This window comes from Vicugna pacos, chromosome 6 (genome assembly GCF_048564905.1).
Source record: "Vicugna pacos chromosome 6, VicPac4, whole genome shotgun sequence".
In the NCBI taxonomy this organism is placed as follows: Eukaryota; Metazoa; Chordata; class Mammalia; order Artiodactyla; family Camelidae; genus Vicugna; species Vicugna pacos.
The window spans coordinates 9,592,088-10,745,520 of NC_132992.1; the positions used below are offsets into that span (position 1 = coordinate 9,592,088).

The following is a 1,153,433-nucleotide window of genomic DNA, read 5'->3' on the forward strand; positions in this document are numbered from 1 at the left end:
TGGAGTTTTTTTAGGGTTTTTTTGTTTTGTTTGTTTTTTGTATCTCTTTTGGTTAGAGGAGGTAGACAAAATTACTAAGTAGTGTTTCATTCCCTCATTTAACACATTTCAGTACCCAGTACATTGCTGGATACTGTTTGGCACTGGAGATGATGTGGTGAATGAGAGAAATGTTTCATATCTTCCTGAGGTTTACTGTCTAGTGGTTTTTTTCTTATTGCTGCATTTTAAATATTTGCTTGGTAAGTACCGTTTCCTGACAATACAGAAGATAAAGCTCCTTTCACCTTTTTACAGTGGAACAATATTATATTTATCCAACTCTTGGAAAAGAGGGAAGTTAGAAAAGATAAGAGAAAGCTTCTTCAGAAATACTGAATTTAGGAGTTCTGTGTGGTTTTGGGCTCCATGTCAATCTGTAAGCAATAAATAGTATTGTTCAAATTAGAATTTTTCCTGAAAAAGAATGGCAAATGTTAACGGATTAAAATATATGTTGCTGGATTAATATGTTGCTGGGTTAATAATTTGACAGTATTTAAGACTGTTAAGTACAAATGAGAATATTATAGATTTCAGGGAATTCAGAGTTTAGCATTTTTCCTTGATTATAAAAAGGAAATTTGTAAAGGTGTATTACATGAATAAATTGAATGAATGAATCATTTACAGTCCAGAAGCCATAGTAGAACCAAAAATCATGAAAGATGCTTCTCAAATAATGGCCTTTTACCATTTTCCAAAAATTCTTTACTTAGATAAACCTTCGTGCTCTGGTAGTTTTTATTGGTATATGTTTTAAATGCTCACATGCATAATTTAATAACTTATTTATAACAGAGAGAAATAAACTAATTTTTCTTTTCATGTCAGCAATTGTGTAAGTCAAATATATATATTTATTTAAGTTTGTGAAAATGTACATAGTATTTTTCTAAGGGTGGTGGGGAGTGGCATCTAGGGAGAAGTGTCAGTAGTCAATAAACTGAAAAATGTCTCATTCTCTCTTTGCTTATTTGCATCCTTAGTTAAATGTGAGGTAAAGCATACCATTTTAAAACAAGATGGTTACTATCCAAAATTTTTTCATTATTTTTCAAAGTTACAGCTGTAATAGTCATAAAAATCAGTAAACAAAGCAGTTCCCTGCTCTATCCGTCCACACTGAAGCAGTCTCAGCTCCGAGGTATCTTTAGCTCTTTATCCAGTATTACTGAGTAACATGATTACATTCCGATTTCTTCATTTGGGAGTTGTAAATATTGTTTATTAATTTATCACATGAATAAACATGAATTTTATTGATGAATTACATGATGAGGATTTAGTTCTTTTCTCACATACCATTCTTACTCCTCTTGCTCCAACCTCCCAATTATGTCAAAATTTTTTATTGAAGTACTCAAAATTTAAGCATTAGAGAATAATAAATATATATATTATTCACCACTAAAACAGGTATTTTAATGTGGTTGTGATTACTTTTTTGTAAAAATTTTGTTTTTCCTGGAATTAACAATTGTATCATCATTTTGTTCATTTGCTTAACTCTTCACCTACCACTAATTCAACCAGACTTACCAGGACAACCAACCATACAAAGTTACTTCTCAGACCCATTTTAATCTTGGGTACATCTCTTCTGGAACACTAACTTCTCTTGCTCTGATCTGGACTTGAGTTTTATAGGCCAGCTGGACAGCTTCACCCTGGAATTTCTCTTCACTGTTGTCTTAGGAATTCCTTCTTCCTCTCTTCTATGTGGATTCCTTTCTTTCTTGGATCTTCTGTCTTCCTCTTTCCTTGATTTGGTGAAACATGCTTAGCTTCCTGAGAAAGTGCATAGGAAGCACATTTTTATAGGTCATGCTTGTCTGAAAATAGTTAGACCTTTTTTTTTCCTGTACATTTTATAGTTTGGCTGGATGTAAAATATTGGAGATGCTTTTTCTTCATTTTAAAGTCATTGATCAATGGTCTTCTAGCTTCCAGGTGATTCTAGAGTAGTCTTACACTATTAGACTCCAGAACCTTTGTATATAACTTATTTCTTCTCCCTGAAGTTTATGTGATCTTCTCTTTCTTCTTGGTGTTCTGACATTTCAGTATTTGATAGACCCTTGAGTGGGTCTCGCTTTATTCATTGTGCTGGGTACGTGGTGACCACATTCAATGTAGAAACTTGTGTCCTTCAGTTCTGGAAAATTACTTATTTCATTTCCTTTGTAATTCTTATCTTTTCTCTAATTTTATATATCTTTTTGGCCTACTTTCTAAGAGATTTCCTCAAATTTATTTTTCAGTTCTTTTTAATGCATTGTTTATTGACACTATTATGTATTTATTGTCCAAGAGCTCTTCCTAGTTCCTTTATATTGTTTGATGGCATCCTGACCTTTCATCTCTTAGAATATTGATCATAATTTTTAATATATCCTTTATATTTTTCAAAGGATATCTCAACCATATGCTGTAAAATAGTATACTTAGTAGGGAGTTATTGATAGTGCCAGAGAGTGAGATATGGGGGATACAAGTGTAAAACACTGGTTTTTACACTTCAGGAGAGCAAAATCTGTTGTGGGAAATAAGACATTTACTTGAATTGATCATTGAGAATATAAGTTAATTAATAATTAATGCTAATGGAGTGGTATAAGTAATAACTTATAGAAATTCAGTAAAGAAAAAAAACCCTCTTAATGTGAGATAATTAAGGAGGAATTAAGCTATACTCTCCGAATTCAAATCACAGGCTGATTATTACCTCAGGCTTAAGAAATCCAAAAAATACATTTCTAACTCTTAAAATGATTAATTATTCTTGTAAAATTCTCTTTTTCATAGTTGACTCATTGCTTTTCTAGCTACCAGGACAGAAAAGTTGATGCTATTTTTGCAATTTACCTTAATTTATTTACTGACTATTATCTCATCTACCAAGTCTTGCCGGTATTATACACTCCTTTCCTATTTCATCATCGGTAGCCACTCCCTATGTGAATCCTTATCATCTTACTAGGAGAGTATAGAGCATTCTAATTATTCCCCAGCCTATGGTTTTGTCTTCCTCACCTTATCCTTATAGCATAAATCTATAAGAGCTACAATTCAAACATTTTGATTTTGTTTTATTGATGGTTCTACTAAAAACAATGTGATGGTTTTTTTTTTTCTTATCCAACTGAATCAAAATTGGCCTTGAGCAGAAGATTACACAGGTATGGGACATATATGCCATTACTCCTCTTCTCTTAGCTTTCTGCTCAAGATGGGGTAATAAAATTATAAGTTAAAATTAAGAGTTTGCATATAACTCAAATTGCCCTGGCTCTAGCCCTCAACTGACTATGCAGAAACTCCAGCCTCCTGTAAAGTACATCCCCTGTTTAATTATTTCTGAGAGCCCCCATGAGGAGTCCCACACCTGTTCAGAAACAGATCCAATCCTATGATATTCTACCAGGTGCTGCTCCTACTCCATGCTGTTTCACCAGATGCTAGTCTGTCCTGGTGGTGGTAAAGATACATGATGGTGAATGGAGGGAAATGACCTTCTTTTTCCTTTTATTGTAGCTCTAATATGCCACAATATTTTTTTTCTCTGTTTCTGGCTTTTTTTTTCTTACTAATTCTTATTTTTTATTGAAGCATAATCAATTTACAATGTTAGTTTCAGGTGTACAGCAAAGCGATTCAGTTATACATATACATACATACATATGTATTTTTTCAGTTTCTTTTCCATTACGGCTCATTACAAGAAAGTGAATATAGTTCCCTGTGCTATACAGTAGGACCTTGTTGTTTATCTATTTTATATGTAGAACCGAGTATCTGTTAATCCCAAACTCTTAATCTATCCCTCCCCCACATTTCTCCTCTGATTACCATAGTTTGTTTTCTATTTCCGTGAATCCATTTCTGGTTTGTAAATAAAATTTGCATTTATTTTTTTAATTCCACATGTAAGCGACACTGTATATGATATTTTTCTTTCTCTGCCTGACTTGCTTCACTTAATATGATAATCTCTAGGTCCATCCAAGGAAGCAAATGGCATTACTTCCTTCCTTTTTATGGCTGAGTATTATTCAATTGTATGTATGCGTGTGTGTGTGTGTGTGTGTGTGTGTGTGTGTGTGTGTGTGTGTGTGTCTGTATATATCACATCTTTATCCATTTATCTGCCAATGGACATTTAAGTTGTTTCCATGTCTTGGCTATTGTAAATAGTGCTAATGTGAACACTGGGGTGCATGTGTCTAGTCCTGGCTCCTTCTGAGAAACATATTTGTAATATGCCACAATATATTAATGAAGCAGTTTCCTCAGTTTCACTTATGTAGTCCTTTTTAAAAGTGGGACCTAAATATGGGTCCAGGTAGATTTCACCAGGAATGAATCCAAGGAATATATTCCATCACCTTCGACTCAGAATCCCTGTTCCCCTCCTATCACACCAATGGTTAAGTTTTTTTTTTTAAATTGGATCTAGTATAGTTCATGCCTTAGGACTTCTCTCCTCAAACATATTTCTGCCCTGCCAACCCACCCACTTGCCCTGCCAGGTATCTCTCAACTCTAGTTCTCAAAATGTGATTTTGGGATTAGCAGCATTGACATCACCTAAGAACTTATTAAAATGAAAAATTTCTAATTCCACTCAGATCTACAGAATCAGGAACTCTGGGTGTAGAGCCCAGCAACACAGAGGTCTGTGTTTTAACAAGACCTTGAGGTGATTCTGATACAGAATAAAGTTTGATAATTACTATTCTAGCACTAGAAGAAGCCTCCCCTCTTCACTCGACTGCAAATAAATAAATCTTGGCAGGAGAAAAAGGTTTCTAAATTTACATCTATTGCCAATGTTATTTTACTTTATTACTCTCCCAGAACTTTCACACTGCTCCAAAGTTAGTCTTTTGGCCATTTTTTTAATGTCTTCTCCCTTGATATGTATGTATATAAAATCCTGATCCCAAAATGCTTTTTTGTTCTTGTCTTTCCCACATTTTCCCATTTTAGTATCAGTCTCTGTCTCCCAGGCTTAAAACATTCAAGTAGTTTTGTTTTAGTTTCCTCACAGTCAACAAATCCCATTTTTTTAATATAAAATGTTCAATGTAAATAAATAATTTTGCTTTCTTAATACAAAACCAAAACATACTCATTTTAGAAAAATTAGAAAAGATATATAAGCAAAGAGAAGAAAATAAAAAACACCATTTTTTTGTCACACTGCGTGAAGTATTAGAAACAACATTTGTGATACTTCACTGCACATCTGTTCTTCCCAAGTTTTTCTAGGCACCTGCACCTGAACACATACATATTTATGTAAATAAGAATCAGACCATTCCAAACACATTTGTTTTGTTATCAATATATTTGATATTGCATTAATATCCATCTGCAACATTCCCGGTGAATTAATATTCCATTATATAACTCAACCAATCCCTGTTTCTTGGACATTTCAATCATTTCAATCATTTAACTATTATGAACTTCACTGCAATCAATGTCCTTGTGACTGAGTCTTTATATATGTTCTTATAGTTATATTCTTCAGATAAATTACCAGAAGGGCAAGTCAATCAGGATTTGACTCTTCCTTCAATATTTTATCCAGGCCTTGCTTTCCATTCTGTCTGCTGTTTTCCCAGGTCAGTGAGTGTGTTGGAGTAAACTAACTGATTTCTCCACAATTTATTTTCCTTCGAGTCCATTGTGTATCTTGCTAGATTAAACAGTGTTTTCATTATTTCCACCTACTGCTGAAAAACCTTTAAAGGCACTTCCATAACCACTAAATACCATGAGTTGGCCTGGCTGTCAAAGCTTTTCTTAATCTTTCTTCATTCTGTTTAACCACCCTTATCAACTACTAAAATGTAATAACTTTCTCTCTATAAGATTTGGTTTTCTCACTCCACTAATTATATCTATCCAAATCATTGACTCATTTTGTTTTCCTAATTTAAAATGTTCTCTCTTCTTAGTTGTCAAAGTCTATTTAGACCATGTCCAACTTCCCACCTCCACACTCTTCTGTTTTTACTACACTATTTAAAATATAATTACTGAATATCCTCAAGTCTAAGCTTCACTTCTTAATATTCGAAATTTTCTAGATTCAGAATTAAACATGTTTTGAAGATGTAATGCTCTTTTCTTCAAAATCTATTATCAAATTAGTGGTATATCTTACAATTAAGGGTATCTTAGAATCAAGGAAATGTATTCTTTATTATTTTCATATGTTGAAGTATATATAAATAAATATATATAAAATGAAGTGTGTGTGTGTGTATATATATATATATACATATATATATACACACACACACACATATGCACACATATATAATGTTGACATTGCCTTTCCAAGAGAACCTGGTATCTTATATTCAATCTATCCCTTATTATGTTTATTTGGAATAGTGATTGCCAAACTTCAGTGTAATGTACTCTCAGGTGGGAAGCCTGTTAAAATGCATATTTCTGGGCTCTATACCTAGGAAGTCTGTTTCAACAGAATGGGAGAAAAACCCAGAAATTTGCAAGTTTTTTTTTTTAAGTATAGTTGATATATAAGGAATCTGCAGTTTTGACAGGTATCTTAAGTGACTGATTCTGGTGTTCTACTGCCCAGTCACTGAGAAAGACTTACCTAGAACAATATCAGATAATAATTATTTGCATTATTGAGAAGTAAAGTTTAGTTGGTATGTTAGTAGGCTTATAGAAAGAATTATGACTCATGACTCATTGGCTTATAATTACAATAACAAACCTCTGTAATTACGTATTCAGTATCTACAATGTAGTGCTTTGGGGCACAGAAGAGAGTATTAAATGTGGCCACATGGAAGCTGCCTAATGTAGTAGAAACTGTGACTAATAGAGACTATAAGACCCGGGACCAGAACCTGGTCTTGACATTGACTAAATTTATAAGCTTGGGTAGGTCAGTTTACCTCTCTTAACTTCAATTTTCACCTTTAGTAAAAGAAAAAAAAAAGCAGGGGAAAAATATTAGCATGAATGATTTTGCTATGTAGTTTTGTGAGTGATATGGGAACAAGTTGTAAAGGTCTTCAAATATATTATTATTGTCATTGCCCTCAAATAGGTTACAATCTGGTTAGGAAGACAAAACATAAGGTCTACAAGTGAAATAAACAGATGATACCTGAGGCAGTGTATAAGGGCTACTAGGAAGTGCATCCCAGAAAGATGAGAATTAAATAACCAAACTTGGTAGGGGAGAGTACTGCTTAAGTGGTGGAGTGCATGCTTAGCATGCACAAGGTCCTGGGTTCAATCCCCAGTACCACCTCCAAAAATAAATAAGCCTAATTACCTCCCCTCCCCCCAAAATAACCAAATCAGTATAAAATGAATCAGATTAGCTATTTGTCATCATTCCCTTAGAAGACAGGATTATTTTCAGGTCCTGAAGAAGCAAAAGTAAATATTAGAAATCAAATCCAAGTCTGAATGGGTGTAAAAAGTTTGGCCTAATCAATTCTATTATTCCTAAAGAAAGCAAATAGTAACAAGGGAGATGATAGCCTGCATGGGGTCTAGAGAAGACCCCAAAACATAAGAGTTTGTCACAGTATGCTTCGATGCCCTTCTAAGGTAGAGGGCACCTGAACAGGTGGATGACCTGGTACCTGTCTGCTACTTTGTAGATTCTAGTGTGGCATAGTAAGTCGGATGGTTGGGTAAACTAGCCAGTAAAATCATTCCATTAATTTCTTCTGCACTGATGCCTTGCTTACTAAGTTACTTTCAATTATGACTTAGCCTCTGAAGTATTGAACATAAAAAAGACAATGCACGGACTTGCTAAAGTGAATATCTAATTTGTAAAATCATATTTTTGATCAAGACATAAGTCCCTTGAGAGCTTAGCTCCTACAAGTTAGTCTTTGTTGGCTGATCAACTCAGGTTGCAGTGAGAAAAATAAAGCTTCTTGACCTTCAAAATCAAGAAGTAGATTCTGGACCGTGGCAATACTTTAATAATAATGAAGGTTTATCCAGTAATTCAAAAACTAGACTATAAGATTCAGAGTCAGACAAATTTGGTTTAGAAGCCTGGTCTGCCTCTGCATCCTCATTTATAAAATAGAGCATTGTCTACTTCATAGCATTATTGCAAAGAGTAAATGGGATCATCTATGGGAATTGCTTATCTTGGTGCCTGGCACTATGTCAGGACTCTTGTCTTGGTAGTCTGGGAATCCCCAAATGAGGAGCAGGACAAATATTTGTTGAATGAATGACCAATAATTTCATTGTCTCCCTGTAAAGTTTTTTGTGAAACCCTCTGCTTTGCCTGAAAGCCTCTCTTTCTCTGTCCACTGTAATATTGGAATAATACTAGAATTTTCATAAAGTAACACATGAATAATTGCAGATGAAGGATATAAATAATATGTATTTTGGCCTAAAATTTGGTTGAGATTAGGGGCCCCAAGGGTCTAGGAAAACACTTAAGGACTATTTGGAACTTGGTCCACTTCTTAAAACAAGGGTTGCAGAGTCAAATACAGGGATAATGCAAGCTGGGGTGACACTAGACCAGCCCTGTTCAGGGAGGGCAGCCTCTACTCAGTTTCAGCCAACTGATGTTTGGCAAGAACTTGTCTTCTTAACATTTCAGTTTTCACAGAAAATCTGGCACCTAGGTTTTAACATGAAATCTCCTAACTGTTGAATATCTTCATGTAACTAAGAAAAAAAAATTTTTTTAAACAAAAAATCGAACCAAACATATCTGAGTCTAGTTTGGCTTATGAGCTACCAGCACTTTAAAGCTTATGTATGAAATACTTGTTAAAAGATTAACTGAAGCATATTTTAAAACTTAAGTTTATTTGAGCAAAAATTGATTTGAATCTGGTTGCATCTAATCTAGTAGATAGAAAGGAGCTGTGAGGAACTCTACAAAATGCGAGACTTTTATAGGCAGAAGGGAGTAGAAGCAAGGAGGTTATACGAGGCAAAAAAAAAAATTGTGTTGGTTATTGCAAAGTTACTTTCCTTTAGGGGAAAGCAGGGGCTTAGTGGGCACGTTATCTAACAGATGCTGATCAGATGCTTCCTGATTGACTGGTGTAAGTTTCCATTTCTGGGAGAACTGAATCTGCAATTAAGTTAAATCTTGGTTTGGTGACTTGGGGATTAGCATAAGCAACTCCATTTTGGGCCTATTGTCTTATTTATACTGTATGAGCAGAAAGGAAACAGAGGGGACAAAAAGCATGGAAGAGGGAAAGTTTAAGATGCTTTAGGGTTCCCAAGTATAGACCATTTTGGGTAGAGCAGAAGTTTCATTGAAAGGAGAGGTGAGAAAAGGCTGGACAAATGAGTTTTGTGGAGCACCTTGAATGATCAAATAAAATATCAGGGTTTTAGGCAATTTTTAAATAAATTAGTGAAATGGATCCTATTCTGGCATTAAGAGCCAATAAACATTTGTTGGATATATATTTGCTTAACTCTCCGATGCCCTGTTTTTAAAACTCTTATAACATGTGATTCATTACCATCTTTAAGAATTAGGAAAGATTTAAAACAAACAAATGCAGTTTGATACAGTTACATTAGAAGTATGGACATGGTAGATACTAAATTTTGTCTGGAGGTGAATTTAGTGAAGGTTTTAGAAATGAGCCTGAATGAAACATATGTTTAACCGTGTCTATTCCTTTATATATGAAAGGAAAGTGGCTTTTATTACATGTCTTCTAAATGCGTTATGTTATAAATACCATTTTTTCATTGTTCTCTTTTCCCCAAAAGTGGATTTTCTAAGCGCTTTTCTTCTCTGATTCCTCTTTTATATAGAAAGCAAAATCCTAACAAAAAATTGTCTTAAAATGAATTTTTGAAATTCCTTATGGAGGAAATAAACCGTGGAAAGATAAAAGAGGGGAGTGATATGTGTGTTTTGGAAGACAACTGCAGTTGAACAGCAGCATATTGTAGTGATTAAAGCACATGATTTGGAAGCAGATTTAACTCTGAGTGCTGGCTCTGCCACGTACCAGCCCTTGAGACTTTTGGTAACTTACTTAAGTTCTTCAAGGTTCCAGTTCCTTACTGACAGCCAGCTACTACTGTCACTCTGATTTTTGTCCTTGGTACCTTTAGAAGATAAAGTAGGAAAAGAGCCATGGAAGACAGCAAAGGAGGCAGGGAAGGCCATGACCAGATCACGAAGGCCTTGCATTTCATCCTGGAGATAAAAGGATATATTTTTCAAAAAGCTCACTCTGGCAAAAATGGGGGCAAATGGTCAGGGAGTGGGTAACGTGAGGCAGTAGAGGTAGGTCGGGGGATTTCATACAATGGAGAGCAGAGATGACGATGATCTGCTGGAATGGGAGACAAGTTTAGGCAGTTACATGAATGGTGTTACCACTTACCAAAATAGGGGATTTAAAAGGGGAAAAACCCCCAAAAGTTTGGGTAGGTTGATGCAGGGGTTTGTTCAGTTCGGGACATGTTGGTGTGGCCATATAACTTCAGGAAGGAGTTGCCTAGCATGTGTTAGCTATGTAACAAAAAAAAGCCTGAAATTTTATAATGTGTGCTGTGGGCCTTGCAATATTCTCAGTGCTTAGTACCTCTATTCATTTATTTAGTTTTCAACCTTCTGAGGTTGGGATTACCACTCTCCTCATTGTAAAAATTAGGAAACTGTGTCACAGCTGACATGTAGGGCTGGGGCTTGGGGCACAGGTGGAGGAAAAGTGCTGACAACGTGCTAGGCAGTGGGCTAGATTCAGAACAAGATAGACCCAGGCTTTGTTTTCATGGAGTTTATAGCCAGGTTAATCATAGATATCTCAGAGGTAGTAAAAAAATGATCATGAAAGTGAAGAACGAAAAGATAAAAAAAAAAAAGCCAAGGATAAAGTCCTCAGGCACACTAATATCGAAAGGATAAAGAGAAGGAAAGCCCCAGGGAAGAGATGCAGAAGTCACAGTTTAAAAAGTAAGGAGGAAAGTCAGGAGACTGCAAGGTCTTGGAGGAGGGAATTTTGAGGAGAGAGTGTTAATTGACCAAGTGGTCTGGTTAGATAAGGAGTGTGCAGTGGCATTGATAAGTGTCAGATCTTTGATGGTCCCAGCAAGAGTAGGTTCTCCAGAATGATGGGGATAGAAGCAAACTGCAGTGGATTGAGGTGAGGTTTGAAAGCAGAACCAGAAGTGAGAGAGACTGGAGTGAGATGGGTTAGAAATACACTAAGCAAAAGAAAATAATTGTGTGAATTGGAGTGACAGTAGTGGGTAAGGAAGGATCAGAGGCACAAAAAAGACATTCTTAGGGAAAAATCAATATTTGGTGACTGTTATGAGTAAAGGGAAGAAGAGTGTGAGATGAGTCCACCCTCCATCTCAAGGTGGTGCCGTTATGATAGAGATAATAAGTTAAACATATTGAGTTTGGCCTGACAGTGAGACATGCAGCAGGCAGTTCTTTAGGAGTTGGAAAAATTTAAATATAATTGTTGAAACATTTACCAGGATTAGCTTTAAGTTGTGCTATAAGCATTTTCCTGCAGTATTACTTGTGTAATGTACTGTATACGACCGTATGCTTCCTAGCTGAATTTCTCATTACTAAAATTTAATGATAACTTTTTTTTTACATTGGTAGTATCAAAGCTGTGTATTATTGCTAAGGAAATAACGCTATTAATTACTGCTTTTGAAGGGATGAGTGTTTAAGAAAGAACCATGCTATTTATGTGTTCTTAGTTAACAAACACTTATATGGCAATTGTTACCTGCTAGACACTGTTATAATCATATTACAAACGTTAAATAATTTAAATTTAATTATCAGAACAATCTCATGAGGGACATATTTTATCATTTCCATTAAAAAAAGAAATATTGAGGTGGGAAAGGTGAAATAATTTTGCCAAAGCCACATAGCTTATAAACGGTAGAGCTTGGAGTCGAGGGCAGGTTGTTCATGATGGTATAAGACACAGACATTATACTTCCACGTTTTATCAGTTTCTCATACATTTACAAAATACCAAAATGTAATAAGTTAAAACTTCAAAGAAAATAGTGGTCCAAACATGTAACATTGGAATACCATTCATTATGATGCTGGTATGTAATGTATTTATGTTTTTAAATAAAAAGAAATACAATCTTAAACATAATTTTCAGTGATCACCTTGGTGATGCAAAATATGATTTTCGATATTTTCCAGTTGAAATGAAAGAGAAGGTGCCATTTGCCTCGAGCCACTGAAATTAATTATAAATCATACTGTGCAACACTAAACATGCCACAAAATGGTCTAATAGCTAGAAAATCAAAACATTTGTTGACAGCACTACCAAAACAGTAACAAGTATAGATTATATACATGCAAAAACTATATTTGCATGTAACTGTTTCCTAAGATTGGATTTTATAAGTAGGGGAAAAAAATTCATGAAATTCTGCCATCCTTCCATACATCTCATTATAAATGGACACTTTTAATGCTGATTTTAGAACTTCTGACTGTATTTTTGAGCTTACTAATGTTGGAGCAAAACTATAATTCATTTTTCAAAATGAGAATTAAAGAAGCATACTGTTGACTTATGTTAATGGTAATAACTTGTAAAAAAAATACACAGTAAAAAGAAGTAGGAATTCCAAATTATTAGTAGTATTAATACCATGAATATATTCTCTAATTCAGCCTGCTGAAACAGGATGCCAAGTAGATAAAGACTATCTAATTAAATGCCATCAAAAAGTTCTAGTTCATGAAATAGAAAGTTCTTTTTTTCTTATTTGTCACATGAATATGTTTTGGAACTAGACAGTGGTAACAGTTGCACAGCATTGTGAATTTACTAAATGCTGCTGAATTGTTTACTTTTATTTAGTTAGATTTAATTATTTTCCAGCTTTATTGAAATATAGTTGACATATAACACTGTGTAAGTTTAAGTTGTGTACATGTTGATTTGATACACTTATTACTGCAAAATGATTACCAGTATTATTGACTATAGTCAGAGTCCCCAGAACCTCCTCATCTTGTAACTGGAAGTTTGAACCCTTTGACCAACATCTCCCCATTTCCCCCGCCTCCCAGCCCTGGTAACCACCATTTTACTCTCTGTTTCTATGAGTTTGGCTTTTTTAGATTCCACATATAAATGAGGTCACATGGTATTTGTCTTTCTTTGTCTGGCTTATTTTACTTAGCATAATCCCTCAAGGTTCATCCCTGATGGCAAGAATTCCTTCTTTCTCATGGCTGAATATTATGTATACATACCACATCTTCTTTATCCATTCATCCATAGATGGACACTTGGGTTTTTTTCCATATCATGGCTACTGTGAATAATGTTGCAATGAACGTGGGAGTGCCGATTTCTCTTCAAGATCCTGATTTCATTTCCTTTGGTTATATACCCAGAAATAGGGTTGCTAGATCATATGGTACTTTTAAATTTTTTGAGGAAACTCCCTGCTGTTTTCTGTAATGTCTTCACCAATTTATATTCCCACCAACAGTGCACCAGGGTTCCCTTTTCTCTACATCCTTGCTAACACTTGTCTCTTGTCTTTTTGAAGATAGACATTCTAAGAGTGAGGTGATATCTCATTGTGGTTTTGATTTGCATTTTCCTAATGATGAGTGCTGTTGAGGATATTTTCATGTATCTCTTGATCATCTGGATGTTTTCTTTGGAAAAATGTTAAATTATTCTGCCCATTTTCTCTTTTTAAATATATTTTTATTGAAGTATAGTCAGTTTACAATGTTGTGTCAATATCTGGTGTACAGCACAATACTTCAGTCATATAGGAACATACATATATTCATTTTCATATTTTTTAACCATATATATTTTAGAAATTAACTTTCTGTTAGAGATAGAATTTGCAGATATTTTCTCTCATTCTGAAGGTTGCCTTTTCATTTTGTTGACTCTTTCTTTTACAGTGCCAAAGCTTTTTAGTTTGATGTAGGCCCACTTATTTTTTTTTTCCAAAATTAAAAAAAAATTATTTGTTCTTGCATAATTCTATAACATATAATTCCTATATTCACATAAATGTGTTAAATCTTGACTGCCTATACAATTGACCTTACATATTCAACCTAGACAGTTGAATGATTTAAAAAATAATATTGGAAGAAATATTATAAAGTGAGACTGAAAGAAAAGATACACATATTGGAAAAATAAAATTATCCTTAGTAGCATATGACATAACTGTCTACTAAATTAAACCCCAAGAATTTAGATTTGTGTATGTTGAACCATTCTGGCATTTTAAGGATAAATCCTGTTTAGTTATGATGTTTGATATTTTGATGTGCTGTTGACTTCAGTTTGATAGTATTTTGTTGACCAGTTTGCATCAATGTTTATAAGGCATATTGGTCTTTAGTTTTCGTTTCTTGTTTGGTTTTGGTATCAGGGTAATGCTGGCCTTGTAAACTGAGTTTGGAAGTGTTCCTTTCTCTTTAACTTTTTGGAAAAGTTTGAGAAGGATTGGCATTAGTTCTTCATTAAATATTTGGTAGAATTCACCAGTGAAGCCACCTTGCCCAGGGCTTTCATTTGTTGGATGGTTTTTGATTCAATTTAGCTGTTTGTTACTGGTCTATTCAGATTTTCTATTTCTTTATGAGTCAGTCATAATAGCGTGTATGTTTCTAGGAACTTGGGGCTCCATTTGTTATGTTCTTGTACATCTGATTTTTTATATTTGTCTTTTGTGTTTCTTTTCATAGCTGGTCTTGCTAAGAGTCCATTATTTTTAACTTTTCAAAAAACAAATTCTTAGCTTCCATGATTTTTTCTCTTCTTTATTTTATTCTGTTTCATTTATTTATCTATCTATTCTTTATTATTTTCTTCTGGTATCTTTGAGCTTAGTTCTTTTTCTAGTACCTGGAGGTATAAAAGATAGGATATTTGTGCTCTTTTTCAATATAGATGTTTATCACTATAAACTTCCTTCTTAGTACTGACTTTGTTAAATCAGAAGTTTTGGTATGTTATATTTTTGTTTTTATTTACCTTGAGATTATTTTTGAATTTCTTTTTTGATTTCTTTTATGATTGTTTAAAATTGTGTTGTTTACTTTTAACATGTTTGTGAACTTTACAGTTTTCCTTTTCTTATTGATTACTAGTTTCATTCTATTATCATCAGAAAAGGTAACTTGGTATGATTTCAATCTTCTTAATTCGTTAAGATGTGTTTTGGGACCTAACGTGATCCATCCTGGAGAATGTTCCATGCACACTTGAAAAATGTGTGTTCTGATGCTATTATGTGAAATTATGTGTATGTTTATTAGATCCATTTAGTCTATGGTACTGTTTAGGTAGGCCCACTTACTTATTTTTGCTTTTGTTGCTTGTACTTTTGGTGTCACATCCAAAAAAACATTGCCACGACTAACATTAAACTTTTTCACTTGTTTTCTTCTAGGAGTCTATGGTTTCAGGGTCTTATGTTTATTACGAGTTTAAGCAATCAAAGTGAGTTACTGAGAAACCAAACAGGAGCTTCAAAGAAGTTGGGGTTAAGAGAATTGATAGGTCACTTCAGAGATGAGCAGAGACAGTAGTAAGACTTTTCTCTGGCTGGAGATTTAGAACCGTATGGTTTAGGTAGCGCGCTTTTAAAATGTGTAAGGCCTGATTTGAAACACAGATTTGTAGAGTTCAGAGAAATGTGCCTTAGGCTGTGTCTTTCTGCTGCTTGAAGGTTTTTACGTTTAGCTTCTGACCATCAGCGCCGACGCCGATATAATTACCGCTTGTTGGGACTTGGCTTTTGTTTACTTGGTAGATGTCGTGCACCCTGAGAGGAAGAAAAATAAGAAACCAAAACCTCCGTTCCCTGTGAAGTTAAGAAGTAGCAAGGGGCGCCCTTTAACAACCTTCACTCTCGCATTTTAGCGCAAAGGACCGCTCTCAGCAGCTGTAAAAACGAGCCTTGCACAGTCGGCAGAGTTGCGCTCCGGTCCGTGGGAGGGGCCCCAGGAAACCCCGCCCCTCAAGCCCAATCCCAGCTCTCCGCCGGCGGACAGGAAGCAGCGGCCGGCCTAGCAGACCGGGAACCGGCCCCCGTGCGCATGCGCCCGCCCCTGGGGCGCCTGGGGGAGGGGGAGGGGCGGGAGGAAGGGGTGCGGTTCTGCCTGCCCGTTGGGCGCCCGGGGGTCACGTGGCGAGGAAGGAGGCGGAGGTCCCGGGCTCGGGGGAGGGAGGTAGAGAAGAGGGAAGGAGCGAGGGAAGGAAAGCGGGCAAGGGAGGAAGGAAACGAACGAGGGGGAGGGAGGTCCCTGTTTTGGAGGTGCTGGGAGCTTTGCCGGCCCCTGAAGTGGGGCGAGAGGGAGGTGCTTAGCCGTTTCTCCTGCCGGGGGAGGTCCCGGCTTCCCGTGGAGGCTCCGGACCAAGCCCCTTCAGCTTCTCCCTCCGGATCGATGTGCTGCTGTTAACCCGTGAGGAGGCGGCGGCAGCGGAAGATGGTGTTGCTGAGAGTGTTAATTCTCCTCTCTTGGGCGGCGGGGCTGGGAGGTGAGGCAGGAGGTGAGGCACGACCCCGAGCACCGGGGGCGCCGTGACCACGGCGGACCGCGCGGCGGCAGCGGCGGCCGGGCCGAGTGGAGCCCAGTCGCGCCGCGAGACAAGCGCGTCAGTCAGCCCGGCCGGCCGGCGGCGCCACTCGGGCGCGCAGCGCTCCGCGCTCCCTATTGTCCCCCGCGTCCCGACCGCGTTCCCTTCCGTGGCGGGCAGAGGAGGCTCCGAGCCTCCGGCGAGGCCTTCCCCGCCCTCTACCGGCCGGGCGGCAGGGGAGGCGGGGAGCGTCCGCCGGAGAAGCACAGTCGGGAGGTCTGGGTCTCCAGGCGAGAGCCGTGGAGCCCAGGCCGGTGGCACCATCCCTCCAGCCGGCTCGCTGGGCGCCAAGGCAGGCAGTTGCCGTGGGGCCCGCGGTGTTTGCCAGCCTGGTCCCGCGCTCACCCTTTTCACCCTTCCGCCCCCAGCTCCTGCCCGTTTGCAAATTCCGGAGTCCGCTGCGCCGCGGAGAACCGCCGCGTAGGCTCGTGGGAAGTTGGGATGTGTGCAACCAGGCAGGGCTGTATTGTTCTTTACCGCCCGCGGCGATCCAGACCGACCCGGTTCTGCAGAAGGGCCGCTAGTAGAGGGGTAATAGTGGTGTTCTGCTTATCTGAGCCGGGCAGCTTCTGCTCTCCATAGTGCCCTGCCCCTGCCCGGTTGTTTGGAGAGAGGGAGCAAGAGGGTGTGTTTATGTTCAGTGAAAACATTCTGTTGCCCAGGGGAAAGGGTTTGGTGGGGAGAAAGATAAGCCGGTTCTAAATGTTGTTTGTTCTGTAGACTGCGTTATTTTGGGTCTTGTAGAGGTATGGTCCCGGGGTGACCCAACTTGAAGAGTTTTCTTAAACTCTCAGGTGGAGTAGACATTTAGTGTAGTTAGTGGATTGTGAATACAGTGGCAACCCTCCACCCCCCAAATTGGAGTTAAAGTTTGCTAAAAGCATATAATTTCTTGATTACTCGGGTTTTGAAGATGATTTTTATTTCCAGTGTATTCCAGGACCAGCTGCATCACTTGGTTGTTGTGTAAAGTGCTTTATCTTAGATTAACTTTTTGACTTACCCGTAGTATGCTTAAAGACCTCAAAGTGTGTTTAAAAGCTTTGGATTGAAATTTTTTCCTGAATGCTTTGGATGCTTATAGACTAATTTGATAATTTAGAAAGTATCTGACTATTTCATGTCATGGAATGTTTCTTTTCTTTTTTGTCCCTTTGACTTATGTCTGCACAACCACGCTTATTTTTGTCCTGTGTTCTATTTAGTCTGGATGATACTTTGTAGGTAGACTTCTACTTTCGACTTTGTAGTGTTCATTTGCTAGAGAAACATTTCAAGTTAGGAGCTTCTAGTAGACGTTTAGTTTAAACTGTTGTATGCTACAGACCCTCTATAAGGTGCTTTTCTTTAACATTTGTATTTATGTTTTAAATATGGCTTCTGACAAATTACTTTTCTGTCCGTTTTCACTTTTTGTTAGACACTGATTTCTATGAGATAGTAAAAAGTAAGACAAACCATGTGAGGCAGTTTAAACTACTGAGAGTAGTAGTATATATAATATCTTTTGTTTTTCAAGCGTGAAACAGTAAGAATGGAAACTAGTGTAGCCTTATGGTTGAAGAAAAAGTAAGTTTACTTTTTATCTTTGTGGCCTAAGATAATCTTTGTGGCCTAAGACCCTTGTTAAACAAAAGTTTTCTAAATTCAGAGCTCTGGAGTCATCTACAAAGTGTAATTTTGTATTGAACATTGGTTAAAAGGCTACTTACTTTTTGATGTTTGTTTTAAGCAGAACTTTTTCAAAAAGACTAAGAACTCTTTCATTTTAAAATTAGTGGTCAAGATTGTAGCTTTTGGGTACGTGGAGATACTTGTAATTTTATTTAATATAATATTTTAATCTACAAATCAGAGCTATTTATGATCTGGTTTGTAAGAAGTTTATATGAGAATGATATGTAGAATAGAATACATTCATATTCTCATATGAGAGAATGAATATGTTTGTGTAGATTAGGAGACACTGTAGTGGATTTTTAGGTACTTAATCCTTTTTCAGTTGTTTCCCCCGTCCAATTTGTCTGTCACTATATTGCATTAGTTTTTCTTGCACTTAATGTGAGGGGTGGGAAGCTGGAAAAGAGAAGTAGTGTGTTTAGAGTCATAAAACTTAAACTTTCCTACTGCTCTCCATTTCTAGCACATGTCCCAGCCTATATTGTATTTGTAGGACGATACCATAACTTTTCTAGAGTTCAGTAAGTGTCTATATAGACATGTACTCAAATATATGTAAGTGCTTTTCCTTGTTATTTGTAACCATATTAGAAATGTATTGAAACTATTGTGATTAGGTATAGCCCAATGAATTTTTATGTATGTGTGAGTATTACTTTAAAAAAAATATGTTGACAAGTTATTGTCTTTTCTTTTCTTCCTTAAAACAAAACTAATTGGTGTGTTTGAGAGGTCAAAAGATATTTTAACTGTAGCAGTAAATTCAGTTCCATAATGTTCAGTTTAATGAAATCGTACTTTAAATGAACTTTAGATTATGACATGTTTTTTTACACTGAAAAATCTGGTATAAATGCTTTGTTCCATGCATTACATAGAAATTTTTCTGGAAGTTTGGCTAAAAGTTTTAAAAATATCAAAGCTTAAGCTATTTCACTTATACCAGCAAGTCTGTGAAATTAATAAGAGACAGACTTTTTGTCTTTAGCTTTAAGGGACTCTGACTCTTCAGCTTTTTAACTTGAGATTGATAATCCAGTTAGCTGTATCATTTTAAGAAGGCCCATTTCAAGCCATCCCCTACATTAACAGTATCTTCCCTGTGTATGTATAGGACCTCTGAGTAGCAGAGCTTGAGGGAAATGAGCATGACAAGCATCTCTCAGTTTTCTGATCTCCTTTTTATAACTTGTTTAAGGTCTTTCAGAGTGTTTATTATCTGGTATCTTTTAAGTTATACCTACAGACTTGCAGGGTGGAGAAGTCAGTGTAAGGGACATTTCTATAATGTCGGCTGTGTGTCTGATACTATGTTAAAAGTTTCAATTTTCAACATTTATGAGAGAGTGGTGATATTTTGCATTTGAAGAAACAGGCTTGAAGAAATAATTTTTCTATCATCATCCACCTGCTAAGTGGTAAACTAGACATTCAGACCCAAACCAGTTTGATCTCAAAGGCAGAGCTTTTTATTCATCGCCCCCTCATACCTTTTTGAAAGCAGTTTTCATGTATTAGCCTAAAGGTGGCCTCTGGACTGAACCACTTAGAGATGTGTTTTGTTTGATTTGCAGTGTCTAAGAATTTCAACTAGTAATCAACATTAAAAAATTGAGAACTTTCTCTATGAGGTTTATGGATTTCTGGATTTTTAGGGATGACTTGAAAATCCAGTCACTGGTAGGCTGTATTCCCATCATTTGGAGCAGAGTGGAAGAGTAGTAGCTTCCCTTTGTAGATCGGGCCTGTGCAGTCAGCGCGGTTCCCCTCACCCTGACTGGTGATAATGCTTAGCCTGCTGCACTAATTTTTTGTTACCTGCCTCAGTCCTTGTAGGTATATTTTATTTGCATCTCTGCCTCAGGTTCACCTTGCATGGATGACTCCAACCTTTAAAAAAAAAAGTTTTTTGGACTGTGACCACTTATCCAACTTCTAATATATTGTTTGTAATTCTTAATTTTTTCAAAAGTCCTAAAAATTTGTTAATAAAAACTGTGGCATATATAATACTTTTTATCCAGCATTTGGTTATTAGATATTTTAAAAATCATTGTTTTTATAATAGTAACAATTTGAAAGTCCTAAAGAATGATGATTATAATTTTTTCACATCTCTTCATCTCAGTCAGCAAATAAAAAACTACTTCTTTTTTAACTGGGATGAGACTCACACACAAAAAAATGATTGAAGATCGTATAAATAATTTTTTTTCTTGTAAGAATGGGTTATAGAGATACCACTTCACACAGTCAGAATGACCGTCATTAAAAAGTCCGCAAACGATAAACGCTGGAGAGGGTGTGGAGAACAGGGAACCCTCCTACCCTGTTGGTGGGAATGTAGTTTGGTGTAGCCATTACGAGAAAACAGTATGGAGATTCCTTAAAAAACTAAAAATATACTTAGCATATGATCCAGCAATCCCACTCCTGGGCAGATATCCAGAGGGAACTATCCCAATCTTCATAGCAGCACTGTTTTCAATAACCAAGACATGGAAACAACCTAAATGTCCATCGACAGATGACTGGGTAAAGAAGTTGTAGTATATTTATACAATGGACTACTACTCAGCCATAAAAAGAATAAAGTAATGCCATTTGCAGCAACATAGATGGGCCTAGAGATCATCATTCTGAGTAAAGTAAGCCAGAAAGAGAGAAAAATACCATATGCTATCATTTACTTGTTGAATCTAAAAAAAAAAAAAAAAAGACGGAAGTGAACTTATTTGCAAAACAGAGACAGATTCACAGATATAGAAAACAAACTTGTGGTTACGAGGTGGGAAGGAATAAACTGGAGTTCCAGATTTGAAGATACTGAATACTTAACATAGAATAGATAAACAACAAGTCTTTACTGTACAGCACATGGAACTATATTCAATATCTTGTGGTAACCTATAATGGAAAAGAATATAAAAAGGAATGTATGTATGTATATGTATGACTGAGGTATTAATGCTGTACACTAGAAATTGACTCAATATTGTAAACTGACTATACTTCAATTTAAAAAGAGTGGGTTATAAATATAAACTCTGCTTTTGGAATTAAGACAATGAAACGGAATAATAAATTCAACAATAAGCATTTTTCTAACATTGTTGGTAGACGACAGGTTTGGCAAAGAGAAGATTGCTGTGTAACAAGTCTCTGGGACCAGACTGTAAAATTTTGGCTGTTTTTGATGAAAGTTTTTCTAAGAGTGTTACATATTTACTGTGTCCCTAAAATGGACAGGGTTTAATATTTTCTTAAATGGTTGAGGTTTAGTATAAGAACAACTCATTGTTTGGGGCTCTCTTGTAGTTTCTGTTTTTAATTTTTCCAGAAACAATTGAAATGGACATTCTAAATTTACTCTAGATGATCGTGTTTCTTATTCTTGTATCTAGTTTTAATAGTATTTCCAACTTTTTGGTTAAATTTCCTGGTTTTCTTGCAGACCTTGAGGATATCACCTTCTCTTTAGTTGTTTATAATATATTTTCTGTGGGTAATCGTACTTGACATTTGCATGTAAAGTGGAATAAATAAGCTCTGAATCTTCTGTGGAGTAAAATATGTGAGCTTTAGTAAGTTTTTTGTCGTTGTTTTGTTTTTTAATGTTTGTTTTGGCTTTGTAGAGTTTAGTGTTGAGATTGCCCTGTTACTTTTGGAACAATTGGGATGATGCAGTTGGGATGATGTATTAGTTAAAGTGAGGCTAAGTAGAATGGTGAGAAGAAACTGATGAGTAACCAGAAAGACACAGCAAATAAAATGCACATTCCTTAGGCTTCAGGTGGATCACTTCTGAAATTTGAATCATGAGTACTCTGGTTCTAAACTAATATACTAGGTTATTGATTTTAAACATACCCTAAAATGTCCAATTATAATATTCTCTCCAGAAATGTAAATTATCAGTGAAGAAAAAGTACTTTCTGTATTTAAAGGTAAGAATTAGATGACAGAGTCTCCTGATACTGTGTTTTATTGTTAGTTTGTAGTAAGTAGCTGCTGTATATTACATTACAGTTTTGGTGACTTGATGATTCATATGAAGTTAAATTTATTGTCTGTCTTTGAATTGTATTACATTCTAATGGTCAGGAAGATTTTGCCAAAGTTGGAGGTATATTTTTAGGGTGGCCTAGCTTCAAATGTAGTCTGTATGGAGTATCAAAAATGGAGTTTGTGTAGAGAGATTTGAGGGCAGGGCAAGGGCAGTCTATAACTGCTGCAACTGCTAACACAAAGTTTGAATGAGAGGCCTACGTGGCCGCTAGTTGCAGGAAACAAATCGTAGATATGAAAGGTTGTGAGCAGAGAAACACATGGTACGTTCAAATCTGAGCTCCAAATCACAGGGCATACACTCCAGATTGTAGGACTTGATTTATATTTTGTCTGTTTCACATGGGCAACTCTATGTGACATGCTTGGGTAAAGAGCCCCAGGTTTGTTTGTTTGTTTTTTTTTAAAGAAGGAATTGATTTATTTAATGATCGTTATTGATTCTTCAGGAAACTCTGAAGTCTACTTGTTGTGAATAAAAATCCAGCATTGTTAGTCCTAACTTAGTTTAGCTATCAATTTTTGTACTAGGGAAAGGAAGCAATGCTAAGGATGAATGGAAAATATGGAGCAGTCCTACCAGTTAGATTCCTATGAGGGTAGTAACATTGCTGTCTAGTAGTGTGAAGGCCTCAGTTTAATGCTAGTGGGGACAGTCCTGTCCTAGCTGGGCTGCGGGAAACAGCAGTACTGAGAACAGTTCTCAGGGAATGGAGATTCCTTTTGATACTGGGAGAATTCATCCTGAAGCTACTACAATTCCAGCTAAACAATGTGAGAACATGTACAGTGAGAGATTGCTGTTTAGTCACCAGAGTTTATTGTATGTCTGTGACTCTAGGAGTCATGATGCCACAGCCTAGAGTGGGAAGAAAAGTAAAAAACACAGTTTGTCAGAGTAGACAGAAATGCCAAGATATAAAAATAGAGTTCTAAATATGTATTGTAGTTGCAGTTGAAATGAGAATTTATTAAGCTGGAAGGACATCAGCCAGTTGGGGAGAGCTTTTTGAGGTAGAAGGGAATGGCATACAGTCTAGTAAGGGGCGTGTAGGTTTACTTGCCTGGAATGGAGAATCCAAGGCAGGAAATAAGGAGAGATGCTAACAGGACGATGATAACTGACACTCTGATTATTCACATAATAGGCCATGATAACCATGAGGTAGAGTATTTGGAATTTTGGTTGGTTGAGCAGTTGGGATATGATACAGTAAGAAATAAATTAGCTGCTTGATGAACTGGGTGATTGAGTCCTGGACTAGGGTAGTGATTGTAAAAATAAGTAAGGGTAGAACAAGACATTACATGGAAGAAAAACTGGTAAAACTTGGCAAATGTTTAATGTGAAAGTATCAAAATTTCTTGAGGGCTCACTCTCTGGGTTGAATTTGGACCTTAGAGGCTGTTGTATTGGGAAGAGTTTGATTTTATAGAACTTTGAGGACCTCAGTCTTTGAAGTTGAAAATGTCTAAAATTCTGAATCTAGATAGGAGGTTATAGGTTAGCATGTGTGTCAAAGTCAGATTTTATCCTCCTTGCAAGCTAGAACTTTTGTTTGGGGTTGGTTAAAGCTTTTGCACAGTCCTTCAGTAATCTGTGGCTAGTCGTTTGGGAAGCTTTGCTCCAGATAGTTGGGATGTATAAGTTTGGTGAATTTGGAGCAGAGGGGAGAAATTAGATGTAAAGATACATTATCAACTATATTTTTCCTTTACAAGTATATATTTACTCTCTTTAAGTTGAAATTAGAATCTTCAGTTCAAGAATATGCTTGATACCATTGATTCATACGTGAATTGTAAAATTCCTATTTCAGAGACCAGTTGGGGGAAACTGTGATCTCTGCATTTGAGGCAAATGTACATGTATGATTTGTGGAGCAGAATTACCTTTCCATTTATCTCTTCTTGCATCGATGATGGCAAAGAATACACACATACACATCTTTGAACTTTGAACTTTGGATTTAGTTTTCAAAAGAATACAGATAGAATCTTATAATTAGGAATTGAGTGGGATAGTAATATACTACTACTTTTTCTAAGAAGTAGGCTAAGTTTGTAAAAATGCTGAAGAGACTGTAAAGTGCTTTGCAAATATTGCTAAAATTATATTGCTTCCAGACCTAGTTTCTTTTGAAATCTGTTAGTTACAAAATATGGATAAATAAACGTATTTTTAGAAGTTGAAACACTGGAACATCATAACCAAACATCATCTAATAGAATTTAAAAATTCCTAATTCCTTCTCTAATACAGTTTTATCACTTTTTAATATTCATCATTCAGTCTTTTAGAATGCCTGTTGTTAAGAGTTTACATCATAGTACTCATGCAGTTTTGTATCATTTAAAAAATTAACCTGTATTAAAAATTTATATGCAAAGCAGACCCTGAAGTATCTGTAAGTAGCCTAGAGATAGTTCTGGTTGTCACAGCTGGAGGGATGCTTACTAGCATGTGGTGGGTAGAGGCCAGAGGTACTGTTAAACATCTTACAATGCTTAGGACAGCCCCCCAGCAACAAAGAACTGTCTGGCCAAAATTGTGTCGTGTTGAGGTTGAGAATCCCTGCCCTAGCAGAGATTTGTCTGTTGTAGTTGTCTTCTTTGTCGTTTTTGTTGTTGTTGTTATTTCCCACAGCTTGCTGTCTTAATTGATTACTCAAGTTTTATAAGCTTCCCATATTCTTATCCTGTTGAAGCCTTCCTCTTCCAGTGCTTTATGCACGGCAGTTATAAAAAATTTAATTTCCACGGCTGCCCATTCTTCTCTTCATCTTTGAGTTTGTGTTTGGGAAGAATATCCGATTCTGTTAATTTACAAAAGTGATTGAATGATGGCCCATGAGGATTATCTCAAAACCAGACCAAACCAGTTGCTTATTAACCCAGAAGAGTCCTGGATTAGAAGGATTTTAGTTTCTGTGGGGAAAGATATTTTAAGGCACTTAACCAGCAACTTACTCTGCAAATCTGTCTTCAGAATTAGTTCTACTCAGCTTCAACTTTTCACAATTTATTTTCTTCAAAATTATCATTCAGAAGTCCTCAGACTTCATATCTTTCTCATAACTCCATCCCTCTCTCCCCTTATTGTCATCTGTAACACCTTTAGCAGAATTGTTTTATTTACACATCCGGATTTCCTGGAGAGAGGCAGAGGCAGATGGTTTGAGGTGTAATATGGGAGAAGGGTTTAGGATATACTGCAGGATGTGGGATAGATAAATATCAACATTGGGGTAGTGACTAGAGCCATTTTGTGTGTGTGTGTGTGTGTTAGATGGGTTGAAAGTTACAGTCCTTTATGTGGGTCACTACTGTCTGTACTTGTGTCTGCACTTACTTGAAATGGTGTAAAGGTGTTTCACATCAGCATGGAAATCTAAATTATGTACATGTTTCCACTTTTGGATTTTTAATATATATTTTGTAAGTGGTTGAAATTTAATATATTCAGTATTAAATTGATGTTTTATGTCTTTTGTGATTGATTTAGTTTATAATTTATAGTTTATTATTTCACTTTGAGCCAGCTAGCTTTATTATTTTTAAATATTTTTTAAGCAACATTTTTTTAAACTTTGTTTTTAATTTTATTTATTTTTTATGGGGGAGGTAATTAGGTTTACTCATTTATTTATTTTTAGAAGAGGTACTGGGGATTGAACCCAGGACCTCATGCATGCTAAGCATGCACTCTACCACTTGAGCTATACCCTTCCCACTATTATTTTTAATTCTTAGAGACTAGCTTGTCTGAAAAAGTGGGTGTGTTGGAATATGCATATAATTGTAGACACCCTCCTATCTAGAACTTTCTTTTGTAGCTCTTAGGTGCAGATATTTGTAGAAAATAATTTGACTAGTTTCTAGTGAAGAAATAGATAATGTAGCTAGGTTTGAAGTCACATTGTAGAAGTTGCTTTTCCAAGACTGCAGTAAAGGCACTTAAGTATGTTGCTGAAATGTAAGACAAGATTGTTCCTCGAAATCTACCTTTGTCATACAAGAGAACAGCTTTCTTCGTGGTATTTAGTGCTTTAAGATCAGAGTGAATACATAAATGTAAGAAGCATTGGTCAACACAGTGTGATGCCTAAGACATGGTTGATGACTCAAGTTCCTTAGGAAGGAAATACACATTTATGTTGGAGAAAATGCTCTTGGTATCTGATTTTAAAATTATACAAGTGAAAAGGCTGTACAAAACACCTTGATTACAAGTAATTTTTCTGAGAAACGGGAATTGTGCCAGCCTTAGCTTATTCTTACGCATTCTCTCATTTATTGTAATTGAGTTTTTCTGTCAGTAGGGAGATCTGTAATGTCAAAAGATTTTTGCAGATTTTCTTTCTCTATTCATAAGATTGTATGATCAACTTTCTTTCATATGAATAGGAAAAAAAATTAAATTTATTTCTTATACAATACTGCTATCCCACACAAAGATGATCCTGACCCACCGTCAGTAAGGTGTACTCATTGTCTTTTCTCCTCTGATGTTAATGAAATTTTCATTCTGTGTTTTTTGCCCTGTTATATTTAATTTAGATTGGGACAGAAGATTGTAGGCTTTAGATTTAGGAGTTAGGAAGGAAGCTTTTGTTTGCAAGCATTCTTGGGAAGTAAGATGCTATCTACCCATGGCATATAGAAAATAATCATAATGGCTAGCATTTAGGGCATACTCATTATATTCCAGGTTTCCAGATTGATTAACCTGGGTTAGGGCATTTGGTGTATTAACTCCAATTTCACAATATCTCTGTAGGGTTCTGTTACTCTCATTTTATAAATGTGGGAATAGGATCAGGGAGGGTAACGTATTCAAGGTCAGAAAAGTCCTTTAGCTATTAATTGGGGAAGCCATGATTTGAATGTATTCAGTCTGGCTCCAGAATTCATGCTCTTAAAAACTTAACTGCCTCTAAGAAACATATGCTTTAAAAAATATAATGAGGTTGTTAGACTCTACTTCTGTACGAAGCTTGGATCCTTTTACAATCAGAGCATGATTTAGGCTCTTTATACTTACAGTATTTGACCCATTTGACTTTTGGTCAGTCAAGTTCTTTGCAAGGTTTTTTGTTTTGTTTTTGTTTTTGTTGTTAGGAAGTGCTTACAACTAAGAGAGGAGGAGCAGCTTACAGAAACATTTTATGCACAATGCCGTTTCAATTTTGTCTTAGATAAATTTATACATTCATTTTTTTAAAAGCTGAGGACGGGTAATAAATCTCTGAATGGTGAGATATAGGTTATGTCTTTTACAAAAGTACTTATTGGAAAAGTAATCGCTTATGTAATTGTGTAATCAAGTAATCACAAAAGACATTGGGAAAAAAACCCCATTTTTTAATGGCAGATTACCTTTAGTAAATACCAGTATCCTGGTGTCTTTGGAAAAAGTTACAGGAAATAAAATGCTTTTCTCGAATTATAAAAACAAAGAGACCTCCTGAGCTCTCCAGTGGCAAGGAGACCAAGTTCTATTTTTTTCTGTTTTCTGCTGGTCATTTTTCTATTATTCTTGTATGTACGTATGTAGGTGATTTTTTGGTATTGCTTTACTTTTCCCCCCAGTTTTTCTTTTTAACTGTGAAAATAACTTACCTATTTTCTCCGTCTTATAGGTACTATCTAATTATTTTTCTACAGTTTTACACGTAAGCATTTGCTTGATATACTATGTTTTTTCCTAATTTTTTATCTTAAAAACTTTTATATTTTCTAAAAGGTTGGTAGTATATATAGTCCAATGAACATCTGTATACTTTTCACCTAAGTTTACTAATGGTTATTGTTTGCCACACTTGTTTTAGCTCTCTTAATGTATATTCTTTTTTTCTTCTGAACTCCTAAAGTAAGTTCATACCCTTAAATACTTCAGTTTGCATCTTACAAGGTTAAGGACATTGTCCTTACATAACCAAGAAGATTGTTTTTTCTTTTTAAGTGTGGGGATGTTCAAATTTCCCACGGAGCTTGTAGGTACTAGGCACCATGTGAATTTATTTTGTGCTTTGTGAAGGTCAGATTCCTGGCAACTACAACTAAGGACTGGAAAGTAAAATGCTGTTGGTATGCTTTTCATGTATAGATAAAGTAATAGTAAAGAAAGAGACATTGACAGAACAACCACACTGCAGGATGGAGCATTTTATATAAGAACAATGGCATAATAACATAATAGCCTAGAGGTTATCACATCATTATGACCTCTTAGGATAAAGATTTTAATAAGGATGAGCCTGGCTGAAGAAGATGCTAAAGTAGAGGAAAAGAAAAACAAACAAACAAGTAAAACCCAGTACTGTTTCAAATGGAAAGATATTTGGTACATAAATAAACTTCAATTATCTAGAATTTTCCTCAGTGGAACCTGTCATTTTCCTTTGATGTCAGATTACTACCATCTTACTGTACTCTAGGTTAAATGTATTTTGTTTTCATCATTGTCAGAAAACAGATCTGTTTTCTCCATTGTTAAGGTCTTTACATGATGAGAACATCTTTAGTGAGTATTATATTCCTTACTAGAAGGGAGAAAAGGAATTAAAGGTTGCCATCCTTTGAGTCCTTCCTGGTATCTTCCCTGTGATTCATTTGGCCCTGCTTGGATAATATGTCAGAGTGATAAAAGAAGTTCCAGGTCCGTATTCAGGGACTACAATACAATATTTGTTTTTTTTTCATTGTTCATTGTTTTATTTTATTTACTCTTGATTCGTAGGCTTTTTTTTTAATGCCCTATTGATTAAAAATATTAGGTTGAATGGGTTAGAATTTTCTGTATAAAAACTTAGTTGCTATTTTTCAACTACTACGTGTTCCTATTAAAAAATTTTTTTAAAAACTTAGCAGTTGTCATTCCCTGCAAAAATTAGACTAAAAGGAAATGTAGATGTCTTTATGATTATCTGATTATGTCCAATAAAAGTTGTAAACTTTACTGTGTTATTAACATGAAACTTTATAAAAAGCCCGTTTTCATTTTGGGGTAGATTTAGAATCACAGAAGGAAGTTTTGTACTCTTGGTTAGGTTACTTGCCCTCTCTGTGCCTCATCTTAAGATTAATTGTACTTGTCATATATGGTTGTTTTGAGGGTTAAGTGAGGTAATATATTCATTGATTAATTAAGCCATAATTTAGTGCATTCTTACCTGTTAGGTACTGTACACTATTTTAAGCACATTAATTCATTTAATCCATATAACAACATTATTAGGTACAGATACTGCTGTTTCACTTATTTTACAGACAGGGAAAATGAGACACAAAGAGGTAGGTAACTTGTCCAAGATCACTCAGCTAGTAAGTGGCAGAGCTGGGATTCTAACCTATGAAGTTTAGTTCTACTTATAAATAAAAGCTAATGCTTGCTAAACTGTTAAAATATGAAGTAAGATGTTGACTATGTACTTCCGTGGTTACTGAAGAACTTAGTTGCAACAGCAGTATGACAGTTACAGCACTGTCCCGAAAGTCATGCAAATTGGTGCTGAAAGTTGCATGGGTAATTGCAGAGACCAATATCTGAAATGTGCTCATAGCATCAGTGGAAGATTTTTAAAAACCTTATCTAGTGAATAGATCTATAATAAATTTATTTTTAACCCATTGCACTTTGCAAATGCTAGACCTATTAGAAATTCTGATACTTCTTGGATGAGTATCATAGGATCACATTTCCTGATGATTGATGCATGGCTCTCTTAACAGCAATGTACAGGCTGTTTTTTTTTTCTTTATAAATATAAATGAAAATGGATATTTCCATGGAACATTGAGTGGATTCCTTAATTCTTACGGCAAACATTTATTGAGCATTTATTTTCTTTCTTACTCTGTTCTAGGTAATGAGGGTACATCATTGAACAAATCAAAGTCCGTGTTCTTATGGAACTTATGTTCAAGTGGTGGAGGGATATGTCAATAAATAATAGTGTGAAGAAAGATAAAGCAGGGTTGGAATGAGTATGATAGGGACATAGGCTTTTAGATAGCATGATCAAAGAAAGCTTTTGAAGAAATTGAGTAGGTATCTGAATGAAATGTGGCAGCCAGCCCTTCTTTGAGGGAGGATGTTCCAGGCAGAGGGACAGATGTTGAGGCTCATGTGGCTGCAGAGTAAGGGAAGAGTGACAGAAGATAAGGTGAGACAGATATGGGAGTGGAGTGAGAGAATGCAGGACCGTGGTCAGCCTTGTAAGCCATGGTTAGGATTTTGAGCAGTTAGGAAAACTTGAGAAGGTTTTGAGCAGAAGACTGACATGATATGACTTTACTTGAATGTTATTACTCTGGCTGCTGTATGAAAAATAAGACTGTAGTGGGGCAAGAGTGGAGGCCAATAATTTGCTATGATTTTTGACTGTCTAGAACCTTTTGAACCTTGCTTTGTTTGACACATTTTCAGTCTTAAGAATTTCATCTCCCTAATTTAGACTCCCCAGCCCTTCATTTGCAACTAGGACACAGACATGTAAACTAGTCTTCTTAAGTAGGCTCCTCTAATCAGAAGCATCACTGGAGATCTGGATTCTGGATGAGCAGACATGTATGCTTGCTGAAGTTTGCCAGTAGTGTACATCTTTCAGACAGTTATGACAGATTTCCCCCTAGTTGTTTAAAGCTTGTGTTTGTGGTACAAAAGTGGCATCGGAGAGGCAGGGCTCTCCACTAGGGTTGGTGTTTTTCACAAGATATTTTGGGGGTAATTATGGTATATACTCCTGCTTCTGGAAATACCTGGATAGTCTTGAGGAAGATAAAGGTGGGGAGGGTTCCAGTATTACTGTCAAGTAATAGAGTAATACTTCAAGTAAAAGAATATTGTATGGGAAGTATGGAAATTGAATGAGATCACAATGGAGAATGCTTTAGTGTTTATGGAAAAATCTGTAGATTCTGGGTCAGGTTTCCTTTGTAGGATTTGCATCTTGATTTGTAAGAAGCACAAAATCTTGTATTCATACTTGTGTCTGGTGTTCCTTTGTTTGATTCATGATTTCTCTTGGTTCATGCTTATTATTATAGAAGCAATGATATTGTTAGTATTAGGGCATATGTTTTCATAGGACGATGGAACCTGGAAGAGTCTAGCAAGTAACAGGGATCAGGAATAGGGTAGCTGATTAGGAATTGGGGTAGACAAGTAGGCAGCTTGGAACTAGGGAATCAGGAGATCTGTAACAAATGGGAGATAAGATACAAATATGAGTAGATCAGAGGTCAGGGTCTGTTCAGATATGGTTGGGGAGATGGATGAATATTTAACTGCATCATTGAGATTTGGTGTTAGAGCTGCATTCTGTCCCTACTTTTTTGAGCTTTTGACTGGCTGCTAAGGTATAGGAACAAATCTCAGTTGAGTAGGTCCAGATTCTGCATGTGGGAACAGGCAATTTTGTGGTGTCTGACTGAGCTAAGTAGTGCAAAAGTTGGAGGTTGGCATGGGCTCCTGCAGAGTAAACTGTGCCAATTTCAATCACTAGCTGTGGAAATCAAGGATATACATACATACATGCATATATATATATATATTTGTGTGTGTGTGTGTGTGTGTGTAAGAAGTACAGTTTTCTGTGCTATTTCATTACATGTTTTTCCACATCTTAGAGGTAGATGTCAGTTTAGGTTTTAAACTGGTTTAAAAGATCCCTGTTATATGCTATATTTAGGTAACTTTTTCTTTTAAGTTTTTTTTTATAGTCATATCAAAAATGTGAATCAGTAACTTACCTTGTTTATGATGAGGGTAATAGAATTATTGTAGAAAGTCATGAAGATTGAAACCAAAATTATCTCCTTGGCACTGTCACCTAATTGCTGTGTGACCTTGGACTTGTTATAGATCTCAATTCTATTTTCTTTATTTTAATTTTTTGAGTGGTTTTTTTTAATGGAGGTACTGGGAATTGAACCCAGGACCCCATGCATGCTGAGCACACACTCTACCATTGAGCTATACCCCAACCCAGTTTTCTTTAAAATGGGCTAGTAGTTCTTACTTTATAGGTCAGTTGAATGGATTACATGAAAAGCTGTAGCAAGTGCTCAATAAATTTTAGTTATCATTCCATCCAGTAATTTTTTAGTAATTGTTTACATCCAATAACATTGTTTAGTTAAATATTTAAACAAGAAGTTTATCCAGTCAGGCTATGTTTTGCACCTAGCGAGCTATCTGTACATTTAAAGAATTGAATACATTTTTAAAATAAAGGAGGCATATATAGTTTTGGGTTTTTAATTTTTTCCATTTATAGATGTGAAATGTAAAGCTTTTTTTTTAAAAAACACGTTTGTTTTAAACACATTCTTTTACAGATTTTCATGTGAATTTTAAAATACTAGATTTCTAAAGTAGGAATGGGAAAAAAAAACCTAAGTGTAATATTATGAATAAATTGTATGATGAAAAATAAAGATGTTTTTATTAAAGTCAGGAACAAAGTAAAAATGCTCTCACTCACTGTTATTCAGCATGGCTTGATAGCCCTAGTTTAAGTAAATTTATTAAAAAAGATAAAATTATAAATAAATGAGTAAAAGAGTTAAGTATGAAAAGCAGAATCAAAGTGCCAGCAAAAACACACACACACACATACACACACATACATTCTTAGAATTTTTCATGCAAAAATCATTGGGTTCGTGAATCCCTTATAGAGATGGATCTCAGGTTAGAACTCCTGTTAACAGTGGGAAAAAAAGGTGGTTATAACCAGTCAACACTAATGAGATTGAGTGCTTGTGTAAACTTTCTGTAGGTTTGATATCTATTTTGCAATGCTCTGCCTTTTCAACTCTGCCTTTGTAGTATGAAAATAGTGATAGAAAATACATAAATGAATAAATGTACAGCTCTGTTGAAAAAACAGGTTACCAACTTCGAGTTGGCCTTTGGATTGTAGTTTGCCTTTATTTATTATTTATATCATTTAGGAACTTTTTCTAATCAGTACATTACTTGTGACATCAAGTAAGGTATATCTTGCTTAAATGGTAGCACTGGTGGTAAGTAGCCTTATTAATATACTTAATGTCAAATGCTTAGATTAAAGCAAACATGTAGAAAAAGAAGGATATAGCTGCTGGTGAAAATTAGGGAATTTCTGTATGCAGAACAGTTGCAGAGTTTCTCAAACTTGAATATGTATGCAAATCATGTTGGTAATCAGGTACAACTGAATAGAGCCTGAGTCATTTTGGGATCAGTAGATGTGGGGAGAGCCCAAGATTCTGTACTGCTAACAATTCTTCAGGAAATACCCATGTGGCTAGTTCCTGAAATGCAGTTTGAATAGCAGGATACCGTGCGTGAGGAAAATGCAAAATGTTGTACACAGAAAAAAATTTTGTTGGTTAAGGACTGAAACATCCACAAACACAAATTTCCAGTCTTAGTGGTAATAATTAATGAATAAATTTGTTACTTGAACATGCGATGAATAGTAGGCACCCAGATTTTCTTTTAGCTTTTTAGCTTAAATGTTAAGTTGTACCTTCAGTATTGCTAAGAAGTTCTTCAAAATGGTCTAGTTGCTACTTTCTCAGATGATATTTTACCTTGATGTTTGGTTCCCTCAATGTTCTTTTGGTGCTTGTGATTACTGGTTGTTATTTAATCTTTTATTTCCCCAATAATTTCCCCATTTAATCTTTTATTTCCCCAGTAGTTATTTATTTATTCCCCAGTAGTTATTTATGAATAATGAGCCACTATAGGATGCTTAATAGTTTCTTGGAGGTGAATATGTTGATTTTATTTATTTTCCTGAAGGAGGGTAAGTTGAAATATTTTGAATTGTTTTTGTTTTTGATTCTGGACTGTATTTTTGGAAAAAGTTTATAATTTAGGGAACAGTAAGAGAAAGGCCAAACACCTATATTCTTATCACTTTGTTTCAACATTTTTCTTTAAAATTTTTAGAAAATAGCTTTATTGAGGTATAATTTCTATACAATAAAATTCAACAATTTTGAGACATGTATATAGTTGTCTAACCACTACCATAGTAAAAATAGTATAGGACATTTACATCAGCCTATAAAGTTCCTTGTGCTCTTTGCAGCTAATTCAGAATACTTTCTGATTTCCATTTTCGTTAATTTTTTGACCCATGGGCCCCTAAGAAATGTGTTAAGTTCCTAATGTTTGGGGATTTTTCCAAGTTTCTGCTGCTGACTTAGTTGCACTGTAGGAAGAAAACATGCTCTATTATTTCAGCCTTTCAAATTTTATAGAAACATACTTTAAGACCTAGAATTGAGGTCTGTCTTGGTGCATACTACATGTGCCCATGAAAAGAATATGTATTCTTTTGTTGGGTGGAATATTTTGTAAATGTTAATCGGGTCAAGTTGTTTGATAGTGTTCAACCCTTATTTTTTTTTTCTTGTTCAGTGAAGACTGTTTTGATTTCCAACTATAATTACAGATTTGTCTACTTGCATTTCTGTCAGCTTTTTCTTCATGCACTTTGAAGCTCTGTTATGTGATATGCATTTAGGACTGTTACATCCTTTGGGTGCATTATGAAATGCCTGTCTTTATCCCTCAGATTTTTTTGGGGGGGGTTGTTTGTTTTGAAATTTACTTTTGATAATACTGCAGCCACTCCAGGCTATTTTTGGATCAGTGTTTGGATGGTATAACTTTTCCCACCTTTTTTACTTTAACTCATCTTTTTGTATGTGTTTAAAGTGTCTTTTAGACAGCATGTATTTACATTTTCTTTTTCGAAAAATAAGAAAATTACTTTGTCTTTTAATTGTTATGTTTAGATCATTTACTTTAAATGTAATTATTTATATGACTGAGTTTAAAACTGCCATCCTACTACTTGTTTTCTGTTAGTTCCTCTGTTCATAGTCTTTTTTTATTCCTCATTTCCTACATTCTTTGAGATTAATTTGCTTTAAAAAGTGATTTCATTTTATCTCTGCTATTGGCTTATGTAATATACCTGTTTATTATATGTTTTTAGATGTTGTGCCTGGGTGTACCGGATACATTTGTGACTTATCAGTGTATACCTTCAAATAAAATACCACTTGATGTATAGTATACTTCTGTTTCTCTCCTCCATCATGCTCTGTTGTCATACATTTTAATTGTATGTGCGTCATAAATGCCACGCTACATAGTGTTTTTTAAGTACAGTCACTTAACTCTGAAAGAGATTTAAAAAATGAGAAAGGAAATTTTAAAATTTTCTCATATATTCATCATTTCTGGCACTGTTCTTTGTGCCAACACAGATTTCCAGCTGGTATATTCCTTCTGCCTGAAAAACTTTAACATTTCTGCAGTGCAGGGCTACTAGTGATGAATTGTCAGCTTTGATGTCTGAAAAAGGGTTCATTTTACTTTTTTTTCTTTCATCTTCATTTGTGAAAGATATTTTCACTGGGTATAGAATCTTAGGTTGAGATTTTTTTTCTTGTACTTTAAGCATGTTGCTGAATTATCTTCTGACTTATGTAGAATTATGCTGTCATTTACACCCTTGTTCTCTGTATGTAATGTCTTTTTCTCTAGCTCCATTGGTCCTAACCCACCCACAGCTGATTTTAAGGTTTTTTTTGTCCCTAGATTTCACCCATTTGCCCATGATTTGACTCTAAGTGATTTTCTTTTATATTTATGATACTTAGGATTTGTTGAGTTTCTTGGCTCTGTAGACTTAGAATTGTATCTTTCACTTTTTCCCATCATGTTTGTTTTCTTGTATGTTTTTATAATGTTCTTATAATGTGTTTATAATAATTTTTAACTTGTTTGTATACTAATTCCATCATCTCTATTATTTATGTTTTAAATGTCTGATTTTTTTTTCCCTCTAGTAATTGGAGAAAAAAAATATTTTCCTGATTCTTTACATGTGTAGAAATTTTTTTTTATTGAGTTATAGTCATTTTACAATGTTGTGTCAATTTCCAGTGTAGAGCACAATTTTTCAGTTATACATGAAACATACATTTATTCATTGTCGCATTTTTTCTCACTGTGAACTACCATAAGATCTTGTATATATTTCCCTGTGTTATACAGTATAATCTTGTTTATCTATTCTGCATATGCCTGTCAGTATCTACAAATTTCATACTCCTAGTTTGTCCCTTCCCACCCCCTAGCAATTTTTGATTGGATGGATCATCATTGATTTTTACTATTTTTGTGTGTTTGATTTTGTGTCTCCTTTAAACACTGTCAGATTTGATTTTTTTTTTTTTTTGGTGTAAAATTAAACTACTTGGAATTAGTTGAATCCTTTGGAAGATGGCCTTTAAACTTTGTTATGGTAGATCCAGAACGACCTTTAGTTTATGGCTAATTTTACCCCATGAATAAGGTGATGGTTTTCTGAAGACTTTACCCAGTGCTCCATGTATTACAGGTGTGTCTTCTCTGGATGGTGGGAATATGAACATTTCCGAGTTCTGTATAAGCTTTGAAGATTCCTCTGCTTACTTTCTTTGAGGTTTATTTTTCTGGCCTGGGATAATTGATTCTCTCACACGATCAGATTTATACTCAGCCAAACATGTAAGGGGATCCCTCCTCAGGTCTCTGAGCTTCCTTTCTGTGTAGCTTCCTCTTCTTTGGTACCCTGACCCACAGATTCTAAATGCCTGCCCTCTCTGAACTCAGATATCTGGCTCCTCAATTGAGTGAGACCAGCAGCCTCTGTTTAGGTTCCTTCACCCCGCACATTGACCTAGAAACTCCTTTTAGGTAGTAAGTTGGGCCAGTTGTATGTCTTAACCTCATTTGTTTATCCTACCATGTATTTTTTCTAGTTTTCTAATTATTTATGGTGGTAGGTTAAAGTTAGTCCCTTTTCCTCCATTATAGTCAGAAGTGGAAACTGATAGTAATTTGTGTCCCTTTTCATTTTTGACCTGTCACGAATCACTTCAATGAAAATTATGCATGTCACTTTACTGCTAAATACTTCAAAATGCATATCCAAAAATTCAGATTCTTTTCCTACTATATAACCATGATGTTGCTATATTGAAGAAAATTAACAGTTTGTCCAGGATTGTTTCCAAGTGTTTTTTGCTTCCTTCTCAATTGGGTTATCTTGTCTTTTGCTTTGTTGTTGTTGTTGTGCTGTCATATGTTTGGACAATGTCATGTTCATGGTTGTGTGGCTCTTCTCTGTCCTGTTGTTTTTCTGTGATGTAATGTGGGTAACTTCTTTTTTCCTTGTCTCTGAGACCAGTGTGTTGTTTTTTTCCCTTCAAGTCACAGTTTGAGGGGCTGATTATTTTATGTTTTACTTACTTTTCTGGAGTCATGGGATCATGATCATATACAGCCTTTTTGAGAATTCCAGGGTTCTGTTCTCTAGAGGTATTTTTTTTAAGTGAATTTTTTGAGTTCTGAGGGTTAGGGCCAGCATCAGGGGTCCAGTGTGCTGTGCTTTTCCACTTTCTCATTAGAATATTCTGTTTATTTCCTTGGCTCCTTGTTTCAAAGATTATGCTACTAAGTTATACCCAGTGTTGTATTAGTACACTGGCTGTCTTGAAAACAAGAAAAAAGTTGTTCTGATTTGTAGCCTTTTCTAATTTCAGTAGTGTAACTACTCCATCCATGGTTGATTTCAAGCTACCAACATAATGCCATTGAGCATAGCATTGGGAAGAGAATTGGCACTCATGAGCCTGATCAGACAGCTCTAGGACACAATGGTTATATCTCTACTTATTTGGTTTCAGTTCTTGGGGATTTTTTTTTTTTTAATGTGGGAGAGTGGACTGCTTTTTGTAGTAGTTGTTGTTTTCCCCCATGGTTCTCCCTTTGTTTCATTAAGTATTGGGGGGAGAAATTATAATACAGTTTCATTCAATACATAATGTTCAAAAATTTTTTATATTACTGAGATTGTGTCGTAAATTCTGATATTTAGGCGTAGTTAATACAGAAGCTGTAAGTCTTACGTAGAAGATGATAATGAAGTGGACTTGTTAACTCTATGTCCTTTCTTACGTAGAAGATGATAATGAAGTGGACTTGTTAACTCTATGTCCTTGGGTAGCATTTTTAACTTTCTCAGTTAAGCACCATAAGTCATGTTTTATCTCAATTATAAAGATTCGGAAAATCATTACTCAGGTCCTTTGCAAATGAAAGTAAACATTATGTTGCTTTATAAAATTCCTCTGTGTGTGGGACAGAGAAAAGATGACTTTGTTTAATAACTCTCCCAGAATTGTTCCTGCCATGCAAATAATTGAGCTTTTATCACATGTACTTCACCAGAACAGTCATAGTTATTGTCTTAAGTTATCCGAACTGGCAAAATACTTTGTCTGCTCTGTGACTTAAAAAGTTCACTTTCTGGTGCTGAAAAAGGAGTGGAAGCAGTAACTTTGCAAAGTTAACTGTGCTGTGACTGCTTAGTCCACTTAAAAGCGATACAATTCAGTAGTCCTACTTTGATTTTCAAAATGAAAGAAACTACCCTGACGTTCTCACACTGCAGCTTCCTTATTCTTGATTTTTTTTCTTGATTTTTCTTTTGTAGGGGATTTTTTTTTTTAAATCCAGGTATAAATTTAGAGATATTTTTAAGGAAAGAAAAATACATTAGCATGATTCAATTATTTAGTCTTGATTGAAAGTCTCTTACCACTAGGCTTTATTTTCTCTTCTACCCTGGCTTCACTATATTTTCTTTGCTAATTGTAAAGAAAGCTATGCATTCTAGTTTAGGACTCCATTTCTGTCACCTCTCTTTAGAACAGTGTATTTGAAAGCATGGTGAAGTGACTCAATAATAGTTTAAATTGAATGGTTTTTGCATGCCAGCCTTTGTGCTAAGCAGTTTATTTGCATTTAAGGTATTCATTGTTGTTTCTACTTTACAAATTAAAAAACCCCTGAGATTTTCAAAAAGTTAAATTATTATCTAGCTCATGTAGTCATGGCTAAGAAATGTCAGAATTCAAACCCAGTTCTGTCTTTATTCCTGAATGTATGGCCTCAATGTGTTCATATAGGCCTCAGAGAAGTGTGGGAGAAGGAGGAAAAGAAGGAGGAGGAAAGGGAAGAGATGGTGATGACTATGAATAATTCATTGAGCCTTTACTGTATGGTAGACACTTAGTTAATTGCCACACATGACTTAAATCATTTAATCCTTGTAACAGCCTTAAGAGAGAGGTATTCTCCTTCTATTTTAAGGGTGGGAGACTGAAGCTGAGTTTTCCACTTAATCAGGGAAACAACCCAGTAAATGAAGGTAATGGGATTCAAGCCCAGATAATTTTTTTTCATTCCAGTAAAAAAATGCTAATTGTGGAATTTACTATCTTAATCATTTCTTATGTACAATTCAGTAGTGTTAGTAAATACATTTACCTTACTGTGTAATCTCCAGAACTTAAATCCAGATGATTTAAGAGTTTGTATCCTTAACCATATAGTGACTAGCCACTGACTGCATACATAAAAAATTTAGTGATGAAACACTTAGGGTTTATGCAATATATTAGGCAAATTTATAAATTAAAATAAAAAATTATATTAAAAATTGAAATTTGGTGTTTGTTTTATAAAAGAGGGCAGTTTTCTGTAGGAAGAAATTATACCTGATTTGTTAAGGAATCACTGTTTCTGTCTTCTGCTCCTGATGAAGATGGAGAAACCAGGACCAGATTTATCTTTCTGCCTGAAAAAGAGCAAGAAAACTAGGGGAAAAACCAGAGAAACAATGGGTTTTAAGACACTGGTCACTAGATAGTGAGGGACATTGATCCCTGAAAGAGGAGAAACAAATGAGTCAAGACCTATGATGGTTCGAGCTTTTGCCTGTAAGAAATTTCCATCTCCAGTGCTATGAGAAGGAACCTTGGTGGAGGGCAGCAGAATTGACGAGATGGAATGGTACCAAAGCAGCTAGAGTTTGCAGACAGAATATCAGAATTAAGAGCACTGCATAGAGAGAGAATGCCTGAGATCTGCAGAGGGTTTCCCCTGGAGCGTTGGGCAGAGAACTAGTCAGTGTGCTCGTGTGAGGAAACTATGAGAGACCAGGGAAAGAAACAGTGCCCCATGTCCACTTGGTGCAGGAAATAGTGCCTGTTCTCACTGGCCAGACCGAAAAACTCATGATTTGTGGAGCACTGGATAGAGTACTCAGATCTTGACCTCAGTGGTGGAGAATAATTAGCCCTACCCTGAGCATGGCTCCAGACTTAGGTAACAAATTATAAATGCAAGACCCAAAAGGATCAAACCATTTCTAACTACTTTTACTCTGTCCTATAACAAAGCCTAAGAATATTTATAGGAATACAGAAAATGTCCAGCACCCAGCAAGGTGAATTTTACAGTATCTGCCCTCCATTCCCTGAAAGATTATTCAGAAAAGATTATTTCCTGCAATGAAGCAGGAAAACAATCCATAAAGAGAAAAATAAGCAGTCAATTGGAACCAGCCCATAACTGACCTGGGTATTAGAATTAGCAGACAAGAACATTAAAAGACTTATTATACCTGTATTTCATATGTTTTAAAAGTTAAGTAGAGACATAAAGGATATAAAGCAGACAAATCTTAACTTCTAGAGATAAAAACTGGATGGCATTAACAACAGGATTAGATGTTACAGAATATTATTGAACTAGAAGACATAGCAATTGAAACTAGGAGAAAAGTTTTAAAAAATAAGAGAACACCATGAGTGGGCTTTGGAAAGGTTTGCATGACCCAGTATACTTGGAGTGCTTGGGTAGGGGTGGAGTGGGAAGAATGAAAAAAAAAAAATTGAAGAATTAATAGTTGAAAATTATGAACCCACAGTTCCAAGAAGTTTACTGAAACTTAAGATCAATAAATATAAAGGAACTAAAGTACTTTGTAATCAAATTGCTCAAAACCAGCATTAAAGAGGAAAATCTCAAAAGCACTAGGGAGGGAAAAGACATTATATTCAGATGAATAATGGTAAGGATGACAGGTTTCCTGTCAGAAGAAATTCGGATGAAAAGATAGTGGAGCAACATTTTAAACTTTTTTTTTTTTAAAATAAGCAAACCTGTCAGCCTGGAATTCTATGCCCAGTGAAAATATCTTTCAAAAATGAAGATGAAATAAAGACTCTGAGACATAAAACAGCTGGAAGAGCTCTTCACCAGCAGAGGAAATGTTAGTGGATTTTATCCAGGTAGAAGGAAAAAGATACCAGATAGAACACACAAAGGAATGAAGAACCCTGGAAATGAGAAATACATTTTTCCTGTTATTTAAATCTATTTAGAAGATAACTGTTTGTTTAAATCAAAACAATAACAATGTATTGTGGAGTTCATAAGATTTAAGTAAGTAAAGTATATGGTGACTATAGTCTAAAGGCCAGGAAGAGAGAAATGAAAGTATAGTAATGTCAGGTTCTTATACCTGAAGTGTTACAATGTCACCTGAAGGTAGTCGAAGTTAAAGATGTATCCTGTAAGCCCTAAAGCAACCACTAAAATAACCAAAGGGTTTTGCTAATAAGCCCGTGAAGAGATAAAACAGAATTTAAAAATAGTCTCAAAGAAGGAGAAGGGAGCAAATAATAGATGAAACTAATAGAAATCAATAGCAACGTGATGGATTTAAGCCTAACCTTATTAGTAACTACTTTAAATGTTTATTAAACACCCCAATTAAAGGGCAGAGATGATCAGATTGGTTAAAAAAAAGAAAGACCCAACGATATGCTACCTACAGTGGACTCACTTTAAGTATATAGGCACAGATAAGTTTAAAGTGAAAAGATGGAAAAAGAGATACCATGCTGGTCAAAAAAAAAAAAAAGATGGAATGGCTATATTAAAGTCAAACAAAGTAGATTTTAGAACATAGAATATTACAAAGAATAAAGAAGATCATTTGATAATGATAAAAGGTAAATTAATCCAAAGGCATAATAATCATTAACATTTATGTAATAATAGAACTTCAAAAATCAATTAAGGAAAGGATTGCAAGGAGAAATAGAAAAAGTCACAATCTTAGAGATTTTAATACCCCATTCTCAATTATTGAACAGGTAGATAGAAAATCATTAAGGATAGGAAGCTTAAACAACACTGTCAACCAACTTGAGCTGGTTGACGTTTATAAAACACTATGCTCAGTAAGAGCAGACAGTGACATTTCTATAACACGTGTCCATTATCAGCAGAATACACATTCTTTTCAAGTGTGCATGAAACATTTGCAAAGAGAAACCATATTCTTGATCATAAAATGTCTCAGATATATGTAAAAGGATTGATGTCATACAAAGTATGTTCTCTGGCTACTGTGGAATTAAATTAGAAGTCAATAAAAGAAAAATAACTGAAAAATGCTCCATTTAGAGTTTAAATAATGGAGTTCTAAATAGCACATGAATCATAGAAGAAATTAAAAGGGAAATTAGAAAGCATGTTGAACAAATGAAAATGGTAACATAACAATTTGTGGGATGCTGCTAAAGCAGGTTTAAGGGGACATTTATAGCACTAAGCACATGGATTAGAAAAGAAATGTCTTAAATCAATGGCCTTTGCTGAAGAAAGAAGGGCAATTAAAGTCACAGTAAGCAGTAAGAAAGATCAAAGTGAAAATGGAAAGATAGAAAATAGAAAAATAATGAAGGAAAATCGAGGAAATAAAAGTTGGTTCTTTGAGAAGATCAGTGAAATCCATAAATCTCTAGCTGTCCTGATCAGGAATGCAAGAAAGACAATGTGGATTACCAATATCAGGAATGAGGGAGGTAACATCATTGCAAATTCAGAAGAGATAAAAAACATAATGAGGAAGTATTATGAATGACTTTTATCTCCATAACTTCAGCAACTTATGTGAAATGGATAAAATCTTACCACAGCTCACTCCAGAAGTAGGTAACTGGGATAGCTGTCATATATGAAATTGGAATTGTTGTTAATGACCTTTCACAAAGAAAACCCCAGGCCAAGATGGCTTCACTGGTGAATTTTATCAAACATTTAAGGACAAAATATCAGTTCTATATAAATTCGTCCAGAAAATTGAAGAAGAGTTAATAATTTTCCAACTTTTTTTTTTACATTGATACCAAAACTTGACAAAGTACAAGAAAACTACAGACCAATGTTTCTCATGAACATCAGTAGAAATTCTAAATAAAAGTATAGCAGATTGACTCCAACCATATTGTAAAAGATGATGTATGATGACAGATTTATTTCAGTAGGGCAGGGTTGGTTTAACATTAGAAAATAAGTCAATTTAATTTGCCTTATTGATAAATTAAAAACAAAAAATTATATAAACTTCTTAAGAGATACAGAAAGAGTGGGTGACAAAAGTCAACATCTGTTCCTGATAGTTTTTATCAGCAGATTATTAATACAAGAGAACTTCCTTAATCTGATAAAGTACATCCTAGACAAACCCATGGCTAACCTCAAAACTTTTGTGTGTGGTTTAAATTCCCATTATAATAAGCTTTTTAAAACTGTGAAAATGAAATACGAGGATTAGTGAAGTTGTTGTTTCTTACATCTTTTTAGGTATTTGAATAATCATGGAATATTAGAACTCAAATGGGCCTTCAATATGATACTAATTCTGTTTACTTTTTATAGGTCAGTATGGAAATCCTTTAAATAAATTCATTAGACATTATGAAGGATTATCTTATGATGTGGATTCATTACACCAAAAACACCAGCGTGCCAAAAGAGCAGTCTCACATGAGGACCAGTTTTTACGTCTAGATTTCCACGCTCATGGAAGGTGAGTAAATTTGTTGCTGTGTCTGAAGTTCCCATATATTCACTCTAAGTTTAGAGAAGCAATTTATACCCTTAATTTTCCTTCTCTAATGGAAAGGTCCTCATTTGGAAATTCAGCCTACACTGGAATTTGGTGTCTACTTTAAGCATTTTTTTCTTTTAATATGGATTGTCCTTTTTATATTGTTAAGGAAACAGTCACATTTAAATGTTTTAAGTTTATGAATCAGATCCTCTATTGTATTATTAGAGAATATGTCTTTAAAGAAGAGTCTGTGTTTGTAGTTTCCCTATTTTTTAATGTGTTTTAAGGTCTATATATTTCTTTTCTGGTGCCAGCAGTGAAGGTAGCTGGTTGTATGCCATTGAATAAGTCTATTTTTCATTAACTCAGTTTTATTACCTCTAAAATGACAACTTGTAGATAGATTACTTACTATACTGCTCAATTCTCAGAATTCTTAAGGAATAAAGAATAGGGAGGCAAGGGAGAGAGGTAAAAATCATATTTATTTAGTGTTGTGATGTTCTAGGTACATAGATGATTTATGTGCATTTTCTTATTAATCTTCTCAACACCCAAACAAGGTAAATTATCTTTTTATATTTGAGGAATCTGAGACTCAGAGAAGTTAAATAACTTCTTCCAAGTTACATAGCACAGATTATTTGACCCAGACCTGGCTGACTCAAAACCCCATAGTTTTTCCTTTGTTAGGGGTACTTAGATACAAAATCTTTGAGAATTCTTTGTCAGACTCTCTGTGTTGCCTGCTGTAATTAATAAATTATTCCTTTTGTACTTTTTCTGTTGCTGTAACCCTGATTTATTATTCAACTCTTAATGGGTTTCCCAGCTTCCACTCCATTTATCATTAAAGCTCACCTTCGTACTACTACATGATGACTCTTCCTTAAATGCTTCCTTTTTCATGTCAGCTTACTGCTTTAAGTCTTAAATTAATGATTGTTAGCCATTTCTTAACTTGGCTTTCAAGATTCTTTGTAAGGCAATTCAAGTCTATTATTCTAAACTTACTGTACTCCATTTCCCAATATTAAAGGTCTCTTTCACTCAGAATGGTCTTCTGATTGCTGAGTATACCATGTACAGTTTCTTCTGTGTATCATTTAACTTAAATACATTCCGATCATCTTTTAATACACAATTCAAGTTCTACTTTTTTCAAACTTTTCTTACACCTTCCCCTGAACCTTTAACTTACTTATATGTACCGTTGGCATTTGATTTGATCTCTTTTTCTTTTCATGTGTGTATTTCTTGTTTATTTTTCTATAACTGTGTTGTTTGTTCCTCACAGGCTGGCTGCTAATATTTAGTGTGTCTGCTCTTTGCCCTTGTAGTACTGATGCTCAGAAAGATTTTAATGGATGAAAAACAACAGATAATTAGACATGCTCTGAAACTTGAAGTGTTTTGCACATGGAAATACATGCATTACTTAAGTGAAATTAATTTCCGTATTACAAAGTAATGATCATTGTAGAAAAACTGCTTTCAAGTTATAAAATCTACTTTGATTTGAAGGGGGAAAACATTCATTTCAGGGTCTGTTTGCTCTTCTAGATAAAAATTTTAGTGACAGCAATTGATGTAAATTTTTTTATTACCCTTAACTTCAGATATTTTTGAATTATCCATTCTTTATTGGTACCATGAAATAATAAGCAATCATTAAGCCTTCCTAAGTTTTTAGTGACTATCTCAAAATGAATTTAATGCTATATTGCAAATATAGGGACTGCCAAAAGGAAAAGATTCTACCTGCCTTTGTTTGGATACCACATTTCTTTTATATCATTAGATTTTTACTAGCTCCATCACCTAATTCATACTAAACATGTGGCAAAAGCAAATCCCTAGTCCCTCTTGTTTTTCTGTATGTGTGAGAGTGAGAGAGCGTGTTATGAGTTCTCACTGTTATTTAGTCATTGTAATAGGAGCAGCAAGATAGACGTAAGTCATTGTATAAGAAGAAAATGTGATATGGTGCTTTAGAGATAAAATGCTATAAATATTCAAAGGAAGGGGAACTTACTTCTGGCTAAGGCTCTCAGCAAAGGACCTGGAGTTAGAAAATCTCATGCTGTATATAAGTGGTTATCTTAGGTACTTTTAATAGAAATCTGTTTAATTAACTATATACCTATATTACATTTTTCAGAGTAGATCTTAATTCAGGTGTTTTATTTTATTGTCTCAATTACTATACTTATATATTTATACTGTCTCAGAATTTGTGCCCTAAAACATGGTCATTTCACTACCTTCTAACATACCTCAGTTAAAAATGTTATGATCTGATAGTTTTAGTTCTCCCTTTCCTTGAAACAGGCTTGCAAAATGACCTCGGTAAGTATAATTACAGATTTCCTGCTTAATCTGTCCTCCTCCCCCGTCATATACAAAATGTTAGTTTTGGGTACTAGACTCTATGGGGTATGACTGTGTGTGTGTGTGTGTCAGTATTAAAGTTATTCTTTGCCCTGTATGCCTAAGCACATAAACAAAACTTCTTTTAACCTGGATTCCAAGTTTGCAAATAAGAGCGTATCACATCCCAAGTTTATACATGTTAATTTTAAATGAAGAAATGTCAAGATTCTTTAAGCCTAATGTCTGTTTTTGAGAATTCCATGAAAAACTGTCACTCTTTTTTCTCTTCCAGTCTTGAGATGTAATTATATAGCACTATATAAGTTTGAGGTGTACAGCATAATAATTTGATGCATATACATCATAAAATTATGTTTTTTTCTTATGTGTATTTAAACCCTTTCCTTTTTATTTTGTTTTTCATGATGTACTTTGGGCAATCATCTTTGTTTTCTGGTCTTCTCACCACTTTGCTGACTTTACTTCCTCTGAAACATTTACATTTGTGTGGGAAGCTACTTAGTAAAGAGGCTCATGATTATATAGGAAGTGTATGTATTCAAACAGCCATAACTGGTTAGAGAAAGGAATACAGTGATAGTTTGGAGACTGAATGAATGACTTGACATGAGTTATCTAGAGATTTCTTTTGAGCTTCAGGTTCCTCATTAGTAAGACCTTGAGCTTTGGATGAGATAATAATGTTTAAGGCTTCTTCCTACTTTAAAATTCTGCAAAATATGTTAGTAACACCCAAATAACTAAATTTTAAAAAATCAAAACACTACCTAGTCAGTGATAAACTATTTTTTTCTGCTTTTGTGTTTGATTGTTTAGGTACATAATCAGTAAGTCAAAAATTGTTTCTATCTACTAGTGTGATTTGTATGTAGTATAGAAGATACCAGAATTTTATCTGAAGTATAATGTTTTGGAGAACTTAGAAGTTCCTTTTTTTTTTTTATTTTTACAAGATAATTCTGTTCAAAGTAAACGGTCAGATATTTGATTGGAAGTTTTCTGTGCAGTTTGAGACTGAAGTTCTCCCTACTTCTGAAACATGAGGATGTCAAGAATGTGTCCCAAAAAACCTGTGAAAGGGATAAATATTCTCTTTGGATCCTGGCTAGGGTTGAACTAGTCTGGAAGTGTCTTATACTTTATCTTTGGCATATCATGAGTAGGGTAGCAGAAACCCAGGATACTTTTAACTCTGTAGATGAACCACTACACTTTAAGATGCAGAACTGAGAATCTAGGGAGCATAAATGGATGTCGTATCATAAAAAAGAGCAACAGAATCAATTTGAATTGTGTAGATGTGCCACTGTTATGGATATGGAAAAACAAAATTTTGAAAAATACTGACGTAGCATTTAATTCTATCTCAACAAAATTTGAGTAAGTTTGAGCAAAAATTTCTAGGGGAAAATGATATGTATTTTTACCTAGTTTATATCAGGTACTGTACCCCTTAGCATGTACTTAAAGTATATTTCTCTCCACTCTGTCTCAGCAGTGGATTTTCTAGGATATGCTATTCTTTATTACTGCCTGATTCCTTGTTACACAGAAATTAAACGCCTGACAAATATGTTTTAAAAAAATCTGAAAACTACACTGGCTACTTGAGTTACTTACCGAAATAAGAAATAGCAAGAGCTGCATTGTGTTTAGGAAGTTAAATTGAGAGCTTTATTCAATTTAATTGAATAACTCTGAGCTTTAGCTTCTTAGATATGATTTAACATGAAATATCATTTTTATTTCACGTTTTAAAGCATTAACTAAGGTTTATGTGTAAAAGAAGGAATGAGTTTTTTTTTTTTAATTGAGCTTCCTACCCATTTTGAAAGGGAATGGTAGTAAGATTTTAAGTGTTTTTCTGACTATTTTCAATTTTTTTGGAGTCATTGTTTCCTCTAGAAGTTGATCTCAAACAGGCTTGTGTCTGATAGCATGCTTAATGTCAGAGTTCCTAGAGCTGGTGACGTAGACAGTAAATGTCAGAAATGAGGTATGTGCCTAGTAGAAAAGCCCATCCCTCATTCCTCAATTACAATCCTCAGCTGTAAGTTATATTTCATACTAACATGTTGCATGTGCAATTGAGTCTTATGTGAGATAAGCACACTAGTTCAGATTTAATTTGGATTCTTAGCCAACTTCATTTATTTCTGTTTTTTCAAGAGACTAAGCCCCATATAAGTTGTTGTACTAGTTCTTAAAAGTGTAGCAAGAATTTTATATGACTAAAGGTTGTTTAAATGATTATCTTATTTCATTATACCTGAAAATCATTTATATAATTGTGTTGAATGGGTGTGTTTAGTTTATTGGCTTTATAATATTATTGTTGCTTGGCTTATTTTATTAAACATCAGTGAAGTTTTGTATGTAAGAAATATGATTTTTTAGATTAATAAATGGGTTTAAAAAATCTTTGATAATCATTTATATAGTTCCTATTTGAAATAGCTTCTGAATACTGAAATTCCTTACTTGGTTGTATCATAACCTCTAACTTTTTTGGATTGACCTTTTTTTTTTTCTTTTTTTCTTTTTTTTTAAACTTTTTTTTTTATTGAGTTATAGTCATTTTACAATGTTGTGTCAAATTCCAGTGTAGAGCACAGTTTTTGAGTTATACACGAACATACATATATTCATTGTCACATTTTTTTTTGCTGTGAGCTGCCACAAGATCCTGTATATATTTCCCTGTGCTACACAGTACAGTCTTTTATCTATTCTACATTTTGAAATCCCAGTCTGTCCCTTCCTACCCCTGCCCCCTTGACAACCACAAGTTTGTATTCTATGTCTATGAGTCTGTTTCTGTTTTGTATTTATGTTTTGTTTTGTTTTTAGATTCCACATATGAGCTATCTCATATGGTATTTTTCCTTCTCTTTCTGGCTTACTTCACTTAGAATGACATTCTCCAGGAACATCCAAGTTGCTGCAAATGGCGTTATGTTGTCGGTTTTTATGGATGAATAGTATTCCATTATATAAATATACCACATCTTCTTTATCCAGTCATCTGTTGATGGACATTTAGGCTGTTTCCATGTCTTGGCTATTATAAATAGTGCTGCTACGAGTATTGGGGTGCAGGTGTCATTTTTAAGTAGGATACTTTCTGGATATATGCCCAGGTGGATTGACACATATTTTTGATACTTGTATATAGGAATAAAACTGAGTTATTAACTTGTGTGCATCTTTGAGACCTTAAATTATAATCACTTTGAACTAGTTAGATTCCAGAGCAGTTTGTTTTGGGAGAATGATGCTGAACCAACAAATCAAACATAAACATGAAGTCTAGCATATCAAGAATCTCAGATGTGATACATTCTGTCACATCTGAGACAAATCTGGGACAAGTGGTTGTGTCGCAGTATTCATTGTCATTGTCTTTTAAAGAAATTATAGACCACAAATTCAGTTAAATGGAATTTTTATCCCTGGATTGAATGAAAAAATGTATCATGCATTTCCTTTTGTTTAAGTTTATTTGAGCTACAAGAGATGTTTCGTAAGTCTACTTGATTGTTTTATTTTGACACTTTAATCGTTTTATATATTTATTAAGCATCCAGTGTATTTCCAGTACTTTTGGTAGTCAGTAGGAATAGAATAGCTGAACAAGAGAGGTCTTCGCTATCGTGGAGTTTATGAACTCATGAGAAACAGGTATTTGATTAGGAATGCCAGGTGTGATAAGTGTTAACAAAGGAATGTTTAAAAGATTGCTATGGGAGCACAGGGGGATGCCATCTTATCTGAACGTCAGGGAAGGCCACTCTTAGAAAATGGCTTTTAAATGGATCCTGGACAGATGACTGAAGAAGAAGATAGGCAAAGAAGGGGAGGAAATGTGTTCTAGACAGAGGAAACAGCATGTGGAAAGATACTGAGATGAGAATTGGCATGTTCTTGGCAGTGAAGGAATTTCAGTATGAGTGGTGCTTAAGATGGGAGGGAGAATGGTTTCAAGTGAGGTTATAGATGTGAGCATGAGCCAGATCTTTGAGAGTTTATGTAAGTCGTGGTGATATTTTTTTACTTAGCCATGGAAGATTTTTAATGGTAAGTAACTTACGAGGTTTAAAAAGTCTAGTCTGATTGTGAATGAAGAGTAGTTTGGAAGGGAGTAAGGTAAAATGCATTGAGACTAGTTAGGAAGGAGAGTGACTAGATGTAAGAGCTAATTTGAAGGTAGAATTTATTGGTTCTGGTTAATATGTAGTGAGGTGTAAAGAGGAGTCATTTTAAGTTGTAGGTGGAGGAGAGTGAAAAGTAGAAAACCTGAGAGCGTGATACTAGATGCCAAGGGAGAAAGTGTTTCAAGGAGAGAAGTGGTCAATTTGCTGCTTTTTTGTTTTTGTCATGCTCAGCATTACCAGTGTTCTAGTCCATGTTACTTCTCCTTCCTTGAGTTTCTCTAGTTTTGTTTGATCTTGGTGATCTAATTACACAGAGTAATCCAGATGTACATGCATCATAGTCTGGTTTAAGGGTAAAGAAATAACATTTTTGTTTGAATTTCTAATGATTCATGGTAATAACCAGTATATCTTTGGACATTTTGGTTACAAGAACATAGTGGGCCAATATCTTTGTGGAACCATCCCTACTAATTCTGTGGTGATTAATTGCAAGGACCCAGTTATCTTTTGAGTATAGCTTGGCTAATTTTTTCCTAAATGTATGAAGTACAAACACATTTAATTTGTCCATTGTAAGAATGTTCTGACTAAATACATGACTCCAATTTTTATGTTTCAGTTTCAGCAGTGGCTTACTTGCACCTGTCAAACTGAGTGAGCCTTTCACATTCTTTATCTTGAGAGACTTCAAGGGTCATTTTGTCCAACTTAATGTTGGGTGACATTTTGGAGAAATGGTCATTCGACTTCACCTATATGTATTTAAAATCTCCAAATAGAAGATTTTACCTGTGTTTTCTGTAAGTGTTAAATAATCTGTTTTATTGAACCCTTTGCTGTCTTATGCTGTTTTCTCTCTTCTTGTTTTTAACAAACTACATGATAATAGGATGATGGTGTTACTTCTTAACTTCTTGTCACTTCATCAACCAGTTATTCATAGTTTATCAGCATTAACTCTAGAGTAGTTCTCATCATTGTGTTCTTTTTCTTTTAGAAGATGATATTATCAGCAAGACAAATAAAAAAACTATCAAACACTTTGCTGTAGCAAACAGCAATACCTCTGCTTCATCAGAAATTTAAGTGGGAGGAAGACTCAGGATAAGAAGTGATCCTCAGTCCTCTCTCTATGTGGAAAAGTAATAGGGGCAGGAAAATGTGGATGCAAGTGGAATACTTGAGGAGCACAGGGAAAAGATGATACATTTTATCTTTTAAAAGGAGAGATTTGAGATGATGAGTTTATGGCAGAAGGGGAAGTCCCCTTCCTTCCCCTCACTCCCCAAAAAGGGAACAAGGAATGTTGTAGTTTGAAGGAATATATTCATGGAGATATTTTGGAGGGCATTTGTCACATAGAGACTTGCTGCTCAGACAAGTCTTCATTAATTCAGTGAAGGTTTTGGAGTCTCGTGTGTGCTAGGTTCTATTCTCTTACCTCATCTCTTGTTCTTCTCTCCCTTCTTTATACCGCTGTAGCCCCAGTGGTTTTTCTCCAACACACAACGCTTGCCTTTGCACTTGTAGTTCCTCTACCTGAAACCCTTCTGCATCTCTGCTCCATAACAACACAGCTCTTGCTCCTCCACTTCATTCAAGTCCCTGCTTAAATGTCGTCTGTCAGAGAAACCTTTTCTACCACTCTTTGTGAAATAGCATCTTCTTTCCCTCTACCACTTTGGCCATTTATCCTGCTTTGTTTTTCATCATAGCACTTATCACTACAAGACTAACTTCCTTCTTTCCCCCCTTTTCTTTCCCTTTCTCTCTGCGCACTAACCGTGTAGGAGCTAGAATGTGGATTGTGGATTGCGTTGTGCATGCCTACGTCCCCAGGCTTAGCGCTGTGCTGGCCCTGCTAAGTGCTCACTAAGTGTTTATGGAGTGAAGGAATAGCATACAGTTACGTTCATGGTTTGGATCACTTTCTTTGGATGTACACTGCCAATTTTTTCTTTGAACTCTTTTTTTTTTCCAGCTTTCCTTTTATGGACACATTCTTCTTTTTAACAATACCATTGATTATGCTTCTTAAGTCAGTCTTTTATTTTTGATTTTAGGGAGAATTACTACTGTTCTGTATTTTGCCATCCTAGAGCTCCCTTATTGTATCCTAAGCAGGGGACTGTAGCTTGGTGTGTTGGAAAGGTCATTGGTTGGCTAACTGAGGACTTTGGGTTCGGATTTGAGCTCTGGTTTTATTTGTGTGATCTTGGTCTTCAGCCTTCTCTGGTGTGTGAAATAAGTACATTTAGGTGATCTTTATGATTTTATACTTTTGATTTACACTGAATATCTGAGTAATTGAAGTCTCACTCTACTCTTAAATCTTACTGTTTCAGTGTTTTATATACCGTAGTTTTGCTTGCTAATTGTTTAGTTACATAGTTGTATAAGGTGAGAAGGTATTTACGGAAACTTTTTTTCTCTCCAATAGGTAAATTTACTTATTCTGTAATCATGTGTAAGACATGTAGGCAATGTGTTCTGTAATCGTGGGCTATGGCAGATTCTTCCCCTGGCTCTCCTTTATGTGGCAAAGGCGCACTGATGATCTGCTCCTCCTCTTATGAATTTTCTTATTTTGGCTTGAGTTTTAGTTTCACCTTTGTCTTCCTTGGGAACTTGTGAGGGATCTCGTTTATGTATTTTTCCTAATTTGAGAATATCTACCTCAGAGCCATCAGTAAAGCCTGAAACTATGTTTTGCAAACAGTAGAGCCCCCAAAATTTCTGTGGGAGGATGCCTCACGTGCTGCCCAGCAGGGTACATGAGGGCTAACTCTGCCCTTTCCTATTCTACCTACCTGTTCATTTTATCTTTTTTTTTGGATAGTGGCTTCTTTAAGATAATTTTAAAAAGGACTTTTCTGTTTCAAAAAGTATGCTGGTGGAAGTAAACTAGATATTTGACTCATAGTAATATTTGATAGTAATACTGGCAGCTTGTCTTATAAAAATAATTTGGATGGAGACTCTCTCAAGCATCTTTATTGAAAAGAAGGTGCATGTTAAGAGGAAAGAATACGTAGAGATGTCAGGGATGGCCTTTTAAGTCCAGTTTTATTTCTAGGAATCACTATCCTGGCCTACCATAGACTGGTTCCGTTTAGACACGGTAGACCTCATTGGGACGCTGGATTACACTGACATACTTGGCAGCAGGGATTTTGCTCTCAGGCTTCTTTCCTGTGTTAACGAGGTATTTCATTAGTTGGGGCTTTTTGTCCTAATATATCAGTTCAAGACATATACCCTTATCTATTGCTGTTTTCTTCTGAGAATCAGAGCCATGCTGTCTTTAGCCCAAATAGCAATCATATGGGAAAAGGCTCTATATTCTTGTCCTTCTAACTGTTCAAATCTGTAGAATGGTACCTCGTTAGCGTAGAAGGTATATGGCCTTCCAGAAACGTATGGAATCATATCTTACCATAATGTATTTTGTTGTTCTATACCAGAGGTGGTTCTAGGGCCTCTATTATTTGTTTAATTTAGATGTAGAGTGCTTTTCTAAAGCCTGAGAGGGAAAACCATCTATTATTACCACATATTACACAATTGCATTTTCATAGCACTGAGGCTGGAGATTTGGAATCTGTTTTGTGTATTTTTTCAGATTGTTGTTATTTGTTAACTGATTTTGCCCTCCTATAATTTCACTCTATTCCTTATAACTTTACAGTTTGCTGCTGATGAAAGCCCCCCAAAAAATTGTAATAGAATTACTATAATCAGGATGAGAGACAAAATACTATTGATCTATAGGAACAACATAATGGTTAAATCTAACGCTAGGAAAACATTCCCAGTGCAAATCATGTTCCTTATACAGAGCGTTTTCCTCCTCAAAGGAAATCTAAATTTATCTTTGATGACAGTGTACTATATAATAATAACAACAACAACAACAATAATAATAATAAAAATAATAAAAGGAGAACTAAACTTACTGGAAGAAATATAGTAGAAGGGGACAGAGTTTAGCCTTAGTCTTAAAAGTGGCTCAAGCATTAACAATAAGGAGAATTTCTTACAGTGGTGGTGTAAAGTAGACTTTTCAGTGAAAGTCAAATAAGGTTATATTTCCATTTCTATGTCTTATTTGCATTTATTCAGATTTTAAAAGGTGACTTGGCCAGCTGATAATATTACATTCAGACTGCTACAACACTCAGCATATATTATTAGCTTGACTGCTTCCATCACATGTGTGAGATCCATTAGTGGCATAGTGGAAAGCAAGATGCAGTAGCCAAATAGTAGAGCTTTAGTCCTAATTCTAGACCTGTTACCTAAGTCATACCCTTCAATAAAAGTATTCATCACGCCTCCTTTGCAATGTTACTGTGAGGGTGAGATGCAGTAATATGTGTAAAAGTGCTCTGAAATGATAAACCTATATACAGTTAAGAAAAATGGTATAATCTCATCTCATTATCATCACAGTACCACTAGCTCAACCAATTCTCTAGGGGCTTTTACTCCACTAGGAAGGGTATCTCTGGCCACACAATTAGAAATTTTTTTTTTAATTTTTTAAACATTTTTGTATTGAGTTATAGTCATTTTACAATGTTGTGTCAAATTCCAGTGTAGAGCACAATTTTTCAATTACACATGAACATACATGTATTCATTGTCACATTTTTTTCACTGTGAGCTACCACAAGATCTTGTATATATTTCCCTGTGCTATACAGTATAACTTATTTATCTGTTCTACATTTTGGAATCCCAGTCTGTCCCTTCCCACCCCCCGCCCCTTGGCAACCACAAGTTTGTATTCTATGTCTATGAGTCTGTTTCTGCTTTGTATTTATGTGTTTTTTTTTTAATTCCACATATGAGCGATCTCATATGGTATTTTTCTTTCTCTTTCTGGCTTATTTCACTTAGAATGACATTCTCCAGCAACATCCATGTTGCTGCAAATGGCGTTATGTTGTCAGTTTTTATGGCTGAATAGTATTCCATCACACAATTTTATTTTTTACCCTAGCTTTGGAAATACAATGATATTTTTAAATTTATTTTTATTATGGTAAAATAACATATAACTTACCATTTTAACCATTGTTAAGTTTAAATGTACAATTGAGTGACATTAGATATATTCACAGTGTTGTGCAACTGTTTCCACTATTCATTTCCAGAGCTTTTTGTATCAAACAGAAACTATGTACTCATTAAAAAGTAACTCCCCATTCTGCCCTCCTACCAGCCCTTGGTAACCTCTATTCTGCCTTCTATCTCTAGGAATTTGCCTATTGTCTGTACCTCACAAGTGGAGTCCTATGATAGGTAGCCTTTTGATCTGGCTTTTTTCACTTAGCTTCGTGTTTTCAAGGTTCATCCATGTTGTAGCGTGTATCAGAATTTCATTCCTTTTTAAGGCTGAATAATCCATTTTATGTGTATACCACTCATACATACATTTTAAAATCCATATGTTGATAGGCATTAGGATTATTTCTACCTTTTGGGCTATTAGGGTAATGTTGCTTTAAAAAGGTGTACAAGTATCTGAGTCCATGATTTCCATTTCTTTGAGTATATACCTACAAATAGAATTGGCACATCATATGGTAATTCTATGTTTAACTTTTTGAGGAGCCATCAAACTGTTATCCCAGAATACAGTGATTTTTTTAAATTGAAGTATAGTTGATTTATAATGTTGTGCTAGTTTCAGGTGTACAGCATAGTGATTGAGTTTTATATGTGTGTGTGTGTGTATGTATATATTCTTTTTCGTATTTTTTCATTGTAGGTAATTACAAGATATTGAATATAGTTCCCTGTGCTATATAGTAAGACCTTCTTGTTTGTCTATTTTATATATAGTAGTTTGTATCTGCTAATCCCAAACTCCTAATTTATCCCTCCCCCACCCCCTTTCCCCTTTGGTAATCATAAGTTTGTTTTCTATGTCTGCTTGTCTATTTCAGTTTTGTCAGTAAGTTCATTTGTATCATTTTTTAGATTCCATGTATGAGTGATATGATATTTGTTTTTCTTCTTCTGACCTATTTCTCTTAGTATGATAATCTCTAGGTCCATTCATGCTGTGGCAAATGACATTATTTCTTTTTTAATGACTGAGTAGTATTCTAGTGTGTGTGTGTGTGTGTGTGTGTTTATTATATCATCTTTATCCAGTCATCTGTTGATGGACGTTTAGGTTGCTTTCATGTCTTGGCTATTGTAAATAATGTTGCTGTGAACATAGGGGTGCATGTGTCTTTTCAAATTAGATATATGCCCAGGAGTGGGATTGCTGGATCACATGGTGACTCTAGTTTTAGGTTTTTAAGAAATCTCCATATTAATTTCCATAACGTTTGCACCAAATTACATCCCATCAACAGTGTAGGAGGGTTCCCTTTTCTTCACATTCTCTAGCGTTTATTGTTTGTGGACTTTTGAACGATGGCCATTCTAACTGGTGTGAGGTGATAGCTCATTGTAGTTTTGATTTGTACTTCTCTGATAAGTAGTGATATTAAGCATCTTTTCATGTGCCTGTTGGCCATCTGTATGTCTTCTTTGAAGAAATGCCTGTTAGGTCTTCTGCCCATTTTTGATTGGGTGGTTTTTTGTCATTGTTGTTGCTGTTGTTGTTATTGAGTTATAAGAGCTGTTTGTGTATTTTGGAAATTGAGCCCTTGGCAGTTGCATCATTTGCAAATATTTTCTCCCAATCCATAGGTTGTCTTTTTGGTTTGTTGATGGTTTCCTTTGTTGTGCAAAAGGCTGTAAGTTTAACTAGGTCCCATTTGTTTATTTTGCTTTTTATTTCTTTTGCCTTGGGAGACTGACCTAGGAAAACATTGCTATAATTAATTTATGTCAGAGAAGGTTTTGCCTATGTTCTCTTCTAAGAGGTTTATGGTGTTCTGTCTTATGTTTAAGTCTTTGATCCATTTTGAGTTGATTTTTGTATATGGTGTGAGGGAGTGTTCTAACTTCATTGATTTACATGGGGCTATCTGGTTTTCCCAACAACACTTCTGAAGAGACGGTCTTTTCTCCATTGTATATTCTTGCCTCTTTTGTCAAAGATTAATTGACTGCAGGTGTGTGGATTATTTTGGGGCTGTCTTTTCTGTTCCATTGATCCCTACGTCTGTTTTTGTGCCAATACCACAAAACTGTTCTGATTACTGTAGCTTTGTAGTATTGTCTGAAGTCTGGGAGGGTTATACCTCCAGTTTTGTTCTTTTTCCTCAGTGTTGCTTTGGCAATTCTGGGTCTTTTATGGTTCCCTATAAATTTTAGGATTATTTGTCCTAATTCCAGAATACAATGATTTTTATAAGGCAGTGTTCACTGTAGTTTTTCTGACCTGTGGGCCAAAATTTTAAACAATTAAATAATCAGGTTATGTTTTCATATTGTTTTTTATTCAAGGCTTGTTGAGAAGCTGGGAAGGTAGAAGGTGTTTCTTAACTAATTATTAGTATTATTTTATAATGTGTTATCTGACAGGAATATTGCAAAGAATTTATAATTCATATAAACATTGTAATATTTATATAATAACATTTAATAAATAAATATTATAATTATATAAATGTTAAAATAACATTAAGATACAAACTATCAAACAGATGGTATGGACTTAAAATTAGGGAACTGGAATCTAATGTCTTAGTTAACGGAATAAATTATGTCCATTTTCTGAGTATTCATTTGTAGTTTATCTGTTTCATAGATTATGACAGACTTTAATTCAGTGTGTCTTCTTCTTCCATTTATCTGCCTTCCAGGCTCACTGTTGTTCCATTCCCTCTTTGTTGATAAGTGTTTTAGATGCAAATTAGTTTTGACATTAATAAGAGCAGTGCATTTTGAGGATATGCTCTAAATTTGATTTTTTGTTTTATTATCTATACATCTTCTTGACTTTGTACATGGATAATTGAAAACTGATTTTATGTATGGTTTCAATCCAATTTAAATCAATACTGAAACTAATATTTTGTATATATGAGGTGATTTTCCTGTTAAGTCAGTATCAGAGTTGGAAGGAGCCTACTCAAGTGTTGTTAAATTCTTTCTGTTATAACATCCCTCTAGGGTTGCTATCTGCTTGCATATAAAACTAACTTTTTTGGTTGGGAATATAGCATAGATTGTTCTTATACTGAACTTAAATGTCTTTCTGAAGCTCTTACTCCCCATGCCTCCATGTTTTTTTGCCACATAGAATACTAATGCTCTTGCTTATAGTGGTTTTAGGGTGCAACAGTTTTGCTGAAAAATAAATCCTGAGTGATACATACTCAGTCCTTGGACATTTTTACTGTTTAGTCTGTTTAACAAAGATATTCTTTTAGAGGTAGTATTTACTATAGTCACTTATAAGTATATATAATGATAAATTAATGATTTTTCAAAATAATTGTGATCTCTTAAAAATAATTTATGTATTTATACTTACATATGTGATCAAGAATTTCCTGTCTATTGGTAAAAACAGTTTTGTGAGAAGACAGGTCGTGCAACAAGAATTCAGGCAGCATTCCTGTTTGTTTAGGATAGTCTGTCATTAACTTTGTCTCTGGAATTCCCATCTGGAAGATGTGTTTGGCTTTGTTGATTACTTGCTGCAGTAGATTGGAACCTTGAGACTCTAAGGATGCCTTTTCTAGCCTATAGTCCTTGTCACAGCACCTGGGAAGCCCTAGGAGTTTTTTGATGAGAGTTTTAAGCAAGTAGAAAATGAGTGCTGCCTCAGAATAAAAGGTTACCAAGATTGATAGGAAATTAGGAAAAAAAGATAAAATAGACAATGTTCAAAAAGGCTTATACTTTCTGAAGCTAATGAGTATACCCTGTTGTCTCCTATTCACTTGAAAATGAGTTGATTTTTTTCTTTAGGAACAACTTTATTGAATTATAATTTGCAATAAGTAAAATATAGTTACTTCAAGTGTATAGTTTTGACAGATGTATATACTTGTATACCTACCATTCCAGTCAAGGTGTAGAACGTTTTCCATCATAGCAAACAAACATTTCTTCATTCTCTTTTGCTCTTTGTCTTTCTTCACTCCAAGCAATCACTGATCTGCTTTCTGTCACTACAGATAGATTTTGCTTATTCTGCAATTACATATGTATGAAATTATACTATGTGAATTCTTTTGTGTCTCATAAAAGTACCTATTTGTAGTAGTTTGATAAGTTTAGTAGTGAATAGTTTGCCATTGTTTGAATAAGCCACAGCCCTCTTCTGTCTTTACTTGTTGGTAGACATTTAGGGTATTTGCAGTTTTGGCTTTTATGAGTAAAGCTGCTTTGGACATTTGTGTCCAGTTCGTGTGGACATGTGTTTTATGTTTTCATTTCTCTTGGAGTAGAATTGTGTGTCATAGGGTTTTTATATGTTTAACTTTATAAAAAACTGCCAATTTTCCAAAGTGACTGCACAGTTTTGTACTTACACCAGCAGTGTGTGAGAGTTCCAATGATTCCATATCCTACTAACATTGGAGGTTGGCCAGTTGAACACTTTGGTTCAGATTTATTGAGCAGAAATTGTGCTATATGCAGACTTTTATGGCAATTAGAAAAGAGACTTGATACAGTGTTAAGAGTTTAGTAATGATAGCCAATTTATTGGTCTTTCCCTTTCCTTTCTAAAGGACAGTTAGAATGAGTATGATTTCATTAATATCACGGTCCTTTGAGTTTGGGTCTCCAAATTTAACTGAGAAAGGTCTAAAAATATTAGAAGAATTAGATGCCACAGGGAAAAATTAAGGAATTGAAAAGTTGTGTGTATGTGTGCTCACCTGTCTCTATGTGTGTCTGTCCGTGTGTCTGTATGTGTGTAAGAGAGCATGCATACTTGCTTCTCTGAGAAGAGATGTTAAGTATCTGAATAGATTCCAGTTTCCTGTATATTATCTCATTTGGGTTGTGAAAAGTAGGGGAAATGGCAAAGCTGTGAAATTACTAAGGAGGGAAGACAGGTAGTGGTGAGTAACAGCAACTGGATCAAGAAGCTTGTTTTTAATATCCAAACAACTTAGTTGCTGTTGGAATGATCTTGTTATGTAGGAATCAGCCTGTAAGCATTTATTTTTTTAGTATCTCTTTGGTGGTTACTATTTAATTGTATGTAATTAAAAGTTGTATCACAGCTGTTAGGTTGAATTTTAGAGCAGAATCTTTATAAGAAAATCTTGGTCAGTGTATTTCCCAAATAGACAAATTACGTGAAACAATTCACATTTTGCATATTTTTTTATTTAAAAAATAATTGTTTAAATTTGGATCCTTTTAATTTCATTTTTTCCCCTCTCCCACTCTTCTTGTAGACATTTCAACCTACGAATGAAGAGGGACACTTCCCTTTTCAGTGATGAATTTAAGGTGGAAACATCAAATAATGTACTTGATTATGATACCTCTCATATTTACACTGGACATATTTATGGTAAGTTGGACCGTAAAAGAACTCTTTTCTCTAACTTTTTTTCCTACACAAGGAAATATATGTATTTTGAAGTGTAGGCAAATATTTCAGAAAGATGGGACAAATCCTGAGGAGAATCAAGTATATCATGAAGAGTGAGGGTCTTTGAAGAACGAAGTAATTCTTGGGTCTTCCTTTACATATCTGTTTAATATGGAACTGTGCAGTGTCTGGGCTTCTGAAAGGTGTGCAGTTTTGACTCTCATTCCCTCCAAGCTGTTAGATTTTTAAAATTTTTTGAATGACTTATATAATTTTCTAATCTTTCAAGCAAGATGACTTAACTGTACTTTATAAGGAAAGAAGAAAACTCTGAAAGAAAATTGTAAAGATCATCCTGACTGCCAAAGATACTGTGTAAAAGTCATTCATAGGAAAATCGTCCCAGGGCCTTCCTGCCTCAGAATCTATTTGCTTTTTGTTCACAATTCTAACACGTTTCTCCTACTTCAACAGATAAAAAGGTATCAGGGCAGTAAGAGGCACATCTAACCTAGTAGAAAGTTACATTTGACAGCTTAGGTAGTGTGGAAAGAACAGAACAATTTGTGGAACTCATAAAAAAGCTAAAAAATCGAAGTGTTCTGGAGATATTATGGGCAAAATATCATTGCGTTATAACTCTGCATTGATAAATATTCCAGATGATCCTGATTAATTAAGACAAAGTTAACTGAAAGTTAAATTTTATTTCTACATATTACAGATATTTCTTCTCAGAATCCTAACATGAAAAATTAAGTGCTTCAGGAAATGTTATTTTTTAATTATGCTTGATAAATTAGGCATTTCTATACTTCAAATTACTTGTTTGCAGAGTAAGCCTCGTTAATAAATTAAAAGTTTGTTTGTGTTCTTATAATTCTGTAATGGAAAAGGAAAGTGCTTTTCCATAGGTCTAGATTTCTAATGTCAGTCTATAGTTTTCTATTATTTTCTTACTCATTTATCTTGCTGGGAAGTAATTTAGTAGCCTCTGCCCCTCCTGCTCCTCTCTTTTTTTTGCTCGATGGTAGTCAAGAAGAGTACAAGACTCAGTGAATTTGCAGATAAAAATTATACCATTTAAAATACAAATGTCTTGGGCTCTTTGCTTCAGCCTGTGATTAATTTAAAGTCAACTAATACTAATTTATAAATTAGAAATTACAGAAAACCTGAGTTTTGTTTTAATGAGAAGATTTTAAAAGATAAATTAAACTTTTAAAGCCCACTTCTACTTCCCACCTCTTCATATCATTTGATATTTGGTGCTCAGATTTTCTTTGCGACTATATTAAAAACCAATCTACCTTTTTCCTTGTTATTTTCTTTCCTTAAAGAAATATAATTGATAGGACAATATTATGACTCTTTTCCCAGTATCTTAAAAAGGATTGTTCAGATTGCTTCTGAAATATTTGTACTCTTACTTAAAAATGTGTTTATAAAATCTAGAGGTGGTAAAGAAGCCAAAAGGCTCCTGCAGAATATATTAAGTGGGAAAGGCACTTTCTTTCTTTTTTTTTATTTTATTTTATTTTATTTTTTTAACATTTTTCTTATGGCAGTTAGAGCAAAAATTCAAAAAATACTTCAGTGTCTTTATTTTGGAAGTGTGTATTTTATTAGTGGATCTCCTTACTTTTTTCCAAGTTTAAGTTAATTTAATAGTCATTTATTGAAAACTACTGCATACATGCCAGGCAGTGTATTAGGTGCTAGGAATGTGATTGTCAACAAAACAGATGTTTCATTTTTCATTGTAGTTACTAGTAATTGCATATATTTTAACTAAGTACTAGTTGTTGTTCACATCTCAAATTCACGTTGATATATTTCATGTGAAAATTAATTTCCCCAGTAAATTTGTGTTTAGGTTTTTTTCAGTGTATAAGCATGTTTTTTTTAAAGGAGAATGAATTTAACATTCATGTGAAAGTTAAACTTTTAAGAGTTTGTTGCTTTTCCTAATAGGTGAAGAAGGAAGTTTTAGCCATGGGTCTGTTATTGATGGAAGATTTGAAGGATTCATCCAGACTCGTGGTGGCACATTTTATGTTGAGCCAGCAGAGAGATATATTAAAGACCGAACTCTGCCATTTCACTCTGTCATTTATCACGAAGATGATATTAGTAAGTACTTAAGTTTTATGATGTAGCCCTTTGCGAAAAGGCATATAAATAGTTAAAACTATGTGGAGACAAATGAAACCTGAGCTATTTTCTTTCCTAAGCTGTTAATCAAGCTAGAAAACAGTTTCACAAGCAAAATCTCAATTGAGTGAATAATAGATCTGTATAATGAGCCAATATCACTGTCACTCTATGCCAGTACTACTTTGTTAATAGGATGTAATCAATTCTACTTGAACTATGAGACAACCAATTCTGATGGAATGGGAAATTCTATATTCTGATATCATCCGAATATTTAATGTTGTAATGTCTTTGTGTGTGTGGCCTACTGAGGTATCATCTTCTTATGTAAATTTCAGTGTAGATATTTGCATAGTATTTATGGAATATTTTAGGTAATTTTGTAATTTCTAAACCCTTTGAGTATTTCTTTTCGGAATCTCGAAATGACTTGACTTCAGCTTGACAATACTCCAGATTCATCATTATAGATTTTGTTCTTTATATGATGGTATTGTTGGGAGAATTCTTTTCCTGTGTTTTAAGAGTAAAAAAAGCTATTTAGATTTCACCTTTTAATTCTGCCATTGTCTATTTACCCATAGTCATCTAAACATGAGACTGCTTTAGTGAAATGACCCAGAAATATGTATGTCTAATTTATATGCCCCTCAAATACTCATGTTTTAATTTTGACGTTAAGAAGACTAATCTCTCAGTTTTTGCCTATTTTCCTTATTTGACAGCTTCCAGGCTTCATTTTCCTTTCTATAGTTAGAAATTTGTTGTCAGTAATTTCATTCTCAGTCCTAGTAATGTACTGGAAAGTCGTAACTTTTGACTTTTTGCTCCATCATTTCTGACAGTTTCTGTAAGTAAGTCTGTCCAACTGCTTGTCATCTCTGATGCTGTTACTGTAGAAAAATAGCATAATTATTCTAGGTGGGATTTGTTTATGATTTTAGCCACTTGCTAAATCATAAATTCATTAATGCTCCTGCCTGCATTTCCACTCACACCTCTTTGCTTCCTTCTCCAGCTTCCTCTCCTGGTGTTTCAGACTCTCCCCAAGCTCCAAGCTGAGTCTTCCTTCAATAGTTAGAGTATGAGTTCCTGTGTCTTCCTTTCTTTCTGCCAGCAGAGTTATCATCTACTTGATTTGTATGTTACTTTGTAATTCTCTTAGTAATTTAATTTGATGTTTTTGCAGGCTTACCTCTCCCCTATCAGGGTGTGTAAGTTCTACAACTGTAGTTTCTGTTTCTTTTGCTCCTTTAACATTCCAGATATCACTTATCTCTGGAACGGTTTCTTCATTGATACCTAGTAAAGTCTTGAAACATTTTCCTTATAATGTTTTCTCAAAATCAAATAAGACCTCTGGGAAAGAAAGAACAGAAAGGGAGTGATTGACAGATTTTCAGCTCATGTTTTCCTTCCCATCAAATTGTAATCAGGCATTTTCTTTTGCTTTATGCTTCCCATTAGTATCCTCTACGTGTTCTGCCTTTTATGATTTCTATTATTGTGTCTTCTCTCTCTTGTTTCATTTCTTCTCTCATCTCCTAGTATGGAGTTTAAGCATATTCTGCTCTTCTTTTTGTACTTTATTTCTTCCTCGTCATGATTGCATTTTCCCACTTTACATCTTATGGTAACTTTCAAATATCTCTGTTTATGTCAACCTTTCTTTTTCCCCGAAGTTGATGAGTTTGCTTGGAGGATGAATGACATTGGCTGCAACTTGGTTTTCTGTTCCTCTTGGCATTTAACTTTACCATTGATTTTAGCTCTTAACTTTCCTTGTCTAAGTATGTGTTCATGGTAAGGAGACTTTTTCATGTTCTATTTATTATATGCCAATTGTGGTATTAGAGCTTAAAAATAGTAATGTTCAGAGTGATTTTTATTTGTAACTTTCTACAGTTAAATGGAAATATAATGATACAAGGATGAGAGTATGGGAAGGAATTACCTTAAACAGAGGTTTTAATGCCTATAATTACCAGACAATAACTAGACAATTACTTTTGAAAAACGATCTGAAAATCGTCAGGTTAACCGTGGCTTATGAAAATAACCACGTGTTAACCTTTTATTTCTAAGTAGTTGCTATATTCTAGATTCTAGACCAAGAGTTGGCATATTTTTTCTGTAAAGGGCCAGGTAATGAATATTTTGGTTTTGTGGACCATATTTTTACTACTACAACTAAATTTGGCCATTGTGTTGCAAAAACAGCCTTGGAAAAGTGGATGAATGAATGAGCATGGCTATGTTCCAGTAAAACTTTAGTTATTGTCACTTCAGTTTCATATAAAATTTCATGTAATATTTACATGACACAAAATATTATTTTAATTTTTTCAACCATTTGAAAATATAGAAACCATCTTTAGCTTTCATACCTAACAAAAGGACTCATTTATCTGCAGGCTGTTGTTTGCCTACCCTGCTTCTAGAGAGTGGATAGATAAGTTTACGTTTTTGAAAAAAATTGAAATATAATTGATATACAGTATTATATTAGCTTCAGGTGTGTAATGTTAATTTAATGTTAAATACATTATGAAATCATTATCTAAGTCTAGTAACACCTGTCACCATTTAAAGTTATTACTGTATTTATTATGGACTATATTCCTTATGCTTTGTATTACCTCCTCATGACTTACTTATTTTACAACTGGAAATTTGTCCCTCTTAATCTTAACCTTTCATCCAATCCCTTACTCCCTTCCCTCTGGCAACCACCAGTTTGTTCTCTGTATCTGTAAGTCTGTTTCTGTTTTGTTTGTTCTTTAGTTTTGTTTTTTGAGATTTTACGTGTATGTGAAATCACATGCTGTTTGTCTAGGTTAAATTTACTTTTAATTGGCACTTTAACCTCTCCGTGTATAATACTTGAGGTTCTAATAGCAGCAGTAGTAGTGGTGGTGGTGGTGGTGGTGAAAGTAATTATTGCTATTTAATGTATACCTGGCACTATATAAAGTTCTTTGCTTGCATTATTTTGTTTAATCTTCATAGTAACCCTTTGAGGTATATAGGTGCACATGTTATCCCCACTTTGTAGATGAGGAAACTAGCAGAAAACTTAACATCATTTGATTGTGGATCTCATGTACTTAACCTTGTGCTTTTCTGCTTCATACCTGGAAGAAAGCTGTAAATTCTCACTGTCATTATTCCAAGAATTTCTGGTTCTTTTCTGGAATTTGTAAGCCTACCAAAAATCACACATTTGCATCTATTGCTTTTTGAGTCAAATTTTTCCTTAACATATTATCAATGGATGTTTTATTTCACAACTAATTAAAAGGAGAGGATGTTCCCTTAATATATATTATTATTTTCATATAATTTGCTTAAATGCCAGTAATTTATTTTTACAATTGAAATACTGCTTGATTGTTTAGATCAATTGTGTATATACTTGAGTGAATTTGGTGTCCGTATATATGTTATTTTCAGCAGAAGCAAATGACAGGGGAGGCACACCAACTCGGCTAGCAGTTCTGATAAGAATTTGGCTACCTTCTTATTAATACGTTTTTGCAGCTCTAGGTGTGAATATATGAAACCACCGTGGAAAGTGATACTACTATTCTGGAGGACCTTAGGGAGTGGCTTCTGAGACTGTACCAGAACACAGAGATAGTTTTAAATATTTAATAACTATATGCTTTGATACCCAGTTAGATGTGAAGGTGATAACTACATGTAGTTATTAGCTTAAAATTCACACTTGTTCAATTCTGTACTTAGGTGGTAAAAAGCACCGTCTCCTAGGACAGAGAAGTGTGAACAGTTATGACAGGGTAAGGATACTATTTAGTCCTCTGCCCCTTAGTCCAGTTTATTTTAAAGAAACCAGGAAAAAAATTGTCCCATAAATTATACTGTTAATCTTACTAACGTGAACAGCTTTTAGGAATGACTGTATGATTGCTTGGAATTGTTAGTTGTAAATAGTGTACTGTTGTACCGTTTTGTGTACTGCCTTTGAGAGGCACAGTTCTAAGTAGTTTTTCCATGCTGTACTTATAAGGAAATACTTCATCTCTGAATTAAAAGATACTTTAAGTAAATCTATGAAACTGCAGAGTATGAGTGTTTAGGTTTATTTTTTCACCTCGTATTTATTTATTTTCCTTTGTGTGGTGTAGGAAAGCCCCGAGAGCTTGACCTTGCCTGTGTCTCCCAGTAGTAGGACTCTCCTGCCTTCAGCCTGTGCGCTAGCTGTAACCATACTTAACCACTTTTTTCTCATGCTTCAGGGGGAAGGCGCCTTACTTCTTGTTGTAAAAATTGAGACTATTAAACTTTACTTAACTATTTCAAGGTGAAGCCCTCATTTATGTGGAGGCCTCTTCATTTGTGAAACTTCAGGATATTGCTTTTAATAAACCTTAAAAGAATCAATTAGTTTGATACTGTGTTTTTGAAGTTGTGGGCATAATGTGTTTTGTTACAGTCACTAAGACTTCTCACTCTTTTTGTGTCACTATTAGTGGGAAGGAGGGACAAAGGACAGAAGGAAAAGAGGGAAGGAAGAATTGAATTGAAAAGTGTTAACAATGACTAGCATTGTTCAAATCCGATTGATAATATTCTTTCAGAAGTAACAGGAAGTTCTGAGGACGGTCTCAAAAAGTTTCTGGCCATGCTTAAGATACAGTCTGGAGCTTGGAAATATGCTTATGCATATCAAGTTGCGACATACTGTGGTGGACACTTGGAAAGATTGAGGAATGGAGTGTTCTGATTTATAATTCAATAGTAGGATTATCTACCTGATTTAACACTGTGACTGGAAGTGCCCATGACTTTAGAATTCCCACAGTATCCACAAGTTTATTGGTTAATCTCTTTACTATATATTTTAATTCACATGCTTTACTAAGTATTGATGTTAAATACTTAATTTTCTTAAATGTAGTGACAATATTCGAAAAAAATATGAAAACTTAGAGACATTGTTAATTGTTTTTGCTTTTTCTCCCTTGATCAGTCTCTAGGGAAATATAAATTAATTTCTCCAAACAATTCACAGGCACAAATGAATAAGAGTTGAGAAGTCCATGAGAAATGGTAGATATTTAAAAAATAATATTTAATTAGAAATGTTAAATATTGGGAACATTTAAAAAAAAACAGGTAAAAAAAGACAGTGAGGGGTTTAAGTGTTTTGCAGAATTTGCAGAAAATGTGCCCAGCCCTTTCATACTTTGTCAGAATTTATTTTATTTTATTCATGTAAATAAGACTCGAGTTGAGAACATTTAATTAATTTATTCTGTATATGTATATATTTTTTATTGAAGTATAGTCCACAATGTTGTGTCAGTTTTGAGAACAATTTAGATCAAGACCTTTTTGATTTGTCACCATATATATAAATTTGCATATATATTTATTTTAAAACATAAATAGAAAATATTTTACCTGCATAAATGATCATTTCCAAAACATAAGATTATTTGAAAATTACAAAACTCTTATTATATTGTAGAACAGCTTTAAAACTCATCCTAGGAAATAAAATTATATTTGAAAATTTTATTCTTTTTTTTTCTGACAATTATCACCTCATGATTTTGTTTTGCAGTGTTTGAAGTTTGTTTTTCCAAAGAGATTGAATAAGGAATTCAACTTCTTGTACAAACTGAACATTGCATTAAAGATGCAGTTTTGAATATAGTTCTCAACAAACTGTCAAGTCAAATGTTTGAGAATTTGGAAAAAAGTTTGTAGACATTTGATTTGGTAGTAAGGAATTAATTTGAAAGTTTTAAATTAAGACTTCATAATCATGTGCATTTTAAAAATAAAGGTTTTTCCTTTTGGGGGCATTGTTTCTTCATTATGCCTTATCAACAAACTGTTACGGGAAATAGAGCTGTCTAGAGTGGACTAGAAGATTGATGAGTATTGAATTTAACAGAATTCTGTAACTTTACTACTCTTGTAAAAGGCAGTAAAGTTATTTCAAAATCCTAAGTTTAAAAGATGATGGAAACTGAAACCTAAAGGGTCTTAAACAACTTAAGCTGACCAGATATAGTCATGACAAGGATCCATGTCTCCTGGCTTCTACTCCAGTACTTTATTAGTTAGAAAGTTAGGAGAGACTAGTTTAAAGGTGGTTAAAGTCAATGGATGTAATAACAGTAAAGACAGTTATTGTAAGGATTAAAAAAAAACCAAAAAACACCCACTAGGAGAAAGCTAAAACTTTGTCTTTGGTATCATTATTGATTTGCAGAAGTGTAGCTGTGTTTGCTACTGAAAAATAGAGTAAATTTACATTTTAGGTTCAACTTTTATGAGTGATGAGTTGTAGAAAAACTAGTAGAAATGCCATTTAAGGGTATATGTATGTGTATGTTCTAGGGATAAGTGGAGCTAAGACTCTAGTTTTTCACATCTCTTATAGTACAATTCAGTGCATGGTGTTTATGCCAGTGACCTTGTGAGTGTGCCTGAGGACATTGGCCCGGGACTTGGACCCCCTAAAAGAGCTCTTTCTAAAGAAGCATTGTGATATCTGATTTATTATAAAAATGTTAAATTCTGCTCATGGTTTATAAATTTGGAGATTAAGAGATTAAATAATCTCTATAAGCAACCTTGTTATATTTATATTCAAACATTAGACTAGGAAGTCATTGATGTGGATTTTATTGGTTTCAGCAACTATAGAGTCTTAGAATTGTTAGGGAAGGAAAAAATTTCCCTTTGTCCTTGGTTCTTCTAGCTAGTCTAAGAGTTAAATTGACATGAGATAGACGGAGCAAATCAGATTTAACTACGTATGTGTGAGGTCTTCATCAGAAGAATGAGACCTCGGAACAAGTTAGGCAATTGAGGTTTATATGGCATTTGAGAAGAGATGGGGCTGGGGTTTGGTATTTCAAAGGGGAGGAAAAAATGTATGGGAAAGTGGAAAAGAAAATTTTCGATAAACAAATGTTTGCTATGCCATGCAGACACAGTGGGACCCAGAGAAGATTTTGGTCTCTAGTTGCTGCCTAGTTCCTCCTACCACACCTAGCCTGTATTCTTTGTAGGTATCCCTAGTGATAGTGCTCCTCGTAGACCAGGCCCTTTATTTAAATTCTTCTAGGCAGTTAAAGGAGAGGTAAAAAGAAAGATAACCTGAGGCTTCTGTTTCTTAAAAATAATCAGCCTAAAGTAATCCTCATGCCAAAGAGACAGATTTTCAGGTGGCAGATTTTGCTTGCCTACAGAATCATAGGTCACCTTTAGGTGACCTTGTAGATAAACTGCTTAAAACTGTTTCAGAGTTTAATTCATTCACTCAAGTTAGTGGCAGACATGGTGGGGAGAAAGTGCAAGAGGTAATGTGTCAGAGAACTGAGGCATGGCATGTTTATGAGAAAGTATTTCTAAGGGAAGTCAGAATGATGTATTAGAATAGCTTTGTGACCTTATACAAGTAACTTACTCTTTCTGGGTCTCATTTTCTTCATGTTATAAAATAAGGCATTAATTAGATCACTAATAGTCCTTATTTCTTCTAAAATTTGATGTTTCCAAACTACTTTTCCTCTAAAGCTGGAAGTATTTTTGGTTTTGTTGATTATCAAATGACTCTTTAAAGTATACATTTTTGCATGTTAATTAAGTAGAAGGCGAAGTGTGTCTGCCACCATTAGAATTTTGGTGAATAGCCTTTTAGAGCTTACTTATTTAACCATTTGAAATCTCATTTGCAGTGTATCTTTAATTTGTTTCTATGCCAATACAGACAGCCCTGCCTTTTTTTTAACAGATGTGTAATATTTCAATGTTTCATTGATGAATGTATTATTTATGTGCTCATGAACATGGGCATTTAGATTGTTTGCCCTTTTCTATTGTTAAAAAAAAAAAGTAGTGTACATTACCCCCCTAACATTTGTATGATTATTTGCTTAAGATTAATTCCTGGAAGTAGTATTGTCAGGTATTTAACTTTTGATACGTATTTCCAGATGACTCTGAAGGTTATATAAATCTATACTCTTCTATCTAGAAATTTAATATTTATTAAATAATGGGTTAATACATAGTCTGTAGGCATATTTCTCTAATTGCTCCCCTAAAATGAAGTCGTAAAAAAAAGTACAGGATTCAGTCAAGGTTTACACATTGTATTTGGTTGTCACATCTCTTTAGTTGGTATTACTTTTTAAAATAGCTTTATTGAGGAAGAATTGACATACAGTTGACATTGTCATATGTAAAGTATATAGGTTGGTAATTTTTAACAGATGTCTACATCTGTGAAACCGTCACTGTAGTTAAGATAGTGTATGTATTGTTGACGTCCAGAAGTTTTCCTACTCAGTGTAATCCTTGTTTTCTCCCCAGCCCTTTTCCCAAGCACTACCTAATCTGCAGGTTAGTTTGCATTTTCTAGAGTTTTATGTAAGTGCAATTATATATATTAAATATACATATTAAAACTGGCTTTTTAAACTTAGCTCTAGAGATGGAATACTTTGGAAATTTGAGACAAGCCTGTAGAAACAAGAGAGTGGAAGGAATGCTCTAGTTATACATAGATTCTCTCTCCCCCAAACCACACTCATCCTCCAAGATACAATTCAGGTATAATCTCCTAGAAGCCTTTTCTGTCACCTTAGTTCTGAATATCCTCTACTGCTGATTATGTGTTAGAGAGTCCTCCTTATGTTTTGAACCCATTGTTTCCACGTTCTTGGTCATTTGATGACCTTTAAGAGGAGGCATGGAAGGAAAATAGCTGTTGGCTGAATGAGTAAATTAAATTCAACCAGTATTTAATAAACTGTGGGTGACTGCAGGGAGACGTAAATCTTGGCAAATAAATACTTAAATGGAATGTTTGTTTACATGTCTGACACTCCAGCTAGACTGTAAGCTCTTTGATGGTGTATATTCTTGTGTCATTTATAGTTGCATCGCTTGTATTTGGGAAATAATAGTTTTCCCCTCCTATTACTAGTTTTATGAATATATTAATACAATTAAGAGTAATAGGAAATTTATGTGTATACAGGCCCTAATTTTGAATGTGTTCTATTTTATAGTCAATCTGTAAAGTAGTTAGGGTCTTAGAACACACTTTCCTGTAGGAACAGTTTTAAATGGTAGACAGTGCCTAGTTAACTGCAGGCAGAATGTTAAAAGGTTACTGGAGTCAACAATTTACAGGTCTTTGGTTAATGGATGACCTTTGAAAAGAGGTGTGGAATCAGCTGCTGACTGAAAAATTAAATTTAACAAGTGTTTATTGATTTGTGGGTGAAGAATTTGTATAGGGAGGATTTTTAAACCTTCAGGGGAATTCTCAGTCAATAATTGAGAATCAAAGTGTTATAAATGTGAAATGTCATCAAAGCAATGGCACACACTGCTGGGGGAGCCATTGAGGTATGTAGGAAGACGTCCCAGGAGAGGTGGCATTTGATTTGAACCTTGAAGATAGGGATAGATTTTTGACTGCTAGAGATAAGAATCTGTGATGACTGGGAAAGGTAACTATTACTCTGCCTGCAACGATATTTCTTTTTATCTGTCACAGCTCAGGAACTTCAGGAAAGAAAAGATATTGGCATCTTCTTTGGCCTGGCATCACCTGTTTTCTGTGTATAGGTGTATAGTCCCAAATTGGATAAAGGGAAATAACAGTCACTTTAAATCAATGTGATACAAGTTTTCATGACAAGTTTCAGTTTTAAATTTTACAGATTTAATGATAAATTAGTTAATATTATTTGAATGCCTAATCTGTGCAAGACACTTTCAGATACATTGGATACAGTGATGAACAGGGCAAAGGTTCTGTCCAAATGCACTTTAGAGTTCAGTGATGTTATTTATAATTGATCAGAATAATAAAGCAACATCTCTGCTATTGACCTGACGCTCATGTGATCCCTTTGGCCTCCAACACTAACCCTTCTTAAAAACCATGGATAGGGAGGGAGATGCCTCACTAGCTCTGTATTTCTGTCTCCTGGGAGATTATTGTTGTGAGTGTATGTGGGAAAGGGGACCATCTTTAGCTTCTCCTCCCCAGGGACCTTCCCCCTCTTCTCCTGCTCTTCTCAGCCTCCTCATAGACTGAATGTGGGGGATGGGGAATGGGGTACTAGGGAGAAAGGGACCTCTGTCCACTGGAATTAGGAGGAGGAAGGACATTTGGAGGCTGCCTGACCCATTCTTCCATTCCTTAACTCATCCCCCCCAAAAAAGCCTACTCTTCTTTTTACTATGTCTCAGTGAATCCTTGTTGATTTTTGGCAACTTTGGGAATAAATTGCATTTTCATGGGCAAGGACCCCACCATCTACTCTCCAGATATTAACAAAGCAACATTTTGTACATTACCTTCTGATGGAGTCACTCTTTTCAAAATTCAATTAATGTAATAAAATAATGTATAAAAATAAAATTTGATTAAATTTAGTGATTCATAGCATGTCATTGGAGGGATTGTATCAAGTTTTGGTGTTGAGAGAGTCATCTCATAGCAAAGGCTTTGGTCTCTGCAGTCAAATTCCTAACCCGGCGGTCATGTAGAGGGAGGGTGCCTTGCTGGGAGTAGTGAGATGGCAAAGTCTACTCTAGTTAGTGCGTAGTGAGAAGTGGGTGTTTTATGCATGGCTCTGTTGCACAAAGGTCTGCGCAAAGGTCTGTAAATATTCCCCCTTCCTGGAGTGGCTGATTTAGAGTTAACTAGAGCTATTTCCTGTTTGGGGTAGTATCACAATATATGTATTATTTATATTTGTGCCTCATACAACAAAACAGAAGCAAGAGGTTGGCATGCAGAGGAGCTGGAAGAAAGGCCATAGATTTAAAGCTGATCTTTGTTTTAAATAGGCTGAATATTCTACACCAATGACTCATTCTTTGTGAAAGAATATGCTGTTTGGCCTTTTCAGGGGAACTACAGTGCATCCTATGATTTAGCATCTCAATGAGGGCTTATTCATTAGTTGAACAAAAGCTTTTTCTAGAAATGGGGATTATATTGTCAGTAATTTTAGAGGGAAAATGTCATTGTCCATTTTCATAGTTAATGTGATGACTGGGAAAAACAGGCTCTTTTTGAAGTTTTGAAAGTATGTGGGAAACATTTTATACTTGATTCCTTTTTTTCTTTCGGGAGAGATTTGTGCTGACAGATTTTGAAGCATAAATAAATACTGTTTGTTGTTTTGGAAATATTTTTTTCTTAACCCTAAATATCAATCTTTCAAAAAGAATGTATGATACATAAATTTATGATATATAAAATAAACTACAAATAAACTAAACGCTCTAGTTCCTTTATTCTAGTTCCTGATGTTTCTAATGTTTTAAATTATACTGTACTAAATAAGTAATAGTTTTATTACTTTTCATTCCCCTATACATTTGTAAACAATAAGAGAGTTTTAGTATTTTGACAAAAAGTTGTGAAGGTCATGGAATAGTTGTAATTTTCCCCCTTGATTGTTCAGCTCACTTGGCATAGTTTGAACTTGCATGGTCAGTTTTAGTGCTTGTACTAATGTGGCAATGCAAGGACTGCCTGTAGTTAAATAGTGAAATAGGACTGAGAAGGGACTCCGGAAATGCAGTATCATTGCCAGATGGCATAAAGGAACTGCTTGAGGTTACAGATTATGATTTTTGAGTGAGAATATAGTCACCAGTTTCTCCTTCAGCTGGAGGGGTACAGGTAGAGGGTTGAACTTAAACAGGTTTTGGTTAGAGTTGGGTGGGGATGGCAAGGGACTTTAAGGCAAATGCAGTGGAGTAATTATAATAAAAATTAACTACGGGATTTAAGCTGAATAAGGAGAAAGAGAATGTCCAGTGGTGAACTGGATGGTAGCATTGGTGGATTGAAGGGTTTTTGTGATGTTTTGTTGGAGTCTAAAGAGAGTGCTCTGAAAAGATGAGTGGTGGAAAGAGAGTAAGATGCGGAAGTTGAGATTAATCAGTAATGACAGGTTCAAGAGTGTGAGCATGTGAGTGAGATGTTGAGGTAGGGGAAGACCAGTGGAGAAAATGTAGTATGACTGTATTGGAAGGATCATCAACGCGAATGTTGGAGTAACTAAGAATTACGATGGGGTGGTGTCAGAGAGCGTGACAGGGAGTTAGGAGCAAAACATGAGTTAATAGAGGGAAGTAGTGACTTGGAGGTAGCAAATACCTATAGTAGGTTGGAGTAGTTGAGGGTATAGTCTCCTGGCTGTGAAAGCCGGGCCCTAATGAGAATAGTCTTGATGGTCCCCAGGCAAAATATGGTCAACAGCTGTGAGTGTTTAGTGAAGTGAGGGGCAGGGGAATGTCTTCCCAAGAACAGGGAGAATTCTGGGCCCTTGATTCCTGCTGGTGTCCTCCTGATGGAGGCAAGAAATGCTGCAGAATGAATGATTCTCTTGACCCCTGCCAGATGATGGACCAGAAGAAGTGATTTTGTGAGACGTAAGTACTCTGTTGATTCCAACCAAATGCTGCCCACTGTGGGTGGGATAGTGGCAGGGCAATCTTACTATCGAATCCAGGCCACTTTTTTACCCTGGGGAGTGATAACCTGCTAGATGGTTGTTCTTTTCATTATTATCTGCTGGCTTCCTTTCAGCTACTGCTGATATTAGCCAAATGGCAGTATGGTATTACATTGGTACTTGCCGGGCTTCTGACTGTGTGGAGGAGTGGTAGGAAAGAAATTCACTCGAATATCAGCTATCTCTACAGTGTCACAAATACATATATGTATGTATATATGTGTATGCTTATGTATATAAATCAACTTTACATATTTTATCAAATAGATGAGGTACCCATTAGACAGTAGTTGTTTGATTACCTTAATCTTAATGTTCAAATGCCCAGCATCGGTGCCAATATGCTTAGTATTATTAATATCTGGAAAGTATATTTTATTGGAATACTATATAATAGGGAATGCTGATTATCTATAAATCAGATATGTATATTCTTCATTGGTTTCCTTTACCATTACGTTAAAGAAGATGATGCTACAGTTAAGATAGTGATTATTTTCTGTTCCTAAATTTTGTAAGATGTTTAGTTAAATGCTCTGTACATGTAGTTGTTCAGTGTTTGGAAGCTATGAAATTGTCTCTTCCAGAAATACTTTGTAGCAGCTCTTTTGTGCCTGTGTAGGAGCAGATTCAAAATGTATTTTATCATATGCCTTGAATGAAGGGTAAACCTAGTTTCTATAATGATTATATTATGATAATTGGTATATCTCACATTTGAATAAATTCAGGCATATCAACTGACTTCACCATATCTTGAAGTATATTAATTGAACTGAATTATATATGAAAACAAAAATGTTGTTTTGACATATGGTGGACTGACAACTAGATTGTTAATGGACCTCACAGTTTTTTGCTCTAAAACTGAAAATCTTGCATTCAGTAAATTCTCTTGAAAAGCTGTTTGAAAAATGATAATAGCACTTATTTCTCTAAGCATGCAAAATATTTAATCTGGGTGTTGCAGAACCTCCCAGCTTCTATCTTTAGTTAAAAGATGGAATTATTACTATTGTGTGAATATCAGTCTTCAGCTTAACTGTATGACTGATTTTTTTGGCAAAAGTTGTGTCTTGGAATGAGTGAAAACTAGTTAAAAAGGAAAGTGTTTAGAAAACAACAATGAAAACTAACACTGTTAAACAGTTTCTGAAGTAAAACAAAGAAAAAAAAAAGTTTCTGAAATGCTGGGCCAGGATTATTTTCTGTGTAGGACAGGAAAAACTTGCCAAGTGCCAGTGGAGATCAGATATATAATGAGTTCTATTCTACTTAACAAAAAAAGTTTTTGCCATGTCTTAAAGGTAGTGCTATCTATAGTACTAAAAGCCCCCAAATGGAGTGACAAAAGGCACTGAAAGCTCATTTCTCAGTATGTCAGAGTTTAATGTGAGTATCCTAATCAGGCAGCTTTTCTTTATGAAATGAGTCAGGAATCTTGGCTGCTTTACTTTGTGCCCATATTGCTTTGCCATTCCCAACTTGCCTCCTACCAGCCATTCAGAAGGGGGAAAGAGCATGGGAGGATCCTGGCTAGTGCACTTAACTACTGCTCCCATTCCTTCAGCTAGAACTCGGTTATTTGTCACACCTAGCTTGGAAGGGAGGCTGAGAAGCTTAGTCTCGCTTTGTACATAATGTACATGATGAGGAACCACAGTTTGGTCAATGACTGCCAAACTGTGCCAAGAGTAAAATGGTTTTTTCGAATAAAATCTTTGAACATTTAAAAACTTTTTATTGGTTCAGTGATTGATAGGTGATATAAAGGGTTTTCAGAAGGTTGTGTATTTTGCTAAACACATTATTCCCTAATCCCTCTTGCCCCATACACTTAAAAAAAAATTGGGGGTGTGTGTGGGGGAGGGTGTAGTTCAGTGGTAGATTGCGAGTCTAGCATGCATGAGATTCAATCCCTGGTACCTCCACCAAAAGTAATAAATAAATAGATAAACCTAAATACAAACCAAACCAAAACAGATTCTTTAAAAATTTGGTGATGGTGAAATGTGAGGGATGGAGAGACTAGGTATGGTAGATGTTCAGGGAGAGTTCACCTGGAAACTGGATGTAATGATTTAATCAATGGTGCTTCTTTTGAAAGTATCAGTTAAATAGATTTTTATTTGGGAGTGGGGTCATCGATGTACACGCACCAGTGTCTGTGTTCATATCTGTGCTAGAGAGAGCAGTTTGAGTAATGAAGTTATTGCGATGGTTTTAAGAAACTTCATGATAATTTTGAGCTATAGTTTTTAAAAAGCTCGTGTGTGTGTGTGTGTTGTGAGATATCTAATTCAGCTCTTTATAAAATTTCATAAAATATTGCAGATACGTTTATTTCACTGAATTTAAAATAACCTAAGGTAAATGGAAAAGTAGATTCTGATTAACTTAAACATTGACTTAATAAACAAATCTAAATCAAGGCACCACAAACTGACCCATAAAGGAAGAATAAGAACAGAACGTACTAATTGAATCATAAGTTAGTTGCTTATCACTTTGGAACAGAAATTGAAATAAGCTTTTGAAAATGTATACAGTAGTCTCTTTCATTTTCTGTGGTAAAATATTTCGTGTATCAGTACTCTATAAGCATTTTTTAACTTATTTGCTCCTAGGGTCAGCAGACCCATTGCTCCTGGTTCACATTGTTATCTTGTAAGAAATAGATAAGTCCATGATTTAAAAGAAAGCGGGGAAGGTATAGCTCAGTGGCAGAGTGCATGCCTAGCATGCACAAAGTCCTGGGTTCAATTCCCAGTACCTCTGTTCAAAAAAACAAAACAAAACAAATAAACCTAAAATTACCCTTCCCCCCATTAAAAATTTTTTTTTTAAAGGAAAGTTAGTGAATGAATCAGGCCACATTTTTACTTGTTGGAGACTGGACTATCCCAGTATTGGGGTAAAATAACACCAAATGGTGGATGTATAAATAATGTCAAACTATGGACTTGGCTTCATATTACAATTAAAGCAAGTAGCAAAATTCCAAGGGATTTAAAGTTTATTAACTGAATAAGGAACTTAAGTGTGTGTGTACACTTGTCTATGAATGTGCCTGTCCTTTTTTTCTTTGTTTATTGAAATGAGTTTTCTTAGCATGGAGAAACTTCTTCAGCTGGTGGTTCAGACAAGCTAGATTCCATTAAGAATCTGGACAAGGGTCACTGGGACATTTCCATGTTAAAATTTTAGTAGCAGAGGAATGCATTGTGATAATACTGCAAATCTACTAAAAGGTGAGATTGAATATCTTGGCATATTACACTGGAAAACTTTCCAGCCTTTGCGGTAGATTCTTATTAGATATATGTTGGATGGGATTGTATTTTCACTTTCCCAAAACCAACCTTTGAAACATTCAAATAATAAATATTAGATTTTTTTCTCATTCAACACTTTAGTTGTGTTAGTTTTCCACTTTGAAATCATTTGAACTTGTTCCACCAATACTGCAACTGTTTAGTCCTAGGTTTATTTAGAACATTTCAAACTTAAAAAGAGTTAAAAGAATTATGCAATGAACACATATATCCTTCTCCCAGGTTTGCCATTTAAAAAAAACATTTTGCACTGCACGCCCCACTACCTACCACCCCCCACTGCCATACACTTTTTTTTGGGAAATCATTTGAAAGCAGATTGCAGACATCGAGAAACTTCACTGCTAAATACTTCAGCACTCATCTCCTAAGAATATGTATGTTTCCTAAATAGCTAAAATTGTGTTTCACCCCTAAACCTTAGCATTAATTCAGTAATGTTATTTACTGTACAATGTATGATAAAATTTCTCCAGTTATCTTAAAATACTTTTTTTTGCCTTTGTTTATTATGTCTCTTTTAGTGTCTTAATTACTGAGTCCCTTTACACATCCCCCTCCCCAGTTCTTGACTTTTCTGTTTTTTAATAACAGAAAATTGTTTTTTTTTCACGTGTCTAGGTCAGTGACTAATAGAATGTCCTACATTCTCAGTGTGTCTCGTTGTTTATTCATGATTAGATTCAGTTGCCGTATTTTGCCAACAATACTGCGTAGGTGAAGCTGCATTTCTTACTGCATCACAAGAGGCACATAATAACATTGTTCTATTCTGGTAATGCTTAGTTTTATCACTGGGTAAATGAACAATAATTCCTGTTTCTCTTTGATGTGAAGGTGCCTTTCCCCTTATAATTAATAACTGATCTGTAGGGTGATACTTTCAGAGACTTTAAATATCCTACATATCAGGCGTCTTTCCCCCAACAGGTGTAGCAACCATTGATGATCCTTTCCTAAATCAGTTTTTACTTGTAGGGTGGTAACAATGGTAAATTTTTAAGTCTGTCATTTCTTTCACACTTACTAATTGAGATTTTTATAGCTGTTAAGGTCTTGACCTCTGATAAAAATGAATTTAAAGTTTAAATTGGAGCCGTTATATGTAGCTGTTATATGTATGTTATATGCATATGTGTCGGTTGTCCATAATTCCTACCCTCTACCTGCCAGTTTAGATTTGTACTGTAGTATTTAACTAGTATTTCAGTGAAAAATAGGTCACTAGTGTCTGCTTTAGATTCTAGATTTACTTAAACAGTGTTTCTAATTGTAATTCTGTGTATTGTATCTGTATGCTACTTAAGGATGTTTCAGTGCTTCCCCTCTCACCTAAGTCTTGGTATTTTATTTTGACAGTTCTCTTAATTATGATTACTAGATTGAATTATAAAATTTATTCATAAACTAAGGAGAACCTTAATAAGGGGGAAGTATGTGAACTTTGGGAGAGTTGAATAGACTTTTAAATAACTACACTAAATTGGACAGCTCTTTGAAAATAGAACCAATTCAGTTAAGACTAAAGTAATCACTGTTTAATTATAAAAGGAAAACAAATGATAATAAAATAGTTATTGCTTTGTAAAGCATTCACTTGAATTATACATTGAAGAAATCTAAACTCAATCTGCTTTTACTGTGCTATGGAGCATGTTTCTAGTTTACTTTTCCTTAAGGCCAGTTGGCATTCAACCAAATATATTCTATCAGCCTAATGGTAGTTCAGATTAAGATGATCTTGTACATTTGCAGAATAAGAAATTTAATGTGTTTGAAGGGAAGGTTAAAAAAAATGAAATATTACGGTAGCTCACATAGAAAAAAATGTGACAATGTATATAAATATGTTCATATATGACTGAAAAATTGTGCTCTACACTAGAGTTTGACACAACATTGTAAAATGATTATAAATCAATAAAAATTGTTTTAGAAAATGAAGTAAATTGCAGTATTAATATGCTCTATGTATCGAGAGTGAATAAGGTTGGGAAAGTTAAACCTAGAATAAAGAGTGATTATTTTTCTCTTTTAGAATTCACAAATTATTTGTATGACAAAAATCTAGAGCCCTGTGATGTTTTATTGAAGGAGAGCTTTAGAACCTGCCAGCTCTTAAAATGTGAACGACTAGCACAATACCTTTCCCAGTGGTTCTCAATAAGCTTTTGTGGCTTTCATTAATTATGACAGTTAAATTTTCATTTATAAGATAATTGGTAATATCTAAACATGTGACAGTAATGACATTTCTTCTTTGTGTTTTAGACTATCCCCATAAATATGGTCCCCAGGGGGGCTGTGCAGATCATTCAGTATTTGAAAGGATGAAGAAGTACCAGATGACTGGTGTAGAAGTAACACAGGTAAGGATTTTAATACCAGCTTTTGTTTAAGAAATAAAAATGAGCTTCGGCATGTGTTCCTACATTAAAAATGTATGGTCTAGGATATATAAAAGACTTATACCACTGTGGGGGAAACATTTATATATTTTAATGCTCAGAGATGCCAGGTAACTTTATATCAAAAACTTGATACTGAGATTTCAGTACAGATCTGCATGACTCAAAAACAAATTACATGTCCAAAATATACTCCTACATGTTTTATAATAAAGTTAAAAAAAATCCAGCCTGAACATGTGTTTTGTATAAATGTGTTTGTATTCATATGAAAATTAAAGTGACCTACTTCCTCTGGTTTGCCAGGGACTTAGCATTGATTTGTGTGTCTCTAAGCAAACCAAGATGGTTCCCCTAAAAAAATGACAGTACTTCTGGTATTTTAATTGTAAGTTTTTCTGCCATTGACTATCGATCTTTAATTCTTTTTTTTGACCTCTTTTATTTTCGTCATAGTTGGTAGGTTTATAATTATTAAAAACACAAATTTAAAATGAAAAAATTATTTTTTTATAATAAAACATTTATCATGTATTTTGGACATCCTTTCTAAAAGTAGTTTCTTGAGTCACAAATGTGATTTGTCTGTTTCTTGATCTGCAAAATGACATAAATTTCAAAAGGATCTTTCAAATATAAGTGAGATTTTATTCTTGCATTTGTTGAACAATTTTCTATTGATATGTTAGAAGATCTTGATAGGTTCTGGGAATATGTAGAAATTAAGTTGAAGGCTGCCCTCAAAACATTTATAATTTAATTGGAGACACAGAAAAATTAAAGGTAGTAAGAAATAGAAAAGAATTAAGCAAAGAGTGATATTCTACACAGAAGAAGACTAGTTAACCTAGCCTTGGAAATATTTGAGGACAATAATCAAAAACTAAAAGAATAAGCAGAAGTTAGGTTGACTGTGAAGAGGTAGAAAGATAGGAGGAGCAGTATATACAGAGGTCAGAAAGATAGCAAGACCAGTAAAGAATTCTTAGCTCCAGGGTGGAGTGCAAGGCTAGAGACTGGGAGACTAATTAGAAGTTGTTGCAGTTATTCAGTTGAGAAGTGATAATGGCTTGTATAAGGGAGCAATGTGGATATAGAGGATGCGACTACAGATCGCTAGATATAATAGAGTTTACAGTGGCTAGATAAAACGTTAATACACAAAAGTAGGTTGCATTTTTTTTATATCAACAGTAGAACACCAGAAATAAAATGTAAAGGAGGCTATCATTAATAATAGTATCAAGAATATCATGTATTGAAGAATAAATGAGCAAAGAATTATAGGACTTAAAAGGAAAATTATAGAACTATGTAAGAAATGTTACAATTGTTTTTGTTATGGAGAGATATACTATATTAGTGGAACATACTACCTAATATAAAAATATTTCTTTTCCTTATATTGATTTATAGATTCAGTGCAATTCCATGCATATTACAGCACAGTTTTTCATAGCGCTTGATGGGTCTAAAATATTATAAAAAAAAGTAAAGGCCAAAAAGAAATAAGGCCCATCTGAAGGTGGTCAGTAGGAACGAGGAATTTACCCTAGAAGATACTAAGACTTACTGTAGTAATTGTGGGTGTGATAGTATCATGAGGATGAACAAATTGACCAAAGGAATAGAACTGAATCCTCATGAAACTTTGTTATGTGATAGAGGTGAAATTTCAAATCAGTGAGAAAAAGTAGAGAGATCATTGAATAAGTGGAGTCAGAAAAAATGTTTTATCCATTGGGGAAAAGATGGAGTTGGATCTTCATCTCCCATTATATTTAAAACCAAACAAAATTCTAGATACAGTATTACACATCTAAAACAAATACTTTGAAACTCTTCGTAGGACAAGTGGAGATTTCCCCTTCCCGTTCTGATGGAGTAACTGGTATCCAACTAGCCATCCTGCAAAACAAAGCAAACAAACAAACAAAAACAACTAGAAAACTAGGGGGAACAAAGAGAGAGGAAGAGAGGGGAACAATTGTTCTAAAATACTGGCCAATAGGCAGTGCAGGAGTGAGATCTGTGAGAGAGGAGAATTAAATATCTCCGTGATTCCCTTGACTTTTTGACTGGGGGCAAACTTTCAGGAATGGCACAATGAAGAGCATCTCAAGAAGAGTAAGAAGTACACTGCACACTTGCAGAATTGAAGAGACAGGATAAAGTTCAGGAAGGCGGAGGTATCTGGATTTATGGACAGAGTATCTGAGAGGAGAGAGCTATACTGAAAAAAAGCTCCAGATACCTGCATGGGGGTCTCCTTGAGTCTTAGCCGGATTCTAAGCTGTGCTTGCATAGGGTGAGATTCTGTGAGAAGACTATTGGAGAACAAAAAACTGCTGAGGAATCTGTGAACTGAAGAAGTATCAGAAATTATACCCGGTAGAGATTTCAAGCCATACTAGGAGCAGGCTAACCTCATGCTAAACTAAAGGCTACTCCAGACCTGCCCTAACTAAGTGGAAAAACCAAGCTTCAGAAAGATCAAGGTGATTTTCATGTAAATTAACTGCCTGTCAGAACATAGCTCAATAACACTTGTTAAAGGAGGACACTGAATGCAGATACTCAGCAATGTAACATTTACACTGTTAGCATTCAAAAATCATTGCTAGATGACAAGAAGTTCAAGAAGTTGAAAAATGTGATCCACAGTCAGCACAAAAAGCTACCCAGATAGAAACAGACTAGACATTATAGGCATTAGCACACGAGGAAGTTAAAACAACCATTATTATTATGTTCAAAGAATTACAAAAAACTATGAAAACAAAGAAGAATAGAAATTATAATAAAAGAACCAAATATAATCCCCCAGTGGTGATTTATATAGTAATTAATTGACAAACAGATTCTAAATGTTACACAGAAATGTAAAGGACCTAGAAAAGCCAAAACAGTTTTCCAAAAGGAGCAAAGCAAGAGGATTTATACCAGTTGGTTTTAAGACTTACTATAAAGCCATGGTAATCAAGATGGTGTCCCCTAAATTCAGGATAGACATATAGATTGTGGAACGGAATAGAGAGTCTGTGTGGTCAGCTGATTTTCATAGAAGTCCCAAGGTAATTTAGAGGAGGAAAGAAGGGGTGAGAAGGGATAAATTGGGAGTTCGAAATTTGCCCTTCTTGGGGAGTGATGGAATTGTTAGCTATCTTGATTGTGGTGGTGGTTTCATTGGACTATACATCTATCAGAATTCATCAAGTTGTACATCTGAAATATATGTAGTTTAAGGAATCATACCACAATAAAGGTGTTAAAAAATAAAGGAGGAAAGAGTGGTCTCACAAACAGTACTGCAACAATCGGGTATCAATATTTCTAAAAAATGAACCTGGGGAGGAGGGTGTAAGCTCAGCAAAGAGCGTGTGCCTAGCATGCACAAGGTCCAGGGTTCAATCCCCAGTACCTCCAGCAAAAATAAATAAATAAAACTAAATTACCTCCCCCTCCAAAAAATAAAAAATTAAAATTAAAAAAAATGAACCTGAACCGACAGTGTTTCACCTTACACAAAATTAACTCAAAATGGTTAGTGAATCTACATGCTTAAAGCTGAAGCTACTAGATAAAAGCATAGGGGATATTTTTGTGACTTTGGAATAGGCAACAATTTCTTACAGCACAAAAATACTTAACCTGTCAGAAAGAAGTTTTATAAACTTGACTTTGTCAAAATTAAAAACTTCTTAAAAGACACAGTTAAGAAAATGTAAAAACAAAAAAAGCCACAGACTGTGAGAATGTCAACAACACACACATCTGACAAAAGGCTTCTCTAGAATATGCAAAGAACTCATATGACTCTAAATTCCTTTTAAAAATGCACAATCCCTAATTAAAAAATGGGCAAAAGGATTTGAAAAGACATTTGACAAAAGATGTTTAAGAAATATTTTGTATTTTGAGGTAGAGAAACACTTTGAGTAAGGCATGAAATCTTTGACTATTAAAAAATTAATTTTTCACTGTATGAAAATTAAGAGTAAAAGATACCTTAAAGTGAAGACAGTTACAGGTTTTAGACAGTATTCACAGTACATAAAATTGACAATTTTTCAAGAAATAAATAGTCCTCTATTCAGAACAACTGATAAAAATCAACCTGACCTCAGAATATAAATATTTTAAAAAATATATATATCTATGTTTATATTTGTGTCTGCATTTGTGTATTTGTTTGGAGGCATTAGACAGAAAAGACGGCTGTGAAGAAATACTAGGCCAAATCTTAGGGAAAAAAGAGGACACTGACATCTGGGGCTACCTTTTCTCTAGTTGTATCTTCTAGTTCCTAAGGAGGTAGCTAAGAGATTGAAAAACTGAATAGACGTCTCCAGATTATTGAGGCTAAAGATTAAAATTCTATATAGGGCCTTCTAAGTAGGGCTTTAGGTTGGGATATTGAATGAAGTGTTGCTCCCTAGAGGTAGGGGTAAATCAGAAGCGGTTCTTCCTCCCCTTTACCAAGATTAAACTTTCACATCACATCTTCTTAATCTCTGATTGGATTAAGATAATCCAGGATTACTAGTGCATCAAACCTCATTGCTTGCCAGAAGTAAAAATAAATCTTCTCAAGAAAGATATCATAATCTGAAGCCTCAAATTGTATCTATGGTTTTCTGTATACATTATCTGGCACCGAGTTCCAAATTATCAGGATATGAACAAATAAGACAGTATGATGGAAGAATGAGAGGGAAAAAATTATTTACCAAATATCAGCCATTCAAGAATAAATGACACAGTATACACCCTCAAAGAGCTTACGGTCTAGCTAGAGTGTCAGACTTGTAAACAACCTAAAAGTATTTGAATAATGAAATGATTAGATACAGATACTGACTTTATGATGTGTTCAAGTAGATAAAGATGAAATAAGAAATTTCAGCAGAAAATTGAAAATGAACATAAGAACCTAATGGAAATTCTAGAATTGAAGAATAAAACAACAGGAATTAAGAATTTGATGGATTTAGATCTGGATGATATATCATAAGAAAATAGAGTAAATGGCTTAGAAAGAAAAGGATAGAAAATACAGAATAGAGCTTAAGAGATAGAGGTGATATGTTAAGGAGGTCTAAAATACGTGTAATTGATATCTCAGAAGGAAGAAAATGAGAGTGAGATAGGGACAGATAGTGGCTGAGAATTTTCCAGATACAACAGATGATAGCAAACAACATATTCATTAAGCCCTGTAATTATCACAGGAAAAATCTTTTACAAAGAAATTAATACTTTAGCACAATATTAGAAAAGTCTAAACACCAAGAGATAGACTCTTAAAAGCAACCAATAAAAAGTCCAGTCATCTTCATAGAAGCAACAGTAAAAATGACAGCTCATTTCTCATTGGAAACAGTTGAAACCGGAAGACAATGGAATGTGCTGAAACAGTAACTGCCATCCTAGGATGATGTACTGAGTGAAAATAGATAAAAGTAAAATGAAGACAGTAACTAAGAGAACAGTCAAACATGGAGTTCAAGGGAGAAGGAAATTATAAAATGTGAGTGTAAATTTGGAATTGTGGCTTAAAATTTAATTTAATTTGAATTCTCTATTACTGTGTCATCAGATTTCACTTAAAATGGTCCTTATAGATGTCACCAGATGTTTAAGTGCTTGGGTTCAGTAGCAGCATTAATTCTTATTGAGTGTCTACTGTTTGCCTGCCAATATGTTAGCTGATAGCAGTACAGAGAGAAGCAAACACAGAGATAGTTTCTTCTTTCTAAAACTCGTATTCTAGAGGTTAAAGTAATGGTGGTGGGCTGGAGACAGAAGATAAACCGATAATCACATGGCAAACTGTGAAGTTGTACTATGTAAGGGACATGGGTGCATGGGTCTGTGAGGTGGTAAAATGGATGAATTGACCTTTGCTGAGTATGAAGAAAGAAATTAACTAGATCAGGAGAGGCAGCATCACCATGTGCAAAAGACTGTGGCAGGAGAGAGACTGTGTTTTGGAGGATTGGAAAGGAGGCCTGTGTAGCTGTGGCACAGAGAGTTAGAGCTGGGTAAGGCAGTGGGGTCTCTCTGTGAAGTAGCATGGAACGGAACAAAACTGGCAGACAAGTAGAGTCTGCGGTGCTGATTGAGTGCATTTAAAGGGTTTAGGGCTTTTTCCTTAGAGCAGCAGGAAGTGTTTGAAATGCGTTATGCAGATGGATAATATTTTGGTTTTTGGCATTTTGAGACGATTGTGGTATGAAGATTAGGTTGAAGGCCACTAGTGGATATAGATAGATAGACTCCATCACTCTTATTGCAGTACTCTAGGTAATAAGTGATGGTGGCTTGGGCTAATGTGGTAGAGCCGAAGGTGATGGGCAGATGCCCTAAGTATTTAGGAGCTAAATTTGACAGGGCTGGGTGAAATTAGAGGTGGTGTTAGGTATTAGAGGTGAGGTAGCGTAAAATAGGTAAGCTACCGTAAGACTTGCTTTATATTTACATGATTACACATTAAAAGATATTTTTTAAATCAACTAAAGTCCATAGTTTATTCAGGTTATTAAAGGGTATGTTTTGAAAGTGTTTCAGAGTGAAAGAATTGCTTGAATAAATAAATCATCTACACAGTAGAATGTTACCAGACTGAAAGTGATATTTATGAAGAAATTTTAACAGCATGAAGAAATACCTATGGTCTCACATAATAAAGCAGAAAATGAAGTTGCTTATAACGTGTAATCTTAACTATATAAAATTATAATAAGTGAAGCATGCTAATGATCAGAAATGACTTTCTTTGACATATAGACACCTCATGAAGAACATACTGTTAATGGTCCAGAACTCCGGAGGAAAAAACGTACAACTTCAGCTGAAAAAAATACTTGTCAGCTTTATATTCAGACTGATCATCTATTCTTTAAATATTATGGAACACGAGAAGCTGTGATTGCCCAGGTATTTATAATTTTGCTACTATTTTGTTTCACATACTGTCATATTATTTCTTTATACCTATATTTTCCTCTAAAAATTAAAATTACTGTATATCACATTTTGGAAAAATAAGGAGATGTATTTCCAATTGTGATATGATAAAATATGTATCATAAGAACACAGATTACTGAAAGACCAGTTAGGATATTTTAGTGTCATTCAAGAGAGAAATGTAAGAAAATGATCTCATGGAGATGATGATATTGGAGCTTAGCTTTGAAAAGAGGGTCATATTTTCATTTGTGGTCTTAAAGGAGGGAAAGTTAGGAATCCTTCCAGTAAGAATATTTAATTTCTGTTCTGTATTTTCATTGTGTTTAGCACTTTCTGAGCTACGTTATTATCTCCATGTATGTCTTTTCAAACCTTACTAAAATATAAATTTTCCTGAGATACTCTTCAAAGTAGCCTTTGTTGATGGTATCCATTGAGGGTTTGATGAATGCGTTTTGAGTCCAAGGATTTGAGACTGGGAGGATCGAGGCACCAGTAGTACAAGTGGTGAACTAATTTTGACGGTAGTGATGAACTTATTTTTAGACATGTTCAGAAGCCCATGTGCATGGGAGAGGTTAGCCTTGAGCTTTCTGCATGTGATTTAAGGATACGAAAGAGATAGTTAAGGAGAGAGAATGAAAGGGAAAGAATGAAATCAGAAGGAAAAGAACTGGGAGATACAGTCTCCTTCTGTTGAGTAGGATGAGGAGGAGAAGCTATGAGGTAAAATACAATAGTTGAAAAGGTAGGAGGTTAAATAAGATCAGCCAAGGAACAAGCAAAGTTTCAAAACAAAATGCATAGCTAATAGTGTCATATCACAGAGATATCAAAGAAAATGACCACAGTATATTAATTAACTAGATGGTAGGGATCCTTTCACAGTGTACATGTATATTGAATCATCATGGTGTACATTTTAAATATCTTACATTTTGTTTTTCATTTATGCCTCAGTAATGCCAAAAAAGAGAATGATTATAAAAGTTAGTTGATTTTCAGTTATTAGAAGATTACTGATGGGCTTTAAGCACACTCTCAATAAAGCTGTGATGGTGAAAACATTGCAGACCATAAGGAATGTGCTGGCAGGAGCAGTTAGCGTTTCAAGAGATGTGAAAAACTGAAAAAAAAAAATGGTGGCTTAGAAATAATATGAAATGTTCGAGTGAAAGGGGAATTCTTGAGAAGTTGGTAAAAAGAGGAAAATGACCCAGTAGAGAAGCAGTATAAGATGTAAGAAAAATAAAAATTGATGGGAAACAACATTCCTTAAGGTCCAGCAAGGGTTAGGATCAGGAATATAGAGAAATTACACTTTAAGGAAGAGTTACCATTTGAGGAAGACAGCAATGGATTAAAAATAGAAAAATTTGAAAGTTAAGAGAGGGAAGTCAAGATAGACTTTAAGTAAATTAAGACATGAGATCATCTGTGGAGAAATGTTTGAACGGCCCCCGTTGGGGGTTTAGTAGACACAGTGAGAATTGGATAAGGATTGGTAGGCCAAGCTGAGGTTAGATGGTGTGAATTTATGATGGACCCTATCCGCACCGTTATGGTGTTCTTTATCAATGTTTGCCAACCTGGCTACTTTTGAAATTATTATTGTTAATGCTTCTATTTGAATATCTTATGTTTATACAGTTTCTTTGAAAATAGTTTCGAAAGTATATATACATATTTTCACATAAGTGGTAGCAAGAGTGCTTTTTGTAACTGAGGATAGGAAGGTTGCTATAGAATGGTTTAGAAACCAGACAGTTTAGTTGGGAGTCAGCTAGGTAAACAGGGGTTCTTTTTGTGTTCTGTCACCCTGTTTATCTCTTTGTACAATTGAGCAAAATCTGAATGTATGTTATTTATATTTGTATTGCTTTCTTCTCTTCTTCCCCCTCTAGAATAAATCTCTAAATTTATAGGGATGGTCTCAATTTTGTTCACCAGTATGCCCCCAGCACCTAAAACAGTGCCTAGTATACAATAAGTGGTGAACAAAACTTATAGAACGTGCACTAGTGCAGTAATGGAAAGACTAAAGTCAGAATGACCGAGTGTCCTGATATTATCAGGGAAGTATTCCCAGAAGATATTTGAGCTGAGTCTAAGGGATGAATACCATAGGCATAAGGAGCAGCATGTGAAGGGCATGGAGGTATGACGTTTTGGGATGGATCGAGGAAACAAAGTTTTATATAGCTGAGGCAAGAGTACATGTTTGTTTTGACCAGAGAAAAGTGGAGAAGTCACAGAATTTCCCTCTCAGCTGCAGTTCACTGATATTTTTCAGCCTTTCGTACAGTATATGATACAGGCACTTTAAAATTTGAATTTGGTAGAATATGAATAATTCTTGATTTGGGAAATGGAAATTCACAATCTTTTTTACATTTCAACATTGCCTCTAAAAAATTCTTCTTCTTCTTTTTTTTTAATCAATAGATATCCAGTCATGTTAAAGCAATTGATACAATTTACCAGACCACAGACTTCTCCGGAATCCGTAACATCAGTTTCATGGTGAAACGTATAAGAGTAAGGAATTTCAATAGATAAGAATATTGAAAAAGAGAAACAATAAGGACAATGTTTACAAAAAGAAAAATGCTTGCTTTTTACTTCATCTTTGTGCATTAAATAGTTCAAATTAAATTGTATTTACTCATACAGTAGATCTTTACTCTTTGATTTTACACACACACACACAGGGGACACCTGGGTTTATGATTTAAGAATGAAGTCTATAGGGCTTTACTCTGGACTGTAAAAGGAGTATGGTAGAAAGTACTGTTTTCTATCTGTCTAATTAACATACCAGTTAGAAAGCCTTCTCAATAACGACAGATAGAGTACTTGACATTTTTTCCCCTGGTGTTATTCCCCAGTTTCTTCAGACTTGGCGTGCAGTGTATTTCAGAGTGTGTCTCGTTTGATGTTCCAGTGGAGGGAAGGATAGATACAGTCGTTAAATAAAATTGGAAGCTGGAAAAACATTTAATACTATTTCTTCTTCTTGAAATTTAATAGTACACACTGATGTATTCCAAATTTTGAGAAATCCTTTAAGAAAGAAACTCATACTTTTCTAAACTAATTTAATCTTTTTTTGTATTAACGTCAACTGAGACTTCGAAGAACTGCAGAACACACTTTGAGAAATGCTGGTCCAGAGTCACTGATTTTTAGTTTTAATGTTATTAATTTTTAATAAGTAAATACTTAACTACTAACAAAATTGGGCTGTTTCAAAAATTTTCTAAATATGTAGTCTTTCAACGCACTTTAAAAGTTTTTAAGACATTATGAATTAGATAACCTGAGTTTTAAAAATCATCATTTTGCAAAAGTACTTGCCACAGGGTTTCTTTGTATTTATGCTTCTTATATGGTTGGCTAGGTTATAACTTTAGTACATTCATGCAATATGTTTAATAAAATAGCTGAAAGTGGTCCTTACTTCTAAAAGTAGCATGATTAAATATTACATCGGATTGTTTTAAGGTGAAATACAGTTTGTAGGTATACAATATAAGAACTATTTGTAATCAATTGCTTTCATGTATTTTGAGGGCAATATAAACTTTTAAATGAGCAAGTGACCATGATAAGTGGTGTAAGTACTGCTGTTTAGTAGACAGAGTAATAAAATGCAGAGTACGAAAAGTAGAGAACATCTGAAAAAATTTTAGTGAAGCACGTTTTTTTGAGTAAAATAATGTGCTTTATGAAGAAATGCATGTATATAAAAGGGTAATGTGGCATTTGGTTGTTTTCAAGCCTTTAACTAAGATTAAAATTTTATATCTCATCAGTTGAAGTTTGTGACTCATTAAATAGTTTGAAATTTATATTATATAAGCAAATATTTAAGTATTGGTCATCTCATTTTTAATATAGATAACTAAAATTTAGATGCAATTTTTATTATGTAGCCAATATTACAAAAGTATCAGAGAGTCTCATTTATATGTTTAGTGGGAGAAAGCCATATGTCACATGTCTGTAAGCGCGGGCTACTTGAAATATATAGTGTTCTTGTTTCTGGATTTTTTTCTATGTTAGATGAGCATACCTGACTGCTGTGGGCTAATTGTTAATGAATGAACCAGATGTTCTCAAATCTATTCTTAGACAGTTGCCCTCAGTGGTGTTTCTGTCATCCTGTATCTAATTTAAGCTCCTTGGTTTTACTGAAGGATGTGGATCCTAAAAAGACCGATAGCTTCATTTTTATGAACTGTAATAGCCTCCCCTTAATACTCATATTTTCAGTAGACTGACATTTGCCTTCTAAACAATGTTTACTTTCAATATATTCCTTTTTATTCTTTATCCACAATCCTGTATATAATTCTTTGACTTACTTAGGGAAAGCCAAATTGTTCTAGGACTTCAGGGCATATGGCAGGGCTTTCTGAAAGGAAGCAGAGACTAATAAATGAAAGCTATTGTTTAGTAGAAGTTTGGTATCAGAACTGATTATTCTTCAGATTGTGAAGGAGAAGCCTGCAGCAGGAGTATAGTAGCTAAGCGTCAAAGGAAACATTCTGGAGGAACTCAGCTTGAAATAGTAAGAGAAACAAATTAGCAAAGAAAAAAAATTCTTATCCATGTTCAGGGAAAAAAATTGAACTTGAAGTTAGTTTGGCTTGCTTGACTGAGGACTTTCCAGGCAAGGAGAACCAAGAATATGATTTGTCTGCTGAATTGACAGTCTTAGGTTCGGTATCTATTTCATGTTCTAATAATTAGCTGAAATAGAGGGTTTTATGTCTTTTTACTTGTCACCATATGTAGAAGATGAGCATTAAAAGAGACTGATCAGATGATTAAATTTGGGAAAGTATACTTCCTTATCAGAAATTTTGAAAGCAGAACTTGTTTTTCCATCCTAATTAGTCAGTGCTCAGGAATCTGGTGAATACTTGCTCAGAAATTGAATGTATTCAATTTTATTTTTTCATTGTTTTTCTTTTCCGTGTTTATTTATGTATTTTTCTTTTATTGAACGAATTCAATTTTAATTTCCTGACCCTGCCTTTCTTTTTCCCTTCTTTCTTTTTGGCTTCTGTGATTAGCTCAGGGATGGAGGCAGTGGGAATCACTGTAGAAGCCGTAATTCAGGCCTGATTCCCTTGATACCCAAGCATATTGTGCAGGCAGATGCTACTTACACTAAGACTCTGCTAACATTAATTGCTTGTTAAAGACCATTGTTTTGGTTTTTAGATCAACACAACTGCTGATGAAAAGGACCCTTCAAATCCCTTCCGTTTTCCAAATATTGGTGTGGAGAAGTTTCTGGAACTGAATTCTGAGCAGAATCATGATGACTACTGTTTGGCCTATGTCTTCACAGACCGAGATTTTGATGATGGTGTCCTTGGTCTGGCTTGGGTTGGAGCACCTTCAGGTAGTTTATTTAACTGTGTTTTTTGTCTTACTACTTGAAACGAAAAGCAATTCTCAGGGCTGATTGAATTTTATAAAGTATAGGAGAAAGTGACGCTTATATAATATCTTAATTTAACCAGTTTGAGGTAGGCACGATTCATAAGCATATTGTAAATGGAAAAATAGATTAAGCAGCTTTTTGTTTGGGAATGAGTAAATGAGTACTAACGGAGATATCCTGCCATTTGGTGCGTTCAGAGGCTGAAGTAAATAATTTTATGGGAAAAAGCGGTACTTACTTCTGAAACCAAAAAGCAAAGTATCAATTTTTTTCACAAAAGTTAGTATCATTAATTCATTAGTTAATTAATTATTTTGAGTGTTGGGGGATGGGGAGAGGTTCTTAGAGTCAAAAGGGGAAACTTGCTTCTATTCTACAGTGAGATGGAGAGAGACCTTGATCAGGAACAGCAGGTAGAAAGAAAAGCAAAGACTGCCTTTATTATTTTATTTCTAGCCTTTATTTTAACAAAAAGGAAGTATTGCCTGGAAGGAGATATGAGCAGGAGGTCCCAGTACCCCTACCTCCATTTGCCTTACCACATGGGCCCACACTCTGCTGGGGACTCTGCCTTAGCCATGAGCTACTGTCATTGAGAAAGCTGGGACAGGATAGTTCCCCTCCCATTGCAGTGAGGTGGGGGTCTGTGATTTATATTATAATAAATTCAGTAGCCTAGTTTAGAGAAATACAAGTTTATTAACTGTGAGATGAGTAGAAAGAATCCCAGACTCCTGGAATATAAATTTTGCCATACAGAGTTTGATCAGTAGTCTGTCGTCTTCTGAGCTATATATAGCAATTTCTCCTTCTTCTGACCCACCATTTGTATCTTTTTAAAAGAATTAACTTCTGCTTTATCCCGCGTAAGACCTGGATAGGATAGAATGGGAATAGGTATTCCTAGTCTTAGTTTATTCTTTGATTTGTTTTGCATATTTTAACATCTTAGGACTGTATTTCTGCTTTTATATTTCTTACTCTCTTGTTTTTTTTTTTGATTTTTAAGCCAGCAATGAATATCCTCTTTACAATTTCCAGAGATTTTGTTCTTCTGCTCCATTTTAAAGTGTACTCAATTTTGTGATGTCATTAAAGTACAATTTTATGTCATAGGCTGCATATATCATACTGCAGTATGTTTGGATATTTGTCCTTTATGATAATCTGTGCTGGTTTTGTGTTACCTGCATTGTCAGCAGATTGTGCAACTCGCTGTTTCCTATGATAATTTGCATGTTTTATAACTTTTATATTCTGAAATTTCGTTTCCCCTCCTTGGTTAGTTGGATAATTTTATCACAGTGTTTATAATCCCTTCTCTTTATGCATCAGTAAGTACTGTAAAGACTCAGGAATTCATTTGATTTTTCTTTGTATAGAACCATTACTGTAGTGGTTCTTTAAGTGTGCTCCATGGACTAGCAGCATCAGCATCGCCTGGGAACTTGTTAGAAATGTAAATTCATGGGCCCCATTCAGGTGTACTGAATCAGAAACTCTAGGTGTGGAGCCCATCAATCTTTGTTTGAAGAAACCCTCCACTCGATTCTGATGCACACCAAAGTTTGAAAACCACCATATTGATATTTTTTGCTCACAAAAGGTCTATTGGGCAAATGATTGGATGATTTTAAACTAAAAAGTCTGCTATTTTTCATTTTCACCTCCAGACTGTTATTCATTAAGAATGTAATGCTCCCGAAGAAGCTTGGTCAAAATTTCCTAAATCTTTAGGTATTTATCCATCAATGCAGCCACTTTTTTTTTTTAAGTAGACTGTATTTTTAGAAAAGTTTTAAATCTATAGAAAAACTGAGCAGATAGCAGAGCTGTTTCCCCTACTTTTTTATATTATTAACAGCTTACAGTAGTATGGTACCTTTGTTACAGTTAATGAACCAATATTGGTACATTATTGTTAACCAAAGTCAGTCCATAGTTCATTCAGATTTCTTTATTTTTTACCTAAGGTCCTTTTTCTATTCCAGGTTCTCATCCAGGACACTGCAATACAGTACATTTGGTTCTTGTGTCTTTAGCCTCTCCTTGTCTGATGGTTTATCAGGCATTTCTGGTTTTTCATAACCTTGACGATTTTGAGGAGTATTGGTCATGTATACTGTAGGATGCCCCTCTGTTTCAGCGTGTTGGGTGTTTTTCTTATGATTTGACTGGGGTTATGGGATTTGGAGACAGTTATTTTGTCTAGTTGTTTTTAATAGCTGGACCACTTATTTTATGAAATGCTGCTTATTTTACTGAAACAGCAGTAGGCAGCATTCTGGATTGAAAATGATGAGACACATTACCTGTATTTTTGTTATTGGGTTCTGACGCCCTCTTCCTTTACTCTATGTTAACTCCTCAACTCCAGCTCTCAGAAGTCTTTTTCCAAGAGCTTCTGGGGAGGGGCTAGGAGGGGACAGAAGAATGGGGGCATGAGTTGGAAACAGAAGGAATCTTTGTTCTTTGATATTCTGCTCATCTCTTATCCATCTTAATGTTATTACTTAACCCAATGAACATATTCTCAGTTTGGCCAGGTCAGTGACCAAGTCTAGCTCTCGAATTCATCTCCAGAGGTACTCCTGAGCTATTCAGTATTCCTTTGACCATTTGTGAAAAACATTTTTTTTTGAGACATTTCTTTTGGTAGAAATTGTCTCTTCTGTTTTTCTTGGTTTAGAAATTTTAGTTTGGTTTTACGTATTAGAATTTGACTGCATGCAAAACTCAGCGTGAGGTTCTCACTGTAACCAGCAGCCTATCGAATTCTTAACCTGTTGTTTGAAAGTCTATAATTAAAAGGCCAGGAGAATTACACCATTAGAATATTACATTAGTAGACTACAGGGCACTTAATGTTGGCATTTTGTGCAGGTCTGGATTGTCCCTTACAGAATATTTAACATCTCTGGTACTACCCGTTATGTGTGAGTACGATTCCCTAGACGTGAAAGACACGGAAATGCCCTGAGACATTTCCTAATAACCTGTCTGGGGGTGGTATTAATGTCTGGTTCAGTACTACTGCTCAGATTAATATTGTATGGTCAACATGCTACTATTAAGTTTTAAATGTTTAGGCCTGCTCCTGTCAAAACTACATTTATGGACTCTGGTATTATATTAGCCTTGTAGGTTTTATAATTTTTTTCTTTTGGTGGTGGGGGATCTGTTTTAAGTTCAGTACTGATACTCTGTGACTAGCTCTCAGACTGTCCTGTAGCTAGAAAAATGTCGTTATATTTCTTTGTTGGTTATTGAGTTATCATCCATCAGTAATTGTTTTTGACTCAAATTCTGTCCTCATTTTTATTCATTTTTGTGTTTTTAAGTGTTTACTATGTGTGTAAACTCTTCAGTTTACACAGTTAACCAATTACTGAACGTGATTTATGGCTTAGCTATAGGTATTTATATTATCAATTGAGTTTCTAGCATGTCAAAAGTAGTTACAGTATTTAAAAGTTAAGTCATAACTTATAAAATTAGATTTAGTATTTTATTTCTCCCTGTATGATTTAGTTATTCCAATGTATGTGATTAGTCTATAACAAACAGTAAACTTTCCTATATAAGCAGTAGTCATTAAAAATCAAAAGCAATTGTTTAAGACATTAAACAAGGTATGAGTTACAAAGACTATATTTCGGAAGAGTACACTCAAATTTATGTATTATTTTCCCCTAAACTAGCTAGATCTTAAAAATACAGAAAAGTATATTATCAGAGTTTTTAACATATGCTATTTACTTTTTTTTAACTGATAAAGATTTGCAGTGTGGAGTCTTCTATGCTTAATTCAACTTTGACAGTACTGCATTGGACCACTTTGCATATGACACATCTTCAGTAAGGCAGGATATTAATTTACTATTTATGTCAAATTATAATATGAAGACTGTAATTATTATATCCAGAGTGCTTATTCATATCTTTTCTAGTTTCTAGAAATAGTGATATAGTCCTTGGGACTCTTCTCCAAAAGTAGGGGTAGTTTAAGAAAATATATTAAATATTCATAAATCATTTGCTGTTTTCTTTTTAGTCAGTTTTCTGTGTAGAAAAGGTAGTAAGTTTTAAATGTCATAAAGCTTCTCAATCCTTTGCTGGTTAAAATCTGCATATGGCTTAGTCTTTCGATTATCTTTTCTGTGACGCACATTCTCATTTCAGCTTCCTGTGTTGTCTCATAACAGTAATTCAAATCTATGATTTATTGCCATATACTTTCTAATATTAAAAGGAACAAGGCAGCAATTGTAGTGTCATGCCATTCTTTCAGATCTATTTTGTATTGCTTTCTATTATATGCTTTATCGGATTATAAATGTGACATTTTTTAAAGTAGATTAATAATGTGGTTGTAACTTTGTATTACAGTGTGTGTAGAAAGCTGATTTGAAATAATTTGATCAGTTATCAGAATATCCTAACCCATTTGATTATATTTTAATTAAAAATCAAATAAAGAAACCTTTTAAGTGTGAATGTAAACCAAAGAACTTCTCACTGGAAGTCTTTAACAGAGTTATTTTAAAAACTATGGTCGTCTCAGTGCAGTGCACATGAAGACATGGATTGGCCAGCTAGTTTCTGATTTGCTGTTGTTTTTTTTTTCTAATTTCTTAAATTAACTGCCTTTAGATGTGGAAGCACTTTCATTTCAGTATTAAGCTCTCAGATTTGAAAACTATTAATAGGTGAATTACAAAATGATTTGATATGTATCATATAAGTAAAAATGCAGGTTTTCTTTTAGAATTTAGAAGTATTCTCAAGACACATTGAAAAACCGTAGTTCAATTTTTTGAACTTACTTTGAAAAAAAATTCAGACCTGCCAAAAAATTGCAAGAGTAGTGCCATTTACTCCTGGTGGATTCATCAGTTAACATTTTGCCTCATTTCCTCTCTCTCCCTTCCTACCTAGTCTCCTTCCTTACCTCCATTTTTTTTTTACCCATTTGACATAATTCTTTTCTTTTTTTAGCTTTATTGAGATATAATTGACAAATAAAATGATAAGATATGAAAGTGTACAGCATGATAATTTGATATTCATATGCATTGTGAAAGGATTCCCCCACCAGGTTAATTAATACACCTATCACCTTACACATTTCCCTTATTTCCTTTTTTTGTGAGAATCTTTAAGTTCTATTCTCTTAGCAAATTTCACTTATATAATACAGTGTTATCAACTAATCATCATGTGTTAACACATTAGATCCTCAGACTTTATTCATCTTTAAACTGAAAGCTTGTACCTCTGTCAGCCTTTATCTCCTCCCCCCAGGCCCTGCAAACCACTAGTTCTTTTCTTCGTTAAAAATATATCATGTGTTGCCTCAGGATAGTGAATCACATACTCCTGTGTATCATGCTGTTATTTGTAGAGGTGACTTTCTCAGAATCTCCTTGAGAATATTTTGTTCAGCTTTCATTTAACTTAAATATAAGTTTTCTTTTTGAAAGATGAAAAGATACAGGCTTTGACCTAGTGTAAATACTGAAATATTTAAATTTAACAGAAACTTTAAGTATTTGTTTTGCTGAATTAATGGGAGCAAAAATTGGAGGATATTTTGATTATAAGGTTGAACATTTTATAAGGGCTTTGTACTCAATCCTGGGAGTTTGTGTTCCATTAAACTTTTATTTGAAATGACTTCCTAATCTTGGACCAAAGAAACTTTTTAGTATTTGATATATGTGTGTACCAATTTTATTTTGGATTCAAAATACATAGGAAATGTTTCAAGTTAATATAGCATATATTCGAAAATTATTTTGGGGGGAAGTAGATGCTAATTTTAGCCACCTTTGTTCTGAATTAGGAAGCTCTGGAGGAATATGTGAAAAGAGTAAGCTCTATTCAGATGGTAAGAAGAAGTCCTTAAACACTGGAATTATTACTGTTCAGAACTATGGGTCTCATGTACCCCCCAAAGTATCTCACATTACATTTGCTCATGAAGTTGGACATAACTTTGGATCTCCGGTAAGTGTTGCCTAATTTGTTAGATTTTTAAAAAGTTACTAATCTAATTTTATATGGTGTAGTTTTTGTTGTTGTTGCTAACAGTGAGAACAAGTACACATGAATGTTAAGTTCTTATGTTAGAACACAGTAATGTACTTGGCCACAGTACTGAAAGAGAGAAAGATAGAATACTTGTGATTAAAATAAGAAAATAAGCACAACAGTGCCAGGATTCTATGAAGGCAAGGAATTTTGTCATTCATTCTCTTCCATGTCTCCTGCCCCTAGAACAGTGCCTGATACATGATTCATTCATATATTTATTGAACGAGAATCATTTTCCATTATGTAAAGTACATTTTGAATGTTAGCAAATTGTACGGTGGTTTTTTTGCTTGGTTTCTGTTAAAGCATTATTGGGGCTTACTAGATTTGTCTTTGTCTACTATGGAATGAAACTTTTAAAAAAGTCTTTCAGTATAATAGGCAAAACATTCTCTGACATAAATCTTAGCAATGTTCTCCTAGGGCAGTCTACCCAGGCAATAGAAATATGAGCAAAAATAAACAAACAGGACCCAATTAAATATATAAACTTTTGCACAACAAATGAAACCATAAGCAAAACAAAATGGCAACTTATGGAATGGGAGAAAATATTTGCAAATGATGCAACTGACAGAGGTTTAATTTCCAGAATATATAAACAGCTCATACAACTTATTAACAAAAAAAAACCCAATCCAAAAATGGGCAGAAGACCTAAACAAGCAGTTCTCCAGTGAAGACATACAAATGGCCAATAGGCACATGAAAAAATGCTCAATATCACTAATTATCAGAGAAATGCAAGTCAAAACTACAATGAGGTGATACCTCACACCACTCAGAATGGCCATCATTCAAAAGTCCACAAACAATAAATGCTGAAGAAAGTGTAGAGACAAGGGAACCCTTCTACACTGTTGGTGGGAATTTAGTTTGGTTCAGCTATTTTGGAAAACAGTATGGAGATACCTTAAAAAACTAAAAATAGACTTACCATATGATCCCGGCATCTCACTCCTGGGCATATATCCAGAAGGAACTCTAATTCAAAAAGATACATGCACCCCAAAGTTCATAGCAGCACTGCACACAATAGCCAAGATACGGAAGCAGCCTAAATGTCCATTGACAGACGACTGGATAAAGAAGTTGGGGTATAGTTATACAATGGAGTAGTACTCAGCCATTAAAAAGAATAAAACAATGCCATTTATAGCAACATGGATGGACCTGGAGAATGTTACTCCAAGTGGAGTAAGCCAGAAAGAGAAAGAAAAATACCATATGATTATCACTCATATATGGAATCTAAGAAAAGAAAAGAAGACACTAATGAACTCATCTACAAAACAGAAACAGACTTGAAGACATAGTAAACAATCTCATGATTACTGGGGAAGGATGGGAAGGGATAAATTTAGGAGTTCAAGATTTGCAAATATTAACTTCTATATATAAAAACACATACCAAACAAATTTCTTCTATATAGCACAGGGAACTATATTCAGTATATTGTTATAACCTTTAATGAAAAAATATGAAAATGAATATATATGTATGTATATATATATATATACACACACACATATATATATATGACTGGGACATTATGCTGTATACCAGAAATTGACACATTGTAACTGACTATACTTCAATTAAAAAAATTCCAAAGAAGACTGAAAAAAATAATAAAATCTTTTGTCCTTTATATAAAAAAAAACTTTCAGTATGAAAAATTTATTACATACACAGAAGCAGAGAAAAATAGTACAGCAAACTCTCATGCTCATCATCCTGGACTGGAATCAGGAAACTTTTCGTGTAAAGAGCCTACTAGTAAACATTCTAGGTTTTGTAGGGGATAACAATTGGTCCCTGTTGTGTATTTTTCTTTGTTTGTTTTACAATCTTTTAAACTTAGAAAAACCATTCTTAGCTTAGGCCATGTAAAAATAAGGTGTAGGCTACAATTTGCTAACCTCTGATTCAAAGTCAGCGATCACCAAGATTTTGTTACGTCCCCTTTCTGCTTTTCTTTCTTATTCTTTGTAAGGTATTAGAAACAAATGTGTTCATCCTTACATATTTCAGAATGCATCTCTTAAAAAATTAGACATTGCTTCCATAACCACCACATGGTTATGATACCTAACAAAATTAGCAATTGTTTGATATCATTTATTTTATTTTTTAATCCTATTATTTATTTATGCATGTATGTGTGTGTGTGTGTGTGTGTATGTATGTAGGTATGTATTTATTTATTTATTTATAATGGATTGAACCCAGGACCTCGTGCATGCTAAGCGTGTACTCTACCACTGACCTAGACCCACTATGCCCTGTATGCCCTGTTTGGTATCATTTAATACCCAGTCCATTGTATTGATTTTCAAGGGACCTAAAGTTAATACACAGAGAAGTACAAAATACTGAAAGATATTCTGTCTTTATGATTTTGGTAGGGCTCATTAAAATAAGTTTGGGAAATTTGTATTTCAAAACTGTATATAAATTTATTTTACTTGTACCTTATCACATCATGTAAAAATGGAAATTTTTATGACTTTCGAAAAAATTGTATACTCATAGCTTAAAATTCTAAAACGCGCTTACCTAATTTCCCCCCACTTTGTAAAATGTAAGTAAGGTACTCTCTAAGTTGGAAGTCTTTTTCCTAAGCCCCAGTCAAAAATTGATAGATTATTATCAGTACTCTTGGATAAAGTATTTAAAATGTGCTTAATCTCCCCACCTTTTGACTGCTTTTGTGATCTGTTCTTAAAAGAGTAATTGAAATTTTGAGATGGAATTTTTGGAGAACTGTTGTTCATGGTTAATTTGCATTTTCAAGGGCAGTTAAATGTCCCCTCTACTCTCCCTGTCCCCCTGATCCAATCCTTACCAGGGGAAATTTAGGACCCTTCTAACTACTCTTCTTTCCTTTAGTCTAGGGCCTCTCAAATTTTAATGTGCATACAAATTCCTGAGGATCTCAAAATACAGATTCCATTTTGGTGGCCCTTAGTCTAGGGTCCAAGATTCTGCATTTCTGAGACTCTCAGGTGATACTGGAGCTGCTGGTCTGTGGACCACACTTGGAGTAGAATATCTAGTCTATTCTTTTTTCACCTCCCATCTAATCTATCCTCTACCTGGTTGCCAGAGAGGTGATTTTAATACATTAAAGTTATATTACTTTTTGCTTATTGTTTAATGGATAAATTGGTTCACATTTTTTGCCTACCTTGCTATCTTTTCCTATCATACTACTTTTAATGATTCTCCCATGCTCGCTTACTCCCCATTCTTTTGTGTATGTTGTTCATGCTACTGTACATAAAGACAGTAGGTGCTTAGTAAATATTTATTAAGTAATACAATAGTGAGATCAGCCAGACCATGAACTCCTGAGCCTGTCTCCTTTGACATGTTTACTAAAATCTGTCTTTATCCCTTATGTTTATTTATCCTATCCCAAATGTTTATTGCAGACTTCTGTTAACTACTTTATAAGCTTTTTCTGGGAAGTTGTAATAAATGAGACAAGTTCCTCCCTCTCAGTATGAAGGTTTTAATATTTGTTTACTCTTACCAGATTAATCTTTGTTTAGATAGAGTTCTAATCATTCTGTTTATGTCACATGTTTCTGCAGCCTTACTTCCAATATCTGCTGGTATTGCTGATACAGTTTCCTTATCCTAGCATTTAGGGTTTTCCATAATTTGAGTTTAAGTGTATTTCCAGTGTTATCTCCCCTTCCCTGTCAAATTAAATAATTTATAGTCCTTTAAAACTTTACTTCTGTTGGGAAGCCAATTCCTTCCCATACCTGCCTATTGAAATCTTAATCCACGTTGTTACATAACATAAATTAATATGGTCCTTTTGTCAGACAGTTTGGCAATTTATATCGAGACCTTTAAATGTTTGACTTTTTAACTCAGTGTACTCTACCTCTGGGAATCCAACTAAAAGAAATAATTGGAGTAAATTAAAAAAAATCAAAATCACTGATTTTTCCTTCCCTTCTAAGACTGTGGTCCCTAAAAGAGTAAGTTATCTTCCGCCTGACAGTCTAAAACAATTGTAAAATCTGTTCTAAAGTAGGACCTTCATTGTTCTTCTGATGAGAAAATTACATTTAATCAGATGACCTAAAAACCTTTTTTTACTTCCTGTTTATGTAACTCTGTATTCTGTTTGACAGCATGATTCTGGAACAGAGTGCACTCCAGGAGAATCTAAGAATTTAGGACAAAAAGAAAATGGCAATTACATCATGTATGCAAGAGCGACATCCGGGGACAAACTTAACAACAATAAATTCTCACTCTGTAGTATTAGAAATATAAGCCAGGTTCTTGAGAAGAAGAGAAACAACTGTTTTGTTGGTATGTATATTTTCTCTACATTTATTATGAATATTTTTAAACATTCAGAAAACTTGAGTTGTATAGTAAATACCTTTGTACCTGCCACCTATATTTTACAGTTGTTAATACCTTAATGCATTTGCTTTATCACATATGAATCAGTCTGTCCATCCTTTGGTCCATTTTTTTTTTTGAGGTGGGGGTTGCAATTTAAAGTGGATTGTGGATATCAGTATACTCCTAAACACTTTACGCTACATAAGTAGAGTTCAAGATTATTTATTGTTCTTTTTAAAAATTTTTTCATAAGTGAAATGTACAAGTCTTAAGTTCACCATTTGATGAGCTTTGACAAATGCATTTACTTTTGTAACCCAAGCACATATCAAGATACATAACAGTTCTATCATCCCAGAAGGTTCTTTGATTTCCCTTCCCCCTCAATCTCTGCCCCCATCCCACCCCCACCCCAGGCAACCACTATTCTATTAAACCATAGATAAATTTTGCTTGTTTTATTTCATGTAAATGGAATCATTCAGTTTGTACCCTTCTTTGAAAGGCTGCTTTCACTCCGCATAATATTTTGAGATTCATTATTAGTATTTGTACCATTTTACTGCTGAGTCGAAGTACATTATCATGAATACGTCATAGTTTGCTCATCCACTCTCCCATTGGTAAACACCCGGGCTTTTCAGGTTTGGGCCAATATGAACAAAGTTGCTATGAACTTTTTATTGGTGGCAAAATATATATAACATAAAATTTATATTTAAACTAATTTGAAGTGTACAATTCAGTGGTATTAAGTACATTCACAATGTGTGCAACTATCACTGCTTTCCATTTTCAGACTTTTTAAATCACTCCAAAAAGAAATTCCGTAACCATTAAGCAGTAACTCCTATTCCCCTTTCTCCCCAGCCCCTAGTAACCTCTAATCTGTTTTGTGTCTCTGTGAATTTGGCTTTTCTAGATACCTCATATAAATGGGATAATACAATATTTGTCCCTTTGTTTCTGGTTCATTTCACTTAGCATAATATTTTTAAGATTCATACATGTAGTAGCATGTATCCAAATGCCATTCTTTTGAAATAATATTCCAGTATATGGATATACCACATTTTGTTGATCTGTTCATCTGTTTTGCCTCTCTTGCGGCATTTAATATGTTCTGAATATTCTATTTCATATTATATTATTTTTAGGGGGATCCTTATCCTGTTTCACAAGATTATAAATTACTTGAGGGCAAACACCCAGGCCTGCTCACCTTGCACATAAACAACACTCTAAAAGATGAGTTAAACATAACGATAGCAAAGGAGAAAGAATTGAGGAAGATTTCCAGATAAGCATGGCTTTTTGATTTTTTTAGCTGCATTTTTTTGAGGTATAATTGACAATACTATGGCCTTTTGTTTTTAATTGAAATTTATATAGAGAGAATTTAGATTCACATAAGTTATAAGAAATGATAGAGATTGCATGTACCCTTCACCCAGTTCCCCCCAATGGTAACACCTTGCAAAATTGTATAGTACGATATTACAAGGAGAATATTGACATTGATACAATCCACAGATCTTATTCACATTTCACTTTTCTGTGCGTGTTTAGTTCTTTGCAGTTTTATCACGTGTAGGTTTATATACCAATAACTACAGTCATGATAAAGAACAATTCCATCACCACAAGAAACTCTCCATGTTGCCTTTTTATAATCACATCCACTTCCTTCCTGCTGTTCCCTCACCTGCCCAACTAAATTGTTCTCCGTTTCTAAAATGTTGTCACTTCAAAAATGTTATATATATATATGGAATCGTACAAGCTGTAACCTTTGGGAGTGGCTTTTTTCACTCAGCATGATTCCTTGAAAATTAATCCAAATTGTTGCCTGTGTCACTAGTTTGTTCCTGTTTATTGCAGGTGTTATGTATGTACCACAGTTTGTTTAACCATTCATTTATTAAAGGATATCTGGGCAATTTTCAATTTTTGGTTGTTAGGAATAAAGCAGCTATAGACAGGGTTTTCATGGGAATATAAGTTTTCATTTTTCTGGGGTAAATTCCCCCAAATCTAACAGGCCAGCCCATCATTTGGTAATTGTTTTTATTTATATGAGACTGCTGACCTGTTGTACAGACTGGCTGTACTGTTTTACATTCCTACCAGCAGTGTGTGAGTGATCTAATTTCTCTGTCTCCTTGTTAGCTTTTGGTTTTTTAATTATTTTTATTTTATCCATTGTGATAGGGTATCATTATAGTTTTAATTTGTATTTTCTGATGACTAATAATGTTGACTATCTTTTCATGTGCTTATTTGCCATTTGTTTATCTTTTTTGGTGAGACATCCATGTTTCTTGGCCATTGAGGTTTTGGGTTTTGTTTTTTTTTTTTCTGTTGGGTTTTGAAAGTTCTTTATAGTCTAGATGCTAGTTATTTGTCAGATACTGGACTGCATATATTCTCTTTCTGTCTGTAGCTTATCTTTTCAATCTCTTCACAGAGCAAAAGTTAAATTTTGATGAGGTTCATATGATCAGTTTTTACTTTTATTGATTGACTTTTTGTTTTAAAGCCTTCTTTTTCTTTTAAAGGGGCAGATTAAATTACATTGATGTTACCATTTTTACTGTTTTTATCAGTGGTAGTTTTTCTAAATCTTCTTAATGTAGAAGCGTTACATAGATTTTTTCACTTGTAAACTGGGTTTTTACAATAAACTTTCTGAAAATGACTTTTAAAATGAGCATGTTGCTTTGTAGGTATTATGGGAAAGAAATTTGTTTCTTAAATTATAATAAAGTATGTACCTGTTATAAGTTTTGCATTTAGACAGCACCTTTTCTCTGTGTTTAAATTGTTAGCAAATAGCTGATTCCAAGTAATATTTCTATATGAGATGAAAATGAACATGTAGTAAATATTGCATGAAAGATTTTCTGACTTTTATCATTTTTCCTTTTCTCCTAAATTACATGTCACATGAATTATAAAATGATTATTACTAGACTTTAGAAAGCCCATCATTATTTACTTAGTGTCTATGTGCACGTGCATGTTTCTAGTTTTAGAGAACAAAGGAGATGGTTTGGAACAAAAGAGGGATGAAGCTTCAGTTACCACTAAAATCTGCTTTAATATTTGATAAGATTGAACTTTATTAATATAAAGCTAGCTGTTCTAGAATATTTTTCATTCAGGTGTGCCTGGTTTTGGGTTCCTGCTTTGAGATAGATTCTCTTCTGCTTACTCAGTTCTCAGTTTGAAGCCTGTGCTACAGCTGTTTTCCACATTGATTTGGTGTAGCAGAAAGAAAAGATACACCAGATTTTAGATCTAGGGGGCCTGGGTTTGTGTTTTGCTCATACTAGGTAAGGCATATGGTTTCCAGCAAGTCGCAAAATCTCTGAAAGTTAGTTTTCTTTTCTATAAAATGAAGACATCTGATTCTTATCATTGCCCTGCAGATGCTAGCGTTTGTGATTTTATGTTCTTACTAAGAGCACCATTCCTGTTCCAATTTTAAACTTCACTGACAAAATCAAAGAACTCAAAAAAAAAAGAGCCTTTCTGAAATTATTCACTATGCTTATTAGTCCAGACAGTCTAACCTTAATGAGCTAAGATTTGACCTGATATTGTTAGACTGCAGAAACACAAAACGTATAAATAATACATGGTTCTTCCCTTAAGGAGCTTGGTCTAGCTGAGGAGCAAAACTAAAATATATTAAAAAAAATACTTATTGACTGGGATTCAGTCAGCCAAATAGAATGTGGGAAATTCCGTAGGACAAAATGACCCAATTTCTTTAGCAGATAAGTAGTGTAAAAATTAAAAGAGAGGAGGGAATCTGTTATATATTAAAAGAGTTTAAGATACATGTCAGCAAAAAGCAACCATGGGAAGAGAGGTTGGGGGAAGCTTGTGCGGAACTTGGTTCAAATAAATCAATTGTAAGGAAAGCAATGAGGAAAATTGAAAATGGATTGGCTATTAGATACTACTTTGCATATTATTAATTTTTTTAATGTAGTAATCGTATTATGGTTATATTTAAAAAGAACTCCTTATCTCTTAGATTCATCCTGAAATATTTGTAAGAACACATGAATATAGTAGATGAAGTTGTTTACAGCACATTGTTGGTAATTGTTAAAGCTAAGTGATTGGTACTTGGGAGCTCACTGTACTTACTCTTTTATTACTTCTTTATATATTTGGAATTTTCTAACATAAGAGGTTTAATTTTTTTCTGCCTGCTGAAGCACTAACTTACTTTGTATTTATGTACTATAAATAGTGCAGTCATTGTTCAATAAAGCTCAGTGTGGCATGGCCTAAATAAAATGCTACCACGTCTAGAAGGGATCTTAGCAAGGACCATGAGGTCAAATTTCCTCACTGTACAGATTAAAAAACTGAGGCCCCCCCAGAAAGGAAAGTGACTTTCCTAAGGCCACATTGTTTGTTAGTGACCGAGCCACTGTTAGATCTCCAGTTTCCAGATTCCAGGTTTGTTCTGCTTTTCTTAGATTCTTCAAAGTTTTTCTTTCTCCTTTTGTTTGAAGCACTAAAGAGTTTGTGAATTTTAAATAAAATTAATGTTGCATACAGTGCTTACTTTGTCTTGTTTATTTTCTTCAGAATCTGGCCAACCTATTTGTGGAAATGGAATGGTAGAGCAAGGTGAAGAATGTGATTGTGGCTACAGTGACCAGTGTAAAGATGAGTGCTGCTATGATGCAAACCAACCTGAGGGGAAGAAATGCAAGCTGAGACCTGGAAAGCAGTGCAGGTACCTTGCTAATCCCAGCAATGTTACTGTTCTTTCCATCTGAAGGCAGTTATGACAAACTTAAAACTGAGATTAAGAGATGCATATGGTTTTGGAACTTTGTTTTTGTTTGTTGTTGTTTTATTTTTCTGGAGGAGCATGATTTAGTGCACTGATACTGGCAGATTGAAGTACTTGTAATTGTGTATTGGGTGTTAAAAAAGGACATGCAAAGGACACTGAATAAAATACATGTTATTTAATTCCTAACTTAAAAAATGTGACTTTAGTTCATATTTTTAGAACCTTAATGTTAAATATTTAGGTAAGGTGGATTCTATACACTCTTGTAACTTAGTGTCATATAATTATTTCACTTGTCAAATTATTTTGGTAGTGATAGATAAAAGCACTAGAATATTGTTTGTCCAGTACTTTTAAAATACTTGTTCTGTGTATCCGAGTTTGATTTTAGCATATAAATATGAGAAATTGATAAATTGACCAATGTATGGTGTATCTATGAAAAACAGTGATAACTTGCCTCATATTTAATCCATTTTCCATTATAGCCTTTTACTAAAGGCAAATAGAATAAGAATACTAAGTATAGTATGCCTTTATTATTAAAACAAGATACTTAATCACTTTCTGCACTTACTAGGACGTTGAAATTTAGTAGCTTCTTATTCCAATATTTGAAGTTGTATAATAGTAGCATACTTACCATTTAAAAGATGAGATCTATGATATAAAAATTAGGACCGTATCTATATATATAGGAAATATCCCAGCAATTTTCCTTAATCACCTAAATGTTTTTCTAGTCCAAGTCAAGGTCCCTGTTGTACAGCACAGTGTGCATTCAAGTCAAAAACTGAGAAGTGTCGGGATGATTCAGACTGCGCAAAAGAAGGAATGTGTAATGGCAATACAGCTCTCTGCCCAGCGTCTGATCCTAAACCAAACTTTACGGACTGTAATAGACATACACAAGTGTGCATTAATGGGGTAAGCATTTAATTTCATATGTTTTGAAATTAGTTTTATGAAACCTGCTTTTTCAGAATCATAATTGTTGACACTTAAAACTACATGGTAAAAGTAATTAATCTTGGTTCCTGTTTCAATGATATCCCTGTCTGTTTCCTCACAAAGCCATGAATGCACTGCATGGCTGAAGTGCCTGGTGGCATTCCGTTAGTTGTTGACTTTGTCTTTCATCTTTCTACCACTTGCGTTTGGTGTTCTCTGGAGAAATACAGTTCTATAACTAGGCATGTGACTTCGTACTGCTTTTAAGTTTTATAAGTTAATATTTAACAGCCTAAATAGAAGAACATTCCCTCTGAATGTGAAGTCTTTAAGACTTTCTTGGCTAAATAATCACTTTCTTTTACATGAGGAAAATTTCGTTTTTCGCTTCTTAGAAAGAAGCCATAATAACCAGCATAAAGTTGATGCTCATCTAATCTCTTCCTCCATTTTTGTTTTGTTTAGATTTTTAAGTTACCATTTCTTTGAAGACTTACTATCTTATTTGCGCTTACTTTTTCAGGTGTATTTATATGGTCCATTTCTGATACTAATCTATGCTTTTTTTGCCCCTACATATGCTTTTACTTAATTATTTTAGCATTGGAGGCTTATATCTGTCTATTACTGTGAACAAGAGGTGGGATGTATAAGGATTAAGTAATTGGTCCTTTGTTTTTCTCCCAGCAATGTGCAGGTTCTATCTGTGAGAAATATGGCTTGGAGGAGTGCACCTGTGCCAGTTCTGATGGCAAAGATGATAAGGAGCTATGCCATGTCTGCTGCATGAAGAAGAGTAAGACTTTTAAAACACAAGAGTATAAAATCTGTTTCAAAAACCGTATTTTCTCTTAAAATTTAAGTGTTAATCTTTGGTAAACAGTTGGGACAGATAATTTCCAGCAAAACTGTTCCTCTTGAGAAATTTTTAAATGTAGCATTGTATTGTGTTTCTAGTATTATGGTGCCTACAGTGTTTTTAAAATGATAAACTAGACAAAACCTGCCAGTGTTGTGGCAATAATTAATATAAACCCTGTTAAAAGGTGTTAAAGCCATTGTAGGCACTACATCAGGAGTTGCTGTTGTTTGTTTATATTGTAATGTTTAAGGTGAATTACCAGTGGTATTCACCAGCCTAACTAATCGAAGTCTATATAAACGTCACGGTGACGATTTTAGGCATCACCCCCCACCACCTTCTCTTCCCAACTACCCCGATAAGAAATCTGGTCTTCAGCTTATGTTTGGCACTTCTTTTCCAGTGGAGCCATCAACTTGTGCCAGTACAGGGTCTGTGCAGTGGAACATGTACTTCCTTGGTCGAACCATCACCCTGCAACCTGGATCCCCATGCAACGATTTTAGAGGCTACTGTGATGTTTTCATGCGGTGCAGATTAGTAGATGCCGATGGTCCTCTAGCTAGGCTTAAAAAAGCAATTTTCAGTCCAGAGCTCTATGAAAACATTGCTGAATGGATTGTGGTAAGTGTAATTTTTATTTATAAAGAAACTTGATCTTAAAATGATTTGATCATCATTCTACTTGGTCAGAGGTCACCAGTGTTGTGAGGAAGTCACTTCTTTCCTGTTTATACTGAAAGTAGTCAACCCTTGAACAATGTGAGTTTGAACTGCATGGGTCCACTGATACACAGATATTTTTCAACAGTAAATTCTACAGTAGTACACAGTCTCTGGTTGTTCAAATCTGCAGATGCGGAGGAACTGTGGATATCGAGGGCCAACTATGAGTTATATGTGGATTAACTGCCCCCCACGTTGTTCAAGGGTAAAGTGTGTTTTATCTGAAGAATGATTTTTAAAGTCAAATATCCCTGGGTATTGTTTTCTTCTGAAGTGATCAGGATCTCCACATGTGTGTCATTCATAGATTTGGTTGGTAGGTGATGGAAGTCATTCCGTTTCACTCTGCTCCCTGGTAATGTCCTGGATGGGTTACTTCCTCCTTTGGTCCATATGATTAGAGCATTGCCAGGAGACTTTTTCCTGAGGTTGTTTTGGAAAGCCCTGCTTGCTTTTTATGCTTCCCCCTTGTCTCAGTATGACAGATACCCTGCTGTGGGTTCTACTTTGCCGAACAGAAGAGGTAAAAGAGAAATGGATGATTTTCTGAAGGTTTTTTTTGATGTTTCAGTATAATTTCTGGGTCTTCATCTTGTCCGTGATAGGAAATGTTGAACAGGGTAAGATCAGATACAGAGTCTTTTGCAGATTTATTAATGATTATGGATGTTCATCGAACATAAATCTATTGAACTATGTAACTTTTCAGCCCACATTTTCCCCAGTTGTACAGATGTTGAATTACCTGAAATTTTTGAAAAAGATTGGTGAGAGTTAATTGTCTTAAGTCATTTAAATATTTATAAGTATTTACATGAAAAATACCAGTAGGAAATGTGCAAGTGATGTGTTTGAGAAGGTGCTATATGTGAAGTGAGTAAGTTTGCTTTGGAAATTGGCTTAGAACTCAGCTCCTCCTCCTCCACTGCTCCTAAATTATTTTTCACATATTTTGTATGTGTTCAGGACTGAGGATACCTTTAAAGCACACACAAAAATAGTCATCTGTGTGGGTTGGCAGCCCTTTTTGGTACTATTGTAGTAAAAATTTACAGTAAAACTTTTGGAATTATCTCTAGCATTAAAACGGTGTTTATTACATATAAAGAAGAAGAATACTTTGTATGTTAAAATGTGATTTTTAGATATGTAATGACTGTGTAGTGGGAGAATTATTGAAGTTGGATTTAGGAGACCTAAGTTTTAAACCAAATAATTGGACAATTGATTAGGTCTCCTAAAAATGTGGTACATTACTCATTTTTATACTCCTATGCTTGGTGTATGATGTATTATAAAAAAAATACCTGTTAAGCTAAAGGTGCCTCTGGCACTATGGTAAAGTAGAAGGAATACAGGCTTGGAATCACATAAGGATTCAGATCATCCTTCTGACATTGACAGTTCTCTGACTTCAAGTAGCTTATGTTTTTTGGTCCTTTTACTTCCCTGATTTCAGCTCAGATCCAGTTCTTATTTTCTTTTTTCTGGTTATCTCTAATAAGAAAAAGTTGAAAACTGGTATACTTATCTAGTATGAAAGACAGTGTGTTCAAAGAAAAAAATCTGATAGTGGGGATCTCAGACTTATGTTCTGCTGAATGTATGTTGTGCCAGATAGCTTAAGTTTTCTATCTAGTAAATCGTACCATCTAAAAATTATATTTTTTCACTTTTCTTCTTTATCTCTAATTTTGACTCATTTTATTTAGAGTTTCAAAAGCTTATTTATTCCCATCTTCAAAATATTTAATAGAAATGATCTTTTTTAAAGTATTTTTAACTTTTTTTATATTTTAGATTTGAGGATTTAATGAAATGCTTCTTAACAGTGAATTTGAGCAATATGAAGTCTTTCTGTATGCTCTGAAACGTTTAGGTTTGTGCAAGTTTGTCTTAAGTGAGTGTAGAATGGTGTAGAATGCTGTTACTTTTTATCAGTGTTGACATTCATGTGCCGTTCTTCCTAATAGCATGGTCTGTAATGCCTGAACACTACCGCTAGTCTGCGGCTGCATTTGTGGGTATTAACCAGGTCAAAGAGTAAGATAACCAGCATCTATTTCCTTATAAATCATTTGTCTCATTTGTGTTACTTGCAAGGTTTGCTTGCATAGCAGAGTTAATTTTGTTACATTGTATTTGTTACATTAAATTTGTTATGTTACGTTTGTCCTAGTTAGTAATGTAGGTTATTAATATGCTCTGATGTGGGAAGCTCTGAAAGGGACAAGAGGTTAGTTTCACTGACTTCCCTTTCCAGTGGTACCCGGTAGCTTTTTTGTCTCCTTTCAGTAGTGCACTATGGTATCTTTTTTCCTCGTGGAGCTTAGAGTGGGGGAAACCTCGACAGTTTAATACTTCAGGGCCTAAGTTACTGACTGCTTCTGATACTGTGGAAGTGACATGATAAAAAGATTTTTCCTTTTTTTTTTTTCTGGGGAAAAGTTGTTTTTGACAATAATGTTTGATGTAGGCTGAGTGCCTCCTTTGTGTCTGGCCAGGAGATAATGATAGACTTCCTTTGCATTTATCAAGGAGTCACCTAGTTCTTGAAAAGTTTGAAAGCGTTCACCAGTAAATCTGTTTAGACTTTCATTTTCTGTCACCTTTTCTTTAAATGAGTGTCAGGACATTAGTAATTCTTTTTCGTTTTTCATAGTTATTGATGTGTTCACATTTTCTGCATCTTTTATTTAGGTTTGACATAGAAAACTGTCTTTGACCTTGATTTTTTTCAAATTTATCATTGTATTTCCCCCACACTTTAAAATAATCGCCTGTTTATTGCTTTTTTTCTTTTTTGTTCAGATTTAGCAGGAGTTTATATGAAATTCAAATTCTGTTACCCATAATGATTTATCAAACAGAACCACACCCATTCAGTTACATATTGTCTGTGTCTGCTTTTACCCTTTGAGCAGGTGCAACAGAGACTGTATGGCCCCACAAAGCCTGAAATATTTATCAGCCCCTAATCCAGAGCAGTGTACCCCAGAGTGTGGTTCCCTGACCAGCAGCATCAGCATCACCTGGGAACTTGATAAAAATGCAAATTATCAGACCCCATCTAGACCCACTGAGTCAGTAGGTGACAGTGCATGTTAAAGTTTGGGAACCGTTTTTGCAGTCTCTGCAATGTCCTGGCTCCTTCTCAAAAGACTTGTAACAGAAATTTTCTACTTTGTCATCCTGCTATGTTGAAAACGGAAGGTGGTTGTGGATCTCTAGGGTCCTCTGTTGCCTCATAGAAGAGGCCACGTAGCTATCACTAATGAGCCTTTAACAAGGATGCAGTATTGTCACAGGGCTTGGCATATGGTAAGGAGTCAGTGAGCATTTGCTAGATGGATGGAAGCAGATTTCTTACATGTCATAATTTATAAAAGTCATACATGTTACCCGAACTTTGAAGTTGTAATGTTTTCAGGTTTCTCTCAGTGGTGTTTTATTCTGTTTGCCCAGGCTGAGTTTGAAGGAACAAGATTAGTAGCCAGTTGCTTTCTGCTTGGCAGATTGGTATGAGGGGTGGCATGTGGGGTGCTGAAGGACAGAACATTTAGTCAAAGTCCGGACAGTGGTATCTTCTGAAGGATAGGAGGAGGCTTTCTGCCCTTGCGGGATGGCATAATCAGTATCATGACAAGGAACTGTGGGCCTCACGTGGTCTTGTGACCCATAAGAAGCCTAGAGTGTGTTTGCTCAGAATGAGAGTTGCTGATACTGGAACATTCACTGAAAGGATTATATGGTTGACTTTATTCTGGAGATCTTAAAAACAGTAAAGATTACCTTACGTCTGAAGAGACTTGAGTGAATTTCTTGCCCCTTCCCCCAACAGTGTTTTGGTTGGTACCTGGTTTATTGTTTCATTATCCAGTAGATCCTTTTTGTTTATTTAGATTATTAAATTAAAAAGAAAACTATTATAATAGTATATACTAAATTAGACTGGTAGATTTTGACCTTTTGGTTTGTTATTTTTGCTCCTTTTTTCTCCTTTATGTTCTTTTGGCCTTATAAATGGATATATTGAACATCATCTGTCTGTTCTTTATGTAGAATTATTTCCTCAGACTTGATGCAGTGCTTGTTAGCTTCTAGGCTTTTTCTTGAACTTTTGGATGTCTTCTCTTTGTTTCTTAAGTTTCACTTAACACCCTTGTACCTATGAAAGACAAGAGCTTGGTGCATAATTTACACTCATTAAATGTTTGTTGAATGAATGACAGCTCTCTCTTTCTTTAGAGTCTAACCAATGGACAAATTGTGATCTTTTGAGATGAAACACATATTTTTATTTATTAGCCTGGTTGGTAATCTTTTCCTGGATTTTATAGTATGTGTGAAAGAGAAAACATGCGATTTAGCATTAACCACTCTCTGATAATTCTCTTTTAAAGGGAGCATTAGAAAAATCCTTTGTACCAAAGGTGGTACACTCTCAAATGTACTATTGTTTTGTTTAGTTTTTTCTTGCTGTCCTCGGTCTGCTGTGATATTCTTCTGAAAAACTACTATCATTGTCATTAAAACATCTCAAACTTTGGGCTTTCAAGATATGTAGTTACCTGGAAAATTCTGGAGGAAAGCCAAGAACTCTGTTAGAAGGGACTGGAAATTCTCAAGGTGCTGGGTGCCACATTTTGGTAGATGTCTGTTGATCTAAACTGGGACTTGGTCCTTCTGACCTTTGTTTTCTACAAGTTTATAACCATTATTAAATCCAGGCTTCCTCTCTCCAGTCTGTGTCTTCTACGCTAGACTAGTTGCATCTCTATTTAAGACTGGATAGGTACTGAAGAACCAGTATTAGAAGAGGTTTCAGAACTATTGTGTTTTATGTTCTCTGTTGTAAGAGCCTTTTTGCGCTATTTGTATGTGCGGGCAGTCTAGACATAATAAATAAACTGGTAGAAGTGTTTCGAAAAGTCAGTATTTGGAGTAACAACTCACAAGTAATAACTAGCCCAACAGGTTCTTTTCTGTAGGGTAGGTACTGAGTTTGTAGAATATAACTTCAAAAAGCTTGCATCCAGTTTGGGATGGAGTGGAGAAGTGCACAGAAACCTATTTTCAGTTCTGCATGGTAATTTCACAGAAAATAGGTGGACCTGTTTGGGGAAGGCCTCGTTAAGGAGGCGATGCCAAAGTCAGTTCTTAAGGACTAATAGAAGTAGAGAGTACAGGTCGGTGTTTTATAAAGAGGGAGCACCTGAAAAAAATCACTGAAGTATGAATTATTTTAAATAAAAATTTTTGTTCTTTTTCCCTTTTGAAAGGGTGATTATCTTTTTTTCTAATTGACAGAGTAAACCTTTTTACCCTGGAGCCCAGTCTTCTCAAGATGAGTTTCTTGAAAATCCTTTAGAAACTGTATTTTTATAAAAAAATAAAAATTTTTCAAAAAGTAGTGGAATCAATTATACACTGTGCTGCAGTCCATTGTGTGCTCAAGTTTTGTTTTTTTCCTCCCACTTAATGATTTATCTTGGAGATCTTTGGTGGGAAGCTTTTGAAGAAGGGTTATACGTAGAAGAGTGACATAGTTTCATATTTTAAGTAGCTGTTACACTGATGGCTGTGTGGATGATTTTGAGCAGGAAAGACTGAAAGGAGGGGTGTCAGAATACAATGAACATCAGGGACAGAAGTGCATCTCCTGTAACTGAACTAGCCCATCCGCCTGAAGGTTAATAGGAGGACCCTTCTCCCTTTGTGCTGATGGATCGGATCACCTTAGAAGTGACACCGCCTCTCCAGAGGGTATTTGGAAATATACAGTAGCTGTCAGAGTAACTGAGGGGCTCTGCTGGCATTTGATGGATGCAGGCTGTGTATGCCAAACTTCCTGCATTGCTCACATGGTCCTGTGCCACAGTGCCAGCATGTCCTCACTGAGTAAGAAGTCCTCATCTGCACCCTAGTCACGGGCACGCTTGTTTAAAATGCAGTTGCCTGGGCCCTCCACCAGAACAACTGAATTGGAATTTCTGGGATTGGGCCTGAGAATGTCTGTTTTAATAAGCATACCAGATCATTCTTAGATGTACTCAGAGACGGGAACCATTCCTTTGCCATGTGAATGCTGATTATTTGAGCAGCTCTTCCTAGTCACAGGAATCTCTCTACAATCAGTCAGATGTTTACAGCTTCCCCCTAAACTCTCAGTAGGATAAAGAGGTAGAACTAAAGAGCTAGTGTTGAGTGGTATCCATTTAGGTACAGTTTCCCAAACTGATATGCTGTATGTGGGTATAAAATGGGGGTTGACAGACTATGGCTTATGGCTCAAATCCGTTCTGCTCCCTGTTTTTGTAAGTTACATTTACTGGAACACAGCCACACTTCATTGTGTCTTATCTTTGACTGCTTTTGTACTACAGTGGCAGGAATGAGTAGTTATGACAGGGACCGTATGGCCCACAAAGCCTAAAGTATTTACTGTTTTGGTCCTTCATAGAAGAAGTTTGCTGATCTTCGGTGGAGACCAGTAGCTCTTAGTCTTGGATGCATAATGGAATCATCTGGGTAGCTTGAACCAAGTTGTGGATGTCAGGATCTCACTTCTGCCCTGTTGGGGTCTGGGATTTAGTCCAGGTAACTGAGCTGTAAAAGCTTCCCAGGTGATTCTAATGTGCAGCCAAGGTTGAGAACCGCTGGTATAGGGCAGGAAGAGTGCTTGTAGCAGTACAAGCTGGTGATGTTGGTCCTTAATGTATTTTACTAGGTCAGAGTGTTAGAGATCCAGACAGGAAAGGTAGAGGAAGGCCAGACTTCATTAAATGTCACATTTAAAAGGCCTCTGGATGCTTAGACTAGGACCAAAGCTGTGCATATAGTTCTGCATGCGACGGTAGGCAGAAATGAAAGGAGAAATCAACTGACGCTCTAGTTGACAGACTGAGGGCAGGACTTACACCCTGCCTTTTGATGAATAGTGGGGCCAATATTTGAGGATGAATAAAACAGAGGAAACAATAGGAGCTTATGGAAAATTTATATAACAAGGGAATATTATTCTAAAAACTCACAGGGAGGAGCAGTGCTCTGAATATTATTTTCTACAGAAACCAAAAGAAAATTTTAGAAAACTATCTGGCAATCTCAGCAGGATACAAGAAATGGCTTCTGAAAAGTAGATTGTAAAGTTGTGGTATGCAAGCCAGATTTGGCTCTGCAAACATGTCTTGTATGGTCTGCCTATTGGTTTTAGAAATTTTGAATGAGTTGCTAGCATTTAAAAACAGATTTCACATAAAAATTCAGATTTGTAGCTTCTCCTTTTAAAAGATCAAATCTTTCAGCCGTAAGGCTAAATGAATCACATTACCCCTTATCTTCTCCTTTCTTGAACAATTCACTCCTAAAGGCATTAGGTGAGGCCAGGCAAGGCAAGGCACCCATGCCCAGTAAGGGGAGCTGTACTGGCACAGGGAAGGGTGCCCTGTGTACCCTGTGGAGGGGTGACTAGCTTGGGATGTCAGAATACAAGTATTGTGAGGAGTGTGTCTGCATAGGAGGGGCAGTTCTACAAGGAACCAGGGCTCCTTTGAGAAATGGCTGATCTAAGGCTGGGGCAGGGATGGAACAAGATGAACCTGGAACTTCTTGTGTCTGAAAGAAAGTGCTCAAAGAATGGTGGGGACATGCCCCAAGGACACAGTACTGATAGTGATGGATTATAACCCACTGAGGAACATCGGAAACCATGAAGGAATAAATAAATGAATAAATTGAAATTTAGAGGAAGAATATGATATTTATATAGTTTTTAATTATGTTCCTATAGAATACACGTTGACTACAAATGAGAAGAGTATCTTTCTGGTAAAGTTTCACAGATAACACCTTGATCAAGCGATCAAGTTAACATCATCAGTAATGAGATCAAAGTCACGTGTCATCTGGTAGGATGCAATAAGAACACAGCGTCACTTCTGAGATATTCTTACCCAAGATGTATGACCTGAATGTAATAAAAAAGACACATCTGAGAAACCCAAATTATGGGACATTCCAGTGCAAAATAACTAACCTATAATCTTTAAAACTGTCAAGGTTTTATAAGCTAAAGAAACACTGTGCAACATTTCCAGATTGCAGGAGACTAAGGAAACATGGCTGCTAAATGCAACACACAATTCTGAATTGGGTGGTATTGGGACAAATGGCAAAACTTGAATGAGGTCTGTGATTAAATGATAGTAGTTTATCAGTGCTAATTTCCTGATTTTGATGATAGTGCTGTGATTATCTAGGAAAACACTCGTCGTTGTAGGAACTATATGCCTGAAATGTTCGGGTGTAAACAGGACATCATGCTAGTAACTTACTCTAAGATGATTCCAGATTTTAAAAAACTTCTTTGTACCATATTTGAACTTTTTTATAAGTTTGAGATTCTTTCAGAATTAAACAAATGAAAGAAATATATGTATATTACATATATATATGTGTGTGTGTGTGTGTGTGTGTATATATATATAGGAAAGGCTTTATGCACACATGGAAAAAGTGGCTTGGGGTATTTTGCCACAGTGTTCACTTTTATTTTAGCTTGTATTTCTTTACATTGTTACTGCTTTATAAAAAAAACAGTATAGAAGTAGTAGGCTGTTTGTTTTAAAGCCTCAGATTATAGGACATCTTAAATGGGAGTTTAATTGCCAGTAATAGCAATAACTATGTATGTATTATAACAGTCTGTGTAGGCCAATATGAAGGTTCATAGTTTTCAACTTGTTAATGTTTTGTATGATGTTGTACATGCTATCCTAAAACAAAATTTGAACATTTTGAATAATAAAACAGGCTTATAATTTATTATGAATGAAAACAGTAATTTTTCTGTAAATAAGATTATGACAATAATTTTTGAAGGTTTTTTGTTTAGCTAATTGATTTATTTAATATGATTTAAGTTGGAAGTGAAATTTTTAGTACCTTCTTAGAGGTAAACTTTGCCTGCTTCTAGAATGTGTATATCCTTCCAGTTTTCATATTAAAGAAGACAGTTAACTTTTAAGTAAGTGAATATATAATAGATATTTTATATATATAAATATAATAAAAACTAAGATATGTAAAAATCATTTAATAACAGTAGTCTGGGTCTGAAATTCCAAATGAAATAGAAAAACAGGGAAAAAGGGACCTCAAAAAGATAGAATTCAATGTCAACTTTAAGAATTAGAAAAAAATATAGATTTAAAGAATATTTTAAAAATCTATCTAGTAGTAGAATTTAAAGCAAGTTATATACCTTCTTAGTCACTGGAGGATATAAAAAGCAAACAAAGTCTGTAAGAGTAACAGACAAAAGAAAAGAAGGAAATATTTAAATCAAAAAATATGTAACAACATGGGAAAATACAATATAAACTATGTGCAGAATGTCCATAGTTTTGCACTTGTGTTTATCTGTATATATAACAAACATAGTTATATAGAAAAGAGATTGAAATGAAAGTAAGATTTAGTGGTTTCCTCTAGGAAGTGAAATTATGGGTAATTTTTGTTTTCTCCTTTGTTCTTTTTTTAATACTTAAAGAAATTAGAATATATGTACTTTTATCTCTGTGCAAGTCCCAACTAACAAATGTTTTTTAAAAATTAAAATGTAATATATTATATTGTATATTTTATATAATATAAAAAATCTTAAAATATTTTATAGTTTTTTCAGTGGAAAAATCTGTTTATTTCTAGGCTTATTGGTGGGCAGTATTACTGATGGGAATCGCCCTGATCATGTTAATGGCTGGTTTTATTAAGATATGCAGTGTTCATACTCCAAGTAGTAATCCAAAGTTGCCTCCTCCTAAACCTCTTCCAGGTAAGACCACTTGAGCGAGGTACGTGGTTTTATATCTCAGGACCATTCAGCAAGTAGAGCTGAATTATAAATGAGTCTTCACTAACTGATTTATAGTACTTTCTCTTTGAGAATGGGGTTACTGGATGAATTATTTGGTTGATTTTTAAGTGTGTTTTTAAAATCAACCCCATCTAGCTAAAAGCTGCCAATTTAATGCTAATACATATATATTTTTTAATATCCTACAATCTTCCCTGTTTGTTTTTATTATGATAGGCTACTTTTAAATTATTGGTCTTTCTGTTCTAGTAGTTACACTTCTGTTATTGTTGTTAATGTTCATGCTCTTGAAAGATTTTCTGGCACATAAGCTCCTTTTCCCTAGGGATGATGCTTTTGGGGAAATTTTAGGATAGAGGCTTCAGTCACCAAACAGTAGTTACTCTCCATCTCTGAAAACCACTCCTCAGGTTTTGTCTCCACCCTTTACCTGTCAGGAGACAGGGCTAGGAGGAGACCCTCTTTAGTTGAGCTCTGGGGATTTACAGAAGGGTAAGGAAGTGACTGCTCCGGATTATTTAGGCCCTACCTATTTCTCCCTCCCCCTCCCCACTGTGTGGCTTCCACACTGCCCTTGGGACACCTGGACGGGGGGTGTGTAGGCGTGTTCACTGTAGGTGTGGGGCAGACACTGTCCCAAGGCCATGGCGGAGGAGAGCCTGAGCTACACAGCAGCAGTTCCCTCTTGCACACACGCAGTGCTCACCGAAGGCTCTTGCTTCAGGCTAAGTCCACCACCCCACACAGAATAGTTTAAAACTAGGGGTTCCTTATACTTCTCTCCATTCTCCCTCAGCACTTCCCTTGCATCTACCTGTCTTGAGGCAAGAGAGCTCAGTAGTCACCTTGGTGGGAATCAGAGGAAATTTGATTTTGATGTTACTGCTTTCCATAAATTTACGCTGGCACTCTGGTACTTATGTCAGTTTCTTAGGAATTTCCAGGGGCCACTTGACACTTTTTAGATATATATCATGGTCTCATTCAATGAAACAGTTCTTTTAATTTCACTGGAAGTAAATTCTAGCTGTTAAAATTAAAAAGCTATTAACTGTTGTTTATTGAACCTTCACAAAAAGCGTTGATCACTTTTGCATGAATTATCATATAATCCTCACAGCACACTATATGAGTTAGTTATATCCCTCGTTTATAGGCTAGTCATCTCAGTTTCAGAGAGGTTGAGTCATTTGCTCAAAGACACTCAGCAATTTCTTCATCATGGATTCTGTCTACACAATCCATATTAATCTAATAGTTGTAGCTGTTAAGCACCTGAAATGTGGCTAGCCTCAATTGAGAAGTTTTGTAAACATGAAATACATACCAGACTCTAAAGACTAAGTATTAAAAAATGAATATTTCATTAAAAATTCTTTATATTGATTATATCTTGAAATGATTAATTTTTGACATTGGGTTAAATGAAATAAAAAATTATTAACATCATTTTACCTGTTTTTCTTTCACTTTTTCCACTGTGGCTACCAGAAAATAGAAAATGACAATATAGGGCTCATACTGTATTTTTTTGGATAGTGCTGATCTGGAACCTTTTAAAAAAAAAATTGAAATGGCAGCTTTGTTTTTAAAGATTAAAAAGCTCGTGGTAACTGGGTTTTGTTTTTGTTCATGACTCCCAGGCACTTTAAAGAGGAGGAGACCTCCCCAGCCCATTCAGCAACCCCAGCGTCAGAGGCCCCGGGAGAGTTATCAGATGGGACACATGAGACGTTAACTCAGCTTTTGCCTTGGTTCTTCCTAGTGCCTACAATGGGAAAACTTCACTCCAAAGAGAAACCTATTAAATCATCATCCCCAAACTAAACCCTCGCAAATAGCAGTCGAAGAAAAAAATGGCAAGAGATCATATCCTCAGATCAGGTGGAATTACTCAAATTTTAAAGCCTGAAAATTCCAATTTGGGGGTGGGGTGTGAAAAAGGAACCCAATTTTCTTATGGACAGATATTTTTAACCTAATGGCACAAAGTCTTAGAATATTATTATGTGCCCCGTGTTCCCTGTTCTTCGTTGCTGCATTTTCTTCACTTGCAGGCAAACTTGGCTCTCGATAAACTTTTATCACAAATTGAAATATATATATATTTTTTTCAACTGCCAATCAAGGCTGGGAGGCTCGACCACCTCAACATTGGAGACATCACTTGCCAATGTACATACCTTGTTATGTGCAGACATGTATTTCTTACGTACACTGTACTTATGTGTGCAATTGTAAACAGAAATTGCAATATGGATGTTTCTTTGTATTATAAAATTTTTCCGCTCTTAATGAAAAATTACTGTTTAATTGACATACTCAGGATAACAGAGAATGGTGGTATTCAGTGGTCCAGGATTCTGTCATGCTTTACACAGGCAGTTTTGAAACGAGAATCAGTTTACCTTTTCCTTATGACGGAGTTGGTTTTGATATTCATTTTGTTTTATCAATGGCTGCTAAGAGCACAGGAGTGACTACGCTGAAGAACACAGTTAAATGTTGTGCAAACTGGACATACGCAGCATACTACTACTTCAGACTTAGTTCTTTACGTAAGCGTCTGATTTCTGCTTACTTTTTTTAAACTTTCTAATTCAATTCCATATTTTGAATTGCTAGGTGAAATTTTATTCATGGTTTGGTAGAAATTGTGTCAGCAAAATGATTCTTTTTATTTGTAGGCTCTTTCTGTGTCTTCCATATATCTGAAGTATGCTAATTATGGTTTTGATTTTGTCTGATATGGAAAAGAAAAGCTGTGTCTCTATTTTATGAAAATATTTGAACAGTTTTTTCAGCATATCATCACTGATCATTGGTAACCACTAAAGAGTGATTTGCTCAACTAGTAGTTAAAATTGTAGATAGGCCTTCCAACATTTTTTTTCCCTAAAATATTTTAACAATGAAGGTGAAACAGCACAATGTCCCATTCCAAATTTATTTTTTAAATAGATGTAAATAATTGGCTTTTTAAAGAAAGAAGGCAACAGCATTTAATGTATTAACAGGCTTAGTATTGCTATGCAGGAATGGAAGGGGGCATTACAAACAAATTTTAAGCTTGTGACATATTTATTGCTTCTGTTTTCCAACTACATTACCTAAGTTAGAAGTAAACAGCTATGATTTTCCTGGCTTCACATAGGAGGCAAATTTAGGGAAAGTTGAAAAGATTTGTGTTTGGCTTTTTTTTTTTTTCCTTTTTTTCTTAAGAGTATAAGGTTTACACAATCATTCTCATAATGTGACGCAAGCCAGCAAGGCCAAAAATGCTAGAGAAAATATTGGGATCTCCTCCTTGTAAACTTGTACAGTATGTGGTGACTTTTTTCAAAATACAGCTTTTTGTACATGATTTAGAGACAAATTTTGTACATGAAACCCCAGATAGACTATAAATAATTCTAAACAAACAAGTAGGTAGATATGTATGTAATTGCTTTTAAATCATTTAAATGCCTTTGTTTTTGGACTGTGCAAAGGTTGGAAGTGGGTTTGCATTTCTAAAATGGTGACTTTTATTCTGCAAGAGTTCTTAGTAACTTCTTGAGTGTGGTAAACTTTGGAACATGTACATTTTTTGCTTGTAATGTTATCCTGTGGTAGGGTTTTGGCAGGCACACACTGCCCTATTTTATTTTGAGTCTAAGTTAAATGTTTTCTGAAAAGAGATAAGTGCACTGAACTCTTTCCACTGCAAATCAAGATGTGGTAAAACAAAAGGATCAAGACAAATGAGATCTAATACTACTGTCAGTTTAATGTCCACTGTGTTTTATACAGTATCTTTTTGTTCACTTTGGAAATTTTTACTAAAAGTTGCAAAAAATAAAGTATTGTGCAAAGATGTAAGGTTTTTTGAAACTTGAAATGCATTAATAAATAGACTTGATGAAATCAACTTGAAGGTTTCATACTCTTTGAACTCTGAGAACTATCAAAAGAAGTTTCCCGCAAGGCAGCTTTTCCTGACTAAATGAAAGAGATTGTTAAGCAAAAAGAGTATTCTCTCTGTCCACATGAGTATAGACATCTTTATTCCTGGTTAGAAGTTCATGTAAAAAAATTTGAGTAGCTATCTCTGTATCCATACACTGAACATTTGGAAAACACTTAATCTCAGCTGCTTTACATTAATTCTAATCAATTTTCAAAGTGTTTAAAAGTGTCTTGGTGGAAGAACTGAGTCATTTTGGAAACTGTGGCCTTATTTTTTTTTGCAAAGTTTTGAATGCTGAATTGAACCTCATTTATTTTAAAAGTCTAGTTTGATGATACATATATTTTAAAAATTTGAGTCACATTTTCCTGCTTTGTCAAATTTATAGCAAATAAGGAGAGACTTGACATTACAGTCTTATCTAGAAAAAGAACTGTAAGCCCAGAATGGTGACCTGCACAGAATAATCTGCCCCAAATTCTTTTTTTGTTTTTAAACTGAGGCCAACTTAAGTAAGTAGTATTTGTTAAATAAGTAAAAATATATAATACTTTTTAGTTACCTTAATTTAGAAACATCAAAATGTATATTATGTTTAATTGTGTTTGTTTATGAAAACATAAATATTAGATGATTACAAATGTATTAATTTTACTTACAACTGAATGCTTAAATTTTGTTTCTATTGAATCAGCAATAGAATAAAGTTTTGCCGTTTCTGGACTAGTTCCCCACAGTGTCAGGAAATACAGAGTTTTGGGAAGGGTTTCTTTAAGGGAAAGATCACTGTACCTCATCAGGCATGTTCTCTGAGGTGTCTTCAGCACCTTGTGCTTTGGGTACTTCATTTTTGTCATATTCACAGACTAGTTAGAACTGAAGATTTCTCCAAACTGTGCAAACTGCTCTCAAGTCCTTACTTCTATCTCTGTACATTTAAGTCTTAATGATTTTCATTTCTTGATTTTCATTTCTCTGAAGATGGGATGAATGTCCTGGCAGCTGTGCATTTGTCGGTGCTTGTGTTTGAGAAGGCTTTTAATTTCTTAGGTACTTCTCATTGAAAGTTTATAGAGGGTCAGCATAGTGAGTCCATTACAGAACCGGACAGCCCGTCTTCAGGGATATAAGACGTGGTGTTTCTTACCCAAATTTAAAGAGTCAAGGTCTCCCAAAGCTAGAGAGCAAGTTGGATATAGTTTTAAAGCAGCTGCCAAGGACAGTTCATCTTTAGAGAAGTCACTAAAGTTGCAAAAAAGTTGTAATTTCCTGAAAAGCACTTTTGATTTCTAAATAACTTAAAGTGTAATCAGCCTACCCCCCCAGAGCTCATCTTCAGTTTCAGCATTTCTGGTTTTATGTTCTTGATTATAAACAACTTCCACTTGAGTCTCCTTTTCCATTTATTATCAGTTTAGTTTTTCCACTGTCATTTCTGTATCCCTGGCTTTATATTATTAAGATACAAGTGAGCCCTTGCATTTTATATTGCTATATTGTTTGTGTGTCTTAGATACATACATGTATACATTATTCCCAGTAGAAATTCAGATATATTTAAATTGATAAGGTCTTCAGAGTATCTGTTCTCTCCTGTGAAAAGCAACAGGATGTTAGGTAAAAAGACGGAAGGTTGAGCAAAATAATTTATTAGCCTCTGCTCTTTCCTAAAATCTCTGCTAAATCACAGTGATTGGGGAAAGAAAAGAGCAGAATCCAATAAGGATAAGGAATATTGAAGAGAAGATAACATTTTTGACACTGGAACGCAGAGGGAGAAATAGTATCTGACCTGGCAGACCCTGGAAAGCCAAATCCTAAACCAGCAGAGAAGACATTAGAACAGCCCTGTTTGCATTAAGATTTTGGGATATAGCCTTTAAGACTTTTTTCTATGCATGTGGCCAAAGACATAATATGCACACTTTTGTAATGCGCCTTTCTTACTTTAACAATACATTGATACTGTATCTGTGTCATTTTAATGAATGTAAATATTTTGTTCTATGGATGTACTGTACATTTAAAAAATTAACCAGTTCCCTATTGTTTGGACATTTAGGTTTTCAGGTTGTTCATTGTTTTAAACAATCCTTTAAGGAAAACCCTAAGCCTCATAATAAAAGAAGTTCCTAAAAGTGGAATTGTTGGGTTAAAGGTTTTTTAAAGGTCATTGATAAAAATTATGATACTGTCTTCTAGAGAGATATACCAAGTTATATACTACAATTAACATATAAGAAGATGTCCACCTTTAGCATATTTATATATGTTTTTTTTAAAAAATCTGAGAGCCCTGTGGTTTAAGATTCACATGTATGCAGCCATGTGAATTTATTAGAAACAATGGTAGAAGACAGTCCTGCTTAATTGATTTATTAGCTTTGGATATAACTCAAATGCAAGTCAAAAGTAGTGCCCTATTTGTGGTCTTTAAATACCATTGTCTTCAAAGAAACCACTCTTCCTTGAATAACTGGCTAATTCCAGGTCTAGAGAAAGAAATGTGTAAGTAGAGCCTAAAAAAACATGGTTGTACCAGAAAGCAAAAAAGCGATTATAGAGGTCTGCCAAAAAAGATTGGAGTCACCTTAAAGTTTTCACTGGCAAAGTGGTTTTACTTTATGAGTTAATAATGATAGTTCACAAAGTCATACTCACCTTTGGACCGTGCTCTTAAAGAAATACTCCAGCTAATAATGTTAAAGAGGAGTGATACAGTATCACCATTTTACCCCATAAAGATTAATGGATCTAGACAGTGATCATCAGTGACTGCTAACCTCGCGGAGAGAGTGGTCAAATACTTGATGCCTCCTGATGGAAACAGACATACCACTTACGGAGCAGTCCTGCCAGAAGTCGAACCTGATCCTGATCAAGCCTCTGCATCAAACCACCTCTTTACTAGAAACACAGGAAACAAAAGAGCTCGTCAAACAATACCACAAGGGATTCATTCAGCAAAATGCAGGCTGGAAAACTACAGGACAAATGACTCTGTTTCTTCAACTAAATTGCAAGGAAAAAAGAAAAAAAAAAAAGATGGATTAAGAGAAACTTGAGATGGACTTATTATGATCCTGATGTAAATAAACAGTGAAATATGAGACCATTGGGGAAATAGGAAAACTAACTGGATATTGGAAGGTTTTTAGGATTTTTGCAATTATTTATAGGTGTGATAATGGTATCATGTTTACTTTTTAAATAGAAGCCCGTTTAAAGATGCAAATTGAATAATTAAAAGTGAAAAATGATAGTGTTCAGATTTGCTTAAAAATAATTTTGAGCTGCAGTTGTGTAGTGCGTGAGTATAGTTGAAAACAAGACTGTGAGTTGACAATCATTGAAGCTGGGTGATGGGTACTTGGGGATTCATTATACCATTTTCTCTACTTGTGTTTATATTCAACCTTTTCCATAAAAAGTCTTTTAAAATGTGAATTAAATTCATGTAGAAGCTCAATTCATTACTGTTTTTATTTTAGCAACAGTTCATGATAATGGCCTATATTCATTATGATTTTTATAATGATTTTAGTGGAATTAAACTTGAACCAGTCAAGCTAACATAATTAATTATATTCTGCTCCAGTTGCAATGAATGATTAATTGATTTCAACTGCTGGGGTGAATGCTTAAAGCTATCAGTCATTCTGCAGTCATAGCAAGCAGGCCATTAGATCCCTCCCTGCTCACTAGTTTCTGTGGAGCTTAACTAGCTATTTAACAGAAAATAAATATTTTCTTTTAAAACATGTCAGGGAGTGTGATCAGATTATCTACATTTAACCTGTGTGTCCCGCATTAGAATAAATCTTAAGTAGCTCAGTACAGTAAACTAAATTGTACTCTTTCTTGTTAAAATGATAATGATCCCTGGAGGTGGAAATGTATCTTAAAAAAGACACTTGGAATTGTTTGTTCTTAGTGTAAAGACATTAGAATAATTTGATGTAGTGTAGGTTGTCTTATATAAAATGTGTTTCCATTGCATACATTTTAGACATCATTTTGAAAAGTGAAGCCTGTTTGGTAATTAAGCAATTTCATTCTTCTAAATGTATATTTTATTATTCTTTCTTTCCCTGCCTTTTGGACAGTTAGCCTTTGTATTTCTAAACCCCAAAGGACAGTTTTTATAAAATAAGATGTCAATATGTTATGATTAATTTTTCATCATTTTAGTTTTGTGATTACATTTAGTTTTTATTTTTCATCAGTCCCTGTTACTTACCTCTCTCATGTACTGTATTGACCTGTTAACCATTTTTTTCCTGTTCTCCCTTCAAATCTTAGATTTCATGTTTGGAACTCTTTGGCTTGTATAATATGCATGTGCTGATTTGCAGGGACTGGCTACCTCAGCTATTCATTGGCCACATCTGCCTTAAGCATCTGGTTGCACCAGCACCCCTCCCAGATGGTAGGCATACAGTGGTGAACTTCCAGCGTCCCTGCCCTCCTGAAGCTTACAGTCTAGTAGGTGAGACAGATACAAATCGAAGAATCATGTGAACACATGTTGGTAACAACCATGGTAAGTACTGTGAGGGGGAGGCTTTGGGGGTCCAAGAACTGATCATGCAGGGATGGGACTGAGGAAGGAGGTAGGACCTAGTTAGGAAGGTCGGGAGTGCTTCCCCAAGAAAGTGATGCTTGGCGCCAAATCTGAAGGATGAAGAGAGGTTAAATAGGTCAAATGGGGTTTAAAATAATATTGAATGGTTTATATATTGGGCAATGATAGCTAGTTTTTCTTTGGGAAAAGGTAATGTTTTTTGCTCTTAATTTTATTATACGTGAACCCAGCCGTTGAAGTTTCTTTGTGTATTTTTTTTAAAGTGCTTTTTCATTTTTGCTTAACATTGTATTCATTTACTGAAGAGCTGGCTTGTACTTTGCAGATGTCATACTTGATTATTGTTCTTAAGGATGCTGGCAACAGTTTCGGAGTTGTGAAAAGAACTTGCATTTTCAGACCTTGACCTCTGTTTCATGACTCCCATAAACTCGGAATCAGGACATCTAACCTCCTACCAGGCTGAGTGAGGTGTCCCTCTGATTTACTGCTCTCCGGTGCAGTATGCATTCCTGTCGTAGCACATACTACATTGCATCGTAATCCTGCCTTATCCACGCCAAGCGCTTGAAAGAATTATCTGTATTCAGTGGCTACTTCAATTCTCATTTATTTATGAACCTACTGCATTTTCTCCTCACAGCCCCCCAGGGACTGCAATCCAAGCTGTCAGGGAACTCATAGTCTAGTGGAAAGAAAAAATCCAACAATCATAATGCAGAGGGATTTGTGCTGTAAACTATATAAATGCCGGTAGCTACAAGCTCAGAGGAGATGCATATGTGAGTCAAGACAAAGTTGAGCCGAGTTTTGGAATTTCGTTAAAAATTTGGTCTTACTTGTTCAAACTTACTGTCACTTTTAGAAATTGTGTAATTGCAGGGCAGTTCCGTGCGCTGTCGTACTTCCACGCCGTGTGCTTTTCCCTCTGCCTGGATTGCTCCTTCCCTCTTGATTCTTCTACAGGACTGAATTTTAGAACTTGGCTATAGTAAGTGTTCAGTAAACGTTTGTATTTTAATACAGGGTATGTGCTTTGCAAAATAGGCAATGATTTCACAAGATAATGAACAGAAGTCTGCCTCATCATAACATATACCAACACCCATACTTCTTTTAAAGTCTCTGATTCTAAATCCCCTAGCGTCACAGTCTCCTCCTCTCACCCCTAGAGAGAATTTTTCTCTCAAAATCTAATATGCATTTGTATTTATAGAATATAAAATGTACCCACCACGTTTTGCACAAATGGGGAAAGCACAGCTTAGCTTTGGAGCGTATAAGCAACAAATTATAACTCTTGGCAGAAGAAGAAATGGATTCACAAAGCTCAAATTAGAAATCAAATGGGGAGACCCTAGCTTCTTTGTGTGTGTGGACAAGTGTTTTCTTTAGCTAAATCATCTATGGTATTTTCTATTTGACTCTTTCATAATAAAAGGTAGAAGTTAAAATATTTTGTAAATGTTTGTGCTGTAAATGTAAGTGCTTTCCTGCAGCAGATGTCCAGATCAACGTTTTTTTCCTACAAAGTTTTCCCACAAAATTCTAGTTCCATAGGTTTTTAAACAAATACTCAGAAAAAATAAAAAGTTGAGAGGGGATATGGATTCCAGGGTCAAATGAAAATGCTGAGTAAAATTCAAACAGGTTTTTGATTATTGATTGATTTTTTTTAAAATGAGGTACTTAAGAGCATCAAATAAACTAACAGTAATTGTGATCTCTGAGGAACAGGGTCTTTTTATAGTACACAGTGCTCTGAAACTCAGAAACGCTCCCACCTTCCCCTCGCCCGAGAGTCTGGGTTCTGTAAAAACACTGTGCATTGCTGCTTAGATGGTGGGTACCTTTGCAGGATGCTCAGCAGGGACAGGTTCTTACCAAAGGAGTTCTCCCTGGGCTTAGAGTTTCCTGTCTGTTAAAACACATGACACTGAGGGACCACTGGTTGCAGAGATTCAGAGGTCAGGCACTTAGCCTGCTCTCTCAGACTTCCAGGCACCGCTGCCTTCTGTGGCACTCATTAAAATAGCTGCTTGGGAACATGGTTTCCAACTCTGTTGATCTTGTACCCCATACTTAGAAATCTTGAGTACACATTCCTAATATGGAAATACTTATAAATAATGCAAATGTTATTACATTATTACTGTTTTAAAATATGCAAAAATTTAAAAGCATGCATTAAAACTTAATGGACACTACAGTATTTCTTTCTACATTCCAGTGGGTCATTTTGCACACACCTTGGTGTGTACACAACCCACTTTGTAAACCTCTGGCTTTGGAGATGGGATTTGCGTATCTTACAGATCAACTAGCTTTCACCCTTCCCATGTTCCTGGGTGAAGTTTGCTTTCCAGGGGAACACTGAAGCTGTTGAAGAATGCAGGCCACTCCTAGGTGTTTACTTCTGAAGACCTCCAACGTACAGTAAGTGGAAAAAGCAAGTAATAATAAATACATATGGTCTGATTTCTTGTGTGCAAAGTTTTCAAAGTTTGTAAAAATATATAATTTATGTATAGAAAATGTCTAGATTAGTACATTAAAAACTGTTAAATTATTTCTTTTTTTAAAACATTTTTATTGATTTATAATCATTTTACAATGTTGTGTCAAATTCCAGTGTTCAGCACAATTTTTCAGTCATTCATGGACATATACACACTCATTGTCACATTTTTTTCTCTGTGAGTTACCATAACATTTGGTGTATATTTCCCTGTGCTATACAGTGTAATCTTGTTTATCTATTGTACAATTTTGAAATCCCAGTCTATCCCTTCCCACCCTCCACCCCCCTGGTAACCACAAGTCTGTATTCTCTGTCTGTGAGTCTCTTTCTGTCCTGTATTTGCGCTTTGTTTTTGTTTGTTTGTTTGAAAAACTGTTAAATTATTTCTTAGCACTGGAATGAAGGGTCTTAGGAGAGGAAGGGGATTTTTAATTTTTGCTTTTTATCCTTCCATATTGTTTGAATTTTTTATGATCTCAGATTCTTTTTATAGTAATTTCAAAAATTACTTCAGATAGTGTGATGTCAACTATGTTACAACACATTGTCCTTGTTGATTGTTGGAGTTGGGTAATGGGAACATTGGGCTTTTACTATATTTCTATTTTTGTGTGTATTGGAATATTACCATAGTAAAAAATTAAAGACAAATAAATGCATCGCGGAAAGAGTCTATAGAGATACACCCATAGTAACAGTGATTATCTTGCAGGTGGGAGAAGGAGAGCTGGGGAGTAGAACTGGAGGTGTCTTTCCGCTGATAGGTTCTTTTGTTGTTGTTGAACAGTTATTTAATTTTTTATTTATTTAAAAAATTTTTTTACTGATTTGTAATCATTTTACAATGTTGTGTGCCCTGATAGGTTCTTACGTTCTGTGAGCGCACTTTGCTTTTATAATGGGAAAACACTTAATTGGACCCACACACGTACACAGCCGAGCCCTGAGTACAGAGAGTTTCATGTGTAGACAGGGGTGTGAAATACTTGTTTGACTTCCCAGATGCTTGTTAGTTTCTAAGGGAACATACGAAATGAATGCACAAGCCACGCGTGTTTAATGTGTAGAGCTCAGGCTATCATAATAAGATCTTGAGGCTTGTTTCATAAGAGGATTCCCGAGCTTGTTGCATAATAAAACAAAGGTGAAACTCCAAGGCATAGCCAAACAGCCCTGCACAGTCCCAGCTGCGACAGAGAGAGGACAGCTGGTGGTCCGCCATGGACGGTTTTGCACCGTGAGCTGGTTACCAGGCTCCATAGTATGAAGGACAGTGTCTGAAAGCAGAGTATCTAATTATAGCTCTCACGTGGGGTCCAAGGGAATTACTATATAAAGGACGTTTTCTGTCGCTGACTGCAATGCTAGGCTGCATTCATAGACCTATAGAATCTATAAGGAGGGAAACGATGGCTCATTAATTGTGTGACCTTGTTAAAGTTAGTTAAGCTCTAGGTCCCTCATCTGTGAAACAAGGATAAGAATATTAACCACCTCAGGGGACTGTGATGAGGATTAAATGAGCATGTTTGTAAGGCACCTTGCATATGGCGAGCACTCAAATGCCAACTAGTCTTGTTTTCATGTGAAAAACTGCTTATTGAGCTGAGAACATTTAGCTCGGAGCAGGTGTTCCTTGATTTAATCATCTTCTCCTCAAACAGCCCTGTGGTTAGGGATGACTGGTTTTTGGTGTAATCCCGTCACCCTCACCAAATTTAGGAGTGGGCATGTAACCCAATCTGGCCAGTAAGATATGAGGGCGTTTCCACTTTTCTTTCTCTGAATGTTGTCATGTCTTAGTGTGTTGCCTGAAATTGCAACATCCAACTTGCTGTCAGCCTGAGGATGAAGCCAACATCAAGGATGGCAGAGCAGAGGGAAAAAGAATAACCACAAAATCAAAAAGCCGTTTATCCTACCGAGTGCTGAATCAACCTTCCCTGAAGCCCACCTTACCTGGGGACTTGCTTTTTTGTGAGATTTTTAAAAATATTTTTTTATTAAACCAGTTTGAGTTAGCTTACAAAAGCATCGTAATGTCTGGAAGCTGCACCAGAGAATATTTGTGGTAGGGGTGATAGCATTTATTGTGATTTATTGAACGCTTTGGAATGTGAAAGTAAGAAGTGAGGAAGCTCCGAGACTCGAGGAACAAGGAATAATAAGAGGTTCCAGAAAGATTCTCAGCTCAAACACATTGTGCCTCTTTTCCACTTGCAGTTTAATCCACCTGCCTCTCCGGAAAAAAGCAGCTGCTGGGGCCTCCAGGCGGCAGACGGTGCCTGGGATGTTGGCGAGGCTTCAGAACCCTGACAGGGGGAGGACCAGGGGGACAGTCCTTGTGAGTGTACCTAGTGTCCCTGGTTCCCGAGGAGCTGGACAGATTGGGTGAGCTGCCTCCATCCCTGGGAGAGGTGAGACGACTAAGAAGGGCTTCCTCCTCATGCCTCAGCAGAGAACTGGCAAACTCTCTGCTGCTGAGCTTGGGCCAGGGGAGGCTGAGACTACCGTTCCTTCCACTGCTTCAGGAATGCTACACTTAAGACACTCCAATACCTGGGGACAGAGCCCCCGTGAGCAAATGAAGGAAAAGAAGCCTCCTAACACGGCCCAGCAGCCAGGGAGAAGAGTTACAAGCAGAACCTTCAGTACAGAAATAGCTGCTGGCATAGATAACTTGAACCAGAAGAATAAGAAAACTTAAAGAGATTTAATTGCAGCATGCGTGTGCGTACACATACACACACACACACACACAACTGATTTGCTGAGACCAAAAAAGATTTTGATGTAAGAATTTCGGGAGATGAACTGAAGGAGAAAGTGGTCACTGTTGATGTCTATATTACTATCCTGGAAGCTAAGAGAGATGCCTCAAAGCACAGTGCAAAAATACAAAGAGAGAGAAATCAGGAGATGGATAGAAATAGAGAAGGGGGTGGGGGATACAATAGAAGAGGCAATCAGTATTATAAGGAAAGTTTCTTAGCTGAAGAGAGATTCACATGTCCCAGAGTTCCAGGAAGGACTGATGATTAAAAAAAAAAAACCAAAAAACTCCTAGTCATATTGTTTCTCTGAGCTACAAGAATAGAGGAAAATCTTATAAGTCTCCACAAAGGAGAAGTTACTCCTAAAGGAGAGAGGATCACCCTAGCACTGGACTGCTTATCTACAACACTGAACACTACAGTGTAGCAACCTGCTGACCAACAAGAGAAAGGGACTCTGGAAATTGACCTAGGCAGACCTCCTATACCTTTAGTTCTCCCAATCTTGCAAAAATAACCCAAGAATATGTTACTAGCTTCTTTCACTTAGTGACCAAATAAACTCAGAGAATCCAGAAGAGTGGAGAAGGGCCAGGAGAACATAACATCTTAGGAGAATGGTAAGAGGAATCGTAACCCAAATCAGGGTATATTACCAGCAACCGGATGGATACTCAAAGCTCAGATACTCAGCCTTCTGACTGTGGAATGTGGCTGGGCTTCCACTCCGTAAAAGTCTATTCTTTTCCTGAGTTGATCACATCACCATCTGCCTTGACAACTCTTCTAAAAACAACCTGGAACTAAAACTAATAAGTGAATCTCAGCAAATCCAGGCATCAGGGGTGGGTGGAAAGGAGAGAATTGTTCCAAAGGTCTCATCTGGGGAGTGGCTGTGGAACTGATGGGGGGGGGCGGGGTGTGAAACTATTATAAAATTTGGAGTGGAAGCAGTGGAGGAAGAGAGTATTTTGGTGGGAGAAATTTATGTCTGGTTTTCATACAATGGTAAAGGAATAGTTATCTGATTATGAGCAACAGGAAAGGAAAAGTAGCAGGAAATAGAACGAAAATCCACAAGAAAAATGATGTTAACAAGATGGAAAGGGAAATAATATCAATGTGATCAATCTGCAAAAATAAATATAATTAAAACTAGGAAATAAGTAAAATAAGCCAATAACTAAATAAAATAAGATAGTAGGAGGAATCCAATCATTATGCTAAATGTGAAGGGACCGGATTTTCCCACTAAAAGACAGAGATCCTTAGATTGAGCTGGAAATATAAATCAGCCACCATACAACATATAGAAGAAAAATATCTAAAACAAAAATGTAAAGAAACAAAGTGTAAAGAAAAGTTGAAAGTAAAGGGATGGACAAAGATACCAAGCAAATATAATAAAAAAGAAAATAGAAATAGCAAAGTTAATAGACAAGGAGGAATTTAAAGTAAAAGCTTTATAAGAGGGATATTATGTAACAATGTAAAGCACATATGCAGAATTAGCATTAGCAATCCTATATATGCCATACAAGGTAAATGTAAAGACAACTTGATAAAAGTTTTGTAGATTTCAAAACATTTTTAATAATCAAATCTAACACACAAAGATACAGAAAAATTGAATAATACATTCAACATACTCAATTTAACAGATAAATGGACAATCTAACATCCCTCAAGTGAAAAAAAATAGAACTGTTCATACATCCATTAGAATATAATAAAAATTGATTATGTGCTTGATCCCAGAGTCTTACGAAATTTAAAAGTGAGAAATTTTTTTTTGTAGCTGCATCTAATAAGATTAGAAATAATTTAGAAGTGTCTAGAATAGCCTATTTATAAATAAAGGAACAGTTCCTGGAATTTTGGAGCAAAGAGAAAAATAGAGCTAAAACTGAAAACTGTATAGAGCATTAAAAGGGGTGTGCTTCCCATCAAAATCTGAACTCGGAGGAAAATTTATAAACATACATATGATTATCATTAAAGAAGAACATCTAAAAATAAAAAAAAAACTTGTTTTCCATGCAACAAATTATTTGAAAAGAACAAAATTAAGCGAAAGAAAATAAGAGGAAGGATTCAACATAAACAAAGTTGGGACTACGAAGAGGCAAGTTAGGTGCCCAGGGCAAGAAGACAAGATCATGCAAGTGCCCGCGCAGGCAGCCGGGGCGCCCCGCTCGCTCGTAAGGCAGCGCTCTCTCTCAGGGTCACACTAGCGAGGGCTGGCGCTTGCACTGTCTTGTCTCCTTGGGTTTTGTGATGGAGGTGGCTTGCTTGCCTCACTCTAGTCCTGGCCTTGACTATAGAAGTGAAAGCTTCCTTCTTAGGGAGAAAAAAAACCATTGTCCTGTATTTCTTTCTGTTTTAAAATTAACGAACCTCATAAAAAGCCAGATGTAATTTATGCTTGTTATTGTGGTTGTTTAATTTTACTAATTTTACTCCAGACTGGAAGAGAGTAGAGTCAGAAAAGATCTCACAGAAGTAACTTATTATAGCCTGTTAAGTATTTCCTTTTAAGAACTTTTTTTTTTTTTAAGTGCATTCGATTCCTTATCTTACTTTGTATTCCTAAATAGACGGGTCTATTTTATGGGCCTACGCACATCACATGTTGTTGTATTTCATTGCTGGATAAATACAAAAATAGCAGTAAGACTCAGTGTACCTCTAATTCCATTTAGAATTTCAGAGTATAGGGTAGGACACAAACACAAAGAGCATCACCCACGCAATGAATGAACTCACCGGTCCCCCGGAATGGTAAGAACTTAGGGCTACTCCAAATGTACTTCCTGAAAATACAGTATTTAAATATACTCTTAGGAAGAGTATCTCTAGAAATTGGGAGAAATAGTACCATTCTCCAACATAGTTTCTTTTGACAGTAAACTAAACTTTTTAACTTTATCGTCTGCTGGTTTCTCTTCCCCCCTCAGCTTTGGTGAACTGTATCTAAATTTAATGTTGGACAGAGCCCTACATACCATTCCTGTGGCTTAATCTTATTTTCCATGGAAGATGTGTGCATTTGCTCAGTTACTTCAAGCAGAATTATTAGAATTTCAGAGTTTAGTTTGGGATTTTTTTTGCACTTTAATGTTATGCCTTCATTTACTCATTATTGTGAGTAACTTTGTACCTGTTTTGCTTGAAGGTATTTGACAAAAATAATTTTAATAAATGTTATATGCAACAAAAAAGTAAAAGCTGAAGACCTAAGCATACTATATGCAAAAGCACAAGGACCAGATGGTTTCACAGCTGAGCTTTTCTCTAATTAAAAAAATACAAAGATCATTACAATATTATATAAACTATTCAAGGCCATAGATAAAAGCGGGGGAATATCAAAGGGTAAAAATATTAGAGCCCAAAAAGTTGTGGATTGGTTTCTCTTATGAAAATAAAGGCAAACTTATACATAACATTTTAGCAAGTAAAATCCAACGTTATGAAAAAATATGTTGTAACCAAGGAGGGTTTATTCCAAGAATGCAGGTGTGAATCAGTATCAGGAAATTTATCAATACAATTAATTTTATGAATAAACTAAAGAAGAAAACCATGTATTACTTAGGCATTCCCTAAATTTCAGCAACCACTTTTATCCATATAGAAGAAAATAAACTTGACAGTCTGTCTCAAACCATATACAAAAATAAATTTCAGATTGATGAAAGCCTTAAGGTAGAAAAACAAATTCAAATCTCAGAAGAAAATCTTCATTTTGTGCAATCTGCAATTCAGTGATGAGAGAGACTGTCACCAAGTCAGGAAATCCATATGTTATGAAAGAAATGTTAGGCTTTTTTGACCTAAAAAAATTATATACTACTGTATAGCAAATAATAGTCTAATTAAAATCAATGGAGGCACAGTTCTGGAAAAAATATTTGTGAAAAAGCCAAAAGATAAAGCGCTAATAAAGTTTCATAAAATGTGTAGTTCTTATAAACTGACAATGGAAAATGGGACTTGAAAAATCAGTTCACAGAAAAGCAACTTCAGTGAAACTATGGTAAGATTCTGAGACTCAGTAGTAGGTAGGGAAATGTAAGTAGTCACAGTGAGGTTATCACTTACATTCATTAGACTGGCAAACACTAAAACAAGCAATAAGTATTTCTTCCTGGAAGGAGGTGGAGAGAGGAGACTAGTTACTCATAGATTACGGTGGAACTGCAAATTGTAATGTTTCGGGAAAGCCATATGGCAACATCCATTATGTTGAAAAAAAGAAATCATTTGACCTGGCACTTCCACTGCTAGAAATATTTCCCACAAATGAGTGTGTGTGTGTGTGTGTGTGTGTGTGTATCTATACACACATTATATAGAGATATATATACACACACATTAAATGCAGCCTTTTTCAGAGAGCCAAAAAGTTGGAAGCAAAGTAAAGGTACATCACTATGAGATTAATTGAATATTTCAAGACACCTCTACAATGTAGAATATTATGCAGTCATAAAAAATATTGAGAGCTATACTAATTGACATGGAAAGATTTCAGGAGGTACCGTTGAGTAAGAAAATCAGTTTGCTAAAAAGAATGTATAATATAACTACATTTTTGTGAAATAGTGACAACTTTCCTCTATATGAGAATGTGTATATATGTTCAGGTGTATGACCGTAGAAAAATTTCAGTGACACCCCTAGTTGTTTATGTGGGTCAGGAGACCAGGCACTGGTCCAAGCAGGGAAAATACTGCACTAACCCCTCCAGCAGGTTTAATTCTAGTTCTACAGAAATTAGAAAAAGGATCCAACTCTCCTGACTTACAGGGATATTAATGACATATCATGAACTAAGTTGCAGAAGAATCTATATAGTGTGATTCTACTTTGGTGAAAACCACGAACAAACAAAGCCCTGAGTGTGTATAAATGCTTGTGGATGTTTGAAGGAATAATGTAGCAGCTGTTACCATCCTCTCTGGAGCTCACTGGGATTGTGTGGGAGGAGGATGCAGGGAGATGACTAGCTTTCTCTTTACACATCTTTGCATTGTTTCACATGTTGTGTTGACACTTTTGTAAAACATCTCAAAAATGAGAAATTTAAAACAACCCCATGAACAAAACCCAAGAACACATTACTTCTTCCCTCAAAGAGCTCATAGTCTCATCCAGACTGTTTTCAGCTGTTTGAGGCCTGAATTTGGTCTCTGGGGTGTCCAACAAGAAACTAAGGAGGGGAGGTTATACCCTGGCAGATTCCTCTCTGCAAAGGTAGGGACCTCCCTTCACTGAAGGTCCTCGGCCACAGGTGTGATGTTCCCTTGAGAGGAAGGTTTTTTTCCAGGTCAGTGTCATGCCAAATTTTTTTATGAGATTTACCCAGGGTACTTGTGAAAAGTAAAAAAATCTCTAGGATCTGTCCTTGACCCACTGAATGAGAATCTCCAGGGGATGGGTCCGGAAAGCTGTATTTTCATTAGGGCTCAGGTGATGCATGTCATCAGAGAAGAGTGGGAAACACTGACCTCCATCCATGCTCCTCACAGCATGGCCTGGGGACCAGCAGTGGTGGCACCAGCAATGCCATCACCTGGGAGCTTGCCAGAAATGCAGGCTCTTGGGCCCCACGGAGGACCTCCTGGGTCAAAATGGCACTTGACAAGGCCCCTGTGCACAGTTTGAGAAGCACTGCTCTGGATGACCCCCCACGTTCACCCCCAACTAACTTATTTGGCACGAGGATAGATAGCTCTAAGCCTCTAGCAAGCCCTTCTTGTGATAGGCCTAATTTGAAAAGCAAAAATATAGTCAAGGAACACAAAGGCTTTTAATGAAAACGGAAACAGATGCCAAACCAGGAAGAGAGGACGCTAGACGGCGGGAAAGGCTGAGGGGTGCCCTTGGAGGGGAAGGGAAGCCAACCCCGACAGAAACCTGGCTGTTTTCGCACGGAATGAGGAAGCTGTGAACTCGATCTTGAACAGATCCAGTAGTTGGAGCTTATAATCTAATTGGAGAGAGAAGACATACGTGTGAAAAGATGACTGTCACTTGCTAATTCAACACATATTTACGGGATGCCAAATCTGCCGCAGTGGGCTGGGTGCTTAGGATAAAGCAGTGAGTAGCTAGAAGCTCCCTGACTTCACAGCGCTGCACGCGCAGTGCGGCCAGTGGACGTTAAATAGTCCGGCGGACGTTAAATAGTCCCGCGGAGTTCCGGCCAAGATGGCGGAGCGCTAGGAGCAGGAGCTCGCTGCTCCTCGCGACTACAACAAAACCACAGCTGATTGCTGAACAACCACGGAAAAAAAGACTGGAACGTAGCAAAAAAAGATGTTCTGCAACTGGACATATAAAGAGGAACCACAGCAGGACAGTAGGAGGGGGCGTGCTCGCGATATAATTGGGCCCCATCCCCCCGTGGGCGACCCACAAGCTGAAGAAGAGTTACCTGGCAGAGGCCTTCCCACAGGAGTGAGTTCTGAGGCCCGCTTCAGGCTCCTCAGCTCAAGGTTCCGGCATTGGGAGGAGGACACCTCAGGACATCTGGTTTTGAAGGCCAGGGGGCTTGGCTCTGGGAGCCTCACGGGACTGGGGGAAACGGAGACTTCATTCAGTTGGGAAGTGCACACAGAACCTCAAGTGCACCAGGTCCAAGGACAGAGGCAGTGATTTCATAGGAACCTGGGCCAGACCTGCTTGCTGGTTTTGGAAGGTATCCTGGGGACTGGGGGGACGGCTGCAGCTCAGCCAGGGGGCTTAAACCTGGTGGCGGACATTCTGGATATGTTCAGCTATATGAGCTTCCGTAGAGGCTGACATCTTGATTGGGTCCTTAGCACTAAGACCCAGTCCCACCCAACAGCCTGTAGGGAAGCCTCAGGCCAAACATACAGAGTGGGAACACAGCCCTACCCATCAGCAGACTTCCTGAGCCACAAAGGCCTCTAGACACAGCCCTACCTACCAGAGATCCAGGACCAAGCTTCACCCAGTAGTGGGCAGGCAGCAGCTCTTCCTGCCAGGAAACCTGCATAAGCCTCTAGTCCAGCCTCGTCGACCAGAGGCAGGTATCAGAAGTAAGAAAACAACAATCCCAAAGCCTGTGGAAGGAATCCACAAACACAGAGATAGACAGGCACAAGGCCAAGGCACAAGATAAAATCCCAGGAGAAATAAGTGATGAGGAGTTAGACAATTTATCTAAAAAAGAGTTTAAAGTAATGGTGGCAAAAATGTTCAGAGAACTCAAGAGGAGTATAGATGCACAGAGTGAAGTTTTTAGCAAAGAGTTGGAAAATATAAATAAATAGTCCCACAAATTGTGGACTAGGGTTTGGGGACTGAGGGTTTGGGGACTGAGGCACTTGCCTTGGTTGTACAATTTAAGGTAGCTCCAAAAACAGCTATCAAGATAATATTTTAATGCAATATTTAAAAAATCAAAATCAATGCAGAAATCTATGATAAATAATATATCAATATTTTTATATAAAAACAGCATCAGTGTTACTGATTTTTTGTTTTGTTCCAGTATGGTTCCACACTGCATGGGCACAAATAATTTTACCAGAAGTAAGAGATGTTAAGCATGTGTATAGCGGGGGAATTGATAGACATTTGGGTGGGATAATCTTTGTTAAATTACCCCTGAAGCAATAACACCTAAATTGGGACTGGAAGCATGGGAAGAAGCTGGGAGAAGAGGAGAAGGTGTAAGCAACAGGGCCAGAGAGAGAAGAGCTTTGTACCTTTCAGGGAACTGCAGGATGGCCCAGGTGTCTGGGCCCATGGTTCTTAAATGTATCACATATTAGGATATTACCTGGAAAGCTTTTGTCCTGCACAAAATGTGAAAAAAAACAAAACATTCTTTTATGATCACTCTGGCTGCCATGATGAGAATGGATTGAAAGAGGAGTGGATGTGGATGCCGCGGGAAGAGCTGCAGAGTCGTGGCAAACATCCAGGTAAGAGCGTGGTGGCTTGGGCTCAGATGATGGCAGTGGAGGCAGAGAGATGGAGCTGGAGAGATTCAGGAAATACGGGTAGAATTCATAGGATTTGGTGATTGTACGGTTGTGAGGGGCCAAAGAGGAGGAAACACTATAGATGGCCTGTCAGTGGTGTCTGGTGTCAGCAACTTGAGGGGTTGGTGATGACATTCACTGAGACACAGAACAGGCAGCGCAGGGAGGGGCAGGTTGTGTGGGAGGACAGCAGGGAGGCCACTGGGCTCAGCCTTGAACACTGAGCTTGTGAGGCAGCGAAGGGGGAACCGCTGGGAGTGGGGAGTGCATGCTGCTCAGGGGCCCACACTGCAGCTCTAATGTGTCGTTGAGCCTGCACGGGTCATAAATGAGGCCCCAGGAGTGGGGAGCTGGCCCCAACTGAGTGAGCAGAGAAGGAGGCCTGGACCTGAGGAGCGCAGCCAGCCTAGGCAGGCTGAGTAGAGGGCCAGGAGCAGAGAGGAGGGGAGGAGGAGCGGAGGGAGGAGGGAAGTCAGCAGGGCGCCAATAACCAAGGGCCTGGTGAACCGTTTGCCTTACAGCCAGGCGTTCAGGGGAGAGAGATCCCTGGGGGCTGGGCTGAGCTGGGAAGTCACCGGTGAAGTGAGGTGCTGTCTGGCAGGGAAACTCTGGGGGAAAGACAAAGGGGAAGAAGGTATAAGGAAAGGCAGAGATGGGAAGTGTCGGGAGGGGGAACTCCTCCCCGCCCCAAACCATCTGCAGTTCTTGTGGCTGGACTAGTAACAAGGTCGACACACAACAGATTAATAGGAGAAAAAAATTCAATGCATGTGCACGGAGATCTTGTAGAAATAGGACCTACGAAATGGCCTAAAGTATAAAAGCAGGCAGCTTTTATACTTTTTAGATAAAGAGACAACATGTTTGTGAGGAATTGACAGGACAAAGAGATTTTGGGTGCTCAATCAGCGAAGAATCTAAACAGAATTTGGGCTTGGGGCAGTAAGTTAAAGAAGTAACAAGGTTTGTTTATATGGGCTTCTCAGCCCCAGTTCCCTTTCACTGGGAATCAGGATGTCCTACTGCCTCCAGGTCAGTGAGTGTACCTTTCACAGGAGAGATTTATTTCCTGCCTTCAGGGAGTCAGAAAGGAGAGTCAGTTATTTCTTGTTTTAAGAGAGACAGGAAGGCGGGGCAGAGTATCTCTCTTGCACTGGCTGTTTCTTCAGCAACTTTAATTCAGAACAATCAGTATGCCTCTGTGGCATATTTGGGGGCAGCCTGCCCCAGTAGAAGGAATGAGATGTGTTGGGAGTGTCGTTCATCACATCAGGAGTCAAGGAAAAGTGTGTGGTGTGAGATACGGTGAGCAGGTAGATGGTGACTCTTGGGATCGCCTTCTTCAGCCTTCCTCCGGCTTGTCTATTTCCCATCCACATGACTTTTCGGGCTCTGTGGTAGAACGGGCATTGCACTCGCTTGGCCACCCCAGAGATGTGTAACTGGTACCAAAGCTTACGTTTGCGGCAGCATTAACAAGGTGAACGCTGAGGATAGCCAGCTTCGCTCTGGAGGAGAGTGCATTCATTTTAGTGTTGAATAGAGTGCTTGTTTCCTTCTCTGTGACTTCGGGCCCCTCAAAGAGCCCAGCTGCGGTGTAATCGAAGCTCCGTTTCTTTTCCTTGTGCTCGCTTACAAGTAAAAGCACAAACAGGCTTTTGCCTGAAAGGCAAGCTGCCGGTGTTATCTTTCCCGAGTGGGCTCATAAATACAGAGTCTTTGCAGAGAGGTGTGTATAATCAGCATACCAGCCAGCATTTTGCATGTGCAATGAACAGATGTGGCTGCATTATTCAGTTTCCCTATTTGACTTCCCTCCTAAGATGAACTTCAGAAAAACGTGATGTCATGAACACATCTTCCCAAATGAAAATAATCCATGCCAAGAGGAGTCTCAGATGTTCCCGTTAACCATTTGTCATGTGGGTTGCATGTTGATTTCTCTGCCCCAGATGCTATGACGTCCTGTGTCACTTCAAGTTTTCCTACTGAAGATGAAATAATTTCTAATTATATTTTGTGTGGAACCCTATTAATATTGGAATGCATCACACTATGGAAATACGCTGGTTTTAACTCTGACCTTGATTTTCTTTTTTTTTTTGTATTGTGAAATGTGACATTCATACTAAAAGTGAGTGCATCAAATATGTACAGTTTAAGGAATGGTTATAAAAATGAACACCTGTGGAAGCACCACCCGGAGTGACAAGTACGATGTTGCTGGCGTCTGGACCGCTGGTGTGCACTTCCTGCTTCCTGGATTCCCACAACCTCACTATTCTGCTAGGGATCTCATTACTTAGGATTTTACCACCTATTTATCCACCCCTCACAGTATAACTTAGTTTTCCTTGCATCATACCACACATACATTTTGTGTCTTTGTGCAAGTGCACAATCCAGGAATGCCACCTTCAGTTCTGCCCCTAGGATGCCTCGCTGTCTCACTCTGGACTCAGCACTATTCTTGTTGCGTGTGTGGCTTTGGTTCATCTTTTTATTTTTTTTTAAGTCTCTGTTTAACAACCTTTCATAAGAATATATCACAGTTCACTTATGCATTGTACGGCTGGATATTTGAGCTGTTTCTCCTTGTGATGGTTTCAAGGCTGATAGGAATATTCTTCAATACGTGCATAGATTCCATAAGGGCATAGAAGCAAAGAGTATTTTTAAAAAGTGATATTTTAAATTCCTTCTGGATAATGATCAAACATGCCAATCTGACACAAACATGGTTTTATTGTAAATCTTAGTATTTTAGATGTAATGGGAAATACTGTTCATTTTAATGTCTAATTTATAGACACACATACACAATACCTGAAAGTGTGGTCAGATACTTTTGCAGGCAAGATGAGCATCCAGGACACAGCACAACATTGACCCAGTTGTCCTTCCTCCCCCTCCCCCATATCCTTCAGTGTTGTGGGTCTTTCCAAGGGAAGTGAAAGTGAATCATGCAAGATGATCTTAAATTGATTACGTCAGAGGCAGACATCTCTTCAATATTTTTGTTTCCACGACCTCTGCTCAGGTGAAGAAGATGAGAATTAGGAGCTGTGTAGAGCTGAGCTTGTGTGCATGTCAAGTGAGTTTGTTGAGTGTGCATAGCGTGCTCCTCCTCTCTGAATTACTTGAAACACAGATGTAAGTGATGACCATATCTAGTATTTCCTTACATGCTCTGCAATGGAGTTTGCTGGTCAAAACATCATTATTTCACTTATTGGACAGTTTGAGACTTGATATCTAAGTTTTGAGATTTCCCAAGTTTTCCATTAGCTTTTGTGGCAAGCATTAGTAAAAGAGGAAAATTGCACTTAAATAGTAATTTGATTATTAACATGACCAACTATGCGGCTTTTGTGGTTACCATTAGTGGTTTTGGGAGAATTCTACTATTAGTTTGGTTTGGTGAAATAATTGTATGATTTTTATGATGGCATCTGTTAGTGTAAGCAGACTTTTTCCTTCCTTCGGTGAGCTGAATTGTCTTAAAGGGTGTGTGCTTTGGGACACACAGCTGTGATTAATTGAAATCTCACTTTATGGAAATGCAAGTTATGTAATAAAGTATTTTTCCAGCATGATCAGAACAAACTAGCAAGGAATTATGGGAAATCTGACTTAATTGTAAAAGCCATTTTAAATTAGAACAACAGATCTAAAATGGCTCTCACATTTGTACTTATTTGCATATATTACCATTTAATCAGACATAAAATTGGGAGGTTTTTTTTTGGTTACACTAATATTTGAATAGAGTTATATAACATTGTTTTAAAAAGCTCGGTTTATAATAGTGATGTGTACTCTCCTTTAAATCTAAACTCTAGGCTTTTTGCAAAATTCTTTGTATAACTTTGATTTCCAAACAAGACAACCATTCCAGATGAGGAATGAAATCATTTCTTCTTCACACTGGGTCTTCGTTAAAGCTCATCTGATCTTTTGCTTCAGTTTTTTAGAGTTTGCTTCACATCTCACAAAGGTTTTCTCCTGGGCTGGGTGAAGTTGTGGATCATTCATGTTTTCCGAGCAAAACGTCATTCTGAATAAGAAACATCAAGCAAACACAGCACTAAGTTTTAGATGGAGCTTATTGAAGTGTTTCATCCTTTGTCAAATACTCAAATTTATGTAACACATGCTATTTTTTTTAAATTAGATTCTTACGATCGCAAATATTTCCATAACTTCAGAGGAAAACAAAACCCAAGTCAGTGAAAGTAATCAGCGCAAGGCTTCCCGGAGCTCTGCATGTGTGATTTCAGTTCTGTAAGAACTGAAGAGTCCTCGGGGCAGTCCTGCTTTGTTCTCCTTTATATAGCTCATCAAAGACTTGGAGGGGAACTGTTGTTTCTTTCACTGCAATGCCCTGTCTCCACTGCAAACATTCAAACATTTGCATTTTCTTCAACTGCTCCTCCCAGCCTTCCTTCTTTGGATATACTCCAGTTTGTCAATGCCCTTCTTAAAGGTCCCTGGACATGAAGCCACTGTCACCAGCATCTTCCTGGCTCAGCCCTGTAAGCCCTGCCCCTTCCTCTTACATGGTTCTCCAGCCAAAGAGGACATCACTATGTGTTTTGGGTCTCTGTTGGAGACCCATGGCTAGAATGCTTTGGTCATTAGTTTGGCCTGAGATGCTGTTTTGTGTTACCACCTTCAACTGCATCTATTAGGGAAAAAAATAGCAGTAGTCACAGAGAATTGTAGTTGATAGCTTTTTTTCTTCCCTCTTCAAATTGCGTTCTACGGTCAAGTCTTTACTAAATCAAACTTTTTAAATTAAGTTAAGAGTATTATGAGTAGTTATAAATGCATTCTTGAAAAATTCAAATAGTAAAGAAATACATGAAGTTGAATATTAGATCCTCTTCTCCGTCACCTTTCACTGATATCACTCCCCTCCCTGCTTTCATGGTTTGCTTTCTGTCTGTCCTTCCAGACCACTTTCTGCATGTTTACACATATATGGATGTTCATATGCAAACATAAAGATTGTTGTATGTATTTTTCTGAAAAATGTCCTTGTCATCCAATAAGGTACTTGGAGACCTGTTCATGTCAGTACATGTAAATCTAGTTCCTCTTTCACTGGCTGCACGACATTGCAGTGCCTTCAGCCGTTTTCCTATTGCAGGACATTGAGATTTCCCCCAGTGGTTTAGTGTTTACAAACAGTCCTGCAGCAGACATTTTTGTACATATATATGCTTTGTGGACATTTTGAGCATTTCCCTAGGATAGACACCTAGCATAAAATTCTGGGGCAAGATTATGCATATTTCAAAATTTGATACTATAAGCTCCCTGAGACCAAGGGCTTTGTCTGCTCTGTTCACTGCTGGATTCCTGGTGCCCACAGCAGTCTGGCATAAGATAGGTGCTCATTAAATGTTAGCTGTTGAATGAAACTCCCCCGCAGAAGCTCTGTAATTTATACGCCAATGAACATTTTATGAGAATGCCCATTTCTTCACACCTTTGCCAGCTCTGGTTGTTATCCATCTTTTAATTTCTGCCAAACTAGTGGGTGACCAGTGATCATTTCATTGATTTTTGTTTTGTATTTCTTTGATTCCCGTGGAAATCAAGCATCTCATTCCAGTTAGCCAATCACTTTTTTTTAATTAAAAAATTTACTTATTTATTCACTTTAATGGAGTTACTGGGGATTAAACCCAGGACCTCATGCATGCTAAGTGTGCGCTCTACTATTGAGCTATGCCCACCCTCTGGCAATCACTTTTTATGTCCTGCCGTAGGACCAGTATTGTCTGAGCCTACATAGGTGGTGACAGTGAAGTCAAGATTTGGGTTCAGGACTGGCTGAAGCAGAAGTCGTTGGATTCTGCCTACATACTGCTTTGCCCACTGCCTGGCTCTCTAGGAATGCCTCTTGGCCTCCCCAAAGCCTGTTGCAGCACAGAGCCAACAGCAGCAACCTGAACTGATGTCCTTCTTAGACTTCCTCTGCCATGCAATAACCAGACCCTCACTGTTAAAGTGCGGTCTGGGGACCAGCGGCATCAGCAGCACCTGGGAGCTTGTTAGAACTGTAGACCGTCAGGCTCCATCTCTACCTACTGAAGCAGAACCTGCTTTTTAACACGATTTTCAGATGATTCGTGTGCACGCTCAAGTGAGAGAAGCCCTGGGATGGAGGGATGGAGCGCATCATTAGTAAAATTAATGAAACTTGTTTTCCTAATTAGGTCCTGCCTGGAGTTTCTTTATGCCAGAAGCCACAACGCAGATATTTTCTGATATCTCTCAGTGGTGCCTGGTACTGCGAAGACACATAGGAGGCACTGAGTTAAAAACGAAGTATAGGTCCTAGAGCCCTTCCCTCCTTTTCAGGATGTACCCCCTGCAGTTCTGAGGAAGAGTTTGATGTACAGTTATCTTAGTTTCCAGCTCTGTAACTCTACTAGATGAGACTAAGGAAGGTCAGGTCAGTGGGGTTAAGACTAAGGAGGGAAGGAGCTGTTGGAAACCACACATTACAACAAACGGGTCAGACAAACCGAATCCGAGCTGGGCTTGGACAGTTATTAACAGTATCCTCAAGCTGTGAAACGTCTGTGAGTCTGAGGTTCCTAGTCTGCCCAGCAATACTACCCATTTCAGAGGCTCACTGGGACGCTCCCTTGAGGGGAGTGCTCTAGGGCACCTAGCTCAAGCCCACGGGGGCAGCCGGAGCTCTGTCAGCGCCCCTCCCGTCCCTCGCCTCTTTCCTTCTTCAGAGCCATGTGGGTGAGCACCCGGGGAGAAGGTAGCGTTGTGTTTTATACAACCTTTCAGGTCAAGGTACCTAGAATTGCCATGGCGAGCGGCCACTAACGCTGAGGAATTACTCTCTAGCTGAGAGAATCCGGGAGGGGTGGTGCTCAGAAGCAGAGCTGTTCTAAAGGGCCAAAAAGTCATGCAAGAATAGCTAAGTGTGTAAGAGGAGAGAAGCAGTTTAATTTTCTCAAACTGATCATGTGGAGAAGTCTGTTGGCAGACTGCAGAGTGTGCTCTTAGTAATTGCCAGGATTTCGTATCCCAGGGAGATGAAATCTCAGAGTGCGGTTGTATAAGGGACTCAGGGGGCATAAATCTGCCATGGGCCCACTCCTGGCAGTGAGACCCAGGGGGTGAGGGAGGAGAGCAGTTTGAGGTGAGAGGTGTGCTGTTTTCCGTCTCTGCTGGGGACAAGCCAAAGAGAGAAATGGGCTGTCCAACCAAGGGCAGTGGGAGAGGAGAGACAAGTTCCCTGAATACAATGGGAGGAGATGGGAAAGGGTCTAGGGAGGGACAAATTCTCCTTTCGTGGAGAACTGCAGAACCACAGGAAATCCTGATTGCCATAGCAAAATATGGTGGGCATCCCTCTGCTCTGCTGAGAGGACTGAAGGAGCAGCCGGATGTCCTTTCTTTCCTTCACTCCCTGTCCCCACACCCACGCCTTCCTGTTCCTGGGGACTTGAGGCCAAGGGCAATCACACAGAGCCACGTTCCCTGAGGGTAATCCGTTAGTGCACATAAGAATTTCTCAGGGCTCTTATCACGAGATGTGTGTCCCTTCACAGACCACAGCCAACCAGAAGCTCTCCAGGTGGGTCTGGACTTGCTGCATGTTTAATAAGCTTCCCAGCGATCCCTTGGCACTCTCAGATTTGAAAGGCAGCACCACAGCCTGAGACTGTGATCTGTTAAAAGCCTTTCACCAGGTAAACAACAAAGCAGAAAGGTCACATCCAGATCCCTGTCACTCAAAGTGTGGTCCTTGGACCAGCAGCACCAACATCACCTGGTGAAGTTTGAAAAGCACTGGGCTAGTGAGTTCTCAACCTCCAGAGGCAGGTAGCTATGGACTGTGGGCAGACGGAAGAGGCTAAACTGGGAATCAGAAGACCTGGGTGCAAATCCTTGTCCTTCCACCTATGGCTGTGTGAACTCAGGAGGCTCATTTCACCTTTCCAAGCATCTGTATGCCATGGTTAGGACACAGTGATGCCCAGTTCATAAGGTAAATGCAAGTATTAAATTGTGAAAGTGCAATGGAATAAAGACAGTCTCTTTAGCAAATGGTGGGAAAACTGGACAGCAGCATGAAAATCTATGAAGCTAGAACACTCCCTTACACCATGCACAAAAATAAACTCAAAATGGATCAAAGACTTAAACATAAGCCAAGATACAGTAAACCTCCTAGAAGAAAATATAGGCAAAACATTATCTGACATACATTTCAAAAATGTTCTCCTAGGGCAGTCTACCCAAGCAATGAAAATAAAAGTAAGAATAAACAAATGAGACCTAATTAAACTTACAAGCTTCTGCACAGCAAAGGAAACCATAAGTAAAACAAAACGACAACCTACGGAATGGGAGAAAAGTTTTTCAAAAGATGAAACTGACAAAGGCTTGATTTCCAGAATATATAAGCACCTCATATGACTTAATAAGAAAAAAACAAACCACCCAATCCCAAAATGGGCAGAAGACCTAAACAAGCAATTCTCCAAGGAAGACATACAAATGATCAATAGGCACATGAAAAAATGCTCAATATCACTAATTATCAGAGAAATGCAAATCAAAACTACAATGAGGTATCACCTCACACCAGTCAGAATGGCCATCATTCAAAAGTCCACAAATGACAAAATGCTGGAGAGGCTGTGGAGAAAGGGGAACCCTCCTACACTGGGTGGGAATGCAGTTTGGTGCAGCCACTGTGGGAAACAGTATCGAGAAAAACAGTATGGAGATTTCTCAAAGGACTAGGAATAGATTTACTATATGACCCAGTAACCCTGCTCCTGGGCATACATCCAGAAGGAACCCTACTTCAAAAAGACACCTGCACCCCAATGTTCATAGCAGCACTATTTACAATAGCCAAGACATGGAAACAACCTAAATGTTCACCAACAGATGACTGGATAAAGAAGATGTGGTATATTTATACAAAGGAATACTATTTAGCCATAAAAATGACAACATAATGCCATTTGCAGCAACATGGATGTCCCTGGAGAATGTCATTCTAAGTGAAATAAGCCAGAATGAGAAAGAAAAATACCATATGAGATCGCTCATATGTGGAATCTAAAAAAAACCCCACAAAAAACACAAAAAAACATAAAATACAAAACAGAAGGAGACTCATAGAATACAAACTTGTGGTTGCCAGTGGGGTAGGGGGTGGGAAGGGACAGACTGGGAGTTCAAAATTTGTAGATACTGACAGGCATATCCAGAATAGATAAACAAGATTATACTGTATAGCACAGGGAAATATATACAAGATCTTGAGGTAGCTCACAGCGAAAAAGAATGTGACAATGAATGTATGTATGTTCATGTATAACTGAAAAATTGTGCTCTACACTGGAAATTGACACAACATTGTAAACTGACTATAACTCAATAAAAAAAATTTTCAAAAAAAAGAAAAATAAAGGGAAAATAAATTGTGAAAGTGCTGGCACAGGTAGATGCTTAATAGATGTTAGGAGGACGTTGAACCAGGACTCACCTTTGCTGGCTTTCTCCCGCTTTGACTCTGATGCTCTTCAGAGCAAGGCCTGAGTAGACGGGCTCTTCTTTCTCATGGAATGTTCCTCTTCCCCATGGGATGAAGCTTTGGACCACTTTCCAGACATTGGCCCACACCTGGTAATTTTCCCACTTGAACTTGATCATGATCAGCTCACCGATATCCAAATCCAATGTGATAAGAAAGGAATAGGTTTTATTGCTAGTAATTCCTCCCTGCCTTGAAGATGCAAAGGAAACCGGACCCAGTCAGTTGATTTGTAACAGGGAACCGACGCTTAGGCACATTCGGGATGTGTTACTAGGTTTGCCTGAGTGACTTGGGGTGGTCTTTTCTCTGCATTTCCCAAACTATTAATAGAGATAGCAATAGATGTGCCAGGATCAAAAGGATTGTCCGGACTAGTAATATTGAGAAAACCATCCTATTTTCTGAGTTAGCATATTCAAAAGGCTCCAAGAGTTCTGTAATAATGAATCTAACTAACTTTGTTTAGCTCAGGCTTCGTAGTTTCTAGGTTAACAAACCAGAAAAACTGGCCCCAAAGAGATGGTGGGGCTTTGGTAGTGGCCTTTGGGCTATTCCGTTCTCTGTAGGTGTGATCAGCACATTACAGCCACACCAGTCTTCTCTCCTTAGTAATGCTTTTCTCCTCCCCATATAAATAGAAACTTCTGTTAAAACAACAAAGGATTGCAGGAAAATAAAAACCACATATAAAAAGGATGCGCCAGTTTGGAGCAAGATTTAAATGCAGATCCTTAGGTATCATTATCAGCTTTACTCACTAATCTCCAAGACATTAAAATGTCCCAACAGTGACACAACAGCTAAATGCCCTTTCCACTCCTTAGAACAATCTCCCAGAGAGGGATTGGGGACAGTGCAGAGTTTACGCTGGATTTAGGGTGAGACAGGTGGCTGGAGGATTCCCTGGCTGGGCTCATCATAGCTCTTCCTGCAGTATGTTGTAAAGAACCGTTTAGGAATCCACCCACCCCACTAGGTTGGGAGCATTCCAGGGACAGGGTCCTTTCTGCAGTGCAGCTCACCAGCAAGTCCTTGCTGCGTGACTGAATCGGGTGATGATCTGAGAATTAAACCTAGTGGCAATTTTCCAGAAGCTGAGGACTATCTCCCGAGTAGGTGAAAGGCTAGCGTCACTTCCCAAGGAGAGTTCACTCTGAGGGTCGAGGTGCTGAGAAAAAGTAGCTAATGGGCCTTTTCTAGCCAGTGAAGCAGGGGAGCCTCTGCGGGACGTGTGAGGCCACTCGCCATCTCGTGAGCAGGTGTGTCACAGGGTGAAGGACAAATGGACAGGGATGGCCATGCAGGCTGATTGGGATGGGAATGTGTGCCAAGTTGAATGATACCAGTTTTGTTTCTGGGTTATGGTTTTGAGGACTCACTGGAAAGGTGCTCAGGGCCTTCCTGGGGACACCTGCTCCAGCCGTCACCACTCCTCCCTGCTTGAATCTTCTTCCTGCACTGTGGACACAGACTGGCCACCTCTGGCTTCCTCTCCATTTAGCCCCCATCACATTGCGCCCATCACAAACAAGAGGGACATAAAGCAATTTATGGGTGGGGCTGAGGAGGGATGAGGAAGTGCTGGGCTTGGGTGGCTGTGCCTTCTGACAGGGTGTTGGGGGCAATCATAATGGGCTGAGAAGAGTAAGTTGTGTCTGGCCTCCCCCTTGAAAAGCACAGAGTCCATCCAGACCCTGTGAGAAAATTAAGCGTGTCATCACCACGGGCGAGGCTGCATCTTGTACTCACAGAGTGATGGGAAGTTTCTGCTCTTCCTCTTTAGTTCCGAGGAGTGACATGGCAAAATTTACTTTTAGTGGTTCCTCAGTTTGGTTGATGAACTGCATCTTGAACTGGTAATGATAAACTGGAGGAGAGGATGGAGAGGGAGAAAGAAAGAGAATTTAAGCTGGAATTTTAAAAATTAAAAATCTCATTAAAAAGTTTAAAAATGCAGAGGGAGAAGTCTGGATGGAGAGAAACCCCGGTTTTTTTCTTGGTGGTGAGATTATGAATGCTTTTTATTTTCTTCTTTTTTCTCCACTGAATTTCCTAAATGTCTAAGTGGACTTGTATTGTGTTTGTAATGTAATAAGTATTACCCAACAAAAGAAGGCAGCTTAGGAGTCCAGTGTATTTGGCATTCTCACCAATTTCTGGATGCACTCCTGTTGGACTGTTCTATGTATTTGGCAAGGGTCCCCTTTCATAAATCAAAGGATATATTGCCTTTTAGGCACCTGACAAAGGCAAGAGAACATACTGCCATTTTTACTTTTGCCTCTGTTTGATGGGGTCAGTTTTGGGGTGGGACGGGGCTCCAGCTGAGAAATATGCCTTAATGACCACTTTTCTTGTTCTGGGGCAGGTCCTGGGAACTAGCTCAGTGGGGCTCTGCAAGCCCATTTTCCAGTGGAAATAAGATAACTGTACTTCTAGTACCTGGGCCTAAAATTTTTCTATCCTGTCAAATGTCCAGAATGTCCTTCTACTGGGTTGTTTGGAGGAGGGAAATTTGTTTTATTCTTGTTTACCTAAATACAGTCCATGTTTAATTGATAAAAGCAAATTGCCTGCTGTCAGATAGTGTTGCTAAACGCTTTACGTTGCATCACCTCATTTACTGCTCATAATGTAAAGATATTGCTATTCTCAGCCCCAGTTCATAAAGGAGGAAACCAAGGTTAGAGAGGTGAAGTGACCTGCTCAAGGTCATAGACCAGAGTCTGTGCTCTCGGCCTGGAGCTGCTGCCTGGGCTCAGTCTGCCTCGCTGCACCAGCCAGCTGTGGGGCTATTTTCAAAATTATCCCACCTCATTCCCAAATGACTGACTGATGGCTGCTTGGACTTCTTTTTCTTGCTATTTCCATATTCTCTAAGTACTTGCAGCATTTTAGCTCCAAGATGGCATGTCAATTTGATTGCTAGGACTGCCTGGAGCCCTGTGTTGAGATGGGCTCTTTGGAGAACCGGTGTCTGCCTTGGGCAAAGGATAGGGGATTTATGGTATATTTGTTGTGTCTTTGCTTTTCCTGTTCTGGATAATGATTAATCCATGAGTCCTGATAAGTGCTTACACATAGTAGGTGCTTAATAAACACTTGTGGGATGAATGAACTGAAAGTCTGTTGGGGAGTATAATGATATGTATGAACATTTAGCAAGATGGAAAGCACCTCTGAGATTCAAGCTTTGTTGTAGAATTCCTCCTGGAAAGCATAGATCACGGAACCAGCCACTTGCTCATCCATCCTATGCACCCAGCATGTGGAAATAAACCATCCTCATGAATCAATCTACTTACTCCCAAATGGTGCATTTCCACCTGAGGTTGGTAGCTGCACACAGACCTGACAGCAGCTGTGGCTAATGGCGTGTTGCCATCACATCAGCTGCAGGGTCCTGGTGTGCTTGTACTGCTGGGTTTCTGTGTTACTTACACAGCCCTACCCTTTGGCATAAACCAATTTTCCCATTTGGGTTTTGTGGTGGATTGGCTCCAGTGCCCTGTGCTTAATAAGTGCTCAGATCCTCTAGACTGGAATAAAGTAGTTTGATGCTCTCAGGACTATGAGGCTGTGGATGGGAAGCAGAGGAGAGCTGTGAGCCCCAGCTGCAAGGAGGGTCCCTAAACGCTTGGGTGGCAGTGATGGAGACAGGGACTCTGGTCTATCATCCTAGAAGCCTCTGGAGAGGTTTTACATTATTTGGGGCCTGTCAGGGAACTCTGTAACAAGTGAACAGTGTTATAAGTTGAACTGAGGCAAAAAGCAAAGATAACAGTCCATAGGCGTCAGGGTCGGGGTGAGGGGTGGGCTGTGGGCAGGATGATGTGAGAGAGCTGGCCTCAGGTTAACCCCCTAAGGAGGAGGCAGGGCATCTTCCATAGCTAACAAGAAACACTCATAGCAACCAGTTTAATATGTATCAGTTGGAAACCTATGATACCCAGCCCAGTGCTAAAAGCTGTTGGGGATAAAGGAGTAAGAGTGTAGTTGGTGGTATGCATGATAATAACATCAGATAGTATTTATTTTGATTAGCTGTGCCAAGCACTTTTTACTTATTATCTCATTTAATCCTTACAACAGGTGATACTATTATTATCTCATTTTAGAGAAGCGGAAATGAAAGAACAGAGAGGTTAAGTGACTTTTCCAACATCACACAGCTAGTAAGTAACATAGCTGGGATGTAAGTTCAGGCCATCCGGCTCCAGAACTTGAACTTTCAGATGTTTATATTCAGGACTATCATTTCAGGAAGTGCCAAGATAGAGGAGTAGAGAGACTCACAGCTCACCCTCTCCCACAAATACACCGAGAATTACATATACAAACCCAATGAATTGCACAGAACACCTACTGAACTCTGGCAGAGTGTCTTTCACTTCAAAATTCAGGATTCTCACAAAATCCAAGAAACAACTAGCTCATACTGTATAGCACAGAGAACTATATTCAATATCTTGTAGTAACTTACAGTGAAGAAGAACATGAAACCAAATATATGTATGTTCATGTATGACTGAAGCATTATGCTGTACACCAGAAATTGACACAACATTGTAAACTGGCTATACTTCAATTAAAAAAAAACTATATATATATATATATGTGTGTGTGTGTATAAATTTAAAAAAATACATATATATCAATTAAAATATATATATATATATTCAGGACCAAAATCTTTATATACCCTAAGAAAAGACTTGAAATGTGGAAAGAGTTTTAAGTTAAAAAAATGTCATAACAGAATTACTTAATAAAAAATAAATACCACCCTAAATATTCACCAGTAGAGGAATATCTATGGACTAATAATGGTAATTACGATAATTACCACTCAGCTCTTTATTATGTCCCAGACACTGAACTATTGTTTCACATAATTACCTCATTTCTCTTGACTACAACTTTGTGAGATGACTACTTTAACCTCCCTCCGCATCGTTCTACAAATGAAGAAGCTGAAGCTCAGGAAACTGAAGTAACTTGTCCATTGTCAGGCAGCTCAGAACTGGCGAAGCTGCAATTAGACGTTAGTCTGCTGAATCCAAGTTCATATTCCCAATCATGTGATCTACTCTTAGGAAGTTGTTAAAAGATGTTTTTGGAATGATTTCAATGCTTATGAAAGAAGTGGGGAAAAAACCCCATACAACCATCAGGATACAAATTATATACTTAACAGGAGACTAACTCTAATAAAACAGAATGCAGAGAAGGAGGGGGAACCACAGAAGTCTTACCAGAGCTTATCTTTGGAAAGGGGAGAGTGATCATTTCTATTCTCTAATGCTTTTCTGCAAGTTCCTCATTTTCTACAATAAGCATGTATTCCAATTAGACTCTTACTGGAAAAAGGGAATTTTAAAAAATATTAAGAAAACAGGAGAACCAGAAGCAGTGGTCCTGGCTTTGGAGGAGCTCGAGGCTGGTAAGCAGAGTGGCTTCTGTGACTGCTGCCTCATCTTGTAGGCATCATTTCCATGTCTTATCTGCCCGAGGGAAGTCTTGGGGTCAGATTAGTGCTTGTGTCTCCACAGTCTAAGGAGTGCTTCTGGGGCTCTTTGTGTGAAAACAAGGCAGGACACATGCTGCATGAAAGAGCCTAATTGAGAACAGGAATAATGAGAAAATTAACTTCCATTTGTTGAGACCCTACTGCACATCAGGTGACACACTAAGCACTTTACATACATTATTTCAGTCCTTGTAATAAGACTAAATAAGGATAATATGTGGTTAGACTCTGTTTTCCACACCTACTCTTGCAGTCCCCATCTGCTCTCTGCCGAGCTCTGAGCCCCAGGCCTCAGCCTCTGGATCTCTTGCAGGGTTTCTGGTTGGGACTGACCCACCAAAGAGGCACCAGCAGAAGGAGATCTGGGCAGAGAAGAGAGAGGTGAAGGAGTTTTGCTTCCTGCTTCTGAAGCTCCCTCCTGCTTTGGAGCCTGACTGTGTAGTAAGTGTGCCCCATGATGAGTGGCTGTTGGGAGCCTCTCCCCCACAGCTCCCGTTCTCCTGGGCTAGTCCCCCTCCTCACTTCTCCTGGTGGCCTGATGTTAGATTCAGGGTGTGTCAACACCCCATGTTGGTTTCCTTAATCGCACCCACCCTCTGTAAGGAGTCCTGCCTGCTCTCTTCAGCTGACCCAGGTGAGTGGAGTCCTGTTTTCTGCTGAGACCTAGACAGATAACAATGTCAGCAGTCCTGGTCAATTACAGATAAGGAAGCAGAGATTTGGAGACAGGTCCAAGGTGACCCAGATGGTTAGAAGTGGAGCAGACTTTGAATCCAGGAGTCTGTCTGATTCTAAAAGACCCTTCCCACTCTCTCCTGGGGTTCTGGTTCTGGCAAGCTGAAGCTGCCCTTTGAAAGCAAATGGTAAATGCTCAGCCCTTGAAGAAAAGCCATGGCCTAAACCTGCCTCCTGTGAAGCCACCAAGACAAAGTGCCCGCCTGCTTCAACCTCCTGCCATCCATCCTGGGCCGTCACAGCTGCAGATTCCTCTCTGCTACCTGCCTGCTGAACGTCGAGCCCCTGAGCGGGGATTAATGTTTCATGTCCCTGCACTGGAGGTGGGATTTTGCCTTCCTTTGTTCTTAAACTGTGAATAGCAGGAGAATGATATCCACGCCTGAGATGCCACGGTTCCACAATTCTGGGGGAAGGGGTCGACTGAGATGATTGTGGAGGAAGGTCCCTTTAGCTCTTACATCCTATGAATGGGAATTGCCTGTGCCCTGCAGTGTCTCCCTGGAGTGGGACCTGTGCAGGAGGTCAGAACCTCCAAAGTGTGTCAGCTGTGAGGAGCCCGGGTGAGGCTGTGGAGGGAGGGGCACAGATGTGCGGGAATGTGGGCACCTCTGTATCTGCAGTAGCCGGGTTCCAAGCCCAACGCACACTGATAGCACAAGGAATCCTGTACTTCCTGCACCAGGAAAGCCACTCTTGGAGAGAAATCTTGAAATGAAATTATTTTTTAAAAAATATGAAAGACACTTTCATGTTGAGAACTAATTATTCGTTCTTATTTGGGATTTTTGTGTTTTTCCTTAAAAAAAGAAAAACAGACAATTCGCCTCCCAATCTCTACCACCCCACAGGACAATGATGCTGTTACAAAGATTGAGGGGAAAAGCATGAATAATTTTGCTCACTTTACCTTATGGCATGTTTAATAAGGATTTAAAAAAATGATTTAGGGAAAATGCTTTTGATCCTGTGATGGCAGAGGCCAGCACAACGCGTTCCTCAGTTCAGGCAGGAGAAATTATTTCAGGTCTTATAGATGAAAAGCATGAAGTAGTCCATTAACCCTGAACGAGAGCCGGCAGACTCCACCTGGGGCAGAGATGTGAGGCCTCTGGAGAGTCTCCTCACCAGAGAGGCCTCCTGGGGTTCAGATACCCTAAAACCCTGGATTCTGATCTCATGTGGGCCCCACTGGTGCCGCTTTAAAAAAACAAAATTTTTTTTTTCACCAAGCAGCCACCAGGAGCACCAGGTTGTAGAATTTATAAAAAGGGAATATTTTGTTTCCTTTTTTAATTGTCTCATGGAAAAAATGATTCTGAATCGTTAGCTATTGGCTCTGGGAGATAGTAGGACTCTGTTTGCAAACATCAAAGACAACTTTTTTTTTTTTTGGACTATATGGATTTTCTCTCATGGAGATGGTAGGAGTGAGATCTCATGTATTCTTGCAGCACCCAGGCCTTGTTCCTGGGGCTGAAACGGCCCTAACTCGAGAGAGAGGGAGGATGAAGATGATGCGAGTGAGAGGCCCGAGGGTGGTCTTATGCAGGGGCTTACCGTCAGAGGCAGCCAGCACTAGCAGGGGCTGGTTGGATGAAGCCGGAGCAGAGCAGGCTCACAGGAGGAAGGGAAGGAGCAAGCATCTATGCGTGTGCATGTATGTGCTTGGGTTGGCGACCGCATTTGGGCTCAACAGCACCATCCCATTTATGTGATGCTGGTGTTATAAGATTGGATGCTCGCCCCTGCTGCTGGGGGTGGAGATGGGGGAGAGTGTGTGCATGTGTGTGTATGTGTAAGGGATGAGGAGTGAGAGTGTGTGTCTGTGTGAGGAGTGAAGACTGTTAGGCTGATTGGCACTGGCCGTCTGTGGTTTGTGCCGTGGCGCCCCACGTGGGATGACAGAAAGTGCCCTCAACTGAGAGCTAGGAGCCTCCTAGAACCATCGTGAGGGCTTGGGCGCTCATTCCCTTTCTGAAGCTCAATTGCCTCACCTGTAAAACAGGTGTTAAAAGCTTCCTCACTGGGTTATTGTGAGGATGTGACCCGATGGCATATGTGAAAGTGCCTGGCTTCTCGAAGGTGTTGACCAGTGATGCCTGTTCCCTTCCTCCATGCTGGACTGACTGGGCATGGTTCAGAGCCCGCCCTGGTGCCGGTGTTGGTGGTTCTTCCTCATGCTGGGCCACACACAGTCACTGTGTGGCTGAAGAAACTGAGGCCCACGTAGGTTTTGTCACAAGGTCAAGGTCACAGAGATGGTTGGCAGCAAAGCCAAATTTTGGACGCTCCTTACCCCAGTCCCAAGCCTTGGCTCTCTCTGCTGTACCCACTGATTCTTCTGGAACTCCCTTTGGAAAGCAGTGAAAACCTTCCAAGGAAGTAGCTGAGAAAAGCCAAAGACAAACAGATCTCCCCCCAACAAGTCACTGTTTGGCTGCTTATCTCAGTAACCAGAAGAAAAGAGTGCTGTTGTCAGCTGGAGCGAGTTCCCCCCGGCTGGATGGGGCCCAGAGTGCAGGAAGAAACCGCAGGCCAGGGAAGACCGGGAAGAGAGGAGAGTCAGAAAGAGGAGCTGGAGAGGAGGGAAGATGCGCACTTGGTGACTCAGCAGTGAGCCGTCACTCAGTGAGCTGGCCGTGGTCCTACGCTTAGGAGGCCAGGGGGAGTGAAAGGAGCGAGGGCCAGGGAATCAGGGAGACCTGGGGTCAAGCACTGCATTTGCTCCTCACAAGCTGTGCGACTTTGGGAAGGGGAGTTAGCCTCTCTGAATCTCAGTTTATCTACTGGAAAATTAGGCATAATCAGGGCCCCCCTTCCATCTCTGTCTCTCTCAGTCTGTACACTGTTGTGAGGATTAAATGATAAATGAGATAGTTTACACAACACATCCAGCATGGTTCCTGGACAGAGTAAACCTCCCTGAGTGCTGCTTCCTCCTCCTCCACTGGGTTACCTCATCCAGTTGTGAGGATTAAAGTAGATAAGGTGCTTGCTAAGCAGGTCTTAATACAGATTTGTTTCCCTTCTTGCTCTCTTAAAAAAAAAAAAACAGGCTCCCAATCTAGCAAAGGTTCCTCTTGAGAGGGTGAGAATGGAAGTGGGCGATAAATCGCCTCGTTTCGCTCAGTGACTGCTTCGCAGCTCTCTTCTGCTACTGCTGCACTCTCCAGTGTTCACCCGAGTGCTGGCGGATGGCTGCAGAAAAATAGACCCTTTGATGGTTTTGTCAAAGTATCTCGGGAGCCAGAGGAATGAGGTCCAAGTTAGTCATCCTTTGTGCAACTACAGTCAGGAGGTGATGTTTATCTGGCCTAGCCAGACCCTGCATTAAAATATATGGTACAGTTAGATGTCCTTGAAAAATAGGGATTGTGGGTTCTCTGTAGCCAGGGTTGGGCAAGTCTGTTCCTTTATGAGTCTGTAAGTGTTCATCAAATGCTGGAGGTGGCCAGTGAGAGAGGCTCTGGGGGCCCAAGTCATAGATGATCGTGGCCATGACGGGTGGAGAAGGGTGGAGTTATGGTGGCCTAGATTAAAGACTTGATGCCAGTGCCGCAATAGAACATTCTGGATGATGGAAACGGTCTATTTTTGTGCTCTCCAATATGGCAACCACATATCTGAGCATTTGAAAAGTGGCTAGTGTGACTGAGGATTCGAATTTTTTATTTTTTTTTTAACTTAAAGTAACTTAAATGGCCACATAGGGTTAGCGGCTGCCATACGGGGTGACATAGCATTATAGAGACTGCAGTGTCCCGCGAGCAGCCACTTCCACGTGGTGGAGTCTCGCCTGGGTGTAACTTCCAGCCGTGCCCGGGCAGCTGGATGTGACCACAGGGCTGCAGCTCCCCTCCCGCAGGTACATTTAGGCTGAGTAGATTAGGACTTTGCTCACTGGAAGGACGGAGGTAGACCTGGTGAGAATGTGGAGGGCCCAGAGGCGGGGAGGGCCCAGTGCCGGCCGCAGCTCATCACTGGACTCTGTCAGGGGCTGGGGGCTTTGGGTTCTGAGCAGTTTCAGGCAGTTCTGCCTCCCAGTCCCATGTCCACATCATTGGACTCACTGGTCCTGTCCTCTTTGGATATCCCTAGAGCAAGATGAGTAGCTGGTGATAAAGGGAGCCAAGAGCTGTCACCAAGGGACTCATCGTCCGTCTTCCTGGACAGCATTGAGCCTGCAGCACGTGGAAGGGGTTCGGTCTCCTGTGAGCCCCTTGAGAGAGGGCCTCTGCCTGCCCTGGCTCAGTTTATGTTGGAAGAATAAATGATGGCTGGGCGCATTGGGGTTGGCAGCTGCTGGGTGAGATAGTGCTGCTTTAATGCGATTCCTTGGTCCTCCTTCACAGGAAAGGGGTCCCTGTGAGTTCACAGCAGCAGCATGCGGTGCTCGGGCATCTGGGCTCCTTGGCAAAGGGAGAAACAGCCTGGCTGGTGTCTACTGCTCTTCCGCCCTACTAGTCCGTCTGATACTGGCTTCCCTCCCCCATCTCCCCGCCCAGTAGATGTCCTCGGGCTGGACCAGTCCCTCACTTCAGATGCACAGCCCAGCCTTGGAAGGTGAAAAACAACCCCCTTTCTTCCTAGCTGATGTCAAGGAGAAAGTAAGACCCTCCGCCTCCTCTCCTGCCTCCCTCACCCCACAGCAGACCAGGTGCAGGTTACTGAAGTGAAACGTCATTCGACTAGTTGCTTGGAGGCTCAGGTCTAAATGCTGGCTCTGCCAAGAGTTCCCTCTGTGTAATGATTTTCCCTCATCTGGGCCTTGGTCTCCCAGTCTGTGAAATGGTGGGGTTGGGTGGTTTCCCGAATTGCTAACATTCCAGGATTAAAGTAGATCCAGTGAAATGTGATTATCTGAGAGGCTTAATCACTCCAGGTGGCTTTGCCATTTAAAAGAGGAGCTGGTTAGCCCGGATGAGTGTTTAATTGGCAGCCTGTGAGTGGGGGGAGCTTCCTGAAGGAGGAGGCCTTCCAAATTTCCTCACCTGCTCCCGGATGCCACAGGCTGCTCCACCTTTCAAGGACAGACAGGGACCCTCTGCCCCTCAGGAAGGAAAGAGCCCACCCTCACTCCAGGTGCTCTCAGGAGCCATCAGCCACTCAAACGGATTTCTGTCATTCCTGGGCCTCACGGAAGGGAAATTTGACTAGAGGGCAAAAGTTCAGATAAACAGAGGAATCCTGTGCCTGAAAAATAAGCCGCCTGGGAGCTTGAACTTGAGAGTGTGGTAAGGAAAGGAACCCTGGCCCAGGAGTCAGAGGGACCTGGGGTCTAGGCCTCCTGTCAGGCTGTGTGGCCGTGGGCAGGTCACGCCACCCAAGCTCTGCTTCCCTCCTGTTTAACGTGGAATCGTGACCAACCTTGCAGACCTCGGCTGTCGTGGGCACCTCGACGTGGGCTGCATCTAGCGTTTTGGGACAAACAGTATGCAAATGCAAAATGGTGGTGACAGCGTGTTCACCTTCTGCAGCTACAAATATCTGCACAGCAATAATCAAACAGCACAGCCTCAGGCTCCTCCCAGCGCCGGCGAGCATGTGCTATGAAACAGTGAGACGCTAAATCACTCCCGAGCTGTTTTAAGGATTAGGCAGAAATGTTAATGGCAACAGATGTTGGCTTGTTCCCTCCAGGAGGATTTAGGCTTCAGTGCAGAGTTTCTCTGCTGGCTTCAGCCCAAATCATGGCCACAGCCCTTTCTCTGACCTCCTGTTCAACCCAGAGAACAGAAGGGGCTCGGTTTCTGTCCTGAGGCTGAGAAGAGAATCTTGCGAGGACCTCCACAGGATAGTGATCTCCTGTAAGGTGAGCTGATTCAAACTTTAGGAGAAATGAGGAGCTGCAAATGTAGCCCAGAGCCCAGGTTTTTTGGTGGGGCTCTGTGAGCAGAGATGAAAGCACTGGGTTCTAGTGGGAGTTCAGAGATGCCTCCAGGGCTCTGCACAATGAGGCCTGGGCGGTCGAGGTAATTGCTCAAGGTCTTCCTGATCTCACATTCTAGGGGATCATGAAAATGGATGAAACAAAAACCCAGGGATTGTTCCAGAAAGTATCACGCTTTCTCCTCCAGCTCTTGCCACACATTCTTGGGGAAAAAGAGTGACTGTGTCCACATCACAGTCTGGAATCTGCAGTGTCAGAAACACTGAAATAGCAGAGCATGATGTAAGAAGGAAAAGACTTCAGGGAACTTCTGGACCCTTCTGAAGACAGTGGCTGCATCCTGCCCTTCTGAAGGCTCCAGGCCGCCTGCACTCACCTTTGAATGGGGACTGGGCTCGAGTCACCAGGAAGAGGCTCTTGCTTTTCCTGCTTTGCCGCCCCCGGCGGGCGTGGTAGCCCAGCGAGTTGCAGCGGCCCTCCCGGCAGCTCAGGCACAGGCCCTGGCTGAAGCTGGCCATGTCCCTGCACTGGTAGGCCATGCTCTGCATGCCGGCGTGCAGCAAGGAGTCGATGAAGAGATGCACTGACCGCTCGTGGGCGCATTTGACGGCCTTGGTGATGGCTGAAACACAGCGCGAGAAGGATGTTATTACCCCCTTTCTTCACCCAAAGGCTCACCCCGTTCCTCAGTGCAGAGCAGCAGCACATTAGGAAGGAGAGAAGGGCTTGCTAAGGTTGGCCCACTGTCTGCAGTGGATGTGATAACTGGCTGAAAACTACACAAAGAGTAGACCCTTCGCAGTCACTTAGCGTAGAGGTGTAATCTCAGGCTCCAAGGGGCTGTGAGGGAGCCCTGCTATTACACTGTGTTATGACCCCAAGTTACTAAGAAAATATTGAATTATTTAACCAAGTGGGATAGTGTGATTCATTTGGGAACTATTTTAGTCTCAAATGGTTAAAAATGCACAAATGCCGATGCTTTGGGGGTAAGTCAGCAGGACAGGCTTGTGTGGAATACTTCTTCTTAATAATGCTGAGGAACCCGTGCCGAGGCACTCCTGGGACTTGGCTAAGGGCTGGTGAGAGCTGAGCCCTCTCCCATCATGTCTGCCTTCTGTTCCAGAGCAGCCACTGCCTCCCTTCGGCCTGTAAGACCAGAAGGGAATTGGCTTCTTGAAGGGCACACCCCAGTGACCAGGTCTGAATCGGCCTGACCCAAAACAGCAGGTTTAGGAGGTTTATCTAACGTGGATTTTGACCTTTTTTTCTGGTTTGTTTTTGGGTCTCCAAATCTTAATATAACCTTTAGTAAAGTGTTCTTAAGGAACGTTGAGGAACCACCATGGGACATAGCAAGTACCGCATGTGAGGGTGGAACACAGGTAAATTTGCCAAAAGCTGTTGCCCCAGGATTACTCATCTCAGTTCTTGGTCATTAGTGTTTGTCGAGCACCTACTCTGAGGCAAGTACTATGCTGAGTGCCTCCATGGGTGTTCCTGGCGGCAGCTGTTACCAACGAGAAAACTGAGCTTCAAAGACATTCACTAGCTCACTCAAGCTCACCTAGCCAGGAGCTGATGAGGATGCTAAAGCAGTTATCAAGTGACCAAGTTGTCACGTTCACCCCAGTGTGGGAGCCCCTTCCAACATAAGGGTGAAGAAAACTCAGGAAAATCACAAGGCCAAGCAAGCTAAATAAATATACTTGGTTCCATCACCCTGAAGGGTAGCACCAAGGAGAAAATGGCAGTAATTGGTCAGAGATGTATTTACAGGCACCTGTTTAATGAACACCATCCTAGGGGGTCTGTGTTGAGCTTAGGGAGGGTATAGACCTGGGAGGAGGGCTAGATGGTCACCGAGAACTGCTGGTGACTAGAGGGGCGAGGATTGGAGGAAGATGTAAGGAATGATAAGGGGAAATTCCCAGAACGTTCTGTTCGGGTGGGCAAGTGAAGCTGGGAGTCCAGCCAAAATGAGATAATGTCGAGTGTGAAGGTCATTCTGATACAGGAGACGTGAAGGTGGTGGTGTGATCACAGGCGAGTGTGTTCTCGGCTCAGCTGAGATGACTGGGGTGAGGAGGTGGTCTGCGGGGGTGGGGCTCTCCAGTTGACATGGAGTGAGTTGGCATGTCTTAATCATCATGTTTTATCATAATGACAAATTTGGAAGGCCCGTGGAATGTAAGGTTTTTACTGACATTTTTGTTCTTTGATCCTGTGTCTGCTATCAACGTCCACGTCAGTGTTTCAATTTTAGAATTTGAGAAGTGGGATCACAACCCAGATAAAGCCACATTTAGCTTCCGCCCTGAGACAGAGGATGTCACAAGGACCTATTTAGAGCTGAACTTCGAATTGGAAGAATCTCAGTAATGAACGTCCTGTAGGGTCAGCTCATTAAACCTCCTGGGAGGGAATGGGGGGCGGTGGGAGAGTTATTCCCACTTTTGTGAGACCAGGGATCAGGAAGCCATGATCTATTCAGTGGATTGTTACATGGCCCAGAATAGGGGAAGCCCCCTGAGTGAGGAAGCTTCTGGAGAAAGAGAAATAAGCACAGACATGAGCACTCAACTTTCAGAGGGGCTAGTGCCCCAGGAGCTACTTTGCTGGGTCCTCTGGGTGGAGGTGAATGGTGGGGACCCCTGGTGGTGCCCCTCAGCTCCTCCTCAGCACTTGGGCTCCCGTGACCACTGCCTGTTAAGAGGAGGGGCCCTGGGAGGAACGGCAGCCTTACCCACCCCCACAAGCCCTCACTCTGAATGGACTTGGTGACCTTTCTCCCTGGGCCCCTCCCTTGCCAGACCCTTCCCGGAATCCCGCAGATTCGATTCCACTGGATCCAGAGGCCCCATTCAAGTGTGGGAGTGTAAACCAGCGTCGGCTAGTGTCTTCTTTCTCACCATTCAAGCCGTGCATGGTGATATGTTTGTAGAGCTCTAGGAAGTCGCAGCCAGGCTGGAAGGAGCCCCCATTGGGGTAGAAGTCATAGTGCGCTATGGGCTGTTTGATGCCCACACTCAGGCCCAGGTGCTCCTGCGTGAAGGTGTGAATGGCGTCCACAAAATTGGCATCATCTGGTGAAAGACGGTCGTTGGGGGAGGCGTTTTCAAACAAAGGGCCCGCAGCATCCAGTCCTAACAGGACAGCAAGAGGAAGGGTAAGGTGGGAGCAAGGGGAGGGGAGGAGAAATGCTCTTTTTAGCTTTCTAATGTTATTACACATTCATGAGCTAGCAGGAAGAAGAAAATCCTAGGACATAATCTTTCTCTAGAAAATCTTGCTGTAACCTTTTTGCAGTAAAACCACAGTAATTCATGGTGCTGAAAATTGAGCACAGGCTGGGCATTATCTATAAGGAAAAGAGGTTTGCAGGAACTATCCAGGGGTAGCAATAAGGTTATGAGGGAATGCTTGATTTATTTAAGCAAATCAATTTTAAGCACCTTTCAAGCTACTTTCAAGAGTGTCTGTCTGCGTACCCAAACTCCACTGTGCTTATCGTAAGCACGTGCCATCAAAGAAAGACTTTATTTGCCTACACATTGTCAATAATTTCCCTAAACCAGCTGGTTTCCCCCCTACACTAATGTCATTTCATTGGAAAGTTCAGAACAGCCCTGGGTCATTACTGTTCTTTGGGGAAAATTGTTGTGAGCAAGTAGGATGGTTCACAGCTCTGGTTCTTAAGTGGCAGGTATGTTTGCCTGAGACAAGTGGCAGCTCCTGGCTGACTGTAGTTGGGGAGTATTTATGCATTCAAGGTTTTTTCTCCATCTTTCTTCCTTGACCTTCTCTGGAGGACCTTTTGTTGTCCCACAACAGCCCTGGCTTCCATCCCTGTTGGGGATGAAGGAATTGACAGGGGGCCCTAAGAGTAACTGCTCCCCAGCCCTCACCCGTAGTTACAAATGGAAGATGTCTCGGTGTGATTTACATTCCTTTCTCCATCAGGCTGACTACAAGATGACCGCAGAATAATTAGCTGTCCTGCTGTCTTTGACACGTGTGGGCCTGGATAATAATGCCTATGTGACCACAACACCAGCTGGTGTAGACAGGGTCCTGGGCCCAGTGCTGCCTTTCTGCAATTCTGACTCAGCCTTCTAGGCCTGGTTTGTCCATGATAGGCCTCACTGGGTTTCTATGGAAGGTGTTCATGGGAGGTCTGCTCACCCCCAGGGCTATTGAGTGTTAAATCATGGAGGCCACCAAATACTGGTCTGTGGATCAGGCCTCCTCAGGCACCAGCAAGGGGAAAAAAAAAAAAGGACCAGAAGATGAAGTCTCATCATGACAAATTTGCTTAGTTCAAATATCTGTCATCATCCCTGTCTTTTTTCAACGTTAAAACAAATCTCTTCTCTTAGGCAAAATAATGGTAATAGTAGATAGTAGTTGCCAAAAATGTTCTTCCTTGATAAAATAGGTCACAGCAATGCTATTCATCTCAAATTTTGTTTGAATTGTTTTAGCTTGTGAAAATTGTTTCAGCTTGTGAAAATTGTTTCTGCCTGCTGAGTCCTGAAGGATGAGTAGGAGTTTGGTAGGTAGACTAGGGCTGGCGGTTGAGTGGTGGTAAGTTATTCCAGGCAGAGGAAACGGTGATTTCAAAGGCCCAGAAGAGCAGGAGACCATGGCGTGTTTGTAGAGTGGAGGCAAGCCTGGTGTCATGGAAGCCTGGAACTGCAGAAAGGGATCAGTAGGCGGAGAAGTTGTAGAGCTCTGGGGACATGATACTGAGGAGGGCTTTGCCTGGCCCTCCTGAGTTTTACCCTGTAGGAGTCAGTGGGCCTCAGGGACTTGGCTGGGGAGCCAAGACATGTCTTTTCTTCTGAATGTAGCTCTGGGAGTGAGGCTAGTGTCGGGGCCGCCTGTCTTCAGCTCTCCTAGGATATCTAGGGCCATTTCCAAGCTGACTTAGAGCTGAGGGCAAGGTTTTTGGTGCAGAGATCCCTCCCTCAAGCCAAATGGGCCCCAGAGTAAGACCCGGGCGTTTCACAAATGCAGAAACTGAGGTACTAACGTGGTTGTTACAGCAAATTCAGGGCTATGATTCTTTAACTCACGTTGGGCTTTGTAAGATATCAGTTGAAAAAGAAACTCCTGCTTCAAAAGTGTATAGAAAGCCTACTTTTTAGGACTGGCATGACTATGAGAGGCATTTGTCTGAGGAAAGGCAACAGGAAGCGAGGCTGTGATTGGCTCTGAATTCGCTTGGAACAGCAGTCAATGACAGTGGTCATGTTTGAAACAATGCTTCGAGTCCTCCGGTGAACTCTAATACAGCTCGAGGGAAGCCCGGGGTGTGTTCGTTATGAGACTGTTGCAAAAGCGGGTCCTCACTCCACGCCCCTGTGTTGTTGTGGAGATTACAGTTAGTTACCAGGCATGGTTACCTGTAATTCTCCCAATCTTGTGCTTTCTGCCCATGTAACTGCCGGCGAATCCTGAGACGTGTGCACCCAGGCTGTACCCAATTAGATGAACATTGCTTGGAGAAAATTGCACAGATTCCTGCAAGACAGTGGTAAGATGGTTGCAGGAGGGAGGGGAACAGCCCCCGGGATAAAAGCCTTTTGGGGTCCAGCTTGTTCTGGGCTCTCTGTTGTCTTTGGGCCTGATCACTAGTGAGGTACTTAATTCCTGCTCAGGACCCAGACTGGTTTCTCACCTGCTGACTCTGTCCTTTCTGCTTTCGTACTTGGTTTCCTGGGACCCTGCCTCCTGCCTCCTGCCTGCCCATCTTCACCTGGACGTTAATGCCCTGCAGATCCCATTCATTCGTGTGAGGGTTCAATGCTTTACAGGGTGTGTTTAGATCCCTTCGCACATCCAAGGAGGTGAGCATAAAAGGAATAGTGGATGGCGTAGCAGGGGAGAGGATTCCACAAACAGGCCTTCATGGGAGGCATCTGAAGGAGCCCTGGGAGTCTGTTCTCTGTCCATTCCTGTGAGCTTAGCACAAGTGGTTCTCCTGTCTGGGTTGCTGTTGGAGATCAGCTCAATTCACTCCGTGTTAGAGGAAGAGAGAGGAAGGGAGAGGAGGTGAGGGATGGGGATGGGGGAAGGCAGTGGGGGTAGGTCTCACCTCCAGCCACTTAAGGAGAGCTGCGATCTCCCGGCCGACCAGGCGAGCGTTGCGGACGGCCACGGTGTAATGGTGGTAGGCCAGGGTCATCCAGTCTGCCATCCCCACGTTCACTGGCTGGACCTGTTGGGACTTCAGTGCAGCCACCATCTGCCAGGTCCAGGTTTCCAGCAAGCCGTCCACCTGTGGGCGGGCCCACAGGGTCATCAGTGTCCCCGGGAGGGTGGAGGGAACACTGTGCTAGCTCCTCTTTCTCCCTGTTTACCTCTTTCCTCCTCCGACTCTTGGCTCATGCTGGATCCTTCTCTTCAAGAGAAAGGGCTTAACACAGGGCTTCCCGACCTCAGCATCGACGACATGTGGGGCTGGGTACGTCTTTGCTGTGGGGGCTGTCCTGTGCACAGTAGGCTGCTTGGCAGCACCTCTGGCCTCCATCCATGAGATACCAGCAGCACCCCCTCTCCCCTGCATCGAGTTGTGAAAACCAAAAATGTCTCCGGACTTTCCACATGTCCCCTGGGGGATAAGCCCAGCTCTCAAATGAGAACCATTGTCATAAAGTTTCCCTGTTTTAGGACTTTCTAAGCCTTAAGACAATGAAAAAGTCTGTAGATCAGGTGCTGAAAGCCAGTCTATCCTTTGAGGGTGAGCTCCAGCTCACCTCCTCTGGGAAGCCTGCTCTCCCCAACATGGGAATCCCGACTCGCTCGCTCTCCTCTCATCCACCGTGTTCTGCTTGCTTTAGAGGGACTAGCCCTGTGAGCTGGAACATAGTAGGAGCTCAGCAAGTGTTTATGCAGAATTGTTCTGTGTATATACCTTGTTTCAGTACCAGTTTGCAGGGCACTCCTGCAAAGACACATGTGCTGTGTCTTAAAGGATGAATAGGAGTTCACTGAGACGTATCAAGGTGGGCATGTGAAAGTGGGGGCTGGGGTGTGGTCAGGGGAGGTCCGGGCAGAAGGAAGAGCACGTGCAGAGGTGCAGAGTCACAGAAAGGCAGTGTGGTGTGTCTGTCTGGGGAGAGGAGAAAAGTCTGACGTGGCTGATGACTAGACTGCGGAGGTGGGGCTGGACAGCGTGGTTTGACATATGATTCCAGGGTAAGATGCGTTCATATAATAAGTGTTTATCCAGTGCCTTCTATGTGGAGGGGGCACGTTTGGTTCAAATCCAGACTGTCCTAGTTACCAGCTGAGTGACCTTGGGCGAGTTATTTAACTTTTCAGTGCCCCAGTTCCTTGTTTGGAAAATGGGGATAATAATAGTGCCCTCTTTCCAGGATTGTTGTGAAGACGAAATGAGTTAATCAATGCAAAGCACTTAGAACAGTGCCTGCGACATAGTAAGGACTCAGTAAATGTTAGTTCCTGCAGCTGCTGTGATTATTATTATTACTAGCAGTGGTAGGTGTATTCCAGTCTGGATGGATTTTGAGAACAAAGAACTCATTCTGGTAAAAGGATCCTGGTAAAAGGACCCTGCTGTCTTCCTGTTTGTAAACAAGATGTTTAGTCAGCCATTGATTCAGTTGACAAATATTTTTTAGCACCAAATATATAATGGATACTGTCCAGCAGGAGAAGAGGGGGAGGACACTCCAGGCAGAAGGCACAGCCTGAGCCAATGCTTCTGGGAAGGTAACCCCCCCAAAACACACATATACCAAGTCAAGAGGAGAGGAGTCATATGGATGGGGAAGGAGCTCGAGCAGAGGTGAGGGGAGGCGGGGTCAGGCAGGGGAGTGCCTGCTCTGCAGTATGAGGACCTCCTTACCCGGAGGCTCTCAGCTCCAGTCCCTACCCCGAGTCAGGTGCCAAGTCCACAGCTCTGCTCTCCCCAAAGCTCTGCCCCAAAAGTGTTCCCTCCTTGCCTGTTTCTTTTCTCTTTTTCTCTTGTAAGGGAAGGTCCCTTTGGCTAAAGCAGCTGAGGAGAGGGGAAGTTCTTCCCTGACAGCGACTGGCCTTCTAACCCATGCCTCACCCGCCCCACTCCCATGGGAGAGCTTTCCCTGTCTGATCCTCAGTTCCCTTAAAAACAGGCTTCATCTCAGGGTTCTGCCCTCTGCCTCCTAGTCCATGTTTTTCTTAAAGAAACAGAGACGGAGCTCCTGGCCCAGCTGGAAAGAGCTACAGTGAGGAGATTGCCATGTGAAGCCTGTTGGGTGATGGGCCCCCTGTCAAACCTGTCCTTGACAAAGGCTCCCTGTGGTGGGCTCTTTGAGAATGTGGCTTTGGAGCACGAGGGTTCTGGTCTTGGATTTCTGCCCAGTGAGAACTGTGTAACTGTGGTTGCTGCTTGACTTCTCTGAGCTGCCATGTCGGGGGTGTGTAGGGATTCAATGGGCTGATGTCTAGTGTAAAGGGCCTAGCTCCTGCAGGGCCGCATCTATGTTAGGTCCCATCTGGAGATCCCCCCCACCCCCACTGCCTTCACTGCCAACTCTGTGGTGTGGTGGAACCTGTGACCTCCCTGGGATGGGGGCCTTTTAAATACTAGAGGGAGGCTGCTGGTGGCTGCAGAGCCTCCGTGCTTTTCTGGGATGGGAATAGCGGGCCCCCACCTCGTGGCTACACCCACGTGACATCATGTGGCTCCCCACTACCCCACGAGGCCAAGCACAGGGTCTGTTTTGTTTGTGTGGAGGGTAGGAGCCTGCACGTAGCAAGCTCTTAGTACACAGCTGTTGAAAGAGTGGTGGTGGGGCAGGTGGGCTCGATTTGCCCTGTAGGGAAGGATAGATGGGGGGTTTCAAGAGTATTTTTCAGCTAAATGGCAGGGAAAGGTTTTTAAGTCATGAAATAGACCCCAGGTTTCTAGAGGTTTCAAATTGCGAACCAAGCTTCAAATGGTGGGGGGGCTGGAAACCAGTAAGGCAGAATTTCCTCTTGGAAACATGTCTGACTTCAATCACTGTCCACAATATTCTTTCCCCACTCCTGCCACAGTAACAGATTTTAGCATCACTAAAAAGCTACACTTTCTCCAAGAGGCTACATACTCAGCCACCTTTCCATCTAGGTATGGCCAATGGATGTAGTTAGAAGCATTCACAGATGCTTCTTGGAAGGTAACCCCCCAAAACACACATATACCAAAAGTCATTGAATTGTACACTTTAAATAGATGAATTGTATGGTATGTGAATTATCTTTCAAAGTTGTTTTTAAAATATTCCCTGCTTTTTGACTTTTTTGTGTACACCTTCTACTGCCTTGTGCTACCTGGAATACAGATGTGATGGCTAGTGCTCTAGCTGCCATCTTGGGTTGTGGGATGAGGGCCACACTCTAAGTATTGAGCAGGAAATGAGCTGGGTCCTTGAGGAACTTCATTGACCAAAGCTGTTTATTCAGTTTTGGATTACATGTCTCTGGACTGTGTGTGAAATGGAAATAAACTTCTGTTTTATTTGAACCACTGCCAATTTGCAGCTGAATTTAACCCTTACAGAGACAACATTTCATTGGGAGACTATGTCTTCCAGCTTCCTACCTCCTCTTGTGAAACATGCAGATTCACCCACATGAACTGCCATCTCTTATGGGCATTTATGTGCTGTTTGACCTATTTGAGCCACATTTTATTACTTGAAATGTGGAGATAATTATACTTTCCCTGCCCTGCTTACTCATGGAATTGAGATAATCAATGAGATAATGTGTGGGGAAGCACTTGGAAAATTAGAGTATGCTTTACAAATATTATGCAAGAAGTTGTTATCACCAGCTCCCTATCTTTTTATTAAAATTGAACACACTAGGGAGGAAATAAAAGAAAACATAAAAGGAGAGGGAAAAGGCGTGTCAGCATTTCCTACCGACCACCCGTGGATTATCATCACCAGGGGCAACGAGGAGTTGAAGGCGCACTGCTGTAACGTGTCTGGGTGGTTGAGCCGAATCTGACAGCCCTTATCAGTTTTGTCCTTAAAGAGCAGGAATCTTGTTTCTGTTTCCTGTGATGTTTCGTTTGTTTCAACCGCTTGAGATCCTCTTCCAAATGGCTCTGGAATATAAGATTGGGGATGGTGCTTAACCTGGCATCTATTCCATCTCTGCTGGCTCTGGGACATCCCAAAGGTTTCTAAGAGCATTAGATAATGGGGTTACTGTGAGGTGGTGGAGGTGAGCTGCAGCTTTGGGAAGCCCTAAAGAGCATTTCCAATGGAATGGTCATTTCTCTCTTGGAAAATGATGGAGGGTGACCTAGGAGGACCCAACAAAGAGGTGCAGGGGGCCAGATTCTCCATAATGCCATCCTGGAGACTAGGACCAGCCAGTCAGATACTAGAGTAACTCTAGGACAGTGGGAATATGGGAGAAGCAAGTGGGACTACAGTTCAGGGAGGATAATCATTTCATCCAAAATCACACTGCCAATAAGTGGTAGCATTTGAACCTGGTGTTTCTGACTCCAGTTCCCTATATCCCAATGCTAGGGAGACAGCACATAAAACATCTTAGTTAAATGACACTGTGCACACTCTCGTGTGTCTCAACCAGTTCTCACTCACAGACACATTGTATCATGTGGCCTTGCACAGACCAGGTAGGGCTGTGGTAGGGAGGGTTGCAAGGGGAGTGGTGACTTTTGCTTGATGGGGAGCGGCATTCAGGGAGGACTTCTCAGGGACAGTGATGCTGATGCTGCCCTTGAAGGGCTTGTGTGTATGCGTGGGTGGGCGAGCTGAGGGAACAGCTGGGTAAAGGCTCAGAGGTTTGGGATGCTGCAGGTGTTAGGAGGCAGAAGCCTGGGCAGCCAGAGTGTGGGGGCTCTGGGATGCTGAGGAGTCTGGACGTCTTGCTCTTGATTATAAGTTGCTGCTAAGGAGTTTTTCAGCAAAAAAGCCAAATGAATACCTATTAGGAATCTTTCAAAGATCGGAAGAGGATGGGATAAGAAGAAAAACATTGTTTTTAAGAATTCACCTTGTATTGTTTCCCTGAAAGTCCTTCTAGCCTCTGTTTTGGGGGAGCCTCATCCTGACTCTGAGCCACTTTGTGGAGTGTGGACAGTCACCCGACTCTGCAAAGCAGCCCAACAGCGGTCAAGACCGTGGTGTCAGCCAAAGACATACCTTTCTGGTCAGGGGTGGGGGAGGCCTGAGGAGGTGCCATGTTCCTGGGTGGTGGCACCCCAACGTGGGTGACATCCTCTCTGCCAAGATTAGGAATCAGGCCAAGAACTGGGGGGTGGGGTGCTCTCCCCATCCCTTCCAGCCAAGGGTGGGCTCCCCTGTGGCTGAGGGGCAGGCTCATGGCCGTACCAGCATTTTAAGTCAGTAAATGCAGTTCAGCCCAATTACTAAGAACCCTGATCTTCCTTTCTGAGCATAAAGTCATTCAGGCTTCTCAAACATAAGTCTTGGGCTTTTAGTTTCAGGGGACAGCAGGACAGAGAGATGATGAACCTACAAAGTCCAAGGGGAGGTATTAATGAAACCAATTTTCCTACCCAAAGGTTATTAATTCGAAAGGTTATTAATTCCCAGGAAAGGGCAATGATTTTTCACTATGATGACAGAATGAAATGCATCATATTTTATTTAAAGGAGATGTGAACTAGACTCTGAGTAACTTCTCTGAGATAATGAAGAAGATATCTGGCGCCCAGTTTGGCTTTCCCAAGCTTAGAGACTGTCTGAGCTTGTCTTTGGTCCCCGCAAGCATGCTCCAGACTGCTCCCCATCTCATGGCAAGCACTGCCTCCCTGGTCTCTAAATCAGGAGCTGGGGTGTCATCTTACGCTCTTTTACCAGCTGCCCAATCAGCCCAAAGCTTCAGGTTCCCAAATATCCCCGAACCCAGTGCCCTCGTCCAGGTGCACACTGTTTCTTGTTTGGTTTACTGGCACGGCCTCCTAAGTGGTCTCACTCTGTTTAGTCTCACCACCCTCCCTCATGCTGCTGCCCGAAGAATCTTCCTTGAACAGAAATGACTATTATATAACTTTTATACTTGCTAGTGGCTTCTTAGTATTGCAGCCAAGGCCACCACCTAAATGATAACCCCTCACCCCTCTGCTCCCCTCTCTACGTTCCTCGCTACCCCAGGCTGCCACTAGCTCCTCCCAGAGCCATTTCGCATCCCTGCACCTTTGCACTGTTGCTTCTCTCTCTGCTGCTCCCCGGGAATGCTGGTCCATTTATTAAAGCAGAACTCAAGACATCACCCCCTCCAGGAAGCCTTCTCCTCTTGCTGCCAGCACCATATTGGGGCTCTTATTTGTCTGGGTGTGTGGTATGTCCTCCACCAGGCTGTGAACTTGTGGCAGGCAGAGCTGGTGGACGCTTAATTAGTGTTCGGTGAGCGATGTGGTGTTCTGTGGGATCTGGTCTCAGAGCAAAGGCTAACATTTGAATTGTCAGCCATTTATATATTGGAACTCTATGTAACTAATTTTCTTTTATTCAGTGACTGAATAGCTACATCTTCCTTCATTTCAGGATACCTGACTTGAATGCTGAAAGGACCATGTGAAAATAAAACAGGGATAGATCTAATACTCATCTTATGAAGTTGTGACAAGGGTTAAAAAAATGGCATTTGTAGAGAGCTCAGAACAATGCCTGGCATATAATTAGCACCAATGTAAAGTGTGTGGCCAAAATAAGTACTAATTGGAGCATCCAGCATCTTGCATTAAAAAAATTTTTTTTATTGACATGTAGTTGATTTACAATGTTAGTTTCAGGTGTACAGCAAAGTGATTCAGTTATACATATACATGCATATATATATATATGTGTATATATATATTTTCTTTTCAGATTCTTTCCATTATGTTATTACAAGAAATTAAATATAGCTCCCTGTGCTATACAGTAGGTCCTTGTTGTTTATCTGTTTTATGCATATTAATGTGTACTGATTAATCTCCAACCCCCAATTTATCCCTCCCTGCCCTTTCCCCTTTGGTGACCAGGCATCTTGCATTTTTGATCTGTGAAATCATTTCTTTCTGTGAAAATTTATCCCAGCTGCCCTCAGAGGACCAATTCTGTCTTCTGTGTATTTACTCTGGATTTAGCTGGGAGAATCAGCTCTGGCCCCATTGCCGGGGGCCTTAAGGATGTTCAGGACAGTTGTCAGATGGAAAGGTTCACAAACAGCTGGACTGACCTGGGCTCTCCCTTTTCTTCCTGGGCCATGTGTGTGAGTGAGGAAGTTCATTCATTCATTCATGTCCTCAACAAATACTTATTGAGCACATTTTACTATCTTGTGCTCTGCACCCTGGCTGGGTACTAGGTAGAGGCAAACAGGGCCTGACCTCTATGTTTCAGGAGTTCCCAGTCCAGTGGGAGAGCAAGCATGGGAATCAGCCCTTGCATGTGGCTGCTGTGAGCGCAGCAGTGGAGAGACTGGAAGGACGAAAGATTCTTTAGAAGCTCACAACTAGGAGAAATTGTTCAAGGAGGTGGAGCTCTAGTGCCTAAAATAGTAAGGTTTAGTGGATTTGTTGTGGGAAGAGGGCCTAGAATTCTTTTGGGCAATTTCAGGAGATAGAAACAGAGTCAGAAAAATTTTGACTTTAAGTGGTTTGTGAAAATTCATAGTTGAAGAAATTGGGACAAAGAGAAAATAAAGGGAGTGAAACAACAAAGACAGAAATGTTGATAGATTAGCACCCTGAAATTCACACTCTGGGATTATACAAGGTTGCAGAAGATGTGCCACAGATTTGGTTCTGAGCTTCCTACCGGCCAAGTCAAAGAGGGAAATAGGAGCAGTTACAGGATTCATGGCATCCAGTTGCTCCCTTTTTTCCTGGTCCTGAAGCCTGAAATGGTTTCCCTGTGGGTTATTGTAAAAAGAGGCCACTGTGTGAGGCAGTGGTCATTGTCTTGAACACCATTCCTATGAAATATACAGTAGTAAGTTCTATGTGGTTGACTCAGAGTGCTCTGTAGTCCTCAATGGAAGCAGCACCCACAGCACCAAACATCACTGAAGTCACAGTGAGTCTTCACTATAATCCAACAGCAGTCTTGTGACTGCAGGAGGCAGGGGCTGCTTCAGGTCACATTTCGGGAGGAAGGAGTAGGGCTCCAGAGCCCGAGTGTCTGAGCCTCTGTGGGAGCAAAGTCTGATTGTCTCCTTTGTGCAACACACAGAATACTGGAGCATCCTCGTGCAAGCCCTGGCTTCAGGGATACACGATTGTGACTCAAACCCTAAAGTATAGCAAAATCTCTTCTCTAAGCTTTAGCCCTGCACTTAGCCAGCTCTGGACTGGGCTTCTCTACCTGGGTCCACTTTTGACACTATAAACCCAAGGAGGACAAACTGAGTTTATTTTCTTGCCTCCCCACCTATTCTTCTTCCTTTCTTTCTACATTTCCTACTGTGGTTCGTGACACCATCATTTGTCTATGCTGTTGCTCAAGCTAGAAAGTTTTAGGGCTGTCTGGAATGTCCTCTCTGTCTCCTGGGTGACCCGCCAGGTTCATCAAATGCTGAGGACTCAGCTTCAAGATTATCTTCTCTGCTCCCTGCCACCAGACTAGTCTAGGAACTTACATTGTTTTAGTTTTAGTTGTAGTATTATAGTGGACTCTTAACTGTTTCATATTTTGTCTATATGTAGAATTAATACAATCTGCAAAATTCTGAAGTGAATAAAGAATCTCCCTACTCAGAAAGCCACACAAACAATACCTGGAATATTTTCTTCCAGTCTTTTCTTATGGAAATGTTTGTTCCATAAATGTTTATTTGGAGTGTCTGTAACTAAGATCAAGGGGGAGGGTGTAGCTCAAGTGGGTAGAGCGCATGCTTAGCACGCATGAGGCCCTGGGTTCAATCCCCAGTACCTCCTCTAAAAATAAATAAACCTAATTACCTCCCTCCTCCCCCTCAAAAAAAAAAAACTAAACTAAAAAAAAATCATATGTGAATGGTTTATAGCCCTCTTAACCTGTCATGATAATTTCCTTATAACATTAAAAATTCTTCAAAAACATGCTTTTGAAAACTAGTGAAGTTTATTTCTTTATTGTTGGACAGTTAGGTTGTTTCCAGGTTTCTTTTTTTCTTTGTCTATTACAAAATGCTCTGATGACCATCTTTATACATAAATCTTGCTCTGAATCTATGAGTATTTTTTTTTATAGATTCCCAAAAGTAGAATCATGTGCTTCTTAGGTATGATCTTACTTATATCTCTTTATATATGTATTTATATCCAAACTGATACTCAGCACTTTTTAAGCTAATATTTATTGAGTGCTTTTGCTGTGCCAGGCACTTTTTAACAGTCTTGTTTGTATGAACTCATTTAAATCTCACATCTCTGTGAGTCAGTGGTGAGGAAATCCGATGATTTTGTTACGAGTGAGGAAATTTGTCCCAGTTGTATGAGATAGGAACTTTTCCTTTTCCAGGCATGTCTTCTGAAATTGTCACTTTTCTCATGTCTTTGGAAGAGATAAAGACAGACCAGTGATAAGAATCTGGGGATGAGGCTGTGGTTTTGAGGGGGAGAATATTAATTAGGTCAAAGCCTTTGAGGGAGTCAGCCCCTGTCACCTGGAAGGTGAGCAGACAGGCTGGGGAGATGTGGGGCTGCCCTCTTTGTGACACCAAGCTCCTGGGGCAGCACAACTTCCTCAGAATTAGTCAGGAGGAGACGCTGGGTACAGCCATGACATTTCTAATATTAGATTCCTTGCAGCAAGTGATTTCTCTATTCCTAACTCAGCCCCCAGGTTTGAGGATTCCTCAAATTTCATGCAAGAATGAATGATTTCATTTTCTTTCTGGTAAGGACATCATTAAGTGGGTGACTGCAGGCAACTGAGTTGGCTTAGGGCAAAGCCAAGGATTCTACAGTGAAAGGCCCTGATAGGAGTCAGGGCCTGTCTTCGGCCTGTGATGCCTGGCCTGGGTGCTTCTGCTCAGCTCCGTATTTGTCCAGCACCTCCCATGCACTGGCTGGTGCTGGGGACTCAAGTGCGTAAGACAGGAGCCACAGGTATTAATATGACCCCAAAAGAGTTTGTGAAATATCTTCACATACTTTGCTTAAATTGCTAAGGGGTGTGTGTGTGTGTGTGTGATTTCACTTTGCTAATGTACTGAAAATATTCCCAGACATAGGAGTAGTGAGAGGGGTCCTCTGAAGACCATTACTTCATGATTGCTCTGAAATCCTCTGGGCCATGCCCTCTGCTCAGGATGGAGCAAACCCATGAGATAAATGTAGCCACCTCTCTGTCTGTCCCTGCCTGCCGTGGTCAGGCCTATGGTTTGCACGTAGGCAACACTGACTTCAGAATTTCTAGGACTGTGACAGGATGGAAGAACGTGAACGAGAATTTAGTCACTGCTAGGCCGCTGGAGATTCAGCTCTTAGCTGTTGCTCATCTTTGGTGACAAGCAGATTCTGCCCGAGCCCAAGTGAGCATCTCTTCTCTCACTCCTGCCTTCTCGAATTTTGCCCTGCCCTGAGCATCCCACACTCCCACTTACTTACTGTCTTAAAAATATTTCTTTGCCTGAATTCCTCAATTTGGATAATATAGTTACTAATCTTTATAACATCCCCCAGGTCTTGTGACACCCCAACATCACTGCACCATGATGGTGAAGCCAACTGAGCCAAGGCGGAAATCGCTCCAATGAGGGGCTTTATAAAGCTGTGTCAGCTTTTCAAGTCGTTAGGATGTTGTTTTGAACCCAGTAGAAACGCCTAAGTTTGTCTTGAATGAATTTATTTTATAGCTGCTGTTTAAAAAAAAGCTTTGGGGTCTAGAGCTGCCATCACAGGCTGCCGTCTCCCCGTTCTCTTTAGCACTCCTGTTTCCTCTGTTCTTCTTGTTTGTTGCTTTTGCTCTTCACCGTTTTGTTGTCAAATACGATGATGATAAGAGATGGAAGGAAAGCTGTTTTCACTAGTCTGATTAATTCAGTTTTCTTTGTCTATTCTGGCCTGACTTTGCTAGCCATCCTGCAGCCTCACACCACAGTTTTTCCTTCTGTGGATTCCAGGAAAGAAAGTAAACAGAGGCTGTGTTTTCTTGCTGGAAAGTTTTTTTTTTTCCCCTCCAAACTTTCTTCTTCTTTCCCTGCAACTCTGGCTAGAATCAGAATTTTCTTTTTCTTTCTTTCAAGAAATCTGATTATGAAACAGTATGCCATTCAGAAAAGCTTTGCTGTTGTACTGGAATCCTTTGGGGACAATGGGGCTTACTTCCCTAAAGTGGTCCCAAGGTCGTGGCATATTCTACTCTGTTTTTTTGTTTTTTGGTGGGGAGAGGTATTTAGGTTTATTCATTGATTTATTCTTAGAGGAGGTACTGGGGAATTGAACCCAGGACCTCATGCATACTGAGCATGCCCTCTACCACTTGAGCTATGCCCTCCCCCTACTCTGGATAGATTTAAGGTAGGGTGACCAGTTGTCCTGTCAAATCAGATAAGTTGGCCACTTCAGTTTTAGAACAACTGAGTGAATAAGTGAAGAGATAAAAGATGATAAAAATTGCCTTCCCTGTTGATCATTCTGAGATTTTCTTCCAACATATCTTCCTGCCTGGTCTTTGCTCATGTGGTCCCCTGCCCTGACATGCTCTGCTCTCTTCCCCTGTTTGCCTAGCTCACATCACTCTTTCTCCAATTCTAAACTCAATCTTCATTTCTTCAGGGGAAATTTCTCTAAGTTTCTTGACTTGGCCACATCTCCTTATTCTTTGTTCTCTTAGGTGTTCTCATAGCTGTAATTTTCTCTTGGAATAATCATTACCTAAATACCTATCTCCCCATTTTGGTGGTAAGCTCCATGAAAGCAGGACCTAGGTCTGGTTTTGCTCACATTAAAACTTTAGTGAGTCAAGTGTAGTGGTCAGGTCCCCAGACCAGGAGCCAGGGGGTTTGGGTTTGAGGTCCACTTCCAACACTTACTACTTGTTTGACTTTGGGCAAGTTCTTTAATGAGATACTGCCTCTCCACTTCCCCTCTAAAATAGCTAAAATTAAGAAGACTGACAACACCAAATGGTGGTGAGGCTGTGGAGCAACTAAACTCTTCATTCATTGCTGGTGGGATTGCAAAATACTATAGCCACTTTGGAAAACCACTTGGCGATTTCTTACAGAAGTAGATGCACATGTACCATAAAACCCAGCAATCCCAAACCTAGGAGTTTACCCAAGAAATGAAAACCTATGTCCACACAGAGATGCAGATATTCACAGCAGCTTTATTCATAATAGCCCCAAACTAGTAACAATGCATACCTATCATGTAGTAAATGCATAAACAGATTGTGGTATATCCATGGAATGTACCACAAAGGAACACTACTCAGCAATAAAAAGGAATACATTTCTGATTCATGCAGTGGCAGAGATGAATCTCAGATGCATTACAATATAGTGATAGTAGGTCAGTGGTTTCCTGGGGTCTGGGGATAGAGAAGGCAAAGGGAAACTTTTGGAAGGGTTGGAAATGTTGTATGTCTTAGTGGTAGTAATGGTTCCCTAGGTGTACATTTTTAAAAATTGGTGTAAAAATGAATTATAGCCTTGCAATACTGTTGCCTCTCCCTGTGGCCCAGGATCTAGGCCTGGGCACTGCAGGCCACATGGCGCACTTTCTGTGTCAGTTGCTTGTGTGGGGCTGGGCTGGCCTGAGAGGACGGGATGTTTCTGAGTCCTCTGGGGTGGGGTCATTTGGCAGGGAGAGCTCCAGCCCTGATTTTGAACCAAATGACTGGATCAATCCGGGATAGGCCTAGCCCTCTAGGACCTCAGGGAGACCTGGTGCACTTGCAAAGCCCTTCCAGGTTCCTTTGGGCCAGAGATGACTAGGGGACCCTGGGGGTCCCTCCTTGGGAACCCAAATCATTTGGTCAAAGAGGGTGAGAGGGCACAGGGACTGGGAGACTGTGCTGTGTCAAGGCTCCCAGACTGTTTACTGCCCACTTTTCATTTTCTTTCTGTGCATCTCAAACAACCTGCATTTATTGCAGAGTTTCTCATTTTCATTTTTTATTAAGTAAGGCTATAGATAACACCACCAATCTACTCTTGCAACCCTCTGGAGAGAATACCACAGCAAACAGAATTCCAGTGAAAAGCAAAGAATCTTGACATTTAGTTGTTTTGTGTGGTACAATCTCCCTTTGTAATTTGTTTGAAAATAGCTTGGGAATGCCCTTCTCCCACCCACAACCGTTACTCCATAAGGACCAGAGACCTGTGGGTAATAATGATCTAGTCCAACTTCCTTATTTACGGATGAAACTGGGACCCAGAGAGGACAACAGGCATGTCCCAGTCCAGGCGTCTAGTTAAAGGCAGAATCAAAAGAACTCATCTCTCTTGTCATCCAAGCCAGCACCTTCCTACTCTGGGGAAAGGGGGTCCCAACCCACATCCCTGCACTGTTTTGGGACTCTTCCGCCCTCACTGGGGTGAAGCTCAGAGGCTCAGATTCCGTGTCTCATAAAGGCTGGTCCCATCAAGCAAGGCCCCTAGTTATCAAGCAAGTAACATGTCTGGAGCCCAAGAGGACAGCTGCTGGGGCAGCCTCGTGCTGATGGAAATCCCCCCAGACAACTAAGGCGACCAAAATAATAAATGGCAAGTCCCATGACCCCCTCAGACACCCATCGGAATTGTCTGCCAGCCTCATCTTTAGACCAGAGGTTGTCCCTTCTCTCCTAGAGATAACTCTGGGAGAATTCTTACACAGCTAAGCGGGCTATGAGGCTGGCATCTGACCAGAATCAGGTCAGGAGAAGCTGCCCCAAAGCTGGACAATCACAGTTTCTTCAACAGTTCTTGGATTGATAGATCTTGGCTGAAAGTCTTAGCTTGAGAATTGCCAAGAGCTATCTTCAGAGACAAATTAACTCAATAGTGTTCTTGTTTCAAGATTTTATTTGGATGTTAATGACTGTCTGACTCCTGACTCTGAACTTCATTTTTCCTTATCCCTCACCACCTTGTCTGTGACATGACCTACACAATTGCCAAGTGAGTCTTACAAGGGACAGGAGGAGGGGTGGGGGCCGAGGACCTTAACTCTAATTATGGAGTTAGGGCATTGTCAGATGGTAGCAGAGTCAAGGGTTCTTGGAGCACTTGAGTCCTACCCTGGACCGGAGCCACCACCTGGTGGAGACAAGCTCACTGGGAGCAATGGTGGGTGGGGATGCGTACTGCGTTATTATTGGCAGTACTTGTGCCTATAAGGGGAAAGTGGGGCCCACTCCCTCCTCCACAGTCACCTTCCAGAAGATGAATTGGGTACTTTACACCCAGAGGAGGAAAGAAGAGAGATTGCTGGCTCTTTTCCAACTGGCCCTGTGGATGGAAGAGACCCAAGGTGAGATCTCTCCCTGCGCATGGGTTGTTGCTGCCTGGTGAGACACAGTGCTGTGGACCCATTAGCAACCTGGGTTCTGGACCCATTAGCAACCTGGGATCTGGACCTGGATCGCCTAGCTTGAATCCCAGCTCTACTACTTTCTAGCTGTGTGTCCTTGGGTTAGTTACTTCACCTCTCTGTGGCTTACCTATAAAATGAGATTAGCATTAGTTAGTCCTGTTTTACAGGATTACTCTTATAGCCCTCATCTTACCTTAAGGATTATTATGAGTTACAGGTTAAAATATATTTTTTTAAAACAACCTGAAGGAAAGATTTATGGATTTCCTCTCAGTAACCTTTAAGGATGATGCATGGTCTGTTTTTAGTCACAAGACCACTTAATCAAAGGAAAGAATAGATTCAGTTTGCAACATTTATATTTATTTATTGACAAAGGGGCTGGCTTATTTTTGGGGAGGGGTGTTCATCAAAGGTAGGAGGGTCAGCAGTTCCACTAAGCCATATTTCAACATAAATAAAATCAGCAGACTACACTTGATAGAGTGAATAGCTTTGACCATTATAAATTAGCCTTAATCTACAGTCCAGGAATTCTAGTGCTGACAAAGGCCCTGGAGAGCTTTCTAGACGTAGGAAGCTCTCACTGTGTGCACCTCTAGGATGTGCCAGAGCTGGCTCAGAAAAGCCACTTGTGGTCACCTCTTCCCAGCTCTCTACATTCAGTAATTTAAAGTTGAGAGTTTGAAAATGGCCACGTACACGTATTTACACCATGGAAATTGGCTAAATATCAAGGTTTTTTTTTTTTTTTTTTGAGAGAGAGAGAGCATCAGGTAAAAAATAAGCTCACCACGGAGTAGGTTCTTAGTCCACAAAACTTAAGTGAGTGACAGGTAACATATTTCTTTATTTTCCTTTCATCACCTTAAATGGGGCATTGGGTCCCCATCCTGTGCAGTTTTGGTGGAGTTCATTTACCCCAAATCTGTGCAAAGGCCAGTCTGTACTGCTCATTGTTCACATCAGGTTCAGCTGCTAAGAAGCCCAGTCCCATTCCGCATAGTCCCTTCAGAAATTTCACTTTTTGCGGTTGTGCTTAAGGGGTGGGAAGCCCTGTGCAGCTGAGGCTGAGGCTAAGGGCACCGCACATTTCGTCCCTGAGGACTGTCATGGAAGCTCTGGCTGGGTTTTTGCTGCCTGGAGACACACCAGCCCCTCCCCTCTCGCAGGCAGGGAGTTAAGCATCCTCTCTTTCTCATCTCCTTTTTGAGGTGCCTAGAATTATCTTTTTAGACTTTACATGAGACTTTTATGAGTTTAGACTTTAACAAAAGACAGCAACATAGGGTGGATTCATGTGGCTTCTGCTCTCAGTCCTGAAAACAGATGGTGGTGGTGGGAAAATGAATTCAAAATAATATCTCAATGTATTATAAAGATGAAGAAGCTGAGACTCAGAGGGACAAATTCACTTATCTATGCTCACACAGCTAGTTAGGGACAAAGAGGAGATCTGAGCACAGAGCTTCTGCCCTATTCTAGCTGCTTCCCATGATAATACGTCTCTTCAGTGGAGACCCAGGCAGTCTTACTAGACTGGCTCTGTTTCACCCACTCCTGATGGTCATATAAGTGGTCAACGTTTGCTGAGTGTTTGCTATGTGCCTGACACTCTGCTAAGCCTTGTAAATCATTTATTTTCCTTTGTGCCTGCTCAGGTGTGCAGTGCCTCATTCACCCTCTTACTTAGGATGGATAGATCCAGAATGGCTTTTCCAAATAGACCTGGGGCCAGTGACTTAAATGGAAAAACAACACACAGTGTGGTGCTCCCCTTCAATCACTTATTCCCTTATTTACTTATTCATTCTGCCAACCAGCGCTTCCTGAGTACCTGCTCTGTGCCAGGCATTTTCCCACAAATGAAACTTGCCTTCAGCTACATTATTTCTGGAGCGAGTATCAGATTTTCTTCCCTTCCTTTTAAAAATATATTTGTTGCACTAAAGTGGAATGATGGCAGAAAACAAAGTTTTAAAAAATAGATTCACATTCTCATCACCCTAATGGGTTGACTTTTTATTTTCTGTATCCAGAAGCAAATGTATTTTTCATGTAACTGTGCAGATAGAACAGCTTTTTGCTTTTTTGCATTCTACATTATATAGTAACACCTCTCCATGTTCCTAGTGTTCATACTCATCATTTTTAAAGGCTGAATAATATTCCACCAAGGGAATGCTTTGTGATTTATGTATCCGTTCCCTATCTGGGATGAGCACTGTGTTTTCAGTTTTTCACCTTTATAAACAAAGCTGCAATGAACTTCACGCAGAGAGCTTTTCCTTTTAGAGAATTATTTCCTTGAGGGTGAATTACCTGGTGTGAGATTACTTGGTTAAATGGTGAGATTGTTTTGCTGACATGGGAGTTGAAGCAATCTTACAAGTAAGTCCCCCTCAGGTGTAGTCATAATTATTACAAACCCAGAGTATCCTAAAGCCCAAAAGCTCTCATTAAAGCTAATGATGGGATTCTGGAGGAATTGTTAAGTCTGGTTAAAGGGCTGTTTATGTGGTTGTCAGTTACCTTTTGCTAGTAACTTGGAATTCCTTATTTTATCTCATCCTCATAACACCCCTGTGAGTAGGTGCTATCCCCAAAGAAACTGGGTCTCAGGATAAATGTCTTGACCAAGGTCACACAGGAAGTATTTGAGTTGACACTTATGCCAGGAATGGCTCCTTTGCAGTCCAGGAAATTAAAACCACCCATTGGGACAGACTTACAAATCTCCTTTGCCAGACCTTCAGCTCCCCATGGGAGGCTCACTGACCATGAGATCTTTGAAATCAACATTTTCACAACTGCACTCGCATGGTCTAGAGTGTGGCTGTGTTAGATTGCATTTACATGGTCACTTTGAAGAGAGCTCAGAGCCTGACTGAAGGCATTTCATATGAAGCAAGCAACTGAGCACGTGCTTGTTTGGGTCTGCAGCATCTGCATCTGCTTGTTGTATAGACAATGTGGCTTTAGACACTCAGGACTACCTTACTCATATTTGGCTATTGGTGAACTGTGTGTGCTTGTGTGTTGGCAGATCTCCATAGTTCCTGGTTTCCCGTTAGCTCACCCTGGTTGATCTTGAGCAAATCAGTTAACTTTCTAGGCCTCAGTTTCCTCATCTGTAAAATGAGGAGATTGGACCCACTGGCTCTGAGTTCTCCATGGTGGTGCAGAGATGTCCTTTGCTTTTTGAGTCAGCTGGACCAGAGTCCTAAACCTGGATTTTCCTCCAAATCAGCTGGAAAACTAAAATGTTGGGAGAAGATCCCAGGGTCCCTTGGGTTCTGAAATGTGTGAGTTCTGCCTGTCCTATCTCTGTAGATTCAGTAGATAAAAGTTTCCAGAGAGAAGTGTTTTTGAGGCCAGAGCTAACCAGGCAAAAAGTGAGAGTCAGAGTGGAGATGAGCTGGGGACTCCTGGCTCTGTTCCTGCAGGACTGCTGCCCTCTCCTGCACTGGAGTCTGAGCCTGATGCTTTGCACAGATAAACACTTGCAGCAGGAGGAAAGCGTTAAGCATTAACTTGGCCAGACGGCCCCAAGGTTACTCCTTAAGGCAAAAGTAAACCATGGGTGAGGAACGTGAGCCATAAGGGAACGGTCCCAACCCACCCAACCCCTGAGCCTCCCTTGGGGTGTCCTTGAGTTGCAGTCTGTGGCTGAGAGGGCAGGCCATTGGGTCCTATTATGGCTTACATCTTAGAGGCTGAGGACCCACCATGACTCCGTTCATTCATGTATTCATTCATTTATTCTATCACACATTCAGTGAGCACCTATGACGTGGAAGGGATTGTGCTTAACATTGTGGTAGATACAACAGGAGGTAAGACAGATGGTGCTTTCAAGAAGTTCATGGTCATATGGTGGAAGCAAGTAAACGGACAATTGTTACATAGCTCGGGAAGTGTTTCGATGGCTGAAGACTAGGAGAGGCAACTACCAAGCTGTAGCACGGCTGGTGTGAAGGCAGCCAGGGTACCCAGTGTTGGGCAGAGTTATCAGGTCCTCCAGGTAAGCCTGGGGATTCCAGTCAAAGGTCGGTCCTAACAGGAGGGGACTATGGAATGTGGGAGAAGAACAATGAGCCCATGTGTGATCAATAGATCACCCCTGGACTCACAGAGCTTGAGGTCATGGCTGCAGTCTGCACCCGGGGCCCTTCAGCTCTCCTGGGACCCTTGTCAGCCCTCATCTCCTTTGAGATTCCCCAGCCCTGGGGTCTGCAGAACAGCTATTCCCTTTCTCTGCACCTTCATTTCCTGATGCGGAAAGGAGGGGCTCACTGACTGGCCAAAGGCCAGTAGCTGGCTAAACGAAGCAAACCAGGGCCAGAATCCCATTTCTCTACCTCTCTCTCCTTGCATCTCAGTTCTGTGACTGCAAAACCTTTCTGGGTCTGTGCTTTTACTCTTGATCCACTTTCCCTAAGGTGTTCTGGATTGGTGTCTTCCTTTCACTGTGTCTGGAGGCATGGCAGACTACTGCCTGCCCCCTTCAGACCATGAACATGAACCTTGATTCCTGGGGCACCCTGGAAGCAATGGCAGAGGCAGAACAGTGCAATGGAAGGGGCACTGGCTTTGGAGCCAGTCAACTATGTATTTGATTCTCTATCAGTTAGGAGCTGTGTGACCTTGGGAAGCTCACTTAACCCAAGGGAACCTCAATTTCCTTCTCTTAAATTGTAAATATGAATATCCATCCCACAGGGTTGTTGTGAGAGCTGGAGGAAGCTTGGAGAAAGATCTAATACAGATCTTAGCATTCAATACTTCACTTCCCCTTCCTTTTAAAACTTGCCTAAGATCTCTTCCATCTCATGTTGTGACCCCACACAGTTCCTCCCAGACCCTTTTTGGTACTCACCCACTGAGGTCTCTGCTGATCTAGCACTTTGCTGTGAATTCTGTGTACCTCCTTTAGGCAGCATATCACATGTCTTGGCAAGAGCACTGTGCCTTTGTGTCAAGAAAAGGAGGTCCCTCTTCAGAATGAGGATTTCAGCCTCCCCTCTCCCATGTGTCCACGCTCTTTTGGGCGGTAAGAATCCTTATGCAGCAGCTCTGGAGCCTGCCCAGCTGCCTCTACCAGCTGGGGCTCTCCAGGCATACCATTCGAATCAGGCAGCTCCAGGAGCCAAACCAGGCTACAGGTCAATGGGGAAATAAAACCCTGACTACAAGACATACCCAGCCGGTGTTCTGTCCTTAAACCACTGCTAAATAAATACTTGCCCTTCCAGGATCCCCTACGTTTTACATTATCTTCTATGTGGGCAGTGGTTCTTCCATACACACGTGCCTAAGATGCAGACTCCTGGGTGCCATGCCCAGTGTAGCTGATTCAGTAGGGCTGGGGAGGCCTGAGAATCTGCATTATTTTAAGCTGATGGATCATCCTGAGGATGACTTGCCTAGTTGTTGACCATATGAGCTTTGGCCATCCCTGATGAGTACAGATACAAAAATTCTTAATAAAGTTTCAGCAAACCAAATTCAACAGCACGTGAAAAGGATACTACACTACAATCAAGTGGGATTTATCCCTAGGACTCAAGGATGATTCCACAAATCAATTGAGACACCACATTAATTTAAAAAAACATATGATCATCTCAATAGATTCAGAAACAGCATTTGACAAAATTTAACATCATGTCACGATAAAAACTCTCAACAAATTGGGTATAGAAGGAACACATCTCAACACAGTAACGGTGATGTCTGACAAACCCACAGCCAACAGCATAGTCAATGGTGAAATGTTGAAAGCTTTCCTTCTAAGAGAAAGAACCAGAAAAGGATGCCCCCTCTGGCCACTTTTATTCAACATAATACTGGAAGTCCAAGCTAGATAGACAAGAAAAAGAAATAAAAGGCATCCGAATCAGAAAGGAAGAAGTCAGATTGTCTCTGTTTGCTGATGACATGATCTTGTGTATAGAAAATCCTAAAGGCTCCATCAAAAGACCATTAGACGTAAGATACAAATTCAGTAAAGTTAGGATACAAAACCAACCAACAAAAATCAGCTGCATTTGTATGCACTAAGAATGAACTATCTGAAAAAGAAACAAAGAAAACCATCTTGCTGTTCATTGTAATCCCTATCAAAATACCCATGGCATTTTTTTATACAAAAAAAAAAATCCTAAAACTAGTATGGAACCACTAAAGACCCTGAATAGCAAAGAATCTTGACAAAGAACAAAGCTTGAGGCATCACACTTCCTGATTTCGAACTATATTACAAAAAACTGTATTACAATTATAATCGAAATAGTGTGATATTGGTATAAAACCAGACACATAGACCAATGAAACAGAATTAAAAGCCCAGAGATAAAAACACACATATGCCTTCACTGACCTTGGCCCCAGGGGCCCTTGACTTCGGCTGTTGAACAAATCGGGGGTCCAGGCTCCTTCCCGTGGGGTCCTTAGTGACCTGAAAGAGTGAGGTTGACCCCACAGGGAACCTCCCAAGTCGGCAGCTTCCTCTCTGGCTGAACTGGGCCCAGCAGATGGCAAAGTGCTTGGGGCCGCGGGGAGCCAAGGTGCGAGAAATTCCATGGAAAAAAAGCCAGGCAGCAAGTCCTCTGGAGGACATCCCTGGAAAAGTGTTAACTAGAATTCAGCCTCTACCCTGAAGGTAAAGTGTCTTCAGAGGAGGCTGTCTTGCTGTTGTGTTTTCAGTGTGGCCTTGCTTTATGTGCAGTGTTACTTGGTCTCTGCTTCTGCAGGGAGATGGCTCATCCCAGGCTTCTTGGGAGCTGGGGGTGGAGGAAACTGAGGTGGTGGCCACTCTGGACCATGACCTGCTAGAAGAAGGAGGGTGGAATCATTCCCCAAGGGGCTGGGGTCAGGCCAGTACGGCCAGTCTTTGGCAAATCAGGGGGAGAGGGGAGAGTGGTGAGAAGATATGTTGGATATGGCCCACTGGGGATCTAGGGCTGGTGGTGCAGGACCCAGTGGAACAGCCCAGTCTGTCTATCTTCTGCAGAAGGATGAATGGGGAGCAGGGAGAGAGTGACAGGGGTGGATGGAGAAGCTGGCAGCAGCTCTGTCTGCCCCTAGGTGTTCTCTAGAAAAGACACATCAACTCTCTCTTGCTGATCATTGTCTTCCCCTGCTTCCACCCACAACTCCCACAACCAGGAGAGAAGGGAGATGGGGAGAAAGAGAGCTCACAGTCGCCTTCATCGTCATCATCGTCATCACCATTAATGCTTGGGCTTCTTATATCACCTGCTGAACTTGCTGAGGACTGAACTTGTCTTTCCACCTCCCACCTTCAACCAGCTTTTGCTGACTTCCTCATCCTGCTCCCATGTCCCTCCTCCTCCAGGCACGTGCTTACCAGCCTCAGTCATCTCCCACTCCTCCCTCCTCTTCTTCCCCCCTTACCATCAGCAACTACAACTCTAGCAGTAATGTATGTCACTACTCCCTGGCAGTTCCACCCTTCCCTGTCCACCCCCGTCCTGCCAGACTTTGTGCCCCAGCCCGAGCTGCCTGGAGGTCCTGGGCAGCCCTGCTCTCTCCCACCTCGGCGTCTTTGCTCTCACAGTTCCCTCTGCTAGGAATTACCTCTCCCCTCCCTCCCCCTCAGCCCTCACCTTGGGGGGACCGAGAATGTGGGCTTTAGGGCTGAGGTTTCAGGAAACTTCTGACAACTGGCTGGGAGGAGGGCCCCTTCTGTGTGCTCCCCAGACCCCTGTGCAGACCCTGGGGAGGGATTCTTTGCTTCTGTGCTGAATTGATGACTAGTCTGAGCGGCCTGTGCCTTAGGCACCTGCGTGCTCCCAGCACCCTAGGGCAAGGCTGTCTCAGAGGTGGGTATTTGATGAATTGAATTAATAGGATAATTTCCTTTTTCTGCTCTTTCTAGGGAAAGATGTGTCAGTCAGCCAAAGGTGAGAGGAAGAGGAGGGTAGAGGCAGGGACTCCACAATGCTACTTCTGGTGCCCACAGGCCCCTTGCAGTGGTCATGAGCTGTTAGACCACCAGCACGGTGATTTGCTGTCTAGGAATGTGCTGGAGACAAAGGCGCTAACAGATAAGAAGAAAGTTCCAGACATTCTTTGGAATCATAGATGGTCCTTTGTTTCATCTTCATCTCCAAGTTCTCCAGACCCTGAAGCAGTCTCCTTCCTTCTCTTCCCTTCCCCTTTTGTAATTCCTCATTGATTTCAAGCCTTACAATTCAGTTTTTAAAAATTGCCTTTGTGAAGCCTGTTCTGGATCTGGAACTCTGTTGCAATATTCATAGGGGTTGTGGGGAAGAAAAGAGTTTTGTAGTCAAATAAATTTGGGAACTGTTGTAGTAAGCAACCTTAATCAGGCTTCCTGCTGGCCAGAGGCGTCAAGATGCTACTTACTGTGCATTTAATCTCTTAGGGAGAAATCCGGGCGGTGGTTCTCACACTCAGTTACAGCTGACCCTGGAACAATGTCGAGGGTGAGGGATGTCAATGCCCCGGGCAATGGAAAATCCGAGGACTGTTATCTCGGCCTCAAAACAAAGGAACTGATAGATGACTCACCCAGGGGCAGGAAGCTGAAGCAGTCTGGATAGAATCAGGGCTCAAACACTAGTTCTTTTGATTCCACATATTGTGATGTCTAATTGAACACAAATTTCCCCCCACACTTAGTTAACTTAAAATCTGTGGGGGTGGGTATAGCTCATGGGTAGAATACATGCCTAGCATGCACAAGGTCCTAGGTTCAATCCCTAGTACCTCTATTAAAAAAAAAAAAAAGAAAAAAAAAGATCTGTGACATGAAAATACAGGTACTATATTTATTGGAAAAAATCCATGTATAAGTGGACCTGCACAATTCAGACCCATGTAGTTCAAACCAGTATTGTTCAAGGGTCAAGTGGACTTTGGGGGAGGTTGCTCCCCTCGCCGTCCCCCACAGCATTCCTTTCTGCGGCCAAGCATTTCTCAGACTGCTATCTCACAGGACCCACTGGAGGAAATCCTGTCTGAGGACAGTTTTCCTTCACGCCTGTATCCTGTAGGGCCCCACTCATACTCATCTGTGTCTGGAAGGCCCCAGGCTAGCTGCCCTCGTGAAGGGAGGGCCTCAAGGTGGGGCACAGGCTGGGCACTGGGAGAGCGTATGGTCAGGCCCCTCAAGATGACCGTTCTCTTGCTCTTTGTGCATCCCCTGCTCCAGCAGTCCCGGCATCACCTACACCCTGTGCACATGAACTTGCTCACCGCCTGCCCCAACTAGTGATTGTTCTAATCCTTAGGCCAGAACGGCTCCCCTTCCTAGTTTATTAAAGGGAAATACCTGCCCTGTGATGCTTGTTAACCCGTCGGGCTGGGAGGGACGTACCCCGGTCGCTGGTTTCCCTGGTAACTGATAAGCCCCCCCCGCATCAATTCCCCCTCTAAGTGGTAGCCTCCTTCTCCCCCCGAGGAGTGACGACTGCTGCCTTGTCCTGCCTGCTGTCCGCCTTGCACAGTGGGGCGTCGCTCCAGGACCCTTTCCCTCTGACCTACGAGATCCCCTCCCCAGTAAACCACTGGTGTCTCTTTTGCTGTCTCTGGGCTCTTTCTTCTGTTCTGAGGCTGGGCCCCTATGAGGCTTGCAGGCCTGCAGGTGCCGCCCAACAGGGAGGGACAGGGTCTTCTTCGGTGTCAGTTATAGGCGGCTCTGCAGGGCAGCAAGAGCCACACAGCTCTCTGTTGGAATCAGAGCTGGGATATTCTTATTGGGAGATAACCACTATCCTGGCTTTTTTGGTGTTTTTTCTTCTAGTCTTTTTCTGTGCAGATATGTCGTATGGGATTTTACTTTTAGGTTTTCTTTAAAGTACAGAGGGTCTGTTGATTAAAGTTTGTGGAATCAATAGGAATGGGGGCACTTAGGAGTATTTTAGCTAGCAGGGAATTTTTTTTTTTTTTTTAAAGATCAAATTGAATGGTTTTTAAATCGTGCTCCTAGGATTCCAAGCCCAAGGCCTGTGGAGGTGCTCCAGGGGCTGCTGGGGGGGGGGAGGGGCTGCAGAAGTTGAGGGGGCAGGTTCCTGATGTCCATGTCTGTTTGAACCCAAACAACAACTGCTGTCAGGGTTTAATGTTTTCTGCTTGATATCCTGTTTGTGAGAGGGCTTCCACTGGCTGACATCTGTTCATAAGCCACAAATCTAGACAAATCACTCATTTCACAGATTAAAACAGGAACTGTGAAAGAAAGGTTAAAATACACGTAAATCAGTCACACCTCTAGGTGCTGGTTCCAGAATCCAGGTTTCCCGATACACCATCAAACGCTCTTTCTACACACCCTTGTATCTGTTTATTTCCTTCTGACTTTTCCACTTTCCAAAGAGAAGAATAAAAGATAACAAGGAGCAAACAGCAGCGAGGGTGCCGTGGTAAATGCACTGAGACGCGGTTGGGGGAAAGGTACAGATCGATCCCATCTGTTCCTCATTTCGTCTGTTTCACTGCGGCTCTTATGCTAGGCCTTAAAATGTGAAGAAACGGATGATAAGAGCGAGGGCTGCTTCTGCTGAGAATAACTCACGAGGAGACGCAGTACGGTACCCTAGTCTCCAGTGAAATGAACTGTTTGATCAGAACTGCCGTGTTCTGTAAATATTCAGTCTATTGATGAAGAGCTCTACAAACAGGGGCAGCTCCTGTGCCAGCCTCCTGAGAGACTCCGGGAGGAGCTAGAGAAGACAGAGAATGAGGGCAGATTCGGCTGTCTTGATTACTGGGATGGGGGCACCGACAGAGGAGGGAGGTCAAGGGAGTCATCATGTGCCTACCGCATGGACCACTTTGTGATCAGAGCAGTGGTGCATGGGCCAGGGGGACAACAGAGGGGTTCAGAAGCACCTCTCCTAATCCTTCACTTTGCCTGGGTGGTTAGAAGTGTGTCCCTTTCATTACAGTGATGCTAATACTGTGTAGGTCCTATGCCTCACTCAGTTCACTAACCTCACACAAGACACTGAGGTAGGAGGGTCCTCCTCAAACCCACACAGTTTGGCTCCAGAGACGGCCTCTTTTTTGAGGTGATAAAGCTTATTTATTTATATGAAGCTATAATTTATCTTAAATGTAGAGCTCTGTGAGTTTCTGCCTCTGTTTACGACCAGTGTGGCTACTGCCTAGAGCGAGACAGAATATTTCCATTCCCAGGCGGTTCCCCAAACCTGTCTCCAGGTAACACCACCAAAGACATAATCACTGTCAAGACTTCTGTCACCAGAGATTGGCTTTGCCAGTTCTTGCACTTCAGGTAAGAGGTTCCAACCAGCGCTCTTTTGTGCCTGATTCCTCTCACTCACCGGTATGTGTGGTTCAGCCTTGTTATCGCATGAGCAGAGCCTGCATCTTAGCTCCTATGCATCCTGCCTCTTGTCAGGTTAACTAACTCCGTGCTGCCTCCCGGAAACGTCTCCTTGGGAAATGGTTTGAGTTATGCAGAGTTGGCTAAGACTGAAGGGGTGCAGTGAGGATGCAGAAGGTTAAATTTGGGGTGTGGCCAAGAAGAGAACGTTTTCGATAACTCCTAGGGGCTGTACCATGTAATGAGAGAAGGGTACAACTCTGAGGGCAAGAGGTAAGAGGCCTGGTGCGGTGCAAAGCTCGTGCCAAAGAAATATTAGGTCCCGGTCCTCACTGCTGGGCTCCAGGTCTAGACTCATTGGTGTAAGCACGAGTTCCCCTTTTACAGAGCAAACCTGGTCCCTGCCTCCCTCTCCAACATGGGGGCAGCATTCTTAGGCCTCAACTGAGGGGTGATTTTTGTCTCCCCTTCCCTTCCTCCCCCGCTGGGGACATTTGACAATATGGTAGCATTTAGAGAGAGTTTTGGTTGTCAAGAGTAGGGGTTGGGGATGCTACCGGTGTCTAGTGTGAGGAGGCCAGGGGGCTGCTTAACATCCTGCAATGCATAGGACAGCCCCCCGGCCCCACCTCTAACAAAGGAGCACCCAGCCTTAAATGTCAAAGACGCTGCGGTGGAGAAGTCCTGGTATAGGGTCCTCATGAAATGTGCAGCTTGTTTTCTGATACAGGAAGAGAAGAGCAGGGCAGAATGGAAAGAGTTCTTGACCTAGAGTTAGAGGACCGCAGAAGTTCAAGGTCCTACTCTGCCACCAAACAGCCATCTGACCTGTTCACATCACTTAACTTGGGTGAGGCTCACTTCCCTCGTCTTTTGCTGGGAACCGTGCCACCTGCCTCTCCTACTTACGGACTTGCCAGGATCAAGTGAGAATGTCAACGAAACAGCTTTGAAATGCTTACATGTTATTCTTTTATTGGACTGTGGCAGCAAATCAAGCCTGCGGGGGCTTTTGTGTCCAATGCTGGCGTGAGAATATTTTCAGCGGGGTTTCTCTTTTCCTGTGTTCAGTTTCCAGGGTCGCAGCCTCATTCTCACATCTGTGTGGGAAAGAAGCTGTTATACAAAGGGTGTTTCCTGGAACTGTGGGCAGGGCTTCAAACATCTCTGCAACTCTCTAAGGCTGCAGTTCTCAACACTTGCAGCCTGGAAATTCTCTTTTAAAACCTTGTGAGTCTTCCAAAGGGGTCTGCTTCAAAAACGCAAGGTATTTTTAGTGTTGAGTCTTGGATTTGATTTTGTCCCTTGGGAGGCTGAGGGTAGAGGCCCTCCTGGGTGAGGATGTGGAATGTTATGGCAATGTTCATTTGTTGGAATATCGTTCGCTTACTGGGCTATACCATGTAATGCAGAGAGGGGTACAACTCTAAGGGTGAGAGGTAAGAGGCCTGGTGCGGTGCAAAGCTCGTGCCAAAGAAATATTAGGTATTTTTAAAACATTGGAGAACTTTGCTTTGTAAAAGGTTGAGGTGAGGTAGTAAACAGTTCTACTCAAATACAGTGTTGAAGGGAGACTTAGTGTGGTGATGGATAGTGTGGGATGTGGATATTTTGGCATCATGTGGTAGTTATTCACGACATAAGCTGTGTTGTTTAGAATCTTAATACAGGGAGGAGGTGGGCTGAATCCTTTTAAGAGAGCCACGTCAAATTCTAGCACTCAAAAGTGTCTACCAAAGGACTTCTGCCACTGGCCAAGATAAAATAAGAGAATTCAGATTGATATTATCACCCTAAATAACCGGACAAAATATATGAAAGAACAGTTTTCAAACACCGGGCTGTAAGCGGCACAGGATGTGAACTTGAGAGGGGAAGTGAAGGAGGAGGGCGTTACCACTGCCCCGGTTTGTAACCTGGAGAGTTTCCAGCCCACAGGCCCCTCCTAGTGGAGGGGGCAGATTTGGGAGTTGAATTCCAAGGCAGCTTGGGTTTAGAAGGGTGCTAGAGAGGAGAGTGCTCCAGAGATCTGCAGAGAGTCTCCCCTAGTCTTCAGCTGATAAAGAGATTAGCACAGGCATGTGAGGAATCTACCTGAGGCTGGGGAAGGAAGGAGCAGAAAGGAGCGAGGGCAGTAACTCACACGGGGCTGGGAAGAGTGTGTTCCCACCAGCAGAGTGAGAAAGCCTCATAAGCATAAAGCATCGGCTAGATTACTCAGAATGTTATCACTTCCAGAGTAGGGCACATTAGCCCTAGACTAAAGGCTGCTCTGGTCCCACCCAACAAAGTTTTAAAGGAAGCCTTAAAAAGATTAAGCTGTTCTAAAGTGGTTTAGTTGCATCCCAGAAAAAATCTAAAGAATGTTTAACACAAGACTGTTCAGCACTGACAGTAAAATTCATACTGTATTATCTAATCAAAAATTACCAGGCATGGTAATAAATTTGCCTTGTACAAAGTATTTGCTAAATAAATAAATGAGTTTACAACAAAACAAAAACAAAACCACAACCAGACCCAAATGGTTAGATTCTGCAGAACAAGATTCGGTCTGTGTTAGGCTGAACAGTGACCCTTCCCCAGAGTTGTCCACATCCTGATCTCCAGAATCTGCGAATATCCTCACTTGTCTGGCAAAAGGGACTTTGTAGATGTGATTAGGTGAAAGATCTTGAGATGGGAGATAATCTTGGACTATTCTGAATGCGCTGAGTGGAATCACCTGGGTCCTTAGAGAGGCTGCTGGCTTTGTGAATGTCAGAAGGGGCCATGAACCAAGCACAGCAGGCAGCCTCTAGAAACCAGAAAAGGCAAGGAAATGGATTATCTCTTCAGAGCCTTTAGAAAAAACACAGCCCTGCTGACATCATGGTTTTAGGACTTCTGACTTCCACAATTGTAAGGTGATAACTTGTGTTGTTTTAAGTCATTACATTTGTAGTAAGTAATCTGTTACCGAAGCAATGAGAAAGTAACACACAGCCCTTATTTCCCTGCTCACTTCTTAATCTTAACCTGGGGAAGACGTTTAGCTTTCCCGGGTCTCTGTTTTACTTCCAGCCAAGTAGGATTAAAGCTCTCCTTCCTATATGTGGTAAAGGCAGCATGAAATAGCACTAGTTGAGATCATAGAAAATACTGCGTAAAATCCCAGCACTACTACACTGAGTGTATTTCTCATGTTGTGCAGGTGCCCGACACACATTCAAACCTGCAAACAGTCTTATGCAATAGAGACCATTATCCACCGTTTAGTCATGGAAAACCGAGGCTCAGAAAGGGCAAGGAAGTTGCTCAGGGTCACAGTGGTAGAAACAGAGGAGCTGGCCTTCCGCCTTCCGTCTCAGGTCTGTCTGACTGCGAGCAGGTGCACCTGCTTATTTTGTCATCCTGGCAATGATACGTGTTCTGTAAACGCGGGCTATTCTGGGGATGATGATCACTGTACCACTCTGTTATTATTCTGTCCTCATGCCTCTTTCCTGTAACAACATCTGAGTGTTCCACGCCTCGTATCCCAGCCTGTCACCAGCCTGTCACAGAAGTGATTGAAATGCTACTAATTCAGCATTATGTCTTTCCGGCTGGGCGAAGCTGGCAAGGCGCTGCGGAGATGTTTGTTTATCTGAGAGCAAGTGGCTCTGAGGTTTGGAAACGGCAAGGCCCCTCCTTCCACCTCTGAGAGAAGCACAGTTGCATGTGGTGAGGGTGGTGCTTGGCCCTTTGCGAGTGGGGGACAGGACATGGCTGCTGGCTGCCCCCGTCTCTCCAGACTTCTCTGTTGCACAAGAGTGAACTCAGGGGGCTTCTTTGAGGGGGCTCTGCCATTTGAGCCCCTGATCCTTTTTTCTTTTTTTTTTTGGTAAAATGAGATGCATGCTAATTGCCGCTTGTTTTCCAATCCGCCTTCCCCTTCTTTGATGTACCTGCTTCCTCTTCCCTTTTCCTTCCCTCACCTTCAATTTCCCCGCATTGTTCTGAGATCTGTTTGTTTTTAAGGGGTTCGCTTGGCTAATAGGAATTAGGGCCAAAGGGGCTGGCTCTGCTCGAGCTGTGCTTCCTGGAGTAAAGAGGAATGGTTTGCTTTGAAGGTTGTTGAGAATATTTGGATTAATCACATTCCTTTTAATATTTTCCCTCATTTCTGATCATCAAAGAGCTCCAAAAGGTTTGAGCTGGTGCAGAGTTTCTTCTAGTTTGTCCTTGGGAGCAAGTGTCTGGAACAGGGTTGATCTAAAAACATTTTCTGAGGGAAGCCTTGTTAATGGGGCAGGCTGCAAATTCACATCAAGGGAGTGTCATCTTTTGAAACAGCTTCTTGGCAGAAAGGGATGTGGGATTGCAGGGGAATCTGAATCTGCTAAGCTTCCATTGAATGTATCCCTTGTTTCCAGACGGTGCCAAGTGGAATCTGGGGGCTGTGGGCTGAGAAAATTGGACGCCTGCAGGATGCTTCAGAAAGGTCAGGTGTCCTTTGGGGTGAAACAGTCATCATTTTGGAGTTTTTTGTTTTTCTGTGTTCCTCAGTGTTTCCTTTTCTATGTACTTTTTGGGGGACCTTTTTTTTGGTGGTTGTGCTTTGTTTTGTGTAGTTTAATGGAGGCAAAAGATGGAACTTTTGCCCTAGGGTCTGGAAGATGTTTGCCGAATGAGCCTTCCTGTGCCAGGTCCTCTCTTTGTGGCCGTCTCACTGCTTCCCGTTGACTGTAAGCACCTTGGGGACAGAGACCATGACTTCACCTTTCTTCCCTACCCTCCACCTTGTACACCATGCAGAGGATGCTCAGGTTGTTTGGTACCTGACCCCAGGCTATGTACATCTACGTGCCAAGGCTCCAACTCCATCACCAGGCCACTTTAAGACAGGATGGGGCAGGTCCAAGAGTCCATCTGCCTCTTTGAAAGACTGTTAGATCCAGAGAAGCCACCCATGGCCTTTGATCCCTGTGGGTTTTCTAAGCAGTGTGGTTGGCTCAGGCTCCTTGGGTCATTCACTTTCCTTCCTTACACTTCTGGCTTAAAGGCTCAGTCCTCGTTTTTCACATCTATCCCTACCAATGACTTGAATGGCCTTTTCTCTCTTAAAAAAAAGCAAAATAAACCAAAAGCCAAACTCTTTTTTTTAAAAAAAACTTAAAAAATAGAGAAACACCAGAAGTACAAAGAAAAATAACTAAAATGACTTGTAATCTGACAATTAAATATAACCATTGGATTATGGTTTCTTTCTAGTTTTTAAAATGAGAAATGTGCTGCATGTGTGTATGTGTGTGTGTGTATATATATATATATATTCCATATATATGGAAAAGTATGTATATATAAGTATATATGTATTTCTTATTTAGAATCCCAATTTTATTACTTAATGTTTTGTCTTAGACATTTCCTATGACATCAATAATTGGCTTTCACAGCTACAGAGAATTTCAGTGTGTAGTTGTATCAGAATTACTTGGCCAATCGTCTACTGTTATAATTTTATCCACTTTTTTCCTTCCAGATGTAAACAATACTGTGATGCAGTCCTATTCATGGACCTCTTTCTACATCCCAGATAAATACTTTTTTGACCGAATTCCTAGAAGTGGAATTACTAGGCTAAGTGACCTGAGCTTTTAAAAGAGCCCTAATACATGTTGTCAGTTGTCTGTTAGCTCCAGTTTGCTCTTACTGGTGCAAACCAACTATGGGGTTCCCTTGTGGACACAATGGGTCCCCCCTGCCTCAAGTCAATCCTACCTAGGAGAACCCTCCAGGGGCCTAACCCTTGAGGTGTGGTATTTATGGATCGTGTCCCTGCAGCATCTGACAACATCACTGGAAACCCCACGGGAGATGCCATGGAATGAGTTACTGTCTGTACTTCCTGGGGTCAAAGCGTTGCATTTAATGAAGATTGAGCTACTCTCCTTTTACCAGTCTCCCTTCCCAGGGACAAAGGAGGAATCGGGGGAGAGAACTGAAGGCTACCTTTGAGTTGGATCAACAGCTGGAAAGCCTCAGCTGGAAACCTGCCAGATTTGTACACAAATGTGGATGATCATCTAATTCATATGTTACACTGTTTCATGTATTCTCATTTTGATTCTTACAGGCATTAATTGAGTGACCTTGGGAAATCTCTTCCCCTGTTTGAGCCCCAGTCTTCTCCTCTGTAAAATACACATACTAATGCCTCCCAGGTACGGTTATTGAGATGCTGGAATGAGATGTTGTGTGTCAGCACTTTGTATGCTAGAGTGTACCTGGAGGGAAGTGTCCTCAGTGTCGTCCTCGTCGGCTGCACCTGCAGCGTTGTTGGCCGTGCGTCACTCTGTGTTTCAGGGCAGCTGCCTCTGGGCCTCTGAGTTTGGACCGGCCTGGTGCAGGTCCTCAGAGACTGGACTAGACAGCACAGACAAGGGCACCCATTTGTCCTACGGTTACCCTTGGCAAAGTCATTGCTAAAGACTTTGAGGTTTCTAGTGAGGGGGAGAGCGTTCCAGGCCTGGTCAGCCAGGGACCTTGTGGCCTTTGGCAAGTCACGCAACCTCCTCACAGCCTCAGCGTCCTCATCTGTGAACTGAGGGCCAGCGCCAGAGTGGGCAGGAGCCTTGGGTCTGTAGGGTGTGTCCAGATGCCCTGCTGAGGCATTCGGAATTACCTGAGTCAAGAAGGAAAACAGCAGAACAGTGGGAAAAGCTACCATTTGTTGAGGGCCAACTATATGCTCGGCATTTTATTAGTACCCCCCTTCAGTCACTGATTCATTCATACACACACACATCCTTTACTTTCTCTTTCTTCCTTCCTTCCTCCCTTCCTTCCTTTCTTTCCTCACTCTCTTCCTCTCTTTCTTTCAGAACTTATTATATGCTAGGTTAGATACCATGAACAAAACAAGAAATAAGACAGACAAGGTTAGAGCTTACGGCCTTATAATAGTACTTTATATTAAATAAGAATTTTGGCGAACGTCTTTAGCACAGTGCCTGGCATAAGGAGGGTTCAGTTTTCTATTACTTGTATATTTGTGGATTAAAGAAGCTAACGTGAGTTTTTCTACAGTTGGGACAGTGAGGAGATTCCGGAAAACGTGTGGGACATTTGTCCTTCTCTGTGAGCATGCTGCTTGGAGGGAGACCATCTCTTTTTTATGAAAGCTGTTCTCTCTGCTGTGGGAAAGCCTGCCTGAGCCACAGAGGACGCGTGGGCGGTGGCTGGGGAAGCATGTGCAACGATGGTTTAAAGGGAGGCTCGGGTTCTGCTCCCCAAATATTTCTCAGCTTGGGCTGGTGCTCACACACTGTGGGCATGTCTCTGTGCTGCTTGGCTGGCTGGTTATTTGGCTGAGAGGAAAATTAGTGGTGCCAGCAAGGCCTCTGGTTAGGAAGCTGCAGAGGGTTGCGAGTCAAGGAGAACGTGCCTGTCCTCCGTGCGGCATGTCTGTGCTGTCTTATGAGGCCGAGTCGGGTTGGAAGACAGAGATGATGAACCGCCCATCAGTGAGGGCCGCCAGGAGCCAGGCTCTTGGCAAAGTAATTCCAATCAGTCCCCCGACAGCCTTGCATGGCGGCATAGCACCTCGCTTTAGCAGACGGAGGAATGGAGGCGCAGAGCCTTGCTCAGTGTCCTGTGGCCAGTCAGTGGGAGAACAGGCCTGTCTGGTTCCAGTGGGAGCCCTGAGAAGCGAGTTTCCACCCAGCGGTGCCCTTTGACCTGAGTGGGTGCCGCTCCTTGGAGTGCAGCTGAGTCAGTCTGTTCAGAGATGATGACTGAGTTGGTGAATTAGCTGGGAATTTTCTAGCTCCTTATTTCTCTCCTGATGCTTTTTTGGCCATTTCACTACTGGTTATCACCAGCCAGGGAGGCTAGATCGCTCTCTGTGAAACATGCTGGTTAAGAAGAGCACATGGAGTTGATGGCCCAGCGTGGAGCAGTCTGTGCCTCTGTGAGAACAGTAAACATACAGCTCCGTGCGAACACCCGGAGGAAAGCCAGGGTGCGGACTGAAAAGAGGGGCAGAGTAGCCAGAATCCTTGATGCTGAGATAGGATTGAGACTGACACAGCTGGACAGATTTCCTCCCCACCTCTGTCCCCATCTCCTTTCCTCTTCTCTTCCTGTAAAGACTCGTGACGTGCCTGCGCTGTGCCCGGCTTGGGCGTACGACAGTGATGGGAGCGTCCCTGTCCTGTCAGTGGAGCAGGCAGAGAAGGCAACAGGCCACCAGCACGGTGTGGGAGGTGCTCAGAGAAGGGAGCATGGGAAGGGGTGTGGGCTCACAGCGGGGCCTGTCCACATTTGGGGGAGTCAGTGGACGCTTCCTGCAGGGAGCAGAGACCTGAAGGAGGTTTCAAAATTAGGCACAGGCAGAGGATGGGGTGGGGTGGATGTAGGTGGAAAAGAGGTAAAAGCAGAAACAGGTATAAAAGCCCGGAAGTAAGATAAAGATTTAGGCAACATGATTAGGAAGGAGATGACCTTCTTGTGCCTCCTCTGGTCTTGATGGGTTTGAGGAATAGGTTTGAAGAAGAGTGTTTGGGGGTTTGTGGTGGTGGTTACCATGGTGCTGTGATGGGCTAGGAATGAGGAGGAGAAGGGGTGCAGATAGAGAAGAGTGCAGGGGTTCTAAACCATTTTGTCCTGATGGAGCCTAGGAACTGATTTCAAATGCATGACATAAAATACTTATGTTTACAAAGGAAACCGGTGACATGCACATACAGTTCCTTCATCTAGGCGGTCATGGCAATGCACTACCCAAATGTCCTTCTAGGAAGGGTGTGCTGCCCTGGGTGTGGGGAGTGCTGTCAGTATTTGGTCTTCAGTAGCCAGGTCTTCAGTGTCTGACTGATCCGCAGAGAGCAGCCTTGCCCAAGGTCATGCCCGCAGCCAGTGACGATGGAGCTGAGAGTAAAAGGCCTAGTCATCTCAGCCCGATGCGGGGTGATGCTGACAGTTCACTTCACGTCCAGAGCTGGCCATGGGGTTGACTGAAGCTGCTGGGTTTGCACTGAAGCTTGACTGCCCCTTTGTCCCCTCCTACTTATTTCCTCTCCCTTACACAGCTGTGGATCTCAAAGGCCCTCCTTAATAAACCCCTGAATGCTGAACACTGTCTCTCCGTCTTCTTCCTGGGGAATCCAAATTGCATCAAGCACTAAATAAGATCCAGCAGCCAATCTAATAACGACTGTAATTTTGAAGTGGTTGTGAACATAAGTGATATTTTGAGATACTTACAACCACTGTAATGTGATCTGTTGTGCTTGGTTGCCTGTGTTCATAATCAAAAGAAACGTTAAATTCCAATTACGAGTTAGTGCAGAGATAATTTTTGCCATTTGAGGTCATGAACTTCCTGAATTCTATCTGCAGACCCCCCTGAGGCTCTATGAACTCTAGGTTAACAGTTCTTGATATAGAGGAAATCTGGCTAGAAGAGAAAAGGAGAAGTTGTAACCACGTAGAAGGGTCCGAAGGTGGAGAATGGGGAGAAGGAAGAACAGCCACATCCATTGCACTGGCAGGATTTAGCAAATCCAAGCACAGGACACCCTGTCAGAAATGAATTTCAGATGAGCAGTAGATACTTCTTTAGTATAAGTATGCCCCACTCAGTATTTGGGACATATTTATACTATAAGTTATTCATTATTTACCTGAAATTCAAATTTCTTGGACATCTTGTATTGTATCTGGCAACCCCACTTGAACAGCTTCTCTGGCCCCCTTACTTTGGAGGTCACATGGCCTCCTTAAGGACGTGAAAGAGCCCCGAGCTGGGCTTTTAGTCTTTGCTCTGACAGCTGTGTGGACTTGGATAAGTCACTTGTCCTGGCCCCAGCTTCGGTTTCCTCGTCTGTCAGTGGAACTTAGAAGAACCTGCATCATAGAAAGGGTATGAGGATAAAGAACGAACGAAACCTCCTTCAGAAACTGTAGCGCCTCTGGTGGGGAAGAGGGTCCTAAGCTGTTGTGAAAACAGCCGTAAGAAGCGAGTCCTGGAGGGGCAGTCTAGGTGTCTGCAAGTAAGTAAACTGATAGAGCAGGCCAGTTTGCTAAGGGAGATTGACTGGTTTACTTATGAGGTTAATTTGCTTCTAAACTAAGTCTCCTGATCCAGACCATCCATTGATTTTAAGGACTTTTTTGGCATTTCTGCAAAATGTATGGTTGTGAAGGACACTAGGATACAGGCAGAGGAGAATAAAACACTCCAGCTAAAAAGGCGGTTTTCACTTTTCCGCCTCATCTGAACTGGGTTTTCACTTTTTCCCTCACGGTTATTTACGACTGAATTTCTTTGTGGGTGGTGATGACAATGGGCATTGCCTTCGCCAGAATAATTAGACTGTATTAGACTCCATATGTTTACTAGGATGAAGCGTCATAAATATTTTTAAAATTTCCAAATTGTTTTTGTTAGAGTGGTTGGTTCCCTTTCCCCACGGGGCATGTGTTCCAAGACCCCCAGAAACCGTGGCCAGTACCAGACCCCATATGTACGGTGATTTCTCCTATTCTAATGGGCAGATAGCACATGCAGTGCGGATGTGCTGGGCAAGGCGATTATTCACATCCTGGGCAGGATGGAGTGGGCGGGTGCAAGACTGCAACATGTGGCTCAGAACAGTGTGCAGCTGAAAATGTATGAATTATTTATTTCTGGAATTTTCCATTTAATATTTTCAGATGGTAGTTGACCACGGTTGACTGACACCGAGGAAAGTGAAACCACAGATAAGGGGGAACTACCGTGTAATGTTTGCTGTGTGCCGATTAGCAGCATGCTGGGCTGGTTTGTGGTCTCATGATGTTGTTGTGAGCTTCTAAGCAGGCCTGGACTTTAACCAGTGATAAAATCCTCCCAGAACACACACACTCTTTCCCACCTCAGGGTCTTTGCACTAGTGGTTCCCCTTGCCTAGAATATTTTGCTGGCTCTTTGCAGGGCTGGCTTCTTCTTGACTTTGCCTCCTCAGGGAGGCGTTTCTTGCCTGTCTGTATAAATTAGGTTGTACTGTTACTCCCTATGACAGTGTCCAGCTTATTGTTTCGTAACATTTTTGGGAACTGGAATGATTTTATGCTTTGCTTCCTTGTTTATTACAGTGCTTCATTGAATACAATGTGCCATGGATGATATGATATATCATTGTGTTATACAGCACGGAAAAAGGAAAAAGAAAGCTACAAATTAAACTGTGACACGAAACCTTAATGACAGGCCTGGGGAAGGCATGAATTGCTCACAGTAGCCTCTGGTTGCTTTGAGATTTCTTTCATCTATTTTAAGGATTTGGCAGTTTCTCCTACTGTCAGTAGCTTTGCTTAGAGTGTGATGGACAATCCTTTTGCACGTCTATCAGTAAAGCGTGACTTCATATATTGCAGTGATCACTCCATCAAATGCCTGTTTGTTACTTTGTAAGAAATTATGGGACGGTGGTCATCTCTCCTAAGACAAACATCCCATGGATGCCTTCATACCATCTCCACACGTTTTTGTCTGAAAATCATAGGTTAGTCTTTTGGAAAACATTTTAACTGGCAATTAACCTTGACTCATCTAGTCTCAACAGTGCAGTTAACTCAGTTGATGATAATACGAGCACTTCTGATCAATCTGACAACCATGGCCTAGCCTGCAGCATTGCTAAGACATGTTCTGATTTCAAACATGAAGAAACGCGTGCCTTCCAACTGATGAAAGGAAGTATCTGTTTCCTCTCCCGGGGAACTGAGCTCTCGTCAGCTGTGTCTGCCGTCACGTGCCCAGCACCTCGCACGGTGTTGGCACACAGAAAGAATTCAGTAAATACGTGTCCCATGAATGGAGGAATGAATAGAATTCCGTACTTTCACATTTTCGTTAGCTGTGGAACTGATTGAAGTCTTATGGAAATAAAATAGTGTGAAAATAGCGTTGCTATTTTTAAAAACTCTTTTGTTCAGAATTCATTTAATTGATGATACCAATTAGGAGAAGTAAACTTTTGACTGGTAGATACAATGGTAGATTCCCATTGATAGAATTCTCATTATAGTATTATGAAGCACGTTTGCATAACACTTTTCAGTTTCCAAACATAGACATGCTGTCACTGGTGCTAGTGACAGGTGTGAGTCTTGATCACCAAGCAGTGTAAACTGGGGCGCGTAGGACACAGAGTTGCATCCCTGTAAGGGTTGTGGCAAAGCACTGAGAATACACAGAGGGTGCTGGCCTGCTGAAGAATTGGCAAGCAGTAGTATGACTGCTGTGCTCTAGAAAGGTGTAGAAGAACTAGGGCTGTGCCAGTGATGGTGGGAAATGAATTCTGAAGGAGAATAGGTATTTACTGAGCCCCTATGAGGCTAGTATGTGATCCTCGCAGAAACCCTTGGGTTAGATGGCATTGTGACACTTTGCAAATGGGAACTGAGACTCAAGAGAGGATAACCAGCCCACAGCCAGTGGGCAGCTTCTCTAGGATCCCAGTGCTTTTCCAAATACTCTGTGCCAACCCAGAAAACCTGGGATTTGTGGGCTGCCTAATAGGAGTTAATGGACCTCAAGGAGACCTGGGCCAGCTCTGGAATTAGAGTGGAGAATGTGGCCCGTCATCTGGAGAGAAGTCAAGGCATCGAATTTGATGGATTCTATTTTATCTGAACCACTGGTCGTGGACTGACGTCTTTCTCAGGCAACACTGAGGGGAACCTATAGATTTGGTAACAAAGAGAGGATTTTGGTAATGGGTCCCCCACCATTCCCTGCACATCCTCTTTACTATACTTCATTTGGCTTGTTTTATTCTTTAGCCTTTTCTGTAGTAGCTAAAAGAGTCACTGCACCAGGTGTGCTTTGATATAGGACCAGACACAAATGCACTGGGCTGTGGTGAAGGAAGGAATACTGGCTACAGCCTGCACTCAACAGAGAGGAAAGGAAGATGTGTAGAGGAATGATGAGAAAAAGCAGCAAGAGCAATGGGTGAAAAAGCCCGTGGTCCTTTCACCAAGATCAGGACATACTGAGTGGTTCTTCACACGTGGGGCTGGGCAGGGTGCAAACGAATGGGGAGAAAAAGGCGTCCAAGAAGCTGGGATACGTGAGAACCTCAGCAGAAAGACTTTAGCCTTAAAGCCACTCCCTCAGCCGTCAGCACTGCATTTGGGGATGAATGCATACAGCTTTGTTCTAGAGCAAAGTTGATGCTCTCAAACTCTCCTCTATTAACAAATTCATTAATAAAGAGGGTGGGGGTGGGCCTATAGGAAAGGTAAGGAGCTGGGAAAGGCATTTTCTGCTTCACCAAAGTGTGAGTGTTAAGGATCTCCCCCCTGATAGTGGCCACAGAGCACTAGGAAAGCCCCGAGACCTGTGTTCGGGTCACTTGTCTTGAAGGGAACTGGACTGGACTGACTGCTTCGGGGACAATCGGCTTAATTTTTGGCAGTGCCTGGGAGGGTTTTTAAAGTCACTGGCAAATGGTGCTTTCTGCATTCCAGAATTCCAGAAGCTGAACTCTGTCCTAGGGACCACTCTCTCTTCTAGAGGGGGACCACTTTAGTGAACGCTTTTGTTTATCTAAGTAAAGTAAGTACTCCTACTTTTAGGGGGAGGGCAGAGCCCTGATTAAAAGAAGTAATTTGAACAAAGATATGTCACATGACCTGCAGAAAGGTGAAGGATCACATTCCAAGGACAGAGATGATCCCATTTGTATGTTTACTAATCAACTAAGTTGACTCACTTTGGCTTAGATTGGTTTCAATTTTTTTTTAAAAGAAAACAAATATATTTTTCTCTTTTGGTTAGAAAGACACCTGAGCAGATAAGAGAAAGAAAGAAGGAATTCCAGATAGCCTAGCCACTGTAAAAAGCAATTTCATTTCCGAGCCCGTCAGAGCAGGTAAACCTGCTGGTGTTCGCCTCATTGCCTCCGTGCACCTGCAGCGTCATTCCCGGGTTGGGATGGAGGGAGCCAGCGGGGCTTGGGAGGCAGGGAACAGTGCCAGCTCTGAGCAGAGCACAGTTTGAGCCTGTGTCTCCAGGGAGAACACTAGCGCTTTATTGGAGGGGCCTCTTGGCGGTCGGTATCTGGAGAAAGAAAATATTGCCGCCTGCCTGCAAGCGTTTCTCAAAAGCTAGGGGTCTGGCTTTGGACTTGCAGGCATAATTGACTGGGAATGGAGGGGGGTCGGGCACAGGTGTCCGGGCCCCCCTGGCTGTGCCTTCTCCTCTGCCTCTGCCCTGCTCAAGGGCCCATCCCCTCAGCTGTGGCTGTCGCTGAACAGCTGGCCGAGCGTCTCCTGTGTGAGTGTGCCCTTTCAGGCCTGGCAGGAGTAGTGCCGAAGCAGGCTGGCGTGACTTCTGTTTCTGGGCTCCAGCCTAGCTGTGGGTTTAGAGATCTATGAAGGCAGCAAAACAACGCCCTTGTCCCCGGCGATGCCACAGGCAGTGCAGCCATCTCCTTCCTACGCTCTCTCCTCTCCTGGACTAGGCAGAGCCCCATTGTGAGGCACGGGTGCTGGGGGATGAGTCCCACACCAGCGTTTGTGTGAGACCAGAGCAGGGCTGACAGGTGTTGTCAAGCCATCCAAGTGCAGCCTAGGCAGGGCACACCTCCCAAAGACAAGGCTGAGGGGGACAGACTGCGGGCCAAGACTGCTGCCCTCCCTCCAAGGAAGTCCCTCCAGGCTGGCTGGGTGAGGAGGGGACTCCAAGCAGATGGATTCCTCTATCAGAGGCATGGGGGTCGGGGTGGGGCGGCCAAAGGAGGCACCACCATCTCCTGTGAGCAGGGAGCTCAGGAGGCTGCGTGCGCCGGCTCCGCAGCTCTGACTCCCGCCTGCAGCCCCAAGAAGGCAGTTGCAAGTCCCACGAATGCAAGTGCGTACTCGGCGGTGGAGGTGATGGTTTTCATCTTGGAATGTTGATTTGAGTGGGAACTGGCTTAAGAGATGGACGTTTAGCAACTTGAACTTGTTCCAAGGAGAGTGACCTAAGGTGAAGGGACTGGAAACCATGTCTCCTGAGGACCAGTTAAGGGATATTTAGCCAAAGAAGAGAAAGGCTGGTGTGGGGCTCGGTGGAGCATGAAGGAAGCAGATCTTGGTACAGTAAAGGGGGGAACATTCCCACAGCAGCCGTTAGATCAGAGCAGCCTCTGAAGACTTACACTGTTGAAGATTCCACCTCGCAGGCTTCCCTACCTACCAGGCTGACTGTCCGACAACAGTAATGATTGAGCACTTGCTTTGTGCTGAGCCCTGTTCTAAACGCTTTTCTATTAAATCACTTAATCCTCACAACAACCCTGTGAAGTTCATTCACCTTTTATTATTCTGCCTTTTAAAGATGAGGAAACTGAGGCTTGGGGATTATGTAACTTGCCTGAGGCCACATGGCTAGTGAGTGGTGGGGCTGGGACTGTACACAGCAGAAGCTCTGGTCAGTATGTAGACCAGAGTCTGCTCCTACCAGCCCCACCTCCAGCCTAGCTCCCAGGTAGCTTTACAGTGGCGTCCCGACCTCATCGGTCTCTGCCTGTTCATGGACTGTCGGCCCCTGCCGGTGCGGTCACGTCAAGTTTTAGATGCCCCAGAAAAGTGGGGACCTCTAATGCCCAGTCTCCAGGGAATTTTCATTCCCTGGGAAAATTGCCCACTGATTACCACAGCTTCTTCGTGACTCAGGTGTTTTGTGTTGTTGTTTTTTTAATTGAAGTATAGTTGATTTACAACATTTACAATGTCGTGTTAATTTCTGGTGTGCAGCATAGTGACTCTTTTATACACACATATACATATACATTCCTTTTCATATCCTTTTTCATTATAGGCCATTATAAGGTATTGAATATAGTTCCCTGTGCTGTACAGTAGGACCTTGTTGTTTATCTATTTTATACATAGTAGTTAGTATCTGCAAATTCCAAACTCCTAATTTATCCCTTCCCACCTCCTTTCCCCTCTGGTAACCATAAGTTTGTTTTCTATGTCTGTTTTTATTTTGTAAATAAGTTCATTTGTGTCTTTTTTTCTTTCTTCTAGATTCTATGTATAAGTGACATCATATGGTATTGTTCTTTCTCTTTCTGGCTTACTTCAGTTAGTAGGACGATCTCTGGGTTCATCTATGTTGCAGCAAATGGCATTTTATTCTTTTTTTTTATGGCCGGTGACTCAGGTTTTGAAGCCTGATATGACTGAAAATATCTGACCATGTGAGTTCTGTTCTTTCTCAGGCTGTGTGCTTGCTGTCTCCGATGCCACTTAAGAACCGGGAGGTCATTTCTTTGCCACCAGAAGCACAACAGTCCTTAAAAAACGGAGTACAGCTTCCCCCACTCTCCTGGTGTTGAGATAATGGGGCCACTTGGATTCCTGTGCCCTGGGTATTACTTCGAGCTCTGTTGCTCTTGGTGTGCTGCTTTCTGGTGAAAAGAGCACTGGTGTTTAATGGGGGCGTGTTATTTCAGCTTCGTTTCTGACAATAGTGGTAGGAATTTCCTTTCTTTTGACACATTTGAGATTGCCAGGAGAAAGAGAAAAGGAGGAAAAGAAATCCAAATTTGTTCTTAACAACCAAAAATCTATAAAATGAGTTGTTCAAAGTGTTGAGAGGACCTCACTGACCTAGCGCCTCAGGCTGAGGGACAGAGCAGTGCAGTCCTCGGACAGTGCTGAGTTGTCTCTGCCTGTTGAATGCTGTCCCGCACCACCTGAATGCCCCCCTACGTGTGTGTAGGGGGTGTTGACCTCTGGAGAGAGAATTGGATAAAATAGGAATTTTTTTTGTAGCTTTGGCTTGAAGAAGTGCCTGCTTGAGACTCAGAAACCATCTCTTTTCTGAAGGGTCTAAAGGGGCCACAAGGTATAAAAAAGCAAAACGTAGGAAGGGGCAGCTGTCCTCACTTCCACTGTGGGGCTCCTGACAACGGCATGTTTCTTTTCCTCTGCTCTGAGTGGTTAGCGGCCCATCTGGGGCAGGGGTAACCCAGCCATAAAGGAGGTATTTGTGCTGCAGACCTGGTGTTCCAGTGGAGTCTGGATGGAGCTCGTTTATTCCAGTTAGGATGCCACACGGCCCTGCACTCCGGCCTGGTCTGTCGGAATAAGCTTTCACACTGGGATATGATGTTCTATGGTAAACAGGGGTTCCTGAGCATTTCTTTCCTTCTTTCCATTTGGAAGTTAGGTCCTTACAGCTCTTGAAACAGATCATGAGCTGGGGAGTGCTGCTTTCTGGTTTTCTTAGGAAAATGCCCACATGAGGAAACAGGGTTAAGGAGCAGGTGCATGCGTGCACCTATGTGCGTGCACTTACATGCGTGTGTGCATGCGTGCGTGTGTGTGGTCTGCCCTGGGTTCTGAGTGGTGTGGGTCCTAATGCCTGCAGAGTCACAGGCTGGGAAGATTCCTTCTCCATGGCTTCTGCACTGCACTCTCTGCTCAGGTGACTTGCTCTCGGATGCTTGCTCTGTGCTTGGTCCCTGGCAGGTGTGGGGCCTCATGGAGACAGGTGTTGACAGTAGTTTGCATGCCCTCTGCCCTAGGTGGGCACGCAGGGGCTGAGCCCTGCTCCTGGAAGCCTGACCTGATGGCAACAAGACCCTCGTGGGTGCTGCTTGTTTGAATGGCAGGTAGAATGATGGTGGGGGCCAGGACCATGGGCTCTGTCCATGCAAACTAAACCTTTGCCTCCTGGGGTCCTGCCAAAGACGCTGTGATGTTCCCAGATCCCAGTTACCCAGGGCCCGTGCTGCCCCGAAAGTCATATTATAAGCCACCTCTCCAATCCTCCTGCTGGTCTCCAACCTTGGCTTCTGCCCTGCTCCTCCAGCCTCAGAATCGACATCAGGCAAATCGAGTGACAGATTCTGACCAGGGTTTAAGGAGCACACTGAGTTCTCTTATCTCAAGAAAAAAATCCGGATTCTGCCACTTAATAGGCTGTGTGACTCTGGGTAAAATAGTTAACTTCTCTGAGCCTCAGTTCTCTCATTTTTGTTACAGAACTAGCAGTACTGTCCTCATTCAACTGTGAGGATTAAAAGAGATGATCTATCTGTAATAATAAGTAATTAATTGTGCAAACCTTACAGAGTTGTTACAAAGATAATTGTTAATGTTTATAAAGCACATATGTAAATTATTTATATCTATATGCCATCATCAGTGATGCCTGGCCTTTATGATAGAAGTGTTTGTTTAAAAAAGGAGAACGGCTATAAGAAGTATTTCAGCACCTCACGGACTCGTTAAATGCTTGCTGAAGGACTGGGGAAGATCTCCAGGCTGAGAGATTTTTCTGGGTGGTGGTCACCGTGTCTCATTCATCTTTATACCCCCAAGGCCCAACATGCTTTCTGGCACATGGGAACACTCCAAGAGTTGCTTATTCGATACATATGTGAATGAATATGCCCTACTCATTCTGTACCTTCTCTTTAGCATTGAGAGTCTTTTACTTCTGATTTTGGAGCATTATCCCCTGCTGCCCACACATTAGTCACTTGAGGCTAACTGCATTGACATGTGTGACCCCAAAGTAAGAATGATGGCAAGCTACATTATAATGTTTTTGCAAAAGAGGGAGAAACTTACATGAAATTAAACACAAAATGTATAAACCCAAGTGGAGATGCTGAGTAATGATGCCCCTCAAACGTTTCTTTCTTTTAGTGGACTATATACTCAACACCTACTGTGTGCTAGGTAGTGTTCAGGATATGTGGATGAGTAAGTCACAAGCCTGTTTTCCAGGTGCACACTGTCTGGTGGGGAGGGTGGGTCCTGTGCATAAAGAACAGTATAGGAGTGCAGAGATGCTGCAGGGAGGTACAGACAGTGCTGTGGGACTTCAGAGGAGGAGAAGGGCCAAAGGGTTTCTGCATGGGGGTGGGGCATCAGAGGAACAGCAGAGAAAGAGAGAGAAGGAGAAGATGTCCTGGCGTGTCGGCCTCTTCTTGCCTCATTCCAGGAGCTGTAGTGTCACTAAGAGCCACACAAGGCTCCAACTCCCCGACCTTGCCCGTCAGTTACCTAGCCAGGCCTCAGGTCCAGCCTCGAGCATCTTTCAGCTACTGTGTTTCTCTCAGCCCACACATCTCAAGAATCCCATTAAATTCTAGCCTACTCAGGAGTGTGGCCGAGGTGGGATTCTATTCCCAACCCCTAACACTAAGATACATAACAGATAACTAGTTAGTCTTTCCAACCTTAGGTTTTTCATACCGAAATTCAGGCTGCAGAAAATTCCTGAAGGGTAGAGAACCAGTTTCTCTAAGATGGCACCAATGTCTGTTCTCAGAATCAGTGTTAGAGACAGATGACTGAGTTAGGTTAAGAGAGAACTTCTGCGTTTGCTTATTCTAAAAAATCTTGGTAGGATAATTTTCTCATAAGGAAATTGGCTTCCACAGAGAGTTTTAAAAAATGGTATTGTAAAAACCGGTAAATATATTCAGGCAATTTAATGTAACCTTCCTTCTTAGGATTAGACCCAATCTGATATCACATCCCACTTCAGCCAGCACTGATGAAAATTCCTGTAAGAGCTAAAGCTATGTAAGTTCTCTTTTTCCTCCCTCCCCACCCCATCACCAACTATGATTTCTTTGTTCACTGACGCGTATGTTAAAAGTAAATTAAAAATGTTTCTAAATTATTTGTCATTTTGGGAGCAGATCTGTCCTCACCAAAGAAACACTAGAGTGTAGAATTGGAAAACAAACAAACAAACAAAAAAACCCAAAAGCTTAAGACATAGAAAATAGCAAGAGTGACTTCCAAGTAATGATTATTTGGGGACAGGGTGGATGCATTTGAATATATGTATGCTGAGCTGCTTAAGTCTTTTTCAGAAAATCTAGGTATGGACTGGCTGCAAGAACGGTTAGATTGATGGATAACTAACTGGACCAAGGTGCTGAAAGGACCAATATCTGGGCTGACTGATGTGTTCTTGAAGGGAGTGTTCCTGTGCTCCAACTTCGGGTCCAATCCTTGCCTTTGGCTTAGTAATTTTGCTGTTGATTTGAATAATAATATAGAGTCTGAGTTCATCAGATTTCTGATGTCAGGAAGCTAAAAGTGACACCAGAAACAGAATCTAAAATTTTCCTGAAGAAAGGGAGAGGGAGAGAGAGAAACTGAAAGAGGAAATTTCACCGAGTTGCACTTTGATCTTAGATCCTAAACCCCACTAATCCAGGAAAAGATAGTGAACTGTGGCTTAGTAACAGCACTTGTGGAAAGACCCATGGGTTTATTTGATTCTAATTTTCATCGTCAACAGGAGTGAATACTGTACATTGTCTCCTCTGAGCCCTCCTGTGCTTGTAGACTGCATCATTAGAAGCATGCACTTTGGAAAAGAAAGGTGACAGCCCTGTTCAGTTCTGTGCTAGTTAAGTGACAATGGAGCATTGCATTTGGTTGTGGACACTTCATCTCAGAGCAACGTGGAGCCAGCAGAGCATGTTCAGAGGAGAGCCCCACGAGGGAGAAGGGACTAGAGGAGGTGCCCCGAATCCCAGCATCATCAACACCACATCTGTCAGTGCCTACATCTCACTCAGTCTCCACTGCAACCTATGAAGTAGACACCATCATCCCCATTTTACATAGGAGGAAACTGAGGCTCAGAGGGTAACGCTTGTCCCTGGGTCTACAGTTTGCACGAGGGAGAACTGATACCCAACACTCATTTTTTTTGTTTTTTTTTTTCTCATTATTCCTCACTGCCTCCCAAATCTTACCATCTGAGGGACTATTGAGGGATCTGGGGACCCATAAATCTTGGTTGGCCCCCTGCCCTGTACTTGAGGTCAAATCATCTTGTTTCTCCTACATTCTCCTCTCCCTGCTCTGGCTGGGTCCTAGTTCTTCATCTCTTGTGCCAAATCAGATCTCCCTGATTGATGACTCTGACATCCACCTCAGTTGGTAAAGGCTGCTGCCTAAAAGATGTTTAGCCAAATCCTATCTGCCACTTATCTTTCTCCCCTAGAACAGAGTTGGCCTGGACCACTTCTGTTGCCCATCTTTGCTTGGGCCAGGGCTGTGCAGTTATGACAACCCAATCTGTCCAACAGGAAGACAGCTTCGGGGCTGGGGTGGCTTCTGAGCTGGGTGGCAGCCAGAGCTGGGGCTTAGGTAGGAAGGGGAAGCTCCCTGGAGAGACGCAGAAGACCAGGCCTCAGGCAGTCAGAGAGCCTGGACCAGGAGAGCAGGGCTGCCCAGGTAGATCTACAGGGTTGAGTGGCTGGTTGGACACTGGGACTGAAGGAGAAGTGGGAGTCAATGACAGCTCCCAGTCTGGGGCCTGGAGGGCACTAGGCAAATGACAACAGAGATAAGAAGTGGAACCCAGGGGTGGGACGAGTCCTGCACGTGAGCCTGTTTTTGAGCCAACACAACATGCATGTAGATTCCACCGAGTCTCAGGGCTCTACTCCCAAATAATCTACTGGTCCCAAGAGCATTATTTAGTGACAAGAAACTGGTTCAGAATTTGTAGGGATGATGAAGAAAGAGTTTATGTAACTGCCCCTCAGAGCAGTGCCCATATCAGGCTGGGGTGTGTGTGTTTCACGCGGCTATGGCTGTCCCAGGCTTCCCCCAGCACCATCTCTCTGCGTCCCTCCCCACCCCGCAGCCCCTGGCCTCTCTTGGGCAGAGGACTCCGGTTTGGCCCTGAAACGTGCGTTCTCACGCTCCTGTGGCTCAGCGAAGCCAGGTGGTCAACAGGCCCACCTTCCTCGGAAGGTGCTGCTCTTTTTACTCCGCCGTGCGCTTTGGCAGCTGGCTCACCGCATCCCTGTAACAACTTACTAAAGCTTCTCTCCCACCCACACACAGTGCTCTCTTTAAGTAGTTTTGCTCTGTATGACTTCCTCTGTTTCAGTGCAGAAGCTAAAGTGAGTTTGGGTGGAAAGATCACACAGTTGCTCCAGGGCAGAGCTGGCATTTGAGCCTGGGGTGTGACTCCAAGTCCAGGGCTCCTTGCATCAGTGTCAGCTATGGGATGGGCTCCAGGTCACTGGAGGGGAGGGGCTTAGCACCGAGTAGCAAGTTGGGCCAGAACAGTGTTTTGTAACCTTTTTTTGTTATTACCCCTTAATAAGGTCTTTCTGGACTTTCTTCCTAAGTGCCCACCACAAAATGTTAATGCCACAGATATACCAGAGATCTGTTCATATACTGCACATATATCTGCTTTATTATAAAAAGCATAAGATTTTGTCTCCCCACTTTTCACTTCCTTAGGGGTAGTGTTCTCCCTGTTGAAAATGCATGGATTCAAAGTGGTTTTCAAGGTGCAGCCCTCCAGCCAGGGGCAGCAACCGCAGCACTGGGCATCTTGTGAGTGGTGCAGATTCTCCGTCCTGCCCGGGACCCTCTGAACCAGACACTCTGGCCTCCAGGGGGTTCTGCCACACGCTGGAGTTTGAGAACCCCTGGACTAGCTGGTTCTTTTTGGCTAGAATAATTACTAAAGCCTGCCTGAGGGAAGCACGTATCTTCCCTGTTTTGTTACTGATCCCTCATCGATTGTGATCGTAGTCAGGATCCACTCTTCTCAATCCTCATAAAGCACCTATTATGTGCAGGGTATGCAGGGCTCTGTGGAGATCACTGTGGGCGAGGAAGAGCCAGGTTCTGTGGGGTCTGACTCATAGATACCGTTTGGGGTGCCTCTTTATGAAAAGGAGTACAAAATCATGACTCCTGATTATGTCGGGTTTGGAAGGGGCTTGGGCAGGGGAGGGGTCTTGAAACCTAGGCTCTGCGGTCTCCGTGGCAAGTCTGCCTGTTGTGGCTGAGACGGTGGAGGACCCAGCAGGTGGTGACAGCACTGAGACAGTGGAGGACCCGGCAGGTGGTGACAGCACTGCAGGAGGTAGCAGAACAAAGTCTGGCAGCCAGGCAGGTCTGAGCTCCCAGCCAGGGGCGTTCAGCGGGCGGAGCGTGCCAGGGACCTTTAGGGGAGGCACATGTGCCGCTGGGGCATGGAGTGGGGAGAGTACCGTCCTGATGCGGAGCCTGGGAGCAGCCTCCTGTGGGAGGCATCATTTTGGTTTTGGAAGAGGCACATCTGTGGTGAGGAGGGGAGGGCTCCCATGACTTAGGTGCTGGGGAGAGCCGTAGAGGGGGGGAGAGAGGATCGTACAAGGACTTGTCATGTGATGGTTTCAAGGTATTTTCTGGGTGCCCACAAGACCTTGAGGAGAACACAGAGAAGCGCTGTGCTCCTCTGGTTGGCCGTGGAGTCTCACTTGCCACAAAGGGCAGGAGTTGTGTTTCCCAGCAAGGTGTCCAGGCTCAGAGACCCCTTCTCCCTGCCCAGTAGCCACAGGCTGACCTCCCCCCTCTTCCCCACCCAAACTGAGAATTAGTGGCTGCTGACCGATCGCCCCACTGTAGCGGGTCGGTGGGGGGGGGACTGGGGCATCACCTGCTAGCTCTGACAGGGGAGCCATTTGTCATTTGGTGGAGAGCTGAAGCATTAGCTGCCCTTGGATATCAGGATTTGCAGCCCACTGGCCAGCCCTCCTCTGGGGCTCAGCTGTCTTGGAATGAGAGCTGTCTATTAAGCTTTCCTCAGTGGCAGCTGTAACTACTGCAATTTTCCCAGCAGACACCTCTAAGGAACCAGTTATTTATAAAAAGGGCAGTGCATTTGTACCTCACTAGCTCCATCACATCCATCAATCAGGACTTACTTTCACAGGGGGAAAATTTCTGTAGCAGGAGTTCATTCTCTTAATTCACTTTATTAGTATAGGCTTAAATTATGCTGAAGCGTAATTAAGAAGGTATTCACAGTCAGCCTTCTGTCTGGAAAAATGTGCAAGAATTGATTTTAAATGGTCAATAGTCTTCTGTTTTATGAACAGAGGTCTTGATTTATAGAGTTTGACTTTCTTGTCCACCAGGAAAGCCGATATCTTTTTCTGTCTTTCTTTTCCTTCCATTCTTCCTCTCTCCCTGTCCTGTCCTTTCCTCCCTCTCTCGTTCAGTGAGCTTTTACTCCACACCGAGTACTTTGTTGGATGCTGGAACCAAAGAGGACTCAGACAAGCTGCCCAGCTGTGGATGACTATGAGTAAGCAAGAGGAGCAAAGAGCCTTACGTGGAGCTGGGGAGTCCTATAGCGCGAGTTTCTCAGTCTCAGAACTTTTGACATTTAGGGCCCGATAATTCTTTGTTGCGGGGGGGCGTTGTGCACTGCAGGCTGTTGAGCAGGATTCCTGGCCTCCCCTCGTGAGATGCCAGTAGCAACTTCTTCCCCAGCTGTGACAACCAAAAATGTCCACAGACAATGCCACGTGTCCTGGGGTGCAGAGTCACCCCAGTTGAGGACCACTGAGAACCACTGCTCCTGCCTGACCTCCGGACGGACAGAGCTCATGCCCTGGCTCTGGGACCGGGAGCTGTGTGATCAGAAGCAACTCACCAGATCTTTTCAGGCTTCCTTATTTGCAAAATGAGGGTTGGGAAGACTTTCTTTCTAAATCCCCTGAGTCTATGAAAAGTTTGGATTTGTCTGTTATCACATATTAGATCATATGCTCTGGAAAGGGGCAGACAGGGTTTATGCTTCGCCATATGCTTACAGTGTCTAGGAAGGAAGCCTGTGGTCAATCAGCAAATACTTACAGATGCTGACTGTGTGTAAAAGAAATAGGCCTGTAATCAAGAAGTCTAGATTCTTTGCAGAGGAAGAAGTCAGTCTTACGAGAGCCCACCCTGGTCCCAGATAGCTTGTGTTTGAATCCTGGTTCTGCCTCACACAGGCTGGGTGACTTTGAATAGGTTGCTTACCCTCTCTGAACCTTGGTTCCTCATCTATAAAATGGAGATGGTGAGAGTGACAACCTCAGGGCTGTTATGAAGTCAGTGTGGTAGAGTAGAGCCTGGCACATGGTGAGTGCTCAGGAGGGGGCAGCTATGGTGGTTGTGAAGATGAGGCTGAATTACCAGCTCAGAGTCAGAACGGTTCCATGCCTCGTGCATGACACACTTAGGTGGGTCTTGCCAGTGTCGAGAAGGAAAGAAAAACCCAGAGGGAGAGAAACAGAACTATGAAGAGTAGCCAGAAGGCTGCGTATCGCTTGCTTTTGGTGGGGTGCTGTAGGGCAGGCGAGGTGGGGGCTGTTGGAGAAGGCACAGAAGAGCTGGGTGAGTAACTGGTGGGGGCACTGAGCCTTTGATAACCAGATCTGAATCACTCAGAGCGGCCACACCTGGACCAGGGTCAGAGCCAGGATGGGCACTCTAGTTTCTTGACACCTCTCCAGTGCTCATGTTGTCTTCCCAGCACTGAGGGGGTTCCAAAAAGAGGCATTTCCTGGTGAGAAAGTTCTCGGTGTTCTCAATGCCCAGAGTTAAACTAGATCTGTCTTGAGAGCCCCTGTGGCAGGACAAGGGGTCCGGGAGGGGAGGGCGGCCAGGTGGGTTTCAGGTGGGATTGTTGGCATGAGAGCTGGGCGATGTGGAGCCTGTAACGTTCAGAGAGGGCCGGGCTGATGCTGGCTTTCATACTGCCTATTAAACAGGAGAGCCAGAGTTGCTAAGTAGACAGGATGAAGGGAGGATATTTACATGAAGAGAAGAGATCATCTTCAAGCGAGAACCAGCAAGAACTTCAGGCTGCCTATTTGCATTCAGGTGAAAGGCTAATTATAAATCAGCTCTAACAGATCATGAAAGAGGTCCTGCCCAAGCTGTCTTCTGCAACACTTCATTATTGGGCGTCGGGAACCGGCAGTCTGAAATGCACACTGGCGCTGACGGACACGGGCGGGTCGGGCGTGAGAGCACACCAGAGAAGGAGTCCCCAGAACCGTGTGTCACCACGACTGCCAGTGACAATCAAAATAATGTTGCCTCCTCTTTGTACAACACTTCTTTGTACAGAGCCCTGTGAATAATATTTCCAGTTTAGCCAGAGGAGATGCGCTGTTTCTCTAGACATTGTTGATCCCTGGCAACTCTGCTACCCTCTTTTTATAGAAGGGCAAAGTGAGGCTGGGTGGGCTCACCTGCCCAAGGGCTGCAGTGTGGATACCTCCCACTGAGAACCTCACCACGCTCGGCACCCTCCTGGGCCTGGAAGGTCCCTGCCTCCTGGTATTCACACCTCTGTGTGGCCCCTCCCACATGGTAGCATTCAAGTGTGTGACTGCAAACAGCGGATGTGATGGTGTGTCATGCTGGAATTAGATCGCAGAGGACCCAGCCTTCTATCTTGGATTCTCTCTCCCTCTCTCTGACCTCTGACTCTGGGAGAAGCTCCCTGCCATGTCATGAGCAGCCCTGTGGGGAGGCCCCCATGGCAAGGAGCTGACACCTCTGCCCAAAGGCCGTCGAGGAACTGAGGCGCCCCAATAACTAACCCCCTGAATGAACTTGGTGATGGTTTTCGAGCTGCAGTGGAGCTTTGAGGTGCCTGCAGCCCCTGCTGACTTGCGACCGCATAAAAGACCCTAAGTCAGAACCAACTAAGCTCTTCCTAGGTGTCTGGGTTTTAGTAACTGTGAGATTGTGGATGTTTTTGGTTTTAAGCTGTTAGGTTTAGAGGTGATTTGCTACATGACAGTGGATGACTCCTACACCCTCTGTACCAGGAGATAAGGTGACCTCTGCCCTCCCCTTGTCCTCAAAGCCTCTTTCACCCTGGGTTGCTCCAGTGAATGGAATTCCACCAGAGGTGACAAATGTCCCTTTCGGTTAACCATGACCATCTTCAAAGGCCTTGTATAAGGAAAATGCCCCTGGGCAATGCAGTCTCTACTTAAGGAGCATCCTTTTAAATGTTTTTTTTTTTTTTATAGGGAGCCATTTATGTGTGGACCTGTATTTTTAAAAAAATTGAGAACCATAGGGCTTAACGTATGTGTGTTGGGCAAGACTCAAATGTAGGTCCAGTGTATACAGAGTCGTTATTCCTTTTGTTTTCCTTCATTCCCCATAATGACCCAATTTTGTGACATAATTCTAGTGGAAATAAAGCTGAGCAGCCGCACAATGATACACGGGATCCTCCAACACCAGGTTATAGTCGGTGAGCAGAACGTAGGCGGGCCGTGGTGGAGTGTCCAGGAGGAAGGGGCCGGTACAGAGGACCCCTTGCCTTACTAGTCACCTGTGCTTCCCAGTCGTGTGAAGTTAACCCCCCCCCCCAAAAATCTCTGACAAGGCTGGGAGGTGTTTTGGGTCTTGGGCAAGTAATACAGCCTCTCTGAGTGTCCTTATTTCTATAAGAGGGTGGAACAGTGGTTCCTACCTCATATGTTTGTTGTGGTGGGGGGCTGGCTAAGATAATGCTTATCACAGACCTGCCATAGAGTCAGAATAAATGTTAGCTATTACAGCTACATTATGTGTTTGTATTACAGATGAATATATTACAGAGATATAAATCCTAGTAGTATGAATTATGGTAATATTAATATCTTACAGCTATAGAATAATAATCCCATAACATCTCCACGGCCACGAGCGGAGAGTAGGTTTAAGTTTCATCTGCTTGACCAACCCTCCCTCCTTGCCTTTCACAAACAGCACAGCAGACAGACTCGAGAATCTTGCAGGAACTGAGGGCCATGTGGGTGAGGGTAGCTGTGCTTCTGGGTGGAAGGTTGAGGAGCCTCTCTCTCTGCTGCCAGGATCTAGGGAGTACCTCTGGACTTGGCAGACACAGTCCTTCTCGGGTTGGAAATGCTGAACACTGGGTGCTCTGTTGCTTGCTGGGGCCATGTCAAGGTATCCAACTCGGTCAGAAAAGCAGCTATGGAGAGCGGGCGCCAGGCTCCGGGTCATGAGTGAAAATGAGGGCAGAGAAGCCCCCGGTCTCCAGGTCTGTTGGCACCACTAAGTCTCACTGGGATAAACAGTCCTGTGGTGCCCCAGCCCTCCTGCAATGACACTCTGTGGTCAGTCCCAGGACAAGGGGGAGGGACAGTGCTGTGTGTCCCTGGTCAGGCAAGGGCAGGTTCCCCCTAAAGCCTGGCTCTCGGATTCTGGTCCCTGAAGTTGTGCCACGTGCTGAATGATGGGGCAGAGAGGGTGGGACTCTGGGGTCATTGCTGCCTGATGGCTGGCTGTGAAACTATAACCAATATCTAGCAGAAATATCCCATAGAAATTCACCAGGAATTTGCTCTCTGGTGTGTGGGGTGGGTGGTGGTGGAGAGGCACAGATTAAACTAACTCTGGCACCTTTTATGTTCTGGGGAGTCTGCCAGGCACTTTGCATTCATCTTATCTCTTAAGCCTCAAACCCTCACAACCAAAGCAATAGCATAATTATTCCCATTTTACAGTCTCAGAAACAGAGGCTCGGTATAGTTGAGTGACTTGCCCGGGATGAAGCACCTAGGAAGAAGCAGAGTCAGGATTAGAACCTGCAGCTGTCCGGCTCACACCGCTCTATGGCATTGCCTTGCTTCTGTAAGCCACTGTTACTTCTCCTGTGTTTGGGCAGCATTGGCAGCTCTTGTAATGCTAGCTTCTGAGCTTCCAGCTTTGGGGTTTTCTTGGGACATCAGCGGGGCAGGGTTTTGTAGACAGGACACCTGTCCTCCTGAGGCCACAGCTCAGGAGCTAAGCATTGTGCAGCTCTCCTTTGGGATGAGGCTCCCTTTCCCTGTTCTTTCTTTTTTCTATCTTTAAAAAAAATATATTTTATTTTGGCAGGTCAGGGAGGGGAGGTCATTAGGTTTATTTATTTATTTTTAAAGGAGGTACTGGGGATTGAACCCAGGACCTGTGCATGCTAAGCATGAGCTCTACCACTTGAGCTACACCCTCCCCCCTTTCCCTGTTCTTAAAGGGCACTTTTGTTCCTTCACCTCAGAGTTTAGGGGATAAATCTGAGAATGACTTTGAGGCTGCAGTGTAGAAATCCAATCCCCTGTGAACTCCATTCCTTCATGCTTCTTTAACAGGATCACTCTTTCCCTGGCAGGTGAGCTGCGGTCAGGCTCCCACCTGGGTGTAAATATAATCATCTACACTTTCCGGCCTTGGGCTCTCAGAGACCCGAAGTTTTTGCAAGTGCTTCTCCCTCCCTAATAACTGGTTGGCAGCCATTCATCAGAGCCAGAAGCGACCAGGTGATGCCTGTCCTCACCCCCTTCCTCTCTCCGTTGCTTTGGAGACAAAAATCAGGGCTCCACTCACTCGTGGCCCTGGGTTCAGAGAGCTGGCGAGGATGGTGGGAGGAAACATTTCTCCATATTTCATTGTGTTTTCATTTACATTCATCTGGAGAGTGGCAGATTAGAGGTTGTGAAACTATCAGGGAAAAACAGCTTCTAAAAATACAAGAGTTGCTAGTATGATGGACCAGTTTTGGAAAGAGGGCGTCTTGCATTTTCTCCTGAGGTGAGAAGACAACAGGGTAATTATCCAATGAATGGTGCTGGCTCTCAGAGGAGCAGCAGTGCCAAATATTCGTGATGCCTATCCACCCACTTAGTGACAAAGGGGCATTCAAGAGCCCTGTAAATAATATTTCCCGATTAGCCAGAGGAGATACGCTGCTTCAGAAAATGAACAGCGTCAACATTCTTCATTTCCGCCCTGGCAGAAATGCTGGCTGTCTTCGTGGAGGTGACCTGGGCACTTGGGGGCACCGGGCCAGAGGGCGTTGTAAAGTGGGCTGAGCGTGGCTGGTGCTGGTCCACGTCTCCTGCTGGCCTCTGTCCCCTGGCACCTGCCCTGCGTGCTACCCAGGGCCAGCCACCTTCCCAACCCCACCCGTGCTGAAGCCCTGACCCCGTCACTCACGTGGGCCTTCAGTGGTTGCCTAAACTCTCTAAGGATCTCTTTCCCAGTGTCTGAAATGTACTATGTAATAAGCCCTGTCTCACATATTGATTTGGGGTTAAAAAAAGAATTAAGTATTGCAAAGGGCCTGGGCTGTGGCAAGGTCCCAATGCATGTAACTTTCCTTCATAGTCTGAGTAGGTAGGTCACGGCTAGCAGAGCTGTCTAAGAGGGTGCTTGAATGAATCACAAAATAGTTGAATTTCAGGACGTGGGGAAGATATTTTGGGACAGGTGAAACTTTCTGGTGGTGTTCCAGCTCTGTGGAGATGTTTATCTCTTCAGCTTATTTGTGGGCTCACCCCTGTGCTGTCTTGAAGTGAAAGAAGGCCAAGAGGGGCCCCCGTTAATGTCTTCATGGTTTATAGTGGACTTTCAAATGCACACTCTGCTTTGTCAATACCATGTGCATTTTGCAGACGACAAAACTTGATGTCAAGATTAATCCCTTTCTCAGGTGGTAAAACTAGGACTCCTAAATCCTGTTTTCCTTCCCCGCAATAAGATGTAATAGGGAATTCATCCTTAGGTTGTCAGAGGATGCTGGGTTGTGTGTGGCCTTCATAGAGGACGTCCTCGGTATTGCCGAAAGGACTTAAGGGGAAGAGGCTTGCTCATTGTGGATTCACTTTGCTGTAAGCCTGGATGATGAGAGGCAAAACAATTCCAGAATTTCTCCTGTCCTGGAACTTCTCCCTCCCCTAAGACCTGGGCCCTTTGTACTGAAGGCCCCAAGCCTGGGCTTCACACCTCTGACATATTTCAGAGGGCGGGGTAGGGTTAGAGAGGCAGCCCCTGATGACTCCAAGATGGAAAGGACACGGAAATTGGGATGAAGTGTTTTCCTTCCAAGGAGCCTAAGTCTGGAAGCAAGGCATTCCTTAGGGTTGTAGAGATAGGATGGATATGGGAGTCACTCTTCCAAACACCTAGCACAGTGCCTAGCACCTAAGAGGAACTTAATAAATAGCTGTTGGATGCATGGCAGAGATTAAAAACAAAAACAAAAACACGGAGGAATTTGGTGGCTATATGTAATTCAGTGGCCAACTGGAGTGTAGGCAGAGGTCTCTGAGAACCGTCTGATTCCTGGGTGGGAGGGAGCCTCAGGAACTAAGACTGCTTCCTCACTTTACTGATGAGGAAACAGGCCCAGGGATGCGGGCGACCTGCCCCAGGCCACACAGCTCTCTGGCGACGGAGCATGGCTTTCCTGACCTTCAGCCTCCCTGCTAAGCCCTCACAAGGCTCCAGGCAACAGGATTTCATGATGAATCCATGGTGGACACAAGATTGCCTCAAACCCCACTGAACACTCCCGCTGAATCTCCTTAAAATAACTGTTGTGATCAGCTTAATGTGTTAGAGGTTCTGGGGGTAAGGTGGGGGGAGAAAATCCTGTCAAACCTGCTAATTGCCCGTTTACTTCAGTCTCAGATTTGAGAGAGCGGCTTCTGAATGGTCTTATGTGTTCTGGAAATGCTACGATTAGCCTGTTTGGGCCATAGTGTTCTGGAGCAAGAACCACCGTGTGGGAAATAATATGACTGACAGGGGAGAAACAAAAGTGTAGTTCTAAATGACAAATTTCCTGAAAGCTCTTTATTAAAGGATTGTCTTGCTTTGACAACACTATGGAATGCCCAGACTGACTGGCCAGTTTTTTCATTTTTAAAAGTTTTAGGTACCCAGTAAAAGCAGTGCTCTTCCCACTCCTGAAAATAATAGCCGCTGCTTACTGAGCAGTGGCTGTGTCCCAGGCGCTCTGCTACGTGTTGTGCACGCAGGCCTGTGAGGGGCAGGTATTACCCTTGGCCCCATGTACACAGAGGTGAACCGAAGTTCTGCAAGGTTAAGTCGTTTACCTACTGATGATCCCTTTGTTACTAAGTAGTGCAGCTGGGACTCAAGCCCAGGGGTGCAGGACTCTAAGTCCCAGAGGCTCACTCCTGAGGGTTCTAATGTCAGCCTGTGTGTATAGTCAGAACCATCTCTGAAAATCTCTCAATCACTCATAACATAAGTGTTCAGCCAATATTCCCCCCAGTCTGTCATCAGATGAAGGCATTTCCTTCCGTTTAGGGACCAGGCTGTGTGTCTTTGCATGCTCGAATCATAGCCGGTGCAGCAAGAGGCTCGCACGACAAAGGACGAGCAGGGGGACAGTGTGCCCCTCCTGCTTCACACCCGCAGTGGGCACGTGCTCACCGAGCTGCCTGGTGAGTGGAACCATCCCCTTGCTCATTATTATTCTTTTTTCCCCTCTCTCTTGAGCTTGCTCACTGTTTGGTGGTTTTCCAAGCACCTGTAATTGAGTTCTTTCAAGTTAAACGCATCTAGGAAGAGATTTCCCCTAAGTTATCCCCCAAGTTCCCAGCTGACAAATGAAGCAAACAAAAAACAAAAAAAAGTTTTAGGCTCTCATGGGCTAGTGTTCTGTCTTTCTCAAGCCGTGAATTTTGCTCGTGAGCTTCTTTAATGGGTGTCCTCTGACTGCTTTGCTCCCCCATCGCCCACCACACTCACCCTGAGCCTGTGCTCACGCCATACACTCATTCCACAAACACTGACTGCACACCATGCCCAGACTTCGGGGATGAACAAGGCACAGGACCTTATCTTGAGGAGCCACATCTCCTTCAGAGGAATAGACAGGAGAGAACCAATGGCTGCAAAACAGGTTGAACATTTGCTGGGCTTGCAGTAAGCTGACACAGTCCAAACACCTAACCTAATTGTGGGGCTGCCCTGATTTAGCACCAAATTCCAACAGTCCAGGAGATGATCCCTTCTTCCTGGTGAATCAGGACAGCTGGTCATCCTACAGCCAGCCTGAGGAGATGCTGAAGGGATGCTCCAGGTGAGCCTGAGCCAAAGAGTAAGACTCCTCCAGGCACATAAAGGAGAAAGAGAGGAGGAGCCAGGCAGAGGGATGGAGACAAGCAAAGGGATTGTGGCAATAGAGAGTGACATGGATAGAGGAGGGGGTCTATGTCAAGAAGGTAGGGGAGGAGGCACCACATCTGTCCTCAGTTACCCTGTGGGTTGTCTGTTCACTGGAGCCTATTTCTAGGAAGAACAGGGAAATCCTGGGTGTCTGATACTTGGGAGGCCCTTTGCTAAAGTTTGGAGGATGAAGAGAAGCATGTTGTATGGTGCATACCTGCTTTGGGTCCAGTGGTCCCCGTCCCGCCCTGCACCCCACAGCGTGGGCTTCAGAACTTCTCATTGTTGCTTAAATTCACATCTCTAATCTGCATGCTGAGTAGCCACAATGCCTTTGAGAAGAGGTCCCAGGCTAAGCTCACTTTCCCCTCAGTGTCACAGGAAGGCAGCACTGGGTGTCTGTGGGCTCTCCCACCTACCACCTGGCCAGCTCTGGGCCTTCTCTGATCCTCAGTCATCTGTAAAACGGGGATGGCAATAGCTTCCTAGTAGCGGGGCGTGAGGGTCAAATAGGACAGTGTCTGCACAAGTGCCTGGTACAGGGCTCAGCACGCGTACGTGTGAGGAGGAAATGACATTCAAGCTGAATCTCTGTGAAGCAGTTCTGCAGGTGAAGGAGGAGGGGAAGGACACCCAGAAAACTTGGGTCATCACGTTTGAAGGCATGGAGCCCTGAAGCAGCCTGTGACCTAGGAGAGCGGTGAATGGTGCACGTGGCTGCTGTGCGGGACCTTCTCCCCCACCTCTACCCTAAGCCTGCCCACCCCCCAGTGCTCCCTGATCCCGTGAATACCTAGTCTTCAGAGCCATCGTGGACACCTGCCTTTCTTCACCTCTCATAATAAAATGGTCACCCTTTGCTATTGACACTGCCTCCTAAGTCTCCCTTGAACCTGCTTTCATCCACCCTCACCCCCAACCGGTGGACCATTAGCTCTCTTTTGGCCACTGACCTCCCACAGGGTCCCTGCTTCCACTCTCATCTTCTCCCAGTCCGTTCTGCATACCAGCAAACAGAGTGATCCCTGGGTCATGCAAAACTGATGCTGGCATTTCCCCACCAACTCCTTTCCATGTACTCCTAGCTTCTTGGAGAACTCGCCACAGACAACCCTTGGCCTGCAGTGAGAGTGCTGAATGATGTAGTCCTGCCTGCTTTCCAGCTGCCCTTTGAGCTACACTCCTTCCTCCACACCTTCCTGCCTCGGTGGGCGGCTTTGCTCAGTTCCTAGAATGCATCTTGCTCTTTCGCCACCCAGAAACTTGACTTACAACCCACTTCCTCCCCATGAGCCTAGTTACCTCCTGTTCATCATTCAGGTTTTAGCACATATGTCACTTCCTCATGTGCTCTATAGCATTCTCAGCTTGCGTATTCCATTCGCATCTAATTTTAGTTAAGTATCTTTGAATTTGGAGGAGAAGGTGTTTGAGAGGCAGCGTAACCCAATGGTAGGAGCGTGAGCTCAGGGAGCCAGGGTGCCTGGGCTCAGAACCTGGTGCTGACCCTCACTGGCTCTGTGACCTTGGGCAGGTTTTTTGCCCACCTTGTATCTCAGTTTCCCCATCAGTACAAAGGGAAAATAATAGTATCCGTCTCAGTGGATTGTGAAGATTGAATGAGTTAATACTTGAAAAGCCCTTACTGGCACTGTGCCTGGCCCATAATAGGAAGCTATGTAAGCATTTGTTACATAAATGACTTGCTCTCACGCATTTTGCTCACACCTCTGGTGCCCAGTGCACAGTGGATTATCAACAAATGGATTTGGAAAGGAACAACATGTGATGAAGAAAGAGTTGAAATGCCAAGGACAGAACCTCATTACCTCTGCCCATGCCCATTTGAATGACAGGCCAAAAGACAGGGTCCGGGGTGGGTCTTCCTCGGTTTCAGTGGTCTGCCCTCTCGGGTAGACTCAACACCACTGCTAGATTCACCCAAAATTTTCATAGAAATTTTCTCACACAGCTCAGTCCTCAAGATCAGAGCCTACGTTGGACATAAATTTAAAAAAAAGAATAAAACTCAAGGAGTGATCTGGACTGTCTAAAAATGTCACTTTAAAATGCCCTTTACAAGCGTGGAGGAAATCAAGATATTTGATGAACAGTTAAATGTCCTAGAGAATAAATTAGAAAATACTCAGTTTTTTTGCTTCAATAGTATTTTTCACTGAGCTATTAAATTACCAAGACTGAGTAGGAAAAAAAGAGGACTCATTAAGAAAAAATGATTTAGGACAACTTGCTAAGAGATATTTTTACCCAGTGAGCATGGCATTATTGGAGACAGCTGTGCTCTTTCACTCCCCAAATTTACTTAAAGAATAGATGGAGAACCATCTTTCTACTTTATATCTGTGATTTATTTTGGGGAATGAAGTCTGTGTGCTGAATGGTGATACAGCAGTGAGAATGACACGGCTGACAGGCCTGGGTTCTGCCATCTTCCCAGACTGGAGGGTCCCCTCCCGCCCTCACCATGTCTCTATTGGGGTGTGTGTGTGTGTGCGCGCGCGTGTGCGTGTGTGTGTTTTCCTGTGTGTGTGGATTTTCCAGGTGCAAAATCCCCATCTATCTTCAGGATCACAGGAGTCACTCTAAATCACAGTACCAGTGTGCCAATTGCTTATTTGCCAAATATCAGATCAGAGCCCCCTAGAGTTGGAGGGAGTTTTAGAATAGCTCTCCCCAGCTGCTATTTTACTGGTCTGTAAAACTTCTGTTACAAATGGTCCCTTCTTAGTGGGGAGGGTATAGCTCAAGTGGTAAAGCATGTGCTTAGCGTGCACCAAGTCCTGGGTTCAATCCCCAGTACCTCCCCTAAAAATAAATGAATTACCTCCCCCCAACAAAAAGCAAACAAATGAAAGATCTCTTCTTACTCTTTATAACTTGTCATTTGGCACGAGTATTAGCTACTTTAATTAGTTCGTACAACTTACACTTCATTTCAGTAATGATAAACATGGATTAAAGTTCACTTCAAAACTCCCTTTCTGAAGAATGTAGTTGATTAGCTTTGAAGAATTTAGTAAATGCTGGTTCTGTACCCACATCGTTTTGTCAGTGGGGATATCATGCTTAAAGGTGGAAATCACACTCATCACCCAGATTCCCACCTCTGCCACACTCCCAAGGGCTCCCCTAACACACCCCTACCCGAGGCTATAAGGCTGGCTGGGGTCTGAGAAATCACCCTCAATCTGTGCTGGGCTCAGGGTGAGAAGCTCATTGTTCAAAGAGGTCTGGTTAGTGGTAGAGCCTCAAGAGTAGATTTCCTGACTTCTAACCCTGAACCCTTTCAAAAGTCCCCAAACCCAAGGTGAGAAACTGGTGCTGATCATTAGCGTAACGGCACACCACCAAGTCTTCAACTGGCTGTGGATGTGTACCTTAGAATGTTGCCTCCGAAACACAGGATGGACTTACCAGGGGGTGGGAGGGGCCCCCGGGGTCTGTGGTCTTCTGCTGCCCCCAGGAACACAGCTCAGTGTGCGTGGACCCAGAGGTCTAGTGACCATAAAAGCTCCACGTACCTGCTAGGTGACCTGCCTGCTTTTCATGAGTTGTTCTTACCCTTACAACCTAAGAGGTGGGGGTTACGTGTCCATTTTACAGATGAAGCAGTAAGGCCCAGAGAGGTTAGGTAACTTATTGAAGACGCGGGTCTGCCTAACTCCGAAACCAGAGGATGCTCTTCCCATCTAAGCAGACTCCACACAAGTAGACAGCCTGTCCAAAGGTGGCCCGGCTGTACGCAGAAGAGAGGGATAGAGAACTAGCTGGAGAGGGAAGACGAGGTCATTGGAAGCTTTCCCCCAGTTCATTTTATGATGATTTTTAAAGAGAACACTGGCAGTGCATGGACAAGCTCTGAGAGGGGACAGGAGGAAGGGCTCCTCTTAGCTGCCTCTGGGGTAGAAACCAGGAGGCCGGGGGCTAGGATGGGAGACACAAGTTTTCAATCACACACTGTTTTGTACCTTTTATAATTATGTACATGTGAACGTATTACCTTATTAAAGTTAATACAATTTAAATTTAAAAAAGGAAAGAAGAGAACAATAATGCATGCACTTGCGGAAGAACTTAATCCGCACAAACAGCATACGGAGCACAGCGACAGGTCTCCTTCTTCCGACCCCAGGCCTTCCTGCCCCTGTCCCGAGTCAGCCGCTGCTATTCTAGACATTTTATGCACATGCAGGCACACAGGTACACACGCCCTCTTTTTGCAAAGTTAGATTAGGCCATCCATACTGGATGGCATCTTGTTTTTTCACCTCATACATCTTGGAGGATACGCCACATCAGTACATACAGGTCTACTTCATCCATTTGAAAGCCTGCCTCGCATTTCTCTTCTGTGAATGTACCAAGGTTTGTTTATGCATTGCCTTGTTAATGGACATTTAAAGTGTTTCCAGTCTTTTGCTACTGTAAATAACCCGGCAGTGAATATTCTTAGTATGTCCTTCCACACATGTGCAGTTAGTCTGTAAGATAAACATTTAGGGATGCAATTGTGGGATCAAAGGATATTGGTGTGTCTTTGATTTTTAAAAATAGTACGTGCAGTTTAAAATTTGAGAGCTATTGCCATGTCGTTTCCTGAAGAGGTTTTGTACAATTACGCTTCCACCACAAGGCAGGAGGATGTTGGTTCTTCAGAAATAGGGAGAGTTTTCCAAAGAGGTGCAAACTTTCTATGGATGAGAAGTCTTTAGAGACACAGGGCAAGGGCTGTAAGGACTGGAGCTGTGGCCTCTCCGGGGCAGGGGTGGAACCAAGGAATTCCACGGGCATCTGCCCCTCTGCACGGGGACTGGGCATTCCCCCTCCAGTCAGTCTGTGGATGTTTACGGAACATCCACTGTGCACCATGTACTTTACTGGGAGCTAGAAAGATGACCAGGAATCAAAGACACTGGACCTGGCCCCTCAAGAAGCTTGTGAGGTACTTGGGCCGTGAAGAAATCCCTACGAGAGGAGAGGCGACAGTACACAGCCGAGAGCCCAGGTTCTAAGTGAGGCTCATGGACAGTACGAGTCTTTGTAGTTCAGGGGGAGTCAGACCACTTTTGGCTGCTGTGTGCTTGGGAAGGCTTCTCTGAGCAAGCAGAATTTGATGCTAACCTTGAAGAATGAAGGACCTTGCTGGGCCAAGAGGAAGAAGGTGGGTGTTAGAGGTGGGAAACAGATTCTTAATTATTAAGCAACAATTAATTTGTGCTGACAGCATGCCAGATGAATGCAGGACGTTCACTCATTTGTTTAAGCAACAAGTCCTGCATGCCTTCTGTGGTCCAGGCCTGTCCTAGGAGACGGGGGAACTTAGAATCTAGGCACTTTCATACATGTATGCCCCATTTTACAGAGAAGCAAACTGAGGCCCAGGGAGGTTAAATGACTTGCCCAAGGTCACCCAGCTGGTAAGTGGCAAAACTGGGGGTTTAATGTTGGTTTTCTGATTCTAATTGGGGTGCATTCTCTTGCTAATCGCTGCAGAGTGAAGGTATAGCAGGAAAAATGCACAAAACCCGTTTGGGAGATAAAATACAGGTCAGTTTATGAAAAACAAATTAGGCATCAGACCTGAGGTCTATTCTAGTTATCCAAGCCACATACCCTTATATAACAAAACAATCTGTAAGAAAAGATGACATTTCTGTGGTCTAAAATTTCATGCCTCATGCAAATGGTGTTAATTTTTTTCCTGCAAATTACAATCTGCATTGACATTATTAAGGAAATCACATGGACCCAGCAGAAAATGAAGAATCCAATTGATTATTTTTATTGTTGTAGAAGTCCTTCGTAGGCGGGCTGGGCAGAGACCCAATTTCATTTGCTTGCAATATTGCAAACACTGCTAATTGCCTATCCTTAGTAAAGGATAGAGACAAAGGAACAATCAAAGGTATTTATTAGAAATTCTGTTTGGACAAATTAGCTTCACATTTCAGTGGCCTCCATCTCGGTTCAGACCTCCCAAACTCCACACATTAGTGTTAATAAATGACAATCATGACTTCACCTTTCCTACTGTTTGTACAGTTGTTTCTGGCAATGTTGTAAAGTACCATTGAATTGATTATTTTCAGGCTGACTTTTTTTTTTTTCTGCAGAGCTTGAACTATTAGTGCATTGCCATTCAATCCAATTTAGTAGTTATGACAGTTGGAATAACTACATTGCATCTTAATGTGTGTGCCTCATGCATAAATCACATTGTTTGCCAAGCAATAATGAGCAGAGAAGCTGCTAGGAGACTGGGAATCAGTGCTCAATAGACAACGGGATCTTATAGATTGGAAGGTGGGAATTCACTGAACACCTGAGAGTCCAGTGAACTCTGGCTTCAACTCAGGGGCCCAGAGCCCATCAGAATGTGGGCCACATGGTCGGTGCTTAATGGATCTTTATTGACATGGCATCCTTTTAATGTTTATAAAAGTTGCCTTAACTCTCTAGTCTGATGCATGTTTTCTTTCTCTCTCTTTCTCATTCATTCATTCGTTCATTCTTGAAAACTCAGTGCTGTTGAAGGTATAAAGAATCATGCATAGTGTTTGCCTACTGAAGTATATTCCTGTAAAGGCTACAAAACCACTGCCCACTAATTCTAGTAGTACGAGGTGAGGAGTAGTCTACGGCATGAAAGCATTGCCCTTGGGAGAGGTGGCATGTGATAAACTTAGAACCAGACTCTAAGTTCAACTCTTGGCTCCTTCACTTACCAACCATATGACCTTGGGCAACTTGCATTAACCTCCCTAAGTCCTAGTTTTCTCATCTGTGAGGCAGGGATAAATCACACTTCATGATGGGGTTGTTAGAGGGTAAAATGCCTGGCACTCAGCTCAAGAAATGCAAGTTGTTATTATTATTATTATAATTAATTCTCAGAGTTCAGTCATTACTTCTAGCTCGGCAGCAAGGCAGGTGGTGGGGGTGGTTATCAGAGGTGACTTTAGGATGGGCCAGGCTTGCGTATGCTGAGCTGTGGGGAGGAGGCCGGCCTTTGGGGGACAGGAGCTAAAAGCCAGAGCCTGGGCAGATGGGTATGAGGAGAGTATAGGGTACAGCTCCCTCTGACTGGAGTGGGGAAAGTGAGAGGAGACTGAAAAAGTAGGTGAATCAGATCATGGAGGGGCTCGTGGATCCCTGCAGACTGGCATGTGGTTCAAATTTTCCCCAAAGATCAGGCCAGTCCTCATAGGTCAAGGGGAAGTGATGTGTGAAAATCTGTTGCTTGAGCCCTGGCCCTCCTGGAGATCATGTATTTTATGCTAAAAATGAAATTCTGTCACTGCTTAGCTGGGCAATTCCATAAATTAAAGCAAGCAGAAAACATAGGCATTTCCCAACTTTTCATCATCCCTCTTGGAGAGTCTGTGGGAACATCCACCAGGGGTAGTCAGGGTAGGGACATGTCTTCTACAAGCTTAAAGAAGATGCATTATCAATGATTTTGGAATCTTTTATTTTCCTCGGTGTGGAGTTTTGAGCCCTTTATGATGACACAGTGAATATTTTCCCCCAAATTAATCGATTTCAAAAGCACTTTGGCTTGTAAAATGTCTGGGAGCCCCGCCTGCATCTCCTCTCTCTCAGCCATTTCCAGTTCTCTCTGCAGGAGCTGGTCCGTTGGGGATGAGCTTTCTGGAAACGTGGGGCCCAGTCCCTAGACTGTGGTGGGTGTCTCACCCCTGCTTCCTTCTTTCACTTCTTTCTTCAGCTGTAGCGGGACTCACAGAGCCTCAGAAGCACCTACCCCGTCCTAAGATATACCTTGGCAGAGAAAATCAAGGCAGGTTTTGTTAAAAGGGGTAGGAGATGGCAGAGCCCCTTTCTTCCCTGGAAGAAACGCTACAGACAACCAGCTGGCTTCGTCATCCAACACCTGTGGACTTCAGTTGAAGGGGAAAAAAATCTTTAAAAGGAAAAGCTGAAGGAGCTTGGTGGGGATGCGCTCACTCAGAGCTCAGCGAACACTGACTGCCTAGGAGCGCAGCGTGGTGCCACTGTGGTGCAGGACCGACTGCTCTGAGACAGTGCTGCTCTTGACGGGCACAGAGTGAGTTAGAATGAGCCTGATTATTGTTGGAAGGCAGAAGAACCCTTGGCACAGTGTAATCCAACAGAAACACAAGGGCTACAGAGTTCAAGGCCGAATGGACTTTCCTCTGAACTGTCACCAGGCAGCAGCTGTAGCACATTTTATAGGCCCCCCCACAAACACGCGGATACATGCCATCCATTTGATTCTGACCACAGCCCTGTGAAGAAGAAGCTCTCAGCTTTGTTTCATAGGTGGGGAAACTGAGGCTCAGAGAGGTTAAACAACTTGTCCAAGATGTCACAGAGTTAGCACCTGGCAGAACCAGGGCTTCTGAGAGACCAACAGCTAAGCCTCCTCCGTGGCCCCATGCCGCTGTCTTGGGTATGCAGCCAGCCCAGTGGGGCCCAGACCAGCTGATGGGTTAACCCCCATGTATTCGATTCTTAGTGTGAATCGCTGTAACTCTTTGGGCCTCAGTTTACCCAGCTGCATGAAGGAGGGGACTGACTCCAACTTGCACCCATGATGCTAGCCCCAAAGGAAGGCATAACTTCTTGGCACACAGAAGAAATCAAGAGGAGCCAGCTTGTATTGCTTCTGGGAACTGTATCCCTTGCAGGATAGTCTGTAAAATGTGATATTAGACTAAATGGGACAGAAAAGGAAGCCTCCTCGTACCACATGTCTCCCCTGCACATCTCAGTAGGCTCTGCTCTGAGGGAACCTAGCCGGCCTTCTTCCTGCTTGAGCTCTGGGGGCCACCCGGCATGCTGCTGTTCCAGAGACTTGGAGAACCTGGGCACCAGAGCAGACGGTTCTAGGCTGGAAGCTCAAGTCCATTACTTATTTCTGTGCTGATCACGTAGCCCACCTGAGACTCAGTGTCATCATCTGTGAAATGGGGGCACGTAGGAATACCCTTCTGCCAGGGTTGTTGTGAGAAGTGAGACAATGCATGGACTGTGCTTGGCATGCTGTCAGCATAAGTGTCCCCTACATGATCTGTCACTTTTATTGCTAATGTTTGTTCAGTGCTCACCCTGTGTGAGGCACTGTGCTGACCACTTTAAATTAACTCACTCAGCCCCTTTAAATGACATAATGCAGACGAAGAGCTTCACACAGTTCCTGGTCCACCGAAAGTGCTCACAGTGGTACTTATTGTAGTGTCTTGTCCAGGTAAACCTGCCCGGGCCTGGGCCCTGGCCTGGGAGCTGCTGTCATGGGGACCAAGTGCCATGATTTGGCTCACGTGGTCCTTCACCATCTCCCTTTGTTGTAAAGTCATTTATTGCTCAAGGCTTAGCACAGAGGCCACCTCCTCACAGGTCTGTGGTCACTGGTGGAGACAGACACGTGAACCAGCAGTTGCATTGTAGCTGCAGGGGTGCCTCAGCTGGGGGGAGTGTGAGGTGTGGTCACGGAAGCGGGAGGGGGACAGTCACCTCTGATTTGAAGGCCAGAGGGTCAGGGAAGGTGTGATGGAGAGAAGAGACTTGAGGTGGGTCTTGAAGGAAGAACAAGCAGAGGAGAGGAAGGAGGGCATATTCAGGAGGCTGTAGGTCCCTGGTGATGGCCAGTGAGCAGGCGGGGGGAGGGGGGAGGGCCTTGGTGGCCAGGCTAAGTTGTGTTTTCTCCAGAGGCCATGAAGAGCCATTTGATGGATGTTAAGCAGGGAAGAAACATGATTGACTCTGCCTCATCAGCAGATCACTAGGATTTCAGGGTGAAGGGTGGATGGGAGAGGGTGACCTGCTAAGGGCCTGGAGCAGGAGTGCAGGGAAGGGGGAGTCAGGGTGTGAAGAGGACAGCAGCGACAGGGATGTAGGGGAGGGAGGTGGTGAGATAGGTCAGCGAGTGAAGGTCGGCTGGACTTAGTGACTGGCTGGTGCAGAGTGAGGGAGAGAGAGCGTCCACACTGACTTCCAGCGCCCCGACTCGGGAAGGAATAACAAGGGAGAACTGAGAAGGGGCCATTAGATGTGGTGTTTGAGAGATCACTGCTTTCCTCAGCCGGGGCAGTTCAGTAGACAGAGATGGGCACCTCTCCGCTTTGGCCGCTGGACTGAGGCCTTGAGTCCCTGGGACCTGGAGACTTGCCAGCCCGCTCTGGCTGTCCCAGTGTGCGAGTGACTTTGTGTCCTTGAGGATATGAGAGTGGAGCTGAGGACTCGTGGGTGCTTAGCCTGGGTGGAGGGACCAAGAGAGTCTGAGGAAGCTGTTACCCTCGCAATGACCTTTCACGCCTTCACGGAGGAGACTGAGCTCTTTGTGTCCCTGAATGCCAAACTCTGACACGAGTGACAGCCAAAAGGAGGCAGGCCTGGGATCAGCATAAGGCGGACTTTGTTTCCTTGTCTACAGGATGGTGTCAAATTGTCCACACTTTTTCCTGCTCTTAGCACAGGGGATGTGCTCCCTAGCAGTCAGGATGCCCCCAGAGAAGGGGTCCCCACCTCCTCCACCTAAGGTCCCCACGCTCCCTGCCCCAGTCCCTGGACCTCCCAGCAGAGGATATCCTCACAATGGATATAGAAGGACTTCAGATTAGGTGGCTTAAGTGTTACCCTCCCCATCCAAGGCTACGCCATTCCTGGGTCAGTAGATGGATCTAGTGTAGCTGCAATGCATTTTAGCTGACAGCGGGTCAGGAATCAAAAAGGTGACGATTTTTGTTTTAACCAGATTTGCTTCACCGTGAGACATAGAGAGAATGTCAGATGGCTGTAGTCCACCAGAAAGACTGGATGGCCTGGCCCTGGCGTGTTGAGGTTGGGGAGGGCCAGGACCCTTCATCCTATGGGAGGCAGTCTTGTACACAGGAGTGAGTGAGAGATCTGGGGTCAGGGAACCTGGGCTGAAGTCCATCTTTATCCCTTAGTAGCTCTGTGACCTTGGACAAGTCACGTTCCTCCTCCTCAGCGTTGTTGAAAGGAAGGTAGGAGACGATGCAGGCAGAGCCCCTCCCTGCACTTGACATAAAGGAAGTACGCAGGAAGCCATCACCGAGTCTATAGCTGAACCAGCTGACGTGAGAAAAGTATTAACTGGAACAGCTTCTTCTCCTCCCACCTACCGGCTGCATCTTCGGATGCCGTCCCCAGACATTTCCCCTGGAGTTCTGTCTGTGGGTTGTCATTTTGTCTGCTTGCTTTTCATCCTCCTGAAGTCTCGCTAATCGCACAGGAAGTGGGTGGGTAATGGGCCGCTCTGTTGCTCCACTGGCCTCCCAGTGAGCCGTACTGTTTTGCTTTCCTCACCACGGGGGCTTCTCACACCCTCTAATGACTGTTTTCCTTTCAGAAATGGCATATTTTTAGACAAAAGCATTTCCTGTGGCTCATCTCCGACTCTCTGGCAGATCTCCGATTTCTCGTCAGTGTTTCCCGCCTCTCTCTGGTCACATAAAACCCACCCCAGCACCACGTGCACTGGAAATGCCAGAACCACATGCTCCCAGCAGCCTTCTCTGCTCTGAGCTGACACCCTGTGCTCAGGGACTGGGGCCCTGGCCAGGGCGGGGTCATCCTTGGTCGAGGTGTTGGGTCCGAGTAGCTGGGACTGCAGGGGATGCTTCCTCTGGCTGCTGCCCTGCTCTCTCTGGCTGTCCAGCTCCCCTCTGCCGATGTTGGAGGGTGGGGGTGGGAGTGGGGTGTTTCAGAGTCACCCAAAACACTCACCCTTCTTAGTCAAACCCAAACTGAAATGACCCCCTTCCTCTTTTATTAATAGCATAGTCAGGCATACCTGGGTGTGACCTGGCCTCATGATGGCCTTGGGCACAAGCCAGATGCGCCCATCCAATGTGAGGGTGAGAAAGAATTACCCCCTGGTCCCTCTTAGTAACCAGTGCTGTGTGTGTGGTTGTGACCCTGGTGGGCCAGGGAGTAAGCTTAGGATCCTTAATATGCCAACATGCTCCTACAGCAATATTCCCTTATCCCTTCTAAGTTATTAGAAGGAAAATAAGAATGGTAGTGAGTCAGTGTTTAATGTTTATCATCCCTTGTCATTTCCTCTTTAGATCAAGCAGGACAACCCTGGGTGTGGACAGGAGAGGCTCAGCTGAGACATATTAAGTAAACACCTCGGCGGGAACCGTAGCAGCTGTGCAAATAAGTGGGCACGAGGTGGAGGGCTTACCCAGGCAGAGGACCCAAGGTTCACAGGAAGGAAAGAAACCAATTTAGCGGTAGTGGATTGTAAAGCACACAAGCCTTCATGTGGTGAAAATGTTCCCAGCCCAGCAGAGTCTGTGCGGGGCACCTCCATGGTTCTGGAGTTCTCAGTCCAGAACTGAATGCTAACTGCTCTGGGGAGGGCCTTTGTGTTATATTAAAAGTTCCCTGGGTGATTCCAGCGTGTGCCCAGGGGTGAGAACCACTCCACATTTTTAAAAACAAATTCCTGGTAAGGATACTGTCACAGGGCTGGAAGGGTTAACTCATGTTGGGGATCACACCAGGATTTGAGGACCACCCGTCTCAAGAGACATGTTATTATTCCGTAAAGCAGTGGTTCTCAAACCGGAGCTTGCATCAGAGTCCCCTGGAGGGCTTGCTAGAGCCTGGATTGCTGGGCCCCATCCCCAGAGTTTCTAATCCATTGGGTCTGGGACCCCAAAACTGACAAATCTGACAAGTTCCCGGGTGATGCTGATGCAGTGGGTCTGGGGACCACCGTTGTAGAGGACGCAGGTCTTAACTCTGAGAGGTGTTGCTGGAGAAGTGGAAAGAGTGTGAGTCTAAGAGGCAGAGGACCAGGATTCAGGTCCTGGCTTTGCTGTGGCTCATGCACAGGCTGTGTGGCGTGGGGTGAGCTGTGTGACCTCTCTGAACACAGTGTTTTCATCTATAATCTGGAGGTGAGATACTCATTTATTGCAGATACTCTCATTGGGTATTGATCAGGTACTGAGCATTTTTGATATATTATTTTGGTTGATTTCCTCAACATTTCTATAAAGTAGGTCCTATTATTCTTATTTTATAGGCTCAGAAACTGAAGTTTAGGAAGCTTCAGTGCCTCAAGAGCACTGTGTCAGAGGCAGTTTGGGCTGACCGCAGAGGCCAGGCTCTCAGCCGCTGAACCATCCTTGACCCTCGGTTGGAAACCCTGTGAATGTTAAGACTTGCCAAACAGTCTCAAGCTGTGTTCTTTGTAAGTGCTGAGCAGGGTTTGCTGTAAGGGATACCTGGTGGGTGAATCACTCCGCAACAGTGAGCAAACCCCAATTAATTCAAGTCTGGGCAGACTGGGAGGGGTTCCGGAAAAAAAACACAACAAAACACATCAATCACTCAGTAACTCTGTTTGAGAACGGGCCACTCAGATAAGACGTAGGCATTAATTAGGAGGAAAAAGGAGCAGAGCAAACAGCCGGTGGGAAGACCAGAGGCCTCTGCCGCAGGCTGCCTGAAGCCCAGGAAAGCTGCCTCCCAGAAAACGTGGCAGCAGATCACAAACACTGCAGCGGATTCGTTAAGTCAAAGCAGCCATCTTGGGGAAAGGGCATCTCTGAAGCAAGAAAAACGGGCTTTACACGAGGGGACCAAGAAAACCCATCAAGAGGACCCTGATACATGCAAATCAGAAATTGTGCGCTCAGGAGCAACTCAGGGGAGCTTACAGAGATAAGGAGCCTATAGTCAAAGTTTCTGCACCTCAGACCAGGAAGCCCCTGAGAGCTGAGTGCCTTTTGGTCACGGGGAACGCGATTCCATGTTCGGGGGCGGGTGAGACAGATGGTCACTGAAGGCCATTGCAGCTCTTCGTTCCAGTGACCCTCTGGCAGCTGGATGCACGCTTCACAGGTCCACCAGATTTCGTTCCCAAAGTCAGCAAGCATTTGGGTAGGAATACAATGAATGAAAAAAATTCAACTATCAGAAACAATCTGATAACATTTCATGCCAAAGTCTATTCGGAAAAAAGTTGTTACAACTATCACACACGGGTAAGAATGTTAGGTAACAAATTGCTTTATAAAAAACAAGAAATGGGATTGGTACGAGGGGTCAGATAAGGCAATGGATGTCTAAAAAGTGCTTTGAAAACTTGAACTGTTATTCATTAGAATAAAGTCACCACAAAAATTGAGATAATATTCTGAATGAAGAGATGTGAAAAGTGACTTTCCTTAGTAACTGCAGTAACTACCATATAAGAGTTTTATTAGATCTGGAAAGATAAGAAAGAATTCACATTCATTTTAGGAGGTAAGATGCTCGCTGCTGGTAATGATGAACTGGGACCCTGTGAATGGGCAGAAAAGTAGCAGATGAACTTCAATATGGACAAAGTCACGATGTGTTTAGCAGTAAGTAACCCAAACAACGTATGAAGTGGTTGGCTCTGATCTAATGGGTATTGTAGGGAAGCAAAACTTGCCACCCCAAAATGTCTCTTTGGCATGCAGATTATTTTGAGTTGAAAATAATCAAGGCCCTAAAGATTCAGGAAGAAACCTTGACTTTCCCCCTAACTGCCTAGAATTTGGATAGAGGGCCTGTTTCCAGAACAGAGCTACTCAACAGAGATCTCTATGAAGAATACAGGCTAATTGTGGTGGGGAAACTGCACAGATCCTAGAGATCAGTGTCCCCTCTATGTCCCATTGTCTCTGTGTGGTTCAGTCAACATTCGTTTACCAAACATTTGCTTTTCCATCTTCATGTAACTTGCCTTCCTCCCCTTTGAAGTCCCAGACCACTAACTACAACCTCCCCTTTTGTCTTTATTAAAGACAGTTTTTTTTCTTTTTTTTTTTTTGAAGTATAGTTGGTTACAATGCATCAATTTCTGGTGTACAGCATAATGTCCCAGTCATACATACATGTGCATATACTCATCTTCACATTTAAAGATAGTTTTTAAGGTGAAGACTTTGGCCATTTTGGCGAGTTACTCAGTTTTTTTGGGTCTCTCCCATGTATACATGTTATGAAACTTTTGTTTGATTTTCTCCTGTTAGTTCGTCTCCTGTCAATTTAATTCTTAGACTGACCAGAAGAACCTAAAAGGGTTGGAAAATTTCCTTCTCTCTGCATAAACGTGAGAAAGATTTTGGTCTTTGCAGCCTGTTTCTCACCTGTGATGTCAGTTTGGTCGAGAAAGCTGACAAAGCATTTAAAATAACTTTAGATCCTTAGCATTTAGGGGCCATGGTAATAGTGTAGTCTATTGGTTAATTTTAATATGTGAGAAAACTGAGATCCAGAGAGCTAAGTGGCTTGTTGAATGTCCTATAGCTAATTAGAGAATGCAGTGTATCCAAGATGGGAAGCATTAGTCTACCTTTCATAACAATAAGCTATCTGATAAAGGCCACCTTAAAGAGGGTGGGGAATTTCTAGAACGTTTCTAGGTTGATGAGATGGAAGGCTGATCAAATGCTCCTACAAAATGCTGGATTGTGTTGCTGTAAAAGACAAATCATTGAGCTGGATAGACACCTCCTGACTGGTATAATTTTCCAAATTATCTTATGTAAGCGATTTCTAATAAATCACGCAGACAGGACTTCACAGTGTAATCACAAATGAGTTTGGAACAGGCATAATGATGACAGCCCAAACATCTGTTGACTTTGGGAACAAGTCTCTATATTTTAGAACTGGCATTTAATCATTAGGAGATGGGGCTTGATAGAACTTCAGAGGATTTTTAGATACACAACAGAATATCTAACACCTTGGCCTCTGTGTTAATTAGAAGCGACAGACGTCAAGGGCTCTGTGTCTCTGTCTAGTTTCGTGGAACCTGTATGTACCTAGTTTGACCACACAACACAGAGAGTAGAGAAGATGAGAGGACAGAGAGCTTGGCACTGTTTGGATGTGATATTGCTGATGACTGCATTCTCTGACTCTAACTTCCCGGTCCCTGGGTCCCCAAGGCTTGTCTGAGCCTTCCCGCACTTGCTGATTTCCCAGGCGCCTGAATGCCTGGCCCAAGCTCTTCTCCTGTTCCCTCCAGCTCACTGTTTCCTCTTTGAACTCCACCCTTTAAAGATCTGATCCATGATGCCGCTGGGCTCACCCCTCACCCCTGCTCCTTCGTTGGACTTTTGGGCTTTGTCTCTTCTGTCCAGCCCAGCCCTGCATTCAGTAATTTCCTATAATAATTATTTCATTGGTCACTTTAATCTCCCATTGAAAACCTTTCCCACTTTCATGCGGAATTTCATGGAACTCTTTCTAAATGTGCTTTTCAAAATCTTAACCTTCATCTGGACTGTGTAAGAGCAGCCTGTGTCAGAAAGCCAGGTGTAAAAACCATTGGAATAAATAAGCATAAATTGTAAAGCAAATATAAATCAATCAGTGGGCACATCCTGCTCCGGAGGGCAAAGAGCTGAGGTTAGGGAGGCAGTAGAGTAGAGGGAATTGATATTTTCTGGTTGGAAGGATGGGAGCAACATGGGCAAATGTGGGGCATGCATGACAGAGACTGTTCTGGTCCCCAGAGGGACGAGACACAGAAACTCCAAATGCCCAGAGAAGTGACAGGGCTGCAGTAATTGGGCTTTTCTTCACTCCGGAGCAAACCAGCAACAGTAATATTCTTTTGTTTCCGCTTTAAAGGTAAAGTAGAAGAAAGGCCCCCCACCTGTTTGGGTGCCTGGTGAAGCCACTGAAAGTTCTAGAATCAACTCCAAGAAGGTTGAAGGTGAGTTAAAAAATTGCCTTCTACACACATCTGAGAGGCTCACGTACCGGCTTAGGCTGCGGTGCACGGCAACGAAAGAACAGGGGTCCAGACGCTTTCTGTTCATATGTCTTTAAATCTTACTCTAAATGAAATGCTTTGCGTGTCCTAGTTAAGTTTTGTCACTATGCTCTCTTTTACTGAAAAGCCCTGTTAAGCCCAGTTGTGTGGGGAAGCAGGCTGGTATTTGGCTCTGCTAACCCTGGGGAGGGGAGTTGGGGGTCTGTGGGCCCAGCGCGGTCATTCAGGTGGCACCTCTCACCCGAGGGGGCCGTAGCACTTCCATGACCGCCATCACCAGCCTAGGGAACGGTCACTACAAAAGCCGCGGTACTTAAAGCCGGAAAGGGATACCTCTATTGGGAGATGAAAACTCAAGGAGGCAGCAAGTGTGTGTTCCTTTCATCATGATCTATTTAACACAAAATAGTGCTTTTGGCAATATTTTCCCCAAAATGAAAGCTTTGGGTTTCAGATGGGGTTATTTGCCTTTCATCTGCATTTTCTCTGCTGTTCTATTTTCTGATCCATTACTTTCATCTTGGAAACCTGTCATTGTGACTCTTGTATCAATGTAACTATCACTCAAAAAGCTTTTTACTCTTTGGGTCAGAAGTGCTTAATATCAGGCAATTTAAATGATTTTCTGTGTATTGACCTCATATTTGAGAGTCATGCAGGATGTACTGTGAAATCAAATGTTCAAAGATAATGAATACCTTTGTTTGATGTTTTTTCCCCCTTAGGTGAGACAACAGTTGAGAATCCTAAGGGACTGATGGAAAACTGGAAAAGCTGGTAAGTACCCCATGCTGGGTCCCTGAGGGAGAGAGCGGGAGAGGGGCTGGAGAAATGGACTGGAGAAGATGGCTATGTGCTCACCCTCAAGGCAGAGAGGAGACCTGATGGGTTTTCCTCTCTTTCCGGGTGAGAGGAGGAGTGTGGCTGACCCAGGCTGATGGCAGGGGCTCAGATGGGTTACAGGAGTTGGGGCAAGAGGGTAGGTACTATAGCTTGAAGGTGAGCAGTGGGCACAAAGCTAGAGTCAGGCTGGGCTGTTGCATTGTGGGTTCACCACAGCAAGAGAGAGGTGAAGAGGGGTGGGGCGGGGGACTGGGAAAGAGCAGAGCAGATTTTGCAAGCTTGACTTGGTCTGGGACATAGACCTCTACAGTGGCAAAAATGTTTTTGATAAAGCTTCCTTTTAAAGACTTCAGTTAAGGGGGAGGGTATAGCTCAGTGGTAGAGCACGTGCCTAGCATGCATGAAGTCCTGGGTTCAATCCCCAGTACCTCCATTAAGTAAATAAATAAACAAATGATTAAATAAACCTGATTCCACCCACCCCCATAAAGACTTCAATTAGCCAATTAAAATATTTACAGAACTTTCCCTGGGAGTAGGTCTCCAGGTTGTAGGAACCCAGAACTTAAACTTTAAATATCCCACTGAAGGGGCTGATCTCTAGTTTTCCAGTGAGACAACTGGTCAGAAAGGACAAGGCATTAGAATGAGTGTTAAAGTCTGGGACAGACCAGGAAAGGGGCACACCTCCTTTCATCCTGACCACAGCTGATGTGCTTACATGAAGAGGCTGGAGCTCAGAGAGCATTAGGACTTCCCCAAGTGGGCAGTGTTGGAACCCAAATACAAACTCTGGTCTGTGGACTGGAAAGCCACTCTCTTTGCACATCACCACATTGGCTTAGAGTCGGGATTCTTGGGTCTGAATCCTGGTCCTGCCACTGACTAGCTGTGTGATCCTGAATGAGTTATGTCGTCTTTTGAACCTTAGCTTCCTCATCTGATGAATGAGGAGCATAAGATTATTGGGTAGATGAAAGAAAATGGTTCAGGCCTGGGGTTTAAGCATGATGCCTGGTGCCCTAAGGGCTCAAAACAATTTAACTGCAATTATCAAAGAAATGAAGATCAAAACTACAAAGAGGTATAACTTCATACCGGTCAGCATGGCCATCATTAAAAAGTCCACAAATAATAAATGCTGGACAGGGTGTGGAGACAAGGGAACCCTCCTACACTGTTGATGGGACTGTAGTTTGGTGAGGTCATTATGGAAAACAGTACAGAGATTCCTTAAAAAACTAAAAATAGACTTACCATATGATACAGCAATCCCACTCCTGGGCACATACTGGGAGAAAACTCTAATCTGCAAAAAGATACATGCACCCCAATGTTCACAGCAGCACTATTTGTCATAGCTAAGGCATGGAAGCAACCTAAATGTCCACTTACAGATGGCTGGATAAAGTTGTGGTATATTTATACAATGGAATACTACTAAGCCATAAAAATAATAAAACAATGCCATTTGCAGAACATGCATGGACCTAGATTATTATACTCAGTGAAGTAAGTCAGATAGAGAAAGAAAATGCCATATGATATCACTTACATGTGGAATCTAAAAAATATGAGACAAAGAACTTATTTACAAGACAGAAACAGACTGACAGACATAGAAAACAAATTTATGGTTACCAGGCAGGGGAGGCAAGGGAGGGCTGAATTAGGAGTTTGGGATTAGCAGATAAAAACTACTATATATAAAATAAACAACAAGGTCCTACAGTATAGCACAGGGAACTATATTCAGTATCTTATAATAAGCTATAATGAAAAAAGTATATGTGAATATATATGTATAACTCAATCACTATGCTGTACACCAGAAACTAACACAACATTGTAAATCAAATATACTTCAAAAAAGAAAAAACCAAGTTAGCTGCAAATAGCACAGTATTCAGAGAAAAGGGGGTATCAGAAGCCTCTAGGGGTAGGGCGTGAGGCCTGAATCAGACTTTAGCAAGTGGGTGAAAGCTGACAGACATGAGCTCAGAGGAGCAAAGTGGAGGGAGACCACCATTTGAATCAAGTGAAGGAGTAAGGGGAGACGGGGGGAGAAATGAAATAATAAGGCAATAAAAGACGGGTGTTTGCTGGTTGGTGGGTTGGTCAGTTTAAACTCCTCCTCAGGTCAAATGGTGTAATGAGGCTTGGGGGGATCTGACTGCCCCCTGGGGAGACCAGGATGCCATCTTTGGCCCTGAGACAAAACGGCCTCTGCGCATCCTGAGAGAAAGGGTAAAGGACGCTGGTGTGTGTGTATGTGTGTGTGTAACTGTAATAAGCAGAGAAGTAAAGGAGTGTGGTGTGGGTGAGGGGGTGATGTTTCTGGGCCAGTTCCTGCCATGCTTTCAGTGGATTAAAAATTGTAACTACCACCTTTCCTTACTTTTCTCTCTTCTCTCACACACAGAGCACCTGGTACAGGGCCTGATCAGACATATTTAAAAAACCAGGAGTCTCTGTGTGTTCAGTGGATGCTACAAACCCCACCCAACACCTGGCTTTGCTTGTGTAGGTTGTAAGGAAATGTGGACCCAGACACTCAGCACCTCCCTTCTCTCCTCTTGGTCCCCAAGCTCCTGCCTGATGTGGACCAGTGGTGGCACCTGCTCAGGGCCCAGGGGAGCCACAGCCCAGGAGTCTCCTTTGCTCTCTGTCTTCCATGGTTACTTCGCTGGCAGGCAGCAGGGAGGAACCAGCTCTTTGGAGCCTTCCTGACAGTCAGCTGTGGGGGCGAGGGTCTGGCTTCTGTCCCTCTCTCCAAACCATCTGAGTGTAGGGAGAGCACAGACAGCTTTCTCTGACCCACTGAGTCACACTGACACGCTTCTTTCTCCTTCCGAGTCCACTCACATATGTCCTCATGGTTCTCTCCACTGCGGAGGTGGGGCAGGCACTAGAGATCAGTGTTCAGGGGGTCTGAGCCCCTTTCCCAGGTCACAGAGCACTTTGCTGCTGGAACCCAGACTCAGGCCCCGCCAGCATTCTTTGTGCTGAGCAAGCAGCGGTCAGGACCCTGGGGTACATGACATGGGATTTCCCTGCCCCCTCGGTCATCCACAGAAGACAAGAACAAAGCAGTCAGACAGGGAGGCCCTTTGCCAGTGTGGGGCTCATGCATCACCGGGGGAGCTGGTCCCTGGCTTTCACCCTGTACCAGGCAGCTGGCCCCAGAGCTGCTCCACTGGGGTCCCTGCTGGGAGGGAAGACTTGGAATCAATTTCTTGGATTCTCCTGCAAAAGCAAGGACTTCAAAAGCCAGGCTGAGTCTGCAGTGTTCTGGGGGCTACTTAGCACCATGGGAATAACTCAGAGCTGTGCAGGTGCTGATGAGCACCAAGACAACCCCGCTGCCCTGTCTCGGCAGGCCGGGCCCAGTGCAGGGGCGGGCGCTGGTCCTTGCGGTGGTTCCGCGGGTCTGCTCCCTCTGCCTGGGCCTGCAGAGGCCGGTGGGCTCCCTCAGACAACCTGAGAGGGCAGGATGATCTGGAAGGCCTCTGAGCCAGAGGTGTGCCTCTCCTACAGAGGAGGAGGAAGCCAAGAACTGCAGGCGAGAAAATCAGACTGGCAATTACCCTGCTCCACGGAGCCTTACCTCTGAGGTAGTGTCTTGGGCACAGCTGGCTTATCCCTGCAGGGCCTGGGTTCTGTCCTCTTGTGCTTAGAATTAATTTGAGTGGGAACAGAACAGAGGGAGGAACGCTTATTTCCTTGGCTTTGGTCTGGGGTCCACTCAGGGAAGAAATGTGTGTGTGTGTGTGTATGCGTGTGCGTGTGTGTATGTGTGTGACCATAAACCAGTGGAATGGATTACAGACAAGGCAGAAAGCAGACCAGTGATATCAACTCTTTAAGACAGACACAAAGAGCCTTTACGATAAACACTAGATGTGAATTTCTTTAGTGGGACGGGTTGGAGGCAGAAGGACCCCTCTCCTAGACCCAGTTGTTCATTCATTTATGCAATCAATTATGTTAAATTACTCAACAGCAGTTATCTAGCACCTACTATGTACCATGCACTGTGCACAGACTGGACTAAGACTCAGCCTCTTTCTGCCTTCTAAGTGCTCACAATCTTATAGGGAGGGTGGAAATATTAACAAGCAAAGAATACAATAAATACAGTGTGATACATGCAAGAAATAGGTACATTGGTGATAGAAGCAAAGGAGAGGTGGGCCTAACTCTGGGGGCAGAGGGCTGACACTCGGTATGCGGCGTGGATGAGGTGTGGATGTCAGATGGGTAAGAGGGGGAACAAGGGGCAAAACTCTGGGCGTCGGGGAGCAGGCCTGGACTGTGGGAGACAGTGGGAGGTAGGTGTGGACAGGCAGACAGAGCGGAGGGTGAGAGTTTTAAGGAGAAGCTGGAATCTGGAATTTGAAGGGAATTGGGACCAGGGAGAGGAGGAGGCTTCCTCGGATCAGTCACTGTGAGTGAAATGCAGAGGCCCAAGTGAGAGAGCTGTTCTTCCCTTCAGGACACAGGGAGAGGCAGGGTTTCGTGGGGATTAAGCACACGGGCTCTGCACGGAGACTGTCTGAGTTCAAATCCTGGCTCTGCCACTGGGGGCAAGTTACTCTGTGAACTTCACTTTCCTCACCATCCGTGATCCGGCAGCAGGGCTGTTGTGAAGATCAGGAGCCCTTGGCGGGGTAATGGGCAGAACTCTCTGCAGACGTTAGCACTTACTGCTGTCATTATCCCAGGCAATCCCTGAATGCTCTTTGCTTTTCCTTTGAAGCGTTTCTTGCATCTTGCTTTGACCCCGCTTTTGCAACAGTGACTGCCGTGTCCTCTGCACCTGCGTCTTGCCGCCTTCACCTCACATCTGGGTTTCGGCCCGTTTAGGAAACTGGCCTTGCTGGCTTGCTTTCTTCCCCTGCAACCAGCCTGTGGACCAGCCCCAAACCCAGACCCCTTAAGCGTCAAGTCGCAGTCACTTCTTTGCTCAAGAGCCTTAATGCTCCCTTTTTCAGAGATGCACCAGTCTGGCCCATTGTCCCTTCACAGATGAGAGAACCAAGACCAGAGGGGCTAAATGAGGATGCCCCTCTCTGAGCTGTTTGGTACTGGGTTCTTCTGCTCTTGATCCTGACTCCTTCCCTGTAACAGGTGGTCCTGTTTTTCCCACCGCCCTCGTCTGGTGCTCTGTAATCTCTCAGCTCCGGGGCTTCTCCAAACCCTCCGTGGGAGACACAGATACAGGGCAGAAAATGGACCTGCATGAGCCATACTGTCAGTCGCTTTGAGTTTGCATTCCAGCCCTCCCCTAACTAGCTGAGTGCCCTTGAGCAAGCACGGTAACTGTTGCGAGCCTCAGGTTCCTAATCATTGAGAGAGATGTTATGAGAGCTCCTCGTAGGCTGGGTGAGGGTGGGAGATGGGGTCATAGACTACGGGAAGGGCGTGGTAGTGTGTCTGGCACAGAGCGTGGGGCTCTGGAGTGTTGCAGCCCCTTCTCTCTGGTCACGTGGGTGGCCCCGGCCCCAAGAGCCCACCAAGACTGTCTGTACACGCTGCTCCCACTTGACCCCTCCTTTCCTTTCCACTTTACACCCCTAGTCACCCCGAGGGCTCAGCAACCCCCTTCCCCACGAGCTGTCCTCTGTGTTCTGAATTCCCCAAAGCTTCTACCTCACTGCTTTACATCCAGAGTTAGAACTCCAGCGAGAGGCCAAGCCCTCGTTTCAGAAATACGTTTTCAACATCCTCAAAGACAGAAGCCAGGCTGTTCGTGGGCCAAGGTGCTGGGAGCTGAGTGATTTTGGGCGTTTTAGAGTTGGTTGAATGATGCTCATTAGGAGTTGAAAAGACTTCCCGAGCAGACCCCAAGGGGCCGCACTCAGACACCCAATGGAAGGCATGAAAGCAGAGGGGCAGGACCTGCGCAGCCTTGCAGGGGAGCCCTCAGGATGAACCCCTTCTTAGGAAAATCGGAGGGGCCAGTTCTTGTCAGGTGTGAGCCCACTGCTCCCACGTCTGTCTGTTGTTCTGATCTTAGAGGAACCCAGGAGCCCCACCAGGGGCCGCCCAGGGCCTTTACAGCAAGGAGGAAGTGTGTCGTTTGCACAGGGCCTCAGAGGCCCTATGATAGCAATAGGGTAGCAGTCCCTCCCCAGCAGGTAAACTGAGCAGAGTCTGTTACAGTGCAGGCGGCCTTGGGAAGGGGTGTGGCTTATCAGGGGCTGTGGCTTATCCAGTGCACAGAACCGGGGCTGCTTTCCTCCCTCAGTGTGGGCCAAGCCAAGCCCACACTGGGGGAAATGCTTATTTGTTTTCTCCTAAATATAAAAATCTATTTATCTGACTTGAGGGGATACAAAACATCTGTTTGCTGGTAGACTGTCATCTTGTTTATATTTTCCATTTTTAGGAGTGGGTGGGACTTTCCTCCAGAAACTGCTAATTTCCTGAAAACCTGGACCAGACCTGGGACTTGTTATGTCTTTGTAGGTTTTATTTGGTTTATGTGTGCATATATTTATAGTTAAATCTCTAAAAGAGACCCCAAAGAGGGGGAAAAAAGCAATGAATCCAATTCTCCAAAGGCTTTGAAAAGATAGCTTCACTTAAACTTAGCAAAGGACTAAAATACAACCTCACCAGCAAATATTTACCCTCTATATGGGGATTATCCAAAGCAGGGTCTCTAATAAGACATTTTCTGCATCACTTCCTGCTCACTGGGAAAGGTCAAAGGTTGGCCACTAGATTTTTTAACAAGACTTCCCAGCAGTCTTCCTGTGCTGAGAGAGGACTGCCCCACCTTGAGTCTGCTAGGGCATTGGCTTTCAGTGACTGATAGCTCCCTTTGTCTCAGCCAAAGTAGAAAATAGAAATATCACCTAAAAAATGTGAAGCCAGCTCCCCCACCATCCTTCCCGTCTAGAATGTATTGCATCCACAGGCAAAGGGAAATTTATAGTCTTCTCAGCATTCTATGATCTATTACCTTTTCCTCTTAAATATTCATTAGAAAAATAATAAAGCCATGGACATAAGGACCTGAATGGTATTATTGATGGCAGGCTTTGGGGTTGAGCTAATGCGCAAATTAAATCATCTCCTAAAGATCAGGGAGATGGTTGACAAGGGGCTTTTTTTCAGAAGGTGCTGAAATCTCCTTTATCCTCATTCTTTTAGGACTGTGGGGTCGAGGACAAGGGACGGAGTGTACTGGAATGCAGATGGTGGTCCTCTGTGTGTAATCCCTGGGGCATAAGGGTGACTCCAATTCTACTGGGAAGAGCTTGGAAATAGGGACTTCTTTGGCTTCTGAGCTTTTCTCAAGGGGAAATGAACCAAGAGCGTTTTTCAGCTCTGGTGGAAAGCTGTTCTAAAAGCTGAAAGCATCCAAGACTGAGGGTTTAGACTAGGTGGGAAAGCCTTGAATGGGACATTCTTTGGAAGGTGTCACCGCAGATGTTTTGACTTGGAGGAAAGAGCCAGGGATGAGGACAATCTCTCTGCTATGAATGATAACAATGACATATACACTAGTTAGAGTGGACACTGATCTAAAGAACAATGCCAGTGGTTCTTGTTGTTTGCCTTCATCTCCCCAGGTTACGCTTTAATTACGCAAGGTGGAGGACATGGTGGGAACGCTATGCTGTTGGTTGAACCATCACACATGCCCACCATGCTCAGGGAAGTCCATTTCCAAACTTTAATGGTCAGTTTGTGAACTTCATATTTAGTTTGTTCAGGAGATGATCCCATTTAAACTTTTATTCTTTTAAGAAGCATGGCACGAGGTATACAGGTACAAATTTTCCTCTAGAAGTTCACCTGTCTCTGTAGTAGTAAAACTCTGAAATAGGTACTTATTTTTTTTTTAAAGCTTTCCAACTACTGGGGACAGCAAGGACTTTTGCCATTTAATTTTTGTTATTCCCCAGCTCATGAAAATGTATTTCTTAATCTTCCAGCTATAGATGTTCCCAATCAGAAAAAGCATAAACTTATATGTTCTCTGTACTCCAGTAACTTATAATTTAAGGTTAACAACATGGCATGTACACAGAGAGGTGTGCAGAAAATACCCAAGTAGTCAGCATCAGTGGCAGGATGAAGACACGGGCTTTGGTCCAGGAGGGAGAGGAAAAGGAATTGTGTGAGTCACAGGGGCTGCTAGGTATTTAGATGAAAGATGAAAATCCCCACTTTAGGGGGAGGGTATAGGTCAATGGTAGAGCGAGTGCTTAGCATGCATGAGGTCCTGGGTTCAATCCCTAGTACCTTGTTAAAAATAAATAAATAAACCTAATTACTTAACCCCCCCCAAATTAAAAAAAACCCCACTTTATATGTAGTTTGGTCAAATTTATATGGAAAAAATGACCAAGCCAGTGTTTTTAGCCCTTCTGATTACCAAATAAAATTATCTGGCTGGTTTGGCAAGTAAAGGTAATAACAGTGAAAATGACTGATCACGAAATGACATGACCTTAGTCAAAGAAAGGCTTTATGGAGAAGACAGCTTTGCAGGTCTCATCCACCACAGGTGAGGAGCGAGTGGTCCCATGCACTGAGGGAGCTATTCCAGGTGTGTGGTTTACAGAGGAGAAGCCAGGTCACATATAATAAGATGGGTGCCTTGTGGGTGCTCTTGCTTCCATGGGTAAACTTGAGGGAGGATTGAAATTGGCCATGCTCTGAAGCCCAGGACTGCTCAGCCTACCTGCCAGTGAGCCTCCGGGCTCCTTTTGATAGGGCTTAGATGCTGAGTAAGGGGGTACCAGGCCTGGGTGTCACCTCTGCTGGAGACCAGGGTCCACCCAGCTCTGCGCCCTTGGGTATAGTGCTTGGCCTCCTGAGTTTCTGTTTCCTTCTTAGTGGAATAAATGAGTTGGACTGGATGTTCTCCAGGATCCCTTCTAATTTTCTACTTCTATGAATCAGGTGTACTCTTAAAAACATCTACTTCTTCACTTGGGAAAATTGCAATGGTGAAGTCCTAGAAAGACAGAGAATCTCTCTCTCTCTCTTTTTTTTCCTTTTTCCAATTTGTTCTGCTTTTTTGAGTATGGAGGGGGAAAACTTTGCAAACTAGTACTTGAGGGATAAAAGAGAAAGAAGACACGTGTGTGAGGCCGAGGGGTGGGGGCAGACCCCCTCACGGAGAGCACTGCTTCAGGCCCGCAGGGCGGGGGCATTCGCAGTTGTCACCCAGGGGCTCCTGCAGTCTTCCCAGGAGAGGGGGCTCACCCCCTAGTCTCCAGTGCAGCCCTCCTCAGCGCCTCCCTCCCGGGGCCTCTGGGCTGCAAGGGGCCAGGTGGCCTCTTCTTGGCTATGGCTTCGGGTTTATCCCAGTGCTTTAGGGCTGCCTGCTTTTTGCCCTTTATACCTGCATGATTATCAAAGTAATACACACCACTTCAGAATAACAGGAAGCTACAGAAAAGTGCTAAGGAGCATGAAAACAAAATCAGCTCTAATCCTGTCACCCAGAGCTATTTACGTTTAAGTGCATTTTCTTCTAATGTATTCTTTTCCTTAACACAAGTGCACACATTTTGTAACCTGCTTTTTCTGTGCTCAACCTCATAGCACGTTTCCATGTCATTAAATGTAGCTGGGCCCACTTCATCCCCCACTGCTTCCTGTGCTGGCCCTCTCCTCTTGGTAGTCCTGACCGAGGCAGGGCGTGCCTACCTCTGCTCTTTTGTGCGTGCTGTTGACCTGTCTGAAGCACAGCCCCTCCCCATTCATTTTGAGTCCTATGGCTCTTTAGGGTGCTATGTCCTCCATGAAGCCTTCCAGGATATCCTGGAGGGCCCGCCTGATTGTCTCTCCATCCCTGACACCCCTCCCCTCTCCTAGACTCTGGTCCTCCAACACGTGCTTACTCTGGACAGTTTGGTCTCCTTTTATGTAGCTGCCCCACAGGCAGTAGAGTGATGGGAAATATTTAACATCGGCTCCCTGGAAAGAAATGTATGCATATGTATACATACGTAATTTATTATGTAGTCTATTAATATCAAGGCTATGTATTACACAGTTTATAAGGAATAATAAAATATTGAGTACTCTTTATTGTAAACTCCATATAGCCAGCTGGCTCTCACAAAACATTCCTGTTGACTTTTGCTGGACTTTTCTATCACTAGCCAGCCCCCTGGGTGCGAGTGATGAACGTGGATCGTTCTAATAGGAATGATAGTTGATACTTTCATTTACGTGGAGTAAGACAAAACAAACAATGAAGACCTGTTTCAGAACTTAAACCATTCAACAATGACATAAGCTGCTTCTCGGCTGTATCAGATGATTGCTTTAGAATCCTGGAAGAGCATCTCCTCAGTTTTTTGTGCTGTTTATAGTTGGAACCGCTACAGACACAGTACACTTTTCAGTTTAATCCTCATAGTCAACATTTTACCTTGATAGTTAAGGCTTTCTTAAGGGGCCTGCAATTTCTGGCCTGTCAAATCTGGCCCATCTCCTATTTATGTAAATAAAGTTTTATTGGAACACAGCCACATTCATTCGTTTATTGTCTGTAGCTGTGTTTGTGCCACAATAGAGAACTATGTAGTCACAACCGAGACCATATGACCTACAAAGGGGAAAATATTTACTACCTAGCCCTTACCGAAAAGGTTTGCTGATACTTGCTCTACATACTCAGCAAAACAATAAATCAAACCTTGATTAATTATTTTCATCTATATTTTTATGTATTTATTTATGTAAAATACATTTGTAGTGTTTGCCAATTTCCATGTGTAAATACAGTCATCATGTAGCTACCAGCGTGATGTTACTACTAAGGGGAGTTGGGAAGAGATGAACTTTGGCACATCAATATATAGTATTTCCATCATAAATCTTAGTAAATGTCAATAACGTCAAGAACAGAGATAATACTGAAATGTTGTAAAATAACTAGAACAGAGGAGTTTGAGTATTTACTACTGTTGTTTTTAACTTTATTTAATTGTAAGTTTCTAAGATTTAATTTTTATTTTTTATTTTTAAATTATTTTTAACTTTTTTTTATTGAGTTATAATCATTTTACAGTGTTGTGTCAAATTCCAGTGTAGAGCACAATTTTTCAGTTATACATAAACATATATACATTCATTTTTTAATCTGTGAGCTACCATAAGATCTTGTATATATTTCCCTGTGCTATATAGTATAATCTTGTTTATCTGTTCTGCATTTTGAAATCCCAGTCTGTCCCTTCCTACCCACTGCCCCCTTGGCAACCACAAGTTTGTATTCTATGTCTGTGAGTCTGTTTCTGTTTTGTATTTATGTTCTTTTTTTTTCTCTTTCTGTCAGTTTTTATGGCTGAGTAGTATTCCATTGTATAAAAATACCACCTCTTCTTTATCCAGTCATCTGTTGATGGACATTTAGGCTGTTTCCATGTCTTGGCTATTGTAAATAGTGCTGCTATGAACATTGGGGTGCAGGTGTCATTTTGAAGCAGGGTTCCTTCTGGATATATGCCCAGGAGCAGGATTCCTGGGTCATATGGTAAGTCTATTCCTAGTCTTTTGAGGAATCTCCATACTGTTTTCCACAGTGGCTGTACCAAACTGCATTCCCTAGCACAATCTACCCAAGCAATAGAAATAAAAGCAAGAATAAACAAATGGGACCTAATTAAACTTACAAGCTTCTGCACAGCAAAGGAAACCATAAGTAAAACAAAAAGACAACCTACGGAATGGGAGAAAATTTTTGCAAATGAAATTGACAAAGGCTTGATCTCCAGAATATATAAGCAGCTCATATGGCTTAATAAGACAAAACAAACAACCCAATCCAAAAATGGGCCAAAGACCTAAACAAGCAATTCTCCAAGAAAGAAATACAAATGATCAGTAAGCACATGAAAAAATGCTCAATATCACTAATTATCAGAGAAATGCAAATCAAAACTACAATGAGGTATCACCTCACACCAGTCAGAATGGCCATCATTCAAAAGTCCACAAATGACAAAATGCTAGAGAGGCTGTGGAGAAAGGGGGAACCCTCCTACACTGCTGGTAAGATTTAATTTTTAAATAGTGGCTGTGCTTAACAATCAGCTCACAAAATTCTTGAAAAAAAATTTTCTTTTTTTTACAAAAGTCTTGAAAATTTAACAACTGGCTCTATTGAGGGTGAGCACTTTGATCTTTGGTGGGGAAATATGATCCCAGCCCATCTGGGTGGAACCCCAGCCCTGGGGGCAGTTCTGCCCTGGATAAGTGCATGCAAGGGTCTCATGGTCATCATAAGTCTCTACTTAAACTTGAAGAAAGAAGCCTCTTGTGTGTAGCAGGGGCTCCAATCCCATCTGTTGATCAGAAAATTGCCATGCAGTCTGGCCATTGTCGGAAGTTTAACCGTGAACCTCCACCCACCATGTGTGGAAATGAGTCATTCTGGACAGAGCCATCCAGAAGGCACAGATGGTGCCCTGACCCTGCACGACCTGGGATGAGTATTCTATGAGGCCAGAGCACAGGGTCTAGCCAGTCAGCCCTGTCAGCTCATGCCCAGCTTTTTGCTTTGGAAGTACCAACTTATATCCCCTCCCCTGCCCCTTCCCTAACCCCAGAAAAGCAGGAGGGGCTGGCTGACTAAAGCCACCTCAGAGTTCCCTGGGGTCATGTGGCCTCGGCCTGGGAAGACAGTGGTTACGACCCCATGATGTGAACCAGCTGGTGTTTTCTTTAAGGTAATCCCGTGCCCCAAACCCTCCACTGTCAGCTGCTCCGTGGCTTTGGAAACAAGCATTTTCCCGGTGAGCTGCTTTGAGTCTGTTTAAAGCTGCAAAACAAGTGTGCTGAGGCACTGCATGAACCAGCAGGGAGAGGACCGGTGCCGGAGCTGTAGGGCTGGTGCCTCTTCCACCGCCACCACCAGGCATGTGAGGTTGAGCTTGTCACTTAACCCCCTCGAGCCTGTTTCTTTTAGGTTAAATGCCTCACAGGATCACTGTGAGGTCGAGATAATATACGTGAACACATGTAGCAAAGAGCAAGTGTAAGAGGACAGTGAACAGAACTGGCACCAGAAGATCTGCTGGAAACACTTTGTGCTAAGTGACCCATACTCTCTAAAGAGATCACCCCCAAATCCAGGGCTCCCGAGGAGGGGGCCCAACTGTCATTCCTGCCCCCTCCCCTGGCCTCATGTAGTGAGACAGATGGGAGAAGGGCAGAGGGAGTTAGTGGGAGATGAATTTACTTCTGCCCTCCCATCATGCCTCTCATCTTGAGGTCCAGCTGGGGGCAGCTTTGGAAATCCCACATGGAGATGACAGGGTGAGGCCTGCAGGAGGCTGACTTGTCATACTGCTCCAGGCTGGATGCTTGCTCAGGTGCTGAGACCCTTGGCCCATCTGGTGGTAGGGATACATAGGTTGATGGAGTTTTGGAGAGAGTTTGTGGGGCTCTGTTTGAATGTGGAGGCTGTGCCTTGTTCGGCCATCTGAAGACAGGCAGCTCAGCCACGTGGGGAGAAACAGCTGGGGGATGGTGTGCCTGACAGGGTGGGATTCTCAGCTCAGCTCCCTTCAGCCCTTTGAGGGTGGGGAAGGAGATGCCAGCGGTTTCTGAGGCTCTGTACAGGAGGACAGAGTGGTGGGGGCACAGACCACTGGAGAAGCCAAAGGGGCCAGAGTTGTCCTTAGTGACAGATGAGCTGGGGTCACACTGACAGGGCCCTCGGAGCCACACACATTCTCAAAGGACCATTCCACAGCCAAGGCCACCAGCAGCACATGGGCCCAGAGTGGACCAGAGTGAGACCAGACAGCCAGTGAGCAGTGAGGATCTCTGTCCCCACCACCTGTACCCCACCACCAGCTTTCCCAGAGAGGATAGGCCCTGCAAAGGGAGGGGGAGCCATTCCAGAACCAGGCCTGCTCTCCCAGCCCAGCCCACGGGACCCCTGTGAGGACTGAAAGAGTAGAACTCTGCCCGGCCCACTCCAGATCCCACCTCCTCCCTGAATCTAGCTCATGAAGGGGAAAAGGAAGAACGTCAAGTCACATGTGAGATGGAGGCTTTAGAATAAAATACGATGAAAAAAGACTTAATAACAGAACTGACCAAACGTTAAGAAATCTACTCAAGATGCTATTAAGGGGTGAAAAGGTATGACTTGATGGTACATGGTTGAAGGCAGGATGGGGTGAAATATAACACTGTTTCCTATTTCTACTCCTCTAAATTCAGACTGAACAATAAACCTGTAACATAAGCCTTAGTTTTTATAGTCTGTGGTCCCTTTGAACTTGGTGAATTGAATCTAGTACATGTATAGAGCCTTGGGTCTCAAACTTCAGAACACATCGGAATCACCCAGAGGGCTTGTAAAACAGACTGTTGGCTCTGAACCCAGTTTCTGATCCAGTAGGTCTAGGGTGGGATCAAGAATCTGCATTTTTATCAAGGTCCCAGGTGATGTCAGTGTTGCTGGTCTGGGGACTGTAATTTGAGAATCACTGTACCTGGAATAGAGCATCACTGAAGTGTGTATTTAACACAGCTTTGAAAACAGGCCGCGGAATTTCCTAGGAGGCCAATAAAAATGATTTTATTTATCTCACTTTTCTGGGGGGAAACAATAGTGGAAAGTTGCATTGGTGTTCCTATATGTTAAAGAACGAACTGAAAATCCATCGCTCTACGGACAGCTGAGCCTGGAAGGCCATCCAGGATTTCCCCGTGCTCATGAGGCCAGCTCTGCCCACGTAGATTAGGTGCTACAGCACACCTTGGAGCAGGGGCCCAATGTGCCTGGTCAGGGTTATGTAAGCAGGAACAGAGAGGTCATTCTGCTCGCTCCTAAGGAAGCAGGAGTCATCCTTGCAACGCCCCCCCCCCGCCCCCGCCATCCTCACGCTTCATAGCCAGTCCTCTCTGGTCAGGCTGACATCTCCCCGTTAGAGGAAGTGCCCCTCCCATGTGGATCCTGCTCAGTCAGGTTGGGTAGATAGAGCTGATTCTTCCCAAGGGGTGGGCATGCTTCCCAAACCAGGCCAATCAGAGAGCCCATCCTCCTGGCCAGAGTTGTCTATTTAGAGGTGAGCACCCAGCCAAGCAGAGTCCTTTCTGGGATGGTTGCCAGAGGTCTGCAATAAGGTATTATAATCTCTCTGGAATTTTAAGCTCCAAGGAGTGATAGCACTCCCAAGTGCCATCTGGAGGGAAGGAGAGAGAGGAAAAGAGAAAGAAAGAGAGAGGATTGAGAGACACTGTGTTTTTATTATAGGCATAGACCCAGCTCTACCCGAAGCCTGTGTTTTAGACATCGCTGTTTCGTGAGTAAATTCCCCTTTGGCTTAAGTTAATTTGAGTTGGATTTCTGTTCCTGTGACCAAAAGTCCCAGCTAATGAAATCAGCCATTGGGTATTATGTACTTTTTCACAGCTCTAAATATGTTGACTTTCCTCCATCCCCACTGTACTACCTGTCTTGGTAACAGCCTCCCAGCCCTGTGAGGAGTCTCCTTTGATTGCTCTGGGGACACCCTCGTGCAAGAAATGAATCCCCAGTGATGACTTGCCCAGTCCGTTGGACTTGGAGCGGCCTGGCTTCAGTACACAATGGCTCTTTCTAGCACATTTCCTGGGGCAATTGCAGCCTTGTGACTTCGAATGTGAGGTCTGATGCAAAGAAAAAGCTACCATCTGCCTCCAGCACCCTTCTGGTGTTCAGCTCCTGGAGACTGTGGGCTGTGCCCCTTTGTTGCCCTGGGTCCAGTTTCACCTGCAAACCCTGACTATTGCAGGGAAAATCTCTTAGGGACCATTGTGTGTGAACCAGCAGCACGGGCTCTGTTACCAACACCAGGAACCTCCTTACAACTGTCACCCAATAAAGTTGTCAAAACATCCCAGCAGCCAGACCGTGACCTCCTAGTAACCTAGGTACAGCAGAACACGGATGGGTGGCCTGGGTGGTTCCAGACCATTAGCACGTCAATGCATTACCAAAACAGCTCCAACTTTACTTTACTTTACTGACCTTCAACTGAAGATTTCCTAGAAAGGGATTTAAATTACACACTGCCCAGCAAAACTTAATAAAAATTCCTCTCTAGACATTGTTATTCTTTTTCCAGAGTGACAAACGCTGCCAGTAGCCTCTTCTCCCCGACTCATGGCCTGTAATACTTCTCATTCTTATGCTAAGGTGGTTCTTCAGGTTGGACCCCCAGGACCAACATCAGTGTTGGCATCACCTGGGATTTCATTAGAAATGCAAAGTCCTGGGCCCTACCCTAGTCCTCCTGAATAGGAAGTTTGCAGTGGGGCCCAGAAATCTGTGTTTTAACAAACCTTCCTGCCAGCTCAAGTTTGAGAACCAATGTCAAAACCACTGACCTAAGTGATTCATTCAGCTCCCGCCTGTTTCCAAAGCTCGCCTAGCAACACAAAAGACCACCCAGCAACACAAAAGACCAGGAGTGTTGAGAGGGGACCACCTATTGCTCCTCAAGCAAGCTCCTTGGTGGTCTCAACTCTGGCCTCAGATCATGTTTACTGGCTTCAGTCCATAAAATAGGGGCAAGTCTTTCCTTATTGTCACACTGGCATCCTGACTGAGGACACACTGGTTCCTCTTGTCTCTGTTCCAGAGCCTCAAATACATCAGAGTATTTGGGTAGGGGCAAGATAGGGCTTACACTATCAGACAAAACAGAATGAAGTGCAATACGAATGATAAATGCTGGAGAGGATGTGGAGAAAAGGGAGCCCTCCTCTACTGCTGGTGGGAATGCAGTTTGGTGCAGTCATTATGGAAAATAGTACAGAGATTCCTCAAAAAACTAAAAATAGACTTACCATATGATCCAGCAATCCCCCTTCTGGGTATATATCTGCAGGGAACTCTAATTCAAAAAGATATATGCACCCCAGTGTTTATAGCAGCACTATATACAATAGCCAAGACATGGAAGCAACCTAAATGTCCATCGACCCATAACTGGATAAAGATGTTGTAGTATATTTATACAGTGGAATACTACTCAGCCATAAAAAGAATAAAATAATGCCATTTGCAGCAACATGGATGGACCTAGAGATTATCATTCTAAGTGAAGTAAGCCAGAAAGAGAAAGAAAAATACTATATGATATTACTTACATGTGGAATCTAAAAAAAAAAGAAGACAGAAAAAGAGGACACTAATGAACTCATCTACAAAACAGAAATGGATTCACAGACATAGTAAACAATTTTATGGTTACTGGGGGAAAGGGGGTGGGAAGGGATAAATTTGGGAGTTTGAGACTTGCAAAAGTTAACCACTATATATAAAAATAGATAAAAACAAATTTCTTCTGTATAGCACAGGGAACTATATTCAATATCTTGTATTAACCTATAATGAAAAAGAATATGAAAAGGAATATATGTGTGTGTATGTGTATATATATGCATGACTGCGACATTATGCTGACACCAGAAATCAATACATTGTAACTGACTATACTTCAATGAAAAGAAAAAAAAATGATAAAGTGGAATAAAAAAATCTCCAAAGAAAGAAGCAAACGCAGCAAGCCGAGTGGATTATAAAGCCACATTTATCCTTCAAAGTAAGTGGTAATCAGTCCCGAGGAGCTAGGAGACTTTCAAATAATGGCCAACATGTGTTGATATTGACAGTGACCCATAAATCTCAATTTCTTTGGAAGGAAATGTTTGGGCGGCATTTTAATTCCAAGCCATCAAATGAAAAGGACCAAGATTTACCTCTGCCGTGGGTATGAGTGGAGCATCACTGGAAATACAACCCGATGGACACTGAGTTAAGCATTAATTGATGGCCTCCAGCATGCTTCCTAACACTCCATTACCCAGATGGGGGGTGCGGCAGCTGAAGCACGGACCAGCTGAGCCTGGGGTGAGCTGCCATCCAGGAAGGATGAAGGGCCCTGGGTGGCCGCGGCGCGCCTCCCCCAGCATGACTAATCACCGCCACTCTGTCAGAGCGCTCTGCCCTCATGTGTGCGGTGGGGGTGCTCTGGAGCCTGCCAAGGCCTTTTCTCGAGGCTTCTGTTGCTTCTCTCCTCAGCAGTTTTCTTATCATGCGTGGCCAGTCCCAAGCCTGGTCCCTATCTTCCAGCAGAGACAGCAGGCCTTTCTCCAGCTCTCCAGGTTGTTGTGCCCGAGAGGGAGGCTAACTGGCTCCTTCTCTCCCTTCTGCCGTCTAAAGAAGGCATTACAGTTACCATTTATTTCCTACTTGTTGGACAGTGTGCTCAGTGTTTCTGCATACATCATCTCACTTGATCCTTACTCACTGTGTGACGTTGGGCCAGTCACTTGACCTCTGTAAGCCTAGTTTCCTCATCTTTAAAATGGGGACAGTAAGAGCACTCACCCCACAGGGATGAAGTGGAATATTCCAAGGGAGGCCCTGGCATGTGGGGAAGCTGGCCACTCAGCGCTGCCGGCCCTGAGCTGTGCTGTTAGTTGCTCTCCTCCGTGTTCCTGGGGCCGTTCCGCTGAGAGAGAGACTGCGTGTCATTGTCTCCGTGTCCCTAGCTCTCAGCACAGCATCTGGGACACAGTTGTGCTCAATAAACATGTGTGAAATTAGGAAAGAAAAGAGGAAGACTGGGTGAGCCCCAGAAACTGGGTGAGCTGAGAAGCTGGGGCTGGGGGTCCCCAAGCGGCGACATAACAAAGAGACTTTCACCCTGACCTGAGGGGAAGACTGGAAGAGAACTTAGAAACCAAACCTTTTGTCAGAGAGAAAAGGAATTAAAGAGTTCCCAGTTTGGCGTCCAGGGGAGGACAGTGATTTATCCAGAGTCACATGGCCATTTGGTGACAACGTTCAGGCCATAATCCACGGCTGAGGTTTCCTAGTGTGCGCAGTGTTCGATCGCCACATTAGGAAATACATTACCGGAAGCAGTCAGAAGACCCTAGGGACGGTGGCCCTGAGCCACCTGCTGGGTCCTAATTCCTGTCTCTGGTGGTGGTTTAGAGCCTTCTGCCTGCTGCCACCCCACCTCCTTCCCCAGGCCCCTGGGGTCTGCTTCCTGGGCTCTCCCTGCCCTTCCGTCTGAGCACTTGATGAGAAATGCGGCAAGACCAGGTGTGAGAGGTGCAGGGGGAAAACACAGGCCTCGGAGTCAGGGAGACCCCAACTCAGATCTCATGGCAGCCTTTTACTGGTTTGGACAAGACAGTTAGGCTCAATGAGCCGCAGTTTCTGCACAAGTAAAATGAGAACAACAGTACACACTGTGTAGGTTGTAAGTTGTAAGAACGAAGGCAGCTTAAGCCAAGTGCTTGGACATGGTAACTGGGCCTCTCCAGCTGGGTGTGAGGCAAAGAACCGCATCTTGTTCGCTTTTATATTTCTTCCTGTTGCCTGGTTTGCCAGCGCTGAGCACACTCCCTTATGTCTAGTACCAGGTGCCAATTACTAGTTCACTGAGTAAATGAGGAGCTATTTTGTGTTCTTCAGAATTCTGCTTCTCAAAGTGTGGTTGGGGAACCAGCTGCATTGGCACCACCTGAACACTTGTTAGAAGTATAGGATCTTGGAGGCCGTCCCAGATGCACTGAAACAGAACATTCCTTTTATTGAGCTCCTCAGGTGACTTGTATGCACATTAAAGTTTGAGAAGCTGTGCTTTAGAGGGTATCATCTGAAGCGGGGGGAGCACAGAACTCTTAAGAAAGTCATGAGCATCATGGGGAATTTATAGGCAAAACAACAACACGAACATGATATACATCTCCTCTTCCTACTCCCGCCGTTCTGGAAGTGGGTTCCTGGTTCCATGGAAACCTAAAGGACTTAGGATCACTTCTGTAAGGTCCACAGTGGGGACAGAGCCAGCTTCTCCGTGCCCCTGTGTGTGTGTGTTTTCCAGAGTAGACTGTGATCTGGACAGCACTTCTCCCAGGCAGATGGACAGTTGTATCACAGACATAGAGGACAGCCTCTCATCAAGGGTCCCAAGCGACTTCCGAGTCCCCGTGCTTTTACAGGGGGAGGTAGAGCCAGACCTGCATGGGCGCTCCTGCACTCTGGGATGTTTTCCCCTGATCTCCAGCAAGGATCTGGAATTGGCCAGATGTACTGACTTAAAACTCGTTTACTTTTAAAAAGCGTTATGTTAGTTAGTCCTTTGTTGAGGCGGTGTATACCCCATAGTCACTTGCCATGTGCCTACTCCATGCCAGGCCTGTGCAGGTCCTGGGGAGACAACGCTGACTACCTTGTCCCTGCTCTTGCGGTGCCCCTGGTCCAGTGAGGACAGATGTGTGGCCGGTAATTAAAGAACAAAGAGCCAAGTGCTGTGGATGAGAGGTCCACAAGGGGCCTGGGAGAGTGGGCTCAGGCATATACGAGAGAAAGAGAGAGGAGAGATACATACATTCATGATTCATATGGGGGCGGGGAGGGTGTAGCTCAGTGGTAGAGCACATGCTTAGCATGCACAAGGTCCTAGGTTCAATCCCCAGTACCTCCTCTAAAAATAAATAATAAAACCTAATTACCTCCCCCTGCCATAAAATAAAATAAAATAAAATAAAATAAAATAAAGTTAAATAAAATAACATATAGAGAGACAGAGAGAGAAGTCAAATAGTTCTTCAAAACACACACACATACAAGTATGCATGTATGTATAGAGATAAAATACTAAAATGTTAACAGTTACTGAATGTCTCTGGAGGGACTTTGGTAATTCATTGTGCTACCCTTTCAATTTTTTCTATACTGGGACACCTTGGTAATAAAAAGTGGGAGGAACCCTGGGAGTGTTACATGAATCAGGCGAGAATTACAATGGAGGACGACTTGGGGCATAGCAGGTGCTTACAAACGTTTGTTCCATAGCCAGCAGTGCATAGCTGCATTACGTAGTTCCACATACATGTACAATCCTATTTTTATCCTCAGAACAACCCTGTGGGCTCTCTAATCACCCCATTCACAACTGAAAAGCAGAGGCCTAGACACCACGGTGATCTGCCCAAGGCCACCTGTGGGTAAGTGACGTAGCAGGACTGAGACCATGTTTTTAGACTCCAAATCCAGTTCTCTTCTCACCCAGAGTCTCCCTTAGGAGTTCATGGTTCATCAGGAACTAACAAAGCCTGTGCCAGGAACCGAGAGCCCAGACACAAAGGGGGCCCCAGTGTTTATCTTCCCAGTCCTGCTCTGTCCTCGCCTCCTCTTGGGTCTGCAGGGCTGGAGGAGGGTGGCAGGCAACAGGGAGAAGATGGCAGCTGACCTTGGCTCAGCCTGGGTGGGTCTCGGCTGCGGCCTGGCTGACGGCAGCCTTCCTGTGTAGGGAAATGGCCTCTCCACGTCCGAGTGGAGAGCGCCGTGTGGGCTCACACGGAGCACCTCCCTGTGAAGACGGCGGTGCCTCAGGTGCTGCGCCAGAGGGTGAGTTTCATCACTTACCCGCAACCTGAGCCAGACAAGCAGCCCCTTCCTGGTCTCCTGCCAGTTATTGCTCCTGCTGCCAGAAAGTCTTAATCACGCTGCTGGAAAGGGCCGAGCCCCCCCACCCCTCCCAGCTGCCAGCTGGCTCCTGAGGCCTCAGCTGGGCCATGGCTTCCCCAGCCCCTACAGCAAAGGCCCCCTCTTTGGGCCTGGTGCAGAGGGTGCAGGCTTACTACTCACTTTGTAATCTCAGGTATATTTATAAGCCTCTTTTTCTAACTCTGAAGCTCCCCTGCCCAGGGGAGTTGCTAAAGCTAACAGAAAAGTGATGTAACTGTGGTGTGCCTAGGGACCCCACCCCAGTGCCTGGCCCAGGACCCAGGTCAGAGCAGGATCTTCAAAGGGTTTGCTGGAGTAACACCAGCTCAATTGTATTCTCCGCCTCCACCCCCAAATTCATATGTGAAGTCCTAATCCTCGTTATGTCAGAATGTGACTGTCTTGGGAGACAGCATCTTCAAAGAGGTAATTAAGTTAAAGTGAGGTCATTAGAGTGGTCCCTACCCCAACGTGACTGGTATCCCAACGAGAAGAGATTAGGACAAAGATACGCACAGAGGGAAGACCATGTGAAGATAAAGAGGAGGAGACAGACACCTGCAAGCCAAGGAGAGCTGCCTCAGAAGAAACCAACCCTGCCAACACCTTGATCTTGGACTTCTAACCTCCAGAATTGCAAGAGAGTACATTTCTCTTGTTTGAGCCACCTAGTCTGTGGTCTTGTGTCATGGCAGCCCCAGCAAATGAATACACTGATGATTGTTGAACGTGGTGGACCTGGACAGGGCTGGTGTGTGGCTGGCTGCGTGGGTCTGGCCCAGGCGCCATCCTCTGAGTGTGGACTTCCCTGCTTAGATTGGTCATCTGGACCTACCCCAGTGAGAGGGGACAAGCTGAGCCCCCCTCTCCCTCCAAGACTCTTCTCCAGTTCTTTCTGCTTTGACATCACCCATCCTGATCACGAATCTCAGGGATGGGAGCCTCTCTAGGTGGCATGAAGGTGGTGGCCAGGGCATGACAATACCGCACCAAAGGACCTAGTCATGGAACAGTTGCAAGACCTCTTAAAAGAAGATTCTCCGGTGCTGTTTTGCTGATATCACCAAGCCACAGAGAAGCTGGGGAGGGTCCAGCTCAGTTTGTGAAAACAATTCTATATTTAGAGGATTTTCTTGGGTGAAGAGAAATGTTTTAACCTTTTCGAAGCATCCTTGATTGCCTTAAATTGGCCCAGAATTTTCAGGCTTAACATCATGGGGCCTCTCCTTTCTTTCGGCTGCCGGATTTGTGCTCACACCTTGTTTCTGAGCTTGACTTTGGGGAACCAGGGGCTGCAATGGAGAGTGAGACACGAGGGGACCAGGACTTTGTCCAGGGATGGGTTTCCTCCTGGGCCACTGAGAGGTAGACATCACTCATAGTGGGTAAGGTGACTGCAAACTTCTAGTTAGAAGTGGCCGGGCCCAGAGAGGCTCAGAGTATGTCCCTGGCTCCCCTGGCACTGACATCCAAAGTGGGAAACCCCTGAAAGCCAGTGTACCCATGTGGGCTCTGAAGGGGCACCAGTGTGACCAGAAATGAGCACTAATGAAAATTCCAGGGCATTCGCTGCCTTCGCTGCCCCTTCCTCTCTCTGAGCCACAGTGTCCTCTGTCACGTGGGGATGGTGATATCTCATAGGAGGGTTGCATGGATTAAGTAAAATAAATAAGCAAAGCATCTGACACATTTTAAAGTTCTGAAAAATAAGAGTTGCTGTCATTTCACATGTCTTGGTTCTACTCAGTTAAAACAACCTAAGCATCAAATGTATATTTTTCATTGTTAGCACTTGATCAAAAACAGATGTGTGTCTGTTTAAACCAGCATTGGGAAAGGAAAGGTCTCATGGTCGTTTACTGCTTGGCTTGTTCTTACAGAATCTCGCCTTTGTCCTGCTGGTGTTTGGGAATCTTTGAATATCTCGAGGCAATTGAGTTGCACTAGGGTTAAGGCAGGGGGCAATGTCCCATGTTGAAAGCGGATAGAACTCTGCATATTTCTCTCTCCGGCTAGTGGTTAAATAGCTGACACCAGGCGAGGCAGCCATTGAAGTGTCAGGGCACCACGATGACCTCTCAGTGCGCCCTGCTGACGCTCAGGATGTCAGTTCTGGAAGGGACCCCACACTACTGGTGAGAAATCAGAGGCGCAGAAGGCAGCCACCCAAGGCTGTTACAGGGCTAGGGTGGAGGTGTTGAGAGGCCTCAAAGACATTACCCGGGTTTCTTGGCACGTGAGAAAATGAAAACAAACACAACAACAAAAACCACCCTTGCTAGCAGCCAGACCACAGTGTTCCCAGTTGAACAGAGACAATGCGCACAGAACAGAAACAATATGTTACAAGGACCCTGTGCGGCTCTGTTTGCAACAGGACAGAAAGGAGGCCACTTTGAATCTGAAAACGTGACTAAACAGTCCCTGCTTCCAACGAACAAGGAGTGACTGCCGCTGCCAGCCCTGCCTGCTGGAACAGTATTGATTAAATTAAGCAACAATGAGTTCACAGCAATTAATCATTAAATTATTTAGATACCGGGTCACTGAGTGGCCCCCTCCCCCTTTGACAGAATCCCATCCAGAATTACCCCTGCTGTGCAGCAGTGGCGGTACGGTGGTGAGGGTAGCTGCCCTGCAGAATCGCCTCTGGTTCCCCAACCCTTCCTTAGTCTTAGCCAGCACGAGCTCCAGTCTTCTCAGAAAACCCCTCTCAGCTCCTCAGGCAGGGATGCCCTCAGGGTGCTCTGGGGTGCACCCTCACCTTGCTGCAGTAAGCCAAATAATCCTAGCTTTCATCTGACTCCGGGTATGTTCCTAGTGGCTTTCGGTTGGTGAACTTTTACATCTGTAAAATGGGCATAAGGACACCTGCCCAATATTCTTTACAGGGATATTGCGAGAATCAAGTGATATCACGCAGGTGAGAATGAGGTTTTAAAGTTGAAATTGCTGTAGGTGTCTAAACTAGTATGATGTGGAATTTCCAAAGGGTTCTCTTTTCAGACTTGGAAGAAGATGCTTCTTAAATAGCAGATTCCAATTCAGGCCTCTATTATGTATTTCTGACTCAGTTTCATTGGTATAAATCCTACCATTTAGAGTTAGGAACAACACTCTAACAAGAAAACTTCAAATAGACTTGCCCACGGGCTGGGGCCCCCGTGAGAAGAAGATCTGTGGGTACCAGCCAGGTAAGGCTGCAGAGCTGGTGACTTCTGAGCCCCACCCCCGCCTTTTCCTGCCGATAACATTGTTTTCTGCCAGGGAGTGGCTGGGGTTTCAGCCAGGCTGGGAGAGAAAGCCACCCACCCAGAAGGAAAGGCAGCCAGCAGCCCAGCCCCTCCCTTTTCCAAACACCAACCTCAGTGGTGGCCCTTCTGCTTCCAGGGTGAGGGCCAAACTCAGTACCATGTCCTCTGAAGCCCTCACCCCTGGCCCTGGGCTATAGCAAACTTGCCAGGGGATTCCCAATTCCATTATCCATTTTCAAGCCTCCAAGACTGGTTCATGCTTTTCCTTCTGCCTGCTGCATCCATCCACCTCTCCTTCAAGAGTCCACTCATCCATCACTTTCTCTAGCTTTCTTTGCTAACCTTTCCTGCCTCAACGCCTTGTGATATTTTGTACCTAATTGTGCACTTATCACGCTATGTTGGAATTACACCTCTTCCAATCTCTAACCTACACACACACACACACACACACTCTCACGGCTGACTGTTGGGGCCCTGACACTTGGTTGGGAAGCTCGTTGATGAGTGGAAGCGTGCTTTTTCGCTTTTGCAACCTCAGAAATATGCTTTTGTACTAACCATGGGTCCTGGTACACAGAGGGTGGTTAATAGATGCTGTGATTTGCTATGGTTGACCTTATGTTTCAGTATAAAGCAGTATGTTGTTTTTGCTATTTTGTTTTCTCTTGGGACAAGGATGCTGGAACATTTGTCACTGGAAAGTTTTTCGCAGTCACAGAAAGGCCAGGCCTCGTTAACTGAGACTCCCAGGCTCTGCCCAGCTTTTGGTCATGCCCAGCTCATATGAAAAGAATTTCCTTGATCCTAGTTTCAGGCCTGCCAAGCTGTGCTTTACTGAATATGGTTGGTTCATTTTTTGTAATTAGTGTTTTTCTACCAATTACAAGTAAGTCTCAGCTTGGGAATTTTTTTTCCCCCAACATGATGATATTTTATTTTGGAGGAATAACTTGTGACTGTCTCGGGGTTTTATATTATTTGGGATATGGCTACTCCTGAGAGATCAATATTCAGGATCAATAGCCATTGAGATCCCTCTCCACTCCAGGGGACTGAGAAATGAAAGCCAGCTTTGTCCTGAAAGCTTGCATTGTTTCTGAGGGAAGAGCTTTAAGCTTGAAAGTCCGGAGACCTGGGTTCAAGTCAAGTCAATGTTTTACCATTAACTGTCTATTTTTTGCTTTTCTTGCGGTTCTCAAGCTGTCGTCCCCAGATCTGTAGCACAGCACTTGGGAACTTCAGAAATGCAGATTCCTGGACCCACTCTGGCCCACTGAGTTAGAAACTTGCAGATGGGGCCCAGAAATCTTATTTTAATAAGATTTATTTATTTAATCAATTTAATAGAATTTGTTTATTTTGTAAATAAAGGAGATTTAATAAAATCTTATTTTAATAAGTTTCTGATATGCCCTAAATCTCGAGAATGTGTGACTAGTCAAACCCCTTTGTTTTATGATTTTGATGTAAATTTTTCAAGTATTCAAATCATTAAGGTAAATATACTGTATACACACTACATTACATAACATTGAGACGAGACAAAAATTTAGATGTAAAATCAACTGAAGTCTGAACACGTGGGTACATTTTCTTCTAGCGCTTTTTCCTTCAACCACACATGTGCTCACAAGACACACACAGTTAGGCACGCTGCTTTTGCCCCACTTAGCCCTGGAATGAAAACACTGGTCAGTGCTGCCATTTTGACGTCGCCATAAGAACTGTTTGTAATGGTGCCACAACACACCGTCCAGTGCTGCGCCAGAATTTACTTCGCCAGGCCCCTGGAGGTGGACTTGTGCAGGTGGAGGTGAAAATGCTGCGGACAGACAGGAGTCCTCCCTTTTCGAGCAGTACACCTTCTCTTTACTTCTTCCCATCCCTCCCCCAAAGATCCTACGGTAGAAACACTGAAACTGTGACTGTTTCAGGAAATAGAGTCATAAACAGAGAGAAAAAGGGACGTTTGCCAGTAGCCCTGAGTTTTTCAGTCATCCGGAAACTTGGGTTCTCCCAAACCCGAATCCTCTCCTGAAACCCTGAAGCAGCTGAGACATCACTGCGCTACCTTGTGGCAATGCTCAGAATCGCACCATCTCTTGGGAAGCTTGGCCGCACCCTGAATCCTCCAGGGTCGGAATGACAGAGTTTGTCTCCTTGCCCTCAGCCTGGCGCCCCAGTGTGAGCCCCAGGCACCTGCTGTTTACCTTACTATAGTAACCCCACTCCCTGCTGGACTGACTGGCCTCTGACCCATTGTTCTAGCTTTCATGTCTTACCTCCTTTATTAGACTCCATGGAATACCTTATATATTTGAAACCCAGAACAGGTTGTTTTAATACCCCTCTGCTCTGTAAGACAGGGTTATTTTCAGTAACATTCATGCAAAAATAAGTAACAATCACTATTTTCTTGACTTGTTCTTTAGTTTTAAAGCAATGAACAATTTGAAAAAGAATACATTTCCACTCTAAAGATACTCAAGTTCATTAGAAGTATTTCCTGCAAGAACCAAAATTTTGACTTACCAAACAAAATATCACACCCCCACAGTTCACCGTAAAATCTATTTGACTGTTTTTAACTTTTAAACACGAAAAACTCTAAGTGGTCACATAGGATAACAGAATTGAAGTTCTCAGGTTCTGTTTCTTTGTCTTTACAATCACTATGGTATCATTTTAAATTTTGAATCCGCTGTTAATGCAAAAACAGGCAGTAAGCACTATGGGATTTGGAAACATAAAACGACCAAAGTGAGTTGGGAGGATTCTGAACCATTAGACATTTGCAACGAGCACGTGCCACAGTCCACTACTATTAGGGGCCAGCTGCACAACTGGGAGGTCTCTAAATTGATGTCGATGGAGAACATTAATTAAAGAAGGAATAAAACTGCGATCATTTGAAGTTTACATATATGTTAATAAAACTCAACAGTAACCACAGAAGTTTACAGCTGTGACCAAAAAGCTATTTTTGTGGAGAAGGGGTTTTATTTTTTTTTTTATCACTGGCATTATATAGAATTGTGATAATGAAAGAGACACCAGCTTTTAGTAAGTTGTATTAATCGTTTTACACTCTATGGACAATGACCCCCTTATTGCCAGCTTTTAGGGTGGGCAGCTCCCACCTCCCCACCCATGGTCCACCGGTGACGTGACAGTAAGCTAGCTGGGGGCAAGGACTGCTGGTGTAGTCCACAGTTGCACAGTGTGTCTCCTGCACAAATGCAGCAGCTCTGAGTGTGGGCCCAGGTAGGGTCTCTGAGGATGTCCTCCCTTTTCCTGTACGTGCGGCTGATTTTCTTCACACACTTCAAATGAAGCAACGTGTCACAACAGATTCAGCACAGAAGCAGGTGAGAAGATCTAGCCACTTCCACTAAGCCAGGCATTAAAGAAATTAGCAAAATTTCTTTGTGAACCAATGTCCCTCTTCTGACTCACTTTTTTGTTGTTGTTTAGAAAATACAAGTTATTTCTCATAATATCATGTTATACATGTTAACATATGATGAGTATGTTGTTTTTAAAAGCATCAAAATTTTAAAATGTTCTCGGTTTTAGTCTCCAATCTGGTAAATACTGATAGCTGTATTCGATATAAAAAAGAGCTCTTTGAAATTTTAAATAATTTTTGAGAATGTAATGGTGTCCTGGGACCAGAAGCTTCGAGAACTGCTGTACTAACGCACTGCCTTAGACACGGCAGATGCCTTTGCACACTTGTTCAATGAGTGAGTGATGGAACGGATGGGCTTCGGCTGCTCCCAGGATTTGGAAGCTGTGGCTGGGACTGGAGGGATGGGGTAGGCACCCGTAGGTAATGGTGGTGGACACCAATGGAGGGGTACCACTAGAAGGTGAGGGCTGCCAGGGTCTAGGAGCAACTGCCAGCATTTGAAGCAGCATTGCCCCCCGCCACCGGCCACACCAGTGAGGTGAGTGTGGACCTCAGGCAGTGAGGTGGTAGCTCTGTGTCCTGGGGGTTTCAGGAGGCTCGCCGTCTTCTGTTCCCTTTGGTGCTGATGGGTGGGCATTGCCGGAAGCTGCCTCCCCTGTGGGAGGAAGCAAGCAGAATGCATTTCTAGGAATGGATCTCTGGCTGTCAAATCACTGGATGTGAGCACAATGGTGGGAGATGCCTGTAGCCTCAGGAAGGCAGACCAAGCTCTAGGTGCCTCTCCCTGCTCTGCCCTGAACAGCCACGGGAAGTCGCTTTGCTGCCGGCTGACTTGACCACAGGAGAGGGTGGGATGAAATGTTTGTGCCATGTCCGGCATGTACTGGATGCACAGTACATTAGTGGGTCCATTAGCAATGTCACTAATAATAATTAAAAAAAATAGTAAGCTGGGAGGGCCAGGGTGGAGGAGGAAGTCCTTCCTGGCCCCTGACTGGTGATAGTTGGATCTTGGTGTAGACCAAGCATTCTCAGCCTTGGCTCTGTTGACATTTTGTCCTGACTAATTCATAGCTGTGGGAGTATCTTGTCCATTGTAGGATGTTTAACAGCATCCCTGGTGTCTCGCCACTACATGCCAACAGCACTCTGTTTCCAGTACTGACAACCAAAACTGTCTCTGGACATTGCCGAATGTCCCTGGGGGGGTGTGCTTTGTAAAACTATCCTATGAGGTATAGATACTCAGACTTCTGGGGCGCCACTGTGGAATGCTTGCTTCCCTGCAGCAGCCCAAGAAGACGTCGCACCAGCCTCGTGCACAATGATCTGGTCCACCCCTTGCAGAAGGAATTCTGTCGAGACATTCTGCTGTCAAGGGAGCAGGAGGCCCCCTGACTCTGATCCTCATCCCCGAGGAACCTGCCCACTAACTGTGGCTGCTTCCCTCAGCTTTTGGACAAACTAAGATCCTGGGAAAGCAGTAGCTGACCAGCATGGGATTTGCTGAGGGAAATCTGGACAATACCTGGCAACTGGGAAAGGCTGTCCTGCTTTTCAACCTTCACCTTGGCTCTAAGGGCTTCCAGCTCCCAAGCCTCTACTGAAACAGAGTCTGGACCAGTCAGCAGCAGAACGGATGAGGAAAGGGAGGTATAGGCGCACAACGGAAGGCTGCAGGGACGGGGATGAGCAAGTCCCACCGCATGCAGCCGCGTGGGTGGACCTTACCAATGTGATATTGAATGAAAGAAGCCAGAAACAAAAGAGCACGTACTGTATGTTTACATTATTGAAAAGCTCCCCCCGCCCCAGAAGCAAGATAATCTATATTAAGGCACAAGGGTATGCAAGGGAGGCTTCTGGGATGCTGGCTCAAATTGTGAAAATTCATTGAGCACTTACTACATAAGCACTTTTCTAGATATATGTTGTACTTCACTAAAAAATTAAGAAAAACATTCTGGGCCAAAGGGCAGGAAAGCCTCTTCAGCAATATCCCTGCGAACTCAGGGAATAAAGTTCATCAGCAGTTCTGCCTGCATGGCTCTAAGTTATTATTATCTGTTTTGGACATGGCTTTATGAGTGAGATGTATGGAAAGTAATTAGCACTGTGGTTGACGTGCAGAATGCTCAGTGGATGGTGATAATAAATACTGCTAGTAAGTTATCAACCGACCTAGGATACAAAATAATAGTGAAATACAAAGAACAGTCCTTTTTCTTAAAGGAGAAAAAGAGGTTTTGGAATTTTCAGGTACATCTTTGAGTAGTAAGCTCCTAATTCTTTTTGGAAGTCCCTCCAAGCATAGTCTTGGAGGAAAGAAAAATCTAAGCCTCTCCCTTAGAGTTTCTAGCCCCTCATTAGTAACCAGCACAAAAACAATGTCCCAAACGCCAGTGTCATTTGACCAAACAGTCCAGTTCACATCATATGCATCATTGATCAATTCAATGCGCTGCTTAGCCAGGAACCTGGAATCCACCCACCTGATCAAGCATTTGGATCTCTTTGGCCATCAATCTAGTTTGTGAACTTAGAGACCAAACAGACGTGATTGCTATTGGATTCCTCAGTCGCAGAGTAAAACTTTGGCAGAAACGGCCAAGTCTGGAAAATGTGCAGTGATAGCTCTGTTTTAGACCTGACTGGAAAGAGGACTCTTCTGAAAGAGCCAGCAATTAGACAGTCTCAGCAAGGCAGAGCATTTCATTGCAAGCTGTGCCCCTCAACTGCAAATTAGACGCCAAATTAACTCTCAGGAAGATCTGAAACTCCTTCAGAGTATGCTCCACCAAAGAAACCTCAGCCTGACTTTCTGAATTGGATTTGCGAAGACTTCATTGCTAGCTGCAAGCACTTGGAGAAGACTTTTACTCCCAGAGTGGTTTCCTACAATTTCAATCCTGCTTACAAACGGCTGCAAGTCCCTTGTGACCTGGGGTGCCACCGACAGAGCTACCTGGTGTGCTACGAAGCAAGCTCTGTCCCACACAGTCAAGAACGCTTACATTCGTTGTGACAAACATTTAAAAAAGAAAATCCACGCCCATCTCCGGAGAAAAGGCAGGCTCTTACCTAGTTCCAGGCTTTGTCCGTGGACACTTGACTGGATAAAGATGCACAAAATCAAGAAAATAGAGACACACAGGGGATTTTCCATGTTTCCTGTCTCAGCCAGGGTCCGAGGTCTTCTTGCTAATTTCTGAAGCTAAAGAGACCAGATTGTCTATTGATACCTTGTTAGGGAAGACTGCTCATTAATAATTAACCTTCTAAACACGTTTTCTAGTGTTCACTTTCCTCGCTACCTGTAATCCCAAATCTGACTATATCTCATACCAAAAAAAAAAAAAAAGGTTGATTTACCAAAGGGTTTGTTTTTTTTCCAATTCTGATACATTTTGAAACTAAAATATTCTGTCATGTATTCTAACCTTCTCGGGCCAAGGTCATAGTTCCAAATTAATCAATTTTGTTAATGTGTTGTGCTTGGAAATGCTGTCAAAGGTCAGGGGTAGGTGGCTCCCACATGGTTGCCTAGGTCTCTCTCTGACAGCACTGCAAAGGGGAGGCAGGCTCTTGCCAGCAGTGTTTCAAACTGCAGGCTAAGCCCAGAGAGAGAAAAAGACTCTGCTATGAGGAGAGCCCAGAGGGTCTGTTTTCTGTTGAGTTGGGCAAAATTGCTGGTGCCTGTGGTCAGAGAGTTGTGGGCAATATTTCTAGAGCTGAAAGTGGCAGAAAACCTCTAACCTTAGTGTAAGAAGGGGCTGATGGAGGAGCAAAGATGCAGAACTGGATGCCTTTTCCGGGGGCCCCTGGAGTAAACATCCTGTTTCCTCCTCCGTGTTAATTAATGCTCCAGCTGTGTAGAGGACTGAGAAGTAAGGACATGCAGCAGAACCAGGCAGGGAAAATGTTTCTGTGTATGGCTCTTATAGTGTTCTTTGGGTCTCTATTTTATTTAAACTTTATTCATTTGTTCAGTTTTTTTTTGTTTGTTTATTTTTGGTTTTTTGCATACCTACGATGTGCCAGGCACTGTTCTAGGCACTTGGGATATACAAGTGAACAAAACAGACCAAGATTCCTGTCCTTGTGGAGCTTATGTACCATTGGGGATGGGAGGTGTCAGATAATAGATAATAGACATAATAAGTAAGAGATGATGTAGATTGGTAGAATGCAATCAGAGCTATGGAAAAAGGAAAAGTATGACTGAGTTAAGGGGGTTGAAGGAGGTAGTGATTTTAAATAGAATGGTCAAGGTGAGCCTTGTAAGAAAGTTGCACTTTGAGCAAGCATTTGAGGGAGCTGCCCTTGTGAACATCTTGAGAGCTTTAGGTGGCCAGAACAGCCAGTGCAGCCAGTGCAAAGGCCCTGAGACAGAAGCATGCCTGGTATGTTCCACAGACTGCATGGAGGTCAGTGATTAGGGAGATGTCATCATAAGGACTGGGACTTTCACATGAGATACGGGGAACCAGCCTGAGCAGAAGAGTGACACGGTTTTGTATTACATTTGTGAGGACCATTCTGTTTGCAAGGCTAGGAACAGATTATTAGTGAGCAGGGGTACAAGTGGGGGAGATCTATTGCAGTGACTGGTGAGAGGTGATGGTGGCTTGGTTCAGCATGGTAAGAGTAGAATTGGGGAGTGGTGGATGGGTGCTGATATGTTTTGAAGGTAGATGCAACAGGATTTTCTGACTCCTGGGATGTGGAGAAAGAGAGGGGTAGAAGATGACTTCAAGGATTTTGGCTTGAGCAAGAGGGACAGTGCTGTTGATATCAGCTGAGGTGGGAAAGGCTGTGAGTGGAGCAGGTTTGGTGAGTGGGAAGATGAGGAATTCAGATTTGGCCACGTGGAGCCTGAGATGCCTCTTAGACATCTAAGTGGAAATACTGAGTAGGCAGTTGGGTAACATGGTGACCATTGCCCGTATGAAACTGACTGACAAGACCACCAGAAGTTTGGACAGGCTGACCCTAGGGCAAACCTTAACACTGCTGTCCTGTGGCTGCACCTCCTTCCAGAGGACTGCACCATGGGGACCGTCCGGTCAGATGCATCATTTCTGAGCAGAGGCTTCTGCCCTGGTTCCTTGGCTGGCTCCATTCTACTTTGCACGGTTAAGCAGGAACTAAAGTTTCCACTTCTTATTTCCCAGAAAGTTGGAACCTAAAACCAGCTGACTATGCACTTTGGGCTCCTCTCCCCTGGGTCCACCTCATCTTTTGTCCTCTGAGTACTGCCGGGAACCAACTGTGCCCCCATCTCAGCCTGCAGATTAACTCACCAAGATACCAGTGAATCCAAGTGCCTCCAGGATCCGGGGTTTACTATCAGCTAGCTGCAAAATGTTATTTAACCTTAATGAATTCCATCTCCTCACCTGTAAAATAAGATACCATGAGCTGGAGATAATATTTTGAGGTGTCAACTTAATATATTTCTCCCAACCTCTGCTGCACACTCTCCCTCCCTCTTACAAAGGGTAAAGTAGAGAGAAGGCTAAATCTTTTGTCTTCTCAACCTTAGGACCTAGGGTAAGTGAATTCCAACCAACAAAGAGAAGCAAAAAGCTGAACATGTTTTAAAGGGATGTGAAGGAAGGAGTACCCTTACCTCCCCATCACTAGAAGGAGAGTCTGCTGGGCTTTGCAAGTGGGTAGGGGAGGGGGACATTTGTCTATGGGACAGAGGGGGCCGGTTCCTTGCTTCCAGAGGTAGTAAGAAGCCAAAGAGGAAACGTCTGTGTGTGTGTCAGCAGTGGGGCAAAAGATGCCCCTGTGCCTGGTGTGGGATGGGGGCAACAGGCAGCGCTGGTGCCGACAGGTCATGTAGATGGGGAGGACCAGCCCCTCAGTCAGTGGTCCCCTATGTGGACTAATGGCAGAGGACCAGCTGCTCACCCCTAACCCCAGGCCTGGGTATTGTGTCTGGTCTCAAACTGGCAGGGGGGGTAAGGTGAAGGAATCCAGGAGGGCTTGAAAAATAGGAGTTTGGAGTCATAATTCAGATGGGTTATAGAAAATAATGCTATTTCTTCCACATCAGAATCTGTGGACTGAGATTCACACCTCTGCGAGCATGGGTCTGTCATGAGTGTTGGAAATTTGTACGTGAAGTGCCCAGCCGAGTGCTTTGTTCAGAGTAGAATTCCAATAAATTATAGTGATTTATTTTGTAGGCAATATGCTTAGTAGTCAAGAATCCAGGCTCTGGAGTTAGAAAGATCTAGGTTAAGGTCCCTGGCCTATCACTTACTGCCTGGGTGACCTAGAGCAGGACATTAGTGATCTGAGCTCTGGATTTTTTGTCTGTGTAGCGGGACTAGGTATACTTACCTGATCAGGTTAAAGGAGGTGAGGTGAAGGGGTAAAGCCCATAGCAATCCTGGCAAGCAGGAGATGATAAATGGCAACTATTCTTACTATTTTTATAGCATTTAATTCATGTAGGGGGTCAAGGGGGTGTCCAGGAGGTAGATAAACAGTAAGACCACAGTGACAAAATTTTAGCCGAAAATGAAAAGGGTAGGAAAACAGAACGGGCTGGATCAGTGGTTCCCAAATCTGACTGAGGGTTGCAATCGGAGTCAGCCCTGAGCTCAGGAAGAGGGAGCCACAGGCCCGTCCCAGGAACAGTGAATGGGCACTTCCAGGCCTGGGGCCCCGACAACCTGCATTTGAAACAAGTCCTCCGGATTATTCCTGGTCACCCACAGTTTTGAGAACCATTGCCTCAGGGTGACGCTTGAATGATCTGTTGGGGCACAAGAGGAAAATGATAGGTCTTTCAGATTTCTCTTACACTACCTGCTAGAGGCTGAATGTTTGTGTCCCCCCAAAATTCATAGGTTGAAACCTAGCCCCCAAGGCGGCGGTAGATGGAGGTGGGGCCTTTGGGAGGTGATTAGGTCACGAGGCCAGAGCCCATGAATGGGACTAGCGCCCATATGAAAGGAATCCCAAACAGATCCCTGCCCCCTTCCTCCCTGTGAGGTTACAATGAGAATATGGCCATCTCTGAGTTCCTCGTTAGACACCAACTCTACAGGTGCCTTGATCTTAGACTTCCAGCCCCCAGAACTGTGAGAGATACATTTTATAAGCCACCCAGTCTATGCTATGCTCTTATAGCAGCCCAAACAGACTGACACCACCTTAGAAAATTTTGTTTATGTATATATAATGTTTATAATATACTTACACTATAACATTTGTATATAGTACTATGTAATATATTAATGCTATATAAGTTATAAGCAGATAAATATACCCATATATTTTGGGGGAGAATTCAAAAATTTTTTCAAACTGATAAAGGTGCTTTACTAAAAATGGGTGAAATTACAGACCAATATCACTGATGAGCATAGATGCAAAAATCCTCACCAAAATATTAGCAAATACAATCCAACAGCACATAAAAAAGATTATACATCATGACCAAGTGGGGTTCATCCCAGGGACACAAGGGTGGTTCAACATACACAAATCAATCAATGTGATACATCACATTGACAAGAGAAAGGTCAAAAACCACATGATCATCTCAATATATGCGGAAAAAGCATTTGATAAAATTCAACACCCATTTATGATAAAAACTCTCACCAAAGTGGGTATAGAGGGAACATGTCTCAACATAATAAAAAAAGTGGGTGAAGACTGCTGTAGAGGGACACGGTGGCCCCTGAGCCTCAGGGACCTGACTATAATGTGGGGATCTCATCAAAGCACTGGAACAGTCAGCAGATCCATTAGTGGGATTGAGTCATCTCCACACTCCAGAAAGCTCAGCAGCTACTGCAGGACTCTTCACTTCCCATGAACATGACCCTTGGCGCCTCCAGCAAAGTTATCCACGTTGCCCACAGTGGTAGAGCCCAGGGCTTGCTCTCATCTGCAATCCTCAATCCAAAATTATAATGGTCTCAGCGGTGGAGGGGGGGGTATTGCTCAGTAATAGAGTGCATGCTTAGTACACGTGAGATCCTGGGTTCAAATCCCCAGTACCTCAACCGGAAAAAACAAAAACTAAAGGTCTTATAACCAGATCCCTAAGAATTGCCCAGTTCATGCTCTCTTTTAATTTGAAAATCTTCTTGAAGAAGTAGAGATTTCAAGAGGCTGGGCTTTGATGACCTGGATGTAACCTTTTCTTTTAGTGTAATGGTGATAAGAAAGTTAATCAGGAGAAAAAATATTTTATAGAGATAAAGAGAGCAAGTCCCAGGAGGGAGAAGCCAGGGGATCAAGGTGACATTTTGTGGTGAGAGAAACAGGGTTTTATATTCTCAAATCAGCTTTTCTTGCTTTCCTCATCAGACACCGGGGATACCTGAGAATGGCAGACTCTTGGTGGAGTTCCAAGAAAAGGGCAGTGGAAACAGTAAGTTTTCGATTGCTGCTATTATGTCTCTCATTTTACAGTTGGGATTTAAGAGATGAAGAACTAGGGAAAAACTGTATTTTACCAGGAAAAACCTGAGGTAGGGGAAATCAGGGCCACCTGAGTCCAGGGTGTGATTTCTTAACCACTTAATCTCTGGCTTTTCTCAGGACTGCACTGAGCTTTCTTTCCTACACCTCAACCCCACTCCACTCCCTACATGAAATCTGTGAAGTATGCAGGATCAAGTCCTTGGAACATAACTGTCCTCTCCTACACCTGATTGGAGCCAGGCTGCTACCAGAAAAATGAACAAGCTTTTATTGGGTCACAGATCGATCTGTGTGGACATTCTTGTACCATGTGGGATTACAGTAAAAACAAGTCGGGACACTTCTTTGAACTGGCTTGGAACATGTCCTTACTGGAAAGGGGGTTGGCCTGAGGCCTAACCTTTTCCTTATCTGTTACTTTTTATTTTTTTTTTAAGACAAGTAAACACATGAAAGGTGAAAACAAGATTGTGGATGACGTTAAAACTGTGAAAGAATGAAGTGTTTCAAACATTTCAAGCAGGTATGTATTCGTCCAAGATCATCATGCCTGCATTGACTAACCTTTGCAGAGTAACCTCTGCATGGGCTCTGCCTCTGACTAGCTGTGTGACCTCCTGCAAATAATGTAACTTCTCTTTGCGCGGGTTTTCTCATCTGTAAACAGAAGGGTGAGGGTGAAATGGTTATTATATGGAATGTGTTTGTAACAACTATTGGCACATTCAGAGCCATTTGGTTTTTGTAACAAATGAAATAAAAATTACTTCTTCCATTTTACAGGTGAGAAAACTGAGACTCTGAGATTCCTTGTGTAAGGCTATGTAATCTCTGTAGACTGGATCTGAGGACTTCTAGGTCCCTCTGAACTGATACTCACTCACTCCCAAAATCTGAAGTGAAGAGCTAGGGAATAAAGAACTGAGGTCTCCTTCTACACTTATTTTTATGTTTTCAGCTTTATGCGGGCCCATTTATTCTCCCTATCAGAATTTCAGCTGCTGTTTTGTGGAACAGTGAAACTAACAAACAAAACACAAAAACCAGAGCTGTCTTTTTTTGGTGACTGGATACTCTGGAACCAACAATGCATTTTATGATGTTAGTAGTTCCAGTAGAATGGAAAACCTTTTGTCTCTGCATTATGCTTGTAAAGCAAAGGGAGGTAAAGATTTAACTTGGTTTTGAATAGCCAGATAAAGACCATTGCTGCCTCCTTAAAGTCTGACAAGGGCTTTCCCCTCCGTGGGAAAGAGGGTGGGCATAGAATGGACTCTGTGCCTACATCCTCCAGGTGCTTCGGGTGTTGCCTGGGCTTACTGAGGGGTGATCATGCTCGGCTCCTCGGGGAGACCAACCAAGATATGAACTGAATTGGCTCATTGCAGCAAACCAAGGGCACAGCTGGGGAAGGCGGGCCATTGGCACAGCAGCTCTCTTTCTCTGAATCCCAGTGCTTCCAACTATGGGGCAGCCAGGGGCACAGTCCTCATTCTCGCTATCAGGCAGGACTAGGGCATCACTCAGATCGAAGCGGCCCAAGCCTCTCTCCAGCAGCTGGTGCTTGCTCCAAAACACCCAGTCATCTCCTAAAAGCCTTCTGAGGGTAGCCAACGAAGTCCTTGGCTAAAGAAATCAGTTCCCAGTGATCTGCTTCGAGTGCTGCTAGTGACTCATTATTTTTCACAGGGTATCTTGTTGTCATGGTTAGTCATCGAGTCCTAGGCAGGCCCAGAAGTCAGGGGTTAACAGTTCAGGGGCCAACTCCCATAGATCTCACTGAAGCCTCGGGAACAATCCCATGATGATGCATGTATGATTATTTCCTTTATGCACAGAGGGAAACTGAAGCTCAGAGAGGTTACTGAGTCATTCAAATCCACACTCCAGTAAGTGGTGGAATGAAATCTGAACCATGTTTGTCTGAATTCAAAGCACATACAACAAAAATTAGTCCTGCCAAGTGCAGTAGGAATTGGCCACGAGAATGGATCTAAGGTTAAAAAAAAAATGGAGTTGTGTTGTGCTCCGGAACTGCTGATGAAGGTGTAGACCACGTGTTTATTGTTATTACTTTAAAAACAAATGTTCTAGAGCCTTTCTCAGCTGTTTACTGGAGGTAGCCTGAAACAGCCCATGAATCACAGCAGAAGATAGACGTAATGGAGACACTATGGTGGGATGGAATTACATAATTTATACATAGATTAACTTTCTCCAGTCAACAGTGAAAAAGACCAGCCAAGATGAGGGGACAGGAGTCTTCACCCATGAATCTTTGGCATGGACAGAACAGAGTGTTTGGCAGGAAATTGTCAGGGCAAGACTAACAAAAGACCTGATTTACAGACCAGCAACAGTCATCCAGTTACTCTTAAAACCATTTGGGTTAGGTCATGCCGAAGGGTCCTGCAGAAGGCAACAATGAGGTGCTTTGACATACTTTGATAATTCTGTTAAGACATAATATTTTTTTCAAAAAGTAAAACCATAACTCTCATTCAGATATAAAATTGAATCTATGGTAAGTATTTTGTTTAATTCACTAATGAGGAAGCTGGTAAGGATGTTATAACCAATTCAAAGGAGAAGAAAAAAACCCCACAAACTTATGTGGATAAAGCGATGTTGAAATGAATGGGCAAATGGCAGGGAAGTGGCTGGAACTTGTATAGGACAGCACAGAGGCTGCCTTTCACATCGCTGTTAGTTATCTACAATGCACACAGTTGTAAAATGCCTCAAGGGCAGTGGACGCTAGAATCAGATAACCCAGGAAGGTTGTGTGGTTTGTGGGGAGTGTATGGTTTTCTATTGAAGCACAAAATTTCCCCTGTAATTCCTATTGTTAAGAAGTGATAAAGGAAGTATTCAGCTGCAGAACTTTAAGATAACAGGTTAAGGTTCCTTCCAAGGAAAGACTGTCTCTTTTGGTATTTGTCTCTTGAGTAAGGGCTTTGTCACAGAGGACTGGATTTCCTTGCTGGCTTCTCTATTTTTTAGCCCCATTAGCAGGATAATTATTTAAAATCTTTGTACCTCAGTTTCTCCACTCTAAAATAGGGACAGTACTTTTTTTTTTTTTTTTTTTTTTACTCCATGGGGTTTAGGGGAAGAATAAATGAGAACAACCCATGGACGGTGCTTAGCACAGTGCCCAGAACAATACCTGTTGGCTCTTCTTATTTGTATTGATTATAGTTTTTCATCGAGCTTTTTATTTCTCCTACCCTTACATGTTCCTTCCCTGTCTCTTTTTCTGCCCATTTAACTGACTATTAATAACAAAGAATGGAACTATTTATAGTGTTTTTCAGAAAAAGTGTAGAGAGGGTCTATCCTTTCTGGTCTTGATTTTGAAAGAAACTGTGTAAGTTGTTATGCATTCCTTTGTATTAAAAAATAAAAATCCCCACTCTCCAGGGGGAGGGTATAGCTCAGTGGTAGAGCACGTGGTTAGCATGCATGAGGTCCTGGGTTCAATCCCCAGTACCACTGTTAAAAAATAAATTAAATAAAATAATTTTAAAAAGCACTCTCCAAAAAAAAAAAAAATTTGCTTTCTTGTTTTTTGAGTGATTCCCATCACCCTGAATTTAAACTGAAAAAATGTGGCTCCTTTTCTCAGGTCAGTGGCAGAGAAAATGGACTCTAATATGAGAAAGGCCCTCAGAGGGGGTCCTTCCAGGAGAGCTGGGGACAGGACCCACCGCCTGGAGAGGTGACTTTCAGGAGTCAGGACTAGGAACTCACTGGTAAGTCTATCCCTGGTCTGAGTCCTCAGACCCCAGGGGTCATGTCCAAGGGCTGAAAGTCTGTGCCCTGGGGGGCAGTGTGTACCAGGCACCAGAGAAAATTGACCAAACAGCTCTTTCCAGAGTAGTTGGTGCAAACCTACCTTTGGGAAGTTTATTTTTCTCCCTTTGGGTAGGGTGGAGAGAGGATCTCTTGAACTACAAAAAGGAATTCCTGGATGTTTCCAGGTCAAGATACCTGCATGGATTTGACCCTGTTGTCAGCAAAAGCCCATTAACAATTCCCATGAAGTAAAAATAGAATCTGAGTAATAAAATGAAATCTAATCTTTGTTTTTCTTTTCCATTGTACTTAGACTAGTTTCACTTCCTCTTAGGGTGCCTCGTGCAGAGGCCTCACACGCAGTTCCTGATGTGAAACTGCTGCCCCTGTCACCTGGGCTCGCGAGCCTCGTGCAGAAGGCCCGCGCACGACGCCGCAGTTCAAGCTGGCACGCGGGCCGTGTGCCGACGCTGCGCGGGGCGCCTCGCACCTGCGCCTGCGCCTGCGCAGTGAGACCCGCGCCCCTCCCTGCGGTCGCCAGCCCTGTCAGGCGGCCCCGCTGCGGGCCTGCCGGGGGAGCGCGGACTCTACTGTGAACTAGCAGGTCTCCATTTCTCTAACCAAAGAAGAAAGGTTTCCTTGGCTTCTGAACCAAACTCAGTCTCATTCTCTCGAGCAGCCCCGGGAAGAGAGACCCGTGTCGGGGCCCCGCTTTCAGTTCTCACGCCTTGAGAAAGTGCCAGATTGTTCAGGTGAGCCCCACAGGCGCCCTCCCCTTTCCTTAGCGGCCTGCGTGTTGCAGGGGAGAAGGCAGTGGAGCAAGCGCTGGCTCTGCATGAGCTGGGCTGGGGAAGGACGGTTACCTCTAGGCAAGGTTCAGGGAAAGGAAAAGGGAAATCTTGCTGCGTCTAGGCTTCCTTTAAATTTATGGCCACTGGAGTGATACTGTGGAGAATGCCATTTTTCACTCCACAATTCCACTCCTATCACCTAATCTGACTGTCAGGCTGAGCTGGGTGGGGGTAGGGGGTACTCTGGAGAGCGAAGCATGCTTTCCATGCCTTAGGAAATGGCGATGATTAGATCTCAGAGGTCAGCCGGTGTGTAATTGGGATCTTGGGGCTGGGAGAACACAGTCAGATTTACACAGGGCTTCTTGCCTCTAGGGACTCTTTCTTTTTGCTATCATATCATCTCTGGAGCAAAACTGCTTGTTTTAACTCTTGGTAGAAAAGTAACTTCCCTTGTCCGTTTTTCACATGCGATGTATAAACGAGCAAAGAAATGGTAGACTGTTAGTACGTGTTGCACTAGCCACTTTGGGCCACACTTGGTGCCATGGAAAGTGATGTGGATTTGAGGGTAGAAGATCTGGGTTTGAGTCCACTTCTGCCTTGGGTAAGCTGTGATGTTTCTCCAGTGGGGATAGTGAAACCTGTGATTCTCACCTCACAAGGTCATGAGAATGAAGGAGGGTAAATGTCCAAACATCCTTAAGCAATAAAAGGACCCATGTGAATTAGAGACTCCACACTGGGGTATTAAGGGGGTGAGTGTATTTGTGGGACATAAAGATGTTAGGTGATTTGGGGATGCAAGCCATTTTGCTTCCTGACCTCAGAGCAGGACATCTGTCATCATCACAGGGTCCTGGGGTGGCCATCAGCCACCGGCAGAGGGAAAGGTGTGGTTCCTAGCAGGTCGGGACTCTCCTAGAAGCACAGAGGGAGTGCTGAGGTGCCCACCTTAAGTGGTTTATGAGTGTTGGGGAGGAAGAAATTTTCCTCTACCCTCTGAGGTTCTTCTGGCTGGTCTAAGAAATAAATTGACGTGAGACAAATGGAAAAGCAAGTGTTTGGTAAACAAAGGTTTACTGGGCCACACAGAGACAGTGGGACACAGAGTAGACTCTGATCTCCAGGCCCATCACAATTAGCCCATATTCTTTGCAGAGATCTCTGGTGACAGCACTGTTCTGGAAACTGGCCCTCTATATAAATTCTTTTAGGCAGTTATGGGGCATCAGAGTTTCTTCCTGAGTCTTTTGGGCTTTGATTGTTTTCAGCTCGAAATAATCTGCATGCCCAAGAGACATTTTGGGGTGGCAACTTTTGCTCCCCTGCGTGGACTTCAGCAAGGAAGTCAATATGTGAATGGGCTACCTAAGAAAAATCATTTCTGCAGGCTTGGGAGGTTGGGGTCAAGGGTAGCTGAGATCTGGTGGCCTGAGGGCTGTTGCAATGAGAAAATTCCTGAGGACCTCACTCTTACTCCCTAGCAGATATAGCCTGGGATGTTTAATTATAAACAATGTAAGGAATTTTACAGTGAAGCTTATTTTAGGCATCTCTTTGACCCTTTTTGCTGGCCCCTCCTGTCTTCACTGCCCCTACCTTTGACTGAGTTCAGAGCCCTAGAACTGCCTTCAAAATCCTCCAACCCCCAAGAGAAATCTCTGCTTGGGTCTGTTTTCTCCCTGAAGACCCACAAGGAGAGAGCTCTGGATATACGGGTGAGATCCTCCGAACAGTGTGAGAGGACAGAAAAGAGAAGATGTCAAAGGAATGAGCCCTGAGAGTTGCAACATGTAGAAGTCAGGAGGATGCGGAGGGACCTTTCTGCTTTTGCCAAATTATTTCTTAAGAATAAATTCTTAGTGGTAACATTTCTGGCTAAAGGGTGGGAACCATACAGCTATAAATAAACGTATGAGTCAATTTCTGGGCAGCTTCACCATCATTGGATATTAGCATTCAACTTTTTGCGGGGGATTCTTTTAGAATATGTCAATTGTCATCTCCAGAATGCTTTCATTTACATTTCTTTGATTTCTAGTGAAAATGAACATTTCCCCACTGTTTGTCTCCTGTTTTTCCCTTATGGGAATGGTCCTGTCTTTTACCTATGTATCTTTTGGAATCTTGACTTTTATTTAACAAATTTGAATTAGCTATTTTTGATAGATCTTAATTCTTTGTAATGTTTGATAGAAATATTTTTCCTCTTTCAAAAAATCTTTAGCAGTGTTTTTTGTTTGTTTGTTTTTTTGTGGTGCAATCATTTAAATAGCCTCAAAGCTGAGAAGGTTAAAATTCCTCCAGAGAGGTGATCAACACTTTTTTTCCAATTTTCTGCAAGTTCTTCCATAATTAGATTTTATAGTCAAATCTTTAACCAACCAAAGCTTATTTTGGTAAATGCTTTATTTTTAATAACTTTTTCTATTATAAAATCAATAAATGTGTGTTATTGAAAAATAAGAACATGGCAAAGAGGATCCATAACTCCACTATGCAGAGATAAGCACTGCTGACTTATCACTGATTCCTCCAAACTATTTTCCTGTTTATGTGTTTATTTTTTTTAAAAGCAAAGCAACTGCAAGCATACTGTACAAACTCTTTAATAACTTGTCTTAGCAACATATTAATGACATATTTCAGTGGCATTAGATGCTCTTAAAATATTGTTTGAAACAGCTGTGACATATTGCACTCTATAGATGTAGCATTGTTGGCTTAATCCTCTATTTTTTATTATCTCTCATGTGTCTTAAGATACTGCTATTATTAACAGTGCTGGTATAAACATACTTAAGCATAAATCTTGATCCCCATTTCTGATCACTTCCTTTGCTTAAATTTCTTAAAGTGGAATTGCTGAGGCGAAGGTTATAAATATATGTACATATGTTTTTTGCCTTTTCACGTATACTGCCATGTTAAGTAAATATATCATTTTAAGTCCTCATCAGCAGTGAATGTGTGTGCTCACCCTCCCACCTTATCTTCCTTCTTGTTAATATTAACTATTAACATTTCTAAACTTTCATGCTCAATTGATAAGCTGAAATGGTATGTGTATATTTTAATTTTTTTTACTAGTGAGTTAAAGATGAATTTATCATCACCTCCGTTTTTATTGGCTATTTTCTCTCTTTATGAATTACCTGAAAACGGTGTTTATGTATTTTATATAGTAGTTTATATATTTTTATATATTTTTAAAATTTGGATGCTCATTAAAATTTTTTAATAGTTTCAAACACAATATAATGAATATTTGTGAGTACCACCTTGCTACCCAGATCCATCAGATCCTAATATTTTGCTGTATATGTTTCCTATTTTTGTTAAGAAATAGAATAATTGTATACCTGTGTACCTGTTTTCATTTTGTTTCCTCCTCTTCAGAGGCAACTGCATCCTGACTTGGTGCCTAGGATTCTCATCTACGTTTGTATACGTTTGCAACATAGGTATGTGGCTATAAATATAGAGCATTATTTTATATGTTTACAACTTATTAGGCTTACATGCAGCTTGTTTTTTCACTCAGTCTTATATTTTTGACATTTATCTCTTGATAAAACTGCTCTAAATAGTCCAATATATGGGTATATCACAAATTGTTTATCCTGTTGATGGATATTTGTGTGGTTTACTTTTTTTGTGTTTGGTTTTTACTTTTACAAACAATGTTACAATGGACTTGCATTTTCCACAAGTGAGCTTCTGGAGTTTACTCCTAGAAGTGAAATTGCTGGGTTGTGAGATATGTCTCTCTCTGGTGTTGCTAGATACTGGCAATTTATTCTGCAAAATAGTTACACTAATGAACACACCATCAACAAAATGTGAATGTTTCTCTAATTTTTCCACATTATCACCAGCACGTGATAGTATGAGATTATTTCATTCTCACCAGTTTGAAGGAAGTAAAATGGAATCTCATTGTTTTAATTTTCATCTTTCTGATTACCGGTAAGGTTGAACATCTTTTTATACGTGCCATTGGTCATTCAGATTTTCTCTGCTGTACAATGCTTGTTCCCATCTTTTGCCGATCTTTCTAGCAGTTCATTAGTGTTTTTCAGTAAAAAAAAGTCTTTTCCTAGTTTGCATTGTGTTTTGACATTGCTTATGAATCTTTTGTTGAACAAAATTAAAAATTTTCACATAGTCAGATTCATCAGTCTTTTCCTTCAGATACATCCTGTAGGGGAGGTATAGTTTTCCCTTTATCCTCTTAGGAGTTTTTGGCAGGACTTGAGAATTAAACTGACACAAGACAGACTAACAAAAGAAAAGCATATCAATTTATCTAAGTGTTGCATGACAGGCGAGCCCTCACAAGGAAATAAAGACCTAAATAAATGGTGAAACTTAACATGCTTTTATACTGGGTTGAACAAAGAGAGGCCACTGTGGAAAAAGTAACTATATTATGCAGAGAGACTAAAGGAAGATAAAAATTATTTTAACAAGGTCTGTTGGTACAGAATTCTCCCTGCTTTGATTCCCCATTGAAAAATATTTCTTTTCTCCTGATACTGAGAGGGCATATTCCACATGGGAGTTTTTATCTGCTGTTTTAGGGAGAAAAGGGGTGATTAGAATGCCCTTCAAGCATCTGCTGTTTTTCGAGTGCCCGTAACTCAAAACAATCCTTACACCAAAGTGGCATATTTTGGGATAGTGTATATGGCCACCCTCCAGTCCTTAGTGTCTTCATTTCTTCAATTTTTCTTTTAAATATCACCCCGCACCCCAAAAGCAATTCTGTGAAAGGTATTCTGTGATTTGTAGCACTCTTTCACATTCCTAGAGTTTACCTTTTTGGGTCACCCTGTGCTCTTGTTATAGCTGCATTCTGTGAGCTCAATTAAAAATGATTTTTCCGCCTCTGCTCATTGGGGCTGACATGGTGAGATGCCTGGTAAAAGTTAGCAGGCAGATGATTTGTACAAGCCATTCCTGCCTTTCATGCCCTCAGTAGACAATGCTAATTGACCTATATTAATCTCTTTATTCATATACCTATTATTCATTTATTCACTTATCTAACAACTATTTTTGGAAAAGCTGCTATGCGCCTGAGTCCACTCCTAATTTTTTCAGACCCGTTGTATTGGAATTGGCACATGTGCATATTCACCATCCTAGGACTGTGTGTTTATGTGTGTGTACGTGTGATACTTTTCACAAATCTGAGGATGAGGATGATGTTTATCTCATAATGAATTGGGGATCAGGTCTTGTTTCTCTGTGCTTTGGAACGGACTGTAACATGGAAAAATCTGTTTCTTGAAGTCATAGAAATATTATTCAGTAAATTTGTTTAACCGTATTTCTTTTGGTGGCTAAGGTATTTCTTTAGTAACTTTCTCAATTTCCTTCTCCATCATTATTTTCATGTCTTTATTATCTGATTTTGCTAATTTTATATTTTATATTGTCCATTTGGCTAAACATTTTGAATTGATTGTCACAAATTGTGCATGGCAGTCACTTATATTTTAAAATCATTTATAGCAATAGTTAAATAAATCACCAGTTTTATTTTTAATTTTGTTGATTTATACCTTTTATTTATTATATTTCCAGGGGTTTTAGTCTATCTTACACTCTTTTCAGAGAATGAGCATTTAAATATATTTATTATTTCTACCAATTTTCTGTTGCCTAGTTTATTTCTGTCCTTAATCTTCATTATTTTATTGTATTTTCTCTTGTGTTGACATCTTCCTTTTATAAGATTTTAAATCCAATGCTTAGTTCATTTACTTCTAACATAAAAGCCCATCTGCACCTTTGCCTCTGAGCCTTGGTTTGTCCACCCCCCTCACTTTTGATAGGCGGTATTTTCAGTTTTATAATATTTCAAAAATTATTTTCATGTTCTTAATTTTCTACTTGATCCTGTTGTTGAGAATTTTTGTTGCTGTTGTTAGAAGTTGTCACCCATTTATTTGTTGTTATTGTAAATTTTTATTTGTGTATAATTTTAAACTTGCAGAAATATTAAAAGACTAGTGTAAAAACCTTCTGTACATTCTTTACCCAGATTCACCATTTTTTATATTTTGTTTGTTTCTGTTTCCCCCGATTGCTGTATCACTCATTTGCTCTCCATATAGAATTTTTTTCTGAACCATTTGAGAATAAGTTACTGATGTACATACATACCTGAATACTTCAATGTATATTTCCTGAGATAGTCATTTTTTTCCTTATAAAAATCAGAAAATTTTAACCATTAAAAAAAAGGAAAATTCTGTATTGATAAATATGATTTTCTAATTCTATTGTCCATATTCAAATTGCCAGTTATCCCAATATTGTATTTTATATATACACTATATAGTACAGTTATAGTATATATTATATGTAGTATAAATTATATATAATAAACATAAATTCATATACTCTATATTTAAATTAATTTATATAGTCTATATTTAAATTTATAATTAATTTCTATTTAAATTTATATTTTATTTATAATATATATTATATGTATTGTGTGTATATATATATATATAGAGAGAGAGAGAGAGAAAATGAAAGTATTCTAGAATTTACAGTAATGAAGATGACAGTGGCAACAAGTGAAACAGGCTGCATGTTTGCAGCAACTACGACCTACCTATAGGATACTCAGTATATTATGTTTATTTTCTTCTTGTTCTATATTCTGAAGAAGCGTTCATATTTATTTTTATATTCATTATTGTTTTATTGTGCACTCACTATATTTTCAGAGTAGAAAAATAAAGCAAGATAAAAATCACCTAAAATTTCAAAGCATAGAGATAATCATTGTTAGCACTTAAATGCATATTTTCTAGACTTGTGCTTTCAATCGGCAGAAAGTCTGGATTTTTTTCCTGGTTAAACAAAGTATGAGTATATTAAAAATATGACGTCATATTGTGTGATCTATGGTTTTAGCCTTCAAGTCTTCATATCATATTATTTTACATACTTTATAGGTAATATTCATAACAACTTTTCAAAGTAGAGCCACATTTTTAGATGCAAAGTCCAAGGTTCAGAGAGGTTCAATAAACTGCCTAGGTCACACAGCAGTAAGAGATGAAGCTATAGTCCAAATAATGAACTGTCTGCCTCCAAAGCTGTAGATTAGAACGCTATTTTGCCCAAGCCTCCTTTCATTGTGTTTACTTATATCATTAACACTTAGTTTTATTGCGTTTTGGTGAGAAAATATATCTGTATAATTTGTATATAGACATATTTATTTATCTTGATTTATTTTTGGAGCCTTATTTGAGAGTCAGTATATATGCACCACTGCCCCATACACTGAAAAAAAACATATAGTCTATGTTGTTATTGAGTTCAGTATGTCTACTGGTTCTAACATATTAATTTTATAATATTCATAATGTCCATGTTATTTTTCAGATGTATATCTATTTTTGTCAGATCTTCAATGTCTTCTAAATGTTTGTCTGTTAATTTTCTTTAATTTGTAAGATTGTCTAAATTTTGTCTTAGTCTGATAGTGAATTAACACCTCCCATTACAATAGTTTTTTATTTATTCTTTTTCTCTTTGCATTTATAATTTTGGTAATCCATGTCTTCACTGTGGATTTAATATTTTTCACTGTAATCAGGAGCCTCCTAGCATCCTCCTTCCACTTTTTTGGCTTCAAAATCTACTTATAGGACTTTATTTTCTTTTTGTTGTGTGAGTTTCCTTGATAAGACTTTTTTTGTTTTTAGCATTCTGCATCTTTTTGTTATGGATACCTATCTTTAAGCAACAAACATGTTGTTGGTTCTTCTATTTTAATCCAGTGTGGGAATTTGGTTTTCAAGAAATGAATGGCCTAATTATCTGGAGTCCACTGGGATGCAGATGATGTACTGCTGTGAGGTGGGTTCTCAGCTATGAACTGAGGACTTTCTGCTACTTACTTAATGATTCTGTGACGAGGCCCAGGTACCTTAACTGTAAAATCGTGTTAATAAGAGTACCAACTTCACAGAGTTGTTATGAAGAGTAAATGAGGTCAAGAACACTCAGGAATAGAACTATATTAAAGCATATTAGCTTATTATATGTAGAATGTAATTGTACATATATGTACAATTATGTACATAAATGTAATTATCTGCTTTTATAGACATCGTGCCTGGAAATAGCATTCAAAACAAGTTTCTTGGCAACAGCACATAAAGCAAGTTCTTAAGACAAAGATCTATGCCCAAAATGCGAGTAATCAGTTCCATCCTTTTCTCTAACCACGTCTCAGATTTCTCTCTCACATAATGCGAATGACTTACAATAAAATGGCTGAGAGGCAGTGGTCCAATGCCCCTTACGTGTTCCCAGGTTTCAGCTCAACTCGTCCGTCTCTGCTTCTGGCTGCACTGTGGAGTTTCACAACTTGACTTAAATTCAGCCCTGTCAGGAATCACTGCCTTTCTTTCCACTTAATTAAGTAAGTGTTTAGGCTGCACAGATAAGTTGTTTGCGCCCATAACGGGTATTGGAGCGGAGGCTTAGTTGGCCTGGCTCTTCTTCTCATCAGGCCTGGAAAAACTGAAACTAAGAAAAACAAACTGAAGCAATGCTGGGTTTTCTACTTCCTGGATCGTGTAACTTGCGCATCCAATGAAAGCCATCTGGTGGGCATCCAGACACGAGGACTGCTCCTCAGCCTGCGGTTCTCCTTCTAGCTGCCTTCCAGCCCCTGCCCAGCTGGGACCTCTGCATCTGTTACAGCTGCTAGGAACTGCAATCTAATTCTCACTCATGCCTGCTCCTAAGGACCAAAGAGGGACAGAGAGGAAAGCTAAGAAAGTCTGAGGTTTAAACTAGACCCCGTTTTTAACTTTCCAAGATGGTCTTGGTATTTCTGGGTCCAGGTAACCTTAAATCAGACAATGCTATATTACCAAACCGAGGAATAATTATCCTGTACTATTATAATCTGATAAACTCCAGGGTAACATGATTTATTTTTAGTTGCAGGAGCTTCAAATCTCTCATGGCTTCTGTTTGATCAGTCAGAGGGAGAGATGAGTCCATTTCCCACCTAATACAACAGAGCAGTTTTCTTAAACTTCCCTGATAATAATAATCTCATCTCTTGTTAAACATGTTTCTAAGGCCCTCCCCGGAGATTCTGATTCAGTGTGTCTTGGATGGGGCCTCAGATTTGTGTTCTTAATGTGAGAAGAGCTTGGGAAGTATCAGAGGAGACTGAGGGAATAGTCTGTTTTTAGAATCAGCTCTGAGCTGAAATCCTGAGTCTTTCACATACCGGTTATATGGCCTGGCACAAAATGACTTAACCTTCCTTAACCTCACCTTAAAACAAGTGGAGATAAAAACATCTACCTCAGAGGGTTGTTCAGAGTATTAAAAGGACTAAAAACCCTTTATAGCATCCGCTTTTCTGGGTGCTGCTAAATCATTTCTACTTGGGTTAATTTGAAGATTATCTGTGAATTTACTTAGCATGACATAATTTTTTTTAAACTTATCTTTTCCATTTATTCAGCAGATACTTGTAAAGCTTCTACTGTGTGCAAGAAACTGGGGTTCAGAACCCACTAAGCACCTCCCTGATGGTATGGTGTGTAAACACAGCCCACCCTACTCTTTACAAGACTGCCCAAATTTCTTGTGTGAGTGACTTCCCGTGGCAGTCTCCTAATTATTCAGGGGCTTTGTGAATTTAGAATGTCATGGTCTTATCCCTCCATTGTACTAGGAATTCAGTTTTCTTGAACCCAATCATGTATATATATATTTTTTTCCATGTAGTTGAGACAATTTTCCCCCAGCTTTACTGAGATATTATTGATATATATAACACATGCAAGTTTAAGGTGTACAATGTGATGATTAGATTTACGTACACATGGTAAAATGATTACCACAATAAGATTAGTTGACATCCCTATTCCTTGACATAATTACATTTTTTGTGTGTGTCTGGTGATAACATTTAAGATCTACTTTCTTAAAAACTATCAAGTATATAACACAGTATTGTTAATTATAGTCACCACGCTGTGCATCAGGTCGACAGACCTCATTCGTTCTTTCACTGGGACTTTGTACCCTTTGACCAACATCTAAAAATACGGGATGTTTCATGAATTTGCGTATCATTCTTGAGCAGGTGCCAGGCTAATCTTCTCTGTATCATTCCAGTTTTAGTAATACAGGCTGCCAAACCAAGCACCATGTACATATACTTTTTTCTTCAACAGAAAATATATGCTTAAATTATTCCATTTGACTTTTACACAGTATGTGTTCTAGGTGCTTTGCATTATGCAGTTTTCCCTTGCTGGCCAGAAGAGCATTTTTCCTTTTTTCCTCCCGTGCTAATAGCAAAAACATCAAGTGGATTTCCGAGGGATATGCTTTTACTTTCTTTATATTTAGTCCTGCTTCAGAAAAATTTAAGACACCTTAAAAAGATACAAATAATGCAAGACGTTAAAAAGAAAATGTAGGTAGGGGAGGTAAGGATGGGAAAAATAAGGTGAATTAGTGATTAAGGTTACACATCAAATACACATTGTACTGTCCTTTTCACTTCCCAGTCATGGGCTAGGTATTTGCCCTGAGCTCTCAAGCAGTCACTGTAGACCCTCTGCAGACAAAAGATGAAGGGGATGATCCTCACGCCAATTACTAGGATGATCGTCTTGGTAAGCCTCGCACACTGTTTTAACTTTCCCACTAGCCCAAGACTTTGTGTCCTAATCAACATTAGGGTCATGAAGGACCTACAGAAGGGTCATGAAGTTCCACAGAAAGCTATGTGCTCTCCAGTATTCCAGCCAAATACCAAATGGACCGGGGAATAAGGAAGCCTCCTGCTGAGTTGATAATAGCGAGGAGGAAGAGCTGGGCCGAGGATCAGCCAGTCCCCTGGTCCAGAAGCCATAACCATGGCAACAGTAGTGATGGCAGCACTACTTCTGCCAGCAGTGACACCCTTAAGAAGCACCAGGAAAGAGAGGAGCCTGTCATCCTTCTGGGCTAGGCTCTGGGTGGGTGAAGTTTATATACTTTTTATGCAGAATCACTGGGGAAAAAATAAACAGCCTCTTTCACGCTAACCTTGCAAACCCAAATCTACAAAGTAAAGGCAAAATGTCCAGACACACAGCCCGACTGAGGCCAGGTATGAGTTTCTTGTATAGGAAGCCTGTAGCCTGCCTCAGGTTGGCCTTTTTTTCTCTTTACTTTCTAGTAACAGTGCCGCTCAGGACTTTCAACAAGAAAAGCCCAGAGGAGGATAGTTGCTTTTGAAGCCACCCCTCTTGTCTGCCTCATTCATTTCAAACAGAGGTTCTTCTCAAAGAGATGAAGGCCTGTGTACAAACAACAATGCCCACTGCATTCTCTTGCCATCAGCTGTGATGTGGTGGCTTTTGATTCTGCACAGAAGCTGCCTTGTTTCAGAAACTGATTGATGGTTCTTCTGAATGAAGGAGGCAGCAAGAACAAATGGGCAGGGCTCCTGGTAAGGCAAGGGCTTCTAGAGATGGGCTTGAAAGCGCTTAACATAAAAGGTAAACACAAGCCTCCATGAAAGTAAAGCTTTCCGAAAGGCACTGAGCTGTTCTTGGTTGACAATTTGCAGGTCTTAAGGATTTTCCCGTGTTTGTGCAAACACACATAAGCTCCTTGGAGACATCTGAGTTGGGACTTCAGATTTTTTTGGTGGAGGAAAAAATAGAATTAAATCCAAATAGAAGTCATAAAACAGAGAAAACTAATTGAAATAAAAAAACATAGGCGACCTGCATCAGATGTAAGGCAGTGAAACAGAAAGCAATGAGTCGAAAGAACTGTTAATAAGGCATCTCTGCAGAGAAGAGGGCATGTGATTTCTCTTTAGAAGGAGTGGAAAGGCCTGCAAAGGCTCGTTATCGACACCATGGGCAGTGTTAGGACCTACTCTGTGTGAGCTTTGAGGGACAGGCTTCCTCCTTCCATAAACCTTTGTCTTTACCTCTAGCAGATAGATACAAACTGGTTAAAAGTAGACATGAGAAATCTAGCCACATTAAATACTTTTATTGTTAAGAAACTCTATCAAACTCCCTGTTGGTCAGCATATTCTTCATGAGTCGCTGTGGGGGGCACAGTGCTGGCTGAGGAGCAGGTGGGGGTGGTGAAGGGGTGGTGAGGGTTGAGGGGAGTGGGGGAAGTTAAATGGAGCAGGAATCCTTGTCCTGGCCAGTGGTTCTTACACATCATGTTCTCATTAAAAAAAAAAAATCCCCTAGCTAGAAGTTATTCCACTGTATAACTAAATCAGGGTTAGCATCTGTTTCACAGAAAAAATTTAATCAAACCAGCCAGTCCTGGTTGCTCACCCAGCAGCCATTCTGTCCTTCAGTTTTTTGCTCTCAGAGTCCCAGTTTTGATTGGGAGTCCCCCTGCCCTTATGGTGATTCAGGGAAGGGTGACCCTATCCTGAACTCCAAGAATAAATCCTGATTTTGTTTCTTTAATGGTGACTAAAGTAGGCAGAATTTTGGGATGGCTCTCATGCTCTTCACCCTCTGGTGTTACTCCTGTGGTCATGGTAAAAGGCAGAGTATCTGGGTGGGCTTAATCTAATGCAGGAGCCCTTTGAAAGCACAGAATTTTCTTCAGTTGCTGGTAGAAGGAAAAGTTGGAGAGACTGGAAGTACGAGAAGGATTCAGTGCACTGTTGCTGGTGTTGAGGATGGAGGGGGCCAGGTGTGAGGATGGAGAGCCACCTTTGAAGTTAAGAGTGATCCCTTGCTGCCAGCTGACAAGGCCATGGAGACAGTCCTACAGCCTCAAGGAACTGAATTATGCCAGCAATCTGAATGCATTAGAAGCAAATTCTTCCCCAGAACTCCAGATGAGAGCTCAGCCCAGGCAACACCTTGATTTTAGCCTTGTAAGTCCCTGAGCAGAGAACTCACTCAAGACTTCCCAGACTTCTGACCTATAGAGCTGTTAAAAAATGAATAGGTATTGTCTTAAGCTGCTAAGCCCATGATTTATAATGCAGCAATAGAAAACTAATAAAGCAACCTATAGGTAGTGTTAAGAAATTCATATTTCTGCTCGGGAGGAATTAGTTTTCAGCTCTGACCCTAACCAGGAATCAGCAAGTGACCTGTGGCAGAGACTGGTGATTAGCTATGCAATTAGCCACTCCCAACTTTTTTAGCCACTCCCCCCATGAAAGTCACAAATACTAGAATCTTGCCTTCCCCCTACTCCCATTGCTGGGTGGTCATGTGACCTGGATCTGCCTTTGGATACAGTCCTGTGAGAACATGAGAATAGAGCTGTGGCAGCCATTTTGTAACCATGAGGTGAGAAGACTAAAGATGGTTAAGTGGACACTAAGAAAGATCTTGGTTCTTTCAATGTAATTTTATTTTTCTTTTGTGACTATTTTGAGCCAACTCTGGAATTCCTTACTTTCATATCTCTTGTTATATAAGACAATTCTCTTTATTGATTAAGTCACTCTTAGTTGAGTTTTCTGTTGCTTGAAGCTGAGCATGTCCTAACATACTCTTCCTACCTTAAAAAGTATGGTAGGCAGACTGCAGAGACATCTGAGGTAGAGTGAGTGTGGAAGTTGAAGACCAGGCTTTTGGCGTAGTAGAAAGGGGTCCATAGGTGTCCAGGGGCATAAAGGGCAATTTTCCTTTCCTTTCCTTATTCCCTGAGGTTTTTTCCCAATGCAGAAAACTTTATGTGGCACTAGTCTTACAGAGTTGGACCATTCTCTAATCTTGATGAACCTCAGTTTACTCGTCTTCAAAATGAGGATAACAACACCTATGTCACTGAGTTTTATGAAGATCAGATTTGATTGTGTATGTGAACTTGATTTGGAAACTTTATAGGGAAAGCCTGGTATGATGTTAAAGCCCCGCTTGGTGCCTGGCACATATTAAGAGTGCTCAGTAAATACTTGTTGGGTGGATGTGCTGTGTCTGTTTATTCACACCAGGTTATTTGCATTGCTCTGTGAATTTGGAGGTCAGACTGCTGTCTAACTAATTGCTCCATGTAGCATCTATTCTAGACAAAACTTACAGGAGGGTTTTATTAAATGTTTTCTTCTTGGCAGTGATGTATTAGGTACTACAGCCTGGATGGAGAATCCAGCTTTTGTTTTCTATGTATTTTCCACTAAATATGCTGTGATGAGGTGTCTGTTATGATCAGGGACACTGTCAGTTATTCCTCTCCCACCCCGACTTTCTCTGTGATTCAGGGTGTGAAGACATCTGCTGGCTTTAACCTATCACTGTTGTGTGAGATGCTTTGGCTCCAATCAACAGGGCTGTGTCCAAGGCAGGCTGGCCCCCTGTGAACTCCCAGGCTGCTGAATCAATCATCCGCCAGGTGACAGGTGGTGCCTTTAAGACATTGTGGAGCAAAAGGAGACAGTCACACCTGGCCCTTTAAAAGCTTTCCTATGCCAGACAAACCAGGAAATGATCTGTTTCCTTCAGGCTTGCCCCCTGTAGCATCATCCACTTTCCCAGGTCCTCATGGATAGTTCACATTTCTTGCATCCTCTTGTGGATCTCACTGACCCTGGCCTTGCCTTGTTACTATGCTCCGTGCTACACTGGACATGAAACACGCAGAAGCACTGTTGAGGGCAGACAGGCTGGCATCTGAGAAAATCCTATTTCAGATTGGTCCCCAAAAGGAATTGTGTTGGAGTAAGGCAGGAGAGAAGATCGGGTGCTCGGGAGCTAACAAGCATCAGGTCAGAGAGGTTGGAGACACCAAGGTGTGAAAGACTTAATGAGTAACAGAGAAGTTGAACAGAACACTTAGGTACCAAGATGTAGATGGTGTAGCACTGATGAAATAGGATGGGAGGCGGTGTGGGGGTTAGTGACCAGATTATGCAGCCGAGATGAGGAGAGGCAAAGAAGAACACGTTGATCCTGAGGAGCAAAACCATGGGCTGGAAGCAGTGGGGTTGAGAAGAAAGAATGGGTACCAGAGTCAGAGGATGACCGTTCTGTCTCTTACTCTTCCTGGGACCCAGGAACCCCTTGTTCCTCGTCTCCTTATCTGTCAAGGGATAGCCCGGCACTTCTGGCCTCACAGGGTTATTGTGCATTGCTGATTATCTAAAGTGAACGTAGTGTAGACAGTACTATAGAAACGTGGTGTACGTTGCGTTCTCCTTGGCATCTTCAGTTTATTTCTGGCCGTTTGACGTAAAGCATGGGCCAGGTGTTTCTTAGGTTCTTCATTGTCACTTCTAAAGCTGCCTCCTCTCCTCCCCTGAGGCCATGATGGGAGTGATGGGCATGACTTTGTGGGGGACAGTCCTTAGACAACAGCAGTAATGGTGACAGCTCCTTAGAGGAGGGGGCACAAGGCATCCCCCACCCCAACGGGTGCTCAGAAATTTAGTTGTGAAAAGTACTCAGCTTCTGAAGAGCTGGATTAAAGACAGATTGTCTTAATTTACAGTCACAGGTCATTGTTGAGGCAGGGGATGAGCAGTGAGGAAAATTGGTTTGAAAATAGGTCAGCATCTCCTACATTCTCAGAGTTGGGAGGAACCCTGGAAGGTGCCTAATGAGTGGGCACCTGGGAGTCTGATGGAACCTGCTGGTTCAGGGGCTCCTGCTGGACGCCTGTGTTCTCCTCGCCGGCCCTCTGAGACGTGCTGCACATACATCCTTTGCCACGTGGCCGTCTGTCAAATGTTTGTCTCTCTCCCTCTTTAAAAGCGACATTTCTGAATCTCTTTGTTCGCTTGAGTCACTCTCTTTTAGACATATTCAAGTTTCTGGGATTTAATTTTTAAATCGTTTTGAGATAACCATAGATTCATGGGCAATTGTGAGAAGTAACACAGGGATCTCATGTGCCCTTTGCCCAGTTTCCCCTGGTGCCCTGCAGCTGGTAGGTACTTGTTGAACAAGTGAACTGACTTCCACAAACATGAAATCACCTCATTTGGGCAGCGCTGTGCTGGGTACTGTAGGGTAACGAGGAGGAACCATGCTCCTTACAGGAGGTGTCCCTGCCCCGTGTCGCTTACAGTGCCCGCCTCTGGGCGTGGCCTGGTTCACCAGCTCTTCTTTTGGGCCTTCCTCTCTGTGGTGCCCAGGCCCCGCGTGCGTCAGCCCCAGTGGGACGGGTTGGAATTTCTCCGTCACAAGCCTGTTCCAGAGGGGAGCCAGAGTGCATGAGCCACCCCCACCCCCATCCCCTACCCAGACACGCATGCCGTTTCCTAAAGGAAAGCCATTTTTGTGACTGTCAGAGTTGGACTAGAACTGTCAAAGTATTCAAAACCACCTTTAGTCACAGTTCTGTTTATCCAGCTGTTGTAAAAATATCATTACCTTTTCATCAAAATTGAAAATAACAACAAAGGGAGCCTGAGAACTAGGTGAGGTTGGGCGAGAGTCAGCACTGGCCCAGAGACGGAAGCGAAGTATTTCAATACTGTGGACATGTGGGCACGCTTCCTGCCCTCACCCCAGGCCCCCGCCCCTCCTCGTCCCTGCTGCACAGAACGCAGGAAGGTTTCTCCCATGGCCACTGTGCACCGTCCCACATGAGCCCAGATGGCTGCCTTTATGATGGCTCCGTGATACCTCATTACCCATATTCTGTACTAGTATGTGCATCCCATGTTAAATTAATGGTGTCGACTGTGCTGGGGCACTGGATTGGCTAGTTACTCTCTTTCTGAGCAGTTACTCAAGCTTGCCATCTGGCGAACCCAATAACCAGGTGGTGACCCTAAATAACCTCACTTTGACGGGGTAGAGGGACCCCAGTTGGTTCTGCTCTTGCCATCTGCAGCCTCTTTCTTTTGGATCGAGATGTCCAGAGAACCAGTCACGCTATTTCTTAATGGAGTAGCTGTTTGTTATCAGAAACACTCCCACTTCACTTGTGTGGAACTTGGCTCTCCCGCATCTTCACCAGTTTAGAATACTTGCAGAACCAGGAGTCATGCCAGAAAAAGGCTTTGTGCAGCCGAGATGGCAGGGAAGCCCGGGGACTAACGCTCATAGGCCTCCCTCATGAGAAAGCTTCCTTGAGCCGTCACTCCTTTTTTTTTTTTTTGATTGAAGTGTAGTTGGTTTACAATGTTGTGTTAGTTTCTGGTGTACAGCATAGTGATTCAGTTATACATTTATATATTCTTTTTCAGATTCTTTTTCGTTGTAAGCTATTGCAAGATATTGAATATAGTTCCCTGTGCTATATAGTAGGTCCTTGTTGTTAATCTCTTTTATGTATATAGTAGTTAATATCTGCAAACCCTGAACTCCCAGTTTATCCCTCCACCTCTCTTTCCCCCTCTCATAACCTTAAGTTTGTTTTCTATGTTTGAATCTGTTTCTGTTTTGTAAATAATTTCACTTATCTCATTTTTTTAGATTCCACATATAAGTGACATTATATGTTATTTTTCTTTCTCTTTCTGACTTACGTCACTTAGTGTGACAATCCCCAGGTCCCTCCATGTTGCTTCAAATAGCATTATTTCATTCTTTTTTATGGCTGAGTAGTATTCCATTATATATATATGTATATCTATCTGTCTATCTATCTATATGTATATGTGTGTGTATACACAAACCCCCATCTTTATCCAGTCATCTGTCTATGGACATTTAGGTTGCTTCCATGTCTTGGCTATTGTAAATAGTGCTGCTATGAACATTGGGGTGCATGTATCTTTTCGAATTAGAGTTCCCTCTGGGTATATGCCCAGGAGTGGGACTGCTGGATCATAGGCTGAGTCTATTTTCAGTTTTTAAAGGAATCTCCATACTATTTCCTGTAATGACTGCATCAAACTGCATTCCCACCAACAATGTAGGAGGGTTTCCTTATCTCCACATCCTCTCCAGCATTTATTGTTTGTGGACTTTTTAATGATCGTCATTCTGACTGGTGTGAGGTGAGACCTCTTGGTAATTTTGATTTGCATTCTTCTGATAATTAGCAATATTGAGCACTTTTTTCATGTGCCTTTTGGCCATTTGTATGTCTTCAGTGGAGAAATATTTGTTTAGGTCTTCTGCCCATTTTTGATTTAGTTGTTTATTTTTTTGTTAGTGAAATGTATGAGCTGTTTGTGTATTCTGAAAATTAAGCCCTTGCCATTTGCATTGTTTACAAATATTTTCTCCCATTCTATGGGTTGTCTTTTCCTTTTGTTTATAACTTCTTTTGCTGTGCAAAAGCTTATAAGTTTAATTAAGAGTCTTGGTTCTTATTTATACTCAGTGATACCATGGAGTTCATCTGATTTCCAAGCATTCAGTATATTGGAAGCTGCAGAGCAGAGGGCAGGGGAGGGTGTGTAACAAGACACATACTTTGACAAATAGTGAGGAATTTCTGAAGGTACCAAGTTTTAAAAGCAGATCCAAGAACTTAAACATAGCAAACCAGGGTTGTTTGCTGAGGGTCAAGGTGTGCCACAGCTCTAGCACATTACCTGAGAACACCACCACCGCACAGTACAGTAGTGGAGTCTAGAATAATAAACCTGTGTCACCAGCACTGCTCATTATAGACACTATTTTGGGGGCAGGGGCCCATGTCATACACTGTAGAGATGTCCTCTCTAAGTGCTTGATGTGAGAAGGTTAGACACACAGGGAATTACATACTCAGCTCTTTGAGAAGAATAAAGTATCCATGAGTAAAGTGAATTGAAATATTACATAAGGTTTTTTAAAAGACCAATATTTTCATTATCACAAAATAAGGTAGTTCCCCTAAGAAAATTTAGAAAAATACATAAGCAAAAAGAAGGGAATAAAATACCGCTATAACCCTTCCAAGATACAGTGTTACTTTGTGTGCTCTCGTGTTCTCTCTTCACATCTATTTATGTGTTTATATCCATTCACCCTGTCATCTGCCTGCCTGTCTGTAACTAGTTGGAGTTAATACATAGGAAATTGAATCACACGACTCTGTAACTTGTATTTACCCTCCTCCGCCGCCGCCCTCACCACGACTTAAATGCACAGGTAAGAAGCTTTTCACGTTAGTGAGTGAACGTCTTCAGCATCACTTCAATGGCTGCATTGTATTCTATGCTATGATAGCCATCCAAGGGGTTATGGTAATTTGTGATTATTTATAAAATCATATATTGCACAGCAATATCTGGGAAATTAGAAAAAAAAAGCTGTGATGATCATGAGCAAGTAGGGCACAGAGACTTCCTTGCTGACCACCACCAGCCACTTCTACTGCTGCAGCAGCAGAATTGAGAGCATCAAAGCTGACTCTTTTTGTCTGCATGAGCCATGCTGGCTGCCTGCCAGTTGTCGGATACTTAGAACCCTGAGTCTGTTAGGATGCTTTTGGTGGCAACAGAAAACTCAAAGTAGCTGAGTGATAAGAAATATTATTTCATATTGTACAAATCCTGGAGATAAGGCTGGTCCAGGGCTTGTTAATGCAGTGACTCAAAGGCATCACCAAAGATTTGTGTTTTTCCCCATCTTTTTTTCTGTCCTCAGAGGGTCTCAAAATTGTGGCAGCTATTCCAGGCACCATATGAAGACACAATATGCAGAGGCAGACAGTATCTACCTTGTGTGTCTTTTAAAAAATTATTTTTAATTGTGATAAAATACACATGACATAAAATGTACCATCTTGACTGTTTTCAGGTGTGCAGTTAAGTAGTGTTAAGTTCGTTCACATCCCCTTGTAACCATCCTTCTAGTCTCTTACCCTATGAATATGACTACTCTGTGCGTTTGTATAAGGGAAGTTGTACAGTATATGTCCTCTCGTGACTGGCTGATTTCACTTACCATAATGCCCTCAAGATTCATCCATGTTGTAGCACGTGTCAGAATTTCCTTCCTTTTTAAGACTGAATAATGTTCCCTTGTATGTATATACTGCATTTTGTTTATCCACTCATCCGTTTATCTGTTCACCAGCTCAGTGGACACTTGGGCTGCTTCCACCTTTTAGCTGTTGTGAATAATACTGCTGTGAACACAGGTGTACAAAAACCTCTTCAAGACTCTGCTTGCAGTTCTTTTGGGTATGTACCCAGAAGTGAATTACTGGATCATACAGTAATTCTACTTTATTTTTTTGAAGAACTGCCAAACTGTTTTCCATGGTGATTGTACCATTTTACATTCCAACCAACGGTGCAAAATTGTTTCAGTTTTTCTCCGCATTCCTCACCCCTCCCTTTTTGTTGGGATAGTAGCCATCCTAATGGGGATGAGATAGTCCTTGTGTTTCTTTTTAAGACTGAGGCAACATTTGCTCTCACTTTTCCTGTCTCACTGGTTAGAACTAGGTTCACACGCCTATTTTAAACCAGTCACTGGTAAGAAAAATGGAACCGTGATTCATTTTCATAGACCAAGCAGCACATTCCGTGGGGCTGGGAGCAGGTGCGCCCCCTCTGAAGCACGGCTGCACTGAGTATGTAGACTGCAGGTTCTGTGAGGAAGGAGGAAGCCGGCATGAGTGAAGGTCACCTCTGACTTCCCTTGACTTCATCCCGGTTTAGGGGAGCCCCTGTGATCCCATGCATGTAAATGTTGCCCCAGCTTAATAAAAAGAGTGCTTCAAAATAAGATCAATTTGAATACCCTGAGAAAGGGTTTTTCATGTAAATATAAAACACATACAGCAAAAATGTCCTCACACAGAATTGCCTCCTCACATGATGAAGTAAAAGAAAAGAAGTGTCACCCACTCACAAAGGAAACTTTAACCCTCTCATCATCTTTCCTCCCAAGGTGGTCTCCTCTACCCCCCCCCCCCACTTCCTGGACTTCAAACAGGATTGAAATGACATGGTACCAAATGCCAACTGCTTGCTCCTTAAGTCTTCAACGCTAATGTGTGTACACATGCCTGGAGCTACTAAAGTACTGATCCCTGTTCACTCGGTCTGAGGTGGGGCCTGGGAGTTTGCATTTTTAATCAGTTCCCAGGCGGTGCTGATGCAGCTGGAGGTGATGAGACCCCCACTGAATAGCGGGGACAGAGCACCTCAGAACCCATCAGAGTGTGTGATTTGGTAGGTCAGGGCCGAAGTCCAAGAATTTGCATTTCTAACCAGTTCGTCCTAAGCGGCGCGGATGCTGCCGGTCCAGGGGGCACGCCGCTTTCCCCTGACCTGGAGGATAGTCACTGGGGCTGGTGACCAGCTCTGCACCTAGAGGCCTGATGGTCCTGTGGAAGCTCAGCAAGTTGCTCAACCTCTGAATCTCAGTTTCTCTCATCTGTAAATCAGGGATGAGAACACCTATTTGAGATGACTTTTGCGAGGTACTGCGCATGCGCTCTGTAATGTCTGCGGTCATTACTTGCCCTTCCTTTCAACTAAGTAGGATTGGAACGTGCACATTTTCTGCTTTTCAGAAAATCTTTTGGGAAGCAAGTTATTCTCCCCAGGCGTGTTCAGAGAAGCTCTCGTCTTTCACTTGTGCCCTGGAACGCAAAACTGCCCTAGATCTACTTTTTTCCACCATGCTGTTGATTCCTCATTAAGCGTGGGGATGCTGGGCACTGCCAGCCTTTAACCTGGAAGCCCAGGACGTCCTTATAAATAAAGAATGCAGCAAAACCTAATGAGAGCAGCAGCATCTCAGGCTGCGGCAGCAAGACTCGTCTCCCTCGGCTTCCCGGGAGGGCCCGCTCTCTGAAAGCTCGGTCCATTCTGGCTACCACGGTCAGAAAGAGCGGCTCCCAGCATCCCAGGCAGCACACAGTGTGAGTGCTTTCATCATATGCAAGGCTGAAGAAAGGCAGCAAGCAAGCAGACCCCTGCAGACAGGCTTTTTACCTGCCTGTGCCTTCAGGCTGGGGACGGTTCAGAGGCTGGAGGATGTTCAGGCAGAGCAGCCAGCAAAGACTGGCAGCAAGAGGCAGTAAGGTGTTGGGCGCTACCAGCTGAGGCCCCGCGTGGCCAGAATGCGAGTGGGCTATCAGGTGGGGCCCCTGACAGGGCCAGGTTACCCAGGGGCTTGTGTGGCTTGCTGGGACGTTCCTACAGATGAACTGAGGGAGGGAGGCTATGTTAGGACAATCTTGACTACAGGTAATAGAAACCAACATGCCTTAGTTAAGGATTCAGGCTGTTTCACAGAGCCCGAGGGCAGGTTTGCAGCATCCCTTAGGAAGGGACTGAAGCAAAGAAGCAGCCAGGCTCGTTCTCTCCTCACTGACGTCTCATCCCCAGTATGAGCTTCCTCTGCTTGTACAGTCCACACGGGTGATCAAAAATGTTTACTCCATAGCACTCAAGCTGACATGCTGACAGGTTTTGGATTTAACCATCTCAAGAGATACTGACTTTTTCTTAGTCCCAATTTCAGATGTCTGGCAAAGAGGCTCTGATTGGCCATCATGGGTCAGGTGCTCAGCACTGGTCCCGTTAAATGCTGCCATGATGGGGAGCAGAGACACATTGCCCAAAACAGCTGTTGGGGCCCTTGGTTGTGAATCACGGGTGGGCAGTGAAGGGTTTCTTTATGAACCGGGTAGACTCTAAATGGACTACCTCAGAGGAAGGGCAGAGCAAACTCTAAGGTCCCTTCCCCTCTGAGGTGCTCTGACTGGACTTCTATGTGCAGTACCTTTTCTTTCCCAGTTGGCAGTGGAGGGAAAGGCAAACACAGGATCTGTGTTTCTAGGTTGGAGCTGAGAAGGTGGGGGTCTGCCTCCTGGGGCTCAGGTGTATGACAGTGTTGGGCTCTGCAGAGTGACACAGTCCTTATAGAGCAGATCAACCTGCTCACCCTCTCTTTGGAAGCTGAGAGTATAAATGGCAGCAAACTACCAAACAGTTCTTCCACAGAACGTGAAGATATTCTTTCCTAAAAGCATGGTTTTTAAATATCAAACAGCAAATTAACCAAAGTCAAAATATAAGAAACGTCACCCACTCATGATCTCACTCAGTTCTCTTTGTTCCCTCTTTCCTCCCAGCTTCTGTACACATGCACACAGAATCTTGCATAGCTTTAGAGAGTGTAAACACCACTTTGCATTTCATATTATGTAATGAGTAGTTTCCATGCTGCCTTGTCATCTTCTGAACTATCTTTGTCAGAATGCCATCCTTCAAATTAAGTATGTTATACTTTGCTTAGCACATAATTAAGGTCTGATTTAAAATTTGAGACTGTGAAGCTGAAAGGAGTCTTAGGAAACCACTGAGGCCAAAAAAAAAAAAAAAAAAAGAAAATCCTGGAGAGGAGAGTGAGTTCCCCAAGGTCACAGAGCTGGTTAATTCCAGACTCGAGGCTAGGTTTCATTCATTTTTCCGAACGTGTGCTTATAATTACCCACTTGCTATCAGGCAGCAATACATGAGTTTCATCTTATTTTAGATCCCTTTTCGCCACCTTGCATGACCTAATTAACATGTGTTAGAAAGGAGCCATTTCTTATTTTTCTTAACAGGGAAAGGAGTGCTTTTTCAACTCACTGTCAGGAGAATAGAGACTGTGGAGCTGAAATGAGTAACAGCAATTTTAAATTGGACTCGTTTCGTGACTGGTAGATAAGTCAGCATGCAAAGACATTTATGTTTCCCAGGTTTGGCTTGCTTTCTCAACGCCCTTTGCAAACTCCGCAGGGATTTTAAGCTTTAAGTCTGGTTATAAGCTTATGCAAGCTGTTAGTCACCTTTTTAGATGAAAAGCACCACAGGATTATGCTTGAAAATGTTCCGTGCTTCACTACAGATTCCTTTGGAGTAATTCAGCTATAGTATGATTTTGAGGGAGAACTGATTGAACAGATACATTTCAAAACACATTTGCATTTGAAAATGAGAGTTTATCAGCTAAAAGAACTATTCTTGAAAGGTAACACATGCAGGGCAAATTTAGAATAAGCAGAACAATTTAGACATGATAGCTATGAATTGCCCAAAAGCTTAAAATACTGGGGGCGCTTGATCACGCAGAATCCTGGGCATGGATTGAGTCATGAATATCTGGTGTTGTACTTTGAAAAAGATATTGGAACAGAAAATCTTGTCACTGCTGTATCTCCACAGATCATTCCAAAACATTCTAGGCATGCATCAACATAATTGTAAACACACATTTGATCAGATACAAAGCAGTGGAGAAGCCTAAGCTTTTGGTACAGAGAAGCCGGTGGGCTCTGGAGTCAGACTACTTGGGTTGACATCTTGGTTCTTCCACTTACCCATATGTCATCTTGGCCGGGTCTCAGTTTGCGCATCTGCAAAATGGGGAGAATATTCTATAATTTATAGAATTGTTGTGTTGAACTGATTGTGTTAAATCATGTGACATCACACTTTTCAAACTTGAGTGTGAACACAAATCACCTGGAATCATGTTAAGATGTAGTAGGGACAGAAGAACACAAATATTGTATGATCTCATTTATATGTGTAGTCTGGAAAAGCCAAACTCATAGAAGCAGAGAGTAGACAGTGGTTGTCAGGTGCTGGAGGGTGGGGGAGATGGGGAGATGTTGGGCAAATGGTACAAACTTGCATTTATAAGAGGAATAATTATGGGAAGCTAGTATATAACATAGTGACTATACTTAAAAATTCTCTACTGTATACTTGAAAATTGCTAAGAGAGTAAATCTTAAATATTCTCATTACAATAACAACAACAAAATGGTAATTATGGGAGGTGAAGGATGTGTTAACTAACCTTACTGTGTAAACATATATATGTATATGTTAGACAAATATACATGCACCAAATCATCACATTGTATGCCTTAAACTTACACAAAATTATATGTCCGTTATATGTCAATAAAGCTGGAAAGAAAAAAGGATGCAGTGGGCTAGGGTGTGGACTGCTATCTGGATTTCTAACAAGCTCTGGTGATGCCTGCACTGCTGGTCCCTGGGCCATGCTTGGAGCAGTGAGGACGCACAGTGCGTGTTCCATGGGCAGCATTCAGTAGTGCTAGTCATTACTCTTCAGGTGGATTTCTCCTCTTTCTTTCCTACCACACTACCATCGCTCCCGCACACCCAGTCCTTCCATTTCTTTCTCTCTGTTCTTGAAAAGTCTTCCAGACCTTTGTTCCAGCTACTCCTGCTGAGTTCTTGTGATTGACTGCACATGCATTTATGGGGTGTGTGTGTGTGTGTGTGGTGGAGATGCTGAAATGGTCACACTCAGGTTTGGAAAAAGCAATTCCATCCTGATCATACCTTACACCGTGACTTAACACTTGCCAGTTAGAGAAAACTCTGTCTTTCTTGGGTCGAAAGGCTCTTTGAGCAATTAGTTGATTTTAAGTTCAGACTCACTGGCAGAGAGGGTGTCCCCTCCCTTCCCCACTCCCCAGTGCCTCTGAGCAAGGGAAGCTTCTCGTCCTCACATCCTGTGGGGGGAGGCTCCTGGTCTGAGCTTTGTGCTTCTCTGTCAGCTTCCCCTGACCTCTGGACTCCTCTCAGCCCCGGCCTCTGTCCTTGTGCATCTGCTGCTGACACATGTGACACAGTGGTGTAACTTGGCTCTGCTGTTCTGGTGTTTTCAGGGTTGTTGGTCCCCTCTTGTTGACTCGACCCCATCTCAGACCTCACTGGCCTAATAGATCCCTGAGCACCAGCTACATCCTCCGTCTTGGTCACTTGGTCTCTCCACACTCCCTTTGCTCCCAGCTCTGTATCCTTCTTTGTCCTTCACCAGGTGCAGGTGGGAACTTCAGACTCCTCCACACTTCATGTGAGCAGAGACGCTCAGGGGCACTGGGTCCAGACCTCTCTCTTCCTGTGCATCCCACATGGCCCCCCTGCCTGCTGTGGCTGCACCATGGTGGCATGGGTGCTGGGTGAGGTGCCTTCCCTGGAACTCCAAACAGGAAGTGCGCTGGATCCACTCTGGGTCCTGCTTTTCCTTCTTTCCCCTCAGCGTTGCTCTCTGTCCTCACTCCCTGCCCTGAGCTAAGGCTCAGAGGGAGAGGGTTCGCAGGCAGCTGCTTCTTCCCAGGTTTATCCTTTCCAGGATTCTCCACTTCCTCCCACGAAGGGTTCTGCTTTCCCTTCTGTCTGTTGGGAATTGCTCTGTAGTCATGTCTTTCTTATTCCTCCTCCTTATAAACTCTGATCTAGGCGGGCCCATCCTACTGCCCCTTCTGTGAGGCAATGAACCTCATGCCCTCACCACCTCAATGGAAAAGAAATATGGGAATGGAAAGTTTTTGCTTATTGAGAAGGGAAATTAGATTTAAAATATTTAAAAAGATATCCTTATTATGTTACGTATGTTATAGCTGCTGCATGTACATTGGGAATGAAAAGTGAGCCTCCTTTGCTTCTTTCCTTTGTCCTTAGCAGACATTACGAATCTATCACATTACACAGTCTTAGAAGACTTCTTCCCACAGTGTTCTAGGCAGCCGGGAACAGTTAACAAGAGCTGGTCTTGGAGACAGAAACACTCTCCTATCATTAGTACAGAATTAAGCGGGAGGAAGGCAAGGAAAATAAGCCAGATCTAAACCTCACATCCGCACAGGCGATGTAAGCCTAAAAGCTGGGAACTGTATAATTGGAAACCACTTTAAAGTGTGAAATCAGTACCCCACAAAATGATCGCTTATCCTCTTCTTGCACAACCTTTACGACAAGGAACTCACTACCCCTTGACAGAGAACTGCCTTTTTAGACTATTCTAAGTGGTAGAAAGGCATTCAGTGTGTTGTACTGAAACCTGCTCATTTCAACTGGCTCCTGCACATGAAATGTTAAATGCCCGTCCATGCCGTTGGCCCTTCAGCTATTTGAAGGCAGCCACCATGGCCCCCATTAGTGTCTCTTTTCTAGGTTCAGCCTGCCCTGTTCTTTTCATTGTTGCAGCCTCCAGCCTCCTCACCAGCTTGGTGACCCTCCTGGATTCTGCCCTATTTGATGAGCCATTAAAAGCCAGGAAGGTGACTGATGGAAAATTCCCCTATCTTCCCCATCCCCACCCCACTTTTTCTTTGAAAATTGGACATACAAGTTGCATATAAAGATGCTGATTGCTGGAGATTTGTAAGGGTTGCTATTCCCTGCAGCCTGCTGCTGTGTGCTCAGAAACTCCAGCTTGTCCTGGTACTCATGCCCCTTTCCTATCCCTCCCCACATCACAAAGACACACACACACACACACACACACACACACACACACCCCCTTTCTAGACGGCATCATTTCCCAGCTGGCTACTCAGAGCAGAAGCCTGTACATGCTTATTTTACTGTTTGCTTGTCTAAACTACAGGCTTAATAAGATGGCTGCAGGAGAAAATGTTTTCAGCTCAAACGGTGCCATTTAATTAAAATCACTTCGTTTTGCGAGATCTATGAAAGTAACCTGTCGAAGAGTAGGGAGGGTCCTGAAAGGGGCTTGCTAATGCCTCCTTAGTTTTGTCCCCAGATGATTTGGTGCTGCTTGTTAGGGCGGGAATCCTGGGGTTAGAGAACTGGGGTTAAAAAGAATGACAGTAATAACAGCCAGTACGAACATGATTGAGCGTTTTCTGTGTGCCTGGCTGGCTGTGTTCTGCCTGCTTTATGTTTATGAACTTATTTCATATTCACAAGTTTGACCTCTTGTCCAAGGTCGTGATCTACTAAGTGGTGGAGCCGGTCTGAGCCTACACACTCTGGCTCCAGATCCCACGTGGTAATCACCGTGTGATCGTGTGCGTTAATGGTATCGTCTCCAGTAACACCCAGTGCGTGTCAACAGACATAAGTAAGCGCATTTACCAAACTGTGAAACAAAGCTTCCCAAACTGTGTGGCTCACGTCTCCATGTCTCAGTTCCCTCATCCGTAAAAATGTGCTAATATAAATTAGTAGTGCTATTTTATAAATATACATGGTGCTAAAGGTAAATTTTTTTTTCCTACTCACCTTCCCCCAAAACACATAATTTCAATTGTTTTAAAAACAAGGCCACATCAATCATTCAGATTTGATCATGGGTTCTATTCTGAGATCTCTGTGGTCTCGAGTGCTTCTTAGGGTTTTGGATGATGGCCCCCTTGCATGCATCACACTCATGTGGCTTCTCCTTCTGGAATTTATCCTCTCTGTCCACTCAAGCTCACCTAGATTTGTAAGTTTCAACCTGGCCCATCTCCTCCATGAATCCCCTGACCACCCCACCCCACTTTGAGGTCTCCTTTGTCTCAAAGTGAGCACAAGCCAGTTGTATTCCATCAACAGACATTTTTGAGCATTTATTATGTACCTAGAATGATTCTAGATCAGGATTTCTCAACCACAGCACTATTGACATTTTGGAGGGTGTGATGATTAATTTTAAATGTCAACTTGACTGAGCCATTGGGTTCCCAGATATTCGGTCAAACATTATTCTGGGTGTTTCTGTGAGGGTGTTTTTGAATGGGATTAATATTTAAATTGAACTTTGAGTAAAGCAAATTGCCCTCCCTGATGTTGGGTGGGCCTCATTCAACCAGTTGAAGGCCTGAATGGCACAAAAGGCTTACTCTTCCCCAAATAAGAGAGATTCATCCTGAATGATGGCCTTTGAGCTGGAATATCAGCTCTGCAGGTTTTGGACTGGCTAGCCTCTGTAATACAGAGTGTGAACCAACTCCTTATAGTAAGTGTCTCCCTCTCTACATATATATAATTATTTTAATATAATATTATAAAAGAATAATAAAGTATAAATAAATATAAGTTATACATTTATAGTTCCTGTTCCGCTGGAGAACACTGACTCAGGCAGGGTAACTCTTGGCTGAAGGGCTGACCCATGCATTGGATGTTTACCAGCACCCTGGCCTCTACCCACCTGATACCAATTAGTGCCCACCACAGCTCAGTTGTGATAACCAAACTGTGTCCAGAAACTTCCAAATGTCCCCAGGGGTGCAGAATTGCCCTGGTTGAGAACCACTGTACTAGCTTCTGCTTCTGCTGGTATTTCTGTGGCTGAGGACCTCATGGTCTGTCTAGGAGTCAGCACTAACAGTCAGAAATCAACATGGAACAATTAACTACTAACTTGTAAAACATTTTGCAATCTAATTTTTAGCTAAACTTGTGTGCTTCTTTCTTGGGAGAGGAGTAGAGAGAAATTGAAGCAACCTTTACAGAAAAAATAGAAAACTTCCTTCACTGGAGAAGGGGAATCATCTTAAGTTATTATTTTTCAAGTATTGAAAGCTTCATTAATGAGAGAAAAATCACCCATATGCATCAGCTCTACTGACTGACTCTAGTGGGTAAGAAATCTGTGCAATTCCACTTACAAATTCCACTTGAGCCCTGATAGTTTTGAGGGATTAAGTGATTCTTCAAATGAATCCATAGCCCGTTGTTGGCCCTGGACACATTTAATAACAGAATTCTGGGAGAGTAAGATTAAGAGACACAATCCTTCAGTCTTTCCCCAAACAGTTTTATTACTGAAATGATTCATGCACTGGGAGTCACTGAAATTGATCATTCGTAATTTATATTCTTTGCAGACAGAGCTTTTGAGGTTCCTTTTCTTAGTAGTTCAATGTCAGTTGTCCGATGAACGATGCCAGTTGTTCAATGAAAATTTGGTTCAGTTCTCTAAGAAATTTACCATCCTGAAAACATTGTGAAGCCTGCAAGGGGTTGAGGAGTGTCTCTGAGCTAGTTTTAGCAAGCTGTGCATGGCTGAATACATAAAGCATTAAAACTAATCTGAGACACAATGTGACAATCAATAGCAGTATAGTATGTGCTGAACAGTAAGGTTTAATATTAGCTTAGCCTTGCAGCAAGAGGCAGGGTACCAGTCAAGCTGGGGAGGAAAGAGCCAGGATGGAAGCCTTTCAGCTGAATTTAAGAGCAGCCTCTTTCTGAACTGTTTGCTGCTTGAGATGGCCTGAGCGCTTGGGGCGGAATTCAGTGTGGGGCTCCAGCACCTCTGTTCTCCTCCACCGTTGTCATTTGTGAAGTGGAGCTGATGTAAACAGAGTTGATTTCTGCCTAACCAAGTGTCAGAGCTGTTGGACTCGAGGGGAGGTGGGGGTCATGTGCTTTAATCCCTCACTTTGTAGGTGAGGAATTGCAGATCCAGAGTGGTGTTATGATAATTATAATAATAGTAAAATTAACTCATATGGAATGTTAATTGTCTGCCAGACACCCAGCTGAGTGCTCTTTGGACATCTCATTTTATCTCTGTGAGACAGACACTCTCATGATCCCATTGTTACAGGTGAGGAAACTGAGTCAGAAAGGATTTAATCTTTGCTTCCAAGTCACACTGAAAGTTAGAAGCTGACAGTACTCAAATCTGGGACTCCGCCCTTCAGCAGCCTGATGCGTTTTTCACCCTCCTGCTGAATTTTCTCATCTGTAAAGTCTCTTTCACTCCTTTGCTTCCTTCTCGCCTCCCTCCCTCCCACACAGGGCACTGAGCACTTAGCCTGGACCAGGCACTGCCCTAGACTCTGGCAAAGCAGCTTCCTACAGCCAGTGGGTAGAGGACTAGTCCAGGAGAGATGAATGTAGGAGTTAACGTTTCTTAGTCTAGTCTTTCTCAAAAGCAGTGTGTGAAGAAGAGGGCCTGGACCCAGAGGCCTGGGGTAGGTGTTGGTGACCAGGAGGCCTGCCTGAGCAGGGCAGAGGGCCAGCTGATGGTGGATGGCCATGACTGGGGTGGGCCTTGTCCAGTGATTTCTCCTCAGGTGACCAAGAGCCCTGGATGTGGGCAGCTGAAATGACCCTGGCCCGTGCAGAAATGAATTTAGTTACATTGGACGCTACACTTGGCCTTTGTTGAATTTAAAAAGGGATAAAATATCACAGATTCCAAACCACTTGGAAATAGCCTGCTTGGGAATTAAGACAGTAGCTTTCCTAATGATAGAGCTGGAAAGCCAAGATAGATTTTACTATTTCCTCCTGCAGTGAGATCCTGGAGTGGGGAGAGTTTGGTCCCCAGGACAGACCCTCATTGCATGGAGGAGGCAGTAAAGACTGGGAATGTGAAACAAATACTTGTTGTCTGCAGAAACCAAGGCCTCTTACTGTCAAAAATTACAGAGGATCTGAGGTTTTACCCTACTTGCAAGCTAACAAGCTAGCCTGCAGCTGTTTCATGGGCGCTGGCAAGAAGATAGGAGACTCCTGGATCAGAGACAAAGGACTTTATTCCTCACAGCAAATGCAGTAGCCAGGGCGTCAGCATGATGTTCACACCAGTTGCCCCCCAGGTCCCATGGGGACAGCGCAAGTGTTTCCAGATTGACCCTGAACACGCAGGGGATTGTTGCAGGAGAGGAAGTCAGAGCTTGGTGTCTCACCACTTTTATAGCAAGTGGAGGCAAGGCTGCTCTCTGCCCGGGGAGAGTCATTACCTCCTTCCTCAAGGTTTCTCTCTACCAGTGCAAACCTGAATAATGGCCTAAGTGAAGAGCAGTCAGACTCTCGAATTCATGACTTACATAGGCAGAATCTTTAGAGATATTCAGGGACCATCGCAGACTGCCGCTTCCAACACCAATCAAATCAGGTCCCCCTTCCCATGGAAGGAGAAGAAGGGGATGAGGAGAATAGAGAAGTGTTATCCCAACACTTCTCCCTCCTGGGGATAGAACAGCAGTCCCCTTGTAGGGCCACTTCCCAGCTTCTGCTAACTTAACCCACTGGGATTGACGAGCAGGTCAACAGGCTTGTGGCTGCCCCTCTTTGGAGAGGAGAACAAAAGTTTATCAGATAATCCTGCCCCACATTTGCTAGAATATGCCCAAACCAGTATTGTTCTTTCATATTATCCTTCTTGGACAAGGTGTGGGCAATTCATAATGGCTGGGCACCTAGTTATTCAATCAAACACTAGTCTAGGTGTTGCTGCAGAGATGTTTTGTAGATATGGTGAACATCCACAACCAGTTGACCTATAAATAGAGGAGATGGCCCTGATAATGTGGGTGGGCGTCATCCAATCAGTTGAAAGGCCTTAAGAGCAAAACTGAGATTTCCCTGGGAAAGAAGAAATTCTCTCTCAAAACTGCAACATTAGATCCTGCCTAAGAGTTTCAGCCTGCTGGTCTTCCTACTTGCCAGACCCCACAGTTGTGTGAGAAGTTTCCTTGAAATATATCCTATTGGTTCTGTTTCTCTGGAGAACCCTGACTGATATGCCCGCATAGCACACAGAGGTCAGAAAAGACAGTGATTAAATAAACTCATAGCTTTGCTGCATTCATGCTTATCACACAGCCTTGTCATTGCTTATTCATGGTCTCAGGACTCTGACGTCCTCAACCCAGACCCCAATAGAGAACACAGACTTCAACACCCTCAACACAGAACACAGACCTCAATAGTCCAGCCACAACAAGATAACAAGTTGTCATCTCTGCTGCACTGTCCATATTTTCCAAACCAAAATATCAGAGCACAAGTTCTGACAGGTAGAAATGTACTTACAGGGAAAATGGGTGAGAATATTTGAAACCAGGTCTGTACCAAAAAATCTGGGACATATAGTTGCTGAATTTAGGTATCATTCAGGTTTACTTCACTCCAGTCCGTTCCCCTGGTCCACATAAACTTTAAATACACCTCACAATGCCCAGCTTCTTGAAACTGCAAGATTGAAGGTCTCCCAAAATTACTCGACAAATATCCAATGAGTATGAGGCAGATCAGGCATTATCTTGGCATTTTGGATAAAAGGAAGAAGATACCATTTCTAGTTACTAATAGCTCACAGTCTGCTGGGACAGATGGGCAAGGAAGGAGGCAATTTCAAAGCAGGAACACTGGCATCCTGACAAAGCCGAGCCCCAGGGACCGCCCAGGGCTGCACCAGCCCACCCCGGAGGTCCCCACAGGAATCTGGAGAGGAAGGAGGGAAACATCTCTCCTCCAGAAACCCCAACGTGTACTGAGTGCCAGGCTCTATGCGAGGGGCTGGGGCTGCCATAGTGAAAAAGGTCCCTACTCTCTTGGAGCTTATAGTTCAACGGGGCAGAGAGCCTGCAGAGGCATAAGAAGATAATGCAGAGTGTTGAGAGCTACACAACAAGACTGCCTGCTGACCACGTCTCCTCTTCTAACATTTTCTTTCTTTCTAATCTGATTCTCCAAAGTCACATTTAAATCACCTTCCTTGGATTTAGGTTATTCTTAAGTTTGTAAGCAACACATTTACCAACATCTCTTGGGAAGGGTTATTTGTCATCATTATAAGGGTTATAAGCTCATCGTTGTATGTTGATCTGTACCAAATTCATTCACAGAGGATGACTTATCACTATAATTCTGGAGTGACTTATGTTCTGATCATACCTTGTGTAATAACTCAATCAACCAGACAGACTTCAGTATTAAAACTTGAGTTATAATGTGAATGTTGAAATTATTTTAAGTAAATAATGTTTGTAGCAGATCTTTTAATGTCATCCTAATTTCTACTTTCATTATGTTTTTCAGCAAATATATTCCAAGTAGAGTAGAGATTGAGGAATCTGTCTATCCATCCATCCACCCCGACATATTGTCAGTCACTGTGCTAGGCACTAGAAATATAGGGGTAGCTAAGAATAAACTTTTCAAACACTCTAGTCTCTTAAAAGTATAAATGTGGTTCAATCATGCACATAATGAAAATAACTAAATTTTGCAGAAGGTTGATTGATACTTAATCCTGGCTACAAAGGAAATAGCCCTCAGAGTTACAGCCAGTCTTGGAGAATATAGTTTTTCTTTTTGACTGTAAATGCAGGGATGTGCCTCTACACCCTCATGTAGGAGCTGATAATCCCAAAATAACAGACATCCAAATATTATCTGTGATTTTGCCGTGATCCATATACATTTCGAAAATAAAATTTATAAAAGACAACATAATTCAATTTATAAAAATTAATTGAGTTTCTACCACACACAAGGACCTACAGTAGGTTCTGTGGGGGACATAAGGCAAGATCCATGCCCTTGAAGAATCTGCAGTCAAGTGAGGGTGTTAATTATTGTCATGGATTTATGAGTCTACTTGCTAGGCAACAGTCTCCTTTTTCAACATAATGACTCCTTTATGATTTTTGTGATGCTTTTATCAGTAGTTTGTTGGCTACAATGTCTCTGTATTAACCCAAGTCCCAGTAAAGATATCTGTATTGCAGGAAATGAATGAAAGGCTAAAAAGGAGGGTGATAAGGAAGAGGAAGAGGAACAAACATTGACACCCATCGGGCACTTTATTGTCTAATAAATTCACAGAAGGATCCAGGAAGTAGGGATCATTGCTCTTTCCCTCTTTTTAGCAGATGACAGCATTAAAGCTCAAAAATGTTCAAACATTTCCCTGAATCCAGACGGCAAGGGGCAGAGCTGGCATTTTCAGGTCTGTTTAACACCAAAGCCCAAGCCTGGTCTGCGACAGTATGCTTGCAGCCTTCCAAAAATGCGTGTGTGTTTTCAGAAGCAGACAAGCAAATAAACAAGCAGGCAAGACGTACCTTGGAAGCAGTGAGTTTTCTGGCCCTGGAGGTATTTACAATAAGCTGAATAACTGTTGGCAGAGCGTTGTGTGGAGGATGGACAGAGTGGTATCAACACCCCTTTCAATGCTGGGATTCCACCTCTGTGAAAGCAGAAGTAGGGTTTGCACATATTCGCCTTTTCGTGGGATCCTCTTCCACACGTGCCCTGCCACGAGTGGAGAGAGTCATTGCGGTAGGTAATGGGAAAAACAAGCCATCACAAGCCAGGAACTGGGGCCTCACCAAGAATTGAATCTGCTGGCATCTTAACCTTGGACTTTTCAGCCTTCAGAACTGTGAGAAATAGATTTCTATTATTTAAGTCACCCAGTTCATGGTATTTTGTTGCAGGAGCCCAAGCTGACTGACAGACCCCTTGAGGCTATTGTTAAAACCTATTTTTAAGAGTTGGGCTGGAGATTCTATTTGGGGAAAACCTATTTGGGGAGAGAGGTTGTCATAAGATCCTTTGATTTTTACAGATTGAAAAAAAAGTGAATTCCTTGGGGATAGGGAGCAGAAAGCGAAGGTGGGAGAGTGGTGTGAACCTCTGCCATAGCAGGCTGGGCAGCTGGCGCCTCGGCACACAGGTGTGCAGGGCAGAAATCCCTGCACCTTCTCACCGGCTGGACTGAGCTCTGTGGGAGTGTGGGCTCTTTCTCCAAGCACCAAGGACCACGTTCAGTAGTGTCGCCAAACGGCAGTGAGCTGAAATGACAAGGTGGACTGACTGGACACCAGAACTCAGCTAGGGGACTTGGAAATTAGCTGTCCCAACTGTCTCTTTGAGCTGTGTAAACCTCTAAAGTTTTTGCATTTTGTTTTTTGTTTGTCCTCTAAACTATTTATAGGAAGGAGGAGACCCAGAAGGCAGGGCCAGAGTGGAATAAATTTGAGTAAAAAAAAGCATTGCTGAGATTTGCTGCAGGAAATAATGGGGCAGTCAGTTCCCCAGGCCAGCGAGGGGCCCCTCTCTCCTGAGCAGAGGGGACAGGCTGAGGCAGAGGGAGGCAGCCACGTCCAGCCACACCCTGGGTCTTTACAGTGGCTGGGCAGCCGTAGTCTTTGCAGAAAACTCAGTGTCTTTTTTATTCTTGGTCTCAGAACTCTCAGACTCGGCATCTCAAAAACAAAAGAAAATTCTACATGGAAGCCTTATTTAAATTCTGAAGAGGGGTTATACTTGGAGGAGCAGTGTTCAGATGTGTGGAGATTTGGGTCTTTCGCTATTTGGCATTTACAAAGAGCAGTAGCAATAACAACAACAGGGAAATATAGATCTAAAGGTTTAGTATTTACTATTTGGGTTTCACTGGGTTTACTCGGGTTTACAAAAACAGCAAAAACCCTGGCAGGCGTGATGTGATTGAGTGATGGATCTTCGTGAGCAACCCGGGAAATTCCCCCTGAGTTTCAGGCGGCGGAATGAGAGAGGCTGGGAAGGACCAGTGGTGCATAAAGGTCCCGGGTATTTGTCCTGCATTCCTCTTTACTGAGGAACTAAGAGCAAATGCCATGGGGCAGGGCTGGGGAGATTATCTTTTCCCTTATGATTTGTTAGTGACTCTCTTCCTCTGGGCCAGGCTCTGAGTTTCACTCATGTCTGACGGATGCTCATCAACCCTGGATCCTACGTCCTGACACCTAGAGGAGCTGCCTCTACTTTCCCAGAAGCGCCCTTCGTCTTCTCCCTGTGTTTGGCTTTCTTTTCTCCCTGGGCTCCGGGGATCACTTTCAGAGGCCTGGTGAATCTGACCGTGCACTCTGAAAGCCCCTTCACTTAGGGGAGCGTCTAGTCTTTACCAGCCAAAGAGCCGATGGCTGCTCAGTGAGATCCTGGTCAGCCTTGGGGAAGGAGGCTTGAGAGGAATCCTGCAGATTCTAAAGATAAGCATTTTCTTTCTGCCCTGGCCCACCCCTTACCTTCACCAGGAACATCAGCAGCTCTACCTCCAAAGCTATTGCTTCCTCTCCGTCTCTCTGCCTTCTTCCATGCCTCTCTCATTTCTCCCCTGAGTGACTGACAGTATCATAACTCATCTCCCTGCCTTCAGATTCTTGCTGTTTCAATCCATTCTCTGCATCAGCTACCCGAGAAAGTCTTCAAAAGCACACATCTGTTCACGCCGTTTTCTTGCGTAAAGGCACTCACTGGTTCCCTATCACCTTCAGGACGCTTTGTATATTCACCCCGACTTGGAAGGCCCAGCCCCTCTTTCCTTCCTGGAAAAGGATTCATCATTTATCACCTCCTCTGAGAAGCCATCCAGACCCCTTTGGGTGGAGTCAGCCCCTTGTCGCCACTTCCTTCTCTGAGCACCGTCCATTGCCCAATAATGGGGAGCACTAAAGAGCTGGTGAGCTCTTTTCATGTCCCAGTTGCTGTCCAAGCACCTTCTACACATTGTCTCATTTTGTTGTCACAGGAAACTTGGAAAGTCTGCACTGTCTGTATCTTCATCTTAGTTGAGGAAATGAGGCACAGTAACTTAAACGTGTGCAAGGTTATGTGGCTAGTTAGAGATGGAGGCAGGATTTGAACTTGAGTCATCCAGTCTTGGGTCTTTGTTCTTAATCACCACACCGTTCTGTGCCTGTGTGTCTCTGTGAGAGCATTTATGACATGCTGCATTCTTTACTTACATCTCTCCTTTCCATCAGACTGAGCACCTTGGGCAGAAATACTGTCTCATTCATCACTGAGACTAGCACACAGTAGATGCTTAATAAATGTTTGAGGACGGAAGGAGGAAAGGGAAGATGTGTTGCTATGATTAAATGAAGAAGGACCTAGAAATAACCCTGCAAACAGTTCAGATTTTCTGGGGATGAGACCAGGCCTATGTTACTAGAGCTTTAAGGGAAGATCTTGTGCCATGAAAAAATCAGAATAGTTTTGCTATAAGTGAAAAGCTAACATTCCAAGAAAGTTTGGACTAAGGTTGGATCAGAAAAAAAATTTATTTTAAAAACGAAACAACTGACCACAATCATTAGACATTTATTTTGTCCACAGTTCAGTAAATTCACTCAGACACGGTCTGGGTGGCTATGGGCTGGAATTCAAGCGAGAACGTTCACGGGCAATGGCTGCCACCAGAAAAGGGATCCCTGCTTGTTTGAGAAGCTGGTAAAACTGATGGATTCTTTCCCTAGAGAAATGCACACACCTGTTCTAGGAACCGGACTGTTATTTCCAAAGATTTCCTGTCCTCTGAGCACAGGAAACAGCTGAGGTGGGGCCGAGGCTCAGGCTTGGGCAGGGCATGTCCACCCTGCGGTGCAGCAGCTCACCTCTCACGTCTCCCTCTCTGAACCTCTCCGCCCCGTGATTTGAATGTAGTCGGCTCCTCACCTCTGATGCCCCTTCCTGTCTGACTGGCACTGTGGGTAGAACAGGATCTGTTTGAGTCTAAAATTAGATTAAGAAAATATAAAGAGACAACCGCTACAAAATTGTGGAATATTTTTGTGGGGAGGAGGGGTCTGTTACGTGGGCAAAGGGTTGTTTATAATTCAGTAGTTTTAAATTAATACTTACTGTATTTGAGTTAAATTATTTAGCCAATGGACTGACGACTTATTGAGCACCTACTATGTGGGTAGACTATATAAAAAAAGAAGCTCATGCCTTTGTGTGTTTAAGTAAAGAGGGGAGACAGTAAGCATGATAAATAAGTCAAAATATGTTGTATGTTAGCTGGCACTAAATGCTAAAGGGGAAAATGAAGTGGGGAGGGGGAGGGGCAGGGAAGTCAGGGCTGTACTGAGAAGTACATTAGAGACCTGGAGGAGATGCAGGAGGGTGTATTTGTTTCCTGTTGCTGGTCTGACAAATTAACACAAGTTTAGTAGCTTAAAACAACACCGATTTATTGTCTTCTAGTTCTTGAAGTCAGAAGTCTGAAGTTAGTCTCCCTGGGCTAAAATTAAGGGGTTGGCCGGGCTCCATTTCTTCTGGAGATTTAAGAGGAGAGTCTGTTTCCTCCTTTTTCCAGCTTCCATAGGACACCCCCACACTTTGGCTTGTGACCTCATTCCTGCATTTGCAAAGCCAGCATCACCAGGCCAAGACCTTCTCACACCATCTCTGATTTTTCTCTCTTTTGCCTCCTTCTTCTATTTATAAGGACCCTGCAGTTGCACTGGGCCCACCTAGATAATCCAGGATAACCTTGTCTCAAGGTCAGCTGATTTGCAACCCCTGTTAGTTTGCTGGGGCTGTCTTAACAGAGGACTGGGCAGCTTAAACAACAGCAATCACTTTTCTCACAGTTCTGGGGCCGGAAGTTCGAAGTCAAGGTATCGGCAGGGTTGGTTCCCTCTACTGCCTTCTCCTTAGTTCGTAGACGGCTGTCTTCTCCCTGTGTTTTCACATGGTCTTCTCTTTGAGTGTGTCTGTGTTCTGATCTCCTCTTCGTACAAAGACACCATTCATATTGGAACAGAGCCCACCTTTGATGACCTCATTTTACCTCTTTAAAGACGCTACCTCCAAACAGTCACGTTCTGAGGCACTGGGGGTTAAGGCTCCAACGCAGGAGTTTCGGGGGACGCAGTTCAGCTCATAACGCAAACTCCGTCTGTTGCCTTAGTTCCCCTTTGCCATGTACCCTAACATATCTGCAGGGTTGGGGATTAGGACAGGACATCTTTGGGTAGGGCATGGGGGAGGGGGCGTTATTCTGCTTAGCCAGAGGAGGCCACACTGATACCAGAGGAAGAGTCTTCCAGGCAGAGGAGCAGCTAGAGCCGAGGTCCAGAGGTGGCGGAGGCCAGAGTCGGTGAGAGAGGAGAGCCCACAGCTCCAAGGTCGTCACAGTGGGGAGCCTGCAGTGCTGGCCCTGCAGAACTCTGTGAAGACTCTGGACTTCACTCTGAGGTTTTGGTGGAGGAGCAACATGACCTGACTGTTTGAACAGGATCTCCCCTGGCTGCTGAGTTGAGAATAGATTAGAGGGGCCAAGGTGGCAGGTAGGAGCTGACTGCAATAATCCTGGAGAGAGAGGATGATGGCTTGGGCTCGGGTATAGCAGGGGAGGCCCTAAAATGTGGCTGGATCCTGAATGGCTTTCAAAGGTAAAGGCACTAGGATTTTCTCATGGGTTGATGTGAGTGGAATGGAAGAGTCAAGGATGACTGAGGGCTTTTTGGACTTGTGTGACCAGAAGAACAGAGCTGCTGTTTGTTGAGATGGGGACACTGTGGGAGATAAACAGCTCCACTTGGGACATGTGTGAGATGCCTAGTTAGACATCCAAATGTGAGAAGCTAGTTTTCTTTACGTATTTAAAGCCAGTCTTTAAATATTTAAATTTATACATTTAATGATTCTTGTGAGAAAATAAAAAGAAATAATTTCACTTATTCATTGATTTTCAATTAACTCATGGGCACAGATTAAAATCAGTCCCATTTACAGACTTGGTTAATGGCATTCCCTTAGACATCTTCCACCATGTTTATAACTTTAATATGTTTACTTTTAAAATACTTCAAATGCCTGTCAGGGTATACTTACAGTATTAATAAGCAAAACCCTCTTAAGCATTCAAATTACTCTTATATCCAATAAATGAATAATTATGGTAAATTAAGTCCTCTTAAACATGCCACACTCTATAAACTTAAAATTCTTATACTTTCCCACTAAAAATGAAAATAGATTCAGATTCTCTTAAACATGACAGACACTTTGAGGGTTGTTTTTAGTTGTCAAGTGGGGAATGATACTTGATTTCCATGTGTAACTTGCAAGGATGTTGTGAAGAGAGCACAAGGCGTGGCACTTGGATGATGCAAACAAGCTGTGAAAAGTTAGGATGCAGTTTTCATTGCTGGAGAAAGCTAACCTCTGTCAAGGACACTCTTGAACCGTGTCTTGAAAGATGAGGGTGAGTTTTCTTGTTTTTGGGTTTTTTTTTTTCCCCTTCCACACGTGAAAACTCACTCTGAAAAAGAGCAGATGATTTAGATGAGGTATAAATGACCAGTAGAGACGTTCTGTGCCTTCTCTTCCAGAGACATGATACTGACACCGTAACCGGGGACTCTCCTAAGTTGGGAAGCCTGCCGGTCCTCGGCGGGGGAGGGTCTGGGGGCTTCTTGGGCCTGGAGGTGTTTTGCTTGGACAAGTGAATGAAATGATGCGTTTTGCTTGGACAAGGGAATGAAATCACAGCAAACAGGCAGCCGCCTGCTCTGCCAACCCTCGCGTCGGCTTTTCTCCCTTGGTCCATACATAAGGTAGAGAGAGAATAAGGGGGTTAGCAGGAGCAGCAGCAATGAACACTGCACGTGTGCGGAGAGGGGCTGCAGGGTCTGGATGCTTGGCAAAGCCCCCAGGGCACTCACCTGTTTGCTCCTAAGATGGAAGAGAGGGGCGCCCTCCAGGGTCCTGATAGGAACACTTGGGGAGCTTCCTCTGACAGTTTTGCTTCCAGGGAGAGGAGTGTCACCCTCCCCTCTGCAGTCTAAGCAGGGTGGTTCATCTCAAAGTGTCTGTTCCTGGTGTCTGCCAGGCAGCAGTTTCTACTGGGCCACTCAGCCAGCAGCTCTGGCTCCTGGAAGCATTGACACCCTCCTACTGTGTATGATGTGGTGAAAACCTCAACCCCCCGAGGCCATGAGGGTGAGGCAGGCCTGCAGTGTACGCTGCCTCTTACCGGCCAGTTTGTTGACCTGGGCAGAGGTGCAGTGGACTCAGGTCTGGCTTCTGGAGGATGACTAGGCTCAGCTAACGTTCTCCTGGACAGAAGGGCCAGTGGGTCATGGATTTGGGGATGGCAATCCCTTGGCATGACTGAGTCTCCCTGCTTGAGGGTGTCCAGCTTTGATTTTGGCCCCTGGGACTGGTCTGCTGCCAAGTGGAGAGTCTTGCCTCTTCCCTTTCCCCTCCTTCCTTCCCCTTTGCTCGGAGTCTGGGGTGGTCGCACTGCCCCATGGGATATGCCACTGTGGCTGGGCAGCTTCTGACTCAGGGCACCTCTGCGCCAGCAGCCCTAGTGACTGCAGCTCATCAGGGCTCCAAGACCCTTCCCTCACCCTGTCTAACTTCCCTGCATCGCAGCAGGAGCACTAACCCCGAGTTACAAGTCAGGAGGCTGAGAGCCACAGCTGTCAAGGAACGAGCTCCAGATTACACAGCAAATTCACTGTCCAGGTGTGAGGCCGGAGTTGGAGTCAGGTCTTCTACATTCCTGAGGTTTTTTTCCCCTGTACCACCCTGTGCCTCTGCCCACTGGCCGTCCACAAACAGTTACAGGTACAGGGATCTGCTAGGTGCCCAGCATGGTGCTGGACACTTGTGGGGATGCAGAGGGAGGGATAGAAAAGGTCCCAGTTCACAGCAGTGTGAGGAAGTTTCTAGCAGCAGGTCTGGACCAGTGCTGAGAGGTCAGGGTGACAGTGAGAGAGAGATGCACACACAGAAAAAGACAAGGGACAGACACGGGGGGGAGGGAGAGAGGCCGGAGGAGCTTGTCTTGCCTTCCACGTGGTCACAGGGGGAGGATCTGCCGCTGAGGCAGGCAGCAAGGTTGTGATGAGGCGGGACCCGGGCCGGTGCACAAAAGACAAGCACGTCCTACGTCTGTTCGCGGCCTACCTGGGGAGACAGACCGGTTCGCAGCGGTAACAGTGAGTGTGGGAAGTCCTGCTGTAGAGGGGACACGGGTGCTACTGGGGCCCAGCGAGCGGCCCACCTGCTTCGGGAAGCGGGCGGAAGATGGAAGCAGCAGGGCAGTGATGCGGCCCGGGGGTGGGCGGGCCTGGAGGTGGGACGCCGTGAGGGTCCTCGGGAGCTGGAAGGATGCCTGAGAGCAGCAGGGCTGGGACCGGGAAGCAGGGGCTGCAGAGACGTGTGTGGGATGTGGGAGCACTCTGTAATAAATTCCCCTCAAGTTCTTTAAAAATGCAGAAGTTTCTCCTCTCACTACCAAGATTCTGATTTTCAATAGGTAGGTGTGGGGTGGGCTCCCGGTGTCTGTATTTTAAATGCCTCTCAGGTTCACTCAGGCTCACTTACCAGCTGTTAGAAACCACTGGTTTAGTCAACGGCAGTACCGCCCTGAACGCACCCGATCTTGGCTGATCTCAGAAGCTAAGCCGGGTCCAGGGTTAGGCCTGGTTAGTACTTGGATCAGGTGCTGTAGGCTTTAAAAAACAAGAAAAAAGAAAAGAAGCCGCTGACTTAAACTAAATCTAATGATGGTCTTGTCTTTTATCGTCATTGACTTTCCTTCTGTTTGGGCATTTATAGAAGTTTTGCAATGAGGCTTGTTCCTGGTGGCTGGTCCCTTGGCTTTTTCACATCAAGAGATGCTGTTTTTTTTTGAAGGGGACAAACCAGAACCAATACCGTTGTCCCTCTGAGGCTTGAGACAAGGGAAACAGAGCCCATCAGTCTGTTAACCACTGGAGGTGAATCCTAGGGGGAACACTCCGTATAGCTTCAGATAGTAAAAATGCGTGGTGTTAGGGAGTAACTGTTAACATACTCTGTAAGATGTTTACGATTCCCCGGGGCCAAATAAGTAAACATTCTTCCAACTTAAGCTGCAGGAGATAGGCAGTTTCACAAAGAGGTGCTTTCCTCATTTATATGAGACGACTACGTGCAAAGGAGGGAGTCTCGGGTGCAGGTGCGGAAGCCTCTGTCTAAGACCTGTGAAGGGTGCTTGTGTCGGACACTGTGTCTGCTGGACAGGTGGCCAGAGTCGGAGACCGGGGAAAGGGAGCTTGGTGATGACCTGCTGCTGGGCGTCATCCAGTCCCTCTCGTGAGACAGGGAAAGGTCACTGTCAAAGCCTTACCTTCCTGAGGACAGAGAGGACAGAGACAGAGATGGTTCTTGGAGATAACCTTTAAGAGCACTGGCCATACTGGGTATACCTAATTCTAGGAGATTAAACTGGATTAGAAAGAGGCCTGTGCAGGATCAGCTTGACTCAGAAATCAAATGAGGCTGAGTGAGTGGATGGAAAGGGGTACTGTTACAGGTTGGGTTATGTCCCCCCAGAAAAACATATATGGAAATCCTAACCCCCATTACCTCAGACTGTGACCTTATTTGGAAATAGAGTCTTTACAGAGGTAATCAAGTTAAATTGAGGTCATTAGGGTAGACCCTAAGCCAAAATATCTAGCATCCTGAAAAAGGGTAATTTTGACACAGAGACAGCAGTGGGCCCTGGGTCATCTCGATGTGTGTGTGTGTGTGTGTGTGTTGTAGGGGCTGCCACGAGGTGGCCTAGGGCTTAGGACTTCATGCAGATGTGTAAATCTGGGTGGACCTGAACTTTGGGGAAGACGTTGGGTAAGAGTTTGCCTGTGTCTCAAGAAGGCTGCTCCGTGGCTGGCAGGTCAGCAGAGGAGTGGGCACTTTTGAGCTTCCAAACAAGCAGCCATTCCCTCTGCAATTTCCCATGTGAGGCTAATGTGATGCAGATGGTCAAGAAACACATTTTGGGGGCCATTTTAAAGGCGTGTTCCATGGTATCCTCTTCAGAGCCACACTGGACAGGTGAGTTTCCTTTTCCAACTCCTATCTGGATGGAACGAATCCTTCTGCCTAAGTCTGAAGGTTTTTCCCACATAATCTCTAATCTGCAAATAGAGGAGCAATTCTCAGCCTCTTTTATATGGAGACCCACATTTGATGCCCTGCCCATTTTTTTCATGGTATTGCTGGTACCTAGCACAGTGCCTGGCACAGAGTTCCTTCAATACGTATTTGTGGAGCCAGTATAATGAGAGGAATGTCTGGACTGGACCCAGCAGGACCATTAATACCTTGGAAAGAGCATCAACAGGGTGACCTTGCCTCATTACAGGGACGAGGACAAGGGACATGTGTGGGTCAGTGGGCTTCCGGGTTGAGGGAGTGGCCTTGTTAGGAAGGGGGAAGCTGGGCGGCTCTGTGGCGGGGGATACGAAGTTCTCTCTTGGTTTGCTTGGAACTGCTGAGCCAGCTCCTGCTAAACTCCTCGTGGGGAGGGGATGTGTCTCTGGGGCTACCCAGACTACCTTCCCTCAGTATCATGGTTGTTATTACTGTTGTTATGGTCTCCGTATGAACCAGCTGTACTTCTAGAACATTCTCAGGTACGTGATCTCCTGGAGAGTCTATTCAAAATGCAGTTTCCTAGGCTTTTCCATTGCAGATCTTGATGCAGCAAATCTAGGGATGGACCTCAGGGATCTGCCCACAGGAGATTCTGGTGCAGCTGGTCAGGGGCTTACACTTGGGGGAACATCCTTAAATCTCCTCGCCTGTGGAATGATGGTGTTAGATGAGCTCTGGGGTATCCTACAGTTGGAAGGGTCTAGAGTTCTTTCCAGTGGTGCAAAATCTAAGCACAAGATGCTTGCATTTCTGATGTTGAAGGTTCACCTCTGATGCCTGACCTTGACTGTTAATGTGCTTCAGGAAGTTGTACATTTCACTGGCCCACATGGTGACCTGGTTCCAGGCACATGTGAGAATCATGGCCCCCAGAGCGGGAGGGAAGTTGATCAAGTGGAAAGGACGAGGCCCCCAGTGTGGCTCAGTTGTCTCCCTCTGCTGCCTGTACAGATCAAAGGGATGCTCATGCAAGAGTCTGTGCGTGTCTCTCAGACTCCGGCTCCCCGGGTGGGCGCTTTCTTTTATGTTGTGAAATAACATGATAAGAGGAAACCCATGGCTTTGTATTGGCCTCCTGCGGTGGAAAGTCCCAAGATGTGAAATCTCATACTGCGTCCTCCCATGGTGTGACGTGAGATGAAAGAAGGATGGGAGAGAGGTGCTGGCCCCTCCTGGAAGGACATGTGATACTACTGAAGGCGACTCGGGCTCTTGGGCTCTGTTACCCGTGGGAGACCTCTGCACCTTAGGTGTGGCCACAGGCTAAGTGGTACCAGAAAGAGCGGGCCTGTTGATGCTTCAGGAAGCCTGAGGCTTTGGTTTCCATTCACAAAGAAGTGCTCAGGTGGTGTACAATCTCCATGAATGACAACTATTACCAGTCACCCTGGGGCTGACATCTGTGGAACAAGCCTTCAACTTACTCTGGTTAAGTTAACAAGCTTGGCTCTGCTCTGCCAGCGCTCTCAGGACAACAGAACCACATGCAGGCGACCCAGAGGCTTTGTGCAAGGTGTGTGGTGTGTGTGTGTGGGGTGTGTGTGGTGTGCATGTTGTGGTGCACAGGGAAGAGTCCTGGACCTGGGTCCTGGGCCTTCAGGAGAGCTCCCAGAACCTTAGTGGTGACTTGTTTTTTTTGGAATAAACCCCTAATGTCATTCAGAATTTGCCCTCCTGTCCTCATTTCCAGCATAATTTGCCACCACCTGGCTGTAAACCTACCCTCACACATAGGGCTTGGGGGCTGTGCTTAAAGCTTTACTTGTATAATTTCTCCTGTCCCAGAGCCCCAGGAGGGCACAATGCCATCTCATTCCTGTCCCAGGTTAAACAGAACTCAAAAGCCTCTATACTTGTCCTGACTGCCCAAAATGATGCCCAGTGTTCACGGGGAGTGGGAGGCAGAAGCAGCAGCACTGGACTTTCCAGCTGCTGTACATCACCACTTGTCCTATTAAGTCCCAGCACTGATACCAATATCAACACGGACACCAATCTGAGTATGGCCACTAATATGAATAGAAATAAAAATACCAACATTAATGCAAATGTGAATGCAAATATGAATATTGATACAAGTAGCAGTGGAATATCCAGGACAAATACCAACAGGATCACGAATATGAATACTAACATTAGCTTTTCCATTGACTCCACAGGGCTATCCAAGGCTTAGATAAGTCACTGTTCACAAAAGCACTGTAATATTTGGGTCTCCTTACCATCCCAGGGTCGTCTTCTACCCACCTTTCTTTTCCTAGCAGAAGTCAGTTCTTAGGAGAGGGAACCACTTTGGGGCTAGGAAGGGCAGAAGAAACCAGTAAGATGACCCTCAAAGTGGAAGCCCTGGCTCCCGTGGGGTGAAGAGCAAATCCCCTTCTGACCCACGTGAGGTGGGGACAGCCTCACAGGCCCTGATCCCACCTCCATCAGCCAGGGTGAGGTGAGGAGCTGCAGGGGGCCTCCCTCCTCTGTCAGATCCTGCAGAAGAGGGCCTCCAGGCATCGGGATGTGGTGCAAACCCCTCGACACGGACACAGCCCATGTGTTGAGTCTGCTTTTGGCAGCAGGTTCTTTCTAGACCAGGTTCTTCCCATTTGTTGGAAGAAAGAACAAAGTACACATGGCAAAACCCTCCTAGGTTGCCAAGGAGAAGCAGTGAGAGACACAGTGGGGGGACCCATGGTTGAGTTTGTCTTGGGCGCATGTGATGTCCAGCGTAGAGGCCTTGGAGTGTGGTTCTCCTGCTTCACGTGACAGTGGAGGTTGACAGCTCTTGCAGCTTTGCCTTTATGGTTTGCTGTGAGTTGCAGCCATGCTTTACTTGATAGGAAGCTCTCATCAGGACGCCACCGCCCCCTTGTGCTCAGGATATCATGTTCTCCTTGGCCTGCCTGGAGAGCTGGGTGGAGGAGGCTCTGCTGGGCAGCGTGGCCCAGAGTGTGGCCAGAGCCCAGCAGGGGCAGAGCAGCCTCCCTGCTCCCACCAGCACTCGCGCTCCACTGCCAGAAGCTGAAGGGGCCTCAAATATCACGGCCCCCAGTTTTGGGTTCTGCTGCAGCTGCTTACTCAACTTCTCCCGGCTTCGTCTTCCTTGTCTGCAAAGCAGAGCCAGTAACCTGCTTATCTTCCTGAGTGAGTGATGTTGAGGAGTCAAGGAGATGACGGGTAAATAGGAAAGTGTCTCAGAAAATGATAGCTCTGACTCTTATGATTATTATTTTCCATCTGAGCAAGGGTTTTCATTTGGTGGAACTGTTCTTTCAGCAGCTTCTGACCCTCCCTGTTCCACAGTCCCTCTAAAAATACCACCTCCCCTGGGTGGGGAGCAGAGGCAAGGCTCCGCATGTTTCTGGCTGGGGCTGAGGATTCACAGAACAGGAACTGAGTTATATTTAGGATGTCCCGAGAATTCCCCGGACACTCTTTCAAGCACAGGCAGGTGTGGGGAATCTCAGAGCAGAGGGTAGAAAGAGGATCCTTAGGGAACAGTGATGAGAAGGAAGCCAGAGGGGAGAGCAAAGCTGGATGACACTGCACAGCGGTGCGTGAGAGGCAGTGGAGACATCAGGGAGGAGCTGGCTTTGCTCTTGAAGAGGCAGATGCCTTGGGACGTCGCTGAGGGCAGGGAAGTGTCCTTGAAGGCAGGCGTGGAAGGTGGGTGGGTGGACAGCAGGGGAAACAGCTCCTGGGCAACACCCTGTCAGCCTCACACAGTCTCCCTGTCCATGTGGGGGTGTCACTGAGGATGGCATGTCGATGGTGCCTCACTCTTGCTCTCTAGGGCTGTTACCTGGCTGACTGGTGAGGGGGTGGGTGGCTATATTGGGGAGTGGGTCTAGTCACTTCTCTCCTTCCTCTGAGCATCCCTGAATGGAGGTGTAGTGTCTTTGAGCTGACCTCCAAGTGTGCCTAACGAAATCATCCAGGTAACACTTCCTTCTTTTTTCAGGTAGGCTCTTAAAGGAGTAGTGTATTTTCCCCATGCAACAAAACTGGGAGAAACAACATTTCTGCAGGTTTCTTGATAGGTTCACCAAAGTGGAAGCACTTCTCTGAAAATTTCTTCTAGAATATCTTTCAAGCTTCATTTGTTCAGAATCCTGGCTGAAATCCAAACCCCACCCATCATGTTAGAATTTGCTTCCCAAGGGCCCCCTTTGTAGATGATGGAGTGGAGGGTAGTTCTTGAGGGCTCAGAGGTCTGCATGGTTATGGGCTAGAGCCTGGTAACAACTTGTAAACCCTAAAGGAACTGTCCCACTTAGCCTTCCACAGGCATATCTTGGAGATATTTAAGGTCTGGTTCCAGACCATGGGATTAAGGTGAATATCCCAATAAAATGAGTCACATGGATCTTTTTGGTTTCCTAGTGCATATAAGTGTTATGTTTACACTGTGCTGTAGTCTATTAAGTATGAAATCACATTATGTCAAAAAAAGTACATACCTTAATTAAAGATATTTTATTGCTAAAGAATGCTAACATTCAACAACACAGGGTTGCCACAACCTTTGATTTGTAAAACATACAGTATCTGTGAAATGCAGTGAAGTGCAATAAAGCAAGTACCCTGTACAAAACTCCCCTCTTAGCTCTCCAACCTCAGGCACACACAAAAGTGTATTCTTAGCTGGCCAAAATCTGCCTCTCTAGTGATACAGCAAAGCCAGGAAGATCGCTCTTCGGCCACATTGCTTTGAGGCATGCCTTTTAAAAAACAAAGAATAAATCAATGCACTACCATCCCTCTCTCCCCATCCCCCATGGACCTCAAAATCTGTTCACAGTAGAAGGACTAGAAAGTCATTTGTTTAGACTTTTTTCAAGCATAAAAAATGCTGATATTTCAAAGACAAATATCCTCCTTTTAAGTGCATTCTTATCCATTAACATCTTGTCTTCTCATGATTACTCTTGGCTCTGTTTTATGGTTGAAGAAAGAGAGGTTGAGAGGTTTAAATAGGTTGTCCAGATCCAGTTGCTGCTCAGTGGGGCAAGCACAAGTCACGTTCAGAGATTCTGACTCCAGAGCCGTTCCACCATTCTGCGCTTAACGTGACTTGGGTTGGGTCACAGGGTCTGGGGTCCCTTCGGCTTCTGCGCAGTGGACAAAGCGTGCTTTCCTGGAAACCAGTCTGGCAAGTCTCTCTCCACTCACCAGAGCCCCCCTGAGGTGAGCAGGGTAGCCTAAACCATCGAGTAATACAATCTTTGCCTTGAAGACACAGTGCAGTCTTCAAGGCCATACTCCAGAGTGGGCTACTGTCAGAGAAAACGCTGCAGGAAAGAGGTGGAGGCTGCATGCTAGGGACCTGGTATCGACGAAACCTTGGCAATGACCAACAGTAGATCGTAAAAGCAAAGTTGTAAAAGCCATAAACCTGTGTTGTTACGTAAAATCCTAAAACCATGTTCCAAATCCCAGGCTGGGCATTCATAAACTTCCAGTATTGATTATGTGACGGGTCCCAGTGCCCTCTAGGGTGTTTCTGATACTGTAATGCAGTAACTTATCTTCCTGGCTGCCCTGTTTCACCATTTCCTCCCTCACATGTTGACTTACGATTTTGTTGAAGATTTATTTCACTCTTGCTCATGTGATAGCTAATCAGTTATTGTTCATCTTTCCCTCAGACACGTTGCTCTTTGACAGCAGGTCCTGTTCAGTGTTATCCACGTCCCTCTAGTGCCTAAAACAAGCAGTAGGCGTCATCAATGGTTTTTGATTGCGTGTGAGACCCCAAGACGTTGGCGGGAAGCACCAAAGCTTGCACTTAGTTTGAGTGTGATGTATTTCCCTCCGGATGTAGAACATTGGTTTATAAATGACTCCTCAAAAACCAACTGAGGTCTGTAACAAGGGTCTTTAAGTGTTTTTACTTTTGACTCAGTTTCACTCTTGAGAATGTATTTAAGGAAATAATCTGAAAAATAAACAGATATCTCTGCCTAGGAAGCACCTGATAGTATTATTTGTAACAGTGAGAAACTGGAAATGATCCATGTATCTGACAGTTCTGAAGGGATGACATCAAATGGTTTATCCGTTAGATCAACTACTAGGCAGCCATTTAAATGATGTTTATTAAGGCTTTTTATGACTTGCAGAAATGCTTAGGATATAATGTTATATGAAAAGACAGAATTCAAAACCATATATGAAGTCTGATGTAGGATTATCTCAACTATGAAAACGGCATGGAAAAACTGCAAGGAAAAGTGAAAATTTTCAAAGTGATTTCTCTAAGTGGAGAAGCTGAGTGATTGTGACTGCTACAGACTGAATGTTTACATGGCCCCTGCCCAGATGTACATGTTGGGACCTGATCCTCAGTGTGATGGTATTTGGAGGTGGGGCCTTTGGGAGGTGGTTATGTCACGAGGGGGACGCCCTCATGAATGGGATTAATGCTCTCAGCAGAGGGACCCCTGAGCATTCCCTTGCCTCTTTCGCCATGTGAGGACACAGCAAAGAGAGAGCGAGCTAGGAACCAGGAAGCAGGCCCTCACAGACACCAGATCTGCGGGTCCTTGTTCTTGGACTTCATAGCCTGCAGAACTGTGAGAAACAAATTTCTGTTGTTCGTAAGTCTCCCCACCTACAGGATTTTTGTTACAGCAGTCCAAACAGACCAGACAGTTACTTTCTTCCTGACATGCTTCTATAAACATAGGTTTTTACAACCAAAACTAAAATAATCCTCCAAAAACCAACAGATAAAGTATTATCTTTAAAGTGATGAAAGTTTCTGTAAAAAAGAGCCCAGTTAACTTATATCCAAACACTTATTACCAATTATTCTGAAAAAAGGCAGGAGAAACAAAAAGGAAAACGGGCAGACGTGTATGAGTGGACCTTTCACGGAAAGTCCACCACCCTAACAAGTACGTGCAAACGTGGTCACCCTCACTAGCAGGGGAGATGCCCATCAAAAGTGCAGGTGAGAACCCGTTTTTCACCCAATGATTGGCAAGATCTAGGAAGAGTTCTGGTGAATGGTCTCTCTGGCTCTCGGGTTTCTTTTACAGTATTGATGAGCAACGCAGTCCTCGGGAAGGTGTAATTAGTGTCTAAGAAACACACGTACCTCTCTATTAGTGCAGAGGTATAAACTTACAGCTGTTTCATCTGTGGGAGGCGTCAGACAGGGAAATCAAAAGAACTTTGCACCATGAATTCTGTAAGTTAGAAACTCTTACAGAATACTGATGTGGCTTCCTCTCTCTTAAAACAGGAAGCTCCTTTCTGGGTTCTCTGGGAGGCAGACTCTGAGACAGAGAGGAGCACGTGGGAGTTTACTAGCGATGTCCTTGGGAAGGGAGCAGGATTCAGCAGAGGGAGAAGCCCAGCTGTGACGGAGTCTCAGGGGAAGCTGTCACGGTGACCCTGCAGGCATTTCTAAAGATGGGTGACCCTTCAGAGCTGAGACAAGAAAGCTGGTATTTATATTTCCTGTATCAGTCAGGAATGTGACACGACCACGAGGAAGTAACTGCTCATTCGGCTGACGCAATTCCAGAGTGGCTGATCCTCTGTGCCACTCCCAGCAGCTAAAGGAAGAGGGTCTGGGGGTGTATCACAGTGTCCACCGTAAAGTGTGTACTTGATTGCTTTTTTTTTTTTAAGGCTTTTTTTTTTTTAAAAGCAGTCTTAGGTTCACAGCAAAATTGAGAAGGTACAGAGATTTCCCTTATATTCCCACCCCTCTCCACCATGCCCTTCCTCCATTATTAGCCCTCACTTGGTACATTTGTTATGACTGAGGAACTACACTGATGCACCATAATCATAGTTTACCATAGTCCATAGTTTATGTTAGGGTTTGCAGTTGGTGCTGTACATCCTGTGGGGTGGACAGATGTACACTGACATGGGAATCTGATGTGATGAAGGTTGAGGTAGAGAGGTAACCTGCTGCATGCATATTCTTTAGAAAACAGCAGAATTAACAAAAAGAGAGGGTACCAGTGAAGATGTGGGAAGACTGATAATTTCATATTTTGCATTTGGGTGAGTGGAGTTCTAATTTTGGAAAGTAATTTGGTGATATCAATTTTTTTAAATTGAGTTATAGTCAGTTTACAATGTGTCAATTTCTGGTGTACAGCACAATTTTTCAGTCATACATGAACATACATATATTCATTTTCATATTCTTTTTTGCTGTGAGCTACTACAAGATCTTGAATATATTTCCCTGTGCTATACAGTATAAACTTGTTTATCTATTATATATATACCTGTCAATCTCTATAAATCTTGAACTCCCAGTCTGTCACTTCCCACCCTGGCAACCACAAGTTTGAATTCTATGTCTGTGAGTCTGTTTCTGTTTTATATTTAAGTTCATTTGTCTTCTTCTTCTTCTTTTTTAGATTGCACAAATGAGTGATATCATACGGTATTTTTCTTTCTCTTTCTGGCTTACTTCACTCAGAATGACATTTTCCAGGGACATCCATGTTGCTACAAATGGCATTATGTTGTCATTTTTATGGCTGAAAAGTATTCCATTGTATAAATATACCACTTGTAGCAGATAAAACTTCCACTTGCCCAGAGACAGGAAATTGTTTAAGGAAAAATGCTCTATTTTTGCTTTTTTTATTATCAAAAATTGAAAAAATATGCAGAAGTTGATTGATTTTTATATTGCTTATTAATGTTTGCTATGTTCCAAGCACTATCTAAATGCTTTACCCATATTAATTCATTTAGCCATTATAAGAGCCCTTTATGTACTTTGTATTCTTATCCTCATTTTACAGATGAGGCACTAAGAGATTAAGAAAACTTCCCAAGGTCACAAAACTAGAGAGTGGTATATTTGGGATTTAAATCCACTCAATTCGGTTCCAAGGTTGATTCATTTAACTCCTCTACCACATCAGTGAAGCTTCTGCTGCAGTGGCAGTGCTCCCGGGCCCGTCAGGCACAGCAATGGCAGAAGTGGGACGGAAGTGTTGGGGCCGACTCAGAATCCAGGAGCCGCACATGGGTCACAGCTGCCGAAAGGAAGTGCCGAGGGCTGTGCTCCCTGACCTGTGATTGTTTCTCAAATGCCAGAATATTGCTGTGGTTTTAGGATGGGTAATTCCTCATCAAAGCACTGTATGTGTATGTGTGCGTGTGTGTGTGTGTGCGTGTGTGTGTGTATGATTCATAGGGAAAGGGCATAATGGGGCCGAAAAAACCACGTAGCCCGCAGTTTCTTAAACTTTAATGTGCACATGAATCACTCGGGACTGGGCCAAAGAACCTGCATTTTCATCCAGCTCTGGGTTGGGGTGAGATGCCTAGGCTAGATCCACCACTTTCAGAAGCAAGGAGACAGAGGACCAAAGCTTTCAAATCTTAAAGAAAAACACACACTGGGATCCTTTCTTCCAATCAAACCTTGTATGAAGATTTAATATGTAAGACAGATAAAAGTGGAGCCAGCCTGGTTGCAGTGAAGGGGGCAGCCAGGAGCCCTGCTCCAAATGCCTTTTGTCTCCTCCAAACTCATAGGACCTCAAAGAAACACGAGGCAGGTCTGAAATAGCCCAGTGATCTGGACCCTCTCCCTGTCTAACAAGGCTTTACTGTAATACTAGTCACATGTGGCCACCAAGTATTTGAAATGTGGCCAGGGTGACTGAGGCATGGAATTACTGAGTTAATATAAATTAACCTAATTTAACTTAAAGCTTTAGCAGTATAAAATATTTCTCCTGTTAAACACAATTTTGTTGTTTTGGTTGGACATTTAATTACGTTGCATAAGATCTTACTATAGTCTACACCCATGCACTTCACCCAAGTTGATGGAAGGCTTGAATTTTTTTTTCTGTACGTCTAATATAACTTACAAATATTGTGTTTATTTGAAAATTTTTTGCAGGCAACATGAATTATAATGATACCCATGGAAATTATAATTAGTGATTACCTTTATGAAACTTTCAAAATTCATTTATTTTAATAGTAACATAATTAAATTATTTTTCTAGTTAAAAATAAGTATGGACAAATATTTAAATTTAAAATGAAGGCATATTACTGCTATGGAATCAAGTGAAGATGTAGCAGCTATTACTATGACTGGAACAGTAATGTTTAGGTATTTTTTTCTCAAAGGACTTCCACATTTACAAAGAAATGTAAACTTTTGCCCAGAAAAGTTGAACTCAAGGCATGGATACTTTTTAATCTTTTCTATTTATCGAAGAACATTAGCTCAATATGAAAAAATTAGTTTCTATCATGCCGTACTGTGGTCTAGCTATATCAGTTTAAAAATCCAGGTTGATTGGAATTTTGAAATAACAGACTAATGTTTCCATTTTTGCTTCATTTCACTGTGTGACACATGCTGAAAATATTTGGGCTGGGTTTTCTGGAGGAGATGCTGTGAGAAGTAATGGATGGAATTGTTATGACTCTTCAGTATAGATGTGCAAATGCTATGAATCATCCCAGTTTCCAGAAATGTTGAAAGAAATAGAAGACAATGGGTTTAATGAATTTACTGTTATTTGCCAGGACTCATTGTCTGAGTTGGGGAAGAGTTTTACGAAGATTTGCTGTACTGGGAAGCCCAATTTTTTTTTTTTTTTGAAACAAAAGGAATATTTGCCAAATGGTCAGTGATCAAAGACACACAATGTCAGTGTGATTCATGTCTCCTCACTGATACTACACTGCATATGGACATGTGAAATTTGAAGTTTCAAGTAAAGGAAAGGCATATTATTTGTGACCTAGCTAGACAGGCTCCAAAATTTATATTGAAATCAAAAATTTTCATAATCCAAATCAGTGATAACAATTTTATATCTTTTTTCTAATATGAATCAATTGCACAAAATTTTAATTGTAATTGACAGTGTTATTATGTAAATTGGCTGGAAAACTTGAAGGAAGCTTTGTCGATATTGATAAGTTCAGAGTCGCTTTTCAGTTTACGTAATATCCTTTTGAATTTGTGTCAGTAAGACTGAGATGATCCAAGATTTAGTAAATTTAGCTAAACTGAACAAAAATTGTTTTGAAACCGATACGCTTTTGCTCCAAAGTCAAACCATTTCTTCCAAAAAAAAAAAATGAACTAATTTGGTCAATTGGATGCAAATATTAAAAGAAAATTATTTGTAATATTCAGCTAACTTATTGGGAAACCTTTAAGTTTGTTTGGAACATCTTGGTTATGTGACTGTTTTTTTAATGATAAATTTTATGAACTCTACAAATCTAGTACTCCTGATGAAAATTTAGTGTTCAAATTGGGATGTGCTGTAAATACAAAAACACTCTGGATTTTGAAGACTTAGCATGAAAAAAGAATGTAAAGTATCTTATTAGTTTCTTATGTTTATTACATGTTGAAATAATATTTTGGATGCATTGATTTAAGTAAAATATGTTATTGAGAGTAGTTTCTCTAGTTTCTTTTTACCTTTTAAATGTGGGCACTGGACAACTTAAACTTATGCATATGGTTCTCATTTTCCATTTTTCTTTTGTACTCCTGGGATATTTGTGTGTGAAACTTCTCCATGAAAGCAGGGATCATCTTTGTCCTTTTGTTTTTTTCTCCACTGCTGAATACTTGGTATTAGACCTGTAACATTCAGGAGGCACTCGGTAAATGTCTGCTAAATGAGTGAAAGATTTTGGGTATATGCAGGTTTTTTTTTGCTATCACAGATATCTTTCATAAATATCTTGTGCAAGTTGATGTGTTTATGTGTGTGTGTGTGTGTGTGTGTGTGTGTCTCGTGAATTTTATTTATTCCTTTAGAATAAATTCCAAGATCATTGTGTAAAAGGGCATGGATCATTTTTATAACTTGTTAAACAATGCCAAGTTAATCTCAGAAAAGATTGAACCAATTTATAATGCCATCCACATTGTAAATTGGTTCAGGATATCGGTCTCCCAATGCCAGCTTTTAGTGGAATGATTAGCAGTGTGGCATTGGGCAAGTTACTGCTCTCTGAAATTCAATTTCTTTAAACTGTAAAATGGAGATAATAATATAAGGTTGAAAATGGAGTGAGTGAGTGTGTAGACAAATACTTACACGGTATTTGCCTTGGGTGAAGTTGGCGTTAAATGCATGATTCCAGTATAAAAAAGTGGAGTATCATAGTGCTCTCCTGTAATAGTAATGCATCTCTGCTGGGGTACAAACTGCCAGGGGAGGTGGGACATGGCTCCTCCGAGGGCAGGGCGGCAGATATCAGTCACGTGATGGGTAACTGCTGGAGCTGCTGGAGTCAGACGTATATGGGAGAAGGAAATTACTTCACCTTTTTTGTACAGTTGATTTTCTAGCCGCAAAGGTTTATTTAAAATCATTGTAAGAGCTAACACCCCATATATTCTTAAGAACACAATTCCAGAAATATTTAATTTCAAAATGAATATTTTCTATTACCTAGCACACAAAGAAAAAGTCCTGAATAAAAATCCCCTTGGGTGATGATTTGACAAATTCCGAAATGGGGCGTGGGTGGGTGGAGATCTTTAACCAGTTTAGAAGATCACTAAGAAAAAACAGCTTGTCAGCTGCCCCATATCCAGGTATTATTCTCAGATTTAGGAGTGCCTAGACCTCCTCTGTCCAGTAGAGTAGCCACTGGCCACGTGTGCCGGTTGAGCGCTTGAAATGTGACTCACCTAAATAATTAGTGTGAAAAAAACGCAAAATAGCTCATCAATGATGTTTACATATCATTACATGTTGATATGATAATATTTTGGATGTCTTGGGTTAAACAAAGCATATCATTAAGTTTACCTGTTTCTTTTTCCTTTTCCAATGTGACTACTAGAAAATTGACAATTACACGTGTGGCTCACATTACATTTCTTTTGGACAGTGCAAGTTCAGACCCCTGCATCTGCCTACAGTATTCCCAGAAACAGTCTAGAACCAGTGGCATAATTTCAAATATGCATTGACAGCTCTGATTAGCTCTAAGCTGGGAATTCACAGCCTGGGAATGAAGCAGCAAGTGTTTGCCTTAGACAAGGATCTGTGAAGCCGATTGGAAACTGCTAAGAGAAAAGGCTGTCACCAGAACTCAGACCAAAACCACCGCTGTTAACAAAAGTAAAATTCCAGGATTTCCTTTTGCATTTTAATTAAAATGGACCATTAATGAGGCCAAAAATCTGACACCAATAGCTGAGAAAAATTTTTTTTTATCTTTGGGTTTTTCAAGTCCAGAAAGACAAAGATATAGTAAACTAATAATGTAGTTCTCCTATAAAGGAGTAAAACAAAGCTATTTAGATTAGAAATTACATCAGTGTGGATCCTCTAGGAAGCAGATGCCAAGATGAGCTGGAACATGCAAGAGATTTATTAGGAGAAGTGTGTGTGAAGGAGAAAGGGGGAGGTGGCAGGGGATGGCAGGGAGAACCTTCAGACCATAATGCAGGTCTGACACCTGTAAAAGGAGAGAGGGGAGGACGAATTGGGTAGAAAAAGCCTCTGACATCAGTGCCTTTCGGCCAGGCCAACAAGAGTCCCAGAGCACAAAGGCTCAGCTTGTGTCAAGTAGAGGAGCATTTTACCCCCACTGCTGTGCTCAGCCACTGGCTGGGAGCAGCCTGGGGGACACCAACAGGACGGTGGGTCCACAGGGCACTACCTGGGGCTGTCAGGCAACTCTGCTCCCCTCAGCAAGTCCCCCTGAAAGGCAGCTGAGTGGTGCACTGCCACACCACCACAGAGATGTTGATCTCCAACATCAGATATTGTGCTGATTTGGAATTAAATCCACAAGCTCAGGTGTTCTTGTACTCTTCTCTATACAGGTGTGAAGTCCTGAAAACCTCCATTAGAGACAGGGCACTTCTGCAAACTGATGTCCTGGGTCAGGACCAGAGTCAGAAGACCAGATCCTATCTGCGTGCTCAGGGCACTTCACTTCGGTAACATTGCTATGAATTATAATATCTGCCTTGCAGAGTAGTTGTGGTTATTAAAAAGGGTATCATGTAAGGGAGCTTTTCACAAAGATAAGATTTTTTGATCACTTCATTCATATACTGAGAGTCCCACCTACTGGAAATCAGGTTATCAAAGCTAAAGACTTCTAAGTGCAGTTAATGCCATGTCGATTTCTTTAGCTACTGGCAATATTTGGCTTGAAAATGACTCCCATCTGTGAAAAGTCAGTTGAATTGTTCTAACTGATCCAAGCCGCACACCGATCAGGAATTTCTTGCAGGATTTCATCTTAGAACATGTCCCCCAGACATTCCCAAGGAGGGGTCCATTCCTCCATTCCGGTCTCTGCTCTAATGTCACCTCCCAGGCCTTCCTTTCTCCCCCTTACCCAAAATAGCCACTCCATCCCCACTTGTCCCTTACCTTGCTCTCTGTTTCCCTTCTCAGTGCATGCCAGTTCCTGACATTGTATTATATTGTTTGTTAGTTTATTATTGTCATCTCTTCCAGAACATAAGCTTCATGGGGTCAGGAACTTTGTTTCCTTGACTGTCATACCCCTGGAATGCTGCCTGGCATATAGTAAGTAATTGTTCTTTTTGACTGGATGAAATTCACATGTGGTCTCCAAAGGGAATGAGAAAGCAAATGAGGAATTGAGAACAATAATACTTTTCATGAATATCTGGGTTTGCTTTAATGGTGAGGGGAGGAGGAGGAGGCTAATTGCAGAGCACAGGTGTCCTAGCATCTCACCTTGGATGGCTTCCACCTCCTCCCCAGTAAGACCTTTCACCAGAATAGCTAACAAGAAGCAAGTGGGCAGATCCAGTACTCAATTTCTCTAGGGGAGGTGAGCAAGCTCTTTTTTTTTTTTTCCCTTAAACCCATGGAAATTGAGTGGGAAAAGAAAATTGAATAAGAGTTCTGCCCAGCCCACCAAATAGACGCTCAGTCTTTGGAGGATCAAGAACAGTTATGTCTGGTGTGGCTTGTCCTTTTAAGCCACGAACCAGGCACAGCTGTAGTCTAGAGCAGGGAAAGCTCTCGCTCTACATCAGTGTAAGAGGCAAAAGTGGCATTGCAGAGTGGCTGATGTCAGAAAGGTCTGGAGGGTCATCTCTCCTGCGTGGACCCATGCAGCAGCCGAGGGGCCGTGAGGGATGGAGGAGGACTGCTCATCCTGAGAAGCATTCCGGCGGAGGGTAGTGTCCCTCTGGGGTGTGGCGGACGGGGTTCCTGGACTGCCTGCAGTAGCTTCAGACTGGAGGAACTCTGTGGCCCTTTTCACTTACTGACTCCATGAGGAAACAGGCTATTTACCCAGAAGGTCAATAGAGAGAAAACGAGAAATGGGGTCATTTAGCAGCCAGATGAAAGCACTCAGCTCTATATAAGGGTAACTTGCTCTGCGGATCACTATCAGGTTCCTCCTTTCTCTGAGGAGGACCTCGTTCCTGGGAGAGCCCCAAGGATTCCAGGGACCCCCACAAGCTAGGAAAAGGCTGTCTGCCAAACAGAGCCCTATGTGAGAGAGGAACACAGGGCACAGCCGGAATTCCCGCAGTCTCTCCCCTTAAAGGTGAGTGCTTCTTGCTCCTGTCCAGGGGAGAAGGAGTCAGCCTCCACTCGTTCACGAGCTTTAGTTCAGTTCTCATAATACTGTGGGCAGTAGACAGAGCACAGGGCTGGGAGACAGAAGACTGAGGCTCTAGTCCCAACTCCACCTCTTACTTTGTGACCTTAGTCAAGTTGCTCAGCTTCTCTGGGCCTCAAATTCTTTTCCATAAAACAATAGGATTGAGTTAAATGACCTCTAAGGCTTTCTCAAGCATTTTTTTTCTTCTAGTGCTCATGTTTGTGAACAGGTGATTGGGTGGATTCAATAAGGGCTGGGTTATAGCTCCCTTTTAGAGCTCTCTCCGAAAGGCAGTTTAGCATTTGGCACTGGGGGTGGGAAATAAGATGTGACTGGCCTAGGAGCTGCCTGTCCTGTCTCTGCCCCAGGGCTCTGGGGTGGCCCTTTCATCCCCAGGAGCGTAGTGCCGTCACAGAAGAGGGCGGAAGGCCTGGCGATGGAGTGCAGGTACCGTCAGCTGGTTCTCCCGCCTCCCCCCGCACTGACCTCGGAGTGGTGAGTCACACTTCATTACCGCGAGTGCCTGGCAGCGGCCCTACACAACTTCTTGAGCTTGTCAACACCCAGGGTAGAATAAATCATCAGAGACCCATTTTTAGCCAAGAGTGAAAAATGAAGTCACCAGAAGTTGCCAATTAGGGATGCAGATGGGAGGCAAGGGTTTGTTGAAGGACAGAGCTGTCTTCCCAGGGAGCCAATCCCAGGAAGTCTGCAGGATCTGCAGCCTCACAGCATTTGGAGAGAAGGGCTGGAGGGAGAAGCCCACAGCTGGAGGGAGAAGCCCACAGCTGGAGGGAGGGCCCAGAGTGCTCCCTGCCCCTACCTACTTTCAAGATTGCATCCACCAGCAGAGGGATCCTAGCTTCTCCTTGCTCTAGGAAATAGGCCCTTCTTGCTATCTCGAATAATAAAATCACAGGGAGCTAGGAGGAAGATGCTGAATTCTCTAAATCCAGTGACCTTCCAGTCTTTTGTTCTGCTTTATTTTAGGAGCAGAGGGAAGAGGGAGAGGAGGGTTTGCATTTGCAGCCTGTATGCTCAGCCTTCCTTCTGCTTTCTCCCCAGCTCTGGCCTGGACTAATTCACCTCGGGGCTCTTCCACTCCTACCATCCTGTAGTTCATTACTAGATTCGAAAATAACACGTTTCAGCCAAGCTGAGCATGTGGGAAAATTGCGGATATTTTAAAGATGAAACAGCACCATTTCAGAAAAAAGAAAAAAATCCCAGTTCTGTTACTTTTATGAGCTGTGGGATGCTGTTCAAGTTACTTAACCTCCTGCCTTTATTTCCTCCTCTTGTCAAGTGCAGAAAATAGTAGTGTCTGCCTCAGAAGGTCCTTGGGTGGATTTAAGTAAGATAAATCAGGTCAGGGCTTGTTTAATACAGGGCCTGCCAATAGACCCAGGCAAGAGGGTGTCTGAGTAGAAAGCACACTGGTGGCGCCCAGGCTCTCTTAGGGAGACAGCAGGAGCTGGGGGTCTGTTTCAAAGTCTGGGTGCCCATTCTGTCCCCTCTCGGTCTCCTGAAGGGACAAGTGAGTTCTACTCCTGGGCAGCCCTCACAGGAACTAATGAGTCCTCTCTGGACTTGGTTGACTAGGCACCTTCTCTCCAGCCCTTGCATACGCCACATATCAGAAGGGAGGACTGACGGCCTCAGAAAACACATGAAGGCACAGACAGGGAAGAACCAACGTGTGCGTTCATTCATTCATTCATCCAGCAAAAACTGCACCCATCTGTGCCTGGTAGGACACCAGGCCTGGGAGGATTCAGAGACCACTGGGGCCTGGGCCTTCCCCTCCAAAGCCTTGGGGAGAGGCCAGCCTTCTTGGGACCCAGCTTCCCTCTTGACTCCCACCCTCCTTTTCACTCCCCCATTAATTAGGCTTGGACCTTGGCCATCTAATTTGAAAATAATCTTTATATCCGTGGGCCTCTTCCTCTTGGGGGTGCTAGTTGATCCAGGTTATTAGGTCAGATTGTCAAAGGACCGTATATCCAGAAAAGAGAATTTACCTCCGGGTGAAATCTTGGGAAATATGTACATTTGAGAATGAAGTGTGGGAAGAAAAGGCCATGAAGGGAAAGGTACTGAAGGATGGGGTTGTTGGATAAAGGGTGGGAGCCTAGCTGAAACTGCTGGGAAGATGGGTAACTTGGCGAACCCCACAAAGACGCCAATAGGTTTGTGATTCCAAGAAAAGGAAGTGGTCCAAGCAGGCAGTCAGCCTCAGGCTACAAATAGGGCAGTGGACAGGGGCCAGAGGCCAGCTATTCTCAGGCGCAGGTGATTCTCAGAAGTCCAGGCTGGCAGCACCATCAGGCTGCAGGCTCCTGCCTCTGCCCAGAGTCCAGTCCTGGCACTGAGGCAGGAACCTGCAAAAAGCAAGGCAGTTGTAACAGGAGAAGATTTCAGTTTCCTGTGAGGCTGGCCCTGATCAAATGCCCAGCATAGAGAGGGGGCTGGGCCTGCAGGTGGGGATCGGGTGGCCCCAGCTCGGGGAAGAACAGGTCTGGCAGAGACTGCAAACCAGGCTGATGGTTCCCAGAGAGAGGTAAACACAAGGAGGTGGGTCTGAGGTGGAGCTGATTAATGGGGTGGCTGGCCTAGATTCAGGAGAGGATAACGACCTCTGCCTTTAAGATGATCTCAGGCGAGCTGTGCAGGGGATCTTCCCTCATTCGGAGACCAGCGCATGGATGAGAATGTAACCCCATCAAACAATGTTTCTCACATGACAGTCGTGTGTATCGGTGATTCACCTGGCCCTCGCCACAACCTTGCGTGCTAAGAAAGGGAGGTTGCGTTTTCTCCATTTGCCAGCGAGGAAGCTGACTCTCAGTTGGCAAAGGGGACTTGTCCTAGGAGGCAGCTGACGGTGAGGGGCCAGAAGAGGCACCCAGGGTCAGCTCAGGCTGCAGTTCCCTGAGCCCTTTCCTGTCTTGTTTTTTCGTTTGTTTTATGTTTTTGTTTTGGTGGGAGGAGGATAGTGGCTGACGGTGGATTTCAGTTCCAAATTCTGGCCCTTCCCCTTACTGACTTGTGTGCTTTGGGGCAAGATGCTTAATCTCTCAGAGCCTCCTTTTCCTCATTTATAAAATGGGACAGTAATGCTGACTTTCCTATTCTTGATGTCAATATGCCAGGAATGAGGGCTCATTCAGTTTAGGTTCTTTCCTCTTATCTGAACAGTTAGCTCCTAGAGCTTCTCACTCACACCTACTAGAGCTATTACTCAAGCATGGAGGACGAGGAGGAGGAGGACGAGGAGCAGCATTTCCAGCTAGAAAGACTCTTACTAGCTCTAGATCTATATTGTCAACTGCCAATCCAGCTTTTACACTTGGATCTCAGGCATCTCAAAATGGAACGTCATGCTCTTCCCCAGAGGACTCCTTCTCTGATGCCCCCTGGCTCAGTAAATGGCACCAGCCACTCAGTTATTCATGTCAGAATTGGTCAGTTACCATGTATAGTTTTCTTTTCCACATTTCATTACTTATCAAGTTCTGTGGATTCAAAGTCCTAAATTTTGCTCCAATCCACCCATTCCTCTCTGTCTCCTCTCCTTCTCTAGTTGAGTCTGGTCAAGGCACCCTCATCTTCTGCCAGCACTTCTGCAGCATCTTCCAGGGGACGTCACTGGCTTCACTCTTGCATACTTCCTGTTCATTCTTTCCACAAAATTCAGAGCCATCTTTTAAAAAAAAAATTAGTTAAACCATTTATAACACGTTACACAAAATTTGCCATCTTAGCCATTTATTAAGTGGATGATTTAGTAGTGTTAAGTCTGTTCACATTGTTGTACAGTCTTCAGAACTTATTCATCTTTATGAAACTCTTTATCATTAAATAACTCCACATTCCCCTTAGCCCCTGGCAACCACCATTCTACTCTCTGTCTCTATGAGTTTGACTATTCTATGTACCTCATATAAGTGGAATTAAACAATATTTGTCTTTTTGTGAATGGTTCATTTCACTCAGCATAATGCCTTCAAGCTTCATCCATGTTATAGCATGTGTCAAAATTTTTTTCCTTTTTAAGGCTGAAAAATATTGCATTGTATCTATATGCCACATTTTGTTTAACCATCCATCTGATGGGCACTTGGATTGCCTCCACCTTTTGGATACTGTGAATAATTCTACTATGAACGTGGGTGTACAGATGTCTCCTTGAGATGCTGCTTTTAATTCTCTTGAGTATATACCTAGAATTGGAATTGCTGGGATCATATGGTAGTTCTATTTTTAATTTTTGAGAAACTGTCATCCTGTTTTAACATAGCAACTACACCATTTTACATTCCCACCAACAGTGCACAGATGATCCAGTTTCTCTACATCGTTACCAATACGTATTATTTTTCGATAGTAGCCATCCTAATGGGTGAGAAGTGTTATCGTATTGTGGTTTTGATTTGCATTTCTCTAATACTCAGTGATTTCGAGCATCTTTTCATATGCTTACTAGCCATTTGTACATCTTCTGTGGAGGAATGTCTATTCAAATTCTTTGCCCACTTTTAAGTTGGGATTTTCTTTGTTGAGTTGTGGGAGTTTTTTAAAAAATATATCCAGATATTAACCTCTTATTGGACATAAAATTTGCAAATGTTTTCTCCCATTCCGTGGGCTGCCTGTCCACTCTGCTGTCTGTATCTTTTGATGCACTTCAATGACTTCTTTCTACTCCTAACATAAAAGGCCAAAGTCCTGCATAACTCAGCTTCAGGTTACACTCTGGTCTCATGAAGCTCCCTGTTGATTATTAGGCTGTCACCACTGACTTTTCTTTAGTTGCTCTTAGACGCTGTGCTCTTCCCCTCCTCTGTTTGCTTTGTCCTTTGCCTAGAACACCTAACTAGTTAGTTAGCAGTGTGAGCTTCTGTTCGCAGGTCACCACTTCTAGCAGCAGACTCCATGAGGACCAGCACCGCGACCCAGTGGCACAGTAGTTCCACGGGCCATGATACTTTTAGGGATCCAGAAAGAAAAAATACTTTAATTTAAATAATTTCTCTTCAAATTAGTTGAAGAAAAATCAATACAAGAATAGTGGATATATAATAATAAATCCAATCTGCATTATATTTGTCTTTACAATAACACAGTCATCAAGTATAAATTAATTTTTTATTTCTGGAGGAAAGAACTCAAAAAGACTAAGTGCCAAGGGCCCACAAAGTGTATAATGTGACCCTGATTGTGCCTGTCTTGTTCATGCCTGTGTCCTCATTTGGCCAATGATAAGCCAACACATACTAGATGCTCAACTAACAGGCACTGAATGAACAAGGAATAAGGAGGAATAAGAGTAACAAGGAAATATCTGCCTCAAAAGCCCCAAAATTCCCCGACACAGATTCCTGGAAATACACCCACAAAACTTTAGTCATAGGAGGTAGAGGACACTGACCTTCCTGTCTGAGCCCAACAGTGTTTTGTTCTGGTAGCTGGGGAATAAAGCCATCTGTTTTGGAAGATTTTAAGAAGGAACTCTACAGAAAGTCAAGAGCTAATCTTACAACTTAGTTCAACCTGAGTTGTCCACGGTTCTTAAAAACTGATCCTCTGCACACCGGGAGGGCCTGGGACTGAAGCAGTGTTTTCTCTTTCTTTGTTTGTCTGTTTTTTTTTTAAATCTTTCAATACTTTAAAATTTAAAAAATAAAAAAAAGCTTTATTGAGTTGTAACTGCCATACAATAAACTGCATATACTTAAAGTGTAAAAATTTGACATATGTACACACCTGGAAACCATCGCCACAATGAAGAAAATGAACACGTTTATCCCTCCCAAAGTTTCCTTTGTGATCTTTCTCATCTGTCCCTCTCAGACCTCCACCCGCAAGCAACTACTGATCCAGTTTCTGTCACTGCGGGTTAGTTTGCATTTCTAGAGTTGCATGTATATAAATGGAATATACAGTATGTATATATGTCTACTCTTTTGTCTGGCTTATTTCACTGAGAATATTTATTTTGAGATTCGTCCGTGTTGTTGCATGTATCAGTAGCTCGCTCATTTCTGTTGCTGGGCAGTATTTCATTCTGTTGATGTACCACATTTGTTTACGATGAACGTCTGAGTTCCTCTTTTTTGGCTGCTGCAAATAAAGCTCCTATGAACATTCATGTCTAAGCCATTGTAAGGACATGTGTTTCCTTTTCTCTTAGGTAAATACCCTGGAGTAGAACAGCTGGATTATATGCTGGGTGTATCTTAACCTTTTTCAGAAACTGCCAAAGTCCTCGCCAAAGTGGTTGTACCGTTCTGCATTCCCACCAGGTGTGTGAGAGCTCTAGTTCCTCCACGTTCTTGCCAAACTTGGTATGGCCCCTCTTTTTAATTTGAACTGTTCCAATTAGCGTGTAGTGGTATCCGATGGTGGTTTCAGTTTGCATTGCCATGGCGACTAATGATATTGGACATCTTTTCTTGAGCTTATTTGCCATCTGTATACCTTCTTTGATGAAGTATCTATTTAATTCTTCCTCCCATTTGAAAACTTGGGTTGTTTCCTTACTGTTGAATTTTGTGAGTTCTTTATGTATTCTGGATACATATACTGGATCCTGGATACTTTATTAGATATATGCTTTGCAAAAGTTTCCTCCTAGTTTTTGGCTTCTCTTTTCATTCTCTTACCACTGTCTTTCAAAGAGAAGTTTTTAATGTTGATCAACTTGTTCTTTTTAGGTACAGTGCTCTTGGCATTATACTTAGGAAATCCTTGCCCCTAACCCCAGATGACAAAGAGTTTATCCTGTATTTTCTTCTCCATGTTTTATTGTTTTAGATTTTACATTTAGCTCTATGAGCCATATTGATTTAATTTTTGTATATGGTATACAAATGTTATCTATTTATAGCTAGTTAACCAATTTTCCCAGCATAGTTTGTTGAAAAGGCTGTCATTTCTCCACTGCCTTGCCTTTAATACTTTGACAAAATCACTTGTCATATATGTGTGGGTTCATCTCTGAGCTCTGTTCTGTCCAGTTCTATGTTGTCTGTTTTTATGCCAATATCACACTGTTTTGATTGCTAGAACTTTGTAATAGTTTTTGAAATCGGGTAGTGTTAGCCATTCTGTTTTGTTCTTCAGATTTGTTTTGGTTATTCTAGATCCTTTAGAACCAATGTGTTAATTTCTTTAAAATAGCCATCTGGTATTTTGATTGTGAAGCTTTGAATCTATAGAGTACTTTGAAGAAAATGTATGTGTGTGTGTGTGTGTGTGTGTGTGTGTGTGTGTGTGTGTTTGTATGTGTGTGTGTATCTCACTATACAGCACTATATATTGTTAGGATGTCAATTTTCTTCAGATTGCTGTATCTATATCTACATATCTCCAGCCCCTCTTTTGCAGCCTTATCACCTTTTTGCAGATTCTAGGCCATAGCTCAGATGGTGACCCCACCTAGAATACACCACCCCAAATTACGGGGAGCATTGACATAGAAGGCAAAGGGAACAATTCTGACTAGATGGAAGTTTAAAGAAAACTCTAAAATAAAAGCCAGCTAGAAATAAGGATGTGTCACAAGTGTGGTAGAGAAGTTAATAGCCTCAATCTTTAATAGAGTTTCTACTTTGATTTTAAAAAACCCACAAAAACATCAATATAGGAAAGTGGGCAGGGGACATGAACAGTCAGTTCACAGATAAGGAAATAAAAACGACTTATAAATCTATGGAGAAATGTTCAGCTTTACTGGTAATCACAGAAATGCAGTCACAACAATAAAATGCTGTTTGCCCCCTGCTACATCAAGCAAGATTAACACCGTGACACTACTCAAGGCTGGCGAGGGTGTGGGGAGGAAATTCAGGAAAGCAATTTGGCAATGGGCTTTGAAAAAAATATTCGTACTCTTTACACAGTAGTTCCTCTTCAAGAAATCTTCCAGAGAAATAATCAGAAATGCAGACACAGATGTACGGGCACAGATGTTTAATCACAGTGTCATTTATTATTGACGGTAACCTGCATGCCCAATGCTGTGGAAATGAACGGATTGTAGTACATCCAAACAATACAGTCCCCGGCAGTTACTTTAAAATGATATTGACTAAGCTGTTTTAACGATACGGGAAGGTTTTTTTTTTTTAACATAAACTTAAAAAAAAAATCAAAATTGTGTATTCAGTATGATCGCAAATATATAAACTTTGCAGGAAAAAAAAAAGGCCCTAAGATAAAGAAAAGAGTGGTGTGATTTTGTGTGATGGTTATTGTCTGTATCCATTTTTAAGGTAAATTTTACATGCACAGAAATGCACAAATCTTCACCATACAGTTTTGACAATGACTATACTCATCTCGCACTCCTGTCACACATAGAACGTCTCCATCTCTCTAGAAAATTCCCTCGTGCCCCTTTTCTAGTCACTATCCTTCCTGCAAGAGGCAACCTCTATTTTTCTTTTTTTCTTTTTCCCCTCCTTGATCTGTTTTGCCTGCTCTAGAACCTCCTAGACATGGACTCATAAAGTACACACTCTTCTGTGTCTGGCTTCTTTTGCTCAGCATTATGTCTGTGAGTTTTATATTTATTTTAATTTTCTAAATTTTGCTTGTTGCACCTGCCCTATTCGAAGAATAAAAAAAGACTCATTTTAGAAAAGCAGGGCTCTCATTCTTTGTCCGCCCATGTTTGGTCTGTGTACACCCTTGTGATGCTCCATCCGTCAAGCCCTTGGCCTCCTGGTCCCACTGACCTTCCTCTGCTGAACTTCTGTGCAGCTGGGGGCTGTGCCGGACACCTCACTGTCTGATGCTAAGTGCCACTGTAGGAGAACAGCTCCAGGGGGCGCCCTGCTGACACTGCGCGTGGCTACAGAGGCCACGTGGGCGGGACTGGACCCACAGTGGGTGTGAGTCTTGGCAGTATGCCTTGTGATCCGCTTCCCTTTTGCCCTCTTTCCAAGGAGGCTGACACTCCTTCCATGCTTTAGGGGGAATGAGGCTTCAGCAGCAGGGACCCCGGCACTCGGGTTGCAGGCCTCCAGCCCCCTTTGTTCTGGTGTCATGGGCCACAGGGAGCCAGCACCTTCGGCTGCTTGTCCTTACACATCTGTGTAAGTAATAGCCTGTCTGGATCTAGATCGGGCCAGTGTTTCTTCCCCAGCCACAGCTCAGTTAGGCCTTGGTCCTGCCTTGTGCTTGACAGTTTCAAGGACTGTCTTTAACTTGTTTCCTAGGCCTACCCTAACAGAATACCACAGAAAGATATCGCCTTGCAGTCTTTGAGGCTAGAAGCCCAGATCAAGGATGGGAGCCCTCGAAGGGCTGTGAGGAAGGATTTGTTCCGGGCCCCTCTCCTTGGCTGGCAGACGGCCACCTTCTCCCTGCGTCTCTCCACGGCTTTCTCTCTGTGTTTGTGTTCGTGTCCAAATTACTCCTTTTTATAAGGACACCTGTCATGTTGATTAAGGCCTACTTTAAGGAACTCATCTTAACTAATTGCTTCGGCTACAACCCTGTTTCCAAAATAGGTCCCATTCTAAATATTGGAGGTTAGACTTCAACTTACGAATTTAGAGGGGGGACACAATTCAACTCATAACAATGTCTTTGTCCCCAACCAGACTGTAAGGTCCTGACCAGGAGGGTCTCAACACATGCTTGGCAAGTTTACAGTAGGTAACAGAAGAAAGTGAACTAAATAAGGAGTTGTCAGGAGGAGGCTGCAGGGGGACCTGGGAGTGGCATTACTCCAGTCATATTCCCTGCTTGTCAGTGACCCTGAACTGGCCATGTTCGAGAAGGTGAATGAAGGTTGTAAACCAGACGTGCAACTTACTAGTTTCCAACAGGGACCGGAGGGACTCCCTCTAGCCATGGTGTTCCTTGCCTTCTGTGGGGCTGAGTTCCTGCAAAGCCACATTCGTCACCCCAGGATTCTGAGAGCCTTGGTGAGCGCCAGGGAGGCCCCTGGAGTGAATGCAGTTCCTGGGGAGGCTGGAGGAGGAGCTCAGAGGTGATACCACCCGTTTTCCAATGTTACAGGTGAGGAAACTGAGGCCAAGAGGCTGAGCAGGTTGTCTGCTCTTGGTGGTAAAGTGACAAAAGCTGAGACAAGAGCCCAGGGTCCTGACTTCCTGTGGAGTGCTTTTCCCCACGAAGCTTTCAGTCATCCATTTGTCTTCTCTTGGATGCACTGTCCCCAGTGTTAATGTAGCAGATGCCTTTGTACCCTGTCACAGAAGATAATGCCTCAAGGCCATGGATTCCCACAGCCTGGGTGGAGGGTGATTGCAAGGAGCTGGTCGCAGAGAATGTCCCAAACACCTGGTTCTTTAGCAGACCCTCCTGCCCCAGCCCTGGGAGACTCCCTGAGTTCACGCTCAGGCACTGGGTTTACTTGTGGTCCTTCACGTGTAGTGCCAGATTCCATTCTAGTGGCTGAAGCAGGCTACTTCCATACTCAGCACTGCCCTATGCTTTAAGTTTTTTTAAAAATAAGATCAACGTTCATGCTCATAAATAGAGTGCAAGCTCCTGTGAGAGACTTTTCCTTTATCTTTGTCTCCTATTCCTGGTTGTATAGAGGCTTAGTAAATAGATAAACACGCCAACGCAATTTATGGGAGAAGCCCTTCCCTGCTTGTGATGGTTGGCTGTGAATGAGAGGAGGCAGATTTGAAGAATCCATTTCTTTTCCTGTCTACCAAAGTCTACTGTTAGGTTTACTTTGGCAATAACTTTCTTCCCGCCCTTCCCCTCCCCTGCCCTCCCTCCAGCTTCCAGACAGTGGACCTTGAAAGAGGGCTTTTCTTTAGGGAAGAGGGTTTAATGACTCCAAACCAAAGGGTTGTCAGAGTTTTTCCCCAAAATCCTCTGTTTAGGAATATCAAGGGTTTCCCTTTAAATTTAATTAAAAATCACCACTCTAAACCAGCCATAAAAAGGAGGAGCAGGAGGTAAAAAAATGGCACTCAACCAAATCCTCAGTGTGAATCTTCAGTGTAGACCCAGTTTTCCTTACTGGAACACCAAGGCAAACGTGATAAATATGATCAAAAATGGTGCCATTTTAAAGAGCTCATTAGTGCATCTGGGAATCACCAAGAGAAATTCCAGGGAATCAGTGGCTTCTGGGAAATGCATGTTCATAGAAAAGGGATCCACCATTTTCTCCCTGAAGATCAATTCATTAATGTCATGACATAATTTCCAAGCAATGTCTTACCTAGCCTGACACTTTTTAAGACCCAGCGGATATTAACAGGCCACTCCTTTGGGCCTCAGTGATGCATAAGGAGTCTCCAAATGTTGATCTGAGCCTTTAAGAAATATTCATGCTTGATCCAGGACTGCTCCCAGAGTGTGTCTTCACTGTGCTCCATCCTCTTGTACAGAATCTAAGGTCAGAGTTGGAAGAAACAGTAGGAATCATCTGTAACCATCCATCTGTAATATCATTTCAGATATTGCCTCCCCATGAGGTCTTTCCTAACCTGACAGCAAACTAATTACTTCTTCCTCTGAGCTCCCATGCCCCTTGCATGGTGTTGGTTACAGATTTTCCCAGCATGCATTATAATTATTTGTTTGCATGTCTGTCTGCTGGGCTGTGGGCTCCTGAGAGCCAACTTCATGGCTTAGGCCCACATTCTACCCTGGCTCCTAGCAGAGTTCCTGGCAAACATTGGCTGCTCAACTGATGCTTGTTAAGTGAATGAAGGAGGGCCCCACTTTCTACAGGTGATAGAAGCTGGGGACGCACAGGCAGCTGATGTGCCCTGGGTAAGATAAAGATCTCTTCTCATTGCTTATATTCTTCTGCAGTGAATTATGAAAGAGATTGAACTAATAGTAAAATGTATTGTTTTTATTTTCTGTGTTTACTATCTCTGACCAGACATGTAGAGGCCACACATTTCCAGCTTGTTTTGTGTGTTGCCTGATTGTCTTATTGAATGTGGTTGACTCTGGTTAATGATGGGAAACTCTTTGCCCCAAAGAGAACAGGAACTTCTTGCTCAAATCTCAGGCTTGTTTGGCCTGCTTGTCACCTTTCAAGAAAATGTAGTTGGCTGGAAAGTAGGAGATCATGTCCTGAGTCTCTTTTCTTCCTTTTTCTTTCTTAATATTTCTGGACAACTCGAGTCAACCCAACTATAGACTTGGTACATTTGGGAACAAAACTTCAAAGACCTGAGCTGTCTCTTGCAAAAGCTGAGCAGAGGTCCCAATTTGCTGTTGACCTTTTCGGTTAATATGTGAACAGGTAGGGCTGCGTTTTTCAGCTTTCTGCCACTTGTGTCCAGAAAGCTGTTTGCCCAAAATTGTCTTTCTGATTTTCCCACACATACCAAGGTATCACAAAAGGAAAACGAGCATTGAAACTGCCAGGAATGATCTTTGAGATATCCAGCAACACTTCTAGCACAGGCATGGCCAGTCAGGGTACCCTCTTCCAACTCTGGGGGAGAGGGGTGGGCGAGCCCGAGCAAGGAGGGGCGTCTTGGGGAAGGACAGGGGCTTGAGTCAGCAGCTGGATACCAACCGATATGAAGCTAGTTCAGAGTTTATACATCTGGGATGACCACAAGGATGCGTTTCAGGAGAATATCTGCCTGAGAGTAGGAAAGACCTGGGGCAATTAACATCTCCACCTTCTACTCTCTGAAAGCGGCTCCCAAACTGTCTGCATAGCAGAATCCCCAGAGGATCTTTTAAGAATGCCAAAGCCCTCAAACTTACAGCTGCCTTGTTCTCCAAAGCCCAGCTGAAAGCAACATTTGTGAAGGGTGACCCATTCCTCTGGGTTAGGTGTTCACCATTTGGGTCCCACAAGTCATAACACGTCTGTGACTGGGGTTCAGGGCTCTGGGAACAGGAATCCTAGGCAGCATTTTGTATTTGTGTAAAATGTCCACTTCCTCCCAGGGAACTATAACACAGCTTTCTTCAGATTCTCAAAGGGAAGCTCAACACCCCACCCACCCCCACATTCAAGAATTATAACCTTAACATCTTCCTGGAAGAAGCTGCCCCCAGGCATGTCCTTGCTGAGTGGGCCTCTGTGGAACTGTTTTGGGGATGACTTTTGGCCTGATACACAAACTTATATTGAGGAGCCATGGAAGAAATAACCCTTGGAAGTCTTGTAATAAGATGTTGGTGATTTGTGGGCAATATTACACTGTGTGCAATCCTAAAGCAGCAAGAGAGAGACATCTTCCAAGCCACTGGGCAGTCGTTTTAATCTTGTGGACACTTTCTTTTTGTCTTTGGCTTCCAGAAAGCTTGCAGCACAAGGAAAGTTAGAAATAATTTTTCTCTGGTGGAATGAGTGAAGATCAAGGTGTGAGGCATGCCTGGCCTCAGTGGGCCGGAACCCAGGGAGCGCCATGTCTCGGGAGGAGTACTACCCTCATTCCAGCGCTGGGATCGCTCATCACTGAATCCTCAACGCTGGGCACACTGTGGGTGCTAAGTAAATGCTTTGTGAATGAATGTGGGGTTCCACAGAGCTCTTGAAGCTGTGTTTCCTGCCGAAGTAGGGGGACCCCGGCCCACCTCTGTGTTGCGTTGTTATTTGGATCTCGAGGCAGGCTGCCTTGTGACCCCAACTCTGCCCAGAGATCCTTGAAGTAAAAGCTTTTACACTTTTCACTTCCATCCTCCTCTCCCTCCAGCCCTTCTCCTTCCCGGGTTTCAGGGCTGGAGTGTGGTCTGAGTGACAGGTCTTGCTGAGCTGGAGACTTCCCGCCTTCAGCAGAGACAGTATTCCTGCATCCAGCAGCAAATTTTCTCTACTTGAGGCCTTTTCTCTTCTCATGCAAATCCAAATCCATCCCAAGACCTGGGCCGTGTGGTTGATTAACTCAGTGCCAACCCAGGGCTCAGCTCTGGCTCCGGGCGGCAGCTGCAGGACTCGGGGCACACTGTTTACCTTCTCTAAGCCTCAGGCTCCTCATCTGTGATACACAGATAGTAACAGCACTTCCGTTCGGGCTTGGCGTGAGACCCTGTTAGGCACGGTGACTCAGGCAGACCCCAGACAAAACCCATCACGGATCGGAGTCTAAATGTTATTTGGACCAGCTTTTTGTTTAAGGTTTCTTGAGGACACTGAGGAAAGAGGGTACATAGCCCTACACACAGCAAAACTTCCTTAAAATTCTCTGTAGACATTTCTCCCGCTTACCCAACTTCCATCCCCACAGCAGCTGCCTTTTCTCTCTCTCCAGGTGGTACTCGATGCTGGGATCATCTTATCTCAGAGCTCCAAGCTCTTCTTTATGTAGAAAGAGTTCCCTTTTGACCACTAGTTTCTGCATTTTTACCATCCCTTCAGCAAACAAAAGACTCTCCCTCAAGGTCCATTCTCTACAGTGGAATAATATATACTTAAAAAAATACATTCTTTGTTCTGGTCAAAAATTTGAAGCATTAGTTTGCCAAAACCCTAAAGCTGAGATCCCTTTAAAATAGCTTTTTGTTTTTGCTAATTTGTGGATCTCAACCTTGGCTGCACCTGAGAATCACCTGGAGAACTCCCGAAACAACCCCAGGCTGTACCCTAGTCCAGCTGAATCAGAATCTCTCAGGCATCAGTATTTTCAGTTGAAAACCACTACTCTTGGTCCTTTCCTCTTTAAAATGTGCTCCACAGACTGGCAGCTTGGGTGTTAGGTGAGAGCTAGTTAGAAATGCAGAATCTCAGACCCCTTCCACACAGATCAGCTTCTGCATTTAACGAGATCCTTGGGTAACGTGAATGCACATCCAGAAGCACCCCTTTCGGCCTTGCTCAGCCTCCAGGTGAAGTGAGAGTGGCCAGCAGCAGATGCAGGTACTGTCTTGGGGGACTTCACCCCAGGATGAATGCAGGGATGCATGATGAACCACCAGAGATCCTGAGCATAAAATCGGAGGGGGTCCTCACATCTGTATGTTCACCAGGCTCTTAGGGGCTCCAATTACCAGCCAGAAGCGGGTACCCTCCCCAGGGAGGTGGTTCTCAACTCTGGCTGCACCCTGGGATCACCCTGGGATCACCAAGGGGAACTTAAAAATAATCGCTATACCAAGACTGCAGCGCACACCAACTGAATGAGAATCCATGGAGATGAGACCCAGGTATCAGTATTTAAAATCGAATCAGGTGATTCAGTCGGTAGATAATCCTGAGAAGCACTGGGAGGACTTCTGATACTTTTCAAACCTACCTGAGAATAAAAATAAATCTGAGCATTATGCTCCTAGAAGAATTCACTTCGTATAAAAGTCAAATCCTTACAGCATGGGAATAAATCATTAACCGCTGCTGGTGGTGGGGTGGGGGGACTCAGTGTGGGCAGAGTAGCCTTCTCTTTAGCATCCTGCATAAACTTCCTGTCATTTTGGCAAATGTCCTATCTCATCGCTTCCTGTATTACGCTTGAAATAGTCTATCGGTTTAGAGATCTCTGTGCCAGATGAAAATGGCTTTCAGTTACATCTGTTCCTGTGTTTGGCCTCCCCAGCATGTGCCCTGCAGCCAAGCATCAGGACAAGGGGAAGGATGCTGGGAGGCACGGATTTCAAGGCGACCAGACTTTTCTTGCTTTTGCATCAGACTCTGAACTCAGGCCCTGCTAATGCTTCGCATCCCCTACCTCCCACCCCTATCTATTTCCCTGGGGAATGTGCTGACAGCCTGCCCTGTGCTGCTGAATCCCTGGAGAAAGACAAGCTAAGCGTTTGAGTCAGGATTTCCAGAAGTGGGCAGGAGCTGGTTGGTTCTATTCCCACCTGCTAGTTCACAGCTGAGCTCCCACCAGGAACAGAGGTTCTTCCAGACTCCCGGTCTTCATTTCCCCCCTCATTACTGCAGAGGTGGTAGTGAAGTCTTGGTCTCAGGCCAACTCCAGCTGGAAGCAGCTCAAGGCTAGGGTTCCCTCAGAAAATTTCCAGGAATGAAGGAAAATGCAGGAGAGGGAAGCCAGAAGAGTGAGTCAACCAGGATATAATCCTCTGTGTTAAATGACCTTTTAGGAGGTCATTTTTTTACAGTTTTATTAGGGTATAATTCATACATAATAAACTACCTGTCATTGTAAAGTGATTATAAATCAGTAAAAAACGTTAAAAAAATTTAAAAAATAAATAAACTGCCTGTATTTTAAGTGTAGAATTTGGTAAGTTTTGACTTACATATACCCCTGTAAAACAGTAACTACAATGACGGTATTGAAAAGAATTTATTTTCCCTCTTTTTCTGGATCAATGAAAACAAACATCTAAAATCCTACTAAAGAAGCGTGCGCGTGTGTGTAACTATGTGAGTTCAGCTGCTTTGAACTTTGGCAAACATATCTTTAAAAACTCAGATGTAGAGAATCTTTTGAACTTCAAACAAAATTGTTAATCACAAATCATATAGTTTGCAAACTATTCTTTTTTCGCCATTTCCATATTAGTTCATAAGGAGTTTTTAATTTTAATTACATTATTTTATCACAAAAACTTTGGCATTTACTACCGTATTTTTTCTGGTGTGATCTTATTCTCACCAAAGCCCTGAGTGTTCATTATTATTCTTTCTGTTTTAAAGCTAATGAGTGTAAAAGGACTTGGTTAGGACCACACAGTTACTGCAGCCAGGCGGTTTTGATGATGGATTCCCAGCTCTGGGCTCTTTGTAGCACACTGTGTAACCATCCATGAGGAAAAAGGAGAGGCCTAAAAACCCAAAGAATTAACTTTTTAAAAAAATCTTCAAACAGCCTTGACATTTATTTTTTAAATGAAGATTTATTTCGCCATGGTACACCATCACTTCTGCACCATGTGTGAATAAATGAACTTTGGCGTTAATGAATTCTGTTAGAACCTTGTGATTCTTTTGATGCATTGCCAATTAGCCTAGAGGGTCAAAGGCCCCGGTAATATCCAGATAGTGTCAAGTGGCTTTATTTTTCTTTGGTGGGGGATTTAAGATTTTTTGAACTGAACTCCTTCCTTTTTTTTTTTCTTTTTCTAATTTTTGAAAATAGAAGTTGTGAATATACAGGATGACTGACGACCACGGGGAGGCTGCTGCAACATTCTGAATAGTTAGTCCAGAGAGAAAGCCCATCCCCTCAAGGGGAAATGAGAAGATGTCCACCCCTAGTGCCTAAAATGAAAGCCAGCTAAGAAGAGCAGGAAAGTTTAACCCTGAAAGTGATAGGATCCGGAGTTTAGAATCCTAAGGTCCTAGTAAGTTAGTAGACAGCTGGTTAGCCGGCCGCAGGGCCAGGCTTAACACACAAAGCCTCTCACTGCTGGGCGTCTTCCCGCTGGATCAGTGAGCCTCCATCTTCGTTCAGTTGTCAGGAACCCTTTTGGAAGTCAAAACCATTTCACAGACACTCATGTAACTCTTGCTTGGTAATGACTGGTTGAGCAAATAGATAATGAGAAAAAGCAACTGTGAGTTCATTAATAATTCTCAGTTCTCTATACGATGCCGTCTTCTCCCACAGCCAGGAACCTGCAGGTGGACACCGGAGGCTGCTCACGCCTACACCCGATGATGCAGTCTCACCGCTGTGGCTGGACTCTGTTGGTCTGGAAGTTTCCCTACCCAGTGGAGACACAGTTCCATGGAGACACAGGGTAAAATCCTACAGAACTAGAACTAGGACTAGACTGTGATAAATGCTGAGCCTACAGGGTCTTGGCAAAGGAGCCCTATGCTGATTATCCAGGGGAGGCACTGCTGTCAAACAGAGGGCAGGGGACTGTCAAGGCCAACAGAAAACAGACTACACCAGGTAAGCAGGTGTATCAGCGACCCTTCCCCCACCTCTTTCTTGTTCATCTTGATTGAAAGAAGGTAATCTGTCATGACCCAGCTAAAGAATTGCATTTGGTTTAACTCAGTTATAATGTTCCCCTCTCCCTTTGCTAGATACGTGATTCGCAGCTTCCAGTGTAGCAGGAGTTGTCACCTCATGTGGTTCTGGCCAAGAAGATGGGAGGAGAAGCCTGCTGGAAGCCCAGAGGAAAGCTGTGGCTTTGCGGATGAAAAGCCGCTAGCCAGTGCCATTCTCTCGCTAGTCTTCCTGCTGTGAACATGGCCAAGGTGCCCATGATGGTATCTTGTGATCGTGAGGCAAAGGGCAGGAGTGGAGTGGAGATGTGACCCAGAGACCTGACATTATAGCCAAACCTACCCCAGAAATTGCTTTCAATTTCTTGTTACATGAGAAAAACAAATCCCTGTATTTAAACCACTGTTATCTGGATTTTCTGTTATTTGCAGCTAAGAGATTTCTTGATAGCAAAAGGTAGAATCACTCAGTTGGGCAAAAAACAAAGAGAACCTGGAAGATGAGTGAAGGGAATTACAGATGTCCATTAACTACAGCCTCAGGATCAATTGTAGAATTAAGGGCATACCCTGCCTCTTTTTCAGGTTTATTTTCCCCTCCTTGCTAAAGTGTCTGAAAATTGAGGAATTATACCCTATTCTGCCACCACCATTTTTATAAAACAAGACAGATGTTATTATTTTAGCTACTGCCAGCTTAAGAATGTTCTGTTTTCCTTCCATCATGTTTATCAGGTGCATTGGTGGTGGTGACATTCACCATTTGCCCTGAGTCTGCGAAATAATGAGGAATAACCCCTAGAAATGGTAGCAGAGGGAACACAAGGAGAGTGAGTACCCTCAGGAGATCGTGGGCTTGATGCTGAAAAACAGCTTTGTCAGTGGCGGTGTGACATGGCCGTGGCACACGATACCTGCAGGACGTGCACATTTGATTGTCTCCTTGCTGGGAGCAGGTGAGTTGTGTGCAGCTGTGTGTGTTATGATTTGGAACGCTGGGTGGGAGCCGTGAAGACAGAAGGATGTGTTGCAGGTGGGCAGTAAGGCGTCTGCTGTGTTCCGTGTTCTCCTCGAGCTCAAACTCCTGGGCCTCCAGCCACCTGCTCTGAGACGGAGCCCTTGGCTGGTCTTTGCACGGGAGTAACCACTGACTGAGCCGTGGGGAGGTTGCCTGACTCTAGGACAGTCTGTCCCCACAATGGCCTTAATGTTGTCTAGTATGAAAAAATGGCCTCAATAAATAGATTTTCTCTCTTAGAAACGTGAACTGAACGTTCAAAAAGAACTCGCTACTTGGGAAAAGAGGAGACACGGGGAGGTGGCTGAGTCACGTTAATGTCTGGGTACTAGTCGGTGTGGAAAACCTTCCTTTCTGCCTCCGTGAGGCCATGATGACTCCTGTTCCCAGATGTGCATGTGTGTTGGTTGGTTTTATGTCAGTTTGACTAGTATACTGCCCAGTTATTTAACCAAATTCTAATCTAGGTTTTGCTGTGATGGTATTTTGTAGATGCGTTTAACATTAACGATCAGTTGAATTTAAGTTAAGGGTATTTCCCCCTCAGTAATGTGGTTGGACCTCATTCAATCAGCTAAAAGAAAAAGTTGAGGTTTCCCAGAGAAGAAATGCTGCCTTAAGACTGCAGCATCAACTCCTGCCTTTATTAGTTCTATTTCTCTGGAGAAATCTGGCTGAAGCACCGTGGAAGAGTCTGCCTTCTTCACCACTCCACGGCATTGCTACCAAAGAGCACTTCTTTATGACTTTGTTCCTTAAAATCAAAAGAACCTAGACAACAAACTCAGTAGTGTCCAGTACTTGTGTGAGATGGTGGCTCCTAATAGTAGTGGGAGACGTGGTGATTGAGTCTACAGTAAATGCTATGGATTCTCAGGCTCAAAATACCTTCAGTCTCAAGGAATTAGGAAGCACAGATTGACCTACTCTGCCTCGGATATAGGATTTCATTAACTGCCTTTGCCCTGTGCACCAGAACAGTAGGAAACAGATTCATTGTCCCGGGAAGCAGCCCTGTTCTTCCAGGATTATTTAGTGAAACTTGCTTGACCTTGTACAGACTTGTTAAGAGAGAATGAGCAACTCAACCCATGGTAGAGCAGACAGGGGCTCTAGGGCACATGATGTAGGGTCTCCAAAGATACCCACATTCTGAATTCTCCCTCATACCCCTGCCCACCATGGGAGATGTTTCCTGCACTGGAGACGTGCCTGCTGCCCTTCCTGTTTAAACCTCAAACTCGTCCTTTCACCCTACTGTGCCCTGTACTTACCTGTGCTGCCCACATCTGTCCTTTATTGCATGTAGCTTATTCTCTTATTTTTATGCATGCACAGAATATAGGAAAAAATGATTACCGATGGCTGGCAGGCTGAGGGAAGAGAGATGGGGTGAGGCACGGGCTGCTGCTCTGGGTGGGGATCAAGCACTGGGCACTAGAACCTTCTGGAAGAGGGAGAGAGCTAGCTGCTAGTGTGGTGGAGGCAAGAGCCACCAGAAAGGGAGGACCCAGGAAGACAAGTTTCACCCACTTTATTTCCCTCTTTGGGCTGTGAAGAGGCCAGGGCACAGTTTTATTCTCAGTTATAGTAATCACACTGACTGTAATGATTGTCATTTGGCCTTTTCCCTCACAGCTCTTTTAAGACTTTAAAAAAGTACTTTGTTAGTCATTTTAAGAAGCAAGTGCAGTGAGAACCTTGCCATTTTGTAAAGGAGGTATGACAACCTGGAGTAGTAGGCAAGGGTCCAGTTTTGGAGTTGGACCCATTTGGATTTGGATCCAGACTCTGTCACTGGCTGTGTGACATTGGACAAGTTACTTCACTTTCTCTAAACTTCTAAAATTGTGATGATAATAATACCCATCCTGCAGGAACTTTATTAGGATTCGTGGAGAGTATATGTAGAGTGTTGCACACGGTATCTGAAGACCATTGCCGCCTAGCACTCCGCAGTAATAGCCCGGGGTAATGAGCCCTTACGATGCTGTAGGTAACACACTAAGCACATGGGCTCATTTGACACAGAACCGGGTCCTCTTGGCCTCCAGTCCCCCTGCCACTCCCCCCTCCAGCCCTGTGTCCAGAGGCCTGTCTAAGGCCTGTCTGCTGAGAGGGAAGCAGAGTATTGGCTGAGCCCTGACCTTGCGATCTGATAACCTGTCTGGGGCTCACCTACAGAGGCAGCCACAGGAGGTCTGGGAGTCTAGGAGATACGGCCAGGCTCAGCCGGTGATCCAGACAGGCTTGGGGCTGGTGGCGAAGCCGGGTTACCTCTGAGGGGAGTCCTGCCCGAAGTGGATGAGGTTGGGTTGTGCATCATGGCCTGTGGCTTCTCAGGGGTCCTCAGAGAGCTCAGCATGTTCCCCTGGCACCTTTATAACTGCACATGGAGTGACTCCTGCCCCTGACCTCTGAGGGCTGGGGATGCTGTGAGAGAACAGAGCAGAGCTGAGAAACCCTATGAAGCACAGGGCAGGGAGCATTGAGGAGGGATTCCAGGCTCGGCCCAGTGGTGAAGTATTTGGTTACTCTTGGAAGGGATCCAGTGCAGTTAGGAGGGCTCGGGACAGAGGTGCTGAACAGAAGGACCAAGTTGGTGATGCAAACCCAAGGCCAGAACCAGCCAGGGAGGGAGAGTTGTTGCCGTGTTGTCCAGAGAAGCCAGGTGCCAGGTTGCCAAGGAACATCTGTGTTGGAATTTTATATGCAGGCCCAACAAAGCCAAATTCCTTAAAAGCAGCTTCTTTCTGCCCAGATGGCTTCAGCAGCCTTGACAGAAGGGTGTGTGTGTGGAGGTGGGTGGCATTCTCAATCTGGGTCTCCTTCTTTTTTAGGACTTTGTCCCTTAGTGACTCTTCCCCAGTTAAATTGTACTTCTTGCTTTTCTTAAGCACTTAACTAGGATAGAGAGAAGATGGGCTTTCAGAGACAGAAAATGTGCTGGAGACCATTCAGGACCACTTCGGTGGCAGCATCTCACAGTGACTCTCACTCCCGAATATCCACACATACGGAGTGATGGCTATATGGAGTGCGTAAGCCATCCCATGACTACTTTAGGCCAGAACTCCCCTTCCCCCAGCCCTGACCTGCTGATACACGGTGCTGATCCAAAAGAGCCTGGGTTTATTCAGTGCCACTCAGAAACCCGAGTCTTAACTGCCTGAGGACATCCAGGTGGTGGCTAGTGAGATGACAACTCTTTCTTGCCCAACACCCATTTTTCTGGGAAGCTGAGACCTGGTAAAGTGTCCTCACACATGAACAAAGGGAGAGAGGAAGCTATCCAGGGTGGTGGCCCCGAATAACCCACAGAGGGGTGATTCTAATCAAGGGAATTCACCAGGACTTCCTGGGGAGGCTTGACGAAATAAAGATGTTGGGGCCCCACCCCAGACCAACTAAATTTGAATCTCTTCTTGGGAGGAGCCAAGTGTGTCTTGAAAACGTTCCCTGGGTACCTCTGATGGGCTGCTCAGATTGAGAGACCTAGTGCTAGAGGAATAATCTCCCCTGAATCATCTAATTTGGGCCATATTTCTCAGGAAGCTAGTTTTTCACTGACTGCTTATCTTCTGACAGAGACAGCCTAACAGTAAGGCTAGGGACATGTGTGCTGGAGCCCAACTGTCTCCCGTTTCCACTGCATTCTTTGGGAAAATTACTTGGCCGTTTTGCTCTTTAGTTTCTCTCATCTGTAAAATGGGACTAATAATAATACTTAGCTCAGAGGGTTGTTGTGAAAACTGAGATAATGCATATCATACACCTAGTGTTTTACAAATGATAATAAGCCTTACCCTGATGAACATTAGGTATTATTATGAACACATTTGATGTGATAGTTTCAAATGTAGGCTAGAATTGTCATTTCTGAGAGCCTCTGGGACGGGTAGGCTGGCGTGCTATGTGTTTTTCTCCAACAGAAGTCCGTTGGTTAGCCTCTCTGAAAATTCTTTTTAGCCAGAAAAGGAATGCACACTCATGCAGATTGGTTCCGGTTCACAGGTGCAGAGTGATGCAGAAATTAGCCTTGGCTAAAAATAAACCAGCTTGATCATTTCTCTTTCCAGCAATAGAGTGAATTAGATAGCCAGAGTAATTTTCCCATCCAAAACAACTGAAATGTTGAACAAAATATATTTTAAAATCTTAAAAACACATCTCTGAGCTGACATGGAGCTCCCTAACAAACTGAAACCAGGAGCTCTGGGAGGTAAGTGAATACCAAAGCTTGCTTTCACCCTGGAAGTTTCTGCCAGATGCGGACAGTTTGGGCTATTGCCTTGGAGATTGTATGGGGATGGGATACAAGAGTTTAAGTCCAGGCTTGACCAAGGTGGGGTACCTATAGGAGATCCTTAAATAAAGCTGGAATCCCAAAAGGTTACACATGTTTTATGGTGAACAGAGAAAGAGGAGCAAGAAAGCTTGTCTGTCTCAACCCAGGTAATCACTTTGGCCTGGCATAAAGTGACCCTCACTTGTGTCTGCAGTTCAAATGCAAATACCACTTGTGTGGTCCTAAATATCTAAATCTGAAAATTCAATGTGATCTCAGTTTGGTAATACCTCACTTGACCAACTGAATAAACATAAATGTATTCTGGAGGAATCCGGCTGCAGCCCAGTCCTCTCAGAATTTCCAGATTATGTCCAAGGAGAATGAGCAGCTTATAGTCAAAAATCACTAAACACACAAGGTAATGAAGTATTAGGATCATAAGAACCAGCAAAAAAGCAAAACACAAAAAAGTCAAAACAGATCAGCAAGAGCGTCAGACATTATTTATTGAACACCGAATGTAAAATAACTGTGCAAAACATGTTTAAAGATAGAAGAGAAAAGCTGGAAAATTTGGTCAGGAAGCAAGTAGACTGGGAAAAAAAACATAACTTTTGAAAAATAAAATATATGAATTGAAATTAAAACCTCAATGGATAGAGTAACCAGACAACTAGATATAATTAGAGGTAAATAATGGAGATGGATGCAGTGGCATTATCATGGGTATACATTTGGAAGTAATTTTAAAATGGGGGTGGAAGGCAAAAAAGAAAAAAAGAGGACAAAGTGAAAGATTTCAGTCAGATATGGGGAGGGGATTTAATTTCAACAGAAAATGGCTGAGAATCCTCTAGAATTCTTGAAAGACACTAATCTTCAACAAATCTGAAGGAGGGTAGATAAAAAGAAACACACTCCTAGACACATTAGAATAATTACAGAATAAAGAAAAGGGTGATCTTAAAAGCAGTCAGAGAGGAAAGATGGACCTTCTGTAAAAGAATGGCAATTAGAGGTTAGTGCTGGCTTCTACAACGGAAGCCCGAGGGTATAACGTGCTGAGAGAAAATAATTTTTAACAAAAATTCTGTATGTGGCCAAATGATTTTTTCAAAAAATGAAGACAAAGTAAAGATATTTCAAATAAAAGTAATAAACAACAGTTTAACGGATAGTTACCACCAGAAGATCCCCACGGAATGGAATTCTACATAATAAACTCTAGGTAAGAGAAAGGTAGTCTAAAAGATAAGAGATATGAGAAGGAATGGTGAACAGAAACATCATAAATGCGTAGATAAAAATAAATTAGCCTTGGGGGAAGGGCATATAGCTCAGTGGTAGAGTGCGCGCCTAGTATGCACCAGGTCCTGGGTTCAATCCCCAGCACCTCCACTAGAAAAATAAATAACCCCAAAATTTTTTTAAGAAAAATTAAAAAAAATAAATTAAACTTAACTTAAATCTAAATAAACCTTAACACTATAACATAATAAAAAATGTTATATTTTCAGGAATAAAAAGCATATTAGAAGTAAAATACCAGACAAAACAAGCATTAGATTAGGTGGGCAGATAACTGGAATCTGAAAAAAAAAAATTAGAAACCTTGAATTTTTCAAGAGGGAGTTAAAATATTAATTTTAGAATTATTAAAAATGCATCTTAAAATTTTAGGGCAAACCACAAAAAGATACGGATATGATCACTTCGAAACAAACAAGATGATGAAATACAAACCAAAGCAATCTTGTTTAATTCACAAAAAGTAGGGTAAGGGAGAAGAGGAAAAGTGAGACAAGTATAAACCACATAGCAGGATGTTAGAAATAAATTCAAATGCAGTAGTAATTCCTATAAATAAAACAGGACTGAAATCCTCAGTTAAAAGACAAAAATTGATAATCTGGATAAAGAAATATAATCTGGCATATGCTGTTTACACAAGACACTTTCAAACATAAGGATGAAGAAATATCAGAAGTTAAAGGGCAGGAGAAGATGTAACAGGCAAATGCAAGTCAAAAGAATGATGGAAAAATACGTTAATAGCAGAAAAAAGCAGACTTAAGGCAAACAGCTTTATGAGTGATAAAAAAGGCACCACATAATGGCAAAATGCTTAATTTCTCCAAAATAAGTAATAATTCTAAGCTTGTAAGATATATATATAATAGATGACATATATGAGGTACCACTTACATAGAATAAAGCATATATTTTTGTTCTAATATATAATACGAAATTTATATGTGTGCACATAGCCTCAAAATACACAAAGCAAACAAAATGTCAGCACTACCAGGGAAACCAGACCGATCCCCTATGCTGGTGGGAGATTACAACACACTTCTCTCAGTAATTCATGGAATGAACAGATAAAAATCAGTAAGGATATAGAAGATTTAAAGAACACGCTAATAAACTTGATAAAACGGGCCTATGGAGAACCCTGCACTCTGCAGTCGGAGATTATTGCTTCTTTTTAAGCACTCATGGAATTTCCTATGAATAAATTTCAAATGCAATTAAGTTAGAAACAAATGACAAAAATATAATGAGACAAAACCTTACATTTGGAAACAAAAGGCACACTTTAAAAGCTCACAGATCAAGGAAGATGTCATAATGGAAATTTAAAAATACACAGAACTGAATATGATGCTTTAAAACTTCTGGAATGCACTTAAAGCAAACTAGGAATAGAAGAGATACTTGTTAATTTGGAAAAGGACCTCCTGAAAACCTACTGCAAACGTCATTATTAAGAATCGTAAGTTCAAGTTCAAGGGATAAGATAGAGAGGCCCACTTCTGTACAGGAGGTCATAGCTAGGGTAGTGAACCAAGAGAAAGAAATGGAAACTCTAAGAGTTGGAATGGAAGAAACAAAACTGTCACTATTTGCAGGTGTAGAAATTCCAAAATAATCTATATATGAATCATTAGGGTTAATAAGAGTTTAGCAAGATGTCTGCATATAAAATTGTTAATAAAAATCAGTTGCGTTTCTATATACCAGAGGCAACTAGAAAAATGTAAGTTTAAAAGAAAGTTTATACTAGCAATAAAAATATGAAATGCTTAGTAATAAATTTATAAGAGATGTAAATCTTTATAGATAAAGCTCTAAAACCTTACTGATGGACTTTAGTCCTAAAGTCTTGGTCCTAAAACCATGCAGATATACACCATGTGTACCAGATTTTTGAATAGAAAAAACAGTATAACGATGTCAAATGTTAATTCCTCCGTTTTTGATCTATAGAGTTAATGAAATTCCAGTAGGAAGTTGGTTTTTTTTTTTGATAGAACATGACCAGCAGAGTCTTAAATTCATACAGAAGATCAAAAGATTACCACCTACAATGAGAAGCCAAGTTACAGTAACAAATTAACAAAAACAACCACCAAGGTGGTAATTGGTAGTGTTGAGGGTGTGCAAGGAACTTACTAACTGCTAGTGGGAATATGAATCGGCACAACCACTTTGACAGACAGGATAGCCTCACCTGGTATTGCCTAGCAACGCTGTGGCCCAGCAATTCCACAGGTACCTGAAGAAGCTCTTACACACGTGTGCCAGGAGACACATGGAAGGGCAGTCATAGCTGCGTTGATCTTAATGGCTCCAAACTGGGAACAACCCAAATGCCCATCAACAGTACAATGAATGCATAAATTCTGTTATGTTTGACTCAGGATATGAAAGCAATGCGATATAGCTGTGAAAAGGAACACACCGCACACAGCTGCCCTCGATAACACAAAGGAATCTTAGGAACAAAACAGCACAAGAAGCAAGTCACAGATGAAGTCATCACAGCATGACTGCATTGACATAAATGTCAGAAACAAAATTTATCTCTTTTTTTAGAGGCATATTCACAGGTGATAAGAAAAGGCAAGACAGAACCATTAACACAAAAATCAGGCTAGTAAGGTTAGCTCTGCAGAGGAAGGAGAAAGTGGTCTTGAGGAGGCACGCTGGCCTTTCAAGGCATGGTAAGAGTCTATTTCTATTCCTGAGTGGTGAATATGTTACCGACCAGCAAGGATCCTCCTGCCGGGGTCGTTGGAGCCAACAGAATGACAGTGAGTTTGGTTCAGAAGCAAAGGAAGGCTTTATTCTTTGATCAGAGAATGGAGAGCTGGGAGCTCTGGCCCTAGAGTCCACGCTTTCCTGGACAGGCTGTGGGCGGGGCTGCCTCACGGGGCCTGCGTCCGTGGGGAGGGGCGGGGGTCTCGCGGCGCAGGCGCAGGCGCAGGCACGCGGCTCACGCCCCAGACGGCAGTGCCCGGGCCGCGGCTGCACACGGCCGGCCCCGCCATCTTGGACTGTCGTGCGGCGCCCAGGGCTTCTGCCCTCGGTCCTCCGCGGAGCGGCCCCCAGCAGCCAGTTCGTACCAGGAACTGGACTGAAATGTTGCGAGCAAGGCCTCTGCAGGCGACACCCTTTGAGCAAGTGAAACTAGGCTAAGCACAAAGGAAAGGAAAAAAAGGTTAGCTTTTATTTTCTTACCCAGACTCTATTTTTATTTCCTGGGAATTGTTCATGGGCTTTGCCGGTGACAAATACACAGGTGTTCATGTTGTTGTTAGTTTCTAAACTGTACATATGCTTTTTGCACCCTTCTGTGCATAGGATATAGTTCACAACGAAAGCAAAACAGAAGTCATTGGGCAAATAAAATTGAGGCTGTCAGCTGAACGGAACTTGCGGGGCGTGTGTCGGGGAGAACTGCCAGGCGCTGCCTCCCCCACAGGCGCGCCGCCGCCTCGGGTGTGCTGACGGCGCGGCTCCGGCCGGAGCCTCCGCACCCTGGCACGCGAGAGGAAGGGGCCTTTTCCCTCTGTCTCTTTTGTGTTAATGAGATCACAAGTCCGGGTCAACTGCTTTGTCCAAGGTCGCGCAGCTACTGAAGGTTCCCAGTCCGCCGTTCATTTCACCTATTACCATGCAGTGTTTTATTTTAGCCTTCCCGGGAGGGCTTCGGAGAAGAGAATATTAAAAGGCTACAGTAATTAGCCTCACATTGTAACACCCTTGACTCCAGGGGAGCTCCTGTAGCAGAAGAGAGAGACATCTAGTCCTCATCTCAGATGGGTCTCACATTCTGACTGGAAAGCTGGAGAGAATTTCCTGAAGATGCCCACGGGTGTCTGGGGTTGCTTTGGGTCACTGTTGTTCCCAGTGGCATTTGAGCAGTAATTGTGGACCCCGAGGAGGGCAAGGCATTAGATCTCCTCTGTGTGGTGGGGTAGGTTGTGTGGGCCACGTGGAGGAGACTGGACAGATTGCCAGGGTTGTGGAATTCCTCGTTCCATCTTGAAAGTCTGACCCGGTTTTGACGCGCTTATCTGCAGAGCAGAGCTGCAAGTGAGCTGGCTGCAGGTGAGCAGGTGAGAGCGGATGAATGGGGGCCCCTCATCCAAGGAGGCTCCTTCCACTGTCCCACGACTCTGTCCTCCTGTCTCTGCAGTGATTTTAAGGACACCATCTTGTAACCCTTTCTGTTAAAACATGTCTAAAGTAGTGAAAGATAGAAAATGTGACCTCACCTGGGTCTTGGACATTGCTGGGGGGTCACCAGGTGGTTAATGATAAAGTTTCAGGACTGTAAGTTCTTCGTTGCCTGCAGAGGGTAGGGTGGAGGGGACTGCTTTCCCATAACTGCCATTCTGGTAATCCACACGCAACCCAAGATGGTTTCTGCTCTCTTTTGGTTTATTATCACGATCCTCACTTGAGGACTTGACAGTAATTTAAAGATTGGGAAGACAGGAAGGAAAGTTGTACAGTACACTGTCCCTCGATGAAACGTTGTAGAGGTTTGCACAGGCCCTGTTGCATTCATGACCTCTGCCACCCAGCTAAGAGCTGCCATCCAAACATGCCATCAGTGCAGGCACAACCCTGGGGACCTTGTGTTGCTGGAGAATAGGTTCTTGTCTCGTGCAGGAATGAATTCAAGAGCAAGGCATAGCGAAGTGAAAGCAAGTTTATTCAGGGAGATACACACTCCATAGACAGAGTGGGGTCTGTCTCATTCAGAAGGGAAAACAGCTTCGGAGACACACACTTCATAGGCAGAATGGAGGCTGTCTCAGAAGGCAAGAGGGAGAGAGGCCGAAATGTGTTGGGGTGTTTAGTTCAAAGTAAAAGTAGACACACACTCCATAGACAAAGTGCGGGTTGTCTCAGAAAGAGAGAGACCAGGAGGTGCAAAGTTTTAGTTTTCATGGGTTCGGTTCACATGCTAATGAGTAGAAAGATTATTCCAGTTAGTTTGGGGAAGGAGCAACAATTTCCAGGGAATTGGATGCCCCCGACCCCCACCTACTTTTTGACTTTTACAAGCAGCCTAGAACTGTCGTGGTGCCCGTGGGTGTGCCTTGAGGCTCAAGGTCTACTGGAAGTCAAATCTTCCGCCATCCTGGCTGTAACCAGTCTGTCCTGCCCTCCCTTGCGGTGTCATTCCTTCACTGGTTGTGCCCTCCCCCACCTCCCGTCTCACCTGCCCACTCCACTCACCTTGCCAAGCCCACTGCCCTTGGTCTATGAACATTTCTTATTCCAGGTTTTTCCTTTCTGCTCTTAGCCAGGGAAGGTGTCATCACAGCCTTAGTAGTAATCCAGCCACCTTTAGAGGCGTGTCTGGGCTTTGCAGAAGACCTGTTTAACTGCAAAAGACAGAGGGAGAACTGTACACTTAAAGATGGTTAAGGAATCAAAACTTATGTGTATTTTATCAGAATAAAAAGAATTGGAAAAAGTGACAAAGGGAACTTTGTCCTCATGAAAAAAAAACCTGATGCGCTGATGTTAAAAATGAAATTATTTTGGATAAGTGAAAATCATACGACTTTTAAATGCTTAAAACTGCCCCCTGGAGTTTTTCTTGTGTATGCTTGAGAAGACTCAGTTGGGGTCAGGGAGGCATTGCAGCATCGTGGTGAAGGTTTTGGGCCCCAAAGATTTGGAGCCAGACACACCTGCCTCAGTTCCAATCCTGCTTCTGCCACCACCAGTCTCTTTCTTTCCTTGTCTGTCAGGTGGGGCTGGCACCCTTATCTCATGGGGCTCTTGCTAGGATTAAATGAGATAATGCATGGGGAGCATGTCTGGCATCAGTGAGTACATGCATAAGGTTTCCTAGTGATGCTCGTGGTTACAGCACTTTCTGGGGTTGGTTTGGATTTTCAAAAGGGCCTCGAAAAGCATCCTGTGGAAAGCCGACTCTGGCAAATGAATCTAAATTATTATAATATGTGATGGTCAGTTTTATGTGTCAGTGAGGCTGGGCTGTAGTCACTTGTTACTCAAACACTAATCTAGATGTGGTTGTGAATGTGTTCTGTAGATGTGATTACAGTCCATAGTCAGTTTACTCTAAATAAGGAAGATTATCCTAGATAATCTGGGTGAACTTGACTGAATCAGATGGGAAGCCTTAAGAGCAGAGCTGAGGATTCCCTGAAGTAGAAGGAATTCTGCCTGTAGACAGCAGCTCAGGCTTGCCTGAATCTCTAGCCTGCCCTTCCTGGCCTGCCCTCTTGATTTCAGATGTGCCTGGTTATGGATTGAATTGTGACATCCCCGCCCACCACCGGCTGCCAAAATGCAGAGTCCTCACCCTCAGTACCTGTTAATGTGACCTTTTTTGGGAAATAGAATCTTTGTAGACGATAGAGTTAAGATGAGGTCGTTAGTCAGGCTCTAATCCGATACGACTGTGTCTTTATAAAAGGGGGAAATGTGGACACAGAGAAAGACATGTGTAGAGGAAAGATGATGTGCAGAATCAGGGAGAAGACAGTCGCCTGCAAGTGCAGGCACAATATCTGTATCTGTCTCCACATCCTACTGTGACAAATGCGCAGTATCAGAAGGGGTACCGCTTCTGGATAGTGTCCCTGGATTAGATCCTGGAACAGAAAGAGGGCATTTGTGGGAAAACTAGTAAAATCCAAATAAGACCTAGAATTTAGTTAATGTACAAATGTTGTTTTCTTAGTTTTGCCAAATGTACCCTGGTACATTTGATTTAGCCCTGAAGGAAGCTGTGTGATGATCTATGAGAACTCTGTACTATCCTTGCAACTTTCCTGTAAATTAAACCTTATTCTGAAACAAAAGGTTTATTTTTTTAAAAAGGCAGCCTGTGGGGAGAGGGAGGAAGGAATGAATAGACAGAGCACATGGGATTTTTAGGGCAATGAAATTATTCTGCATGATACTACAGTGGTGGCTATATGTCATTATTCATTTGTCAAAGCCCATAGAATGTACAGCATCAAGAGTGATGTAAACTGTGGACTTTGGTTGGTAATAATATGTCCATGTTTGTTCATCGATTGTACCAAATATGCCACACTGAAGAGGGATTTTTGAGGGTGGGGGAGTATATATGTGTAGGTGGGGAGAAAAATAAAACAAAACAAAACAAAACAAAACAAAACACACACACACACAAAAAAGGCAGCCTGGATCCAGCACTTACCAGCTGTGTGACCTCAGGAAAGATACTTCATCTTTCAGTACATCAATCATGTTTTTTATAAAATGGGAATTAATAATGCAACTTGCCCATAGAGTAATTATAAGAATTAAATGAGTTAAAGCACACAAGACTGCTTAGAACAGTACCTGGCACAGATAAGTGCTTAATAAATGCTGGCTCAAATGATAATATTTTTGTTTTATTTTATACACAACCTTTTCTCCATGGCTACTTGCTCAGTGCGTGGTAACCCGCATAGACCGGTGTTCTCCCAAGTTGGATGTAGCTGGGCTTGTACAAGAGGGTGAGAAGAAAAAGTAGAACTTCTGTTAACGTGCTGTTTATTTCATTCCCTTAAGTTCTCTGTATCTGTATATGTGCCGTAACGCACATCTTTATTCAGTTATAACATGCAAGGGAGAGGAGCGGACGCCACCTTTTTGTGGATAGAGTAAGTGATCCAAAAGGCGTGGGGACCCGTGCTGTGCTCCGGAGGCAGGGCATGCTCTTGCATCTGTGTGACCTTCTTTGGGCTCAGAGACACAGCCATTTAGGCAAACTAATTTTGCATTAAGCCCTAATCCCTAAGCCATTAAAATTTGCATGAAAATAATATTTTAAGTCCAGAGGGCTGAAAATGTTGAGGTTGATTCAATATGTATTTCCTACCCAGTGTTTCTTCAGCCTGGATTATTTCCATTTGTTCTATTGCTGGACAAAATGTCTCCTCTTACTTTTGAGAATCTAAATTTTCCCTCTGGCTTCCACCAGACCTTATTTGTTGCTTCACATAATAGACTCTTCAAGTTATTTCAGGCACAGGATGTTTATGAATCTGAAGCTTTTTGGATCTAGATGGTGATGCTTGTAGCAAGATAGAATGGTACTTTTTGAGACATGGAACAATGTAACTGACATTCATTTTAAGTTTTGTAGGCATCCATTTATTCACAGTTATTCTTTCACAATAATTCCTTCAAATGTTGCTTTCGTTTAAAAAAAAAAAAACGTTGTAGAGGCAGTCAGGCTAGGTTCGAATCCTGCTGGTTTTCAGAACCTAGGTTCAAACTCTGCCATTAACCAGCTGTGTATCCTTGGAGAATTTATTTTTTTCAACTCCTTTACATCCATTTCCTTATTGGAAAGATAGAATATTTACCTCGCAGGGTTATGTCAGGAATAACCATATTTAGGTGAGGTACTTGCATGTGTTTGGGGGAGGGTGGGCGCTCAGCAAATTGATGATTTTACTGTTGTTATTTTATGGTTATCGAGCCAACTAATAGGGTAGACCTAGGAAAACAAAGATGGCTAATGTATGATCCTTGCCTGTAAGGAAAACACACACGTACGTAGACATCTGAAAGTATTTCTGACACAGCTGATGCACTGGATATAAAGGAAGAATTGCAAGAGCAGTCTTACACTGAAAAGCTCCATCTCCTGGCCTGCCTTGCCCAAGCCCTCACCTCATCCTCTGGAGGCAAACTTCATTGGCTGTCACTCTTTTTCACTCTTCTGTGGTTTATTCTGTAATTCAAAATAATAAGCTTATATCACCCTTGCCTCATTTCCTCGCCTTTAGAACATGCTGCCGACTCCCTGTTATGACAGATGAGGACTTAGGGCCCAGGGCCTGGTACTTCCCCTCCCTCTTCCCCTCCGGATGTTGGATGGTTATATTATTTTCTAAAAATTCCTCTAATGCTGATATTTCAAACTTTCAATACCTGTAATTTTAAAACCTCTCATTTTTGCTCTGTCACCTTCAGTCGGTATCTTCTGCCCTTCAGGTATCACTCTTTTCTCTTTAATCGCTTACCTCCTTTAAGAAGTAGCCCAGTTCTCTAAAATGCGATGTGATGAATAGCAAATGTGATGAATTTACCAAATTTAGGATTTTGGTGTTTTGTAGTGACGTGATTGCTTTGGATTCCTCCTCGGCACTTCCGTTCGCATGGAGATGCCGACTAACTCACTGAACTGACCTAGAGCCCCTTCTGCCAGCCACACTTTCCTTCTACGTTACTAACATTCATAAGATTTGCATTCAGTTCTGCAACTGTAATAAAGGCTTCCCTGCTTTCTCTATGGTTTGATTTTAAAAGTTGTAACGCGCAGAAAAGGCATTTGCATTATTATGGTTACCTAAGTATTGCCCACTGCAGGGAGGGGCAGTATCCTGGGGCTCTGTGCACTGCTCCACGGGCCGGTGTCAGGATCTATGGGCTACGTGAGAGGGAACAGACGCTGCAGCATCAAGGTCAATGGTTTTTCTTTCCTTTCAGACAAGTGGTTATTTAAAACTGTGTCACTTTTCATTTGCTTTGTGTCTGGATCACGACCTTCTTGTATAGCCTCTGGTCTTCTTGCTGTTTCTCATCTTTTATCTTTCTTTTTCAAATCTTCCTCCCTCCCTCTCTTTCATCTTTCCTTTCTGGCAAAGAGAAGAGTGTGCCTTTCCCAGAGCCCCAAGTCTGGTAACCCTTTCAGATGTAGCCATTCTTGCAGAGCGCCTGTCTTTGTCCTGTCCTGGCTCCCGGACCTGAGTTAGGACCTCTCGCTCTTCTGAACAGCTGTCCTGAGATTTCTCCATACAACCTTCGTAGGTTTCCTGTTTCCTGCACCCGGCATCCTTCTCTCTCTGGAGTACGTCCCTAAGGAACTTCTTAAGAAAGGAGGACGCAGTTTTTTGAGGCTTTGTTTGTCTAAAAATTATTCAGATGGATCATATTTGGTTGACAGCGTGACTGGGTATACAATTCTATCTTCAAAATTCACTCCCCCCCAGCTTTTCTGACATCCAGTATTGCTTGTGAGGAGTGCAGTGTCAGAATGTTTCTTGTCTTTTGTAGGAAGTTACTCTGCCCCCCTACCCAGCACCATGGGGGCTCTTTGCATTTCTTTATTCCTGGTCTTGGTCTTGTATGTCTAGTTGGGGATCTTTCAGAAATTTTTTTTTTGATTTGAATATTAACTTTATTTTTAAAGAAATTTTTTACACCTTTTTATTGAGTTATAGGCATTATACAGTGTTGTGTCAAATTCCAGTGTAGAGCACAGTTTTTTAGTTATACATGAACATACATATATTCATTGTCACATTTTTTTTTTCACTGTGAGCTACCACAAGATCTTGTATATCTTTCCCTATGCTATACAGTATAATCTTGTTTATCTATTCTACATTTTGGAATCCCGGTCTGTCCCTTCCCATCCCCTGCCCCTTGGCAACCACAAGTTTGTATTCTATGTCTATGAGTCTGTTTCTGTTTTATATTTATGTTTTTGTTTTGTTTGTTTGTTTTTTAGATTCCACATTTGAGCGATCTCATATGGTATTTTTCTTTCTCTTTCTGGCTTACTTCACTTACAGTGACATTCTCCAGGGACATCCATGTTGCTGCAAATGGCGTTATGTTGTCGGTTTATATGGCTGAATAGTATTCCATTGCATAATTATATCACACCTTTATCCAGTCATCTGTTGATGGACCAGAAATTTTATTGTACTGGGCAAAAGTCATTGTCTGATGACTTAAAATTTTCGTTTTGGGTGAATTTTTCTATTATTTTTTAATAAATTCCTTCTCTCCGTTTCTTCACTTTTTTTTGTAACACCTATTAATTGGATAATAGGCCTCCTAGAATGATAGATATTCTTTCCATGTCTCATGTTACCTAACATATTTCTTATCTATCTGTGTTTTGGCTGCTTACTATAAAAGACTTATATTTTATCTTTAGCCCTGCTGTTAAGTTTTTAATCTTTTTTTATCATTTCAAGCCTTGTTTTTTGATTCTTGCTAAAGGGTAGCATAACTTTTATGTACATATGTAATAACAATAATATAAAACAAACCCTGAGTTTGTATACATATATATAATTTATATATTGGCACTATACTGTATATATAATAAATATAGTACATTTTCATATTTCACTTTTGATTTTAGGTGGTCTTGTCTTGTGTTGTGGGTAACTTTGTTGGTTGCTTGTGTCTTGATACTCTCTGGTCCTTGAATTATTTCTAACTCCTCAGATCAAGTTTTCTTTTAGTTTTAAGCTAGTTTTTCATTTTTCCCTGCTGTTGGTTTTCTTACACGTATTTCTGTTGATTCTTCAAGCTCTCGAGTGTGCATCCACTATAATCGCTTTCTGCTTGAGTTCATGAGTCTACTTCAGTTCTCAGCGAGGAAGAAGTCTGATCGTTAGCCTCTTACGTTTACACCACTTCATGAGGTAACTGTGATGACGGGGGAGACCTGAACAGTTTGAAAATAACTGCAAGGTTGCCTTCAAAGTTATTCTTAATGCCAGCAGGTAAAACCTGACATGTTCAGACAAAACAGGAGCAAGTCCAGCTTGAATTACTCAGAGGTGTTTTAAAGCATAGTTTTATTATTTTCATTTTTTTATAAGAAACTTCACCTGAGCTAAGAAAATGCTGCAGGTAAAGCACACTAGAGCTCAAACGGGTAAGAATATATTCTGTGTAAATGGTGCCTCTAATGCACTTGAACACTCTCCAGCGTTTCACGTGGACAAACGTGAGGTGCATAGTCTTACACCAGGTGCGTTCATTCCAGAATAGCCTGTTTAATATGACGTTAGAAACTTCAACTCTAGCCCAAAACCCTAATCAGAATTTGAGTTAGTGAGCGTGAAAGTTGTCCTGAGCGTGGTTTTCCCAGTGAGAAAGCACGAGAGGGTCCATTTGTATGTCATACAGACGTAGGTGGCTTGATATTCGTGGAGACTTACCAGTGGCAATAACAGCGTTCTTACTAGATGGTTGTCAGATTCAAGGGGGAAGTAATATTATATAAATCTGTTTGCTTTAAAACCAGCAGAAAAAAAATGAATGGAACCAGATTTCATTTTGGAATTGCTCTACCGGTGTCAACACTTTCTGTGATTTCTTCATAGAAAAACAGTTTGGTCTGAGGACACCTGCAAGTCTGTGGAACATTTTACCCCATTACCTGACTCTAAGTTTATTACAAGTTCAGACGTTCTCACAGATATCCCCATATCTTTGTTTTATGAGCAAACAGCATCTGTGTATTTAGGATCAACCTGAAAGGGGAGCCCATGGGCTCCCTGAGCATACACTCAGCAGCCCTTGGGGGCAGGAACATGCAAGGGCCTTCGTCCAGTGCCTGTAGGATTTTTAATAGACTTCCCTCTCCACTGGAGAAAGAGACTAAGGCCCCCTGGCAGTAAGTCCACTGCAGGAGGGGTTCTCCTTTTTCTCAGTTTACTGCAGAGGTCTTGAATGACCAAGACAAGTCGCCTGCCCAGAGTCCCACAGCCGGGGAGCAGCTCGGTGGAGATTCACACGCCTACCCCCACCTGCACGTGCATACAGTGTATCTGGATGTGGCTGTGTGCTCTGGGCGGTTGAGAGAAGGGGAGGAGCTAATAGTGCAACGGGACAACAGGACCCTAAAGAGGGGTGAGGGTGATGTAGAGAGCAATCCGCTTTTCAGTTTGTCTAAGGCCACAGCATGTCTGGACTTCAGCTCTTGTCGGGGCTGCAGAGCTGTGCTTCCCGTGTGGCTCCCTTGCACGCACCTTCTTGGTGAATGATTAGAAGAGGCGTATCAGTGTTTTCCTGAACCATGTTGCCTCTCCAATCATTAACATGGCCCTTTACCTCCTCTCTTGTCACCCAATCTTCTCCCCTCTAAAGCCAGTAGTGAAAACATAAAGTCCTAAGAATTACTTCTCAACCCTAGGTCTTTGCTAGAAACTGTCAGAGGCGATCTATTTGAAAGGCATGCACCCACCTGTCGCATCCAGGAGTTGGGCCTGGGCCCACACGGGGTCTTCACATCCGGGCATCCTCACCAGCCTCCCACCCCACCTCCCACCTCTGCCCCACTCACTTCCCTGCTCAAACCTTCTATGCTCCCCGCTGACTCCAGGACGGGGTCTGTGTTTCTTGCTCTGGGCATCCCAGGACACCCAGGACACCTGCCTGCCCTTCCAGACAGCCCCCCTGCATCCCCCACGGCCAGGCCAGTGGAAAGCTTTGTGGCTCCCTCCACAAACCGTTGCTCTGCACTAGGGCTTTGTTCTTGCTCTCATGTGGGAAGCCCTGGCTTGCCCGTCTCTGCACGTCCACATTCTACTCACTTTCAAGACCCCAGATCCAAAGGCAGCCCCTCCACCCAGTCTCCCTGGTCTCCCAGCCGTGGCTCTGCCCAACAGCTGTGAGGCTCATGGAGTCCTCTGAGACTTTACCTGGAGGACCTCATTTCGTCCTCACCACCTATGAGGAAGAGACGGGTCTCAAGTGACAAAACAGACTTAGAAAGGTTAACTTGCCTAAGGATCGTGAGCTGTGAGCACTGGAACCGGGATAGGAACCCAGGGGTGCCTGCGCTCAGAGCCTGGTTTTCCACCACTCTGGGATGCTCCGAGGCCCTTGGTTGTTGTGTAATTAGCATCTCTCCGAATGTAAAAGTCTTTAATGTACTGGTGAGAGTGAGAATGTCCACCTCACCTGTTTCCCCTGCTAATTCTAGTATGAATGGGGCGCTGAATAAACGTGTGAGGAAAGGTGAGATTCTTCTATATAGACGGGCGGCAGCACCTGTGTCTGGGCGGTGGGGTTTGTTCCCTCCCTCCTTCTCTGATGCCCTGAGCGCCTCCCATCCCTTGCCACTCCATTCTGCCCGCTTCTCCCCACCCCTGCTCGCTCTGTCTGCCCGGCTGCCCCAGGGGCAGAAGGTGGGCTCTCTTGGAGACCCTGCACAGCCCTCACTTTCTCTGCTGCCATCCAGGGTGGTTTGAACTTTTCCCCACCTCTGACTTTTTCCTTTTCTGGGCTCTCCCAGGCTGGAGTATTCATCTTCCCCTCTTGTGGCACTATGACTTTGTCGTATCCTGATAGGAATGATAGGAAATAAAGCCTGTCTTTGGTGCCATGGCTGAGTGCAGCCAGCTGCTCTGATCACTGCCTCTTATTTTTTTTAAACATTTTTTATTGATTTATAGTCATTTTATAATGTTGTGTCAAATTCCAGTGTAGAGCACAATTTTTCAGTTATACATGAACATACATATAGTCATTGGCATATGTTTTTCTCTGTGAGCTACCATAAGATCTTGTGTATATTTCCCTGTGCTATACAGTATAATCTTGTTTATCTGTTCTACAATTTTGAAATCTCATCTATCCCTTCCCACCCTCCGCCCCCTTGGCAACCACAAGTTTGTATTCTATGTTTATGAGTCTATTTCTGTTTTGTATTTATGCTTTGTTTGTTTGTTTTAGATTCCACATATGAGCAATCTCATATGGTCTTTTTCTTTCTCTTTCAGACTTGCTTCACTTAGAATGACATTCTCTAGGAGCATCCATGTTGCTGCAAATGGCATTATGTTGTCGCTTTTTATGGCTGAGTAGTATTCCATCGTATAAATATACCACCTCTTCTTTATCCAGTCATCTGTTGATGGACATTTAGGCTGTTTCCATGTTTTGGCTATTGTAAATAGTGCTGCTATGAACATCAGGGTGCAGGTGATCACTGCCTCTTAGACGCCCCCAGCACCCCCAGTCGGCACTGTGTCCAGGCTCTGAACTGTGGGCTGCCAGGTGATGGGTCCATCCCTCCATTAACACCTGTTTGTCAAGATCTTATTACATGTGGGGTCCTGATGAGACCGTAGTGAACGAGAGTGAAGTCCCTGTCTGCTTGGACCCTTACGGTCTAGCACAGTGTCTCATAATTGGTTTGTGGGTGTTGCATTCTCTCGTCACCTGGACTGTTAGTTCCTTGCTGGCAGGAACCTGATTTTCTGCACCTTTTGCGGCCTACACGCAGCTTCATACAGTGCTGGGCACAACATGGAAACAGTGGCAATGGGTAATGTCTGGTGAGTTATAAAGCATTTATAGTTTAAGAAGCACTTTTCATATATACAATCACATTTTTTGATGGACTCCTTAGTAGGTAGGACAAAACTGAAGACTATTGCTTCTCAGTGGTTTGATAATCTTACAGTTCTTAAAATCCATATTCAATAAATACTGTTCAGCATTTATTAAATGAGAGTAGGAGGAGCTGCCTTCCCTGTTGTTCTGTTCAAAGCAAGGGATTTATATGCATCAAACCTTGTATAACATTAGAAATATTAATTTTTATACAACATGCATGTATTTAAAAAGAATGACATGGTAGGGCTTAGAGTTAAACAAACAAACAAACAAACCCTCCTCTTCCTTACCTCCTGTTCTGCTTCCCAGAAACAGTCAGTCTGAACTTTGTTTTTGTTTTTCTGCGTGAGACAGACGTGTAAATAATTGTGAACAGAGGGCAGATGGTAGTGGATTACAAATGTGCCCACAGATTCCTCCTCCTGTCATGTTCACCCCTTTACAACGTGACTTTGCGGCTCCTTCCATCAAGAGGCAGAGTCTATTTCCCTACCTCTCGAATCCGGGCTGGCCCGGGACATCTTTTGTTCAATAACGTAAGGCAGAAGTGATATTTTGCAAAATCTGAAGCTAAGCCTTTCTTTAATAGGCTCTGCAGCTTCTGCTTTTGGCCATTCGGAGTGCTGTCCTGAGACCGTCACTTAGGGAAGCCAGTCTAGCCTACAGAAGTGAGTGGCCATGTAGGAGCTGACAGCCAGCATTAACAGCCAGATGTGCAAGGAAGGCCACCTCGCACTGGATGGTCCAGCCCAGCCCAGCCCAGCCAGTCTTTCCAGGGGAATGTAGCCCCTGGGTGACCTCAAGCAAAATCAGTGGGGGAACTACCCAGCAAATCCACAGAATTATGAGAAATAACAAATAGTTGTTGTTTTAAGATACTAAGATTCTTCATCTAGTTTTGGCATTGTCCATTCATTCCCTGCTATGACAAATGAAGATTTAGTCCGTTACTTCATCCCCTTCTCCCACACACCCTCATTTTATAGTTTTGATACTAGTCTTGGTTTCTCGATTCATCACCTTTGCATCTTCAAATTAGTTAAGCCTACATTTCCTGTTCCATTAATAATAATATCTATTGACTCCCCACTTTTTAAGATGGAAGCATTACTGTTTCCTCCCTTCTGTCTACCTGTATCATCCCCTTTGACCTCCTGATTTCTTTAGGCTCTACCTTTTCTTTCCTTTCTAGAGAACTTTCAAGTGAAATATAGTTATACTCAAAAAGTGCAGAAATCTTTAGTGAGAAGTTTGATAACTGAACACACCTCTGCAGCCAGCACTTATCTCTAGAAATAGAGCTTTACCACCACCTGGAAGTCCCCTCCTGCTGGCTCCTACTTACAGCTTTCTACCAAATGTGGTAATTTTTCTAACTTCTGAAACTGTAGATAAGTTCAGCCTCTTTTTAAGTTTCATATACAGTTGACTCTCAGTTGGTTCCAGGACCAGCACAGAAACCAAAATCAGCAGGTGCTCAAGTCTCCTACAGCTGGCCCTGCAGATACGAAAGGCTGACTGTAAATGTCACTATTCGGTATGCTCGCCATTGTAGCTGGCTTTTTTGTTATTGGTCAACATTATGTTTGTGAGATTTATCCCTGTTGCTGATGTACGTATATGTCATTCCTTCTTATTTCTGCAATGTATTTTACTATATGAAAATACCACACTTTATCCAGTCTAATGTTGATGGACACTTCAGGTCTGTCCAATATTTGGACATTTGGAAGTGCTACAGTAAGCATTATTATACTTTTTAAAAATGAACTTATGTGTACATTTCTATTGATATAGGCCTAGAAGTGGAAGAACTAGATCACAGAGTGCCTGTATGTTCAGCTGTGCTAGTTAGTGCCAGTTTTCCAAAGTAGTTACCCTAATTCGCACTCCTACCAGCAGCGTAGAAGAGTTACCGTTGCTCCAGATCTTTGGCACCATCTTGTATCCTCTGACTTTTTGTTGCAACCATTCTTTTGGGTGGGAAGTCACATAATACTGTGCTTTTTAATTAGTATTTTCCTTAAGGTTTGAAGTTTTTGATGCTACTATAATGGGATCATTTCAATTTATCATATTCCAATTGTTTATTCTGACATATAAAAAGAGCAGTGTTTTGGATCTTGTATCCAATGACATTGCTAAATTTACTTAATAATTCTGAAATCATCTTTTGATGTTTTTAGAGTTTTATGTACATAACTATATCATTTGTGGATAAAGTAGAATTATTTCTTTCTTCCCAATCCTTATGATTTCTTTTCTTGCCTTATTGCATTGACTAGAACCAATACAGTGGCGAACAAAAATTAAGATAGAAGCCATCTTTGTTTCACTTCCTGTCTCTAAGGGAATGCTTTTAATATTCCACCATGAAGTAAGGCATTTGCTATAGATTGTTATAGGGATATTCTTTATCAGATTAAGGAAGTTTACCTCTGTTCCTAATTTGCTAAGAGTAATTATCAAATGCTTTTTCTGTACCTATGGAGATGCTCACATGATCAGTATCTCTTTTTTATTATTTATGTGGTGAATTACATGAACTGAGTCACAGATATTAAACTACCCTTGAACTGCTACAATAATCACTACCTAATTGTGATGTACAGTCCTCTCATATGTCACTGGCTTTGATTTGTTGATTTTTTTGTTTTAAACTTATGCCTCTATATTCATGAAGAAGATGGGCTTATAGAAATAGAAATCCTGAGAGCCTAAATTTGGTTTTTCTAGAGAGACTGGACATTTGTTTTCTGGTCCTAATAGCAACTAGGACCTAGGGGTGCCACCAAGAATGCTTCAGCCCGTTGTAATGATCATAATGGATGAATCTGAGATTTAGCTCACTCACTTTGCTGTGGGCCAAAGGGTTGGTCTCCAGATTGCAGAACTGTTACCAACATTTGCCTCTGGAGCAGTCTTGCCTTTAGCATCATTACAGTTTCTTCTGTTTTGTTTGTGATGAGTGAACTTATATACTCAAGATAAACATGCAAAAGAATAAAATCACCAAAACTAGAAGTTGTGTTGGCCTATCCATGATTTTTCACATTTTCACTCTGCTTGTGCTTGAGCCAAATGTCAGAATTAAACAAAAAAGCCACCCTGCTAAACACAGTGTTTCATGGAGGTCTACAACACACACACACACACACACACACACACACACACATTTCAATGTCCGTCTTTCCACGATTTATCCATCTATCCTTTAAGGGTGCATTGCACTGTTGTCCAAAGCTTGTGTATTCTTTTGAATTTAAATATTTAAGACAGCATTCCAAATGCAAGTCAACATTCTGGTTATGTGAATCCAAATGGTGAACAGCAACAACAAAAATCCTTGAAGTATTGAAGGGAAGGTTGGAGTTATAGTTTTAAAAGAAACGAGTGAATGTGTGATATTCAAGGAACAAAGGAGGCCACACTGCATTCCATCAGCGATGACACTGTGAAGAAAGTAAAAGGAGAAGTGGGTGCCCCCCAGTTATCCTCCGTGTTACTTGGGGTTGGGAAGCATTTGCGAGGGGTTGGAGCTAATGGCGACAGTGCTCAGAGCAGCAGGACGGCACCCCATGTCTGGACGCATGGGGAGCTTCTTTGTGAAAGGAGAGCTCTGGGAGACAACAAAGGTAGGGCTCCTATTCTAAGCCAGAGCAAAAGAAAGAGAAACAATGAGCCGTAACCCTCCACCACTGGTGTCACAGCATTTCAGCCTAAGAGTGACGTTGCCCTTCCTTCTCCCTCTTCTCCTCGACTCCAAAGCTGTGACATTTCACTGCAGCAAACAAACCTACACGTTTTGTCTATGATTACTGCTATTGTATTTATTATTAGAAAATGAAACTGGCAGTAGCATTTACATATGTATTTGTTTACTTTTATTATGATATTTCAGTGATTTTTTTTTTAATGAGACTATACAGGTTTAGAGTGTTTTTCCTAATCCCAGCTTTCCTGTGTATCCTGTTCTTTTTATTATGCAAAATTCCGTGGTTTAGTGATTTTACAAACACATAAACGGCTTGGAGGGTGAAGCCACGTCATGCAGGTAGCTGCTCCCTCCTTTGGGTCCCGTTCACTTACTTTTTTTTGTCTGCTTTGCCTTCTCCCTTTTTAATGTCCCTCTCCTTTCCTTCTGTTCCTCTTTTATTGACTTCGGCTTTTGGAGAAATTTTGTTCACTTTCTTGTGATCTCAGCAACACATCTGGAGCCATGTTTGTTGTCATTTATGCAGGACTTAATTTTTAGTGACAGGACGCTTCAGAATATTCAACCCGCTCTGCTCCCAGAAGTAAAAGTCTCTACCTGCTTTTCATCTTGTGTACATGTGTTGAAATCTTTCATCCACTCATGATCATTTCTGATTCTCTGCATTGTTGTTGACTCTGTTCTTTTTTAAGTTTCATCTTAATGTAGCCTCTGGAGAAAGAGTAGATAAATGTATTGTGTTCATGCATTATTCTGAAGTCCAAACCAGAACAGTTTTTTCAAACTGAAGATTTAAATACGCTCTGCTTTGTTCTTCAGTGGCTTTAATTGCACACCAAAAAAAGGTAGATGAAAAGTCAATAGATTGTCAACTTAAGTTCTAAGGAAAACAAAATTGCCATTTAATTAACAAACTTCAAAATTATGGGGAAAATTAATACTGCTAGAAAGTAATTTCCAGAGATTTTCAAGGTTTTTTTCAAAAGTAAGTCTAACTTGTTGTACATAGAGGGTCATTGTCCACCCGTTAACTTATTTAAAATATTTGTTTGAATAAATGACACTGCAAGGTAACACTTTACCTTGGAGTGGTCTTTGGGTTTTTGTAATATTAACTATCCTTATTCACTAAAACTACAAGTTACTGACATGACCATAGTTTAAGAAGACCAAGTCTTCTTAAAAATAAGTTGAAAGGCTGCTCTTTTCTCATCTTAGTATCTGACAAGTCCATGCTTTGAGCGTTATACTTTTCAGTTGATAACAATACCTATGCATTCATTTGACAGGAACGTTCAGAAATTTGCTTTGAAAATTACCGGCAAAAGCAGGATTCTCCACTAGCAGTATTTGTATAATTCAATACTGTAGGAAAGTAGTGGTTAAGAGAGCTCCAGGATAAATAAACTAGTTTCTTTCTGCACATATACTTTGACAATAGACAGGTCATGACAGCAGATGGTGGTCATTGTTTTAGCTACCTGGCATCCAGACCCCTTTGTCACAGTGGCCTAAATGACTTTCAGAGCAACGTTCCACACACGTGCAGCAGGATGACAGATCCGTGGTATGCTCTTCCCTTCAGAATCTAAATGCTCTGTTTGTCACATGCTTCAAATCCAAACCCCGGTAGCAGACAGGAAGACCCCAGGCTTATGCTTAGCTAGTAAATGCCCCCACCCCCCGCCTCTGTCTCTCTCTCTCTGTCTCTCTCTCTCTCTCTCACACACACACACACACACACACACACACACGCATGCACACACTTGGGAATTTGAATTTGTACTGGAGTGTCACAAAGATGAGATAAATGATTGGAATCATTTAATCAATGATTTGCCAAGACCTTTGAGCTATTCCCGTCTCTCAAATCTTTGAAGATTATCTCTTTCTACACTTTCCCCCCCTGGTTTCATCAGCCCCCTTTTCAGTCACTGAGCTTACTTCCCGTACATTCTCTTCCTGCCCATACTACCCTGTTACGTCCTGTTGTTTAGTAACAAAACTCCGTAACGAGTCACCTTATGACACAGTGTTTAAGGGTCACCGGCCACCAAGCAGTGTCATAGTAAGTGATGTCGATAACTTCAGTCAAAGTGGCTTAGCTGTGCCAGCTGGAACTGTAGAATCGAGCAAACAAGAAGACTGTCTTCATCCCTACCGGTGTTCAGAACCAGAGAAGAAAGTATCTGACACAGAAGAATTGAAGACCTCTCTCCTTTGATTTCTTCCTCAAACCTAGAATAGGAACCAATTCTGTACAGGAAACTTCTTAGAAACAAAAGGAATGACATTGATACAACCATTAACTCCCTTCAGCCAGTCTGGACAGAGAGGCTGAACTCACTTGGCAAAATTGTTTCTACTTTCCTATATTTTCTGTTACTTCTTTACATTTTAAAACAATTTATTAAAATAAAGTCATGAGACATTTCAACATGTATAAAATAATTTAATAAAAGCCATGGACCAATGTACTATACAGGGCTAGGTTTCAGGGGCTTGTAACCCCAAAAATGAAAAAGAGTGGCTTTAGAAAGTTAATTTTTCTGTTGTAACAAGAAGTTTGGGAGTAGGGGGTCTGAAGCTGATATAGTAGCTTAAAGAGGCCTGCAAGGACCAGCTTTCTCTCTGGCTTCGCCTCTACCCTTAGCACTACCTTAAGTGGCTTCGATCCTCCTGATGATCTGCAGTTGGTTGCTGTCACCTTGTCCATTCCAGGCAGGAAGAAGACAGAAAAGGACATACACAGAACCTTATTAATTTTGCTTTATTGCATCAGAAAGGCCTTCCCTGGGACTTTTGCCCCCCTCTTCTTTGGCCAGATCAATGTCATATGGCCGTTCCAGGCTATAAGAAACTTTGGGTTGGGGCATTACCAACCCCATCAAAACTGGGGCTTGTAAATATGAAAGAGTGGACATTGGGCAAGTAACACACCAATGTCTGCTTCTGCCAGACTTAATAGATGTTCGTATTCTGCAACTTTGCTTCAGATCTTTTGTTTTCTTTTGAAGATATAAAACACTACAAATAAAAGTAAAGACCCATCGCTCTCTCTTCTTCTTCCCTTCCATCCCACAGGTAACTTTTAACCTAAAGCTGGCATGTGTTAACTCTTGGATTTTTTTTTCTTTTTTTAGAGAGATTTTATACTCTCACCACATAAAAAGGTTTGGCTTCTGATAACATTGGGCTAGGTAATTCAAGCCTTTCCTCATGGTAAATACAGGTAAATGTTATCTAGATAGATAGATAGATAGACAGACAGACAGACAGACATATACTTTTTCCCTAAGTCATATTTCAAAATCTAGTAAAAGTGTTATAGAAATGATAAGATCATAAAGAACTGTCCGGCCAGAATTTGAGGAAAAGGAGGAACCGAGGGAGGTCAGTTGCATACCAGCTGACCTCAGCCAGCACAAGGCAGCCCTCACTAGTGCCCTCAGATGGGTTCAGGGCAGACTTACTTATAGTTTATCCTCCCCTGAGTGTGTAGTCTTTCGAAACCAGCTTGATCTGGAAAAGGGCTTTCTATTAGAGACCCAGGTTCAGGATGAGCCCTGGGCAGTTACTTTTTTTTTTTTCCGTCACTCCGTGAGGCTACCAAACTTGAAGTCCGAGTTTGCCTAGATCAACCAAAGCCCAAAAGCAATGTCAAGGCTCAGGTGTCCTACTTGCGCAGATGGGCTTTCTGTCATGCAGGCAAGGACGAATTAACACCGAAAAGATCTGCTAATACTTGCAATTTCTCAGGCATGTTTTCCCTAAACGTCTACATTCTTTGAAATTTACTATTTTCTTTGCCTAATGTCTTTGTTTAATTTCTTAGCTGATTGATTTTCCTTTATTGGTATAATTATTTAAAGTCATGAATTTCTTCTCTATAGGTACTGCTTTATCTACATTCGCAAACTTTTGACATATAGTGTTTTATTGATTTATTTCTAAAATATTTCTAGTTTATTTGGCCTATAAATTATGTATAAACACACGTATTTTAGAAACATATAAAAAATATGATGCATTCAGGAAAGTGTATAATTATAAAAGGATACCCATATAAATGTTCACAGAGTGAACATATCCATGGGACAACATTCAAATCAGGAAATAAAACAAAAGATCTTACTATTTTTGTCTTTTAATTCAACTGCTGAGTCCCTTTACATTTTAAATAATTTCTTTTTTTTTTACATTTTTTATTGATTCATAATCATTTTACAGTGTTGTGTCAAATTCCAGTGTTCAGCACAATTTTTCATTCATGGACATATACACACTCATTGTCACATTTAATTTCTTTTAAGTTACAATTTTCTTTCAAGCATACTTTTAATTTTTTCTTTTAAGATTATTTAATTGTCAGAAGTTATTGTAATTCTAAGGACCATAATTATTGTATTTGGCAACACTTCCTCATGAAGGATTACTTATTTGTGAGTTTTAAAACTTTGGATCGTGAATTCATATTCAGCCCGCTTTCTCTGTGAGAACACCATGCAAACTAGGGCGAGGAAACAGCCCTCCACGATGTTTGTGCGTTTGCTCCTGCTTGGTAATGTAAACTTGAACCTCAGTAAGGCATAGGCCAAGGATTTTGATTTCTCAGTTGTATTAGTCTGGGTCTTATCAGGAGACAGAAACCACACAGTAATTTAAATAGGTTACTTTAAGGAATTACTAAGCTATAAGAGGACATCTAAAAAGATACAAAAAGAATGAAGAGAATGCTGACGGGAAAAACAAACTTGAAAAGGGAGCTCTCCCCCAGGCTGGGATGCAGGTCTCCTTGGTGAGGGGCGGTCAAGCTCATGGGAAAGCAGAGAAGCTTTCTGGGCTGCCCAGACTCCAGTGGATGCACAGATCTTGCGCAGGCAGGAAGCAACCCTCTGGGGCGCAGATGTCAAGGCCGTCATGTGGGTGCACGCAGAGACCTGGGACGCCATCGTGGGCATGAAACCCGGAGCACACGGTATCTGTGTGGTCTCCAGGCCTGGGCTGGGACATTGAGGTCACCGAGAGGCTGTGAAGAATACCACTGGGTGTCCCGGCACACCCACACTGCTGACACAACATGGGACAAGAGCGAGGAAAAGCAAACCCAGCACACGGGAACCGGGAAGAGAAGCCCCCTTCCTCCTGCAGTGTCCCTCCAGCGCCCTCTGCTGACAAAGCATCGCATCCTGCTTTACTGTAAAGGAGAAATGCTTAAGGCAGCCAATCCATTATCACAGACCAGGGACTAAAAGACGAATTTGTACCTGAGAGGCAGTACGTTAAGTGCCCTATCAGGACTGCCGTTCCTCTTTACCCAGAATGTGGGTGAAGACACACTTCCTTGTCTGTGTGCCGGGGCGTCCACTTACTGTCCGTCTGCCTTTCTCCGATGGTGCCGCCCTTTTGAGAGTCCTGTCCTTACGCGGGGGCCCTCTTCCCACTTCCCACCTCATTTGGGCTCAAGGACTTCTTTCCTGTTCCCACGTGGGCATTAAAACCCGAACTTCTTGGAAACTGGTATCAGTATCACTTCACCTAGTTGAGTCGCTGCTCGGTCAGCTCATCACTTACTGCTTTTCCTTTATGCTCTTTCTTTGTTAGGATCACTCGGGTTGTGAAGTCAGTTGTGCACTAAAAACAAAGAGGCATGTGTTACACCTGGCATTTCTGAGTGGCCTTAGAGGGAGGGTTTTCAGTCTGTGTTGCTCTCGCAGTTTAACAATAGTTTTTCTTGTTCTTTCTTCATTGTTCTTTGCCAACTTCCTGGACCTGGTAACTTCTTGAGAGACGTGCTTGGTGGTTTTAAACACAAATAAAATAGCTCTCACTACACGTTGCATGATACTAAAAGTATATCAGTAGAGGACAGCTGCTAGTTTCAGGTGATTAATGAACTCGACTTCCTTGGGCTTTGGTGGAGAGGCTTGTACAGGGGTTGTCCCACATGACTTTTCATGTGTGCATTTAAAAAACACTCCAGGGATGGATTCATGCTGGCATGGAGAGCTTTTCAATTTCCACTCAGGGTTCTGCATCCTTTGGTGGGCGTGTGACCAATTTCCATTTCATTACTCATGTAAGGTGTCACTTATCTCATTCTTAATAACTGGAACCATATTTCTGATTTATTTCAGCAATACATTAACATATAGGTTGTGTTATAAATTGGACGACTTCTTAGTTTAATCTTAGAGATTGATGTATTACTTCACTAGAGAAACTAATGCTCTGTGAATTTAGGGAGATCCTCTTCTGAGCTCCTGACCATATTTTTGCATTTATCTAGACTGTTATCGCCTATCGATTAATTATAATTTTTGTTTACTTGTCTAACATTTCTTTCATATTAGGAGATCTTGGAGGATGGGGTTTTGTGACCTGCCCCAGAGTCTAGCACAGCTCCAGAAAGGAGACAACAATTAAATACTTTTTGAGCCAATAGATTTTTGCCTGAGATCACACAGCCAGGAGTAACTTAGCTCAACTTATCTGAGGAGCCACTCTACTTAAGGGGCTTAGTTGGAGCAACAGGCATGTGAGGGAATTATGACTGTGTAAGTATACAGAATCCAGACCCTGGGATATCTTGCACACCAATGCTAAGATCTGGGAATTTTGCTAAGGGTACTGGGAGCTATTCAGGAGTTTCTGAAGGGAGACACAATCAGACATACGTCTTAGAAAGATCACTCTGTTGGTTTCATATAGACTGTGTCATTATATCAATGGCTCTCATTAAATATTGGTGGAATAAAAGTGGATGAAAGAATGAGTTAGGAAGGTGTACTGAGGCTTTCTACAAGTGAACTTTTCTTTGAGTTTATTGTCTGAGACAGAACGCTTCCTTGGAAGGTGTCAAGGATTGAACTGTATCTCTTCTCGTGGAACCTCAGAATGTGACTGTATTGGAGATAGGCCTATGTAAAGGGAATTAAGTTGAAATAAGATTGGATACGTTTGGCCTCTCCAGTCTGACTCATATCCCTGTAGGAAGAGGAGACTAGGACACACAGAGAGACACCAGGGCACGCATGCGGAGGGACAACCACACGGAGAGGCAGTGAGAAGGCACCGTCTGCAGGCCAAAGGGAGCAGCCTCGGGGAAAACCACCTTGATCTGGAGCTTCCAGCCTCCACAACCATAAGAGAATAAACTTCTGTTGTTTAAGCCGCCCAGTCTGGAATTTTGTTATGGTAACTACAGCCGACTGTTCAAGAAGGTTCTACGGGCAGGCCAGTGCAGCTCTCCCTACCTGCTTTGGTACCTATTTCAGCTGTTGTGTGGCGATGGTGATGAGCTGTTCTCTGTCCACGGCTTGAGGGATTCAAGAGCATGGGCAGAACGCTTTAGGAGGGGAGAGAAGCAAGATGGCGGAGTAGAAGGATGCTTGTAGCTCACCCTCTCCCACAAATACACCAAAACTCACATCCACGGACCCACTCAGCCAACCAGAGCACCTGCCCAACAGGTGCTGACAGAACATCGCCCTCTTCAAAAGACAGAGATGTCAAAAATCTGGTAGGAGAAAAGAAAAAAGAAAGAAGAAAAAGCAAAACAGTGCAGGACTGGTCCTGTGGGGAGGGAGCGGCAAAGGAGGATTGACACTCGTTCGCTGGGTCCCCCCCTCTCCAACGGAGAGGCCAGCGGGACGGAGGGGGTGCCTCCGACACATTAGGAGGAATCTACACTAGGCGTAAAGACATTTCCTCAGGTAGAGGAGAGGAGATATTAGAATGTCTGCCCAAAGGCTTCCCAGGTTTAAGGAAAAGATTGACCACATTTCAGAGGACTGTGCATGAAAGTAGAAGAATCCCTTATGTGGCATCATGAGACACTGGCCAGCTTTCTGAGTCTTCATTTAACTACTTAAATTATTTATTGACTATGCAAATGTGCCAGACACTGTACTCTCCATTGGGGCAAATAACAGGCCCTACCGTTTAGGTTAATTAGCGTAACCCAACTAATTAACTAAGATTAATCAAACACCGACCTTGCCCTCTGCTAGGTAACAGTCCAGACTTGAAAACAGATCCTTGAAAGATAACACACTCAGGCCAATCCTAGAGATACTACCTGCATGCTGTGGGAACACCGTGTACCTGGAGCCTAGGGAAAGGCTTCATACAAGAGGTGATATTGGCAGGGTTTTGAAGTGTGTGTAGGAGTTCATCAGCTTGATAAAGGCAGCAGGAGAGGGAAGGGCATTCTAGGGCATGGGAAGAAGCCCTGTGCCAAGGCTCAGAGGCATAAGGGCTGTGGTGTGTTTGGGGATCAGTGAAGACTGCAGTGGAACAATATGCATGAAGGAAAGAGCTCAGAGCCACAGGAGGTGACACTGGAAAAGTCAGTTGCTACCAGGTGGTGGAGGACCTAGCATTTCATGTTCATGGGCTTGACTCTGATTTTGTAGGCAACAGAAACTTAGTGGGTAGTACAAGGTCACTGCAGCCACTGTGGGGAGATCCAGACCCCATGGGGTCAACTTCACTACTCCATTAGCAGCTTCTAATATGACTAAAGCAGACATTGTTTGACTTTCTGGCTGCATTCCATGATGTCTTGCCTCTCTGGTTTCTGCCCCTTTTCTGAGTTTGTCTTTCCAGTTTTTCTATCAATCCAAGAGCGCTCCCCAATACCCTGCCAATCGTCCTGCTCAAAGGAGTCAGTTTTCATCTTTGTCCTGGGAGTCAGAGCATTATTAGGCTAAAGGTTACTATAAAACTTTTTGTTCAAATACTCTCATGCATTTTTTAAATTTCAGCTTCATGGAGGTATAAGTGATAATAAAATTTTAAGATATTTAATGTGTACCTCATGGTGATTTGCTGTATGTGTACATTGTAAAAGAATTTCCTCCATCATCCAGCGAGTTAACACACCCATCACCCATCATATTTGTCTTTTTTTTTTTTTTGCGAGAACATTTAATTTCTACTCTGTTAGCAAATTTTAACTTCAGCTATGCAATGGAGTGTCATCAACTATAGTCACCATATTTTACAGTCGTTCCTCTCAAATGGTAATACCTGAGTAGTTCAACAACGAAAAGGATCTTTAAGTGTCATTGGGAAATTAATCATTTCAACTAGGTAATAATGTATTAGACAACAATAAAAAATGAAAAGATACTCTTGCAGCTGAAGGATTTATGAGTCCAGAAAATCTACAAAGATCACACTTGTACATCTGCCTGCTATTAACCTGTCCACACACATAACCCGAGACTGATTTGCTAAAAATCTCAGATTCAGTTACCCTCCCTCCAACCCACACTTCCTGTGCATTAATTCTCCCACTCTTCTCACTACTGGCCTGGCCCTCCACCCATCAGGAGCAATCCTCCAGATGGCTCCATTCATTAACCTTCTCTGGACAGAGTGCCGTCCCTCACCTGCCGGCATCTGCATATTCTGTACCACTTCCTTGTCTTTTCTCCTGAAGCAACTGAAAGCCCAAAGTCCTTTCCCTTTAATATGCTCTTGCTAATGAATCTCAAGGTCCTTGCCTCCTGTCCCCTTTGCTCTACCCGCATGGTCATCCCCTATTGGTGGATAAACGCAACACGGCTTCTCTGTACCTACCTCTAGGCTGCCGAGTGGGGCTGAAAGAATAACAGTTGCCCCATCACCTGATCTCCATCCCCATCTGTGTCTTCATCACTGTAGGGACAAACCTTTCCGTTTCCTGGTCAGCTGTCTCCACTTTAGCAGAGACGCCTTCTCAAACCCCATCCACACTCCTCCTCAGTCGAAGACACCCTCACTCTCCTCCCCACTGTTTATTCTCAGCAGATGACTTCACCTCCCACTTGAGTAGCAACTAATGTTTATTGAGCACCTGCTCTCCACCAAGCCCCCGTTCAGGCTCTGGGGATATTGCAATGGAAACACAAACCACTGATGCGTAGGGTTTATATTCCAGACGGAGATGCATGATAAACGATGGCCAGGCAGAACACCATCAGCTGTGATTATATAAAGAAAAGTTAAGTAGGATATGGGGTGGGGGAAGAGGGGTGTGGTGCTCTTTAATTTAGGGGGAGTCAGGGAAGACTATCTGTACAGGGAGCAAGTTATGTGTTTATCTGATGGAAGGACAGGTAAACAGAGCCCCCAGGATGGAAACAAGCTGGGTGTGTGGGGGAAACACAGAGGAGGCTGGGCGGCTGGAGCAGAGTGAGAGGGAGAGTGCTAGGAGGTGGGGTCAGGCAGGTGGGGTGGGAGGAGTAACGTAAGGTCTAGGTGGCCATTGTGAAGATTTGGCTTTTCTGTGAGGGACCTGAGAGTCATTGGAGGGCTTTCAGCAGAGGAGTGACAGGATCTGTTTGGGGTTTTAGAAGGATCATCCTGGTTGCTGTGTGGAGAAGAGGAGAAGCAAGAGTTTCAAAGGTGTCAGAATTGTGTTGTCCCTTTGGGCAAAGGCAAGTATATTTTTGGTTGTGCAAAAGAAAGTTGCAGTTGCTTTGGATGGAAGTATGGGGGCGGGGCACAGGGAGGGGGAGGGGGAAGCAGTGAGGTGAATATAAGTGAGGGAAGAAGAGCACATGTGGATGCTGGGAAGTCCGTGGAAATCTATTAGCGTAGTTCTTGCTTGTTTTGCTGCCCACTGTTGAATTCCCTTCCTATGAAATGAGAGTCCTTCGTTGAGTGCTGTTGGAGTGTGGGGCTCGGATTCCTTTTAAAGAAGCTCCTGGCAGCTAGAGAATGCACTGAGGACCCAGCCTCTGCCAACTGGATGGCCACACCCAGAACCTTCAATTGTGATGGAATGACACAGAGAATTCCATCAGCTGAGGAATTCTTCATGATGGCTGCAGCACGGTGGGAATCCAGCTGGGGGTGATGGTTCCAAAGGTAGTACTGTCTCAAGCTGAGTCCTCTTTGGTGGAAAGCGAGGGGTCCCTGGGTGGGCTTTCTCCCCCACATCTTTCCCTGTGCAGGCTTGGTTTTCCCTGACCTTTGGGGTCAGTTCTGTTGCAGCCAAGAACCCTGAAGATGCAATGGAAGAATTTTTTCACCCAAGAATTTTGCAGAGTACTACATTCTAAAGAAAGATCATTCTAACTGTAGTGAGAGTAACCCTCACTCTAGAAGTGGGGTGATGTTACCAAAGTAAACAAGTCCACTCACTCACACGCAGTAAAGCGGCTACGGTGAAGGAAACCGCAGTGTCTATTTCAGGTGCCGAACAAAGAGTGCGGGCAGCTAATGCTCTAAAAAGTTAAACTCTCCGGTGGGTTTCAGGGAAGAATTTTTAAGGGCAGGATGAGGAAGGGGAGTCATAAGGTGTGTGAGGAGGTCGTGCACAATTCTTTGGTTGATGGTGAGGTGGCAGGGTGGTGTTACAGATGTTAACGTTATCAGTCCTCAGGCTCCAGTCAGTCTGGGGGCTACATGCTTATGGTCATCACGTAGTTAACTTCTTCCACGTGGTGGGGATTTTAGAATCTGTAAGACAACTCAGGGATGTGCACCAGATATTCTTACCTTCCTTCAGGGAGAGACTAAAGATTCTGTAACAGCTAAATGGCTGGTTTACCATTTAGATTGTTGCCAGTTCTTCTGGCCCAGCTGCAATTTTTTGTTGTTACTATGTGCTTACATTCTTTCAATCATCAATACTTGGGCCAGGCTTTTGTGACTCAGGGCTGGGAAAGGACAGCTCTTCTACAAAGAAGAGGTGGGCAGAGGACAAGGGGTGGAGTGCGGGTGGGGTGGGGTCTGCACCAGGAAGGCCCCATAGGGTCCTGCTTGGTTACAGTGAAAGGAAGTCACAGAAATCATTCAGTATGAAGTTGTACTCAAAGAGGAGGAGACTAGGGTGAGAACAAAGACTGGCAGAAGCAAAAGTTAGATGAAACAAATTAAAATGCTTTATGAGATCAATCTGAGTAGCTCAGACTAAAATTGACACGTTTTTGTGTATTTTTTCTTTTAAAATCATTTTAGCACTTCTTTTGAAGAGAGCTACTGATTAAATTTTAATTCTTTTCTTGAGAATATTGTCAGAGAGGGAGAAATTTCCCTCTACCCTTCTAGGTTCTTCTGGCTGGTCTACGAATTAAGTTGAATGAAAAAGATTAACAGGAGAAAGTCAAGCAAAAGTTTAATAACGTATGTACAAGGGGGAGACCCAGGAAAACTGAGTAACTCATCAAAACGGCCGAAGCTCTTGCTGTAAATACTATTTTCAGCTAAAAGCAGAAGAGGATATTGAGAGTAGTGGCTTGGGAATTCAAAGGGGAGGAAGGCAAGTCACATGAAGTTGGAAAGGAAATGTCTGGTAAACAAATGTTTGCTGGGCCACACAGAGACAGTGGGACCCAGAGCGGGCTCTGATCTCTAGGACCTGGATGGAGTTTCCCCATCACAATTAGCCCGTATTCTTTGCAGAAATCTCTGGTGATAGAGAGGAACAGCCTCTCTATCTAAATTCTTTTAGGCAGTTAGGGGGAAAGTCAAGGTTTCTTTCTAAGTCTTTTGGGCCTGGATTGCTTTCAGCTCAAAATAATCTGCATGCCAAAGAATCATTTAGGGTGGCAAGTTTTGCTCCCATACAAACTTATTTGGGTGTTCTGATTATGTAGAAATTTGGCAACCGCTAATCCATTCTCATCACTGTAGTTCTGTCTTTTCACGAATGTCATAAATGGAATCATAAACCATGTGACCTTTTAAACACTGGCTTCTTACACACAGTGTGATGCCCTGAGGTTCATCCAGGGTTGTTCCTCTTTATCACTCCCTGTCTGCCCCTTCTCCTGTTTCCAGTGGTAAGCACAGTCCTTAAATTGGTATGGTTGATTTTCAGAAATATTTTTATAGCTTTAGTGTATATGTATTTAGTCACAAAACAATATACATTTTTTTGTTGTATCCTAGAGTTCAAAATTTAAATAAATGGTATTATAAAAAACATGCCATGCTGTAAGTTGCTTTTATAACTCGCCATTTTGTTTTTGCAGGGTTATGCATCTAGGCACACTGTTAATGCTGGGTTACTGAATTTCACTGTTATGTGGTACTCTGTTATGTGAATATGTCACGTATGGCATAGATTCGCCCATTAACGTATGGATGGACATTTCTTCCCCGTTTATCTCTCTGTCTCTTTACCCCACCCTGACCCTGTTAGGCTCCTCCCCAAGGCTTCCAGTCCAAAAGCAGGCCTTGTAGATTGTTAGAAATGCCCCCTCTGGGGATCATAATCAGGAAATCCCAGATCTTATCACCAAACTTGGGTGCTTGCTTGGTAGAGTGCCTGGATGGACTTTGTGTCTGTATCCTCCAATCCCTACATAGACCCAGGGTTTCAGTGAGGTCTCCTCAAACCTGGATGTGTACTAGGCTCTCCAAGGGAGACTTGTAGAAGAGAGAGACAGAGAGAGGATGAATTTTAAAATTAAATCAGAATTCCAGGGACAATGACGTTTTTTAAAAAAGTCTCCAAGTGACTTTAAGATGCAGCCAGGGTAACAATTCCTGATTTTAAAAAAACCAAAACAAACGAAAAACACCAGACAGCTTTTGCCAGCTTCCTTTCACCAGCTGGGGGGCTGGCCTCCAGGCCCAGTTGCCAGCAGTGAGCGTCGCACTACAGCTCCACACCACCCGTCCCCACCCTCCCCCTGCCAACCCTGTGGTCCTGCTGGAGCTACTTCTGTCTGTTTCCAAAACCTGCCTCGAAGACCCTAACCTCAGTCCTGCTCCCAGATAGGGGGTTTTCTTCTGTTCCTGGTGCATGGCGACACTTACCTAGTTTCTGGGCTTTGCCATGACTTACAAATTTCCTCAATTTGTATTTTATCTAACATTTCTGTATGTTGGAGCGAAAATGTTGCCTCAGAGCATGAACTCCTAGAAATAGTTTCTATCTCAGACTCTTGAAAACACACTTTACCTGCTGAAGGGCTGCTATTGTGACTTCAAAGGCACTCACACCGCCACCTTATAGCTTCTTTTCGTGTTTTACTTTTTTAAAGTGAAAATGATTGCTTTTTTCTTATTTCAAAAGTAAATTATGCTTGTGGCAAACTGTTCAAAGGTTGTGGAAATGTAAAAGTCTTCCATAATCATTCCCCTGTTCATGATTACTGTAAACAATTTTGAGTATATTTTTTCCACATTTTTACTATGCAAAAATTAAACTAACTAAGAAACATTAAAGCATATTGGTGAACTATAGGGCCAGTTGATTTTTATACTTGGTGTATCACAGGAAATACTGTGTACTTAGATATCTACCTCATTATTTTTAGTGGGCACATGGTCATCCTTTGGTTGCACTGTGGTTCATCTAGTGACGGCCGTTTGGGATGTTTCAGGTTTGGGCATGACGCTGAAATAAATGTTCTCACGTGTCCATCTTTGTGCGTTTGTACAAGGTCAAAAACTGCTTCATCTCCTTGGAACCCACATTTCCCACTGAAGCCCTGAGTAAGCGTGTTTGCCTGTGGGGAAGGAGGAGCAGCCCAAGGAACAGTGTGGAGGAGGCCGGTGGCCACCTCTGTGTTCGGAAGGCAGAGGACGCAGATGCTCCCTTGAGAGGCTCAGCCCTGTGGGGTCCACTTCCTGCGTCTCCACACCCTTGATGCTGCGCACACTGAGACGGAGTCCCTTTCCCTCACCTACCCAGGTGCTGGACACCAGCCTCCAGAAGGTTGACTTGGAAAGGTGTAGTGCGGTGATTTTTACATTTCTGGGCTGTGACCTATTAGTAAAATCAAATTAGAGGGCCACAAAGTGTTACTAACGCAAGTTTGCATGCCCAACGCACAGTGAGGCCAAGCAAACCAAAACCTCGGGGTTTGGAGCAGAGGAAGGTTAACTGCAGGGCTGAGCAAGGAGGACGGGTGGCTTCTGCTCTAAACCCTTGAACTCGCCAAAGGGTTTCAGCAAAGCATTTTTAAAAGCCAGGTGAGGGAGGAGGATCGCAGGGTCTGTGATCAGCTCATGCACAACTCTCTGACTGGTTGAATTTGGGGTAACAGGGCGGTCACCATCACCAGTCCTTAGGTGATGTAGGTCAGGGGCTCATGATCATCGAGTAGTGAATTTCTTCCATTTGGTGGTGGTTTTAGCATGTGTAAAACAACTAAGGAAATGTGCATCAGATACCGGGATCTAGGCACCTCAGAGAGGAGCTATGACAAAGGAGATGAGGGAAGGGTCTGTCCCAGGAAGGCCCCTAGGATCCTGCTCAATTACAGAAAGAGAGAAAAAAAAAACCCACAGGATAGAATATTATAGAAAATACCAGTCAACACTCAGCAGCTGGGAAGTGATATAAAGTGTCCTTCTTAGGGTGGGTCATCGTGAAAAAATGAGAAACACGGGTTTGGAAGAATTTAGTCCATCAACCTGTGAGAAAGAAAATGAAGCCTTTGGGGGGGGTGGTATAGCTCAGTGGTAGCATGCATGCTTAGCATGCATGGGGTCCTAGGTTCAATCCCCAGTACCTCCACTAAGAAAAATAAATAAACCTAATTACCTGCCCCCACCAAAAGTTAAAAAATAAAAAAAAAGAAAGAAAATGAAGCCTTTATTGCCACACTTTCCTTCGTTTCATTAGACAACGGCAAATTCCCAAATGCAAGGGGAATTTTATTCCCATGAGAAAAGAAGTTATCACCACAGAAAGAAAGCAAAATGCAGAGTCTATTCTTCATGCTTTAAGCTTGAGCCTTAAGGCCCCAGCAACCATCTAAGGAGTCTTAGAGCTGTGTTTCCTGGTTTGGGGCAAACCACCTCGGGGTTGTGTGGGGAGGTGGGCTATTAGGGGAACCTTGAAGCTGTGAGATAAGCATGACACATTCTCGAAGCCTTAATTTAAGTTCAAATATTAATTTAAGTTTAAATATTTTAAAACTTTTAAAAAATATTTTAAAACTTTTTTATGACTATGACTATAATATAGAACAAAATATAAATCTCACATGAACTTTTAGGATGAAGAAGAATAAAATTACAAAGAAGTTTCAGACTTTGGACCATGCTCCCAGATGCTTAGAGGTTCTTATTCATCGGCCTCTGCAGTTACACACTCCAGGAGAAATTGAGGAAAAACAGCAGTTAGAGTAATTATTCTTCCCTTTTAGGAAGGTCTGGTGAACACGGAAGGCTGGGGCCCTGAGTCCTCCAGGATCTGAGCAGTTTGCTGGGAGCTGATCTTAGTCTAAACAGCAGTCTCAGCCCCCACCCTAAACCACCAGAACCATTTAGTCAGGCAATAGATCATTATTAAGTACCAGCTAAGTGCCATCGTTGGGGACAACACGGTCAACAGGACAGAGAGTCCTGCCCCCGTGGGCCGCGCTGGTCCGGGGATTCAGACCAAACCCCGTAAATAATGCAGAGTCATTAGAGCGGCTCACCAAACCCTTCTGGCTCTTAGGCACATGTTAGAGCGCAGTGGCAGGGGTCCCAGGTGGGTGGGTGCGAACATTGATGAGTTCTGGCCAATGAATCATGACTGGAAGTGATGTGTGTCCCTACTGGGTTGAGCAGTTAATGCGCGGCCCCCTGGAGCTCTGTTTCCCTCCAGCACAGTGACCAGCTAAGTGCCCCATATGTGTGTAGCTGCTCCATCAGCCGGTCCCTGAGCACAGCCTCCCGGCTGACATGACAGACATGTGGAGAGAGAAGGAATAAATCCTTGCTGTTTTAAGCTCTTGAGATTTTGAGGTTTTTATCACTGCACCATAATCTGGACTATCTTGACTGACATAAAGCAATAAAATAAAATTACGATAAATATAACCGCTGTGAATAAAATGAACAAGTTGCTAATGGAACATGACAGAGGGTGGTTTACACGGCCAGGGAGTGCTTCCGTGAAGACAGGAAATTTAAGCTGGGTTCTAATAGATCGAGGTAATGCATATTTCCATAATTGTTTTGCTTTGATGTGGAGAGGAGTAAAGTAGCCCTGGACTCATGAAGCCAGAACAGGCAGGAAGAGTAGGGGCGTAGACGTGCCCAAGCCACACATGTAATGGGTGGCAGGGTGAGTGCTGTGACTACAGCACATGGACTTGGGGCCAAGCCCTCTCCCGCAGGGCTGCAACTAAGGAGGTGCAACATCGAAGGAGGCCGCTCTCTGGGCCAACCCTATGCTTCCGACCCTGAGAGAGAGTGCCTCCTTAAATGTTGCTTCCGAGGCACCTCTTGCCTCACCCTTGTCCCAGCTCTGCTCCACGCCAGCGGTCTCAATAACAATCACACTTGAAAGCGCATAGCATTGGGCAGCTCTGGCTGTGGCTATGCCCTCGGCATTCTGGGTGTCTGCTGACTTAGTGATTACCAATAGCATTACCTTCATGGGGACCATGTGACAGACAGCAAGGCACTTCGAGATGGGAAAGTGCAGTTTTCAGGCAGCCAAAAATTAGCTTCTTTCCAGAGTCTTTCGTGGGCAGTCAAACAAGGAGACCAGAGGGAGATTTGGGGAGTTTTAGGAAGGGCTGCAAGTTGGCTGGGGCCCATCTTCCCGTTCAGTGCAAAACCAGCCTTTCTCCAACTCTGCAGAGGAGGAATTTGATGCAGTCATTCTCAGCAGGGTGTCAGTGGCTAACAGCACCCTCTTTTCCTGGCAGACGTTTGGGGCAGGAGCATAGGAGAGAGGAAGCTGGCAGCTAACAGCTCCTGTATGTGAGATTGGTTTGATTATTCCCACTTCACTGAGAAAAACTCTCTTCTGAGTCTAAGGAACTTGCTCATTTGAACACAGGTCTGTCTAATTCTCATCTACTTGAGGACAAGGGTTAACAGAAAGGGTAAAATGAGATGACCAGAACCTGGAGGAGAGGACAGATAGCAGAAAGGAGACAAAGCCACCTACTTTAGTTTTAACCCAGACCACCCCTGATTTTTGTATAAAATTTCACAAATCCACCACCTCCTGGTTCACTGTTCTTAGGCATTTTCTAACTAGATTGTTGAACAAGTGGGTGTGTATTGAACAAAAACCAAAATTTGTGCAAACCTTGGAGATGTGGAGAGTCTCCCATTTGCCACAGCTCCCCCCCCCCATTTTACCAAGGTATAATTTATAACCCATGGAATTTGCTGGTTGTTAAGAGTAGAGCTGGTGATTTTTAGTACATATATACAATTCTGAAGCCATTACCACCTCCTTCACCCTCACATATCCTGTCGTGACTGTTTATGTTCAGTTCCTTTTCCTATCCACAGCTCCAGGTGATCCACAACTCTCTGTATCAATAGTTTGCCTTTACTAGAAACTTCATATAAATGGAATCACATGTATGTGATTTGTGTTTGGTTCTCCCACATTGAGGAATGTTTTTGAGATTCAACCATGTTATTGCTTGTAGTGGTTTTGCTCTGATATTGCTGAATTCCTGTTCCATCATATGGATAGACTATATTTTGCTCATCCATTCACCAGTGGATGGACATTTGGATTGTTGCCAACGTGGGGATATGGTGACTAATGCTGCTGTGGGCGTTCCCATATGTGTCTTTGTGTTGACATATATGTTCATTTCTCTTGGGTATATACCTAGGAGTGAAATTGCTGTATTATTTCATAGGTGTGTGTTTAGCTTGTTAAGAAACCACCAAACTTTCTTCCAAAGTGGTTGTAACTGTTTCACATTCCTATCAGCAGTGACTGTATGGATGTTCCAATTTCTGCACATCCTTGGGAACACTTGGTATCATCAGATTTCTTGATTACACTCATTTTAATGAATGTGTGGTGATAAATTATTATGGTTTTAATTTACATTTCCCTAATGTATAATGTTGTTAAACATCTTTTTGCATGTTTCTTAGCCATTATCTTTGGTGAAATATTTGTTCAAATCTTGCCTCATTATTGAATTTTAAGAGTTCTTCACGTATTTTGGATATAAGCCTTTATCAGTTATGTAAATTACTGTTTATATAACTTTATCAGTTTTGGCTTATATTTTAATTTTCTTAATAGTATTTAAAGAGCAAAATTATTTAGTTTTTTAAAAATCCAACTTATCAATTTTAATCTTTTGTGGATCATGCTTTTGGTGTCATATCTAAGAAATCTTTGTGTAATTCAAAGTCATAAAGATTTTCTCCTATGTGTTCTTCTTGAGGTTTTATACCTCTAGCTCTTACATTTAGTTCTATGATGCATTTTGAGTTAATTTTGTGCAGCCATATCTTTTGAAGCCTCCTCTTGACAGATGAGGAAACCAAAGCAAAGGGGCTTAGCTCAGGTTCTGAAGCAAAGTAGTGACAGAGCTAAGATAGATCGTTAGGGTCCCTTCCAGGCAAAGGCTTTGCTTTAGAGCTTACTTGAATCCACATCCTCCAGCTTCGATCCTGCATGATTGTTTCCTCTAGTTTTACTTGTTTAAAAATTCCTTCTGAACGTCTGAGCCAGATATTTCTTATCAGCTCAGGTCTGTTTTGTCCGTTCCTTGATTCAGTAGAAGCACAATTGTTTAGCATCACTGTTTATACACTTGGAGCCACCTGAGACCATCCTGTCCTCGTTTCTTCTAGCTAACTCACTTCAGCTTCTTTTCCTCCCAGGGGCTGTCTCTGCCCATCCCAGCCCTGGAACTGCTTCCCGACACTAATGTCCTGTACGTGGCACTTGCCACTTGGTATTGAATGTTATAGCTTTGAAATCAAGGGCAGGCTGGGAACATGTAGTTGGTTGGATTTCCCAGAGGATGCCGGAGGGAAAACAGCTGTCGACTTCCATTCCAATTTGTCAAGCAAAGCAGCTGGAATTGTTAAGCCATTCAGTTTCCTGGGATCTCTTGGGGAGAGGGAAGGCCAGGGCAGACAGACCTGCAAGGAAAGGCTAGGCCAAGGGAAGCCAAGAATCATTCATAATGGTTACTCACTTAAACACTTACAGAGCTGACAGTTTATCATCTTGTAGTTTTGGTCCAACTGTAATATGTTCTTTTCACCTGGTCCTGGAAAGACTGCATCAGCAATTCTCTGCCTCTTGATGAAGTAAATTTTAAAATTTTATTCAAGTGATAGTGTGACAGTGGTGAGTTGGAAGCAACCTAGATATCCATGTCTACAGAAATGAAAAAGGGGTATCTGGTGGAGGAAGAATGTTCTGCAGTGGATGGAGGCATCCAACCAGGTGTGCATGCACATGAGAGTGTGGGAATGCTGTAATATATCAAGTCTAGCACAAAAAAGACAGTACAACCTGAATAATATTGGTCAGAAACACAAACACTCTCCAAGCAGAAATCTAGTTTTTACAAGTTCACGTACTTGTGTCAGGCCATGTGTCAATCACACAACAGTCAATGTTTAGTGTGGGGAGGGAAACTGTTGTGGGCGTGTGTCATAGTTTTCTGTGGCTGATGTAACACATTAACGCAAACTGGGCAGCTCAGAACAACATCACTGTATTCTCTCATGGTGCTGGAGGCCAGAAGTCCAAAATCAGTATCACTGTGCTGGAATTAAAGTGTTGGTTCCTCTGGCATCTCTAGGGAGGAATCCTTTCCTTGCCTCCTCCAGGTTCTGGTGCTGCTGGCATTCCTCAGCTTGTATCTGCGTCACTCCAGTCTTCAAGGCCAGCATTGTCAAATCTCTCCCTGCTCCATCTTCACATCACTTCTCCTCTGTGTGTCAGATAGCCCTCTCCCTCCTTCCTATGAGGTTACATGTGATTGCATGCAGGGCCCACCTAGGTAATCCAGCATATGACCTCCTCATGTAACTCCTTAATTACATCTGCAAAGACCTTTTCCTTTTCCATATAAGGTAACATTCACAGGTTCCAGGGCTATCTTCTGGGGAGCCATCCACACGGTCCTTTGTTCTTTCTCTTGCACACCTCTTACCCAATCTCTCAGTAAAGTATGTTGGCTCAACTTTCCAAACATAACAAGAATTGACAAACTTCCACCACCTAGTTTCAGGTGTACAGCATAAATGATTCAACATATGTATATATTGCAAAAACATTGCAGTTGAAGAACATAAAGTAACTGTAGTGGGCTGAATAGTGTGAATATGAGTGGTATGAATTTGGACTTATTTGGAAATGGGGTCTGGGCAGATGTAATTCATTAAGGATCTCAAGATAAAAGCGTCCTGAATTTAGGGAGGGCCCTAAATCCGATGCCTGGTGCCCTTGTAAGAGAAAGAGCAGACAGAGGAAAAGGCCATGAAAAGATGGAGACAGAAGCTGGAGGACAGCCACCAGCCACCAGAATCTGGGAGAGACATGGGATATGTTCTCCTCTGAGCCCTCCAGAAGGAACTCGCCCTGCCGACTCCTTGATTTTGGACTTCTGGGCTCTGCTGCAACTATGAGAGTAACAGTCTGCTTTTTCAGGCCACTCAGTTTGTGGCAAATCATGGTGGCCGCTCCAGGAAACAGTATGGCAATCCTCCAGCCAATTTCTCCTTCCAGGTAACAAATACACAGGTTGTGCTGACTGCATTTTACTCAGGCTATTTGTTCACCGTTAGAGCTGCCCCGTGACACTCAGAATGTCTAGAAGCCATGTCTATGAAGGCAAATCAGATGGAAATTTGAGAGAATCCTTTGGTTGATAGAGGAAAAAAAACAAACATTTACTGAGCTGGGCTCCTTGTTAAATGTTTACAGTCACTATTTTATGTAATCCTCTCCATATCTCTCTGAGGCCGGCACCATGATACTCCCTTTGTATAAGCTTGGATACTGTAGCAGAGAGGGATTAAGTAACAGGGAAGATTCTAACCGAGGTCTTTCAAAACCCTAAGTACTCATGCCTTAAGACTGAATCAAACTGGAAGCGGAAACTGATCAAATCTTCCTTAAAATTGTTCACATTCATCCTTTCCATTGTCTTTGTAGAAAAGGCTAGAAAGTTCAAGGTTTCCTCCAGCCAACTGTTAAAGCTTAAAAAATAAAAAAGAGTTGAATAAATCTAGACTATTTCTTCGTATTCTTACCATATTCAAAGGCTTTCTCCTAAGAGAAACTTCTAAGGATTCAGGTCATTAAAAAACGTTAGCAACTGTTCCATAGATTTCACTGATGCTCATTTGATTAAGAAAATATTATCTTTCCCCACAGCTAGGCTTTTGTCAGAGATGGGGAAAGATAACTGAACTGGCAGGTCAAAGGCGCAGAGAATTCATTACCAAGATAAATCGCAGAAAAAGGGGAACTTGAGAGGCTCTGTGGGACTTGCTCGGATTGGCAGGGCCATCATTCTTTCTGGTGTCGCCACACAACCATGCTCTGTTCAGGAAATGAAGACAATTTGATACGCCTGATGCGTGGAGGGTTACCTAGTGGGTTATTTTCGTGGCTAACCCTTTGAGCATCTTCCCTTTTACTTTTCTGCAAGTTGGTTTAAACAAAGTTAAAGCCAAAGCCAGTGAGCGGCTATAACCTCAGTCCCAGTGTCACCTCTGTGTTGCCAGTTTGAGTGGGAAGCAAGCTCTCCTGCCTGACCTTTCACTGGAGGAAGCATATCCTGGGTTATCCTTCACCACCGCTCTGGTGATGGTCTCAGGGCTTACTCAGCCCGTGATAATGATCCTGGCTGCAGTCTCTCAGTGGAGAGGAAACAGGAAATTCAGACCCCTCCATCTTGTTCTGTGCCATTCTTGCTGGCACTGAGCTTGACTGATCTGGTTGCAGGAGGGTTGGGAGCTCAGAAGCTCGGGCTGGGCCATGCCCCCTCTGCTGGTGACGTGGCTGCACGGTGGTGTCATGTGTGCAGGGACGCGGGCTGATGGAATGGGCTGGGAGAGGTGCAGGAGCCTTGGGTTACTCCTTGCCTAGGCCAGCGGCCCTTCGCCTCTGGTCTCAGGACTGCTCCCTGTAACCTCACCTCCTACTCCCCTGTCCCCAGGACATCCTTCCTCTTCCACTGCCAAGGACGGCCCCTGGGCTGGCCTCTCGCTCTGACACCAATGCTTTTCTCAGGTTGTTGGTTGGTCAGAATAATCCAAGGTATAGGACATGTGCTTTTATCAAGGCAGTGGCAGAAAATAAGATCGGGTGGACAGCCTGCAGCCAGACCATGGTGGACCTGCGGTGCTTCGTCAAGGGCTCCTGTGAGGGTTTTGAGCTGGAAGTGAATCACTTGTCCAAAATCCCACCTCTGCTTCTGGCCACTGCAGCCTGTGTTTCCAAGATGTGGATGTTCTAGTTGAGTCCCTGGGTACCAGAGGCGGCAAGGTAGTGAGAGGGGAGGTACGTGCTCACCCCTCCTGGCACATCCTGGGGAGCTTCCCTGGGTCTCCTCCCCTCAGTCGCTTGTCCCTTCTATTTGTGATTCTGTGAGGGAGCTGGAGACCTGGGCCCTCTCGGCACCTTAACTGTGTGAGACTCCCTCACGTGCTGACTACATCCCCACACCTCTGCTCATTCTTCTTGCAGCTGCTGTTCCAACCAAGGGTACATGTTTGTTAAAGATGGAGTTTGGAGGAAACTTATGTTAAGGGCTTCCTTTCCTTTCAATGTTCACAGAGGGCAGAGTGTGGAGCAAAATGAGCATCAGACTAGGGGGTCAGAACCCTGAGGTTTGGGGTTGGGGCTGCTGACCCACCTTGGCACATCCCCTCCCCTAGACTCAGTTTTCTCATCTGTAAAATAGAGAGATTAATTGAGTTAATTCCCAGAGGTACATCCAGCTCAACTATTCGGTGATTCTGGGGTTTGAAACTCTACTTGCTCATTTAATATTATTTTCTGAAAACCTGACATCTTAGTTGCAGCTCCTTCTCCTGGCTGTATGCTGATGGTAGAGAATAGCATTTTAATAACCTTGGCATCGACACATTTTAGAGCATTTTTTTTTTTGGTAAATCTTTAAAGTGCTCTAGAGAAGCACAAATTTGAAATAAAAGATACTTTTTAATGTGGTCCTTCCCTCCCTTCCTCCTCCTCTGTCTCTTTCATTCATGAGTTTATCTGTTTGCACCTATCTCGAGCATATTTGTCTGCTTAAAGCTTAAGGGATTCAGAGGTCCAGCACTTCTGAGACTGCGGGATATTTCTGGAAATGGGCAACTCTGCTCCTTGCTTCAGAGGACAGGGTGGAGAGGAGAGTCCCCACCCGGACCGAGACCACCTCACTCCTTGTCTCTTGAGCCCTAGATCTCTTGGGAGGTGGCTCTGCCACTAGTTAGGCGGTGAACTTGGGCAAGTTTTCAGACTTTGTGCCTCAGTGTCCTCATGTGTGAAATGGCAGTCATAGCAGTATTTTACCTCATAGGGTTCTTAGGGACATCCTGCTTCAGAATTACCTGAAGTACTTGTCCAAAATCCAGATTCCTGGGACATAGCTCAAACCTACAGAATCAGCACCTCTGGGGGTGGGGCCCAGAATCTGGATTTTTAACAGCTCTCCTACGTGACACTGTTGTACGATGCAGTTTGAGAACCCATCCCTTAAATATGTGATGCTTCCCAGCTTATGTAGATTTTAACCTGCACCTACTTACTTAAACTCATCTTGACTATGAGAGTCTCTCCCTTTACTGAATCTTCTTGCAGGAAAGGAGGCGTGCTAGTGTGCAGCCCGTCACAGAATTTGGCTTGACTTCTTTTCATTCCTTTGAGTTTAGCGGGTGAGTTTCCTTGCTCTCGTCTGGCAGATAGCCGTCGTCTCCCTTTGTAAATGTTTTCATCTGCGGCTGCTTTTATCTTATCAGATCCACAGTATGTCTTCGTCTTTCTGCTCCTAAAGATAATTCCTGCTTTGCTATATGTCATAAATGTCATCTCAGTCACAGCTCAAAATATTAAATAGGTTTTTTTCCAGTGTGGAAAGAAATCTGGCAACACCCTGCCTAGACAGAGCGCAAATCTGAGCTCGCACCCTCTGCTCCCTGCCAGGCCCTTTAAGGGATTTGGCCGTACACTCTGAGAGATGCAGAGGACCCAGCTGCCCTGGCATATTAGGGGGGACAATTTTGAGTGCCTCAGTAAGGATGAATTGGGAGAAAGTGGGGTGCTGCAGCCTGGACAAGTCGGAGCAGTGTCCTGGGGACACGATGCCCACACCTAACCTATAGCTGAGAGGTAGGAAATACGCCAGGATCAGCGTGGGGTTGCAGTCACCCCATCTGCAAAATGAGTAGCCCCCAAAGAAAGTAAACTAGCTCCTCTGAGAGGAGCAATGACCCCAACCCCCACCCCCTCCCCAGCTTTGCCTTGGATCCCTTGGTTTGCTAGAGATGTCAGATTTGCCTGCTGGAAACTGATCAGCGTCCTAGTGGCTGAGGTGGAGGCGGGAAATGCAAAGGCGCTTGTTCCACGCTCTGGGATCATCAGCAGAACCGTCGCTGAAGGACGGTGAGCGAGGGCTAGATGCGGGTGCAGAAGGGGCTATCGGGGTGTGAGGCCAACAGACTTCAGTACCTATCTACTTAGCCTGTTACAAAATGGGTTGCTGTTTATCTTGTCTTTTAATAAAACTTACTCTGATACATAGTGGTCAGCATACATCTGCACACACCTGCCCCGTTCCAGGCCTGGCTGTGCCCCAGAGGGGAGGACTCCAGTGTGTGTGAGCAGTTACCGCAGGGCTCCGTGTCATGGGCGTCTCAGATGTGGGTGTCCCCAAAGGACACTGGGTTCCTGTAATGATTCCATCATACATAGATGGAATTCCTGTAATGGGTTCCTGTAGTGATTGCATCATACACAGACCAGTGCCTTTCCAGCCTGGCACCTTTGGGCTGAGTAGTTCTTTGATGTGGGGAGGGCCCATGTGTTGTGGGATGCCCACCCACCAACTCCCAATTGTAACCAGATGTCTCCAGATGCTGTCAAATGTCCTCTGGGGGCCAAAATCACCCCTGGGTGAGAACTATTGTAGATGAACAGGAGTAACATGTTCTCAGAGGCTCTGGGACTCTGGCTGGTTATGGAAACATAAAACCTTTCCATAAGGGCCTGTGGCCGAAGAGCTATCCAAAGATTCTCAGTTTAGCATCTTTTCTCATTCTCTGGTGTCTCATTCCTCAAAATGGCCCCTATCACCTGGAATCCTGACCTTTCCTCATGTCCCAGGCTTTATAGCCCTGCTCCCAGGCCTAGCTTGGGGCCAGCTCTTGCCTCTGGCTCCATTCTAGCTGCTGTCCTTCATGCAGCCAGACACCATGCTTCTGCTAGGCCAGTTTCTAGAATGGTCCCTGCATAGATTAACCCAGATTCCCTCAGCATCTGCCCCTCAGTGGTAACTCCTCAGCCTAGAAATCAGCCTTTCAAACTCCTTTAAACCGCAGTCACCCCTCAGCCTGCAGGAACTGCCTTGCACTTCTCCAGAGCGTGCCTCAGTGGGGAGGGAGAAGCCAGGGCCAGTGCCAGCAAGCTGCCTTCACAGTGCACTGGGCATTCTGGGCCTGATGTGTGCAGCCACCTCATGGAGCCAAACCTGCCGTGGCAACTAAATCACTGAGATGATTGTTAAAATCCAGGTTCAGGGTTGTGCCCCAGGTGACCTGGGGACTAGGAATCTGCTTTGTCACATGTGCCCCAGGTGACAGGGCACCACTGGAGGTCGAGAGCAATCTGGAGGCAAGGCTTGCTCCTCAGCAGCTGGGTCTTTCATTTCCTCACCAAGACCTTCCTCCTGCTTGGCCCTGCACTTGCTGATCTCGTCTTCTACCTTGGTCTCATCTGTGCCCTTACATTTGCTTTTGAACTGAAAAATGTGAAATCACCTAGCAGACTTCCGTGTGGATGCTGGGGTTGGGGCTGTGGGTGGTGGGGAGAAGGTCTAGGGTCGGGAGTCATAGCCCTGGTTCAGCTCCTGCTTGTACATCAGCAGATCACTTCTCTATCCCCTTCATTTCTCTGTTGGTTAAGGGGGGGGGTTGACAGAAAGTAGGTTTCAAGGTCTGTTTAAAGTGGTGGAATTCTATTCCCACCTTCAAATGAGAACTTATTTGGAACTCCAATATAAGAAGTAGTGGAAGCTCTGCTTGCAGAGGGGCGACCCCCAAATCCCACACTCTCAGCCTCCTCTGGGGTCCCTCCTGTCCTTGAGGCTTCACCAGAGGCATCCAGGGCTCCACCAGCTCAGAGTGAGTCTGTAGGGCCTGGACCCTCACTGCCTCGGTGTTTGTAACTGGCTCTCACAGCATCTGGCCTCTGGCTGTGAGCAGCCACAGCTCCATTTTCCTTTCCCACATTTAGGTAAATTAAATGGAAATACTCTCTTCACCCCTAGGTAAAAACTCCAGCAGACTCATAATTTTCAGCTCACTCTCAGTGAACATGGTCACTTTAAGTCCCAAGACATAGTCTCAATTCAGCTGTGTTCACTCCAAGAGGTTGACCGAAACTCTGAACTTCATTTACAGCAAATCTTTACCCCTTGTCTGCCCCACCACCTTTCTAGCTTGCTAGGCAACTTGTGATCTCTCTAGGGTCAGAGAGGAGGGAGAAAGGAGTGGTAAATGAGGGCTCACCAGGTCAGCAGATATTGACCCCTGTTTTTCCAGTGAACTGCCTTCTCACGCTCCTCCAGCATTCTCATCACTGGAGCCCCCACAGATCCCTTGATTTGGTGGCTGCACCTCCATTCTTGGTGGTCGCTGGTAATGCCTCCTCCCTGGGAATCCTGAGTCCGCCACCAGCTTCCTCCTGCCGGGCTTGCTCTGCCCCTTCCACTAGTCCTATCGGTCAGGGCCCAGGACAACCCTACAGCCCCCTAAACTCCGGGCAACCTCGTGGACCCCAGTGCGGCCACCTTGATCCTGTGCTGCAGCTTTTTGAGGCATATGTTAGGTGGCAGCTCTCCTATCTCAGCTGCTGGAGCACGTGTCAGAGTTCTCTGAGGGGCCCATGGTGGTCCGTCATGAGGCTTGAGGTGTGAGAGGAGGTGGCCACACAGCCCGCAGCTGCATCTCTCAAGGAAACTGCTTGACAATTCTTTTTGTGTCACACTCTGCCTCCTTTTTATCCTTGATCTGGCCCAGGGGTCCAGGAATACAGCAGTCAGGGTCCAGCCAGGGACACAGACCCTTATGAGTGTTAGGGAATAAGAAATTTGCTGCATACACAGTTGTGGGAGGCACAGGGGAAATATAGATTTGAAAAGAGGAGCTGAAGGGTCAGGAAAAGGTCACAACGTGGCCTGGTACAGGTGGATGAGTCAGAGTTCTCAGGGACAACGGGGAGCTGGGCTCTTCCCGCTGCTGGAGCAGGTGCATGCAGGGGGCAGGTACAGAAGCCCGTGGAAGGTTGTCCACTCTTCCTAGTTGCTACCTCAGAGTTCATGTCTAAGCACCTGTGTTGGGTCTGGGGTCACTGCTGGTCAGCGGGGTCAGCGGCTTGGAAGGGGAGCTGGACGCACTGCAGAGAAAAGTAAAAACGAACTGGAACCCATTGGCACCTCTGCGTTGGTCTCTCACTGCTCTTAACTAACAGCAACCACGAGTGAGTAAGGGTGACAGCTTCACTTCCACATCCCAAATCCCTCCCAAATTCACATGCGATAAATTGAAATCCAGAACACTCTGTAAGGTTTTCTGGAAAGTGTAGTGCCCAGTGTAAACAGGTTGGCACTGGAACAATCCAGCACAAGGAGTTATGGAGCTGGTGCTGGGGTTTTTTTTTTGTTTTTTTTTTAACTTTACACTTTGCTTTTTTACTCTCACATCTGTTATATCTTGGTGAGTAGTAGAAACTTTCCATTTTAACACCCTATGATTCTTTGCTTCCATTTAGCACATTTAAATGCTTCCCTAAAAGAAGGGGAAAAAAGCGCAAGCCAGTGATGCACCATTTGCAACTTGCTCTTGAGAGAACCAGCAAACAGCTGTTCTCTGGCCTTGGGCTACTTTTGCAAACGCAGTCAGCGGTGGAAGAAGGTCACGTGGGAAAGAAGCATTTTCCCGACCCACTCAAGCTGGTGCCTGGGACTTTAGTCATCAGTTTCAGATGTTGGAAAAGAAAATTCATGAAATAACTCACTTTCGCAGGGGTGGTTGGTTACATTTTCCAAGTCACAAAAAGTAAGACAAAATGCAAAGTTCTTAGTGTGTACCACTAGCCCTGCATGGAGTTGGGTAACAGCTGTTAGGAAGGTTACAGTCAATTAATTGTGAGGTTTTCCCATAGTTTGCTGGAAAGCAGTGAAGAGGGCAAATGCTGGAAACTGCTTTAAAAAAAATAGCAGGGTGGAGCGATGAGCTGATCCGCTACGCTCCGGCGGGAGTTTGTGCAGGTGTGGCACACATCACCACCAAGCCACCGATGTGGCGATTCATTGTAACCACCGCAGAGGGGCTGTGTACCCTAGCATCTTGGGACTCTGGAGAGAGGGCTATGAAAGATGGAGGAGTGGCCTCTCCGGTGAGCTGTCAGAAGAGAGGTGACAGACGGAAGGGAAGAGAACAGGAGACTCAGAAATCTACAGGGCGTGAAAATGTACAACTTGGCGTGGGCAGGTGTAGAGAAAATGACTTATTCTCTGCCTGGGAATAGAAATGTAGTTCTCTTGGCACTAGATCCCCAAGAATGCTCATACATCCAAATATATCCTTTTTCCTTGTTAAATCTGTTTTGGAGATACTCCCTTCATCCAGCTAAGGTAGATGATACTGTGTAATAAAAGTAACAATATCATAAGAACAGCAAATACACATCAAGCACAAATGTACTGAAACTAGTATAAGTACATTACATGTATTAGCTCATTGGTTTCTCACAACAGCCCTGTCAACTGGGTACCATAGTTGTCCCATTATCATGATGCAGACACGGAAGCCCAGAGAGGTTAAAAAACACATCCAGGAGGCAGTGAAGGTGAATTAGCTTATGTAGAGATGAAAAGCATTAACTTTGAATTTGGACCCTGAAATGCTACATGTTTGGCTTTGAACAAGTTGGTTAATATAAATGAGTTTTACTTTTTTGTCTCTAAAATGGGGATAATATTAGTTCCTACATCTTGGAATTGTGGTGAGGATTAAATATTATGGTGGCATTAATATGCCTGGTATATTGTAAGAACTCAGTAGGTGGTCTACTGTTGTTATTACTTCCTAGGATCTTTTGAGTCTTTCTCACCCCAGCTGCCCCCAACCTTTCCCCCTCACATACATACCATTGCCATCTAAAACCTTTGTGTGTGTGCATTCACGTGTGCTTACACACTCCTGGTCACTGGGGAAGAAGGGAGATGGAGAAATGAGTCAGCCACTCAGGACTCAGCCTAGTACTGGGAACTGTGCAGTTGGCTCTGCATCCCTGGGGTATCATCTGCCTGCCACTTTTTGTTTGTTGATTTATTTTGATTTGACACACCAGGGCAGATGGCCGGGGGGAAGGGGGTTGGTAAGAGTCAATATTTGGTGACATGTGAATAATGCACTTGTGGAATTAATCAGCCTTATCATTTTTGGCTAGTTGCCATGGCTGTGGAAAGTCGTGTGTTATGTAAATCAGAGTAAAGGGATCGCAGCATATTATTACTGCTCTTTGTTTTTCTCAATCCAAGCCTCCTCAAAGCGTCCCTGTCCCCCAAGTCAAGGCCATGGTCTTGGGTAACAGCTTGTGGGAGGCTCATCTAGGCCTCTGGATGATGGATAGACTTTCTGTCTCTCTTAGGGATTGTGTGCATTTTAGGGCAATGGTTCAAAGACCAGCAAATCGATCTGGGAAACATCAGAATTACTAATAATTTGGTGGGGGGCATGTAAGTGCATTAAAAAGAAAAAAAACTACCGATATTTATAAAAAGGCATTTTAATATCAAAAGTAGGAAGAACATAATTTTAGAATAGATGGGTAGTTCTTTAAATAGAAGAAATTTAGTTTAATGAAAAAATGCTCCATCATCCTCATTTTTTTCTCATTTCATTAGTGACTATTGAAATCCTCCTTAACAGAAAGGCCATGTAAGTGTACTTTATATACATGGATGCAAGAAGACAGAACACTTGAAATAGAGCTACATTTGGAATTCTAGTGGGCATGATATGAGAGACATGGGGGCAGAGCAATTAGCTACTCAGTATTCCCAGTCATAAAATAGGCAGGTCAGTTCCCACCTTGCTTACTTCATGGGGTGGCCCAAGGTTAACTAGATAATACACATGGAAACAAATATTAATCTCTTGCCATATTTGGGAAGTCCTTTGGGGCAGCAACTCTCTGTCTTTCTTTGGCATCTCATGTCTGTTGCTTAGAAAGTGCCCAATACAAGTCTGCTGAGTGAATAAGACAACAAATCAAAGGAGTGACTGCAAAAGCAGGGACTCCAAGCCAGACTGAAGGGAGGGCGTTCCCAGGGCAAGACGCCTACCTGCATCTCCTTCCTCTTTCCAGCCACTGCGTATTTACTTATTTATGAAGACTAGATTTAACACTCAGCAAGAGTCTTCAATCTCCAGCAAACTCCATCTGTTTTCTCTGAAATCCAGTTAATTTTCTTTTCCTTGGGGAAGACCTTTCAAGCAGTGACTGTTGTCAGTATTTGTGACACACTGTATTAGGGTATTGATGTTGGAGCTGGACGGCCAGAGTTCAGATACTGCCTCCTCCACTTATGAGCCGCATGCTCTTTGGCAAGTTACTTAACGTCTCTGTGCTTCAAGTTTCTTATGTGTAAATTGGGATAGTAATAGAACACCCCCCCCATGAGGTTTTCATGAAGACTGGATGAGTTAGCATACGCCAAGTGCTGGGCATGGTGCCTGGCACATTGTAGGCACTCAGTAAATGTTAGTCTGTGATTATTAATGCTCAGAGGCTGCAGGGAGACCCCCTCAAAGAATAGGGAGTTAAGTTGTCCTTTGAGGGTCCAACTAGACTCCAGAATTTATGGGCAGATTCTGAGAGAGACAGCTTCACACCCAAGCCTCTGAGCTTCGATTAATTTGACTGACTATTTTAATGCATTTAAAGACAGCTGATGTCAGTCAGTCACAAGGGCATAGTCACCATGGAAGCTAAAAAACAGGAGAGGACCTACGACGGAGGTGGGCAAAGTCCCTCTGCGCTCTCTCTTAGTTGGTGGTGGTACCAGGAGCATTAACCATCATCTTTTAAGGCTTCTCAACCTACTATTTCATGTCAACTGACCCTGCAGTGGTGATAACTGCCCCAGGCAGTCTTAACAATCGCCACCTTTCACCTGCCTGACTCCTCTCTGTCCTGATCTAGGGCCACAAAACCCCTTTCAATAGCCATTGAGTGGGTTTCCATCCCAGGTTATCTTCAGGGGGAGAATGGCTTTATGCACTGATCACGTGAGCACGGTCAGTTGTTCTCTGTGTGTCTACTCTAAGACCAAAGGTCAGACCATGGACCACGGTCAAGTCCTTAAGTGAGTAACTGCCACATTGGAAAGCCTCTCAGAAGACAGCTGTCAGCCCTTTTCTTATTTGACCTTCTGGAGGTGGAAGTCTTTCTGCGCCAGCTGACACATAGGCTAAGGGGCGGCTCCCAAGTCTGGGAAGGTGCCAGTGTCCAGCGAGCTGTGTGCATTGCCTACAGCGACAGACACTGAGCACCCTGAACAGGATCAGATCCACCCAGAAACACTGTCCCAGGTGACTCTTCTTTCTAGCACCTAACTCTGCTGTTGAGCCTGGCAGATGCCAAGGGAGACTCACAGTGCTTTGTAAGAGTCGACTTAGGAGGTGAAATAACCCACATCAAGCTCCCATTTGTCCCGGAATAATGGTGCCTGGTACGGTGGCTTTGACCTCGGCTGTATCACAAAAGATGAGTTAGAGACAGGAATCTGAGCTGGATGACCTTGGAGTGGCTTTCAAAATGCCTGAGTCCTACAGCCAGAATTAAGTCTTAGTGGTTGAGAGGAGCCAGAATTAAGTCTTAGTGGTTGAGAAGGAGCAGAGAACTCTCTTCTCTTCCCCATTTCTTCTCAGAGGTCTCCTGCTCCGAGCTGTCACGTGTGCTGCTGTTCCAGCACAAGGTAATGGACGAAACGCCTTTCTTCTCTGTCTCTGGCAAACACCCTTCCTCCAAAACCCAACACAAACAATAGAGCTGAAGGAGCTTAGAGAAACCTGGTTTGGTGGTTTTCCACCCTTTCACCACCAAAAGTCCTTCCATTAGTTTCCTCCATGGGCCCTGTGTTTTGAAAGATTTTTGTCCCCCAGATGAACAGCATTTACGAGATAATAATCAGATAATTAACCAAAGGCTTAATATAATTGCCAAGGTGAACTTTCGATTTGCAAAGAATCATGCTGAGTTCATCTAACTCCGGCCTAAAGCAAAGAAACCTGATGGTTTTAGGAGTCTGGGGCAGCCTGATCTCTGGGAACTGTGCAACTTCAAGTAGATTTTCTGGCAGGAGACAGTGAGAGGAAGCCTAAGGACTATTTTCTAGGCTCTCTGGAGGTCTGAGGGCCCTGTTCGGGGAGCTATCAATCTAACCCCAAACCTCGATTTTCATATGAATCCATTTTTTTTTATATTGGGACAAACGGACAGGTAGCTGACATTTATTGTGTCTCTACCATATACAGGACATTGTACTAGGTCCTCCACATGTGTGATCGCACTGAGAATTCACATCCTTTTTTTGAGACAGTGCTTTCATATCATCCCCATTTTACAGATGAGGACACTGAGGCAAGTGTAAATAGTTTTCTCAAGGGCATGTAACTAGTAAGTGGCAGTGCTAGGACCCTGACCCAGGGTTTTCTTGTTTTGTTTTAATAGCTTTATCAAGATTTAATTCGTGTACAAGTCACCCACCTAATATGCACAATCCAGTGGTTTCTAGTGAGTTCCCCAAGTTGTGCAGCCATCACCACAATTCACTCTAGTTAGTTTTCATCACCCCACAAGAAAACCCCAGACCTCTTATCGGTCACTCTCCATTTCCCTCAACTCCCTTTCTCGGTCCTGGGCATCTGCTAATCTACTATCTATCTCTGTGGAGGCACTTTTCCATTCTGGATATTTCACATCAGCTCTCCCAGGTGTTTGGACTGAAGTCCACACACATCAAACTCTAGCCCAGGAATCAAGGCAGATTACAAATCTTTTCCATAATTTTATAGATGGTTTCTTGTTTAATGTTGGAAGTACGCAGGATGTAGAAATGCTACATCCTTCACATTTGAAGCACACAAAAATGCAAATATTATTCCGTACTGGGGTAAAAATTGGCATATAATTAATTAGCTGTCATACAGTTGCATTTGAATGGCCACACTTCCCATTCTCTTGTATCACTTTGCCAGGCAGTCACCGAGCAATGCAAGAGAAGAGACCTCTGTCCTCACCCTCTGTAAGCCTTCTCATCATTAGATTTTGAGCTGGGTCACCTTAGCTGACTTCAGGGTACCTGGTGTGTCCCCCTCTCTGGGTTGCGGGTCCCAGCCCAGATTAGGAGGTCCACTTCCTGAGAGACCCTTCTGTGTTTCTGGCTCCTCTGTTCTATTCTCTGTAACCTTCCTTTACCCACAAATTGCTGTTGGCAACATGATTTATTCTCCTGCCACAGACGGTAGGGATGTCTAACACCCATGTCTAATAGTTTTCCACATAGAATTCCCCTCTTGTCAGCTGCTTTGTCTCTCAGGTTCAGGTTCTTTTTTTCCCAGGTGATTAATTATTCCTGCTAGATTCATCCTTTGGCATCTCCAGGGTCTGTTCTGAAAGTCTGTCTTGAGTGCTTGTGTCTGGCTTGTGCCTTGGGTATCAGTGAAAATTGCTCATCTTCTGCAATCAAGACAGGTCACAGGGGACATGGGCAGGCCTCCTTGAAACAAGTATTTCACAGAGAGTCACACCCCTTTGTTCATTTGTTCCCTTCTTCCTTGCTTCATTCATTTTTTCGTTGCCTCATCCAGAGCATCCTCAGCTTCCCGACCACTGTGGGTGTGTGGGATGCAGCCTCACTCCCCATGCAGTGCTCTCTCCACTGGCCCTGCTTCTCATTTAAAGAACAAGTGCATGGAGTTCAAACCCAGATGTGGGTTTGAACTGGGGTTCTCAAAGCTTTATACAATTATGGGGCCTCTCTCTAGAGTGTCATATTTACTGAACATTTCAGGAGAGATTTTTAAAAATTAAATCAAGAACTGAGCCATTATGGGGAAGAATTTAAAATTAGCATATATTAAAGATAAAATACAAGATTTCAATAACATCTTTGGGCTTCTGGGGAAATTCTTTGACCCTCCCACTCCTCCCTCACCCCCACCACCACTGCACGCTCGCGCGCACACGCACACACACATCAGACACGCACACAGGCGAGCCCCAGGTAGACATTTACAACCTTACTGAGGCATAGGGGCCTCTAGATCCAGAGAAATGAAGAAACTTCTTGATTCTGCTTCTCTTGTTATCAAACTGGAAAATCTGCAAGCAGGTTTACAATGCAGTCTTTTGAACAGGACTTCTTCACTGGGTCTCTCTGACAGGCATCTGGCAGCAATTTTCCCACCCAGGGCCCAGGTCACCCATTAAACCCTCTAAACCTCCACTGGAAGCCAGGGAGGTGAACCCTCTTCAGTGGTGTTTAGACATTTTAAAAAACCAATGTCTAACACCAAGTAGTCTTTATTCTTAACTGCTCACCCTATTAGATGACCTTAAATGTCTGTCTACTTTTCGTGAAAGTTTCAGATTCATGTCTAATTCCAGACAGGGATGAGGTCACCTCTCCCACCACTGCTGAGGGACCAGCGAGCAGCACCATGTTCAGAACATGCCCCCTAGCTGTGCAATAAGGACTGAGCCGTTAGGTGTGTTCCCTAACCTTGCTTTGCCCATTTCTTCATCTGTAAAATGCGGCCACTAATAGTTCATACTTCACAGGGTCGTTATGAAATGGGCCAAAATATGTAAGGCACTGAGTGATATACCGGGCACATTGGGAAGTCGGTAAACGTTTTTATTAGTTCAGTAAATGTGTACTGAATATATACATGGTTGACAACGTTTCTTCTCCAAGGAATACCTTTATTATTGTATATCCATGTGCTCTAGTTTAGGAACTAATGCCATAGCACAAGAATAAGTCCATTAGCAGGGATGGAGTTATCTGTCTTGAAAAAAATCAGTTCAGTTTTAGCAGAGGCCTGAGAATCCTTAGGTGATTTCTCCTTATCGTTGAGGATTTTTCAGGTTGATTTCTATTTTTTTCCTTCTAGTATTCTGTTTACCATCTGCTTTTCAGAATGTGCGTGTGTGTGTGTGTGTGTGTGTGTGTGTGTGTTACTACTTCAAGATATATCATATTTGCTTAATTTCTTTTATTTGTGAAAGACTTACAGATTATTAATACTTCAAAGGACTGGGCTCCCTGGATGCCAGTGCATTTTGCTGGGACACACCTGCAAGTTTCCCTCAAGCCTAATCTATTTAGTGACACAAGGGGTCTGGGATCTCATATACCTAGGATTTTCTCCCTGACCCTAGAAGGTATGTTACACCAGCCATGTACGTCTTCCCTGTTAGTAATTATAAGTACACACCTTTATTTCTCTTTTGGTGCTGAGATCCACCTGGCAAGTTGTAGGACCAGGCCACCCAAGACGGCTGTGCTCTTGCTCTCTGTGCCTCCACTCGAACAGTCCCTGCTTCACCTACGCCCTTCGCACCTGCCCGACCTGCCCTCCAATCACAGAGCCTAATCTGTAAATGCCTATGTACTTGCCCCCGGCCCCAGCTAGTGATTGTTCTGACCTTTAGATCAGAACTATCTCGACTGTGATAGTTTATCAAACGGGCCATGAGGAGCCTGCTCCTCTGCCAGTTTCCCAGGTAACCGATGAGCCAACCTGACTCAACCGTTCCCTCTATAACTGGTAACCACCCCCCACCCCCAACCTTCAGGAGCAAAGACTGCTGCTGTATGCCGTCCACTGTCCACCGAGGGGTGTCACCCCAGGACCCCTTTCCTTCGGACATGGAAGATCCCCCATCCATTAAACCACTGATGTCTCTGTCACTGACTCGGGCTTTTCCTCTGGTCTTGAGGCTGGGTGAGTCCAGAGCTTGCAGGCTGGCAGGGTGCCGCCCAGCACAGGTGGATTAGTCCCCACAGTCTGGTGCTCTGTACTGTGGAGGAAGGGGGAAGAAAAGATCTTTTCCTGTCACAGTGGAATCCCCCTTCTCCTCACTAGGGAAGTCTGTGCACCTCTGGGCCCTTACTCTGCTCCTTGTCGCTCAGGCCGGTCTTTTTGAAAGGAAGAGTCTGCCTTTGTCTGTTTCCAGCTTCTCTCTCTCTCTCTCTCCCCTAAGAGGTGAGGTGACTTAAAACTGAACTCCCTCCTTTGTGTTAAGAGGTCACCAGAGCCATTGTGATAGTCTGAATTTGAATATCTGTCTCATAAAAGGGTTCATAAAAGAAGTTTGATCAAGATGACAAGTTCACTGACTTTGGAACTGTCTGTGCTCGACTTAAACTTTCCACTGGCTTGATTCAGATCTGGACCACTGATGCTTTAGGGTTCATGGACAGAGTTTCAAATTTCTTTTTAAAGTGAAAAGAACCCAGTGTGATTCTTCAGGGAGTTATTTTCTTTAATCATAGAATAGATGTCACTTTCTTTGTGATCATTATTGTATGGCTCTGCCTTATGATCAGGGTACAAATCGCAGAGTGTTAGAGACAGAAGGAGATTAAAGATCACCTCGATTCAATCGTCTCCCTTTGCAGAAAAGGGACCATAAGACACGAGATGATTTGGTCGGTCGTAGCAGATTGTATTTCCTATAATTGTTTGATGAAAGCCACACTTCTAGGACACGTGTGTTGTAAGCTGGGGGAAAGGGTGGGGGAGGACAAGAAAGATATCAAAGTCAGTGACAGGAAGTGAGCTGGGACGTTGTGTGAACAGGGCATGTCAGAATGGGGAACCAGATGTTACCAGATAATCGAGGCCAAAGCAGGAGCCCAAACAGGAGACACAGGTGAGATGTCAAAGGATGGGAATTCAGGAAGCTGGCCAAGCGCCAAGGGGCAGAATTGTGAAAAGAACTAGGGAGATCCATGAAGCTGTGTTCTTAATTGTGTGAATTCTTCTCATGGGTTTGCCTCTTTTAAAAATAAGTTTTCTTTTTGTTAAAATTAAGTAACTATATACATTATCTAGAAATCAAATAGTGCTAAAAATGCTTGTAATACAAAACAGTAGTACCCTGTACAGCAGCTGCCAGTCTTTTGCTAAAGGTAACTGCTTTGAAATTTTATTTGCCTTTTCTGGTAGTTAAATTGACATGTTTAAGTAATAGCATAAACTGCAGTTTTTAGAGTTTTTTTCCCCTCCAGTTGTATTGAGAAATAATTGACATGCATCACTGTATAAGTTTAAGGTGTACAACATTATGGTTTGATTTACATACACTTGTGAAATGATTACCACAATAGGTTTACTTAACATCCATCAATTCATATAGATACAATAAAAAGAAAAAAATTTAATTTATACATGTTATTAGAGATGAAGATTTAGTACCTCCACTCTCTTTCCTCATCCTCTCCCCTAAATTTTATCATGCTTTTAATTATATCAGTAATTAATGTTTGCATCATTATGCCAACGTAAATAGTGTTCACTGCAGAACCTATTGGAATACTGTGATTCCATGTCCTTCCTTATCTAGCCTTTTATCATTCTTTGAATTAATAATTGCCTGATCACATCTTCTTTCCAGTTGCTTCATCATCTCTTATATCATATCAGCCTCCCTATTGGGTCTACTTTTTTCCTGGATCCTCTTTTGTGAAGCCCTTTCTCTTCCTGCTGTGCTGTGGATGGGTGGCTCTGTAGTCCCGCCACACAGTTATCAACCTGAGGTCTTCTCTTAATGGCTTTTCTAGGTTGGATTTACTGTCTCTGGAATGCCATGTCTTCCCCTTTCTAGTTTACTTCTTTGTCTGACTGGTGTACATCCTGTAGTCACTTTCTAAGAAAGGTCAATTTTCTGAGTCTAAACCTGTCTGAAAGTGTCTTTATCCTGTTTTCATACTTGACAATTTGACTGGAATAAACCTCTAGACTGAAATTTTATTTTCTTTTAAAAACCGAAGCCATTGTTCCACTGTTTGCTTGCTTTTAGCATTGCTGTGAAGAAGACTAATAACCATTCTGATTCTTGTTGTGTTGTGATTTGTTTCCCAGAAGCTTTTAGAATCATCTTTTTATTCCTGGTGTTTCAAACTTTCACATTTTGTGAAGTCTTTTTCATTTGTTTGCTGATCCTTTAGTGGGCTTTTGATAGTTAAGTGAGCTGACACCAGGGTCAGATGGCCCAGATTCAAAACCTGGCTCCCCCTTTAACCAGCTATGGTGCTGGTTAAGTTGCTAACCATCTCTGTATTAGCATGTTTGTCTGTAAAATCATAAGGAACCTCATGACCTTGTGGTGAGGATTAAAGTAAAAATCATAAATGTACCATTTAGAATAGTGCCTGGCAGGAGTGGCAACTCAGTACATTTTTTGCTGTATTATAGAGTCATCGTTAGCGTTCAGTTCTGTGGACTTGGCGTAGGAAAGTGTGCCCGGTGCAATTATGCATCTCCCCCGATGCTCTGGTTGCTGTTTACCGATGGGGCCCTCCAGGAAGATCGCTTGGCGCCAACCAACATTCTACAAGGCCACGGAGGGGAGCTTTCAGTCCTTCTTGAGTTCTGTCTGTCGTCACGTGCTTGGCTGGCCAGGCGCTCACTGGCAGCTGCTCCAGTTCCTCTTGTTACTCACAGGCATGATTCAGCAGGACTCTGCCTCATTCTTCATGCCACCTGCCTTTCACTTCCTGCCCTGGGGATTCCCTGTTCCCACTGAGGCCTGAGAGTCTGTGGGTCTACCCAGTATCCACACGTTCGTGCTGGTGCCCCAGGCGGGACCTGAGACACTGCTGGCTGACATGCAACGCACGGATGTGCTACTGATCAACTTGCACATGTCTGGATGCTACTGCTGCAATGAATCTGGCTTCCTTGGTGGCCTCTGGAAAGGCCAGCTGGAGCAACTAAGAAGTACAGGAAGGAAGAGTTAAAATCCCAAGGGCACGTTTGACCAGTGGAAATGAGAGCCAGTGGGTCAGTTCTCCTACTGCCTCCTGGCTGGTTTGTCGAGAGGCTGAAAAGCAATCAGCTGTACTTGTTACAGATCTGTGGCCAGTCTGAGACCCCCTTCTCTTATATTTGTTCTCCCCCTTTTCCTACCTTCCCTCTTTTTCCTCATTCCTGCTTTCCTGGGATTGCACTCCCAGGTGAAGGGCTAGCAAGTAAATGTGTATCTTTGGCTCGGTTTTGTAGAGAATCCAGACTAACGCATTGAATTCAAGAGCTTGGGCTCTGGAGCTGGACTTTGTGTTTAAACCCTAGTCCTGGCCCTGCTGGTCACAAAGCATTGGGCAAATGATCCAACCCCTCTGTGCTTCAGTTCCCTCATCAGTAAAATGGCAATAATAATAGTAGTTACCTTAGGTGACTGGAGGTTTAAATGAATTAATACTTACAAAACACATAGTAAACACCCAGTAAATGTTAGCTATTATTATTCAGTTCTGTGAACTTTTCAGGGTCAGTTTTGGATAGTTTCCCACCCCCTGTTTTCTCAATTCTCTGATTTCTGAGAAAGTGTACGTAATATCTTCTCCACACCCCCGGACTCTCCCACTGTTTGGGCTTCTCTCTTGGGCGATACTGATGCTGGGCGAGCTTCCTGTTCCTTTGCCTTAGTGACGACAGTCCTCTCCCCGTCTCACAGTCCCTTCCGTTTTATTCCCAGTTGTAGGGTTATCAGATTCAGCAAATAAAAATACAGGATGTCCAGCTAAATTTGAACTTTAGGTAAACAATGGAGAGTACTTGCAGTGTAAGTGTGTCCTATGCAGTATTGGAGACATACCAGAATATTTCCATTGTTTATGTAATATTTAAATGTAACTGGGCGTCCTGGCAACTCTATCCAGGTGGTTTTTAATTCTCTGAAGATCAAAGTAGACTCAGTCAATAGTACAAAAGAGCTTTGTCCTCACACCATGTCTTTTCTTAAAGGAACCCACAGCTATTTCCATAACATATGGCAGTCTCACACCCATGCAATTGTGAATTAGAGCCTGCTTATTCATTGTCAAGTCAGGAAACTCAACCATATTTCTCAGCTGCCTTCAGTTCCCTAGCCTCAGATTCAACAAATAAATGTGTTGTTCCCATAGTGTTTGTGCCGTTGTGTGGCCTTTGTTCATTGTCTGTGCCTGCTCCTGGCCCCGGGGCAAGATGGCCCTGCCACCCTCGTGTGACCCTGCCTCCAGGGTCAGCATCTCTGGTCTGTTCTCTGGAGGGCTTAGAGGTAATGCTCACCAGATCTCGGTTTTTAAGAGCATGACCACATTCTGTTGGTTTCCTCATTAGTGGACACTGACAGGTGACACGTGCAGAGCGGGCTTTGTTAGTGCTGTGTGACCGAGAACACGACCTTGACAAAGATCACGTGTCCCAAAGGAAAGCTAGATTATGACTGAACCATTTATGGGAAATGAATACAATGAAGATACACTGCTCAGGAGAGCAATTCACAAAATAACACTAACACTTTCATCTAATCCCCATGGAGTTGCCCTTTTTTTAGGCCATTTCCTTACAGGCGTTCTCCTTTTCAAGTTGTAAACCTGTTCGCGTTACTCCAGTCTGAGTTCCGCGGTTGAGAACTCTGCCTGCTACGTCCCTGAGGAGATCCAAGGGGGTCAGCTATTAACAGAGCCGAGCTAAATATATCCCTTCCTGGAGCCTCTGGTCTTTGCTCCAAGTCAGCACCCTCTGTCGGCTGGGGCTGACTTCCTTCCTGCTTCCCTTCCACCTGGCAGGGCAGAGGCCTCAAGGGTTAGCCTCAGAGTCTGGCGTGAGGAACCGAGAGCCGTCTTAAAGGCCCTGTCTATTTACCTGCAACGGCTGACCCACCCGCCCTGCGTCACCTCTTCACCGCACACATTTGTGTGCCTGCTGCATACCCTGCCTCCGTGTGAGCTGTGAAGCACACCCCCGACCTGGCAGCAGAGACTCTTACTTAAAGGAGGGCTTCTGTACATGGGATTTATAGGGTTCATCAAAAGACAAGGCATTTGCCTTATTTTCCTAATGAAAAGGAAAGAAGCTCTTGAAGCAGAGAGAGTCTGAAATGGGAAGCTATATGTATATGTTTTGTTTTCCTTGAGACTAAGGAATTTTCCTGGGTATGGGCCTTTCAGTGCTAAAACTGGGACAGTCTTGGGCAAACCAGGACAGTTGGTCACCCTCTGTCACCTTACACCACCACCCTCCAAATTCCCTTTACTAGTTTTTCTTACTCTATCTGACAGAAGGAGAAGCTTGGCGAGAGGTCATAGCCTAAGACTGAGCTTTGGAAGTTCTCACAAACCGTAATTCAGAGATCTGGGGAGTTTCACATTAAAGCAACGTAAGGAGGAGCTAACAATTCTTCGGAAGTTGTTTGTGAGAAAAAGAACCTTAAGAAATTGAAGGGAAAGATTTGTTTTCATTTGTAAAACCCCTCCAGAGAGCTAGTTTAAATAAGATATAGAAAAATTATGATTGTAACTTTGTAGAGTTTGAACCCAGTACAACAATCTGTAATTTTAGCAGATCCTCCACTACCCTTTCAGGGCTCACAACCCATGGCCCTCTGCCTCCACCTGGTGGCAGTGTGTGTAAATGAAGTCCTGGCCAAACCCCCACCCCGCCCCAATCTTTGCATGTATGTGCTGAAAGCCTCACTTTGGGGAACTGATTCTTTTTTTTTTTTTTAACATTTTTTATTGATTTATAATCATTTTACAATGTTGTATCAAGTTCCAGTGTAGAGCACAGTTTTTCAGTTATACATGAACATATATATATTCATTGTCACATTTTTTTCTCTGTGGGCTACCGTAAGATCTTGTATATATTTCCCTGTGCTATACAGTATAATCTTGTTTATCTATTCTAAAATTTTGAAATCCCAGTATATCCCTTCCCACCCCCACCCCCTGGCAACCACAAGTTTGTATTCTATGTCTATGAGTCTATTTCTGTTTTGTATTTATGCTTTGTTTGTGTGTTTGTTTTTTTTAGATTCCACATATGAGCGATCTCATATGGTATTTTTCTTTCTCTTTCTGCTTACTTCACTTAGAATAACATTCTCTAGGAGCATTTATGTTGCTGCAAATGGCATTATGTTGTCAGTTTTTGTGGCTGAGTAGTATTCCATTGTATAAATATACCACCTCTTCTTTATCCAGTCATCTGTTGATGGACATTTAAGCTGTCTCCATGTCTTGGTTATTGTAAATAGTGCTGCTATGAACACTGGGGTGCAGGTGTCATCGTGAAATAGGATTCCTTCTGGATATATGCCCAGGAGCTGAATTTATGGGTCATATGGTAATTCTATTCCTAGTCTTTTGAGGAATCTCCATACTGTTTTCCACAGGGGCTGCACCAAACTTCATTCCCACCAGCAGTGTAGGAGGGTTTGGGGAACGGATTCTTAAAGCCAAATTATAAAGACACCAACTCATCTCATATGATACTATAGTCCCTATTTGAAATGCAGGGTCAATTGGGAGTAAAGAGTGTGTCTTCATACTTGCTTTATACCTCATCCCGTGAAGTACTACCAGTGCATGTAGCTTTACACAGTAATCAATTACCTTAATCTCTTCAGACAGTAATAATATTGTAAGCAAACACCATGAAGTACATAATTTGTGGAAATATCATAAGTGTCCAGATCTTATTAGATTATAATGATCAAATGAAACTTGTAAGGAATTTATTAATCCGGCATGGTTCATCATGTCCATTAACACAGTGAGTTCCACACTTATAGTTCACATCAGGGGTTTTAATCAAGATTGCTTTTACACGGGTAAATCTTTTTTTTTTTCTTTTATATTCTTTCTCCTCCTGTTCTTACTTTGCTAATTCTTCAGCATCCGAAATAATTGCTAAAGTTCATGGGTAATTTTGTCATTAACGTAGTTTGTGGGAGTAGAAGACTCAAATCTCACTTGTGTATTTTGCATTTTCTTTGGGGGAAGTCATTTCAGCTTCCTAAGACTGGGTTTCTGGGTCTGTAAAATTGAGACAGCCCTTATGTAAGTCATCAGGTTTGTATGAGAGTCAGGTACTCTGTGTGCGTGTGTGTGCACGGTGCTCTGTTATCCAAATGATCGTCTCTGGGGCATCATTAACACTTGCGAGTTGAAGACAAAGATTCCAGATCTTACTGCCTCATCCCTGGCTGACTTCTGCCCTCTATTTAGATCCCAGGACTGAATTTTCCTAAAATATACCCAGGAACTCTGATTTTCTCTGCACCTGTGGTCTTCACGCCTGCCAGGACCTCTCCAAAGCTCCCCACCCCGCCGCAGTCTCCCCCTCCCCCACACTGGGTGAAAGCTGCCAGAAGGACAGAGCACCAGGACTAGACTGGGTGTGGGGTGGGGAGGGCCTTGGTGAGTGGGGATGGGACCCAGAGCCTGTCTCCCAGGCATGTTGCCACAGAGAAAACAGGTAGAATAAGGGGAAAGTGGGGAGTCGGGGGGTGGCCCCAAATTTCCTCTCACCCCTTCCACCTAGATCCTCTGATATGAGTAAAGTAATGCTACCTTCAGGTCCAGTCTTGGGAGCAATCTGGTTCCATGGCGAGGAGAATTCCCCCTTCCATTATCTCCTCCAACACCCCCAACTCCATCCTGACCGAAAAAAAGAAAAAGGAGAGGGACATACACACTTTGCTATCATCTCTTCCACCTGCTTGCGTGACTCATGTGAAGCCTCTCACTGCACCGAATGGAAGGTGTGAGAAGAGTTCTGGGAGCACAGAGGGGCCTGGGCAGGTGTGGTTGAGGTAGGGGAGGAGGCGCTGCAACGGAGAGGCATCCCAGAGTGATGAGGTCTGTGCCTGGTGCCAAGGAGGTAGACCTCAGTCAGTGGAGAATGGAGTGGTAAGGAAACACGCCCTTCTCAGAAAGGAAAACGCTGTCATGTCCATCCAGGCCCTTCTGTTCCTTCTCCTGAGCTGGTCAGGGCCTCTTTCCTATTCCTCACCTGAATGGCCCCTCCTTGCACAGAGAAACAGACATTCATCCCACTTACGCAGATCGTGTGGCATGCATTTCTGGAAAACCACATTGATGTCACACCTCATCTTACTCACCTAATTTTATTTTTGTCTTCATCTTGATTTCTTCCTAAAGTGGAAAGAAAAAAAAAAAAGGCATGTCTCAAATCTCTCTTTGGAATAAAGTTGGGGTTTCCAGCATTTTGGTTGCTTTGATAGGCATTCAAATTCACTGCTGTTTTCAGGTTCTAATGGCCTCCCCCAACTCTCTTCTGTGTAACCTAACGATTTTAGGGTTTACCTCTTGGCCTCTGATGTCACTCCCACCCGTGGCGATACAGTTTTTGACAGGCATCCCCATTGCTGGAGGGCTGCCTCCCAGCTAATGGGGGGCTCTGTGACTGTACCTGAGTTGGAGCAGCTGCTGGGCTTTTCCCAGAAAAAGGAAAACAAGAAACATTTCCATCAGCAGATACCCCTCCTGCTACTGAGACCCATACTGCTGTCTGGGCGAGAGCACATGTCGGGTTTTAAACCTTCCAGAACTAGATGCCGGTCCGTCCCCTCCCACCTGTAGTCAAGGCCTAACCCCGTGGAGGACCTGCAGTGCTACAGGGACATGTTGGACACTGGGTCATCCAGCCACGGGAGCGAAGCCCGTGCTGAAACCTCGCTTTAACACATCTGGCATTGGGGGGGTGCAGTTGGAGGACCCACCCGGCGCACCGCCAGACTCTTTAGGCTGCATCTGGGGGTGAACTACACTGAAGGTGCCAAAGCACCTGGGCCCCATCTCCAGCATGGCTGGCAGAACATGTCTGAGATACCATTTGCCCTCAGAAAATATTTCACATGAGATTTATTCATTTTAAAAGCCTTTCTGTGCTTGTGAAACCGTTAACGGGTGATTCTGTCTACTGTCTCACGTAACACCTCCTGTATAAAACCCAAATGAAAACCTTTTGTGTGAGATTATTGCCAGAAAACATTTTGTCTCTATGGATCAAATTCTGGCGTGAAAAGGAAAATTAAAATTACAGAATCCATCACATTTTCCTCCAAGTCTCGGGTGCCAGGTAGCTTTCAGATAAGTTCATTGTCCAAATGTCCTCATCTGTTCAAGTCACATGCCTGAGACATATCTTCTTTCAGCTTTTTTTTTTCTGAATTGAATTATCCTGTCTGTCTACCCATCTGTCCACCTGATTATTTTGTTGAATTGAGATTTATTTTGTAAAAAGGCCCAAATCCTTGGCAGAAGTAGGTACATAGGCATAGGCTGAACTTGAAATTCGTTCCTCAGGCTGTAGAAGAAAAGGCCGTTTCAAAATTACAGTGATTTCTTCACATAGTCACATTCACACATTTTTGAAACGTCGGATGGTGAAGGTAGGAGATCCAGAAATACAGAACTGTATCCCAGAGATAAAACGCAATTTCTGTTTTTTTGGATTTTATTTTGCTTTGACAGGAGAGTTGCAGTAGCGAGTAGGGTGGCACCGTAGGGAGGGCCCAGCGGCAGGGGGATGTCCGGAGGGCGGGGTGCCCGCCCTGCATCCTAAGGGACTGTTTCTGTGACGAGACCTTGGCTGTCTTCCTGCTGCCTGGATTCTAGCCCACATTCCTGGGCTGGGTCATCTGTTTCTGGCCAGTTCTCTGAGCATCCTGATGTCTTGCCCAGATTCCGTTTGAGCTTTAGTTAATCAGATTGAGTTTGTACTGCGTGTAACCACGAACTCTGACTCATCTGTTCAGCAAATTAACTAGTTCAGTGGTTCGCTTACTCAATCAGCACTCCCTGAGCAAAACACCCGTGTGATAGTATCCTGTTTCTTCCTTTTATGGATGCAGAAATTGAAGCTCATGGAATTTAAGTTTTGAAAATCAATATTATCATCTAGTGTTTGGTGTTTAAAGTGGTGTTTTCCATTTCTTTCTGGTCTCCTTGTGGGCAGTAAGAGTCAATCCTGGAGGATTTTGAGCTATTATCACTGGGAAAATGTCTATGATTTAGACCCCAGAAGTGACCTACCCAGTTGGAGTTGTGGTCCTTGTCCAGGAAGAACTTGGTATGATGGCCAAAATACCTTCCATCCGAAAGGACTCATAGGCCCCAGTTTGGGGAGGCTTTGGGTGGGGCCTCTTTTGAACAGCACCACTGGGATGCTAAATGGTGGGGAGGGAGGGGCTGAAGTGAGAATGTTGCTGTCGTAAATCACATATTGTGTCCCTCATTTCAGCAAGTTACTCTGCCTAGAATTCAAACAAAAGAATGATTTTGCAAATTAATTCCGCTGAAACAAAGGTCTTCTTAAGATCTCTGATATTTAAGAATAGGTTAAGCCTTTCTTCCCCTTCTAGAAAAAAGAAAGAGAAAGCAGTGTCAAAAGTTTATAAAAGATGAAACCTCCACTTCCCAGAGCTTTGGGGCCAGCAATTCCAGTTGAGATCGTTTGATGAAACGTGATCAGGCAGACAACCAAGTTAAGGACATTTTGCCGACAGAGAGATCATTACTCTGTAGGGCATAGGTAATAGAAGCCCTCCCAGCTTTTTGAAGCCTTCTTGACAAATATACAGCAAAAGAAGTAGGCTTGGGAGGTTATATCGGGGAAACCAGTCAATTCCCTTCTGGAAGAGACCATGGCCTTTCTTGGAATCATATGCGTTGCTGGTGAGGAAAGGACGGGGGTCCAGTGGGGAAGAGGAAGTGTTCTGCATTTTTAATAGCCCCCAGATGAACTGTGGAACACGGCAGAAATTCTTAATTGGATACCTCCTCCTTGCCTGTTGTGCAGTTTTCAACTTGTTCTGGTAATGTGTTATTTTCTGATTCTACATTCCTTTTGCAGGGCAGTTACTGCAGCTTACCATCATCCCCATCTTTGGGGGAGGTAATTTAGCTTGCTCCACTGACAACTGTGTCGTTTTCCAGTTCACGCTGTGGAAAAGGTGAAGGTAGAGCTGGCCTCGGAGACTCTGATGTCCAGGGACTAAATGCCATCTGGTCTCCCTCTTGATCATTGTACACTGGCTTTATTTCTTCCTGGTACAGATAAACCTTCTCTGTCCAACAGGGGGTGAAGCTAACAGCAGCTTCCAGGCTCTTATCCTCAGAGCTTTGCTACCAAAGAGGAAAAGACTTGTGTCTCTCAGTTCTCATTTTTTAGAGCCCCCTGGAAGCGGTTTTAATTGGCTCGGGTCAGGACATATGTTCATCCCTGGGCTAAACATCGCAGCTGAATTATCCACATGCAAGAAGATAGCCACTCTCATATGGATCCCATGTTACAGTGTGTAAAAGGGTGAGGGAAGGAAGTTGCTTCCCCAAAGCAAGCGGGCTTTACTCCCAGAAGAAAGGAGAGGCGCTTGGCTAACAAATAATAAATATTGATTGAGTAACTGCTATACCAGACAGCACTTTTAAAAGCAGGAGCCAGAGCCAGAATTGTTTTTAAGAGGATAAGCTCTTTGAGAATTTTCAGAAATCTTGTGAAAAGATTTGGATTTCCACAGAGCATGGAATGGGGCCAGTCCTATCCATACTGTAAAGGGTTCAGAGATCTTAGCTGATATCTGGGTTACGTTGTGGTTTTGAGGGGAGGGGAAGGGGGGGTCAGAATAGTATTTATTTTTAAAATGTATTTTGAGCTTTTGAATATCATCTTTGACTGCTTTAATCTCTAAGTTTTCCTCATCCTAGGATAAGTGGTTCAGTTTGTTCTTTCACATTGCCTATGTAGCTATAACCTAAAATCTATTGCAAAGTATGATTTTGTTTCTAGTTTCTATAAGCTGCTTCTAAGGTTTATGAATTTCTTTGTTAAGTTCTTTAACTCTTACCGTCATTCGATTTTTAAAGTTAGTGCTACTCTGAGATGCTTTTGCTTTCAAGTTAGTTTAAATTAAACCCTAAGAACTTAAGCAGTGAGACAGTGGAATAAATCTCGTTTCTGGCCAATATTATGTCTCCCTCAGCGATGCCAAGCAGTGTTGTAAGGGAGGGGCGGAAATGTCCTTTAAGGAAATATTTTTAAAATCGTGGAGTGTGCATAGAGTTGTGCTGCCTCCTTGAAGTAACACAGCTTAATGTTAAGGCTTCATTAATCTATTTACATTGTATCTTACACAAGTTACATCTTTACAAGTAACATAGTGAAGTAGTTTATATTATTCCAGTTTGTCTTAACACCCACCTTGCAGAGACAAGTTTTTTTCTCATTTTCTGTCCAAGAATCAAGTCTTCTTTCAAACTCTCAGTGCTTTTTCTAACCTGGTAGATAACCGATCTTTTTATGGATAATAGTATATAGGCAGTGATGCTAATGTCTAAGCATATACAGATGCCTAACTGAATACTCAATCTACAAATTCTACCCAAGTTTATTTTTTCAAAATATGATACTATATGTTCTAAATGCTGCATAGCTGTAAATATTAGATTATCTTCAGTTAGAAGTCAGTTTCACAATGAGCCACTATAATCGTATTTGTTACATGTTGGGTCCCTTATTTTCAAATTTTCTTTATGTCTCTGATAGGAAATTCTCAAAGTAGGCACAAAAGTTTGCACAAAAACAAGGTCATGCTGTCTCATCGTTTTCTAACTTGCTTTTTGAAAATGTTAGTATTTCTATTGCACTACTTATAGCAAAAGCATTAGGTGTGGTATCTTCTGGAAACACACATTCTGTGTGTAACTTATTCTGTCTGTATCTTATACTTGAATTCATTGTCCTATATACTAAATTTGAAAGATTTGCCTTAAATGCATTAATGTGTGTTTTTCTATTTGAAACTAACCAGGGTCCTACTTAAAAAAGAATCAAGATTATGCTCTAATTTATCATTTCCATTTGTCTTTGGAAACTGGAACATTTTAATGTAATGTATGTTTTTATAGTTTTTCTAAATTAATTTTTTTAATTGAAGTATAGTTGATTTACAAAGTTTCAGGTATATAGAAAAGTAATTCAGTTATACATATACATATATATTCTTTTTCAGATTCCTTTCCATTATAAGTTACTATAAAATATTGAATATAGTTTCCTGTGCTATACAGTAGGACCTTGTTGCTTATCTATTTTATATATAGTGGTGTGTATCTGTTAATCACAAATTCCTAGTTTATCCCTTCCCCATTCCCCTTTGGTAACCATAAGTTTATTTTCTATTTCTGTGAGTCTATTTCTATATTGTAACTAAGTTCATTTGTATCATTTTTTTGGATTCCACATTTAAGTGATATATGATATTTGTCTTTCTCTGCCTGACTTACTTAACTTAGTATGATAATCTTTTAGGTCCATACATGTTGCTGCAAATGGTATTATTTCATTATTTTTTATGGCTAAGTAATATTGCATTGTGTGTATGTGTGTGTGTGCGTGCGTGCACCTTTTTTTTAATCCATTTGTCTGTCAGTGGGAATTTAGGTTGTTTCCTTGTCTTGGCTATTGTAAATAGTGCTGCTAAGAACATTGTGATGCAGGTACCTTTTCAAATTGGAGTTCTCATCTTTTCTGAATATATGCCCAGGAGTGGGATTGCTGAATCATACAGTAACTCTAATATTAGTTGTTTTTTTAACATTTTTTATTGATTTATAATCATTTTACAATGTTGTGTCAATTTCCAGTGTTCAGCACAATTTTTCAGTCATTCGTGGACATATACACACTCATTGTCACATTTTTTTCTCTGTGATTTATCATAACATTTTGTGTATATTTCCCTGTGCTACACAGTGTAATCTTGTTTATCTATTCTACAATTTTGAAATCCCAGTCTATCCCTTCCCACCCTCTACCCCCCTGGTAACCACAAGTCTGTATTCTCTGTCCATGAGTCTATTTCTGTCCTGTATTTATGCTTTGTTTTTGTTTGTTTGTTTGTTTTTGTTTTTGTTTTTTAGATTCCACATATGAGCGATCTCATATGGTATTTTTCTTTCTCTTTCTGGCTTACTTCACTTAGAATGACATTCTCTAGGAGCATCCATGTTGCTGCAAATGGCGTTATGTTGTCGATTTTTATGGCTGAGTAGTATTCCATTGTATAAATATACCACCTCTTCTTTATCCAGTCACCTGTTGATGGACATTTAGGCTGTTTCCATGTTTTGGCTATTGTAAACAGTGCTGCTATGAACATTGGAGTGCAGGTGTCATCCTGAAGTAGATTTCCTTCTGGATACAAGCCCAGGAGTGGGATTCCTGGGTCATATGGTAAGTCTATTCCTAGTCTTTTGAGGAATCTCCACACTGTTTTCCATAGTGGCTGCACCAAACTGCATTCCCACCAGCAGTGTAGGAGGGTTCCCCTTTCTCCACAGCCTCTCCAGCATTTGTCATTTTTGGATTTTTGAATGACGGCCATTCTGACTGGTGTGAGGCGATACCTCATTGTAGTTTTGATTTGCATTTCTCTGATAATTAGTGATATTGAACATTTTTTCATGTGCTTTTTGATCATTTGTATGTCTTCCTTGGAGAATTGCTTGTTTAGGTCTTCTGCCCATTTTTGGATTGGGTTGTTTATTTTTTTCTTATTGAGTCGTATGAGCTGCTTATGTATTTTGGAGATCAAGCCTTTGTCGGTTTCACTTGCAAAAATTTTCTCCCATTCCATAGGTTTTCTTCTTGTTTTATTTCTGGTTTCCTTTGCTCTGCAGAAGCTTGTAAGTTTCATTAGGTCCCATTTGTTTATTCTTGCTTTTATTTCTTCTAGGAGAAAATTGTTGAAATGTATGTCAGATAATGTTTTGCCTATGTTTTCCTCTAGGAGGTTTATTGTATCTTGTCTTATGTTTAAGTCTTTAATCCATTTTGAGTTGATTTTTGTATATGGTGTAAGGGTGTGTTCTAGCTTCATTGCTTTACATGCTGCTGTCCAGTTTTCCCAACACCATTTGCTGAAGAGACTGTCTTTATTCCATTGTATATTCTTGCCTCCTTTGTCGAAGATGAGTTGACCAAAAGTTTGTGGGTTCATTTCTGGGCTCTCTATTCTGTTCCATTGGTCTATATGTCTGTTTTGGTACCAATACCATGCTGTCTTGATGACTGTAGCTCTATAGTATTGTCTGAAGTCTGGGAGAGTTATTCCTCCAGCCTCTTTCTTTCTCTTCAGTAATGCTTTAGCAATTCTAGGTCTTTGATGGTTCCATATAAATTTTATTATGATTTGTTCTAGTTCTGTGAAATATGTCCTGGGTAATTGGATAGGGATTGCATTAAATCTGTAGATTGCCTTGGGCATTGTGACCATTTTAACAATATTGATTCTTCCAATCCAAGAGCATGGAATATCTTTCCATTTTTTAAAGTCTTCTTTAATTTCCTTCATCAATGGTTTATAGTTTTCTGTGTATAATTCTTTCACCTCCTTGGTTAGATTTATTCCCAGATATTTTATTACTTTGGGTGCTATTTTAAAGGGGATTGTTTGTTTACTTTCTTTTTCTGTTGATTTATCGTTAGTGTAAAGAAATGCAACTGATTTTTGAACATTAATTTTGTAACCTGCTACCTTGCTGAATTCTTCGATCAGCTCTAGTAGCTTTTGTGTGGACCTTTTAGGGTTTTCTATATATAGTAACATGTCATCAGCATATAATGACACTTTTACCTCTTCTTTTCCAATTTGGATCCCTTTTATCTCTTTCTCTTGCCTGATTGCTGTGGCTAGGACTTCCAGGACTATGTTGAATAGGAGTGGTGATAGTGGGCATCCTTGTCTTGTCCCAGATTTTAGTGGGAAGCTTTTGAGTTTTTCACTGTTGAGAACTTGCTGGCTGTAGGTTTGTCATATATAGCTTTTATTATGTTGAGATATGTTCCCTCTATACTCACTTTGGCGAGAATTTTTATCATAAATGGGTGTTGAGTTTTATCAAATGCTTTTTCTGCATCGATTGAGATGATCATGTGGTTTTTGTCCTTTCTCTTGTTGATGTGATGTATTACATTGATTGATTTGAGTATGTTGAACCAGCCTTGTGTCCCTGAGATGAACCCCACTTGGTCATGATGTATAATCTTTTTTATGTGTTGTTGGATTCTATTTGCTAAAATTTTGGTGAGGATTTTGGCGTCTATGTTCATCAGTGATATTGGCCTATAATTCTCTTTTTTTGTAGTGTCTTTGCCTGGTTTTGGTATCAGGGTGATGGTGGCTTCATAGAATGAGTTTGGGAGTGTTCCCTCCTTTTCAATCGTCTGGAAGAGTTTGAGAAGGACTGGTATGAGTTCTTCTTTGTATGTTTGGTAGAATTCCCCGGTGAAGCCATCCGGTCCTGGACTTTTATTTGTAGGGAGGTTTTTAATTGCTATTTCTATTTCCTTTCTAGTGATTGGATTGTTCAAGTGTTCAGTTTCTTCTTGATTCAGTTTTGGTGGACAGTATGTTTCCAGAAACTTGTCCATCTCCTCTAGGTTATCCAGTTTGGTTCCATAGAGTTTTTCATAATATTCTCGTATGATATTCTGTATTTCTATTTTGTTTGTTGTAATTTCTCCATTTTCCTTTCTTATTTTGCTAATTTGTGCTCTCTCTTTTTTCTTCTTTGTGAGTTTGGCCAGAGGTTTGTCGATTTTATTTACTTTTTCAAAAAACCAGCTTTTGGTTTGGTTGATTTTTTCTATGGTCTTGTTAATCTCTATTGTATTTAATTCCTCTCTGATCTTTATTATTTCCTTCCTTCTGCTGCTTTTTGGGGCTTTTTGTTGTTCTTTTTCTAATTGGTTCAGGTGGTGGGTTAACTTGTTTATTTGAGATTGTTCTTCTTTTTTGAGGAAGGCCTGTATCGCTATAAACTTCCCTCTTAGCACTGCCTTTGCTGTGTCCCATAGGTTTTGAGTGGTTGTGCTTTCATTATCATTTGCCTCAAGGTATTTTTTAATTTCAGCTTTGATTTCCTCATTGATCCATTGTTTTTTCAATAACATATTGTTTAATCTCCATGCTTTTCTTTTTTTCTCCTTTGTTTCTCTGTTGTTGATTTCCAGTTTCATGGCATTGTGGTCAGTAAAGATGCTTGAGATAATTTCTATCTTCTTAAATTTGTTGAGGTTTCTTTTGTGTCCAAGTACATGATCGATCCTGGAAAATGTTCCATGTGCACTTGAAAAGAATGTATATTCTATTTTTGGGGGGTGTAATGCTCTGAAAATATCCACCAAATCTAGTTTTTCTATTGTAGTATTTAATTTCTCTGTTGCCTTGTTTATTTTCTGTCTGGAAGATCTGTCTAGTGATGTTAATGCAGTGTTAAAATCTCCAACTATGATTGTATTCCCATCAATATCCCCCTTTATCTCTGTTAGTAATTCTTGTATGTACTTAGGTGCTCCTATATTGGGTGCATATATATTAACGAGTGTAATATCTTCATCTTGTATCACTCCTTTAATCATTATAAAATGTCCCTCTTTATCTTTCTTTATGGCCTTTGTTTTAAAGTCTATTTTGTCTGAAATCAGTACTGCAACACCTGCTTTTTTGGCTTTTCCATTTGCATGGAATATCCTTTTCCATCCTTTCACTCTCAATCTATATATGTCCTTCTCCCTAAAGTGGGTCTCTTGTATGCAGAATATTGAAGGTTCTTGCTTTATTATCCACTCTGCCACTCTATGTCTTTTGACTGGAGCATTTAGTCCATTAACACTTACAGTAATTAATGATAGATGTGTGTTTATTGCCATTTTGAACTTATCTTTGCAGTTGAATTGGTATATCCTCTTTGTTCCTTTCTTCTTCCTTTTGTGGTTTGGTAATTTTCCTTTGTATTATCATGGATTTTATTTAATTTTTGTGACTCCCTTGTAAATTTTTGACTTGTGGTTACTTTTTTTTGTAAGTCTATTAACCTATACCTGTTTTTATTAAACTGATAATAACATGATCTCAAACCCATCCTACTGTTAAAAAAATTTTAAAAAAGAAAGAAAAAAAAATTCTATATTTCCCTGCCTCCCTCTCCCACTCTCAGTGATTTGTATGTCTTCTTTTATAATTTCGTGTTTTCTTTATTTGTAACTCATGAGTTATCACCTTTCCAGTTGTGAGCTTCTCATTTCTGTAGCATCCTGCTGCTTTTCTATTTAGAATAGCCCTTTCAATATTTCTTTTAGCATGGGTTTAGTGTTGCTAAACTCCTGCAGCTTTTTTTTGCCTGTGAAACTCTTTATTTCTCCTTCTATCCTAAAGGATAGCCTTGCTGGATAAAGTATCCTAGGCTGCATCTTTTTTTCATTCAGGGCTTTGAATATATCTTGCCACTCCCTTCTGGCCTGTAGTGTTTGTGTAGAGAAATCAGCTGAGAGCCTTATGGGGGTTCCCTTGTAATTCACTCTTTGCTTTTCTCTTGCTGCCTTTAGAATCATTTCTTTATGTTTGACTCTGGCCATCTTGATTATGATATGTCTTGGTGTGGGTCTATTTGGATTCTTCCTGTTTGGGACCCTCTGAGCTTCCTGTACTTGGATATCTGATTCCTTCTTTAAGTTTGGGAAGTTTTCAGTTATGATTTCTTCAAAAACCTTTTCAATCCCCTTTGATCCTTCTTCCCCTTCTGGGACCCCTATTATGCGAAGATTGGGATGCTTTGTATTATCCCATAAGTCCCTTATGCTATTATCATTATTTTTTATTTGCTTATCTTGTAGTTCTTCTGAATGGGTGCTTTCTATTGCCCTGTCTTGTAGATCACTAATTCGTTCTTCTGCATTAACTAGTCGGCTTTGCACAGCTATTAGATCATTCCTCATCTCTGTCAATGAGTTTACCCATTCTGCTTGGCTCTTCTTTATAGCTTCAATTTCATTTTTGACATATTTTATCTCTCTAAGCACTATCTCTTTTAATTCCTTCAGCAGTTTGATCACTCCTTTTTTGAAATCTTGATCTAGTAGGCTATCGAAGTCTATTTCACTGATCTTTCTTTCAGGGGATTCCTCTTGTTCTTTTAATTGGGAAAGGTTTCTCTGCTTCTTCATCTTGCTCATACCTCTCTGGCACTGTGGTTTATGGAATTTCAGTTGTCTATTTTGGATCTTAAGGATTTTATCTATCTAATGCCTATTTAGGAATAGAACTTAGAAAAAAAAAGAAAGAAATAGAAAGATTTTTAAAAGAAGGGAGAAAGAGGGTTTGAAAACAGTGTATAATGAATAATAGAAGAGCGAATTGAAGCAGAGTATTAATCGGGTTGAGACGTCCTTTTAAAACCTTTAAAAAAAAAAAAAAGGAAAAAAAAGGGGTGGGGAGATGAATAGATGTATTTGAAGCCTGTGTCCAATCAATAACAGGACATCAAAACCCAAGAGAAATAGAAATGAATTAAGAAGTAAAAATTAAGAGAGTAATAGAAAATAGAACAGGTAAAAACAGGTTTCAAAACAAAACAAAAACAAAAAACAAAAGAAAAAAAAAGGGGTTGTCTGTGTTCTCCTGGAGTCTGTGTGCTTTTAATGTGAAGTCCTTCTGTCTTCGTCCTGTTTTGGAAGCTCAGCTTGTTTTCAGAGGCCCTCCGTTGGCGCCCTCTTCTGTGCTGCTCCCAGCACCTGTCGGCAAGCAGATCGCGCCTCCTCCTAACACGGGGTCAGATGCAGCTCTCCTCTGCTGCGGGCGGGCGGGTCACTGCCCCTCCGGATGCCGCAGTCAGATGTTGCAGACTGGCCGGGCAGGAGGGCGGGTCGTGCCCCCTCCCAGCACCTCGGTCAGGGGCTGTGTTCCGGCCCGACTGGCGGGGGGCCGCTCTCCCTCTGCCTGCGCCGCTGGTAGCTCCGCTGCTCTGTGCGGCTGCGCGCTGCGCCCTGGTCAGCGCTCCGCCCTGGTCGCGCTCCGCGGGTGGGCTCGGGGAAGACCGAGGGGCAGCCTCCTCCCTGCTCCAGCCAAGATCCAGCTCCTTGTTTGTCTTTGTGGAGCAAGTTCTCTGAGGGACCAGGATGGAAGGATCCTATCTGCCCCAGGCTGTAGGCCCGTCTCAGTCTGGCCCTTGAGGCTGCTAAGCCCTTCGGTGCGGACGCGGGCTTCGCCTCTGCCCCCGCCTGGGTGCTCAGCGCCGGAGAATATGGCGGCTCTGCCTGGGCCCCGCCCCTCTTCCCCCGAAAAGTCTCCGCGTGTTTTCAGAGATGGGGGTATGCACCCTTCCACCGAGAGCACATCAACCCCGCTGCTCTATGGAGGGCCCAGGTTGCTCTGTCCTGCACACCCACAGCCCCGGCGCCCAGCCCCCTTGCAGTCCCCTGGAGCTGCCTCCGTGCAGCCGCCCCCGTCCTCCGCCCGGCTTGTGCAGCCTGGCCCTGCCCGCCGCTGCCGGCCCGCGTCTCAGGCTGGGTGTCGGGGGGACGCTCTGTGCCCGTTTAACTTAGTTCTGTCAGACAAGGGCTGCTCTGTACAGATCCGAGCCTCGGAGGCTCCCCCTCCGTCCCGCTGGCCTCTCAGTTGGAGAGGGGAGACCCAGCGAGCGAGCGCCAGTCCTCCTTTGCTGCTCCCTCCCCGCGGGACCCGTCCCGCGCTGCTTTGCCTTTTGTTCTTTTTTCCTTTTCTCCTACCAGATTTTTGGCGTCTTTATCTTTTGAAGAGGGCGATGTTCTGTCGGAGTTCCGCAGGTGCTCTGGTTGGCTGAGTGGGTCTGTAGATGTGGGTCTTGGTGTATTTGTGGGAGAGGGTGACTTACAAGCGTCCTTCTACTCCGCCATCTTGCCTCTTCTCCTAATTTTAGTTTTTAAGTGAACCTCCATACTGTTCTCCATAGTGACTGTACCAATTTACATTCCCACCAACGGTGTAGGAGGGTTCCCTTTTCTCCATACCCTGTCTGGCATTTATTATTAATCGACTTTTTGATGATGGCCATTCTCTCCAGTGTGAAGTGGTATCCAAAATTAGTAGAAGAAAAGAAATCATAAAGATCAGAGCAGAAATAAATGAAATAGAGACTAAAAAAACCATAGAAAAGATCAATAAAACTGAAAGCTGGCCCTTTGAAAAGATAAACAAAATCGGTTACGCGTTAGCCAGACTCATCAAGAAAAAAAAAAGGGAGAGGACCAAAATCAGTAAAATAGAAAATGAAAAAGAAGTTACAACTGACACCATAGAAATACAAAGGATCATAAGCGACTACTATGAGCAACTATATGCAAATAAAATGGACAATGTAGAAGAAACAGACAAATTGTTAGAAAGCCACAATCTCCCAAGACTGAACCAGAAATAAATATAAATTACGAACAGGCCAATTACCAGTACTGAAATTAAGTTAGTAATTAAAGAACTCCCAACAAACAAAAGTTCAGGACCAGATGGGTTCACAGGTGAATTCTACCAAACATTTAGAGTTATCATCTATCCTTTCAAAACTGTTCCAAAAAAATTGCAGGGGAAGGAACACTTCCAAACTCATTCCATGAGGCCACCATCAACCTGATACCAAAATTAAACAAAGGTATCACAAAAAAAGATAATTACAGGCCAATATCATTGATGAACATAGATGCAAAAATCCTCAACAAAATACTAGCAAGTCGATTCCAACAATGCATTCAAGGGATCATACACCATGATCAGGTGAGGTTTATCCCAAGGAGGCAAGGATGTTTCAATATCTGGAAGTCAATCAATGAGGTACACTGCATTAACAAACTGAAGAATAAAAACCATATGATCATCTCAATAGATGCAGGAAAAGCTTTTAATAAAATTCAAGCTCTGTTTGAATGATTAAAAACTCTCCATAAAGTGGGCATAGAGAGAACATACCTCAACATAATAAAGGCCATATATGACACACCTACAGCCAGCATCGTACTAAATGAGGAAACGCTGAAAGCATTTCTTCTAAGATCAGGAACAAGACAAGGATGCCCACTCTCACAACATTTATTCAACATAGTGTTGGAAGTCCTAGCCACAGCAGTCAGATAAGAAAAGGAAATAAATGTCACCCAAACTGGAAAGGAAGATGTAAAACGGTCACTGTTTGCAGAAGACGTGATATACTACACAGAAAATCCTAACAATGCTACCAGAAAGTTACCAGAGCTCATCAATGAATTTGGTAAAGTTGCAGGATACAACATTAATATTCAGAAATCTTGCATTTCTATACACTAACAATGAAATATCAGAAAGAGAAATTAAGGGGCCAATCCCATTTACCATTGCATCAAAAAGAATAAAATACCAAGGAATAAACCTATCTAAGGAGAAAAAAAGACCTGTACTCGGAAAACTTTAAGAGTCTGATGGAAGAAATTGAAGACCACACAAACAGATGGAAAGATATACCATGATCTTGCGTTGAAAGCATCCTATTGTTAAAATGACCATACTACCCAAGGAAATCTACAGACCCAGTGTAATCCCTATCAAATTACCTATGCCATTTTTCACAGAACTGGAACAAAAAGTTTTAAAATTTGTACGGAATCATATAAGAACCCAAACAGCCAAAACAATCTTTAGAGAGAAAAATGGAGCTGGAGGAATCATGCTCCCTGACTTCAGACTATACTACAATATACTACAAGCTACAATAATGAAAACAACATGGTACTGGCACAAAAACAGACACATAGATCAATGGAATAGGACAGAAATCCAATCCCAGAAATAAATGCACACACTGATGGTCGATCTATGACAAAGGAGGCAAGAGTATACAATGGAGAAAAGACAGTCCCTTCGACAGTTGGTGCTGGGGAAACTGGACAACTACATGCAAAAGACTGAAATTAGAACAGTCTCTAACACCACACACAAAAATAAACTCAGAATGGATTAAATACCTAAGTGTAAGACTGGATACTATAAAACTCCTAGAGGAAAACATAGGCAGAACACTCTTTGACATAAATCACAGCAATAATTTTTTGGATCTATCTCCTAAAGTAATGGAAACAAAAGCAAAAATAAACAAATGAGACGTAATTAAACTCAATAGCTTCTGCACAGCAAAGGAAACTATAAACAAAACAAAAAGGCAACCTACAAAATAGGAGAAAATATGTGCAAACAATGCTACCAACAAGGACTTAATTTCCAAAATATACAGCTTATACAGCTCAATGTCAAAAAAAAAAACCCAAACAATCCAATTAAAAAATGGACAGAAGACCTAAATAGACATTTCTCCAGAGAAGACAGACAAATGATCACAGGCCCATGAGAAGATGCCCAGCATTGCTAACTATTAGAGAAATGCGAATCAGAACTACATCGTGTTTTAAATAAAGCAAAAATAAAGTATTATCTTTGATGGCAAGTAACTCTAAAGATAGAGTTTCTTTTGCCCCAGAAGTTTTGACTAGTGGCACCAGTGTTTTTAACAGTTAAGTAAATTGATAAAGAACTCGAAGGTGATATGATATAGTGAAGTGTAGTAGGTTTATTGTCAGGAGTATGGTGTCCAGTTTTGATTCTAGTCATAACTGGATGACTTTGAGTGTCTCCGGCTGGGTTCCCTAAGATGCAGACCGTGAGGTGGAGATCAGTGGTAGGGGGTTTACTAGGGCATGCCCTTGGGATGAAAGCCTGGAGAGGGAGGACGCAGGACTGGACAGAGGAGAAGCTGGGCCGGGAGACAGTCACAAGGGCTTAGCCTGCACCATGAGAGCCCTGGCGCTGGGGTGGCCCTTCAGAGTTGCCCTAAGCTGGGACAAGGGGACGGGGCTTTATTTCCCCCACATCAACTTGTCTTTGCATGCAGGTTTATCTTAGAGAGGAGTGGGATCTCTGTTGAGGCGCTCTTTCCACAGCAGGGCACTCCCAATAAGGAGTGCCAGCAGCGGGCTCTCAGCGGGCAGCATTCCTGGCAGCGGGGATTAGTTCTTCAGTCCTGAAGGGATGTACGGGCAGCCCAGCCCAGCATCTGCTACATGGGGTAGGTCATTTTGCCCCTCTGAGCCTCAGTTTCCACAGCCGTAAAGTGGAGAAATGGGTTCACTTGATCTCTAAGTCTTCCCAACTTAAAAATCTTCCATTATAGTGCCGAGTACTTACTGGTTCTTGTTTCCTGAAGTCTCAGTTTGTAAATATGCCTTTGAAAATACCTAGCGATACATGAAAAAATAGTGAGGAAGATCTTTATGAATGGATTTGGAGTAACTCTTAGGATAGGTTGTTAAATGAAAGAACCAACGTACAAAAACGTGTATAGTAGGATATCCTTTGTCTACAAAGAAGGGAAAATGTGTGTGGCGGGGGTGTGTGTTGCAAAAACAAATATAGGAAGAATAAACCAGAAACTAATAAAATCTGTACGGGATACGGTGGGACTGGGGTGGAGGGAATGAAGATGGGAGGAGATGAGTATTTTATATACCTGCAAAATTAAATACAAGAATGGGAAGAAGCAAACCATAAATTGGAGTACAATAAAAAAAAAAACCAAATGAATGTAGCTGTATATCATATTGATAAAATAACTACACAGAGAAAATAATTGATTCAAGTAAAATTTGGTGTCAGAACTCTGGCTGACTAGATTCCCTTAGTGGAATCTATTCTAAGAATAACAACAGAATTCAATGGCAACTAAAGTTTTAGTATGTTTATTGGTTATTAGTAATGTTAGGATTATAATTTTGAAACTATATGTAAATATTGTAGAGAAAAGCACATAAGTAGATATTGTAATAGTATTAGGAATTAAGATTTTAAGAGAAAAAGATTAAAATAGAAAATAAAAGGTTTTTTTAACTTTTATATTAAATTTAAATACATGAGTTCTGGATTATTTGTTTGTTTCTACTGTCCTAGCCTTGCCCGCTTGAAAAGGTTTACAAGTAATAGACTTAGTTGCAATGAGCACACCTGCTTCCCTGATCTTGATGTGAACATCATTCTCCATTAAAAATAAACAGAATTCCTTGGAGAATGGCTGAATCCATTTCTGGGGAAGACAAATATGAAATGAGTCAGAAATATTTTATAGACATTAAAGAGGAAGTTAAAAACCAGTGTGTTCCTATAAAAAGGATACAGAATCCATCCTAAAAGGGCCCGTCCCGCCAGATTTGAAACCATTTGGACATCAAAAAGAATAAAGAATGTAACTGATTATAATACATTTAAATATATATGAAATTCCTGAGACCGTAGTAATATGAAGGGCAGGGAGAAGGAAAGGGTTCGGGGAGATAGAGACAGAGACAGAGAGAGAGGGAGAGAGAGACAGAGAGGGAGAAAACAGAGAGAAGAAAGAGAAAAGAAAGAATAAAAGGGAAGCTCATTTTTCCAGAAAAGTGCCAGGTAATAAATACAGAAGTAAGGATAAAACGAGGCAGCCCTTGCAAGCCCAACATAAGGATGAACTCTATGGATGCTAAAATAGTTGGGTTACAGGTTTATTCTTATGGCATCAAAATTTTAACTCACAGATTACTAATGACGAAGGAGAAGAAAATGTACCTTTACTCCAGAGAGATCTGGCCATGACCACTTTAACTAAGGGACCAAACTTAACCTCACAGATACTGGCATAGCCTGATATTATTATGTGGCTCTTGGTGTGATGCAACATAAAGAACACAAAACTGTCTAATAAACATCTTGCCAGAGATGTCTAACCTGAATCTGATCAAGTTGCAAGACCTAACTTTCAGAGTACAGGAAATGTAGGAATAGAAGAGGATGTTGAACCACACCATGAAGAAACAGTCCGCCTTGTCCAGCATGTGTGAAACATTCTACAAAATAACTGGACTCCTCAAAAAGTTAATGTAAATAAATTTAAACAAAGAAAAGAGAGAGAGAGAAGCACTGTTCACTATTTTTTTTATTTTTTATGGATTTATAATCGTTTTACAATGTTGTGTCAAATTCCAGTGTAGAGTACAATTTTTCAGTTATACATGAACATAAAAACATTCATTGTCACATTTTTTTCTCTGTGAGCTACCATAAGATCTTGTATATATTTCCCTGTGCTATACAGTATAATCTTGTTTATCTATTCTACATTTTGAAATCCCAGTCTATCCCTTCCCAACCCCCACCCACTTGGCAACCACAAGTTTGTATGCTATGTCTATGAGTCTGTTTCTGTTTTGTATGTATGTTTTGTTTGTTTGTTTTTTAGATTCCACATTTGAGCAATATCATATGGTATTTTTCTTTCTCTTTCTGGCTTACTTCACTTACAATGACATTCTCCAGGAGCATCCATGTTGCTGCAAATGGCGTTATGTTGTTGGTTTTTATGGCTGAATAGTATTCCTTTGTATAAATATACCACCTCTTCTTTATCCAGTCATCTGTTTATGGACATTTAGGCTGTCTTCATGTCTTGGCTATTGTAAATAGTGCTGCTATGAACATTGCTGTGCAGGTGTTTTTTTGAAGTAGGGTTTCTTCTGGATATACGCCCAGGAGCAGGATTCCTGGGTTATATGGTAAGTCTATTCCTAGTCTTTTGAGGAATCTCCATACTGTTTTCCACAGGGGCTGCACCAAACTGCATTCCCACCAGCAGTGTAGGAGGGTTCCCTTTTCTCCACAGCCTCTCCAGCATTTTTCATTTGTGGATTTTTGAATGATTGCCATTCTGACTGGTGTGAGTTGATACCTCCTTATAGTTTTGATTTGTATTTCTCTGATAATTAGTGACACTGAGCATTTTTTTCATGTGCCTGTTGATCATTTGTATGTCTTCCTTGGAGAATTGCTTGTTTAGGTCTTTTGCTCATTTTTGGATTGGGTTGTTTGTTTCTTTCTTATTTAGTCATATGAGGTGCTTATATATTCTGGAGATCAAGCCTTTGTCGATTTCATTCGCAAAAATTTTCTCCCATTCTGTAAGTTGTCTTTTTGTTTTACTTATGGTTTCCTTTGCTGTGCAGAAGCTATTAAGTTTAATTAGGTCCCGTTTGTTTATTCTTGCTTTTATTTCTATTGCTTGAGTAGACTGTTCTAGGAGAACATTTTTGAGATGTATGTCAGATAATGTTTTGCCTATATTTTCTTCTAGGAGGTTTATTGTATCTTGTCTTATGTTTAAGTCTTTGATCAATTTGGAGTTTATTTTTGTGTATGGTATAAGGGAGTGTTCTAGCTTCATTGCTTTACATGCTGCTGTCCAGTTTTCCCAACACTGAAGAGACTGTCTTATTGTATATTGCCTCTTTTGTCGAAGATTAGTTGACCAAAAGTTTGTTGGTGTTCACTATTTTGAAACTCTGAAGGCTGAAAGGCTAAAAACAACAATCAGTCCAAGAATTGAGCACAGTTGTAGAAATGCGAATTTGAACTACATATTAGATTGTGTGGAACTGCTGCCATTTTTTTAGATGTGATTGTGATGTTGTCCAAGTCAACATAATCATATCTGGGCCATGCTAATTGGAATCCTCTGTTCTAAACAAAAGGCCATATACAGGGCAGTATCTTCCCACAATCTCCAAAAGGTAGCCTGAAACACACCAACCTATACATAAAACCACTAGGCCGAATTTGCCCAAGAACATTTACAAGATAGTGAACCAAGGAAAAATAAACCCGTTTCCCAGTCAGCCCCTCTGCCCCAAAGGAAGGGAGGTAGTGGTGGAGGTGTTCTATGGGAACTGAGCAAAAGCCACAGGGCTTACGCTTGTCCAGATAAGGAAATGAAAACAACTCAAAGATCTTTAAGAAGTTTGGACTGAACTGTTCAGCTAGTTCATACCGCCCCCCTCCTTTTGTTCATTTTCATTTAATGTGGCATTTTCTCTTTCCTACTCTGATGTGCCCACAGTTCATTTTTCTTCATTGACTGGAACAAAATGATTTATATTTTTAATGTGTACTGGAAGTTTGATATTAAAAATTCCAGATGCTGAACCCTTCTACCCCACCTAGTTGTTGCTTACAATGAACCTCTTTTCAATGAATATCTAATGAAAGTAGCTGTTAAATAAAAATGAATATTATATATAAAATTGTGAAATGTTATTTTCTACCTTGTAAAGAAAAAAAATGTATCAGTGTGGAATGTATAATTTGTAGTCAACCAGGAAGACTGTGGCAACTTAAATGGCATCGGGCATGGAGTGGGCAGAAAAGCTAAAGACATCAAGAAAAGCTGGAGGATATACGGAGATTACAAAATAATCACCAGGGGTTTGACGTGTTTGCTGAGTAAGGTTCTCGGAAAAACAACCCTGTGGGTGCGTGTTACTAGCACACTCCCTCCAAATGAGAGACATCATTTCTTCTCCTGAATTTACTGGACCAAGTTCCTCAGTTCTAGTATGTTGCGTGTCTGCATATGGAGCCCTAAAATTAACTTTCAAAGCAGGCATAACGAGCTGTTGGCCTGGATTTTATTTGGTCTGTACAGTATTTTTAAAAAATCAGAAATTTGCACATAGAAACCCAAATTTCCAATTTCTCTTGACATATTGGAAGATCTGGCAACACTGGGCTTGAATTTCCTCCTCATAAAGGTTGATTGTCTCCCATGGTGATGAACTTGGGATTTGCTACAATCCCTGGAAGTCCCTGTTGCCTATCTAGGCAGCTTTATTTAAATGGCAAGCATCTGAGTTTGAGACCTACATTATCCAGTTTCAATTCATTTAGATAAAATAATTTCTTTTGACAAAAATAGGTATTTATATCTAGGAAAGCACCTTGTGCATTCAAGGTGTAAAATGCCACAAGGCATTTTCCTTTACATCATTTTATTTACTCCTCCCAACAACTCTTATAGCCATTCTCAATATCTCAATATATGATTCTGAATCTTGGAGAGGCTGTGTGACTTATCAATGGTCACACAGTTGACAAAGGAGCAGAGCCAGTATTCAAAGCCTATACTGTCAGAGACCAAAGAGAATGTTAGCTTGCAGTAATCTACAGCTGATGTCCTTGAAGAGCAATAAAGGAACGTGAAAACACATAATAAAGGACTATGGGTCAAAGACCCAAGAATTAGGACTGAGAACACAGGCTTGTTTTTCTGAGGACTTAAGTACTTATTAGTTGGTAAACTTGGGAAACCCCTTTTCCTGTCTTGACTTGAGTTTCACAATGTTTAAAATGAGGACGGGGTGGGGGAAAAGAGGAGACTTTGAAAGGCTCTGCCCCTCTGTCTTCCCCGTGTTTGGTACCTAATCTGAAAATGGATTTGTTCCTTTTCTTTGGCTCCCTCTGCTGGCCATGGAGCAAAAGAACACATTTGCCTCCCAAGCCACTTAAAGATTTAATTCCATTGCCTATGGAGGGCTTGCCCTGTACAAGGGAATGGTGGATTTCTGGTTACCTGGTGAGGAGACAGACTAGGAATGATCATGAGTCACTTTTTGATCACCATTAAGCAGAGACAAAGAAGTGAAGGTCTAAAGCAACTCAAGATTCTGTTACATACTTGGGGATTACAGAATCAGAAAACATAATGATAATCATGGAAATAATGAGAACTAATATTTATTAAGGACTGACAATAGGCCAGGCACTACCTAATGTATTTTGTATCTTTAATTTCCATTTCATTCTTTAGTAACCCTATCAAAGATTCCATTTATTATCCTTACTTTGTGCTGGGAGAGAAGTTCGAATGCAACCCCTTCTTTTTCGAGATGAAGAAATTGAGGTCCAGGGACGCTAAGTGACTTAACCCAAAGTCACACAGCAGCAGATGACTGTTGGCAGAACTAAGACTATAAGCTAGTCCAGAAATCTTTTTATTCCCTCATCCAGCTTCTCCAATTTAAAACCTCGCTGAGGAGATGGGACTAATAATTAACAGGACGAGGAGGGTAATTAGAGGCTTAGCTTCTGAGAGGTGAAAGGGGCCTTAGAGGCTACTAGTGTGGCTTCCTGCTCTGACAAAAACTTCTCTCCATATCCCTGCAAAGTGGGTACGTAGCAATTGAGTTAAAACCTACGTCTAGTCCTAATTTTGTTCCCTGGAGCTCTATAGGATAGATCTAAGCCCTGTTTTGTATACAGTCTTTCAAGAATTTGAAAACAACTGTTGTGAACTTATAAAATGAACATTATGTCTATGCTAAAATCCCCAACTTTATTCATCCTTCATGTTATACATAAATTTTAGAACAAGGTTCATTATAAACCTGGTTGTCCTCCACTGATGGACCCCAAAGATGGCCTCCAATGAATGATACCTCCTGGTATTCATCCTCGGTAGTCCCTCTCATACTGGGGTTTGGCTGCCCTTTGGCCTCCAGAAAATGGGCAGGAGTGGCTGTGCCAGTTTTGGTACTAAGACTTAAGAAAGACCAACAACTTTTACCTTTGTGCTCTTGGAGCTGGCCTCCATGTAAGACCTTTGGCTACCCTGCTGGCAAGAAAAGGTCCCAGGGGATGAGATGCCACGTGGAGGAGAGCTGAGGTGTCAGCTCTGTGATGTCACCCATCTTGCATGTCCTGGCCATAGAGGACTCTGGTCCAGAGTACTCCAGCCCTGGCTACTGTCTGACTGCCACTGCAAGAGAGATTCTAAGCAAAATCAACAGAAGAACCACACATCTGAACCCAAGCAGCACAGAGAATCATGAGAGATAAGAGTAAACTTTTTTTGAGCCACTAAGTTTGTGTGACTTGTTAGGCAGCAATAGATAACTTGAAACAACCCATTCAAAAAATATTCCCAGAAACACCATTGGTATGTCTAGTGCTGAGGGAAGAATGAATAGAGCCTCTGTTTGTCCTGACACTGTTAACACTGTCCTGAATTTAATTTATATTTGGCAACTGCATCATCAGAGCCAACGTGTGGCCAACTGTGAATCCCTGGCATTCGTGTCTGAGTGGCTGTTTGGTACCTTCCCTCCAACGTCTTCCTAAGTGATGTTATGGACCTAAATAAAGGACTTTGGGTTTTTTCCGGGGGGTGGGGTAGTGTTTCTTGGTAATTTTCATATTGTCTGTTGTGATTCATCATTCTAGCTTGATGAGATTTTTAGAAAAAAATTCAGTTCTGTCATCTAATATAGTAATTATCTCTTGTGTCCTCTGTAATTTGACAAATACATCGTACATATATTATCAGAATCTTTGATAAAATAGATGAATAGGACCAGGCAAATTCAATCTATTTTCAGGACACCAAGGATTTCCTTCTGAGTAGGTGTAGATACATTAATTGAACAACACTTTTAGGAAATGGTCATTCCAGCTAAAAAAATCTGTTCAAATCTGTTCTCCAATGTAATAATTATCACTCATGTCCTCTGCAAGTTAACGCATGCCATACATATTTTATGCAAGTCTTTGACAAAATGATTGAATAGGATGGGGAGATTCAGGGTCCCTTGGCAGGATACTACAGTCCTTCTGCTGAGTAGGTTTGTTCCACTGACCGGGCAGTGCTTTCCGGAAGTGATCACTCTAGCTATGAGTCTATTTAATCTGTTGTTCACCAAGCTGCTTTTCTTCTTTTTTGGTTCACAGTGACATTGCAGACAACGTGCTTTGCCTAAGTCAAGGAATATTTGGTCTCTAGCCTTTTCCTGAACTTTCTGGGTAAAACTGTCCAATAATGTGGCTTAAATTTAGTCTGACATGACTGGTTATTAATCCACTCATGTGGGCTCCTAATGAACACCTTTACTTCCTGCACAGTCATGAGCAGTCTCTTTCAGAATTTGAAGAGCCCAAGTTTTGCCGTCAAACATACCTGGGTTGAAATCTTGGCTATTTTTACTGTGAACTAAGGCAAGTTTCCCACCTTCTCTGAGCATCAGTTTCTTCATCTGTAAAATGAGGATAAGAACACTTTCTTCGTAGGTTTGATGTAATGATTAAAATGAGGTAATGTGTGGACTGTAGACAGCACCATGCTTGGCATATACTAACTCACCACGTGCTGGGTTTCATTACTCTTACCGTTTTATTATTGTCATGATAAGTTGCTCAATCTGTAGTTTCTAAAACTGACCTCTTTCTTTTCATTTGTCTGAAAATTTGAATAACACATGCCTATCCCTAGTCTTTTGGCACTGTGTTGAAGAATGTAATAAAAATAAAAATAGTACTGTCTTCTATCTGCCATCTGCTAACATTAACCATCTGCCTAAGGCTATGGGCCTATCTCTTTTTTGTTCTTCTTGCTCAAAATATTGATTAAAATGTGTCTGCCATCCCCGTGCCCAACTGGAACATTTTTTCGGCCCCAGATTTGCATAGCTCAACATATTTGGGGCTCCAGCCGCCATCAGACAGACCCTCTGGGACTACACCTTTGTTCTGTCTTTTTGCATAGGTCTTTCATCGCCAGGAGTGGGTGGGGCCAGACTCAGAGGTCCTTTAGGTCTTGCAGAATGGGGAAGGAAACCAGACAACATTAGGAAGTCATGGGATCTAGGGTTAGGGAGCAGACTTGGAGAAGCAGGAGTGCATCCTAGTCATGGGGGAGCTAAGGCACCAGGAAGGGAAATGAAATAGGATTGCAGACGCGAGAACCCGGCTACCAAGTCATAGAACCAGGCACCAGGCCAACACAGTGAGAGACCAGAAAGTACAGACCCACCTCCAGAGTCGGTGGTACCAGATCCTGGGTTTGAGTTGACTGTATGAGTACTATCAGGTGGCCCAGCTGTGGGGGTTATTGTCCTGCCCCGGCAGGGAGCCAAGCAAGGAACTTAGTTATCCTCCAAAATTCCTGACGTTTGCTCATCCCATCCAGTTCTTCCGGCTCGTCCTGAATTAAATCCTGAATTAAAAAGAGCCCTTCTTTTTCATCATTTCCGAGTCTTTTGTGAGATGACCTTATTGTAAGGCTAGTCAGAAATCTTATCAGATGCCTTCCTTTCAGCAGGATGACAATATTTGACTACAGCTGGGTGGGATCTAGGTCGTTGGTGACTTTCTGAGTACTCAAAATGTCAATTTAAGGCTAGGACAGATCTGATAAGAATGGAGAGAGGCAGTGATGGGTTACACTTCATGGGGCACTAATTTTTAATCCACTTTAATGACCCAAGGGAATGGTACTGGTTATAATTCTCTGGCTGTCTGTACTATCAAGGTGCCCTTAGGTGTCACTCAAAAGCCATTTAAGAATTTGACATTTTAAAATCTTTTAAAACTAAAAAATATTTTTAAAAAATTTTTTAAAGAGATGGAGAAGTAAACTCCATCACAATCCCACCTCCTGGTGAAAATCTCTGTTAAAATTCTGGGGTGTATGTGAGCTAGCTTCTTTGTGCCCTCCTGCCCCCCTGCCCTGGCCCCTTCCTCCTTTCTCTCTTTGGACCTCAAGGGCAGAGAGCTGAGTTATTTATACTTTCCAGTCATGGCATATTATCAGCATTTGCATGTCTTTGGCTTTGCTTCTTTCTTCATTTTATTATTTCCCCCCTCCTCCTGAGTCTTTACTGTCAGTCTCCCCTCCTACCACTGGTAGCTCTTCTAAGATGTTATATGCTTGCATTTGCACATATCATTGAAGAATATATTGTATTTATGTGTTTTCAATTTGCATAAATGGCACTTGCTATAGGTCTTGTTCTGTTTCTTTTTATTTTTTTAACTCAACACTGTTTCTATATTTATAGTGTGGATGTCCATCTGGCTCATTGTTGCTAACAGCTACGTGGAGTTTGATAGTACATATCCACCACATACTATTTATCTATTTCCCTAGTGATGGGCTTCCAGCTTATTTCTGAAATCTTGCTGTCAAAAGAACACAATAAACATCCCCACGTACATGCCCCTCTGCACCTGATTATCAGAAGTGTAGAGACATGAATGAGACTGCCGAATCATAGGGGTACACATATTTAGTATCGCTAAGTGCTTCCAGATTGCTCTTCAAATGGTCATAACGTTCTTTTTCATTGAGAAATGACTCACATACTATAAAATTCACTCTTGTAAAGTATATAATTTAGTAGTTTTAAAATTATTCACAGAGTGGTACATCTAATTGCAGAACATTTTCAGCACCTCCAAAAGAAACCTGGTAACTATTAGCAGTCACTCCCTATTTCCTCTCCCCCAGCCCCTGTCAACCTGGGGCTGAAAATCCACTTCCTGTCTCTATGGATTTGCATATTCTGGACGTTTCATATGAATAGAATCATTCTATATGTGGCTTTTTGTGTCTGGTTTCTCTCACTTAGCAAATTGTTTTCAAGGTTCATCCATATTGTAGCATGTATCAGTACTTCATTTCTTTTTATTGTTAAATAATGTTCCATTGTATGGAGATACCACATTGTATTTATCCATCCATCAGATGATGGACATTTGGGTTGCATTTTGGCCACTATGGATTACGCTTCTATGAATAGTCATATTCAAGTTTTTGTGTGGACATATATTTTCAGTTCTTTTGAATATAGTCCTGGATCTTATGGTTAATCCACATAAGTATTAAGGACTATTTCCCAAAGCAACTGTACCATGCCCTATTCCTCCCAGAAATATATGAAGAATCCAATTTCTGTACCTCCTCGCCAACTCTTGTTATGATCCATCTTTTTTATTATAGCCATTTAAGTAGGTAGCGTCTCATTGTTTTGCATTTGCATCTCCTAATGGCTAATTATTTTGAGCATCTTTCTATGTGCTAATTGGCCATTTATATATCTTCTTCAGAGGAACATACATGTAAGTCCTTTGCCCATTTAAAATTAGTTTATTTGTCCTTTTATTAGGGAGCTATGGTAGTTTTTTAAAATACACTATGGATAAAAGTTCCTTATCAGGTATGTGGTTGCAACTATTTTCACCCATTCTGTAGACTGTCTTTTCACTTTCTCAACTGTATCCTTGAAACACAAAAGTTAATTCCTATGAAGTCCAGATTATATATTTCTGTTGTGGTTGGTTATGCGTTTGGTATAAACCATTGTCTCATCCAAGGTCATAAAGTTTTATGTCTGTTTTCTTTTAAGAGTTTTGTGGTTTTGGCTCTTACATTTAGAGGTTTTGATACATTATGAATTAATTTTTGTGTATCTTATAAGATATGGATCCACATTCATTCTTTTGCATATGGGATATGCAGAATATTCAGTCGTTTCAGCACTGTTTCTTGAAAAGACGATTCTTTTCCCCATTAAATTGTCTAGGCATTCTTGTTGAAAATCATTTGATTCTTTTTTTTTTTTAAGTTTCATTGGGACACAGCCATGCTTTTTCTTTTTTTAAATCTGGGGGCGGTGGTGGTAATTAAGTCTATTTAATTGTTTATTTAATGGAGATACTGGGGATTGAACCCAGGACCTCTACCACTTGAGCTATACCCTGCCCACCCTGAAAATCATTTGATTCTGAACGTGAAGACTTATTTCTGGACTCTCAATTCTACTTCACTGTTAAATGTCTATCCTTATCTGCACTGTCTTGATGACTGCCACTTTGTACTAAGTTGTAAAATTGTGAATTGTGAGTCCTCCAACTTTGTTCTTTTTCAAGATTGTTTTGGGAGGGTTTGGGAGTGTTAACCATCTGCATTCGTATTCTTCAGCTTCTGTTATAAATTAGCACCAAACTAGTGGCTTAAAACAACAGAATTTTGTTACCTTACAGTTCTGTAGCTCATGAATCCCATACTGATTCACCGAAATCGAGGTGTTGTCGGGTTTGTGTTCCTCCCTGGGTGCTCCAGGGGAGAATCCATGTTCTTGACTTTCCTAGCTTCTAGAACCCACCTCGCTCCTTGGCTCCCGAGCTGCTTCTCCACTTTTGCAGCTAACGGGGTGGGGTGGGGGACCCCGTCCTTCTGATGCTGTGACACTGCTCCCCAACACATCCTCTCTCCTGTAGTCACACTCCCCTCCCACAGCCATGTTGTGTAGTTCTCAGCATGCAAGGCTTGCCCTTCTTTTGTTAAATGTCTTTGTAAATGTTATTCTTTTTGATACTGTTGTAAACGGAATTGTTTTTGTAATTTCATTCTCGGGTGGTTTATTGCTACTGTACAGATATAAAACTGATTTTTTTAATCTATCCTGCAAACTTGCTGAACTCATTTATTATATCTGGTAGTATATCTTGTGAAATCCTTAGGATTTCCTACATGAAAGATCCTGTCATCTCAAAGTAGAGGTAGTTTTAAGTTTTACTTCCTGTTTTCCAATCTACATGTCTTTTACTCTTTTTTTTTGCCTAATTCCCCTGGCTACGACCTCCAGTAGAATGTTGAATAAAAGGACCAGAGTCGACCTCCTTGTCTTGTTCCTGATCTGGGGGGGAAGATCTCAGTCTTTCACTGTTATGCGTAATGTTGCGGTGTGTTTTCTGTAGATGCCTTTTATCTGGTTAAAGAAGTTCCTTTATTACTAATTTGTTGAATGTTTTTTATAATAAAAGTGTTTTGCATTTTTGTCACATGATTTTTCTACTTCTATTAAGATGGCAATATATCCTCCATGTTTTTCTCCAGACGCTTTATAGATTTAGCTTTCATGCTGAAGCCTATGAAACATCTTGAACTATTTTTTTGTATATTGAGTTACCCTGAAGTAGGAGTCAAGGTTTCCTTTTTTTTCCAGCTGTTAAGTACCAGTTTTCTTTCTCTATAGGACTGCATGGGCTCCTTTATTGAAAATCAGTTTACCCCATGAGTGTGGGTCAAAGTCTGAATTCTCTATTCTGCTCCATTAATCTGTTTGTCCCTCCAATAGAAATACTGTCGTGACTACCATGGCTTTATAGGAAGTCTTAAAATTAGATACTTAAATCCTCCAACTGTATTCCTCTTTCCTATCAGTTTGTTTGACTCTTCTAGTTCCTTTGCACTTGCATATATACATTTTAGAACCAGCTTGTCAAAAAAAAAAAAATCAGCTTGTCAATTTCTACAAAAAATACATGCTGAAAAATTTTGATTGGAATTGTATTAAATCTGTAAGTCATTTTTATTGCTTGATAGATTTTTAGATTAGTTTGGTAGCTCCATTAGCAACTAAGTAATTTGGTTAGTTTCTTTATTGAAGTTAGGCTGTAATTCATGAACTAAGCATGGCCCTGTGCAGATTCTTTCCACCTCAGTATATGATGAGAACTGTCAAGGCTAAGTCAGTCATGTGACTTGGATTGTTTAAGTGTCAGCAAATTTACACACCTGGAGATTTTTCCTCATCAATTTTTTTTTTAATGTTAGCAAAGCAGATATACAGCTGAATTTGTAAATGCGAAATCATAATAGAATTAGCTGACACTTATGAAGAGGAAAGTAAATTCCGGGCTCTGTGTTGAATTGGTCACAGGCATTTTCTTTATATTTTCAACAACACAGAGAAAGCAAGTGGTAGTATTGTTGCAGAAAAAATGTGTTACAGCTTGGTGTTACAGCTCAGTTGTGACAGCAATCTGGATCCAGGAGAGAGACCAAGCAGCACTTGGAGAGTTGGAGAACTCAGGTTTATTACGCCAGTGGGCCTAGAGGAGTTAACAGCCCAAGCTCTGGACCCTGTCTGTAGGTTTACACAGGCTTTTATAGGCTGCCAGTTTACACTTTGCAACATCATATGCAAATAAGGTATAACAAAAGTTGGCTAATTAGAAATAAGCTTTGTAGAAATGGACCAATCAGGAGGGAAAGAAATAACCAATCAGGAGTGAGGGAAATGGACCAATCAGGAGTGAGCTCAGGGAACCAATAGAATTTTAGGGGTAAGTAAGCCGTTTCAGAGGCAAAAAGTGAGATAGAGCCTCTGGGCCAGGAAACCGGATGGTGCCGGCAGGAGAGTAGTGGCCCTGCGGGGGTCCTGCCGGTCTTTTTATGGGGCTTCCCACCTCAGTATTATTCCCACTTTATGGATAAAGATGCCAAGGTTTAGAGGGCCACACAGCTATTCAGCGGTGGGTCAGAATTTTAATCTAGAGCCTGACCTCTCAAGCGCTGGCCATACAGCCTCCAACCTGTGATTGCACGGATTCCTTTCAAGGCCTTGTTCCAAAGGTAAATGGTTCAGCACCAGAACAGCTATTCCTGCCCTTGGTCCCAGGCTGAGAACAGGCTCCTGGATGGGCAGTGCGTGGTCCTCTTTCCTCCTCTATCCACAGAGGTCTTTTTGGCTATCAGTGTATTATCTATTAAATTACAATCTAATTCTCAGAATATCACCAGGTGATATCGGCCATCAAAACTTCCTTTAGTAGAGGTGATTTCCTGTATGCAAAAGTTGGGAAGTACTGTGCCACTTTTTCTCAGCGTTTCTTTCCAAAACCTGAAGTCTTTGGGCAAAATATATAGACAAACAAGCAATAAATAGGAAGTCTGAAACAACCACTGCTTCTAGAGGTTAGAGCAGCTTAGGAATTTTTAGTTTTGTACCTAATCAGCCACGGTGGCTCACAGAGGGCTGCAAGGATGTTAAATATTTGGATTTCTTTTTATGGTGTGTTTTAGTTTTGTAAGCATTTTACAGAGTGTGCATTTTTTGATGTAATAGTAGATACTAAAGATTTTTTCCACAATTCATGTAAATTCAAGACTTCCTCCCTGCCTAAAAATAATTTCACTCCTGGCAGATAGCTGCTTTTAGTAATAGTAGGCAAATGCATTTTCCTCTTGGTATAAAAATAAAAATATTTTGTGAAAATCTTACAGAAGACTCTGATACGAGGATACAGAGCTGAGGTAAGCTTGTGCTACAAAACCCCAGTGTTCTCCTAAGTAGTTAGACATCAGAGTAAATCACCTGTCTTCAGTCTTTACAGATTCCATGTTGTTATTCACCAGAGTTGAAGGACAGTCTCAGTGGAAATGTTAACTATAACCATGTATTTGATGATATTAAGAAATTATTGATAATTATTTTTATGTGTGATATATTTGAGCACTGACATACCTTTAAGTAAGGCAAGTGTGTGCCTGTGTGTATGTGTAAGCAATTTAAAAGAAATAATATCTTACATCTTAAGGATTGGACTTTTAAATGTGACATTTTTACTCCACTTATTCTGTTCAACAGCTGAGTATCAACTCTGGCTTTCAATGGTTAGAAAGATCCTACAACCTTTGACATGCTCTGAGATCTCAACTGGGAAATCAGAGAAATTCTATCTTTGACATTAAAATAAATGCTTAGTTGAAGTTTTGTGGTTGACAAGGAGGAGAGGAGGTGAGATGTTTCAATTCTAGCTCCTAAAGAATCTATTTTTAAAAATAGGTATTTGACTCGAACTGACTTCTGACACAGATCATTCAACCTCATAGACGTTCTCTTGGGTAAGAGCCTGGCCTAGGCAAACCCACTTGTAAACTGTGGGAGGAGTTGAGTGTAAGTATTTGGAACAAAAGGACTCCTTTTATTTTTTCCGCTTAAAAAAAACCTTCCTGGGGTTGATTTCCGTAAGTACATTTCCTGTTCGTAATCCTAGTCATCAGCCACCAAGTGGTGTTTAAGGAGCACCTGCATGGATCATAGATTCTACAATTCAACCTGAGAACTCTAATTTTGGGTTGCCTCTTCCTTTGATAAGTAGGAGGGTCTGGTCCTGACTCATCTGGCGTCTCTGTTTTTGGCAGAATTTGGATCAGGGCGCAGGATTTCACATTGTTGCAAAGGATTTCTCTAACTCCTCTTTGCCTTTTCTCGAATCTAGGCTCTCTTCACCTCTGCAATCTAGACATTTGGGGATGAATATTTCTTTTATCGCAGGGGAGGGCTGGCTGTCCTGTGCGTGGCAGGATGTTTAGCAGCGCCTCTGGCTCCTGCCCACTTGATGCCAGTGACATTCCCACCCCAGCTGTGACAACCAAACGTGTCCCCAGATACTGCCAGACATCCCCTTGCAGGGATCGTGGGTGGGAGTGGGAAGGAGCAAGCAGTCCCCTACTGAGAGCCACTGCTGTCTAATCCCTGAGGACCCCAAGACCGAGAATCCTACCAGGAATTACCTGGCCACCACTTGCCATGGTTCTCAAGGAGACCTTAGACCCATGTAGTTTTAACAAGGCAGTGTTCTCAATGCTGGTTGACTATTAGAATCACCTGAGACATTTACCAATGCCCAACTGAGCATAGTATTTTTTTAAAAAATGCTTCCCAGGGCCTGTTAAATTGTAGATAGGACAAACGACCTCTGAATCAAGTGTACTTAGCAGTCTTGATATTTATAAAAACACCAAAAAAATAAATCCACCCCAAATTTATTTCAAATAGGAAATACTAAGTAGTTTCAGAGCAAGAAAAAATAATTCCATTTGTCAGTAGATTAGAGAACACAGGCCCCAGGGGACATGTCACATTTGCTTTTTGTTGTTCTGTTATCATCACAAAGTAGTTGAGAAACTGGATACCTCTGGGCATTGTGAGCTTTGTAGCAGTTTGACTGAAGGCGCCTCTACTTGATGTAGAGCAATTTCTCTGGTGCTTGTAAATCAGACTCTTTTGACTAAAGTGGCAGGGAGGAGCCTGACCAAGAGGAAATTCCTGGAATGTGAAATGTTTGGGATTGATAGGGAAGGAAGATCAAGACTTAGCAAGGCTAAGGGTGGGCTAGGAAGGGAAGCCTTCTGATAATGTTCTTCAGCAGATAAAAAATATGACCCAGTGGCTTCCTCTTTCCTTTGTTAGTGTTTCAGCAACAGTGGTAAAATAAGGAAGTTCTTGATAATTTAGGATCCGGATGGATGATGCCCAGAAGGCGTACATGTTCTGGCAGCTGCCAGTCCCACTTCTGGCCAGCCAGGAGGGGCTGGCCAAGGTTCTCATCCAGCTACTGATCTTCCAAAAGGTACAGGATGCATTGGATGATGTTCAATTTTCCATGTGATATTAGGCAACTCAGTTAACTTCCCTGGGATTTTGTTTCCTTATCTGAAAGATGTATTTACCCTAGACAATCACTATGACAATTAAATTAGATAATGTGCTATGTGAAACGTAAAGCTCTACAGGTAGCCAGCTGTAAACCCAGAACCAAGCACGCTATTACATGACCTCGTTAAGTTCGTGTTTCTCTGGTTTGTCCTCTGGTTCTGCCTCCAAGTCTGTGTTAGGGTCTGGCTGGTGGATTTCAATGAAAACAACGTAGATGAGGCCTCCAATGGCAGCTCCAACAAAAGGGCCCACCACGGGAATCCACCAGAAGTTGTTCCCAGCTCTGAAAGCAAACAAAGAAATTAGTGATACACCACTTGGCCTTCCTCTTGATATTAATGCTAGTTATTCAACTAACCAGCTAGTCTATCAGCAAGAGCTAGGACCTGTGCAGCACATGGAACTATATTCAATATCTTGTAGTCGCTTACAATGGAAAAGAATCTGAAAAAGAATATATGTAAATGTATAATTGAATCACTTTGCTATACACCTGAAACTAATACAACATTGTAAGTTAACTATACTTCAATTTTAAAAAGTCAGTAATAGTATAAGGGCTCTCACTGTAGCTTGGCAACCATCATCCTAGATTTTCCATTATACCTGATTTCAGATGATCTGTTCCATTGCCTATTAGTACCTGTGAGAGAAATGTACCACTTATTTCCCTTTAAGAAAACATAGTCCCTGGACCTATGGTCAAAACTGAGGGCACCCAGAGAAGATTCAGGTTGATTATTCAGGAATGGGCTTTCCCTCACCCTGAAATAATGAGTCCTGGGGATTATGGATTAAAGGGAGATGTGGAGAGATTCCTGGACATCAGTGGTATATGGGGGCAATTACAAATTAATCAGAAAACATTTGCCAATGAGTGAATGAACTTAAATCAAAAGTGGCTATCTGAATTACCTACTAAACATAATTTAATTCACTACTTATACTTTGAGGTCACAGCTTACTTAAACTTACTCTCTGATAAGGACTTTCATTCAGTGATTCCCTCTCCCCTCCAGAAATCCTCAGTGTCAGTACACTGTATTGGAGGTACAGTTCTGGGCGGAAGCAGGTGCCCCTGTGAATTGTCACCATCTTTTTTGGAGACAGAAAATCCATTGAAGTAACTCCATAGGAAGGACCATGAGTGCTCAGAAGCAAGTTAAACTATATAATGTATTATTTAAGGGTATGTACATTTGAGATACAAACTTTTCAAAAGTGGGGGAACAATGAACAAAAAAATTCAGGATAATGCGGAGGAGACAGGAAAGAGGAGCACATGGCTCCCCAGCTACGGTGCTCTGTTGGGGGAAGGATCTGTGCTACTTATTTTCTTGTTACGCTTGCTAACTATACACATGTTCCATGGACCTTTTGTTTACATACAATTTTGATTAGAGCGTATAATAAAGGAAATAAGCACAAAACAAGGGGCTGTCCTAGAATTCATGAGACCTAGTTTTAATTTCAGGACGGTCCAGAAGGTCTTTGGGCAAGTCTCCCCACCTCTGAGCTTCATTCTTCCACTAAAAGGTGGTCCCTTCCACTCGGATCATCCGAGTACTCTCTTAGATCATAAATCTTGGATCATCAATGCGGACTCACAATAAGGTTATAAATCTTAGACCATAAATGCAGGCTCCAGGGGAGAGCACTGAGATTGAGCACAGCGGCCACCAGATGTCACTCTTACTGCATGGGAGAGAACGCTGCGCTCAGCGGTTCTCACAGCGCCCTTTCCCACGCCTCCAAATCCAGGTGGAATTTTCTGAGAGGCACCTGGGCTTTAAAGAACTAGGTGCCTACTCTTCAAGTAAGCACATGAAGCAAGTGTAAGCCAACTTACGTGGTCCTTCCTTTCTTCCATCACTAGTTGAAACAAATCTCTCACTGTCCTTTAACAGATTAGGGTTCAAGATGCCTGCCAGCACACATGTCCTTTCACTGGCTGGACCCTCTACCTTCCAACAGAGTTGAATATACTGTGCCAGGGTCATAAGTCTTAAGTGGAGGAGCTCAGATGTGGTTCCCTGCCTGTCCCAGTCTCAAAGGTAAACGAGGTCATTTGCATGCTATGATTTGGGGAGGGGGGGTGCCAGGAAAATGTCTGTGTTAATTGCTTAAGGTACCATCACCAGGGATTAATTCTTTTGGTTAAACTATTTAATAAATCAACAGTACCCCTGAGATGCTTCATCCATTAAGTTATTAACACTTCAATGTAAATTAGTGAAGACAACTTGCTTAGGAAACATCCTAATACTTAAGAGAAAAGCAAGAGTCAGCCAGGGTCTGTCTGGCCCTTGTCAGGCCCTCTGGGGCCCAGCTTCCCATGTCATCCTCACTGCATGCCAAACAGGGACAAGTGAGGGTCCAAGAACAAGGCAGTCTGGATTTTATCTGAGACCTCAGGTGTGGATCCAAACCAAGATATCTCCTGGGATGCTTACCTCGGATGTAGGACCCTGAAAGGACGTGACACTCTAGGGACACTCTGGAGTCCTATTATCCCTCAAAAGTTTTTATAGGAACTTTCTGGTTGAGGACTGTCAGCCAGCCTAGTTCTTTCCTAACTGATTTCTACCCACTCTGCTTCTTTTAATCCATTTTATATAATGACGTCAAATTAATTTTCCTAAATCAAAGTTCTAAACATGTCAGTCTTCTGGCTAAATCCTTTGCTGCTCCCCATAAACTAAGAAAAGGCAGTAGGAAAACCCCAAAATTCTCCTTTTAGGAGTCTAGGTGCTCTGTGATCTGAAACAATTGCCCTTCCAACCTTCTTCATGCACCCTTCCAGCCAGTTCGTGTGTTACTTTAACATTTTGTCTTTGGATATAAAGTCCTCTCTGCCTGAAATATCCTCTCTGCCCCCATTTAAGCACATCCAAATACTACAAAATGCCTCCGCTTTCACCCCCTTATTCCTAAATTTGGAGCTGCAAACCTTCTCTCAAATCCTGGAGTTCATTAGTCATGTCTCTTTAATGGCACATGACAGCTTCTACTTGTGTCAGAGCCTGAGCTCACTCCTCAGAAACAGAACATTAAATAAAGCATGATGGGCAGCGACAGTGAGGGCCTCTTTAGCACAGGGCCTTGGACCAGAGATCAGGTAGCTGCATGGATGAATGAAGATGCTAACAAGGGACGTGATGCTGAGTCTGGCATTACATGATGTCATCATTCTCCCACAGACCTGGTCTCCTACCGTAAACTCAGCAAAACAAAAAGAGAATAGGCAAGATCTCTACCTGTTTCAGAACCACCATCACTCCTAAAGCTTTGGGTGAATCACCAAGCAGGGCTCAAAGCGAGGGCAGGTCACTGTGGGGCAGCTTTGTTCTAGGGGTCTGTGTGAAGCCCACAGAGGTGACTTGGTGGCTGGGGCAGTGGTCTCCTGGAGTGAACCTCAGGAAGTTGGGATTAAAGGAGATTCATGGGCTAAGTCTGAGCTTTAGAAATAAGAAGGTCTTTAACATATGTTTTTGATGCTTTCTGGAAGAACACAAAGGATCCTTCCTTTTGGGGACATTCTGTTCAACCTTTTCATGTTCCAGTAGTGATCATTCTGGAGCAGAGCTTCTGAGCTGTGGCACTCTTAACGTTTTGGCCTGAATAATTCTCTGCTTGGGGAATCTGTCCTGGGTTCTGTAAGATGCTTAGCAGTATCCCTGTACTGGCCTCTCCCCACAAGATGCTGGCGACAACTTCTGCCCCCACCCTCCCCAGGGTGACAACCCAAAGTGTAACCAGGCATTGCCGAATGCACCTGTGGGCAAAATCACCTCTGGCTAAGAACCACTGCTATAGAAAATTCATTGTATTTTGCTTGATTCTCTTTGTATCCATGATCTCCTAGGACATGGGTGGCACATAGCATTTACCCATTCTTTTGTTCAATAGCTTTCATTGAGAGCTTTCTGTGTGCCAAGCCCTGTCCTAGCCACTGCGGACACAGCAGTGAAGCACCGTCCAGGCCCCTGTGTTCGCGACGCTCATGTTCCAGCAGCTGTAGCGCCATCTGTGCTGGTGATCAGAATGGTGTCAGTGATTTCAGTAACTCGTGTTTCGTGCTGGTGAAGGCAACCCAAGCTCTCACTTAAATAAACTCATCCCGTGAGTGCGACTATATATGCAGGTCAGCATTAGGGATGCTCCAGCGTTTTGTTCTCACAGCAAACATTAAACTAAAATTAGCTCACATGTATATTCACTACTTCTCTTTCTCCATGTTAGAGCCCTGTTTCCTGGGGAACCACGAGGAGTCCCTTTCCCACAGAGAGATGTGATTAGTGGATGGGGACCGGCCAGCATGACTTTATGGGGAGAAAGTGGGGAGGAATTGCTGGGGAAAGTTTGTCCTGGGAGCTTGGTACCAGCAGTTGGCCTATTTCCTCAGCACATTCTGAGGTAGCAAGCCCACAGTCTTGCCATTTCCTGTGCACAGGCAGGCTCTCTTTTATGTCTTTCTGCCAGGACTTTTTAAACTTCAAGAACCAGCTCGGCACTCAGTTCTTCAGTGGTGCCTTCCTTAACTGATGCAGGCAAAGCTGGTCACTCCCTCGTCTGTGTTCCCTCAGCACTGTGTTTCAGGGGTTGCTGAAACACTTGTTACCTTGTTCAGGGCCAGCATCTTAGCTGAATTTGAAATTTCCTTGCCTAGCACAGTGGCCACAGCATAGATAGCACTCAAGGAGGACCTGCTGAGGGGATGAATGAAGCAAAGCTAGCATGGTTCATTAGGAAGGGCCCTGGAGTGGTACCAGAGGATGTCAGTTCTGCCCCTAACTTTGTCACAAAGTGAATATCAGACATGCCATACAACTAAAATACTCACATAAACCCATGTACCAATGGAGAATTTATTATTACATAGGACAAATCTGTGTCTTTTGAATTTTTTGAGAGACTCTCTGTCTTTCTCTGTCTCTTTGTCTCTCTCTGTCTCTCTTTGCCTCTGTCTCTGTCTCTGACTGTCTCTCTGTGCCTGTCTCTTTGTCCCCCTCCCCCTTCTCTCTCTCTCTTCCACACACACACACACCCTGTATCACCAATGAAATACTCCACACTTACGATGAGAATGCATTTAACCTCCACCCTCCCATCTGTCCTCCCTTGGACCCCCAGGTCGAAGCACAGCTTCCCTCAGTGAGGCACAGCATGAATCGTTCTCCTTTCTCCTTGACCATTGTTACTTACGTGAAGACCTCAAACCCCCATCCTGCCAAAGCAGTGAAAAGCCTGGGACCCAGGTCTCGAGCCGGGTTCATGGCGTTGCCACTGTTCATCCCCAGAGAGGAAGCAAGGACAGCAATTAGGAGGCCAACAGCAATGGGCTCTAGACCTCTGGGGACTCCCAAGTTTCTCGAGTCAAAAATGGCAAAGACACCAATGATGAGGAACATGGTGGATGCTACCTGGGGAGGGAGAAAATGCACAAGGGGTTTAGCTTAGCTTGCTCCCACTTGCCCACCTCAAAACTCATCCCCTCTTGTTAAAAACAGACATAGGAATAAGTAACCTGCACGGGTGAGCACTCTGTGCCAGACACTTCTTGTCACAGCTGTGCTAGACGTGAGTGCTAATATCATTCTCCGCCACAGATTAGTTACCTGCCCAAGGGGGCACTGCCAGTGGCAGTCGCGTGTGGATCCAGAGAGTTCACTCAGGAGACTGCTGTCTTTACTGCAATCTCCTGCTAAGCTACTACCCAGCCAAACAGAAAGCAAGCTGCTGGCTGGAAAAATGAACCAAGGGCCTCCCTCAAACTGGTGAGAAAAATAATGTGAGGCATCAATAGGTAAATGGGCAAAGGAAATGAAAAAAAATTCATGAAAGAAAAATAGACTTAAGAAACAAGTAAGTGGGCAAAACTGATTTCTAATGAAAAATAAAATGCAACTAATATCAAATGTTAGGGAAATGATGCCAGTTCTTTCAGGCTTCCCTAGTTGAACTAAACTCATACTACACTTTGTAAAGGCAATTCAACAGTAACTTAGCAACATGCATTAAAAAAATTATTATTTACTTAATTTGACCCAGTTGGATATGTGAGAACCATACCATGGAAATAATCTAAAATATGGGGAAAAATCTTAAAACAAATATGCAAATAAATAATGAAGCATTATTTATAGTACTGGAAAACTGGAGTCCACATCCACAGGGAAAAGACTAACTATATTACAGGGTGCCCATTCTGTGGTCAATTATATAGCCATTAAAAACAGTAAATATAAAAATAATATGGCAGCAACATTTAAAAATTCGTATGATATTCAGTTAAAAATTATATGTGCGTTACATTTTATATTTGAAAACACGCATAAAATGCAAGTTGTAAGAGATTTTACAAACAATAACAGCGGTGTTCTGAAGTGGTGCAGTGTAGCAGGTGTTTTCCCCACTCTCTGTTTTCTAAAATTTCCAAGTGATCATTTAACTTGAACAGCTAAATGACAGCTACTATTGTCCAAGTGCTTATTATGTGCCAGGGACGTCACATACTTTCTCTCGTTAGAACTTCACTAGAATCCATGAGATAAATTCTATTTATTGCCAGTTTACAGACAAGGAAATGTGGATAGCGGTTAAGAAACTTGACCAAGGGCACACAGCTCATAAGCAGAAGAATCAGGATAAGAATCAGGCAACTGATTTTAGACCAGAAGAGTTGCGCGGTTGGCTACACCACAGGTGCTTGGATGCAGCTTGTTTAAATGTCAATAAGGCAGAGACACTTCTAGCTGCCTGGAGAGTCTGGATAAAACTGTGCGCGTGGGGAGACACAGACAACCCATGATACTCTCTCAACTACCACACTTCACAGTCCTTGAACTAAGATCAAAATGTCTTTTCTTGAGGCGTCCATGTTTTAGATCACGTGCACAAAAGAGACAGTTAGAGTGAAGCAAACCCTAATGCCCCTGCAGGGGTTGAAATGTCCAGTCATCCACTTCTCTCTGAACCTCAACTGATGTGAAACGGTGTATATATTAAAGAGGAGGCAGGAGACTTAGTGGTGTCAACATTGGCAAGGGCAAGAATTGGTCAACAAAGCTTGGCTTACGCTTAGGGACCTCTGACTTTGGAAACATAGCCTTTCTTTTCTGATAGGCCTATGATGTTCATACACATCCCCCTTATTAGATTATGTCTTTTCACCAAAGCTAAGTCTTTGTTGAATGTGCACTTACTTGTTCTGCGAATGCATTTGCCAGAGACAGATATGGAGCTGGGTATGTTGCAAAAATGTGAGCTGTTGCATTTTCTCCCACGATGAGCAGTTTTCCACCAGCAAAAGACATAAATGCATCTACGGAAGACAGAGCCCTGGCACATTAGTGTCCTCTGGGCAGGGGTGAGGGAGGCCTCGGCCAGGTCCCGTGATGAACAACTGCAGGCAGACATGCAGGTTCCGCTTGGCAGATCCACATCGTTTGCCTCTCTTCACTTCACAGTATGGTTGTTTTAGGGACACCCAGAGAAATCCCAGGATGGCGGGTCAGGGAAAGATAGCCCCGACTACCCTCGATGGTTCACTCCAAACTCCAGCCAAATCCCCACTCAGTGGATCCCGGGATCCAGTTTTCTCTGGGGGAAATTCTTGGAATTTTCAAGATTGACCTGAAGCCAAAGTGAAGCTTGGACCTACTCTAGGCAGAATTCATGATGCCCAGTGGGGTCTCCGTAACTCCTAATGATAGTCCAGAATTTGAGGGTGTCAGGTACAGTAAAGATGCCCTTGGAGCAAGGGACAGAGCAGTCCCTGGCACTGCCAGCGCCGCTCCCAGGCCTCTCCTGCCACAGCAGCCAGCTCTCTGGCTTCTGGTCTGGTCTTGAATTCCTATTTACTCTTTCTACACTCTTGTTTCTTAGAACATGCTATGGGAAGAGGTCCCTTTCCACAATGTATCTCTTAGGCTTGGCTCATAAAGTCTAGTTCCTGAGAGCTTCAGTGTGAGAGACATACAATATTGAAACTTGCCTTGGGTTGGAGAGAAGGAACTACTTTACAGTTGATTTTATGGACCCCCAAGATTTTTTAGTGTGAAGGGCCTCAGAAGTCATCTAGTTCAATTCTTTCATTTTCCAGAGGAGGAAACTGAGACCAGTAAGGTCAGACAACATGCACAGCTACATACTCGGTTCACCTGGAACTAAAGTCTGGATCTTCAATGATCAGTACTGTGGTTCCCCCAGGGCTGTTGCAGAAAGGAAGCCCTGGCTATTGGACAGGAGAGAGATGTTCCCTACCCAGCCCATTTCTCTCTGTACTCCCTCCCTTCAAAGACTTTGTTCCAGGTTCCCTCTCTAAATACTTACTCATCAGACCCTTTCCCGCCAGTCAATGGCTCCTCTCCCAGCCAAATCAGGGAAAGCCCCGGAGAAGCCACTGGCCTGTTGCTTATTCCAGCATTGCTCACTGTAGTGCTGGTTGGGTCTAAAGATAGACTTCCTTTAAGTTCTGCTCTGCATTTAAGTCGTGACCATTTTCGTTAAGGGGCTTCATGAATTTGCCCTAATGATAATGTTGGCCCTGTTATTTAAAACTGAAGACTCTTAGAACTGCCTTTAAAGTGTAGAACGCTTCTTGTTCCTGGCTTATCTCATCTCTTCCAACCAAGTAATCCTGATTTTCAACTGAACGCCCAGCTCTCCCTAATATCTGGACTCAGGGGCTCTACTCACCATAGTAAATGCCAAAGAGGACTGCGGACCCTACAAAGGCTCCTAAGAGCTGGGCGCCCACATAAAAAGGGAATTTGACCCACTTCATCCGTCCAAAAAGACACATTGCGAAAGACACGGCTGGGTTGACGTGTCCACCTGCAAGGAAGAGAAGGTGATTAGGAAAGTCAGAGGGCAGGCCAGAGAGAATTATTGTGAGGAAAACCTTGTCTGGAGACCTCAGGCAGAACTCAATCTTCTAAACAGGGGACTGTATGTTAGGAGACAGGTGTGTGTGTGTGTTTGTGTGTGTGTGTTGAGTGGAGAGGAAGGGGATCTTACCACCCTCATGGCATCATTAGACATTGTTTAGGAAGTTCAGCTTTCTGAAAAGGAAGTCAAATATAGAAAGAAACTTGTACTCAAGTGGTTCATGTTCTTTCTATTTTTCTTTCTTGCTATCTATCTTTCTATCTGTCTACCTACCTACCATCCATCCATCCATCTACTGGGTTATGCCTATCTATAAAGCAATAACCCCAAAGAGACTGATGTAAACTGTTAACTTCAATATATTTTTAAGGGAATATACTTACACATCTAGTAATTTCTGAGTCCACATCCAGAGGTCACAGAAACAATGTCAGAACTAAAAAGAGATGTCTCTTTAAGGGGAAATGGCCCTTCCTCCACGATCTGTGCCTCTCACTGAGGTAAGGGGCTCAGTTTACTTTGGGGTGGTCACAGCGTCTGGGTGGATTCTCTGCAGTCCCTCTGGGTAAAGGATGTGTATTTCACACACAGAAATGGAGCAGCATTCCATTCACTCCAACCTCAGCTCTGACTTGAGATGTCAGCCTCCTTGATTCTCATCTCTCTGCAAGACCAGAGAGAGGGCTTGCTCTGGAGTGGGTCACTGATATCCCCAGCTGGCTTCACTGGTAGCAACAACAACACTTACTGAACACTTGTGACATGCTGTCACAGGGGTATGACATGTACTTGGTCCCCCTAAGAACCCAGTGAGACAGGTACTACTCTAGCTAATCAGTGAGGAAACTGAGGCACAGAAATAATGTCTTAAGGCCACATGGCTAATGAGTGTTAGGTCTAGGATTCAAATCCAGGTTTTTTTTAACTCTAGGGCCTGTGTTCTAGGTTATACCTCTTTCAGTTTATAAAAGTTTCTCTGCCTTAGAGGGCCAGAAAATAAAAAAGAATTTCAAAAATCATCTCTGAGCACATGGGCTTGCTTTCTAGGTGCAAAGCGTACTTACTTATGTGAAGAGTATGGACCACGTCTTGCGGGGAAGGCATGAGTGTCACTGGCAATGTGGCCACACTGAAATGTGGGCCTGTGGCTTGTGGAAACAGTGTGAACAAAGGAGTGATGGTGATGGTGATGGTGATACTTAGCCATTTGAACCCCCCTTCCACTGCTTTTGGAAGCCTCCACCTTCAGCCTCCGCCGTGAAGAAAGCCATGCTTTTCCTGAGTCTCTAAGCCAATGTGGGAGGGGTTCTGGCTGCTGGCTAAACCATGAGGGTCCTTTCTTCACCAGTCTCTGCCACTGGGGGGCTAATATAAACAAGAAAATGCCAATATATCAAAGCATAGATGACTTCCTAAAGCTTTACAGACGTGTCAACTGTTTTGTCTTACTTTTACATCCAAGAGGGTCACAGTTCTGGAGACTGACAGGAGTACACCTTACTAGGAAAGCTGGAAACAGGGGTTAAGAGAGGGGAGCGCAAGGGCAGTGGGAAGTTCCTGAAGCCAGCCCTGTTCCTCTTCTCCCAGAGGCTGGCTGGAGGGTAGCTGCCACCCAGCCAGCCTGGAGGGACCCATTGTGAAAAGACAAGGGGACATAAGAAATCAACTCCAGTCAAAAATACCTCCTCAGATGAGCCCACCAATGGGGGGTTTATGGTTTAACACGCTCTTCTTCCAAAATAAAACTTGCCGTAGGTAGGCTTATGCTTTTAGCCTCTCAAAAGCACCCAGAGACAGGAGCTGTTTGTTACTCACCTTGACCTTCATATGCTGCAAGGCACTTAGTAGGTATTCAAGATATGAAAGTTGGGGAAGTAAATAGAGTCCTTTATTCAGATAGCTCAGACTGCAAAGATCTACAGAAGGAAAGTTGTTTGGGGGTCAGAGAGGGTGTGTCTGGGAGGGTGCTCCGCGAAGCAATGAGGGAAGTTTCTCCTTGCAGAGGTGAGTGATCACTCAGCTTACCCAAAGGACAGAGCAGAGCAGTGTAGTGGAAAGAACATGGGTGCTCGAGTCAGAGAGGGCCACTCTCAAATCTTGGCCCTGCCAAGGTTGTGATGATCAGATTATTCCCATGAAGAGCCCAGAGGGTGTAGACGGAGCCCACGAGGGCTGAGATGAAAGTCTTCCGTGAGCAGGCCGGACTCTTCCAAGGTTCTGTCTTAGATGGGTCCCCTCCTCCCCACCACCCACAGATAAATCTGATAGAGATAATATTTCATTTGTTATTAAGCAAACTTTTTTTGCTTTATTCAAAGAATTTTTACTGCTTATAAAATGCTATATCAAAAACAACCACCATAGTGTAGGGACAAGTAAGCAATGTAAACACTTGGCGGGGGACGGTGCGTAATTAGAGCGTTATGAGTTCTGATTGGCCAGATTGGATTGCCAGACTACTGGCATATTCTCAAGGGAGCAGGGTGCGGTAACTGCCTTGCAGTAAGGTGATGTTTTATATTCCAAAACCAGATGTCAGCTGATTTTACCAGTCTGGACCACAAAGTGGGATCCCATTTATGTTTATGCCCAGTATGCATTGGTTATTTTTGGAATTCTCAAAGAGGGCCTCACACGTGCCCACAAACCAGTGTGTTAGCTGCAGCCACCTTAAGAAAGTCCCCTCCCACCATGTAGTCTTCCTCTCCTATTTCTGAGGCTGCTGAAGCCAATACTGAGTCTGCGTGGATGTCATTGGTGGGCCAGTGTGTTGTCTGTGCATGTCCCCCCCAGTTCTCAGGGAGCCCGGATATAACTAATAGAGATGGGGATTAATCCTCCTTTCCAACTCAATGCTGCCTTTTATCAGCCAAGCTCAGATACTGCTCTACCTGTACTTTGAGATCTCACAGTCTCTCGTAAACAGTTTGGACAGCTCCAGAGCTGCGCCTGGAAACAACCTCTAGTGAAAACGGTCCCGTCAGTTCTAGCCCGCACCCCTCTGAGCACAGGGGCTTAACCCCAGGCTAAAGGCCAGATGGGAAGACTCCACACCATCCGTCACTCCCTCTCCTCCTTCCTGCTGGCCCCAGCCCCTTTTCCTCCTGTGGCAACTCCAAATATACCAGTGGATGCAAACAGACACGAAGGGTGTTAGCTATGTTGGTAGAGTCTGGGACCAATTTACCCTAAGTAAATATTTGATGACATTCAATTCAGGGTTTTATGCAGGTGAAATACTGCAAAACCACATCTCCACCTAAAAAAAAAAATAGCTGAGAATATCCCTACGTTTATATTGCATGGTTTGTGGAAACCACACTTGTGTGGATGCAGTTGGGAGCGTGTAGGGGGAGACATTGGGGCATCCCACCTGCTTATTCGAAGCCAGGAGTGTGTTTCGTGTCTGGTGTCAAGGCCTGCACTGTAATTACAGCCTTGGCACGTTCAGGGTGGTCCCTTGGTTATTCCTGTGCCTTAGGTAGGCAGTACAGTGCTGGGTTCACAGCAAAGGTTCGGCAAGAGTTTGAACAGAAACACTGCTCATGCCAAAAAAACTGCACGTACAGGACTCTGTAAGCCAGACTACCAGGATCTGAGTCTGCCTGTGAAATGGAAAGGCTGCCAGCCAGCAGATGACTGTTCCCCTGCCCAGACCACAGAGGCTCTGAGCACTAAACAGTGCTCCAAAGGGAGTATTTGTCTCCAGGCCTGGCAGCTCAACTGCAGGATTCTCCAGCTGGACCGCTCTGCCCAAAGGCCCTGCCTGCCCTGTCCTTCCCATGATAGACCATCGTGGGATAACAGAGACCTGTGCTTCGCTGTCATGTAGACCTGGGTCAGGTCTTTAATCTGCCTCTTTACCAGCTCTAGGAGTTCCAGCAATTTACTCAATCCCTTGGAGCTCAAGTTTTCTCTGTAGAGTGGACAATAATGCCTGCCTCCTCAGCCTGCAGCTGGAGAGGAGAGAGGAGATAAAGCCTGTACGGCACCCAGCACAGAGCCCAGCATGCAGGGGTTACCTTTCTTCCCTTATCACCAGCAGTCTTGCCTTAGTGTTCTGAGCCCCCTGACAAGGCTGCTGAAGATTCTACAAGCCTTTGGGAACTGGATCATTTCCACAGTCCCTTCCTAGGTTCCCAGGCCGAATTAAACTTCGTTTCATTTTGCTTTTCAGAACCTTGAGAATGGCTCCTAATTAGCCCACCCCTCAGGGCAGGATTGGACCAAGCCCTTCGGGACTAGGTCTGCACCTCCATGAAAGCACCAGCCGTTTTGCAAGTGACCTAGACTCTCTCTCTCATTGCTGCAGAGAAAGGTCTGGGGACTTGCCTCTGTTGTAGTGATCTACACTGGGCTGTTCAGCGTGGGGCAGAGCTAGTAAAAGATTGTATTGACAGAGGAATTGTAGGATTCAGTGGCCAGATTTAGGAAGCAGTCAGTTCTAAATGCTAACGCCCATCTCCGTCTCTTGCTAAATGTTGCCTTTGCTCAAGTCACCATTTGCTGGCTATTTAAATTTTGTTGTCTATGAAAAATAGAATCAAATACATATTCTTGCAGGACTGTTGGGATCTAAAAACTAATTAAGGTATGTAAAGCACCCAGAACTGTGCCAGCACGTTGGAATGGCTGAGCTAACAGCAGCTAGTATTAGTTTTACTACTTACCGGAGACACCTCCAGTCACATAAATGGCCATCCCAACTGCCATTGGAAATCCAATAATGATAGTGACGATTCCTCCAAAATGTCCTCGACTGAGGACAGCCTGGGCAACAGAGCCACATCCAAGGACCTGGGATGAGAGGAAACTTGGCAAGTGAGTGCAGACGGCCACAACCAAAGACAGCGAAAAGTCAGAGTAACAAGAAGTATATTTCAAGCAAACTCATGTATTGGGCTGGCACAGGCATCACACAAATCAAATTATAACCCTCTAGCTACGCACAGATAGCAAAGTGGTGGTCCTAGGGCTTGCCTGGCTTACCGATGAGTTTCGTTAGGCCTGCACAGTGTTGGAATTTTGAACGGGTAATTTCACACAATGATCCAGACCTCTGGCTTTTATTTTAATTTTTTTTTAAATTTGAGATAATTGTAAATTTACGTGCAGTTGTAAGAAATATCACAGGAAGATCCCACGTACCTTTTGCCTATTGGTTCCTTTCAGTCAATTAGAAAATTCAGCAACGCATAGGAAAATAATTTCCTGGGACAGAGTGGCCATAGGTTGCTCCCTTTAAACAGAGTTTGAGTCCTCCTGGCTGGCTCACTTCACTTGCGCGTTAAAGTCTTCTTCCTGGCCCCTGCAGGCATTTGAGTTTGCAGTTGCTGCTCTAAGGGCTCTCAGTATAAGCCAGATCCGGCTCAGAACAATTGTATGCACACCCAGAAAGTGGGAGGGCCATTTTTACCATGTAAAAGGCCAGTAGAGGCTAAAATGCCAGAAAGCAAAAGACTACAGGGGGACAGAAGCGGCAAGCAATCCTCGTCCCCAGGTCTCTTCTCCCTGACGAGGCTGTATTTTCCCTAGGGCAGAGGCTGCCAAACCCACCGCTTCTTGCGTTCCCTGTGGCACCAGGCACAAGCCTGCAGGCACTCCACAAACCTTTGCACAAGGAAGGCGAAGTATCATCGTGAGCCTCCGAAAGTCTCCAGCTGATGGAGGCTCTTTTGGAGAATGCAATCAGCATTCAGAAATGTTTGGAATAAACGTAATATGGTGCATCTACCAGCAGAATGCTATGCAGTCATAAAATAGAATGAGGGAGATCTGTGTGTCCCAAAGTGAAAAGACCCCCAGGGTTTATTATTAAATTTAAAAGCGATGCAGATCAATTTTAAAGCAGACTGCCAATTGTATTAAAGACACACTATAGGTATTTCTTTTTATATGCATGGGATATCTCCATGAAATAGGATTGGACACCGCGTGAGGAAAGTAGGTGGCTGGGACAGGTAATGAGAAAGAACTTTTCATTATATATCCTTTTCTCTTTACCAACTGTCTTAGTCCATTTGGGCTGCTATACCGAAATACCACAGACTAGGTGGCTTATAAACAACAGAAATTTATTTTCCACAGTTTTGGAGGCTGGAAGTCCAAGATCAGGGCCAGCATGGTCAGGTGAGGGTCCTCTTCCGGGCTGTAGACTTCTCTCTGTGCTCTCACACAGTGGAAGGGCTGAGCTAGCTCTCTGGGACGTCTTTCATAAGGGCTCTACTAACCTTACTCATAATGGCTCTGCCCTCAGGACAATTTCTAACCAAAGGCCCCACTTCCTAATACTGTCACCTTGGGCATTAGGTTTTCAACAAATTCAGTGAACCTAGGGACAGGGGAACTACAAACATTTAGACCATAGCACCATATATTTCCTAATTTTAAAAAAAATGTGTCATATATATTGAATAACCAGTTAAAACCATTTAATCATGACCCATTAGAGAAGCATTTGGTAAGAAAATGTGATAAATATAAATAAATAAACAAACAAACACACCACATACATACACAGTGGAATATTATTTGACCATAAAAAAGAATTAAAATTAACTCTTGCCATTTGCAACAACATGAATGGACCTTGAGAGCATTATACTAAAATGAGTCAGATAGAGAAAGACAAATACCATATAATTTCACTTATATATGGAATCTAAAAACAAAAAACAAAAAGCCAAGCTCACAGATAGAGAACAGATTGGTGGAGTTAGGGGGTGGGTGAAATAAGTGAAGGGAGTCAAAAGGTACAAACTTCCAGTTATGAAATAAATAAGTCATGGGGATGCCACATTCAGCATGGTGGCTATAGTCAATAATACTGTATAGCATGTCTGAAAGTTGCTAAGAGAGTAAATCATAAAAGTTCTCATCTCAAGAAAAAAAATCTTTAACAGTGTATGGTGACAGATGTTAACTAGATTTATTGTGGTTGGTAATCATTTCACAATATACACAAATATCAAATCATTATGTTGCAAAACTGAGACTAATATAATGTTATATGTCAATTTTAACTCAGAAAGGAAGGAAGGAAGGAAGGGGGCGGGGAGGGAGGGAGAAAGAGAGAGAGAGAAAGGGAGAGAAGGAAGGAAGGAAGGATGGAAAGGAGGGAAGGTGGGAAGCAGGGAGGGAAAGGGAAAAAGAAAGAAAGAAAAAAAGAAAGATTTGGCGAGGAGGGGTTATTGGGAAAGATGAAACAGTCACATACAAATTTGGTAAGAAAATAACAGGACAACAAATGACCATCAGCCATCCTCACATCATGCTTAAAGAGCCACTGTGGTCCTGGTGGAATAAGTTCTGGGCTACAGGATCATTAGATCGTTGCTCTTAGATGTGCACTGGTCAAGCTTTTTCTAGAATACATATTCCAGTTTGGGTTTCATAACTCAAGAGGAGCCAACTGGAGGTTAGGGCTTGGCATCAAGTAGTGAATAATTAGTTAAGGGCCTGTGAGGAAAGGTTTCAGAAACAAATGTATTCCAGGAAAAAGAGATGACAAACGTGAAGACTTCTTACCAGGAAGATGATAACCAGATATTGCATCTCTTCACAAAAGAATGAGAAGGGAAGTCTGAATGTGAAATATGGCAGGTTGCACAGAAATAATTTCCTGACAGTGATGAATTAGTTCTAAATAGCTCCCCTGGGGCCCATTTGTGAGGCCCTTCAGAGAAATATAATTTACAAACAAGGGATATTTAATACATGTGGAATGGTTTTGGTTTACTCCTCCCCGAAGGCAGAGAAATTACCTAGATGATTTTTTTAACATCCTGTTTAGTCCCTGATCCTAAGATATACTGACTTAGCTCTACCACTAGACAGCAGGGACAGGTGAGAGGACTGGACATCTGGAGGGAAGCTCCGGGGCTGCGTATCTCACACATAAGGCTGTCTTTGACGTTGTTCACAGGCTTGGCTCCAGACCCTACAGTGAATGCTAAATAAAGTTGCAGCAGGAACATGTTCCCTTTTCTCCTTTCAAAATACAAAGAAACAAAAAAATCTCCTGGGTCCATTTCACAGCCTACCAGTTTCACCTAGACTTGACATTGTATTTTTTATAGGATCCCTGTCTATTATAATAACAGAATTAAAAGCACCTTGGTGTCTTCCTTTCTTTTTAATTTAAAGCCAATTAAATGCCCTGGGCACAACTTCCAAGCTAACCAACATTTTGGTAGCATCTTCTGAAAAGAGGAAAAGAACATTCCTGATGGCTGAGATGACCTGATTTAGACAACTCCTTTCCACACCACGAGCGTAGGAAGAGACGCATTCAGACACAGGCCTATCCTGAGACAGGAATACTTTCCAGATAAGCTTCTTCCCTCTTCTATGGTGTGATGTGCATGCACTTGGGATAGTCTACAGGAGGCATAAAAGCTTTGAATGGCCGAGTGGACCTGGCAAGGCTTCTGCCCTGTCAAACTTCGTTAAGACTAATATTCTCTTCTCCCACCCTAGACGTTGAACTTGCTTTTCTGTTCTTGTCTAGGGAGGATAACTGATGCTGTGCACTGCAGGAAAGGAACAGAAGGAGAAACGAACAAGGTGAGGACTTGAGTTACCCTAGTCACAAATCGCTACTCAGATGATTTCAGCCCATATTGACATCCTTGCTTCCTAATTTTTAAATACATTTATTATAGCCTGAAAAGCAATGAGGAAGACAGGTAGCTGCCGACCAATGTCCTTCCTTGCCTGCCTCCTCCCACCTGCATTCACTGCACCAGAGAAGCAGATCTTGGATATTCTAATGTATCATGGTCTGATTGCTAGGGAATTGGCCAGCCACTCTAGTTTCCTTCTTCTGTGTGCGCAGTGTAATTTTTTTCATTAAAAATGAGAGCACGACCCTTTTTGGTATTACTGATAGAATTTCCAACATGATTCCCTGCTCTGACCTTTAAGAACTGCCATATGGTTCCCCTCTGTAGGCACAGGAACAGCCTATTATCCTATCCATCCTGTCTCAATTTTTCCGGAACCCCCACCTAGAAATCTTTTTAGGACCCATCACCCTTTCACATTCTTCCCGCTAAGCCTAACCTCTTTTCTCTGACGTTCAGTTGTACTGTCCGTACTGAACGAACAGTACTTAATTGTTTTCCAAGTGCCTGATCTTGGTTTCCTTATCTAGAAAGCAATCTCTAAGATTCCTTTCCATACCAATAGGCAATAATATGCTAGTCTGTTCTGTTCTAGTCTGTTTCCTTGGGTGTTGTGTTTCCCAAGTCCACCACCCACTCCTCCTATGCATGCCATCCACAGGCCTCCACGGTCTCTTCCACCTTCGTGCCAGAATCCAGCACCTGCCTTCTCCAGGAGAGTTAGAACAATCACAGAATCATGTAGCAGAGGGGAGGTATTACAAAGCTACAGATCTAGTCTTCACTGTGCCTCGCAAAGTTCTCATTCATCTCTTATTCATATCTTCCCAATATTTTCACCAAGCCTTCTCTTTTCTCATTAGCCTAAGCCACCTAATCCCCTGTCTGCAAGTAGCACCACCTTCTACTTGACTCAGCAGCTATGCATGGCCTTGAAGATCAGTGGCAATTCAGAATGTCATATAAACATTGTGTTCCAGTTATTCAGTGCTACATAAATAACTCCCCTCCAACTTAAAAATGGTTTAAAATGGTAACATTTATTTTGCTTGTGAATCTGTCATGTGGGCAAGGCTTGGTAGAGCATCTTATCTCTGCTCCATTTAGTATCAAATATGATGGTTTAAAAGTTGGAGGACTGGGATTATCTGAAGGCTCACACAATCACATGTCTAGTGACTGATGCCAGCTGTTGGCTGATGCCTCAGATGGGGCGTTGGCCAACACACCTACAAATGGCCTCTCTGTGTGGCTTGGCTGGGTTCCCAGGGTGAGCACTGTGTGGCCTCCAGAGCCTGCATTCCTAAACCCTGCATCATGCTACCTTAAGAGAGGTTCCATGGTGTAATGGTTAGCACTCTGGACTCTGCATCATGCCACCTTGCAGCCTTGGCACTACATTGTTCCGAACTCAGTAGCAGACAAACTACAACATCCAAATGGGCATTAACCTGGCCTGTGTTGGTTACCTTTAGGAATAGGGAGCTCATTACCACATCAGGCAGCTTGTTCTGTATAGTTTTGGTGTTCCAGTGGTTGAGGAGTCCTTTCTTATCTGAAGCTGGAATCTTCTTTCCATCCTAACTTCTATCCATTAACTCCTGGCTTACTCTTGGGACCACAGAGAAGAAGCCTGTTTCACACACCAGGCATTCCAGTAAGTGGAGGGAGCAAAGAGTCCTCCCTAAGTTCGTTTCTGTCCCTTCATCTCTAACCCCTGGGGCTCCTCAGATTCCCAGTGAGTCTCACTTGGATAAGCTCTAGGTTGTCAGCATTCCTCTTAAAACACAGAGCCCAGGAATGGGCACAATCCTCCCTTATTATTTTTTTTTGAGCCTTTAAAAATGTTTGTTAAGACTAAAAATCCTGTACAGGCTCCTTAGAGAGAATATAAAGAATACATAAAAATATAAAGAAAATAATAAAACACAATGCCTTTACCCGCAAACGGACATGATAAATATTTTGGGTTATTTCTCCCCAGTAATTTTTAAAAATGACATATTTATTTATTGAGGTATGATTAACCAACAATAGCATGTTAGTTCCAGGTGCACAACACAGTGATTCATTATTTTTATACATTACAAAATGATCACCCCAAGTCTAGTTAGCATCTGTCATGGTTCAAACTTATTACAATATTACTATGTTTTCCATGCTGTCCCAGTGACTCACGTGTTTTGTAACTGGAAGTTTGTCCCTCTTAATCTCCCTCATCAATTTCACTCATCCCTCCACCCACCTCCCACACACACACTTTGGCAACCACCTGTTTGTTCTCTATATCTATGAGTCTGTTTCTGTTTTGTTACGTTTGTTTATTTATTTTAATTTGAGATTCCACATATAAGTGAAATCATACAGTTTTGTCTTTCTCTGTCTGACTTATTTCACTTAGCATAATACCCTCTAGGTTCATTCATGTCATCACAAATGATGAGATTTTACTCTTCTTTATAGCTGAGTAATATTCCATTGTGTGTGTGTATACACACACACACACACACACACACACACATTTTCTTTATCCATTCATCTGTTGATGGACTCGTATTGCTTGCATATCTTGGCTATTATAAATAATGCTGCAGTGAACATAGGGGTGCATATAACTTTTCAAATTAGTGGTTTTGTTTTCTTCAAATAAATTCCCAGGAGTGGAATTGTTGAATTATATGAACTTCAATTTTTATTTTTTTGACAAACCTCCATATTGTTTTCCATAGTGGCTGCACAAATTTACATTCCCACCAACAGTGCACAAGGGTTCCCTTTTCTCCACATCCCTACCAACACTTGTTATTGCTTATTTGATGATAGCATTCTGATAGATGTGAGGTGACATCTCATTGTGGTTTTGATTTGCATTTCCCTGACGATTCTTGTTGTTGAACATCTTTTCATGTGTCTGCTGACCATTTGACTGTTTTCTTTGGAAAAATGTTCAAGTTCTATGCCCATTTTTCTTTTTTTTTTTCAATTTGAAGTATAGTCAGTTTACAATGTTGTGTCAATTTCTGGTGTACAGCATAATGTTTTAGTCATACATATACATATATAAATATTCCTTTTCATATTCTTTTTCATTATAGGTTACTGTAAGATATTGAATATCATTCCCTGTGCTATATAGTAAAAACTTATTGCTTATCTATTTTATATATAATAGTTAGTATCTGCAAATCTAGAACCTCCAATTTATTTCTTCCCACCCCCTTTACTCACTGGTAACCACAAGTTTGTTTTCTATGTCTGTGAGTCTGTTTCTATTTTATAAGTAAGTTCATTTGTGTCTTTTTTTTTTTAGAGTCCACATATGAGTGACATCATATGGTATTTTTCTGTCTATTTCTGGCTTCACTTATAAATGACAATCTCCAGGTCCATCCATGTTGCTGCAAATGACATTGTCCCTTTTTTATAGCTGAGTAGTATTCCATTGTAAAAATATACCAAAACTTCTTTATTCAATCATCTGTTGATGGACATTTAGATTATTTCCATGTCTTGGCTATTGTATATAGTGCTGCTGTGAACATTGGGGTGCATGTATCTTTTTGAATTAGTGTTCCCTCCAGATATATGCCCAGGAGTGGGATTGCTGAATCCTATGGTAAGTCTGTTTTGACATTTAAGTCTCCCCAAATTCTTGAATTATTTCATTAGTATCCAAATGTACTGAATCACTGGACATAATACTATTAAATCTGAAATATGTTAATATATGCATATGAGTGTATAAGAGATTGACCTCAAGAGGGACTTGATTGAGATGATATGAGATCAAGATTTCTCTTCTGATATTGCCAGAAATAAAATGGTGTTCACACTATTGCCTCAACCACTTTTGCCAGGTGAGAAAAGAGAAGGGCTGCAATCTGGCATGTAGGAGTTAGATTTCTAATAGCCAGGCCTCCTGGAAACAGAAGATATCAAATAGAAGGCTCGGACCATCACAGTCTCTCTTTTTTGATGAGAATATTTTGTCTTTGTAGAATATGGTTAAGGACACCTTCAGGGCAGAGTCACACACTGGTGGTCCATGGCTGGGGACAGCCTGTAAATAGGATGGCCTCAAAGATATGGTTTGTTTGGCCCACATGGTGATTTTTTTTTTTTAATTTTAGAAATTGTTGTCAGTATTTAAAAATAGGAAAGTTATACATGGAACTCTGGATTTCTGTCCATTCTTGAAGAACTGGAAACTCTGATAAAGCTTTACCCCAGTCCTGCTCAGCCACAGTGGAGAGAATCTGTGCGGCAGACGCCCCCTAAGACAGGGCGTACACTGTCCACTTCCTCCCTAACCCCACCACGCCTTCTTCACTCAGATATTTTACCTGCCTGATCTTAGTTAGTTTTGGGGCCATTGACCCCCATCTTAAGTCCTGGGAAGAGAAATCCTTTTAGATTTTGGTGCCAGTGACTTCCTGGCCCCACAAATACTGAGGTATGATAACACACCTGGACTGAGATGCACGACAGCCTCCCAGTTCCTGGAGGAAGGCTCTCTGGCTGCCTTCGAATGAAGGGCTAACAAAGGGCAAAACTTCATCAAAGGAGGTAGGAATAGGGAGACCACAAAACGCAGTCCCAGTCTTGAGAAGAAAGTCATCTGGGGACTTGCTAGAGGCTCTCCTCCCCCTGTAAGCATTTTGTTTTTTGTAACTGGGGAGGAAGGAGAACAAACCCCGGTCTGTCAGTACACGGGTCTCTGCAGACTGTGGCCCTCCGGCCGGTGCTACAGGTGTGTGCAGCCACAAGTCCCACATCCTACTCCACCTGTCTACAAACCTACTTAGCCCGTGCGACTTTGACCATTGGAACACGTGCTGATAATAGTAATAGCAACAACAATGTCAAGTGCTGTCTCTGAGCTGAGCCCTTTCCAGACATTAGCCCAGGAATCCTCACAGCGACCCCGAGTCAGGTCCTCTGAGAGAGGCTGAGAGGTCAGTAGAGTTCCTCACATTCACATGGGCAGTAGCATGTGATAAGGCCCAGGTCAGATTGCACATAATTTTGACTGCTGGGTGGTTGACTGAGCAGGTAATTACAGCGTGTGTCCCACAGACCAGGCACTCTCACATGTGTTACTTCCGTCATTCTTCCTGACACCTAATCCCCATTTAAAAAGTGAAAGACTGGATGGCTTAACAAAAAAATCATACAGCTAATAAGTGGCAGATTCTGAATCTGGAGCCAGGTTCCCTGATTCCTGGTCCTGTGCTTCTCCTGTGACTACTGCTACTGTCTCGGTGTGGCCACGTGGTTTCTTTATTGGAACAGAATGCCTATTTATGCATGGCTTTCCAGTCAGTTACTTTCAAAATTGGAAAATAAAACTTTCTCAGTCATAACAAAAATACTCCCAAAGAACCAAGACTGAAACCTGGACACTCTGGTTAAAAATGAAGCATCAGGCGGCATGTGGCCTGAGATAACATCAGGACGTGATCCATCTCCTCTCGAGAACCAGCTGTACTTCAAAAGAGATGATGTTAAAGCAGACTCATAAAAAGAGAGGCATCTGAGATTTGAGAACCAGGTGAATGGGCAAATGGCCAACAGCACTGCTCTCCAAGTGAAAAAGCATACCAGGTGCCAACGCAGGCCTCAGAAATGAGAGGTGACTAAACAGTACTATTTCCACTAGGCTGGAAAGAACAGTACTCTCCTTTTCTGACCTGCACCAGGTACTCACATCCCTCAACTCATCCAAAACAATGGTAGCTGGGACAAGAGCTTGATCATGATCCCAGGGCCAGAATAAGAAACTAATTAATTATTTACTAAGGTGGGCGTGTTCATATTAGGATGACCGTGGGGCTGAGTGTGCTGGGTGTGGATGAGGGGTTGGTGAGGACAGTTCTCTCTGTATTCAGAGTGGCCCAGCCATGTCAGGTGGACCTCAGATCACTCTCAAATCTGGAAGATCCTTGAAGATGGGGGAGTTTGGGGCACTGATTTGTTTCTTACATTCATTCCAGAGCCTGCAGTTCCCAAAGTATAGGAGTTCCATGAGGTACTCCTCAAAAAAAGGGATTTGTGGGACAACTATATAATTTAGTCTCCTTTTAGAGATTTACAGTGAAGAATAAAGGCTCTGATAATTCCTGTAGTTGAGAAAACTGCTTAACTTATTTTAATGTAGTGTTTCCAAAGCATATTTGGGAAGGACAGCATATTTTCTTTCACATAATTCTTGTTTGCAATTCGTGAAACTAGTGTTCTTCAGAACACATTTCGAGCAACTCCCTAAAACACTCGGAAGGGACACATTCCACTGAGTGAGCTCAGCGGGGTGAAGAAAATATGCATGAACATGTAAAGAATTTTCAGTTACAAAGGATGTATATGATAAAATGTAAGAATTTGTGTCCTTCCCACCCCAGATTTTATTTTTTATTTTCCATAAGTAATTACTATCAATACTTTCTGGTATATTCTGTTAAAAAATACACGTGTGTGTGTGTATTTTTGCAGATGGGAGTATTTTATACATGCAATTTTCTGCCTGCTTTTTCATTTGAATAGCTTAGTGATTATTTCTACATCAGCATACAAAGATTGGCCTTATTATCTTTAATGGATGCACAAGTCCATTGTGGAGATGCACCCCGATTTCCTTAACCAACCACTGGTTGATAGAGGCTCAGGTTTTGGGGAGAGGTTTCCTTCTACGAAATTTTCAGAATCTAAGCCATGTGGGCTGATTCGAGGATGGGAGGGACTAAGCCCTCAGGTCCTTTTTGGTCATTACTGACCATCCCAGGCCTGTACCTTAGAACATGTCAGCCAGTCTATCAAGATGGTCGAGAAGGCTGGTGGTGAACATTCTGCCGGCATGTTTTCTCTTAAAGAATTTGCTTTGCTTGGCAGGGTCAGTGAGGGCAGCAGTCCTACCTCAGACATGAAATAAGGTGCCCACTAGACGCATGGAGTCACTGCAGGGCTCTTTTAGCATTTGGATGGTGGGTGGTTCTCTCACTTCTCTGAGGCTTCCCTTCCTCACATCCTTCACTTTATGCCGAATGTACATCACAAGGCTGATGAGTAAGGAGGAGCCAACTTCTGCTCTCGTCCCGTGTTCTCCTTTCTTAATAAGTAATGAGAACATGTTGCAACAAACTTTGTCACTAAAGAAAAACTAACCAACCCCACTTCTGGAAAGGAGAAAACAAAAGTACTTCCCCTTTGAAAGTAATTAAAATAGCAAGTTTTCCGGGTCAAAATTAAAACTCAGAGATCACAAGCAGGGCTACGTTTGGCAGAATTAAATTTGGCTTTGTGAGTCTGCAGCCCTCAGATCAGCGACTTGGAACAGACTTTTCTCCCCAGGCCCTTTGGAACTCTGAAATTTCCGGAGTTAGTCTGGCCCTTCAGGCTCATTGCTGATAAGGGGAAGCCTGCGGGAAAATCCTTCTTCAGCTGATACTGACTCAGGCTCTAAGGACTTGAGAGAACCAGCCTCATTTGGAGAAGGCATGGGGTTTCCTAGTCACTCATGGTCATGCATCCCACGTGGGAGAAAGGAAGCAGAGAGTGGTTCTTTAGAGTGAGTGCCCCTCACCACGGCACCCACGTTCATCAGGCTTTATTCAGCTCTCCACTTCACAGTAACCGTTGCTGGTGGGTGATGTACGGGGCGACCTGGCAGAAGCAAGTGCAAACCTGTTCTAGAAGAAAAGCGACTCCCCAGGGGTGGCCATGTGGAGTTTCCGCACTGAATAATAAGCCTTCCTGCAGGGTTTACAATGCAAATTCACAAAACACTCATGGAAATGATCCTTTGTGAATGAGTCAGTAGATAAAATAAGCAGGATGAGTAGCTCCTCCAAAATTCGAGATGATGGAACTAAAATACCATAAACATATTAGGCTTTAGTGAGTTAAACGGATTGAAAAAGCAAGGGAAGGGAAAAGAAAGGCAGGTAAGGACAAGAACCAAACAGAACTTCTAGAAATGAAAACATGTTGATGTAACTGAGGACTTAATGAATGTATTAAACAAGAGACTAGAGATAACTGAATAGGGAATTAGTGAATCAAAAGACAGATTTGAGAACGTGACACAAAATTCAATGTGGAGAGATTGGGATCGAGCATATATACAAATATAATATAATAGGAGTTCTAAAAGAAGAAAATAGAGAATCTGGTGGAGAGGTAAGGTGATAAAGCTGAGAATTTTTCAGAATTGCTGAAAATTGCAAATCTTTAAATTAAAGATGAACAATGAATCCTGAGTACTACAAAGAAAATAAATTCACTCAAGTCATAGTTTAGTGAAATCTCAGAGGAAAAAAGAGATAGAAACTCATAGTAGTAGCCAGAGAAATGCAGATTATTAAGGACAAAAATTAGACCAACAACAGACTTGTCAACAGCAACAGTAGAGACACTGGGATGACACCTGCAAAATGCTAAGCAAAACCAGTCATCAACCTAAAATCTGTCAGCTAATTCATCACTGAACTTTGAAAGACACAGGCAAAGAAAGACTGAGAAAATGTATCCCTCACACACCCTTCGTGAAAAATGTCCTAAAGAAAGTTTTACTACCCAAAGAGATTACACCTGAAAGAAAGTAACAGATGAATGCAGCAATGATTAGCAAATAAGCTGGTAAATGACAGTAAATTTAAGTAAGTGTTCACTCTTAAAAACACCAATAATGAGAATAATGAGGGTAGGATTTTAGATAATAATGGCATAAGGAGGATTGGTAGATTTTTAGAAGGTTTTTGTGTTGTTCAGAAGGAAAGAGATGTTGATTCACTTTAAACTTTGTTAATGCAAGAATACTTTTTTTTTTTAATTTAAAGGTGAATGCTTAAAGAATAGAGAGAGCAAGCAGAGGAGAAAGGGGAGAACCAAAGAAAGCTAATCAGCTCCATAGGAAAACATAAGAAAGGTCAAAGCAGAAACTGCTAAGTGGGAAACAAGGAAACCACATTAAAAATTAAACAAAGTTGCCAGGGGGACTGCTGTTGGGGTGGGGTGGGAAGGGACTGGGATTTCAAAATGTAGAATAGATAAACAAGATTGTACTGTGTAGCGCAGGGAAATATATACAGGATCTTGTGATGGCTCACAGCGAAAAAAAATGAGAAAATGAATATACATATGTTCGTGTATAACTGAAAAATTGTGCTCTACACTGGAATTTGACACAACATTGTGAAATGACTATAACTCAATAACAAAAATTTATATGTAAAAAAAGAATTAAACAAAGGACATCATCATAGGTACAGCAGAGATTTTTAAAAGTCATAAGCAAATGCTATGAAAAATCATTTCAAAATGATTACTTTCACTATATTAATTTTGAAAGTATTAACAATTTTGAAGAACTACATTTGAAAACAGAAATGAAGTACAGTTCCCTGGTGGGATGGGGTAGGGGAGGGGCTGGAAGAGAGGAACCAAACTGCCAAAAATGGAATTAAGAATAGAAAATCTAAATTAGACACAGTTTTAGAGAAATTTTCTCTCAGACATGTCTCTCTCTTTTTTTCAATTCACAAGCTAAGTAATCTTCAAGGAATACATAATCCTTATTTTATACAAAATGTTCCAGAAAATATAAAAAGAGGAAAAATAATTCCAATTCATTTCAAGAAGCTAATATAACCTTGGTAATAAAACTAGGTAAAGACAACATAATAAAAATTGCAACTTAATAAAACATTGCAAACTAAATGCTGGATGATTAGGTGGGAATTAATCTCAGGAGTGTAAAGATGATTTAATACTAAAAATATTTATCAATATAATTTTCTTTATCAACAGATTTTTTAAAAAACCCATATGCTCATCTCAATAGATGTAGAAAGATTTTGTTTTTAATTCAACAATCATTCCTAATGAGACTTTTAGTAAATGAGGAATAGACAGGAATTTCCTTTCTCAAGTCAAGAATGTCTACCAAAAAACCTCTAGAAACTATCATGTTTAATGATAAACTGTGAGAAGCAGATTTTAAAAAGTTGGGAATAGAACAAGAATGCCTCCATTATAGCTTCTAACAACACTGTACGAGAGGTTTTAACTACTATAATAAGACAATAAGAAGAAATTAAATGTTTAAGGACTGGAAAGAAAAAATTATCTCTGTCAGCACAATCCAGTAGAACATTTTTCAATGAGAGAAAAGCTCTGTTTATGTGCTGTCCAGTACAGTAATCAATAGTCATAATGTGGCTCTTGAGCGTGTGAAATGGAACTAGGAAGACTGAGGAACTAAATTATTATTTTATTTAAGTTTAACTTTAACTTAAGTAGCCACATATGGCTAGTGGCCATCAGATTTGACAGCCTTGATCTATACAGAATATCCAAGATAATCTATAAACTTACTTGAATTAATAAGATAATTACCAAGTTTCCTGAATGCAAGATCAATATGACAAAAATCAGTATTGTTCCTAAACCCTAGTAATAACCAATTAGAAAGTATAATTTTAAAAAGGTACTATTCACAATAGTGATAATAACCATAAGATAGCTAGAAGTATGTCAAACAAAAATACATATGACTGATGCCAAGTAAATTACAAAACTTTGGAAAGAAGTATAAAAAGCAAACGTATGAATGAAAAACTCTTCATGGGTGAGAAGACTCAGTATTTTAAAATGTCAATTCTATCCAGGATACTATAAATTCAATGCAATTCCAGTTAAAAATCTCTACAGGGTATTTATGGAACTTGATAAATGGATCATAAAATTCATGTGGAAGAATAATAGGCTAAAAATAGCCAAGACAATATTGAAAAAAAAAAACAAAAACAAAGGAAGAAACATACCAGATAACAAAAATTATTTAGAAAGCAATTATAACAAAAATATGTGGCATTTGGACAGAGAGATCAATGGAACTAAATACAATCTAGATATACAACTACATTTAAATGTGAACTAGTGCATAATAGAGATGGCATCACACTCAGTAGAGACAGGACACACAGGTCAAAAATGGTACTGGAACGATTGGCTATCCTTCCAGATAAAGAGACACTTAAACCAGACGCCAACATAAATTCCAACATAAATTCTAATAATTTAAACACTTAAATATGAAAAGCAAAATATTAAATTATAATTATAAAACACAAAATATCTTTAATGTCTGGATTTTAAATAAATATCAACATCCTATAACCAATAAGAGAAAGCAGAAAAACAAAACCAAACCAAAATATGCAGAGGCTATGAGGAGGCAATTTCCAGAAGAGACAATCCTAAGGTTCGGTAAACATGAAAAGGTCAACTGCACTAGGAATTCGTTAAAATTGCTGGTGAATTTCCTGTATATCATATGAGCAAAATATACGAGTTGGATAGTATCAAGGGTTGGTGAGTGTGTGAAAATGGGAACTCATGTTGCTGCTGGTAGTGTAAATTTGAAACCGCTTTGGAGAACAATGTTACAAAGCACACAAAGGTGAAGATACACATCCTAGGGCCACCAAACCCACTTCCAAGCATGTACTCGAGAGGAACTCAGGAACACATATACCAGGAGATGTGTACAGGATGTTCACAGCAGCAGCATTGATAACTGTGACAAACTGCAAACAGCATAACAGTTCATGAGGGGAATGGATATATAAACCTGCCCAACTACACAACAATTAAAATGAATTACCTACACCTACACATCCCCAAGTAGATAAATCTCAAATTGTAGAAGAAATACAAGCTATGAAGCCACGTTTGTGAGTTTGCAAAACACAGCAAACTAATGTAGCTTGTCACGGGCGGCAGCGGTAAACGTTCAAAAGCATGCGCAAGAGTGAAGAGAAACCAGAGAGGATGGATTCTAATCCAGCTTCACCACACATTTCCCTGTGGGTCAGGAGCTCCACCGCACTAAGCCTTAATTTCCTCATCTGTAAAATAAGAACAATCCCCATATCTCGTTAGATTTTTTTCAGGATTAAAGTGAGTGTTAACTCAGCTTTTGTCCTCATCACGTACCTGTGTTCTCTCACCTCAAGCCCCTTGACACCCTGTTGAAGGCACAGGGTAAAAACCCATGTGGGACCTTGTATTTGGCTCTTCCACATCTCAGATTTAGAACCTTGGACATTCTTCAAGTGACAGAACACCCACGTGCAGAAGTACAGATCCATGCAAGGCAGAGTACAGGACAGAAATAATAAGTAAATAAAAGAAGCAGGTAGAGTTGGCCGTGGATGTTCTGTTTGATGTTCTGCTGTGGTAGAAAGAGCATCTGACAGAATTCTCTGAGCAAGCGAGTGGGTCTCTTGTTTCCTCATCTGAAAGATGCAGGAATCAAACAACAGGGACCACTTCATTCCAAAGCCAGTGTGTGAGGGCCTGAGGGTGGAGGATCCCTTCCTGGCTGCAGCAGACAAGCCATTGGAGGCCAGCAGAGGCTCCTAGTCAGTCATCTGTCAGCACACTGACAGCTCTTAGTTCCACGGGACACTGAGTCCTGGACATCCCAGGCCTGCAGTGGGGCGCGACTTTGCAAAGCCATAAGCAAGAACCAAGCAGAGAGAAAACAGAGGACAGGGGGCTGCCGAGCCAGAAAAGCAAGAGAGAAGAGCTGTGGGGCCTCTTGAGGACCACTTCCCTGCAGGTCCTTTGCTCTGGGCCTTTGCTCTCATGGAGGATCCAGAAAATAGAAGTCCTGGGGGGAAACACAGTGCTGTGCATGGGCAATGTGTTCACTAAAGCCATGGAGAGATGGCTGAGTTCCTTCAGAGTCCTGGTGTTACAAGAGGTTTGGATGTCTTTGTAGGTGGTGAAGAGGTCCAAAAACTTCATGCTAATAGGTCTATAAAATTTTCTTGTCATGATCATGTCTGTTCGATATAGTAATCTTTTTAAAAAATTCTTACTTTTTATTGACGTGTAGTTGATCTACAATATTAGTTTGAGGTGTACAGCAAAGCAATTCAGTTATTCATATACATATATATATATATATATACACACACACATTTTTTCAGATTCTTTTCCAATGTTCTATATAATAATCTTCTGACACTCTACTATCTAATGTAGTTTAGGCTATAAAATTACTTAAGTTCTCTTTGGCTTTCACATGAAAGGAGTTAATTCTCATTAAATAATGGTTTATTAGGAATGACTAGAGTTAAGATATCAAGCCTTACTCATGCATTCATGGGCTGGGTGACCTTGGGTGAACCTCTTAGCTATGGTAAACCTATTTTCCCATCTGGCAAAATGAAGTTGATCACCTTTCTGTCTGTCTGTCTGTCTCCCCCCCCCACAAGAAGAGTTATAAAAATAAGAGTCCAGATGAAAAAACACTGTATGCCTCTTAAAGGTAAAGCACAGTGGGAACCCAAGACCAGTGCATAAGGCAGGACAGCTGGGCTCCACGCTGATTCCGAGGGCAAGTGACTGCATCAGCCTCACTCCTACCTCATCGCTGTCCTGTGAGTCCCTGGGAATTCTAAATAATGTAGTGGACCAGAATGTCCTGAATGACACCCTGCAAAGCAGACTTATTTTAAGAACTGGCTAATTTTAAGAACTTTCCTATTTCACTCTAAATGCTGACCATATATTCTTTTATTTCAAAAGCTCCCTAAGATGGAACAGACCTATTCCAAGATCTGAGCACACTTTGTAATAATCATTTAAAAGCCCTGCAACTTCTATAGCCAGCATATCTGAGAACCCGCCCAGAACAGAGGACGTGAACTTGGTGACTCTGGCAAGGAGAGAAGTTTGGTCACGAAGTCATGGAGGAAGGCAGATCAGAAATGGGAAACACTGTGGGGTCTGAAATTTCTCTGCCCATCCTGCCTCCTCCCTCCCTCTTACACTGCACACTCCCCTCTGACCTCCATATCCTGTGTCCCAGGGCTCTGCCCTTTCTATTTCCCTTCAGGGCACAGATAAAAGTTATTACTTTTAGCAAAATTATCTGCATTATTTCATTCTTAGATATGCCAAAAGGTAGGTGTCTAATGTACAAGCTTAAGAATGTAAGGTCTTTCTCAATACACAAGTAGATGCTATCCACTCAAAAGTCCAGCCAGGAAGGATGCCCTTCCACCACAAGAGGAAATATGGTTGCTTGCTGGGCTGTTTACCTCAGCGTCTTCAAGAGTATGAGCTCTGTATGAAAGAATCCCGAAATGTTTGGAAAGCAAAGAGGGTACACGGAATGGTGAGGCGTGAACACAGCTCCTGAGAGAAATGACAAGAGATCTTGAGAAGTTCAGCCTAAAAAAGGAATTATTAATTCAACACACATCAATGGGGTCCCATTTATGTAGGGACAGAGTTCGGTAGGCGATGCCAGGGAAAGGCGTGGGCACAATGCCCAGGAGGGAACAAAGCAGCTGTTTTCAAGTACTCTCAGGTAAAAGAGGGGAAGGATCGAGGGGTGAGGGAGCCAGCATATAATGAGCCTCCTGTGTCAGGAATTTCACAAGGAGTGTATATTCAATGTGCACTTTGAAACCCAGACACCATGGGCCCACACGCAGAGGGCTGAGAAATCTCCTGTTCTCTGCTTTCACCGCACACATGTCCCCGTGAGGTGAGCAGTCTTTTCTGCTTAGAGACACAACTGATGTTTGGTCTCATCAGATGCTCACCGATTAGATTCACATGCCCACAAGTGAATCAGAGATAACTTGGGGCTCTCGTCTGTGGAAATGTTAAAGCAAAGTCTGATTTACTGTCTATCAAGGACTGGCCAAAGGAATTCCAGCAATGGGTGAGAAGTATGTGGAAAGCGTAGGCTCTAGGACTAGAAGGAATCCCAGTCCACTGCTTTTCTGGTTTTGGCCAGTCACTTCATCTCTTTGAGCCCTCACTTCTCCAACTGTTTATGAGTGATAATAAAGCCTTCCTAACGCAGCCACTGTAAGGATTAAACAAATATACGTAAAGAAGCTAACAAATGGGTGGTACTTCATACACACCCCCTACCTCGGCAGCTCAACGCTTCTAAACCTCTTCTCTGTGATGGGGAAGACGCATTGCAAGCCTTCTCCCTGGCACTAGCAAAGGCAAAAAGGCCTGCCTATCCCTATGTCTAAAAGGCCAACTTGGAGCGAGCTCTTTAGCTTAGGATTTAATTATTGGTGTGTTTAGTCTTAGTCTACAAAAAAATTTTATGGACCTTCTCTTCCCTTAATGCTTACCTGTAGCCCTTATCAGTCATTTACACAGCAGTGAAATGAGGTTGAGACGCTTCCCTTAATTAAGAGCAGTTTTTGAGAGGAGCAGGGGAACCAGCATCAGACTCCCAGTGTCTGGGGGAAGCCAGCCTCACAAATTTGAAGGACCTGTGAGTCCTGCACATCTTCTGCCAGCTTTTTAGTGCTCCCTTTGCTCCATGCCTTATCAACGTGCAAAGCTTTTTACTAGAGAAAGCAAGGCAAAATGCACATTTTCTAATAAAGCAGAAACAATTACTTTGGATAATCTTTGAGCAAAACCATGTAAACTTATTAGTTAAAAATTTGTGTTTTTGCAGAAATTTCTCGTTTACACATCCCCACAAGCCTCAACAAAATTGAAGATGAAAGTCACAATTAAAGATTTCATCAGGGTTTGCTTTAGAAAATATACGTGTAGACAGAAATCAAACCTTTCAGGAAATAATTGGCTTTAGCCAGAAAAGATACAAAGCTTAATTTTTCAACATATAGTATTTCTTTAGGTCCTGCTTTGAATAGTAATGGAAGGCACATTATTCTTTGCATGAGTAGAATAGTGAATGGCTAAAAGCTGCTTTCATTTACTCAACTCAGACAGGATGGGATTATGAAATAGGTCCTTGTTAAGAAATAAAAAGGGTTTTAATTTGGGGGGGTTACAAAATACATAGATGTTTAGTTCACTTCCTCTATATTATCGCAGAGCACTCAGAACTGTAACTGAATTGGCTTGACTTGTCTGTACCACAGGTCACCATGAAGATGAAGTGAGGTTGTGGTAATAACCATTTTCCCCTTGGGCACCAAATTGTCAACATAACTCCAGGGTTTCTGTCTCCCTGAGGGCAATTTTCCAGTAAGCAGTGACTAGAATCAGAAGAATCTTGGATGTTTCTCTCTCTTTTCCTCCCAACGCCCTTCCCCACCCCCTGCCCTGCCCCTGCCTAAGTCACATAGGTGAGCAGTGAGGATAGTCAAGAGAGAACGTGAGAAATTATCCATAACAGTTGAAAATACTTGGATGAATCAGGTAAAAAGAAGCCTTCAGAGACTAGAAAATTTACTACGCTCTCTCTTTTTACACTAGTTCCATTTTTTTAGTTCACGTTCACTTCTCAGTCTTGGCTTATTCTCCTAAATTATTACGTATTCACTCAAAGCAAAGACCTTTTTTGTTTTTTAAATTGAGGTATAATTAGAATTAACAATGATTCAATATTTGTTTATATAGTGAAAGGAACACCAGAATAAGTCTGGTTAATATCCATCACCATACACAGTTACACCTTTTTTGGTGTAATGAGAACTTTTAAGATATACTCTGTTAGCAGTTTTCAAGTGTGCATTACAGTATTACTAACTATAGTCACCATGCTGCACATTACCAAAGCACTTTTAATGTACAAAGTTTATGGGTAATCTTAAGAAGAATGGAATTATTCGAACATGGAGTGGGGAATTTTTGAGCAGGTTTTTGTTGTTACTTGTTTAAAGCTGGTTAAAAGCAGTAGTTGCTTCCCATGAAAATGATTACACGTTTAATTTTCTGCTCACAAATTGTTTGACTCCAGCTAAAACTTCAGGATCCAGAGAATGCTGGAATATGCAATAGGATGAAAGCTTAGACCCCATGCCACGTAAGCAAACTTTCCAGTCTTTTGTTAATAGCTGCACAAATCTCTGGACAAAATCCTCGAGAGGTTCTTAGAATCCATCCTTCCTTTATCTCTGGAAGGTTTTTGTAACTGTCTAATTAAAACTCTTCAGAGATTAGCTTGAGTTAAATAGAAAAAAATGATATAAAACTGGACCTTTGCACAGTACACTATTTCTACCTAATAAATTAGTACAATTTCTAATTTAGTAAAAATCAAGTGATCTGACAACACAATCTTTGCCAAGCAATTGTGATAATAAGCTGTTTCTCGGCATCCATATTTCTGGACTGTCAATACTTCAAGTGACTGAACCACCTCAATGTCTGTGGGAAACAAGCAGGAGATCAATCAATGAACCAACGAGAGAAAACTCATACAGTCATCTTATAGCCTGAGTAAACTCTGAAATGAAGAAAATGCTTCATGCCCCCTCTTCCACTCCCATCCACTTTTGTAGATAAATGAAGTGAGTACATGGAAACCTAAAGTTTTGGCCACTGAGTAGCCAAACAATCTGGAAGTAACTTGCTGTTTCCTGGAAGAGATGAGTCCGATGATGAACTTAAAGAAAAGGAACCAAGACAAAACCCTTTACCACCAACAAGGTTACAAACAAGGCATTGTTGGGTCAGAATTCAGGAAATCAGAAAATACTTACAATCATTATAAATGTGCCCAAGAACTCGGAGAGCATTTCTTTTGCTAAGCTGTTCTTCAAAACCAGTCTCTGCTTCCAGCTTTTCTTCCTTTGTCTTGTCTCAGACTGCATCCTGGGGCTTCTCCAAGGACCACTCTTTTCACTAATACCTGCTTCTTCTGGTTCCTACTTCACTGACACATGAAATGGAAGTTTTGACAGCTGCTCGCAGATTCCTAGAGATGCCTAGCGAGATTCTCCGGCCATTCAAATCCTGCCCCAATTAGAGCCTGTGGCTTAATCCTCTTTTGGTGAAATTGTCATTCCCTGTTCACTGCTGTTTATTTGAAACGGTGAGCTAGAACCTGAAATCCCAAAAACAGTTCTTTTTGTGCCCGATGGATTAATCATTACCTTTATTCTCAAGGTATTTTTTCCCTCTGTTGAGTTTTTTTTTTTCAAGAGATGAGAAAAGAGATGTGTTGGTTGTGTTGCCAAACCACAGCGATGGGCTCCAGGCCAGAAGAGATTTACATGTTGCACAATTGCAAGCTTCTGATTTTTTTTCCCCTATTCGGAAGTGGGTGGTTGTGGTGTTGCTTGGAATTGTCAAATCAGGTATATATATATATATCTCCAGTGTAAGCACTCTTTTCTGAAGGAGATTTCTTGCAAATTGGAAAATATGAAGAAAATATAGAAATGTTGTTCTGCAAGATTAGTCACTCTTGTTTTCTTCCGATAACATTTCACTAATTTAATGACACCTCCCTGAGGGTGTTAAGAATCACTGCATTTGCTCTAGAGATGAAGAAATTAACTCACGGAGAGACCACTGCAAGTTTCACATGGCAAGTCTGTAGGACAGGATGGGATCTCCTCCTCAGTTACTGTAGCCATACTTCATCTACTAAGGATAGTTTGGGATCCAGAACCAGAATGATCAATAAGCTAACTTAAGAAGCACTGCAGTTTGAAAACCAGGTTACTCTCCTTCATTTACCATGAAATATTTAGGCAAAATGAATTGCAAATAAACAATAACAGCTTGAAAGTCTATACTGCTTGGAGATCGCTGAAGCAGAAAGAGATTAATCTGAGTACAGGCCACCCCAATTAAACAAGAAAGGGGGTAAATATATCTGAACAAGGCTTCTAGGTTATATCTTTTAAGTTTGATGAATTAACATCCTTGCAGGCAACAAACCGTGTCCAGGACTAGCTTCTTGTCATGTCAGATATTCAAGCCTTCAATTGTTTTTCGAAACTAGTTTTGTCGGAAGAAATAGAATCCAGCAGTTGCTTCGGAATACCAAGGCAATCCCACGGAATCAGTGCTCACACTGTGTGCTTCCTCCCAGCCCTCCCACAGGAAAGCTGGCTCTCTTTCAGGCCCTCCCTTATCTTTGCAGGAGGCCCACAGTCAGTCCCAGCTGAGGAGGCAGGCTGGAAGAGAAGGAGGGGTCTGGAGAAGAGTTCAAGGGCAGAAGACACACCTAATCTGTGGGTGAAACCCAGAGTTTAGGCCTAAAGAGATTATAACTTGCCTGAGGACACTCCATTGCAGAGCCAAGATAAGAATGCAGCATTCTGACTCTAACTCCTGGTTAAGACCTCGTGGATACCACTGTCTAGGAGAGTCATTTAGGACCACACTACCCCAAGTCCCAGTGGATGGACCAGAGGAACAGGACTTCATTGTTGTGACTACACCTAATGCCACACAAGTGTGTTCTTTGGTCTCTCTGTTCACTCACCTTACAAGTATTTATGGCATACTCATTATGTGCCAAGCACTGCACTTAGCAAATCACCTGGGGCTCTTGCCCCTTACAGAGCTTAGAGTCTCGTGACAGACAGACACGAGTGAAATAATCATGCACACAGAAATATGGAATCACAGCAGAGATGTATGCTATGAAGATGGAGGACATATTTCTATGAGTAAATGTAAGAGGGGATTTCATCTTGCCAGAGATCCCTGGTGGCTTCTCCTGGGAAGTCGTGTCTGAGCTGAGATCAGAAGAAAGTGTAGAGGTTAACTACATGAAGTGAAGAAGGTCCTGGGGTGGAGGGTGGGGATGGGAACAGTATGGTGTCTATCCATGGATGAAAGAAACCTGCTGTGACTGGCTTCCAGAGACAGCACAGGAGCGCAGTGCAAAATGAAGCTGGAGCCATGGGCAGAAGCCAGACTATACTGAGCTTTGTAAATCATGTTTAGGGTTAAGAGTAATAATAGGTCACTAAAGTGTTTTAACTTTAACAGGGCATCACCAGATTTGAGTTTTGAATCGATCGTCCTAGCTGTGAGGTGGAGAGGGGACTGAAGGGGGCCTAAAGTGAGCATAAGTAGACTCATTGCGGCGGAGGGGCGGGGGGGGGGGGTAAATACAGAATTCCAGGACTAGGTTGTGGCTTTGACAATGGAGAGAAATGGAAGGATTCAAGAGTTCTTTATATCTTCAAATTGGAAGGACTTGCTGGATTGGCTATGAAGGATAAGGAAAAGAAAGTCACGTCTGATGGCTGTATTCTTGGCTTGTTGGGGAAGGAGGTGTTAAACCCCAGGAGAGGACCAGGAACTCCAGGGAAGGTCATGAATTCTACTTGTGCAGGCTGAGGGGTTCTCTGGTGCCTCTGAGAGACTGTGTCAAGTAGGAAACGATATGGGTCTGTATTAGGAGAAAGGTCTGTGTGGTGATAACAGAAGCTGCAAACAAAGATGAGGTTACCTAAAATTAAATTAAATTAAATTTTTAAAAAGATGAGGTTATCTAAAAGAAAATTTGAAGAAAGCAGAGGCTGAGCTTGTGATACTGATCATTTCAGGCCTAGGTGGAGGAGAATGAAATCTTTATAATTTTTTCACTCTACTTTCAGAGGACAGTTACACTTTTCACCTCCTTCACCGTGAGTTCACTGTCAAACCTAACTTGCTCCCCCTCCCCTGTGCAAAGCACCCTCACACCAAAGCTCCTATCAGAAATACAGAGCTGCTTAGTTTTTTTCATTTATTCATCCAGAAAAATCTTTTATTGAGTATTTCCTGTATGTCAGGCACAGCATTAAGCAGTGGAGATTCAAAAATAAGGAAGATAGATCTCTGCTTCTAAGGAATTATGACCTCCAAGTGAAGACATCATGTAGTAAATAGAAGCATGTGCAAAGTATTGAACCAAAATTCCAGCTGTCACCACATGGACATCCTAGAGGTCACTGTGCATTGCAAACATATTGATTCACCCTGTCACCACCAGTTCTAAAATTGTGCTTACCTAGATACAGTGCCATGCTGAGTCTCTGGAGCTAACCCACCCAGCTCTTTCATTTCTCCCTGGCTCTGTCCCTCCCTGACCTCAGCATTCTCTTTTCTATCTGCTTTTGCCTTGAGTAACCATTTTTTCCTCCATCGTGGGGTTTAACAAGTCTGGTGTTCGTAAGGATAACTATCTCGCATTCTGACCTCACTTCCCCAACCACTTCTACTTCAGCCAACTTTATCCCTGTTCTAGTTCAGAAGTCCTTTTGATGGCCACTGTTGGGACTCTGTCACCATCTCCTTTCTCAAAATCTTTCATGCCAAGACACATCTCACTGACTAAAACTTCCAGTTCTCACATTTCATCCACTGTCTGATTTCACAAATCTGCTTCGAATCCTCCTTATAAATTCCAGCCCCTCAACTCCTCCCTCTCCACCCAGTTCTTACCTCACAATCACCCAGGTTAATGATGCACCTACCAGCATGTCTGGTTCCACTGACCCATTGACTTTCTTCTACACCTACAATGCCAAGCTCCAACTCCAAGTATATCCAGTCATCGATTTTTCTCAAATGCTCTCTTCCCACACTGTTGAATAATGCTGGAAAAAAATTATATAAATGCATTGATTGACCCTAAACATAATTGTAATCTAGCATCAGCAATGGCCCCATATCCTTAGTTAACCTTTCATTTCAAAGGTTCCAGACTTCAGGGTGCATTAGGATAGCCTAACTTCACAGACTATGATTTGGTAGATCAGGGATGGAGCTCAGGAATCTTGCAAGTATACCTGATAATTCAGATGTCATACACGATTTCATCTGTGCATTAGCAATATACCTCTTCATGCCCCTCCAGTTCCCTGTCCCAAACCTCCTGCTTAGCTGATGATCTTTTCTTCCAATCCACTGGGAAAATAAATGCATTTGTTGGCTGTAATACCTTTTTTATTTTCTAAAACTGGGACTACATTATACATACTAATGTGTTTTCTCTTAAAGTATTCTGTTCATCTTTTATGCCAATGTATAACTCATCTTTTTAATGACTATGTAATATTGAAGTATGAAAATGTGCTATAATTTAAACAACTTCCTTTTGATAGATAATTGGTTTTTGCCAATTTCCCTCTATTAAATGGACACCCTTAGTATATATTTGTCTATCTCTTCGCACAACTGCCTTAAAGTTGAATTACTGGTTGAAGAATATGCACTTTATAAAAAGTGTTTTAAATGTACCTATTTCTCCCATTCCCTTTCATATTGGTTAATGTAAAGCCTTTCAAAATCTCTTCCCACTGTAACAGTTAAAAGATAATACTGTTTTTGTATGCATTTCTTTGACTAATGGTGGGGTTGAGCATCTTTCTTGTGTGAGCTATTTGTATTTACTCTTTTATGCATTTTTAGCTTATGTCCTCTACCCATTTTTCATCAGTTTTGTTTTTTATTTAGTAGTTTTTTGTCACTCCTTACAGCATAAGAATTTAAATCTTTTATCTGTTATCTGTGGCAAATCATTTTCGAGCTGATCATGTATCTTTAACTTACAATGACGTGTGACTGCCATACAGAAGTTCAGAAAAATCTATATACTGGGGTCTATAAACATTTTTCTGTATGGTTACCAAATTTGGTATTCCTACTAAAAGAAGACCTGCTCTATCTCCAAGTTACAAAAATATTAAACTTTGTCATATATATATATATATATATATATATATATATATATATACACACAGACATATATATTTCAGTATTTTTGTGATTTTACTCTTTACACTTAAATTTTTAACTTTTTAAGAATATATTATGATGTATACTGTAAGGGAGCACTCTAATTTATTCACCAAATATTTCGACAAGTTTTTCAACATTATTTGGTTTGAAATTTCATCTCTGTTGTATAAAACATTCCCAGAAGTAAAGTTATAATTTTAGTTACTCTAGTCCTGCTATACTTTTTGATGTCCTGGTTGAGTAGCTACATCCTCATTCTTATTCTCAAATATTTATTAGCTAGGGGAATTTTTCAATCATTTTTAAAGTTTCATATCCTCCCAACTATAATTAATGAAAAAGCATTAACTTTGTGGATAAAGTTGTAATACTAAATTTTCCCTTTGAAAATAGAATTCCCATCTCTTCATTAATTCAAGTCTAATTTTTAATGTTCTCAAGTAAAGTTACATTGTTTCCTTCACCAGTTCTTGCGAATTCTTAAATTTATAGGCATTTGATACCTAGTTGTCTTTATTTTTGGAGTTGGGATGAGATCTCCTTTTTTATTCTATTTTCTACTGACCATTACAAGCAATTTCTGCATGTGTATCTCCTATCTGTCCAACCTAATGAACTTTCTTACAGTTTCAAATACATTTCTAGTTGACATTGCAGTGAACATGGTTAGTTGCCTATTTGGCATCGATTAAACTTTCTTTCTAACAGGACCAGATTTTCATTTGGGTATCTATCTTCTTTTCTATGCAGCTGTGAGCTTTGGGTGAGACACTGATTAAGGGTAAACACAGGTTTAAAGTTTAAGGGTAAAACAAATTAGCCTAAGCCTATCAGAATCATTTTTCCAACCTTGAAACCATGCCTGGTTCAGGAATAATAATGTGGTTTAATTTGGGCTAGTGAAATTTGAGAAAAAACTTTCGGGGCTTTGGAAAGGAATTCCACAATTCTCTGAAAGCTGCAAGAACCAAGTTCTCTGTCATATACCCTGGACATGAACAAGGAAGCTTATAGCCCCAACTGTTATAAACACCCATCTTGTAACCTTGGGAAGAACTAGTCTTCTAATTAAGCTGACACAGAGATGAGGATATGAAGGCAGAATATACCTGAGTCCTTGATCACATCACTGAACCATCTTGCAGTTATGTAAACCAGTCATGTTTAATATCTTTAAAGCCAGTTTGAGATTTATGTTAATTTTACTATTAAAAAGCCCTAAATTGTTTGGTTATCTTAAATTTTTTTAGATAGCATATAATATGAACTATAAATAATCATCATTTACTCTCTTTTTAACACTTCTATTTATTTCATTTTCTTGAATTTATTGTATGGGCAGAAATCATTACAAAAATACTGAATTATAATAATTAAAACCAGCATCCTTGTATTTTTCCTGAGTTTAAAGACAACGCCTTTAGTGAGCCACTCATTAAGTTTCCTGTTTCCTGTTTATCAGGCTAAGACTTTTCTAAAAATTTAAGCAATGTTATTTTAAAAACAGGACTGTGTGTTGGAGTTCATCAGATGTCTTTTGAATATTTAATGACGATATTGCATTTCAAAAAATTCTTCTGTTACTTTTTATGTCATTAGTTAATTATATTATATTTTAAATGTTCTGCGGTTGAACTAGTCTTGTGTTCTTGAAAAGACACCTATTTAGTCATGATACACATATACATATACTGCTAGACTGAATTTTCCAATATTTAGGTTTTGATTTTTTTCGGCTTGGATACTCACAAGTAAAATTATAGGTAGGTGATTTGTGTTTTATTTGCCAGACCTTGATATCAGACTAATACTATTCATGAACAAAAAAACTGGAAAGTTTTCCATATTTCTCTATCTTATGGAACAGTTTAAAAAACCAAGAATTGTGTTTCTTAAAAACTGATGGGTTCCATTTATATAGAAATATAAGCCAAGCTCTCCTTTGGTTAGTGGATCTTTGAGAAGGTTTTAATATCTACTGTAGTTATTGTTGCTTATATATCTTAAGTAAATTTTGGTCAGTTATGCTTTTCTAGAAGTTCTTTTATTTATTGTAGATTTTTTAAATTGGCAATACTGATGTAGCATACAGTTTTAAAGCATCTCTTTTCACTTCAAACATTATTTATTTATATTTTCCTCTCTTTTCCATTTGGTCTCTTACCAGAGGTAAATCTCTTTCATTGTTATTTTTGAAGAACCAAGCCTTGGTTTTGTCATTTACAATTTTGTTTCATTTAAAATCAACTAGTGTCTTATTTTTCCTATTATAGTTCCCCGAACTTAGTTTATCTTTTTGTTCTTTCTTTTATTCTTGGGTTTACTGATTAATTAATTAATTTAAATTATTCCTGGAAGAAGTAATTAAGGATGTAAATTTTCTCTGAGAAATGCTTTATTTGGATCAACATATTTTGGTATATTGGGTTTAATTATTGTTAATTCTTAGAAAATCTGTCATTTCTGTTTGATTTCCCTTAGATCAAATACATATGTTTCAGTGTGGTTTTCTTAACGTAGTATCCAAGGAAGTTTCATTATTACTATCTAGCTTTATTTATTGTAGAATATTCAGAGAATGTGTTCTATAAGATTTCAAATTTGTAGGATGTATTGTAAATGTCTTTGTGGCCTAATACTTAATCAGAGTTTTTAATATTATGCAAACTTTTGAAAAAAGTTTTCTTTGCATTGCACAAACTTATATATTCATATAATCAAAATAAATGCTTATTTAAGAGTGTTACTTCATTTAAATTAATTATATTAGTTTTCTGTTGTTGCATAACAAATTACTACAAACCTAGCATCTTAATACAACAAAAATTTATTCTCTCACATATTCCATGGGCCAAGATGACATAGATGGTTCCTCTGCTCAAATCTCACAAGGCTGAATGAAATCAAGATGTTGGGAAAGAGCCACTTCTAGGCACCTGAGGTTGTTGACAGAATTCTTTTCCTTTTGTTTGAAAGAATGTTTGCATTGTGTTGCAAGCCTCTATTTGGGAACTACTCTCAGCCCTTAGATGTTGCTTTAGGGTCCTTGCCATATGATCCTCTCCAGAGGCCCTCTCAAACTTCTAAATTTCTCAGTTTGGAAAGGGTCCAGTCCATTTTAAGGGTTAATTAAATCAAACACACCAAGGATAACCTCCCTTTTACTTAGCTCAGAATCAGTTGATTAGGGATCTAAATTATAGTTACAAAATCCCTTCAACCACGTAATATAATCACAGGAGTGATAGCCTGTCATATTCACAAGCCTGGCCCATGCTCAACCGGTGTGGGTTATAGAGAGGGTATACGCGTGGGGGTGGGAAACTTGGGGACCAACTTAGAATTCTGTCTAACACACTTAACCTATCAAATTCTGAGAAAAGTATGTTCAAGTCTTCCGTTATGATAATGATTTTATGGAATTCTTGTATTATTGGAAGGTTTTGCTTAACTTATGTTTATATTATGCCGTATTGTCTGTGGAGTGTCTTTGCAATGTGTCAACATGGCTAGGCTGAACGCATCTCCCAGAATTCCCTTTCTGTATATTTCTGCTTAGGGTGGAGCCTCCAGAGAAATTCTTGCACAGGACATGGAGGACAGAATTAGAGGAGTAGTCATTTTGTAGCTCAAACATGTTGCAGCTTGTCTGTTGGCTCACCTTTTTGGTGGGAGGCAGCTGCCAGATTGCACTCACTCCACCTTTCCCTGGATCCTCCTTTGGCTTCACCAACTCGTGCACTAGGGGTGTGTGTGTATGCGTGTGTGTGTGTGTATGTGCATTCAACTCCACAATGAAGTGTCCCAGCTTCAAACCACAATGAAGTGTCCCAGGACGTCCAAACCATTGAGGTCAGGAGCAACCAGAGCTGATAGGTTTTAGCAGTTGTCAGTCTGTCCTGGTAGACTCCTGTAGTTTCCAGCTTCTTCTTGAACTCCCTCGCTTTTCATCTGTCTTGTCTTCCTGACTGCCTGCCCTGTGGACCTCACATATGCTCTGCTTTGCTAGTAATTGAACAAATGCAAATTAAAACCCCAATGAGATAACAATTCATACCAGATTGGCAAAAACAAAAAACACTTACAGTATCCAGGGTAGGCCAGGATTTAGAACCACTGCAGCACCAGTGCATTTATGCTGGCAGTGTGATACAACCCATTATGAAACCAAACCCAGTTTGATATTGTCTAATACATTTGAACGTGTGAGTACCCAGTGACTGAGCAATTGCACACCTAGAAATAAACCCTGGGAAAACAACTGCATAAGTGTACCTGGAGAAACGTACAGAAAGACTCCTAGCAGCACTATTTCTAATAGTGAAATAATGAAACAACCCAGATGCTAATCAGTAGTTAAATGGATAAATGGACTGAGTAAATTTTTACAATGGGCTATCATAAAGCAGTTGAAATTAATGAAATACAGTTACAAGAAAATGACATAAGTTAATCTGAGAAATATCATGTTGACCCAAAAAAGCATGTGGCAGAATAATTCATAAAGAATGATTCCTTTTATATTAAGGAAAAAACCTACAAAATTGTTCAACATATTTTTAGGGACCAAGCGTAGGTCGTAAATCTATGAAGAAATGCAAAGGGATGGCAAACATAAAGCTCAGGATAGAGGTTATGTCCCAGAGGGGTGGGAGAAGGAAGGGATTTGAGAGACCAGGCAGGGGACAGGAAGGTAATGGTCCTGTTGCTTGTCATAAACTGGGAGGTGGGGTCACAGGTGTTCATTGTGTCATGAATTTTTATTGCACTTGTTTTATTAGGAGAAAAAGTAAAACAATGTTGAAAATTAACAGAAAAACTGAGCTCCCTGCCTCCCTCTGCTCACTGACTCACCCTGTACGTCTTTGAGAGAGAAATCTATTTAAAGCACGATTTAGTTGTCCTAAAACTCAGTGATTCCTCATTCTCTACAGGGTGACATTCAATCCCTAGGCTGATATTCAAGGCCTTCCACAAACCTGGCTCTTCCAGACTTGCCCAAAAATGTGTGTCAATGTCCCCCCAGAAGAAAATACCCCATTTCTTCTGAAAGGACCCATATAGGTTCCACAAGATGCCTTGCTCATTTCTCTCTTGTGCTGTATATATTCACCTCAAATGCCCTTCCTCCACCTCTGTTCCCATCCAAACCCTGCCCTTCCTCCACCTCTATTCCCATCCAAACCCTACTTACCTCATATTCCAAAGGCCATGCCCACTTTTAACTCATTTATGATTACTTGCCTCTCAATTCCATTGAACAGTGAAATCTCTCAGTTGAATACCCATCCTATTCATGGTGTGACTTACTTAACCATCAATTACGTACAGCTTCTTATCTCTTCCTGTCTGCGTGTGCTCTATATGTATGCATACATGGTTTTTTTTCACTCCAAATAGATGATGAACTCTTCAAAAATAAGGACTATGCCTTGTATTTCTTGGTATGGCTTAAAGTGCTTAGCACAGTAAACATTTGTCATAAATAAAGAAGCTTTCTCAAAATTTTTTCGTGGTATGAGATGCTCTGAAAATCTCAAACTAAAATCAAACTTGGCAACAGTTTTCAAAATTAATTCTAATGTTAATGTACTGGAGTGTGTCTAGCTTATAGTATGTGCTATGAAATTCAAATTTCCCACTGGCTCTTCTTCAGAAATACCCTCCTTTACATGACATTCTGATGTAGCCATTGTCACTCAGTTACCATGGTTATAAGGACATTTTTCACATGATCCAAGAAACAAACTTTCAAATGTTCAGATTAGTCAAAATTTACCAGTAACATGCATGACAGACCCTCCATCCTATCCCTCCCTCTGTGTCCTGAGACTCGACCCATATATGACCCTGATCAAGGGGCTTCAGGAGTGAGGGAAGGAATGATGTGTCTTGGAGATTAAGGAGAGGTGAATGGATAAGGCTTTTGGAAAGAATAAGAGAGCACGTACAGAGCCACTTCAAAGTGATTCTGTCAAATATTCTGCCTTGGAAATATCACCTTCTTTTAATGTACCCCATTTTCATGAATTAAGGAAACCTATAAATCTTTATCAAGCACACAAATCATCTCACAATAAAATTATCATCATAGAAGTACAATTTTTGGAGTGAATATGAAAGTAAATATGGACAATCAAGTATGGGCAGAAAGCTGGTTGTTTTTTTTTTTTATAGCTCTTCACAGTTAATGAAGCATTGCATAAATTATCTATTTTTACCTCAAAACAATTACATAAAGTAAAAGGGGCAGATATAAATTGCAATTTCTTCTTGCTTCCTTGTCTCTTGTACTACACAGTGAATGTTCAGAGGATTAGAAACTACGCTGACTGTTAGATACCCAGTAGCTGGTGTGCCCATGGCACGTAATCTTTGAATAAACACATGTTGAGTTAGGGAGTGAAGAGAACCTTGATTTTATTTTTCCTTTCTTTTATATTTAATTTCAATATGTATGTTCTTTTTTTATTGAAGTATAGTTGATTTATAATGTTTCAGGTGTACAGCAAAGTGATTCCATTTTATACATATGTATATGCACATATATATTTTTTTCTTTCCATTATAGGCTATTGCAAGATATTTAATATAGTTTCCTGTGCTATATAGTTGGTCCTTGTTTTTTTATCTATTTTATACATAATAATGTGTATCTGTTAATCCGAAACTCCCAATTATCCCCCCCTCCCCCTTTTCCCTTTGGTAACCATTAGTTTGTTTTCTATGTCTGAGACTTTTTTCTGTTTTGTAAATAAGTTTACTTGTATCATTTTTTTTAGCTTCCACATATAAGTGATCATATGATAGTTGTCTTTCTTTGTCTAACTTACTCAGCTTTGTATTATAATCTCTGGGTCCATCCATGTTGCTGCAAATGGCATTATTTCATTCTGAGTATGGCTGAGTAATACTATATATATATATATATATATATATATAAAATGTGTATATATTTGTGTCTGTATATATTATATATGTGTATATATTATATATGTGTGTATATATACATACCACATCTTTATCCATTCATCTGTCAATGAACATTAGGAACCCTCACTTTCATTTGAGAAAGCTGAAGCCCAAGACAAAGCAGCGACCTGTCCAAAACCCTGCAGTTAGTGGGAGGGTGAGGATTCAAATCTGAACCTTTGGACTCTGGACCCTGTGTACCGCCTACCATAGCTCAGACACAGTGGAGAAATCCCATTTTGCCACAAATAAAAGGAGACTTTGCCTCATGGATAGATTTTTATTCAACCTTTCCCGATTTCTTTATGAGTATGCTACTTCGTAGAGTGAATACACTACAACTGGGAAAAGATTCCTTTGGTGGAGTTTCAGCTCTCTGTGAGGAAGGCTGAGTGGAGGGCTTGGTCCCTGGACAAACTCCGCAGCCTCAGCCATTGCACCTCCAGATTACACAGAGCTGATCATACCAGCCAGGGGTGATCTTGTGCAAACCTGTCTCCAGAACTGCAAAAAAACAAAAGCCTGTGTCCTGCTGATAGTACATTAGCAACAGCAACTGTGTATTGGGCAGCTAGTATTTAACTGCAAATTTAATATTTCAAGAGCCTAAATTGTCCATCTGGTTGGGGATCAGGATGAGGGGTCACAAGTCCCCCAAGGATGTCCATTCCCCTAAAAGCTCATGCATTCCCCTACCAGGAAGATACTGGACACATTATCCTGAGAAGGACATTGAGGGCCCTCCCAAATCTCTCAGCAGTTGGGATAGGAGTCGACTGCCTGCTTTTTGAGCTCTGCCAGGGAAGAGCCCCAAAGACCTACGAGTTCTGTACAGTAGTCCAGCGTGCCCTTCATACAGTCCCGAGAATCTGGGAATTACCTCTTGTTCTCTTGGTTGGTTATAGTGCCAGGCATGTCTATAAAAGTGCTAGATCAGAAGGCTTTCCTTCCGGAAGTTACTCTACAAGTTACAATTCCAATTGCTCCACTGAGCACAGAGGACACACAAAAAAATCTGTTTTTAAAACTCTTCCCAAGGTAGCCGTCTTCTCCTAACTACATATTTGTTGTAGCACAATAAGGAGAGTCAGCAATGGTCACTGATCCACTTCTCAGTAAAGGGATTAAGTCAAGGGTGATCCTTACCTTTTCCTTAGAGGAGGCATGGCATCCTAACCTAAAGAACACCCTGGGACTCTCCATAGACTTCTAGGAGACTCCTGTGAATAACATGCACACATGCAAGGTACATTTCCTTCACCTCCTGAATCCACCAAGAGTTCTATTATTATTACAATTTTTAAAAATTTAACTTGCTAACTGGTGAAAAATACATCACAGGGAATCCAGAAATTTTAAAACAAAATCATATAGTTTCAAATAGACCATTGTCTAGAAATTCACTGCGGAATATACCAATGGGAACAAAAGTTTTGTCCTTAGTGGTGAGTTCACAGTGTGTTTTGAAATGCCATATTTTTCAATGGAAGTATGCTCTCAAAACACCTCTAAACATCTTCTGGTTTAATACAAAGAATTTGGAGACTATGATAGTGGCTACTCATATAGATCTTTTGCAGATTAATCTCTAAAAAAGTTGATCAAATCTTCAAATAGCTGAGGTGCTCTAACAACTGAATTGATAAGGGTAACCAATCAATTAATGATCATGTAAGCAGAAGAGAAAGAATTTGAAGTCAACTCCCTTTGATCTGAATTAAATGTAGTTATGGCTAATGCGTGCTTGCTGGGAGGATTTTTAATTCCAAGACTGTCATGTTCTCTATGATTTCAGTTCATTGACCTTCTGGGTACAAAGATAAAGAACATCTGTTTATTCAAATATTTGCTCAGAGAGAATTTGGTAAGTGAACGTGTGTTGACCAAATGAAGCAAGGTCACTTTAGTTTTTGGTTTTTTTCTATGATATCAAAGGGTTTGACTGATGAAATTTGGTGTGCTACTAAAGGACATGAGGGTAAACTTTAAAATTGGTTTGAAACAAAATGGCAGTCAATTACATGTATCAAATGAGAATTTAATCTGTAATTTTAGAATACGTATTAAATTTGGCATATGGGAAAAGGTAAAGTGATATCTTGAAAGTGTTTAATCTACCATCTGAAAACTTATTGGGCATGTTGCCCATATTGTCTCTAGTATAATATGTTGTTCTTGTCCACATCGATTCAGTTCAACAAACGCTTTCTGAGTATGTAAGTGCTTTTGAGTAGACTGTGCTAGGTCCCAGGCATGTGAAGATGAATGAAAAGCAGCCTAGGCCTTCATGATGATCTCAGTCCAATTAAGAAACCACACAGATAGTTGGTAAATTTGGTAAATGTATGAATGGTTGAACTCAGTGAACTCTCAGTGTATGGAAATTTCAGAACTTTTTGCTGCTAAAAGGATGTCAAAGAGAGAGGCTGACTAACTGTTTTATGAAAGGAGATTGTCCTTTGAATGGAATCAATTGAGACCCAGGATGTTGTCTTCAGCTTTACACATCTAAAACTTAATTTCATTGTGTCACTCAGATGTGACTCAGCCCTGGAAGGCTAACTCGAGTTATCAAATTCACTAGATGCTCACTAATAAATGAGAAGCCTGTTTGTTAACTTACAATGTGAAAAACAACCACCCTACTCTCTTGGCTGATAAACACACATCTCTTCAGTAATAAAATCTTCACAGAAGCCAAATCTTGAAAGCTTGGAAAACATGGATCAGAACAGAAGGAAGTGGCTGCCTCCACAACTGCTCCTTCCACCCCTAGGCTGGTGCCCAAGGAAGGATTTGCTTCTCATTTCACACATCCTCTCTTGGGGCTCCAGATTCTCCCAATCCTCATCTTGTTGGCTCCTTTCCATACTCCCTTGTCCTCAGCCTTTTCAGTTTTCACCTTTCAGTCCATCTGCTTTGGGACTGGTGTTTCCTTAGATGGTCCCTGATTGTCAGCCTGATTTTCGCTTCTGGCTTCTGTCCTTCAACTAAGTCTTCGCACTGACCATGCTCATTCCCACATCTAGTCCAGCAGCTGGAATCCTTCTCCAACCAAAAGCCTCACAACCCCATCCCCATCACTTTGTCTTGGAGGGGATTCAGAAGGTAACCTGATTGATGATGTACCTATTTCTACTACAGAGATCTGTCCCTGGGAGGAACGAGACCATTGTGTCCATCGATCATGACTCCATCAGCAGTGCTGGAGACCATTCGTTCTTTTGAGAGAGAGTTCAGTGTGGGATTGAACTCGCAGGCCCTGGAGTCAGAGAGCTTGGGTTTCTATTTTTTCTTCACCACTTAATAGCTGTGGAGCCTTGGGCAAGTTATTAACTGCTTCACACCTCAGTTCCTCACTTGCAGAAAGGGCATTATAATAGCTCATACTTCAGACCACTGTTCTGAGTTGTAGGTGAATTATTTTATATAACACCATCCATATGGCACATGGTAGGCACACAATACTTGTCACTGCTCTTGGTCTGTACTTTTTCTCGATTCCAAGCATCAACTTTCTTTTCTGAGAGCACAATGACCTCAGATGTTACACAATGCAAATGAGTGGGTTATGGTTTCAGAGTAACACCTTCTTAATTTGATGCAGGAACAGATTAGATTAAATAGCATAGTCATACTTGCATATATATCTTCTTCAGCTTACACAATTTAGCAGCTGCCTGATCCCAGTGACAACAGCCTCCACTTACCCAGCACTTTTTAATGTGTCAGGCAGCGCAGGTACGAATATTACCACATGTAACACTGGCAACATGCTTATAAAGGAATGTATTGTCTTTGCAGTTCTAAAGATGAGGAAACTGGGCTTCCTGGTATGAGGACATTTCCCTGGAATGGACAGCAATGAGAGAGCTCTGATTTGAACCGAGGGCTTCTCAGTTCCAGAACCCATGCTTTTCTCCACAGTGCTTTATTGCCTCCCTCAGAAAATTCAGCTTGGCCCTTTCCTTAAGTTGTCTGAATATTGTAGGGGCACCTTCTTATAGACTCCCAAAATAAGGACATGGACCTACTGTCCGTAATCAGTTCGAGCCAGATGCCGGGAATTTCTTGGGACAGCCCTGCTTGTACCTTTTGGCACTAGCTGGCCTGTATTTGCTTTATTAGCTTTCCTCCTGTTGTTGCCATCACTGTTATTATTTTGGTGCCCATGCAGGATTCCTTACTCCTAACAGGAACCAATTAACTGAACCTTTCTGTCCAAATACCCTCTGACTGAAGACCGAATTACTAGTCCTAGAGTTAATAAATTCTAGACCTAGGGTTCCTAAATTCCCCTGCTTTTAGGGGCAGGATTGGTCCTAGGCTAGACCCTTTGGAATGAGTCAATCCATCATATTGATTAGAGGACTTGGTGCCCACAGGTCAAGGGCACCATCCTCACACCCACCTCTGATTTTCCACCTCCCTCTTCCAGGTCTAGTCAATACCGGCTGAGGTAACAGTCCACAAAGACTCTGTCATTGGCTGCTCCCCAGCTCAAGTAATGGCTTCTGGGTTTTCTGCAAACACAAGTGTTCCCCTTGGAGATCCCGAGTCCTGAGATGAACTGGGAACTTTGATTCTGACCCTGGCAGGCTCTATCTCATGGGCTTTGCCCTCTATCTTTTCCCAGACAACCTTCTTGTCTTCCCACCATCTCCATTTCTTGTTAACATACCTCTTCTCTAGGTCTCCCAGGTTTGCAGTCTCGAAGTCACCTTTGATGTGCACCTGACCTTAAACTGCACATTTAGCCTTCCACCATAGTGTCTCTTAACATCTGCACTATCTTTTTGTATCTCACTGACAGCCCTAAACATTTTCATTGTGTGTATGAAGTACTGAAATAACATGTGAACTCCAGAGCTTTAAACCTGGGAAACAGACACCCCTGAGAAGGTCTGTAGATGAACTTTAATAATTTAATGAAATTATTTTTTAAAAATACTGGTGTGCAAACATGCATTTTTCTATGTTAAAAAAATAATTTTTATCAGTCTCTCAAAAGGAGTTGTATCAGTTTTCATTTATCACTGAAACAAATTACCAAAAATTTAGTGGCTTAAAACAACACAAATTTATTTTCTTAACTCAGGAAGTCAGAAGTCTGAAATCAAAGTGTTAGCAGGGCTGCATTCTTTCTAGAAGCTCCTGTGTTCTGGCTTTTTTTAGTTTCTAGCAGCCACATGCATTCTGTAGCTTGTGGTCCCTTCCTTGCTATCCTCTTGCTTCAGTTGTCCTGTCTCCTACTAGTCACTCTGATCTTCTGCCTCCCTCTTATAAAGACTTGTGATTACGTTGGGCCCATTCAGGTAATCCTGGGTACTCTCTGCTTCTCAAGACTTTTAACTGAATCACATTTGCAAAATCCCTTTTGCCATATGAGGTAACATTCACAGGTTCCAGGGATTAGAATACCCACATCTTTGAGGGACTATTATTCAATCCACCACGGAGTTAATGCCCCAGATATGCTGGATTTTTTTTTTAATTCCTCTTGCATTTATTGGTTGACAAATTTTTGTAAAGCCAAGTCTCCCCTGTTTTCTCTTTCTCTTTATGTTATCCTTATAGACTTACAGATTCTTTTTTTTTTTACATTTTAGAGATTGAAGTATAGTTGATTTACAATGTTGTATTAGTTTCTGGTATACAGCGTAGTGATTCAGTTTTAAATGTATGCGCACGCACACACACACACACACACACACACACACACACACATATATTCTTTTTCATTACAGGTTACTACAAGCCATTGAATATATTTCCCTGTGCTATATAGTAGGACCTTGTTGTTTATCTATTCTGTACACAGTAGTTTGTATCTGCCAATCCCAAACTCCCAATTTATCCCTCCCTCCTCCTTCCCCCTGGTAACCATAAGCTTGTTTTCTGTCTATGAGTCTCTTTTTGTTTTGTAAATAAGTTCATTTGTGGCATTTTATTAGACGCCACATATAAGTGATGTCATATATTTATCTTTCTCTGTCTGACTTACTTCACTTAGTATGAATCTCTAAGTCCATCCATGTTGCTGAAAGTAGTATTATTTCATTCCTTTTTATGGCTGAGTAGTATTCTATTCTATATATGTATTCCATTCTACTTTATAATTCCAGCATATATATATATATGTATATATATGTATCCCACAATTTCTTTATCCAATCATCTGTCGATGGACATTTAAGTTGTTTCCATGTGTTGGCTATTGTAAATAGTGCTGCTATGAACATTGGCGTGTGTGTATCTTTTCAAACTGGGGTTTTCTCCAGATATATGCCCAGGAGTGGGATTGCTGAATCATATGGTAACTCTATTTTTAGTTTTTTAAGGAACCTCCATACTGTTCTCCATGGTGGCTGCACCAACTTGCATTCCCACCAACAGTGTAGGAGGGTTCCTTTTTCTCCACACCCTCTCTAGCATTTATTATTTGTAGACTTTTTGATGATGGCCATTCTGACCAGTGTGAGGTGAGACCTCGTTGTAGTTTTGATTTGTGTTTCTCAAAAAATTAGTGATGTTGAGTATCTTTTCATGTGCCTGTTGGCCAGCCACCTGTATGTCTTCTTCGGAGAAATATCTAACAAATATGCCATCTTAACTGGCCTCTTTAACAACGTAGACAATTAATTCTAAAACATCATTCTCATTGTGCTATCTCCTGCATAAATTTATAAGTATTTCTTCTTACCTACCAGATCAATATACTCTCTGAGCCCAGCATTCAGGGCCATTGGCCAGAGGGTCCCAACTGATCTCTCTAATAACATTCCCAATGTTCTCCAGCCGGGACACTCTAGTCATTCCTCTGAGAATGCATTATTATTCTCATCTCTACCACTGTTCACGCTGTTCACTGCCAAGAATAACCTCCTGACTCACTCCTCTCCACCATTGTAATTTCCACCCTTTTTATCAAAGACTATCTTCCATGCCATTTATCATCTATGATGTTTTCCTTTATGAAGCCTTAGACTCATTGTTAACCAACACCATAATTATGTATTATTTTGACTCATCCTCTAGCTGAGGATGAGTAAATATTCTAAGGACAAACGTTTCTTTCACATTCTTCAAAATGCCTAGAGGAGGTTATGAATGAACAGTTCCTTTTATCTCTTCCATCTTTCCCCAGAAAACAATTCTCTACTCCACAGATACCCTGTGTCTTTTATTCTGGTCCTTTCTCCACCATCCAGCAATAGCTCTTCTGAAATATGATCCATCATGTGACTTATATAAAGAAAGAAAAAGTCTGATGGGCAAGAATTTGTAAAAGTATTCAACTAAAAAAACACTTATCTTTATTTCAACCTCTGATATTTAAAAGCCTAAAAGATATTTTTCAGATTTCTGCCCCCCTGCCCATAAAGGATGAGGAAAAGGCACAATTTTAAAAAGTTTAAAGTGGGGATTATTTTACCTATAGTACAGATGGAATGTGTTGTTTGTTTATAGTGAGTTAGAAATACATGCAGTCTACCTTTGCTTCTTCCCATCAGTTGGGGATGGTCGTGGCCAAAGCACCTGGATGTCGTATAAGATTCCCTTTAGAACACTGGCTGGTAATAGCGTCCTTTCTCCCTCTCCTTTTCTATTTGCTTCTTCTCTTGGCTCTAACTACAAATTGTCTTTCCTCTAAGACCTTAGTTTCCTCTGTGATGCTATTTCCAATGGCTCATTTTTCTATACCCCCTTTCCTGTCTGCCCTTTTGAAGAGATGTAGTTAGTTATTTTGTAGTGTCTCTCAATTTAGATTAGCCTAATATTCTCTCAGCTTAAGCTGAGATTATGCATTTTTGGTAAGAAAGCCAGAGAAGTGATGTTGTGTTCTTTTTAGTGCATCATATCAGGGAAGATATGCTGCTGATATATGTGGATAATGCATCTATTATACGGGTGCACATTCATACACAGGTCTGGGTATGGATATGTATATATATAATATGTGTATAATATAGGTGTTCATCTATACACAGGTCTGTAGACACATGACACGGGGTGTGCTGCCACCCCTAGGCCTGAGAATTCTCACTAATACTCACCAGTTTGTAGGCAGTAACCTGTAGCAACAAGTCAGTAGCCTTCGTAAAAGCCGAGCAAAAGCCGGAGCAGCAGATGTTCCGTATACATGGCTGTGGAGCCTTCAGCAGAGGTGGGAGGACTGCAGGACTCGTTGCTACAGGGAATGTTGCTAAGCTGGGGCAATCAGCAGGTGTCCGGAGAAGTAGCGCTTGCCTCTGGCCAGGACAGGCCCTGTTGGGGCACGTGTGCACGCACTTCCCCCACCTACTATAACCAATGACCACAAACGTAGTAGTCATCAGTTACAGTAATTAAACAACTATAAACAACAACACAAAGTTACTAGGTCAGAAGTCCAAAATACATCTTCTTGGGCTAAAATCAAGGTGTCTGCAGACCTGTATTCTGTTAAAAGATAAATGGAGGCATATTAAAATTTTAAGAATTTATTTGAACAAAAATCGATTCAAATAAGCAGTGTCAAAGCAGAAGTGGTTCAAAGCACTCTGATGACAGGAGCTGGGGAGAAACCTGTATAGAGACAAAGCAGAAGCAAAGAAAGGAGATTATTTGATTGGTTACAGCTTAAAACCTAGTTGGCTATTTATGATTGGTTGTCCTTAGGTTTCTTTTCACAACCTTGAGGTGTTTACAGGCTCAGGTTTGGGGTTGCTGATATCGGCTCCCATGGCATTAGAGCCACCTCAGTCTAATGGCCTCCTTATTTAATTAATTTAATAGCTTCTTCCAGAGTCTCCAGAGGACAGTCTGTTTTCTTGCCTTTTCCTGTGTCTAGAGACCACCTACAGTCCTTGGCTCCTGGCCCCTTCCTTTGTCTTCAAGGTGCATCACCTCCACTTCTTTTCCCTCATGTCTCCATGTTTGCTTGAGAACCATCTTGGCATCTCCCCATCGCCTCATGCACTTCCTGCTGAGTGAGAAGAGACATCTTACTGGTGAGTCTGGGGGAAATAGCTGCTTGGTAAGTCCCCTTCTGGAGTCTTTTTCAGAGATTAAATGTGGAGTAGGGGGCACTGTGATCCATTTTCATGTGTTGAGTTCATGAACGGACACTGGATGGACTCTCTTCCAGCAAAGGGGAGACCTACAGTTTGGGACCATTCCATTCATATTAAGACACTTTTGTGGCTGCAAATTGAAACTGTGTTCCCCAGTTCATCAAAAAGCTAAATTTAAAAAAATGCATATCTGTCTATAAAACTCCTGTGTTTTCTTTCTCAAGTGGTTCTAAACTTGGCCTCTTAAAATCCCTAGTTTCCAGCTTGGCTAGAAATCTTAAAAAAATAAACAAGGACTGACAATATGGAGTCTAAAATATCATGTAGTAGTTGAAACTTTGAGGGGTGTGCACATGAGACACTTTAAGACGTTCACGTTTGAAGGCACATAGTTTTTTCACCTTTGCCAGTTTGAGGGAATTCAGCTGTTAGCAAGTTTTTACAGCTCTGTGGCTGTTTATAACTGGAGAGGGCCAACACAGCCTTAATACCTGTATTTGCTATGTGGTCCTTTATGGTGGACCTTAATGTGATCTAGGTAGGCATAACTTTGGCCTGAACAGGTTAAGTTTCATTTCAGCCTGGCTGGAATAGAAATTAAATTATTGGGAAATATGTCTTATAGCCCCAGGGAAATTTTACCTCAAAATAGGTGGAGCTTCAAATTACAGGTGTTTTAGGCATTGGTTTGAAGAATAATTTTGCCTTCACTTGGTTTATTGGTGAGGTTAGTAACCATGACTTTAAACTAGAAAGATGGCTGGGTCATTTCTACCTGGGCTACAGAACACTGATATATGAGTTTTTTGCCAGGCTTAGTTAGGAAGAGCCAGAGAAGCCCTTTTGTGTTTGACCAGTTACTAGGACCAAGAGAGGTAGTGGTGGATGGCCTAGCCTCTTGAAATCTCAGTTCGTAGGTTTAAGTGATCTCGAGTTGGCTGTGGTTTTGTTAGCTCTGCCAGTTACAACTGTGGTTTGAGATCTGGCTTATTCCACAAAATGATGGGTGATTGTAGTAATGAACAAATCAAAAGGAATAGAAGCCTTTGTTACAAAGAGATTATAATACACTTCTTGGGTTGAGGAAGAGAAGTATTTCAATGACATTATCACAAACCCAAAGATTAAGCAGTAAATAGAAAAAGCCTATATCTAGAATACTGTCTTTGGGAATAAAGTTTGCTTGGGAAACAGAGGAGGTGTTGTTTGAAAGGACTAGTTGTGGATCCAGGCTTTGTGGTCCTTGCAGATATACAATGTGGATGCCTTCTTCAAGAAAAAAATACAAAATTTTAAATGCAAAATTAATGACTAAAAATTCTTAGCTTTAAATGGGGTTCAATTTAGCAATTTTCCCTTTACAGTTTTTTTATATCTTATTTGAGAAATCCTTCACAACTCCTGAGGTCATGAAGATATTCTTTTCATAATCTTAGAGATTACTAATTTTGCTTTTTGCATTTGATTTTTAATCGTTAGCTATTTATTTTTGTCTGGTATGGGGCAGGAGTCTGATGCCATTTTTCCTCATTTGGCAGTTGTTTTGGCCCCATTTGTTTAAAAAAATCTTTCTTTTTCGTCATTGCTCTGCACCCCCAATGTCAGTCCTCATGTAGATCTGCTTCTGAGCTTTATAGTCATTCCAGAAGTTTGTTTCCTTATCCCTGAACAAATACCACACTAACTCAATTACTGTAGCTTTATAATAAATCTTCATATGTGGCAGAGCAAGTCCTCCCATCTTGTTCACCTTCAAGAGTGTCTCTGATGTTTCTTCATGATTCAACTGCGAAAACACAATACATCAGGCAAAATTCTGGGACTGAGAGTGGAAAGTGAGCTCAGGTTGAGAGTCACCCTAACCCCAAAGAATGATTTTCCTCAGAAACAGTTAATGTTAATGAGAAGATTTTTTTAATAAAAGTGGGACTGAATAGGGGGAAGTTGGAAGATGTCCTATGGCCTTATCCTTCATAGCCAAATTTCTTAAAAGACTGCTCTGCCTCCACTTCCTCCCCACCCACTCACTTCTGCTCCCACAATTGCAGAAAAGAAATTCCCTTTTCAAAGGTCACCAGTGAATCATTAAATCCTATAGCCCTTTCTCAGTATTCATCCTCCTTGACCTTCCTGTAAAAACTGATACTATGGACTACTCCCTTCATCATTGTTTTTTTCTTAAACAGCTGGATTGAGATAGAATCCATCCAGAGAAAGTATATGAACCAATGGCTTTTAATATATTCACAGAATTGTGCACCGATCATTACAATTCATTGTAGAACACTTCATTACCTCCAAAGAAACCCCACTCTAATTAGTTGTCTTCCCACAATTCGCCTACCTTCTCCCCTCCCAGTCCTAGGCAACACTAATACACTTTCTCTCTCTAGGGATTTCTCTATTTTGGACATTCTATATAAACAGAATCATATATGTAGTCCTTTGTGACTGGCTTATTTTTCTTAGCATAATGTCTTCAAGGTTCATCCATATTGTAATATGTAACAGTCCTTCATTCCTTTTTATGGTTGAATAATATTCCATTGCATGGATTTACCAAATGTGTTTATTCATTCATTAGTTGATGGACATTTGAATTGTTTCCACTTTTTGGCTGCTGTGAATAATGCTGCTCCCCTTCTTAGTAAAACTGTTTCTTTTGACTTTTGACTTCTTGATACCACTGTATGCCATCTTCCTTTAATTGTTTTCTCTTACCTTCTGAATTAAGAAGGAAGGGAAGGGAAGGGAAGGCGGAAGGATGGACATATCCCATCTCATGTCTTTAACTAGAGGCAAACTATATCCAGTGATTTCAAGCCTGGGATTTTAGGTGGTTTTTAATTTATCCATTCCTGCCAAAGCCACCCTTCCCCATATTTCAAGAACCAAAAAAACTCTACCAAATCTTCAAGGTTCATCTCAAATGCCACCAAAAACTTTTCAAGAATTATTCTAAGCTAAACTTCTAGTGCTTTGTTCTTGCCACTATTCTGTCACATACCTTACTTAAAAGCTTTTCATATATTCACTATCTTCCCTACCAAACTTAGTCCTTGAGGGCAGGTGCTATGTCTTATCTTGGTATATCTGTAGCATCTCTCAAACTTGACCTTTTCAAAGTAGTGGTAGAATAAATACTTATTTGTGAAACTACTCGAGGGGAACTGACTCAACATTTCAAAAGAATATCTAGATAATTTGGCAAGAGGTATTTTGCGATTCTGAGTTATCCAGAATCAAAAACTTCAGTTATCTTTAATTTAACGCATGACCACAGAGAAGATGATTATTGTCTTCTGAATAATTCCTATTGTATTCTGTTTGGGACAATGACTCATTGTTTTAAATATACTTGACTCAACACTAATTCTAACTAAGTATCTACGTATATGAAATCAGTGGTGAGTGACTTAAAAAATAGTTGATTCTCTAGAGTTAGGGGCATCATAGTTTTCAAAACAACACTGATTATAGCCTTTAAAAAAGACACACACAAAGGGAAAACAAACAAAAATGAATTAATACAGCCGCATCCAATGGCACTGTCAGTGAAAGGATTCTGTAGTCAATTGAATGGAGCTACCACCAAGATCACAATGTGCCTGGGTTTGTGGCAGAGAAAGATTTCTGAGACTGACTTTGAAATAGTTAAAAATACATCATTAGTCATCCTCAAAAGATCCTTAACTCTAGCACCACTCTAAAATTTGTCATGAATGTAATCAAGCCTTAGGTTCAGACACCAATTTATAGGAAATGTAGGAGATAGGGGAGCAAGTTAAATTACACCATGAATCCAGAACAACAGCTGAATCCAGAAAATGAACCATTCCATGACACTAATAACATGTTTGCTTTTAACAAATCGATGCCATAAAGTAAAAAAACATAACAAAACAAACAAGCAAAAAAACCCCAAAACAAATAAAACCACATACAAAGGATTAGGGACTCTTTTAAAACAAAGAAACTTAAGAGACATAATAAATGCAACATATGGGCCTTGTTTGAATCCTTATTTCAACAAATTGTTAAAAAAAAAAAGACCCTTTAAAATAATCAACAATTTCATATCAACTCAGTTGTAGATGATATTAAGGAATCACTCTTAATTCTGTTAGGTATAATAATGTTATGGTGATAGATTAGAGATGCATACTAAAGTACTTACATGTGACATAACATAATGTCTAGGATTTGCTTTAAAAGATCCAGGAACAAAAAGTGTTGAGAGAAAGGTAAAATGAGTTTTGCAAACTGTTTACATAAGTTGAGCAGTGGAAAAATGGGTATGTTGGAGTTTGTTAGAATTCTTCCTCTCCTTTTGTGTATGTTTGAAAATTTCCACTATAAAAAATTTTTTTTTAATTATTAGTACAAAATATTTGAGTTTAACTGAAATATATCATGTACTTTCTATAAGGAAGGCCCTGTGTTAAGTTTAACACTTTTATAAACTGTACCTTACATAATTGACAGTATAATCCTGAAAGAGGTATTCTTTTCCCTATTTTATACATGAGGATGCAGAGGTTCAGAGAGATTAAAAAACTGACTTGGACTCACAGAGTTGGTAAACAGAAGAATTAGGATGCAAATTCAGATCCTGTACTTCTAAATCCATGGCTCTTTCAGTTACATCAAAGCTGCTTCATAATCTTATCAATAATTTTAACATGCTTTAGCCAGATAAATTAAATTGGTCATTCTCTTACGATGGGAAGACAGAAAAGAAAGGTATGAAGAAATTCAGAGGTTCATTTCTTTCTATAAGAGGATAAAACATTAGAAAGAAATAAAAGGTGAGGAAACATTGAGAATTATTGATCAAAAGGGGAATGTACTTTAGGAGAGGAAGAACAAGAATGTATGAAGTCATTGAATTCTGGGGAACACACAGGAACTCAGACAAGATAATTCTGAAGATTGTGGGTGTTGAACTGTACTGACTCCATTCTCATTGCCCTGATCATACCACCCTCTGGTGTTAGTGATAGTCTATGAAATAATCCCTGCAATAGGGGTAAAACATGGCTAGGGGCCAAGCAGCATGTGACCTCGCTGTCCCCACCTTGGGGCAGGTCTACAGAGGGTGCTTCTGAATTTTATGCAGTGGAGAAAAGATGAGGTCACAAGAAGATGGACTTGATTTGTAAGTCAAAATAATAGTACAGCTGCAAGCCTGAAGGTGTCAGGATCTGCAGTCCTGTTGTATCTGTCATAATTAATGTAGAGAAGCTCAGTGTTAATGACTCCATCTTGCCCCCTCAGCTAAACATAGGCCACTGCTGCATAGGGAAAAATTCCAGCACTGGAACTCTTTCTCCTGGTATGTTACCCTTTGAATGAATTTATCAACAACCAGTAATAACATCCTTTTGTTAGCTTAAGTCATCAGCAACTAATAACTAGTGGCAGCCTGCTGCCTAGTGGCCTGCCCTACTGTTTTACCAAGAGGCGTCAAGCCCCAAATGTTGTCACATGGACCAAAGGCTGAGTAACAGGATGATTCGAGCTGTTTGATTAAGCCCATTGCAGGAGCTTGTCCCTTCATGTAGACATTCTGATACCTCCCAGGGCTGATTGACACATAGAATGTGAACCTGGCATTTCCTTGTTCTGGTGCCAGGATGTTCTTAGCTCTTCCTTCCATTCTCCCTTCTTTTCTTTATGCTCAGGTCTTCTATTGACTGCCTTGAAAAAGCCAAGTTATAGCTATTTTCAAATTTTAACCTTGTTTTCAAGTTTATCAAAAACTTTTGAAGTAAATGCACAGAATATGTTCTGATCAACCGTGGCATTTTCTGGCAGATCCAGTTTCTGGGTCCCACAGGGTTCTATGTTGTATATATGCATAGCAGCACCTGGTAAGTCGCACAGGGGAATCTCAGGTGTGGCTTTTTTTTTTTAACATACATTTGCATAGAACTCAGCAGTCCAGCTGAAAGTCCAAGAGGATTTTACAAGCTACCATATTTTCAAACAAGTGTCTATGCATGTCTCCTACTATTACAGAATAAAAGTTTGTGTGCCCAACACACAGGGAAGCCAAACAAACTGAAGCATTTGTTTCAGAGAGTTTGGAGCAGAGAAAGGTTTATTGCAGGGCCAAGAAAAGAGAACAGGTGGCTTGTGCTCAAAACGCCCAAACTCCTCCATGGTTTTCGGGGAGAAGTTTTTATAGGCAAAATTTGGAGTGAGGGCAGCAGGGTATGTGACTTTCTTCTGATTGGTTGGAGGTGAGGTAACAGGGCAGTGTTCCAGGAATCTTGTGCTCAGCCTGAAATTGCCATCCTCCACCTGGGTGGGGGCCTTAGTTCCTGTGGAAGAACTCAAAGATATTGTTATGCGTATTCCTTGAGGAGGAACCAGGACCCTGCCCCAAGGCTGCACTATTGCTTCTTGACTGTACCTCCCTTGTCTCTGCACTCCCTCCCTTCCCTGATTAGCAACTGTTTGAATCGTCTCTTTGGAACTCAGGGAAGGCCAGGGAGGCTGAATGAAGCCTATTTATTTCAAACAAGAAATGGGGACACCAAAAGCATCTGGACCAGGGAGGATCTCACAGGGTCCTGCTCTGTGTCACTACTATCTGGGACAATAACCTTGTGAAATTACCGGGATTTACGTAATTCTAGTGAGGAACAACAACTCCTGCCCAGTAAACATGTCAATATAACCTGAATAGTCAGGTTAAGGGCTATATTATGTTATTAATTAAATTAAAGTGTTGCACCTAACCCGCTTTTCTCAGAATGTAGCCATGCTTGGAGACAAGACCTTTAAAGGAGGTGGTTGAGTTAAAACAGACACCCTGATCTGGAACTGTGAGAAAATAAATAAATTTCTGTTGTTTAAGCCCCTCACTCTGTGGTAATTTGCTATGGCAGGTCTAGCAAATTAACAACAAGGCATCACTTATTTTGTTAAGTTACCATGATTGAAGAAAGAGATTTTTCAAGTACTAGATAATGGGAACCCTTAAGCCTTGGTTGGAAAATTAGACTGTGAAAGAAAAAAAAACCCCAAAAAACAGCTATATACATATCCACACACACGTATCCACATAAATGGGTGCTGTTAAACTGTAACACTGATTTCATAATTATTTGTCGATTGCCTTTAGGTTTCTGGAATTGTGATAATAATAATATTAATGATAATAATAATGTCTAATGTGTACATAGCATTTACTATGTTCCAGGCAATGTTTTGAGTACTTCATCTGTATTAACACATTTAATCCTAAAAACAAACCCTCAACATAGACACTGTTATTATCTCTATTTCAAAGGTGAAAGAACTGAGGCACAGGGAGGTTGAACAATTGCCAAAGGTCACAGAACTCACCAGAGGTCAAGCTAGGATCTGAATCCAGATAGTTGGCTCCAGAATCTGACTTTTTAAGGACCATGACTGCCTGCCAGATTCTGACAATGTGAATAGTGAATGATTGAGAGGCTGGGGCAGATGTTCACACAGGGCTGGTGAAAACTGCCTCTGATGAAAAGGCTTAATAGCTAAGCTCTGAGCATCCAGCCAACCCTGTGAGTATCACTTGTCAGTTTGTCACTGCATGGATAAAAACAAATTATATGATTATAACCAATAAACACAGTTTACCTTCGATTACTGCTGTTGTAAACAAACAAACAAACAAACAAAAAACGGCCTGAATCCTCCAAACTTTCTAGCCCACAGTGAAAAGAATCCTGAATTTGAAAGTCAAAATGCCTACCCCCAAGGCCCTGCCTTACCACTGCAAGCATTTAACCCTGAGTCTGTCTGTTAACTTAGATTCAGACAAGTTTTCCTAAGTGTAAAACAGAGGTAAAATACTACTTCATGAATTTATCTGAGGATTGAGTAAGATAATGAATATGAAAGATCCTGATAAAAAGAAATTGCTCAATAAACTCTGAAAAACTTGACTTAAAAATCTCACTAAAATGAATAAAAATGCATGACAGTACATATATGATATTATTGCCAGCTACCCCTAGATAAATCTAGAGATGAGTCTAATATTTCATGGGCAAAATGAAGCATAAATGAAGTGAAGGAAAAGTTTTAATTCACTTTATTTTTGGTCTACACTGCTTTCCTAAATATCTCAGACTTTTACACTCTACCATATATACTGGGCAACAGTTAATGATTTAGGAAAACGGATGTGGGGCATGAGGAGGGCCAAGTCCTAGGTCTCGGTTGAGCCCCTGGGACGTGCCCCGCCAAGTGTGGGTCCTTGGCTTCACTCAGGAAAGATTTCAAGTGCGAGCTACTGTTGAGTAAAGGTAGATTTATTTAGAGAGATGCATACTGCATAGAGTGTAAGGCAAGAGAAAGGCAAGGAGAGAGGTGTGGGAATTGGGTGCTGAGGTTAAAATAAAACTAGGCACACACTCCATAGACAGAGTGCTGGCTGTCCCCAAAGGGGAGAGAGAGCGCAAAGGCCCCTAGGCGTGGTGGTGTCACTTTTTATGGTCTCAGTAGTTTGAGACCCTACAGGTGAGATCAGCCCAACAGCCCTGGGGAAGAGGCTGGGATTCCCGGGGACTGGGCCACCGCCCATTCTTTGGCCTTTTGCGGTTAGCCTTGGGGCTGTCTTGGTGCCTGCGGGCATGTTACTTGATCACGCTATTACAATGAGCATATAATGAAGCTCAAGGTCTATTAGAAGTCAAACCTCTTAATCCTCAAGGCCAACCAGAAGGTGAATCCTCCACCATTTTGGTTGCTGTCACTCCTTGAGTGGCTGTGCCCTGCCCCCTTCCCTCCTGTCTCATTAAGTCTTGCTCTAACTGGTGAATGATAATATATCATTAACACCATACAACCAAACGATCTGTATTAATGAACATGTTGCTTTTTCCAGTATTTACGATCATCTTTGGTGTCGAACTCGTACTCAATAGTGTAAGTCATATAAGTCTCGTGATTATGATTTCGCTCATCCGTGTTAAAAGGCCAGGACCTACCTCCTCAACAGTCGAGATCCTCTTTCCCTCAAACATGTCCTGCCATGCCTCCTACAAGCCCCCAGATGCTGGTGAGCTGGAGGCAACAGAAACTCTCGGTTACGAGACCGACATCATAACCTTCATACTCGGAGAGAAGGCAAGGAGAAGATACCAGCTGGGAGGAGTGTGCTGTTAGCCAGGGGACAGCATTAGGGAAGGATGAGGGCACCAAGAAAACAGACTCTAAGAGCCGGGATCTGGATATAAGGGGGCGGAGGAAAAGGTCGTGCCTGGGGAGGATGGGAGACAATCAGATCAAGCATTTTGCTGTCCTTACTGACTCTCACCTTTGGGTACATAGAAGCAAGAGAGTTTCTAAATCAAGCTGAAGTTAAAAATTTTCCTTAAAAAAATCACAGATGCTCTCCTGCCCTACCATTCCCCCTAGCCTGCATAACTGGCAGAGCCTTGTTTTCCCAGCCTCCAAACCAAACTCCCCCCACCATCCTATTTCCATACGGCCACCAGGGCTGTCTTTTGAATTTGCTATCTCTTTGCCACTTCCCGGATGAAAACAACTTCATTGGTTCCCTGGTGTTTTTAAGAAGGAGTACAACTCCTTGGCATGACTGTATGCATTATCTACTGCTGTATAGAAATTACCCTAAAACCTAGTGGCTTAAAACAGTAACAATCATTTATTGTCTCTCCTAGTCCCTACGGATAGAAATCCAAGCAGAACACAGCAGGGATGGTTTCTTACTGCTTGGGCGAGGTCTGGGGCCCTGCAAAGAGACTCACTGGCCAAAATCACCCGCAGGCCTGTTCATCTCATGTCTGATGCTTGATGCTGGCTGTGGCTCCTCTGGGGCCAGAACACCCACACCAGCCTTTCCATTTGACCTGGGCTTCCTCACAACATGCTGACTTTAGAAGACAGGGGCCCAGAGACAAAGGGAGAGAGGCAGGAGGAGAGGGAGAGGAGGAGGGGAAGGAGGAGGAGGAAGTACACTGGGCAGAAGCCACGATGTCTTTCATGACCCAGCCTTGGGAATCATGCAACATCACTCCTGCCATGTCCTATTGGTCAGGGAGGTTACAGAGGCAGCCCAGGTTCATGGAGAGGGAACGAGACCCTGCCTCCTGGCGGTGGAATGTAAGATCCTGCTGGATGGGATATGCATTCATGAGCTCATCTTTGAAAACTACAATCTGCCACATGACTTACCTGACCCTTAGCCTCCAACCTACCTTTCCAGCATAATTTCCTCCTATTCCTTGCCACTCACTCTACACTTTCCATACTGAGCTCTTTTGCTTAGATTTTTCCTTTGACCATGACAAACTTCCATGCCTCTGAACCCTTATGTGTGCTGCTCCCTGTGCTTGGAATGTCCTTCCTTCTCCCTGTTAACTCCCTAGTGAAGATCTCCTTATGCTTCAAGTCCACATTCAAGGAGCATCTCTGTAAAGCTTTCCTGTCCCACTCAAAGAAGGTTAACTATTCTCTTCCCTAGGCTTCTATTCATGGTATGCACACACCTGTCTTACAGTGTTATCTGGTTGAATTTTTATCCTCAACGGACTGTGAGCAACTCAAAGAAAAGGACCAAGCCTTGTTCTTTCATTGTTGTTCTTTTCTTTCCCCCATATTTTCCTTGTTCTCTCCTGGATGTCAAATATGTATCATAGTTCATAACACAAGGTCCTCACTTTTAAAATGTGAGTTGAAAGACTGAACAAACTTTAAGGCAAACTTTGGGAAATGCTCATTTTGAGGGCAAGGTGGTTCCCTTGACCTTTTATTGCAAATGTTTTTCTTTTTTTTCTATTTCTACTATTGCCTAAAATACTTCACTTTTTTAAGGCTTGCATTTATGAGTGAAAGACAGGGAGAGAGAAAGCTGGATAGCACAAAATCCTGGTCAAGGCAACACACTGTCTCCATCAAAGTGTGGGTGATGACAACAAAGGCATTTCTATGCAGTGAGAGAGGAAAGAGCTGCGAACAAGGACACCCTGGGGGGATGAAGGGGTGAGGATACCAACAAGAGGGGAAGAAAGCAAAAAGGGAAGCCTGGAAACACCAGCAGCAAATTCTACTCTGCTCACAGTTTTGCCCTCAGGCAAATCTTGCTTATCTTCAGCTGTCTCTGAATGACTAGAAGCTGGGGCTGAAAGTACCCCATGTTCTGCCTTGTTCCTCAGCAGGAACACAGCCCAGGATTTTTCACTCTCTTGCCCTCCCACTGCCCTAGAACTGTTGCTGCGTGGCCCCACAGGGCTGACGGGGGTGAGAGGGAGGCCCTCCCTGCAGGGATCACTTACCCCCAGGAGCCCCACTATGGACTTCAGATTGGGCTCTGGCATGGACACCCTTGGTGACATTGTTATGAGGTCTGTCGTCCCATTTACATCTACCCTCCATTCTGGTCCTGGCCCTCATTTTCTGGACTTCTGCAACCAATGTGCCTCTTTGGACTTGTGTTTCTTCCTCAGGTCCACAAACCATCTGAACATGAGAATGCTCTGGGGGAGCTCAAGTTGTTAATCACGCAGACTCTGGGCCCTTCCTTGGGAGACTGATCCAACAGGCCTGGGAGGAACCTAGGAATTTCTTATAATCACAAGTAGTGAGGAGAGTTTATTAAAAACGTGGACTAGATGATGTCCAATTCCCTTGTAGGGTTTGATTAAATGGTCTTACGAATGTTCTCTTCTCTAACACATGGTTTTATGATTAATGCTCCAAAGTCACAGCTCTCATCAAGGAGTTTGGGCTTCATCCTGTGGCCAATGGGAAGCCACTATGGAGAAGAGCAGCAGGGTCATGTTTAAGATGTTGAAAGGCACTCTCTCCGAAGCATGGAGGGTGGTGGTACAAGGTGAGCAGCAGTGAGGACAGAATTATATTACAATAGTCCAGAAAGCCTCTTCTCCCACTAGTGGCTCAGAGCACTCCGGCTTCCCACACGCCACGGGAACTCATCTGGTATCACGTACCTTTAACTGAAGTTCATTGTCATCATGCAGAGCTACCTATACTATTCCAGAAGTGGGGCAGACCAGGGCCAAAGCGGTAGCTCTAGAGGTGGGGAAGAGGAGCAGGACAAGGGAATGACTGTGAGATAGGAGATACAGAAGTCGGTGAGGAAAGGGTTAACAGAGACCAGTCTGTGCCTTGGGAGGTGTGGTAGCCAGCGGCCAAGGGAGTGAAATCTTACCCCTTTCTTAGCTGCACCTTCAGGCATCTCACAACCCTTTCTTTTTCTTTTTTTCTTTTTGCCTCCTCCGCCAAGGGCTCTAGGAATTTCTCTCATACCTGGGAATCCTTTGATTCACGCATAGCCCTTTTGGACCTTTTTCTACTTTTGCCTGGCTGTTTACAATGCTGAATGGCAATAATTTACCATCACACTTCTCTAGGACTTGCTACCACCTTCCACACATAATATCCCAGAGTAACAAGATGAGACAGACATTCTGCTAAATCAGTCTCTTAGCTTATCATCCAAGCTATGCCCTAAGCATTCCTTTACAGGAATGCTTTCCCACATTTTGCTCCATCCTTCCTGCCAGCATGCCAGTCTTGCCTAGATGCCCTCCTATCCTGTAGGTACAGCTCAAATGCCATCCTTCTGGTTCCCATGGAGACATGACCACTTCCTCTTCTGACCCCCAAAGTGCTGCACACCTGCGAGCGCTGCACACACACAATGCTACAACTCTGCTCCCTGCTGGCTGAGCGCAGCGCTCCTTGACATGAGACGACGCTTCCTGCACATCTCTGGTCCTCAGTTCCTAAGAGTGTGCTGTACTTGTTTTTGCTGGATTATGAAGATGAAAATGATTACATTTAACTTAAATAATTTGTTTAGCTCAACTGCACCCTAACTCTTTATTCCACAGTTTTGAGAATAGCTTTGTAACATACATAAAAAGTTGGAATTGTTTTCCTTTTGTAGTTAAAAAAATGATGATTCAGCTCTCCTAATACAAACTTGGGCACTTTCTCATGAGGATACAGTCACATCAGAATGGACATTTTCTACTGGAGGAAGTAGGGGACACCTCAGTGGCTCTATAATACAGTGAATAAGGGAATAGTCAGGACTAGAGTTGGGGTTTCCTGAATCCAGAACCAGTGCCTTTTCCATATTGGTAACCAAACAGAAGATAACCAAACAAAAAATGATTCCAAGATAGAGAAAACCCCAACAACGTTGACTCAACCTGTTAACAATACGTGAAAACCACTTTAAAGTGAAGAGCCAATTAACATACTGAGCTCAAATTAAAACAACGTTTCTGGAAATACTTTACATGCCTTTTCAGAGAAAACTATAGAAATATGCCGGAGAATTTATCACAGGACAGTCAACAAAAGAAAGCAGTGCAAACAAACCGAGTGTCTCTGGAAAGTCCCAGGGCATCAGGACATAAAGAAACAGTGATCTCTTAAGCCCACAGAGAAAAGCATCTCCCCGTATCTGCGCCCACCTCTAATATTTGTGGAGTCCAGATAAAGAGGACAAATGGAGACCCAAACACCATACATATTCATATTTTGTAATTTTTAACTAGACCTATAAATTCTTATATGGAAGATTATCTACTGCTTTAATAAATAGATCTTCATGTTGGCAAAATGTTTACATATGTAAAGCTATACCTTTTATTTGACTGAAAGTCAGCAAAATATCAAGATACTGAATCTCATTATTATTGTGTATGTCTTAGTGCTCTGCTGATGCACCAGTAATGTTTGTGTAAGTAATAAGATAAAGACATGCATGACACATAAATTATATGTTTATTCCACAAAATAGAGCTTTGCCTTTATTTCATCAAAATCATTATATTGTTATAACCAAGATTTTCATATAATTCAGTGATATTGACAGTAATAATTTAAGTTTCTTTTTAAAAGGATTTATATTTGAAGTGTAAAAAATCTGAATACAGTTCATCAGAAATGTTAATTGATAAAAATAGAAACAAAGTATTTCTTATAGACATTTTCAAAAAAATTATTTTTCTAAAATATTTTAAATTTGTATTAAAAGGCAAAATAGAAATGAAAATTGAGTATCAAACTTAATAAAATTACTCAGTTTTTAAAAATATAATTATATCTCAAAAAATATTTTTATAAATTTTTAAACTATTAGAGATTCTAGATATTTATGTCCATCTAGTTGCCAAGATAAAGAATCAATATCACACTTACTGCATGTTATGTCTGGACCTACATACACACACAGTGTTAGCGTATTATAAATTATTTAATGTTGTAAAATATCCCTCAGTTAATACAGAGAACTGTTAAGATTACCTACCATGTTAAAAAACCACCAGTTGGAACACAAAGAGAAGCAAGAAAACGGACACTTGGCAGTCTTGGGAGACAATACTTCCGCTTTTGAAGAATCTGCTACCTTCATGCTATCTCAGAGGAAGGATCTGATAAATTACTTCATTTGTCTTCTCTCTCATCTCCGTGCTGGCCCTGCTCATATCCTGCCTGCACTCTGATGATGACAGCCACTTAGCAGACTCATCTGCCAGCATTTCAATGTTATCTTTTGTTTTCAGACACAGGACAAGAGATGAGGAAGAGCACTTCCTTGAGACCTGGATGGGGTTAACTGTGACCGTGGATGTTCAGGGTGACCAGCACTGAGAGTCAGATCCTGAATGACAGAGGTACCCAGATAGTCTTCATTGAATTTTCGTTTTGTGTATGTGTAACTGCAGGGCCCCCTACAGTTGAGTACCAGGGCTGACATTCCTCTTACTCAGGTGTAGCTTATGTGGTCTCCTTCCAGTCCCTCTAAGCACAGGAGGTGCCTCCCCACCAACCCTCTTTTTTTGTGCTCCTTAACGTCTACTGAGAAGAGTGTGAACAAGAGTTACTCATATTGGCACCATTTTTCAGGTCCTGAAGAGGTTAAACCACACTTGAAACGTGTTCAATCTTGTATATTTGTTGTCAGTTATGAAGATTTTCCTTATGAAACTCAAGTTGTGAATTTCTTGAGATGTGACTCGACCTTATGGTTTTATTTTTCATACTCCTGGGGAGGCCTACCAGCCCTAGGTACGTAAGAAGTCATCACTATTAGACATACAAGTAGTGTAATAATTCATTTTTAGAATATCTGGTTAATGTGCACTTGATACTCTAGCAAGGATATTGGGACTTTGAGCTTGTATAATTGGAAGTAAGAAATACAGTCTTTTGATAATCCAAGTGCCATCCTGAATGTAAGGAGTGTAAAATGGAAGGGGAAAGAAGGCTTTTAAGGCCCCAATAGAGTAGCATACACATGTCCTGAAATATTCAAACGTAGTCCAAAATCACTTGTTTAATTCTTACTTTGATATGGAAGAGACCACATGCTTTGGAAGTGATTTCTTATTATTTTCCTCATAGTCTTGCCACCTCTAATTCAAGTGAATTCTACCTCTCACCCACCTTTCCTGAAACAGAAGGATTTTTCATAGTTACTTAAAATGACTATATCTTCATAGCCAGAGAAATAAAAAGCCAGAATTTTAATAACTGAAAATATTGTGGAAATATATTTTAGATCTCTGAATTATCTAGATTCCAAATCTAATTGACTGCTGAAACATCTAGTTCCCAAAGTAATGTCTGGCCATATCTTAAAATACATAAAGTCACATGAATTTAGAATGATCCTAAAGTATATTATAGTAAATTAAAGTTTTATTTAATTTGAAATATTAATTTTCTCACTGAGTTTGTTATCTTAAGCATTTTTAATGAAAACCTCAGGTTAGAAAAACTCAATAATTTGAGATGACAATCTGGACCTGTATATTTTCATATTGAAAAGTGTCTTCAGATGTATATTTCTTTTGCAGTTCTGATTTCCATATTTCTCTGAAAAGGCTGCTATCTCTGGGCCATGTACTGTTTTTTCAGGTTAGCAGGCCTATAAAACCCCTTAAGAGCATTATAGTACACAGAAATGTTAAAACTGAAGGCTCGAGCTGTTTTAGTTATATACCAGATTCTTCTTTTTTCATAGCAGATAAGTTTGAGTCTTTCCAACCGGCAAGCAGATGTTGCCCTGGTGCTGCCTCCATATTCATTAGCCTGTAATGAATCTATTAATTGAATATGTAAGTTTGGCTAATTAGATGTAAGACATTTCTTCAGATTTAAAGGGTAATAATAAAAAATTTAAACTGCAACACCAGATCAAGCATTTAAGAGTTGATAAATGTGAACTGGAAAGTGCACAATTCCAATATAAATTAGTTAATTGCCTCCGTTAATTTAGGTGAAATACATTAGCAGAAAGGTCAATCCATTTGAGGCTTGATGTGTTTTTCAAATAGTAAATTAAAAATAGCAAATCAAAGAGCACTACGAAGTGGGCAGCATGGAATTGACTTTCCCAATCCACTGCAGAGTGGACCCAAGTAACCCCACAGAGTTAACCTTCTGTGGGTCAACCAGTGCTTCACAAACTGTGTTGTGTCTCATAGACACCAGGAAGCTTTGTTGAAAATATCAATGCCTTGGGCCCAGTGAAATGCCTTGGGACTAAGGAAATCTCTGGAAGTGGGACCTGGCATCCATGTTTTTAAAAGTTATCTAAATGATTATAATTAGAACTCGGGTTAAAAGCCATTAGACTATTCCATGAGTGTAATAGCAGGAGTGAAGGGGCTATATCAATCCATGGCAGGTATGTAAGCATTAGAAACGTGAACTGGTGTCCGACTTACTGCCTGCTCTCTTTTGTTCCTACATGGGGAAAACTAAGCTGCCCTTAGTCCCTATTCATCTTCTCTTCTGGCGAGGTCTGTACCAAAAGCTCTTTTACTTGAGAACGTGTAACTAGGATTTGGGAAGTGGGAAGCAATCCCAAGTCCAAACTTTTGCTTTTGGATACCATGAGTTACCTTTACACCAAAAAATGTCAAAGGAGTTCTTTGTTGGGCATGTTTTGGAAAATGTTAGCTTTATCTCCTGTGTCTTATGTCCTCCATGGCAACTGGAAGAGTACAGGGCCCATGGAAAGCCCCACCAAAAGTATTGGTGAACAGGTCACCTCCTTTCTGGCATTATACTCTTTCACTCTCATTCTGCATTGTATATTCTGACTTCTTTCCTGTCTCTATGGCCCTTGAATTATTTCACATATGCAGTTACTGTCATTCCACACACTTCCTTTTGGTTCCCCATAGACTATATGTAAGTGCTTGGCTCATAATGTATTGTCAGTGAATATTTGTTCAGTTGAAGCTAGTTGATTGATAGAGGGAGAAAAAAAAATCCAGGCTTGACAATGCAGTCAGTGAGTCACAGATGCTCTGAAAGGGTGAATATGTACGCTTGAAGCAAAAGACCCTCCTTTGTTGTCCGGGCTTGGATGTCCAAACTAGATGCCTGTGTCCTGGCTCTGAATACTTCCCATTCTCGCCCTATGCCTCTCAGACTGAACTATGTGGTTGAGAAGAAAGAGGCTGGCATTCTCCTTCTGCTGTCAAGACATCTAAAGTGCTCCTCATTATTTTTTCAGAGGCTCATTCCAGAATGTAAAGTGGAACAATGACTGTTCATCTAGCCTCGTTTACTAGTGCACATGAACACGGATCCCTGCCCCAAATATCACCCAAGTTCCTGTAAGATTTCCTTATGCCCAAAGACCCTTTGGCTGAATGACTGTATAAGGGCAGGAGGACTTGGAGAAGAAGCTTATGTTTGAGAACAAGAGAGTTCTAAAGTAAGTAGTGACAGTTAAGAGTTATGTGTACACATGAAGAATTTTGAAAGTAAAAAGAAAAATGTAAAGTAATGAATACAAAAGGAAAACAGAAAAGCAAACTTCACTTAGTTACGTGCCAAGTGCTTATCTGGGCGAGGAAAAAGATTCTGGGGCTTGCCTGTTAGTAACTCTTCCTCACCCACGATGGTAGTTGCTTCCAGTCTGAGACATACCCATGTGACTTTCTCTGGGCTATTGCCTGCTCATAACTACCATGTGAGTGGGACTATAGGGTTCCAAGTATTGCATCTTTTATGGTAAATTTGGCTAATGAACCCCATCACTCTTTTCTTAAAAGTCACAAGGTTTTTTTAATGAAAGTCCCTCTCCTAAGCTGACTGCAGGGTAAAATTTGTCTGGATCTCGTTGATTTTTTTCCCTCTAAAGTAATTCAGGAGAAATGACAACCAATACCACAGAAATACAAAATACTATAAGAGAATACTATGAACAACTATATGGAAACAAATTGGACAACCCAGAAGAAACAGACAAGTTTCTGGAAACATACAGTCCACCAAGACTGAATCAAGAAGAAATAGACCACTTGAACAGACCGATCACTAGAAATGAAATAGAGTTAGCAACAAAAAACCTGCCTGCAAACAAAAGTCCAGGACCAGATGGCTTCACTGGGGAAATTTACCAAACATACAAAGTAGAACTCATATCAGTCCTTCTCAGACTCTTCTAAAAGATTGAAAAGGAGGGAGTACTCCCAAACTCACTCTATGAAGCCACCATCACTCTGATACCAAAACCAGACAAAGACACTACCGAAAAAAAGAATATTACAGGCCAATATCACTGAAGAACATAGACGCAAAAATCTTCAACAAAATATTAGCAAACAGAATCCAACAGCATGTAAAAAAGATCATATACAATGATCAAGCTGGATTCATCCCAGGGACACAAGGATGGTTCAACATATGCAAATCAACCAACGTGATATACCACGTCGACAGGAGAAAGGACACAAACCACACGATCATCTCCCCTAAGTAATTCAAATTAAAACTGTAACATCTAAAGATTTCCCATCAATATCGGATAAAATATGTACATTGACTCCAAGCTATTACTTTCTAAATAACAATATTCACGTGCACATACATACCATCAACTGCAGAGGGAGCTAGTGCCTTTCTCCTCAGGCACGTTAGAAACGGCTGCATAGCTGGAATTTTACTTTCTCCCCATGCCTGTTAAGTGTGATTATTGATAGAGCATTGAGCTCATCTCTACACCCAAATTAAAGCCTCTAAAACACGTATGAGGTGGAACTGGGCTTTACAACAAAGAGGACTCTAGTTTCCACTTTTAAAATAGTCTCCTGAGGTTCTCAAAAAAGTGGAGGACATATTTTAAAAGGAAGGAATTGTGGGTTTTTGTTTTTGTTTTTGTTTTGTTTTGTTTTTATCAAAACATGACTTTTGGAGTCATAACCAATTAGGAATCTACTCCCTGCAACTATAAATAGCCTTTTCCATAGTATATAATGACCAGAGGCCACATCAGACATGAGGGACTCAATATGAAGAGAATTTTTATGGTTAATAAACGCCACGATCTTAGCCTCTTTTCTTCTAGATATGGGAAGGAAAAGGATAATTAAGTGAGTGTTTAGATCCCAAATAAAAAGTTAATATTCCTGTTAAACAAAAAATATAAATGAATTTATTTTATAGAATTTTTCATAATGGGTCCAAAATACTTCATTAAGCATTTCTGGATAAAAATATGTAAAGCTCTTTATAAGCTTTTGTTAATATATTAAATACCATTTCTCTATAAATATGCCTTGCATTAATCTTTCCTGTTAGTTTTCAGGAAACATTTCAAATAAAGTAGCTGAGCATAACCCGTTTGAGATGAATGAGATCATTAGGAAACACATATCTGAAATAAGCTCTGAGATCATTCTGCATACAACCCAAGGGCCCTAATTTTTTAAATATTTCAAACACTGTGCCCCTTTCAAATCATTAGACTTAGAGACATTTAAGGAACTGATTCAATTAACCCAGAAGAAGGAAATGCTATAATGTGTGATTTATTTTTGCAGATAAATTAAAACGCAAGTGTTATCTGCTAGAAAAGGTAGGCTGTCATCATGGTTAGTGATGGGAACAGGAAGGCAATTAAGCAGGACCACTTGAGGCTGAAATAGCCCCTGAACATGGAAGTCTGAAGTTCAAGCTGGACATTCAGTTATTGTCAACACCAGAAAGATTCCTTCGTTGGAAGGAATCTTTGTGCTTCACTTAATTCCCCTCATTGATTTCTAAAAGATGTTTCTCAGTTTAAAAAAGTACTTCCCCCTCCCCCTTAACAGCAATCTGAAAAGAAGCCTAAATTGCTATGGTTTCATACCTTAAAGTCAAGCTTCACATAAAGCTGATGCCTGAAAATTACAACTTTGCATTCTACTCTTTAGGTGAGGAAATATGAGGCAAGAATTTATTTTTCTCCTCTACAACTCCAGGATATTGGCTCCACCAGGCCTAATAAATTGTTTTCACAAGGAAATAAATAGAGCATGTTGTAGCTTACGTTCCCTTGTGCAGGGAGTTTTAAGCAAGATGTATCCTAAACAATAAATAATTACAGATGGGGGAGGGTGAGAGAAGGAAACATTATAAGGGTGGGAAAAATGTTTAACAAAATCAAGGAAAAGACTGAAATTCAAAATGTTAGAAATCTGAAGATAGTTAAAGATTGCCACTTTAACCATTGTGAACTCTATGGAAGAAATGAGAGGACAATAAAACGAGTTAATAAAAGAAAGAGAAGAGGAGGAAAGAATAAGAACGTGAGAGAAGAGATGTCAAGGCAGCTTTCAAAGTAAGTTAACAGCAGAATAAATTCTACTCATAGAAACCAAGAAAACTGAAGAAGTAGTTATAATTCACTGTTCTTTTCTGCTAAATCTTGTTTCCCATCTCGAATTAAAGAGTTTGGACAAAAAATGGCCATAATCATGAACTGAAGATTGGAGGAAAGAGGATGATTATATGAAGAAAAAAAATTCTTAGAAATCTATGAACAGACAAGGTTAGAGTAAAAGATGGGGAAAAGCAAACCAAAACTTAAGATCAGGAAGAGGAAATATTCCTTAATCAGAGAGCATAGGAAAGTTAGCTTCATTTGCCATTGAAGCGGTCAACAGCACTATAGAGAATATATTTTGCTTTTTGCTCAAACCACTCAACAAAAATTCTTATTAAATAGGTACTATGTGCTCCACACTGTTTTAGGAATTGAGGAAGGTGCAAGAGGAATAGACAACACAGTTCCTGCGCTGACAACACACTTCAACACACTTCTCTACTGTCTAGTTGGAGAGTAAGTCTTACACAAAGGAAGCCATTAGGGAACGATTCAAACTAGTCTGTCATCTGTCACTGTACTAGACCTTTTGGAGATGTTTAGGAGAAGAAGCCAAGAGACCCTCTTTTTCCTGCCTAAACAAGAAGGGAGTCTCTTTATTGCTCTTCCTCACTGTGTAACAAATGCTAATAATTCCATCATCCTGTTCCTTCCAGCCATGGTGGTGGAACTGTAGTTAGCACACCAGGGGTGAGTCAAAGGTGAACACCCTTGTCCTATGCTTCGAGAAGAATATAAATCAATGGTTTCTGGTTTGTGACAGTCTTTCCTGACAATATTCATTTATCAGTTCAATTTATACAGATTTCCCTTTTCTCTGCCTCGGAATCTTTTGATGACTTCTCCTTCTCAGGGTCTCAAGATCAAAGTCTTTACAAGCTTGAGACAACTGCCTTGCCCAGCCTCCTCTGCTGCTTCTCCAGCACAACTGATGTCCCCTAAAAAGCATTCTCTACACCTTTGCTCTTGTGGACTCTTCTGCCTATACTGTCCTTCTCTTCATTGTTGAAGCCTGATCTGTCCTTTAAGGCTCAGCTCGAAGGTCAGTGTCCCCAGAGAGCTGGCCTCTTCCTTGGTGGGGCACCCAGGTCATGTTGTTGTTGCTCTTTCATTCCTTTTCCCCACAACTCTCATAGTCAGTGATCCACCTCTCTGTAGGGAAGGATTTAAGCTCACTAGTGGCAAGAGCTCTCTGTTGTTTGCAGCCCAGTCTCTAGCACTGTGCCTTGTATTGGAAGGCACTCAGAATATGTTTGCCTAATTGTTCCACAAGCATCACCGATTTCCCTTGCTGCTAACTTCTCCCTTTCTCTTCAACTAAATAACCTTACTTTTTAATTTCTTAATTGTATCTATAACCCTCTAAGATTTTAATGAAATTCTATATCTCATGAACATATATTTCTATTAAGACACAATTTGGGGCCATCAAGATCCCCTGTGAATTGAAATCTCACAACTGCCTTAGCTAAGGTTCATAGTTTTTCCACAAAAACAATGCACTCTGGTAACCTTGTGTAGACACTCTGGGTTCTGAGAGGCTGGACATTATTTCTTCAGACCTAATACTAAAATGAAATATTTTTGTTTATTTCCACTGGTGTTGAGCATCCAAGCACTAAGCATTAGACAGTTCTAATTACTAAAATTATCTAAGGCAGGGTCTTTTCTGGCTGACACTTAACATCCGAAGAAAAGGACTCGGAAAATGGCAATTAAGGTAGGAATCAGTAGCCCACTGCCAGGTTTACATTGGGAGTGAGAAGGCGAAGTGATCCATAAAGGTCTTTTTAATCTGGACCTCAGATTTAGCCTACTGAGCCCAAAGCCCATTCTGACATGGGGTCTCTGTGTTCTTGATGTAGACCTATATGCTGACCTCTAGAGTCTCACAAACAAGAAGAAAACCTGTTGGAGCTACGGAAACGCTTAATTTAGCAGGGTATAGTTATGGGAGTTCAACCACAAAGGGGCAGTTAAGTGAAAAGCCCTGTGTCTGGCAGGATGATAGCTGTTAGCGTGAAGAACAACAGAAAAGCAAAACTAGTGTGTTCCTATGTGTTTGGGGGCGAAGAGAGTAAGGGTTGGAAAGAGGGATCCGAGAAAGACCAGAGGGGCCAATGCAACTTGCAACTCTGGAGCGAATGAGGACCAAGGCCCCATCCTCCCGGCGCAGCCCAGACCGCCCGGAGCCGTCCCGCCAGCAGAGGGCAGCAGCTGGGCGGGAGAGTCCTGGCGAGGGACGCGCGGCGTCGACCCGCTCCTGGGGATCCTCATTTTAAGTGTGGGGCGAAGGACTCTCGCTCATCACTATCGGTCCCTGACCCTGTGGCTACCGCGCATATTGGGCCCGGTTTCGGGGAGTGGGTGTGCGTGGGGAGGGGTCGCCGCCGAGGGCCCGGCGATCCTGCCCGGAGAAGGAAAGCGGAGGGCGCCCCGCTGGTCCTCGGGAGAGGAGGGGAGCCGGGCTTCCGCGGGCCCCGTGCCGAAGGGGATCTCCGCTCCCGCTGCAGCGTCACTCGCCCCATTCTCGGTCCGGCCCCCTCAGCGCCCGGGGCTTCTCCCGCCGACACTGCGTCCCACTCTCGGGGCCTAATCAGTGCCGGGCCACTTGGGTACCCCGCCCGTCCCCGCCGGCCAGGCTTCCGGGGCCACGACCTGCGCCCGACATCGGCCAAGGTGTGCCTCCCGCCGACACTGCCCGGTTCAGAGAGAGGCCAGTCCCGCCGGCTGAGCCGCGAGCGGTCGCGGCTCAGGTTTGCGCTCCCGCCGTCGAGGACAGCGGCGGCGGCGTGGGCGTGGGCTGGTCCCCGCGGCCGGAGGGTGGGGAGAAGCGCCGGGCGCACTTGACCGTGGGCCCCGAGCGTCCCGGCCGCGCGGCGCAGGCGGCGGGCTTTATGTAAATCGGGGCCGCGCCGGGGCGTCCTAGGTAGGATGGACCAGCCCCCCGCGCCTCGGCCCTCACGTCCAATAAGAAGAGCCCCAGCTTGACACCTGCCTATATACAGGCGAGCGCGCCCCCGGCCCGCGGACCGCGCGCACAGCCCGCACAGCCCACGCCGCGGGCGAGCGAGACCTCCGCCCGCCTCCATGACTTCCAGTGAGATTGAGATGCCCGGCGAGGTGAAGGCCGACCCCGCCGCCCTCATGGCGTCCCTGCACCTCCTGCCGTCGCCCACGCCCAACCTGGAGATCAAGTACACCAAGGTAAGGCGTCGCGAGGGCCTGCAGTCCACGGAGACTTTCTAGAACCTTCCTTCCTCTCCGTGGTCTGTTAGGGGTAAAGCTCTGGCGGCGTGACAGAGTCGGAGGCCAGGGTCTTCCGGGCCAGCCTGTCGTCCCCGCGCAGCAGAGGGAAACCCCGTCCGTGGGGTTGGGGCTTCTGAAGCCCCGCCAGGTCTTGGGACTCGTCGGGGACTCGCCCCAACCTGCCGCGCGGCGCTGAGGGTCGCCGTCAACGGCTCCCTCCCAAACCGCATCTGCCGCTGCCTTGTGGTCCGACTCTCCGGGTCCCGACTGCTGCGGGGAAGGCGTCGGCCCCGCTTGGACCCGTCAAAGGGGGAGGAGGGGTCCCTCGCCAGGCTGGCCTCGCAGCCCAGCGGTCTCTTCTCCTGGGCCGCCGGCCCGGCTCGGGTCCTCGGCGGCCCGCACGGTGCGCAGCGAGCGGCGTTCGCGTCGGATCGTCCAGGCACGCAGCGGTCTGGCCGCCTGTGCACGCTTCGTGGAAACCTGGCCGCTGAGTGCAGGAGACCCAATGTCAGCGTTTCATTAGAATTTTGTAGGCAGTGGCAGTTTTCCTGGAAAACTCGAGAGGTCTTTAAATCTGTGCAAATTAACGGGTTCGCTTTTGAACTGAAAAAAAATTATTTTTTATAACGAATGTTGGGGTGGCCAAGTAGGAATTTTTTGTTGCACCACAACGTAAAAAGGAATATGCATTCGCTACCTTGATGTATAGAATTCACTTTCTTTCCACAAATTTGACGTAGAAGGAAGTGTATTAATTACACACAAAGGGGGATTATATTATGGCATTGGGTTGGGGGGAGAAATAGATACAATTTAAAGTAATGTTTCTTGGAGTTCCTTTGCAGTTGTCTTGTTTGATTTTTCTATTCCTTTCAGTTTATTTCTACAACAAACATCTCCCAATTACTTAAACATACACTGCGCATACACAATATGGTTAAAGTTGTTTTCCATTGTGCTTATTACAAGATAAACTAAATCTTGTCGAGAAATAAATTGTTTGGTTCTGGCTTAATGGTTGAATGAGAAATTTTTTGAAAACCCGACAGAACATTGAAATTTTACTTGCTGAGTTTTAGGACCGAAATCAGGGTGACTCGTGTTTTGAATGCCAATTTAGATGGTTTTAATGTACCTGTTAGCTTTTTTAGATGGTGTGACAAATTTTTGAAAGCCATTTTAATGAGAGGTCGTTAATGGTTACAACCATTTAGGCATTGTTTGCATAACAATGGTGCCAATGTGTGGCACTTTTCGGAGTTTAGGAGCAAGCAGGGAAAGCATGCAGCTCAAGAGTTTTGCTTTATGCGGGCCCCTAACCTCTTCAGGCTCTCCTTAAAGGTCTTAGTATGCAAGATCTGCGTGTGAGAGTAGACCTCAGATTTGAGAGGGCTTGATTTTTAGTCTTACTTTAGGTTGGATTTTCCTCATAGCCCCTTTGAAAGGGGTTTTAGGTATGCAGTAGGTATCTCGGAATTTAATTTGGAAGCTCTTCCAGTTCTCTTTTTCTCTGACAACCCCCCCTCTCTCTTTTCTCTTGTTCTCCCCCAGTAGGAAAGACAACTGATTTATAGCTAATTGAAGCCTTTAATGTGGAGTCCTTTAGCTCAGGGGAGACTTTTATCCAGTATCCACTTTCCCACTTATTACAAAGAAAAACAATCAGAAATGAAATAATGGATTGTAACTTGATTCTTTAATTTGTGGGGAGGAGGCACCTTATTTTAGGCTTGACAAACAACCCTCATAAACCCTGAGTAATAACTAATCTAAACGCAAGCTCTTTTCACAAAACCTTGTAAAATAAGGTATCTGTGAACATTCCCAGCAGCTTTCCTCCTCAGCTCTTTAGTGAGACTTCTAAATTTTCTGAGACAGGCGGCATGGGCAAGCAACTTCTTTACACGAAGAGCAGAAGTTGCTCTTTTGGGTAATGGGTAGTGATTTTCACTTGAAAGGAAAATAAGATTAATGGAGAGTTTTCCCAAAATTCACTTATGATCAGAAGTGAGGGAGATTATATTAACAATTTTAAGCAGAAGAATGTGCAAGGTAGAATGGACAGTCCTTTAGAACCGTGATACTACACTCATTAGGAATTTTTAAAAGTGTCATGGCTAAAATATTATTTTGCTAGAGGGCTCGTTGAATAACACATAGGAAAGAAATACAATAGTTGTGTCAGAAAATGGTACAAGACAAACAGATCCTCAATAATTTTTGTCGTGTTAAACGAATGCATCTTTAGTGAAGGATTTATAATGTTAGGATTTTAAAATACGATTTGGGGACCCAGGTAAAGTCACTACTTATATGTAAGTGGTGATATTTTGAGAGTTTCAAGTAGCATGCATTTAGAAAACTTTGCACTTAGAATCTTGTATTTTTCTGTATTTTTCCACTGTTCTCTTTCTTTTAAAAGTATTTTACTTTTTTTTAATAAAAGGGGAGTGGGAGAGATCATTAAAAATAAAAGTTACTACTTTTGTCTGTCAGAGGTCCAGTGAAAATGCTCCAAAAATAAAGTTCACTCCCCAAAGAAGCTGAAAGGGCTAAATTCGTGGTTTTTACATTACATTTAATTTTTAAAATGAGCCTGCCTCTCTAAAGTTTCAACACCCATTTAGGACTAACGATCAATGAAATGGCAATACCATCTTTGGAATATGTCTATTTTTATTTTCCTGTTACAGCAAGCTAGACCCCAAGTTTTAACATGGATTCTTTTTAAAGAAATACTTTTTTTTTTAAACCTGGAAACTGTACTAGTCAAGAAAGACTGATAACTCCACCAAGATGAAGCAGCGAGGGGACCACTTTGGGGCCGGGAGAATGTACACTCTCTTCCTTGTATCCTAAGAAGACTGCTTCCCAGTTAACATGGGAGTGTGACTGCTTTTAGCTATAATTTTATGAATTAAAGATTTTGAGTTGTTCCTGTTTTATCAGTCTGGTTTTTCAATTTTTGTATATCGGAATACATTATAGGAGTACACACATTGTGATATCAAGGCTTACACTTTATTGACTGCCCCTAAGTACAGGGGAGATCTCTTCCAGATTCCCAGAAGGGAATCCCACCCTCTTTATCCCACCCGCTTTTTCCCACCCCTACCTTCTCTGTTGTCTCTATCACCTCTTCTGGCTCCACCAGTTTCTCCCTGCCTCACCTCCCCCTGCACACACACATTAGCGCTGTGCTGTCTCTCTGTTCATCACTTTTTCAGTGAGAATTTATGCCTGTAATAGTAACATAAAGGGGTATGTTTTCCTCCAGTATTTGAGACTGTGGGGAGCTATAACAGAGGGAGGGAGTTATGGAGGACTGACCCACTAAACTAGAAGAGAAAAAAAAGAAGGCAATCAACTGAAAATTGGAGCTAATGTGCATTGGGTAACTACTATTTATTCTTTTATTTATTCATTTAACAACCTTTTATTGAACATCTGCTGTTTTCTGGGATCAGTTTCAATTCAGCTCAAATGATATTTAAGAGGCAGTGTTCCTAACAACAGTGCTTTCCATTACGCTGTTTGGGCTGTGGGAATAGTCGACTTCTAGGAGTTTAGGGTCTTATTAAAAAGACTGAGTGCCAAAAATTGGTTATCAGCGTGGCAGTAGTTCAGTTGATCAATGTAATAATAACAGTAATGTTAATACTTATAATGCCATTTATGTTGTTTATAGGGCCTAATGACTTACCTAGCACTTTCATGAATATCTTATTTGATCCTTGCAAAACCTTTGAAGGAGAGAGAGTAGGAAGTACGAATAACTGATAAGGAAAACCGTAGTCCTAAGTTTTAAAAAACTGATAGAGCTTTCCTTACTAGACGCTTTGCTGTTACTAGCAGTCATGTATTTCTTTTTAAGAGAGAGAATTTAAATCTTTATTTTTTGTGTGTTGCTTCTGTTGCAAACATGGAGAGAATATGAACTTGTCTGCTTCTCTTAAAAAGATTCTACCTTTTGTGGCTTCTGATTCCCTAACTTTAAATTACCATACTTGATGTTTCTATGAGACCTTTTTTTTTAGGTCTGGGGCAAGATTCTTGCCTATCTCAGGAATTATTTTTTAAAACATGACACAGGTTTAGTTGCTTCCAAACCTCTAATCAAGATTGTATGCTTGATCATAAGTTATTAATCAAACTTCATGTTTATAGGGGAACTCAGGTTTTCAAAAATGTACTTTTTCATAATTGTACAGCTTTTTGATGCTTCTGTCATCTTTGTTTAACCCAGGAAAGCTAAACAGCATCATTCTAGGATTTGAATTGAGTAATTCTCCTGGGGTCCTACCTGAAGCTTTCCGCTATATACGTAGGAATCGTATATAATCATTTGCTGACACGCTTTTGTCCTTTGTTTCTTTAAGATGAGGAATTACAGTTTTTCTATTGGAGGGTAGAAGATTCTCTGAGGAGCCCATTCTATGAGGTCTGATTTTTTTGTGGCCCAGCTTAAGAGAAGCCAGTCATGCATAATAAGCTCTTTGTTGCATTCAGTGATGGTTAGTGTGATGATCAAACCACGACTAAGCCAAAAACCTTTCAGATAGCAACATGCATAGTTCTCTTTCAAGTCTTCCTCAGTTGGCTAATGAAATGCAAATACTGATGTATATTTTTATCTTTTTAGTTATCTTAGTGACGGCTTGTAGGGGTCAGCAAACCATAGACTGCCTGATTTTTGCAAATAAAGTTTTATTGGAACACAGCCACATCCATTCCTTACATATTGTCTGTGGCTGTTTTTGGACTATAGTGGCAGAATCAGGTAGTTACAGCAGGACCATATGACCCATATTTTATAAAGCGTTTACAAGCCCTTGACTTAGAAAAAGAAAGGATCTGAGTTAAAATAGGCCTTTGTTCAAATCTTGGTCAGATATGTACTTGTTGCCTATGTAGGCAGTTAACGTTTATTAACCACACAGAGCCAGGTATGGTTCCGAATTCTGGAGATGCAGCAGTAAACGAGGTGTGAACGGTGTCTCCTCTCAGGGAATTTCTTCACTGAGTGTCAGTCTCTACATCTGTCAAAGTTGAGATAAGAGTACCTACCTTACGTGGTTGTTGTCTGGACTAAATGAGCAAGGGTGTGAAAGTAAGCAGCATATAATGACAGTCAGCCAAGGGCTGGTTTCATTTCATTTTTGTAAAATGATGATTACATTTGTCGTTTCAAATTAATGGGTGCCCATTTTAAGAAAGATCAGAATTGTGTAATCAATAAAGTTTTCTTAAACAGGCCATTGTTTATTATTTTAATTAGTCATAAGAGGTAAGCAGCATATAATGACAGTCAGCCAAGGGCTGGTTTCATTTCATTTTTGTAAAATGATGATTACATTTGTCGTTTCAAATTAATGGGTGCCCATTTTAAGAAAGATCAGAATTGTGTAATCAATAAAGTTTTCTTAAACAGGCCATTGTTTATTATTTTAATTAGTCATAAGAGTTTAATATTCTTGGTAGCTGTGGAATCCTTATAACATGTTTACATTTGATTTTCATCAGATGAGATCCCTTGGAGGTTTCCCTACCAAGGACTTGTCTTTGCTAAAAGTCACTAACCAAACAACTTTCCAGCCAGTATTTTAACAGTCAAATTAGATATCTGACACTTGTGCCAAAATTCTGCATTAATATGCTTCAGTATACCCAGTTGGCTGGGCCTAAATGACAGATGGCAAAGAGCCATTTCTGGAATTTTAAGTAGTTTGCACAAGGATGTTGCCACGTCACTGGTGCATAGATCTGGGAAGTATGACAGCATGAGAGGACATTTTCAGAAGGTCCATATCTTTCAGAAATGGAAGGTATCTTACTTTACATAATTTAAAACTGAAGAGACTTTTAGTGGTCCTGAGTGCCCAATTTGGGTGCACTTCACCATCCAAAAAGTAAGAGCACCACACAGCGACAATTTTGAAAGTCCTCCTAGCATTTCTTTAATTTCCTTATTCACCGTGACAGGTAATTTCAAAGCCAGTCGTTTCCTCTCAAACACCGAATCAATGCACATAGAAGTGATTGCCATAATGTCACCTTGGTTAATTTTTAATTGCCTTTTCAGACATATCTTTGAGCTTTATTACATTTTACCTTTCAGATATATGAGATTACCCAAACTGGGAATTTCTTATCTCTGGCATTTCTCTGTTGCTAGTTTGTCTGTAGGATGATGGAGTTATGTTTAAATGGTTTCCCTTTAAATCTTACTGAATTTACTTACAGCAAGCCTCTATTTTGTCACATGATTTGAAAACACTTCCAGCCTTTGAAAATTCCAGTTGGAATAATAATTGGGTGCTTTCACCATCTAGACTTTTGCTGGGCTCTCAACAAAACTTCCCTGGGGCTAAACATGGGGGTTTATTGACTTCTGTAGAATGTGGTTAAAAATTAGAATGTCTGTGAGTGAACATTCTAATTCCTATTATAGAAGGAAGCTTTCCTTTTACTCTAGTTCAGCTCTGTTACCTCCAGAAGTAGTTATCTGCTCTATTTCCTTTCCTCACCACAGTCTGACCTTTGGAGAGACCAAGTAGTAGTTTCTTTATCCCTAGATCTCTGGAAAGATAAAACTTGTTGTCCGGTTGAGACTGGAAACACCTCATTTAGACAGAATTTAAGATATTGTGGGTACTAAAACACTTTCCAATATTGATTATAAGCTATGGGGAAAAATTCAAAATAATTAAAGATTTTATTTTTATATATTTTCTCATACATAATTTTCATTTGTCTAGCTTAAGTCTTTGGATTTCAAGTCTAGTGACTCTTAGGGTATTTTTCCCCAGGTCACTTCTAGGAATTTTTAAAAAATTAAACTGAGTCAAAAAATGCTATAATAGGGGGAGGGTATAGCTCAAGTGGTAGAGTGCATGCTTAGCATGCACAAGGTCCGGGTTCAATACCCAGTACCTCGTCTGAAAAAAAAAAAGTAGACCTAATTACCTCCCCCCACCAAAAAAAAAAAAAAAAGAAAACGAAAAGAATGGTATAATAGTACCATTTTTTGACTCAGTTTTCCCACAGTAAGGATATGACTTTTCCCACAGTAATTATGGAACCTACCTCCAGCTAAGTGGATCTGGTAAAATATTGTGAATTTAGTAAACCCACTAACAGGCAAAAAGCACCTATTTCTCTTCTCCCCCACTCCCCATCACTGACACACGCTAAATCTATGGGCCAAAGTGTGTGTAATGATGGAGGGTTTAAGGTTGAAAGGAAGAAGGTAAATAAGAAGACCGTGCCTGGGAAGACAAAATTTATGATCTACAGAGGATAACTTAAAGTCTGATTTCCCTAGGTGTGAAAATTGGACTCCCTCACTGAGTCCTTTTTTGGAGGAGATCAGAAAATTACTGTTAGACTGTTTGAACCTGAAACCAGTGAATTCTGCCTTATCTGTGTTTCAGAGCCTGATACCAGCATACCACTAAGGCTTGATTTTCATGGGGAAGGTTATCGAATTGTATTATCTTGGGGTCATTTTTATTTTTAACTTCAACCGGAGCTATCCTTTTTGCTTCCCTGAATTCATTCATTTATTCATCTGATGATTATTAAGTCCTCTGTGTCCATTGTTAGTCACTGTCTGGCATGAAAAGATACATAGATGTGTGCCCTGCCCTGAAGAGGCTGGAAGAGGATTCCCACTTGGGTGTGGGAGGAAGACATGCACATAGTAACTGTGGTGCATGATAGAAAATACTAAATGCTTGACGTGAATTCACTTAAAGCAAATGAGGATTCAGAAGATAGAGATGTTTCAGCCTCAGCAGCTCAACAGCACACTGTATTTTTCGACATCCTTGAGAGGAAATCAAATATTTCAGTCATACTGAAGAGTATAGACAATATAACAAATGTGTACATACACCCAGATTTGTTTGTTCTTAACCATTTGCAATATGTGCTTCTAATTTTTTTTAAAGAAATATGTTGAGGCTCCCTCTGTGAATTTCTCCCATTCCCTTCTCTTTCTCCCCTTCCTTCCTCAGAGGCATTTTGCATTTATCTTTTCTATTGGTGTATGTATTCATAAATAATACATGCTATTATCTCATGTGCTAAATCTTTTTATATAAATGGTACCATGCCATACGTATCCTTCTGCAATTTGCTTTGTTTGCTTAGCATAGTATTTTCAAGATTCATCCATGTTGTTGGATGAACCTGCAATTCATTCATTGTCATGATTGCATAATATTTTGTTCTTTGACTATACCACAATTTTTAATTCATTCTACTATGGACATTTAAGATACTTCCAATATTTTGCTATTACAGTAATGCTGCATTAAACATCCTTGAGCATATCTCCTTATCTGCCTGGCTGAGAGGCCTTCTAGGATATAAGCTTAGAGTGATATTGTTGGCTCATGAATATGTCTGCAACTTAATTAGCAACTGCCGAATTTCTGTCCTCTGCCACCAGCAGTATGTCAAAGTCCCCATTGCTCTATATCCTTACTTATACTTGGAGTTCTCCTACTTAGTAAATTTTGCCAACCTGATGAGTGTGAAATGTTATCCCATTGCTGTTTCAATTTGTATTTCATTGATTTCTTGTAAGGTCGAACGTCTTTTCATATGTTTATTGGTCGTTTGGCTTTCCTCCTTTGTGAACTGAGTAGTCTATCATTTGCTTATTTCTCTTTGTGTGTGTGGTTGTTTTTATTGATTTGTAGCAACTTTTATATATTTAGGATTATGATCCTTTGATAATTGTTTATTGTATGAACATTTTCATTTTCATCCCTCTTGTACCTTTTCTTTTTCTTTTTTTTTTTTTGGCATAGTTGTCATGCAGTTTTAAATGGAAATGGAGGGGAATTTTTCTTTTTTCCTTTGTATTTAGTGCTTTTAGTGTCTTGTTTAAGAAATCTGCTATTATTCCAAGTTTTTCAAGATATCCTTCTTTATAGTCTTCTGAAAGTTGATTTTTACCATTCAAAATTTCACCTTTTGTGCTTGTGTCTTAATCCCCCTATAATTGGGATTTGTTTATATATAATGACACAAATTTTAAGGACAAATAATATAATGTGTGGGAAAGTCAAATGATATTAATGTGTAAAGAATTTTTCAAAATTGTATTTTATGCAATTTTGGAATAAGATTAGGAGGTTCAGAATTCTTCACTGTGTACTCTTTTATAGGACTGGAGAAAAATCAAGAGGTGACAATAAATATAATCTGAAAAAGAACTTCTAGTAAAGACAGACCTTTTTCTTGACTAATACAGTACTGTGCTTCATCCTGTTAGTTTAGAGAATTTAAATTATTCCTTAGCACCAGGCTTGAAAATAACATTACTTTGTATTTTATTAGTGTTTGAACTCATTGTGTTTTAAACTCAAAGCTGGTGTTGTACATTCACCCTTGTGTTTGGATTTCATAAGTTATTTGATCCGTGTATGTGTGCCTCTGATTCTTAAGAGGCTACTGAAGAATGAAATTCTCCAGCCTTAAAAGTGAATCCAGCCCTTCTGTTCATGTTGCTTATGTAATACCTGACAGAGTTGGCCCCACACTTATTTTTTAGGATGAACATATTTTCTCAACGCCCTTGTTACTTGTTTGCACTACTCCTAAAGTGTGCAGTTTTTGCCTTGTGTTATATTTTCCTGTTTAATCTTCTACTCCAAAACTGTACTGGATTATAAACTCTCATTCATCTTGATATTTCTGTAGCATCTAGCTCAGTGTCTCACAGTGTAAATGCTCAGGAAGTGTGTGTTGAGTGAATACTTGTTATATTTTATTATTGTTAATAGCTACTAACAGCAATTAATTATCCTTTTATTAGTAGTACTACTTTAATTATTAACATATTATCCTTTGTTATTAATACTACAGTTTCCAGAGTTCTTTTCATATATGATAACTTCTAATAATTGTGGAAGTCCTGTGATGTGAATATTATATTAATATCCCCATTTTATAAGTGAGAAAATCAGGCATATTAAAGTTAAATAATTTTTCCAGAATCAATAGCTAGTTGGTGGCAATTCCAGAACTCAAGTAATCCTTCTCCTTCCTTGCTCATAACAACAGGAATACAAAAACCACAACAGAGACGGTACAATTTGAAGTATTAGCCTAAAGCTCTGCTGAGCGTTTTACAGGATAATGCCAAATCCAGTTCTCCTGGCTACAAATCCTGCCTTAAGTCCAGTTGGTATTGTTCTAGCTATCCTTAGCAACAATTCAACCTGACATAAAGATGAGAGTATGTGTTCAAAAAAGAAAGTTGATATAATCAGCACTTTAGGTATGAATCAGCTGGGAAGGTGTGATTCTTTGGGCTGTGGGAAAGAACTGTATTTTTGGATTCTCACTGGTTGGGTAGCCACACATGGCCCTTAATGACACCTGCTTGTTTGTTTTTTCATTCAGAAAGTGCTTTCTTTGTTATGGTTATTCAGATTCACTTGGGAGTGAGGATATATGAGATTATTGAAAGTAAATATGTTTCACATTCTTTCTGATGCTTCCTCTCCCCACAAAGGCCATCATTTTGTGTTACTTCACTATAAATGTGGGAGGGGCACTTGCCAGAAAGAGTTGGGTAGATGTGTTCTATCTTGCCTAAATTTTATAAACAACCCTTTCTCACTAAGGCTTAACTACTGTTAGATCCATCTAGTACATGTAACTTCAGCAGGGATGAAATAGAGGAATAGAGTGGTCCCCAGAAATATGTGCAATATCCAAACTTTAACAGAATTTCGGTGACAGAGGGTGATGGTGATTGGGATGCACAATTAATGTTTCATTGTAAATGGCTCAAAAATCCAGACCTAAGGAACTGTTGGCAGGTTGTCTCCTTTAAGCCAGATCTTCTAGTCTCCAGATTTCTGTCTTCACTTTTAGAGAGAACTCATTTCTCTTTCTCCTCTGCTCCCGAGTCAGAATCCCTTCTTCTCACCTTTTCCATCTCCTTTTAAATTTTTGCACGCTTGTGCTTCTCGTCTGTTTCCCTGAGTGTTTCTCTCAGGCAGGCTCTTGATGACCCTCAGTCTTTCATTAGACTCATTTACCTGTTTTTGTAAAATGGTTAGTTATGCCTGGGAACCTCTGTAGTCAGCTCTTCCAGCTGTTGGCTTAAATGGTCCTTAGGGAGATCAGCAGCAACAAACCTGGAATAACCACATTTGACTTCTGTGAGCCCTCTTGAGAATTTAGTAATTACTTAATGGATTCAATTGGTGACATATACTATTCCAGATAACAGCCTGGGTTGCATTAAATTAACCTTTACAAATGGGTATTTATAGGGGTACTCTTAAAAGACGACACGTGTTGACTGTAATTGCTCTTCCATGTTTCTCCATGTTGTTAGGTATTTGTAGTGGGTGAAAAATTTCTCAGATTAGAGCCTGGGTGGTAGTTTTGGCCATTTAGTGATGTGTGTCATTGTGTTCAGCACATTGAGCATAAATCCTGCCTTGTAAACAGCAGGGAGACTAATGAGGTTTGCCCACATTCTGGTATCATTACCAGGAATTCCAACAGAGAAAAAGAGAAAGCTTAGAAAAGAAGTACACAAATAGAGTGATTTCTGGAACTCTGGATGATCCAAATTAAGGAAAGAGATTATTGCTCAACATTTAGTATAGACGCGTATGTGCAAATATGGGTACATAAACTACATTTAGCTAAAAAAAAAAAAACCCAACTTCTGCTTTTAACAAATTCTAGCAAAGTCAGTAACTTAGTTCTTCAGAGAGCTAATGAGGGGCTTATTTATGAATGTCTCTAATTGTGAGTGGTGTAGTGGGGACAGCTATTGAAATAACGCAGCTGTTAACATGATAGCACAATTTTTGCTTTGTTGGAACTCCTCATCATTTCAGCCAACCAAGATTTCACATCACTTTTTGTCTTACAATTTTTGGAATGATTCTGCTGTAGATAATAATAGTCACAAATGACTTCTGAACACACCAACTCTCTTGTGAGAAACCTTTCACATGGTTTTTGGGGAGATTTATTTCAAATCTTTATTTTTATTATTACTGCATAAATAACTCGTGTGTTTGATAATGTCACATCAAGGAATCCGATACTGCTTAATGCCTAGGCTACTTACCTTCCTGGATTTGAATTTTCATGAAAGCTGGTATCATGGCACCTTTTGCACAAAATGTGGCCCACACATCTTTGTGTTTGAATAAATGAATAAATGGATGAATACTAGAAAATAATATTGCCTGATTCCATTTGTAGAGTTACTAATAGAGTGCCAAGACTAGAAGGTGAATTGCAGGGTAAAGTGTTTTGAAATGAATAGCTGTCTTTCTTTAAAGAAAATGTGTGCATATCCCCCCCCCCCCCGCTTTAGGGTGGAAAACTCCCCTCCTCCACTCCCACTCACTTACTCCTTCCTTTGAAATACAAGCCCCTCAGGGTGCATTGTGCAGTAGTGAGCAAGGCAGCAGACTGGGCACTCGAAGACCTATGCCACAGTCCCAGCTCTGCCATGGATGTATGCTCATCTAGCTGTCCCTTGTACATGGAGGCACACAATAAATACTCACTGAACTAACGAATGAACAAATTACTCGATCACTCATTGAGTACTTCCTTTTATACCAGGCTCTTGGGATATGAAAATGCTTTGTGACACTGAATGAGTTATTTAAATTCCCTGAGCATCATTTTTATTACTTACAAAGTGATAGGACGGAATGAAATGCTTGTTTATTAACCCACCTAGTACTTATGAAAATAGCTGAATTAGAATAGCTCTAAGATTCTTTACCTCACCCTGATTCTTCAGAACTCTTTAATTTCCTGGGTCCCAACCTAGGCTTGAGGTCCGGAGGGAAATACCAAACTTGTTTGTATACCTAGTTACAGTCTTTCTGGTACCCCGAATTTTCACTCAGAATAATGTTCTTAAAAAATATTTTCCCAAAGGTAGACTTAAAATTAACAAAAAGCAGTCCACGGAAATCTGTTAATGATTCTCCTTATATAAATGAGTGTTTAGCAGTGTCATAAAGATCCACTGGAAGTAAAAATTTTTGTGTTCACTGAACACTTAGAGTACTAGAAATTAGAGCAGTGACTCCCAAGAGAATTCCTCCTTTAATCTTAGGGATCACTGATTTTAATACTTGATAATAGTGGTAGAAAGAAAAGGTTTGTTGGCACTTTTCTTCTAGACCATTTCGGCAGCTTCTCTTTCGACCTAAGCTCGTGAAAACCACGGCGGGTCAGGGAAGCTCTGTGGAGAGGGAACTTGTCAGGAGCTTACAGCTTTTCACTTGAGTCTAATAGAGACTTAGCACTTTGCAGGTCAGTGGCACTGCTATTTGTCTCTGACCCAGGAGATCTGGAGTTCTTCACATCAAAACCACATCTTGCTGAGCAGAGATCAAACGTAGGAAGGTAAGGATTCTGCCAGTGATTTATCATGCCAGAGAGAGTGATCAGGCCATATGGGCCACTGCAAATGAAGTTGACATTCCAGCAGTTTCTCATATAGGTCTCACATGTAGTTATGGTTAGTTTTTCTTATAGAGGAATTCCGGGTCAAGAGGCAGCTTTCAGTGGCATTTCTTAGCAAGTCTTACCTAGAACATGAGGTTTATTTCAAAATCAGGTCCTAGCAAGATTTTTCTATTATTTTATGCAAATGGAAGGCAGGGCTTTCTTGACCAAATATTTGAAGATTAATTTGAGCTTCTCACTTGATGTCTCCTTTCCTTTTTATTTTTCCTTTTCTGGGATGGTACCTATTTAAAAAAAAGAAGAAGAAAGAAAGAAAGAAAGGAAAAGAAAAATTAAGGTGATTTGAGGTCTCCAAAAGAAAGTTTCTTCCTAAATATTAGATGTGACTTTAAGGTAATGAAATTGACTCTATAAGCTGTAAGCTGTGCACAATTAGGCCCACTAGTTCATCACATTTTATTAACTCAGGGTTTTAGGAATGAATTACTACAAATATTACAATCCGCTTCCTGCGGTAGGGAAGGCATCACATATACCCTTCTGTATATTTGTAATGGCCAAGAGCAGAGAGGAAGCATTTAATCATTTAAGTATGAAATAGGTATAATTATGTTTGAAAGTATTTGCTAGGGTTTAAGTCAAGGACAAAAATGCTAATTTTAATTGAAAGAAAGAATTCAATAATCCCTCTCTTCATTTAACTATTTATGTCAACAGATAAATTAACATGGTTTTTCAACACAGAATTCAGCTTGTTTTTTGTTTACTGTCACAGGCAAATGCTTAGTCTCCTGTGGAGAAATCACTCATTTATTGGTTCAAAGGCCTCTTCAGTCTTAGGATATGCACTGTGGTATTTCAGCCCTTCTTTGCATAGGATGTTTACTTTGTAACTTAAATGAAAGATGATGTTGTCCTTTTAATGTAGTAGTTTGTGACATTAACGTAATTCTACTGAAGATACCAGTTGTCCCTTTTATGTTTCACTTTTTCTGAATGAGAAAAATTATCATAAATGGAATGGGCTTTGGAGGTTAGAAGTAGGTCTCATCCTCTGATTAAAATTCACTTGATTTCCTAAGGTATCAGTATATCTGTTTATTAACTGGGGATTATTATTCTGAGTTATGAATTACTTCAAAGCTGCAGGGAGCAAGTTTAAATATAATAATAAAATGGACTTCCAGTTCTCATCTTTGGCATCCTTGGAAAGTGTGCAACATCCATGAAAACCTCGGAGGGGTGCCAGATAAAAATATAGGGTGTCTAGTTAAATTTAAATTTTAGTTAAATAATGAATACTTCTAAAATATAAGTATGCCTCATGATTTGCCAGTGATTTGGGACATACATATACTGAAATTTAATTCATTGTTTTTCTGAAATTTATATTTAACTAGGCATCCTGTATTTTTATTTGCTAAAACTGGCAACCCTAAACTGTTACACACGTGGTTTGTTTATCTGTGACCAGCAAATAAACATTATTTTAATGTAAAATTAATTGGCAATAAAATCAAAGACCAAAGGAATCCTTTAAAATTGTTGTACTTGAATAATAAAAAGGCGTGTAGTAGAAAGACTTTTTTTAATCCCTAGTATTACTAGTTTGTGAGTAAACAGGGCATCTAGGCCCATTGTAAGACAGCCTAATCTCCTAAATGAATTGTTCCAGCCTTTTAATTCAAAATCATACAAACAAAAACATTGAGATAAGCTGGGTGCTTTTTCAAATGGGGACTCCCGTGGCTTTGAAAATAAACACTTCAGCCTCCTTCACCCCCCAACACCCTCACCCACACTCACTAACCTTTCTGATGTCTTCCATTTGCAAATGAACAGGGTGAATTCTGAGAAAGACAGAAGACTAATTAAACCTAGGGAAGATAGGCAAAGGAACATTTGTTTCCAAGCAGAAGACAAAAAGAAGTCACATTCTGCTTTCTCAAGACTGACAGGAGGTCCTTAAAGCCCTTCCTGAAGTTTCTTCTTCAAGTGTATTTCCCACACCACTGCTCAGGCCCTCTGAGGACGAGGCCACCCTCGTGTGTTTGACCCCACCTGCATTAGCCTGTCTTCATGGCTGAGTCGGAGAAAGGTCACAGTCAGAAATTCAAAAAGACCATTTGATGTGTTGGATGGCCTTCATCTTTACCTTCTTCTCTCTTCATTTTGCCCTGTGTGTCTCTCATGGTTTGGCAAAGGGGTCTTACTTGCTAGCAATAGAGAGAATATATGAATGAATAAACAAACACCAAACAAGGAGTGACTGCCTTTTTAAGAGCACTAATAAATTGCTCGAATTTGATGGTTTACATTCAGAATCAGAATCAGTTAAAAGTTTGAGTGTTTACTATACCAGGCTTTTCAGTAATCCAATACCTTATTTGATCCTTACAATCACTGGATAAGGTGGTTTTCTAATCTCTGTTAAAAATGAGAAAATTGAGCCACAGAAAGATTAAATCACACACCTAGGTCACACCATTTAGTGATCTTCATACACACGGAAATTTGATCCATAAATAAATAGTTTAAGAGCAATAGGAAGGCAGAATTTTATCTTAGGACACCTTTGTCCATTTTTATAGTTAAAGAAGACCAGAGAGTCCTCCATGAGTTTCAGCATAGTTGCTTGTCAAACCTGGTGGCATGACTGAGGGAGGCTGGGAAAATTAGACAGGTTAGGTCTATGGTAGAGATCTCCTGCCATAACCCTTGGGATCCTGAATCAGCTAGAACACCTGGTCTGCCCTAATCTGAATCACAGGTCCCTGGAATTACCTTGGAGCCCTTTAATCTAAATGATCGCAGCAGCCTCATTTTGGGAGAGAAGGCAGCCCCCACTTCACCTTCCAGTTCATTTGGATCCAGCCTTGTCTCCTGAAGGTTGACCAAACTGAACTGTCCTCTGGGGAACATGACCTTTTGTCTCTGTGCTCTCATCAGTGTCCTTTCACTTTCAGAAACAGACTTTGAGGTTATATGGATATGTGAGAAGCTGGATTTGTCTTTGTTACCTAACTGCTAATGTCCTAACTTATTTCTGTTTACAACATTGACACAATTTGTGTAATCATTGCGTGTTAGTGTAATATGTTGGGTAGACAACATTTATTTTAAAATACTCTAGCACAATCATGTTAAATTAATATTTTAAAGCTGTTTAAAAGTTTCACTAGAGGCTTCTTCTTTGACCTGGTGCTATCTGTGTACTTTGAAAGTCTAGTTTGCAGTCTTTTCTAATAAAGGCGTTTCTTTTATCCTGCCTTTCAGCCTAGAACTCAGGATAAGTCTGGTTCAGGCATACAATATTGGGTCCATTATTTAAATCTGTTAATTGATTTAAAGTTAAGATTGATAAACTAGTCCTTGTCACAGCAGGCTTTGTAAAACCATGCTTTTTGCCAGTAAAAGATTACACCTATTGAACAAAGGCTGTGTCTCTATAATATCAAAACATTGACTTTAAAGCAGAAAATGCAATCAGTCATCTAGGTGTTTTCCTATACAGTGCCATTTGGGTGTTTCTTCACTCTTTAGCCAGATGTTCTGGCGTGAAGCAGAGGGAAGGCTGGAAGGCAGCAGACCCACTTTTGCTCTAACTACCCACCTAGGTATTTCAACAGGAAGCTTCTCCCCTGCCCCATAAATGATTTGAACATTTGCTTTGTCATTTTGCTTTATATAAATAGCCTCTTAATTAGAAGTAAAATAGGTGGGGATTTTTTTCATTAAAGTTAAAAATATCTTTATTACCTTTGATTATAATATTCAAAGGCTACCTACCAGCTTTGCAAGGTAGCATACAGAGGTGATCATCAATACAGTTTTTCTTATAACAGTAGAAATTTAATGATAAGTTAAATAAATGATAATGAAATTTAAATAAATGATAGTGCTGTCCTTTGTTGTCTGTAAATCTCTTTAAAGTACATTAGTGGAAACAATGGAGCAGTCATGTAAAAGGAGATAACTAACATGACAAGTCCTCAGACTGCTTCTTTCCCCTGCTTAATTAAAAGTAATTGAACTTTTTCCTATAAATAGATCAGTGTGGTTATTGATTTGCTATCTGGTACTCTCCTTTGATGAGCCAAAAGCAGTTTAGTGGCAAGCTGGGGAAAATTCAGCTCTCCAAGTCATAATCTACTGCAGGATTTAATACAAATCGTTTGAAGCATTTACTATTAAAAAAACAAAACATTTTATTACTGAAATAAAACATGGCAGCTTTACGTCAAAGATTCATTGAGGATAGGAAATTATTTACACCTAACACCTATTAATGCCTGCTGCTTTGAGAACCCCTCAGGGGTTTAGATTCTCCAATTAGAAAATTCATGGCCTCTCTGTATTGTCATGGCCACTCTGCTGTGAGCTGACAGTGTGGCAAGCCTGATTGTCCTCGATTGCCTTCCTGCTGCAGAAATGGCCAAGTGATGTGGCTTGGCTTACATGGATAAGCTTCTCTGTTTTGAATTTTTACCCAAGTAACTGCTGAGATGTATAAAATTACTTAAAGCGACTTAGATGAATCAGATACCTGTTGACAGCCAATCTGAATTCCTTTTCCCACCTTTGCTTGTTTCCCCAGTATAACATGATTTATTTTATCTTTTGAATAATGACTGCATGTTAAGTGCTGTGTTAGAATGTGGGGGAAACTGAATGAAGGTGGGACCTTCCTTCAGGGAACTTAGAAAAGGGAAAAACTTTCATTTTAACCAGCAAAGCCTTAGACACATTTACATTTTATGTTATTACATAATTGTACAACAGCCCTGAAAGGAATAGGCTTTATTTCTTTTTTACAGAAAAGGAGACAAAGCTCAAAGAGTTTTAAAATTCTGTCTTAAAGATGGCTTAATATTACACAAGTGGTAAAAGGCAGACTGATATTTAAATGGAGGTCTTTCAACTCCAGTACTTCCGTTCTGGGTTTGTTCTATGAGGAAGATAAATACATGCAAGACTAATCACCTCAGTCCTCAGTGAATTTCCTACTTTGTTTTACATGCATAGACATGACCCTTATGGCATTTAACCATCGCTATTGAATAATTATGCAACTTCAGTCTCTACACTTGTCTTGAGGAGAACAGACTTGCATGTTACTTTATCCTAATAGTGTCTTTAGGAAAAAAAATGTATAAACCAGCCCAGTCATCATGAATTGGCTTTCAAAAATCCACCTTTATTATCTTTACTAAGTCAAAACACAACCAAATACTCTATTCATATTTCAGGGTACCTCTCTCAGATGCTATGAGATATCTGTTCCTTTCAGGTTTGTGAAGGGACAGTTCTGTTTGGCAGAATGCCTTTGTTGTAGTGGAGGACTGTCCCTGTTAGAGTTCTTAAAAGTGTTCCACCAGGAAGGGAATACAGTTTCTGAGATGGGGAAATAGATGACATTTCCTGACCAGGTGCCCAGAATTCTAGGATGCTATGAGATAGTTATAGAAGGAAATTGTACTTACAGGTTTTTTCCCCAAATGCCTGTATGGTGTTTCCCTAATAAAATGCCATTATGAATTTTAATTTTAATTCCCTTTGGTGGGTAACTGTGAGCCTGACAGCTGTGATGGTTTCATAAAAACTGCAATTGATGCCTGCATCGATACCTAGATTCTAGAGAAAGGGACATATGACGAAGGAATCACTTTATTTCAGCATATTTGTAACCAGCTCCTAAATCAATCAGGGTTGGCCATTCCCTTGTGCTTCTGCTCATTCAAAAACTAGCCCTCTGTGAGAAGTCATTAGGAGAGGGATTGGTTTTGAAGTCCCTTTCCTGTACCCTCAGATACCAGCCTGTGATTGTAAGAGCATAAAATTGTTCTTTAATACACCTAGGAAAATCATTTTCTACCTAACGATCACAATAGTGTGGCTGCCATCCTCTGGCAGAATTCCTGCTTCTACCTGTGAGGAGAAGGCAGAAAATGTCCTGGGACCTCACCTCTGAGTGGGATCCATTGGGAATGTAAATCACCGCTGTTTTCCCAACACATTTTGCTGTCAAGAAAGGAAATGAAAAATTATTTTGCTGTCACTTGTGTTGATTGTGCTGAAGAAAAAAAGGACTCAAGCAAAATTCCTTGTGCTGAATAATTTTTAAAAGACATTGTGAGAGATGCTTATATTTTCTGGTCAACCATGAAATCTGCTTTCTAAAGAAACGTCAACAAAATTTAAATTTAGAAAAAGCCCTGGAATGGGAATCAGGATATGGGGTTCCAGTCCCTATTCAGCCACTAATGGGCTGTGTGACCTTGGGCAAGTCATTGGACTTCTTTTCACAAGTTTGTTTATCTAACGCTTTCCATTTGCATAGATTATATCTACGGCCCTTTCCAGCTCTCTGAATGTATCTCTTCCTAACCAAAGCGGCATCTACTATATTTAGATCAAGAAATAAGATATTTATTTGTTAGTGTATTTTAAAATAGTGTTTTATTGTTTTAATAAGACTTATTTGTTAAAAGTATGAGCTCGGCATACTGCATATTTTCACAATATGAAACTAAAACCAGTTTGGGCGGGGAGGTGGGCCATTTCCTGTTGTTCTTAGTGATAACTTTGCGTAGGTTTTTAAATGTTTGTTATAGGACTCTTTTCCAGCTAAATTTCACTTTTTTAAATGGTATCTTTCTAGCATACTAGTTGCATGTTCAAGTACTAGACATAATTGGAAAAGAAGGCAATAACTTTTGACCCCAGAGAATGGACTCTGCCATGGGCGTGAAGATACATTATTCAAATAGTTATGAAACATCAACATGCACTTAGAGAAGGAGCAAGACAAACCTACAGTGTCACAGAAACTCTGATAAACTCTCTTATTGAGCACGCACTGGTGGTGACATGTGTTCTATATCCAGGACCTCAGATATGCAGAGCATTAGAACTAGGAAGTCCTTAGACTGAGATGACATCTTTCATTTAATTGGTAGTAGCTTTCTAAAGTGCCATGTTGAAAAGTAGTCAAAAGTTCAAGTGCAGAGTGTCATGATCAATTATCAGTGTCTGTTAAGGAGCTGGACAGAAGATTTGTATCACAGATGCCATCCACGAGCCTATCTTTGGTTGCCAAGTGCAGTATTCTCATGGACGAAACCGAAGGCTGGGGAAGGTGGGAGACTTGCTGAACATTTAGTGTGAAACCAAGACCAGAACACAGGTACTTCATCTCCTTCTTTTTATTTCCCTTTGGAAGGAAATAAAACTGTTAAGGTAGTATCTTTGTATAAATAAGCTCCTCGGCATAGTCAGCTTAAATAATGAACTATAAAGTAGCCACACTACATAATTGGTAGTGGTTGAAGGAGGAGACTGCAGTTCCAGATTGGCCTCACAGGTTTCAGATCACTCAAGAAAATTCCAGTGTTCTGGTCCAGTGCCCCAGAGAAAAGTAGTTCCTTTTGAACCACCTTCATTCTAATGGTTTTTGGCAGAGTACTGGGGTATGGCAGCCTTTTTAGGTTAAGTAAATAACTCCATTGTCTTGGTGATCACACTCGTATCCAGAATCATAATCTGGGTGAAAACTGTCTTAACCTTAGTTCAAACAAGGAAGAGTAAGAAGCATGGTATTAGTGAGATGCTATTCAGTGTAGATTGAGGGACCAGCTTCCCCAGATAGATGATTGTAGCATTCCAAGAACCTTGACTCCTGGAATTCAAAATATATATTGTTTTTCTTTTTGTTTGAAGAAAGAACTTGCTTCTCATGTAACACAAATACATATCAAACATTTATGGAGCAACAGCTTCTTCACTGTTCCTTTTCTAGGTACTGGAGATACAAAAATGAAGATGACATCGTGACATAGTATTTGTCCTTAAGGAGCAAACAGTCTAGTGGGGGACGGAGGTGAAGTATTACAGGACAGTGTGATACTAGGTAGACGTCAGAGGGCCAACAGTTAGCTCTGTCTAAAGGGATTTGGGAAGGCTTTACCGAGGGATTGTATTTGAACTGAGTTTTGAAGGATGAAAGATCCTGATGTTTTGTCAGGTAAAGAATGAAAGGAAGAACAGTATGTTCAAAGATCCTGATAAAATTTCATAGCATATTTGGAAACTGGTCTGGTTTTAGTCTAGGTACTCATAAGGAGGAACTTAGATCCACGGATTTTAAATGACTGATCTCCTCATTTTGTGGCACACTGTAAGACACTAGTCCACACATTGGTTTCCCCACAGGCACCCACACCAGTCTGTGTTAAGATACAGATACATCCGTTTTTTTTTAACATTTTTTTTTATTGAGTAATAGTCATATTACAATGTTGTGTCAAATTCCAGTGTAGAGCACAATTTTTCAGTTATACATGAACATACATATATTCATTGTCACATTTTTTTGTTCGCTGTGAGCTATGACAAGATCTTGTATATATTTCCCTGTGCTATACAGTATAATCTTGTTTGTCTATTCTACATTTTGAAATCCCAGTCTGTCCCTTCCCACCCCCCAGATACAGATATATCATTGATGGGAAAATGGTGTTGTTTTTGTCTCTGTTTTTAATTTACATAAACGGTATTGTGCTGTAGATGTTATTGCAACTTAGATACTTGGTGATGAATGGCCAGTGGTGAGACTAGAAAGATCGGTTGAGACCACATTATGAAGGAAACTGCCCCATAGGAAGAAACGTGTTTAATTAATTTATTTTGAAACAGTTCACTTGGCCACTTGACAGTTTTGCAGCAACAAGAAAATTGCACCAGGGCACTAGTCTGTTACAAACACCGAGGTACCAGACTGTGTTGTTTTGGATCCCAGCGCCACTGCATTCCTCGCCATGGCCAGTTCCTGTACCCCTCTGAGCTTCCACTTCCTTCGTCGTCTATGAAACAGGGATGGTGACAGGGCCTACTGTATGTCAGAATTTTTAAGGATTAATTGAGTTAATACATGTGAAGTGTCTGGAACAGTGCCTGGAACACAGTAAGCACTCTCATGTTACTTTCATTATTATTCTTTTGATCAATTTGTGTTTTCAATTCTGACTTAACAGTAAATTTCCCGATTATGTTCTTTCTCCTGTCTTTGGCCTAACTGAACACAGATATTTAACTTAAGGTTATAGTTTAGCAGAGAAGGTGGGTAGCAACCAGTAACGTTGAGAGGAATGAAAAAGCTCCGTATGCAGCGTCGGAAGGCCTAGGTTCACATTTTTGCCGTGTAAGTTATTTGCAGTATAAACTTGCACTTGTAACATAAACTTTAGTTTAGTCATCTTGCAGGGAAATACCTACGTCACAGATTCGTTATATAGATTAAATGAAATAATGAAAATGTTAAGTAAATGGGAGGTACCTAGTAATGTTAATAATCTGAATTATTTATTGAATGTGTGTTATCCGTGTACTTTGGGTTAAAACGAATTCCTCTCCTGGGTGACCTCTCTGCAGGTTGCTTTGGTCTGCATGGTGTAGTTGAGCCTGTGTGGATAGATGTGCTCTGTTAGCACAGCCCTTGGAGAAGGACTTACTCATAAAACAATCCTATCTTTCCACCTGTGGGTTCAGAGACCTGGTGCTTTCTCTGAAGCCCAAGTCCCCTCCTCAGAAGGATGTTCTCTTGGCTTCTGTCAGGCAGGTGTGGTTCTTTGGTTGAATTTATCTGAGGCACACAAATTACTTGTCTAATGTCTTAAAAAATTAGAATGTAAACTATATAGTCCTTGAAGCATATTCATCATAGGTATTTAGTAAATACTTTTGAATGTTGTTTCCACATCATATTATGGGAGCTGTTCCTTTGTTGGTCTTCCCGACTACAGAGCTGAGCATTTATTTCAAGGGTAGAGGCTGATTTTATTTATTTCTGTATCCTCAGTGCCTAGCTCAGGCTTGCCATATAGTAGGTACATAATAAATGATTGTGAATAATGGAAAAATTAATAACTTTAAGGGAGATAGAACAAAGATGCTAACCACCTCTCCTTTCATCAAGATTGTCCTTTCTTTTTCTTCTTTCCCTCCCTTTACAGCTCCTTCCTTCCTCCCAGTAACTAGTGTTGTGAGTCACTAGCCTTAATTCACCTTTTTAGAAGATAATATTTCTTTCATTTCTCCTCTTCACAAAAATGAAAGGTGACATGTCTTCATATAAAGAAATGGCCTCAGCCACTTCTGGAAAAACTCTACTGGTTAATCAGTTACTTTTAATTTAAATATATATGCTTAATGTTGAATTACATTGTAAACTCCCAGGCTGATTTATGGCCTCAGTCTGCCTTAATTAACATCGATTCTAGGGGAATAGTAAATGGGAATGGCCTTCACAATTGAGGCTGAACAATGAACTCTCTGGGTGTTGTCCAATTTGTAACATGATTTACATGGAAGCTAGCCCTTCCTTTCCCGGGGTTATCCCTTTTTCATCTGGTGTTTAGGACGGGTTATATATAATCCATAGATAGGAACATTTGCTGTCAAATACTTTTGCTGATTTAGAGCTAGGCCACAAAATGGTCACTATTAATAAAGAAGGAGAAAAAAAAAACCTAATCTGAGGCTTTGCAGGGATTCCAGGTTCTTGCTATGTGTCATCGCTTGTCCAGTCTGTGGCATTTTTATGAAGTGGCCATAATGAAAGTCAGATTAAATGCACAGGATATATACATTTAATCAACAGCCATTGGAGTCTGTGGTGCTGGAACAGTTATAAGAGCTCCGTGAATGCAAATTTATTGCAAAAGAATCCAAGGGGTGAGGAATGAATGTCTGCTGAATGGTACTACCTGACACAGGACACCAAAAAACTTTCCAGAGTGAGTGATTTAAGTGTAAGGTTTGGCTTGTAAAGCTGCCAGCTGCTTGGTTTCAAAACTTGAAACATTTCCAAAACATTGGATGAGGCACTTTATATGTGCACTAGAGTAAATACTCTGGTTTTACTGCCAATTTAAATGTGCTCAGTTTACAGTAATGAGCTTGTATAGGCATTACCTTGTTTATAGAAAGTGGAACAGGAAGAAATGAACATTAACCATTACCAGTAGCAACTCCCATTGCCTTCTGCCACATCACTGATGGCAAGTGTAGTTTCTTCCAATTTGAGAATATGTCACAACTGACATTGGTGTGTTTGTGGCTTTAATGTCAAGTTGCTTCAACATGTAACACAGTAACAAATGCTGTAATTCAAGGTGGCTCTGATAAGGCTGGTCAGACCAGTTGACTTTCTTACTATTTTTCCTAAAACAGATTCTCAGAAATGAGAATCATGGAACAGTAGAGAAAGTAGGTACCCTGATTACACATAGTTGAGTTTATTTTAGCCAAGTCTGTTTTCTACAAGCAAATCAGTAATGAGAGTCATTTGTTTTTTCCTAAAGAAATTATTTGGGTATGTTTTGGTGCTCTACATGGAAGCAGTGGCCTTTGTCTTTTGGGATGACTGGTATAGGAACCCCTTTAGCCCTCTACATGCAGATATATTTAGCCTGAAAGACAATTTTCTCAGCCTGGGAAAGAAAGAAAATATAGAAATCTAAGGAGACACTAGTGAGCACAATGTCTAGAAGGGAGTAGGCACTCAATAAAAATTGTTGAAGGAGAGAGAAAGGAAGGGAAGAAGGAAAGGGAGGGTGTTTAATAGGAATGGAGCATGGAAACCCATATTTTAAGAGAAATGGCCTCATGAGTTCAGCTGTGTTTAGACTAGACTTCTTTAAACAAAAAAGTCCCTACTGATTGCCAGGGACTCCTTGTCTTTATTTCTGTGTTTCTTTGCATGGCTTCTGAGAACGTTTTGGCCCAAGTACACATACTTATGAATATCTGGATTGTGCTACCCAAGGAATACCACACTTCCCCTACAGTATTAATTCCTTCTCCATTGTGTGGGATACTAGCAAAATGCAGAGACTGACCAGCACCACGAGCATGGTATCTGTGTGCAAATAGCGTGATTCTGAAGACACAAGTATATGGCTACCGAATTGTTCTCACGCCGCAGACTGTGCATGTTTTCTAGTTGGTCTTGCTTTAATGCTTTTTCTAACAGTAGTTCCATGGTGCAAAAAAAGAAAAGAAAAGAAAGCTAGTCACTCAGCATTGAATAGTTCAAAATATTGCATGTCTGAGTTTTCCTGGCAGATAAGTTCCACCTCTGTCGGTTCTCCCTGTCGTACCCTCTCCTTCCCCTCCACCCCCATCTCCCTGTATCCTTGCTTCCCCTCTCAATTCATTGTTTCTCAATATGAAGTCGGTAAGGCTTGTTTTTCTTAGCCTCTTGTATTTAAACAGAACTATGTTTTTTAAAATAAATATTTCTTTTCTAACACTATTTTCAATATTCATTTTCCATTATCTTCTAAAAGTCTCCTCTCCATGTTTCCTGTACAGTATTTTTCACTCCTTTTAGTTGCTACTCTTCCTAAATGTGATTAATTTATAACATATTTTTAAAATTCTTCTCTTTTTTCATGTCTTCCTTCTTTATATGACTCTATTTGACTAGCTTTATGAATTTCTGACCTGTTTTCTCTGACTCTATGGATTTTCACGATTTATTTTTGGCCCTGCTTGCCTGAAGGCACGCTGCTTACTCTGAAGACAGTGCTGTGGTAGAGGCCAGTGCTGAGACCCCAGGGGTCGCTCAAGCGCTGGAGCTACTGGTAGAGTCCGGGGAGGGAAGGAGAGAAGCTAAACTTGGCTCTCTTCCTTCTCCATCACACTCCTTCAACCTGGGTATCAGATAATCTTTGAGAGGAGCTGAAGTCAAGGAAGAGGGGCTGATCAGGCCAGCTGAATAATTTTATTAGGTATAGGGTTTCTTTCTTCTGCCTTATCCTTTCCCTGCCCCGGATCACACTCCCTCATTATTTCTTGTTTCCCTCAAGTGTTCTTTTAACATGTCAGCCCACACTGGTGTCTCCCTTCTCCGAAGCGAACTCCTGCGGTGCTTATCTCTACCACTCATCTTGGTACTAAATCATAGAGTGTCTTACGTTATTTAACTTTCCTGAAAGTAATCTTGTCTTTGAAACATGATTATAAGCTCCAGGACAGCAGAGTACATGTCTTCTGTAGATTTTCAGTAGTACCTACAAACAACTCCGTGTTTAGAATAGGCCTTTAATAAACATTTTGCAGTTTTTTCTGTGAAAGAAATTTCTGTTCAATTATTCCTTTCCCTCTTAGTTTCAACTCACACTGGTTTTCTTCTCTCAAACCTGTTTCACAGAGGAGGGGTGAGAGAATTTTGTAGCTCCCTCAATTTTATGAAGTGATTGCATTGCAACTAAGAGCCGTAACTCCTTCTTAGACTCTTCTAGATTATTATTTTTAATTTATATAAATTAAAAGATTAATAGTTACTGCCCATGATTTATACTTCTGACATTAAAGTAAACTATATACTCTAAAGGGTCCTTCTATTACAGTGGAGCTAGATCTTGTATGAATTAGTATGTGTGTATAAATATATGTACTTAAACTTCATTTTCCATTAATTTGTTGATACTGTATTGATCTTGTATCCTGGGACTTCGATAAATTATACTTAAATTATACTTCTAGCAACTTTTTGGTAGATTTTTTAGGAATTTCTACACAATCAAGATGTCTGAAAATAATGACAACATTACTTGTTTTTAACCTTTTTGCCTAAAAATATCTGATAATATTACAGTATTATATAGAAATAGTAGGAGCAGCTATCCTTGCATATATTACTTTTAATGTATTGCTTAATTAAAAGAACAGTGATCTGAAAACGAATCAAGGAGCTGAGGGAAAATGCAAAAGCTGGGTTTTCTCTAGAAGCAAATACTCTAGGAATAGTTAAGCTAAACCTCCACCCAACAACAGCATATAATATACATTATTATCAGGTTCACATGGAGCATTCATCAAGTTAGACCACATTCTGGGCCATAAAATACACTTTGACAAAATTCAAAGAGTAGAAATTTTACAAAAAATACACTCTCAGAACACAATGGAATTAAACCATAAATTAACAATAGAAAGATAACATGGAAAATCCCAAAATATTTGGAGCTTGAACAACACATTTCTAAATAACACATGGATCAAGGAATAAGTCTTAAGAGAAATTTAAAATATTTTGAACTAAATGAAAATACAAGTTATCAAAATTTGTGGGATGCAGTGAAAGCAGTATTTAGAAGGAAATTTATTGAAAAGATAACATGTACCCCAGTGTTCATAGCAGCACTGTTTACAATAGCCAAGACATGGAAACAACCTAAATGTCCACCATCAGATGACTAGATAAAGAAGCTGTGGTATATTTATACAATGGAATACTACTTAGCCATAAAAAAGAATAAAATAATGCCACTTGCAGCAACATGGCTGGATCTGAAGATTGTCATTCTAAGTGAAGTAAGCCAGAAAGAGAAAGAAAAATACCATATGATATCACTCATATGGGGAAATCTAAAAAAAAAGAAAGAAAAAAAAAGAAGACACTAATGAACTCACCTACAAAACAGAAACAGACTCACAGATGTAGTAAACAAACTTATGGTTACCAGGGGGAAAAGGGGCATGAAGGAATAAATTGGGAGCTCGAGATTTGCAGATACTAACTACTATATATAAAATAGATAAAAAAAATTTCTTCTGTATAGCACAGGGAACTATGTTCAGTATCTTGTAGTAACCTATAATGAAAAAGAATATGAAAAGGATTATATGTATGTATACATATATGACTGAAATATTGTGCTGTATACCAGAAATTGACACATTGTAAACTGACTATACTTCAATTAAAAAAAAAAGTATAGAGGGAAATTTATAGCATTGAGTACATATGTTAGAAGATAAGAGATAGTCTAAGCTTCTACCTTAGGAAACTAGAAAAAGAAGAGTAATATGAACCTAAATCAAGAAGAATAAAAAATAGTAAATTATAGCAGAAATCAATGAAATTGAAGACAGGAAAACAATAGAGAAAATCAATGAAACCATAGGCTGTTTCTTTGAAAAGATCAATAAAATTGATAAACATCTAGCCTGGCTAACAAAGAGAAAAAGAAAGAAGACACAAATTGCTAGTATCAGAAACAGGGAGAAGCCATCATGGACATTAAAAGAATAACAAAGGAATATTATGAGCAACTCTATGCCCACAAATATGATAACTAATGGACACATTTCTTAAAAGACATAGTCTGCCAAAACTCACCCAAGGAGAAATAGGTAATTTGAATAGCCTTTTATTTTATTGAAGAAATTGAATTTGTTGCTAAAAAACTTTTTCACAAAGAAAACTCTAGGCCCAGATACCTTTACTAGTGAATTCTACCAAATAGTTAAGGAAGAAATAATGCCACTTCTACACACAAACGTTTCTAGAAAACTGAAGAAGACAGAATGCTTCTCAGCTCATGCTTTGAGACCAGCATTACCCTGACTCCAAAACCAGAGATATCACATATAAAATCCCAACACCTACTAAATTGGTACCCAGTCTTAAGATAGTCATCACTTCTTGCCAGCTCCTTCACAATTCTTTTGAACGTAAGTTATCCTGACCCAGGACTTGGCCCTTAAATGGCCTCAAACTGTACTGCGTGACCTTCTGCTTCCTAGTTCCAAATGTTTGGACCTAAGAGCATTTAATTTACATCTGAAGACTGGCTTGAAAAGATGTACTGGAACCCAATCAAAAGCCCTTCCCCTGAGGCCGACCTAAGAGACCTAGAAGGAAGGAATAGTTGATGGTGGGAGCTGAGGATGGAGACTCACATTGGCGAAGCCTGGATAGACCTGTATCTGTTTAAGAAATTGAATCAGTAATGAATGATCTCCTCAATAAAAAATGCACCAGTTCAGATAGTTTCAGTAGTGACTTCTACCAAACATACCGATTTTCTACAATCTCCTCCAGAAAACAGAATCAGAAAACAGTTCCTACCAGAAAGAACAGTTTCCTACAAGAAAGGAAAACTACAGATTGATCTCTCTCATTAACATTAATGCAAAACCCTCAAAAATATTAGCAGATAAAATCTAACAATGTGTGAAAAGTATTATACACCACAACCAAGTGGGATTTAGTCCAAGTATACAGGACTGGTTCAACATTCAAAAATCAATTATTGTATCCTGTCACATCCACAGGCTAATGAAGAAAAATCATGTGATAATATGTGTATGTACAGAAATTAGCATTTGACAAAATCCAACACCCATTCATGTAAAAACTCTCAGCAAACTAGGAATACAAGGAAACCTCCTCAACTTGATGAAGAACATCTGTATAAAACCTGTAGCTAATATCATACCTAATGGTGAGGAACTAGATGCTTTCCCTCTATGATTGGGAACAAAGCAAAGTATTCTTTCTTCAATGTTGAATTCCTGTTCAACATTGTACTAGAAGTCCTAGATAATACAGTAAGATGAGAAAAAGAACTAAAAGGTATACAGATTGAGAAGGAAGAAATAAAACTGTCTTTGCTCATGACATGATTTTATGTTGAAAAATCCCTAGAATTGACTCCCCAAACCCCAGAAAAACAAAAAAACCTCTAGAACTAATAAGTAATTATAGCAAGGTTGCATGACACATGGTTAAAATACAGAAGTCATTTGCTTTCTTACACACCAGTTGAACAATTGGAATTTGAAATAAGGAACACAGTGCCATGTACAGTCCCACAAAAGAGAAATACTTAGGTACGAATCTAACAAAATATGTACAAGATATTTATGAAAAAGAATATATAACTCTGATGAAATTAATTGAAAGAGATCTAGATAAATGGAGATACATCCCATGGATAGAAAGACTCAATATTATTGAAATGTCAGTTCTTTCTAACTGGATCTCTAGATTCAATGCAATCCCAGTAACAATCCTGATAAATTATTTTGTAGGTAGCAACAAACAAATTCTAAGGTTTATATCGAAGGGCAGAAGAGCCAGTAATATTGAAGGAGAAGAGAAAAGCCGTAGGACTGACAGTACCCAACTTCAAGACTTCCTGTGAAGCTACGATAATCAAGACAGCATGCTATTGGCAAAAGAACAGATGGAGAGTTCAATGGAATAGAGTAGAGAGCTCAGAAATAAATGCAGACAAATATAATCAACTGATCTTTGACAAAGGAGTAAAGGCAATCATTGAGAAAGGATAGTCCTTTCAACATGGTGCTCAAATGAAGAGACATCCACATGCAAAAAAATGAATCTGGACACCAACCTTACACCTTTCACAAAAATTAACTCAAAATGGATCATAGGCTTAATGTAAAATACAAAACTATAAAACTTCTCGAAGATAGAATAGTAGCATAGGAGAAAATACAGATGATCTTGGGTTTGACAGTGAATTTTTATATACAACACGAAAAACATGAACCATGAAAGGAGAAATTGGTATATTGGACTTCCTTAAAACAAAAAACTTCTGATCTGCAAAAGTGAATGAAAAGACAAGCCACAAACTGAGAGAAAATATTTACAAGACACATGTCCAATGAAGAACTTGTATCCAAAATATACAAAGAACTCTTAAAATTCAACACTAAGAAAACAACTCAAACAATGGGCAAAAGATCTAAGACACCTTATCAGAGAAGATACACAGCCAGCAAATAAGCATATAAAAAATTCTCAACACCGTATGTCACTGGAGAATTTCAGACGAAAACAAGATGCCACTGCACACCTGTTAGAACAGCTAAAATAAAAAACAAAACATAGCAAAAGAGAAAACCTGAAAATGCCAAATGCTGACAAGGATGTGAAGCAACAAGAGCTCTCATGCATTGCTGGTGGGAATTCAAAATGGTAACTCAACTTTGGAAGACAGTTTGGCAGTTTCTTGCAGAGCTAAGACTAGTCTTGCCATATAATCCAGCAATCACTCTCCTAGGCATTTACTCAAATGAATTGAAAATTTATGTTCACACAAAAACCTGCACACAGCTGTTAATAACAACTTTATTCATGATTCCTCCAAACTGGAAGCAACCAAGATGTCTTTTAAAAGTGAATGGATAAACCAACTGGGGTACATCCATAAATTGAATGTTATTCAGCATTAACCGAAAAATGAGCTAATATGCCATGAAAAAACATGGAAGAACCTTAAGTACAAATTGCTGAGTGAAAGCAGCCAGTCTGAAAAGGCTACCTACTATGTGATTCCAGCGATATGACATTCTGGGAAAGGCAAAGTGAAGGAGACAGTAAAAATATCAGTATTTGTCAGGGTTTAGGGGGAAGAGGGAAGGATAAATAGTGGAACACAGGATATTTTGGGCAGTGAAGAAAGTATTCTGTGTTAAGTCATGGTGGATGCATGACATTATGCATTTTTCAGAACCTATAGGACTGTACAACACAAAGAGTGAAGCCTAATATAAACTATGGACTTTATCAATACTTGTCCATCAGTTGTAACAAATGTACAACACTAATGCAAGATATTAAAAGTAGAAGAAACTGAGGAGGGGAGTAGGGGGTATGTGGGATCTCTCTGTGCTGTTTTCTGTGAACCTAAAACTGTTCTAAAAATTAAAATGTTAACTTTTGAAGCCAAGACAGAATGACCAGGCAGATTTGAAAAAGAACAAATCAGAATTTTTAGACATAAAAATATAAACATTGAAATTACCAGATTAGAGCCAAGTGAAGGGAACTGGATGATAGATCTGAAGAAATTATTCAACTGCAACACAGAGAAAAAGGAGTAGAATAGAAACAAATGTCTGTCAATAGAGGGCTGATTGAATAAATTTACATACACCCACGCACGCATATCCACACGTGCACACACACACCTATATATTTATATGCATAAAATACATATTGGAACCCAAAGAAATCATTAAAAATATCTGCAGTATATTGTTAATTTTTTAAAAAGCAAGTTCTAAAGCTCATGTAAAGTTTATCTTGTTTTGTGGAATTATATACATATATGTTTGTTGGCCTAGAAACATGTCTAGAAGGATGGTCATGAAGATGTGAACTTAATTATTTCTGGATGATGAAATTTGAGGTGATTTTGTAACCTTTTCTTTACTTTCCTGTATAGTTTGAATTGTTCAGAAGAGTCTGTCGCACATTTACAAAAGCAACAAAACTATATTTACATAAAATATTTTTTAAAAGAGATGAAAAATGAGTGGTTAAAAGACATTGATGATGGGCTAAAAAGGTATAACACTCAGAGTTCCAGAGCAGAGGATAGAAAGAATGATATTCAGGGAAATGGTGATAATCATTAAGAATATTCTAAGGGGAAGGGTACAGCTCAGTGGTAGAGGGCGTACTTAGCATGCATGAGGTCCTGGGTTCAATCCCCAATACCTCCATTAAAATAAATAAGCAAGTAAATAAATAAATCTTATCACCCCCCCCAAAAAAAAAACAAAAAAAGAGAAAACCTAAAGAATAATAAAGAACATTCCAGAACTTAAAAGACAAAATTCACAAATGCAGCAAGCACAATGCTTAACTATCAAGATAAAAAAGAAATTGATACGTAAACATATTGTGATGAAACTCAAAATACTGAGACAAAGACAAGATCTGAAAAGCAACCAGATACAAAAGGTGAATCATCAGCAAAATAATGATCATCAGAGACTTGCAGCAGAGATATTTTGTAAACACCATTGCAGGAGAGAAAATATTGGAATAATATCCTCAAAGTTTTGTGAGAAAATAATTGTCTCGCTAGAATTGTATAACTTTCTAGGGGTTTCTTTTGAGCATGAGGATGTAGTAAATTTATGTTCAGAATTGAGACTTTACCCCCAATAAATCTTTACTAAATGTAATTCTAAGAAATAAAATAAAAATCAAGAAATCTTCTATATTAGAAATCATTTTCTGTATTAAATAATAATTTTATAACAAAGAAACCCCTGGAGAAGAGCAATTAGATTTTGTGTTTTAAGTCCTTTGTAATTATTTGGGAGGAATTTTAAGTATATATTAACTTTAGACTTTTCTTTGTTAAATATGAGTGATAAAATATCATGGATAACCAATGAAAGAACAGAAAGACTGTATACAACTTCCAAACTAATAAAAGAGGAAAATTAAATTGTAAAATGAACAAACGTTAATTAAATTTTAAAAAGAGGCAAGAAAGGAGAAAACAGGAAGTCAAATAAAACAAGACAAATAGCCTTAAGTCCAAATATCACAAAAGACATAATTTAACACAAAATATGATGACAATAAATACAATTGTATTAAACTTGCCAGTTAAAGGACAGGGATTTTCATGTTGAATAAAAAAATATAGCTGTAAATCATTTAAAGAGACACATCAAAATGGTAAAGTCATAATTGAAAGTAATAGGATGGGAAAAATGTATCAGGAAATACTAAAGAAAAGCTTAGGTGGCTTTATGCATATGAAACAAAATAGTCTTTAAGACACAAAGCTTTATTAGTAATAAAGAAGGTCACTTCATATTGGTAAATAGTTTTATTTTATCAGAGAATCTAATAGTTACACTAAAATTCACTAATAAAGTAAACTAAGATTTATAAATATAAAAATGAAGCACAGGGAAATATACACAAGATCTTATGTTAGCTCACAGAGAAAAAAATGTGACAACGAATATATATGTTCATGTATAACTGAAAAATTGTGCTCTACACTGGAATTTGACACAACATTGTAAAATGATTATAAATCAATAAAAAATGTTAAAAAAAACACAAAAAAATGATAGAACTAAGGGGTGTACTGACAAATCTGCCACCAGAGTGGCAGACTGCAGCACAGCTGTCTAATTATCAGTAGGACAAGCAGACAAAGTGTTAGTAAAGATCAGTTTGTCTGTTACTGGTGGTGTGAACTTTAATCACTTGATTAAGGTGCAGTCTGCCAAGTTTCTCCAGTGTGAAGTTACCTTTTTCCTCTTTGTAATTAATAAGAATCTTAAGGGGAGATACTTTGAGATTACATAAACATCCAATTTTTCATTATACTTTTACCTACTAATTTTACCATCCACTGACAATATTTGCCTGAAGCAGTTATTATCGTGCTGTTTGACAAATGATGATAATCTAATTGTCATTCCTTGTCAGTAGTCAAACAACTATTAGTTTGAATTCTACTGTTAAGAGCTTTTCCTTATCTGCCATTTATTTATTTATATATTAAAAATGTGTATTATTATGGACTTTTGGATGCCTGTTTTGTTCTTAAGGTAATAATCCATTACTACCATTATTTATTTTGCTGCTCAAATTATCCCAGTATTGCTCCCATTGGGAGCCCCTTCATGTTGGCTCCTGTGTCCTTTTGATATATCGCTGTCAATTTTTGAGCATGTACTTGATTTCTGGCACCACAATATTCCAGGATCATCTTGTGCTTTCCCTGCTACAGCCCTGAGGTAAACTGTTTCTTCAAGGAGGCCTGGTTAGAGAGGATCACATTAGACAGCATCCAAAACTTTCAAAATTGCTCAGAGAAGCTGAAAACTTTCAGGTAGTTTGGAGGTACTTGCTTTCTTGTGTGCCAACAGAGTTGTCAGTATAAGTTTTTTAAGTGCCATAAGGCTAGGTCTATGAAAATAGTAATGCAATAAAAATATCATGTATTTTAACCTTCAGCATACCAGGAAAAATAGTCATCACATTTACCATCTGGGCCCAGTGGAGATTATATAGCTTTAAAACTTAAAGTTATTTTTTGAAAAATTTCAAGAAGTAAAAGTAAAGAGAGAGTGAAAACAACAGAACAAGAATTTTGGTTCCTCATATTTGCATTATCATTATGTAATACTATTGAAAAATTTGAAGGCTCATAATTTTGTAGAAGAGAGCATGGCCATCTTTTTGTTGTAAACTACAAAAACATTTTCATTTTTAGTTTTATAAATGTAAATTAGATTGATCAATCCAATGAAATTTTTTATTTCCACCTAATATCTATCCTTCCAATCATAACCTTTTGTGTGTACACCTGTCTTCAGTATTTGTCCATTTATGAATCATATCAAGTAAAATTTTTCCCACAAATATAAAAGATAAATTAATTGTTAACATATTCTTTTATCAAAACAAGATGGTCCAGAGTTCTTGTTGCAAAATACTAAATGATTAAGTCCTTATTGAATGACTAACTGGGTCATATTTCCTTTTTGTGTTTTTAAGCATCTTGTTTGCTCTTTGATTCTTGTTAGAGAAAATGTATTTATTTATCCTAAAGACTCATAGTCCAAGATTTTGCTTATATAGTCAGTTTCACCCTCATTAGTAGTCTCTGGTGTTTCTGTCTCTTTGCCTTCATCTTCTGACTCATCTAACAATTGTGAAATGTCTTTCTCTGTTAATTTTCTTCTCTTTCTCATTATGGACAGAAATGAAAAATTCTGAATTCTTAATTATGTTCGGTAAAAGCTAAAAAGAAGATGACAAAGATGGTGTCTCCACCATTCTTTTATACTCTTTTGAGAGATGGTGCATTACTTTGGGCAATATAGTAACAAAACCAAAAGATAATGAAATAATGGTGATGTATTTACTCATTTATTTCTGAACAGTTCCGTAATTTTTGTTTCCTTATTATTTTAGGTTTTTTAAAAAGCATACTTAGAAATAATTTTGATGAGTGATGATGAAATAATTCCTAATGATGAAGTAGCAAAGTGTTTCAAGATGTAGGAAACGATCACTAAGATCTGATAATGTACTTCATTTTATTTTATTATTTTGGGGGGATTGGATAACATTATATCTTTATTTTTCAATAATCTCTAACTAAAATCTTATTTTTTCATTTATGTAAGTAGGCAAAAAACCACAATAGTAATGGTGTCTTTTCACTTTATCACCATTAGAAATCACAAATATTTTCATATCACAATACAGTTATAGTTACATTGCTTTCCTGCATTCTCTATTTTGCTTGTTTTCTGATCAACACACAGAAGGAGGTGAGCCAAAGGCAGCCCCATAATTTAATGTTCTTATTTATGCCAAGCAACAATAGTCTTCACACTGGATAGATCTGTTAAAAATTTAAACAATTTTAATGCCTTTATTTTAAGTTTATAATCTTGTTATTTGATGTGTTAATAAAGGCATACATATATTACTATTCTACAGATTTGTTTTTGATAACTGTATTTCAAAATGACTTGTTTCCTTTGTAACCTGAAATATTTTATATATTAGAAAAGATTATAAAATCAACTATACTTCAATACAAAAATTATTGAAAAGGGATCTGTAAGTTATACTAACTAGCCTGTCAGTAGGATCTGCCCTGAACTAAACAAAATCAAGAATCTTCCAGAAAGATCAAAGGCTGGTGCAGGGTGTAAGGATAGATTATGGTGGGCAACTAAATGTATCCATATCAAGGAATGTGAGTTTCATAAGGACAATAAGACATCAGTGAAATATGTTTTTAAGGTAAAAATTTTATTGAACTTAACATATAGATAGAGAAGACTATTTAAATGTATTTTTTCCAAACTTCTATATAGTACCATAATGTGTATATATATATATTTTTTTTAACTGAAGTACAGTCAGTTTACAATGTTGTGTCAATTTCTAGTGTACAGAACAATACTTCAGTCATAAAGGAACATACATATATTCGTTTTCATATTCTTTTTCACCATAAGTTATTATAAGATATTGAATATAGTTCCCTGGGCTATACAGTATAAACTTCTTGTTTATCTATTTTATATATGTTAGTTAGTATCTACAAATCTTGAACTCCCAATTTATCCTTTCCCACCCTCTTCCCCCGCTGGTAACCATAAGTTTGTTTTCTATGTCTTTGACTCTGTTTCTGTTTTGTAAATAAGTTCATTTGTCTTTTTTTTTTTAGGTTCCACATATAAGTGATATCATATGGTATTTTTCTTTCTCTTTCTGGCTTACTTGTATTTTAGATTAATAAAATGATCACTGGACCTAAATGATAGCAATAAAATAATTAATTTTATCCTATTAAAAATAAGTAATTTTTCTCTTTGATCTTTGAAAGACCTCCAAAATACAATAAAAGTCGTGAAATATCAATCCTTACATATAGTTATAAATGTTCAACAAAGAAGCCTATGAACTTAAATTGGATCTAATTATGTTCCAAGGGTGAAGAAGTTCTAGTCAAATAGTCAATAAAAGGAGTAAGGAATATTGGCAAGACCCATTCTCCCTTAAACCTGGTAATACTCTAGAAGTGAATTTTTTTTAATCGATGTATAGTCAGTTACAATGTGTCAATTTCTGGTGTACAGGGAGAAGTGAATCTTTAATGAAATTAACCTCTTAATTTTTTCCCCTTTTGTCACCTTGGAGGTTTATTGTGTTTCAAAATAGTATGCAGATTTGAAGAGCTGTGAATTGTTAGGAAATTTGTTAAGTGGAATAAAAAGAGAACTAGACCAGGGCTCCAAGAATTATAGATCTTAACTTAGGGTTGGACACAGTTGTGTTTCTTTGGGCTGAGCAATTCTGGAAGCCATGGTGTGGTGGAAAGAGCAGCAGCCTGCATCAGAGCCATGGTGACAACCTGCTTCTTTGGACTTCTAACCTCCCTCAATTTTTTCATCTTCAGTAGAGATAATAAAATCCTGTCATTAGGGTTGTTGTAAGTATTTAATGAACTACTGGAGACTGTTCAACTTGGAGGGCTAGAACTCTTACTCATCTTTCTCTCTCCTGTGTCTAGAAATATCTACACATTTAATGAATACATTATACAAATGAATACGTTATGTTAAGTATGTTAACAAACGACATATGAAAAACTGTAAAACATGCAATTTCAAGGTCATCATATTTGTGCTCAATACATTTGTATTAAGTGCTTTTACAGAGTTAAGGTAATTTTTCCCCTTATCTTAAAAAGCCTTCAGGAAAAGACTCCTTCAACCCAGGCTCACTGTATTATTAAATCAAGGAAAAAGCAAAGCTTTGAAATAATCTGAAACTTAATATTTAAAATTGCAGATCTACACTCACTTAACCTTGTCTGTGATTATTCAAATACCAGGCAGTAGCAAACCAGTTTATCATTGTGTTTGTTCTAAACTGACTGACTCATAAGTTTAGAAATTTTCGTGGTTGTGCCATAAATTTTATAGAGTAAAATATCTTTGTGTATGCTTTGAGCTTTCATTGTCCAAAAATATTAGTTTGGGTTTCTCAATAAAATTTTTAAAAATGTCTTTGTCTGTATTTTTCCCTCCTCCTTTAAACCATATCTTACAAATCTTCTGAGAAGTTGACTTGAATAATTTCTTAAGCCATTATTCTCCTTGCCATTTTAATATAATCTTCATTTCCTGTATAAAGAAACCAAGGCTCTTACGAAGTCCTAGAGAGACCAGTTTGAAAGTTATAGGCCTTTCCCTTTGCTGAGCCACAGAGCCTCTCCAGCAAAAGGAAAGAAATCTGACTTGGATTTACACATGTAACTTGTTTAACGCACCAGTTGGTTTGTTCAGTCGTTGCTCAGTTTGGAATCTGACTGTAAATTAGACAAATGCTTATTCCAGCACACTTCAGGTTTCCCTGTGAAGTCACTTATGCCTCTGACGGAGAAACTAGTATCCAAGGCCTAATGATTGTCCATTTGATCCACGATTTACTTTTCTGAGATATTGGTCAGAGGTTGGACTCTAATACTTTCTTACCCTCAGTGTATGGTTTATATGTATGTGAGACTCTCTGTCCTCCCTTCCTTGTTTGGCTCTCTCACTAGTTGACAGGTTCAGTAAAGATAAGAATTATATTTAATCTCTGGATGATATTGAGGTAAAAATACCATAAAGGAAATTCCTGAATTGGAGGTGAGGCTGGACTGCTCAATAATCTATGGTCTCGTACCTCTTCAAATTCTGTACTTTAATTATATGTATACCAGCAAGCAGATAGAGGAAGTGTTATTACCATGGTGCTTCCGTGTAACACTCCACCACCGGCTGGCTTCCTGCACTTGTCTCACAGACCCCATTCTGTTGTCTGCTCCCTTAGATCTTTATTAACAACGAGTGGCAGAACTCAGAGAGCGGCAGAGTGTTCCCTGTCTATAATCCAGCCACAGGAGAGCAGGTGTGTGAAGTTCAAGAAGCAGACAAGGTACGTCCGTCTTAGAAAAAAAAATTCCCTATGAGATAAGTACCTTGAGACAGCAAAGCACTAAACATGCTCTCCAGACATCACCACTGATGTCATTAGTCACTTTTTGTGAAAGCAAGTGGTTCTTGCTTTATTTGCAGCATTACCTCTCTTCACTTGTGCCTCTTCCTCTCTAACAGGCAGACATAGACAAAGCAGTGCAGGCAGCCCGCCTGGCTTTCTCTCTTGGTTCAGTGTGGAGAAGGATGGACGCTTCAGAAAGAGGACGTCTGTTGGATAAGCTTGCAGACCTGGTGGAACGAGACAGGGCAGTCCTTGCAGTAAGTAGCCTGACAAAACATCGAGTCTTTACCCCCAGCTTACCATCCCATTGAAATCTAGATTCCTTAGGCTTTCTGAAAATATGAGGTGAAGCAAGCCTGGGGAACAAGCCACGGAGTACATGGTGTGCATAAACAGGAGAGGTTTGGCTTTTGGGGTCACATGGGGAAGTGGAGGACCAGCTGAGTGTCTCTTCTTGCTGAATTTTGAAGTTCAAAACCATAGCTTCCCATGACTGGAAAGGACCTTCCTGCTTTCCTTGTCCCCCTTCCTCCCATCCTCAGCAAACAAAACAAAACAAACACAGTCAAGCAACAGGAGACTCATCATGCTGCTTGCAGGAAACCAATACCAAATGACTCTTTTGGCAAGCAAGCAGGACCAGTTTTACCTCTCCAGAGTTAGCCCTCTTGACTAAAGGGAAGCCTTCAGAAGCAGAGGGCATGGCGTGGACTTCCCTCGTACTTCTGCTCCCTTTGTTCTTCTGTCACTTTCTACAACTAGTTAGCAGAATGAGCATTATGATCATTTTCTCATGTAAGGGACTTCCGCTCTCATAGTGGTTTGTTGTCGCTGCTGCTGTTTTTAAAGTAGAAGTCAGTTTCTCAGAGAATACAAACTTTGTAGAAACCAGGGAACTTCACCTGCATGACCAGCAGTTGATCATCTACGACTTAGGGCATCTTTGTTCAGTCAGGGCATTCAAGCCATGGATGCTGTGTCCTGCTCTCTGGTTGGGAAAGCAGGACGCTGTTGGGTTTGCTTTGGGAAGGGACACTTTGGGCCCTTCCTCAGTGTCTTTTCTACCATGGCTCGCCCTCCTCCAACCCCCTTGGGGATCTGTTTGTAGTGTGGGAACCAAAATGAATCATTAATGGAGGTGGTTTGGAACTCTTGCCATATATAACATTTACTTACCTACAAAAACATTTTCTAGTTTGGTATTTCAAAGAATACTGTTTCCAATGAGGTGTTTATACATATTGGGAAAAAGTGTTTCATGGTGAAGTAACTCCTTAGAGATTCACAAGACATAGAGCATGTTAAAGACTCTGAAAAGCCCTACTCAGTATTTCTCAAGCTTTTTGGAACCACAACACTATTTTTCTGGCTAACCTATCAATATTGTGCGAAATAGAATTCTTTGGAATACCTTGGGGGAATACTGGTATATATGCTGTCTCTTCACTGGATTATGGTTTCTTTGAGAGTGAAAACTGTATTTTGCTCCTTTTTTTTTTTTTGTAATGCTAGCACAGTTCCTGGTACATAAGTGGTGATTGGGGCATGTTGATGGTCTGTAAGTGTCTGTTTAATTGAGTTAAATCTGTACAATATTTGCAACATTAGATTAGCAGTATTTACTAGATAATGATGTAGTTCATTTCTGTAGTTACATTTTCATGTCATGAAATTCAGATGCCATCCATTTTCTGACATATGTCTCACTGTGGTCAAGTCCTTTTTCCACCACACCTAAATGAGATTCCTACTTCTAAACATTCCGAAGCCATGCCATGAGAAGGGTGAGTTTTAGTAAGTATCCTCTGGAATACAGGGGAGCTCCTGACCAGAAAACTGAAGTTACTGCTGTACCCAGGTAAACACAGTTGAAAATAAACCTCGGGCTGGCGACTCTCAGATGAGTTTCACTGGTGTCAACAGCTCATAGGGATGAACCATTTAGGTAGCCCAGGTTCTGGTTATTGACTGCACTTCAGTCTGTGCTGCCTACACCTTGGCTCTGGGCCACCTGAGTGGAGAATGTAACGCTCATCTCATGGACGTATATTTATACTAGTTTAAACTTTTTAGATTACTTAATCTGAAAAGAACTGGGAAATAATTTGATTCCCTGTAATGGTGAGCCAATACACAGTGATAGGTCACATGATATTTTAAATTGAGTCCCATCTTATACACATGGTAAGTGCATAAAGTCAGAGTAAGTAACAGTATTTTCATGTCATTGGATGGAGAATATTTCAGTTTTAATTTTGTCACTCAAATACTTTTCATACCAATGTGTGTTATAAAATGTCTTTGAAGAGAAGGACATGCGTTTACAAACATAGGTTTTTATTTATTTTATTTGTTAAATTTGTAGCGCCTTTAATATTTCTCAAGTCAAAATTCTCTTTTCTCATTTCATTGTGTTCTTTTATAATTCTTTTTGTTACCCTATTTAGGAACATGTCATTAAAATAATAATGTTTGTAATCTTAAACTGCTTAATAAATCTAACTCTATTTTTATTAAATGGAACAGATACTTCATTCTTAATAGATAATGGTCGTTAACATAAATATTTACAAAAAACCAGCCCTCAAGTTGTTACAGTACGAGCTTCCCGAGAGGAGACCTTGTTTATGTGCTGGTAATAAATAAACTCACTGTGCACTGTGGCTGTTCCATTTCTCAGCAGGGGTCTTGGCAGCTGTGGAGAACATTTTATATTCTCATCAATTGCATAAAAGCCCATGTCCCTGCTTCTCTTTATAGATTCAGATTACTGGTGTAGACTCCAAAAAATCCCCATACAGCTCTGATCATTAATATAACAGAAGCTGGTCTGACAAGCAGAACACTTCTTTATCACCAGTTGTGTTTATATTTTGGAATGGTGGTTACTGGAAACACAGTAACATGCACATATATATTCATTGTGGTTTTTACTGGAAACTAAACTAAATGAGCGGTACTAAAACTCTTTTCATTTGGGAAATCAGAGTTGACCAGGTATGCATCATTATTCTGATCCATTTGTATTCTCACTCCTCCTTTTGCCTTCTGCTCTGGAAATTATTTAGTGTATCACTGGAACGTTCTCTCCATTTCTTTTCCTACAGACCATGGAATCCCTAAATGGTGGCAAACCGTTCCTGCAAGCTTTCTACGTGGATTTGCAAGGCGTCATCAAAACCCTTCGGTATTATGCAGGCTGGGCTGATAAAATTCACGGGATGACCATTCCTGTAGGTATGTGAAATCCAAGTACATTGAAAAGAGAAACTCAGGCTCCACCAGAAATACAGTTCCACCACCAAACACAGATAGCAGTCACATGGAATACAGATCTGAGCACACTTGCAACAGCTTGAACTAAACAACCAATGAAACAGAATATGTCACTAATTCTAACAATATCCCTATGTCAGTATGTAGACAGTTCACATATAGGTGCAGGGGCAGGCCACTTACATCAGTACGCCAGTCAGCTGACGAGCAGGTATGCGATTGTCAGCTACAAAGTGTTCAGCACTGTGCTGGGTTAAGGGTGTGGAGAGGCGTTGAGTGTGGGGAAGTTACACTGACACTTTTTTTTTCTTTTAAGATCCAGGTTAGGAGACAAAACCAGTAACACAAAACAAAGATCTCCACAGGAGAGTTACACTTATGTGCTAAGTCGTGTGGCTTGGCCTGTCAGTGCTGTAGCCCTTGAAAGAAAAGGGAGGTATCCACACAAGGTCAGTGGAAAGGTCTGGAGCTGAGCATGAACGCTAGCTGTAGCTAATGCCAAATGCGGTGCCTTCACAGCAGCCCCAAGGGCAGGCACCGTTATTAACATCCTCAATGACAGAGGAGAAAGCCGAGGCCTAGAGACGTTAGTTTTCCTGATTCACCACCAAATAAATTGTAGAGTCAAAACTTTGACATCAGTGCCTGGTGTGTGTCTTCACTAGAGGATCCTGGGAAGAAGAGATACTATGACAGGACAGGGGCCAACTGAAAGAGATATGAGGACATTGGCAGTGGTGAATAGATACAGAGAAAGAAAATACATGTTTGTGAGTGTGCCAGGTACTCTACCCATGTTCTCTGGAAAACAGCTTGCTTTCTGTGCACACATGAGAAAGAGTGGAAAGTGCTGCTGGGAACTACGGAATGCCCAGTTCGGGCCTTCCGAGGCTGAGGAGGATTGGCTTACCAGAAAAGCGGATGGTTGGTTGATAGTGTGGATGGCTTAGAGCAGTGCTTCTCGAACTTTAACGCACACACATATCACATATCAGTTGGAATCTTCAAGTGCAGATCGAGGGTGGGGCCTGAGTTTCTGCATTCTTACCCAGCTGCCAGGTGATGTCTGTGCTGCTGGTTCTCTGCCTTGAGTAGTGAGGAGAGGCTTCGGAGACCAGCACTGACCAGGTGGCCATTGTGATGCCTCATTTAGGCAAGAAGAAAAGAAGTCAGAGTGGAGAAGGGACAGAAGTGAGACTTCAAAGGACTATTTTAAAATTATCTCCGTGAGTGATGGTGACATGTGGAATGTTAGTCTTTAGAAAACGGTTGTCTGGTTATAGGGACTCTTCTCTGCCATCCAGAGGGTTCCCATGTTTAGCAGACTCAGAAAGATGGAGATAATTGCTCTTAGGGAATGTCAGAATCTTAGTTCAGTCCTGGCTCTGGGGTATCACAGAGCTGCTGTTCTCCGGCCTCATGTGTAGGATTGGGGAATGGCCTCAGTGAGCAGAGCTGTTATTTAGTATAAGCCTGGGAGTTAAAACCTTTGTCAGAAACAGGACATGTGTGACACAACATTGTAAAATAACTATTACTCAATAAAAAAATGTGAAAAAAAAAAGAAACAGGACATGTGTCAACCTTTTTAGGTTGGCCTCTCCTGCTTCAGTGTAGAAAGGAAGTTAACCAGAATCAAAGGCCCTGGTTCTTTTGCTCCCCGCCGCACCTGCCATTTCACTGTTAAGACAACAAATACGTTTCAGGTATTTAAACATCTTTTCAAATAATGTACAGATATCTGAGAAATAAGGTGAAACAAAGGACTGTACACATAAATTTCTATTCAGCTCAACAGTGTCTTGGTTTTCATTTGCCTCCTTAGGAGAGACATTGATTGATTAGATAAAGGTTTATTGGAGTTTCTGATACTGTTTGACACTTTGCTGTTACTTTGGCCAGAAAGGTGGTTGATCCATAAGCTTCCATAAGCTTTTCATCTGATGCTCTTTGGAGATTTTGAGGATGTTGACCTAGGAGTTAGAAATACAGGGCTTTCACAGTAGTCTCTCCCACCTTTGCTCATAAACTGGTGTCCAGCCAAAGGAAAAAAAAAATGAGGAATTCTCTTAAATACTAAGTAATTTTTGTTTCCCTAATTTTTCCTAAAGTGCATTTAGAAGGATACCAGGGTGAGTGACTCTCCAGGGAGTCAGAGCTGTAGGCAGAGCTCCTACGAAGCTGGGGGTCTGGGGTGGGAGAGCTTTCCTTATGGTCCCTGAAGCAGGTAAAGGAAGGATGGAGATAAACGTGAACTTGGCAGCTTTCCTCTCTGTTCCAGGTTTAGGTACATTTGGGCATGCCTGTAGGCTGTTGAGAATTCATCTCACAGCCCCTCTGGCTACTTTAGTGCTTAGGGAATCTAGATGGCTCAACCAGGGGGATCAGAGTGGAAGATCAGGGAAAGGGAGGGTCATTATTATTCACTTACTTATTCTCAAATTTGTTCAATCTATCTATTTGTGCTTTGTCATTTGTAAGTTCGTATTTTAACATCAGTTTGATTTTTGTCAGTATTCTTGTCTGTATTCATTTTTGTCTTGTCTTTGTATTTTTGTCTATTCATTTTTCCAATGAAATCTGGAATATAAGAAGGTTGTTAGTCTTTAATCATGGGATCTTTATTATGTTACATGCATTTCCCTGTGAAATACCCTAATTTTGTTTGAAATTATAACATAAAGGAATAATATACTTTATATTTGCATAACACTTGAGAGTATAAAATGTTTGTTCACATATAAGATTCATGTGATTCTGTGTGTGATCCTGTGTGACAAGTTAGATTTTAAAAGGTATTGTACCCATTTTACAGGTAAGAAAATGAAACACCAAGGGTTTAGTGTCTTGAACAAGGTCACATGCGAGTAAGTGGCAGACCTGAGATTCAAGCCCAAGTCTCTTTCTGCCCAAGCCATTGTTGACCCCTTGTGGAGACCTGTTCAGCAAGGCAGGAAAGGGAAGACACCAGTCACCCTGATGAAGCATTTAACCCTCTGCAGATTTTTAGATTAATATCCAATGGATTCTTATTATTCATTGTAGTTATGCTCTGTAAAATTGGCGTGGACACTGAGTTAGTGAATGCTGAGCCATTGCTCCTAGAGGAAGTACATGGATGAAAAGCACAGTTCTGTCTAGTGACCCATAAAAATAAACCTGGAAGTGTTTTTTTTTTAATTTTAAAATATAAAACTGCTTTGTTACATTGAGTTATACTTCATGGTTCATCCAACTTAGTATGTCTAACACTAAAGGATAAAAACCAGAAAGAGTGGGAAGAATTAAGCTCTTGTCTCTTGGACTCCTTTCCACTTAGGAAGCCTCCGGAGTCTGCCTTGTCATGAGAAGAGCTCTTCCTTCACCTGCTCTACCAGGTGTCATCCTCAGTCTCTCAGTCTTTCACTCATTCCTCCATATATTCATTCATTCAGCAGATTTTTTTTTTGTTTAGAGCACCTGCTGTTTCATGTCCTTGGTTAAGCACTAGGGATACAAAGGTGAGTAAATAAGATGCTTGTAGAATAGTAAGGAAAACAAACAAGTAGACAGGGAAGTGTAACGTAGTGTGGCTTATTCAGATATGGAAGCATGAAGTTCGCTGGTTCTCCATAGCAAGGGCATCTCACCCAGTATTAAGGCTTCCTGGAGAAGGAAGTGGGATGTACCAGATGATACCTGAAGGGCAGGTAAGTGGAGATGGAGACAGGGCCATCACCAGCGGTGGTAATAGCCTGTGCGAAGCATGGAGGGAGGAGAGTATCGTGTGCTGATGGATCTGAAAGTGTATCCAGGTTAAGAAGACAGGGAGCTCTGGGCCTGGGGAAACCATGCTACAAGTTTTATTCCACAGTAATGGTGAGTCACTGGATTATTTTAAGTAAATGAATGCCTTGATCAAAATTGCATTTTAGAAAGAGACTTTGATTACATAGTAGATAATCAATTGGAGAGAGCAAGGATGTACTTTTCCCCCTCCCCCCGAGGAGTGGCCTCCCTCTAGAATATTTGGGAGGAGAAGGAAAGAGTTGTGACACGACCACTTTGGAGCTGTCCCCCAAACAGCCGTTTCTCCCTCTGAATGGAGAGATTCTCCTATCCCTGTCCATTGCATCCCACTCAAGGCCCACAGTGGGTGTTATCGCAGAATCATGAAATATCAGTTTGAGTCACAGGGGTCTGATGTTCTTCCCTGTGCAACGTGTCTGTTATTTCCTGCTATGGTACTCAGAGGAGCTGTTCTTTCTGACCATAAATCCTGTGCTTGACCCTTCTGCTACAGCGTCTCCTAATGACGATGATAAATAATCATCATCGCTATGATTTATTGTACGCTTTCTCTGTGCCCATTATATTATCTCTAATCTCATAGCAGCGCTCCAGGGGAAGTATTATTTTCCCCATTTTGATTATTTTAAATCTATATCCCAATTCTCTGCTCCTCTCATGTCCACAAACTCCTTGTGATAGAGGAAGGAACAAAGCTTGCTTTCAGTTTACTGAAGAAGAAACGGAGGTTAATTGATTTGTATTACTTACGATTTTTCTCTGTAACAAGTGCTGATTTTATTTTTTGATATATAAGCAGAGAAAATGTAGTACATGCTTTAAGATGAATTCCGACATAAAAATGGCCTTATGATACATTAGCATATAGGAAAAGTTAGAAAAAACTACCTAGGCCATCTGTAATTATTTATCCACTTCACCCCCTTCCAGTTTTACCTGTTGAACTAAAGAATAGGCTAAAAATGTACAGAAATTGTCTCAGATCCTAACTAAGGTTTTGCCTTCAACAGCTCGATCTAATGTAGTGTTATCAACAGAGGACGCATATGGTGAGGTCTTATTTATTGTTCACTCAGAATGAGAATAAGGAGCTGTTTGCTCTGCCCACCTAAGAAGAACCCAGGGTAGTTGGAGTTACCTGAATTGATGGTGACAGGAGATCACATGGTCTGCTTCACATGTAACCTCTTCAAGAGATTAAGGCTGAAGAAGACGTCGGGGATCCCTAAAGCCAGTCTCCTCATTTTTCAGACAAAGATACTGAGGTCCAGAGAGATGAAGTGACTTTTTTTTTTTTAAGATGGTATAATGGAGGAGTGGTAGAGCTAAGATATCTTCATAACTGACTCAAACATGCAATTCAGCTTCTGAGAGGCTACCAACAGACTCACGGGAGGAATAATGTTAACACCACTGTATATAATACAGAGTCTCCAGTGTTGTTGTGGGCATTTACAGAGTTTGTCAGTATAGCTGTAAAATGTTCAGTAAGGTCTGTTCAGTCTCAGAATACATAGGAATCTGCTAGAGGACATAATGGACTAGTTGGACATGTAGTCGGTCTAATTGTTTAATAGCAGGGTCACCAAAAAGGTTGCTAGCTCCTTGAAAGGTAATTTTGTACACAGGTTGAAGATTTGAAGATGGCCATCCATTCACTGAGTTGTGTTATAGATTCTGATGCTATTAAATAAACTCATTTTTACTGTTACCAGGTATGTAAAATTTGCTACAGTTCTTGAAATACTCTTAGTATTGTAATTGGGAGCCATTTCTTGAGATCCAAATTTGATAAATTTCCCCTCAATTTCTGGCACAGTTCAGATTTTTCTGACTTTATTGACTATACATATTACCTTATCATATGATTTCTAGCTTGTGTATAGGTTGTGTCAATGCCAGATGTTCGTATGAGAATAATAATTCTGCCAAAAATATTTTTTAAGCAACTATAAAATCTGCTTTAGGAAGTAATGTTTACCCTGAAGGAATAATCCAAATAGTTAAACTGTTCTGATTAACCAAGTAATTACTGTCTCTTCTGTGTCATTTCATGAGCCCCCATCAGAGAACATAGAACTGTGGCTCAATGTTCACAAATACGGAAGAGATTTTTCTGTTACTCAGCTCTAGGGACAAAGCTTCTTTTTAGTAAAATTCTATAAATGGCTCAGTCTGTACATACTCAGTAAAATTTGATCCATAGCTCAACCAAGTCCATAGTAAAATAAAGATTTTAGTTGTAAGAGTTTTATATTCTTCGTAAGGGTGTAATCACTCAGGTAAAAGCACATCAGAGAAGTTCTGTCTGTATGTGCCTTAAAATAACCCCCTTTTAAGAGTAGTATCTGTTACTCTCTATTTTTTACTTTCTTGAGTGAAATAGGAAAGAGGCTGAGAGGTAACAAGTCCTACACATGTGATTTAAGTATTTGTGTTTTGGTGTCTCATCTCTTCTTTAGTTTACTCCACCATAGTTGTATTCTAACTTGTTGGCTCAGAATGTGATATTCAGAACATTTATTTGGCATTTTCATCAAATGTGGTCCTTCGTTGCTGAGTGTGCGCTCTCTCTGTAATGCCTTGTGTTTGATAAGAAGACCTAAGATCATTGTAGCCTAAAATAGAGTATTTGAGTTTGGTTGGAGATTTTTTCCTATGTCAGGCTCACGTGCTTTATGGCACAAAGCTGCAGAAATGAAGAGAACAGCCTTTTAAATCATCTTGCCATGTCTGGAGAACATTATTAACATAAAAGATGGGAAAATGGGCTGTAATTTTTCTTCTAGGCAGAGAGGAGTGCTCATTGTATATCATCGTAAGGATGGAGGAAAGAGAGAGAAGTAACACTTGGCCGCCTGTTGGAGTCGACTTTTCCTAGGGGAGGAGAGGCGCTCAGCCCTGGGTTCCCCAACCTGAGGGGAGGGCTGCTCCGTTGTGTTCTCTTTATAACTTAAGATACAGGAGACTCTGTGAGTTCTCTTGTGTCCACATCCCACATCCTCAAAGGGTCATCTTCACTTTTCACAAAAGGGTTGTCTATTTTTCGCTATTTGCACTCATTGACCTTATACTCTGATTCTGTAGTTCGTGATATCCATCTAACTCCAACACCTTATTCACAAAAGAGCCTTTAATATGTTTCTAAAGGAAATGAACTTGTGATCTGGTGACCCAGATTCAAGTGTAGGAGCCACAACTTAACCAGTTTATCTTTGTAGACTTAAAAATCTCTGTGCCATATTTTCTCTAGTTATAAAATTGTGATAACACTTGCCCTAATTTTCCATAGTGGTGGTGTGCACGTAATAAGGCAAGAATGTGAAAATATTTTGTAAGGTTCTGTAGATGCATATATGTTTTTGTTCTTATTTTACTATTTTAAAAGTGTTAAAACACTTTGTTTAGATTCTCCTACACTTCAGACTCCTTCCAGGCAAAAAGTAAATAAATAGAACTCAGCAACTGTAGGTCATCTTGATGCCCGTGGACTCCCCTTTACCTGCTTGATCCCTCTGAACCGTGCTGTCGGAGTGTGGTCTGTGGATCAGAAGCACCGGGCCCACATCACCCTGGGAGCTTGCAGAAATGCAAACTCTTAGGTCCTACCCTAGACTTAAGGATTCAGAATCTGCATTTTAACAAGATCTCCAGGTGCTTAGTGTACACATTTAAATTTGAGAAGCACAATACGGCATACATGTGGCACTGCTGCATGCAAGTTGATTCTATACGTTAAGTAGTAAGCATGTTTTATTTTAATTATTCAGTTTGAAGAATATTAGAAGATAATATTGCTAGTTCATGAAATCTGTTATTTCATAGGTTTTCCTTAAGGTGAGGCTAACAAATAGCTATCTGTTACAGATTTTTTTAAAGATGAGTTAATTTAAGAAATTGTAAGTAAGTAAGAGAGTAAGCTATTATTATAAGTAAGTAATATAATAATGTTATTATAAGTAAGTAATAGAGTGAGCGATACTGCTGAGCTCAAGGTCTGGGACCCTCTCTATCTCTTTCACTCAGTGTTCTTTTAGGAAGAGTTCAAGCACCAAAATACCCTTTATTTCTTTATTTACTGCTTAGAGGAACTTAGATGGAAGATTCTTCAGTTCCTTTTTTGTACCAGCCTTTGGCTAAATGTCAAGTCTTTGAACAGTTTATCCAAGAAAATTTTTATTCCCCATAACTCAGTTCTCTTGAGATACAATTACGGAGTGGAGTTCAGTTCTTGAAGTTAACTTTTTAAGATTTTCCCACATTTTTTCTTCTACGTTTCATTTCTTAAGTAACTTTCAAAATTACATAAGTAATACAACTAAATTCGTCAGTATTTAGAATGTAGGGGGAAATGCTTTATGAATTACCATGCTGTGCTTGCGCCAGTGCCCTGTGGATTTTCTCTGAACCGTTCCAGTTTCCCACACGTGCTGCTCAAATACCTGTGTTGTTTCTTCAGCTCATATTCCCATTTTTCACTCAGCTCATTTGCACTCCATCCTGATGTTACATTCTGGTTCTGTTGTCTGTGATTAATACTTGAATCCATCACCTTAGCCAAATTGCAGAGTTTACTTGGGAAGAATTTCCTTCCAAATGAAGTTCTCTTGTATATTGATGAGCAGTTTTGCTCTCCATGAAAAAAACTTTTCCAAGAAGAAGCCTAATATCGCATTTATATCTTCTGGGAAAAATGTGAAACATTATAAAGTATTAATGGGAAAATAAACTTTACAGAGATTTATAAGTTGAAGAAGGATAGCAATTTGCACTATTGTAAGGAAAGACATCTATAAAAATTCTTGAGTTGTCTGTATACAAACCTAAGAGTTAATTTGATTTTTAAAATACTACTCAAACTTCTTGTCCCTCTATGGACAGTTTCCACATTCTGGCTGTTTTCTTGTGGTAGTGATGATACATTCTAAAATAATTTCCTTCCTGCAGTTTCTGAGCACTACCTACTTCCTAAATTCTTCCATTTAAAGTAATATACATGAAACAAAATTGGGAGACAAGTAGCTGATTAGGGAAAGACTTTACTTATACACATGACAAAGGCCTAATTTCCTTAATATACATAGAGTTTGCTAAATGGCCAAAAAGAATAACCCAGGTAGAAAAATGGGAAAGGATATAAACCTGAGGAAAAAATTTTAAACAGCCAGTAAACATGAAAAATATTCAACCTGTATATCATTAAAGAGATCAAGACACATTGCCAGTTTTCACCTGTAAGGTTGACTAAAATTAAAATGTTTGAAAAACTCTAGTGTTAAAGGGTAGGAAAAAAATCATGTTGTTGGAATTATGAGTTGTGTGATTTTCCTGAAGGGTGATTTGGCAATATTTATCCAAATGTGAAATGCCTATATACTTTGACCATGAAATTCCACAGATATGTAGAGATATATAAAATGATAATGTTACAGCATTATTTATAATATCCTGAACTGAAGGCAGTTTGTGTGTCCCTCAGGACAGTTTACAGTAGTACTGTTATTTATTGAGCCAGTGGAATAATACTCAGTAGTTCGAAAAATGTGTTAGCTTTATATGGAAAAAAAGAGGGGGGAAAAAACAAAGTATAGAAGACAATGAATAATATGATCTCATTTTTTTTCTTAAGAGAGAGGGGATAAAAGCATGCTACTGTATGTGGGAAAAAAAGTTCTTTGAAAAGATGCATCAGCAACAGATAGCTGTTAATTCTGTGAAGAATTGCCATCTCCTTCTGTGCCCACTTTGATCCCCACCCCTAATTGTAATGCTCTTCTTGAGTATTAACTAAAGAGTCTTCACTTTCCCTGTGAAACAGCTTTTGAGAGAGAAAACAAATGCCAGTGAAGTGATCAAAGGGTTGGCACTTGAGGAAAAAACAAAGACCCAGTACCAGAAATGAAAAGCTGTCTGCTAAAAGCTAGACATTCTTCAGTTAGTTCAATTAGCCACCTAAAATAATTCAGATAAACATAATGGTACTTTCCTAAAAATGAATTAGGTTTGGATTTCTTAGGTATTTATTCCAATTTCCTGTTGCTCCTATAAGGAACATAAGGTGATTAAATCATCTTCATTTCCATGGCTAGTTTGAGGGTGGAGGCTTTGGGTTATTGATGGAATCTTCTTTGAAGTAGACTTTTGCCTTCTTGAAATAGGCCAAACATGCCTGGGTTCGCCCAGTGCCTGGAAGTGTACTTGGACACTGGGATTAAATTATGAAATAGGTCTTACTTCTGTTCCTCACCTTTTCCAGTCACCTAGCAATCTCAGTGTACCCAATAGCATTTTACTTACTTTCTTTTTTAGTACTTCAGAAAGCTATTTAAAATTCTGAGGTACCTCAGTTTTTAACTCAGTTAACTGTGCTACGTGTAAGTATCACTTTAATATTTAAAGTAAAATTTAGTACTTCCTGGTTTCCTGGTCCCATCCCTCCCTGCCCTCCACCCCAGGACTGCATCTGATATCGTAAACGAGGTCCTCTCATCAGTACTCTGTTCAGGTGTCTGGGAACCGTATCTGGAGAAACCTGTTGCCAAGTGATAGCTCTCCTACAACCTTTCATACATGGTTGAGTAGGAACCATGAAGAAAATAAAGTTTTTTTCAACTTTATTTCTGCTTTTTGCTGCCATGCACGTTCTCCTTCTGCATTTTTTTTCTTCTTGTCTGAACTCTCTGATAGTGACATGCTCATTTCTTTCAGATGGAGACTATTTTACCTTTACAAGACACGAACCCATTGGAGTGTGTGGACAGATCATCCCGGTAAGTGTATCTCCTCACGCCTTGTATTTATTTTCTCTTGAACCAGTTCTCTTAAGGATACATAAAACATGGACCTCAGTGATGTGTGTTTTCCATTACTGGGGGAAAAAAAGCCCTGAGCTCATGTTGTTGACATATCTTTAACAGCCTCCCTGCAAATGCTTATTTGAACAGGTTAATAGGGTTTCAGCTCTGTTACCAGGAGTTGAGTTCTCAAGTCATGGAATTCTCATGATTAAAATAAGCAAAGCAAAGCCCAGTGTATTAATAACCTGCCCTTGGTTATGGATGTCCAATCTGCTTATGGAAAACTAATGCTTTGTTATATTTGCTTGTTTATTTTTTAGAACTGTGACTCACCATTTTTCCAGGCGTATTGTTTTATATGGTCTTTTAATCCCATTCTTTCCCACTGTTTCTTTTCACAAAAATCTAGATAGAAGACTCTACAGAAGACACAGCAGTACAATTAACGTCACAGTCATAATTGAAACCATGCCGGGCTCTTATGTGTCTTGTAAAGGGAAATAGATGTGGTGCTTAGTGTTTGGATTGGAACATTAAACATTGTCTTTTTCCTCTCTCTCATACACAGCCTTGGCACTACACAAAACATCATCGAGTCTTCCAACAGTACTAGCTAATCATTCTGGCAGGGACTTCAGGGGAGGCTCAATTTGAATTACAGTATGGACAAGAAGTTTTCTCTTCTCAAAATACAGGAGAATAATTCAAGCTAATCTTTGGTTCTGGGAGCCAGAGATTTTTGAGAAGTATTCATTTATATTTAATGATCCTCAAGCTCTGGGTTACCGTGAAATTTATTAGAGAATGAAAAGGGAAGATGAGAGGTTTGGTTTAAGTTCTTCTGCTCCTAAACCACCGGAGGAAATCCCAGTTGGATCAGAGTGGGGATGAGGTCTGTCACCTTAATGGCAGGAACTCAAACCTGCTCTTCTTGCCCTTCTCCAGACTCTGGGAGCTGCAGCTTTCACTGACAGGACAAGAGCCGCTTGTCAGCCAGCTCCAGCTCAGTTACTGCGCTCCAAGATTTATATACTGTAGATGGAATTAAAACATCACTGTGGACTCCCAAGTTTATAAACAACTAAGGAGAAAAGAAATTGGGTGTTTGGTGAAGGCAAGACACTTGTATATTTTTGCAAGCTTGCCAGGGCCAGTGAGAATCTTTCAAGGATGGCAGCTGAGATGCTTCAGGCAGAAACACACTGTGGTCGGGGGCTGAAGCCACGGAACCAGGATTTCTGTTTTCTGTCTTAATGAAATTATCAACGACACCTGATAGTACTAAGGCTCATGCCTGCACTTATGACAATACAAGCTTAATATCCTTTTAAAATCCATTTAAGCCACTTTAGGCCCCAATTCAGATACTCACATATATTTTTTTGCAATGGCAAGAAGGCCAACTAAAATTTTTGTGTACTCATCAGTAGATATGCACTTTATTTTTGTAATCATGTGTCTTGTGACAACACATGTATGTCTGTACACAAAGAAAAGGTACTACCTTGAAGTATACACTGACTTCTAGTTCTTCCACTCTTAAGAGCTTTCATACCAGTCTGATATCCTGGTTTAAAAATCACAAATGCAAGAAAAAATTTCCATACACAGAATTTACTGGAACCAAAGTCTAATTTTAAAAACATATAAAATAACAACAATGAAAAACCTAAACAAAACAAAGGAAAACAGACTCCCTTTTCACCATGAGATTTCTTTTGGTGGGTAGCTGGGAAATAGTAATTTGCTAACTAGAGAGAATAGGAGAGATTTTCAAGGTCAGTTCTATTCTATTCTTAATGAAGTAATTTAAAAAATCCAAACATCTATACTCTGTGGTGGGACAAGATTTATGTTGAGGACAAGTCTGAGAAATCTGAGAAGTCACAGGTTGAAAACAAAGTAATAGAGAAATATTTTTCCATCTATCAACCCTGAGTTTTTCACTTTCAGTGGAACTTCCCCCTGCTGATGTTTGCCTGGAAAGTTGCTCCAGCTCTGTGCTGTGGCAATACAGTAGTTATTAAGCCAGCAGAACAAACACCACTCAGCGCGCTCTACATGGGAGCCCTCATCAAGGAGGTAAGAGAAGCCAACTTCAGGGGGGCTCCCACTCCCTTCACAGTTGGGGCCTACTGGAGCATATCCGATTTAACGTGCTTCATCAGCTTTCACAAGCCATGTTTCCTCCAATTCTGTTTTGTTAGGCTGGCTTTCCACCGGGAGTCATCAATATTTTGCCAGGATACGGGCCAACGGCCGGGGCAGCAATAGCTTCTCACGTTGGCATAGACAAGATTGCGTTCACAGGGTCTACTGAGGTAGGTGCCTGAGAAACCATGGCTTGAAGAAGAGTCCTGTAAATGAGTAGACGGTTTAAGAGAAAATTGGAAATGTTACCCCTAGGCTGAGCACTAGAAGAGTAGTGAGTACCCAAGGTCTCAAAGGGTAGTGTTGGTATCATAGCTAGAACACTGATGAATGTCAAAGTCAAGGTGTACATTGACCATTTGATGCCACAAATCTCCGAGCCTTTTCTTATGCCATTTCCCAGGAAAACAAACAAAACCCTATTGTATTTTAAAATAAAAGGAACACATATCAGAGGCAAAAACAAACTCACTCTCCCAGAAGAGACTGTCCTGAAGCTGGGGTTCTGAACACTTTCTTGAATCAAGAACAATAATGGCAGAAGCACATTAAGAAACTAGAAATCTAAATTAATCCCTGATAGAGATTAAAATGGAAACACAGCTTTCTCTTCTCATTATATCACCAAATCCTATAGGTGCAATTTGCAGCTAACTATGCCCACGAACCATTTCTTTTTTGTTATATTCACTAGTTTGTTTTATTTTTTAGATTCCATATATAAGTGATAACACAGAGTATTTAGTCTTTCTCTTTCTGGCTCGTTTCACTAAACATAATACCCTCCAGGTCCATCTATGTTGTTGCAAATGGGAAAGCTTCATTTTTTATTGCTGCATAATACTCTATTGTGTGTATATATCACATATTCTTTATGCATTCATCTATTGATGAACACACTTAGATTGCTTCCTTACCTTGCCTATTGTAAATTATGCTGCTGTGAACATTGGGGTGTATGTATCTTTTCAAATTAGCATTTTCATTTTCTTTGGATATGTACCCAGGGGTGGAATTGCTGGATCATATGGTATTTCCATTTTTAATTTTTTGAGGAACCTTCATACTGTTTTCCAAGATGGCTGCACCAATTTACACTCCCAGCAGCAGTGTATGAGGGTTCTCTTTTCTCCACATCCTGTCCAACATTTATTATTTGTGGTCTTTTTGACAGTAGCTATTCTGACAGTATGAGGTGATAACTCATTGTGATTTTGATTTCCATTTCTCTGATAATTAGCAACGTTGAGCATTTTTCATGCATCTGTTGGCCACCTGTGTGTTTTCTTTGGGAAAATGTCTATTCAAGTCTTCTACTCATTTTTTAATCAGGTTGTTGTGTTTTTTGATATTGAGTTATATGAGCTGTTTATATATTTCGGGTATTAATCCTTTATTGGTCACATAATTTACAAATATTTTCTCCCATTCAGTCAGTTGTCTTTTCATTTTGTTGATGGTTTCGTTTGCTGTGCAAAAGCTTTTAAGTTTAATTAAGCCCCATTTGTTTATTTTTGCTTTTGTTTTCTTTGCCTTGGGAGACACCCCCCCCCAAATTACTATGATTTATGTCAAAGAGTGTCCTGCCTATATTTTCTTCTAGGAGTTTTATGATTTCTGGTCTTACATTTAGGACTTTAATTCATTTTGAGTTTGTTTTTGTATGTGGGGGTGAGAAAATGTTCTAGTTTCATTCTTTTACATGTAGCTGTCCAGTTTTTCCACCACCACTTATTAAACAGACTGTCTTTTCCCCATTGTATATTCTTACCTCCTTTGTCATAGATTAATTGACCATAAATGTATGGGTGTATTTCTGGGTTGTCTGCTCTGTTGCATTGATCTACCTGTCTGTTTTTGTGCCAGTATCATACTGTTTTGATGATGGTGGCTTTGTAGTATAATTTGAAGTCAGGGAGCATGCTACCTCCAGCTCTGTTCTTCTTTCTTAAGATTGTTTTGGCTCTGTGGGGTCTTTTGTGTTTCCATACAAATTTTAAAATTATTTGTTCTTGTTCTGTGAAAAATGCCATTGGTATTTTCATAGGAATTGCACTCACTTTGTAAATTCCCTTGGTAGTATGGTCATTTTAACAATATTAATTCTTCCAATCCATGAGTACAATCTATCTTTCCATCCATTTGTGTCATCTTCAATTTCTTTCATCACTGTCTTAGAGTTTTCCGAATTCAGGTTTTTTATCTCCTTGGCTAGGTTTATTCTTAGGTATTTTATTCTTTTTGATGTGATTGTAAATGCAGTTGTTTCTTTAATTTCTTTTTCTGATGGTTCATTGTTAGTATATAGAAATGCAACAGACTTCTGTATATTAATTTTGTATCCTGCAACTTTGCAGTGTCATGGCCTTTGTTATGTTGAGGTATGTTCCCTCTATACCCACTTTGTACAGAGTTTTTCGAACCATTTAAAAATACAAAAGCTGTTCTTTGCTCACAGACGGTACTAAAATAGTCAGTAGGCTAAATTTGGCCAAGGGGCCATAGTTTATTGACTCCTGACATAGAATCACGAGCCTCCTTAGAGGGATTTCTTTTAAAGTATTACTGAAGAATGTCTTGGATTCAGATAACAGAGATGATAAAAAAGAGGGATTGATTGTTTCAAGTAGAACTTCATGGCATCACCGTTGAACAAAGGATGTTTGCAGGCCTAGAACCGTGCTACCTAACAGAAATATAATGAAAACAGCATTTGTAATTTAAAATGTACTATTAACAACATTAAAATTTTTTTAAAGTGAAATTAATTTAAAAAAATATATTTTATTTAATCTGATATTTCCAAAACATTATCACTTTAACTTATGATCAGTACTAAAAATCATTGTCACAGTGTTTTGCATTCTCTTCAGTATGAAGTCTTAGAAATCTGGAATTTTTTTACATTTACATCACATCTCAATTCAGACTAGCCACTTTTCAAGTGTTCTATAGCCATGAGTGGCTGGTAACTCCCACATTGGACAGCACTGGTCTAGGGTCTTGACTATATCAGTTAATGGTACTTGGTTAAACTGACTCATGTTGAAAAATTTCATAAGAGATTGACTAATAAACCTAAGTGTTAATTTACGGTTAGAGATTATTGAGTCTTATGTTTGTCAAGAGAAATCTTGTTTGTTTCTAAACCTTTTATTCTGTTTGTTACAGTAATTTTGAAATTTTAATGAAATGTATAAACCAAAATGTATAAAAGGGAATTATTCTTCCTATCTAAGTCTAATGCTTTGAAAAGGTTTGCTAAGGGCTCATGCTAAGAACAACTGCAATAATCTAGGCGTGGGCAAGACAATTGTGAAAGATTGGGGGAAAATACAAATCTAGTTGGAGTGTGTATTTAGATTGCTTTGCAAGTGCTTTAAAATCCTCACTACACTTTAAAGAAATCAACCAGAAATCTTAAACAGTATTTTAGGGATATGGTTTAATCAGAAAGGACAGGTGGACTCATAATTAAAATTTGGGGTCCTATATCCAAAGATAGGAGAATGATTGTACATATATTTTTAAATGAAAAGGAAATACTTAGAAGTATCATTCCCTGCTTTAATGTTTTTTTCAGTTAACCAACCACTGCTCCTGATTGAGTTAAGAGGCTTCTGCTGTATAATTTGTTTTAGTAAAAATGAGGTCATAATGTATAAAATGAGCTATAACACCTTGTATGTCAGAACCTATAGATCTTCTTCATTCTTTTTAATAACTGAGTAGAATACTCTTGTATCAATGTAAAATAGTTCAATTAATCCTCATTAATATACACCAGATTTAAAAAAATGTTTTTCCTATTATATAGAGTACTAAAATAAAAGTCCTTGGAGACTCAAGACAAATTTTGTGTGTACGTACACACACACACACACACACACACACACACACACACACATGCATATACATATAAGATATCCTGTTGGCTATGTTTTAGAAGTGAAATTGCAAAGTAAAAGGATACTTATACTTCAACTTGCCTATTACCAAGAATGCATTAGAGTGATGATTTCATTTATAAGATCTCTATATGTATTAAATATGTTCATCTTCTTTCTCCTGTAGAATTTGCAGATATTCTCAGTTGTCATGTACAAGCTTTGAATTTGTTTGTAGTTAGAGCTCTCAGTCTTTCTCTTAATGGCTTCTGGGTTTTCTGTCTTTAAAGAAACTCCTTAAAGATTATACAAATGGTCCTTAGCTTTTTGTTTTGGTATCTTTTTAGCTTTGTTTTTGTTGAGATCTTTAATCCCATTGGAACTTATTTTCATGTATAATGAAAGGTGAGGCCTAAGTTTACTTTTTTAATAAGTGAGTGTTCAGTTACTTCAACACCCTTTATTAAACAGTTTACCCTTTTGCAGCTCACTTGAATACAACGTCCACATTATATAATAAATTTCTTTATATATACATGTTTCTGTTTTAGGACTCAGTATTTTATTTGTCTATCCTCCCCCACCCCAGTTTTATTGAGAAATAATTGACATAAATCACTGAATAAGTTTAAGAGATACACCACGATGGTTTGACTTACATATATTGTGAAATGATCACCACAGTAGGTTCAGCTCTCATATAGATATAATACCCATCTCTCATATAGATATAATAGAAAAAAAGGAAAAAAACTTTCCTTGTGGTAAGAACTCTTAGGATTTATTCTCTTAACATTTTCATATATATATATATATATATATATATGTGTGTGTGTGTGTGTGTGTATATATATATATATATAAAAATATATATCTCATAGAGTAGTACTAGACATCCTATTATACATCACATACCTAGTACTCATTTATCTTATAAATGGAAGTTTGTACCTTTGCCTACTTTCCTCCTATGCCCCTTCCTCTTACCCTACCCTCTCCACCTCTGGTAACGACAAGTCTGAACTCTTTTTCTATGAATTTGTTAGATGTTTTAAAAAATATTCCATGTATAAATGAGATCATAGAATATTTATCTTTCTGCCTAACTAATTTCACTTAGCATATAATGCCTTCATCGTCCATCCTTGTAGTTGCAAATGATAGGATTTCCTCATTTTTTTCTATTTTTAACATTTTTCAATTGAGTTCAGTCATTTTACAGTGTTGTGTCAAATTCCAGTGTAGAGCACAATTTTTCAGTTATACATGAGCATACATACATTCATTGTCACATTTTTTTTCGCTGTGAGCTACCATAAGATCCTGTATATATTTCCCTGTGCTATACAGTATAATCTGGTTAGGATTTCCTCATTTTTAATGACTGAATAATATTCTATTGTGTGTATATACACACTTTTTTTATCCATTCATCTGTCATGGACACTTATGTTGTTTCCATGTCTTGGCTATTGTAAAAAAGTTAAAAATAAAAATAAAATACTGCTGTGAACATGGAATGCAGATTTCTTTTTGAGTTAGTATTTTTGTTTCCTTTGGCTATATTCCCAGAATTTGGATTGCTGGATCATATCATGGTTCTGTTTTTAATTTTTTGAGGATCTTCTATATTGTTTTGCATAGTGGCTATATGATTTATAGTCTCATCAACAGTGCACAAGGGGTCCCTTTTCTCCACAGCCATGCTAGCCTTTGTTATCTCTTGTTTTTTTTGATGGTGAGCTTTCTAAAAGGTGTGGGGTGATACCTCTTTGTGATTTTAAATTGCACTTTCCTAATGACTAGTGATGTTGAGCATCTTTTTTATGTACCTGTTGCCTATTGTATATATTCTTTGGACAAATGTCTATTCAGGTCCTTTTCCCATTTTTCAGTGATAAATTTTTCAGTTGGGTTGATTTTTTCCTTTTGAATTGTATGAATTCCTTACATGTTTTAGATATCAACCACTTTTCAGATGTATGGTTTGCAAATATTTTTTCCCATCCTGTAGGTTTTCTTTTCACTTTGTTGATGATTTCTTTTGCTTTGCAGAAGCTTTTTAGTTTGATGTTGTTCTGTTTGTTTAGGTTTTATTTTGTTGCTTGTGCTTTAAGTGTCATTTCCAAAAAATCATTGCCAAGACCCATGTCAAGGAACTTTATTTCTATGTGTTCTTCTAGAAGTTTCATGGTTTCAGGTCTTACATTAAAGTCTTTAATTCATTTGAGTTAACTTTTGTGAATGGTGTAAGTTATGGATCATTTTAATTCTTTTACATGTGAATATCCAGTTATCCAGCACCATTTATTGAAGAGACTATCTTTTATCCATTGAGTATTCTTGGTTCCTTTGTCAAATATTAGTTGACTGTATATACTTGAGTTTATTTATGGGTTCTCTATTCTGTTCCCACTAGTCTGTTTATCTGTTTTTATGCCAATATCATACTGTTTTGAAGACCATAGCTTTATGGTATAGTTTGAAATCAGGAAGTGTAATGCCTCATGCTTTATTCTTTCTCAGAATTTCTTTGAATATGTGGGGTCTTTTGACTTTTTTTTTTTTGAGTATAAAGTATTTTATTGATATGGTTTGATTCCACAGTGCAACTGACGTTCAACAATCTACCGCTAAGTATTTAGCATCAACAAACATATCCATAATTATCTGAAAATAGTACTTTCTTTTCCAGTGCCTTTCACCGTAAGACAAGATTTTCTTCATATACTTCAACTTAAACAGTATCAAGAGAGTCAATGCAGAGAAGGATATACAAATCCGACAAAACTTCTATTAAGCCAGATTTTGAAGAGATTTACAATAATGTAAAACAATGCCACGCTTACTAACATTTTTGTTTTGACAAATAGTTTCCCATTAAAATACTGTTATTTTAAAGTGAATTAATAAGGAAATATTTTAAAATTTTCTCAGTTTTAATTTCTAATATGGTAAATACTGATAGATAATTACCATATAAACAAAATCTCCTTGGTCTTCTTAATAACTAAGACAGTAGTAGAATCCTGACTTAAACGTTTGGGAACAACTGTTTTATAAGACACTAGCAAGTGAGTGATTGCAATTACATCATTTTACCTTCTTATTGGCATTGGGTAAGCATTTCAGTTTCTCTACGTCCTCTCCAGTATTTGCTACTTTTTTTTTTTACATTTTTTATTGATTCATAATCATTTTACAGTGTTGTGTCAAATTCCAGTGTTCAGCACAATTTTTCACTCATTCATGGACATATACACACTCATTGTCACATTTTTTCTCTGTGATTTATCATAACATTTTGTGTATATTTCCCTGTGCTATACAGTGTAATCTTGTTTATCTATTCTACAATTTTGAAATCCCAGTCTATCCCTTCCCACCCTCTACCCCCCTGGTAACCACAAGTCTGTATTCTCTGTCCATGAGTCTTTAGATTCCACATATGAGCGATCTCATATGGTATTTTTCTTTCTCTTTCTGGCTTACTTCACTTAGAATGACATTCTCTAGGAGCATCCATGTTGCTGCAAATGGTGTTATGTTGTCGATTTTTATGGCTGAGTAGTATTCCATTGTATAAATATACCACCTCTTCTTTATCCAGTCACCTGTTGATGGACATTTAGGCTGTTTCCATGTTTTGGCTATTGTAAATACTGCTGCTATGAACATTGGAGTGCAGGTGTCATCCTGAAGTAGATTTCCTTCTGGATACAAGCCCAGGAGTGGGATTCCTGGGTCATATGGTAAGTCTATTCCTAGTCTTTTGAGGAATCTCCACACTGTTTTCCATAGTGGCTGCACCAAACTGCATTCCCACCAGCAGTGTAGGAGGGTTCCCCTTTCTCCACAGCCTCTCCAGCATTTGTCATTTTTGGATTTTTGAATGACGGCCATTCTGACTGGTGTGAGGCGATACCTCATTGTAGTTTTGATTTGCATTTCTCTGATAATTAGTGATATTGAACATTTTTTCATGTGCTTTTTGATCATTTGTATGTCTTCCTTGAGAGTTGCTTGTTTAGGTCTTCTGCCCATTTTTGGATTGGGTTGTTTATTTTTTTCTTTTTCTTTTTTTTTTTTTTTTACATTTTTATTGATTCATAATCATTTTACAGTGTTGTGTCAAATTCCAGTGTTCAGTACAATTTTTCAGTCATACATGGACATATACACACTCATTGTCTCATTTTTTTCTCTGTGATTTATCATAACATTTTGTGTATATTTCCCTGTGCTATACAGTGTTATTGAGTCGTATAAGCTGCTTATATATTTTGGAGATCACGCCTTTGTCGGTTTCACTTGCAAAAATTTTCTCCCATTCCGTAGGTTTTCTTCTTGTTTTATTTCTGGTTTCCTTTGCTCTGCAGAAGCTTGTAAGTTTCATTAGGTCCCATTTGTTTATTCTTGCTTTTATTTCTTCTAGGAGAAAATTGTTGAAATGTATGTCAGATAATGTTTTGCCTATGTTTTCCTCTAGGAGGTTTATTGTATCTTGTCTTATGTTTAAGTCTTTAATCCATTTTGAGTTGATTTTTGTATATGGTGTAAGGGTGTGTTCTAGCTTCATTGCTTTACATGCTGCTGTCCAGTTTTCCCAACACCATTTGCTGAAGAGACTGTCTTTATTCCATTGTATATTCTTGCCTCCTTTGTCGAAGATGAGTTGACCAAAAGTTTGTGGGTTCATTTCTGGGCTCTCTATTCTGTTCCATTGGTCTATATGTCTGTTTTGGTACCAATACCATGCTGTCTTGATGACTGTAGCTCTATAGTATTGTCTGAAGTCTGAGAGAGTTATTCCTCCAGCCTCTTTCTTTCTCTTCAGTAATGCTTTAGCAATTCTAGGTCTTTGATGGTTCCATATAAATTTTATTATGATTTGTTCTAGTTCTGTGAAATATGTCCTGGGTAATTGGATAGGGATTGCATTAAATCTGTAGATTGCCTTGGGCAGTGTGACCATTTTAACAATATTGATTCTTCCAATCCAAGAGCATGGAATATCTTTCCATTTTTTAAAGTCTTCTTTAATTTCCTTCATCAATGGTTTATAGTTTTGTGTGTATAATTCTTTCGCCTCCTTGGTTAGATTTATTCCCAGATATTTTATTACTTTGGGTGCTATTTTAAAGGGGATTGTTTCTTTACTTTCTTTTTCTGTTGATTTATCGTTAGTGTAAAGAAAGGCAACTGATTTTTGAACATTAATTTTGTAACCTGCTACCTTGCTGAATTCTTCGATCAGCTCTAGTAGCTTTTTTGTGGACCTTTTAGGGTTTTCTATATATAGTAACATGTCGTCAGCGTATAATGACACTTTTACCTCTTCTTTTCCAATTTGGATCCCTTTTATTTCTTTCTCTTGCCTGATTGCTGTGGCTAGGACTTCCAGGACTATATTGAATAGGAGTGGTGATAGTGGGCATCCTTGTCTTGTCCCAGATTTTAGTGGGAAGCTTTTGAGTTTTTCACCGTTGAGAACTATGCTGGCTATAGGTTTGTCATATATAGCTTTTATTATGTTGAGATATGTTCCCTCTATACCCAGTTTGGCGAGAGTTTTTATCATAAATGGATGTTGAATTTTATCAAATGCTTTTTCTGCATCGATTGAGATGATCATGTGGTTTTTGTCCTTTCTCTTGTTGATGTGATGTATTACATTGATTGATTTGTGTATGTTGAACCAGCCTTGTGTCCCTGGGATGAACCCCACTTGGTCATGATGTATAATCTTTTTTATGTGTTGTTGGATTCTATTTGCTAAAATTTTGGTAAGGATTTTGGCATCTATGTTCATCAGTGATATTGGCCTATAATTCTCTTTTTTTGTAGTGTCTTTGCCTGGTTTTGGTATCAGGGTGATGGTGGCTTCATAGAATGAGTTTGGGAGTGTTCCCTCCTTTTCAATCGTCTGGAAGAGTTTGAGAAGGACTGGTATGAGTTCTTCTTTGTATGTTTGGTAGAATTCGCCGGTGAAGCCATCCGGTCCTGGACTTTTATTTGTAGGGAGGTTTTTAATTGCTATTTCTATTTCCTTTCTAGTGATCGGATTGTTCAAGTGTTCAGTTTCTTCTTGATTCAGTTTTGGTGGACAGTATGTTTCCAGAAACTTGTCCATCTCCTCTAGGTTATCCAGTTTGGTTCCATATAGTTTTTCATAATATTCTCATATGATATTCTGTATTTCTATTCTGTTTGTTGTAATTTCTCCATTTTCCTTTCTTATTTTGCTAATTTGTGCTCTCTCTTTTTTCTTCTTTGTGAGTTTGGCCAGAGGTTTGTCGATTTTATTTACTTTTTCAAAAAACCAGCTTTTGGTTTGGTTGATTTTTTCTATGGTCTTGTTAATCTCTATTGTATTTAATTCCTCTCTGATCTTTATTATTTCCTTCCTTCTGCTGCTTTTTGGGGCTTTTTGTTGTTCTTTTTCTAATTGATTCAGGTGGTGGGTTAACTTGTTTATTTGAGATTGTTCTTCTTTTTTGAGGAAGGCCTGTATCGCTATAAACTTCCCTCTTAGCACTGCCTTTGCTGTGTCCCATAGGTTTTGAGTGGTTGTGCTTTCATTATCATTTGTCTCAAGGTATTTTTTAATTTCAGCTTTGATTTCCTCATTGATCCATTGTTTTTTCAATAACATATTGTTTAATCTCCATGCTTTTCTTTTTTTCTCCTTTGTTTCTCTGTTGTTGATTTCCAGTTTCATGGCATTGTGGTCAGTAAAGATGCTTGAGATAATTTCTATCTTCTTAAATTTGTTGAGGTTTCTTTTGTGTCCAAGTACATGATCGATCCTGGAAAATGTTCCATGTGCACTTGAAAAGAATGTATATTCTATTTTTGGGGGGTGTAATGCTCTGAAAATATCCACCAAATCTAGTTTTTCTATTGTAGTATTTAATTTCTCTGTTGCCTTGTTTATTTTCTGTCTGGAAGATCTGTCTAGTGATGTTAATGCAGTGTTAAAATCTCCAACTATGATTGTATTCCCATCAATATCCCCCTTTATCTCTGTTAGTAATTCTTGTATGTACTTAGGTGCTCCTATATTGGGTGCATATATATTAACAAGTGTAATATCATATCCCCCTTTATCTCTGTTAGTAATTCTTGTATGTACTTAGGTGCTCCTATATTGGGTGCATATATATTAACAAGTGTAATATCTTCATCTTGTATCACTCCTTTAATCATTATAAAATGTCCCTCTTTATCTTTCTTTATGGCCTTTGTTTTAAAGTCTATTTTGTCTGAAATCAGTACTGCAACCCCTGCTTTTTTGGCTTTTCCATTTGCATGGAATATCCTTTTCCATCCTTTCACTCTCAATCTATATGTGTCCTTCTCCCTAAAGTGGGTCTCTTGTATGCAGCATATTGAAGGTTCTTGCTTTATTATCCACTCTGCCACTCTGTGTCTTTTGACTGGAGCATTTAGTCCATTAACACTTACAGTAATTAATGATAGATGTGTGTTTATTGCCATTTTGAACTTATCTTTGCAGTTGAATTGGTATATCCTCTTTGTTCCTTTCTTCTTCCTTTTGTGGTTTGGTAATTTTCCTTTGTATTATCATGGATTTTATTTAATTTTTGTGACTCCCTTGTAAATTTTTGACTTGTGGTTAGTTTTTTTTGTAAGTCTATTAACCTATACCTGTTTTTATTAAACTGATAATAACATGATCTCAAACCCATCCTACTGTTAAAAAAATTTAAAAAAAGAAAGAAAAAAAAATTCTATATTTCCCTGCCTCCCTCTCCCACTCTCAGTGATTTGTATGTCTTCTTTTATAACTTCGTGTTTTCTTTATTTGTAATTCATGAGTTATCACCTTTCCAGTTGTGAGCTTCTCATTTCTGTAGCATCCTGTTGCTTTTCTATTTAGAATAGCCCTTTCAATATTTCTTTTAGCATGGGTTTAGTGTTGCTAAACTCCTGCAGCTTTTTTTTGTCTGTGAAACTCTTTATTTCTCCTTCTATCCTAAAGGATAGCCTTGCTGGATAAAGTATCCTAGGCTGCATCTTTTTTTCATTCAGGGCTTTGAATATATCTTGCCACTCCCTTCTGGCCTGTAGTGTTTGTGTAGAGAAATCAGCTGAGAGCCTTATGGGGGTTCCCTTGTAGTTCACTCTTTGCTTTTCTCTTGCTGCCTTTAGAATCATTTCTTTATCCTTGACTCTGGCCATCTTGATTATGATATGTCTTGGTGTGGGTCTATTTGGGTTCTTCCTGTTTGGGACCCTCTGAGCTTCCTGTACTTGGATATCTGATTCCTTCTTTAAGTTTGGGAAGTTTTCAGTCATGATTTCTTCAAAAACCTTTTCAATCCCCTGTGATCCTTCTTCCCCTTCTGGGACCCCTATTATGCGAAGATTGGGACGCTTTATATTATCCCATAGGTCCCTTATGCTATTATCATTATTTTTTATTTGCTTATCTTGTAGTTCTTCTGAATGGGTGCTTTCTGTTGCCCTGTCTTCTAGATCACTAATTCGTTCCTCTGCATTAACTAGTCGGCTTTGCACAGCTATTAGATCATTCCTCATCTCTGTCAATGAGTTTTCCCATTTTGCTTGGCTCTTCTTTATAGCTTCAATTTCATTTTTGACATATTTTGTTTCTCTAAGCATTATCTCTTTTAATTCCTTCAGCAATTTGATCACTCCTTTTTTGAAATCTTGATCTAGTAGGCTATCGAAGTCTATTTCACTGATCTTTCTTTCAGGGGATTCCTCTTGTTCTTTTAATTGGGAAAGGTTTCTCTGCTTCTTCATCTTGCTCATACCTCTCTGGCACTGTGGTTTATGGAGTATCAGTTGTCTATTTTGGATCTTAAGGATTTTATCTATCTAATGCCTATTTAGGAATACAACTTAGGAAAAAAAAAGAAAAAAGAAAAAGAAAAAAATAAGAGAGAGAGAGAAAGATTTTTAAAAGAAGGGAGAAAGAGGGTTTGATAACAATGTATAATGAATAATAGAAGAGCGGGTTGAAGCAGAGTATTAATTGGGTGGAGACGTCCTTTTAAAACCTTAAAAAAAAGGGGGGGGTGGGGAGATGAATATATGTGTTTGAAGCCTGTGTCTAATCAATAACAGGACATCAAAACCCAAGAGAAATAGAAATGAATTAAGAAGTAAAAATTAAGAGAGTAATTGAAAATAGAACAGGTAAAAACATTAAAAAAAAAAACAAAGAAAAACAAACCAAAAAAAAGGGGGTTGTCGGTGTTCTCCTGGAGTGTGTGTGCTTTTAATGTGAAGTCCTTCTGTCTTCCTCCTGTTTTGGAAGCTCAGCTTGTTTTCAGAGGCCCTCCGTTGGCGCCCTCTTCTGTGCTGCTCCCAGCACCTGTGGGCAAGCCGATCGCGCCTCCTCCTCACACGGGGTCACATGCAGCTGTCCTCTGCTGCGGGCGGGCGGGTCACTGCCCCTCCGGATGCCGCAGTCAGATGTTGCAGACTGGCCAGGCAGGAGGGCGGGTCGTGCCCCCTCCCAGCACCTCGGTCAGGGGTTGTGTTCCTGCCCGACACGGGGGGGCCGCTCTCCCCCTGCCTGCGCCGCTGGTAGCTCCGCTGCTCTGTGCGGCTGCGCGCTCTGCCCTGGTCGGCGCTTCGCCCTAGTCGCGCTCCGCGGGTGGGCTCGGGGAAGGCCGAGGGGCAGCCTCGTCCCTGCTCCGAGCCAAGACCCAGCTGCTTGTTTGTCTTTGTGGAGCAAGTTCTCTAGGGGACCAGAATGGAAGGATCCTATCTGCCCCGGGCTGTAGGCCCGTCTCAGTCTGGCCCTTGAGGCTGCTAAGCCCTTCTGTGCGGACGCAGGTCTCGCCCCTGCCCCCGCCTGGGTGTTAAGCGCCGGAGAATATGGCGGCTCTGCCTGGGCCCCGCCCCTCTTCCCCCGAAAAGTCTCCGCGTGTTTTCAGAGATGGAGGTATGCACCCTTCCCCCGAGAGCACATCAACCCCGCTGCTCTATGGAGGGCCCAGGTTGCTCTGTCCTGCACACCCACAGCCCCGGCGCCCAGCCCCCTTGCAGTCCCCTGGAGCTGCCTCCGTGCAGCCGCCCCCGTCCTCCGCCCGGCTTGTGCAGCCTGGCCCTGCCCGCCGCTGCCGGCCCGCGTCTCAGGCTGGGTGTCGGGGGGACGCTCTGTGCCCGTTTAACTTAGTTCTGTCAGACAAGGGCTGCTCTGTACAGATCCGAGACTTGGAGGCTCCCCCTCCGTCCCGCTGGCCTCTCAATTGGAGAGGGGAGACCCAGCGAGCAAGCGCCAGTCCTCCTTTGCCACTCCCTCCCCGCGGGACCGTCCCGCGCTGCTTTGCCTTTTGTTCTTTCTTTTTTCCTTTTCTCCTACCAGATTTTTGGCGTCTTTATCTTTTGAAGAGGGCGATGATCTGTTGGAGTTCCGCAGGTGCTCTGGTTGGCTGAGTGGGTCTGTAGATGTGGGTCTTGGTGTATTTGTGGGAGAGGGTGACTTACAAGCGTCCTTCTACTCCGCCATCTTGCCCGGAAGTCACTTTTTGACTTTTATATACATTTTAGGAGTGTTTTTCTTCTGTAAAAGATGTCTTTGGAAGTTTGATAGAGATTGCATTGAATCTATAGATGGCTTTTGATAGTGTTAACATTTTAACAATGTTAATTCTTTTAATCCTTGAACATGGGATACCTTTTCATTTATTTATCTTCTTTGATTTCTCTCATCAGTATCTTGTAGTTTTCAGAGTAGAGATATTTAGAGTTAAATTTATTCGTAAGTGTTTTATTGTCTTTGATTCTATTGTGAATGGAATCTAGTTCTGTATTTCTTTTTCAGTGAATTTGTTATTAGTGTGTAGCAATGCTACTGAGTTTTGTATTAATTTTGTATCCTGCAACTTTATTGAGTTTACTGATTAGATCTAACAACTTTTTGGTTGAGTCTTTAGGATTTTCTGTATATGAAATCATGTCTTCTTCAAATAGAGACAGTTTTTCTTCCTTTTTTTTTTTCCAATTCTGATACCTTTAATTTCTTTTTCTTGCCTGATTACTCTACCTAGGAGTTCCAGTACTATGTTGAGTAAGAGTGGTCACCCTCATATTGTTACTAATCTTACAGGAAATCTTTCAACCTTTCACCATTGAGTATGATGATAGCTGTGGGCTTGTCATAAATGACCTCTATTATGTTGAGATATATTTCTTCTGTGCCTAAGTTGTTAAAAGAGTTTTTATCATGAATGGATGTTGAATTTTGTCAAGTGCTTTTTCTGCATCTATTGAGGTGATTTTTTGATCCTTTTCTTTCATTCTATTAATGTGATGATTGATAGCTTTGATTTGTGTACATTGAATTATCCTTGCATTCCAGGGATAAATCCTGCTTTATTATGATGAGTAATCTTTTTTAGTGTGCTGCTGACTTTGTTTTGCTAGTATTTAATTGAGAATTTTGTATCTATATTCAACAGGGATATTGTTCTGTTGTTTTCTTTTCTAGTAATATCCTTTTCGGGTTTTGATGTCAGAATAATGCTGGCCTTATGAAATAAGTTTGTGAGTGTTTCTTCTTTAAGTTTTTGGAGGAGTTTGAGGATTGGTGTTAATTCTTCTTTACATCTTTGGTAAGATCCATCAGTAAAGCCATGTGATCCTGGTATTTTCTTCACTGGGAGATTTTTTTTTATTATTAATTCTGTTTACTTATTAGTAATTACTCTATTCAGATTTTCTGTTTCTTCCTGATTCAGTCTTGGTAAGTTAAATGTTTCTAAGAATTTTTAAAATTTCTTCTTGGTTGTCCAGTGTGTTGGTATATAGTTGTTCATAGTAGCCTCTTGTGATTCTTTGAATTTCTGTGGTATCTCTTGTAATATTTTCCTTTTTCATGTATAATTGTATTGATTTGGGTCCTTTCTCTTTTTTCCTTGTTTAGCTAAAGATTTGTCAATTTTATTTATACTTTTAGAGAATTAGCTCTTATTTTGGTTAATCTTTTCACTGTTTTTCTATTCTTTATTTCATTTATTTCTTCTCTAATCTTTATGATTTCCTTTCTTTTGCTAACTTTGGGCTCAGTTTTTTTTCTCTTTTTCTAGTTCTCTGAGGCATAGAGTTAGGTTTATTTGGGATCTTCCTTGCTTTTTAATGTAGATGTTTATTGCTGTGAATGTCCTGTTAGAAATGCTTTTGTTGCATCTCATGAGTTCTGGTATGATGTGTTTCCATTTCCATTTGTTCTAAGAAACTTTTAAATTTCTCCTATAATTTCTTTCTTAATCCATTGGTCATTCAGGAGAGGGTTGTTTAATTTCCATTGTGTTTAAATTCCATTGTGTAATTTCATGTGTTCATGAATTTTCCAGTTTTCTTTCTATAACTGATTTCTAATTTATGACATTATGATCAGAGAAGATACTTGGTATGATTTCAGTCCTCTTGTTTTGTAGCCTACATATGGCCTATTCTGGAAAATGTTTCATGTGCACATGAGAAGAATATGTAATCTGTTGTTGGATAGAATATTCTGTATGTGTCAGTTAGGTAACTTTGGTTTATAGTGTTCAAATCTGCTGTTTCCTTATTGATTCTCTGTCTGGATGATCTGTCCATTTTTGAAAGTGTGTTATTAAAGTCCCTAACGATTACTGTTTATTTCTGTATATTACTATCTATTTCTCCTTTTAGCTCTTAGTTTTTGCTTTGTATATAAGTATGGCTACCCCTGCTTTTTTTTTTTTTTTTTTTTTTTTGGTTATCACTTGTTTGAAATGTCTTTTTCCATCCTTTCACCCTCAGTCTGTTTGTGTTTTTAAGGCTAAAGTGAGTCTCTTGTAGGTAGCTTATTATTGGATCTTGGTGTTTTGGGTTTTTTTTTTTTAAATCTATTCAGTCTTTGTACATCTTTTAACTGAAGAGTTTAATTTATTTACATTTAAAGTAATTATTGATAGGTAAGGATTTACTATTGCCATTTGTTGTTTCTGGTAGTTTTGTTGATCTGTTGTTCCTTGTTTCTTATCCTAATATCTTTTATTGTGTTTTGATGTCTTTTGAAACCAGTCTGCTTTGACTCCTTTATCATGTTCTTTTGTATATTTACTACAGGATTTTTCTTGTGGTTTCTTAAGGACAGCTTCACTGAGGATAGAGAGAATTGTTTTCTTTCATTATTTTGAATACATTGTCCCATTCACTCCTGGCCTGAAAAGTTTCTGTTGAAAAATCCTTAAGTAGTCTTATGAGGGTTCCCTTGTATGTAATTTTTTTCTTGCTACTCTTAAGATCCTTTTTTTTTTTTTTTGTCTTTTACTTTTGGTCATTTAATTGTAATATGTCTTGGTATAGCCCTATTTGGTTTCGTATTATTTGGGAACCTTTGGGCGTCGTGAATTTGGTTATCTGTTTTTCTCCTCATGTTTGGGAAGTTTTTAGCTGTTGTTGCTTTAAGTATACTTTCAGTTCCTTTCTCTTTCTCTTCTTCTCAGATTTCCATAATGTAAACATTGTTTCCTTTCACTGTGTCCCATAATTCCTATAGACTTTCTTCACTCTTTTTCTTTTCATTTTTTTCCTCTTGATTGGGTGTTTTCCAGTGTCCTATCCTCCATATTGCTGATTCTTTCTCCTGCATGGTTGAGTCTGCTTTCAAAACTCTATTGAATTCGTCAATTCAGTTATATTTTTCAACTCTAAGATTTCTGTTTATTTTTTTATGATTGCTGTCTCCTTGCACCCTTGCAAACCTCTTGCTTTGTTCATGCATTGTTTTCTTAATTTTGTTATTTGTATTTCCTTTTAGTTCACTAAACTTACTTAGGATTATTCTGAATTCTTTGGTAGTTCATAGATCTCCATTTTTTTTAAGAGTCAGGTATTGGAGGTTTATTAGTTTTCTTTGTTGGTGTAATATTTACATGATTTTTTATGATCGTTGGTTCCTTACATTGGTATCTGGGCATTTGATTAATTGGGCTCCTCTTCCAGACATTCTGTTTGCTTTGGCAGAGACAGTTCTTTACCAGTCTGCTCAGTTTGGGTTTCTGGGTGTGTCTGCTGGTAATGTCCTTAGGCAGACAGGGCCTGCTATTATGGTTTATTTTTGGGGTGAGGCAACTATCTGAGATCTCAGAATGGAGATAGGAGGTGTGCTACTGTTAGCTTGGTTCCCTGCGTAAGTGAGGCTGTAGACTGGGCTCTGCAGTTGCCTGGACTCTCTGGTCTGGCTTCCTAGATGGTTAGGACTGGGTATTGTCTTCATAGTAGAAGCAGCAATGAATTAGGACAGCAGGACAGTTCCCCAGGGCCTGTGCAGCTCATTCTTTGGGCAACCAAATTAGTCCAGAGTGTACACTGAATTCCCTGGTCAGATGAGGCCACCGATTTGTCTTCATAGAAGGGGGAAGTCACAGGCTGTGTTCTCTGTTCAAGCACAGGTAGGGCTGTTGAATGGACTGTGCAGCTTCCCATATGCTCTGGTTAGATTCCCTGGTCGACAGGCTAAAGTCTGTGTTCAGCAATGCATGAGGCTGCAAACTGGATTTTCTGCCAAAGCACAGCTGGAAAAGCAACTCGAAAGCCAGTAAAGCTCTTTGTTTGTTGTCATAACTCAAGCCAACCTGCACCCCAAGTTCCTTGACTGAACAGGGCCACTGGTTTTACCCTGAAAACTATCAGCTCTGCCTGCCCACCTCTCATCTTGAGTGCTGCTGGGACACACAGCTTTAAGGAGTTGTCACCAGCCCTTCTGGTCAGATGGGATGCCAGAAGACATGCTCCACAGTAGGGTGGGTGTGAGGGCCTTTGCCTGGGTAGGAGTAGGGGGACACTCTAGACTGTTCTGTTTCCCAAACAGCCTCTTCAGCTGGTAGGGGCTGGGAGCTGCCCTCAGACTTAACTATGAAGTAATCCCCCTGTTTGTGCATAGAATGGGAGCACTCCATGTCCTGTACTGGCTTTGCTCCAGGGATCAATCAGCTCTGCCTGCCCAGCTCTGGGCTCAGGCAGTACTGGACCACACGGCTTGCAGGAGTTGTTATCAGCCCTTCTAGTCAAATGGGGTTGGAGGATGCCCTAAAATGGATGGTGCCATGATTCAGCTCCTTGTCTGGGCATGGGAAAACCAGGCTCAAGGGCTGGCAAAAGTCTTTGTTTGAGGAGCTGAACCAGGCATGTTCTCTGGTCAGCATATGCCCAGTTTGGTTCTGCAGATGATCAAAACCGCTGATCGGGATTACTGCTTGGGGACTGCAGGTATGATCGGTCTGCCAAGATCTGTGTATTGCAAGCCCCTACCCACTTCTCCGTCGTAGTCAAATTCCCAGTGATTGAGCCCTGCAGATTCCCCTGCTATCCCCATGGTGCAAGATCAGAGTAGGGGCTCCCACAAATCAACCCATAATGCCGGGTTCTCTTTTCCCACTGGAGGAACCAGAGGCTCAGGAGAAATCTCTTCACGTGGTGCTGCACTGGCCTTGGGGAAGGACAATGTGGTCACTTTTCTTAACCCTTCTAATGGCATCTTTCTGGGTTTCCGTGGTACGGATGGTGCTTTAGGCTTATCCTTGTGTTCTAGGATTCTCTCAGTGATGTCTTATTCTTTAATAGTTGTTCTTGTGAAGGGGAGCAAAGTTGCCATCTTGGTGACATCACTCGTCAGTTTTTTCACTAGTACCAGATTGCTTTAATTATTGGATTTTAAAAGATGTGTGGTAATATGGCAGGCAAGATACCCTCTTACTGTTTTTTTTCAAAACCCTTTGGCTATTCTTGCCCATTCTTTCAGATAAAATTTTAAATTGATTTTCTAAGTACCTTGCCTTCCTCCTCAAAACTCTCATTGGCATTTTGATTGGCGTTACATTACCTGTCTATATTAAATTGGGGGTAACTGCATTCTCTGCAGGATTGACTTCTCTAGAAACATGATATAAATCTGTTAATTTATTTGTCTTAAAATGTTCGTCCCTGATGTCATCATTTAGGTCTTAGACTTTTCTTGATAAATTAATTTCCAGGGATTTAACTTTTTCTTCAAAGGATATCTTAGTTTAAAAACGGAGCACTTTTTTTTTTAAGCCATAATATTGTGTATTGGAAAGTTATATTGAAAGGACAACCTAATTTTTCAGGCCAGACAAAAATGAATCAGTAAGACCATAAATGCTTTGTCCAGGCTGTCCACTTAAAAATTTTTTTCAACTTTTAAAAAACTTCATTGAAGTATAATTTACATACAATAAAATGCACTCATTTAAGTACCAAATGTCTACACTCATGTAACCATTACCCAAGGAGTACCTTTGTGAGTAACATGTTGCTTGATATTGGCAGATAATCAGCAAATACTGGTATAATTCAATTCTCAGAATCATTTGCTGTGCCCGATATTAAGGACCAGCACTTTCAAAAAGCTCAACACATGTTTTGCAGAATGTAAAATGGGACGTTAAGTTTCACTGTCATCTCTCAATAGCTAATGCTATTTTTGTTTTTTGCATGTTAGGTGGCTCTGCTTTTAACAGACATTTATATTACGGGGCTGCAGATTTTGTACTAATTCATTGTGTATCCCTAAAAATCTCTTCTAGAAGTGAAAAGCCTGATAGAAATAGGGGGGTAAAAAACAGCCCTAAGAGTCTAAATCACGGCAGATGGGCTTGTTGAGGAGTTAGTGTGTGTCTGGTTTCCTTGTGCTCCGAACACTTGGTAGAGTGAGCCAGTGCTGGGCCCCAGATGCTCAGTGGCCGCTAAACATACTTCCAGTGTTTCAGTGGAAGTATTTTTATATTTATGGGGCACAGAAGTGTGTAAAAGTTAGGTAAAATATTAGGTTTTTCCCCATAGCCACTTTCCATAAATTATCTTTCTAATTCTCAGATTATATTACTCTCACCTGTATCAGGCTAAGTTAATTTCCACCTACAAAACTAACCAGTGATTTATGAAAAGCAAAGGTAATAACTGAGCTGAAGGGTTAATAATCAATCTGATCAATCTAATGATCAACAAAGACCTCCTTATGGAATTTTACATTCGTTAAGGGAGTTTAGAGCTTTGATGTAGTTCAGCTTGAGTTTCTTTCTTTCAATCCTTTATTTAGAGTCTCTTAAAAGAAAAATAAAGTACTCCTCATGGCTTTGCTAAAATGAAAGCTTGAAAGAATGCTGTGTCACAACACCACACTTTGCCTCTAAAACAATTAGAGGAAAATATCACTTTTTCAATAAGAAATTCCAAACATAATCTTCAAATCATACTAAAGGCAATCGAGATTAAATATATGAGATCCATATCAGAAAAGTAGACATAATTTAAATCTCTACAATGATGGTGTGGATTTGTTCATAGTACATGTTAATATTTGACCTTTCCCACCTCAGATTCCTCTCTGCAGATAGGAGATGATTGTACCTAATTCATGGATTATGAGGATGAAATAAATTAGGATATTTAAAGGGTTTAGCACAGGGCCTAGCTCTTAGTAAGCTTTCGGTAAATATTAGCTGTCATTGTTTTCTATTTATTTTAAAATGAGATTTATATAACAATATATGCTCAGGAAAATGTGGTGTATTATAGAGGAGGGCTGGATTCAAGCGACTTTGGATCAAATCCCAGCTGTCTTGCAGTGAGACCTTTGGCAAATTATTTTGTCCTTCTGATCTCTGATTTCTTCATCTATTAAGAGGTGTTATGAAGCACTCCTTACGTGTTTATTTGTGGATTAATCAAGACAGTGTATTTGAAAGTTCTAGTCCTTTTGCCTGGCACTGTAAAAATTCAGTAAATATTAGTTGCATCTGATTGATTCTAGTTGAATCTATTTGCAAAGAATGTTATCTGTCAAAAACGAATTCCTGCTTTTTTCTGGAAATTTTACTTTCCTTTTGTTTGTTCTATGATTTTTATAAATATTTTACAAAATGTTTTGTCTTCTAATAGATGTTTTCTTTTTCGGTTTGTTTTTGTTGTTCTAGTTTACTTTTTTGGAAGATTGCCTGGGTGCTTGCGCAAATAAATTGATTTTGAATTTTTTTTTTTAAGTGGAATAGTGTACTCCATTTAGGGAGTAGTGCTGTAAGAAGTCTCTTGGTACCTGTTAAGGAACTCACTTATGATTCTGCGTAGACTAGATCAGTGGCCACTCTTTCAACCGAAGTTTGCCAGAATAGAACTCTGGTGTAGGGAGAAATGTCTTTGCAGCAGAGAATAACGTAGTTACCATTGTTTGCCAGCGTCACGTAGTTAGGAGTGTTTTCAGTAGTACTTCTGCCTTTCCTCCAGTAATGGAGGAGGTGGAGCTGGTGGGGGGGGCAGGAGTGACTTGTTTAAATGCAGATTCCTGAGCACCACCCAAGATCTCCTAAATTAGAACAGTTGCAAGTGGGCTCCAGGAATTCTTATTTTAATTAATTTTCCTAGTGATTCTTATTTATGTTCATTAACATTCACGAATCACTAGTTTACACATAATTTGAATTGCTGGGTCATAACACTAGAACATGTTCCCAGGCCCATTTGAAAAAAATCTACAGCTGTGAGTTTGTTACCAGTGCTAAAATAAAGCATTTGTGTGAGCTGACAGGTGCTGCTACATGGTCTGCCATGTCTGTAGTTTCATTCCAGCGATAGTGTCCATCCTAAGCACTGGAAAAGAAAAAAATGAGTTCACAGTTCGTTTAGCAGAGCAAGTGTTTGGTCCAAAGCCACCCCTGTACACATCAATTATTCAACAACAAAACAAACAAACAAAAAAATGCGAGTATTTTATTAGACATTTGCAAATATTTCTTAAAGTGCATGCATACTACAAAACTGTACAGTTTTGGTGATCTGGGAAAACAGCTGACTGAAGGCAGGAGATCTAGTTTCCATATGAGAAGAGTTCTTCTCTGATTATATTCCTCAGAAAGAAGCTGTAACTCATACAGTGTCACGGTAAATTGCTAAGACTTATTTCCATAAGCTATACTTCATAAACAAGAAACATAGCTATTCCTATGCCCCTTTTCTGTCTGTTTGTAATTAATGACATTTTCCCTCATCCCTGTTGCTCCCACACTGGAGCCACCAGAGATCACAGAAGGGCAGTAATGGGCAAAAGGAAGAGGACTTTGATAATCTTAGAACTAAGATTCCTCGTTCATCCAAGAAGCATTTTGAGTCTCTCCTGTGTTCCAGGTACTGGGAAAGATGCCCTTAAGTCACTCCTTATTTTATGAATGAAGGAACTTGGGTTCACCCGTCCAACAGAACATGGAACTGATTCTTGGTAAAATCACCTGAGTTCTTCACAAACTTAATCCTCCTTGTCTTCTGTTTCTCCTGTGCTCCACGCCTGTTCCCCAGGGGATTTTGAAGGGTTGGCAAAGCTCCAGTGCAGCGACATTATGCCCCAGGATTATTGTGGGCCCCTCTGCATAGGTTGCTCACGGGAGCTAGAGGAATCAGCTGATGGATTCGTAGAAAACTTCACCTTCTAGGCTTAGCTGATAAGATTTTCTTCTTAAGGAATTTTGGTTGATTTAGCCCTTATCTCCATAAAAGCAATATTCCTAAGAGAAGGTCCAAGTTTTATTTCAGTCATAATTATTGGTTTCATAATTATTGGAACATGGAAATTAACCATTTCTCACTCGAGCTCTCCTCCTTCCATATAAGGTCATCAGTTTAAAACATTTATTGCCTGTAGTTACCTAATTGGTCTGTTAAATTATTTACCAACATGAAAATAATCAAATGAGTCAGTCAGTGTAGTATTTCATCTAGAAATTCCATGTAGGATATTTCCCTGAAATAGCACATTTATAGCTATGAACCTCTCTTTTGAGCTCCATACTTGCTGCATTTGTAAGTGTAGAGTGGACATCTCTACCTGGATATTTAAACTCCTTAGGTAACAGGTTGACCTGACCCCTGCACCTTCCATGCTCTCTAGCCTTACCAGACTGCTCTTGCAACCCCCCAAATGGGACACGCCTTTCACTGTTCTGACTTTGCACATGCTGTTTCTTCTGCCAAAAATGATCACCCTTCCTTATCTACCTGGTGAGTTCTTAGCAGAGTGATTTTGTTCCACCATCTGTACAGATAAATGAGAACTGTCAGCTTCTATGAGTATGATGCTTTTTTTTCTTATTCAGATTCATAATCTCAAATATTGCCATCCTTTTACTTGCAATAATTTCTTTTATTGATCTCTAATCTATTCTTTATTTTCACCACTTTTTGCTTTCCTTTATTTTTTTCCCTCTTCGCTTGTTCTCTTTCCCTTTCAGTCTTTATTTATTTTAAGTTTAATTAATTTATTCTAATGCATTTGACTTTAATTAAAACCATTAAGTCATCATCTAAATAGTCATGTCAATTCAGTATCGTTTCCCCATCAACAGTCCACAGAGGACAACAAAGAGTTGTATGGCATAATTACTCTAATAAAATAACATTTTTTGCTTAATATATCTTTATTAAACAGCTTTATTGAAGTATAACTAATATATAGTAAATTTCACATATTTGAAGCGTACAATTTGGTAAGTCTTGACAAATGTATTCACCTGTGAAACCATCCCCACAGTTCACGCAGTGCACATGGTCATCACCCTCAGAGGTTTCCTACTGCCTCTTTGTAATCCCTCTCCCATCTTTCCCTCTAGCCCTCCCTCTCCCTGCACTTAGAGGGAAACCAATCCTGTGGTCTCTGGAGGATCTTCTAGTTTCTTCTCCGGAATGATATCATTGGCAGGTAATGGAGGATCCTGAGGAAGAAGCATTTGACTAGAATACGAAAGTCAGCTTGTTATGATCACATTAATGGTGGCAGGTAGAGAACTGTCGCAGCAAGTCTAGTGACCACATAAATCCCGAGACCCCTTTACAGCTGTAGTTTTTCACTTCTTTATCCATCTACCCTCTCTTAGATTTGTAGGCTACTTGGGAAATTGTAGAGTCTGCCAGAGAGTACATGTGACTTGAATATGGATTTGACTGTGGCTTCTGTTACGATTACCCTAGAAGGGGGACCTGTTGGTGCATCACAAAATGTCTGGAGCAGCAGCAACAAGCAGCTTATTTGAAGTGGCCTTTTTCCATTTTACTTTAGCAAAAGGCCTTTAAAAAGCAAACAGAGTTACTCAGATTAAAGATAGGATTAATTTCTGCTTATGCAGCTAAATACATAAGCAATAAGTGTAAATATTTAATAAGTGAATATAAAAGGGCTCTTATAAACACAGAGTCAATAAACAACCTCAATAAAGTTCAGGAAAACAGTTTGCGTCTTGCTTGGTATGATGTTTTCTTTATTCAGTTAGATGAACAAACCATGATTTCATCATCAGTCAACAGGATAGGAAAGAGACCATCAAAGCAAACTACAGGAGAGTCCAGATTGATTCGTGCCAAACAAATGTTTGTGGCTAACAGCTGTATTATCACTGATTCTAATTTACGCAGCCGGGGTTCTCCTTTCATTTCCTACGTGAGATGAATGTCGTCTTATATGATACAGACAACCTCTCTGCTGCTTGAGTAATGAATCCGGTAAGCTCTCCCCTCTGGGTAGCCTCACCCCTCTTTGTTGCGGGGGTGGGAAGTGGCCTGCTACAGTTTTAGTTATTCTTTAAAAACAGCTTATGAGACACTTTCTAAGGTGGTATGAGTCCATTAGTGAACTATCCCAGCATTTGAATCAAAAATACCAGTTTGTTGTGTCAAAACCTTTGGATGTGCAGGTTGTAAATTACTAACTTTCTTCCTTTTCCTCTCTAGTACTTAAATAAAAACTTGAATACTGAAGAAAAAGAAAGAACATGCTGTAGTTTCTGCCTGCTACCTGAGATTCCTTGATTTATTCTGCAGTAGATTTCTCTCCTCAGAGTTCAGACTGAGTTTGAACAGGTCTTAAGAGGCTTTATGTAACAGAAGGAGGCTAAGTGTACAGGACAGTTGATCTAGAATGCACGTTAGTTGTGGATAGTGTGTTTAGCCAGCAGAATTCTGCTCATAGCAGAGGGCATCTAATCCCAGGAAAACATCTGGAAAAGAGAAGCAGGAACCACAGAGAGAACCCATAGTGGAGTGAAGAGAGCCCTGGGCTTGGTGTGAGCAATCTGAGTCCAGCCCTGGCTCTGCCGCTCAGTGGGTGCCTGTCAGCAAGTCATTTCTTGACCTGAGTCATATTTTTTTTTCAACTCTAAAATAATTCTTGCCTCACTGGATTGCCATGAGGATGAAATAATGTTTGTGAGAACAAGTGGCATAGAAGGTGCCCAATAAATGATAATAAACAATTGGAAAGCAGAGCCAACAATGAAAGGTTAGTGACAGTGTGAGAGAAATGCCCTCTAAAGTTTCTTTAATCCCATGGTTTTTTACCCTGGCAGCACGTTAAGACACCCATGCCTGTGGGCTCCACTCCAGACGAAGATGATCAGAATCTCTGGAGGTAGAGCCCAGGCATAGAAAAAGTTTTTAAGTGCTCCGGGAACTTCGACATGCCGTCAGTATTAGAACCATGAAGCCATTCCCTTCATTAAACATGTAGAAATTTCAGCCAAAGATAAGTAAGAAGAGGAAGGTTCAAGATCATACTGCTAGTTGTGGCAAACAAAGCCTTGGACATAGGCTTCTGTGTTCCAATCTCTCACCTCTGTTTCATGAAAGACTTAATATTCTCTGATTTCCAGAGATCTCAAGAGCAGCTGTCATGTTCTGGCCCATTAACTCATCAAATGCTGCTGAAAATCTGTGTGTGTGAGTGTGTGTGTGTGTGTGTATGTAAACAGGAGTCCCTCTGTAAGGGGGATTAGTCAGTCTAGTCAGTCAGTCTAGTAAGGAAGACAGCTATTAAACAAGAACAGGATCAGTTATATGGGATCAGAGAAGGGGGAACACCAAACCCTGTAGGGAGGGTGGATCCACAAAGCTAGCTTCTCAGAGACTGAGGCAGAGGTAGAGCGGGAAAAATGAATAGGCAGGGAGAGGAAAGGCATTTCAGGCAGAGGAAATAGCCAATATAAAGGCACAGTGATATTCCAGGAAGGGTAGGTGGTTTCATGTGCTAAAGGGATGAGTGTGTGGCGGTGCGAATGTAAGAAGAGGGGCTGGAAGCGCAGTTAGCGGCAGCACTGGTTTTCACCTGAATTTCAGAATAAAGTTTTGAAATTGGCTACTACCACTTAGATTAACTACTTACATGCCTTGGTCTGGTTAACTTTCTGGTGCAACTGAACAGATTGATTTGGTCTGTTATTTCTGGATATTTCAGAAAGACAAAAAATATCCAATTATACATATTTGAAGCATTTCTATTTCTGTCATAGTCAGAACCAGTAGCAGAATAAAAATCCAGAAAGGAGAAGAGGGAAGAAGCATAGAATCAATCTCTTTGGGTTTTAAGAAACGAAAATATATAGCAGAAAGCAGGCATCTTCAACCAGTTTATTGAACTCTCTCCTAGAGATTTTTCCATTTAAAAAAAAAAAAGGTGGCATATCTGTGAGAAGAAATCCCCCCTAATATGTGTAATTAACTAAACAAGAAAAAGAAGTATCTCTGAGAAGAAGCCCGTCCTAGACATATGGGTAATTAATGAATAAAAAGAAAAATTTTACCCAACTTGAGAAACTTGATTCAGGGAGCAAAAGCCTTGGATAAAGAGGGCATAGAAAGCCTTCCACGGTCTTTTTGTCCTGTGAAACAAATTATTTTCCATTCGAAGCTCCAAATTGCATTTCCTACCCTGCTGCAGTGCTGAGAGCACGATTCTGGTGCATTGTGGCTCTTCCAGGGATACTCCTGATATCAATCTTGAAGCCTAGGCAGAATGAGGATGGGAGTCAGAGTTGATCTGTGCCAGAATTCCTGCTGAGAATTAGCCCAGTTCCATTATGTGTGGGCGAGCCCGCAGTTCCCCGCCCTTGCCTGTTTGGGGTGCACAGATACAGCTGAGAGACTGCAGGGAGCACCAAGTTAAGACGGCACATGATAGGAGCACCATCACTTACTCTTCTGTAATGAGCTGTGGGAAACTAAAACGATCAGGTTTTTCCACCATTCAGTGCAGCTGTGGTGCCTCTGAAAAGCTAGTTCTGCTCAGTAAGACAAGAAACATCCAGAAGAATTGTGGATGGACTCTCAGAGTGAGCAGGGACCCCAGGGCCCTGAGTCTTTTTTAATTCCTCCAGCTAAGTGGAGTACTAAGGGGCAGATGGCTTGGCGTGCATCTTCTTCATCAGATGAAGAAACTGAGGCCCACGGAGGTGAAGTGGCTTCCCCAAATCAAAGGAGCCAAGCCAGAGCTTGTAGTAACTAGGTCTTCTCACTCCTATGGGCTAAATTGTAGTCCATGAACCTGGTTATGGTTATAGTTAACTAGGTTGTCAGAGATAGGACAGGATGTGTAATAAGAGTATATTGTGAAAGCTTTCCTGATTTGGGGAAAAAACAGAGAATGATGAACTCAAAATTTGGTCTCTATGCCTTTCTTAATTCTATTTAATATGTATTCACATACAGGATGCAGTTTCTCAAACTGCATATTTCTGTGTTTCATCTCACAGGTTGCCTGTTTATCAGAGTAGAGCTTTGGTGTTATGAAGCCCATCCTTGACTTGGCTTTAACCACTCAGGAGACCTGTGCGTCCTGGCAGCCCCACTCATCTCACTGTGTGCTCCCGCCTTCTGGCCGTGTGTAAATGTGCCTGGTGCAGCACACACATGTCCCTGTGGAGTCCTGCTTACTGCTTTTCTGTCTTAGATGGCCAGTTCATCCCAGGCCTTTGATGTCTGTGTTTCGTTCTTTCTGAGACTTTCCTGCCTCATAGATTTTAACTTTGGAAACCTTTGCATGGGATTTGTGCAAGTAATATTTTAGGTTGGTTTGCACAGAACCTGTCATATTTTGTAAGAGTCAGTTCTCATGTAAGCTCCTTGTTTTTGAACATTACTCTTTCCTGTGGAGAATCCCCTGCTTTGGAGTGGTGTGTGTTCTTCCTCTTGTCTCTTTCCTCCTCATGGTAATGACAGCGAGGAGTGCCTCCCTTCAGGGTCACTTACCCTCATTCCACTTGCAGGGAGAGTTCATGAGTATTCATGTATTCTCCAGAGAGTGTCTGACCTGGAAACTGAGAGTGTCATGATAGGGGAGGTGTATGATGCCCAATCCCGTAATTAGTGAAGGTTGCTGCATCCCAGCTCACCTTTCTGGGTAAAGCGCAGAGGATCCTGACTCTAGGAAATAACCCAGAAAGTGCTGCACAGCCATCACTTCACTGTTCAGATCTAATAGTAAATCAGGCCCAGGATTTTCTGCACTTACTGAACACCTGTTAGGTATACATGGGAATCCTCTTATCTGTGAATTCGTTGTTGGTAAGGAACTGTGGCCAGCATTGCACCTGGCACATAGGAGGAGAACTGGGAATACGTGTTGAATGAAGGGGAATTGGTGAAAAACTGGGGGTTTTCAGGGTATCCTGTCCTGAGGCAGATTCAGATAGAAGTGGTTCTCCTGTAACCTAACAGCCAGTTCTTTTGTGAGGCTCAGCTACAACTTGACTTTCTTCCAAAGATGAAAAGGAAAAGCATTATTCATCTGAGACTTGCCTTGCAGTGTTTAGCACAAATTTGGTTTCTAAGGAAAGGCTGGCAAAGCATCGATGCAGGAAAAATTATCCTGAGGTATTATTCTCTTATGACCATAGACTGAGCAAGATTTTTGTATGGTTACTGTAGCCATGAAAATACTAATCATTGGACAACATTCCTAGTGCAGCAGATACCAGCCCACAGAGCGCTTTGATGAAAGTCAGGGAGTAGGGCTAACAGAAATGTAATGCCAGCGGGCCAGCACTCTCTCTACCAACTCCAAACATTTATTCAGCGTCTTACTATGTGTAAAATCCATAATTTCTCCTTGCTTTTGCTTGTTTTTCAAATGTCAGTCTGAAGGCAGAGCGTAAGTTTTGTAACTGATGAATTGTGGCCATTATTTGTGCTTAAAAAATGTTATTTTTGCTCACTTTTAAATGAACTTGGAGTTCAAGGCTAGGGTTTGGATGGTATGTGGCACACACTGGGTGCTCAGTAAATATATAAACGAAGGCAGAGTGCTGGGAGGAGGTTAAGGGGAGGGGAGGGAGTGACCTGTACTTGGGCCCTGGAGTCTGCCTGCACGGGGTCCAGCAGGCTCTGCCAGTAACCAGTCAGGTGACATGGTAGCATCCACTGACTTTAACTCTTGGATTGCTCAAATGATACCTTGTAGGGGGTTTGAGAGGCTTAAATGCATAAATACATGTAAATGTCTGATACAGAATGACTCAATAAGCCAGTTTTTTAATAAATGTAATAATAATGTTCATGACTTCCAGTGATTATCTTCTTTGAGAAAGCACTTGTCTGTTTATCTTCCTGTACTTTAAGATGAGTACCCATCAGTTAACATGGATTCCTCAGGGCAGGGAGAGCCAAGCACACTAAAACTGCTCGGAAGGACGGGCAGTCACACAGCCTCCCGGGGATGCCCCGGTGCCGCTGCCCAGCTGCCCTCGTGCGGCTTCCGTCTTGCTGGGGTCTCGGGCTTCCAGTGGAACCTCACCTGACCACTCTTCTCTTGCTGGATGAAGGGCCAGATTCTCCTTTCCTTTGTGTATGCATACTTTTTTCTTGAAGGATAGAGAGCAGGTTTGCCTGAGAACCAGCCCTTTATTAGCCCATCTTCCTAGGGGCTTGACCTGGAGGTGGAAGAGACAAGCTGGAGAGGCAGGGAAGGCGCTCTGGCCATGGGTGGGTGCTGGTGCTTCTTAACCCGTTGGTGGAAACAGTGTTGTGCATCTAAGAGACTCTAATTTGACCTCTTTCAGAGACATCACTATATTTTCCCCAAGGTTAGATTTCCTCAGAATGAGAGTGTATTTCCTAAAAGTTTTTGCTGTGAGGTAGAGTAATAATAAAAACATAAAAGCCTTTAATCCAGCTAATGAGTAATATTGGAGACTGGTGGCAAGTCAGACAGTTTCCCCAGTGATTTCCTGAAGTAATTGATGTGCATAGACAATTTGGGAGCCATGGGAGGAGACCTGCTTTGGAAGGTCTAGTACAACCAGCTTACAGCCAGCTCCATTTCTCCGTGCAGGACCTGGAAGAAGAGGGGCCCTGGCTTCTCCCCCTGCACGTGGCTCACACTGCGTGCAGCCTGGGTTCTGGGGGCCGGCTATCAAATCACTTCATTCTCAGGACAGCTAAATTCCGATGTAGGTACTGCTTTTAGCTCCATTTACAGAGGAGGGAACAGAGGTTCAGAGAAGATAAAAATTTTCTCAAGGTCAAACAGTCCCTAAGTGATATAATCAGTAAAACATTCAGGCTCCAGAGCCTTTTCTCTTGACCACTGCTCTACTGGCTTGAGGAGTTAGTCCTGTCCGAGGGTCTCAGCCTGGAGCCGGAGGAGTCCAAAGCGTATGTAGCATTTCTTTTCCCACTGCTTTTAAAATACTTTCAGTAGGATTCCGGGCACAAGTAGCATTGTTCATCTCAACAGGGGCAGGCTGCCTGTGGGGGCTGCATGGGGGCTCAGCACTTTCCCTGGAGGGGCCTCTGCCCGCAGCAGAGCAGCACCCTGCCACAGGTCAGGGTCTCCGGGAGGCATTGCTGAGTTGGAGTTTGCCAGGCAGGTTATTTATCAGGGGTCCCCTGCTGAAGGGGGTGCACACAGGGGGAAGTTGAGCTGCCACGCAGGCCTGATGGCCTCAGCCACACCGGTAGGCGTGGTGGAGCAGACAAGGTCCCTCAGAGCTGCCGCGTGTGATCTGAAAGGGCAGGGCCTTTATATCTGTGCCACCATCAGGCAGTGGATGTGGGAGGGTCACCCCTTGGGCATGGATGCTCTTTTCAGCTGAGGTGACTCTGAAGGAGCTGACAGCAGCCCTAGTCACTGAGGCGACACGTTCTTCCTTGAGTAGGGGCTCTAGGTGGTGCCATCTTGACACTTTCAGTCTTATTGGCAGTGTGAGTCTGCACAGTGGGAAATGCTTTCCTCACACTTAGCCTGTTATTTGTTTGGATTCTAGATAAATGGGCATTGCACAAATAAAGACAGATCCTCAGCTTTCTGGAATCCTTTCACTATAGCCCGAGGCAGAGGCAAAGGTATAACATCAGTATATATATTTGGACCATGTGATTAAAGCCATACCTGGCATTTTTGGAGACACATGAAGAGTTTGTTCTATACACATCATGTCTTTCAAGGGGAGCCATTTGGCTTTTTTTCTAGAGGCCGGAGTCTAAAGCTGAAAGCCACAGTGCAGTGGTAGAAAATCTCTAGTTACATTTTGCTTGCCAGTTGTCTTTAGAGAAATCTTTCAGTGATTAAGATTCCAGGTTTAACCCCCTTTTTTGGCTCCTTCCATCATGAAACTAAATCAGTCTTCCCACTCACTTCAGCACAGACTTTAAACTGCATCGCAGCTGATTTACATCTTGTCCACACAAGTTGACCTCAGGGGTTGTTCCCGTGTTGTCCAGTGGGCGGCTTTGCCCTGCAGGCTCCGTGACTGCTGTGTCCCACAGCTGGCCACACTGCTGCCCACAGCTGGCTCTGGCCACCAACAGTCTCAACTGCAAGGTGTACAAAACCTCCCTCCATTTCCTTTCTTACAGGTTGGAAAGCTTATCCAAGAAGCAGCTGGAAGAAGTAATTTGAAGCGAGTAACCCTGGAACTTGGAGGGAAAAGTCCCAATATTATCTTTGCAGATGCTGATTGTAAGTCAACCACAGATCTCCTGACGTCCTGGCGTGCTGCCCTTCGGTGCTGTCTCTTGTGTCGTCACTTTTGACAGAACACCAGGAAAGAGGCCTTTGAAGCTAAGTGGCTTTCAAGGAGAAAAATCTTGACCCCTCCTTCTAAGGAGAAAATAGTTTAACATTGGGAAAGAGTGCTTATCAACTGACAATCAGTTTGTTTTCTAGACATAATAAGCCATTTTGACTCTGTGATTTGTAAAATAGGGTAGAGGAGGCGAAGGCTAGGTGGGTGTTGTGTAGTGGAAAGAGCAGTGGTCCAAGCCTCTGAACACCTGAAATACAACCTTTCTGCCTAGATTCAAGAAATCTGAAACTTCTCATGTATGCTTGGTGGCTTTGTAGATCATTAAAAAAAATTCTAGTTCACTAGCCCTGCCAACATTGTTCCAAACCCACAGCCCCTTCCCAGTTTAGCCACCCCACCTCTTTCTGTTGCTCCCATGGCTCTCAGTCGGGATGACAACACACTGTGGTCAGTTCTGTGTGAACAGACCTGAATTGAAGGTGATTACACCCTAGCAGTAGGACTACACGGAGGCTTGGAGCTGTAGCCTACAAATCCTCACGTCTCCAGGAAGGATGCTCCCTAGTCCACTCTGCACAGGTGTGGTCTTTCCGAGAATGAATTTAGAAAATCTCTTTCAGTCATCCTTTTTCTTCTTCACGTCCTTCCAGACAGCACTGTTTCCTCAATTTCACCACTGGAGAGATCAGAAAACAAAGTAAATTGCCTGGATTTCAGCCCCAGCTTGGAATTTTCAGAGAGTTCAGCTCCAGCTTTATAGTGGTTGTCAAGAGGATCAGAATTCTATACCTAAATTCCTTTTTGAGGTGTAAGCACCCCACTGACGGAACATTGAGTCAGTCAGTTAGTCATTTAGCAACTAGCAGACACCAGATTATTAATACTGTCTTTTCAAAAAATATTTTTACTTATTTATTAACAGAGGTACTGAGAATTGAACCCAGGACCTCATACGTGCCAAGCATGCACTCTACCACTGAGCTATATGCTCCCCCGATTTTTAATACTGTCTTGAAGTAGATGATGTTAGAGATGAAGACGAGAGCTATCATATGCTATTATACAATCCCATGTAAATATAGAAGAAATCTAGTGTCTTCAAAGATGACCACTGCTGTTATAGTTTAATTTGCCAAAATACTAATCAAACATGTAGCTACAAGGTCTATAGATTAGGGGTTACAAATTCACAGTCTACAGGCCAAATGCAGGGTACAGCTGTGCTTAGTTTTTAAATATTACACAAAATGTTGATTTCTGTTTTCTCTTAAAATTGGAAATCTGGTAACCCTGGGCTTATGTTTATGCATAGCAACAGCCAAAGGCAGTGCTTTCCTTCTGAGTCTCTGTCACATCGCTTTACTACCACTACATGATCTGCCCAGCTTCTTTGAATATTGGGGTTTGAGACTCCTGTTATAGATGACGTGGTCCCGTCCCTCTTTTTACAGAAGAAGAGAGGGATTCAAGAAGTTAACATAGCAAATAGCACGAGGGTCTGGTTAGAGCTAGAACCAACTTGTGTTCTCAGTCCAGGGCTTTTTGCTGGGCTGCTCACGGTTATGCTCTGTGGTGAGCGTGACATTGCACCCGAGGCTTTGGGGAGGGAGAGAGGTGGTCCCACCGACAGCCGCTCTGCAGGCGGAGCAGTTTCGAGAGCATGACTCTTTCCTCTTGTAGTGGATTATGCTGTGGAGCAGGCTCACCAGGGTGTGTTCTTCAACCAAGGCCAGTGCTGCACTGCAGGGTCCCGCATCTTTGTGGAGGAGTCCATCTATGAAGAGTTTGTGAGAAGAAGCGTAGAGCGAGCCAAGAGGCGCATAGTGGGGAGTCCCTTTGACCCCACCACCGAGCAGGGACCCCAGGTAGAGACATCATAAACATTCCCTTTCTTTACTTAATCCCTGGTGAGCACAGAAACCAGATCCTCTAGTGGGACGCAACAAAGCACCGTCTTCCTTTTTCTGCTGCCCCCTTGCCCTTCTTCCTCGGCTTTGTGGCTGGAAACATGGCCAGTGAGGCACTGCTTATACGTAGGCTTCTCTTCCCATCCCTCAGTTCTGTCCTGAAAAACTAAGGGAGTAGGATCGCCTTAAGGGTACCTGGACCTTTGTGGGTAAGCTAGGGTATCTCAGCTCCAAGAAAGACCTAGGCATGGCAAGGCGGCTCTTCACTAGAGCCCAGTCCCCATCCTAACCGCTGGATTCAAGACATCCCCACAGATGGCAGTCAAGGAGGGCAGGTATCTCTCATTCCCAGAAGCCATTTATCCTTTTACCAGCTGCCAAAGATTCTCTCCACCAACCTGACCTACTCTGGGGAGACCACTTGTAGCTTGTAAATGTGGAGGGAATGAAGAGCTGTCTGATTTCCCCTCTGCCATACTGTTCTCTCTTTTCTGAATGCTTCATACACTACAGACTCAGGTGAATGTAGGTTTTTACTTTATTTACCATAGTAATTGATTGATAGCTCTGTAACTTTTGAGGGGGGGCAAGACTGACTTTGTTTTATGAACTAGGACACTAGCTTTCACTCTTCAAACTTAATCCTTTTCTCTGAAGGTGTAACAGTAGTTCCATAAAAATATACTCAAGAGGGTTTGATGTGTAGCCCCACGTACAGAGGCTGTGTGTTAGCTCATCATTGTTTTCGTCTTTCTAGTATCAGTACAACTTGCTAAACTGTTCATTTGGTTATAAGGTTAATTTTTCCCTATATAGGCAGTGAATGATCAATTAGACAGTATCTCCATCATATATAACCATTGCTTAAATCTTGAAGTGGTACTTATGATCTGGCTGTATAATCAGAGCAGTGCATTTACTGGGATCCTTGGTGTATTAGGTGGAACCACACAAAATTGCCCTCTTTTGTAGGTCAAAAATGGTTGATTAGCAGCAGTTCCCTATGATTTGACTAAGTATAATGAAGCTTTGAAAAAAATCACAAATGAGAAATTCTTGAGAAAATGTTTATTTCCATTTTCAAAGAAGGTTTTACTTGGAGTCATTAGGCAATTTCTTCTGTAGATTGATAAGAAACAGTACAACAAGATCCTGGAACTCATCCAGAGTGGTGTGGCTGAGGGTGCCAAGCTTGAGTGCGGTGGCAAAGGGCTGGGCCGAAAGGGGTTTTTCATCGAGCCCACGGTGTTTTCCAACGTCACCGACGACATGCGGATCGCCAAGGAGGAGGTATTACATACATTTTAACAACAGCCACATCTTCTAGGGCATTTCTAGTAGACAGTATTAGAGGCTGAGCTCTGTATATTTTATATACATTGTACGATAGACATAAACATGGCTATGAAATCCCAGTTTGAAGAAAAATGTTAAAGAGGCAAGCAAGCTAGATGGAGGCCAGGTGATGTGCTTCACGTGCAGTTATTGTCAGCCAGCAGAAGCATCATAGCCCATCACTGGTCTCAGTAATACACCGGCAGCAGTTCAGCCCCACCAGACGTGGGTCACCAGGCTGTTCACCGAGAAGGAGGAAGCACCCAAGCATCCTTACGCCGACGCAGGAGAGGACCAGTTGCAGATCAGCCGACAATCCAGAGCAGTAGTTCTCAGCTCTGGAGCAGCGCCGGGGGGTTAAGGAGAATGCAGTTTTAGAGCACACAGTGGAATCCAGCAATTCCAGTCAGTGGGGAGGAGTGGATGTGTTAAACTCTAAGGTCAGACTCTTATGTAATCTTATTCCGGGGAAGTTTGGGCTATTTTACAGTTATGTGCTGCTAAAAAGTTTAAACATCATTTAAATAATGAAGGCAGAATAAACTTGCCTTGAAATGTGGAAAAACAGGTGAAAGGTTGGCAAAGCAACCATGTGGGGTCACCCTGTTTTGCTGCAGATCTTTGGCCCCGTTCAGGAGATTCTGAGGTTTAAGACTATGGATGAAGTTATCGAAAGAGCCAATAACTCAGACTTTGGACTTGTAGCAGCTGTCTTTACTAACGACATCAACAAGGCCCTCACAGTGTCCTCTGCGATGCAAGCCGGGACCGTTTGGTAAGACCAGAGTTGGTCTTGTTATTCTGGCCATAACACATTCCGTGAGGGTGGAGGGGCCTTGTAATTCTCCAGAGCCAGCATGAAATAAACACACATGCTCTGGAAGAATGGGGACGGAGGACTTCACCCTGAGAAGGGGCACTTCCTACTGGCTAGATCAGGGAATCAAAGTAAACCTCAAATTATAAAATTTTCATGTGGGAAAAAGGAATTAAAAAATAAAACTTTAAAAAGAAATATCTTACCAATGGGATTATTTCTGTGCAAATAGAATTCACACTAACAGTACCATATTTTCTTCCTTCAGGATTAATTGTTACAATGCCTTAAATGCCCAGAGCCCCTTTGGGGGATTCAAGATGTCTGGAAATGGGAGAGAAATGTAAGTGTTCAAAGTTGTGGGTGCCTGCAGAGAAGTAGGGACTGCGAATAGCAGAACAGCACCAAGTTCTCTTACTCTCATCCATTCAGTAAACAACATTTTGTCTATAAGCAAAGCACACATTACAAAGATGAATAAAGCACAATACCCTTACCTGAAGTGGGAATGGAGAAGAATTAATGTATCAGTAATTCCATGTAATAAGTGCTATTACAAAAGTATGTCAAATATCTTGTAAGTACAGAGGAAAAATCAATTAATTTTGCCTAATGGGGTCACAGAAGACTTCACAAAGGAAATAACATTTAAGTTTCTTAGGAACAGGCGTTCCAGGCAGAGGGAGTAGCAAGAGCAGAGGCAGGAAGGTACAGCAAATACAGGATAATCTGGGCACAAAACAGTTCTCTGTGTTTAAAACAAAGGGCACCAACTGCCAGCCCAGGGACAAATCTGGCCCAGAGAAATGTTTTGTGGGGGTTTTGCCTCATAATATTTAAAATCTTTACCTAACATTCAGAAATGAGGGGGCTTTACGTGCAATCTGGATTTCTCGTTTATTTTCGTTCCCTATAGCAAAATTGTCTCTGCAGTTCACCCTGTTCCCCATGACTCCTGCCGCTTCTGGGAACTGAATACAGGTGCTTGCTGGTTTTACACGTACCCAGTTCACTCACTGTGTCACCTACCCACTGCCTGCGTATAAGATCTCAGAGTCTGGGGCTGCAGGACTAGGGCGTAGGATGTATGGAGAGGACTTGCTGAAGATGCAAGTGGAAACATTGCTTTAAACCCAATCTCAAGGGCCTTAAAGGGCAGAGTGGTTGCTGAGGAGATACCAGAGTTTTTAAGACCAGCGTTCCTGGCGTATAGGGATATTTTGGCAGAGGTTATGGGATGAAGACCCATTAGAAGAATTTTGCAATAACAACAATAGGTATTAATCCAATGCCTGCCCTGTGCTAACTTTATGCTGACTTTTTACCTAACATGAGCTCACTTGTTTTTCATAGTGATTCTATGGGCTAAGTACCCTTATCTTTGTATCATAGATGGTTCAGACGAGGAACTAAGGGTTAGAGTGGTTAAGTAGCTTGCCCAAGTCCCACAGCTAGTAACTGGCAGATCTAAGCTTTGAACCTAAATTGCAGTGGCTTCAAATCCACTTAGTTCCCATGATATCTGGCCAAGGAAGCATGGAAACCAGGTGTAAGGACTCCTCTGGGTCACGATCAGAGCTGGGCTGTCCTCTTGTGATGCTAAGGACCTGGAAAATAGGAGTGTGGCAGAGGCAAACTAGAAGGATTGTATCTGCAGCTTCATATATAAATGGATTTTTTGAGTGGCTTTCGAAGAATGAATTGTAGTCCACACCTTCCTGAGCTAACACCTCCCCTTACCCAAAAAACTTCCACTTTCCCTTACTTTCAAAGGAGTTGGTCCATGTTTTCTAAATCCTGTGACTCATAAGAGGAAACACTTTCCATGCCCATTCCCTTTGCCATTACTGAACACAATTAAACTAACAAGTTCTGAGTATATACTTTGTACAAAGCACGATGCTTGGTCTGTGGGGGAGGATGCAGCTCATTAAAGTGCTTGTTGGATAAATGAAATACACAACATTGAGAGAATCAAAAGAATTTCAGAAAAACCTGTGAAGTGGCAGAGGAATGCAGGGTAATAGAGACTGTGGTAAGCTGAAGTCCAGGAAACCTTTAGATGTGATCTTTTATAGGGATTTGAATTGGCCTTGAAAAGAGAAGAATATTTGAGTAGATGAAGAAAGAGGAATATTTTCTCAGGGTTGGTGGCCAAAGCAGGGTAGCAGTGGGGGAAGAGTGAGCACAGGCATTGGGAGAAATAAGTGCGGTGTTTGGGGGAAAGTGCAGTGAACCCGAAAGACTGGCACAGAGGATTTACATACTTCAGATACTGTAGCTGGAAATTTCTAGCCCCAACCCATTAAACCATGAAGTAGGTATAGCTTTGGGGCTAAGAGCAGAGTTTCTAGACTCACTGCTCAGATACATACCCTGGCTCTGCTGTTTAATACCTATGCAGCCTTGGAGGAATTACTTAATGTCACTAAGCCTCAATTTCCTCATCTACAAAATGGGAGTAATTACGGTACCTACCCCACAGGATTGCTGTGAGGAATAAATGTTAGAATCAAATATGCCAAACACCCACCAAAGTGTCTGGCAACCCTTCAGAAAGTGTGAGCTACTCTCATCATCACTGATCAAGTAGATGACTGTTATGTAGGTGATCCTTCTTTTTCTTAATAAATGTATTACTTTGGAAATGTGGCAGAATTTTTCCTAAATTCCAGTATCACCAACTTACTTTCTGTTTCTGTTGACGCCAGGGACAAACTGCTCTTGCTTAAGCCTTTGCTTCTGGCCTTCAGTACCTCCCACTTGCTTTACAGCCAGAGCCCAGACCCAATCTGGATCCTGTTTGCTAAGTTACTAGTATTCCTTCAGCTTTTATAAAGTCTTCATGTACTCTATTATCTCTTCTTAACTTGCATATGGCCTTAACTTTCTGCTTCCGCTTTTCAAGATGCAGTCAACTTACTTCATTTCCTGCCCCTGTGTTTGTGCTCTCTCAGTCTCTGAAACGTGGGGCCAAGACTGGCTCTGGGAATGCTGCTCGTATTGACTGTCACAGGTCATCAACAGGGTGCACCATGGGCATAAAATATACTTGTAATGAACAATTGCTGGTTGATGGTTTCTAATCCCAGGCTGGCGTGGACCCTCATCATGGACAAGCCTCCTCCCAGGATTCAGTCTTGTGACATTGTTCAGGTCCAGTCTCTCTCTTTCAGAAACATCACCCTTGTCTAGAAGGAAGTTCCAGGAAACACTTGGCTGCGTCAGAACCATACAGAACAGTGGCCCAGGAGCCTGGAGACTGGTCTCATTGGCACACTAGTGATGTGGCCTTCCCGGTGCAGTTGAAAAATAACTAAGGAACAATGCTCTTTGATGAGACTCACTTCATTTTGTTAAATTATGTGGTTTTTTTGTCCCTGTTTGCCCCCCAAACATGTTTTCTCTCCCTTAAATGACCTTGAGTGATAGGAAATGCTTCAAATCAAAGAACCTGCCTCGTGCTGGTCCCCTCCTCTTCCTTCGGTCCCAGAAACTCCACCCAGCCTTCCACCTGGACAGAGTTGTTGACCTCACGGCCTGCAGGCTCCATGCCACTTTGGTCCCTGACATCCTCATGCCCACCTGTGAGAGGAACAGAGAAGGGAAATAGCACTTTCTGGAAAAAAGCTCCAAGGAGGGCTGTTGGAGCCCCTGTGTGCTCCCCCACAGAGAGCTGTGGAGAGGGCTGCCCTCTGCAGGTTGCCGGATGGGCTGGCCTCTCATTCCCAGGGCCCGAGACTTGGACTGCGTTTTTCTCAGTTCTTGTCCTGCTAGTTCCATCTGTCTCAGTCCTCCCATCCTTTATCTTCTCATTTAAGCTCCCCTGAGACGAGCAGTCATAGAGCCCAGGCTGTAAAATATGTGTCACAAATCTGGGTGATAGAACGAAAGCTATGAACCAGCATTTAAAAAACTAAGGACACTGGCTTTGAAGATGAGAAGCACTGTTCAGATGCTGTGAGTCTGCAAGTGTGCACACAGTGCGTGTGTGTGTGTGCACACGCATGTGCGCACACAGCATGCATGTACACAGAAAGTCACTTGCAATCTGGAGGGGCCCTTGCTAAGCTTGACTTTCCAGGGACCACGCTCAGAAATTGTAATTTAGTAGATCTGGCCTAGGGCCCAAGATTTGCATTTTTAACAAGCGTCTGGAATGATTCTGATGCAGGTGGTCTGGGGACCATGCTTTGCAGAGTGCTATTGTAAGCCAAAGAAAAGGGCAGGAAATACACACCTTAAGCAGAAAACTCTGTTTATTTTATGGGTGAGTCTGAGTGACTTCCTAAAACGTCTGGCTGAGGGAGACCAAAGTCTAATGTCTTGCCTTACCTCCGCGTATGCCAAGCTTGGTTCACCTCTGGGAGTGTAACCAGTCTGGACCAGCAGCAGGAACACGGGCTCCTAAGCGCACTGTGCCCTGACACGGTCCAGCCTAGCAGGGGACCATACATGCTTTTTGTGCAGTAGTGGGCTTCTTAACTATGGACCTGTATTGTGCCACTGAATTTAACTGGATTAGGAAAAATTTAAGTGGATTTGAGAGAAAGCCCTGGAATGAGATGGAGAAATAGCTGAAAAATTTGAACGTCAGGGCTTTCAGAGACCTTACAGCAGTGCTGCTGAGGAGGGGCCCAGGAACCACCCGTCTCAGGCTCTTGGGCTCCTCCCTAGACCAACTGGAACAGAATTTTTGGTGGGGTGTGGTGAGGAACCTACAATTTAAGCAAGCTTCATGGGTGATATGTATAATGAGGTTCAGGAACTGATGTCAGAGAGACACCTGGGTACCAAGAAGATGAGGGTGACTTGGCTGGAGTCATACAGCCATTTAATGCAAAGTTGAGTTGGCACTCCCATCTGCTGACCTCCAGCCCCAGTATTCTGCTCTATGTACTGCCCTAAGGCCTCTCACTGGCTTTCCTTGAGGCCTGGGCCATGGGCTTTTATGGCAGATTTGAGTCCATTCCTCTGACAGTGGGCTGTGTGGGCCACGCAGCTGATGGCTGCCTGGGACCTGAGAGAGAAGCACCTCCAGTCCAGCAGAATTTTCTGTTGCTTTGAGCACCCAGAGATTTGGGATCTGCCAGTAACACTCGAAAACAAGGTTTCTGGCTCTGTAGACTTCATTACATTCGTCATAACCTAGTTTGAGGTCTGAGTGGGAGGAAGGTAGTTCAGGGTTTGTCCCAAGTGCGTGCACAAGCAAGGGAACAAGAAGGGAGTAACCATGCTTCAAACAGGAGGCAGATGATGTCCATGATGAAGAGACACATGCACAATTGCCCAAGGGCAGGAAAAAGTCCAGTGAGAGCCAGAGCTGAGCTGGTAATAAAGAGACAGCCTGGATGGAGCCATCAAGGGAACCATATACTGAGTGGGGCAGTCCCATTTATTCTTCTCATTCCTGTGAGCAGAGTGGCCAGTACAGATGACAGAACAGTGCGCTTGCCCCAGCCCCTGATGTCCTTGGTGGGGAATGTCAACTCAGGCACCGCTGGTGCTCAGAGGAGCGGCTGGCAAAGTGAGGGGAGCCTTATGGTGGGCCGTGGAGCAGGATGAATCTTCCACAGCAGGTCTTCGCTGTAAAGCCCACTTACAGTCACTTTGTACCTTTTATATAAGACTTTTAAAAGACAGCCTTTCTTATCTCAAATATATCTCCACATGTCTTTTGTTTTTTGCTTTCCCTGGCAGAAACGGCCTGTCAGCAGGGTGGACGGGGGTGGTGGGGATAGGAAGAAGCCCGCTCCCCATCCTTCCCCCCACAGTTACCCAGCGTCTTCCTTGCGCCTGATGCCGCAGGCCACACACTAGGTTTGGGGGAGGAAAGAAAGGAAGATCAGTAAGATACAGTTCAGTGGGGGAGACAGCTGCTCGAGCAGCCCCTCTCCTCCCAAGGTAACAGTGCTGTCAGAGGTAGAGGTGGGTACAGGTGCTCTGGATACAGAGGAGGAGGAGGGGCTCCTTCTGCTGAGAACTCAAGGAAACGCTTCACAGAGGAATGACTTTAAAAAAAAAAAAGAAGAAATAAGTTCAAGTATTTTATCAAAAAAATAGGAGAAAAAGATATTACAATGAAATAGAGGGGGGAAAGGCAATTAGAAAAAGGTAAAGATGAGGAACCAGAGAAGAGGGGGATAGAAAAGGGGTATTGTAGCAGCAAGGGTGTAGCCACACCCCAGAATCCTTAAAGCAGCAGTTAGAGGGACTGCATCTCCTGGGGCCACCTAGACATGTGACCTGGCTCCCAGCCTCACCCTCTCAGGTTCAACCACCTGCAGGCCCCTCAGAGGCTGGGACCAATTATTTAGTCTCTCCTTCACCCAACCCAACACAGTGCTGCCCCATAGTAATAGCACAGTAAATGCTTTAACAGTCCTTGGTCCATGACCACAATCCTAGAGGGCGCCGTAAGCCAGGAGGGGAAGTGGCCAAAGGCAAGTCCTGGGGACAGCTTGCTCACGCCTCCCAGTTCTTTTCAGTTGTTTTGACTCCCTGGCTCTGCCCTGGCTGTGGGCTGTTGACAGTGTTTATGGAGGATTGTGTCTGTGAGGCATCGCAGATGACTTGTGCTCTTCCCTGGTAGGTCTCTGGGTGTTTGTTTCCACTTATTAAACCTAAGGACCATCAAGGAGGAGCTGAGAATACCAAGCCAAGAGGACCCTAGCCTGGGAATCTCACGGCTCCCTTTCAGTTGAAGTAGACTGGATCTCCGAGAGAGCGCTCAGAGCACAGGCACATCCCGGGCGCCCAGTGGCAGGACGTGGGGTTTTGAAGAGGAAAGCCCAGGTTGGGCTGCCTGGGCCTCTTGGTACCTGATCCTGCCTGTTCCTGTTTTTCAGGGGAGAATTTGGTTTGCGAGAGTACTCAGAAGTGAAGACTGTGACGGTAAAGATCCCCCAGAAGAACTCTTAAGATGGCCAAGAAGGAAGGTGACGGCCAGCCTGCACGACTCACTCTCCCCCTGCTCTCCCTGTGGGGCCTAGCTCTCAGGAATCCAAAGTTGATACTCAGTCCTTATTTAAAGATTTAATGACAACAGGTAGGCCAGGCCAGTTATGCATAACGAAAGCAAGCCAGCTGGGCGTGGTTTCTTGGCACTCGTGAGGGGTCACCTTGATGCTACCAAATACGGGGGAAGTGGGATGAAGGCACCAGGAGTGGTATCAGGCGCGTCCAGTATTTCCTTCTGAGTGAGGGAGCTGTATAGTTTGATGCCTTTTGTCACAAAGGACTTTCCTCCTGAGGAAAGGTAGCCTTTCCCACTGCCTTCATTTCCCCTCCCAGACCCTCCCTGCTCACCCACCCCTCCCGCCCCTCCATAGAGATCTCAGCTGAGCTCATTTGGGGCAGATGTTTGGGCCGGGAACAATTTTCCAAAGTTTTGCAGCCAAATTACCGTTTCATGTTATCCATTTCTTCAAAGCAAAACATGAAATGGTTTTAGTTAGAGCCAGACCAGACTGAAAATGCCAGGAGCTGGTACACTGCAGATGTACTGAAGAGTAAGAACTGGGGCTATTCCCAACCCGGTCTGGTTTTCTTACATCCACTAATAGCAGAGTGAAAGATCAGGAGGAGGGAGCTCCAGGGAGCGTAACGTGGTGTTCTCAACCTCAGAGCTCACGGCATGGTTTGGAGAGTGTGCTTGTGTGTGTACCTGTGTGGTGGGCGGAGGGGGGACATTTAATTCTTTCTTGGTTATCCTGGAATAAGGCAGGGGGTGGGTTGTTTTTCATGGGTTGATAAGATCTTTCCCAAAGCTTATCTTAAAATCAACCCAAAAAAATGATCTGAGTAGGCTCGAGAATTTGGAAAAAGGTAATGCTGGGTGCCTTGCAGAAATAATTCCGTCTCCAGTACTGGCTAACGATTCCTATTATGTGAATTATTTCTGCACTTGGAATGGATAGCTTCTTCTGCTCCCCAGTCCCCAGCGCAGAACACTTGTCAGTCCCAGCGCTATGTGTGTTGCTTTGGTCTATCATGCCCTAAATCTGCTGGCAGTAACCTTGTAAAACCTGGCCAGGCCCGGAGGTTTCTTTCTCCGTTTGCAGAGTTCCAGTGTGCCACGATTACCACGCTCCCTCAGAGCTCCCCTTGTCACGCCCGTGGCTCGTCCACACAGCATTCCTGCCCCCTCTCCTCTCAGCCGCACTCGCCTCTTCTGCTCTCCAGTGAAGGCACCATTCGATGTGGCAGTGTCAGCTTCCTTTCCTTTTCCCCTCTTTCCAGCTGCCAAATCTAGTCCATTCTCTAACCTAGACGAAGATCATTTATTTAAAAGTACCAAACATAACCTAGAGTATATGAAATATGGGCAGCACATATGTAGCCTTCTGTATTTAATGGTTTTCTGCTTTCTAACCATACCGGTTCTCTATTTATAACCCTCGTCTGTTCATGATGTTCTAAAGAAACCTCTACTTGCTGTAACTGACAAACGACAGTGGCCGGACGCCTTGAGAGATGCCACGTTTCTGAGTTCTTTCATGTGAATGTCATGCTCTCCTCCTGTAGCCTGTGTCCAAGTGAACATATCCATTAACCAGCTAGTTACCTTCAAACTGCAATATAGAATGTGAAAATGAAGATTTATTTCTTTTAATTTACTTAAAAAGAAACCTGTGCTAGCAATAAAGCATTTATATTGTGTACTCTCGGGATCACTGGGCTGTGTTTATCAGTGTCTTTGTGTCCTGCTGAGTCCATCTGGGTCCTTCTCTTGGCTGCTGGGCTTTTCAGGTGTGTTGCTGTCTCTGGTTACTGAGCAGAGTCTAGAGGGTGTTCTTACAATGAGATAAACAAGACCCTTATTTTCTGACACTATTTAAAACCCGTGTATACATACAGTTCTGTGTGGCAAACAAGTATAACTGTGTGTGAAACATATGCAGTGACAGTTTTCATTCACAGTAGCCTCCGTGAGAGCTAAAATGTAGAGGAGCCTTGTTCTCACAAGCATGGCCCATGTGATGAGAGCTCACATTTGCTGATGGCATTTAGCAGGAGCTTTATTTTTATTTACCAAAGTGAAACAAAGTCAAAAACTGACAACCTGATGCAATATTTTTGCAGCTGTGAAAAGGAAGCTGTAAGTGGCGCCTGTACGACCAGCCGGAGCTTGTTTGCTTTCTCTGGGTTCTCAGGGTTGTGCTTTTGGGGAGCGGTTTCCACTCCTTAGACCTGCACATCTCCCCCTTCCACCTCTGCTTCCCCACCCAAGTCCTGGTCAAGTGAAGCAATAACAAAAACTGATGACTTAGACACAAAGGAAGTGAGACTTGGGGAGAGACATGTTGCTCTGGACTGGGATTCACTGCTCTGACTGCCAGTGTCTTGTCCCTTGGAGGAACAAATTGAGCATGGGTGAATGCTGTTCCCTGGGCACTGGGGTGAGCCGTAAGCTCTCTGCACATCTACCTCATGGGTCCTCAGGAAGGAAAGAGAACAAGATGGACACAGTGATCACAGAAATGTGCTGTGTCAGGTGCCAGGTAGAGCTTATAGAAAGCAGAATCCAGAATAAGAGACACAATTTGATAGTTCTTCAGAGCAGGAAGTCCCGCAGATCTCTTCCCTTTGTGATCCTGACATAAAGGAAAATGAAGACGGCATTACAGATGTCATTAATGAAAGCAGCACAGAGACACCCCTTGGTCACTTGTCATCCGCACTATGTAATCATGGTCTTTTTAAACTGTTAACGCCTGAGCTTTCCATTGTAACTTTTCCTCCAAAGCACCCTTAGTGCATTCACATTGACAATATTTGTTTTCATGACATGTTAGATAATAAAAGACAAAAATATAATATAAGGACTAAAGAACAGAGAAACAGGGAATCTACTGGGCTGTATAGTTAAAACAGGAGGGCACCCAAGAAAAGAGGACAAAGGTTTTGAACAGGGCTTGAGGAAGGAATTTAATTCAGTAGGCAAGGGAGCAAGAAGAAGGCATTCCTGCTCAAAGAAATGAGCGGCACAGAGGCACAGAGGTGAGGGCAGGGCATGCTTATGTGATAGTGAAGAGACGGACCAGCAAGAGCAGGTACCACACGCTGGAAACTGGTCAGATTGCAGAGGGCCGGGGGGTCAGCCAGACGGCTCCACGCCTGCCCCATGCTCCTGCCCATCTCAGAGCACACAGAGCTCACAAGTAGTACATGCCACGTTCAGTTAGGAGAAACTAGAGCTAGATTAGTTGGCTGAGGTCAGGGAGGAGGAAACTGGCCCTGGAAAAGGGTTAAAGAGTGAGTAGAATGCGGGAAGGTGTGAAGAGGAAAGGTAGCAAGACTGCTGGGGAAAATCTCCCTGCAGGATTTGTTAGTGTTGCCTGGGCTGCATTCTTGGCAGGAGGAGGGGTGCAAACAGATCAGAAATGCTCACTGCCACTGACATGTATTTATATAGCTATTTGTTTTTCTAGGGTTTTTTGGGTTTGTTTTTTTTTTTGGTCTACTAATGTTCTGGAAATATTTAGTCGGTCACAAGAATGCTTAAAGTATAACAGGAACAATGAAAACAACAAAATCACATGAATTAAAAGTGGGAGTAAAAAAATAAATAAAACAAAGATGGGAAACTACTGCATCCAGAATGGGGCCGGAAAATATACATTCTTCAAAGTCCTCTCTCTCTTCTTCAGAGTCTCTGATATTTCATGAGAGAAGAGCCAACACCGCAGACCAGTGCTCCTAAGAAATTAACCTCCCTCCCTCCCTCCCATGCTCTCCCTTTCCCTTCCTCTGTAGACATTTACTATCCCAGATACTGGCACAAGTGCTGGGCTACAGAGCGAGCCAGGAATGGCTCCTGCCCTTGTGAAGCTCCCAATACAATATGGTAACTCACAGACAAAAGTTGGTAGCTTTCTTTACTATCTCACTGTGACTCCTTGCCAGGCACATACATGCAGTTTATGGAAGGATAATGTAGAACCTTTCCCAGGTCCCCGTGGGTGGTAATCCAGAGTGACAACTTTGCACACAGAAATAGCCAGTTAGCAACATGGCAGAGTGAAAAGCACGTGGCATCAGAGGGTCAGAAATGATCAGAAGTCCTCACTTGGAGCCCCTCATTGACCATTTGCAAGTTGTGTATCTTTGGGTAAATCATGTAGCTGCCTCCTCCGTAGGATCCAGAAGATCATTCCTGCCCTGCTGACCTCACAATGTTGCGTGAGGATTAAACAACATCGTGGATGAGATACCTCTTCAGTTAGTCTGAGGCATCATGGTGCACACACACAGCTCTAAACAACTGCAAAAAGTACAAACCAAATGCCTCTCAGTTGCTTTGCTGATCCGTCCATGGGACATCATTTCTCACCCAGTGCTCAGGCCCTCTTATAGACCCTGACACTCCAGGACAAGTTTCCTGTGGGTTTCCTGGAGGCCTCCTTACTTGGAGGTAGACCTCATCTGAATTCCTCAAGGCAGTGAGGGGCAAGATGGTGAATGCAGCTCTGACTGTTCTCCAACTTTTGCTTCTGTATATTCAGCACATTGTTTAGACCCCCTACAGGGTTATTACAAGACCCGCAGGCTTCGGCCGGACTGTCTGTGCCACCCTGAATGGTTTACACAACAACTGCTCCCCAGTGGAGACCATCTGGGAATGAAAATACGGAAAAGCCCACTCCGGAACGACTTGAAGCCCTCTTCCTAAACATGTATGTTGTCTAATCCTCACTCTGTTATTGGCCAGATTTAAAGGAAGATCAGTTTGCCATTTAGCCTTTGATGTGAAACTCTTGGATAATGTTTCCTTTGGCCATTTATGTAGCAAGGAGGAACTTGAAACCAGCATGTACCGGGCCCCGTTCCTGCTGGAGCGTGAATGCCTCTGAATGTTTTCAAGGTCTTTTGGCCCTGCTTTTTCGGTTTGCTTCTCAAGAGCGGGTCCCTGTCCTAATTCTCATAAAATGAAATACATGCTATTTATCAAGTCAGCTCAAGTTGACTAATTTCTTTTACAACATCGTTTTGTTACCTATCCTTCAAAGCTGGTCCCCGACGAGGATCCTCCTGCCCGGTGTCGTCTGAACCAATAAAATGAGACTGACTTCAGTTTAGAAGCAAAGGAGAGCTTTATCCTTATTTTTTTTTCAGTTGAGGTATAGTCAGTTTACAATGTTGCTGCTCTAGAGCCCAGCTCTCCCGCCCAGGCCGTGGGCGGGGCCGCCTTACCCCGCTCGTGTCCGGGGAGGGGCGGGGCTCTCGCGGGCAGGCGCAGGCGCAGGCGCGCGGCTCACGTGCAGGCGCAGGCGCAGGCGCGTGTGCGTGGCTCACGTGCCAGACCGCGGTGCCCGTGCAGCGTCGGCGCACGTCGGGCCTCGAAGCTCAGGTGTCCTCACAGGCCTTTAGCTCCGGGAACTGTGGTCTGAAACTCCGGGTACAAGGCTTCTCCACACAGCACCCTGTGAGCAAGTGAAACTAGACTAAGCACAAAGGAAAACAGAAGAGGTTAGACTTAATTTTATTGCCCAGACTCTATTTTTATTTCTTGGGAATTGTTAGTGGGCTTTGCCGGGGACAAATCTCTGTCTTGTCCTGCTCCTCAGTCTCAAGGGGCGCTGAGGGGCGCTGAGGGGCGCTGGTCCGTGTTTTGTAACTGCTTCCTGCTCAGTTTGGGAATCGTCACAACCCCGGGTGGAGGAGCAGGACTTCTCCCCAGCTGCCTTTAGATGCGTTTAACTTTCCTCAGGCCCCAGCCCTGACTTCGTAGCCCTGCGTGACCCCCATTTGTCTAACCTCTTGGAGACAGCCCAGACAATTTCAGATAGCAAGAGATTAATGGTAGACTTTATCTTGTCACCTAGATTTCATCTTATTTTTCCCGGGGACCCCAGTGGGCTTTGCCAGTGACCCCAGTATGTTTTTCAGAAATGTGCAGCTGGCTTCATATTTTACATTCTGAGCAGGATAAAAAGTTCACCAACTCCTGAGCTGCAAGGAATAGAGACCCCTCTAACCCATACCCCTTCTGGATACAAACATGGGGATTGCAGGACCCTGGGAAGACCTCGCTTTTTCCGGTTCCAGGCAGATGCATCCAATTTATGGAAGGCTAATGTAGGACCTTTGCCCAGGTCCTCTTGGTTGGTAACCTAGAATAAGAACTCTGAGGACTTCCACGGGGCTGCCGATAGTGGTGAACATGAGCCCATAGTGTTTCTGGAGTCTGCCAGAGCTTGGGAAACCCAAGGGAAGAGTCTGTTAAACAGCTGGGATCCCAGTCTCCATTTCCCAAGTTGGGTTCATTCATAAACAACACAGGATTCATGTAAAATTGAATAAATTCCAGATGCCACTTGTTAATACAATTAGCTCATGTTCTCTAGTGGCCCAGAGGGCGGTATAATGCCCCAAACACTCTCAGAGCCTAGAACGATGTCCACTCCCAGCCCCTAATTGTGTGTGCTAAAAGAAATGCCAAGGGGAGATGGCGATGGGAGCTTGTCAGGCAAGGGCTAGGGACAAGGAGCTTGTTTGTGTGTGTGTGTGTGTGTGTGTGTGTGTGTAGACAGTTGTCCATCTGTCACGTGTCTAGTCTTTTAAATTCAGAATTGACACACTAATTCTGGAAAGGGAAGCTTGTTAGTAACAAAGAGCTTCTCCAGTGGACAAAGGAGCAGAATTCTAAAGTGTTCCACTGCTCACTTAGGTACGTGCCCTTGGAAAATCATTTAGCCTTCTGAACTCCCAGTTTCCTCACCTGGGAAATGGGGTGATAAGATTACCTACCTCACACAGTTGTCTTAAGAGTGGAACAAGAAAAATGTGTGTAAAGTGCTTAATAGTTCCCGTTGTGACACCTCAAAAAAAATGGTAGCAACAAATGAAAATGAATAAATGTCAGTGTTCACTAGCGCTATAGTCCCAAAGAAGCTGTAAATCTCCCGTTGCTTTGGCCGTGGTCTAGCACATCATGGCTTTGGGTTCCTACACGAAAGCCAGGCAGGTGGACGCCTGCATTAGAGTGGCCTTAGATGGTGGGGTTGGAATCAGGAGACTTGGTCAATCCTGGGACGTTGGCAGGATAATGACCATTAAAAATCACATGCCTGGGCCCAGTCAGTTTTGCTGAGTCATTGAGATCTAGACATTTCTTAACACAGAAGATGCTGTCCTGGCTCCCATTTGTTTAAAAGAACAGGTAGGAAGAAGGGGCACGTGGGTGAGGGAGGCCAGCGTTAACTTAGAAGAGGGTTTTTCCACGTGCTGAATAAACATTAGCCATGAGGGGGTTATTATTCTATTAAACATATAATAATAGAAAATAATAGAATATTTTATTATTGCTGGTGTTATCATTGTTCTTTAACTCAGGAAACATGGTAGCTTTTTTCTCCCCTGGGGGCAGGAGGGAACCACTTGTCTGGTTTGAATATTTAAACTGAAGCTCAGCTGAGAGCCTCAGAAAGGGGACGGTAACACCTCTGGAACAGCATCATTCTGAAAAGGCTTCTCCTGTCCCTGAAGCTACACAGTATGATGCCCGGCAGGCTCGGGGCCCCATCAGAGGAGCTCTGGCCCAGATGTTGGAAACAGGAACCCTCTCCCAAGCAGGGGCCTACATCAAATCAGCTAAGCCTGAAGGACCACAGAAAACAAACCTGAAAAATGCCCAGGGCGCATTCTTGTGCAGCCTGTTTATTCTGTTTCCTTCCCACAAGAAACTGTTATTCTTGCAAACTGGTTACAAAGCTTGGCCACAATAAGGACTGATAACCTTAAAAAACCTAGGGAAAATAAAACCACCCTGGAAACTCAATCCCAAGGGCTTGGCTTGGGATGTGATGACCCAGGATTTTGATCTGGCTGTTTTTTTGTTTTTTCTTTTCCTTCTCAAAGATAACAAATTAATACACAAAGCCACATCCATATTGGAAACACTTGGCTTTTTTTTTTTTCCCCACTCACCACTTGTCTTTATTTTTTTTTTCTTTTCCACTTACCCTCAGCGATATCAAGGGCTTTGTAATAAATAAGCTTGTCAGGAATTCTCTTCAGGAAACTCAACCACAATTTTCGTCTTGTCTATTCAACACATTGTTCAGAAATGTTTTGGTAACCTTTAAATTCCTTCTCCAGGAGAGAGGTTCCCATACCCTTCAATTAAATTTTTTCCTATTTTGAATGTCATTAAGACTTTGGGAGATAAGCTTATAACGTGAGTTTGAGTCACGAATCTGTGTCCTCAGCGGAGGAGGCAGGAAGGTCCACACTTGTGAGGAAAATGTTCCTCAGAGGCACGGAGCTGTGCTGTGCCAGGCCCTCCCTGGTCGGGAAGGAGAGCCTCGGGGTGTTGGACAGCTCGGGGGGTGGCTCACGGGTGGGTGAGTGGGGCTTCATCTGCTGTGGTGGCTGCTAGGGTGTGAGCAGACCTACAGCAGTGAGGGTGAGGGACTCCTTCCAGAAGGAGGCTGGTAAAACCCCTGAAGTGAAGAGTCGGTCTTGCTGCTCTCCCAGAACCTATCATAACAGGGACTCGAACAGATATTTGTACACCCATGTTCACAGCAGCATTGTTCACATAAAGACGGAAGGGTCTATGAATGGATAAACAAAATGTGCTATACACTTTCAGTGGAGTGTTGCTCAGTCTTAAAAAGGAACAGCTTTCTGACACCCGCTGCAACATGGATGAACCTTAAAGACACGATGCTAAGTGAAATAAGCCAGTTGCAAAAGGATAAATATGTGTTTACACTTACATCAGGTGCCAGAATAGTCAAGCCCATGGAGATGGAAAGTAGAATAGTGGTTGCTGGCGGTGAAGGAGAAGGAAATGGTGGGGATTGTTTAACGGGTTCAGAGTTTCAACTGGAAAGGATGAAAAAGTTCTAGAGATGGATGGTGGCATTAGTTGCACAATTATGAATATATTAATTGCCACAGAACTATACAGCTTAAAATGGTTAAAATAATACATTTTATGTTATATATATTTTACCACAATCAAGAAACCCTGCTCATAAAAAAATTTAATAAATGTATACACTCTGGGTGGGTATGTGGCTGATAAGACAGAATATTGCCTCTTAGGATACTTGCATTTTAGCAGGAGAGAAGCCTTAGATCAAGGCTCCTTACCCCAGCTGGTCCAGGGGGGCCTACAAGAAAATGAAAAATAAAGCGTCTCTTCTTGACCATCCTTTCCCAGACATCTACCTGGCTTTCCTCCCTCAGAAAGAGTAGAAATCACTAGAGATCAGCCATGTCCATGCTGACACACAGCGTCCCGTGCTGGGTCTTCTCCAGTTCTAATAGGCTATTTTCCATCTTTAACTTTTGTTTGGTTTCAGTTTCTTTTAGTAAATCCCAAGCTATTCTTCTTTCTCATGATCAAGACCAAATTTCCTCTGACGGGTCCCCTTTGCCACCCACCTAATCCTGAAATGGCAAAATCCATCATGCTACTTCCACTCAGAGCTACAGAATATGCAGTTACTGAGAACTGTTTTCCAAAAGGACAGCTATATTTTCCAGTGCCTATGTTTGAAAATATAGATTTGAACAGAGAAGAGAGATTTAGGCAGGGATTATATAATAGAATTTTAAGCATTAAGGGGGACTTTTGAGATTATTCAGTCTAATGCCCTCATTTTAGGGATGTAGAAAATGAGCCAAAAAGAGAGATGACTTCCACTCAGTAAACATTTCGACCCAGGTCTTGGGAATTAAGTCCAGTGGTTTTTTTTTTTTTTTCCCTCCCCTGCCTCCTGGGTTAGAGTTTTAGAAAAAAATGTTAGACTAAATCCCCCATATTACTTTACAGAAGTGAAACACAGTCACTGATTGCAAATGTTTCCAGAAGAATTCATGAGTGTCTTTTAATAGAGTGCATTAGCCCATTAGTACCCATTAAACACATCATCACTCAGTTTACCAGACTAGCTTGAAGGAAGCAGAGTTTGAAGGGCAAGGGATCTGAGGCAAGAAAAGTCTTTCTTGAGCAGAGAAGTGGAATGGAGGGGAGGAGATGCTGGGGGCCACAGTGGGTGAAGGTAAGGGACAGCATGTTTGAAGACCTGGGCACTGGAAACCCAGATTTTACTTACTGTTCTAAGCAACAGTGTGACTTGGCCTCATCCCTACCCTTCTCAGAACTCAGTTTTATCTGTAAAATAGGGTCCTTCGTGGGAAGAGAAGAGTCATCCTGGAGGACAGGAGTCCTTGAATTTGGCCTCAGAGTCATTTTGGAGAATTAGTTAAAAGCACTGCCCAATTTCCTCTCTGGATATTTTGATGCAACTGGACTCAGGTAGGGCCTTATAATCTATATTTTTGGTTCATCTTATTTTAAAGTGGATTATTTTAGTTATTGTTGAATAGTTAAATGCTGTAGGATCAGAACTGAAAAAAAAAAAAAGTTATTGTGTATTGGAAGACTTCCTTCCACTGCCTTGCCCTTGTCCCCCCAGCCCTCTTCCCAGAAGCAGACCTGATACTGGTTTCTTGGTATCTTTCCAAATATGTCGTCAGTGCTTTTTACATATAGCCCAAGTGATTGTGGTACAGCTGGCTTGAAGGCAAGCATTTGGGGTGTCTGCTCTAGAGTGTCCCTGTCCTGCCAATGAGGGAACTAAAGCTTAGGGACGTCAAAACATCCCTTCCCGTGGAGCGTTTGGGAACTGACAGCAGTGCTGGTATCGGGGCTCTTGGTTCTGTGGTCGGCATGTTGTTAGGCCTCTGCTTGCTGTTGTCATTGCCTTGCTGAAGGCCACCGCCGTCCAGGACTGAAGGGCTGTGGTGTGTCCTCCCTCAGCCGGGAGGGCTGACTTCTGCCACCAGCATGAAACTGTGCCAGGAAGGGTCTCCTGCTCTCAGAGCCAAACACCTGGCAGGGTTTCAGGATTGCTGGAGGACTGATTGTGGGACCAGCAGGTGCTGCCTCAGAAGAAAGCCTGGCCAGGTGAAAAAGTGAATCTCTCCAGGCCCCTGAGAAGATACAAGCTCCGCCGTGGGTAGGCCTCCTTCCCTCCTCTCTCTGTCTTTGGTGGTATCAAAAATTTAAATGCAGGTATTGTTTCCCAAAGCGGACTGATTCCATATCTGAAAAAAATCTTCCCAGAAAAGGAGCTGGATATTCTAGAGAGTAAAGAGCCTTCGTTCCTGATGCTTGAGTCAGTAATGGCCTCAAGGATCTCCAGTCATGGTTCTAGCAACCTTTCATTTCCACATGCTCCTGCCCTTAGCTAATAAATAACACAGTGAAGCTTCACCAGGGATCTGTTTCTGGACAAATTATCTTTTCAACACTTGAATCAGTTTACTTCATAGCTTGGTTGTTTCCTGTTTCTCAGCATCCAATTGGCGCGCCCTGGAGCTGGCCCTGAGTATGGGCTTTGTGTGCAAGCACACAAACAGTTCCTTGGCGTCACTTAAAATCCAGCACTCCTCGCTCTAGAGCTCCCACGGGGCAGCCCCATGTGTTGGGAGGGCCCTTGACCAGCAGTCCAGGCACCTGGGTTCTGGTCCCAGCTGTGTGCTGACTCCACACCCGCGGGGCCAGCTTCCTCCTCTGCACACACTGGAGCCTCTCGTCTGTGTGGTTTCTTCACATCGAATTGTTCCACTTCAGTTTCACCATTACCCTGGGAGGGAGGTCCGTGAGTCCTGTTTCACTGATAGCAGTGAGCCTTGAGAGGAACTCAGGAGCAGCTGTGTGTGAACTAGAGTCCGATCTTCTTCCTGGCCTTGGGGTGGAGCATCAGGAGAGGTGATGGGACCCCAAGCCCCAGCCTGTATCCAGCCACACATCTCCATCACCACATCCCCCAACTCATCTCCTCCTCCAACCCAGCTCATCCATTTGTTACTGTTTCCACTTTCTGCTCACTGACATGTGCTTCCTCTCCCCAGAGCCCATCCCCACTTGCCTTGACTTCCCCTTTCCTTCTGTCTTTCAGCAGAATGATTGCCTTAGGCTTGGTGTCAGGCATATTCTAGGTGCTAGGAAGACCTAGGGAGTGAGAAGTGTTGGTCATCTGAAGCTCACAGCCTAATGTAAGAGGCAGAGAAATAAAGCACTATCATGTCATAAGTACTGTACTAGGAAAAAGAGAATTTGCAATGGGAAGGTGAAGGAAGTAATGAATTTTGGTTTGAGCAGGAGATAGGGTGAGTTTGGGGGAACATTTTGTCGAGACGGTGACATTTGAGTTCTTTAAATACCTCTCGGCTCCCAAAAAGATTTTAGAGGGATGAATTTTGGGTATCATGTAGCCAACTATATATATCAGGAATTTTTTACTTGCCCAGTGGCACACAGCTAGGAGATTTCAGAGGCATATCCAAAGCCCAGACTCTTAACCTCACACTGACTCCCTTCAGGACAGTAACTTCTAGGGAGAAAAGAAGCACATATAAGCAACAAAAGAAAACACAAAACACATGGCATCAACTTCAAGGGGAAAATATCTGTCCAGCAGAGGTAGATCCTAAGTGTGCATAAGCCAAATAGTGAGGTGCTGCCAGGGCCTTGAAGACCAATTCAGAAAGGGAGGGGAAGGGGACCACAAATTGATGGCAACAAATGGAAGTGATGACTGCACCCTCTTCTCTGAAATTCTAAACAGACCTTGCAAGGAGGTGGATGGGGCATGTTCTGGAAGAGGGGCTCTTGAAGATAAATGCGGTTTCAAGGTTCACTTCTCTTGTGTTCTGTGATCTTTAAGAGCCTGATTTTGACCAAGGCTCGTCTAGTGACCAGGCTGGCAAGTGGACTGAAAGCTGCTCTGCTGGAATCCAGGAGGAGCAGTGAATGGTCAGGAGGAGGGAACCTATTACAGGGCAAGATCTAGTCACACGCTCTCAGCCCTGGGTCCAGGATAGTAGTGCTCTGGTTGAAAGACATTCCCATGGATACTGAAGAACATAAATCCTTCCATGGGCGCAACACTAGGCAAGTAGAACTCTGCCGCTAGAGACAGAACCTTTCACCTCATGGAGTCCCAGCACAATCTCATGCCAGACGTTGCAATAGGGTCCCTGGTGTAGTACCATGAACAAGACTTGGCTCTTGCCTTCCAGATGCTTGTGGTTTGATTTATACTTCCTGGACCTGCTTGCACATTGTCATACCAAAGGACATTAGTGGAAAATGGGTGAGAACTCACTAGTTGGATTAAAGAGTTTATATTCATTGTCTATGATAAGAATCCTTGCATTTGACCAAGTGAGACTGTTAGAATAGACAAAGTCAAGAGTGGTAGTAAAACTGAGTCTGGAATCAGACAGGTAGGCTTCAAATTCTGGCTCTGCAATTTATATGTGACTTGAGGCAAGATGCTTATTCTCTGCACCTCATGTTCCTCTCCTATAAAACCACAGAGAGAGTAACATATAGTTTGTAGTGCTATGAAGATTCAAAGTATGCACCCAACAAACTAGAAAATATTTTCAATATATGTAACAGACAAATTATCAGTATCCAGAATATGTAAAGAGCTCCAGGAAATCAATAAGAAAAAGACAAGCGAACAGAATAAACCTATTCTTCAATAGAATAATAGAAAAAAAAAAAGCCCACAAAGGTAAGTTCAGTTAGCATATGAAAAGATTCTCATTCTTACGGTAATCACAGCACTGCAGATTCACAATGATGAGATGCCATCAAAATTGGTTAAATATATTTTTATGTAGCTCTACCGTAAAATAAATACACTTACTGACTGCATGCCAGGAAGAGGGAAAACAGTATGTTTTTAAATATAATATTAGGTGAAGAAACAGTATAGCAGAACAATACATAAAGCATGATACCATGTAGGTTAAACCACACACAAGCATACTATATATGTCTATAGTGCACATGTATTCTTATTAATATCTAGGAAAGGACTGAGAAAGAGTCACACCAAATGTTTATCAGTGGTTGCCTCCAGGGAGCGGCCCAACATGGGTCAGTATGGAGGAATTGTCAAACGGCCCTTTGACTCTACTAGGAAAGTTTTCATTTCTTCTAAGAATGTGTTTATAGATTAGTTTAAATGGGTACGTTAAGTGAATGAAAATTTAACGTATATAAGAATTTATCTCTGAACCTAGACTGCATTGTGCGAAACTGGGCTCCACCAATTAACTCTGCCTGAGGTTAGCCAAGTCATCTAACCTCTCCTGCCTTAGTTTCCTCTTTTCTTGATATAAACATCATCGCAGTTGTGCCAAGGGCTGTTGTATGGGTAGGTGAGACAATACCTGTGCACAGCTTGGTGCCTGGCATGTAGAAAGAGCTCAGTAATGTAGCTCTTACTGTCATTACCGTCCTTCCTGCAATGGGGCAGCAAAAATCATCCCATGTGGGGGCTGCGAAGGTCCACATGTAGCCCAGTGCTGTTCTGCAGAGAAGGGAATGAAGACCAGAGATTCAACGGCTCGTCCAAGTGATGCAGTAAGCGTTACATTCCCAGTTCGGATTCTGGCTCCCAAGACTTAGTGCTCTATTAATACAAAATCAGATTCCCCAAGGCATGAAGACACTCAGGCTCGGCTTCATTCCTGTGCCTGTAAAATGTTGATGTCCTTTTCTTTACACACGTCTCACCAGGCTTCCTTAGGAAAAGTGCAGCTCCAGTAAAAGCCTAACTCTTGACGTGAATATTTTGCTCGAGGGCAGAGGCAAAATGCATCTTGGTTACAATGATTCTCTTGTTCCCAGTCAGTGCTCCAGGGAAATAAGTTACTAAAAATTAACTTTTGTATTTCAAAGCACTTTCACCTACTATCTCATTTGGTCCCTAAGATTCGGGGAGGCAGGTATTGTTATTATCCCCAAATTACAGAGTGGGGAATGGAGACTCAGAGTTTAAGTAGTTTGCCAAGGAGTTTTGGAGAGGATTTAACATTTTACTGAGTTAAATGACAACTTTAAAACTAACTTTTAAAAAATAAGCAATGAAAAGTATTTGGAATAGTGTTTTTGTTGTTTTTACAAAGTTGGGAGAGAGATGCGGTAAAACATCCTCTGTGAGAACATACATTTGTGTAGATATTTCTTAACAGAACCATTTTCAAATATTTGCAGGATGTGAGTACTGATGTCTATTTAAGAAAATGTAGTTATCCGTTCTATAAAAAATGTTTTCATTCAAGATTTATTAAAGGTCAGTAGTATCATTGGGAAACAGTGATCATAATTTCTAATTCTTATACTTTTATCTTAGTTTTGGGTGCAAATAAGTGGATAAACAGCCAAGCAACCTTTTAAGGAAAGTCAAAAACTCATCCAAACGTTCTGTGAACCATGTGAGGGGCCCCCTTTCATGGGCTACAGACAGTCGATAGGTCCAGAAGTAGCTGGAGATGACACTGAAATATTAAAGAGAAATAGTCCTTTCCGTGGGAGTCATTGCTCATCACCTTCAGAAAGATGCCTCTGGGAACGAAGACGCTCAGCTCCCAAAAGCGGGGTGTGTGTCTGCAGATACGTGCTGGTTGGTTTCATTGCATCCGGTCAGACCCACTGTCCACCTAGACTTTGATGTGATTAGAGCCAAGTGCTTAACTCTCTCTAACTCACAAAGTTAATCAAGGCAGGCTTATTTAAGTGGGATAGGGGTGTCCAAGGAGGCGTGAACTGTTGATATAAATGAGAAGAGGATGGGGCTCGAAAAACAAAAGGAGAAGTTTCTGAGCACCAAATTCCTTTGTCTTGAAGAAAAAGGGCTGCCTTGGACTTCCCTGAAGTAAAACCTGGGCCTGGAGGATTCCTGTGGGAAAAGGAAACTCTATCTCGTGAGCAGCAGGATTGTGCAGCCCAGAGGATATTTTAATGAACTTCTACCTTTGGGCACTGACAGGTGGTAAAGTGCGAAATGCAAACAGTGCAACAAAGAAATGCAAATGGAACGCCTGTGGCAGAGCCCACCCGGGAAGCAGTCCCACCCAGGCTGCTGCTTTGAAGGTGATGGATGGAGCGTGGGCTCCTCCGTCTAGCCAGCTTTCAGACTCCCACTGGCTCCTGGACCACTCTGGGTGATGGAGTTCTCACAGAAGTATCTGAGCATTCTTGTTATTTTGGTACGGACCTACCATCTTTTACATGCAGCCAGGAGAGTGTTAGTGGCATATTTTTCTTTCCCAGTGTGTGAGTGTCTGTAGCAATTTTTGAGCACACTCCTCAATACACAGTCTTACTTCCATCATCCCTCCCCTAACTTCAGAGCTTGTGGATGAAGCCAGGGGATGTCAGTGAACATCTCTGTGTGTATGCCAAAAGATTTTTTAAAAAATCTCCATCATAGGAAATAACTCGGATAAGTTTGTAATAATGACCAGTGAGTGCCATCAACAAGGTTAAATCTTTTAGGAGCTTGTTCATGACGGGACTTCTCTTTAGGGTTGATGAAGAACTCATACATTGTTGTCATGACTGGGACCCTGATACAAAGATAGTATCTGTCCACCACAGCAATGATCACAGATAAATTGCTCAGAAAGAAAAGGAAAGATGATATACCAATAGCTTTGAGGGGAAATGTGCTTATAAGTCTCCTATTTCCTTAAGGAAATAGGAAGTACACTGTTAGCAGAATGCTTACCAAATTAGCAGTGAAAGACACTGAAAGTGAAAAGAAACTCAGATGGCAAGGTCTGCTGTTGGTGGTAGGCAGACAACGTACAAATATACCCGAGATGGGGTGAAGTAAAGAGGAATGTGAGGGAAGCCTCCTGCTCCTAACATGTGGTGTGGGACCCATTCAATACACCCTAGGTGTCAGATTTCTGGACTGGGGTAAATTATAAGAAAGAAAGAGGGGAGGGAGGGAAGGAGGAAGAAATGCGAGACATTGCCTGCATACACTTTGTTGCAGCCGCTCTTTGCCAGAGTCCCTGGGTCTCCTCAGAGCGAAGCAGTAGAGCCATGAGCTGTTCTCTGCTGCAGAGGAACTGGTCTGATCTGCGGGACCAGGTGAGCACAAGGTGGTGGCTAGTCAGAGGGAGTGCATCCTCATAGGCACCCTTCTTGACATCTCCCAAAGAGAAAGGTGGAGCATGTGCTGGTCCTTCAGATACATGAACATAGTACCGGGAAAGGGCTCTTTTTAACATTGCTGACTTTTTGAGAAGGGGGAGGACCTGCAGATCCTGTAAACAGGAATGTGCAATGACAGGGTCAATTGTCGGGAATTAAGGAAACAGATATTAGCAGCACGACTGTTGCCTTTGGTCAAGGGTCTTAATCCCTCGTTCCAGGGTTGACAGTTCACGGTTGAAAAAGGAAGGGCTGTGTCCTGGGTGTGTTCTCACGATCCCAGTTTTCAGAGCCGCTCACGTCTGTGCGGCCTGAGATGGGGCACAGTTGATCTGGGCTTTTGGTGTCTCATCTGTGAACACAGGATTGGATAAGGGCCTTGATAGTGGATTCTGGGATTCATCTCTACACAGTCTTAGAGATAATAAGTATCTGGGTTAAGGGCAAAACATTTAAAACGTGTTGAGGTTTTGAAATGACCTCTGCTTCCAGTGGTAATCTGCACGCTTGGACTCAACGCTTCTTGGTTCTCTCTCTCTCTCAGTAGCACTAGTTTTGTCTGCTGTTGCCTAGTTAATTGTCTTTCCTTTGGGGAAATTCATTTTAGAATGAGAAATAGAGGCACTAAGAAAAAGCAAACTAAGAAATACAAATCTTTATTCATTCCAATTTTTTACTAAAATAAAGAAAAAGATTTCAGCTACTTTTTCCAAACTTAAATTGCTTTCTTTGCCTAGATGGAAATAGTACAATCAGCTGGAGTGATTTTTTTAAAGTATTTTTTCCCATTTTTGTGGGCAAAATAATTTAAATACTTAAAATTTTCTTTAAAGTCTGTTATACATATCTAGTTCATATTAGAGGAAATGGTTTGATGTCCAGTGATCACCTGCTGCCTTGGACATGAGTCATCTTCCAATAACTCACTGTGTTTCTGCCTGACCCAACTTTCAGAATGAACGAGTCTGGCCTTTACTGGGTGTTCTAAGGGGGCTACAGCCCCAATCACTCTGAAGGGGCTTCCCCAGAACGTTTATCCCTCAGTCAGGCCTCTGATCTACAGCGTGGACAACAGGCTGAGGTATCCAGTTCCTGCTGACCTCATGAAAAAGGCCCTTGCCTTTCGATGCACAGACCAGGCCTCTACCAGATGAAGAGGACAGTCTAGCTTGAAAGACTGGGTCCTTCCCACCCTGATCTGAGAAATACTTCAGAACTCGTGAGAGCAGAGGCTGCTGAGGAGTGGTTTTACTTAGGCCATTCCCCTTCTCTTGCACAATAGAATAACTCCGGAATAATCTGTGACAAATCGCTTACAGATGAAGGGGCTGTTGACTGCCCAGGAACACCGAACTCTGGCTCTCTGAGTGGCAAACACATTTTCTTTTAGCCTGTGGCTCTCACTATAGAACACCAGCTTGCAGGGCACTGCCACACACATTTTAGGTCCCTGGACAGAGCTGCCACTGGGTAAAGGCGGGGATGGGAGTGGATCCCAAGCCCAGCTTCGCATCAAAATTAGTTGGGGCTCTGCAAATAGGTTTCCAGGCTCCCCCCGACCCCCAACTCAGACACACCAGATAAGCATGTCTCTGAGGGGATCTGAGAACAGCCCTTTTGAAGAGCTCCATTCGAGCTCCATATGCCACCTGCCTACACTAACCCTTGGGTTAGCGTTTGTGAAGCACTGAACCACATTACTGTTCCCAGTACAGCAACTTCCTAGAAAATAAATTGATTTCATCTAGAACTCTTGCTAAGCCCAAGAAGTGTTTCTAAGGAGAGGCTTTCTGTGGACATCATTCATTTAAATTTGGCTAAAGTTGTTGCTGTTGTTTTTAGCCACACACGATTTCTTATTTGCAATCAAACTAGCAAAAATTAAAAGTGAAATCTATTTCTACTTTCAGGTTAGATATGCTGGTTGATGGGGAAAATTCAGAACAGAATGTATATATGAGTTAATAATATTAAGTCAACTAAACTAATTAAAATGACTATGACATTTTGGCTTTGGGTGTTTAAACCTAATACAGTGTATCTCCAAAATAGCGGTTGTTAACCCACTGAACTGGAATAGGTTTTCATGAAAAAATAACAGAAACATGGCTCATCTTGCATCTTGTTTATATTTTTCTCTTTTGATGGAAAGTGTAGCTCTGAATCTTGCTTCTTTGGATAATATGATGGTGTCAATGGCTTTCCAGTTCTTTCTGTTCAGCCAGTGAGAAGAGCAAATGAGAGAGGTGTGGGGGTTCATTTCCCTGTATTAATTTGCTGGCAGAGGTTTTGTTCAAACCTTGTGCTGAACCAGAATCTTTCTAAGGCTCTTCAGAGTGTAGTAAAAGTGTTTGCTTGAACTAAAACTTCAAATTAAAAAGCATTTTTTTTAGCTTACTTGCTTTAAGATATTTTACATACCACCCGCTTCCCCAACGCAGGAATAATCAGAAGTGGCCATATCATGTTGTGAGGCTTGACTACAATCTCTACAGTTGTTGAGAAACTCAGAACTGAGTTTGTAGGGGAACACAGCCAGTCAACTGAGCAAAGAGAAGAGGGAGGAGCCATCTCGCCTGCAAGCCCAGTCTCAAGCTTAGTGGTTCATTCATCCTTTCAGGCATCTCTCAAGTGCCTTCTATGTTCCAGGCCCAAGACTAGGGATTTTAGTTCTAGAGATTAACACAGAGTTCCCACAGCTAAGAAACCCTGAGGGAGAATGACAGGTATTAAATAACTGCAACACCATTGAGTAATTCAAATACAGTGCAGTCAGAATATAGAGGACAGTTCATGAGCTGGACCTTGCATAGATGTTCTCTGGGTAAGGAAGAGAGGGACATCTTCCCTGTCTCCCACATACTAAAAGCACAGAGGCTGAGAGAGGAAATGTCATACCTGGGCAATGGCCAGTGGTTTGGTGTGGCTGGAATATAGGGCTATGAGATGCGGTTTGCCTGAGGCTGCAGGTCCTAGCAGTGTCTGGGTCCGAAAGGGTAGTAACTCGTGCTCAGAATTTAGACGTGATTCTTCAAGGGATTGTGTAGCCTTTGAAGGATAGGATTTCTGATGGCAGGATGGAGGAATGGGATGAGACCGGAGGCATGGAGAGCAGGTGGAGGCTATGACAAAGTCAAGGTGAGTGGCGAAGGGCACTTGAACCAAAACAGTGACAGAGAGGAGGGAGAGAAGTTAGATATGAGAGCTCTTTGGGGGATGCATTTGACAGGATGTGATTGGGTGAGGATGACCAAATGGACTTCAGGCTAGCAGGCAAGAGGAAAGCAGCTGCCCTGAGGGCAGACACTGCAGCATCCTGTCTTCTCTCTTTGCCCCTGTGTTGCCCTCGTTGCCTTAGATCCCTTTCCTGTTCTCTTGCTTCTACTTGTCTTTACGCTTCATCCATTAAGAACTGGAACATCACCACCACTGTCCACACGGGCCCCCGTCACCACAAACTTTCCTGCAACTTACAAGAGCTCCGGCTACAGACAGAGGCTTATGAGACAGGGGGGTCCCTGGTGCACCTCATTTCTCAGCCATAAAAATAACAACATAAACATTTGCATGTTGTTTCACAGAGCCCACATTTTTTTCACATCTGTGACTCCTTCAAATCTTATAGCTACTCTGTCTGTAGGAAAGACAAGTCATATTGTTCCCATTTCAGGGAGGAAACACTGAGGCTGCATGTGCAGCCCACTCCCAGGGAAGCTGAATGGAGCAGCCCAGGAACCTGTCCCAGCAATCCCAGACTGAGCCCCTACCTCCTGCCTCTGTGATGTTAGGCCTGTGACCCAAACTCTCAAAGTCTCAATTTCCTTCTTGGACGGTGGGGACAACAAAAGAACCTGCCTCCTGGGATCACCGGAGAGGCCAAAGGCAATCAGTCATGCACATAAAGTGCGTGGCACAGACCTGGCGAAGTCTCAGTGAATGTCAGCTGTTGCTTTTCCAGCTCTTCTAGCACCAAAGTTGCAGCTCATTCTCCTCTACCACAGTGTCCCTTACCCCTGGGAGCAGAGACTTTTTTTTTTCAGCAGGCTATAGTTTACTGCCGGATAAATCTGCTTGCTGACAAAAGAAAAACACCCAAAGGAAACATGACTGTTTAACTGGGCCTGTGTATCATTCAGTAACCACAACTCATGCCGTGAAGTTTCTTCAAACATAGAACAGGTAGTGTCAATGGAAAGATGTGGATTTTTTAAAACCTGCTCACAGGCCCCAAGAGTAAGTTTGTTGGAGTGAAAGTCAACCTGTCCGTGTGTCTTATCTCATAAGAGGACCATCTACTGTGTCAGGTGTGTTTTTGGCTTGATCTGCTTGGCTTCCAAAGAAGCTGCAGTCAGAGCCACCAGGGTGTTCCCAAGATGCTGGTGACACTGGGCATCTGGATCCGTGACAAGGCCAAGGGACCAAGCAGTGTACCCTCCTTGCAGCCGCTTAGCAACTTGAAGTCTTTCTTAAGAAAAATATATCTCCAGTTCCCATGTAGGGTCATTGTCCATCTTGTATGGCTTTTCTACACACTTCTACCCAGCACCAGTGATCCATAGTGAGCAACATAAAGATGGTGGCGGGTGCGGGGAGGGGGCAAGCATATTGGCATACATTTGGGGGGAGTGACGGGGAAGGATAGCGTAAGGAAAACAATTCAGGAAGAAAGGAAGAGGACTTCCATTCTGCTGGGTGGAATAAATGTTTGACTGAGCAGCATTCTGTCCAGCTGGGGAAAGGCCAAGACTAATTTAACCTTTGGTCAAATGGTTGGGAGTTAGCTAGTTTCCTTTTTCCTCTTACATCACTCCCAGAGATTCAGACAAAAATAACATGGTCCCGATTACATGACATTATGGGCTCTGAAAATACACTAGGGAGGATAGTGTTGAAACCCCTCGGAGGCAAATTAATCCTAGCAAAGCAACAGCTGTAAGATTGATACAAACAGAAGAAACAACAGCATATTGGTTCCAGCCTTGGTTAAGGGTTATTTTAATTCAAGCAATTTAGAAAAGGATTAAAAGCACTAATTTGAGAGCATTTCTGTTGTTGTAAGATGATGCTTTATAAAATACTCATCAGTCCTCCATGTGCTGTAGTCTGCTGTTTGGCATACTTTTGGATTTAATTCTTAAATTTGATTTTGTTTTAAATCCTTATTGTTTGAAATTGAAATAAATGCATTGAGAAAGAGGTGACCTCTGGTGCAGCAGAGCTTCACCGTCCTTCTGTTGGGAAGCCAAGTTGTGAGAGTCACCGCTCTCCTGGGCCCACACTTGGCTCTCAGAGGCTGGGCACCTGTCCCTTCTCCCTGGGCTGATGGCCTCCAGAGTGGACACTTGAGCATTTCCTGAAAGCACAGCCTGCAGCCCCTGGAGGACAATCTGCGGAACTTGTATGCACCATTGACACTCAAAAATCAAAATATTTCCTCTCCCCGGGACACAGCAGCCCTCTGCACACCCGCCTGCTTTGCAATTGGGCATTACTTGGAGACCCAGTATGACCCCTAGAATAGAAATCTCCCAGCTGGAACTGAACTCAACTGAAAGGAACATACTTGGAGGACAAGAGGAAATTACTGCAGTGGTTACGGGCATGGTCTCCGTCTCCATCTTCAGGATTCAGACTGCCTGAATCTAAACTCAGCTCAGCCCGTTGCTACTTCTGTGACTCTGGACAGGCCTCCCCTCCGTGCCCCAGTGTCCCCATCCGGGAAATGGGGGTAAGAACAGCCTCTGTGTCACAGGATGCCTGGGAGGATGAGTGAGGATGTTTAGGAAGCGCTCAGTCCAGCCTGACAAGGAGTGAGAATGTAATAATGGAGCTGCTAGCTTTGTCAGAGCCAGTCGTCTTAGAGGTATTGGCCAACTCCTGGCAAACCAGAAATTGGATGGCAGCTGGTCCTCGTGAAGTAATCCTCAACATTGGGCTAATTTCTAACCCTTCTAATCATAACAGCAAAGACTGCCAGGACAGCAGCCCCAGAGTCAGTGAAGAGTCCCACTGCCGAGCCCAGCAAGGGAGCTGAGGAAATCTGGGTCTTTCCCCTGGAGCCAGGGAAAGTGATGTGGGTGCTGCTAGGTGGAGGAAGGGGACAGTCACTGGGGAAGAGGGGGTAAATGTATCCGAAAAACAGAAGGTAGAAGTCCCAGCACAACAGGGAATGTTGAAGCTTGAGAAATGCTGATTCCATATTCACTCACTCACACACTCCTCCATCCATCCATCCATCCATCCATCTGCTCAACAAATCTCCGTTTCCTCTGTGCCTGGCCAGCACTGTGCCAAGTTCTGTTTATACAGAACAGGCATCTAATAGAATTTATACCCTGGTGGCAGAGACAAGTTTAAAACATAATCACACAAATATTTTAAATTGTGCAATTTGTATATAGTTTATTTCAAAAATAGGGCACTATGACAGAAACTAATGGGGGAACTATTTTAGGCTGGGGTTTTGGGGGTGCCTTACTGATGAACAGAATGACCCCAGGCAGCTAGACATTTGAACTTGGGCCTCCTGGTGTCTCAGGGCAACAGCTTCATCCGACCAACTCTAGCCTCCTTGACTTTGGTCTTATAAGCTATCACCTCCCCTGCCTCTGCAGCAAAACCCCCAACACCCAGCGCTACCCTGGGTATCAGCATTAAATTAGTACAAGGCCTTCATTCTCCACTTGAAGAAACTCGGGCTCTAGCTGGGGCGGGGGTTGCTTGTCCATAGCCACACAGTTGGTTGGGTCCCCTCTGTGACTCAGAGCTCACATCCTAACCTCTCTGATCTCTGACTTCTTCCCAAGGAAAAAATGATGGGAGGCAAAGATCTTTTAGAGAATGTCTCCTAAAGAAATTCCTTTTGAGGTGGCCCCACTGGGGAAACTCAGTCCCTTCTTGGAGACCCTTGGTCTAAAAATAATAAAAAATGAAATGAAGTAATAAAATAAAATAAGCTATTACAGAGTGTGTTAAAGCTAGCACCTTCAGAGTGATAATCACTTCTCAGTTTGCTGTGTCTGTATTCTGACCGGCCTGGTTTCCAGGTTGCTCGCCCCCAGAGGGAACATATTTCTGACTATTTCTGACTCGTCTGTAGACCTTTTGCCAGCACAGCACATAACTAGTGGGACTTTGACCCAGATCTTTTGACTCCAAGCCCAGTGCTTTTCAACTCCAACATGTAAGGTTAGTAACAAATTCAGTTTGGAATACAGAAATGGCAAACGTTTCTAATGGTGATTTCCCACAGGCAGATGGACTGAGGCAGATGCTCACTAATTTATTCAGCAAACACTTGCTGAATGCCAACAAGTCAGGCCCTGCGGATTTCCTGGTGAATAAGACCAATTCAAATCCCACCCTCATGGAACTAATAATTGTCCAGGAAATTCATACAATAAACACATAACTGCCCAGATAATGAGTAATGACAACAGTGCTCAGTGCTGGGTGGGTTCGTACAGGGAGGGCACAGTAGATCTTATGATTTGCCCTCCCAAACCAGGTCTTACTTTAGGTCTACCCATCTGGGAAAAGAGCACCCCGGCCCCACCTCCTAGGTGGAGGCTCATAAGCCAGGCGTCACCCTCACACCCTCTCACTCCCCATTACCAATCCCTCACCATAGCCCCCGATTGTGCTCTCTGTACCTTCCAGAATTGTGTACCTCTCTCCATTTTTATGGCTATTGTCTCCACCAGCACTGTCGTCTCTTGCCTGTACCACTGCAGTGCCCCTACTGGGTCTACCCCCAACCCTGGGGCCCCAGTGATCCGTTCTACACAATGCTGTTGTAGTGATCATCTGGAGGAAAACCTGATCACACCACCGTTTACCCTCACCACTGCCCCTTTCCCCTTCCACACCCCACCCCGATCCCACACGAAAAACCTCAATGTGTCTTTGCTCTTAGAATCAAGACAAACTCCAGAGCATATCCTGCAAAGTCCTGATACTCTGCCCTTTTCCCTCTCCCCAGACTCGTACTGAAACACAGCCCATACTCTCTGCCCAGCCACCCAGCCCTCTTTCAATCCCTACACATGCTTTGCTGCTTCCTGACAGAGGACCTTTCCACAGGTTGTTCCCCAGCTCAGAATGTGCAGTTATCTCCCTTGTTCCCCTCCCTTACTAGGTCCCATTTGTCCAGTAACACATTCCTGGAGCTGATGACAGTGGTTCTTCTCCTATGCCTATCAACTCGGTTTTCTGCTCCCACAAGCCTGCGAGCTCCACGAGGGACATGTTTGTCTTGGCTCATCATGTATCTCCAACATCTGGCCCAGAGCCTTGTGCAGAAGGAAGTAAGGAAGAAATGAATGAATGAATGAATGAATGAACAAACTCCTTGAGGATCTTAGAGCTGAGAGAGGGTGAAAGACAAGCAAAAGCGAGTTAGATAAAGGAACTGAGGAGGAAGGTGCATTCTAGTCTGAAGGAAAAGCATGCCTATGGAGAGGAACTGAAATGCACTTTCCCTCACTCTCCAGGGAGAAACTATATGAAGATACAGTTTCCCAATAGAGGCAGGAGTGCAGTCTGTTAATGCGGGGGAGGGGCTTTTTGTCATGAATATAGTTCAGGAAGGGCACAAATATACACATAGCATAAAGGTACCAGGGCTATTTCACAAGGTCAGAGCCATGTAAATAGAAAAAAATAGGTTTTCTTCATAGACTAGACTGGCATCCTCAGAAGAAAAGTGGATTTCCACGGTGGTACATGCTTTTAGGTGATTCAAGGGGAGACCAGTGGTGGGTATCCTCCAGGGATAAAGGCCAAGCTGCAGAGGAAGCAATCCCTGTGACTGCCCCTCCAGACGGGGAGAGGCCTTGGGGGGGCACCCATTAGCATCACCCAAGTGGTTTCTAAGTAGTCAGCTTGGGCTGCTGTAACAAAACGGCACAGACTGAGTGGCTTAGACAGCAGACATTCATTTCTCCCAGTTCTGGAGACTGGCAGTCTAGGATCAAGGTGGTGGCAGGCTCAGTGTCTGGTGCAGGGCCCTTTCCTTGGTGATAGATGGCCACCTCTCACTGTGTCTTCATATGGCCTCTCCTTGCTGTGTGTGCATGGAGAGGAAGCTCTGGTGTCTTTCCTTCATCTTGCAAGGGTACTAATCCCATTATGGGGCCCCTACCCTCACAGCCTCGTCTAAACCTAATTATGTCCCAAAGGCCCCACCTCCTAATGCCATCACGTAGGAAGTTAGGTCTTCAACATACGAATTTTGGGGAGACACAAGTTTTTAGTCCATAACAGCTTTGGATGTGGATGGTTCAAAGAGGAACCCCAAAGTGGGTACAGAGATACCTGAGGAGGTAGTGAGGGTGGAGGAATAGGGACACTGTCTGTTCAAAGACTAACATGAGGCTTTACGCTCTCACTTCAGCACAAGGGGCCAGTTAGCCTGAAAAGTCAGAACTCCCTGTTCTCCCACGAGGTACATTTGGGGATGTTCTTTTAAACCTTCAGGAAAACAACTGCTCATGACTAATTTGGCATCAGCATGTGGTCTGTCAGTGGGAACAGAGATGGTGGTGGTGGACGTAAGGAGACGGAGGAGCTACTGGGGTATTTCCAGGGACCCCTGATTGCCTGATATAATCGCCTTGTGTTACATCCTGCAGTTCCTACAGGGGCAAAGACTACAGACCAGCAGAGGACCCTGGAAGCCGGGGAAACTATATGGCCCCTTCCTTTGATATTTCTCTCCCCTCAGCAGGTTCTAAGGGGGAATCCCTATACCACAGAAAGGAGAGACCCTGACATACAGGTTACAGATGCTAAAGCCACATGGCAGAAAAGAATTTTATGTTATTGCAGAGCAGGAAGAAGGCCAGTTGGTCCAGCAGTGTTTCTGGGAAGAGTTGCAGGCTGGGGCTAGAGAGACAGCAGAGGTCTATCCCAGCATGTGTCACAGCCCAGGCTCAATCTGGGACTTGATTCGAGGGCAGTGAGAAGCCACAGTCAGGCTACCATGAGAGCTGCGTTTTTTAGATCATCCTGGCTGCAGGGTAGATAATGGATTAGGTGGAGCAGGAGCGGCTGCAGGGAGGAAGCCACCCTAGGTGAGACAGGATGGCTGCCTGAGCCGTGGCTGCAGAGGAGTGGACCCAGGAAGTAGGTTCCAGGATGTGGTGATGAGTAATAACTGCGGGGCAGGGGCGGGGAGGAGGCCAGGTATACTAGGACAGGGTTTCTGTCGTGTGCAGACTGGATCGTGGGTGGCACCATTGCCTGGGCTGGGGTACACTGGAGGGGGATCCCACGCTCTTCAGAGAAAACCACAGTGCAGCCCTTTCCTCAAGAGAATTCACGAGCAGCTTCCTGGGGGCGGCGGTTCCCATTGATCCAGTCGCTTCCCTCCTCGGCATAGCTTTGTGTGGAAGTGGGTACCTGTGGGGCTTTTAGTTTGCTTTTAGCTTTAGAAATGACTGGTCCTCATTTCCTCCTCCACACACTCTCTGAAGTGGTGTGTTTGGGAATGTTACAGAACGGCCTTTCCCCATCTCTCTCATATTTATCTTTGTCTGTGGACCTCCCTCCCCAACAGGATGGGTGACCACATCGGTTTCAACAAAATGAGTTTGCCAAGTACCCACCTTGGAGGTCAGGCTGGGCTGAGTTCTCTGAAACCAAAGACTCTGGGATAAAAGAAGTCCTCTTTCCTGAAAAGGATTAGATGGCTGCAGCTCCCTTCCCTGTGGCCTCAGGCGCATTTTTGGGATGGGCCCTCTGGTTAGCATACTATGGGATGTGGTAAAAAAAAAATAATAAAGGAAGAATGATTAAGGGTATTACATAAAACTTGGCTAATGAATGCCAACTAGGTGCCAGCTAAGTTGGTTGCATTTTTTGGGCTTGTAGCCAAAGCACTTTATTTTGGTTGTTTCAGTTTTTCCACACATAGGTTCTGCTTCTCTCTCAGGCCCCCGGTTCTACTTTAGCGGCTTCATCTGTGCCCCTTCTTCATCTTTCTTCTTTCTTGCCTTCGTTTCTCCGGTTCCATCCTTCTTGGCTCCCTCGCTGACACCGGGCTCCTCACATAGTTGTCCCCTCCCCCCATGCCGCCACCCGCCCCCTCTCTTTTTCTCTCCTTGTCACCATTTGTTCTCCATCACCCTCCTTTCTGGCTGGCTGATGTTGGAAACATTTCAGGAATTTTTAATTGAAAATACCATGAGAACTGTTATCACCTCCGTTTCAGCACGGAGAGGACCCGCGGCTCAGGGATGGTGATGGGTGACTCCCGGGGCGGGTGGGGTTTAATATCTCACCTAGGTTAACCGGGGCCCCGGGGTGGAATGTGAGACATGAAATATGGTCTGACAGGAAAGAGGGTGTGTCGAATAACCAAAAATTCCTATAAAGTCTGAGGAGGTGGGAGAGAAGTAGAGGATGAGGCATGAGTTAAAAGAAATAAAACAACCAGAAATACTACTGTCACCACCAGTCCCTCCTCCAACTGTCTGCCACAGAAATGGCTGTGAGGGAAAGCAGGTACCACCTGGACGTTGGAGAGGATCAGGAGCCCCCTTCTTCCACGTGTGGAGCGCTCCCTGCCCTCCCTTGGCTCTCACAGCTGTCCCCAGCCCTGACTCTGCGGCCTGGGTCAGATGAGCTCAGCCTCCTTTGATCTCCTCCCCTGCAAGGTCAGCAGCTCCCCCCAGGGCCTTCTCCCAGGTCCCAGCTCAGCCTTCACATCTGCCAGGGCCTCGGAAACTGGGAGGCTGAGGAAGAAGGCAAGAGCAGGCTGTGGCAGGGGGGTGGGCTGGCTGTTTTTCCATAGTGTCTGCCACAACCAAAGGGTCCTGTTTTCACCTGGTCATTGTGGGGAAGGCAGGCAGGGGTGCTGGGGTGCCCGGGCGCCAGGGAGAGAAGGTCGTGCTGTGGCTCCTTACTCCTCTCCTGCATCCTCAGTCAGGGACTGTGGCACAGGAATCATCAAGCACTGGGACGGGAGGAACCACAGCAGGCATCTCCTCCACGGGCCCCAGCCTGGGCCCTGGATTCAGCAAGCGAGCCCTCCCGCCCACCTTCAGCCATGGTAGATCCACTTTCATCTGTTTCCTATAATGACGTCCTGTGCAAGATCTTGAGAAAAGGATTCCACGGCTGAAAATTAAAAGAGGTACAGTTTCAAAAATCCACTGATTTAATCCAAGCCTCTCCTGTTTATAAATAAACCAAGGCCCAGAGAAATTGCGTGATGAGCTGAAATAATACAGTGGTAACTGCTTGGCCAGCCCAGACTTGGGTCTCCTGCCCTCAGGTCATTTCCCTGGTGACTGAACCACTCAAAGAAGAAGAAGCAGGACCACAGCATACGTGAGGCTGATGGGAGTGGATTTGCTCCTCTCCAGCCTCCCAGACTCTCACAGTGGCTGTTATGCCAGGTGGGAACTGAGGCCCAGAAGGCCCCGTTGGTTTCCCAAAGGAACCAAGGTATATGCCTTTTCAGGTTTGGAGCAGACGACTGAATGAGTTTTGAGATAATGCACTGTGAGTATTTCCTTCTGAGCCAATGAGACTGACAAAGCCTTGTATGCACCTCACAGGTTTGTACAGCTGCATGCTGAGTGCCCCAATCCCTAGAGCTAAGAATCCTGGAAATTATTAATTTTTTTAAAGAAAAGAGAGAAGAAAAGAAGAAAAGGACAAAAGAAGAAAAAGAAAGAAAAAAAAGAAAAAATATATATAGAAACATGAAAAAAAGAAAAAAATTTTTTGCCAAATGGGGCATATGACCCTCACACCTGAAGAATAATCTGGAAAATGAGAGGTAAAGAAGACATGCGTTTGACCAGTTTCCACCATATGTCACAGCTAAACATTGAGCTTTTATGGGCATTTTCATCTGATGATTTTCTAAAATGAACCAAAGGAAAGAGAATGAAAACCCAGGAAGAAGACAGAAAGCCAGAAGCCTGCCACGGAAGGGGATGTCTGGGAAAGCCAAACAACTGGGCAGGGAGAAGGCAGGACCTGGGCGATGGAGAAGTTGCCACCAGCGTGGGGCCGGAGGGGTGGATGCCAGGCCGCCCGCTCCCTCCTCCCAGATGGCCCCACTCCACCCAAGCATGGGCAACTCTGCCTGCACATGGTGTTTTCTTTTTTCTCAAATAAAATATCATCACCTGATCTTAGCTAAGTAACTGTGAACTTGTAAAAGTCTGTTTGTGGTTCCCCAGAGACTCATTCAAGTGGTTTTTCAGATGAATTTGTTCATTCAAACACTTCGCAGTGTTTCTCTAATTGTTTCTCACAGTCCCGTTGTGAGGGGTAATTATTCCAGCGACCTCGCTCAGCCCTGTTGCAGGTGAGTAAACTGAGCCTGGTGAAAGCAGTGCCATGAGAGGCAGAAACCACCCCGGATCCATCTGCCCCACCCTCAGACACTTGTGGGCATTGTCCAAATCTAGAATCTTGTAGAACTCACAGACTGCATGTTTCCAGCCAACCCCAGACCATGAGACAGGCATCTGTTTGGTTTGGCCAGGACACAGCATCCTGTTGATAACCATTCCATAATTTTGCAACATGTCAGCTGTGTCAGTGAAGCTAGTATATTTCAGTCTTAGAAAACTAGGAATTCAAGAGACAGAAACTAATAAGAACAGGGGTCCTAAGGAGTCTTTAAAGATACTGCAAATGTACAAGAAAAGCATTTTGGGAAATAGATTTAGAATTTAATTCGAATTCTTCTAACTAATGGAATATATTGCTCAGGATTCTTCTCTGTCTCCCTTGGAATTTAGTCCTGCATGAAGATCCTGGGATGTATTATGAATGAATCAATTAGCATTAAATAACATTTTATGTTATATGTTATAACCTTGACAGAGACACTAAAAAAAGACTAATTGTGTAATTCATAATTCATACCAATCAGTGTTGAAACTCAAACAATGCAAAAGTGGGAGACAATATCCAGTGATTAACAATTTCATAGCTTCTGCACATCTGAGAAAAGAGTGCTCAGTTGAATTACATCCTCCATAAGCACGTTTTTATAAGAGTTGTGCATGTGCCTATCTTAACAGTTGTCTTCTGTATCTTGAAAAAGTATTCTCCACATTTTGAATGTTTTATGTTAGAGAATTTTTTGATGCACAGAGAGAGAGTACCTGTTACCTTTTCATTTTTTGTTTTAGATGTATGAGTATGCTCATGTTAGGTACTTGCATTAATTGTTACATTTTTCTTATGTAATACCTTTTTGTTTATATAGTTCAAACATATTCTTTCTTTAAACTCTTTAAAAAGTACGATAATATTGTTGTATTAATAAATATTAGAATAATATATCATAAATATTAAGCAAATATCTGGTGCTGTGTGCAAGCACTGTTCCTGGTGCTGTGTGTATTTTTGGGAACATGAAGCTGCATGAGCCCCTCAGAGACAGGGTTGGCTGGGACTGGGAGGCAGATGTGTCTAAGGCAGAAGGAGAGTGTGGACCCACATTCACCCATGGAGGCTGCTTCGAAGGCCTGTGCCAGCAGTATGGTAGGCTCTCGAGGGAGCAGGCATGAAAAGTTTTCCAAAATTAGAGAACTGGACAGAAGGACACCTCCCTCCTTCACCTCTACCATTTTTACTCTGTAATAGGTTATCCCTATCTGTGACCAAGAGGGAAATACCCTCTTGGGTATTAAATTTGGTCTTAAATTTGTTGCCTTGCACCTGGTGCTAGGGCAGGGATGGAGAGGGAAAACCACTGGTGTTAAGAGCTCAGGGAAAAGCCTTCACCTGTTCTGAGGGGTGGGACTGCCCCCCAGGCCAAAGGTGGGAGGTAACTGGATGTCAGTGAGGAAAGAGTCAGGAATTTCTTGAGGTAGGGAGTCAGGGCAAGGGAAGACAGTGGAAGAACACTGCCCTGGAGACCCAGGGGCTCTGGGTTCATCCCGTTTCTGCCTCTAATTCACTGTGTGATGTGGGAAAAGTTACTTCTGCGTGGCCGTGGTTTCATCATTGGTGAAACATAAAAGCCCATTTTTTTGGACAGAGACTAAGGCTCCTTCCTGCTCTTAATTCTAAGATTCTGTCTGGACTCTGGCAAGAAAGGACAGCAATGCCTGGACTTAGGAGAAAGTAAAGACATTGCACAATTCTGGCCCAGAACCATAATTTGGGTAAAAGAAAACTGACCTGGAAGCAGGAGAAATGGGTTCTAACCCAATATTGGACCCTCACTTAGAGTGTACTTGGGAAAATCACGTCCCCTCTTTGGGTCTCTGTTTCCTCATCAGAGAAATCAGAGTATTGATCTTCAAATTTTTATGGTTATTTTTTTTTAGGCAAGAGAACTCTCCCATCAATGTCTCATATATGACAGAACAAAACCCAGAACTTTCTTGGTTGAGGTGGTAGGAAAGGCTCCTGAATCTACCCCTGTGACTGATGAGTCACTTACTTTTTCTTGGACCTCTATTCCCTCATCTGTGGCATAGGAATAAGAATTCCTGCTCTTACACGATCTCACAGTTAATCGGGGGGAAAATGAGACAAGATATGTGAAAGGGTTTTGCAGGCTCTAAATTGCTGAGCAAAGGTACAAGTTCATATTCAGACCTGTTGTCAACTCCTGTGTCATCTCTGCTGGTCTGGAAGTCCTCTCAGAAGTCCTCCCAAAGTCCATGGCTGTGGAAGGAGAAAGACATCCATTCCTCTCCAGTTCAAAGTATGGTGTGGGGCCAGTAGCCCTGAAAGCCAGAGGCAGCCCCTGCCAGGTCTGTAGATGGGGCCCAGAGCAGCTATGCTTAGAGATACGCAGGGGTAGGAGCCAGTGCCCCTGTGATCCACACGCTTACCATGCAAGAGTCCACGAACAGCAGAAAAAGGAGGAAGAGATTTCTCGGGCTGGAGCATGTGAGCAAACCTTCCAAAAGAAGATATGGTAGCAGAATCTGGCTCTAAAATGTTTCCCTGAACCTTTGATGAGCACTTTTGTTTGAGATTCTTGTGTCCCCCAACCCCCATACACCCTCACTGGTTACCCTGGTGATCAACAGCAGCTCAGCCCTGGGAACTAGTTTCCAAAAGAAGAGCTGTGATCTCCCCTAGCCTCCCCGGGTCAGCCACCTTGACTTCCTGCTCGATCCTCTCCCCTGTCTCCTGGTGTCCACAGTGCTGCTTGTGCTGCCCCTCACTCGTCCTGTGCATTGGTTTTGACCTGGGCTCCAGCCTGTGAGACTCCCAGGTTGGTTTCCAGCCGGACGAGATGGGTTTGGCTTAGCCTGCTCTTTGCTGCCCTCACTCTTTTGCTCCTCTTGCTTCCAGCAGGCTCCTGCTGGCTTTAATTAAGTCTGTGGAACCTCCCCCAGGGCCGGCCCTCACAAAATGAGGTGACCCAGCTCACTAGGGCTGCTCCCCAGAGGCCCCTCAGCTCCGGGCTTATCACAACAATTTCTGCTTCACATTTTCCACAGAACATTGCAACCTTTACAGGAAAACATTCCCTGTAAGTGCAGAAGCCAGCCAGGGCACTAGGTCCCAAACAAGAAGGCTTTGGATACTCTTGGTACCCAAAGGGCTTGGCCTTTGGAGAGATTGCCAGTGAGAGACTTAGCTTTTTAATACAAAGGAAAATGGCTCCTGGGCAGAGCCATAGTGGGCTAAATCACAGAGTCAGCAGAGTTCTGCAGCCAGGCCCCTGCCCTTTCATAGTTCTTTAGGACTCAATTCAGGATGTCCAGCTATGTGGAAGACCCAACCACATACTCAGTAAAATCGATACTTCTACGTCTGGGATTCCAAGACCCTCAACAGCTTTCTCCTTTCTGTTCCAGGGCTATAACCTAACATTCTTACTCAGATCCTCAGGTCTTGCAAAAGGAAGCTACTGGGGAGTGCAGCATAGTGATTGTATCAATCAGAACAGGTTATGTTATGCTGTAGTAACAAATAGCCCCACAATTTGTGGGTTAACATGCAAAAGTTTATATTTCACATAAGCATAGAGATTCCATTGTTTGTGGTGGATCATGTGAAATACACATAGTCTCCTTAGCCATCATCATAGGGAAGATTGAGAAACTGGGCATATGAATGTAACTTTCTCTGCCATGTTTGATATGAACACAAACTTTGAAGCCAGACAGAACTAAATTCAAATCCCAATTTCACCACTCACTAATTATGGATCTTGGTCAACTTGACCTCTCTAAATCTTGTTTTTTCTTTTTTCTTTTTCTTTTAAAAATAATGTATAATATACATAAACATACAAAAAATTAACCCTTTTTAGTATACAGTTCTGTAAGTTTTGATAAATACAGTTGGATAACTACCACCACAATTTAAATATTGAACAGTTTCATCAACCACTCCTCCCAAAACTCTCTGTTTCCTGTTGTAGTTGACTCTTTCACCAGCAGCTCCTAGCAACCATGGTCTGTTTCCTGTCCTTATAGTTTGCCTTTATAAGAATGTCATATAAATGGAACCATACATTATGTAGCATTTGAGTCTGGCTTAGCTTAATGCACTTGAGATCCATCCATGTTTTTGTGTGTATTGGTAGCTTAGTCCTTCTCATTTCTCAGTAGTGTTCCTCTGTATGGATGTACCACAGTTTGTTTACCCATTCACCAGTTGAAGGACACTTGGTTCCAGTTTTTACCAATTATGTATACAGTGGCTGTAAACATTTATGCACAGATTATTGTGAGAACATTAGCTATCATTTCACTTGGGTAAATATCTAGGAGATGGATTACTGGGTAGCGTAAGTGTATGTTTAACATTAAAAGAAATTGCCAAATTGTCTTTCCTAGTGGCCATACCATTTTGCATTCCTATGAGGAATGTATAAGAATTTCAGGCTTGGTACTTACGAGGGTTTTTGTTGTTGTTGAATTGCCTTTTTAATATGTGAGTAATAGTATCACATTGTGGTTTTAATTAATATTTCCCAAAATGATTTATGATGTTGAGCATCTTTTTATGTGCTTATTGTCACCTGTATTTCTTTGTTAGTCAAGTGTTTAAATCTTTATATTGTTTCTTTTCTAATTAACTTCTGAGAATTCTTCTTATACATGGATTTGTGTCCTTTATCAGATATGCTATTTGCAAATATTTCCTTCTAATTCATGGCTTGTATTTTCATTTTCCTAATAGTGTCTTTCAGTTTATCCATTTTTTTCTTAGATGAATCATACTATTGGTGATGTTTTGAGGAAATTAAAGTTAGTGAAAATTTTCTTCTAAAAGTTTTATAGTTTTAAGTGTTACATTTATGTCTTATCAATTTTGAGTTAATTTTTATATCTTTTAAAGGGAATGTGTTTTTAGCTTCATTTTTTTCCATATGGCTATCTGTTTAGTCCAATATCATTTGTTGAAAATATTGACTTCCCCTCTTTTTCCATTAATTTGCCATTGTACTTTTGACAAAAATCGATTGATGTAAATGCATGGGTCTGTTTATGGTTTCTCTGTTCTGTTCCATTGGTTTATGTCTTCTTGCATCAGTATCATGCTGTATTGATTATTTATTTTATCTTTATGGAAAGTCTTAAAATCAGGTAGTGGGAGTATTCAGCTTTGTTCTTTTTAAAAATTGTTCCATTGGACTTCCATAAAGATTTTTAAAGAACTTGTAGATTTTCACAAAAGCTTTTTTGCTTAGATTTTGATTAGAATTGTATTGAACTTTATAGATTTATCTATAGTGAATTAAAATCTAATCAATGAACATGGTACTACCCCCTCCTCACTTATTTAGGTTTTTTTTTATTTTCTTCATCAGTATTTTGTAGGGGTTTTATTTGTATGTTTTGTAGCTTTTTTGGTATGTTTGTTATACAAATATTACACATATCTTGTAAGAGTTATACCTAAAGATTCTGCATTTTTATGCCATTTAAAAGTTACTAAGTAGCTCTCTTTGTTTTTAAAAGATTTCTTAGCATAAATGATCATATCATCTTAAAGACAGGTTTTTTTTTTCTGGATGCCTTTTATTTGTTTTCTTGCATTATTGTACCTCCGGGACAATTTGAATAGGAGTATTAAAAGCGGGCATAAGTGCCTTGTTCCCAGTCTTAGGGGGAAAGCATTGTCTTTCACCATTTAGTAAGATATTAGCCATTGGTTTTTTCATATATGGCCTTCAGGTGGAATAAATTACCTTCTATTCCTAGTTTCCTGGTAGTTTTTTAAAAAATCATAAATGGATATTATATTTTGTAAATTTTTTGATCTTTTGAGATAGTTATATCATTTTCCATTTTTCACTCTGTCAATACGGTTAATTATATTAATTTTTAAATTTTAGACCTATCTTGCAATCTTGGAATAAACCTTATTTTTTTCATGATACTTTATCTTTTTTAATATATTCTTGGATTTGATCTGTTAAAATTTTGTTAAGGGTTTTACGTCTATGTTTATGAGTTTAGTTTGTAATTTTGTAACGTCTTTTCATAGTTTTCATATCAGAATAATGCTGGCCTCAAAGATTAAATTTGAAAATGTTCCCTCCTCTCCAGTTTTCTTGAAAAATATATATGGAATTTGTATATTTGTATAATGCATATTTGTGTATATATATATATGTATATTAAGGAAGCTTAAATATTTAGTAGAATTCAGCAGTAAACTGATCTGAGCCTTGACATACTTGTTTCTGTGATGGGAAAGTTTATAACTTCAGATTCTGTCTCTTTCACATATGTATAGGGATTGTCAAGTTCTCTGCTGCTTCTGGAGTGAGCTTTGGTTGTTTGTGTTCTTCAAGGAATTTGTCAAATATATTGGGATAAATTTGTTTAAATTATTTTCTTATCCTTCCAATATCTTTAAGACCTGTAATGATGGCTCTTTCATTCTTGATATTCTTAATTTCTTAATTTGTGATATTCTGTGTTTTTTTTTTCTTTTACTCAATCTGGGTAGACTTTTATTGACTTTCTTAATTTATTATTAATTTTATTGACCTTCTTTAAAAAACCAATTTTTGTTTCATTAATTTTGTCTGTTTTTTCTCTTTTCGATTTAATTGATTTCTGCTCCTATTTTTATTATTATTTGTTCCTTTCTCTTTTTTATTTTCTTAATATGTAAATTCAGGTCATTTCCTTGAGATCTTTTTTCTAATAGTTTGGTGTATGCATATTAGCTTATAATATTAGCATACAAATTTCCCTGTGAGCATTGGTTGCTGTGCCCCACAAAGTTTGATATATTGTGCTTTCATTTTTATTTAGCTCAAAATACTGTCTTAGTTCTCTTTTAATTTCTTCTTTGATCTATGGACCTATGAATTATTCAGAGGTGTGTTATTTAATTTGTAAGTATTTGGGGATTTTCCAGATATCTTTTTGTTATTTCTCATTACTTTAACTGTGGTCAGTGAATGAACTTTATATGACTTTAATCTTTTTAGGTTTATTGAAACTTGGTTCATGGCCCAGAATATGGTCTATCTTGATAAATGTTCTATGTGCACTTAAAAAGGATATGTATTCTACTGTTGGGCTGTTTCAATGACATGTCAGCAAACATGAGCTTGAGTCTGACAAAGTATTAAATAGTACAATAACAGAAGAATTTTCCAAACTATAATTTTAAATTATGAATGTCAAGATCTCTGTTATGATTCAGGAAAAGTACCCCAAATTTTATTCTCAAGAAAGACATAAAGAATTTGGAATTGTAGTTATGATAGGCTGAGTACTAAAATAGATATTATCTCATTTATTCCACATAAAAGCCTTTCGGGATAAGCACATCTATCCTGATTTTAGTGATGAAGATATTCAGACTTGTATTTGAAATTTGCCCAATTTCATAGAAAGTGAGAGGTGAAGATTTGAACCTAGAACCTGAAAAATCATGCTCCTATCTACAGAGCTGGAATGCTCGGGGTACGAAGGAAGTGGAGAATTGAGAGTCATAAGTCAAGTCAGCCTCTCTCTGATCTGTGTGCTGAGAAGGATGCTCTTCCTCACTCAGGATTACAGTGGGGCTCAAATAATGAGTTATGTAACAGTGCTCAGAAAGCTGTAAGGCTAATCAAGTAGCCATCACTACCCTGACCAAGAAGATTCTCAGAGAAAGATATATGGTGAAGGGAGTAAGACTGGGTGTGAACAGGCAAAGAGATTAGAACTCTACCCTACAAAGGTGAAGGCTGGGGAAAAACAGTCTCTAAAATCATAAAATACGTGAATCTACACATTTTATCTTTTGAAGCTTGAAAAGGACAAATTCATGGCAAGTAAGAAACTATTACTTTATGAATGGATGATAAATTTATGTAACACACTACTCCAGGGTGTGGTACATGCTGAAAAACAAACAGACAAATGGGGTCCAAAAAGTTGACATTAATTTGCAGGTAGTAGTTCATCGGAGCTGCTGTGATTCTTTGATTCACACTCCTAAACTTTCAAGATTGAAATCGAGAAGATTCCTCAAAACCCCTTAGTGCTGTCAAAGAAAAACCAGAGCTGGACAGTAAAGTGGTAAAAACAGATTTTACTTTGGACTATTGCAGCAGGGGGTGAGAGACCTAAGAATAGAACCGGGTCAGTTCTGAATATTGCACAGGCAAGTGGGAATTCATAGCCAAGGAACAGGGTGGGAATCTATGGATGGAAAATTACTAAGAGGAAACATCAGGGGTGATTCTGGCTAAACTGACCAAACAGGATTCTTGTACCTCAGGGTGGAGGATGTGGAACCTATCAGATATCAAGGGTGGAGGGTTCTGGTTAAACTGACTTAGCAGGGCTCTTACTAAGACTGGATTTTACAAGAAAGTGCACAGATGGACCTAGGATAAGTTTCAGGAGGCTGACTAAAATTTAGTCAAGCAAAGAAACTTTGTCAGTGCCTCTGTCAGAAAAGAGAGTTAGCTGGAAAAGGCTGACACTATAGTATGGTAGGATGGGGCCTGGGTCAACCCCGCGTGTAGAGCTGATCCAAGAGCATAGTACTCACAGCGGTGTGTCAGCTGTCAGCTTCTTCCATAGGACCTTTAGGGTAACATTCATGATAGAAATTTTGAGTTTGAATTGCGATCAGAAAACAGGAATAAGGGATAGAGACACTATATGCCCCACTACCAAGGGGGATCTGGGCACGGGTCACAGTTTCCCTACCCAGAGGACAAGCTGGGGATAGATCGTTGGTCTCCTGTTATTCTCCTCTCTAGTTACCTACTTTCGAGGCCACCCTGGAAAGGCCACTTGGTCATCCCCTAGAACTGTACCATCTCTGAGGTTCTGAACCCATGTCTCAGTGTCTGACCCTAGCATCCTCACTTCAACTTCGACTCTACAATTTGTTCAGGACAACCAGCTTCCTGATTCCTGCATTCCTCCCCATCATTCAGTCTCCTCCTGGCTCTATTTCTTCCTCCTCCAGTCCAGACCTTTCTTACTAGCAACTTCAACTTCTGTACCTCATCCTTCTGTTTACCTTCCTGCAAACGTCTAACTCTGGGTTATCCCAGCTAGCCTGGATTCTCATTCCCAAACCTGAGCTTCTGAGAGTTGCTAGAAAAAAGTCCCAAGTCTGGAAGTCCTTCTCATTTACCGCCTTCCCCTCTGCTCTGCAGAGCTTCTCATTTCCTAGTAATGCTCTCTCCCACTCCTGCAGAGTCCACTACAAGTCATCACTGCCTTCCTCAAAACTCCTCCTAAGCCCTGCCCCTCTTGCTCTGCAGATGACTTTGAGCCCTGCTATTTATTAGATAGGCTCTCGGTACTTCCACCTAGAAGTATATCTCTGCATCTCCCACCACCTTCACTTCCTTCCCTTCTATCTCAGAGGAGTGTCCTGACAGTCAATGTTAACTCCTCCACCTGAGTTGTGTACCATAAACCCTCCTAACTCCTTCAGGCTTTTGCTCCATTGTTTCTTCTTTTAAAAATTTCCCCCTATTTATCCAAGCTCACCCTCTTCATTGTCTTCACCTTCTCACCCCATAAACACACTCAGGTATCTTCTATCTTAACATTAAATAAATAAAGATCCTCTCTTGGTTCTTGGACATCTTTTAACTGCAGTAGGAATTTGCATCCCTTCACAGCTTATATTATGGAACTTGCTCCCTACACTGTTTCTGCATTTTAATCTTCCACCCACTTTTCAGTACTTTGATGACTTAGAAAGGTGATTGCTCTGAGAGCCACATGACCTAGTTTCTGATTTCAATAATGCTGGTCCAAAGCTGTGGGACCTCAAGAAGTCATTTCAAGATCTGATCTTTAACTTCCTCATCCATGAAATAAAGCATTTATTTTGTACTAGGCACTGATCTAAGGACTTCACACACATTAATTAAACTTAATACTCCCAAGAACTCTATGTGGAAGGCACTGTTATTCTCATCTTACTCTGAAGTGTTTCAAGGTTGAATAGCTTGACCCAGTTCACACAGCTGATAAGTACAGAAACATTTCAAATCCATGAGCCTGGCTTGAGTATCCATGCTCCTAGCCTCTCCTGGATGGCCACACTAAGGTTCTTTTTAGCTACAGCCGCTTAGAATTGGAATAATGTCTCTAAGAAAAGAGTTCTGAACTCTGGGAACAAGTCCTTCAATGTTTCCCTCCACATATCACAAACACCTCTTTTGTCTGCTTCACAATTCTAGACTGAGTCCCAGGAAGCCACCACCATTTGGAAAGCAGCCAGCTGTTCACCCCTCCAGGTATAAGGCTCTAAGGAAGGCAGCATCATTCTTGAAGCTCTGCTCTCTCCCAGCTTTTCTCTCTTCTTAGCTAAACAGAAACTCCTACTCTCTCCTAAGAATTTCCTAGAGGTCGGTGGACATAATGAAGTGAAAAGGACTTGAGCTAAGTCATCAGTGATCTGGGAGACCTAACGAGAGAGGTTCAGTGATGCAGACCAACCATGTAATCCCCCCATCTCAGTGTAATAAAGGGAACGTACTTGCCCTGCCCATCACACAGGGCCTAAGAGAATAGACAGTAGAGAATGGGGAAGGAGTATAAGCCAGGGTTTGTTTTCATAAAGCTCTCGCTTCTCTCTTGCTTCTAAGTAGAAAACATTTTGGAAATAGAATGGCTCAACCTTGAAACAGACGACCTACAGGGATCGTGGAATATTTCAAAACAAAGTATGCAGTCTTTAACGGTGAGGCATTGTTGCCTGAAGGCAGCAGGATTAACTGGATGACCTTTGGAGGTCCCTTCCAGCTTGCAGCCCCTCTGAACTCCAAGGAACACGGGCTGGGAAATGGGGACACAGTGTGCGGGAAATGTTGTTCGCACCTGTCCAGTCTGGGGCCCAACTGGTAAAAGGTGAGAACACACTGGAGAAGTCAGGAAATGGCTTGAAGTTTTCTCATTTTCCATCCGTTCTGGATCTTGGCTCCATGTGCTGGGGGTGCAGCAGCTCAGATTTCATAAACAGGGTCTGAGAAGGCAGGAAGCTCACGCCGGGTGAGCTGTTTTCCTCTCCAGCTTGCCCACATTTTACAAATCTCTTTCCCCGTTTCCCTCCCGGTTTCTCACCCCCTTGCCTCTGGCACTGTAAAATCTTGGCAGGCCCTTGAATTAGGTTTATTTTGGTTGAATAAACAGCTAAATGAGGTTTTATTTTCTGGTTTCTGCCCTGAATTGGAGGAAGGGGTGTTCTAATGCTCCACTGGCCTCTTGGGAAGCCATTACATAATTCTGCTATTCCTCCAGGAAGATCTCTTATAAATAAGCCTTATTTACAATAAATCATCAAGATGTTGAGGAAAATCAGGTCATTTCATACAAGAGAGGTGAGCAAATTGAAGGAAATGAGCCAGAGCCACACTTGGAGGAGGACACGTCTCTGCATTGGCTCTGCCAGTCCTTGGGAACAGCCACCCTGGATTGGCTCCTTTGTCCCTTTTTCTGAACAGAAAAGCTACCTCTGAAAGGGTCCCTTTAACATGACTGGCGATTGCCACTAAGATATGTTCCATAATTTCTTTCTTTTAGAACGCTCACTGAAGAAGTGACTTGGAGGGTACCTGTGATTAAATATCTACTTATTAATAATACTTTGTTTTTAAAATAATAATTAAAATAATTTTAGCATCAACAGTATTTGTTGATTGATCAGAGACTCCTAGAGTTACGGGTACATTCAGGGATGATCCCATCCAGTGGTTGTGCCCTGGGACTGTTACGATTGTGCAGATTCTGGGTGGTTTTATTTCTCTCTGCGTGTTTCTGGTGATGGACTGAAAAGTAATGAAAAGGAAGATGAAGGAAGTAGTGTGTGTGTGCACTCATGCATATTTGTGAGCGAGGATGTACCAGGTAGTTTCATTCACTGTTCAGATGAGTAATTCCAAAAACACAGCAGGATCGTAGGTGTGGTATGCAAAACAATGGAGAATACAGAATAATCCGCTTGTTTCTCTCCACCACCATCCCTGCTCCCTTGGGTTTCAGCTGATGACAAGAAAGCCATCCAAGAAACAGTAGACTATATATATAGAGAGAGAGATTTAGACATCTCCAATTCTTGCCAGTGCCCAACAACCCACACTACCCAGAGGGTTTACAGCAGAAATAATCTGCTGTGAAGTTTACTCCTCCCAAGTCTGTCTCCAGGGGAGAGGCCAAGTAGCTGTTTCCCAAATATTTATGTTACATTAGATAATGGACTATAGAAGGCCCAAGGGCCAAAGTGAAGGGTCTTGAGCCATTAGAAAGTCTAATTCCTGGTTAGGAAATTGCCCTTTAAGAGGGAAGTTGCCCTGGTTAAGTTTTCCTTAACCAGTCAAGGAAGTGGGTAGGCCAGGACCGGAGTTCTAGTTTGAGTTCCACAAGCCAATGTGCTGCCAAGTCTCGTGGCCTCCATTTCCTCAAGGGTAAATATAAGATAAAATAAAATAAAGGGAGAGAGAGAAAGCCTGGACTCAGCTGTCTTTAAAGACCCCTCCTCCTCTAATGTTCTAGGGTCCCAGAAAATGCTCAAGGCCTAGAAATCTTGTGATTTTGTAAGCAAGAAACAATGGAAGCAGTTGATTACTATACTCTTGGTCAAATCTTGACATCTTTTGAGAGCATTTAAAGAATTGTCTCATCTACTTGGCTAAGGAAAGAGACAAATGGCTCTCTCTTCACCCTCTACTCCAATGTTAGTCCCATCTGTCCCAAGAGGATCCTCCAGAAACCTCTATTAACGTCTCCTCGGTTGTGTCCAATAATAATGATGGTAATGATAATGATAATGTAATTATCCCAGTTTATTGATGTCAAGTGCATGTTGATTACAAATGGAACAGGAAGTATTTACTTGCCTCCTGCTTCTCCAGCCTGGTTGTGAAATCAGAGCCGGGCTTTGGAGCAAGCATGAAGCCTGCACCTTTCATAATTGTAATGGGATCCAGATGTGGCTCCGTCCTACGAAGGCAAGTGATGAAAGCAGTAAATGGGTCCCATGCACATATGCTCTGCCCAGGTGGGGTCCACTTCCAGCTCCCTCTCTGTGAGCCAATATTGTTCTGCATTTCCTCCAATTAATTCTGATGATGTAAAAAGATGAATATGCATCCCCCACAGAGGCTTGCACATAGTAGGTCCTCATTCATTTATATTCCAGAGATGGCAGAGTGTTTCAAGGAAAGGAATCTGAAAGCCACTGAACGTGTGGTGCTCTTAGGGTGATGCTGGGTGAGGTGGGAATTTCTTGATATAAGAATGAGCCATTAGTGAGAGGCCAACACCACGGTGAGAGAAGAGCCTTTGAAGGGAACCACAGCAGAGTGCTAAGGAGTGAGCCCCAGGGATGGTGCAAGGGACGGAACCCAAGTGTGAAGAGGTGGAGAGTCAAAGAACATAGCACTTTGGGAGTCAGAAGGTGGGAGTGTCAGGAAGGAAACGGTGTCGCAGGCATCAGTGCGCAAAGGTGTCTTTCTTGCTGTGGGAAGTCCTGCAGCTCTCGTTCTGCCGTTATAGTTCGTTTGTTGGGAGGGGGGTGGGGTGGGCTTTCCCTCTTTTCCTCTTTGTTTTTTAAAAAAAATCTTTATTTCCTCAATTGAATAGAATAAGAAAAAGTTAACATGGTTTTCTTATGTTAACTTTTATGGTTAAAACCATTCATTACACTTTTATAATTACCTACCTTTTCATGAAAATGGAGATAAGTGGGCACTGTTAACACAGCGCAAAGACCCCTGGAGAAAAATTAACAAAAATTAATTATTTTTCAAAAGTAGAACATGAACACACTTAAAGAGCTTCTTATTAATTACAAATAGTTCAAAGTAGAAGTGGCTTGATCTGAGAACCACACTGTGCTATGATCTGAGTTTTAAAAAATGTGATTTTCAGTTTCACTCTAGCATTCTAGGATATTTTAACATTGTATACACAAATCATATGTGTGTGTTTTTATTCTATTTTGGAGGTTTATTACATTATTTAGATTACTATCAGGAAATGAAGTGATTCACATAATTGAATATTTGAACAATAGGAAGCTGATTTGATCAAGATCCAAAGTCTAAATTTTTAGTCTAAAAAAATCTTTTTCCCCATCATACAAATTCATTATACACAACTTAGAAAATGCAGATAAATCAAAAGAAGAAAATAAAAACAAGTCCATAATTCATCCTTCATAAATTACTTATTAAAAATATTAAGTAATATTTAGAGTGACACTTTGAGAATGGAAAGGGGCACAAAGGGGTCACCCTCAGGACAGAAGGCATAAATGGGGCTGTCCTGGGCTAACCAGCACACGTGGCCACCCCGTTTATCAGACACCTACTATTCCCCACATTATTGTGGGTGCCGCGGAGGCAGCACTGAGCAAACTTCCTGCTCTCGGGAAGCTCACATTCCAGTGTTAACATTGACCACAGTTAGCATCGGGGTGTATATTCTTCTAGTCACATACATGGACTTTTTTTTCTTTAAGTAAAAACATTGCGTTTTTCATCATTTTAACAAAAGTCTTTTAAAGTGTGCAATACCTCTTCCTGATTGCTTGTATAGAGGACCCTCATTGTCATTTTGCATTTTTCTAAGGAGGCAATCCTGGAAAGAATACTAAACCAGGAGACTTTGCCCCAGGGCTCCTGTCCCTTCTGCTGCTCACTAGCCATGAGACTGTCCCAATCACTCCCCATCTTTGGTCTCAGCTTTTTCATGTGCAAAAATCGGACAAAATTTAGACACATGTTCTGCCCAGGTGGGACCTGCTTCCAGCTCCCTGTCCGTTAGCCAGTACTGTTCTGCATTTCCTCCGATTAACTCTGATGATGTAAAAGGATTGAAATGCATCCCTCATGGCATAGAAGGCACCTTGAAGTTTTAAAATCTGTGACTCCATAGTTCTGTGATTTTTCTTCTGATAATATGGGCCAAATTTGGATAAGGGGCAGGGAATTCTCTGATTTTCCTGACAGAAATAAGGGGAAAGAAAAATTTTCTGCATTAAGATGTACTGTGTAATGTGATTAGTATAATAATTACATCATGGATATGTTAATATTTTGCAAATATATTAGGGAGCTTTATTTGCCAAAGTGATTGTCAAATACTTGAAAGAAAAGCTATTTCTTAAATTATCCAATAGGATAACTTTTTGGGTAAAATGATCAACAGTATCAGGTGATTCCATCTCCTGAACTCTGAGGACAAACAATGCTTTTCTCGGATGTCAGCACAAGATGTTTTTCTGCTCTGATATTGTCTCTGCTTGTAGTATTTTAATGAGATGCTAGTGAACATGTTTCTTTTTTCTCAGTCTTAGCATCCGGAGAGGAAAGTTCCACGTTCTGTTCATTTGTCCATGTTTTTTGCCTATTAACTCATAACTGGCAAAAGTGAAGAGGAGTTGGATTCTGTATGAGTCAGTAGATTGTAGGTCCACTTGCAACCACATTAAAAGTATTCTGAGGTGAATTCAATGAGCAAAGTTACAGTTATTTAGCAATAAACTTTTCCTTTAAATTTAATGAGACGTAATTTCACAATGTCCATATATTTTATAGTACTGAATGAAATTGATTCTAAACCTGGAAGAACCATCAACGTGAACAGATGCATATATTTCAATATTCTTCAAATTAGCATATACAGTCATAAGTAAAAATAAATGATTTCCTGTAGAACTTTGAACTACCTGTTTAAAAAATACTGTAATTTGCCTGGTTCTCTTATATAAACTTATACAACATGTTTATCAGGAGTCCACTCATAGTCTGCCTCCAGTGTGAGGAAGGCCTGTAATTCTCCATGGAGGGGCTGGCTGTCAGTCCCAACTGGGGCCTGGCAGGAAACTAGACAAGGGAGGTGGGGAACTAGGCTGTGTAGGCACCATGGAATGGGCAGGATTGAGGGCCTGCTGGCACTGGGTCTTTTGAGTTTTAAAGAGAAGCCAGAAGCATGAGTTACAGTGAGAAAAATTTAGCATCAGCCAATTTCTTAATATGTTGTAAAATCTCTCCGTGGCCCCCAGCCCCGCCCCTCAGTCTGTGGTCCAGAATCAGCCAGCAGGCTGCCGCGTGTGATGACAGCTGGGCAGCAGTGTGAGGAGCCAGACCCGCAGACTCGAAAGACAGGGAACAAAGCAGTGCTGGCCGTGCGGGCAGCACCAGGCTCACGTGATGGTGCGTGGAGAACAAGAGGTTTAAAGGCAGAAGTGTATTTGAAGTTGTCCTGGATTTAAAGAGAAGGACTCAACATGGTCGAGAGAGAAAGGAGTTTGTTTTCTGAGACAGTTGCTACACAGGCATGAAGGTGAGTCAGTGCAATAGGCCAGCCTCTCCTCTGGCTACACTTTCAATCAGTGCGGTGATGTGGGGCAAAGGCAGAATTTGGCATCTTTTAGGTTAAAGGCAGAGGAGGGAGATGATTGATGAATCAGCCTCATTCTTCAAATGAAAAGACACAGCCTCCAGGCTGTGGGGCTGAGGGACTTCAGGAACCAACTCTGAGACTTCTAGAACCAGCTAAGAAAGAGTTGGGGAGGAGTCGGGGGGCGGGGGTGCTGCTGAGAAAGCAGGAACTAAATACCAAGAGAACTTTGCAATCACTTTGGGAGCTTCATGATTTCTCCATGCCTATTACTCCTGTGACCACCCCATCCATGTTCTTGTCCAGGTTAGATGAGACACCCATATGAAGGGAGAGAGCATGCATGTTTATTTTGAGGACCAGCAAAAGGAAGCTGCAAACTGCTAGGATTCTAGGTAACTTTTCCTTGGGGGTTGGGCACTGGCATTTTAGAAGGAGAGAAAAGCAGACTGAGTTTCTGGAGATTGGGGAATTTGGGAAAGGAGAGTTTGGCAGAAGAACCAGCCTGAGAAGGAGAGCAGAGCCCAGCATTACTGGTTGAAGGCTGGATTGGCCCTTTCCCATCTGGCACTGCTAGACCCAATACAGGACACCCAGTTAAACTTGAATTTCAAATAAACCACACAAAAATTTTAGTGTAAGTATGCCCCATGCAATATTTGGGATGTACTTCCACGAAGAAATTATTTGTTGTTTATCTGAACTTCTGACCTAATTGGGCATCTTGTATTTTTATTTGCTAAATCTGGCAACCCTGCCTCCATTTTTTTTCTGGCCCTCCAGCCTCACTGCATGACAGTGTGATCAGGGGCAGTGTAAGCCCCATTCAGGAGAGGAAGGTGACCTAGAAAGCAGCCGGGTAGATTTGAAATGAACTCCCTACCAAAGGGCTGCAGGCCTAGGGGCAAATGAGGTTTCATACTTCGGACATTGGAGTCAGGCACTCATTGCCTCACTTCCTACCAGCTTTGTGATCCTCACCAAGTTATGTGATATCTCTGAGACTCAATTTTTCCATCTATACAATGGGGAAAATGAGACCTTTTACTGGTGTAATGCAAATGTTAGGTGAGATGATGTAGTAACCTTCCTAGCACAGTGCCCATATGAATCGCCTGATACAATGGTAGGGGCTGTTCTTATTACTCTGATCAAGAGGTACATTTCTTTTTAAAGAGTGTTCCTGTGAGTAATACTCTGTTAAGAAAACCCAGCCCAGATACCTTCCACTGGACATTCTGAGACTGTTCTTACTCTGTTGAAGTTCCTAGAGATTTGTCAGGAGATGTAGGGAGGATGGGGTAAGCACATACTGTTCTTCTCAAAAAGCACTGTAACTCAGGATCTGCCTGTCCACTTCCTGGCTCTTGCTTGAAAACAGAGACAAGCAAGCACCCTACTCCTCACTCCAGGTAGACAAGGGAGAGACTCAAACTATCACTGTGTCATAGTCATAACACCTCAAGCAAATCAGTGCAGACACACTCATGGCTGAATCTGACACTGGGCGGGGAGGAGAGGGAGCCTGCTTCCTCCCAACATTCCTCTAATAAACTCAGATTCCCCAAAATTAAATGCATTGCCAAGGAATTTCAAGGCACACAAAGGTAAAGCTTGGCATTTGCAAAGATGAAATTACTTTTAGCTTGTTTTATCAAAAAATAATTTTTTTGCTTAAATCTGTTCATCTTTGAACCACTATGTTACAAAAAATGTAAAAATCATCAGCGTTTCAGCTACATTTCTTTGGCTCAGATTTTAGTTGGGAAAAAAGAGAGATGTTTGGAGATGGAGGGCAGTGAACTGCAGGCAGGGTGATGGGAGTCATCTAAGGTGCTTAGACTCTAGTCCTGCATTCCTTCTGCAGTGAATAAAGGAACTCTAGCTGTTGCAACCTTTTCTTCCTCTCCCATATATAAGGAGGGAATGGCCAGAGTGATCATCAAAAATGCAGAAACAACAGAATTTGAGTAACACTGATACTTTATTTCTCTCTGGAAAGTCATGTCACAGAGTAGTGATGTTGTACAAGAGGCCCCACAAGGCCTTTTCTTGACTTTGCTGCATGAGACCTTGAGCAAAACCCAACCTCTCAAAGCTTCTCATCTGTCGTCTTTAAAATAATCTCCATTCTATCCACTGCAGTGATTATGGTGATGATCAAATGAGATGATGCATGTGAAATGTGGACGTGCCCTAGAACTCCCTCTTCAACTGTCTTTTTCTTGTTCTGTAGTCCCCGCACATCAGCTGCCGTCAACACAATGATAGACTGCTGAGTGACTGACTGATTGACCGTACTTCTCACTACCTAATAGACCTTTCTTCTTGGATTTTCTGAAGTTATCTTATGGCCCATAAATCAAGAACTGAGCCCATGGCATTACCCACGCCCCTACCCAGACCTGCTTCCCATGTCTGTGCTGCATACACGGTTCAGTCTGACTGATGCGTCTGGAATAGACCTAGTGCTCACTGTGCTTCTGGGTGCCTTTCTCACACCAGACCTCTCTAGTCTCCCCAGGGGGAACCTGGACAGTCATTACCTTAACAATACCGAGAATCCTGTGAAAGTGATACTTGGACTTAGAAGGTGCAGCTGAAATTCTGCCTCTTGTTTCATGAAAGAAAACAGGTTCTGACACTGAGGATCTCCAATTAAAAATGGACAGGCTGAATGAAACCGCATGGGTGCTCCCACCCTAATGTCTCACATTCCATGTGACAAGGGACGAAAGAGCTGATGCTAAACATAGAAATCTCTTAGGCGCTGGAGTTCTGACTGTCCAACTGGGGTGAGCAGAGCCAGCCAGGAAGTCATGCTCCTTGAGGAAGAGAATGTAAAATGTTTGAAGCAGGGACTCTGTGTTGGACTCCCCTTACCTGAAGCAATGTCAAGAACACAGTAGGCAGCAGAAAAACATTTTTTGAATGACTAAAGGAGAGTAATGTTTTCAAAGAGGATCACTGGGTCCATGAGAAACATTGCAGATTTGGCTTTCCTGAATGTTGCCTTCCATCCTACGATTCATAACAGAGCTGGTGGTACTCTCATGGGCTGCATAAGTGTTTTATGCATTTTGAAGATTACTCTCAAACTCCTACACAAACTCTGAATTCTATTGTTGGACAGTTTTCAAGGTTAAAATTTGCCCACTGTTAAGTCATATAGTTTTCATTCCTCGATGTTTATATTCTATGTTTTATGTAGAGTTAGTTCAAAGATAATCATAACAGGTTATTCTTTGCCTCCCCAGAAGATAATCAAGAGCCAGCAGACAGTGAATCTTGGCATGTGTATGGAGAGTTAGGAGAGAAATAGTTTTCCTAATGTTGTAAATGTTAAATCGTAGAGCAAGTTGCTGTATCTGAAGCCCTTGAAAAAACATGAACTTTGTTATTATTGGTACAGGCTAACTGGTTATGAATTATGCCTGAAGAAAAGATGCAGGGATAGAGCAGGGAACGCAAACACATGGCAAACATGATGCTACTTCTACTTTCACACCCATAGCAGTCATTGCTAATTGATTGCAGCATTCTTCCTATGAAGTTCAGACAATCCTTTTATTAACACAGTGCTTCTGGTAGCCATAACCAATTGATCACAGAGTGGTATTGAGATTTATCCTTTTAACACCTACTTACTGAGTTTTAGCTATATGCCTGGTACTGGAGATTTGCAGTGAATAAAACAGACAAAAATGCCTGTCCTCTTAAAGCCTAACATTATAGCAGGGGGTTGGAGGGGAGTCAGTAGTTAAGTAAAATATATAGTATATTAGATAGTAATAAGTACAGTGGAGAAAATACAGCAGGAAAGGGGGATGGAGAACCTTGGGAAGAGAAAGTTTATGTTGTTAAACAGGGTAGCCAGAGGTGTTTTTGTTATCTTTTTCTGAAGCACAATTTATCCCAGAATTTAGTGGCTTAAAACAACAAGCATTTGCTATTTCACAATTTTTGTGAGTCATGAATTCATGAGCAGCTTAGCTGGGTGGTTCTGGGTTGGAGTCTTTAATGAGGTTGCAATCAAGATGTCAGCAGTGGTGCAGTCATCTGAATGCTTGAATGGACTGGAGAATCCACATCCAAAGTGTCTACCTCTCATGGCTATTGGCAAGAGGCGTCAGTCATTTGCTGACTTTGGCAAGAGACCTTAGTTCCTCAGTGTATTGGCCTCTCCATAGAGCTGTTGATGCCTCCTCTCGATAGGGCAGCTGGCTTCCCCCAAAGCGAGTGACCTCAGAGGGCAAGATGTAAGCCACAATGTCTTTTGTAACCGAGCCTTGGAAGTCACATTCTGTCGCTGCTGCTGTAACCTACCGGTGACATGACCCGGTTCTGGTCACTGTGGGAGGGGACTATGCCACAGCATGATGCCAGGAGGCAGCTATCATTGGCACCATCGAGGAGCCCGGATATCACACCAGGAAAGACTGAAAAGGGGAAATTTGAAGGAGATGAGAGATTAAATCTGAAGATAATGGGGCGGGGGGTGCAGGTAGTGGCAGAAACCTCCAGGCAGTGAGAATCACAAAGATAAAGACCCTAATGCAGGGAACTGCTTTGTGTAATTAAAACTTAGCAAGCAGGCCAGGATGCCTGGAGTGGAAGTGGGAGGGTGGTGGGAGATGAGGTCAGAACCACAACAAAGAGCCAGATCACAGGAGACCTTGTAGCTGTTAGAAGGACTTTGGTTTCACCCAGTGTTCTAGTTATCTTTGCTATGTAACAAACTGCCCAAAAAATTAGTGTCATAAAACAATCATTTTATGATGCATGTGTAGGTCAGGAACTTGGATAGGGCATGGTGAGGGTGGCTTGTATGTGTTCCGTGATGTTTCCACAGTGTTTATGGCTGTTGGAATCTGGGAAAACTCAAAGGCTGATCTGGCCTTGACAGTCACTTCTATCACTTTTGAAACAGTCGTAATCCTGTCCAGATTCCAGGGGGAGAAAACAAACCTCATTTCTCTAAAGTCAGATTATAAGAAGAGCATGTGGGATAGGAAATATGATTGCAGCCATCTTTGGGAAATATAACCTGCCACACTCTGTGCGAGGAGAAACCATTGTATTATTTGGAGCAGAGCAGTAACATGGTCTGACTCATACTTAAACAAGATCTTTCTGGTTGCTATACTGGGAACAGACTGAAAAGGATATGAAGGTAGAGGCAAGAAGACTAACTAAGAAGCTACTATAATAATCCAGGCAGGAGATGGGGAGGGTTTGGATGAGGGGGTGGCAGCGGATGTGGTGATAAGTGAGATGGAGAAGATGGTAGGTGGAGTAAGTTTCATTGAGGTTCTTGTCGAGCTTCATGTAGGAGCTCACTCCTACGTGTTTGGATGACAGTTAATAGTAGAACCTGGAGTTCAAGGGAGAAAAATTGGTTGGTGATACAGATATTGAAAACTAAAATTGAATGAGATCATTAAGAAGAGTGCAGATAGACAAGAGAGGAATTCCAAGAACTGAGTCCAGAGACACACCAACGTTGGGATGTCTCAGGGGGCGCTGGCCTTGGGGACTGAAGAGGAATGGTCAGTGAGGTAAGGAAAGGTGGCACCCTGGCCACCGATGAAGAGAGGTGTTGAAGGACTGGGGAGTGATCGACTTGTTAGCTATTGACTCATCAAGGAAGGTGAGAGCTGAGAATTCCAGGTGGGTTTATCAACATGGGGATCATTACTTACTTTAAGGGAATAATTGTAGTGGAGAAGTGGGGTGACTGCCTGATTGAAGGGGATTCGAGAAGGAAAGGAAGGAGAGGAATTGGACCTAGCAACTGTTGTAATGTTGTTTGAGGGATCTGAGGAATTTTGCGCTGTAAAGGGAAGGACAGACGTAGTTAGAGAGGGAAGTGGTGTCAGGAAAAATAGCTATTTGCCGTCCGGAATGTCATTCCTATTGGAGTTGAGGTAGAGAAAGCGGTTAGAGGCACAGGCTCTGGAACCAGATTTCCTCGTTTTGGATCCTGGCTCCACATCTTGCTACTTGTGTGAACTTGGGCAAGTCACTTAGCCTTTCTGTGCCTCGGTTTCTTCATCTGCCACATGGAGACGATAACAGGACCTCCCCTTAAGGTTGTAAAAAGTAGGTTGCTTCAAGTAGAGTGTTTGAAACAGTCATTGGCATATGGTGGATGCTCAGATAAGTGGAAGCTTTGTCGATGATGAAGATGGGGATGATGTGATGGACCAGCCACGTTCCCACACCTCTCAGTGGCACCTGGAGCACTGGTGGAGAGAATTGTAAAGCACCACTGATACGGAAGGTGGCTGACACAGTCATTGTCCCCCATGTTGGATGTGACTGACCTAGAAATGAGCTGGAAACTTAGCCGATGAGCAAGAGAGACAGAGATGAGGCTGGGTGGCAGGGACTGGCAACTCTGCTGGTTGATCCACTTAATGCTGAAGATACACACTTTTTTTTTTTTGAATCAGGCACTGCTCAAGGGACGATAATTCCATGGCAGAACATTTTGTTTATATCTCCTCATTTCCTAAGGATCCTCCCTGGAACACGGGATTTGAGTCTCTTCTCTTTGGTCTGAGCTTGCATAGTAGGTGCTCACTGTAAGATTCTAAAACAACTCTGCTTTGTTTTCTTTTTTAATTCAGTTACAATTTTATCTGATGGCCTTTAGCAAGTGTGGATTCCTCAAGTGAAAGGGCATTGAGGCAGAGAAGAGTCAAAAGTTTCCATCAAAAAGTCTTAACTGCCTGAGAGATTTTTTAAAATTATTGTTGGATTCCTACTGAATTCATCTTAGAAAACTTTACAAGTGTTGCAATAATTTTTTAAAAATATCTCTCCCACTTCAGTTCTTTAACCTGGCTTCCTCACTTCAGTGATTACAAACTTAAAAATTAAAAAAAAAACAAACCAGAACTTACATTCATTGATTTACTAATTAAAAAGAAATCACCATGCAATTTGTCACCCAAACTGGAACCCTTCTGATGGAAACAGAACACTGTTAGTAATTATACAAAGCAATAGATGCAAACTGGATTTTTCCTGGGTAATCAGAATATACCCATGGGGAATCAGAATAATTAGAACTTCACAATTATACATAGCCAGTTTTCACAAGGAAGAGGGGCTCCCTATAGAATGAAATTGTATATTGAACTTAACTAAGTGTTAGTTGATTTAAGACCTCAAGATAACTAAAAAACCCTTTCAGAAATCATTTAAAAGACTTTTTGTTCATATCCGTGATTCTCCCCTTTCTGAGAACACCTGAACAAGTATTCAGACTTCAGGTGCTTTAGAGGAGTGGGCTAATGTTTAGAGGACTGGTCCCCAGGGCCCGTGTCCGTCTGAACATTAACAATATCCTCATACTGGGCCTGAATTTGAAGCCACCCACAACCACATGGGTGCTGACTAACCTGAGGAGTTCATTACTAGGACCCACTGTTCTCCATCAATAAGAAGGATGCGGGTACTGCCTTTCTCAGGACCACCTTGATTAGTGTTTACCGTTGAGACTGATTTTTCTCTCCCTCTGGCTTTCAGTCTCCTGGACCAACTGAGCAAAGCCTGGCTTATGATGTGAACCTTTGAAGGGATACACAACTTCTTACTGATCAAAAATGTCTTTCACCTGTTGTCATTATAAAGCCATTTAACTAGTAAAATAGCTCTGCTATGTACAGAGGCTGACAGGAGATGCCTGCTCCATCATAATGCCATTATGATCGGACCTAGCCACTTCTAAGCCTGGCCTAGACTACCTTGGGCCTATAGTTACAACAGTTCCTTTTAGACTAAAGCAGCAAAAGATGGTTTGAGAGTTCAGAAGGCAGAGACATCCACATGAAATAGGACAGAGTATTAATAATACTGGATTGACAAATTCCAAGACAATTAAGGTTGCCCACTGATTCCTGGACTTCACTGGACACTGTTAATAGCTCCTTTCCCATATCTCTGCTGTGACAGTTCTACATACTTGAGATCTTCTGGAAAGGAAAGGAAACAAATTCAGCTGGTGAGGCTTCGACATTTCAGCCATTGAAATTCTCCTCAAATCTTTGTATATTCCAGCCAGCCTGGCTCTAACCTGTCCAGAAAATCATCTAAAAAGGTGCTCTTCAAAGTGTTGTGGTCCACCTACATCAGAATCTCCTGGGATACCTTTTTTTTTTTTTTAAATCGCAATTTCCAGGATCCTACTGAATCAGAATCTTTGGCATTGGTGCACAGAAATACATTTCAGACAAGTTCTTTAAATGATTTTTACACACATTAATGTTGAACAACCACTAATCTCGAGCTGGAGCATTGGTCCTCAGACTCGGCTGCACATTGTAGTCACCTGGAGAACTGCTGAAAATCCCAAAGTCAGATCAAACTGTCCTGGGGTGAAATCCATATTTTGAAAGTTTCCCAGATGATTCTAATGTGCAGCCAAGCTTGAGACACTGCAATAGATCCATCATTCTCAGAAGATGGCAAGGCTTCCCTGTCAGAGATGGTCAGATCTAGGAATCTGACTGCAGTTGAGACTCATACTGTCTTGTACGACTGCGGGCACTTAGGGTTGTCTAGGCCAGTGTTACTAAAGCATGGTCTGCAGACCACTGTCAGCCCATGAGCTCTTTCATTACTGGCCCTCAAGGAGCTTGTACGTTCGTGTGAAACAACTAGATTATTAAGGTGGTTTTTTTTAATGGCAAGACTTTCCTTATGAGGTAAATAGAGCAGTGATACATATTCTGATGCAATCTTCTTACCTCATCATGGACCAGTAACAAATAGTTTGTGAACAGACACTTAGAGCAGTGCTGGTCCAGGCCAGCTACCCAGGCACGAAGGTACCACTTCAAGGGTCCCCATGAAAATGCAGTTCTGTCACTGACCCCTGGAGCAGCTGAGGTCAACGTGATAACTGAGCCCCACCAGGGAAAGTGGGCTGCATTCTCAGAATGCTGATGTACTGTCCACAAGGACAGTGTGCTGGGCACAAAGAAAGGCTCAGCTGAGACCTTTCAGGAAATCCAAACACAAGGAAACGCCCTGATGAAAATGCCATGGCCCCAAACTTGTGAACCAGGTGTCTCCTAGCATATCACCCGGCATACATCGCGGAGAGTGGGCAAAGTGCCTGACCAAGGGCCAGAGGGCCCCAGGGGTGGTTTCAGGGCCTCAGAGCACAAAGAGAAAGCCCCAGTCATGGCTCTCACAGCTGCAAGAAACAGAAAACCTAATCCTCCTTAACACAGAAAGAGAATTTATTAGCTCATGTCAGGCTCTTCCCACTTGTGGATGATATGGCCACTGGCAGCATCAGGCTGACACTTTCCCAGCTTAGCAATGGCAACAGAATAACAGCCAGGCCTCGTGTAGTTCCAGCAAAAGTACGGGCACTATCCCTTGCTGAGCCGGATTGCATCATGTCCCCGGTCTCTAAATCAATTATTGTGACTTCGATTGGACATGTCTAAGTCTTGTGTCTGTCACTGGGTATGGGAAGTATGGTAAGTCCCACCTGAACCACATCGATCTGGGAGTGAATAAAATGTGGATCCATCAAAAAAAAAAATTGATGAGCTCCTAGCCATAGAAAGGGGAAATAGGTACTGGGCAGGCAAAGAAAACGGCTGCCCCCTACAACAGCTCAGAATCACCAGCTGTGTATACTCCAAGGAGGCCTGTACCTGCATTTCAACACGCCTCTACCCTGACCAGCCTCGCAGGCTTGTAGAGACATGTGGAGGCACCCAGATCAAGGACCAATCCAAGGAATTATAGCATATTTCTGTCTCCCATTTGCTTTGGGATATCACACCAAATAGACTTTTTTTAGGAATTTATTCTTCTTGTTGCTTCTCTAATGCTAAGCACAATAATCTAATTTATTTGCCTTCATTCACTTAATTATTCATTTATTCATGAATTTATTAGACAAACATTATACTGAGTGTTGATGATGCTGGAAGTTGGAGATACTCAGACAAGTAAGGCATACTGCCTTCTTTGAATACTTGCTGCCCTAGTATTTCCCCATGGAGGCAATTTCCTTTTCTTTCTGTGTTTCTCTCTCTTCCCAGTCCTGGAGTAGAAACCCAGGGGAAAAACTGAAAGCTTCATAATGGGGGTCTCTGTACTAAGAATGTGAAAAATTCTGTCACTAGGTTCTCTTCAGCCAAAAATGAGATGATCTGCCTCTGTGCTCTTAAAGACAGTCCCTTCCCATAAGCTTTCCAGGGAAATCTAACCTGGGTCTGGATATGATGATTCCTTCTGAGGATTGCTCAGCCAAGCAAGACTTTATAACTGTCTCCCAAAAGAAATTTCCAAAATTGCACTGAAAAAGGTCCACATTATTAGACAAAATGCGGCATTTAAAATTGTAGATCTGTGTGGGATCTGAGGACAAAGATTCTATCTACAACCCCCTCCAAATGTCTGCATTTGACTTGAGATGCCACTAAGATAGCTGTGGAATCACTTAAGGAGCAGAGAGTGGAGACTGTAACCTGGGTGTGGCCCCACCTCTCCTGCCATGGAGGGAGGCAGGAGCAGGGGAAGAAAGGTGAGGCCCGAGGGCTGCTGTAGAAGTTGGGGGAGGCATTGCTGGGACCCAAACCCTGCTCCTTATATGAATTTGGCTGCAGGTAGGGAACTGCAGTAGGGAACGGCACTAGAAAAGGAGTCCCTGGGAATTCTGGGGGAGTTAGTGCCTTTAGCCCCACAGCGATCTGGCTGGAGATCATTTTGATCAAAGTCAGTGCCCCAAGTGTTTTTCACTGTCAGAGAGTCCCAGTTTAAGTCCTACAGTGACCTTGATACCAGCCTCCAGCATGAACTTTCTCAGTGCCAGCCATGTGGCAAGTACCCATCTGCATCCACCCCAGCGTCTCGCACCAGGCTTGCCCTAAGTTAGGTGCCCAGGAGCTGCCCACGTGGGATAAATGAATGGATGCATGAATTTAGTTTAGCACATGGACGTTCACAAAGCAAAGTGAGTGCTTCACAGCTTGCCTGCTCACTGTGGCTGTGTGTTTGAGGGATCTTCCTGTCACCTCTGCCTACCCTCCAAACTTCTCAAAAAGCAAGAATGTGATGGCAGAAGGCTAGGACACCCACCTCCTGGAGTGAGATGTGTTAAAACTCAGAGAAGACAGTAGTGATTCAACCAGCATGTGGGCAAGACAAGAGATGAACACCCCAGCATAGGGGACTTGGCACTACTGTGGAGGAGCCCCTTCAGTTAGGTGGAGACCAGGTACAAGCAGGTGAGGAGGAAACATTCTCTGGATTCTAGAGAGGCTGGTTTTGTAAAGGGTGTATGTGTGTGTTGGGGAGGAGGGTGGAAGGTTGTGCAGATGTGAGGGAAAACCAGAAAGAGAATTACTATTAAAAAAAATCTTTAAGTAGCAAAATCAGCAGCTGGACCAGATTAGCTGTTCCCTTCCCTTTCCTATTTTTGGACCTGGGAAGAAAATGTGCAAAATAATTCCTGTTTTGGAGAGAAGTGGAGAAGGAGGCTGGTTTGGGTTGGGGGAGCACAGGCAGTGGGGCTGTGGACCAGGACAGAGAAGCAGAGGGAGCTGAGGGGCTGCACAGATCAGGGGGCTCTACTCCTTCTAGAGGGGGCGGGGGCACCAACACTAATCTTTCTTCCTTCCCAGGGAATGTAGGAGGACAGGTCTCTGCTCAGTAAGCACAGCCTGTGGGACAAATGCCAAATCTGGTTTTCACAGGGCAGTGGCCAGAGAGACACCTCAGGGCCACAGCTGAGATGGGGGGCCACGCGGCAGACTCACAGGCCTTTCTGCTGTCCCGGGTCTCCCTTCCCTGCCATTTAAGGGCACAGTGTCTTCCTGCAGTGATCTTGACTCTTGTCAGAATCTGTTTCCTGAGTGAGGAACACAATATTGGCGACTTGTAAGAAGGCGTGTGCTCTCCCTGCCAGGGGTACACCTCTAATGGTGACATTCCAGACATCTCTGATGGGGCAGATGAGGGAGGCATTTTGGGGGCAACAAAGCCTTGAAATTCTTCTGCATTTCTGGTGGGAGTGTAAATTGGTACAAACACTTTGGAAGCTGTTGACCGAATCAACTAAAACACACACGCACACTGCAACCCAGCAATTCTACTCCTGGTGAAAAGGAGTGGGTACGTATGTGCTCACCCAAAGACACCAAAAGATTCAGAGCAGCATTCTTTACAATAGTCGCAAGTTGGAAACCACCCAAAGGCCCATTAAACAAGTACTCGTGTCGTAGACATCGTTCTAGATTCACACTGAGAATGAATCATCTGCAACCACCAGCCACAGTATGGCTGAAGCTCACAAATGCTACGATGGGCAGGAGAAGCCAGGCACAAAAAGGATCCAAATTTCTGATTCCATTTCTATAAATTACAGAGCAGGTGAGGCCTGCAGATGCTGTTAGAAGTTGGGTTAAGGGTGGAAGGGTATTGACTAGAAGGGCTTTCTGGGGAACTGGTGGCCATCTCAGTGCTAGTGACACAGGTGTGCGGTGTATATAAAATCTCAGAGAGCTGTTTGCTTCTACGTGCACTTTCCTGAATATTTGTTATATTTTAATAAAAGTCAAGGCCTCCAGCCCCTCTGCTGTACTATGTGAATAGCTGGGCTGAAGGTGGGCTCCAGGTGGAAGGTTGTTTCCTACACTGAGCTCAAGCGGACTTGCCGGCACTGCACCCCCTGGGCCTGGTTCTGTGCTTGCCTGACCACAGGCTTGTGGACCCCCTCATACCTTCATGTCCTCTGAAGTATTTGTTTCTGAACTAAGTATAGCCCCTCCCTCAATCCCTTTCGATGGGACAAAGTTTCTATTCTAGAACTGCTGGAGGTAGAGATGACTCATCTCTTTGGATGAGACCTTAAATTGATCTGTAGGTGGGTCAAAGTTTTTGTTTGATTTTTTTCCCCCTCATTTCTTACCAGAGACAGTTCTCCAGCTCCCAGTCCTTCACCAAAGGTGGGAAAATGCTGATGAACCAGATGTCACAGACCCCCAGCTCTCCCAGTTCCTTCGAACAAAGTAGGGACCCAGAGGGGCTGGTCCAGGACCCACAGCTAAGCTCCAAGTCTGGGCCTAGAAATCGATTCATAGGCAGGAGTGAGGGGGTATTCTGACCCTTTCAGTCCCTTCTGTGGGCCTCCCTCTGTCTCACCTCACTGAATTAATTAAGGGGCTGGTGCCTTTCCACATTCTCATTCACCAAAGTAAGCATCAGTCCTGCACCAGGAGTGACTTTTGACAGGAATATTATGAGTATGGCATGGAGAAAGGCACACAGAGCCCAGTATGATGGCCCTAAGATGGGTTAAGCCCATCTGCTTCCCAGAAAAAGGAAAAATGGTTAATTCCCTAGTGAATGTTGGCAAGGTCCTCAGGCTGGAGCAGGGAATCCGACCGGTAGTTTCCTGTAATGATTTCCATGTTCACCACCTTGGTTGTCCTCTTGTGATAATCCGAATTGGAATGACTTGATTTCTTACATAATAAGAACTGATTTCTCATGGCTCCATTCTGTTTTAGGCTCAGCCACAAAGTCACTTAAGGCATACGTAAACTGACATTTCCTTTTTTTTGGGGGGGGGGAGACAAAACAGCTTATTCATACAGAACTGTACCTAGCAAGAAGAATGAAAATACAGCTCTGACATGCCAATAATAGGACACTTTGCTAGCCAGATAAGATAAGGCCCCTGAGGAGAAACTGCACTTTGCTGACTCTTGACTGCTGTAGATTTTGTTACATAACCATCACCGACTGTTCTCGAGACAGGACCAGCTAGGTAATTCACAATGCCCAATGCAACATGAAAACGTGGGCCCCCTTGTTCAAAAATTATGATTTCAAGATGGTGACAGCAAAGCATGAAAGCAAGCCTGGGGCCCTATATGACTGCAGAGGTCGTGTTCAACCTGTGAAGGGGACCCTTGGTACAGAAAGACTTGTGTGGGTGTTGCTTTAAGGTTTGGAACCAGTCAAGAATGTTGATATTTTACCCCAAAATTGAGAGCATGGTCAATGTTTAAGAAACGAACAAACAGCAAAAAAAAGTAAGAGAACTGAAAGTGAGGAGATAACAGTATCATTATTTGCAGATATTATGAACTTCCTGGGAAGACTAATATAATCAAGAGGAGAGTAAAACTATTAGAGCTAATAAGATAGTTCAGCAGGTTGACCAGGTATAAGATCAACATAAGACGACTATAAACAGGTTCAGGGAGGAGAGATGGGGAGCATGGACTTGTAAGAGGATCTGATCTCTTGGAGCTGTTGCCTTCTTTGTAGTAGGAGCTGGAGTGGAGGGAGGGGTCTAGCTCCTTTGCATCCCCTGCCGAGAAAGGGCTTCAGTGCAATCCTTGGAGAAGGGTTTTATAAACTCTGGAATTTAGGCCACATTTACATGGTTCTGCACAGGGCTGAGGGATCCCCAGATAGGAAGCTGTATGTCTTCAGGTGCAGGGCCAAGCCAGAGCAGAAGGCTGATGGGAGGAAACTGTCCTTCTGATAGTAGGTCTGGTGCCACAGAAGGTACAGAATGGTGGGGCAGGGGGCGCGGGGGAAGGGTGACTGGGATAGGAGTGCTTTGCTTGGGGTCATTTAAATAGAGATTCAATTCAAGAGGACCACTATGAAGCTGAGAGGTATTTCATATAGAAAGTTCTGTGTGGAACAGATGCTAATGTGGACAGGGAGGAAATTTCATTCTACTTCAGGTCTGGAGTTTTAAATGTTCTGTTCACAAGTAAGACTGTAGAGTCAGAAATCCAGGACTTAATCCCCAGCTCTGCCGCTTGTCTGCTCTGTGAATTTGTACAAATCCTTTAACCTCTACAAGCAAGGGTTTCCTGCTCTGTGGGTTTAATATTACTTTTAATATTATTCTCATAACATCTACCTACTAGGATTACGGTGACAAGTAATCTAATGATTACCTCCAGTAATCACGGCATGTGGGTGGTGTCTGTATGTACTCTGTGTAATCATAAAGCATCTTTATTTTTGGTTCCCTTTACTTCTTTAAATGCATTCTATGGGATGAGTTCTTCTCTGTGCCTGGATCAAATTTAGGACAAGTCTCATGAGTTCTGTGGTCCCTCTCAGGTAATAAAAAGCAGTCTCAGCTCAATAATTCATATTTTCAGCCCAGTGAAAAGTTCAGCTTTACACCTCCTCCACAGTTTTGGCTTCTGCACCTTCACAGCTTGGGCCTGGAGGGCCAGCTGCTACATCGGGCTAAGGTGCTGAGTTTGAGTTCTTGAGCACTGGTCCTGCCTCCTCAACCTTGTTAATCATGATTTCTGACCCCTCTAGGATCAAAGTTGGGGAAAGAGTGGAGAAAGGTGGCGGGAAAGTTCTTACTTGTCTGACACTGTGGGACCTAGAAGTAGGGTTCTCTGGTCTCAGTGGTTCTCATGTGGGGACAAGTTTGGGGTTTTTCAGCCTATCTCCCCTGTTCCCCAAACTGGGAAAAGCATCTCAAGTTTCTCCATTAAGTATAACAAGTGCTGTAAATTTTCGTAAAAACCTTTATCCAATTAAGGCAGCTCTTGCTCTCTAGGCTTTAAGCAATTTTTTTAAAAATCTTAAATAGATAATGCTTTTTCTGGTAGCCTGAGATAGCATGTGCTTTCTGTTACTTAGTCTACTAACAAGGAAAATTAAATTGAAAAATTTCTCATGTTAAGCCATTCTCACAGGTTTTAGATAAACTTCTTAATCATGATGGATTTGTTTTTTATCATTCAGTATCTGATTTGGTAAGCTAAAATTTTGTTTTGATTTTCACATTCTGTTCAGAAGTGGAATGGGTCTTTGATTTACTTCCCTCCTATTATTTTAAATCTGATTTAGTAATCAGTGCTATACTGAACTCATAAAATGAGTGGGGCAGATTTTTCTGTTTCAGCTTTCTGGTATAATCTATTTAAGAACAGAATTAACTGTTTCTTGAGAGTTTGATAGAATTCACCTGTAAAACCACCTAGGGCTGGGTTTCTGAGGAAGAAGAGAGAATAATTATTAGTCAGCTCATATTCCCAGTTTTTTCCCTTGTGCTTCTTTTAGCATTTTGTGTTTTCTTGGGTACCTCCATATTTTATTAAACTTTTAAATATATGAGCATGTTGCTTTTCGTAATACCTTTAAAAATAGGTTTTATTGAGATATAATTTATATACCATAATATTCACCATTTAAAGTATATGATTCAGTGATTATTCTTCACAGAGTTGTTCCACCATCACCACTGTCTCATTTCAGAACAACTTTCATTGTCCCAAAAAGAAATCCCAAGACCATAAGCAGTTATTCCCCTTTGTCTTCCACCCACCCAGCCCCTGGCAACCACTCATCTACTTTCTGTGGATTTTCCTATTCTAGACATTTCATATAAATGGAGTGGTCTCCAATATGTGGCCTTTTGTGTCTGGCTTCTTCTGTTTATAATGTTTACAAGGTTCATCATGTCATAGCATTTGTCCCTCCTTCATTCCCTTATATGTTTGCAGAATGTTTCCTCATATGAATATACCTCATTTTCTTTAGCCATTCAGCATTTGATGGGCACTTCGTTTGTTTCCAGTTTTGGCTATTGTGACTAATACTGCTATGAATGTAATTGTTGGTAAACAGTTGCTGTCCTGAGCTCCCTGAGTATATCCCATGGCCTGGTCCATGTGGCCTGTCCCCTGAGATCCACCCATCAACTCCCTATGATCACAGAATTAAAGGGCTAATGTCAGGCAGGGCAGGAGCTCTCAGGTCTCCACAATGGGGCTGTGGTTCATGTGTGCTCTGGTGGGAGGGGTCCAACCACAACGGTTGGTAAATACTTTAAGTATCAGCCTTGGGACTTTCCATGTAAGATTTCATTTGAACAAAGGGTTCCACAGTGTCAAAAACTTAGCAAACCACCAATAATTCAATTATTTCATGTTTTATTTGTGGAAACAGATTCAGAAAGCTTAAGTCATTTATGTAAAATCATATACCTAGTTTGTTCAAAATCACACATCTAACGAGTGACAAACTCAAGAATGGAGGGGATTTCTTCATCCTCATTCTGCCCCCTCCACTAAAAGACTGTGAGCGAAACCCAACAGTTACTTTTTTCTAATTTATGCCAAAATTTGGGCACATTAGGTTCTGATGGGATTTCTTTCCCGTAAGAACATAAAAAAGGACTAGAAATATCAATACAGTTGTATTAGTGCCAGAAGTGGGTAAAGTTTTTAAATGTAACATCTCAGTTCCCCTGTCACAGAACATGGCCATCCTTACCCTAAAGAAAGCCTGACGGCTGCATTCTGAGCTGGACTGCCACATCCTGTGAGAGCCCAGGAAGTCCATCTGAAGTAAATGACTTCTGCAGCGTTTTTTAATGAGCTGGCCAGCCTTCTCCCTCCCCATCTGTGCACCGCGCTACCGCATCTGCTGAGCCGGAGCACGGTCTGCGGTCTTGAACATAAGCCCCTCTTTGGGCTGCCGCATCTGCTGAAGATTTTGTTTTCATTGTGCTTTTTCATGTGGATGGCCCGGCGCCAGCCATACCCAAGGAAGTGTTTAGGAGCAGAAAGTAGGCAGGGATGCTCTGGGAAAACTGGAGGTGAAAGCCGAGAGCCCTGGCGGGACGCGGCCGCGGCAGAGCGTTTCTTCCGCTCTCTGCTGTTTGCCTTCCTCCCCCCTTTCCATAGACTCTCTTTCCCGGGGTCTCTGCCTTCTCCCAGCTGCTGAATTGCCCCGAAAAACGTTCAACCCAAGTGCCAAACTCCTCCCTTCCCCAGTAGGTGGGGCCTCCGGACTCTACCAGGCACCTGGAGCCGCAGCCCCAGGGCGCCCGGCGGGAGGGCGGCTTCCTCTAGCATCACACCTCGCTTCCAAGTTTCCGTGACTGAAGGCGTTTGCAGGGGTGGGTAAAGCCTGAAATTGTGTTTGGGGCCGGTAACAAATCTGCAACAATTTCTTTCTGAGCACAGAGAGGCAGGCATGAAGGAACTAAGAATTTGGTTAAATAAAATGCAGATCTTCCATTCAAAGGAATATTATATAGCCAATAAGGATTTCATATTTGAAGAATTTTAATGAAGTTGGAAAACACGTACAATATAATACCAGGTGAAAAAAATCAGGATTTTATGCATACTATGAGCTCCAATGTGTAAAAAGAATATGTGTGTATGTGTATAATGAATAATATGTGTGTTATATATGACATGTGAGTGTTTTACATATAATAAGTGGTGTATATGTCATATATATGTGCAAATATATACAATCATATACATACACACACACACATTTGGGGAAAAATTAGAAGAAAAATACCAGAATGTTAACACTGAACTCTTTACTGAGTTATAAGATTATGGCTAATTTTTTTTCCTTATGCCTTTAGACATTTCCAATTATTCTGTAATGAACATTAATTTCTTTAAGTAGAAAGTTACTTTAAAATAATGAAATTAGAACCAACAGAATATCAGAGCTAAAGTCACCGTGGAAATCATGAATCTCATCTCCTCGTTTTCCGGAAGGTGAAAGCAGGAACCGAGCTAGAGGGCTTGACCAGAGTTCGTTTTGTGACTTAATCTGTGCCCTGGCTCTTGGGTCAGTATTCGTCCACCAAGTTGGTGCTTGAATATTATTTTCTTATAACGTTCTTAACGATTTTTTAAATCTTGGGTTTCCATAGAGCCTCTTGCAAAGGGCTTTCACATAGTTGTTACATGTGCTGATTCATCACAGCACATCTGTGATACTCAGTGTCCTGGTTTGAATTGTGTCCCCATCCTCAAAATTCAGATGTTGAAGTCCTGGCCCCCAGTACCTTGGAGTGTGGCGTGATTCGAACACAGGGCTCTTACAGAGGTAGTTGAGTTAAAGTGAAATCATAAGGGTGGGGCCCTAATCCAATATGACAGATGTCTTTATAAAAAGGGGCAATGTAGACACAGAGACACACACAGAGGGAAGACTGTGTGAAGAGTCACAGAGAGAAGATGGCCATCTCGAGGCCAAGGAGAGGGGACTGGAACAGATCGTTCCTCACAGCCCTCAGAGGGAGAAACAACAACCCTGCCAACACACTGATTTTGGATTCTGGCCTCCAGAACCACAACAGTAAATTTCTAAGTGACACCCGATTTGAGGTACTTTATTACAGCAGCCCTTGCAAACTAGTACATTGACTAAGACCCACTTCAGTCTCCTTATTTTTATTGTGAGGAACTTTAACGCTCACAGATGTTATGTAACACAAAGCCACAAAGTGAGTTTGCAGCAGAGCCGGGACCAGACCCAGATTCCAACCTCCTCATCTGGGGCTTTTTCTGCCTCGCCAAGATGCCCTCTTCTGGCTTTTAATTTTTTAATTAAAATTTTTATTTTGAAATCATTATAATTCACATATAGTTGTAAGAAATAGTACAGACATATCCCATCTACCCCTTACCTCATTTCCCCCAATGGTAATGTCTTACAAAACTATAGTACAATATCTCAACCAGGGTATCAAATTGATACCATCAAGATACAGAGCATTTCCATCAGTACAAGCATCCTTCATGTGACACTTTCATAGCCATAGTCACTTCTCTCCCACTCCCACCTTCTTCCCTCCTGGCAACCACTAGTCTGTTCTCCATTTTTATAATTTGGTTATTTTAAGTATGTTATATAAACAGAATCATGCAGTATGTAACCCTTGGGGATTGGCTTCACTCATCATATCTTTGGAGATTCATCCAAGTCATTGTGTGTATCAGTAGTGCATTCCTTTTTATTGCCAAGTAGTATTCGTGGTGTGGATGTACCAGTTTGTTTAACCATTCACCCACTCCACTGTGTTGTTTCCACTTCCTGGCAATGAGCAATAAAACTGTTAAGAACATTCATGTGCATGTTTTTGTGTGAACGTATGTTTTGATTTCTCTGGGATAAATGCCTAACAGTGCAATAGTCAGATTGTATGGTAGTTGCATGTTTCTTTCTTTCTTTTTTTTTTTTCTTCAAAGAAACTGCCGAGCTCTTTTACAGAGTGGGTATACCAGTCTACATTTCCACCATTAATGTATGAGTGATCCAGTTTCTCCAAATCCTCCCCAGCATTTTGATGCTGTCCCTGTGTTTCATTTTTGCCATTCTGATAGATGTGTAGCAATATCTGATTATCTCAGTGTGCATTTCCCAAATGGTCAGTGATGCTGAACATTTTCTATGTGCTTATTTGCCATCTGTATATCCTCTGTGAAATGCCTTGCCGTGTCTTTTGCCCGTTTTCTAACTGGATTATCTGGTTTTTACTGCTGAGTTTTGAAAGTTTCTTAAATAGTCTAGATACTGTTCTTTTATCAGATACGTGGTTTGCAAATATTTATCTCAATCTGTAGGCTGCCTGCTCATCCTCTTAACAGGATCCTTCAGAGAGCAAAAGTTTTTAATTTTGAAGTTCAGTTTATCAGTTTTTCCTTCTATTGATTGTGCTTTTGGTGTCAAGTCTAAGAATTTCTTGTCTAGCCCTAGATCCCAAAGATTCTCCCCTATGTTCTTTTTTTAAAGTTTTACATTTTATATTTAAGTCCAAGTTCATGATCCACTTTGAGTTAATATTTGTGTAAGTTATGACATTTAGGTTGAGGGTTTTTTTCTCTTCATGGATGACCAAATGCTCTAACACCTTTTGTTGAAAAGACTCTCCTTATTCCACTGAATTGCTTTTGCACATTTAGTTGTCACATTTGTTTGTTCTTTTCCTGAGCCTTCTCTTCTGTCTCGTTGATCTTTGTGACTATCCATCTACCAAATGCAACATTTTGATTATTATAACTAATAAATCTTAAAATTGGGTAGGCTGGTTCTTTCTGCTTTATTTTTCTTATTCAGAATTGTTATATCAACTCTATATTCCTTGAAATTTCATATAACTTTTAGAATACTATCACCTATGTCTACAGAAAAGTCTTGCTGACATTTTGATAGGAATTGCATTAAGCCTGACCATTGATTTAGGGAAGAATTGACATCTTTACTACATTTAGTCTTCCAGTCTGGGAACATGGTGTTGTCTCTCCATTTATTTAGACATTCTTTGATATCTTTCATTTTTCACTTTTCCAGTTGAATAATAAATAATAATAAAATAATAAAAAATTATTAGTTAAGTCATGATTCAGGATCCCAAGGTGGAGGTCACGATGTACCCAGGTCTTTCTTACTACCCTGGGAGAAGAACAGAGAACAGGGGAGAGAGGAGTGGGTAGTTCCAGTCCTTGCAGAAAATACACCTCTGCCCTGTGGGCATCCCAGGCTGTCACCCGGGTTATGGGCTACGTTTACATGTTGGAGACATCACCTCACAGCGGTGGAAGTGCAGGTGGTTCTGCCAGCAGTTCCTGGTCTGGTTTTGGTTGTGAGAAATCTTATGCACATTTCTCTTGGCTTACTGACTTTGGTGCTCAATGTAGCCAATTTCCTAACCACGCCAGCTGCCTTCCCTGCCTGCTGCCTCTGTGTGCCCTCTCCAACACTGCTGCGTCTTTAGCCATTGGGCATGACACTACCTTCATGCCACACACCCTCTTCTTGCTTCTCAGGTGCTGGTCTTGACAATGGCTCTATGAAGGGAAGGACAGAGGGAAGGGAAAGGAAGAAAAGAAAGGATGGAAAGGTCCTACCATGCTCTTAGACATCAGAGATCTATTAACAGAAAAAAGCAAACAACAAAATTACAAAGTCAGCTTACTGACTTTCTTAACAGCTCTCTCCATAACCTTCGAGGAATGATTTATTCAGAAGATGTACTTTCTCTCCCAATTCACACCCGTCTGTTCCAAAATGAAAGTGCTATCTCTGTGACAGCCAAGTGAGGACTGATGGTTGAATCTCTGATGTGATTTTTGAGGGAGGAGCTCTTCGCAGGTGAAGTTGGCAGCAGGCTGAGGCAGGATGTCCTCACAGACACAGGAGCAGAAACACGGGGGCTGCAAAGTTTAGCCCTGAAAGAGACCCTGGAAATACCCAGCGCAGACGTTCCCAGCTTCCTGCCATTGGCAACACACAAGCAAGGATGACATTTACCTGCCTGACACGTGGGGTGTTCCCAAATGTTTTACAGGCTGCTGCAGAGAAAAGATACAGGCTATGAGTTAAATGCAAATCCCTGCTGCAGTGCCACCTTTTCTCTGCCGAAGATAGACACTTGCCAGAGTATCAGGTAATGAAGCTGAGGCTAGTGCCCTTGACTAATCCTACATCATATACACAAGAAACTGAGCCCTAGGGAGCTTAAACGATTTGCCTAAGGCCTCACAGACAGAACTCAAGGTTTCTTCTTTCATGCCTCTTTCCAACATTGGTCCAGAAAGCTCCAGATCAGAAATTCTAAAGATGCTAGCTGGATCCTAAGTTCACAGCGCAGTTGGGCTTCCATATGTCTAGGCTGCTTCTGAAGCTGTCAGGGAGAGCACCTGTATGTCCCTCTGCCCTTTAGAGCTTTGTGGAGTCACTTTTAGTCTAGGATTCAAATTTTTGGTTTCATACGAATTTAATCAGAAACATCTTAGGAAAAGTTTGGATTCCAAATTAGATCTTAATATGTAAAGCAGTCATGAAAAAAAATTGTAGAGCATTCTCTGAAAATGTTCTTGCCTTCAGAATTTCCAGATTCCTCTTACATCTTCCTTGGAACATCCATCAAATCCCAAGCTTATACATGCAAAGCACTTCAAAGAGGATCTCATACATCACATACATGCACATAGTAATTGCCCATGAAGTTAGTGATTATTACAGGGGCAGTATGGTATGCGGGTTATAAATACAAATTCATTGGACAGTGTAATTTTATTCTCGTTGAATATAATAATAAGAAATTAGGACTTACAGTTTACACATTGTGGCAGTTGGCTGGGGAGAGGCATAAGGGAAATTTCTGGGATGATGGAAATGTTCTGTATCTTGATGTTGTTTTGCATTACACACATCTGTATGTAGGTCCTAAGACTCCGTGAGTGGTACATTTAAGATCTGCACATTTTACTAAACTTTGCCTCAAAAAATCACCATAAACAAATATTGAGACCTAGTTAATGATATGCATACTGAACTGTCTATGAGTAGATGGAACTAATGTATGGACCTTACTTTGGATGTATCAAAAAATAATTTGGATTAATAAATAGACAGAGGAATGGATGGATAAGTGACAAAAACAAATATAACAAAATGTCAATGGTGGGATCTAGGCGGTGGGGATTCACTGTGCAATTCTTTCAGCTTTTCTCTATGTTTTAAAGTCTTCATAATAATGTTGGAAAAAAATTAAGGCTTGCATTTTGTATGCATTTATTGGTTTTTTTTCTTTCATAATTAATTTTTATTATATCTTACAAAAATATCAGAAGGGAAGAAATTAGAGAGTAAATTTTTTAAAATCTGGAAACTAATGAAAATGAAAAAAGAATGTTTAAAAACTTACAGCCTACTACAAAGCAGTTCAAAGAGGGAAGTTTATAGTGATTAACTCCTACATTAAGAAAAAAAGATTTCAAATAAACTGACTTTACATTTCAAGGAACTAAAAGAAAAAGAACCAGGCCCAAAGTTAGTAGAGGGAAGGAAATAAAGGCTAGAGCAGAAATGAATGAAATGGAAACAATAAAGACAATAGAAAACAAGGCTAAGAGATGGCTTTTTTAAAAGGTAAAATTGACAAACAATCTTGAGAAAGAAAAACAAGGCTGGAGGCATCACACTTCCTGATTTCAAACTATATCATAAAGCTATAGTAATCAAAACACTGTTGGTACTGTCATAAAAATAGACACACAGATCAAAGGAATAAAATAGCCTAGAAATAAACCCACACATATGCAGTCAACTAATTTTTGACAAAGGTGCCAAGAACTATACAATGGGGAAAGGATAGCCTCTTCAATAAATGGTGTTGGGAAAACTGGAAATCCATGTGCAAAAAATGAAGTTAGACCCCCTATCTTATACCACTCACAAAAATCAACTCAAAATGGATTAAAGACGTAACTGTATGTTATAGAAGAAGACATAAGAAAAAAGCACCTTGACATTGGTCATGGTGATGATTTTTTTGGATATGACACCAAAAGCCAAGGCAACAAAAGCAAAATAAGCATATGGGACTAAAACTAAAAAGCTTTTGCACAGCAAAGGAAACAATTAACAAAACAGAATGAGAGAAAATGTTTGCAAATCATATCTGATAAGGGGTTAATATCCAAAATACATAAGGAACTCATAAAACTCAGTAACAAAAAAAATCCAATTAAAAAATGGACACACGACTTGAATAGACATTTTTCCAAAGAAGACATACAAGGAGACGTACAAATGGCCACAGGTACAGGATAAGAAGCTCAGCGTCATTAATCATTAGGGATTAAAATCATTTGATCATTAAAATCATCAAAACCACAGTAAGACAGCACCTCATGCCCATTAGAATGGCTGTCATCAAGAAGACAAGAGATAAATGTCAGCAAGAATGTGAAGAAAAGAGAACCCTTGTGCACTGTTGGTGGGAATGTCAGTTGGTACAACCATTATGGAAAACAGTATGGAGGTTTCTTGAAAAGTAACAATAGAACAACTTTATGGCTCAGCAGTGCCACTTCTGCGAATATATCCAAAGGAAGGAAAAATCAGTGTATTGAAGAGATATCTACACTCCCATGTTCATTGCAGCATTATTCATAATAGGCAAGATGTGGAAACAACCTAAGTGTCCATCAGGGGATGAATAGATAAAGAAAATGTACACACACACATACACAATGGAATATTCTTCAGCCGTAAGAAAGAAGGAAATCCTGCCTTGTTGTGACAACATAGGATGAACCTGGGGGGCATTATGATAAGTGACATAAGTCAGGCATAGAAATACTAATACTGTATGGAATGACTTACATGTGGAATCTAAAATAAAATTTTAAAAGATCTCATAGAGAAAGAGAAAGTTCTCAAAGAAGTTAAGGATAAATCAGCATCTACATAGAACATAATTTCACAAGGTTTATGGTGAAATCACCTTAAGAAATTATTTTACTTCGAGTAGGGTGTTTTCCTAAACTCTCCAAATAAGTACCTTTATGCATTGCCCTATCGGTAAGCAGTTACACAAGCAAAAAAACTGCATTGGATGTAGAAAATATTTGTTCACTTAACTGTAGTGTATTTGCTTGTGCTATCTTGCTACATCCTTTTGAATTATTTCACCTACAATCAGTGCCTAGTATTTTAATAGTAATGAAAAAGTCTAAATAAGTAAGTAGAATGATATTTGTTTTCTTACCAAGGATATTTGTCTCCTTTTTACCAAAGTAGAATGTGACTCTGTGCACATTAATAGAAGCCCTTGCATCACTGTCTTTCTTAAAATAATTTTGATTTGCTTTTGGTTATTACAGTGCTCTAAAATGTCTGATGATTTAAAATATTCATGAAATAGCTAGAGATTTTTCCTTAAATGTAGCAAATTTATCTGAAGTCTAAATGCTTGGTATATATTGGACTATTTCTTAAAGTTGTCAACTACAAAAATGATGCAGTTGATAAGAAACACATACCTTTTCTTTCTAGATTCAGTAATTATATTTATATCCTCAAATAAATTTTCTGTTATTTTATTTAGTGTAAATAAATACAGTAATAAAGTAATAAATAAAGTAAAACAAAACAAAACAAAACCTCATAGAAAGAGCTCATGGTTGTTGCCAGAGGCTGGAGGGTGGAAGAAAAGAGATGTTGGTCAAACAGTACAAAGTTTTAGTTATAAGGGGAATAATTTCTGAGAATCTAATGTACGGCATGGTGAGTATAGTTAATAATGCTGTATTGTTTACTTCCTAAGAGTAGATCTTAAGCATTCTTACAAAAAAAAAAGGTAACTATGTGAGGTTATGAATGTGTTAACTTGTAATTATTTCACAGTGCATACAAATATCAAAGCATCACATCGTACACTTTATATACAATTTTATTTGTCAGTTATACCTCAATAAAAAGAATAGCCAACCAATTATCAACCAGTTAGAATGTTTCCAGCCCCAGCAGAGGGGCTGGTTGTCCCCACCCAATAGCAGTAATAGCACTTAATGTTGCCTGAGCACCCACCACCTGCCCATGACTTTGCTAAGGCCCTGACGTGAACAATCTCATTCTCCTCTACAGGGCTGTGAGCTGGGTACTTGTGAGCCGGACTTTATATATAAACTCACTGAGGCTCCGGAAGGTGAAGTGACTTGCCCAGTCACACAACTAGTAAACAGTGGCTGGCATCCGGGTCCACACCCGTGCTATTAAACGTGAGCCTGAAACCCTGGGTAATCATTAGTTAAATCCATTTCACCTGTAACCTGCCTTCACCTTCAAGGTCGTTTTCATTGTTGCTTCAAAAGACTTGCACGTCCTCCAAGGGCACATAGCCCTGTTGTTTTCCAGAAACTTGGAGTCAGCCGTGTCTAGTTTGAGCCGAGCCCGTTAAAACAGGATGGGACCACCATCCCTCCAACTAGGCATGTTCAAATAAATGTCTGCTCAGGGACCTTTTGGCGTCAGTGGGCAGAGAACTCCACCCTCAGGTTGTGCTGCGTGCCACACGCTTGACGTGCGAGGCTGTACCTCAGTTACACCCGCGCAGAACAGTTACCGCAGCTTTCCCCAGCCACCTTTCCCCATGCCCCGCACGCCTCACGCCGCGCTGCTGCTTCATCCTGTAAACACTCCCCAGCCCTTCGTCTGCTGAGGGGTGGTTGTGAGATGTGTCCTTCCCGTCTCCTTGCTTGGCTGTCTTGGGGGAAATTTTTTTTTTTTTTTTTTTTTTTTTGCTGCAAACCTCAGTGTTTCAGCAGCTCGATTGCTGAGCATCCGGCAAAGCTAACCTGGTTAGATAAAAGTCCTGTCTTGGAAGTCAGTTGAAATTTGTAGGATGTCATTTTGAGCATCTTTTCTAACAGAAGATGGGCACTTTCTCAGTGGGAGGGGAGGAAAAAGGCAAGAAAGACCTACGTCCTTACCATCTGAGAAAACTTTGAATGTTCTGACATCCCTTCATTAATTTCACAGCTTTCCTAAATCCTCCTAAATGCTCACTCGGTCAGGCAGCAGTCCTCTCTTGCACTCTAGTTCTAGGGACGCGTAGGAGATTAGATGTGAAAACTGACAGTGCTCGTACTTCATGGCTTTCTTCTACTTGAACTAGTTGGGGGGCGGGGTGGGGAGTCATTCAGAATTACCTCAAAGGCTCTACTTTCCAAGACTGGCAGCTCCTAAGTAATTTCAGGGAAGGTTTTCAGCAAAAAACAAACTGTGTGGGCTTTGTCACAGAACTGCATGCAAGGGCTTCATGGGTTCTAGTACTGGAAACTCAGAGGAAGCAGGCATAAAAGCAAGGTAAATACATTAAATCCTTCTCACAGACACAAAACAACTTGCTTTCCAAATGCTAAGAGAAGTAATGTAATCTAGATGACACGGGTACCGAATTCCTGCTCTTGAAGTAAAGGGTGGATGGAGCATTTTGTCTGAAAAGTGACCGCAAGGATCAAATTCCCTAGATAACTCCTCTTCATTCTCCTCTGCCTGAATGCTTTGCCTTTTGAAACGGAAAGTAGGAGTTGAGAAAAGGTCCCTTCGGCCCAGCCACCCATTGTGATGAAAGACATCCATGGGGCCCTCTGGCTACCCCAGGCAAGGCTCACAGCCGCCAGAACCTGCGTTCAATTTCCCAGCACGTAAACTGCTTTCTCGGCGTGCTGGAGGTGGCCGGGCTCCAGCAGACGAACCCATGACTAGCTAAACACGCCAGAGGTTTGGGGGGAAAACCCAGAGGGCAGTCGATTTGCTTGTGAGTTACCTGTAACTGGTCCTTGGCTCAGGGTGCACCTTCCAGATAGGTTAGTCCACTTGGGAGAGTGAGTCATGTATTAGAGGGGGTTTGGTGAAGAGGGGCGAGAGTGGTGAAGAGCGCCATCTCCGTGTTCTTCACTGGGTTGTCGAACTGTGGCGGTAACCATCCTGGAATAGCAGTCACCTGACCCACGTGCCCCCTCTGCCTCCCACGCCTGTGTAAACTGCGTTACCTGACCTCAGCACTTCTTCCCAGTGAGCCCAGGCCTGGTCTCAGAAACCTTGTCAACACGGCACTCTAAGTAGCCAGCAGAGTTGGTTTCCTGCGGTGACAAATGATGGGGCTGGCAGACTGCACGGGTCCAGGGCCACTGCCACATTGGTTCTGTGCTGTGCTACATGGAAGTGCTGTTTGGGGGTTTGTTTTTTTTTTTAAGCTTTTTCCTCACTCAAGTTGCAAAGTAATTAAGAAATAAGACAAGAGAAGGTAAACAGTGATTTAAAAATGCTATCTTCCAATAAAGAAGCCTTTCCAGAAGGTGAGACTTCTGATTTGTGGGGGGAAAAGCCCTACTCAGTCTCTTGATTAGACGGTTAACTCATTGAGTTACAGGCAGCATTGAAAAACCACAGGCGCTCTTACAAAATGCTGGCCCACTGGGCTTACAGCTTGCCAGTGGGACAGTTCAGAGTGCGCCCTCGTAGACAGCAGAACTGAGAAGGGGTTGGTCATTCCTCTCCTAATTCACCCCTCAGATAAACCTCTCTCCTCTCTGAACAAGTAAGGGAGACCCCCAAGCACCAGGGGTATTTCTCCAGTGCAGTGGTCCTCACACCCTGGAGTGTGCATCAGAATCAGCTGAAGGGTTATTCAAACAGATTGCTACACCTGTGCTCATAATAGCTGTATCAGGAAAGGAAGCGGGGGGTGTTAAAACTGCATTTCTAGAAAGGTCCCAGATGCTACTGCCTCTGCTGGTCTGGGGACCACACTTTGAGAACCACTGCAGTAATGGAAGTTCTTCTCTTTGAAATTTTCTTCCAATCCACCATCAACAGATCAGGATTCAATGTTCACAGAAGCATTGTTTACAATAGCCAAGACATGGAAACAGCCTAAATGTCTATCGACAGATGACTGGATAAAGAAGTTGTGGTATATTTGTACAATGGAATACTATTCAGCCATAAAAATGACAACATAATGCTATTTGCAGCAACATGGATGTCATTCTAAGTGAAGTAAGCCAGAAGAGAAAGAAAAATACCATATGATATCACTCATATGTGGAATATGAAAAAAAAGACAAATGAACTTAAATATAAAACAAACAGACTTACAAACAGAATACAAACTTGTGGTTGCCAGCGAGGAGGTGGGTGGGAAGGGACAGACTAGGAGTTCAAGATTGGTAAATACTGACAGGTATATATAAAATAGATAAACAAGATTATACTGTAGAGCACAGGAAATACATTCAAGATCTTGTGGTAGCTCATGGGGAAAAAGATGAAAATGAGTATATGTATATTCATGTATGACTGAAAAATTGTCCTGTATGCCAGAAATTGACACAGCATTGTAAACCGACTGTAACTAAAAACAAAAAACAACCAAACAAAAAAACAGATCAGGGTTGGCTCATAAAACAGGGCATAATTACCAGACCTGGTTTACCAAAAATTAGTTTGCTCAACAGCAGATTAAACCAACTTTTTCAAAGTTCCTAAACTTTTCCAAGATCCTTTATAAAACTCGTGCACATAATTCTTCAGGAGGAATGCACAGTATGCAGCAGTTTCCCAAAGTTACTTGACCATGGAATACCCCTTTACATTTCTTTTCTGAGGAGGGGGAGCAGAGTACACCCAGGGACTTATGTTCCACTGACCACACTTAGGGAAGCACTGGGTTGGACCAGAATTTCTTTCAGCTGCATTTCAGACCTGAGTGGGTCCTGATAAACAAGATTAATTCTCATGCTTCCTCATTCCTTCATGCAATCAGCACAGATTCATATGAGTTCCAAACAGATTAGCACCGGGATAAAGATGAATGATCTGGACTTGAGGGGCTTACACTGGGGATGGTGGGAGCCTGGTGGATTGATGTCATGAGCATGGACCACTGTAGCAATTTCGTAAGCTCTCAGGACAGAAGGAAGAGCACATGTTGCTGGGCGAGGAGGGGGTGAGGAAGGGCATGGGGATTCAGAGACTTCCTGTAGGCTGAGGGAACGTCATGCCCAAAACTTAATGGGAACAGAGAGCTTGTGAGGCTGGAGCACTGGTGCCGTGAGGGGGCAGTGAGCAAGGTGGCTGGAGAGGGTGTAAAGGGGTCCACATGGTGATGGTCTGAACCGCTGTATGGCACCTCAGCATGTTCACCAGGTATCTTATAAGGTGGGTCACTCCTGTAGGGAGCTCCCTCCGTCCCGTTTATGGTGGCTTTTAGATGGTTTAGTCCCAGAAAATCTCCATGACAGGTCAGTAGGCTCCCGATGGCTGTGTACTAAAGACACCCTCCCTCCTTCTCCTGCTTGTCCTGGGGACTGGCAGGCAGGGATGACTGTCATGGTTTTGCCTTGCTGCATAGAACTGGCAGGAAATGAAGATTCCTCCACTTCTTGTCGCTCTGGGGTGGCGCCCATGGTGATAGACCAGAACACAGGGCATACCTGCTCCTTTCCTAGCATGTCCTGCTTGGGCTGTGTCATGTGGCAGCACCTGTGCGTGGGAGGACAGCACTGCGGCTCATGCCTAGACACGAGCCGATGCTGACATGAGCCTGCTCTTTGTCTCCTCACTGGCTAGCTGAGGACAAGGGGAAAAACAATGAGAAGAGGTTTATAGAACCTGTGGGTTCCCTTTACAGCCTTGACCTCAGAGTATCTGATGCATATGCTTTCACAGGGTTTTTTCTTCTTGTTTATTTTCCCAACTAGACTTGGGAATTCTCTTTTTCACAGCACATTTTGCTCATTTTTATTTTTCAAGCCAGATCTAGCAATTACATTTCACAGTACATCAGAGATATAAACAGCTCTACTGAACTTCAAGCAAACAGCCAGCTCTCTTGGGTCCAAATAATGCAGCTCTCCTTGGAATTCTGTTAGTCCCGGTGAATGGGGAGGGGAGCCTTTCTGTGATTCCTGCATTGCTACTTGGGTAAAAATTTCACATCCCAAGGCTTGAGTCTGGCATCAGTTTCGAAGCTAATGGAACACCAACTTTTGTGAAATATTTGATAGGTTTTAGCTTTCTAGAATGAACTGACCAAATGGACTTCCTGAAAGCTTGAAATTGGCATCTTCTTTCTCTTTGTTACTGTCCAGTCAGCACTTTAGGAATAGAAAAAGGAGGGGGAGTACTGGGAGAGGCAGATGAAGGCTCTTGCTTTAAATAAACGACACAGCTTTATTACTTCCCATGGTTGTCTCCATAATAACCCTCAGAGACCAGAAGCTTTTAGGGATTCACGTTGTGTGTCATACATCATCCCCAAGGCCATTTTGATCTCACAGATGATTGCAGAAAAATGAGTGTATTGATCAATCTCTTTCCTATTTTCAAATCTGTGTAGATGAAAATGAGAAAGCGCGTCCTTCTAGTTAGGAATGGGTTTATGGTGATCTCTCTTCCACCCAAGCAAGGGTAACCGTACAAAGACGGGATCACATGGCTCGAGATGGTTATATGACTCCTCAATGGCTCTCAGAGGGTTTATGGTGGCCAGCTTCCCAGACTGGTGCGTATCTCAGTCCACATCTGGTGGTAGGAAGTTTATTGAGAGTCTGGATTTCGTATTTATAAAGCTTCCATTACCTTTTTTAACTAGGTGTTAACTTGATAAAGAACTTCACTGATAGTTAGGGTTGTCTTTTTCTCACTTTTATGAACTGCTAAAAATGTTTGCAAGAGTCAAAACGTGGAGGACTTTTTTTTTCTTTCCTTCTGTCCTTGCTTTCCTCTTTAAATCATGGGGCCATATTTTTGGGCTGGTATTGTATTTTGTTTCAATTGTAATTAAATATTTAACATTTTAAAATCTGCTAGCAGAAAGAGCAGAGTGCTAGCAGTGACAAAATGGACCAATTCTTCCTTGCTGTTCAAATTCAATCCAAGTTCCAGCTCTGTCTCAAACAATTCGTATCACCTAACCATACCACTTAACCTCTTTGAGATTATCCTCATTTTTCAACTGAGGAACCAATGTCTGCCGTACCTGTCTCACAAGATTGTTGTGGAGGTCCAATGAGATGATCTATGCGAATGCCTTTTGTAAAAAGCTGATTATATTGTGGTCTCAAAAACCCAGCCAAGCGTTAGCTGTGTTGCTCCCTTTAGGTTCATTCATGGAAAAGGTAGGTCACATTCTAATTCTGTATGATTAATTCGTTCCCCTAACTAGTCAATGTCTCTTAACAAATTGCTTGTCTCTCCATTTTTTCATTCATGGGTTCAACCCTCGTCTCAAGGCTATGAAATAACAGTTATTCAGTTTGACCGCTAGAGGGAGCAAAGCATTTTCCTTTTTCTCAAGTCAAGATAGTTAATTCTGTTGAGCCCAAAAGCAGTCTTACATTATGGTACCTACTGAAGCAATAAGTAAATATGTAGAATTACAAGTAAGCTGATGGTCCATGGTCTGTGTCTCTTTGGAGAGTAATAAGGAAACAAAAGTAAGAAAACAAAATGTATCTTTAACTAGTTAAAACTAAATTAAGAGAAAATTGTATGAGTATGTATACATATTTCATAACTCTGTGCACTGAGAACACCTAGCAGTAAAGACACCCCAGTATCAACACGCACACCTGCATCCAGATCTTGGTTTCTAAATACCATTCTCTAATAAAAGAAAGCAAGACTTCTTGGAGAGATGGTTGATTCTGGGGCTAGGGTAGGAAAACACAAGATGAGCTTAGAACATCTTTCGGTAAGGGATGGGCACACTTAAAAAAAAAAATTAAGATTGCCTATCTAAACACTGGAGTCAGCTTGAAGGAACTCCTAATATCCCAAACTAGGACCACCTGATAAAATATATAATAATGCTAATAGAATCATGAATCCAACTGATAAACAAGGGAGAAGAAATGTCTCTTTGTACAGTAAAATTCCCATGAATAAATAAAGACGGGATAATGGAAGTACCACAGCACCACTGGGAGAACACCACAGTGGTAGTTCTGACTGGCGAGAACCATCAGTAATTGATAAAATTAGTGGGTTCCAATTTGATAAGAAACAGGAGATGTGCACAGTCTCAAACTAACTCCCCATAAGACAATTATAAAGGGAACAGCTGTAGCTTTATAGTGGAGAAAGTTTTGAATACCACCTTTACCAAGTGATCAAAGTTAACCTCACCAGTTAAGACATAACCTTCTGAATCTCCTGGAGTGATGCACTCAGAGGAACCCAACGTCACGTCTGTGCTTTTTTTGCCAAATATACCTAATCTCAGCCTAAATCCTGAGAAATCATAAGACTCATCCAGATTGAAGGACACGGTAAGAAATGACTACTGGCTAGTAGTCTTCAAAGTGACACAGAAGACTGAGGAACTGAGGAACTGGAGATTAAGGAGACATGAATTGCAGTGTCAGATCCTGGATTTAGGCCAGAATAGAAAGGACAATAATGGCAAAACTGGTGAAATTCAAATAAGGTCTGAGGATTGTTTAACAGTTTTGTGTTAAACAGTAACTACTATTAACTATGGTACTAACTGCCATGTTTTCATCATTGTGCTGTGGTTATAGAGGGCATCAATTTTAGAGAAAGCTGAGTGAAAGGTGTAAGTGAACTTATTTCAAAATAAAAAGCTTAAAAGCCAAATTGAAATTAAGAATTAGGAAATACTTAAATAGTACTTCCCATATTGGGCACTGCTCTAAGTGCGTTACATATATAATCTCATTTAACCCTTGTCATAACTACGTGGGAAAGGTGCTGTATTGTCTCTTACTTTTAGATGAGGAAATTGAGGCAAAAAAGGTTGTCACTTGCCCAAGGTCACATACTTCATAACTGGAGCCAGGATCTGGCCATAAGCATCTGACTCTGGAGTGCCTGCTGTTAACAGAACATCGGGCTGCCCTTCACGGAAGCACCAGGTACTAAACGACTCAGCAAAGAAGCACCTGCTGGGCATTTATGAAATGAGACCCAATATGCCAAATCCATCGTCCAAAAAGATGTATAGGGCACGTTCTCCTCTGCAAGGAGCTTCTAATCTGGAAATGATGCAGGGGCATGATCGTCAATAGCAACAACCACTTACTGAACACCTATTATGCACTTTGTGTATACAATATTCCTTTTTCATGGTAAAAATAAAATTGTCTCAGAGATTGAATGACTTGTCAAAGCCATGCAGCTAGACCGAGCCACGATTTAAATGCAGGTCTGTGTTCATTTACTCAACAAATATTTGGTGAGCCCTGCTGTGTGCTAGGAGTGTGCTGGGTGGTGGAAATGCAGAGACCAAGGCAGATGAGGGACCTGTCCTCAGGGAGCCCCCACACCTGTTTTCTTTGCACAAGTTTTAATAATGCAACTATCATCTGTACAGCTCAAATCTGACCCTCAAAATCTTAGTACTTAGCCTCCCCCCATCCACACACACTATGTCACAGACCTGGCTTTCTAATATTAGGGTTATACACAGGGACCAGCAGACCCAGTTTATTTGATGGTATACGCTTTGACGGCAGCCGTGCAGCACTTCAGAGTGAGGGCTCCTGCTTGCAGAGCCACAAACTGGAGCCGATTCTAGCTGAATCTAACCCCCTTACTCCTATTTCCAAAAACTGGCTTTCTTACCTAGTGCCTAGCTCACCTCTCCACTGCCTCCCTTGGACTATGTATGCATAAAAATTCAAGATGGCTTTCCTGAGCCTTGGGACTTAGTCTTGGCCAATCAGAAAGCAAGAAGAACAAAATCTGGCCGTCTGGAGAATCTATTTCTAACCATTCTTTCTCCCTTCTCCCCATCTATGAAAAAAGAACTCAGTGTTCAGGAATTAATTTCTAAACAACAAAACCACTAGTTAGCCTTTATTCTAACATCTCTGGGCATGAATGGATACAGCTCTTACTGATTCGTAATTTTCCCGACAACAGAAATCACACAATCTAGTAGGTGTTAGCAATGGGTATGGGAGTATCCAGTCAGAAGTGGGGAAGCGTGGTCCATGAATTACACATCCCTGTATCTCTCCCTTCTTCAACCTCTCTAGAGTCTATAAGGTCTGGATAGTGTATTCAGCTCTGGGGATCCTGGGCTTTAGCAAGCCTTGTATGAGGACCCATTCTTTGGCCCGGCCTCCAAAGGTACACTACACTGTGGCATTGATACTTCTCCTTTAAACTTCTTGTATTCCAAGTCCTAATAGCCAGGTGATTCTCCTGTGTCCAAGCCCTATACTTAGGAACCTGCTGGCTGCCTTGAGCCCCTACGCAGGACTTTGGGGACTAGATGTTTTATCTGTCTCTTCTTCCTCATTGACCCTTGGGTCCTTGCTGCCTGACACCACATTCTGTCTGTCCTTTGCCCTGCTGCCTACTGTTAGACATAGTTGATACAGGTGCTCCATCTGCCTGGCTCCCCAGTTTCTGGGACCATGCAAGTCAGTTGTCGTGATATTGGCCATCTCCAATCTGTCATCAATAGATACTTATAAATCTCAGGATTAAATAACTGAGACTAATGATGGCGTTAAGAGCAGTAAATTCTGGAGAAAAGGGTCAGGATGTGTGTTTAAATAGGATGGAAATGGTACAACTGTTAAATGCAAAACAGGGCGATCAGGAAGGGAGTTTTCAGCGTGAAGCTTTTATTGAGGCTGTGAGAATAAATGAATCCTCCAAGAGACTGGAGTTGTTCCCTAGACAACACGGAACCATGGCCTGTAGGCACCAATCTAGGATGATGTTCAGCAGGTTTGCCCCTCAGCTGGTTTGCTGAGGACAGATGACTGGGTACCCACTGTGGTCAGAGAGACATCGGTTCTGGCCGATCTACGCCCTTGCCACAGTGATAAGTAGTTGAGAGATCACCCCTGGGTTATCAAACAGATGAATAGTGATTGTATTATATCAAAGAGATAATGGCGCTAGTACTGAAGCCATCTTTCCAAATCTGGTAAGATTAGTTGATTGACGTCATGGCCCACAAATACTCCAGAAGTAAGAGGGAGAAGCAGAATGACCAATTATACAGAATTGCCTAAGTTAAAAATAGAATCACTGGCTGGGCCCTGAAATTCCAATAAGTGAGATGACCTTGGAATGTATTCTTAAATCGTGTAAATCTTGCACCACTGAATCCTTCATCTCATGTTATTTTGACGGGGATATCAGAAATGGGTACTTTTGAAGTATAATTAGAAATTTCCATTTGATAAACTGCTTAGAAATATGACTTTTCAATTAACCTAACATTTCTGAAGGCCAGGGTAGCTGTGAACATGTTGTAATTGGGCCAGGACATAACTTGAGTTCGGTCTCTGAAAATCTGTTTTTTCCCCTAGAGATCACATTTGCTAGGCAAGAACTTCTTAAAACTTAAAAAAAAAAAAAAAAAAAGGAAAAGCAAAGGAAGAAAGCCCAACCTTTTTGTGATTTCCAAAAAGCCAGCTATAGGAGAGGCTGTTGTTCCCTCCTCTTAAAAAAACAGCGTTACACTAGGTCCAAGTTTCCTGGCCTAATTTCTTTTTTAATTGGCAATAGTTGTTGCGTTTTACCAAATGCCTTTTCATCGTGTACTGAGAGCTCAGTTTTTGCTGCTTTAAACTATTGATGGAATGGTACTTTTGGGTCATCCTTGCTACTTTTAGGTCGGTCTTACATTACCAGGAAAAAACCTACTTGGTTGTGATGTATTTCAATCTATTCAGTCAAATTTGCTATAAATTTACTTAGAAGTTTTGAAAATGGTTTATATGTGACATTGCTTGTAGATCTATCTTGCTGGATATTTGTTTTGATACAACAGCAGTGGCGCAGGGGGAGCTGAAAGTGTTGCCGAACACAAGTTCACGCGCCCAATGCACAGTGAGGCCAAACTAACCAAGAGGTCGGAGTTTGGAGCAGAGAAATGATGACTACAAGCCAAACAGGAGAACAGGCAGTTCATGCTCAAAAGACTGAACTCCCCAGTGGCTCTTGGAAGAGCTTTTAAAGGCATTTTTCGGGTGAGGACTGCAGGGTGTGTGAATTTCTTGATTGGTGGTGAGGTGCTCCAGGAATCTTGGGTCCAGGCTGAAGTTATCATCCTCCACCTGGGGAGGGGATTAGATTCCTGCAGAAGAACTCAGAGATGCTGTGTGTGTTACTTGAGGAAGAACTAGAACTCTGCTTATCCCTGTAGTATTGCTTCTTGACTGCTTTCCCTTTGTTTCTGTGTTCCCTCAATTCCCTGACTAGTAAAACCTGCCCTTTGGAGCTAAGGAAAGGTCTATAGCAGGCTGAACCCTTTTTCTACAAATAAGAAATGTGTAGAAAGGCTCTTGGACCCAGGAGAGTCCCCACAGGGTACTGCTCAGTGTCAGTGCTGTATTTGTGTGTGTGTGTGTGTGTGTGCTCCTGATCGTGAGCCTTTAAAATTTCTTTTTCCACAGCCTGGCTCTTTCTTTCCATTTCTTTTCTTTATTTTTTTTTTCCTTTTGAAAATGTTATCTACTTACTGGAAGTGTTAAGGGTTTTCACTTGAATCCTTGGAGTTGTGACATCTCAGAATTTTTGTGCTCTGTCCCAGGTGACATTCTTGATCTTTCAAATTTTAGTCACGTCTGTATTAGGTTTTTCACTTACTTTGCGTAGTGTTTTTAAATTTCTGAGTGATTTTATGGTTCCTTTCTGTTTCATGGCTGTGATGCATTTGCAAATATCCTGGAGATAATTGTTCTCTTCTTAAATTCTGTTCCCTTTGATCTATCCTGTTGTCTTACTGCTAGTCGAGGCTAACATCATTGCCTCCCTCCTCCAGAAACAGATTGCAATTCAAAAGCACTGAGCATTTCCTTAAGTTTGGGGAAACAGAAGGGAATTATGTTGTAGACTGAACAACAGTTTTCTAAAAAATGTCTTTCTTTTCCCCCTGTAGATGCCTATCCTGCACTCCATACAAATGCAGAATACACAGACACACGCTTCTCCAGCCACCCCGGGCTCACCTCTCTGTCTTCATCCTCTTCTTTATAGGGTCCACACTAAGAACCACACCTTTTCTCCAAGCTGAGCACACACGAATGTTTCTTTTATATATAATTTATTATTTATTTATTTCTTATTTATTTTATTGAAGTATAGTTCACATGAACATTCTCGTTCAAAGACCTTTTTCAGTCAGCCCAGCCAACCACTCTGAACAGTAGAGGGGTCGAGGGTGTTAGAGTGAAGACAGAGCATGGGGATTTTGTTACCAGCAGCTCTGTCTCCCTAATCGTACGGCCCCTGATACTGATCTGTGGACCTGTTTGGCCAGCCTTGGAAAAAATCACCTTTATTTGTACAGAAGCTTTCTCCTGTAAGTGTTCTAGGGTACTGACTACCCCCACCCCCGCCATTACCAATATTCCACCTTCACTGTTTCATAGAAATGAAATATCTTGTGACACTCATTTGTTTTCCATACATTATTTTTTCTGTGATTTTTAGTTACTGAACTCAGATTCAGCTGCTCACCACTTGAAAGCTAAAGAGAAGTCTTTGTTGGAAAGGGAAAATTGCTTTATTTAGGAGGCTGGCAACCTGGGGACTCGTATCCAAGAATCAACTCCAAAGATTCTGCTCAACCATAGGGGAAATTAATTAGAGGGGAAGGGGTCAGTCTTTATCTTCCACTGTGTGTAGACTTTCTTCTGATTGGTTGGTGGCGAGCTAACGGGGTGGTGTTCCAGGAATCTGGTGTTCAGCCTGAAGTTCCCATCTTCCACCTGGGTGGGGGCCTTAGTTCCTGCGGAAGAACCCAAAGATGCTATTCTGTGTAGGAACCCCTGGAGGGGGAACCAGGACCCCACTTTATTACTGCACTGTTGTTTCTTGATTGCTCCTCCTTTGTTTCTGCGTTCCCTCACTTTTCTGACTGATTAGCAACTATTTGAATCTGCTCTTTGGAACTCAGGGGAGGCCTAGGAGACTGATGCCTTTCTCTGAGAGCAAGGAACAGGGAATATGGAGGGGCTTTTGTGCCTGGAAGGGCCCCACAGGGCCCTTCTTAGTTTCAAACTAAGGGTCCTTCTTAGTTTCAATCCCCTCCTCTTTTCTTTGATACTCCTCAATCCTGAGGGGAACAGAGACAGGACAAGAAGAGAATAAAGTTTTAGATCAAGAGGTTAATCATAAATCCAGCAGGGAGACTCGCTTTCACCGAGAGGGTTCAGTTTTCTTGCATGTTCAGAACTGATGTCAAGACAAGGGATTACCCTTCACCCATCACTTCACCTTACTTGACTCATTCACGGTTCTGCACCCAACTCCAGTGTGTGGAGAGTAGGTTTTCCCCCATACACCAAAAATTTTGACACCGATGGGCATCCCACATTTCAACTCAATTCTGACACAGTTTATCTGGAAATAACATCATATTGCACAGTTTCAGTCCTACAATACTGCAGACCCCACCCAAACACACATGCTTCAGACATACTAGTCACTATTCCAGATTATCACCTGTGCCCATGACCAACCGGCTACATATGGGAGTTCCCACAACCCTTTGTTCTTTGGACTTCGGAGGCCAGATGCAAGTCCAGTTTGTTATCTGTACTTCTGACCAACTGACTATAAGTCAGGGGTTCCCAGAACCCCATCTTTGGGTTTGCTGCTGAACTCCAGTCCAGCTGCTCACTCCTCAAAAGCCAATACTTGAGACGCATGTGTTGGTGGAAAGGAAAGTTTGCTTTATTCTAGAACCTGCAACCAGGGGAAAGAGTGGCATGTCCAGAGGCCAGCTCCCCTCTGCTGATCAGTGGGCAAGGGTTTTTAAAGGGGAGTTCCTATTTCACAGAACTAGAACAAATCATAATAAAATTTATATGGAACCATCAAAGACCTAGAATTGCCAAAGCATTACTGAAGAGAAAGAAAGAGGCTGGAGGAATAACTCTCCCAGACTTCAGACAATACTATAGAGCTACAGTCATCAAGACAGCATGGTATTGGTACCAAAACAGACATATAGACCAATGGAACAGAATAGAGAGCCCAGAAATGAACCCACAAACTTTTGGTCAACTCATCTTCGACAAAGGAGGCAAGAATATACAATGGAATAAAGACAGTCTCTTCAGCAAATGGTGTTGGGAAAACTGGACAGCAGCATGTAAAACAATGAAGCTAGAACACACCCTTACACCATATACAAAAATCAACTGAAAATGGATTAAAGACTTAAACATAAGACAAGATACAATAAACCTCCTAGAGGAAAACATAGGCAAAACATTATCTGACATACATTTCAAAAATTTTCTCCTAGAAGAAATAAAAGCAAGAATAAACAAATGGGACCTAATGAAACTTACAAGCTTCTGCAGAGCAAAGGAAACCAGAAATAAAACAAGAAGAAAACCTACGGAATGGGAGAAAATTTTTGCAAGTGAAACCGACAAAGGCTTGATCTCCAAAATATATAAGCAGCTCATATGACTCAATAAGAAAAAAATAAACAACCCAATCCAAAAATGGGCAGAAGACCTAAACAAGCAATTCTCCAAGGAAGACATACAAATGATCAAAAAGCACATGAAAAAATGTTCAATATCACTAATTATCAGAGAAATGCAAATCAAAACTACAATGAGGTATCACCTCACACCAGTCAGAATGGCCATCATTCAAAAATCCAAAAATGACAAATGCTGGAGAGGCTGTGGAGAAAGGGGAACCCTCCTACACTGCTGGTGGGAATGCAGTTTGGTGCAGCCACTATGGAAAACAGTGTGGAGATTCCTCAAAAGACTAGGAATAGACTTACCATATGACCCAGGAATCCCACTCCTGGGCTTGTACCCAGAAGGAAATCTACTTCAGGATGACACCTGCACCCCAATGTTCATAGCAGCACTATTTACAATAGCCAAAACATGGAAACAGCCTAAATGTCCATCAACAGGTGACTGGATAAAGAAGAGGTGGTATATTTATACAATGGAATACTACTCAGCCATAAAAACTGACAACATAATGCCATTTGCAGCAACATGGATGCTCCTAGAGAATGTCATTCTAAGTGAAATAAGCCAGAAAGAGAAAGAAAAATACCATATGAGATCGCTCATATGTGGAATCTAAAAAACAAAAACAAACAAACAAACAAAAACAAAGCATAAATACAGGACAGAAATAGACTCATGGACAGAGAATACAGACTTGTGGTTACTGGGGGGGGGGGTAGAGGGTGGGAAGGGATAGACTGGGATTTCAAAATTGTAGAATAGATAAACAAGATTATACTGTATAGCACAGGGAAATATACACAAAATGTTATGATAAATCACAGAGAAAAAAATATGACAATGAGTGTGTATATGTCCACAAATGACTGAAAAATTGTGCTGAACACTGGAATTTGACACAACACTGTAAAATGATTATGAATCAATAAAAAATGTAGAAAAAAAATAAAATAAATAAAGGGGAGTTCCAGGGGTATATAGACAGAGGGAGGGATCTACATTCAGAACAACACACACAGCTCTGACAATGATCTTTTTTTTTAACTTTTTTTATTGAGTTATAGTCATTTTACAATGTTGTGTCAAATTCCAGTGTAGAGCACAATTTTTCAGTTATACATGAACATACATATATTCATTGTCACATTTTTTTCACTGTGAGCTACCACAAGATCTTGTATATATTTCCCTGTGCTGTACAGTATAATCTTGTTTATCTATTCTGCATATGCCTGTCAGTATCCACAAATTTTGAAATCCCAGTCTATCCCTTCCCACCCCGCTCCCCCTTGGCAACCATAAGTTTGTATTCCATGTCTGTGAGTCTGTTTCTGTTTTGTATTTATGTTCTCTTTTTTTTTTTTTAGATTTCACATATGAGCAATCTCATATGGTATTTTTCTTTCTCTTTCTGGCCTACTTCACTTAGAATGACATTCTCCAGGAACATCCGTGTTGCTGCAAATGGCATTATGTTGTCATTTTTATGGCTGAATAGTATTCCATTGTATAAATATACCACAACTTCTTTATCCAGTCATCTGTTGATGGACATTTAGGCTGTTTCCATGTCTTGGCTATTGTAAATAGTGCTCCTATGAACATTGGGGTGAAGGTGTCTTTTTGAAGTAGGGTTCCTTCTGAATATATGCCCAGGAGTGGGATTCCTGGGTCATATGGTAAGTCTATTCCTAGTCTTTTGAGGAATCTCCATACTGATTTCCACAGTGGCTGCACCAAACTGCATTCCCACCAGCAGTGCAGGAGGGTTCCCTTTTCTCCATAGCCTCTCCAGCATTTGAGCTCTGACAGTGATCTTGAAGTTAGTCATGCCATGGTCTGATCAGCATCATCTTGATTGTTTCAAGTGCAGTTAATCTTCAGTTCTAGTCCTGGTTTGTTCTCATTTATTTGAGGCCAGTTCTCAGAGTTGTGGCAGCTTATGTCATGGCTACAGTCTGGTCATCATGTAGTTAACTTCTTCCACCCAGTGAGGGTTTCAGTATCTACAAGACAGCTCACAGAATATGGCTCAGAATATTATCTGTAGCCCTTGGGAGAAGCTAAAGGTCCTTGACTGTGTTTAATGACTAAATTATTATTATGTTTTGTTTGACTATTTCCCTTTGTTTCTATATTATTTCTTTGAAGTGTGTTCTTTGCTCTGAAGTGTATTCTTTGAAGTTTTTCTACAGACAAGAGGCAGGCAGAGGACATGAGGGGGGCAGTGGGATCTGTCCTGGGAAGGCCTGCTGTTTCAGGTTCAGTTAATTTGCTAGAGCAGCTCACAGAACTCACACATTTTACTGCCTAGATAACCAGTTCAGTATAAAAGGATTTAACTCAGTAACAGATGGAAGAGATGTATAGGGCAGGGTATGAGGAAAGGGCTCCACGCTTCCATGCTCTCTTCCAGAGTAACACTCTCCCCAAATCTCCACATGGTCACCAATCCAGGGCTAAACCCCTTGTGGATTTTTATGGAGGCATCATTACATTGTCAGTGACTTAGTCCATCATACCTATGGGCAACTCAGCTTGACTCCAGCCCTTTTCCTCTCCCTGGAGGTCAGGGTGTGGGACTGAAAGTTCTAACCTTTTAATTACGTGATTGGTTCCCCTGGCAACTGGCTCCCAACCTGAGGTGCAGCCCAAAAGTCATTATTATAACTAAAGAGACCTTTATCACTCTCACCATAGGAAATTCCAAGGGTTTTAGGAACTCTGTGCCAGAAACGGATGAAGATGAAATGTGTCTTACTGTAAGCCACAGTATTTCACCACCCTTCCCTATCTCTCAAAGCTTGTGGCTTGGGCTACCATGTTGTCATTTGCCAAAACCGTAATTATTTTACTTGGACCTTAACAACGAAAGGCTAGGAAGTGGAAAAGACTAGAGAGATGTTTGGCCTGAGAATACAAAAGGTGGACAACTAAATTCATTCTTGTGGCATTTTCCAAAATGAAGTCTATGCATAGTTTGACACGTGCTTTATTGAAACCCAGTCATACTTGTGATCAGTTATTAAGGAAATGCAATTCTAGGCACACAGGACAGGTCATGGTAACTTCCATAGGATGAAATTGAGCTCCCTATATGACATGAGGAAGAATGCTGTCATAATTGGAATAGAACAAATGTGGGCTCCATGGCATTTGTGCACATGCAGAACTGGGCAACCATCATTCCAGAAACATGGCACAAGATGACAACTCAAATGAAACGAAAGACTTAGCACTCAAAGAAAACTCTACTTGGAAGGAAACAATGGAGTGATGATACAGATGTGAAGATGTACAGATGTGAAGAAGTCCAGGCAAGATCCTTTGGTCTCTCCTTCCAGCTGGGAAAAGATTGACTATAGAAAGCCTTAATGCAGAAATTTGGTTTCTCTGCCCAAATGTGATTACTGACTTTCCTAAAGAAAGCGACTTTTCTCCCCAGTGTTTCCAAACCAAACTTGCAAGTTTTTCAAAAAAAAAAGTATCCATTTTTAATATCAAGTTACTTATCTTTAGTGTTTTGAGTTGCCTAATGGTAGTAAGTAGGAGGGATTGAATCATGACAGAGGGAGTAAGAATCAATAGCTACTAGGGTGGGAGGGGGTGAATAGCTCAAGTGGTAGAACACATGCTTAGCATGCACAGGTCCTAGGTTCAATCCCCAGTACCTCCATTAAAATAAGTAAAAGACCTAATTACCTCCCCGCCAAAAATGCAAATGAGTGGAATTTTTTAAATCAACAGCTACTCAAATCCTTCTTCAGAAAGCATTCAGTGACTTTGGCATTCTAACAACCAGTGGCTTAAAATCCATCTTGGCTTCTATGATGGTAATTCATTCACAATTTATTGAGCGCCTGCTGTGTCCTAGGCGCTGTGTCCTAGGCACTGTGCTGGCTTCGAGGGCTACAGTGATGATCAAGACAGGCCAGGGATCTGCCCTCAGCTTCTGTTCAGAAACTCAACCTTTTTTTTTTTTTAAATAGACTGTATCCTTTAAGAGCAGTTTCAGGTTCACAACAGAACTGAACAAAAAGTACAGAGTTTGCACATAGTCCTCCCCACCCACACATATATACTCCCCTACCCCCAATTCAATCTTTTAATCATCAGCATTCATTGCTTTAGATTAGACACAGGCAAGAGAGACCCCTGGCTGGGCTGTTACTTTAGGTGGCCTGGCTCTGGCTCCACTCCAGCCTCACCCTTGCATGCAGGGCGAGGAGTCCACTACTCCCATCCAGGCTTCACTCCAGGTAGTCAGCACCCCGGAACTCCCTGCTCAGATGATGAAATCCTCTGCTCAGAGTGGCCTCAGGACAGCTATATATGCTGGAGGTAGGGACAGAATTGGAAAGCGTGGGCTGGCATATCCACACATGGGACCCAAGGCCTTCTGTAGCAGGGAATAGAAAGTGAGGGCAAGTGAGGCTCCTTCAGGGCCCGCCTCTCCCTGCACCACCTTGCTCCCCCGGAGAACCCCATGAGCCTGAGAACTGTAAATTCCAGCCTGGCCTTCTAGGTCATTATGGAGTTAGATTTGTCTAGGTGGGAGGATGGAACATATTTTAGCAGTTTGGTTTGATTTATAACTTTTAAATATTTAGACACATGGTATGTGAGTCTTTAAAGTGAGACAGGTTAGACCTTCCAAGCAGGGGGAGGCAAGGCTGAGCGGTAACATCACCATGCTTCTCGCCCCGGGGGTTCCCCATGCCCCGTCTAAGGACACGTGGATTTGAGACAGGAGGGAAGAGGGCAGGGCACAGCCATTGAAAGAATGACACAGCAATTAGCACCAAGATGGTGGAAGCTTCAACACCCAGTAGACCCTGGGCTTCAATATCCGCTCACTGAAATACAATAGCTGCTAAATGGCGCTCCCAAGGGCACCATGACAGTTCCCAGGCTGACCGTAAAAGGTCACAAAGTGGGTGATGGCCCAGTTCCTGGGACTCCCAGTGCCTTCCCAAAAGTAGTTGGAATAATCCTCCCACTTGTTAGCATGTGAAGTTACTGAGCCCATAATAACATAACAGCCCCCACACCTCGTGGCCGTTCTCGCTTTTCCGAGCCAATCCCATACTCTGAGTCCACCGCTCTCCCTTCTGAGTAAGATGGCCTGCATTCTGCTTATGGAATGTGTATCTCCTGGGCCTTTCTCAGACCTTCTGAGATGGCCTGCACTCTGTCTGTGGAGTGTACCTCTCTCTAAATCTACACCTGTCTGAATCTACTTTTAACTCAACTATGGCTCGCTCTTGAATTCTTTCCTGTGAGACGCCAATGACCCTCACCTGGTGGGGCGTATCCTAGGGACTCCACCGAGACCGGGGACACAGCCATCCTCTAGCACCCCATACTTTTCCTGTATCAGATCCGTTGAACTTCAAAGAATGCTTGTTCTCCACTCAGTCTTCTCCCTGCCCTGGTCACCATTTGCAGAGCAGAGCAACAGCCTTCAACCACAGACTCCCAGTGTCCAGCAGAGACAGCAGGCTACAACAGTAGCCCATTTCCCTTGCAAGCTGGCTGAGTGCGCCAGGTCAGGGTTCAGTGGCAGCCCCCCTGCCCTCCCCACCCATTGCTTAGCAGCGCAGTGAATCCCCCGTGCCTTATGAGGCTGATCTCCTTCTTCACAAAGCACACCATTGCGCTTAGAGCTGTGGCCCCAGGAAGGGACAGTGCAGTGGTGGTAGACCTGAGACTACCACGAGGGTAACTTTCTCCCAGTGGTATGAGCTTTGGCCCCACTTCAATCTTGGCCATTTAACTAGCCGTGTAATTTTGGGCAGGGTACCTTGCCGCCTCTGAGCCTGCTTTCCATCTGAAGTTGGGAAACAGAAGATTGAATGGGTAGGTGCTCAAATGTTAGACCTGCCTTAACTCACTGTCCCCCCACCTCTGTGTGTCCTCACGCTTAGTCTCCCTCCCTGTCTGGCTGCACCCAGTGCAGTGGGTCCTCCACCCGCCCTGCACCCACTCACACACGCCTCTGTGGATCAGGCCATAGTCAGCCCTGAGGGCTGGCAGTGTCAGAAGTCTCAGCTCACCCCATCAGCAAGCATCCTGGTCCTGTCTGCTCAGCAGCCTTCAATACCTGGGTGAAAACCCACTGGAAAAGAGAAGCACTACAGTGTTGAGAGGCTGCTACACCTGGAACAACAAGCGCAAATGTAGATGAAACAGAGCTTAAGCTCCGACCCAAAGGAAGAGGGTGCGGGCGTGAAAGTGCTGCACAGCCCAGGGGTGCAGGCCACAGGCTGCGGAGTCAAGACTGGCTGGGGCTTGGCCCTGACGCTTTCTTGGTTGTGTGCATTTGGGCAGCTCAGTGTCTCTGAACACTAATTTCCTCCTCTGTAAAATGGAGCAAAGTCAAAGATTTAAATGACCTCACAGAAGCCCTCAGCTCAGTTTCTGACAGCTAGTGAGTACTTGAAGCTGGCTGTTTTTATTATAGCAGTAGTAATGTTATTAATGAGAATTGATAGTAATATTGATAAACCTGCACTCTCCATGTGGTAAGAGTAGAAACAAAATGCCACCTCATTATGGAGGCTTAATTGTGCCTACGGAGGGCAAGAGGGAGAAGCAGTTAAGAGAAATGTTAGATGGTGCCCCTTGATCTGGACCTGGAAGGCTGGGAACGACTTTGCCGGGTGGCAGAGAGGAAGGGAAGGGCACTGCAGACAGAGGAGGCCCGATGCTGTGATGATGGAAGTGATTTTTTTTTGAATTGAAGCAGAGAATGGTTTATTACAAGGTCCAAACAAGGAGAATTAACTGAAAAAGCCAGAACTCCCCGGTGGGTTTCAGGGAAGAATTTTTAAAGGCAAAAACTTTGGGGGAGGGCTGCAGGGTGTGTGACTTTCCATTGATTGAGATTCCTGGAACCTCACCCACCCAGTCACCAGCCTTCTGGTTCCGACCAGTCTGGGGTCCACACGCTTGTGCTCAGCGTGTAGTCACCGTCCTCCACTTGGGTGGAGGCCTTAGTTTGGAAGTGATTTTTGTATCAGCTCAGTGTCCTCTGAGTGTGGTAGTTGAGGCCAGAGGGCAGAGGCAGATTTGGAAGGATCCAAGGGTTGGCAGTGCCGGGCTAAGAAGACCACAGGATAAATTACCCTGTAATAAGATACCAGCTAGTAGAGGCTAGCAATGATAGACTGAAGGCAAGGCCAAGGTTTCATAGGCTGAACACAAACACTGAGGCAGATGGTGGAAAGCACTTTGTCATAATCAATATTAATGTTGCCTAGTGGCCCACATGGGAATAACACGTAAGAAAACAAGCTGTCTTTACAGCTCAGTTAGGGCAACAGAGAAGCCAAGGAATTCAGCAGTTAATCCTGACTCAGAAGACCCACTCATTCATTTAAACAAAACAAAACAAAACAAAACAAAAAACTCTCAATTCTTTAAAAAATTTAAAAGGCCTCAGCAATTATCAGGAGGGTCAGCATGTATAAGCACAAGAATGTAATGTGCAAGAATTTTTCAAAAAAAAAAAAAAGATTGGAAGAATTTTCCCAAAAAAAGTCTTTGGTTGGGAGGGGAGGGGTTTGGATTTTTCTTTTTCTATTTTGCAGCTGCAGCAGAATAAGTTTAAAAAAAAAAAAGGACACTGTGGCCAGCCAACTTCCTTTCCAAACATTTGGTCCTGAGTAGCTCCTGCAAAGAATAGTCAAGTGTAATAGACGTGTAGGAATGTAGTGATCCATTTGCTTTATTTCTCCGAAATTATTGCTGATGGCGGGTCGGGGGGAGGGGCTGCGTGGGAGAAAACTGGCTGCTCTATTTTGCTGGGTCTCGTTTGGTCTCGGAATGTGTTTCCAGGACACTCTACCTTTTCTTTGCTGAGAAGTTCATCCAGGTCCTTCCTCCCGCCCTGAAGTTTTGATGGTTAGAGGAAATACTTGAAGCATATTTCTGCTCTTTCATAACAACAATAATATATCACGGGCAGCAGGCCAGGAGATCTTCACCTAGAATGAAAACACAGATTAGCCAGAGGTGGTCCTGGAATCACCATTATTTTTAATCAGTATTATGTCAGTGATTCAGAAATTAACCAGTCATGTGCTGATGCTTTGTAAAGGACAAATTAAAAAAAGTAATAAAGTAAGAGTTATATGAATTGATACAGAAGGATGTCCAAGATACACGTGAAAAAAAGTGCTGAAAAATATGTGTAGTGTGACCCTGACTTTATGATTCACAAGGGAAACAACAAACTCTGTATGTTTGCATAGGCAGGAAAAGCTGTCTGGGGTGATATATGGTGTATTATGCACCAGCCTCTTCACTGTGGTTAAGCTTCTAGGGAATGAATAAGAAAGGGGGGGAAGGAAAGCCGTCTGCTTCTATACTTTTTACACTAAGAAGTATTTCTTTTGTTAACAATAAAATACAAAAATTCAACAAAGTAAAAAATTGTTTAAAGAGATTTCATGATACTTTGATTCACTTTGGGGGAATTCGCTCATGCAACTCATGATATTATCGATAGTGTCATTTCCCATGTTTAGTTAGAATGGTTGTCTGGTAAACAAGGAGAATGGGATCTGAGGTATTTTGGACTGTAATTCTCAGTTTTTTCACACTTGGCGGGTTTTCTTTTTCTAAGCGCATGATCTCCTCAGGGAGCGGTTTTAGTGGCTATGCCTGCTCACGGGGTCGGGTGCTTCAAGGCCACTAGGAACTTGTGTTGAGTGATGGCTGCTCTGCCCAGGGTACTGAACAGCTCAGCATCAGAGGTGGCGTTGAGCTAGAGTTTTCAGTCAGTCTCTATAAATCTCTAAAACTTACACACCCGTCATGAAACAGTTCACATGTCTGGTATGATTCAAATCCATGACATCACCCAGGCCCTCAGAACAGCGAGCTAGAGGCATTTGGGGTCTCTGTTTGCATCCTACTCTTGCTAGTTGAAAGAAACAAATGAATTGGAAGGACACAGGAAGAGAAAGTTGAGCTACTAGACTTTGAAAAAGAAGAAACCAGAGCTGCCCTGGGGAGTCTAAGGACTGCATCACAAGGACTATTTCTTCAGGAATGACTTGGCTCAATCACTGACCGTCTGTGTGTCATTCCTTCTGGGACAAAGACTCCAAGAGGTTGTGCTTAGGTCCCACGTTCATCCAAGGATAAGGGAAGGGTCACTCCTCGAGGAAAATCAAGGTGCTCTCCCCAGATGGAAAAGGGAATGGACGTTGGGTAGGTAGGCAAAAGTGATGTCTGCTATAGGGACACATGAGGTCACTTAAAGAAGATACCTTCTTCCCTTTCTAGGAAAGACCCTTCACTCTTCCAGATGTCAGTTTACTTCTACCACTTGGATCGCTAGTTTTTTTCCGATCGGGCATCCTTCAGGGTTTGATGCAATGCGTAGTGTATCCCCAGGAGTAACGACAGCCTTTCCCTTCAGTCAGTACTTATTTTACATCAGCGTTTCTCCACCGCGCACTATTAACATTTTGGATGGGATATCTTCTTGTCGTGGGGGCTCTCCTATGAACTGCAGGGGGTTTAGCAGAATCCCCAGCCTCTAGATGCCACTAGCATGTCCCTCAACACCAGTCTTGACAATCTAAAATACCTCCAGTCATTGTCAAATGTCCCTTAGGGACAAAATTGACTGAGAATCCTTGCTTTCCCAAGATGAATGGACTGTCACATGGTGCCAGCCCTGAGGACTTGTAGGTCCTGCAAGATGCTGCAGTGAACCCTGAACGCACTCCTTTTAGATAGTCCTCGTGCGCAGGCATTGGCAGAACCTCTTTAAGCCTAGAGGGGTCTGTCTGCTGGAGCACTGAGCCGTCCTACCACAAAAAGCTCACCTGTGTAGAAAGCGCTGGTGGCCTCGCAACAGCTTGTAGTCATGCTGTCGTGCACAGAGAAATGAGAACCACCAGGGCTGTCCTTGAACACAAGAGAAAGGGAAATGACATAATGCAGTCAAGAGCTTCAGAGAAACAAAGGTATTGAGACCTTTACGGTGTCTTTAGAGTTGGGATTTGCTGTAAGAAGAGTTTTACAACCTTGCATGAAGCTTGTTGCCCTTGTTTTAAGTTGTGGGTGACACATTTAAAAACTCAAAACCAAGGCAAATTTTGCTTCTGCCAAAATAATCCTTTTTATTTTGAAAAGTCTCTGGCACATGGGCCTCAGAACACGTTTTGAGTTAATGGGGCAAAACCAAGCAGAGCCTTTGGCTGGGCACCACCTTTGTTTATATCCCCCATTGTCGTGGAATAATCCCAACAAGGTGTGAACTAGAAGCCCTGCCCACCTCCTCAATGGCGTGTGTCTCTGACGCATAAATGAGTGCAGATGTGGCTCTCCTCTGTCTGGGTCTGGGAGTTAGATCAGGGCCAGGCCACACTTGATCTAACTAGCTTACACGCAGCTCGCCAGAACGCAGCTCTGCCCCTGTGGGCTGCCGCGGATGCTTTCCACGGGCTCACCTCCAAAGGTCTGGTCAGACTAGTTGAAGGTAGAGCTTAATCCTCTAATTCCAGAAAGGATGTTTTCAGTTAGATTTTTATTTCACCTTCACTACATCATTTCCTTATGGTCCGAAATAGACAAAAGGAATTTATTTAGGGTGGAAAACATTTCAATCTTCCCTGCATAAGGTGTGGGTTTTCTAAGCTATCACCGGGCGGCGCCAGGACGTTCTCAACACTGCGTTCAGGGAGGGCAGCACTGAGAGTTGCCAGGTCTTTGGGCATAGCTTATAAGTTGATTGACAGCCTTAAGCTTCCAAAGTAAATTTCTAAAACCCAAGTAATTTTTTCGCAGACATATGAAACTTCAGAATTCCAAAGGGAAAAGTAAGTCTTATTCTTAAAATAAACTTTTAAGTTTGAAAACAAAACCAGACAAGTAGTGCAGAAAAAACTGCTCTAAATTGAATTTCAAAGTGTGTCTTTGTCCAGAGCCCCTCTGCTGACGCCCAGCCACAGCCCTAATTCTGGTCCTCATCTGCACTGTTACAGTGACTTCAGGGCTGGTCCCTTCCGACTTAACAGTGCTACCTTCTCTGAGCCACTTTCTCAGTTGTTGCCAGCATCCCCTCCCTAAAACGCACTCCAGATACTGTCAATCTCCCACTCAAAACCTCCATCCTTCACCACTACCTGCAAAATAAAGCCCAAAATGCTGGCTGTGGCTTTCAAGGCTCTCTAAGATCTGATCCAACTTACTTCTTGGTTTTTCTGTTGTATGTCTTATGTGTAAGATAAACAAGATTCATCATTCTCCCTAAACCAGAAATCTACTTTTCTACTTTAATGCCTCTGTCAGGGCCAGCTTCCTGGATATATGGCCTGTGTTATGGCACAGAGCCCCACATTCAGGATCTTGAGCTTGGCTTAATCTACTGCGGCCATGTTTTAAATTCTTAAATCTTTTCTTTTGAATTGTATTTATTAGGTGAAGTCTAATGGATTGGTGGAGTATGCAGATGATCAGAGGAGAGTCCTTAACACACACGTCTGCATCCATTGCTTTCCTAATTATTTGCATATAGTGTTGTTCTCCCCAACCCCCGTAGGGAAATCTGGCCTCATGATGAGTGCAGAGTACATCCACAGTAAGTGTATTACCCTATAACTGAAGGGTGCGCTGGTAGCCCAGATAGGCCATGCTTTTTTTGAACCAAAACTTGCTTCAAACACAGAAGCCAATAAATAGTGTTCTAAACACAAATGATTGAGGAATCCCATCATATTCTTTCTTGTTCATTTTTCTTCCCTGGATTAGCCAAATGCTTATGCTGAAATGATGACTTACGAGGAAAAGGAAAGATAGGGCAGCCCACAACTCCTTTTCCTCCCAAGCTCTCCTTGCTCATTCAGAAGCTGAAGTGGAGAGAGTTGGTAGAAAGTGAGTTTACAAAGAAGTGAAATAAAACCAGCTAAGTACATTTTGTGCAGTGTTGTCATCCTTCTGGTAAGAACAAAATATATATATGCATGTGCCAGCCATGAAGTAAGAATTCTCTAAGTTTGATGCTTCTGCATAAAAGTTAAAACCCTGATACTTGCTTTTTAAACTGGCATTGCACAATGTAAAAATGAACAGTAAAATTCATGCTAGTTAAAATTAAAGATCTTAATTTCCTTTAGTTAGAACGATGTTAAATAGGAAATTAAAAACAAACAAACAAACAAGAAAGCACTGTGCCAAGTCAAGAAGCTATGGAAGAAAGGAAAGTTGTGTATTTCGGTGCCTTCAATGGTAACTTCCTGCTTTTTCAGCGAGGCCAACATTTCCATTTTGCAGTAACCCTGCAAATTACATAGCCAGTCTTAGTCTTTGCTCAAGCTTTCTTCTTCTCTAGAAACCCCTCATTTTTCTCTTTTCTCTCTACCACTGCTCAGTCTCCACCTGTCAAATACAACCCTGATTCTTCCACACGCCCCTCGATGCCCTCATCTTACAGAGATGTCGTGATCTTCCCAGAAATGACTGCTTCCATAGCATTGCGCAGCTGAGTCAGAGTAACTTAGTGTATGTGTACGTCCACTTTTTCCCTTAACAAGCGCCAGTTAAGCTTTCTCGAGGGAAGGGATGGCCAGATTCTTCTGTGCTTTCCTGTGGCTCTTTGAGCATCTTGCCCTTTGTTGGTCCTCAGTAAGTGTTTGAGTTGAGGGGAATGACATGGTCACAGTTGCCTTTGCTGCTCACAGCTCATATGCATAGAAGCAGGGTGGTCCAAGAAGTCTGTCTCAGTTTATTGTGGCCCAACTGCTAGTGGTCATCCCTCTCACTACTCCCAGGTCATTTCAGGAAGATCCAGCTTTGGTCTTGTTTTTAAATCTTTGTCAGGCAATTCTTCTATCAGACGTGAAGGTTCCATTTCTACCAACACTCAAGGTGGTCTACAGCTATGAACTGAACCATATCCCCCTCCCCAAATTCATGTTGAAACACTACCTCCCTCCCATGTGGCTGTATTTAGAGTAAGGAAGTAATTAAGGTAAACGATGTCATAAGGGTGGAGCCTTGACCCAAGTAGGATTAGTGTCCTTAAAAGAGGAGGCACAGGAGAGCTCTCTCTCTCCCCCCACCATGTGAAACGCAGCACGAAGGTGGCCGTATGTAAGCCAGGAAGAGAGTTCTCACCAGGAACCAGATCGGCTGACTCCTTGATCTTGGACTTTCCAGGCCGCACAGCTGTGAGAAAATAAATTTCTGACGCAGCCACCCAGTGTATGGTCTCGTGTGGTGGCAGCCCGAGCAGACTGCTACTCCTGCTGCTCTTCCCACTGCTTATTGGTGGGGAGAAAGCTTTTTCCCAGGTAGAAGCAGCTATGGCAGGGAATTTTTCCCTGACACATGGGAGGAAAGGAAACCACATTTTGTCGTTGCAGAGATAACTGCAGTTGTAAGATGGCTATAACTAGAGCGATGTTGCCCACAGTGTAAGTCACAAGCCGCCTACACAAATAGATTAAAGCAGAGTTTCCGGAACTGAGGCCCGCAGATCTGCACTTAGAACAAACACCAGATCGTGGAAAGCTCTGAGTCAGAGCCATACAAAGAAAGAAAGGTCAGGAGGACTCTGGGTGGAAAGACTGAGGTCGTGACTGCGTTATAATTAAGAAACTTGAACACTGGGGGCAATTGGTTTGTAAACCATTGCAGGGTTTAGATCAGCAAATCATGAGGAAGTCAGCCACAGAGAAAGAAGAGCGGATCCTGAATGAGGAGAAACACCCTCCCAGTCACTCCTTGATAAGTTTGCACCAATAATCGAACAGAAATGAGCCAAGGTGACATCAGAATCATACTTTGGTTAGGGCTATGTCTGCTGCTCTAAATGATGCTTAAGGGACTAAGTCAGTTGGACATAACAGAAGCCACAGTATGCCTTATACATTCTCACTGTGTCTTTTAACTTAAGTCCAGTCATTTAGAGAGTCTTTTTATTTTTTATTGAAGTGTAGTCAATTTATAATGTTAGTTTCAGGTATACAGCAAAGCAATTCAGTTACACATACCGCTAAGTTTTTTTTAATGTGCTATGCACTGCGTAGTCCCAGCTTCCCACTGTGATCTTAACTCTGGGATGAACAGGTCAAATCCATCTTGCCTCACGGGCTTTTCCTTCCAGTGTGTACTAGGGAGCTCTGGAATGTACCTCACTCGTAGTCCAGTCCAGGCACCATGCTGGACACTGGTACACCCAAAGACAAGGACATCCCACTTAATGCCCAGTGTAGGAATGTTGCCGAAAGATCGGCCCCCGTCCCTGACGAGCCAAATAACTCAGAGACAAGGTCTTGGAGCTTAGAAGAAAAAAGGCGATTTTATTGCTTTGCTGGGCAAAGGGGACTCACAGCAGGCTAGTGCCTTCAGACTGTGAGCCCACCTTGGGGATGGGGTGGGGTGATTATATAGCCACAGCTCAAACAGTAAAGCATCAATAACAATCAACAGAATCATTTTCTCATCAAAAGACAGAATGGCATCATGATGCCTCCAGGCGACCAGTTAGCAGATTTCTTTATCTCGTAAGCAACTCAAGGTGTGATCTTCTTGGTAATTTAGGCTACTTTGTAAGGTTAGTCCTGTGACCTTCTCCTTGGAGAAGGACTCAGAGACCAAGCATGATTATTGCGTTCAATGACTGGAATAAAGTAGAAACAGTAAGATCAATAGCTTTATTTTTAACAATGGACCTGGAACTGTGAGTAGTAGCTGGTTAGTCAGGTCAGTTGACCATTTTAAGGGCAAGCATAAGAATGAGCAATCTGTTAGCCTAAGTGCGGCCATTTTATTAATCCTCCTTCAGGAACACAGCTGCAGTGACCTTCGATCATGGACACTCATATCCACCTGTCACAGTTAAATTTAAGCACACCTGTGCTGAGAATTAACCAAATACAAGGCAAGGACCTGGGGAAGGAAGGAGATGCGTATGGCACTAACCCTTATCCCTACAGCCTTTCTCAGAGCTCAGAGAAAACCAATTGGAAACCTGTGGAAGAGCAAGTCCTAAACTGGGCATAACAGCTGCCTCACCATATACAGTTGGCCACATTTGAATATCCTTGTAGGTCTGAGGGGAAGACAACAAAAATTTCGCTCTTGAAAACTAAGATTTTCATCTGTTTGAAATTGAATTTTGTTGATATGCCCTGTGATTTGATTAAACCTATTTGGTAAGTGTGGACTTAAATGGAACAGGAATTTTCTAAACCAGTTTTATCAAATAGATGTTTGCCTGAAGGTGAAGTGTGAAAGGAGAGAAACCTAATCGTTTTTAGTTTGGGTCTACTTGGGTGACCTGCATTATGTGTAGAAGGTTTACCTTTTCTTTTTTTCTTTTATCCTTTGGAACCTTTTAAGATAACAGACTAACTTTCAATCTGAGTCTAACTGGCGTCCTTAAGACTCCTCCTTCCTCTGTCAAGTTTATTTGAGCAGAGGGTTCAGCATTTTGTGTGTACCTAACATCAATTCTTTTTTAATGGGCAATAATCACATAATTCTCTAAACTTGGGCTTTTATTTCTTCTAAGTAACTTTTTAAATCTTTGCACTACATAGACAATATATTTCATTTCTACATTGTTTTTATACATATCAGACATTTGGAAGGATTCCCACATCCAAGGGAGGAGAATTAGTGTGATGGTTATGAGCACGAGGTGTGAAAACGGCATGAATTCAGACTTTGACTTTGCCATTATCCTCTGCATGTCCTTACTTTACCTCTTTGTGCCTTATTTTCCTCATCGGTAAAGTGTGTGTATTAATAATTGCCTCAGGGAGTTCTGTATATTAAAAGCTACAAGTAAACCATAGAGGGAATTAAGCTGCAAACACAGTAGCCTTCAAAATGCTATCTGTTATTTAACTAGTATTATCACCTATAACTCCACACTCCATCTATATGCCTTGTAACTCTGAGTCCAGTGTGTTTACTCATCACCGTGTGCAGTCATTTCCAAACATAAGTAATAATCACATAGTGCCCCTTTCCCATGGGAAAGTGGGATAGAGGGAACAGACTGGGGAAAAATGAACACCCCAAAATCCAAGCTGTTGATCAGGTCCATGCACCGGAAGTGGAAGGATCACACTTCTTGGGACTATAAGATAGACAGCCGTCTGAAAACAGGAGCAAGGAAAGGCGTCCTCAAAATACGAATAAGGATTTAAATGAAGACAGAATGTTGCCAGATAGAATCTCTGGAGGCATCTCCTGAACACTGCCTAACGGGAAATGGCGCAGTCATTGTTTTCATAAGTATGTATCAATTCACAACAGAAATATTGCATAACTGCCACAAGGGGACTCACAATAAAAAAAAAAAACTGAGTTGCCTGATATTTTTACTTGCCAGGGCCCCCTAAATATATTTTTTTAAGCCGTGAACCTCTTTGGAAGCACGTGGTGAAGCCCATGAACTCCATCAGAATAACATTCTTAAATATATAAAATAAAATATGTAGCATGACAAAGGAAATCAATTATATTGAAATACAGTTATTGAAATTTTTTAATCTGAGAAAACAAATTTGTGATAGAGTATTACATGTGTATCCTTAATGCATTAAAAAAAATCTAGCGGCAGACCTAGAAATGACTAATGTTAAAAGAATTGCTGAGTACAAATGATACTTAGAAATATTTGTAACAACCAGAGAATTGTATGAAAATAGCTGTGATTTCAATTAGTGATAAATTCACAGGTATTGCTCCTACAGCTGTGGCTGTTTACCCATATTAAAAATGAAAGGAAATGGGAACTTTTATGAAAGGTTAAGGAAAATAATGATTTCTGTCTGATGTGAGACCACAGACCCCAGGTCAAGAAGACTTGTTTTGGACAAATTAAGTCAGAGGGGCAGTGGGAGCCTTCCATTGCCAGGTGCTCTCGCATTGTGGTCTTCTACGTCCTCGCTGGGGACAGTGTTTCTCACTACTGTCCTTCACATTTTCTCCCAATTTCCTTTGGGCTTTGTGGAGAAAGCTCGTCTCAGCAATATCTGTCTGATGCCAGCCTGAAAGATACAGGGGCCTTCCAGCGACGGCCACGATTTCTCTGGTGCCAGTATCTGATCTGTGTCTTCCACTTTGTCTGAGTCGAATGGGGTGGGTGTGGGCCCACAGATCTCCTTGAAGCCCTTGGTCTCGGCTGTTGCCACTGGTCTCTAGCGTTCAAGAGGAGGGTTGTGAGGAACAAGATGCTTATCTGGCTTGTTCCTTTGCAGGAATCTCAGCAGCCACACATCCTGGACATGTGCCTCAGACCTCTTTAACAGCCAGGAGTGCATACACACTTAGAGGCAGGTGGCATAGTAGAGTCAGAAGTGAGATAAAATCTTCATTTCAGAATTTTTGAGTGTGTAACCTCAAACAAGTTCTTTGCTTCTTAAGGCTACTGTCTCACTCATTTAAGAAAATAAGAGAATACATTCTTGACAGGTACGTATATAAGATGGTCCCTGACACCAACTGATGATTAAGTGTATAGATGATTATATATAACCTCTTATTCTTCACCCCCCGATAACTTTCCCCCTGATTTTTGTGCATTGTTAAAAAAAAAGTTATAGCAAGACTAGATTTAATTACAAAAAATGTACTCAATTTCACCACCCTAACACCTTCTTGCCCTCCTTCCTAGTTTCTGTTTTTTAATGTCATTACAGTCTGCCTGAAATCTTGCCTTCTGCATTTATTTCCCACTCAAGATAGTTACCATACATTTTTATTTTCGGAGCATTTATCATGCATTCTTATTTTTGGAGCATTACCTTTTTATTTTCAGAGTAGTATAAGTCTATCAGGTTGACATACCATGATGTACCTCGTTCTTTACTATATATTCCAATTCATTGTTTTAATATTTTAAGTAAAATTGCAGTAGATGGCTTTATCTTTCCTTTCCCTGTTGAACAGTTTCCTTAGAAGCATACCAGTATGAAATTCAACTCTTCAAAGAACATGAACATTATTACCACATTCGTGTGGAACCAAACAGCTTTTATATGCTGTTGGATTAATTTAACCTGGCACTTGGAGACTCTTAATTACACTCTAGCCTGTTCAGCATTGGAAATTATTTTGTTTCTAACTTAAATTTTGTCATGAATTCGTGCCTAGACTTGGTATAATTTGAATTTCTTTTATTGCCAGCAAAGTAGAATCTGAAGAATTTCTAATATGTACAGTGTTAATTTCCTTTTATGCAAGTTATTTTGTCCTTTTCTCATTTATCTATTGATCTTGATGCTTTTATAAGTAGGAAATTTTCACAGTATTAGTCACTGCTCTTTTTTCTTTTACTTTTCTTTCTGTTCTTGATTATAAAACTAACACTTGTTGGTTATAAAAATCAAATATTCACATTTAAAAATCATTAAATTGGGAAAAGAGTCCATTACCCAGCACCACTTAAATTTTATCATGTTTTTGTCTCTTATTTTAAGTTGATATGTTGGAAATATTCTTGATTGCAGAAGTAATGTGTAAAGTACACATTATTCCACCATACTGATGTATTGTGATTATTTCTCTGGCGCTGGGTGTTCAGGCTGGTCCTAACTTTTTAGTACAAGCAATGTCTTTCAGACTATTCTTGGATGTAAATCTCTTCCTTCCTATTTGCAAAGGATAGAGTATCAGATGTAGAATTGTGTCACAGAAAAGAAACATCTTAAGATTCTGGGTATATATTGCCAATTTTCTTTCCAGAAAAATAAGATGAATCTACAGTCCCATCAGGGTTTGTTTGGTTGTCTCACAAAACCCTACCCTGCAGTGAGTCTGACTTCTTAAAAATCTTGCCAATTTGATAAGTAAATGGCACCTCATCGTTTGGATCTGTATTTCTTGGGTTACTAGTGAGGCTCAAAATACTTTCATGATCTGTATATATTTTTAAGAGTGTTTGTGTCTTTTGATCATTTTCATTTTGAGACTTATTTAGGGGCTCTTTATGAATTAAAGAGATTAATCCTAAATGCTGCAAATATTTTCTTGCAGATTTATCCTCTTTTTACTTTTATTTCTTCTTAAATACTAAGAAGATCTTTGAATTTGTATATAATTCTTTCTAAGCCTCTGGATTTTTTTCCATTACTTTTGGGCTTAAAAAATCTTACAGTCATAACAACAATTACCTATGTTTTCTTTATCCACATAATTTCTTTAATGGGAATAAATAATACCTTACCACTAGGCACAATGTTATGAATGTTGCATATATTAGAGAATTTTTTATTTTGTCATGGAAGGGTCGTCTCTGTATTACACTGTTAAGAATATTTTTTAAGCTCCACTTTTACGTCATTAGGCAGAAGCTCTTAGATTGCCCATGGGAAGTTTATTTCCTTTCAAATTTATTGTATGACTTCAAAACTTACAAAGTTGGTATCCTTCCAGCAGTTGAATATTCTTTTCTCTGTGGGGAAGTTTACTCTTTAACCAATCAATAGCACGAATATTCAGATCATGGACCTGAGGACATGCTTTCATCACCTGTGATTAGATATGCTGGTAACCTACAGGACCACACAATCACTGATCTTGTAGGTGGTGGCTGCCTGGGTCTCAAGCAGGTGGAAAAGAAATCCTCAGATGTGTGTAATATCCTGAAATCCTCACCAGTCTCTCCTGAAGTGCCCCTGTTCTGCACGGTCCCTGCCCGTCTTGCAGGCATTGGCAAGTGAGTGCTGTGGCTGGTCTCCTTGGTGGCTTAGTCAGTCTGGTGACCCAACCACCATCAACGCCTGGGCCTGTAGCTCCTCGGAGCTGCACCACGTGCCTCCTCCGGCTCTGGTGGTCACTAGGCTCCTCCCCACAAGGGGTCCCTGGTGGGATCAGTGGCTCTCAATTCCACTCCCTTCCAGATTCTTCCCCAGGAGGGACTCGCCCATCTCTTGCAGGTGCTGGGCCAGAAGTACCTTCTTCTTTGGTAAAGGAACCACCTGCAGGTGGCTGCCTCCAGAGGCCTAAACAAGAGTCCTCGGTGTCCCCTCATAGCCCCCAGTCCCCGCTTCTCTTATCTCAGCCTTCAAAGCCCCAAAATAGAGAGGTTGGAGCACATGCCTCTAATCTTCCACACTTTGAAGCTGCCTCCTCTCTCCCCTCTTGCTTCTTGCTTCCACACCCTTGAGTTGGAAACTGTAAGCTTTTCCTAACCCTCTGTCCTATCCTGTTATAGAGCATCAACCCCACGGCCCAGCTGCCATCCTGGGGGAGAATTCTGAGAACAGTCATCCAGGCTGGGTTCATTTTACCCCAAAAGGAAAGAAAAGAAAGGCTTTGAAACATTTCTGTGGCCAGCTACAGAAGTCAGATATCCACCTTCTGGTTTGGGAGGTGGAATGCAGCTAGGGAAATAAAGTTCAAAGGGGAAATAAAATCCCTTACTATTTCCAAAAGTAATTTCTACATGTCTAACAAAATGCTTATTAGTCCTCTGGAACTGATGCTCTTCCCAATTTTGGGGAAGTAGATTTCTAAACCTATTTAAATTATTTTGAATTTTTAATTTAACCGAGGAGTGTGTTTAAAAATTAACATGCCAAATTTTCTTACATGGAGCCTTCCTATGTTCTTGAGATAGTGCAACTAGATTGTGATATATTAGTATCTTAATGTATTAGTAAATTCCATTTGCTGTTTTGTTAATTCAAAAAAGATCAGTCTTTTTCTTGGTCTTCTTAGGTTTTTTGGGTTTTTTTAACCATCTTTATCAGAATGAGGGTGTAGAAATTAGGCAGTTTCCTATGTTTCTTTGCTCTGAAAGGTTTTACATAACATAGGAATTATCACTTGTTTAATGTCTGGAAGTATTTAGCAGTGAACCCCTGGTCTGGGTTCCTTTGGGGGAAGGTTCTTTGACATCCTCAGTTGCCTCCACAGTTACTTTCTCAGGGTTTCTTGTTTGGGTTACTACTTTATTGGGATGGGAGGAAATCATTTCATGGAGGTATTTACTCTTATTAATCATTCAAAGGGTTAGTTTATGTTCTTGAGGTGAGTTGTTTCCTTTCTAATATTAGATTTTGTGGAGTTCATTTTGTTAGCAGATAAGCCAATCTGGTATGTACTACCTGTTTTTCTGTTTAGTTTATCTTTACATTTAACATCTCCAGGGTCTTCTATTCATTTCCTTCTGGATGTTTGTTCCTTTCCTACATTGAATGCTCCCCCCATGTCTTAAATACCAACTTTATTATAACTCTCTCTCTAAAAAAAAATAAAATAAAACACTTCATTTTTTTCTGTTGCGAACTATATTACAGTTCACTATTTGAATTAAAATTGGAAAGTAGTGGACAACTTGGGCAAGCATTCCCAGAGTCTGGGAAGGAGGGGAGAGTGGGTTGAAGCATGTTCAGAGCTTATCAGTCTAAGATGAGCAGAGGGAGTGATGGCAGCATGTGAAGTCATACTCATTGTTCAGGTTCCTCAGTTGGCACACCTTTTCCCTGATGGCATATGATATGGAATATCTTTTCATAGGCTTGTCATCTGTACATCATCTTTGAAGTGTCAAAATCTCTGGCCCAGTTTTCAGTCGAGTCATTTGTCTCCTTCCTATTGAGTTGGAAGAGTTCTTTGCGTATTTTGGAAAACAGTCCCTTATCAGATGTGTCTTTTGCAATTATTATTTGACATCTTTTCAGGTAGCTTTCCAGGCACTTTTGGAACCCAAATTCAATGAAAATGGCTTGGTTAATGTTCTATTAATCAAGCGTGACTCTGTTGTTCTATAGTCATAGAAAATCTTTCATTAGTTAAAATCGGAAGCTGATTTTTACCAGCAATTTTAGGCCTACTGTAAGATACATATGTGTTTGAAAGAGAGAAGATGGAAAAGAGAAGCAAGGGCAAGATGGTCTCGTAAAAAGTGCGCTCAACTTGGGTCCAAAGACCCAGCTCTGTCACTGGCTAGCTGCATGATCTTGAGCAGTTTCCTTACTATCCATAGGTTTATTTCTTCCCTAGCAAGTGAGGTTGGAATTCTATGATTCCTCAAGTCTCTTCCAGCTCAAAAGTTGTTTGACTCCAAGATCTCCCTTGCTCTCTTGATCCGATCCAGTGTCCACACTGGTCAGATACATAGGATCTTCCCTAATGGAGCTCCTTGAGTGGTCATCCTGTGTGTGTCTTTTCACTCAGTCTACCAGTCAAGATGCAAAGGAGAGCAATTAGCTGTTGGAGAGCGAACTTGAGAGTGTTGTTTCAAGAGGTGGAGGAGCTGGTCATATCTAGCTTGAGGAGAAATTCTGAGAGAATACAAGTACTTGCCTGTAAATAATTCAGACCCTCTCACATATAAAAGTGAGTTCATACTGTCTTTGAGGGGCAACAAGAAAAAGCGAATGACTATGAACTACAGCAAGTCTGGTCTTGGCTGAACAAAACGAGTATCAGACAAACTGGGCTTGAATCCCAATATTGTAACTAACCAGCTGTATGACCAACCTGGAGATACTTCACCTCTTGTATATATCAGGTTTCTCCTCTGTGAAACAGAAGGAGTGTTAGCTATCACATAAGGTTGTTGTTTTATTTGTAAAACGCTGAGCACAATACTTGGCTTGAAGAATTCAATAATAAGTTGTGGCTTCTCAAAGTTACTGAAAGATCGAAGAGCAGGTAGCGAGCGCCCTGTCTCTGGGCATAGGAAACAGGAGCTGGGTGAGAAGATGTGTGTGTTGGGGAAGGGGAGGAGAGACAGAAGAGCAGAGGCCATTCAGGGACTAGATGGGGTCTTGACTCAGTATACACTAAGGTGCCTTCCAACACCATGGCTTATCTTAAATGCCCTTTGATATAATGAAAGAGCAGCAGTCAAGCTACACCTCAGAGCCCACATCCTGGCTCTCACATGAGGCAGAATGAGATGTGGGGCCGTGGACAAGTTACCTTACCTCTGTAACCCTAGTGTCCTCATCCCTGCAGTGCGGGTAGGACAGCTTATACCATGCAAAATGTTGGTTGTAAATCAAATAAAACATAGCACAAAAGCATTTTGTAAACTCTTATTCCTACATAACTATAAGGGATTGTAATATATTTGGTAAACAATAAATTTACTTTTTCTGTCTCTCCCACCAGGAAGTTACACTGTGAGCCAATCCTGGACATAAGCCCAAAATCAAGTTTAGATTATCATTGGGTATTCCCAGAAACATTGAGTTTTTCAAATGCTGTTTTCCTTTTTGTTCTGGGTACGAGGAACTTCCAGCAGCTGTTCAGGACTGTGTGTTTGACGATGGAAACATATACCTGGGGTGAAGGTAGAGTCAGAATAGGTAAAGATCCTGGAAATGATACTTGATCTGAGTCTTGAAGGATGAGAAAGGTGTTAGCCAGGGAGACAAAGGAGCTTGAAGGCCTCCAGGCAGAACACTGTGGTAAGGACACACAGAGGAGGCTGAGGGGAGTGGAGAGAGATAGGGAACAGCTCCAGCTGGCTAGAGGATAAAGCGCATCTGAAGGCCAGTGGTGGACGAGCACTCAGTGGGAAAGCAGGGACTTTAGATGGAGGGTCTTGCCAACAGGGACAAACACATACATTTCCTAAGGGCAGAGAAACATAGGATTTCTTTAAAAATGCATTCAGAGTGTTCTAAAGGAATGCTTGTTTTCTGTAGACAATATTTTTTTAAAAATAGAAGTTAAAAGCAGTGGGGAAAATACCATCCAGTATTCTGCTACCTAAAGAAAACTCCAGTTAACATTCCACCCCACTGAAGGGTTCTGAACAAAGTCCTACACAGAATGTCTGGTTTGCTTCTGGGGGCAATGTGGAGAATAGAATGAAGGTGAATTGAACCGACAGCAATGCTTGCTAACGTGTTTTTGTTCTAAAAGTTTGAGCAACTGCTGATCAGCAGGACCCAGGGTTCAGCCCTTCTGGGTCTCTAAGACCTCAGCCCCTTTAACTCCTACAAGACTGTTCCACCTCAGTCTCCTCAATTAATCACAACCATCAAGCTATGCCTCAGAAACAGTCTGGGCCTCTGGCCACCCCCAGCCCCAAATATCATTCCCATCCCTCCCCAAGCAGCTGAACCAACATCTTTGGAGGCGACCAAATGGTGGACACATCACTGGCACACCCTGTGTCCACACTTGGATTGCAGCAACCTTCTCTCGACAGACTTCCTCAGAGAATCCACCTAGGGGCTTTCATTTGCATGATGACCTGAAGGGCTGTAGGGTGACAGTTCCACCGCCCACTTAGGAGACCATCTGGAGGAATGGGACAAAGGGCATCCTTGACCCTCCTCTATGAGCCAGACCACTGAGGGGTTGGGGAGGGCATCCATGCTGGCGTGGGCCAGTCCAAGTCCTGGGTAGGGAGAGATTCAGTCTTCCAGAGTGACCTGGGCATACAGGTTTCCGTCTCAGAGAGAAGGGATTTTCACCCTCCCTGCCTTACAAGATATTAATGAAGATTTAATGAACTTGGTGCTTTGGAAAGATACAAAATGCTATGAATGTGGAGAAAGTTGGCTCCTTTTTGCCCTAGGACCAAAATAGCCACTAACATGTAATTTCTACCCTATATGAATAATTCCAGATATAGGAACGCCTGACATGGATATATAATCGATCCGATATATATATACCCACATATAAATCTGTATGTATGTTTATTTATATTGATGTTTATGTAAAATCCTGGGGTAGCCAAAATCACTCTTAGCTCCGAGCACGCCTGTTCTTTACTTTCCTAAACGAATGTAGTGTCTTTTCACCCACCTTACAAACTCTGTTGTTGATCTCTTAGCTCTCTGGGTGGTATTTCCTTGGCGGGGCTGGGGGAAGTGATGGAAGAAGCCCCTCGAATTGAGACTCGAGGTAAACAACAACAGAGAGGCTGCAGTGACTTTATCCAAACATAAGACCCTCTGGGGCTCTGAGGCAGGCCATTTGGTGACCAGCATATGCATCATCCATTCCAAATCCCGTGAGTGACCTTATTAGTGACGGGGTGGGGTTGGGGGAGATGTGTTACCTGCATCAACCTCAAAACAAAATGCTTGATCTTTCTTGGTTATCTGCCATCTCTGGTTTTCTGACCCTGCCAGACAACTCATTTTCTCATGATGGAGAAGTGCTTTTAGATTCAGTTCGTGGTATACATCATTTCTCGTAGACTCAGAATTCAGACCAAATATCTGTGTGGATAAGGGTAGGGATGGGTGTGGAGAGAACATGCTGCGTTTCCTGATGAGTTGAAGTCGACTAATACTGTGTGCCTAGTCCAGCTTGATAATTCCAGATGCTGGAGATTCCAAAATAAGTGATACATCTGGTGCAGATAGTCTAGTGATGCTTCTTGCATTGTTGAGAAGGTCTCTGGAGTGTAAGCGAGCTTATTGAACACTCGATTTGCTACTCAGTTGCTTTCACTGGAAAAATTCTGCCCGGCTAAGCCCATCTCAGTGTTGGAGCTCCTCTTAGAATTCACCTTGTAAGTTCTAACTACTTCTGGGTTCTATGCTCAGAAAGTGAGGAAACTTTGGGTTTTCTCATTTTTCAGCTTGTTTTAAGAAATTCTTCAGGAATTTAGTATGAGGCAGGTCAAGAAAAACGGGAAGGAGACTTGTCAGGGGACAGGGGAATGGGGACTCTGATCCAGATATTCCAATTCCAAGTTCAGTCTTCGCAACCTCAGCAAACAGCAGCCAATTGCAAGATACCAGTTCTGATGGGATGACTACAAATTTAAGGCACTTCACATCAATCCAGTAACTGGTTTGAGACCGTGGTGCATCCTTGCTTCTCCCATATCCTGAAGGAATGTTCTTGTGAAGGGGACAATTTGAGAAGAAAGGCTGGCCCCAGCTCACGCATCAGTCAAAACCATTTGTTTTGTTAACCTCATGTGAACATTACAAATGTGTGATAGAGCAGAGGCCACATCCTTTTATCGATTCGCAATTTCTTGAGTCAACATGGCCCCTTTACCTTGACCTTCAAAGGAAACACTTCAAAGGAAAAAGCCAAGGTCCTCTTCAGACGGTGGGAACTCCGAGGTGGCTCTTGCTTTGAACTCGGAGGGCTTGGGTGTCAGTGCCAACCGGTTTGACTTTTCTGTATGTGAGCATCTGTGTGGGCGGGTGGGTGGGTCTCTTTCTAACTGTTACGTGTTAGTGTTCTTTCAAATTATTCTTTAAATGGAAAGGCCTGTGCAGCAACACTACATGGGAAAGTTTCCCACAGATAGGTTTCAGCAAACTATCTTCTGTTTTTATAAAGAGTGACCACGTGTTCTCAGAGGAGTATGTTTTAAATGAGAGCAGCCAGGGATGGAGTCTAATCCCTGGTATTAAAAAATCTGGGTTTGGGGGCACAAGCAGCTCCATTTTCCCATCCTTAAGTCAGGCTCTAACATGGCCAACAGCAGCCAAAGTCCGCCCACATCCCGCCTTCCACAATCGCAGGAATTCTCAGAGTTCCACAGCCTACCATCTGGAGCTAGAGCTGTGCCTCCCCGTCCTGCCTGTGTGCTAGAAAGTTCTTGAAAAAGTTAAAAGGACAACATAAACAGAGCTGTTTTTATCATATTAAATAAGCCACGAGATAGGAGAGAGGCAATTAGGCCCAATTACAGCGTATCTTGTTACAGTCGGGGGCCCTTCCCCACGGAAGGCAAGGCCTTGTGGAAAATAACAAACGCGCACTTGGATTTCTCTCTGCTATTACTTAATTACACTTAGGGAATGAAGTGGGCGCTACAACCTTGAGCTCCGCACAGTTTTATCAGCTGGTGAGAAAACCTCTTTTCCCGTCAGCAGTGTGAGTGGAGGAGGCGCTTGGCACGTATGAGGAAGGATCACACCGGGATCTGCACTGTTATTGCTTTAACTGTCGTTGCTTTTAAATATGGTGAGGAGCATCTTGTCCCCTTACCCTTCTCTTTGGCAACGTTGGATATTTTTTCTTGCTCATGCTGCCAAATACCTTTGAGAACCATTGAGGCGAATTCTAAGAACTCCTTGCTGGCATTGCATTAAACTTGCAAATGATTTGGGGAAGAACTGACAGCTTCATGGCGTATATTCCTCTTATTCAGGAATACGATGTATGCATTGCCTTCCTAGAGTCGCTGTACTAGGCTCTCCTTCCACCAGGAAGGTAGGGCAGTGCCACTTCCTCCCCACTCCAGTAGTTCAGTGGAATTATTAAATTGTTCAACAGTGAATTTCTACTGATAACAGTAAATGGATGTATTAAAAATAATCACAACTTCAGTAAGGTTTTGTAATTTTTTTCAAACACTGCACACAACTCATTTGGATTCTGGGAAATACTCTAGGATGGTGGTTTGGCAGGATAGGTAAGAAATTTTAATACTTGTCTAGGTTTAATTTGACCTAAACTAACTTTCAGGGCTGTGAAAGTGGGTTGAGGGACAAGGATGTTAATTGCATTCTATTTATAATAGCCCCACAAAACTAGAAATGTCCAAAGGTTAAATTATGGTGCATACTTTTGGTAGAATACTATGCAGCTGTTAAAATTTATGTACAATGAGTATATAACTGTATTCAATGAGAAAAGATGTTTTCTTTCAACATTTACTATGAACAATATGCTTCAAAGTGTAGTTGTATGATCCTAGTTCAGTAAGGAAAAAGCATATGTACACAAAAGTGTTGGAGTTGTCCCAGAAAACAGGTTTATGGGAAGTGTTTATATGCATTGTAATTTTCTAGGTTTTTTCCTTAAAATTTTCAAACAAAGAATACTTTCTGTCAAAAGGAGAGAACTTTCATGTATACTATAATATAGTCCTAACTGACTTGTGTTTTTGGTTGCTAGTAAAGTAGAAGTGAGGAAGTCACACTTTGAAACTGATTTTTTTAACAGAGATACATTGATGTGAAATATATACTCCTTAGTATAAATAAAATACCAAAAATACCATTCTGTTCCTATTCTTATAGTAGTTTTATTAAAAGAGGCATCACTTTTTCTCGGATGCCTTTTTCAGTCTTAGTCTGTCAAGATGATCTTGTTTTCCTTGTTAAACCTATTCTACTCAGTTCCATCGGATTTCTTTATAATGTGTGCATACATTGCTGGAACAAAAGCCTTATGTGGTCTTGGTGTGTATTTCCTAGGAGGGTAGCCGTGGACAAGCCGACATTCTCTGTACCTGTTTCTTCATCTGTGTTTTAAAAAAAATTTTTTAAGGGTACTTCCCAGGCTACTAGGAAGATACATGAATCTGTGTATGGAGAACACTCAGACCAGTCACTGGCGTGTGGAAATGTCTCTATAAGGATTAGCTGTTGTTCTTCTTTTTTCTTAATTACTACCAGCCTCTTTTCTTGCATTTCATTTAAAATCTATATTCCTAAGAGAATTTGGGCTGTAGTTTTTCTTTCTTTCTTGTTGTCATGATATGTTGATCAATTTTGGGTGTCCCAAGGTTAGCTTTTCTTTATGTAATGAACTGGGTAGCTGCCCATCTTTTTCAACATTCTAGAATAATTTATATCACTTGCATTTACCTCAAAAAAGGAAATACAACCAGTCAACTACACAAAATGGTTAGCATGCCAAGTTATGGAACATGATATAGCCAGTCATACCAACATCCCCAGGTATAATACGATGCGAGCCCCCAAAATGCGAATCACTTAGTTACACCATTTTCAATGTAATTCCACAGACATTTATGAGATATATTGTTCAATAAGAAAAAATTTACGAAACAGCCTGTGAAATATGACCCAGTTTTTTAAAGTTATTTTATACACATACACAAATGAACATGTGTGCACATGCAAATGTGCTTGGGTGACTTTGTGTGTGTGTGTGTGCGTGCGTGCACTCCAGAAGTTAAGCAGTGATTTCTAAGGAGGGCTAGTAATTATGATAATTTAAACAATTGTGTTCTTCCTTTTTTTCTCACCTGTTTTGAACGCTGAATATGTATTACTCATGTAATCAAAAACCAGAAAGACATTTTAAACCTCTATGCAAATTTATGATGATCTACTCAGTACAAACAATGTTCTTGACCTTGAGGGCATGAAAAAGATCCATGTGATCCAGTCCCTGCTCTCAGGAAGTCTGTAATCTAGATCTAGACAAAGTGGAAACAGACAACTATGACATGGTTGCACAGAGGTACAAACCAAAGGCTGATGAGAGGATGCCCAGCCTTCTCGGTTTGCCCAGGACTGAGGGTTTCCCTAGGATGCAAGACTTGTCAGTGCTAAAACCCAGACAGTACCAGGAAAACTAGGCGGTCACCCTTGCTAGAGATGCCAATGGTGGAGCGGCGTTGACCAAATGTTCACTTGCTTCCCTACGTTTTCCAGCTTCCCCTGTAGGTCATTGGAAACTTTATGATTGAGCTCTGTCCAAGCGGAAAGTGAGGGGAAGTGATGGGTTGCTTCCATTTTGAGACAGTTAAGAGTGGGTATGCATTCTCCAGACCTTCTTTTTCTCATCCTCACCATTGGAAGCTGACAGTTCTGAGATGGCAGAGTTGGTGGATGGAATCAGCTGGGATACCTGAGTCACTGTTGGAGAAGAGCTACCAAGGAGAGCTGCTTGGTCCACATCAGACTGCAATGTGAGAATAATTGGGTTAAGACCCTGAGTTTCAGGGTTTACTTGTTAATACAGCAGAGCATGGTGATATCCTTACTGAAATAGAGCACAAAGATAAGGGATCAGGGAAGAATTCACAGGAAAAGTGACATTTATACAAAGCATGAAGACTTGGTAAGATTTCCTCATGAAGAAGTGAATGATGGGCAGGGGAAGGTCCATGTGGAAGGGGCAGCTAGGCAGGGGAGGACAGGAAGTGGCCCAAGTACAAGCAGTGGTCCTGTGTTGGGAGGTAAGGCCAGGAAGTTTGGTTGTGACATTTGAGGAAGGCCTTGAATTCTTCCTTAGAAGTTTGTGCTTTATTCCAGAGACAACAGAAGGCAAATGGACTTTCTAAGCAACAATGTATCACAATCAGAACAATATAAAGAAATGAGGTATCACCTCACGCCCATCAGAATGACCATTATTAAAAAGTCCACAAACAATAAATGCTGGAGAGAGTGTGGTGGAAAGGGAACCCTCCTACACTGTTGGTGGGAATGTAGTTTGGTGCAGCCATTATGAAAAATGGTATGAAGATTCCTCAAAAAACTAAAAATAGACTTACCATATGATCCAACATATATCCACTCCTGGGCATATATCCAGAGGAAACTCTTAATTTGAAAAGATGCATGCACCACGATGTTCATAGCACTATTTACAATAGCCAAGACATAGAAACAACCTAAATGTCCATTGACAGATGACTGGTATATTTATACAATGAACTACTACTCAGCCATAAAAAAGAATAAAATAATGCCATGTGCAGCAACATGGATGGATCTGGAGATTGTTATACTAGGTGAAGTAAGCCAGAAAGAGAAAGAAAAATAACCATATAATATCACTCATATGTGGAATCTTTAAAAAAGGCACAAATGAACATATTTACAAAACAGACTCAGAGACATAGAAAACAAACTTATGGTTACCAGGGGGAAAGGGGGTGGGGAGGGATAAATTGGAAGTTTGAGATTTGCAGATACTAACTACTATATATAAAATAAAAAGTTTCTTCTGTGTAGCACAGAGAACTATATTCAATATCTTGTAGTGACCTATAAAAGAATATGAAAAGGAATATATATATATAAGGCTATAGCATTATGCTGTACACAGAAATTGACACAACATCATAAACTGACTACCCCTCAAAAAAAACCCCAAAAACATAAAGAAAAGGTTAGATGGGAGGCACTGGAATGGGGTCAGAAGTAGGGCCAATTCAGAGGTGACAATCAACAGTAAGTCCAGGCAGGATTTCAGACAAGAAAGCGTGAGGGCCTGAGCTAGAGCAAGGGTCATAGGTGCGTAGTGACATCTTGGGAAGCCGAAGTTACTTGACTTGGCTGCTCCTAATTTAAAGATCTCATAAAGGGAGAAAGAAGTTGAAGATGCTGCTGAGGTTTCCTCCTTTGTGTTCTAGAGGATGCTGCCATTCACAGAAACAGGGACCCAAGGACGAGAAGCGAGTGTAGGAGAGAAAAGGCCAGGTGATGTGGGCAGGAAGGGCAGAGGGTGAAGGGTTAGTAGAAAGAAGTCACAGAAGTAGTGGAGAGCCAGGAGAGCACAATATTCCAGAAATCAGAGGAGGAGACAGTTGCAAGAAGGAGAAAACTGGACCTGAGTGTCACAGCCTACAGAGGGTGGATAAAAAGCTAGAAAGACTTCGGAACAGCAGCTGCAGGGTCTGTGGTGGGGAGTCAGCTAGGATGCACTGAAGGATTGCCGTAAAGTAACGAGAGCCCAGATACTTCCTTGAGCCTTATCAGCTAGAGGAAATGAAGTTTGCTCTTTTCTTTAAATATTTATTAACGTGAAGACTAATGCTCTTGAGATACCCCTCCCCACTGCTTGGGAAAAGAGAATCTGGTTTTCACTAGTGGTTTCCTCTGTGCTCCAGGAACTGCCACTAATCTGAGGAAGTGTCCCTCTCCTGGCTTGGAGCCCCTGGTGAGCAGAGCTGGGAGCTCAGGGAGTACACACGCCTCCACTCCTGTCTGAGGAGACTTGCGAAACTGGGGTATAGACTGAGCCAGGCAAAACCGAGCCATACACCGAGCCAGGCCTTTCTGCAAGGGTGACCAAGGCAGCCTGCCTGGTGTGCTCTGCACTTGAGACCACTCCTGCCCTCCATTGTAGTCACCTCCTTGGGTCAAGACAGTACCTAGAACAACTTTGTAAATGTGATCTGCCACATACGGGTACTCAAGGCCCACATCAGCAGTGACAAGCCATGCTGACAGAATGGGATGAGAGGGCACGTTCGCTCTGTGGCCTTATTCTCAGGAACATCTAACCCCAGTCTAATAATGAAGAACATCAGACAAATCCCAGTCGGCTTCTTACAAAATACCTGACCGATACTCCTCCCAACTGTCAAGGGCAACAAAGACGATGAAAATGAGAAACTGTCACAGCCAAGAGCGGGTATCACGACAAGCAATTATAACATGGGATCCTGCAACAAAAAAGAACATTCAAATCTAAAGGAATTTGAATAAACTATGGACTTTGGTTCATAATGATGCATCAGTGTTGGCTCTTTGACTGTAACAAAAGCACCCTTCATACATAAGAGGTTAATAAAAGGGAAAAGTGGGCGGGGGATGTACAGGAACTCTCTAGTCATATCTTTGCCATTTTTTTCTGTAAATCTAAAACTGTTTTAAATTGTTTAATTGATTAAATGTTTATCTTTAAAAACATAGTCAATAATAATACCTTTGGTATGGTAACCAAAAAAAAGTCTAGGAAGAAGGAGAGCCCATCGATGCTGTAGCATTTGTGGTCACATCAGTTCATCCTTCTCAGGGTCAGAAAGGCTGGGGACACAGAAATATTGGGAGACATGAGTAAATGTGGGATCTTGAGTTTTTCTTTTAAGAGAACTTGGAGCGCGGAAGCAGCAGCTAAGCACAGCTTGTTTCGTTGTACTTCGGCTACCACCAGACAAAAGGGGTTTATTTTAAAAATATGGACTGAAATGGAATTAAGGAGGTCAGGAATGGAGAGCGCTCCAGGCTTGACCACGACCTCTCCTCTCCTGTGGGCCAGATGTCCTTCCTCTGGTCCCAGTCCCTCTGCTGTGGTCCTCCCTCTGCACTGGCTTCCTCAGCTCATTCAGCCCCAGGTCTCTTCTGACCAGTTTGAATGTGGCCTCCATCTGGCCCGGCTTCTGCTCCTGCCACAGGACAGTCTCCCAGCTGTCACCGCCCGGCCTCTGCGCTTCCTAGCTCTGGAAGATTCCTGCCAGAGCATCCCTCACCTTATTTGATCCTGTCTGTTTTGGAAAAGGTTTATTTGCAGAAAAGTACAATGACTAATCCAGCACACTGATTTCCCCATACAGGGTTAACACCTATCGGCGAGCTATCGTATTTGCTACCGAGCTTTCTCCCTGTGGGTATGTCTTGTCAAAATTATTCAGCATGTGCTTAAATTCCCTTTGGAAGTGAAAGAGTGCAGACAAAATCCTTTTGGACCAACTAAATCCTATTTCCTTCTCTCTCTCTGCTGAACCAGTTACCTTACTCACCATCCGTTTTGACGTAAATTCTTTAGTTCTCTCTCACACACATATCCACAAATAATACATAGTATTCTTTGTGTGTGTGTGTGTGTGTGTTTTCATTTATATAAATATTACCACCTGGGATGACTTCCCTTTTTTTCCAACATCATGATTTTGATGTATATTCATATCGAAATATAGTTGATCTTTTTTAACCACTGCATGTATTCCATCCAGTAAATAGAATAAAAGTAAATAAAGATACATGTCATTTATTCATCCCCTATTGGTTAAAAATGTTGGCAGTTTCCAATTTTTCAACCCTGCCATAGAAATGCTCATCCAGGTCCCCTTCCATACGTGTAGGAGGGTTTTCTGTTGGGTATTTAAAAGTACTGCCAAGTTTAGTCTCTGTGTCTGAAAAAGCATCTGATGAGCCCAGCGGATTTTTTAACATCAGATCTGTTGGGATCATAGAGAAGGTCTTCCCTATTCAAGTTCTGAAATAAGCTGAAAATAAAGCGCAGGGCCGCTAGAAACCAAGAGATCACCTTTATTGCTGGCAGAGTCCAGGTCAGAGGATGAAGCAGTGGGTCTGCTAAGGAAACTCCATGCTTGGGCAGACTACCGCCCGTGACAGACAGCTGGGAACTGGGCCAGGCTGCCCTCACCCCATCTCTCCAGCCACCCAGGGGCCGACCTGGAGAAGCAGAGGAATGCATGGCCCACTGGAGGCTGCCTGCTCCCCAGAGCATCCGTCACTCCCTGGGCAGTGAAAAGCCAGGAGAACATTTTTAGAACAATAGGAATCTACTGCGAGTACACTTCTTAATGACAGGCTGCTAAGCTGTTGATCTCAGGGACAAGCTATAATAATGTGCAGTGAAAACTTGTTGACTTGAAGCTATTTAGAAATGACCTGTCCAGGTGTGGGCAAAGGTGGGCTTCTCCCAAGCCCCAGGGCCCCTCCTCCACTCCCCACTCCAGAAACAAGGTAGAAAAAGTGAGTATGTGACACTATGTGGTGATATTTTAAGAATGAGCCCTATGGCCATTTGGAGAATGACAACAATGTCCATTTATTGAACACCCGCTCTGTGTCAGGCACTGTACTCAGTGCTTTCTATGCAAAAGACTCCCACTAGGAAGGTGTTATTCACCTCATTTTGCAGATGAGGAGACTGAGACTCGGGTTAAGTAACTTTCCCAAGAAACAGGCTCAGTGGGCAAGGGAGACCCACAAAGGAGGAGGAAAGACAAGGAAGGGAATTGCTGAGGGGGAGAAACCTGGACACAGGGCCGGGAGGAGCACCAGGACGGAGGGGAGGAGGCGCCCGCACCGGTGGTCCTAGAGGCCCCACCGTGCCCTTCGTGCTGTCGTTCTGCCCTCTCTGACCTGCGGTCTGTTACATTCTGAATCCTTCCTGGGGACTGATTTCACACTTCATTTGGACAAGCCAAAAAGAGGTGCTGTTGTTAGGCTGAAACTGAAGCAAAGTTTATTTGGTGATTCCCGTCCCCCCAACCCCAACCCCAACCCCTTGCTCAGGGCTCTAGATAGTGGCTTTGAAAATGGATTCTGGTTTCAGAAACTAATCAGTCCCAGACAAATTCAAGAAACCATTTGGGGGTCACTCAATAATTACTCAAAGATGAGCACTTATTTTTTTAATTATAGAAATAACAATACACGCTTCTTGTGGAAATTTTACAAAATGCAAAACTGTGAAGGAGAAAATAACACTTAATCCTAAGGCCACAACCAGGAGACAGTGGCTGCTAAAATCCTGGTGTGTTTCTTCTATGTGTGTGTGTTTAATGACATCAAACTGAGTATACATTCTGAATCTTTCCTTTTTCACTTAAATATAACACGAGCACTTAACAAATGTAAGCCATCGACTGTAAGTGTTTACTGCATGCTTTACAGGGATTACCTTGTTTAAGGAAGCAGAACCCCAAGGAGAGTTTTTTATGATTATTCTAACTTCATAGGTGGAGAAACTGGGGCTCAGAGAGGCTTCGCAAGTTTATACCACTCCTAAGCCATCCTGACGGTTACCGAGGTTTATCTTTTACGTTTCCTGGCCATCTACATCTTAATCTCAGTTCCTATTTTTCAGTTGAAGAATGCATCTTTCTCTCATTGGTATTAGGAACTTTAAGCATATGAACCTTTCGGCTGTCCAGCAGAAATATTTTCTTTTACCATTTGCCTTTCTAATTTGTTCTAATTTCAACATACAGAACTTGCTAACGTCTAAATACTCAAACTATCAATTTTCCGTTATGATTTCTTCCTTTTTATGCTTAGAAAGGCCTTTCCCACCAAAATATTAAACTATATTTACCTTGGTTTTTTAAGGGTTTCATTTTTTTGTCTCTACTTAAATGTAGTACATCTGGAATTTATTGTGCAGTGTGAGGTAAAGATATAAGCAATAATTGTCCCAGCTCTGTTAATTGAGTGTAATTTCCTCACTGATTTGAAATGCCACATTTATCACATTATAAATTCTGACATATGCTGTGGTCTGTTTCTGGATTTCCCCATCTGGTGCTATGATGAACTTTGCGAACTATTTACCCAACTCTTTTTTTGATTACCTCAGGACAGACAACTAGACTCCATTTCCCAGATTCCCTTGGAGTTAGTTGTTGTCATATGACTGATGGAGGGTGAGGGAAGTGACATATGGCACTTCCAGAATGGACTATAAAAATAAAATCTCACATAAGCGGACCTGTGAGCTCTTTTCCCTTCTCACCTGCCTGGGATTGAGAGGATCCCCAGAACAAGCTCAGAGGCCTGTGGTGAGGTGGAAGGAACCTGGGCCTCTGAACCTCTCTCTTTCTGGAAGGTAGCTGCTGGTGCACCTCAAATGCTTTATGGGGATGAGAAATGAACTTCTACGATGTCTGGCATTATATATGTGAGAGTCCATATATCCAAAAGCCAAATTTTTTTTACCACTCTTGAACATTAAGAATCATTTTGCCACCCCACGCCCTAATGATATCTTATTGAAATTGCATTAAACTTACAAAATTAATGTGGGAAGGATTATGATTCATGCTATTCAGTCTTCCAATTCAAAAACATACTATTTTCTCTACTTGTTTACATGCTCTTTTCTAGTCTTCACTAAAATTGAGTGATTTTCTTCATATAGAGTCTGCCTATTCTGTTTAAATATGTTATTTTTGTGGGATTTTTTTCTTCTGTATTATGGAACTTATTGATTACACAGCTATCTTCAGCATATTAATTGATTTGGGGGGGGTACTCAAGCTTTTTCTGTAAAGGTTCAGACAGTGAATTTTCTAGACTTTGTGAGCCATATGGTCTCTGTCACAACTATTCAACTGTGCTGTTGTCATTAGACAGTATGTAAATGAAAGGGCATGCTTATGTTCCAATATAGTTTTATTGACAAAAGCAATCCACTGGTTAGATTTGGCCCTTGGGCCATAGTTCACCAGCCCCTTATCTAAATAAATAATTGTATCATTTGCAAATAACAATACCTGCTTTTTCTACTTCAACGCTTTTAGAGTATGTCTAGAACTTCAGCAGTATGTTATATAGAAAGCGGTTACAGTATTATCTATTTCCTCCTTTAAAGAGATTGTCTCTGGTGTCTCGTTGTTGATTTGGAAGAGGGGTGCCTGTGTGTCTCTGTTATTTTGAGGTTGTATTCCATATCATTCTATGCTGAGTTTATTGTAAGGTTTAAGTAAGGGAAGATATTGAGTCTTAGGCCTTTTGATAATGTATAGAGATAATAATGTGACGTTTGTTTGACCTATTACTGTTTAATTTACATTCCTGGATTTCCCCTGTGCAAACCACCGTGAGTTCTTGGGTAACATAAACTCTGTATATTATTTTAATACTACTAGGTAGGATTTTCGCATGTTTATTAACATGAGAGATTGGGCTATAGATTTTTTAATGTTATCTTTGTCAAATTTTTATATTAGAATTGTGTTGAATTTTTAATGAATTTTCAAATGTTTCATATTTTCTTTTCTCTGAAAGAATGTTACAACATAGGGGTTCCTCTTTTTTTTTTTTTTTTTGGTTGACAAACTTGGTCTGGTACACTTTGGGGGGGTAATTTTTCCTTTTTTCTGCAGTTTTTGATGTATTTAGACTGCCTAATTATGGGCTAGATGAATATATTGAAACAGTTCTCAGCATGCAAATATCAAGCTAAAAAAGAGTAAAATAAATATTTTAGAAGATGCTTGAAGAGTGGAAGGCATTTTTTTGAAAGCAAGATGTAAGAAGCTAATATCATCTTGAAAATAGTTGTTTCTCTAATATTATTTGTCTCAAGGCAGGGTTACCATAGTCCCATTTATTTCGAATGGTTCTAAATAATTTCTGTCCATCAATGGTCAGTTTCCATAAATATACCTCAATCATGATAGTAGTTGAAGGAAATTATTATAAGATCATATATATTTGGGCAACAGACCAACCAAAGAGAAAAAAAAATCTGGAATGTAAGTAGAAAAAAATTAGTAAACTTAAATAATAATAAAGCATTGAAGGCTGAAAGTCCTTTGACCATCTGCTTAAATCGCTATATAATCATGGTTCCCAGATTTTTCTCCTACAAGTCTCTGTATTATGTTGTTTGTTTGACAGCACAATGCTAGCCTGATTTTGCCCAGCCTCTTTAACTAATTGATCAAAATTTCAAATTCCAAGGGTTATAATCTATTCTTGACTCTGACAGAAAACTTGCAGAGATTGGGAATGCAAGTAAGGGCAAAATTAAGTTAAAGTAATCGTGTATCTGGGTTTACTGGGCACAGTCTCAACTTATGCTGTTGTCCTGGTGTAATTAATAGCAGTACCTCCTTTTACCCTCAAAGTACCCTTTCATACACAAACGGTCTTACTACATCTGATCCTATAATGTAGTGAGAATAACCTATTCTAAGTGGGAGGCAGAGACTCAGTGAACGGGTTGGATATGTAAGCTGAAGAGGGAAGACTGCACAGGGGTGGAAGCTGCTTTGAGATCCATGACCTAATCACGTGCTGAGGCTTCCATCCACCAGAGGTGCCAGAGAGAAGCGGCGCTGTGACAGAGTGAGCGCGTGCCTCCACGACGTCTGCCCTCAAGTGTGTAAGGGAAGGGAAATGGGTGTGAGGGGATGGGGGTGCAGGTCCGAGGGCACAGGAAGGGGAGGTGGGAGGACGGGAAGAAGTGATGGGATGAGGAGTGGAGAGAGCCCGGCAGGGAAATAGAAAGAAATGGGGACTGGAAAGCATCACATGGAAATCTCTCCCTAAAAGTTGAACTTCACGCTGTTTCCCTGAGGGAAAAACTAAACTAAAAAACTTCACAGGATAAGAGGTTTGACAATTCAGAAGACAGATGCTGACAGAGACACTCTTCTTGACCAAACTTGGCTCCTCTGACTAGGCTCTGACCTTGGGCTCTGTCCTTGGCCAGCTTATTCCAGTTTTAGCAAGAAGCTTGCTATATTCATTTAGTATAAATGCCCCACTCTTGTTCTGATCATCTTTGATAACTGTCCAAATTCATCAGCCCCCACCGGGATATCTTACCATGCTGGTCTGCCTTTAGCAAAAATCTTGGAAGGTCATTTGAGCAAAGAACTACCCTACATCTCAGTAATTTTTCATCCACCAACCCTCAACCCTGCTCCTTGGCTCTAAATCCCCACTCTTCCTTGGTGTATTCCGAGTTGGCCCCTTCTTTCTCCCTATCTTTCTCCCTCTTGCAAAACCCCATTGCAGGAGCCCCCACTACTATTCAGCCAACCCTAAAATGTCAGCTCTGCAGTGAGGAAAACCATAGAAGAAAGACAAGGAAGTAAGAAAAGCACCATCACTTCTGGAGGCTCCAATCCCACTGCCCCTGGGTAGGAATGGACCCTTCAGTGGTGACCCAGCCCACACTTCCTTCTCCAAGCAAGAGCTGAAGTGCTGAGTCCCACCCTGAGCGTTCTCGCTGTCCAAGCAGGGAGTTTCTACATCCGAATTCCTCCTCCACCTACCGCTTATGTGTTGGGTGGTGCCCTGTCTCTTCAGCCTCCCAGAAGAGAAGGATGAGGATGAGGCTTGTTCTTCTGACGCTTTCAACTCATCTGGGAAGAATCCACCTCATCGCCTCGTATTCTGTGGACTTTGGCCAATGGCTAAATGCCGAGATCCCAAACCGAATACAAAACTGGTCGCAAGCCAAAATGAGGTGGTAAAATCTGGGACTAGACCATAGACTTCAAGATATTTTGATCAGATCGAAATTGCATTTTCTTAGCAATAAGCATAATGATTTTTAAAAATATGTTCATCACTACACTATCTAAGATTTAGAAAAGCTGGGAACAACCTAAATGTGTAACAAAAAGGTTGATTAAAAAATGGATAGAAAAGCCATGTGATCAAATATTATGCAATCATTAAAAACTGGGATTTAGAAAACATGTATGGACAAGGGAACTAAACTCAATATACTAAATGAAAGAAATCAGATTATAAAATGATGTGTACAGAATGATTCTAGTTTTGTAAAAAGTATTTATATACATGTATGCATGCATGCATTAAAAAAAAAAACAGAAAGATGCATGCCAAAATGATCACAACAGAATACTGGCTGAGTTTTTGTCTGTGTTTTCCTGTATTTTGAATGTTTATGAAAAAAAGCAAGCCTATGTTACTTGAGCATTAAGAAAAAAACTGTCTTCTTTATTCATTGGACTTGGAGTATCTGAGAGATACCTTTAAACCTAGTTCTCTGGTGGTCTTTAAAAGACATGGGTTCTTGACAGTGGAATTTTCCGTGTAAGCTGGTCCAGGTTCAGTGGAAGGCAGTCAGTGATGTGGTCCATCATTCCCAACCTTGACTCTAGATTCCTGTAAACTTATGCCACTCACTAACCTGAGCATCTTGCAACAGGGAGATGAGAAAGGAATCACTCAAGGTGCTGAACTGCTGGTAGAGATGTTGAAGGAAAGTTGCCACTAAAGCCACAACCAAGCACCAGTGCTCTTTGGCCACTGCTCCCGAAGTATCAACAGGACCACCTGCCCAATTTATGAGGCACTTGCTCTGAGGGCAGTTTCACATGCATTCAAACCTATTGCTCTAAGCCAGTGTTTACTAGCCTGGAGACTTCAGACAGATGCCTGGGGTGAAACAGCAGCGCTGTTACAAGGAACAGATAGGAAGCCATGTGGAAGCCATACCTTGTACATGGACTGGGAGAATATAGCACATTTATTTGTACTGTTTTTCAAATGCCTGTAGATACTGCTGTAGCAAAAAATACACACACAGTTTTCAGTGGTATTGAATTCATAGCAACTTTTTGTTCAGTACTTCTCAATTAATAGATTTTCGATGTAAATATCCAGGGACTATCATTTGGGGCTCTTTGTACTAAAATATATTGAGAGCCATTGTCTCAGCCTCTTGGGTCTTCAACTCAAGCTCTAAGTTCTTCGGAAAACGTTCTTTGGCTACTCCAGGGGACAGTGATAGTGCTGCCTCTGAAACTGTGTATTGCATGCTGTCCTGTCCTGTTTTCTTACTGTCTCAACTGGGATCTTCTTCTTCCCTGAAGTAGACTGGCAGCTCGATGAGGGCAGGGCCCCTGTCTTCTGCTTCTTTGTCCCTTCCAAATCACTCCATCCAGGGCGGACTCAGTGTGTAGTGATCACAGCCATTCTTCTGGGCTCCTTTCAGTCACTTTATTACAGAAGTCCCTCAACTGATGGAAAGTTTCCATTCTAAAGAGCTATTTCCAAAGCAATTTTTCTAAGTCCAGAATGAGTGCATTTTCTTCACTTACATGGGAGATGTTTGCATTTCCAAGTAGCTCTCACTTACATCTGGTGTGGGAGGCAAGATGGCCATACTTTCCCTCTGGCTCAAGACTCTGCCCTTTTCCACGAAAGTCGGTACATTTTGTAAGCAGAGAACCCTCTGTGTACCGCAGGCCTTGGCCAGATTGCAAGCAAATGCTCTAATCTACCTTTTGCCTTGTGTCTAAATCCAGACTGGGCTTTTATTATTTCACTTAGAACTTACTCTTGCCATATGCTCTCTGGAAATTATTTTTCTCATTGTTCATAAATTCCAAGTTTGTTTACTCTGGAATATGGGAGAAGCAAAAAATAGAATGTTGGGCTGTGAGGGGCAGCGTCTGCCTGAGCTGAGCCTTTTCTGGGGAGTGATAAATGATGCTGAGTTCCCCGTGGGTTAGAGGGCACCCAACTTCAAATAACTACAACATCCGATAACAAAGTTTTTCTCCATCATTTGCAATCCAAACACAAAGAACACAGCCCCGCGGACCCCTCATCCTTCATGTTCAATTGTAAATCCTGATTAAATAGCTTGCAGGTGTCAGGATTAAAGTATATGCAGTGGGAGCCTAAACAGAGGGCCAGCTGGGTTCCTCATTTGCCAGTTGCAGTTTCTTCTTTGTTTTGAAACTGTTGACAGTACAACTAAAAATGTTCCTTAGGGCCCAGGCTGGGTTAAATAACAAGCAGGATGAGTAAGAGAACAGCTGTAGATATTTTTCTGTGTTTAACATACCTGCCTTGTTGATTTATAGGAAGACCCCCATATAATGTACATTTTGTAATCCAAAACATTTAACCTTTGGAGCCAAGTCTGTGATAGAGACATCAGAAACAGGAAAGGTCTTGATGGGCCGTGTGTTCCAAACTCTTTCCCCCTCGAAGGAAAAGTGGAATGACGGGATAACTTGATTTTATGATTCCAGTGACCACGGCGATACTGTCTCGGCCTCATTCGATACTCACAGCTTAACCCGTGGGCACTCGATGCCACGGAAAGCAGAAAGCTCTGCCCAGAGGAATGCAGCTTAGGAATCCCCTCTCTGCATGAGCTGGATGGAGAAAGCCAGCTCTTCGCTAATCATCTGCTCTGACTTCAGGAAGGGATGTGGACAAGAGCCTGGGGGGACCTGCCAAACTGCAGGGCAGGGCTTTGGGCCACTCCCGACTTCCCCTTTTGTGCTGTAGCATTGATAGGTGTCACGAGTTTACAGTATGGAATCCTCAAAATTGGTCTGTGCTTGTGCTGAGCTAGACTGTGGTGTTGCGGAGCCTCAAAGCAGCAGCAGGAGGTTGAGTAGTAAAAATCTAAATCTCAGATGCCATTACTGTCAACCATGTGCTAAGAGCCAGCTGCATTCATGGCACTGAAGTGGGCACCAACCTGAAACTACAGGTTTCAAATAGTGCCTGTGACTTGCTGACTCAATACCCATTCCATCCCCAGGTATGTTCTCTCTATTCGCTGGGGCCAGTGATGGTCACCCCGTTAGCCTTTGCTGAGGATTTGTTTGGGAATAGGCGTGGAAGCCAACTCTGGCCAATAACATACGAGGGAAATCTGTCAGCTGCTAAGATATACAAATATGGACACAAGAGAGACATTATCTTTCTCTTCCTCCGAGCATTGCCTCGTCTGTTGGAGGGGAGCCGGTGTGAGGTGAAGGGGACACAGAGGATGGTGGTGCTAAGAGGCCCAGAGAACTGGGCTCCTTGGTGACTGAGCTGCTATGTTAACCCTGGATCCCACCCCACTTCTGAACCTCAGGTTCTACCAAGCAGCAAATTTCCTAATTGTTGAAGCCAGTATGACAGTAACATTTCTGTTTATCAAAAGCACTCTACGTAGTATAACTTCCCTTTGGACATGCTACCCTCTAAAAACAAAGGATGTATGTCAAGGGAGAGGGGATGAAAAGATGATGGGAGCGCATAAGATTGAAAACTTGATTTTACCGAACAACAAAAACAACCAAACCTACTTTGTTTACTCCTTCAAATGCAGAACAACTGACTGGACACGTTTGCATCCGAGGCATGCTTTTAATTCACTGTCTCTCTAGTGGCATCCCAGATGTCTCGGAACTGATGGGCAAGAGGGAAGTCCCTCGTTAGTCCGCGGACAGCCCAGGCACAGCTCTGGTGGGAAGAGCCACTGAGACCAGAACTGGCTGGAGGAATTAGGGAAGTCAGCGTCTGCAAGGATCCTTCTGGACTTGGGTTATTGGCTTGTGCTGGGTGAGGATCTAGTGCAAACAGAAACAGTGAAGAAATCATTTCACACTCAAAGGATAGCCCCTTGGCTACACGGCCAGATCGTCATCTTGGCAGTGTCGTAAGGCACTAAAGAACTGGGACTTCTAATAAACTGTGATGCTGGGGTGGGGAGAAGGGGACAGTGTATGGCTTGCACTTCCAGTAAAGTGCATTATTAGTACTGCAAACTCTTAACCTTTCAGTTACTAGTAGCACCTTACTGTTCTGTTAGGTACTATGAGATATAAACTAAAAAAACCTAGAGATGGCCTGCAGGGGTCCCAAAACTTCCAAAAGATACATGCATGCATAGGCCTATTGGTGTGATGTATAGAACCCTTCAGAGTTAACCTACCTAATGTTTAAGTCCACCTTGCACTGAGTTTTTCCAAACAATCCCCTGACATTACACTCCCTTTGGAAATGTCCGAAGAATACAAAGAGAGAGTTAATAGTCACTGCCAGGGCTTATGCTTAAGAAGCACTCTTTAGACATGATCTGATTTAATATGTTGTCCTATAAGGTAGGTATTATTCCCACTTTACAGTTGAGAAATTTGTTCAAACTCACATAGATGTACAGGTAGATGTGCTTGCAACTCAGAGCAGGAATGTTGAAGCCAACTGTGCCATTAACCTCTTGTCACTACTGCCAAGACCCACAGGACATTCTCTTTATCTTAGCAGATGCTTGGAAGGTAGCACTGTTGGCTCATTTTGAAAAAAGCCTGAGCGTGGCTGTCAGACCCTGCCTGGGACTTGGACCCACCTTGAGTGAAACATCCTCACTCTTGACCTCAGGAACTCCCAGCGGCGTTGAAGGGGTGAGTGCAAGTTGTTTCATATACTTGGGCACATTGCTCAAGTGTAAGTGGTGCTGTTGAAAGAGCAAGATTTGGGTGAGAGACAGACTCTCCTTTGATCATAATAAGACCCTGTGCTCACCACCCAGCTGCTCTGTCTCAGTTACTTCTGCTGCAAAACGGGCATGCACTGCCTGCCCCTTCGCATGGGGGTCGGGGCTGGTGTCTCAGTGCTATGTGCAAAACACTCACACGGGCACAGAATATGAGCTCAGTGTGACTTTTCCCCTGCTAGTCTGAATATGGCCCAACTGACTGCTGAGTTATTTCATAGCTGGCTCAAAGAATTTCCTTTCAATGACTATCAGAAAGCAGCGAAGCAGTTCCTATATGAGTAATCACTACTGTTGTAACTGCCTGTTATTTGTCTGTTGACATCACTAGGCTAAAACTTTCTTGAGGGCAAGACCTGTATCTTGTTCTTGAAGCAGTCCCACCTCTAGCACATCATAACTACTGTGCTACCCACGGCAGTGGGGCAGCAGAAAGACGTAAGGCCACAGAGTGAAGGACAGAAGATTTGCACATAGCTCACTTAGAATAATGACACTGCTAAATGTCTTGCCTTAGAATATAAGTTTTGTGAAATAAGCCTGAGTATTTCCTTCATGGTTGAGGATATTGCTAATCAGGGTGAATCTCAACATCTTCCTTGTATACAATGAGAATCAGTGGGTGGATTTACTATATTGTAGATAAAGCTCAGATGATTTAATATTTACTGAGGGATTGTAATTTCCGATTCACCTTTTTTTCCAAAAAAAATTGAGGGCAAGAAAATAAATGCAAAGAACTGATGTCCATGTTGAGATGTAGTTGGGAGCCCTTTTCTGGGCTGGCTGGTTAGTCATCACAGAAATGGCATTGCTTTCGAGGGGATGGTTACCGTATTTTCAGCCTGACTGGCATCCACCTCAATTTCCACATTCACTGTCTGTTATCATTTCCTACAACTGTCAGTTCTAATATCTAATGGTGTGGTCATTATACGTCGCACTTGACAGATGAAAATGCATGTGTTGCAGTGAATCCTCATAACAGACTTCTGTGGTGAATATTATTACCCACACTTGACCAGAGAGGAAACTGAGGCTCCAGGTCTCATGTGGCAGAGCAAGGAACCAAACTTAGCCCTTCTTCCTTCCTTCTAATGTGACTCCAAAGCTCAAACTCTCAAACCATGTTAAATGATCCTGTCGTCTGAAAAAAGCGGGAAAGTGGGAAGTCAGCTCAATGGAAGGAATACATAAAGATGCTTCCAGGACTCCAGCCAGTCCTGAGATGGTAACCCCACATCTCCGAGCTGCAAAGGAAGTCTAAGGCAGAGAGGGCAAGTCATTTGGCCAGTCCCCCAGCCAGGTGGTGGCGGATTCCAGGGCTAGCTCCAGGTGGCCTGACTCTTAGCTAAGTTCTCTGCTCCAAAGCCACAGATCCTTGGCTCAGCTAAGCCTGAGAGAATTGGACCATCAACCAAAATACATTCACAGGCAAAATTTCATTATCTTGGTGGAATATCTTCTCTTTTGAATCAACTACCTACACTGGGCTCCCACCGATTTCATTAGACCTCTCCAGTCCTCCATGCCATCTGGCCTGAGAGTCTTCTGATTTCCAACAGGCCTCTGGAGCCTCCAGGATCTGTGAGAGTCCCCATCTCAGTGCCCTGGTTGACAAAGACTGTGTCCCAGGTGCCCAGACGGAGGTCACAGAAAGTCCTGGGTCCACAGAGCCTGGCTCTCCTGTCTGACCGGCATTCCCAGAATCGCTTTACAGCAGGGGCCAAAGATCAAAAATTTTATGGTCGCTTGGGGAATTATTCCTCCCCAACCCATCTGCCCTTTCATCTGCACACCCACTGCCCCAGAATAGCAAACAGCTCCTCGCTCCTAGGCTGTTTCTCGAAAGAATTCACAGCAGGAAAACAGAGGTTAGAAATATTTCAAAAGCTTGGCCACAGCTGTCTGCAGGAGCCCATTTGAAAGCCTTCGTGTAGAAAATCTCCTTCTTCCTTTAAAGTACCAGCCCCTGGTTTTACTCAGCTTAAAGAACTGCAGTGTCACGGTCACTCTCAGGGCCCTCTGCCCACCTGGGTCTATCCAAAGGGAAGCTGAAGCACCCTTACCTAATGGCAGAAATTACATTAAGGGACGGAAGCTTCTAGCTCTCCATGACCACGCATGCCTGTGGGCCAAGGAGGGGTCCCACCACTGACTTGGGAGGGAATTGCGGATGTGGAACACTGGGTTGCACTCTCACCCAGGCGCATCCAGGTGCCCCACTGTTCTAGCTCTTTCTGGGCTGATGATGAGTGTGCAAACCCCAGAGAAGACCCAGTTTAGAAACAGCCTCTGTGGAGGAGAGGGTTAGCCGAGGGCAGCAATTTGTGGGTGGTGTGGACATCTCTGGGATGTGTGGGTCTCAAAGTATGAGCCCCAGCTAGGATGGGGAGGGAAACAAGCTGGCTGAGGACTGCAGGCTGAAAGCCAGTCTCCTGTGCCACCTCTTCCCAGGGCAGAATATAGTGATGTCACAGAGGCATATTTGCTAAGGCAGAAGGGTAACACATATTTTATAAATTAGCTTTTCAGCATACTTTGTAAGCTTTCAGATATTCAGGCACTTGGTACGTGGTATTTCTTTCTACTCTTGCATGTGGACTCACCAATGTTAAGGGTGGGTCTGGACCAGAATTCATCTCAGTGTAAACAAGGATCAAGTGCATTTGTTTCTTCATTCAGCCGTAATTTACTTAACTCCTGACATGTGCTAAGCATCGTGCCAGGGACTGGGTATGCCATGGTGAGCCAGACGCTTATAGCCTGGCTGGAAGGGGAGGCAGCAGCCACCAAATGAGGAGAGCCACAGAGCACTGAAATGACAGCCCCAGGTCAGAGCTAGGAAGGACGTGGGAGTAGGGAGGACCGGTTTTTGTGTGTGTGGTCAGAAACTGACTCTTCATGTTCAGATCAATTTCAACTGATAACTCAGAGGCCTCTGACTAGCAATTAAGTTAATTCAACAAATTTGTGTTGTCTGAGCCTGGCACTGTACCAAGCTTTGGGAGACCAGAAACACAGGCTCTCCTCAATGATCGCAAGTCTAGAGAGACATATGGATATGTATACAGCTAACTCAGGGTCAAGACAGAGGGAAACAGTAGCAGTACAAGGTGGGGGTTGTGGGAACACAGAGGGAGGCATGATTGATTTCTGCTCTACATTCAATGATGGCTTCGGACCAGAAACAACATTCCAGTGGAGGTTTTCAGGATGAAGTAGAATTTACAAAGAACACAATAATGTAGAGAGGCATTCCAAGTTGAGGGAAGAGCTTGAGCAAAGGCACTGAGGCCAGTCGTTGCATAGAGTACTGGGGAGTGACTAGTTACTCTGCACACTGGATACGTAAGGATGTTGAGGGCAGGTTGGGACAAGATTTTGGCAAGCCTGGCCTAGCACGCTAAGGACACTGATGGTTCTGGAGAAGTGGGGATAAATGTTCAGATAAAGTCACTCTGAAGAGAAAGCAGGGAGATGGGAAGAGGGCTATTTCAATCATTTAGGCTAGAGGCTCTGAGGTAGTGAAGCAAGATATTGCTGGTAATAGATTTAGACTTGGCAGTTCTGAGTTTTGATGTAAATTGCAACAGCAATCATCTGTCTCCAACTCCTTCCTCTTGGCCACCTTCTAATAGTTAGTGTTCATTGATTGCAAGTAGCAGACAGGGATGCTGGCTAACCTGAGCAGAGGTGGTTTTCACTAGGTGGCTTCAGCAGCTCACAGCGTCTAGGCGAAGGCTGAAAGGGCCGCTTTGAAAGGATGGGTGATACGGTAGCTCTGGCACTCCAGGTGGCAGCCACGGTAGGAGTTTGTAGAACATGGACAAATCGGCTCGAACTGTGTTGTCCCCAGTATTTTTGTCACTCTTCGTGTGATGCAAGTTTCAGGGAGAGCACATTTGATGAACCTAGATTGGGTCACTCTCAAGCTACTCTGCCAAGGGAGGGCAGGTCACTTAGATCAAAAGTCCCAGGAAACTCCCCAATCAGGAAATAGAGTGTTCCCAGAGCAGTGAGTAGGCCCTGCGTGAAGGCAGGAACTCAAGCTGTCTTAATTCGTGATGTATCCCCAGTGCCTAGAAGGGTGCCGGCACCTAGTGTGTGTAGGATTCATATCTACTGATTGCAGAAGACCATGTAGCAAAAGTGACAGATGTCCACACCACCTTATCAGGCTTCTCCCACCCCCTACTGACTTCGCTGCCTCCCAGGCTGTCAGGGGAGTGTCAGGACACTGAGCCCACCTGCAAGTGTTTGGGGAACTGGGCAATTCACCCTTAGCTCCTTTTCAACACAATTGATGTCCTTGTGCCAATTCTTCAGCTGTCCCAGGGTGCGCTCCCTGGAATTTCTTCACACTGATGATGATTTCCTGTTGGATGGGATGTTTGGGATTTGGGCTGTGTTTTTCTTTTAAATACCATTGCTATTCAAAATGTGAGTTCATTTCTTCTGGAAGTTATTTTTCATCATCTTTTCTCTCCCCAAGTTCTTGCACCATGGGCCTTCCTGCCTTCCTGTGGCTGGCCCTATAAATATTATGTTCTGGAGAGTTGCTGGGGAGTGGGGGAAGGGGTGATGAGTACTTGTTGGCTGTTTTTGCAATTTTTTTGCCTATCCAGGGCACTCTGCAAGGCATCTACAATGGCTGTGTTCCCTCCAAGGAGAGGTGCCTTACTAGAGGTCAAGGCCATTGTTAAATTGAGGTCTGTCCCTGATTTCAGGACATGGGCTCCAAAGGACATATGGAAGCTGCTGGTATCCAAGGGAGAGCCAGCTCCTTTGCTGCAGGCATTAGATTTAAGCACACTTGCAAGACAAAGGAAGGGAGAGAAGGAAGGGGAGAAAATATTGCCTGTTTGGCATGAAGTTGCTACTTTTTTAATCACACTGTCCCAGCTCTATTCATGGCTCAACATCAATATTAAGTCATCATAAAACTGAAGGTTTATGGTCCCTAAAAGATACGCTGAAAAATGTGTGCATCCTATAACTCCTAAAATATGTTGGCGAGATATTTTCCATATGGGTAGTAGGAAGGTTTTGTGGAGGTGACAGTCTGGCTACACAGAGACACACGGAGCAGCTAAGGGGGAACTGTCCCCAGCCTCCTCTGTGGGGTTTGGAACACTGGTGGCCTCCGTAGTGGAGCCACCCTCCCCTACATGGTCTTAAAACTCTTGCCAAATTCCCATTGCTTCCAGAATATAAAATGCAAACTTGGGACCATGGCCCTCAAGCTCACCTGGAGCCAGTCACTGCTCTGCTCTCCACCCAGGCCCTCGCTCATGTGCACCTTGCCCTCGCAAAGCTCGGTGCAGCAGGAGGCCACCTGCAAGTTCTGTCCCCTGCCTGGTGCCTTCTCCCCTTTGCTTTTCACCTGAGTCTCTTTCTCTCCCTTGAGGTCGCAACTCAGACTTAATTCTCTTCCCCAAGTTACTCTGTCGAATATCACACTGTTTGTTTCCCTCGCTAAACTTATCACAACTTGAAACACCGTATCTGTGCACTGGTTTCTGTGTGGAGTTCCTGCCTCCCACGTGGAACTGGAGGACGGGCCTCCCCGACCCCGCCCTGCCTGTTTCCTGCTGCATCTCAGTGCTTCGCACAATACCTGGCACTTACCAACAGCTTAGGGGGTGTTTCCCAACCGAGAGAGTTTACTGAAGCGAGCAGTCTGCCTGATCCATCTGGAGAGAAATTCTGCTTGTTTGGCTTTTCCACTCAGCTTTTTAGCATCAGTGCATGGAGCATTTTAACACCAGGCCCCCCATTTCTGGAAAAAGTGACAGACACGGGGTGACTAACTCGCCATCCATCACTGCAGCCTAATCTCGCTCCCTGGCCAAGTGATCCTGCCACCCTAGGACCACATCTTCCTCATCTCTTGAAAAGGAAATGTTACAGCTTCTCTACGAGGGTTACTATGCAGGAAAAATGGCCTATGGTAGGTGCTCAGTAAATTTTCATTTCCTTCCCCTTTCTCCAACCACTTTGCAAGAGGCCTAAAGACTTCAAGTTCTTTAAGGAGAAAGAAATCACTTAATCAGGAAAGGGTCGAGGTGCTTGTGGAAAAAACTAAAGCTGCCAGCAGGGTTCCCCTCCCAGACACGATGCTGAATATGGTGTCAACAAGAGCTTCGAAAGCGCCCGCCACCCCTTGAGGCTTCCAAGCAGTGTAGTGGGGAGAGCTTCACTCAGCCCTGCATGTCCATGTGTTAACTCAGTGCCCTGGACACATCCATGAAACACCTGAGCCTCAGTTTCTCCCTCTGTAACATGGGCACGTAATACAACCGTGCCAATTTGGCAGCACTGTTGTAAGGCTTGGATGAGACCAAGTATTTGAAAATAAGTTGTCTTTTTGAAGAGATGGGGCGGACTATAGGGAGAGTGGAGGGGCAGACCCCTGCTTTATGCTGGTGCCTGTATCCTCCCAGATGCCTTCCTACGGCACAGTGAAATACAGAGCTTCAGATCAGAAGGGACAGTCACAGTCATCTCCAGATGAGGGTTTTGGGTTTTTTTTTGGCTTTTAAAAAAATGTTTAATTATGGTTAAATACACAACATATAGCTTACCCTCTTAACCATCTTTAAGTGTACAGTTCAGTGGTATTAAGAACTTTCACAGTATTTTGCAACCCTCACCACCATACATCTCCAAAACTTTTTTCATCTTGCAAAACTAAAACTGTACGTCCATTAAATAATTCCCCATTTCCTCCTCCCCCCAACCTCTGGAAACCACCATTCGATTTTCTGTCTCTGTGAATTTGACTACTTTAGGTACCTGATATAAGTCGTATCATACAGTATTTGCCTTTTTGTGACTTGCTTATTTCAACTAGCACAATGTCCTCCGCTTCATCCATGTTGTAGCATGTGTCAGAATTTCCTTTTTCTTTATAAGGTTGAATCATACTCCATTGTAAGTATATATATCCCATTTTGTGTATCCATTCATCCATCAATGGATATTTGGGTTGTTTCTACGTTTGGGCTATCATGAATAATGTTGCTGTGTATGTGGGTATATAGATATCTCTGCAGGAGCCTGCTTTCAATCCTTTAGGGTATATATCCACAAATGGATTTGCTGGGTCATATGGTAATTCTATGTTTAATTTTTTTTTGAGGAACAATCATAGTGTTTTGAAAAGTAGCTGCACCATTTTTCATCCCTATCAACAGTGTCTAAGCGTTCCAATTTCTCCACAACCTCACCAACACTTGTTACTCTTTTTTTTTTTAATGGTAGCCATTCTAATGGGTGTGAAGTAGGTGTCTCATGGTGCTCTTGATTTGCATTTCTCTGATTAGTGATTTTGAGCATCTTTTCTTGTATTTTTTGGCCATTTGTATATGTTCTTTGGAGAACTATCTACCCAAATCCTTGGATAATGACCCACTTTTTAATTAGATTTTTAGAGGTTTTGTTATTGAGTTGTAGGAGTTCTTTATATATTCTGGATCTTAACTGCTCATCAGTCACATGGTTTGCAAGTAATTTTTCCCATTTCATGGGTTGCCTCTTCACCCTGTTAAGAAGTTCTGTGCATCAAAGGAAAATTTATTTTGATGAAGTTCAATTTATTTATTCTTTTGTTGCATATGTTTTTGGTGTCATATCCAAGAGATCATTGCCAAATTCAATGTTAAAAAGCATTTTTCCTGTTTTCTTCTAAGAGTTTTATAGTTTACTCTCAAATTTTTGATCCATTCCAAGTTAATCTTTGTAGAGGGTATTAGGTAAGGGTCCAGCTTCATTCTTGAACATGTAGTAAAGATGATTTTTGACAGAATAGAAAACTGAGCCCAGAACGGGAAGTAGTCTGCCCGAGAGAAGGCAGCTGGGCGGAGACAGAGCCAAGGCTAAAACCCAAGGCTCCTGTGTCATAGTCCAAAGCCCTTTCCACTCTTTGAGGAAATAGACACTCTGGGAATGAGTGATGCTCAGCTTTGCTGTGTGTCTAACTAGAAACAACTGGAGGAACAAAATGGGATATTGAAGCTGGTGGGTTTCCCTCCACGTGGAGTTATCTGGCCCCAAGTCCAGACCACTGTGTCAGTAGCATGTGATGGGCTTGTTCCTTTAGCTAAGAGGGTCACTTTTCAGGACACCTGTGACCATCAGACTTGAACAGCCACCAATGAAAAGATATTGCAAAGAAACAGGCTCCATGTTCAGTCACATGACAATTTGGTGGAATCTAACTTCTAGTCACTGATAGGAAGGGAAAAAGTGCTTAGTGGCCTTCCACATATATACCTTTTGTGCCTAGCGGCCAGCAACATAGTTCAAAATGCAAGTATCTTGAAGATGGGAAAGAAGGTTTGGGCTTTGGTGAACTTGCTGGGCTAAGGCAAGGGTTGGGAAACCACAGCCCACGGGCTCAGGAAAGTCCTACTGAAACACAGCCGTGCTCGCTTGCTGACGTGTTGTCTATGGCTGCTTTCATAGTGCGTCATCCGAGCTGAGTCATCAGGGCAGAGACAGACGGTTCACAGAGCCAAGTCATTTATTATCTGGCCTGGTACCCCAAAAACAAAACCAACAAAACGTTGCTGGCCCCTGGGCTAGGGAAACAGAGTAGAGATGACGGGCACCACAGCTGAAGCCCCTTGCCTACAGGGCAGCCCACCTTCAGGGACCGTGTAGCCTTCACAGCTGGCTATAGAGTGACCATCAGCCACATCAGAAGATGGACTAGTGACAGCCTGAACGTTCTAGCAGTTGCGTGCTCTCCCAGCGCTTCCCAGGCCCAGCTTAGAGGAGATGCGGTAGCTGTGAGGTCGCTGAGCACAAAGAGGGGAAGAGCCCCACGGGAGCCAGGTGCCAGCCCTGCCACATCCTCTGGCCACACCACTGAAAACCGCAGTAAGATTTTTGGTCTAAAGGCAGAGTAGCAGCTTGGAAGTCAAGGTCCAACCACATGGGACAGAGCTTGATGTAGTGCCTCACACTGTTGTCATCATGTTCAGCTTTCTCACACATGTTATTAGTAACTTGTCACTGTCAAAATTGATGTTAATTAGTTTCCTCTTCAGTGTAGTTGTGGGCAATTCGCAAACCTCTTGTCCTGGCTGATAGAAAGCGCCAGGAAAGCACGGATCAAAATAAATCTCAGCTCTGCCACCATGAGCTGAACTTGGAAAAGTGACCCAATGTCTCTCACTTGTACGTCCTCATTCATAAACAGTGTCAACAAGGGTTGATGGGAGAACTCAATAAGACGATGGGCGTGAACCTGCCAGAACATCCCACAAATGCCTGTTTCCTTTCCTTAGTCTGTTTGGCACCACCCACCAGCAGCAGTTTCTCCTTTAGAGGCCAAGCCTCTGAAGTCTCTGGGTGCCTCCTCCCTCCACACCCCTCACTCCCTGTGGCTACTCCAGGCTGAACAAGAGGCTCGAAGTAACCATTATGCTGCAGTGTAAGGGACTTTCGAGGGACAACCATAATAAGCTTCTTTAGAAGCTGCTGTGGGTTCCGCCCAATGGAAACACACAGTACCCGGAAATATGCCCCAGTTCTAGGCCATCCCACTCTCAGGAATCACTGGAGGTAAGAGCAGTTCAAACACTGATCAGGGCGTCTCCGACAGTAACTCAGACTCAGTCTGGTCTCAGACCTGGTTCCTCAAGGCCCACAGATGGTATCTGAGGTCATGGGGATGGTCCAGCTCCCCAGCTCCATTTCCTGCCCTGTCTTCATCGGCCACAGCCATTTCTACAAGCCCAGATCTGAGGCCTCTGGATGAGTTACTGAGAACATGTGTCACAGTGTTGTTTGTTATAGCAAAATATTCTGGGAGGTTTAGACATAGGAGGGGGTTGGATAAATCACTCATGCTACTATCCAGCCATTAAAATGTGTGGTAGATCTTCCTTTATTGAAATGAAAAGATAACTGCAATGCATTTGAGTAAAAACAGCAAATTTCAAAATCACACAAACAAAACAAGGACACTTAGTTTCAGGTTTTATATTCCAAACACTTACTCATATATGTATTCGCATAGGGAAAGTGTGAAAATGTAAGAAGATAATAGTAGTTTCCTCTGGTTGTACTGTTGGTAGATTTTACTGTTTTATGTATTTTGTTGTTGTTGTTGAGGTATAGTCAGTTTACAGTGTTGTGTCAGTTTCTGGTGTACAGCACGATTCTTCAGTCATACATGAATATACGTAAATTCATTTTCTTATTCTTTTTCACCATGAGCTTCTACAAGGTATTGAATGTATTTCCCTGTGCTGTACAGTATAAACTTGTTTATCTGTTTTACACATACCAGTCAGTATCTGCAAATCTCGAACTCCCAGTTTATCCCTTCCCACCCTGTTTTATGTATTAAGAATACATATTTCAGAACTTTGTAACAGGAAAAATTAAATAATGCTCTATGTTAAGTAAAAATGCTTCATAGGAGGTTTAAAAAAAGACTGAGAGGTCCCCTTCTCCAGTACAGACATGTAAATAAATACAGAGGGAAAACAGAGCCTGTTCTCTGGGGATCCGCCTTATTGTCACACTAATAGGGGGCCAACAAAAGAGCTGGGTGACAGACTCCAAATCTTGGTTCCCTCTTTTCACTGTGTTCAAAGACTGATTACAGCTAAAGCTGCGGGATGTATGAGCTGGGAGGCCCTGCAGAGATCGTATAACGCTGCATTCTGGGGGCCAGCGTGATGCGCTAAGTTCTCACAGCAGCCTGAGACCCTCCTTCTCACGCTCGGCTGTGTCTCCTGTCCCGGTCCTCCAACCTGTAACTTGGGAGGACTCTTGACTTTAGCCCATCCCTTCATCCTCCGCTCCTGTGTGGTCCCCACGTAGCCATCCACACCCTGGGGTGATAAATACATGGGTGGATTCTGAAACAAAGGGGACCTTTTGTTACCAATGGGAAAGGAACCCTGACTGGGACTTAGATTCACACTGTCTTTTGTGGTCTGAGCCCTGAAACATGACCAGTGCCTCTATGAACTGAGCTTGGTCATAACCAATTAATGAGAAGTCATTCGACTGATGAGACCACGGTGAAGATTCCGCCAAATAAAAGGGCTGTGCTTCAGAAAAACCACATTTTGATGGTTAGGTATGTTCACTGCGGTTATTTAATGGATCTCCTGCTCAAGAAGACCCAGCACACTTTCACCAAAGAAAGTCAGATACTGAAGATTCTAATGCTGTGAGAGGAGAGGCCAATAAACTTTTAAGTGTAGAAAGTATAACTTCAGGGAAGAAGAGCCCGCATCAGTACAAATTCCATGGTATCATGAATCTATAAACATCCCAAAAGTAAATCTGTTCCTTGGTGAAGGCTATATAAAATTTTTTTGACATGAACTTACCCACCTCAGGGCAACTGGAGTGGTTTCCTGGGTCTGTGTAATGACCCTCATCATTCCATATGCAGTGTTGTAGTGATACACTGCAAAAATGGAAGCCGGACGCGGTGCCCTCCCTCAGGGGAGGAGGCAGAGGTGAAACAGACAGTCATGATTCAGACGTCTAAGGGACAGCACAGGTCACTGTGGAAGCTCGTAGTCGGGGACTAAACCAGAGCTGGGCGTCAAGGAAGGCATCCTGGAGAGGCACGTCTAAGTGGGGTTGTAAAGACAGGTTAGACTGAGCCACACAACGAGGAGAAGTTAGATTTTCCAGAATTCAGATATTTCACTCTCCAAGTGGAAGCCTCCTAAAAACTGAAAGTTGGGGATAAATTCTAGAAGCAGAAAACAGCATAAATTGTAGCCTGCAGAGCGTGGCTACCCGCGAGTGCTGTATTTCATGGGCTTTTCACCACAACTGCTCTCATTTCAGATCCCTGTTGGCTTAAGCCCAGCCTTACCTTCGAGATCAGTGTGGGCTTGAATAGCGTGGGAATATTTTCTCTTACATAAACAAAACTTGCAGCTCAGGTGCTGGTACCCAAACTCAGCTCCTGCAACACCCTCCAGAATGAGCTATCTTGCCTGGATGTGAGGAAAGGTCCCAGAGGGTGGGGGCTCCACGGGCCTCTTGATGAACAGTATGCCCAGGGGAGCAACAAGGCAGCCTCCCCTGCCACGAGAAGTGCAGTCAGAAGCTAAGTCTGGTCTCCCCACCTGCCTGGAGCCCAAACCTCTGGCCTGCCCTCGCCTGTCACAAGTATGTCAACCAGAGCCCATCTAACACGGAGCATTTGTCCAAAATCAAAGCCCCACTTCCCTCCATAACACTTCTCGGAACATTTCCAGATTATCAGGAGTTTGTTAGCCGGTCGGAGCAAGGCAGTGGGCAGACTCCGGGGGAAGGACGTTCAATCCAGGACAGATGCCATCCTGATGAGCCTGGGAAGGTGAGACTAAACTGCCAGGTCTTAAGGAGAGTGCGCCCCTCCCCCACCGCCACACTGGGACCCACTTCAGAAGAAAGCAAGTGGCATTCTTCTCAGCCTAAGATGCTCTCAACAGCTCAGGGTGACCGCATCTCCGCCAGCTCCTTCAGCAGCTCAGACGTGGCAGATTTCCAAGGAGGGCGACCTGGGCTGGAGCCCCGCATTCTAGCGACTGGTCCGAGCCTCCATTTCCTCCATTTCAAAATGAAAAAAAGTCATACCTTTGTCACAAAGGTTGTCACGAAGACTAAGTCAGACAAGGAATTGAAGGCCTCCTGGCACAGCGTCTGACACATATGGTAATTATTATTACTCTCGTAAAATTGCACGTTACTATGGAATTCTGCCAATAAATTATTGACTAGTAAGATTATAGATTGTTTTAAGTTATAGTTCGACTTTCGGTTCTTTAAAACCACCTTTGATGTAAACAGGAATTCTTGCTATTTTGAAGCTCAGGTACACGGTTAAATCAGGAACATATGCATTTGCCTAGATGCGTACTGATATTAAAGCCCTCCCCCAAAACAAACAAAACAACAACAATGACAACAAACCTCTCTTCCTGAGTTACTGTCGAGTCCTGCCTTGGAAATAAGAAGTTAAAAATCGGAAAAGGGGAGATTCGTTTTCCTTTCAGGCCACAGAGCACCCTGCTAGCATCCTTGCAAGAACTCACATTTGCAGTAACTGAAATGACAGATGCTGTCAGTGAAACTGAAGAGGCCTCGGGAGTATCGTTGTGGTTTGGCTAAATGATGATCAGATGAAATATTGTTGGTTAAGTCTTACCGAGGATGTCTTCACATTAGAGCTATTTGCAGAAAAAGCGCCGTGAAGTCAGCATGGGCTTGCTGTTTTTCTCGTGCATGTTTTTCATTTTGATATTATATCATGAACAGCTGTAAGGATAATGTTAATCGTCCCTTCTGGAAACATTCATCACGAGGGTTTATTTATTATTTGGTTTAAGTATTTAAAAGTTAAAGCATTTCCAAGCTGTCACTATTGAAATATTTCTAATATTGCAAAAGGGCAATTATTTCAGAGAGCCTGCTCTTAAGATTTCCACTTAGGAGAGAAAATAATAACCAATGTTCTCTGGGTTTGGTTAATGAGACTGAAAGGTGCACTGGGAACACTTCTTTTTTCACTGAGAACTAAATTTTTCCGTGTAAACGTGGAGCTGTAAATTCTGAGAAGGGATGGATGCGTGACTTGGGGGTATTGGTATGATAGAAGCTTGGCAGGCTCTGTGCCACCAAAAGAAAAATATCCCACAGTCATGTGGGCCTTTACAAAGTGTTTTCTGTTTTAATCTCAACCTCACCGTTGTCTTATACACTAGGCCTCTGTAGAACTTCGTTGGTGAAGAAACAGTTTTTGTGGCTTACGCAAGATCAGCCAGTTGACTTTTTGTTTAGTAATTGAAGGGCAGAGCTACAACCAAGCCAGGCTGTATGAATAAGGACGGAGACTGAAAGCTCAGGACTCGTGGTCTGGGAAGTCGAGAGCAGGTACACTGTAGCGTTGTAACCCCTTGGCCAAGTCGCTTTGTGCAGGGCACAGTTTGTACAGACATAAAGGAAGACTCTGGTTCTAGGTCTTGGGGACACACAACAGATCAAAGAGGACATGGTCTTGACCTTCCAAAGTTGAAAATCACTCAGCTAAAATAGGTCATTAAAAAAAAAAGTCACGTCTTTGGATACCATTCTCTTATTCTGTGCCTGTTTTCTGATTATGTTTTGAAATGTGAGTTTCTCGCTTACAGCTCAATGAAACCCACCTAGACTGTGAATGCACAGCAAAGTCTCATTGCTACTGCCCAGCCTCCTCTTCGTATTCAGGACCAAGTGTTGCCTTTGCCAGCTGGAAATGCATCATAAAAACCCATTCCACTTTTCTCAGATCCAGAGGCAGCCTCATCAAATTTTCTCTTCCTCCATGGTCAACTGTAATATGTGAAAAGCATCAAAAAAACCGTCCACCCAGCCCACATGGACTTGAAAAGAAATCAGTGAATGTAGCTCTCAAGAGCGACATGTGGCAAAACAGTGAGTTGTGAAATTTGTCACTACAGAGCAATACTTTTTTTAAAAAAATGAATGATTATTATTTTTTTAAGAACCACTTGAATGGACTTTGCAGTTGTATCTTTGGAAATGAAATCCCTGGGTGCTGAGACCTTAAGATTTTCCTTGGAAACACTATAATAAGGAAATGTAAGAATGCTGAAGGAATTTAAAGCATGACTTTGTGGAAACTGGGTTGGGACCATCTCAAAGGAACAACAAAGGACGTTCTGTTCCCCCAGTGACTCTGCTTCTCCCAGTGGATTCCTTTGAGGTTCAAATGGGGAGTTGCCTTTGGCAGGGCTCCACTGAATATGCCACTTTTTCACCCTCGCTTTGATCACAGTGATGGGGTTATTTGCGCCCATGCAGCCTGGAAAGCCTCCTCAAATGGTATCCCGTAGGTTCTTTGACCGGGGGCAGGGTTGGAGGGTTGAGCTCAAAACTGTCGGTTAACTTTTCATGAGATACGGTGGCAAGTGATGCTAGGTTACCAAGATCAAACACCATTTAGCATTTTCCCATGCTCCTTCTATCTAAAGCACCTCCTACTCACCTGCTTTGGGGTGCCTGGTCTGACTCACATGAGCATGAGGCCGTAAAGTGTGCTGAAGCGATGGACGTTTAGTGGCCTTTGTAATAAGTGGTTATCTAGTCTGACACAAATGCAGGGCCTCTGCTCACACATGCAGTAAATTGGTTGGTCATTGGCTCCAGTTGGCCCGTGGACCAGCTGGAGAACAGCCAGGTGTAAACAAAAGAGCTGGGGCTTCAGAGCCAAACTGGCTCATCCTGCCCCCCATCCCAGAGTAGAGGCCTTGGATAAGACACTCGGCTCTCTGGAGCCTCAGTTTCCTTTCCATAGGAGAGAGTTGATAAAACCTGCATTCAAAACAAAAAAAGACTTTTGTACAGCAACAGAAACTATAAACAAAACAAAAAGACAACCTACGGAATGGGAGAAAATATTTGCAAATGATGTGACTGACAAGGGCTTAATTTCCAGAATATACAAACAGCTTATACAACTCAAGAACAACAACAAAAAAACCCAATCCAAAAATGGGCAGAAGACCTAAACAAGCAGTTCTCCAATCAAAGATATACAAATAGCTAATAGGCACGTGAAAAATTGCTCAGTATCGCTAATTATCAGAGGCATGCAAATCAAAACTGCAACGAGGTATCACCTCACACCGGGCAGAATGACCATCATTAAAGTCCACAAGCAGTAAATGCCAGAGACAATGTGGAGACAAGGAGCCCTCCTGCACTGTTGGTGGGAATATAGTTTGGTGCAGTGTTATGGAAAACAGTATGGAGATTCCTTTAAAAACTTAAAATAGACTAACCCTATGATTCAGCAATCCCACTCCTAGGCATATATCCTGAGGAAACTCTAATTTGAAAAGATACACGCACCCCAATGTTCATAGGAGCACTATTTACAATAGACATGACATGGAAGCAACCTAAATGTCCATAGACAGACTGGATAAAGATGTCATATATGTATTCAATGGAATACTACTCAACCATAAAAAAGAATAAAATAATGCCATTTACAGAAACATGGATGGACCTGCAGATCATTATACTAAGTGAAGTAAGCTAGAAAGAGAGAGAAAAATACCATATATCACTTATATGTGGAATCTTAAAAAATGACACAAATATACTTATTTACAAAACAGAAAGAGACTCAAAAACATAGGAAATAAATTTATGGTTACAGGAAGGGAAAGGGAGGGTAGAGGGAGACATTGGGAGTTTGGGATTTGCAGATACTAACTACTATATATAAAATAGATAAAACACAAATGTCTTCCATATAGCACAGGAAACTATATTCAGTATCTTGTAATAGCTTGTCATGAAAAAGAATATGAAAAGGAATATATATATAACTGAATCACTATGCTATATACCAGAAAGTAACACAATACTGTAAAAACTGACTATACTTCAATTTAAAAATTTAAAATAAAAAAACGAAAAGACCAGCAGCAACAAAACCTGCCCAGAGGGGTTCTCACAAGGTTGGAAAGAGATCATGACTGTCAGGTCCCAGCCACTTCGGGCTCAAGAATGAGTATTTAGGGTCATCTCCACCTCGACTCCTGCTCTGGGAATTTGGGGGCAATTTTCCTAGGATCTAGAGCTGGTTCCTGTCCTGAAACAAAGGACTTTCTGCCTACCCCTTCATTCTCACCACAGTGGGCTGCCTCCCAAGAGGAGGCTTCTGGGAGGCACAGGTCTGGTGTGTGACAGCCACATGCAGGCACAGCATTTGGGGCACGGAAGAGTAGCCACTCTCCTCTTTTCTCAAAGGCCCCTCCTAAATCAGAACAGCAGTCTTCCCAGAGTCCTCCTCCCTACTTTTTTTCTTTTTTTAAAAGTCATCACAGCTAGGAGCAGATTAGTTTGCTGGTTTGTTGAGGGTTGCAGCAGCTGGAAAGTTCTGGAAAGGACTCTGCCTGGTCCAAGCTGGACAGATCTGCACAGGCAGCCCTGGGGTCGCAGAGCTGAGTGCAAACATGTGTACTAAGGGTCCCTACAAATGGAGAGGGGACTCCGTCCTCCCTTTGATCGGCCTTCACCCCACTGCTCGTGCTCTGCCGCCTGGGTCTGGACTCCTGTGTGGGACCCTCCATCTCCTCCCCTTCCTCTCTCTCCTTCACTTGCTCACGCCTCACTGGCTTGATTCTTTCTCCACTTTTCTTCCTCACAGCTCTTTCCCCCTTTGGCCTCTCCTGGGGTCTTAGTATAGTCTAGGGCCTCAGTTTTGCCTCCAGCCATGCCTTTGCCCTGCCCCCAATCCCTCATTCTAGGCCACAATCAAAATTCTGATCCCCTCCAGTTGGGACGGCGGGGGTCGTGCAGTCCTGAGATCCAGAGAAATGAGGGGGGCCAAGAAAGTGCCAATGGCTTGGCTTAAAACAGGCCTGTCTCTTGCCCCCCCACCCCACCCCCAGAACTATATCAATTAGAAGTAATGCTGAGCTAAATACCACTGCTCACGGGGCAAACCTTCCTAACTGGAAATCATTAGCTTTTTACTTTTTTTTTTTTTTAATAAATTATGGTCTAAATAACCAAATAATGAATCTCTCACTAAGCAGCATAATCAATCTTCATAACCTACGGAAATACATTCTGGAAAGATTGCATTTTACTGCTGTTGAAAACCTCAGTTTCATCAAATAAAGGAACAAATTGCCATTCAGGAAATTATTCTTGGGCTAAAATATGCAATCAACACTTAGCTTCCCACCTGCACAGTCCTAGAATGCACGTGGGGTAATGACATTTGACATGGGGCTTGTTATACTCCTGACCCAGGAGAAGGGTTTTCATATTTTCAATTTGCAATGTCTGGCAAGATTCCCGAAGTAATTTTCAATTAAAGTCCCTGGTACTTGTCAAACATGAAGACATTGCCCAAAAGATGGAATAACTTCATTAGGACGAGACATACTCGTTTCGTGCAGTGTTTCAGCTGAGTGTGCAAACACTATGCTCTTTTCTTGTCCAAACACTTTAACTCAACAAAGCAAAGTCATTTTCTGTCTCCGGTCCTCTACGTGGACACAAGTTTAAGGGGAGGGGGTTGTCCAACTATAACCTGCCAGTGTTATTCTTTCCATCTTTGGTGAGATCAGCTCCCCCATTTTGACTATGTTCATTCCCTTAGCTGACTCTACTTCCCCAGATGTCCTTGACTCAAAGTCAGCCAATCAGAATTGTCCAGAATGTTTCATCCTGGACTTAGGAGAGAAGCTATTTTCTCTACCATGTTGCTGTTAATATTGGTCCAGAGCTTCCCTGCGAGAAAACCCATGGGAAAGAATAAAGCCATTATGCAGAGAAACCCAAAGGCCAGAGTCCGGAGTAGAGCTCTGAACACACATGAATCCCTGGTTCCAGCTGCCCGGAAAGCCAGCTCTTGCCTTGCCCTTTCCACAGCAGATTATGTGAACCAATACTTCTTATCTGGCTTAAGTTTATGCAAATAGAATGTCTGCACTTGCTACCACAAAAGTCCTGACTAATCCCCAAGTGATGCCAGTATAAGGACATGTTGGCAGAATAAGAATGTAATAATGTTAAGAAACATTTCCTAAGCATTGTCTTTAAATATTTATTGATTGGATCAATAATAATACATTGTACCTCGATGGTCTGGCCCACGGTAGAGGTCCAAAGATGATTAAAATATGGTTAGACCTCAAGAGGCTCAAAGACTGGGATGGAATACAGAACATGAACAAACCATTGTCATAACAGAGGTGCATAGGCTCATACAAAATGCTGTGAGAGCGATTAGCTCTAAGTAAGGCATGCAGGAGGACGTCACGGTGGAGACGGCGCTTTTCCAAGTCTCGAAGGGTGAATGCAGTTGCAGTAGGTAGAGAAAGGTGTGAGGGTGCTGCAGGCAGAGAGAGTGTGTGCTGAGTGTCAGGGGCCCAGGCGTGGGCGGCGTTTCTCAGGAGCATCCAATAGTTCAGGGTGGATACAGCCCTGGCACTTGGAGGGGAGGAGAAAGGTGACAAGAAATGAACCCAAGGAGCAGATGAATTGGGAGCAGATGAGAAAAGTCATAATGACATCCACTGGCAAGGAGACACAGGTCTTTAAGGAAAGCAGCAGCGCAGTTAAACAACCAGCCAAGCGTTTTCAAGTTGAGGATTTTAAGAGCAGGCTGGCAGGTGAATGGATTGCAGGAGGGGCATGACCAGAAACCAGGGGGCTCTTGAAATCCAATGGAGCATGGACAAGGGTATGAAGTAGGGTTGTGGGTGTGGGAATGAACGTGAGAAAATAAATTTGACGACGACTTCAGAGGCATGGTTACCAGAATGTTATGAGTAATTACAGAAAGTCAAGGTGGGACAAGCCAGGAGCACCTCCAAATTTCTATCTTGAAAGGCTGGGTAGACAGCGACATGCTGTGAATTGGAATGAGAAACATAGGAGGGGAAAAATCTGAGTGGGCAATGAGGAGTTGAAAAATTGGCCTCAATTTTGGGGCCTCATCTCAGCTCTTCTATCAACCAGGTGCCTGACCTTGGATACATTGCTTAACTCACCCAAGTTTTCTCAACCATAAAATGAAAAGCCTGGAAAATTCATCCCAGGTTCCTTCCGAGCTTGAATAGTGTGTGATTCAAAAGACATAATATGATCAAGACGGAACTGACAAGGCCTAATGGTCAACAGCATGTAGTTAAGCAGGGTGTAACTGAGAGCTCTGAATGGGCTGCAGGCCAGGGAGAACAGTCCCCTTGAACTTACTGCACAAGAGGAACCTGAGAAAGGGGCATGTGGGCTGGGGAGAATATGGTGCTGTCTCCTTAGGAGCACACTTCACAGAAGAACTTCTTTGCTTCCTATATAGCTTGAAGGTCTATAAAGACTCCCTCTCCTGTGTGTTTTTGGTGTATGACCAAGACGGTATTGCAGAGCACTAGGGAAAGAAGCAGTATTCAAAAATTATGGTGGAACAATTGACAACCCCAGTGGGGCAACACAGAATTAAATCCACACCTCATACCAACCTCAAAATCAATTCCAGAAAACCAAGGACCTAAATGTAAAAGCCAAAACTTAGAGAATCAAATATAGGAGAATATCTTTATAACCTTATAACAGTGATAGACTGGGAAAATTCATTCTGAAATCATTTTAGACTTAAGAGAAGAGTTTCAAAACTGTTAGAGTCCTATTATATTCTTCATCCAACCTCCTTTAAAGTTAGCATCTTAACCATAATACGTCACCAAAACTAGGAAGTTAACATCGGCATAAATCTGTTCACTCTCTGGATTGAAGGAGTTTTGTAAAGACACAAAAAAACTACATATAAAGGATGGATAAATTCCACCATATTAAAATTAAGAATTTCTATTCATTGAAGAACGCCATGAAGGAAGGTAAAAGAAGAAACAGATTGAGTGTCCATATTTGCAACATACACAGCCAGTGAAGGATTTAAATAAAAATATAAGAAAGTTAAGAACTACAAGTTAATCAGAAGGCAAACGACCTAAAGGAAAAATGAATGGAAGACATGAGTAGGCATTTCACTGAAGAAGAGATACATATGAATGACCAATAAACATGTGAAAGATTTCTCAACCTAGTTAGCAGTCAGGAAAGTGCAAATTCAGGCCTCAAGACCAGCAATAACAAGTCCTGGAGGAGGTATGTATCAAGTCATGGCTGCTGGGAATGGAGATGGTACCACCACTTTAGAACTCTGCATGGCATCCCCCAGTAACGTCGGCCAATCATATCCCAGGGTTTTGCCACTGAAAGTGTAGTCCATGGATTCATAGCATTGGTTTCACTATGAGACCTCCCCTCAGACTAATTAAACCAGAATCTGAATTTTAACAAGATCCCCATATGCCTATTAAAATGTGAGAAGCCCTGGTCTCAAGAAACTCTTGCTGAAGTATACATAGCAAATGTGAAAGAGAATGTCTGCAGCCCTGTTCACAATAACAAAATTAAGTCAAAAGACACGAATGGCCATAACAGTAAAATGGATAAACACGTTGTGTATAGTTACACAATGGTAATTACCCAGCACAGAAAATGCGTGAACTCCTCTTAGGTGGCATAAGGATGAACCTTAGCAAAAAAACAAGAAGTGTTAAGAAAAGAACAAGTCCTAAAAGATTACTTCCAGTATTCCACCATTTTAAAATTAAACACAAGCAAAACTGAACAATGTATTATTCAGGAATCTGTATATCCTTGAGAAAAATCTTTTTTTCCCTTTTAAAGGGAAGACAGTCATAAACAAAATTCGGGTTACTGCTTGCTCTGGTGGCAAAGCACAGAAGAGAAGAGGATGGTGGGCACCACATATGGGCAATAATCTAATTCTTAGCTTAGGAGGTAGGCAAGCTTACAGGGGTCCTTTTATTATGCCTTTTAACAGTTAAGTGATAAATCCAGCTATTGATAAATGGCTAATACCTGAAATGGGTGTCCCAAAGCAACCTTCCAAATGTCAGCCTGCTGACCCCTGGCTGGGCTGCCACCGCTGGGCTGCCAGGCCCCGCTCCACAACTACTGGGACGAAGGGCTCACCTGATGGCACGCGCCAGGGGGCTGAGGCTTGTGTACAGCAGCGGCTCTCTAATTTGGATGCACATTGCAATCACAGTGGGAGTTAAAACAATCAGATGCCTGGGTTCCGCCCTGGAGATGCTGATTTAATTGACTTGGGATGAGGCTGTGGTGTCGGGAGGCTTTGAAATCTCCCCCAGATGATTGTAGCAAGTGGGGAAAAAAGCAAGTTTTTTTTATAGAGCCGCTTCCCTTTCAAAAGTGCCTGTGTGGGACCACACAGTTAACAGGCTATAGTAAGAGCATGTGGGTCCCTAGGGATGTGGGCCACAACCTGAACGTCTTGTGGGAGGGTTCACAGGTGCATGGTGTAGAATGGCAGTAGGTGTGCTGGTCCACAGTTGGGGAGGATGCCACCGTTAGGGTGTCCCCAGGAATAAGGACATCTCTTCCCTTTTGATCAATAGCTATTTGAACACCAGGCTTTCTCTGCTGTGGCATTGTTCATATTCTGGACAAGATAATTCTTGGTAGTAGACTCTGTTCAGCATCCCTGGCCTCTACCCACTAGATAACTGTCGCATCTTCCCACTCCTGACAAACGAAACTGTCTCTAGGCACTGACGACGGATCCCTAGTGGACACACCTGTCGCTCAAGCAGGCATCCGCCTGGGTAGCAGGATGCCTGTCTCCCCTTTGCAAGAAGAGCTCGTCTTTAGATGGGATTTTTTTGCATCCCCTCACACTTTATTTTGGGGCTCAGGAGAGCCAGGGAAAAGGGTGCGAACACAGCATCCCATTAAGCTGATGAACACGGATGTGATTCCAGAGAGCCCTCCCTTCTCCTCCCGGCTCTGCTTGGGGGTGGGGGTTGGAGAGGCCAGTTAGTTGACTGTGATAAGCTGGCCCTGGAGGGCAGTTTGACCCCAGTTCTTGGGGGTTTCTTCTGAATGAGAGGTGGTCATCTCTCTCCACCCCAGTTTGGGGAACCTTGTAACCATTTCTAGGGCAACAAGGAAAGTGCCTCTCAACATCCTGTTGCTAAGGTAGTTTTTTAAGCTGCACCCGAGGACCTTGCACCAGGCACAGCCGAGCAGAGGCTTTCTACAGGTTCGCCTGATAGATTGACCTGTCTGGGAAGGAGCCTGTATGCTTCCAACTGTTGTAAAATAAACATGGGGCTCTGAGCCTGGGGGAGGCTGGGCTTTGTCAGGCTCCAGGCTCCCCATGCCCACATCACCCTCACCTCTGAATGATGAGCCAGAGGCCCAGAATGTGAACCTTTGTCTTTAACAACAACAAAATCATCATCACAGTAAAATTCGAATACTTTTCCGAGTTCAATGCAAAGCTATTTATTGAGTGTGTTGGCTGAGAACAGCACGGAAGCCGGGACCCCTGGCCTCTACAGGGACCCCAGGCATGTACAGATCTAGCAAATCCATCAAGTCTCAGGGGCCTTGTGGTGGAGGGGAAGTGTGAAGGGAGAGTTCAGGAGGGGCAAGGTGCAGCGGCTGAGCGGGCCAGAGCATCGGGGGAGGATGGAGTGAGGGCTGGAAGCGGGGAGGAGAGCAAAGAACATTCTGGGGCAGACTTGGGGAGCTCTGGGTCTCAGACCTCAGTTGTTCCCAAAAATACCCATTGTAGGATGTTGGCTTTGTTTCTTCTCCATCCAAGGTCCCATTAAGGAGCGCACATTGTACTGGGTTCTCACATCTGGGTAGCTTTTCAAAGAGGATGGAAATTCATCAGTAGGAATCTTGCCCCACTGGTTAACAGGGTTAAGAGAGGACTGGTGAGAAGATAGCTGTTCACATATGCTGGAAGAACTTAAGCCTCTAAGTTGTAAATCAGCAATCATCTTGCATGAGAGTCTTTAGAACCTGTAGAGCAAACAAAGAACTTGGAAACATCTGATCTAACAAAAATAATAGTAATTAGGCATGGAGGTCACTGGTTATGCTAAATATTGTAAGTAATACCGAGGGAAATAGAAGACCCAAAATATATACAAAAAGAAAAAAGAAACATCTAGTCTAACTTTAGAATTTTACAGAAGTGTTGCCTAAAGTAAGTTCTGGAACAAGATGGAAACCAATCAGCCAGTCATTTTACAGTTGGGAAAACTAAGGCTTATGAAGATAACATATTACACCCGGTGGAATATTACACCCAGCTTTAAAAGAGATGGCAGGGCCTTTACTAAACCCTGGGCCTCCGTGGTCAGCCCTGGGTCTCCTGGTGGCCATGCAGTCTCCTCTCACTTTCCAGAGCCCATGCTGGTTTCAGGCGTTGTCGGGGATGGAGGCGGCGCGGGCCGGGCTGGCTTCCCTGCGCAGTCAGGGTGGATGACAGCAACTCAGAAGAACCCCTCCCCCTTCAGGGCGAGCTCTGCGGGGGGGACGGCAGCCGGGGAGGCAGCAGCTGCTGCCTGAAGTTCCCCATGAGGACAGAGGGAAGAGCCAGAGAAGCTGTCTGAGGCGCCCCACATACCAGGCCACAGGCAGATGACCTGCAGTTTCCGTTGGCGGACACACTACTCCGCATCCCAGATAATTGACTTTGGACAGAGATTTACATGCATTTTTTTTCACTCCAGAAAGGCAATCATGTCCCAGGGAAAGAAGAGCTCCGGTCAGCTGCAGACCATGCAGCCCTTTTTTGGCCTCACAGGAAAGGCTATTTCTCGGTAAAGGCCATCACTGGAGGGCTGGGCCACAGCGATATTACAGAGCAGCCTCCTGTGCTGGCTGCAGTCCCCTCCTTTCTCCACGGCTCCGCTCCCCAGGAGCCCACCCCCGCCCCAGGGTATCAGAGCCCCTGTTCTTCCCACTGCTTCTCCACGGCGGCGGTGTCAACAGTACAAACCATTTGTGCTTTTCTCCCTTCTGACTCCCATTTGCTCAATGTTCTGCTCTCTCTGAATTATTTCAGAGAGGGGGTGTTGTGAACTAATTCAGGTGAAAACGACGGGTAGGGTGTTTTGCATTCTTGAAGTAAAAGAGAAAGGTCGTTGCACCTAGGGGCAGGTGAGAGAGGATCTGTATAGACCCTTTGAGCCGGGCTCTGTGAAGCCTGGAGTCCCGCAGGGGTGTTCAGGGGCCACCACCAGGCTGAGTGCTTTCGGGAAAGCAGGAAATTATGCCTTGCTTCCATCAGAGCACCTCTGCTTCTATCTATGTTCTACCTTGAGGTTCCACCACCATTTCCTTTGAGAGCATTTTGCTTTTCAGAAGAAAGTTTAAAAACCAGTGATCGAAGCTACAACATGAATTCATCTTGAAAACATGCAAAGTGAAAGAAGCCGGACGCAGTGGGCCACATAGCCTGTAATTACCATTTATCTGCGATAAATAGAATAGGCAAATCCATAGACACAAAGTGGTTGTGGACAGTGGTTGCAAGGATGAAGCGGCCTGCTTAATACGTGCACACCTGAAAGGAGCCCAGCCCAAGGTCAAAAGTAGACCCTTAACCAAACCCCAGACTTCATGGTGGAATTGGAGCAGCTCTGGGAGATGTCCTGTGTCCTTCAGATCACGTGAAGGAAGCAGCATCCTCTACCGCCCACACAGAAGGCTGGCCTTAAACAGAAAGAACAATGGCTCCTCCCCATGTCCCTCCCTCCTGGAATTTACCGATGTCGTAGAAAGACACTGCTGTAATGAGAGAGAGCGCAGGATGGTGTAGGCTTGTGCCCAGCAGGAAGAGCACGGCTCCACTCACCAGCCCTTGGCTGGACTGCAGAGCTGTGTCTACAGTGACTCTCACCAGCCCTAGTTCTGCATGAGCATGAGCAAACCGCTTCATCTCAAAGCTGGGCTCCTCCCCTACAAAATGTTGTTGATAAAAGTTTCGTTGCAGGCATTATTACTTTTACTACCAGGTGAAGATGCTTTAAAAGGGCTTCAATGCCCAAGGGCTGTGTTCTCTTTGTGTACTGACCGCCTATCAGGTAGAGATTCAGAATTGCATGTTAGAATTGCCCTAGATCCACATCTAAAAGAGAATAGGGAGTGGGTAGCGTTCAGAAGAACGTGATTTGCTGCTGCAGGATATAAGAGGGCATTTTTCAGCATAGAATCAAACAATCTCTCTTCCTCATCTTTCTGCCTTAATTTTTTCAGACTGTCTCAAAGGACTGAGGCAAAAGAAAAAAATCTAAGCCAAATTCCACAAGTGCATCTGAGGGTCCCAGGATGGTGTGGTGATGGTATAGGGGAGGGGAGGTGGGCAGAGACTTCAAGAGGTTGTGATGCTGAGCTGGCTTTGGAAAGATGGGAAGACATGCTCAACAAAGAAGATTGTAGAAGCAGGGCCCAGAGGTGGGAAAATCTAGGGGTGCTGCCAGGTTGGGCAGAAAAAAGAGGAACCAGATCTTGAGTTAGCTGACGGTGGTGGGAAGAAACCAGGGCAGGGAAGAACTTGATGTTCCTCAGGGCCCCTTCAGGGCCTGAGCTGTGAATCATCTTCCAAGATACAACAGGGACTGACGGAGAAGCCAGAGCCCCTACTAAATTCTGACCTGAAACCCCAGAACCTTACCCGAAGGGGAAGGACAGAAACCTCCCTGCAAATCCACACGGTTCTCATCTACAATTCTAGAAATCAGTTGATGGAAACATCTCTGTTAGAGTCATGTATCTAGTAAGAATCCATTAATTTTATGACATCTGCCCTGAGGAACTGTGGGATATAGCTCCACAACTTCAACCCAAGGGGACATGGAGAAATCCGTGCTCAGGAGTAGTCCAGGGTCCAAGCTCCCCACGATCTTCTTCTCTTGTGAATGTGAATAGTTGGCCAAAGGAGAGGCCTGGAGGTATTTTCCAGTATCGTGTTCATGTGTTTTGAACAAACAAAGGGAAGGAATCAGACAGAGGCTCACCGAGTGGCCCTACGCCACAGATTATTAACCCCCCTGTAGAAACTGCTCCTATCATGACTTTGAATCTGCCATTTGGGGCCTTAGCAGCTGCAAAGAAGACTTGTGAAATAAAACCCTGGCCCCCTATCTGGGGAGCTGGGTGAAGTGGAGAGAATCTGCCCTGGCCACCAGGCTAGTCATCTAGTGAGCTTCAGCTTGCAGTAATTTTTGCGGTAATCCACTCTCACAGCGATCAAAGTAAACTCTGAAGTTCCCACTGGGGTGATTGGACAATCAAGAGAATGGAATTCTCTCTCAGGGTAGAGGGAGAACAGAACTACAGAGATTTGCCCAGACTGAGAAGGGGGGACGTCTGCTTCCCACGTCAGCCAAGGTCAAGGCCCTTGAGGACAGGAGTGGTGCCCATCCCCCTGGGGATGGACGGCCAAGCCTCACATGTGCTTGGCCTCTGCAGAGGAGCTCAACCACTGCATTCAAGAAGAAACAAGGGGTTGTGGTACAGTATTTTCAGATGCACACACATATCCACACGAAATAGAATCAGTATTTTGTACCATATACAGATAAGTGAAATATATTTGGCGCCTTAAACGTGGTTTTGAGTACATAACTGACTTGGAGCGTATATGTGATAGCATGTGTCCCTCTGCCTGGGGAGAATGCAACTATCCCCGTGTCCCTCTCCCCATATTCTCCTCACTCTTGCCCAGGCCCCTGCACACCGATGGAGCAGTACTCCCCAGGGACCTCACCCCGTCATGTCAGGAAAGCAATGAACCCAACTTGGCCCTTCACTTGCTTCAAAGCAAAGTAAACCAGGGGCTTTTCCTTGCATGGGAAGAAGCCTGATGTTGAATCTTTACCTCCTCTTCTGCTTAGGGCATTACTACCCTTTTGATCTCCAATTTGTGCTCCTAATAATGTACAGAAAATTAATGTATGCAAATTCTTCTGAATTATTAAAAGCAATAAATCAAGGTTTGGGGCCAATGCTGTTTTTAGTCTTTAATATTCCCTCTGTGATAATCCTTATGGCTCTTAACAGAGGTGTACTGAAAGTCCCCAAATGGAATGTTGACTTCATGAGATATTTGCACATGAAAGAAAACAAGATGGTCAGAAGGAATTCAGACAGTCTCTAGAGAAGGATGAGAGCCAAGATGTGTGTGTAGCATCAATACCACTGATGCCTGTGATGTTGCTCCTGCAAAATCTTGAAGGCCTTCTGAGTCATCAAAGAGAGTTTAGCATGTGTCTAGTTTATTTGTTTAGTGTTAAGTGTATTCCCTTGTGTTTGAATTCTTTGGAAACCAGTAATCTGCCTATGGTGACTGGGTTGATTTTTGGAATCTTCACTCCATTAGCCAACCAAGCCAGAAACACTTTGATTTTGACCTAGGCCACCTGAGCTTTCATGTCCAGCTCCAGAGTCCTCCCTGTGCCTGAATTCCCCTGGCCCTATGACGTGATCCGGGGGTGGGTCCTCCTAACAGCCTTTGTTAATACATAGATTGAAGGAGAGCAAAATCAGGTCTGTGAATAATGTTGATGTCAATCAAAGTCCTTTGGAAAACCAGGGCAACAGCACATGAGGTTCTCCAAATGCAGTTCATGCCCAGCTGCAGTGGAACCTCCCAGGGGCCTGCTACCTGTGCCCACCACACACCTGGGAGGAGTACAGGAGTCCACCCACTCCTCATAAGAGCCTGAGGTGGGGGAGGGTATAGCTCAGTGGTAGGGCGTGTGCTTAGCGTGCACAAGGTCCTGGGTTCAATCCCCAGTGCCTCCATTTACAAAAGAGAGAGAGAGAGTCCATTATTTTACTTTTTAAAAATCTTTTCCATTTAAAACAATGTCAGACTTCCAAAAGTTTTTTTAAATAGTATGAAGAATTTGCATATACCCTTCATCCAGATTCCCCAAATGTTAACATCTTACATAACCACATCCAGTGATCAAATCAGAGAACTAACATTATCGTAAGACTTACTATCTACACTACAGACCTCATGAAAAATGTCATCAGTTATCTCACTACTTGTCCTTTTCTGGTTCAGGACCCAACCCCAGGTCACATGTTGCATTCAGTTATGGTGTTTCCTTAGTCTGGTGGAGCCAGCGTGTGTCTCCTCAGTTTCTTGCTCTGTGGCCCCAAGGAAAGCAGACATTCCGTCCGTCCGGGGTACCAGCAGTGGGAGGAGGGCTGCCTCAGTGCTGAGCAGGGCACATGCTGAAGGGAGAGAAACCTTGGATCCAGTGGGTGGTCAGGATAACTCCTCCCCACAGACATCAAAGAGACAGCTAACTTCCACTAACCACTCCCTCCGCCACGCCACACCACAGCTAAGTACCATCAAGGGGCTCTAGAGAGTGTGCCAGATCTGGGGAAAGCCTCTAGGGTTTGCCTTCTCCTGCACTTCAGAGTCCTTCCATTATATATATATATTCTTGTCAAATTGGATTTTCCACAGAGAAATTTCTCATCCTTTAGCAATGCTGTTTAACCAATAAAGATCTTTTTTCTCCATGCTCTCCTCAACCACAATCCAATTATGATCATGTGTCAAAAAGTTACACTCAACTTCCCCACTCATACAGTCTTCTGAGTGCATATTAACACGTTTTAGCTATTGTTAAGAGGCAATGCAGCATGGTGGCTAAATACCGCATCCTGGAACCAGACTGAGTTCAAAACCCAGCTCTGTCCCTTCTTAGCTCTGTGACCTTCTGTCTCAGTTCTCGTCAAATGAGGACAGTCACAGCGTAGATCGTATGTGTCTGTTAGAAGGAATGAATGCTTGCAAAGCATTTTAAACAGTTTCTGGGATACAGGTAACACTATATGGGTGTTTGTTAAACACATGCTTTAGAAAAGAAAAGAGGCCAATGAGACTACTGTAACTAATTAGCACCCTTTGTATTAATGTGCTATTGGACATAAATCTTCCTACAAGGTAAATGGACCACATCACTTACATCGTGGAGGCTCCCTGGTTGTTGGCAGCAGTCTAAGACCAGCAGTTCCCAGGTGGCCTCCAGTGCCCAGGTGTGTGCTTTGTGCACACGTGCTTTGCAAGCACTTTGTTGTTGTTTTTTTTTTTTTTTTGCTCGTATTGCACTAACATTTAAAAGGAGACATTTCACAGAAAGTGAATTTCCAACACTTCTCAAAAATTCAGTCTTACCCACAGGGAGTTGATGTTTCACCCCAGAACAACCACCTCAACAGAGCCAAACAGAAGTCCCATTAGGCAGAGACTGGACAGTGCAGTCAGCCGCAGCCCCCACCTCTCCCTGTAGCCGCTGTGACTTTGAAGTGACAGTGACTTGCTGTGTATGATCCTGTGTGTAGGGGTTTTTTTGTTTTTTTGTGGTTTTCTTTGCTATTTTCTTTATTGCAGTTGTCTGGAACGGAACCAGCCGTACTTCTAAGGTTACCTGTATATTCCGGCTATTAATCCCTTATCAGACATGTGATTTGCAAATATTCTCTCCAGTTCTTTGGGTTGCTTTTTTTTTTCCTTTAATTGAAGTATAGTTGGTTTACAATGTTATGTTAGTTTTCGGTATACACGTTTCTTTTCCTTAGAAGGGAGAAATAGTTCTCTTTTACCTCTATCAAGAGTAGAACAGAGTTTAAGGGGCACATTAAAAAAAAAATCCATGAGAATGTGTAGTTCTCTGTAGTGAAAAAAATTTTCCTACATATTGTATAAGCAAATTGTGTCAGGTTGGAAAGCGTACAATCAAAGATGCAGTTTCTTATCCTGGACCTCTTCACTCTCTGTTGCTTCATACATTGCTGCCTGGCCACAGTAGATATTCAGATTTGTGACTCTCTAGTTCACAGAAAAAAGCAGCAATATTTGGCATTCGATTTCAAGCCCTTCGTAACCTCATCCCCGTGGCTTCCCTCAAATTTACTTCCCCCACACACACATCCTATATTCAGCAATTTTGGGCTGTTTTTGGTAATGTGACTCCATGTCTTTTATTTTTCATTGATATAAAAGAAACATCTAACTACAAAATAGAAATGTTAGCTGGGTGCTCAACCTTAAATCACTGATACTCATCAGCATTACATATTCCAAAATATCCATGAAAAAAAAAGACGACAGCGTTTGGTTTAACCATGTAACCAAAGTCACACTGATGATAAATCAAAGCTAGACCATCAGGAACAAAAAGTATCTACAAATCTTCAAGCATAATTCATCCTGACTACAATACAGTAAAAACACGCATGAGGAGTGCAAACACAACCCCACGTGCTACACAGCAGTGTAATAAACTGACATCGACTGTTATGAATTGGAAAACAGATGTGACAGTATAGGTATTTTGAACAGTATTAGTAACATGCTGACATTTCCTCCTGGAGGATCAGACTGTGTATCTATTACCAGAATCATCTTAACCCAAACAAAATTGATCCTGGTTTAGGAAAGATCTTCACTTGGTGGAAAGTTCAGAATAAATGGGGAGGGGGTGCTGAAAAGAATTTCTTATTTAACGGATACCTGTGGGAACAAGAGGATGATTACTAAGACTGTTATCCACATGGCAGGTCCCTCAGGCAATGGAAGAGGCCCTGGACTGGGGAAGGGAGGGACGGAGCAGGGGTTCTTCGCCCAGCCCCTGGCAGCTCAGTGGTTTAGCAAAACGACAGAGTATGAAAAGAGAGATCCCTGAAAGACATAGGAGCTGGAAAACTTTCTGTATTCAAACTCACGCACGTACTGATAGACATACATCATTTTTAAGTCCTTATTTTTTCAGGTAAGGACACTGAGTCTGTCAGGGTCCAAACCCAGGCTTCACCTAGAAGGGCTCCCGGCCTTTGGTGGAACCTGCCATATGTGGCAAACAGGTCTTCTAGAGGAGTGGTTCTCATGATTGTGGTGGTGACTGTTAACGTTATTTACTCCCTCCTCAGTCTGTGCTCTACAGTCATGCCTTCTGTTTGTGGAGACTTCACACCTTATATACAGCGCCTCCACCGTTGTTAAGCCTGGTATGTCTCATGACTGCCTTTAGGGCCAGCAGGGTAAATTCTCTTCTCCCTAATTTACAGACTGGGAATCATTGTCTTTGGGGCTCAGTGACTTGCCCAACACCCCACAACTGGCCAGGGTACAACTGGGATCCCAATCCAGCCTCACTCTGTTTCATTAAACCCTGTTGCAGAAGGAATGACATTTTGATTCATTCCTACCTTATTAGTAAAAGAAAACGTCTGTAAGTATACTTTTCACAGTTCCTGATTCAAACCAGCAGGGGGCGCTGAAGGGAAGGAGGTGGCCTCCATTGTGGGGTCCCTTGGTCCAAAGAGGTCCCAGCACCATGGGTTGACTAAGCCTTTGTTTCCTGCCGTTGACACTGCAGTCCTGGCCCTGGGCCCAGAAGCATGCCAGCGGGTAATTTTGTCCAACCCTGGAAAGGATTGGCCCTCTGTCTCCCATTTCTCCCAAAGCCTGCCTAAGACAGGTTTTTGCACTGTCTGTTCTCCATTCCACTTAACAAAAAAAAGGGGGGGGAGGGGCGGTGTTCTGTTTTTGCTTAATTTTAATCCTGGAAATGAAGGAACACAGTTGGCTTTTGATTTCTGACCAAAAAGGCTGTAGGAGTTTAAATCAACTGGAACCTACAAGTAACGTAGCATTTCCTTTGATAGGTAATCTGAGCAGCCTGTGTCTGCCCCACCCTGGCTGGCGTGCTGAGACCCCCAGGTCCAGCTCTCCTTCCAAGGCCCTGTGACTTCCACTCAGACCCACCCGCCGGCACTTTCCTTCTTGTAGGGAGCCTACTTCCTTCTGAAGTTGGTGGATTGAGACAACTTGGCCCATCTGGGAAGCCCCAGGTTTGGGTGAACTCAGAGGCACGTCTTTCCCAGTGTGGAGACTGGGGTCAGGCAAATGTGCGATCCTTCTAGGGGGCAAGACTTAAGGGGGCACCGAAATGAAGTCAGTCATTGAGACATGTAATACTTAAATGCAACATCAAACAAATCAAAATTAATAAAAAAAATCCCATGAGGAATAAAATCTCAAACTTTTAAATAAAGACAGGATAAGGATTCCTGATTTTCTTTTTGCCTCAGTCTCCAGTCTCCACCTGGCACTGATGCTGATCTAGTCTTTATTTAAAGCCTTGATATTTTGTTCAGCATGAATCTTTGGCATTCATTTTTTAAAACATTATATTAAAATATAAGCTATGTTGATTACTGTGGTTTTTCATGCCCCCTAAATCTTGTGCACAAGGCCAACACCCCACTTGTCTCAGCCTAATCACAGCCCCAGGCCTTTCTATACGAGAGTAACATGGCTGGTTTTAGAAACATGGGCCACATCCTCAGGTCAAGGCTCTGACAATTACAGAAAACTCGCTGTCACCTCTTCCTACAGCTTTCCCAGGAACCCCTCCTATAGCATTTCTGACCATGGCCATTCGGCCTCAAGGTCGATGGTTCTAAACCTTGGCTGAATGACCTGGGAAGTTTTTAAAAACCCTAATGCTCACTTAGACCGGAACCTCTGGGAATGGAATCTAGCCTCAGTCAAATGACCAAGCATCTCAATTTGCCTAGAACAGAAGTGTAGTTCTAGACCTGGGACAGCCCCTGGAAGACTGGAATGACTGGTCACCTAGTTGTTTCCTTCTCAGCTGATCTCAATGTGCTGGATGATTGAGAACCACTGAATAAATACCCCCAATGACAAGGAGCTCGCTACCTAAAGACAGTGCCTATTATTTCTCAAACCTTGGGCACGGTCTGTTCCCACCAACCAGAACATAGACCATAGCAGGAAGGGCAGGAACCCACTGCAGACGGAAGCTTCCATAGAATGCTGTGAGGGGCAGAAGCAAAGGGAAACAAAATCCAAGAACCGACCTAGTGTGAAGTCAAGTTTGGCCACAAAATGACATATTGTGAGGGACCAAAGGTTGAAGTAATAGAGGCATTGCCCCATCTTCACAGTACTGATGGAGCGCAGGTCAAACCTGGGGGTGGGGCAGGCAAGAATGCAGAAGGTACGGGCAGGAGAGTCAGCTTACAGACCAAATGTTTTGCTGAAATGTTCTGTGCAAAACCCTGGACTGGTATCCACATCCAAATATTACTTGGCCACAGACTCCAATCATCCCTTTTTTCCTGAAAACTCTGTCTTATTCTTTGACCTCATTGTAGTTGTCTGTGGTTGCAATCAGAGGGTTAATTGAATACAATGAAAGATGAATTCGAGGAGACAGCAGTAAATTAAATCAGGGGAAAACATTCCCACGGTTTTGATTTACTTCACAGGAAGAAGCAAAATATTGGACATCTTCTATTATTTCACTCTTGCCTGGAGGGTAAATGCAAGATAAACTTGCAGAAAATTCTAAAAAGGTTGCTATAATCCCCAGCCATCTCTGGGATGATGTTTTCATTACCGAGAATAAAAGGTGGTCTTTAAAATGCAAATATGCCCTTGGTAAACCTCTCAAGAAATCTACTTTGAGGCCAGTAGATCTCACCTTTTTGGTTCCGGGACTTCTGAAAGGAATTGCAAAGGGGAGCATTGGTTTTTTAATTTTTAAATCGGAAAAGTTGTTTTTAAAGCCAGCTTGCTTCCGCTGTGGCACAGGGGATGTTTGCTGTACTGCTGACATCTACTGAGGGACCGTGAAATAGCATTTCTCCAAGAAAGGGAAATTCAAGCTCCTCTTGAGAAAGTTCTGTCTCTAACAGGTAATGCCATCTGTAGCACATCAGGGACCTTTGAGCAAGCACTCATTGATTTCCATGGAAGGTCAGAGTCCTGGAACACTTACCCGGGCAGCTTGTAAAAAGAGACTGGGGCTGCAGCCCTCGTGGGGAGAGTGGTTCTCATCTCAGGAGTCTCTGCAAAGGAAAAGGAAGCAACCTGTCTAAGTGCTGAACACAGACAGGTGCTGGATACCAGAGTGCACAGTTAGTCCTCAGATCAGCACTTCCAGCTAGTATTCCTAAGCCCATTGGCACAGATGTGAAAACTAAAAAATTCAACATCGCGTGGCTACCAAGTGGCAGAACAGGAGCGGACGCTGGCTCCAAACCCATGCCCCGTTCTGTACCTCCTGTCCCTCAAGAGAACAACACAGCAGATCCAAACCAAACCCCTAAAACTCCCAACCTTAGGAAATACGTTTGTTCCCCCTTATTCGTAGGAGATCCCTATGGATCTATGGAAGAAAAGGAGACAATAACCAAGCAACCTAAATTCTGCGGTGGAATCATTACAGATTCTCCTTCCAAATTATTATTTTGTTAATGACAGAAATAGACCACTAAAAAATGACCTGTGCACACTAACCTTTGAGGAGTCAGTTGGCAATTATATTTGGAATATTAAGGGATGATAGAGGCCCGTTTCCCTTGGACTCTCATTTCTTTCTCCCATGTGACATTTTTAGAAAATTCCCTTTATTTTATCATTAACCATATACCTGACCCCTGCCTCTGACTACATTCTTTGGAAGTAAGCTTCTCCCTCTGCAAGTGATTCTCAGTAACCAAGCCCATCTCCTTTCTACACATAGAGGCATCTCTTTGTCAACATTAGAAGCCACCAGCGTAAATACCAAACCATTTTTGGTATCTAGCATCCTGTTCACAGTTTCCTGTGCCATGACTGCTAAAATAAAAGGGCAAGGGGGTAGAGGGTTGAAAGACTGTACTCTTTTGTTAAGAATCATGGTGTTGGACTCTGTGGGTTGGTCTAGAGACAGGCTGTGTAGCAAATCTTGTTTCTACAAACCAGGTCAGTAAGTTTTGTTTTCTCTTGAAAGCTGGGTTCCAAAAGACTACACAGAGTAAACAGAGGGCTCAGTGAGTAGTTATTTTTTCATTTATTGGTTTTAATAAATTATTTGGGGTGAGGGGACAGGTAACTCATGTACGTAGTTCATACAAAAGGTTCCACGGTGAAAAGCAAGTCCCTCTCTTGCTCTAGGCCTAACCATCCAGCTCACCTTCCTGGATGCAGTCTTGCCAGCCCTTGTGCATCCTCTGGATAGATTCTAAAAATATGCAGATATAGATATTCTTTAAAATCTTTAACCATAGATAGCATGCTGTGCACGCTGTTTTCCACCTTGTTCTTTTCTCTGAACAGTATGTCTTGGGGATCCTTCCATCAGTAAGTAGAATTTAAACAAGGCCCTGAGAGCACCCTGTAACTTTCTAAGTCTTTATCCTTGGTCGCCAAAATGAATGTTCACTCTGGGGATTAAAAGATCTTTTTTTCTCTTGAGGCATTGCCAACCTTTGTCTGGAATGCGCTAGGATTTTTCTCATCCAAGGTTTCTAATTCTATCTAATTTACTAGACTGGACGGTACATTTCTATTGTATTGTGTGCATTTCTATTTAATTTTCTCCAGTGAACTTAAAAGCATCTGTGAATCAAGCACTCAATAATGAAGTTTAGTGCAAAGTGTAGAACTGTATAGGACTTAAAAAAAATTTTTTTTAAAGCCTGTGGCATTCCGTTGGGGTGAAGCAGGTGCTGTAGAAAGAAGATTGAGAAGGGGGCACTTGGGGGCCGTTCTGCAGAAGTCCGCACATCACCATATCCCGAAGGTTCTGAATGTCCAGGTCTTAGTTCCTTTCTGCTAGTCTAGGGAGTCCACGTTAGCAAGTCCGTATAAATGGAAATCAGCATTTCCAGTTGGGGAAGGTGTATCTATTCCATCCCCAGGTAACTCATGAGCGGGGACTCAGCCCTGGACCCATGATCTAGTCCTGCTCTTGACACTAACTTGCTGTGACCTTAGCCAGGTCCTGGGGTGTCCAGGCTGGAGATGCTGATGGCTGCCGAGTTGCCTGACCTCAGCCCCACCACACATCCTCTGCATGGTTTTTCCACAACATGGGCCCACTGTACATTTTCATCAACCTAAATTTTACTTTCATGAGCACACTTTTGTTCCCTTATAGCTGCTGGCAGTGACAATGGGCATCACACTTCATGCGACCAGGTCATTTTTGCCCATTTGCAAACAGGCGTGGCCAAGTCCAGAGAGCAGCTTGTCTTCTGAGCTTGGCATGGGTTGGCTTTCTGGAAAATGGGCTCTCAGAAAACAGACCTCAGCTCTGAAATCCGTTCAGATCCAGAAAGGGTTGAAGGCTCCTTCAAAATACAATTCAATGCTCTACTCACAGAGACCTTAAATTCCTTTGGTTCCAGGAACACTGAGTGGAGGAGGTAAATTCTGACCTCTTACCTTTAACAGCTCCCAATATGTTTGTTGTAGAGACTTGAAGTGGGCAGCAGCCCTACCCAGGGGACCTCTGGGTTAAAAGCACACACCGTGTTTCCACAAAGCCAAGTCAGATGCCCTTGTTAGGATGTCACTACATAATGTACAACCCCTAACATGTTCCCCCAAATATTCACCCAAGGAACGTTTCAGACTGGCCTGTGTTCCACGAAGATCAGGGCAGCTCAGATTAATATCAACATTTCATAGAGTCTAATAACAGAATGCTCTACACACACACACAAAAAATGTTGTCTATCAAAAGTACATGAAACAAAGACTTTCGAATATTAAGACCAGATGTCAAATTCTGGAGAAGGCATTTCCTTGCGGAGTACCCAGTGAGATACAGAAAAACGTATGCAATATCAAATGAATATAGCTTTCGCTGAGTTTTTTTCCCTCAAATACTGACTAGTAACAGAGCAATTGGTGCTTAAAGATTTAATCCCCCAAAGGAGGTTTTTTTTTCAGTTCTCGTCAGGAACCCCTCTTAGCATTAAGCCATAGTAGTTCAATAAATAAACAAAGTCACCTTTCATGGTCCAATGTTCAATATGTCAAGTGCTGGGGAGGGCAAATAGTTCACCTTCTCTCATTACAATAACTCCCTGGGCGACAACCCCAGGGGTGGTGGAGAATGTAAGCAGGGCAGCCCCCAGAGAGGCATTTCTGTCTTTGCTGGAAGATTCCATTAAGAGGGGATAACCAAGGCTTAGCAGTTGGGCCTTCCGTTAGGGAGTCGACTGCCTTCCCCACTAACCCTCTAGGAGGGCAAAGAGTTGGAGGGGCCTCGGGTGGAGGAATCCTCACAGATGCCAGACCATGACTGGGCAAAGCGGCTGGGCCCACAGAGAAGGGCTCGGCCCGGGGAGATGGCAGGCCCCAGGCCCTTGGTGGGGGAGTTCAGAGCCCTAAGTTTCAGATTTCCTGGCTGTTGTCCATTGGTCTAGTGAGCTTCGTATTATCTACACTTAAGAGACTTTTAATTTCCTTTCTTAATAATAAAAATATGAGGTGGTTATAAAATGTCTATTTATTGACCTCTGGGACTAGGGCTGAGGGCAGCATGAATGGACACGGGGTTAGGGAGGAAGAAGGGAAGGAGAATTCTGGTTTCCTTTTGCTTGAGTGTCTTCAGCCCCCAGGCCAGTCCTGCCTCTCTGGCTGAGCTCTGGGGCAGAGCTGTCGGAGGAGGAGCGCTTGCTCAGCTCCGTGCCCCAGGACGCTTGAATGCTCCCCGAGCCCAGACAGGACGGAAACCTGTTCCTGGGGGAGTTCAGGGAGGCTTGCTGAGCAGTGGGGTTTGTCCAGCAGACTGGATCTCAGCGAGAGCAGGGGTCCAGGTCCCCTACAAACTACAGCCGGGGCCAGTCGGGCCCACCGTCTGCTTTTATAACAGTTTTAATCTGAACACAACGACCCATTGACTCTGGCTACCTTCTCATGGCAGCAGCAGAGTTGAGGATTTGAGAGCTGTGTTGTCGGCATATGGTCCACGGTGCCTAAAATAGCTGGTATTTGGCCCTGTACAAAAAAGGTGGCCCACCCCTGATCAGAGGGGGTGCACATGGCAGCTGGGAGGCTGTTCCCATGATCCAGACAGGAGGTGACTGTGTTTTCTTGTTAAACGCTGCCCTGCCAGTGTTAAGGTTCTGCTTGCCTGAAGGAGGGGTAGTACATTTAGGGGACGTCTACAAAGAACTGTATTTAAGGGTCTCTATTATATCTGTGATCCAAGCCCAGGTGACAGAGTTCAGTCACTGGGAACTGAGGAAGCTGAGGACATTACCTGCAGGCTCAGGGAACTGAGCTGGGTCTGATAAATGGGCAGGAACGGAATAATGAGGAAATGAGGAAAGCCTGGTGTCTCAGGTGAGGGTGCCATCATGAGAAACACAGAGACAGGAATCCCTAAGGCCTGTGGGGAGGCCTCAGAGGAGCAGGGGGCCCCCACTGCTTGGAAGCAGTAGGAAGGAATAATAATAATAGTAACTCCCACTTACTCAGTGCTTCCTGTAATTTTTGCCGGGATTAAGGCATTCTGCCCTTACAACTCTAAAATGTAGGTATTATTATGATGGTCCCTATTTTACAGATGAGGAAACTGAGGTACAAGATGGTTAACAGCTTGTCAAAGGCCCACAGCAATTAACTAGCAGAGCTGAAATTCCAACCCAGTAAGCCTGACCCCAGAGCCCGTGTGCTCACCACTGCGCTGAAATAAGGCTACAGAGAGAGGATGGGGCACCAGGGTGGTCTTTTGTTTTTTTTTCTTTCTTGAGAATTAGAGTAAACTGGTAGGTAGAGTAGGAGTTTGGGGAAATTAGCTGGCGATGGAGAGAAAGTCACCATCAAGGAGACAGAGAGAAGAGAGTTAACAGGAATCTAGGTGTGAGTGATGTGGGACGGGACCAAGAGGATGGCAGTAGGGGTGGGGAGGAAGGGCAAGGCCAGCCAAGACTGAGAGTCTCCTCCCCAAAGAGGCATCCGTTCAATGCTGCCCTGCACACCGCTCTCCTCTAGGGACAGTCTGGACCTGTTGGGGCCTCTCTCCCTTCCCTAGACTGAGCGCCTGAAGTCTTGCCGTGGCTTTTATTCATCTCTCTACCCTGAGCCTTAGCATGCTGCCTGACACACAGCAGGCATTCAACAGGCTTTTGATAACTGACTCCAAGGTTTCCAGCAGGAGCCCTGATGGAGACGGACACGTGGGTGAGGGAGGGAGCAGGTGGAGACGGGCGCTTTGGACGCACCGAGGCTGGGGGCTCGAGGGTGTGAGTGGAGATGTCCTGTCAGCGGTTGGACTTGCAGCCTGGGGCACAGGAAGGGGTCATGGCTGGAAAGGTTGACTTGCATGTCATCTGCAAAGAGGTGCTAATGAAAGCAGGAGAACGGACAAGCCTGCAGAGAAGGGCATGACGAAGAGCAGGGCGGGGGCTGAAAGCAGCCGTTGTTGGCGAGCAGGTGGGGGAAAGGAGGGGCGCCCACAGAGAAGCAGCCCCCGAGGTAAGGGGAAGAGCAAGGTCAGGTTATGGGGCGCCCCTTTCTCAAGGAGCTGACAGACACACTTATCAGCTGGCACAGGAACTCCCTCAGCCAGTGGGGCCCCGAGCTTCCCACCCTGAGATCTTTCTGCAAAAATTATCCCTTGGAGAGTAACAAAAACATCCACACCAGGATGAACTCGGGGAGCCTCGGTGTAACTTTAGGGGCTAAGCAAGCTCCCCCTGGCCTGCAGATGCCTGCAGTGTCTCCATGAAACCTTTTCCTTATGGCTTGGGTTCCAGTTAAAAAAGGTGGCACCTCCCAGGAGGAGCACTTTCAGTTGGTTGCACTTGGGGGTGAGTGAAGGCTCGCTCTGCACGCAGGTTTTGGTACCAGGTCCAAGGACAAGTGACAGGTCCCTGGGCTCACGATGGCACACTGCGAAGTGGTAGGTCATGCATCCAAGCAGACAAATGTTGTGCATTTCATCAGAGCACCGTTGTGCCATGGTTTCCCAGCCCTTTCTTATTGTTGAGTTATTGTCTGAATGGTCAACGTGGCAACAGTAAACTCAAGCAAACTAGGAGTAATAATTCAAAGTGTCAGATCAACATCCTATATGTGGTTAAGCCTTTTTACTGCATCTGTGTCATGGGGAACACGGACTTGACCGGAGGCAACATTGCACACACAGCCCGAGCACCCTCAGTCTCAGCGCTAGGAGTCCTGCCAGACGCGTGCTTGCAGAGCTGACCCCGCGGGTGGACACGTGAGACCCTGGAGTGCTGCAGAGAATCAGGGAGGCGAGGTCCTGGAGGCCATGGCGGAGGCAGCTCCACTTCAGTCAGGTCTCCTGGAGGCTGCAGGGGTGAGATGGGCTTCCAGCTGCTGGTGCAGAGGTAGAGAGCAGCCTGGGATGATTGCAGAGGAGAGGACAGGTGATGGCACGGGACTGACCGGTCCCCGCCTACCGAAGACCTTAACTGTCAGGCAGAGAAATCAGGTTTTGGATGGAACAGAACTGGAGCACCAGACGTGTCTGGGCCCCCAGCAGAAGCCACATGGAACTGGAAAGAGAGGAGAGACTATGAAATGGAATTCAGCCCCAGCTCTGCAGCTGACAAACGCCAGGCACCGGGCACACTCCCCAGCCTTGTTAAGCCTCCACGTCCTCATCTCTAAAATCAGGATAATTCTAGTGCTGATTTCTGAGGACTGATAAGAACATTGAGATGATAGTATGAAGTGCTTTAGCACAGTGCCTCCCACACACTGAACGTTCTGTCATGTTCTCCGAAATGGCGGAACTACTGGAATGCTAGGGAGAGGGAGTTTCCGAGGACCCGGGCCCTCTGGGCCCAACCTGAAGACCACAGACTGATAGACCATGTGAAGAACCTGCCACCCGAAGCAGGTTTTCCCTCTGCCCTCTGTACCCTGCAGCTGGGCCCATCCACCTCCCTCATGGGGCGGTGCACTCAAGGACCAAAGCCTGAGTGTCGTGGGGACCCATGACAGAGAGGCATCACAGTGAGACCAGGGAGCGATGGCCCAAACTTCTGGCGGGTGGGGGCCGGGTGGAGCTGGGCAGGGAGTGAGCGTCGTGGGAAGGGCAGTGCCTGTAGCCAGCAGAATAGAAGGAAAATGGCCGGACACCTGCAGGGCAGTGATTTGTGGGCTCCTCTCCCCACTTCCCGACCGGAAGCCCCCTGTGGACAGGAACCGGCTCTGCTCACTCCCCGCGGCATCTGCAGGCGAGGTGCCCAGCAGAGCTCCGGGAGTGCTTTGGTGAATTTTACCGCCATCGTGTGGACTTCCCAGCTCTGGTGAGAACGGCTGAGGCCTCCCTCATGGTCGCACGCTGTAGTCGCCTCAGGCTGCCTTTCCTGGTGGCATTGAGTGAAGATCCAGGAGTCTCCATACTCTGGCCAAAGGCATTTTGACGTGAGGATGCAGAAGCAAGTGTCCGAGGCACTTATCATACCTGGGTACTTCCCCTCAGAAAAGGTTTATCACACTGCTAAGAAGAATCAACATTTACTACGCCCCTAACGGTGCTGATCAGCGCACTGAGTGCTTTGCATGCACCAGATTATTTCATCTTCACAAAACCCATTTACAAGCACAAAAGACTGAGTAACCTGCCCAAGGCCAGGCAGCCAGCCAATGCCCAAGTGGGACTTCTGATCGAAGAGCCTAATGCTCTCTGGGGGAAGGACGCTGGGCCCGTGGGAAACAGGCCAGTGAGGGGGCACTACTGGGGCAGACAGGCCCTGAGTAGGTGGCTTTTGGCACAGCTGTGCTTTACCTGAGAAGGCAGGAGACACAGGGACACAGTAGGTAGGGGCCTCCCTGCACATGCTGCTCCTCACGTGCTCCAGGTCTGCTCTGGAAGGTGGCAGGTCTCGGAGAGGTTTGGAGGTTGTGGGTGTTAAATGCAGAGTCTTGCAGGTCCGCCTGCTTTCACTGGAGTGTTTCTCAGCATTTACAGTGACAATTAATGCGAAAGTCTACAGGTAAGACTGTTTCCAAAATTTCCATGATTTAGGACAAAAAGGAAATAGTTCAAGTACACTTGATGTCCATCTACAGGATGCTTCCCCTCCCCCCCTTAAGATAAGGATATATCTCAGGTTTCAACCTTAACATCAAAAATACTGCAGAGTCCTCTCCTGGATTACATTTGGCCTTTGCTTCTGCCTGTCAGATCCCCCTACTCATGCCCCACCTCCCCGCACTTCACGTATGATTCCTGGTGTTACAGGAAATGACATCAATATGGAGGTAAACATACATATGCTTTCAATATGTCACCGGCCCATGTTACATTTGGGGAGCATTTAGCAGCAAGAAGAACAAAATTGAAACCTTGAATTCTGGAGGAATTGAAACGGTGGAAACGTTGTGACTCAGGGCTCACTAAGCCACGTACCCAGACCATCCATACTCTGACCGTGGGAGTAGAGCTGAGGGTCTGCAGGTCCAAATGAAGGGTCGAGGACACTGATGGGAGCGCGTCTCACCCTTACACAGAGGAGACCCTCCGGCCAAACAGGCACGTCCACCTCTGCTGCAGAAACCCCGAGGTGCCCTCTGGCTATTGTGATTCTTGGAGAATTAGGCTCTTTTTTCCTCCACTGGAAATGCTAGGAGGAAAAAGAGAATCTAACTGAGAAATGTATCAGTTTCTATTAGTGGTTCCTTCAAAGACAGTGGAAGGGAGAGACATAGTATTTCGATTCCTCCCAGCACCTAAAGAAATTGTACATATGTTTCTTTTCCTTTGTTTGTGGCTGTATCTACCCTGTGAGTGAACGTGGATTATCACAGACTAACCAGGAAAGTTGGTGAGGCGTACATGTTTGGGTTGATAACAAAGCTACTCCCCACCAAGTAAATTAGGTTTGTTTCTAAAGAGAACCATTGAAATTGTGGGGTCTGTGAGGAGGGAAAAGAGTAACAGAGCCATTACCAATCAGGAACTGCTAGGCCAGTCCGGGCATTAGTACGGGCAGGGTCCGGCCTCTAATGTGGAGTAAATAAGGATTTTTCACTCCTTTCAGGTTAGCTTTTGCTCTACTGATTCTTCTGGTACGTTCTGTGTTCCTGAAACCTTGCTCCAGGGTGGTCCATAGCATGGCTTGTTGTTTTGCAGTGAGGATGCTGGAAAGAACTGGAGAAGTAGATTTAGAAGTAAAAGATATTTAATTGAATTGCCTTTTGTTTTGACAGATGTTTTATACAGTACTTTGTCTGTTAAGAGCAAGATGTTCCAATAAATATTGGGTAAGTGGGAGAGAAAATTTACTGCAAGGCCGTAAATCAATTGGCAAGAGGTCATAAACTGCGAGATTGGTGCTCAAAGCATTTATTAGATTATCAGAATCTGAGATTGATCTGTAGCTTTATCTGCCTTCCCCTATCCATCATTTTTATGGGACATAGAAAAGAGTTATAAAGGACAAATTGCATTTAAAAAATTATAATACAGGTTTTAGACAAAGCAGTGCCGGCATATGGAACTAGATTAAAATACGTGATAAATCAGGAAAGCTCTCCAAAATAGAAATATTTTTGTCACTTGGTAGGAGATAAGTTTAGTAGGGAATGGAATATTAAGATAAGGGAAATCCTGGAAGTTTTAAAATACAGACGGGTCTAAAGATTGTCTCATCTGAGCCTCCCCATCTTACAAAGAAACGCAGGTCCATGAGGTTAAGTGACTTCTGCAATAACACGGCCCGTTAACAGCATCAAAGACCTTATTTCTGCTATAGATAATGCAGAAAGTTTTGTGATCTGTTGTACGTTTTGGAAGGATATATTTTTTATGAACTGAGAGGTATATAATTTTAACTTAAGATACACACCATAACCTCTTTGAGAACAGGAACTGATTCTCATTTTTACTACTAATTTTCTAAATATTTGTCTACAGACAAATAGACCTTAGAAAGTTAGGGGAGTCCTCTGTGTACCTGGGCTGTATGTTTCGCTCTCACCCTGTGCCAGTGGCCCCACCGTCGCCTCTGCAGGCACGGCCTCAGCGTTCATGTGCCATGGGTGAGACCGGGAGACGCGCCGAGCAGCGGGGATTGGGAAACACGCTCTGTTACTTGGATGCTCCAGGCCTGTTGTCTTCGGGGCCAGGCAGTAGGTGCTCCCTCCCTAAGAGTCAGGCCAGACTAGAGTGACGCAAGCCAGGCGCTGCTGTGGTGACCCTCTCCCGGGGTCGTGCCAGTTCAGGGGCAGTACTTGCAGGAACCTGAGAGTGAGTGCCTCCTTAAATTGCATGCCCTGGAGTTCGGCTTGCCAGGACAAGGAGGTTTGCCAAAGCAAAGGACAGCTGGCAGCCTAAGGGAGGAGGGCGTGAGGGGACACAACCGCCCAGCTTCCTAAGTGCCTCCACGCTGCACTGCCACACCCTGGAGACACACGTGCTGAAGGGACGTGACCGTGAACAAGACGAGGTCTCAGCCCCGGAGGTGTGCTCAGGCAAATCGAGAAAGCAGATGTGCGGTATCTCACAGGACACACGATGAACTCGGAACTTCGGTCTGTTCGTCGTCTCAAACAAAGGGCTCTAGGGACACAGAGGGGAAAATGAATAAGACATATCGGAAGAGGTCATTGAGAGACATGAGCGTGGGGTCAGTAAAAGGAGGAGATGAGATGGGCAGTCACTGGATTCCACTCTGGGGGAGGGCAGGGGGAGGTGGACGGGCAATGCCACGGGTGCCTTGGGGACACAGGAGGCTAGGAGGCTGCCCGCTTCCAGAAAGAAAGTTCTATCAACCTGGAGTGTTCTGCAGAGCATTCTGTAGCTCGGAACATAGAGTTGCCAGATGGAGTGCAGGACCCGCCATTAAATTTGAATTTTAAAGAATCAACAAGTAATTTTTTAGTAGAAGTATGTCACAAACAGGGAACATTAGGCTAAAAAATTTTGTTGTTTATCTGAAATTCAAATTTAACTAAGAGTCCTGTTTTTATTTTTGCTATTTCTGGCAACCCTGTCTGAATAGAGCTGGTGACAAAGTGAACGCGGTGGAGGGATGGAGGGTAATTAAGGAGGGGGCCTGGGGAGCTTCACAGGGAGGTCCAGACCGTCCCACTGCAGGGTCATCCTCTGCTCTGAAATGAAAGTGGTAGAAAGAATCTGGAGCTGGAAGAGAATTCAGAACAGTGGTTCTCAGTCCAGGATGCACATTAGAATCTCCCGGGAGAGCTCTTAAAAACCATCAGTGCCTGAGTCCCTCCTCAGAGACTCTGATTTAATTAGTTTCAGTGTGGCCCAAGTATTAATATTTTTTAAAGCTCCCTGGGTGGTTCTGGTGTCAAACAAGGGTGAGAACCACTGCTTTGGAGACCACGGAGTCCTGTCCTCTGCGGCAAAGTGTCACACCGAGCTGGGTTTAAGATCCAACTCTCACTTCCTGGCTGTGTGACCTCAACTATGCCTGTTGCAGCTTGTGTAAGACAGGGATAATCATCATTCCTGCACTGTAAGTTTATCAGAAGACTGCTTCAGACTTCCAGTTAAACACTGCGGATGGAGTACATGCACTTAAATCCATGCTCTTCTGAAGCCCGACTGAAATGATAGTAAAAGAGTAAAGATTATACCAACCCACCTGCTAGGGTCGGGAACGCTGATACAGAACTGTCAACAGAGCAGGAGAAACCAATAAAAAGTGAGCCAGTTCACACCACTGACCCCCAGAAGGTTCAGAAATGGGGGTGAGGGACTCTCTACAAGTCAGTGTGAGAGCTGTAGTCTAAAAATTGGAGGACTCACTAATGGTGTGCAGAGGGTTAGACAGACGCCCACACCCCTTCCCTCAGCACTTAAATGCGGTGGTCACCTTCTAGAGAGAGACCAGAGAGGGACAGACTCAGGGACACTCAGTAGGCACTGAAGGACACTCAAGGATGCACAGTGAAGGTGGGGAGAGGCAATAAACTAAAAATAGGGGGAGAGAGTGAAAGATGGCAAGCTGAACAGTGAGAGTCCCAGTTCTCTCTGAATCCTGGCAGCCAGGGGCACACCCCATGGGCAGGAGGCTTTCTGAAGAGCCCGGCCAGCACAAGAGAAAGATGGACAGGGCTGACTCTTGGGGATCTCCCCCAGGAAGGCTGGGTGCCCCCATCACTCTAGGCCCAGGCACAGCACCTCCCCTCAACTTTTTAATAACAAGAGAGCCAAGATGGAAGAAATCAGAAGAGGGCCTCTAACATGATAGATCAAAAGCAAATAGGGCAGAAAAGGCACTTGAAAGAAACAGATACTTCAAGGAGCAGAATGAAACAAAAATGAGAACTATAATGACTATGAACAAGAGTATAACAATCATCCAAGAGATCCATGGCCTGCCCAACAGTTCCAGAATAAGAAGATAGAAAATGGCAAGGAATAAGTTATCAAATAACTGATACAAGAAAACGTCCCAGAAATGAAGTCATGCTTTTCTAGACTGGACAGATCCGACCAGTAGCTACCCTCCCCACAGCTCCACAAAAACAAACAAACAAAAGTCCACCAAAGTCGGGGAGTGGCTAATGTCAAAGGTGGTCATCATGGATTTCAATATCCTAGGAATTTAAAAAAGCCTAAATGTTGAAAGAAGGGGAGAGAGAGGTCATATACAAAGGATTTGGGATCAGGATGAAACAAATGCCTTCAGATCCAAAGGGAAAATGATTTCCTTCTTGGAATTCTATACCCAGCCAAACTATGAATCAAGCATAAGGATAATTCAGCCTTTCTGCTGCTGCTATATTGGATGGGAAATGTGTTTTTCAAAACTTAAGGGAAAAAAAGACGACATGGGCTCCAGTATCAGACACAAGAGTGTGGTAAAGGTAATTCCAGGATGAGAGAAGGGAAGGCTCCGGATGGCTGCATGTGACCGACCAAGAGACCAGTCTGCCCAGAGTGGAGCAGGACAAGGGGCTCTCACAGGGAAGGCTCCACGTGAAAAAGAACTGAAGTTAACCTGACTTGTTTGACAACATGGAGTGGAGCGTAATGCTTCTGTTGGAACATTGGAGGCTTCCTTTTCCAGGCACATAAAAAATCAAGCAAACACCTAAACAAAGTGATTATGAATTCCAAAGCAAATGCAAGTCATATAAAAAAGGACGTGGAACCTTACAATACTTTGGAAGTATTGTCAATAGAAAATGTGGTTTACATCTGTAAACACTGAGTATTTAGTCAAAATTTGGGAGAAGGAGAGGAGCAGAAATGTGAGAGGGTGGATGGGTACAGGAGCTAAACCACGCTCTTCAATCAGTAGATAGTGTCTGTTGTCAAAATTAAATGATGGCATCATGAACATGTTATTTAGAAATCTGGAGATAAATAACTGAGAAGCAGCTCAAGTAGTAGCTGTAGAAATGAGATAAATTTTGGAAGGAGGGTTGCTGTTTTTTATTATAAACCTTCCAGTTGACTTTTTATATTATATACATATATTTCTTTAATGTTGCTCCTAACACAGTGCCGTGTATTGAATAAGAACTCAATGAATGTTGGCTACGATGATCACATCCTAAATTTAAAACTGGACGATGGAGATACTGTGGCTTGGCTTGCCTAACACGTTCTCCTCCCCCAGATGACCAGAAGCGGAACTAGGACCTCTTAACTCAAAGCATTTTTAAAGGGTATCCTCCGAGCCAGATCCAGGGAAGAGCTAGTCCCAGGCCCTGAGTTTGCTGTCTGGTCGGGTTGGGAGAGAACCAGGGTGTACGTAACTGTTTCACAAATACATTCTGGTAAGGGCCACATGACAAGCTTCCAACAGCTGTTAAGCCAACCTCTAACCAGGACGACCCTCTCCCTGTCCCAGTCTCAGCGCCAGAGTGGGTCATAAACATGGAGGACTGTCTGCCGCAGATGCTAAAGGTTCACGCGCGAGAGTTTAGGCTCTCTGGAGGTCATATAGGCACTTCATCACATTTCTCTTTCTTATTTTCAACTTTGAGGGGAAAGTCTGTATGCATTTTATAAAAGGTGCTGAAGCAACCAACAGGACCATTCGAGCCACTTTGGTCATGGACTCCTTAGCTATTTTTGCTTGAGTCAGTCTTTTCATCAAGTTCTGCACTCTTGAAGCATTCACCAACTTGCTGCCCCTCTGGTCCCTTCCTGCCTAACTAATGGCCAGACATCTCCAAGCAATCAAAGGAGGTTGGTTAAAAAAGACCTAGGGAGTCCCTCCTCCCGTTTCTCTGTCACTGTTGTGTTCGCCGGAGCTGGCCATGCTGCAGAAGTTCACAGCACAGCAGTGCTGAGGGCCGTAAAAGAGTCTTTCCTGAAAATACAATAATAAAAAAATCAAGCTCAGCTGGATTCTGATTTAATAGTATCTGGCAAGCTAACCATATTATTTTTGAACACACAGACATAAATTTGATATGAATAATAAAACTGAAGTATAACATGGACAAAGGAAATATAAAATTCACCTAATCTTCAAAAGAAATTCTATACTTGAATAATTAACTATGCTCTATTTATAAAACTAGAATAATTGAAAACAGGATTTTCAGTTGATTCATATAGCCTCTGAAATATTTATTATTGCAAGTCGAAAAGATCTGTCTGGGGTTTGTCACTGAAAATGTCTAAACTCAGTGTCCAGATGTTTATTTAAGTTGCTCCCACAGAGTTCTAATGTCAATAACAGGGGTTATCAGAGAGCATCGCTGTGTATCTTCCTTGACTAATATTCTCATTTCTTCTGCATCTTTGATGTTTTCTTTCATTAAAATTCCTGGCCCGTATCCACAAAAATCTGCTGGGCTTGCATTAAAAATTAGTCTGCAGACTTCACATACGATGATGCCCTGTGTCTCCACAAAGATAATATTTATCAGCAGCTAACATTTTGGCATTACCATCAGCAGCATAAAGTCAATTTCAGAGCATAAAAAAGAATACAGAATCCAGATTTTGGAATGCCTAACGTGCAGATTCAAACTTCCTGCCCATTCTTTTTCCCTAATGTTAGATAAGGTAAAATTAGAACAAGCAATGGGACTTCTCACCATGAACCCGTGTGCATTTCCTTCCCCTCCTTCTGTCTCTCATACCCTGTCTTCTTTAAAAAACTTCAAGTAGAATGACTTTAAAATAAAGGAAACCAGGCTCTCTGTCAAAACTCACTTCCTGGGACACCTGGGAGAACATTTTAAAGAGGATGTCTTTGGCCTTCATGTGAAAGTGACAGAAGACAAAATGAGTCTATTTTTGAGCTGATCAGATAGGAATTCTGCTTTTAATCAGCTGTACAAAAGAAACATGCTCTGAAAGTTCCTCTTTTCCAAAACTAACTGAATTTTACCCAAACCGTTAAAGCACCTAGAACCCAAGGAAAGGAGTCATGAGTCAATGAAGTTTATGTAAACATTCCAAGAAAATCTTGTGTATCTGCATCCTCGGTCAAGCCTCGGCTAGGATCCAGTGGGCAGTTACAATCTGCACGAGGTTAACACTACTTAGCCATTGCTGTTCCCTCTATTAATTTAAAAGAATTAAATCTGATTTGAACGCCAATATAATGTGAAGAAAAAACTTGGCACCAATGTGAAAAACCACTAATGCTATTAAACAGTGCCCTCTGGAAGGGAGGAAATCACTCCTGGGAACTGTGCACAGATTAATTAGAAGGTCTTATCTGTGGAAAAATCTCCGTCCACGCTGTTTGTGTGATTAAATCATGAGATCCATAAACTCATGTAATACAGCCCGAGAGGTAACTTCCTAGCACAAAGTAGGCGCTCAATAAATGTTTATTGGCTTTTCAATGGACATCAAGTCTAACATTTCTGTATTAATAGGTATTACATAAAATTGGATCTCCAGGCAAATACACTTGTGAAATGCTGAGTTAAATAAAGTTAAACAGGCTTTTCATTCTAGAACCTATCAAAACCTTTAGTGTGCTAAGGTGATTTTGAATTTCCATGAGATAGTGAGTGAGGGGGAAAGAGATGAAGCTGCATTTCCCAAACTCCTTTGACCACCACCAAGTTTCCTTTTCCTCAGGATTTCTGTTTTAAGAGACACATCTTCAAAAGGCTTTCCCCAGGTCCAGGGCCTTCATCTGAGAAACTGGACAGTTCAGATCCCTAGCAGTTAAGTGACTTGGCCACACATTTAATTTATTAGCAGCGAAGCAGGAAGTCTCCTCTCCCATTCTCACCTTCCCACCCTCTCCCGACCCTGCCCACCCAATCTATCTCAGCATAAGAGTTTAGGACTCGCCTTCAGAGCACTTTTATTGCTGTCTTGCTAATAGATATATTTTTGCTTCAAGTGGAACCCAAAGACCACACCCTTCAATTGAGCTAATACAGCAGTATCTGGTGATGTGCTACAATTATTTTAGCAAGATGTGGTCTCTTTTGAGAGGAAGAGTGTAAAGGGAGCAGTGAACAATTTTCCCGGAGGAAGGGTGAGGAGAATTCCTGTTTCCATAGCACCCTTACATCACACTTCCCAGATATGTAATTATTAGTATTCCCCACTTTCATTGCAAGAGGTCAAGGATTAGCCCTGTAGTCCTGGTGGGTAATGGCGGTTTGTGCACGTCAGCTGAAGAAATGAAGGCGTGAATGCATGAATGACCAGTGGGACAAACTGACTAGCTGTTGCCCTGAAGAACTTCTCAGCTCTTAGAAGGAAGGAATGACTAAGCACCCGCTTCCCCCAGCACCAGAAGACACGAAGAGAAAATTGGTGTCTGTTTCCAAAGAAGATTCAGGCAGGAACAAAGGGGCTGACAGAGGAGACCAGACAGGACGGTCCCCAAGGGGCCTCATGAGATGGCACTGACCTCAGTGGTCTCACAAGAAGAGTCACCAAAACAGTGTGGTCAGTAACCACTTTGAACAAAGTTAGCAAACTAGTCTTGTGTCTTGTGTTGCCAATACTTTTAAAGTATAAAATTTAGTTGGGGGCAGGGAGCACAAGGCAGGGACATATATTTAATGTACCGAAAGTGAACAGTAACAATAATCTGTGGCAAGTTACCTTGTTGGGACCAACTTTGTCTGAAAATCTGAAAATGGGTAAGGACTGTCCTCGGAACATTTTAAAGTGTCATTCAGGCCGAGCCCTCTAGTGGTGAAAGTCCACAGCGTTGTTCTTACGGTGCCCTCTGGGTGGAGAGGGTTGCTTACAGAACTTTCTGGATGGCCCCTGTTCCTAGTTCCAGATTGTGTCAACATGAATTTTATTTCAGATTTTTGAGTGGAGGAGAAAATTTGTAATGCGAATAACTTGCAGGGTGTTTCTCTATGCCAGTTCTTCTGGGAAGACATGCGGGGTCAGATCTGAAGAGCCCTTCCATTTATTTGGGTACTGGACATGCCAAGCCCAAATTCTTGAAAAATAGATGTGGTTAAGAGCATTTAAACAATCTGAGACTATGAAAACAAATATATGCACATATATGCATGACTGGGACATTATGCTGTAGAGCAGAATTTGACATACTGTAACTGACTATACTTCACTTTCTTAAAAAAGAGCATTTAAGCAATCTATGCGTCATCTATGCTATTCTTAATTAAGGGACCATTATCAAGGGTAAGAACTTTCTCTTTCTTTCTTTTCAAAAAATCAGTATAATGCAAGGAGAGCTGGAACACCCAGCTCTCAACCCAGGTATGTGTTTCTGGGACACAGAGAGGGGGCAGTTCCGCGGGAAGGAATGTGGCAGGACCCGCTGATGAAAAAGCGCATCTGGGACTTGAGAAATCTGGATTCAATTCTTGGCTCCGTCTCTAGCTCACCACATAATTAAGAGGGCAAATCGGCTAATCTCTCTGTCCTTCACTTTGTCCTCTTTAAAACGATAGTGTCTGGCCTCTCCCCACATCTCAGGAATGCCTTGTCAGCAGATGCTGGGAGCGGGGCCCGCGGGGCCAATTAGCTGGAGGCAGCAGGGACCCGGGCCCAGCCCCAGCTGCCCCTCCGGCCCCAGCCTGTCTCGCGAATTAATGTCTTTGGTCACACGGAGTCTGCCTGTGAGAGTGTGAGTGAATTTCAGACAACTCAGAGCTCTTCCCTTCAGATGACAAGGCAGAAGAACCTTTCTTTTGTGTGAAGCACAGATTTTATTTCACTGCATGAAAATACTATTCATGTCATGAAAAGACCTGCTGAGGCCCCTGCGGAGAGAGTGCCTATTACAGACAGAAGGGTTCGCCCAAGAGTCGGGAAATCTGGGTTTTGATCTGGCAGCTGTGCGACCCTGGAAAACACCCTCTACGAGGGTAGCTTCTGTTTCCTGGGTGATGCTTATATGTGCCGGGCAACATTCAAGTATGAACTCAGGCACAGGTGTGCCGCACATTTACAGTAAGCGCTCAATTAAGTGTCAGCTACTAGGACTATCACCTCATTTCATACCCCAGCAACCTTATGAGATAGGTCCTAGTGTTATTCCCATTATGTAGATGGGAAAACTGAGGGGCAGAGATGTGGCTGCTATAACGCATTGTCCAGATGCTCCCCAGGAATGAAAGCCGTCTTCCCCAGGGTGCTGGGAGTGCTCTCAGACGAGGGCCCGCAGCTGTCAGCCCTCTAAGGGGACTGCTCCTGCTGCAGAAAACAGGCTCACCTAAGCCCAGGCTCCAGTCCAGGGGGGCCCACACCCAGTAACCGATCAGGTATGGTAAGAAGCCCTGGCCCCCTGTGCTCGTGTCCCAGGGCTGCCGTAACTCATCACTATGAACCGGGTGGCTGAAAACAACAGAAGGTTATTCTCTAACGGTTCTGGAGACCGCAAGCCTGAAATCAAGATGTCACCAAGTCAGTTCTGCCGGAGGCTCTGAAGGAGAATGTTCCAGGTCTCTCTCCTAGCCCCTGGCGCTGCAGGCAGTCCTTGGTGCTCCTTGGCTTATAGATGTGTCAGTCCAGTCTCCACCTTTATCTTCACGGAGCCTTCTCCCCTGCGTGTCTGGGTGTCGAATCTCCTTCTCTTTCTCTAATGAGGACCCTGGTCATTGAATTTAGGGCTCACGCTAAACGCAGTATGAGCACATCTCAGGATCCTTAATTGCATTTGCAAATCAGGTCACAGGTCCCAAGGGACAGAAAGTGGACATATCTTTTTGTGACCACTGTTTAACCCTCTAGACCCCCACCCCCCCATAGGGAAACTGCTCTACAGGGCCATCCAAATGCCTAGTTCCCTGGGAGGCCACCTGAGGCCTTTGGTGAGGCCTCAGCATGTCCCACCTTCCCCCACACCTGACCCCGCGTCTGTCTCTTCCCTCCCACAGGTGCTCCTTCCAGGAGGCCCCCTCATTGATGTCCTGCACAGTAATCTCCATCTCAGCATCTGCAGCCGTAGTGTTCATTTGAAAGGCTCCCCAAATTTCAATCTGTGACTCATGTATTTTTTTTAATGCTTTTGAATTCAAATCCAATTCTGCATTATTCCATGAGTTCTTCTGGCTAGATACTGTCCACCTCCTCAGGGTTTCCCAGACATCCTGAGTTCCCAGCCTCCTGGCCTTTGCTAACGCTGCGTCTAACCGTCTCCCCTTCCCACAGTCCACACCCCACCTGTGAGTCAAAGCCTAGTTCAAACTCCCTCCTTCACAGAGTCTTCCTGGCCCCCACACCTGGGAGGTCCTTGGTCTCTCCTCATCACCTGTATACTTTGGGCAAGAATCATTTATGCGTGTGGCAGCTCTATAAGCTCTGTGAGGGCAGGATTTGAATCCACTTCGAGGCTGCTGCCTGTCTGCCTGCCCCAGCCCACCCTCTACTGTGCTTCCCGTGGTTCTGTCTCTGGTCCTCTCTCCTCCTGCTCTGTGCTCTCCCTCGCCTCGACGCTGTGGGCTCCAACCACCTTCCATGTGGAGGGGCCTCCTCTTTGGTCTCCAGTCCTGAACTATTTCCCAAGGGTTAGGCTTACTTTTCCAACAGCCCACTAGACAGGTCAGCAAGGATCCCCACAGGTTCAAGTCCAAAGCTGAATGTTTATGTTGTCATCCCTTCAAAGTGGCCTTCTGCCTGGAACCTTGTTCCTCCACCCTGGCTCCCAGCCTTAGGATCTACAGTGTGATAGAACCACCCCATCACTGAAGAAATGTCTAGTTCTCTGTCTTTGAATGCTGCTGCTTCTGTGACGTGTGAAATTAGAATCCCTCTTGAGGACTGAGGGGCAAAGCCAGGCGCCATGGGAGGGCTCCAGGCAGGCAGCCTGGCTCTTGTGTTCTCAGAGGGTGGAGGGCTGGCCGTGTGTGGAGCGAGCTCTCCTCTGAGGGACAGGCTGGATGCGGGAAGAACAACAGCTAACAGTTGCTGTAAACTTAGGACTATCTTATCCGCACCACGAGCCTATGATGGTGACCCTGTTCTTACCAGTCCCGCTTTTCAGATGAAGAAGCTTAGAGCCCTTAAGTAATGTGACCGGGGAGTAAGTGGCGGGGCTGAGCTGCCGGGGGAGGCAGTGGCCGGAGGGGGTGGAATCAAAGCCCTTGAAACGAAAGAGCCAGAGAAGGGCTGTCGCCTGGGCCGTCCTCATGCTTTTCCCCCTGCTGTCTCATCTAATCAAGGCAAACCTCTGTGAGAGGCACGGCGTGTCCCAGCCCTGCTGTCAGGACCAGGGGGAGGCTCCACCCGGGCAGTGTAAGGCTTCTCCACTGCCCCTTCCTTGCCCGCCCCCCGGCAAAGCCAGGCACTGGCTGTCTGGAACTCAAGCCAATAGCAAAGGCAGCATGGGAAATTGAAAGGGGCACTGCACTTAGACTAAAACAGATGTAGGTCTTAATAGCGTGCGACCTTGAGAAAGCCACTCCCTCGTGACCCTCTGTTTCCTTCTCTGGAAAACGCTGGAATGGTAATACATCCCTCCCAGGACATGTAAGAGAAGTAAGAGAGACCACAGATGTGAAGCTGTGGCCTCCGCAGCACATGGCCCCCTGGGTGTCGGGCATCAGGACCGCACACGGGAGCGCGGGGGTCCCCATGGGCAGGGCAGAGGCGGCTCTCCAGCCACCCCCGGCCATCTGCTCCTTCGCTCCCTTGTTCGGTTATCAAGGTGTTACTGCGTGCCGGCTATGTCTGGCATTGCTCGAGGCCTCTGGGGATACAGCAATAAACAAAACCAAAAAAATTCCTAACTTCATTGTAGTGGGGGAAGTCAGGCCATAAACAGGGAAATGCACAATGCTGTGGAGAAAAATAAAACCAGCTAAGGGGGGTTATTTTATATTCACTGGCGCCCCTGATTTGGAGACCTGTGGATAGATACTTGTAGGAAATGAGGGGTCAGGTGTCGGGGAATATCACTCAAGGCAGAGAGAACAGCTGCGCGAAGGCCCTTAGGTGGGCACGTTCTCTGCACGTTATAGCCACAGCAAGGACGCTGGGGAGCTCGGACGCCACTGTCATGTACCCAGGGTGGGGCCACCAGGGTTGTGTAGGTCATTATTAGCACAAAAAGAATTTAGCTTTTATTCTGAGCGAGATAGGAGCCCCTGGAGGGTTTGGGGCAGAAAAATGACCCGATCTGATGATGTCTTTAAAAACTTACTTTGGCTGCTGTGGCGGAAGCCTCTGTGACATGGGCCAGGGTGAGGTCGGAGGCCCCAGCCACCATCCAGACAACAGCATGGGAGCTCATTTGACCACCAAATCCCATTTTCCTCAGGACTTCTGTTTGAAGACATACATTTTGGGAGATGCTAATTTGTTCCAAGTCCCTCATTTTAGAAACTGGAACACTCCAATCCCAAGAAGTGACTTAGCCAAGAATATCTGTTTTGTTAATAGCCGAGCAAGAACTCTGCTGCCGCCACCACCGCCGACACATCCTGATTCCTAGTCTGAGAGCCCGGCCTCAGAGCACACTTGCTGCAGCTGAATGTGACTCTGCAAGTCAGAGCTGGAGGGAGGAGCTTGGGAGTCCTCATGTACCAGCAGGATGTAAGACTGCAGGGCTGGATGAGGTCACCAGAGGAGTGAGCATAGGTGGAGAAGAGGTTCAAGGAGAGATCGCTGGGCATTTGTGTTTCGTGACTGGGAGGGTAAGAATAAACCTGCAAAGGAGACAAGAGCAAGCAGTCATGAAGTGCTTCCAAGAGAAAGTGGTGTGTTCCAGAAACTAAGAACAAAAGTGTTTCCAGAAAAGTGGGAGAGGATCAACTATGCCAAATTCTCCAAAGGGTCAAGAAGCAGCAGAACTGAGAACTAACTACTGAACTGAGCAACATGAAAGCCCTTGATGGGCTTGACACAAGCTTTCTAGGGACAATACTGGGGGCAAACACTTGAGATTAGGGTGGGTTCAAGAGAAAATGGGAGGGACTGAGGACACTGAGATGGACCACTCTCACAAGTTATGTTTCCTTGCTGTCCTTGTGCTGTTCAGGGTCCATCCAGGCCTCCTTCCCATCCTTGTCCTTCTCCTCCATTCTCATTTCCTCTCCACCCTCCTTCTCCTCAAAACTTGCCTGTTCCATCTCCCCTTCCTTAAGCTCCACTTCCCTTCAAGAAAAAGTCATCTAGTAAACTGATATCCAGGGAGAGATTAACTAATGAGTTCGCTGATGTTTGGCTACCTTCCAGATAATGTGCATTCTCACATAGAACTCTGACGGATAAACAGATTTTCTCCCAGAGGAAATCATGGCAGCCATAGACTGGAGGAACGCAATTTGCCCTATTCTGAGATTTTCCATTTTAAGAGAAACTTTTATACAGAGGAAATGGTTCAGAACACTGAGGTCATTGCCAAGGGCAGAGCAGGAAGACCCAGGAAGCTCTGAGAAATCCTCCTTGGTCCCAGAGAGAGAGAGAAAGGTAACAATCCAGAGGGACAAAATTTAGTTTGCTCGTTAGTGTAGTCACAGACGCTTCACTAACATACTAATTCAAATGGAATTTAAGGGGCAGGGGGATTAAATAGGTGAAGGGAGTCAAAAAGATACAAAATTCCATTTATAAAATAAATAAACCATAAAAAACCACGGGGACGTAATGCATAGCATGGCCACTATAGTTAACAATGCTGTATTGCATATTTGAAAGTTGCTAAGAATAAATCTTAAAAGTTCTCATCAAACACGCAAATTTTTGTAACTACGTATGGAGACGGATGGTAACTAGACTTAAAGTGGTGATCCTTTCATAATGTATTCAAATAGTGAATCATTATGTTGTACACTCAAAACTAATGTTATGTCAGTTATACCTCAATTTAAAAAAAGAAGAATTCTCAAAGAAGCATTACTCCGCTGAAGTCCAAATGCTTCACAGAAGCCATTAGACTTCCTGGAATTTTGATTAATGGTGCTGACTAACCAGCAATGATATTCAAACCCAAGACCCCTGACACCTTCAGAGGGTGATACAAGACTGAGATCTCTCAGAAGGACTGGTGAGAGCCTTTGGTGAGCTGACCAAAGTCAGCCTGCTGACGACTAAACGAAGAGGCGTTGTGAAAGCGGGGACGTTCAAAACAGAAGGCTAGGCAGTGGAAAGAAAAAATCGGGTCACACTTATAATAACAAGAAGTACGTTGTCTGTTCTAATTTATTTTTGATACATTACCATTTTTATTTCAAGAAAATTATAGTCATTGAACCTAGTTGCTATAGTTAAGAATATCTAAGGAAATTAAATATTTCTAGAGTTTTAAAATTAGAAAACAGATTTCTGGCACTGTGCTCTTTCTGGAATTTTGTAAAAATGTGCTAAGGAATTATTATAAGTGGACTTCACATTAGGCAAACAAGCTAGGGCAGAAAGAGCTGGCTCTGTCAGAATCGGCTGCACCACAGGCAAGTCTCTATGCTTCTCTGTGCCGCAATTTCCCCATTTATAGGATGTGGAAAATAATATCTAAGCTCCCTTCCTTCCCTAAGAACTAAAGATGCTAATTTGAGATATTATTTGCCTTCTGTTGCCAGTCAGTTTCCCAGTGTGGTTCATTTTGACCCTGCTAAACGTAGCTGAAGAAGAGAAGAAATCTTTATTAAAAATCTAAATAGTGTGGTGGGCATAGCACATGCTTAGCATGCACAAGGTCCTAGGTTCAATCCCCAGTACCTCCATTAAAAAAAAGAATCTAAATAATCAATAGGAGATGTGCTTTCATTTTTACAACCCCATCACTAGAAGAGCTATTTAATTCAGTACACATATATGTGGGACTGATTAAGAGACCTGATGTATTTACTAGCAATATTTTCAGACAGAGTTTATAAGTACCAAGCTGAGTCTCCGTCTTTCAAAGAACTTTTCTGTAAGCTCTGAGTAAGGATTTGATTTACAACTCTCATTCTTTTGCCTTAATAATGGGAAGTTTTTCCATACGAAGCCGGGTCTCTCCTTAGCTCAATGTCCTAATTTCCCCTTGTCAAAATAGCTTTTTTAGGGAGTCTCTATTGTTCTCAGTTAATTTTAACACTAAATTAAAAGCGTCATATGGTGATGATTTTAAAAACATTTTACTTCGGATGCCAAAAGGTACCTCTTAAACTACTTCAATCATAATTGTTACCATCGTTACAATAAGGTTTTCATATAGAATCTCTCTCCGACCTCAAAGTGTTCTATAAAGACCACACTTTGAAATTTTGTTCTCTCCAAACATACCCCATACATTAGATAAGGGGTCGCTGACCTCCTCTTGCAGACTTAATAGTCAGGAGAGTGCATAACTTCCCACTGGATTCAAAGGAAATAGTGGCATTTAAATCCTAAATCTAATAATCTAATGCTATTCCAGTGGCTTACCCTCTTTTTCGCCTTTTTTGATTCCAAGTTTTCTAAAATCATCTGGGAAGTAATAGATCATATTTAATTGTTCAGGCTTTTAGGCTGTACTTTCAGAATCGCTTCTGATTTGTGGTCTGGCTCTAGTTCAGTTTTACCCGACACGAGGTTTATTTCATCGGCCCTGTATCAAAGCTTCCTCACTTTAGCCAGAAATTAAAATAATAGCTTGACGTTTCTCCTCCCTGTCAAAGAGCTAGTCAGAAACGCAATTTGCCCTATTCCATAGATGACTCTATATGCTCCTCATAAAAGCCGGACACGTAATCCTTTCATTTATTTAGTACAGGCACTCTCGACTTGGCCCGTCAAAGACAGAATCTTTTTTTTTTTACCCTAACAACTACGTTCTTTTAGTGTTACAAATTGTCATGAGGCCGGCAAAGGGTAAACTGCCGGATTAGACGTGGTCCTTGGAATAAAGCCCATGATACCTGATGGCCCCTTCCCTTGGATCTCTTCTCCTAAAATGGCTTATGCAGCCAACTACCAACTGAGGAGGGAAGGGGGAAGACACCAGCGGGGGCCAACATGGTCACCTAGTTCTAAGATGATGAAAAAGAAAACGTCCCGAATACAAAAATTATCAGAAGGAAAAAAGCTCTTTTGTAGTATAAGTTTCTCTTAGCGATCTGACAGATGCCCTCAGAGTAACCTGAGCTTTTGCCTAGCATTAGCACTTTTTAAAGCCCAAATGCAACCTTGATTTGTGGTATTCGTGTGCAAGGCCATGTGGTCCGGTGCCCAGAAATCTTGAGTACTGGATCTCTTCTTGGCTGCCTGAGTGCCCTTGAGCAAATCACTCCAACATCCCGGTTACAGGAAGTCGAGATAGTCCCACAAGCTACCTGCCTTCCACCTTGACTCACAGCTCCTGGCTCCCCAGAGAATGTGCTGTTAATTAGAGACAGGTCCTATGAAATGAAAATTACCCTGTAGATAACTATTATTTAACAAGATTAAGCCTCATAACATCTTCCACAGATCAGGTTAAGCTCCAAACTTCAGCACCTAACTTTCTTCCCCCATTGAGAATTGAAGGACAAGTTCACGACTGCAGATTCACTCCATTTTCCTGGTTTAAACCTAAATTCAGTATTTTTCTAAAATTCTACCTTACTTGCTAACGCTTCTCAATCAAGACTACACAGTGCTTTAGGTATTCACACTACAACAGTGTTCTGAGTTTTCTGTTTGACTTGAATAGACTGAAAATAGTCATCCTGTTGTCGGGGAGGAGGTTCTTGTCTCCTTGCAGAAGGAATGCAGAAATGAGACACGGAGGTCAAGAAAGCAAAGCAAGGATTTATGAAGGGGTAGGCAGTACTCTCTCAAGGGAAGAACGGGCCGATAGCCGCGCGCTGCTTTGGCAAGCTGGTTATAGGGACGTAAAAATGAGTGGGCAGGGAAACTCGGGGTCGTCCTTTCTGATCTTCATTCCAGCTCCCCTTTCTTGGCGGGGAGGAGGGATTTTTGTCCTTATTTCGTCTTGATGGGGAAGTCAGATGAAGCCATAAAGAACAAAAGGTTACATTTGGTTGGGGGGTATAAGGAGCGAAAGGTTACACTCAGATGGTGGAAGTCCTGTCTTGTCCCATCTTTCCCAGCCTGCCTCCAGGACACTAGTCACCCCAGACGGTATGGCTTCTTATCAGTCCAGAGGTTCCTGCTTTTCTTGATCTGTCCAAGGACCCCCATTGTTCACAAGATGTATGGTTTCCTGCCGTTTGGCCTGTGTCCCCCTTTCTCTGCTCATATCTAGCTACCTGCCTGCTGTAACAATCCTAGTTGAAAGAGTGAGTTCATTTATAAATGGCAAGTTTCTAAATCTCCTATCTCCTAAGTCTCAAACATAGAAATAGAAAGTTAATTGACAGTATATCAGGCATTTTTTTTGAAGTGGAGATCTGCACTACCAAGGAGATATATATATATATAATGTGTGTGTGTGTGTGTATATATATATATATATATATATATATATATATATATATATATATTGTTGTTTTGTGAAACATGGCAAGCTGAGTTTGACATTTATTTAAATAAAAAAAATGAAAACAGTCAAAAAAAAAGGCAAGCCATTTTTGAAGAATATGATGGCAGGCTTGATTCCAGCCGTATCCTAAAGCTATCATGAATACAGTGGTGTAGCATTAGCACAAACAGACAAGCAGAACGGAGAAACAGAGAGACGCAGGCAGCAACGCGAGCACACACAGATGCTTGCTGTACGGAGGAAGTACACCATGTGATGCTGGGACGAGCGGCTGCCCAGACGAACCCTGCCTCGCACAGCCACAGATACATGCCAGGAAGAGTCCAAAATGCCATGTAATGGGAAAGGCAAAAATTATAAAGCACTTTTTAAATGAAAAAAATTTAAAAGATAATGTTTTCATGACTTCAGGATAGGGAAAGACTCCTTAAAACAAGATACAAAAGACACTAAACATAAAAGAAAAGATGGATAGATGTGCCATTGAAATTAAGGATTTCTGTTCATTCAAAAACCATGAAAAGAATGAAAAGTAATCAGAGAAGGAGAGATATTTACAAAATATAACTCAATGATGACTAGTATCAAAAAATGCATCCTACACACATCAGTGAGAAAAAAACAGCTGACAGGAAGACATCAGAAACAGACAAAAGTTTTGAATGGGCACTTTTCAAAAGAAGAAATCCAGTGACCAGTAAGCATATAAAATGCTCAATGCCATTCCTAATTAGGCAAATGCAAAAATAAAACCATGACAGACATCTCTATAAAAAATCACATTGGCTAAAATTAGTCTGGCAGTATCAGGTGTTAGTGAAATGAAGCTCTTCATAACACAGTGGGGGTAGGGGGATATGAAACGTGAACGACATGCCTACCTCCTAATCCAGCGGTTAGACTCCTAGGTAAATACCGTACAGTCACGTGTTTACATGTGCGAAGATGCACACTGCAGCCCCGTAAGACTGAAAACATCACAGCAATGAAATGGCAAATCACACAGCAGTGAAAATGAATAAATCACACAACACATGACATGGATTTTATAAGCAATGTTGAGTGAAAGACACCGACACAACATACAGTATGATTCCATTTTTATAAGTCAAAAGTAGCGACTCATAACCAGCTGCACACATAGCCAGTAAAACCGTTTAAAAGGGGAAGTATGACCATAAAATCGGGATAGTAGTCACCTCTGGGGGACAAAGGGGAGGCTAGAGGGGACACACAGGGCAATCTGGAAGTGCTGGTAATAGCTTTTCTGCACCTGGTTTGTCATTACATAGTTGTCTGCTTTATCCACTAAAGTGCACATCTGTTTTATGTACTTTTCTGAATACTTCTCCAAATTTAAAAAAACAAGAACTCGTACTACCAAATATTAACACTGATGAAAGCTGTAAGTATTAAACTAGTGTGGGAAAAACTAGAAGGCCCAGAAACAGGGCCAAGATACAAAAGACACATAGGAATTTAAAATTCTATGATAGCACTCATTACAGTTTAAATTTAAAAAAATTAAAATCTCACCTCATGCAATATTCCCAAATAAATTTGAGATGGATTAAAAATTTCCTTTTGAATTAAAGATAAGTATAAAAGTGAATTTTTAAAAATGACTAAAAGAAGGATAAATCCATACCCAACCTCGGGGTAGTAAAGGCTTGCTCTCACACCCCTGAGAAGGTGGACTCCTAAAGAAAACAAGCTCTACACCAAACACACCATCAATTGTATTAAAAGGCAAGTGACACACAAAAACAATAATATGTAACAAGAGATGGACATCTTAATTCATAAAGAACCTCTAAGCCAATAAAAATGGCAGACTCTCCAAGAGAATACAGGAGGGCATGAATAAGCAGTGCTCAAACCATGGACGTAAATAGTCAACAAACATGAAAAACACTTAGCCTTCATTCATAATCAAAAAACACACATTTCAAAGGTAGTCCTTTTCTACAATTATTCAATTTGCAAAGATTTTAAATAGCAATTTGCGATTCTGGGAGTTTCCTTTATGGCTAGTGGGAATGCCAAGGGGCCATCTTCATGAGTGTGTGATGTACATCAAGTCTCAAAAACTTAAGTGTTCACCAGCAAGTCCCTTCTAGGAAGGTGCCTTTTGGAAACAGACCACTTGTATTCAGCTGTGATGGCATTTTAGGATGTTGATTGCATCCCTGTTTTCAGGTTGCATTATAATTAACAAACTGTGAAACAAGATAATTTTGAAAGTTAACATACACCCATAAAATGGAAGTTATTCTGCAGCTATCTGAAATGCAGAATCTCTAGTATGTGAAAATGTTTACAATATATAGAGCAGACTATTAACTGATGCATAGTATGATTACACTGCTGAAAATATAAATGCAGAGCTATGCAGAGAAAAGTCCGTCCGTGTACGCGTGCCCGAATGCTAACAGAGGCCCTCTCTCCGGAGGTGGGACTACAGGGGACTGTGTGAGTGTGCATGGAGCCCTCCCGTGTTACCCAGCTTTCCAGAAATAACATGTATTTTTATTCTATAAAGAAGAAACAGCAAAGAACTTTGTTATGAAATCATTTACAATTAGTTTTAAAAGTAAAATTAATGAAACTGTTCCCTCAGTGTACTTTCACATTTGCTTTTTGCGGGGAGGGGGCAAAAGGGAGCTGGGAAGCAGGAGCCGCTCCCGAAGTGCAGGCCATGGGACTGAGCCCCTCCCATCACACGTACAGCGGCCGGAATGTATTTTCATTCAGATGGTGTATATGAAAAGTTCTTTTAAAGTTAAGCTAGATTTAATTAAGCACCACTAAAACATCACATTAGCATTTTGAAATTGCTGTAATTAATACTTTATTCTTCCTTTCAACACTGTTTAAAGGCGCCAACATACTAGACAAAGAAATCTTTGATAACATACGTGTTAATTTCTCTGGAGACAACCACATAATCCTTTAAAATTACATATGTGTGTATATATATGAGATTAAGGTTTCTGCAGCTCATGTAACCCTCTTTTTTGCATGGGAAAGCAATATACTGATAACAAACCAATTGTAGCTTTAAAAAAAAACTGGTTTTCTTATCAAACTGAACCTATCATCTGTTAGTACAATGAACTCAAGTCAGGCCAGGCAGGAGAACCGCTTCTCCCTTCACCTACGTCCGTCATCTTGGGCTTTTCCTACAGCTCATGTTACTCCAGGCAAATCTGGTCACCTAGACCCACCCTCCAGCATCAACTAAAAGGACTCTTTATTCCTAATCAGAAGGAAAACATTCTTCCTAAGGAAAGACAGAAGAAGGAAACAAACACTTAAGAATCTTCTCTGAGCGTCTTCCTTGGTATCTCACATCCAACGCCGCATGTCCCATGCAAACATGCACAAAATTCTCTACGTTGCTCCCTTCATTATTCAGAAAGGGAGGGGCCTGTGTCTTCCTAATTCATTGTAGTTGATGGCCTGGGACAACTTAATAATTCACTGAAAGACATGTAATAAATGCTACTTGACAGAGGTAAGAATAAAGAGAAAAGCGGTTGGTCACCTGCTTTTATTTGGCTTAGAGAAAAAAATGTGCTCTAGTGTACACTAACATATCAGATCAACAGATGACATACTGCAAAACTTTAATACAGTGTGATTAAGCACAATATTCAATTTTTAAACTTTTCAAGCACATGAAAGTTATCTTCTCAAAGTGGGCTACTTTCATAGCTTCCTTTGTGTACCTTTACAAAATTCTTTCCACAAGGTCTGACACTGATCTTGATACTTGTTAGAAAGTCTGATGGAAGATAATGAGATCTCAACAGGCAGAGATGCAGGAGATTATCCGGACACCCATCTTCAGAATTCATCATCCGAGGACCGATCGTCACCCTCATCCCTTACTTCTCGGTATTTCCTAGAAGATTCTCCTTCTGGATTATAGCTCTGCATTTTAATATTCAGTCTTTCAGCTAATTTTTGTGCTGCCAGCTTGGCTTGCATCTCCTTTAAAACAGAAAGCAAAGCAGAAAGTTACACATGCGCATCTTATCCCTACAATTTTTCAATGGGAAGTCACTGGAACAGACTCGAATTAAAGGGGCTTTCTGCTCTACTGGGCGCTCTCTACAGCACTGCGCCCACCACAGACACCACAGGGCAAGGCTGGGGAGAGCTACGAGCCTGCTGTGGCGGTGGTGACAGACTTGCAGCCATAAACAATGTGCACCGAAACATCCCACCTCTACAGGAGAAACTGAGTCATCAGCTTGGCACTTCAATGGTTATAAATACAGACACATTTTCAAGTATGTGGGCACCTGATCTGTATGTACAAACTTACAGAACAATTTCAACTGTCAAATGTCAAAAATCACCAATGCTATACTGATTCTCCAAGGGGAAGAATCTTTCTCCCTGGATTAAATCATGGCTTCTAGGCCTGAGAGGTACATTTCGACACCACAATGAAAATCAAAGAATTAACACTAAAAACTGATTGTCACTCTTCAAGTTAACTCCCATGAATATTACCATGCAGTCAAAAGTTCAGTTAAGTTTCAGACACTGGCAATGTGCGTATATACACCCAAGGACATCGTCACCAGCTGATGGCGGGTGGCGGTGCTCATTCCTGACCCGGCTCCTCGCCTTGCCCATGCTGCCCCCAGACCACCTGAGCTTGTTCCTGTCCCTGCCCTCGGGCCACGGGCAGTGTGGGTAGGTGGGACTGAAGTGGGAGCTGCTGCTACCACTACCACTCTGCCAGGGAAACCAATTTCAAACTGAAGGGTTTAATTCAGCCTACGAATATCTCAGGACAGACACTGAAGGCCACATAGACAATTTAAAAAACAATTCCTCCAGGCTCAGTGACAACTAGGCAATAACTTCAATGCACTGAGAGGAAGAAAAATGGCTTTTAAAAAGGAAGGCCTTAAAAATGCCCATCCGTGCTACCTGGGCTTCTATGAAAAGCCCAGGCAGAATAACAAGCTAGGTCTGCATTCACTGGTGTTTACAGTACCCGATTAAAGCCTAGCCAAGCAGCATTAGGTCTGGCAGCTGTTTTCCTGGAGGCTCAAATGATCGCTGCCTAAGAAAATCAGACCCTTTCTTTTCTCTCAGTGGTCCTCACTTACCTTCTGTCATCCCATTACCCTGTACACAAACTGTCAACTTACACATTTAAAGTTCTATGCAGAACACACAGATCGTGAAGAAAACGCTCCAAAACTGATTCAGTGAACGAAAGTAAGAGATTCTTCTGTCTTCACAAGGGCCCGCAGATTTGCTGTTAAGCTTAGTGTCCAGCTGTCTGTTGACAACACACCACTTCCCACCCATCTCATGGTCTCCTCGGTACCACAGGAGACTGGAGCCTGGAAACCACACTGCCCTGACTCTTAGCAGGGTTCCAGGTTAAACGTCACCACTGACACGTTCTCACGCAGGTTTCTCAAGGTGGAAGACCAAAAAGCGATGCTACTGCTACCTGACGGTCTGGCTTTTCAGAGCCATGAAATTTCACAGTGGTCTCTGCACATTTCCCAGCAAACACCACTTTGGTGTCACAGGCAGCTGGACCGTTTCCTACAGTGCCAGCATCCTCAAGACTGCAAGCTAGAGGCACACATCTGAGAGCTCATGGCATGCACAGATGCCCACATCTCTAGCACCTCGTGCAGTCTACTAAACCCTGCTCTCCCTGAACCTCCAGGAATAAGTTCGGACTCATGTAAGCCGCATCTGACATGCAGACAAGACACAACCAATCCTCTAAATACCTCATAGCTCTGTTTCTGCTGTTTCTGAAGTGCCAGAGACTCCTCTATGGAGAGCAGCTGTGCAGGCAGATGGTGGAGCGGCAGGAGCCGGGCTGCTGTGATGTCATCAAGGTGCTTCCTGTCCCTGAGCCGCCTCTCCTCTGAGCAAACAGGAGACCCTCGCCTCTGACAGTGACTCGACCAGTCGTGCTGCTGTGAAGGTAACCTGGAGGGGGGAAAACTTCCGTCACACCATCAGACTGGTTTCCTTACACAGACACCTTCGCAACATTCGCACACACGAAAGTGGCCTGTAACCTGAGCAGTTAATTCTTCTACAAAGGTGACAGTAAGCACTGTACCACTATTTACCTGTGTAGATAAAACTTGGTCCTTTTTCTAACATATTTACCTCAAAAACAGAACTACTGCAACTGGCACGTTTTTGGAGAGTAATTTGACATTTCGTTGTTCTAACAAGTAGGAGTCTTTCCCTTCTCTCTTCAAAGCTTATACTTGAACTGAAACCTGTTTTTATTTTTTCATTCAAAAACATTTGCTAAGGGGCTTACTGCCCAGCAGAGGGAAATAAACTTGTCAGCCCTCAGTGCAGTATCATATCACAGGGACCACGACACGGGCCCACACAGGGTATGCTGGAACAAAAAAAAGGGAACACCCAGTTGGAATAGGACAGGGGGAGGTTGTCAGAAGAGCTTCAAGAGTGCACTTTGAGGAGTTTTGGAATAGTAAGTATTCAGGAAATGAGGGGAGAAGGGCATCCCAGCGGCGGGTGCGAGGGGACCCGCTGCGGCGCACGGGAAGCAGGGGTGGGGACTACAGGACAGGCAGTGGGAGGAGGCTGGGGAGCAGGCTGGGTCCAGCCCACTGTGAAGATGTCTATGAACAGGTTCAGCTTTACAGTCTGCAAACTGCACTCTGGCAGCAGTGGAGAGGATGGACCAGTGGAGTTAAGACTAGGCCAGGACCAACCACAACTACAGCCCAAGAGAGGGATAATAGCCTTCACCTTCATAGGAGAGAGGATGAACCCAGGAATAATGGGAGGTGAAGGTCCAGGAAATCAGCTGTGTAGGTCCTCGTGGCAAGCAGAGGTAGAAATGAGGGAAAGAAAGGAGGTGGTGGCACTCTTCATTTAGGGGATAGGGGAGAAAGTAGTTCGGGAAGAAATGAGTTCTGCATTGCACGTGATAGGCCTAAGGTGCCACAGAACAGCCCCGCATGGTCAGGCTTCACAGGGAACTGGACGTGCAAATCTGAAGTTCTGGGAAGACCAGGCTAGAAGTAGACGAGGGGCAGCTTCCTGCATCTAGAAGAGCATGTAGGAGAGGCCAAAGGAAGAGCCGAAAAGGAGCCAAAGGACACCACCGCATCCCACCCTCCAACCTCCATTTGTCCAAGGCCTACCGACCCATCAAGGCCCAGGCTTTACCGATAACTGCACCCAAGTGTCTGTCTGTCTCTTGTAGACCTTCCCTTGCTAACCCTCACTGGCATTCCTTTACCTCCTCCCACTCCCAGCTAAAAGACCACAACACAGAACTGGGGTCAGTATTTTCTGTTTTATGTGTTGACTAGATGATGATTCTGGCTTTTGGTCTACCTAGAAGTAAGGAAAGATACCTCACTACACACAAGCCATTACTTAAAGATTCCCTTTTATTCCTAACCAAAAATTAATGTAATATAATCCTCATTTTCTATGTGGGAGAAATAATTTTGAGATTAAAAAAATAATGGTAAGAGAATTAAACTTGAAAGTCTCTATAAGAATAAAAATTGGTTTTAGGTATTTTTAACTGTAGACTTTCATTTTTCAAAGAAAGGCACAGTGGTTAGACTTGTATCTGGTGTTACATTTTTGTAAATCTACTCCCTCACTTGGGTGTTCTATTTGCATTTCTCTTTTCTCTTCGGATAGCTTTTGTTTTCCTGAATATGTCAGAAATAAAACTATGACTCAGAACTTAGAAGCAGGGTTAATTTCCTACCCCCAGCCCAGTCCCGGCCCAGATGTTTTCAGGTTTTTAACCCCTTCTCAGCTCCCTCCCCCTAAAATGATTATACAGTTTAATGTTCTTCCAGCTATGTAAGACTTGGGTCCTCATCTAGGTCCTAAACTCTATGAGGAGCAGAATCTTTACTTCTGTGTCGCCACGGCACCAGCTGCCCACGTACAGCGTACACACAAATATTTTTTGCTGAGAAAGTCCATCAGCTCCTGCAACCGTTTTCCCCTTAGCTGAAATTCTCATCAAAGGGGGAGCAATATAGCAGAAAATGGTTCTGGGAAAAAATCAGAATAAATTCTCTGTTTAATATGAAATATCGCCCAAGTATCCTGAAATTTAATACTCTAGCTGCTATTTAAAAGTTTTTCAATTATTTGGCTAAAAAACTACAGCATTTCTCAACATGACCCCTCTGCTCCAGCCAGGCTAGAGTTTCCACAATCTGCTCATTGCTAACCGCAGGCAGTTCTCACACATGGTCCAGAGTTTAACAAGTAGTATGCTTCTGTGGCCGATGTACTTACACATTGGTTTTAAATTTATGTGGTGGGGGCAGGGGGTTTTTGGCTCGAATTTCTAGCACTTCCATGTAATGAGGCTTCCTCTGTGGCTCGCTCTGAAGGCCAGTCAAGTTCTCAGTACTCGTGTTTTCTTCTGAGCGGTGTTCACTTGAGTCTGCAATCGTGATCCTTTGTAATCTATCAATAAACTGGTTGTCAGAGCTGCTAGAACTATCCTCCGCTTGACCAGCAACACGATGCTGAGGGAGAGGCGCACGAGCTTCGGCCGAGGGAGGTGTGGTAGCTCTGCTGCCCGAAGCTGGGCACTTGCTCACCGTGAACTCAACCTCGGGGGCCTCTGCATTGCCTCTGCGGGGAGGATGGACAGGTTCCTGCTGTCGTGAGGTTGTCTGAGATGGCGTGACGTTAGCTACAGAGGAACAGCCAGGAACTAGTGATGAAGTATCAAGTATCTGGTCAGAGTTCTGGGCCTTTTCTGTGTCCACATCAACAAATGCAACTGCCTTCTGCCTCTGTTTACAGTCTAAACTAACGGGATGCAAGAGTCCACTTCTTCCTTGAATTTCTTCACGCTCTGTAATGGCAGCTTTCAGTTTGGCGACAGAGTCTAAGATCTTTTTACCTTTGTCGGGCAATTTGCAAATGAATTTTCTGGCAAAAGGAAAAGAACATGTATACATAAGAGAGAGCCATGTTTTTAAACTTGAGATATCAAGACAAAGCATAATTCTCAAAGGGAGAGGAAACAGTCAAAAATGTGATTTCCAAGTACCCCAAAAGAGAAATAAAACAACAGAATCATTATCCAAATACCCCTCAAAATACAAGGGGCTGCAGGAAAAATAGGGAATAGGCCTCATCTGTCTCATCTAATTAGAATTTCAACAAAAGTATTTTAAACATATATGACATTCCAAAAATCAGCAGTTTTAAAAGTGTGATCTCAAAGGCTTTCCTGGGGAGGGGAATGGAGGGATCTGCAAGGTCAAAACTATTTTTATAACAAAACTAAGACATTATTTGCCATTTCTTATTTTCTTACAGGAGTACAGAGAAGTTTTCCAGAAGCTACACGTTATATAACAACATCACTGCTCTGATGGCTAACAGAAAGTATGTACTTGGGTAATCTTTTGTTTTAAAGATTCTCACTTGTAATTCCTAAGACAATGATAAACATCAGTAGATAAAACACACATAAGACAAGAGCTCTTTGGGATGCTCAATTAAATCTTAAGAGTAAAAGGAGTCCTGAGACCAAAAGTTAACTAACGCCTACAGATCAAAAACCCATTCTCACAAAGGCAAAACAGCTGGCTCTACCAGGAAGCCCCCAAATGATGATTTGCCCTTTTGTCTGAGTGATAGAAGTTCCTTTTCTGATTTTCTTTTCTTTAACTACACAATAAATAGGGAAGGTTCCATCTCAGGCTTTCTATTCTTTCTGACACTACAATCATTTCCCCAATTTCAACTATTACTCTCCCTCTCCAACTGAGATGCGTGTATATTCCCAGCCTTCTCTTCTCTCTTGAGCCTCGGGATCACTTCTCCAGCTTTTAACTAGATAATAATTAACTCTCCCATCAAATCAGTTCGCCTAAGTGAAGTCAACCTGGGACCTATTCCCCTCCCCCAGCCTTCCTATTTTTATTAGTGGTGCTCCACGCGGTCTAGAAACTTCAGCCGTCTCTCAACTACATGTTCAAATTAGTCCACACCTGATGCAGTTTTCCCAATCCCACAACCACCCTTCTAGTTCACTTTTTAAAAATCCCCTTGTTGGGAACATCTCTGAAAATATCCTCCTACCGTCTTCTGCCTCTTTTCCCTTCCAACTATCCTGCACCAACCTGCTAAAATAAGCTTCCTGAAAAATCATTTTCATTATATCGATCCCCCGGTAAAATCCGTGAAGTCCACCAGCTGAGTGTGAGTCAAACTTTCTTTGCCTAATAAACCCCTCTTTTATCCCACTCTTCCCATGTCCTAGGTTTCTGTAAAAATAGGGTCTAGAAATGAAATTGACAAGATGTTTGGGGCACGACTGCGGGGGGAGGGGGGCACAAAAGAATTTGGGATACAGATCTTCCCTTCAGAAAACCGACACAGGAGCTGAATAAGTAAAACCACGAGGAGCTGACGAGCTGAAATGCTCCGCAGCTGGTCAGCACGGAAGCCATCCCGCAGGTGGTCGGTGTCCGGCCGGAAGGGGTCGGCTCTGCGGCTGCAGGCCGGCCGCTGGCCCGCGCGCCTGGAGCGGACCCGCCTGAAGCAAGGTCACCTTCCAGGTAAGAGAACGGGGTTAGGGGTGAGGTGGGGGGCGTAAGGTGGGAGGGGAGGAAGGGAGGACGCGTCCCGGGGAGCCCGAACCCAAGGAGCCCGGCGGTGACTCGCGGGACCCACGCTTACACGTTGCGCGAAAGTCTCTCCTGGCGCCTCAACATCTCCCGCAGCTCCGCCAAACTCCGCTGCCCCAAGTCCTCGGGAGCTTGGGGCTCGAAGCCGCGGGGCAGCGAGGACATTCTGCGGGGGCTGAGGCTGGCGAGGCGGCGGGCACTCGGCGTCCTCGGCAGCCCCCGCTGCTGGCGCCGGATCCGCGGCCGGCGGGGCCTCCGGGGCACGAGCGGGAGCCGCCATTTTCCCGGAAGGACAGGTCTTCTTCTAGCCGAATCGAGCTTTATTGAAACGCCGGAAACAAACACAGACAGGGAGGAGGTGGGGACCAGAGGGGCGGGAGGGGACGCGAGTTTCGGGGTGACGTCACGTGCCGGCCGGGCGCGCTTGCGAGCTGTCTTTTTTCTGTGCATCCGCTCTTCACGTGTTTATTCAGAAAGTAGTGAGTGCCCCGGCCCCTGCCCTGAAGGAGCCTACCGAGGAAAACAATGCAATTTTAAGATGGATGTGGGCTACAGAGAAGGTATCTCTGAGAAGTGAAACGTAAGTGGAAACCTGAGTGATGAGTTGCCCAGTGGTGAGGCTAGGGGAATGTGCCGGTCGGCGCACGGGAAGCGCCGGCCTATGGCGTGGCCCGCCCAGCCCAAGGCTTAGAAGCCCTCAAATGTTAAAGTTGGAAGGATCCTCAGTGACCATCGGCGTTTCGTAATGGGCTTTATGGCAGTGGGAGCGGGGCTTTTCTTCATTTGCGGCACTCCTTCAGGCACTGCAAGACATTTGGTGTTTGGCTTCAGTCCAGTAGTAGCTTTGGCATTCCCGAGTCCTCATAACAATCCAAACGCACCCCCACCCAACACACACGCTTCCAAAGACCCACAAGGGGTGATGGGGGTGGGAGGTGCTGTACAAGCCAGTTGAGAACCTCTCCCTCAGTTCCCAATTTTGCTTATAGAAAAACGGAGGCACAAAAGCTGAAGCAAGTTTCCCCAGGGCACAAAACTAGTAAGTGACAGCACCAGATTTTAAACTCAGATGTCCAGCTGCTCTTTCTACCACACCAATTTGAAAATCCCCTTCTTCCAAATTGTTAGAAAGTTTTTTAGGCTGTTGGGGAAAGCAGTCTAGTAAGCATCACACCTAACCCTTACCTTTTCTTTATAGTTCAGCCTGGAGAGCTGTGTCCCCGAGGAGATACCAGGAAGCATGCTGGAGTCACAATAGACATCAGTTGGGAGATTTAAAAGACCCCATAAACTCCAACATCAGAAACCCCTCTTCTCTGATATGGAAAATTTGCATTTTCTGAATCCTATGTAAGGTGCTATAATAAACAAGAGACAGTTCCCTCCCAATCAGACAGAATCTGTAGATAAAATCTGAAGCTATTTTAGGGAGCATAGTTGCAGCTATGTCTGTATCATTGCAATCTAATCCATTCTGATCAGATTAATTAATGTATCAAAATTCTCAAATAAGCTCTGCTTTGAAGCCTAAGGATTTCAGTAACCTGCTCCAGCCCTAGCTAAATGAGAAATACTTGAGTAAAGCCCATGTCAGGTGGCTGTTCCCTGGCAAGCTCCCCTGGAGCCTTCCTCATCCCGTTCCCTGACCACAGCTGAAGGCCTTTATTTCCCCCACAGTACTGAACCCCTTCTGATCCTGGGCCACAGGTGCCCTCAAAGTGACGCGGGAGAGAGGATAGCCGTATCCCAGGTCTCAGTTGAGTCCCTGCGATGTGTCCCGTCAATGTGGGTCCTTGGCTTCATGCAGGAAAGAATTCAAGAGCGAGCCCCAGTTGAGTAAAGGTAGATTTATTTGTTCAAAAAGATACATACTCCATAGACAGAGTGCAGGCATTTTCAGAAGGCAAGAGAAAGGCCATGAGGTGTAGGGGTTGGGTACTCAGTAGATATACTCCATAGACAAGCGGACCATTTTGGAAGGTGGGGGAGCAAGAGGCCAAGAGGCACAGTGTTGCAAGTTTTTATGGGCTCAGTAGCTTTGTATTGCTAACAAGTGGGAGAATTACTCCACCTACTTTAGGGGAAGGGCCTAGGATTCTCAGGAATTGGGCCACTGCCCACTTTTTGACCTTTTATGGTTAGCCTCGGGACTGTCATGGCACCTGTGGGTGTGTCATTTACCATGTTCATGTATTACAATGAGTGTATAATGAAGTATAATGAAGCTCAAGGTCTATTAGAAGTCAAATCTCCTGCCATTTTGGGCCTCAAGGCCTGTTGGGAGTTGAATTTTACGCCACATTGGTGTCAATTGCTGTGTCGTTTCTTGAATGGTTTGCCTTGTCCCCTTCGTTTCTGTCTCAAAAGCAAGGATGCTTTTCTTTCAAGCCTCAGAATTTTGCCCCCCACCACCCCGCCTGCTGTTTTGCTTTTGTGGAAGGCTGTCCCTTTTCCCCCAGCCCATTATAAACCTTAGCTCAGGTCTCACCTCCTCCCTGAGCCTTCTTAGATTATTCCAACCCAAATTGCTCTTTGAGCATAACAACTATAGTGCTTAGAACCCGTAATGCTTCTCCAGTTGTGTTGTGCATGGCGATTTCGTTTCGAACAAAATTGTGAAGTCAGAATTCTGTTGAGGAGCTATATTTGTACTTCTGTCTCCCCTAATGCATATAGCAGGTACTAATTGATGGAATCTCTCATATTTTTCTCTTCGCCTTGCCCCCATATTCCTCTTCCTCTTAATGAAATGTCCCTTTTATATATACAAATCTTAAGCTTTTAATATAAACATTAACCATAATTACTGTGAAGATATTTTCAGTGGTATGGGATAGAATCTTTTACACAACAGAGCTTAGGACTTCAAGTTGTCGTAATGCAAATCTGAATTCTGAACAACCAATGCACCAACTGTCTAGTTTTCTAGTCGGTAACCAAGAGGCTTAGCCAGTAAAGAAATTTAGTCAAACATTATTCTAGCTGTTTCTGTGGAGGTGTTTTTTTTAGGTGAGGTTAACATTCAAGTCAGTGGACTTTGAGTAAAGCAGACTGCCTCCATATTGTGGGTGGGCCTCATCCAATCAGTTGAAGCCCTTAGGAGAACAAAGATTGACCTCACCCGAGCAAGAAGGAATTGGGCCAGCAGACGGCCTTCAGACTTCAGCTGCAAGTTCCTGGGTCTCTAATCTGCTGGCCTACCTGGCAGTGATAATCATGTGAGCCAATTTCTTAAAATGAATCTCTCTGATAATGGCTGATGTGATTATCTATCTACAAACACACACGTGAGTGCACACTATTGGATCTGTTTCTCTGGAGAACGCTGGCTAATACAGAGCTCAATAGCAATTAGTCTGTTAGGAAAAAATCAAGGCTTGATTGATGGCTGGCCTTCAGGATGAGAGAGCTGACTTGGGAAAGGGGAGGCTAGCTTGTGCTGTGTCCCGGCTAGGTGCTGAGCGCATGGAGAAGAGATGGAAACCAAGAGTCATAAACAATCATGAAACAAGTTCTGTTTTCTTTGGGGGGGGGTGTGCATTTAAGCATCCATGTGGAAATGTGAAAACAAATATATGTATGTATATGTAAGACAGGGACATTGTGCTATACACCAGAAATTGACCCATTATAATTGACTGTACTTAAATAATTTAAAAAAGAGAACATGATTGAAAAAACAGGGTTTAAAAAAAAAGCATCCGTGTGGAAATGGAACATGCTGGATTTTTCAGTCAAATCCGTAGCAGCCATAGCTAATGAGAAATGAATGATGGTAAACCTGAGGCTTATCAACACTGATGGCTGACACCTGTGTGCCATTCACCAGCCCTCCTTCCGGTCAGGTCAGCGCGTTCTCAGGTAGGTGGAGCAGTGGGGACTAGCCTCACTACAGAGGGAGAGATGAGTGCTGAGACCTCCTGACCCCTCCTCCGTCCATGTGCAGCTCTGTCTGTTCCTCAGTGGAGAACTTCACAAGTGACTGCCAGGAGCCTGGTGAGTTAGGGAAGAGAAGCTGAGGGAGGGCGTTGGAATTGGGGATGAGAAAAAAGGAGAGAGAAAGGAACTGGTAAAGAGGGAGACAAACAAGCTGAAGGGGCAGTAAAAAGGATACCATTTCTCTGCATAGACATCAGAAACAAAGTTGGACAGGAAGCTTTCTGCTCAGGAATTCACCGATAAATTCATTCCCCTTCCAGCTCTAAAGTTCTTTACTTAGACAAAAGGTCACATCTCTCCTCTTTGTATTTCACTGTGATCCCGCTGCAACAAAAGGTTTTTCTCAGCTACTCAGGGGGTGAGGCTGTAAAGTGCATGCACTCCACGCTAAAAGTAAATTCTTGCATTAGTTATCCAAACTGTTTGAAACGAGGAACCAAATTTTCAGCTCATATCTCCCTCTTTATCAGCAAATGGTAATTTAAAGCCATTTACCAGGGCCATGGTTCCCGAGTGGCAGACTTTGGGCTATTAAAATTAATCCTGACAGAAGATCCTTGCTGCTTTCTCCAAGCACATTCAGGCTGTTGGTTTATGAGCAGGATGAACAGACGGCCCTTCCCAGAGGGCTTGAGGGAGGAAGCGCGTTAAAATGGCTGCCTGCATCTTTGTTTGCTCAGCTGCTTGGAAAAACTAAAACTGAGGGAAGTGGGATTAATCAAGGGGGCAGTTGCCCACAGGAAAAAAAAAAAAATAGGACAACTCTGGTGAGAAAATCCCAACCAAATAAGGTTCAAGTTGAAGGGAAAATAATTCTTTTCTTGTCAGACTTTCACATGGCTGAGTGTTGTTTGTTGACAGATTTCCCATTTCAGGACACCACAGTGTTTTGTGAGTTTTTTGGTTAGTGTAGGAAGAGATAATTCAGGGGGAAAAAATTAAATGTTTGATGCTGTAAAGTTCCAGGTGATTTTACTTTTTAATTAGCAAATTTAATGAAGATTACTGGTTAGATAGGTGACTAACCGGGATTGAATAGCACCTTTCTATGATTTCTCAAATGAATAAACTCACAAACCAGAAAAAAAAAAGTCATTGAAAGATACACATATAGTGATATTTGGTGCAGAGTATACAGACATTGTAGCTGAGGCCCCTCTACTACAATTAGGAGATAGAATCTTGAACAAGATTTAAAATATCTTCCCCTCTCCTGACTTATTTCACTTCTTTTTGAAGCATTGGCTGAACTTTATTCCATAAGACAGTTACTAGGTTAACAAGATTCTTCCTTTGAGACAGTAGATATTTCTAGAAGAGCTGTGGCCTATCAGTCATTTACACTTGAGTGTGAATTTGTTCCAGATGGTTTTCTTACAAAAGGCTGGCTCAGGTGACCTACACTAAAAGAGTGGGCTTTGACAGGAGGGAAAGGGAGAAATGGAGAGAATTTTGAGCAATTGGAGGCAAAGAGTAGACCAGAGAGAGTATGACAACCGAGAGATTAGGTGGTAGGAAGACCGTAGCGGACCTCCTTTCCACAATTTGGTGAATATGCAGGGCAGGCAAAAAGGGAAGATGTCAAAACCAAACTCTGCTTAGAACTGATTCACGTTCCATGCTGGAGGACAGACCCTCCTATGCTTAAGTGAGCCTTGTGTAAGATTCTTCATAAAAAAACATCCAGTGTATCATTTAAAGGAGGTAATTTGCAAAGACACTATAGGGTGAGATTTCGTAGTTTCCTTTCGGGTTTCATGGGAGAGGGATTTGAGAGTTTTGCTTTTAGTGGAAGGAAAGAAGAACCAGGTCACTGCAAAGCCAGCACGCTGTATGTCTAGCTTTTTGCAATCTGATGTACATCAGAGGCCGTGAAGTAAAGAAACTGGTGATGGGCAGCAGGATGGACTTAGAGGAAACGGACCACCCCTCTCCTTTCATGAGACCTGGCCAGCACCAAGTGTCTGGTCACCTTTAATTTTCTGTTGCATGAAAAAGAACACAGCTCTGAAAAGTTTCAGCTAGTGGGAATCGGAGAGAAGGAGCTGGGATGCTTATATAATATACCGCCGGGAGAATGACTCAGGAAAAAACAGTTCTCCTTGATTTTCTTCCCCAAAATTTGGAAGAGAGGAAGTCAAGCATAGTATATAGGACAGTAAAAGTGATCCAGATCAGAGAAGTGAAGAGGTGTGGGGAAATTTGTCAGTCCCCAGCTATGATTTTTTTGGAGAGCAGCTTTGTGTACTGCTAACTTAGGGGCCAGTTAATTTCCCTAAGCCTCAGCTTTCTCCTGTTTAAAATGAGGGTGTTGAACCAGACAAACTCCAAGATGCCTTTCAGTGCTTGAATTATATGATTCTAGGATGATTAATGTTATAATACATTCTTTGACAACATCTGCATCTATTTAAGCTCATAAATGTTGAGAGGAAATATTTGGTATGCTGTAAACCAGGAAGCAGGTAGCTCCCTTTAAATAAATACTCCTCCAACATTGATGAAGTTTCAGGTTTTATCAGCCTTTGCTGGACTCCCATGGTTCATATCTTACAGGAATGAATCATGTTTTCCATCACCTAGAGTTCTTGGGCTTAATTTAATTTTTATATCTGATGAGTGACAGCTCTAAGTAATTTAAGATTGTTTATAAGGTTAAAAGAAAAAAAACCCTGAAGTTGTCAAAATATCAGAAGACAGCAAACTATAATGAATGATGTGGGAGGAACATCACTTCAAGCTGACTGGAGAAAAAGCTGGTTTGAAGGAATAAATATCTTCTTTATAATGTACAGAAAGAAATACATTAGATAATGTAAATAAAGGGTTGCAAATTGTGGGTCTCTGGCCACATCCATCCTACAGATGAATTTGTTTGGCAGCATATAGTTTTTCAAATTCATAATTTTGAATTTGAGTGACTTGAAGATGGGCATGTTCTTATAATCCTGGTGAGCATCCTTCATGCCTCCACCCCCTCCCTGCCACTAGCCATTGTCCCCATTATCCTGCCACAGACCATTCCCACCTTTATACAAATTTCTTGGGCACCAGGACATTTGAGTTTGGGTATGTGATGCAAAGCTAAATGAAAAATTGAGCCCAACTCTTTTCTGAGAGGCTGCAATTACAGTCATCCCTCTGTATCCGTGGGTTCCACATCCATGGATTTAACAGCCTTGAAGCCAAATATTCAGAAAGAGGAAAAAAATGTAGACAGTACCGAAAAGCAAAATTTGAACTTTCCCATGTACTGGCAATTATTCACAAAGCATTTACATTGTGTTAGGTGTTGTAAGTAATCTAGAGATGCTTTGAATTATATGGGAGGATGTGCATAAGTTATATGCAAAGACTACACCATTTTATGTAAGGGGCTTGAGCATCTGTTCATTTTGGTATTTGTGGGAATGGGAGGGGTCTGGAACCAATTCCCCCATCTTCTCTCGATGCTGAGCCGTGACTGTAATACCACGGAAACTTCCTAGATCACTAGTAGATCGCTTTCTGAATCACTTGTTATAGAAAGGTGTTCTTCGCCCCTTAATCTGTTTTCCTAAGGCCTTCTGTGTTTCAAGAATCCCTACAAATGGTTGTCAGATGACTCATAGAACTGATGTTCCTACCAATTACAATTTTCATTGACATTGCAAGTTTTTTCCCCTAGAATTGAGTGTAGAGAGTGGACATTAATTTACAAGGACTCAGCTTTTTTTTTGGAGGGAAACAGTTTCCTTGTTTTGTAGTCAGACTCATAAGTATTCTAGTCAAAGGATAGAATCCTGATATTTTGAACAATTCCTAAGAAATTGTTTGCAAGTCTCTCTGGCAAAATATAGACATTGTTTACAAAGCTTGATTTAACATTTTTATCCATAACAAACGCCATTTTAAAAGGTCAAGGGAAATATGAATCTTTATGATTACCGTACAAATATTAATGTCTTTACAACTATATTTTCTATCTTAAATTCCATATTGGGATTTTGTGACAAAAAAGGTCGACTTGAGACAGCCCTAATTTCCTCCCCTCCCCAGCCCCCAAAAATGTTTAAATTTGTGGGTACCATAAAAATATTTTATTTTCGGGTTGGGCCAAAAAGTGAGCAGTTAAGATTTTTCAAGCTGAGTGTGTTTTGTTTAGTTGATGGCAAGTTAAGAGGAAAGGGGAGAATTAAAATATTTGCAAGATGTCATTAATCTCCAGCGAGAGCCGAGAGTTGTTTTTTTTCCCCCTTCATTTCAGAACTAATCCAGCTTTCTGTTATTTGGCTCAGAAAAGTCTTAAATCTGTAACAAGAGAGTAACTTCCTGTTCTCAAGAGTATGGCTGCCAAAGAAAACATTTACAAGAAAAGTCCCAGGGCCAAAAAATTGCCTACTAATTATTTCTCAACCCCCCTCCCGCCCCTAATTCAGGAAGGTGAATGCTGTAAATGCTGTATGTTAAAACTCGAAAGTATGTGTTGAAAAATTAAGAGAAAACCCCCAAGAACTGTTTGCCATTTATTTATATTTTATTGCATTCAAATTACATCAGTTTTATGGCCCTTGGGCACAAATTAATGTTTCTTATAATATTTTGTTCAGAATTCCACAAAGCTTATACCATACCTTCACCAAAATACATTAGGGAAGTTTTTACCTGGTACCTTTCCAGCTGAAGAAGAGGGAAGCAGCCCCGCATTCAGGAGCTCAGCTGGTCCCACCGGCTCCAGGCTGGCCTGATCCGCAGCAGTGAGGGCTCGCTTTTCTCCTTGGTGATCTGCCTGTTCAGTGCCATGTCGGTCCAAACCCCCGCAGCCCCTAGGTGGAAACTGACAGACTGTAAACATTCATATGGAAATGCAAAGAAGCTAGAATAGCCAAAACAACTTTGAAAAAGAACAGACTTGAAAGCTTATACTACCTGACTTCCAGGCTTCTGATAAAGCCATGGTAATCAAGACAGTGTGGGGTTGTTGTCAAGATAGCAACTAGAGCGGGTGGGTGTAGCTCAGGGGTAGAGTGAGTGCTTAGCGTGCGCTAGGTCCTGGTTCAATTCCTGGGCTTAAAATTAAAAAAATAAAATAAAATAAATAAACATAGTTACCCCTTCCCCAAAAAAGAAGAAAAAAAAGGTAGCAACTAGATTAATGTAACAAAACAAAGTGTCCAGAAATAGTCCTGCGTATGTATAGCTAATTGACTTTCAACAGTAGTTCGAGGGCAATTCAGTGGAAAATGGGTAATCTTTTCGACAAGTGGTGCCAAAACAAGTAGTTGGACATCCATATGCAAAAAACCTCTTTGATTTATACCTCACACCATGTGTTAGTAATCTAATCCTAACAAATTGTCTCCCAATTTGGCAGCAGTCTCCCTCTGATCTCTTTGCCTTTGGTCTCTCTAGAAATGCATCTCTAGCCTTTCTTTTCGGCTTGTCCTTCTCTGACAAAGTCAAGTGAGTTATTCTCAAATTTGCATATAAGGAAAAGTAGGCTAAGGTGTATTTTTCCCCCTTTGAATCCAGCCACAGCTTTTTTTGCCCTTTCCTTCTGCTCAGTCCCACTCACTGGTATTCATTATTCACTAAGTCTGCGTGTCCAGTAAGAGGAAATCCTTGGGTTTGCAAAAATTCATGTTGCAACACCTCCTTCACAGTGATTGCTAGTACTAATAGCAGCTAGCAGTTGTTTTTATCAGTGGTTGGCACGTCTTGGCGTGGTGCTGGCAACGCCGTTTCACGTGATCTGCACAGCAAGCTTGTGCCGGGAGGTGCAATTCCATTTCCTTCCTGGGCACAGCTGCTCACGGGAGCGCTCACTGCGCCTGAGAGCAGAAGTGACCGGCCCAAGGGAGCATTGTGATTGAGTGGCAATACCAGCTCCAGGCTTCCCACTTGTGTTCTGGAATCACACAGGCCTGGGTAGTTTCGGGCCATTTTCATCTCTTTGAGTTTCAATGTCCTTATCCACAAAATGTTGCTAGTGTCATTTACAGAACTACTGGGAAGATTCAGTGACTGCATGCTGTGCCCAGCCCGGTAACTTGGTCCCCTTTACTTCCCCAGCCACTGCACTTCCTGGATCCTTTTCATTTGTAGATTTCTCCATGTTTCTCGAGGTTGGAAATGGCTCCCACCTTTATGGGAAACTGCCGCAAGGGGCTTTACATGGCTGGAGAGAAAGGCAGCAGACCCGGTGGTCAGTCATTTGATGAGAGTAGAAAAGCCGGGGGTGGGGAGAACCCGAGAAAAATACCCTTGGGATTCAGGGACAGCAAAGATCAGCAGGCAGCCTGACTGGGAACAATTTTGGAGAGGATGAGGGTCCTGAGGTGCACATCTTTGTCTCCCTAGCACCTGGCACGTAGTTGTGAGACTGAACTGGCCCTTGGAGTCCAAACGTCAGGAAGAGCACATGGTCTGATGTGGCCTGACTGCCTTCCTGTCACACCGCGCAGCCCACCCCCTGTCCTGGGGACCACTCTGGAGTTCCTGGAGCAGGCAAATGGCATTTACTGGGGAGAAAGAGGGTGCCCAGGGAAGATGCATAGACCAGCTCAGGGGTGGGTCTTGGTAGGTGTGCCGTCTAAATGGGGGACCGTATCACATTACCTAACTCCTGACTTCCCAAACGTTCCTCTCTCCCCAGCCAGCCCTGAAGTGAACCCTCTAGGGCACGTCCCACTCAGACTCAAACACGGGGTCTGAATTCAGAATGGCTGACTCCTGGCTCCGAGTCACCAAGCGGCAGGCCCTCTCTTATTCCAGGATCCTGGGGCACCGGCTCCTTGTAAGCCCACTTTTGTTTCCTGTCGGCTGCCCAGGCCCTCTCTCGGCCCTGGGGACACCTCCAGGCCTGCAGCTCACACCTGCACGGTCCCCAAGCTCAGGTATCCGAAGGCAATATCCTGAAGGAACTTTTTTCACTGCCCATTTGGGGAACAGGGCTGCCTAAAACAAGCAACCTTATACACACCCTCATTTCTCAATCCTAGTGTTGGCAAAGGGGTCGGAAAAGCACATTCTCATCCTGCTGGTGAGAGTTTCAGTGGACTCAAGTTTCCACGGGCCAAATTGGGCCAGATGCACCAAAGACTTTAATGTACATAACTTTTGAGAGGCAGGGGGAGGAATTCGGTTTGTTTGTTTGTGTATTTATTTATTTTTGAGGGAGGTTCTGGGGATTGAACCCAGGACCCCATGCATGCAAAGCTTGCACTCTACCACTGAGTTATTTCCTTTCCCCAAAATGTGCATAACTCTTGACCCAGTGACTCCTCTGCTAGGGATTTATCCTAAGAAAATAATCAGGCAAGGAAGGGTACAAAGACATGTGTACAAGGTGGTTCGTCAGAGGGTTGCTGAAAAAAGAGTAAAGACAACCTCCAGATTTCCAACGTCAGGGGACAGGTCGAGTGAATCCTAGTACATCAGTGAAGTGGAATCCAGTTAGCTATAAGAAGCAGAGGTGTGGGTCTACACCCCTGTATTTATATGGAATGATAAGTGATGAAACGTGGTTACGGAAGTCTGTATTAACAATAGAGAGCCCTTATCAAGCGCCTACTGGGTGCCAAGCACTGTTCTAAGAACTTCGCAGATACTGACTCGTTTAATCTTCCCAGGGGGATGGTTGGGAAAGAACTGTCACTGACCCCATTTTACGGGAGCTCGAAGAGGTTCTGTGATTTGTCCAAGGCACGTGCTAGTGACTGAGGTGAGACCGTCTCCAGAGCCCCCGTTCCTGAATACCACGATTCTGCTTCCCAGGATGTGTTCTAAAACAAGATAAACGTGTGGGTGGGTGTGTGTAAGGAAGTCTGGGCAGATTGGAATGAGGATATTATTTGAGGCATTAATATAGGATATTTTTTATTTTAAAAAACTTTATGCTGCTGTTTTTCATTTCGCTGAGATAAATTTGCTGTGTAATATTAGAGTTCGTTGCCGCGATTCCGCACAATACCTATGCTTAGGAGGAGGAGGCTGAAGAGTGACTCTTGGACAGTGGGTTGAGCATCACTAGAGTTAATTTAGAAAGAGGATTGAACAGGATCATTTCTGGTTTTTTTTCAGTTTCAAGTCTGTGCCACTTAGCAAGTCTCTTTAATAGTCTTTCTGAATAGTTCAGATAATGTTTTAATTCTATACATGTTGAAGGTATGTTTAAAAATACAAAGGGCCCAGGTAGAGACTACCTTTAATACCGTGGAATGATCCCCAGGATTCTCTTGTTTTTAAATTGCTTGCGAAATGTTTTCCTTTTTCTTGTTTTAAGAAAAGAAAGGGGGAGGGGTGTGTGGAGTGTTTGTTGAACAATCTTCGTTTCTTCTCTGGTCTCATTAAAACTGACATTCTTTATGCCACTGCATTTCACTTAGAAGCTGTTTCCAGACCAGCATCTCCTGGGGTCCACAGGTTTTCAGGACCCGTTGCCACTCTCAGTCCCGCTTCCCTGCCTCTTGGTCCCAAGCACCGCCTTTCCTGGAATGCTCGTCCTGGGGGCTGCGCGAGGGCCTGGCTTCTCTTGCTAGCCTGTCTCCGTGAGTGAGGGTAGCCACGACTCAACAGTGCTTTAAAACTCACCTCAGAGCAGCAGCATCCTCCTCTGCGCGTGGGCGGGGGCTGCAGCTTACCTGCCTCAGTTGGCACTCGCATTGGCCTATCAGGTTGGTGCAGTTATCCCAAGTTTTTAGAAAATGACGTTGATATTCAGAGAACTTTGATGACTTGCTGAAGGTCCCAAAGCCACAATTTAAATACAAATTTGGCCTCAAATTGTGTATTTTCCTGTTTATACTATCCTGACTCGAGGTAATTTACTCAACTGAGTTGCTTTGCTTTCTGTCTTTGGCTCTTTTTCCCTGAAGTTGGGAAGTAAGGGGAGTAAGGGCTTGGACACAAGGGAGGGTGATTTTTCTTTTTAACTGGCAGTTACAATGTGTCCATTTCTGGTGGACAGCACACTGTCCCAGTCATGCATATACATACATACGTTTTCATATTTTTTCATTAAAGGTTATTACAAGATATTGAATATAATTCCCTGTGCTGTACAGAAGAAATTTGTTTTTTATGTTTTTATATATAGTAGTTATCATTTGCAAATCTCAAACTCTCAGATTTACCCTTTCCCAGCCCCTTTCCCCCAGTAACCATAAGATTATTTACTATGTCTGTGAGTCTGTTTCTGTTTTGTAGATGAGTTCATAGTGTCTTTTTTTTAAGATTCCACGTATGAGTGATTCCATACGGTATTTTTCATTCTCTTTCTGGCTTATTTCACTTAAGAATGACAATCTCCAGGTCCATCCATGTAGCTGCAAATGGCATTATTTTCTTTTTTATGGCTGACTAGTATTCCAGTGTATAAATATACCACAACTTCTTTATCCAGTCATCTTTCGATGGACATTTAGGTTGCTTCTATGTCTTGGCTGTTGTTATACAGTGCTGCTATGAACATTGGAGTGAGGAGGGTGATTTTACATTTAGGTAACAATGATATCTGTATTTTATAAACATGAATGCATCTTAGTCTCTCTAGAAAGTAGGTTAACTAGATAAATTTCAGGGTTTAAATACACACACAACACACACACATACACATCCTCTCTTATAGTTTATAAAATGATTCTAGGGTCAGTACTGATTGAAAGAGCACCATGCCCTGACTTGACAGTCCAGAGCCCGATCTCTACCCCTTCTGTGTGGTCACAGATAAAACACAAGTACAGCATCAGTAGAACAAAATACATTGCATTTATTACACATATGTGACAGAGGTTACCATATCAAAGTAGAGTGTGCATGAACAAATTAGAAACACTAATTGATACTGAAAACAGTAAGTGATTAAATTCCACAATGTACAAGATTCTCTTTCAGTTAAAGTGAGAAAGAAAGGGGAAAAAAATCACAGGTTGAATAAATACAGTGATTCCAGCTGGCCCCGTAAGGGCATAAGGCACAAATTAAACCAAGGGATTAGCACATCAGATGCCGTGTGTCTGCCCATCCAAGGACCGGCTCCACCCGGGGCTCCCACACCTCTGCCCGGGTCCTCGGCACCTGCACCTGCGCCCTGGGTCACACTTCCCGGTGTCCGGGCCCCTGTGGACAGGCTTCCCTGCAGCAGAGAAGCACTGCCTCTAATACTTTATGGGTAAATAAAACCTTCATGCTGTAACAAATGATCCTGGCATGAGTAACGTGAAATTTCAGGTCAATGCCCTTTTTCAAAACTCCCCACCGAAGTCTAGTAAAACAGAAAATAAATTGTGAGGGAATTCTCCTGACAGGACTCAGTGTCAACGTGGAAAGCTGACGACGGCCCAGTACAGCAGGGTACCCTGGTATGGGGTTTGAAATATGACCTTGAAACTGCTCTCTCCTGCCCTCCCTCTCCACCTCCACTTTGCTTCAGGTTTTTGAAGTGGATCAGAACCTCAGCAGTTTCCACTGGGGTTTAAACTGTGTACAGGAGGAAGCAACCATCAGCTCTGTTCAGACTTCCAGCTGCAGGGTTCCCGGGCCTTTGTCCATCTGTGAAAAGTGCATGTCTCTGAGTGCTTAAGTCAGAGTTTTCTTCATGGTTAACTCCAGGACTCGTGTGTACGGGGTATAGTTCCTGGAAGGCATGGCGATTTCGCGGGTCCTGCCTGTTTGGCTGAGAAATGAGAAAAGGCAGGTCAGGAGGATGAAACAAAACTTTCCATACGCTTCACACGGTCAGACAGCTCTAGGAAATCCTCCTTCAGCAGTTAGACAGCAGTAACATGGCTGAATATTTCAGTTAAATATTCTAAGAGGGATGATTATTTTTAGTAACCCTTAAAAGCTATACTAGGCACTAATGATTCAGAAAAATAAAAAGCATGCATTCAGGGAACCCATAATTCGGTGGGAAAGATCTGTTCTGAAATAGTTGTAATGTGATGCGTTCGGTGCTGATGGGGACATCAGGTCCTCTGCACTTGCTTGTTGGGCTCAATACCCCCCCTTCTCCACCCCACTCGGGAGCCCTGGGAAGCAGGCCTGAAGGTCAGCATCAGTGGGCTCCCTCACCCTTCAGCTTCCAGATGGTTTGGACCAGCTGGGAGATGGTAGCAGGGGGTGGGAGAGTGGAGCACAGGGAGGCCAGGACATCTGTGCCCCCCAGCCCAGGCTGCAGCTAGGTAGTTGGCCACGTCCCTGTAGCAGGACCACAGCTACAGCTCTGCTTTCCCTCTTCTCCCTGGTCTTTCCCTGCAAAGAGCTCACAATGACAGTGGCAGAAGACGAGGCCCGGGGGAGAAGACCCTGTGTGCCCTGCCAAGGCGTTCAGAATGGGACAGAGAGCCGTTTCTAAAGGTTTCTAAGGAGGGGCAGGACATGCTCCTATTTTTATTCTAGCAAGACTCCTTGGCACCTCCAAGGGTTGACGGCAGAGGGGTTAGTCTGGAGGCAGACTGTTGTTTGGGAGAGTCTGGCTATTTAGGAGGTGGGAGTGAGATCATGAACTCTTTAACAGTAGCCCTGGAGGTGAAGTAGCAAGGAAAGGTTAGGGAGATATTTGAGAGACAGAATTAACAGGACTTGGTGACTAAGATTGAGAAAATAGCCCATTTTTTCCCTCCTGGACATGCAACTGCTTTTCCCAGCCTCCCTTGCAATTTGGTGGGCCAGAAATTATTTCTATTACTTCCACGTTTAGCCCATAAAAACCTTCTACATAATCCTCCACGCTCAATCTCTTCACTTTCATGCAGAGGATACAGTAGTGGACCCAAGAGGACCCCAAAGTCCAGGCAGGGTAGCTAGCTGGAAGAATCCCAGGTTCCCGAATGACCGTGTTGGGTGAGAGCCATGTCCGTCAGCCGTGGACTCTGATCAGTATTTTGTTAATCCATCGAGATTTACGCGCTTTTTGCTACACCAACTTCATTCCTTATTCCAACTAATGCAACGACCAGTTGCACATATGAGATGGAAGAGTCAACCCCCTGTCCCCTGACGTTCCGTGTCCACTCATTCACAAAGTGCTATCTACCTCCATAACTACTGTTTGTCATCTGTCTTCTTTTCTCCTTCAGCCACTGCCATAGTTCAGGCTCATAATTACCTTTGAACATGAGAATGTTAGTGTAAATGGTTTCCCTGCCTCCAGGTCTATCCATTTTGCTATCAGAGATTTTCCTAAAAGAGCAGTTGGAGCCTTTTATTTTACTTAATTTTTTTGTTGATTTCTCAAGCTTCACTGAGGTATAATTGACAAATAAAATGGTAATATATTTAATGCGTACAACCTGATGATTTGATATACATATACATTGGGTAAAGATTCCTACAGTTAGATGACAGATGTGCTAACTGACCTCACATAGTGACTTTTTGGTTATTAATAATATCTAAGATCTCTTAGCAAATTTCAACTATACAATACATTATTATTATTATTTTATCAAAGTAGTTACAATGTGTCAATTTCTGGTGTACAGCACAATGTCCCATTCATGCATATACATACATATATTCATTTTCATATTCCTTTTCATTAAAGGTTATTACAAGATACTGAATATAGTTCCTTGTGCTATACAGCAGAAACTTGGGGTTTTTTTAAAATCTGTTTTTATATATAGCAGCTAACATTTGCAATCTCAAACTCCCAAATTTATCCCTTCCCACCCCCTTTCCCCAGTAACCATAAGATTGTTTACTAAGTCTGCAAGTCTGTTTCTGTTTTGTAGATGAGTTCATAGTGTCCTTTTTTCTTTTTTGTTTTTTTTAAGATTCCACATATGAGTGATACCATATGGTATTTTTCTTTCTCTTTCTGGCTTCACTTAGAATGATGATCTCTAGGTCCATCCATGTTGCTGCAAATGGCATTATTTTATTCTTTTTTTATGGCTGATAGTATTCTATTGTATAAATATACCACAGCTTCTTTATCCAATCGTCTGTCAATGGACATTTGGGTTGTTTCCATGTCTTGGTTATTGTATATAGTGCTGCTGTGAACACTGGGGTGCATGTATCTTTTCGAACTAGAGTTCTCTCCGGGTATATGCTCAGGAGTGGGATTGCTGGATCATATGGTAAGTCTAATTTTAGTTTTTTGAGGAATCTCCGTACTGTTTCCCATAATGGCTGCACCAAACTGCATTCCCACCAGCAGTGTAGGAGGGTTCCCTTTTCTCCACAGCCTCTCCAGCTTGTATTATTTGTGGACTTTTGAATGATGGCCATTCTGACTGGTGTGAGGTGATATCTCATTGTAGTTTTGATTTTCATTTCTCTGATAATTAGTGATAACGAGCATTTTTTCATCTGCCTATTGGCCGTTTGTATGTATACACTGGAGAACTGCCTGTTTAGTTCTTCTGCCCATTTTTGGATTGGGTTGTTTGGTTTTTCGTTAAGTTGTATGAGCTGTTTATATATTCTGGAAATTAAGCCTCTGTCAGTCGTATCATTGGCAAACATTTTCTCCCTTCCTGTAGGTTGTCATTTTGTTTTGCTTATGGTTTCCTTTGCTGTGCAAAAGCTTGTAAGTTTAATTAGGTCCCATTTGTTTATTTTTGCTCTTACCTCTATTGCCTGGGAAGACTGCCCTAGGAGAACATTGCTAAGATCTATGTCAGAATGCTTTGCCTATGCTTTCTTCTAGGGGATTTATCATGTCTTGTCCTATATTTAAGTCTTTAAACCATTTTGAGTTTATTTTTGTATATGACGTGAGGGAGTGTTCTGACTTCATTGGTTTACATGCAGCTGTCCAGCTTTCCCAACAGCTGAAGAGACTGTCTTTTCTCCATTTTATGTTCTTACCTCCTTTGTTGAAGATTAATTGACAGCAGGTCTCTAGGTTTATTTCTGGGCTCTATTCTGTTCCACTGATCCATGTGTCTGTTTTGATGCCAATACCACGTTATTTTATAGCTCTATAGTATCGTGTGAAGTCCGGGAGGGTTATTCCTCCAGCTTCATTCTTTTCCTTCAATATTGCTTTGGCAATTCTGGGTCTTTTGTGATTCCATATAGATAGGCTTGTTTGTTCTAGTTCTGTGGAAAATGTCCTGGGTAATCTGATAGGGATCATATTAAACCTATGGATGGCCTGAGGCAATTTGGCCATTTTAACAAAGTTGATTCTTCCAATCCAAGAGCATGGGCTACCTTCCCATTTCTTTAAGTCCTCTTTAATTTCCTAGTCAGTGTTGTGTAGCTCTCCACGTGTAAGGCTTTCACCTCCTTGGTCAGATTTATTCCTGAGTATTTTATTGTTTTGGATGCGATTTAAAAAGGGATTGTTTCTTTACTTTCTTTTCCTGCTAATTCATTGTTAGTGTAAAGAAATGTAACTGATTTTGTATGTTAATGTTGTATCCTGCTACCTTGCCAAATTCTTTTATTGGCTCTAGTGGTTTTTGTGTGGAACTTTTAGGGTTTTCCATATATAATATCATGTCATCTGCATATAGTCTTTTCCTGGCCTGACTGCTGTGGCTAGGACTTCCAAGACTATGTTGAATAGAATTGGTGAGAGTGGGCATCTTTGTCTTGTTCCAGATTTTTCACTGTTGAGTATTATGCTGGCTGTGTATTATTGTTCTTAAAACTCTTTAAAGGGTCCCCCTTGCTTCTTGAATGGAATCTAAACTCCTCTGCATGGTGTAAAGGCCTCCACCATCTACTGTCAGATCTCCTGCCTGGCCTCGCTAAGAAACACAGCTCTCCTCACTGACCACACCGCTGCACAGCTCTGCCATCCTCAGCTGTCCCCTCTGTCTTGAATGCTTCCCTTGTCAAATCCATCTGATGAATTCCTGCCAACATTTGAAGACTCAAGCCAAACATCTCCTCCTGTATGACAATTTCCCCAATTCCCCACAGCAGTGATAAAAATGATCATTCCTTTCTTTATGTGCTCTCAGTTTTCCTGAGCAGTGCTGCTCAATTTTCTGCTTCTATGAGGTGCACTTTTGCTAAACTGTCCCATCAGTAACACATCCCCCTCCCCTTCATTACCCCGCAGCGATTTTCAACGATGGATGGTAAACAGCTTCTAAAACGGGGTGGGTTAGAAGCTTGGAGGGGATGTTAAACTTCACATGCCTCTCCCTGGGAGATTCAATACGTCTTTTCCAAGCTCTCCCCTCCCCCCTACACAGCTTGAAAATGACTGTTGCCGAGGCTCCTGACACACAACAGGAAGCAGCTCACTGCACCACTGGTCTACATGTCCTCTGCTACTTATACTTCCATGAAGGGTGAAAACCATGTCTCACTTATCTTCATGACCCCAGGAGCTCACTCGGGCCAGGCACAGAGCTATCTCTACACGTACAGATGACAAAGGGGACCAGAGCACGAGGGATTTCGAGGACTCAGTGGTCAGAGTGTCCGCTTCATGTGCCACAGAGAGGAATGCACAGGATCTGGCAATGCAGGGGGCCCCCGTGACCTGCCCAGGCAGTTCAGGGGAATGCCAGGGGCAGAAGCCAGGTAGCAGTTTGTGCCAACTCCTGTGAAAATTCCACATAACAGAAATAGTCTCTGGTGACAGTATCCTAAAAGCCCATAAAATGCAGAAATATTTATAAAGGTGGACCCTCTGGGTTTCCAAAACAGGCCCTCATATCCCAACCTTTCAAAAAGAAGTGAGGTATTTTATTTAGTTGATCACTAGGAAACAAGAGCGTTTTAAGAACACAGATAATTTCACCCACAGAACCGAAATGCAGCCATTTTCTTTAACACATTAAGGCTATTGTTAACCTTTTATTAATCCATAAAGGGGCAGTTCCCTCGGGGGTGAAATGAAAGCAGAGTCAGCAAATAAAGCCACAACAAAAGGCTACTTTGTGTTCTGGTCTCTACAAGAGAAACATGAAGATGTAGGCATTTTAAAGCGCTTACTATGTGTCAGGCACTTATGACCACAAGGAATATTTTTCATTAAAGCATACCTATTAACAAGACATAATTTATGAGCTTGCTGGAAATGGAGTTTCACTAAGGGGCAAGGGAAAGAGAAGTCTCTTTTCTCTGGGTATTTTGTTTTTCACCCTGTGAATGAAGGCTGCTGACCTGAAGTTGCTCTCAATGGTGTTAATTAATATCTATCAAACTTCTCAAATCAAACTTTTTTTTTTTTAATAGGAATTGAAAAGCCCCTGAAATCCCGGTGAGAGCTTTCGCACCCCTGGCCTCTCTCTTTGCTCCATTATAAGACCTTTGCTTTCCAGAAATCTATGTAACGCAAGTGAGACGAAGGAGGGGAAGACTGTAAATTAGCACTGGTCTCACGTAGCTGGTGCGGTGGGAACGGAAAGGCATGAAGCAAGTCATGAAGGAAAAAGCCAGCTGTGTATGGCTGAATGAGTCCAGGAGCAAAGCAGTTCATGGCTCAAAGGTGACTGCGGTACAGTGAGCTTAGGTAACCAGGAAAAGGGCTGGCAGCACCCACAGAAAGATGAAAATGTGGCCCCTACTCTGGGCATGCTATGCCTGTCCTGTATCTCACTTAATCATCTCAGCAAGTTTGGGGAGAATTAATTTCAAAATCTCATTCTAGGTGAGGAAAACAGGTTCAAAGAGTTTAGGAGTTTGTCCAAAGCTGTAGATGTAGCAAGAGGCAGATCCAGGATCCAAACCCAGGTCTAGTTTCCAAACCACCACACTTGTCGTTGTTGGATTATAAAGTAGTTGTATTTTCAAATTTTTGTGGTTTTTTAAAAAACTGAAGCATAGTTAATTTACAGTGTTAATTTCTGGTCTATAGCATAGTGATTCAGTTTTATATATATATACACACACACACACATATACAAATAAATATATTTATATATATCATATATATATTGTTTTTCAGATTTTTAACATGCTTTTAACACCTTTATTGTGGTATGCGTCCTGTATAATAAACTACACGTATTTCAGATGTTCAATTTGATAAATTTTGATGGATCTATACACCCATGAAACCGCTGCCACAATCAAGATAGCTAACATTTCTATCACTCCCCAAGAGGTATAATTTTCAAACTCCCAATTTATCCCTTCCCACCCCCTTCCCTCCCTGGTAACCATAAGTTTGTTTTCTATATTTGTGAATCTGTTTCTGTTTTGTAAATAAGTTCATTTGTCTTTTTTTTTTTTGGATTCCACATAATAAGTGATATCATATGGTATTTTTCTTTCTCTTTCTGGCTTACTTCACTTAGAATGACAGTCCCAAGGTCTATTTATGTTGCTGCAAATGGCATTATTATTATTTTTAATTGAGTTATAGTCATTTTACAATGTTGTGTCAAATTCCAGTGTAGAGCATGATTTTTCAGTTATACATGAACACACATATATCCATTGTCACATTTTTTTTCGCTGTGAGCTACCACAAGATCTTGTATATATTTCCCTGTGCTATACAGTATAATCTTGTTTATCTATTTGGCATATGCCTGTCAGTATCTACAAATTTTGAACTCCCAGTCTGTCCCTTCCCACCCCCCGCCCGCCTGGCAACCACAAGTTTGTATTCTATGTCTATGAATCTGTCTGTTTCTGTTTTGAATTTATGTTCTTTTTTTTTAGATTCTGCATATGAGCGATCCTATATGGTATTTTTCTTTCTCCTTCTGGCTTACTTCACTTAGAATGACATTCTCCAGGAGCATCCATGTTGCTGCAAATGGCGTTATGTTATCGTTGAACCACATCTTCTTTATCCAGTCATCTGTCGATAGACATTTAGGGTGTTTCCATGTCTTGGCTATTGTAAATAGTGCTGCTGTGAACATTGGGGTGCAGGTGTCTTTTAGAAGTAGAGTCCCTTTTCTCCACAGCCTCTCCAGCATTTGTCATTTGTGGACTTTTGAATGATGGCCATTCTGACTGGTGTGAGGTAATACCTCATTGTAGTTTTGATTTGCATTTCTCGGATAATTAGTGATAACGAGCATTTTTTCATGTGCTTATTGATCATTTGTATTTCTTCCTTGGAGAATTGCTTGTTTAGGTCTTCTGCCCATTTTTGGATTGGGTGGTTTGTTTTTTTCTTATTAAGTTGTATGAGCTGCTTTATATATTCTGGAGATCAAGCCTTTGTCAGTTTCTTCATGCAAATGGCATTATTTTATTATTTCTTATGGCTGAGTAGTATCCCATTGTATGAATATACCACAACTTCTTTATCCAGTCATCTGTTGATGAACATTTAGGTTGCTTCCATGTCTTGGCTATTGTAAATAGTGCTGCTATGAACATTGGGATGCATGTATCTTTTCAAATTAGAGTTCCCTCTGGATATATGCCCAGAAGTGGGATTGCTGGATCACATAGTAAGTCTGTTTTTAGCCTTTTGAGGAATCTCTATACTGTTTTCCACAATGGCTGCACCAAACTGCATTCCCACCAGCAGTGTAGGAGGGTTCCCTTTTCTCTACAGCCTCTCCAGCATTTATTGTTTGTGGCCTTTTGAATGATGGCTAATCTGACTGGTTTAAGGTGATACCTCATGGTTGTTTTGATCTGCATTTTTCTGATAATTAGTGATATTGAGCATTTTTTCATGTGCCTATTGGCAGTTTGTGTGTCTTCATTGGAGAATTGTTTGTTTCAGTCTTCTGCCCACTTTTGGATTGGGTTGTTTGTTTGTTTTTTTTTTTTTTTGTTATTAAGCTGTATGAGCTGTTTATATATTCTGGAATTTAAGCCCTTGTCAGTCTCATCGTTTGTAAATATTTTCTCCCATTCTGTAGGTTGTCTTTTTGTTTTGCTTATGGTTTCCTTTGCTGTGCAAAAGCTTGTAAGTTTAATTAGGTCCCATTTGTTTATTTTTGCTTTTATTTCTGTTGCTTGGGGAGACTGCCCTAGGAGAACATTGCTATGATTTATGTCAGAGAAGGTTTTGCCTGTTTTCTTCTAGGAGATTTATCATATCTTGTCCTATGTTTAAATCTTTAATCCATTTTGAGTTTATTTTTGTGTATAGTCTGAGGGAGCATTCTTACTTCACTAATTTACATGCAGCTGTCCAGTTTTCCAAACACCACTTGCTGAAGAGACTGTCTTCTCTCCACTGTATGCTCTTGCCTCCTTTGTCAAAGTTTAATTGACCAAAAGTTTGTGAGATTATATCTGGGCTCCCTGTTTTGTTCCATTGATCCATACGTCTCTTTTTATGCCCATACCATGCTGTCTTGATTACCGTAGCTCTGTAGTCTTAAGTTTGAGAGGGTCATGCCTCCACCTTCATTCTTTTTCTTCAGTATTGCTTTGGCAATTCTGGGTCTTTTGTGATTCCATACAAATTTTAGGATTATTTGTTTTAGTTCTGTGAAAAATGTCCTGGGTAATTTGATATGGATTGCATTAAATCTGTAGATTGCTTTGGGTAGTATGGCCATTTTAACAGTATTAATTCTTGCAATCCAAGAACATGGGCTATCTTCATTTCTTTAAGTCATCTTTAATTTCTTTAGTCAGTGTTTTGTTGTTCTCTGCATACAGTCTTTCAATTACTTGGTCAGATTTATTCCTAAGCATTTCATTATTTTGGATGTAATTTTAAAAGGGATTATTTCTTTACTTTTCTGATATTTCATTGTTAGTGTAAAGAAATGCAACTGATATCTGTATGTTAATCTTGTATCCTGCTACCTTGCCGAATTCTTTTATTAGCTGTGGTAGTTTTTGTGGGAAGCCTTTAGGGTTTCTATATGTAGTATCATGTTATCTGCACATAGTGACAGTTTTACCTCTTCTCTTCCAATTTGGATCCCATTTATTTCTTTTTCTTGCTGACTGCCATGGCTAGAACTTCCAGTACTATATTGAATAGAAGTGGTGAGAGTGGGCATTCTTGTCTTGTTCTAGGTTTTTAAGGGGAAGGCTTGCAGCTTTCACCCTTGAGCATTATGCTGGCTGTAGGTTTGTCATAAATAGCTTTTATTATGTTGATATGGTCCCTCTATACCCACTTTGGTAAGAGTTTTTATCATAAATGGGTGTTTGAATTTTATTAAATGCTTTTCCTGCATCTGTTGAGATATATCATGTGATTTTTGCCCTTTTTCTTTTTGATGTGGTGTGTCACGTTGATTGATTTACGTATGTTGAACCACCCTTGTGTTTGGGTGTTCTTTATATTTGCCATCTCTTTGCTAAAAACTTAGCTCTCTGTGACTATAATTCTCTTCAGTTCTCTGAACATCTTCACCATCATTACTCCAAACTCTCTCGGATAAATGGCTTGTCTCCTCATCACTTATTTCTTCTTCTGGGATTTTGTCTTGTCCCTTGGCCTGGGAGATATTCCTCTGCTGCGTCATATTCTCTTTCTATTTGTATTTTTAGGTAGGTTACATTTCTTGACCTTGGAGAAGTGTCCCTCTGTGGGAGACGTCTCATGCATCCCAGCAGTACACTCCTCTCTTGTCACCCAAGGGCAAGGGTCCAGCCGGTCCCAGGGGAGAGTCTCACCTGGGTTTGTGGATTCCTTCCACAGGCTTTGGGATTGTTTTCTTATTTCTGGTATCTGCCCCTGGTGGATGAGGCTGGGACTAGAGGCTTATGCAGGGTTCCTGGCAGGAGGAGCCTGCCCACTGCTGGGTGAGGCTTGGCCTGGACCTCTGGTGAGTAGGGCTGTGTTCCCACCGTGTATGTTGTTTGGCCTGAGGCTTCCCAGCCCTTAACCTTACAGGCTGTTGGGTGGGGCTGGGTCTTGGTGCTAATGATCCAATCAAGATGTCAGCCTCCAGGAAAGCTCAGGTAGATGAACACTCCCTGAATGTGCACTACCAGCTTTTATGTCCCCTGGGTGAGCCAAGCCTTCCCCTACCTCCCCAGGAGACCTTCCAAAACAAGCAGGCAGGCCTGGCCCAGGTTCCTATGAAATCACTGCCTCTGCCCTTGGACCTGGTGCATGCAAGATTCTGTGTACACTTATCAAAAGAATGAAGTCTGTTTCCCTTACTCCTGTGGGGCTCCTGGAGATAAGCCCCACTGGCCTTCGAAACCAGATGTCCTGGGGGTCTCCTCCTCCCAATGTAGGAACCGTGGGGTGGGGAGCCTGATGTGGGACTCAGAACTCTTGCTCCTGTGGGTGCGTCTCTGTGACTTAATTACTCTGCAGCTTGTGGGTCACCCACCAAAGGGGCATGGGGCCCAATTATACTGTGAGCACGCCCCTCCTACTGTCCTGCTGTAGTTTCCTCTTTATGTTTCCAGTTGAAGATCTTGTTCGCTAGGTTCCAGTCTTTTTTTTTCCAATGGTTGTTTAGCAGTCAGTTGTGGTTTTGCTGTAGCTGTGAGGAGAGGCAAGCTCCTGGTCCTGATACTCTACCATCTTGGGATGTTCTTTCAGATTCTTTTTCATTAAAAGTTATTACAACCTATTAAATATACTTCCCTGTGGTATACAGTAGGACCCTGTTTATCTATTCTGTATATAGTAGTTTGTATCTGCTGATCCCAAACTCCCAATTTATCCCTCTCCTACCCCCTTTCCTCTGTGATAACCAAAGGTTGGTTTTCTCCGAGTCTGTTTTGTAAATAAGTTCATTTTTTTTAGATTCCACATATAAGTGATATCATATGATATTTGTCTTTCTCTGACTTACTTCACTTAGATGGACCGGAGATTACCATACTATGTTGTTGCAAATGGCTGTGTAGTACTACACACACACACACACACACACACACCCATCTTCTTTATCCAGTCATCTGTCAACATTTAGGTTGCTTCTGTGTCTTGCTTATTGTAAATGGTGCTTCTATGAACACTGGGGTGCATGTATCTTTTCGAATTAGCTTCCTCCAGATACATGTCCAGGAGTGGGATTGCTGGATCATACGGTAAGTCTATTTTGAGTTTTTTTAAGGGATTGCCATACTGTTCTCCCTAATGGCTGCACCAAACTACACTCCCACCAAAAGTGTAGAAGGGTTCCCTTTTCTCCACACCCTCTCCAGCATTTATCATTTGTGGACTTTTGAATGATGGCCATTCTGACTAGTGTGAGGTGATACTTTACTGTAGTTTTGATTTGCATTTCGCTGATAATAAGCACTATTGAGCATCTTTTTATGTGCCTTTTGGCCATTTATATATCTTCACTGAAGAACTATTTCTTTAGGTCTTCTCATTTTTTGATTGGGTGCTTTTTTTGTTACTAAGTTGTATAGGCTGTTTGTATATTCTGAAGTTAAGCCCTTGTCAGTCACATTGTTTCCAAATATTTTCTCCCAATCCATAGGTTGTCTTTTTATTTTGTTTAAGTTTTCCTTTGCTGTGCAAAAGCTTATAAATATAATTAGGTTCCATTTCTTTATTTTTGCTTTTATTTCTATTGCCTGGGAAGGCTGCCCTTGGAGAACATTGCTACAATTTATATCAGACAATGTTTTGACTACATTCTCTTCTATGAGGTTTATGGTGTCCTGTCTTACGTTTAAGTCTTCAAGCCGTTTGAGCTTATTTTTGTGTTTGGTGTGAGGGAGTGTTCTAACTTCACTGATTTACATGTGGCTGTCCAGCTTTCCCAACACCACTTGCTGAAGAGACTGTCTTTTCTCCACTGTATATTCTTGCCTCCTTTGTCAAAGAGTAATTGACTGTAGGGGTGTGGGTTTATTTTGGGGCTCTCTGTTTTGTTCCATTGATCCATATGTCTGTTTCTGTGCTAATCCATGTGGTTTTAATTACTATAGCTTTGTAATATTATCTACAGTATATAGTATTGTCTGAAGTATGGGAGGGTTACACCTCCACCTTCATTTTCTTCAGTATTGCTTTGGCAATTCTGGGATTTTTGTGGTTCCATATAGATTTTGGGATTAGTTGTTCTAGTTCTGTGAAAAATGTCCTGAGTAATTTGATATGGATTACATTAAATCTGTAGATTGCTTTGGGTGGTATAGCAATTTAACAGTATTAATTCTTGTAATCTAAGAGCATGGGACATCTTTCCATTTCTTTAAATCATCTCTAATTTTGTTAATCTTTGTTTTATATTTTTCCATGTGTAAGACTTTCACCTCCTTGATCAGGTTTATTCCTAAGTTTTTTTTTATGCAATTTTAAAAAGGATTGTATTTTTTTAACTTCTCTGATATTTCACCTACTGTAAGGAAATGCAACAGATTTCTGTATGTTAATCTTGTATCCTGCTACCTTGCTGAATTCATTTATCAGCTTTAGCAGTTTTTGTGTGGAGTCTTTAGGGTTTTCTATATGAAGTATTATGTCATTTGTGTATAGTGACAGTTTTACCTCTTCTCTTCCAAGTTGGATCCTGTTTATTTCTTTTTCTTGCTGATTCCTATGGCTAGGACTTCCAATATTATGTTGAACAGAAGTGGTGAGAGTGGGAAGCCTTGTCTTGTTCTGAATTTTAGGGGGAAGGCTTTCAACTTTTCACCATTGAGTGTTATGCTGGCTGTGGGTTTGTCATAAATAGCTTTTACTCTGTTGAGATATGTTCCCTCTATACCCACTTTGGTAAGAGTTTTTATCATGAATGGATGTTGAATTTTATCAAATGCTTTTTCTACATCTGTTGAGATAATCATGTGGTTTTTGCCCTTTTTGTGGATGTGGTATATTACATTGATGGATTTGCTTATGTTCAACCATCCTTGTGTCCCTGGGATGAATTCAGCTTGATAACAGCATATGATCTTTTGTATGTGTTGTTGGATACAGTTTGCTAATATTTTTGTTGAGAATTTTTACATCTATATTCATCAAAGTTATTGGCCCACAATTTTCCTTTTTGATAGTGTCTTTGGTTTTGATATCAGAGTGATGGCGGCTTCATAGGAGTTTGGGAGTGTTCCTTCCTCTTCAGTCTTTTGGAATAGTTTGAGCAGGACTGGTATAAGATCTTTGTATGTTTGGTAGAATTCCCCAGTGAAGCCATCTGTTCCTGGACTTTCGTTTGCAGGGAGTTTATTACTGATTTTGTTTCACTTCTAGTGATCAGTCTGTTCAAATTATCTATTTCCTGTTGATTCAATTTTAGTGGGCTGTGTGTTTCTAGAAACTTGTCCAATTTGTTGGCATATAATTGTTTATAGTATTCTTTAATGGTTCTTTGTATTTCTGTGGTATTATTGGCTGTCATTTTCCTCTTTCATTTATTTTGAGTCCTTTCTCTTTTTGGTGAGCCTGCTGAGAGGATTATAGATTTTGTTTACTCTTTCAAAAAAACAGCTCTTGGTTTCTTTCTTTCCTTCTGCTGACTTTACGTTTTGTTTGTTCTTCTTTAATTCTTATAGGTGTTAGGTTAGGTTATTTGAGATTTTTCTTAATTTTTGAGGAAGCCTGTATCACCATGAATTTCCCTCTTATATGCTACACCCTGTAGATTTTGTGTGGTTGTGTTTTCAATGTAATTTCTCTCAAGGGATTTTTTAATTTCCCTTCCTTTTGATTTCACCATTGCCCACTGTTTGGTTTTTTTTCCAGTAGCATGTTGTTTAGTCTCCTTGCAATCATTTTTTCTCATTTCTCTTTCTATGGTTGACTTCTAGTTTCATGACATAGTGGTCAGAAAAGATGCTTCAGATAGAGGCTTGTTTTGTGTCTGAGTATGTAGACTATCCTAGAGAATGTTCCATGTGCACTGGAAAAGAATGTATACATTCTAGGTTTTTTGGATGTAATGTCCTGAAACTACGAATTAAGTCTGACTGTTCTATTGTGGTCATTTAGGAGCTCTGTTGCCTTACTGATTTTCTGCCTGGGAAAGCTGTCCAGTGATGGGGTGTTAGTTTCCTCCTATTACTGTATTCCCATCAGTCTCTCCATGTCTGTTAGTGTTTGTTTTATGTATTTAGGTGCTCCTGTATTAGGTGCGTATATGTTAACGAGTATAATATTTTCTTTATATAATGATAAAAGGATCAATACAAAATGTCCTTTATCTTTATGACCTTGAAAAGTCTATTTCATCTGACAAGAGTATTGGTACCCACACTGTCTTGTTATTTCCATTTGCATGCAGTATCTTTTTCCATCCCCTCACTTTCAGTCTAGTGTCCTTTGCCCTCAAGTGAGTCACTTGGAGGCAGTGAATTGTAGGCTCTTGTTTTTATTATCCAGTCTGCCATTCTGTCTTTTGATTGGAGCATTTAACCCATTGACATTTACAGTAATTACTGATAGATGTGTTTATTACCATCTTAAATCTTGTTTCCCAGTTGTTGTTGTTGTATTTCTTCGTTTCCTTTTGTTTTTCCTTTTGTGGTTTGATGATTTTCTTTTGTATTATGCTTTTTTTTTTTTTCTTTTTGGCTTTTCTGACCTTTCTGTTTTTAATTCATGGTTACCCTTGTTTTCAAGTATTTTAACCCATTACTGTATCTACTTGCTTTAGACTGCTAGTAATACATCCTAAAAAGAACAAAAAAATCTACATTTCCTTGGTCCCGTCTCCCACATTTTATGATTTTGATGCCCTCTTTTACATCTTCATGTTGATTCTTTTACTGTTCGTTGTAGTTATCACATTTCCAATTGTGTTATTTTCCCTTTTCTATAGATTCTTGCTTCTTTTCTATTTACAGAAGACCTTTCATCTGTTGAGCATTTTAAAACTACAAATGTTATCACGCTAGGACTCCAAAGGCATGGTTCCAATCCCAGCTGTGTGGCTGTTAGTGAATCACTTTCTCTCTCTGGGCCTCAATTTTGCTGTCTACAAAACATGGAGATAAAACTAGACCAGGAGGTTCTAATTTGATTTTGATTTTGACCGCGGAGGTCTTTATTCAAGCAAAATCTTACTTGGCATCTGTCATATAAAGCACACTAAAAGCTGGGTTTCTCGGGTTGTTTGTTTTTGGCAGGGAGGGTCCCCCGCTCCTTGCCTCCTCACCCCCGGTGCCTCTCCCAGAGCCCCAGCACAGAGCACGTGGTTCCCAGAAGCACAGGTGGTGCACGGCCCTCAATTCCCTCTCGCCACCCAGGCACGCACGGCATCCTTCACATAGTAGGCATTTGATAAATATTTGTGCGGAAACGAATGAAACATTACTCTGCCTTTTCGGAAATGTGGATACGTAGTTTTCATTTCCTCTGCTGATTGACCCAGGTAGTTAAAGTGCTAAGATGGATCCTGGGGGAAACCAAATGTTACGTTTATGGAAAAGCTGCTTTTAGATACTGAAGTGGCTTCCAAGTTCACTGTGGCCATAAGTTAAGAGTCTGTCAGCACTTCCATTATGAAAACCGCTTTGTGGTTTCATAACTTCGCCATAAAAGTTTGCTTCAGGCTCTCCTTCAGCATAAAAATTGAAAACCTTGTTTTAAGCCAAAATGTGGGAATTAGAAAACAAACAATTTATTGGTTTCAGACATAGTTTTGTACCTGTCTTAACCAAACAAGATTTATTATGTGGGCAATTAAAGGGGACTAAGCCACTTGGTTCTTGAAAAATAAATAGTTTGGCCAATAATAGTTTGGCCAATTTTCCTTTTTTTTTTTTTTTAAATCTTTTAAAAGGAGTCCCTGAACGTGATCAGACATTCTTTTGGGTCTTATTTTTATCAAGTACTTTGTCCCCTGAATTGATGAGACCTGGAGTCTATTTACATATTCTTTTCCCTTCTTTTTTCAACATTTCCTGCTAATTATAGCAGAATGATAAAACTGTCTTGTTTTCAACCAGAAAGTGAGCAGCGTAAAGGAGAACAATGTCAAAGAAAGACTTTAATGCTGCTTTTGGTAAAAACTTAAGAGAATGGCAAGTGGCTCATTTTAATGGACAAAAAAGCCAACATCAGTAATGAATGAAATAGGGAAATGGGACACTGTTAGACAATGTTTGAGCTGGTTAGACCTCAGAAGTCACATAGTCAAATCACCGATTTAACAGATTGGGAAACTGAGGCCCCAGCAAAGAGAGTCCAGCCTGAACACATCCTGCTGCTGCTGACTATGAGGACCAGAACCAGGGATTCTACATCCCTCCTTGGCGATCCCCTCCTCCCTGTTTCCCACCCATGTAACCATTCAAGGCCATTCTGACCTACTAACGCTCCTGATCACACAAGAATACACTCTCCTACACACACTATACAAGGCACTTTGTGATTGTGGTTCCCTAAATCATAAACTACATACCATCAGTGTCCGTATTATAAACTTGTTTTCTGTCCTCTTTGGGCAAGCTCGGTTTGCACACCTAGAGACGGTAGGTTGGTTACCGGGTCACAGGCTCTAATCTGAGTCAGGAGAGGCCCAGGAACAAACAGCTTAACAACAAACGGGTCAGTTCCCTTGCATTTCTGAGCTAATGAATGAACCAGGTTATAGTTATTGTTTATCAGCTCATGGCTAAAGCAGATCATTTATGAATGTGGTCCAGTGTATGATAACACTGTTACGGTACTGGGGAACCAATTTTGTTCAAGATTTAAACTCCCCCTCCTCTTTGTAACTAAAGCATCTCACAGGTTCCTCTCACAGATGAAAACACCTGTCTACTTACCTGTCTTCCCTTGCAGACTGTACTCTGCAGCAGGAACCCAATCTGGCACAGGGAAGGTACCCAACAGGTAAGTTTGTTGAATGAATAAATGCAGGACCGAATGCATACACTCACTGGTAGGGCCAGTCTCTCTCTGAAGTGGCCTCACCACCCTCCCCCCACACACAAGCCCCCTGCCCCACAGAAATCAGCAGACCCCTCAGCAGCCACTACTTCTCTTCACAGAAATATTTTTTGATAGAAAGAATGCAACTCTGGTAAGAACAGCCCAGGAAAGTATTTTCTTAAGTCAAAGGGGAATTTGAGTCAGAAAAATAGGAAATTCCTAAATACCTGGGTAGAAGGTCACAGCCCACTCCAATCTCTCTGGTCTCCACTTCAGTCTTGGCCTGGGTTTCTATTAAATAGTCCAGCTTGCTCTGTAGTTCATTATTCTAGAGATGAGGAAAAAGGCACTTTTAGTAAAGCAAATACGTGGTAGATGTCTATGTCGTAGGGGAAAATCCAGATAATACATATAAACTGTATCATACAAAGTATTTATTAAGCACGTCTTATGCAATATGAGTCAAGGAACTATGTGGACAGCATCCTTACAGATAGCATTCTGTGCATGGACATACATATGTATTCAATTTTACCTAAATGGAAACAAACAAGATACCCTACTCTGTGCCATTATTTGCTGTGACTCTTTCCATGTCTTTTTATGTCAACAAAATATTTTAATGGGTTTATAGCATTCCATTGTATGGATGTACATTACTTACTTAACTAGTCTCTTATTGATGGCATTTAGATATTTATCACTTTTTTTCAGTTATAAATAAGGTACAACTAATGTTTTAATACTCCCTCATTAAACTATAAAATGAGTAAGTCTATTAATTTAATTTAGTGGGAAATACCTCTATAACTTAATAATTAGTATTTCATAGGTGTGGAAAATTCAGCATCTCAAACATATAAAGTAGAACAAGCTCCTTGGGATTAAAATGAGCATGCTATACAGTTTTCCTTCCCCAGGTCAGAGCCAAACATTACATAGGCTGATGATTAGATGCTCAGGAATTGGAAATTTGCCCCCTGGGGGAAATGAAGGACAAAGGAGCAAGGGAATTGAGGATAATATTGAAATGAAAACAGATGAAGTACTGGTACACAAAATCTAAAGGACAAAAACACATTTTAAAAAATTCATCCAGCGGTTATCTCTGTATTGAGACTTTTGGATTTTATTTTCTGTAATGCTAGATGAAATTTTCATGAGGCAGTGACCATTAATTATCTTCCTGACTGTTTTCAGAGCATGGCATGTAGGAGATACAAGATTTACTGTAAGTGCTTTTAAAAGTACATTTTACTTGCATAACTGGAAAAAAAATTAAAGCATTTGTCTCTTCTTTTTAAGTAGGTGCTGAAGCTCAGACACTGTTCTAAGATAAGTACTAGGTCACAGATACAAGCTGAAAAGTTCTCTGGAGCCAGAAGCTCATTTGTTCTGAAAGAAAGAAGGTGGGTATACAGCTCGGGAGCACCTGCCCTGAATGCAGGATACCGAGGTGCAAAGCAGTAGCTCTGTTGCAGACTCGTGTTCTGCAGGATGTGAGGGGCTAGGAATGCCTGCTGACCAATGGGAAACGGCGTAAAGGAAGAGAATGCGTTCCAGATTCCTGAGCAGCCGGCAAGCCCTGACAGACTTATGGGCTCTGCGCCTATCATCACCTAATGATCACCTGATGCTCAGTTTGGGAGAACGGTGCTGGCTCACTGCCAGGGCGTCGTGAGCACTTACACACAGCTTCCCAGCAATATGTGGACTCTACTCACAAGGGCAGAGAAAGGCAAAAGAGGCCTGCCCATTAACAAGCTCCAGCCATCCCACCATTTTATCCTTTTCTCAGTGTAGACTTTAATAATGAGGATATCATAAAATGCTGGGTCAAGTACCTATAGTTAGGGGGCAGAAAAGACAAGGTTAGTAAAGATGCCCCAGTTGGTTTACAGTGAATAGTGGACTGGTGGCCCCCATTCTTTGGTTCTTTTCCAGAGGAACTCTGTTCACATCAGCTTGCCACTGAAGCACAGATACAAAACACTTATACTCTTAAAAATACAATCCCATTGGTTTTTCTTTTTATGGCTGAGTAGTATTCCTGTGTCATTTGCAGAAACATGGATCGACCTGGAGATCATCATTCTAAGTGAAGTAAGTTAGAGAAAGACAAATATATGATACCACTTACATGTGGAATCTAAAAAAATAACTCAAATGAAAAGACTCAAAATCAGAAAGACTCAGACATAGAAAACAAACTTATGGTGGGAAGGGATAAACTGGGAGTTAGAGATTTGCAGATACTGATACATGTAAAATAGATGAACAAGTTCATACTGTATAGCGCACAGGGAACTATGTTCAACCTTACAGTAACCTATAATGAAAAAGAATATGAAAAGGAATATATGTATGTTACTATATGACTGAAGCATTTTGCTGTACACCAGATATTGACTATACTTCAATAAAAATATATAGAAAAAACTACAAAAGGCAGAAGACAGTGAGTACTAAAAGAAACGATCAACCTAGACCTGTGTAGTTCAATAATAAAGATGAAATAAAGGCTTTACTTTCAAATAAGGAACACTAAGTGAATTTATCCCCATCTCGCCTGCACTACACAAAATGCTAAGTAAAATTTCAGGCCAAAGAGATGAAAACGGAAAGAAACTCAGATTATCAGGAATGAATGAAGAACATCAGAAATAAATATGTGAGTAAATATGAAAGATGATTGTTTTCTCTTAATTTCTTTAAAAGACATGATTGTTACAACAAATTATAACACTGTGCTGTGGGTTTATAATGTATCTAGAATAGCCAGGGGAGGGGTAAATGGACCTTATTGTAAGACTTCCACATTTTACATGAAGTGGTACAATCTTATGTCTAAGTGGACTGTGATGTATATTGTAATACTTAGAGCAACCATTAAAACATTACAGAAAGACACAGCGAATGCCAGTAGATACATTGAAATGGAATTCTGAAAGAAAGCAAGAGAGGGGAACAAAATAAACAAAACAAGCCAGAAGTACCAATAGACAAGACATAATAAAATGGCAAACCTAAAACCAAGCTTACCAGTAATAGGCTGTACACTCCAATCTAAGTCAGAGTATCAGAATGTATAAAAAAGCATATACTGTCTATAAGAGATGTATGTAAAAGACAGAGACACAGATTATGTAGAAATGAGTTCCCTGTATGGAATGGGGGAGGGGGGAAGACCTCATATAACAGGACATCTCTGTTCTGGGTATAGCTCCTCCCCTCCCCCTCCATTGGGCTCTGAGTCTGCTGCAGGTCCCCATGGGCCACTAGGGACTTCTGCTTATGACTTTTATAGCCAGTGCCCCCAAAACAAAGTAAACAAAGACCTTGCTTGCCACCCCTACAAACATGATGCTTAAGAGCTCAGGCCAACCCATTTCTAACTGTCACCTTGGGCAGGTTCCTTAACACCCCCAAACCTCAGTTTCTCCAGCTGTAAAATGGAGCGAACACTCTAGCTCGTATGACATCCCTCCCTCTTAATGAAGTGAGAAAATGATCACGTGCTTAGCTCCTGCCAGGCTCTTTCAGCGCACCCTCACTGCACGGACACACGCATGTAGGCGCAGGCATCCTCCTCGCTTTCTAACTGTAATGCGTGTCCCCCAGCCAATAAAAAGCAGATCTGAAGTTCAGCCCTGGGCAAGTCTGATTCGCTCTTTACCTCTATGTTCTACGAAAGGTACTGAAAGTAATTAACAGCACCCAGCACACACTAGGAGCTTAATAACTTGTCTTCTGTCTCCTTACTTCATCACTCTCTCCTGGACTGTCTCACTGAAGAGAGACTACAACGGGGAGGGAAACACAAGGAGAAATTCAGAGGCTGAAAAGGAGAAAGCTAAGCCAAGTTCTTAATAAAGAGCCTTCAGAGACAACAGACAGCTTCCCCTTCGGTTAAGGCCTAAGCTTTCAAGGTTCTTCCAGCGCCAGAATTCCCTTCCCTGGAACCTAAACAAAATCCCAAAAATGCCTTTCAGAAAGCCAAGAATACTAAATATCTTGAAAGTCTCAGGTGACATTCCGTCACCTCTAGAACACGCTGACTCGATGTCACAGAAGAGCACCAGATGAGGGGTCAGCCCATCTCAGCCTGGCTCTGGCAGGAAGCTAGGTGATCTTGAGAAAAGCCATCTGCCTTCTCTGTGACTTTTTTTTAATTTGTTAATACAGAAAGAAGAATCCTTGTCTTGCTTTCTTAAAGTGGTGGAGAGAACTGTGTGAGGAATGTCTGTGAAAACACTTGGCCAATTGTAGAGCCCAACACAAACGTGGGGCTTTGCAGCATTCATCAGCAGCTTATCAGACTTGCTGAGAAAATTCCTGAGCATGAAAAACGCAAGCCAAGAAGCAGAGGTGAGCAGCAAGTGGGAATGAGGAGAGTCAGATGGGAAAGAAAAACTAGCTGTCAGAACCTCATTTTCAGTGTTGGCAGTTAACCTTCAATCAATTTTATAAGGCCAGGAAATAGCCGTATTTTTAATTAAGTGTCGGTGGGAGGGCTCTGCAACATAAAATTTAATGGTAGGGAAGACACCATCTTAAAGAAACACAGCTTCTTACCTCTCCTTCTAAGAAAGATATCTTTTCTAAAAGCTGCAATATGAGGAGCTGCTTCTGCTGCACCACCTTCTTGAGTGACTCGATCTAGAAAGAAATTGGAAACTGTTAATCAAAAATGTAGACCTGCACACTTAATCAACAGGGAGAGGTGGTGCCTTTGGTTTTCATTCAAACAGAAACTACACATCTGGTTCTTTTGTGTTTGGGGGAACAGCATTACCATGAGGGGGGACTCTGTGCGCAGGTACGCGTGGGACACCAGACATGGCTGTGGAGGGCACGTCTCACCCGGCTTGCCAGCCTAACCTTTCTGCCCCGATTCTGCCCCGTGGCCCTCAGTGACCTCCCACAGGTGCTTGTGCTTCGGGAAATGCGGGCTTAACTCCATTTCGGGCACTCAGCTCTGTTGTTCCTGTCAGTACACTAATATTTGTCCAACCAAGTGTCAGAAGGTTTGCTCTGGGAAAAAGGTCACTGTCTCAGAAAGTGAACATGACATTCAGAGGACTGAGGACTCCTGGGGCCTGGGGTGGGCAGGGAGGGCTTCCCAAAGGTACACACTTGAGCTGGGCTCTCACCTTTGTTTTTATAATATATCCTGTATCTTGGGCTATTGTTTGTTTTTCATTCACTTATCATGTCTCCATAGACAAATCGCAGGTTCCCAACAGGGTGCTCTATACCAGGCCTCATCTTGGGCAACAGCGGGAACAGTGTTTAAGTTCAATACATAACTTTTCCTACAATACTATATACTAAATTTGAGCATTTGCAAACTTTTTTTAAAAAAAATCCCTGTCTGCAAAATGACACAATTCTTACAGGACTCTAGCAACAGCTCGAAGTACAAGTGAGCATTACATTTACCCTTTGACCCAGCAATTCCATTTCTAGGAATAGATCCCAAAGACCTGTTTTGTTGTTTGCTGAATCTAGGTCATGATTCATCATTACCCTCTTTGTCCTGAGTGAATTTGACATTTTCATTGTAACATAAATTCCACCTGGTATCAAGAAATACAGTAACACCCTGACATGAAAAGCAAACCATACAAAATAGAATATAACACAAAACATACTTAAGAAAAAATACCTAATGCTGATAATAATTATAAACATTAACAATTAAAAACAGTCACTAGTTCTCCTTCATACCTACTGAATTTGCCTCGGACTACTAACTGAAGAAATCCGTGTTGCAAGGGCTGGGAGGGAGGGACAGCTACTCTCATGTGTTGCAGGTGGCATTGTAAATTAGAATGACCCTTTGGGCACTTCAGCAATAAATATTAAGAGCCATAAAGCTGTTCATACCCTTTGACCCTCTAATCCCACTCCTGGGAATTTATCCTAAGGATATAATTCAGACGTAGGAAAAAAGCTATATATACGGAGACGTTCTTGCTCCTATCATTTATAACAGAGAGAAAATGGAAATAACCTTAATGTCCAGCACTGAAGGAATGGGTAATAAATTATGCAATATCAATTTGATAAAATATATTACACAAACACTGAAAACAAATATACTACAAAATGGAGAAGTAGTTACAAAAGGCCTCGAGGGATAGGAAAACAAGTGTGTGCAAGGATGGAAGTAACAGCCTAAGAGAAGTTAGATAAACGACATCGTTCTGGGGCTGAGGTGGGGTTTTGGGCAAAGCACAAGAGTGTTTTGTTTAAATTTCCTTCTATGTTTGTAGGAATAATATTCAAAAATCATCCTTATATTGTCCCTTGTTCATTCCTTCTCATAGTGTTAAGATTTTTAAAGACTGACTTTTAAAATCCTTAAATGACAGGCAAAATACGTACTGAAATTAAGTAAAGTATTCCAAGGTCAGGGGCAATACTGCATCAAATAATATAAAAAGTGACTTCACACACGCACGTTTCTAAAGTAACCAGAGTGGTTTCTGAGTCAAAAGAAGCAAGAGATGTGGCTGAAGGACTCCCATTGAACAGTGCACAGGGGGAGAGACCCAGGTGGTTCTGACAACCTCTGTTCCCAGATTTTAGTTTTAAAAATAAAGAAATACAAGGCCAAGATGCCATCCAGAGAGAGCGCTGCTGCTCGCGGGAAGAGGCACACCTCGCTCTGGAGATAGAGCAGGTTGTGGGAAGGATGTGGGGGGCTGAACCTTCTGAGAAAAGGCTCTCGTGTTTCAGCAACGGATGCTTTCAGAAGCAACTGTGCTCCTGTGCTAAAAACGAACGTTGTGCGTGCTCACTCGCTCTCATCCTCAAGCACTTCTCACAGAAGCACCTTGTACAATATATTCTGTGGCGAGGTTGGCTTGTTCAGATTAGAGAAAAAGGATGCCAAAGCCTGCAAGCAGTGCATGGCGGGCCCCACGTGCCGCACAACAGGTGCAGACTTTGAATCCAACTTACTTCCCCTCTGGGGTCTGCTCCTGGAGCACATCCCATACCTTCTCCCAAGTGAGGGACCCAGTTTCTAAAATAAGCCGACTCTCATGCTTCTGGGTTCGCTAACATTCTGGGTAATGTGTCTCCCAAGTCTTTGGTTCTTTCCCACAATACCTAAGCCACACATTTTTGTGGAGGACGCTACTATTTCTGACTGCTGACCTCAAAGAGCCTTGAACTATTGTCTCCTATGGCACTGAGCATGAAAAACACTCAAAATTAGCCCCTACTATGTTATTACTGGTATTTCTCCCTCCCTAGACTGTCAGCTTCTTGAGAATAAAGACTTCAGTCATCTTTACGTTCTCAGACATTGAGTGTATCAATGAATCTGTCCATCCATTACCTCTAAACAATCCACCCCTTAGACTTCAGAGGCTGAGTTGTCTGGAACAGACTCTTGGAGGCCTGGATGAACCAATATAAGACTTGCTAAACATATAATCTCCAAAGTGCTCCCCCAAAATTGGGGGCTCCCCAAAATCCAGAGAACCATGCAGCTGGAATGCAAATGAAATCCATTTGGCACCTTTGCTCTCACTTCTTGACTCATATAAGTTGGTGAATTTGATCTTCAAGAGCTTTACGTATGATTCACAAAACTGCATTTAAATTTAGCTGTCACCAGGTGGTGGTAAATGACCCAAGTTACCAGGCTCAAGTCAAGGCATTAAGAAATGAGAAATTAGATGAGGTCTGGAAAATAAGGGCTTCTATTTTATTTACCCAAAAAGGTAACCTGGGGGGATAGGGTACAGCTCAGTGGTAGAGCATGTGCTTAGCATGCACGAAGTCCTGGGTTCAATCCCCAGTACCTCTGTAAGTAAGTAAATATATAAATGAGCCAACCAACCAGATTACCTCCACCTCCCAAATAAATAAATAAATAATTTTTTAAAAGAAGGTAATCTTGTTGCAACAGTTAAGTATCAAATAGTAACCCCTTTATAGAACAAAGGGAAGAAACCCATCTAGGTAACTGATGTTAACTCATTTAACTGATGTCTAATTTTTGTCTTCATTAGCATGGTTTGGGGTTTTTTTGGTAACTCAAACTTAATATATGTCTTGCAGCCTTACTGATCATGCAAGATGTCAGGTTTCTAAAACTACAGGCCAGTTTGATATTTAAGGCAGGATTTGGGGTGAGGGTGGGGGTCATCTAGTTTCTTAAAATTGATCATGGCTTTTCTTCACATTAGCCACAACTGAGTTACCTGCTTAGATGATCTGAGCTAAGCAATCCGTCTCAACCACAGCCACGCTGCAGTCACCTGGAGGGAGCCATCTGCGTCTAGGCTCTAGCCCCAGAGATGCTGAATATATATCTCTTACTTAAAAACCCTCCCAAGTTTCTACTGTTCGAACTCTGCAGCATGAACAGGAGGCCCTTCTGCTATGGTCCCACCTGATCTCCCCCGTTTCCTTTCATGCCTGAATCCTACACAAAAGCCTCTCCATCCTCTGCATGCTGTGGACATACAATGGTCCTGCCTCCAGGCCTTTGCACCAGCTGGTGGCTTCACCAGGCATGCCTTCCCACACTCCATCCTGCTTTCCACCAGGAAGTCTGCCATCAGGGAGTACTCAACAGTCACCTCCCAGGCCAGCTCTTCCCAAGTCCTCCAGGCTGGCTCTGTGTCTCTCCTCTGCTCCATTCCAGCCCTCCAAGCACAGCCCCCTAGGAGGACCCGTCACTGCCAGCACCACCCCCTGCTGACATCCTTCCCTCGCCCCAGACAGCAAACCTGCACGGAACAGGTGTTGGGCGTCTCAGTTATCTCAGATACAAGAGCGGTCCCCTCAGGGGGTGAAGTCACCCTTATCAATCCACACATTTTTATAAACTGCTTTGGAAACAGATTCCTATAGTGAAAGGATTCCTCCCAGTTTCTTTCAAAAAGAGCTTGTATGTCAACCAGACCAAAATGAAACTGTACAAAAATTTAGCAAGGTCCTGTTGTGGATTCAGAGCAACCCAGGAGGTTGTGAGGCTTCTCAGCTTCCTGGAATTTTTTTTCCATTAGTGACAGACATGTAGGACACGGGTCATTTCGTGTTAGATGTCAGAATGTGATACAGCTCTGTAATGAGAATGATGTGAATAGTACCCAATTGTGCAAGACTCATGAAACACAACCCCATATTGAGGCTGGGGATGTGGAGAGGAATGAAGGACTATAGGAAATGCAGCAGCAAGTAAGCATGAAATACTAGATAACACTCGATTTGGTGTTTGAAGAAACTGTGCTTTGGGCTGTTTTCTCTTACTAGCTGGCCAATGATAACATACATGTATCTGAAAACGCCGCATGTAAAACAGAAAGCATGGAAACAGCATGGTATTAGAAGGTATGTTAAAATTGATGGTCGCCCTGAAAAAAATTTTTTTATAATCTTGTAAGGGAAATAGAATTGGATTTTTAAATCCAAACTAAGCTTATGATAATATTATTTTCTTTGAAATTTGTTTTATTTTGCTTTCATTCTACTTTTACTTTTAACCAATGAAAGCCCACAGGCACTTTTATTCAAATCAGTGGATGTGGATGTGTGCATGCCTATCAGGAAACTCAACGTATTATAAAGTTTCCAAACCTCTATCACCAACGCTGCACTGTGTCACTCCTTCTAACGGACCCTCATTGTAAAAGACTTCCTACTTTAAGCTGCATCGAGAAAGAAAGAATTCATTTTCCCATTGGAAATGTGTCAATGATGGATAGTGGCTAATCCAAGCTTCTGATCAAAAGAGGATAACCAGGATTCTGAATTCTAGATCAAAGTCAAGCAATCGGATACTTGATTGTGAATCCTTCTAGACTTTTCATAAGAAATGCATGCTGTTCAATTATTTGAAAATTTCACAGGAAAATAGCTTGAAGATCCCCATTATTCTTTCTAAAACCCCTGTAACTCCAGGGAATCAGTGAACTGACCGGGGCAGGGACGGCACGGGGCAGGCAAGACCCGTCCAGCGCTCACCCGGGGTTTTCACTCCTCCCTTTGCTCCCTCTCATGTCCTCAGAGCCTCGTTTCAACCCAGCCCCTTGTGATCTGGCAAACAGTCTTCTCCATTTCCCTCAACAGAACTGCAATCATGTTTGATACGCACATACCCCACTATGAAAAATGGTAATACTCGGTATTTTATGCTCTTACTCTGAAAGGGCTTTTTTATTTTGGCTACAGTTTCCCTTAATTCTATCTTAGAAGTCCTGTAATACTGTAATTCCATGGTTATTTATTTTTAAAGTGCATTCTTTCTGAAAAAAACTACCACAGTAAGAATTAAAGACATAAAAACAATGAAGCACAGGGACATGTACAAGATCACAGTCAGCCGTGCACGAGTGCGGCATGAAAGAGCAGTTTACGGAGGACGAGGGAAGTGGTACATTATCTCATTTTGGGGGGAGTGAAGGGCATGAATTAAGGCCACAACAAAACGAAACTGAAAAATTGCTAAATGAAGCTCTGAGTGGGGAAAATGAAAAATCAATGAAGGAACGGAGGGGAAAAGGTACATTTTTCATCTTCATGATGCTTGATTGGGTTTGTAGAAATTCATTTTCAATTAATGTGTCTTGTGGCATTCAGCCAGGCTAGATATGAACAGGGCACACATTTTAATCAATTTTTTTCTATTAAGTTTGAAGTAATATATAATAATAGAACCATACCATTCAAAAGGATCAGTTGAAACTGGCTTCTGAGGTAAAATAATCGAATTTGGTTTGATTTCTGTCTTTTATTAAAGATAACCCAACTCCTATTTAAGAAGGAATAGCACCCTGCTTCTCCTCGGCTATACAAACATCAGGGAAAGAGGAATAAACTGGCTTTTCAATCTGCCACTGGAAGGAAGAAAAAGGGGTGTACTGGGTCCCAGGGCTTTTGATGGCTTAGCTTATCATTCTCAGAAGCAACCCTAAGGGCTGTGATCCCCACAGACGTGGAAACCACGGTTCCTAGAGTTTTATCATTTGTTCATTCCTCAACAACCAGCTGTGACCACCTCTGCATTGGGCCCAGTGCTGGATTCTGGGAACAGAGCACTGAGCCAGGAAGACCTGGTCTCCACTTTCAGGAAACAAACATCCCGGTGAGGCAGCAAACGGGAAAAGAAATGCACAAGCAAGTGCAACAAGGGAGCAGGCGGAGTGATGTTTGGTCCCCTCACCCACCCAGAGAGAGGGTGTGCCTGGCGACGGCTGATGGGGTGAGGAAAAGGTTCCGACCATGGGGCTAAAGAGTTGACCAGCTCGTCCCAGCTTGCCAGGAACTTTCCAGGTTTTAGTCTCCTGTGTCAGGAACCTTCTCATTCGCAGGCAAACCAGGACAGCTGGTCACCCCAGAGCTCGATGCTGGCAGGGCTGAGATCTAAACTCACATCTCTCTGATGACAAGGCCCAGGCTCTTCCGTTCGCACCACACTGATGTCCAGAGGTTGGCCTCCATCCTCCCTGTGATGACAACCTATCTAGGATATGCTGCCAGGAAACTGGGCGAGGCTGGGAAGAATACTGGCAAGTGATACCTTCTTTCACAAAGGATTTGCTGGGGCCCTAAGCCTTTAGGTTGTTATTTTTCCCTATTTAATTGCAGGGGAAGGTGGAATGAGACGTGGGAAAGAGGGAGCCCTAAGCGTCTGTATCCCTGTAGGTCCCTGGATGGACCCAGTGTCCGGGACAGAAGACTATACGCTGACCAGGAACATCCAGGGAGAACTGTTTCAGCTAAACAATGTGAGGCTGTTCAGGCACACCCTGTTTTACTGCACTTCGTTTCAGGGTGCTTTACACATACCATTTTTCACAAATTGAGGGTTTGTGACAACCCTGCACTGAGCAAGTCTACTGGCGCCATTTTTCCAACACTATTTGCTCCCTTTGTGTTTCTGTGTCACATTCTGGTAATTACTGTAATATTTCAAATCCTCCACCGACAAAAAGATTATGACTCACTGAAGGCTGACATGGTGGTCAGCATTTTTTAGCAGTATTTTTAATTAAGGTATATATACCTTGTCTTTTTAGACATAATGCTATTGCTCACTTAACAGACTACAGTATAGTTACTGCAAAGATAACTTTTATAAGCGTTGGGAAACCAAAAAATTCACAGGACTCACATTGTTGCAGTATTTGCTTCACTGTGGTAGTCTAGAACCAAACCCACAATATCTCTGAGGTACCCCTGTATACAGAAGCACCCAGCTGTTTAGCAACAGCACAAAGCTGTTGCTAAAAAAACCCAAGAAAACCCAAAAACGGTAGTTTAAAAAGTGTTCCTCAAGTTCAGGTGCCCTGGAACATGGACCCTCACCTGCACTGGCCACAACTCTCCCAGGAGCCCCCCAGCTGCCCTTCCTGCCCCTCTCCTCTCCTGTTCGCCAAGCACCTCCTGCCAGAGGCATGTCTCTGGGGCTCAGATCTGATCAGGCAATGAGGAGCCATCGAGGAATCAAGGACTTTTTTTTGGCTTGTTACTGATAATCCACCCCAATTAGTCTCAATTTACATTTTCAGTCTCCTCTTTATTATTCCCTCCTTAAAATCCAGTCAGACTAGAATAATGCTCCCTGAACTCATCCTACACTTTCTGGCCTCCATGTTTTTATTTTTTGTTTATTCTGTACCTTGCCTGACATGTCCTTTTCCACCCATTCAATCCCTGCCCCCCAAAATCTAATCCATCCTGCAAGACCGGGTCAAGTACCACCTCCTCCTTAAAGATTCTCCATGCACACTGGAATTAGTGAACATTTATAGGCACTGTGTGGCGCCCTTAGCATACATTCTTTCAATCAGCAACCCGAGAAGCAAGTACTATGATCATCAATTCCCCCCACCCTTACTTTTTTTGATAAGGAAACTAAACATTGGAGGGGATAAATAACTTGCTCACGATATAAAAGCCCAGTCAGGAGCAGAGGCAGAATGTAAAGTCAGATTTAATTTACTTGAAACCTACAAACGTAACCACTATGTTCTCCTGCTTCTGTGTCCCGAGTACACGGCTCATTCCTCTGCTTAACCTTCATATTCTGCTTTGAGTTGGAACAAGTTTTAACATTAACCAGAAAGGCCTTTGAAGGCTCTGAGGACTCGGGTCTGTTTTTGCTTCGTAAAAGCCATTTCTTAAATGCTTACTGACTGACCCACCAGAGAAGAGCTCCACATAAGTTAGCCTCGCTTTTCATCGCCTCCGCTCCCACTCCCGTGTGTGAGGACTGGGTTTCCCGCGAACTTCAGCACAAGGGCAAGGGGACGGGAGTATCTGACACGCTGATCGCCGTATCACCCAAACCTGGGTGACAGCTGTATTTCCTCGGGGGCCCCGTCACTCAGGTTTGGGTGACGCTTTCCTTCATCCAGTTACGCAGGTTTTTACAAGTTACCTGAATTTACTCCATGCAGAATAATGACATTCCAAGAAGAAATAAAACAGTAAAGAGGTTGAAAATTGAAAATAGACAAATTGTTTTTTTAAAACAATTTCAATTATACTGGAAAAAAACAGATTAATTATAAGCACATACATTTTCAGTGCATCACACTGTGGTGAAGGGGGAATCTGGGCCCTGCAGGAAACACACCCGATCCACAGTGGGCGATCAACATGTTAAAGACGTGGCACAAGAGAAGCAACTCCAGCTGGACGAAGGCGGAGTGACAAAGTAAGTGGGAGAAGGATGGACGACTCAATAGAAGATGTTAGAGAAATGAGCCTTCCATGAGAGGAAAAAAAAGTGGAAGCTCTATTCAGACCACATATGCAAAAAATAAATTCCATCTGGATTATTCTGTGTTTGTTCAACAAATATTTATTGAGCATCTGCTATATGCCAGTGACTGTTCCAAGTGTTAGGGATCTAGCCATGAACAAAACAGACAAAAGCCACTGCCCTCAGGGAGCTTACATTCTAGTGGAGGGAAACACAATAAATAAGCAAAACACAGAAGTGTAGGATATATTACAAGATGATAAGAAAGAAGAATAGAGAAAAGAAGAAAACGGGGGGGGGGGTAATGAGTGTGTGTGTGGCAGTGGGGGTATAACCACAGACCTAAAGATGAGAAACAAAACTCAAACTGTTACCATAAAGTATCCTTGTGACAAACAAAACACACAACAGCACAAAAAGGTTGATAACTTTATACCAAAGTTTAAACTGTATATTATACAAGACACTAACAAACAACAACAAAAAAACCACTGACTGGGAGAAGACCAGGACATCCAAACAGTTTTTCTGGTAAGTGGCTAATATGGATCACATACAGAATTCCGACAAATCACCAGCAGAAAGAAAAACCACCAAACGGAAAAATGAACAAAAGCCATGAACAACCAATACTGAAGAATGGAAGCCTGACTGATCAACACGCTTTTGAAAAGACACTCCATCTCACCGGGTGTAATGAGCCTGATGCAAATTACAATGGAAACACAGAGATACTATTTCACAACCGCTAAAATTCCAGTCCAGCAGGGCTGAGAGGTGGGGAAGCTGTGGAGAAATCTGCCCCTTGTACGTGACGGGAGGAAGGGCAGGCACAGTGTGGAGAACTGGGAAACACCCAGCAGTGGTGAGACTGTGCCAAGCCCAGGCCCTGGCGCTTCCTCCTCAGAGGATGTTCTCTGGAGAAGCACAGAGACATGCTTGGCATTGCTTGTAAAAGAATAAAAAACTGGAAGCATGCTAGGTGTCTGTCAGTAAGATACATTAAATGTAGTCATATGGTAGAATATTAGATGGCCATCAAAATGAATAATTTAGATCTGTATGTAACAACACAAAAAATAAATCTGGGGAAAAGAGTAAGTTGCAAAATAAATACAATAAAATTTACCTATATATTATAAAAACTTATATGCATTTTTAAACACAGAAACCAAGCTATACACTGGTAACAGTACATATATGTGCAGTCAAAGCACAGAAACATGGCCTGGATGGAAGCCAAACTGCCTCAGGAGGAAGCGGCAGGGCTGAGGCAGGGCGTGGGTCGGGGGTAGGATGGGGAAAGAAGGAAAAAGATCAGCACTGGGAAGGGTACAACTTCTTTGTCTGTAATGTCTTATTTAGGAGAAAAAAACCTGAAATACGCCAAAATGTTAACATCTGTCAATTCTACAGGGTACATGGGCTTTTGTTTTTACCATTCTATTTTTCCATATTTAAAACATTTTTTTCAATTAAAAAAAAATAAGAAGCAAAGAACAACGCTGGCTTTGGAGTCAAAAATCTGGGTGTGGACTCAGCACCATCACCATTTGTGGAGAGACTGCTGGCTACTTAATTTTCTTTTTTTTTTTTTAACAGTCTCAGTTTCCTATACCAAAAAATTGTGCTAATAACACCTCCCACAGAGAGTTAACATGGGATGTGAGGTCAAACGCTCAGCCTTAAAGCACGAGACACATTCACCAGCTGGGAGTGACGTGGATCAGAAGCACAGCCGCAGACTCTCTCGGGCAGAGCATCAGCACCCAGGTCTCTGAGAAACGCATCAGAGCCAATGAGAAACAACCTCAAAAACAGAACGCGGGTTCAGTGACGCTCATGAAGGAAAGACCATCCCTCTTGAAAGGACAATGCATATCGTGAACACATTAATCAGTCCAGACCACACAATGCACCTGTGGTCTTTTTATATAATGCATAGAAAAAAGGCTTTCAGATGTGTGAGCTTTCTGATACCTTCTAAAAACTTCACGTTTTAGATCAAGCATGTATGATTTTAAAATAAAGATGTAGCTAATACAATGTTCAACACTAAAGTTTGAAACTGTGACATTTTCATTTACTATAAATAAATTTTGCCTCAACTGTTAAGTAGCGTCTCCTTTGAGTGGGGGGTGTGAATGGCCATGAGACTAAATTACAGCCTTAGTAAGAGCTCAAGGCTAAGGATCCAGGTAAGGGGAGGGGAAGGGGAAGGGGATGGGGGGGCAGCAAGATTTGAGCACCTAACTCATGACTGACCCAGTAAGCTGGGTTTACATCCTATCAGAGTCCTGGCAGGGAGGGGTGAACTGAAGGACATGGAAAAAGGCAGGAAGAAGCAGGTGGAAGGGGGTCTTGGGAGGACCTAGGGAGACCCCTGATGAGCCAGGACCCAGCCCCAGGCCTGGGGGCGGTGCGTGGGGTGCCGAGGGCACAGCACTTGGGGGCGTCTCCCGGCCAATCCTGCGGACGGCCCAGGCACCTCCCTCAGCCCCGGCCCGCAACCTAAGGCCTGCCTGGCCTCCAGGTCCTGGCCAGAGCCCAGAAGGGAAAAGGAACTCCAAGGGCAAGGGGACATCACACAACCAGGAGAGGGGCTCACGCGCAGCACCCACTTTCTCTAGAAGTCATCAGGTGTCCCTGGAAACAGTGTAGGTCCCTTCACTAGAGTGACATCTAGATTAACGATTCTCAAATCTGACTTAAAGCTGCCGGCGCAAGGCTAGGAACCCGGCAGAGTATCTGGGGCCTTGCATTCGAACAGGCCGCTAGTGTGGGTGACCTGCGTTTCCAGGCCACGACTACCATGGGGACTGGCTCATCGCCCCCTTTCCCACCCACACCGCCCGCTTCCTTCAGCTGAGCAGAAGCACCTAAACGCAAGGCCAAAGACAACGACTGACAAGAAAGCATCACTGACCTGCCCACTTCTCCACGGAGAAGCGCGGGGGGTGGAAAGCCACCCCCTGTCTACCCGCCCCTCGTGAACTCTCTTCACCAGCCCAGTCGACTAGCCTGTTAGGCTAAAAGCACCCGCCGGCCATTTCCACCACCTGCTGCCACTGCCCCTACGATTCCCAGCAACGCTGTTGAGCTTCGATGAGACACCAGCACCTGTGAGTGTCTCAAGACAACCTCTAGAACAACAAAGCGTTCATGGCGTCTGTTTTGCTTCAATACATTTCAACCCAATATATTTCCTTTTTCATCCAATATATTTCTTCTTTTCATGAAGTGAGTTGAACTGTCTCTTCAGGCAAAACACCCGTGGTGACAGAAGCAAATCAGATGTTTCTTAAATAAGAACAGTGGTAAGCTGACCAGGGCTGTTGATCTCCACCCAGAAAGGACATCCTCAGGGCCACCTCCCACGTACAAACATAATCGAACTACACAGACACTCGGCTGCTTCTGTATCCTCTGGGGCGGGTCTGGAGGGGCGCACTTGCGCCTGGTGTGCTGGAGTTCTTCAGGCCCGCTTCTTATTTCCTTAGCAGGTGTCCTCGGCAGCTTTTCATACATAAGGCTTCTTTCCCAAGGTCTTCAGGCCAGCCTGCACCTGATACTTTCTGAATTACTTTTTAGTACCATGTTTCATCGCAGTTCCTTCTTTGATGTCTAGGAACCCACGTTTCTCGAAATACTTTGTGGATCTTTGAGTTGTCTTGACTCTGCAGTGTGAGGCCGTACACGCTGAAGTTACAGTCTGTGGGTGTTTCCATAAATGAGAGCCCTACGTGCCACGTTTCCCTTTCAACAGTGCTTCCTTCATGTTTGGTTCATTAGTTCGTCACAGAGACATGCCACCTCTTCCCAGCAGAGAGAGTACAGGTGTTCTTCTAACCACGAACAATAAAAGAACCGCTTCCAACCCAGAGCAGGCTACCATCTTGTCATCTTCCAAAGAGCCGGAGACTAAATGTGGAGAAGAGCTCGTGGGACATGATCTGGAAACAGTTCAACGCAGCGGGTTAGGGCTGTGGGCTCAGGGTCGCGGCTCCACTCCCGACCCCAGCCTGGCTAGTGACCGGTGTTGGAGATCACCCGCAATCCTCCAAACACAGGACATTTGGGGAAAACGTACTTTTGCACTGTACATTTCAGCAGACCACACAATAATCTTTAAATAAATTGTGTGCTAACAAATGGCTGATGCATTTAAAATGGAAGACTCTTGGGATGGAGAGAACTTAAATTTGTAAAATTGCTTTCTTCCACCTAGTTCTCCCCTGAGCAGAAAGCTGCTTTGGTTGGCAGGGGACTGGGCTTTGATGAGAGCAGGTAAAGAGGTGTGAACGTCCTGTTGACTGAAGAAATAACACTTAAAGATGTGTCAGGTGCTCACTGCTCAGGCTGCAGGTTCCTCCCAGCCTTTTGCTCCTCCCTGGTCTCCTGCTTTCTTTCATGGCAAGCTAAAGCTCTCAGCCTGATTGACAAAGGACCTAGTCCCACCACGGCTTTTCAACAGAAGAATGAAGCCTCAGGGCAAGGATGACTCTGGAACTCAGGTAACACCAGATGGTAAGCTCCATGAGGGCAGGGCCATATCTGCACCGCCCACCACTGTGCACCCAGCCCCAGCCCAGGGCAACTGCCGGTGGATGGATATCTGGTAAATGGATGGATGAATGAATTTCCCCATGAGTGCTGTTTTTTATAAATCCCTCTGTATTTTTCTGGTAAAACTTTAAATGTCTAAAGGGGATCTATTGGGGGCTTGTTTTGCTTTTTATTTTTTGTCAGATCCAGAACCAGTTAGAAGAGCTAGTGATGAGAGGAAGATAACCAGTCCCTGACATATGCCACAAAAGGAGACTTAATTCAATACAAAGAGCTAGCCTTGTGGGGGTATTTGTCCCACACTTCACACAAGACGCTTTGCCTTCCTTGTCTTTTCTCAGTGACCTTGACTCCATAAGATACGTATTAATCCTTCATTTCAAAAGGGCCCATCCTGCTCGCTCTCACATGCACAAATCCTTACCTGAAATATACTGTCCCACACAAGGAAAATCAAGTCATTATTGAGCTAAGGACCGAAAAACCTAGGCCAGTTAACTTTTATTCAGTATATTATTACTATTATTATTAAGAAATGGTATTCTACTGAGGTGGAAATAAATATACTGCTTAACGTTTAAGGATTCCGAGCACCTCAGTAATAACCCCTGGATGTTTTGAGCTGAGACGAGAAGCCCATCATTTTAATAAGCTGGCCTCCCTCACAGACACCATGAGTAAGACAGCAGTAACGGAGGGGTGCGTGTGAAGCCACCGCACAGACAAGCTTTCAGACTTCATGGGAGGGAAGGAAAACCATCCCTAACGTGTGACACGCAATTGCCTCTATTTCCAGGTCAAATTTGTCTCAATATCTGGCCAGCTGGAGTTCACTAGACAAAAGTATACTCCTAAAGTCAGAGTTCAAGATTCCACAAATGACTAATTCAGTCGTCTGGATTTTTCAAAATCTGGTCCAGATGACTTGAACTGCTTTAGTAAGTCTTTGCCGATGTCACTGGCGATGCAAAGTAATGAAAAGGCTGAGATCCTAACAGCAGGCACAGCCTCGTCAACCACAGAGAACCCTTCATACAAGGGGCTTCTATCTCGACTTCTCTCCTCATAAATGCACCTGTGATAAAGGCCTAGTCCCTTCCCAGGGAAGCCAACCCTGGAAACGTTTTCTTTATGTTGAACAGAAAGCTGAAGTCTGCCTCTTTGCAAGTGCCACCCAGTGGCCCTGCACTGCAATACAAACAAAAATACATTCCCCCTTCTCCTTGACCATTTTCTAAGATGTGAATTCAACTCTCACATCTCTCCTTGGCCATCCCCATCCCCTGAATTACTAGAGTTCTCAACTTCCTCCCAGGCTGATCCTGAACTTCTCAACAGGCTCACGTGTCCCTTTTCTATGTTTCTAACTTAAAAAAAAAAAAGTATTCACATAAATGGCTCTGCAATTGAGATCTGAAACCTTCCTATTGTTGTATGAGTTAACATGGTGTACTGGACAAGCTCATTAACTCTCACTACCCGTTTTAAATAGCTGTTAGTTTAAATTTAGAATTAAAGGTCTCTTTCTGTCTCCATCTGACTGCTGAAACCCAGCCGGCCCCTAGGTGGTGCTCACCAACAATGCCATCCTAAATTTCAGCCTGGGATTTCATGCCAGTGACTCAGTCTTTCAGACCACATTATCCGCACTTCGTGGGGGTGGGCGGTGTCATTAGGTCTATTTATTTATTTATTTTTTATTAGTTTTTTTTTTTTAAATGGAGGTACTGGGGATTGAACCCAGGACCTCGTGCATGCTAAGCACATGCTCTACCCCTGAGCTACACCCTCCCTCCTCAGCAGTTTATTTGGAAGATCTTACATCACAGGGACAGTATGAATACTGCATGGACAGTGATCTTCACATGCTTCCCCATTTTCCTATATAAATATTCCCCTACATCTTTCAAACTGATATGTCTATTATAGTCCAGAGGTACATTAGAAAAGAGAATTCTAAAATACTTGAAAACATCTTTTTAAAAAGACCAACTGTGAACACTGACAGATGATAATTCAATCAGATGCCAAGGCACAGGAGGTTTCGTTCAGCGGTTCTCTAATATGAGGTAGGGAAACAGTGCAGACCAGCACCCTGAGGGGAGGGGAGAGGAAGGGAGTGTTTCCCACAGTCAAGGAGCCACACGGAGAGATGAGGGACAGCCATGTGAAATGCAGAAGCAGAAAGGCTATGCTCTGACAGCCATGGTTCCCTGAGATGCTAACTGTGCAAAGCGACCCTTGGGAAACACACTCCTGACATCGAGCTAATGCTGCTGTGGGGCAAGACCCGCCCATCACTGCTGCTGGCAGTGCTCCTGCCCGGCTGTGCCAAGGGGCTGCAAAGGTGCATGTGGGTTTCCTCGTCGGAGCCTCTGCTCCCCGAGACTGACACATGAGCCAGTCACAGGACTCAACGCTGCATGACGGGGTTTCTCCCTTGGGGAGAAGATTTTATCTACTGCATGTGTTTATCCCACATGCTATAAAACAAAGTATCCCTGCCCATCCTCACAATTTCCTGACCTTAACCCCCTACTCCTTATTGCCAACATTTTAGAGATGAAAAAAAATAGATATACATTTAATCTTCTGTCATAGCTGTAAATTATGTATTAGAAATAAATATACTTTTAATTTTAGTGATTGATTCATAGATAATTTTTCAGAGCTGTGCTTAATACAACGAAATTTTTTTTCACTTTTTCTACTGCCGACCAGGTGTTTCATTACATCAAAACCTTTTCTTTGCAAGTTAGAGAATTAGCCTGTAAGGAATTCTTATACCCCTGTTAGTAGTAACTCTTCTTTTATCTATCTGATTTTTCAATCGAGCGTGAAACCTACAATAATATGTGATTAGCTGTATTTATACAACATGGACTTTTTTCTAGGGAGCGCCACCACAAGAGAGCCAGGTTACAGTAACACCAGGTAAAAGAAATTTTTTTCCTCATAGAGACGTAGAAATGTTCAACTTACCTGTTTTTTCACTTAGAAAAATAGGCTAGTAAACTATGTCCAATAAGCCTATAACTTGGTTTCCTATTATATAGACAGTTAAGGAGAAAAAGGACGGTGGAAAAGAGAAAAAAGTGAAGAAGAAACAGGAGTGGGAGAAGCAAATGAGGAAGGAAAAGAAAGTGAGGAACAGACAGGGGCAGGGAATGACAGAGGCGCACCCGAACTGGAGCAAGGACAAGAGCGGGGGCGGCGGAGGCAGGCAGGTTCCGGGGGTGCAGAGACCTGAGCAGAAGTAAGCTGTTCTCACAGCCCCTGGTCCCAGAGCTGCGGGCACCCATGAAAGGAGCTGCTGTCCCGTACAGGGGCTGAACTGCGCTTCACAGCATTCTTAACAGTATCCCTTTGGTCCAGGGAAGGCCCTCTTGTAAAGGGATAATCACCAGTCCACGGGGGGACATATGCGGAAATTCTCCTTGGGGCCAAGGCGACAGTGGCCTGAGCTAGCTCACTCAGTCACAGAAGTCTGAGCTGAAAGTCGGATCTGGCTCTCAGGCTGAAGCGTCCCCACACAGGCAGCAATCCCAGGCCCGTGGCCTTTCCCAAGGGCTTACCTCTTCAACCATCTGCTTGACTTTCTTCTGCTGGCAATGCACCATGTCATCTAGGTGTCTGATCCGTTCCCGGAGGCTGGCTGACGCCGCCTCCAGCTGCTGATACCTAACACAGACAGAAGAAAGAGCAGGTGAATCCTCAGCCAAAGCAGCGACATCAGCACGCAAAGTCCCCGCGTGAAGGGAACATGGCCAAGATCAAGACAGGGAGCCCCACGAGGTGCTCTGCTTACTTCGTGTGCACCCTAGCTGATGCGCTACCAGTCGGCCGTCCTAACGCAGAAGGAACACAGGACCCTCTCTCAGGCTCCCTCTTGTAAGCTTTACCCTGTGTGAGGACAGTCACTATATTCTCCAGGGGCTGGAAGGGAATTTTTTTGCACCACTTACAGAGATGAGAGGCTCTCTGCTTGGGCCTTAATAAAACCATTGGAAATCCAGTGAATTACCGTGATTAGGAAAACAGAGAAAGAGACGAGTCCAGCAACACAACAAAATATCTGAAATCCAGGGGCAGAGTCCTGGGAAGTCTGGCACTACCACTGTTCCGTGCATCATTTACTTTTAGGAAATGGGAAACATGTTGAAAGAACTTCTCTCCATCAAAACAGAGCAGACCACCTCATAAAGCATTTCACACTTTTTGGGGAAAAAACAGCATAAATTATCTTCTGACTTTGCTTGGTTCATAGAAACCAAAGGAACCAGCAGATGGTTCCTTTGGGGCCACTGGACCAGAGCACAGACGGAGGGTCTGGCGGTCTGCGCACCACCCCCCATCTCTGCCAGGTCCGCACTATGTTAAAGGTCAGGGAGGATTCCTATAGCTCTACAGACTCTGAAACTGCTAAGAGGAAGGAGAACAGGTGTTTTTTCAGTACATACTATGTGGCGGGTAGTACACTCAACAGTCCCCTCGCAATAGTAAGCCATGCGATGGGCACGGCTAGATCATCATAACCCCTTCTCCCTTCAAAAACAAGAATTCCCACTTCACAGAAAGCAAAGAGCCTCAAGGTGGTTAAGGAAGTACTTTGCTCCAATGCTCAAGGCACCCGAGCCTTGCCTTCCTTCACTAGAGGGCCGTGCTGCGCGTGGCCTCTCTGCCATTTGGTTTCTAGAAGAGGCAGTGCACTTACTGCCCCTGCATTTTCCACGCAGGGCTTTGCCCACTCACAGCCAGAGGACAAGGCATGGTTTCACTGAGGGATGTTTGGAAACAAAGACATTTTAAAATTAGTTTCCACGGCAATGGTATTCGTCACTGTTGATGAGTTTTTCTCTTCAACAAGGGGCATCCTGTGGAGTTCAAGGTTATGAGGAAAATTTACAGCCTGAACTCTGGCCCTTATGGCAGTCCTTGGTGCGTTCCACGGCACTAACAACCAGCCATGGGCTGTAAGATGTGTCTGGAAGCTCTCAGTCCAGTCAGTGTTTTGCGTGGGTAAGTCTGCAATGAGTGACGACCAAATGAATAAAAACGCAAGGGCTAAGTGAGCCCACGTAGACCCAGCGTGTCCACCGTCTGAACCCAGTACGAGACCAAGGGCATCACACCTTACCTCTCCTTGTCAGCATCAGTTACTTCCGCTGACATTTCTGTTTCATGCTCCAGGAGTTGGAGTTGAAGTTGATGGCGTTCCTGAAACAGACAGACAGTGATATCTAATCAGTGGATCCCAAGTTTGCCAGAGAATGTATAGCAAGCAACTCCAGCACAAGTGAATTCAAGTCTGTGTGACACCCACTCACCAAGGTCCAAGCAAAGCTCACAAACGTCAGACTTGCTAGTGTGTATTTATAGACATATTTATGAATTAAAGACAAATATCCTGAATAAAGCCATTCAAGATTTTTTTTTAACTGAAGTATAGTCGATTTACAATGTGGTGTTAGTTTCTGAGGTATAGCATAGTTATTCAGTTATACATATATATACACACACACATATATATGTGTGTATATATCCCTTTTCATATCACTTTCATTGTAGGCTACTGCAAGTATTGAATACAGTTCTCTGTGCTATACAGTAGGACCTTGTTTATTTTATACATAGCAGTTATTACCTGCAAATCCCAAACTCCCAGTTTATCCCTCCCCACCCCCTTTCCCCACTTTTAACCGTAAGTTTGTTTTCTATGTCTGTGAGCCTGTTGCTGTTTTGTAAATAAGCTCATCTGTCTCATTTAAGATTCCACACATAAGTGATATCATATGGTATTTTTCTTTCTCTTTCTGAAGATTTTTTTAAAAGTATTCCATCAGCCCAGGCTCAGATGTCTTATGAAAATTTGTAGTGCTAAATAGTGATAATCCATACTCTAAATCAGTGGCCTGTCATACTACAAATTCCTTGATTATTTTTTGAACCATCAAGAGGGTCTGGAATTCTGTAACATCCTATAAATTAACTGGGGTGGTGTTGAAGCAGGCATGTTCACTGGTAACAGTGTACTTCGAAAATCAGAATAACGGTCCCCCAATGATGTCCACATCCTGATCTCTGAAATTTGTGATTAGGCTGCCTTACATGGAAAAAGGAACTTTGCAGATGTGATTAAGTTAATAATCTTGAAATCAGGAGATGACCCAGCTGGGCCCTTATAAGAAGGAAGAAGTAGGGCTGGAGTCCAAGACAAAGACCGGGAGATGCTACAATGCTGTCTTTGAAGCTGGAGGATGGGGCCATGAGCCAACAAATACAGGCAGCCTCTAGAAGGCAGAGAAGGCTAGGAAATGATTCTCTGCTAGACCTTTCAAAAAGGACCCAGCCCTGCCAACACCTTGACTTTACAACTTCCGACCTCCAGGACCGACGATGATAAATTCATGTTGTTTTAAGCCCCTCTGGTGAACTGTTACAACAGCAACAGGAAACTAACACATGTATCAAGCTGTGCACATAGGATCCGCATATTTTGCTGTCTATATGTAAATTCAAAAGTTTCCCTAAAAGAAATGTAGTATAAGAATCTGGACAATTCTTTCTTTAAACAAAGTGGAAAATAGTAATTAAAGTGTCGCGTCCATCACCACCAAAACTGCACTGGAAATACGTTACAGACGTTAGCATAATAAATCTCCTTAAAATGGATTTTATCAAATCCTTCTCACTGACTGGGGGGGAGACTATTTAACTTTAGGTCCTCCTCGAAGCACGGCTCTGCCTCATCTTTAACCTCAGAAATTCTCCCCAACAAGCTGGGACTCCAGACATGGATTCCAAATCTTTTTTCTACCCAAATTAAAAGCAAGTCTTTGAAGCGTTAGCCCCCACAACTTCCGAAGCTGTAAGCAGCGGTGGACCAAGGGATAGACCGAAATGGGGCAGCGGGCCGGCCTGGCAGGACCACGGTGCCACCAATGTGTTTAGAACAGTGAGGAAAACCCACTTTTCAGTGGGGCTTTGTTATTGTTGTTAAATCTCTACAGCAAATGCACATTATTCCTGCCCCCATGTGTTCTGTCACGGGCTGGAAGTTGGGTGTTAACCCTGAAATAACAGTGATCAATCTTGAGCAAGTGAGCCTCCCCTCAGGCTCCCCGAAGAGCTGTTGTAAAGTAGGGCACAGCCTAGTTTACAGTATACTTTAAAATTCTATTTTTTCCTAAAATGAGGTACAATAAAATCTTAATAAACGCTGCACAATTACTTCTTACATTTGAATCTACCTAATTACCTGATGAAACCACCACTGAGATCAAGGAGAAGATCATCTGTTCTGCAAGAGGGGCCTTAAAAGAATTTACTCATTAGGAGAAAAAGGTGTTTTGAATGCAATGCTCAGAAACAGTAAACTAAGGGATATAGCAAAGAAGCCATTCAAAAGCACACAGTTTGTCCTTGAGAAGAACCCCCAAATAGGTGAGAACAGGATACAAACTCTGTGGACATGCTGTTCACATAGTGTGTGACAGATTTGGCAGGGTGCCTGCTCTCTCAGATTTATCTCTGAAGGAAAGAAAAAAAAACAGTAAATGGGTATATCTAATCTTGGCTAAATAAAGCAAGCATTTCAATAGTCTAAATGGGAAATATTTGGAGAAAGGACAATAGATTTTCAATCACTAAAGAAAAAGCCAAGAGGACCTGGGAATGTTTCTAGTGACACAAATGGTGGCCAAGGGGGGCTGGCATTACCACCTCCCTGGCCTCCCAGCCAGATGCCCCTCACACGGGCTCCATGTGGGCATTGGTGGGGAAAAGCTTTCAGAATCCCAAAGGTACAAAGACACTAACCTAGAGAACAAGTCCAGCTAAAAAAAAAAGCTGATAACAGGAGGCAGACAGCTGGGCGAGTAACAGCACAAAAATCAGAGCCACCCATTTCTGAGCCCCTGCCATGTACACACCAGGCATGGCGCTGGGCACATGGTACGGATTTTTCTCATTTACTCCTCAGAAAAGGCCTAAGAATAGGAATTACTATTATCAGCCTTTTACGGAAGGGGAAACTACATTTGGAAAAGTCTAGTAACTGCCCACAACTAGAGAGGCAAGACTCAAACCCTAGGTCTGTCTAATTCTAAAACCGATATTCCTAACCACTCTGTGGACAGTCTCCCTGTGGGGTGACTGCCCACACACCTGCCCCTGCTGCCCGCGCACCCGGCTTCTGTTTGCCTCAGGACAGCCTGTCTCCCCGGGGAGCACTCCTGCTGGTGTAGGAGTGGGGATGCGGAAGAAAGCTCACCCACGTTCTAGAAGATGCCCTCGCTGCCCAAATGCCACTGCTACCACCTCCAACCAAGACATGAGCCCTAATCACGCCATGTCTCCTACCTTCCATACAAGATAGGATTCTGCTTTCCCAGAGAGTAGAGGTTAAATTGTAATGGACGCTTTATTTGTCAAGTCTTTCCCCAAAAAAGATATGACCTGCAGCAGGAGCCCCCCACGAGCCCCAGAGCTCTCCAGCGCTGAACTTGATGCCTTTCCCACTCTGGTTACACCTCACTTGTCGGGGGCCTGTTGAGGGGCTTCTGCTGCAGACGTCACAGGTCAGCCCAGATGCTGACCCTGCTCACACTGTCACTCCTCTCCCTCTGTCATCAGCCCGGAGAGTCCCAGCATCCAGCATGAGCTCCCGGATGCTAACAGGTCCACAGACTCATGCTGCTGGAGAGCCACTTTCCAGAAACCAGCCACAGCTCCAGTGCTCCACTACCTCCCCTCCCCCAGAGTCAGCTGTCACCTGCTCCAGGTCACCCGCCCTGTCCCTTCCTTCCCTTCCTTTTTTCTTTCCTCTCTCCCACCCTGCCTTCCCTCTTCTCCACTTCCTGTCGAATTTCTGGTCTCCCTCCTGCCCTTCTCCAGACTGGCTCGTCATCTCAGCTGAACTGCCTTTCACAGGCCTCCCCCACCCGCACCCATCAGCCTGCGAGCCCCACCCACAGACCCACAAAGAAATGTGGCGTCCCCCACTCAGACATGTGGTGTCAGAGAAAAGCCAACCCTTCAGACCGAGGCCCCAGAACAAAAGGCGTGGGGTCCCATGTAACATCTAAAGAGGGCTTGTCTGCTCAACGAGTAAACTGAGTTCATGCCTGGGGCCCCAGCCAAGCAGGCCTGCTAAAATATTAATTTTTATAAATAATCTTACAGGTAATATTTTTTGCAGCATCCAAATCATCACCACGGGAGAAATTAGAACTTTAGGACTTCCGTATACTTTATTTTGCAGTTTTGTTTTTGTTTTTTGTTTTTCATTTCTTTTTTAAGTCACAGATTGCACGGATGAGAAGGATCTGTAGTGAGGGCTTCTCATACCTTCAGACAGGCCTGCAGGGAACTGCAGGACCACAGAGGAGGCCGGGCAAGGGGACCACAGGGGCCCAAAGCCGTGTGTTACCTTTTCCATCCGCTCAATCAGCCTGTCCAGCTCCCCAATCCTCTGGTCCTTCTCCTCTAGGCTGATCTCTGCCGCTTGCATCTTTTTATTGGCTTCATCAATGGCTTTCAGAAAGCTATTGGTTTCTTCCTGCAAAAGAAACGCGCTCTCCTCAGCCATGGGGTCCCTACCAATCAGGGTCCGAACAGTGCAGGCCTTGCTAAATCATTGTGATTCCTTAAAAGTATGACGTGGGGGCCTCGAAGTGCCCCACAGACCGTGGACTCAAACTCTGTGGTTCTGGCTCTCACCTGTGAATACAGACGCATCACATGGCTTTTTACTGGGCTTAGTCATTTTTTCTCCTATCTTCTCCTGAGTCTTGATGTCTAAAAAGAGCCTGCAGATATTACTTATCCCCTGACTAGGCGCTCAGAGTGCCACCGTATCTGCCAACATGCAGGGAATTCGGGCTGGATCTGGAACTGAATGCAGAATGCCCAGATCCTTCCCCCGTACTGCAAAGCACCAGCTCAGCCCGTCCGTCAGCACACTGATTAAGCCTGGGAGGACACAAGGTAAGGCAGAATGGAGTCCTTGTCTCCAAGGAATTTATGTTCTTCTAGAGAAGCCAAGACGTGAGACGTGCGGCCCAGGTCTAGTAACAGGGCCCAGAGGATCCCACGGCAAAGGGAGAGCGGGTTCCCCAAGGACACTTCTAGCTGTGTGAGCGGGGAAGACCTCACTTGTGGGGAGGGTGGCGTTTTTAAGGCTTTGGGGGAGCTTGGGTAGGATCGAGGATGGGGAAGGAGGAAGGGCACCATTGCAGGGAAGCCCAGGATCTGCTTGGATGCTGGAAATGGTCAGACTAGCTAGAGAAAGGGGTGCGTGGAGAGACAGAGACTGGGGACCACTCCGGGCAGGGAGGTGGGTGAGTAGAGGGAGGGGAGGGGAGCGAATGGGTAAATAATAAATTCCTCAACCCGTCACCTCTGTTAGAGTCCACTAACTCACCTGGGAGCAGAACCCTCCCAGTTACAGCTCATCGACAATAATGAAGCCCAGACTGTCGTGACTCCATCGGCGGCGAGCGCATACCCACCAGGAGCGCCTCCTTCTCCGCACTGTGCCGCTGCTGCTCTTCGCGGAGCTTGTCCTCGTACTGGCTGTACAGCTTCCTGGTCATCTCTCTCATCACCTCGGCGTTGGCCTCCTGGGAGCATTCCACCTGCAACGAGACTCACGTCAGAGCTGCGGCTCTGGCGGGTTCCAGGGGAATCCGCCCCTTTCGCTCTGTCTCAGGCGTGGACTCACAGAGGAGCCAGGGTTCTGCAGGAGACAGGCAGCAGGAACTAACGGGGAACGGGACGGCAGGAAGAAGGCAACGGGGTGATCCGGTGCACAGAAAATAAACAGCAGCACCTTACACTCATTTATTTGTTAACATCAGGAAAAAGTGCTCCACGTGAGTAAATTTTCCAAAGGCAGACACATACCTGAGTATCAACACTCCCCCCAAATTTAGCCATTTTTAAACTGAATGCTCTCCAAAATGTGTCCAAGCTCCACTGTCTCATTAACCCCTTTCTTCAGTGACTCTCCCTGTCTAATGTTCTTTTGCTTTTATTATCAGTTTGAACAAACCTTTTTCTCTGGTTAATATACCCACACTCTAATTGGCATCAGAAAGATAATGCTGTTATAATTCTCGAGTGTTCTGTTGTAGGGCTGAAAATAAGATCACTAGGTTATCAGAATTGGGTCAGAGTAGGATAAACTATAAAATTAACAATTTATATCTTATAATATAAATTTAAAGAAATTTTTTAAGTTTCCTATAAGAGGAAGGAGGGATTAAGAGAAAAAAGATACTACAGATTTAGATGCTCTAATTCTGAATATATTTTGTTTTGTAGACTTGAGTTTCAAACCAAGTAAATAATTTACCTGTTATAAAAATCAAATTTCAAACAATTATCTACCAAGATCATTCACTGGGAAATTAAGCCTTTTCAACAAATGGCACTGGGGACAATCAGATTGGTCACATGCAAAAGAATGACACTGGAAAAAAAAAACAAGAATGACACTGGATCCCTAATATACCATATACAAAAATTAACTCAAAATGGATTAAAGGCTTAAACGTGAAAGCCAAAACTACAAAACTCTTAGAAGAAAAACATAAGGCAAACCTTCGTGACCTCTGATTAAGTGATGGCTTCTTGGGTATGACATCAAAAGCACAAGCGACAAAAAATGGATAAATAAGACGTGACCAATATTCAATATTAAAAACTCCTGTGCTTCAAAGGATATTATCAATAAACTGAAAAGACAACACAGAGAGTGGGGGGCAGTATTTGCAAATTACATATCTAATACTTGTATCTGGAATATATATAAAGACTCTTACAACTCAATAATAAAATATACATAACCCAATTTAAAAATGGGCAAAGGATTTGACAGACACCAGAGAAGACATACAAATGGCCCACAAGCACAAGAGACAATGCTCAACATCACTAGTTATCAAGGAAACGCAAAACTGCAGGGAGCTACCACTTCCCCTCCACTTGGACGCTGTAACCAGTAAGACAGAGTGTTGACGGGGATGGGGAGAAACCAGAATCCTCCTACACGGCTGGTGGGAGTGTAAAATGGTGCAGGTGTACCTACAGGTTACCTTTCATATTGTTTGTTTGGCTTTTTCCCCCATGTGCATTTATTACTTAAAAAAATTTTTCTAAGTTAGAAAGCAGGGAGGCCTTTGAAGAGAAGCTGCCCACGTAGAGTTGAGGGCACGCCATTAGCTGCACTGGCCAATCAGTCTCTTGGAAGGACTTACACTCGTGTAAGAAATCTGGACTCAATGCTTTCCGTACCTTTGCACTTTCCCAAATGTTGCCTTTGGAAACATTCCCGCCTGGCTCGGGGGACCCTAAGCTGGGGGCTCCTGGGGGGCTTGCACAGGCCCAGCTTAGGAGATGAGAAAAAACAGAGCAGGCTTATGTTGAAGGTGGCTCGTGTTTCCCTTCTGCCCAGGCTCTGCCCTCGCCTGTGAACTTCAGGCCACTGATACTACGCCTCCAAAGGTTTCCTCATGTCTCTCCCTTCCAGCTTACTGCTCGGTCAAGACTGCTGAGCTGGCTGGGTACCCAGCCTCTGGATAAGGAAGGTGTACTGCGACCTCCATAGGCTGCAGGGTGTTCACTTCAAAGACTGGCCCGAAGTCACACTTGATGCCCTCTGGTTCTCCCTTCTAATCACTAGGCACTTTGAAGAAGCCACAAAACGGGAACTCCTGAACAGAGATTATCATGAGCTGAGAGAGACCCAGTGTGTCCCGCAGCCCATCGCCACTTTGGAACAGGTTCTGTCCCTCACGTCCTGTTTACTCAGCATCCATGTCGTATGAAATACTCTCAGTCCTGTAACTTTTTTAAATGATTACGTTGGGGATAAAGGAAAGCATTAATCTCTAAAACAGGCACATGTAGGCCAGATTTAGAGACCTGGTCTCCCCAACACCGCAGCACCCCTGGAACAGACAGGAAAGCACAGCACAGGTGCACAGAGCAGACAGTGGAATGAATTACTCAGTAAAGCTCCTACACTGAGGAAAGGACATGAAACAGTCATTTCAGACTTTCTCAGCCACAACCCCCCCTTTTTTTTTTCAAAGTAACTCTCACCCAGAAATATAATACATGCAAGAGTAAGTGGAAGTCCAGCCCTGTTCGAAGAGAAAGCGAAGGGGAGCTGGTCTACTCCGTAGCCCTCTGGTCCTTACCCTCCCCTGGTGGCCATGTCTGGCCAAGTGGATGGTGACCGCACAACCACGGGTGGCAGTGAGAGACCATGCAGCCCATGCTCGCCTTCCAGCCCTCCCTGGGCAGCCCTTAGAGAGGGGACCACTGTGTTCCCCTAACTAAATGCTCAGCACCTCCTTTCACTCCCGCACGTACTCTGGTTTGAGCAATAACCACGTGGAGAAACCACACATCAGGCATCTTCTCTAGCACAGCCTAAGACCATGCAAACCACAGTCTGAAAACCAGAGACTTAGATGAGAACAGATTCATTCAGGAAATCACGTGAGTGGCTTCCGCGAGCCACTCGTGGGTCTGCTCCTGCACTGGGGAGGAAATCGACCCCTGCTTCAAATTTGGAAGGAGCACCAACACCCTCCGGGGCCTTAGAAGCCGAGCTGAGGACCAAGCACAGCCTAGTGGGCAGGAGGGACACTGCCCAGGTCCTTGGTCACCCACCTGTTTTCTTCCTGGCTGCCCCTCAGCTCTTTGCTGTCAAACCAGACAGAAAGGCCTCAGAACCTCAGAGAAAATCTAAACAGTGAAGCTTCTGAGGTCCCAGACCAGTAGGCATCCCAGGTGCCTTCTTGGTACAGAAGAGCAGTGCCCGGATGACTGTCTCGGCAGCCCCTAAGGCCACTGGGGCCAAGGCAGGAGTGCACCATGCTGGGGTATACACGGGCACCCCCAATCTGGGCTGGCAGCTGTGAACACAGAAACCCCTTCAGCACCTTCAAGTCAAGCCCTGTGGGGTTGGCCACAAAAGGGTGGGAAATGCAATAAAGAAGACAACAGAGACAAGAAAATGGGAGAGCTGATGGGGGAAGAGAGGAGAGAAAGGTGAGCAGGAACTTTGCGCTCCTGGACTTTACCTTCATTTTCAGCAGCTGGTTTTCAACCTGCGCTACCTCTAACTGCCTCTGCTTTTCCCGCAGCTTCTCCACGGAGGCTTCATATGTCTGCTGCAGACTTCGGATTTGATCCTTAATGTTGCTATTTTCCAAAGTAACATCCACAAGGGTTTTCTGTTGGGATGAAAAAAAAAACAAAACCAGATCCAGTGGTGCGAGAACACGTGGCCAGAGTCACGCCCCGGGACGTCCCTTTGTCATCAGCTGCTGAGCTGGACATCAGCCCGCAGGAGCTGCAAGGCTGGGACCCCGATGTCTGAACGGCTGTGGCCCCCACAGCGGTCAGCAGGTCTGCCCCCCGTGGCTGGGTGGGCCAGCCAGTCCCCTCCATGGCACCCCACAGCTGCTGCCAGCACCACCTGCTGCTGCTTAGGATGGATGGGAATGGTTAAAAACCTTTTCCAAGGGAAAGTGTTCATAATACATCATTTCACATAGGAAAAAAAATGAGTTTGAAAATAGTAAGTACAGAAGAATCCCATTTGGAAAAAAAAGCATAAGCATGTTCAAATGTGTTCGTGCACAGGAGGAAGAAAAAGACTAGGAAGAGAGTCACTGAAACCCCAATAAGAAGTTTTCACGATGGGATAGGATTATGGATGGTGTTTCTTTTCTTCTTTGTATTTTCTATATTTTCCAAATTCCCAAATTGAAATCGGAAGACAAAATCGGTGTTGTGTAGAATGGAGACACTCCCCTTTTCCCTCGGACGGGCTGTTCCCATCTGTACTTATCGAGACGACCTGCCATGACAACGTGGTTGAGGTTACCATAACATCTGCAGAGGCTCCACCTTCCTCCCTCAGGTAGAGAAGGGCAGTGATGAAGGGAGTACCAGGGAACAGAGTGTGTGACTCAGAAAAGTGCGTGACAGATGTCAAAAGCCTGTTGATTATTGCTCTAGGCCGCCCGCTGGGACAGGAATGTTTAATACTGCTGCTATTCCATGCTTCAGGTCACCTGCTGAACTCTCCTTCCAGAGAAATGGCGTCTCTATCTCCAGAATTCCTGTCACTGGACACAGACTTATGGGCCCCTCCTACCACCTCCCCGAGTCACCGACAGCTTTATATTAGAAGATCTGGAAACTCTGGTATCAGACACACTTTCTAACACCTGAGTCCTCTTTGTCAATGACTCGTCGCTAAAGCTCCCCCAACTCCGCAGCTTCCACTTTGAATAATTAGACTCAATCCTAAACCTACCTGAGTCAGGAGAAAGGATTTTCAATGGTGGTAAATAGACATGAAAGAAAGTACAGAAGCCACTTGGAAACCAGAATCCCAGAACACTGAAGCTGCAAGGAGCTTTAGAAGCCACCTGGCCCAACCACCCCGCTCCAACCACCCCTGGCTTTTCAGAGCCCAGTATCGTGCTCATGACCCTGTATCCGGACCAAGAGAGCAGGGTTGCAGCCCTGGCTCTGCCACTAGCTAGACACCTTGTTCAAGTCATTTCTCTCTGTTGGCCTCAGTTTGCTTACACAAAACAAGGGGACTGGGGATCATCTCAACAGTTCTTTCCAGCTCTGACAATCTAGAAAACCAAACAAACCAAGGATCTGGTCTTATTGTCAGTAACAATGAAAATGGGGTAGACTGGACAACAGAAGGGGTCAGAGCCTTGCAGAAGAAGCCAACTATCTTCAGACCCAGTTGGGTTTCCTGGACATGGCATGGCACCTTTCCTTCCTCCTCTTCCTCCTCCCCTTGCCTTTTTTTTTTTTTTTAAGACGATGGTTTTTAATCTTTTCATTATAAGGCTCCTCTGTCTGCCCTGGAATAAGAGACAAGCCCATAACTAGAAATCAGTCAGGGGGCCCTGGGTTAGGGTTGACCCTGTTCTAACAGTTGACCTGAAGTAAATGCCTGGACTGTCGGCGGTGTGGACAAAAAATATTGCCTTCTATTCCAGTAAGCAAAGAATGTTGCCTGCCATTCGGGTAAACGATGAATTTTCCCCACCATCAAACCATCAGCCAGTGCTGTCACACCCCTCACCCCTCCAAAGATGCACCTGAGGGGAATTCAGGATGGAAAAAACAGGATTCTGGCCCTGGGCAGTGAAGTTGCACATCAAAGAAGTCACTTCAACGAGCCCAGACTTGTATTCTTCCCATACATAGAAAAGCACTAAAAATCATTAACTTAAGATGTCTGTTCTTTATGATTAACTATAATCTTTACACGTTTGACTACATGGTTTTGGGTTTTTGGGTTTCTTTTTTCCCCATCAAAAAAATCCTGTATGTGCTGGCTCCTCCCTTACCTCATCAGAACAGTCCCTCAGAGCTCCCTCAGTACTGACTCGAGGGCTTAGCAGCCCTTTGTGAAGTCCCTGAATAAAATGCAACTTACAACTTCTAACTGTGCATTTTTCTCAGTCAACAGTGGGATGGCAAATGAAAAGTATGATGGGGAAGAAAACCTCGATACCAACCAGATCTGAACGCAGGTGAGGGACAGCATTTCCTGGTTGGCCCGGAGTGAGGAGATGTCCATGAGGGAAGGAAGGGGAGCCTGGGTGAGCCCCCTGGATGGCAGGAGGAAGGGAAAACAAAGGCTACTGAATGAGCCAGACCCAAAGTAGGGCTTGGCCTGAGGCCAGGGGAAAGCTGGCATGAACTATGGAGAGCCAGGAAAAGGGTGGGACATGGAGGCCCCACCAGAAATGGGCCTCCCAGACAAATCCAAACACAAGGCCCACCCAGAAGCACGGTGGGACCGTGGCCCAGTTTTGCTCTTGGCACCACTGCCCAAACAGCTGTTAGTAGAGAATACCAGATCCTAGCGGAAGTGGATAATCTCAGCATGAAACTCTGTTTGCTTATCTAGCAGATTATTTATAGAGAACCAGAAAGGATGTGAAATCGCTTGTGGAAACTTCAAGAGGAGGGTAAAAAGCTAAGAGCCAAAGAAAGGTGGAAGCGGGCAGAAACTATTGTTTACATGTTTGGAAATTAAAGCCAAGGGAAGCTGCTTCCGGGGAATATAATGTTCTGCTCTGAACATTTTCAAGTTAATTTGCATGTTGGATGGGGGGCTCCATTGGAAGAGCAATGGGCAACATTCAAGGGGTTAACTCCTAGCAAATCAAACTGATCAAGACAGCAATCACCTTAAAGTGGGCTGACACACACATTTGCACAAATGTAGGATTCTGGCTCTTTTTATTTCTCTGCCAGGTACTATAAGATGTTTTTTGGAATGCATATGATCTCTTTCAATGCAAAATAATTTCTAAATTGGGAAAAAGTGCTAATAGCCTTTAGGAGTCGTCATGAATGAAGACACACTGCCTTTGGTTATGTCTGTCTTCTCTGTGATTGCTGGAGCTTCTCGAAACACTGGGCTTTGGGGAGCCAGCTGATGTGCTGTTTCAAGCACGGACACCTAAGACCACTTGGGGATCTAGTGGATTACGTGACATCTTGATCTCTGAACTCAGGATCTAAGCCCCCATTTTAATAAGAGCAGAAACAACTCCAGCTCCAAGGTGTAGAGTCTCAGCTTGGAAGCCCTTCCTTCAACCTCCTTCCTTCACTGTCTTCCTGGCTCAGCCTTGACTGCGGCCATGTGTAAAGGATTCTCAATAACGCCTTACTTTTCTACAAAGACTAGGGGCCCACTTGTGGCTAAGCACGCCTGCACTGTCACAGGGGACACCCAGGCCACCAAGGGGCAGATGAATACCTGCAGGCTGATGGAGTCTGACGTCAAAGCCGAGTTCATGGCATTGAAACTGTCCAGGGCTGACGACTGTGTTTGGATGTGACTCTCCAGGTAGCCCTGCTGAGCCTGGGAGACCTGGACAGATGGAGGAGATGGTTACACACAGCCAGTCCACACACACTCACAACCACCTCCCATCCGGCGGGGACTTGCCCCTGACAGCAGCCACGTCCACGTCAATGGTACTTCAAGTACAGCTTTAAATTAACAAGTCAACATCGGCATGACCCGGGAGCAGAAAGACAAGACTGCTCTTCCTCTGGATAACATTCACACATGCCCCCACAGGGCCTCACTCAGTCCTCACAACACCACGTGGCAGCCGTAACGTTCCCTTTTAAAGGGAGGAAGCAGAATCAGAGTTAAGGGGTTTGCACACAAATAGCTAAGCGGCACAGTTACCTCCAGAGCCAGAACCCAGCTGGAATACCTTCCTGAGCCATCCTGCTCTTCCTCCTCAGCCGGGAAGGAACATCCTTTGGGCTCACCCAGTTCTCAAGAGCTGTGTTATGCTGTCTTTGTTGGATGTGTGTTTAACATGTTTGTGAGTGCTTCATCAGAGACCAGTCTTAAAGCCAACTTTAAAGAAGGGCTGGATACAGAAAGGCCAGGAGGCGGCAGAACCGGGGTAAGGTTCTGGGAATGCTCAGGGGAGACCTGGGCGGACTGTGGGCACCACGGGGAGCAGCCAGGCACGAGAGAGCAGGAGGTGCACAACTGGGAGAGGGAGACAGAAGGGAAACAGCAGGCCAGGACCCAGAGCAGGAGGCGTGTTCTTGCTCAGCGTGCTCACATAGCAATAAGTTAGCACCTTAACCTGCCGACAGTCCATGGTGCGGCCTGGAGGAGGAGAGACTGTGGGCAGAGAGCCGGCGCTCCTAAGACAGTCCTAGCATGAGAATGAGGGTGTACAGGAGACGGCAGTGGAGAGCAAGGGGCAGAGACCTGTTTAGGCATCTATTGCAAATCCAATCCTCTGGCTTTAATTACAGTCATTAGTGTCAGTGGACGGCAGGGTGAATTTCCAAGGGTGGTGAAAATTTCACAAACCTCCTCCTCTGTGTCAGTGAGAATGGGTTAGGTGGGTATGTTTACATAACCTCACCCCTATGATCAAGGCAGTAAGACTTACTTAAGCAGACAATTTCACAACCCGGCCATGAACTAGACTCTAACACATGACTGCTGTGACCGTGCTTCTTCCTTGCAGACGTTAAGGGTTATGGAAAGCATGTCATCATACATAATGGACTTTTTTTTTCCTTCAAGATTATTAATCAAAAATATTAAAAAAATTTTTTTCTCCCATAAGCATTTGCTTGATTAAACTAAAGGAAAGTTATTTTTTCTTAAATTTTTGAGTAGGTAATACATTCACCGAGTTCATCATTTTAAAAGCAGAACAGGTACACGCTAAAATAAATCTCCCTTTCACCCTTGTCCCATCTGCTCTGTTACCACCTCACCCACTCTGCACTTGGCTCCACTCAAGCAGGAACCACTGTTAATTACTTTTGCGACATCCTTCGAGTAACTTTTTGTGCACATGTAAAACAATCTGGACGTATTTATTTCCCCCTCTTGGATTACGTTAATGTTAGAACACTATACATGATTATTTCCCTGTATCTTGCTTTTTTCACCGTCTACTCTTTATATCTTTGAAATTTTTTAATCTCTCTTTCTGAAGAGCTTACTCACTTTTTTTTTTTTTTTGGTTTTAGAACTCTGTGTATTGTACTGTAGAGATACAATTTATTTTACTTTCCACTTCTTAATAGACATGCAGGTTTCCAATCTTACTATTACAAACAGAGCTTAACAACTAAATTCATACATATGTCATTTCACATATGTGAGGATTTATCTATGGAATAAATTTTTAGGAATAAAATTGCTGAGTCCAAGGAGGTAGGCATTTGCAATTTGGGTAGATACTGCAAGTTACATTCCAACGGCAGCCTGCCTGCTCCCCACCGCGCCGCTCCTGCAGCGTCCAGTCCCACTCCTGCAGTTCTGCTAGTCCTCTGGGTAAAAAGGACAGAGCAGGACTGTTTGAGTTCCTCTTACGAGAATGAGGCAGAGCATCCTGTCGTGCATTTAAGGGTCTTTATCGCTCCTTCACTGTAAGTTATCTGTAACAGATACTGTGCCTGTTTGTATGAGCTGTGGCCTTTTTCTTCTTGACTCATGGGTGCTCTTTAAATACTCAGGATATTAGCCGAGTGTCTATGATATGAAGGCAAATAACTTTTCCCAGTTTGTCCCTTGCCTTTGACTTCAGTGTCTCTGCCAGCACTGGTTTTCATTTCAATGTAGCCAAAGTTGTATCAGTCTTTCCTTTCATGGTCTTGGGATTGCATGTCATAGTCAGAAAACACCTTCCCCTCTTGTAGAGTATAAAAGGATTCACACATATTTTCTTCTGACACTTTTAAGTTCCATTTTAGCATCTAGAGTCTTTGACCTGTTTAGAATTTATCCGGATATAAGTCTGTCCCAACAGCACATAGTGACCGGTCCCTTTGCCTCCCTTTATTTCAGATGCCACATTTATCATCTGTTGGGGTATATTTCTGAGCTTTTAGTCAATGATGTCTGTTTATGTGCTGACACTATACTATCTTATTCTCTGAGGCGTTCTCAATTTTTCATAACATTAATAGGGCTATTCTCTTTCACTGCCCTTTTTTCCCCAGAATTTCCTCAACTCTTCATGTTTGTTTTCTATATACCAAGGAATCACCTAATCTAGTTGTTAATAAAATAAAATAAAATAAAAATATGTTGGTATTTTTATTGAATTTTATTAAATTTGTGTATTAACTTGAATGATACAAACATATTATAATGCTGAACCTTCCTTCCTAGGTACATGGTGTGTCTTTCTACTTGTTAAAGTTTACCTCTAGGTCTTTGGTATTTTTTATGTAGCTGTTATTTCCTCTGGGTTTTGGGGGGTTTTTTTTGGTATACTGAAACCTATTTGTGTGTGTCTGTTAATCATTTATCTTGCTACCTTACACGATTCTTTTGGCTTTATAGTCGTGTTTTCATTGGTTCACTCGAGACTTCTGGGTATATAATCATACAGTTTATAAGCAGTGATAGCTTTGCATCTGCCTGTCCAGTTTATAAACCTCTGGATTTCCTTCTCTTGTTTAACTCCATCAGCTAGTCTCTCCGGAACGGTGCTAAGGAACAGCGTGGCAGCTGGCTTCCTTGTCTTGCTCCCGCCTTTGGAGGGAAAGCTTCCAATGTAAAGACTGTTCTTGTCCCCAGAGTTTTCCCTCAGATACTAAACTCCATTCTGTGACAAAATTCCCTCAGTTCTTTTAAAATATGAATCGATCCGTAAAAAACCAATGTACACTCAAACACCTTCAGGGACTAGCACCTGAGGCGGTGCTCTGCTCTAGCATCCTGCTGTATTTCCAAGTCACTGAGATGTTGACTTACTGATAGTTCCTGGGTGAGCTGTCGAATCTTCTGTCTCATTTCATCATAGTCCCCATACATTCTCTTCCTCACTTTTTCCAAAGTGGCTCTCACCTGCAGCCCACAAAGATGCTAGTTAGACAGCCAGCTACAACATTTTCAAGTGAGATTTCCAAAACGTTTAAGAAACCCTCATGAGAGAAGGACCTCACACAAAAACAGTCTCGGAACAAGACAATCTGGGACAGTAAAGGAGGGCATCACTCCTGATAGCCAGTTGGAAGCCAAGGGAATTGTCCGAATAACAAGGGTAATAATACATACACATATATTATGATTACATAAAATTATGATCATTAATAAATATTGATTATACAAATAAGAAGCTCTAAAGAAAAACCGGTTTGTTGCCATTTACCTGCCACCCTCAAAACCATATTCAGGCTAGACTTTCCCCTTTCCCTATCATACAGTTTTATAGGTAGAAAATTTTTAACAAGTTGACCTTGTAAAAATATGGCTAGGAGAACCGGAAAACCAAAAAGCAAAAGCCACCTCTAGTTTCCCCTATCTCGGCTCTGACTGCCAGAGAGTAATTAAGTGTCTGGGACGTGAGACAGGAAAGTATGAGCCCATACATGTGAGAGTCAGTTCCCCAATAATCACCAATACACAAGGCACTCAGTATAAGAAAAGTCAAGGTGACCCCCAAACACTTGTTTAAGTTTCTCTATAGTCCCACTTCCAGAGGAGTAATGGGGCCTTGTACATTTTTTTTAAAGACAAAAACCCTAACGTGTAGTCTCTGTCTCCTCCCTTCTTCTGGTGCCCCCTATGATGGACAAAGAAATCAGGGATCCTCAACAGAACAGGGAGTCTCAAGGGAGCCTCTGGAGCATCTATCAATGGAGAAGCTCAAAGGCAGACTTGGTTAGAGTGACGGGTATGTCAGGGACAGCACGCGGGGACTTAGTTTTGAAGCTGTGTTTTAAACTAGACTGCATGTTTATGGGGTGACTGAATATTGGTGGAGATTTCGGGGCAGGAGAGAGAGGGCAAGTCAAGACACCAAGCTTTCCCCAGATGAATTCTAATGACAGGGTCTACTTTCTTGCTATTAACTACAAACATTTTGGGGAAATGAGGCCAAAAGCACGACCTTTCACTCTGGGAAGGCGGGATGGCTTTCGTCCACAGCCCTGAGCTGGCTCTCGGGCTGCTCACCGGCGGAGAGTGGGTGGAGTTGCATGTCGCTCTCATTGGCAAAAGCTGCAGGAAGCCAGCTAAGCCAGAGTCACCCACTCTCAAGGGAGGGCAAACAAACCCATCAACACAGTCAGGAGTGAGTAGCCAGGGTGGATCTGAAGCCAGCCATAGAAGGTGGGACCTGGAAATTAATTTAAGTTGCAGATCACACTGGAGGTTGGCAATTCAGGTCAGAAACAGCCCTGTGACCTGGGCACCTGATGGCCTGAGCCTGCAATCTTGTCTTGGGCAATCTGCAACTCTCCCTCTGCTTAGAAGGTCTACCTCTGAAGTTGCACCATGTTATCTAGAGCACATCACTGAGGGAGGTCTCAGCATTTCCATGAGAAAAATACAGGAGACTAGGAAGGTGTGAGCTGCTCCTATACAGAAAAATTAGGAATGACGCTCTCTGAATGGTTCAAAATGATCTCTGGGGGCTGGACGTCTGGGCATCTGAAGCTGGCAATTATCATACATGTTCTGCATGTCTGTGTATGAGTGTAGCTTCTCTGGCTTTTCTTCATTTTCTCTGTTAAGCATTTATTATCTTTGGAAATCAAAACAAGATTTTTTTTATTCCTTAGAATTATGCAAGTATCCAAATCTTTTGAGACACATTAAAGAAGGTGCCCAAAGCATTTATTGTTTTTGATACTTGATTAAGAGATGTTCTTTTCGATAACTCAAACAAAAGCTGACAACATGTCTTTGTGCTTTATTTGCAAACCCACCGAATTAAATAGGGCACATGGAGCTAGAAGTTTGGACTGCAGGGGTCCTTTCCCAGCCCCCATGATCTATCCATACAGTTGTCCAAACTTGTACATTAGGAGAGTCCAATGTTATAAGCAAAACCACTTAGGAGCCTCTTATCACGCATGGACGGAAGAAGCCGTTTGGTCTCCAGTGCATCCTTACTTAATCGCATCTGGAAGTTCACGCTAAGCCTCACTGCAGAATTCCATCTGTGCTTTCAACATCACCATGAAGATCTGCAGGAACATTTCCATCCAAAATGACACCACTAAGAATTGTTTCAAAAAGCCTTGTCACATCCAGATCAATGCTTCCAACTCCACCCTCTAATGTGCTATGAAAAGATTATATAAGCGAGGAAAAAAAATCCTTAACTCACGTCTTTGATGTAGTTCATCTCTTCTTTCAGCTGATTGGTGGTCCACCCATACACCACCATCTCCTTCTGCTGATTCTGATCTGATCTTCGCACCACACCATAGACAACACCCTGAGGGAGTTTCCTGGTGGGTTCTCTAGTCCGCGGGTCATGATGCTAAAAGAGAGTAGGAAGAGAGACACAGATAATGATTGACGTCTTCGGCCACGTGGAGACAGCTGTCGTATTGGGGCCACCGAATGTGGTTGTGCAGGTGGTCCCCAGCACTGGGGTGCCTGGCAATGGAGACTGCGGCCAGCAGAAATCCAGCCTGGTCTCTGCTCCCCAAGTCACACCTGTCACGGGCTCAGCCTGCCTTTACCCTGGAGGAACAGCACCTTTCCCTAATTTCTACCAAAGCCCTGTCCCCTTACCTAGTAGTGCAGCTGCAGGGCCCCGTCTTTCCAGAGAAGGCGCCTTCTCACAGAGGTGCCAGTTGGACGTGTACCATCCCTGATAACAAAAGTGAGTGTCTGAACTCTCACATTCTTGGTAATGCTGTTTTTCTCTTTATACCGGTTCCTCTGAAATGACTTCATCCTTATCACTAACTATGTGGCCTGAAATGCATGAGTCTGATACATGCAATGGAAGAATTCTGGCAGCCAAATTGTCCTCCAAGGTTAGGGCTGACCCTGGAGCCAGTTCTGAGGAAGGAAGGTGGGGTCACCTGTTGTGACCATTCATGAAGTATTTCTGAAAAGCCAGGCAGAGGCAGCATGACTTCACTCCAAATAAATCTTCCACTCCTTAACTCCCTCAGTTAAGACTCCAATCGGTGTTGAAATGCAAATACCCTTGGGAAGAGGGAACGTGTCCCAGTCCTAACACACCTCCACAGAACGAAGCCTCAAGAAACAGGAGGAAGGGAAGTTAAGATGTGTTGAGCACCTACTATAAGCTAGAAATGTTCCCTACATGTTTCATCTTCACCACCATGCTGTGAGGCAGTGACAGTCCCCTGCACTTTATACCTGAGAAAACTGAGGTTCAGAGAGATTGAGTCTCTTGATTATGGTCACACCTAGATTTAAGCCCAATTCTGTCTGACACTAAGGATATCTCCCCACACTGCCAGCTTTGTTAGATGCAGAGGGATAGAAGCAGGCCTTCACGACACAGAAGACAAGGGAGGGGAGAAACTCCAGATGAGGAACTAGACTTCACAGACAAACCAGCCTACATCCAATCTTCTTTGGGCTGACCGAGCCTGGGACAGAAGGCTGAGTGCATTCCATGTCGGCAACTCTGCTCCTCTACTCACTTTTAAACCACCTTGGCATAAATTCTTCCTATGCACCTGCAAAGTATCTTTGACATAGGAGACTATAATTTGCATTTTAAAATCATTCATTTATGGTAGAATAATAAGTACTCTGTGAGCCCATTCAGCCAAAGTTTGTAAAAGTAAAGCAAAGTTAATACAACAAATTTTCCATCGTAATGACCTCTAAGGAGGAGACAATGAGGAGGACAGGGATGCTGGAGACCAGACAACATTCGATTTTTTTCTTTATACCCTTATGTATTGTTTGTTTACAATGTGAGCTTTTTAAAGAAATAACAAAACAATGTTTTCCACTCTTCTGCACAAACTTGGAAAGAGAGAAAGTATGAGGGTGGGATGCTCTGCATTTTTTTCTGCAAAATGCTTCCACTCAAGTCCCTCATCCTTAGGTCCCACAGGCACTGAGGCAACCCTTGAAGCAGGGAGCTAAGTTTCGGTGAATGGGGGTTAATGGCTGTCAGTGGAGTGAGAAGCTGGAATTAGATATCCCTGATTACTACACAGTTCATTAGGAAGAGGAAAAGCGCTAATGAAACTCCCCACATACCAGAAAACAAAGGCATGCTCTTTCACGAACTCCACCCAGTTCCTGAAAAACAGGCTGATGCTGACCTAAGGCTTTGGGGAAATGCTGTTCTGCAAAGCAGAGGCTTTCACAGGTGGACTGGCTTACAGGAAAATGCTCAGGTGGCCGGATACAGAGGGCTTTGCCTCCCCACGCTTGCGGGAGGTGAGGACCACCACTGATGGAGGCCAACACAAACACGTCAAGGACAATGAAGTCTGTGGAACATCGCCCGAGAGGTCACAGATCTGAAAGTTACACACGTGGAAAGATATCGAAGATTCATGAAGTAAAAAATAGTAAATTTCATATTCCCATCTTTGGTTTAAAAAATGTGTGTCTGAGTATATGAAACACCTAGAAAGATGGACCCTGCCCCCTTGACGGTAGTTTCCTCAGTAAGACAGGATTGCACTTTTCCCTTCGTGCTCTCTTGCACTCTATTTTTGAACTCATTTGAAACAGACATGATCTTTGGATCATTCCTATTTTAATTTTCAAAAAATTAGAACTAAAGAATGATTACCACATCGGGGTCTCAATGAAAGACCCACAGGGAAGGGACACAGGACTCTTGCTGGGCGCAGGGCCACCAGCAGAGGCCACTCCACAAGGAGAGGGTTCCTGACGCAGCGTGAGGCGTGGCTGGGCTGGGCTGGGCAAGGGGAGGGATGTTTATGAAGAAGAGAAGGGGAAATATCTGTTGTCTAGCCACCGTACTTTATAACACTTCCTTTAATCCTCACAATAACCCTACTGTGTAAACATTACTCTTCCTTCCAAGGTGGGAGCATTCAAGTGCTCGTGTGTCTTTCCAAACCAAGGCTCGTTCCTGAACCACAAAGCCTTCAAGACGGCCAAGAGGAGAGGAGCTGGAGCCCACATCCTCGTGTGGCCCTCAGACCTCAGGGTTCTGGAAGCCTTCAGCCTGGGTCCAGGGCCATTGGGAAGAGGCAGCCCAGGATGGAAGGCTCTTGTCCAGCCTCCTGTGATCCGTCTCCCCAGGGCCCCCACGCCCTTCCAGCCTCACTGCCTCCTTGCTGTTCCTGTATCAGCCAACCTGCTTCTTGCCTCAGGCATTTACACAGGCTATTACCGCTGCCTGCAGAGCGCACTGCTGGGCTGAAATGTCCTTCCCTCAAGGTCACCTTCATTGACCCCTCGAACAGTCAGGTCTCCACAACACTCACCACAAACACGATGGAGTGACTGTTAGCATCGCTGTATATATAAAGCCTACTTCCTATTAATTGGAAGTTCTAAGAAGTCTGGGGCTTTCTTTGCCTTCTTTTCCACCATATTCCCCGGCATCCAATAGTGACTGGCACTTAACGAGTTTCTCTAACTATGTGATGCCTGAATCAGGAGCTTTAGAAGTTGGAAGAGGTTCTAGGCAATTACCTGGAATATGGAAATACAGCCCAGCTGAAGAGTCCTTGCAGATGGAAGAACAGAGAAATGATATTTGCCCCAATCATAAAATCTATATCCATAAAAGTCACAAAGGAGTGGAGACTGCTATCATTTTAATAAAACGTCAGTATGTTTTTGGTCAAAACCTGGAGAAGCCAGAAAAAAATGAGAAGAGCTAACATGTTCAGTCATGTGTTTGTAGCTAAATTTTTCTCCTCTCATATCCTTTAAGATAATCTCCCCACAAGATAAATACTAAGTTTTAGGCATGATAATAGCATTGTGATTATATTACGAGATAAACTGCAACTTTTAGAGAAACATGCTTAAACTATTTATGACATCTGGGATAAAAGCTGGAGGAAGTGGATAGGGGTGTAGACGGGGCAGGACTGACCAGGGGTTGAGGGTTGTCGGCTGGGGGAAGGGTCCAGTATTCATTACATGATTCAGTCTCCTTTCGTTTATGTTTGAAAGTCTCCATAATTAAATTTTTTTAACTTCTTTGTAATGTTGCTTGGTATTAAAAATGTCAAATCTTAAAAAATGTACACTAGGCCTGTTAAAAGCCTCCTGGGAAGGCCACAATATGCCTTGAAAACAAAAGCCTTAATAAATGCATGGAATGAAAAAGTTATTGTCAAAGAAGGGAAAAGTTAACCACCAATTCAACCCAAATCCCTCAGAGCAATGCGGCAGAATTAGCAACAGGCATCATCAGTAAACTATACAGAGAATGTCTCAATGAAACTGTCCCCTGGGATGTACGCATAGCTTAAAACTTATTTACAGGCTCATGCTACGGCCGTTTTCCATAAAGATGTACTTGGCGGCAAGTGCCTTAGAAAAGAAACTCAGCCTAAACTCCTGCTGGAAGGGTTTTACTGACGTGTGAATCCAGTGACAGATGACCGCAATTTCCAAACCCTAAGTCAGAATACAAGGTCTTACGAGGACGTAAGCTCTACAGAGGCTGTAGTCCCTGCTTTATTCCCAATACTCAGCATAAACAGATGCTCCATAAATGCGTTTTGAAGGGAAGAAGAGAGAGGGACTGTTTGGAATTGTGTCTGTGCCAGAGTATTTGGAGTGTGTGGTCATCCCAGACACTGATCTGTGCAAAGGAAGAAAAGCCCATGGTCTAGATGGGTTCTCAGAGAATAAACAATACCAGAAACACAGTTGGACATATGTCCAAACTGACGCTAGCAGACCGCCACAGCCGGCCCCGGACCCCAGAGGCCAGGACAGGCATCTGGTCATACGTCCGGCTGCCAACATGACTTAGGTGGACCCTGACATGTATTGAGTGACTTGAAAACTAGAAGCTAAGTTATTTCCAACACTTTTGGTTTGGGACCTCTTCTTCCAGCGAGGGCGGCAGCTGACTGGGGACGCTGAGCGCTGGGCCTCTGGGCATCCTATCCGCCTTGCAGGCAGAGGGGGTCACTTTCAGGAATGCGCTCTGACCTGTCTGACCTGTGTGTCCGTCTTAGCAAATTACTGTTCCTGGACATTACTCACGCTTAATGCTGTTCTACCGGATTGTGAGAAAAGTGGACACTACAGCTGAGCCAGAGAGGCTCTTCCACAGCCCGGGAGAGAAATGCGGAGGGGACAGCAGCCCTGTCTGCTCAGAGGAATGGAGACCTTTGGCTCATTAAAATGTCTGTTACTTCTGACTATCTCACAGACCGAACAGAGACCACTTCCTAAATCATCTCATGCTTAGAAAAAGACTGATCACTTGGAATGCTTCAAGCTGAGAAGGGAAAGAAAAACCTCTAACCTAGCAGAAACCTCAAAGAGAATGTGGTTCTAATGACAGTATCCTGACAGCAGGTAACTTCTTAAAGATATTACAGCCTCTAAGCAGGTAACAGCTACTCAGGCCTAAAAACTCCAGGGAAAAAGAGATCAGCTTGGGGCGGGTAATCAGGAACTTCTTTTCTGGAACCCAGCGGTATAGTACACACATTAGGTAAGTTCCTCTGACTGATGAAACAGACTTTCCCAATGGGAGAAAGCATGCAGGCGACATCACCACGATGCCAGGGCTGGGGCACAGACCCGAATTAGAACTGCAGGTCCACAGCTACTCACTGTGTGGCCCTGGGCAAGGGCTTACTCCACTGTGCCTCAGGGTCCTGAACAGCAAAATGGGGATAACACCACCAATTTCAGTTATTTTAAGGAACACACCTAGCGTGCTGCTGGGCATACCAGCAGATACTGCCTGAGTCTACTGTTAGTGGCAGTGTCTCTTCATTTCTGAGTATCTGATCTTCCACGAAATTCTCCATGTCTGTCTGGATGCTTCTGCTTGTCTCTCCACCTCTCTCCTCGTGGGGGCCTTTGCTGTTCCCATCACAGTCATCACACTTACTCTGACAGTGAAGGGCTCACCCCTGAACTGGCCTTGCTGTGTCTTCATAAAGAGAGAATCAAAATCTCAGGAGGTTAGAAACTGGAAGCGTTGCACAGTCAGCGGCCTTGCGGACAGCCTCCCAGCCCCACCTCGGTGCCTGATGACCGGGTAGGGTGGGGTGGGGGTGAGGGACGCTGCTGGGTCAGCCAGCACAGCCCTGCCCTCCCTGCAAACCACAGCCGCCGCACTTTGTTCTACGGATGGCACTGTCCTACACAGCCGTTTGACTAGACTTCCACAGCTAAAGAAACTGAAGAAATGCCAGATCCAGGCTGACACAGTTGCATCTGCTAGAAGAGGAAACTGAGGCCCCTAGAGATGCCCTGACGGGCCTGACCACTACAGCGCCTGGTCAGGCAGCTGGGACGAGAACCCAGGCTTCTTCCACCCTCCAGGGGCTGCTACTCCCGAGGTGACACACAGAGTCCCACGTGCCACAGCGGGCAGCCCCAGCCCCACCGAATCCTGACAGCACACTCCCGCACCTGGCAACAGCCCGTCATGTTGTATAAACAGTCACGCCAAGGACAAGAACTCACCCTCAGCAGGCTTGTTCATCCGGGGCTTTTAAGGGAACGAGGACTGTAAAACTGAATGGCAAGGGGAATCTCCTTTCAAACATTTTCCCAGGCTATCAAAGTTCCCGACTTTTCTTATCTACACATATATCCACTCTCCTTCACTCAGTGCTCTCCAGGATCTAGAGACCACTTCTTTAAAACCACAAGTCACTAAAGGACATCCATTGACAGTGAGATGTTAACAGCTATTTGAAACATTATCTACCTCAAGCTGTTATGTCAGTTTGGAAAAACTTCACCATTGCACAGACTCCGTCAGCTCAGGTCATACTCTCTAAAATTCAGCTATGCAGTGAGACTCTGATTCAACATGATAAGGGTTTAATAGCTGGTGTTGGTTCTTATTTCTGTGTGTGCATAAGAATACGCTGCATATAGATTTGGATAGGAATACAGATACATACACTCACAAGGTTCTCTGAAAAGAAGGGTTCAATTTCAAAACCATCTACTACCAATTTTAATTTTTACTGTTCAACAACTTAATAAACATTATATTTCACATTCATCAATTTCTCAACATGAAATCTGTGTCAACAATTTAATCAGCATTTCCTCTCCCATAATGATTTTTAATATACAAACAGAAGTCCACAGAGCTAATTCATCTGAGTCATTAACACAACTTAAGATGATAATATTCCACAACAGGGGGAAGGTATAGCTCAGTGGTAGATTATGCTCAGCCTGCATGAGGTCCTGGGTTCAATCCCCAGTACCTCCATTAAAATAAATAAGTAAATAAATAAACCTAATTACCTATCCCAAAAAACAAACAACCTAAATAAATAAATAAATTTTTTTTAATTCCACAAAGAAACTTCTCATGGGTTGAATTATGTCCTGCAAATTGATAGCACATTGGAGTCCTAATCCCCAGTACCTCAGAATTTGGCCCTATTTAGAGACAGGGTTAAGTTCAGATGCAGTCACTAGAGTAAGTCCTAATCCCAGATGACTAGTGTCCTTATGAAAAGAGGAAAATCTGGCTCTGGAGACATGCACACACAGGGAGAGCACCACGTGAAGACCAGAGTGCAGCTGAGGACTGCCAAGGGCCGCCAGCAGTTGAGAGAGGCAAGGGTTCTCGCCTGGAGCCCTCAGAGAGAATGTGGGCCCACTCATCCCCTGGTCTCGGGCTTGCAGCCTCCAAAACCATGAGACAACACATTTCTGTTGTTTAAACCACCCAGTTTGTGGCACTTTTTTTGTGGCAGCCAGAGGAAACCAACACAAAACTGAAATCATCATTATCAACAGTTCACTAAACACCTACTATGTGCAAGGCAGAGGGCTAGGCTCTGAGAGACGACATTGAAAGACTCCACATTCTCATGTGTGTGTGTATCTATTCGTGCTGTGCACCAGCGTTGCAGGAATATGTACGTATACACACGTGGAGTTCTTAGCAGCAGATGACGAGGTGCCAAGGGGGAGAAAGAGGGCAGCCTGGATGTCCTGTGGCTCACAAGAGGGGACGCTCACCCCAGCACCGGCGGTCCAGGAAGGTCTTGAGGGGAAGCAGGCCTTTAGTAGGGCCTTGAAGGATGGGAAGACTTGGATCAACTGAGAGACGGCTGGGGAGAGACTCCGGGCACAGGCTAGAGCCCTAACAAGGGGTCTGAGGAGGAAGTAGATGCCATGGGGTCAAAGGATAATTAGTAAATCTGTCCGATGAGAGTAGACCGACCCCCCCAAAAAAAAAAAAAGAGATACTATTGAGTCGGCTTCAGACAGGCTGGGTCATCACCCAAGAGGAACAAATGAGTTGACAGGGTCTGAGTCCTGAAGCACAACCAGTGTTGCCACATGGAACCAGCTCAAACTACCGGTATTCTGGCATTTATTTGCTTACAACCAAAGAGTTATTTTATTTAATAGGGAAGAAATCGCCTCATCATCTTCTACCCTTTGCTGTCATTTGCCATTGCATCTGAGAGAGGGCCAAAGCCCAGGACTGAATTCTGCAGGGAGGTTGTCTGAGGAAGAAGGTTCTAGTAAAGGCAAATGATCTTAGAGCAGGTGGGGCTAGAGAAGGAGGACGGGGAGAGGGCGGAGGGCCTGTGCTGGAGAAGGGGGTGAGAGACTTGGGAAAAGGACAGGGAGTCTGCGCAGGCACCTGCCGCCCGCCCTGCCCCCTCAAGCCCTCCTCCTGCTCTCCTTCATGTCCCCACCTCATTTTCAAGACGGCTCCATCAGGGTCCCCGGCAAGCACACAGCCCCAAGGTTAATACCCGTGAGGAACAAATATGGGAAGACACACTCTCACTGGTAATCAGGAAATGTAAGGTCCTTGTCCTGAAAGGGTCAGAACATCTTCTAAATGAGGGCACCTATGTCCCACTCCAGCCTAGAACTTTCTGGTTCTATCTGTTCACATAAATGATCCACATTTCATACTTTTAGATACTAAAATAATGCTGACACAGCCATAAAATATCTGTACTCTATACATGAAAGTAACACCAGTGGAGAACACTGCACACTAGCACGGTCACAGCAGGACGGGGCTCGGGGGGGCACAGCTGACGTGTGGGGTGGGCAGCCTCCCCAGACAGGCCAAGCTGTACATGGAGGAGTCCCGCGAGTTCTGGTCTGTGCAGGGAGAGGAGGCAAGGCCGGGGTGTACTGAAAGAGGGCTGCTCAGAGAGGGACATCATGACATCAGAAAAGATGCAGCAGGCACAGCCCGGAGGGAGGAGGAGACGCAGGACAGGCAGTTTTCTCCAGGAAGAAGCATGACGCCAGGAAGGCCCAGGGGACACAAGCAGGCCAGGCCACCAGCCAGGACATGGTGACGAAGTCACCCAGAACAGCCTCACAGTCACCACCAGGGCCTTCAGGTGCTGCCACCACCCAAGGACTTTGGCTCTGGGGAACAGCCAGCCCCACCCTCCTCCTCTCTACCCCAGTTCTTCTGCAGTGAGTCATCGACACGTCAGAGACGGACACTCAGACTGCACACCTGGTCCACCCAGTACAAGCGTCATGGCAAATAGCTTTCCCAGGCATCTCTGCCCTGCGCTCAGGTTCGCAGGAGGAGGGCGCCTGGGGTGCAGGGACGCTGGAAGGACTTTGGCCCTCACGAGCACCTGGGTTACATATGAGGGTTCAGGACGACATTTTGATCCAAAAAAAACAAACAAAATTGGTCTAATTGGTTTTTAAACTTCAAAAAGCACTGCTCAACACCAGTAAGCAAATCGGTACACAGCACGGTTACCAACGTGCATGTGACACAGAACATGATGCCTCCTTCTTTGGGAATATCTGACTCTTCTTGAGCAGTGACATGCCCTCCGGTGCCTCACAGCAGTCACCGCCCCAGTGGCAGCACCCAGAAACCCCCCACGAACATCTCCCCAGGCGTGCAACTCGGGCCCAACTCCAGCAGGCCAAATTCCCCACTGCCCCTACCATGCATTCGGGAACAGCCACCAAGGCCCTTGTCCTGTCACTCACCCTAGCCGGGCCCCGTCTCCAGCAAGGGCTCCTTCTGATTCCCCATGTGCTAAGCTGCCCACGGGCCCCTGGACCCAGCCCAGGCCCACTTCTCTGAAAGGGATGGAGAGGGAGGGGATTAGTGGGGGCAGAAGGGAATACCTTCCCCCTCAGCAAAACAGTCATCAGAGGGGCCCAGCAGCCGAAGCCTGACCACTCCTGCTCTCTTTGTGGTTATGAGCTTTTACTCCCAAGCTCTTTCTCTGTAGAATATTTGAAGCTGAAAGAAGAAACTACATAACCAAAGTACCACTATCACAAAAATACCATCTATTCAACAATAATATATGGGTTCATACTCAAAATTGTACAATTATCCCAATATGCCTTTTACAGACTTTCTATGGATCCAGGAATTAATGAAGGTTGATTCATTATATTTGATATTTAATCTCTTTAGCCTCTTACCTTCAACAGAGTCTCCTTTTTTTTTCTTTTTTAAATAACATTGAATCTATTATGGGATTCTGGCTAATTGTTTTGGATTCTTCTGTTTCCTTATTACTAGATTCAAGTTAAACAAGTTTGGCATGAATATTACAGGTAATATTGTTTACTTCTTACCTGCATCACATGAGAAGTCAGATAGCACCAGGCGGCCCCACTACTGGTGATGGTGAACTGGATCACGTGGTTGGCCTGCTGGCTGCCCTACTGTGGCACTGGACCCCGAGAGTCAGTAAGTGATTAATACTCTCAGATCCTGTGAACGTACTCCTCCACAGTGATCTTTCACCAACTAGTTTCTGCAACCACTGACGCACTGCCTTGGGGGTTATAAAACAGATTCTCTAAATTTACCAGCTGATGTAATATAAAGAAGAGCTTTCCCCTTGATAATCTTTCTCTGATTATTACTATCAACTCATGAGGTTTTTTTCAATTATTCAATGTGTTATTATTGTTATTAATTCTTTTGATGCTGAAACCATTCCATTTTTACTGGTGAGAGCCCTTTCAAACCGGCTTTTGGGTCCTTGGATATGGCCCCATCCTCTGTGTTCCCGGAGCCCTTCTCACACTTCTGGATCCTAACACTGAGACTATGATTGTCATCTTTGTTTATTTATACATCTGTCTCACCTGAAACACTGTGAGTTCCTCTAAGGCAAGGCCAAGGTCAGACGTATCTGCACGGCCCAGCACCCAGCACAGCAGCTGACACAAAGAGGCCCGCAGCTGGGCGCCCTCGCCACGGCGGGCCGCTCCCCTCCAGGCAGCCTGGCCGCCCGGGAGCTGGGCCTCAGCGCCAGCAGCTGACAACGGGCCCTTTGACTCGACTGGACGGGGCTCTTCCAGGAGAAACATGCTCCCTGTCCCTGTAACAGCACCTGGCACTAGGGCCAGCGTTCTGACCGCTTCTAGGCATCACAGCCAGTGTCCACCAAGAAGAGCAGATCGGAGGCCGGGCTTGTGGGGAGAGGCGGACGGGGCAAGTCGAGAGGGCCTGCCACCTCACAGCTGCCGACACTCAGGCTCTGTGCCCGGCCTGGGCACAGGATGGACGGAGAGGGGGTGAACCACGAGGGCACAAAGAGGAGAACGGGCCAGGGCTTCGCCCTGTGGGGGCTTACTTGCTCTTTCCTTTCAGCCTTCTTTTCGCTGGGCTCTGACGCCGGACCCTCGGGAGGCACGGTCAGCCGCAGTCTGCAGACATTTGCCTACAGGGGAGACGGGGGAGGCCGGTTAGGAAGCCGCGTGTGGGGTGGAAGGAGCCGGGGCACCCGGGGCCTCTCAGAGCCTCTTTCCCCTACTTGGTAGCGGGAGTGACGGTGCCAATCACACGGGGGGCTCTGGGGCAAGGCCAGCCCTTGCCGGGCTCATCATACGCACTCGACACCCCCTGCTCAGGTTTTATGTTTTCCGTGTTTAGGGAACTACTAAAGACTTTCACAGTTCAGACATTTTTTTTAAATGGCTCATGTTCCGTTACAGTACAGAATGGTCTTATTTCACATCCACAGACCAAAATACAGCTGGAGGGATAGAGGCCAAATTACAGCCAGTGGCGATGGGGTGTGAGGGTGCTTTTTTTACTGGACTGTGTACTGGATTTTTCTATAATAGACAGGTACATGTTTAATCACAAATATTTTTTTAAGTCTCCATACCCGTGTTCACAGCAGCATTATTTATAATAGCCAAAAGGTGGAAACATCCCAAACGTCCATCAATGGATGAATGGATAAGTAAAATGTGGTAAATACACAGAATAAATGAGTACTATACAGCCTTACAAAGGAAGATAATTCTGACACATGCTACAACATGGATGAACCTTGAGGACATAAGGCTAAGTGAAATAAGGCAGTCACAAAAAGACAAACGCTGTACGCTTCCAATTATATGAGGTCTCCAGTGTAGGCAAATTCAGACCAGACAGAATGGTGGTTGGTGATTGCCAGGGGCTGAGGAGATGGGGGGAAGGTACAGAGTTTCAGTGTGAAAAGATGAAAACATTCTGGAGATGGATGATAGTGACGACTGTGTAATAATAACATTGGACTTAACGCCACATGATGTTTACTTCACCCTATTGTTATAGCCGAGTCCTGATGTAACATTTCCCAGAGAAAAGTGATCCTGCCATTAAATTGAAAAAAAAAAAAAAAAAGAGGTCCAAAGCAGCCAGCCCACAGTGATATGGGTCTGATTCATGAGTGTGTTGCTTGTCCCTGTTTTGGGTTGAATTATGTCCCCCTAAAATTTATATGTTGAAGTCCTGACCCCTAGTACTGCAAAATGTGACTCTGCTTGGAAACAGAGTCTTTACAGAGGTTACAGAAGTTAAAATTAGGTTGTTAAGGTGAGTCTTAATCCAAAACGGCTGGTGTCCTTACAAAATGGGGAAATGCGGAGACAGACGTGCATACAGGGAGAACGCCAGGTGAGCATGCAGAGGAGGGGGGCCTGAAACAGCTCCTTCCTCACAGCACTCAGAAGGAAGCAACCCTGCTGACACCTTGATTTTGGACTTCCAGCCTCCAGAACCACGAGACAATACACTTCTGCTGTTTAAGTCACCCAGTTAGTGATACCTTTTTACAACAGTCCTAGCAAACTAAGACACCCCTCCACCTGGTTTGCAGGCTCATGGATCTGCACTGGTCCACAGGGCAGCCTCTGAGCAAAACTACCCTTCATCCCAGATGCCCAGGGTTGGACATGATTGTTAAAGATCTTAGAAGTCCAACCTGCCAGCTTACAAAGGCCCCCCTCACCCAACAAGGTACTGGCAGGTGGATACCCAGCCTGAGGGTAACATTTTCCACGTACAAGTGAGAGCCCACTTGGGGCATGTTAGTGCTTCCACACACACCACTGCCTCCCTCTGAGGCACCCCATTTTGCTACCTGACACCTCTAACTTCCTGACAATGAGCTTACAAGTTCTTGGTCAGAACACCTACCTGATGGACTAAGGGAGCTCTCAGGGGCTGCAGGAGAATTCCCTTTACTCTTGGTGGGCTTCCTGTCCCCTGAACCTCCTCCCTTCTGTACTAAACAACCTTAGGTCTTTCAGCCACGATTCGGTTTCAAGATCCTTCTCTCTCCTCGCTCTCCTCTGGGCAAGCTTCGACCCCAAGGACCCCAGGGTCAGATGTAGCCTGACCCCCAGGGATGTCACTCCCTCTTATGTAGACAACTTTGCACCAAACCTTCAAGGCTCATCACCAGTTATGCTGGCCAAAGAGAAACCAAACCATTCCAGCAGATAGCTCTCAGCTGACAAGCAACAACACTGATGGGAATCCAAGTGCCTGCAGAGAAAGGCAGCCCTCTGACTTCAGGCCATTTGGACTGAATGAAACCAGCTGGCATTTGCACAAACATCAAAGTGTAACTCACACCAGCAGGCAATCCAAGTCTGTGATGCTCAATAATCTTCTCTGATAGGCTGGATCTGAGCCACAGCATAATTTTGCAGCGAAAAGGAAATGATTTTCTCCTGCACCACACTCCCCGCAACACACACACGTGTGCACACAGATGTACATACCGGCACAGGTGCACAGACACACACATACACCGGTTCCAACCCCTACTAGGCTGTGTTGACTATGGGCAAGCTATTTGATCTCTGAATCTCAAGGGTAAAAAAGCCGGGAAAGGAAGATGTCTGGCACATAGTAAGCCTCCATCAATGTTAGATATTTGTATTATTATCTAGATATCATCCTCCTACAAGCTTGAAAATGATACAGGCTTACTTGGCTTCCCGGCTCTGCTTTCCATGATAATAACAATTTGGTCAATGGGTCTAGTGGGAATTAGTACTGCAAGTGATACCTTTTTTAGGGTGACTGCCCTAGAGGGGTAATCCCTCATGGCAATAATTTTCAGAATAAACTAAAGACTGAAGAAAAGACAAGGCTCAGAAGAGACTCCATGGGTCCAATCACCCCAAAATGAGAAGTCCCCTCCCGACTGAGACAATTCTCTATCTGTCTATGCAGAACTCTGATATTTTTCAACACACTTCCTGCAGCTCTCCCCGAGCTGTGTGGATTCCACAGTATACAAAACCTCAGGAAAAATAGAGTGCATTTCTCTAAGCTCTCAGTTCTACCTGATGACAGAAATGAATTAAAATAAAACGAACATGTAAAATAAACATTTGACAGCAAAGCTACATGCCAGGTGCAGCAGGTGCTTGAGGCTACACCCAGACCCCTGTGTGAATGTTTACACTCGTCATTACAAGTGCTTTTATGGAAACACTGAGGCACGGACTACACGTGGAGCTTGCAGTCTGTTAGCAGTGCTGACCCACTGATGGACAGACTGCACAGACACAATTTAAACCCAGCCTGGAACAGCATCAGGTGCTTCCTAATAAGATGGCCAAATGAACTGTTCTGTGGGGAAAAAAAGTTTGCTTGAAAAAATGTTAGGAATAATCCCATTTTTGTTTTTTTAAACACACTCTGATAATTTGTGTACGTTATGGAAAAAATGCCTTTAAGGAAACACAACCAACTGCTGGTGGTGGTGGTGGTGGTGGCAGTGATCTCAGGAAAGTGGGATTTCTGCACTGTTTGCAACTGCTCCAAGTACATGCACATTTTAAAATTAAAAATCATAGTAGTGATAGCAATAATAAAGATTGAGAGAGGCTGTATCAGAAAGAGAAGAGAGCAATCCTTTCCAGACCGACAGGACAGCTTCAGGGAAGAAAACATCCCAAGGTCTAAAAGACACTGAATTTCCTAACAGAAGCACCAAGTAACCCCTGAATGAACCCACTAGGCTGACCCAGGAGAGTTTATCCCCCATTAGTCATTCACTTTCAGGAATCTCCCTTTGGGAAAATCTCCCACTGAGTACAATCAAGGCAGTGTTGCTTATCTCTCTGAGCATTTTATGATGCTGACCTTCATGGTTTCCTGACACGCAAATACCCAGAGCAGCCCAGGCTGGACAGGACTGAGTGGCAGGTAAGATAGTTTGTTCCCAGGGGTTCCCATAGCAGCTGGCTCAGCCTTGTGTTCTGAACAGAGGAGAGCCGAACCTAACTTCCCCTGAACACTAGTGCTAGACCAGCTGTCCCTACAAGTGAGGGTCCTTCCCAGTGGATCAAAAGCAGGAAGATGGACTTAGTGCACTCCATCACTTAGTTACAGAGCACCCACAACTTGTAAAATAGCTTTAAAGGTTATGAGGGTACCAGCATGGAAAGAAACAACCAATATGGAAAGAAACAACCAATATGGAAAGAAACAGCTATACCCGCGGGAGCTCACAATCCAGATATATACCCACCCAGGGCAACAGACAGCCCTTGGTGTAACATGGTGAAACTGTACTTTTTGGGTTCCAATTTTGTTTCTGACACCTACTAGCTATGAAACTTTTGGAAAGCTACTTGATCTCTATTGCTTCGGTCACCTTAGTGGTAAAGCAGAGCTGACAATACTACAGAACCACTCTCCTGGGATTGTGGCAAGGATTAAATAAACTAATACATGCCAAGGGCTGAGAGGAGTTCCCATAGTAAGTGCTCTGTAAGTGTTCTTTTTTTTACCATGGGAATATAGGAAGGAGAGCAATAACCTTAACTGGTGGTGGACGTACATGGGAAGGCTCCTAGAGATGACACTGGAGCTGGGTACAGAAGGACTTTCAGGGGCAATGAGTTGGGAGAATCCAACGTCAGAATAACAACAGACAATTCCCAGAAAAGGCACTCACTCCAGGCTGGCCAAAGGCACAGACACTGGCATGTTCTGAGAATGGTAAATGGGCCTGCAGCCTGAGCAACAACGGGAGAGGGAAAAGGGCAAACAGACAGGGGCCAAACTCCGACAACCTACACATGCCTGATGGAGAAGCAAGGCCTCTAATGGAAGACAAGGGGGAGCCATTCAGATTTTTGGAGAAAGGGACTAACACTCAAATCTGAGTTCAGTGATGCAACAGCATCACTGAGTATCTCCTATTATGTTCCACACACTACAAACTGGACTGGAAGGGAAAAAACAGGGCTCCCAAGCGAGCCTTGAACCTTAATTGCTTCTGTAGCCCTTACAGCACTCAGCACAGTATCAACACACAATAGGCCCTTGCTCAGTAAATGTCAGTGTGAGTTTCTTTTTAGGCTGAACTAAAATACAATATGGAGAATGTACCTGAAACTCCCCAAAGGGCCTTCCACTTTCTTCAAACCAACCCCCGTGGGAGGAGTAGCAAGGGAGGGGCAGCGAGCATTCAAGCTTCCTCCACAGGAGGAAACACAGCCGAACCCTTGTCTGCAACGAGGGCACCTGGGAGCCAAGCTGGTCCTCTGGAGACTTGTTTCCGACCCCCTTTGTGGAGGCAGTGGGCTGGTCTCCATCTAGGGGCGATTCTGGGATCCATGTACCATCATGCTCTCAGCTTCGGGTACCTGGGCTCCCCCGAGGGAAAACTGTCCATCTCAAACAAAAAGGGGTGGAGGAGATGACCCAGGGAGGTGTCAGGTTGGCTCACCAGTCTATAAACATGCATTTCCCTAAGGAAATGAGCCAAGTGCATTTACATCTCCCTCAGGCCTGGTCCACTTTGTGAAGGTGGGTCCCTGCCCAGCTCCACCTAACAACAGAAGGTGTGGCCACTAGGGTTCCGGCTGGGAGGAGGGACACCACAGTCTCTGCTCAGCACAGGCAGGGTATCTCTGGAACACACAGGCGGAACAGGGCCTGCCCTGTCTGGAGTAGGCCTCTTGGCCCTGCTGTGGCCCTGAATTTGCAGGACTGATTATCTATATCAGGGTGAGGCAAACTTTTTCTGTAAAGGGCCAGATAGTAAACACTGAGGTTTTGCAGGCCCTGTATAAACCACTCTTAGCTGAGAGTGTACAAAGCAGGCCGCGGGCCGGATCTGACCCCAGGATCGTGGCTTACTGACCCCTGATCTGCATATGCGGACACTTCTTCCAGGTGGTATGAAGTGGCCTGGAACCCCCTTTCCTGCGTCAGGGCTGACTCCAGACAAAATTCATAAATAAGAGGATGGCGGCTTCTCCTTCTTGCTCTACCAGGCTCACTTCTGTACCAGGCTCACAACATGCCCCTCAGGCCAAGACCCAGAGACAAAACACAGGTAAATGCATGCACACAAAGACCTGAAGTGTTAGGACTCCCCACCCTACCTTCCCACAAGGCCAAAGGGACCTTCCAGAACAGGGTCCCAGGACTATCTGCATTTCCAAGAAAGCCATCAGGGGACAGTACGGTTTGGAAGGAGTCCCCATCCTTGGCCGCACGTGAGAATCACCTGGGGAGCTTCCTAAACAATCCCAATTTTATCCTCTGCTTGCTGAGGTTCTCACTTAGACAGCCTAGGGTGGGGCCCGGGTGCAGGTATTTTAAGCTTCTCAGTGTCCCATGTGTAACAAGAGTCGAGAATCACTGACTGAACCAAAGGATGAAACTGACGGTACAACAGGATGAGGCAACTGGCATGTTTGGAGGCCTCCCCAGCGCTGACCAAGTCCTCACCTGGGCCCGCACTCCCAGCCCCTGGGCACCTGCTTCCTGCGCAGGTGGGCCAGAGGCCACGGGCTGGCTTCCTCCCAAGCCTCTCTTCCTGTTTTCCCATTTGCCAAGCCAATGTTAAGTAAGCGTGGCTCCTTCAGGGCCCTGGTGATACTCCTCTTCTTGAGCACCTATTACACCAGGCCTGGGGAGGGGAGTCCCTAAACCTTCATCTCATGTAGTTAATCAGAGGTACAAGCAATGATGAGGTGCATCGGCCTCTAGGGGAACACAGAAGAGCTGACCCCTCCTCAGAGAAGCATGAGAAAAGGGAGAGGTGAGGAACAGCATTACAAGCTTGGGGAAGAGCAAGTAACTTGGAACATCTGGAAAGAGTGTGTGTGAGAAGGGGGCAGGGCGGGCAGAGGCCGCATCAGGAGGGCCTGGTGCTAAACCTGGGGGTTTGTACTTGTTCTTGGCAGGAATGAGGGGGCTCTCACTCCAAAAGAGGAGTTGGGTGACTGGGTTTTTCATTTTAGAAAGATCACTCTGGCCTTAGATGACCAAGAAGAGTCAACAGTGTGACAGACATTTAGGAAACATCACTCATCTAGGCAGGGAAAGAGGCAGACACCTCTGTGTGACCCTTCCGAGTGCTGGGGAACACCGGAACACCTTTAGGCTGAGAGAGGTGGCAGCCGGAGGCTAGAAAGCCGCAAATGCCTGGAATCGCTGAAAGAAACCTAGGTGAAAAGACTTCAGCGCAGTCTCTGGTTAGTTGGCCCTGGATCCACAACTCCCTGCACTCCTATAATTTTTGAGGCTGACTTGAAAGGCTCTCCTAAGTGCCCAGAAGCTCAGTGGTCACACCAGCCTCCGGGTCTCAGGTTTTCCTTAAGAGTCGCCAGAAATCAGGTCTCTTTATCCTACATCTGACACAGCAAGATGGGTGAATCAAGGCAGAGAGGTTGGGACATTTTTTTTCTGAGCCTACAACTCACTTTTTTAGTGGCAGAGGCTTTTTGGCTAAGTCCTGGGGATACTAGGGTTCCAAAACCCCTCAACTGGGCGCGTCAGGGGCTGGCTCAGGAGGGCCCCTCTAAACAGGAGAGCAGCTAGACTGTCTCCTGGGTACAGGCAGCCCCCTGCCCACCCCCTCCCTGGAGGACACTGCAGCCAGCTTCTTCCCCCAGATGCTGAGGTCCCATGGCACCCCTTGTCCCTTCCTCAGCACCCCACAAGACAACATGGAAGTTTTGCACACAGGTGTTTCTGTGAACGGAAAGGAAGTGAGGTAAACACCTGTCGGGCCCATTCACCAGCCAGCTAAGGAGAATTCTTTATTTTGAGCCAATCAGACAGAAATGGGCCCCAAGAGTGGTGCATGAGTAAGGAAGTGATGACCAGCAGGCTCATTCCAGTTTTTAACAGAGGAAGCCCCTGCCAAATATAAAGAAATGTTGGCAAGGGCGGGCCAGGAGACAGTCTTATCCCTGTGGCCTTGCTGGGTTTTGTTTTGTTTTTCATGTGCTACCGAGGGTCCACATACCAGTAACACCAGCCAACAGTCTCTTATCATGGACAGAGCGTGGTGCTGGGGGAAATCCTGGACACATCTCTCCTCTCACACTGCCCTGGCTGAACAGCTTAACCAAAAATATTTGGCTGCACAAAGCAACACGTGCCTTCCCCCCAAAGCACACAACCTGGCCACACAACTGACCTATCATTTCAAAGTCCCATTCGCTGGGATTAACCGCATTTACAAAATTCTTTTCAGAATGATGAAGCACTGTCAATATTTTTTTTAATGTTTTCTCCAATTCTCCAAGGTCATCAATCTGTCTACGGTGTTTCTCCAGCCAATTTATCTTCCTGCTGTTGCCACAGATAAAACTATTTTTAGTGTACAACTGGTTTGAAGGCAGGCTTTTTTTTTTTAAATTTTACAACCCGGGCTGTTTGGCATCCATAAATGCCTCTCACAGGCTTGTTTATCAGCTGACAGAAATTACTCTCCCACCTTTTTTTTTTTCCCTCTTGAGAGATTTCAGATACGAAGGAAGTGCAAATTGTAGGTGGCAGCTATTGAACAAAGGGTAACTGGTGACAGTCCGGTCTGGCCGCACCACCCTGGACGGCTGACGCAGAATGCCCTGCTCAGTGTCAGCTGTCACCACCACTTCTGGCTGGCTTGGATGTCTGGAACAACACATCCTGGTTCCCCTGCAGTCCCTAATTTGGTAAGCTCTTTGGATGAAACAGCTATGTTACTTTACTGGCTAATGTGTTATTGTTCCAAGACCATCACCTGTCCAATATCAGAAAGGAAAGTCAGAATGATAGAGTTTATTGAAAAACTTTCAACTTCGGGAACACTTTTTTGCTTTTACTTGTTTGGTCTACAATTTTATTCTCAAGACATCTTGTTCTTGTTTTTCAAAAAAAAAAAAAAAGTGTTTTGCCCTAAAGCAGATCCAGTATGCCACTGTTACACAATATACGCCAAGAATTCCATTTAGATAAATGATACTTTCTTTTTTTCAGAATCCCAAATGTGTCAATCACCCTATAAATTCCCACTCGTCCTGCAAGACTAAATTCAGACGTCTCCTGCTGAGGGAGGCCTTCCTCAGGTGCTTGGAGAAGAACCTTTCCTTTTAGCTTCCACGTAACCTTGTCAACACTCTGCCCCTATTATTACCACCATCACTTTGTGTGACGGTAGTTTGTGACATCTGCCTCCACAGGTAGAGTGCACCCCGATACCTAGCCCTGCATCACACAAAAGATCTGTAAGTGTTGGTTAATCAATCAATCAAGCATCAGCTCACTGCCGCGCTCCACACATACACATGCGTGCACACACAGTGCATGTGCCATCTGCAAATCATAAGCAGAGGTGGAAATCACAAAGGGAACCCTAGGACCCTTAGATGTCTTCTTTCCAGAAGTAGCAACCATGTGCTCAGAGCAGCCCTACATGGTCTGATTCAGGACACCAACCCCTCCAGTTCAAAGGATTTCAGTTGTCTTATCCAAGAGGCAAAGCTTTCTCAATAGTGTGTCCACTGTGCCAGACACCATAGCACTTTCTGAAGAAATATTTGAAAGTAAATACTTAAGAAAAAAAATCTTCAGAAAGGTTATCTAGTACACTAGTCAAATCTCCATCCACCCATGATAACATTCTAGCTGCCCAACTAATGCCCACTCTGGAAGGAGACTCAAGAGAATTTCATGCAATCCACACAATCTGGTCCCACGCATGACCCTGTCCAGGCTCAGGGCTTTTCAGTGACTTCATTCTTTCTCAGTTGCAATTTCATTCCATATGACAATGATTTCCATAAAAAATAAAGCAAACAGCCCTCTTGGAGTAAGGCTGGGACTGGTTGGAAACCCACTTGGATGTAATGGAGATCTTGCTTTATGAGGCTAATGACTGGACAGCCAGAGTTCTGTCAACCCTAAGTATCTGGAGTACAAACAGTGCACAGGTACACACCAGAACCCATCAGGTGGCCCACGCCCAAGAGTAACAGTGCCTTTCTTCTAGAGCTAAAGAAAGGCAGCACTGAAGGTGACTGCTGATCACCTGGATGAGGTATGCAAAATCAAATAAGCACATCTACAAGACTAGAAAACAGGTAAGAGTACCAAAGGGGAACTTAGCTTGCACTTAACCACCTGTTTGGCTAAACCTCAGGGAAATACGATTAGAGAAGTCTCAACCACAAAAAAAAAGGCACCAAATAATGAGTACTGAGTATCATAATGAATGGATGAACCAAAAAAGGCACAGACCAAGGCCCTGGGCGTGTGCCCGGAGGCACCAATCTTAGAAGAGAGATGAAACGGGAAAGATGTAACCTGTGGCTAGCATTTCTTTCACAGAGCACCTGGAGAGGTGAGAAAAGATGCAGCAAAGATGGCAGAGAAACACTGCTTCTCCAAAGGGCAACCTCCCTGGAGATGGTACCCAGGGCTACCCCTGCTGCCTCTTCACTAATATGTAAAATAGAAAGAAGAAAGTGGTTGCATGGACCCACAGCTGGGCTTCTGGGTGGCCAGCTGCTCGCCTCTCCTTTGTAAAATGAAGCCTACCTTGCTAAGCCCACTCCAAACCACTGTTACTCTATCACCAGTGGGGACAATGGGTCCTTTCTTTTCATCACTGGAATGAGGAATGTTTCGCTGGTAAAGACATTTATTATCTTTGAATCCTACGACAGAGACACTGCAGAAATGTCTCCCTTGCTTCTTAAACCAGTGCCACCCATACACTTGGCCTGACAGAGGAGCAGGAAGAGGAAATGTCTGGGAATTCCAGAAAGTCCCCCCTAAGCCCTTTGAGCTACTAGGGCACCTCTGAAGTGCAGGAAAAAAGGGTCCCCTCCAGAGCTGGGACAGGTCTGGAGCTGGGACAGGACGGAAAGTTGCGTGCAGGGTGGGGTGTCGGGGCCCAGGGACCGGACCCCGTGAGTCTCCACCCCTAGACCCCCGCAGCCGGGCAGCCTGGATGGAGAATCGGGACAGTGGGAGCTCCCGACCCCAGCTACTCACCCTCCTGCTGGGTGCCCCAGGAGCCCTGGAGCCTCCGCCCGAGAGCAGAGTGACGGTGGATGTGGAGCGCAGCATCCCGCAGCGGCGCCGCTGGCGGGCTCAGCTTCTCCCCGGCGGGAGAATAAGCACTCGGCCCGCCCTGCTCTGGGGGCGGGAAGTGGGGCGGCGCAGACCGGCAGCGCGCAGGGCAGGGGAGGGGCCGGGCCGGGGGAGGGGCCGGGGGCGCGGCCCGCGCTCTTGCCTGACCTGTTAGGCTACATTTCCTTCCAAGGGCACAGACCCAGCCAAATTTGTCCGCCAACCTCCCCTCCCACAGCTCTGCACCCTCCCAGGGTCAGTCCCGGGGCGGGAAGGAGCCCTGCACCCCTTGGACGTACAGGCTCTCTCTACGGCCTGAAGTGTCAAGGTCCACCTACCTGTTTATCCTGGGTGCTCAGTACCCATCCCCACACTTCGCTGCCCCAGGAGGCTCTGGGATGGATGGGACCCTCACCTCACGTCATTTGTGCAATATTTACCGAATGCCTACCATGTGTCCCTCCTAGCAGCCAATACAATCACCCGGCCCCTGTCCTATGGGGCTTGCAATCTGGTGGGGACATCGATAAATGACAGCTGTCAGTGCTTTGGTAGAAGAGGTGATGCCCATGGGAGCTCACAACCGGCTCTGGAAGTTGGCCTGTGTAGGAAAAGGCCTCCCAGAGGAGGTGATGACTAACCTAAGACCTGAAATACAAGTAGAAGAAAGCAAGCATAGAGCATTCATATTTACTCATTTGCTCGTATTTATTCAGTGGCTACTGTGACACCGTCTGGCAAGTACTTTGCATGTATTAACTCATTTAATCCTCACAACCACCCTTTGAGGTAGGCACTATGATTGTCCTGTATCCCCATTTTGCAGATGAGGATGTTGACTCATCAAGAGGTTAAGTAACACAACAGGAGCTCCCCTGGCTGGAAAGTGGCAAATCTCCAATGGACCCCAGTCTGACCAGAGTGCCGTGCCTGTCCACTCTGCTGCCCCCTAGCAGAGAGAGGAGGGAATTCCAGGCCAAAAGAAATGGCAGGTGCATAGATGGCAGAAGGCAAAAGAAGCTATGGTATATTTTTTTAGGAACTGAAAATACCCTAGAGCAAGGGGCCAGTGGTAGAGAAGCACCAGAAGGGAGCTGGGCCATGAGGAACCAGGTGTGCTTAGCTGAAGGCTTTGGCCTTTATCCTGAGGATAAAAGCTTCTCACCAGGGGAAGACAATCTCTCTCCTCACCTTTCGAAGCCCAAATACTCCCTCCCTACCAAACTCTCCAGGACCCTCCTGCCCTGAACACTTATACTCATGAACCTCTCAGCTCTTTGAGGCCATGTCTTCCATTGCATGTCTGTCCCCTTCCCTAATGGTAAGCTTTTGGGGGCCGAGGGAGTAGCCTCACCCGTCTCTAAATTCCAGTTTGGCACCAACAAGGAAGATGTTCAAGAAATGTAAGGAATGTTGCTGAACAGATGTCTCCTCCATCTGTCCATCCTTCATATTGTTAATACTTTCTACACTATATTATAGTCCATTGCAAAAGCAGCAGACTACACATTAGCTTGTGAGCTGCTGGTGCAAGTGATCTTGTCTAGTACCTGCCTACCCAGTACCTAGAACAGTAATTGACATGTTGCAATTGCAAGGTAAATGTCGAATGAGTGAAGAAATATTACAGAGCAATACTTCAACACACTCATGATGAAGCAAAACGAAAACTAAGATCCTTGCTAACCCAGCTTCTAAGGCAGGTGAGGGACTCCAAGCTGACTCCATCTGAGTGATTATTCCAGGTGAGGGTCTCCATGCACTTTGCCAGCTGCAGCGGCCAGAGCCCCAGGGTGGTGTTGGTCCCAGCTAGGAAAGCTCCCCATACTAGCTGTCACCAAGGGCTGTGGGTGGTGTGGGCGGGCAGATGCCAGGCTCTGGTTTATGCCACAGCCCCTCCATGCCAGGCCAACACCTAAGGAACTGCAGAAGAGAGGAATGTGAAAAGCCCTCAGAAAGTGGGAGAGGAGGAGGACGGAATACACGAAGGCAGGTGGGACTAAGAAACCAATGGAAAGGTGGATCTAGCCCAGCAAAAGTCAAAAATGAAGTCCCACAGTCTCTAAACTATGATGACATCTATAAAGAGTTCTGGGAGAAGAAGACAAAAAGGAAAGATTTTTTTTTTTTAAAGAAGAGTCAAAAGCCGAGCACTCCTGCCCCACCGAGAAGCCCTCCCTGGCCTACAGGACTGACAGTAGGAAGAGGACAGATATGGGTGCTGGTAGGGACAGTCACTCTGCTCCCTTCAGCACGGCCCCAGTCTACCCTGAGCCCTCTGTGAGCACTGGTGACGGAGCAGTGCCACTGTCTGGGTGGAGGGAACAGACGCTATGACAGAACTCAGGTCTGCCACCCTCCCTGTGCACAGTAATAGCCACATAACCCTAAGAGCTGTCCTGAATTTCTGTGCTGAAGTACAGGTCTGTAGAAAATTGACTGTATACACGCCCTTCATTTTCCTGAAGTCAGTCACTGGCTTGCACCTCCTTCCCCCACCCCAGCTCCTAGACTTCTCTCTCGTATCCCTTTCTAAGTTGTCCACGGTGCTCTCTGCAGAACTCTCTCCAAACTCTCTACAGGCATCCTTAGTTGAGGGGCTTATGATAGGACCCATTTCTGCAGCAAAGTCGTCAGTGGCAAAGACTATTGTTAGTTCTTGGCAGAAACAATCAGGAACTGAATCACTGAACAGGTCACAGAGCCCTAGCAACCGGGCTTGTTGATATTTTGTGCCTTCTTCACTTTTACGTCTCCGAAGCTTCCCTTTTCTCCCCTCCCATTTAGCTGTCCAACATCCCAAAGTCCTGGCATGTTCCCATTCTGAATGCAAAACAGAGACCAAACTTTCACAACAGAAAAAGGACACAGTTCCAACCCAAGGACAAGGGTATTGAATTACAAAGCCCCTTTGGATAAAGTAGAACAAGAAACACCCCGTTTCACCAGGTGTCTGAGAAGCAGAGAACAGGGCCTAGAGATAAGGAAAGCAGTCAGAGAGGAACCCAATACCCCAGGCAAGTCACCCAGATACACAGAATTTATAAACCTGTCTAGACACGGGGGCTGGAACCTGCTGCTGGTCCACTCTGGGGAATGGGACTCCCTGAAAACAATCCTGTGTTCACCAGTTAACCCATGGACAAAGGTGCAGTCAGCAGGGCAATAAGCCAATTCACTGAACAAACACGTACCACGCAGATACCACATACCAGGCACTGGGGACACGGAGTAAGACAGCCCCCTTCAAGTAAAATGACAGCAAAGACTTAAACAGCACTGACAGTATTCAAAGTCTTAAAGTGCATCGGCTCATTTAACCTTTCTAGCAACTCAGTGAAGAAGGTACTATTATGTCCCCTATTTCGCAGATGAGGACACAGGTTGGGGAAGTGACTTGTCCGTAGTACCAATGCGGGTAAGTGGTGGAGCTAAGCGTCAGCCCCCAGTGAGATGGCTCCAGGGCCTGTGTCCTTGACAGTTCACTGGCTACACTTGGAGAGGAGCCAGACTTGACACACATCCAAAGCACTGCAGTGGGCAGAGGATGAAGGACTCCAAGCCACTGCCACCAGAGAGAGCAGGAAGGCTTCCCTGGGAAGGCGGCCTGGGAGCTGACCCTGGAGAATGAGGAGGGAAAGGCCAGGGCATTCCGGACTCAGGGCCAGAGGAAACGGTGAGGTGAGAGGGTCCGGGAAATGTGTGTTACCCTGCCTAGCCTGAACTTCCCAACAGGAGGGACAGACCAGAGACGAAGTAGGTTGGAGCTGGACAGCAAAGGGCCTTGGATAAAGCTGAGAACCAGTCTGCAGGGGATAGGAAGCTAGTGAAGGCTGGGGAGCAGGGCAGTGACAGGCAGCAGAGAGAAGGGCATGGACAGAAGGCATAGACTACAGGACAAGCACTCTGGGGTCTATGGAAACAGTACTGATGAGAGATAAAGAGGCTCTGAACTAGAGGAGCCAGTGGTGGTGGAAAGGGAAGGGATGGATTTGAAAGGCAGAAAATCAACAAAAGTAAGTGACCAACCAAAAGTTGGAAGATTTTTGTGCATCGTAGGTTACCCTAGTGAGCAGGTGACCAGTAGTGCCACAGAGCGCTGAGGAGGAGAACCAGCAAAGAAAATCAATGGGTAAAGAACGAGCGATTCTTTCTTAGCCCTGGGGCTTTGTTGTGCATTAAACATAAAGGGACAAGTCTGGACACCTGGGCAATCAGAGCATCCTCCTGGCTCTTCCAAGTAGCCAAATGGGCTTTTAGTAGGAAACTTGCAGGTGCAAAGGCAAAAATCTTACGTGTTTATTTTTTCAGGAAGAAATCCTGGGACTGTCTTTAAGAGGAAGCAGACTCCACCCAATGTCAAAATAAGCATCCTCCTCCTCATCTCAGAAGGGAAGAAGTCAGGTGAGAAATGCTAAAGGAATTCGGGGCCTTCCCAAGCACACAGGACAAAGAACATCTCCTTTTGCCATCCCTGTGCTTTCTTGAGTGACTCAGGAATTTGGGTCCGAAAAATACTGAAAATACTGAAATTGGTGGTGACTGGTCAGTAAATCCTATTTGGACCAATTAAGATATTAATACCTGTATTTGAATCTATACCCAAAATGAAATAGCTACTCTGCAAAAAGGATTTTGCTGGAGCTTTCTTTTTTTAAATAAAAAAGCCTTGAAATCTTTATACGTAGTCACGTAGAACATCTGACACAGCTGTTCATGCCGCAACCCACCATCTTAGGTCAGCGTCTCCCAGAAGCAGATTCTGAACCAAGGATCCATGTGCAGGGGATATTAAGGAAGGGTCCCCAGCAGAAACCAGGAAGGGAGTGGGGCCTCAGGAAGGGGAAGAAGTCGGCAAGGGTACCATCTTGTACTGTTCCAGATCCAGCCTGATCCCAGGGCAGCTCTGGGGTGCACACTGCACTCAGCGTTTGTCCTGCCTCCAGATAAAAGAGCTGGGCGTCTGCCCTCCTGCACCAGTCAGTCACTGCCTGCAACGGGGGTGGAAAGAGAGGAAGTACACAGCCCACAGGCATTCGTGACACTCCCCAGGGACAAGGGGCCACTATGTCCATGAAAAATCCTCTGGAGGTCACAGGTACAGACTATTAGCATCAGAGCACACAAAAGCTGGGAAACAGACACACAGAGCTGGCAAAAAACAGCCAAGAAGATTGTCTACTTTGTATAAAATACAGACATAGCTACAGACACTGAGGGGTGTGTAATATGTCACTGCTTGGAGTAAAGATTTCTGGAGCAACAGTAACCATAAACCGCTGTGTGGCCCCGGGTCCCACACACACGGACACAGCAGCTGAGCCCCTCCGAACCCAGCCCTGGAACCCACAGTGTGACTACATCTACTGATAGGAGAGGCAGGAGTCCAAAACTCAAGAGGCTGGAGCAAGGAGCAAAATCAGACAAGACGGAATCCAGCAGGAGTTAATCTATGGTCTTCACCTTGGGTCCAAAGTCAACAAGGGCACCAACAGAGGATACAGGAGACCCGGCTCAGCAGCGTCATGTACTAAGGGCACACGTGGAGCTGGGCTGGGACAGTAGATCCACAGAAGCTACCCCTCCATGACCCAGAACATGTTATCTAACGTCAAAGTGTCTTCAAAGGAAAGCAGGGTCTGGAATCAGGAAGGCAGAAGTCCTTACTGTGTGGTGCTGGCCCCACCACACCCGGGAAAGTGGCCTTCAGTTCTGGAACAAGCATCATCCAAATGATTTCAGAAGACTATGACACAGATGCTACAAGAACCAGACACTAAGGAATGAAAGGTGCAGGTGACAGAACTGGAATATTGTCCTTAGAGAAGAAAAGACTTGGTGCTGGGGAGGCATGTTTGGTGACTTCAGGTCTTGAGGGCTGTTGCTGCAGCAGAGTGGTTAGACTTGTTCTGTGTAACCCAAAATATAGAATGGGGCCCAGCAGGTAAAAGCTACAAGGAGATGGAATTCAATACAATCTAAGGAATACTTCACTAGGCAGAGCTAGCTAAGGAGAGGAGATACAGGAAAGCAGTAGGTCATGGCGGAAATGATGGGCCGGCCAACCTGCGAGGCAGGCAGGGCACTCCCCACCACTGGACTGTGGCTCTGTCAGTGGTCCCCAAGCTGGGCTGCATACTCGGATCCCTGGGGACTTGCTAACAATGTATTTCTAGGCCCCGACCTGAGGACACTCTGATACAGTGGACCTGGGATGATACCCAGAAATTCATTTTCTAGTAAGCTTCCCAGACTTTTCCTTCTGCCATCCCCCAGCCTTTGTACAAGGACCAGGGTGAAGACATCTCATCGAGGATGACCAGATGGAGCTCGGGCATCAGGTAGGGAAGGGAGCCTAGGGTAGATTCATTTATTCCTTTCAAATTCCAGCAATCTGTGGCCCTGGGATTGGGGCATTCTAGGTTTCACGTCAGAGGAGTCAGTCTGAGGAACACTGTTTAACAGACAGGACTCTGGAGCCAAACTAACCTGAGTGTGCATTCAGGCTCTGCCACACATTAGCTGGCAGGTCCTGGGCAAGTCATCTCCACTCTCTAAGCCTTAATCTTCTCTCCTGTGAAATGGGAGGTAATTGTAGCACCTCTCAGAGCTGCTGCGAAGCTTGACTGAGAGTATAAAATACAAACTATATGGCTACAGTATGTCGGAGTCCTTTCTAAAGGAAGCCATAAACTGCCTGGTCATTTGCGGGGCAATCCTGAGCGTGAAAGAGGATGGAACACACTTTTATTTTTATTTGGAGCAACCTCTTCAAAACAAGTGTGTTGCGTGTTCCACGCTGGCGCTAATGTGAAGACACCTGGAAAAGAATAGAAGCCATTGTTTCCTGTATTTGTTTTGCTCTATGAAGAGAGAGTAATATACAGAAATTACCTGCTCTTAGCATATCATGAAAGAGGATCAAATGCTTCAAAACAAAAGAGCATTCATTATTTTTTAATCCTGAGAAGACCAGCAGTACTCCTTTATAACACCAGTGACAGAAGCAAGCAGGCTTCCGCTCACTGCAGCTGCGGGGCCAAGTATACAACTTATGGTAAAATACCACATCCGGCCGTGAACAGCTACTTCTCTAAGTCCAGTGTACTCTGCCCCAGGTATCCATCTGGCCCCCTCCCGCCCGCAGGGGCCATTCCGATATACCGGGAGTCACTGCGGGCAGGGCCTCCCTATGTGGTTGTGAAGGTTGTTCACAGCAGCAGGGCTTCGGCTGGAAGAGGGACGGTGCCCCTTGACAAGCTGTGGCCCCAGCTCTGGGCCGTGTCCGCTGGAGGAAGAGAGGCCATTTCTAATCCACACACGGCCATGTGGGCTGGTGTGGCCCCACCGAGAATGCAGGGCACGGGGCTCTATTTCTGTGCAAGATCTCTCCCCCATTAAAAAAAAAAAAAACTACTCCCATATTCCCATCACAGCCCTCCCCAGTTCAGTTAATGAGGACTCTATTCTTTTAGTAGCTCAGGCCGATATCCCTGGAGTCATCCTTGATTCCTCCTTTTTGACTCATAGCTTCCATCTTGCCTATCTGGCTTCACCTTCAAAGCATGTCCAAAACCTAAACCCTTTTCATCAGCAACATGTAAGCCACCACCACCTCTCCCCTGGATCCTTGAAACAGCCTCCTAACTGGTCTTTCTGCCCCTGCCTCTCCATAGTCGTCCATGCACAACACGGAGGCTCTCGAGATCCTTTTAAATCCACACTCCTCTGCACAGACCCTTCGAGCGGTTTCACAGCTCTCCAGATAAAAGCCCAAGTTTTCTGCGTTTGGTTTGTGTCTATCTCCCGTGAAGATCCAAGGTATACAAGGGCAGTTTTAGTCTGTTTTGCTCATTCCTCTAATCCCAGCATCTGCAACAGTGCCTGGCACAGAAAAGACATCCAGTAGACCATTTTTAATAAGTAAGCAGTTTTTTGCCACAGTGACCAGGGCTGCAGCATGTTCAAATCAGTCCAGCACCTCTGGACAGGGGTGCTGATGAGATCCACTCCTCACCAGACCTGGAAAAACATCTATGTCTGGTCCAAACCTCCCTCTGACACGGCTATATCTGTCTGACCCCTGCAGGTCACCTCCTCCCCTCCCCTTCAAGAGCAAATGTCACCGATCTCCCAATAAGTGAGGGCTTTAAGGAGCAAAAAAGACTCTTGATTTGGACCTACACAAAAGGCCCTGGAGCAAGGGGACTGAAAGGTTCGGAGAAAGCCGGGGGAAACAGAAAAATACCAACAGCAGTAAAAGCAGGGGACAAGTCGGTCACTCCATCCGTAGTGTGGTGATACGCCCTAACGCTTGCTTAACTGATGGCAGAGCAGAAGTAAACGGAGGCACCGGGAGGCTGCAGCTTCTCCTCCCTGGACACGCTGGCTCTCCACCTGCTGCACAAAATGTCAGGGCAGCCCCTGCCCCTTCAGCTCTCTCTCAGCTGGGGTCACATCACCATGACCCCTCTTGAGAGCCACTCAGCTACCCTTGTGCCTGTCAGAGCCAGGAGCCCACAGAGGGGAGAGAGAGGGCGGGTACCTCAGTGCTGTGGTTATTCAAGTCCATTTGGGGTGGATGAGAGGGGGTCAGACAGGGTCTGCTCACAGGGGCAGCAGGGGAACCCACTCCAGCTTCAGGGGCTGATGAAGGACTGAGTTTAGCTGAAAGACAGGGAGAGGGTAGGCATTTAAGCTACTTGTGGTCTCAGACCCAGAACATCAACCAGGAGCAGGGAGTTGAAAACTAAACAGCTGTGCATTCTAGAATGTAGGCTGAGCCCAGCAACAGGGAATCTCAGGAGAGGCGTGGGACGCACCTGGGTGGCTGCCAGGGAGCTGCAGCGCTGCACGCAGGAAGCAGGGTTCAGTGGAGATGACCAACATGTCCCAGCTTGCCTGGGATTCTCTTTAGTACCGGAAGTCCCACATCTCAGGCAACCTCATTAGTCCCGGGCAAACCAGGACCAGAAACAGGGAGCAAGGCCACACCCCCGAGTACAGAAGGACATGGGGGAGACAGAGAACAGTGACGCCAGAAGAGTGGCCCAGACAGGGAAGCCTGGTTGTAAAAAGGAGGACAGATGAGAGAAACTGAGCTCAGAAAGAGGTGAGGTTAAGTCCCTTCAAGGAGTTTAAAAGGTTCCATTTAAAAAGTTTCTGTAGGTGGGAGGGTACAGCTCAGAGGCAGAGCACATGCTTAGCATGCACAAGGTCCTGGGTTCAACCCCCAGTTCCTCCATCAATCAATAAACCTAATTATCTCCCCCACAAAACAAATTTTTTTAAAAGATTCTATAGTCAAGTGAAATTGGGAAGATCTAGGTTAAACAAAAGTGGGCAGATTTAAGATGGGACTTACTCCCCTAAAGGAGATGGAGCATCTTCCAGAGATAAATAATCATCACTGTTTCCACAACTTAACTGAACATCGGACCCTCCCCGCCCAGGGGAAACTAATAAACCAGCTCACAGGAATCCAGCACAACACAAACCCCAGCTGGGGAGACTCTGCTCTAAGGCAACTTTTCAGAAACGTGCCTTATCTGTAAAGAGAAGTTCACACAGAGTCTGATTATGCAGGTTAATAATTGTCAGCCCTGAGAAGCAGGTCGCAGGGCAAAGTCACCGATGGAGACAGGACAGCGGAAGCTGAGCACCGCTGTCTCCAATGCGGTGACGGGTCTGGAGTCATCCACTTATCTGAGGCTAATGTGCTGAGGCAAAGGGCTGTTAATGGTCATAACAAGCGCCTGGACCAAAAGTCAGCTTACCCGCTAACGCTTCCCCTGGAGCAGGGCAGCCCACCTAACCCGGGCAGAGAGGTGAGGGGACCCGGCACTGAACACTGACCGGGCATGTGATGCACAGAGCGTGCCCTGACTGTGTTCTATGGCTTCCACGTTTATCTTGACCACGGCTGGAGGAAAAGCAGCTGGATTTGATCTGATAGCGAACAGGGGAAGTGCAGAAGGTTCTGGAACAACACCGAGCCTTGATGTGCCTGGCACCAGCAAGGTGGGCTCACTCTGTGGAGCCCTGTGGAGGACTGCTGGAGCCCTGGGGGAGCACGGCGGCATTGCTGTTCAAGGGCGTTTTGCCCTCCTGTGGACAAGTCACTGTCAGAGTATGAAGTTCAGCGAACCTTCAAGGGCTCATGTGTAAGTTCTTAGGTATGAGGTACAGACCTACCGAGGAGAGAGAGAGACCCACGAACCAGAGACCTGAAACACTGGGCCCCAGCGGTGGCCCCGACACTGTGTTCACCTGAAGTCATGCCACCTCCCTGGGGCTTCATTTCCACGTGGTACCTGAAGGCTTCTGGACTGGATGTGCTCTAAGGCTGCTCTGTAGCTTTGAAATTCCAGAAGCATGGATAAAATTCCCAAACATTTTTTGTTGTTATTTATTTGGGTTATAAATGGCTATTTCCTCTAAACTGTCAGCAGTTTACTCTAAGAACAGGTCAGGCCTCTGTGGCCCTGGACAGAGCTGCAGACTCCATTATTGAAAAAGTTGACAGAGGTCCGTCAAAGGATTTTCAGACCATAGTGCAGGAGAAGCCACTGCACGGTACGTCCTCCACCCGCCGCATCCTACAGCCTGGCGGCCTTGGACGATTTTTGACTCTCTGGAGCACGCTAGGTAGCTTCACACTGCCATGCCTCCCATGTCTTGGGCTCCCTGGGACACACTCTGAGGAAGCCTTGTGTGCAGAAGGGTCCTGGGGGTGCTCTTTGGATACATCCCTGTTCCAGAGTGATGGAAGAGAACTGGTAGAGGGAGGGGCTGACCGGTGGAGCTGACCCTCTGCAGCTGGGATGGTCCTTCAGAGTTGTGCTCAACTGAAGCCGGGGGCCGGGCCTCGGTACTCACCTATTGACCAGTCCCTAGATTCAGGCTTTCCCTGGGGAGGGGGCCTAACACTGGGAAAGGCAGCTCCCTCCAGCCAAGGGCAATTCCATTGCACCATTAGCATCCACTGCTCCCTGCAGCTGGGGGAGTTGTGGGGGGATAGTGTGGGCAGCAGCCTGCAGCATCCACCACAGTGCCTTTGCTCCCGCTCCTCCCCACCCCATCCCCATCTCCCCAGCCTCTACCCTCCACTGCTGCTGCTGCTGCAGTGCTTTTCCCAGAGTTTCACCATTCTTTGTATAACCAGGAATTCCTCAAGGGTAGGGCTGCCTTAAGCAACTCTGCTGTATCAGGCATTCAGGTGGTGCCTGGCAGGTAGCAGGAAGGAAACAGAACATACTGAGTAAGAGTGAGTCTCAGCTTCAGACTATGAGTTCAATTCCCAGTGCTACTGATTATAAGGGTAATCAGCTTCCTTCCCTGGTCCCTAGTTTCTCAACCTATAAAATGGGGGAAATGGCCATTATCACTGCCTTTTAGGTTGTGTGCATGAAATGAATGATATGAAAACACCTGGCACATGGTAAGTACTTGATGAAGGAGAGCAGCAGGGATGGCTGTCCCCTGCAGCCTCTTCTACTGCCTTATTAGCAAAGATCTGATTGTTCAGCTTCAGGAGGGGGATGAAGAGTCGGGGAAGAAAGAGCTGCAGGCAGCTGTGAGCACGAGAGAGCAGCCTGGGGGAGCCTTGGGTCCGTAGCAATGTAGAGGCGCATGGAGAAGCAGAAGGGAAAGAGGCCAGAGGCTGGGGTGGGGAGGTGGTCAGAGGATGGACCACTGGGAGGACCTTGAAATGGAGGCAGGAACTGAGGGAGAGACCTGGGCGAGCTGAGGCTAGCTGTGAGACCTGCTTCCAAAGTCGTCAGTGTCTTAGCTCTTCAACAGGACGTCATCTTCACAAACATCTCTGAGAACACTGCCTCCACAGTGTTTATTATCTCCCCCAAACAACATTCCCGGCAAATAAGCAGACAGACGTATCATCAATGCCAGGCGTTTCCTCCCTCCCCAGCTCAGATTTCAGGACAATGCGTTTACGGCTGTCACCCCACATGGGCCACCACAGAGACCCCTGAAAATAGGAAACAGCCTGATGAGAGGGGCTGGGGAGCCTGGCTCGCACACATCCTGTCTCCCCTGGGGCCAGGCCAGGCCGGATACCCGATGAGAAGCCCACTTCTGACCCCTCCCCATCCTCTCCCTCAACAAAACCACCCAGGAGAGAAACACATTCCCGTCCTGGCTAGAGAGAGACCTTTGTCCTGCCTGGACAAGGGGGAAGGGGTACCATGACTGGACACTTGTAACGCTCCAGTTTTCCTTGCAAATTTGCACACAGGCCCCCAGACCTGACTCTGTTCAACACATTTATATTCGGCTGTGGGTACTTTATGTTCTGTCACTTTACTTCATTTTTCTGAAACTCCTACAGGGTACAAACCAATCTGAACAGGCCATGACTTAAAACCCCTTAGAGCATCACTGTTTGTTATAAATACGTGCCTCAAATAAAGCCACCTCCGGTCAGCAGGCTTGGCCTATCATTCAGGCTAGATTAGGACAGATCCCAACTTCAGCCAACTGAAAACTAAAATAAACTGCACTGCCCAGCAGAAGGATAAATTTTCATTCACTCACTCACTCATTTACTCATTCAGTGGTCAGTGTATCAAGTGCATCACGTGGTATTGTACTGAGTACTTCCCAAGGGCCAAGTATGGTCCTAGCACCGTGGGAAATGCAAGGATGCATGAGAATCATCCCTTGCCCTGGAGAAGCTTGTGGTCTAGAAGGGGTGGTGGAGAACAGGGACAGGGATGCAGGAAAGAATGATTCATTTGGAGCCTAGGATGGCAGTGGAAGATGCAAAGCAGGGAGGATGGCGGGGAGGGTGGCTGGATGGGGCTAACACTCAAATGTACTCAGAACCCTGGTTGCCATGAATCTTGCTATTAAATTTGATCCCAAATTTTAAAGTGTCACTGACGCATTTTAAGCAGAGGATTCCCATGGGGACGTGTTGTCATCAGACTGAAGTGGTACCTTGGTTATATGTTCCCAGCCATCTTCAGCCTGTACCACATGAAAGGAACTCAGTAACTATTTGCTGAAGAATGAACCCTGCATGGAGACGCTGCAGAACAGCAGATGAGAAGGGATCTCTGGAGATGAAAGGAATTGGGACCTTGTGAAGTGTGGGCAATGACTGGAACACCCACAATGAGAATCCAAGAGATAACAAGCAAAGAATGGATAAAACGACGGCCAGGCCACTCGGCGTCACTAGTCATCAGGGAAATGCAGACCAAAACCACAGCAAGACACCACATCATACACACTAGAACGGCTGTACTCAAAAAGACAGATAATAGCAAGTGTCGACAAGGAGAAGCTGGAACCCTCCCACACTGCTGATGGGGATCTAAAGTGGTGCAACCACTGTGCAAAACAGTTTGGCACTTCCCCCAAAAAGGTTAAACATCGGCCTAATATAGGACCAAGCAACACCACCCCTAAGTATATACTCAAGGGAAATGAAAACTGCGTCCATTCACAGATGTGCACACAAATGCTCATAGTAGCATTCTTCATAGTAGCCAAAAAGTGGAACAACTCAAATGTTCACCAACTGATGAATGAAAAAAATGTGGTATATTCATACAATGGAATCCTATTTTGCTATAAAAAGAAATGAAGTACCAATACACGCTACAACATCGATAAATCTTGGAACTATTACACTGATTGAAGAAAACTAGTCTCAAAAGACCACGCACTGTATGACCTCGTTGACCTGAAATGTCCAAAATAGGCAGATCTAAAGAGGAAAAAAAAGTGCATCCACTATGGAAAGCACTATGGAGGTTCCTTAAAAAAAAAATAGGTGAGACGGGCAAGATAGCGGAGTAGAAGGATGCTTGTAAGTCACCCTCTCCCACAAATACACCAAGACCCACATCTACAGACCCACTCAGCCAACCAGAGCACCTGCGGAACTCCAACAGATCATCACCCTCTTCAAAAGATAAAGACGCCAAAAATCTGGTAGGAGAAAAGGAAAAAAGAACAAAAGGCAAAGCAGCGCGGGACGGGTCCCGCGGGGAGGGAGCAGCAAAGGAGGACTGGCGCTCGCTCGCTGGGTCTCCCCTCTCCAACTGAGAGGCCAGCGGGACGGAGGGGGAGCCTCCGAGGCTCGGATCTGTACAGAGCAGCCCTTGTCTGACAGAACTAAGTTAAACGGGCACAGAGCGTCCCCCCGACACCCAGCCTGAGACGCGGGCCCGCAGCGGGGGGCAGGGCCAGGCTGCACAAGCAGGGCGGAGGACGGGGGCGGCTGCACGGAGGCAGCTCCGGGGGACTGCAAGGGGCTGGGCGCCGTGGCTGTGGGTGTACAGGACAGAACAACCTGGGCCCTCCATAAAACAGCAAGGTTGATGTGCTCTCGGGGGAAGGGTGCATAACCCCATCTCTGAAAACCCGCGGAAACTTTTCAGGGGAAGAGGGGCGGGGCCCAGGCAGAGCCGCCATATTCTCCGGCGCTTAGCACCCATGCCGGGGCAGAGGCGAAACCCGCGTCCGCACCGAAGGGCTTAGCAGCCTCAAGGCCCAGACTGAGACGGGCCTACAGCCCGGGGCAGATAGGATCCTTCCATTCTGGTCCCTCAGAGAACTTGCTCCACAAAGACAAGCAGCTGGGTCTTGGATCGGAGCAGGGAGGAGGCTGCCCCTCGGTCTTCCCCGAGCCCACCCGCGGAGCGCGACTAGGGCGGAGTGCCGGCACAGAGCGTGCAGCCGCAAAGAGCAGCGGAGCTACCCGCGGCGCAGGCAGGGGGAGAGCGGCCCCCCGCCTGTTGGGCAGGAACACAGCCCCTGACCGAGGTGCTGGGAGGGGGCACAACCCGCCCTCCTGCCTGGCCAGTCTGCAACATCTGACTGCGGCATCCGGAGGGGCAGTGACCCGCCCGCCCGCAGCAGAGGAGAGCTGCATCTGACCCCGTGTTAGGAGAAGGCGCGATCTGCTTGCCGACAGGTGCTGGGAGCAGCACAGAAGAGGGCGCCAACGGAGGGCCTATGAAAACAAGCTGAGCTTCCAAAACAGGACGAAGACAGAAGGACTTCACATTAAAAGCACACAGACTCCAGGAGAACACCGACAACCCCCCTTTTTTTTTGTTTTTGTTTTTTTTTTTTTTGGTCTGTTTTTGCCTGTTCTATTTTCAATTGCTCTCTTGATTTTTGCTTCTTGGTTCATTTCTGTTTCTCTTGGGTTTTGATGTCCTGTTGTTGATTGGACACAGGCTTCAGGCACATATGTTCATCTCCCCACCCCCCTTTTTTTTTTTTGAAGGTTTTAGAAGGACGTCTCCACCCGATTAATACTCTGCTTCAACCCGCTCTTCTATTGTTCATTGTACACTGTTTTCAAACCCTCTTTCTCCCTTCTTTTGAAAGTCTTTCTCTCTCTCCCTTTTCTTTTTCTTTTTTTTTCTTTTTTCTTTTTTTTCCTAAGTTCTATTCCTAAATAGGCATTAGATAGATAAAATCCTTAAGATCCAAAATAGACAACTGATACTCCATAAACCACAGTGCCAGAGAGGTATGAGCAAGATGAAGAAGCAGAGAAACCTTTCCCAATTAAAAGAACAAGAGGAATCCCCTGAAAGAAAGCTCAATGAAATAGACATCGATAGCCTACTAGATGAAGATTTCAAAAAAGGAGTGATCAAATTGCTGAAGGAATTAAAAGAGATAATGCTTAGAGAAATAAAATATGTCAAAAATGAAATTGAAGCTATAAAGAAGAGCCAAGCAAAATGGGAAAACTCATTGACAGAGATGAGGAATGATCTAACAGCTGTGCAAAGCCGACTAGTTAATGCAGAGGAACGAATTAGTGATCTACAAGACAGGGCAACAGAAAGCACCCATTCAGAAGAACTACAAGATAAGCAAATAAAAAATAATGATAATAGCATAAGGGACCTATGGGATAATATAAAGCGTCCCAATCATCGCATAATAGGGGTCCCAGAAGGGGAAGAAGGATCACAGGGGATTGAAAAGGTGTTTGAAGAAATCATGACTGAAAACTTCCCAAACTTAAAGAAGGAATCAGATATACAAGTACAGGAAGCTCAGAGGGTCCCAAACAGGAAGAACCCAAACAGACCCACACCAAGACATATCATAATCAAGATGGCCAGAGTCAAGGATAAAGAAATGATTCTAAAGGCAGCAAGAGAAAAGCAAAGAGTGAGTGACAAGGGAACCCCCATAAGGCTCTCAGCTGATTTCTCTACACAAACACTACAGGCCAGAAGGGAGTGGCAAGATATATTCAAAGCCCTGAATGAAAAAAAGATGCAGCCTAGGATACTTTATCCAGCAAGGCTATCCTTTAGGACAGAAGGAGAAATAAAGAGTTTCACAGACAAAAAAAAGCTGCAGGAGTTTAGCAACACTAAACCCATGCTAAAAGAAATATTGAAAGGGCTATTCTAAATAGAAAAGCAGCAGGATGCTACAGAAATGAGAAACGTACAACTGGAAAGGTGATAACTCATGAATTACAAATAAAGAAAACACGAAATTATAAAAGAAGACATACAAATCACTGAAAGTGGGAGAGAGAGGCAGGGAAATATAGAATTTTTTTTTCTTTTTTAAATTTTTTTAACAGTAGGATAGGTTTGAGATCATGTTATTATCAGTTTAATAAAAAAGGGTATAGGTTAATAGATTTACAAAAAAGGGTAACCACAAGTCAAAAATTTACAAGGGAGTCACAAAAATTAAATAAAATCCATGATAATACAAAGGAAAATTACCAAACCACAAAAGGAAGAAGAAAGGAACAAAGAGGATATACCAATTCAACTGCAAAGATAAGTTCAAAATGGCAATAAACACATATCTATCATTAATTACTGTAAATGTTAATGGACTAAATGCTCCAGTCAAAAGACATAGAGTGGCAGAGTGGATAATAAAGCAAGAACCTTCAATATGCTGCATACAAGAGACCCACTTTAGGGAGAAGGACACATATAGATTGAGAGTGAAAGGATGGAAAAGGATATTCCATGCAAATGGAAAAGCCATAAAAGCAGGTGTTGCAGTACTGATTTCAGACAAAATAGACTTTAAAACAGAGGCCATAAAGAAAGATAAAGAAGGACATTTTATAATGATTAAAGGAGTGATACAAGATGAAGATATTACACTCGTTAATATATATGCACCCAATATAGGAGCACCTAAGTACATACAAGAATTACTAACAGAGATAAAGGGGGATATTGATGGGAATACAATCATAGTTGGAGATTTTAACACTGCATTAACATCACTAGACAGATCTTCCAGACAGAAAATAAACAAGGCAACAGAGAAATTAAATACTACAATAGAAAAACTAGATTTGGTGGATATTTTCAGAGCTTTACACCCCCCAAAAATAGAATATACATTCTTTTCAAGTGCACATGGAACATTTTCCAGGATCGATCATGTACTTGGACACAAAAGAAACCTCAACAAATTTAAGAAGATAGAAATTATCTCAAGCATCTTTACTGACCACAATGCCATGAAACTGGAAATCAACAACAGAGAAACAAAGGAGAAAAAAAAAAGCATGGAGATTAAACAATACGTTATTGAAAAAACAATGGATCCATGAGGAAATCAAAGCTGAAATTAAAAAATACCTTGAGACAAATGATAATGAAAGCACAACCACTCAAAACCTATGGGACACAGCAAAGGCAGTGCTAAGAGGGAAGTTTATAGTGGTACAGGCCTTCCTCAAAAAAGAAGAACAATCTCAAATAAACAAGTTAACCCACCACCTGAACCAATTAGAAAAAGAAGAACAAAAAGCCCCAAAAAAGCAGCAGAAGGAAGGAAATAATAAAGATCAGAGAGGAATTAAATACAATAGAGATTAACAAGACCATAGAAAAAAATCAACCAAACCAAAAGCTGGTTTTTTGAAAAAGTAAGTAAAATCGACAAACCTCTGGCCAAACTCACAAAGAAGAAAAAAGAGAGAGCACAAATTAGCAAAATAAGAAAGGAAAATGGAGAAATTACAACAAACAAAATAGAAATACAGAATATCATATGAGAATATTATGAAAAACTATATGGAACCAAACTGGATAACCTAGAGGAGATGGACAAGTTTCTGGAAACATACTGCCCACCAAAACTGAATCAAGAAGAAACTGAACACTTGAACAATCCGATCACTAGAAAGGAAATAGAAATAGCAATTAAAAACCTCCCTACAAATAAAAGTCCAGGACTGACGGCTTCACCGGGGAATTCTACCAAACATACAAAGAAGAACTCATACCAGTCCTTCTCAAACTCTTCCAGACGACTGAAAAGGAGGGAATACTCCCAAACTCATTCTATGAAGCCACCATCACCCTGATACCAAAACCAGGCAAAGACACTACAAAAAAAGAGAATTATAGGCCAATATCACTGATGAACATAGACGCCAAAATCCTCACCAAAATTTTAGCAAATAGAATCCAACAACACATAAAAAAGATTATACATCATGACCAAGTGGGGTTCATCCCAGGGACACAAGGCTGGTTCAACATACTCAAATCAATCAATGTAATACATCACATCAACAAGAGAAAGGACAAAAACCACATGATCATCTCAATCGATGCAGAAAAAGCATTTGATAAAACTCAACACCCATTTATGATAAAAACTCTCGCCAAAGTGGTTAGAGGGAACATATCTCAACATAATAAAAGCTATATATGACAAACCTATAGCCAGCATAGTTCTCAATGGTGAAAAACTCAAAAGCTTCCCACTAAAATCTGGGACAAGACAAGGATGCCCACTATCACCACTCCTATTCAATATAGTCCTGGAAGTCCTAGCCACAGCAATCAGGCAAGAGAAAGAAATAAAAGGGATCCAAATTGGAAAAGAAGAGGTAAAAGTGTCATTATATGCTGACGACATGTTACTATATATAGAAAACCCTAAAAGGTCCACACAAAAGCTACTAGAGCTGATTGAAGAATTCAGCAAGGTAGCAGGTTACAAAATTAATGTTCAAAAATCAGTTGCATTTCTTTACACTAACGATAAATCAACAGAAAAAGAAAGTAAAGAAAACAATCCCCTTTAAAATAGCACCCAAAGTAATAAAATATCTGGGAATAAATCTAACCAAGGAGGTGAAAGAATTATACACAGAAAACTATAAACCATTGATGAAGGAAATTAAAGAAGACTTTAAAAAATGGAAAGATATTCCATGCTCTTGGATTGGAAGAATCAATATTGTTAAAATGGTCACACTGCCCAAGGCAATCTACAGATTTAATGCAATCCCTATCCAATTACCCAGGACAAATTTCACAGAACTAGAACAAATCATAATAAAATTTATATGGAACCATCAAAGACCTAGAATTGCTAAAGCATTACTGAAGAGAAAGAAAGAGGCTGGAGGAATAACTCTCTCAGACTTCAGACAATACTATAGAGCTACAGTCATCAAGACAGCATGGTATTGGTACCAAAACAGACATATAGACCAATGGAACAGAATAGAGAGCCCAGAAATGAACCCACAAACTTTTGGTCAACTCATCTTCGACAAAGGAGGCAAGAATATACAATGGAATAAAGACAGTCTCTTCAGCAAATGGTGTTGGGAAAACTGGACAGCAGCATGTAAAACAATGAAGCTAGAACACACCCTTACACCATATACAAAAATCAACTCAAAATGGATTAAAGACTTAAACATAAGACAAGATACAATAAACCTCCTAGAGGAAAACATAGGCAAAACATTATCTGACATACATTTCAAAAATTTTCTCCTAGAAGAAATAAAAGCAAGAATAAACAAATGGGACCTACTGAAACTTACAAGCTTCTGCAGAGCAAAGGAAACCAGAAATAAAACAAGAAGAAAACCTACGGAATGGGAGAAAATTTTTGCAAGTGAAACCAACAAAGGCTTGATCTCCAAAATATATAAGCAGCTCATACGACTCAATAAGAAAAAAATAAACAACCCAATCCAAAAATGGGCAGAAGACCTAAACAAGCAATTCTCCAAGGAAGACATACAAATGATCAAAAAACACATGAAAAAATGTTCAATATCACTAATTATCAGAGAAATGCAAATCAAAACTACAATGAGGTATCACCTCACACCAGTCAGAATGGCCGTCATTCAAAAATCCACAAATGACAAATGCTGGAGAGGCTGTGGAGAAAGGGGAACCCTCCTACACTTCTGGTGGGAATGCAGTTTGGTGCAGCCACTGTGGAAAACAGTGTGGAGATTCCTCAAAAGACTAGGAATAGACTTACCATATGACCCAGGAATCCCACTCCTGGGCTTGTACCCAAAAGGAAATCTACTTCAGGATGACACCTGCACCCCAATGTTCATAGCAGCACTATTTACAATAGCCAAAACATGGAAACAGCCTAAATGTCCATCAACAGGTGACTGGATAAAGAAGATGTGGTATATTTATACAATGGAATACTACTCAGCCATAAAAACCGACAACATAATGCCATTTGCAGCAACATGGATGGTTCTAGAGAATGTCATTCTAAGTGAAGTAAGCCAGAAAGAGAAAGAAAAATACCATATGAGATAGCCCATATGTGGAATCTAAAGACTCATGGACAGAGAATACAGACTTGTGGTTACCAGGGGGGTAGAGGGTGGGAAGGGATAGACTGGGATTTCAAAATTGTAGAATAGATAAACAAGATTACACTGTATAGCACAGGGAAATATACACAAAATGTTATGATAAATCACAGAGAAAAAAATGTGACAATGAGTGTGTATATGTCCATGAATGAAAAATTGTGCTGAACACTGGAATTTGACACAACACTGTAAAATGATTATGAATCAATAAAAATGTAAAAAAAAAAATAAAAAATAAAAAAAAATAAAAATAAAAAATAAAAATAAAATAAAAACAGAACTACCATATGATCCAGCAATCCCGCTTCTGGGTAGTGATCCAAAGAAAATGAAAACACTACCTTGAAAGATACCTGCACCCCACATGTTCAACGCAGCATTGTTTACAATAGCCAAGACATGGAAACAATCTAAGTGTCAATCAACAGACGAATGAATAAAGATGTGATAAATATACATAATATATACACACAATGGAATATTATTCAGCCACAAGAATTAAGTCTTGCCATTTGCAACCACATGGATGGGCCTTGACAGGATTATATTAAGTAAAAAATGTCAGACAGAGAAAAACAGACAATCTCATTCATATATGAAATCTAAAAAAAGCAAAACAAAAACCAAGCTCAGAGATACAGAGAATAGGTTGGAGGTGACCAGAGGAAGGGGGTCAGGGATGGGCAAAATGGGTGAAGGGGGTCAAAAGGTGAAAAGTTCCAGTTACCAAATAAATAGGTCATGGGGATGCAATGTGCAGCATGGTGACTAGAGTTAGTAATACTGCATTGCATATTTGAAAGTTACTAAGAGAATAAGTCTTAAAAGTTCTTATCACAGGAAAAATATTCTGTAACTACATATGGTTACAGATGTTAACTAGACTTATTGTGGTGATCATCTGGCAACACACCAAACATCAAATCACATTGTACACCTGAAGCTAATATTATGTAGTATGTCAGCCATACTTCAGTTTAAAAAAAGAAGGAGAGAGAGGGAGAAAAGTAGATTGGTGGTTGCCTGGGGCTGGCATGGCCTGGGGAAAATGGAGGCTGACTGCAAGGGGGATATGGGGTTTATTGGGGAAGTCATGAAAATGTTCTAAACTGGTTGTGGTGCTGGTTGTGCCACTCTGTGAATATACTAATAACCACTGAATTGTACAGTTTAAAGGGCTAAGTTGTATGGTGTGTGAATTGTATCTCAATAAAGCTGTTACCAAAAAAGACACATTATCCACACATTTGTGGACAAGACTTTTATACACACATGCGCGCGCGAGCACGTGGCTAGCCAAGTCACGGGGAGGTCCAGTGCGGGGAGTGTATGTTGCTCTGTACCCGAGACAAGCGGCCTGATTCTCGGGCTTTCTCTGAGCAACCCCCAGGGCCGGGAGAAGAAAGCAGGTGAAAAACCAGAGCTGATGGTAAATAACCAGAGCTAACAGTTGCTGAGACCATCCGTGAACCAAGCGTGATAGAAAGCTTTACCCCTATTATCTCAACATAAGTACATGTACATATATGCACATACAGAATTATATGTCGCATCCTTCCCCATGAGGTAGGTGTTCACATAAATCCCAGTTTACAGACAAGGAAATGAGTTCCAGAAAGATGAGGTAACTTACCGGCAGTCTCACAGGCTGTCAGGAAGATGTGGAGACACAGCCCAGGCAGCCTGCCCCAAGCATGGGCACTTAATTCCCGATCAACGCCGCCTTCCCTAAGGGTGGGGGCTGGAGATGCAGGTGGAGGTCAAGGAGAGTGGCATGTCAGTGCCCTGGGAGGGCCCAGGTGCCTGTGGTCTCCATGCGCACGGAGAGCCGGTTCTGTGAAGATGACAGTGGCGTGCAGAGCTGCAGCACAAACTAAGGAATTTGTGGTTACCACTCAGTTCTTGGCGACAAGGTAATTTCAAGCTTGATACATTCTAAGATGTGGAGTAAGCGGGGCTGAACAAAGAGCACGAGGGTTGGCTGTGGGGCTTTGACAGTCATGACACGCTGCTCATTGTCCCAGACGGAGAAACGGCAGAAGTCGTCCACGTCTCACAATTCTGTGACTTCACAGGGAGGTACGTACCAGGGACACATCCCTGGGCGAAAGTTAAGCAGAACTCCATCACTTAACAACCAAATGTGGAGACGAAACATGCAAGAACCAGGATCCTGGAGCACACAATGACTTCTGTCAAGGGGTTCCCAAATTTTCCATCACCAAGGGCATCTACAGTAACTTTCTCTAAGAATACCACATTTGGAGAGATTTTTTTTTTCTACTCAGTTACATCATAACAAACAATTAACTTGTCTTTCAACATTTCATTTGTCAAATGTCCAATTGCTAATTAGAGCTTCTGATCAGTCAAGACGACCAACCTTGCCTGGCTGGGCTGCTGGAAGCCCCAAGCCCAGAAATGCTGATCTCATCGGCCGAGGCAGCAGTCTGTGAGAAGCTGGAGGGCTTCCTTCTGTCAAGTTTTCCAGAGCAGTGGAACAGCCTGCAGGTCCCCTGAAAACGTCTGCAGGCCCCTAAGGGTACACAGGTCTCCTGCCGGGAACACTGGCCTCTCCTTGCCTCCTATGGTTAGGGCTGGCTTGTTACAGGCAGAGTTGGTGGCGAGGGGGAGCAGCTGTGGATGTCACCAGGGTTTGGGACCCTGAAAGACAAGGTGATGCTTAATTAATACTAACTGGAAGCTAAGGCATTGAGATTGTACAAATGGCTCTCTCCAGCTTTCTAGAGTGATGCCAAGTCTGAGTGATTTTGTTCTTTTCAATAAAGGCAGTGTATCAGGTCTAGAGTCCAGACTGGTGATGTCCAATAGGAATACAACGTGAGCCGTCTTTGTAACGTTTAATTTTTCTAAGAGTACATTTTTAAAAGGTAAAAGGAAGCAGGTAAAATTAAATTTAATAATATATCCTATTGAAGCCAGTATATCAAAAATGTTATCATTTCAGCATTAATATTAATGTTACTGTTAATAATAGTAAAATAGTAATGAGGTATTTTGTATTTTGGACATACTAAGTCTTCAAAATCCATGTGTATTTTACACTTGCAGCACATTTCAAGCTCTCAATGGCCCCACAGGGCTAGTGGCTGCACAGCTGGTAAGAGGAGCCAGAACTGGGGTGCCTGCCTCAGACTCCGAGTCAGTGCTGTCCTCGCTGCTGCACAAGCCCTGTGTTTGTTCCAACACAAGTAAATGACTTCTCTGAAGATACCCCTACAGCCCCCCACCCAGCCCCAGTCCAGCCACCCACCCAGGGCCTTGGCAGCCTGAGTCTGCAGGGACATGGCAGCACCAGCAAGCCATCTGGGGAAGCCTGAGCCCAGGGACCAAACCCCATTCATTACATGACCCGCCCTGAGCTCTAAAAAGAGCATGAGTTTCCCACTGGGATCTCCTTTCTGGCTTTCTAGAACTCGGCACTTACACTGGGTTTATCTCATCCCCTCCCAAGTGCGCCACTCAGGTGCAGCCTCAGTGACTATTTCCCACCCTGCGAACTGGGAATCAGATGAACCAAGTGGGCACAGGCAGGGGAGCACACAGAAGCAAAGGAGAGAAAGAACTGTCCGGGTTCCCTGTGGTGCCCCAGTCCCTGGTTCAAGTCCCCGGCCCGGGGGCTTCGTGAGATGTCCCTCCAACCTCAGAACAGGCTCCCCTTGTCACTTACAGTAGTCCCAGTGAGGTTACCACAGACCATGTGCTCGTGCAGCGTGTTGATCATGGGATCAACTGCACAAATCGAATTCTAAGGAAAATCAGAGTTTAAAGGCAAATAAATATGAAGTATTTATTGAGAGGCAAAATTGGGATTGGCTGCAGACAGAATAGGGTTCACACAGTGATTCTGCAACTATGTGCTATTGATTTTATTAAAACAAAATGAAGATTGTATATATCCATGATTTTAAAATCCAGTGGTTCTACAAGCTTTGTAATGAAAATGAGCACTTGCCGGCTCTGTCTTCTAGACGCAGATTCCCACTCCCTAGACACAACCGCTTTGAACCCTTTTGGCTACTGTTTCTGGTATTTATCTCTCTACATTCAAACAGCACACTTACAAGACTATGTCTGGGTTTGGTTTAGATTTTAGATCTTACCCGTCAGCTTTCCAAGTGGAAGCTGAAGTTTTGGTCTCTTAAATCTCCCTGCCCACGTCCCCTCCTCCACTCTCCAAACTGAGCTCTACCATAGTTTTGGTGAAATCAGTATCAGCACTTACACCCTATGGCCATGTAATTATTAGGCCATGAAGTACAGTATACAGTAAGATCTTCTTTCTTACACAACTTCGTGTTTCTCCTGGAGGTAACCATGATCACTTTTTCTTCACTTAACTTTCTACGTACCTATTACTAATTCATCACTAACGTTCCTTCAAAAGTAGCCGTCTCTCAGTACGACAAAATTCATTTGGTCCTGTATCAATGTCATCTTCTTCTGGCGACCACCCCCAGCCCACCGCCTGGCAGAGCCCTCTAAACAAACTCCCGCACCTGCCTGCACAGGCTGGCCTCCAGGCCAGCCCCACAGCGCCACCCTGAGGCTTCTCTTACCTTTGTCCTGGGGTCCTCAGGGTGTACTTCCTGGAATAGATCACTGGCTTCCATTATCTTCTGTCTGCCTCTTTCTTGAATAACCTCATTTTGGAAATACATCCAAGGGTAAATAGGAATTAAAATTTTCAAGACTTTGAATTTCTGAAACTGTTCCGATGTTTCGGAGGTGTACAGAATCCTAGGTATGGAGAAATAATTCTCTCAGAATTTTGAAGGCATCTATTACTCCCTGATTCTCCAGCTTGTGTTTTGCTTTCATTGGAAAGTCCAAAGTCATTCTCATTCCTAATATACCTTCTCCTCCCCTCCGGAAGCTTCTAGGGTCTTCCCTTCGTCCTTCGTGGTCTGAAATACCACGATCACATGCCTTGTTGGGGATTTACATCCATCCACTATGCTTGGTGCTCTGTGCATCTTCTCCATCTATACGTTCGTGCCCTTCAGAAGTCCGACTGTCATCACCCTGGTGAGTATCTTCATGGCTCTAAGCCCCTTCCTTCTCATCTGGGAAAGGCTGCCGGTAAGTCATTCCTCACAGTGCTGTTTTAAAAAGAAAACAAGGTAATGTTTGTGAAGCACTGTGTATGGTTTCTGGCATGTAATGTGTACGCACTACATAAAGGTAACTCTTTTCAGTTACCAGATCCACTCTGAGAAAACGGCATGCCACACAGCAAAAAAAAAAAAAAAAAAAAAATTCAGGTTATAATCAAGCAGAACTTTCAAAATTCCTCAAAATTAGACACTGAAAGTAATTATTTGTCAAACATGCCATTTTTCCATACCTATAAAGTTAGAAGAATATGACAGACAGTCACATCCCAGGTTATTTTAGAAATAGTCCTTTCTGGAAACAGAGAACTGAACGAGATGACCTACGAAATTACAAGGTATCAGTTCATCTCTGATGAATAAATAGACAAGGAAAGAGGGCATGGTGGTACAGCGGGCCACTCCTCCTGAGAATTTGGATTGCTTTATTTCCAGGTTGGTAGCTTATTGGAATATCAGAACGCTCTCCAAGTGACACAATGAGGAAGCATGCAGGTGGAGTATACCAGTAAGTGGAGTAGGGCAGTTCTGCAAATGGGTATTTGCATTCAAGCTAGAAAGTAAATTTGAATGTAACAAGGAACACCCGGCCTGTAGTTGGACCACAGGGCCTGCAAGAACTAGGACTCTGGACTGCTCGAGCTCTGGAAACACAGCTCTCCTAGGAATATGGGCTCATCCATAGAATCTGGTATCTTTTATATGCAGGGTGAGTTGATCTAATAAAAAGTTCACACAGAGAATACTTGGGAATATAGAAACGTTGTGGGTGACAGAGAGAGAGGGACAGGAACACGACATCTCTGAGGAGTCACCGTGCCTGGCCATTTTCAGATGGAATGAACATACACATGGATGCTGATGTTATGGATGTAACTTTGTAGGTAATTTATAGGGTTTTTAAAACAATCTTTCAAGCTTCTTTGGGGAGGGGAGGTAATAAGGTTTATTTAAATATTTATGTATTTTTTAGTGGCACTACTGGGGATTGAACCCAGGATCTCGTGCATGCTTGCTGAGCACTCACCCTACCCCTGGGCCGTACCCTTCCCAGTGTAATTTATAGACAAAGGAAAAACATTCGACAAGGGTCCTTTGCAAAGGCTCTCCTTTTAAAGAAACCACGGTTGTGAGGAGTGTTCTCTGAGGCACGGAGAACTGGTTTATGGACGAGAAGGCAGGCGGGGGCGTTCACGAATAGGAACTGCCTTGTGGAGAAACTGCCAACCCCAGGGGCGCCCACATGCCAGGCCTCAAACCACCCTTTTGCTTCCTTTAAAATTTTTCAGTTGTTACAAACTGACATAATTTAATGAAAATTAAAATAACATAAGCAAAAAGAAAACTTACTTGAAATCTTGCCACCAGTTACAGTTTTTCAACAATCTTTGTGTACAAGGAAAAAATCTAGAAAAATCGTGTAGCTTGAACCTGATACTATGTTCCTATAACAATGCCAAGCTTATGACCCACCCGTAGAGGGGGAGTCCTCCAGGGCCAGACTTGAGAGGGTCTCCAAAGCTACTCTCCTCCCCCCATCACAGATTCACTTACACAAAGTGCACATGAGGACTCAACGAGTCCCCGATGAAAGGCCAACATCTTACTGGCCATTAATACACCTTCGCAGGCCTTACTACTTTGCTTTAATAAGGACAACGCCTTCGAAAGCAGAGTGCAAGGTCCTGAAGAAAAGGGTAGTAGTTCAGTGCTTTGTCAACTGCAAAGAATTGTACAAAGAAAATGTGACCACTGGTCCAAAGCAATGGAATTCTAGGTGTCAGTGTGACAGAGCCTCTGCACTGAAGTCGTGGACTCGTAGGCCACCAATGCCAACAAAAGTCAGGTACCGGCAGGGAAACTATGAGTCACCTGGGAGACTGTCTGAAGAACACATGGAATCGTGAGACGTGAAGACGTAGCGCAGCTGTCAGCCAGCCTTGCAGAAAGACAAGAGGGTCACAGCTGAGTTGAGAGTTTTCCCTGCACATGGAACTGTGAGCTGGGGAGCCACTGCACCAGTTGGCTTGTGACTTGCCTGGATTTTAGAGGCTGTCATGGTAACTGCAGTGAAAAATGCAGGGAACTCTACTTCAAGGCTGATGTGATTGTAAAATTATGCAGCCACTTTGGCAAACAGTGTGGCAGTTTCTCCAAAGATTAAACACAGAGATGCCTTATGACCCAAGAATTCCACTCCTAGAGAGAATTCCACCCAAGAGAATTGAAAACATATGTTCCAACAAAAACTGGTACCCTAATGTCCACAGCAGCATTGTTCATAACAGCCAAACAGCAGAAAGAACTCAAATGCCCATCAACTGATGAGTGTACAAAGGGTGGTGTATTCACACAATGGGATAGCATCAGCCATAAAAATGAAGTACTGATACGTGCTACAACGTGAACGAACCTGGGATACATCGTGTTAAACTGAAGTCAGACACAGAAGAGTACATACTATATGATTCCATTTAAATAAAGTGGCCCAAATAGGCAAATCCCTAGAGACAGAAAGCCCGTTAGTGGCTGCCAGCGCCCAGGAGCAGGGGAGGGAAAGTGAGGAGGAACTACTAATGGGGATGGGGTTCCCTAGGGGGGAAACGGAAAATTAGAAAGCTCTTAGCCCCCTCCCAGCACACCAAACATGCTTCAGCAAACAGTGCGCAAGAAAGGCTGCGGGCCCAGCAGGGTGGAGCCAGCGCAGTAGGTGACCACTCCGCTACGAAGCACCAAGGCCAGGTTTCTTCAGTAACTGACGATGAACACGTCTAGGCATTTTCATGATCAGTGGAGGCACTGCACAGAGGGAACAACAGAATCAGACGTGTGGGGCCAGCCCCCAGGCTACCCCTCTGGCTTTGGTTGGCTGTTTCAGGAAGGAAGGAGGGACACTGCGCGAGGCCCCACCCTGGCAGGGGTGTGAGCAGGAAGCGGACCCCAGAAACACAGGCGCTGATGGAAGAGACAGAACCACAACCAGCCAGAGACTGCATCACAGCACTGAGTTCCCTCAGCCACGTGAGGAAACAATGGAGAAAACCCAGTCTGATGCCAGGAGCCTCTCAGGTGGGTCTCTTCCCCAACCAGTCCTACCCTCTGCTGAGAATTTTACCCTGTAGACATAGCTTCTTGCAAAACACCCAGCATTTGTGGGAGTTCAGACAATGTTTGTTTAATGAATGAATGGCAGCATCACCTCTGACAGCAAACAAAAAAGAAGCAACTTAACTGTCCTACAACAGACTACTGGTTCGTATACATGTATGATATCTCTATGATTAAGCAAGTTATGTAACCCTTCTATGCCTGAACCTTCCTTGTTGCTAAAATGGAGAGAGTAATGGCACTGACCTCATATCACGAGGATTTAAACAAACTTAGATAATGTAACTTTCTAGTGTATAGTGAATACAAAATAAGTGTCAACTCTTATTAGGGTTCCATGGAATACTGTGCAGCTGTTAAAACTGTGTTGAGAAAATCCATTTTTATACATGGAAATACCTGTGATAATTTGAAAAGCAGGTTATGAAAGAGTGCAAAAAGTGTGTTTCCAAACTTTATAAAAATGTGCATATAGAGAAAAAGCCTGACAAATACACATAGAAATATTAAGTTATTTCTAGACAGTGAAACCGAGGGTGACGTTCCTTCTCCCCCTCCTCCTTTTTATTCATACTATTATCATTTACCTATCTGTATTTTTTAACAAAGAGCATAAATTATTTGAGTAAGTGAAAAAGTTTTAAGAAGTTCCACTTGAATGCCAAAAAAAAAACAGCATTTGACACTATCTTCCTATTGTGGGAGATCACTCCAAGAAAATAATGCCTGTAAGAATTAAGTTTATTTCCCATGCATGATGGGAAAATATACAGCAATTTTAAAAGACATTCATGATGTTCAAAACATTAGATGTTCAAAAATGTTCAAAAACAGTAGAAAAATACTTTAAAATATTAGAAAATGCTCTCGATATTAAGGAAATTATCTAGGAAAAAAATAGCTGATGTGTGACCTCAAGTATATGACAAAAGAGAATAAATATCATGAGCAGAATATACCAGCAAGAATAGAGAAAAATCTTGACATGGAAATAAGGAGACATTAGCAGAAGGCACATTCGACTCTCTGTCCTTTGCTGGTTACAGTTAACTCTATTTGCCACCTTTGACCAGAACAGGATGGATTCTTTCTCAATGGTTCACAAATGAACCTAGAAATCTCCAGAATGATTAGACATGTGCTGGGCGTGGCAGGCCACATCCCCGTCAGGACGGCACCCTGCTATCTCCAGCCTTGTGTCAGGGTCGGAGCTGCCCTCTGCTGATACAGCGGGCAGCTCACCATGGAGCCCGGGGACTGGGGACATGAGGTGAACCCCAGGGCCACAGCCAAACCTATCCATTCTGGACTCCACAGTCCCCTTTCCAAGCTCTAGGTGACGTAACCCCTCAGATTGAAACCTCTGTGGAAGTGACCCCGAACGTTTTCAAATTTGCTCCATTCCTAAGGGAGGGACTAGCTGAGGCGAGTTCCGATGGCCTGGTGGAGGGTGTTTGGGATGGGGATAGGAGTGGGGACATCTTGGAGAAGGAATGAGATCCAAGTCACCAAGCACTCCCTCCTACAAGGCGTCCCTGCATGCTGGAGAGCTGGATGCTGTGGCTGTTTGGTGTGGTCACTCAGGAGCAAAGACGTGCACTGAAGGCTCACAGAGGCAGCCCCGGAAGCCTCTGCCTGAAGAAGACTCCAGCTCTGGCCAGTGTGGAGACTGTGGGGCTCTCTGCTGCCACCCTGTGGATCTACTGAGCAAGGTCAGGTAGGAAGTTAAACCCAGAGGTTCTCAGTGTCGTCCCGGGACCAGCGGTATTCAGCATCAAATTTTTTGCTGTCCTGGAAATTCTGGGAGCGAGGCCAGCAGTCTATGTTTCACTAAGCCCTCCAGGTGATTCTGATGCACACTCGAGTTTGAGAAGCCCTGGTCTAGAGTAAGTAGTGATTTGCACCTTGAGATGTATGAAACGGATAATCAGATTTCTCAGTTGGGAGTAGCTAAGTCTCCCATTGATGATCAATGTCATAGGTTTTCTAAGAACTAAAGTTCACCACCCACTTTTTAAAAAGCATTCATCTCCTTCTCAGAAAGGGCAAGGAGACATAAAATTCAGCTCCTTTGCTTTTTATCCAGAATCCCCAGTTTATAAACATCCATGGCTTTCTTGTTTCTGCGAGTGGCATTCAAAGTCGTCCAAAAACACGATCCCAAACCTGTTTTCCAGCCTCACTTCCAGTCACTCCTCCATTTCATTTATCCTAGACTCTAATGAACTGGCTGATTCTCTGAATCCTACCTGCATCCATGTGTTCACTCTGTTCTATCCACCAAAGACATACTTATCTGTTAAGATTAAAATTTCATAATAGAAAGTCCTAAAATATTGTACCAGTTTTTAAGGCCCTCTCAAACACCACTTCCTCCATGAAGTCTTCCCTGAGTAACCTAGCCAATAACAATCTTTCCCATCATGAACCACCATCACACTTCATTTATCTCTCTCTTTTACTGCTTGACACTCCGCCCCTTGCTTTTTAGTTCTTAGTGGACATTTTTTATTTCTTTAAGTCCAGGGACTGAATCCAGCTTATCTCAACATAGGCCAGTGCACAGCAGGTGAACAGCAAACGGTCTTTGAAAAGTGTAAATGAGTAACTTTGGTCTCTCACAAAACAGCAGCTCACAACAAATGCTGGAACTGAAATCAGTGCGAGGTAAACATTGCAACCTAAAGGTAACTAAGGAGCCCCAAATGACCCTGGGCTAGGCTGGGAAGACAGACCTTACTATTATCCTTTGGGGCTCCACCACTGGTCGGCAGGGCCCTGGATACCCAGCCGCCACTAATCCACCTCCTCGGAGCCAGAATAGAAGGAGCCACCAACTCCCCCTGCTGGGCACCACAGCGGTCAGTCACTTCGGGACTCACTGCAGGTAGCCCTGCGAAGCCTTCCACCCCATCAGCCTCTTAGCCCCTTAAGGAGCCCACCTGAGGACCAGGAGCCCTGGGAAAATCACTGCTGCAGCTCCCACTCGTTCCTGGCTGGGAATGCTGCCTCCAGGACTTGGAGTCTTTGGTCCCAATCTCCTGCTGCCATCTCAGGAAGATGGATCGACCCTAGAATTCCTCTCTTCCCAGGCCACTTGCCCCAGTGGTCCCCATCCTCGCTGCCCTCCCCAGTAAGTGTCCCTATATTTATGGTGCTGACCATGTGCACCTGCTAGGGGAAAGACGCCCCTTGGGCCTGACACTGGGGCTGGGGCAGAGGGTCAGATCCTGAAAGCCAGTGGGTAATCAAAGAATAAGAAATCAAAGATCCCCAGAGAAAAATATACAAGAAGCAGAAGATGATCGCCAAGACAGAGGACAAGAGATAGTGAGGCCTGAGTAGGCAAATGGGAAAGAACAGCCCACAAAGTAGTCTGGGATTGACACGGCCCCGGCCTGGGGCTTGCGCACACTGAGCCTTAGGCATGTCCGGGCTCAGGCATTTGGGTGCCTGGCTCCCTTGGGAAGGCCTCGGCCTCTTCAGACAGACCTTGGCCTGTCATGTTGAAGCTCTCATGTAACTGACACTACAAGTCACAAAAAAAATCCAATTTGACAGCCTTCCTTCAGGCTCACCTCAGTGACCCATAAGTCCCTGTCCTGGATGTAACCCTTCTGGTAAGCAGTCCAGAGGCAGGTCTCCTTTACTGTGTGGAATGTGGGGAGGGGTCAGCCTGGAGGAGGGGTGTCCCCAGGGCCCACGCTCACCTCACCACCTGTTATTAATCCCCTCCAGTTGCTTTCTGTGAATGTGTCCAGTGGGACACATAAAATTCTGGAGCCTGGATGAAACACTGAGCAGTTGGCTTGAAAAAAATAAATTAGAAAAAGTGGCTGTCTCTGGGTAGAGATTGGAGAGACTGAGGTCAAGGATGCAGGATTTATTTTTCACTGTTTTTACTCTGTTATATTACTTGCATTTTTTAGCATATGCTACTTTAAAAACACATTAGCCTTAATAGATAATGATTAAAAGGACAAGAATAGACAAGTCACAGAAGAGCATCTTATAAAATAAACCCACTGACAACAGAAAAGGAGACTAACCTGATGAAAGAGGTTATTCCATTACTCAGGAAGAAAGATTAATCAGCCAAGCTGAGGGACAGGGGATCTGCAGGCACCACCACATCTGTATATTGTTGGCATCTGTGTAGATTAGTAAATCCTTCTGTAAAGCAATTTGGCAACATTTACAGAGATATAAAGATTTCTTTTTCACTTAAAACCCCAATAATTCCAGTTCTGGTCATCTAGTCAAAGCAAATAATCTGATATATGGAGGTAGAAACTACAGATACAAAATATTCATTGTAGGAGGGCAAAATTTAGACTCCTAGATATCCAGTAATATCAGGATGGTGATTAATTGATGAGAGTCACACAATACATTGTTATGCAGCATTTTTTGAAGTGATAAAGATTATCTATTATCAGAAAACATGCTTATTCTAAAGAAGTTAAGTGACAACAAAGCATATATAAACTCACACAAACACTGTCCGTGTAGTTATGTTAGAAAAAAAAACGCATAGAAAGAAAGACTGGAAGGGGATGTGCTGAAAGGCTCATGATGGCTACAGTAGGCTGGTGGGGTTATTTTCCAAGTTTTTGGTGATATGGTTGCTCTATTTTAGATGGAAAAATAAATATGTAAGGAATGAAAGGAGGCCTTTCAATCCCTCTACCCGCCAAGCAGGAGCAGAAGTGAGGCCTCTTGGCAAGCTGAGGTGAGATCCTATTTTTAGGCACTTCTAGAACAAACACCATAAGGCATGGCTCTACTGCCAAAGTGTTCAAAGAGCTACTCCCAAGATGTAAGGATTCCACCTCCCGGAATGCTGAAATTTAAAGTCTACCAAATGAAGTTCACGTTCTGATCATCAAGGGTCCAGATGGAATACAGCAAAACAAACATGGCCACCAGCACCCAGCTGGTCCTCAGTGACGAGCACAGCGTCCCACCTCACCCGTCGGATGAGCCAGGAGGCTGCAGGCATGAGGACCCACAAAGGCAGTAGTCAAGAACAACGGGAATTCCAGGCCCAAGCTGGGTGGTTCCCCACAATGACAGAAGATGCCGTGCTCTTTGTTCTCCAGGGGAGAGAGCTGGTGACAATCTGGTCTTTGTGAGCCCGGAACCAGACATGTGAGCACCACAGGCAACTGAAAATGCCACATCTCAGTCAGGTAAATAACTAGGCGTTCCCTCAGATCACTACTCTTCAGGATTCGTTCAGCATATTTAAGGGACAAAGGACAGCAGGGAAGGAAGAGGAAGGAACATCTCAGGGCAGCACTAGATCTCTTCTCTACTGTGCAGGGAGGTTCAGCCCAGGACACTGAAACTTGGACGTCCCAACTCAGCCAAGCCAAGGCCCTGCCCCGATCTGGGTTCACTTCAGAAGGTGGTTTAGCCATCATGCCACTAGGCAAGGATGCTTCCTGGAGATCTCCTCTCTCCCTAGGGCAGCTATTAAATGTCCTGGCTTCCTGTAGGGTATTTGTTTAAAACAATTCTCTCCTTCTAAAAGCCACACCTCCAATCATTCCTCCACTTCTCATATCCTCGATGCTAATCCAACTGGCCAATTCTCTGAGCAGTGGACGCCTGCAGGAAGGAGGAAAAGGAATGAGGCAGGGGGTGAGGAACAAAGGGGAAATCTTCAACCTTATCTGTAATATTTTATTGCTTTATTTGAAAACACGAAGCAGATATGATCAAATGTTAACTGCTGTTAATTCTTGGTGGTGGGAACACAAATTCCTTAACAAAACAAACCAAAGATCTCCGAGTGAAACTTCTCAGAGGCCCAACACCATGCTGAATTACCTTGCCTATTTCTGTCTTCCCCATATTTGGTGCTCCCTAAATATCTTTGTTGCTGATGTTGGTAGCAAAGTCAAAGGGGCTAACTCCATCCACATCTGGCCTCTTAACATCCGGGAAGCAGCTCTGGACATACTCAGATGGCAGTCCTCCAATGTGACGACCAGGCAGCGACCAGCAGGGGGAGCTCGATGCTCCCTGCCTGCTGGCCTCTGCCCATCACAGGGGTGGGCAAACCTGTTATCTTGGTCACACGTAACTAACCTTTCCACGGGGTCTGGACTGGAAGGCCACATGATTTAGTAAGCCCATGAGCATTCTGTACCTTGATTTTAGAATCCAGCAGCAGTGAAACACAATTTTTTTTAAATTGCCATGAGGGAAGGAGGTAGTGGAGTGAGTTATTTGCTTTAGAAAATGAAGCTGGTTCAGGGAGCTGTGTGTGGATCGGGGACACACACTGCTGGGAAGACCACAGCTGTGGATTACCTAGCTCGTTGCAGGAGGCTGCAGGCAGCTTCCTGTTTTCTAGTTCCTCATTATCTAAATGCCAGGAGAAGTCTCCCCATGGCAAGTGGACCAGGACAGACTGCCCCCTTGTGGAGGAGACAGGAGCCCCACTGAGACCCTGTCACCAGTCTTTTTCAGATCCTGTGTCCTTGCCTAGGTCTTCAGGGAGCCCTGCACCAGTCTCCAAAGAGCTCTGTATCCACACCCAGAGACAGGCCCGGAACCCCTGGCATCCGATGAAAGGCGAGGCAGCCTGCCCCAGGGATGGACCAAGCAAACCACAGAGCTGGACTAGCAGGCTTACCAGTCTGGCCCTTTCAAAGGCAGGAGGGCATTTAACCGCAGACACCTGGCCTCTTAATCTCTGAGTCCTTTCCTGGAAAACAAGCCTGTCCTGGAAGCGCCAGGCCAGAGGCGGTTGGAACGAGGTTAGCCAGGCTGGCAGCCTGCAGCTGGCTGGAGGGAGGTTGCAGGGGAGAGGGGGCTTGCAGTGGGGAGAGGGCAGGCTTCAGGTTCCAAGTGCAAACTTGCACTACAGAGGCCAGCATTCTGACTGCAGACAAACCTCCCAGCCCTTGTACCTAACTGTCCTCAGCTAGTGGAGTCAGCAGGTGACTGTTTTGAGGGGGCAGTGAGGGGGAAAAGTCAAGGTGTGGGGAAACCGTGACTGGTAAGAGCAAAAGACTCAGGACTACATCCCAGCCCCACTAGTTACTGGTAGGTGACTTTTGACAAATGATTTCTCTTTCTGCACATGTTCCCTGACACAGGAATGGGGGTATCACCACCTACCTTGCAGGCTGCAGGTTAAATCAGATGAAGACTCCAGTCCCACAGGAGTTTGTCCAAGTGCAGCTTCTACCCTGTTGAGGGATTTTAGATGTTAAGAAAGAATCATTCCCACTGCCCCCAAATACTGGGCCCATACACAGGGCAAAACGGACTGGTCTTTGTACATCCCTGAGAGGGTTCGGAAGGGATGCCCACTGTGTAATGCGTGGATGGGGAGGCAGGGGCCGACCACCTCTCCTGACGGCACACACAACTCCCACGTGGCTCACACACCACATTAAGGAGGTGGAAGTCGGCTTCCACAGCTGGAGCCCTACCTCTCCTGGGACTGGCTGGGCAGAGGGGTCCCTTTCCTTCAAGAGGAGCCTCTGCACATAGCTCTCAGTCCCAAAGACAGCTCTGCCCAGCAGACTTCCTCCCTCCCTTGCCCACTCGCAGGGATCTGGAGCCCAGCCCCTCTACCTGGGACCACTGCTCCAAGATTACTGGAACCCACGTGCCACCTCTGGAAGACAGCCCACTTTGGTCAAGCCCAGGGTCTCCAGACTTCAGCTCAACTACCCCGAGTTCTTCAACGAGCTTCTCCAGAGTCCGCGGTTTCACTAGTGACCTCAGTCGGTAACATTCCATTGAGGACAACCTGCTGATTTCAGGTTGCAAGCACACTTTTGAACATAAGACTAATACGAAAGGTGCACGACACGATGAAGATTATTGCTACATACCATCCCAGAAGACGGGTCTCATCTCAAAGAAGTCTGGGGCTGGGAAGGTAAATGCTCCCTGAGACTCACCCAAACCCGGGGATTTGCTGATGTTGCCTGAGACTGCCTTCCACACAGTCAGACGGGGGGAGGCTCGACAACCATCGTCCCAGATCAGGCCCAGATAAGTCAGGTTAGCACAGCACTATGGGAACACAGATGGTCAAACGAGAGTCAAAGATCACAGTAGCAAATGGCACCCGAAAGGCAGCTGGGTTCGAAGAGCAGCTGAAGTCTGCGACGAGCCCCGTCCATCGGGTCTCTGGCTTCGGAGGTCAGCTTTGATTTCCGTCTGCCTTTGACTGCAGCCCTCAGAGTGGAGGCAGGCAGCAGGCTGCTGAGTTGCACAGAAACTCACAAATGAAGGGGAGAGCCGAAAGGGGAAGGATCAGGAGGCCCTCACCCAGGATTCTGTGGAAGACCTTCGTCCTCCAGGCCGGTGGGCGTGGGTGGGAGGCAGCAGAGCTTCCTGGCGCAGACCGTGAACTTCAGACCCAGACCCCAATCCTGCCTCTTCCTCCTGCTGCCACAGGCCCTGGGGAAGGCTCGAACTCCCTCTGCCTGGGCCACCTCACTTGTCACAACAGCACCTGCTCTGGGGGGTGTCAGAAGGATCAAGTGAGTCAATACATGGGGAGGGTTTAGAACAATTCCCAATCCCTGGCAGGTCAGGGTGCAACACACATTAGCTACTGAATTATACGTGGAAACCCAGGGGAAACTGGCGGCCCTGTCCACGGACAGCTAGCAAAGCCCCAGAGGAAACAGACAAATTCGGTTTGCCATAGATCAATGAAAGACTTAATATTTTTATCTAATTCCCACTAGGTTTAATAGTCACCACTTTTGTAATTACACTTTAAGCTCCTATAAGTGCTAGGCTGTGGCTTGAACCTTGTGCCTGCCACTGCGCCTGGCCCACGGTGGCAGGCTCTGCTCTCAGGCTGCCTGCTGACTGCAGACATGACCTACGTCCAGCAAAACACCCAGCTTCTCCAAGCCTGACTCCTCATCTGCCGAAGTTTCTGCCTTTCTCATCAAATTGTTTAATTTTGTTTACATACAGCACATCTAGAATCACACCCCTCATCCCGGAGGAGCAGGCGACAATCTGTTGGGAGACCAAGGAAGATTCCGCGCAGTAGGCAACTTGCAAATTCCCCCACCAAACAGGTGTCATTGTTCCCCATCTGTTAAGTGCACCAGCGCACTTCCCAGCACTAACAAACCCAGCTTAGGGCACAGGCTCCAATCTTGCTCTTCAGATGGAGACAACGGACCTCAGGTCCTGCATGTGAACGTCCCCAGTGATCTCCAGCACTGTGCGTTCCACAAGTCCGAGGGCAGAACCATGTTCTGCTGATCCCTCCAAGTTTCTGGATTCGGGGCTAAGTTCCTAATAGGAACTGGCTGTCGAGTCATTTTTCTCTATCATTTGAAAATTTAGAACAAGAAACTTTCTGGCGAAAGATTATCTTCCTACAAAGACAGGATCACTGTAACTATCCCCAGGTTCAAAGAAGGAATGTGGAGAATGCGGAGGAAGGAGCTGCCAGCCTGGGAGGATGTTCCCCTTGGCTCTGAGCTCCTGATCCACACTCCTCGTGCAGGCCTGAGGGGAAGGAAACCTCAGAATCTCCTATTCCCACCACGAGGACGCTGGCCGAGGGGAAAGCGACATGTAGTTTTGAAAGCAACTAGTACCAAAGGAGTATCTTTTACTCACAAATGATAAAATTATACCCCAATAATCCTAACCTTAAAAAAAAACAAAAGCACACAATTTATGCAAAGGTTTTGAGGACTGACTAAAATCAGAAAATCTCACTTATATTTGAGATGCTCTGGTTAGTTAGAATAAGGGAGTCAGGGGCCGCAGGACAGCCGGCTGGGCGGGATGCTGGCATTGCTAGGGGCAGGGAGGCGGCAGTGGGCAGAGCACTGGGCAGGAAGCAGCAGCCAAGGCGGTGGCCCCGGGGTTTCATGGAGAGCTCCTCTGGAGGGCGGCGGTGTTGGGGAAACTCCCCAGGGAGGAACGGCAGCAGGCAGCCGTAACCACCTTTAGAAGTGGAGGCACGAGGAGATGGTATGGTCACCCAAGTCCGGTGGGTCAGGAGGGAGCCCCCAGCAGGCACCACAGCCAGAAATGCCGCACAAAGCAGGGAGTGACAGTAGCGAAATGCTGACCTCCACCCGCTCCTGCCAGCAGACTCCAACCAGGTGCCACCAGCCACGGAGGGAACCCAGGGCCTGCAGGAGCAGCTTCCAGAGGGCAGAGCAGAGAATGAACTGAGGACAGAGGATGAGCAGTGGAGGTCCCTTCCCTGGAGAAGCGACTTTTGTTTCACACAACATGGAGATCATGGGACCTGCTGTCAGCCTGCTGTAGATCAAGTGAGGTTATGTGCCAGCTGTGATGGCAGGAGAACACTTCAGTGCAGGAACAAGGAAGAAACAGGAGGCACCTGCTGGTCCTCAGTGATCCATACTCTTCCCCTTTGGCCCTTTTCTGGAAATGGGCTGTTTGGATTTCTCAGAACATCACAACCATCCAAGTGTATTAATCCTCTTAGAGCTCATCACCGACCCTCTCCCCGCCCTTCCACTGCAGACACTGTCCTGGCCTGGAATGCACCCAGTTCCCCTGCCTCAAGTAGCTTGCAGCCATTCACATGGGCTGCTTTTTGTCAGACAAGCTCTGGAGAAAACAAGGGAGTCGAAATAATGGAGTCAAGATTCCTGTTGGGTGACACCATTTATTGAAAGGCAAACTTGCTTTCTCCATGAGTTCACTTACATGGAGGGAGCTGCCTCAGAATGTCTCTTGCCCATGACAAACCAAGGCCATCAAACCATATCCAAGAGCAGAAACCCAACAGAATAAGGCTATTGGCATTGTTGGATGACATTCAGAAGCACGAAAAACAATTATAAAGTTATATGATGATTGTCTCCTCAGCACTGCATTTGGCCATATACTTGTTTATTAAATATTTTTTTTCTTTTTAAGCTAGCTAAAGAAAATATTCTCGAGTAGGATTAGTTCTTTAAGCAACAAACAGAAAAAAAAATGTGTACATAATAAAATCAAAGAATGATAGCAGGTCAAAGCTGGCAAGGACCGTGGGTCCTGGTCCTCCGTCATTCCTCATCATCTGCCACTCTGAGCTCACGTGTCAAGGTCACCCTGTCAAGGCCACTGGGGTAAGATGAGCCAGAACTTGAAACTGTGTCTCTCCACTCCCAGTCCGGTGTTCCTCCCACCCTGCTCCACCGCACACGTCAGGCTCACCACCAGTCCGACTGCTGCGTAGGAGGGCACGTTTGTTAACACAGGAACGGACCACTTCCAGGGTGAGGATGCAGGTCTTCTGAATGGTGAGCTCTGTTCTCTTTTCACAGGCAGTTGGTTTCTTGCAGGCTGTCTCGTGGCTCCAGAAGCAATTGGCCAGAACGAGAAGCAGCAACTTTCTCACAAACCAACACAGATGCTGACTTGCTCCCCAAGTTCTCAGGCCCCTAGTCCTCCCCATCTCCAATCTGTAGTTGTACGCAGGTGGAGGCCTTGCTAGCAGGCCTCCTGGCAAATATCTAATGGTGGGAGAAGCAGTGGGGAACTCAAGAACACACGAGGGTCGAAGAACCCCAGAGCCAGTCAGCCAACCTCAGGCTAGCTGCGTCCCCAAGAAGACAGAGGGGCTCAGCCTCTATGTCCGTGTGTGTGACTGTTGTCAGTCACCCTCTTACCCCTGATGGCGCTCCAGGAAGGGAGGGATTTTGAGCCATTATATTCACTGCTGTGTTCCCAGTGCCAAGGACCGGGATGTCGTGAGTCCTCAGGAAATACCTGCTCAATGAATGCATGGCTAAAGGGAGGGATCTCTCCTCACTCCAAGAAAGTAAGCAAAGGCAAGCAGCATGCCACCCAGCAAAGGCGGAGGAGGACTTGGCTCTTCTGCTCTGGGGGCCTCACCCTTAAATGGGGCTGATCACCCTGAATCCTGCTGGGTGGGCTCTGTGGCCTGGGGGAGGCATGTGCTCCCTGTGGCAACCGTCAGTCATGGAGCTCTTGAGTCATGGGCCACTCATCTACCAGGCTGCGTGGGGACACAGAACACTTACCTCCACCCCCGCCCATGCACACGACTCACAGGGTTCTCTCCTGGCCATGGCCCCACTGAGCTGCCTGCCCCACGCCCTGGCCAGCTGTGACTGGGCCTGGCCTCTGGGGACTGCCACAGAGGAGGTGACACCAGGAAGTGCCAGGCCACCCCTCATCGTCCCAATGACTCCATGGAACTCCATTTCGGCAACATGGCCTTGCCTAGACCTCACCCAGTCCCAGCTTCCTTCTGCCTGGTGCTGGCCGCTGTCCCTCTGACCTAGGAAGTTGGAAGGATTCTTCCAGTTTGCACAGATATGTCTCTGTCTGACTTTGGTTTCTTTTCCTCCTTTTCCTCACATAAACCTGAGATCCTGCTCAATCTGCCTCTTGCCACACATCCCTCCAGCTTTCAAGAACTTCTTCTCCTTCCGCCTCCTTCCTACCCACGCCACACACAGCTGCTCATCACCCCTTCTCCCCATCCCCACGACCTCACTGCACATCACTCACCTCTTCCTCAAGCCCAAGTATGTGAGCCTTGTCCCCAACCTCCCCCGACAAGTCCCCACCCAGTGAGCACCCCGTCCAGGGGCCAAGAGAGCGCAGCCTGCCGCTCCAGGAGGTGGGAGGAAAGCACTAATAAGACACGACCGGAAGGCTCCATCCTCCCAAGGAACCACATCATTTGTCAAAAACTTTACTTACACGTCTCCCTACCCCACCAGCATAGAAGAAATTGCACTGGGTGACTGGAATTGATCTCGGCATGATTCAGAAATTACAACAAAATTCTAAATAAAATAGCAACCAAGGGCCACAGATACAAGTGTCCTCTGACTTTCCTTCCCTCCGTCAACAAGGCATTTACCAAGACAGCTTGAATTTCTCTTCTCAGGATTACCTGCCCCTTATCACCACGACAATTCCTTTTTTCCAACTCTGATGTCCAAAGTGGTCTTTATTCTACCTCGTCCTGCCTCGGCTCCTTAATACTTAACAATCTGGTAGATTCCTGCTATTTTTTTTTTTTTAAATAACACTCAGTAGAGATGTGTGAACTTTACAAACGAGCCACCCGACGAAGCCTCTGTAACATTCTAAACTGGAAAAGCAGGCGCCCAGGAGAAGGTCTGATTTAAAATATGTACAGTGTATACATCGCCACCCCGCTCCCCTGCATGACGACTATTAAACAGGGGCTAGCACGTGGGCCCTTGCCCTTGACAAGGGAGGGCGGGGGTCCAGGGGGCACTGCAGGAGTGCTGGCAGACAGCTGGCAGAAGGGGGCTCCACCCCGCCAGGTGGGCGGGGGCGGCTCTAGGCCACAGGTGTCTCGGTACCGCACTGCAGCAGCTGCTGGGTCAGCTACCCCGGCTGCACCCCGACCCAGATCCTAGGAGGAACGTAAAGTCATGGGAAGGAGTCGCCTGGTTTGTGAAGAGGCGGCGATAGGGCATGGGTACTCCCTTTCCTGCCTCCTCCTGTGGCGGCGGGTCCCTGGAAGTGGGCTCAGATCTGGCTGACGATGGTGCTGTCCTTGGGGAAGGCGAAGGTCAGTGGTGCCTCATAGAGGCTTCCCCCATCCGTGCTGAGGTTGTCGTCATCATCCATGTCATCCAGCACTTTGCTTGGCAGCTTCTTAAGTCTGCAAAGCAACAGGGGGCATGTTTCCTGGCCCTGGACTGGGGCTCGCCTCTGATCTGGAGCCCAAGGTGTCCTGGGCTACTGCATCACATACAAGCACATGAACTTAACCATTCTGCACCTGGCAGTTCCTACAGCCCAGGGAGCAGCGCGGGAGGCGAGAGGCTGCTGCTGACAGGCGGGCTGGGTGGCGCTGGGCTGGGCAGGGCGGGGCCGAGACCCACTGCACTCACTCGTGCTTCTCCCTCAAGCTCCAGTGCGGCAGAGCGCTGCATTCATTTTTGTTTTTCAAAATACTGCAACTTGATTATTGAGATTTTTGGTGGCCCTTTATATGTTGCCCCTAATGCCAGCCTGGGGCTGGTTCTCCACAGACAGGCCCTCTTTACAGGATGCTCAAGAGGCTCCAGTCTTCTGCATTTGTGAGCCAACTCCCTGGGCAGCCAGCAGAAAGCCCCAGGTCACCGCTGGCCTCCAAGACTGGCCCAGCTCCGTGAATTAGCATGAACCTAATCTCCTGCCCTCACTCCAAAGCCCCTGGCAGTGACCTTGAGGCAGGGAAAACCACCCCCTACCTAAGCCGGCATCCTCAGGACCCAGGCCGGGGAGCTGAGAGAGCAGCTCCCTCTGGAAACCATGCGAGGGATATGCTCCTTCTCCTGAGGACACGAACCAGAACTCTATCTCATTTCTCCCTAAGTCACATCCATGCAGGACCCCCAAGTTCTAGTCCCGGAGCAGCCCCCTCCATGGGGGTATGAGCTAGTCTTACCTTGCTCTAAGCCTGAGTTTCCCTCTTTGGACAACAGGGATAATACCTGCCTGACTGACACTGGGACACTGGGATGAGGGTGACACAGGTCATGACACAGATCACACCTTACTGAGCACGTGGGGCAACTAGAGTGGACACAGCCACTCTCATCTCCAGGACGGGATGACCCCAAAAGGTGATGACAAGGGATCGGCTTGAGGCTGCAGCAGTGAGAATGCTGTGAAAGCATCGTGCTGCGCTCTCCTCCAGTGTCGGGAGGTGAGGTTACTGCACTCGCCCACCTTAAGTCCTTCTTCATGGAATTCAGCTGCCCCTGCAGCTGCTCATTCACGTCCATCTGCTCCTCCAGCTCCCTCTGCAGCTTCTTTTTGGAACTTTCCAGTCTGTCGATTTCCTCCTCGGCCTCCTCCACCTGTCGCTTCATTGCTTTCAAGCGCAAGCTCAGCTGCAGGGAGAGAGGGGAGGGCAGGCTGTGAGCGGGCTGGTGGCCCCGCCCAGCAGAGAGGCCAGGGGTCCAGCCCCTTCTCTCCAGGCAACAGAGATATGGCAAAGGGGGCCACCAGCCTCACAGGAAAGTAGAGATAAGACTCCAAGGCAGACAAGTCTACTTTTTAAAAACAAAGATCAGGGTATGAAATTTGTTGAACCCCCTACTGAAGTGGGCTAGAAAGGCCTAGGTCCATAAGGTAAGGGACAGAGTGGAAAGGAAGTACCCGGTCCAACACCTGCCTGCCCACCAAGGCCTCCCCAGCCTGAGACGGGATCCGCAGAGAGCTCCGCACCTGGTCCTTCTGATCGGTCAGCGACAGGTGCTCGTCATCCACCTGCATCACCAGCTCCTTCACCTTCCGCTCCAGCCGGCGGTTGCTGAGCTGGAGGCTGGCTCGGTCCCTGGGGAAGCAGAGGACCATTTCATCGCAGCCCTAAGGAGGCCCAGCCCAGGGCTGCCTGGTTGACTGAGGCTTAGGGTCAGAGACACAACTGTACAGGAGGGAAGCGCTGTGCACTGGACAGACGAGGAAACAGGGGCTCTGAGAGGGGAGTGGCTTTGCCCGAGGCTGCAGAGTTAGAGAGGGGCTGAGCCGGGGCCAGACCTGCCCCGAGTTCTCCCAGCCCCAGGCTTTCCTTGGTAAGGCAGAGGGTCATGGACTGCCAGGCTATGAGTGTTCAGGGTTTGCTCCAAGCAGCTCTGGCCCAGTCCCAATGTCCTACTGAAAATGGATAATGTCAAGTGCTATAAGTACATACACATTCCCACACTGCTTCGAGGAAAGTGAGGGACCATGAGTAAAAACTGAGACTTGTCAAGTTCAACCTGGTGCTGGCCCTCCGACTGCAAGTCTGCGAGCTAGCTGCAGAGAACCCTGGTGCAGGAAAGGGGTGTGGTCATCTGATCCTACACCCCTCCCCCCACTGTGGGGGGGGAATACACCCACCTCTGACAGCCACTCGGCCTCTGCTTGAATACACCCGGCCCTCAGAGCAGAGTCAGCCCCTCACCTCTATTCCAGCTCAAACTCAGTAGCCTACAAGGCAGCCTGTACAATTTAGGGCATGGGGAAAGGAGCAGCCAGTCTAGTGGAAAGCTAAGGACTGAGCAGTGGGGGTCCAGAGTTTTAGTCCTGCTACAGCAATATTCTGCCAGGCTACCTTCCTTCAAGTCACTCACTTCAGCGGGTCTCAGTTTTCCCATCTGCAAAATGGAAATAATTTTCCAGCAGGACTGGACTTGCTCTGCTTTCTTCACAGGTTTACAAGAGTGAAAAGAGTGGAAGGACTTCTTAATGTAATTGTACTTTATAAGCACTGTATTGTGAGTGGAAAATGCAATGTCTTAAAACTGTATTTAAGATTGGCAAAAAAAAAAAAAAAACAAAACCCAGAGCCTCTACACCATGGCTGGGACTGGCTCACCGCTCCTCGCTCTCCAGACGGTCCTCCAGCTCAGCAATCCTGGCCTCCATCTGCACCACTAGCCCTTCTTTGCTGGACCTGTAGGAACCTTCCAGGTGGATAATCCGGCTCTTTAAGTCCTTGTTCTGGAATCAGACAGGGAGACTGAGGGGCCGTGTCCACCACACTCTCTGTGCAGAGCACAGCACAGGGCGGGACGTGTGGTCAGTGGCTGTGATAAGCCTGCTTTCCACATTAGGATGTGTGGCCCCGGGGGCCCTGGGGAAGTTTCCAAGGAAAAGCTTTGCACTCCAGTCCCCACCAGCTAAATGAAGAGATTCTATCTCATTCCCTTCTGAGCCTGAGTGAAGTCTTTGGCATGTCCTAAAAGTCCTGGATGTCAGTGAGCTCGACCTTGGCCTCTTATATACCTCTTGGGGGCAGGACAGGAGAAACAGACTCCTTCAGCAGTATCACATGTCAAGTCCCGTGAAGAACTGACATGAATAGCATGTAAAAGAAATAATGATTCAAGTAAGCTTTGTTAGCAGCTCCTGCATTTGAGGACATTGGTTCTTTATTATTCTCTTTTCATTCAAATTTAGCCCTCTTTAGGATCTAGAAGACAACACTCATTTGCAGTCCCACCTCTCCCCAGCTGCTTAACTTCCAAGCACATTTAATATAATTGAGAATAACCTCTTTGGAAAAGGCCTTAGAGACACCTCTACCTCTCGGGTGAGTCATGCCCCAGAGTTCTTGGGGTGCTGTGCAAAGAAGTCTCGACCAAGGGGGTCCAGTCCAAAGTCATGAGGAGGGAAGAGAAGAGAGACTCATGGGGCCAGGGGCCCTCACCTGCCGCTCCAGGGAAATCTTGTCACACTCCAGGTCTTGCCTCACAGCTCTCTCCTGAAGCAGCTCATTCCGCACCTGCTCCATCTACACCCAAGTGGAAAAGCCCAGAGGTTAGAGAAGTTGTTCCTACAGCCTTTGTACTAAAACGGTGCCCAGGTACTGAATTCCAGCCATCAAGTTAGTGCTCCTCTTCATGATAGGGGCCTCCTGCCTTCTACTCCTGAATACAGGAGCTGCTTCTTGGATATTCTTGACATCTCAATAATTGCAAAGGTGATGGATACAAGCAACAATAAGAGCCACAGCTAACCCTGCTGTTATGGGCTGAACTGTGTCCCCACCAAGAAGGTACACTGAAGACCTAACCCCTAGGACCTCGGATGTAACCTTGTTTGGAAACAGGATCTTTACAGAGGCAACCCAGTTAAACTGAGGTCATTAGGGTGGGCTCTGATCCAATATGACCGGCGTCCTTGTGAAAAGGGGAAGTTTGGCTGAAGAGACAGACATGCAGAGAGCCAAGACAGAGAGACACGGGGAGAACGTGCTGCAATGATGGAGAATTGGAGTGAGGCACCCACAAGTCAAGGAACACCAAAGACTGCCAGCAAACTACCAGAAGCTAGGAAGAAGCAGGGAAGGAGTCTCCTGCAGGTCGGGAGGGAGCACGGCCCTGATGATACTGTGATTTCGGACTTTCAGCCTCCAGAACTTGAGATGGTACAGTCCTGTTGTTCAAGGCCACCCCGTTTACGGCAACTCTAGAGAACTGGTAACCTGCTCAGCACTCCACACACACTAGCTATGACAGCCCCACCACCACCACCAGAGAGGTCCTGTCATCTCTGTTGAGGACATCAGGGCCCAGAGAAGTTAACTGACTCGTATGCTGACCGACCACCCCAGCTTACCAAACACCGAGGATGGGCTCAGGACACAGGACTTCCTGCACTCAAAACGGGGGAGCCCCAGGCAAACTGGGCCGAGTCAGTCACCCAGCTTGCCCAAGATCTACACAACTAGGAACAAGGGGCGTCAGCGTTCCCCTGAGCTCGTGACTACTGCATTACAAGCTCAAGCCTCAGAAAGGGCTCCCACGGTCAGCATATCTCAGATGTTGCTAGATTCCTCCCTTCTTAGGCCAGAAACAGAAGTCAGCAAGAACGCTCCAGGTGTCCTGGCAAGGGCTAAGCGTTACTGAGGATTTCTTCTATATTAATAGGAAATGAGCCCAGCTGAGCGGCATCTGGAAAAAAATCCAGCTGCCTGTCTACCAGCATCTCCACACCCCATCCCCAGGGGGCCTTCAGCAGCAGGGAAAAGCGCTTCCGAGGTGGAGGCCCCAGACCTCGTTCCCAGGGCCCTCCAGCAGAGGACAGCCTGGGGAAGCCCAGAGAACCTAGAAGATGAGCCAGGAAAATAAAATGGCCCGTTCCTTCTTCAGGCTGGGGTCCAGCCTGCCTGAGAGATGTGCACGCAGGAGTCCCCACACGCCCGGGCAGCTTCCGTGGCAGTCTCGCCCTGCCCAGCCTCAGCCTGGGTCTTCACCTCCCATACAAGCACCCTAGTTAGTAAAAGACAGGCTCATCCCTTCCCTGCCATCCGCCTGGAGGGCAAGACCTGGGGGTCCTGGGAATAACAACTGAGGAGACCCCACCACACTGGGTTAGACTTGCATCTCCCACTGTCCTGACCGCAGGGTGTGCACAAGCAGAGTGGTGTGGCTGGTGGTAAGGCATGAGGCTGGTGACGGGCAGGGCTGGGACACCGAGGCCTTGGTACCATAGGAGGAAGCTGGGACCCTCCCCACAGGTGAGGGTGAATCTGTGTGATCCGAAAAAAAAAACAAGTTCAAGTTTGCATTTCCGATCAGCAGGCCTCTTGAGTCACTGGGGTTGCGAATTTGCCAGCAGAGGACACCGAAGTCCAGGGCAGTTCTCCACGTAACTGGAGGAAGCAGGACCAGAACCCAGCCGCGCCTACGCACAGCCCTCTACCCGATCCGCTCTGGCTCTCTGGACCAACTCAGTGAGAAGGCCTCAAGCAGATGTTAGGGTTTAGATACAGCTGTCACGAGAAAACCAAGACCCAGGGAGGCAGTCAGTCTCCTTAGGGCATCTCTGGCACAGCAAAGACAAAAATGTCAGCTGTGCACAGGGTCAGCAGGCAGAGTGCATAAAACTGCCCCCGCGCCCCACTCCTCCTGCCTGGCCCCAGGGCCCTCGAGAATCACATGCTGCAAAGAGGGCCCGGAACGATTCCTGTAACTGCTCTATAAGCACAAAGTCCACAGATAATGAATGCAGCCTCACAGCCTCACTCAAGCATGGCTCTGAACCAGCCAACCCTCACCCCATGGAGGTCGTCAGCAGGGCTGGGCCACAGGACCCCGATGTGCCTCATGAGGGAAATTGTTCTGTTCACGCCTGCTGGGCAGAGGCCAGGCTTCACTGAGGACACAGTTAAACTGTCACTGCATCAGGAAGCAATCACAGACAGGCAACAGCGGCCCAGCCTCTCTTCCTGGCTCTGCATCCACTTGCACATGACCTCGGTCGTCCCACCTCTGGGATGTGGACCCCTTCTTCCTAAGTAAGGAAGTTGACCAAGGCAGCCTGGGCCCTGGCCTACAGTGAACATGCACTTGGGCGTTCCCCCTACTGTGGGGCTGTGGGGTCTCCATCCAAGGCAGCCACGGGCCCCGGCCTCCATCCTTTAGCTACAGTAGCCACCCTCTCTCTCCAGACTCTTAGGAATGTTGCTGCAAAAGACCCACTCGGTCAAGGTGAGAGGGAGCATGTGTTTGTGAACACACACACACGTGTGTTGGTGGAGGAGTGGTCTTGGAAGGACGGGGTGGACTCTTTCATTTGTTCAGACTATATTATGAGCTCCAAGACTGGACATCGTGACAGAAACACCAACACAGTTCCTGACCTCATTACAGGCTCCCAGGGGACATGCGAACACGCCCCGTACATGCGGTCAGTGTCACCGCAATGGGGAAGGATGGCGTGCTGGGGCAGGGAGCATGGCAGTGGTCACAGCCTGGACCTGGAGGGCCAGGGAGAGTCTCCAGAGAAAGGGACACTCAACTGAGACCTGAGTGAGGGGTCAGGGTCAGGCAGGGCAAAGGGACAGGAGAAAGAAAGAGGGGAAGGGAGCTGATTTTCCCCTCCTCTCTCACAGAGAGAGAAATTCAGTAGCTGTGGGTGTGAGGCCAAAGCCCACCAGAAGACAATACAAGGCCGGCAGGGCCGAGGCCAGAGGCTCCGCGGCTCAGAGCACCTGCCGTGGGGCAGTGCGCGCCGCTCCGGGCCTGAGGGAGGAGCAGGGAAACAGATCAAGAGTCCCTGGCAAAAGGAGCAAAGTGACCATGAGTGTCCGAGCCCATTCTCCCTCCCGGAGCTCTCTGAGGCAGAAGTTACCAACCCCATTTTCCAGGCGGGAAGCTCAGGAAAGCAGCAGCTTTGGGCTGGAGACCTGTAGGCCCCTCAAAGAAAGACAAACCCTAGAAGGAGGAAGAGCTCCGGGGGACTTCAGGGCCGAAAAGGAAGCCACACCTACAGTGCTTCGAGGCGCAGGAGCGCTGTGCAGGGATCTAAGAATTGTCCAGGGGCCCTGGCGGGGGTTCAGGACAAGCCCTGTGACTTAACGTAGCAGCCACTGGCCAGGCTTGCTCCCTCAGTGCCATGGACTGGAAATTCTGGATCCCGAAAGGAAACAGACCTCCCACGCGGAGGGGCACTCAGAAAAGAGCATCCCCGAGGTCTCCACAGGTTCAAGACCTCCCTGGAGCACCCCAGGCAGACGTGACTCTCCGAAGGACAAGCAGAACAGAACAGTCATTATTTACACCCCACCACATCCTCTCAAAAGACGGCTATTGAAATGGAAGTGTAAAATAAATCAGAGTGAAGAACAGGAAGGAACAAATGTGCGGTCATAAAACTTAACAGTTACCATCACCGTGCAGTCAGTATTTCTTGAGTCTTCTGGAAACCAAGGCTTTTGGCAAACATGATAGACTTCCTTCAGTTCTTTGAGAAGGACAGCCTGACACCAAATTCTAAAAGAAATCTACCACACGGTGTCTCACACAAGGAATATCACACGGTGGTGCTGTGGACAATGCTCTCAACAACCGCTTTCACCGTAAACCACAAGTGATTCAGCCAAGCTCCTCGGTACAGTCATCGCCAGGACTGACTCAGTGACTCAGGAATATTCCATATCAGGCCCCTCTTACCCTGAGCCCACACTAGCAAAACAGGAGGAGGGGGGAGGGAGGGAAGGAGGGAGAGAGAGGGAACAGTCTAAGTCTGGCTTAGCTAGCTTCCTCCTTTGGACCAGGGAAGTGTATCTGAAGCTGGAAAAACACTTCTTTACATAAGCTTAGCACTTTATGAGCTGTTTACCCTTCAACTATATTAAACAGACCGAACAAAAACTTTCCAATCAAATTAAAAACAGAACAGGAGCCGAAGGCGACAGTTTATCACAGCTGGATTGAAAGAATGCTAAACCCTGAGCATGGTGATCGGAAATAACAGTATCAGATTCCAGTGGGTTTATGTCAGAGGCACCCGTGACCCGAGCCAGCTCTCGGGATTAGAAGCAGCTGCCTTCTGGGTTAATGAAAAGCCAAAGATATTTATGATTGCTAATAACAATATTTAACCCAATCACCTGTGTTTACCATTGGGCTGTAAAGGGGTTGGTGAGCCCACACTGCTGGCTAGTACTAAAAATGATAATCACAAGAAAGGAAAATGATTATTAACTGACTGTACACATCGGGTTTTTGAGCAGCCTTCACGATAGAAGGCAGTTCTGAGACCAGGATCATTTTAATTAAAGAAAAAAAAGAAGAAGAAAGAAATCCCATTCTGATCTTTCACTCACTGACTGCAAAGGAGACTTATTTCCCAGCCCCATATCCCCCTGGTGCAGACTGAGGAGCAGGTGCGAGCCAGCCACTTGGGAGCAGTTCCCAAAAGTGACTGTAGAAGCCCACAACTTTCTCCACTGGGATCTATCCTGCAGTTGCCAAGGCAACGGGCAGCTTCATTCAGCCCCTGGGAAGACTGCAATGCCACCCAAAGCTCTCAAGCTGGTACTTTTCCTCTTGCCTGCCAGCCGCCTAGGTTGCACAAATGGTCCTTCCACTGGGCTGGGCTATCTGGCCTCCACGGCCAAGAGAACACTGCCCCATCCAGACCCAGCTCTACCGCACACTATAGCCCTCAGCCACCAGCAATCACACAGTGGTGCCCAAGGGGCTAGAACATCAGCCTACAGGACACACTTAAAACACCAAGCTGGGCCATCTGACTCCTGCACGCATAAGGAGAGTCAGGAGAGCATCAGGTGAACATAAATCCTCACTCGTGTGAAGAGACACCGTGGCATTATTTTTAACTTGGGAATAGAGACTCAAACACTTGGGGGGGGGTCATAACCACCCTCACAGTCTGATGCGGGGATGATGGAAACAGGTGGGAGGCAGTGGCTTGTGGCTCCACATCTCTTCTAAGCCTTGTGACCCGAGGCAGCCACTTAGCCGCATAAGCCCTGAAAACAACATGAGACAGTATGCAAGTCACGGGCACAGCACCCAGCACCTGGGGGCTCCTCCGGAAGGACAGCAACTGTCATAAATGGAAACACGGTTTTGGAGGAAGGAGAGGAAAAAGGATTTCTCTGGATTTAAACAGACCAAAAGCCAGTAAAGCATCCACTATTTTATTCAACTTTCCTTCAACTTTAAGAAGATCCTAAGCACGTATGGAAAAGGAAAGCCTTCAAAGGGCTGGGAACTTACAAATAATGTTGCCAGCATTTATTGAGCATCAGATGTGTGTACGAGAAAGGGGAAACAAGAACACGGAAAGGACAGAATGTTTGATCTCACAGCTGCCTCTCCTGTCCTCTGCCCCTGGGAACGCCTGGCTGAGACTTCATTCAGGCCTCCCTTCTCCTCCCCTCACTCCCACTCCCTTCTAGAACACCGTGTATGCTTCACTGTTCTGATCAACAACCCTCCACGGCTCCCCACTGCCTTCAGAATAGAGTCCATTCAAAACCCTCAACCTGCCCCTCCTATGACTCCCTTATGGGAACCGGAAACCCAGCCAAGCCCAGTGGTCCACTCACTGCTCTTCAAAAAGCTAAACAGATCCTACTTCTCGATCCCTGTTCACACCGTCCACTCTATCTAGGATTCCATTCCTGTTCCTGCGTTTGCCTGAATCTCACCCTTCCTTCAAAGACAGCTCCAGACCAACCTGCCCGTAAGAACGTCCGTTTCAAACAAGACAATCCACTTATTCAGCTACAGCACAGTACCTGTTCCCTACTCCGCGTGATCCTCTCGGACAGCAAATCAGAGTTGTTTCTTTCTTCTTCCAGCTCCATCTCCAGCTGAGACACCTTGTCCTAAGAAAGAAGTTGCAAACACAGGCTACTTAATCGCACTGGCCAAGCTTTTAGGAGCAAGGACTGCCCTGTGGAAGGACACCCCCAAGGGCAGACCAGAGCTGAGGACCATGGATTAGAGTCTGGGAAAAGGATGCATCTTTTTCTCATACTGTCCAAACAACACCTTTTTTTTAAAACTGTGCTTTATTGCTTTTATAATGTAAAACAGAATTACACAACTAGAAAATACCTAAAAGGAGAAAAAAATGTTACCCCAAACCCTAACATAAGCACTGAGTATATTTTAGCATGTTTCCTTCAAGTCTTTTTTTTTTTCTCCTTCTGAATCAACAATTTTTAAAAGATCTACGTAAGCCTAACAGGTATCTAAGTCACCTGTTAAAAGACAATGAGGAAACTGGTATCACGCAAGGCACACTTCTCTACTCTAAGCTCAGGATAATGTTCTTCCTCTTTGCTGCCAAGGGTTTCAAGAGCCCCTCAGGAACACAGTCCGTAACAACCATTTGCACCTGCCTCTTTCTTCTAGGGACCCTCACATACTGAGCACCACACAGTCCCAAATCCACATCAGAGCGACAGAAAGACAGTACTGGCCCACTGTGCTAAACTGACTGTCTTCCTTGATGGCTCCTGATATAACTCACTGAGTGTGAAGAGAAAAGCACTCCAAATTAGCCTTGAGTACAAAACAAGGAGGCTTCAGACACAAACCACCCCACCTAGAACTCGGGGGGTTGTGAGGTTTGTACATGTGTTTCTCCCATCACTAGCCCATGTGCCATACGTCTGGGTTAAGTCGGAGCCACTAGCCACGCACACTAAAAACTAATCAGCATTGTGAGTTTTTACGCGAATCTGTAGCATCTGTATGTAAATATCGTATGTTGCCTCTGCGACCGTCAAAGTTGGCTGACAAGCCTCCATACACACCAAAAGTAAACCTCACAGAACTCGTGTGAATGACTAAATGTCTGTGAACGCCTTCCCTGTTGTGAGTGAAATCTACAGAGAACCCAGAAAGCTCTCTCCCAGGAGCCAAGAGTCCCAAAGATCAACTCAGAACAGAGAGCCAGGTCCTGCACAAAACCTTCTGTTTGCTCAGTGGTTCCTGACTCGTCCAAGGCCAGTTTCACTCAGAATCACCAAGGACCCACCACCGCTGCATTTACACACACGCAGCCAACTGAGTTTCTGGGTTTCAGACATGCCCATCAGAGCCCTTGAGTCTGAGAACTGATTTGTTAAGTGAGAGCGAAGGAACAAGCAAGATACGAGTCATGGCAAGACAGTTCCGCCAGCCGCCTCTTAGGGGAGGAAGCACCCTCCCGCGCACCTCACAGCGGTGGGGTCTTGAGAGTTGTTCATTTTGTAATTAAACAGAGAAACAGCTAAAATATGGCACAGGGGCATATGAAGCTTAGCCATGCCACTGCTTCTAGACTTTGAGTTAGCAAGAGGAAATGTCCGTTTTAGTCAAATATTCTAGAACCTGGCAAGCCAATGTTGAGCCAAAAGCATCTCTTTCACAGGGATCTCCTCTCACCGACAATCCGCACTGTACGGAACGCAGCAGGCACATTCCCGGGCCAAGGAGCATTACACCAAAGGTCCTACTGCCCGACGAGCCTGTAGCGTGTTCTTAACCAGACTGTTCAGGTCCTAGAATAATCACTTCCCAGTTACCTGGGTTGACCTTAGCCTACCTTGAAATGACCTCCCCTAATGAGATCAGAGCCAGGACATGAGCGAAATACATAGCGGTCTTACAAAACAACAATAAAACTGTAATCTGGTACTTCTAGTCTCTAAAAGGGCCCATCTAATAAAATCGTTAATGGCTGAAACACCACTCCCTAGATACAAACTGCTACTAAGTCCCCTGGAGGTTTTAAAAGTTGTTTCTATTTATTTGCAAAATTGAATCAGGAATTCCATTGGTTTTAAATTCCAGCTATCTCTTGCTGGCCCTGAGCACTGTCTGACTTTTACCAAAACATGGACAACGTTACCTTCTCCCATAGGTCTGAGGATGATTTTTCAGGTCTCTCCCTCTCTAAACTCCACTGGGATGGGGAGAGCGGTGTACAGGGGTTGCAGTGGGGAGGGAGCTTCCAGTTTGGAGTTGGTTTTGTTCATGAGGATTACTCTTTTTGTAAGTTCAGTTGGACTGATTCGTTAAGATTTTTCCTATCATTCTCATTAGGCTGTTCATATTTGGATTCCATGCCTTGATTCACATTTTCCTAACGTGTTGTGTTCCATCTTGTGACCTGTCACCCCTAGCTGGTGACTCCACTGCACTTTCAGACATACTGTCCTGGACTATGTGTATCCAAAAACGAACTGAGCCGCAGTGTGCTGCTAGCTTTGGCAAAGCTGGGCTATCTGTAAGGGAAAATGGACCAGAATCAGGGAACGAGTGGAGCGTGTGTTGCGGCAGATGAGTGTTGGGTGTCCCCAGGAGTTGGGGGTTTGGGTCCACGGCACAGCTCAGCCTTCTCTAAGTTCTGAGTCCTGCCTCCTTTGTAGGCGAAAGCACCGCCCAGATAAAGAGCTGTCTATGTGCCCTTACATAAAACCACCGAACCTCTTTGGGGCTCTGTTTTGCTTCTTCTTCAAGACAATGAGGGAACTACACTAACTTACTTCCATCGTTCCCTTCCGGCTCTGACAATCTTACGAGTCTATGAGCTACAAGCTCCTTCCTCAAATCAAGAAATCGCCTTCCTAACATCTGGCTGTCCAAGAGAATAAAAACCAAAGGCTTCCCAAACGCTGAGATGGGTGCATAAGGGCTGCTTCCCTCGGGCCCCCTCCTCGCTCTTCCGGACCCTGGCTCACGCCCTTGCAGCCCACAGACCTCCATCTGCTTGACGAGTCTGCCTCGGTCATCCTTGAGGTGACTCTTGGCCTCCAGCTCATACTCCAGGTCCTTGAGCGTCTGCTCCAGAAGCTGCCTTTTGGTGAGCGCCTCTTCCTGAGCTCTCTGGTAGTCCCGTAACTCTTCCTCCATCAGCCGCATCTGGAATGAGGAGGAGCTGGGGTGTTTATCTGGGCAAGTCAGGAGCGCAGAGATCTCAGCAGACAGGGCACAGGCTGATCCTAAGATCAGGGTCCCCCACTATACTGTAGATCAGAAGACTGTGAGCAAGAGCCACCTCCCTCGGCCTCAGTTCCTATATAAAAAGCAGCTGTTTTCCAGCTCCAGAGCGCAACCCACGGGATTATAAACTCAGTTCAGCAGATGTTGGCAAGCCTTAAATATAACAGAAAAAAATATCAGAGCAATACAAGCAAATAATGTTTTGTGAAATTTTCTATTAGACATTCATATATTTGTACAGATCTAGATATCACTGGGATACAGGAAAGGTATCTTTCTTACTGTAGGTCATGGCCAAAAACACTTGAAAGCCCCTGAACTAGGTAAGCACTTCCCAGAGTGTAGTTTATTGCCCACCTGCGTCAGGCTCCTCTCAACAGAGGTTTAAAGTTAGGGGGAAATGAAGGGAAAATAGTGACCCCCAAAGCAACCTGCAGGCACAAAATCTATTAACATAAACACGCACATGACATAAAAGCCACTGCTCTAGAAGAGCATTATGCTTTCAGCTGTCATGACTTACAGTGTGTTGTTCCTCCACAAGGTGGCACTGAACTAACAGCTCTGAACAAAGTGCAGCAGACAAAGCACTTGATTCACATGGGGCTGTTTGCATTTTCCACTCCTCTGGAATCTCCCCAGGGGGACCAGCGGGCTAGCCAGCTCAGCACATGGCAGGTATTCCTTAAACATCTGTGTGGGCTAACTCTGTGAAGCCCAAGGCTGTTTTGTTCTCAACTTCCTTCCCTCCTGGAGGTGGCAGAGGGTAGCAGGTGAAACCACAGGTGTGGGAAGAGAACACACCAAGGGTGAATTTCCTTCAGGGAAGACACACAACAGCCAGAGCGACTGGCAAACTCCATTAGAGAGCACCCGCCTTTGGTGCAGAAAAGTCAGGGAAGCCTCAAGGATGGTCTCTCTGGGGAGCCAAGAGGTGAGGCTAGTTTAGGAAGCCCAGAGGGAGGACGAGGAAATGCGTGCCTCTCTGGGCGGCTGACAGCAACACCTGACGCTTCTATGAGCACAGTCCTGAAGAGGACATCCTCAGACCGAGACCCTAGTCTGGTCAAGGGTGGGGACAACTGTGAGTTGAGGCTCTGAGTGAAAGTGCCAAGTGAAAATCACCCCGTGGAGAAAGGATGACAGGACATTCTGTGGAGGCAGGGCGCACTACACGCCAGAGCATGAAAAAAAGTCTCTCTACAAAGTGTCTTTAAAAGTAACTCTCTGTGCTTCCATTTCCTGATTTGCAATATTATGGTAACTATAAAACCTACCTTAAAGAGCTGTTGTGATCTGCAAATCTGGAACTTCCATTTTATCCCCTCCCACCCCCCTTCCCCTCTGGTAACCATGAGTTTGTTTTCTTTGTCTATGAGTCTGTTTCTGTTTTGTAAATAAGTTCATTTGGATAACTCAGCTATTTGCTGGGTTTTTAAAATTGTTACTGTTGGCAGTTTTCACCATGGTCAGTCAGATCTAAATTCTAAGTAATTTTGCTTAATTATACAAATAAAAATAAAAATAAACAATATATTGTGGTTCTCATTAAAAAAAAAGAGCTGTTATGAGACTCGAGTAACACCCCAAAAGAACATGGGTTTTTGAGTTGGAAAGACTGACAGATACATGTACAGTCCGTATTTCCTTTTTGGTATCCTTCTCCAAGCCCAGCACATCCCCACCTTCCGACGGCCAGCCGGTCCCTCCTAGCATCTAGGGTGGGCTCTATCACACACACAAGAGTTCTCGGTGTGAATATGCACCAGAGAACACCCAGCACCGTGTCCAGGATCACAAGTAAGCAAAGAACTTCTCAACCTACAAGTGCTACCTTTAGGTACTTAAAGCTGCTCTTTGCTAAAAGGAGTTCAAAAAATAAACGAAAGAACAGTGAACCCTTAATTCTCTAAAGACTATCTTCAGAACTTTGCTAGCTCTACGCCAAAGGCAAAATAGGTAAATGCCTATTCCTCTCAGAGCAAAGGAGGCAGAACTATAGCATGTAGGGTGGACGGACCCTTGCAGCTTTTTTATTTACTGAGAGTTTTAATTCAGCTCAACCAAAATGGGGTGCACAGTAGTGAACAGAGTTGAGCTTGAGTTTTTCAAGGATCCAGAGTGACCTTGGCTTATTAACTCACTTTTGTTTTAAATGACTCCATGACCTCAGCACCCTGATTTGGAGTGGTATCTGACTGCCATTCCCTTTCAGGGTGATGAGGTGTCTGCGTCTGTCACTCAGATGGAAACCGTGTCTCACAGGGCTATCCCACTGAGGAAATCTAGGAAGAGCCACATTTGTTTTCATCGTAAGGAATCCTTTGTTTTGTGAATCACTGCCCTTTTATAAATAACATGCGTCTCCATCTGGCCTTAACTAGTCTCTCTGGATCTGTTTCCTTATCTAACTAGAGGATCTCTAAGGTTCCCTCCAATCCCAGGATTCTAGCAGAATAACATTATACAACAACGTGATGGGAAGCCCTATACAGGGGTCACTGTGACACAGATTTTCTGAAATCAACACAGCATACCAGATGTTTGCTGGTGTTCTGGCAAATATCTGAATCCCCCCGCCCAATTGCTGTTGAAATGAAAATGATTATTTTTCAATGCCAAAGAGAACTGTGATGTCCAGATGCTAATTTCGGCTCTTACTTGGAGTCCTGTGTCATAAGACCCTGAGCCAGAGGGGATCTGTTCTCAGGGTCCTGTCAGAAGTGCTCTAGAAGCCTGTAATAAATATCCATTGTTTTTTCACAGGGTTTCAGCGCTGACTCATGGGTGACTTTTCTTTGATCATCAAAGGTAATAAAAGTTTGTTTTTTAAAGAAAAACTTGTTTTCCTGTGGAATCTTAGTGCTCTTGGCACTGCTTATGAGGAAAAAAAAGAAAAGCCAGCCTTAAAATTAAAAAAAAAAAGAAAAGAAAGAAAGAAACCTAACATCAGTGTCCGGGATACATACACCCTCTGCCATGCAGTCTCACATGCTATCTCATTCAATTGTTAAATCATTATGATTTCGTATTCTTTTAAAGAGGTACCAACAGATGCTGAGAAAGCTGCGGTAACGTGTTCAAGGTCACCCGGCTGGCAAGAGGCAGAGCCGGAAACCAGCACACACCGTACTTGCATTTTGGAGCCGTCAGCTTTCCATTAAAATAATCAAAAGCATTCCCTTTATTTTCCTCTGTTCTTGAAAACTCAAGACTAAAGGGGAGCTAACGTTTGGGTCACTTTGCTCTATTGTTCTTAAATATAAAAACCAAGAGTATGCTTTAGCAATTTCAGCACTCATAAATTCCTGAAGATTGCTTTTTGTCCCCTTTATTGTTGTGCTGAGACTCTTACCTGCCACGCCTACTCTAATGAAAGTCTGTGGTAAATGAACAGCAAAAAAACCCAAGTTGGTTACCGTAATTCCCATTCTAGGATTAAATTAAAACATTAACACACACAGATCATTTGGACACAGCCGGGCACACCACTGAGGCTGCACAAATGGCAGGAAAACTTTTTTGGAAGAAAATCTTGGACTAATCATGAAAATGGTCAACTTAAAAGTCATATATAAAAGTCGGTGTCTTAGAATGCCATGCGCCCCCATGGAACCTCCCTGAGAACCAAGCACAAGCGCTGTCTTAGGAATCCACCGCAAGTCTCTCCTAGCAGAGTTTCAAAGCAGTCCCTCGGAGGATACTCTGGACACGGGGTAAACCCGGGAACTAACCCAGCCAGGCATTACCTCATCCTGCATTTTCATGGCAGTCAGACGGGACTTTTCCGCCTCCAGAGTTTTCTCCTTCAGCTGCCTTTGCATTTCTGCAAGCTCCCTGCGATTTTTCTCCTTGTACTCATCCAGCTGGTTCTGGAGCTCCAGCGTTGATGTGCGAGACACCTCGACGATGTCAGCCATCTGGAAGAGGTGACATGGGTGTGAGCCCACCCTGTGATGCTCCGTCTGGGGCCAGGGAGCTAGGTTTGGGTCCCCTCTAAACACAGAACACATTTCCTCTTCCTTCTCGAGGCTCCTCAAAGCCTGCAAAGCACCTGGTCACGGGCTGTCCCGGATTAGCCACCTCTCACACGGGGGCAGCGCAGAGGCGGGAACGGGCACATCTTTAGTCCTGGGTCGCATCCTTCCCCTGCCGCTTACCAGCTTCATGAAGGGGGCATCACCTCCCTTCTCTGGGCCTCTGCAGTGTCTTCGGTAAACATACTGAAACTGTAATCTTAACCTTGCAGGGTTGTAGTGAGAATTAAAACGATACACAGATAGAGACAGAATTCTAAGTAGATACAGAATAGCTGGGAAAGTGCACACAGCAGGTGTCACAAAACGGCAAGTACTCAAGTCAGCTCTGGACTGCAGGGAGCTGACAGGCTCCCCTTCTGGGTGTTTTAGTGCAGAGATGAGCAGAAGGCCAGCAAGTACCAAGCTTTAAAACTGCCTTTTGTACTCTTGGACAAGAAAGAGGTAAAAATGCATAGATGATGCACAAAGACAGGGGTTCTGGTTCAGGAAATATCTGTGAAGTCTGCACTGACATGACAGGCTTCCTTGAGTACCTGAAGAGAGGACCTGGTCCCAGGATCCAGGGGGTACAGGCATTTTCTAGACCAGTTTCCCTGTAACTGGGATTATCAACAAGTCTGAAGAGCTGCTTCAGGGGATCTGCAAATCCCTGACACTGTGCTGAGACACACTGCAGGTCTCCTCAGCTCTGCCAGGCTCGGGGGGGATGCGGCGGCGGGTGGCTGGGCCCCACAGCCTCTCCCTCCTCCTGCCCCCTCACCTCCTTCTGCAGTTTCTCAATGGTCTTGTCAAGGTGCCATCGCTCTGTCTCCATTTCGTTCTTCAGTCTCCTTAATTGCTCCTTCTGCTCGGTCTCATCTTTTAGCTTCTCAGACAACTGCTTCTGCTCCTGGATGGCCCGACTCAGATTTCTCTGCAGACGGCAGAAGAAGGACCGCTCTGTCACCTACCTACCAGGTCAGCCACATGAACAGGTGGCAGAGGCAGCATCACAGCCACACCACAAAGCAACCAGCCCTGTTACATCTGTGATAAGGAAAAGGATCAAAATTAAGCCATCACAGAGACACAAGGACACTGTTGGTTCTGAAACTCAGGGACCAAAATGCAAAGTTGACTTTAGCAAAAATACACACAGGAATGAAGGGGCAGACAAAAGATGCATTACAGAAATACGGAAAATGGCCCAAGCTGCTGGAGGTGGTGATTCAGGATAGTGTCCAAAAATCTGACAGAGTTCACGCCTGAAAACCAAGGTAAAGTTATACATTAGACTAGGAAACCTAAATGGCAAATGACATCTTGCAGTACGCAGCATTGCACCTGATGTTCTAGACTTTTCTCTACTATGTACGTGACTCTTAGTTACAACAGCTAAAAATGAATCTGTAAGAAAAGAGTACATTGTCCCATAGGCCAAGAATCCACTTGGGTAGAGGGAGTTATAATCAACAGAATCCATGGGTTGGACTCATATACAGAAGAAAAGGAACTTGGTAGTGCACAGGATAATGAACCTGATGGACAGAAGGTACTAAATGGAAGAGACATTAGTCAGAAAAAGTGCATGTGGGTAGTTATTCAGTGAATCAGCACCAAATACTAGCACTTATCATGAAATGCACCATCTTGGGTACAGTGTTTCCCCTGGGCTCCTCTGGGGCTCTCATCTCACAGCATCACACAGACCGATGTCCTTTATGTAAAAAACATGCAATGCTAAAACCAACCAACCTAAAATATCTTAGGAAGATTACGGTGGCGTCTTTAAGTGGCTAGGCATTAAGACCTTTCGCGTAAGGATATCAAGGAGGGGGCACAGCTCAGAATGACCCAAACATGAGCTCGATCATCTGAAAAAATGTTAGTTACTGCGGGCTGAACGTGCATTAAGCACAGGTACCACTTAGGATCCACTCACTCAGTCTCGTGTCCCTACAAAGCCTGTAAAAAAGGCAGTGGTTTACATTTGCACAGTGCTCAACAGTTTACGAGATGCTGTCACGTGCAGTAACTCAGGCATCTTAAAAACATTCACAAATCAACTTCAGGCACTCCTAGTTCTGCAAAGCTGGCCAACCACATGACCTGGGGCCAGAAAAGCTACCCGTGGAGGGCTGCGCTCAGAGGAACAGCCAACACAGCCGGGTTGCTGAAGTTAATTGCCGCAGGGACCAAGATCAACAAAAGCAGTTGGAAAAGAAGGTGGTAAAAGAAAGGTAATCAGGAGTTCAGTGTGGGGCAATTAGCGGGAGTGCATCCCACCACCTCCAGCTGGGCACACACCAGAGAAAGGGTCAGCCCCTGGGACTTGTGTTTGCGGTTGATTTAGTGGTGCTGGGGACAGGGGGCGGCACACAGATGGCGTAAGGTAAGTGAGGCATGGTTCTGTCGTGTGGGAGAAAACTCTCAGGAACAGGTATCTCAAAATATCAATTCCTGAAAAACAAAAGATATGGAGGGCCATTGATGCCTTCCTGTAGAACCATCAGGATCCAACTCAACCCCTCCCCTGCAGATCCCAGCAGCTTCCCTCATTCTTCCTTCTGGATCCCAGCCCCAGGGGCTCCATCCCACCTTCATATGGTGAGTGCATTTCTGCCTCACCCTGGCTCAGGGAGGGCTCCCCGCCTGACCTGGCTCTGCGGTGCCCCTGGAGATACCCCAGGCTCAACCCCTCAGAGCCTGGGGCCTGGCCAACACCTTCCCGTAACCTTAACACACACACATTTGCCTAGAATAGTTTTGCTAAATGATTTTAAAAGTATTTCTTGTATGCTTGTCTCTACTGCAGAGTGGTAAGATCTGTAAAGGATAGAAATAGATTTTCTATCTGGGTGTGTCTCATAGCCCAAATTCACTATTAGGTATACGGTAAAAACTCAGTGATTGAAAATTAATACCTACCCCCAAAAGTGGTCTGAAGACTTCATATATCAGAATCACCAAAAAAGGGTGGTGGACTCCTTATGTAAAATGCAGAATCTACCCGTTTCTGATGGAATCACAATTCTTCTTAGAGTGGGACCCATGAATTTGCATCTGAAAGTTACCCAGATAATTCTAACAGATGATCAAGTTTAGAAATGCCATTTAGAACAATGTTCTGCCTCTTCACTTATTCAAGAAATATGTTCCAATATGTCACTGCTGAGAAAATGTCTCAAATTCACACAAAAAGAAAAGCAGCAAACTTGGTAACTTTGCTTTGAGGAGTCAGGAGTGAAATGGTCTCCACCAACAGCAGCACTGATTTGGGACAAAACTTTAAAGAAAATGTATCAGGTCAGAGAACTCAAAACGCAAGGTTGGCGGGTGGACAGTGAGTACCCTTGGGCTTGGGGACCACTAACTGTCAATGGATGCAGAGTCTTTTACTACATGGCTGAGCAAGGCCCAGACTCGTCCGTATTAACAATAACCAAGTGGCAGGTGAGCCTACGGGCTTAAAGGAATGACAAACTTGATCAGAAGGAAGCCCTTGTCACACCTCAACCATGGACAGCAAAAGCAGTGGTGCTTTCTTATTCTGTGGTCTCAATACACAGAAGTCCAAGAGGACGGGAGGTGAAGGCATACACACCACACACCGCTAGCCCTCCCTGAAGGAAAGAACTACGGCTTTCCCACCTGCAGAAGTAATTTCTCAAGGGAAGCAGAGGCGGTTCTGCCTTGAATGCAGCTCAAGTAGATTTACACAGCAGCACAATCCTAAACCCAGTGGCAGGGCTGAGGCAAACCAAGAACAGCATCCCCTGTAAGAACCTTTGCCACTTTCTGACAGAGCCGCGATAAATTAGACCTAAGTTCACGTGGTCTTCAGCTACTACGTAAAGACATATTTACACAAGAAGATGCAACAGATTGTTAAAGGCACGAAGATTCCAAAACATAAAATGCTCAAGAGAAAAAGTTCTTCTCTCCTCTTGCTCTAGGGGGTAAGCACCCTTCCGGCTGCCAGCTCTGGGAGAGGTAGGCAGAAAGAGTCAGCGAACTAAAGGAGCCCGGTTCCCAATCTGAGAGAAGGCAAAGGATTTTTGAGTGCTGGTGCACTTTTCATATCACTACTTTAGAGACCAGATAATTCAGATAAAGATGCTGAGGCTGTTGGGCCCTTTTAAACTTCTTGCTGGATTATGCTGCCACCACCGGTTAGCACAGCCACAGGCTGCACGAAACATTCTTGCCATCTCAGCACCGCTGGGGAAACAGGCCTGCACAAAAGTAACACGTCAGGGATCGCTTCCAAGGCAAGGACGGTGGGGGTGGGTGGGGATTACATTCAGATCTTTAGGCCTTGAGGCCATGATCTGTTCTCCCCACTGAATTCCCTCTGAGCTGCAGATTCACAGCTGGTGAACCACTTCCTTCTGTGTGAAACTTTCTGGCTTGACCAACGGGTGATACAGACGGAACCATAATGGCTGTACCCAGTGCCTGGTGTGGACGTGATGACAAAGGTGCAGATCTTTTGTAGAGTACAAATGTTTTCCTCTCTTTCTGTCCCCAGCTAGTTCAGAGATTTAAACCCTGAAACTTTGGTTGCTGGGTTGTAGCCATCACAAGCCTGAAACAGCAGCACAGTGACACTGCCATTCACAGAAAAGCAGCCAAACAAGGGTTTGTAACAAAGGAAAAGGGAAGGAAAAGGAGAGAAAAAAGGGAAGGAAGGAAGGGAGAAAGGGAGGGAAGGAGGGAGAGAGAAAAGAGAGAAAGGAAGGAAGGAAGGAAAGAAGGAAAGAAGGAAGGAAAATCCAAAAAGAGAACAGTCAAACACCAACATTTGGAAAAAACAAGCTTTACTACGTGTAAAAACACGGTCCCTGTCGCAGCCAGAGAGAAGGTGCAGAGCGGGGACTTGGGGGCGAGAGCTGTGGAGCCTCAGCTGACCAGAGTGAACCCTTGTACCAGCAGGTTCCCCTCCTCTAGCCCCGAGGAGATGAGGCTGTGTGTGGAAGGCAAGCTGCAGTTAGGTATTTATAAATCTGAATCCTGACTCAGCACCTGACACTTTTCATGTGCCACCCCCCCTCCCCAGACCTTGCCGGGCAAGCAAGTCCTGATGGAAAAGTTTAACAGCCTCCTCTAAGACCACTGCTTAAAAACACTGCCTTTTACCTCCTGAGAAACTTGCCTGAGGGATGCCTGGTGCAGCTGGCTCTTTAAAACCCGAGAGCAGGTAGAAGGAAGGACACATCTGAATCAGGCAGAGGTCACTGTGCAAAGTCAGCTTAGAACCTCAGTGCAGACCTTTCTCTTTTCTTTAAGAATGTACTTCAAACAATCTTTCTAACCTTCAAATGGGGAAATCTAATTTTCTAAGAATCTACTGATTTTGAGTTCAGATAGCTATCTAACTTCAAGGAAACGACTTCTTCCTGCTCCTTCAATAGCCATCTTGAAGGATTGTACTCTGATGAGTCTGTTTGCCCAGAGGAGAAAGGAAATAGGCTTCGGCCACAGAGCTGGTGGCCTCTTCACACAACTCACATTTTATTTTTTGAAAGCTGTCAGGCTCTTTAACGTCGAGAGCAGGACTCCTCTACCTTGGCGCTCTGGACATGCGGGGAATTTGGCGCTGTGGGAGCTGTCCTGTGCTGAACAGGAAGGATGTGGAAACACATCCCTGGGCTCTGCCCAGTACAGGCCAGAAATATCCCCCAACCTGTGACCACAAAGATGTCTCCAGACATTGCTATGCCACCCAGATAAGAACCACAGGTCTAAATGGACAGCATGAGTCCAGGATGGTTATCACTACAAAAGGGGCTACCTAGAAGCAGAGGACCCATGCAGCCTGCACATGCAGCTCTGGCTTCCTCTGTGGGGGATGAAGCCTACAGCCCTCCATGTTTACCTGAGCATCTTCCAGCTCACTCTCCAGGGTCCTTCTGGCTGACGTGGCTTCTTTTTCTTCCTTCCTCGCGTGCACAAGGGCCTCCTCTAATTGCCGAGTTTCTCCCTACAATGACACACGGGGTCAGTGCACCCCCAGATGTGTGCTGTGCCCATGAAGCTGACTTGGTGGCGTAAGAGGCATGCAGGAGACAGCCACAGACACAGCCAGGTGACTGGTGACGACGTGCCCGTCAGGGGCCCAGGATGGCACACGGCAGCCGTGTTCTCAGATGTGTGGGCCTGTCTGCAGTCCCGTACTTAGCCAGATGCACACACCTGAATCAGTCACCTGGGATGACTTTTTTGAAAATAGAAATATCCAGCCTCAGTGCTAGAGCTTCAGAAACAACAGGTATCAAAAGAACTCAAGCACACAGTTTAAGAAAAGGATTCCAGGTGATGCTGACGCATGACCATCTGGGGACTTTCTGTTGGAATACACCTCCCTCTACATTTCTTTTGTCCCCTTTCATTGTCAGCTGCCATTTCTCACCACCATTGGTGCGTGTCTCTTGCTAACTGCCTTCTACTTCCAGCGATCTGGCAAACCAGATAATCGGTGTGTTAAAACTTGTGTGACTTCAAAAGCTGACAACCAAATGTTATGGAAAGAATCAACAGTCATGAGTGAGAATGGGCCTGAGGGCAGTGTTCAGATGGCATCTTTGGGAGTCTGGGAGGCCTCTGTTCAGTGTCAAAAGGTTGAGCACGTCTGATGTCTGGGCAAACAGGGATTCCCGGGCCTCTACCTGGGCTTCCCACCCCGACCCCATCAGCCGCCTCCCCAGGCCTCTCTCGAAGCCCATCTCCCATTTGCACCACCCGGAGAGGAACAAAAGAAATGGCCTGCAAAGAGATGTTCACGATGGCCTTGACCTTTCCTACTCAATTATGATAACAAATCCCTTTCTGCTTCTCAAGCCGAGTACACAGGAAGGAAGGCTCCCCGGGTGCCAGGCCTGGACTTAAAGCCCAGGGAGCCTCACCTCGAACTTCTTGAGCTTTTCCTTCACTTTGGCTTCATCGCCCTTCATGTCAGCAATCTGCCTGTGCAGCCGCGCGACTGTCCGCTCCAGCTCTCCGACACAGGCCCGCAGCTTCTCACTCTCCTCCTGCAGAGCCTTCACGCGCACTTCCACCCCCACCGGGGTCTGCTCTGCGCTGCTGCTCCGGCTGGCCAGGACCTCGACGTTCTGTTCAAGACACGGAGCAGGTGAGTGTGGGAACCAGGGATAAAGTGCAGCCCCTAGCTTCAAGGATGGCTGACGTTTACTCAAACCACTCCGTGCTGGGCCCCGTGCTAAGCCAGGGATCGGCACACCACGGCCTGCAGGCCCAGCCCGGCCCGCCACCGTTATTAAAATAAAGTCTTACTGGGACGCAGGCACACTGTCTATGACCACTTTTGTGCTGCATCAGCAGTGTCAGGACTTGTGGCCAAAGGCTGAAACATTTACTGTCTGGCGCTCTACACAAAAAGCTTGTCCTCCTTTGCCTATGTTAAGTCCGTGACATGAAATGTCAACCTTTTAATAACTCTTGGAGGTGGGTACTATTCTTATCACCATTTTAAAGACGAAGTAACTGGGCCTTGGGTAGACTGAGGAACTTGTCCACGTTCACTAGGAGGAAATGCACTCAGGCAGACCCAATCCGGAATCTGTTCTGGTAAACCACTGCCTTCTGGTGAGTTCACTTCCCTGACCCCTCCCCACATTGGGAGAAGCTCCTGATGAAGGGCAATTTCTGCTTAGAGATTTTTTAAATGTCCAATACAAAACAGAAGTTAAAATTTGCTTAAATTATGACACAGTTCATAGTGCCAGCTCTAGGTACTATTACCTGCAAAGGAAAGAAATGGCAAAAATTACAGGATGATTACTGTTAATTCCAGATGTCACACAGGTGTTTTTATCTTTTGGCTCTGCAACTTAGAGTAACAACAAGTGAGGCGGTCCAGAGTCCCACCTTTCCCGGCAGACCCCTCGTCTTCCATTTTCCCCTTACTGCAAAAATGCCAATACCAATAAACCCAACGCTCACGAAACAGCAGGGCAGGTGCCTGGGAGGTAAGAGAGGCCCAGGGAGGGCACGATTTGGCTTCGAAGGCTACGTCATGGCCCACGGGGGAAAGCTATCCACTGGAATTGCTTCCTTGCATAGCCTTTCATAAAGAGCTTTAAATCTTTTAACAGTACAGTAAGTTATATATCTTGAACTTCACCAATTACAGAGTTTCATAAACCAGAGCATCTTTCACAACCCAAATGTTTAATTCTATGCATCTGGGAAAACTCCTCAGAATCAAGCTACTGAGTCAGAACATGGTTAACTGGCACTGCTACGAGAACACTAAGGTGCCCAACAGCTGGGATTTCTCAGAACTCCTTGGATATCATTTCCCACTGGAACCAGCAAGATGAATGAGGAGAAATAAAGTGTGGCTGAAAGCCTGAGGAGGAATCTAAAAAATTCAGTAACTGATCTTACCAATGAAAGAAAGAGGAAAGTCCAGATTGCCAACCCTTTCCTAACTCCCTCATTAAGAGATAAGAGATTACAAAGCTACAGTTGTCTAGACATTGTGGTGCTGGTGTACGGACACACGTAGTTCAGCTGGACAGGACTGAGAGTCTAAAAATAAACCCAACATTTACAATATCAGCAGATTTTCAACAAAGGAGCCAAGACAATGCAATGGGGAAAGAAGAGTCTTCAACAAATGGTGCCGGGATAACTGGACGTCCACAGGCAAAGGAACGGAATCAGACCCCTTCCTTACACCACACCCACACGTAAAAACTAACTCAACATGGACCATAGACTCAAACAAGATCTAAAACTACAAAACTCTCCTAAAAGAAAACACAGGAGTAAATAGCATGAGCTTGGGTTCGGCAAGGCTCCTTAGATACAACATCAAAAGCGCAAGTGACAAAAGGAAAAAAGATAAATTAGATTTCATCCAAATTAAAGCCTTTTGTGCCGCTATTGATACCAACGAGAAGGTGAAAAGACAACCCACAGAATGAGAGAATATATTTACACATCACGTATCTGATGAAGGACCCATATCTAGACTCTACAAAGAATTCTTCAACTCAATATTAAAAAGATAATTCAATTTTTTAAATGGGCAAAGGATCCGAATAGACATCTTTCAAAGAAGACACAGAAAAGTCCAATAAGCACCTGAGAAGACATTCAACATCACTACTTATTAGAAAAATGTAAATCAAAGTCATAATGAGCCACTTCACACCCACTAGGATGGCTATACCCAAAAGACAGGTAACAGCACAGGTTGGGGAGGGTAGAGAGAAATCAGAACCCTCATACATTGCCGGTGAGAATGCAAAATGGTGCAGCCACTTTGGAAAACAGCTTGACAGTTCCTCAAAATGTGAAACAGAGTCATCATAAGATCCAGCAATTCCAGTCCTAATTGGAGAAATGAAAACTTATGGCCACACAAAATCTTGCAAAAACAAAATCCCACAGGAGCGTTATTCATGGTAGCCAAAAAGCAGCAACAACCCAAATGCTCATCAGCTGGTAAATGGCTAAACAAAACATGGCCTGTCTGTCTGTATGATGGAATATTATTTGGCTCTAAAAAGGAATGAAATACTGATACCTGCTACAGCGGGGATGAAGCCTGAAAACACGCTAAGTGAAAAAAGTCATTCATAGAAGGCCACGTATTGACATTTATATAAAATATCTGGAATAGGCAAATATATAGAGATGGAAAGTAGTTTGGTGGCTGCGTGGGGCTGAGGGGAATGGGAAGACTGGGAGATGATGGCGAAAGGGCACAGGGTTTCTTTTTGGGGTGATGAAAATGTTCTAAAGTTAACTGTAGTGATAGTTCCAGAACTCTGGAAACACTAAAATCCAATGCTTTTGCATTTTAGTTGAATTCTATGTTATGTATCTCAACACAGCTGGTCTAAAAAAAGGGGGGGAGGGGGGAGACCAAGGAAGCCTGGAGCCTGAGTCAGACGGAGGGGCTGAAGATCTGAGCTCTGCCAAGGCACTAATGAGAGGAAGAGACTAAAGACATCTGCCTAGATCTTCTAGTAAAGTGAAGAACTCTCCCAAGTGCAGGCAGTGATCCTTCCTCCACCCAGAAATCTCAGGAAGTACAAGATTCTGAAAACCAGATCTGGCTTAAGCTGGACTTGGGCCAACCTGGCACCCTGACATGCTAGATAAAGGACCCTGCGCTGTGTTTTGATGTTTAGAATCTGGCATTTCCTCTGTTCGAAAGTTGCGGGGCACAGCCTGAGTCCATCTGGGCCAGGAGGGTGGACCTGCAGGTTATCCCTCAGCTTCTGGCCGGCAGGGGTCTGCTCTGATCCTAGCTCTCAGTTTCACAGGCTAAGTGTGACTCTAGGGGAACTTGGACGTTCCCCTAGATACTTAGTCCTGATCTGACTATGTGTAAAATGATAGTTCTTCTCTGTCTTCATAGTATGGTAGACCACATGATGCTTACAAATAAATTTAACTTAAGCCTCCATTGGCCAACCTTTCTAGAGCCTCTCCCCAGTTCCTGCCCTCTACCACCCCCTACCTAAAACACTCCCCCCCCAGTACATTATTTTAGATAAAACCCACAGGATAAAGTTGCTTTTCCCGAAACCATATCTAATTTGCCTGTAGCAGTGCTGGAATCTAAAAGAGTAAAAATCACATCCCTTTGTTCAAGGCAAGTCCTGCATGCAAGTTCTTCTCTGTGGCTTCTCGAGAACTCCAAAAGCCCTTCCAACACTCAACCATGATCTGTGCTCCATCTCTTCCAAGTGCTTAGGTTTGTATCTCATGGCTGTGGCAAGGGCAGCAGCACTCCCCCTGGACCAGAGCTGGTAAAGAGCCTCTCTGATAGATCGCTGGGGACAAACACTGCTGACCTCACTTAAGCTGCTAGTACTTCGTTTCTGTGATTCTCTGATCTTAAGTCTTGTATGTCACACAGTCTTAGGGAGGAAGTTCCATCAAATAGAACCAAAGAGTGCACAGTTTCTAACAACTCATTTAGCCACATCATACCCCCTACAGAGTATCTACTTGTAGAAAGATCACATGGATTTGCCTTTTACTACCTTGACTGTTCTTTGCTCATACAAGCAGTCAGAAAGAGTTAACAAAAATCAACTCCGAATTCCACTCCGAAAGGCTGGGAACACCGTGCTAGGTCATCGCCACAATGCAGCAAATGTGCTCTGTTCTCTTGTTTTTCAAGACTGGACCATCCTTTAAAATCTCCCCGAGATAATTTCTTCACCTATCAGGCAGCCAAGGTCAAAAGGCCGGGTAACAGCGTAAGTGGTGTAAGGAAACAAGCTCTCTCATCCCCCGTTGGCAGGGCTAGAAACTGGTAAGAGCTCCTGGAGGGCCACAGGGTAGAATCAATCAGGACTGTAACGTACCTTCCCTTCGACCCAGCAAATACTCTTCTAGCCCTGATGCCGCATGTGCGCAAATAAGCATGATTATCATTGCAGTACTAAATAACAAAGGACTGAAAAACACCAAATGTCCATTAGTCAAGCACTTGTTATATAAGTTACATCAGTTCAATGATATCCCATGCAGCTGGGGGAAAAAAGGAACAAGATTAAGTGAGGAAAATGCAAGGAACAGAGTAGCAGTACACGTGGCGTGCTTCTGTTTGTATAAAAAGAAGGTGATGGGGATAAATACGCATTTACTTGGATACACAAGAAACTGGTCACGCTGGCTGGCTGTGAGGAAGGGAACTGGGGCTATGGAAAGAAGCGGAGCGAGTTGTTCCATTTTGAACCCTCTTATATAAGTTTTAAATTTTGAAGTATGGAAATTCAAGGAATAATAAAAATGTTTAAATTAATATACATTTCCTTTGAAAAGACCACCAACGGCCACAGGCACCGAAGGACAACCACCTGCCCAGCCCAGTTCTCACCTCCTCCAGCCTCCAGAAACCCCTCCCCAGAACATCCGCGGATACTTCTGGGCCATGAAAGAGAGCAGAGTGGGAGCCAGGGAGCAGCTGCACAAACAGAGCAGAGCGCCAACTCTCCCACACTGGTTTACAGAGTTAAGAAATTCCTTTTCACCACATATAGCTGGGAGAGTAGAAAAGGCCCAGATGGCCCAGGACTTGCATTTACATGAGTGCTTCTCCAAATTTTCCACCCAAGCAAATCCTAAGGCAGAGAAGTCCAATGCAGGGTGACAAGAGACACCCAAGGGACTGCACAGAACTGCTTTCAAGGCTTGGGATATCTCCATCAAAAACGCACGTACACGTTGCAGTCAACAGTGTAACTTTCATTCCACTCCATGGTTCTTTTCGTATTACGATACTGTGTCCTTGCTGTTCCGGGAAGACGGACCACTTTCACCCTGAAGCTTTGCCAAGCACTCTCGTCCCCATCCACCCAGCACACTCACACACATCGTAGCCTGAGTAACACAGACATACATCATCTCAAGAATGGCACTCCCAGTTTTAATTTTAAAAATGCGCATCTAAGAGTGTAGAGAAAGGAGCGGGATGTCCTGCAGTTAGTCAACCAGATTAGACTCAAATCCAGACTGTGCCTCCTTCAGGGGCCCTTCACTGGGCCTGGCCCCGCAGAACCTTCGTCTCCTTATCTGTAGACAGGGAACAGGTCACCTGCCCACACCACTGTAAACATCCAGTTAAATGAGGCGACGGCTCTTGTGGCTGCTACTGCTATTATGACCAGGACAAAAACCCACATGTACTTCCCAAAAGGTCAGGATTTTGCCCAGCTCACCGGCTGTGGTTCTAAATCCTCAGACTTGGCTTCACACTATCACCTGTACATTCTGACCAGCTCAGTATCAAGCCTGGATTTCTCAAAAGAGAGAATCGAGATCTTCTAACAGTCTTTCCAGGGCAACTGTACCACCCAAATTACATGATCCCTTTTTATTTTAAGGGCAAGTCAGGTTTCGTGGTTGGCTAATTCATTAACAATTTAGCTCAATTTCCCAATTGAGGATGGTCTGGCAAACAGATGGCAACTAAGAAAATTCTTCCAAAACAGACAAACAGCATGTTTCAACGTGCTGAATTGTTACATTTCCACTACTTCTAAAATAATTGACTTTTAACCATATGCTCCAGTTACTGATTTAAAAAGGGGGGTAGAGGCGGAATGTCTAATTGTTATAACCAAAACAAAAACAAACAAACCAAAAAACAGCAAAACCCTAGTCTTTGCCTGGTACTGCCATTCACTGCAAATAATGACTTGCTTAGAAGCTGGCACATTTTCATGAGTTAACGCCCACAGTTAGAAATGTTCACACTGTCGCCTGGGGCCAGGGGAAATGTTTATCCATGACAAGCACAAAATTCCACAATAATGCCACAAATGCTGACATCTGAGTGTTTTTCCTGACCCAAAGGTGTTGCTGCACTTTCCCTGCAGGAGCACAGACTGGACACCTCAGACAGACTCGCTCCCAGGGGATAAAAAGCAACCGTATGGGAGGAGGCCCTCCCAGCCCGTCCCAGCGCAGACCCAACACACACACACATCAGATTTTACTAATTAACAAGGCCTCTGCTGCAGCCCCCTTTGTTTCTTTTCTGTCTCCCGTTTTTGCTGAGTGAGGAAAACAGCTGAGGCGTGGAAGCCGGGAATCCAGGGAATGGAATGTTGGCTCGTTGGTTCCACGTCACTGGCCGCCCCCACATCCCAGTGAGTGAGCCTGCAGGACCTCTGCTGGTGGTCCCCGAGGCCAGGTCACCACCTTCTCACCGTCACGGCTGTGGATACCCACTTTCACGTCCACTGTGAGAACCTGGTCACAAACAACTAGTCCCTTTCTCAGTCTAAATGTGTGGAGAGCCAGGTCCCCTGTGTTAGGTCTTCAGCATCCCCCTCACCCGAGCAACAGTAAACTATTTAGGAACAGAAACAGCATCTTTTAGTCACAAGTTGCTCACTTCATCGCTTCCTCTAGTTACCTGTGAACTTGACTGGCATGAGGCTTCTAAGCCAGAACTTCTTGCTTTAATGAGCATGGGACTCCCCTGGGGATCTCTGTAAATGCTCATTTTGACTTGGGAAGCCCAGAGCAGGGCCGGAGCTCTGTACTTCTAACAAGGTCCCAGGCAGTGCCAGCAGCACTGGTATGTGGGTCCTCCTGTGAGGACTGAAGAGAGGCCCTCAGACCTCAGGGCCCTCCCGCAGACGTCAGCAGCTCCGGTCCCCACACTCCTAGCCCTTTATGCTTCTTGGGATGACTCCAGTGCCCAGGACAGGGTATCAGGAGGCTTGGGGGCCACAGCAGGCTGTGCAGCCAGCTCACACTGTGACCTACACAAATCCATGACCCCTCCAAAGTCAATTCACATCTTTAAAAAAGTGTAACAGGTAAAACTGGCTCTAAATGGGTCAGATAATCCCCGCCCTCCAAAAGAGTTACATAAGCTTCAAAAAGCTGAAGTCCCTGTACCAATGTGAAGTGATGGGTTTCTCCTTCCTTCTTTTTGACAGCCCACATACAACCATTTTGGTGAAACTGGGATTGAGCCATTGAAAAGCATCCTTTTAAAGCCCCTTCTCTAAGAGCTACATCAGAGTTTCCAAAACTTCTCTCAGTGTACTTCCCAAATGTCAACACCATTCCTTCCCAACATACTTGTAGTTCAGAACTGAACAGGTTACAGTTATCTCATTGATAAGCTTGCTTGCTTGCTTTATTTATTTATCTATCTATCTATTTATATTATTGGGGGGAAGTAATTAGGTTTATGTTTAGAAGAAGTACTGGGGATTGAACCCAGGACTTCGTGCACACTAAGCATGCGCTCTACCACTTGAGCTAGAACCTGCCCCCATGTAAGCTCTTTTTATTTGTTTGTTTGTGGATGGGGGCAGTGCATGGGAAGAAGGGAATGAACGTGGTCAGGGAAATAGTAAAGACACAGAGAATACTCATGACCAAAATCCCACATATTTCCAACGAAAGGTGATTCCAAAGCCAAAACACAGTGGAGGTCAGTATTCCGTTTCCCAGACTCTGCTAATAATTTACGAAACGACGGCTTCAGGCAAGTCATTTAACTTCCACGTGCCTTCAGTCCCCTTCTCTGTAACGGGAAATGGTCAGTCTAGCTGATTTCAATGTCCCTGCCAGCTGTAAAGTCTGGGATTCCAGCACGAACTTGAAGAAACTGGGTAGTATTCGGCAATCATTAAACTAAGAATTCTAGAGCCTTTACTCCTTCAACATCATACTTAAATTTCATTTTCAAATGCTGTCAGCTAAACTCAGATGATTTTACCACCGGTCCTGCCATGGCATCTTGAAGTAAGGACTACATCCAAAGACCGACTTCCTGCCATGGAACAAAGCATTACCAGCTCATTCTCTCTCCACAGTCACCAACCTGCCAGAACTCACCGAGTTGGAACTATGAGGCTTAAGGAAGATTTTGCTTACATCCTGTTTTTTCAAAGCCCTGGTGGTAATTTCCCTGCTTAAAAACCACCTAAAAGATACTCCCTTTTAATTATATTAAATTACCCAGTTTTTCCTGGAGTAACGAGGTGATTATATAGGCTAAAAATATCATTGGTTTTCTTCATAATGTCCTTGTGAAGTAAGTCAATATTTAATTCCCTTTAAATAGTTAAAAAACCAGTAAGATTTCGCCTCAGAGTGGCCTGTAATTCAGACACAGGTTCAAGACAAAAGTTGTGCTAATAAAATACTTCAGAAGTCTACTCAGACAACACATTTGACAAAGGTTCTCATTTAAGCCACACAACAAACCTACAGATATTCTACATGGGGATAAAAATACCTAGGGTAAAAAATACTCTGCACACAAAAATGTCAAGCAATATCCCCACGAGGCAACATACTCAATAACTATTCAGGCCTTAACACATGGTACGATGCCACTGATATGCAACATCTACACTAGGCAAATTCACAGAGCAAGACAGTGAACTGGTGGTTGCCAGGGGACTGGGGAAGGGGGAAGTTGGGATGTAAGGGGCTTCGTTTGGGGGTGATTGATGGGTTTAGGACTTGCATGGTGGTGGTGGTTGCCCAACCTTGTGAATATATAAACATCAGTGAATTGTACACTTTAAAATGCTGAAAACAGGGAATTTTATGTTCTGTGAATGTTACCTCAATAAAAACAAAACAAAAATCGTTCAGGCCCTGGAGCTGCAGGACCTGAAGTGGTCCTGCTTGCTTGTCTCTAAGCCTTGGTTTTCCCCGTTGTGCTAGCGATGAATGGAGACGTTCTGCTAAGCATGCGGCAATGTCTCAGGCACACGGTAAGATGATGACAGCTGATGACAGCTACATACAAGGTCATGCAGCCCAAAGTCATAAACCAGGGTCTGAACTGAGTTCTCTGACTTCCGCCTCTGATCTCCGCTGTGAGCTACCAGGTTCTCCCGAGGAGGGCAGCAGCTCCAGGGAAAACTGCCCACCATCAGCCAGAGGGGAGAGGAAGACCCACACCTGCCCAGTGAGGCTTCAGCAACGTCCACACACTCATTCTGCTTTAAAGTGGGAGAAAAGGAACATGCAATTGTATCACGAAAACAGCGCTTCAAGGGCTTCTCTGAAACAGAGCCCTGGGGTACAGACTTTTAACTACGCTTCTGCCATTCTTTTTTTTTTTTTTTAACACTACTCCTTCAAAAATTCTCACAAAAAATTACCCCAGTGTTTCTGGGTCATTTCAGTGTCCAGATCAAAAGAGCCTCCCATCTGTAAGACACCATTTCCCTCGCCATGAGGGCCACAGTTCCCACTAATCCTGTGACCAGCACGTCAAAGGTGTTTATAAAACCCAACATCCTCCTGCAGTGCAGTCAACCCTTCAAGGAGCTGCCGGCTGGCGGAAGGGACTCCACCCAAACAGAGACAGGAGTCCAGAGTTCTGCATCACCAGGAAAACACTGGGAGGTGGGGACAGGAAAAAAGCAGGGCTCAGATACCCAGTTAGGTTCACTGTCCCTGACAGCTCAGTTTCATAAATGGTTAAAATCAGCTTGCTGTCAGCACACACACGCCCAACAGGTTGAACAGGATTTCTGAAGACAGACGATAAACAAGCAGGTTCTCCAGGGCATTGCCTACTGGGGAGCTGCGGGGACCCCTCCAAGATAAACCAAAGGCTCAGTGTGAAGCCAGCGGGGCCTAATCAAGTACACACCACTACCATTCCCTTCTCAGAAATCTTGTCATTTCCCAAAGCTGATCCTTCAACTTTCCCATCGTGCTACCATGCTTCTGTAAATGCTGAGACGATCGGCCCTAAGTCGTAGAAATCATGTCATTCAAAATATTTAAAAAGAAATTCTCAGACCAAGAGCTTTCAGTCTGATGACCACTCCCATGAGCACCTCTTTGCACCCCCGAATCAGACCATTTTCCAGGCAGGAAATTGTCAACTTTTCCCTTCATCCCCCTACCTCCATGGCTGCAATAACAATGCTAACAGGCTCTGGAGAAAGAAAATCAGGACGACCTTGTGTTTGGGAGGGAAGAGGCTGGGCCAATACTCTCACCAAGCTTTGAAGCTGGTCCCACAATCTCCAGGGTTATGATATATGACAAGGCTGACCTTTATTTATTTCCTCCTTCAAGGATGTAGGCTGTTCCCTGGGGCAGAGTTGGGCAGACTGGGCTCCTGCAAAGCCCATGCATGGTCTCCGGGCTTCTCCTTGCAAGCCAGCCTACTGGGGTCAGCAGCTAGCTCTACCTGCAGGCAAAGGGGGCAGGGCCAGAAAGAGTAATGCCCAGATCCAGGGAGGGGTACCTGCCTACTCTGAGGCTTTGTCCAAGTCACCATTTCTCTGAATCACAGTTTGGTTTTTTTGAAAAACAGAGGTGGTATTATAGATCACTCACTGCATGGATCAAGAGAAATGAAAGATGACAGTGCCAAGTGTCAAAACACTAGTCACTATATAAACAGCAGTGTCCAGGAAGGAATCAGTATGTACCGCCCAGAAGTTATAGAACATAAATCACAGATTTCCTTCTAGACAAAGGCCCTGGAGGAGGCACAGTGACTTTTTGGCCTCCATCCCGTTGGTCTAATTGTTTCCCAGCCAGGGCTGCTGGCACGACTCTCACTCAGGCCCTCCGTTTCTGAATGAAGAGAAAGACAAATGTCACCTTCCCTCTCAGAAGAGCTGGCAGAGAAGAGGGGAGGGATGGCGTCACCAAGTCTGATCAAAGACCTACCCCAGGACCACTTGAGGACCAGGTCCCACTGGTTTTTTTTAAAAAGGTCATTTTGGGCACCTACCGTTGAGGCCCCATAAAATCACCATGGTGGTCACTGGTGCTTCTCCCCTCCGGGCACATGTACGGTTGTGCTTGCCTGTCTCCTTGAAGTCAGGTATGGCCATATGACTAGCCTCAGCCTATTAAATGTGAGTACAAATAACACGTGCCCTAGCCAGGTCCAAACTCTGAGAGCCAGCTAGTGAGTCACCATCCACCATTTCCTCTGCAGCAGCCATCACAGATGCCAGGGTCCCCCAGTGACTCTGATGAGCAAAGCGACCTGCACCGCACGCCACCGTGACCCACATGAGAAATGAAACGTGGGCAAGAGATAAGCTTTTCTTAGTTAAGCTACGTAAGATTGTGTTATTACAGCATGATCTAGCCTACCACATCATGGGAAGACCTATACTTAGAGGTTCCGCTCACCCACCCCTGGTCCACTGAAAACAAAACCCTGAGTACATCACAGACTTCGTCCCAAAGAGCCAACGGAGCTGTGACAAGGAAAGAGCACGGCTTCCAGAGTCAGGCAGACTTGTGTTCAAATCCTGACTTGACCCACTACTAGCCATGTGACTCTGAGCTAGTCAATTACCCTTTACTTCTTCAATTCCCTCAACTCTGAAACAGCAATTATATTACTCACTACACAGGGGCGTGAGCAGTAGGGGTGGGGGATTAAAGTGTGCAGTGTGTGGCCAGGCAGGCAGTGTGCCCTAAGGAAGCACCGGTGACTGCAGTGACCCTCCCCACTATCTTCACCCTGCTTTGGTCACATACCAGCTGTGGAACTAGAACCTCCACTTCCTGCTCTACAAAATGGGGACGCAATACTGTGCCCAACTCACAGTGTCCACAAGGGCTCGTAGGAGAGCGTCCGTGGGAGCAGCCAGCACAATGCGGGCACAGGTGGCAGCTGCTCAGGGAGTGACATACCCACCCTGCCCCCACTCTAAGCCCTTTACTCTGCCTGCCCTGAGCGAGCCCTGGGGCAGGGGAGCTGCGCCCCATGGACACAGAGGGCCCAGCCCTCTGCTGGCCTTCTGCCCTGGGCTCCAGATTGTCCTTCACGCCCCATCTTACCAAAGGCCACTCTCCCACCCCCATCCAAGTCACTGACTCCCATTTACCAGACCACAAGCACTGCTTTGCCCAGGGACTCTGACTCTGCAGACTTGGCACACCAACCTGACCTCCGAGATACCCACACCAGCCTGGACGACCCACAAGTTTGAGAAGCTGCCTTGGATATTATTCACAGATGTGGCCCACCTGTAGGGCCAGCGCTGCAGGAGTGAGGCGAGGTCCTCGCCAGGGCTCCTACTGACCTACTATTGAGGATTCAGAGAGCTTAGCGGATTCTCCCGACCCCAGCTTTGATAGAGCATTCGAGCCAGGCTCCGAGGAGTAACTGACCTCCCGTCTAGGGAACGCTGCCATTTGCCAGACCCCTGACCAAACACTCAGAGCGTCCTGAACTGTGTGTCCTTAGGCAGAGGCTTAATGCAGTGCTATCACGGGTACTGAGACATCCCAACTGAGAGTGGCCCAAGCTGAAGGAAGGCTGGAGGCAGAACTGAGTGGCAACGCAGTCCCAGGGCAGCCCCTCACTAGCTGTTTGGCCTGAGGGAAGTCACAACCTCTCTGAGCCATCCAATGTCAGGGGAGAAGGAAAGACAATTAACTTATTCATTGTATGTAAGCACTCCCCATCGATTGTCTACATTCAATAAAGATACAAGGTAAATGAGGCACAGTGCCTCATTAAAGAGTTTGAAGTCCCACAAGAAAGTTAAAAATATTCACAAGTAATTATAAGTAGTCACGGCCTCAAGAGAGGGTCACAAGCCCAACAGTCTAATGGCCTCTAAGATCGTGCCCATCTCTGTGAGTAAAAATACGGCGCCCGCATGGCAGATAAAGGTTATTTTCTCTTTCTGGCCTACCCAAGTTTCCATTGCACCAGATAAGTTCAAACAACCTGGATATTCATTCATTCATTCCTATCTTACTCATAAAGTGGTAGAATGTCAGCGCTATTTGGGACACCGAATTTCTCTGGTTCAAACCCAAGTCTGAATTTCCCCTATCCCCTCATCTCTCTCCACTCCCACCATATCTTTGATAGATAACCAGCCTCTGCTTCCTGGGGTTGGAAACTCACTACCTCTCAAAACAAGCCTTTCTGTTTTGTCACAGCTCTCAGCCATGGTAACATCTCCTTCATGCCGAGCTGGTATCTGCATTCCTACAACATCACTGGGACCAACCAAGAAAGGGCATAGTCCTTCCTCCAAATGACAGCCATTCAAATATTTGAAGTCTGCATACCTCCTTCATACCATCTTGTCTTCTTTAGACTAAACTTTCAAAGGTCCTTCTTCACCCACTGGAGTGCAGTATCAAGTACTCTCTCAAAGTGTGAGGCCCAAAACTAAAACAATACTCCCTGAAGAGCCTTGCTGGCCGTCACCCTGATTACCAAGTACCCCAAGCTCCCGAGACAAAGTCTCTCAGTAAATAAAATAGTCCCTCACAGATACATGTCTGCATAGAGGCCAAAGAGGAAACCTGATGCTTGAACCCAAGTCCACAAGCTAAAGACAGCTTTGTCCACCTCGAGACAGACATCCAGTAGACCCTTCCCAGGACCTGCCCTGTGTGTGATACTGCAGGGACCAATGATGACAGTAAAGGTGTCACTGCTGGGGCCCTCTTGCTCCAATCCCTTCTTCAGCTGCCAGCCCCTTTCCGCTTCTCCCCACCAGGGTGCCCCAACACCCCTCTGGCTCTCACGCATTTATTTCTCAGCTGCAGGAGCTCACCCTTGTGCCCTAATCCCATTCTCTTTGCTGGTAAGCTGTACCTTAACTCTGCTGGGGATAAAAAGAAGACAATATCTTTTTTTCCTCTCAAACTTCTCTTCCATTTGCCAACACCCTCCACCCCATCCCATTCTAGGGCTACACGTGGGGAACCAGATGAGGGGGCCAGTTCACTACTGGTCCAGGGGAGCTGCTGTTTGCACCCACAGGACAAGGCTCTGGGGCCGGGCTGGCGTAACAACACCTACTGAGTGATCACTCAATGCTGGGCATGGTGCCCTCCCCACGGGCATCTCACTAGTGCTAAACTTAACCCCTACCCCTCCCAAAAGGGACACCATTAAATTCTTTACCTGTAAGTGAGGAAACGGAGACATTCAGAAGTTAAGTAATTAGCTAAGGCCTTGAGCTAGTGAGCAGCAAAGCCCAGAACCACCCTAGGCGGTCAGACTTGAGAGCACAGCAGACTGACCACCAGCCAACAGGCTCTTCCAGGCAGGGCCTGCACCTCGCTCAGCACCCCAGCCCGGCCAGCGCCTGGTACACAGCACATTCATACTCAAGCGTAGTGAATTAACTGGCTCTACGTGTTTCTAAGCATCTAAGTATATTTGAAGGTGTCCAGTGGTAGTCATCAAATCCTCACACTGCCTGCCTGTACATTTATTTGATGTTATTTTATCAACACACACGATTTCCCGTGTCATGAGCTGGATCAACCCTTGCTATCTGGCCTGAGAACCTAACCCCAACTTATAACAATGTCTCCATGAGAAAATTCTTTCAACGTCCAAACACCCTACCTAAAAATAAAATTTTTAGCCCCGTCCTGTCCTAAATTGAGCCTGCAATTAGCAGACTGCTTCATTAGGGTGCCGTTTACCTTCGCAGTACTAAGAGGTCTGTCCTGCCTGAAGTTGGCCTCACTTTGCTGTGCTTCTGCCTCAGAAAAGATGCCTGGATCTCAAAGGAATGTGTGAACTGGACACTCATCACATTTCTCTACAAAGTCCCCATTCTCAATCCAAATTTTTCACAAAATTGTAGCTCTCTGAAGGCTAAGGGTCTTGCTTAACCTAACAAGTGATTGTCCTAACGAACGAACTTTCAATTCCCTGAGATGGCTGGAATTTTTGAGCTTAGGAGAATCCTGAAACATACAGTAGCCACTCATTTTCCAGATGAGCAAACCAGGGCCTGGAGCGGTTGAATGACTTGTTCAAAGTCACACAGTGGCATTTCAGCCATGCGGGAACTTGATGGACTTAAATTTAACCACCTCATTACACATTACCTGTTAACCTAAGTAATAACGTTCCTACTTCCTGACAATGACAATGCAATTCTGAGCACACACCTTCTCTCTTCCAGCTCTGCCTGGGAACCCAAGTGCCCTTATGCTTACCTGGTCTCAGAAAAACACAGACAAGACCGTCTTTCAGCCTCCTGCTGCTGAGAGTGGCCGCCTGCCAAGGGGAAAGGGCAGGAAGAGTAACATCTTACATTTCCTTCTCAACCTGAAGGATGCGTTTTCCCATTCCTACTCCGCCACCCAAGCCCAGGGTCTCATTGACTCAGTTCTAGAAAACTAGGGTGCCTCATTCTAACACACACCTCACTGCTCACCTCATTCACAGCATGTCTTCTAGAATGATCCTGCAAGATGACACTTCCACCACGACCCATCTCAGCTCAGAGTCCAGAATGAATCCAAACTCCTGCTAGCTCGGCCTCCAAGACTTCTCTACTGACTTTGGTCTACCTAGTCAATCTGACTTTGCCCAAGTTTCACACTCTGTGTCCAACAGACTGGTTCTTTTTTATACTGTATGCCAGGCTCATTCCCAATGACAAGCTTTTGTCTAACACCCAGGACCCTTTGTGGAAACTACTCTCCAAAAAAGAATGCTACACAATACAGCATTTCCCAGAAAGTATTCTACCAAAAAAAAGTAATGTGGAAGGTTTTTTTTTGGGAAAAAAAAAATTTTGTGGTTATACAATTCTGAGAAATTCTTACAACTGAGTCCTTTCTTAGAGAATCATAATCCACCTTTAGCCCACATTTTCAAGGCTCTGAGAAGGCCTATAATAGGTAAAGCCATTTAACTTTATCCCAAGAGCCCCTAGTTTGTCTGAGATCTACCCTCCGTTCTCCATCAGTCCACTTCACCATTCCAAGCTGCTATCACTCCTTCCTGGACAACAGCAAAAGCCTCCTAGCTGGTCCACCCACATCCCCTCTTTTGCCCTCTCCAGTCCATCCCCCACACACTTTGAAGCCCAAATCAGATCGTGCCATCCCCTGCTTAAATGTCTCAATGGCTTTCCTCTGCTCTTAAGGATAAAGACAAATACAAACAACAAACCTTCTTACCTCAGTCCACGGGTTTACGTGGTCTACCATATCTGCCCAATCCCATCACATACCATACTTCTCCTCACTCAACTCATCTTTCCAACAGCCTTTTCTTTTCTAAGTTTCTTCCTATACCACGCTCCCTCCTACCCCAGGACCTTTGCACACCTGCCTGGAAGACTGTCTCTGCACATCATTCGCTCTTGCACAGCCCAATCATCACCTCCTCAAGGAAATGGTCGCTGACCTTCCAGACTTGGTTAAATCTCCACCCCTCTCTTCTACGCACATTGCTGCAATTTGTATTTACTTGTGTGGCTTTTTTCCTTATATCTCTTCCACGGGACTGTAAGCTTTCTGCAAGCAATGAGCAGGTATCCATTTTTACTCAGTAGATTTAATACAGTGTCTGGCCCGAAGTAAATACTCAAATACACACACACACACAAATTGTTGAAACAATCAATCTCAAGTAGGAGCAACCTACGTGAAAAAAAAGAAGTATGATATAATACACTCCATAACAGAGATATAAACTGACTGCTCTGGGAGACGGGACAAGGGAGCCTTAACTCTACCTGGTGAGATGGGCAAAGCTGCAAAGCACTGGGCACCAAGCAGACAAGGGAAGGGAAAGGCAATGCAGACAGAAAAAACAGCACATGCCAAGGTATGGAAGCTCTGCAAGGACTGCTTGCTTCCTGGTAGATTCTGCTTTACATCTAGACCACCCCCACCTGCAGTCCTTGAGGAAGAAGAGTGTCTTTTAAGCTCTCTTCTCTAGCATGACAGGTGGTGCACTGGGGCACTGAAGTGTCCGCTAACGTGAGCAGTGAGCATCTTCCAGTTTATCAGTGGTGCTCCCTTGCGGATGGGCATCCTCAGGCTGCCCACCCCGCCTGCGTGCGTGCCAGTCCACAGCTCTGCTGCACAGCACGCACGCTCAGCTGTCACAGCCTTGAGATTAAAGCCACTTCTGGAAACCGCAGGTCTCTCTTTAACCCCACTCTGTGGTCAGCCACTGACATCCAACAACATTCTTATGGATGCTGAATGGGAGGCCTAGATTAAGAGCGTCAGCTTGCTCCGGACCCTTTTCTGGGGCTTTGAGTGCAGTGGATCCAAGCTGAAGCAGGTGTGTGCGCATCTTTATTCCCACTGCCACAGGGAGATGCATGCCAGATGCTTCTCCTAGAGTTTGTTTTAATCAAGAGGAATCCTGTAGGAACCACCCCCCACCCACCCTCCAACCCCCTGACCAGGCCTGTTCTTTGTTCCACAAAGCAAACAGCTAGTTCCGCCTGCCAGGGCAGCCGAGGTGCACACACGCAGGAGCAAACAAAGAGGCCCTCTTGCCCAAGATTTTCTTTCCTGTTGGCCTGACACGGTTGCCGGTGCCCTTTGTCTGAAGTCACCAGATGTGCCAGGCACCCTCAGGGAACCGCGGTAGCTGGGTATATCACTCCCTGACCTTCCATTTCCACCGCCGCCCTCACAACACCCAGCCTAGTAGCACAGGGAGGGGCAGGTGGGGGTAGAGGGGACAGTGGTCTGCTGCTCTGTTCTGAATGCTGACGTGCTGCTCCCAGAGCAAGTGCGTCCAAGTCCCCCACGGAGTGGTCCTGATGCCTGGTCCCTCACTCCTCCCTCCTCCCTGGCCTGCAAGCATCCATCCGGCATGTCTACACTGTGCCAAGACTGTGCCACCAATGACCTTGCGTCACCCTCACCGCTGCTCCGAGGCTCTGTCATTATTCCCACTGTGGTGACAGGGAAACCTGGGCTCAGACTGGTTAAGTGCCACACCCTAGATCACACAGCCCGGCTTGAGGAGGTCTATCCACCCCCCACCACCCCGAGCAGAGGCCACCGACCTCTTTCTTCAGGTCTTGAGGATTCCTTCACAAAAAGGATTAATTAGGGTGTGAAAGGCTATAATCAACCCAAATACCAGGTCAGGCACACTTTCAATCTGGTCAGTAGACAACTCTCTTGATAATTAGAACAATCGTATTGGAAATAGTCACGTTTTGTTTTGAAAATCCTACCAAAGGTAGTTTGGGTTTTGCTTTTATTTAACGTATTTGCTGTCTCTGTGAGCACATCCAGCTGCACCTTAGAACAACTCATGAATGTTTTCCCTGAAAACACACACTTCCCTCCTCTTGTCTTTCACTCATTTATCTTATCTCCACTCCCCAGAGTTCATGAGGCTCCATTCCACAGCCCTTCCTGGTTATCGGTTTTGTTTTTACAAGCAACATTTATCTGGATTGCTAAGACATTCTTGGCTTTCTAGAAACATGCTTTCATTTTTCTCATCAGCTGGTCACTTTATACGCTTCCAAAGTTATGCCTCCACATGAAAATAGTGCCCTTAATATCCTTACGCTTCACATGGCATTAACTACAGCTATGATGAAATGGGACACGAATAGTTTATTAAAGTCCATCTACACCCGGGAAAATCATGCTAGTCATCATGCAAATCACACTGAACATTCCCCAGGACAATGTGATTCGTTTACCTCTCTTTGTGTTTACAAGCAACTCCCCCGAATTATTTATCAATATTTTAATATACAGAACTCAGAAACAGGAGGGTGGCTACACCCTCGTATTTTCCCAGGCAAACTGACAGTCCCCAGGGCCAATATTTCCCACCATTCTTCCTCTCCTTGGTGGTGTTCCTAGGTCAAAAGGGCAGAGTAAGGCTGTGTTTGAAAGTCACCACAGGTATAAAACCAGAAATTTAGGCTTTACGATGTTTGATTTTAAAGAAGCCACCAAGTCATAGGCATGAGAAATTCTTGACACGGAAGGGAGGCCTTCTACCAAGAGGGGTCAAAGCATCTTGGAGGCATGAGAACCAGGAGAGGTTTCAGAGTCACTTCATCTTACAATCCACAATGAAGCTGGTAATGAGACCAACACAAGGAAGGCTTGGCAGTGATTGAGAAAGCAAGAATATTCACGATACAGTGCAAATGAGTTGCTGACAGTTGATTTCTGGGTTGTACAGGCAAGCTATTTCTGTGATCTTTAAGAAAAACTTCCTGGGGGTAGGGTGGAGGGTATAGCTCAGTGGTAGAGTGCATGCTTAGCATGCACAAAGTCCTGGGTTCAAACTCCAGTACCTTTGTTAAAAATAAACAAGTGACTTAATAATCCCCCCCAAAAGACATAGAAATTTAAAAAATTTTAAAAAGAAAAACTTCCTGTAGAAACTACAGGAAAGGTCCAGGGTTCCACGACCCACAGGGTATCACCAGGGCACATGAACTGATCCTCTAGCCTACAAAATCCCTTAGAAAAGCATGAGGAAAAATAAGACCTTGCCTTCAAGGAGTTGCGAGATGATGACAGCCATCTTCACAGCTCTTGTCATACAAGGAATGGGCAATAAAACCCAGAGTAAAGGGCAAAGAGAAAGCTATTGCATCCAGAGGAGAGGAGCTACCTTTCAGCTTTATAGGCCGTGTCCTGCAAGAAGCACACGGAGACACTCAGAGGGATGGCAAACCAACCAGCGCCTGAGCTCATGCTGAGACACTCCAGTTTCCAGGGAACACCCTTGGCCAAAATCTGCTGGATGGGAAACCAGCCGAACGCTCTGCACCCTCACAAGTGGATGGGGTTCAGGAATGAACAGAGAAAGACATAACCCAGTTGTTCTGGGATGGAAAATATAACACGCACCAGTTTGCAATTAGTCTAAAATGAAGAATCAGGACCATTTTAGCCCCAAACAGAAAGAACAGAAAGTTCATGAGGTTGGGTCCTTTCCCAAAATAAAATTCACCCTTCCTAAAGCTTTTTAATTTTCTATTTTTAATGGCCTCATCGTACATGAGTAGTTAATTATAAGCCGCTCACAAGGGAAGGGTGTTAGGTGCTTGAAATCCAGGCGCAGAGGAGAAAAAAGGAGCAAGAGACAGGGTAGCGGCAGAGGTGGGCTCTTTTACACCCTGGATTTCATTAGAGCTGCAGCAGATAGCTAGAGACGAGAGGAGAAGAAAGAGAATCCTCTGTATTTCCACCATCAAGAAAGCTTTCTGGCCTCCAATTCGGAACACAGATCCTTCCCAGCCCCTCCTTCACTCACACGCTATCCAGTTACAAAAAAACTGGAGTGGCTATGCCTTTTACAGTCACTAGAAGAGCCTATAAATGTAATATTTTTAAATAGCAAGAGCACAGACATATAAAAATGATGGTCTTTGGACCCAACATTTTCTTGCCTTGCAAAACTTACTTTCTAAGTGATTTTCAGTTGGTATCTCCAGCCAGTGTTCTGGCATATCTCTCTGGGTGATCACTGTTTGTCTTATTCTTCTGGGTATGACTTCACCCATCACCCATACATGACAAGAGAGAAGCCTGGGTTTTGCTGGTCATCTTAGCTATACTACCTTGACCAGTATCACACATACATTTGGAGCTCAGTAAATATTTGGTATTTGCTGAATACCCCTGAGTGGGGAAAGTTACCAATCAAGTGCCTACTATAACCACAGCAAATGAAAAGAATAGAATTTAAGAATGTGCCATCTCCCTGAATCCACTAAATGGCACTTGGGAGGATCCGCAAGTCTGACAGCATGCTGACCTGTGCACATGAGTATATGTGTGGACCTCAGGGTTATCCAAAAGTCCCACTAAGCCTTGGATCCTGCATTAGTCCCTACATATGAAAGCTAAAGAAACAAAAGAAGTCACTGATCTCTTTTCAGTTTAACCAAGTTGAGTTTTAAATTGGTGTTTCTCCCTGTGGAGACCATGCTTAACATTCGATCTATCGTTGGATTCTCTGTCTGCTGTGGGTCATACTGACTTCATCAGTATGCTTTCTGTGTCTTTTTCGCGGGAAACAAGTTAAAAAGATAAAGCCAAGAGATCTGTCACCCGCTGCAGGAAAACTCCTTCCAAATCTGTCTGTAACCCCAACCTCCTTGCCTAGGAAGGCTGTCAAAAGGAAGAAATCATGATTTAAATGATCCTGAACGAGTTTCTTGCTGATGTCCAGGGATCATCTCTTTCTTCAACTCTTACTTGAACTTTTAATATATTCTAAAAGAAGGACAAGAGAATCACTGTGATTAAACTTTATTACCTTAAAATTAGAAACATCAACTCATTATTAGAACCATCAATACTCATACACCCATACATGGCCACTCAACCAGTGCCCCTTTCCCACCAATGCAGGAGGACACATGTGCTCCCAGAACTCTCCATAAAGAAGTAAAATCTGGAAACAAAATGCCCACATACAAGGGGCCCTTCAAGACTCCAGGGCAATGACTTGTTTCTGTCACAGTGACACGTGAACTTAGGCAAGTACAAATGACAGTGGGCAAGTCTGGGTCTTAGCATCTACGTCCTCCCCGTGCTCACAGAGTCCCTGCAACGCCCAGGCTAGGAAAGAAGCTTGGGTACCATTTTCAGAATTGCATGTGAAAAGAAGCTTCACTTCCTCTGAGGAAGTTTTTTTTTCCCTTATAGACAGCAAATATTATGGTGTTGATCAAGTTTCTCTTTTCACTTAGATGGCCAAAAATCTCACGGCCACACTTCTAATTCACCTTCAGGATCTCTGGACTAGATGTCTCGGCGGTCCTTTGTCCCCACCATCTCCAGTAGTAACTCTAGTTGAATCTCTGTTTTCCATGATTTTTTATGATTTTATATATATATTTTTTTTTTTAATTTTTACTGTATCTGCTCTTGTGAATAGCCTCAGATTCATCTTGTGAAAAATGTCAGGGTGTAAACAAAGATGCCGATATATTGCTCTGGGAAATTTCCCCTCCAAATAGAGGCTGGCAGCCCTTAATCTCTGCCCTGTGCTATTAGGTAGGAGCGGAGCATAACTCTGAAATGCGTGTGATGCCTGAGGAAGTAAACCAAGTTAGGCCCATGTCACCTTTTGATGTCATTTTCTGGGCCCACTGAGAGGGTCAGATACTCCACCTTCTAAGTTAAGAGGTGCCTGTTTTGCTGCCCAGTCTCCCAGGTTTTATAATCATCAGTCTGAGAAATCTAAGACTTCAGCTGATAAATAAAGTGGACTCCTCCAGATTAGTCATCATAACTGAGGATTTCAAAAAGTTTCAATGAAGAAATGAAGTCTCTAACTAGAAACACCCGGGAGTGAAGCTAGTGGGGAAGGGAGTTAGGGAGTTGGTCCCCCGGGTACCATGTGAACCACACCTGAGCCCACACATGCTGAGAGCACTTTTACTGACAGAATCTCACTGGGAACCTGTTCTCCAAAATAGAAAGAGAAGCCATTTTCTTTCTCTTACAAGCTCGTGGCACCATTATCCAGTTACTATTCTGCCTCTCAGCTACAACGTGAGCATCTCTGAGTACACGGACCATAACAGCAAAAGGTCACGCAGGCAGGAGACTCATGAAATACTTGTTCTTATGCTCATTCCTTCATTATCTCAGTCAGCAATCATACAAGTACCTCTTGCGTGCCAGAGGCTGTGTGTGCTGAAAGATGAACGAGGAGCTCACAGCATAGAAGCGCAGACGGGAGAACAAGTAAGTCACAGTGCCATGTACAAGCGATGCACCAGCGGTGCACGTGGTGTGCAGTGGAGAAAGTGGTGCCACCGGAAGGGGGCTTGCCAGAGATGGCTTCACAGAAGACATACCGAGTGGGGTGTCAGAACATTTCACCGGGGAGTTTTTTTGTTTTTATTTTTAAACTTTTTTTTAGAACAGTCTTAGATTATAGGAAAACTGCTAAGCTAATACAAGGTTCCCATATACTCCACACTCGGTTTCTGCTCTTACTGCACTGTACCTTAGTATGGTACATTTGTCATAATTAATGAGCCAATATCGACACATCATTATTAACCAAAGTTCATAGTACATTTAGTTCTCCTTAGTGTTTAGTGCCCTTTTTCTGTTGCAGAATGCCAGACTGGATCCCACACTGTATTTAGTCATCATGTTTCCTGAAGCTCTCCTTGGCTGTGACAGTTCCTCAGACTTTCACTGGTTTTGTAGACCTTGACAGTTTGGACAGTGCTGTCAGGTATTCTGTCAAATGTCCCTCAATTGGGATGTGTCCGATGTCCTTCCTCACAATTAGACTGGGGTTAGGGGTTTTGGGGAAGAAGACCACAGAGATGAAAGGCCACTCTCACCACATCCTATCAAGGGTATTTGCTATCAACGTGATTAATCACGTTGACACTAACCTTGTTCACCTGGCTGAGGTACTGCCTGTCAGGTTTCTCCACTGACCAAAAAAAGTTACTTTTTTCTCCCTCTTTCCAAACTGTCCTCTGTGGAAGGAAGTCACTAAATGCAGCCCATACTTAAAAAGTGGGGAGCTTGACTCTACCTTCTTGAAAGCAAAGTACCTATATAAATTATCTGAAATTATTCTGTAACAGAGATGTGTCTATTCTTCCTCATTTATTTATTTATTCAGCCATTTGTTTACATCAGTATGGACCCATGGATATTTATTTTATATTTTGGGTTATAATTCAATACTCCTTCATTTTATTGCTCAAACTGTCCCAGCTTTGGCCACCGGGAGCTCTTTCAGTTGGCGTGTGCCGGTAGCACAGCGTGGGCACGTGTGTGGGTTTCTCGTGAGCATTTTCTTACTTTCTGGCACTACCAGGTAGATTTTCATAACATAGTTTCTGCACAGCAAAGCTTGACCATGTTGACAACATCTTCAAATACACCAGCATCGCAGAACTTTAATGTAAAAGAGGACCCCAGAGGCTGTTAATCTAGTGCCCTCCTTTGACACAGGAGAAAGCTGAGAGTGACACTGAAGCCTGAGGTCACACAGCTTTGTAACAAGGGCCCTTATGAGGAACCCCGGCTTTCTACTGCTTAAGTTCATTTCCCTTTTTCCACTATCCCAACTATCCGTTGTTGCCCATGTGTGAAAGCCCAGTCTACAGCAGAGAAACTGTGTCCAACGCTACATCTCTCCAGGTGACCAAGTGGCCTCCGTAAGGCTGCACGCAGAGCAGGGTTAAAATGTGTTTACGCTACATTCAGATGTTCAGGGAAGACGGCACTCTTTATTTTCTGCAACAGACCTCCTTTTCCTCTCAGTCTCTCACCCACGTGGGACGGCAGTAACCCTAACTTGAACTTAGCAGAAACAGTACCTCACAGTTCCTTCTGGTTTGAACAATCTCTTTAGAGTAAGCATTTTAAATTCCCCACTGTCCAGGCCTCGCTACCAAACCACAAGTCTGGGAACTTGGATGGTAAGGGACTTGGAAAGCCTATCTGAACAGGGACACAGACAGAACACTGCTAAGCCCATCAGTGGGGGCAAGAAGAGTCTCTTCGAGAAATGGTATTGGAACAACCAACACCCACATGCAAAAGAATGACACTGGACCTCAATCTCACACCACGCTCAAGAATTAGCTCAAAATGGATCACAGACTTAAATGTAACTGATAAAACTATAAAACTAAAACTACTGAATTCTTAGAAGAAAAGTAAGTCAATGTGATGCTGGTCTGGGCAATGGTTTCTTAGAAATGATACAAGTAACAAAAGAAAAATACATAAACTGGGCATCCAGAAAATTAAAAATGTGCTTCGAAGGACAGCACCAAGAAAGCGAAAAGGCAAGCCACAGGACAGGAGAAACATTTTGCAGATTATGTATGTGATAGAGACTGGTATCTAGACTCCATGAAGAACTGTTACAACACAATAATAAAAAAGATAGGCCAATTAAAAAGCAGGTAAAGGATCTGAATAGACAGTTCTCCAAAGAAGATATACAAAAGGCCAATAAGCACATGAAAAGATGCTTAATATGACTAGCCATCAGGGAAATACAAATCAAAACTACAATGAAATACCATTTCTCACCCACTAGGATGGCTATACTCAAAAAGTTAACTAACAACAAGTGCTGGGGAGGATGTAAAGAAATTGGAACCCTCATACATTGCTGGTGGGAATGTGAAATGGTGCAACTACCTTAAAAATCAGTTTGATCAGTTTGTCCATTCTTCAAGCAAATAAATATAGAGTTACTATATGACTCAGATTTCACTCTTAGGTATATACCGTAAATAAATGAAAACATCTGTTCACAACCAACCTGTATATTCCATATAATCTATAGCTACATCCAAAGATCACAGAATACTGGAGACTCTTTTCCAGAAAGGCTTTCTTAAAGCTTTTTCTCCCTCCACCTAGCATAGCTGGCAGCATCTGAACTTGTACCCATCTCTCCTTCATCTGGGCAGAAGATATGACGTCTATCTAATTCTAGACCTGCACCTTATGAGAGGTAAAGAGCCAGGAAATCCAAGATTCTCAGTAACAGCACTTTCTACAAAGCTATCAACTAAACACAGTTCCAACCATCTAGTCCCATATAGGTAGGTATTTGCCTCAATCCTGGGCCTTTCTGTAAAATAAAATAACATGAACAAAAAGAAAATCTAAGTAAACAGATTTATTTGGAAACAGCTGGTGACATTTACATTACTACCAATATCAGAGAACACCAAATCCTCAGATTTCCAACTAACACTGTGGGGAAAATAATGTATTCTCACCCAGTATTCCAACTGTCCCCACTACCATTTTTTGCCCAGAAAAACAAAAATAAGCCAATTCTCCTTTTTTTTTTTTTAGCTCTGCATACAAAGTAAGTAACTCTATATTGGCTCAAGGTAAAATAAGCAAAGAAGCTTATAAACTCAAGAAGAGAAAGGAAATGTTTTTTGGAACCCACTTTACCATCTTGGAAAAACTCATCCCCCAAGGAGAAGTGGTCCTGATTTTCATAATAACGTGTATTTTCAACACCCATTTATGATAAAAACTCTCACCAAAGTGGGTATAGAGCGAACATATCTCAACATAATAAAAGCTATATATGACAAAACTACAGCCAGCATAGTTCTCAACGGTGAAAACCTCAAAAGCTTCCCACTAAAATCTGGGACAAGACAAGGATGCCCACTATCACCACTCCTATTCAACATAGTCCTGGAAGTCCTAGCCACAGCAATCAGGCAAGAGAAAGAAATAAAAAGGATCCAAATTGGAAAAGAAGAGGTAAAAGTGTCATTATATGCTGATGACATGTTACTATATATAGAAAACCCTAAAAGGTCCACACAAAAACTACTAGAGCTGATTGAAGAATTCAGCAAGGTAGCAGGTTACAAAATTAATGTTCAAAAATCAGTTGCATTTCTTTACACTAACGATAAATCAACAGAAAAAGAAAGTAAAGAAACAATCCCCTTTAAAATAGCACCCAAAGTAATAAAATATCTGGGAATAAATCTAACCAAGGAGGCGAAAGAATTATACACAGAAAACTATAAACCATTGATGAAGGAAATTAAAGAAGACTTTAAAAAATGGAAAGATATTCCATGCTCTTGGATTGGAAGAATCAATATTGTTAAAATGGTCACACTGCCCAAGGCAATCTACAGATTTAATGCAATCCCTATCCAATTACCCAGGACATATTTCACAGAACTAGAACAAATCATAATAAAATTTATATGGAACCATCAAAGACCTAGAATTGCTAAAGCATTACTGAAGAGAAAGAAAGAGGCTGGAGGAATAACTCTCCCAGACTTCAGACAATACTATAGAGCTACAGTCATCAAGACAGCATGGTATTGGTACCAAAACAGACACATAGACCAATGGAACAGAATAGAGAGCCCAGAAATGAACGCACAAACTTTTGGTCAACTCATCTTCGACAAAGGAGGCAAGAATATACAATGGAATAAAGACAGTCTCTTCAGCAAATGGTGTTGGGAAAACTGGACAGCAGCATGTAAAACAATGAAGCTAGAACACACCCTTACACCATATACAAAAATCAACTCAAAATGGATTAAAGACTTAAACATAAGACAAGATACAATAAACCTCCTAGAGGAAAACATAGGCAAAACATTATCTGACATACATTTCAAAAATTTTCTCCTAGAAGAAATAAAAGCAAGAATAAACAAATGGGACCTAATGAAACTTACAAGCTTCTGCAGAGCAAAGGAAACCAGAAATAAAACAAGAAGAAAACCTACGGAATGGGAGAAAATTTTTGCAAGTGAAACCGACAAAGGCTTGATCTCCAAAATATATAAGCAGCTCATACGACTCAATAAGAAAAAATTAAACAACCCAATCCAAAAATGGGCAGAAGACCTAAACAAGCAATTCTCCAAGGAAGACATACAAATGATCAAAAAGCACATGAAAAAATGTTCAATATCACTAATTATCAGAGAAATGCAAATCAAAACTACAATGAGGTATCACCTCACACCAGTCAGAATGGCCGTCATTCAAAAATCCAAAAATGACAAATGCTGGAGAGGCTGTGGAGAAAGGGGAACCCTCCTACACTGCTGGTGGGAATGCAGTTTGGTGCAGCCACTATGGAAAACAGTGTGGAGATTCCTCAAAAGACTAGGAATAGACTTACCATATGACCCAGGAATCCCACTCCTGGGCTTGTACCCAGAAGGAAATCTACTTCAGGATGACACCTGCACCCCAATGTTCATAGCAGCACTATTTACACTAGCCAAAACATGGAAACAGCCTAAATGTCCATCAACAGGTGACTGGATAAAGAAGAGGTGGTATATTTATACAATGGAATACTACTCAGCCATAAAAACCGACAACATAATGCCATTTGCAGCAACATGGATGCTCCTAGAGAATGTCATTCTAAGTGAAGTAAGCCAGAAAGAGAAAGAAAAATACCATATGAGATCGCTCATATGTGGAATCTAAAAAACAAAAACAAACAAACAAACAAAAACAAAGCATAAATACAGGATAGAAATAGACTCATGGACAGAGAATACAGACTTGTGGTTACCGGGGCGGGGGTAGAGGGTGGGAAGGGATAGACTGGGATTTCAAAATTGTAGAATAGATAAACAAGATTACACTGTATAGCACAGGGAAATATACACAAAATGTTATGATAAATCACAGAGAAAAAAATGTGACAATGAGTGTGTATATGTCCATGAATGACTGAAAAATTGTGCTGAACACTGGAATTTGACACAACACTGTAAAATGATTATGAATCAATAAAAAAAAAAAAAGCTTTCTTCCACTAAAAGCCTATGTTGCATCAGGAAATATCCGAACCGGGTTGGGAAAAATAACACCAAAGAGGTGCACTGTCTGCACAGTACCTCAAGTGTGCCTGACAAGGCCAGGCCTACAAATGCTGTGACATCAGTAAGAAGTTCTAAAACACATTCTCCTGAGGGGAATATAAAACTAGGGCAGAATTCAAACAGCCTCTTCCTTAGGGTCATTAACTATTGCAAGAGCACACAGGGGCCAACCAAAATTGGTAGCTCCAGCCCAGCCTCTCCCTTGTGCCAGAGACCTCTCACTGGATGTCCCAACACCCCACAAACACAGCACAGACTCAGTGTGAATAAAATGCAAGTCCTCATCCCGCTCACCACTCCGCCAAGACCTGGGCATCTCTCAGTGCCTCCAATATTCATCCCATCGCTTGGTGTGAATATTTGACGATCACTCTTAACACCTGTTCTCACCCATTCAATCGAACCATAGCTGAGAGGAGGGACTCTGGTTTTAAGGATTTAGATGGTAGAAGTGGGGCAGAGGAGTGGACAGACTTACCTGAGAGGTAGAACCAACCAGAAGTGGTGATAAGAACAGTTTACTTCTTCGAGAAGAGCCCAACATCCACCCTGCTTCCCAACCCTGTGACCCTTCCTCCTTGTTAGCTACTCACCTCCCTCTTCCTTTCCCTTCACTACCTCCTCCCTGACTCTTTGCAGTGGTATGGTTCCCATTTCCACAGAAAGAAACAGAGTCATGGGACCCTAAAGTTTGGTTTACATTTTTCTGACAAGTAACAGTAAAGGAGAGGTGGGCAGACTTGACCTGGGCCAAATTCCTTGGCCATGTCTGGCAGCCAAGCCCTGTGGGAGATGAAGTTTCAGACTTGAGCAGAGTTGAGCCCAACCCAGCCCTAGAATACAAGGAAGGCAGCAGATTAAACAAGGCCACCCCCTCGGCCTGTCTAAGGAGCCTGGGCCCTGGTCCTGACTCACCCTCACTTCTGATTCCAGTCCCCTGACTCAGCTGCTCATGAATTTGAATTCCTGGCTCTCCTGACTCTGGTCTGGTTTGCTGACTTATTTTGGCAGGCTCTTTGATTTCTCTAGGAGAAGGCTAGACTATTAAAGAGCTCAGGGAGGCGGGCACCAGAAGAGACAGCAGGTGGCTGAAACTCTTATTAAACCCCTGTCCCGTGGTCTGTGCTGCTACCATGAATGGATATGGGGACACTCCATACATGTTCACCCAAAAAGATGCTCCAGATACACTGTGAGAGAAGAAAACTACGTGCTGTCGAAAGTATGATCCACAACATACATTCATCTTTTCCTATCTTATACTCTTTTAAAGCAAGCCTTTTCCAACATTTCTTTTTACGAAAGCAACTGTAAAATATAAAAAATCCACAAAACTACGATTTAAATGAGAGAAAAAAAAACCCTCAGTGGCAAATAATCTGATCCTTCACATATCCTCAACCACTTACTTTTAACATGCAAATGTAGTTGGACTTGTAAACCACTGAAAAAGAAGCGCATTCTCAATTTGCAGATGATGTAACGAAGGTTAGAGGTGGTTAAATGGCTTGTCCAACTAGGAACAATCTTTCAACTGCTCAAGAAAAAATTATTTTTATCCCTTAGATTGATCTGTGTTTACCATTTTAAAATCCTTTTTTAGTAAAATAGACATTCTTTTCAAGAACTCATAGAATATATACCAAGAGTAAAAAAAAATCTCAACAAACTTAACAGAACTGAAATCATACAGAGTGTGTTTCTCTGACCACAGTGGAATTCAATGAAAAATCTATAAAAGAAAGATAATGGGAGAAGATTCAAACACTTAAAAACTCAAAAACATACTTCTAAATAATCTACGAGTCAAAGAAAGACCCTCAAGGAAAGTAAAAAAGAATTACACTGACCTGAAAATTAAAACACAATCTACCAAAATCTGTGGAACACAGCTAAATCAGTGCCGTAAGGACAATCTGTAACACTTAATCTTTACTTTAGAAAACAGGAAAAGTCTGAATTAAGAAATTTAAGTGGCCACGTTAAGAACCTGCAAAAGGAAGAGTATTATAAATTAAAATAAGCAGAAGGAAGGAAATAAAAGACAAAAACAGAAATCAAAGAGATTGAAAACAAAGAAACAAGAGGAAAAGACATAAAACAAAAGCTGATTCCTTTGAAAGATCAGTGAGATTGACAAACCTCTAGCAAAGAGACAAAGAAAAAAAACTAAAATAGAAATTACCAATATCAAGAATAAAGCAGGGGATTATCACTACAGCCCCTCTAAGCATCAAAAGAATAACAAAGGAATTTTACAAACGACTTCACACACACAAATTTGATCGCTTAGATGAAATGGACCAATTCTTCAAAAAGCTGAAACTACTACAATGTACCCAACATGAAACAGATACTTTGAATAGTCCCATAACTATTATAGAAATTGAATTCACTACTTTAAAACTTGCAAAATGAAATCTCCAGGCCTAGATGGTTTCACTGGAGAATTCTACCAAGTGTTCAAAGAAGAATAAACACGAATTCTACACAATCCCTTCCAGAAAACAGAAACAGAAGAGACCTCAATTCAATGAGGTCAATATACCAAAAGCAGATAAAGAGAAAGAAAGAAAAGAAAGAAAAGAAAAGAAAAAAAAGAAAAGAAAAGAAAAGAAAGAGAAAGAAAGAAAGAAAGAAAGAAAGAAAGAAAGAAAGAAAGAAAGAAAGAAAGAAAGAAAGGAAGAAAGAAAGAAAGAAAGAAAAAAGAAAGAAAAGAAAAGAAAAGAAAGGAAGGGAAGAAAGGAAGGAAGGAAAAAGAAAAGAAAAGAAAGAAAGAAAAAGAATGAATGATAAATATCCCTCATGAATACAGACACAAAAATCCTTAAAATATTAGCAAGTAGAATTCAACAATATGTAAAAAGAATTATACACTAAGACCAAGTGGAGTTAATTTCAGGGATGCATGACTTAGTTAATAATTGAAAATTGAAAGATAAACCACATAATCATATCAATAGATGCAAAAAAAGCATTTGCCAAAATTCAATACCTGTTCACAATTTAAAAAAAAACAAAACTCCCAGAAAACTGTGACAAAGAGGAACCTCCTCAACTTGATGAAGACCATCTACACATAAAAGATCTACAACTAACATTATATTTAATGTTATACACTGAGTGCTTTCCCCCTAAGATTGGGACCAAGGCAAAGATGGAGACCAATGGACCTACTCTCACCACTCTTACTCAACATGTTACTGGAAGTTCTACTCAGCATAGTAAGGCAGGAAAAAGAAGCAAAGGCATATATAAATATAAACTATCCCTATCTGCAAATGACATGGTTGTCTATGTAGAAAATCCCAAGGAATCTACCCTGGCCCCCCCAAAAAATAGAGCTGAAAATACACTATTGGTTGATCTGATTATGTCTAGATACAAAGGGAAGGCTTTTAAAGTACTGTTCGCTTGGAGGAAATAATAGGAGATCTCTGAAGACATATCTAAGAAAATTGGTTTCTAGAGGAAGGAAGATGGCCCCAAGTCAGCTGCTAGGAGCAACAAGGTCCTAGACCCAGAGCCACAAGCTCACAGATGGATCACTGGGAACCTAGACCGTGTCTCCCCTTTAAAGGGCTGTATAAATTCTCAGCTAGACTATACAGGTTTTTTTAAACGAGTATTAGTTCCATTCTCACGGATGGAGCTTGAGTCATTTAAATTCTTCTTTTAATGTCTTTCCAAGAATCTCTTCAAACTCCTGCCCAAAGACCAGAAGAGACAGCTACAACTTATTGGACTACGGTCCTACTTTCCACAGACTTTTGTAACTCTTTTAAACATTAAACTCAAATACATATTTTCATACCCATGCTCAGTGCTATCGACAGAGTCCCTAGAAACAGGAGGCATAAAGATGATCCACCTTGGGTGACAAAAGTTTGTTTAGCCTCCTCTAGTTCTCACACCTCACCTTTTATATAAAAAGTCATTTATTTAGTAATCATATGCTTCTCATATTGCAATAAAACCAACACTGGCTTCTCTTTATCTAGTATAACTGGGGCCAACACCCCTGGAATAGAAATCCCACCTGGCACAACAAATAGCTCACAGCTTATCCTCTATCCTCTTGTGCCTCAAAGAACCATCCTTCCTCCCTTTATCCTCTAGATCTGTGGCTCCAACTCCAGACTCCTCTTTCAACTCCTGATGCTTGCATTTGCCCACTTCCTATCATATCATACCACCTCCCACCCTCTCATCCTCCCCATGTAGGTCTTTTCTGGCCCCCGCCTCCACTGCGCCTCACCCCACCCACGACTGTCCCTCGTGCCTGCCTCTAATGCTGCAGCTGGACACTGGTCTCCGCCCCAGCCCTCCCCCTGCCAGCTCCTGTCCTTCCCCTTCTGCCTCTCCTTTTACTGGCTTGTTTTGTTTTTCGGTCCCATCCTCTGAACACTCCCATTTGGGACCAGCTGCCTTCCCCAGAAACACACATCTGTTTGAAGAGCCTGTGTTTGTTGGCTGGAGAAAAGTGCCAGTCCGTGTACTAGAAGAAGCACTGACCTGCCACCCCGAAACCATCCGCTAGAACCATCTCTAACAAGCCATCGCTCGTTCTCAAGAGGCCTGGGGGCTATGGAGGAAGGGCAGCCCAAGGTCCACAGCACCCTGCAGCTCTTGACGGGGAAATGACCGCCCTGCTGCCGCAGACAGCACAGCGCAGCCCCACAGCGCCCCCGCCGCGGCAGAGAGCTCCCCGCGAGGGCGCGCCCACTTCGGATCACCATGTATTTGCTAGCAGCCTAGGCTTATCCAGCAGCTGACGAACTTTTAATCCAGCTGTCTCCATTCCCCTGGGGCTAGTTTCACTTCAGGAAAGGGAGAGAACAAATGCTACAGGGAGATGGCCTCCCCCTCCCCTAGCTGAAGTACCTTCTAGAAGCAACAGTGCTGCTGACTTTACACTAAGCAGTTTGATCAGTGTAACCTTCTGGCACCAGAGGTAAAAGATTCAGAACTGCTCAAGAAACCAGGCTATGAAGTTGAAGTCAGAGGTGTGTAGGGGGTGGGGAGCCTCTTCACCTGTGGTACCCACGAAGCCCAGATCACCTCTCCTACAGGGCTTCTCCATCAACGTGGCTTTTATTCTGCCACGAAGAGCAGCCCCACATAAAGCCAGGCCCCCTGACTTCGTGTGACACCTCTGTCTCATGAACACTATGAGTACGGTGAGCCAACAGTCCTCTGCTCTGGATGCAAACAGGACCGGATATCTGTGAATGCCAACTGTAAACTCGGAGACCGGATTAACCTCTCGACAAGAAGTTATTTCTGGGTCATATTACCTGTTAGTTAAATGCCAGGCCAGGCTCTGACTAATTCTAGCAGAGTTTTGTCAAGGTCAACATCGGTAGCTGCACAGAAGTACAGTAAATTATTAACTGTGGTTCTCCATGGGGCCTGAATCAGCTGCAGAGTTCACCACCTGCCAGCCACGTTTTCTCCCCAGTTTGGCAGCAGGAAGCTCACGGTCCACAGCACAGGTGTCTGCTTGAAGGGTCCACTCAGACAGATGTGGGAAATGGCAGTGAGCTGGGGCTGCAGGGGACTGTCCACTACCCGAGTGGCAGAAGGAAGCCCCGCGGGCTGGGGAGCTGCCTGGCACCCTGAGGCCTCAGGAACCAAGCCCTGAAGAAGCAGCGGGAACCTGCTTCTCACACAAGGTCACGGGCTTAGAGACCTGCAAGAAGAATGCCTGATCGGGCAGAGAGGACCCTGAAGGTCAGAAAGCGTGTGGGATTCAAACAGCACATTGCTTCATGGGGCCTGGACTGTGCTGGACTCAAATGCAGAGTCATATTTATAAGGACAACTGGCCCAAAACCCTCCGCATATGAACTCTACAGGACAATCCCACTGCCCATTTTCCAGTACTTATCAGCGCCTTGGCTCTTGCTCCAAAGCCATGAAGAACTCGGTGTTTTCCAACTAAATTTGTAGGCGTCTAAGACTTCCCTGTGCTGTCATCCAGCCAACACTTTCCCTGGTGCAGAACAGATATCTCTGATGCTCCTGGACAATTCAGAGATGGAAAAGTGAAAGCTTTCCCATCTTCCTATGTCACACCTGCTCAAATATTTTCACGTCCATCTCTAAGGCCATCTCTCCTGGGCTCTGTCATTTATTTCCTTGACTTTATCCCCAGTCTTGCTCCAACAAGTCTCTGAAGCACATCCGACCCCTTTTTCTAACTCTAAGTGGACTCAGTTTCCCCAAATCCAGACACAGCCAGTATTTCCTTTCTGTGGACCACACATTTGAGAAACACGTGCAGAAATTTAACAAATAAAAAGAAAGGAAAAGAGGGGACGTGTTAAAAGGAGAAATCTGTGCACTTGGCCACGTTCTCCCCTTTGTCCTGAGTCCCCAAGGACAAGGTCCACCCACAACCTTGGAATTTCCGAGGAAATTCACAGTCCTCTCCCCTTTCCCCTTTCCCACCCAACTCCTACTTACTGCTGATAGAACAACACTGCTTTATTCATTACTATGAAAACTGCTGCAATCACCCTGTAGAACAAGCACCTTGTGCTTTATTTTGTCCTTCATGGAACCAGCCCACAATGCCGGCTCATACAAGCTCTGTTCCCTAGTGATCACTAGGGCAGGAGGAGCTTTCCATTACACCTGCCTCTGACTTGCTCTTAACACACATTTCCAGAATCCTAACGTGTGGTCACCACGAACATGTAACCTCATCTGTAGCTCAAAATTCACTAAACCACATCCGATCGCTGCAGCGACCACCTACTACTCGAATGGTTTCCACTGCAGTCCATCTGCCACTCACACGCTAAACCCATTTGTACCAGTTCAGTACCTCAAATGTGGAAAGCACTTAAAAATATTTGTTGAATGAATAAGCACATGAACACACAAACAGATTTATTAACTGCCTAGGGCAAGACAATGGATGTTGCAGAAACGAGTAAGGGAAATGGCTACCCCTAAAGTCTCAGGAGAGAACAACCCCACAGGTCCCAGGCTCCGTCGTAGGACATTCCCTCCGTGTGAATGCCCTTCCACCCCTAAATCACCTCGCTACTCTCACTGCTCCCAAGACTCAATTCAAGCCTCAGTGCCCCTTAGGAACTTTTCCTGGCCTGACTACAAGGAGCAAAATCATCTCTTCTTGTATTTCTGCTTTACACGCTGTATAAAAGCCTCTCCAAACCTGTTCCATGTGCCAAACTGGCAGCATCACCTCCGTCTGTCTCGGGACTGGGCAGCGGGACAGCCAAGAGCAGAGACCATCTCGTCCATCTCTGCACCCCAGGCTTCGCACGACATTTAGGAGCTGAGTGAATCAACAACTACAGGCAGAGCAAACCACAGTAAGTGCTACGGGGTGGGGGGCAAGGGCTCTGGGGCCCTCAAACAGTAAGTACAGCAGCTGCTGGACTACACGAAGAAGAGGGCACCTGAGCTCAGCCGTGACAGACAGACAGGATGGTAGCTGCAGAGACCAAGGCACAGGGGGTGGTGAAGGACGTCAGGGACAGACAGCTGATTTGAGCAGAGAGGTGGGGGAGAGGAGGCAGGGGGCCGCCAAGGGGACACAGAAGTCTGGGAGGAGGACAGAGGAGAGCAAGTCAGAACATGCAGCCTGAGGCTAGGAATGCACAACCCCGGGAACAGGTGCTGCTTCCCTGACTGAGAGCGGGGGCTTCTGGGAAACAGAGGCAAGGTTTGCCACGAATATTCAGTCATTCAGTCTACTGCTCACCAACTATGCTTAAGGTCACAGCAGTCAATGTGTAAAAAGAAAACACACACAAATACATACACACACTTGTACACACAGATTCCAGTTTCTCAACACAAACTCAGTTAAGGGGGACTATTCTGTGTAGGGTATTTACACACTTGGCCTCCACCCACTAGGTACCAGTAGCATCCCCCCAATTACGACAACCAAAAACGTGTCCACAGATTGCCAAATGTCTCCCAGGGCACGCAGACAACATCACTCCTAGCTGTCTAGGACTATCTCCCAACACACAAGGGAGTGCAGGATTGGGAGGAGGAAAGAGAACTGGTATTGTGGCACCTGGTGCACAAAAATTCAATTTCTAAAAAAGTGACGTACAATATTACTCCATAAAATGAAATAAAACACAGTACTCCCAACAGCAGTGGAGACAAGGCCCACGTCTTCTGACAGCAAGCCTCTACGCTGCCTACCGCACACACTGGATTGCAGACTGCGGGGGGCTGCAGAGCCAAAGCCCAGAGGAGGCAAGCTTGGGGGGACGGAGGCACACACCACCACCAGTGAATGGGGAAGTCCTCCGTGTGGCTGGCCCTGGGCTCATTATGGACAACAGCGAGGGCTGGAGTGGAAAAGGCAGGTGGAAGGCAGCTCGTGCAGGAAGCCATCAGGACTGTCCGGGGCCAGGGTGGGCTAGAGAGGGTGGCCAACCTGCAGCAGGGGGGGTGTGATCTAAAGAGACCAAACCAGGAGAGGAAACAGGGAGAGGGCAGCTGAAGTCATCCAGGCTGAAGATAAGGAGGCCTGAACCAGGACAGCAGCCGTAGGAAAGGAGATCGGGGATGGATACTGATGCTGGGGACTCAGAGGACACAGACCTGGGCAGCAGAGGGAAGGCGAAGGCCAAAGCGGAGGCAAGTGCCCCCAGGGACAAAAAGCAAACATACACGACTAAACTCAGGGCTTCCTCTTAGCCTGCCTGGGGCGCACAGATCAGTACTCCCATGGCATTGTACACGGGACAGATTCAGACAGTACAAAAGGTTTTATACCGTGTTTTAAAAAGTTTTCCTCTCATCCCACACCCTTCACTTGTCCCTAAAACCAATCACTATGACTTTGCGTCCTTCCTGAGATAGTCTATACACACAAAGCGTATATGCCCATGCCTTCATTTTTCATTTGTTCTTGATAATACAAACACTATCCATTTACTAATGAGGAAATAAAAACAGGGAAGGACGAGGAGTCCTCTATGAAATCAACAAAAGCAAAGCCAGATTTAGAACGCTGACTTATCCTTAAAGTATGTTAGTGTTCTTTTTTACCTCTGCACATTCTGATTCACGCACACAGAGAAAACTTACTGAACCCCCTGCAAAGTGCTGAGGATACGAAGGATAAGATGGTCCCTCCTTCAAAATGGGGAGAATGGCATATCACCTAACAGGTATGGTCCAGCAAAGCAAGGACTAGACCAAGGGTGTGGCAGGATGCTACAGCTCTGGTGGAGTCAGTGGCTATAATAAAATGTGGCATAAAAGAGATGGTTTGTATTAGGCATCTCTTATGGCGTAACAGATTACCCCAAAACTCAGCAGCCTAAAATAACAGCAAACATTTACTACCACACAGTTTCTGAAGGTAAGGAATCTAGAAGTGGCTTAGTTTGGCAGCTCTGGCTCAGAGTCTCGAATGAGACTGTAGTCATGATGCTGGCCAAGGCTGCAGCCATGTGAAGGCTTGAGTGGGGAGGGAGGATCCACTACCAAGATGGCACACTCACATGGCCCCTGACAAGAAGTCTCAGTCCTTCACCACATGGGACTTTCCAAAGGCTGCTTCAGGGCCCTCACAGCAAAGCAGTTGGCTTTCCCTTGAGCAACGGATTCAAGAGGAAGCAAGGAGGAAGCCAGAATGTCTTTTATGACCTAGCCTTGGAAGTCACACTTTCCTACTGGTCACACAGAGCAGCCCTATTCAACATGGGAAGGGCCTGCAAAGGAGCAAGGGTACCAACCAGGAAGCACAGATTGGCGGGGCGGGGCGGGGCGGGGCGGGGCGGGGGTGGTCGTCCCAGAGGCTGGCTACCCTGAATGCCCGACATGTCTTGATTTGCTCTGACACTGCAGACATGACTCTTTCCACACTGCCTTTTATCTAAGACTGAGAGCTTATGACGTGCTCCATTTTCTGCTAAGAGTGATCAAATAATAGTGCCAAGTTTTTCCACCAAGTAGAAATCTACTTAATGATCTTGGCAAGTCTTTAGAAAAAATATTCACCAGGCAGAATTTAGAAGGTCAGAAAGAGTACAGAAGATCAGAAAAAGTGTAACACAGTTTGAGTAGGATTTCTGGTAATAAAATTAACGTAGTTTTCCTTTCAGATAGTAAAGGTTCAACTATTTGCAGTATGAGAGTGGCTGCAATTGTCCTGGGTTATTTAAAACAGCCTCTCTCCTTACACTGCCCAGTTCTGTGGGTTGAACATATCCACATCTGAAAATCCATCTGGTTACTGGCCCTCAGTAAGTGGTCCCCACTCCTGCCTTGCTCACAGTTTTGGATCTAGGTGGTGTCCATGGATGGTGCAGAGATCTCAGAATGTTCGATCCATATGGTGAGAGAGGCAAACACCTTATGAGGTTATTCTACCTACTTCTATAAATTTCTAGTGCTAAGACATTAGAACAGCCTTATCAGACAAAAAACAAAACTTTCCTCCTACAAACCTCACCACCAACACACCAGACTTCTCCCCTCATCCATGATCCCTATTATCCTCATCCACTTGCTCACAGACAGTTTACAAATTCAGTACACCAAGAACTGGCAAAGAGCAAAATGTCACAAACAAAATGGGACCCTCCATGACCCCGACTCCCTTCCCCTTCTGCCCTTCAGCAAAGACAGGGGCATGAGATAACCCCATTAAAAATGAACTGGATTGCTGAGGAGACCCCAGAGAGCTCACGCCTCCATCAGTGGTGACAGTGTGAACACGCCATCCCAGGGCGTTCCATCTTACTTGTAAAGACCAGAGCAGACTCTTTTCCACAGGAGGAATCTGCTCGTGTCTCACTCACACATACACGTGCACATGCGCGCGCACACACCCCTGTTTAAAAGCCTTCCATGATTTCCACTGCTCTGAGGGAAAAGAATATATTCCTTAAGATGCACACAGGCTACATGTGCTGGTCTCGACTCTGCCCTCCACCGACTCTGACACCAGATTTTCCATCATCCTTCGGAGTCCAGCCTCACTGGCCTTCATTCTACACCTTGAACAGACCACGCTCCCTCCTGCCAAAAAGCCCTTTGCGCACAGTGCTTCCTCTGCCTGGAACATTCTGTGAGTTTTTTTAAATCCATCCTATTCATCCTTCAGAGCTCCATCCTCATTCTGCTCAAGGGAGCTTTCCCTCCCTCCCTCCATTTCAAAGCGCTTACCACAACTGAATTACACATTTATGATTGACTGAACTGTGTCTGGCTCACCCCTCTTGTCCATTTTATTCCCATAACCTAGCACAGTGCCTGGCATAAATGAAATGCTTGATGGATATCTGCCTAATTAATTAATGACTATGAATGAACTGCTTATTGACAGAGTCTAAAAACCATGTTAACCATCCATTCCCAACAGTTAGGAGCTGATGCTGACTACTGATCATCAAATCTTGAGTTATTTAAGCCTCGACTTCTGGTCATTCCTCATTACGGGGAGGAATGGGAAGGGGCTGTGCTCCCACCCCTGAATGGGCTGAAAGCCTGTGTCAGACGCGGGGCAGACAGCATGGCCCACAGCCCAGGCTGCTCTGCTGCTCTTCCCGAGGCCAGGACAAGGCGCCCACTCCTCCTCCAACCCAATTCAGTTTCCACACTTTCTCTTCACGCTGCATGTGAAATCGTTGTGACTTTCTAGGTCATCCAAGTGCTGTGGGTGACCTGGAAGCCCTGCTTCCTCCTCCCCTCTCCCTGGAGCTGCAGGAAAACACCCTCCTGCTTAAGGAAACTCACGACGCCTCAAGGAACCGTCACTAAAACTTGTCCAAGGTCGGCCTCCCTGTGTGAGGCACCTTCCTCCTGCCTGTGACGCTCCCCACAGAACAGCAGAAGCTCAACCTACCCCCCTGCCATTAGGAGACCCCAAGGGGAGCCCCCTGGATGCTGTCACCCCACCCGGGAAAGGCAGAGGCCCTCCTCACAAGTATCTCCCTTTATGAGGTCCTACCCCCTGGGAATCTTAACCACAACTGGAATCGAACTGATTTTTTAAATAAATGACATCTATTTTCAACTCGTTCCCCAGGTCAACATTCTTTGTCTTGCACTTCGACTAAACTTTCTGGCCATTCTAAATGTTAACTCTGAGTTTGCTAAAAGAAGGAGGGGACAAAGACAGCAGGTTCAAGATGTGCTGATGTTCAGAAACTCAAGAGAGGTCCTGGGAAAAGGAAGTATCTTTTTCTAATTCTTGAGTATCTGGTACATAAAAGACACTCAGGGTGTGGAGCTACAGAACACATGGGCTCTCTCTCTCCTGAATGTTGCCCCCTGAAGCAGTAAGCCTCTCCTGACCTCCTACCCCATGTATGTCTCAACCACAGCACCTGTATCTCCATCATCATTTTAACTGCTCATTTGTCCCCATAAGAAGAAAGAGTTTGCCTGCCTCATATCCTTAGTGGCCGGTATTGGTTTAAAAAAACAACAAAATTCCAATATTTGATGGAAAATGAATGGCTGTGTCCAGAACTCTTACTCTGTCTTCTATACCCACAGCAAGTGACTTTTCACAGCTCAGTTAGAACACCAGGGCTGAGGTGCCGGGATGTCCGGTTTACTGTTGACCAAGGCCCATAAGAGGCTTATCAGGACCCAGGCACCTGGGATCAGAGTCCCATCAGGGAGCGGGCATGCCCGGGGCCTTGACAGAAAGTTCAAAACGAACATCACATCGTAGGTAAACACCAGACCTCTTCTTTATCTATGTTTTAATCAATACAGAACATAGAAGAGTGATGTAATTATTAAGAGTCATGGGGGGGGCGTGGACTAGAGAGGAAAAAAAATGAAAAGACCTTTTTTTTAACCTTGAATCTTTCCCATTTTACTTTTGCTGATAGAAAGGTCTGGAAGTTCATTCTAGGCACACTTGAATTAGCAGAAAAGAGACATTTTCCTTTACTTGGGCACCTGATTGTAAACTCGCTGCTTCTCCTGCTCTCAAGAGCTGCCCTTCAGAGTAAGTTGATTATTTGAAATCAAAGAGCTGAGGAAATAAGGTTTTTCTTTTGTTTTGTTTTAAACAGTTTCCCTTGCTAACCTGGCTTGCCTGGAGAAGACAGAAATGAGATTTTACACCGAATTAGCTTTGTCTTAAGGGAGGCAATTCCATTGATCCTGAGATTAGCACTGGTTTTACCATCTGACCCTCTGTTGACCTTACACTTTGAAAGAAATTGCTCACAGACTGGCAGGAAAGAGGGAAGGAAAAATCTAGGCATGCTATGGGAAAGGAGCACAGAAGCACATATTCATTTTTATAAGACTGAGTGACATTTCCAAATTATTGGGTGAAACGCAAACATAAGGCCATAATTTAAGGGCAGTTTTGGAGGGGAAGAAAGTTTCAATATTACTGAACTTGAACACTATTTCTCTAAAGGTTATAGAATATAAAATGCAGGTGTAAAGTTAGAAAGACTTTACAGGCAGGAGGGTACAGCTCAGTGGAAGAGTGGGAGCTTAGCACGCAGGGGGTCCTGGTTCAGTCCCCAGCTCCTCCATTAACACATACATAAATAAACAAACACCCCACCAAAACTTTCTTTTAAAAAAAAGAACGAACTTACACTACAAAGTAGGAACATATAAATGTAGGGGACCCAATATATAAGTATGTAAGACCAAAACAGGCTGCTTTTTAGAAGTTTCTCAAATCTATCATTAATAAAGCAAGTACAGTGCTCTTCCCCTGCTCTTCTGTTACTGGGCTGGCTGCTTCTCTTCACGTCCCTGCATCTGGGTCCTCCTCCTCCTATCTGAAGTCTGTCTCCTTCTCTCTGTCCAACCTGTCGCAGTCCCCCAGCAGGTTCTCCCCCATCCTCATGGACCCCTCACCGTCCCCACCCGACAACAGGGCCACGCTGCCTCTCACTCACCGCCTCCCTCCATGGGCCCTGCCGGAACCTTCCCCTTCCCAGCAAGGCCTCCTTCCAGGCACCTGGGAGCACCACCCGGCTTTGTGTATCCTTCCTCCCTCGCCCTGATCATCACACATCTCTCCCGGCATCCAGCCTCTCCTCAGCCCCTACCTGTCCGCTCATTTCTCCTCACCATTCTTCCAACTTCTCACTTCTCTCGCCTCCCGGTCACACCACTACAGAATCAGGTCCCGATCAGGTCCCTCATAAAAACTCAGAGTGCTCCCTCACCAAGCAAAAACCACTTATCTGCCATGGCATCAGGGTATTCACAATCTGACTCTACCTCACCTTTTCTATCCTAAATCTTTTTATGTTGTTCTTTAAAAAAACAACAGCTTTAAAAAAAAGAAAAAAATAAACCATTTATTATAAAAAATTTTCAAACATTAGCAAAAGTAGAGAGAATAGTACAAGTAGGTCTTACTTGTCCATCACCCAGCTCTGACACTTCTCATCACATGGCTAATCTCATTTCAGCCATACCCTCACTCACTGTCTCCCCTCAGCAAATTTTAAAGTAAATTCCATACAACAGGAACAGACTTACAAATATAAATAACAAACTAATGGTTACCAGAAGTGACAGAGAAAGGGGGAGGAGCAAGAGGGGATTAAGAGGTACACACTACTATGTATAAAGTAAGTCACAAGGATACGTTGTACAGCACAGGGAATAGAGCCAGGATTTTACAGTAACTTTAAATGGAATATAATCTATAAAAATATTGAATCACTACGCTGTACACCTGAAACTAATACGATACTGTAAATCAATTATACTCCAATAAAAAATAAAACAAAAACAAACAAAAAAAAGTAAATTCCAGATAGCCTATCATTTCACCTGTAATTTCACTTCAGTAAGTTTCTTTAAAAGATAAATACTCCTAAAAACAGTAACACTATTATCACCCCTTAAAATTTTGTTCATATTATTTATTAATATCATTAAATACAGAGCCAGCATTTAAATAACCCCGATGATTTTACTGTTTTTCCCCAATATTGTCCCCAATTTTTTTTTTTGTCTTTTACAGTTGGTTTGTTTGAACCGGGATTCCAAATGTGGTTCCTGCTTTTGATCAGGGTCCCTGACTCTTACAGTCTCTTTTAATCTGTAACCACCTTAACATCTACTGCTCCACAAGGCTCCAGCCCAGACACACATCTTGCTTTCCCACCTAACAAGGTGTTGTTTATGCAGTACTCAGTATCCCCAGTGTACCAAATACCACCCACCTTTCACAGCCCCACCTCAACACTGCCCCCTTCATGAAATCTTTTCTGGTGGCCACCAGCCCCTCGCCATCTCCTACAGCACTTCATCTCTACTTCACTTGGGGCATTTACTTTATCCTTCTCTGCAAACAGTCTGAGTATTAGGTGTCTTCCTTCCAGTCTTCTGCAAGGTAGATTTATCTGATTTATCTTCATAACCCTTGAAGAACTTAGCACAGTACCCTGCACTTGGCAATTGTTCAGTAAGTAAATCTGTAAATGCTGTACATAAAAATAATATAAATGGAGGAGTGAAGGACAGTAAGAGTATCTTACCCAACTTCATCCTCCTCTTCCCCTCCACCCACTCATTCAAGAGCTATCTGTTGCTAACTGCTACATGCTGACACCCTGAAAGTGCCTAATGACCCAGAAGTCCTATTACCCAACACAAAAACAAAAGTGGCTCTCTTAACATCCTCAAAATACCTGCAGCTTTTGGACTCAATTTCAGTCCTTCCAAGATCAATAATAACATTATATCTTTCTCAACAAGCAAGATTCGTGCATTTTCACCAAAAACAATTTTAATTTATCAACGAGACCCTGAAACATTCTAATGGGACTGTCAAGACTCAAAGGCATCTCCCCTTTGTCTACTCATTCCTCTACCACACATGTTTACCGAACACCTATTAAGCGCCAAGCACACTGGAGATGCTGAGTGGAAAATGATGACTCACAGTCCTTGGCATGACAGGGAAGATAAAACCAAGAACAAAATTTCCAGCAATACCAGGTCCATGGAAACTGTAAGGTCCAGGAAGCAACCAGGGAAGTTCTTGGAGGAGCTGGAATTCGAGCTGAGCCGATGCTGAGAAATCTGAAAACACTGAACACTATCTACATCTCTCTTTTGCACAAAAGTGGGAGACGGGAAAGGGTAGGGATGATAGCTGTGGACAGTCTTCATTTCACTTCCAGATGACAGTCGTTCACATCCCTGTTGACTATCCATTTCTCCACATGCATTCCAGCCACTGCCACAAACCCAAGGAGAAAGAGGACATTTCCTTTTCAAAACTGCAGAGCATGTATTAAAAGGATGTAACATCGGGGGAAATTATGCTACGAAATAATGAGTAAAAGTCCCCAACAGTCCTCTAGAAGAATGTGTGACAGGCAGACAGTGAGGAGCCGTGTCTCTGTGGGGAGGGAACTGAAGCAGCTCCCCAAACGCAGCAGACCACCACTGTCATGCGTTCACTCTGCTGCACAGGGACCGTCCCCCCACCCCATCACAGGGCTCATCAGTTCTCCTCTGTGGAGCAATCAATCTGGTCTTAAAAAGCTGAGGCAGTCTGGGTCTACAAAAATCATTTTTACAGAGTATCCGTTTGGAATACTTATAAAATATTCTTAAAATAATCTGATACTTTTCACCAAATGTTCTAGTAACTTAAAACTTTTAGGGCTCAAGCTCAGGCCAGGATGAAATACTTCTTATCTGACGGTGATAAAACAGCACTTTAGGGATTTCTGGCCTGGGGCAGTGGCAAAAATTAGAAAAACTGATGCCAGGAGGTTGAGCCGCCTCCTAAGGCTTACCGAGGAAATAAACTTTTGAATATAATGTAGTTCCTTAAAGAAATGTCAGCTTTTAGTCACAATGCTGGGTGAGTCCTTCCACTGGGGCAGGAAAAGGTTAAAGGCCAGTGAACAAATTAAGAAAAACTGTTTACTAAATTAAAAAATTATACTTAATTCACTCTCCTCCAAGCAGTTAACATAATACTCCTAAAATTCTACTATATAATACCCACATAAATAAATAATGCACCAGAAAGGCAGCATCTGTCCACTACAGTGACAAAATTTTTTCCCATTAAATATGATTCTGTCACATTTGTTCAGCAAACACCTTCAGAAGCAATAGCTAACAAGGTGTAAAAACACAATCATGATCCTGTTTAAGAAACTGCAAGGAAACACGAAAGCAAGGCAGAGAAATTCACAGAGTAATAGCAGAGCTTCCTAAAAGACCTCCCACATCATCACTGGAGAAAATCCAACAGGAACCACACAGCAGGGACTGAAAACCCAGTTCAGAGAGGAACTGGTTCTCTCTTTACTTTCATCAGACACTGCACAGATGTGACTTTGCATCAGACCCTGTTCTAGGGACAGGGACAAAGGGACAAAGGTCACATGCTGTTCACCTGCAGATGGTTTGTGCCTGGTCTTTGTGATTCTTTAATTTGAAGCAATGCTTAAAAGTCAGGAGATCTCAAAATGCAGCAGCTTAAGTCTTTACAGATTATCTCAATTTCATGTAACAAAGACTCTCTCTTGCCTACCATGGTTCCCTTTCCTGCTTTTAACATGAGACAGCAGAGGACCTAAAGCTTCCTATAAAATATCCTGCATCCCATGTATGTCCTAAGTTTAATTTTCCTCACAGTCAAATCACTATAAACACGCCAAACACCATTCTCAACTACCCTTCAATGAATAAGCCATGTTAACTCAAGCTTTGACGTAAGGTCTGAAGGTGATAAAGACATGATGGGTCCAAAGGAGAATCACTTTACTCAGTACCCTGTAGGCATGTCCCCCATGAGGCAACGGCACATCAAGGGCAATAGCAGGGACGCCAAGCTGTTGCACAGAAGGGAAATTAGATGGAAAAAACAGACATGTCCCTGCAAAGCAATGAAAATTACACCCATTTCACTTTCCTCCCTAAAACTAAACCAAATCTCAAAAAGGCTAAGATAGGCAAATCAACAAGAGGCTTTTCTTTATAAAACTGTCTCAGTTATAATAACCTCAAAGAGACTATTTCCCAGACATTTTATTGTTGTAACAAACAAACCCATCTTTCACTTCTTGTCATTTGCAATTACCATGCCATAATTGAAAAACAGTGAATCACCGCGGAGCATGCGGGAGAGAGGGCCTGCCGGCTCTGAGCTGTCACTGTAATCATCACAGGATAAACAAACAATATCGAAAGTTCTTTCTTCATCATCTTTAACCTATATATTGCAGAGACTCTAAAAAATTTATACTCTGTAATTCCCCTCTTTCCCTAAAGATGGCATGGTATTACAAACATTTTTCCCTTCAAAACACTGCTTTTCTCTTCTTCAACAGCCCAAGCCCCACACCAAAGGATTCAACATAATTTAGAATCTATTTGTAGGAGCCAAGAATTCAATTAAGAGAAAAATTATCTTGCAAGGGTTTGGGCAATTCAGCCCATTAACCCTCTTGTAATTTTGCTGAGAAAAGCATCTGAATTATCTAACAAAAGGCTTCACAAGTTAGAACGAACAAGCAGAGGCCAGGGTGAAGGATTCCAGAAATCTGGGTCCTGTCTACCATCCAGCCCCATTAGCAAAGTCACACAAAGCTCTAGGCCTCTGACCTTTAGGAATCCTGGAGGGGCTCACTCCTGGGCCTCTAAGACTCACCGCGTGCAAGAGCTTTTAACCAGTGTCCTTAACAACCTTTAAGTTTATCGACTTAAAATGGTCAACAGCAGAACTGCTGAGCTTACCCTTTGTGAACAAGGTCTGGATCAATGACCTGGTGAAACTGAGTTTCACTCTGTCATGAAGAGGAAGGTAAACAACTGGCCCTGGTGTGGAAGAGGTGGTCCTGCCCATCCCCTGCACCCAAGCCAGATGCTCCCGCCCCTCCCCCACCCCTCCCGACTCACCTTGGTGGCCTCCTCCACGCTCTCCCTCAGGGCCTGCAGCTCCGCGTCGTACTGTTCCTTCAGCTTGTCCATCTCCTGGTCGTGGCTGGACACCTCCTCTTTCAGGGCTCCCTTCAGGGCAGTGAGTTCACGCTCTCGCTTTCTCAAGAGGTCTTCCTGCTCCTCTTTGGTGATGAGCAGATCTTGAAGGTCCTGCTTTGCCTGTAAGAGCTCCTAGAGAAGGAACACAGCGGAGGTGAAGATGCAACAGATGTCTCGTGGCCCTGCACCTCGACCTCGGCCACCCGCAGGGACGGCCACTCCCTCGCCTGTCCCCCAACAACCACTGTCCTCGCACAGACACCGGCTGAGACCCTTGTAGCCTCTCCCCTTTTCCTCCTCAGAGGCCATATTCCCCTTGATTTGACTACCTCAGCTTTTCCAAAGTTGATTTAATTTGAGGGAGAAAAGGGAAACTGATCTCACTTTCAGTGCTCTGAGGGGCCAGGTCTGTTTTTCCCACCCCACTTCACGTCGGTGCAATGCTCTGTCACCTCTGCTGGTGGCCTTTATGAGCCGCTGCTTCACGGGGGACTTGCTGGTCTTGCTTACTTCACCCCAAACCCTGCGTGTGGTCAAACCCCGAACCCAAGACCCTAGTCTTCAGGGGAAACTCTGCCCCACCGTGAGCAGGGACAACCATCACATTCTCCTCCCTCACTGCCTCGTGAACCTCACTGTTGTTAAGCGAAGTCACAACATGGGGGGGGGGGCAAGTCCCACCACAAATCGCATCACCTAAACCCAAGTGTGTCTGCCAAGGCTGGGCACTCCTTTCATGTCACCATCTCCATGCCAGACCCGCTTAGCTCCCCTCAAGCTTGGGCTCACCCTCTCCCGCAGACGCCCCTACCTCCCACTCAGCAGGGACTCAGCCTGACACCTGGCTCCCCTCTGCACTCCAGGCTTCCCCCCACCCAAAGCCCCTGGACAATGAGCTGTCTGCTCCCCGCCAGCCTGCTCCAGGTCTTTACTACATTAGTTATCTTTTCTTTCTGTCATTTTGTTCTATTTCCTTGAATCTCTGTCATTTCCCTCACGGCACAAGAATCCTCTGAGTCAAGGGCAAAAAAACAAACAAAAAAACAAAACCAAAACAAAACCAAAAAAAAAAAAAAAAAACAAGCTTTACCACCAAACTTTTTGGAAGATTGATTTCTATTCACTGACTTGACCACCTGGTCACTCCTCAATCTCTTGCAAATGGCTTTTGCTCCCCCCTCTACTAAGACTGTCTCCCCTCCAAGGTCACAGTGACCTCTTAATCGCCACATGCCATGGCCTTTTCTCAGTCCTCACCTTTCATGGCCTCTCTCTGATCTTCTCCACCTGTATCCTTAATATTCTTCTCTGCCTTGCAGCTCGAAGACACTACACTCTCCTGTTTTCCTTCCCTCAGGCCACTTTTTCTGCGACAATCTTTTCTGGCTTTTCTCTCCTTCTTCTCCAAAGCTAAGATGATCCCCAAGAATGCGACTTCGCATTCTTCATTTTTTCTTTTTTTGGCGAGTTCATCTACTTTTTTCCCCAACTATTAATTCGAAATAAATAACTCCCAAACCTTTACCTCCAACCCTTATCTGAGTTTGGACCTGCAAACCACATCCACCTGGAGGTCCCTCAGTAGGCTTACGCTTCTCAGTGAATTCATCATGTCCCTTCCTCTCCACTTCTTCTGTCCATCATTCTTGCGAAGGCAGCACCTGCTCTGCAGCACGCAAGCTCAAGAGCCTGGCCGCAACATTGATCTCTCTCGTCCTTACCCCTCACAACCCAAAAGTTAGTTCTGTAACATCTCAGGTCCTCTCCCTCACCTTCCTGGTTTAGGGTCTCATCACCTCCTGCCCAAGTGGCAAGTGGGTAGCAAGAGCTACCCAATGGCTCCCCATCTCCAGTCTCTTACCTGTCGCCTCTACACCATCATCCACACAGCATCCTGTCTGGGTGCCCCTCATCCCTCCCAGTCCCATCCCTCTCTGCCTTTCAGAAAACCCCGGAAGACTCACTATATGTCCTCCTCCAAGAAATCTTCCATGAATCCCCTTCCTGAAGACCCATCCCACTTTAGTTGTACTTCTCACAGCATTTAATACCTGTACGTTGCAGTCCACATACCTAGGTTTTATTTTATCTCCCCTGCTAGACTATCAGCTCCTTGGAAGGATGACACATATCTGATTTATTATAGCTTTGATGCATGGATCAGTGATCCTGGGAGCAGGCCAGTTCTGGACATAAATACATTAGCACCTGCAGGACAACAGGAGTCCGGATGTGTGAGAGTTCTAACCCAGTCTATTCTCTCCCTGGTGGCTTCTGAGTAAGTACACATCCTGTCCTCTTGGAGCTTCTGGGGAAATGAAGGAACAGCTGCCACCTGGGACCTGAGGCCTCAGAGATGATAAACCGCTTTCCGTTCAAGAACTGGGTCACTGATGAGGGGGTGAACTTAAGAATAACTGACAGTGGGATCTCTTTCCTTTTCTCTAGGGCAGGCACATCTATTAAACCGGGGAGCCTCTGAAATCCCAGGGCAGAGCTGCACTGCATGGACAAAGACTGAGTCCTTCAGGAATCTAGCTAGCAGCATTAACAAGCTCAGACCAAACTCCCAGAGATTCGTCCAGGGAACTAGGGCAACCCTGGCTCTTTCAAAGAACCAAACACAGAACACAGAACACATAAGCAAACTTTATGGGAACAGACTCCATCCTGATATTTACCCAGAGGAGAAGCCCTCCAGCCCCTCCTTAGGGAGTATTAGAGGACCGCCCCCCCGTCACTGTTGCTATTGGCTACCCCTCCAGGTCCTCCTTCCACAGCAGCCCTTGCGAGCCTACCCCCATCTCCTGCTCTTACTCTCACACATTTCTCAACTGTTACGACGATAAGGCGGTTCCTCTTCCCACACTGATCTCTTCCAGGATATACCTGTGTTTTGTGTTGCCTTTTGTGTGCTGCCGCCAATGCATGTCAAGAGCCTAGGTTTCCACGGCCCACTTTACACCGACACGCTGTTATCTGCGGCTGCGGCTGCTGCTAAGTGGACTCTGAGGCACAAATCCAATCAGATCACACCTCACCATGTCACTGCGTAGCACCTGAAGCTTTCCAGGGTAGAGACCAAAAGGCACGGGACATTTCAAAAACTTCATTTCATCACCTCGGTGGCCTTACTGCCAATTACATCAAGCCAAAGAAGTCAGAGAAAATCTAGAAACCTCAAAATACAAGTGAACATCCATTAGAGAGGCACATGCCTCTCCACAGGCCCCAATCAAAGAAAACAAAGGAAAACTCTGGCCGCTCAGAATCAGCGCTTTTGAAGCCTACAGCCGCCTCCAGGCTGGCTGCACACAGACAAGGTGTGCAGGAGCTGAAGACCTAGCGAGGATGTATATGCATGGGGTGGGAGGGGGGTTCCCAGGGGGAGGCTAAAAAATTGATTGTATTTGCTACTTACTGCATAATAAGAATTACGCTAAGCATTTCCAACAACTCTAGGAGAAGAGTATTATTATTTTCATTCATAAATTCAACAACAACATCAACAAACCTGGAAGCTCTGAGATTGTAACACGCCTAAGATCACCCAGCTTATCAGTGGTAGAGCCAAGACTGGGACCCAGACTGGATACCAATGGCTGTTCTCTTCACCATCCAGCCTCCGCAGGCCTGACAGCAGGACTACATACTCAGAGGGGGCAAGGAGCAAGCAGCTTCCCTGTGCTCAGTCTTTCGGATGCAAATGAACAGAGCTCTATGTTGGTTGGGAGGGCCTGTGAGAGGGGTCCACATGTTTAAACTAAAGCAAAGAAACCTGCCCAGAACCTGGCAACACAAGAAGGAAAGTGGAGAGGAAAAGGAAGTAGGCTCTGGGTCGCAGCTGTCACTGGCAGCAGCAAGTGATTGCCCAAAGCAGGGGCGCTGAGAGACACCAGAGTGCCTAGAGTAGCAGGTTACCTGCCCACAGAACAGTTTACCTCACACCCCACCTACTCACAGCTGCCCCTGGCAAAAAGAGACCAAAATACTCACTGAGACCTTAATGCTTCCAAGAAGTTCTATAGGGTCTCTGTCTCTGGCCCATGCTCATTGAAAGGGCAGGTAAAAGGTTTTATACCAAAACTGTAGCTGACAGAATTTTATGTCATTTTCCCCCCAGAAGGATAGTCTAGAAAGTGTGACACAGATGGTGAGAAACATGATTTTCTCAGTTGCTCTTTTATGAAATGTGTGTAACATTCAGTAACATCACTACAAAATAAGCTTCCTACTATTTTAGAGACCTCATTTCTGAGCACAGTCTATCCCCAGACCAGTAGGGTTTCATAACCAGAGTATTTTACTCATCTCTCAGTACCTATGTCTTGGTAAATGTCAGGGATAAAGCACCACAAGATGCTGCTGGCCCACCCGTCAGCACTACAGGCTCCCAGAGATGTCTGGTAACTAGAAAACCCCACTGTCACAGGACTTACGGCAATGTCTCATGTTTATCCGTCACCCACAGAATGGAGGGAAACATATTCACGGGAGAGAAGTGGCTGAAAACTTGAGCTACAACTATTTTCTGTATCTTGATTTAAAACAGGAAATTCAGAACCATCAATTGTTTAATCAAGAATAACAAAGTCATCCTATTCTTGGTCAATTATTTGGCTTATCCTAAGAAAACAGGGTACTTTCTACCATTTCTTCCTTCCTTCCTTCCTTTTTTTTTTTTTTTTAATGATTTTATTCTCTCTTAATGTCACTTTACTGACTCCATATTGGGGCCCAAAATGACTTAACAGAATGTGAACTATTAAAAGGTATTTTATGAAAAATCCTCTGCGTTATGCAGGCCTCACAAAATATAGGGCCTTCAAGCTTTTTCAAACACTCAAAGGCAGAAGAAGTGTTTAAAGCTCACTGAATGTACTTGAGAGTCTGTTCTCAGCCAAGTGCCATGGAAAACTTGGCCACGACTACAGTCTGTTATCAGATTCCCCCAGGCCACTTTCTGTTAAGATATGAAGAATAAACTGACAGTGATGAGGGGATGGGGTCTATTTCACTAGTGATACAGAAACCATTGATCATTTTTTAAATGTTGCTGACACGTCAAAGGAAACTGATAAATAGAGTGAGGACAATTTTCCAGAGGGAAAGAAACCCACTTTGGCACAGAGACGCTAACTCGGTCCTAACTTATCTTGCAGAAAGGCAGCAGGAGAGGATACAGCTCCCAGGACAGGAAACAGGCAAATCACCAGGGAAAAAACCACACGTGGAACATTTTTAAGAAAAGATGTGCTCTCTTTCCCTTTTCTTTCTCTCATTATCAGCCTTTGCCTGAAAACACACCCCCAAACTTAAGCTCATATCCTATTCACCACTATAAACAAGCCAACAGGCTATTAATTTAATTAATATATGCTCAGTACACTGTGTTTAAAGAGGCAAAGAAGCTACAGTTCATTTCAGAATTACTCCCTTTTTTTTTTAATGGTGACATTTTAAAATAATTTAAATACTGAAATGTATCCATTCATTTGCTCTACTGCTTGGCACCGTGCTAGGCATGAAATGTGGGAAGAAGCAAAGATGATGTGATCTTGAATGAGCAGGCTAGGAGAAGAAAGAGACAGATATCAAAACAGAGCAAGGTCAAGTGCACTAAAATAGAGAACCTAAATGGATAAGAAAATATCTGGGAAAGGACAACTAACAATTTAGGTTTTAGTTACTGGGAAAATACAAAAACTTTAGAGGCTTCCCAACAGCTAAGGTAATACCTTTCTCTTTTAGAATCAGTGAATAGTCCACACAAGGAATCACAGACTATGGCAAAGTCTTACCTTCTATTTAAATGTGTTTATGAAGCTACATTTTTATTGAAAGCCATACCTGCTCAGTGACATCATTTCTACCCTTAGGAAATTTTTCTAAAGAAGTAAAAGGATACATATAAAAAATATTCACCAATTTTTTTCATAATTAAAAAAAAAACTTAAATACAGGAGGATGATTAAGTATATTGTAGATTATCTCCTTAAAAATGAAGTATGAAGACTATAAAGTATAATAAGGAAAAATGTTTCTGACATACTAACTTTTAAAAACTGGTATCAAAACTGCAGAGACACTATAGTTGCACCTACATTATAGATGAAACCTATCAACAAATAGGGAAGGAAATAGAAAATGCAGAAATAAAAACAGCTATTAAGGTGTTAGGAAAATATGTGTGTTTCCACCACTACCCTCCATTTTAAAATTTCATTTTATGTGAGTTTCATAACACTTCAGTGATAAATAGACTTATTTTCAAAGCTCTGTCCTAATGTACCATGTCTTTGTAATCCTGAGCCTGGAGAAAAAGACGGAGCCAAGAAAAGCAAAAAAAAAAAAAAACCAAACCCACAAATGCAGTGATTTTTAAAGAATCATTGGGTAAAACGAGAAATACCAGGTGGGAAGAAGCAGACCTGAGGCTTTCTCAGGAGAAAGAGGTCTAAACAGAGACAAAGAGATGGTCATGTGGGAGGGAGAGAAAATGACCCCCTCTGCCCATGTGAAAATGAATCCATGAGAAGACCACTGAGGGGTGGGGGGAGGGTACAGCTCAGTGGTAGACAGCATGCTTAGCATGCATGAGGTCCCAGGTTCAATCCCTAGTACCTCCGTTAAAAAAATTAATAATAAATAAACAAACCTAGTTACCTCCCTCCCTGCAAATTAAAAAAAAAAAAGAGAAGACCTCTGCCACGGGGCCACAAACACTCCGCTCTCCTCCCCGCCCTGCCAAGTCCTGGGGAAGAGAGAGGCTAAAGACCGGGAACAAAAATCCTTCCTGAGGACTCACTTCAAAACTAAACAAGGAAGAGGGTGAGAAAACCGCTGACGGCTGAGACACAGGGAGCTCCAGGGACTTACCAGACGGCAGCTTTTAACCCCAAGAAAGGGACAAAGACAAGACCCAAGCCCTTGGAGGAAAAGCAGCTGGAAGTGAGAGTTACATACTAACAAGTCACCTTTATTTCTCATAAGCGCTCGGTTTGTTTGTTTGGCTTTGCTCTACATTGTGTATCTTTTATTTGTTGGGCTGTTCCTACAAACCAAAGCTTACAAGGAACTAAATTTCAAAATTATGCCCAAAATACAGGTGATGATGTTACTGCAAATATCAAAACATCTAAATGGGTGCAGTTCTGTCCATTTCTGATTCTCAATGAGACTCATTCCCAAAAAAGAATGTAGACGTTCAATACCTATTCTTGCTCTCCAGTCATGTCACATGTATGTATCTAACACCTCAACAGGACGGTAACTTAATTCAGAGGAGAGATAACTGCCTCTGAAAAAACCCATAATAATGAACAAAGGAATGCAGAAGAAGGAGTCAACTTTATCCACTGAATCACAGATTGATAATAAATACTCAATAGGGGATAGACTGATAGTGGGTAGAACCCAGATGGGCAGCCTATGTATACTGCAGGTAGATTCACTCACTCACTCACTCACTCATACTGCATCATACAGCCATCAAATATTTCCTGAGGGCTATATGTCCCAGGCACTGGAATAGCTGCCAAGGATATGGTGCTGAGTCAACCATTACCAACCCTACCCTCCTGGAACTTTCTGTCTTATGGGATCTTCAAACAAAGAAAAACATAATCTGTGAAAAGTGCTGTAGGAGCATTCACATAATATTAATGACTTTAAAATGTTTTTCCATAAATAGCATTACTTACAAAGTATTTTTGCTCAAAGTTTAAGCTGATTCTATTAGCATTTAGCTCTAAACTCAAATTTACTAGAAATACAGGGAATGGCAGAACAAGTAAATGGACACCATAAGGAAACAATCAGAAAATCCAGAACGTGGGGCACTGGGTCTGATCTGGTCTCTTTATAAGATCAGTGGGATAGGAGGAAAAGAGCAGGGAGTAGGGGATGGAGGAAGAAGGGAGGTTATATTAAAATAAATGAACTCTGAGAGTGTTACTAATGAAAGCAATGTGGGATTCTTGATTGGATTCTGGCTTGAGGGAGAAACAACTATAAAATATACCTCCGGGACAACCGGCAAATTTTGAATAAGGAGGAGAATTTCTATATACTACAGAAATTAATTTCTTAGATGTGATAATAGTATTGTGGTTGCAAGAAAATTCCCTAATTTTTCAAATGCATGCTGAGGAATTTAGGGGTGAGACATAGTGTTATCTGTAATTGACTCTGAAATGGTTCAGCAAGGAGGAATAGACAGATGGATGGAAAAGAAAAAAGATGAATGAATGGACAAAAGAAAAAATAAAGTGTATGTGGCAACATGTTGACAACTGTTGGATACGAATTGGGACTCTGTGGGAGTTAATGCATTATTATTTCTACTTTTCTGTGTGGTTGAAAATTTTCCTTAGACAACATTTTAAAACTACTGCATAAGTGTGGTATATATATATACGACAGAAAACTACTCAGCCATTAAAAAGAATAAAATAATACCACTTACTGCAACATGGATGGATCTAGAAACTGCTGTACTAAGTGACGTAACCCAGAAAGAGAAAGAAAAATACCATATGATGGCACTTACATGTGGAATCTTGAAAAATGACAGAGGTGAACTTATTTACAAAACAGAAACAGACTCACAGAAAGAAAGCAAACTTATGGTTACCAGTGGGGAAAAGGGGGGTAGGGTGGAGAGATAAAGTGGGAGTTTGGGATTTGCAGATATTAACTACTATACATATAAAAGGTAAAAAATAAGGTCCTACTGTATAGCACAGGGAACTATATTCACTACCTTGTAATAGCCTACAATGAAAATGAGTATGACAAGGGATGTGTGTGTGTTTGTGTATATATATATATATATTCATATATATATATATAAAACTGAGTAACTATGACATACACTAGAAGTTAACACAACATTGTAAACTGACTATATTTCAATCAAAAAAATAGTAACAAAAACTATTGCATATGATGTTCTTACAGAATACAATCATAGGTACAGGTAAAACAAATGCACACAACAGACTATGGCCCCAGTTCCCCTACCCATCCCATCCTCTCCAGGCACCTGACCCCACCGCCCCACTTACCTCAATCAGAGCCCCCTTCTCCCTGTCTTCGGATCGCTTAGCACTGTCCAATTCATCATGCATTTCTGAGAGCTGGTCCTGGAGATCTCTGATCTCCGTCTGGTGCTGTTCCCGTTCCATCTTCACCTGGAACAGCCTGGCAAGGAAGGAAGCCCATCAGAGAGATTAGACTGGGCTCTGCTTATTTTCATCCAGTCTGCTTTCAGACCTTTAGATGGTCAAGCAGAGCCATCTAAATCCCCAAGGAGCCTCCCATTCTCTGCTCTGCACTGAACAAAAAAAAAAAAAAAGTCACAAATCAGAAAGCCACTGGTAAGAACTCATGTCTACAGTCTAATTTGTGCAACAAGACAAAGTGAGAACTGAAACCAATGTAATGGGAAGGGTTACACTGTGACATTTCCTCCCTAAAAGGAGACCAAAAGGTACTAGCATTTAAACACAGAGAATAAGGAAAGAGCACAACGAGCACAACTTTTTTGATAAATGTTTTCACTAAAACCACTCCACACCCTACCCCCCGACCCCACCCCTAGTACTCTAGATCAGAAGAGTCAGCAAATTATGGCCCATGGGCCAGTCTGGCCAACTGCCTGCTTTTGTAAATAAAGTTTTATTGGAACACAGCCATGCTCATTCATTTATGTATTGCTTATGGTCATTTGCACAATACAATGGTGGAACTGAACAGTTCCAACAAAGACCATATGGCCCATAAATCCTAAAGCATTTACTACCTAACAGGAAAAGTTTAGCAATCTCTACTCTAAATCAAACTCACAACTATTCTACCTCTTTATTTTGTAAAATCTTCACGGCACTCTAAATTTTGTTTCTTACCAACTTCTTTTCTGAAATTAACCTCTAAGAACGTCTTAATTGCAAACACTACATCATCAAAATGGCAAAGATAATCAAATGCTTTTATTATATAATGTCGTACTTTTCTTTAATTTCCCTTCAGATTTCACTCCTGCTTAACCTTTCACCTAAGGTGTCTGCCATGGCCACCGGGCTTCATAGCAATGTTCATTTTCAGACTTTGATTTCAAATCCTTTTGTCACAGAGTTTAATACAACACAGTGGCAGGACCATCTCGGGCTTGACTTTTTCTCTGCAGAATCAAAAGAAGTATAAGCACTAGTCACAATGACCAGCACCACGCAAGACAAAACCCAGACCCTGGGAGACTGTGGAGGTCATGTGACAAGTGCTGTCTGAAGACTGCACCCAGGCTCCTTGAAATCTGTCTTTAGATATCACCACTCGGTACTCCCTGCTTCTCACCCACCTGCTGTGAGATCCACTCTAAGGGCTGCAACCTTACAAAACATCTTTTAAGGTGTACAGAGAATTTTTAGATTGTTAACCCTTCTGCTTACCAGTCTACACATGTCACCAGGTCTACAATTTTATGAGAATAAGAGAAAAGGAAGGGTCTGCAGCCTCTATAAATAGGTGGAAGGCTGGGTAGTATTAAATGGACAAAAAGGTTCTGGCTCCCTGGGCGCAGGAACCCAGGCAGGGCATGTCTGGGCCCGAACTTACTCCTCCAGGTGTCTCCGCAGCTCCCCTTCACTCTCCTCCAGTCGTCGCTGCAGCTCAGCGTTCTCTTCCACCTGACTGTCATGTTGGCTTTGGAGCGCTTCTAAGTTTGCTTTCATTCTCTCTCTCTCCTCTTTGATGTTCTGTTGATTCTAATATGAATATGGATGATTTTAAAGTACCTCCACTGTACGTTAGTTACCCCACAGAAGCCTCCTTCTAATCTATGATGGATTCTATGTCCCTGCACTTATATTATTAAACAATTTAACAGAACTATGTAATTAAGGCATAGGAGTTCATAACTAGAAAGAACACCAAATACTTAGTGAACTGTAAACACCAACACAGCTAGATCACATTCTGCTATTACTTTTACTTAGTCCAGATGTTTCATACACATTTAGTTTTTGATCAGGCTGCCTGAATCCAACAGCGTTTCTATTAGCGTGTCAAAGCCAACAGTCTGTGTATGCTTTGGTTACTTAAAAATAAGTTCTTTGGACAGCAGAAACTAAATATACAGGAATGTACTCAGTGCTGGGAGTAATGTTACTTTCGAGGAAAAAAAAAATCTTATTTCCACTTCACTTGAGCATCCCAAGGTGCTTAAAATATTCTTTATCAAGCATAATAGAAATGAAAAAAAAAGGGCATTAAGGAAAAAATCTGATACCTTGACTTCCAACTGAAGCTGTCTCTGAAGTTCAGCCACTTCTGTCATCAACTTGTTTTTCTGTTCCAAGAGATCTTTGACTTCAGATGAAGAATTAGAAGCCTATGATTAATTGAAAAGATATCCTAATTTAAATGTTCAAGATGCTTTATTTCAATTCTCTTTCCCCAAAAATATAATCAGAGCAGTAACACTAAACATCTTACGATCCAATTCAAATGTAAACCCCTACAGAGACCCTTCTGTGATTTCACAGGCAGAGTTAATCATGCCAGCCTTGGAGGCCCCGTGAACTTTACCTTACAGCACTTATCCCAGTTACAGGAATTATTTCGTCAGATATCTCAACACTGGTCCAGTACAACACAACAATTTTTGATGGAAATTGACAAGTCTAATGTTTATATGGAAAGGCAGAAGACCTAAAACAGCCAAGACAATCTTGAAGAAAGAAGTAGGAGGATGTGCATTACCGGATTTCAAGGCTTACTATAAAGTTACAGTAATTAAAACTGTATGGTATTAGCACAAGAAACAAGCAGACCAATGGAACCAAACGGAGTGTCTAAGTGCTAGAAAGGATAAAACTACTAGAACTGGCACACATTACTGGTGGGAGCATAGGTGGTTCCAACCGTTCTGTAAAAGCTTCTGGCAGTACTTAAAAGCTAAACATAGGCCTACTTTACGACACAGTAATTTGACATCTAGGTATATACCCAAATGAGTGAATAGTATTTATCAAAAAAAAAAAAATGTACAAGAAGGTCCACGGAAGCTTTACTTACAATAGCTAAATACTGGAAATATCCATCAAGAGTGTATACTATGGTGGATTCATCCAATGGAAAACTTCGGTAAAAGGGAGCTTCTGATAAATGCAACATTAATGAATCTTGCTGACATAATGTTTAAGAAATGAAGCCAGACGTAAAAGAGTAAATATCGCAAAGTTTTATTTCGATAAAACTCAAGAAAAGTCAAGTTAATTTATGAGACAGAAGTCACAATGTGATTACTGCAGAAGGGAAGGGATGTGATTGATTTGGAAGGGGCACAAGAAAAGCTTCTGGGGTGATGGGTGTGTTTTCTTGATCTGGGTGGTGTTTGTATGGGTACATACCTGTTAAAACTTCAATGAACTATACAGTAAGACTTGTGTACTTTATACTATGTAAGTTATACCCCAATAAAAACAGCTTAAAAAGGTAAGTATCAGTATTTGTTGAAGACTCATCTTTTGTGTGAAGTCATACCCAAAGCCCATGTCTGTGTTCCCAAGGCCCTTTGTACATATATCTGTTAAAGAATTTTCACAGCATTGGGGATTATTACCCTGCTAACTACCAGTGAGATTTTTACACCTCACTTTCTGCATATACCTATATGCTACACGCAAGTAGTAAATACATGTATGTTGGCTAAACTGACTGTCTTCTTTTAGGTGTTACATTTCCATAATGGGGAGAGGAGCCTGATTGAATATTAATAGGATCTCACTTTCCCCCCATGGATTTAACAACAGGATGACACTCTCAAAAGGGTTACTACAAATAGGGGAGGGGTGAAGATAGAAGCAGGAATCAAAACTAGAAAAAGCAGTGTCTTAACCACAAATAGACTCACAGACACAGAAAACAAACTGTGGTTACCAGTGGGGAAGGGGAGGAAGGGATAGATTAGGAGTTTGGGATTAACAGATACATATTACTATACATAAAATAGATAAATAACAAGGACCTACTATATAGCACAGGGAACTATGTTCAATTTCTTATAATAAGTTGTAATGGAAAAGAATCTGAAAATATATGTATGTATGTATATGTATAATTGAATTGCTTTGCTGTACACCTAAAATTAACATTGTAAATCAACTATACTTCAATAAAAAAATAAGATAAGAGAAAAGGGAAGGGGAGGATATAGCTCAAGTGGTAGAGTGCATGCTTAGCATGCATGAAGTCCTGGGTTCAATCCCCAGTACCTCCATTAAAAATAAATAAACAAACAAACAAACCAAATCTCCACCCTCAGCCAAAAAAAAATTATTAAAAAAAAAAAAAGGAAACCGTAAGTAAAACAAAACAACAACCTACAGAATGGGAGAAAACTTTTGCAAATGAAACTGACAAAGGCTTGATCTCCAGAATATATAAGCAGCTCATACGACTTAATAAGAAAAAAAATCAACCCAATCCAAAAATGGGCAAAAGACCTAAACAAGCAATTCTCCAAGGAAGAAATACAAATGATCAATAGGCACATGAAAAAATGCTCAGTATCACTAATTATCAGAGAAATGTAAATCAAAACTACAATGAGGTATCACCTCACACTAGTCAGAATGGCCATCATTCAGAAGTCCACAAATGACAAATGCTGGAGAGGCTGTTGAGAAAAGGGAACCCTCCTACACTGCTGGTAGGAATGCAGTTTGGTGCAGCCACTGTGGAAAACAGTGTGGAGATTCCTCAAGAGACTAGGAATAGGCTTACCATATGACCTAGGAATCCTGCTCCTGGGCATATATCCAGAAAGAACCCTACTCAAAATGACACCTGCACCCCAATGTTCATAGCAGCACTATTCACAATAGCCAAGACACGGAAACAGCCTAAATGTCCATCAACAGATGTGGTATACTTATACAATGGAATACTATTCAGCCATAAAAACTGACAACATAACGCCATTTGCAGCAACATGGATGTTCCTGGGGAATGTCATTCTAAGAGAAGCAAGCCAGAAAGAGAAAGAAAAATACACTATGAGATCGCTCATATGTGGTATCTAAAAAAAAAAAAATACAAAACAGAAACAGACTCATAGACATAGAATACAAACTTGTGGTTGCCAAGGGGGAGGGGGTGGGAAGGGACAGGCTGGGATTTCAAAATGTAGACTAGATAAACAAGATTATACTGTATAGCACAGGGAAATATATACAAGATCTTGTGGTAGCTCACAGCGGAAAAAATGTGACAATGAATATATGTATGTTCATGTATAACTGAAAAATTGTGCTCTATACTGGAATTTGACACAACATTGTAAAATGACTATAACTCAATAAAAATGTTAAAAAAAAAAGAAACACAAATAAAACACTTCATTCTGCACTGGGAAAAAAAAAAAAACACGGGGTGTGGGAAAGAAAGTAAAGGAAAACAAAGTTTCTATGGGTTTATGTAGGCTGGAATAAAATGCAGCTAATGTGAAAAAAAAGGCAGTGTCCTGGCTCTCATGCACTTGAATCCAAGTGTGAGTCATGCATGAACTTAGAATGAGGTACTTCCTCATCTACTCCTATGAAATAGACCAGAAATCAACAGTCAACAAAAATAGGACTTCCAATAGTCTTAGGCAAAATGAGAACAACCCACTTTAGAAATATAAATCTAACCCAATGAGGAAAATTGTACATTGTTCTTTCCCAAACAAAAACTGCCTGCTTCGCTGCATTCCTATATGCTTTTAGCCCAGAAGGAAGGGTCTTCTTGCAGGAAATCACTTAACTGACGACAAAATGTAAAATTCCAAAACCTTTGCCAGCAAATAATCAGATTCACAAAATGAGAGAAAAGAGGAGTGGGCAATTAAGCAGTCACGGCACTGTGATCAGAGCCAGAAGTCTAAGAGCTTAAGTCCATCTTTCTATTATCTCTCTTTTGATTAAGAAGCAATAGCTTCTTAATTGGTCTCCCCTCCTCTAATCATACCTCTCTCCAAAAGCTGCAAAGGAATGAATTTTTATGAATACGACACTATTCATTGCTGTTGAAAGCCCATCAGTGGTAGCCCATCACCTTCAGTCTGAAATAGAAACTGACGGGATATACAAGGTGCTTCCTATCTGGTCCCCACATCCTGGCTCTCTTCCAGCCACACTAAATTACCTCCAGTCCCCTAGACGTGGCAAACACACCTCTTTATAGTTCATATTTGTTTGTGCTGTTCCCTCTACCTAGAATGTCCTGCCTTCCCTTCTCTGGGAGAACCCTATCATCTTTTGAGACATCATGAGTGTTATCAACTCCAGAAAGGCTATCCTGACTTCCCTAGTTTGGACTGGATACCCCTAGTCTGGGACCACAGTGACAATCTTAACATCAAGACTGAAGGATGCATTCTCCAAGAGAATATGCAGGCAAATGAAAAGCAGGAGCCATGGTGATCATTTGGATTTAGCCAAAAAAAAAAACCTCTAACCTAATTTTAAAAACTGTGTAGAGCTCCTGAAGCTTGCCTATAATTACACAAGGTGTATAATTTAAAGACTTCTCAGTGGGAATTGTGTGTATATGTTTAGATTAATACATAAAATATTTATATATATATTTTACTTTTAAAAATAAATACAAAATATTTAAAATATACCTATATATAACTATACATTTTAATGTTATACATATGGATAAATAAATGGTTTTATCTGATGCCAGAGCAGCATCATGGGTCAGCTGAGCACAAGAGGAATACTGAACAGTAGAGAAAAAAGGGTAGCTGATGCCTAAAAATACCCTTTATTCAGATACCTCCAAAGTTAAAAAAGAAACTATAGACAAATTCCCTGTTATCTGCATCTGGGATCTCCTTTCTTCCAGGGCAGAACTTTTCCCAGAAGGGGAAAGGGAAGATGCTTAAGCAAGAAATGGATCCCAATTCAAGCTGGTACAGGACTGAGGAACAAGACTTTAGTCGTTCCCCTTCAATAATGCTTCCTTTCAGGGCACCAAGGATGTCTAGCAAATAGGAGATGACTCCTTCTTTAACAAAAAAAATCTCCAAGTCTCAACTCAAATTCAGCATAAAACATTAAGCAGGCAGTTTTTTTTTTTTTAAAAAAAGAACTTGGCACCACTCCACTCCTTCCTTTCCGTTCTGCCCATGCTGGTCGGCTCCACCAGCCTCTCTTTGTATGCTCCTCTCTGACTCTAATTTCTTACTCTGTGAAGTTTGAGAGCTTGGGTCCAAGCCCGTTCACACTTACCTTCCGAACCTGCCTATGATTATGCTCGGGTTCCCCACCGTTGCTTCACTTCACTCCTCCTATTCTTTTGCCTTTCTAAATTTCACCACCTACTTGTCTCATCCCATTCTATTTTAGAGATTTTTTTAAAAATAAAACTCATTAAAACCTTTCTGGAAAAAAAGGCAGGGTGCAAATTAGTAATATGTAAAACGTGCTTTTCCATCATCGGTTCTGCTCACTACTCAGGGAACTTCCCCCTTAACTGCTGTGGCCAAACATACAGACTGAAGAAAGCAATCTGTTTGCCACATTTCATGTGAAATGCCTGCTACAAAACACAAAGCTGTGACTCACTTGATTATTTCCTTGTGTGCTCCCGGCTGCTCGAGACTTCAAAGTCTGGATTTTCTCGAAGACCAAGTTGACTTTCCTCTTAGTAGCATCATCATTATCGGTGCTTCTAGAAAAGAGGCAACAGAAAAAAATAAAACAGTGAAGGCACAACCATTGGTCTTAGAACACAAACAGCAAGCCCTTTAAGAAAATAAATTATAAGAGACATGAATTAATTAAGGCTGTGGACACAACCAGTGAGAGGAGAGCAGGATGGATGGGTATTTTTCTCCCAATAAATTGTTCTATGTTACCATTTGATTTGTGAGAGGGGTTCCCATTTCCAAACATGCGACAGAGACACAACAACATTCTAAATAAGCGTGGAGAAGACATCTGGTGAAAATTAGTCATTTGTTGATTGCTTGATTCAAACGACTTAGATTCACTCCAGTAAGCAATTTTTCTTGGACGTGTGTCACACAAGGGATGATCCAGTGATCTTAACTTGTTTTAGTCTATGTTGGAAAGAATAAATCCCCCAAGCCAAGGTTGTCAACACGGTTGCCCTTTGTCTAGACTGTCACAGATAATGGTCAGATCAAGCTCCATTAACCGCTACCACACTCTCTATCACACATACCTGGCACTTAGGAAATTTAAGTTTCCTTAAATACATACCTCCCACTGAAGTGTGTCTCACCAGTCTCTCAATAAATCATGGATCAAAAATATAAAAGAATGTAGAGGGAGAATTTTAAATGTTAAAAGTTCTTCTGCCTTAATTTTAACATAGTAAAACCCTTCACAGAAAGATACTAATAACTAGTTCTCAGCTCAAAGAATCTACTTACTCTTTTTTTCCTCAAAAGAGCCTCTATCTTATATTTTGAACTGTTCTATCAGCTCTGTATTACTGACAGAAAATTGTAAGGCACAACACAAAACTATGAAGTGTTTTAATACCAAGTATCTGCCAAGTGACTTTCAGTCACGTTAGAGTACAAAGATTTTTTTCTTTTTAATCATATCTAATGAGAGAATTGAAACAGAAACATCAAATTCCTGGCCTAGAATTCCAGCTTAGTTGGTATCTAAGCATGGACTGAAAACCAGATTATTTCAACTCAGCCTTCCAGATAAGTAAGTGGAAAGCACTGATTTTCAATGACTCATACATGCTTTAAAAATAATGGAAGCAGGGGCTCCCAGCCAAAGTCAACTCTGGGGAGGGGAGGAGGTGTTTTTATTTGCAACTTCAATGAGGGATGACTGATTACCCCCATGTGCATCAAGACGAACTCAAGGTGATGGCAGACTGAATTCAAAACTGCATAGTAGACATTCTTCCCTATCTTTGAATTTGTTTCTGAAACAGTTAAGAGTCATTTTTAAAACAGATTCATTTTTAACTTTTAAAGTATGACGTTCTTCTCTCCCCTCCCTCCCTCTGCTCATCAGCCCCTCCATCGAAGACTTAAAAGCTGTTGTGAAAACTCTGGCAATTGAGTCCTAATCCGCAAATGGCTCACACAGGGCAGGACGGGAGGGCAAACACAAGGTCTCACAAAAAAATTAACGAGGCCCACCAGAAAGGACAATACTTTGCTCCTTTAAGGAAAATCACTAACCCTTCTTTGAGGTAATTGTAAAGTATCTGCTTGGCCGTCTCCTCATTGGTTTGTTGAGTGAGCTCTTGCTGGCCCTTTAACAGATCCGGCGTGGCCTGGAACACAATGTCTGTCATTAGATCACCAGATGATGTTTCCAGGAAGAAGACAAAAACCTCACAGCAGAAACTTCCAAACACATTCCTACTTTCCAAAAACGATTCCTCAGGTAAGGATGCTCATTACAACTGGTTCTACCGCTTAGGAGAACTATAACCTTGGGCATGTTACTTAACTTTTCCTCACCTATGTTCTGGCCTGTAAATAGTACCTGCCTTCACATTGGTGCATAATACATAACACATAGTGATAGGCACTTAACAACCTTATTATCATTTTTATCATTATCATTATTTTTTTATTGTAAATACCAAAACACTAAATGTACCACTTAAATGAATTCCATCACTTCAGGATAAACCTGAATGAGGATTAACCTAATTTCTCAGGACAGAAATTAACCCAGTCACTCTGTATCAAGAGGAAAACAAACACATCTAAACAAACCTAAGCATGGAGTCTCTTGTTTTTTGAAACAAACTCTGCATACATTCAGATTTTACACATACATGAAAAGAAAAATCAAGCCTTCTTAAGGGTTTGACAAGTTACTTTACAGACAAGAACAAGAACAGGAGTCCAGCAGTAGTTGAATTAATTCAGAAAACCAAACGATTGTCAGTAGATCATAATTTACGGGAAAACTCTTTAAAAAAAAACTTTATATATATATATAGTGCAATTACTGATTCAGGATGGAGGATATGCATTCCTACAGCCAGGATGTAGATCATTTAGAAGGAACAAAAAGACTCCCACCAGTATTACCTGAGTATTGGAGGTGGAAGTAAATGTCTTCACAGAAATCCGCTTGGTACCAGAATCAGGGCAAGTTGCTGGTGCCCGATTCTGTAGCATCAACGTAGCGGTGGCCGTCTTGATTTCCTCCTCCTTAGCCTGTGCTGGGAGGGAAGATGTGCGCACAGTCGGATTTTCCGGACCACCTCTGTTTTCCGGAACTTTCCCATCTTTGCTCTGCGGGGGCTGCGGCGGCCTGGGCTGGGCTCCCTGCAGCCTGGCGAAGGCGCGGCCGGCGCCCTGCCTCCCGCGGTGCTCCTGCACCTGCGCCCTCTGCGGGCACACCTGTGACGGCCGCAGCAGGTGCTCACTGGACTTGCCCAGGTTCCTGCTAAACTCATTCAGGTACTCCGAGTTCCCCTGGAGACCGAAAGGAAAGGCACTATCCACGCTTCGAGACCTCTTCCTGTCTTCAGGGTTGATTCTGTTTCGCTTCCCGGACCTGCCTCTTCTCTGCAGCCCAGGTTTCTGGTCGAATTTTTCAATTAACTGATCCACGCAAGGAATCGATCCCGTATCAATATCCCGCCCAGTTCCAGGCAAGAAGGGGATGTATCTTCTGTTTTCATGTCGGTTCACGTTTTCGGCGTGGATGGCACATTCTTGGTCGTCGAGTAAAAATCTGTACAAAGAGTTGGCTGAAGTGGGCGTGGTGGACGACGAGGAGGATCTCCGAGACCGAGCTCCGTCCAGGACGGGTCCAGCTGAGTCCTGGCGCCGGAAGGGAAGTACATCGGGCCTGATTTTCTTGGCTTCGGGGTGGGCGTGCAGGCTGAGGGCAGGTAGGGGTCTCCCACTAGGGGAAAGGGCGTCCTCTGCCAGCCCTTCCTTACTGCAGCTCTGAACATTCACGCACACGGACGTCTGCTTCTTGGGGTCGTCAATGATCACGGAGCTGCACAGTCGAATGGCCGTCGTGCTGGATTTCGCCGCGTCTTCCAAGGGAGGGCTGGTAGGCTGGGAATGACTAGGTTTGGGTGAGCAAGTCCAGGCCTTTTTATTGTTGGTACCGTCTTCTGTTAACGTTTTTAGCCAATTACTCTCAGGAGCCTGGTGATTTTGTAAGTTCAACTCATTCTTTTCGGGATCGTAGGGCTGTAAAAGCTCTGGATGCTTCTGAAAGTTCAGCACGGGAGATGGCTTCATTGGCTCTGCTTTGCGTTCTAGAACTCCATTCTTGCCCTCAAAGAGAGGGGCTTGTTTCAGGTTTCTTACTGGACTGGGTTGGGCATATGGGTTTTCTGGGAGCTCCAGTTCTTCGGCACTGTTTTCCTCCAGCACACAGCCGTTGCTGGAATGGAGAGGCGGGGTATTCATCACTGGAGGTGGAAATGATGGCCCGTTTTCAGAAAAAGATGGACCTGCCAGACACCGCTCTGTATTATTGAGAACTATGTAGGGGTGACCATCAATCCCCTGTACCCGAATACTGACACCGTAGGAGCCTGCCTTAGAGGACTGGGAATTCCTGGATTTTTTGGTTTCGTCACTTGCGAGTCTCAGATGGACACCGTACTCCTGCTGCACATGCTGATATTCCCCGAAATACAGCTCCATGGTTCACTGTGCCCGCTACCAGAGAAAGATGGAGTAAAAAGAGGACATTAAGTTAGAATTACACCTGTTTAAATGATGCGGGAAAACCTCAAAGTTCAAGGAAAACAAAACACTTGAAACAGCAAGGACACTTCAGAACCAAATGCTTGTCCCAGCAGGCCTTTCTGGATGCCCGTGGGCACACGTGACCGCGGTGTTTGTCAACACTGGGCTTGAACTCTGGCCTTAGGGTGGATGGCTGGTGAGATGACCTGGCAGAGCTTAATTATTGTTTCTAGCTGACGGGCTGTGCTGGTTACCTTTTTTTTTCCTTAGTTGGTTTCCTCACGCTTTATGCTATTTATTTTTAACCAATCGGATGTTCCAGTTACCAGCATTTGAGACCAGGGTACTTTTCCATGAAAATAATTAAGAGCTAAGGCGTTCTGAAGCTCACCATTTTTCTTTTTTTCTATACTCCTAATTTTCCTGTCAAAACAGTCCTTTTCTTTATGCACAACCTTGCTTTGAAATCTTTATCATTATTTATTTGGCTGTACTGTTTAAAACATTTTTACTTTAAGGAATCAGTTGTATGTGAGACCAACAATGAGAATAAATGATAAAAAATAATTTTCTAACTTTTTTTAATCCAAAAAGTCCAAGTAACATAAGGATCTGAAGAATGTTATTTTAAAAAAAACTGTAGACTCTGGGCTCTTTACCTTGTGATGGGTCCGAATGCCAAGAACCACTGACTTCACCTTTCTGGTGTGTGGCCACCCCTGTCAGAGACTGCCCTCCGATCACCAGGCAGGAGACCCAGCCCTCATTGAGGTTCTCACCAGAAATTCACCTCTGTCACTCTGAAAGACTCTGCCAGCCATGGAAACGCAGAAACAACTGGTCACAGAAAACAGCTGTCTCTTTTCTTTCCCTGTTAGTGGCCTTTTTGAGTTTTCTTTCTATTCTGGAGTCCATCTGGTAGCATACTGTCCAAGAAAAGCATCTACTTCATCCACATTTTTGAATTTATTTGCACAGAGTTTTGCAAAGTATAAATCATTCCATCTCCTCCCCATTTCTCATTATTTAGTTTTATTTGTACTTTCTTCACCTCTTTCTTAATTATGCAGGTAAAATATACATCTATATACTCTTTAAAATTGTTGTTCCCCTAGAGAACTAGTTCTTAGAGTTATCATTTCCTCTTTTTTCATTTTCCAGTTTATTGAGTTCTAGTTTGATCATTATCATTTCCTTCTGCTTTCCTTTATTCGGTTATGTTTCTAATTTCTTGACTTGCATGCTTCATTTGTTTATTTTCATTCTTTAATTATATTCCAAAAATTATATTCCCAAAATAGCAACTTAAGAGGAGATTTTTCCCCCAGAGGTAGAAAGTCCAGAGCTGGAATGGATGCCAGGATATTTTTGAAGAACACCTCTTCTATTCTTCCACTCATCTACCTTTAGCATGTATTAGACTTTATGATTAGACTTTGTGATTACAAGATAGCTGATCCAGCATCACATATACCAGAAGTGTGTAACATTTTAAAATAATTTAATTTTTTATCAAAGTTAAACAAGATAGAATGAAAACCTGTACTCTCCAGCTCCCCTTTCCAGTCTGGATCATTCCTCAGAGGAAACCAACTGCAAATGTAGCTGTTTATACAAGAGTGCTTACCTCCATGTCACTAAGTAATACACTTAGCTGCAATGCAGTCATTTATTTTTTTTCGTATGGTAGGTGACCCACACACACAGGTGAATTTCTCATTCTGCCAGCTTCCCAATAATAAAACAGGAGCCAACTGTGTTTACATTATTATGATTCTATAAATATTGGTCATTAAAGAGCCAAATTGTAGACACTGGTCATCTTTCCTTCCTTCCAAAGCTTTAACTTTTCTAGAGGTAATACTTGCTATTTTTACTTGTCTTCTATGTACCTATCCTTAAATTTCTTCATCAGCTACATCACGTCTGTTGGACGCTTCCCAGTATTAACCTCCAGATGATCAAGATACTAAATAATTTGGTGATTTGTTCCCCCGGTGACCTCCCTTGTGCAAACTTCCAACCCCCTGCCTTACTTTAGGGTCCGGTTGCTCTCTTCCTACTGTGTTATTTTGTTTCCCAAGTTTCCTGCCTTCCTCTTAGTTTCCCCAATTGGTCTGATGGAACACACTTCCAGTAACTTTTGAAGAAAAGGTCCGAGGGAGAAAAAATGTTGAGTCCTTGTATTTTGAAAAATCTCTTTATTCTATGCTTACTTTTGAATGATAATCTAGCTGGATTTAGCATCTAGGTTTGAAATAATTTTCCCTCAGATGTTAAAGTATTAGCTCCATTATCTTCTGGTTTCCAGGGATGCTATTACAAATTCTGGTGCTGTTAGAACAACCCTTTCTTCTGTGCCCGGCTTGTTTATTTTCCTCTTAGTTTTTAGGACTTTTACTTTGTGCTCAGTGTTGTGAAATTTCACAATGATTTTCCCTAGTGAGGATTGTATTAAAGTGGCCAGTTTTATAAAATATGAGCATTTAATATATTCCTTCAATTTGGAAATTCACTTTAGTTCTACTAAATGTTCTTGTATTATTTCTGTGACAATGTTTAGAGAACCATTTTATTTTGCTCTTGGTGTCTGCATCTAATATATTAGTAATGTTGAACCCTTCAGATCAAATTTCAATTTTTCCTGTTTCTTTTCTCATCTACTTCTCAACTCCATCTTTTTCGTTCTACTTTTTGAGAGATACATCTTCAACTTTTTTTAACTCAAGTATTTAATTTGTAATTTCCATTATTTCTTTGCTCTTCTCCGTTTCTCCTTCTTAGGTGCTATTTTCATTTTAGATATGAAAAGAGCTTTTCTCTCTCTTTACCATTATTTTTTTCAAAAAATAAATTTTCTCTGCTGTCTGCAGCATCTCCAACCTCTGCAAGGTTTCTCTTTTCTGCTTTGTTTCAGTCCCTATCTTTCATGTTAAAAGCCTTTCTAATGTGACTCAGATCTTGGGCTGCCTGATCTTATTTAAGAGGAAAGTAGTAAAAGTAGATTGGAGGCTCTGTATTTATGGAGAAGAGTTATTAGCTGGTGAGCTTCACGGAATGTCGGGGGGGAAGTGCCAAGCTTTCCACTGAGGGACTTGCACATTTCAGTATCTATGGGCATTTTTTCTCCCTGAAGTTGTTTGATTTCCCAAGAAAAGAACCCTCCAATCCATTACTGGGGTGCACAGGCCTGGCTGCTGGCCTACGGGACAGGGCAGGGGGAGAACATGGAGGTCCCAGCTAGAACTCAATTCAATTCCCACTTTTAGTCATCCACACCGGCTTCCAACACTATACCAGTTCAGCACCCTCAGGGAAGGGACCTCCAGTCTACTGCAGGGGTGAGGAAGAGGACAGGGGCAGGTGGGTGCCAGGGATCCAAGGCCCAGCGTAGAGTCTGGAGGTCTAACTGCTCCAGTCCTCACGGCACTTAAATAACTCCCTAGACACTGGTCCCTCACCCGGCCCCTCACAGTAACTGGTGCCCTCCCCTTCCGAGCCTCTCCGCCGCTCTGCAGGCAAACCATCTCACGTCTACACTGTCGGCCACTTGGGCTGAAGGATGTTATCACCCCAATAACTATCCTTCCTCCGTCTGCGTCAGACTCTCCTCCATAAGTCTCTAATGTCATTCTTTGTCTTTGGAGGCTTAATTTCTCCTCCTTCGCTATTTTCTGAGTGAGATTTTGAAAAGGAGGTATCTAGTTTATCTAGCTAGATGAGACTAGTAATATCTGTAAAACCCCTTCAATCTGAGAACAAGAACAGCAAACACGCCTCAGACAGAACCACACACCAAGGCCAAGACCAAAATGCCCAGGTGCATCTCAATCCCTGAATTCTGAGTAGCACCAGCACGTTTTATTCTGGATCTCTAGTGTTGTTCGTACTCACTAAAGTTTGTAACAAATATTTTTTAACAGAAGAGTTTCTGTACAAATTTATTCACTGTGATACTTTTTTAAAATAGTATTTACTAAATGAGATCATTTTATTCACCCATAATCCCCTTTATGCTGACTCTGAATTTTTATGAAAATATTTCTATTATCTATTAATAAAATTCTTTTCTAGGGTTTTATAGTCCTTTTGTTAGTTGCTGCTAGTACATACAGTCAACACTAATTACATTTCAATCTTTGAGTAAAGCCACCTTGGTTTATTACATTCTTAGCTCCTTGTTAGCAAATTAATCCGCCTATGTGAATTTCATGAGATATCCATAATTTACACTCCTTAACAAGAGACCTCAATCCAGTATTTTCACAGAGTGACATTTCTCAGCTGGGCACTGTTGTCATAAGCCAACATGGATTTCCTTCCCAACCACGATGTAACCACTGAATTAGTGAATGGATTTAAGGACAGCTGTTCTCTGTCTTCAGCCACCAGGCCACGTGACAACCTACCGCGCTCCACAGGCACACTTGTGCAGTCGGGGACTAAGCCTAACCAAGGGCTTACATAATTTGGCAGCAAATGCTGACCAATTCCCAGGATGTAACACTGTGGCACTTGGCAAATAAAAGTGATGCTTTGGAGTGGAAATAATGCTTTGAGGAAAGACCGTTAAATGATGATAATTGCTTTAGTTAGCAAGATCAATGAGTGTGTTTGTGAGTAAGAACAAAGAGCTTGGCACTTGGAAGAACTACAAACGTATGCCAGGTAGCAATATTTCCCCTCACTGGGCCATCACATGTTATCAGCTGAGCCCAGAGATTAGCCCCAGTGCCGGGCCACACCTCCCGCCTCACCACCCTAATTCCCAGTGGTACCTCCAAGCCCTGGAAGTATACTGACCAGCCATTCCAGAGGCCTTCCTGACCACTGCGGATATGCAGCCAGTTAGAAACCTTCTCACATGGTTTGCCCTCCCTCCCTAGGACAGCAGCCGCCACCAGCCAGGCCCAAGTACCCAGCATAGCACGTGGCATGGGGCAGGATCTCTGTGTGTGTACGTTTGCTTGGAATGAATAATTCTATCTGATCATACAAGTCACTTAAAAGAGCATCTAAAGCAGGGATGGGGAGCTACTGAGCCTCAGTGCAGTCTTGAGCTTGATTCCAGGAAATAAGAAGTGAGCCACAACCAAAAAGTAATTTCCCCTGAGTGGGGCTCGGTGACCGTCTCATTCAGAGGGAAGCCACCGCCCATCTGGTGAAACACCACAAGTTAACACACAAGTTAAGATGCTCACACCTAAAGGACTTGCTTGCAGGACTAGCAGGAAGACATGAATTGTGTGTGCAAATATCCACATTAGACCCTCAGCTACATAAATGTGAAAAATGAGAGCACAGAATATCCAAGATTAGCAAAATGGTTGCTGGTTTTTCAGTATATTCCTAAACAGGCAGGCTTACCTAAATTAAGCTCTATTTTCTATTTCCTTCTTTCTCTCTTTCTTCCTACCTATCTACCCCAACTATCCACCCCATCTATCCATCCACCTATTCTGTAGAAAGAAAAAAAAAAAGGAAACTGGCCAAACTTTTAAGATTTCAAAGGAAATGTCTCACACACAGGCCTTCAGGATTCTCTGGGAAAACAATTTCAAAAATAAACTTTGTGAGGTTTGAAAATGACACCAGAGTTGCTGCCTACTTTACACAGTTCAGTACGGTTTGAATCTCTTTAAATAAACATGACGACCCATCCTTGTGGATGGTGTCTGTATCCGCCTCCTTTTGTTGCATTTGAAGCCCCTCTTCTTTCCTTAACAGGTTAGCATGTATATTACCACTTCATTTATGGTGTTCTTATATTTCCAACTTTGATTTTAAAATTCAGTGACAGATGTTTTATATTACACTTGGTCTCTTTAAAAAATACAGAATTCACGTCCAAAAAATGTTTCAGACATGTTATTCGCCCTTTTTCACCTCTTGACCCTGAAATGATTTCTAAAAGTTCTCCCACGAATGCAGAGCTAAGATGCAGAAGTCTGCAATTCTGAAACAAGTACTGGAGAGAACACCCAGATGCAGGGGTAAGAAACACATCTAACACTGGACTCGGGTCAAACCCCGGCTCTGAACACGTTCTTTAACGTCTCTGAGTGTTTTCCTATCTCTGAAGTCAGATCATTAATGATGACTTCATAAGGTGCCTGGGAAAATTAAATCATAGACTATGCTAAATGAAGTAGGAAATAATAAATGAAAACATTCAACGTGGCACTTATGGCCACAAGAAAGCTGACTTTGATCACCAAATGTTTTTAAATACTTCTGAGGCACTGGCTAAAAACCCCAGTGGTTAACCAAACAGCATTAACCACCAACATTCTGAAATAATTAACTAATTAAGAAACCAGAGGGCTGAGAATCTCGAGTACAGTGCTGTGTCCAGAGTGGAAATAAACAATAAATAGTTGCTGACTGAATCAACGAATGTCTTTATGTTGACGGGTCCACAGGAAAGCTCTTAACCAGGCCTGACAGATACATGACATCTGTGCTACAGTTTCCCATGTGAAGCCTGAGTTCAAAACATACGGAAACTGCCTTTTCTCTCTCAACCCAAACCTAGCTTCAGAATCCTCCTCAACACCACGCCCCCACAGGCAGTGTAGCCACCGTGGATCAGTGTAGACACAATATAAGCCAGTCTGCCACCCTTGACATGTTTTGAAACTCATCTAAACCTACCTACACCAAAGTCAAACGTCCAAGGAATAAATCGCCCCCTAAAACCCAGGGGAGTCTTCTCCCACTTCTCAGTCTTGTCACTCATTACATTCTAGTCAACTCCGAGGACTGAAGAGCTCTTCAAACTCAGTGCACACCTTATGCCAGGGTTCACATGACTTACCTGAACACAATTCTAGCCAGCCACCAAGAGGAAGGGAACATTTTGCAGGTATCTGGCCAAGAGAAGCTTTTAGCCTCACACTACTTTTATAACCTTTACTTTCCATTTTCCCCCTCGGTAAAAAAACTATTTCCCTTCAGCTACGAAGATGCTGTATTTCTTCCACGCTCACCCCCTCCAGCAGTTTGAGTCCTCCGACATCCCAGAGCCCCGTCAGCTCTACACAGCCCAGCAAGGCTCTCCAGGAGCAGCTTTTTTGTAGATGGGTTTTACCTCCAAAGCTCCATTTCAAGTTTTTTTCAATCATTTCTGAGTCAGGCATGCACATCATCCCTCCACAGTGCCAGGCAAGTGCCAGGTGCCTGTTTTACACCATCTCATCTGGTCAGATCCCTGCAGCCCACTTGTGAGGGACTCTATTTTCTCCCCATTAGAGATGTGTAAGCTCCCAGGGGCAGCACTTGCCCCCAGACTCTCACACCCAGTTTGGGGGCAGTGCTGGGACTTAGACTGAGACCATCTGTCCCTGAGACCTGAGATCCTTCTTGAGCAGAGACATGTTTTTATTTTTCTGTCTCCCACAGTATCTGGTAGTTCTTCTGACATGGGCGTTGGATGGCTGCGGACCAAACCACATCACCAGGTTCCATTCCACTGTCATGCCAGCAGAGCAGACCCTGGTCTATCAAATCTCAGCATATGTGTCACTCCTCAGAGGAGATGACTCCTCTCTGCTCCCGGCGGCCAGGACAGGGTCCTGCATGTAGCAGGTGCAGAATAAGTAAATGAATGGATGGACTAATAAACCAGGTACCACGCACATAGCACTGAATCCCCCTTTTAAAATGTGAACAATTTTAAAAAGTCAAGGGTTTTCATAACAAATCCTATCCTTCTAGTGTGCCCACTACCTCCGCCCAGAACATGTATCACTGTTTACACCACTAGACTCTGATCGTCAGCATCATTGTGGCTTTTCGTCCCACCTACAGTTGCCGCGTTCACAAGATGTGCGTGTCCCAAAGTGAAAAATAGGTGCTGGGGTTATCAAGGATCGCCTAAGAGGAGGAAAGGAACTCTGTGGAATTCCAGCAATGCCAGCTGTAACAAGCCCCGCTCCTGGAACCTCCTTACAGAGGATTTCTGCAAGTGAATTCCAAAGCTAAGTATCCTCCCCTGGAAGACATGTTACGCCATCTGCAAAGCATCTCTTCTTGGTCACTCAAAACAAGATCAAACCAGGGAAATCTGTCCGACTTTGTCCTCATCAGGGAAAAGACTGAAGGAGAGATGGCATCCTGAGTAAACTTGGCCAAATGACTACAAAGTATAGAGCCACCAGGGGAGGGTCCGGGGCGCGCAGCCTTCCCACCTCCCTGTGGGCATCAATTCACAGACCAACTGACGTCATAAACATAGCGGTCAGTTATTTGCATGGGACCCAGAAAGACTATGCTACAATTGACAGGCATCTGGAATAGTCCACAGAAACCCACCGACTATCACTGAGTATGACTGTTAAAAACAAACAGAAGATAACACTGTGTAGCCACCCAAAACATTAAAAACGAAAATTAAAATCAACTTTCTAAATGAGAAACCTAGCAGATTCCCACGTCTCAGTCCACGTTGTCTGTTGTTTAAGATAGTTATTATCCCAAACTCGATGACACCAGGGCTTTGGTTCCCCAGTGCTATCTTCCTCCCCAGAATTCTCCTGGGAGGGCAGCGGGGGAAGAGGCACTCTCCCAGACCCCAAAGCCACCCCAACCATGATGCATCGTGGTCTCACCAGAGACTCCGGTAACTGAAGAGCTGACTGTCCTTTTAGGTATTCCGAATATTTTGGGGGGTCCTTGGCCCCCTTCTCCTCTCCTAAAGCACCCCCCCACTGTCCCCCTTCGTCTTCTGCCCTAGTCTCCACAATTTCAGAGTATGAGAGCCTCAGGTTATATCTGCAAGTCGTTGCTATGGTCTGAAGGTTTGTCCTCCCAAAATTCACATGCTGAAACTCTAACCACTACCACCCGCAGAATGATGCTATTAGGAGGTGGGGCCTTTGGGAAAATGTTTAGGTCATGAGGATGGAGCCCTTACGAATGGGACCAGTGCTCTTATAAAAAAGACACACACACACACACACTCTCCACACAAGAGATCCCTGGTCCCTTCCACCATGTGAGGACACAGCAAGAGGGCATTGGCTGCGAACCAGAAAGAGGGTGTCACCCACCTGCCACGTGCTAGCACCCTGATCACAGAATCCCCAGCCCCAGGAACCGTGAGAAATGTATTTCTGTTGTTTACACGCTGCCCAGCCTGTGGTATTTTATCAGCACACCCCAGAGGGACTAAGGCACAAGTGAACAGGATATAAACAAACACACATATTCAAATGAAATACATGGGGGACAACCATCCGCTTCTCCTTAAAGCACAAATCTGTCCCCTTCCTGGGCCCCAATTCTCAAGTGCAGAGTCCCTTCCTCTCTGGTCTCCAGGAGACAGAGAAAGGCCTAGGCGGAAATTAGAGCTGGGAGCTCCTGCGCATACCTTCCTAATGCAGGCCCTGGTAGTGGTGGGTAAAAGCCATCAACTCCATTATCCTTTTTTCATATTTAAATATCTTTATTTGTTTCAGATGTCTCCAGTAAGGGCATTCCACAGTTCATGATGTTTTTCAATAGTCAGAAACTGCATCAGTGATCAGAAATTGAAGTTTCAGTTATGTGAACAAAAGTATTATATATTTTAACCTTTTAGAGTGTCAGTGTGTATATTCTTATGCATACAGCTAATTTAAAATTTCTCTCTTGAAAGCAAGCTAAAATTTTATGGCCCACTCAGACTATGTACTATCTTTGTTTTGTTAAAAATAACTTCTCAAAGTGCTTGTGAAAAGCTAAGACCTACTCCTAGGTGTCCCTGTCCTCAGCTGAGTCTTTAATACTGATTAACTCCTATTTTTGTCTTTCACATGCTTAAATAATGTACAGACGCCTTTAAAGAAAAAAAAAATTTCCGAAGATCCTTTGTGTTCACTTCATGTACAAATACACAACTGTTATAGTTTTTATGATACCACAAAACCAAAACAAATCTGTACCTTAAATCCAAACACAATTTTAAAAACCAAAAAAATTCAACTTAACATGAATTTAATATGCAGGGTAATGTCAATTTTGCTGCAACTAAATCACCATACCTGGGGTGAACAGGGAGACCGCCACCACTACAGGGCAGACGCCTTCCCTGCTGCAGGTGGCATGAAACCACAGGCTCTTCACATGGTATGGTGGCCTCACTCATGTGTCCAGCCCAACGCAGTTCTCTCCCAAGAGCTCACCATAACTAAAACACTATAATATATCCTGACACCCCAACCATTATAAAGACGGCATCAGAACAAGTGGTAGTGACAAGTGGTCATCCAGCTCACTCAGGATATGCTGATACTAATGTTTTGCTACATCACTAACAAATTCCTACTGAGAGTCCGTGGCCATGCGAGGCACCTGCGGACCTAACCTTACACTGCACGGTGGGGTGGTGGTGTCACAAGCAAGGGACAGTGACAAGTGCCATGAAGAAAACAGAGCAGGGTGAGGAGAAGGCAAGGTGGTGGTGGTGAAGGTCATTCTGGGACACAGTGGGCCTCTCTGAGAAGGAGGATTTGATTTGACAGCAGGGAAAAGAGCTGTGCAAGTCACTTGAGCGCCAGGTAGAGAGAACAGCCAGTTGGAGCTCCCGGGGAAGGAGTGTGCGGGAGAATCAGCAGGAACGTGGACATGGTCAGAACACAGCAAGAGACGGGCAGGGGAGGGACGGGAGGGAAGAGCAGTGGGCAGGAAGCAAACCACAGGGTCTGTGAGCCTCCTAAGGACTCTGGGTCTCACTCCAAGTTGGGTGGGAAGTCACCAGTAAGAGTCAAGATGTTATTCAAAGCCAGGGCCTGGATGAGCTCAGCTAGGAAGTAACGCAGACAGAAAAGATGAGGACAGAGCTCAGTGCCTTGCTGCACAAGGCTGGCTCCTGGACCAGCAGGAGCAGATGCCCTGGGGACTTGTGAGAAATGCAAAACCAAAACCCCAGGCACCAGCCCAGACCCACTGAACCCACAGGAGGACCGAGGCCGTGGCACTCCAACACCTTCAAGTCAGGAGGAACAGGAGGAGCAGGCAAAGACAACTGGAAAGCAGCAGCCAGGGGGACAGGAGGAAACCAAGCGAGTGTGGTGGCCCAGAAGCCAAAAGATGCTGGTGTTTCCAAAAGGAAGGAGCGGGCAAACGAGCCAAACACCGCCGATAAGCCGACAAAGCCTGGGATGGAGATCAAAGGGGACCCTGACGAGAACTGTGTCACTGGAGTGGAAGGCACCGAAGCCCTACCAGCGTGGACTAACTAAAGCGTGGAGTAAAGAAAACTCTCTCAAGGAGCATCAGCTACCCGAGAAATCAAAATACAAAATAAAGGCAGTCATGGGAAGCGCAGATGCCTCCCCTGCACGCCCCCACCCCCACTCTCCCTTTCGCCCCAGGACAAAATCTCTGCTATATTTGTTTGCTCTCCCCAGGGATGTCTTTACAGCCTGGAGGAGTACAAATCAAAATGCATAACCTGGTATTCATGCTCAAAAGAATTCTGAGCCAGATCTTACCTAATTGTATGGAATATTACTTTCTTCCCTCCCTCTGGCACTTGCCTATTGTCCTGAGTTGCAGCTGGACCTCTAAGGCTGTGCCAAGAGCAGCTGAAGAGGTATGGTCTGCGTTCAATTAACAGCAATTGCAGAAGCATATGGAAATATCTCTCAGCCTGAGAACACTCAAAAAGACACCGAGAAAAGAATCCAACTCGGGGAAAAAAGTCACTCCCTTTCCCTCTCTTCTGCAAAACCCCTGAACCTATTAACGCTCACCCCTATGCCCATCCCTACTCTGCTCCAGGTAGTGAGGAACCTACACAAAATCATATTCTAAAGGTAGAACGGCTCTCAGAGACCATTTAACATACCTCTGATTTCCATTAGATGAGCCACTTTCAGAGCTCCCTAGTTCTAAGCTTTTAGACCCAAGTCTCTGCTCTGGGATCATTCCCACGCCCATCATCACTTCTCCCAAGCCAGTCACACATAGCAGCAATTCCAGCCTACTTTCCTCCACCTACATCCAACACTGCGGTGAGGTCCCCTGCCCCGTCTTTGTCTTACTGCCCCACAACAGGCACCAATAATGATGATGATAATGATGAGGATGTAATTAACTCCTAAACACTCAGACTACGTACCAAGTACTCTTCTAAATGCTTGTGCACTGAACATTAACCCACTCTGAATGGCAATGTCCAAAACTAACCTTGAGACATTAGCTTAATGCTAAACATTAACATGCACCCTTTAATTTGGTTGGTTAACTGACGACCACAGAGAAAAAAAATGGCAAAAGAGCAAGTACTTAAACGTCTTATTTTTTCCTGGGGGCTCCCTTTAGAACGGTTTTGTATTAAAAAACCAAAGCATAACCTGTTTTCTGGGTAGACCCCTCTCTCCAACGTGAGCCTGTCTGGGTCACGGAGGTGGAAATCACGGCGTCAAGCCCTGGGTAAATCCACCCTGCACTTGCAGATTGCCCTGAGGGCGGCGGGAAGCAGACACTCCTATCCAAATAGGTGCCGAGCTGCGAAATGCAACAGGCAATGAAATTAATTTTTTTTTAAATTCTGGACATGAAAAAAACCACTACAAAGAAAAGAGATAAAACGAAAAGGAAAAGGAAGAAACACACAAGGGAGACAATAGAAGGAAGTCCCTCCCTGGAAGTTAAAGGGTTTTTTAAAAAAAATCGACGGCCACACATTGCTCCTGAGCTTTGGGTTTCTTTCTGTTTCCTACACTAGTGACAGTTCCGGTGACTTCTCTCTTTGTATGAAATAATTAGACAGGGGTACGGTGAAGACACAATGACATGTCTAAAGAAGCTAAAAATACTTAATGATCAAAGGAGAGAAACTGAAAACCCACATTCAGCGTCCTAGGGGAAAATCTGCCTCAAGGAAGCAGAGGCCTTTTAACTTGGAAATTTTAACGAGCACTCACTTCCACAATGCGATGTTATGGTTGACAGCGCGCTTCCATGTCCATGAGCTCCGGTGAGACCTCGCTGCTGGCCCAGCCCCCACAGGAGCACACAATGCTGGACAGCCAACTGCACCGAACAGCTGGGACTGGATTCCAGCTCTGCGCCCTCTGTGAGCACATGCTACAGCCCTTCTCAGCATGCTTCCTGCTTTCAAAACAAGGGCCCCATGATAAGGTGTTAAAAAAAGAAACAATCAAAAGTTTCATCAATTTGGGGGAAGGTATAGCTCAAGTGGTAGTGTGCATGCTTAGCATGCATGAGGTCCTGGGTTCAATATCCAGTACCTCCTCTAAAACTAAATAAATAAACCTAATTATCTCCCCTCAAAAAGCAAAACCAAATTTAAAAAAAATTTTTCCATCAATTAACTACATTATGGCAATCCATATGATGAATGGGCACATCTGTATTTACTGACTGACCTAAAACTGTATCATGATATATGCCCAAATAAGAAAGCAGGTTACAGAGCAAATAATGTTAGTCTCATTTTAAAATATATATATTTATATGTATAGGGCTACAAAGAAAAAAACATGGAAATGTTAATGGGAATCATCATGAGGGTCAGGTAATTCTAATTATTTTTCTTCTTGTCTCTAGATTCTGATTTTCCCATTTTAAATTTGGAAATATATGTATTTTTAAAATATAAAGAATTTCTCAACGGGGGGGAATAGGCCCCCCTCTCATGTAGGCTCAGTATGTTTGAGGAACCGGGTTATGCGTTCCTCCAAGTAGGTGAGTATGACCTTTCCACTGAGAAACATTCTCTCCATCCTAAGGCTTGTTTTTGCCAAAAATGTCCCATCAGATACCCTCAGACAACTCCAACAGGAAGGCCTTACCCTGGAGCTCTCACATCAAAATACATCACTATCAATATTACCTGGATCCATCTCTTACCCCAGGTGCTTTGGAGGAAAGAGGGGTCCCTTTGTTCTTAAAGGTAGACAGGGAACTGGGAACATTTGGTTTAAGAAAGGGCCTCTCGACAGCTCAAGGGTGCCTATCCTGTTTCTATATATAAAGGTGTTCTGGTCTGCTCATGCTGCCACAACAAAAAAATGCCATGGACTGGTGGGCTTAACACAAGTTTCTCACAGTTTTGGAGGCTGGAAAGTCCAAGATCAAGGTGCCGGCTGATTCAGTTCCTAAGTGAGAACCCTGTTCCTGGCTTGTAGATGGAGAACGCCTCACTACAACCTCACATGGCCTTACCTCAGTGCATGTCATTTCTTCTTCTTCTCTTAAAGCCACTTATCCCATAATGAGGGTCCTACCCACATGAACTCATCTAATCCTAATTAGCTCCCAGAGGCTCCATCTCCAAATACCATCACATTGAGGGCTAGGATTTCAACATTTGATTTGGGGGGAGACATAAACATTCAGTCCACACCAAATGCGTACGAACAAAAGCAAGGAGAGGGAGAAAAGATTACAAGAACCCTGCCATCCAGCAGCATGGAGATACCAAGCACTTGGCAGATACAAGAAAATGAACTGTTCACAAGCGTTTTCTCAGTTCCCTGACAGCTGAGTCTTCACCTTCCCATCTCTCTCTTTCAAAAAGCCATCAGAGTAAAAGAATCCAACTGTATTACCAATAGATGAAACCACCTCACTTAAGTGAGTGAGGGAAAAAGGCAACGATCTGGAAATGAGCAGAGTCTGTAAAACCAAAGGCAAAAGGAATGATACTTAAGTATTTCATTGTTATGATAAAGTTGCTTCCCCTACAGGGGTGGGCTAATTCTGAAACCACTGTACATGTACATGGAACTGAGCAAATAAATGGATGGCAGATAGTGGGAGACTTGTTTCTCACTGTTGGAGTCGGGGTCATAGACATGCAAAGGAGAAGGCTAGAATGATCCATGTAATAAGAGATTAGAATTGGAGATACCAGAATAAACTCACGTTTAGCTAAACAGAGATACAGACGGTTATATATTTATAAATACAGTATACAATATACACGTTTTTCTTTGCTCTGTCAGTCAAGAGAGCTTAGAAGGAATAAACATCCCTGTAGCAAAAAGCACACCTAGAGAACAAATCTTGGTTTCTAATACCAATCAATTCTCCCCCCAAAAAAGACTCTAGGGCTCCTTGGGGAAATGGCCGATTCTAGGACTGGGGCAGGAAATGTACAAGATGATCCTGGAGCATTTTGTAGTGGCAGAAAGTAAGGAAGTGCTTAAAAAAAAAAAAAACCCACAATGATAGGGTTATGTCAAAGAGACATGGGGCTTCCAGCTGCCAAATCTGGAACACTTTGAGTAACAAAATAAAGTAGCATTAGATTAAATTCCAAAGTATTAAAATAATATCCATGAGTGCATATTAATATAAATAAATGATTGAATAAATGCATAAATGGGGAAGAACAGACAAATCTCCCATGCAGAATTCCAAATGATTGATTTCCACGCTCTGCCCGAAAGAAGGGGAGCCTAACTCCTCACTCCTTATGTGCAGGTTGTATATAGTGACTGTCTTCCAGAGAGGACAGTACAGAGAAGAGAAAAAAGAAAAACTTCACAGTGGAGAAACCTGACTAACACGGTCTCAGCCAGGTCCACCCTTTAAGAAGATCAACCTCAATGGTTCTAAGTCATATTGATAGTATGCACTGTGATGAAAATGGCACTTTACCTCTGTGGTCTTCCTCCCAAAACCCCTCACCCCAGTGTAAACATAAGAAAAACATATGACAAATTCCAACAGGGAGGCATCCTATAAAATACCTGAAACTGTCAAAGTCATCAAAAACAAGGAAAGAGTCAGAAACTCTCGCAGCCAAGAGGAGCCTAAGCAGATACAACAACTGACTGTAACATGATATCTTGGATGGGGTCCTCGAATAGTAAAAGGACGTTAGGTAAAAACTAATCAAACATAAAGTATGAACTCTAATAATAATTTACCAATATTTGTTCCTTAACTGTGACAAGCCAAAGAAACCAGGCAGGGGGAACGCAATAACTCTCTGTACCATCTTCACAATTTTCTCATAACTCTAAAACTACTTTAAAATTAAAAGTTGGGTTTTTAAAGTAACTTAAAAAAAAAAAAAAACCACCAGGCAGTCAAAGCCACTGCTGTGGTCAGTGCGGTCACTCCAGAGCCAAAACCTGCAATTCCGGGCTTCTTGGGTGGCCAGACCAGAAATATTCATGTCCTTCAGCAGGTTACCAGGCACAGCATCCTGGTTAGGTCTCAAAACACTGCTCCTGGATCATCCCTCTGCCAGAAAGAACAGGCAAAATACTCTGGACCCAGGGAGCACAGAGCATCACATCACAGATACCTGGCGAGGCACCCACAGGTTCCTGAGCTCAGAGTCCTGCGCAAGCTGGGGTGTGAATGTGATCTAAGTGGTGAAAATTTATGAACTGTGGATAGTTTCCCACAAGCCAAAGAGTAGAGCTAAAGGACTAAGAAACCTGCAAACTGCATACTGCGGGAGAGAGAATGAACAATCAGCAAGCTGGGCAAACACAGAAGATGCATCTTCCCCAGAGAGGAGAACATCTGAGCAGAGTTTAAACGGGAGCGCTAAACAGGACGTGCATACCAGTGCTGCTTATGTTAAGACAGAACTCTGCCCCCTGCCTCGTCCATCTTAGAGAACAGCATTCTGAAGAGAGAAACGTTAACTGCGATTTCAAAAAGTGAAGAGCAGATTTAACCGCAGAGCAGAATGGGAGAAACCAAATGAGAGAAAAAGAAACAGAAAGGGATGAAGAGCAAGATAAAAATAGTGAAAAATGCAAGATGAGATGGAAACAATTATAGGGGAAAGATACTCATTAAGCTCGATTGGCCCTCGGAAGCCCCAGTGACAGGAAGAATGGACGAGGGTGTTATTTGGGTTGAACACAAGGAGTGACCAAATGAAAGCTCCACTTAAAACATTCCTTAATAAGCACCACCTAAGAACTCAGCTCCCTGACCAGAGAGTTGAAGGCTGCTTGCTCCCAGCCATGCCCCTTCCCACTGCTCCTCCCTTACAGTGGCTTGTGTCCTGACAATGTCCCAGATGTCGCAGACACCTTGCACTGTCACCTGCTGGAGCCCAGGGCACCACAACCTCTGCTGTAATCTGAGGCCAGTGATGCCAAGGCCCCAAGCCACCCAGGTGAAGACAGCATCTGCCACCCAAAGGCGTCAATCCAACCCCACAGCCCACCAGATACCGGGACCACATCTCCCTACACCTCCAGGGCATCACTCCTTCACAACAGCTGTGCTTCCACATTTCTATTATTTTTTAATTTTAATTAATGTCTGTCTCCCGCATCAGCCTGTAAGATCCATGGGAAGGGGGGGCTATTGGTTTTCTTACCATTTTGCCCCTGGGGCTGCACAGCATTCCTGACATAGTGCAATTAATTATGAATTGAATGAATGAATGAATGGGGACTCCTCCCTCCTCCCCGACTCCCAGCAATCTGAGACCTTGGAAAGAAAAAAGAACATTTCAAATCTGAGTGACCAGTGCAGAGTTTGACCTTGGAATCAGTTTACCCACAGAAATGGCAGTATAAATAAATAGTGAGTAGGTTAAGTGGTGCTAGTAAACAAACCAGATACATAATTAATACCACAGTAATAATTAATGTGGTATTCACTGAGCATTTACCAAGTGCCAAGAACTATGCTAAGTCCTTTTAATACATTAGTCAGTGACTCTGTCAGGTAGGGATTGTTTTGCAGGTGAGGCAACGGAGGCTCAGAGGTGTGAAGTCACCTGCCCAAGGTCACCCAGGTAGCTGTGGCAGAGCCAGGAACCACTGAGGCCCAACTAGCTCTAACTCTAAAGCCCCTTCTCTTCATGACTCCAGAGTTTAGCTACATAACAGGAGCCACAGATGTTGGGTGGGGGCCTGGGACTCAGCCGCCATTTATGACACTGGATCCCCAGAAAGATGCATTCTAGCTCCAAACAACCAACTAATTGCAAACTAAACTTGGAAACCATCTGGTTAGGAGGAGACCACCCACAGAGGATTATGGGGAGAGAGACAGCTGGGGATCTGGCTGCCAGGACAGCACCCAGTCGACGGTGACAGAGCATCTCTATGGGCGCCCCATCAGTGACATGAGACCTGGTCCCAGAACAACCTGACAGCAGGCGCCTCCAAAAGTAGGCGTGATCCAGAAAAATGATGGCTGGTCGACAGCTCCAGGCCCAGGTGGCAAGGAGGCCGTGTAAAGAGTAGGGAAGAGAGAAAGGCAGGTGAGGATGCTGGCTCAGTGAGAAGAGAGAGCAGACTTTTAAGGGGAAAATGAGAATGTTCTTGACAACTATGAAGAGGTGGTGAGCTGTGCTTCCAACAGCTCTGGAAATAGAAACCAGAAACATCTTCTGCCCACATATGCAGAGAGACCAGGCATGTCACCACCTGGAACTCTGACCCATAAAAAGGGATGGTGGGTTTCCAGCCCTACACGTAGAGAATGGATGTCATTTTAACTGTAAAGAGGTTGGTCACTTCATGGGGCCACCATAGGGCTTAACTGAGACCATGAATACAGAAACACTTCTCCAACTTTAGCGCATTAAAGAAGTGGAAGGCTTCAAAATCATATTTCTACCGGCTTCTTTTTCAATACAACCTATGACATTAGAAGAGTACAAAGACATAGCAAAAGTCCAGTCTCTGAACGCAGGCTGATTCACCACACGGAGGCTCCAGAGCTGATTCCCAGCGTGGTGAGAGAGCACCTGGGGAGGGGCAGCCATCTCTAAGTCCTCTCAGGGCTCACTGGGAGAAAACCACGACGGATTGGCCTTATTCCTTTCCTGGCAGGGCTGCTGAGCTGGGAGGCCAACAAGCCACAGTCACAGCTGCATTTCTAAAAGGTTTCTCTTGGGGGCTCTGGTTCCACAGGCACTTTCCAGACCCCACTGCAAGGAGGGCCTTGCTGGGCCCTGAGGCAGACAACTGATGGGGGAAGTGGGAAGACAGCAACAACCCCCACTGCCTCCAGAGGGGGAGGGCGCTCGTGACTGCAGGAGGGTGGGCGGACTGGGGAAGGCATGAACTCAGGAAAGCGGGAACTCAGTGGCTCAAAACAACCCATTATTTGTTTATTTGTTATTGTAATAGAGGTCAGAAGTCTCACTAGGCTAAAATCAAGGTGTCAACAGAGCTGCATTCCTCCTGGAGGCTTTAAGGGGCTGCCTGCATTTCTTAGCTCCTTTCACCACCTTTAAAGCCAGCAGTGTGGCATCTTCTCTGCCTGTGCTTCCTTCATCCCAGTCCCTCCTCTGATCCCCACTCTCCTGTCTCCCCTCTTCCCTTATAAGGACCTTGTGATGACACTGGGCCCACCTGGATAATCCAGGACTCTCCCTGTCTCAAGTCCTTAACTCAGTCACATTCCTTTTGCCATGTAAGATGACCCATTCACAGGTTCTAGAATTAGGATGCGGAAGTCTTTGTGGGGGGAGGTATTATTCTGTCTACCACTCAAACAGACAGGGAAAGTCAGGCCCCAAAAAAGAAAAGAATAATGTTCGGGGAAAAGCAAGGATAAGAGGTTTTCTTTTTCCCCAGCTTCCCTAGTTCTGCTTTCCTGACCTGCTGCCCCTTGCCCTTGGATTCCTTGGGATACCACTGATCTGCTCTGTCAATTATCCCAGAAGAGTATTCACTACACCCTTGCCCAAAACCATGCAACCAGTAGGTAGCGGATATGGATTTACACCCGTCTCCCTCACCCTAAAGCCTGTGCCAGCAACCACAGGAACCACAGGCACTGGGAAGCAGAGACAATGAACCGTGGGAGAGTTAGGGAGCCAAGCAGCCCAGCAGGCTGGACCGATGGGTCAAGCCTAACAAATGAAGTTTAATAGGGAGAACTGAAGGCCCTTAAGAAACCAACTGTTTGACTGCAGGATGGGGGAGGCACAGAAGCAAATCTTGTTGTTTTTAAAAAATTAAAAAAGAAAAAAGACTTGGGGACCACAGTTGACAAGTTACTTAAGACCAAGATCACTGTGATCTCTGGAAATTATGCATCCAGAGTCAGGAGGGCAGGGCAGATAACCATAGACTCCCTTGAAATCAAAACAACCCCCCTCCCAGTCTTTTCACCCAAGCACACAGCCTCAGGGCACATGCAGGGAGGGCTGAGGGCAAACAGGCCACCAGCCGAGCAGTCACCTTTGCCCAGTAAGCCAGGCCGACTGGCGCCATCAGACCCCCTCCCTGGTGATTTAGGAAGCTCCCGCTGCCCGGGGCTGAGCCGCAAGCACCTGGTTTAAGAAAGAGTGGCCAGGACGGTCTCAGGTCTGAGAAGCTGAGAAGAGGCATGGGGAAAAGGAGGGGAACAGGACTAAAACCAGGATAGTCTCATCAAACGTAAACACCAGAAGGGCTGTCAGGTGAAAAGTGGATTAAACTTGTCCTATGCAGCTCCCAAGGTTAGAACAAGGAACAAGGAGTAGATGTGCCAGGAACATGATTCCAACTCAACGGGAAAGGGCAAAACGTTTCCTAACAGTTAGAGACGGAGATGCCTGAAGGTAAACAGTTAGAGATGCCTGAAGGTAAATGGGCTGTTTCAGGAGACAGTGGAGGATCGTGACAGGGCAGGGCCACCTCTTCACAGGCAGGTTTGAGAGGGGACAGCGCCTCAGGAAGGCAGGTTCTTCCCAATCTGAGAATCAATGAGTCCATCTCATATTTACTCAGTGACAACTACCACTTACATATACAGAGAAAACAGCAGGATAATCACCCCAGAGGTAAGAAGCACAGAGGTGCGTACAGCCAAGCCCGTCCTCCAGAGGACAACAGAACATCCAAAGAATAAAGTTTTCTCCACATCGTATCCTACGTTTTCATGTGTACAGAACACGGACTTGAAAATGAAGTCTGTTGACTGAGTGAAGCTGTCCTGCCCACCCACCTGCTGCCTAAAGCACTCGAGCCCAGACCAGAAGCCACCCCGTCATCAGTCTCATCCCAACCTCAAACCCTCATCGGTTGGTTGCCCTCTTGGCAGAGGAAGGATGTCAACCCAAGCCTGTCCCAAAGGAAATCTGGGAAGTCACCTTAGGAGGCCGTGAACGCAAGTGAGGCAACGGACAGAGAACACAAAAAAATATGAGCCTTGGTGGAATTTTCCAAGAAGCACTTGAAACTCGTGGTTTACAGTATCTAACCTTTCAACGTGAGGGAAGAGGTGGAAAAGCAGCTGAAGGCTCTCGGCAGGGAGGTACTGTAAGATACTAAGAAACTCCATACAGAAACTGAGCCAAAGCCCAGCTGCCCACATCAAGGATGAGAGGAGAAAACTAGTGGGAGATGAACAGCATGTGGCAGAAATGTCAGCCGAGCTAGACTTAAGCTCCCGGAGGGCAAGGATGAGCAGATCTGGTTTGGGCTACACAGTGGGGGAAATAAAAGAACACATGAATGAACACTGAGCCAGTGTGAGCAAGTCTTTGAGAGGATGCCTCCAGACAGCTCAGGATGACCCTTGATTCTGGCAGAAGATGGGCTCCAATTCTCAAGATGACTCAGAGACTGGCTCATGTCAGAAAAACCTCTGTCTCTATGGATGGAGTCCCTGCCTGTGACACTCTTCTGTGATATTCTGATGTTGAGAAAAACAATGCCAATAGCACCATCCTGGATGGTATAAATCTGATCAATTCCAGTAAACTTCACAGGCTGGGCTTTTCATGTGGTCTCTGTGATCTCTGAGGTGCTCTAGCTTATCTCCAGACCCTTGTATTAAAATAATAAACCCATAGAAGTGTTATCTTGTCATTTTCAAGTAAATACAACTTCCTCCTCTGAATCTGAGAAGACACAGACATGATAAACTTCACTAAGCACTGCATTTTATCCTTTTAGCAAAAGAGAAAACAAACTAATGCCACACCAGTGTGTCATGCAGAAATGAAGCACACCCTCACAAGCCAGGATAAAATTCGGGAGCAGGGGTTGAATATGCTGAACAAGCAGTTTTGCTAGGTTCTATTTACAGTTCCTCTAGTACTTAACAAGACTTTTTACAGGTTTTTAACAAGTAATACAGCAACAGATATACTTAGATTTAATTTTCCTCTCTTTCAATTGTTTTCTTTTTTCACATTTTTTTCTCTGTGATTTATCATAACATTTTGTGTATATTTCCCTGTGCTATACAGTGTAATCTTGTTTATCTATTCTACAATTTTGAAATCCCAGTCTATCCCTTCCCACCCTCTACCCCCCCCCCCCCCCGGTAACCACAAGTCTGTATTCTCTGTCCATGAGTCTATTTCTGTCCTGTATTTATGCTTTGTTTTTGTTTGTTTGTTTGTTTTTGTTTTTTAGATTCCACATATGAGCGATCTCATATGGTATTTTTCTTTCTCTTTCTGGCTTACTTCACTTAGAATGACATTCTCTAGGAGCATCCATGTTGCTGCAAATGGCGTTATGTTGTCAGTTTTTATGGCTGAGTAGTATTCCATTGTATAAATATACCACATCTTCTTTATCCAGTCATCTGTTGATGGACATTTAGGCTGTTTCCATGTTTTGGCTATTGTAAATAGTGCTGCTATGTCAATTGTTATTATTGATCCTTCTCATATTCACTCCCCCACCCACCCCAAAATATACACACACTTGCGCACGTGCATTGGCACCATGCACACACAGGCAGACATGCCTGCCTAGGAGGAGAGAGGAAGTGATGGGAAGGCTCCTGGCGTCCTCCTCCATCTGTTGACTGAACTAGCTGCAGGGAGCAGACGAGAAGAAAGAACATGACTCCCCGCCCAGGGCTCTAAGCATCATTTAGGTCACAAGCAGAAAGCCAGGGTTCCCGTCCAGTGGTGACGAAAGCATCTCCCACATCAACTAAGGAAAAGGATCTACAGTTTACCAAGTGCCTACCACGGGTCAGGTACTGCTGTGGGCACTCTGCCTGGGTTTCTATTAAATCTTCCTAACAGCCTTGAAAATGAGAAAACTGAAGGATGATGAGTTTCCGTAATTCAGACAGGTTATAAGCTAACAGATGGCAGAGCTGGGATGCTGAGGGAGCCTGGTCTGTCCCACCCGAAGTCCTTGTTTGCTGCCTGTAAGACTCTGCTTCCTCCCAAACATGAGCCCTCACACCACCAACAGGGACTCCCCTAACCAGCACACGACTCCGCTCCCCTGAAGGGGTGACCGCTCACTGGCCGGAACCGCAAACCCTCTTGGCTTAAATACCTTCTAGGCTGATGGCTGGTGCCTTCAATCTTCCAAAACGGAGGGAATCATTGCCACCTGTCAAGATCAGAAAGGTCAAGGCAGCACATGGTAAACATGCTACATAGGGAACTTTCTGTGCCTATTTTCCGTCTAGTATTTAGGTTTTTCAAACCAAACAAGGTTTTACTGGACTTCTTTCACTACACGTTTCTCCTAAGAAAAACAACTCCCCGTTAGACTCAACCTAACATAGCCTCACCTACTCTTGTAGCTTCCAATCACCTACAGCACAAGTCGGCCCAGGACCATTTGATCCTCTCTACAAACTCCTGGCTTCCCAAAGACGTGGCATCAACGTAAGCCCCACCCCTCTCAGCAGCCTGGAAGCATCCTAGATTCTCCCTCTGCCTCCTGCACCACACCGCGTTAGTGGCTGCTTCTGGTCAATGCTGCTCCTTACAACATCTCAGCCGCTGGTCCCCACCCCCAGGCTAGCATCCTACTCAGCCATTTGTGGGTCTCACCCAGGTGCCAGCAACAGCCTCCACTCTTGATTTCCTCCAATCCACCACCTACATACCACTGTGATCTTTTCACATTTGTCCACTCATTTGTATTTCAGCTTAAAAAGTATTCAAATAGTTTCTTCCTTTTCATTCAGGATCAAAATATAGCTACTTATTAGCCCAGCAGACAGACCAGGCCCCTGACAACCTCGGGCCCAGGGGACTGCCCCGTGCAGGCTGGGGGTCCCCAAGGGCTGCATGCTCCATAGCTCACACAAGCCTGCCTGGCCACCCATACTCTTCTCAGGCCTCACCTTCCCTGACCCGTCAGCCAGGGTTCCTGCCTTTTGTTTCCCCCAACACACACACACACACACACTCTCTCCAGGGCCCACCTTGGCCCAGGTACTCGCTGTGACTGTCCACTCCTCTCCCACCCCACTGCACATTGCGGGCTGCAGGCGGGCAGGGCCCAGCCGGTCATCTCCACCCTGTTCACTTCCCAGTGGCCCTCCATGAATGCACACATCACAGGGGGTCCAAAGGCAGTATTAAGTTCATGCCCCTCATGAAGAGGGCCCCCCTAGGAGGGTCCTGTGCTGACTCCTGGAAAGATACACAGTCTCCAGAAGTTTAGCTTGGAAAAGGCTGCTCAAGCTTTGCTCAGGGGCTTAAAAGTCACATTTCTGAATCGTCGCAGCTCCATGAGTTCAAAGGGAACAACTGGGTGCCCACAGAGAGAAGAGCGATTCATCTCTGAGCAAGGCTCAGTGGACCAAGGTCTCCATCAAAGGAAATGATTTCAGCCAATGAATGTATGTATGCTTTAATCATCCCTGACGTTTGGGGCCCCGGGGAAACCGAACTGTTATCCCTTTATCAAAATAAATATATAACAGGGTGTGTTCTGTCCTCAGTTGTTTTCAGGAAACGACTTCTTGGGACAGTCTGTTTTCTTTCTGAGCATCCCACTTGCTGGAAGACTTCAGGAGGACTTGGATATTTAACCAGGTCACTTAACTTCCATCCCAACCTCTCAGCTCCCTGTCTTTTGAAGACACTAAATAGAATGAATAATCATACTTTCAGACATGGAACAAATGGTCAAAACCCCTTTCTCGACCTTAAAAATTTAAATATCATCAAAAAGGACCTTTGTTTTCAGTAGCAAAAAAGCTACACGTTCTAATGAGCTTTCTCACCAGAAACCTCATCCACACTAGGCTGCTGTTCCACTTACTTCTTTAAAGATTTTTTTGGGTGGTAAGACTAGAAGTAATTCAGAAAACAAAGGAGATGAAGTGTCTTTTTTTTTTTTTTTCCTATTTTCTAAAAACAAAGAAAGAAAAAAAAAAAACAGTCCCAGACATCAGGTAAGTTACAGCAAGTAAGTCAAGACCTCCTATAAACATTAAAACTAGTTCCCCCTGCCGTGACAGAATGTCTTGAGACTCCTCACATATACAGAAAACTATCTGGGAGGTCCATCTCCCAAGAACAGGGCCAAATGGGTGGACTCTGCCAGCAATAATCAAATGATGCAACTCTACCCCCATCAGATAACAAGAAAACTCATGTCAAAAACACAGATGGCCCTTCCAAGTGCCCTGTGGACCAACCAGGATTAAGATGACAGTCATAAATTCTTGTATCAACTGGTACAATAAGCCCTAGGTTACTACTATTTGATAAGTACTCAGTATTTGGAGAAATAAATGAATGCAAAAAAAATTATTTCAGAACGTATTCAGAGCCCAGCATTAATGGTAACTCTAGCAATTAGCTCAGTATACATATGAATAATTTTTGGATTTACACAGCACTTTCATGGGAGTTTGATTACTATGCTTTCTACTAAAGATTAAATGACATCTTTAAACACACTTTTGAAAGGAGGAGCCTCTGTTTCCTGAAGTACTCACTCCAGGCTTTTCGTTCCACTCTCAGGGCCCTGCCTCTATCACTGACCCCACTCTCCCCACATCACCAGGCCCTTGTGCCTGGTGCCATCTGCCTTAGGGCCGTTCATGTCCCTGACCCCTCTCCCAGTGCCGTTCCCCCAAGCAGACAGGCTCCACACTTTCCCTCCGGCCTCAACCTCTCCTTGACCAATTCATAGAAAAAACTCACCTCACAGAACAGACCAACCCTATACAGTAGGATTCTCCGCCATCCCCCATCATCCTCACAGTCCACTCTATCTTGGTGTAGTGTTCTTATCAACCACTGATAGGCCTTTGTTTGTGTTTATTGGCATCTTCCCTGCTAGGTCTCTGTGGCTAGAATTCGAGCTCCCCTGGGTGGTTTGCTTTGCTATCCTGTGTTAAGGATACCGCCTTATCATTCGGGTTGATGGAAGGCCTGGCACACAGTGGGCTCTTGGTAAATATCTGCATTGAATGAATGAATGAATAAACAAACAATGTTTGTATTAAATGCAAGTTGCATCCCCACAGGCTTAAAAACAGGTCCACAACTTCCTGTCTTTGAAGAACCCTCGGGAAAGAAGCTGCGTCTGGGCTCAGTCTAATTTAGCAAACCACCTTCTCAGGGTCTCAGCCCTTGTCCAGCAGAGCAGAGGCAGCCCCTTCCCCTTCCTACTCACTGAGCTCACCGCACACCCCTGAGAGATAGGAAACAAAGATTGCAATGACAGAGCAAAGAATACTAGGGAAAACAGGGAACTTAGACAGAGGTAAAATAGGAAGACCTGGAAAGAGAGAAATCTTACCTGAGGGCAGGAAAAGCAAAAGTCACCGCTCCCAGGTCTGGAGCAGCACGGTCCACGCAGTGACACCAGAGAAACAAGACACACGGCAGGAGAGGAAATGGCCCAGAGACGGCAGGACCATGGTGCTGACGTCACCACTGATGATGGAAACAATGGGGTGGATGAAGTGCAAACAAGAGCCATCACCTCATAACTAGTATCTGCACAGTGCTTTGCACTTCAGGAAGCATCAGCGCGAAGTGATGTTAGTGATTCACGTAAAGACTGTGAGGTGGGCAGCGTAATTCCACATGTAAGGAAACTGAGGCTCAGAAATGCCAAATGACTTCTTGTCCAAGACTGGACAGCAAGCAAGTCTGAGAGGTGGAACTCCAGGGGTCTTACAGTTCCAACTCTTTCAACCCTTCAATCCCAAGTGAACTCGATTCTTGAGGCCCCTCTACAGGTGAGCAAGACGTTATTCATGTTACACTAATGACTGTTTATTCAAAAGCAGGATGCTCCTCCTGAATTCCTCTAGGGATTTATCCCACAACCTCTTAACTCGGAGGAAATCTGGTCTTCTCTAAGGCTTGCTCAGGTGCTCAAAAGCTGACAAGTCCAAAGAGAAGTCAAACCAAGGCCTTTAAACACGCTGCCTCGGGGCTCTGCAAAACCACCACAAGAGGCTGCAGAACACAGAACTGCTACTGAGAGCACTTTTTCCCCAAAAACACACCCTCTGCAAAAACTTGCTCTAAGGGCCCATATTTTTCAGTAAGTTCCTTCATAATGTCATTACCACAGCTTGCACGAAAACTTGGTTTCAGAAAGTCCATGGCAGGTTCACTGGATTTATCAGAACTGCATTCTTTACTAGAAAATGTCTCATGTGCGATTAAAAAATAAAAACCCTCAATGTCCATAAATCCACAAAGATGCTGTTCTGCTTCTGTCACCAGCTGATAGATGCAAAATTGAAGAGGGGGGAGAAAAAAAAAAGAGGATTTGCCCTGGTATTTCAAGAGATCCAAAGCTGAGCCCTCCGAACTGGACAGGGAGAAGGGAATACAGACTTAAGCCACTTTCCTGGAAACACTGCAGAGCTCCGGGTCCTGGGCACCGTTTGTGAGAACAAGCACATGGGCCATCTTGAGAAAGCATCAGGGGGGTTAGAGACATTTCTAACAGCAAATCAACACCTCACATTGCACTGGAAGTGGATGCGAAATCCAGGCTGACCGCAGAGTACTGGTCCAGACCGCTCCCTGGGCAGCAAACACTTCTGGGCTCCAGAGCCCCCGAGCCTCCAGGGGAGCCTCAGAAGGGGAAGGCGCAGGTAATGGGGCTCCGGGCTACATGGGCATCTGCCTCCTAGACAGCTCCGGGAGTAAAGTCAACACCAGGGCAGGGTGGGGCGTCTCTCTGGACAGGGGTACTCACGCCCACTGGCCATCTTCTCAGGCTGTTTCTTTCCTTCTGCGCAACGTCACCCCCTATCTATTTAGATTGAGTATTTGCCAGCTTGCCTCCAGCCAGCCAGATGTTGCCTTTCAAGGATTGCGTATTTCTATAATTATTTCCAGGAGAAGCAAACACTCTTAAGCCACTGGGGTTTGCCATGGAATTCACTTTCCCACAAAGGGGTGTGGGTTTGCCTTTGCCCCTGCAATCGGTGGGCACACAATGGGGTGGGCCATCCAAATCCCCACAGTCAATGAAACCTGCAAACTCCTTGGCATCAGTGAAGTGTTAATTTACCTCCCAGGTTTTGCTTTTTGCTTCTTGTTTGTTTGTTAGTTTTAATCCTGTATTTCTTTGAAAGGAGTCTTACTTTTGAGGCTCCTTAAACACACTTATTAGGCCATACTTGCAAAAATAATATCATTTTCTTAGCAGCAGAGCCTTGGCCTAAAGGCTTCCAGGAAACCAGCATGTTGTCCTGGGCCCCAAAGAGGGGTGTGTCGGCCTGGCCGACAGACCTCAGCGTGAGTCAGGGGCAGGCTGGTCTGGCCAAGACCACCTCTGAGGCTGCCACTGAGAAGGCAGACCTCCTCGTCAATAGCTGGCAATCAAGTCTCCTTAATAGTAACTTTCAAAAGACTCTTCTGACATCAAGTTCCTGGCAGGCACAGTGGAAAGTACTGCCTCCAAATGATAGCAAAAGAGTCCACAGTGGCCTTTTCTGACATCATTTGAAGCACCACCTCCAATTTCTCAAGTAGATTCAGCAAAGTGCCCAGCTTTTAGATTTTTCATTTGAAGTAGTGCGTGCAGCTGGAATCGCAAAGCCCCACTGCCTTCCTAGAACACTTGAGCCTGCAGCCCTAGGGCCCTACACGGAGGACTGGGAAATTCCTGGTGGTTGGGATAGGAAAAACAAAAGGCCCCTATAGGAAATTTAATCTAAGGCAGGAGGGGCAGAGTTTAAACTCCCCACCTCAATGTCATTGGGCATTTAACTTGTCAAACACTTACAGAGCACCTACTATGTACAAGTCACCTTCAAGATGGTGTGGAGGACACACTGTGAAGCCTCTTCACAGCAGGGGTTTCAGTTAGGTTCGGTTCAGTAGCATAAAATGGAAAACACAAAATAACTTTGGCTTAAACAATAAGGAAGAATTATGGAGGTAAGCAGTCTAGGCCTGGTATCACGGCTCCATGGTCATCAGGGATCCAGGTTCCTCCTTTCTTTGTGCTCTACTTACCCAGAGCATGGCTTTTACTGTCACAGTTACCTCATGATCCAAGGTGGCTGCTGGATTTCAGCCACTGCACCCATGTTCCAAGCAGTAGGTAGAAAGGCAGGGAAAAAGCAAAAGGGGTGCACTGTCCCTTCAAGTTAGTCCCTGGAACCTTCCCAAAAGCCCACACATAACACTTCACCTTTCACTCACTAAAGCCTAAATCACTGGCCCAGATCCAGGAGAAAGAGAGGCCGGGAAATAGTCTTTTAGCTTGGTACACTACCAACCCCTAAAAAAAAATGAGGCTTTTGGTTACTGAGGAACAACAGTAGAACAGATACTGGATATAAAATTAGCCATCTTTGCCACAGAATGCATTAAAAAAGAGAATTTGAAGATGAGCCAATTTGGAGCTCTACTAAGTTTAACAGAGTTGGTAGCAGAAAAAAGAAAAGGTATTGATGAATGAAGGCTCAAATGACATTATTCTTCAGGGAAACTAAAAACTTTATTAAGTTGGAGGTGTTTTGAACAAGTAATAAACCCAACTTTCCAGAACCATCCACCATTGAACTGAATGTATTTCATGAAACTTTACAGTTGGTAAGGAAGTTTCTCAGGCCTTCAGAACTGTGGCTCCTTCAGAATCACTTGGGAGCCTTTGAACAACACAAATCCCTAAGACCCACTTTTGGAAATTCTGACAGATGGTTTAGAGTTGAGGCTTAAAATTCTGTGTACACACACACACACACACACACACACACACACACACCCCAGGTCATTCCTCTGATGGGTAATCTTGTTCAAAAACAGTTACTTGGTGGGGGGGTATCGCTCAAGTGGTAGAGTGCGTACTTAGCATGCATGAGGTCCTAGGTTCAATCCCCAGTGCCTCCTCTAAAAATAAACCTAATTACCACCCCTTATCCCCAAAAATAAATATATAATTAAAAACAAACAAACTGTAACTTTATCCAAACCCTCATTTCAAACATGAGACAAAAACAGTCATATGACCTGTCCAAGGTCCCTATTAGTTGTCAGCAGAACTAGGGCTAGAATCTAGCTCTCTCTTCACTCATAATCTGGTCCTCTTTTTTCCTGAAATCATCCCTCTGAAGAGTTTGAATCTGGGCCTCCAGAACTTCCAAACACAATCAGACCAGTCAATCATCCTACAGAGATCTTAGTTTCCAGGCTAGATCCAATCTCTATCTAAACTATAGTTACCTACCCACCAGCAAGCATGGTACAAGCAACTGTCTGCCGCACCCCTGCCCCTATAGTCAGCTCCAATATCCTCAAGAAAGCATGCTTCTTGGCACTGCAATGCCACCTGAAGTGGGGAACTCAAGGAGTGATTTTGAAATGAATATGTATGTATTGCATGTGTGCATGAATCTGTATCTGTGCATCTATATTATATAGTCCCCTGCTCTGAGATCTCAAAGACTTTAGGGAGGGAGGCAAGAGGGACCTGCCAGGGAGAAAGGACAGAGGCTGGAAGTGAGCCACACCCCAGGTGGGAACGCCATCACTTCCAACGTTGGGGATTCCCGACCAAATGCAGGAGAATCCAGGTGAGACAGGTCCACCATCAACTGGTAGGACTGAAACGGCAAAACTCTCATCTCTGTCCCCACTAGCGAGGAGCAGGTGGCCAGTGTCCTGAGTGCAGGGTGGGCTGCTGGATACATATCCTCATCAGAGCGTGCCCGTGGCGGGACCAGGCAGTGGTCCTACCTGCCTGGCTTCCCTGGGTCCCGGCCCATTCCCACAGTCTGGTTCCCACCTCCCCAGCAGTTCTGTGAGCCTTACAGCATCCTCATCGTACACTCTCTCCACTTAAATCTACCAGGGTTAGTTTCTATTGCTAAAAATCAAGACCCATGATGGATGTCCTCAAGGGAAATGGTGGGCTCCAGGTACCCAGAGCTTATCCATTTCGGGATAAGGGCATTAGCTGAATGTGAGAAGGGAAACAAAGACTGCAGGAAGACCCCTGGGCGAGCCTAGAATTTGCCGCACCCAGGGACCAGAGGGCACACGAGGGATCTGCTTGTGGTGAAAAGACGTGTGTTTCCCCTGGTGCCTTCTCTTTCTTCATTTCATTCCTCCTCCTCCTCCTCCTCCTCCTCCTCTTCTTTCTCTCTTCCTGACAGAAGAAAATCTATTTCTCCTCTTTCTTGGCCCTTACATCCATGAAATAAAGGTCTCTCTTTTGACTAAAAACTGAAACTCAAAAAAACCTCAGCTGACACTCCAGACTCTCAATTTGTGCTTTGAAAACACCAGGAGATGCACAGAAACAGCCTCTGATAAGAGTTGGGGAACAAAAGTACACACTGGTACATTTAAGGCAGACAATACCAAATTTTCAACGTACACATCATGTGATCTAGCAATTCTACAATTATACAAACACACATCTAAGTGTACAAGTTCATGTATAAAAAGTATTTATAATAATGCAAATGTCCATTAATAGGAGCTTGGCTATTAATACTTTGTAATAATCTACAATGGAAAAGAATCTGAAAAAGAGTACATACACATACACACACACACACGTGTAAAAGAGTCACTTTGCTGTACACCTGAAACTAACACAATATTGTAAATCAGCTACAGTTCAATAAAAAGAAAAAAGATACTAAAAAAAAAAGAAGGTTGTCTAAATTATGATATATCCACATCACAGAATATCAGGAAACTATTTTTTTAATTATATACACAGCCATGGATAGTATAAAGATATATTAAAAAGTATCAGAATAATGTACAGAGACATACATTATAAGAATAGCCTCATTTCTCTAAAATAACTTCCATGTATAAAGTTACATAAAAATCTTACATAGTAAAAAAAAGTTTACCAAATTCTTAAGAGTAGTTATGATTAGAGGTGATGAAATAGGGTGCTTTCCATTTAAGTCATGTATTTCTGTAGTGCTTCAATTTTTATTACAAATAACTTATTTTAATAAGGAGAAAGAAAAATAATAAATGGAAGTTGAAATGGCCTTTGAACATACAAAACAGTGGTGCTGCGAAGCCCACGGTTTCCTTTTTAGGCAACAGGCAACCCAGCACCCAACACTCAACACAATTCAACATCAGTTTCCTTCTTCCTTTTCTTCTTACACACAACCCTACACAGTTGGAAACTACAATCCCTACCCAACGCCAAATAGAAGCAATAACACAGAAGTGTGAGCTGCCATAGAAGCAAACAAGGTGTCAGTTACTGAAGATGACAGAAGAGCCACAAAAAACAGTCATGAGAATTAGAAGCGCAGCCATTTCCACAGCTAGTGTAGGAACAAGAGGACTAAGGCACCGGCAGCCTCTGAAGATATCTACAGATAAGTAAAATTAATATGAAATGGTAAATTCAGGGAAATGTGTCCCTACTGAAATTTCAATCAAAAAACTAAATATTTAGTCTTACCACTTGAAGAAATAAACTTTGAAAATTAGGGAAAATGAACTCATATGAAATACCTAATTGCCCAAAATGTTCTACAATTCATCTATTACTTTTTTATTTCAGTTGTATTTAATGAAAAAAGTTTCATGAATTCTGGTTTTATTTTTAAAGCCATTAGACTATGTAGTCATTATCCTGGAAAATAATTCCCACAGACACCCAAAATTAACTTACACTCACATGAGAGAACTTTACTGTAGGCCAGTCCTCCATAGAAAGATTCCATAGCCTCTGTGCTTAAGAGAAAGCCAAGAGATCTCTACCGATTGTCATGAACGTATAGAGTAAATTCAGGATTGCAGCACTGTGAACTTCCTGTTCTCTCCCCAAAGGATTTTTACTGGCAACAAAAACCAGCCCCAGGTCTTCAGGAGATTGAGCATAGCTTCAAAGAACAAGGTTCCACTTTTCAAAACACTAACCAACCAACATTTCAATCAATAATGCAAACTATTCAAAAATAGAGTATAATTAGGATTCTGAGATTAGATTCCATGTTTAACAACAACAAACAGATGGATTTAATGCATTTGAAGGAAAGTGAACAATTGTTAAAAATATGAAGCCTATGCACCAAATAATTAAGTATTCTCCATTCAAAATGTTGTTCTCTGTGTGTTGACGTTCAAGTGAGTAAAAACAATAGAGGTCTGTGTACCTTTGAAACTGGGCAAACAACCTGCCACTTTGATTAACCTCAATTTACACTATGACACGAGCCCAGTATTCCAACATGCTCAGTTACTAGGTGTGAAATAAGACTTACTTTCAAACATGCTGTACATCAGACAGCTGCCAGGGGGTTACACTTTCTCACAGGGCTCAGGTCTACTCTGAAAACGAGCAGCACTTCCCAGTACCACAGTGCCCGGAGCAGGGCAGGTGCACAATAAATGCTGGCTTCCTCTCTCTCCTTTCCCTCTTCCTCCAAATATAATAGGAAAATGGCAGTATTATGCACACTCACAATACCCCTAAGACTATTCCTGGGCCTTCCATTAACTGCCTTCCTATTTTATTATATAGGCACCCACAATACCACATTTAACGGTAGCTTGCTTGCATGCAACACATCCAATTTGGGGTTTAGCATACATATACATACAAATATGTAGCACAAAAGAGAGGAAATACACCCAAATATTAACAGCTGTTTATCTTGATGGTAGAACTAAAAACAGTTTTAAATTTCCTCTCATACTTTTTCGCATTTTCCAAATGTTTTACAATAAGCATTTGCTGAGTCAAAACCGAGTACAACACAGTTCCACTACGCACTCACCAGAACGACTAAAATGAAGATGACACACAATACCAAGTGGTGACAGTGGAGCCATGAAAACTCACTCACTGCTAGTTGGGAGTGTCCGCCGGTACAACCACTATTGGAACACTGTTTCACAGGACCGACCGCAGTTCCATATATAAGAAGACCCAGTAATTCCACTCCTAGATATATACCCGAAGAACCTCCATACATACACAAGAATGTAACACTATTAATAACAGCCAAGAACCAAAAACAACTCCAAAGTCCATTAAAAGCAGATAAATCAGTTATCAAGATACAGTCATACAATGAAATATACAATGAAAATTTAGCAATGTATTTAGCAATGAGAAACAAATCACTGCTATGTGCAAATCCACTGATGAATTTCAAACATGATGTGGAATGAAAAAAGCCAGACACAAAAGAGTTACATACTATGTGAATATGATTCCATTTTTATGAAGTCCAAGAACAATCCAAATTTACCTCTGGTGATAGAAACTAGATAGTGGTGATCTCTGTCAAGGAACAATGACTGGGAGGAAGCATGAGAAAACTTCTGGACAACAGTATACATTTTTCACTTCTGCGCTTCTCCTCTTTAAACAAAAATTAAAAAGCTAGGTTTGCACCATAGCTCTAACTGCTTACTAGCTGTATGGCCTTGGACAAATTTCTTAACCTCTCTAAGCTTCAGTTTCTACATATGTAAACAGGGCTGAGAATTAAATTAGGCAATGCATGTAGAGTGTTCAAGAGAGTACCCAGCACAAGGCAAAAGCACAATCCGTAGCAACAGTCTCAGGGCAAACATCTGAGGTCTTACTGCACATTACCAGGCGCTGCTCTAAACTCTAAGTTCTTAAACACTGTGACACCATGTCTCCCAGCTCTGTTCTTATCAACTACTCAAGGCCACAAGTGCAGGCTGAGACCTGGGCACTCAGAAGTTGTCTACGGAGAACACCAACACAGCATTTATTTCAAGGAGCAGAAGGAATCCCTAGTTGGTTGCTGCTGAGGTTTCAAAGAAAGGAAACTGGCAGGAGTCACACATCAGGATTAATCCCAGACTATTGGAGAGAAAAATGGCTTTAGGTTCTGGAAGAGGGAACTGCTTTCTGCAAGAGTAAAAAGACTATTCATTTCGGTGGAATAATTCATTTTAAATTGAGGAGCCATTTGGGAACTGAAAGAGCTCATCTTTCTTCCCTAAGGAAAGAGAGGAAGACAAGTAACTCTCTGTTAAAAGATTTTCATGTTGACTGGCTAAATTTACTGTCCTTTAATATATTTCAGATTTACAACTAAAATAATTTTTCAAATATATGCCTGCTGTGTAAAGTAACTTAAAATGCTGGTCATGAAGCAAAGGACTAAGACTACACAAGACTATTCTAGTCAAATCAAACACTATATAAACACATAGAAGTTTCCAATTTAGAAGGTTAACCAAGATTAGTAATGACTCATATCTCACAAATTTTTGCTTCAATTAATTTCTAATTTGCTTTCAACTAAGGAAAGACAGACTGCCTAGATCTGAACCTACCCCCACCACTTACGAGCTGTATCACCTTGGACAAGTTACTTAATCTTTCTGTGCCTCAGTTTCCTCAACTGTAAAATGGGACAATAATATGGTTATTATAAGGACTAAATGAGTTAATAGATGTTAACTGCATAAAACAGTGCCAAGCACTACCGAGTGCTATAAAAGTGTTACTACCATTAATTCTTATTATATTTTCAAACGTAGATACAGAATTCATCTAAAATTATAAAATTTAATCAGATTTTGCAGATATAGGACAGACTGTCTAAAAACCAGAGGAAGAGGTATACTACGATTATGTCAAGTAAGCATAAACACTTGCAGTTTTGTGGGTATATCCATGCACACACGCAAACCACCCCTCTCTCCCCACTCTCCCTCTCTCATAAATAATTTAAATCACTCTAGAACATAATGTACCAATCATCCCAGGGTCTTTTTTTTTTTCATCCCAGGTTCTTTTGATCCCCAAATAATACCAACAAAAGTGTGAAATATTATGCTTCTTCCAAATATTTCTAAGGACCCATTTTAAAAAGAAACATCAAAAAGGCATATTTTCTTTCAGTGTTTCAAAAACACACTGGAACCTTTCCACGGCATATTTGAGCCACAAAGTGGATGATGTTCGAACATGGACACTTTTCAACCTGTAGCAGAGGAGGCTGACTAAAATTTTACATTTTCCTCCAATTGTGAGCACAGAAAGCTTTTCATTTTGTTCCAAAGGAAATGATCTTACCATAGCTCAACGATATCATCATTGTCTGAACAGCGTGGGCATCCGGTGGCCATTACAGAAGGGCTAAATGCTAAAACCCAAGGGTATAAAAGTTAAAAGCAACTCGGTGGAAATGTCTGTTACAACATTCTTTCTTTGATTTACAAGGATCAGCCTCAGAGAGAGAGAACCCTCAAGCAAAGGAATTATGAAGAATATTGGCACAACATAATGGTAGCACCCCACTTTCCTTCCCCCCACCCCCACTAATAAAAAGGCTTTTCAATAGCCATATGCCTCTGCTTTTCTATGTGGACGAGAATTATGCTTGAAAAGATGACTACATACAACTCTTTCATTTCATCAACAGGCACATTCACACTTTTCTACCAACGCTGGCCAATCAGATCCAAAATTCCTATCTCACTACTCTTATCTGTGCTTTTTCCCTGTTATCAGAGTGACATGATTAAGATAGCAATTTTCTTATGTATTAGTCTAGGGTATCAAAACACCTCATTTTGCTTACAAAATAACAGCTCATTCTGTTCTTCACGGACTTTAGGGCACCCAGATACCCCTTCACTGAAGCCACATCTATAAACAGCTAATGCACAATGGTGGTTCCTGTCTTTGCTCTTCCCTTGGCTGTGAAAACCTTATTCAGCGTTATTATCTGGAACCTGGCACAGCAGGCTTCGGTCTGAGATGAATGATGAATATAAAGTTGCAGACTCAGGCTGATTCTTAGCAATGAATCAGATTCTGGGAGCTCAAGGGAAAAGTTTGATGGCAGTCATATATTACTCGCGAACTAAAACCTCCAGCAGAATCCATTTTCTTGCTGACTTGTGCCACTTGATTGGGCTTTGGCACTTCATAAAGTTGCTCTGGGTCTCGATCGAAACATTCATTCATTCTTCAAATATGTATTCGACTCTACTATATGAAAGACACCATGCCAGGTGCCAAGGGAGATTAAAAAATAACCTGATTTCACTCCTGGACTTTTTTCTTTCCACAGCCTCCCTTCACAGCAATCACACACAGACAAATGGCACTCTCATTCCCTCACCACCACCACACTTCTGATAATGGCCACGTTAGGGCCCTCATTTCCTCTCCTTAAGCCCCTGTGCACACTAAGAAAACACCTATCATTTTTTAATTATTATAAAGCTAATACATTCAGTGGTTTTTATCAAATTCAAATAGTCAAGAAGCGCATAAAATGAAAAAGAAAATTTCCCTCCCAACCACACCACCAATCCCACAGCCCAGAAACAAACATGTTTCTTGGGACTTCTTCCAGAGGTTTATATTTGCAATCAAGAATTAAGACTTTCTGGGCGGAGGGTATAGCTCAAGTGGTAGAGTACACGCTTAGCATGCATGAGATCCTGGATTCAATCCCCAGTACCTCCACTAAAAGTGAATAAATAAATAAACTTAATTATCTCCCTCCCCAGCCAAAAAAATAAAAGAATTAAGACTTTTTTACAACAAAAACGAGATCTTAGAATAGATCTAATTTAAATCTTGCTTTCTTAAAAAAAAAAAAGTATATTTTGTGAATTTTTCTTTATCAGTACTTACAGATTTGCCCAATTCCATAATGTGCTCATTCATTAATTTCTTAAACCAGTCCCCTTGAAAGACATTTAGATTCTTTCTAGTGTTATGCTATTATAATGCTGCAATGAGTATCTCTGTATGTTTATCAGCAGACTTTCACAGGTATATTCATAAGCTAAATTCCTAACTGTGGCAGGGCTGAGTCAGAGTATGGACATTTTTAGTTCTGAAAGGTAATGCTATGGAAGACACCAGTGGCTACCTACCCATAGCCACTGTCCCTTTCCCTCTGGCCAGCAAAGCCCAGTTTTGTTCCATCTCCTCCCAGCGCCCACATGTCTCAGGGAAAGCTGGCCCCTATCTAGCCCCAAGACTGGTCTAAGCAAGCTATGGGGTCCCCATCTCTCCATGCCAGTCACTGGTTGCAAAGTGGGCATCTGACCCAGTTGTGTCAAGGGGGCACTGGAGAAGTTCTACAGGGAGCTTCTAGCAAAGGTTTTCTCTGCTTTCCTCTTTTCCTGCTCCTGGACATCACACATCACTGCATATGAGAATATGATGGTTGAAGCAGCCATGGCCACACTGGGACCATGAGGAGCCAAGCTTGAGGACAAATGTCAAACACTGAGGCTGGCAAAGAGCAAACATATCTAGATCTTCCATTAATTAACCGCTAAACTGCCCTAACTTTGGACTTCTTGTTTACATGAGCTAACAAATATCCTTACTATTTAAATCACTTTTAATTGTTTATTTCCAGGTGAAAAGTCTTCCCATTGCCAAACTGTTCTCCAGAAGAAGGCCACTGGATTCATAACCCCACCCACGGCACATAAGAGAGTTTGTCTCCTCACAGACTTGACTTCAGGGGGTATTAGTCCCATCTATTCTCAGTGAGTTTTCTCTTAATAGCCAAAACCTTTCCTTCCTTGGAGAGTCTAGCAGCTCTTTCCCTTCCCAAAAAAGACACATTGAGGGGGAAGATATAGTTCAGGGATAGAGTGCATGCTTAGCATGCACAAGGTCCTAGGTTCAATCCCCAGTACCTCTATTAAAAAACTAATCATAATAAATCAATAAATAAACCTAATTACCCACCCCCCGCAAAAAAAAGACATATTGCAAAAAGGTGACACAAAGACTGTTTACCCTTGGCCAATATTTCATTCTGCTCCTTCTGAGGCATCCCTGCACATCAGTGCAAGGTCCATCTGGCTCCTTCAGGAAAGTAGACACTTCCCCACTGGACCAGGATATACTCTAATGCCTTAGAGCCATCATAACTGCTGGGCTGCGGCAGTCACCAGGGTGTGGAAGGACAACACTAGACTGGAAACTGGATGATCTAGTTTGGATTTGCTACTTGTGAGTCAGCTGGCAGAAGTCAACCAGACTATTTCTTCAAAGGTAAAAGCAGGACTCCTGAAACTAAGGCCCAGAATCCTTATAAAGATAGGGGCAGAGTGCACGAAGAGCCTGATGAGAAACCGTAACAGACAATTGGAGGTGGGAGTTAGGCTGATTCCCACAGACCTCTGCCAAGAGGGGGCCATGCGAAGTGTAAGCCAAGCCCCTGACTTCCTTGGATACATTGGCCCTCCCCATTCTCCCTGTCACCCCTGTCAGGTCAGGAGCTGACCAGAAGGAAACCCGGCTACACCCACAGGTGTAGTGGCTACAACCACGGCTGTAGTGAATGAACGTGAACTGACATTGAGCTGAAAGTCCATGCACGCCAGGCTAACTTACAGTCATTACCAAGGCCTAGGCTGGTACCTGGACAAAACATGAGACTCTCTCTTTACCCCACTGGTCTAGGTTTAGCAAGCTTTCAAAAGGCTGGTTTAACTCATACTTTTCTCATCCATCTCACTTATTCTCGACCACTATGATGGATTCAATCACTGTTTTTAGCATCCGCTCCCCTATCATGGGGTTATAAATCCCCCTTCTCTGACTTGGCAGAACTTCCCATGAGAATGGCCTGAGTATATTTGCCCACCGCACTGATGTTGGGCTTGGCCACGTGATTTGTGCTGACCAGTGGTTATGGGCCAAAGCTAAACAAGGCTTCATGCATTTCCACCTGCCCTCTTAGGCTACCATGATCTGTCACAAGATGAGCATGCCCTGGGGGCAGCAAAACCGCTGCCCCTTCAGCCTAGGCCGTAGAATAAGCATACATGGAATAGACCTGGCAGACAGAAGCCTGAAATCTAGCCTGGCCCACCTTAGGCCAGCCTCGGTCCACCAAACCACACCCAACCAATGCCTGTGGTTGTAAGGCACTGAGGTCAAGGATTGTTCGTTACACAGCAACATTATGTAGCAAAAACTACTACAACCATCAAAAGACCAAATATAATGTTAAGTCTGCCTGGAGTAGTAGTAGTAGACATGCACTAGTGAAATATTCATGCTTATGTTAAGGGGGCCTTAATTTATTCATCTTTTACACACACACAGAGCACTCCTACACATGAGGAACCATGCCAAGCCCACAGGAAATGGAGCACAATGAAAAATTACATACAAAAAGTAGTAATTCCTACAGGTATCTTTTGAGTCTAGCAAACCCCCTAGCTTCCTAAATCCTACTGGGGGAGAGCAGTGGGTGTTGACAAAGCTTCTATTCATTTTATTCACTCATTGTCTGGGGTTAAATCACAAAAGGAATGAAATTCAGCATCTGAGCATTTAAGGATCTGATTCTTATACTTATTGATGATGAAATCTACTTCCTTTCACAAATATACTCTTAAAAGACCTCCACATGCAGAGCCATGGGAGACTCACATATTTAATAACCTTTGGCATTAAGTCTTTTCAAAGGTCTTTGGGAAATCTAAATAAATTATATCCACTGGTTTGCCCTTCTTACCACATTTATTCTCTCCCTCAGAGAACTTAACAGATTCATCAAGCATGATTACCCCATCTGTATGTCATGTTATTTTAAGGGTTCAGTGACCTCACTCTCTCCCATGGATTGCACAAGCCTGCTGGGTATGGAGGTGAATTAGCTCCGAAAATAAGAAGCATTTTTCGACTCTGACTGGGGATTCACATAAGTGTCAGAATAATAAGCACATACCCATATACACCTCCCCTTGCAGACACTGTTCTAAGTACTTTACACAGGTTAACTCATATAACATATAACCTCGGAGGCAGGATTTGGCCCTGGCAGTCCAGGGCCAGAGTCCAGGCTCACAAGGACCAGGTCCTGCAGCCTCTCTGCAAACTCCAACCCGTGCCAGGATCTGGGCTTCCCCATCCTCCTGTCCTGGAGCCCAAGGACAGCAGCACAAAGGAAAGGCCATCCCAGAGCACCCTTGATTTCAGCACACAGCTTTTCCCTGGACACTCCTTTGTGATAAATCCTAGCGTTTCCCACAAAAGAACTTCGTAAGCCCCCAAAGCTGCCAACACCCTGCTTCCTCTTAGCTGGGCCTATTCACCTGTCCAGAATCAGAGCAGAAAGCAGAGCCTACTCAGCTCTAAGGGCCCATGGCCCTTCGCCCAGCAAAGTGCTGAATCCTGGCTGAAAGCTCAGGCCTCGCCTCAAGGACCCAGAATCTCAGAGCCCTGAGCTGCTCTCCTAACTGCTTTCGTCTCTTCTCACTGAAGCCCCCAACCCTGTTACTAGGATCAGAACTGGGGGGCAGGGTGGAGGTGGGGCAGGGGGTGGGGGTGCTTGGCACACCACCTCCATTCAGCCTAGCCTCTCTCCAGGAGCTACTTTTCCATCTTTATAGGGCTTTAGGCTTCTCGGAATCTCCCACCAGTGATGGCTGAGGGGGTGGGAGGAGGATAGAGTTCAGGTTGTCTGGGCCAATGACAAATCCGGCCAGGCCTCCACCTGGAAACCTACTGCAGACGACGTGATTAAAGTCACAGGTTAAGGAGCCCTCACTCCACAGCTCCTCACTCAGAAGCCTGCAGTGGCATTCAATGTAAACACTTCCCAAGACAGCTTTAAAACAGAGGGAGGTTTGTATTAAACGACTTAATTGAGGGCCACTTCTCATGTGGAAAGCTCTTTAACAGAGGAATAAAAGGGCCTGGTGGGTGTTCTTTCCAGAAACTAGTTTTTCAAACCTGCCACGCTGTCCTGGGGAAGTGAACACAACTCTGGGGGCCAGTGTGCTCCCGCCGTTCACTCTTCAGAAATAAAAGACCTACTCCCCAGCAGCACCAAGAACTCGGCATGAGAGCTTCATTCCAATATTCATTTCTAGGGTCACTGGAATCACTGGATGGGGTAAGTAGGAAAACTAAGGCTCGCCAAAAAGCACCCAAACAAACGAAGACTGACATTTTAAAGTCTGAAAACAGGACACGATGTGGGAGAACAGGCCTGATGGCACTGAGGCTTGCATTATTCCACAAAGACACCAGGTAAAAGGTGTGAGGTGCTGGCATTCCCTGCGGTACACAGGTGGGCCTGGGAAACGTGACACTAAGAAGTCAGACCGCAGGGCCGCGTGTTGTATGATCCCATTTACACAGAATGCCCAGAACAGGGGAAGCCACAGACACAGAAAGCAGACTGGCAGTGTAAGGGTCTGGGGGGAGAGGGCAATGTGAAATGCCTGCCTACTGGTTACAGGATTTCCTTCTGGGTGATGAAAAAGTCCTGGAATGAGATAGCGGTGATGGTTGTGCAATGCTGGGAATGGACTTCATGCCACTGACCCATCCACCGTAAATTGGCTAAAATGGTCAACTTTACATTGTGTGAATTTTACCACCGTAAGATTAAAAATTGCTAACAGGAACTCCGGAAAAATCCCTTCTCAGCCCTTAACCTGGGAGGAACCCTTTCCTCACTGGAGTAAAAGAATACCTGCCATAGCCCAGAGTAATAAATATCACTTACTATGAACAACTCATTTACTGAACTAAGCTTCCCATGTGCACTATGCACTTAAAGGCAGGTCACTTCCCCCCACAGCTGTGGGTGCTGTGGGGCAGTGGTGCTATCACTGGCCTCATTCACAGGCAAGGAAACCAAAACACAAGGAGGTCAAGGAGCTTGACCCGGGTCCCCTGGTAAACAGGGGAAAAGCCAAAGGATGAACCCAGAGGGAGGTGACAAGGTCGTGCACACCCACACTCATGCCCTCAACCCTGGGCACATAGCCTCCGAACTGTACGCTCCCCAGCAGGCGTGTTTTCTGGGCCTCGTTAACCACTGGGCCCCCAACATGGATATTCTCTGGTTCTTGAGCCCTAATTCATTTTTTTTAAATTGAAGTATAGTCAGTTACAATGTGTCAATGTCCTAGTCATGCATATACGCACATATATTCGTTTCCATACTCTTTCATTAAAGGTGATTACAAAATATTGAATATAATTCCTTGTGCTCCTAATCCATTTTTGGTGGCATTTCCCGAGGGACTACTTATGCATGGAGTTCTCTGACAAACATGTTCAAAAGCACGTCTTAGGAAACAAACTACACCTTCATGTGTGTAGAATTACTTCACTTATACAGAGCTATTCTCATGGGTTCAGATTTATTTTATTTAGTCCTGGAAACAATACGATAAGACAGCAGGGTGATGCGATCACTCGTCCTTTCACAGAGAAAAGCCAGCCTCCCGAGGTCTGGAGCTGACCTCAGGCCACACAGCGGGTCCTGGCTTCTTCTCCAGGACCCCATGCTACAGCCTTCCTGAAGAGCCAGGGATTTTTTTTTAGCATATAAGTTATTTACATGTAAATGTGTATGTATTATTTATATGTAAATAGGAGCACGCAATTACAAATGAAGTTAAAGAGCACTTAATGGAGAGGAAAGCAAGTCTTCCCACATTTCAGGGGCCCCTGTGGAGAGTCCCAGAAGCCCCAGCAAAAGGTTAAATTCCATCCCTTCCACCCCACTTAAGAAAGCAGGGCTGTATGTCACTAGCCAAAAGTTTCCTTTGATAAGAGATGTTAAAAACCACCACTGCTGTTAAAGGTGCCACCTGGCCAGGTTCTCAGCCTCCAACTGCTCACTTTGGGGGCTGGAAGATTCTTTGTTGTGGGGACTGTCCTGTGCATTGTAGCATGCTCAGCATCTTCTCTGGCCTCTACCCACCGACATGCCAGTGGCCACCACTAACAACCAAGCCGTCTCCAGATACTGCCAAATGTCTCCCCAGTGGGGCCCCGTTTCAGGGCTACTGTACTTTGTCACAGAGATGCTGCCCTAACAACTCTATGAGCTAAGGGCTACATGCCCATTTTCCTAAAGTGGATGAGGAAGCTGCCCAGACCACCCCACTCCTTGTGATGGGCAAACATGGCTTCCAGTTCAAGCAGGTGAGACCCCAATGCTCTCAACCCACCGAGTGAAGACGGAAGGAGGAGACAACAGATAGACAGACCTTCCACCAGCTTACATGTTTGAATGTTAAACTGAGCCCTGCCCTGGGAACATGGACGGTGGACTTGAATCCTCCAGGGATTTGATCCTCAACTCCAAAGAACACACAGCCTGCTGGCTTGGTGGGCAAGAACAGTCCCAACAACGCCTGGAAGTCTGAAGGACTTCCTTGACTCACAAAATCATCTGCAAGCCGGGGGTAGGCATGCCCTTCGAATAATAAATGCTTTAAGCACAAAGACAAACAACACACATCACTGGCCATAAAAGCTTGCAATACATTTTTTCGAAACATGCTTTCATCAAGAATCCCCCCTGATTATTTCGGTGAAACATTCCCCCCAAACTCTTCACCCTTCCCAGCCCTCGTCTGTTTTTCTGTTTAGAAATCATCATGACTCCTAGCAGGCAGACAGGTGAAGCACAGGATGTCACGTTTCAAAGGGCTGACTGATGTCCATCCTTCCTCCCACAGAACCTCACTGAGCAGCTATTTTCTGCTAGGCACAGGGATGTGAGGTTAGTGGCAATATCCCTCCTCTTCTCAGGTTTGTTTACAGGTTTGGGGGGCCAGACATGTAAGCAAAGGGCGCAGGTGGTGTTCTAACTGCTGAGATAAAGCCATGTCCAAGCAGCCAACCACCTGTGAAGAAATAAACGAGTTGGGGTATTGAGTGGATGAATGAGGAGTCCGAGCAGCAACCAGGCTCCGGGTCCAAAGAGGCACAGCTCAGGGCCAGACGAGTGTGAAGCCTGGATCCGACAGACCACTTGGTAGCCGCACAGCTCTGACAAGTGGCCCAATTTCTCATGGCCTTCTTTCCCCAACCTGAAGCTGGGTTTGTGATAGTACCTATCTCACAGAGCTGCTCGGTTAAACACTGTCAGGGCTAGAGGCCAGTGCTCTAGAGGCATTTGCTATTATTATGAGAACCACTGATTTGGGCAGGCCTCCTGAGAAGTCTGGTGATCCTCTGTCTCTTCTGTACCCCACCCACCCAGCTGCCTCACACCCAGGAAGCTGGACTCACGGCAGGTACCCTACCTGGAGTGAGAGGTGGTCATGCCCTGAGCAGACCAGACCCGAAGAACCAGGTAACTAGTGGCTCTAATCCTCCCCACCCCTCAAGCCCCTCAACCCCCACCCTCTGCCGGGCTTCCCTACTTCCTCTCTCCAACCCTATACCCTACCCTCCAAAAAGCTTACAGGTGGCTCAAGGCAGCACAGTTAGGGCTGAGCTGGTCTGACTGCATGTGTAACAAAGGTGCTTGAGCCCCAAACCTGTAACTCGCAAGTTAGAAAAAGTCTGAAATTTGGTAAACTCCACCCAGCAGTCCCTTTGCAAACCCCTCTCTCTCTTATCTCTCCCTTCATTCTTTATCAGTTCCTCTCCAACTCTTAAAGCTTTCACAAGGCAATCACCACTCTCAGTAAACTTTCCAGGTTTTGATATTTGATTAGGGCAATGAGACAGGCTAATTAACTTTTTACCTGCTGCAGTATAACTCTTGAGTAAGTCATTGTTCTTAATAATCTCATGGGCAAAAATGGTGGAGAATCAAAATTTTTTTAAAGCTATAATACCGCTACAGCAAAGCTCAAGGAAATGGATTAGTTCAGAGGATGTACAAGAACCTCTGCATAACTTCGAAAGCTCGGCCGTTTCTTTTTCCTTTGTAGTCAAATCAAAAGAGGACAGCAGTTATAGTATCTCAAACTCTAAGCTGGAATCCCCAAACTCAAGCTTAGTACCAACTCTGGACCTCTCTAGGTTCCTCAGCTGGAAAATGGGACTAACAACACTGATCCCTGGTCACAGGATCCCTGATTATGGTCGTAGGGGTCCTCGTCCCTGAACAGACTCCAATTTGCAAAGGGAAAACAGAGTGCCTGTCTCAAATGCAGTAAAATACAGGGTAGAAAGCCAGGGGAAGTCAGAGGTAAAACCCAAGAGAATTACTGAAGCCAAAAGTAGAAAATCTTGGTCATCTTGCCTCAATTCTCTAGCAAAGAGGGAAGCAATAGTGAAAGATTATTAATAATAAAAGGTTTTTACAGACTTAAGAAACCTACAGAGTAACAGCCTGAGACATTATGTACCCTACCTGAGGCAAGTCAAAAGCCCTGTGATTGGGCAGCGGGGAATAAACCCCGCCCTGTAAGACAAGGGGCTGCCAACCAGGTCGGCTGAAATATTTCAGGTTCACCCTGTGCGCTTATCCCAAACACTAAGTCCATGACGACCCTCCACTGAGTCCCCTGCAAGTGTTCCCCGGAGCTGATCCTTCTTAGGACGAAACACAGAGCCAGAGCCCATTATAGTAATGGACACACACACAGTAACCCTGTTTTCAACTCACCTTTGCTAATTACAGCTTTGCGCACCCACTGAACCTTTCTCACCTATAATTTTAAGAGGTTGAGGTAATTACAACGCAGCCAAGTTTTGTTTATGTTGCGAGTACCACAAATGGGAATTGAACGTGCCCAGCTTTGTGTTGCTCCAGAATGTTCAACACTGAATTTTGTTTTTTAATCTCTTATCCAACAATCATCTACAGAAATTCAGAGGTTCACAAATCTTGAAGAAATGTGAAGATAATGTCTCTCTAACCTATGAAATGGGATCCATGCAGCGCCTTTCTAAACAGCCTCATCTACCCTCTCCATGAAAAAAGCCAGAAAAATAAGATTTCATACGATTTCCCCAGAGAGGACAAGCCTGCAGTAATCTTAAGTCTAAGATTACACATCGTCCAGCAGAGGGAAACAGCAAATCAATCCAGACTGAAGGAGACTACGATGTTAGAAAAATAAGGCACGGAAAACACAATTTCTCAATCAGCTCTTAAGAGGCACACGGAGCAGTGGAAAGTCCTTAGCTTTGAATTCAGGCTGATCCGAGCACTTGAACCTCAGCTCTACCACTGCTTCCGAGCACCCAAGCTGCCCAGGGTCCAGCACCTCTGAGGCCTCAGTTTCTGCATCTGTAAAGTGAGGCCATTGCCTCCTAACTCTGAAACGGATGGGTTTTAGAGCAACAGAGACAAGCGCCAAGCCCACTGCTAACTACTCTTTACACCCTAGGGCTATTAGTCCCATGGGTCAGCTGTTTGGAAACCACCTTCCCAAGGGAAAAGCAGGATGATGTCCAAGGAACACCTGTCTGTTCAAGGAAACCTGAGCTAAAGTGAAAAGAGTATGATAAAGAACGAATGTCCACACACTGGCTGGAGTCACAGACAAGGACCAAATCACGTGCCTGTCCAGTACAACAGCTGCTGGCCTCTCCTCCCGGCCGTGCTGCACAGGAGAGGCAGCCACTGCTCACTACGTGTATGCTTCAGTTACCAGCATGCCAGAGATGGAGCCAGCCACATCCTCCACCAGCTTCCCAACCCCAGATAACATCCCTGAACCGTGTGGTTAAGTACTCCCTAAGCCAATCACATCTGCCAGAATGTGGCCTCCTCTTTCCTCACTCCCCACATCCCCTCTGCACCACCTGTGTTTGAATGCTTCCCTCTCCTCCATCAAAAAGTATCTGAAATCGGTTATTTAAAACTTAATGTAGAGACTTAATAAAATAATTTAAACCTAAGTAAAGCTTTTCTTGTGCCTGCTGTGCCAATGAAATGAGGAGGCATTACTATCCAGGTGGGACAAGCCAGGTGGTACACGGCTCCCCTCACAGCTCTTTATGCTCATCGTGGGTCTAAGCGCTCCCGACTTACTGTGACCCCCGATTTACATCACCAGACTTCAAGCTCCCTAAGTCGGGGGCTGTACCCTGTTTACCAAAAACTCAGTGAGCAATACAGAGTTTTGCCAGGGCTTTGTAAGAATTGAACTTGTTAAAGTGATTAAAGAAATGAAACAACAAAAACAAAAATTTGGTGTGCATTTCAGATGAAGCACTCTCTCCCAGGGATACTGGTTTGGGGGATGGGGGACAGTGCTGAAGACGAAAGGGAAGGGGGCAGGGGGCTGGAACTGGGGCGTTTGACTGGAAACTCCAACATACTTCCCCTGTGTGAAAGCCAGTCAACACCCTGGTGCTATTTCCATCAAGTCCCCTTTTTTCTTCCTTTTCCATCTTCAGGGGTTTCATGGCATAACTTGTTTCTTGATAATAGCCATGTCACATGACAGAATCAAGTAAGCACTTGGTCATTCAGGGAAAGTTACCCAATTTTCAATTCCCCTTGAACTTTGTTTTCCTCCTCTGATGCCAACCTCTCAGCCATTTCAGTGCCCTTTAGTGCCAAGCTCAATTCAGGGGAGGGAAGGAAAGGAAGAGCACAAAATCGGTGGTGTTTTTTAAGAGTCAACGGCATCTCTTAGATAAAAGGGTTGCAGGGAGAAAGGGAGTTAAGGAGGCCATTAAAGTTCTTTAACCACCCCCCACCCCATCAGCACAAGCAAATTAACTGTCCCTACTTAAAGGGGGGGGGAGGGAAACCAATAGGGCAGTCTATTTTTAACACAAATCCAAGATCCCTCTCTGAATGCTGTTAACCCTTTCTCTAAATGAAGCCCCTCACTCTTCCTTCACTTACTTTCTTCTAAATCACTTTAGAATATTAGAGCTGCTTCTCCAAAGGAAGAAATGTTTAAATAAATCTGTTTAGGTCCATATTTACATACACTTTTTTTTTCCCAGAACGTACTATAATAGTCACAGTTTAACTGTTGCTGTTCAGGTGTAACTCATCAGTCACTAAGAGGTCAACAGCATTCTCAAATAAACATCTTCCCCACCAATGGAGACAAGATTAGGAAGTCAACACTTCAGTCAATAACTGACTTCACTTTGTTAGCCTGGTCCAAAAAAACTCAACAGTAGGAAAAACACTTTCCATATGGTCTTTTCCCCCAAAGGTTGAGGATTCGGGTCAGGGGCCACCCTGTGAGACCATGCACTCCACATAACCTCCATTCTCCAGCCAAGACAATTAAGACGGCTGCCACAGCGGGCCCCACTTCCAGCAATTGAACACAATGATAAGAGCAGGGCATGGTAGTGGAAGATGGGAAAAAGAGAAAAACCAACTGGGGCAAAACTTAAAATTTAGTATTTTTCAAAAATTATTTGACTCAGGTTAGGAGTTAAAAATGAACACAAATGCTCCTCCACCTCTGGAAGGCATTCTCTCAAAAGTATGTCACTCCACTACTAATAAAAATGCAATATAGTGGGCCAGCACCTAAGAAAAAAATAAAATCCACTGGGTTGTGGCCAGGTAGCAACATGTAAGTGGGAATCTAATAGCAACATCATACTTCGGTACCACAGTATTAACCAAGATCCCAAGAGACCGTCAATAACAAGGACACTGAAAACACACTTTAAGAAAACATATGATCAAGTCCACTCAATGTATACACATGGTCAGGTTTTCCTTAGTCGTATTTTCCTACCATTTTTAAGATCATTCGACAAGTAGCCAAGGTCTCACCTCAGACGTGTCATGTTACTGTAAAGGCAGCAATTCCCTGACTCAGGGACTTTTCTATCAACAAGAAATGTACACTGTTACATCTGCTGGGCTTAATCACACATCAAGAATAAGCCCAAACTACTCAATAAACCTTAGCACACATAGTAACACCATATCTATCACAAAACCTTAAAGATTTTGTCAGCTTGCGTTCTTAAAAAAAAAAAAAATTCCCCATATTTATGCAACATCATTATCTGTGCCACAGGGTCTGCCAAAGCTGACAGAATCCTAAACTATTTTTCCTCCTTTTAATCTGAAATCCTTTCCAAACAGGGCAAGTCAAACTATCACTTAGTTCTCCCTAAAGAGGAAGACCCTGTATTATAACCTTGACCCTTGCAAGGACTTCATGACTTTAATTCCTTCACTCCCACCTCCTTGACAGAAAGTGCACTAGCAGTATTTTCTGTAAACAGAGAAAGAAGCAAAGGGAACTCCAGAAAAAGGCACCATCTGCAGTTTAAAGTTGGAAAGCACCAAACGACAGGCTCTTCAGGTGAAGAGGTGGTTACAGAAGGTAGAGTCAAGAGTACCTGAGATCACCTCTAGTGGTTCAGAAAGTGGCCATGGGACGCAAAAAGCACGTCCCAGAGCACATTAGAATCACCTGGTTTTTTTAATTCCATGGTCCCGGTTGCACCCTACACCAGCTGAATCAGATCTCTAGAGGTGGAACCTAGGCATCAGTATTTTTTTTAAACTTTCTAGATGAGCAGCCAAGTTTGAGAACCAATACCCAAAAGAATTCCCATCCTGTTTCGAACAGCGTGTTGTGAGCAGCGTTGGAAAGGCACTGCTGCCTTGGGGTGAAGGGGTACAGATACTCAGTGAATATACAAAGTTTTCTAAAATCCTATGTAACTAACTCCAACATGACAGCCAAGCACCTATGTAGAGGCCAAACAGTGATGCAACTTGGAAAAGTCCCTTGGAAAGCTTGGATATGTGCTTTACGTGGGGCGGGGGCTTTCAGGGACGACCTGTCTGGACCTTGAAAGCAAGGGAGAGAGGAGTGCCCACCAGCCCTTTCTTTTCCAGGGATGGTCGGGACCAGCACGTCCAGCAATTCAGTAAAGCAGGGTCGGACCGGGTCTGAGGCGCTCTTTTGGGTCCCGGAGGAACCCTGGCTCACTCCCAGTTGTCATTCGCGCCCGAGGGTCGCGGCAGGGCTGCCAGTCCCTCTTCACTATAGTCTTCCCGGAGCCCCTCCCTCGTCCCGGCCGCGACGCGGGCCCCCGGGAACTCGCACCATCTGTTCCGCACGTCCTCCCGGCAGGGCGCGCGGGCGGGAGCCAGGAGCGCACCTTCCAACCCCAAGACTCGCGCGCCTGGTGGCCGGCGCTGCGCCGCGCGGGGCTGGGAGGGCGGACGCGCGGGCTGAGCTCCGCACACCTGGCGGAGCCCGAGCCCCTCCGGGTCCCGCCGTACAGCCGGCCCGCGCCCGCGCCCGGCTCACTTACCGTAGCCGCCGCCTCCCGGGTCCCGCTCCCGCCGCAGTCAGCAGTGCCCGGCCCGAGTGCAGGGGCCGAGGCGCCGCCAGGAGGCTGGACAAGCCTGAGCCCCGCCCCGCCCGCCGCCCGCCCTCGGGGGGGAGGGGCCGGGGCCGTCCGAGCCGCCCCCGGGGCCCTGGAGCCCCGCGCCCCCACGCCGGCCCGCCCCGCCCCGCCCGCTCCAGGCGCCCGGCGAGCCCTCCCTGCAGTCCCGCGTTGCCTCCCGCCGCCCCGGCCCTCAGGACTCGTCTCCCCGCACCCCGACACCGCCCCTCCGCGGCCGGGCCGGCACGCGCCCTCGCCACACCGGCACCTCTTTTCCACCCCATCTCACCTCGGGCTTCACACCCCTCTCCAGCGACGCTTTGTCCTTACCCTTCCCCAGATCGGAATGTCCTGCCACCTCCCTTGTTATCCCCGATACTTCACCTCCGGGCCTCAGCTGTTTCCAATTCCCCCGCTTCTGGAAGCCTTGCCCGTTTCACACCCCCAGCCCACAGCCCCTGAGCCTAGTTTTCTCCCTACCCTTCCAGGCAGCCTTTTTCTCCCCACCTGGCCAAACTTAAAGGTATAACTTTTCTCCTACCACAATCAAATCTACAAATATTTATTGAGCACTCTCTGTGTTTAGAAACACTGCTGGAGAGGTATAAGATTAAGGTTGCCACTTACAATCTAACAGTAATGAATGTCCGTCCCTGTTAAGGAGGCAGAGAAGTTAGATGCCCAAGGTCACACAGCTGATGGTAGCAGGACTGGGATTAGAAGTCAGATTTCTGGTATCTAGTTTGGGCGCATTCCAAGGGAGACTGCAGAATGCTGCTGACCAACTGTGGGAGTTTGAGCAACAATGTTTCCTATCTGTGAAATGAGGAGGAGGAGGCCCACCTCACCAGGTTGTGAAGACTGCCTACAAACAGATATGGAAATGTCACACAATCTGTACTTAATAAGTAAATATCTGCTGACATATGGAATGAAATAGACTCTTGAAAATTCAATAGTTTTAAATAATAATATAAAAACATAAAAAGTGATAGTGAATGCAAGAAAATATTTGCAAATCATGTATCTGATAAGGGATTAATTTCCAAAATACATAAAGAACTCATAACTCAACAGCAAAAAAAAAAATCTGATTTAGAAATGGGCAAATCTGACTAGACATTTTCCCAAAGAAGACATACAGATGGCCAACAGGGCACATGAAAAGGTGCTCATCATCACCAATCATCAGGGAAATGCAAATCAAAACCACAATGAGTTATCACCTCACCTCTGTCAGAATGGCTATCATCAAAAAGGCAAGACGTAATGAGTGATGCTGAGGATGCGGGAATGTAAATTGGTGCAGCCACTATGGAAAACAGTATGGAGGTTCCCGACAAAATTAAAAATAGAACTACCATAGGATCCAGCAACTCTGCTTCTGGGTGTTTATCCAAAGGAAATGAAAACACTAACTTGAAAAGATATATGCACCCCACCCCTCAATGTCATTGCAGCATTATTTACAATAGCCAAGTTATGAAAGCAACCTAAGTGTTCCTCAATGAATAAATGAGTAATGAAGAGGTGGTAATATACATAGAATGGAATATTATTCAGCCATAGAAAAGAAGGCAATCCTGACATTTGCAAAAACATGGATGGACTTTGACAGCATTATGCTAAGTGAAACAAATCAGAGAAAGACAGACACCATATGATCTCATTTCTTTGTGGGAATCTACAAAAACAAAAAAAAACAAGCTCATAGATATAGATAACAGATTGGTGGTTACTGGGGGGGGGGGTTGGTTGAAATGGGTGAAGGGGTACAAAGGTACAAACTTCCAGCTACAAAATAAATAATTCATGGGGATGTAATGTACAGCATGGCACCTATAGTTAATAATACTGAATTACGTATTTTTGAAAGCCACTAAGAGAGTAGATATTGAAAATTCTCATCAAAAGGAAAAAGTCTTTTAACTGGATGCTAACTAGACTTATTGTGATCATTTTGCAACATATACAAATATCAAATCATGTTGTACACCAGAAACTAATGCCATGTCAATTATACCCTAATTAATTAATTAACTAATGTGTAAAGTACTGCTGATGGGGGTGGTATGGAGATTTGGATTCTACTTAACAATACAAGGGAGGCAGCAATAGTCAAAGGAGTCTTTCTTTTTTTAAATTTTTTTAACTTTATGTATTTATTTTACAATATTGTATTTTTTAATCGAAGTATAGTTGATATACAATATTATGTTACAGGTATACAATATAGTGATTCACAACTTTTAAAGGTTATACTCCACTTATAGTGATTATAAAATATTGGCTATATTCCCCATGCTGTACAGTACTTCCTTGTAGCTTATTTTATACCTGACAGTTTGTACCTCTTAATCCTCCACCTCCATCTTGCCCCTCCCTCTTCCCTCTCCCCACTGGTAACCACTAGTTCCTTCTCTACATTTGTGAGTCTGTTTCTTTTCTGTTACAGTCACTAGTTCATTGTATTTTTTTAGATTCCACATGTAGGTGATACCTTACAGTATTTTCCTTTCTCTGTCTGACTTACTTCACTTAGCATAAGGCCCTCCAGGTTGTACACCACAAACTAATGCAACAATTAAAATCAACTATACTTCAGTTAAAAAGCAAGCAAACCAACCATTTAAAATATGGGCAGAAGAACTGAACAGACATTTTTCCAAAAGAGGAAGTGCAGATGGCCAACAGGAGTATGAAAAGCTGCTCAACATCACCAGGCTCAGGGAAGCACAAAATCAAAATCACAATGAGACACCATCTCACACCTGTCAGAATGGACATCATCAAAAAGAAGACAAATAACAAATGTTGGCAGGGATGTGGAGGAAAAAAGGAGTCTTTTTGGAGGAAGTGGGGTTGAGCTATTCTAGAAATCATGGATCCAGGTGGGGGTGAGTCCAGGAGGACACTCAAGGTGGACAGGGTATGTGAACAGTGTTCAGAAGGTGATCCAGCCTTCCTGAACGGAGGCTGCCTGTAAGGGGTCATGGGATGCATACTAGAAAGGGGGATGGGGCCACATGGCAGAAAAAGCATACGATACCTAAGTGAGGGGCTTAAGTTAACCAGACAGTACTTGGCCACCTCAAAATGGTTGGAGTGGAACGTGCATCCTATAGAGGACACTTAAATGGCCCTGGAGACTTGGGATGGCAGAAACTTGCAGCCCAGGAACCAGCAAAGTGATTGGGGGGGGGGGGTGCAGCAGGGAGGGACAGGGAAGAAAAATATTTCCAAAGAACACCCCTAGGACTTGGGAGGGGAGCAGATGCGTGCACTCAGGGAGTGGAAAGGGCAAAGACACAGCTGAGACAGAGCTGAGATTTCAAGGCTGGTGGCTTGGAGCATCTTAAATAGGGAGCTTCTGTGAAGGGTAAGGTACTGGTGGCACTTTTTGGTGGAAATGCCCTGCAGGCAGCAGGGGGTGGAGATGGGCAGTAGAGGGCAAAGGACACTGGGGGCCACACCAGGTGCCAGAAGAAGAGAGTGAAGTGTCCTCATTTAGGGCTGAAGAAGCAAAGGCCACTGGCCAAAGGAGAAGGAGAAAGGTCCCTGAGAGTTGTGAGGAAGAACCAGGGAAGTCTCGAATGGAAGCCAAAGGATGAGCAGTTCACGAAGGAGAGGGTGGTGCCAAACATCACTAGTCTGCTTCCCCTACAGACCCTCACACAAGGAGCTGTACAAAGTATGCACTCGGTACATATTTGTTCATTGTCTAAAAAGCATTTAATCAGTCATTGGCCCCCACTTCCCAGCAGATATTCTGCTGATAACAAAAACCAGGGGAGCCACTGGGGGCAAGGAGAAAAGCAGAGTGGAGACCAGTTTATTGGAGAAATTGCTTTTGATGCTGCTGCTGTCAAGATTGCAGCTCAAGCTCCTTCAACCTCAGCTGAAAACAAATCTTTCCTTCCTGGGCTGAGTTTTTGAAATACTGAAGTGCATCCTTCCTTTATTTTTATTGCTCCTTTGAATGTTGTTATTAAGCTGCAGAACGAGGTTTTGGGGGTTTTGTTTGTCTGTTTTGTCAACTGCACAAACTGGCCAGAAGAGAACTATTCAGGGAGAAGAGCAGAGGAAAATCACCTCTCTTCTCCACCAAATTTTGTGTACATGGGAAACATGATGCAGAAATATTCAGAGAAATGCTGCAGTGTGCATGACACACAGTGGGGAAGCAGAACACAGGAAGCGCCGTAGCAGGGAAGCCGCACCACAGAGCACTTCCTGTAGTCGCACTGTGAGGATGTAGTGAATGCGGGTAAAAGAGAGAGAGAAAGGGCACTCATGGAAGATGTGATCAAACACACAGGATGGGAAGTGGGAGGAAGTGAACAAAGCAGGAAATAGTGAAGTGGTTTATTTGGCTGAAGTGGAGCGGGTCTGCTGGGAAGATAGATGGGGTTGGGCAGGGCACCTGGAAAGAGGTCTTTTGGTTGGTGCCTTTGAAAGCAGCTGCCTTGGTTTGGGTTGGCCTGAAAGTAGAAGCTGAGACAGGACTTGGAGTTTAGGAGGGGATCCCCGGAAGCAGGACCGAGGGTGCAGGAAGAATGAAAGAGGAGGAAGCCACGGTTGAGGTGTGTTGATGAGACTGCGGCTGCATGCGGGGGACCCTTTGAGAAGCATCCTGAATGCCCCCAGAATTGACAACCTGAAGGTCGGTGGTGGGGGGTTGGGGGGTGGAGTTGTTTTTCCAAGTCTCCAGCCAGGGCTGCCCCTGGGGGCTACACTCGCCACCCCAGCTCCTATCCTGAGAGGGCCTCCTGGGCAAAGGTGCGCAGCTGAAGTGGGAAGTTGCCAGCACAAAGTGACACTGAGCTTGCAAACTGTCCCCTTGGCTACAGCTTGTCCACCATCTGGCCCTCACTCACAGTGCTCCTCCAGCACCTGCCTCCACAGCCCGGGACAGCCAGCAACTTCTCTGCCACCCAGAGGACTCTCCCCAACAAGATCTGGCCCTGAGCGTGGGTAGAGTGGAGGCTGATCTTTGGGTGCCAATCTCATTTTTGGACCATTCACACTTTCCACATAAAATTAAGAATCTCTGTCTTCAACTCTTCATCTTCAAAGTGTTCACTCATATAGGTGTCAGGGGAAGAGACTTAATACACCAAACAATTACATTAAACTTCTGTTTGATGTTCTTGAATTCTTTAGGCAGGCAAGCTTGCTAGGTCTTTGCTCTGTTACAGAAAAAAAGCTAACCCTCTGGGCAAATGTGAAAAGCCCTGCATGCTCTCACACAGACTGCCAGAAAACTCAACTTGGGGGCCACACGGGCCCACCCAACCCCTACACTCTGGACCTGCTCTCCAGGCTCCTTCATCTAGAATATCCTTCCCTCTTGCTCTAATCCTTAAATTGCTTAGCTCAAGTCCTTTCTCCTCTGCCTTCTCCTTTTGCCTTGCAGGCTGTTTTATCACAGTGCTATTGATTTGTAATTCAGCCCCAATCCCTTCCAGGAAATTCAAGAGCACGGAGATGGATGTCCATAGGCCTTTTCCTTGCCTGAGAATTCAAGAATTGGTGCCAACATGATGAAGATGACTTTTCAAATACGGGTATGAGTTTGGAAAGAGGCCAAGGGGCGGCAAGGTGTGTGTCACTCAGCCTTAGGAAGCTGCCCGCAGGAGGGGCCAGGCGAGAGCTAAGCTGGGCCACGAGGGCCCACAGCCCAGGCAGAGAGCCCCACATTGGTGGGTGCCAGAGTCTCCCAGGCCCCCGGCTCAGAGTCAATGCTTTTTTCTTTCTCTGAGGCCTTCAATCTGCTCTGTCCCTGAAACCCCGGGGATCTGATCAACGGCTCTCAATCAAATATCATCAGAAGGGCCCTGGACGTTTGGATGGAAGATAAGACATTCAAGAATGCCTTTTAGGCTGTAACTGGCAACAAAGGAAAATTTATAGGTAGCTGGCTGAAACAGGATAGAGACCCCCGAACCATCTTAGGGGACAGGGCATGATAAAGGGAACTTCAGGCCTTGTCATTACCAATACCAAGTACAGATGTCACTGACGTACTTTAATGTGCTATCTTAATGCAAATAGAAGTTATATTTTAGGGATATTCAAAGATACATATAAAAAATATATTTTATGAAGGCATTAGTGTCAAGAAAATGTGTTGGTATTATACAGTAACACATTTTCTTCTACCTTAAAGTTCACCTCTCCTTCTTATTTTAAAAGAAATTAAACATTTCTGGGGGGTCCTGAAAGTACCATGTCACTGTGTCAGCCCTGCTTACATCCCAAGGGTTTCTGCTCTACATGGAATACCTGGGGGACTTGTGAAAAAAGGAACTTTGTGTGGAACTCTACCTCAGGGCCAATTAAACTGAAGTCTCCAGGGATGGGTCGAGGCACCCTATTTTTGGCCTTTAAAAAAATTCTCCCAGGTGATCCTAAGGTGCAGACAGAATTGTGATCCCAGCTCTAATAATACTTTCCTCATAGGACCTTAAGTTTCTCTGTAGCAAATTCTTCATTGCTTTTTTTTTTTTTAAGAGACTATCCTTTGAGGCTGGAAATGGACCACTGTTTTACAGATCAATTTTCCAAGCACAGAACCTACTGCATTTTATTTCTCTCAGTGAAAATCTACTTTCCATCACAGTGGGACAATGTTTTTTAAGTATTAACCAACCCTCCCCTCACCACCTTCCTGCTCTTTGCAGCTCCACCTCTCCTTTCCAAGCCCCTGTTTGCTCGCTGCCTTCAGGGTGAGAAGTGACAGGATGCAAGGTAGAAAAGAAAGGAATCTCAGAGTGGTAGTTTTCACAGACCTTTGGATTGGGAAGTCTCTGAGCCTAGACCAAAAACTGGGGAAATGTAGGGCTTCTAAATGAGACTTGCTTTGGAAAACTAGAAAATATTATTCTAGACTAGGGGAAGAGGTGACTAAAAGGTAGGGAGGGTGAAGAAACATTCAAACAGGAATAAGAAAAAAAAATGGATGCAAGGGCCACCTCAAGGGACTCCACACCGGCCTCGCCCAGACTTGCCAGCTGTCCCTCCAGGTGAGGGTGAGGCTCCCCTTCCTATGCAGTCAGCCCTTTGCCTGGGGACCACCAATTCATGCTGGAGATTTGCACACTTCCCTTCTCCTGATCCTGGGCACTCCATTCCCACTTTATAATAGTCTAGAACAGTTAGAGATTTGCAGATACTAATGATAATATATAGAATAGATAAACAACAGGTTTCTACTGTATAACAGAGGGAACTATATTCGATATCTTGTAACTTGTGAAAAAGAATATGAAAATGAATATATGTATGTTCATGTATGACTGATGTATTGTGCTGTACACCAGAAATTGACACATTGTAAACTGACTATACTTCAATAAAAATATACATATATATATATACACACACACATATACATACAAGAAAAAAATAGTCTAGAACATTCTTAAGCCCCACCGAAGATGGAGCACTGGACACCACACACGCAAATAATATGGCCTGGATATCTTCATAGGATTACAAAATTCTTAGAAAATACAGAAGTGAAAGATGACTCTCACAAGCACAGTTCAGTTTATGTTTCATTGCCTTAATACTCACGCTTCATACCAGAAAAAGATCTATCCAGTCAGCACTAAAATTCAGACATCTCAGAATTATAACTTCCTTAATGGATATAACAAAAGTTGAAAACATTTTATGAAGGAAAGTGACCTACATTTGATATTATGTAGACAGCTAGGAAGTACGACACTAAGGGACACATGAAAGAACAGTATAATGTAACAAGCTGAATTTGGCCAGAACATTCTTCAGTAAGGGAGCTCTGAGGGTCATACACCATCTGTCTTAATTACAAACCTGTCCAAGAGACAGAACACAGCAGGAAGGATGTAGTTTTAACTAGCTTGGAGGGCTATAAAATAGCTACCTTGTTATAAACCTCAGCTGTTATATACAGCAGGGGACAAAGTATTTGTTTTCTGCTTTAAATTTTGTTTTCATAAAGCAACGTTACTATGGATTTGCAAGAAATGATAAAATGGGAAGAGAGCTTTCAAAAAAGGATACTTTATTGCTTCTGAAATACAGCAGAGTGACAATGTTGCTGCCGAGTCTACATTTCTTTCTTCAGCTGTTACTTTTTAAAGGAGAGACTTAATAAAATTGATAGTTTTCAAAACATTGTATTTTGGAGAAATTTTTCTGGAGATGGATGGTGGTGATGGTTGTACCACCATGTGAATGAACTTAATGCCACTGAACTGTACACTTAAAAATAGTGTACATGGTAAATTTTATGTTTTCTAGGCTTTACCACAATTAAAAATAAATAAATAAATAAATAAATAAATAAAGAGCCCCTGGGTCCAGACTGCTGGGGAAAAAACACACAGAAACGTAGTGTTTCTGGTTTTGATTGTGTGTGTGTGTGTTTCTGTGTACACACGTATTAAAAAAAAAAAGGAAGAGAGATTATATTTACTATGAAGGAGTTTTCTGGTTATTTGCGTCTGGCTGATGGAAATGTAAAATAAAAGCATCGGTGCATGTCTAAGACTTTGTGAGCTAGTAAAGGCAGCTGGGAAATGGAGGAAGTCTGGGTCTGGGTCTTACTTTATAAAATACTACAAGCCAATTAGTTTATGATAAGAAAAGGAATTCACTGAGTCATTTATAACATTTAGCATCTTGTTCAAGGCTACCTAGCCACACTTTACTCCAGTCTTATACCTTGTCCCTGCCATTCAAAGCACCTACAGCCAGGAAGAAAAAAAAAAAACCCAGACAAAATAAACAACAGGCTCATCTTATGAAATCTCCAAAAGTTACCAACATATTTTGAAAACTTTTGCTATTCAATTGAACTCCTGGAGGGGCATCAACCAGCAGTATTAAGATATATAATAAACTCTGTACATAGACCTGGATATTATAACCCAAGTTTTTGAAAATGGATTAATGCTCACACGAGGCATCGTTTTTGGGAAAGATATCCATTACCTAATATTTCTGTTGTTCTCCAGCAACTCAGTGATTAAAATGCCAGTGTGATCTCCTCTGCCCAATTCTGATATCTGTTTCAATAGGTAAAGACCCAGGAAGTGGAGGGGGAGGAGCTACTACGTGCCAGACACTGTCCTGGGGCTTCATGCACATTATTTCATGTAGGTCCGACAATACTGTTGCAACCATTGTGCAAGGAGGAAAGTGGAATATACAGATTATGTAATTGGTTCAAGATTGCACAGCACATGGCAGGACTGGGATTCCAAACCAGGAATGACTGAGTCCAGAGCCAGTATGCTTAATCACTGTGATACACCACATGTCTATAGGGCCAGTCCTTTTATACACGACGTTTATTTTAGAATGCACCCTCTCTTCCACTATAAAAGTAACTGAGACCTTCCAGGTCAAGATGGCTGAGTGCACACAGACTGAAACACTCCCTTCTACTACAAACATGGAAATAAATGAAAGATAAAGCCCCCAAATGGAACGGAAACCTGTAGCTGTAGGGGCTGCCACTGGGAACCCATGAAGAGCTAAGGTTAGATTCAGCTAGGGGCCAAGGTTTCAGTGGCTGCTTGACAAACAGGGCCACATTCACCTTACTCAAGGTGGTGGCAGACTCAGCTGAGGGCTCTGGCTGTGAAGCCAGGGCTGGACACCACACTCTTTGCTTAAGAATGCAGACTAACATTGCCTGCTTAGATTTATAACCAGAAACAGACCTCTTGCCCACAGCAGGACAAGGATATAGATGCACTTGCTTGACTGGAAACTAACTCACACCCAGCATACAGCATTTAGTCTCTGCCCAGAGCAGGAACAGTAAACCACTAAACTAAGATCGAAGTTAAAGTCAGAATGTGCAACCTGGAAACCATCCAACAGCGAAGAAGAAAACTCTCTGCACAAAGAGCTCTCTGACAAAATGCATGAGTCAGTCTAGTGCAACAGAAAATAGTGAATAAATGCAGTAACTCATCCTGGCAGAAAAGTAGATACCATCTTGAAAGAAGTGAAACACACATACATAAGAATATATATTCTTAAAGTGCTCTGAGAGAAAATAAAACATGGTATTCATAAATCAAGAACAGGACTCTATGAAACAAGAACAAGCAGATAAACAGGCAGCTAACAGGTGGTGAAAAGAACAGGATATATTGAAAAATTAAAGACAATCATTTAAATAGAAGGGATACTCAGCAGTTTGGACACAGCTAATCTTATAGTTAATAAATTACAAATCATAAAATATAACCGAGGCAATTACCCAGGACTCAATCTAAAGAAATAGAGATGGAAAGTTCAACTTTCAATTATGAAAAATAAGAGTTTCATAAATGGAGAACAGAGAAAATAAAGGAGATGCAAGATTTAAATGCTCGAGAACATCCCAGCTGAAGAAAAACGAGATCTCAGGCTTTAAAAGTGTAATTAATGGAGAAGATCAAGGATAAGGAGAAAATATTTATCAGAAAGGAAAGACTACTCAGACTGAAAACAGACTTCTCCTCAGCAATAACAGATACCAAAGGATAACAGAATAATAATCATGAATGGGCTGAAGGAAAATTACAGTGAATTCTGTAAATGAGAATTCTATACCCAAATAAGCTATAACTCAAGAGCAAAAGTGAAATAAAGACATTTTCAGACATACGAGTAGGAGAGTATATTTCCTACAGAATCTTGCTAAGAGAAATGGATAAATATAACCAAAAAATGGAATACTAGATGAAACAGAGAACAAAGAAATTGGTAAAAACATGTTGTATATCTAAATAAATTTTGACTATATCAGTGATAACAATTTTTGAAATTGGGGTTCAGAAAACAGAAGCAGAGAGGATACAGTTGGCCCCTGAACAACAGAGATTTAACATGTGAAGGTCCACTTATATGTGGATTTCTTTCACTAAATATGTACTCTGATACTACACAGTCTGCAGTTGGTTGAGTCCATGGTTACAGAGGGCCAACTGTAAAGATATGAGGATTTTCCACTGCGTAGGGGGTTGGTACCTGACCCCCACGGTGTTCAAGGATCAAGCACAGGCTCAACTGTACTCCCTAATTCATTCTATGAGGCCAGCATACCCTAACACCAAATGCAGATAAAGATATTCCAAGAAAGGAAAATGATAGACTAATGACTCTCATGAATATGGATGTCAAAATCCTCAACAAATATTAGCAAATCAAATTCAGCACTGTATTAGGAGAATTATACATCATGACTAAGGGGGAACTATTACAGATATGCAAGACTGGTTCAACAGTCAAAAGTCAATTACTCTAACCTACCACATCAACAAGCTAAAGGAAAAAAGCACATAATCATGCCAGTTAACTGAGGGGGAGAAAAAGCAGTTGATAAAATCCAAAATCCATTCATAATTTTAAAACACTCAGCAAGCTAGAAATAGAGTAAAATGTCCTCAAGTTGATAAAGAAGAACAACAAAAATCTACAACTAACATCACCACATTTAATGGTGAGGAACTGGATGCTTTCTCCATAAGATCAGGAACAAGGCTCGAATGTCAGCTCTCACTAATCCTTTTCAACACTGTACTGGGAGTTCCAGCTACAGCAATAAGAAAAGGAAATAAAAGACATACACACTGGGAAGGGGAAAAATTGCCTTTTGTTCACATGTTGTCTGTAAATAATTCCGAAGAATCAACAAACAAAACTTCTGGAAATGAGCAATTACAGCAAAGTCATAGGATACAAGGTCAATATACAAAAGTTAATTTTCCCCTATGAACCATCAATGAATAATTGGAATTTGAAATTAAAAGCACAATACCATTTATATTAGCACATTTCACCCCAAAAAGAAAAATGTTTACATATAAATCTAACAAAATGCCTTTAGGATCTATACGCAGAAAACTAAAAACTGATGAAAGAAAACAAATAAACAGAGATATTCTGTATTTACAAACTTAAAGACTCAATATTGTTAAGCTGTCAATTTTTCCCTACTTGGTCTAGAGATTCAATGCAATTCAAATCAAAATCCCAGCAAACTGTTTTGTGGATGTAGACAAAGTGATTCTAAAGTTTATATACTGACAAACTGATTCTAAAACTATATTCTAAAGGCAAAAGCTCCAGAATAGCCAATGCAATACTGAAGAAGAAAAACACATTTGGAGGACTGACATCCAACATCAAGACTTACGATAAACCTACAGTAATCAAGATAGTGTGGTATTGAACAAATAGACATACTTATCAATAGAATAAAATGGAAAGCCCAGTAAACCTGTACAAATACAGTCAACTAATCCTTGTAAAAGGAGAAAAGGCCATTCAACGGACAAAGTATAGTCTTTTCAACAAATGATGCCAACGTAACTGGACATCCACACGCAACAAAATTAATCTAGACAGATCTTATATCTTTCACAAAAAAAAAAACTAGTAATGAATCTTATGTAGATCTAAATGTAAAACACAAAACCAAAAACCATCAGAAGTTAACATAGTAGAAAACAGAGGTGATCTTGGGTTCAGTGATGAGTTTCTGGATACAATATCAAAAGTACAATCCATGAAAGCAAAATCAATTAAGTTGGACCTTATTAAAATTAAAGACTTCTGTGAAAGACACTGTTAAAAGAATGAAAAGACAAGCCATATTCTGGTAGAATATTTGTAAAACACACTTGTTAAAGGCCTTGTATCCAAAATACATAAAGAATCCTTAAAAATTAACAATAAGAAAGCAAACAACTCAAATAAAAAATGGATAAAAGATCTGAATATCAAAGAAGATATATAGATGGCAACCAAACATACATAAAGATGCTCCTTATCTTTTGTTATTAGGGAATTTCAAATTAAAACAATGAGATACCATCACACATCTATTAGAATGGCTGAGATGCAGAAAAGTAACAATACCAAATACTGACAAGGATGAGGAGCAACAGAAATTTCCATTCATGGTTAGTGGGAATGCAAAAGGGTACAGCCACCTTGGAAGACAGGCTGGCAATTTCTTACACAACTAAACGTAGTATTACAATATGATCCAGGAATCATGCTCCTAGGTATTTATCCAACTGAACTGAAAACTTACATCTAACCAAAAACTTGCACGCAAATGTTTATAGCAGCGTTATCCATAATTGCCCAAAACTGGAAGCAACCAAGATGTCCTTTAACATGTGAATGAATAAACTGTGGCTCCTCTATAAAATGGGATATTATTGTGTTAAAAATAAATGAGCTATCAATACATGAAAAGACACAGAAGAATCTTAGATATATATTATTAAGTGAAAGAAGTCAGTCTTAAATGGCTACATACTGTATGATTTCAATAATATGACACTCTGCAAAAGACACAATTATGGAGACAGTTCAAAGATAAGTGGTTTTCCAGGAGCCTGGGGGGAGGAGAGGGATAAATAGGTAAAGGTCATTATATAATGATAAAGTGATCAGTTCAAAAGGACATAACAATCATAAATACATATGTACACAACCAACATCAGAGCACCTAAATATATTAAGCAAATATTAACAGATCTGAAAGGAGAAATAGACAACAATACAATAATAGCAGAGGACTTCAATACCTCACTTTCAATAACGGATAGATCATCCAGACAGAAAATGAATTAGGAAATTTTGGACTTGAACCACACTTTAAACCAAATGAACATAACAGACATACATGGAGCATTCTATCTAACAGCAGCAGAACACACATTCTTCTCAAATACACACAGAACATTCTCCAGCATGGACCACATGTTAGATCACAAAACAAGTCTTGGCAAATTTAAAGAGACTGAAATTATATCAAGTATCTTTTCTGTTCACAGCAGTACAGAACTAGAAATCAGTAACAGGAGGAAAACTAGAAAATCCACAAATATGTGGAAATTAAACAACACACTCCTGAATAACCAATGGGTCAAAGAAGAACTCAAAGGAAAATCAAAAAATATCTTGAAACAAGAAAAAGTGGAAACACAACATACCAAAATGTACGGGATACAGCAAAATCAGTTTCAAGAGGGAAGTTTAGAGCAATAAACACCGACATTAAGGAAAAAGAGAGATCTCAAATAAATTACCTAACTTTATACCTCAAGGAACTAGAAAAGAACAACAAATGAAGCTCAAGGTCAGCAGAAGGAAAGAAATAACAAAGACCAGAGCAGAAATAAATGAAATAGAAATCAGAAAAATAATTTAAAAATCAGTAAAACTAAGGACTATTTTTTTAAAGACAGACAAACTTGACAAACTTTTAGGTAGACTAAGGAAAAATACAGAAGACTCAAATTTTAAAAATCAGAAATGAAAGAAGTGATATTACAATTGATATCACAAAATACAAAGGATCACAAGAGACTTCTATGAATAATTACATGCCATCAAATTGGATAGCCTAGAAGAAATGGTCAAATTCCTAGAAACATACAACTCACCAAGAATAAATCGTGAAGAAACAGAAAATCTGAAGAGACCAATAATGAGTAAGAGTGAATGGGTAATCAAATAACTCCCAACAAAGAAAAGCCCAGGACCAGATCATTTCATTGCTGAATTCCACCTAACATTTAAAGAAGAATCAATGCCAATCCTTCTCAAGCTCTTCCAAACAGTTTAAGAACAGGGAACACTCCCAAACTCACTCTACAAGATCAACATTATCCTGATACCAAAGCCAGATAAGGAACTACAGAAAAGGAAACTACAGGCCAATATCTCTAAAGAATACAGATTCAAAAATTCTAGGGGGAAGGTATAGCTCACGGGCAGAGTGCATGCTTAGAATGTATGAAGTCCTGGGTTCAATTCCCAGTACTTCTATTAAAAATAAATAAATAAGCCTAGTTATCTCCTTACCCCATCAAAAAAAAAAAATCTCAACAAAGTACTCTCAAACCAAATTCAACACATTAACAGGGTCATACACCATGATCAGGTGGGATTTAGCCTTATGATGCAAAGATGGTTTGATGTACGCAAATCAATAAATGTGATACACCATCTTAAAAGAATGAAAGACAAAAATCATATGATCATCTTAATAGTTGTGGAAAAAGCATCAAAGCATCTGACAAAATATAACACCATCTCATGATTAAAAACTCTCAACAAATTTGGTATAGAAGGAATAGACTGCAACATAGTAAAGGTCATATTTAAAAGCCCACAGCTAACACCATGGTCAATGCTAAAAGTCTGAAGCCTTTTCCCCTAACATCAGGAACAAGACAGGGGTGTCCACTCTCACCACTCTATTCAACATAATACTGGAAGTCCTAGTGAGAACAATCAGGCAAGAAAAAGAAATAAAAGGCATCCATATTGGAAAGGAAGAAGTAAAACTCTCTGTTTGTTGATGATATGAACTTATATGTAGAAAATCCTAAAGAATCCATCAAAAAACTGTTAGAATTAATCATCGAATTCAGTAAAGTTTCAGGATACAAAATCAACATACAGAAATCAGTTGTGGGTTTCTATATACTAACAATGAAATACCTGAAAAAGAAAGAAAATCCATTTACAATAGAATCAAAAAGAATAAAATGCTTAGGAATAATTTTAACCAAGGAGGTGAAAGACCTTTTTATTGAAAACTTTAAGACTTCGATGAAAGAAATTAAAGACACAAACAAATGGAAAGATATCCTGGGTTTATGGATCAGAAGAATTAACATTGTTAAAATGTCCATCCTGTCCAAACCCTTCTATAGATTCAATGCAATCTCTATCAAAATCCTAATGGCATTTTCTACAGAAATAGAAAAACCTATCCTGTAATTAGAATGGAGCCACAAAAGACTTTGAATAGCAATCCTGAGAAAGAACAAATCTGGAAGCACCACACTTCCTGATTTCGTATTATTTTACAAAGCTACAGTAATCAAAACAGTGGCATAAAAACACAGGCCAATGGAAAAGAATTGTGAGCCCAGAAATAAACTCTCAAATATATGGCAACTAATATTTGACAAGGAAGCCAAGAATACTCGATAGAGAAAGGTTAGTCTCTTCAGTAAGTGGTATTAGGAAAAATGGATAATCACATGAAGAAAAATGAAATCGAACTTCTATCTTACACCACTCACAAAAATTAACTTTAAATGAGTTAAAGACTTAAACGTAAGACCTGAAACTATGCAACTCTTAGAAGAAAACAGGGGAAATCTACTTGACACGGATCTCAGTGATGATTTTTTGAATATGACAATAAAATTACAAGTAACAAAGACAAAAATCAGTAAGTGGGACTACATAAAACTAAAAAGCTTCCAACCAGTAAAAGAAACTATTGACAAAATGAAAAGGCAACCTGTGGAATGGGAGAAAATATTTGTAAACCATATATCAGATAATAGGTTAAACATCCAAAATAAATTTAAAAAAAAGAAAAAACTCGTAGCAAAAACCAAACAATTTGATTAAAAACTGGAGAGGATCAGAAAAGACAGTTTTCCAATGAAGACATAAAAATAGCCAACACGTACACAAAAAGGTGCTTGACATTACTAAACATCGGAAAAAGGCAAGTCAAAACTACAATGAGGTATCACCTCATTCTTGCTGAATGGCTGTCATCAAAAATATAAGAAATAACAAGACTTGGAGAGAACATGGAGAAAAGGGAATCTGTGCAGTCCTGGTGGGAACATAAATTGGTACAGCCTCAGAAAATAAAAAATAGAACCACCACGTGATCCAGCAATCCCACTTCTAGCTATATATCTAAAGGAAATGAAATCAGGATCACAAAGAGGTATCTGCCCTCCTACATTCACTGCAGGATTACTCACCATAGCGAAGATATGGAAACAACTTAAGTGTCTGTTGATGGATGAATGGATAGAGAAGATGTGGTAGGTATATACAATGGAGTATTATTCAGCCATGAGAAAGAAGGAAATCCTGCCATTTGTGATAACATGAGTGGACCCTGAGGGTATTATTAAGCCAAGTGAAATGTTAGGCAGAGAAAAATAAATACTATATGACCTCATTCATATCTAGAATCTAAAAAAGCCAAACTCATAGAAACAAAGTGGTACAGTGGTTGCTAGGGGCTGGGTGGTCAGAGAAGTGGAGAGATGTCTGTTGAAGGCTGCAAATTTCCAGTTAGAAGATGAATTAAGCTCTATATCTACCACCACCTCCATTAAACAGTTACATCACCCCCCAAAACTCCCTCATGCAGCCTTTTTGTGATCAATCCCTATTTCTGGCAACTACTGATCTGCTTTCCATCCCTATGGTTTTGCCTTTTCCAGAATGTCACACAAGTGGATTCATGCAGTATGTAGCTTCGGGGATCTGGCTTCTTTCACTTAGCAAAATACATTTGTTTTACTCTAGGGGTCATGATCCACTGTTAACCATATTTATTTTATTGCTCAGATTCCCCAGTTTTGGTTGTTGAGAGTTCTTCAAGCTGGTTCGTGTGAACTTTGGACGTATCCCCATCATGTTTCCAGCACTTCCCTAATTCTGACACCATAAACTGGTCCTGGCTTATTTTGTTCTTTTCCTTTTTCAGTCCTGAAATCCCAGCCCATTTCTCCAAGAAGCCCTGTATGCCTGGAGAATACACTCCAGGGGACCCAGACAACCTGTCCTCAGAGAAGAAGGCTTGAGAGAATCTTACTCATGTTCTGCAGGGCCCAAAAGACAGCAGAGCAGAGGACTTTTCTCATCAGAAGGCACCGCAAGGTGGCAGAACTGCGGGGCTAGTTGCAGACATGGGTCTGCTGCATAATTCAGGCTGGTGGAGGGCTCGTATCAGTGTTGACATCACCACGCATCATGGCTTCTCTGGTTCCTGACGATATTTCCAAACAGCATAGTGCCTGGAAGGCTGTCCAAGGTTTTCATATATGATGCTAACTTTCAACATGGGATGCAGTCTCTCTGCCTTTACACCAACTGCCCAACCACTCTCAGCCACTGATAATCACATCGTAGGAGTTGTTTTCGTTGACTAAAACAACCTGTGGCTTTCTCAGCTGAGGAACCCCTTGATGTCGACCTACAAATTGTGTTTAAAACTTGTGTCTAAAACATTTGATTATTTCAAAACCCCTTGCTAAAACAGTCTGTATCAAGGGCAGGCTGTGACAGTTCCCTGGGGTTGCTATGGGAACCAATGTCTGTGAATTTCAAGTGACACCTAGTTAGCAGCTGGCTGTTAGCGGCTCTTTGGAAGAAGGGATGTTTCTCTTTTCTTTTAAAGTGGAACATCTCTCTCTCTGGGTTGTGAGCAATTAGCCATGGGGGATTTTCCTCGGCAAAGTCATGCTGCTGTGTGACTGGATTCCTGCTCACTGAGGGAGTGAGGGGCACCAGCAGGAACTGGCTCAGACTTGCTCTCTGTGGAGGACACACCAGCTGAGTCTGCTCTTTGCTGGCTGAGGCTACCACCTCTGATTGAGGCAGGGAAGCCATGTGAAGCCTGCAGGGTGAATGACTATCGTGGGGGTGAGGAGGAGTGTCACAGTCCCTGCTGGGGTCCCCTCCCTGTCCCAGCACCAAAGACCAGTTTCCTGACCCTTCCTCCTTAAATCCTGGGCTGTAGTCCCCCTGCCGGTCCCCAGGTGCCCTCTCAGCCATTAACAGTCACTTGGGACGAGTTGCATTTAGTGGCTGAACTGATCCCAGCATGTTCTCTTGTTGCCAGTGTGACCCAGAAGCCCTTGCTCCCAAGAGCCTGCCCCTATATGACATTGCTGGTCCAGATGAGACCTGCAACCATCCGCCTCCACAAGCCCTGGTCCTGACCTCCTGTCTGCAACACACCAAGGCTGGGTGCATTGAGCCTTGCAGCCCGTCCCAAAGATCCTGGTCTTTCTTGCTGAGTGAGTGAGGAGCACCCAGTGAGTTTAAGTGCAGCATTAAGGGCTGGGCCAGAGGGTGTGCTCCAAAGGTTTGGTCCACAGAGCAGGGGGAACTCAGGAGGAGGCAGGTGAGGATTATACCTCACCGATGCACCAGGGCTGAAAATCTGTGAGCATAGCTCGTAGGGGCCAGGGAGGAAGTGGGGAGATGGATGGGAGAGGTGACTGCGTGGAGAGAGCAGCTCTTCTGGACAAGCGCCTAGGAGGCAAGCACAGGTGCCAGGCCCTTA

At 42.8% G+C, this 1,153,433-nt stretch overlaps 8 protein-coding genes, 3 long non-coding RNA genes and 1 other non-coding gene across 32 annotated transcripts; 5 read left to right on the forward strand and 7 right to left on the reverse strand.

Moving 5' to 3' along the window:
• The first annotated feature begins 16,118 nt into the window (after window positions 1-16,118).
• On the forward strand, window positions 16,119-125,790 carry ADAM10 (ADAM metallopeptidase domain 10). Of its 2 annotated transcripts, none has more exons than XM_072962338.1 (16): window positions 16,119-16,602; window positions 44,093-44,243; window positions 61,153-61,271; window positions 63,267-63,425; window positions 81,595-81,692; window positions 88,521-88,670; window positions 91,150-91,242; window positions 93,937-94,120; window positions 100,008-100,171; window positions 104,414-104,597; window positions 109,248-109,398; window positions 110,205-110,388; window positions 111,100-111,208; window positions 111,678-111,898; window positions 121,712-121,838; window positions 123,524-125,790. In XM_072962338.1, the coding sequence occupies exons 1-16, from the start codon at window positions 16,551-16,553 to the stop codon at window positions 123,616-123,618; spliced, it is 2,241 nt and encodes a 746-aa protein (XP_072818439.1). In that variant the 5' UTR covers window positions 16,119-16,550; the 3' UTR covers window positions 123,619-125,790. The 2 variants fall into 2 exon arrangements, with proteins under 2 accessions (XP_072818439.1, XP_072818438.1); XM_072962337.1 differs by having other exon boundaries at window positions 16,329-16,614.
• A 16,145-nt stretch (window positions 125,791-141,935) lies between these two features.
• On the forward strand, window positions 141,936-388,145 carry LOC116277994 (uncharacterized). Of its 10 annotated transcripts, XM_072962343.1 has the most exons (16): window positions 141,936-142,415; window positions 244,374-244,477; window positions 246,744-246,828; window positions 247,614-247,665; window positions 268,652-268,740; window positions 284,252-284,315; window positions 284,806-284,891; window positions 287,997-288,123; window positions 292,360-292,424; window positions 346,911-347,027; window positions 347,557-347,628; window positions 348,491-348,628; window positions 349,054-349,180; window positions 366,172-366,304; window positions 366,397-366,462; window positions 366,600-366,925. In XM_072962343.1, exons 10-16 carry the CDS (start codon window positions 346,961-346,963, stop codon window positions 366,624-366,626), a joined length of 630 nt encoding a protein of 209 aa, XP_072818444.1. In that variant the 5' UTR covers window positions 141,936-142,415; window positions 244,374-244,477; window positions 246,744-246,828; window positions 247,614-247,665; window positions 268,652-268,740; window positions 284,252-284,315; window positions 284,806-284,891; window positions 287,997-288,123; window positions 292,360-292,424; window positions 346,911-346,960; the 3' UTR covers window positions 366,627-366,925. The 10 variants fall into 10 exon arrangements, 1 of the variants encoding a protein (XP_072818444.1); XR_012073273.1 differs by lacking the exons at window positions 141,936-142,415; window positions 244,374-244,477; window positions 246,744-246,828; ... (3 more) ...; window positions 284,806-284,891; window positions 287,997-288,123 and adding exons at window positions 288,709-288,918; window positions 367,257-367,477; window positions 387,670-388,145 and having other exon boundaries at window positions 366,172-366,773; XR_012073275.1 differs by lacking the exons at window positions 141,936-142,415; window positions 244,374-244,477; window positions 246,744-246,828; ... (3 more) ...; window positions 284,806-284,891; window positions 287,997-288,123 and adding exons at window positions 288,709-288,918; window positions 367,257-367,477; window positions 370,437-370,951 and having other exon boundaries at window positions 366,172-366,773.
• On the reverse strand, window positions 147,437-297,508 carry LIPC (lipase C, hepatic type). Its single transcript, XM_006210975.4, has 11 exons — window positions 297,264-297,508; window positions 281,215-281,310; window positions 278,993-279,125; window positions 175,401-175,588; window positions 171,581-171,763; window positions 170,889-171,006; window positions 168,393-168,626; window positions 165,857-166,102; window positions 155,072-155,189; window positions 153,272-153,511; window positions 147,437-147,787 (listed from the first exon to the last, which is right to left on the reverse strand). The coding sequence occupies exons 3-11, from the start codon at window positions 279,075-279,077 to the stop codon at window positions 147,676-147,678; spliced, it is 1,524 nt and encodes a 507-aa protein (XP_006211037.2). The 5' UTR covers window positions 279,078-279,125; window positions 281,215-281,310; window positions 297,264-297,508; the 3' UTR covers window positions 147,437-147,675.
• On the reverse strand, window positions 299,069-299,172 carry LOC116278055 (U6 spliceosomal RNA). Its single transcript, XR_004187477.1, has one exon. It is a non-coding gene; the product is annotated as a U6 spliceosomal RNA (small nuclear RNA).
• On the forward strand, window positions 376,178-650,797 carry ALDH1A2 (aldehyde dehydrogenase 1 family member A2). 6 transcript variants are annotated; one of them, XM_072962340.1, is made up of 15 exons: window positions 376,178-376,334; window positions 487,156-487,211; window positions 540,354-540,464; window positions 589,182-589,286; window positions 589,466-589,606; window positions 592,457-592,586; window positions 603,123-603,184; window positions 605,165-605,293; window positions 605,419-605,532; window positions 637,906-638,008; window positions 639,756-639,940; window positions 641,108-641,272; window positions 641,935-642,092; window positions 642,403-642,477; window positions 648,983-650,797. In XM_072962340.1, the coding sequence occupies exons 3-15, from the start codon at window positions 540,456-540,458 to the stop codon at window positions 649,053-649,055; spliced, it is 1,449 nt and encodes a 482-aa protein (XP_072818441.1). In that variant the 5' UTR covers window positions 376,178-376,334; window positions 487,156-487,211; window positions 540,354-540,455; the 3' UTR covers window positions 649,056-650,797. The 6 variants fall into 6 exon arrangements, 5 of the variants coding, with proteins under 5 accessions (XP_072818441.1, XP_031528590.1, XP_072818442.1 ...); XM_072962341.1 differs by lacking the exon at window positions 376,178-376,334 and adding an exon at window positions 466,127-466,885; XM_031672730.2 differs by lacking the exon at window positions 487,156-487,211.
• Window positions 392,156-401,641, reverse strand: LOC140697074 (uncharacterized). Its single transcript, XR_012073891.1, has 2 exons — window positions 401,592-401,641; window positions 392,156-392,714 (listed from the first exon to the last, which is right to left on the reverse strand). It is a non-coding gene; the product is annotated as an uncharacterized lncRNA (long non-coding RNA).
• On the reverse strand, window positions 469,066-512,701 carry AQP9 (aquaporin 9). 2 transcript variants are annotated; one of them, XM_006210973.4, is made up of 8 exons: window positions 512,604-512,701; window positions 508,466-508,620; window positions 504,775-505,118; window positions 483,317-483,443; window positions 478,455-478,592; window positions 476,960-477,078; window positions 474,960-475,177; window positions 469,066-470,037 (listed from the first exon to the last, which is right to left on the reverse strand). In XM_006210973.4, exons 3-8 carry the CDS (start codon window positions 504,883-504,885, stop codon window positions 469,866-469,868), a joined length of 885 nt encoding a protein of 294 aa, XP_006211035.2. In that variant the 5' UTR covers window positions 504,886-505,118; window positions 508,466-508,620; window positions 512,604-512,701; the 3' UTR covers window positions 469,066-469,865. The 2 variants fall into 2 exon arrangements, with proteins under 2 accessions (XP_006211035.2, XP_031528591.2); XM_031672731.2 differs by lacking the exons at window positions 474,960-475,177; window positions 508,466-508,620; window positions 512,604-512,701 and having other exon boundaries at window positions 504,775-506,134.
• Window positions 650,798-654,458: 3,661 nt separating the features above from the next.
• LOC140696775 (uncharacterized) lies at window positions 654,459-886,312 on the forward strand. Of its 3 annotated transcripts, XR_012073281.1 has the most exons (6): window positions 654,459-654,605; window positions 659,277-659,409; window positions 780,421-780,560; window positions 851,024-852,270; window positions 883,769-883,819; window positions 885,167-886,312. It is a non-coding gene; the product is annotated as an uncharacterized lncRNA (long non-coding RNA). The 3 variants fall into 3 exon arrangements; XR_012073280.1 differs by having other exon boundaries at window positions 883,769-886,312; XR_012073282.1 differs by having other exon boundaries at window positions 780,424-780,560; window positions 883,769-886,312.
• On the reverse strand, window positions 844,504-852,622 carry POLR2M (RNA polymerase II subunit M). Its single transcript, XM_006210969.3, has 4 exons — window positions 852,392-852,622; window positions 849,983-850,630; window positions 847,447-847,651; window positions 844,504-845,665 (listed from the first exon to the last, which is right to left on the reverse strand). Exons 1-4 carry the CDS (start codon window positions 852,502-852,504, stop codon window positions 845,519-845,521), a joined length of 1,113 nt encoding a protein of 370 aa, XP_006211031.1. The 5' UTR covers window positions 852,505-852,622; the 3' UTR covers window positions 844,504-845,518.
• Window positions 852,742-853,728, forward strand: LOC140696776 (uncharacterized). The gene is made up of 2 exons (XR_012073283.1): window positions 852,742-852,919; window positions 853,538-853,728. It is a non-coding gene; the product is annotated as an uncharacterized lncRNA (long non-coding RNA).
• On the reverse strand, window positions 866,007-971,551 carry MYZAP (myocardial zonula adherens protein). 3 transcript variants are annotated; one of them, XM_072962346.1, is made up of 13 exons: window positions 970,543-971,551; window positions 937,236-937,322; window positions 925,847-926,002; window positions 923,485-923,577; window positions 919,987-920,100; window positions 916,256-916,408; window positions 912,671-912,796; window positions 911,590-911,718; window positions 907,297-907,376; window positions 905,735-905,840; window positions 888,434-888,517; window positions 884,086-884,186; window positions 866,007-866,932 (listed from the first exon to the last, which is right to left on the reverse strand). In XM_072962346.1, the coding sequence occupies exons 3-13, from the start codon at window positions 925,904-925,906 to the stop codon at window positions 866,836-866,838; spliced, it is 1,143 nt and encodes a 380-aa protein (XP_072818447.1). In that variant the 5' UTR covers window positions 925,907-926,002; window positions 937,236-937,322; window positions 970,543-971,551; the 3' UTR covers window positions 866,007-866,835. The 3 variants fall into 3 exon arrangements, with proteins under 3 accessions (XP_072818447.1, XP_006211027.1, XP_072818446.1); XM_006210965.4 differs by lacking the exon at window positions 970,543-971,551 and adding an exon at window positions 948,182-948,352; XM_072962345.1 differs by lacking the exons at window positions 866,007-866,932; window positions 884,086-884,186; window positions 888,434-888,517; window positions 970,543-971,551 and adding exons at window positions 897,679-901,546; window positions 948,182-948,352.
• An 18,883-nt stretch (window positions 971,552-990,434) lies between these two features.
• Window positions 990,435-1,134,335, reverse strand: CGNL1 (cingulin like 1). Its single transcript, XM_072962347.1, has 19 exons — window positions 1,134,230-1,134,335; window positions 1,081,560-1,083,161; window positions 1,080,693-1,080,787; window positions 1,079,083-1,079,188; window positions 1,073,754-1,073,855; window positions 1,073,081-1,073,229; window positions 1,071,532-1,071,667; window positions 1,062,383-1,062,595; window positions 1,014,794-1,015,000; window positions 1,013,767-1,013,871; window positions 1,008,670-1,008,822; window positions 1,007,619-1,007,789; window positions 1,003,627-1,003,788; window positions 1,000,671-1,000,760; window positions 994,323-994,406; window positions 993,489-993,613; window positions 992,357-992,465; window positions 991,856-992,019; window positions 990,435-990,800 (listed from the first exon to the last, which is right to left on the reverse strand). Exons 2-19 carry the CDS (start codon window positions 1,083,144-1,083,146, stop codon window positions 990,665-990,667), a joined length of 3,894 nt encoding a protein of 1,297 aa, XP_072818448.1. The 5' UTR covers window positions 1,083,147-1,083,161; window positions 1,134,230-1,134,335; the 3' UTR covers window positions 990,435-990,664.
• Window positions 1,134,336-1,153,433: the final 19,098 nt, after the last annotated feature.

Coding starts and splice junctions, on each gene's coding strand:
- AQP9 (XM_006210973.4), bottom strand. CDS start 504,885: ATGCAGTCTGAGACAAGACAAAGGAAGAAAAGCTGGAAGCAGAGACTG. Junction 478,593..483,316: donor TGTGACTGGAGGTGTCTCCG/GTAAGTAGTAAA, acceptor TCTTCCTTGCAG/GTGGACACGTCAACCCAGCC. Junction 477,079..478,454: donor CCTCTTTGGCATTTACTATG/GTGAGTAGAGCC, acceptor TGTCTTCCGTAG/ATGCATTTATGTCTTTTGCT.
- POLR2M (XM_006210969.3), bottom strand. CDS start 852,504: ATGTCCTCGCTGCCCCGCGGCTTCGAGCCCCAAGCTCCCGAGGACTTG. Junction 850,631..852,391: donor GAGAGACTTTCGCGCAACGT/GTAAGCGTGGGT, acceptor TCCTTTTGCCAG/AAAATTCATTTGCAAATTGC. Junction 845,666..847,446: donor AGCAGAAACAGAGCTATGAG/GTATTTAGAGGA, acceptor TCTGTTTTAAAG/GAGATGCAAGCCAAGCTGGC.
- CGNL1 (XM_072962347.1), bottom strand. CDS start 1,083,146: ATGGAGCTGTATTTCGGGGAATATCAGCATGTGCAGCAGGAGTACGGT. Junction 1,073,230..1,073,753: donor AGCTTCAGTTGGAAGTCAAG/GTATCAGATTTT, acceptor TATTCATATTAG/AATCAACAGAACATCAAAGA. Junction 1,000,761..1,003,626: donor GACTCGTCAAGCAGATGGAG/GTCTGTGGGCTG, acceptor CTTCTTTCTTAG/GACAAGGTGTCTCAGCTGGA.
- ADAM10 (XM_072962337.1), top strand. CDS start 16,551: ATGGTGTTGCTGAGAGTGTTAATTCTCCTCTCTTGGGCGGCGGGGCTG. Junction 100,172..104,413: donor GACATAACTTTGGATCTCCG/GTAAGTGTTGCC, acceptor TCTGTTTGACAG/CATGATTCTGGAACAGAGTG. Junction 104,598..109,247: donor GAGAAACAACTGTTTTGTTG/GTATGTATATTT, acceptor TATTTTCTTCAG/AATCTGGCCAACCTATTTGT.
- LIPC (XM_006210975.4), bottom strand. CDS start 279,077: ATGGAAAATCCCCTGTGTGTCTCTATTTTCTTGATTTTGTGCATCTTT. Junction 171,007..171,580: donor CTCTCCTTAAGTGGCTGGAG/GTGAGACCTACC, acceptor ACTGTCTTGCAG/GAATCTGTGCAATTTTCTCC. Junction 153,512..155,071: donor CAGAAACTTCCCATCACTCT/GTGAGTACAAGA, acceptor TGCATCTTCAAG/GCAGGGAGGAATTACTAGCA.
- LOC116277994 (XM_072962343.1), top strand. CDS start 346,961: ATGTCCTGGGTCAGGACCAGAGTCAGAAGACCAGATCCTATCTGCGTG. Junction 347,028..347,556: donor GCTCAGGGCACTTCACTTCG/GTAACATTGCTA, acceptor CATCTCTTCCAG/AACATAAGCTTCATGGGGTC. Junction 366,463..366,599: donor CAGAAAACAGACTACACCAG/GTAAGCAGGTGT, acceptor TCCCTTTGCTAG/ATACGTGATTCGCAGCTTCC.
- MYZAP (XM_006210965.4), bottom strand. CDS start 948,256: ATGCTGCGCTCCACATCCACCGTCACTCTGCTCTCGGGCGGAGGCTCC. Junction 937,323..948,181: donor CTGGGGCACCCAGCAGGAGG/GTGAGTAGCTGG, acceptor TCTCCCCTGTAG/GCAAATGTCTGCAGACTGCG. Junction 866,933..884,085: donor GGCTGTGACCTTCTACCCAG/GTATTTAGGAAT, acceptor CTCATTTCTCAG/CCAAACAGGCAGGACCCGCG.
- ALDH1A2 (XM_072962339.1), top strand. CDS start 549,548: ATGACTTCCAGTGAGATTGAGATGCCCGGCGAGGTGAAGGCCGACCCC. Junction 589,287..589,465: donor AAGTTCAAGAAGCAGACAAG/GTACGTCCGTCT, acceptor CCTCTCTAACAG/GCAGACATAGACAAAGCAGT. Junction 641,273..641,934: donor TGCGGATCGCCAAGGAGGAG/GTATTACATACA, acceptor GTTTTGCTGCAG/ATCTTTGGCCCCGTTCAGGA.